The 1,153,433-nt window shown below is 37.7% G+C and overlaps 6 protein-coding genes, 1 long non-coding RNA gene and 3 pseudogenes across 14 annotated transcripts; 4 read left to right on the top strand and 6 right to left on the bottom strand.

The window, feature by feature from the left end:
* Positions 1–42,983: 42,983 nt before the first annotated feature.
* Positions 42,984–180,820, bottom strand: LOC122746214. The gene is made up of 3 exons (XR_006355517.1): positions 180,752–180,820; positions 176,186–176,287; positions 42,984–43,065 (listed from the first exon to the last, which is right to left on the bottom strand). It is a non-coding gene; the product is annotated as an uncharacterized LOC122746214 (long non-coding RNA).
* A 56,291-nt stretch (positions 180,821–237,111) lies between these two features.
* TMTC4 (transmembrane O-mannosyltransferase targeting cadherins 4) lies at positions 237,112–324,430 on the top strand. 2 transcript variants are annotated; one of them, XM_043998095.1, is made up of 18 exons: positions 237,112–237,265; positions 248,070–248,285; positions 257,138–257,253; positions 258,572–258,788; positions 267,338–267,425; positions 280,743–280,843; positions 289,390–289,482; positions 289,687–289,851; positions 290,689–290,891; positions 292,980–293,151; positions 293,230–293,361; positions 306,190–306,269; positions 306,534–306,641; positions 306,741–306,882; positions 314,309–314,423; positions 316,369–316,481; positions 321,188–321,257; positions 322,985–324,430. In XM_043998095.1, exons 1-18 carry the CDS (start codon positions 237,158–237,160, stop codon positions 323,131–323,133), a joined length of 2,388 nt encoding a protein of 795 aa, XP_043854030.1. In that variant the 5' UTR covers positions 237,112–237,157; the 3' UTR covers positions 323,134–324,430. The 2 variants fall into 2 exon arrangements, with proteins under 2 accessions (XP_043854030.1, XP_043854031.1); XM_043998096.1 differs by lacking the exon at positions 306,534–306,641.
* Positions 324,431–349,733: 25,303 nt separating this feature from the next.
* Positions 349,734–412,841, top strand: GGACT (gamma-glutamylamine cyclotransferase). 5 transcript variants are annotated; one of them, XM_043998841.1, is made up of 3 exons: positions 349,734–349,783; positions 405,940–405,994; positions 411,928–412,841. In XM_043998841.1, the coding sequence occupies exon 3, from the start codon at positions 411,942–411,944 to the stop codon at positions 412,410–412,412; it is 471 nt and encodes a 156-aa protein (XP_043854776.1). In that variant the 5' UTR covers positions 349,734–349,783; positions 405,940–405,994; positions 411,928–411,941; the 3' UTR covers positions 412,413–412,841. The 5 variants fall into 5 exon arrangements, with proteins under 5 accessions (XP_043854776.1, XP_043854774.1, XP_043854777.1 ...); XM_043998842.1 differs by lacking the exon at positions 349,734–349,783 and adding an exon at positions 393,462–393,513; XM_043998840.1 differs by lacking the exon at positions 349,734–349,783 and adding an exon at positions 405,342–405,405.
* Positions 412,842–414,531: 1,690 nt separating this feature from the next.
* On the bottom strand, positions 414,532–910,695 carry PCCA (propionyl-CoA carboxylase subunit alpha). Its single transcript, XM_043998838.1, is given in 26 exon segments — positions 414,532–414,620; positions 417,993–418,070; positions 430,029–430,169; positions 509,055–509,108; positions 543,705–543,803; positions 591,980–592,082; positions 624,357–624,373; positions 624,375–624,413; positions 624,415–624,461; positions 633,039–633,149; positions 677,085–677,160; positions 679,229–679,297; positions 683,612–683,686; positions 685,129–685,272; positions 705,276–705,426; positions 716,508–716,602; positions 728,249–728,351; positions 732,747–732,825; positions 744,642–744,678; positions 756,432–756,563; positions 832,920–832,973; positions 834,702–834,815; positions 885,223–885,291; positions 885,416–885,463; positions 888,202–888,279; positions 910,540–910,695. Coding segments are annotated over 26 exon segments (2,187 nt in total). The 5' UTR covers positions 910,645–910,695; the 3' UTR covers positions 414,532–414,551.
* Positions 471,099–471,472, bottom strand: LOC122751698 (60S ribosomal protein L37a-like). The gene has a single exon (XM_043998845.1). It carries the CDS (start codon positions 471,436–471,438, stop codon positions 471,172–471,174), a length of 267 nt encoding a protein of 88 aa, XP_043854780.1. The 5' UTR covers positions 471,439–471,472; the 3' UTR covers positions 471,099–471,171.
* On the top strand, positions 842,875–843,330 carry LOC122751697 (annotated as a pseudogene).
* A 28,305-nt stretch (positions 910,696–939,000) lies between the features above and the next one.
* LOC122750310 lies at positions 939,001–939,530 on the bottom strand (annotated as a pseudogene).
* A 111,912-nt stretch (positions 939,531–1,051,442) lies between these two features.
* On the bottom strand, positions 1,051,443–1,056,449 carry ZIC2 (Zic family member 2). The gene is made up of 3 exons (XM_043992289.1): positions 1,055,245–1,056,449; positions 1,053,235–1,053,398; positions 1,051,443–1,052,928 (listed from the first exon to the last, which is right to left on the bottom strand). The coding sequence occupies exons 1-3, from the start codon at positions 1,056,311–1,056,313 to the stop codon at positions 1,052,560–1,052,562; spliced, it is 1,602 nt and encodes a 533-aa protein (XP_043848224.1). The 5' UTR covers positions 1,056,314–1,056,449; the 3' UTR covers positions 1,051,443–1,052,559.
* A 3,937-nt stretch (positions 1,056,450–1,060,386) lies between these two features.
* On the top strand, positions 1,060,387–1,078,318 carry ZIC5 (Zic family member 5). Of its 3 annotated transcripts, XR_006355554.1 has the most exons (3): positions 1,060,387–1,061,026; positions 1,065,174–1,066,549; positions 1,074,922–1,075,045. XR_006355554.1 is itself a non-coding variant. In XM_043992288.1 (2 exons), exons 1-2 carry the CDS (start codon positions 1,067,793–1,067,795, stop codon positions 1,075,362–1,075,364), a joined length of 2,106 nt encoding a protein of 701 aa, XP_043848223.1. In that variant the 5' UTR covers positions 1,066,569–1,067,792; the 3' UTR covers positions 1,075,365–1,078,318. The 3 variants fall into 3 exon arrangements, 1 of the variants encoding a protein (XP_043848223.1); XM_043992288.1 differs by lacking the exons at positions 1,060,387–1,061,026; positions 1,065,174–1,066,549 and adding an exon at positions 1,066,569–1,069,455 and having other exon boundaries at positions 1,074,922–1,078,318; XR_006355555.1 differs by lacking the exons at positions 1,060,387–1,061,026; positions 1,065,174–1,066,549 and adding an exon at positions 1,069,462–1,069,864 and having other exon boundaries at positions 1,074,922–1,075,056.
* Positions 1,078,319–1,126,502: 48,184 nt separating this feature from the next.
* Positions 1,126,503–1,127,059, bottom strand: LOC122747277 (annotated as a pseudogene).
* Positions 1,127,060–1,153,433: the final 26,374 nt, after the last annotated feature.

The following is a 1,153,433-nucleotide window of genomic DNA, read 5'->3' as shown; positions in this document are numbered from 1 at the left end:
CACTAAACCACACTATTCTTATCTCAATTTTCCCTGTCCTAGATAACATTTCTGAGGCAGATAAATTTATCTTTCAGAATCAACCCACAGAGCTACAAATTCAGTTTCCAGAGAGTTTCTTTTTTTCTTATCATGTTGAAGCACCCAAATAACCATGGTGCTGTGTGACATGCTATATCAAATAAATTAGGAAAAACAGGTTGGCTTACATTCTGAAAAGAATAACAATCGTATGGGAATGCACAGGATCCCGGGATTACAGAATCATTGTTTTAGAACTGGCATCCCTCCCAAAGACCATCTCATACAACCCTTTCATTTTAAAGACAATTAAGTTGAGGTACCAAGATGTGAATTTACTTGGCCCGGGCCAACCAGGAATTAAGTAGCAAAGCCAGATACTGAATCCTACTCCTTTTTCTCCAAATCCATTGCCCTTTTCCCATCTTTAAGGGTACGCAGAGGCAATTAATTGTACTTACTCAGTTTATTATCCTATTGTAATTCCACTCTAAATATGTAGTCTAGAATTTAAAGATCATTTAATCCAACCTTCTCATTTTGTAGACAAGGAAACTGAAGTGATTTACAAAAGGTCACAAACTTGTTATTATTAAGGCCAAAACCTAGAATCCTAAATTTCTGTTTTCCCAGATCACTGTTCCACAAAGAGAACATAATCTTGTTACCATAGGAGCTCAGGTAAAGCCACTCATCTCTCAGGAGTTTCATCTCTTGTAAAAAGGTAAATTGGCCTAAACTAGACAATTTCTGAAGTCTCTCTTCCAATTTAAAAAACTTCATGATTCCATTGTAATAACTAACATTTATACAATCCATTAAGGTTCACAAAATGTTTTACTTGTATTATTTCATTTGATCCAATAACCCTGTGAAATAGGTGCAATTGTTTTTCCCATGTTACAAATGAGGAAACCGAGGCTCTGAGAGATTGACTATCCCAAGGTCACACAACAATAAGTACCTGAGGCAGGATTTGAACTCTGGTCTTCCTGACTCCAAGGTCCGGAGCCTATTCACTCTGTCATAAAACCGTTTTACTCATAAAAGTATTTATGGTACACATGAAGTATGATGTAAAATATAAATTCTATGGGAATAAGGATTGTTTTATTCTTTTATCTGTATCCTTAGCTCTTAAAACATTTCCTGGAATGCAGTAAATACTCAATAAATACTTGTTGATTGAGTGAGTGAGTGATTCATGGTTTGAGAGGCAGAATGGCATAACAGAAGGAGACTTAGAGTCAGGAGTCCTGGTTTGAGCTTCAGCTCTACTGACTCTTAGCATGATGACTGTGAGTAACCTCTTGAACACCAACTTGCTCATCTCTTAGAAAGGGCAAGCCATTTTTTCTTTCTGAGCCTCAATGTCTTCATCTCTAAAATGGAAATAATAGTACTTACACTACTACCTCATTTGGATTGTTGTGAAGAAAACACTTTGTAAAATATCATTTTCTATACAAATGTGGCTTCTTATTACATAATGTTATCATCATTGTACTATGGAAGAGTCAGATGATCCAAAATCAACTGCATATTTTATACTCATTGGTACAGAAACAGGAATTGTTTGATAGCACCATCATCATATTCTCTCTCTCTGTCTCTCTGTCTCTGTCTCTCTGTCACACACACACACACAAAATCAGCTTAGGTTTCTGGTTAATTCTGAACTTCTCTGCAACAGCAGGAAAAAAAACCTGATATATAAAATTCCAACAGAATTTTTAAAAGTCGCAATTTCCTACCCCAAACTCAATTTTCTCATAAAGCTCCAAAAGTATATTTTAGCACTATAATATCAAAATTATGTTTTCCATGTGGGAAATGACATTTTTATTACTTATCCAGATTCCAAATTATAGTTAGGGAGCACAGAATCATTGATAGGTAATGAAAAGGTTATTAATTCTAAAAGAAAACAGCATCAAGCAGAATTTTCCTCCTCTTTTACCAAACTCTCATGATTTTTACTAAAACTGTGTTGTCAACAAAGAAAACTGATGTCCAACTATTAGGTAGACTTTTAGCAGAAACAAATAGCTTTTTAAAAAAAATCAGGGGGCAGCTAGGTGGCGCAGTGGATAAAGTGCCAGCCCTGGATTCAGGAGGACCTGAGTTCAAATCCAGCCTCAGACACTTGACACTTACTAGCTGTGTGACCCTGGGCAAGTCACTTAACCCTCATTGCCCCCACCCCAAAAATTAAAATTTAAAAACAAAATTTTTAAAAATCAGAATTCAAAAGAGCTATCAATATCCTGCATTATATTGTCTGTCCTCCATGTCCAAAGGACACAGTAGAGTTAACACAGCTATCATTAAGATAAAGTTAGTATTTATAAAACAAATAAAAAATTTAACTTCATCTGAAATTTTCTTTATGGACTGAGATTTGAGAAAATGTAACAGTATATTTTAGCCAGAAAACCAGAATGCTATCAGAGCTTCATCTTTGGGGGGAGGGGGGACTAGCCTCAAAATTCATCCTATGTGAATTTCTCTGGGCCTACTCATTAAGTGTTCAGGGTAGTAGTATCAGCACATAGGAAGGAATGACTTTGTCCAAGATAAGAAGTTCAGTATAGCTGGTCAGAGGCAAAATTACAAAGTATAAGAAGTTTGTCTTCAGTGCTTCTATTCCCCTAGTGCCCTTTTCCACCTTTTGGTGCTATTTTGATCAGTGAGGCAGGACAATTGAGCTATAAAACCAGGAAGACATTAATGTTGACAGTGACTCAAGTGAGGACACCAGCCTCTCTCCCATACCAAAATAGCAGGCAGTGTACAAAAGCAGGGAGACGGCAAGCCTCTGGACTGGCGTTCCAGAACTAACCTGTATACTGTGGCTCCAAAGTTGATTCTCTTGTCAAATAAGGGGAAAGAAATAGAACTGAGGGAGAAAAAGGGGACCAGGTGATTTTAACAGGTATGTTCCTTTCTTCCAGGGTTGAGGAACAAGCAGGCTGTCCTAAACATTCCAGGGTTAAACCTAGAGGAACAAAACAAAAGATCTGTAGATGTCTGGTCTCACTTTAGAAATTATAATTTTTAAAAATCCAGTGTATCTGAAATAAACACCAATGCTCACTTATATGAATAATACAATGGTGGTTAATTCAGGTCAACTGAATACTAGAAAACATACAATGAACAAAGACTAGCAAAATAAGTACTTTGGGTGTTAGAAATGCCATATTTCCCAGTCAGACAATATTATTTGACAAGGCTTGTTGACATTCTGAACAAGTTGTCAATAGCTCTGCTTGCTAGATTATCAGTCAAATATGACACATTCAAGAGCAAATGATCCAGAAAGAATATTCTGCTATTGATATTGTGAATTCTTAACCAATTTTCTGAGAAAGCAAAAAAGAGGTGTTGAAAATGACTCAGATGGCCAACCTTTGTAATCATAAAATCAGAGAGGTTCCTAGTACTATAATACCTGAAGCAGTCCTGCCTCCATGCCTTATTTCCCTCATTGCCTGGAATACATTCCCTTATGTTCTCTACCTTGTTAAATCTCTTCTCTATCTTCTTTGCTTACCCATCCTTCAAGACTCTGACCAATTCACACCTTCTCCATGAATCCTTCATTAATGATTCCAGTCCCAATAATCTGTCCCCTCTCTGAATCCCTTTTTTGTTTGTTTGTTTGTTTGTTTGTTTGTTTTTTAGTGAGGCAATTGGGGTTAAGTGACTTGCCCAGGGTCACACAGCTAGTAAGTGTTAAGCGTCTGAGGCCGGATTTGAACTCAGGTACTCCTGACTCCAGGGCCGGTGCCCTATCCACTGCGCCATCTAGCTGCCCCTCTGAATCCCTTTTGATGAAATTCATCAGCGATTCATCTATGGAACCTTAGCTCAGAGACTCCGCATTTTGTCATCTGACCTGAGGCACCTCCCTTAACTTCTCAATAACCTTTAAAGGAAAGGGATATTTTCCCATGCTCTTATTATTTCCAAAAACTGCTTGACATAATTTAGAGCTTATATGCTTTGAAACAAAGTTGCTTTGAGACCAAATGACTTGGTAGTCTTGATTGCTTTCAAAAGGAAATTGGATGCCCCTAAGGGAGAGAGAAAATGTACCAGATGGTAATGTTCTCAGAGAGAATTCTGGGTGAGTGGGGACAAATGTGAGCAATAAAGAATATTAATTATTGAGATGTTTCAGAGACTGCATTCACATATGTTTAAGCACACATCTTCAAGTAATAACCATTGATCTGTTGCGGCCATGAAACAAAAAACAGACTGAGAAGAGTGAAAGAGCATAGTATTTACCCAAGAATGTTTGTTCAGAACTTGCAGTTCAGGTTAAGGAGGGAACCTGAGAGAGAACTAAATCAAGTGACAAGAAAAGTACCTGATGAGTTTGAGAATAAGTAACAAGACAATGCTAGAACAAGTTTAAGTCTGTAACAGACATTGAAAAGAAAAGGTCTGTTAAATTGTGGAAAGAATGACTACAACATCAATCAATCTAGGTTGTAAACCCAGATCTTTCACTAATAGAACATTAACTTTGTAAAAAAAAAAAAAAAAAAAAAAAATATATATATATATATATATATATACACTTTGTTTAACTCTGGATAAGTAATATCCCCTCTCTAGTACTTAATTATCTCATTTGTAAAATGAGGAAGATAAGATCCTTCTAACTCCAAAAGGGGAGTAAAAATTAGGCATACAACCACAAGTTAAGCACAATAAATGCTTAGCTAAAAATGGGGCCAATGAAGAAGGAGGAAGAAAGTGAAGAGTAGCCTGGGTGGGTGCTGTGCAGGGGTTGCCATAATAAACATGTTTTAATCAATCAATGTTCTATTTTGCAGTCATGAAGAGATTGCTACAGTAAGCATTTATTAATCTGTTGATAAGGACAGAGCACAGATCATAATTACTTTGTAGTATACAATCAGAAGTTAATATGATGCGTTTTTGCTGCTGTTTGTATTGAGTATACAATCATCAGATGGTATGGTGATTACATTAATTCTTGGGTTAGGGGCTACAAGAGGGAAATGCATTGCCTTTCATTTCTGTAGTGTAGCAACCCCCTGGAAGAAGTTTAATTAATGCATTGGAGAAGTCTAGTGGGGCAAATTAAGTGTGTATAAATCAACCATTCCTAATCAAAAGCAAGACAGTGTCATATTTCCTAGAGTTTCTTTGTGTTACTTATTACTACACACTGGTTTCAACATCATCATTATTAACAAGTATTTATTGAACACCCCAGAGTGCATGCTGGGAGGCTACTGCCTTCTTCACTGGGTGTTATTCATTGAGAAGAGAGACAGGGGGAGCTTGAGCATCATACTCTGATGTCCAAAAAAAGTCTAATTAGTCTAGCCTGGAGGTAATTCTTGTTTATGGTTGCCCCTCTTAATAATCTGATCAGCTGGAACCAGTTTCCAAGATAGACAATCACAGACAACAAGACCCCTAGCCAGAGATCCTCATTCTTCAGGGAACACAGAAAGAAGACATTCCTCTTTGGAGCCAATCCCAATTGGGCAGATCCAAAGAGAAATACATAAATTCACAACAAAGGCAAGACATACCTGTCTTCATCTGTGAAAAACCTAGCTGGTTAAGCTAAAACAGGCAGCCAGAATTTGATAACCAGCATCAGAGGGGTCTCTAAAACTGGTTTTTTAGAGTCTAATTGCCACCACAAAGGTGGCAGCTGATAAGAAGATACCTCTGCTGTTTTCCAAGCAATTATGGCCATGTGCCTGAAGTTTCTTGCTTACTCTGCTCTGTGATTGACAATAAGCTCTAGGTGCATGTGACTGTGTAGTGGATGTGGATTTCCCAGGGTACACATGGTCCTGTGTGTTTACTGTCATGGATCTACTACTTCTCAGTCATGTAGAACTCAATTGTGTTTAAAAAAAAAAAAAGCAGAGGTAGTAATCATGATCCCAGACAAAGTTAAATCTAATATAGATTTAATCAAAAGAGAAAAATAGGGAAACTACACTATAAGTCACCAATAGTATTCAGTATTGTTTTAGACCATTTAAAATAATCAGAAAATATTAAAAAAAACTGAGAGTGTACCTCCCAAAACAGACACAGGAACTGTATAAACATAAACCACTTTTTATACAAATAAAGTCATATTTAAATAACTAGAGTAATATTTTTTGTTCATGGGTAAGTAATGCCAATATAATAATACAATTTTGGGGGCAGGTAGGTGGAGCACCAGTCCTGGATTCCAGAGGACCTGAGTTCAAATTTGACCTCAGACACTTGACACTTACTAGCTGTGTGACCCTGAGCAAGTCACTTAGCCCTCATTGCCCCCCAAAATAAAATTAAAATAAAAATGACCATTTTACTTAATTAATCTATTTATTCAATACCACCCCAATTAAATTACTAAAAATTATCTTACTGAGCTAAAAAAATAGTAAGAAAGTTCATTTGGAAGAACAAAAGGTAAGGGATTTCAAAGAAACCAGTGGGGAAAAGATACAAAGGATGGAGATTCAGCAGTATCAGACCTTAAAGTATATTATAAAGTGAGAGCATTGTTGAATTAAAAATATAGATAATTTTGATTATTTTAAATTAAAATTGTCTTGTATAAATAAAACCAATGTAGCCAAGAATAGAAATAATGCAGAAAACTGGGCGAGGGGGGGGGACTTTCATAGACAATCTCTCAAATAGGATATGATATAGGAAATGATGAGCTGAATGATTTAGAAAAACATGGAAAGACTTGGACCTATGAATGAAGATGAAATATACCACCTCCAGAGAAAGAGATGACAAGTAGAAAAATGCACAGTATAGTCTTATATGAGTGTATATTTATAAATAGCTATGTATATGTATATGTGCATAAATAGAGGTAGAGATATAGAGAGATGGAGAGATGGACATGGACATGGAGATGGACATAAAGATAGAGATAGATCAAGACAGAGATCGACATCAAGACGATAGAGATAGAGATCCAGATAGAGATAGATCTGTATTTAATTGTAGCCTTCTTTGGTGGAGGAGGGAAAAAATAAAGCAAAAAGTGAACCACAGAGAACAAAAGAAAACCTACAAGGAAGCAAAGAAAAGCAGGGTAGCTTTGAAAACTTGTGTAGTAGGTTTTCTTAAAGTAGAAATTTATTTTTTTTTATATTGAATACTCTCATATTCTGCTGTGCACATGGAAATGTTCTTTTTTCTCATTTTTGCATTTAAGTTAAGAATGAATAAAAATTTACAAAAAAAAATAAAGAACTCAATCACTATGTACTGGGTTTTCCTTTTGTATCAGTAGCCACAATTTACGCATCTACTCTCAATATCCATTTCTCATCCCATATTGGTAAAAATCAGTAAAGTTAACAAAAAAAAAAAGAAAATGACAAATTTTGGAGAGATGTTGGAGAAACAGGCACAGTACTGCACTAGACTGGCAGCAGAGCTATAAATTGGTACAGACATTCTAGAAAACAATTTATAGTTATACCCCCAAAGTTATTAAACTTTACATATTCTTTGATCCAGCAATATCACTCCTTGGTCTCTACCCTAAAAAGATCAATGGAAGATGAAAATTATCTATATGTACAGAAAATATTTATAAGAGCTATTTTATGGTTTTCCAAACAAATTATTACATATGAACATAAAATGGAATATGTTTGTGCCATAAGAAATAGCAAAGGGGATGATTTCAGGAAAACCTGACTTATATGAAGAAGACGTATAAACCAAAGTGGAACCAAGAGAACAATTCATACCATAACAGCAACATTTTATACAATGGAGAATTTTGTTGGGTTTTTTTTGTTGTTGTTTTGTGTGTGTGTGTGTGTGTGTGTGTGAGGCAATTGGGGTTAAGTGACTTGCCCAGGGTCACACAGCTAGTAAGTGCTAAGTGTCTGAGGTCGGATTTGAACTCAGGTACTCCTGAATCCAGGGCCGGTACTCTATTCACTGTGCCATCTAGCTGCCCCTACAATGGAGAATTTTGAAAGACTTAAGATCTTTGACCGATGCAATGACAAATTATGATTCCAGAAAAATTGGTGATGAATAGTGCTATTCATTTCCTGTCACAATGGTAATGGACTAAATATGCAGAATGAGGCACATGGTTCTAGACATGGCCAATATGGGAATATGTTTTATCTGACCATGAATATTTGTTGCAAGAGTTTTGTTTTTCTTTTTTTTCCAGTTGGGGAGGAAGAAATGGAGGGAAAGAAAAATGCTTCCTGGTTTTTTTAATTGTTTAATTAACAAAATGAATATTGAGGACCAACAAATTTAATGAGTATAGTTTAGTTGATGCATAGTATAAGTGAATGTTATAGATTTTCAATGTATTTCAAAGTGAGAGAAAAAAAAACAAATCACAGCCAGGATTACTACTGGGAGGAAAATTGAGAAGAAATCAATAAGTACTGTCCCATATGCCTACATTTCATTCCTATAAAATCTTTAAGACAATTGTCTACCCACATTTAGAAGCTTTACTTGATGAAAACATAAGAAGGAAACACACAGCCTTCACAAACAATATTCTACAACAGACTACATCTTCACAGTCATAGTCATTTAAAAGATACAGAGGATAGAAGAACCAGGGGAAGGTTTGCTTAGAGAACAACCTGGAGGCTAAACAAGTCTGGAGATTACTCCTGGTTAAGTTCTATAACAGACTCTAGCCACCACCACCATCATCATCAATGCTGCCACCGCCACCACCATCATTGACATTTTATAACAGCTTAAAGTTTACAAAGTATTTTACACATATGATTTCATTTGGTTCTCACAACAACTCCAGAAGGTAATCGCTGTAGCTATTATTAACTCATTTAATTGGTAAGGATACAAAAGCTCTGAGAACATAAGAGATTTTGCCAGTAAATGTCTGAGGCATGCTTCAAACCTAGATCTTTCTAATCCAAGTCAAGCATTCTATTCCCTAGCACCCCAAATTGTCCCAAGTTCCTTTAGGCCAGATAAGATCTAGAATAACATTGATTACCCTAGGGATTTGACTAATTTTACTTGGACCCAGAAGCCAAATAAAATGGGTGGAACAGAGAGGTATATTGCAGTTCAATATTGGGGTGGGGATTCTAGCAATTAGAATTGTTCAAAAAGTCTTCTGAGAAGAATAGTCAGATGTCTGCTACTAGAGATTTTCAAGCACAGATGGGACAACCACTTTCTGTGATACTGGAAGGGATTCCTATTAAATATTTGGACTAAATTACCTCTGAGATCCCTTCCAATTCTAAGATTGCAACCTGGAAAGGACTCCTTAAGCTTTGTCCAGTTCTGATGTTATCCTTGCCCTATTCAGGTATAGAATTGTTGTTGTTGTTGTTGTTATATCTCAAACTAGATAGCTGGCTGGATGGATAGGTGGGTGGATGGATGAATGGATGTATGGAGAGAAAACACATGAAAGAGAGAGAAGAACAAGAACAAGGAGGAGGAGGAAGAGTAGGTTTTAGGCATTTATATGTTCCAGGCACTGTACTAATTGTTGGGGATACAAATACAAGCACTTGAGATAGTGCCTATCTTCAAGGACTTTACATGCTAATAGGGAAGACATCATATATAGGAGAACCGAAAAGTGGGGATTTAAGAAGTGGAAATGGAAAGAAAGACTACCTGAGAGATGACAAGAAACAGACAAGGAGGAGCCCTGAGAGTAATTCTAGGTGTAAGTGGAAGCATAGCTATTGTCCTTTCTAAAATTAATCTAGTGTTTTCTTGTCTTTTCAAAGAATTGTAACCATCCCCTCATTTGATGCTAAAAACAATCCTGCGATAAGGATGACAAATAAAGAAACTGAATTCCAGAGAAGAGAAATCACATCCTAAGGATCACAAGATTATTAGTGGCAGTTGCTAGAACCCAGATATCCTGACTCCAAGCTCTCTTTCATGGGACCATCTGCCTCTAGCTATAGCTGTGTCCCTAATCCTGTGACGATTTAGAATTTGCACTGCATATTTCCATTAGGCAGGAACCAATCGCTATATTTCATATAATTATGACTTTGCATAGTGAAAATTTTAATATATACAGCCACTTCGCAGGCTTCATTGCTCGCACTAATTGGGACTTGGTTGTATAGCTTGGGCATGGCTGGCACAGACCTTTTACCAGCATCTTTCATTACAAGGTTGACTTCCAGAGCCCTCTTGTTCCTGGGAAATGAGGTCCACACTGAGTTATCCTCTAGGTCTTCTCCCCAGGGATCCCAGCATAAATGATTCTTCCTCAGTGACTTAATGAGGCCATCAGGTTGAGGCAGGAAGCTACTGAGTCACTTCCAGCCAAAGGAAATGGCTTTATTTATGGTAGTATGCACAAACCAACTTGGTAGTGTTAAATTAAATTACTTCCTTCTGGCACTGGATAAGTCCCAGGATAATTGAACCTGGTACCCTTTAAAACATCCCATTAAGTATTTGTAAGCTGTTAATTGCCTCTCCTAAGTTTTCCCTCCTCCACTCTGATCATGATGAGTTTTCTTAACCTTCTCTTATAGGGGTTGCATTGTATGGGATCTCAAAGGCCCTCAGGTTCAGTTCTATTAAACTAATCTTGCCCTGTCTTTAAAGCAACCTGAGTAAATTTCAATTGAATTCAACAAATAGTTCAAAAGGTTGATTGTCCAAAGATACAGGTAGTAAATGGCAAAGCTGAGATCTGAACACAGGTCCCCTGCTTCGCAACCAGCCTTGCTTTCTACCACATCATGCTGAACTATCAAGCAAATGAGTGGAGATCAGGTAATAAAATTTTGCAAATTTCTGCCCCATCCCTAACACCTGGAACATTTATTTGAAATGACCATCATTAAAGTTTTTTAATCCAATTAAAAGCTAGATCATTAATTTGGAGTGGGAAGGGACCCAAAAGGCCATCTAATCCAACCCACTCATTTTACCAATAAGGAAACTAAGACTCAAGGTTTGTTTAGTGACTTCCTCAACTTTCCATAGGTTAGTATAGAAAGGTAAGATCTTAATTCAGACCCTCTAACCATACAGCCAGTACACAAGCTGTCATTATTCCTTGACCATATTTAAGGAGTGTTAATTTAATATTAGTGATCAAGTCAACATGGAATTCAGAAACCCTGTGTATTAAGTCAGAATGTGTTTGAGAGAGGATTGGATTAAAGGGGAACAGAGAACAGGAATGATGGAAGTGAGTGTAACTGTAAGTCAATTCCAATGAACGAGGGCATATTTGAAATTTAGGAACCTGAGCTATTCGCACATGAATCTGGGAACTTGGGAGCCCTAGATGTTTATATCTATACCTCTTGACTGATGGAATTTGGAGAGGGTGAGTGCCAGGGCTAAATGTGGAAGCTATATATTCAACCAGAGAAAAATTTTGTGGGCTCTGGATCCTGTACTGGGTGACCTCTCATCTGGTCATATCACTTATTCAACAATGGGAGAACCCATTATATATCTGAATGTTACATTTCCAAACTCCAGAAGGTTTTACAAAGGAAAAGAGAGGACCCAGAGGTGAGGTGGGAAGAGGAATTAGACACAGCATTTAAAGTATGAAAGAGTAATATTAGTATAAGTGGGCCCAAAACACATGGTAATGAGGGCTTGTGTTCAGGTACCAACCATGAAAATAGCAGGGATATATGTAAGAGAAAACATTGAACTCCCTGGCCCCGACCTTGAATCATGGTTCTGTGTGATGTGGGCAAAGTCATTTAATCTGTTTAGCCTTCCATTGCCCCTTCTGTAAAATGAAAGGGTTAGACTAGATGACCTCTACTATCCCTTCCATCTCTAGAGCTCTGATTCTTTGTCCTATAGATGGATTTAACTAAGTGGTTATGAGAGGTGATTAAGAGGAGAGTCACAGATAATGATACAGACCAAGTAAATGGTGGCCATTTATTTAGTTCATGGTCTAACACCACAGCAACTAGGTGTGATGACCTGATTGTTGATCAGGAAGATAGGTGTTATTCAGCCAAGGCACATGCCACAAGCTCAATACACCATTGTAAAAAAAAAATGATGCAAATGGGAACTAGTATTATTTTTTTGCCCCACAGTTGCACTGGGTCTTCAGATCACTCATTTCTGAGATACAGGTTACAAGTTACATTTACCAACTGAGAAACATACCACAGGAAAGGCCAAAGGACCACAATCTTGCCAGGAATCCTAAGGATGTATTGTGGGTGGACCTTTTAGGTAATGAGCAACAAGACTCAGCTAGAAAGGATGAAACCTCAAAAGACATCTGGTCTACCCCACTCCTATTTTGTACATAAAGAAACTGAGGCCTGGGCAGATTATGTGATTGACCCAAGGTCACATTGGTAGTAAGTATCTGAGCTGGGGTGTGAACTTAGTTCTTGATGTAAGCAGCAGTTCATAACCTTTTTTTCTATCATAGACCCCACAGGCATCTTGGTGAAGTCTTATGGCCTGTCTTCACAATAATGTTTTAAAATGTATAAAATAAAATACAAAGAATTGCAAAAGAAACCTACTATGTTGAAATACAGTTTAAAAAATAAGTATAAGGCTTAATTAGGTTAATAACACCTCCCTCGTCTTCACCTCATAAAATCACTAACCTCCTTCAAAGCACAGCTCAGTTCTGACTTCCTATATGAGGCCTTCTTGATACCTTATCCCTAGCTATTAGTACTTCTCGCTACCACTAAAATACTTTGTGTTTACCTTGTTTATATGTCATGTCTACTCATTGTCTATTGATTGTCCCTGTCAGTAGAATGTGAATCCTTTGAAGGCAGGGACAAGTCCATTTTTGGTTTTGGATCCCCAGTACCAAGCAGAGATTGGCCCATAGTGGGTGCTTAATAAATGCATATTGTTTAATCTATAACTAATTGATAGATGTCCCAACCAATTGTTATTCTATCAGAGCCATATGGAAAGAAATTCCTTTGTTCAAATTGCTATATTTAAAATACATGGGGGAGGGGGGGTGGAAAGAAGGTCAGATAATACCAAGATTTTCTAATTATTTTCATGTTCCTAGGGACTAGATGTATGACTACATAAGTATGAAGAATTCCCAGATAAAGAAAGTTCTTCAAGCAATGAAGATCAGATGTTTTCTGAAAGAGGGTCTTAGAGAATTATCTGGAATACAAAGAGGTTAAGTGATTTTCTCAAGGCCACACAGCCAGTATGAGTGAGGAGGCAGGACACAAACCCAGGTCCTTCTGGGTTCAAGGCTGGCTCTCAACCCCCTCTCATCATGTTCTCATTGACTTCAAAATGGAGATTCTCACAGAATAGAGTGTGAGGAGCAGGGTTGTGACACAAGATAAGAAGTGAGACTTCCTTTAAAAATCCATTTTATTATGAGATTCTCCCACCAAGGATCAAAGGAGGACAACAGGAATACTCTGAGTGTTGAAGTGGATGGGGACAGGACTAGAGAAAAGAGTATGGAGGGAAACAATTACTTGTGTGACTGGGTAAGTCTCTGAACATCTCTTGGTCCGTTTCCCCATCTGTAAATTGAGGTGTTTGCACTAGAGTCTCTTCCAGTTCTAAATATACAATCTCATGATTTGGTCAGTCATCAACAAACATTTATTAAGCTCTTGCTATGTTCCAGGAACTGTGCAAAAAGAAGCTCCTTCTGTCAGGAAATATACATTCTAATGGAAGAGACAATATGTATATAATAAGGTGCATAGAAGATATATGTACATAGGATATGTGCAGGTCATCTGAAAAGGGAAAGGCATTGGGCAGCTGAAGGAAAAGGAAAGGCCTCTTGCAAATTTGGTGTCTCTCCAAGTTGGCTGGATCGTGTATTTTCTCTGGTTTGCAAGATGTTCACATTCCTACATTAAAAAACACATTTCTCAGGGGTTTTGTGGAAGAGTCATTCCCCACCTGCAATCCTTTCACCTGCACTCAGAGAACTGCCCCCCACAGCAAACCAGAGAAGTAGAACTAACGGACTAAGGGGAGAGAACTCAGGCTCATTAACTCTCCTCGTTGTCAAATGAAGTTAAGCTCCACGCAGCCCATTGGAAAGTGGGTGGGTAAGCAGCTGACAGCAGCCAAGGTAACATTCATCCTCAAAAGCAGAGAACTGCCAAGCAAGGAAGATCAAGAGTCTCAGGTGACAAGGCACGATGCTTATTGATTGTGAAGCCAGCACAGCAAACAAAGACCAGAGAGGGATGTGATCAGTTAAACTTTACAACCACAGGGAGTCTAACTGGAGCATTCTGAAGGCTGCATAATTTTATAATTAAAGTTCAGGGGTGGCCAAAATAAATAGAATTGCATTAATCAAGTCTTAAAAACACCAGTGTGCAAATCAGGCTCTCTCTCATTTCAGAGAAACTTCAACAACAACTTCCAAAGGGCATCATCTCGTATAAATGACATGCCATATTATGGCTGTGTAATTAGCTCAGGTATGAAAAGACAGATGTGGTTCCAACAGAAATCCCGATGTTACCTGTGACAAGCTGGGAGACTGTGACAGCTGCCTCAGCATCATGGTAATTACATTATCTAGATGACAGTTACCAACTCTAGGACACCTCAGAAAGTCACTTTTATTCTCTGACTCAGTTTCCCCATTTTTATAAAATGGTAACATTTCTCTTCATAAAAGCCTCACAAAATTTTCCATGGTAATAATTGAAGTGCTTTGAAGATTCAAGCTACAAGTTCCATATGACAGAACTGAAGTGGGTTTGACATCATCCATTTATTCATTCATTTTGGCCATCAAAGAAAGTGGAGTTATTTTAAATGATGCATTATTTGTTCCATGTAAAATCTTATATGAGGGAAGGAGAGAGAAAGGGGAGAGGGAAAGAAGAGAGGGAGAGGAGTAGAGATAGAGGAAGAGAAAGGGAAGGCAGGGGGAAAGAGAGAGACGAAGAAAGGAAGAGAGAGGGAAAGAAGGAGGAGAGTGGGAGAGGGAGAGAGATAGATGGAGAAAGGGAGAGGAAATAGAGAGAACCAGAGGGGGAGAGGGAAAGGAGAAAGAGAGAAAGAGAATGTGTGTGTGTGTGTGTGTGTGTGTGTGTGTGTGTAGAGAGAGAGAGAGAGAGAAGGAAAGAGAAATAGAAGGCTTTTTCTCTCTCCATATATTTGCTTATCTGAGGGAAATCACTGGTCCATAACTTTATGAATCATTCAAAAGTATTGTAAGACTGAATAATGTCATCTTGTAGGTGAGTTCCCTAAAATATCAATCCATAAAGTGTAAGCATCCAAATCCATAGAGAGCATAGAGGTAGCAATAACTATCAGAGGCCACCCACATCCTCAAAAATATAGTCATAGTGTTGGATAGGGGAGTGCAGTGGATCACATTATTTCTATTAAAATCCTTACTCATATCCACTAAACAGTTGGTATGGGTTGGGTTTTTCATTTGTTTGTTTGTTTGGTTTTAAAATGGTTTGACCTACATTAATTTCAGGCATGGGGTCTTTAGCTGGTGCCAAGTCTTATTGGGCATAGAAGTTTGTGATAATTACACAGACTATGAGATTATGCTTGCCTGAAGTAGGATTCAGGGAAAAGGAGAAAATTTATTTTAACGTACAGACAATTTACAGCCTTGAGGTTGATAAGATCTGGAGACATTTCAGCATGGAAACTACTAAAAAGCTCACTATTTCATATTTTATCTATTCTCAGTTCTAGGATTTAAACAACATGACAGGCCCCTCAAAAGCACCTTCCCATTCCTCTGTCCAAACATTGTGCCCAAGACAGTTCCATGAATCCTTACACACTTAAACCATATTCTATGATAGTTGAAGATGAACATAAACTTCCCCAAGGGCCATCAGGGAATTCCTGAAGTGTAGAATAACAGCTTATTGATTCCCTCCTCTTTCTCACTACCCTCACATCTCACTATAAATTGGTCTGCATCAGAGGGGGCCAGGATATCCACACTGTACCACTTTGGCCTGTTGTTCTACAACCTCAGCTCTCACCAGGAATGAGTTTTCTGATAATTATTGCTTTCCTCTTCTTTGGGCAGTGTGACTCTATATTTGGTCACAGTTATCCTCATAAGTGAGAGATTTCTTAAATCCTTTTTTGTTACTCTATCCAGCCATTAGGCATCAACCTCACTCATCACACTAGGAAATTCTTCCGAAAGGAATTTATGTACACTCCAGACTAGACCAGTTCCTATATATCTATATATTGCCATTGGTTAAATGGCTTCAAGATTTATAAGCATTGAAATCCTGTATAGATTTTTTTCCTCCCCTCTAAATTGCACTATTATCTGTACAGTAGCTTTATTCAGGGATTGGTTAGGAAGTTTAGAAAGGTAGGTTAGACTTGTAGAAGATAAGCTATGCCCCCCGATTATTATGGAAACATTTCATGCTTTTTATGTTTTTGTACATAAGATAACTTTCCCTGCTCCCCACCCCAACCCCCGACAAGTTTTTTTTCATGCTGAACCTTTTAATAAAACATGATGCTGTACCTTTTGGCAAATTGGTGCAATATAAGGCAATAGCCCCAAGGATGGGATCATTTTAAAGTGAGGCAGATCTAAATTATAATTATTCATAGGTTTCTTTGACACATACTATGGAGCTCCTATTAATGATGAAGAAAAATCAAAAGGACAGAGGAAAACAAAATGGTTGACTGTTTTGCACAGGAAACAATTTTAGATTAGTTGTATCTACAGGATCCTGTACAAGAAGGAAAATCAAATGCCACATACCTGGATGTTTGGTGAAAACAATACTAGGTATCCAGATCTTTTGGGGGGGCGGGGATATGGGATAGAAGATAGAATGTTCAAATTACCAAAAAAATTGTGCTTATTTCACATAGCAGCAAGTTTATTCTGCAAGCTAGACTTCAGCAATATGTGAACCAAGAATTACCAGAAGAGAAGGCTAGTTTTTAAAGAAGCAGAGGAACTAGAGGCCAAATTGCCCACATTTTCTGGATTATGGAAAAAACAAGGGAATTCCAGAAAAGTATCTACTTCTGCTTAATTAACTACACTAAAACCTTTGACAGTGTAGATCACAACAAAATGTCACAAGTTCTCAAAGAGATGGGAATACCGTGTCATCTTACTTATCTCCTGAGGAACCTGTATGTGAGCCAAGAGGTAACAATTGGAACCAAACATGGAACAACTGATTGATGTAAGATTGGGAAAGGAGTGTGACAGGACCGTATATTGTCACCTTATTTATTTAATTTACATGCAGAATATACCATGTGAAATGCAAGGCTGGACAAATCAAAAGCCAAAATTAAAGTTGTTGGGATAAATATCAACAATCTCAGATATGCAGACAAAACCATACTGATGGCAGAAAGTGAAAAATAATTAAGAAGCCTCTTGATCAGGATGAAAGAGGACAGTATAAAAGCTGGTTTGAAGTTTAACATCCCCTCTCCCCCCCCCACGCCAAAGAAAATAAGATCATGGCAACTGGCCCCATCATTTCTTGGCAAATGGAGAAGGAATGGAAGCCATATCAAATTTTATATTCTCAGATATAGACTCAATGCCAACAGGGACTGCAGTCAAGAAATTAAAAGACACTTGCTCCTTGAAAGAAAAATTAAGACAAATCTAGGTGGCATACTACAAAGCAGAGATATCGCCTTGCTGACAAAGGTTTGTATAGTTGAAGCAATGTTTCTTTTTCCAATAGTAATGTATGACTGTGAGAGTTGGACTATAAGGAAAACTGAATACTATAGAATTAACTCGAATTGTGGTTCTGGAGAAGACTTTTGAGAGTCCCTTTGATAACAAGGAAATTAAATCAGTCAATACTTTAAAGAATTAATTCAGACTATTCACTAAAAGAACAAATGCTGAAACTTAAATACTTTGACCACATAATCACAAGACAGGACTAGTTTGAAAAGACACTGATGTTGGGGAAGATTGAAAGCAAAAGAAGAAAAAGACAGCAGAGAATGAGATGGATAGATAGTGTCATGGAAGCAATTAATATGAACTTGGACAGACTTTGGAAGACAAAGAAGGATAGAAGGGCCTGGCATGCTATGGTACATGGGATCATGAAGAGTTGAACATGACTGAACAACAGAAAAACAACAAAATAGATAGAATGTTGAACTTGGAATCAGGAACACCTGAATTTGAATACTGTCTCAGGCACTTACTTGTTATATGATCCTGGCAAAGTCACTTAACTTCTCAATGCCTCAATTTCTCTATCTATAAATGAGGAAATTAGACTTGATGACCTCTAAAGTCTCTTCCAGGTCTAAATCTGTGACATATATACTATGATCCAAAATTGACTAAATTTGTCAATTTTTTTCTAAACATGAAGGATTTTTTTAGATATATCTGGGAGTGATTTGTTGTTCTTATATGTTTTGGGGAGTTTTTTGCAGGGCAATGAGGGTTAAGTGACTTGCCCAGGGTCACACAGCTAATAAATATCAAGTGTCTGAGGCTGGATTTGAACTCAGGTCCTCCTGAATCCAGAGCCAGCGCTTTATTCACTGCACCACCTAGCTGTCCTTATATGTTTTGTAACATACTAATATTTACAATAATTCTGAAAGCAGTGTGGGATGCTAGATTTGGAATCAAAGGACCTCAGTTTAAATTTTGACTCTGCTACTTACTACTTCTATAACCTTGGGCAAGTCACAATCTCTCTGAATCTCAGTCTTCATCTGTAAAATTAAGGGCATAAATTAGATTGCCTCTAAAGTCTCTTCAGCTCAAAATCTATGATCCTTTAATAATTCCACTGATCCTTTCTGATTATGTTTACCATACTTTTGGTCAAGTTTATAATTTAGAAGTTTCACAGAAATTTTTTGAAAAACACTTTCCCAATATAAACTCTTAATCAATCAATAAACATTTATTAAGTACTTACTATGTGGCAGACACTGTGCTAAGTGCTATTTTCAAACAATACAGTGCATTTATGGTGAGATTTTTTTTTAATTTGAAAGTTTAAAAAAGACATTGCTGATGAATAAGTGCATTGCTTGGCAACTTGATTGAGATATATTATAATTATTTGTATATTTGTCTTATCTCTCCTACTAGATTATGAGTATCTTGAGGACAGGAGCCATGTTTTATATATCTTTGTATCCCCAATGGGATAACACTGTGCCTTATACATAGTATGTAATTAAAATGTGTTAAATTGAGTTGAACCAAACATACTGCTCTACATAGCCTGACAGGAGCTCAGCCAAATGAGATGAGCCTGAACTGGGTGAAAACAAATGATCTCAGAAGGTCATATCAGGCATTCAGCTATAGCTGAGCTTACAGCACAAATCAGCATCAAATTATTCCCTATTTGTGTTCAAAATGCCAGGACCTCCAGGCTGCTTATCAACTGGAACTGAATACATGAGAAGTGCACATGGAAGCACACATGTTCTCTTGGCTGCCTTCCATATTTGGGAGTTGCACCAGAAGAGCACAAAGTCATAGGAATAGATTAAGCAACAAGCTTAAAGACCTACTATGTTCTAGGCAATTACTGAGTGATAAGGAATATAAAGGAAAAAAATCTAAACAGTCACTACCCTCAAAGAACTTACATTCTAATAGGAGAGACAATATACACATATGTAGATATATAGAAGACTTATACAAGCCAAATACAAGTTAACCTTGAAAAGCACTGGAACTAGTGGGATCAAAAAAGACCTGTAATAGGCAGCACTTGAGCTGAGCCTTGAAGGAAAACACTGATTCCAGGAGGCACAGGTAAGGACAAAGGCCATTCCAGTCATGGAGAAATGGTCACTGCAAAGGTGCAGAATGGAATTGCTTTGTGTAAGGGGCAGTTAGTAGGCCATTATGGCTGAACCAAAAAGGAGTAATATGTAGACTAGAAAGCTAACTAGGGTTGAGACTGTGAGAACATTAAATGCCAAACTGAAGAATTACTACTACAGGTAGTAGAAGGCTCTATGCAGTACAGAGTAAATATCAAAAGTCCTGTGTTTTAGGAAAATAACTTAGTTGTGTGGAAGATGGATTGTAGTGGGAAGAGGCCTGAGCCAGGGAATAGAAAGCTATCACAATAGTTCAGGTAAGAGGTGATCAGTACCTGAACTAGAATGGTGGTTCTATTAGTAAAGAGAAAACTTATTCAAATGATTAGACATCTGTTATAGAGATAGAAATAACAAAATTTGTCAACTGATTATATGTGTAGAGTAAATGAAAGTGATGATTTGAAGATGACACCAAGACTGTGAAACTGGATATCTATGATGGTACCTTCAAAGGAAATAGGAAATTTCAGAAGTGGGGTGAACAGGTTTGTGTGGAGGGAGAAATTTAATGAATTCCATAGATAGATATAAAATATGAAATGAGCTGATCATTGAAATCATGTGCACTAATGAGGTCATCAAATGACAAAACAGAGATAAAAAGGACCCAAGATAGAGCCTTGAGAACCACCCACAGAATGAAGGCACATGTGTGTGTGTGTGTGTGTGTGTGTGTGTGTGTGTATTACATCTATGATGAATGAACAAAGGAAGCTGAGGAAAAGTAACACAGGCAGAAGAACCTGGAAAGATTCATGACACAAGATCACATAAAAGAAAAAATATGCAGGAGGAGAAGGTGGCCAACAGAGAGATCAAGAATAATGAGAATTGAGAAAAAGCTATTAGATCTAGCAATTAAGAGATAAGTAGTGATTTTGGAGAGAACAATTTTGGCTGAGCTCAAACACAGTATTGCAGATGATTGAGAAGATAGTGAGAGAACTAGAAGTGGAAGTACTGAAAGTAGATGGTTTTCTCAAGGATTTTGATGAAGAAAGAGAGACTAGACATAAGAAGATAGCTGTGTGATGTTTTCCTTTATTGTTGAAGAGGACCAAAATGACTTCGCTATGTTAGGGTCAAAGGGAGAAGAGGAAGTTCTCAGTAAATGGCCTTGTTCTTCTCCAAAAAGTATAAGGCAAGGTCCTCACCTGAGAGCTTGGAGAGAGGAGGTGCTGTGAGAGACTTTAAAAAAAAGAAAGAATGTCTAGAATAACCACTGTAGACAGTGGAATAGAGGAGGGAGGTATACAATACAATCCAAGAAACATTTGATGTGACTACAACATGCCTGACTGTGCAAAACATTGGAGATACAGTTAATAAAAAAGACAGTTCCTGCACTCAGTGAACTTACAATCTGTAAGGGGAGACATACAAAAAGAGGCAGGAAATGAGGGAATGAAGGAGGCAGGAAGGGGAACAGGACACCAATGTGTACCTACCACAGGGACATCTTGTTCCATAGAATTGAAACCAGGCAGGTTAGCAGGTGCAAAATAAGAATTGTATTGCTACAATGAGGGTACAGTTAAAACTGCATAATGTATGCTTGTGAATTCAGTAAACATGGTTGCACCACTTCTTTTTTATTTTCCTTTTGGCGAGGCAATTGGGGTTAAGTGACTTGCCCAGGGTCACACGGCTAGTAAGTATCAAGTGTCTGAGGCCAGATTTGAACTTAGGTCCTCCTGACTCCAGGGTCAGTGCTCTATCCACTACGCCATCTAGCTGCCTCCATGCCACATAGCTACCCCGGTTTTATCACTTCTAGTTCTATTCAACAGCACATGGTAGAAGAGGAGGGAATGAATGGTTCAAGTAATCCAGGATTAACCTTTGGCAAAGGACACAGGGAAACAGGACAAGAGGACAAGATATTTGAGGGTAGAAGAGAGTTGACCTAGTTTACTAAGGGGTCAATAGGGGGAAAGAAATAGAGTGTAGCCAGAGTAAGTAATGGCCTGTAAAAGAACTGAGGGGGGCAGCTGGGTGGCACAGTGGATAGAGCAGGAGGACCTGAGTTCAAATTGGGCCTCAGACACTTGACACTTACTAGCTGTGTGACCCTGGGCAAGTCACTTAACCCCAATTGCCTCACACAAACAAAAAAAGAACTGAGGGCGGGGCAGCTAGGTGGTACAGTGGATAGAGCACCGGCCCTGAAGTCAGGAGGACCTGAGTTAAAATCTGGCCTCAGACACTTAACACTTACTAGCTGTGTGACCCTGGGCAAGTCACTTAATCCCAACTGCCTCACCAAAAAAAAAAAAAAGAACTGAGGGGAAGAGTTTTGGAGAATCATTATAAGAAGTTAGACTAGGTTTAGGAGGAATGAAGGATATGGAGAGATGGAATGTTAGGAGGTTATGGTCATACAAATTAAGTTCAGAATTTTGATCATGAAAGTAGACCACTTGTGAGTTATGTCAGGATTAAGGGTATTACCATCCTTGTGTGTAGTTGAGATAGAATAGAGGAAGAAATAAGCCCCAGAAATTGAGGAGACTGAGGGAATATTAACATGTAAGTCCCTAGTATTAGGGCAGAACTGGTGTGGAGATAAATACTGTGAGCCAGGCCCTAAACTCATTAAGAAAGGAAAAGGAATGTGCTGGTGATCAGTCGAGTCAAACCATTGACTTGCCAGGGCAAAAATCAGAATTAACAAGAATAATAATGAAAGAAATATGAAGTACAATAGAAATAATTAAAACCTGAATTATGTGAACAAGTAATCAGCAATAAAAAAACAGGAAATGTGGGGCAGCTAGATGGCACAGTGGATAGAGCACCAGACCTAGAGTCAGGGGACCTGAGTTCAAATCTGACCTCAGACACTTGACACTTACTAGCTGTGTGAACCTGGGCAAGTCACTTAACCCCCACTGCCCCCCCCAAAAAGAAATAGGAAATGATCATCAGAAAAGAAATTGACATCAACTGTAATCATTTTATACAGAAATTTAACCACTGTAAATCAATTGCCACCACAAGAAAACCAAAAGAACTTAGAAAGCACCTTGGGCAGAAACTGAGTGACTTGCTAAAAGAAGAATAATGTCAATGAAAGGTAACACTAGTTTAGAACATAAACTCATTTATAAAATCTTAAGAAAAAGGATAATGGAGGAATGTGAATGTTATTGTCTCACAAAGTAGAGAGAAGTGGGGGATAAAATTATTTTGAAGAAAACTTGGCAAGAGATACAACTAAACAAGGACATCACAAGGATAAAAATGGAAAGGGGACAATAGTAAGAGTGTAATTACCATATATAAACCCTATCATAACAGTTCCAGATGTGCAGAATTGGCAATTCATTCATACATGAGTAAACAAACAAATATTTAAAAGAGGGAGAGACAGCAAAAACAGGAAAGGCATCCATATTAGATCTAGTATATTTCAGAGAAGGGGCCTGGAGTCAGGAAGACATCTTTGTGAGTTCAAATCTGACCTCAAACATTTACTAGCTGTCTGACCCTGGGCAAGTCACTTGTTTACCTCAGTTCCTCGTCTGTAAAATGAGCTGGAGAGAGAAATGGCAAACCACTCCAGTATTTTCCCAAGAGAATTCCAAATGGGGGCATGAAGAATTGGATACAACTGAAACAACTGAACAACAAATATTCAGAGAACATCCATTCTGAAGGTACCAGTTGAGAGGGCTTTGAGGTACTGATATGCAAGACAACTGAAGGTGGAAAAGATACCAAATACATGGTGGGAAAGCTTATTAAAAGCACAAAAGGCAATGTAGAAAAATTAGTAACTGTTGACCTAGATGCCTCCTCTGTCACCTGTACAAAATGTTTATTCAATTTTCTTGAATGGAGGACATTCTAACTCATCATATTAATAGAGAACAAGTAGTTTTTATAAGCAATGTTCAGTAATGAACCATATCTTTACCATTTCACAATCAACTAAAAGATAGAAAATATATGAAAAAGGCAACTGGTTGATTAGAGCAAAATACCTCCTTAAAGGTATTTTTCAAAAAAAAATGGACTTTTCCAAAAAATGTCTCTCATATATCAAAATAATTTAAGATTCCTCAAATGACATAACAACTTAAATAACCTTCTTCAATTGACCTTATTATAAATATAAAGTGAGGGATAAAACAGAGAGATGGTTGGTTGCCAAAAGTATTCACCAGCATGATGGAGGTGATCTAGCACATAGCCCAAGTTGAAGAGGGATTCCCTGAGGACAGTGAGGTTCTGCAAATGCTTCACTTTGGGGATGTCATTGTACTGATTTCTTCAATTCCCAGAACATTGTAGAACATGGAACCTCATGATGCAGAACTAAAACAAAATTGGTCTGACCACACAGGAAAGACCAAGTAGATGAAGACTGCCCAGATTATGACATGCATTTGGGTGGAAAAGATATAGAATCTATCAGTGTATATGTGTGTGTGTATGTATACACATGTATATATATATATATATATATACATATATATATATATGGGAGAGAAAATACAGCTGAACAATGAATTACTCTTGGATTTGAAAAGAGGAGAGAAAGGATGGATCACCGTTGGGAAGTTGCATAGTTTTTTTAATGACCCAAGTTTTCCCATGGAAATAAAGGACTATCTTTCTAATACCAACATTTTAAAAGTATTGCAATTTGTGTGTGTCAGTGAAACATGAAACAATACTGTATCTGAAGAAACAAAGATGAATGTTGCACAAAAAGAAATGAAGAGTTACATTATGGGTGTGAACAAGCTGCAACATATAATCAAGAAGGAAATTGGAAAAAGATGATGAATAAAAGATGTCATCAAGGAAAAGTGTATTGGAAGAAAAGATAAGCTGGTCATATGTTCAGGGTGAGAGATGACAGGTGAACAGCCTCATTGGTACCCTCACAATGGCAAAAAAAAAAATTTTTTTTAAGCTTCTAATGTTTGTTTGACCCACTGTGGTAAAACTAGAGAGAGTAGCCAAGAATGTACATGTGTACATCACCTCCAAGGAGAATGGAAACTCCTTGAAGGCAAGAACTATTTCATTCCTTTTTTATATCCCCAGCACCATGATTTAGTAAGCATTTAATAATGATTATTGAATTGAATAAAATTGCTGGTGATGGTCAACCTTTTGAAAGACATCGTCTAGTCACAAAGCTGGAAAATGAGACAGTAGCAGGAAAAGTTGGGTTCAAATCTCACCTCAGATATTGTGAACATGGCAAAATCACTTAACCACTGACAACCTCAGTTATCTCATCTTTAAAATGGAGGTTATATGTCCCATTTAAGCTAAGTATCACTTAATTCACAAATGTATGAGGATCCAATTAAATGATCTATGTGAATTGCACTGTAACCCTTAATGCTTGATACATGTGTCAAGTATTATAATCCTTCAGGTCAGGGATTGTTTCATTTTTGCCTTTGTTTTCCCAGCACATAACACAGTGTCTGATACACTATAGATATTTAATAAACAAATGCTTGATCATTGAATATAGGTTAATTATTACACTGTCCAACAGAAGCCCCAGGGCACTTTCTTGAGCAAAAGCTATACATCTTCTATTTTTCTTATCCCTACAATTCTATTACATTTCCCTCTGCTTGTGTTATCAAATATGAAAATATTGATCAAAGTATAAGGAAGACATAGACTTTGGAGAACAGGCAAGTCTCAAGGTTCACTAGTGGTGATGGATTTGCACTGAACTATCCACTTATTTTTTTTTATGGTCAACAGAATACATTCCCCAGAGAGTTGGTCTGGTTGAGGATTATAGTCTGTGGCCATGGAACAAAGCTCAGCTGGGTGGCCATGGGCAGTGGTAGGAGGGGGTAAGAAAGGGGGAGATGGAACAACTCTGGCCTCAGAAAAATGTTCTAATTAATTGAACTAAGCAACCACAGAAGAGATTTTCTGATTTTGACAGAGTTGTTGTGGGGGGTTTTGTCTACTGTATAAAGTAAACAAACAGAGATGTAGGAAAGTTCTTCTGATATAGTGCAGTATAGGTCTATAAAAATTCAATTTAGAGATTTATGAGAACCATGATTAAAAAATACAAGTCAAGCATGTCCAAAAGAAGAAAATTTGATATGAACATTTCCCTGCAGAAATCTAGCCCTTTTCTCTGAATGTAGGTCTCCATTCTTCTACTTAATATTTGATATAATTGTTAATATTCAATGATGAGTGAAGTTATTTTCATACCCACATATTAACAAGTTGCAAATTCATAAATATTTACTAGGTTGTTGCATGTGATATATAATGTTTCTCTCCCCATAAATTATAACATTTCTGAATTTGCAAAAAGAAAAAAAAGCTGTTAAAAGACAAATGACCAAAAAAAAAAAAAAGGCAAAAGAAATGGCTGTCATCATTTGGAATGCTTAATCCTTTTCTCCAAAGTCCCCTCACTCTAGTCCTTTCATTTTAGAGAATGATGGAGAGCCCATCAGCTCACAAGACTACATTGGAAATGGCAGCAGCTTCAAATCAAGCATCTGTATTCAGTGATAGATTAAGACTCCTGAGAGCACCAAGACTCTGGCCTACCTCCCATTCCTCTAGCCTATCCTACTCTGGTTCCCACCCTAAGGGCCTTTAGTTATAAAACATAAAATGATCCAAGTCAGAATGTGAGAGAGCCAGGCTAATTGCTTCGATTTTCACTATTCTTGGAGAAATCGAATATTGAGATTTGAACTGAAATAATTTACTCTAGGGGACAGATTCCAAATTGACTTTTCAAAAAATCCTACCCTTCAAGTCTCCCAATACCTCAAGAAAGGACTGAAGCCTTTCAAAAACCCAATCTGACCCTGCTTTTAGTTTTGTTCACCCCCTTTATGCTCTGAATAAAATGAAATTTAATCCTCTGAGTCTCTATGCAACAATAACTAGACCAACTGGGAATGAACTTGTAACAATGACCTGAACTCATCTGTTTCTGTTGAATAATGCTCTTAATTGAGCTTCAGCAAAAAATGAATTCTCCTTATTTCTTAGAAGGCTACTAAAATAAGGAAGGGAGAGAGGGAGAAAAGAAGGGAAGGAGGAAGGAAGGGAAAATGAGAGGAAAGAAGGGAGGGAGGGAAGAAGATCCTATTAAGTGTCAAACCATATTCTAATAACTAGAGGTAGAAATACAAAGGTGGAGCCACTCCCGCCCCTCAAGTATCTTACATTCTGATGGTAGATTTTTGTCACTAGATGGTGAATGGAGTCACAGAAGAGTAAAGACATGTACCTTTTCCCAATAATAATGATAATAATGATTTGATTATAGCTCTAGAACAGGAGTGGTGGAAGAGTCAGAATGGGACAGACTGTAGGGCAAGAAGTCAAAAGTCAAAAGAAACATGGCTAGACACAGCCTGAAATAATACAGTGAATCCTGGAAGAGGAAATATCTAAACTAACTACTCAGGCTAAGCTTGGGGAGCCCCTAAGGCAGATGAGAGCCGTATAGCCTTTACCTCCTATACAAACTGGCTTATTTGATACTGTGTTCTTTTTGTTACAAAATAAGGCACATTCTGCCCTATTCTCTGCATAACTCAGGCCCTCAGCCATTATTCAACCATAGAGAACCATTGCCTAATTTAAGTGCTTAAAAGGAAACTCTAAGCTTGTCGTTTCTAATTCTTTAATCTACAACTAAAATATAGGCCACTGCTACCCTTTCTCCTTCCCACTCTACTATATCGCATTCTCCATTTTTTTGTCATAAAGTTAATGGTCCTCATCATATTACGGCTGTGATTCTATATTATTGAAGATTTTGTACAACTCAAGCTCTATCAGGTACTGCCAAGTTGGCAAGACCTGAATGTGTGTTATTCGAAGAGATTTATTATCAGATTTTCATTGGACACAATTTTTTTTTTACCAAATAAACTCTCAAAGACCATCTACTAAGTTATAAAGAAGCTATCTTCATGAATATTCACCAAGTTCATATCTGGGTTCTGATGCTTACTTCCTTGTGCGATGATGAGCAAGTCATTGATTTTCTATGGACTTCAGTTTCCCTGAAGTGTCAAATGAAGAGCTAGAAGACCTCTGAGTATCCTGTCTGCTCTAAATCTCTGCTGTTTGACATGACTAATGAAATCATACAACTTTGATGTGTTGCAAAAATACGTGTTTAGCATGGCCTGATGAGTTCCAGAATACCATATCCCCATCCTCTTAAAGGATTCTTAGACAGCATGGTAAGTGAAATTCCTTCTCTCTAATCACAGGAGATTAGGTTCTGGATCTGAACCGTAGATCTGTGCAGTAAGATGTACAGGCATCTCCATTTAAATCTTTCAACGCTAAGCTACATCATGAAGGAAGACACTCTAGAAGTGATAGGGGCCATGGAATCTCCATTTTATTCTCTCACTTCTAAGGATTCTCCCTCGGTTGTAGTCTACTGGGCCCAAAAAAGATTCTTTGAGATAGTGTTAGGCTCAAAGAACCACATTTACTTCCTATAGTTCTAAAGAATGCAGTCTCCTTCTCTCCACCTGGAAGCTTAGGACTCCAATGAATGCATCTCCAAGCAATCCTTTACTTATTTCCCTTTCCTTTCTCCTAGGTACAGGAAACATCTTAGTAATACACTAAGACATAGTGCAAATGGCCCGTGAGCATTCCATACTATAAAGTGAACATTATTTGTAGGTACAGTAATCAGCTACTTTTGTGGTATGGTTCTCAGGTATGATAATACCACTATTTAGGGTTCACTCTTTCCTAACTACATTGTTATTGTTCAGTTGTTTCCAGTTGTATCTGACTCTTCATGACCCCATTTGGGATTTTCTTGGCAAAGATACTGGAGCAGTTTGCCGTTCCCTTTTCCAGCTCATTTTACAGATGAGGAAACTGAGGTGAACAGGGTTAAGTGACTTGCTCAGGGTCACACAGCTAGTAAGTGTCTGAAGTCAGACTTGAACTCAGGAAGATGAGTCTTCCTGACTGCAGACATGACACTCTATCCACTGCACCACCTAGCTGCCAAACCCAGCCACATGAGTTAGGCTGGTTTTTACCTTAAAGGTACCAAGACTGCCCTAGGAATTCAATGGACCACAGGGCTGAGGCTCAAGCATCACCTTTCTTGATGCAGCTTCCTGGTAATGACTAGCCATGTTGATGAGGCTTGCTGGTCACCTAAAGAAATAAAAATGTTGGGGCAGCTAAGTGGCGTAGTGGATAGAGCACTGGCCCTGGAGTCAGGAGGATCAGAGTTCAAATCCTGCCTCAGACACTTAACACTTACTAGCTGTGTGACCCTGGGCAAGTCACTTAACCCCAATTGCCTCACACACACACACAAAAGAAAAAAAGAAATAAAAATGCCCACGCATGTGGAGTCATGGCTTTTTAGACTTGGCAGATGTCCCAAGATGGGACTACTAACAATAACCTTCCTTGCTAACCAGATACATTTCCAAATGGAGGTGAGGGGGACCGTGTCCACCCAAGGTAAGTGCTGTAGCATCCTTGTTGAATATCCTTTCTATGCTATAGCTAAGTAAAAGTTCTTTTATTAACTGTTGAATGACCCTATCAGTGTCTCATTTTGTCCTAACACCAGACCTAAACTAACAGCTTATCCCGCCTAAGTTTGAGCTACTCATTCATTCAGGGCACTAGGAAGGCACTTACTTCTCATACCCAAGAAAATCATCCCCTAATGGAGACTATGGTGTCTATTATCAGATTTTCATCTTTGTGATTTAAGACTTTAATCTCTGCTGACCTGGAGTCAGTAAGATCTGAGTTCAAATCCAGCCTTAAATACCTCCTAACTATATGACCTTGGGCAAGTCACTCAACTAGAACTGCTTCTTTAAAATGTAGATAATAGTACCTACTTCCCATCTTTGTTATGAAAATAAAGTGAATTAAATTTTGTAAAGCATTTTGCAAATCTTAAAGCATTATATAAATGATAGCTATTATTATTCAGGCCTATATATAATTTAGAACTTTAGAATTTAAGAGAGGTTTTAATGGGTGAGGGGAGGTGGGGGGAGAGAAAAGCATGAGGGTGTTAAGGACACAAAGAAAAAAAGGATGACACCAAATTCAGAAAGCTGAAGACGAATTTCATTTACTTCAAAATTTTGGCAAGGAATTTGCTTTGCAAATCCTGTCTTCATATTTTATTCTTTTTAAAATAAGCTTCTCCCAGAAAAAGAGGAACCCTATAAATGCTTTTAACTTATTGTTCATGATAAATAAACACAATCTATTTTCCAAAATAATGCTGTTCTTTTGCAGTAGAATAGATCTCTAAACCCATTCCCTAAAAAGTCGTTGCTGACACCAGTGAGTAGGAGTCATAGTGGGGCTTTGTTTTAAAATTGTAGCAAACTCCAATTCCAACACAGTTATCAAATTCCTATTTTGATGGAAACAGAGCCCTTTTTCAAACCCATTATTCCATTTTTATATGCAGCCAGCATTTTACATGTTGACCATATAGCCCTAGAATCCATGTTTTGTATTTCTTTGCAATTAAATCTTTTTTTTTCAACTGATACAGTTCAACAACAGCTAAAGGGAGGGGGAAAAAATCCACTTACTCGTAGGTGATAAAAATTCACAGTAAAGCCACAGATGTAGCAGAGTGAGAATTACCGTACCAGCAGGAACTGAAGATAAAAGAGGATTACACATGATGAAATGTAGTAATTGACTAGAAGTCACAGAAAAATACCAGATGGATGTCATGGCTCCATATAACTCTAATGTGCCCACTGACTTTATTGAGCATCACTTGAGCTTCACTTTTAGTATTTTCTTGAGTGTAATTGAAGTTTATTGATATGCTATTATGGCCCAGTTTATATGTGACCATAAAAAATATAGTTTGATACACTTGTGTATCTATAGAAATCCTATATTATACCGCTTAAAATCAAAGTGTCTCTATAATGATTGCAATAATATTTATTCCTTCTCCTCCATTAGACCTTTGCATAGGATATGGACAGTAACAGCTCCAGAGAGTGTTGAAATTGCAGGGGTATTTCAGGGAGGGATTTGTGCATAAAAGATCAGACATGCAATTGTGGAAGCAACCAAGGGAGACTTAGGAAGGAGGGACTTTTACGCTGAAGGTAAAGGAAAACAAATCTATATGCTGAAATGGCTTTCTAAAGACAGTTCAGTTTCCTATTAGTTATCAAAAATTTATTTTCTATTTAGCTTTCAGCATGGGGGTAGGAGAGACATAACTGTCTATCCATGTCAGAATATTCACTCTAAAGAAATAGTCTCAGATCTTTATATTTCCTCTATGAAGCCATGATAAGAAAAATTCTACCTAGCACAAGCAAAAGCTATTTCCTTCCATGACAAACATTTTAAATTAAGCTGGAAATAATGGGTGTGAAAACAATTGCTTCTCAACCCAGCAAAGCAGAAATTCTTCCATGGAATTTCAGGTAGAGATTGAATCTTACCCCTGACAAGATATTATAAACAGATAAGAAACTGTTGCAAGGCTTGAGTCAAAAGGCCATCCAATGTGATTACATTTACACAAACTGAAAATCAAAACCCGTTACTAAAGAAAACAATTTCATTCTGAACTTCGATGAGCTGAGTTAGATAAAGTAAACCCTAGAAACTAGGCATGAGTGACCTTGCCCATATTGCCCTGGCAAGAAGGATGGGTTTTGAGGATGGGGTAGGGAGGATGGAGGCAGGGAGGGAAGTCAGGAGTAGTTAGAGAGTTGAAGAAATGACCTTTCCATAGTTTCCTTTCATCTCTTAAAACCAATTCCCCTTCTTATATCTGTTACATGTCTATGGAGTGGTCTATCTATCTGTTCACTCTAGGATGTTGTGCTAAGGCAGAAGGGTATCCTAGATGTTAACTCCATCTAACTTTTGAATATCACTCATAGATCAAAAGACTAATAATAGATCAAAAGACTAATAGCCAGAAGAAATCATAAGCTCATAAAATCATGGGGTCCTAGAACTGCAGATGGAAGGAACCTTATAAGCCACCCAATTTAAATCCCTCATACTATAAATGAGAAAAATGAAATCCTCTCTGGGTTAAGTGATTTGCCCCAAGTCACCCAGGTAGTAGATCTGGAATTCAAAACCAGATCTTCTAATTTCAAATCAAATGCTCTCCCAATTAGTCTATATTGTCTGGCTTATTTGACATTATCTATGCTTTTTCTGTTCCAAAATAAGGCACATTTTACACCATAGCCTCTGAATGATCCAGGCCCTCAACCATTATTCAACCATAGACCACTACTACCTAAATATTTCAAATCCAACTCTTCTCCACACAGAGTAGCTCATTCTACATAGAGAAAATTCTGAAGTTATACATGTAGTGGGTATGCCCACAGGAGGCAAATAAATGCTATCTAGTGTTGCTTTTACATGGTATAAATTATCTTTGCCTTAGATCTGTGCCCTACTTTTGTTTTGCTACTAACTCAAATTCACAGCTAATTCAACCATCCAATCTGTGACACTGGTTTTAGTCTTGTCTTTGATGACTATTCACAGACAACTACTCAATTCCCTTGGAGGAGACCTGTGATTGCCCAGGCCTCTTTCTAGGGAACCACTAACCACTTGTTACAACACCATCCTCAAGAGTAGATGAACTGGCACATGGAGACAGACCCGTGGCAAATCAATCTGAAGTCAGAAAAAGAAACAAAGAGAAGGAGATACAAAGAGAAAGCAGGATTGCCAGGTTATTCAGCCACAACCGGGAAGAACAATCTAGACCTTTTCCTGTATTAGCCAAGACAAAGATGAGCCACCCAGACCTATCTCAAAAATCTGAAGAAGAAAAAAAGGATTCAAACACTTGAAGAACCATGTGTTTGCTGTAGATTCCAAAGGCATTGGTGACTTATCAGAGAAGGGGGAGCTGCTTGTCCAGCTAGCAAACAGAAACTCTTTCTTCACAAGGGGACCCATCCAGGGTAATAATATAGCAGTGGATACCTGTATTGGTCCCTGGGAAAGTCAAATGCTCATAGAAGAAAGGGAAGTTGAATTGACTTTTAATGGGTGAGGTATAAACACTTTGTATTTTTATTATATTAAAGTTGGTCCTTTATTCAAAGTCTTGTTAGTCTAAGTGCTTGCTTGGGGGCTCAGGGTCTTTTTACTTTTTAGAAGAGACCTAAAAATTAGGCAAGTTCTGGTGTTCCCAGGAGCAAACCTTGAAGGGGACACAGCCAAGGTTGTTAGGTGTCTGAGATTGAGTCCAGTCCTTTACTCTTTAATTAATTAACATATGTGTTACATTAATATCAGTCAGGAGAACTGGTTGTCTAGGACCAAACTTATCAAGTTGCATCAATATTGTCATTGTACATTAAGAAGAGAATATTATCGGGGGCAGCTAGATGATGCAGTGGATAAAGCACTGGCTCTGGATTCAGAAGGACTTGAGTTCAAATCCAGCCTCAGACACTTGACACTTACTAGCTGTGCAACCCTGGGCAAGTCACTTAACCCTCATTGCCACACCAAAAAAAAAAAAAACCCAACACACCAGAATATTATCCACTTATTCAAACCTATGTACTGGAGTTCATCTAAAAATGCCTCTGATGTAGATATGTTCCTGTTTGTATAAGAAATACATCATTACATATAATGATTATTATAATGATATGTGTATATTTATACATGTAAACACACATAAACATATTTAAAGTGCTTCATAAACCTTGAAGTGTTAGGCAGTCTCCCAAAAGTCAATGCAGGTTTATGTTATAAGCTGCACTAAGATTTTTGGGACATTCTGTATCAGTGCTAGCTATCATTTTACTAAGTGTCCAGGAAAATCGGAGTAAACTTCCAATAAATAAAGCAACATAAAAGATCCCAGTCAAACCCAGCTTACTTAAAAATAACTTCATGAACAATAAGAAACTTCACCAAATTAAACAAAAGATCAATGAGGAAAGGAGATGAAAGAAAACAATCTAAAGGAAGGTAATTTTCCTACATATATGGGGTGGGGGGGTGTATAACACAAAATAAAAAAGACCACCTATTGTTCCTATAACACTATCAACCCTGCTATGAGTCCTAGCTTTTAGGAAAAAGAACAAAGAAAAATAAATTAAAGGCCTGGATGTTTAAAAACAAGAAAGAAGGAAAGGGAAAAATAGGTACCTTAGGGGCACACAGGGAGAAAGAGGAAGGCACTTACAATTCTGTGTAACTGGCCTGCCACAAGTAAAGATTATACAAACAGAAAATTGGGGGAGTAGGGAATCTCATGAGCCTCAGTCTTAGCTGATCCAAGCAAGAAAGTTTTAAGGGTAGGGAGTGGGAAGAAAATGCAACAGAAATAATTCAATAAACAGGGATCTGGACCAAAACAGGAATGGTGATGATTTAAGTTTTAAAAGAGGGTAGAAATGAGGAAGAAATTACCACTAGAAAACAAATTTCAACTCTGGAGGACTAAATTATAAACTGGAAATGGGAAGGAAGGGAAAGCAAAGAAAGCATAAGAACCAGTAAAATAGAGAAGAAATGGGAGAGAATTGGATCACATTATTTTATATAAATAATTCATAATTAATGTATTCTCTTTCCTTTTAAAGAGTGGAATGACAGACAAAGAGAGAAATCATTATGACACACTATAATGCAGAAGGAAAAGAATAATTACAATTGTGAATGTAAATAGAATGAACTCACCCATAAAAAGGAGAAGAGCCACAAAATGGATCAGAATATAAAGCCTGACAATTTTCTGGGTACAAGAAAGACATCTAAAATATTAATATGTGTACCAAGTTAAGTGGAATAGAATATATTATGCCTCAGTTGAGTTTTTCTAATTTCCAATTACATATAAAGATATTTTTGAGTTACAAATTTTTTCTCCCACCCTCTCTTCCTTTCCCCCCTCCCAAAGCCAGCAAGCTTTCTGATATAGGTTATACATTACAATCATGCTAAACATATTTCCACACTAGTCATGTTGTAAGAGAAGAATCAGAACAAAAAGGAAAAAAGAATAAACAACAACAAAAAGCAACAACAAAAGTGAAAATAGTATGCTACAATCTGCATTCAGACTCCATAGTTCTTTTTCTGAATGTGGAGAGCATTTTCCACCATGAGCCTTTTGGCATTGTCTTGGATCATTGTATTGCTGAGAAGAGTTAAGTCTATCACAGCTGATCATCACACAATGTTGTTGATACCATGTACAATGTTCTCTTGGTTCTCCTCATCTCACTCAGCATCAATTCATGTAAGTCTTTCCAGGTTTTTCTAAAATCATCTGCTTATCATTTCTTACAGCACAATAGTATTCCATTACATTTATATACAACAATTTGTTTTGTCATTTCCCAATTGATGGTCATCCCCTCAATTTCCAATTCTTTGCTACCACAAAAAGAGCAGCTATAAATATTTTGTATATGTGGGTCCTTTTCCTTTTTTATGATCTCTTTGGGACATAAACTTAGTAGTGGTATTGCTTGGTCAAAGGGTATCCACAGTTTTATAGCCTTTTGGGCATGGTTCCAAATTGCTCTCCAGTTCACAACTCCACCAACAATTCATTAGTGTTTCAATTTTCCCACATCTTCTCCAACATTCATCATTTTCCTTTTTTGTCATATTAGCCAATTGGATATGTATGAGGTGGTACCTCGGAGTAGTTTTAATTTGCATTTCTCTAATCAGTAGTGATTGAGAACATTTTTTCATATGGCTATAGATAGCTTTGATTTCTTCATCTGAAAACTGTCTGTTCATATCCTTTGACCATTTCTCAATTGGGGAACTCAGTTGAATTTTTAAAAGTAGAGAAAGAGAGCAATCATAGCTACAGATTAAGCAGAAGTTAAAGTAGGTGTGATTAAAAGAAATAATCAGGAAGTTATGCTATATTTTAAATTTCTACAATGAAATAATATATTAAATATATGTGTACCAAATGTTACATCATTTAAGTACACAAAGTAAAAGTCAAGCAAACTTTAGGGAGAACATGTAGAAAAATACTAGTTTTTCAGAATTTCCACATGCCTCTTTCAGAGTTAAACAAATCTAATAGAAAAATAAATAAAAACATTAAGAATCTGAATAAAATATGAGGGGAAGTGGATATTATTGTATTTAGTGATAACTAAATGTGAATTTTAAGAGCATATTATATATGAGTATACAAAGTATATGTGTGTCTATATATACATATATATACACACACACTTGTATATTGTTCTTTGTCCTTTGTTTTCAAAGAGGACCCAACATTGGTGATGTCTTGACTTGTGCATGAATTGAATTTAAGTGAGGCAGAGCTGCACAAAGTCATCAACCTCATTCTCTCTTCCTAAGTCATCAAAGGCCATTGGCAGGATAAAAGTCAAGATGACTGTTGATGGCCCAAAATGCAGTGAATGACTTTGGCATCTTCAATGCCTGACCAAGCTTTAAGTACTTCATAGTGTTTGCTTCTACTGCCATCATGCCATTGGAACAAATTCTTCTCATCCACCCATTCTGTCAGGGAAAGTTTTCACATGCGTGAGATAGGCATCTGCTTAACTCACCAAAAGTTTTGAGGCCTATCAGTTACCCTCAACCTGGGTTAGCTTATCTTCCAGATGGTTTAGCAGGGCATGGCCACTGGTCATGCTACAGCTTCTTAGACTCACAGGTAAGAATTGGGTGAATCAGGTGGATACCAAAGGTAGAAAGAAGCCTTGAAAAGGGGTTTTCAAGCCCTCACACCAGAGGTGCTAGTCCTCCTGAATACCTCATATACCTCATTTGTGTGTGTGTGCATGTGTATAGTATATGTGTATGTATTTCAATTCTGCATAGCACTAGAACAAAAATTGCTCATCTGCTGGGTCATTTTTTTTAAATACTCATAAATAGATGGAGAAATTGGAGAAGAGTAAACATATACCTTATAGAACATAACACAATTCAAAAGGTAATCAAAAATGTAAATTTGAATTACAGACATCTTAAAGAATTAAATCAGAGAAAATAACAATTGGGCAATATACCCCCAAAAATTAGGAATACAGTTAAATCAAGTCAAAAGAAATTTTATATTTTTCACTAATGTTAAGAAAAGATAAAAAGATGAGATCAATGAATATAGCATTCAATTTTAAAACTAGATCAACAAATAACCATTAAATAGAGAAATAAAAATTCTTAAAATCAAAGAAAAATAAAAAATAATTTCTATGTAGAATTAATGAAATATTTTTAAAAGAACAATACGACATATAACTCTCTTGCTAATTTCATTTTTAAAAGAGAGTAAGGAAATCCAAATCATGAAAATCAAAGAGAAAAAGAGAAGAATAACAACAAGGAAATTGTCAGAAATGATTATGCCCAATTATCTGTCCCAAAAACTGAAAACGTAAATCAAATGAACAAATATTTACAAAACTATAAAATGTGAACAGGAAAGAAACAGTCTAAACAACTCAAACTCAGAAACAGAAATTGAACAAAGGGAGTAGAGTCCAAAAGGACTCATAAGTAAAGAAATTCAAAGAAAAATTAACCCTCATATTATATAGATTGTTTGCAAAGATGGGACTGAAACTACCTTACTAAATTTCTTCTATGAGACAAATATGGTCCTGATAAACAAATCAGAGAAAAATAAACAAAAGAAAGAACAATATAGACCAGTATCATTCATGAATACTAATGCAACCACATTAACATAAAGACTACAACAAGGATTTTTGTTGTTTTGATCATATTACATTTATAACAGGAATAGAAAAAGGATTAACCTTGGTAAAATTATAAACATAAAGTTCACATTAAGAATGAAAACAAAAAGCACATTGCATCAACAGATGCAGAAAAGCTTTGATAAAATATAATATTCATTTATGTTTTTAAAAAATAGAAAAACATAGGCATGAGCATATTCAGCAAAGAGGACAAAGATAGAGTATAAAGTCCTGCATATGCCAAAATATTAATAGCATTTTTTGTGGTAGCAAAAAATAATAATAATAAAACTGTGGGAAAAATAGGTGCCCATCAACTGGGAAAAGGATGAACATAAAATGGTATATGAATGTAATAAAATATTTATAACACCATCAGAGACAATGAATATGAAGAATTCAGAGAAACTTGGAAATATTTGAATAGAATGATAAAGAATGAAGTGGACAGTGAGAGACAGAGATTGAGACAGAGAGAGTGACTCATGACCATGAAAACAAAAAAAAAGACTGTGGATGAGGAGGTCATTTGGAAATTAAAAAGCATCAGAATGCCTCAGACACTTGACACTTACTAGCTGTGTGGCCCTGGGCAAGTCACTTAACCCCCATTGCCCCGCAAAAAAAAAAAAAGCATCAGAATGCTGAAGAAGGCAGAGAGCAATACTGACTAAAGAACAATAATGTGATAAATACCTCACTTCTCTCACGGGGCGGGGGGGGGGGGGGGGGGATCTAAAGATTAAGGGCATTTGGTGTTGGTCATGGCCAATGAGTCTTTTGTTTTTTGTTTAAATATCCCTCATTACTATTTGGTCTTCAAAGTCCTCCATAACTTAGCTTCACCCCTACCTTTCCAGTCTTCTTACACTCCTGACCCCCCACATTCTGTGTTCCAGTGACACTAGCCTCATTGTGGTTCCTTGAACAAGACACTCCATCTCTTTGCTCTGGGCATTTTCACTGGCTATTCCCCATGCCTACAATACTCTCTCTTCATCTTTTTCCCCTGGATTCCTTTCTTCAAGGCCCACCAAAATCCCACCTTCTACAAAAGTCTTTCCTCTTCATTCTAGTGACTTCCCTCAGTTGATTACTTCCTGTTTATTTTATACATAGCATAAGCTGCTCAAGGGCAGGGACTGCCTTTGACTTTTGCTCAGGTACTTAGTGCAGTACCTAACATATAATAGACACTTAATAAATGCTTGACTGACTGGTTTGGGGGAGGGGTAAAGTCATGGGGAAATTAACAATGATTTTTTTAAATGAAAAAAGCATTTATAAATAGAATTGGGGAGGCAGCTAGGTGACACAGGGGATAAAGCACTGGCCCTAGATTCAGGAGGACCTGAGTTCAAATCCGGCCTCAGACACTTGATACTTACTAGCTGTGTGACCCTGGGCAAGTCACTTAACCCTCATTGCCCCGCAAAAAAAAAAAATAGAATTGAATAATTGCCAGACTTTTTCTGCTTCTCAACTATAAAGCAACACAAAGCCATTACCTCGTGCTAATTTTATCCACTATAAATTTATGTCATAAAACCACCTAGACCCTTCCAGTCACATTCTTTCTTACCCTACTTTTATTGTCTTCCTATGTCATTCTACACACCAAAAGCTCCAAAACTACTTCCTCTCTCCCTAAGTCCTCAACCACAGTCTTATCCCTCAGAAATACAGCAGGTTAACCTAAAGTAGGACTCTCTCTCTCTCTCTCTCTCTCTCTCTCTCTCTCTCTCTCTCTCTCTCTCTCTCTCTTTCTCAATTTCTGATATACTTCAATAAATCTTAAAAGCCTAAACTGTTGCTGAAGCCCCTAATATATAAGTAATTCCTAGCTAGTTTCATACACACACACGCTAGGGGGAGGGGGGCAGGTAAGAACACATACATCAGATTTTAATCATCTGAGGCTATCATCTAAACTCTTACTCAGACTAGTGGACTAAGTCCCCAGAACAGGGATATTACTCCATCTCTCAAGATTCTTCTGATGCTAATGGCTGGGGTCCCCACTGGTATGTTCCCCTGACCCCATATCAATTGCCTATTCCTCAGTATTGTTGATACTAACAATTAGTGCTTCAATATTATTTTGCCAGTGCCAATTACTGTCTCCCCATGATCACTGTGCCATTTGATATAGTCTAAATACCATCAATACCGACTGAAGTTACATTGTTAACATAAATAAACTTTTAGAGGTTTTTTTGAGAAACAAGGTACAAACTGAAGTCCAAATCAATCTCCCAAAACTGGAACACACTCTCCCCTCTGACACATCAGTTCCTCTGGGAAAGTGGGCTCAAAGTTTAAATAGCTGCTACAAACATCACTCCCACAAATGCATTTCTGGGTATGGTCCATGCATAAGTCACTCCCTTTCTAATTGGACATGGTGTCTCCATGGTCATTTTGATTCACTGCTGTGGTGGGTCAAGTAGGTCACTTGTCAGGCATGGCCCTCACTAGGAGCCAATGCAGTTCCTGAACCTCTGGTTGTTCTGGACCAGAGTTTAGCAAAGTGTTTGGCACATAGTAAGGGCTTAATAAATGTTTACTGATTAAGGGATTATTGATTGATTGATTTTGGACCTCTAGCTTTTCTGACATTTCAAAGCACTCAAGTTTGTAACTCAATCCATTCTATCTCCTACACTTGTTCACCTAAAATCAGGAAAGAATGAAATACAACCAAGACAGAAGAAACAAGTGTCATCTTGTGATAGGACTAATATTCACCAGAGTTTGCCCCATACTCTCCCTCTCCTCAATATGAGTTAGGCTCACATCTCCCTTGATACAGCTTCCTGGTCACCTAAGGGCATTAAAAAAAAATCCTACCAATGTAGAGTCTGACCTCCCAGACCTGGTGGGTGCCAAGATCCACACGAATCCTCATACCTTTCCTTGCTGACCACATGCATTTCCATAAAGAGGTAAGAAAGGCCTGAAGCTAAGTACTGCTGTTTCCTTACTGACATCTTTTCCTATGACATAGCCAAATAAAGTGCTTTTGTTAAGTGGACCTATTGGTGTTTCATCATAGCAAACCTGAACTAACAGTGTGAGGCATCAGGCCCCCATGTGTTCAAGACCATGTAACTTGACCAGGTGGATGCTTAAGAGCTCAAGCCCTCCTCCCTACACACACACACACACACACACATGCATACACATGCTCATTTTCAGCTCTGCAACCAATGGAAAGGCTCTTCATCACTATGCATTAAGCAGAAAGGAAGCAATCACAGAATACTTGTACATACTCAGAACCAGGGGCAGGACCTCTCCATAGCACATCATCACAAAGCCTACCACTTGGGTTGGCAACCAGGCAAAACACACTCCACAAACTCTGAATATTTCCCCCTACCATTGACCAGTCCTCCCTCTCCCCCATTGTTTGTGTTTCTACTTAACTGATAAAAGTGAGGTCATCACACAGAAGATCCTCAACTCCCCTCCACTGCTCAAAACTTCATTACACCATCAGTCATCCTCTCCTCCTTCAGACTCAGAGCAAGAAGCATTTTGACTTCTTGCTAAGACTCAGTGAAAATCTGTGCCCTTGATCTTAGCTCCTCATGTCTCCTCTAGACTACTTCAACAATCATCTCTTTCTTAACCATTTTCAGTCTATCCCTATGTTCTTACAAACATATTCAGATCTCTGCGATCTTAAAAACAAACAAACAAAAAACCCTTCACACAACCCTTCCAACTAACATCCCATATATTTTTTTCCTTTTCACTGACTGGCAAGCTTCTTTTTAAAAATCTGTCCATATCTAAGAGCTCACATTTTATATAGTCCTCCTATGTGTCAAGAACTACACTAAGTGCTTTTCAAATATCTCATTAGATCCTCACAACAACCAAACTCCATTTTATAGTTGAGGAAACTGAGGAAGACAGGGGTTGAGTGATGTACCCAGCATCCTACAGCTCGTAAGTATCTGAGACAAGGTTTGAACTCAGGTCTTCCTGACTCCAGGCCCAGAGTACTGAACCACTGAACCACCTGGCTGCCTACAACATACAGAATGCTGTTACTTTCTCACCACCTACTCTCTTTTCAATCACTTGCCGTGTCCTCAAGCTTCTTTCAAGTCTCAGCTTGAGTCATTTGCTATGCCAAGCCTTTTTGGATGTCCTGGTTGCTAGTTCTCTTCTCCTTAAAGTATTGGTGTGGGGTTTTGGATGGGGGTGGGGGAGGCAAAAAAGGAAACATATGAGGCAGCAACCACAGAGGAAGACTATAATTCAGGTCAAGTAGAGGATAAGATGATACCACAGCTTCTCCTTACCAGAGCCAGATGTTCAATCTACTAACCCTGCTCGGTGATGGACCGGCTGGAGCCAGAAGAAGTCAAAGGCCTCTGTCAGCCATCACCCCAGGGAGAGTCAAAAATACAAGTCCACCTTACTATGGGCAAGTCACTTAACCTCTCTTTGCTCAGTTTTCTCATCTATAAAAGGAGAAGGTTGGATTCAGAATCCTTTCAGGTTTGAATCTTTGATCTTGTGATTCTGTGAATCTGTAGGTCCTCCTATCTGCCCTTCCTGTGCGGTGAGCCCCCAAATCAGTTTCTCCAAAGTTCCCACCTCTTCATCAAAAAAAAGGTTAGTAATGCCCTGGAAATCCTGGGCACATTGTAGAACTAAGAGAATTCAAAGTGTACATTTCCCAGAAATCTTAAGTCCAGACCATCATATGTCTGAGAGATTTGTAGAGTCTAGGAGATTGGCAAGCTTGAAGTCATTCATTGGATATTGTTTTATTATGTATTATTTTCCAGCAATTATGTACTGTTTATATGCTTATCCTATCCAATTAGTTACCAAGTCCTGTTCATTCTACCACCATAATATCTCTCGCATCTGTCCCTCCTTTCCATTCATGCTGTCGCCACCAAAGTTCAAGGCCTTGTTACCACTCACCACCTGTCTCACTGATTTCAACAGCATCCTAATAGGACTTCCAACCCCCATCGCTCCCCATTCTCTAATCCATCATTCAAACTGCTGCAAGACTAATCTTCCTTATTCATAGATTTGATAATGTCTCTAATCTGCTCAAAATCTTACAATAGGCCTTAATTGCCTACTGAATTAAGGTCACATACCTTAATGTGCCTTTCAGAGCCATCTACACACTCTCCACTCCAGACAGGCTTTTCTATATGCCATAATTTTCTATACACTCTTTGCATTCCTGACCCTATGCCTTTATTCATGCTGCTCAGTAGGTTTGGAACGTACACCTTTTCCCCCATTTTACCTGTTAAATATTCAGTCTTCATCCTTTTATCTTTCTCAAATAGATCTTTGATTTTATCATTCGCAGGTTCCTTAAGATGATGCAGATAACAACTCATCCGTGCTTGTCCATGAGGTATTACTCTTGCTCCTGTTCTCCCATAAGTTCAACCAAAAAAAAAAAATAAGAGGTCAACCAAAGATGTTCAATCAATCAATAAACATATTAGGGGTCTACTATGTGTCTACCACTATGCTAAGCACTGGAGTTCTTCCTCATTTTCTGCTGACACTATGAGGTTACCAATGGAGTACTCTGGCTGTCCACATCTCTCATCCCTGACCCTTAACCTATGACCAGCCCATCTTCTCTTGCTATACATTTTCCGAATGATATCTTTTATTTCTGTTCATCTTATATGTGATAGTCTATTCACAATACCATCATCTTCTTCATTGCTTTCTGTGTGAAATTCACCTTCTATTCTTCAGAGATTGTTATATTTCCTGTCTTCTAGACATACAGCAAAACTGATAGAGTGTTGGTATTTAAAAGATGGACCTTTGATTTTGAGAGCAGTTTGAGGTCACAAAAGGACTTTTACAATTTCCTGAAGGCAATACAACCTGCCCTCCTTTTCTTGTTCAATTCTGGGCCCAACTCCCTTTTGATTTGTACTGTCTGTTCCAGATACACATACTGATGAAGCAGCACAATACTCTGTCATACTACATGTCATAACCTAGGCAATACTCATTCTTCATCCTCTTGGCTTTCCCTATATGAAAGGTGAGACCAATTTCTTTTCAGTGGTTCTAGATCTCTTCCAAAAGGTTTATAATATTCTGGGAATTGATGCAAATACTATAATGACATTTTTAATTGTGTTTATTTTATTCTGAAGTTAAGAAATAAAAAAAGCATTTCTATAACATAGCCAAAGAGGAACACCTGTAGAGCATCACTATCCTCGGGGAATCTTTCTTCTACATTGGCTCTCCATCACACTGGCAAACATCTTTGGCAGGTCTGCATCTCCCTGTTTTGTGCATTGCCTCATATTTATGAACAAAGGGACAGGTAAGATTATTTCAAAGAATCTTCCCTGACTTGCTTTCAGTTCCTACATCTTTTACAAGAAGTCCTTTCCTATCCCTTTAAATTCTAGTGGCTTCCCTATGTAGAGTAGGGACTGCCTTTTCATTGTAACCCCAGCACTTAACATAGTTCCTTGGACATTGCAGGTACTTAATAGTTACTGACTGAATGACTGACTGACTGACTTAAAATTTTTTGATGTATGGAGGGAAAACAATTTTTGTGGAAGAGAGGCTTTGAGGTGGTATTTTATCCTTCTCAATCAATTTCTAAAAAATAAGTAAAAATAAGCATAATGAGATCTTATATTCTTCACGTCTTTCAGTCAACTGCAGATAGCAAAGATATAGTCCATTGTAAAATATGGTTTGTGAAAATTTGCTTGTTTCACACTAATTCCCTTATTAAAGATTACTTTATTTTCTGTGTATATGAGTCTCTAAATAGTTTGTATGGTCAATGTTCTCTCGGTTGCCTTTTTCAGCATCAACAAGGTCCAAGAATTTTTTTCCCATGCCTTTGATATCTTCTCCTCTTTCAGATACCTTGTAAACGTGATCCCTCAATGCCTTCAAAACTATGTTGCTAGCAGCACAGATATTCGATCCATTCAACTCATTTTTATATCTTTGTTTTATGCAGTTTCCTTGTAAATCTTTATTTGAACGGTTTAGTTCTCCATTGCTTCTCTATGTTTTATGATACAATGCTGCCCATAATAATCCATCATCATTCTTTGTAAGATTCATCTTCTCCATTAGGCAAGTAACTCATGTCTGCTTATTAAGGTATTTTCTGAGTTCTTGTGGTTCTCTTTGTGTGAAAAAATATTAAAAAGTAATTAAACATGCATATAAGATTATTATAATTGATGTTAATATTACATCTATTGTCCATTACTCATTTTTTACTTAGGGCAGCTAGGTGACACAGTTGATAGAGTGCCAGGCCTGGTTACTTAACATTGTTTCCCTCAGTTTTCTTATCTGTAAGGTGAGCCACGGAAGGAAATGGTAAACCACTCCAGTATCTTTGCCAAGAGAACCCCAAATGAGGTCTTGAAGAGCTGGACATGACTGAACAACATCAACATTTTTACTTATCATTTATTTCTTTAAACAGTTCAATATTTAGTTAAATGGCATGATATCTATTTCTCTTATTCCTTCTTTAAGCCATTTACTTAATTTTGATCTGTTCTCTGACAAGTCTGTGGTCTGAATGTACCCAGACTTATTAGAAAGCATGATTCATGTGTTAAGGGCTAAAATTCTAGCTAGTCTGTCTAAAATATCCAATGAGAGGTCACCAATAAATTATAAGCTTTAGCAAGAGTTAGACTTTTAAGCGTTTATTAAAGAGAATAAGAATTTGGTAAAGAGAGAGAGAAAGGCCTAGATTCCTATCTATTAAAGGGAGAGCATATTTCTAGCTCTGCTCTCCACCAGAGTCCAAAGGAAAGCCCGAGACAGAACACTAGTCTCTTCCTTCTTCCTCCCACTACCCAACGTCACTTCTTGATGCCAAAGAAAAGACTCCTGGTCTTGCCCTCAAAGACCTTCACTTCATGGGCGGAACTCTTCTACAATAAGTCTCCAGCAGGTGGCGTCATTCCAATTGTTACACATGGAAAAGGAATGAGATAGGTCAAACACTTGTAGTCTACACAGCAATAGTAAGTCTTTTGCGTCAATTAAAATATAATCTATTTATTTTATGATGTTATTTGTTGACCATGATGTCCAGACCCTACCAATTATTTTATCAAAGAAAGTATTTGTTCAAGAAAAGATGAGACTCCTTCATAGTCTACATGACCTCCTCTCTCCCATTTCCTTTCCCTGAATCATGCTTTCTGATATTTCTTGCCATCGACACCTATTCCCACCCAAACACTGATGTATAAATATCAAAGTTTATACCACTTTAATTTGGAGGGTGTTAAGGACATTTTCTACCTCCTCATTCTCTGTGACCAATGTTGGTTCATAAGCAGCAAATATCTGCTTAATGGTCTTGGTACACTTACTTATACTCATTAATATAATATGACATAATCAAATACCTCCATGAAATATTATTGCTTGTTACCTTTGGGGGCATGAGAAAAACAACTCAACTCACTCCTCTCTAAGGTGTATTGTGAGCCTTCCTTCCATTAAGAGGTAAAACTTCCTTCTTTGGGTTATATTTAAAATCTGAATGTCAAAATTGATACAATTGAACTGGATTTTCAGATTTATGCAGTATAAAAACTATGATTCTTAGCACCATTGCCTCATTTTCTTCTACTTTGCAACTATCACTACATAAATCAAAGAAAGTTGTATAGGACTCAAGGTCATTTTGTAAATTTCTTTGTTTCGTACATTGCCAGGGCCAAAGAATCACCAACTGAGCAACCTTCTAATGATATGCCTCTTCATAGAATGGTCCTTGGGAAACAGATATGGTCTACTGTCAGAGCCACACTCAGAATCTTTCTAGCATGGTATAATCTACAGGACCATAGAGTCTGAGGATATAGCCTTCAAGAACTTAAGGTCATCTCCATACATCAATGAGATATCAGAGTAGGTTTTTGTGTAATCCATTAAATCTTTTAAAATACAATTTGGATTCTCTCAATCTTCCATAGAGTTTCTTTTCATTCCCCATTCCCCGCTCCCAGACCAGTATATAATTCACACCATTGCGACCTGTTCATACTTCAGGTAACACTTTGCTTATACCTCTTTTATATTTTATATACTATATATATATATATATATATTATGTACTTTTATATATATTACCTCAGTTATTTCTGTGTCATATTAGGATGCCTGTGAAAAACTGGTAGAACATGGACAAGAATCATAAAGGATGGACAGTTATGAATGGATGGTAGGTAATCTGAATTACTAGAAGAACCATTTCAATAATCAATAATCCATTTGAGTGTTTAAGTATGTTCATAAACTCCAGGAGTACAATGATGGTATAATAATTCAACTTTTTATCCTCTCCAGCATCTTGATTAATAAATGTTTCAGATTAATAAAGTGACATGTATATAGCCATTATTATTAATAATAAAAATCATTTTTCTTTCTGAGCTTTTCAGAGAATGATAATTTACTTTCCAAAGCTGTATGGAAAATTGTCTAGTCACTATTTTCATCTGAGGGTGAATAAAAAGCTGAATCTTCCCACTCTTGCTCTGCATAAACATGCAAAGAGCTTTCCTGCAAAGGTTTATACTACTACTATGACTGCTAATAATAATAATGATAATAACTAGCATTATATACTACTTTAAAGTTCACAAAAAACTTCACAAAAATTACTTCATTTTATCCTCACAATAACCATGGAGGGTAGATGCTATTATTAGTTCATTTTATAAATTAAGAAAATGAGGCAGGTAGAGATTAAGTGATTTGCCATGGGTTACATAGCTAGTAGCTGAGACCAGATTTGAATTCAGGTCTTCCTGACTCCAGGTCCAGCACTTTTCCCACTGCACCATCTAGCTGTGTCTTCTATAACCTCCAAGTAGAAGGCTGGAAAAATCAACTGTCTCTTTGTACCTTACAAGTAGTAACAATGATTACATAAACACATATGAGCTTGAATGTGTTTTCTTAAATATATGAGCTTTTTAAAATATATTTATAACTATTAACTCTTTATGGCCTCTCTCCCAATTTTACAGGTCAACAAACTGAAGTTCTGGTGACTTACCCATGATCCCATATCTAGGAAGTTTCAATGATGGTCTTCTTGATATCCATTATGCCCAACTGTGTCCTGCTATGGTATTTTTAAATCAAAGATTCTAAACATTTGTGCTTCTATGTATCTATTTTTTTTGTGGGGGGAGAAATAGTTTAAGTTTCACAAACTTTGTTGTGCACACAATGCATGACCACAAAATATTCAAACAATTCTTTCATGGCAAGATGAAATGGGGCAGAGAGTGTACTATACATTACTAGGCACTTAATAATTATTGGATGAATAAATAGAGTAGACAAAAAGAAAACTACAATGGCTCACTGAAGCAGAGCTTCAAATAATGCAATACAATAATGGAAAGTGGAAAAGCCCTGAAGGTAGACAGCAACTCAAGAACATGTCCTGGTTATCTCCTTTGCTTCAGCCCAGAATTTCTAGCACAGAACTTCTCAACACAGTTGACATTCATTAAATGCCTTCCATGGGTGATAGTCTAACTGAGGTGGTCCTTTTGGAGCAAAAGGAAAGAAAGACACAAAGCTAAGAGTGGGAAAAATAAACAGTCGCAGACCCTACAAGCTGTGACTCCTGTATTATTGTAGCCTCAGTCAGAAAGACTACTGCCTATATATCACTCTTTACAACCCCCTCATAATACACAGATAGCAAGCACTATCAGGAGCATCATGTTTGACGATGGAGGGAAGGACAATGATATCTGCATGTGCTGATTCAAACTTTACAAACATGGTGCGGTTAAGAAAGTGAAATCAACAACAAAAAACAAAGCCATATGGTTCTTATTCTCATGGACCAGAATACCTTTCTCCATCTGGCATGTCTGTCTCCTCTGCTTTCTCTTGCTCATCATTCCCTTTATGAATTCCTCTTTCCCCTTCAAATATGTCACACTGAATATGAAGTCTAACCTTGAAAGCGGAGATTATGTATAACAATGCTTCTTAATTCACTATTTCAAGAATATCCAATGATAATGGTGTGTGGCTCCCTCCACCTATGCCTCTCCTTATAACCCTTCTGTTTTCAAGAGTTGCTGTGACTAAAAAATGCATCATCACAGAGCACAGTGCTTGGCACATAATAAATTCCTTTTCATTCATCTATTGATTCCTTCATCTTTCATCCTACAGTGGTGATGAGCCTCAGCTTGGAATCTCTGTGAAAAGTGATTTAAAAAAAAACAACCTTTCAAGGTGATATAGCAATGGCAACTGCCATTATTTTGGTATAAATGGGATAATAGATTTAGAGCTAGTTAAAAGAGATCTTAGAGGTCAGAAATCTAAACCATTCTCCTCTTCTCATTTTACAAATGAGATATCTAAAGATCAAAGAGGTTGAGTGACTTCTCCAGAGTCACACAGGTAGTAAGGCTAGATTTGAACTTGTCTTCCTGACCTCAAGTATAACCTTTTATCCACTGTAACACACTTCTATTATAGTCCACCCAAAGGCATGTATTCCAGCACTCAACTGTATTATCATCTTTTAGATATTGATCCTGAATTAACAAAATTATTAACTGAATAAATAATAGCAGATTACAAACCACTGTGAAAAGTTAATAAAAACTGAAATTAATGCTGCTGGACCATAAGATCATGGGAATTGGATTTGGAAAGGACATTAAAGTCTAACTTCTTCATGTTATAATTGAGGAAACTGAAGATTAAGATGAAGAGATTTTCCTAATGTCATACTGGTAGTATCTGAGACAAGATTTGAAGTAAAGTTCTCTGACTCTAAATCCAGTTTGAGGTGTCAGAACAATTTCCTATTTCAGTAAAGAGGACAAAACAGCTCTAGCTCATAATGCAACAAAAGATACAGAAACATCCTTGATGAAGAAGGAAGGTATACCACCATCACTGGCAGCTGTGGTTGCCATTTGCCAGGAAACACACTAGCTGATGTTCCCTCTGTGAAAGCTTGTCACTTTCATTTTTCTGGAAGTAGAGTTGATATGCTGATCAGTTACAGGTCAACAACCCATCTGCCCTCACACACTTCCCTTCCAACTTTTCCTTGTTGAGAGTGCTTGAAATTTCTTCTTGTGGTCACTGGAATATTTGAACAATAGGATCAATAATGAAAAGGCATCAAAATTACTTTGATGTAAAGAGGTGGCTAGTTGGTGTAGTGGACCTAGAGCCAGAAAGATGAGTTCAAAACCAGTCTCAGACATTATATATATATATATATATATATATATATATATATGATCTTGGGCAAGTCATTTAACCTCTGTTTGCCTCTGTTTCCTCAACTGTAAAGTGGGGATGATAATAGCACATACTTCCCAGGGTTGTTGTGGTCAAATGAGATAATATGTGCAATGTGCTTAGCACAGTGACTGGCACATTCTAGGAACTATATAAATGCTAGCTATTATTTTGTTTTAATTATTGTATAATGATATAGTTAAGTAGGGAATCAAAAGACAATGAAATCAGAATGTGAGCTATAATGATTTTTAAAGTCTGTCATTGTTAAGCTTCCTTCTTGTACCTCCTAGAGATTCATGAGTTTTATAAGAACAATTAATTAATATGAATATATGTGGAAACAACTGCCAAGAGAGGATTTCAGGAGGGCCTATGTCAGGGGCTCTTAACCAAAAGTCCATAGACTCCTAAGGGGTTCATGGATGGATTTCAGGCAGTCTGTGACCTTGGATGGGGAAAAAATACAGATTTATATTTTTCACTTAATTTTTCATCTTTGAAATTCTATATATTTTTAATGCATTTTAAAAATTTATGCTGGGGGCAGCTAGGTGGTGCAGTGGATAGAGCACCAGCCCTGGAGTCAGGAGGACCTGAGTTCAAATCCGGCCTCAGACACTTAACATTTGCTAGCTGTGTGACCCTAGGCAAGTCACTTCACCCCAATTGCCTCACCAAAAAAAAAAATGCTAGCTGAAAATACATAGGAGGGGGCAGCTAGGTGGTGCAATGGATAGAGCATCAGCCCTGGAGTCAGGAGGACCTGAGTTCAAATTCAGCCTCAGAAACTTGACACTTACTAGCTGTGTGGCCTTGGGCAAGTCACTTAACCCTCATTGCCCCACCAAAAAAAGTACATAGGAAAAGAAATAGTAGCTTTAGCTGGGTAGTAGGACTTACTAGTGGAAGATCAGATCAAAGACAGAATCTATGGAGCAACCAAGGCAAACAAGATTAGAAGAAAAGCAGAAAGCTGGGAAACAATTTTTACAGATAGTATTTCTGATAAAGGTCTCATATCTAAAATATATAAAGAACTGAACCAAATATACAAGAATACAAGTTGGGGCAGCTAGGTGGTACAGTAGATAAAGTACTGGCCCTGGATTCAGGAAGACCTGAGTTCAAATCCAGCCTCAGACACTTGACACTTACTAGCTGTATGACCCTGGGAAAGTGACTTAACCCTCATTGCCCTGCAAAAAAAAAAGAACACAAGTCATTCCCCAATTAAGAAATGGTCAAAGGATACAAACAGGAAATTTTCAGATGATGAAATTAAAGCTATCTACAGCCATATGAAAAATTTTCTCACTCACTACTGATTAGAGAAATGCAAATTAAAATTGCTCTGAGGACCTATCCAAGTGGCTAATATGACAAAAAAGGAAAATGATAATTGTTGGAGATGTGGGAAAATTGGAACACTAATGCACTGTTGCTAGAATTGTGAACTGATCCAACCATTCTGTAGAGCAATTTGGAATCACGCCCAAAACTGTGCATAGCCTTTGACCCAGCAATACCACTACTATGTCTGTATCCCAAAGAGATCATAAAAAAAGGGAAAAGGACTCATGTGTGCAAAAATATTTATAGTTGCTCTTTTTGTGGTAGCAAAGAATTGGAAATTGAGGAGATGACCATCAATTGGGGAATGGCTAAACAAGTTGTGGTATATGAATGTAATAGAATACTATTGTGCTGTAGGAAATGATAAGCAGATAGATGTCAGAAAAAAGTGGAAAGACATATGAATTGATGCTCAGCAAAATGAACAGAACCAAGAGAACATTGTATACAGTATCAATAACATTGTGTGATTGATCAACTGAGTGAGATAGATTTAACTCTGCTCAGCAATACAATGATCCAAGACAATGCCAAAAGACTGATGGTGGAAAAATGCTCTCCACATTCAGAAAAAGAACTATGGAGTCTGAATGCAGATTGAAGCATACTATTTTCACTTTTGTTGTTGCCTTTTTTGGTATTGTTCTTTTTTATTCTTTCTTGGGGGTTTTTTCCACTAATGTGGGAATATATTTGACATGATGATAATGTATAACCTAGATCAAATTTCTTGCTGGCCTTGGGAAGGGGGAGGGAAGAAAGGGTGGGAGAAAAATTTGGAACTCAAAAAAAAAACTATATGTAATTGGAAAAAAATTAAATTTTAATTTTAAAAAAAGAATCTATGGAGCAAAAAAAGTATACAGTGGTCACTGTGAAGAGAAAAATTAACACAGGTTGCTTGCTCAAAATGTAGGTCAAAAACTGTATATTCATCTGGTTAATAAACATGTATTGAGTACCTTTTGTATTGTAGAGGTCTGTGGATACCCAGTAATGACGTAAGTACAACACAGTACAAGTTAAAGAGCAAGCAGGTCTGAGACAATTCGATGATGAGGTCTTCTAATGACCTGTCACAGTCCTCAATTGCCAGGTTCCTTCCAAACCTCACAAGAATGTTTCCTTATCTCTTGCCAGACCTTGACATATTGAAGATAGTGTACACATCTCTAAAATATTTTCAGGACAATCTGAAGCCTATAAAAGGAATTTTGAGTGTTAGATTGGGAATTGCCTTCCAAAAGTAAGCACACTGCATCCAGAGACAAAAATCAAAATCAGAGAATGCTAAAGGTAGGAGGGACCTCCAAATTTGTTCAGTCTAGCCCCATCATAGACCAAAACTAATTATTGGCTGCCTATTACATTCTCATAAAATATGCCCTCAAATTAAACCCACAAACCCATATATCCAAGGATTAAATGAAAGGATGCAAATCACCTTTAACCCTTCTTTGATATAAAGCATAAAGATCAGAGTTCAACCTGTTTAAAGTGGTTTCAATTTTGTTGTTCATTATGCAAATTGGAGCACTTATTGTTATTTTCAATATCTGCGGAGTCATTTTGAATTTTCAGTGGGGCTTAAATTGTACATGTTTCCAAGTAAGAATGGTAAAACAAGAATGATTCATCTGCAGGACAAAGCTAGGCTTCTAATAAATATATGAAAAAGATAGCAAGAGAAAGAGTTTATTATGGATCAAATAGTATAGAGGGTAGACTTTCCTTTGTGGAGGTGGGGGTGGGGGGGTCCACAGGGAGAGCCAGAAGGAATAAGTTATGGCTATGGCAACTTCCCTCTAGTAGCAGAGATGTAAGAATGCCTTTTCATTGAAATTTCTTGGGACAAAAAAACATTCTTTTTTCTAGTCTCTCATTCAGTGTTGGTAGCATTATTCCTTGTGGGAGGAACAATATTGTAACCCTAAGCAATTGTAACCCTAGGCTAATTCTTCCTTAAAAGGTCCTGAGACCACATCCCCAAGTCTTAGTTGGCTCAAGAGACCAAACGTTCTGGTTGTTGAAGCCACTTTCTGATCACCTGAGCTCTGTGGGCTCTCTGATGCTTGGCTGGGAGATTAAGATAGGTAACTCAAGCAAGAGAGTTTCCCTCAGCTGAATCAATTAGAGATATCCTCAGCATCTATCCTTGGGCATCCTTCTCTCACTATGGCTAAGTAAAGCTCTTTTTGTTAACTGTCACAGCACATCTGAGATTTTCATTTTGTTCCAGTATCTACTCTATACCATCAGGTGACTGAACTGAGGCAAGGTGAATCCAAAACACTCCTCCTCCCCAGGAAATCCATGAGGGCTTTTTCTCCCTCCACACTTTTTAATTTATCAGACCGTAAGTGGTAAAATGGGAGTATTTGAGTCATAACATCTTATTAAACTCTCACCTGGAGATATATAAATTTCAAACCTCAAACCTTCCATGAAAACAGGGACCACATCACATCTAACCTTGCATCTTCTCCAGAAAAGGATACAATTCATTGTACTTAGTAGGTTCTTAACAAATGTTTATCGAACTAAATTATGTCCCTGCCTCACATCATCATTTTTTCAAGCTAAAGATACTTACTTCTACTGATTCAGGGTGTATTGTGTGTGTGTGTGTGCGTGTGTGTTTTGAGTCCCTTTAACATCCTATGTAATACTGAATTCCCTCAACTATAAATGTACTCAAATCTATTTATGTCCTTAACTAAAATGTAATTCTCAGAACTCAATACTTTTTTGTTTGTTTTTTTGTTTTTAAGTGAGGCAATTGGGGTTAAGTGACTGGCCCAGGGTCACACAGCTAGTAAATGTGTGTTAAGTGTCTGAGGCCAGATTTGAACTCAGGTACTCCTGACTCCAGGGCCGGTGCTCTATCCACTAATACTTTTAATAAGGTAGCCTAAGATTCACTTCTTTGACTGCTTTGCCACATTGCTGGACCCTATTGAATTTGCAGCCCACAAAAATAGAAACTGCTTTGTAGCCATGTCACCATTATCTTATACCGTAAAAAAACAAAAATTGTTAACCCAAATGCAGGATTTTACATTTATTTCCATTAAATTCCAACTTATTAAACATGAACCTTCATCTCAATTTGTCATTTCAGTTCTATCATCCAGAATATTAGGTAAGCCTTGAAGCTCATAAAAATCCTTTAAATAATCCATTTAAAAATTTCCCCAAGAATTGTTATTTAATTCATGAGTCTGCAGTTTGAAATATCCTTCTGAAAATCAATATGCCTTATATTCTAACAAGAGAAAGAACATGTACATGTAACCAGCAGGTGCCCTTGAATGGCAAAATTTGGAAGTTTAAGGGAGGAAAGTAGAAACAAAAGGGAGAGTAGTGCACCTTCCATTCTCTGGTCCCCACCTTTAGAATTGAGCAGTATAGTAGGGGGGGCAGCTAGATGGCGCAGTGGATAGAGCACCAGCCCTGGATTCAGGAGTACCTGAGTTCAAATCTGGCCTCAGACATTTAAACACTTACTAGCTGTGTGACCCTGGGCAAGTCGCTTAACCCCAATTGCCTCACTAAAAAAAAAAAAAAGAATAATTGGGCAGTATATCCTTTCTTCCCAGACCATGCCTTATTCCTTTCTCCTCCCACTGAATGAATCTACTCCTCAGTCAGCTAGGTTGTACAATAGATACAGTGCTAGATAGAGTGGAATCAGGAAGACCTGAGTTCCAATTTAACCTCAAACATGTATTAGCTGTGTGACCCTGATCAAGTCACTTAATTTCAGTTTGACTCAGTTTCCTCAACTATAAAGTAGGGATAATAATAGCGCCTATGTCACAGAGTTGTAAAGATCAAATCAGACATATGTAAAGTTCTTAGCACAGTGCCTGCCACATAGTAGGCACTTAATAAATGTTTGTTTCCCTTTCCACTGGGCATGCTTGTGAGAGGTTAGGAAGGAAACTAAGTGGTTAACACATAGCCAACCCCCTCACCAGATGACCATAAGCTACCTAGCTCATTTTTTATTGTTTTTCTTTTTCAAACCTGATGATCATACATAACCCCTGAGTAAAATTTATCAAAAGTTTGAATAGTCAATATTACAAGTTTTCTATCATAGCTCAAAGCCCCCAAGATAGGATTTTAAATACCCCTTATATTTTAGACAGAGGAGTTAGGCCTCTGTCTTTCTCTCTCAGCATCAAATCCCAGCCATCTATCAGCTGCATCCACTACAGTCCCATTTATACAATTAAAAATAAACATAGATCACATAACAGTTATGTTTGGTCATCATTTGATATTTAAACAACAAAAAAGAATTAGAAATAGATTTTAAAAATAGAGAAGTCACATAGAGAATACCTGTCATCTGCAGGCATAGGAGGAAGGTAGACAGTTAACCTCTGCTGTCCTTCCCTTGATCTCCAATATAGCCACTCCTCTCTTCTCAGAGACTTGAAGAGACAAGCAGAAAACTAAGAAAAATCAAGCTGCACCATTACCTCAGTCAAGTCCCCATTCATAATACCCAGTAAAATGTCCTAGCTCTATTTTTTCTTCTGAATTCCTTGAAATTCACTTCTCCAAAGTCTATTATACACATAGGCAATGTCCCACAGTCTTCTCTTTATTTCTACAATAGAAGCTAGAAGCAGCCCCTGCCGGGAATCAGAGTGACTGAGGATACTAGTCTCTGTCTTCTCTCGGGTGATGTGGTTGTGTATCTGGTTCACCACTAGGGGAGCTTGACCTCTTCTCACAGGATTGGGCTTCCCATTTTCATATCTATTCATTGCCTTACTACTCCCACCCTGGTAATATATTCTAAGGACAATTTTATTGTTGAAGCTAGCCTAGGGTTCCCCCCAAGGAGAAAGTTTAAAAGGTACTCAAGGAACAGAAAATTATTTGGATGAATTGGATAAAACAGGTAATTTATTTCTACTCAAAGAAATCCATGATAAGAGAATCATAGTATGTATCACAAAATGACCGGAACAGAATTCAGTTGCTTACTTATCTCTACTAGCTAAGTCAGTTTTTATCAAAACTGCTCATTAATTATGTCACATTTTGCCTCCATTGGCATTGTCCAATCAGTCAGTCATGCTTGATCTCCTGGTGCCATCTTACTCTTATTATTGCATTAGTAACTGTTTCCTGGTAATGCTCAAAATGCCCAATAAAACTTCTTGCCCATGATGTTAACCATTGTCATTGTCATTGCTACCAGGCTCTAAGTCTTTCAATTTCTGATAAGGTCCAATGTCAAAGAAAAGAAGAGAGGCATATATGTCAAAGTAAGACATACAATCACAGTTGTATAAGGGGAAAGGCAGCCATCATCCCCCTTGCTCCCCCACAACACACTAATTTATCAAACTCTCCATATGTAACTGAGAACGGTCCTCACATTTCAAAACCAGAAAGAGAATGGTAGAAGAGTTCAATTCAGTAACCAACAATTCAATTCTCAGCAGATGAATTATACATAGCCAGAAGCCAGCCCCCAAAATTCTCTCCTGGTTAACTAGAATAGGGCTACTCTATATATTCAGGGGGAAGGGGGAAGTGGAAAGTGGAATCTGTTGCATATTTAAGATTCTAAGATGTAATGGTTAATTTCTCCTGACATTTTTATTTTACCAATCAGTTCCCATAAAGAGTAACAGAATATTGGAATAAGTTCCCTTCATCAATTCCTCCATTTTTTAAAATTATGATTTTATTTACTTTTTATTTTTTAAGTATATTTTATTGGGGCAGCTAGGTGACACAGTGGATAGAACACCGGCCCTGGATTCAGGAGGACCTGAGTTCAAATCCAGCCTCAGACACTTGACACTAGCTGTGTGACCCTGGGCAAGTCACTTAACCCCAATTGCCTCACCAAAAAAAAGGGAGTGGGGTTCTTGGCTAATTTCAGAGGCCACACAGTAGGGAAGGCATTGGAGATACATATTTCTTTCCACAGAACAAAAGTAAAGGTGGACAGTGTTAACAACGAGAGACCTAAGGGCCAGAGATATGCTCAAAGATGGCATTCGGGTCACTTCACAATTTGGGTCCAACCTCCTTTTTACAACCTTATTTCCTACTCACTTGTCTCCAGCTAGATTGGACTACTCACTGTTTTCTAGAAGAGCTTCTGTACTCACCTACCCCTTAACTTTTGCTTATGCTGTTCCCTCCACCTAAAATGTTGTTCTCTGCCTATCAAGATCCTACCTATGCTTCAAGACCACACTTAAGGGCTTCATAAAGTCCATCTGTGCAACTCACCCTCCTCTAATCTCACCTCCACTCCCCTTCCATTGAAATCTCCATAGCACCTTGATTGTGTCACTTATAGCAATTATTCAGTTCTGCCTGACATTAAAATATTTTTATTTGCCTTACTCCCACTCTACCCACCAACTAACACCATAAACTATTAAGCTGTTTGGAATAAAAGACCCAGTTATATTAACCTTTGCATCTCCCCAAAAACCTAAGATGTAATCAATAAGTGGTTTTAAATAGGAGTATGGGAAAGATTGAATTGAAAAAAAATCCCTTCTTCAAAAAAAAATAATAATAAGTGTTGGTAGAGGGGGATAAAGTGCCAAAAGTGAATCTAAATTTTCCCAAGCCTGTTACTGAACTGATTATTTCTTCCTGGATCTTCTAACTTTGGTGGGGGCAGAGGAAGCCAGGCATGAAATTTACATTATGTTTATATCACATGAACAAACTTTAGGTAGTGTGTTGGGTGGGTTTGTGGGTGGCGGGGGTTCTTCCTTAATGATGGTCCTATGGTTCCTATTGTAATGTTATTTTGGTTTGATGATGTTGATTAGCACAGTATAACCTAGAGTTGGGGGTAGGGTTGCAGGGGAAAGAGTTTGCTGAACATACTCTGGAACAATCATTCTTTTTTATTTTATCCTGCATCTTGGATCAGATAGAAATCTCTGTTTTGATTGTTCACTGTGAATTCATGTCATAATAGCAATACTTAAAACTTCACGGCTCACAGTTGTGGCTTTTCTACTTATACAGCTTTTAAATGCTCACAGCTTCTGAAAGATACCAGGAAATAGGTGGAGAAATCACAGAGACAGTGATTTCAGAGCAACAAAATGGACTATTCAAAAGGAAATAATCAAGTTTAAGACAATGACACAGGGTAGAAAATCTTTAAATTATGAGAGTAATTGATGTCACCTGTGTAATCTTGGGTAAGTCACTGGTCCTTGTTTCCATAACTGTAAAATGAGGGGACTTAATTAGCTGTCCAATGAGAACTCTTTGTATCTATGATCCTATAAGGCAATGGGACTTTTTAATGAATTGTAATTATGAATTCATATAATATGGAATGTCTTTGAATGGTCTTTATGCTAAATTATGAGTATGATTTCAGGACTGCTTTTTTATTAAATCCTATTTCAATTTTTTTCTTTAATATGTTGTGGGTAACATGGAATGACTGGCATAAGATCATTACCCAGAGACCCCCAAGTCTTATTCTGAGATCAATGCAACTTCATACTATATCTCACAAGAGTACCCATGTTAAAAAAAATAGAATGATAAATTCTCCAACAATTTATTTGAAGTCCATAGGGTCCATCTGCGTAACTTGATACTTTTTTTCCCCCCTTAGGTACAGTTGTTGTTTTTTAATTTAAGCTGTAAAACTAACTTTACCATTGTGAGAATGAGCTCTTCCATCACTATGTATTCCTAGTGACTTCATTGTTCCTAATGACTCCTAAATTCTAAGACTTTCCTTATTAGAAGTCAATGACAGGGGGGCAGCTAGATGGTGCAGTGGATAGAGCACCGGCCCTGGAGTCAGGAGGACCTGAGTTCAAATCCGACCTCAGACACTTAACACTTACTAGCTGTGTGACCCTGGGCAAGTCACTTAACCCCAATTGCCTCACCAAAAAAAAAAAAAATAAGAAGTCAATGACACCACATGGTAAGAGCCCAACATAGAGATGAAAGGCTTCATGATCTACACCACTTTTAGTCCTTCCCTGCCTTTAAGACTCAACACAACCATGGACTTCACTGTGACTGCTCTTCCCCCTTCCCATGTAGTCATAGGAAAGGATCTCTCCTTTCTCAGAGGGTTCTTAGCATTTTTCCTGGCTTAATCTTTTACATTCATATTATACAGTGGTAATTTATTAATATGGCCTTCTTTCTTCCCTCCCCCATTAGATTATAAGCACCTTGAAAACAAAGCCTATGCCATATCTATCTTTGTACTTGCCCTGTCTAGCACAGTGTTGTGCACATAGGATAGGGATAAGCACTTAACCCATTATTGCATTGGTAGAGGGAATTACCTGAAGGAAAAGTGTCCCTCTACCAATATAGGTCAGTCTCTGGTCAGTCTCTTCTCTGAAACTTAGTATTTGAGAGCACTGAGACAATAAGTGACTTGTTCAGGGTCATATCGACAGTATATGTCTAAGGAGGGACTTGAACTCAGTCTTCCTGACTCTGAGACCAAAACTCTATCTGTTATTGCACACTGATTCTTGTCTTATACATAACTGATGCTTAATAAGTTATTTGCTGAATTAAATAATTATCAATAAACTTTCATTTTACTAGAAGTTTTTACTTATTAAAAGGAAATTGACATGCACTCTATCCATTATTCCACATTGCATCTTATCTTACCCATAAGCAATGCTTAATAAGTTCTTTGCTAAATCAAATAATTAATTATAATCTCTGATTCTTATGTGACAGTTTACATTTGTTAAAAGGATATTGATATATATTATCTTCCTCTATCTGTGGGCATCTGCATATTATTCATTTCATATCCATTTGCATAGAAATCACCAAGTTCCTGCTACAGTTCCTTGGTCCTTAATGTCCTATAGACCCTGTCAAACAAATGACTGGTTAGGCTATATCTAGAAATGCCCAGTCTGAACTGTAGCACTAATGTTAATGGAAGAGACTGGATCAATGTACTTCAGATTTGTAACACGATGCACAATAGTGAATACATCCTCCCCACAACATCAAACCCTACTGTCTCTTTTGTATCCGTCCCAAGTGGTTCCAGTTAATAGCCTTTTCGAAAAAGACGTGCATTGTGGCACCCACATTGATAAGTGTGAAAATTATCATTTTTGTTCTATCCAGCCTCCTTTATAAACTTTGAAATGCCCATAATGTAGACAGAGAGCGAAGTGGAAAAGGCGAATAAGCCAGTGATGATCCAACCTCTCAGGCAGAGTATTCAGACTTAGTCCACTGATTTCTTTTAAAGGTCCAGAGACCTTTAGAAATGAGTGCCAGTTCCTTTCCATGTGCAATTCTGGGTTTTGTTATGCTTCGGTGTCCTGTCCCAAACTATGTTAGGTCAGAACTGGGTCTTGTCAAGACCACGTATAAATCAAAGATGATGAGAGCATCCTCAGAAAATGAGACAGCTCCTATGGCCCTGGAAGGCTAGCTGGACAGTATCTGCTTGCTAAAACGCATGGGATCATAGATCCCAAATGCCTTGATTTGTAAGAACAATCTGACATCCAAAGCAAGTAGCTAACATTAAAAAAAAAACAGGATAAAACCATTCAATTAAAAGTATATGGATCAGTAGTATAATTATTATTATGAGTGCATTTGTATGGTTGTTTGCATTCATTATGTGTGTATAAATTAATATGCAAAATATAAGCAGCTGTCAAATTCTTAAGGGGTACTGCTATCCATCTATTTTCAGACATGTGAATTAAATACAGAATGGCTTTTAAAATTTTAAATGAAATTCACATTTAGGACTCTTTCGCAATCTCACTCTATTGGCATATTTTATCTTAGAAGAAGAGACTTTCATTAAGAGAGCTCACCTCTTTCTGAAGACCCTAGGGACAACAGAATGAAGGCAAAGCATTTTCACAGGCTTCTCTCCATTTGCATAGAGCTCTTCTAATCTGGGAATTCAGTTCCCCATTCAATCTAGCAAGGACCCCATAAATATTGGCCTGATTTTTAAAATGTCTCAGTTTTCCATAAGGAGAAATTGGAACATTGCAGAAACTATAGACCCTGACAAAAAACTGAGTCACAGACTCTAAAAATTGGTCATTAGAAGCGATTTAGTCTAACCCCTGACTTAAATATATATTCTGTCTACAACATCCCTAAGAAATGGTCCTTCAGGAGGAAGATGTCTAGTAGTGTGGCCCAAGGACCTATCCTTGGTCCTCTTCTATTAAACATTTTTATCAATGATTACATCCATAACATCAAAACAATCCTTAACATCCATAACAATCAAAGAGGTAGCTGAAACCTTTGGTACAATGACATCAGGGCACAGTAGGTGGGGAGGTGTTGGGAGGATGGAGTCAGCAATGTTCCTCCTAGTAGTGTCTCTCAAACTTGGTACACCAATATCCTGTAAAGTTTTCATCCAATCCAGCTAGCTTATGGATAGGACTCCTGGATTCTTCATCTTCTCCTCACCAAGGCAGATTAGTGATGTAGGGAAGTGTCATGTGTTTTATATATAAGGGAACAGGTTCACATTCAGGTGTGTCTGGTTCCATATCACCAATGCCATAAGGAAAAAGTTAGGAATTGACTGACAAGTCCCTCCAGCTTACAAATGTACTCCAGAGTACAATGTATTGTCTACTCCAAAAAAGATGAGAAAGGGGCTTGTTTAGAATAGAAGCAGTCTGATGCAAATGGGTCTTATGAATCTCAGAAAGGTCAAAAAAAAAAAAAAAGCCTGAGAGGCTTTATAGACTATCACTGTCACAATTACATATTGCAATACAAATCAGGATCCAAAAAGATCTGACAAACTGGAAGAGACTAAATCTACTGAGAAGAAATTTAGTAAGGATGAATATATAGACATTAAAAAGACATTAATGGAGGGGCAGCTAGGTGGTGCAGTAGATAAAGCACTAGCCCTGGATTCAGGAGGACCTGAGTTCAAATCCAGCCTCAGACACTTGACACTTACTAGCTGGGCAAGTCACTTAACCCTCATTGCCCCACAAAAAAAAAAAAAAACAACATTCATAGAGAATGGGGAAGACTTGGCTTAAAAACAAAAAGTTCTTTTCCCCAATGGGAAATAGAGGGTGAGACCAGGAGAAAATAGATTTCTGTTAATTTTTTTAAATGAGGAAGTGCTACATATGTGAAATGTTACATATAAGATGAGGTCACTGTGTTGAATGAAAAAATCTTCACATGGGTTTCACCCTGATTAGCAAGGCAAAACTCAAAACAAAAAGAAGTAAAAAGAGTTTATGGTTAGTACTTCAGGGTAGCAACACACTGACTTGCCTGATCACTGGAGATCAGCAATAGCTTCAAGATGGAGCCAGCTATTATAGGAAATTTTAAGACAATTAAGATATGACAATATCAGCAAAAGAGGTTCCTCCCCAAGGTAGAAAGAACATGACAATTCGCAGGTATGGGGTGACTTGACTACATGACAAATATCAGGGCTGGGAGCAATGGGTCACTAAATCAATATCTGTAAAGCTTTCTTTAATTGCTTTACTTTGTAATGACACCTCTCACAAACCAGGAGTAATCTGTAAATATATCTAATGTAAAAATAAAACATCAATAAGACTTAAAAAACAAGCAGTTCATAGGGAGACCCCATTTATTTTTCTTATTACAAGTTATAGTATAGAAATACAGTGGTCATTTCAAAGGAGGTGACCATTTCACTGCATGGGTCAGACTATATCTTAACATCACAAATAAATTAAGTAATAGGGACATTGACAAACTGTAATATGTCAAAAGCAATGTTAAAACCATGTTAAAGAAGAAAAATTAAAGGAACTGAGAATGCCTAGGATGGAGAAGAGAAGACTTAGAGGGAATATGCCTGTCTGAGAGGTAGTACCGCATAGCGGAGCAAGAGCCAACCTTGGAGTCAGTTAGACCTGGGTTTGAGTCTGGCCTCTGACATACACTGATTGTATAACTCTGGGAAAGTCATATTACTGCTCAGTAGTTCAGGCAACTCTCTAACACTATCAGTTGCAAAGGAAAAAAAAAACCAAAATACACCAAGTAAAGGGAGCTTCTTTACCAGGAGCTCATTATACCAATATAGGGCAGCTAGATGGCTCAGAGGATAAGTGCTGGGCCTGGAGTCAGGAAAACTCATTTTCCTCAGTTCAAATCTGGCTTCAGACACTTATTAGCTGTGTGACCCTGGGCAAGTCACTTTAACCTTATTTGCCTCAGTTTTCTCATCTGTAAAATGGGCTGGAGAAGGAAATGGCAAGCCACTCCAAAATAGGGTCACAATCAGACATGACTGAAAAAAATGACAGGACAACAACATTATACCAATGAAATAAAAAAGGAGAATCCCTTCCAAAAAATAAAACCCCTCCAAGGTCACACAATTTCTAGGTGTCACATATTTAGCAACACTGTAAAACTGAAGTGTCTCCGTGGCAGGATGATTGAAATGGTTAATGGATCTCAAAACCACATTATAGGGAGGAAAGCTAAAGGAACCAAGGATAGTTACCAGGAAAACAGAAGACTTACCAGTGATGTTTATCTTCATATTTATATTTGAAGAGCTGCTGTGTAAAAGAGACATGTTGCCCCAAAAGGCAAAACTAGAACTATTGGATCATTGCATCAAGGAGATAGATTTAAACTCAAAAGAAAGAAGAAAGTCCTGATAACCACAAATTAATGAGTTCCTCATCATTAAAAGTGATCAAACAGGGACGGGGGCAGCTAGGTGGCACATTGGATAGAGTACCGGCACTGGAGTCAGGAGTACCTGAGTTCAAATTCGGCCTCAGACACTTAACACTTACTAGCTGTGTGACCCTGGGCAAATCACTTAACCCCAATTGCCTCACTAAAAAAAAAAAAAAGTGATCAAACGAAGACAATATCAGTCATTTTTCAGTTGTGTCCAACTCTTCATGACCCCATTTGAGGTTTTTTTCTTGGCAAAGATACCATAATTATCTGCCATTTCCTTCTCAGGGTCATTTTCTAGATAAGGAAGCTGAGGCAAAAGGGGTTAAGTAACTCCCCCGAGGTCACACAGTTATTTGTCTGGGACTAGATTCCAACTCAGCAAGTCTTCCTGACTCCAAGCTCAGCACTCTATCCACTGTGACACCTAGCTTCAATGCCAGACTGAAGAAGGAGTCGGTGGCACAAAAATGCTTTAAAACCCCTGCTCTGTGTCAATGTGAGTTATTGTTAATATTTTTATCATTATTACTACTCCCATCATTCTTTAATTATGTAACAATTGGGGTGGCTAGGTGGCTCAGTGGATAAAGCACCAGCCCTGGATTCAGGAGTACCTGGGTTCAAATCTGGCCTCAGACACTTGACACTACTAACTGTGTGACCCTGGGCAAGTCACTTAACCCCCATTGCCCCACAAAAAATTTTTTTTAATTATGTAACAGTTGCAGAGCATCATATAGATGGAATTAACTGCATAATACTACTGGAATGCACAGCTGATTGTTGTACACTAGGAAACCATGCCCAACTGAGAACCTCTCGCTTTCCCTTTCCTCACTCAAGACTCTCTCATAGTAAATCAGAGATCAGAGAGACAAATAAAGATGTTAGGAAAAATGAAAGGAAGGAATTAAGCATTTATTAAGCACCTACTACATGTCAGGCACTGTGATAAGCACTTTACAACTATCTTGTTTGATCCTCACAACAACCCTGTGAAGTACATGCTATTATGATCTCCAACTGAGGCAAGCAGAAGGTAAGTGACTCGCTCAGACTCTCACAACCAGTGTCTGAGACTAAATTTGAACTCACTTCCTGACTCCAAGGCACTGCACTATCTACCTGCCTCCAGTGAGCTAAGGTTCACTGAAAAGAAAAGAATGGCAAGTTTAAAAATATCCTGAAAAAGGTACCAAATTTATCCCAAACTGGGTCATTATTGAGCCTGGCACATGAACTCACGTGGTTATGAAGTCTACACTTGGCTTCAAGTATATACCTAAGTACACTCAGTCTCCATATCTCTGAACTCCCTTGTTGCTGCTGAAGTCACCATCATCATTCCAATCACCTAAGTTAACAACTTCATTGACATCCTTGACTCTCTACCCTCCCTGTCCCCACCATATTCAATCAATCTTGTCAATTCTGCTGCCATATCTCTGGATTCCAACCTATCCTCTCGCTCACACAGTCACCATCTTACTTCAGGCCCTCACCACATCTCTTCTGAAGTAACACAACAAGCCCCACGTTTGGTTTCCCCTCTCCCATCTGTCCTCCACACAGCTGCCAAAGTGATATTCCTAATGAGCAGGTATGACCATGTTGCCCCACCACTCAATAAACTCTAGTGACTTCCTCAAATTAAATATAAACTCCTCCATTTTTCATTTTAAGCCCTGGGTCCAGCCTTATCATACATTGGTCCCATTCAATCTTTCTATCCTCCAATTAAAGAGGTATTGTTTTGTTCCTCACAAATACCACATGCCATCCGCTCTCTTATTTCTTTGCAGTACCTATCCCCATTCATTGAGTGTATTTCTTCCTCATCTCTATCTCTTACAATCCCTACTTTCCCTCAAAATTCAGCTGAAGTGCCACCTCCTATATAAGACCTTTCCTAATTCCCAGAGCTGTTAGTGTCTCCCTTCCACCCCAAAATTACCTACTATTTGTTTTGCATAGACTTATATGTATATTTGTTGTATCCTAAGATAGAATGTAATCTCCCCATGGCAGAGACTGTTCTATATTTTACTTCATATCCCTAGCACCTGCCACAAAGCCTGGCACATATTAGGTATTTAATAAGTGCTTGTTGATTGATTAAGCTATGTATACTTCTATCCTGATTTGAAAGACTTTCAGAAAAAAAAAGGGTATCCTAATTTCTCTTAGTATTCTATATCAGCACTTAATAATTCCTACAGTAGAAAAGTTGGAGGGAAGGGGTGTATATGCATGTGTGTGCAAGTGTTTTATCCTCTCCTCTTTAATCTAATTTCTATTTGTTCTTGGTGTTTTTTTTTCATTTCTTTTTTGCAGGGCAATGAGGGTTAAGTGACTTACCCAGGGTCACACAGCTAGTGAGTGTCAAGTGTCTGAAGCTGGATTTGAACTCAGGCCTTCCTCTCATTTGAGTCTTAGGACACAAAGACAACTGGTCCTTAATTTTCATATATTAAATTAGCCATTTCTGTTTTGGAATAAATAGTCTCAATTCCTTTTAATTTTTTCCCATACAGCAATTCTTACTTCCCAACCTTTTCAATCCCATCAGTTCTAGACCCTTTTCAAATATTCCTTTTGCCTTAAAACTCCAAAAGGCACACAATTCTAAGAAAAATCTAATTCTCTTTCCCTTCCCTGTTCATACTTTCCTTGGTGTTTTCCTCTCTAGGCTGGAGTCTGATGTCACTGTACTACATTTGGTCATCTTGTTCTTTTAACAGTTCTGTCCTTCACCTCATATCACCTCTTAATTTCTTCTACCTTCTTGCTATAATCTCTCTTCTTGGTTTGCCAAGCTTTGGGTCTTTGCTTCTATTAAAACACAAGATATCAGAATAAGAAGAGGAAGATAATTCCAGGATTACCTGCCAGGTAAAAGATGAAGGAATTCATTGCAATATGGTTTTTTCAGCAAATGCATTGAAACTTCTTTTTAATCATGGGGTCATTTCCACCTAAATTTCTTATTCTGTAACAAAATCCCTCGTATTGCATTTTACAGATGACCCTAAGTGCTAGAGGTCCCTTGCTGAAGGGCATGCATTTAGCATTTTCTTAGACTAGGGGTAGAAATTGAGATCTGTGTTTTCATAGGTACAGCAAATTCTCAAGTGAAAAAGACCCTTTATCATTGCAGGTCACTAACTTTCCAGGGCCAATGAGAGGTTAAGTGACTTGCCCAATGTTGCACAGGCATGTGTCAGAAGCAAGACTTGAACCTGTATTTGTGGCAAGCTCTCTGTCCACCATGCCACATTGCCACTAAAAGTGATGATTTCATGCATATCCATCTAAATGTTCTCAACCAAATTCTGTGACCTGGCATTGGGGGTGTTATCCATAGTCATGAACCAGAATGAAACAACATGAACATATGACTTTGACCTTGTTAGCAACACTCTACTTTGTGAACCGAATTCGGTGCCTATAGTATTAGCAAAACAGGGAAAGCTTTTCAGATGAAATGTGAGGACAAGGATAAGCAGGTGCAGCTGGGGCAGGAAGTTTCCTGGTGCTTCCATTTCCATGATGGCTGCAATCATCATACAGCATATTTAAGCTGCAGGAAACAATTCACCTCGCTAGTGTTGATCCTTTGGTCATGAGACTAGCCTCCCATAATTCTGCCCCTGTCATAGAATGAACAATGGCTTGGAAGAAAATTAAAGCCCCAGATACAACACTAATGTTGCAAGACTGCAATACAATGAATGGCACACTGGAAATATTCATATGTTCTTCCTCTTGCATGGATCCCCAAAATCCTCTGCTACTTGCTTTGTGAGTAAGTCACTTGGATAAATCATTTAATCAGCCAATCGACCAAATATGATTAAATACATCCCATGTAGCAGACCCTGTGCCAAGCACTAAGGATACAAATACAAAAACTGGTCTGATTACTATCCTTAAGAAGCTTACATTCTAATGAAATATACACTTAACCCTCATGAGCCTCTGTTTCTCACTTCTAAGATAACCTCTAAAGTTCCTTCCAGTTCTCAGTCTACGAATCCTATGATCCCCACATTTTGTAGCATGCCAAAATCCCTTATCCTGGGGGGAAAGGAATAAGCATTTCTAAAGTATATACTATGTGCTAGGCACTATGCTAAACACTTTACAGTAATCTCATTTGATCCTCACAATAATCCTGCAATGTGGGTGTTATCATTATATCCCCATTTTATAGTTGTTAAGTGACTTGCCCAGGGTCATACAACAAGGAAGTATCTGAGACCAGGTTTTAACTCAGATCTTCCTGACCCTAGACACAACAGTCTATCTACTCCATCACCTAGCTGGCCCACAGTGGAGTTTCATGCTTCTGTTCCCTTATTGTCAGAGCAGCTCAGGACTTTGGGCATGGGCATCCCCTGATGAGTCTATGTCATACACTCTATCTCATCATAATACCTCTTCGGGTATGTCAGTAAGGGTTAATGCAAGATACCATCTTACTGTGTCTTGGTCATTTTTAATTTAACTGATAGCTCTTTTTGTGTTATGTTTATTATTTCAGAGTAACAAACGTGTTAAATTTTGATAGCCTGGTATAATATATGTTGAGAGATTGCATAAAAGTATGACTACAAAATGCCAGTCACTCAGAAAAGGGGGAAAATCCTTTTCACATAGAGAAAACATATGAATGATTGACTGCAATTTTCATCTACTATTTCATATTGAGGCACATCCTAAATGCTATTAGCTGACTACCAAGAGCACCACCAGTGGGATTTCTGAGAGGTAAATGTTATATATAGTTTGGTAAGAAACTCAAGTGTAACATTTAAAATGTGTTTCAGGCTCTGTGCACAAATGCTAGAGAGTTTCTTCACCCTCTGCTCATAAAATTTGGAAGCTTAACATGTGTTACAAAAAATCTCTATACGCCATACCCCTTCCTCCTCAGGCCTCTCTTGAAAATGCTAGATCTTTGGAACAAAAGATAATCTGAGAAGTAATTAACTATTTATCAGGCAGCAACAGGGGTTGTTACGGAGCCCTGGCTCCATGGTCTGCATGCATATGAGCTCCCTGCAATCCCTGTGTGCATCAAACATAAAAGCAAGGCCAGAGGTCAGAAGCAAAGAGCTGCTGTCTATCACCAAGGACAGAATGTCACGAGGTATAATGCCGGATGAAGTGGAAAGGAATTAATGGAAACTTACACTGCTCCAACAGTTTATGCTGCTGAAGCAATGCCTATGTCGGCTGCCCAGGAATAAGCAAGATAGAGTCTCTGAAATAGGAAATAATTACTAGCACACTGAATAATGCCAGTGGATTTGTTGACCGTGCTGGATATCAAGTGTGAAATGTAAAAGTGTAAGGATATTTCTATAAGATTTCACAACATCCACTGAGATAACATGTGGGAAAGCATTTGGTAAACTATAAAAAAAATAAATACCATGCTGATGTAAGATATTATTATCATCATTAGTATTCCAGAGTCTATTTTTCCAGCTGCAAGTAACTGTCAGTCAACCAGGCATGAATAATTAAGGGCATAAGAGGAAGCATGGATAATTCAAAACTATGGATAAAACAAATATCTCTTACATTACATTGGCTTTACAATAATAAGAACAACAATAATATAGCTAACATTTACATAATGCTTACTATTTGCCAGACACTATGCTAACTGTTTTACATTTGATCATCACAACAACCATGGGAGTTAGGTACTATTCTTAACCCTCCTTCTACAAATTAGTAAACTGAAGTAAACAAGCAGTTAAGTGACTTGCCCAGGGCCACATAGCTAGTAAGAATCTAAGATCTGAACTCATGTCTTCCTCACTCCAGGCCAAGCTCCTATACCACCACTTAGCTGCAAGATGATATAGTTTATCATTGTATATCCATACATGCAAACAGACACACACAGACATTCCTCTAGTCTATGTCTTGATCTAGAGATATAACTTAGCCCAGGATATCAGCCTGACAGAGGAAGTAGGAGGCCCAGGATCACCAAAACAGAGATGATGATAATGGAGGAAGAGAAGGAAGAGAAATTTGGTAAATCAATAAACAATTACTAAACAACTACTATATACCAGACACTGTGCTCAGTGCTTAACACAGTACTAGGAGAAAGGAAAAGGAAGAAGAGAGAGAAGAGGAAGAGAAGGAAGAGGAAGCAGTGGAGGGAAAGGGTAGCAATGGTACCTGTCATATAGTGTTTTACAATTTAAAAAGAATTAATATTCTTATTTACTCAGTCATTCCTGGACTCTCTCCAGAATTCTCCTCTTTCTTGTTTGCCATGTTGTCACTCCTTCCCTGGGACCACCATTTTAGAAAGGACTCCAGTCATACTTTACCTCATTCATGCCTAGACTCTAGAATCCTCCCCACCTGCTGCATCACTCCTATGGGTACCCTTTCTTCCCCCTCCCACCCTTCACTATCTTTCCAGATCCCCTTTATGTGTGGTCTGTCCCCATTAGAATAGTCCTCTGCCCATCTACTGTTGGTAGAGTTGTGAACTGATCCAACCATTTTGGAGAGCAATTTAGAACTTTGCCCAAAGGGCTATAAAACTGTGCATACCCTTTGATCCAGCAATACCACTGCTAGGTTTATATCCCAAAGATATCCCAGATCTAGTAGATGGTAGAGCCAGGCCTCAAGTCGATTCTTTTTTTTTTTTTTCAGTGAAGCAATTGGGATTAAGTGACTTGCCCAGGGTTACACAGCTAGTAAGTGTTAAGTGTCTGAAGCTGGATTTGAACTCAGGTCCTCCTGAATCCAGAGCTGCTGCTCTATCCACTGCACCACCTAGCTGCCCCTCAAGTCGATTCTTAATCCAACCTTCTCTCAACTACTCCTCAACCGCCTCAAATCCCATTCACAATTAGAGAGTTGGAGTTGGGGGGCAGGGAGGGGTGATAACAACTAAACCTTAGGAAATTGAGTTTATAAAATATATACCCCAGAGTCTTCCCCTAAAGTCCTTTCCCAATGACTCATCATGACAAGGTAAGAACAGTCTTAGTTTTCAAAGACTATGCAGATAGAATACGAGCTTTGCCACGACCTACTAAGCTGAAAAGTAAGTCCTTGGAAAGGACCCTCTGATGAACTTTGATCCAAGAGTCAGCTGAGTTGAGTTCAGAGAAGTTCATCCCTAGGTTGGTCACTAGATGGTGATTGAGGGGATAGGAGTTGGAGAGTTACAGCTCAAGAAACCATCAACTTCAGGTGGGGAGGGGCTTCGATTTAGCACAGACAAAGAAAATATCACACTGACAAAATAGAGTTGGAGTACTTAAGTGTATGTTCCAGAGTGATATTAATGAGTACTTTAAATCACTGATTCACTTCTGGGATTTTCCATTATCAGTACTTGGGACAGGATTTTTTTATTGGTATTACCCAGTCTCCCAGTCATATTTTCTAGACCTGTGTACCACTTTTTACAATATAGTTAATTTAGAATACTTCCTTTGACAAGCAAAAGCTTCTCCAGTCAAACTCTAGCACATAATTATACTAGATGTATCTTTATCCTTTTTAATTTTTTCAAGTAATAATTGTTGAAGATTAATCTGACCTTCCCAGCACACCCCATTGAATAAGCAAGGTGAAAAAATCCCTCAGTATCTATAGAATCCAGAAAAACAAAATTCTACATTAGCCATATCCAAAAATATATGTCTTTCCCTCAATTTCAAGTTCACCACTTTTCTGTCAGGAGGTGAATGGTGTGTTTTATCTTCATGTTTTTGGATTTACAGTTTATTATTGCATTGATCAGAGTTCTAAAGTCTTTCAAAGCTGTTTTTTTTCTCTACAATGGTGTTATCATTGCCTAAATTGTTCTTTGTTCTGTTCACTTTGTTCTGCATGAATTTAGAAATCTTCCCAGTTTCCTCTGAAATTGTCCACTTCATAATTACTTATGGCATAATAATAACTCTTTTTATCTATCTTCTTCCCAAATGGAAAGCTGGTACTATCTTCTTTGTGACAATCCTACACATATTTGAAACATATTATTGTATCTTCTTGCCTTATCTTGTGATCCATCCAAAATCTTTCCTTGAAAGTCTTGTTTTTCAAATTCTTAATTGTGTTTTATTGTTTTATATTTCCCTTTCCATGTATAACTAAATCAACCTCCAAAATTATTTTAAATAGTTTAAATAATCTCACTGATTCAAACTAGACTGTATTAACTCCACAAATTTAGGGGTAATATTTATTTTGCCATGTGTTTAGCCAAGGACCCTGGAAGGGCAGCAGTTGTGACATGCAGAGGGTTAAATTTTTCCTCATGTTTCTCATCTGAAACTACAGTTCAGTGATTTAAAATGGCAACTCTGCCTGTGAGGGAGGGGTGAACTCTTCTTCACATACTAGACTTACAATTTTAGTCAATATAATACTTGAGGGAGAGTAGTTATCGTTAGCTAATTTTTATCTTGGGAAAAAAGAGCCCCTCTTTTTTCAGTATCCTGCAGTGCCCCAAAGATATAATTATCTTACTGTAGCCAATGAAGGTCTAGTATACTCCTCAGCCCATCTTCAAAACCCTGGAGTTAATTTGAAAGCAGATTTCTATAATAAAATAGTCTATGTATATAACTAGCATATTTCTGTAAGGATTGTGAACAGCTTACCTCAGAAAATATATTTATTACTTGGGAAACCACTATCACAATTCATACTATGGCTAGATTACAGTCAGTTATAAATTTTGATTTTTCAGTATCTGCCTGCTGATTTCCCTACTAACAATGCCATCTGACCGAGACTGCAAGAAAGTGAATTTCCAAGTAAACCATCATGCTTCATATTGATATTGATTGTTATCAATATTATTCATATCAAGTTTATAATACTGATTCTGAAAGAATTTTTAGTACCCTATCAAAATTAAGGTAAGCTGCCTCCCCTCACCACCTATTTCACTCTATCCCTAGCTAAGTTCTTCCCTCAACTAGAGTGTGAAAAAGCCTCCTCAATCAATTGGAAAATAATTAATAATTATTACCTGTCTACTCTGCCAAAAAGGCTGACCAGGAGATTTCATGCTCATATCCCATTTTCAAACCAAACCATATGAGAGTCAGCTATTTTCAGAGAATTCTGGGGAAGTTCTATGACATTTTAGTTTCTCACACTAAAAATAAGAGTAGGCTTTACAGCCATATTTTTCTAAATAAAAATATAATATCTGTATATAAAAAATAGTATATTAGATAACATATACCCTCTAGTATACAATTACAAAGGTAATTGTGTGTGTATACATATACTTATATCTAAATGTGTCCTGTTTAAAAAGCTCAATACACAAAAATCAAAACATTATACTCATTAACAAAGGATTATTCACTTTACTAAAATATTCCCAGAAACTATGGTTTCTCTAAAGATATATATATATATATACATACATATATATACATATATATGTATATATAGATATATATATATTTTTTTTTAGTGAGGCAATTGGGGGTTAAGTGACTTGCCCAGGGTCACACAACTCGTAAGTGTTAAATGTCTGAGGCCAGATTTGAACTCATGTCCTCCTGAATCCAGGGCCAGTGCTCTATCCACTGTGCCACCTAGCTGCCCCTATGGTTTCTCTAAATAGCAACTTTTCCTCTCCTCTTCCAACTTTCCACTATCCTTTAACAAAGAATATACTTTGCCACTACACTTGAACCAAGAGCAAATTCAATTTACATACGACTTTTCAGGTCGATTCAATATGTTGAGTAAAGTAAGATCCAGTTGACCAGTGTAAATTCCAGTATTTCAAGTCCAGAAACAGAGCTGGGTTGCTTCTTAGAGATGATCAAGTGAAATATATATATATGAGCATTAGATTGTGTTTACTATATCATATTATGGTAGATTTAGAGTTCAAAGTGAAGTAATCAGTCATCAGGTTGAACCTCTTCATTTTACACAGGAGGAAACTATAGCCCAGAGAAGTTAAATAACTTGCCCAGGGTCATACAGTAGTGGTGACAGAATTAGAACTCACTTCCTCTGACTCCAAATCCAGCATGCTTTTCTTTGCACAGTTAAAAAAAACAAACAAACAAACAAACAAAAAACCACAACGAATTAGTATAGCTGCCCCAGTGGAGATAGTAAGACAAAAACAAACACATAAAACTGTAGCAAATAATATAACAAGCCAGCATTATCATTGAATGTTAAACTATGCTGTCTCAAGTGTAAAAGCCTTTGAAATTCAGAAGATGAAGTTGTCAGGGAAGACTTCATGGAGAAGATATACTTGGCCTGAGGCTTCAAAGATGGTTGATACTTGGGTAATCAGAAGAGAAATAACCCAAGGAGACAACACAAAGAAGACAAGAAAGACTAAAATGAACAAGATATATTTATACAACAATTCATAAGCCCCAACCCTACTTTAATGTAAAGTCCTATCTAGATCACAAAAAAATCAACTTCTTAATTGCTTTCTTTCTTCCTTTCTTTTCTTTTCTTTTCTTTTTTAGCCAACCCTGGTGCTGGAATCACGGGACCTGGGTTCAAATTCTGCCTCTGAAACCAATTTACCCATGGGACCTGAATCACTTAACCTGCATCACTTAACCTGTAAAACTAATCTGTAAAATGGAAGGGTTTGATTAGATAGCCTCTAAGATTTTTACCAGCTCTGAATCTATGATTATATGATCACAGATTCATACACATTAGACTGTGAATTCCTTGAGAGTAGGTACTAGCCTTTTGTCTTTCTTTGTAATCCCAGTGCTTGGCACAGAAGAGACACTTGTGATTCTATTAGTTTGGGGAAATCCTGGCATAGATCAGGGCTTCTCAAACTTTTTCCACTCATGACCCCTTTTTGCATGAGAAATTTTTACTCAACCCTGGGTACATAGGTATATAAAAGAGTTACAAAAATCAAATATTTACTGACAAATTTTTCTCCACCCCCACATTCAGTTTTATATTATTCTCTAATAATTTCTTGTTTTTATGTTTTGCTTGCCTAACTAGATTATTGTATGTTTGTTGTTATAAATTCTTTGGAATCAGAGATTATGTTCTCTCCTTTTTTCTGTCTGAAATGGAACTCAAAACAGTATCACATACATAAGTGTACAAAAGATTACATGTAGATGAATTCTTGAAGGGCTGGGGCTTCCATGGGTGTGGCTCCTGCCCTATTCATCTTCTCCTAGAAACTATGGAAAGCAGTGGGATGAGGAAGCCATTCTCTGTCTGCTCATTAGCCCCAGGAAACACATCCCTAGAGGCTAATTAGTGACTATGAGTGCCCTCATTCATCCTCATGCTCTCCCTCCCCAGACTTTATTCCACAAGTTTGATCCTGACCCAAAGTAGAAAATGAATCCTCTAATTGGAATGAGAGTAGGGGAAAAAAAGGGAAAGACCAGAAAATTTTTCACTAAAAAATGATATGTACATTACATGTACATACATATGTATTTATCTAGTTGTACATCTTATTTTATTCTCTGTGGGAGAGAGTTAGAGGCTGCACCTACAATTTTATTGGTACAGGAGCAAACAGGTAAGGAAACTCCCACCAGTGTAGGTTGTTTGCAGTCTTGAGCCTTAGAGATTTTCCTTGATCACTGAGGGGTTACGTGATTTGTTTATATGTATGAAATTCAAAACTTGAGAGGATCTAAAATATTCCTCAGATGTTTCATTTTGTTGTTGTTCTGTAGTTTCAGTTGTGTCTGGCTCATCGTGACCCCATTTGGGGTTTTCTCGGCAAAAATACTGGAGTGCTTTGCCATTTCCTTCTCCAGCTCTTTTTACAGATGACGAAACTGTCAAAAGGGATGCCTTGATTTGCTTGAGCCACCCTATTACACCTGTAACCAGAACAAATCTATGAGGTCTGGCTTCATTGGTTAACACACCAATAATTCTTTGCATGGCTGAAAGTTGACCTAACTGGACATTCAGTAACCTTGAAGCCAATCAAAGACTTATCTGACTGTAGGATATGCAACTATGAATATGGACCTTATCTTCAGCTATTCTCTAATTTTGGAATAATCCTTTATCTTTTTGAAGAGATCTCCTTATCAAGACATCTCTTAATCAAGTCTTGAATTGAACTGCCTCCTGATCAAAGGCCACATCCTCCAACCCTGGAATCACACACACACACACACACACACACACACACACACACACACACACACACATCTCCCTTTGGAAGTGGGCCTTTCTAAGCCTACCTTTCCTCTAAATTCCTTACCTGCCTTTGTTTAAACTGTATACAAACCCTTGCAATCTATTGCATGGCGTCATATTCAGCATTGGCTGGATAATACCCATGCAGCATGTTAAATTTTTCTTTTCTTCCCTGCTTAATAAAAAACCTTTCTTTAATTTTACAGGCATTGTCTTTCTCTGGTTTCCTTCCCTTTTAGGAAGAAAGGCATTTGAATCTTGAGAATTGGCCTTAGCATTCTCAGTATAATGGAAAGAACTAGGAGTCAGAAGAATTGGATTCTTGTCTCCATTTTGCCACTAATTAGCTTTGTGACATCAAACAAATTAACCCATGGCTCTCTCTGCCTTACTTTCTTCATGAGAGTTTCAAACTAGGTCATCTCTAAGGTTCCTTCCAGAGCAAAAATTATACATCCCTTTAGGTCTATTGTTTTCCAGCTACTCTCAGGACTAAAATTGTAATTTACTGACAGCTGCCTGTCTGAACATGACTAACTATGGAAAAGCAAATGCCAGAGTTAGGCCTCCATGGACCTCACCTTTCCCCAAGCCCTTGAAGCTCTTCAGTCTTCTCTTTCCTTGATGAGGTGAGCAGGTATAGAAGCCAAAAGTTGGCCAAGAGGATCAATAGCCCCCACAATTCCCCATAAACATTTCTTCCTCAGAGCCTAACACTAGACGCAACTGTGAAATAGGGGAAGTTTGTTTCTGTTGCTCTCCCAAAGTCATTTTGATAAAGTTCTCTCATTCTCTACCATTTTCCACATCTATTCCAACTCCAGTATCAAGATTGTTTCCCCTTTTCAAGAAATCTTGCTCTTAACTAATTGCTAACCAATTTTCATATTAAGTGATGATTTAAAGTGTTACCCTCTCCTAATTGGGTGTTTATAAGATTTAGAAACCAGAAGCCTCTGAAACCAAAATAAATTAATCTCTGAAGGTAGAATTTCAAGAACAATGACTGGTTGATGGAAGAATTAAGAAGGAAGAGATTGCCTGGCCCTCCTTAATTTACTCTATGGAGACTATAACCTTAAACCAAAGCTTCTTAAACTGTGGGTTGTGACCCCATGTGGGGTCACATAACTAAATATGGGGGTCACAAAAAATTTGGCAACAGTAAAAGGTTATGTATACCTACTTTATATAGGTATGCAAGTGAAAAGGAGTCAAAAGTGGAAAAAGTTTAAGCCCTGACCCAAACCACCTAATCACTAACCAGAGTCACTTAGATTAGTGTTTTTTAAGCAGAATGCTCTATACCACTGAATACTCTAGCAATGAAGAGCCAAACCCCTATTGAGGGAATCCATAAATATCAATTCACTCAACCAGAGCTTCTGTTCCCTGATATTTATAAGTATTTGACTATGGCATGTAATTTGAAGCAAATTGTATGTGCCTCCCAATGGAAAAGGATAAGTTACATGGTCCTGGAAACCTCTTATGACAAAAATAAATATATTTTGAACAGGTATAAAGGAAAGCAAAATGAAATAGTGATTGAAATCATTCCATATACAGATGGAGGCAACTAGGTGATGCAGTAAATAGAGTGTGGGTCTGGAGTCAAGAAGACCTCAATTCAAATCCAACTGTTACGTGACCCTGGGCAAGTCACTTAACCTTGTTTGCCTCAGTTTCCTCTCCTGTAAAAGTATGTAGAGAGGGGCGGCTAGGTGGCGCAGTGGATAAAATCACCAGCCCTGGATTCAGGAGTACCTGAGTTCAAATCCGGCCTCAGACACTTGACACTTACTAGCTGTGTGACCCTAAGCAAGTCGCTTAACCCCCATAGCCCCACGGAAAAAAAAAAAAAAGGATGTAGAGAAGGAAATGGCAAACCACTCCATTATCTCTGCCAAGAAAATCCTTATGGGGACCAGAGAGTTGGACATGACTGAAAGAACTGAACAATAAGCAACATATATAGATCAGTTAAAAGAACTGGAGATATTTAATCCAGAGAAGATTTAGTGGGGAATCCCAATGATTGTCTTAACATATCTGAAAGGCTGTCTTGTGAAAGAATAAGACTGGTTTTGTGTGGTCCCTCAGGTCAGACAACAGGAACATGAGTGGAAATTAGAAGGACAAATTTCAGTTCAGTGAAAGGAAAAGTTCCTAATAACTACAGTTGTTTCAAAGTGGACTGATCTGCCTTGGGAGGTGATACATTCCAGACAACTGAAGGTCTTTTTTTTTTTTTTTTTGCAAGGCAATGAGGGTTAAGTGACTTGCCCAGGGTCACATAGCTAGTAAGCGTCAAGTGTCTGAGGCCAGATTTGAACTCAGGTCCTCCTACATCCAGGGCTGGTGTTTTATCCACTTCACCACCTATCTGCCCCTGACTGAAGGTCTTCTAAAAGAGATTGATTAACCACTTTCCTGGGATGTTGTAGAAAAGATTCCTGTTCAGACATCTAATCCTGTTGGATTAGACAAGATGACTGGTGAGGTCATTTCAAGCTCTGAGATTCTATTTTTCTTCCATTCTTAACTAGGAAGATAGTTCTATTTTTACAACCATAGTAATTTCCTATAAAGATCAATAGTTATTTTGCATGTATTTTTAGTCTAAAATCTGTTTATAAAAAGTCAACTATGACTAAATTAGCAGAACTAATATTTAATTTGCAATAAGCAGTACATTCAACAACTCTTGGTTCTCCAGACATATGGAGGGAAATGAAGGAATGAATAATTCAAAATGTCAGGTATCACTTATAGTTGTGTTTGGAATTCGATTTTTAAAAAATATAGATTGATATTTGCCTATCTAAAAGAGTGTGGTAGAAGAGCTATACTCTAGATGTTAGTGAGTCAGCCTCAGAGCCAGGAAGATATATATAGGTTCAAGTCTCACCTCGCACAAACTGACTTGTGGTCAAGTCACTTGAACACAACTATGATGTTCCCTACCTGAGTGTTCTCTTCTCTAGAACCAATATCCACATTTCCTTCAAACATTCTTTATATGATACAGAACCATGGTCCTTCACTATTCCTGTCTGTCCTCTATTTGCCTTCCATTTTATCAATATCTTTCCTAAAACAAGGTACCCAGAATGAACACAATACTCCCTATTAGGTTTAGCAAGGGCAAAAGACAGATGGATTCCTATTCCTGGAAGTTATGCCTCTCTTAATGTAGTCCTAAATTGCATTAGCTCTTTTGGGTGTGACAACATACTGCCAACTCATATTGAGCATGCAATTGACTAAAATGCCTAGTTCTTTTCCAGATAAATTGCTGCTTAACCATATCTCCTCTCTTATACCTTTGGAATTGATTTTTTGTGCCTAATTCTCTAACCTGTCAAGATCTTTTTGTATCCTGACTCTGCTATCCAGTGTGCTAGCTGTCTCTCCCAGCTTTATGTCATCTACAAATTGGATGAACTTGTCATCTATGCCTTAATCTAAGTCATTGATAAAAATGTTGAATAGCAAGGAGTTAAACATTGATCTCTAAGGAACTCCACTATAGACCTCCCTCAGTATTAACCCTGAAGCATTAACAATTACTCTTTGAGTCTGACCATTCCACGAATTCTGAATCTAATTGTAATATCATCTAATCCAGAGGTGTCCAGAGTATACAATGTTCCTAGTTGTGGCCCAAACCAGATAAAAATGTAATTGGTAAATATTTAAAAAATAAATAAAAATACAACAAAGCATAGATAATATTATATTTAAAAACTAAATCAATATGTGACCCACAGGATTCCTTATGTATAGTTTAGTGCTCCCCATTTCTAGTTGAGTTTGACACCACTGATCTGGTTCCCATCCCTCCATCTTCTCCATAAGATTAGAATAAGATATGTTTAAATGCTTTCCTTAAATCTAAGTAAATGCTATGTATAGTATTCCTTTCATCTATTAATTTTATACACCTATCAGAAAAAGAAATAAGGTTTATTTGGCAAGATGTGTTCTTGATAAAGTCATGTTGGCTCTTTATAATCATAACTAATAACTCTCCTTTGTCAATGTTCACCAACCATGCCTTTAATGATCCAACCCAATATTTTTCCAGTAATAAAAATCAAGATCTCTGCCTTATATTTTGTGTAATACTTTCTTCCTAGTTCAAATCTGACCTCAGATAGTTATTAACTGTGTGACCTTGAGCAAGTCACTTAACCCCCTCTGCCTCAGTTTCCTCATCTGTAAAATGAGATGGAAAAGGAAATAGCAAACCGCTCCAATATCTTTGCCAAGAAAACCCCAAAACAAACAACCACCACCAAAAAAAGGAATAGGATGAGATAAGAATGGAAAGGAAATTGAATAAGATTATGGATGCCCTTGAATGCCAGAATTAGGAATTTATCATTTTTCTGTTGTCAGGACATCTATAGCTGTTTAGTCACAAGCACATTAACTGTATACTGTCTTACATTCTGTTAAATTGAGTGCTTAATATTTTATGAGTTGTATGTTCAGCCTTAAGCCATAATTTTCCATTCTATATGCTTAAGTCAACAAATAAAGTATGTAAAAGGAATAAGAGGGCAGTGAGGTGGCACCATAGTGCACAGAGCACCATGCCACAAAATAGAGAAGAAACAATAACTAGTGGGGATGGACAGATCAAGGAAGGGTTTTTAAGGAGGGAAGAGACATGGGCATGTTTGTAGGCAGTAGGGAAACAGCCAGTAGAAATTGAAATTAAGCTCTTTTGGTTCCTGACCTCACCATGGAGGAAAGGCAGTGAGCTCCCAAACTCATGACACGATCACTCCAAAAAACATCCAAATAACACCATAGGAAAATGCCCAGAGCATCAAAACTCACAGAAGAATGTGCTGAAATCATCTTCTAACCAAGAACGGCTTGGAAGGTCAGAAGGAGGGAGCTGCTGTGCTGATACAGGAGTCGAGCCCAACCCCACAGTCAGCCTGACACAGATCCAGTCCCCGGAAGGCCTCACCAGAGAAGCAAACCCCCAGAGCCTCTGAATCAGCTGAAGTGCCAGTGTTGTCTGGAACTAAGCTCACAGTCTGGTGAGTGGGCTGAGCCCTGGGCAGGGGGGAGACTATAGGGGTCTATGCTGGTGCTAAGGCGGAACTTGGATATTATACCCCTACTGAGAACCAGGAGGTAGGCTTGAGTAGCAGTGGCCCAGGTCGGGGAGGGGCACAGGCTCGTCGGCGCTAACAAACACGACACACAAAGCTGGTTGATTAGTCAGTTGGTCTGGGGTCATCTAGGACCAGGAAACAGGCCGGCCGAGCGAAGAACCTGATTCTCCTTAAATCATACCACCTGAGATTTCTTAAGCTTGGGATGCTGCAGCCTGGAAACAGTGCCCCACTTTAAGGAGCTAAAAGTCAAGTAAAAGAAAGGCAAGATGAGCAGACAGAGAAAGGTTAGGACCATAGAAAGTTTATTCAGTAACAAGGAAGACCAAGGGGCACCCTCAGAGGAAGATGTCAACATCAGGGCCCCTATATCTAAAGCTTCCAAGAAAAATATGAATTGGTCTCAGGATGTAGAGGTGCTCAAAAAGGACTTTGAAGATAAAGTTAGAGAGGTAGAGGAAAAAATGGAAAGAGAAATGAGGGTGATGCAGGAAAGACATGAGAAAAAAAGTCAACAGCTTGAAAAGTCAAATTGGCCAAATGGAAAAGGAGGTACAAAAGCTCTCTGATGAAAATAATTGCCTTAGAATTAGGATTGGACAAATGGAAGCCAGTAACTTTATGAGAAACCAAGACACAATAAAGCAAACCCAAATGAATAAAGAAATAGAGGGCAATGTGAAATATCTTCTGGGAAAAACTGCTGACCTGGAAAATAGATCCAGGAGAGATAATTTGAAAATTATTGGTCTACCTGAAAACCATGATCAAGGAAAGAGCTTAGACACCATCTTTCAAGATATTCTCAGGGAAAATTGCCCTGAAATTCTAGAAGAAGCAGATAAAGTAGAAATTGAAAGAATCCAGAAAGAGATCCCAAAAGGAAAACTCCTAGGAATATTATAGCCAAATTCCAGAGCTCTCAGGTCAAAGAGATAATATTGCAAGCTGCCAAAAAGAAAGAATTCAAGTACTGTGGAAAACCAGGCAGGATGGCACAAGATCTAGCAGCTTCTACATTAAAGGACCGGAGGGCATGGAATATGATATTCCAAAGGGCAAAGGAAATGGGATTACAACCAAGAGTCACCTATCCAGCAAAACTCAGCATAATCTTTCAGCAGAAAAAATGGGACTTTAATGAAAAAGAAGACTTTCAGATATTTGTGATGAACAGACCTGAACTGAATGGCAAATTTGACTTTCAAATACAAGACCCTAGAGAACCATAAAAAATTGGAGCTGGGAGACGTACCTGGGGTTGTACAGCAGGCGAGGCCAGGTTTTGGCTGGGATACCCCTGGGTCCAGGGGTGATGCTTTGTCCACTGTGTCACTTAGCTAGGTAATGACATCTTTAGGGTTAAATTGAGGGGTGAAGGAAATTCACTGGGGAAGGGGGAAGGGCAGAGGTGACATCCTACATGAAAGTAACAGGAAAAGGCTTATGGAGTGGGGGAAGAGATGGGAGAGGATCAGGGCAGTAAATGAATTTTACACTCATCAGAAAAGGCTCAAAGACCTTAAACTCATCAGAGCTGCCTCAAGGAGGGACTAACAGACACACCCAACTGGGTGTGTAAAAGAGCCTAACACTCATCAGAATTGGCTCAAAGACCTGAATCTCATTAGAATTGGCACAAGGAGAGAATAGTGTACACAATCAATTGGGTCTCTAACCCTGCAGGAAAATAGATGGGGAAGGGGATAAAGAGAGAGGGACAAAAAAAAAATTATAAAAAAAAAGGGGGCAGCTAGATGGCACAGTGGTTAAGCACCGGCCCTGGATTCAGGAGTACCTGAGTTCAAATCCGGCCTCAGACACTTGACACTTACTAGCTGTGTGACCGTGGGCAAGTCACTTTACCCCCATTGCCTGCAAAAAAAAAAAAAAAGAGAGAGAGGGACAAAAGAAGGAAGGGCAGAGTGGGGGAGGGGAAAGACAGAAGCAAATCCCTTTTGAAGAGTGATAGGATGAAAGAAGATGGATAATAGAATAAATATCATGGGGAAGGGAATAGGATGGAAGGGAAACAGTTTACAATAGTAATCATGAAAAAGAGAAAAGGGGGGAAAATTGTACAAGAAGTATTTATAGCAACTCTTGGTGGAGGCTAAGAATTGAGAATCAAGGGAACATCCATCAATTGAGGAATGATGGAAAAGCTGTGCTATATGGTTGTAGTGGAATGGTCTTGTGCTACAGGAAATGACAAACAGGATGATCCCCAAAAAACCTGGAAAGACTAATGAACATCAATGTATAATGAACTGAGCAGAACTGGCAGGACATTGTGCATAGTGACAGCAGTATTGTTCAATGAGCAATTGTGAATGACTTAACTACTCTCAGCAGTGCAATGATCCAAGACAATCTCAAGGAACTAATGAGGAAGCTTACTATGCACCCCTATAGAAAGAACTGATAAAAAGAACACTTGTGGATTGTGCATATATAACCTGGTTGCAATCTTATAGAGGGGGGAGGAAAGGGAGGGAGGGAGGGAGGGAGGGAGAAAAATTTGGAACTCTAAATCTTATGAAAATGAATGTTGAAAAGTACCCTTACATGTAATTGGACAATAAAATAAATAAAGGGGAAAAAAAGAAATTGAAATTAAGTGAGAGGGAGTTAATAGAGGGGGCAATCTGCTAAAAATGAGATAGATGGGACCACTTATGCACACAGAGGGGTTTGCCATGGCAAAGACAAGAGCCACTTATTTTTTTTAATTTTCTTAATTTATGAACTAAAATAAGCATTTCCATAATGTAGTATAATTTTCAAAAAGATCATACACAAACGAGCAAATCTATTATGTACAATTTGCTATTCTTTTTAAATATATAATAGTTATTGTGTAAATTTTTCCTTCCCTCCCCCGACGCTAGAAATGGTTACCATTAGATACATACATGCATCTATCTGTATATCTATATCTACAGATATACATATGTATATTTACATATTTATATATACGTATCTATAAAATCATTCTATACATAATTCTATTCATCAGTTCTTTCTCTAGATACAGATAGTATCTTCTTTCCTGTGTCCTTTGTAGTTAATTTGGGTATTTATAATAGCCAAAATGACTTAAGTTACTCAAAGGTGTTCTTAAAACAACACTGCTGTTACTATATACAATGTCCTTTTGGTTCTGCTCATTTCACTCAATATTACATAATTTCATAAGAGCCACTTCTCATGACACAGAGATGAAGGAATAAATAGTAGTTTAAAGCATCTGAGCAATGTAAGATGAGGAAAAAGGAAGAAGATGGAGCTCTTGGCAAATGGCCTCAATTGTTTCAGTAAAATATGAGGAAAAATTCTCAGCTGAGAGGGTGGGGGAGGGAAAGCCATGGGAGGTTTGTGGAGGAATAAAGAGGTTCAGAAATGCCAGTTTCTAAGTCAGATAATAAGTTAATTTGTTGTTTTTGCTGTTGTTTAGTCTTTTAGTAGTGTTCATTTGTGGTTTTCTTGGCAAAGTCACTGGAGTGATTTATCATTTCCTTCTCCAAATCATTTGACAAATGGGGAAATTGAGGCTCAACTGAGGGTTAAGTGACTTACCCATGGTCACACAGCTAGTGTCTGATGCCCAATTTGAACTCAGATCATCCTGACTCCAGGCCTGACACCCTAGCCACTGTGCCGTCTAACTGCCCCTAGCAAGTTGATTAGGGAATTGTAAAAGGATTACTTTGCCATAGTGAGAGCCCAGTTGAGATCATGTAACATAAAATTGTAGTGTACCCAGTCATTACTCTCCATTTAAGCAAGATTATTCCCCAGGCAGCAAGACCTCTTTTCCCTTCCAATCTTAATCTTCAATTTTTGCTTCTCACATAAATTTACAACAGACTATTTTTTTCCTTGGTTATCTTCATATGTATCATATCCCAACCATGTGTTTTATCCTCTACTTGGTACAGTCCTCTGCACATAATAGGTACTCAATAAATCTTTGTCAAATTAAGTTGAATTCAAAATCATTCAAATTGAGACTTATAATCTGGAGTTGTGGTGATTCCATCTGGCATGAGCTGAAGTTTAATGCTGTACTCTCCCTGAAGACAAGACTTTGCAAAGCAAATTAACAGCATAAATAATATTCAGGAGGTGGGAGTGGGTATTTAACCTCTTTCATAGAACAAACTATTTTCAAGTGCTTTAGTAACATCATGTGCCTGCAAACTGTTCTAATTGCCAATAAGTCTTAAAACAGATTTAGAAGGACTTCTGCCGGGCAAGACTGTTAGCAGCTAGTTTCCATTAATGGATGTAGTTGAACGGAACCTTGTGCAAGTAATTTAGTTTCACTGGCCCTCAGTTTTCTGATCTATAAAATTAAAGAATTGATATAAACTACCTCTTAAGTTTCCTTCTAGTTCTAAAATGTATAGTGTCAAAGTAAATAGATACCATATGTCAAATAACCAGGTGGTGAAACAGAGTAGTTGCTATTAATAAATTTCAAAGCAAGACTTGTCACAAATAAGGAGAAATTAGGATGATCTCCAATAGACAAGAGTAGAAAATATCAAGGATAAAAATGTATGACTCCAGGAATCTAAAAATAATCACACCAAAAGAAGGAAAAGGAGGTTTTAAAAAGTTGTGTTGGGTATATAAGAGAAAGAATGAAAGATAGCATTTTGATAGCAGATAATGGAAGGCATAAGTATATAACAGATGTTTGACTGCTGTTTGTCTAATAAAAAGAATGTTCTTTGAGAAATACTGAACCAAAAGAGCTAACCAGGAGTTGAAACCCAAGACGAGTAGTAGGAACCCAGCTTCCCTCATTGAGTTGAAGTCATTAGACACAAACTATATTTTTGGGTACTGAGTGAATTTGAGAGTATGGTTGCTGAACAATTGTCAATGATTTTTGAATCATTAAAAGCAAGGGATATGCCACAGAAATAGAGATGAACATATGTCCCAATTTTTGCAAAGGTGAATCAAGTTTATTCTTTGAATTTACAGATCTGTGAGTTTGACTTTAGTCCCTGCCAGAAATCTTGACTGCATTATTAAAAGGATGAGTTGTGAGAGCTTAGAAAGGAAAACGGCAAACACTAAAAGCCTACATTTATTCATTAAAAATGAGACATGCCAGAATAAACCAATTTCATTTCTTCCCATAGTTACTAGACCCCTCTTTCAGAGGAATGCCATAAACAAAGTATACCTGTATTTCAACAAACCAAACTATTTGATGATTTCCTTGTGGAAAAGAGAAAGGATCATCATATCATAGTTAGGTGTATTCAGAACTGATTGATCAGACCAAAAGAGTAATGATTATTGATAATAATTAACATACATATGACACTTCAAGATTCAAAAAACATTTTATACGTTATTTAATTTGATCCTCACAGTAATCCTATTAGATGAGTTCCATTGTTATCCCCACTGTACAGAAGAAAAAAATCTTAGGTTGAGAAAAGTCAAGGGATTCATCTAGAGTCACAAACCTAAGTATTGGAGGAAGGATTCAAACTCAAATCTTGCTGACTTAAAGTACACAGTGCCTCAGATTAATGAATCAGTGTAAAACTAGAAGGAAGTCTCTAATGGAATGCCCCAAGGGCTTAGTTCTTGGTGGCATTCTGTTCAACATTTTCATCTATTAATAGGAGGAAAGCGGAGGTGTCATGTTTCTCAAATTTAGAAATGACATGAAGCTAGAGAACTGGCACATTAGATGACAGACCTAAATTCCACAACTGTTTCAATAAGCTAGACCATTGGGCCAAATCTAACAAGATAAAACTTAATAGGGATAAAAATAGCTAACTTTCATATGAGTAGGCACTGTGTTAAATGCTTTACAATTATTATTTCATTTGATCTTCACAACAACCCTGTGAGGTAGATGCTGTCATTATCCCTATTTTGTAGACAAGGAAACTGAGACAAACACAGGTTAATGTTTGAGGCTGGATCTGAATTCAGGTCTTCTTGACTCTAGGGCCCAACAATCTATCCCCTGCATCTCCAAGATTCAGAAAATTAACCGAAAACAATGTATGGGGGAGCCTTTTTCATACCAAAAAAAAAACCCTAAGAATTTGAAAGGGACTTTAGAGATTATCTAGCCCATACCTGAGTAGAAATTCCTTCTATAAATTCCATCTATAAAACCCATGAGAAGTATTCATCTAGTCCTGTGGTGTCAAACTCAAATAGAAACTGGCTTAGGAAAAAAACACAAATTAACATTTTCTATGTTTTATTGTATTTTATTTATTTCATTAAATCTTTCTTATTACAGCTCAATCTAGTTCAGGCTGAACTCAGGAGGGACTTAGATAGGTTGATACCTCTGATCTAACCCTCACTGGAAAACATACAGAAACTCAGTGTTTTTCCAAAACAGAAATACCTTGGAGATATTGTGAGTTTGGCACCAGACCACTGTAATAAAGTGAATATTGCAATAAAGTAGGTCACATGATTTTTTTGTGTGTCCCAGTGTATATAAAAGTTATATTTATACCACACTGTAGTCTATTAAGTGAGCAATAGTATTATGTCTTTAAAAAAAAGCAATGTGCATACCTTAATTTAAAATACTTTATTGCTTAAAAAATGTAACCATCATCTGAGTCTTCACAGAGTCATGATCTTTTTGCTGATGGAGGATCTTGCCTCAATGTTGATGGCTGCTAAATGATCAGGGTGGTGACTATTGAAAGGTGGTGCTGCTGTCTCAATTTCTTAAAAGAAGACAACAATGAAGTTTGCCACATCAACTAACTACTCCTTTTACTTGTACACATAGAGGCCATTGTAGGGTTATTAATTGGCCTAATTTCAATATTGTTGTGTCTCATAGAATAGGGAGTCCCAAGTAGAGGGAGAAAGATGGGGGAACTATGGGTCAGTGGAACAGTCAGAACACATACGACATTTGTCGTTTAAGTTCACCATCTTATATGGGTGAGTTCATGGAGCCCCAAAACAATTACAATAGTAACATCAAAAATCACTGATCACAGATCACCATAACAGATATAATAAAAATGAAAAAGTTTGAAATATTGCAAGAATTACCAACATGTGACACAGAGACATGGTGTGAGCACATACCATTGGAAAAATAGCACTAATTGATGCAGGGTTGCTAGAAACCTTCAATCTGTAAAAACAAACAAACAAAAAAAAACCCTACAATATCCACAAAGCACAATAAAATGAGATATATCTGCAGTTCATTTCTCCTCAGAATAACTCTAATACTGAGAAACATGTCCTTACATCAAACTGAAATCTGCTTCTATGAAATTCCCTCCTGTTGCTCCTAGCTCTGCCTTCTGAAACAAAGCAAAGCAAGTCTCTTAGAAACAACAGCCCTTCAAATGCTCGAAGACAGCTGTATCCCTCCTCTTCTCCACACTAAATATTCCTGATTCCTTCAATCCATTGCCAGCAGCATGATGATCACCCACTTCTGGACATATTCCAATTTGTCAATGCAATCTTATAAATAGCCTTAGCAGCTTACAATTTGGCAGAGAAACTATACCATCAGGTGATATCCCTAGAGTATAAAATGACATCAGCAGCTCTATAGGTAAGTAGAAAGTAGCAGCATAAGAAGAAAAGTGTTCCCATTGGAATTCAGCCCTAGGAGAGAATGTGTTCCTCCTTCTACATGTTCCCTCTTCCAATGATGACTTAGGAATCATGAGATAGGATGGATCATTTCTGCACATGGGGAGATCTTACTGGCTAATTTACCTTACTATTCAGTTTTAATTAAATGCCTTTTGCTTTGAATTAATGTGTCCTCTAGTTTGGCCTACTCAAAGAGAAATATTGGTGAGGGACATGGGTTTGAATAGATGTTGGACCCAAAGTACGCCTTGAGCCTGGACCTTGCTTTCAGGGACCTACGTTTGAGTATAATTGGGCAATGTATTATTATTATTATTATTCAGATACTATTCTTTGAAACTATTGTTTCAAGTATTGCCTGTACATATGTATCACAACTTTCTAGTAAGGTCTAAAAGTGTTTTAAAACCATAACATACACCTTGCAACACTACTTGCTGATAAATACTGTTAGCCTTTTGCTTTAGATGAGAAAACTAATACACAGTGAGACAATCTCAACTAGCTACAGCCAGTAGTCAAACCAGAGAGAAAGTTTAATACTCCTAGTCTATGCCATCACCCTTAACCAGGATTCTTTCCCTAGAATGAAGTCAGGTTCTAAACAAGAATTCCTTTAGATTTCAGTAATTGAAGGTGTCATTTTTAACTAGACATAATTTTATTGCTCCTTCACTAATGGAGGCCACTTGAGAATTTGATTTTTACTTCATTATGCTTGATTCTAAATTTTTATACTGTCAAAATATAATGGAGCTGGCAGTCCTTGCCCGAGAGCACCTCAGAACTAATTCAGCAGGAGGAATGTAACCCTATCTTATTGTGATTAGTTTGGGGGTCACACTGAAAGCAACATAAAGGAGGAAAATGGAACCATACTGCAGAGATTGTTCTTAATTTCTCACTTTATTCTTCTCCCCAAAGTAATTATTTTTCAAGGCAAAGAGAAATCTATTACCTGAGCTTATGGAAGATTTGGGGTCATAAAGAAAATACGAATCGTTCCCACTTTGATTAGAAAAGACAAATTGAGATCACTTTAGAAATAAGTTCCACCAAAGAAAAAAAAAGTTCTGCTCAACTAAAAGGATTTTAGGAGGGAAGGAAGGAAATAGCTTAAAAGGTCCCTGCTAAAGGATGACCAGTATCCAAACATTTTAACTTCTCTCACCATAACTAAGGCATTATCTTAGATTTTCTTCAACTCTTTTTTTTTACCTTAAAGTTATTCCCTTATACCTATCTCCGGATTAGGAGAAAATATTTAGGATCATTGAATTCTTAGAAATGGAAGTATATTTTGGGAGTCTTGGGAGTCTAGCTCCTAGCACCTTGGGGACCATTTTGTTATTATTTAATCATTTTAGTCTTCTGACTCTTCGTGACCCCATTTTGGGGTTTTCATGGCAAAGATAGTGGAGTGATTTGTGATTTCCTTTTCCAGTACATTTTACAGATAAGAAAACTGAAGCAAACAATGACTTGTCCAGAACAAAGCTAGTAAGTGTCTGAGGCCAAATTTAAACTCACAAAGATAAATCTTCCTGACTTCAGACCTGACATTCTATCCACTACACCACATATTACATGCCCTCTAATCTAACCCCTCCTACACATTTTATTTGTAACATAGGCTCATATATGCCAGCCAACCCCTTGCCAGAGGGTGTTTACAGATGAGGAAACTGAATCTCAGGTTAAGTGACTTGTCCAGGGTCATCCAGTGAATAAATATCTGATGGAGTATTTGAACCCTGGTCTTTCCACTTCCAGGTCCAGTGCTCTATCCACTATACCAAATTGTTTTTCCAGTACTTCGTCCAGCTCCATCAAGGTTAATGGGGTGCTCACCCCTTTCAACCTCTTAAGATCTACTAAATAGGTGAGACTCTACTTTTCTTAGCCTATAAATAATCCTACACACACACACACATTCCATTTTTCTTCAGTGATAACCATAAGGACACATGTTCCACAGTTAGAAAAGGAGCAATTTACCCAAACTTTTAAAATCTTACCCAGGATGGGAGCCCTTTCAGGAATGCCAGGACTATGACCAATCAAGCAAGAGTTTTTGCAAATGGAGATTTCCCTTTGTGGTTACATGAGACATAAGAGAGTTTTCTTATACTACTGTTTGGAGTGGAGGAAGGGGTATTTGTAGGGGCAAGTGTTTATAGAAATCCTTAAAAGAGTAGGGGGATGGGAGGGTGTTCTTCAATTTAATTCAAAACAAAAATCATTTATTAAGGGTCCATTGATCTACAAACTAAGGATTCAAAGACAAAAAAAATTAAACTGTCCCTGCCCTCAACAACCTACCATTATAATAGGTATAATAAGGAAGGTGGTAACAATCTATACACAGATAAGTAAATAGAGGATCTAAAAAGAGTGATTGGTTGGGGATAGTACCAACAAGTGGAGCATTGAGAAAAGGCTCTTAGAAGAGTTGGCCCTTGAGCTTTGCCTTGAAACTGGAGATTGTAAAGAGTTGGCGTTGAGGAAGGAAAGCGTTTCAGGCATAGAAAACAGCCTGTACACAAAGGGACAACATGGGAATATAGAGTTGGGAACTCACTATTAGGGGTAGTTTTGGCTGAAAAGCAAAAAGAGTTAATGTGAAATAAAGTTGGAAAGGGGGGCTGGGACCAGATTGTACAGGGTTTTAAAAGTCAAGAACAGGCTTCAATTGCCCGAAGGTAGGTGGTAAATACCTACATAGTAAATACCAGAATCATGATCAAATCCAGGTGCTCTTACAATACCATGGCTATCTCTCCAGGTACACATTATTGTAGGAAATTAATAAATTAACTCAGATATTAGTTGTTGTTGTTGTTGTTGTTGTTGTTGTTTGTTGTTTGTCCTTCATTCTTGAAGAGGACCATGACAGATGTCATGACTTGCAATGAATTTAATGGATTTAAGTGAGGAAGGACTATGCAAGGGTCATCAACCTCATTCTGTCTTCCAGATCTATCTGGATCCAGTGGAAAGAATTTATATCAGAATGACTGGAGATGGCCCCAGATGTTTAAGGCAATTGGGATTAAGTGACTTGCCCAGGGTCACACAGCTAGTAAGTATCTATAGTGAGATTTGAACTCAGGTCCTCATGACTCAAAGACAGTGCTTTATCTACTACACCACCCAGCTGCCCCCTTTTGTTTATATCAGGAATCATAATAAGGTATATTTCAAATACTAAGTAAAGTGGTCACTATACATTTAAATCATTCCATGGCCATCAACAAGAGCCTTCTTCATTAAGAAATTATTACCTGGCCAACTCCAATATTAAATGAGGCATTAGCCCAAGAGATATTTACTAAGATGTTAAGCTCTTATTAGCACTTTGTTTCAGGAATTCCTTTCTATGGGACTGCAGCAAGAAAGCAGTGACTTCTCAGGGCCCCCAGACAACTGTCTAAGCCTATAAATTATAAATAAGTTATCCATATGCCATCAGGAAAAAAGGGGCTTCCCCTGGGAGATCCCAATAGCAACAAAATGACAAAGTAATAGTCTCCTTCCCATGTCTCCCACCCAAAAAAAGAAAAAAAAGAAAAACTTTATGTAAGCTATCAAAAAAGCCTCATACAAGAGCTGTGAGTATACAAAAATTAGAGGTGAGAAAGCAATATGTATCCTTTTTTAAAGTGCTAAGTACAATGTGGAAATGTGTTTAATATTTGTGTACATATATGACTGATATCAGATTGCTTGCTGCTTCGGGGAGGGGGGAGGCGAGGGAAGAAGGGACAAAAATGTGGAACTTAAAATCTTATAAAAATGAATGCTAAAAACTTTTTACATGTAATTGGGGAAAATAAAATACTATGAAGATAAAAAAAATAATTTTTTAAAGTACTAAGTACTCAACAATTGCCCTAGGAGTGTATCACTCTTCAGGATTACCTTCATAGTAAGGCAACAGAGATAATTTCTAAGAAATTGATACAAATTTTGAGATCACTATAAATTCTCATAAAATGGTATTTTGGAAGCATTCAAAAATTCATGGCTCTAGAGTAAATTAAGGGAAATGCAAAATGAAGTAACAAGATGTAACATTTCATAAGTTACTATATTTTATTGTTTGACCTTTATTAATTAATCAATAAGGCAATGAAACAGGGCAGAGTAAGTATATTTTTTTTATTGTGCCAGGAATTCCAGTCCCTGCTATCCCATTAACTTCCGGGTGTAATTCATCTGAGCCTCAGTTTCCCCCTCATGAGTAAAATGAGTGAGGATCCAATTCTAAATGATCTCTGAGCTTTATTCTAGCATTCAATGTTCTAAGTATTTAATAAGTTCCTTTACATTCCACTTATTCCAATTGCCATCAAGGGTGAAGGATAGCAGACAGTTATTCTAAGTGGTTCTAGTGTGTCCTGTTAGTGTTCTCTTATTTTTTGTTCTGCCCAAAAGACCTCTTAGAAATTGCTATGTAGAAAGATAAACTATTTAAAAGCAATTGCAGCTAAACTAGTTCACGTGAAATATGCAAATATACCAGATGACCTCGGGTGTTTGCACCAGTCCAAATTTAAAATGTGTTCTTGAAGGGAGGCAGCAAAAAAAGGATCATAGGTCAAAGAATTTTAGAACTGAGATACTGAAATAAATCATTAGAGCTACTTGCTGAATTCTGCATGAAGAGACAAAAGTAGGCATCAAAGGAAGAAGCCAGACATTGGGGATAATGGACTAGAGAGAAACAGAAGAGATGAACGAGGAAAAAAGAAAGAATTCTCTATGATTATTTCCTGTGGGCCTCACCCCAAGGTAGGGGGAGGGGTGACAGCATGGCTTTCCCCTCAGACCTTGACTGTGTCTTTGTTTGTACCCCTCATACAACCATTTATAATTCTTTGTTGGGTTTTGTAGTTATTTATGTATAGCATATCCCCTATAAACTATAAACCTCATGAGGGCAGGCATCATGTCTCATTTTATCTTTTTGTCTTCCCCACTGACTATCTCAGTGTTTAATAAATGTTTGTTCATTTCTTGAATAGGGAAGGTTGACTGTTATGACTCTTCACATGACCTTCCAAGGTGAAAATTACTAGGTTTTTTTTGAATAGTGATTATACACTTTGGGGGGTATTCAGAGTTCATTTTTATTTCCAAGCTTTCCAGTTTGGCTACCATCAGCACCCAGCACCCTCCTGTGTAATATCAATGCAAAGTTAGAGAGGGAAATCTCTGAAAATAATTAAATGAAAAATTAAAAATAATGTAACAGTCTAAAGAATAATGGGAATTCACATCTGTATGGTACTTTGAGGCTTACAAAGGCAATTTTCAAATAATATGTATATTCACATAAGAATGTGGACCTATATTTACATGTAAAATATACAGGTTGCTATATATAGTATGTATTCCAAGACAGATGTGTGTATATATACATATATATGTATGTATTGTATATGAATATGTACTCCTACAATAGAGAAGTATGTAAGTAGATAATAGGAGGATGGAACACATGCCAGCAATGAATGGTACTAGAGAAGAGATATAAAGGAAATATTTCATTAGAAAAGGAGACAAGTCAGCCATATACTTAGAGTGATAAAGAATGAACAGCCTATGTGCTCATGGTCAAGAGGTCTAGAAGAAAATGTTGAGGAAACGATAAGTACAGAAAATCATGATTAAGAGTCACTTTGGGGGCAGCTAAGTGGCACAGTAGATAGAGCACTGGCCCTGGAGTCAGAAGTACCTGAGTTCAAATCCGGCCTCAGACACTTAACACTTACTAGCTGTGTGACCCTGAGCAAGTCACTTAACCCCAATTGCCTCACTAAAAAAAAAAAAAAGAGTCACTTTGGGGGGGGGGGAGGCAGCTAGGTGGCAGCCATGTGGCGAAGTGGATAAAACACCAGCCCTGGATTCAGGAGGACCTGAGTTCAAAACTGGCCTCAGACACTTGACACTTACTAGCTGTGTGACCTTGGAAAAGTCACTTTGTCCTGGGGGGGGAGAAATAAAGAAAAGTGGTTGGGGGGGGGCAGCTAGGTGGCACAGTGGATAAATCACCGGCCCTGGATTCAGGAGAACCTGAGTTCAAATCTGGCCTCAAACACTTGACACTTATTAGCTGTGTGTCCCTGGGCAAGACATTTAACCCTCATTGCCCTGGGGGGGGGGGGGAGAGTCACTTTGGGATAAGAAGGAGTTAATGATTGTAAATCTGGCCCATTTGAGGAAATGCCTACATCAGCAAGATCATAGATGCATCAGAGTAACAAAGTATAGGAAAGAGGGGTGAGGAAAGAGTGTACTCCAGGCATGAGGGACCAGACATGAGGGGAGTGTCATCCATTTGTAAAACAGACTAGTTTTATCTGGATTGTAGAATGTGTAAAAGGGACTAATGGTTCATAAAGCTAGAAAGGGTAAATTGGGATTAATTTATTGGGGGAAAAAATTTTGAGAGTCAAGACAGAAGGGTTTATATTTAATCTTAGAGGAGATAGTGATCCAAGTGAAGTTTACTGGAGTAGGAGGAATGACTTGATCAAACCAGAATTTTGGGAAAACTATCTTTGACAAATGGTAGATGGATTGTGCATGCAGAAAAACTTGAGACAGACCATTAGGAAGCTATTGAATTACTCCAGGAATAGAAGTGAGTCAAGGACCTGAACTAGGGGAGGAGATTATGTGATTGCAAGGAGAGATGCAAAGATGTTGTGAGGTAGGAACATGGCAAGATTTGACAGTTGAATGAGGAGTCCAAGAATGACACGTGATGTTGCAAACCTGGGTGACTAGAAGTATGGTGGTTCCCCTGAGGGATAATAACGATGGAAGTTGTAATGAGGGGGAAGGTCTGAAAAGAAAGAAAAGAATTTCTGTTTGGACATCCAGTTCAAAATGTCCAATAGGGAGTTGTTTGATGCAAGCCTAGAGATTGAGTAGAATGAGACAGAGACAGAGAGAGAAACAGACAGAGAGACAGAGAGACAGAGACAGAGACAGAGAAAGACAGAGACAGAGAGACAGACAGAGACAGAGACAGAGAGCAAGAGAGAGACAGAGAGGGCTCCTCCTTACCCAGTTAAAGCATTTTCTTTGGACTCCTTTGCTGGATCATCACCCATAGTCATGTTGGACTCACCCATAGAGAGTCATCTGAATAAAGATGATAATTTAATCCATGGGAGCTGACAGTTCACTGGGTGAAAGAATTTAGAAAGAAGAGAAAATAGTACAGGACAGAAACAAAAATTATTTATTAAGTGTCAGTCATACTAAACGACTAAATAGACTGAATTAATTAATTTGTTTATTCATTAAAAGACATGTTGGGGCAGCTAGGTGGCGCAGTGGATAGAGCCACCGGCCCGGAGTCAGGAGTACCTGAGTTCAAATCCAGCCTCAGACACTTAACACTTACTAGCTGTGTGACCCTGGGCAAGTCACTTAACCCCAATTGCCTCACTAAAAAAAAAAAAAGACATGTTAACATCATCTACTGCCTAAGTTTACTGTATACACTGTTCTAATGTTTGAGGACCACAAATACAAGAACCAAGATAGTCCCCACTCTGTTCCCCATCAAAAGAGCAGGAGCACAAGACAGAAGGTTCCTCCAGATGTGGTCTCTGCTATGGGAGACAAGAGAGTTGAAGAGGAATCTTTGAAGGGTAACGAAAGACAATCCTCTCCTCAAGGAACTTCCATTCTATTTAGGAGATAAAACAAGCTCATAGATGAGTAATGCAGAATATATACTCAAAAAATGCAGAATGCAGGGGTGTGGGGCATTCACGGCCAGGGGAATGAAGAAAGGGTTCTTGAAGGAGGGTGCCAAATGAGCTGAGACTTAACTGACGGCAATAGGGAAGTTAGAAGAAGTCAATGTAGTGGGCAAATATAAGTTCTGTCTCTCATGATGTTGAATTTGAGACAGCTATAGGGTATCCAGGGGGAGATGACAAGCAGTCAATTGAAATGTAGGGACTAGTTCTCAGGGAGACAGATAAGAGCTGATTATCTGGGTTTGGGAATCATCCATATAGAGATGATAGTTGAATCGATAAAAGCTGAGAAAGCCAAAAACCAGAGATTGTAAGAGGAGGACCGAGCATTCTAAGTATGGGAGACAATCAGGGCAAAGTCTCAGAGATGGAAAGGGGAGTGCTATGTTTGAGGAACTGCAAAGAGACCAGTATAGCTATAGTTATAGAATGCATAGGAAAAAATGTAGAGCATTGTACACTCATGTTAGAGGGCAGATGATGGGTGATGGTCCAGCAAAGGAGACCAAAGAGAAATATTTCAATCAGTAGGAAGAGACCATGAAAAAGAACAGTGTCATGAAAACTTGGGGGAGCAAAATTCATGAAGAAATGGGGCAGTCAACAATGTCAAATGCTAGTGACATCGAGAAGGCTGAGAAAACTCCAAAAAGGAAGCTTGCTAAAAACTTGTTTGACCGCCTGACCTATATGTTTGAACTTGGGATGTCTATGGGACATTCAATCAGAGATGTTCACTATACAGTTGGTAAGTACTGAAAACTCAGGAAAGAAACTAGAGCCACATATACATGACATAGTAGGCTCAATGCCTAGGTGACGAATGCTTGTTGGTTTGGAGTCATCTGAATAAATATAATAAATTAATAAGACCTAATTAACTTATTATCTAATGATCTCTAATAGCCATGTCCATGGAAGAGAGTCAAATTGCACTAAATAGCAATTTGCCCAAAATATAGAAGTATTTATCTAAGTATGTTTAGGATCAGGGAAATTTTCTAACTCAGTAAAAGCAGATAACTCTAATTATTACCTATATGATGAGAATAGAATCATTAGTAATAATCAGTCAACAAATACTCACTAAGCACCTACATTGGGTACCGACCAAAAAATACGAGCCACTATATATTCCTGCAAGGAAGATAGAAATGGAGAACTTGGGGCAGCTAGGTGGCACAGTGGATAAGAGCACCGGCCCTGGAGTCAGGAGGACCTGAGTTCAAATGCGGCCTCTAGACACTATACACTTTACTAGCTGTGTGACTCCTGGGCAAAGTCACTTTAACCCCAAGTGCCTCACCAAAAAGAAAAAAAAAAGGAAATGGATAACTTTCCTGGGCCATATTGGACTTCCCTAAAACAAGGGTTACACAGACTTCCCAGATCTTGTTAGGGGGAAGAGAAGGAGGAGAAGGAAGAAAGTGAGGGAGACAGGAAAGATAGAGAAGAGGAGAAACAGAGACAGAGAAACATAGAGGAGAGAGAGACATTTTAAAGAAAAGAGAGGTAAAGGACAAGAGGAAAGTCTAAAAGATACTCTCAACCACATCTATCATTTCTTTTCTAAGCTGGTTACAAGGTCCTAGTCATTAATTATGCCCTTGTTTTCCCCCCTGCTAGGATGTTGGCCTGCTCAGCTCTGCCCTCTTGAAAGTTGGGGAGCATCATCTTTCACTACATTCAAGGCCCACGGCCTTGAAAACTAAACTCACCGTACCACCACCACCGCCGAACATTTTTTTCCAAAGGTTGAGTCAACTTGAGTCAAGGAAGTTTCTGTCTTACGATGAGTAGAAGGTTTCCCTCTTCAATCTAATTACCAAACTTGAGGAAAAGCATTTCCCTGCCCATTCTAAACAACTAGGAGACTGCTGTCAGTAGTAATTACAATATCACTAAAGACAAGGTTGAGCAGACAGATTTCTAACATACTTCCCACTGTTGGGTGGTTAATGACACTAATCATTGTTCCTGCCACATCATGGCCTAAATATCAGAATGGTAGTAAAAAGAGAACTTAGAAGAGTGGGTCTTCTCATAAAGTACATGCTCCTAGAAATTGAGAGGTTGGGACTAGAGTAGTTAATTAAATTGTGTACAATAAAAGAATATTGAATTTGGGGCAAAGCAGGTTTCTATGGCTGAGTAAAAGAGGAGACAGGGATCATGTATCTGATGCATGAAATGGACCCCAAACTTCAATAATGTATTGTTTAACTGGTTAATCTTCTGAGAAAGTGTGAGACCTCAAAATTAACAGCACTGAATTGAGTTTATAAACTACATTGCACAACATCATATCCACTGTCTAAATCAATACTAATTTTTCTCATACAGTCAGCTGGACGGCCCTCCAAGCCTTTATTGGGCTTTGTGAAGGATGGGACTGACCTTGCAGAGTGCCAGTCTCCGTAAGTCTTAATATCCCCAAATGATCAAATGTGATCTTCAAATACTCCTTAGCCAAATATAGATGACATCCACACTTCCAAAAAAAAATCATTATTCTCACAACATTCAACTCATATTGTGTCAACTCTGTCAGCTCTTCACATGACAGCAAAAACAGACTGTCTGGAATTTAGAAATCGGCCTTGTTGATATTGCCGCCTGTGTATTTTTGAGGAGGGAAAAATTAGCTTTAAAAGACTTTGCTGAGAATAACAGCTGTACCGAGCTCAGTTCATCACAGACATGATCCCAAGCAGTGTTGTGCTGCATGAATTTCTTCCTTATTTGTAGCCCTAGGGCTCTTGGCACCAAAGGACAGCCAGTCATGAGGAAAATAAACCTTTTCCTCTCCTCAGTTTCAATTTAACTCAAAATATTCTTAGAGTTTGAAGATGGAGATTAACTTTGAATTCTGGGTGGTTTCCATAATATCCTGTTCCTTCAATTTAATATGTATATTGCGGGTGGCAGCTAGGTGGCGCAGTGGATAGAGCACTGGCCCTGGAGTCAGGAGTACGTGAGTTCAAATCTGGCCTCAGACACTTAATACTTACTAGCTGTGTGACCCTGGGCAAGTCACTTAAACCCCAATTGCCTCACGTAAACAAACAAACAAAAATTGTATAGTGCATCCTTATTTCTTGAAATGGGGGGAGCAAACAATCATTCTCTTGATTTTCTCACGCATGTAAAAGAAGTGCTGACTTGACATCTCTTCAAACTGTAAGTTGAGGTAAATAAAAGAATGACAAAAATCAAAATGCTTTCTATACTAACTCTAGAATGTATTTTAGTTGTTCATTGACTCTGACTACATACTGGCAAAATCCTTTACTTATCAAGAAAAAAATTGAAGCAAAATGTCTCCGTTTTGCGTGTATGTATATATGTGTGTATGTAGTGTATATATGTATTTATGTGTGTATGTGTTTATATGTATTTAAGTGTGTGTGTTTATATACACACATATGCATACATATGTATGCATTTGTATTGTGTGCACACGTATGTATATATGCATATATCAATGAGTATACCATCATCATCACAGCTAACATAACACTTACTATGTGCCAGGCAGTATATAAGTACTTCATACAATTATCTCATCTGATCCTCACAACAAGCCTGGAAGATAGCTGCTATTATAATCCCCATTTTATAGATTAGGAAACTGAGGCAAATAGAAGTTAAATGACTTGCCCGGGGTTAACCACCTAGTAAGTGTCTAAGGCCATGTTTGAACTCAGGTTTTGCCTGACTCCAAGTATAGCCCTCTATCCACTGCACCACAACATATGTAGCAAGGGTAATAAGGGCAAACTCTTTCTTTTCTGGCCTAAATCATCTCCCATGAAGTTGACCACACCATGCAGTGGAAAGATTGCTGGAGATGAAAGGAAGGAGACCTGGATTTAAATGTAGTTTCAGATACTTAATAGCTATATACCCTTGAGGCAGCTAGGTAAGATGTAGATAGAGCTCTGGATCTGGAATCAGGAAGAACCTGATGCCTTGAATACTTACTAGCTATGTGACCTGTGGGCAAGTCACTTAACTTCTTTTTAGCTTTAGTTTCTTGGACCATAAAATGAGTATCTACCTCAAAAAGTTGTTGTGAGGACCAGCACATAGTAGGCACTATAATAAAAGGCTTATTCCTATTTATTTACACTTAAAACTTCTCAGGATCTCAGTTCTCTCATCTACAAAATTAAATGTAGAAGTGAACTTTAAGGACCCTTTCAGCACTAAATCAGATGATCCTATGTCAATATGAATTATTCTTTGTTGATGTATCTTTGGCCTCATGCATAGCAAATAATGACTTTTGAGAGTCTAATAAGAAGGAACTGACTCATAGACCACTCAATTTATCCAGAGTCTTGATTTCCAGGGTCCACCCCTGACCTTAACCTGAAAAAGGACTTTAAGGGAAGAAGAAAAAAGGACACCAAGAGTCATCCCATATGGTAATTGGGAGGAGCCATCTGAGCTGTCATAGGTTGACAAGCATATTGGAATAATGGTTCAGAAACCTGGGTGCCTAGATCATCGAAATAACATAGGATTAAAAAATAATTAATGGTCCCCTAACTGATCTACCTGCCTCATAGCATATCAACGCTGACCAGTGCCTATACCTCATGAGCTTCCCCCAAATGGTCTAGACCTGGGATATCACAACAATTCCTGATTGGTACCAGTGACTGGGCAACATCTTTTAAATGATATTGGCAACTCAGAATTGCAGGAAACCAACACTTTGTACAGAAAACTTACTTTTTTAACTCTAGGTTGGTCCTAAATCATCTGTGGAGACCTCCCCCAGTCACAAGAACCAATCAAGGGATGAATAGTATGCATACCAGCTGGGTACCTGTCCCTGCAGCCATAACACATACTCAGAACCACAGTGAATGTTTCAGGACAAGGAATCAAGATTCATTCTGATTACCACCACCCCCCACTATAAACATGCCATTTTTCCTTGTTTCAGATACAAACTGTCTCCCTGTGTCTCATTCACTCCTAATACCAAAGATCAGGATCTCAAGATCCTGAAATGCATGAAACAAGTCACCTAGTGGTTAGAGCCAGTAATTATTATTCTTTCCAATGCATTTTTGTAGTCAGTAATCCAGAAACAGAGATGGGCACATTCCCCTTCATACCTGAAAAAGAAAGGAAGCAAAGCAGGACACTCTGAGATCTATTGTGTTCATAAGTTATAGCCTGGAAGGGACCTGTAGGGAATCTGTCATTAGATAGATGATGTGCTTGAATTCAAGGGGCTGATTGTTCTCTTTGCAAAATGCCTTAAGTGTATAGATGGAGCTTATAAATGTTAGGTGTATTGAATTGAATTTGATGCAACCCCTGGCCTTCTGGGGAAACGATGTCTAATGAGTCCAAGACGGGGCTATGGTTTACATGCTCCCTGAAATCCTTGAGGAACAAAGACCGTCACCGTTGTTCAGAGTTTTTCATCACCCTCAAAGACCAATGTTAAATGAATAGGGCATATGAATAGTGCATCTGGGATTGAAATGATCTGACTTACAAGAAGAGGAAGACCTTAAAGCCATCTTTAACTGTTCTTTGAAGATCAGCCAAGTAGTGCGTTTATGGCCAAAAGTATGGGGGATAGGAACTGGGAATAAGGACTGGACTTGGGATTTCATTAGTATAGGGGAACTCTCAGGTGAGGGAATTCCTTCTTCCGATGCATGTTGACACCTTCTTCTCTACAACTTAAAGTTTGAGAACCTTGTTTAGACTCCTACAGCACCGAGGCCAAAGTGATTTGCCAAGGATATCACAAGCAGCGTGTGTCAGAAGTAGAAGTGGCATACATGTATTACCCATATCTGATTGCTTACCCCCTCAGGGAGGGGGTAGGGGAGGGGAGGAAAGAGGGGATAAAAATTGGAACCCAAAACTAAAAATAAAAATGTTATTACTTTAATTAAAAAGAATAGAATTGTTAAAAAAGAAGTAAAGAAAGAGAATTGGAACCTCAGCTTTCCTGGCGTTAAAGCCAGAAAGGCAGCTCTCTAACCATTAGGGACACAGTCCGCCCTACCCGCTACCTCACCAAAAAAAATAGCCAACAAAATCTTCAGTATGACTTTGAAACAAAGCAAAAAAATTAACAAAATGAATGACATATCTGAACATGTAATAATGTGGGCAGATCTGGTCAGCCCCATTTCAAGGACAGTACAGGAAAAAGTCCAGAGAAAGGCAGTCACAGTGATAAAAGAGAAAGGAGTTACTTCAGTTGTGAAAACAAAACAAAACAAAAAAGATTAAGATTTTTCAGTTTAGAAACATGACGGCTGAAGAGGAAACAGGAGTCACAAGTCCCCAAAGCCACGTCTCTACATTTAAATTGAGTTGGCTTGGCCTTAATGGAGGTCAGAGAAAGGCTACAAAGCATTATCGTAGAACTGCCAGTGAGGCAAATATGTAACAGAGGAGCTGATTCATTGTTGTTTAGACTCTTAGCTAGCAAATGGTGGGTTTGGCACGGATGAGGTTGCCTGATTTACAATTTCTGAGACCAAGAGGCTGGTTTTGACAGCCGCTGTCACATTTTCCATAAGACAACGAGAAAGAGCAGCGATGTGCCCTCTAGATCAAGCTGTCTCCTCTCTTTCAGGCAGATGTAGGACTCATCAGGGGCTTGCTTTCCTCACAGAACAGTGGATGGTGATTAATTAGAGAATGTTTCACAAGCACTTCGAGCTCCTCGAAAAAGCTATTTTAATTATAGTACTAGCGAGAATGGAGTAGAAAAATAGAAGAGAACGCAATATTAATTTTGGTCAGGGGTGGGAAAGAATAGCCACGTTGTGGATCATTTGCTTTGCCTCAAGTAATACAATTGTATTTTTTTTACCTCTTATCTTGAATATTACTATGAATAAAAATTCGGTTACACTCTGTCTCCAGTTTAGTAAGTTAGCACAATAGCTGTTCTTTTCATTGACATATTATTCAGGTCAAGCACACTCATTTTTGAAAATTGCTTTTTAAAAGAAGAGAGTTCCCTCTTTTTACTACCTATTTAAATTTCACAGTGAAATTAGCAATAGAGGGAGCAAATCATTTTATCCTAATCTGGTGATGGATTAAGATGATAACTCGGTATTGCTAAATGTGACTCTTCTATGAGAGAGTGAGAATAATACAGTTTTTGTAAGAGGCAACAATATCCTGAGCTATGTAATCTGTGGACTTTTTTTGAGGGCAAATTCAGGGAAGTGTCATTGACATTGAGCTGTACTTTGAAATGTGAAAGTAAGAGAAAAATAAATTAGGCCTTTTCAAGTGGTTAGCTTTGAACAGCAACAATAGTGTTCACATAGTGCACATAGTGTGTGTGTGTGTGTGTGTGTGTGTGTGTGTGTGTGTGTGTTTACAACGTTTACTCCATGTAATCAAGAATTTCCCTTCTGACATGAAACAGCTGGGTTTATATTTCAGATGCCTCAATTACCTCTGACCCATTATCCCCACACAGGTATATCCTAGGAATATCAGTACTTAGGACTACTTCCTATCTAAGCACTCAAGATTACAAGACTCAAAACATAAAACAATCTAATTTACAAATTAATAAACACAGAAAGAGCCTGCATCTGAGCCATAGAATCATATATCCAGAGATCGAGTCATATGTAGCTTAAACAATTTCGTTTTCTAGATCTTGATCATCTAGAAGCATTAGCTCTATTTATGTCCTCGTCATCTTTTAGATCTCAAGATGGGATCCAACTCCTCATTCCTTTACATATGAAGAAACTGAAACCAAGAGGCATTTAAGTGACTTGCCCAGAAGTTTATAACCTTTTCCACTATCCCATGCTTCTTTCAGAGTAAAGTGCTGGACTCCCCACATTTGGACAACCATCTACCAGAGACCTATGCAGCCTCTGTGATCTATAATATAGCCTTGAAAGTCTCCAGAAAGAAGAGTTCCTCTAAACTGGCCCTTGCCTTTCATCTGTGCCCTGTTGTTTTTCCCTTGGGGCATTCACCAGGTTCTGCTGATGACTGCCTGTCTCTTTTCAGTTTCTACCCTCAGTAGATCAGCTCAATTTTCATTGACTTCCAAAGTTCTACTACTCTCCAGCAGATGGTACTCATAACCTTCCCCAGGGGACCAGCTTCCTTGTGGAACAAGCACTAGAGCTTGTTCTTACTCAAATATTAAGAGCTCAAAAATACCTTTCAGTCAAGCTTTTTTTTGCTATAGATACTTCTATTCTTTCAGAGATATAGATAGATGATATGACTGTGGACATAGATACAGATTTAGATAATACATATATCTTACCTACCTTTTTGTACCAAGAGGTCTCTCAGACAGAGTAACAATGGGGGTGTTTCTTCACACAGTATACCCCACTACCAACCCCAGACCTACCACTCACTAGCTTAAATGACTTTAGGCATTTGTCAAGGCTCTAATTTCCTTACCTCTAAAATATTCCAAATAGATCTGTGATCCTTGTCAATTCAGGTATTCCCATAATAATGAAGTTTGGAGAAAATGCAAGGCTGTTCATCCTTCATACATTAATCATGTCCCAACATGTATTCAGCAGAGGGTCCACCTACCTACCACATCGGAAAGCTTTCCTTGACCTCTGACTTTGTAAGGGTACCAATGGAACACCTCTGCCTGGTTCCCTATTATCCTTCATTCTTGCCATGTAAACAACCATCCTTCTCTTCTTTGATTTCCTTGATGACAACCTTTATTCCTATCCTTCAGTTTCCCATTGGCCATGTGTTAACAATCTGCACATACTCATCATGGGGCCTTTCCATTGTCTTTGTATGACAGTCATCTGTAGTTCTTCAGAACTATGCTGCCGTTACAATTATGATTATTATAATTTTGCAAATAAAATGGTTCTTTTTGGTTGTTAGATTTTGGAATTTTTAAAATTAGTTAACTGTTTAAAATATAAATATTATCAAGACTATTATTATCCCCTCCACTGAAGTGCTCTCACTATGCTTAATCTGGTGGAGAGGAGATCTTGGGCTCTCAAAGGCTGTGCCCATGAACTGCAAGTCCTATCAGGACCTTATATATAACTCGCTTGTACACTTGGTTTGCATGCTATTTTCACTATTAGATTATGATCTCCTTGAGAGCAGAGCCTGTTCTTTTGCCTTTCTTTGTATCCCAGATATTAGCACACAGGGCTTGCACATGAATGTTCAGTTATTTTCAGTCATGTCTGATTCTTTGAGACCCCATTTGAGCTTTTCTTGGCAAAAATATTGGGAATAGTTTGCCATTTCCTTTCTCTAGCTCATTTTACAAATGAGAAACTGGGGTAAAGAGGATTAAGTGACTTTCCTAGGATCACATCGCTTGCTAAAGTCTGAGGCTAAGATTTAAATTCAGGGAAGTATGAGTTATCCTGACTATAGGCCTGTATTCTATCCATCGTACTACCTAGCTATCTTGCACATTGTTGTTATTGACTGAGTGATTATTGTATGAGGGCCAGCCTGACTAAATACACAGGATTCTTAACTTATTTTAGGTTCATGAACACCTGATAAATCTGGTGAACCCCTTTCTCAGAATGTTTTTTAAATACATAAAAGAAAATACATAGGATTCCAAAGGAAACCCAATTATATTGAAATACAGTTATCAAAATATTTTAAAAACAAGTTCATATAGGGCAGCTAGGTGGTGCAGTGGATAGAGCACCAGCCCTGGAGTCAGGAGGACCTGAGTTCAAATGCGGCCTCAGACACTTAACACTTACTAGCTGTGTGACCCTGGGCAAGTCACTTAACCCTAATTGCCTCACTAAAAAAAAAAGAAAGAAAGAAAGGAAGAAAGAAAGGAAGAAAGAAAGAAAGAAAGAAAGAAAGAAAGAAAGAAAGAAAGAAAGAAAGAAAGAAAGAAAGAAAGAAAGAAAGAAAGAAAGAAAGAAAGAAAGAAAGAAAGAAAGAAAGAAAGGAAAAACAAGTTCATAGACCCAGAGGTAAGAATCCCTGACAGAGAAGTTCAACCCAAGTTTAGCCATATGGTAATGAATTGTTCGGTCACAGCAACTCTCAGAGACAATCTACTAAGTCACAGAAGAGCATTAATCTGCATTGTAGAAGGTGTATCCTCCATGTTGGAATGACAGATCCTTGAAATATTACAACACAATTACTATCACTATTACCAATAAAAAGAATTCATTTTGAGTAGGTCAATTCACCCAATGGAGTGGAATTAAGTAATTGATGAGTTAATGTGAGTTTAAAAAACAACTGAATAGGAGGCAGCTAGGTGGTGGCAGTGGATAAAGCACCAGCCTTGGATTCAGGAAGACCTGAGTTGCAAATCTGGGCCTCAGACACTTGACAGCTTACTAGCTGTGTGACCCTGGCAAGTCACTTAATCCCCATTGCCCTGCAAAAAAAATTTTTTTTAAACAACTAAATATTTTTCATAAATTTTGATCACAGAGGAGGCAGAGATTTAGAAGTAGAAGGAGGCAATTTTACAGATGAAGAAATTGAGACTCTAGAAAAGAAGTGGTTTGCCCAATGTCACGCAAATAAGCCACTCTGATAGTCCCTCTGACTCCAAGTCCAGAACTCTTTCCTCTGCACCATTATCATGAAATAGTCCCTGTCCTCTCAGAAGAGGTAGTAGCCTCTACCAAACATGCTCAAAGTGTGCCAGTTGGTTTTGCTTTGTTGCACTATGTTATAAGAGAGAGTTCTATTGAGGGGAGGGGAGTATAATTGAGAAATTATGGCTCATGGGTTCATATATTGGAATTGGAAGAGTGATGTTGAGAGAAAGCATCAATAAAACATTTTTATAAAGTATTTCCTGTCATTTACAGATGCTAGGTTCCAATCTTATGAAGCTCACAAGTGTTTGTTGAATTGAGCTGAAATTAAATCAAGTTTGATGGGTCCCTCCACAGCCAGAGCATTTTGCACATAACTTACTATGTAGGTGGACCTGACTGGCTTTATTTGCTGAAAAGCAACCAGGTATTTCACTAGCCCTGGACATGCTCAAGGTTCCTCAAACTGAAATTCACAGGTAGAGTCTCAGTGTGATTTTAATTTCAGTACAGTACTTGAGGCAGATAAGCCAATCATTCATTATAAGCTGTGTGTTAACTATATGCCTGACAAGAGGCTGAGGCTTGGGTATATCCCTGTAGCTGTCTACTGACATCGAGTCTGGACTGTGGGTGAAGAAAGTAGGAAATGAAGATGGGCTGGGACTAAAAATTACCCCTGACATTTAAATTGCATCAGCCTACCTTCAGACATTTAAAGCATATTCCATTTGAGGCCCAAAACATTACCCTCTTTGATGGGCAGATAGTATAGAAGAGATTCCTTCTGAAGATAGTGCAGTGAGAAGATCACTTACTTTGAGCTAAGAGAGACAAGGGTCAGGATACTGGCTCTGTATGACTTTGAACAAGTCACTCTGGGCCTCTCGGTTTCCCTCATCTGTAAAATGAGGAGTAGAAAAGACCCTAGAATTGATATATCCAGCTCCGAAATCCTGTATTTGAAGAGCAGAACAGAGATGGGAAGAGGTAGAATGTGGACATAGAACAGTGAAATGATAAACTTGGAAAAAGTAATATGAGGTGCCTTAGGGGCAGTAATGGTGTGCTATCTTATGAAGCTAATTTAGGAAGGGCAATTGTCAAAAGAATTCTGTAGCTGTCTTATTAAGCCAGTCAGTGAAGAAAAAAATTGAATTAGGACTTAAGTTTAAATCTGTCCTTTGTCTCTTCACTACCTGTTTGACCTTGGACAAATCATTTAAACACCCTAGGCTTCAGTTTCTTCATCTGTAAAATAAAGAGGTGAACTCCATGACCTCTGAGTTGCTTTCCTGGTTCTAAGCCAAAGATTTTTAACCTTTTATTGTGCAATGGACACCTCTGGCAGTCTATATGCCCATGGACTCCTCAGAATAATGGTTTTAAATAATTGAATGATATGCTAACTATCACTTAGAGGCTAGTGCAAATAAGGATGTAATTTTTTTTTACCATCCATGTTCACAGAGCCCCTGAAATCTATTCACAGATTCCAGATTAAGATCCTCTGCTCTAGGCCTATGAAACTTGAGAAGAAGCAGCGGGAGAAAGTAGGAACAGGGGAAGGAAACAGTAGTAGCAATAGGAGTGGCTAAAGCAAGAGAAAGTTCTCAGAGACTGGGAAAACACCAGTGCACTTTGACTTCCAGGTAGCCTATGGCAAGAGGACTCCTTAAATATTCAGGTTGTGACTGAGCATAGCTGGCTTATGTTTTTATTCACCAAGATAACTGATTATAATGCAGAAGCCAATACTACTTACTAGTAGTATTTGTTAGAAATTTATAGCACTTGAACAACAACCACCAAAAGAGATCAGTGGTATAGATTACTTCTTACCAATACAACAATAAACACTGTAGAGACATTACTTTTCCATTTGGAAGCAATAAAACTCACTTTAGTTAAGATGCTGCCCAGGAAAAAAAAATTATGTCAGTATGAAAAGGAAAAAATATATTATGACCGACTGCAGCAATAAATTGCAAAGCTTCACATTCCAAATAGCTAATTGAAGCAAGGTGGTTCGTTCACAGAACCAGCACCTGATTTCTGCATAATAGAGTAGTGCAGCTGGTAATAGTGGACAGTGTAATAGAAAATAGGCCTCTCTGGCGGACAAGAAGTGGTCCCTAATGAAATTGCATTTTGGCCCTAATAGCATCCTCCTGAGAAAGTTCCCCTTGGGTTTTCAATTTGGATCCTAGGCATATTTACAGAGATCAAAGTAATGCCTTCTTTATATTAATTACATGAATTTGTACCTCAACAACATTAAGTGAAAAGCGGGTGTTGCCCCCGTGCCTTGATTCAGCTGCACAGCAGACAGATCAAAGAACAGGATGCTGGTTGGAACGTGTATTCCTCCTATATCAACCCCCAAGCAACCCAAGACAGACGTGGAATGAGTGCAAGAGATCAGCGCCTAAAGTTGTTGTGACAGCTTAATTGTATTATAGTGCTCAGATAATTCCCATTTATTTGGCTTTTTCTCCAGAGCAATGCTGGCCCACAAGCATGGCTATTACCAGAGAATTGAGATTCACAACTTTGATGCTTCTTCTCTGCTCTCAGTAATATCTGACATGCTCAACAGTCCTGGTAATTGTTCCACACTGATCGGGCCTTTACCCTTGCCTTCGGCATGCTGAGGTTCCACATCGGCTCGCTAATTGCAATTAAAATCTGCCACGTGAATGGAAGAGAATAACATAAATTAATCAGTACATTAGCAGAATTGCATTTAAATGTTCAAATGTGCGTGCAACATAGTGGGACATTTTAAATTATAAAGCAAAGTGCTTCATTACAGACGCCGATATTTTAATGAGAAAATGCAATGTATTGGTTAGAGTAGAGGATAGAAGCTCCCTTAAAATTAGCATCTAGATGCATTTCTTTCAAAAAAAAAAAAACAAGTTGTGGTGTATGTCATTCCTGCATGTCATTTTAGAATAATTGCCTGGAAGCTCTGTAACAATTGAGCATCTCATTCTCTGAAGAATTAATAATTTCAGCGTACTAACTAGCACTTTTATGTAGATTGTCAGATAAATCACAGCAATAAATACAAGCTATAGAAGAACAGAACAGTGTGTGTATCCTTAATTTATTCTATCATCAATTCATGCTGTCGAATAACACTAAGGGATATGAAGAAATTAAAGCACCAAGCAAAAAGACGAAAAGGAGTGGGAAATCTGTGTTTCTAGGCACAGAGAGGCAGACTCAAGAGGGAAGGACCCCATCCAATTCACAAAGACTTCTAATGTGAAATCTTTCTAACCACATGTAAAACATAAAAGGGGGAATTAAATGTCTCTGAGTACATTACTAAGCTATTTTCAGAATATAGGGGGAAAGTCTAGTAGCCACCAAAAATATTCTGGAGTTAGAAAGTTTTATGAGTGTTTTGCCCATAAAATCACTAACACACATGTTCACACTATTTATATAGAGCACTTTAATCACTTTAAGTGAGCTGTGTTTGTAGCTCATTACTGTTTTTAATATCTATTGTACCCATCGTTTTGTGGCTATATACGATAGACAGTAAATGCAAAAAAAAAAAAGTTCTTTGGACTGATATACTGGAATGATATTGATTCAATTCTTGAGAGTTGGGATAGTTCTAAAAAAGTGTTTAAATTTTTCTCTTTTAGACTTTTAGTTATTGTATTCTAGTTATTGCTGCCTAGTAACAATTACTGATATGAGGGGTAGTTTGAGAAAACAGTCCTCTTTCCTGGGTGATTTTTCCTTTATAGTAAAGATAGAGGGAGCCTCAGAACCACATTCCTCAGACAACAAGCCCATTTAGGCCTAGTCATGGATCCAAACAAGTTCAGTTTAGTTCCCTGACTCCTTCCTGCCCCCACATGCTAGACCTTGCCATAGCTAAAGATCCATTTTCCCAGAACACAAGAAAAAAGACATGATTGCATTGTGGTAGTAATCTAAAGCTTTGACCCAATGGGAAAAAAGAGCCATATGAGAAAGAATTCAAGCCACTGTACATGTAGATTTGCTTGTTACAAAGTTCTCTCTATGCATCCAAGCTATGGTATGATAGTCTCTCTCCTTATGATAACTTTCCACTATTGGACTGCAAAATGAGATGGACCAGATCACCAGCACTGGTTAATACAGGCCCTAACTTAAGTACTTTCTGCATGAGCAGCAGCTGATGAGAGATCTGATTCCAACTAGGCTTCATGCAAGTATATTTCATTCTCCTAGATATTTGTAACCTCTCTCTAACACAACCTAATCAAGGCTATTTTTTCAGTAGCCTAAATTCCATCAGTAATTCCATGTCAATATTGCTTTTAGTATTCACTGCTCTACTAAGATCACAAGACCCTGTCTATTTCCACCTCGAATTTCCCAAATAACTAATACTATTAGAACAGAGCTAGGCAAATCAATTTCTAAAGCAAAACTTAGCATCATCACCCTGTCCCTGAGAGAGTCCTCCCTAAGAATTCATATAGAACATCTCTCTGGGGAGCTGTGGTGGTGCTATTAATATAGGCCCTACCTAATTCCAACCAACTCCTTTTGCTAAAGATGGCTTCATGGCTTAGAAATTTGACAATTGAAAGGGTTAAAGGTTACTATTCTATAAAACTAACATATGATAAAAATAAATAAAACTCAAACAATAACACAAAAAAGTTAAATAAAGATATAGCATAGCTTGTCATTATACTTGTAGCAGAATAAAACATGAAAGTCCAACAATCATTTTGGTTCCAACTATGCAGTGAAATTCATTATCAATTAGTAATTACTGAAAACTATATGAAGAATCCCTAGAATTTCTCTAAAATACTGACTTAGGACAAATCTCAAAGGTAACTGACAGTTGGAGCTGGTCTGGCAGATCCTGGGTAATCCCCAAGAGCCCAAACTACAGAAATCCACTGACATTAAGACTAAAAACTAATGAGTATTGAATTATCATCGAACTAATAATTTCTAAAATATAAGGGAGCAGTTTAATAAGAAAAGAGAGCATAGATTTAGGGAAGTATACATTCTAGCTCCCTCATAAAAGAATGTGATTAAATCGAGCAATTCCTCATAGGATTTAAGAGCCAACACTTATCTTTTTTGAATTATGATATATTTGTCTTGTTTGATCTGGCCAGCAAAATGTAGAAAAAAAGAGCACTAGACTTGGAATTAGGGACCTGGCATTGACTGTAGTTGTGTGACCACGGGAGAACCATTTAAGTTTCACAAGGGCAGGAACACCATGCAGTATCCTTGAGTACATAGGCTATTTGTGTTTTGTCTTTATTTCTCTAGTGTTTAATACAGTATCTGGTATAGACTAGGTGCTGAGTATTTGTTGATCAATGGATTAAAGTCTCTGAGCCTCAGTTTCTTCCATCTTCCAATTGAGTATAATAACCTTGCCACTGACATTCAGGACTAACTGCACTGGCCTACTTTATATCCTTAGATTCATTACCACAGAGGGAACCATGAAGAATGGAAATTTCATTTTGTATTTGATTCTCACCAACTGCAAGAACTAGAGCCTCAGGTGGAAATCATGGACACCTTATAAAGAAGGAACAACTCAATTTAAAAATTTGTGATAGAGGGAAGAAAGGAAATGTGCTAGAGTTGGGAGACTTCAAAAGATTCAGGGGAAACGTAAGTAGGATCTCATGGATTAAAATCCCTAAGAGGAAGCCAGTCTAAAAGAAATGAGAAACAAGGGAAAGAATTTCTAAAAACACAAAGGGAACCATAGAGGAAAGGGGAGAGTTGTCTGAGAGGACAAAAATGAATGCATGGAAACATTGCATGGAGCAGATTGAGATGATAACTGATGATAAAAATAAAGGCTGAGCCTTTGAACTTCTTGGTTTCCTTCTGTTTTCTCTCTATCAATAGGAATGATCTTTGGAAAGGACATAAACATGACTAGAAGGACGCTGAGAAGTTAGATACTGAATTAGTCTTAAAGCTAGGAAGAACCGGATTCAAGTTTCCCCTCTGACACAGACCAGCTGTATGACCTTGGGCAAGTCCCTTAACCTCCTGGTTCTCTAACACCTCTATAAGTCTACAAGTTGCTACAAGGAAGGTGCTGACCTTTATCAGTAGAGGAAGTTTCCTCACCTGCAGTGTTCCCTATGCCAATAAAATCACCATGCAATCAATCACTATCCCCTTCAGCATGTTGATACCCAAGGTAATTAAAGAGATAGTAATTAATTTCCCTTGATGAATACAAGCACCTTACCTAGATAAAGTACATTCTCAGGAACCAAAGAATGTAATTGATGAGAGCTGTCAGTCAAATTTGAAATATTGTGAAAAATGCTTAATACAGGATGAGAAAAGAATGAATGTCCTGAATTTCAAAAACAGAGACAAGAAAGGAATCTGAAAACTATAGCCAATTGAACTTAACTCTGATTCCAAACAAAATTCTATAACATATTATTTTTTTAAATGAATATTTAGATAAAAAGAAACAGAAACTAGTAAATTAGGAGAATACTATAAATTTAGCCTACCCAAATGTTAGAAAAACATTTAATAAAATCTCTCTTCCTTTTCTTGTGGGAAGGACAGAGATGTGAGCCAGATGATGGAAGTATTGGATAGATTTAGAGGGATTGTATGGTCAGACCCAAAGAGAAGTTAATAATAATGGCTCAGCATCAGATTGGAATGTCTATATTCTGTAAACTTGCTATCTAGCTATACTGTCCTTAAAAATCTAACGAGTGGTCTCCAATAAATTAGAAGCTTTAGCAAGAGTTTAGACTTTTAAGCATTTATTAAAGGGTATTAGGATCTAATATCAGAGAGAAAGGTATAAAATATAACTATTTCTAAGAGGATCCCATCATCTAAACCTGCTATGGTGAGATCAAGAACAAAAAAGGACCCAATGCTTCCTTCCGTCCTCCCAGAAGCCTCCTCTCTAAAGCTGGAAACATCTAAACGTCACGTCCTGACGCCAAGAACCAACCTTCAAGCCACAATGCTTGCCCTCAGACACCTTCTCCTCAGGCAGAGCTTTCCCTACAGTAATTCTCCAGCAGGTGGCGATCACTCTAGTTGTTACAGTACAATGCCCCATGTATTTATGTTTGGGCCCTATCTATTTAACATTTGAATTCATGCTATGAAATAAAGGCATAAATGACATGCTTATCAGATCTCAAGTGACATAAAGCTGGGTGGACCAGCTAACATAGAGAATTACAAAATCCGGATTTAATAGAGATTTTGAAAGTACATGACATGGGGGATGAATGGAAGAAGATAAAACTGAATAAGGATAAAGTCTTAGACGTGTTCAGTAATCGACAAGTAAGTATAGGGAAAGTAGGTTTTACAGAGCAGTTTACTTGATAAAAGATCTGTGGGTTTTTGTAAACTGAAATTAAAAACAACAACATAAATATTGTCTTAGCCTGCAGAGAGGCCTAGCTTCCAGGTTTGTGGAGATAGATAGTCCTGCAAAGGTCAAGAATCAAAGGAGGCTGGGAGGAGGGACTTGGTTTTGAATAACACGTGAGGAGATCTTATTCTAGATACTCTGCTTCAGCCTAGCTCACTGGTTCTCACTTGTATGCAAGTCACTTTCAGAATTGTCAGCCAGCAGCTACACTGTCTCCCAGCTACACCTGAGCAATTCTCCACTTGAAATTTTCTGAGCTTGGATTAGGGCAAAGAAGGAAGGTGAGATGGCTTTCTTCCCTCCTTGAACCTTAAGGTAGGGTGGGAAGTTGTATCCCTGTAGGACTGAATGAGTACTTGGGGCTTCCAATCTAACAGTACTAGGAATTTTTTTAATATTAATAAGAAAAGGACAACAAATTTCTTATAACAAATGTGCATAGTCCAAGCAAAACAAATTCCTTTAGTGGTTATGTACAAAAATACTGTGCCTCATTTGGTACCCTAAATTCAACACCTCTCTATAATGGGATAGCATGTTTCATCATCAGTCCTCTGGAATCATGAATGCTAGGAATTTAAAAGGACAGAAACACACAGAGAATAATTGTTACGAAGCTTAACATAGCTAGGCCCTGATTTACTCTAAATATGAATCCCCTAAAGTGGTGACATTATTTATATTCTCATTCCCTATTCTGGCTGGAATGAAACCAATGGCCATATTTTACAGAATTATGACTTCTAATAGTGCTAATCACTGGTACCTCACCCTCCCAAAATAATTTATTTTGCATATAACCTGGATTTGTTTGCTGACATTTTGTATGTCCCACCTTCCTGCTGACCAGCTTCCACCAATAGAATGTGTAGTCTCCAAAGGCCAAGGGGACAAAATTGTATTTGCTTTTGTATCCTAGCTCTTGGCATAATTCTAGCACAAAAATAGGCATTTAATTTTTTAAAATATATTATTTGGAGGCATCTAGGTGACTCAGTAGATTAAAGCACTGCACTGGGATTCAGGGAAGACCTGAGTTTCAAATTTGGCCTCAGACACTTGACACTGACTAGCTGTTGACCCTGGGCAGAGTCCACTTAACCTCATTGAGCTGCCCAAAAAATACATACATATATATATATAGTATATATATATATATATGTATATATATATAATATATAAAAATATAAAATACATAAAATTATTTATTTGTTTTTGTTTGTTTGATTGTCCATCCATTTATTTGTTCCTTCATTTATTTATTTGTTTTTCTGTTTATTTGATAAATAGATTAACCCAGGTCATGGATTAGCAAAACCAAGATTCAAGCTCATATCTTCTAACTCCAAATACAGCATTCTTTCTTCTATAGTGTACTATACTGCTTCTAACTCTTTCCTCTAGGGCCATGCCAAACAGGTCAAATCTCTTTTCCAAGTCATAGCCCTTCAAAGACTTGAAAACAGCTATCATAAAAAAAGATGTGGCAAGGTAGAAAGAGTGTTTGAAATCAGATGACCTGGGTTTGATTTTCAGCTCTGTCACTATCTGTATGACCTTCTCCGGGCCTCAGTTTCTTTGTCTGCAAAATGGGTTGGGAGTGGGGGTAGTTAAACTAGATGATCTCTAAGGACCCTTTAGGCTCTATATCTATCTGCCCCTTAATTCTTCTTTTCTCTATACTCAATTTTGTTTTGGTTTTGGTTTTTTTGGTTTTTCCTTGTTTTTTAGTGAGGCAATGTGGGACCAAGTGACGTGCCCAGGGTCACACAGCTAGTAAGTGTTAAGTGGTCGAGGCCGGATTTGAACCCAGGTACTCCTGACTCCAGGGCTGGTGCTCTATCCACTGCGGCCACCTAGCTGCCCCTCTATACTCAATTTTTAAGGGTTTTTAGTCTAAAGATATCTCTTTTTCCTGATCCATTATAAAATATTCCCAGCAAACAAAAGACCATTTTATTTACCACTGTTTTCTCAGACTCTTGAGAAATCTAGTATATTATATTTATATTGATACATAAATTTACATATATAATTTAGTATACATAAGTTATAGATGTGGTACACTGGCTTCTCTAGGAATAGCCAGTAGTCTAACCAAAGCCCACTGCAACAAAAGCAATGCTTGATGCGTGTATGTAATCTTGAAGTCTCCCCTCATTCAATGGTCTCCTCTTCAACTTTGTTTTATCAGACCCTCAAGGAGCTATAATGATTATGAGATCCATTTATCACCAAAGGGAAAAAATAATCTAGAGCAAAGGATAAAATAAGTAAGAGAAAAATTGAAAAAAGAGAGTTAATTCTAGTCAGGTATCTTCCCCCCTATCTTTCTACTTGAAGCATTCTACCTACATATAATAACAATAATGGGGCAGAGTGGGGGCTATAACCTTCATGTACAAAGCTCTATGTGACTTTTGCCATAGCAGAAGTTGGTTGGAGTGCAGCTATAGAATAAGGTATGTATGTTCTCTCTGTGCAGTCCCAAGTAGGCTCTTTAGGGATGCAGGCAGAGACACACACTACTGCTGGAAGTCTCAAGGCCCTTGTAGGACATTCTATTTGGCCTTGCTAGCCTTGAAGCTGTTCTTTAGACCTGGTCTAACAACAGAACTAAGGGGAAAGTACCATCTAAGTTCCATGTTGTTTCTATGATTATGGGTATAGTAAGAGATGTTCAGCTAACATTATCACACTGTGGAGAGAAGCTGAGAAGGGAGAATTGAGCTCCACATTTCAGCAACTGTGGACTAAGAGAGAAACAGAGAATCCATTGCACTGGTGGCAGCAGGAGGAGTGAGCAGACCAAGATGGGGAATGAGGTGAGTGATATCCAGGTGATGACACCCCCTCAGAGACACTCAAGAGAACAGTCTAAGGCAGAACTAGAAATTCAGAACATTTTTTAACCTCTATGATGGAAAAGAGACTTTCTATTTGGGTTGGGTTTTTTGTTGTTGTTGTTGATGATGTTTTATCCCTGTCTATAATAAAAATCAGGGCAGCTAGATGGCACAGTGGATAGAGTGCTGATCCTGGAGTCAAGAGGACCTGAGTTCAAATCTCACCTTAGACACTTGCTAGCTGTATGACCCTAGGCAAGTCACTTAACCAAATTGCCTTAAACATCTGGGGCCATCTCCAGTCATCTTGATAATATATCTTGCCAGTTGGATGGACCTAGATGACTCTGGAGGAGAGGAGTGAGGTTGGTAACTTTGCACCACCTAGCTGACCCCCTTTTAGATCAATGATTAAGTCACCCAGGGGCCTTTGCTGAGTGGCAAGCATGGAAAACAAAGGTTTGTCAGCTCTGCCTTCCTCGATCTAGAGTTGCCCAGTGCCTCCTTGGAGCTTATCAAGACTTCATGGTGGGCAGCTAGATGGCGCAGTGGATAGAGCACTGGCCCTGGAGTCAGGAGGACCTGAGTTCAAATCCGGCCTCGGACATTTGGCACTTACTGGCTGTGTGACCCTGGGCAAGTCACTTAACCCCAATTGCCTCACCAATAAATAAATAAATAAATGAATGAATGAATGAATAAATAAATGGATGAATGAATGAATAAACAAATGAATGAATGAATGAATAAACAAACAAACAATAGAGCTTAAATAAGTCATGATCAGCACAAAGCACATCCTTATCTGTGCAGAATGTTATGATTCCCTGGTGATGGGCCAGACCATCAAGGAAGTATATTCCCAGCCAAAGCATGTGTTTCATCTGGGAAACAGTTGCTATCTCTATGGGAAATATATATGCTATATCTATGATATGCTATATCTATGGTAGCTCATCCTAATGTAGCACAGGCCCAATGTAGTCCTTTGCCTTGATTTTTGAAGGATCTTTCCCATGATCCTTTATTTCCAATTCAGGGGAGCAAAAGAAGAGCAGACATCTTAGTGGCCAAGGAAGAGTGATCCAAAGATATTAAACATAAATTGAAAACCAGCACCAGGTTCATACCAGGAGTTGTCTGTAAAACACCAAGAGTCAAATGCTCAGGTAGGAAGACTAGCCATGGGGCAGAGATACACTAGATGAAGAGCTAGCCCACTTTTAGCAGCCAACAATACAATCTACAAACCCCCTTTCTGGATTAGGTCTCCTGTCAGACCACAGAAATATGCAAGTATCTCCACTTTAGTGGCAATAAAAGTGATACTTGGGTCAAATGATCTGCCTCTGTCTGTGCAGGCATTAAGTTTCAGTTCTGGGACTTAAACAAAAAATATTAGTGGCAAGACAATCAAAAGAAATGCCATTGAGTTCCTGTTTCAGTACCCATGAGAAATGGGGGGTTGGGGGGAGGAATGTATCTTCCTGAAAATTTTAGGATGGTTGATTATGGTGACACGTGCCTATGATTCCTGCTACCAGGAATCACTTGAGCTCAGGAGAGCCAAAGCTAATCAGATGTCCATACTAAGTCTAGCACAAATTTAGTTAGCCTCCAAGAGCAGTGGAGTCACCAGGTTGCCTAAGGAAGGGTGAGCTGGTCCAGACTGGGAACAAAGTAGGTCAAATTTTCTGTGAGATCACCAATGGGATTAGGCTATTAATGACCATTGAGCTTACATTGAGAGGAGAAGGGAGAAGAGGGGAAGGGAGGAGAGGAGAAGGGAGAGGAGGGGAGGGTAGAGAAAAAAGAAAAGAAAAAATTATAAGATGAATGAGAAATTGGAAATTGTAAGAATGAGGAACAAATAGGTTGTGGGAATAGCAAAGGTGAACTGCTATTATTTTAAGCTCCTCACAAAATTAAAACATCTTTGAAACATAAATAGAATACTGATTATTTTCTTTACCAACTCCTTTTCCCACTTTCCCTCTAGGATTAGTTGGTCAAAATGAGTAACACATCCCCTGCCCTGAAAGTTCTTCACACTGGAATTACATAAAGAAGAGGGGACTGGGAGGCAAGGCAAAGTTGGTGATTGCAGAGTTGACAGTATAGACCAAATAAATAGCAAACTCAAATAAATTCGGCCCCCAAATCCCAGATTTCATCAATGTGGATGATAAAGGACTGAACTTACCAGGGTTTAACAGCCAGCATGAAAAGAAATTAAGCACTCAATAAATACTTGGTTTATTGGGAGGATCTCTGCACATGAAATCCTAACATAAAATGAAATTTTAATGTATGTTAAACCCCAAAAATGAGGAAAGCAAGAGTTTTCATCAAAATTTCTTAAAAATACAACATCAAGGAAGATAGTCACAGCCCTTAATTCATTTATAGAAAACTCCCAGAATATTGCTTTGAAATGTACATTCACATATATAGGTAGATGTACATATATATATGTACATATACACACATCTCCATCAAATAATGTTTCTTACTGATTGTTTTTCTGGGAATTTATGATGGAGTTTAAGAACCTGTGAATCTTAAATGAAAGAGGGGGGATGTGACCCACTTCAGGAGTTTGTAAAGTGGAAAAATGCTATACAAAGAAAAGGAGAATGAGAAGTACAGCTGTTCACTTAGAATTAAAAAACAACAACAGATTTGAGACTCTTCATGAGGAAAAGCTCCCCCTTCTAGAAGCTCTGAGGAGAAAGAGGCTAATTGTCTTCCAAGGAATAGTATAGTGGAGTCACAGGTACTATGGGGAGAAAATCATCCAGTAAAGGTCAGAGAAAGAGTAGTAGTGGTTGGTGGCTACTGCTCGGGGATTCTAAGGCAACTATTTGTCAATCTGGTAGCAAAATAAAGAGGTCTGTTGTCATTTGGGATAAAAACATATTTCCTGCATCCAAAGCATACCAGAAGGGGCAGCTAGGTGGTGCAGTGGATAGAGCACCAGCTCTGGATTCAGGAGGACCTGAGTTCAAACCCGGCCTCAGAGACTTAACACTTACTAGCTGTGTGACCCTGAGCAAGTCACTTAACCCCAACTGCCCTGCAAAACAAAAACAAAAACAAAGCATACCAGAGAACTTGCTTAAGACTTATAAAAGCATATGACTACCACCCACTTTGGTAATTTTTGTAGACAAAAAATATATTGCAAGAAGGCACTCAAGAAATACTAATGAAGATTCTGAAGTCTGGTACAAGAAATTGAAGACCATGAGGCCATAGATGATGTTGTCATCAGTATTATTCATTGAAAGCAGGGGATACAGAAGAGAGAAATTGATTTGGGAAGTAAATAACCATCTAAGAAGGTAGTGTCTGAAAATAGTATTTGAATTTCTGGACCAGGGCTACAAATATAGAAATGACAAGCTCAAGGCTAGGGATGGAATATACCTATCAAGGTTGGTAAGAATAAACTTTCCAGGTGTCTTGCAAATGTAATTAAAAAGACTTTAAACCAAAAAGAATGGGGGAAGGAGATCATTTGTGTATGTCCACCATGCTAGATATTGGAGAGCAGGAATTCTTAACCTTTTTAGTAAGGCAATCTGGCAAAGCCTGTGGACACCTCAGACTGGTGTTTTTAAATACATAAAACAAAATACATAGGATTATAAAGGAAACCTATTATATTGAAATGCAGCTATTAAAACCAAATTTTAAAAAATAAGTTAGTGGGACTTCTGGGGGCAGAGCCAAGATGGCAGAAGAAAGGCAGTGACTTCCCAGAGCTCTCCCCCAAAACCTCTCTAAAATAAGTTAGTGAATCTTGAGCTGAAAAAGGCTCCATAATGATAAAAGAATAGGCACTTGAGGCACCCATAAATTCACAGAAGATAATATTCAAGAAAGGAACCAGCAGTAAAATTAGTTGCCTATATGCCAATATACAAAGTTAGTCAACAAACAAGAGCACTAGAGGTCCTAATGCAAGGAGGGAGAATTGGGCCTCGTAGGTATCACTGAGACTTGTTAGAATGAACTCCATGAAATGTAATATGATGCTGGAAGGGGTAAACTTCATTAAAAGAAGCAGGATAAGTAAAGAGGGGGTGAGGTTGGAATAGGTTAAAATTTTATATTAAGAGGTGTATATTAGTGACGAAATCCAGGAAACCATATCCAGGAAGTATGATCCACAGTATTTGGGTAAATATCAAATAGAGGCAAAAACAATATAAATAAATAAGGAGTTGGAGAAACAGATCACAAGCTTGGCAAAGTGCTATGACATAGTAATGATAGAAGGCTTAGATTAGCCAGACATCTGCTTGAGCACTTTTTCTACCAAAAGGCAGAACAGCTAATAATCTCTTGACTACCCTAATGATAACCATCCTTCAAAGGGTAGAAGAACCAACAAATAGGGGAAAAAGCTATACTACATCTAATTCTCACTAGCATAGAAGAATTGGGTGCTGTGGTGAAAAGTGATGAGAACTCTAAGAAATAGTGACCATTTTACCCTAAATGTGTGATAGGAAAGGAGAGGAAGACCAGACTAGTCTGATATGCATCCTGGAGTTGGAGAAAGCAAATTTCAAAAGAGTTATGAAGAAAAATAGTTCCATGAACTAAAATTCTACACAGGAAAACCAAGAGAGAAGGGACAGGAGGTGTCCAAAAAAATGAAGCCCTAAAGGCTAATCTTGTTTTGTACGTAATTGTTTGCCTGTTGTCTTAACTATTAGACCGTATGTTCCTTTAGAGAAGGGCTCTTTTGCCTTTCTTTGTATCCTCAGTACTTAGCACAGTGCCTGACTCAAAACAGGCACTTAATAAGTGCTTATTGATTGGCTGACTGAAAAATCATGATTTTGGGTTACATTAAGAAAGGCTTAGCTTTCAAAAATAAAGAGGTGAGGGAGGTTCTCAGTTACTCTGCCCAAAGTCTGAGTACATCTGAAGTATTATGTTCAGTCTTAGGCTTCACCATCTGGTAAGTACATTGAAAGGCTATAAATAATGTCAAGAGGAGGGCAACTAGAGTGGTAATGTGTCTTAAGTCCATAGTAATAGGAAGATTGGTCAAAGGATGTTTAGACTGGAGAACATAAGACTTAGCATGGATATTGGCAAGGCCTAGCAACTATCCTGTCCCATGCCTAGCAAATTCCTACCCCTGCTTTCCTCATCCCTGTGTTGCTGCCACTACTACTTCTCAGCAGCCACTGCAAGCAACTGTAATCACCCTGTCTATATCCTGTTTCTTATGATCTATAATCCTTCATATCACTCTCCCTTTTTTCTGAATTTAGATTTCAGTTTACAACCTAGCTTTGTTTTCTCTCCACCCCAAATCTTTGTACTTGGTGACTATTTCAGTATTCACAAGGATGTCTTTATAAACATTCTAGTCACCATAATCCTCTAAATTCCAATGACCTTAAAGTCTTAATTCTAGCTCAGACACCAAAGAGATGATCATACCTTATAGAACACACCATCATCTCAAACCTTTATATTTTCATATTGATTTATGCAATTCCCATCTCTGATCATGACTCTTGACTTTTCATTTTAGTCACTGGCTAACTCCGTCTAACATACTATTCATCATCATGCCATTTTTAAGGGGTTTCACTGATCTTCACTGCAGCAGGCGATTTTTTATTCTTTTCTAATCAGTGCCATATCTCAGTTCCCACATGACCTTTTCCCAAACATTTGCTAGTCTTCAAGTCTCCCAAAACCTTCACCTCCCACTTTCCAACATCAAAAGACCTCATCTCTTTACTGAGAAAAATTGACTCCATTTGATGTGAATTCCTTTTCCCACTTCTATTTATTCCCAGACCCCTTAATTTCATCCCAAATTAATTCTCCTTTTCCCCATTCTCTGACAATGTGGTGCTCCTTCTTTCCAACACCAACCACTCTACATGTCCCTTTGATTCTGTTTTCTCCTGAAGATTGCTATCTTATTCATCTCTTTTCCTAATCTTCAAACTCTCCCCTATCTACCAGTTCCTTGCCAATTTCCTTCAAAGACACCCAAATCTCCCCCATCATTAAAAAAAAACCTTTACTAAATCCTATCATCCTCTTAACCATTAACCTATGCCTCTCCTAATTTTCTCAGGCCAAATACTTGGAACAGCTAGGTGGTGAAAGTGGATGGAGCACTGGCTCTGAAATTGGAAGGACCTGAGTTCACATCTCACCTCAGACATTTACCAGCTGTGTGACCTTGAGCAGTCACTCAACTCCAGTTGCCTAAACATCTGGGGCCATCAAAACTCATCCTAATGTATCTTTCTAGACCCAGGATGGCTCAGGAGAAGAGAGTGAGGTTGGTGACCTTGCATAACCACCCCTCACTTAAAATCCAATTCAGTGCAATGTCATGGTCCTCTCTGAGACCAAAGGACAAGCAACAGCCACATTCCTAGAAAATGATGTTTAGAGTTGCTACTTCTGCATCCTTTTCTCTTATTCTTTAACACTTTGGGAACAGACTTTTGACTTTATACTTCAACCAAAGTTACCATTTTCTCTTAATTAACAAATCTGATTTGCTTTTTTGGGTACTCACATTCTTGACCTAGCAGTTGCAATAGATAATGTTGACCACCTTCTCCTCCTTAATACTTCTCCCCTTTCTGGACTTTTGTGACACTGTATTCTTTAATTCTCCTCCAACCTGTATAATCTCTCCTCACTCTGCTTTGCTGGTTCATAATCCAATGTTCTGTCTTGGTGTTCTACTCTTCTCTGTGTGTGTCTCTTTCTATGTCTGTGTCTGTCTCTAACTCTTTCTGTGTGTCACTGTGTGTCGTCCGCTTCTCCCTCTCTCTCCCTCTCTCCTCTTCTCTTCTTTCTCTTCCTCTTCTCTTCTCTTCTCCTCTCCCTGCCCTCTCCTCTCCTCTCCTCTTCTCTCTCTCTCTCTCTCTCTCTCTCTCTCTCTCTCTCTCTCTCTCTCTCCTCTCTCTCTCTCTCTCTCTTCATCAGCTCCCATAAAATATAGTATTGTTTCTTGGCAGAAGATTCCCAGATCTATATATCCAGCCACAGTCTCCACTAAATTTCAATCCCATAAAACCCAAATTATTTGATATTTCAAATTGTATGACCTGGAAACATCATAAATTCATCATGTCCAAAACTTAAATTATTATCTTCCCTTTTCCTCACCAAGTCTACTCATCTTCCATGCTTTCCTTTTGCTATCAAAGACACCATCATCTTCCAGTCTTCCAGGTTATTACCTAACATTTGCTCTCCTTCACTCAGACTCAGCCCCACCTCCACAGCCAACCCACTGCCAGATCTTGACATTCTACCTCTACAACATCTCTTGAATTCAATTCCTTCTATTTACTTACACAGCTAGCACTTTCCTTTGAGTCCATACCGGCCTCTCACCTAGATTATGGCAACACCTCCTAAATTGATTTCCTTGCCGAGATTCTTCCCCACTTCAGTCCATTTTATGTCAGATCTGACATGTCCCTCCCCTACTTAATAAACTCCAGTGTTTCCCTCTTGCATAAAGAATGAAGGGGAAACTCTCTGTTCAGCTTTTAAAGCCCTTCATAACCTGGTCCCATTCTATCTTTTCAGACTCATTGGATATACTTACTCCCTTTCCATATTCTGGTTCAGCCAAACTGACCTTGTCTCTGTCCATCACAAAACAACAGTCCACCCCCATATCTATGCCTTTTTATTGACTGTCCCTCATGCTTGGAGTACATACCTGCCTCACTTCCAATTCACACAAGGCACAGATCAAGCACCATCTTTGACATGAAGCTTTTCCAGATCCCTCTATCTGCTACACTATATCTAAACTACTCTTCCCAGTCTATCTATATTTAACTACTCTTATTATTCTCTTAATACTTATTCTATACATACCTATATATGTCATTATTATCTCTCCTGTTAGAATATAAACTGTTGGCAAGTAGATGTTGTTTCAATCATCATATCTATATTCCCCAGTGTCTTGCACAGTGTCTGGTTTCCCTGAATTCCTTCAAGATTCAATTCAGGGAGCAGCTAGGTGGCCCAGTGGGTAAAGCACTGCTCTGGATTCAGGAGTACCTGAGTTCAAATCCAGCTTCAGACACTTGACACTTACTAGCTGTGTGACCCTGAGAAGTCACTCAACCTCCTTGCCCCCCCACCCTACACACACACACACACACACACACAAAAGAGATAGAGAGAGAGAGAAAAAGAAAAAAAAAGATTCAATTCAAATCTGAACTACTACTACAGGAGGTCTTTCCAGACCTGCCAGACTTTTCTTATTTCTCATTCTCCTTGACCTTAGATTTGGATATTTTTCACAGTCCCCTCCACCTAGATAATCTCATTCATGAGCTTCTGTGACACTGCTCTCACATGGTTTCTTCCCCTACTTACATTACTACTCCTTCATTGTTCCTTTGCTGTATTGTCATCCATCTGCCTCACTCTAAGAAGTGCTCCTCAAAGCTGTGACCTAAACTGATTCTCATGCTGTGCTGATCTTATTCATCATTAAAATGTGCAATGAGTTCTAGACTTAGAGTCAGAAAAGATCTGGGTTCAAATCCAACCTGAAGGTTGCTAGCTACATGAGTAAGGCTGTGTCATTTTATACCTATGAGCTTCAATTTCCTCACCTTAAAATAGAGATAATAATTGTTACTGCTAGATGGGTTCTTTTTTTTTTAATGTATAAGGGTATTTTATTTTTTCCATTACATGTAAAGATAGTTCTCAACTTGTGTTTATACAAGCTTTACCATTTCAGATTTTCTCCCTCCCTTCCCTCCCCTCCCCCCTCCCCTAGACAGCAGGTAATATGATATAGGTTATATCTATATATCTCTATACTATACATATATATATATACACACACACATATAAGATACACATAATAACATTAATCCTATTTCTGCATTAATCCTGTTACAAGAGAAAAACATCAGAGCAGTGATGCAAAACTCAAAATAGAAAAAAAAAAAAAATAACAGCACCCAAAACAAAAGAAATAACATGGTTCAATCAGCATCCATACTCCACAGTCTTTCTTTCTTTTTTTTTTCTTGGATTTGAGATCCTCTTCTATCATGAGTTCCTGGAACTCTTCTGTACCATTGCATTGGTGAGAAGAATATAGTCCATCACAGTAGGTCAACACTCAATGTTGATGATCTGTGTACAAAGTTCTTCTGGTTCTGCTCATCTCACTCATCATCAGCTCATGTAAGACCCTCCAGGTTTCTCTGAACTCTTCCGCTCATCATTCTTACAGCACAATAGTATTCCTTTGTATTTCATAACCACAACTTGTCCAGCCATTCCCCAATTGATGGGCACCCCCCTCAACTTCCTTCCTTGCTACACAAAAAGAGCAGCTATAAATATTTTTGTACATGTGGGTCCCTTTCCCCCTTCCATGATTTCTTTGGGCAAAAGACCCAAAAGTGGTATTGCTGGGTCAAAGGGTATGCACAGCTTTATTGCCCCTTTGGCATAATTCCAAATGCTCTCCAGAATGGTTGGATCAGCTCACAGCTCCACCAACAATGCATAGTGTTCCAATTTTCCCACAGCCTCTCAACATTTATTATCTTCCTTTTTTGTCATTTTAGCCAATCTGTTAGTGGTCAGGTGTACCTCAGAGTTGTTTTATTTGCATCTCTCTAATCATCAGAGATTTAGAGCATTTTTTTCATATGGGAATAGATAGCTTTGGTTTCTTCATCAGAAACTGCCTGTTCATATCCTTTGACCATTTCTCAATTGGGGAATTAGATGGGTTCTTAAAACATTCCTCTTTCAAAGAATTACTCGCCATATAATCCAATCAAAATTTAAGTAAAAGTTTTATTATTTGGCACACAGAGGTATGACTGAGAGAGAAACCTAGACTTCCACTCCTGGAAGGTAACAGGTTTATGGCATGTTCTTAATCAGGCAGCCATAGAGGTATGGCTGGAGAAGAAGCCTAACTTCAACTACCCAAACGAAGGAGAAAATCACAATTTTATAGAGTCAAGAAAGGGGAAGTTGGGAGACCTAAAGACTGAAAGTTACAGCAGTTTGAAAATGATGATGTTAGCTATTAGGATATGGAATAAAAAAATTCCACATTTCTAACTTAGATCATTGTCACTCCCTGGTCCTATCACACAGCAAACACGGACTGGCTCCCAACTAAGTCCCTGTGGTAAATTCAAGGAGCCCAGGCTTTCTGGGCGGCTGCTTTATGATCTGTTTGAACCAACCCCTACCTGTTAATCAACTACTTTGCTTCTCCAAGGAGAGAGTAATTGCTAACTGATCCCAGCAAGCTGATCCACCACAATTTCTCCACGGTCATAAAGTCCCCCTGAGGCCAGAGCATCCTAACCAGACTCAGGCCTACCAGGCTGCTACATCATCATCAATCATACACACCTTACAAGAATGCTGTAAACCTCAAATGAGAAAACATACATAAAACACTTCACAGCAGGCAGCTAGGTGGCGCAGTGGATAAAGCACTGGCCCTGGATTCAGGAGGACCTGAGTTCAAATCTGGCCTCAGACGAGTTACATTTACTAACTGTGTGACTCTGGGCAAGTCACTTAACCCTCATTGTCCCACAAAAACAAACAAACAAACAAAAACAAACACTTTGCAGAATTTGATGCATATTATAAAATATCTACCATTATCATCACCACCAACATCATCATTAATGCTGTTATTGTTATTCAATAGAATACATTTACAAGAAAGGCAGAGAAGAGTAATAGATGAGACAAGGATACAAAAAGATCAGGAACAATAAAAGGAACCAGCAGGTGCCTACCAGTATTTTTTTCTCTCTCTCTTCTCCATCAAACCATTTCTAGGAAGTTCTTCAAACTGGACACCATATGTCTAGTCATTTTCTAAGTAGATTTCCCAGGTCCTCCCCTAAATAAAACAATTCAGTTGAGATGGAAACTCAACGGGAAGCAGCAAACACCTTGCAGCTACCCTCCTCTCTTTGTTTGTTTTTTTGACATTGTATTCCTCAGAGTGGGAGCTTCTGAGATGGTGTTGTCTTTATCCCAGCAAGGGGCAGACACACTGTGTGGTTTTCCCTCACCCAGTTTCACCAAGGCAAATTAATTCTGACCTATACTAACTCTACCCCTGCAACCTTGTAGAGGCTGAAAATCGATAGTTTCTCTTTGCATGATGTGGACAAAAATGAAGACTCTAGAAAGGATATTATTAAACTCGTTTTCTTTATGGGTCATGTAAGAATTTGAACATTCAGAAAAGAAAGGTTAGGAAACATTTAATAAGTCCCACCTCTTATGGGTTAGAAGGTAAAATTTAGCAAGTAAAAAGTTTTTAAATATATTTGGTCTCCAGAAACTTTTAAATGATTACATATAGTTGGGTGATTTCCTTATACTGAATCATGATATATTTCAGAATTGGAAGACATCAAGACAAACAAGTATAACCATGAAATAAAGTCTTTGCCCTCTATAGTAACTTGGGAGAAAATTATCAGAACTCTAATCTTTATTTAAACTGAAATGTGAAGATTAATCTAGAAGCCATCTGGTGCTGATGTAACATTCTAGAATTCTCACATTTCTTTTGTCTCAATACCTATGTGAGATTTATGTTCTATCTTATCTTACTTCTCAGTGCATTCTAACTAGTCCAGCTTCTCAAGTACCTATTCAGGAGACTTGATGTCTTATAAAATTAAAAGATTGGGGCAGCTAGGTGGCACAGTGGATAAAACACTGGCCCTGGATTCAGGAGGACCTGAGTTCAAATCCAGTCTCAGACACTTGACACTTACTAGCTGTGTGACCCTGGGCAAGTCAACCCTCATTGCCCCACAAAAAAAATTTTTTTAAAAAAGAAATAAAATTTTAAAATTAGGTCTCTTCAGGCAGAAATTCTAAGTGAAAATGGTTGCTCTGGTCCTCAATTTCCTGCTTTGCAAAATGAGGGGCTCAGACTACATTATTACCAAGCTTCCTTCCAGCTGTAAACACTATCAAATCCTCTCTTACAGTGATATCTACATTAAAAGCTTGCATTTTGTGTTTGCTTGCAGCATCAGCCTCTGAGGCATCCAAATAAAGCATCTTCCAAAAAAATTTATTTTCCCCCTTCCCTCACACAACCCACAGCTTTAAAAGAGGTGGTTGTAATTTTCACTTTTGCAATACCACTGTTATTTCACTAGCCTTTCTCTACCTCGCTATGTCAGGTAACTCAGCAGTAGCCTGCTGGCCCAGGGACCCGACTGCTGCTCTTTGGCCAACTGCCAGGGAAACTCAAGAGCAATTCATTCCTCTTTTTCTTTACATTCTGAAGGAGAGTGATGTGTCCTCTCCAAGATGAATCCCTACCCAGCTGGTCTAGGAAGTAAGATCTGGGATCGTTCCCAAACCCAAGTTTGTTTTGAATGTTTTTCTGTGGGCCAGCTTTTCCTTTATTCCAAATCCTTCACAAAAACACGGACAAAATGACTCATTCTGCCCACATTCTTTGACAACACAGGCTCACAGAGATCTTAGACCAAAGAGGGGCTCTGTGCAGTAGGACCAAAGTCGAATTCTTTTCTTGTAACACCTACATTAGTGGTAAGGTGTTTTTTTTTCTTTGATTAGAATAATTTCAAATTTCTGGCATCTGTTCTCCAAGAAAGCAGTCTTCTAAAAGAAGTTGGAACACCCTCCAACTTGCAAACAGGTTATGTTCCAAAAGTTCATTTTTATTTATGGCTGCTCAATTTGTAATAGCAAACAATTGGAAAGAACTTCTTTGTTCAACAACCGGAGAATGGCTGAACAAATTTTGGCATGTTGATGTAATGTATTGTTATGATGTTGTGAAAAAGGTAAAGATGAAGAAAAAGAAAAGTAAAGCAATGGCAACTGAACTTCAATAAACCTGGAATGAGGCACGGGACCAAAAACATCTTTTTGTTCATTTGTTGTTTATTTCCTTCTGCTTGGTGCAGTGCCTGACAAATGATAAGCACTTAGTAATTGTTTGTTTATTGATTGATTGACTGTCCAATGTTAAGTGTAAGTGTCCAGTATAAATAGAGTCAGCTAGATGTCTCAGTGGATAGAGTGCTGGACCTGGAGTTGGGAAGACCTGAGATCAAATCCTGCCTGAGGCACTGATTAGCTGTGTGACCCTGGGCAAGTCACTTCATCTCTGTTTGCCTAATCCATTGGAAAAGGAAATGGCACTCCAGTATCTTTGTCAAGAAAACCCCACACTGGGGTCATAAAGAATTGGATACAACTGAACAGCAACAACAAGCATTAAGAATTTTATTTAAGGGGCAGCTAGATGGCGCAGTGGATAAAGCACTGGCCCTGGATTCAGGAGTACCTGAGTTCAAATCCGACCTCAGACCCTTCACACTTACTACCTGTGTGACTCTAGGCAAGTCACTTAACCTCAATTGCCTCACATAAAAAAAAAAAAGAATTTTATTTAAGACTGTCTCCTGAGATGAAAAACTGTTGTTGTTTATTTTTTCATGTATACATTCCAGGCACAGTACTTGGTACCTAGTAAACATTTAATTAATAAATGTTTCTTCATTCATATATTACTTGTGCAGATGGAATAACATCTAGCCTGTCACATAAGCTGAGTTAGTATTTTCCTATTTTAGGGGAGCTGTCACCAAGGCTTGGTTGGTCCAGGGGACTGGATTTCCAATGCTTAATCTGGCTTGGGGACTCTTGGAGTTCACAAAGGCCAGCCCACTCAATGTCAGTGCCCCCTCAGACTTTTTGGATATCCTATTGATGTGTGCATTATCACATCCATCTGCCCCAAATGCACCTGCTGCTAGATTTGTGGGGGGAGGGGGGGAGGGACATTTACCTGAACTAGTTTTGTAACCTTGCTGAGTATCCTTTGCATGCTGTTGTTAAGTAAACTCCTTTTCTTGTTTAAGTTTTAGATGATTTAATGAATGTCATTTTTTTCTAATCACAAGCCTAAACCAAAGCTGAGTGAATCAGAACTGATCTTCAGCAACTTGACTTTTTTTTGTTGTTGGAATGAATACTTTTTTAAAAGCTCATATGCAAGCCAGTTATTAGGAAATATAAGCATTTTCCCATATGAACACTGTTGTAAATAGTAGTTAGAGTTACACAAAGAGCCATTTAACTCATAAAATAGCAATGATAGTAATCATTCATTCTATTCTCATTAGATTCACATTAGATACTAACACTATATCATTTATGGTTTACAGCACACACAAAAACCCTGGGAGGTTTGTAATGTAAATATCATTGCCTCTATTTTATATGTGGGGAAACTGAGTTAAAAAGAGAATGCATTACTTACCTTATCAATCACATAGCTAATAAGTGTCATAGTCCATAAAATGCAACTAACAAGCCATGCAATATGGCTACAACTATAATAGCCAGTGAGGCAGAGACAGATAACCAGTTCTGAGTTCAGAAAGGTTTTTGGTCATCTCTACACTACCATACCCATATGTGGTAGGATCTATTCTGCTAATTAGCCCATAGCTGCAGAAACTGAGACAGAAGAACAGAGATGAGATTATAATTCCACTTCAACTCTTGTTAACTCTAGCCGTAGGGACAGTGACTATTTCCCAGAAGCAGCAGTTGATGAAGAAGTGCAAGTTTAAGAAGTCTGCCTCTATCTTAAACTCTTGGTTTGGGGGAATGGCTCTTAACCAAGCCCAAGCTTGAAAGGAACTATAGAAGCATAGCTCTGTGGTAATTGTGTTAATATATTTCATTTTATTATTTGTGTATGTCAGTCATAGGTAAAAATGGTATACAGTCAAAATTGTGCATGCATGATAAACTTCCTTTTGCCATATTCATATGATTAAACTCTGGTAAAATACAGTAGGAAGGGAAGAGGGCAGTGTCTCCCCAGGGGGAGATCATGAACAACTAGAGACAAATCAGATCAATCTACACAGACCATAATCCTAGACTAAATAATCATTGACACCCTAAGGAAGGAGGGAATAGAGGTCTTTATCTCTGTGAGAACCATACTTTTTTTTTTTTTTAGGGCGGTGAGGGTTAAGTGACTTGCCCTGGGGCTGGATTTTAATTCAGGTCCTCCTGAATCCAGGACTGGTACTTTATCCACTGTGTCACCTAGCTGTCCCGAGGACTATACTTTAAGTAGCTTTTCCACTAATGGTGCCTTTAGTGTTGGGTAGAATACATAACTATACCTGAATTATGGTAATACTTTCACAGCACCTTGTCTTTATTGTTGAAAAGCATTGGGTTAGTTGCTAACAACTTCCCTTTGTGGGATAAATGGTGAGCAAACTTTCAGGATACAAGTAGAATGAGAAGACAGAGGATGTCTGGGAGTCATGAGAAGAAGATCAGAGACACTACAAGTAAGAGTAGTGTGATCTGATTGGTCTGAACCCAACACAGCATGTGCCAATATGGAATGAACAACAATAATAAGCATTAAGTATAGGTCCTATGTAGTCAGCAACTCTGCTTCATAAACATCTGAACTCCTCTGAGTTTATTTCTAAAGAGTTCTGAGAAAGGCCCTGAATGACCTAAAACAATACATTCACACGTGGAAAATAGTTAACAACCCAATGCTATAAGAACAACAAACAAACAAAAAAGAAGCAATAAAACTGAAAAAGAATTTTTTTTTTAATCTTCTGAATGTGATCCATAAAGGGAAAGCAAGAAAGATAAGGAAATAGATGGAGAATGTTAATAGAGATTTGAGGAAATTTCTAGATATTTTTAAGAACCTTTTAAGGTTAGTGAACTTGCTTTTTATGTCTAATTTCACTTTAAAATGAATGTATCATTAGAACTACTCACGGTTATCAGCCCTTATTAGGTCTGATTTTTGACCCACAAATGGAAGGAAGAAAGAGAAGTTTTCCTGAGATAACTGAGCATTGGAAGAGTGTGAATGCAGAAAAAATTTAATGAGGATTTTGTTTTCATGACAAAAAGAAATTTCTATCCATGAAATTAACTGAGCTGAGAGTGATGGAAGACAAAAGAAAAATAGGAATCTTTGTCTGTACACATCGCCCACAAGGGAAGCAAATTAATAGTGAAGAGACATTGGACCACACAGAGCACCTTTTTGAACAGCTAAGTTTCTGACTTGAACAAATAGAAATATTTGATAAGGAATAAAGGAATGCCCCAGTTTGGGGGTAGAAGGGGCAGGTAGCAAATGGGAATAGTCATGTGTGATTAGTAAGTATTGCAGAATTGTAATTTAGGTATTTTTAATTAAGACAAAGCCCAGATTATTAAATGGACCTCTCCCACAAATCCCTGCCCTGAAAGACAATGACAATCTAAATTCTTCACTAAAATTATACTCCTATAAATTATTAAATTTATTATTGTTGCTGTTGAATTATGTCTAACTCTTTGTGACCCCATTTGAGGTTTCCTTGGCAAAGGTACTGGAGTGGTTTGCCACTTCCTTCACCTCATTTTACAGAAGAGGAAACCGAGACAAACAGGATTAAATGACTTGCCCAGGGTCACATTAGTCTTCTGGACCCCAGGCCCGGCACTCTATCCACTGTGCCTTATTCATATGTTTGTTATACTGCTCCCAATTTTGCCTTCTGTGACCAAGCAGAATACCTCCAAGCCAATTCAGAACCTAGTAATTCCAAAATCAAGTTTTTTCTAAAACATTATTAATGTATCAACTTCAACTATTTTTCTGAACAAGTATGGGGATTTTTGTCTTTGGACAAGTGCCAGATCCCAGCTGTAATACATTTTATCAGATTTGGATCAAAATTTTTCTCATTTCTATATGTTCATTTGCCGACTGTGGTCCTATGAAAGTCCTATTCTATTCCTTGAATTACAGATTTAGTAGATTTTTGCCATGTTCTAATCCATCTTTCACCAAAAATGGTACAGCTTTCCTGACAAAAATGGAAAACATCTATATAAATGCTTTAGCTGGTTACTAATGAAAGTTGTACCCAGTGACAGTGATTCCCTTTCCCATGCCATGTGGACTGAAGCATTCTTGTAAGTCATGGATAAGAAGCGGGTCAGACAAGATTAACTTGGAATGGAAAAAAAGAAATCTGATATAAAAAGAAACAACACAATTACCAGCAAATCATAGATTCCTAGAGTTATAAGGGAGCTCAGAAATCATCAAATCCACTTCTCTACATTCAACCCAGACTGCACCTCAGCCATCCTAGACAGCTGACCATCGAAGCCTATTTTTTAATGTTCCACATCCCCTCCAACATTTGTGCTTTCCTCTTTAATCATTTTAGCCAATCTGATAGGTGTAAAATGATATCTCAAGGTTGTTTTAATTTGCATTTCTCCAATCAATAATTAGAGCATTTTTTCATATAACCATAAATTGTTTCGATTTGTTTATCTAAAACTGCCAGTTCATATCCTTTGAACATTTATTAATTGGGGAATGATTTGTATTCTTAGATATTTGACAAAGTTCTTTATGTATTTGAGATATGAGACCTTTATCTGAGAAACTGTCTATAAAATGTTCCCCCAATTTTCCTGCTTTCCTTATGATCTTGGCTATATTTGTTTTATTTGTACAAAACCTTTTTTATTTAATGTAATAAAATTATTATTTTATACATCATGTTGCTATTTATTAATAAATTTTTCATCTATCCATAAATCTGATAAGTAAGGTTCCAGGTTTTTTAATTTTCTCTATAATATCTCTCTTTACATATAGGTTCATGTATCTTGGTACTTTTGCCTCAATAAGTATAGCCTTATGAATTCTGGGAGTCCTTATTCCATCTGCAACTCACCACTAGTCAGATACTCCAAGGTAAGACTGACTAGCTACATCTTCCCCTCTAAGGGAGATGTAAAATGATATGGTAATAGAGAGAATGAAAATATACTATATTGATATTCTCCCTACAAACAAAACCAGGAAAGCAATGAAGCTGGAGATAGATTGAAAAGTGGTTCACTAATCCTCCTTTTAAAAAGTTCTTACAACAATTATGCTGAGAAAGAATAGATATCACTCCCTGGAAAACATTGCTATAATCAAGAGCAATGGTGGGCAGAGATGAAAATTCTCTTCACAAAGAGAAGACTTATCCCTGTAAATACTCTATATTTGCCAAGTGAAAGAGGTCAAAGTAATGGTGGATGATAATACAAATATAATAATAGTAATCTATCTATTCTAATGAATCTCTTTTCTTTTTATGTTTTTTAAAAAATATTTCCACACTTGGAATTTAGCGGCAACATCAATAAGACTGACTGGTGTATGGTAAGCAGTTGAGATCAAAATCATTCTGTTTTAAATACAGCCACCATGATAGTTGCTCAATAAGCAGCTGAGAAGAGGTCTGAGTTCCAATAGCTAAAAACGGAGTGGCCTAATAGGAATCTAGAGAATAAACTTCAGCTAAAATGAAGTCTTTGCCTAGGGCCTTATTATTTTTTGGAAGTAGATCAATGCTTTCATTTCAGAGGGAAACTGAAAGTCAACGGAAAACAACCCACTAATCATAGGAAGTGACTACCTAGATGCTTTGAGCTTCTCAGGGAAAAAAAAGAAAAGAAAAAGAAAAAGTGAGGCACAATAAAAGTACAATTATAATGCTAGTGGGGATAAGAATGGGGAACAGAGGTCTTCACCTGTTTTCTCAACCTAATTGTGTCTTTGAGAGTCACTGTTCATTTTCCATATTCCCTGTCAGAAGAAAGCTAGGGCCCAAAAGATTCTGCAGTTCTTGGCACATTTGCAGCTTCCTCAGATTTTCCTATGAAACTAGCTGATGAAAGCAGCTTCCCTTATTTCAAGGACGACCAGGATTTCTCTGAGTGTGATCTGTGTGCTTTCATGAAAAGCTTTACAGAATTGATGTGAATTTTTATTTCCCTCCTTCCCAAATCTCATTTCTTCTCATTAAATTCTTTGGCTATCAGACCTTATCCTCCTTATCTGGACTCAGTCAAAATAAGGAAGAATTTCCTACCAAAACAAAGCTATCCCAAAATGAGATAATCTGCCTCTGGAAAGTAGTGTTGTCATCTCTTTAGGCAGAGACAGGATGATCACTTGGAAATTTTATAGAAGGGGCTCATTCCTTAGAAAAACTGCTGGATTCATTCACCTCTGAAAGTTTCCTTTTTTCTGATTAAATTTTATTTTCAGATCCAAATTCTCTCCCTCCCACACCCTAAGTGAGAAAGGAAGAAAAACAAGAGTCCTGTTATAAACATATATAGACAAGCAAAACAAATCCCCACATTGGCCATGACCAAATATAGATATAGATGCTACAGATTATAGATGGATACACCTTGGGAACTCTGATCAACCTAACGATCAACACAATTCTAGAGAACTGAAGAGAAAAATGCTACCCCACCTCCTGATAGAGACATGATGGACTTAGAACATAGCCTGAGACATTATATAGCTATATCAATACATACCTAGATGGATTTAGGAGTACAGACAGATGTATGTAGCTAAATTGGCCATCTAGATTTCTATCTATATATCAACATATATAGCTATATCAATGTAATATTGATGTCTCAGTCTGTACTCTGAGTCTATCACCTCACTATCAGGAGATGAGTAACATGTATTATATCTATAGAAGTCTTTCAGAGTTGTTTGTCTTTACAGTATTGCTGTTATATTTATTGTTGGGTTTCTTTCTAATTTGGAAAACAAACATGGTTTTTCATTTTAGAATAAGTAATTTATCAAGAATTGGATGAATAAGGGGCAGCTAGGTGGCACAGTGAATAAAGTTCCCAGCTCTGGATTCAGGAGACCTGGGTTCAAATCTGACCTCAGATACTTGATACTTACTAGCTATGTGACCCTGGCAAGTCACTTAACCCTCATTGCCCTGCAAAAGAAGAAGAAGAAGAAGAAGAAGAAGAAGAAGAAGAAGAAGAAGAAGAAGAAGAAAGAATCTGCATGAATAGATCCTTAAAGTCAGAAAAACCTGGGTTCAAGTTCAATTTCTTTTTTTTTTTGCAGGGCAATGAGGGTTAAGTGACTTGCCCAGGGTCACACAGCTAGTAAGTGTCAAGTGTCTGAGGCCAGATTTGAACTCAGCTCCTCCTGAATCCAGGGCCGGTGCTCATCTTACTGTGCCACTTAGCTGCCCCCATCAAGTTCAATTTCAAATACATATTGGTTAGGTGACCCTTCACAAATCATTTTTATCTCCCATTGATCTAGGGAACTCTCTAAAACTCTAAGTTGTAGAGAAGATGATCATCTGCACTGGTATCATGGCCCCTCTGTTACATCTAGGATGAAATATAAATCCTCTATTTGACTTTCAAAGCCCTTCATAACCTGGCTCCTTCTAACCTTTGCAGTCTTTTTACACCTTACTCCTCTTCAGGTACTCTACTATCCAGTGACACTGGCATTTTCTCCAGCTGTCCCCTATGCCTGTAACTCTCTCCCATCTCATCTTCACCTCCTGGTTTCCTTCAAGCCTCAGATAAAGTCTCATCTCCACAAGAAGGCTTTCCTAGTCCTCCTTAATCTCAGTGCCTTCCCTCTGTTAATTATCTCTAATTTATCATGTATGTATTTTGTTTCACATAGTTTTTACATTTTTCCATCCTCCATTAGGACTGTGGGTTCCTTGACAGAAAGACTATTTTTTGCCTTTCTTTGTAGTCCTTCATAGTAGGTGCTTAATAAAGACAAGTTGACTGAAGAAATACATTCCTATCACTGTATGGGCACAATACTTATTACATTTCACCATAAAAGACCTCGTTTGTCTTTCCAAAAGAAAGGGAAGATATCATTGAGGCCTTAAGAAGAAAATTCCCTTTACTTGGAATATAATCTACTATGAATTTTAACACTAAAATCAGAAATATTAATTTCATTTGGACAGTTCCTTGGAATTCACTAGAGTTAGCTCCTCTTAAAATGCCAAACCACAAATTTTGCTTCTAATGGAAATTCACCATATGACATCCTCATTACTTGATATATTCTATATTCAGAAGAAAGGTGACAGCCTCCCTTTTACTTTGTGCATATTATAAGTATTTTGTGCTTTCCTGGTACAAAGGCTAAGCTGCAAATCTTTAAGAGGAAACAGTTCCTACTATTCCATTTCCACAAAAGGGAAATTTGAAGGAAGAACATTAAGAAAATTTCCTTTATAAGAGGGTAAAGGAAAAGAACATCCAGGAGAAGAACTTAGGAACTATTTGAACATCTTCCATAATTTATACCATGTCTACACAACAAAAATATGAAAAGCAAAAGCAATTACTCAAATTATTAAGGGAGGAAAATACTGTCACTATGACCAAGAACCCGCAGGAAAGAAATTGCCTAAATCACATGCAATAAATTAATTTTTAGTGCCCTTCACTCTGACCTGCTCTCTTTCAAATAGCAGCTGGGCTTTAGACTGAGAATCAGGAGAGGTGTGCACAGGAAGTGACATGACATTTTAACAGCAGCAGAGGTCAAGTCAGAGGCAGTCAGAGTCAGAGAGCAACATCAAGGCAGCATTGCCATAGCAGGCTTTTTTGTCAATGACTAGCTATTGAGTTCAAATATCCTGCTTCATAAGCAATGAGCTAGCTGCAACCAGAAGAGGTCAGAGGTCCCTGCCAATGACAGGATAGTTAAGACCAAAAAAGCAAACACAAAACAAAACAAACAAAACAAACAAAAACAACAAACAAACAAACAAAAAGCCCTGGACATGAGAGCTTCTATCTTTTCTGATTTCCAGCTAGATCCCATGTGCATTGTCCATTTTGTGAGTCCTGGGTTCAGAGCTCCTTCAGAGTGACTTTGTCTTCATCTGATGACTGGCTTTGTTGGATGTTGGAGTGAATTGAACACTGAGTTTTGAACTATGTTATACCATCTACCCTCCTTTGACTGCCAAAAGGTGTACTAAACTGTATATTTCCTAGAACTCCTGGATTAGAAGCCCCTTCCATGAAATCTGGGGACTTCTGGGGTATATAAAGTAATTTGGGAGGTTTTATTATGTATTGATCTCATGGAATTATGTACAGTTAATCACTTATTAATTCTATGGAATAGGAATTGGAACTGGACTTTGTTTTTTATTAGCATAGGAAACTCCCAGGTGAGGAAACTAGTACTAATATAGGTTGAAACCTTCTCTGCAATTTATAGTCTTAGAGATTAGAAAGCTTGGATAACTAAGAGGCTAAGTGATTTGCCCAAGATAACACAATTAGTATGTGTCAGAGGTAGGCTTGAAATCCAGGTCTTCTGGCTTTGAGGCCAGCTCTCTATCTTCTATACCACACTGACTCTTAGAGATTCTACGCCAAGAGTAAACAAAACGATATGTAGTTTAAAATGTGCCGTAGGACCTATTCTAGCCTCTAGCAATCCCCATCTCATTGCCACAAAGCCATCCCCATATGTGAAGTAATGGATAAAATGTAAGAGATTCTCAATCAGGTTCTGTAAAGTTATTCTTAAAACCTTTTGATAGGGAAGGTAGGTGACGCAGTGGATAAAGCATCAGCCATGGATTCAGGAGGATCTGAATTCAAATCTGGCCTCAGATACTTGACATCTACTAGCTGTGTGACCCTGGGCAAGTCACTTAATCCTCATTGCCCCACCCCACCCCCCAAAAATCTTTTAATAGCTACATTTCAATATAATAGGTTTCCCTTGTAATCCTATATATTTTTATGTGTTTAAAAAGCATTATTCTAAGAAGGAGTCCACAGACTTGAATAGACTACCAAAAGGATCCAAGATGTCAAAAAAGTGTCAAGAACCTTTCCCCTAACTGAATGTCAACCTGTTGACTATTCCTGTAGCACATTATAGAATCTGGAAACTGACTCAGAACAGTTAAGAATTAAATACAAATTCATACTGTGAACAAGTTTTATGGCACCTTTGTTCTTTGTTTTGGCATGAGGTCACCTATGAGCTAATGACCACTTTTGTGGAGGATTAAGAATTTGGGATCTCGGATAAATGTTTCAGAATCCAGCCAAGGGCAGGAGAACAAACTCCTAGCTCTATAAAAATAAGCTCAATTAATTTACAAGGTCAGCCATGGGGCGTCAAGATTCTTCCTTTTTTTTTTCCTCCCTCCTACACAAATATCATTAGTCAAATATCCCAAAATAGATCTCTGGGAGATAGCAGATCACACAATATTTTCCCCACAAATCATTGCTTTAGAACTCCTAGGAAGCAGAGGTCCCTGACAATGACAAGGATAGTTAAGGTAAACTGGTGAAATATCATTGAAATGTATCTGATAGATAGAGATAGATAGATAGAGAGATAGAGAGAGAGAGAGAGAGAGGGAGAGAGAGAGAGAGAGAGAGAGAGAGAGAGAGAGAGAGAGAGAGAGAGAGATAACCTATATCAGATTGCCTGCTGTCTGGGGGAGGGAGAAAAATTGGAAATTGGAAATCTTATGTAAACAAATGCTGAAAGCTATCTCTACATGTAACTGGAAAATAATAAAATACTTTTATTAAAAAAAAAAGAAAGAAATGTATCTGAGATAGGGACCTTTCCTAAGTGAAAACAGGAAAATGAAAAGCCATCACTATTGCTACCAACATCCCCAAAATCCTGTAACACAAACAGTGATACAAACTGTTGATGGAGGACCGCCTCAAGATGTAGACCTAAGAGTTTGTAATAGCCTCAGGTAAAGCAGTTAACTTGGAAGGTGGGGGGGGGGGGGGGAACTTTGCAGCAAGTTTATTATATAAAGGTCTCATTTCCAAGACACATAAGAACTGATTCATATTCATAAGAATAAGTACCATTCTCCAATTGATAAATGGTCAAAGGATATGAATAGGCAGATTTCTAAGGAAGAAATTCAAGCTATCAATAACATGCTCCAAATAACTATTAAAGAAATGTAAATTAAGGGTACTCTGAGGTTCCCTTCACACCCATCAGATTAGCAAAGTTAATGAAAAAGGAAAATGACAAATGTTGGAGAAGTTTCAAAAAAAACCAGGAATGTTAATGCAGCATTGGTGGAGCTATAAATTGGTCCAGTCATAAAAAGGGGGGAAAATGGGACCTATGCACCAACAGTTATTAAATTATACACTTTGACCTAGCAATGCCACTACCAGGCCTATATCCCAAAGAGAATAAAGAAAAAGAAAAAGGCTGTACATGTACAAAGATATTTATATCAGCTCTTTTGAAGTAGCAAAGAGGTAAGAAACAAAGAGAGTGTTCATCAAAGGTAGACCTTAGAGGATATCTGAACAAATTATGATATTTGAATGTAATGAAATTCTAAATAAATGGAGATGGTTTCAGAGAAACTGGGGAAGGTTTCTATGCACTGATGCCAAGGAATGTGAATAGAAAAAGATAAAGCATTTATATCATAATATCAATATTGAAAGAAGAACTCTAAAAGACTGAAGACTCTAATCAATGCAGTAATCAGTGTTATACATAGAGAGATGATGGACTAATATGCAGAATGAAATGTGCATTTTTTGACAAGGCCAATATGGGGAATTTGTTTTGCTTGACTATATTTGTTACAAAGGGTTTTCTTTTCTTTTCTTTTCTTTTCTTTTCTTTTCTTTTCCAAAAGGGGTAGAGAGAAAAAAAATTAGTGCTTAATAATTAGAAAAATAAAAAAGTAAGAATCCCTGATATAAAACCAAAACAAAACAAAAATCTTCATCTCCAATCATCTTAAGGATTGCTGATTGTTTTCATTCATTCATTCAAGTATATTCCTTTTTATTACACTTATTCTTCCCATCTCAGCCAGATTGGAAATGCAGGGGCTACTTACAGGCTCATTCCCACCACTGATTTGCACAAGAGCTTTAATTTGCTGTGCTTCTAACCTGAGCCTATTTCATAATTGTCTGCTTCAATGGCCAGTTGACTCTTCTGCCAAAGTCAAGTGCTACAGCAATAGCAAGTTTAAGGAGACAGGGTTTGCCCAAGGGGATTCAGCCACAATACTCCTAGACTAGGAATTGGCACTGCCCTACAAGGGAGGGGAAGATAAGAATGGAAGTTTATCTACTCAATGAAAAAAATATAGAATTTAGGTTTCTAGCATTTCTGCCTAGCAAAGTGGATGTATATAATTTCTAAGGTGAACATGGGATTCCACAGGGCCAGATCCTTTTTTTTTTTTTATACAGGATCATGTGATTTTTTTTTCTCTACATGACCAACTGCACCTACTCGTCAAAGGTCAAATTTGCCATGTCACTTTTCACCTCTCCTTTTTAAAATTTTTTATTTGTAATGCAGCCAAATAACTAAAAACAAATTCACAGGCATATGAGAATAGATTAGATAAAAACTCATATCAAATCATATAATCTCAGAGTTTGGAGATCATTGAGTTCAACCTGTACCTGAACAAGAATCCCCTTTTACAACATTCTTCATAGAAGAACATCCAAATTGTGCTTAGAAGGGCTTTAGATGAACTAGAATCTACTATTTCCAATACTGCAACTTGAAACAATTCCAATCGTTGGGAAGTTTTTGTTGTTTTTTTTTTCCTAATGCAGAAACTAATTCTCATGCAATTTATAGGTTCATAGGCTTGGAAGGGACTTGAGAAGTTATCTAATCCAAGCCCTTTGGCTACAAAATGAGTCACGTAGTTGGTAACCATTAGAACAAGAATTTAAATCCACATCCTCTAATTTTAATAAAAATCCACATCGAGTATTCTTTTCTCTGTGCCATTAGTTTCATTCATTAGACTGTGAGCTACTTGAGAGTACAGAGTGTTTTTGTTTTTGTTTTTTGCCTTTCTTTGTATTCCAAGAGCATAGCATTGAGCCTGCTACATAGTAGGTACATAATTAAGAAATACTACTACTAATAATAATAATAGCTAACACATATATAGTGCTTACTATGTACCAGACACTAACCTAAGTTCTTTACAACTATAATCTTATTCTGATCCTTCCAACAACTCTGGGAGGTAGGTTCTATTATTATCTCCATTTTACAGATGAGGAAACTGAGGCACACTTTCCCAGAGGTCACATAGCTAGTAAGTGTCTGAGGCTAGATTTGAACTCAGGAAGATAAGTCTTCCTGACTTCAGGCCCAGAACTCTATCTAGTGTGCCTCTAGCTGCCCATAGATCTCATATAAGCATCTTCAATGGTTTTACATTTGTATCATTAAAAAAGTAGAAAAATCCTTTTACTGTGTAATAAAATAAGTATTATACCTACAGAGTGAACATTGGTCTGAAATATCATGAATATAATTGATAAAAATGCTGAGTATTTATTTTTTATTTTTACAGTACCTATGCTTTTGGGGAGTCCATATGCCACTACATGGTTCTGAGCAATCTTTCCTCAAAGGATCTTCCCACCCTAGTGCCTATTGTCTTCTAAATCCCCTAAAGAAATTGATCTTTCACTAATTCAATTACAAAGTTTATACACTGCATGATCAAAAGTAATGAGTTTTTTATCACTTTTCTGGTGTATATGTTTAAGACTTTCATCTGGTTGTACAGTATATGCATTATTGTTTTCAATCAAGACGGTGAAAGGAGAGTTGAGTCTAGAAATAGACACGGGGACAAAAACTGGAGAATTTCTACAATATTGTCCATAATTACATGAATGCCATAATGCAGCTATTTTTTCTAATGTTATTTCCATAACATGGCAACTGTTCAGAGTAAAATTAAGAATTACTTGGGAAAAAAACATCATTGTGATTTCTTCTATTAACTTGGCATTGCAATATGACCTCTATAAACCATTATGTCAAGATGGAGGAATAGAAGGAAACGGAAAGGTCAGGATGAGATAAATTGTTTCTGTAGGGCTGAAGTCATCATGACTATATTTAGAGACACAAACCAATTAGAGTAGAAGAGAAAATCTCCTTAGGAAAACAAATATCACTGAGCAATAGGTAACGAATATACATATTTTAACTGACATTTTCAAAATCATATAAAAATATTATGTGTTGGCATTAGCAAACAATGTTTTAAATCTCACACTTAAGTCCATTTTTCTTTCACTTTTGCCTTTTTCCCATTTTATTTTTCTTCCCATTTTAAAAAATTTTAGGATAGTAGAAAGTCAAAGCTGAAAGGCGCCTTAGAAATCATCTAGTCCAAAAATAAAAATAAATCATCTAGTCCAACTGCCTGATTTTACCTATGAGAAAACTGAGGCCTAGACTGGTCAGATGACTTGCCCAAGATCACACAGGTTCAGGGCCAAGATGCAAACACAGGTATCCTTACTTCAAACTTTAAAGTACCATATACATACAATCTTTACTATCAGAGAAGATTGATGAAGAGACTGGTCAATTTGATAAGGTACCAACCTTCCCATCATTTCAGCAATCCCATTAACCACATTGCCTTGACAGATGTGAGTTGTTGTTTAGAACTTTCATTTCAGTGCCCTTGTAGGAAGACATGTCCATTAACACTTCACTGATATCTCCTGGGCCAAGGTACTTGACAACCTCACTGGGGGAGAAGAGGACATTTTGATTTGATTGGTTCAGGCCATTGTAGATCACAACCATCCCTTCTATATTGAGTATACTGGATCTATAAAAGGGAGTAGACAGGCAATGGGTTCTATAAAGAAACCAAAAAAAAAAAAAGTTGTACTGGATAGCTGCTGACTTTGGTTCCTGAGAAATGAAGCCTATACATCATCACATCAACATGGTCTTACAGGGGTCACTACACACACACACACACACACACACACACACACCCCTCAGCCCAAGAGATGACAACCCTAGAGAAGCAGCATCAAAGCCTCTCAGTCCAAGATGGCAGCAGCCAGGGGCAATGATAGAGTGGCATTTGATTCCGAACCCTCTAGTTCCTGGACACAGCCATGGAGAGGTAGTGGCCAAACCTCTCAGCCTGAGAGATGTAAGCCAGAGAGGAGAATCATATGGACAAGTGGTAGGAGTCCATGAACAGTTTTGAAAGATCCAGGACATAACCTTCTAAAAGGAAAAGAGAAGTTCTCAAACCAGGAGAGGAAAGGGACTGGAAGGAGGATAGAACAGAAAGAGAATCCAGATCCAAAGTTTTAGAGACAAGAGGATTAAGCAGTAGACCATGGCCCAGAGTTAGAGGAGCAATGATGATAGAATCACAATATAACAAACCTGACCTTCCTTTACCACCATAATTATTCTGAAGATGTAGGTACAATGGGCAGGAGGTTGCCTATCTAGCAACCTCAAATTCATTTTCCCTCATGAGGAATGTGAGGGAAAAATTCTAAGCCCTTAGGGTAATATCATAAGGCTTTTTGTTGTTGTATAGTTGTTTTTCAGTAGTGTCTGACTCTTCGTGACCCCATTTGGGATTTTCTTAGCAAACATACAGGAGTGCTTTGCCATTTCCTTTTCTAGCTCATTTTACAGATGACAAAACTGAAGCAAATAGGGTTAAATGCGTTGCCCAAAGTCATACAAGTAGTGTTTGAAGACAGTTGGTGTTTGAACTCAGCTCTTCCTGACTCCAGGCCCAGCACTCTACCCACTGTGCCACCTAGACGTCCTATTTTGTTTGTTTGTTTGTTTACTTGTTTGTTTATTTTTTTAAGAACAAACTCCTAGACTTTATTACTTAGCTAAAACCCTAAATCAATATATCCATGCTCCACTTGGAAGATAGAAATTTATACATTCATTAATTTAACAAACACTTATTAAGTACCCACTATGTGCTGACCCTAAGAGTGATGTGAAGTTTAGAGTAATCATAAGGTACTTGTCTTTTTTTTTAAGTTATACATGAGTAGTCATGGAAAACATCTCCACATTAGTTAGGTTGTGAGAGAAAACAGATAAAAACAAAACTTCATATTAAGGAACTGTCAAAAAAATTATGATTCAATCTGTTTTCAGATACCATCAGTTCTTTCTCTGTAGATGGATTGCAATTTTCATTAAGTCCTTCAGAGTTATACTGGATCATTGCATTGCTGAAAATAACCATGTCCTTCCTAGCAGATCATCTTACACTGTTGTTGTTATTTTGTATACAGTACATGTCACTCTGTTTCAGTTCATGTAGGTCTTTCCAGGTTTTTCTGATAGTATCCTATTCATCAAGACTTTTATATAGTACCTTAAACTTGACAAAGAATTTTCTTCATAATAGCCCGGCAAAGTAGGTACCATACGTTTTGCCATTATAATCAATCATCATAACTGTTTCCCTCCATCCTATTCCCTTCCCATGATATTTACTCTATTTTCTATCTTCTTTTACCCTATTCCTCCTCAAAAGTATTTTGCTTCTGACTGTCCCCTCCCCTGCTCTGCCCTCCCTTCTTTCACCCTTACCTCCCTATTCTCTTCCCCTCCTACTTTCCCGTAGGGTTAGATAGATTATTCCTCCCAATTGGGTGTGTATGTTATTCCCTCCTTGAGCCAACTCTGATGTGATTAAGGTCTTTGAGCTAATTCTGTGTTCTAAATTTTCTTCCTGCCTCCCTCCTCAACCTTCCCAATGAAATCAAGCAATTCAATATGTCATACATGTGCAGTTATGCAGAACATCTTCACCTTCCTCAAAGATGTTTTGCTTTTTACTTCTCCCTCCCCCAATCTGCCCTTCCTTCCATTACCTCCCCTGCCCCCCCCCCCCCCGCCCAGCCATCTCCTTCCCCTCCCACTTTCCTTCAGGGAAAATTATATTACTACACCCACTTGAGTATGTATGTTATTCCCTTTATGAGCCAATTTTGATGATAGTAAGGTTCACTCACTCCCCCACTCCTTCCCCTTCTTCCCCTCCCCTCCATAAACTTTTTCTTGTTTCTTTTATGTGAGCTACTTTTTCCCAGTCTACTCTCCCTTTCCCTTTCTTCCAGTGCATTCCTCTTACCCCTTAATTTTATTTTCAAGATGTCATCATGGGTTAGCTAGGTGGCATGATGGACAAATCACCAGCCCTGGACCCAGGAGGCCCTGAGCCCAAATCTGGCCCCAGACATAAGCCACCCCACCCTGCCTGGCCACAAAAAACAAGGATAAACAAAAAATAAATGCCTTACAGATATCATCCCTTCATATTCAGTTCAGACCTGTGTCCTCTGTCTAAGTGTATTCCTTTCAGCTGCCCTAATACTGAGAAAGTTCTTATGAGTTAGAAGTATTTTCTTCCCATGTAGGAATGTAAACAGTTTATTCTTTTAATATTCCTCATGATTTCTTTTTCCCTGTTTACCTTTTTATGCTTCTCCAGGGTCTTGTATTTCAAAGTCAAATTTTCTATTCAGTTCAGGTCTTTTCATCACAAATGCCTGAAAGTCCTCTTTTCCATTGAAGTCTCATTTTTTCCTATGAAAGATTATATGCATTTTTGCTGGGTAGGTGATTCTTGGCTGTAGTCCCAGTTCCCTTTGCCCTCCAGAATATCATATTCTATACCCTCTGGTCCTTTAATGTAGATGCTGCTAGATCTTGTTTTATCCTTACTGTAGCTCCATAGTATTTGAATTCCGTTTTTTCTAGCTGCTTGCAATATTTTCTCCTTGACCTGGGATCTCTGGAATTTGGCTATAATATTCCCAGAGGTTTTCCTTTTGTGATCTCTTTCAGGAGGTGATTGGTAGATTCTTTCAATTTCTATTTTACCTTCTGCTTCTAGAATATCAGGGCAGTTTCCCTGACAATTTCTTGGAAGATGATGTCTAAACTCTTATTTTGGCCATGGTTTTCAAGTAGTCAAATGATTTTCAAATTCTCTCTCCTGGATCTATTTTCCAGGTCAGCTGTTTTTCCTAGGAGATATTTCATATTGTCCTCTATTTTTTTATTCTTTTGGATTTGCTTTGCTGTGCCTTTGTTTCTCATAAAGTCACTAGCTTCCATTTGTTCAATCCTAATTCTTAGGCAATTATTTTCTTCTGAGACCTTTTATATCTCCTTTTCTATTTTGTTTTTCAAGCTATTGACTTTTTTCTCATGACTCTCCTACATCGCTCTCATTTCTCTTTCCTTTTTTTCCTCCACCTCTCTAAATTTTCCTTCTATCTCTCCTACTTTCTCTTCAAAGTCCCTTTTGAGAGTTTCCATGGCCTGAGACCAATTCATATTTTTTTTGGAAGCTTTGGACATAGGGACCCTGAGGTCATTATCCTCTTCTGAGGTTGTACCTCAATCTTCCTTGTCACTGAAGAAACTTTCTATAATTCTCAATTTTCTTTGGTTGCTCATCTTGCTGTCTTTTACTTGACTTTTAAATCCCTCTTACAGTGGGGCCCTACTTCCAAGCTACACTGTCCCATGCTTCAGAAGGTCCCAGGTGTTTTACTTTGAGGGATGGCAGGTTTTTCTCTAGCCTGGGCTGTTCTCTGGTCTTAAGATAACGTCAAGCCAACTTGCTAATTAAATCACCAGCCAAACTTTGTATGCTGTGGTGGTTCTCAGCTCCGATGAGACTACAGCCCTCCCCAACCTGGGCCTCCCACCACTCAAGATTTCTTCCTGGTTCCCCACAGGGGTGGGATAGCCAAATTCCTCTTCAGGTACCACAAACAGCCCTGTATTTTCCCCCCTGGCCAGCCATTCAGCCCTCTCACCAGACCATAAGCTTAGTTCCAGAAGATGCTGATGCTGCAGCTGATTTGGAAGCTATGGGTAAGTTTCTCTGCTGCAGTGTGTCTGGGGTCTGTGTCAGCATGATCGCAGGGTTGGACTCTGCTCACAGCACAGAACAGCCCCTTCTAAGCTATCTTTGGCTGGAAAATAATCTCAGCCTGTCTTTTTGTGGGTTTTGTGGCTCCATGGGTTGTTTTATTGCTGTTTTGGAGGTAATTGTGTCAGGAGCTCTGTGCATTTAATGTCTTTCTTCTACCATCTTGGCTGTGCCCCCAGAAGTCAAGGTCAGTTGTCCCATTTTATAAGGCTAGAGGACTATGTAGATTTCCTGGGGTGAAGGTGGCTCTGAACAGAATGCTAGTGAGTCATCTTTATAGCTTTCCCAAGATCTTTTTCCTCCTGAAGAAAGACAAAGTCCTTAGTGTAGTTGTGCAAGCCTGGAAGCCAGTACAGGTTCCTGAGCTACAGATGAGACTTACCAGAAAGGGGAACATAATTATATCAACTGTTTATGAACAACTGTGAATCTTTGTTTTAGTCTTATTTTTCTGTGGGGTAAAATAACAGCTGCTCTATAGTCTTAATATATTGTTATCTTGAGTTCCTGCAAGGAAACTAGATAGCCTTTCACATATTTTAGACCTAAAAACAAGCTATGCTTTACAACTCCCAGAGCAAACTCTGGGTGAGGTCAAAATGAACCAAGGAGGTATGATTTGGAAATAGGCCCCAAAGATTGAACCTAGTCCATATAAACCTAGAACTTGAAAATAGGGGGCTATGGATTACATCAGCCAGAGCAGAACCAATAAGCCTTCTGAAAGACAGAAGGTAGCATATGCCAAGTATGTCAAATCACTAGTACCACTTTGATCACTACCTTGCCTCCAACCTTGATGGACAGAGCCCAGGACCCTGAGCTTAAGAATCCCAAGAATAGCAGTGCCCCACACCCAAACCACCAATCTTGCTTCCAGCCTGACCCCCCCAACCATTTTACCAACACCAACACTGGCCAACTACCACTAACAAGTAGAGACCCAATAAAATTAGCACCACCCCTCAGACCTCCAAGCACTGCTTTCAACCCAATCCATACATCCATGCTCCAGAGAAGCAATTCTTGTGAAGTACCATGGCGACTGCTTCCACGGAATGCTTCAGCCCCCACTTCCTCAGTAGCCACAGCTACTGAAGACTCAGAAAAGAGACTTATTACCAACAAAGTCCTTGGCACTGTCAAATGATTCAACATCAGAAATGGATATGGTTTTACAAGTGGATATGACAGTAAAAAAGATGTATTGCCACCTGCTTTTCCACTGTACCATAAGTACCACTGGACCTTACCATATGATTTGCCAATGAAACCTCCTACATGTGTGGCCTCCACATTATTTTTTGTGAGGCAATTGGGGTTAAGTGACTTGCCCAGGGTCACACAGCTAGTAAGTGTTAAGTGTCTGAGGCCGGATTTGAACTCGGGTACTCCTGAATCCAGGGCCAGTGCTCTATCCACTGCACCACCTAGCTGCCCCGTGGCCTCCACATTCTAATGTGAACCCCCTGACATCAGAGACTGTCTTACTTTTCTGTTTGTATCCCTATAATTTAGGACAGTGATTTGCACATAGTAACTGCTTAATAATTTTTTTCATTCCTTCATCATCTTCTTCAGAAAATCATGTCCTTCACTTCCTTCAAAAACATTATTCAAAAACCACCCCCTACATGAAACCTTGCCAGATTAAGACCTCCAATCATTTCAATAATCACTTTAGCAGGTGTATCAAGCTGTAATTGACTATCTGTATGTGTGTCTTTCATTACATTTTGTGTGTGTGTCCCTTATATTTATAACCTTCTTGAGAAAAGGACCTCTTTCCTCAATTTCTTTTTAACTTCTCACATTTTCTTATATAGTATGCAACACAACACACAGTGGGCCCTCAATAAATAATGACATGCTGATTCATTACCACCATCATTTTTTTTAACTTAAAAAGAGGAAAATGGAGAAGTAAACAAGAATCAAAGAACTGTTATAAAAATCTATCTAAATCTTCACTTGCTTTCAGATTCTATCTGTATTTCCTCATTAATGCATAAAATGTACTAAATTATAATTTAATAAATTGGTTAATGAATCAAATTAATTCATAAAATTTTTGAGATACTACAGTTGCCAAGACATTGTGTTAGGCAAAGTTGAATAAGACATGGTCTCTTTACCTGGATCTATACAACCTAGAACATCCTTGTAGGAGAGATGGAATACTACATAAATATGATAAGAGATAGAATATAAAAGTACAATAAGAAACCTTCAAAGTATAAGATAGTTCAAAAAAGGAGAAATAACAGCTTCTATCAGTCTTTACAAATCACCTATTTTTTTCTAGTGACAGAAACAAAATAATGCTAAAATCCTTAAGCCATTAGTAACTATCTCACAGACAGAAAAAACCCTTGACTGATAGAAAAATCCCCTTCTCCTTTTGGAATACAAATAAAGAAAAATTTGCTACACTAATGAAAATCCCAATGCGATTCAGGGTAATAGGCCACACTTCTCTTCCTTCACTTTTTCTGATTGGATTAAATGGTATTTTGTTGTTGTTTGCTGTTCCTCCTTCATTCTCAAAGAGGACCAATGATATCAGGAGGGCTATGTCTTGACTTGCAAGTGAATTAGGTTTAAGTGAGCCAGAGCTAAATTGTATTTTAAGGCTGTAATTAAAACTCTGCTTTCCCGATCTTGTACTGGTCTTTCTGCATCTAATTGTGTTTCATACTACAGGAGACAAATTATCTTTTCTTTCTTCTCAAATGAGAATTTGAGCTTTTTTTTTTTTAATTTTGTACCCATTTGCCACCAAGTGCACATCAGAAGATGAATATACTGGCAGGAGGTCAATGATAGTCAAGGAAAAAAGAGGTCTACTCCCAAGCCATATGACAGACCCAGCTGAAGAAGCTTATCTGACTCAAGTTACCATGGTAAACCATGCTGATGAAAAATGCCTCAATTCTGAACTCATCACTAGAGGGTGATTAGGATGTAAATAATTGTGAGATATGTAGGTGATAATGCTTTGCTACTTCAAGAAATGCAATGAAAAGCACCCTTGTTGTACAGTGGCTGCCAATAGGTGTAGCCAGAGTGTTTATTTTACCCAAGCCCTGAAGCATTTTTTTAATAGAAGCTCCTGCTTTTTCATTGGTTCTTCCAATAAACTTTCATTGTGCTACATCAAAAATGAAACAATTAAGGCCATTTAAAATTTAAATGTATTTTTAGCAACTAGAGCGAAGTCTGTCATTTTTCTCACTGTAGGGTGTGTGTGTGGTATATCAGCTAGCATCTGTTCTCAGTAATTCCTCCAATCAAATTACCACCATTTGGAAACTGCAGAGAAATAGTGTTTTGTGAGCCATGATCTATCATTCTTAGCTATTCCAACTATACAGACCTAACCCAAATTAGGGATTCTATATCCCCATTCCCAGATTCATAAAGAACATTGGAAAAGAAAGAATATTGAGTACTGCTGTAACATAGATCTCTTGCTAAAGCTTTTCTCCTTGCAGAATGCCAAGAAGCAAGTTGCAGTACCCTACCTGGGGTTTCTAGCCTGCTTGGGGAAAAGAAAAAACACATTTGTGCTTTGATTTTGAAATTAAGGAAGCAGAGCCCTGGAGGCACCTGGAAAAACAAAGACCCCAAAGAGGATCGCTCTCCATATCAGATCTAGTATCAGCTGCTATCATTATCAGCAAAAGAAACTGAATAAAAATAAAACATTCATTTGGCACTTTCTTTGGTCTGAAGCATTGGGTGGGGGTGGGAAGGACAAGGAAGGAAGGGGAATAGAGCATACTAAAAAAATGAATAATATATTGTCCCTGACATCAAGAAACAGGTTACAGAGAGATAACAGCTGCAACTAATGCTAATAACAGATGCCTAGAACAATATTTGGGAGTATATTAGGATGATAGAAGTGCAAATGCTGTGCTTTATAACATGAAAGTCCTATTTTGATCATCCATTTCTACCCATTTTATTTTCTACCATTTAGCAGCAAATGCTTTTCTAATTGAGGGTGTGTGTTTTGTTTTGTTTTTTTAAAGGATAATTCAGCATTCATGTTAGGAAAGAAAACACAAACCACACACAAAACCCATATACCCTAGTGAGATTTGTTGAAGTATATTCTTTATAGCTAACCTGAGCTACAGGAATGCTGGAAACATTAGATATATAGTCTTTGGTTTGGTATCTTTCATTGGACTTCCACTAGCTATCAAGGCTCTAAGGCTCTCTCTAATGTCAGATCAATTTATGGAAGTGAAAATAACAAGGATAATTTTCTATTTTTTCTGATGTTTTATAAGAAAGGTCCATATCTAATATGTCAATGATATTTCACCAGTTTTCTTCACTTTTCAGAGTCCTAGGGTAAGCAATTAAGAGGAAAACAAAATGTAATTACTACGTTTCCAGATCTATGCTTTGGGATCTTTGAGCACTGTAGCTGGTTGATAGAGCAAAGGAGAGAGAAAATGAAGAGGAAGAGGAGAGTCTGACTCACCACATGGTTGACTATAAAATTATTGAAAAAATTCCAAGTATATATAGATATACACATATATATCCATATTTCATGCACACATCATATACATATACTTTTCTTTTTTTTCTTTTTTTAACTGTTTTTAATAATGCATTAAAGCTTTTTATTGATGTCAAAGATATATGTGTATATATATACACACACATATAAAGATATATACATATACACACATAAAGATATATATACACACCTACATACATAAATATTTACATCTATTTTTATCATTAAAAGTTACATGTAAAGATAGTTTTCAACATTTGTTTCCGTAAGATTTTTAGTCCCAAATTTTTTCTCCCTCCCTCCCTCCCTTCCCTCCCCCTTCCCCAAGACAGAAAGCAATCTGATATAGGTTATATATATATATATATATATATACAATCACATTAAACATTTCTGTGTCAGTTATGTTGGGAAAGAAGAATCAGAATGCAAGGGGAAACCTCAATAAAGAAAAAAAACAACCAAAAAATAGAAACAGTATAGTTCAATATATAGGCATATATGGTTCTGCATCCAGAATCCACAGTTCTTTTTTCTGGATGTGGAGAACATTTTCCATCATGAGTTCTTTGGAATTGTCTTGGATCATTGCACTGCTGAGAAGAGCCAAGTCTATCACAGTTGATCATCACACAATGTTGCTGTTTCTGTTATAATGTTCTCCTGGTTCTGCTCACTTCACTCAGCATCAGTTCACTTAAGTCTTTCCAGGTTTTTCTGAAATCTGCCTGCTCACTTTTAAAGGGAATACAATGTGAAGGGGAAAAAGAACAAAGGTGACTGAAAGCTTGTTTGTGGCTTAAACCTATGTCTTAAATTTTAACTCACCTTAGTCAGTCTACAGACTTGAAAGGACTGTATAGGTAAACAAGTGAACATCTACTAAGGGCTTTTTCTTTGGTATATCAAACATTGGTGTATCTTCCATCTATGAGATGGTCCCTGAATCTATTTTGGTTTTGGTTTTGTTTGGTTTTTTTTGGTTTGTTTTTGTTGTTTTTGTTTTTGCAGGGCAATGGGGGTTAATTGACTTGCCCAGGGTCACGCAGCTAGTAAGTGTCAAGTGTCTGAGGCCAGATTTGAACTCAGGTACTCCTGAATCCAGGACCGGTGCTTTATCCACTGCACCACCTAGCTGCCCCCAGTCCCTGAATCTATTAATGAGCCCCAGCATAACCTCTAACACAAGCACCTTTCATATATTCTTTGAACTAGATGACCATGGGTGTCCCTTTCAACTCTCAAATTCTGCAATTCTATGAATCTGGGACCTACATTTTATTTAATTTTGTGAGGCAATGAGAGTTAAGTGACTTGCCCAGGGTCACACAGCTAGTAAGTGTCAAGTGACTGAGGCCAGATTTGAACTCAGGTCCTCCTGAATCCAGGATCAGTGCTTTATCCACTGCACCACCTAGCTGCCCCCTGGAACCTACATTTTAAACATGGGAGAGTAGGAGATGGATGGTAGTATTGCTAGAAATGAAAGAGTCAGAAAAGGAAATGGGATCACAGAATTTCTGAGTTAGAAGGAACCTTAGCAACCCATAACCAAAAAAAGATATTCATTCCCACATAACCGGCAAGTAGTCATCAATCTTTGCTTTAATATCTTCCTCCAGTGAAAAAGAACGAAATACCTCATGAGCTTTGATCATTAACAAGTATTTCATTAAATTAAGGTCTACATTTCTGACTTTTCATTTTGCACCCATTGTTCCTATTTTGAACCTCTGATGCCAGATGGAACAACTCTAATTACTTTCCATGTGACAGCCCTTTAAATACTTGAATCGTATAACCTCCCTGAGTCTCTTCTTCTCTGACCTAAACATGTTCACTTCCTAATTCTCACATAGCATAAACTTAAGGTGGTTTTCCATTCCAGTTGTATACACCCATCTGTATGTTCTACAACTTATTTATGTCCTTTCTAAAATACAGTGTGCAGAACTGAACACAGTACCCCAGATGTGTACTAGCCAGAGAATATAACAGGATTATCACCTCTTTAATGTAATCCAATATTTCACTAGCTTTCTTTGGCTAAAATATTGCAGTGTTGACTTGTGCTGACTTTGTAGAACTTTTTCAGACAAACTGCCACCTAGTTATGCCTCCAATATCCACTACAATGTGTGGAATTGATTTTTTGAAATTATGTATAAAACTTCACATTTATACCTGTTTTTTCTTATTATGTTCAACTTAATGTAATTGAGTTTATTGAGATTTGTGTTGGATCCTGACTCTGTCATAGAGTGTGTTAGATATCCTTCCCTGCTTTTGCTTATCTGCAAATTTGTAACCATAGAATGAATAGGAGTGCCATTGGAAAGAAAAAAGAAGACCAAGAGTAAAACTTTGGGATAGTGGAAAATGAATGGGTTAGGAAGAGAAAAAGCTAACAGCAAAGGAAATAGATAAAAACTTAGAGAAGTAGGAAACTAACTAGGATAGTGGGATAATTTGGAAGCCAGGCAAAGAAGCAGTGGATAAGTTGCATAGCTAAGGGAGGCATGGATAAGAGTATAATGCAGAGGGGCAGGTAGGTGGTACAGGGGATAAAGCACTGGCCCTGGAGTCAGGAGGACCTGAGTTCAAATCCAGACTCAGACACTTGACACTTACTAGCTGTGTGACCTTAGGCAAGTCACTTAACCCTCATTGCCCTGCAAAAAAAAAAAAAAGTGTACTGCAGAGGTATCTCATGCTGATGATTAGTTGATTAGCAATAGTAGCAGCAAAGTAGTGTAGAGCAGGGCTTCTTAAACTTTTTCCACTTGCAACCCCTTTTCGCCAGAGAAATTTTACCTGACCCCAAGTATATAGGTATATAACAAGCTCCTTAACCTTTCACTGTTGCCAAATGTTTCATGACCCCCACATTCGGTTACTCAACCCCACATGAGGTCACAACACACAGGTTAAGAAGCTTTGAGGTAGGGGGCAGTTAAGTGGCACAGTGGATAAAGCACTGGCCCTGGATTCAGGAGGACCTGAGTTCAAATCTGGACTCAGACACTTGACACTTACTAGCTGTGTGACCCTGGACAAGTCACTTAACCCTCATTGCCCCACAAAAAAAAAAAAAGAAAAGAAAAGAATGAGGGCCCTTCTGTAGTAGGATTATGATGTCCTTAAAATAGCAACTAATTTTCTCTTCTAGATTCTCCTCTTATCTTGAGACTGACAGAGGGGTCACTGAATCTCATCCTCTCAGTCAAACTCTGCTCTAAGAGATACCATGGGATAGTGGAAATGATGTTGAACTTTGAGTCAGGAGAAACCTGCATCTCAGTCCTGCCTCTGACATTAGTTGTGTGACCATGGGCAAGTCACTTTTCAACCTTGACCCTGAGCTCTCATCTATAAAATTATGATTTCATCACTTAAAGTATCTACCTCTTCAGAGTTACAGAAAGAACCAAATGAAATAATTTATGTGTAACCCTTGAGTCTCTCTCTCTTTTTTTTTTTTTAGTGAGGCAATTGGGGTTAAGTGACTTGCCCAGGGTCACACAGCTAATGAGTATTAAGTGTCTGGGGCCGGATTTGAACTCAGGTACTCCTGACTCCAGGGCCGGTGCTCTATCCATTGCGCCATCTAACTGCCCCACACATGAGTCTCTTTAAAATTAATCTTCCTCCTCTCTTCCTACACACACCCTCATCCAGTGCCTTGAGTCAGCCTCTATTCAAAACCTTTTACCAGATCAATTAGAAGATGCATTAGTTCAAATTTATATATATTTCAGGGCAATGAGGGATAGGTGACTTGCCCAGGGTCACACAGCTAGGAAGTGTCAAGTGTCAAGGGTTAGATTTGAACTCAGGTCCTCCTGAACCCAGGGATGGTGCTTCATCCACTCTGCCACCTAGCTGCCCCTCAAATTAAAACACATTTAATTAAACAACACAGCCAAATGAATTACGAGTAAAATTTTCCCATTATACAGAGGTGTCTACATTCCCACCAATTATAATAACACCCTTGGGAGAGGAAATATACATAGGCAGCATATGCGGCTGAGGAACATATGTAAAGAGGGTGTACCAGCAGCCAGATGGCACATGGGTAGCCAAAGGTGGAAAAGGGATACTTGTACCCCAAGAGCAAGTTATTCAGGGCCATTCATAGATCCGGACAGCATCTCCATTGAACTACTTTTCTACCTCCAACATACTGTTTGCTGAACCTTCAAAGAGGCGGTGACATCAATGATTAATGTGATGCTAGCCACAAACTTTGCATAGCTGGACTCTATAGAGTCTTGTATTATGCCACTTCTCCTACTGAGATGCTCGCTACAGGTTCCTCTGATTTATGCTGTCATCTGGTGGACCTCTACTAAATTGCCATTTCTATGTGGCCTCTATCCTACAAAGACTGGCCTCAACTCTTTGGGCCTCTGGCTATTTCAGCTTTTTTTTTTTTCTTTTCCTGAGGCCAGGCCCCAGCCAAGTTCTCAGGTTTAGGTGTAATCTACCTTTTGAACTCCACTCCTTTTCCTCTGTTTCAGTTGCCATTCCCTGATCCCAGTCTGCAGTTTGAATTGTTGTTGTTGTTGTTGTTGAGTAGTTTCAGTCATGTCCAACTCTTCATGACCCCATTTGGGGTTTTCTTCGCAAAGATACTAGAGTGGCTTGCCATTTCCTTCTTCAGCTCATTTTACAAATGAGGAAATTGAAGTAGAGTTAAGTGACTTGCCCAGAGTCACACAGCTAGTAAGTGTCTAGGGCTAAATTTAAACTCATGAAGAAGAGTATTATGTACTCTAGGCCCATCACTCTATCTACTCTGCCACCTAGCTGCCACAACCTGACCTGCAATGAGAAAAATTCTTTTCAATTCCCTTGGACTTTACCTTGCTTCCTGCAGTCCAAGAAAATTAACCTAGGGCCTTCATTTAGCAAGACTGAATAGGTTGGCTAGATGGGGCTGATGTCCAACATTCTTGACAACAATAAAGTTGCTGCCCAGTCTATATGAATAAAGCATGTAGCAAATCTTAAAGTGTAATATGAAAATTAGCTATTATTATTATTAGTACTCACTTCCAGTAATTTATGCCTGAAGCTAGACCTATTGAACTCCCAACACTGCTCAGACCTTGAGCATCCTCCCAACTGCCACAATCTAATTCTCCAGGGAATGCCAAATTATTTCTTTTGTTCCATGTTGCTCATTGGAGAACATTTTGTAAATGAATCTCTCTCTCTCTCTCTCTCTCTCTCTCTCTCTCTCACACACACACACACACACACACACACACACACACACACCCCACCTTCTGACACAAACACCATAGGTTATATCCACATTTCCAGATCCTTAAAATTGAAACGACCAGGAAGCATCTTAGCCAAAACCAATGGTCAAGTAGAGTGACATGTGCCGAATTTGACTTTTGCTATTTTTTCTACTTACAAAAAGCAAACTGACAGTATTATCTATAGTGGGGACTTCAATACTTTCTGTGTGTCCTTTAATTTTTTGCTGAAGTCATCACTATGTTGCCCTTTTTTTCCTCCTATCCCTTTGTCTGTTGGCTTAATGACAGTAGAAAGGAAATAAATGTCTCTAATACAAGCATTCATATCTATTAATGAAAATTCTTAGGATCATATCATTTTAGAGCTTGACTTGGATCTAAAGTTGGGGGTTAGGGGATGTTCAAAGAGACCTAAATGAGATCATCTAGTAAAACCCCTTCATTTGTAAGATGAGAATACTCAGGCCCACAGAGAAGCATCTAGGGGTATAAATGTTTAACAACTAGTTCTTCCCCCACCCCCCCCCACCAAAAAATGTTCTCCAAAAAAAATTTGTACGCACAATACACTTTTCAGTTTAATCTGCATTATTAACATTTTCTCCATTACTTTTTAAAGTCCAGAAAATCAACAAAACAATAAACCTAGCCCTGATTTATAGTATTTGCCAATTGCCAAAGTATAAAGAGTCACATGAAAAATTCAACAATCTGGCTAGAGCTGGCTCCAGCACATCATAGGGAGTGTCTTGCCTGAGGTGACACAGCTATTTAGTGACAAAAACAGCCACCCATTTATAATGTCATGCTTATGAAAATAACTGCCCCCTTTAACATTATATCACCTAACAATTTGTTTTTTAATAATATTTTATTTTTTCCCAATTACATGCAAAGACAATTTTTAACATTCATTTTTTACAAATTTTAAGTTCCAAATTTTCCCCCTCACCTCCCACCTCCCTAGGATGGTAAACAATTTGATATCAATTATATATGTGCAATCATGTAAAACATATTTCTATATTAGTCATGTTGTGAAAGAAGAACAAGTTAGTTTTAAACAGCTAATGGATTATATGACCCTAAGCAAGCACTTCAACTTCTTTAAACAGATTTAGATCTAGGTCCCAGTTTCTTCATTTCTGAGATGAGGAAGTTAGACTCAATTATTTCCGAAGTCTCTTCTAGCTCTAAATTTATGATCCTATGTTTCTAAAACTAATTCTACACTTCAGCACCTAGAATATGATAATACAATGTCATGAAGTCAGAAAAGGAGAAAAAAAAATACTTTCTATTCTGCCTCTTTTCCATCCACACTTACGTTGAGCAGAAAACTGCATTCCTTTTTTTCCAACATTCTCAAAATCATGCACATTGAAAGCAACAGAGAATAATATAGGAGGGGTGAAGTCTATTGAGAGGTGTCCCCTAAAAATAATTCCTAAGATAAATATATTTAACTGGGCATAATTTCCCTCCCTTCAGTGAAAGAGATTGGAAGATTATTCCTAGGCTGTACTTTCAGAAGATGCTTTGCAATAGGTTCACCCTAAATTCCTCCTGAACCAAGAATAATTACCCTTTCAGTGGAAACCTTTAGCCAGAAATGTATCTACCTAACAGCAGTACGATTACAACAGTTTGATAATGAGAAGGTCATGTGGACTGGTACCCCAAAATTCCAATATATTATATCACTTTGGTCTGTTTTAACTCATCACTCTATCAGAGAAGAAAATTAAATTGTCCTGACATGATTTGTTCTTCACAGAGTCATTGCAGTTGCTGTACAATGCTGTTCTAGGTGACGGTGAATTGATTGTTGGATGATTTGTTCCCATATCTTCCCAGGTGTACCAGGTAAGGGGGCTGGTTGGTAATTATCAGAGTTGTCCTTTTTCCTTTTGAAATATGGGCACTTGACTTGTTCTTTTCCAGCTCATAGAGGATGTTCTTGTCTTCTGTGAGTTCTCAAGAATAAATGACTAGCACTACTTCGATAAAAACCATTAATTTTTTAAGATGGATTCCCTTATCCTATGAAGGGCAGATGCTGGTGAACTATATTGTCAGAACTATCATAAATGAGAATATATTTCACCAATCAATGTGAAATGTCCTGGAGAGGTTCGAAGAGATACAGAAATATGAGGTTTTGTTAGTATTTATTTGTGTTCAACTCAACAAGTATGTTTTGAACATCTACTGCGTCTGGATGGCACCATGCTGTTCCAACCCACCTCCTCCAATATAGGAAATAATAAAACAAATATCCTCCAGGATACTTTCCCTAGGGTTCTGAAAAGTGCCCTGCTCTGCAGAGTCATAGGAAGGAAAGAGTCCTCCCAAATTGATAGTGTGTTTGCACTTAGTTTAAAAAGGGAATCAAGGAAGCTAAGACACCATCTAGTCTAATCAAAATCTGAATAAGGATCCGTGACAGGTAGTTGTCCAATATCTGCTTTAAAAAAAACCTCCAATGAAGGGGGCAGCTAGGTGGCACAGGAGATAAAACACTGGCCTTGGATTCAGGAGGACCTGAGTTAAAATCCAGCCTCAGACACTTGACACTAGCTGTGTGACCCTGGGCAAGTCACTTAGCCCTCATTGCTCTGCAAAAAAAAATAAAAAAATAAAACCTCAAATGAGAGAGAACTCACTGATGTTCCGCTTTTTATTATTTATATCGGTTTTGGATTATTTTGGATAAATTGCTATAATTATCTGTTAAATTCTGACTTTGTGGAGGCAGAAATGATAACAATGTGAAAAGCAGGACACTACAAGACTGAAATTTCAATAACAGTAAAGGTCATCATACTTGGTCAGCCCCAAATCTCCAACGAAAGCCCTGTTTCCTGAAGCAACAAAAACCATGCAATACTGGGGAACAACCAGTAGCTGTCATTACTGCACCAAGGCTTTAGATTCTCCTTGGTGTGGTATATATCCAACGCCTTGTTATCTTGTGGGACTTGCTGTTCACACCAACACTAGTTGACACATTGACAGTTCTGTCTGTGGAGAGGTCTTTCCTAGATCTGTCCTCTCTGCAGGTTTTTGGATGATGGGACTCTGCAGATTCTCATCCTTCACTTCAGTGCATGTCATCCTGCTAAATGAAGTAGCCAAGCAACCTTTTGGTTTCTTTAATCCTCTAGTGCAGAGGAACACATGTACTCTTGCCCCTTGCCCATCTTTGGCAGTGGTTTCATGAACATCTGTTGCCTGATACCAGAAGCAACCTAGATGCCCTAGCAACTGTGGATAGCAGTGGGCAGCTCATCTCTTTGTCCCCCTGTTAAAAGTTTAGTCTCCTACATCAGCTTGAGATCTAGAGCAGAGAAAGTTCAAAGAAGAACTCTCAGCCAAGAGGCAAAGGCCAAAGTAGTTATGGATGGCACCACAAAGGAAAATGAAAAATGATGTTTGCCTGACCTTAACGCAAACCTAAGTCCATTCTCTTGGAAAGCTTCCAAGTCCGCAGCTTTCAGAGGAAGATAGGCTGAGCCAAAATGTGCTCTGTACTCAGCAGAAGCATATCAAAGTATTTTCCCCTGGAAAAAGAGAAAGACAGAGAGAGAGAGAGAGAGAGAGAGAGAGAGAGAGAGAGAGAGAGAGAGAGAGAGAGAGAGAGAGAGAGAGATTAGGGGTAAGGAGGGTAGAAAGAGAAAAGGAATGATGAAAGTAGACTAAGAGTAAGTGAGTGAGAAGAGAAAACAGGATAGCAGGACATGAAAAGGGAATCTCTGGAACCCTACTCTACATTAGGGAATTTCTTTAAATGTGTGTGGCAGCATACAGGATTATATGGAGCTGGAAGAGAATAAGAAAATATGATTAGTGTCATTTATTTTTGCCCAAGTTCCAACTGGATGATGGCCAGGAAACTCATAGAAAGCCATGGATTCCCAGACTCTGAATCAAAACACAGTAGGGATATTTCGATTTACAGTTGAAAAGGTAGAAGAAAGGAATATTTTTAAGAGGCTTTCTAAATCTCAGTTCAAAGCAGAAAGCCTGAGGCAGGGAGAGGGAATACATTGATCTGGAATTGAGCCAGGCTGATTGCCATCTCTGTAGCTGGTTTTGTTTTCATTTGTGCTAAAAGAGTGAATTTTCAAGCATTTGCTTAACCCTTTTTTGTGGAGAGACGGAAGGGGTTTGCTTTCACATTTGGGGTGATTTTGTTGCCTTGTTTGATGACTATGAAATGAAAACCGTATACTGCCCACAGCTGTACATCTGTCCAAGCCAAATGGGCATTATTTGTAAGAGATGTTGCTCCCCTCCACTTCCCCCTCCTCCAACCCTACCCACCCTACCCAATACTATTTTGTGAGCTCCCTAGTGGAAGGCAAACAATACAGCAATAAAGAGGTTTAGGCAAATAGCAAAGGACTAATTCATGAAGGTTTAACTCATCTGAAACTGGCTGGGACACAGAGGCTATTTACCTAATCTGCTCTGTCTGAAAATTCTAGGTCCCCAAATAGAATTTTGGAACCAGAAGCTGTCTCAGAGACAGTCTAGTCAGTAATGAATTGCTTTATTTGATCAGATCATTAATAATAATAAGGTTCTCTCACTCTCTGAATGTGTCAAATAAAATAAAACCGGGAAGCCTAAGATTTGTTTGGAGAACCCAGAGGTACTGAACCACTTCAGCCGCCCACTGCTTACCAAAACAGGATCAGAAGGTTTAAAGATGGACGGGACCTTAGAAGTCATGTACTCCAACAGGAGCTCCTCATTTTAGAGATTATAAAATAGGCCCAGAGATATCGAATGGCTTGCCAAAAGCCACATAGGTAATAAATGGCTGACAATGATTTGAAACTAAACCCTCTGCTGACAAATTCAGTAATTTTTGCATTGCATCAAACTGTCCTAGGCTGCTCTGGGTTCCATTAAATTCAAGCATTTCCAAGTACCTACTATGTGCCAGGCTGGGTGGGGGGAGGCAGTGAAGGAATTACAAAACCAAAACGCAAGCACTTTACATTCTACTATTACAGTCATGATGTCATGTGATCCTTGCCACAATCCTATAAAGCAGGTTTGAGTTAAAAGCCTGATAGGACTCCCCAATGTTTTAAACTCCTCAAAGAATTCAGCTTCCTTTGCAAATTCTCTAAGATCTGTCCCCACTCTCTAGAAGAGAATTGTTCCAAGAATAAACTCTCTAATCTGGAGTGGGGGAAAAGGGGAAGACTTTACTGCACTTTTCTGGGCCTCAGTTATCTCATCTGTTTTTGTTTAGCTAGGACCTTGGGGGCAGCTAGGTGGCAAAGGGAGTAAAATGCAGGGCTGGAGGCCCTTTACTAACTTGTGTAACCCTGGACAAGTCATTTAATTTCTGTTTGCCCCTGTTTCCTCATCTATAAAAGAAGGGTAATAACACCTCCCTCCCAGGGTTGTTGTGAGGATCCAATTAAATTATATTTGTTAGAGAGCTTAGCATAATGCCCAACGTGTATTATTATTACTATTATTATTTACTTCATTAGTGTAGAGTGCTCCCAGTCAATGAACATTTATTAAGTACCTACTATGTGCCAGGCACTCTGCTAAATGCTGGGGATACCAAAAAAAAAAAAAAAGATACAAGACACACCCTGCTTTCAAGGAGCTTACAATCTAATGAGGGAAGACAACACAAATAAGGAAGTAAAAAAGGGAATGGGGGAAGATAATGCACTTGGCTGGGGTAAGGGGCAGTGGGGGCGGTGGGGGGGGGGGGCGGGAATGAAGAAGTAAAAATCAGAGAAGTCCCAAAGTAGTGCAGCCAGGTGAGAAATTAGAAGTTGTCTGAGTGGAGCACTCTCCTCAAATGAAGCTTTGGAGTCCTTGGCCCCATCTTCCAATCAGAGAGGCAGGTGGTAATAATGAGGCAGAATAACAAGGTTGACAATCCTCGATGAGAAAGCTAACTTCATCACCTACTTAAAAGGGTGGGGAGAGGAATCCCCACCCCTTTGGAAAAGTGGAAAGTCCACAAAATATGTACATTATGCATATTTTCAGGGGGTTTTTCACTATTTTGATCAGTTACACCATTTCCCCCTCTTTTTTGTCTTTAAAAATACGATTTGTATGGGGGGAAGGGAGAGGGAGAATTTGGAACTCAAGATTTTTTAAAATGAAGGTTAAAAATTGATTTTACATGTAATTGGGAAAAATAAAATATTGTTTCCTATTTTTTTTTGAGGGTCAATGAAAGTTAAGTGACTTGCCCAGAGTCACACAGCTAGTAAGTGTCAAGTGTCTGAGGCTGGATTTGAACTCAGGTACTCCTGAATCCACTGCGCCACCTAGCTGCCCCTTGTTTCCTATTTTAAAAAATAAAAATACCATTTGTTATGTGGGGTGACTTTGTGGAGGAAACAGGGGAAAGTATAAGGGGGAAATTAAAGTAACATTTTTAAAAAAGCATCAGTAAATATTTATTTTAAATTCTCTTATATATCCAAAGGATAGGGAAAAGGTTGTTGCTACCATTTTATTTTTTATCTTTATTTATGATGATATATTACCACCCTCACCCCCAAAACAAATAGAGACCCAGGGAAAATGGGACTACATTCTCAGAGGAGGTAAGGAAACATTTCAAGATGCTATTCCAATGACTGCAGCTTTCAACAAAAGGCACTGTAGAACAAACCATAGCCCTGAAATAGGCACCTAGGTGAGAAAATGTGGGTTTGTTCCACTCCTCCAATTTGCTCAACTTTTTGTCCCTTTCTTCAATAAGCCAATTAAGTTAGAGGATCATATATCTAGAGCTGGAAGGGAGTCTAGAAGCCTTCTAGTCCACTCCCTCATTTTACAAATGAGGCAACTGAGGCAGTGATATTCTCCAGTGGATACAAGTAGTTAGCATTAGAAGTGGGCTTGGTAGCCAGGTTCTCTGACACCAGCACAAAAGTATTCCATTACATTGATACGCCACGATTTGTCAATCTGCATCTGTCCCCAATGGGAATTGCCTTAGTTTCCAATTCTTTGCCACAACAAAAAGACCTGCTATAAATATTTTGCATATCTTGGTCCCTTTCCTTTTTCTTTGATCTTTTTGGCATGTAGACCTAGTAGTAGTATTGCCAAGTCAAAGAGAGTACATAGTTTAGTAGCTTTGGGGACATAGCTACAAACAGCTTTACAGAAAGGCTGGACCAATTAATTTAGACTCTACCACAATACACTCATGTTCCTGTTTTCCTACAGCTCTTCCAACATTTATCATTTTCTTTTTTTATATCACTTTTGTCAATCTGACGGGTAAGAAGTGGACCCCAGCATTGCATAATTTGCATTTGTTTAATTAATAGTACTTTAGAGCATATTTTCATATGGCTGCAAATAGCCTCAATTTCTTCCCTTGAGAACTTTCTGTTCATATCTTTAGACCATTTATCGATTGGGCTATAGCTCTTACTCTTATAAATATAAATCAGCTTCTTAGCTATTGTGAAAATGAGACCATGTATCAAAGACAAAAAGAAAATCTATAAAGATTTTTTCAAGTTGCCTGTTTCCCTTCTAATTTCAGCTGTATTTGATGTTTTTTACTACAAACCTTTTTAATTTCAAATAATCAAAATTGTTCATTTCATGTTCTGTGATCCCACCAATCCTTTTTTTGATCATGAACTCTTTCTCTATCTAGAGATCCTTGCTCCTCTAATTTGTTTATAATGTCACCCACTTTTCATTTCAAAAGTCAAAATATCTAATGAATACCATATTTTATGCATTTATTGTTGTTTTTTATTCTTACACCATAATCATTCCCCTTCTTTGCCTTAAATTCCACCTCCACTGGACCCTTCCTTGTAAAGCACCCCCCCAAAAAAATGCAGACAAAGCTAACTAACATAGCAACTTGATCTGATAGGTATAGCCTGTCCTGTGTACAAAGTCCCCATATCTCTCATATGAGGAGGAGGGTTTGTTTCCTTGTTTCCAGGACTGAAATTATATACTAAGATTCTACTAGCTAGTATTTTCCACTAGATAGTATTTCATGTGCCTGTAGTTCACATATCCAAAGAACAATCTTATTTGGACATATTCCCATATTATTATCAATAATAGCCCCAAAACAATTTCAGAGTATTTAATTAATTTAATCACATCCATTCAACAAGGATTCATTGAGTACTTTCTATCTGTTCAGCATTGAGTTATATTTAGGAAGGGTAGGGAAGAGGATGTTGTAAGAAATTTAAAAGAAGAATTCTTTTAAAAGGATTCATACCTATAAGCAAGGCAGAGAGATAGAATGTACATGAAGCAAGGCAGAAAATACATGTCGAGAAAACTAAGTGTTCAGAGAAGGAGGTTAAAGAAAGGGAAGATTAGCTTGGCAAACAGTCAGTTGATAACTATTTATTAAGCACCTACTATGTGTTAGGCAGAGGTGGCTAGATAGCTCAGTGGATATAGTGCTGGGCCTGGAGTCAGGAAGACCTGAGTTCAAATCTGCCCTCAGATCTGTGTGACCCTGGGCCAGTCACTTTAACCTTGTTTGCCTCAGTTTTCTCAACTGTAAAATGAGCTGGAGAAGGATATGGCAAACCACTCCAGTATCTTTGCCAAGAAAACCCCCAAAATTGGTCATGAAGAGTTGGACACAATTGAATGACTCAACAACAACAATCTATGTGTCAGGCACTGTGCTAATGACTGGGGATACAGAGAAAGTCAAAAGATAGTTCTTGCTCTCACAATGTTCACAGTCTAATAGAGGAGACAACATGAAAACATATATAAAGAGGAGCACCAACTCCGGAGTAAGAGAAATTGGGTTCAAATCCCAGCTCTGATATTTAGGACCTGTGCGACCTTACCCAAGTCAATTAGTCTCCCTGGTCCTCAGATAAGGAACTGTAAAAGAAGAAGGTTGGACTAAGTGGTCTCTGAAGTCTCATATATATAGAAAACTATCCCATGGGAAGGAGTCATCAGGGAAAGCATCACAGAGGAGATGGAAAAATATAAAAACCGAAAGGTTTTGGATCAAGGGAAGAAATACCACGGATAAAAGCTCAAGTGAGAAAAAAGAAAAGCAAGAGAACAAGAAAGAGATTGAATTGATGCAGACAATCAATTATTCAGCTCATTCATTCATTCATTCTGGGGTTTGAGGGGTGAATGACTGCAGAAAATGCTAAAGCAAATGAAGGCAAATGCTAAATTAACACTGGTTACCAACTGCTGTAAATAGGATATGAAGTATAGGACAGAGAGAGAAGAAGAAGAAAAAAAAAAAGAACAACCCTGAAATTTCCTGAGAGTACATATAGATAAAGTCAACTTGGCACAGCAAGGGGCCTACACGGCTCCTTTCCTGTTTAATAATATGTGCTCTATCCACAGTCAGCCACATTGCAGTCATCTATCTTACTGCTAAAAAATTAATTTCGAATTGAATTTATTGATCCTAAATAAATGGACTATTGTATAGCTTTACTAGCACGAGCTGTAAGTTAAAAATATGCTAGCAGTCCTATATTACCATTAATTAACAGCAGTAGACTGGAAATGCTTAGCATAACACTGGGAATTACTAATGGAGCAGTGTATCTTTTTTCCCCTAGTAGGAGCAGTCAAGAATCATGCATAATGTAGGAGTGTAGATTGCAGCTGGTAACAGCAGGCTAGATCACAGGAGATGATTTAAACTTCTTTTTATGATCGTGAAGAACTATCCTTTCAATCAGACCCCAAAGTAAAGCCTATACTGCAGCCCTGAGGGGTGCAAAATCTTAATACAGAACAGTAAATAATTGTCCTGAGCAGTCCCCAAAGAAGTGGGGTTTTTTCCCTTTATATTCAATGTATATTTATAGAGTATAAGAGGAGGATCTACTTTAACTCTGGCCTTAGATATAAAATAAATTTCATTCAATGATAGGTGAAATGTATTTAATTCATTGACATGTGTAATTAAATGTGTCTGGGTCTAAAACTGTCAGACAAGCACAAGGAAGTGACCCCTAGATATTGATAAAATACCAGGACTTGAGTCGGGAAGACTCATCTTCCTGAGTTCAAATCTGACCTCGGATAGTTACTAGCTATGTGACCATCAGAAAGTCACTGGACCCTGTTTGCCTCAGTTTTCTCATCTGTAAAATGATCTGGAGAAGGAAATGACAAACCACTCCAGTATCTTTGCCAAGAAAAGTCCAAATGGGGTCAGACACAACTGAACAACAAATATCAAAACTCTGAAATTCAGAAAAGATAGCAATGATTAAAAGTGATATTTTAGTGGTAGTTTTCAATCTATATCTTAGGATACCAATCTGACCAGTTGTATGTATGTATATAATTTTTGGTCTTATGGGATGGGGGAGAAGAGAGGGAAAGGGGGTCATAGGGAGAAATGTTCGTGGATTCCTCAGTTACCTAAGTCATTTTAATGGTCTCTGTCCCTATTGTTTTTAGGGGTAGAGGAGCGGGGTGTGTGTCTTCTTCTCTGAGGTATGGACAGCTTAAATATTGAAAAATTGTGCTTTATAAGTAGGATAATAATAATAGCTCACATTTGCATATAATTTAAAGGTTTATAAAAAAAGTTTTCCTAGTAAGGATATTGTGAGCTATAATTTTCATTAATATGTTCTAATTTTATCCTTACAACAATCCTGGGAGGTAAGTATTATTATTTTCTTCATTTTACAGATGAGAAAACTGAGGCAGACAGATGAAATGACCTGTCTGTAGTAACATACCTAGTTAAGTTTCTGAAGCACCTCAGGTTTTCCTGGCTCTAGGTTCAGTGCCCTATTTACTTAGCTACCAATTTATTATGCTCAGAGAGATGAAATCGTAAAAACAGTTCATGTCAGAGCTAGGACTTGACTGCTCATTTTCTGAATCTAATCTTAGGGCTCTTTTTAATATACATACTACACTGTATCAAGTGGAATATTGCTAAACCTTTTCCCTAAAGATTCTTGTTCTACAGATGTATAGGAGTTCTCCAGAAAAGGAAAAGGAAAAAGGTATTTGATATATTCTATAAATCAAGGAGGGAGCAGGTAATTTATTCCTACACATAAGAAAGCATAAAGCCAAAAAAAAAATCTTCAAAGTACACATTAACAGAATAGGATAAAGCCATTTAACTTATAACTACCAGTAAAATCTGGTGGGCGGATAAAACTTAAACCTCATTAGAATATAAAATAATTTGCAAAAGTGCTAATAAGACATTTACATTTTATCTACATTTCGACATCCAAACAAACCATAGGCTGGAAACTCAAGAAGGCCTCATCCAGGTTTCTTCTTGTCAGCGGCTATCCTTCCCCAAGACTCCTAGAGCAGTTGACAGGGACACCCCACTTGACACAATATGACTCAGGCCCCTGAAGGGACGTCCAAACCTTTCTGGCTCACAAGATTATCAGAATATTCATTAACTTAAGACAGGGAAAGAATAAACACTAAAGGAGCAAAGGCATATAGGTGCCCTTATGCAAAATCACCTATCAATTAATGAATAAACATTAAGCGCCTACTATGTACCAGACAATTTGCGAAACACTGGGGATACAAAAAGAGTCAAAAGACAGTCCATGCTCTCAAGAAGCTCACAATCTAATGGAGACCTAGTTGAGTCTACACTCTTGTTTTTGTTTTTTTTTAATTTTTGCAGGGCAATGAGGGTTAAGTGACTTGCCCAGGGTCACACAGCTAGTTAAGTGTCAAGTGTCTGAGGCTGGATTTGAACTCAGGTACTCCTGAATCCAAGGCCAGTGCTTTATCCACTGCTCCACCTAGCTGCCTGAGTCTACACTCTTTATGGAAAATGATATTATCTGAGGTCCTCTGTGAGAGCCATAGATCGTTGGATTAAGCATGGCATTCCCTCCCCAGGCTTCAGCTCCTATAAGAGTCAACTAAATACCAGCATTTGCTAACCAATTACATCTGCCTTGGCTTTAGAAGTAACCAATTATGAAAAAGGTGACAGAGAGACTGATTTATAATAGGTAATAAATGCTTATTAACATAAGGTATTAACCCCAGGGTCACTGTCTAGTCTGAGGATTAAAGGAGAAGTTTAAACCCATGTGTCTATTTAGAATGCCCAAGTCCCAAACTGGAGTAACTTGCCTCTCTTCTACTCCTGAGGTGAACACTCTGTAACCTTGAAGAGCTGACGAACCTATAGCATCTGGTTCTCCAGAAGATTGGCCATGAGAAGGGAACCAATTCAGGACAAATGACAGACCTATAGGCCCTGCCTACACTGCCCTGAGAAATGGTTGGGTCTGCCTAGTTCTCCCTCTCAAGTCAGAATCCAGAATGTCCAATATTAGACCAGGTATCGTAAAATTCTAAATTCAGAGCTACAAGAGATTTCAAGAGATTCCCTTATCCAGTCCTAACTGTCAAGCTAAGGAATTATTGTCATTTTTCATATGAAATAACTGAGGCTTAAAGAGATGAGGAAGAAAAAAATCTTGTCTCATATAGCCCACCACATTCCAAATGTAAAAGCATCTACTTTGTGGGAAAAAGAGGAAATAAGTAGGAAAAAAAAACAGTGGAGACACACTGGCAGTTCAATTCCCACCCAGAGGTGCCACTCCTACCCCACTCAAGTCTATGCTCTGCTGCTCACTGGAGGGCCTCATTGTAGATAGGCTTCTTGCCCAGATCATGGATGCTTTCATGCTTCTTTTTCATTCAATAGATCAGCAGCAAAACCAGGAATACAACAAACAGGAAACACAGCATCACCAGCATTCAGAGCTACCAAGACTTCAATCTTCTCAAAGATGCTGCCTTGGGCAGCACAATAAAAGAGCTGGATTATATAATCTCTGAGGTCCCTTCCAGCTCTCAATTTATGAGCTGATGACCTTATGACTATAAACAATGTTGGGGGGGGCAGCTAGGTGGCGCAGTGGATAGAGCACTGGCCCTGGATTCAGGAGGACCTGAGTTCAAATCCGACCTCAGACACTTGACACTTACTAGCTGTGTGACCCTGGGCAAGTCACTTAACCCCAATTGCCCCACCAAAAAAAAAAAATGTTGGGAATGTAGAGAAGGAACACCAGGGGCCATGTCCTTAGTAGATTGATCTATAATAGAGATCAATAATTCAAGACAGATGTTCCAGTATGGAGTCATCAGCCTTTTATGTCAGATACTCAAAGTCCCTCTGGTACCATCAGTGGAATCATGAATGCTGAGCATTTCTGGAGTTAAGGTCTCATCTTCTAATAAGAAGGGATATAAATACCTTGGTGGTGGCTTATTCATCCAAAGCAAATGAACATCCTAAAAAACAGACCTAACAGCCCAAATCATAGAGTGAATAATTATTTTGACAGACCTGTGATCTCATCAGTGCAGCCATTAACTCCAATGATGTAGAATATAGCCTCTGCAAACCTTTTCATTCTGTGTCACCTCTTTAGAGTCTCCACTCAATGTGCAGAGGTCTTTTCCTAGTTCTTTTGATATCTTAAAGAAACAAACATAATCAGTGCTCTCAAAATCATTAATGCATCGAAGAGCAAAAGTGAGCTCTACTCACTGCAGTACTAATGAGATCCTTCCTACCCAGGCTGGTGAGTTGAGCTCATCAGGATCAATGAAGGGTGCCCTATTTAATAAACATCAATCATAGCATGTCAACATGAGAAGTCCTAGGATCTCTCTCTCTCTCTCTCTCTCTCTCTCTCTCTCTCTCTCTCTCTCTCTCTCTCTCTCTCTCTCTCTCACTTTATGGGGCTCTGAGGGTTAAGTGACTTGCCCAGGGCCACACAGCTAGTAAATGTCAAGTGTCTGAGGCTAAATTTGAACTCAGGTCCTCCTGAATCCAGGGCCAGTGCTTTATCTACTGCACCACCTAGCTGCCCCCCTTTCTCTATAAAGTAACCTTTCTATATATTATTGGGGAATATATGATTCATCAGTTATTTATGAGCCATTAATCCAGCAATGATTTATCTAGTATGAGTAATAGCAAGCAGCCTGACTGATGTCCATAGAAGATAAATGACCAATTCCTCCAGAGGCACACATCTAGGATCTTATTATCATAGAATCAGGGGTCATCTAGTCCAGATTACAGATTAGGAAACTGAGTCCCATAGAAGTGAAATGACTTGCTGGATGGCATGTAGCTAGTAAGTGACAAAGTCAGGTTTGAATTCAGGTTCTCTGGTTCCAAATATAACACACTGTTTCTATGTACCATGTTACCTCCCAGAAAGTATCTGAAATGGGGTTTGAACCCAGACCTTCCTAAATCCAAGCTTATCAGTATATCTATGTTACGAATGGATATTTCTTGGACTTTGTTGAGAGTTGGCTACTAGAAATACCTTCCTTTTCTTATCTTCTTATCCCCTGCTCCTACCACATCCTCTGATGTGTGGGCTAATACAGAAACTACTAAGTACTTTTCTGACTATCCGAGCTAATCCAGTGCTATTTATCAGTAATACAAAAAGTTCTTTTGTTTAAAATGTCTTTTGCTAACAGAGGCTGATGCTCCTGATGAATCCTATGTTTCTGTCACTTCTTAGAGTATCCATTTCAACAGGCAGTTCTAGCTCGTACTGAAAACTTTCTAACTAAAGAAAGTTTGGCAAAACCAAGTATGTGTAAATACACATGAAGTCTATTTCAGATAACTAGGGTCAAACCTTGTTACAACTAATGAAGTTCTAAAGAAAACTCCACATTAAATATGTATATATATATATATATATGTATATATGTGTGTGTGTGCATATATATATATATATATATATATATATATATATATATATATATATATACACTTCCAAGCCCCTATTTACAGCCATTTATTTCATGCCATAGTCAATGCAATAAAACTCCAGTATGAAAGGATGGTGTGATCCCTTAAAGCTGGAAGGCACCAATCTTGGAGATCATTAATCCAACCTCCTCATTTTACAAATAAGGAAACAGAGGCACAAGAAAATAAGGTGATTTGACCCAAGTCACAGATAGTAATTAGAACAACTTGGATTTGGACAGACCTTTGGAATATGTTGAGATGAGATTTGAACTATATTTATTCTTTTTATGTATGTATATATATATTTTTATATATTACATTTATTCTTAATAATTAATATCATTCTTAATATTGACATGTATGTTTAAATTATTGTGCTCAAACATCCCCTAGATATCACATCTCTCCTTCCACAAAATACTTAGAAAAAAGGACCAGGGAAATAGATATAACTTGCTTTGGGTTCAAATGCTTTGAATATAGATTTTGACCAAAGAAGAAAACATCTTATGCATCCTGTTATAGTTTATACACACCTACTAGGAGAGAAACTAATGAGTTCAGAAATGGCAGCAAAGGTAGAGCTAGACAGCAGTTCATCTGAAAACTATCTGGGAGTTCTAGTCAATTCTAACTTCCACATAAATCAATGGTATGATGTGGCAGTTAAACAACTAATACAATCTTAAGCTATATTAAGAGGATGCTGTTCAAAACAAAGAAGATGACAGTCCTATTGTACTTGGCCCAGATGTCATCTGGAGAATTGTGTTTAATTCTGAGCATCAGTTTAGAAAGGGCATTGGTTAACTTGAAAGTGTCCCAAATGTGGCCATAAAATCATGCCGGGTCTTAGATTTCTGAAGGAACTAAGAATGTTTAGTCTAGAGATGAAAAGCATTAAAGGAAACATGAAAATTGAATAATTATCATGGGATAAAGGACGGGTAGGTGGTGCTTTGGATAGAGTGCTGGACCTGGAGTCAGGAAGACTCATCTCCGTGAGTTCAAATCTGGCTTCAGACACTTACCAGCTGTGTGACCCTGGGTAAGTAAGACCTTGTTTGCCTCCATTTCCTCATCTGTAAAGTGAACTGGAGAAGGAAATGGCAAACCACGCCATCTTTGCCAAAAAAAAAAAAATGGGGTCACAAAGAGTCAGAAGAGTCAGAAGACTCTGACTAGGCTGAAATGATGAAACAAAAGATTAGATTTCACCCAGAGGGCAAAACCATGAGGAAGGAGTAGAAGTTTCAGAGAAGCAGATTTAGTCATGATATGACATAGACCTAGAAGGGACCTCAGAGGCCACATAGTCCAAATTCCTCAATTTATTTATGAGGAACCTGAAGCCCAAAGAGGTTGTGACTTGTGTAGGGCCACACAGGTCACAAGTATCAGATGAGAGAAGATTTGAATTCAAGTCCTCTAATTCTAGAGTCTGCATTCTTTTCACTCTATCAAGTTGCCTCCTAATTGGTATCCCCTTTTCGGTACTCATCAACCAAACTCGCACAATAATTCTTATGTTTTTGGGCAGCTAGGTGGTACAGTGGATAAAGCACCAGTCCTGGATTCAGGAGTACCTGAGTTCAAATCCAGCCTCAGACACTTGACATTTTACTAGCTGTGTGACCCTGGGCAAGTCACTTAACCCTCATTGTCCCACCAAAAAAAAAATATATATATATATATATATATATATATATATGTATGTATATATATCAGAATAATACTTATGTTTTTGTAGTACTTTTAGGAAGCTCTTTCACATTCATTAACTTACTGATAGAGTATAGATTAATTCTCTGATGCTTGTGCTAAGTTTGGCCTGACAATTGACTCCAAGAAAATGGTGGCGTTCCGCCAGTCAGTACTGCACCATCTATCCATGGAACCATTGGTTACAGCAAATGAAGAAATTTTGAATGCTGTGGATGAAGTTCACTTACCTTGGCAGTATACCTTCCAGGGATGTACACAAAGATGATGAGGTTGATGCACACATTGCCAGAGCTAGCTCAGTGTTTTGGAGGTTCCAAAGAAAAGTATGGAAGAGATGTTAGACTGCTTACCAGACTGAAGGTCTATAGAGCCATTGTACTGACCTCATTGTTGTATGCCTGTGAAACCTGGACAGTATACCAGAGCCATACCAGGAAACTGAAGAGCTTCCATTTGAATTGTCTTCGGAAGATTCTGAAGATCACCTAGCAAGGTAAAAAAACATATACTGAAGTCCTTTCTCAAGCTGAACTGAGAAGCATTCAAACTCTACTGTAGAGAATGCAACTCCAGTGGGCAGGCCATTTTATTCAAATGCCAAACATACATTTGACAAAAAGAATATTTTATAAAGAACTTACACAAGAAGTTGCTCACATGCTGCTCAGAAGAAGCAATACAAGGACACTCTCTTTTTTTTTTTTTTTTTTTGCAGGGCAATGGGGATTAAGTGACTTGCCCAGGGTCACACAGCTAGTAAGTGTCAAGTGTCTGAGGCTGGATTTGAACTCAGGTACTACCGAATCCAGGGCTGGTGCTTTATCCACTGCGCCACCTAGCTGCCCCACAAGGACACTCTCAAGGCCTCTCTGAAGAACTTTGGTATTGATTGTGAGACACAGAAGACACTGGAGCAGGATTGTTCAGCATGGTGAGCTCATATCAAAGAAGGTGCTATGTTCTATGAGCAAAGCAGAATTGCAATAGCTCAAAAAGAAATGTGAGGTGCACAAATTTAGACATCTCTACACTCCAAATGTCCATATGGATTATTTATGCCTGACATGTGGTACAGTCTTCTAAGCTTGTATTGGTCTAGTCAGACATAGTCGGACACACTGTACCTTGACCCCAACACAGTGATGTCATTTTGGTCCTCTTTAAGCATAAAAGGCAACAACCAACCAACCAATCAACCAGCACAGTCACAACAACCTAGTGAGGTCAGATATTTTTCTCAACTCCAGAGACTCCCTAATTAGCCTCTTAAATAAAATAAACTCTTTGTTTGACTGTAAAGTCCTTCACAGCCTATCTTTCCAGTTTCATCATATACTACTCCCCTTCCTGAATTTTATGGTCTGTTTCCCACATGTGGCACTCATTTCCCTTCTCCATCCCTTTGTACTGGGCAATCCCCATGCCTGTGTAAGGGGCTAAATTCTAGCTATAGTGTCTAAAATATCTAATGAGTGGTCACCATTAAATTAGAAGCTTTAGGAAGAGTTTAGACTTTTAAGCATTTATTAAGAAGAATAAGAATTTGGTGAAGAGACAGAGAAAGTCCTATATTCAGCTATCTCGGGGAGCCAGCGTCTCCTGCTCCATTCTCCACGAGAGTCCTGATAAAAGAGCAAGAACCACACCTCCTTCATCCCACAAGCCTCCTGTGAAACTGGGAACATCCCATCCATTCACACACACAGCTCCAAGCTAATTGGCTGGTAGCTTTGATAGACAGTACCCACGAGCAAACGTCACTTCCTGACACCAGGGAAAAGCCACATGGCTTACCCTCAGACACCTTCTCCTCATGGCGGAACTTTCCTACAGTAACTCTCCAGCAGGTGGCGTCACTCCAATCGTTAGACCTGAAAGGCATTCCCTCCTAACCTCTTCATAAGATTCTCTCTCTTTCTTCAATTTCCAGTTCAAGCACCACCTTCTACATGAAGCTTTTCCTGTTTCCCTCCCCATGCCTAAGATACTAATGTCTTTCCTCCCTAACTAACTTGCATTTGACTATCCGGGCAGCTAGTTGACATAGTAGATAGCATGCCTGACCTGGAGTCAGAAAGACTTCTGTTCCAATCCTGAGACATTTATGAGTTGTATGACTCTAGGCAAATCACTTTACCCCTCTGTGTCTCAATTTCCTTATCTGCAAAATGTCAATAATAATAGCACCTAACTCCCAGGGTTGTCGTATGGGTAAAATGGGATAATATTTATAAAGTAATTTGAAAAACTTAAAGTGTTATATAAATAACCATTATATTTGTTTTACATTTCTTTCCCATATGTTTATGCATATATATGTTGTCGCTAATAGAATGTAAGCTCCATAAGTGTAAAGATCATTTCATTTTTTGTGTCCGTATCACAATTACCTAGTGCGGTGTCTGGCACAGAGTAGGAGTTCAATAAAAGTTTGTTGTTTGATCAATTGATCTACAGTATATAGGTAAAGAAACTAAGGAAGGGCTAGAGAGATTATATGATTTTCCCACATTCAAATAGATGGCAATAAGCCAAAGCCAAAACTTCATTCCAATTTTCCTGGCTCTGTTTCTAGTATTTTTTCCTTCCCAGTACCTCACCTTTCACACTGATGTCCAGCTGTCATGGGCACCTTGGGTGTCAATGATAGATTTCACCGGGTCTTTCCCCTTTCAGTCAAGCTATCCTTCTGATTACCATCATTACTTCTGACATTATATGGTTATACGTTATTCCCCTTCCTCCATTCTGTGGTCCAGCCACCTCTGTTCCCCACACATGGTGCTCTATCTCTCATCTCCATGCCTTTCATTGGCCATCCCCCATGCCTGGAATGCATGAAATTTACTCTCTACTGAAATTTACTTTTTTTCTAGGACCTGGGGATTAGGTTCTCTGGACCTTCCTACAAAATAATCTGTGGTAGTATACTAAATGGAAGGGATTAGAGGTGTTATGGACCCAGAGCACCCCAGAAGTTCTCTGGGGTATATCAAAGAAACTTCTCCTTGAGAAACTAAACCAAAGGACAGACACAAAGAGATAAGTTGAACCTGATCAGGACTGAGCTAGCTTTGGGACCAGTCTCCCTCACCCCTGGGGAGATAAGATTAGGTGTGGTTGCTGCCTTTGTGGTGGGAGGAGGAGGAGAGAAATGGCTTGAGAGATCCACAGCCAACCCTCACCCAACTCCCCAGCCACCACCAGTGAGGGATGGTCCTCCCTCAATAGGGGAACTTTCCACACTCAGACGATCACCTCATCAGACCACCATCAGACCTCTATAAAACTATCTGCCTGTCTCCTGCTCGAGGAGATTGGTATCTCAGAACCACACTCTGTGCCATGCCTTCTCCCCATAAGAAGAAGTCCAAAGATTTCTCTCTTGGTTTCCCTTCCCCAGCCCCTAAATAAACTATTATCTTATTCTATTGGATTTGTGTGCAAGAGGGTATAATTCCTTTTTTCTTTTTTTTTATTTCTTTTTCTTTTTTTTGGTGAGGCAATTGGGGTTAAGTGACTTGCCCAGGGTCACACAGCTAGTAATCGTTAAGTGTCTGAGGATGGATTTGAACTCAGGTCCTCCTGAATCCAGGGCTGGTGAGCTATCCACTATGCCACCTAGCTGCCCTGAGGGTATAATTCTTTTTTTTTTTTTTTAGTGAGGCAATGGGGGTTAAGTGACCTGCCCAGGGTCACACAGCTAGTAAGTGTTAAGTGTCTGAAGCCGGATTTGAACCCAGGTACTCCTGACTCCAGGGCCGGTGCTCTATCCACTGCGCCACCTAGCTGCCCCTTTTCTTTTTTTGGGGGGGATATAATTCTTTAAAGACGAATTCCTTAGGACCCCAAACCCCTAACCCTAACCCCAAACCCCCTACCCATTTTCCCCACAACAGAGGAAATCATAGAATTATGGAATTTCAGAGTTAGAAGGAAGTTTAGAAGTCATCTAACCCATTCCCATAATTTCACTGATGGGGAAATTGAACCCCAAAAGAGTTAAGTTACTTTCCCAAGGCCACAGAGTCAGTGGCAAAATTGAGACTCTTCTTCAAGGTTCTCTCTATTATTCCTCATCTTTGATGTCTAACTGCAAGAAATCAATATAATGCAATTTCAGAATAGACAGAGGTTGAAATATTTTGGTCTCATATAATTGAGTGATTCATGAAGAAAATTTCAGATATATGTTCCTATATTGTGCCCTGCTATAGAAATACTATTCTTACTAATAGATTCAACCCTAAAAAGAGTACTACTTTTTCTCTTTGTAAGGACAACTGAAGAAAAGTTATACGTATGAAATGCAGTCATTTAATCAACCTCTCAGATAGAATAAATATTCCTATGACAAATATTCCCCTCTGAAAGTAGAGAATGTCTATTTTTAGACTGCTCTAAGATGGGGTTACTTGGTTGGCTGCATATACAAGCCATTTTTTAACATTTTAATTGTTTTTATATAGAGGCATCAATATAGAAACAGATTTTTTTTAATGTGAGCCATTAAGGTTGATGGTATGAAATCACCCAAATTTGAGTCTGAGTATCTTTTCATCATGGATTAATTTAAAACAAAATGAAATTACGAAAGTGAATTTTCTCCTACTTATACAGAATCCTTTCCTCCTTGATAGTAGGAATTATTTTATTTTTGTATTTCTATTGCCAATGCCTAACATAGTGCCTGGAGCGTAATAGACACTTAATAAATATTTGTTGATTGCTTGATTGTCTGTAGCAGAAATGATCTCTGAAATAGTCCATTCAGATCACGCAGTATTTCTTAGGCTGGCAGCCACGACCAGCTGCGATTCTTAAGGTTGCTGAAAGGAAATATCAGAGATTGATACCCACAGTCCACTGAGGTAAAGAAAAGCCGTGTCCTAGCAGTGATTCCCGAAATATAGATATTGTTACCCAAGTCATTTTGTGTCCTTTCCTACCTTTCATTGCAGTCCAGTGCTACTTGCCTTAAGGGTTTCCCTCCAGCCCTGCCTTCCTCTTCTCCAAAGTGATGCAGAAATGAATCACTTAGGCTTTTTTTAGGGAACAGAGAAGAGTATATAGTGAGACAGCCAGAGGAGCTCTTAGGAAGTTAATGGAATTTTAAAATTCAAGAACCATTGATACAGCAAGTTACTATATATCTTATACATGTCGCCATGAACACTTATCAATAAATATCCAAAATTAGACTTAACTATGCTGACATTTCTATACCTAATGGATAGTTTATTTAAGTGTTTTCACTGAGAAATGGCTAATATAAAAGGAATTTGAGAACGTGAAAAATAATTAGCCTCGGGAGCATAAGAATAAGCACAATGTTTTTGTTTTCCATAGTTTAACATATATTTTATGTGGGGCAGCTAGGTGGTGCAGTGGATAGAGCACCGGCCCTGGAGTCAGGAGTACTTGAGTTCAAATCCGGCCTCAGACACTTAACACTTACTAGCTGTGTGACCCTGGGCAAGTCACTTAACCCCAATTGCCTCACTAAAAAAAATAAATAAACAAAAACAAAAACATATATTTTATGTTATATCAACCACTGATAAAGAGTGCATCCACAAGTTAAATAATGCATATAGTTAAGAAAAAAATCTGCACATAGACACAACCTATTAAATTAGCATGGAGTTGATAGGAATTGACTTTGCAATAGATGCTGCATATGAATGCTTATCTATAGATATTATGTCATTAACCATTGTAGGAGGACCAAAAAGTCCAAGAGATACTCTCTTCTGTCATGACATTATATATAAAAATCTTGTAAAGAAGTGCCCTTTCTCCCACATTTTCCAAATATTCTACTTACTGATCACTTACACATTCTTGTGCCTTTCCCAAGGTCATAACAGTCTAAAAGAAACAGCATTGTACAGTGGAAATTCAATTCAACAAACTTGTTTTAACCTCCTACTGTGTTCAAGAAAGTACACTAGGCTCTGTGTTAAGAAGATGAAAAACAACACAGTGCATGCCCTCAGTGAATTTATAATCTAGTAAAGGAATAAGAAATGCATGCAAATCAATCAATAAGCATTTATTAAGCACCTATTATGTGGTAGGCAGAGTGCTAAGCACTAGGGATACAAAAGGAGGCAAAAGATAATCTCTGTCCTCAAGGGGCTTAAAATCTAATAGGGGAGGGGGCAGCTAGGTGGTGCAGTGGATAAAGCACTGGCCTTGGATTCAGGAGTACCTGAGTTCAAATCCAGCCTCAGACACTTGACACTTAACTAGCTGTGTGACCCTGGGCAAGTCACTTAACCCCCATTGCCCTGCAAAACTTAAAAACAAACAAACAAACAAACAAAAAAAATCTAATAGGGGAGACAACAGCAAATAAATATATACAAAGCAAGCTATATACAGGATAAATAGGAAATAATTAACAGAGGGAAGGCACTGTAATTAAGAGGGGTTGGGGAAGGCTTCCTGTAGAAGACAGGATTTTATTTAAGACTTAATGGAAGCCTGGGCAGCTAGGTGGCACAGTGGATAGAGCACCAGCCCTGGAGTCAGGAGGACCTGAGTTCAAATCCAGTCTCAGACATATGACACTAGGTACGTGACCCTGGGCAAGTCACTTAACCCCAATTGCCTCACCAAAAAAAAAAAGACAATGGAAGCCATTAAGAGCAGAGGAGGGAAGGTGTTGCAGATATGGGAGAAAGCCAGAGAAAATGCCTGAGTGTTTTGTTTATAGAACAGTCAAGCCAGTATCACTATATTGAAAAGTACGTCAGGGACTAAGGTCTGGAATGACTGAACAGGTAGGAGCGGGTAGGAGCATTTTGCATTTGATCTTAGAAGCAAAAGGAAGCCACTGAAGCTTATTGGGGGGGGGGGGGAGGTTGGCATTGACAAGATCAGATCTGTGCTTTAAGACAATCACAAGTTCAAATATAAGTAAATATGAAAGGCCAAATAAAGAAGTATGGAAGGTTCAAAGAAGAAAAAGTCACAGATGGGAACATCAGAGGAGGCTTCATAAAGATAGTGGAATTTGAGGTTTCTAAAGGAAAAGGTGAAAATGTGGATAGAGCCCATTCCAGGCTTAGCGAATAGAGGAAAGAAAGAAGAGAGCAAGTGTGCCAAGCACTATAATAAATTCTTTACAAATATTATTTCATAGTAGAGAACACAACAAGAACCAGAAACAGCTAGTGGTCCAGTTTTGCTTAGAATTAAGAGAAGAACGTAAAAGGGAATTCTCTAAAATAAGGCTAAAAAGTCGGTTTGGAGTCATGGTAGAAGGCCTTGAATAGCAGGATGAATAAATAAATTAATGAATGAAAAATATTTATTAAGTACTTACTATATGCAAAGCACTTTACTTAGTTCTGGGGATATAAACAGAAAACCAAAACAATCTCTGACATCAAGCTGCTCACATTATAATAGAGGAGACCATATATAGGAGGGTCTAAATGCAAATCAGATAGAAAGACCCAGGGGTCCTTAGGGTTCTGCAGCAAAGCCAATGATAATCATCTTCTTTAATATTATTTTCACTGATAAGGGCATACCCATTTCTGATGGTGATCATTTGACAATGCTTATGTTTTTGGTGGAAAGAACTTTATTTTCGAAGTCTTCAGTAGTTGTGGTTACCAAGGCGGTAAGGGTGGCAGCACCTGCAGAGAAAGTTGCTAAGTCATATCTCCAAAGAGTTGTTTCTCTGTATGACAATGGCTAAAAGAGCTGGGCTGAAAGCAGGACCAGTGTCGTTGGGGCTGGGGTGGGGGGCATTACTTCTCTTGAGGTTTTTAGGCAGTGGTGGCTACTGGTGGTGGTATGGATGGTAGACAAATTCTCCTCAGGGTTAGCTTCCTTCAATGATAGCTACAGGGCCAGGCAGGAATCAGGACCAATGGAGGGTATTGCTATTCATGGCACTCTTGAGTTTCAGGGTCCTGGGCCATTTCTACCAGGGTCTTAGGTGAGGTCATGGTTGAGGCAGTCATGGTAATTTGACCTACCTGGAACATGTTATATCCTGTCTCTCCATCAGAGACATCCACAGCTTACAATTTTGGCCAGGCTGGGTAGCCTGACCCAATAGTAGCAACTGGTTGACAGTGGTAGTAAGGATTTCAGGCCTCTCATACAAAGTCATTGCTCCGGGGGTAGCTAGGTGGCACAGTGGAAAGAGCACTGGCCTTGGATTCAGGAGGACCTGAGTTCAAATCCAGCCTCACACACTTGGCTCTTACTAGCTGTGTGACTTTGGGCAAGTCATTTAACCCCAATTGCCTCACAAAAAAAAAAAGGCATTGCTCCCCTAATTGATAAATGTAAGATCATGTTTGGGGGGGGGCAGCTAGGTGGCACAGTGGATAAAGCACTGGCCCTGGATTCAGGAGGAGCTGAGTTCAAATGTGACCACAGATACTTTCCAGTTGTGTGACCCTAGACAAGTCACTTAACCCTCACTGCCCTGCAGAAAGAAAGGAAGGAAGGAAAGAGAAAAAGAAAAGGTAAGATCATGTTTGGATCAGAGCCAGTGGTTTAGGGTATTCTGCTGTCCCCAGGGCAGTTTACATTTTATACTATACTGCCACAGAAAGGTTTCATCGTTGTTGCTGTTGTTTTAAGCAGAGGAGTTATCAAACCTGGGCATTTCAAAGTTTACATTGTCAGCATTATGAAAGACTACTCAAGGGGAGAAATCCAGGCTACCTATAGCCATATTTTTTTTTTAATGCTCCAAATCACTACTAATAAGAGAAGTGTGAATTAAAACAATTCTGAAATTCTACCTTATACCTATCACATCAGCAAAGATAGCCAAAAAAAAGGAAAAAAATAAATGCTGGAGGAGTTATAGAAAAACTAGGCATATTGATCCACTGCTAGGAGACCAGCGAATGGATACAGTGAACAGAAAGCAACTCAGCATTATGTAGAAAAATGTACTAAACAGTCCGTATCTGTTGACCCTGTTATAGGTCTATACCCAAAGGAGAACAAAGGAATAGCAAAATTCTATATGTACAAAAAATATTTATAGCGGTCCTTTTTGTAATGGCGGAAGACTGGAAACTGGAGGGATCCCTATCATTCGAGGAATGGCTTAATAAGTTGTATATGAATGTGATGGAATACTATTATGCTACAGGAAATGAGAAAACAGATGATTTCAGAGAAACATGGAAACACATACGGACTGATGCAGGGTAAAGTAATCAGAATCAGAATAGCAATTTATACTATAACATCAATTTTATAAAAATGAACTATTTTAAAAACTTCTCAATTGACAAAGAATAAAATGAGCCAAACCAAGAGAACATTTTATACAATAACAGCACTGTAAAAACGAACGGTGAAAATTATAAGAATTATGTGTAATGTAATGATCATCCATGATTCCAGAGGAGCAATAATAAAACATACTATCTACTCCCTGATAAAGAGGTGATGAATTTAGTGTGCAGAATGAGCCATACATATTTTGGCATACAACCAAGAAGATAATTTGTTTTGTTTGTTTATTCATATTTGTTTCAATGAATTTATTTTTCTTTGGTTTTTTCCAATGGAGGGAGGGGTGAGAAAGAAAATAGATTTCTAATAATTTTAAAAATCATTTTTAAAAGAGGTGGGGATGGTGACCACAAATGTAGGATGTTGAAAATGTTTTCAGATGAGGGCCCTACATTGTTAGTCTTTTTTTTCTTTCTTTTTTTTTTTTTTTGGTGAGGCAATTGGGGTTAAGTGACTTGTCCAGGGTCATACAGCCAGTAAGTGTTAAGTGTCTGAGGCCGGCTTTGAACTCAGGTCCTCCTGACTCCAGGGCCGGTGCTCTATCCACTGCACCATCTAGCTGCCCCTCATTGTTAGTCTTTCTTAACTGTTTTGCTTTATTACATGAGATGTCTCTTAGAGTGGAGGTAATCAATAAATGTTTGTAATATAAAAGCAAAGCATATCAAAAAAATTTTTCATTTAAATAAGCAGAATACTAGGCAGATAAGATGTAATGGTAGCCTGAGCTCTAGGGTGCTGGTAGAAGAAATGAAAAGGAGATAAATGTGAGAAATATTATAAAGGTGGGATTCATAGGACTTCATATGTTATTCAATGTCGAGGTTAAAAGAAAATGGAAAAACCGAAGATGAATTCAAAGTTCCATTAATAATCATAGCTAGCAGTTATATAGCACTTTGAAGTTTGCATAGAACTTTACATTTACTATCTCATTTGAGATATACTGTTTACTTGCTTAAAGGCGCTGGGATACTGTTCCTTACTATCCTAAATAAAAATAGCCTATATTCCAATGCCTTGAAAACATCAAATTGTTTGTAGAAAAGGAGTTCAATATCCCCAGAGGAGAGAAAAAATGAGCCAGATTCTGATTTTTTTTCCAGAGAAATTTGAGCTATAGGGTGAATGATCCATATGAAAGTAGTATTAATAATTTGAGGAGCTCCCAAGATTGAGTTCAGGTTTGTGTGAGCCCAGATCCTGGCCTACAGCTTATATTTATAAATATGACAATCCACAGCAATTTTCTCCTCAAACCAGAATCAGTGTCCAATACTGAAAACCTAACACATCACTAACACCACCATTTTTGTGTGTTGGAAATAAGCATACATAAGAAATTCACAAGGCTTTAAGAACTTTTGGTCCGCCCTTATCTACCCTATTTCTGGTAAGTATTAGAGGCAATTATTACCTCCTTGAAAATGAATCTAGGGAGGGGGCAGCTAGGTGGCACAGTGGATAGAGCACTGGCCCTGGAGTCAGAAGGACCTGAGTTCAAATCCGGCCTCAGACACTTAACACTTACTAGCTGTGTGACCCTGGGCAAGTCACTTAACCCCAATTGCCTCACTAAAAAAAAAAAAAATGAATCTAGGGACAGCTAGGTGGCCCGATAGATAAAGCACCAGCCCTAGATTCAGGAGGACCTGACTTCAAATCCAACCTCAGACACTTGACACTTACTAGCTGTGTGACCCTGGACAAGTCACTTAACCCTCATTGCCCCACAAAAAAAGAAAAAGAAAAAAAAGAAAAAAGAAAATGAATCTAATGGGGGCATCTAGGTGATACAGTGGATAAAGCACTGGTCCTAGATTCAGGAGGACCTGAGTTCAAATCTGGCCTCAAACATTTGACACTTACTAGCTATATGACCCTGGGCAAGTCATTTAACTCTCAATGCCCCACCAAAAAAAGAAAAGAAAATTAATCTAACCCCCTTCTTTTACACATGTGTTTTGTCCTACCTGAGATTCACTCCTGCCCATCAGAAATTACTGCCTGCCCTCCATGGCAAGATGCCCTTGGGTTAATGAGGGACCAAGTAAGAACCTGTCCCACAATGCCAAAAAGCAAAGGCAAGATACTTATCAGGACCAGAACTACTGCCCCTAAATAGCCAGAAATTTAAGGGAAGCAGACACGAACCATTACCTGAATAAGGGTCCAGATGTATCCCAGATCCCTTCAGTAAGAAGGAAGGAAGTAGAATGCTAGCTCAAAGGGCAATGATTTCTAAGGTGGGACTTAATAATCAGCTCAAATCAACCATTTAGATTTGGCAGAGTATGTGCAGTCCCACCTCTTCTAGCTATTGCCAGCATCACAGGAGAGCTAATGTCTAGAATCTATAGACTAGATAAGGAAGCTTCCCTCCAACAAACTGTTACCATGTAAAATCCTTTTCTCATTTAAGTATTGTTTTTTTTGTTTGGTTGGTTTTTTGCGGGGCAATGGGGGTTAAGTGACTTTCCCAGGGTCACACAGCTAGTAAGTGTTAAGTGTCTGAGGCTGGATTTGAACTCAGGTACTCCTGAATCCAGGGCCAGCGCTTTAACCACTGCGCCATCTAGCTGCCAAGTATTGTTTTTTAACCCATGAACACTTGATACTATAGGGACACTATAACCTTCCATTCAAATACTTCAAGGCTTTTCTCCAAGTATTCACTATCTTCATAGCCTACATGACCCATTTTTTCTTGAATGTAATCTCTGTCCATTCCTACTTTATGTCTTACCTTGTCTCTTTGATTTTAATACAAAATCCTTGAGCAAAGAACTGTTTCCTACTCTTTGTTTTGAACACTCCCTTACTGGATTTTGTTAATCATTATGCTTTGTTATTATTGTCCTATAATTGCACCAGGTTTACCTCTCCTGGGTTAGCTTAAAGAGTTAACCCATTTGTGCTGAACTAACAGTCTTTATATTTTCTTGATCTTTTCTTTCTCAATGAAAATGAGGTAGGTAGACTGTTTTTACTACTGAGCTCTAAAAAAGGGAAGCAGTGTTCACAGAGAGTCAGCATGGCTCCATCAAGAACAAATAGTTCTTGACTGTGATGTTTAAAATCTAAATTTTGGTCACCTTAAATCAGAAGCTTCAGCTCCAGTCTAGCCTAGAGTTTCTACATCTTATATTTTTAGTATGATAATTTTTGCTTGCTCTGGCCCAGATTTTTTACTTTCTCTGTCTCCTCTATAGGGGAATCATTTCTTTCTTTCTTTATTTGTTTGTTTGGCATGGAGGAAGTAGAGGGCGAGGGAATAAGAGTTGGGTCATTTGGAATTTCAGTCTGAACGGCCATATTTGGGCCATTCTTTATTTCATCACATGACAAAGACAAATCTTATTTCCTTTTTGAAAAGAGTTACTAGAAGACTAGGGGACTTAGAGCTTACTAGGATTTCAGCAAAGCACTTCATAAAGATTCTCTTTATGAACAAGACAGAAGACTGTAGACTAGATGGTCGAGCAGTTAGCTGATTTAATAGCTGGACCAAAAGAGTAGTCATTAATGGTTCAATGTCAACTTTGAAGGATAGCATGTCACAGGAATCTACACTTGGCTCTGTGGTGTGTAACATTCTTATCAGATATCAATGAAGGCATGTTTATTGCATTTTCCAGTAATATAAATCTGGGAAGGATGGCAGCATGACAGATCCAAAAAAACTTTTTCTGAATTAGAAATTAGAACAATTGGTCAATTCTAATAAAGTAAAAATTAACATATCAGTGTTAAATATAAAGCTTGAATTAAAATTTTAGTTTCATAAATATAAGGTTCTAGGGTCATAGGAACCTAGAGTTAGTGTTGGAAAGGACTTTGGAGGCTGTTGAATCTAACCCTTTTATTTTTCAGATGAAGAAACTGAGGCTGGAGAAACATTTTTCCAAGGTCACAGAGCTGGTAAGTATCTAAGGGAGGATTTGAACTCACATCTTCACTCTTAAGTCTAGACAAAACTACATACATACATGTGTGTATATGAAAGATATGAGTGCTTTAGGAGACTACAAACTCAACACAAACATGTAGGACTTGGCTTCAAGTCCTGCTTCTAATGCTTATAGTTGTAGCCATGGGACCGTGGACAAATTACTTAACCTCCCTTGCCTTAGTTTCCTCATTTGTTTTTTGGGTTGTTGTTGTTTTTTTTTTGGTGGAGCAATGAGAGTTAAGTGACTTGCCCAGGGTCACATAGCTAGTGAGTGTCAAGTGTCTGAGACAGGATTTGAACTCAGGTCCTCCTGAATCCAGGGCCATAGTTTCCTCATCTGTAAAAAGAAGGGATCAAACTAGATGGCCTATGAGGTTACTTCTAGCTGTCAATCTATAATCCTATGATCATTATGACGAGTGTGATATAGCAACCAAAAAAAAAGCTAATGTAATCTTGGGTTGCATTAAGAATGCATTGTATTGGGGGCAGCTTAGAGTGCTGGCCCTGGAGTCAGGAGTACCTGAGTTCAAATCCGGCCTCAGACACTTAACACTTACTAGCTGTGTGACCCTGGGCAAATCATTTAACCCCAATTGCCTCACTAAAAAAAAAAAAAAAAAAAAAAAAAAAAGAATGCATTGTATTGGGGGCAGCTAGATGGCGCAGTGGATAGAGTGCTGGCCCTGGAGTCAGGAGGTCCTGAGTTCAAATCCGACCTCAGACACTTAACACTTACCAGCTGTGTGACCCTGGGCAAGTCACTTAACCCCCATTGCCTTACAGGAAAAAAAAAAAAAAGAATGCATTGTATTGTGCTGCATTGGATTCTACTACAGTTGGAACATGTCTAATAAATTATGCTCAGTTCCGAGCACCACAACTTAATAAGGACATCGATGAGCTGCAGAGCATCCAACTGCCCAGAATAGTGACTAGAAGGGTAGGGAACCTTAAGATTTTGCTATATGAGGATTGAAATGAAAATGCTTAGTTTGGAGGATAACAGTCTTGGGGGGTGGGGAGGGGGAAGGAACATGAAGAATTGTCTTAAGTATTTGAGACCCTAGCGTGTGCAAAAGAGATTGGGCTTGGTCTCCTTGGCCCTGGCAGGCAAAAGTAAGAGCAGTTGTTAGAAGTTACACAGGCAGATTTAGCTTCCTCACAATTAGTGGAATGGGCCCACTCAGGAAGTAGGGTTCATCTACTAAAGGTCCCTTAGTGAAGGTTGAATGACCACTTTAGGGAGCTGTTGTAAAGGAGATTCATGAACAGGTAGGAACAGGTAGGAGTTAGTCTAATAAATGGCCTCTGACAGCTCTCCCAAATAACAGATTCCGTGATTCTATTGTCTTGACTATTTGGTCATGTATTTTCTATGACCATTGTGATCACAAGCACTGGAATGCAAGATTCCAGTGTAATAACCGGCTCACACTGGCTACCAATTATTAAATTATCAGTGTGAACATTTATATCACTGAAATTAGCAAACACCACAAGTCAGGGCTTGATTTATTGTTTTGTTGATTGTCTAGACTTAAGAAAGTGATCAAGAAAAAGTTAATAAAAGTGATTAAACTTAGAAATGTAAGTACACAGAGAGGTTTGGGGTTTTTTTCTTTTTGGAGAGTTGGTTGTTAAATATTTACCAACATACTCCTAAATATATTCCAAAACTATTGAAGAAAAATGTGTTCAGTAGTTTGGACTCCCCTTAATTATAAAGCCTGTCCAGTATTTCCCCAGAAAAACCTATAAACATCCATTGTAGGGTACGGTAACTATCAACTCAATATGAGGGGCAAATTTGGAAAGCAATGAAACTCAGATGAGTTAACAATGATGTCAGTAACTCAGGTTTTTAATGGTACATTTAGCTTGTGTTTAAATTAAAAGTGAACTCCTTGGAGCGTTCTGTAATTGTTAGTACATGAGTTCATTATTATCAGCATCATGCCATCTCAGCTAACGCTGACAAGTCAAAGTAAGTCTTTTGTTTGAAAGAATAGTGATTATAGTAATATATGAGTTTTATTGTATCTTCCCTAGTCAAGGTTTCTGGGACTAAGAACTGACTCACCACAATGTCCCAGTATCTTAGAATCTACTATCATGTAATCATAGGGAAGGGTAAAGCTAATTTCCAAAATGTATAATAGATTTGGCCCAGCTGTTAAATGTGGTTGTTTAAACTTCAATACCCACAGCTCACTAGTTCCTGGCATTATATGTAATCTCAGTACAATGAAATGCCATCAAATACCTGCAAAAGGAGATTTAGCAGGTATTTCCACAAGTAAAACTTAGTATAATTACAACTGAGATCACTGGGTTTGGGGGTTTGTTGGGGGGGGGTTGTCCTATAAATTTCCCTTTGACATTGAAGGGCTGAAGCAAAAAAAAATGATTAAACACCAATTAAGCAATAATGTCCCTAGAATTATGCATGATTATGACTCAGAAAGCACAAGCTGGTACAGAAAGATAATTTTTTTTTAAAGTATTGAAAATAAATACTGATCCAAGGTTAAAATACTTGGTTTTAATGTGGCAGACTAAATAATCTATGTACTTTACATAAATTGATTGGCACTGTTGCTACCAGATCAAAGATTAGTATTCATTTATTCAACAAAGATTTATTACTAGTTTCGTCTTTGTACACAAAAGAGAGTAAGTTGATAAAGAAGGACCAACTGTATGCTGTGCTAGTAAGTACAGTCAGAAATCATGAATACATAGGATCATAGAATGTTAGATTTAGAGTCAGAAAGGAATTTATATGTCACCTGCTGTGGACCCATTATTATTCAAGTGAGAAAACTGAGGCCCAGAGATGATGATTTACACAGACATTCAGTGGAAGATCTGGAATTCAAATCCAGATGCCCCAACTCCACATCCATCGTTCTTCCCACTATCCCATCCTGTAGTACTTACTAAGGCCTCAAATAACAGCTATTTATATGGCTTTTAGAAGGAAAAAAGGAAGGAAAGCAGCAACATGTCTACGATATGTCAGGCACTGTACTAAGCCCTTTATAAATATCTCAGTTGAGCCTCACAACTCTGGAAGGTAGGTACTATTATCATTATTCCCATTTTATAGTTGAGAAAACTGAAGCAGACAGACTTGTCCAGCATCACAAAGAGGTAATAAGTGTCTGAGAGGTCAGATTTAAACTCAGTTTTTCCTGACTCCAGACCCAGCTCTCTATCCACTGTGGCACTTAACTGTGTTTGGGATTCCTTTCTATTTATTTATTTATTTGTTTGTTCTATTTATTCCTGAGATTCACTTTCTATTTTATAGAACTATAGGATTTTAGAATTAGAAAGAACTTCAGGGGCAGCTAGATGGCGCAGTGGATAGAGCACCGGCCCTGGAGTCAGGAGTACCTGAGTTCAAATCCAGCCTCAGACACTTAACACTTACTAGCTGTGTGACCCTGGGCAAGTCACTTAACCCGAATTGCCTCACTAAAAACAAACAAACAAACAAAAAAAAAAAAAAAAACAGAAGGAACTTCAGAGATCCAGCCCCCTCGTTTTATAAATAAGGAAACCAAGACCAAAAAATGGCTAGTTGGTGTCATAGTCCTGATTAGAACTGTGGTCTTCTCACAGTCCAGAGTTCTTTCCACTGTCTCACACTTAACCACAAGGCTAGAAAAGGATTCAGATGTCTTATGAGTTGATGGCAATCTGGACTGGCTCTTTGGAGGGACTTGTAGTATATGCTAAAAGTGGGTAGTACTGAGCAGAGCACAAGTAGGAAGTTAAAATAATACATATCCTTACCATGGTTCATATACTTCTGGACCAGACCATATTTAAATCGTTGTAATAGAGCAGAAGTCTTCTCTCTTTTTTTTTTGGGGGGGGGGGTCAGGCCTGCCTTTTCTTGTGACAGACCATCTCTTTTTTAGACTTGCCCCCTCCCTCCTGCTTAGCACTCCCTCTAGCACCTACCCTGACTTCTTTTTGGAACCTCCATATATGGAATATTTTATGCTGAAAATTTCTATCTTTCCAGTCAATGTCCATCTGCTTCCTGTCTGTAAGGTCAAGGGTACTTCTCACAGAATTTTTGGCCCCCTTCCTCCACCTGTTGTGGCCCATAAATAGGGGTATACTGGAGTCAGCTCAAATCAGCTCTCAAGAGGCCAATTGTGTGAGCATTTATACCTTGGAAATCAGCAAAGCTATAAATCAACTATAAATTGATTTATTGTTTTGTCTATTGTGTAGATTAAAAAAAGTGTAAGAGAAAATGTTAATAATGGAGACATCCTAAAAGTGTATCTAGTGTCTTTTTTTTCCACAGTCATTTGTTTAACTATTTACCATACACTACTGAAGTGATATAGTCCATCTCACCTGAGGGCCTGATTCCCTGATGCTGGCTGAGTTGTGGATGTAACCTGTGCCCTCTGGAGATCAGGGTTCTATCTTTATCTCTTCCTGGAAAAAAATAGAATGGAATCCCCCCCCCCATTCTCTTGGGTGTATCAAGTTAAGCCTTAGGCTTTTTCTCATGTGTCAAATAAAGATCTATTTTCTTTGGTATTTGCAAGCTAATTGGTCTCATCTGTGGAAACCTGTATGTCTCCAAAAACATCTGGACTAGTACAACAGTCTTAGATATTTGTCTCTTACCTTCAACAATCTCCAAAAAGAGAAGACCAGTCTTTGGACAAGTGTAGCACAAAGCCAAACAACAATGGTGGTCCCAGCCTTGTCTTTACTCTCTCATGATCTGGTCAAACTCAACCAACGAGAAGCTCTTGGATCTACTCTGCTACACAGCCAATTTTTTCCCTCTTCCATTTCTTGATGTCACCATAGAAGGACAAATAACAGAGAATTGAAGAAATTGAAAAAAGTTCATCTGTAAATGAGATAATCTCCCTCAGTCAACTAAAACTTGGCTTTAATTCTTCACTGTTCACTATGGCTCTGAGTGGAGTTCAGAAGACAAAGGGTTTGGACATTAAAAATTAGAAGGTTGCTTGATTTGATAAATTGAAACACATCATATGTGAATGACATCAGCCTTTGTTATCTAATTATAGCCATTTAAGCATTAATTTGCTGTCTGAGAAGCAAGCCTTCAGGCAGATCAAGGCAAAGAGAGCATATCGTGGGAGAAATATAAAATTAGTGATATTGAGTTGATTGATCTATTCACATCACTTTTCATTACCATAGTCAAAATCTATTTATCTTCGCTCTCTCTATAAAAATAGATGAAAGCAAACTTTGAAAATACCACTTGGAAGGTGTTACAAAAATAGGTGAGATGCTATAGATGATCTGGAAATTTTTATACAAAACTTCTTCATCCTCCTCTTCTTTCTTATTTCCCATCTCTTTCCCATATGCTTACTAGTGTATGGGACAGCACAAGCAGACTGGGATGCCTGGCACATAGGTATTTAAGGTATATGTATGTATGCATGTATGTGTATATGTATATGTATAAATATGCATATATGCATATACAAATTATATATACACACGTGTGTGTGTGTGTCTGTGTGTTTCTGTGTGTGTCTGTGTGTCGGGGGGGGGGGGGCAACTTAGGTGGTGTAATGGATAGAGTGCTGATCCTGGAGTCAGGAAGACTCATCTTCATGAGTTCAAATCTGGCCTCAGACACTTACTAGCTATGTGACCCTGGGCAAATCACTTAACCTTGTTTGCCTCAGTTCCTCATCTATAAAAAATGAGCTGGAAAGGGAACTGGTAAACCACCCCAGTATCTCTGCCAAGAAAACCCCATATGGGGTCACAGAGTTGGACACAAATGAAAAATGATATAACAAAAAATTTATGTATGTATATATATATGTGTGTGTGTGTGTGTATAATATATGTGTATATGCAAATATGCATATATGTACATATACATATATATTTATAAATATTTGAACTTAGCCACTGGGAGAATGGTTTTTTTGCTTGGCTATACATATTTATTAAAAGAAATATACTTGCTTGCTTGCTTGCTTGCTTTTTATTGGATAGGGAGTGGGAGGGAAAGAAAAAAGGTTTTTGCTAATTTTTTTAAATAGAGAGGTGGGGAGAAATTACAGATATCAAATGCTTAATGAACTTTTATATGAAATCACTGCATTATTCATTTTACTTTAATGTGTTACTTAAGTTTTACTTAAAACTTACATTTTATTTTAATGTGTTACAAGAGAGCTCTCACTAAACAAGTAATCTGTAAATGTTTATAACATAAATAAAACACATAGATTGTTTTTAACATGTAAAAATGAAAACAATTAAGCAAGTAACCTATTTGTCATGTTAAAGCAAAACACACAGATTGGGGTTTTTTTGGTTTGTTTTGGTTTTTTGGTGAGGTATTTAGGGTTAAGTGACTTGTCCAGGGTGATACAGCTAGTAAGTGTCAAGTGTCTGAGGCCAAATTTGAACTCAGGTCCTCCTGACTCCAGAGCCAGTATTCTATCCATTGTGCCACCTAGCTGCCCCTCACAGATAGTTTTATATAAAAATGAAAGTGTAAAAATGGAGAAAAATGAATGAATTAAGGAAAGATTGAGACACATTAATTGCTTAAATATTTGAATAAATGAATGAAAAAGCATTTAAGTGTAAAGCAGGTATTTCCAAGCCTTTTTCATTCTGTAACATGTCTGTAAATATTTTAAATCGCTGAACCAGGATCTAATGGGATAAGTATTTGGAGTCTGATCAGAAACACCATTTCATAAGGTAGGGTGGGGTCTGTCTCCCAGGGGCATTTTTTTGGGATGACACCAGAGCCTCATGAAACTTGTCAAACCTCCCACCCCAATTACTACTTTGAGTGAAATAAATGAAGAACCTCTCATTCCATCAGAAAAAAATATCACTAAGAATTTTGATATTTTGAGCTGAACACTAAAAATTATATAGGTACAAAGGTGGTATGTTCCTCACTGTAACAAACTTACAGTAGAAAATTCAGAAGAAAATAACATATATGAAAAATGAATGATTTAGTAAAGAAGAATCAGATAATGGGGTTTGGATTTAAGATATAATTATGATCATCAGTTAATCATGGATGCACTGCATATAAGGCAGACTAAAATGGATATATTTGAGTGAAATGTATTTCTGTACCCAACAGTATATTTTTCCATCCTTCAACAAGTTCAAATGAGAGTACCATTCAAATGTTTCTCACTTCCCCTAACCTCTTCCTTCTTCTTTAGAGAGACTTATATTTTTATAACCTAATTATATGTAATAATCCTTCCCATCCTTCCTTTCCCTCCCCCCACCAGTATAATCCTCTTCCCTTCCCTAGGTATTTTTCTTTTAAGATCATCAAAACTTGTCAGAACTCCTCCCATGGCTTCTGTCTAATTAGACTCCTTCTGTGGCCCCTAATAATGATAGAGTTCTGATGGGATACAGGTATCCTCTTCCCAAATTAGCATATAAACAGTTTATCCTTGTTTAGCCCCTTATAATTGCTTCCTCATGTTAACCTCTTAATATTTCTTTTGATTCTTATGTTTGCATGTCAAAGTTTCTCTGCAGCTTCATTAAAGATATATTTTTTTCCCACTTAGTAGGATTGTACTCAGTTTTGCTGGGTAAGTTATTCATAGTTGTAAGCCTATATCTTTTTTCCTTCAAAGAGCTTTTTTCCAAGCTCTTCAGTTCTTTAAAGTCATTGCTGTTAAATCTTGTGTGATACTGACTATGACTCTGGTACATGAATTCATTCTGGCCTTAGAGAAAAAAAAGTACTTGCTAAAAGAAAAGATGCACAAAGTGTCTTGTTTCCCAATAGTCATTTAACAGATGACTATTATGAGGACTTTGAATTTTATAGCTGGGGAAACCTGATAGCTATAACTTTTTATGACTATGAGAATTGTTTATTGCCCATCTGTAGCAAGTCTGACAACAATTAAACTTTAGTTGCTCATCATAATTTAGAGGTGAGTCACTTAATTCAAGGAGACTGCTTTGAGGCAGGAAAAGACAGACTAAGCAAAGGAAGTAGGGCTGGGTAGGAAAAGAAATCTAAAAGAGCAGATTGAAACCAAGTAAAACAGAGCAGAGACTGATCCCTGCTGCTTAAAAGAAGCAGACTGGAGACAATCTGAATGTAGTTGGGCCTAAATGAGCAGAAGACTCCATCTGATACTTCCCCCATTACTTTGTGAAAGGAACAGCACCCAGATGAATGGATGACTCATAGACAAGCAGCTGAACTGATCACTAAGAGATTAGAGCCTTAATTGCCCCCATGAGGAGCTCAATAAAGGAAGACAGTTGTTGCACCTATAGCTGAGCTTACCTGGTTGGGGAAAAAACACACACACAAAAAAAACCATTGATGCTAGCAGCTGCTTGGAGGAGGAATCATGGATTTTATAGCTCAACTGATTGACAGGTATAACCTCCCTGAAATTCCCTATTTCTTCAAAGTGGCTCAGCCAGACTTTTTTCAAGGGCCAAAATAATGACTCCACAACTAGGAGTTTTGAACTAGGAAGAAAGAACCTTCCCCCTAATTTTAAAAAGGTGGGGGAGAGAATATGACTGACCATACTAAGCTTAAGTAGTTCCCAAATAAAAATATTAACCCAGTGCCATATTTAATGCTGGGCCTAAAAACATAGCTTTCCAAAAGGATTTCATTATCTTTTGTCAGCTGCAAAGTAAACAAATTTCTAACTCCTTGCCCCGAAAATAAGGGCTACTTGTCCAATATTTAAATGAAATTGCTAGTTCATGCAAATGTATTGAGTTGTCTCTGGTAACTTTTTTTGATAAGTAAATTTGTTTTTTTTTTTTCTCTTCTCTTTGACTCTTGACGCTCTCTTTAAACCACACTGTGCCAATTCACTAAAAATAAACTACTCAACATCTTGAGAGGTTAAAAGAATACAATAAAGTAAGTTTCAGCCCTTTCCATTTATTTTGTATCTTTCCATGAACATACTGTCCAAGTAGCTTTTCAATACAGGGGTAACATTCTGCTGTAAAAAAAAAATTAATAATTAGCTAATCTAGAAAATTATAGAACTGGCCTTATGAAAAATTATAGGTTTAGAAAAATTATAATTGGGCCGTAAATCCCGTTGCAGTCGCCATTCAAACATAAGAATATTTTGAACTGACTAGGGCTAAATTTGGGGGGACTAATCTGGTTGGAGGACTAATCTGGGTATCTGACTGCTATTAATTTATGTGTAATTTAAGATTCTAAATGTGGATTCTAATCTGTTTCCCCAGTTTTGGGGGAAGCTGACTAAAATCACTGATAAAACGAGTTTAGGTTTTTAAGTGTTTATTGGAAAATAGAAAGAAAAAGATTGAGAACAGAATTCCAACAGCCTGGCATTCCTATCTTTCCTCAAATTTCCTGTGAAGTCCTCTGCCGCCACCACCACCAAGTCAGGAACCCAAAAGCCCAAGCGCTCTCCGCGCAGGCTCCCTTTCCTCCTTCCTGTCTCCTCCCAGAAAATAGGAGGCTCCTCAAGTTGATTGGCTGGTCGCCTTGATAGACAGCACCCATGAGCAAACGTCATTTCCTGACGCCAAGGAAAAGCCACAATGTCTCTGAGGCATTTTCCTCATGGTGGAGCTTTCCCACAGCAAGTCTCCAGTAGGTGGCATCATTCCAATCATTACATTTAATATGGGCTGTTTATAAAGTTCTACCACACTGCTCCCAAAATGATAAGCAAAATATTAAGAAGCCTCTTAACTAAATAATCAAAGCAGAGTTTATTTATGAGATACTATTTAAAATTAAGAATACAGGGAAATAAAATGTACAACCTGACTGCATTCTGGGCCTGGAACTTTTTTAATACAATAAGGGCCATAGCTGCCTCTTGCCTTAGGGTATGTTCCACCTTTCTCTAACTTTCACTCTTTTTCTCCTTCACTCCAGCTTCCCTGCTTCACTTTCACTTCTAACTCCAAGCCCCTTTCGCTTTGTCTATCCCCCTGCTTCTAACTTTCCTCTCCTTACTGCCACTGCTGAACCCCTGTGTTTCTCACTGACCTCTCCTTCCGTTCTCCTAGTGCTCCAGTGTCCTTCTGTTCTCTTAATCTTCTGGCCTCTCCCAAGCTCCGTACATCTGCCTCTTGCTCTAGTCTTTTAGCCTTCTCCTGTGTCCTTCTCCACTCCCTTAAAATCTTGTCAGTCCTCCTCTCTGCTCTTGCAATCTTGTCAGTCCCCCTTTCTGTCTAACTCCCAGGTCTATATATATCTTTCTTCTCTCTTTGTTAGTTGCCTCTGGAATTGAATCTAAATGTCTCCTGAATGACCTAGCAAGGAAGATCAAAAGTTCATTAGAGGAAGACTCAGGAATCAAGATGAAAAGGCTTTTACCTATAAGAGTCACAATGAATCTAGGAGTAATGAATAATATTACATGAGCAAACTCAAATCACTCTTCTGATCAAGATACACCAAAGTTTTGAGACAAAGACCATTGGTAACCCATGGATGACTATGGAAGAAGAAGTGAGAGTGTGTTGATACATGGCCATGAAGAATATTGGGTCCATGGATCAGAAGAGAAGCCCTATGGCATTGTCTCTTGAGGTTCATTCCTCTGGTCAGAGTTTCTCTACCATAAACTGGCCAGTTCTGTACATTCCTCTATCTATAACCTCTAATCCAATCATCCAGAGCATAAATGGCAATATGGAGTTGAAGGTTAGGTCACCTCCACCACAATCCTTCTGTGAAGCCTAATGGTAATATAGAGGTTAGTCTGGATTCCCAAAGGCTATAGGTTTGGCAGACCCAACTAAGATAGAATGACTATTTGGTCCTTGCTTCTCACAAGCTATATCTTCTATCAAAGAATCAGTCTAGTTAAGATTGGAAAAACTCAGCCCCAGCAGGTAGGTCATTAGATGATGTGAATCCTTTTGACCATGGTGATCCAAGAAATAAAGAAAAATTTTAAATGGCTCTCAGACCTGTATTACTCCCTTTCCCTTTCACAGAGGAGGTAGTAAAAAAAAAAAAAAGGCTGCTAATAATAATACAATTTTAAGATTATAAAAATTAATTTAATAGTATTCTAATGTGACATGTTTATCCAATGATGTAAAAATTAATACATTATCAAGGGGAAAAAAACAGAAATGACAGAATTTCAATAGAGAGTTAATATAAGTACATGGGCAAGAATCATACAGATTGAAAAAACATGGGTAGGTTATGACTGATAGCCATTGTGTAATTTAAATTTCTAAATGTAGGTTCTAATCTGTCCCCCCAGTTTGGGAGGGAAACTGACTAAAATCACTGATAAACAAGTTTAAGTTTTTTAAGGGTTTATTGAAAGATAGTAAAAGAGAAAGATTGAGAACAGAATTCCTACAACCTGGCAATCCTATCTTTCCTCAACTCCTCTGTATAGTCCTTTCCTCAACTCCTCTGTGTAGTCCCCTACTACCACCACGATGTCAGGAACCAAAAGAGACAGAGCTCCCTGTGCAGGCTCTCCTTCCTCCTTCCTGTCCCCTCCCAGAAATGGGAGGTTCTTCAAGCTGGTTGGTTGACTGGGCCGGAAGTTCAAAATTTGTTAGCTTCTGAGAACCATGCTTTCTTAAGTACTCTCAAGTACCAGCCAGATGTGCTTAGAATCTATTTAACTAGTAATCCAGTCAAATCAGCCAGTAATCCACTCAGGTGGGCTCCTGAGTATCTGCCAAATCTCATCTATCATATTCCATTATCTTGACACCACGTAAGGAATGTCAACATCAATAAGATCAGGTATTGAAGTATTAAATGAGTATTGAAGCATTAAATGAACTGGACATGTGACATGTAGCTTTATATTTCATTGCATAGAATAATAGACCTTGTAGGGTTGTTGGAAATCATGGAATCCAAACCCCTCATTTTTTTTTTGTGGGGCAATGGGGGTTAAGTGACTTGCCCAGGGTCACACAGCTAGTAAGTGTCCAGTGTCTGAGGCTGGATTTGAACTCAGGTACTCCTGAATCCAGGGCCAGTGCTTTATCCACTGCACCACCTAGCCACCCCCCAAACCCCTCATTTTCTAGATGAGGAAACTGTCTCATTTGATTTTCAGTGTGAGGCAAGGTGGTATAATGGATAAAATACTGGACTTGGAGTCAGAAAGACTTGGGTCTGAATCTTCTTCCAACACTTACTAACTTGTGCTGCCATGAACAAGTTCCTTAACCTCTCTGTCTCAATTTCTTTATCTGTAAAATGGGGCGAAAAACATTTCCAATAGCTATGTCATAATGCTATTGCATGGCTTAAATGAGATAATATATGTTAAACATTTTAAAAGCTTTTAAAAGTTATTCAGTATGCCCAAAGGGCGATAAAGCTGTGCATACCCTTTGACCCAGCAATCCCACTTTTAGGTCTTTTGCCCAAAGAAATCATGGAAGGGGGAAAGGGACCCACATGTACAAAAATATTTATAGCTGCTCTTTACGTGGTAGCAAGGAATTGGAAGTTGAGGGGGTGCCCATCAATTGGGGAATGGCTGGACAAGTTGTGGTATATGAATACAATGGAATACTATTGTGCTGTAAGAAATGATGAGCAGGAAGAGTTCAGAGAAACCTGGAGGGTCTTACGTGAGCTGATGATGAGTGAGATGAGCAGAACCAGAAGAACATTGTACACAGTATCATCAACATTGAGTGTTGACCTACTGTGATGGACTATATTCTTCTCACCAATGCAATGGTACAGAAGAGTTCCAGGGAACTCATGATAGAAGAGGATCTCCAAATCCAAGAAAAAAAAAAGAAAGAAAGAACTGTGGAGTATAGATGCTGATTGAACCATATTATTTCTTTTGTTTTGGGTGCTGTTGGTTGTTTTTTTTTTCTTTCTATTTTGAGGTTTTGCATCACTGCTCTGATTCTTTCTCTTGTAACAGGATTAATGCAGAAATAGGATTAATGTTATTATGTGTATATATCTATATATATATATATGTATATGTATAGAGATATATAGATATAACCTATATCAGATTACCTGCTGTCTAGGGGAGGGGGGGAGGGAGGGGTGGGAGGGAGAAAAATCTGAAATTGTAAAGCATGTATAAACAAAAGTTGAGAACTATCTTTACATGTAATGGAAAAAATAAAATACCTCATACATTAAAAAAAAAAAAGTTATTCAGGGTGTCCCCAACATCTTAGTTAAGTTTTAAGCTTTAATAGCTTTTGAAACACTCCAAATATGTGGCAACAATTATGATGATGATGATAAGGTGACTTGTCTCCAGTTCATACAGCTAGTCAGTGCCAAAGCTGGGATAGGAACCTAGGTCCTTTGACTCCCCATCAAATGGCTTATTCAAAGTGACACTATTGCACTATAGAGTTGGAATCTTAAGATATACAAGACTTTAGAGGGTGAAATCTTTTGTTGTTCTTATAGCTTCCTTTCTTCATACATTGTTATAAAGAATAGGGGGGGGCAGCTAGGTGGCGCAGTGGATAGAGCACCGGCCCTGGAGTCAGGAGTACCTGAGTTCAAATCCGGCCTCAGACACTTAACACACACTTACTAGCTGTGTGACCCTGAGCAAGTCACTTAACCCCAATTGCCTCACTAAAAAAAAAAAAAAAAGAATAGGGGTAAAAGGGTTAGGGGGGAAAGACAGCAGGAAATAAGTGATATAAAAACAAAAGCTATCATTTTTTTTAAAAGAGACCTTAAAGGTCACCCATTCCAACCTGTTCCTGAAGAATAAAGCAACATTCCTGACAAGTGATGGTTCTCCTTAATAATCTCCAATGAAAAAGAATTCGCTACCTCTCAAGGAAGTTCATTCTATTTTATTCAACTAGAATTGTAAGTATATTCTTATTTCTGTGGAGCTGAAATCTTGCTCCCTATAACTTCCACATAGTCATCTTGCTTCTACCCTCTGGAACCAAACAGAACAAGCCTGATCACTCTTTCCCATGACAACTATTTAAATAGTCTGAAGACAGAGATTGTGGCCCAAATCTTCTCTTGTCCTAATTAAGTATCTTCAACTCCTTTGGCTAATCCTTTTAGGGCCTGGTTTTCTGTCTCCTTTCTACCCTAGTCAATTTCCTCTGAACATACTCCAATTTGTCAATGTCACTTCTAAAATGCCACCATCGAGAACTGAACATATGACTTAACATATGGTCTGACTAAAACATAGTAAAATAGGACTGTGACCTCTTTCATTTTGGATGCTATGGGGTTTTTTATTAAGAGAATAATAGCTAGTGTTAATATAGCATTTTAAGGTTTGTAAAATGCTTTATACATTTGATCTTCACAATAACCCTCTAATAGGTGCTATTCTTATCCCCATTTTCCAGATGAAGAATCTAAGGCTGAGAGAGGTTATGACTTTAAGTGCCTCAAGCAGTATGAACTCAGGGCTTCCTGATTCTAAGTCCAAAACTATGCCAACTAGGTGCCTAGGCTGGATTCATGTTTTTTTTATTTCCCTGCCATATCCCATTGTTGATTTGTTTTTAACTGGCAGTCCACTAAAACACCTAAGTCATGACCCCCTATACACATTTCCCCTGTATCACAATGTATGCATCTGATAATTGAACCTAAGTGAAGAAAGTCCCATTAATCCCTATTAAATTGAATCACATTAGCTTTGGCTGCCCAGTCCCAGCCTGTTGGGATCTCTCTGGATCCAAGTTCTCCAATCTAACATATTAGCTATCCTTCCCAGCTTTGTCATCTGAAAATTGGATAAGCATTTCATCTAAACCTTCATTCAGGTGTCTATGAATAGCCCTAACACAGCTGCCTCCCATTCAGGAAACCAAGGCGGGAAGGGAACACAACCCATATCGGCAGGCTGCTTGGGGAGGCTGGGCTAGCTTTGATCTCCAAGCCAAAGTCCACAGATGCTCCCAATGGAGTGCAGCAAAGTGCCATAAGCTTTTTGCTCTGGAACCTTTCTCTTGACCTGCCTTGTTTCCCATCTTCCTGATTTAATGCTTTGGCACTCAGTTCTAATTTCCATCTCTACTCTTATATTCCCTTGTCTCTCTGCTCTCTCCAGCATTTTGATAAGTTACACAGATATGCCCTTTCAGACTCTATTTGGCAGACCTGTGGCTGCCCTCTTCCCCTACAAATAAGCCCCAGCTTCTTTGTGGAGATAGCTTTACACAAATATAATAACTGACTAGCCCCAGGGCCCTGGTACTCTGGCCCCACATTGATAACCTATGTAGAGACACCTTGACTGCTACCCTGGAAGATTTTTCAGCCATTTCAACCATTAGTGGGGTGAGGTTGAGATAGATGGGATACCGAGACATAGAATCATTAGTATTTAAGTTAGCACAGACATTAGAGATCATCTGGTCCAGGCCCTTTGTTTTACAGATGAAGAAACTGAGATGCAGAGAGGTGGAATGCCTTGCCCAAAATAACACAAGTTGTAAATAACAGAGCTGAGATTCAAACCCAGGCCTGATGACTCTAAATCCTGTGCTTTCTCTGTTTTACTATGTTCTTCGGTAGTTTTTCAGCCATGTCCCATTCTGCATGACCCCATTTGGGGTTTTCTTGGCAGATAGAGCAGTGGGCTGCCATTTCTTTCTCCAGATCATTTTACAGAGAGGAAACTGAGGTAAACAGGGGTAAGTGACTTGCCCGGGGTTGAACAGTTAGTTAGTAATTGTCTGAGGCTCGATATGAACTCAGAAAGATGAGTCTTCCTGACTCCAGATCCAGCGCTATATCCACTGTGCCGCCTAGCTATTTTATTATACTGAGTAAAACATCGAACAAAAAAGAGCCCTGCAGCATTCCACAAGAGAATCTCCTCATCTTCCATCAACCACAAAGTTGATACCAAATTATTCGTTAAAACTCATGGGTTTCTGGGGCAGCTAGGTGGCGCAGTGGATAGAGCACCGGCCCTGGATTCAGGAGGACCTGAGTTCAAATCCGGCCTCAGACACTTAACACTAGCTGTGTGACCCTGGGCAAGTCACTTAACCCCAATTGCTTCACCAAAAAAAACAAAAAAAACAACAAAAAACTCATGGGTTTCCTAACCCACAAAACTTCATATGTTCTCTCTGAATTCTACTCTGTATATAACTTATATGTACCTGGTTATTTACCTATCTCACCCATTAGAATATGAGTTCCTTGAGGATCAGGACTTTTTTTGCCTTTCCTTACAAGCCCAAATCAACTAACATTTATTAAGTGCCTACTATGTGCCAGGCACTGTGCTAAGAGATCAGGGGACACAAAGAAAGTCCCTGCTCTCAAGGAGCTCAGAACAGCATACAAACAACTATGTACAAACAAGATAATACAGTGCCCAGCACATAGTAAGCACTTAATAAATGTTGAATGATTAGGATATGCAATTTGAAACTTTTTTTTTTTTTAAATCAACCTATCATCTCTCTGACTACCTTGCTTCAAACTCTTAGGATAGAAATAGGAATTGCTGCTTTTGACCTCATGAGGAAAGTAAAGGTCACTGATTTAGAGCTCTCCTACAGCAGTCAGAGTTTTCCTCTGCAGAAATAACATAGTTTTGGATGGAGGAAATAGAAAAAAGGAGAATGGAAAACTAAGGTCATATGAGGTAGAATACTTCAGATACAATCCTAGGAAATAAGGCACCATTTATTTACATTTCTACCCAATGTTAAAGCTGAATAATGCAGTAGATTAGATGAAACTTAGTTCAGCACAATATGGAAGTACAATAGAATAAATACAATAAGGGATGATAGAGATGTTCCTAGAATAATTATCTGCCATTAGGAAAAAATATTTTAAGCATAATTATGTGTGATTTCTTCATTATGCCATCTTTTTAACTAAACTTGCTCCAGCTTGCAGGCTCTTTTATAGACAGAAGTTCCAGGACTGTGCACCAACAATCCGGCTATGCAAGAAAAACCAGCTTTGGGGGGGAAAAAAATTAAAATTTGTTCTTCCAAGTTGTCAGAGAACACTTATCTATGTAGTTCTCTTTTTTCTATCAAGTAAATCAGATAAAATACTCTTACAATATGAACTCACTTTGAAAACAAATGTTGTAGAAAGATTGTTTATATATTAAGATTTATACAAATTGAAAACCAACCCAAGTTCAGGCAGAAAAGAAATGGTCATAGCATGGAATTAAATAACCTAGCTCTCCTGAAAATCGAGTACTAGTCTTAGAAGGAAAGAGTAATTCCTTCAATAAAGAAAAAGCAAAGACTAAAAAGTAAACTTTGGGCAATCAAAAAAAAAAAGGAATTACTTGTTCTGCCCAACATTTAATAGTAAAAATATCTCTAATGACTATAATCACAATAGTGCTTTATATAAACCTTTGGAAGGAAGTCCCCTGAGAAAAATTCCCAAGGGTGAGAAAAATTTGTCTCATTTTTAAGACTAAAAAGATTACGTCTTCTCTATGACTATGGGCAGCCCATTGTTCTCAGTGAATTCAGAAGGGAAGAATTAGATTAAAAGAATGCAATAAAACTTTGTTAACCCTAAATTCCCTTTTCTATTTTCAAAGTATTTCAAGAGGCTGCTGTCCTGAATCTGACCTAATAATAATTCTGGGAAAATGTATAAATCAAAAGAGCTCACTGCCTTCTAAAGCAATGGCATGACTATAGTCTTAAATAAGTATTGAAAGCTGAAATTCCTGCAGTAAATAACCAAGTATTAGCCTGTGCCATAATTTTTCATTAGTATGTATTCGATACCTTTACATTTATGTTGGTGGTTATGGTGTTTCAGAACTATGATTTCATTCATTTTGTAGGCAGCTTACATCAAAGAATGCCCTAACAATGCAGTTCAGTAACTGTTCAACAACTTAGAGATTTAGGGAGTTACCAGAGGTTAAGTGTCTTGCCCCAGATAACATAGCCATTAATAATAATCTACATTATTACCATTATCTCTATCACTTTTTAAAGTCTGGGCAATCAACAAAACCATAAATCAAGCCCTAATGGATAGGTTTACAGATTTCTGAGGTAAAAATGATCACACTGGAAATTTAACAGTCTTTTCTTCCAAGCCAGTTCTAGCTGGCTCTAGCACACCCTTAGATATATAATTTTAAAGCTTAACAGGTTTTGCAAAATCGTGTTTTCTCTAGAGTCCATTCAGCATTTATATATTTAAATTATAGGTGGCACAGTGGATAGAGTCCTGGGCCTGGAGTCAAGAAGACCTGAATTCAAATCCAGCCTCAGATACTTACTATATGACCTTGGGCAAGTCACTTAACCCTGTTTGCCTCAGTTTGCTCATCTGTAAAATGAGCTGGAGAAGGAAATGGCAAACCACTTCAGTATATCTGCCAAGTAAACCCCAAATAGGGTCATGAAAACACAACTGAAATAACTGAACAAAAAATACTATCTTGAAATCTGACTTCTACCCTCAGGGTACCCTTCTGAAATGTCAGTTTAATGTTTACATAAAATTAATTTCAGATACAAGTACAATTATAGACTTGAAGTCTATATGGGTGGTTGTGAGAGGTAGGGTGGGGCAGAGATTTGTATGCAAATAAGAAAATATTTAGAACTCTCTTTTTTTTTTTAATTTATCAAATTTTGCACTGTGACTACTGCTCAATCTTTTCAGGAAACAGCCCAGAAGTTAGAACTGCTCTCTGAGGCTGTAACATATCAGCCAAAACACTAAGTTTTGGAAAAGGATCAAAGGAAGTGACACCTTTGGTCCTTGGGCTAGCCACCCCTCCAAGGAGGGACAGGGGAAAGCCCCTTCTCTTATCATTTCTGAGTGTTTAAAAAGCTGTATTGCCTTCTGCATTCTCATGGTTTGAAAATCTGTTAGAGCCATAGAACCACAAAAATATTTAAATTGGCAAAAGCCTTAAAGGTTATCTAATCATTTAACAGATTAAAAAAAAAAAGAGAGACCCAGAGGGGATAAGTGACTTACTTAAGATGACAGAGTTATTTAGAAACCAGTCCTTTTCTACTACTTCACGCTATTCTCTAGATAGCCCAGATGATTTCGGACTTAAATATTAGAATTGAATATAATTGCATAAGTTTCAAAAGCATATTTATTTAATATCCCGTATTGCATGTAAGAAACTCTTAAACTGAACCTATACATTTATAGAACCATAGCGGAGAGGAATGTGATAGAAAGTCAATATGAGATGAATAAAAAGGGTTTCTGTGCCTCAGGGTAGACCCAATTGAGATTAGATAGCATTCATTTATAGTAGGCTCAATCTGTAGGAATGTATGGTTTTGTAAATTTTATGCCTCAGAAGAAATTTAAAGGCTTTCAATTTTAATTCATGTAGGGGAAGGGAAGGGAATAAGCCTTTATATAGTACCTACTATGAGCCTAGTACTGTGCTAAGTGCTTTTACAAATTATCTCCTTTGATCCTCACAATAACCCTGGGAGGTAAGTGCTATTATTGTCCCATTTTACAGTTGAGGAAACTAAAGCAAAGAGAGGTTAAGTGACTTGCCCAGGGTCAAACATCTAGAAAATATCTAGGTAGGTGGTACAGTGGATAGAGCACCGGCCCTGGAGTCAGGAGGACCTGAGTTCAAATCCGGCCTCAGACACAACACTTACTAGCTGTGTGACCCTGGGCAAGTTACTTAACCCCAATTGCCTCTCAAAAAATGAAAGAAAGAAAGAAAGGAAGGAAGGAAGGAAGGAAGGAAGGAAGGAAGGAAGGAAGGAAGGAAGGAAGGAAGGAAGGAAGGAAGGAAGGAAGGAAGGAAGGAAGGAAGGAAGGAAGGAAGGAAGGAAGGAAGGAAGGAAGAAAGAAAGAAAGAAAGAAAGAAAGAAAGAAAGAAAGAAAGAAAGAAAGAAAGAAAGAAAGAAAGAAAGAAAGAAAGAAAGAAAGAAAGAAAGAAAGAAAGAAAGAAAGAAAGAAAGAAAGAAAGAAAGAAAGAAAGAAAGAAAGAAAGAAAGAAAGAAAGAAAGAAAGAAAGAAAGAGAATCTGAGATTGGATTTGAATTCAGTTCTTCCTGACTCCAGGCCTAATGCTCTATTCATTGTCCCACCAGCTGCCTCTAGAAAGAGGAAGTTTGTAGAAAGTAAGGGCCAATATTGTGAGAAATTATATTTAATAACTAATATCTTGGGGAGATTAAGTTTTCCCCCTTCTTTGAAAGTCCTGACCCCACCTCCCACCCCACTTCTCAAGTTTTTTCTCCTTCTTGATGAGATTAAATAAACTCCCTTTCATCTTGGTCAGACCCATCTCAAGCTTGAAAGGACTCTAGGGGTGGAGAAGTGCATTGTGTTCTACTCAAGCTTAAGTGGGGACAGATGTATTTGTCTAGATAGATAGGCCTCTCTGTAGCCCACCCACTGAAAAGGGTATATATTCTTTGAATTCATAGCCTAAATCTATATGTGGTCTGGTATAGAGATACTCAGTCCTTCATTTTAATATAGACCACCTTTCCCTCCAAATTCCTTGCCTGCCTTTGTTTAAACTATATATAAATCCCTGCAGTCTGTTACCTGATATCCTATTAAGAATAGGCTTGGGGGGCAGCTGGGTGGTGCAGTGGATAAAGCACTGGCCTTGGATTCAGGAGGACCTGAGTTCAAATCCGGCCTCAGACACTTAACACACACTTACTAGCTGTGTGACCCTGGGCAAGTCACTTAACCCCCATTGCTTCTCCAAAAAACAAACAAACAAACAAAAAAGAATAGGCTGGATGGATATCTGTGCCTGGGACAAGTTTTGGGGATGACTTTGGCCCAGCCCAAGGTAGGATCCTCATGACTATTTCTCCATTGTGCTATTTCCTTTCTGAAAAGGAAAATTCCTACCTGGTTAATCCTGAGCCTTGCTTTTAACACCCTGTGAACATATGATTGGCTGTCAGATGTGACTCATGCCTGAAATCAAACAGAGCTAAGGGAGTTTTTCCCCATCATGATATATGACACAGGTATAACTATGTCCCTCTTTTTCCTTTTAAAGCAAATTTCTAAAATCAAGAAGTTTTGTATGTACAATATACTATATCTATTAAATAATAGATTGATACTGCAACATGTCTGAGTCACTATTATAAGATGCAAGTATGAACATTTTACAATTGTGATCTGTATTTGTGGTCAAATTATAATAAAAGGATGATAGCCTCCTAAGGGGGAAATGATTAGACAAAGTAATAAAGCCTATTGTCCAAGAAAAGATATCTAGGGACCAGATAACCACACGACACATCTGGGACTCAAATTGGGCTGGTTAAATAGACATTGAGATGGGTCACTAGGATACAAGGAGACTTGATATATTAGTTAATATTGGTGATAATTATTGTATTGCTTTGGCCTTTTGCTCACAACAGTCATTTGAGTTTTCTTGGTTACCTTGGTGACATGTAAATCTCCTTTCTCAAAACTAGTCCATTGTGAGTCCTTTAAGTATTTTGATCTGTAATTTGACATTAATGTAACTATGATTATGAATTTATATATTTTTTTAAACTTATTGCATTGTTTGAACTCAGCCCTGCATGGCTAGGATTGATGTGCTATCAATCATTGTTTCTAAGGGCTCCTACCAGGTCCTTCTGACTACTCCCACAGCTGGAAAACGGGAATGTGGACTTCTGGGGACCTCAAGGTTCAGCTAGTATGGACCCAGAAGCAGCCAACACCCAGGTGAGACAGCTGTCCCAAGAATACCATCCTAGTGTTTGTCCTCTTTCTTTTTGTTATATGCCCACCCACCAAGGCCCTGATTCAAGAGTCTGTTGGCATTTTCTCCCTCAACATTTTCCCCCCTCCCCTTCTCCCCCATTTTTTCTGCTGGCAAGCAATGTCTAGCAGTGATACCTGGGTTACACTTCCCAACCGGTCCCCTCAAGAAACTGACCCCTGGGCAACATCTTTTCCTGGCCCAACTGGTCTCTTGTGGCCTCTTGGTTTATACCTGCCTCTCCTTTATTGGCCAGAAGGGTAGGGGGTCTTTCTGACCCCCCCCCGACCTTTGGCCAAAAAGGGGAAATGATAAAATATTGGGAGATCCCCTATTTTCCAGACCTAAGACCCAGCAAGGAAGCTGTACCCTGAGCTTGGTAAAACAATACTCCTTTGCACCCACCCTCTGTCTGATCTCACCCTCTGGCAAAATCACATAATTAACCAAGTGTTCTCTGAGCTGGACAAGCTCTGGACAAACTCGGAAAGTTCTGCAATGAATCAAACTTGTCACATTCTTGTGTTACCCCTCATTGTCAGGGCTACAGCTCACTCTGCAGCCTACACTGCCTTGGGCCTCCCCACTAGGGGCAAGGCCCCAGCACATGTCCTTGCTTACAAGTCATTTTCTTCACTTTAAAAATTAAACTTCTCTTTAATTCCTGACTCTCCGGTCTCTAGCCTGCTGTGTTCGGCTCTGGCCATTCACAGGTTAGAGGCCAATTCTTGTCCATTAACAGTAGCATGTTAAATTTTCTTCCCTGCTTAATAAAACCTTTCTTTAATTTCACAGGCATTGTCTTTCTCTGGTTTCCTTCCCTTTTAGAAAGTTCTCAGTTCTTCTCCTTTGAGTAAGGAAAGATCTAAATTCCATTAAGAAAGCATTTGCCAGGGGCAGCTAGGTGGCGTAGTGGATAAAGCACCAGCCCTGGATTCAGGAAGACCTGAGTTCAAATCCAGCCTCAGACACTTGACACTTATTAGCTGTGTGACCCTGGGCAAGTCACTTAACCCTCATTGCCCTGCCCCCCCCAAAAAAAGTTTTTTCTTCGGTTTACAATATCAATACCAAAACCAACAGAAATTATATGATTATCTCAATAGATGCAGAAAAAGCCTTTGACAAAATATAGCACTCATTCCTATTAAAAACACTAGAGAGGTGGCACCTAGGTGGCACAGTGGATAAAACATTGGCCCTGGATTCAGGAGGACCCGAGTTCAAATCCAGCCTCAGACACTTGACACTTACTAGCTGTGTGACTGTGGGCAAGTTATTTAACCCTCATTGCCCCGGAAAAAAAAAAGCAAACACTACAGAACATAGGAATAAGTGGAATTTTCCTTAAAATGATAGGTAGTATCTATCTAAAACCATCAGAGCAGAAAATCAAAGGAATGCCCATCAGTTGGGGAATGGCTAAATAAGCTATGATACATGATTGTAATAGAATATTTTTGTGTTATAAGAAATGACAAACAAGATGATTTCAGAAAAGCCTGGAAAGACTTATAAATTGATGTATAGTAAAGTGAGCAGAACCAAGAGAACATTGTGCACAGTGACAACAATATTGTTCGATGAATAACTTAGAATGGCTTAACTACCTACTCTCAACAACACAGTGATCCAAGACAATCCCAAAGGACTAATGATGAAGCACACTATCCACCTCCAAAGAAAGAACTGATATCAACTGAACACAGACTGAAGCATTCTATTTTTCACTTTATTTCTTTCATTTGAGTTTTCTTATACAAAATGACTAATATGGTAATGTTTTAAATAATGTATAACCTATATATGATTGTTTACTGCTTCAGGAAGGGGTGAGGGAAGGAAGGGAAAGAGGGATAGAATTTGGAACTCAAAACATTAAATAAAAAAACTTATTAAAAAAAAACATCAGGGGAAGCTAGGTGGTATAGTGGATAAAGTACTGGCCCTGGATTCAGGAGGACCTGAGTTCAAATCCAGCCTCAGATACTTGACACTTACTAGCTGTGTGACCCTGGGCAAATCACATTGCCCCGCAAAAAAAAAACAAAAAAAAAAAACCATCATCAAGCATTATCTGTAATCAGGATAAGGTAGAAGCCTTCCCAATAAGATTAGGGGTGAAGCTTACCCATTATTACCTCTATTGTTCAATATTATACTAGAAATGTTAGCTATAGCAATAAGAGATGAAAAGGAAATTGAAAGCATTAGAATAGACAATGAGGAAACAAAACATCACTCTTTGCAGATGATCTGATGGTATATTTAGAGAATCCTAGAAAATCGACTAAAAAGACTACTTGAAATAATTAACAACTTTAGAAAAGTTGCAGAATACAAAATAAATCCACGTAAATCATCAGCATTTCTATATATTGCCAACAAAGTCCAGCAGTATAAAATAGAGAAATTCCATTTAAAATAATTCTAGACGATATAAAATACTTGGGAGTTTACCTGCCAAGACAAACCCAGAAACTATATGAATACAATTGCAAAACACAAATAAAGTCAGATCTAAACAACTGGAAAAATATTAATTGCTCGTGGGTAGACCAAGCCAATATAATAATGATAATTCTATATAAATTAATCTATTTAGTCAGCACCATACCAATCAAAGTATCAAAAAATTATTTTGTAGAGCTATAAAAAAAATAACAAAATTCATCAGGAAGAACAAAAGGTCAAAGATACCATAGGACTCAATGAAAATATGTGAAGGAAAGTGGTCTAGCCATATCAGTCTCAAACTATATTATAGAGCAGTAATTATCACAACAGTCTGATACTGGCTAATAAATAGAGTGGTAAATCAGTGGAACAGATTAAGTATACATTACATAATAGTAATCTAGTATATAATAAACCCAAAGATCCAAACTTTTGGAACAAGAACTCCTTATTTGACAAAAACTGCTGGGAAAACTGGAAAACAGTATGGCAGAAACTATGTATAGACCAATATCTCATACCATATATCAAGATAAGGTCAAAATGGATGCATAAACATAAAGGGCATTACCATAAGAAAATTAGGAGAACATGGAATAGTTTATTTGTCAGATATATGAATAAGGGGGGAAATTTAGGACCAAAGAAAATATAGAGAGCATTACAAAATGTAAAATAGATAATTTTGATTATATAAAATTAAAGGTTTTACATAAACAAAAGCAATATAACCAAAATTAAAAGGAAAGCACAAAACTGGAAGAGAAATCGAAACAGGTATCTCTGATAAAGATATTATTTCTTAAATATATAGATAAATGAGTCAAATTTATAAGAATATAAATCATTTCTCAATTGATAAATGGTCAAAGGATATGAACAACCAGTTTTCAGATAAAGAAATCAAAGTTACCTATAGTCATATGAAAAAATGCTCTAAATCACTATTGATTAAAAGAAATCCAAATTAAAACAACTGTGAGGTACCACTTCACACTTATCAGATTGACTAATAGAAATAGGAAAAGAGGAGATATGGGAAAATTGGGACACTGATGCACTATTGGTGAAACTGATCCAACCATTCTGGAGAACAATTTGGAACTATGCCCAAAGAGTTACAAAACTATGCATATACTTTGATCCAGAAATATCGCTGCTAGTTCTATAACCCAAAGAGATCCACCACCCCACCCCCCCGCAAAAAAAGGGAAGAGGATCAATTTGTACAAAAAATATTTATAGCAGCTCTTTTTGTGGTAGTTAAGAATTGGAAATTGTGAGGATGCCCATCAATTGGGTAATGTCTGAACAAGCTGTGGTATATGATTGTGATGGAATTTTATTGTGCTATAAGAAATGATAAGCAGGATGATTTCAGAAAAAACTGGAAAGACTTACATGAGCTGATACAAAGTGAAGTGGGCAAAACCAAAAGAATGGTGTACACAGTAACAATATTTTATGATGAAGAATTGTGAATGATTTAGCTAATCTCAGCAATACAATGATCCAAGACAATCCCAAAGGACTCATGATGAAGCATAATATCCACCTCGAGAGAAAGAACTGATACTGTCTGAATAAAGACTACTGCATGCCATTCCTTCTTCCTTCCTTCCTTCCTTTTTTTATTTGCATTTTCTTGTATAAAATGATTTAATATGGAAATGTTTTATATGATTGCACATGAATAAACTGTTGGATTACTTACTGTCTCAGGAAGGGAGAGGGGAGGGAGGAAAAGAAGGATAGAATTTGGGACTCAAAACTTAAAACTTAAAAATGTTTAAAATTGTTTTAACATGTAATTGGGGGGGGGGGGGAGCAGCTAGATGGCACAGTGGATAGAGCACCGGCCCTGGAGTCAGGAGTACCTGAGTTCAAATCCGGCCTCAGACACTTAACACTTACTAGCTGTGTGACCCTGTGCAAGTCACTTAACCCCAATTGCCTCACTTAAAAAAAACAACAACAACATGTAATTGGGGGAAAATAAAATATTATAAAATGAAAAAAAAAAAAAGTAAGGGTCACATGGCAAGCCAATGAGGAACTGTCCAAAATAAGGTGGCACTAGAGTATATGAAAAAAGAAATCAGCTATCCTCCTCTGAATCAATTAAACCCCTCTGAAATACATCTGCTGGTAAAACACTAGTTGATTTATGGAGTTATGACCAGCTCTTGCCAAATTCTAGAATATTAGATTAATTCTGAAAAAGGAAAACTCCAGACAAACATAAATAGACCTTGGATAGTGAAACATACTACAGCAAAAGATACTATAGGCTGAAAAAAAATTAATCCTATATAGAGTTTCAAATAGATGTATTATGCTTAGTCATTTACTACTCTTCATGACCTCTTTTGGAGTTTTCTTGGCAAAGATACTAAAGGGGTTTTACATTTCTTTCTCCAGCTCATTTTACGGATGAGTAATAGAAGCAAACAGGGTTAAGTGACTTGCCCAGGATCACACCACTAGTAAATGTCCAAGGCCAGACTTGAACTCAGGTCTTGCTGACTCCAGGCCCAGCCCTCTATCCTCTGTACCACATAGCCATCATATATGTGTGGGTGTGTGTATGTGTGTATGTATGTATCTGTATATATAGATACATATATACACACATATGTACATATATACATATTCATAAATAACTGATCAAAAATGGGAAACTAAGGTATAGGTTAGGGGCAAGGATGGAAATATATTCTTTTTTTTTTTTTTATGGTTTGACACTTAGGAAGAAATAACAATGTCCTCTTACTAAATGTCTCTTGCAGTTGATTTAAGGATATGCCTCGTTTAGATTCAGCAAAGCTGAATAAGGGACCAAAAAGAAAAACAAAAAACAGAGTCATTGAAATGTGAAAGATTTTTTCAGATGTAAAGGAAACATTCCACACATTGGAAAGAGTCTAAGCACAGTTCAACAGCATATGGAAAGAACAGCAAAGGCAATGAACTTACCCCATGTCACAGACTAACTCTGTATTATTGTCCCTAGCCACACATCTGCGTGAGACCCAAAAGAAATCTCAGAAATGTAACTAGGATGCCTGCCATAAGTAAGGGTGAGATCTCTCACTGAGGGAATGCTGATCTGAGCCAAGAGAACTTGTCAAACAGGAGAGGTTAAATTTTTCCCATCTCCTGCCTGGAAATGCTAAGGCCCTGAGAGTTTATTTCTGCCAATCCTAAACTAAAGGTCTGTATCTTTACTGAAAAAAGCACTATGATACTCTACGTGGTAGACAGTGGAGCTGGCCATCAAAGAGCAAGTTCTAGGAGTACAATAGATCAACTTTTTCAGTAGAGAGGCCAAACCCTGTGAAGAGCCCAATAGCCAAGCAATCTGCTTGGCTAAACCTGGGAAGAAGCTGAGAAAGCTGAGAAATCTGCTTGATCTAGCCCAGAAGTAGCCTGGTGAGGAGTCGGCTCAGCAGCCAAGCAATTTATTTGGCCCAAGCCAGCAGTGGATCAGATCAATTCATCCAACCAAAGGGCTATGATCTTAGATGAACCTGCCTGGCTGAGCATAAAAATAACATGCATCAATAACACTATATCCTTCAATAAACTTTGTGAAGACTTTCTTTAGAAAGACAGGATGTTGTGGTCCTGCTATTCTGGAGTGGTGACTTGCCTTGTCCATGTGTTCTCTACCTCTTTGCCTCAATACCATTGCACTTTAAGTCAGTGCTTACTCTCCTCTCTTCCTGACTCAGTGTGTATGTGTAAGAGAGTGCATTCTAGGTTTGGGAGGAAATGTTTATAACTACTTTTCTTCATTTGAGTAAATGTCTTTTCTAAAAGTTAATTGATCTATTGACTGATTATTAATAGAAAGCACACTGGTGAGAACCTATAAGCTACAACGTAATAAGTTATCACAGGGTTTCCCCTGGGATCCAGAGGTACCCCCTCTAGGGACCTAACCTGCTAGTGTGAGTATAACTGGGAAAATTAGCCTAAAGGAAGTGCTATATTACTATTAACAAAGTAAGAGGCTAGATCTGACACAATTTTTAATTTTGACATAAATGTTTCAACTTGTGAATTGGTATTCTAGACAATATTTTGAGTTTCAGATGTCTAAAGAAAATTCTTATATATTTACATTCTTGAGTTCTTAAAGTTAATCACATTTTATAGGATAGAAGATATTAATTAACTTCTTGGATTTATATTGCCCTTTTCCTGCAAAAAGTTCAAGGTTAGGAAATGAGAAAACTTAAGTAGAATGTTCACTGAAAATCAACCATATTGTGGCTACTTAATAAATATTATACAATGAATCACAGCAATCCTTTAAAATATGTTAAGTAGAATTTTTCAGCTCTAACTCTTATCTTAGACTTTTATTAACTATGCTCTCCACAAACATAAATATTTCTGATAAATCATTTTTATTTGACCCTAAATAATTTGGGGAAGCTAAAAGAATAAAAGCCAAACCATAGCTAAGAGGGCATGATAGACTAGGCTATAAGAGGATGGCCATATGAAGACATAGAAGAGTATCTTACAAGGCCATGCTGGAGCCAGCTTGAACCAGTTCAGGAGAGCTGATTGTTAAAGTTTCAGTGTGAGCAGTTGCATGTCAGATATCAGTGAATTCTACAAATTAGGCCCTGATTTCTTGTATTATTGATTCATGTATGATTGTCAAGACTTAAGAAAGTGATGGTAAAAAATATAAAAAATACAGATTAAACTTTAAAGTACAAGTGTAATTTTTGTTTGTTTGTTTTTTTGGCAGGGCAATGAAGGTTAAGTGACTTGCCCAGGGTCACACAGCTAGTTAAGTGTCAAGTGTCTGAGGTCGAATTTGAACTCAGGTCTTCCTGAATCCAGGGCCGGTGCTTTATCCACTGTGCCACCTAGCTGCCTACAAGTGCATTTTTTACCTTTCAGAGAGACAATTTTTGAACATATATAGCAACATACTGCTAAATCTTCTGTAGATTCTTTAGCCTGTATGTTTTAATATTTTACTATGGTGAAGAAACTTTTCTTGAAAGAAATCCCTAAAATGTCAATACTTTCCTAGAAGCACCTGTTCTGGCTTTCATACATAGTCAATCTATTTTTGTATTTTCAAGAAACACAACAGATATAGCAGGTTCAATTCTACACAAACTTGAAAACTGGGAATTGGCTAATCGTTTCTGTAGGTAGCAGCTGGATATTTTCTAAAAATAATAATTTAAATTATGTTGTACTCAGGCTTGGATAATTTGTAATTTACTGCTTTGTAGAAAGGCACAGAAATGTTAAAATATTGTTTTTTATACATATACTCTGCTAAGCGCCTCTCTATTCACATCATAGTTTTAAGAACTAGGGCTTAAAAACAAAAATAGGCCCACCACTTAGGTAAATACATTTTCTAGCCAGCTGCTAAATGTTTGAGCACTTCAGTTTGTAGGATTGCATCCTAGTCAATGTTTTCTTTTTTAGTTTTAGATTTTAAAATGAAGATGATTCATTAGGAAAAACCTGGGGTTTTCTTCATGATGTACAAAGTGTAATTTATCCAAAATGATGCTTAAGGAAATCTCATTTAGAATCTTTTCTGGAAAAAGAGTTTTGTTTTTAGCATTCCATCAAAAACTGTGGAAAGGTCAACATGAAAATGTGCTATGGTTGCAAAGTGGTTTTTTGGGGTGGTTTGGGGTTTGTTTGGGGTTTTTTTGGTGAGGCAATTGGGGTTAAGTGACTTGCCCAAGGTCACACAGCTAGTAAGTGTTAAGTGTCTGAGGCTGGCTTTGAACTCAGGTCCTCCTGACTGCAGGACCAGTGCTCTATCCACTGAGCCACCTAGGTGCCCCTGCAAAGTGTTTTAAAGAAAAAATCTGAAAGCAGAAAGCAGAGATGACCTTGCAATCAATCATTCAAGAAGTGTGCTATGTTCTGGGATACAAAGATAAAAGGGCAGCCATCCCTGCCCTTTAGGAAGTTACAGTCTAAGCAGGGGAGACAACATGTACATATATAAGTGTAAATAGAACATAACAAGCTGATTTGGGTTGATTCCATATATTCTATACAGGGAATATAACAAGATGATTCAGCAGATGAAAGAATCAGGAAGGACTTTATGTAGAAGCTGGTGCTTGAGCTAAGCCTTATAAGAAATTGCAGGTTCTCAGAGATGGGAGTGAGCTGGGAGAACATTCCAGGCATAGAGAACAACTGATACAAAACCCAGAGGCAGGAGAGTATTGTCAAGCTTGAGGACCAATAAAAGGACAGTTTGACTGGACTCTAATATGTATGGGGGGGGGGGGTAATATGTAGCAAGGCTGGAAAGGTAGGTCAGTCCAGGTTGAAAACAGCTTTAGATGCCAAACAAAGGCATTCATGGTTGATCCTTGAAGTGAAAGGAAACCACCAGAATTCATCATGAGTAAGATAATAACCTGGGCAGCTAGATGGCACAGTAGATGGAGCACTGGGTTTGGAACCAGGAACACTCCACTTCATGAGTTCAAATCCATACTCAGATTCTTACTAACTGTGTGACCCTGGGCAAATCACTTAACCCTGTTTGCCTCAGGTATAAAATGAGTTGGAGAAGGAAATAGCAAACCACTCAGGTATCTTTGCCAAGAAAACCCCAAAATGGGGTCACAGAGAATCAGACATAACTGAGAAACAACAGCAACAAGAGAGTAACATGGTCAGGACTGAACTCTATAAAAAATCATTGCAGGAAGAAGGATTGAAGTGAAGAAAGATATGAGGCAGAGGCTAATGCAATAGTACAAGCAAGAAACATTGAGGGCCTCAACTTGGAAAATGACTATGCAAATAGAGAAAAAGGAGATGGATATGAGAGGTATCATTGAAGTAGAAATAAAATTTGGTACCTGGTTGGATATATAAGGTAAAGAGTCAAGGACAGCACTAAGTTTGTGGACCCAGGTGACTAGAAGAATGGCGGCACCCTAGACAAAAATAGGGGTTTCTGAAAGAGAGGTGGGTTTAGGGGAAAAGAAAATCTACTCATCTCTGGACATACTGAGCTAGAGATGCCTATGGGACATCCAGTTTGAAATGTCAAATTAAGCAGCTGCCAATGTAGGACTGGTACTCAGAAGAGACACTAGGGCTAGATATATAGATCTGGGAGTCCTCAGCATAGAAATGGAAATTAAGTCCATACACAATAATGAGGGATGAGTGAAAGAGAGAGTACCTAGTTAAAAGAAGTGCCAGGATAGAGCCAAGACTGACATGCAAAAATAAGGGGTGAGAAATGGATGGTGATCTAACAAAAGAGACTAAGAAAAACTGGTCAGACAGTAAGAGAACCAAAAGAGAACAGTGTCATGAAAACCCAGAACTGGGTTTTGCATAATGTTAATGCATAAATGACTGAAGTCAAAAGCATGTATTAAGAGCTTATCATATACTGAGCTGTGGGCATATAAATACCTAACTGATGAAAGGAGCTTACATTAAAAAGGGAGAGACAACACATACAGGGAAGTGGTGGTCAGGGAGGGAGAATTTAGTTTAGTAAATTATAGGGAGGACGAGTGGTGGAGCCAAAGGCAAGTAAATTGGTATACCTTTTCCAGGAGTAATGACAGAGCTGATGAGATTATGGTTCCAGAACTGGAGGAAATGGTGGTAAGTGAAGAGAAGTCAAGGAAGTGAATTAAAGTGTGGCTTGATCTAGGATCTGGATCTAGGTCTGGCTTTGGGTCATAGGCAACTGAGACAACTACTAATCAGGCACTAGGACAGGAATTCTGTGTATGAAAGGGTTAAGTCTTCCAGAGCTGGCTTCTGAACTGAGAGGCCCACATAACTTAGGGAGGAAAGGTTTAAAATAGCTTTTGTGGAGAGTGGAGTAAATAAACAATTAGGAAGGAGTAAAAGCATTGACTTGCAATAGCAAGATTAGATAACATAAATGTGCCTGTGGACACAGCCAGCACAGCTGCACAACCTTCTCCAGCTCCATCCATTATAGATAGAAGGGGAGGAGGCAAGTAGATGGTATGAGTAATCCAAGGTTTGGGTTTGGTTAGGCAGGTGAGTGGCAATCAACCAAAGGAAAGCAGAAGACAACATGGATTAAAATGGTTAATTTAGGAGGAAAGGAAAACCAGAATAGGTATGATAGCCTAGAAAGTTGTTGTTTGTCCTTCATTATCAAAGAGCACCATGATGTCATGACTTACACAGAACTTAATCTGTCACAAAGCCTTATCTGTCAAAAATATCACCCATGTTGACCTGCCACGTGGCTATTACCTTAACTGAAATTCCTGCCTTTTGGGGATATAATATGTTTTCTCCCCAGCAACTGAAAACTCCTAGAGAAATCATAAACTGGGGCTATTACAAATTTATTTCATCTAATTTCATTTTGGTCTACCTTACTGTACGGAATTCCTTTTATTTATATCTTTCTGACATAACTCCTGTCCCAACTGATGTCATTTCTCCTTAAGCCCCCCTCTCCACATCTTCTTTCTAGGCAAATGATCCCCTTTTACTTAACTAAGATTAGTCCCCCTGATATGAATATTTTTTCAGCAGCTAGGTTGCTCGGTGGATAGAGCACCAGATCTAGAGCAGGAAGATATGAGTTCAAATCCAGCCACAGACACTTAATAGCTGTGTGACCCTAGGCAAGTCATTTAACCTCTGTTCTGCCTCATTTTCCACAACTATAAAATAGGGATAAATATCAGCACCTACCTCAAAGGGTTGTTGTGAGAATAAAATGAGGTTTTTGTAAAGCTCTAAGCACTTAGTAGGCACTAATACTCTCATCTTTATAAAATTTTTTGAGAAATAATCTTTGTGTTTCAAGGATAATCTCAATTTAAAAAAAAAACAGTTGTCAGGCTTTCACAAAAATTTCTCTATAATAGTATATATCTTTCCACTCATATATTTTACTGAAGGGTACTCTCAAATATTAGATTCTATGTTTTCATTGTCTATAGTTTGTTGATTGACTAAGTAGGGTTCAAAATGCAGCCTTAAAAAGCTTTCTTCTGTTTTCTTAATGATGCCCTTCTCTCTACTTCTCAATCTCATTATTATTGGTAATATATCATAGCCTATTTGCATCCATGATGGCCTACAATTTGATTCTTCTGATATTGTGATATTCCATAATTGGCAACCAGATCAATCATTAGGAGGAAGGCTATTAATGCTAAAAAGATGGGTTTATGTATATAGAAATTATGGATAGCAATGTTACTTATGATAACAAAAAGCTAGGACAGAATGTATGGGCAACAATTGTACAACAGCTGAATAAAACCATGATGCACCGATGTCAATTGGTCAGTAATAAGTAATTATTAAATGCCCATTAAGTGGCAGGCACTGTGCTAAGTGCTGTGAACACAAAGACAGGAAAAAGAAAATCCCTGCCCGAAGAGTTCACAATCTAATGGGGGAGACAACCTATGCAAACAACTATGTATAGGTAAAATAAATACAGGATAAATGGGAAATAATCAACAGAAGGAAGGTACTAAAATAAAGAGGGATTGGGAAAGGCTTCCTGTAGAAGATAATATTTTTAGATGGGACTTGAAGGAATCCAGGGAAGTCAGGAGGTAGAGATAAAGAAGAAAAACATTCCAGGAATGAGGAACGGCCAGAGAAAATTCGGAGGTCCAAGAGATGTTTTGTTCATGGAACATCAAGGAGGTCATTGTCACTGTATCAAAGAGTATGTGGAGGACAGTAATGAGAAATGTAAGGAGGGGTAAATTATGAAATATCTTGAAAACCAAACAGAATATTTTGTATTTGATCCTGGAAGTGATAGGGAGTTGTTGGAGTTTACTGAGTAGGAAATGGCACAGTCAGGCTTGCATTTTAGGAAAATCAGCTGAATGGAAGATAGAATGGAGTGGAGAGAGCCTTGAGGAAGGCAGACCCAGGCTTTTGCAATAGTCCAATAATGAGAAGATGAGGACCTGTATCAGGTTGGTGGCAGTACCGAAAAAGAAAAGAGAGATGTTGGAGAGATATTGCAAAGGTAAAAACAACAGGCATCATCAACAGATTCAGATTTGGGGTAAAAGTGGTGAGGAGTTGAAGATGACACCTAAGTTGTGTGGTAAAATAATGGAATTTGGCAAATGCCCAGGGTTCCGACATGATTGACTTAGTAGTGTTTGAATTGGGTGTCAATGAGGAACTACTAAGTACCCACTTAAAGGTGATTAGATTTTAGCCACACCTGGCCTGCCCTGTTAGCCACCTAGTTTAAATTTAACTAACCCTGAGGAGAGTGTGTTCTCAGAGGCTATGGACTGTGACATCAATAGGAGGCCGTTCTCCGCCAATCAACTTGAAGAACCTCTCATTTCTGGGAGGAGGACAAGAAGTAGGAAGCTGAGGCTGGCAGATGGGATCTTCCTCTTTTGGTTTGAGACATCGGCTTGGTGGCAGGACTTCACATGGGCTATTAGGAAGGCTAGGATTTCCATGCTATAAGGAATCTGTTCTCAATCTTTCTCTCTCTTTACTATCTTATATCTTTTATTAAACCCTTACAAGCCTAAACTCTTGGTGAATTTAGCAGTGATTTTAGCCAGTTTCCCCCCCCCAAAACTGGGGGGGGGACAGATTAGAACCCACATTTATATATATATATTTTTAGTGAGGCAATTGGGGTTAAGTGACTTGCCCAGGGTCACACAGCTAGTAAGTGTTAAGTGTCTGAGGCTGGATTTGAACTCAGGTACTCCTGACTCCAGGGCCGGTGCTCTATCTACTGAGCCACCTAGCTGCCCCCACATTTATATTTTTAAACAACACAGTTGCAATCCTGGAGGACTGGGAAGTTGGTGGTACCATCATTAGTAATAGGGATATTTAGAAGTTGTGGGTGGGGGAGTTTGGGGGAGAAGATAATGAGTTCAGTTTTAAACATGTTGAGTTTAAGATGTGTCTGTGGAACATCCAGTTTGAGGTGTCTAAAAGGCAGTTGGAGATGTGAGTCTGGAGATCAGCAGACCTGGGCTAGTTAAGTAGATTTGAGAATAATCACTAAAGATCTCATAATTAAATCCATGAGAGCTGATAAGATCACCAAGTAAAGTAGTATAAATAGGGCCCAGGATAGAGCTCTGTGGGACATGCACAGTTAGTGGGTATGACCTGAATGAAGATGAAGGAATCAGGAAGGACTTCATGTAGAATCTTAGAAGTGTCAGGTAGGAGGAGAACCAAGAGAAAGTGGTGTCCAGAAAACTTAGAAGAAAGAATCAAGAAGAGGGTGATTGATGGTGTCACAGAATGTAATAGAATATTATTGCTTTGGTAAAGAATTATGAGTATGAAAAATTCAGAAAAACATGAGAAGACATGAAGTGATGCCAAAGGTAGAAATCTGAACCAAGCAAGCACAATAAATACCAAAATGTAAATAAGGAAAACACTAAGCAATAACAAAACTCACATCAAATGCAATACACAATGTTATTACCATGCAAAGTTAAAACACAACTATTTTTGCTGTTAACAATTACAAAAGTGGAAAGGAGCATGTACTATCAGCCATCATCAGGCTATTAGGCAATATTACTTAACTGTTTTCAAGGAATGTACTTTCTAAGGGATAATGTGGGGTGGGGAAGTTGGAAACTTGTGTCAAAACAAAATATATCAGGGGCTGGGAAGGGAAGGAGGAAGAGAAGTTGGAACACAAAGTTTTTAAAAATTTATGTCAAAATTTGTTTTTTGGTTTTTTACATATATTTTGGAAAATAAAATTCTATTTAGAAAAACATTTTTTAAATGTATCAATAACATTATTCAACAGGTATTTTTTAAGTCCCTACTATGTGCTGTGTAATACAAAGAATGAAATCATACCTACTCTCAAGGAAGTTACAATAAACATAAACACACACATACACAATTAAGTTTTTGCAATCAGTGAGGAGTTTGAAATCATTGAAAGCCAAGTTCAGTTGCACAAATGTTACCTACTCTAATCTCCTGTTCAGTTATGGGCCTGATCTGCAGTATGTAATAAATATTTGTTGAATTGAATTTTGTTGAATTCTATTAAATAGTAGGAATATTTCTATTTAAGCTCCCCTTCTTTCCAGCTATAAGTGAAAACGAAGTTCCCTTCTTTCTCCACAGTCATATCCAAAGTAGGGTTTTCCCTCCTTCTCCCATTCCTTCTGACTCATTCACTAAAAAAGAAAAAGACTGACTGCTTCTTGCTTCCTGGTGCCACATACAGATCATAATACTACCATTATCACTCAACAAAATCTCCTTTATTGAAGCCCCGGCCGTTTCTGTATGCTGTCTGTTGTCTATCACCCTCCAGGATCTACCAGTCTTTCTCCATGATTCTCCAATATGCTTTATAGTCCTTTTCTTCATTCCTTTAACCTATCAGCAATCTTGAAGATATCAATATGCATGTTAATGTCTCATATAATATACACTCTCGTGTTTAAGTTCCTTGATTTCATGTCTTAGGATTTTTGTCTCTACTCATTTACTGGTATGGCTATCTTAGACGGCATGTGCCGCTCAGAATTGTTGTTGGTTTTTGTATTTCCAAGATGGCAAACACCCTCAGTATAACCACTACCCTTACCTCAGCCATCCTGAGGGAGCCATGCGCACCACACTCAGGGCTCGAGGGGACCCTGCCCCCTGCTGCTTGCCTGGGACCTCCTCATGGCCACGCCCAGGGCTGCTGCCAGGGTTAGCCCGGGATCTCCCTTTAGGGCAGAGGGAGCTGGGGCTTCCCCAGCCAGGGTCCCCTCAGGCTCACAGGGCTTCTCAGCTTGGCTGAAGCAGAGGGGGAGGGGCACCAGCCCCTCTCACACAGAGACGGGCCTAAGGTTTTTTAATCTCAGCCCAAAGGCAGGGTCCCCAAATCACAATAAATTCCCACACTATCCTTATATGTAACTGGAAAACAATAAAATACTTTTTTTTAAAGTATATCATAGGCACGTTTTTTTCCTGGAAAGCCATTTGTTAAATATTTACTAGATTAGAAATTAAAACATCTTAATATTATAAAAATAGTTTTGCTTTTTTGGACCCCCAGAAAGGATCCCCAGGGATCTATGGATCACATTTTGAGAATCATTGGTTTAGATAATCTTAGACATCCCTTTCAACTGTTACAGTCTGATTTCTACCACTGTTTCACTACAGCCTTATATGGTCTTCAAGTATATTAACATCACAAGGGTACAATATAAAAACCCATTTAGAAATTATTTCCAGATCTCTTCTTAGGCCTTCTCCATGCTTAAAGCAGGATAAATGTCTCAAAGAAGGCTTATCATTAGAGGATTCCAGTTTCTATCCTTTGGACAATATCCTCTCTCTCTCTCTCTCAAATAATATTTTATTTTTCCCCAATTGCATGCTAAAACAATTTTTAATATTTTTTGAAGTTTTGAGTTCCAAATGCTCTTTTCCTCCCTCCCCCCTGAAGACAGTAAGCAATCTGATAAAACCTATATGTGTAATTATGTAAAACATTTCCATATTAGTCATTTTGCACAAGAACACTTGAAAAGAAAGGAGGGAAGGAAGGAAGACGAGAAGGAAGGAGAAGGAAAGAAGGAAGGAAGGAAAAATCTATCTATATATTTTGAAACCAAATTCCATGAAATAGATAATCTTAGTTTCATGTACATCTCCCTCTCTTCTTTGTATATGGAACTGTTCATGTTTCCTGATGCTTTTCAAGTTCATAATCAATTTTTTAGAAAAATAAAAATCAGTCACTTACTGCCTATACTTGTCATACCCAATCCTTGGTCTAGTGTCTGATTTGAGAGAAATATATGAAAGTAAATAGTAAAGCCTGATCCAAACAATATATCATTGTCATTCACCACCATGACTGAAATTGCTCTCTCAAAGACCAAAAATTACCTCCCAATCACCAAGTGCTATGGCATTTTTTAAATCCTTATTGAAATATGTGCAGCATTTGACATTGTTGACCATCCCTTATTTCTTCAGATTCTTATCCTTTGACTCCCTGGGCCCTCCTATTCTGATTCTTTGTAATAACTCCTCTTTCTCTTTAACCCATTGTCTCCTATGCTTCAAATGTGAGCATACCCCCAAAGTTCCTTTCTCTCTTTATCTTCCTTCCCGTGGTAATTTATTCATTCTCATAACTTCAACAATTGCTTCCATTCAGATGACTCCCAAATCTTTATCTTCAGCTCTGACCTATCTCCCAAATTCCAATTTCCAGTGTCACATAATTTTTAAAAAACCAAACTAATTATCTCTTTAGCTCCAGATCTAAAACCAATTCTACCTAACTCCCCATTTCTATTAATGCCATGTGTCTAGTCATCCAGACTCCAAATTGGAGTTATCTTTTACTTTTCTCTCTCCTTCACTTCCCACTTTCTTTGTTTTTTAAGAATTCACATTTGTCATTTATTTTTATGTGATTATAATGACATAGCTGTAGTATTATTTGGGATTTTATATTTTTATCATATATTTATTTATTTAGAATTTTCCCCACCTTACATGTAAAAACAAACCGTTAACATCGATTTTTATAACTTTGTGTTCCAAATTCTCTTTCTCCCTCCCCATCCCCCCTTAAGAATTCAAGCAATTCAACATAAGCTATAATGTACAGTCATGTAAAACATATCAGACAAAATAAACTTTAGAAATAGGAACTAACAACAACAAAATATACTTCCATCTGCATTCAGATACCATCAGTTCTTTCTCTGTAGATGAAATGCATTTTTTTCATAAGTCCTTCAGAGTTGTCTTGGATCACTGCACTGCTGAAAATAACTAAGTCATTCACAGCAGATCATCCTATAATATTGCTGTTATTTTGTATACAGTACATTTTACTTTGCTTCAGCCCACGTAAGTCTTTCCAGGCTTGTCTGATAGCATCATGCTCATCTTTATATATATATATATATATATATATATATATATAATATATATATATATAGTAAACTGCTATATAGTACTTCAAAGGGAGATTTCCTTACAAAACACCCATGAGGTTGATTATTGCAACAATAATAATAGCCAACATCTGTATAGTACCTTATACTTGACAAAGAATTTTCTTCACAATAGCCCAGCAAAGTAAGTACCATCATCATCATCACCACCACCATCATCATCTTACCACTTCCCACTTTCAATCAGTAAAGGAGTTCTACATATTCTTCCTTTCCTTCCTTTGACCACCATCTTAGTTCATGTCTTTATCACCTTAAACCTATGCTATTAAAAGACTTGAAGTCATAGGACCTGAGTTTGAATCCTATTTACTACCTCTATTGGCTTTAATTTTCTAATTTTTAAAATGGGGAAAGTGGACTAGATGACCACTAAATTCTCTTACAGCTCTATATCTAACATTCTACTTTCCCAGGCTTATCTTCCATTAATTTCTCAAAACAAAACCCAGTGCTTCAGCTGATATATATTAATCACCATTTCTCAAACATACTTTATACTTCTGAGACTTTGCTAATGCCATGGGAAAGAAGTTAAAGGTATTTCCATGAAGAAAATGCCACACTTGGTGTTGGGAAGACCTGAATTCAAATTCTGCTCAGAACTTACTACCTATGTAACCCTAGACAAGCCACTTAACCTCTCTCAGCCTCAGTTTCCTTATCTGTAAAATGGGGGTAAAAATAGCACCTAGCTCCCAGGGTTATACCAACAATCAAGTGACACAACATGTGAAGAACTTTGCAAACCTTAAAGTACCATATGAAAGTGCTACTATTAAAGTATTCTATATTAATGTTAAATTACATGCTAATATAATTTAATACATGTTATTGGTATTATTGGTGTTATTCTCTGTCACCAAAATACCCTGTGTCCATCTTCACTATTAAAATCTGGCTCATCTTTCAAGAACCAGCTTAAAAGCTTCCTTTTCCAATATTTCCCTCCTAATCCTTCAGCCAGAAGTGATTCTTTCCTCTGCATTCTGACAGCATTTGTCCTGCTCATACTGTACTAGTCACACTCTCTTTTGTATTACAGATGTCAACAAACTGTGGAAAGAAGTCTGTATTTGTAGTTAAAGGAGCTGGATGTGAATCTCATCTCTGTTACTTACTACTGGATAGCCACTCTGAGCCTTTGTCTCCTTTGCTGGAGCACAAAGATATTGAGCTAAATGATCATTAAGATTTGAATCCAAAAATCCAATATTTCTCTACATGTCATATCTCCCCTAGTAGACTAGCCTTTTATAATAACTTCCCTTCTATAAGTGCATCCTAAATAACACACTGGGACATAGTACTCTAAAAATGCCTATTGAATGAATGATATGGGACAGGACAGTTGAAGAGGAAATATGCATTTATGAAGTACCTACATTGTGCCATACACGGTGTAAGTGCCTTTACAAATATTATCTCATTTGGTGTTCACAACAGTAATGTGGGCTAATTGCTACTATGATTCATTTTACGGTTGAAGAAACTGAAGCTGACTGAGGTTAAGTGATTTGCCCAGGGTCACACAGCTAGTATGTGTCTGAGGGAGGATCTGAATTTAGGTCTTCCTATCTCCCCGCCCAGAACCTTTATAAACCTTAAAGTGCTATATAAAAGTGTTATTATTATAGTACTATATAGCCACTATACTTCTAACTGCCTTCAGATCATGAGGAATACTGCCTGACCCAGTAGGTACCATACTAGGGAAACTACACAATTAGGAGGCAACATAAGGATATTAGTACAAGTTTATGGTACTTGGTGGAAATGTATAGCATAAATGAGAAGGAAGAGTCAGTCAGGAAGAGACAGGGAAATTCGTTAGGAAGCTATTGTAATACTCTGAGTTTATTTAAGGTGATAAATGCATTAAGTAGAGTGGTAAAGGAAGGAAGAAAAGGAAAAATAGATAGGACTTATTTACTGATATCAGCTTCTCAATCTCAATTCTCCCAGTGAGGATAATATAATAATACTTAACTGGCTACCCTACGAAAATACACTAGTAAGCCATTAAGGTTTATGGTTTGTTCTATGGTCCCAAACTTAATGGGCTTCTCTCAATGACTTAAGTTTTATTTTCCTTTTTTAATTTCAACACTGCATTATCATAACAATACCATTCTGATCCCTGAGAGAGGTTATAATAGGAAGAACCCTAGACACAGCATTGAATCCTGACTGGTATTTACTTAATGTGTGACCTTGGGCAAGTCCCTTATCATTCTGAGCTTCAGTTTTTTCTTCTGTAAAATGGTTGTAAGATTTGTATTGCCAACCTCTTGGGGTTCATATGAGAATCAAATTAGTAATATAATGATCTCTTTAAATGTTTGCTACCGATGTGTCAGGAAGAGCAAACAGTAAACTGACAGGAGGAACCAAATTTGCTGCCTATAGAACATGTGTCCTGAGTACTTTATGGCAGGGAAACATGGACTACATATACTAGACAAGAGAAGAAGCTTAACAGCTTCCAAATGTGCTGCCTTTGGTGCACCCTCGGCATATCTTGGTAAGATAGGATCACCAACACAGAAGTTCTCCAATGAGCGCAACTTCCAAGCATCTACATGCTACTGAAACAAAGATGGCTGTGCTGGCTTGGTCATATGTACTGCATGCAAGACGGGCGCATTCCTAAAGACCTACTCTATGGCGAGTTAGCCTCAGGCCAAAGACCTGCTGGACACCCCCAGTTTCACTACAGAGATGTATGCAAGCAAGACTTGAGGGCTCTGGGAATAGACATCGGCAGCAGGGGGGAGATGGCCATGGACCATGCCAGATGGAGTTCAGTACTCAGGAGCAGCTTGCGGGCAGCTGAGATGGGCCTTCAAGCTTAGGAGGAAGAAAAACAAATGAGACGCGGGAACCGACAGGCAACAGAGAGCACAGTTTTCTGATGTCCTCTTTGCGGCAGGAGCTGCAGCTCCCGTATTGGACTGCACAGCCACACTGTGGCTTAAGGTTTATGGTTTGTTCTATGGTCCCAAACTTAATGGGCTTCTCTCAATGACTTAAGTTTTATTTTCCTTTTTTAATTTCAACACTGCATTATCATAACAATACCATTCTGATCCCTGAGAGAGGTTATAATAGGAAGAACCCTAGACACAGCATTGAATCCTGACTGGTATTTACTTAATGTGTGACCTTGGGCAAGTCCCTTATCATTCTGAGCTTCAGTTTTTTCTCTTCAAGGTCCTGATCCATGGTCATCCTCGACTGGTGGAAGCCTACTACTACTGATGTGTCAGGAAGAGAGCTTTTCAACTTTGCCTATTCTATGAATAGGCATGAAATATTCTATATTTATTACAGAGGAGAAAGAGCATAGTAAAGATGTACCAAGAATAATGGATAGAATGAGAGGTTGGAGTAAGAAAACTATGAATTCAAATCCTGCCTGTGAGAATTGGAATGACATCCCCTGCTGGGAGGTGTTAAGGCTAAAATTCTAGCTAGTCTGTCTAAAATATCTAATGAGTGGTCACCAATAAATTATAAACTTTAGCAAGAGTTAGACTTTTAAGCATTTATTAAGGAGAATATGAATTTGGTAAAGAGAGAGAGAAAGGCCTACATTCATCTATCTATTAAAGGGAGAGCGCATTTCTAGCTCCACTCTCCGCCAGAGTCCTCAGGAAAAAGATCGAGTCAGAGCGTCAGGCTCCCCTTTCTTCCTCCCACGAGCAAACATCACTTCCTGACACCAAAGAAAAGACTCATGGTCTTGCCCTCAGAGACGTTCACCTCATGGCGGAGCTTTTCTACGGTAAGTCTGCAGCAGGTGGTGTCATTACAATCATTACAGAGGGACATGGTGAGCTCTGGCCTGAAAAGAAACCATGTGACTTTGGCGTCCAGAAGTGACCTTTCTGGGGTTTTGAAGGTCAGATCAGCATCAGGAAGTAATGTCTGCTGCCCGTTGGTCCTGTCAATCAGTGTTACCAGCCAATTAGCTTGGAGGTGTGTGTGTGTGGACGGCCGTGTTTCCTGTTTCACAGGAGGCTTCTGGCGGAAGCTGCAGGGGAAGCGAGGTCTTTTAGTTTCCAGATGAGGGCTTGGCAGCAGAGACAGGCAGGATAGGGAGAGCAGGCAAATCTCATACTTTATCCATGTGTTTCTCTTTACTAACCCCTAATATACTTTAATAAACACTTAAGGCCCAAAGATTGGTGCTATACGTTTTCTAATTTAAGGCGACCACTCATTAGATTTTGGACATCATAGCTAGAATTTTAGGCCCTTACATGCCTCAGAAACTTACTGGTTATGTGATACCAGGCAAGTCACTTAACCTCTCTTGGCCTCACTTCTTCATCTGTAAAATAAGGGCATTGCCCTAAATTGCCTCTAAAGTTCCTTCCAACTGTAGATCTTTGACTGAGATTGGGGTCCTGCCTTCAAGGCTCCAGCTCAGGTGTTACCTTCTTGATGAAATCTTTCCTGACCCCATAATTGAAATGTTATTTCCCCTCAAATTTTCTTAGAGGACTTTATCTGGATCTCTCTTTCCTCCTTGTTACTTTTTACCCTGTATTATGTACATCATATTCCTTTATTAGATTTTAAGTCCCTTTAGGGCAAGAACAGCGTTATTTTTAAACCTATCCCAGGTTCAAGGACCCTTTTGTTGTTCTTTGCTCCTTTTTATTAAGGTGTAGTGATTAGCATGCTTCTTCCTGATGAGGAGAGACTGGTTTTCATGGCTTCCTTCAAGACAGCTCAAATACCACCTTCTGCAGGAGGCCTTTCCTGGTTCCCAGCTAGTGCCTTCTGTCTGATGTTACTTTCCATCTACTCTGCATACATCTTATATGTACATAGTCATTTGGATATTATCTTCCCTCATTAAAATGTGAACTTCTTGAAAGGACAATGTTTTTGCTTTTCTTTATATTCCCACCATATAATGAGTAATATAAGCTTAAGAAATTCTTGTTGTCTCTGTCTAAAATCGTCATTTTACAGTTATATGTAACTCTCACTTACATGACCACCACCAAAATTCAAATCCTTATCATCAATAACTTGCACCACTGAAACAGATCTCAATTTGGACTAACAGTTTTCAATCCCTCTTGTCTTCAACCCATGCCATACACAGGCCTAGATTCCTATCTATTAAAGGGAGAGCACATTTCTAGCTCCACTCTCCACCAGAGTCCAAAGGAAAGAGAGTGAGAGTGAGCACCAGTCTCTTCCTTCCTCCTCCCACTAGCCTGCGTCACTTCCTGACGCCAAAGAAAAGACTCCTGGTCTTGCCCTCAAAGACCTTCGCTTCATGGGTGGAACTCTTCTACAGTAAGTCTCCAGCAGGTGGCGTCATTCCAATCATTACATTGTGAAAATAGAAATGTAACAGTGAGGGTTTGGGAAAAGGCTTAAGTGCTAGAATGGGGAGTAGTGGGAATTTATTTTCCTTCCATAGGGTTAGCCCTGAAACTTTGAGAGAATTGGAATGTGACTTCTGGGTGGTGACCTTCTCTGGGAACCTAGACCTGCTATAGTCAAAGTGAGTACTATAATCATATAAAAGGTTTTTAAAAAACCTTTTATTATTGATATAATCAATTATCTTAATAGTTTTCCTTATGTTAAACCATCCCTGCATTTCTGGTATAAATCCCACTTGGTCATAATTTGTAATATATTGGTGTAATCTTTTAGCTTGTATTTTATTTAAGATTTTTGCATCCATATTCATTAATGAAATTGGTCTATAATTATCTCTCCTGGCTTAGGTATCAGTATCATATTTGTTTCATAAAAGGAGTTTGTTTGATAGTATCCCTTCTTTGCCTATTATTCCAAATAATTTATTTAATATTGGAATTAGTTGATTCTTAATTGTTTGATAGAATTCATTTGCAAACCCATAGTGTAGGGAAGGAAAAAAGGGAGAAAAGAGATTTACATGATAACTTTGTTATATATTTAAAAGGAATAGCAAGTTGTACATAATAGATCTGCAGTTTCATGTACAATCATCTTTTAATTTTTTATCAAACTGTGTTATGTTAATGCTTGTTTTGTTCCATAGATTAAAAAATAAAATGATTTTTTAAAAATTTTAAGCAAAAGTGAATGAGTAAGCCAGCTCAGAAAGTGAGTAGGTGGCCACATGCCCATGTTGGAGGTGTGAAGTTCTACTGTCTTCCATCCACCAGTGACATACATTTCCAGGTTTATTTTACATTGCTCACCTTAAAACACTACATTAGCCTATTTGTCATTTCCTCTACTTGATATTCTCATATTCTGTTTCTGTGCTTTTGCAAAGGTTCTTCCCCATGCCTAGAATGCATTCTTTCCTCAGTTCTACCTTTCAGAATCTCTAGCTTCCATCAAAGGCTCAACTCATATGCTGTCTCCTATGGGGAGCCTTTCCTGATCTTTTGAACTCTCCTTCATCAAACTGTACATACATATGTATTTATATGTATCCCCTTGGGAGAATGTAACTCCTTAAAAACAATGACCAATTTCCTTTTGTCTTTGTATCCTTGGGGTCTAGTGCAGTACTTTCAACATAGTAGGACCTTAATAAGTGATTTTTGGATTAAACTGTGTCACCTGGAGGGAGGGAGACTTGCCACAAGTAGCTTCACTCTGGAGTCGTGAAGAACCTGAATTCAGCTTGGAATTGGCCTGACCCCAAAGAGAGGAAGTCGGGCTTCTCTTACACTCTTGGCTTGTTACGTCTCCAGTCTAGACTATGATTCCAGAGAAAAGGTCTAAAACAAAGCATTAGTGTGACCTAGGTCAAGGATCTCCTGAAAAGGGATTAAAAAGTTTTTTTCAGAAAAGGTATTCAAAATATAGAATGAACATCAGTTATAGGGCAACTGTTCCTTTACTCCATTATAAAAGAAATGTTTAAAATACAAAAGATCCTGCATCAACAAATACTTAAAATATAAGACAATTACCCAGCACACTGATTACAGGAGGTAAAGACAACACTAAGAAACAGCTGAACAGAGATTTCACATTCACCTGGGATCTATGTTATCTAAGACACTCACAAGTTCCAGGTCTTCTGATCAGCCAGGAATGGACTTTGGTCCCTTCTGGTTCAGGAATATCCTGTTTGAACTTTTCCCCCAAGAAGTGATGTAGTTGCAAGAAGTATCTCTTGCTGGGTAGAACTCAGAAACTCTTGAACTCATAAAGACAATATCTATTTCTCAGACTTGGAAGTGTGGTGACCTGTGCTTCTTATGTGCAATACAGTTCTTCTAGGGTAGAAATTGTCATTTTTCAGTGCCTTCCACATGTTACTTTTTAATAATTAAATGAAAAGCTCCTAGATTAAAGATCATGGAGAAATTAGAACATGAACAAAGATGGGAAGGAATAGGATTTTAACAGGTGACGATGTCAAGGAAATATTTTCCAGTCACTGGAAACCACGTAAGGCTAGAGAGGACAAAACAAGACGTGGAGTTAGATATGAAATATTAGTTTAATTGGGAAGTAATAGAGGTTTGAAAGTAATATGAAAGAAGACTGGAAGTGCATGTTGGAGAAACTATGGCAGGCCTTAATAATCAGGACACAAAGTATGTATTTTACCTCATCATAGATGATGGGGAATCACTGGGCTGCAGTCAAGAGTGTGCTGCTGGGGGCAGCTAGGTGGCAAAGTGGAAAGAGCACCAGCCCGGAGTCAGGAGTACCTGAGTTCAAATCTGGCCTCAGACACTTAACACTTACTAGCTGTGTGACCCTGGGCAAGTCACTTAACCCCAATTGCCTCACCAAAAAAAAAGAGTGTGCTGCTGAATGTTTAACAATTGGCTTTCAAAAAAAAATATGACAGGACATCTTTTAAGCTTTATCTACATTATCAACCTTTTCTCCATCACTTTCTTAAGCCAAGAAAATCAACAAAACAATGAGGTAAGCCCTGATCTGTAGTTTGTCAATATCTGAAAAGCCCAGACTGAAAATTTAACAACCAGCTCTGCTGGCTCCAGCAAACCACTGAGTGGAGTGATGCTGTCCTTTTTATGCATTAGGAAGATGACCAGCAGAAGATAGGAAAATCAGTTAGGAGTCCAGGAGAGAGATGATGGCTGCAGAAAGTGATTCAAAGAGATGTTGCTGAGATACAATCAGACGATGGCTGGCGGCTGATGGGGAATCATTGAGAACTTTAGAAGTTATGAACCTAGATTGGGGAGGATAGCGGTGCCATCAACGAAAGTGGGAGGGGTAGCTGGATTGGGAGGTGGAAGACCATGAGTTCAGTTTTGGACACGGGGAGGCTGGCTATTCAGAGGTGTCAAATGGACATCTAGAGTGAGGCAGAAGGGATGGTGCAAAGGATGGAGCAGAGAGGTAGACAGAAGAAGACGGAGAAGAGGAGGGAAAGGCTGGGGGGAAAGGAGCTTTTTAAAGCTTTGGGGGAAGAAAATAATGGGTGACCGAGAATGCTGGAGGAGTAGGGCGGACTTGATGAGTAAATCATCCAGAGGCACCCACGCTTACACAAACCCAGGGCCTGTTTCCCAGGGTTTAGGAACTCTCTTCTTTCGCATGCTTCTTCCTCTTCCCCGCCCCCTGCCCCTCCTTCATGACCAGCTCCCTAAGGAGGTTTGCTCGCTCTTCTTCCTCCTAGAGAGTCCGTACCCTCCCTCTCCCGTCTCCCAAAGGCCCGACTCCCTCTGGCATGACGTCACCGACGTGTTCGCCAATGAACTGGCGAGGGGCCGTCCGGCCGCCTAAAACAGACAAGCCGCGTCAGCCAATCGGAATAGGGAGGAGGCCGGACGGAGGAGGAGAGAGGGTGTGGATGTGTGTGAATGCGTGTGTCCGCGCGCCGGTGGAGGGGCTCGTGGCGGCAGCGCGCGGCAGGGGGCGGGGGGGAGGGAAGCAGCACGCGGGATGGCGAACGAGCGGCCCCTCCCCCCTACCCAGCTCCGGGGCTCTGAGAGCGGCCGGGAGTTTTCGCACCCGGGAGGGAGATGCCGCCCTTGCTCTGGCTTGTTGCAGGTAACGCTCGGGGCGGCCCCCGGAGCTAGTGGCGGCGGCGGCGGCTCCTCCGGGGGATGTGTAAAGGGGAGGTGTTGGGGTGAAAGAGGAGAAGGAAGGGAAGCCCCGTGCTCCTACCGCTCAGTCCCCCTCTCCCTACCCTGAGTCTAGGTGGGATGGAGGGGTCGAGGGCTGCGTCTGCTTGGACAGCTTAGGGGCCTCGGGAAGGGCTTGGGGAGGAGGACAGTCTCACCCATTTCCCGGGGCTCTGCGCTTGTGAATTGAATGAGTTGGGTTCCAGCCCTACTCATCCCCTTGCTGCCCGCGGGCTCCCCCGGGGTGAAGGGCTCGAGCTCTTGAGAACCTGGGCAGGGTTTAGCGAAGACTTTCAGTCGCGGAAGTGGTCAAAAGGCACCGGCCACAGGCCACTCGAGCCCGGGTGCTAAGCGGTGCATGGTGCATGGTTCCCTGGGACAAAGAACGCTCTGCGTGCCACGCTCTGTTTTGGGTCCTCCGAGCCTCTACCTCCCTGCTCAAGGCAGGAGCGTGTCTGGGGTTAAGGGGGGGGGGGACTCCCGCTTTCAACCCCGTTCCCCCTCCCCGTTTAAATCTCCCCGCCTCCCCACTTGGAGCCGGCCAGCCCCAGAGACTGGCTGAGTCCAACCAGAAGACTAGCGAACTTGTCATCCACTCGCCCCTTCCCACCTCGTTCCCATTGTATTGCTCTCCTCTCCCCCCGGAGAAGAATGGCCACCTGCTTGTCACCGGTTTTCCCCCTGTGCGGTTTCCTGGGCCATGCCCCAAAGCTACTGCATTATCTTGAGCAGTTCAAACCGAGAGCTGGCAGAATCTGTGATGGATAAAGCCCAGGTGCTTGGCCGACTGCCCCTGGGTTAAAAGGTGTCCTAACTGAAGCGGTGCACTGCGGCCAAATATGAAACCCCACCAGAAAACAAAACAAAACAAATAAATAAATAAATAAATACAAAGGAGCGTGCAGCCTAGGAGGGCAACTCTAGCGGACAAATCAGTGAGTTATAGGTGTGGATTTGGACTTTTTGAAAAGGAGAGCAGGTGCTGCCACCATCCCCTCACATCAAGCATGCTCTGCATGGCTCCTGTTTTGTTTCGGTGTAGTTGTTTTTTGTTTTGCTTTGCTTTTGTTTGTCTTTATGGTAAGAAGGCTGCTTAGAATTGTCCAACCTGCCATAAAAATTATTAAACTATGCCTGTTCCGTTTCCCACTGCCCTGGAATGGATAGATGAGGTGAATTATTCAATTTCTTAACAAACATTTCTACTAGTGGACTGATTAATTCTCCCTTTCCATTTGCCTCGTCCCTATCTTATTCCCACGGCGATGCCTGTCTTGTGGCTGATGGAGGTGTCGCTAAATAATGCCAGCCGACTTGCTATGAAAAAATGGCTACAAGCTAGCAAGCTGGAAACTTTCTGGGAGAGTTAAGTTATGGGCAGCTGCTTCATTGTGGATTGTTAATAACACAGTCCCTTGCTAAGTGTAGTGTTCTTTTTCTTAAATTTAAAACCATGAGTGTGTTTAAGAGAAAAAGATACTCGGAATACAGTTTTTTGTTCAGCACTGCTTGTTGAAGGGAGGGTAGATAGTATTTTCTCTAGCTCTGACAGAGATGATGATTGTGACAACTCAGACAAGAGGCCAGTTCATCAAGGTGCCAATAGCCATAAATGAGCCTCCCCTGGAAGTCACTGACCCATATTAGAAGATGTTAGTGATTTATATTATTCTGTTTCACTGAATAAATGTGATTGAAATGGCTATCAAAGACCAAAAGACCTTTCCACACCACAAACATGAAAATTGCCCTTTGGTTAGGACAGTGACCACCTTTTGCAGGCCCTGTCTGTGAATGCACTTCATTTCTGACGGTTCTTCCTCAGGTTGCTCCTTCTGCTGCTGCTATTTACCAGAAATCCACAGTGCTGTTGGATTTGTCCAGTGCCTATTCTAAACCTATTCTCTTTCTTCTCACCATCAGCATTACTCTCCATTTATAGCAAATGGCTTGCCTTCCTGTATCTCAAAGAAGATCAAAACTCCACTGCCCTGAGTTTCTCTTAGCTTCTCATCAACATCATTGAATCTTAACTTTGGTTACAGAAGAATTATCCTTATTACTCAGTAAAACAAATTCTATTTGTACCCTTAATCCCAGCAGATCCTTCAGGACCTTGCTATGAGTTCTGACCTCCCTTCAGACTAACGGGCCTAGATGGCTCCAGGCCATCTCCTCCCACCCTTAAATTCTCTGTGTCCCAAATTGAGCTAATTTTCTTTTCACTTAACCCTCCTTAAGCGTTTCCTCCTTATTTAATTGTTGCTATTTGTGGTACTAACACCATTCACTCAGTCTCTCATGTTCATAGTCTGGTTTACCCATTCTCTTACCTTGATATCTAATTAGTTGTCTGATCCCGACAATATTACCTCCATAATATCTCTTGTATCAGGCTCTCCTCTCTTATCATTTCTATCACTTTTGCAGATAAAATCTCTACGTGATGAATCCCCCATTAGAATGTGAACTCTGAAAGTAAGGAGCTGTCTCACTTTTCTCTATGCATCTCCAGCATTTAATGTAGTGCTTTTGCACATAGTAAACACATAATAAGTGTTGGGTTGTTGGTTTTTTGTTTTTTTTCATTTATCTTTTATTAGTACAAATCCTTATTTACTTCCCACCCAGGTCACCACAATAGCCTCCTTATCTTCCTGTTTCCATTCCCTTTCACTATTCAATCCATCCTCCATCCTACTGCCAGGATAAACTTCTGTTCTCATAATGTTAGTCCTGCTCAAAAATCCTTAGTGACTTCCTTTTGCCTGCTAAGTAACAATTCAAATTTGGCATTCAATGGTCTAGAGCAGTGGTGTCAAATTCAAATAGAGACAGATCCCTGCTGGAGCATACCAACTTAGAAAACCACAAATTAACTATCTCTATGTTGTGTTATGTTTTTCTTTATTTTGTTAAACCACCAATTATATTTTAATATGGTTCAGACTGCACTGGGGACTTTTACCCTTGAGTTTGACACCTGTGATCTAGAGTTACCCTTTCTTTCTAGCCTTATATCACATTACTCCCCTTCATATACAGACCCCTTTAGCCAGCTTGTACTCTTTTTCCATGGAATGAACTCTGCCACACTTCCACCTCCATGAGTTTGCTCATGCTATTATTCACTGTGCCTAGATTTTGTATTCTCTGCAGTCTTCTTCCCTGCAGAATTACTATCCAAACTTTAAAGACCAACTCAAATGCCAGGTTTCATCTGCCCATGAGAAATCCCCCATCTCCCTAGTCAAAAATAACTTTCCTATGCCGAACACAGAGAGTGCTTTGTTTTGTAACTCTTAGCGTATAATTCTGTTTATCATAGTCACCTGTGGTTTATTCCCCCAATAGACAGAAAGCTTCATGAGGGGATAGATATATGATCTAAACTTTGTCTCCCCTAACACAATACATTATGTAGTGGAGGTACACAATAATGTTTGCTAAACTAAATTGCTTACAGGTACGTATTATCTCTGACTCTGTTTTTGTACCTTATATCTTAGGAACTGTTAAAAAATCTACCATTGGAGCCGATTGTATTTTTTTTTTAATTCACATTCCATCTACAACCAGATTCTTATGGCTCTTTCTCCTGATCTTTGTCTATGGAATCAGAGAACCTGGGTTCAAATCCTACCTTACTGTCTTTATGATTTTGGGCATGTCACCCTCCCTGGTCCTCAATTTCCTCCTTTGTAAAATGAAGGAATTGGACTAGATGACCTCTGAGGTCCTTTTTCTTTCTGTGGTGATTCTTCTATTGCTATTCTTGTATACTTTATTCTAAGAGTTACTTTGTAACTGATCTCTATGCTTTCCTATTTTATCCATTTTCCAAACCATCTTATATGTAACTACTAAATAACTTTACCACACAGTTTTTATTCTAGCGCACTTTCCAGTAATTGCTTATAGGACACCTATTGTATAAAATGTAGCCCTCCATAGTCTAGACTTGAATCAGTCTTGCTTTGCAGGGAGGTTCTAAAACTGCTCTTTTTTTCTTCTCACTATCAGCATTACTTGAAGTCAGGAAGATTTGAGTTAACCTCTCTCAGCCTCAGCTTCCTTATTGGTAAAATGGGGATAATAATAACACTCAATTCTCACAAGGTTGTTGTAAGGATGCAATGAGATAACATGTTGTATTTTTATTTATTTTGTTAAACATTTCCCAATTACATTTTAATCTGGTTTAGGCTGCCCTGTGGAATTTTACCCTTGAGTTTGACACCTGTAATCTAGAACCACCTTTCTTTCTATCATATTACTCCCCTTCATGTACAGGGTACTGCAGCCACGCTGTATTTTTCTCCCTGGAGAACTCTGTCCTCTCCTACCTCCATGCCTTTGCAAGGCTCCCTACCATTCTGTTAACACTTGCCCCTGCCTGAACTATAGCTCCTTACTATCTCACACGAAGTGTATTTATTTCTACCTCCATTTCTTTGCATGTCATTTTCTCTGTATAGAATGCCTTTCTTCCTGTTCAATTTAAGTCATGTTCCCTTACCTTAAAAACCTAGCTCTAAACACTTCCTCAGATACTCTTTTATAATTGACTTCTGATGAGGCCCTTTTTCCTAATTTTCTTGGTACTTATATATTCATAGGCTTAGTGGTTTAGAACTAGGAGGGACCTTAGGAATCATCTAGCCCAACACTGTCATTTTATAGATATAAGGAAACAGAATTTGTAGTATATTAATATTTATGTATTGGTGTGTTGCTTTAGTTGTATATTTTTCTCCTCTGTTAGAGTGAGATCTATGAAAACAAAGATCATGTCCAGTCTTTTGTTGTATCTGACCCCCTCCGTCCCTATGCAACACTGAGTGCAGTACTCGGTACCTCATAAATTAATTCACTGAGTTGCTAACTCACTGATTACATGTTATCCCTTTTATCCCTACAACAACACTGTGAATTGGTACTATTATTATCCCTATTTTACCAATGAGTAAACTGAGGCTAAGAAAAATTAACTCAAATCTTCCTGATTCCAAGTCCAGAGTTATCTACTGGACTACCTGGCTTCTATATGTCATTTCACCTTATCCTCACAACTCTGTAAGGAAGCGATATTATTGTCCATATTCCATAAATAACTAAAATGAAGCTAAATAAGTGACTTTCTTAGGGTCATATATCTAGTAAGTTTCTGAAGCAAGATTAGAACCCACATCACCCTTATTCCAAGTAATGCACTCTATCTACTATAGCACATAGCTTCATCCTCTCTTGTCTTCTTAAACCACTTGTTGACCCTTTAGCTATTGATTGTGGGAATCATCAGAAAGGACCTGTATTTATATTTATGTTTTGTGCATCTTTTAAAATGCCATTTCTAATAATAGCACCATAGTGATTGCGTCTTTAATTTGATTTGTTCTTCTGCAATGTAGTTTTTAAAATTTATTATTATTATTTTAGTGAGGCAATTGGGGTTAAGTGACTTGCCCAGGGTCACACAGCTAGTAAGTGTTAAGTGTCTGAGGTCAAATTTGAATTCAAGTCCTCCTGACTCCAGGGCTGGTGCTCTATCCACTGGGCCACCTAGCTGCCCCTACAATGTAGTTTTATCATTTTGCTTTGTCTTCCTGGTTTGGTTTGCTGCTCATTCCTTCTTTGTCAGCTTATAAGACATCTTCATTCCTCAGGAAATTCAAACAAGAACTAGGTATTTCAGCTTTCCCTTTGCATGGAGTCTTGGCCCACACCTAGGCCTTTCCACGCTATACCTCAGAAATATATTTGGCTTCTTAACATATACATATGTATACATGTACATGTTATTGTTGTTGTTCAGTCATGTCTGATTCTTCATGAGCCTACAGACCATACTGTCCATGGGATTTTCTTGGAAAAAATACTGGAGTAGTTTGCCATTTCTTTCCCTGGTGGAATAAGGCAAACTTGCCCAGGGTCACATAGCTAGTAAGTGTCTCAGGCTGGATTTGAACTCAGGTCTTCCTGACTCCAGGCCCTGTGCTCTATCAACTGAGCCACCTGGCTGGGGCATGCATGCGCCCGCATGTACACACATGCACACATACATGTTTGTGTGTGTGTGTGTGTGTATATATATACTATATAAATATATACACATATAGAATATGTAGATAGATGTCTGTCTGTGTGTGTGTGTGTGTGTGTATTTAGGCAATACTTGTGATTTCATTGCTGTGCAAAGCTTCAATAAAGAAACTCTCCACAGATGCAAATCAGCAATTCATCTGTGACTTAATGTCTTAGGGCCCTAAGCAACTCCAAGCTATGTTACATATGTTATCTCATTTGATTCTCACAACAACTCGGAGGTAGGTGTTATTATTATCCACATTTTGTAGGGGAGGAAACTGAGGCTGGCAGAGGTTATGTAATTTCCTGCTTGTCAGAACTGCTTTGTGTTAGAGGCCAGCCTTGAGCCCAGCTCTTCCAGGCCACCTCTCTGTTCACTATTCTCACTACTACATCTGTGCATTCAATGTTTTTTTCATAAAAACTTTTTATTTGTCCCTTATATGTTCAGAGATTGCGGTGATTGTAACTCCTTTTGTATGATTGACTTTCAAATGCTTGTTACCATTGTGTTAGTAATCCTTTGATTCTGAGACCACATTCATTTATTTTGTGTTATTTGAGGAGGAACAACTAACTTCTTGACTATGTCCTGTGCCCTGAGGAATAAAGATGGATGTGTCCATGGTCTTCAGAAGTTAAGGACTGAAAAAATTATATATGAGAGAACATTTTGTTTGATTATAACATGATATTGACATTTATTTAACAGTACATTAAATAATGTAGCTAAAGTGACTATTTTCAGTCTGTCACCTAACTGGGAAGCAGGGTGTGATAGATTGAATGCCATTTATGAAATTAGGAGACCTGATTTTTGAGTCCTGGCTCTGTCACTTAATGCATATGTGATAAGTACCTTGCAAGCTAGAACTTTGACTCTGAGCCTCAGCTTTCTCATATGTAAAATAGAATTTATAGTACTTACAATAACAAGCTGGATCATTGTAACCAAAGTGCTTCAAGAAGAATGAAATGCTATATAATAATAATTATTATTATAGCAGCTAATATTTATATAGAACTTTAAAACTTGTAAAGTGTTTTATAAATGTTCTCATTTGATCTGTACAACAAACCTATGAGGTTGGTGCTTTTATTGACCCAGTTTTGCAGATAAGAAAACTGAGGCAAACAGAGGTTAAATGACTTGCCCAAGATCACACAGCTAGTAAATGACTAAATCAGAATTTGAACTCAGGTCTTCCTGACTCCAAGGCTAAATTCTATCTACTATGCCACGTAAATGTAAACAATTATTATCATGAGTTATGTAAGTGTTGACCTCAATTTTTCTGTTCATTTGTTTCAGTTGTTTCTAACTCTTCTTGAACCCATTTGGAGTTTTCTTGGCAAAGATACTGGAATGGTTTGCCATTTTCTTCTCCAGCTCATTTTACAAATGAGGAAACTGAGGCAAACGGGGTTAAGTGACTTTCCCAAGATCACATAGCTAGTAAGAGGCCAGATATGAACTCAGGAAGATGTCTTCCTGACTTGAGACCTGGTGTGCTCTGCACTTTGCCACCTACCTGCCCATGTTAACCTCAATACTTTACTTCTTATTTTCATATTAGAGTAATATTTTCATGGCCTTCATAGTGATTTTAATTTCATTTTAATTTTCTAGCATACAAAATAATGGTATGCTTTTGACTGACTATATGGTCTCTTAATAGTGTAAGGAAGCATTAACTTCAATTAATTGAAGCACAATGCAGTGAGCATGGAAAGTCTTAAATAGAATTCATAGCTGTAGTGTGGATACCTGAGAGATGATTTACCCATTCATTGCAAAGGGAAAAGATGAGGGAAATAGTAGCTAGGATATTGCCTGGCAGCTCTTAAGATCATGCACTACAACAGACTGAATGGTTTGGGGACTGACAATAAATGAGAAGCCAAGCCTTTCATCTCTAGGTTGTAAATCTAAACCTTTCTTAGGCTGCTAGAAATTGAAAGGTGTTACTATCAAATGAGGAGTCTCCTCTCTTGTTTGATCTCCATTAGTGAGCTCAGTAAAAATAAATGTCTAGAGTAAAACTATCTGTGTTGTTGAACTTTTGTTGACTCATTAATTCTGTAGTTTGAAGAATTAGCATAGGAAATGAGGATTTAACAGATCTAAACTATCTTCTCAAAATGAGCAGGGTGATGCTGATCCTCCTTCAGCTGCTCGGAGCTTATAGTAGAGAGACCTGAATGTGGGTCAAGTCCCTTTGTTGATCAATAGAGTTCAATCAGTACTGAAACTCTGATTTTGCCACACCATTCACAGCTTCTATGGAGGATCACATAGAAAAGGAAGAGAAGATGGTAAGCCATTCTTGCCCTTGATCTCATTGTGGATAAATCCAGAGAAAGAACCCAAAGAAGAAATAAGGTATAGGCTCCATTTTATTGAGTTAATATTGATTTAGATTAAGCTGTAAGGGAATATGAGGTTTTTGTGAGATTTTTAAGATGTAGTGTGGGAGATCATGGAATCATAAATTTGATTTCAAGATCATTTAGTCCAACCTCCATCCTATTGTAGGAATCTTTTCTCCAATATAGCACATTGGGGAAAGCACCAGAAAGATCTGGGATCTCTAAGTCTAGTTTCAGACATGTTACTAACTAGATATGTGTCCTTAGGAAGGTCACTTAAATTCTCTGGGATTCAGTTTCCTTATGTGTAAAAGAGTGGAACTAGGTGATCTCCAGTGTTCTGGCTCTAACAATCCATGAATTCTTGATAGCCTCTGCCAAAATGCCTGCAGTGATAGTGAATGAACTTGCCCCATAAGGTAGCCCTAGTCATTTCTCCCTTTTTCCCCTTAATTTGAAACAAAATCTCTTTATGGCATCTATTTGCTGGTCTTTGTTCTGTCCTTTAGAGCAAAACAGACATCCCCTCACTCTGTCACTACAATCCATTGGTTGCCATGTCTTCCCTTAGTTCTTTTCTGTAACAGATTAAACATCACCAATATTGCATCTGCTTGGGCTATGGAACTGTTTTTAGACCCCATCACTATATTAATAAGTTTTTTCCAGACATACTCATTTGTCAATCTGTCTTCTGTTGGCATTTTAAGCTCTTCTCATCTTGGCACTAACCAACCTTATATATTACTTCCCTTCATGCACTCTTTTAGTTTAGCCAAACTGACCTTTTTGTTCCTTATATATGATACTCAATCTCCTTTGTTCATGTCTTTTCCCAGGATGTTCTACATCTGCCCTGCCATTCTTGGAATACCCCCAGTGCCCTAGTTTCCTTCAAAGCTCAGATGAGGGGCTGGCTACATCATAAAGTTGTCATTTCCTGATACCCTTCCCTTTGCCTATGTGGCCAGTGCTTTCTGCCCCTATGATTACTCTGTTTTTATTGTGTATATACTTAAACAAATTCATACTGTCATATAATATTAGCTTCTTTAGGGCAAGTATTGTTTCATTTTTTTGTTAGTGTTAACCAAAAACTCACAATGATTTTTCTCTAATCTATTAGAGTAAGTCTAAAGACCTCACCATGGCATAGTAGGTCTTCTGTCACTTTATCCCACCTTTACTAAGGCAAGCTAATTTTCTCCCTACTCTCCAAAAAAAAAAAAAAAAACCACCTACCTTTTAAGCCCCAGTTTCATTGATGGCAATCATAGATCTGAGTCCCACACCATGCTTGCTCTTGTTCCACTACCTTTGCTCACTTGTTCTACATTGAATGCCCTTCCCTTTTCTCTTTATAAATCTAAATCTTATGCTCCTTTCAAGACCTAACTCCAGTTCCACCAATTCCACAAAAACTCCTTTGATTACTCCATTCATACTTTTTTTTTTTTGGTGAGGCAATTGGGGCTAAGTGACTTGCCCAGGGTCCCACAGCTAGTAAGTGTCAAGTGTCTGAGGCTGGATTTGAACTCAGGTACTCCTGAATCCAGGGCTGGTGCTTTATCCACTGTGCCACCTAGCCACCCCTTCAAATAAAATTCTAAGAAACAATTCTTGTTTTTCTACTGAGAACAGGTATCATATCTTATAGATTTTTTTTTTTTACAAACACCTTACCTCAATATCTTACAAATATGGACATTCAGTTGATTGATTTAGAAGGGAGGTATCTAGACTTTTTAAATTAGTTGTAGAACTTTGTGGTAATGAATTTATTTTTACTCTAATAGTTGATTAAAATTGTGAGTCCATTGAAGTTTTGGAGTTTGACCTTACATGATCTCTCTCTCTCTTTTTTTTTTATTTTTTGGGTGAGGCAATTGGGGTTAAGTGACTTACCCAGGGTCACACAGCTAGTAAGTGTCAAGTGTCTGAAGCTGGATTTGAACTCAGGTCCTTCTGAATCCAGGGCCAGTTCTTTTTTTTTTAAGTGAGGCAACTGGGGTTAAGTGACTTGCCTAGGGTCACACAGCTAGTAAATGTTAAGTGTCTGAGGCTGGATTTGAACTCAGGTACTCCTGAATCCAGGGCCGGTGCTCTATCCACTGCGCCACCTAGCTGCTCCCATGGTCTCTTGCCAATTTAATGTATTCACTATAAAAATGTTCATAAGTAATATAGAAATTTTGTGTATTTATTGAATTTATATGAATTTACTTAATAGTAGCATTTCTTATCTGTTAAAATACCTGTTATATGTCTTACAGATTTCTGATCAACATAATGCTGGAGTGTCATTCTCAGAACCAACATTTTTCAAAATGGCTGAAGTGGATATTAATTTGGATCATGTCATACCAACAACCATTCTTCCCACTTACTGGGCAAAACTTCTAGTAGCATTTGTTTCCTTTGTATGCTTTGCCCATAGTTATGATGGAGACTTTGTCTTTGATGACTCAGAAGCCATCGTCAACAATAAGGTTTGTGTCTCATTGTGACTGTTATACTGATGTTAACAACCAAACTAGGCCTCAGATGCAGTACCTGTTTTCAACTTGATGTATTTTCTTTTTTTTAATAAAATAAATTTTTCTCCAGTTACATGTAAAGACAAGTTTTAACATTCGTTTTTAAAAAGTTTTGAGTTCCAAATTTTTCCCTCTATTCCTCACCTCCACCCCCCTGAGAAGACAAGCAATTTGATATGGGTTATACATGTTCAGTCATGCAAAACATATTACTATATTAGTTAAACACAGTCTCAAAAGGGAAAAAAACGATGAAAAAAATACAGAAAGTGAAAAATAGTATGCTTCAATCTGCATTCAGATGCCATCAATTCCTTCTCTGGAGGTGTGTAGCATTTTTTCCTCACAGGTCCTTTGGGAATAGTTCAATTATTCACAGTTGGTCATCATACAGTATTATTACTGTGTACAATGTTTTCCTGGTTCTGCTCACTTTACTTTGCATCAGTTTATATAAGGCCAGGTTTTTCTGAACTTGGCCTGCTCATCATTTCATAATATTCCATCATAATCATATGCCATAACTTGTTCAGCCATTCCCCAATTGATGGGCATCTCTTCTATTCTTAGATCCCCAAAGGAGAGCTACTATAAATATTTTTTTTACAAAAAAGTCATTTCCCACTTTTAAAAAAATCTCTTTGGGATACAGACCTAGTAGTGGTATTGCTGGATCAAAGGGTATGTATGGTTTGATTGCCCTTTGGGTATAGTTCCAAATTGCTCCCCTGAATGGTTGGATCAGTTCATCACTCCACCAACAGTGCAGTAGGGTCCCAATTGTCCTGCATCCTCTCCAACATTTATTATTTTCCTTTGGCCAATTTGATAGGTATGAGGTGGCACCTCAGAGTTGTTTTAATTTGCATTTCTCTGATCAATAGTGACTTAGAGCATTTTTTCATATGACTAAAGATAGGTTTGATTTCTTCTGAAAACTGCCTGTTAATATCCTTTGACCATTTATCAGTTGGGGAATGACTTGTAGTCTTATAAATTTGACTATATATTTAAGAAATGAGGCCTTTCTCAGAGACATTTGCTGTAAAAATTGTTTTCCAGCTTGCTGCTTTCCTTCTAATTTTGGTTGCATTGGTTTTATTTGTGAAAAACCTTTTTAATTTAATATAATCAAAATGATCAATTTGACATATTTTCAAGTCATAGGAAATATTTTATCTCTAGTAATTGAATGTCATCCCTCCCATCAGTTTCAGATTTTCTTTTTGATTGTGCATAAAATCTAGTTTCAAATTTGATGTAACAACACAGAGCACGATGCCCTTTTCACTTCTGCTGGAGTCATAGTCTTATAGAATTAAAACTGGAAGAGACATTAGGTTGTATTAAGTTGATCTTTTTTTCCCCTGTGTAAAAAGGTCATGGAATCATAGATTTAGAGCTCCCTTTAAAGATCACCAAGTCATTATCCTTAGACCTTGCCAACCTACTACTTTTGTTACAGTCAGTGGAAAAATTTGGTCAAGAGAAGAGTTATGGGGAACATGGCGACTGCCCTCAAGTACTTGAATAGTTGACATATGGAAGAGAAGAATTAAGCTTTTTGTACTTGGCATCAGGAATAGAATTAAGACAAAACTTTTGGATGCTACAGAGAGATAGATTTAAAGTTGATTTAAGGTGGAGGAGGCTCCTAACAATTACAACTATCCAAGTGTAAGGAGCTGTCTTGGGAGCTCATGAGTTCCTTATGAACAGAAGGTGATGATTAGAGCCTGGATGGATAAGTTGGGTGGGGTTTTATAAAGAGACATATAGACAGTATAGGAGTAGGTAAGCCTAGATGAGCTCTGGAGTCTCTTCCAACTCTGAGAGTTTCTGTAATGTTACTTCTAGTCTCTGCAGCTGCCAGTCAAACATGGCAGCAACTCGAGTGCTTCAGTTTATGTGAAAAGTGATATAACAGTGAGAAAAGTTGGCAGTATAGCTATATGGCAACTACTGTCATTTATATCAGGACATTCCATGCTGACTATTGCAGGTGAAATTGTAGTGAGCCATTCCTATTTGCTGTATGACTTTCACACATTTTGTACCTTGAGAATCCAAATGGCTGGATGTATAAGGTCCTCATCAATTTTATTTACCAGTGTATACTAGGTATGAGATGGAATATGCTCTTCTTTTTCTTCATCTGCCAGTGAGATTCAGGAAAAGGGGGGAAATGGCATAAACAAACAAACAAATGAACAAATAAATAAATAAAGGCAGGTGGGAGGGAGGGAGGGAAGGGGGGGAGCAAGAGAGAGAGAGAGAGAGAGAGAGAGAGAGAGAGAGGAAGGAAGGAAGGAAGGAAGGAAGGCCAGCCAGATAGAAACAACTGAGTCCCTTTTGAACATCAATAAATATTGCTTATGGCCTACATTGCTTCTGTTAAATCTAGCTGTACTCAGGAGAGTTTTTGTCTCTGGAACTACAAAGTAAGGTTTAAAAAATACATTCACCTACCTTTATTGTGGAAACCTACATGGATTTGTGGCATTCCCTTGGAAAACTTGGTGAACTTTATTAAAAACTCAAGGTGAGAAATTCTTCCAAATGGGAAATAAATGTCACTTTGAAACTCCTAAAATGTTTCACAAGTTGATAAATCTCTTCATGAAAACAGTGGCTATTTGGGAAAACGAAGTAAATTGTGGGTGCTGCAGCATTTAATGGTTTAGAAAGAAATAAGGTGCCTTTTTTTCCTTCCTTTTTTTGGAGTGTGGGTAAAGATAACAGACTACACACTATTGTTGATGTTTGTTTTTGATACAATTCCTTCAATTAAAATTTTCCTCCAGTTCATCCAGCAGTTACTAACAGATGTTATTGCTTTAGCTTATTTTTAAAAATAAAAGAAGTGAGAAGGAAAAATTAAAATTGTGGCTGCAGGCAAGTACATCAAATTAAATCAGTTGCTTAAATAATTTCACTCTTATTCACATATAATGCTGTTTTTAAAACTAGAAGAGAGTTGATTTTTCAAATTAATTTAAAAAAAAATTCTGTTCTTTCTTTTGGTTGGATTTTGGTTATTAGGCCTACCACATAAAAATATTAAGTAAGTGCCAGGGCAGAAAATCATTGCCCAAGAGACAGAAAAAAAAGGGTAAAAGTATTCTTTGGCTTTATTAAAGTAGGTATATTCAGTTCTTTTCCTTGTGCGATGCAGCAGATGAAGTCATTTTATACATCTACTGAGCATTGTTTTGCCAGGGTTTTCTGGGGCACCATACTGTGCCCCTTTTGTTAACTTGCTGCCCCCCCCCCTTTTCTCTCTTCCTTGTTTAATGAAAGATACTCTGTTCATTGGCACAAAGCCTACCATAATGTGAAACAGGCTGTTACTGGATTTTATTGGTGTTAAGGACTCTGTTCCAGATGCTTCCTTAAAGTGTTGAGCTGGGTTTTTTGTTGTTCACTAGGATGCTTTTCTTAGAGACAGTTGAGTTAGCAGGAATCTCAGGCATAATACATCTTTTACATAAATCATTATGTAGAAAAATTGACCTTTCTTCAAGTATTGCATCCTGCTGTGTATAGACTTCAGGTAATCAAATATTTAGAGATTCTTAGATATTCATTTTCTTTTTAGATGGGAGAAGTAGAAGAAGAATCTTTTCTCAACTATATACCCCATATTAACAACTAAAATAAAGTAGGTTTTTGAGTTTTGTTTTCAGGTAATCCCAAATTAATGTATAGACTGTGTAGCCATTACAATTTCTGATCAACTTTGATATGAACAAGTTCATCATGCTTATAAGGGGTTGGAGCAGTTATACTTGGTGGCAGTGAAATTCAATCACCAAAGATAGTATTAAATAATCAGCTGTAGCTTTAAATACATTTCCTATTGAAGATTTCCTCCCTTTGACATAGCAAACAAGCAGAACCAGGAGAACATTGTACATGGTAACAGCAACATTGTGTGGTGATCAACTGTGATAGACTTAGCTCTTCTCAGCAGTGCAATGATTCAAGACAATTCCAAAGAACTCATGATGGAAAATGTTCTCCAAATCCAGAAAAAAGAACTGTGGATTCTGCATGAAGATTGAACCATATGTTTCTACTTTTTGTTTTTACTTTTTTGAGGATTTTCCCTTTTGTTCTGATTCTTCTTTCACAACATGATTAATGCAGAAATATTTTTAATGTGATTGCACGCATATAACTTATCAGATTGCTTTCTGTCTTGGGGAGAGGGGAGAGAAGGGAGGGAGAAAAATTTGGAACTAAAAATCTTATAAAAACAAACATTAATCTCTTTACATGTAACTGGAAAATAATAAAATACTTTTATGATTTAAAAAAAGTTCTTTTTGAGCCTTTCTTTGGCCCAAAACCAATTCATATTCTTCTTGGAAGCTTTGGATGTAGGAGCTTTGACTTTATCTTCTAAGGAGGGAATATTTTGATCTTCCTTGTCACCATAGAAACTTTCTATGGTCAGAATTGTTTGTGTGTTTGCTTATTTCCCCAGCCTAATTCTTGACTTTTAACTCTTTATAAAAGTGGGGCACTGCTTCCAGGGTGGAGAGCTCACTGTCCCAAGCTTCAGGAGGGTTGTGCAGCCATTTTCAGAGATACTTAGAGGAATTTGTAAGTTTTTAGTTCTTCCAAGGTGGTATGATTTAAGGGGAGGTATGTTCACTACTCTCCTGGCCTGTGCTCTAGTCTGCAAGCAACTACAGACCTGCTTTTCTGCCCTGGAACTATGAACAGTCCCATTCCACTGTGGCTGAAGGCTCTGGTGTGTTTGTCATCCTCTCCTGGCTGGGGCCACCACCTAAGACTGTGACCTGGATCAGAGTATGGGCAAAGCAATAGAGTCCTGCCTCAGTGCTAGCAAAGAGACTCCTCTAATCTCCTTCTGGCCAGTTGTTCAATCTCCTTACTGTCTGTGGGCTAAGAGTTCTAGAAGCATCTGCTGCTGCTGCTGCTGATTCAGAGGCTCCCAAGGCCTGCTCCTGGTTGGCTGGGGCTGGGGTTGCACTGTGGCCTGAGCTGGACTGCACTCCACTCTCACCCCAGTACAAGAGACCTTTACTGCCCACTTTCTAAGTTGTCTGGCTGGAAAACTATTTCACCATGTCCTTTTGTGGGTTCTGCTGCTCCAGGAATTGTCTTACGGCATTATTTGAAAGTATTTGGAGGGATCTTGAGGAGAGCTCAGAGAAGTCACTGCCTTTTCCTCTCCATCTTGGCTCGCCACCCCCCACCCCCATCATTTCTTTTGAAATGGGGGGAAAAAAAAGCTTGAGCATTTTGTTTTGCATTCAAAATTATACAGGAATTTTTTACTCTTATAAGGAAAGTAGGGGGTTCACTGGTTAGAGCACTGGCCGTGGAGTCCATTTAGAAGACCTGAATTTAAATCCTGCCTCAGACATTTACTATCAGTGTGACCCTGTAAAATGGGGATAATAACAGTGTAAGGGACTAAAATTCTAGCTAGTCTGTCTAAAATATCTAATGAGTGGTCACCAATCAATTATAAACTTTAGCAAGAGTTAGACTTTTAAGCATTTATTAAGGAGAATAAGAATTTGGTGAAGAGAAAGAGAAAGGCCTAGATTCATCTATCTATTAAAGGGAGAGCGCATTTCTAGCTCCACTCTCCACAAGAGTCCTGGTGAAAGAGAGTGAGAGTGCCAGTCTCGACCCCTCTTCCTCCCACAAGCAAATGTCAGGATGCCAAAGAAAAGCCGTATGTCTTGCCCTCAGGCACCTTCTCCTCATGGCGGAGCTTTCCTAAAGTAAGTCTCCAGCAGGTGGCATCATTCCAATCATTACAACAGGACCTACCTTACAGGGTTGTTGTGAAGATAAAACCAGATAACATGTTTAAAGTGCTTTACAAACCTTAAAATGACATCTAAATACTAGTTGCTGATTTTATTACTACGAGCTGATTCATAAGAATCATTTTAGAATTTGAACTTCAGATTATTTGAAAGAATTCTCATTCTATATACATTTGTAATACAAGTGCCTTATATGTTTAGAAAACTTTAAGCATTATATAATTTGGGGCTATTAATGAATGAAATGTGGGTTTTTAACTGTGCGGGGTTTTAATAATTTCTACGATTTCTGTGGATGAGCTCTTCCCACCTGTGCCGCCCCACACCCCAATTGCTTCTGTTGCAAATCAATAATGAAGAGACTTTAAAGAAAACAGGCAGACCTAAAGAGAAATAGATTATTCACACAGAGAATTGCAATTATTTTAATGAAATGTTTTTGGTAAGTGGACCTTAGTTTATTATGTATATGATTTAAATAAATTACTTTATTAATTGAGTAGAAAACAAGAGAACAAGAGCTACAACTCAGCCTTGGAACACCAAGGTATTTGCCTAGTTCTTTTGATGGGCCAGCTCACTAGAGAGCTGTTCTTTGTAGCAGAATTTCTAAATGAGAACACTGCTTTATCATGGAAAAAAAAAAAGACAGAAAGAAGCAAAAAAAATAAATAGTCTTAGTCAGGTAAAAATTGCCAGAAAGCAATATTACTTTCCTTCTCTCAAGAAAGCAAAGCTATATGATATAGGAATATGAAGTTGTAGTCATTTCTATGATTTTGGCATGTTTTTTGTCTTTTTCATCATGTATAATTGTCTATATATAACATTTCTATGTGTCTTTTTTATTTGTATCTTCTTGCAAACTAAAATGTTTATAATACCTTAATATTTTTCTATAACCTTTATAAGATAGATATGGCATATATTATTCCCATTTGACAGATTAAAAAACTGAGGCACAGAAAGGTTAAGTGATTTGACCAAACTACTTAATAGGAAATCTACACTCTGAAGTAGTAGAATATACTTCTCTTAACTCTACACTATATTCTTTCCATTACATTTTTCTGCTTCTTTTTCATTAGTATTCTGATTAATTTATACCATTTATACCAAGGTCATTATGGTTCTTAAAAATGTCATGATTTGCTGTCTAGGGGAGGGGCGAGGGAGGGGTGGGAGGGAGAAAAATCTGAAATTGCAAAGCATGTATAAACAAAAGTTGAGAACTATCTTTACATGTAATGGAAAAAATAAAATACCTCATACATTAAAAAAAAAAAAGTCGTGATTTGGGGCAGCTAGGTGGCACAGTGAATGGAGTCAGGAGGACCTGAGTTCAAATCCAGCCTCAGACACTTAACACTTACTAGCTGTGTGACCCTGGGCAAGTTACTTAGCCCCAATTGCCTTATCAAAAACAAACAAACAAACAAACAAAAAAAGTCATGATTTAATTTCTATGGAGAGGGTTGGTTTACTTAATTAAATGATAAATATTCATTGCTTAGATTAGGGAGGCAGCATGTTGTACTAGAACACTGGTTATAGAGATAGATAATCTGGGTTTGAATCCTGCATCTGCCAAGGTGTATGGCTTGAACAAGTCACTGAGTCTCCTTTGCTTTCAGTTTCATCGTCTATAAAATGTGAGGTTTGAAAATGATCCCTACTCTCAGATTCCATCCACCTCCAAACCCCATGATCCTATCCTATCCTATCTGTGTGTTTAATTCTAATTTTTTCCCAAAGTAAATTCTTAGTTGTTATATTTAGTGATGTGATCAATAACTTATAATTAAGTAATCTTCCCCATGGGGTTTTATTAATTTTTCATCAGTTGTTTGCCATTCTTTATCTTTGCCTCTCTTGTCTAGTGTGGTTTCCCTGCTCTGGGAATAGCAAAGAAGCAAATTGTTTTCATTGTACTTCATATAAAATATGTGGACGGAAAAGCTGGACACATTTTTTTACAAGCATTCAGAAGTGCTAAGTTTCTGTCCTAACACCACATCCTCCAGATGCTGTGTAATAAGAAGAATGCAGCATATCTTTACTTATTTCCATGGATGATGGGATTAAAAAAATATGATGGGTCAGATTCTGACTCCCTTTTCTGTATGTTTTCCTATATTCAGCATTCCCTTTGAAGTCTATAAGTATCCTATGCACAGAGGGAACAGGTCAGATATGAAGAGTCATTAGTGTTTAATTATCATAATATCTTATGGTTGCTGAGTGGAATATTACAAAATAAGTTAGGTTTCTTTTCTTTTTAATGTTTTATTGATGCTTTTTTGAAACATCATTGTCACCTCCCAATAACCTTCCTCCCCCATACAATCTTCTTCTTTTGTATGAAGAAAGCAGATAGGCAAAATTAATACCATCTCTGACAGTGTATGTAGTTTTTGCATTTGTAGCCTACTGCCTCTCTGTCAAGAGAAGGGAAGTTTATTTCACCACCAGCCATTTGGAATTAAGACGGATTAACATCAAATTTCTCTCAATTCTGAGATATTGTAGGGTTTTTTTTCCCTTTACTATGTGATCATTATGTTCTCTTGATTCTGTTTTATTCTCTATGTTTGTTCACATAAGACTTCCCAAAATTCTTTGGACTCTTAATATTTGTTATTTCCTAAAGTGCTATAATATTCCATTATGTTAATATAACAAAATGTATTCAGTCATGCCTCAATTGATGGGTACATCAATTATATATTTTTGCTACCATGAAAAAAAAGCCAGTATGAGCATTAACCACTTCCCTAGGATGGCTTATTTTCAAAAATGAACATTGGTTTTGGCTATTGATAACACCACTCTTAAGTCTATTAACAAAAATTTGCAGGTTTCTATTGAATGAGCTATTGCTTTTCATGTGGTAACTGCCCTGGGTATGCCAATTCTTATCTTCCTTTTGATAGACTGATCTGTAACATTCTTTGATATGTTTTGGGTTGTTTGTTTTTGTTTTTTTTTCAGGACCTCCGAGCAGAAACTCCACTTGGTGACCTTTGGCAACATGACTTCTGGGGCAGTAAACTCAGCAGCAACACTAGTCACAAGTCTTATCGGCCACTCACTGTCCTAACTTTCAGGTAAACCATGCTGAAACTCACAGTGCTGCTTGGTTGTTCCACATTTCCTTTCATGCTTTAAGATAACTTGTGTGGTATTTTTCACATAACAAGTATTTTTATATTGGGGGTTAAATGAATGAATGAATGAATGATGATTCCTGTCTATGATTCCAATAAACTAGTTGAAATATTTGTTTCTCTGTTGAGAGTTGACAACATGTTAATGGAGTTCTGGAGCAGCTGTTATTTGGAACACACAGCATTTACCTGAAGGTCATAAAAACATCAATAGTATATATATAGGCAGTCTTTGAATCAATTCCATTTATAGTTCCACATAATATGAAGTATAGATGTGCTAGCTATAAAAAAATTAATAAATAAAATATTCCCCCACCAAACAAACAAACCCTTGACAAAGCATTGTTGTTGTTCAGTTGTGTCTAATTCTTCTTGACTCCATGGACCATAGCATGCCAATACTGTCCGTGGGGTTAACAAAGATACTGGAGTGGTTTTCCATTTCCTTCTCCAGTAAATTAAGACAAACAGAAGTTAAATGACTTATCCATGGTCACATATGTCTTCCTGACTCCAGTCCCAGTTCTCTTTCTATTGAGCCATCTAGCTGTATCACTGGACAAAGTATGAGCAGCTATTATTTTCATTACAGTAAGATTATTCACTTCACACAGGTTTCTCTAAATTTTCATTGCATCTGTATGTTTATAAATCATTTACTACTTGCTAGAGAAACATAAAACTAAAGTTTTGAGTTATTGAAAATTAAAGATCAATTGGAAATTTAAATCTCAGAAAATTATGAGTAATTTAGAAGAATGTTTCAATTTGCAAAAAAAAAGGAAAACAAAACCAAATTTGCACACTTTTGGAGGACACAATTAGCTTATGTAAGCACCTATACACACAAACACACAGGGTACTAGTATTTCTTCCCTCTAGATGTTTATAAGTAGTATTTCATAAACTGGTATATTCCCTTAATTAAATCCTCAATTTAATTTACTCAATATCATAGTTAGATTTTAAACTGCTCTCTTAAAATACCTAGTTTTCTGTCTTTTCCATTTCCTTTACTGTTTTTGCCTTCCTTTATATGCCCTTTACCTTCCATTTCCCCTGTGCAACTAATTATGTTTATACTTTCTTTGTTCTTTGAATTGACAGATTTGTTCATTTTTTCAGTATTTTTTATCCCCAAATACACAAAGTATTTCTTCTTACTTGAATAGTTTGACTTGCAACCACTTTCTTTTGAATTGTCTCCCTTCTTCATACATATACTAACCTGAACATCTTTTTTTTTTTTCTTCAGGATTAACTACTATTTATCTGGAGGTTTCTACCCAGTGAGTTTTCATATTGTCAACATTCTCCTGCATTGTAGCATTTCTGTCCTAATGGTTGATGTCTTCTCAATATTATTTGGTGGTCTACAATATACCAGTAAAGGAAGGAGATTAAACCTGGCTCCCAAATCATCCCTTTTAGCTGCATTATTCTTTGCTGTACATCCAGTGCATACAGAGTGTGTAAGTACCTACTTGTTGCATCTGCTTTCATAAAGGAAATTCTAAGATCTTAAATGTTTGCATATTTCTATTCACTTAAGTACTTCCCAGGAACAAATAAATGAAAAGTAAGCTTAAGAAGAACTTCAAAATATTGTTGATACTATCTGATTAGCTTATTTAGTAATATTAATTGTAATGACATGAACTTCCATACTCAATAATGTGGCATTCTTATATGTAAACTGTGGAGACCAATTTTTAATTGGGGAGTGTTAGCTAAGCGGCTCGCCACAATATTGGGGCAAGGAAGGAGACCAGCAGCCTCCTTCAAAACAGAATAGGATTTATTTAACAAGAACGAACTTTAAAAAACACAAACAGGATCAGTAGGATCAAGGGAAAGGAAATAAAATGGGGAAAGGGAAATTATACAACCTGAAGAACACCACCGCCCAAGAATCAGCTGAGAACACACAGCAGCATCCTGTCACCTTCCAGCTTCAACCTAGAATGGCAGCAGACCCCAGGCTGACCACACACAGCCCCCAGCCAATTGGCTGGCCACTCTGACAGTCACATGACTGCCCTCACTAGGCTTCCAATCATTATAATTTTGCCAGGCCCATGTAGGCATTGGTGAGTGGTGATGATGTGAGGTGCCAGTGTCATGGCAACGGCTACAACCAGTAGGTGGAGCACTGTGCCGTTTGCGGAGCTCCAGAGGCCAGTGTGCGCACCACGGTTTGTTTGTTTTTTTAATTTTAGCCAAAAGATGGGGTCATAAAAACCTCAAATAACAATTAATTCTTTACAGTATGGTGCCTTATGGTTAGAAAGAGCTTTTAATAGAATTCCATTTGATACTCAAAACAACCCTTTATGATATTATTATATTATATCATAATAGTGTTAGAATTATTGCCCCCATTCTACAGATGAAGTAATTAAGGATCTGTAAGGTTAACTTGTTTGCCTAAGGTCACATAGTTATTAGGAGGTAGCTTGATGTCTCAGTGGATAGAGTTCTGGGCCTGGAGTCAGGAAAACCCAAGTACAAATCTGTCCTCAGACACTCACTAGCTGTGTGACCCTCAGCAATCACTTAACCTCTGTTTGCCTGAATCCAACGGAGAAGGAAATAGCAAACCACTCCAGTATCTTCCTCAAGAAAAACCCCATGGACAATACTGGTGTGTTATGATCTGAAGAGTTGGACATGACTCAATCAACTAAACAACAACAAGAAGTTGTTAACAACAGCAGTTATTAAATGTATTAAGTAGGACTTAAACCTAGGTCTTCTGCTTTCAAATCTCATACTCTTTTATTTTTTTCCTTCCTTCTTCCTTCCTTTCTTTCTTCCTACCTATCCAGGAATATGGATCTATAGACAAATTTTACATATATTTTTTGTGAAATATATGTATATTTCATTTTATATTTTTTATATGTGTTATTATGGATCGGCTAGGTGGCACAGTGGATAGAGTGCTGTGCCTGGAGTCAGGAAGACTACATTCCTAAATTCTAATATGGCCTCAGACATGTTCTAGCTGTGTGACCCTGTGCAAGTTACTTAACCTGGTTTGGCTCAGTTTCCTCATCTGTAAAAACTGAACTGGAGAAGCTAATGGCAAACCACTCCAGTATCTTCACCAAGAAAACCCTAAATGGGGTTACAAAGAGTTGGACATGACTGAACAACAATATGCTGTTATTCATATTACTCTGCTTACACCAACATGAATAAGAGATATAAAATGAATGCTTTCTCTTTTCTTCCTGCTTTCCTTAATAGGTTAATTATCAAAGTTAATTGGGCCTGGTTTTATCTGGCAGTATAATTTGCCATCACCTCATCAGAGTAACTGAGAGTATTTAGATTTTAACTACTGGTTAAAGATTACTTTGTGACTGAGTAAAGTATTTAAACCCTCCCCAGATGTCTTATGTTTAAAGCAAATTAAATGAACCTGATTCTCAGCTCCTTAGGCTGCTGTGAACCCAATGAGAAAAACTCACTGTAGATTGATGTAGGATAAAGAGAATGTTTTCCTAGCCTTTGCCTTTGCCCTTCTATGCTGCACTTGACCACAACATGTGAGGGCATGTTTTGGAGTAGGCTGTTTCCTGAGTAACTCCTTTTGGTCTATCCTGTGTCTACATTAGGCCACTGGGCATAAGATGTCACTGGTCTATAGTGCTGCTTTCTAGTGAGCTCTGCAATGCTGATTGAACTGAGCCATTACTAAATATATTTGGCACCAACTCTATTAGTCAGTGGTATTCAGGATAGGGTAGCTGGGGATGGGGATTAAGTTTCCATTTGCACATATATAACTTCATAAAAATACAGTAGACTCTATGTAAAACTTTGAAAATTCAAGTCAAACTTTTGCTTGGGCTTATGGGCCAAGGGGAATTATTGTCAGGTATGTTTTTGAGCTAGATGAACTCTGAATCCTCCTTGAAATTTAGTAATCATTGATTTCAGCATCTTAATTTTACAAATGAGGTATTACTTTTCTCTATCCCCAATTGTACTCAGCATGAAAAGTATAATATTTCTGCTTCTTTTAAAGTACTATTCTATATCCAGCTAAGTGACTTCCTGAGTACAATATGGTGAATTTAACACCTTTAGATGAATTTATAAATATTTAATAGAATGTCTTTTAGGGGTATAGTCTATGACAGAGAAAATGAGATTTGGTTAAAGAAGCATTCTATGTCTGATGGGGTCTGTTTATTATTTAAAAGCTACTTGTTTATGCTTTTTTTTTCCATTGGAAAATTCAGAAAATTTTAGCACCCCACAGGCTGAAAACTTCTTTGCAAGTTTAGAATTAGCATTCTCTTTATTTCTTCCTTCCTTCCTTCTTCCTTCTTTCCTTTCCTTTCCTTCCCTTCCTTTCCCCTTCTTTCTTTCCTTCATTCTTTCTTTTTCTCTATATACACACATGTGCTTGCATTTATATATGTATAGAAATACACGTCTCCTTTCCTTCCTTCCTTCCCTTCCTTCCTTTTTTTCTCTATATATTCATGTGTTTGCATGTAGAAATGTGTGTAGAAATACACCCATGATATGTCACCTTTTCTTCCTTCCTTCATTCCTCCTTCCTTCCCTTTTCTCTTTCCTTTCCTTCCCTACCTCCCCTACCTTTTCTTTCTTTCTTCCTTCTTTTTCTATATACATGTGTTTGCATTTTTATATATATGTATAGAAATACACACCATGTCTCATTATAGCTTGTCTCTGCTGCATAAGCTGCAAAATTGAAACAGAAAACTCTTGGACACAGGTTCACAAGAAAAATTATACAACTTTAGAGCTAAAAGGAAATTTAGGTAGGTAACCAGAATGGTTAGAGGATTACAGGACATGAGGTTTAGAGGAACTGGGAATTTTTAGCCTGCTGAAGAAAAAACTTGTGTAGAGGAAATAACTCTCCTTAAGTGTTTAAGGGATTAGATTTGTTTGCTTGACCCTAGAGGGCAGAACTAAGAGTAATGAGGGGAAGTTGTGATGGATTCAATCCCCTTGATCTAAGGAAAAGGTTTATAACCACTAGAGTTATCTCATTGCAGAATGAGTTGCCAGGTGGTATGTTCCCCAGTTCTCTGTGCTTGGGAAGTATCCCAGCAGAGACTCAGTGACTAACCAGATGTTACGATAAATGGAGAAAGAAATTCTTATTTATTTAGTCCTATTTGGACTCAAGACACTGCTTTTCTGACCTCTATGGTCCTTTCTAACTTTACAGTTCTGAAATCAATCCCTTCATCTCACCGATGTGAAAACCTAAGGCATCACATCTTGTTAGTGGCAATGCCTAGGCAAAAAAGCAGTCAGCTATCCTTTCTACTCCACCAAGCTTTCATCCCTAATGAACAAACGTAATGCTTTGATTCTAATCTAATTCACTTGTAATCACAAAAATGTAACCTTAAAACATGAGAAATTAAATGAAGCATTAAAGAAGTGGTAGAATTCTGATTTTAATAATGTGATATTTATATGTTGGCAAGTTTTATGGTTTGAACACTTTTCTTCATAATAACTCTGTGAAGTGAGTAATATAAATATTATTAGCTTTACTTTTTAGATGGATAACTGTGGGTCAGAGAGGTAAAGTTATGTGTCCAAACTTATATTGTTAGTTAAGTGTGAGAACTAGACCTTGAACCTAGGTCTTTTGACAGAAAGCTTTTTCCAGTAGATCATGCAGCTTTGTAGGTTTTTGAAAAAATTTTCAAATACTGACAGTTGTTAAGTGTGTCTCATCATACCATTTGGGGCCTACTGAATACTGGCAATATTCCCAAAGTATTCCATGGTTGTGGAGAACGTACTAAAGATGTTAGGTAAGCATTCTGGAGAATTAAGGAAAACTTTGGGGGTAATCTTAGCTACAAAGGGGAAATGGTTGTATAAAGAATGTGTATTCCCTTATCCATCTTTGTCACACTATAGGTCCTAAGAAAAATATTCAAACTTAAATGGGTAAGACTTATTTATGACTGTTTAGAACAAGCTTCTGTGAAAAGAAACTGTTTTGCTGTTGTAACTTAATAATGTTCAATCTCCAAAGCTACTTTAGTTTCCCATTTTTATCTGCCTGCCCCACTCTCAATTCAAATGAGATTTTTTTAAATGAGCAAAACTAGGGTCACCCAAGAAAGCAAATGGAAAGACAGCTTCTCAAAGATTTCCCAGGGCCAGTTTCTATTAGGCAGCATTGTTCTCTTCAGCCATGGGTTACACCATTTTCATGGATTAATAGCTTTAGGACACAATGTTGCCAGATTGAAAATTATTCTTTAGTTGCCGTGGTATGAGGAGAACAGTGATCTGGATGATAAATTTACTGCTGTTTACATTTAGTATGGTAGTATAAGAGCAGGTTGGCTCATCCTGGGCTTGCAGATTTTGAAATAAGTTGGCATATTAAGACTAAAAAATGTTTTCACATACAAGAGTTTTCCATGAATGACATGTCTCTAAATGAGAATCTAAAATTTATCAGGCTGTTTAGTTTTACTGATCTACTTTTCCCCACAAACTCTTACTAGTAAAATAAATGAAATCAATACTTTAAAAAATATTCACTTGGCGTACAAGTCTCATTTTTATGATTATCCTAATTATCCAGCCTCTGATGGTTCATCCTGGAATGGAAATAACTTTGTGGTCTCAAGGCTTTGCCAGCAAAGCACAACCTATAGCAGATTTGACCAGGTTGGAATAGCTTTAAGTAGAGAACTGGTGATGGACTGTATGTTCTCTGTCTCAGGATCAGCCTAGCTAAATGTGGAGAGGTCATGAATTTTTTCAGCCACAGCAGTTCATAAAGACCACTCACTAAAGTATTTAATGGCTTTGATTTCTATTAATAGGAGTGCTCCATCAAGTGAAATCATGGATCTTTCAAGTAGGTGCCAAAGTGCAAGGAATTACTGTGATGGAACTAGTAGGAAGGGGAAGGAGAGTCTTAAGTGGGTCGACCATTTGTGTCTCAGGCTATTTCTATAAGTCCCAAGAACAATTTGCTGGTGTTGCACTGAAGAAACAATAGGTGGGGCTGCTCACCTGAGACTCAGCTGTCCTGTCCCTCTAGCCTAGCTGGGGAGATTGACTAAGCTTTCTATCATTAATCAACAAGCATCTGTTAAAGTCCCTACTATGTGCTTGGTACTGGGCTAACTACAAACACAAAGAAAGAATGAAACATTCTATTCTCAATAGGGGTTCATTCTGTTTTCTAGGGCAGTGCTCAGTGCTACACTATACAAATCAAGTTGTCAGTAGTCAAGCATACCAGAAAGTAGCAGATCCTAGGGACGTTGTGCAAAGTTTCTGTGCTCTTCCAATAATACTGCAGTGCATTTCAAATCATAGTGAAATATGATCTTGCTTAAAAGATAAGGAATAGGGGCAGCTAGGTGGTACAGTGGATAGAGCACCGGCCCTGGAGTCAGGAGTACCTGAGTTCAAATTCGGCCTCAGACACTTAACACTTACTAGCTGTGTGACCCTTGGCAAGTCATTTAACCCCAATTGCCTTGCTTAAAAAAAAAAAAGATAAGGGATAGCATTTTGCAAATATTCTCTCCCAGAAAAGATAAGCTTTAGGGGCAGCTAGGTGGCGCAGTGGATAAAGCACCGACCCTGGATTCAAGAGGACCTGAGTTCAAATCCAGCCTCAGACACTTGACACTTACTAGCTGTGTGACCCTGGGCAAGTCACTTAACCCCCCAAAAAGGACAAGCTTTAGTGTCTAGATCTGCCCCCTAAATAAAAATTATGCATCTATATTTAGCTTTTACAGGGTTTAATCAGTTTGTACATGTATTCATTCATTCAAAGTAATTGTATTGGGGGGGAGCACTTCATACCTAATTTCACTCTACTAGCCCTTTCCTTCTCCTTCATTACATTCTAAATTTTATGTTTCTTATCCAATTAGATAATGGAGATTTAAACAATTTTAATAAACATTTTTATAAGAAAACTTGGATAAAAGAAAAAAATGAGCATGAAAAATAGCATATTTCAGTCTATGTTCAATCAATATCATTTCTTTCTTTGGAGGCAGATAGTATGCTTCATCATTAGTCCTTTGGAATTGTCTTGGATCATTGTATTGCTGAGAATAGTTGTCATTCACAGTTCTTCGTCAAACAGTATTGCTTTCACTGTACACAACGTTCTCCTGATTCTACTCACAAGTCTTTCTAGGCCTTTTTGAAATCATCCTGCTTGTCATTTTGTTTAGCACAATAATATTCCATCACCATCATATACCATAGCTTGTTTAGCCATTTCCCAATTGATGGGCGTTCCTTTGGATTTCCAATTCTTAGCTATGACAAAAAGAGCTACTATGAATATTTTTTTACAAATAGGTCTTTTTCTCTTTTTTTGTGATGTCTTTGGGATATAAATTTTACAGTGCTAGATATTGGAGATTGAGACATGTATGTTGCCCTTTAAGAATTTCCATCAAAAGTATGCATGTTAAATAGGCTTATAGGTAAATAGTCCTTTAAAGGACTGTTTTAAGCATTGATTTTCTAAGCATTTGGTTCTGGTGTGAATATGTAATAGTAGTGCACATAGTCTTCATTTCTGGTGCAACTTTACTGTTGCCTATTCCCTAAGCTCTCTCTGTTAACACTGTATCATTTATTATGTTTTGGTCTCTTGAAAAATTGAATTAATCTTAATTTTACTGCTCCCATTGATTAAAGAGTCAAAGCTTAATAATGTCAATAAAAACTTGTTATTCGAAATACTGGGAAAATAGAATATACCAATTAGTCAAGAATCCCATTGAACCAAAACTTGTACTTAGAAATAGACTATATCATGAATTGCTATGGGTCATTTGGAAAGAACTAATTAGATAATCTGTCTTGGAGAAACTGTGATGGAAATGCAAATATGTCCTGCCTTAACATTGGCTCCATGAAAACACAACTTGTGGTGATATTACAGAGGATTTTTCTGTTAATATAATGTCTAAGTAGGTGACAAGCAAATCACATTACAGTGGCACTTTTGCAGCATTCTGGAAGGTGTGGGGAAATGAAAGAATGAGGTGGGGGGGATGGGTGTATGAAGATAATATTATACAGCTATTTTGGGTGAAACAGTATTTTTTTCTAGATCATTTAGCTAAGGAAAGAGAGTAGCCTGGCCAAGAATGGAGTCCATTGGATGATAAGTTGCCTGGGGATGTGTTGGAATAGAAGAATGGGGTTTCATTTCTTTGCCTAGTATGTACCAAATACTTCTGAAGGTTTCTACTTTCAATCCCAATAGTGACTTTGATCTCAGGAGGAAAACCTACTCCAAGTTTTATTCTTCTACTTAAATAATTTAGAGGCAACATCAGATTTGCTTTTTTATCATTACCTCTCTAAGCTTGACTTCTTTAAGGAAAACTTTATAATCACCTCATAGTTCTTCAGGTCTGTTTCTCACTGTTTATTTTTATCATTCAACTTTATCTTTTTATATGTTTGCCAATTACCATGAACTTTCTTTTCTTTTCTTTTCTTTTTTTTTGGTGAGGCATTTGGGGTTAAGTGACTTGCCCAGAGTCACACAGCTAGTAAGTGTTAAGTGTCTGAGGCCGGATTTGAACTCAGGTCCTCCTGACTTCAGGGCCGGTGCTCTATCCACTGTGCCACCTAGCTGCCCCCATGAACTTTCTTATTCAAGATTTGTTAGAGGATATCAATAGTGCCAGTTTCCAGAGCATTCTATTGGTAAATGCTAAATAAATTAGCTTCCTCAATATTTAAACACTTCAAAGTATTTTCATTAAGTTCAAGGAAAGCCCATTTTCTTTTGAAAGTAAATAAATTAAATCTTATCACTGAAAGTTGAAACTCCAAATGATTGTAAGATACTACCATAAGATGAAACAATTTATTAGAACAGTCTTGCTATAGTCTTTGTTTCATGTTTCTAATTAATTATATTTATGGGTTTCCTAAAATTAGACTTTTGAAAATGTATATTTTTATGAAAAAATCTTTTTTCTCTCTTTTTAAGGTTGCTGGTATCGTTGGCAGAGCTGACCTCCTGGGTGCCCTCTTCTTTTTGTTGTCTTTCCTTGGCTACTGTCAAGCATTTAGAGAAAGTAAGCATTATAGTTTACTTTTTATGTCTTATTGATAAGTTTTTATTCAGCTAAATTCAAGTAAGATATACATACCCTAAGGCTTTTAAGAATCTAGAATATACTCAATTTTAGGAGCAATGTGGGAAAGACTGCTATAATAAAATAGCTCCAACCCAAAGCATGAATAACATCTACAAATACTTAACCAACTTTTGCTTGAAGACCTGCAGTGATGAGGAACTCACTGCCTAGTGAAGCAGGCTCATCTTTAAATAGTTCTAAGTGTTAGAAAATTTTCCTTATTTTAAACTGAAATTTTCCTCTCTCTGAATTTTACTATTGGTCCTGGTTCTATCCTCTGGACTCAAGCAAAATAAATCTAATTTCTCTTCCATGTGATAAACCTTCAAATATTTGGTTGTCAAGTCCTCCTAAAGTGTTCCCCTTTCCAGGCTAAATGTCCAGAGTTCCTTCTACAAATACCCTTATGACATGGTTTCAAGTTCTTTCATTATCCAGGTCACCCTCTTCTGGGTACATTTCATCTTGTCAAGCTTCCTTCTAAAATGTGGCACCCATAATTGGATATGGTACTAAAAATGTTGTCTGACAAGGGATATGCTACAGCAGAAGCTACTTTCCTTGCTGTGGCCAATGTATGTCTAATAATATAGCATGTGTTTGCATTATCTGACTGTCATATCACATTGATTATTCATGGTGAATTTTTTTCCATGTAAATTGCTTTCTAGTGACATCTTTCCAATCATTTATGTATGCAGTTGATTTTTTAAAACCAAATGTAGGGGGGCAGCTAGATGGTGCAGTGGTTAAAGCACCGGCCCTGGATTCAGGAGTACCTGAGTTCAAATCCGGCCTCAGACACTTGACACTTACTAGCTGTGTGACTGTGGGCAAGTCACTTAACCCCCATTGCCTTAAAAAAAAAAAAAACCACCAAATGTAGGGCTTTTTTTCCTTATTCAGTTTCATCGGTTTTGCTTTAGCCCACCATTCTTTTTTCTTTTCTTTTTTTTTTTTTTTTTTTGGTGAGGCAATTGTGGTTAAGTGACTTGCCCAGGGTCAGACAGCTAGTAAGTGTCAAGTGTCTGAGGTCAGATTTGAACTCAGGTCCTCCTGAATCCAGGGCTAGCGCTCTATCCATTGTGCCACCTAGCTGCCCCGTAGCCCACCATTCTTGCCAGTCTTTTTGGTTTCCAGCTCTATTATCCAGCCTATTAGCTGTCACCTCCAGATTCATGTCTTTAAATTGGATGTGCCATTTATGCCTTCCTCTAAGAAGTCATTGATAAAAATGTTGAATGGGCCCAAAAACAGAGCCCTGTGATACTCCACCAGAGACTGCACTCCATGGTAACATGGATCCATTGTTCATCAGTCTTTGGGTTTGTTTGAGTCAGCCAGTACTGAATTCACCTAACCTTTGCTGTCATGCAATATGCTTTTCTGCCCAGCTTCCTTTGCTTCTCTTTTGAAATTTAGTCTATTTTTTCCCATCACTTTCTCACTGAAAGTATTCACATAGAGGCAGGAGCATCACTTTTTTTAAAAGATAATCACTTTTAAGGGATGTTGTACAGATTCTTTCTTAGGTAGGCATTGAACTCTACATGGCCTATCAGTTCCCTTCTAATTCTGAGATTGTCACTTAACAACTCTATGAAGCGGGGCAGCTAGGTGGTGCAGTAGATAGAGCACCGGCCCTGGAGTCAGGAGTACCTGAGTTCAAATCTGACCTCAGACACTTGACACTTACTAGCTGTCTGACCCTGGGCAAGTCACTTAACCCCAATTGCCTCACTGAAAAAAAAAAAAAAAACCTCTATGAAGTTATATTGTGAATACATTCATAGAATGATGAATATTAAATATTTTTGGTATCATTTCTAAATAAGTTAACTTTTTAAATTGTATTTTCTAATAATATTGTGAAAAGAAAAGTTTTGTGAATGTTTTATTACTAAAAACTTCTGGAAAAAAGATGCAAAAATCATTATAGCATTTCTGTAATCATGGGATTGGATTTCTAAACCTGAATTATTCTTTAAATGTCATGTCAATGTATATAAAATAAGATTTTCTGGGGGCAGCTAGGTGGCGCAGTGGATAAAAGCACCAGCCCTGGATTCAGGAGTACCTGAGTTCAAATCTGGCCTCAGACACTTGACACTTACTAGCTATGTGACCTTGGGCAAGTCACTTAACCCTCATTGCCCAACAAAAAACCAAAAACCAAAACAAAAAACAAAATAAGATTGTCTTATTAAAACTTGTAAGAGAGGGCAGCTAGGTGGTACAGTGGATAAAACACGAGCCCTGGATTCAGGAGGACCTTAGTTCAAATCCAGCCACAGTCACATGACACTAGCTGTGTGACCCTGGGCAAGTCACTTAACCCTCATTGCCCTGCCAAAACAAAACAAAACAAAAAAACTTCTAAGAGTTTTCTGGATTAAAATGACTGGTTAAGAAAATGGAAATTTACATTGGAATTGTTTAAGTTTATTAAAAAATGGTAACATTTTTACATAAAATCTAATATAAATCAGGTCAAATCATATCTACCTTTCTAGTATGAATGCTAGAGTAGAGGGGGTATGATGAAACACTGATTTTATTCAGTTTTGTCAGTTCCATCCCTAACTTTTCTCATACCCCAGAATGAGCCAGGCATATCTGAAGTTTTAAAACTAGATTTTCACCAAATAATTTACCTCTCTGTAGGTAAAAAACAGGACATAGGGATGAGATTTATCTTGTTTTCATTCTTCCTTGTGCTCATGGGTCTCCTCCTAACTTTTATCTTGGTTCCCAAGGATGAAAGTAAGTTTGAACAACTAATAATCAAGAGACTTTAGTCACTATTTGTTAAATCAGAATAAACTGTGTTTTTATATTCTTCAGGGAGATTTGCAGATGTACCTAAATGGTGACACTCCTCTACTGTCTTCTCCCAAAAATTCACCCATGGTCTCCCCAAACTTACTCATTGTGATGGTAACACTTGAAACCTCTAATCTTTGCCCCTCACAAAGGTTCCATAACTCAAGCCACTGATTACAAGCACATTTTTGCGACCAATTTTACCCCTACTAGGATTATGAGACCACTTTAAAGGAGACCAGCTAATTACATGACTAAGCCAGTGGCACATTGTGATTATGAATCACTGATAATGATGGACAAACTCTTCATCACCCTTTTATGTTTAATGTCAAATATTAGTACTTTGTATTCTTGAGTTGTGACTTAAATTTATAACACAGTCACATGAGGTGAAAATTTTACCAGTAATCACTTTTTTTTTGAGAAAATCAATAATTCAGTCTGCTGTCTTTTCTCTGGAATAACTGTAGATCAATGAAATGTTTTATTAATTTTAAATTATATTCCCTATAAAATAATTATCAGATCATCTAATTCTATGTCAATATTTAAGGACTTTTTAATGAATAGAAAGTAATACAGAATACATATAGATTTAATAATTGGGTTAATCATCTAAGAGATACATTTTAAATCTGTCCCTTAGTTAAAATAATCTGAGAAATACTGTAGTTCTTTAATAAATTCTATTTTGGAAACTAAGCAAGTAGCAAGGTAAAGATCCTTTCATCTTTAGGTATGACTATCATTAAAATAATTTTTCTTTTAAGTCTATTTGCACTGCTGCTGTCTGCATCTTTTTCTTTTCAGAAAGATTTGTTAATCTGATTAGATATTATGCAGAACAGAAGGACGGTTCTGCATAATATAACTTGGGAGGGAAAGGAGCTTATAAACTACTAGATAGGGTTTGAGATTCTTACACTAAAACTCTCAAGGAGAAGCTGTTATTATTTTATAATTCTACTCCTATTCCTTGAAATTGAATAGCTTCTTTTCTCTGGTATACTTTCTGGGAAAAGAAAATTTTAAAGTAAAACCCAGTCTTTGGCATTGTTGCATAGTTAGTTTCAAGTCTCTTGCAGCTATTAACACCTCTCTCCTTGGAGAATATAAAACCTTAGGATGCTCCAGGGGTTCTGCATCTCCTGATGAGATTTATTCATCAGGACTTGTGGTTACTAGACTTTTAGGCTTATTTTCTGAAGGCACAATGGGTATGCTTTAACTTTGTTCATGTGCCAGGAAAGTTCTGAATTATAACCTCAGTGTCACAGTGGTTTTGCTTTAGAGTTGAAAAGGTGTTTAAAATGTGGGTACCTGAAGCTACTTGGGAGTGAAGGGTGGTTATTAATTTGATTTCCATTGCTATTTCCATTTCGGACTCATTATTTTCAGACCACATACTACTGATACTCGTAGCTTGAGTGGAGCTGCTCCATTCCTCTCAATGGAGCCTCTAGGTTTTAGACAACTTTTTCTCCACCAACTTTTCAGTAATCCTTTTTTAATTAATACATTTTCTTTTAGAGAATTAACTGTGGAGTTCTAAACATTGAGCCATTGAAATAATCTCTAATCTTCGTGGTAGCATTCAACCCCATGTCTTTAACAGCTCCCTAAATTTTAAACTTATGAATATCAAGTATATTCCGACAGAGTTCATTGTGGTTGTCCCTGTACTTCCAGTTTCTGTCATATTTCTGCTTGAACTTATGGGGCCATTTTGATCAAAGTCAAATGGCTTATCTTCACCTATTTCCATCACAGCAGAGTTGCATCTAAATTCCTTTTGCAGATTCATCTAAGCAGATTTTCCATTTAAAGTTCTTGGAGTTGATTCATATATTTTCAAAATAATTCCATGAGTAGATTTTCTTTTACTGGCTTCTTGTTTCATAGACTAAAGGGATATTTAAAAGCTACTTTATTGGCTGAGCAGTGGGCACCTTGCCTAGAATCCCTATGCTGGGTGATAACATATTCTCCCACAGCAACATGTTGGACACTAGCTATGGTTTACCACAAGGTGTTCAGAATGGAGCTCTCATCACAAGGCTGCTTAGTATTCATGATGAAAAGGAGACCAGTAAATATAAATACTAGATGTTGCTTAATGTTTATTGGGTACCCATGATAAATGACTTGCTGTTCATACTTATTAGATTATAGCATAAATTAAGGGAAAGAACCAATATTAGCTATAGACATGCTTGGAATATAAGGAGAATAGAATTTTATAGGAGAGGAATGAATTATTTGAAGATCATTTAAACTAATAACTTAACAAGTTTTTTAAAGCTGTTAGAGAGAATAAATTCCTTTCTGATAACCTCATTAATTCCTTTTTTTTTTAAAAAAAAGAGGATATGGTTATATTGTAAGCCTTTATATTACTTTAAACTGACTGGATTTATTATCAAGTAACTTTGTGTTAAGCCTCTGGAATCCTGGCATTTTCATCAAATGAAAACCTAGTGAAATAACATTTCTGGGGTCCTGCCCTTTTTGTGGGTGCTTAAATGGGATGTCTCCAGGCAAGATCCTTCACAACAGGATTTTATGAAAAGGAAATGTTTTACAAAAAAAGCTTACCTTTTATTGTAAAAGAAAATTTAAGATGAAGTTCAAAAAGTATATTCACTACAAATTTCAAATTCCCTCTCAAAGGAAAAAAAAGTATTATTGGCTTGTATGAAATATAATCTCAATATTTGCATCTGTCCTGAAATCTCATTTTTCACATAGAAACATTTGTACATTTCTATGTAATGGTTCATTTTTGGACTATCAAATTTGCCAAATCCATTATCCAATTTCTTTTTTAAGCAAATAGTCTAAAAGTTCTACCTACTGGGCATTTGAGACAGGATCTGCTTTTATTTAGAGGTAAGTATGAATATTCTCAGGTAATTTGAGAGACAAGTATTTATCTCAGGAGAAGAGGAATTCTTTATGACTAAGGAGTATTTTTTCTTGTAAACCTTTTGTTTTTCCCAGCCCACCTAAGTCATCTTGTAATTCAGTTGGTTTTTTTTTAATGATCTAAGATAACAAGTAGTCCCTTAGAAATACCTTAAAATCCATTCAGAAAGCAGCAACACTTATAAAAACTATTAATATAGAATAAGCTAAAGTGTGTCAACTTCTCACTCCCAATATATTACTTCTCCCTATTTCCCTTTCTTGTTTAATTATCTATTTCTTTTTATCTTGAAGCTCTTAAGAGCAAAGCATGTACATGTAGAACTAAGAAAATATTTTTAGATTTTTGTCCTTTATTGTCATGGATTATCTGGTACTGGTATTCACATGGACAGTGTCTTCTCTCTGCAAATTGCTTTGGGTTGCAGTATTGCCTGTATTTTCCCAAATGATCCTGCACCGAACAAGAACAGCAATATCCAATTCCCTTCACTGTAGGCTTAGAAGCACTACTTGGACCGTTCCAACTTTTTGAACAGGAATCTGATGCTCATTGTGTTTCTTTGGCATTTATACAGTCATGGCCATCTGTTAGGGTGGCATCATTCCCACTTACAATATGATGTGCCAGTTTCAACTCGGCATAGGTGCCAACCATATATTGGTTGAGAAGGATATCTTGTACAATGTGATACTTTTTCTGAAAGAACTTCCCAGTGGAAAGCAATGCCAAATCAGGGGCACATGCTTCAATGAATTGATCACATCTGTTGGCACTTGTGGGTGTTAAAATTGAAAAGTACCTTGATGCTGTTTTTTCCTGTGTTCCCCCTCTCCATCACCCTTTACTTCAGTCTACCTGAATACTGACATTTTCCCATGTTAAACCAGAGGTAGATATTTCAACCCATGATCATTTTCTAAGAATGGCTCCATTTATTAAGCATTGAATCATAATCTGGAAATTTGCCAGGAGTTCTTAATTAAATATACCTGAAGAGGAAAATATCCTTTTAAGGATCAGAGAGCAATTGGTCAATAATTTGCTTTCAAAAAGGAGGATATTGGCTTGGTTTTTTCCTTTTTCTACTGGGCCAATGGGACTTGACTTTTAATAAGCTGAGATAGGTACCATTATTATCTACCAGTGTACAGAATAGGAAATTAAAGCAGACAGGTTAAGTGACTTGCCCAGCATTACATAGCTAGTAAGTGTCTGAAGAAGACTCAGAGCAAAGATAAAGTCCTGAGATGTTTTTAATGATTTAAGTATAAACAAAAGTAAAATTCTATAGCTTGGGAATTCTTTTAAGAAAGATAATTGTGAAAGCACATGAAGTAGAAAGAAAACATGGTTCTCTCTAATTGGAATGATTTCTGTTGCATTCAACTAACATTATTACTACTTGATAGGTCAAATTCACATTAAGAAATGAAAGAGGGGGCAGCTAGGTGGCACAGTGGATAATGCACTGGCCCTGGATTCAGGGGGACCTGAGTTCAAATCTGACCTCAGACACTTGACACTTAATAACTGTGTGACCCTGGGCAGGTCACTTAACTAACCCTCATTGCCCCGGCAAAGAAAAAAATGAAAGAAATTTTTTTTTAAATGCACACTTGCACTTCCATTCAAAACATTTGCATTATGAGTAACTGTGTTAATAAATGAAGTGAAAAGAGGATTTTCATACTTTGCAGCATCATCCTTCCAGGAGTGAAAGTTCTGACCTAAGGTTCAATAAACTTAACTTCTGTTCCTGTGATTCATGGTGATATAATGGATAGGTTTATAGATTGCCAAACCTTTGTTATTTTTAACTTTCTTTTCTCAAACAAATTAGGTGAAACTAAAGGTTTTTTATTTATTAAACTATCTTAAATTATTGTGAAATAGTTGGTGTAAATAAAATATGCTATAGCACAATGCCTAGTAAATGCTTGCTGAATTAATGTTTCCATTGCTTTACTAGGATGGTCAGATGTGGATTTCTTTAAACATGGAAATATGATCATTAGAATTTGAATAACATAAACTTTCCAGTGAATCTCTTCCAAAAGCACAGGAGGATGAGAAGGGTGAAATGGAAATTTATCCTCTTGGCATTGACGTTTGAGGAATATTGGAAGAAGTAAAGGAACTCAACTAATTATTTCTGAATTAAGGCCTATTTTTTATTCATGAACTAGGAACTTATTCTTTTTTATTAAAGGCTATTGGATAATGGAAAATTGGAAAGTTTTGAAATTGTAGGCTACTCAGAAACAAAAAGCATTTTAATTTCGTTTTCTAAAGATATAGAAATATATCTTAAAGACAACTATTTTTAAAATTGAAAACAAAGAATACCAATGTTTATTCAATTGATGATAAATTAGTTCTACATTTTGGCCAGTTAAGAGAGAGAGGCTAGGGGAAAAAAATTATGTTGAAAAATATGTTTTACCACATATGGACAGTAAGTTTGATCCAGAGGTCCTAGATCATATTTGGAAAACTGTATATTGCTTTCAACGGTCCTAAGCCATTTGTTGCTGTAAAAGTCCCCCTTAATAATAATAGCCAATATTTCTATAGTGCTTTAATGTTTATAAAGCACTTTACAAATATTTCATTTGATCCTCACAACAGCCATAGCAGGTAGGTACCATTATTATCCCCCAGTTTATAGATTAGTAAATTAAGACAGACAAGTTAAGTGACTTGCCCAGAGTTACATAGATTAGTAAGTGTCTGAAGCCTAATTTGAAGTTCAGTCTTCTTGATCCAAGTGGACCTCTGTCCACTGCACCACCTACCTGCCTCTGGATGAATAATTCTGAGAGTCAATACTACTCTTGTCTTGGTAATGTATGAGTGAAGAATTGTATAGTACCATGATCTTGGAAGAATCAAAATTGCAAATGACTCAAAGAGCAGTAGAAGGATGTATAGTGGATGAAAGTTGGCTACATCAGTGATTACTTACCTGCTAAAATTAGCATAAAAGACAGAATGAAACACAAATATGATTGGAAAAGGAGTTAGTCCAGCTATTTAATGGACATTCTGAGAACTCCATTGACACTCAATATAATAGTGAACAAAACAAAACACAGAGACTTTTAAATGAAGCCACTGATAATTAAGGTACACCCTTGGCTTAGTGTGGAGGACCTTGTCAAATTCTTTATAGCATTTCTAAACTTCTTTGTGTCTTCTGGTTTTGTTTATAATGAAAATTCAGCAGGATGGTAGTTTAGTTTTTCTGTCAGTGTGCTAACTCCTTGGTCATTGGATAGAGATCATGTATGGAGTAGCAACATTTAAATTAATGTTTGTAGATGGTCTGCTGGGGTGGGAGTGGGGATAAGCTCCCACTCTCTATAAAATGCTCCAATAACGTGTGTCTCAAATAGCCTCTGACAACCGAAGTCCAATTCCTGGCTTTCTAGTGGCGGAACTGTTTCCACTAACAGGAGAAGGGGCGAAGGTGAGTCACTGGCGCCTTAAAACCAGTCTCTTTGGGCAGGTGGGGCTCGTTAGCCTTGGCAGGCAACCTGCCTAGGGGAAGGAAACCCTGATTTTAAACCTCTGCTGCCTTGCAGCTGTACCCATATATGGGAAAGGCTTCGGGAGTTAACCCCAAGGAAAAATCAGGAGTCGGAGTCCCTTAGGCAGTTGGATGTTGGACATCACATCCCTCTGGCAACTTCTGCAGCGGCACTGGTGCCAAACTGTATTGGCTCTGCCTCTCCTTTGGATCCACCAGTGTCGCAGAGAGGGAAAACCTGCTACATAGGCAACAGCTTGTTTTCCATATTGATCCGCCCAGGCCAGCGCCCTGGAGAGGACACTCCAGCTACTCCTCATGGGGTAGATACAACACAGGATGTGGCAGTTACCTGTTATAAGTCACTCAGGAGCTGTGGCTCCCGTATCGGACTGCACAGCCACACTGTGGCCTGTGGTTCTTCAAGGCGCTGATCCATGGTCATCTGCGACTGGTGGAGGCCTACCAAAAAAAAAAAAAAGATGGTCTAAAAACTTCATGATTCCTAGTATCCTGTGCCCCTTCTCTAACTCTACTGTTATCCATGTGGAAGTAAAGAGACCTCTACATAATGCAGAGACACAAGGCTGTGCTTTTGAGTCATTTTTGCAAAAAGAGGGGAAAAAAAATCTGACCACCAACCTTATGGTGTTGAGTCTTTCCATATTTATCTAGACTGGTCCTTGAACCAGTAGGTAAGTCTCTACTCAAAATCTTTCTAATTTGATAGAGCGATTGTGCTCTACTGAAATGGCCTTTGAGAACACTGTATCACCTAACTACAATGAATGAGGCATCAGAATTGTATTTTTCTCTGATTTGAATGCATGATATTTGTCTTCAAATTCTTGTTAGTGTACCCTCTTAAAAAGGAAATCATACCTTCTAGGTTGTCCCAGAAGGTAGAAATGGAACCAGTAAGTGGAAGTTTCCAAGAAACAAACTTCAACTTCAGGTTGAACTCTCTTTTAAAGATATCCAAAAATAGAATTGTGTTGTTTAGTTGTTTTCAGTTGTGTCTGACTCCCCCATTACCCCATTTGAAGTTTTCTTGGCAGAGATACTGGAGTGGTTTGCCATTTGCTTCTCCAGCTCATTTTACAAATGAGGAAACTGAGGAAAACAGGGTGAAATGACCTGCCCAGGGTCAAACAGCTAATAAGTGTCAAAGGCCAGATTTGAGCTCAGGAAGAGGAGTCTTCCTGACTCCAGGGCAGCATGCTGTCCACTGTATCACTTAGTTGCCCCAAGAATAGAATAGCTTGCTTTATGAAGTTGGGAGTTCCTTGACACTGGAAGTATGCAAATAGAAAATGGATGACTGTCATGGATGCCAAAGAAAAAATATATGCAATGGGTGTGAGGTTTTGTCATTTTCATTCAGTCTATTCTTCACCAATAACGAAGGTACACTTCGATATATTATATTACGACCATATCATTACTAAGGGATGACATGGTGACATAGGCCTTAAAGCCCGATAAGAACTGAGTTAAAATTCTTCCCGATAGATACTGGCTATGACTGGGCAATTCACTTAATCTTTCAGAGTAGGAGGTGATTCTTTAAGACTACAATAATTTGCAGAGCAGGTGACAACCTTTATTAGTAGATGACATTTCCTCACCTGGGAATTCCTTATACCAATGAACTCATGGGTTCTGTTCTTATTCTCTTTCCTATAATAAAGTATGACATTTTGAAAGAGTTGATCTCAAACTGCTAAAGGTTTTCTGGAGTTATGGAAAAGTTGGCTTTATGATAATTCCTGAAATAATTAATTTTAAGAGCCACATATACTTGTTTCATCTTCTAGTCTTGGAATTTATGGTAGATAGAAATCTCTCAGAGAGATGCATGTCAAAGAATATTAGCCTACACATGCCTATCAAGTCTGTCTGACTGCCCGTGAATAAGAACATGTTCACAGCAAGGTAACTGTGCCTTTGGGTCCAGGCACATAACTTCATCCTGCAGGCTTTAAGTGGGAACCAGCTAATTCCAAGAGCCATCCTGCTTATTTTTATGAAAAGGCCTGATTTTTGTGGGGTCCAGGGTACTCAATTGAGTACAAATTCATATCATACAACTAGGTAGAATATCTCAACTCAGTAAAGCACAGCATAATCTGGAGACTGAGAGTGCCTTCTCTGAGTATCCAGGATATATCAGCTATGTGAAAACAATAGACTAGCCTTGAAAGATGCCATCTCAGGGCATTCTCTCTTCTGTCTGCCTGTGGTACCCAGACTCCTTGATTACTTAGCTAGTCTTTAGTAGAGTATTATTTCTACTTGGGTCACCTTAGATTTAGCTTAGAGTTGTAGGAGAACTTAAGATGTGTCCTTTTTCTCCATATGATATTCTTAGTACATTTGGCAATAGCAGGGTATTGAAGGATTGTGTGACACATGGTACTGAATCTTACATTTCTCTGATAAGCAATGCTTCTGTACATAGTTGTATGTGCTGTTTACAGAGACTGGAACCATCTTCCTTTACCAAGGAAATATCTTCTTCTGTATCCATTGCCCTCCCCCCAATGGTGTCCTGTTGTAGGGGAGGTTACCCCTGTAACCTTCAGGCATCTAGTCACCCCTCTAGTGGTGAGAGACCCTGGTGCCAGCTCAACAGGGGTTTAGGATAGATTCTCATCATTCCCATCATGGTGGCAGGAACAACTTCCTACTGGAATTGTCTTAACACCAGATGGACCCCCAGAGATCACAGTAGGAGTTCCTTGATGTGATATGTCAGAATAACCTGTTGGGTGACTGATATCTTAGAAAGAGACAGGTTGCCAACTTTCGAGGCTCATGTAAAGGAGACTTTGTTGCCAGGGCTAATTTAGCCTGCTTCCTGAATGTGTTTCTGAGCATACACTAATACCAAAACCTGAGGAGTCAAAATCAGGAGGCTTAATTATAATTAATTCTGGGTATCAATCAACAATCATTTATTCAGTATGCACTACGTGTCCAGCACCATTTAAGCATTAACAATATGATGACAAAAGTGACAGTAATTGCCCTCAGGGAGCTTATATCCTATTGTGGGAGGCAACCTGTATATATACACATGTATACACACATGTATATACACACATGCACACATATATGCATATATGTATATATAAAATGCAAAATAAATATAAGGCACTTTAGTCAGGGAAGACAATAGCAATTAAAGGAACCAGGAAACCCTTTGTGTACAAAGTATCACTTAAGCTGAGTCTTGAAGGAAATAGAGTATTCTTTATAAAGTGAAAGGGAGGAGGAAAAGCATTATATATAGTACAATGGCACGATGATGGAAATGGAGCAAAGTGAGTGAGAAACAACAGAGACTGCCATTTTAATTAGATCATGGATTGTAGGAAAGTGAATAATGTGGGGTATGTGTGTGTGTGTGTGTGTGTGTGTGTGTGTAAAACACAATAAGTATATGTTCATGTTTCTTCCACTAATAAAAACACAGGGAAGAAACTTGTAGACCTGGAAGAAACCCTTCATTTTATAGAACAGGAAATTAAGCCCAATTAGATGAAGTGATCTGCCCCAAGACATACAGATAGCAAGTAAGAGAACCAAGATTAAAATGTGGCATTACCTGATTCCAAATTTGGTATTCTTTCTACTTCACTGACTTCCCCAAAACTGACAGAAACTTCTTAAACAGTAATTACCCAAGGTAAATGTCTAAGGTTTCTTTTTGTTTTGGGGTTTCTGGGTTTTTGTTGTTGTTGTTGCTTTTGGTGGGGGGGTGGCAATGAGGGTTGTGACTTGCCCAGGATCACACAGCTAGTAAGTGTCAAGTGTCTGAGGCCAGATTTGAACTCAGGTCCTCCTGAATCCAGTGATTTATCCACTGCACCACCTAGCTGCCCCTTAAGGTTTCTTTTAAAATTCCTCATGGTGATATATCTTTGAACCACACTGAATAACTTTTAAAATTTATCTTAATTGACAGGTAACAAGGAAGGAACTCAGTTTTCTACATTCTGGGTGCTGCTGAGTATTCTTTTGAGTGCCGTAGCTATGCTATGCAAAGAACAAGGGATTACAGTACTGGTAAGGGCTCTGAAATAGAAAGCAAACTCTGATTAGCCCTATACATCTTCAATTGTTTCAACTCTCACTTTGCTGCTACATTGTGACATGGTTGCCCATATACATCATTGTTATGGCCCATCCTGGCATTTTAGTGAAGTTTTTCAGGAACATGTGTGGAACACACCCGTCAATCAAATTCATTGTGGGTTATCAATTCAGAGAGTATATTTCCTCATGTCCCAGTTACTGAGAGACAATGTAATTTATACTTTCATATGGTGTGTTCTTTTCTCATTCCTTATTGAACAGCACTCTGAAAAGTTTTTCTTTCTCTCATCTATATCTGGATTAGAATGCCTACTCAAAGTCGTGATTCTTTCTAGAATAACCAGTTGTGGTCTTCCAATGACAATGATTACTTCAGATAAAGGAATTGGCTGTAAGCTGTGATTTGTAAAGAATGATCAGCAAGAACAGTTTAGATTTTAAAATAACAGCAATCCATTACAAATGCCTCAAGGGAAAAAAAAAGAACTGCCGTGAAAATATGATTGTTGCCCAATGGACTCAAAACTTCTGGGACTGATCAATGGCTCTTTAAGATAATTCTTCCCCTTATTTATTGTAGAAGTAATACATCCAAGGCATTTTCATTCCTAGATTTGGTAGATGCAATGAAACTTCATGTGTTTAAGCTGGTAGTGATGAGAATTGACAAGGTTGGCAAGGTTGGCCCTGTCACTGAATTTTGCCCTTATGACCTTGGGCATAAAGAAACCTCAGTAGGTTTCTTTATGTGCAAAGCTGCCACTAGAATTCCTCTGTGCCCAAGATGTCACATGTCTTTTTTTTTTTTTTTTTTTTGGTGAGGCAATTGGGGTTAAGTGACTTGCCCAGGGTCACACAGCTAGTAAGTGTCAAGTGTCTGAGGCCGGATTTGAACTCAGGTATTCCTGAATCCAGGGCCAGTGCTTTACCACTGCGCCATCTAGCTGCCCCTGTCACATGTCTTAAAGAATTTTTGTCACATTTAAATAATTTTGTCTAGCTCTCAGCTTAGTACCTAGAAAAGAATCTACTTACGATGCTTAAAATGGGATTTTGTCCAATATTGCTGAATTATAACAATATTGCTTAAAAGGATATTTTGTTTTCAGAAGGTTTAGACATGTTATAAGTTCACTGACCTTAATTTAGAAAATGTAAATTTCTTTGTAGACCATAATCAAGATACATGTTTTACATTATCAGAACATTTTGGGGAGCAGATACATGGCTCAGTGGATAAAGTGCCAGCCAATTGGCTGTTTTAGTTTTGTTTTCAGGTTTACCTTCTCTTTAAACATTCAATAAACAGGCAGTTAAGTGACAGTCAATAGAACATTGGGCATGCAGTTAGGAAGACCTGAATTAAAATCCATTCTCAGACTAGCTGTGTGACCCTGGGCAAGTCACTTAACCTTTGCCTCAGTTTCCTCACCTGTAAAATGAGCATAATAATAGCATCTACGTCCCAAGGTTGAGTGAGGCTCAAATGAGATAACTGTAAAGAGCTTAGCCCAGTGCCTGGCACATAGTAAGCACTATATAAATGTTAGCTATTATTTGCTATTAACAAATAATTTTTGAGTGATTACTGTGTGTAAGATGTTGTAGTAGGTATCGTGATTGATACTGAGGTTTTTAAGAAATCTTTCAGCCTGAACCAAGTTATAAAAGAAACCAGTTCCCAAGTGTTATTAAGGAAAGAAGCCAGTTTCTAAGTGTTGTTAAGGACATTTTTAAAAAATCAAACAAGTATTCTAAATAGGTTAAACTATATAATGTAGTCCCAGCTAGAGGTAGGATTGGGGAGAGTACTCCTGGAGAGTAAAGTGAGGAAAAGTCTCCCCTAGTTGTTTAAAAACAAAACCAAATAATGGGGTTAAAGGCACCAGGGGAAGAAGCATCTCTCTTCTCCCTCTCATCCCGTTCCTGGCAGTTTCTGCTACATGATGCTGAAGAAAGGACTAAGGATTTAGAAAACGAGTAGAGCTAGAGGAATGAGAAAGAGGTAGGACCTGGCTAGCTCAAATAGAAGGCTCTTAACCAAATCATGGCACTGACATAGAAGTTAAAGCCAAGAAAAGTTTGAGAGCAAGTTAAGATTAAGTGAGTGGAATTAGCATATTCTCATCAGAATCTTTGTATTAAATCGTTAAATGCAAAAAAGTAATCATGAGTGTAGATATGCACATTTAATAATAATAGCTAACAGCTATATAACACTTTTTTTTTACATATAAGGTATTTTATTTTTTCTGTTACATGTAAAGATAGTTCTCAACTTTTGTTTATACAAGCTTTACAATTTCAGATTTTTCTCCCTCCCTCCCCCCTCCCCTAGACAGCAGGTAATCTGATATAGGTTATATCTATATATCTCTATATCTAAGCTATATAACACTTTAAGATTTGCAAGGTGCTTTACATATATTATCTCCTTTGAGTCTCACAAAAACTCTGTGAAGTGAATTCTGTTACTATCCCCATTTTACAGATGAAGAAACTAAGGGTAAAATAGGAGAAGGGATTTATTTGCCCAGGGTCACTCAGCTAGTTAAGTGTTTGAGACAGGATTTGAACTCAAGTATTCCTGACTCCAAGTCAGCATTCTATCCATCGTATTTAAAATTTGCCTGTTTAGCCATTTTAATAATGAGATTTAAAAAAATAAAAGTTGGATATGCATTTTTACATCTGGGTGGACTTGAGCAGAGAATTAGCATCTTAAAATTCTAGGAAATCTCTTGTGACAGACTGTATGACCAGGCTTCCTGAACCACTACCTAGAGATAGCAGAATTGAAGGTTCAAGGGTAAAAATAGAAAAGCAAAAATGAAGTTTAAGGGAATTAGGAAAGGGGGAAAACACAACAAAAACTTTGGGATGAATTGCACAGATTGTAACTAAATTCTATGGGGAATTTTATAGTTCAGAGCATGCATTATTTTATTTATTTATTTATTTATTTTATTTGTTTGTTTATTTTTTTGGGGGCAATAGGGGTTAAGTAACTTGCCCAGGTCACACAGCTAGTAAGTGTTAAGTATCTGAGGTCAGATTTGAACTCAGGTCCTCCTGAATCAAGGGCCAGTACTTTATCCACTGCGCCACCTACCCCAAGAGCTTGCATTATTTATGTGCTCTCACTTTCTCTGGCTTAAAGTCCCATAATGGAGAGACTGAAATAATTCAGAGATAATGTTCCCCCCATACTACTTTTAATCTCCATTGATAATGATATATATGTTGTAGCCTCTTTACCTAGGTATTTTACTTCTGCACTACCAAGGTGAGGCTTAAAAATAAGGGGCTAGGAGCAGCTAGTGTGTGTGTGTGTGTGTGTGTGTGTGTGTGTGTGTGTGTGTGTATGAGTGAAAGTGAAATGAGACGGGCAAGTTTTCAGATAAGAGATATGGGTTTCTTGAAATGTAAAACTGTGGAGACTCCTTACATCAATCTTTGGATGTGACCAGGCTTCTGGTTAGCATAACCTACGTCCTTAGTTAAGGACCTCTACCTCTAACCAGTCAGTAGAGGTGGTCCAGCTTCCCAGCTACATGAAGCTAGGTTCAAATAACACAGTAAGGTTTTCTCCCAATTCTCACAACTGAATCAGGTTTTCTCATAAGACAGAAGTTGGTCTAGACCCATAATTGAATAGAAAGAAAACTGAGCTAGCTTCAGAATTGAGTCACAAAATTGAGTCAGTGTAGTTCACTTAGTTCCCATAATTAACCACTTGCTGTCTTAATCCCCTCTATTCCCACATGAATCATTTATCTGTAAGCCAAATCTATAAGGTTTTTTCATATATTCATAAACAGAATTACATAAGTCATGTTACAGATCAAAGTACTTAGGAGGCTCACATTGGACTAATTTTTGAGAAGGGAGATTTACATGTTACCAAAATAGCTAAGAAAACAAACTGAAACAAAAGGATAAAGCAATATAATGATGATCATTAATTTTAACTAACATTAAGTCTCCTTGTATCCTAGTAGCCCACTCCCAATGTCCATTTAATCATCACATTTTGAGTTCCAAATGCCTCATATAGTAGTCTAGTCCCTGGATATCTTCTCTTGGACATTCTGGAATAGGCTTCATTCTCAGGGCAGCTCTAAAGGGGATTCTGCTTCTCTGGTTCCAAATTACTTTATGAAAGTTCCTATATAATTCTGCTAAAATCTACCAGCAATAAGATTTAATACAATTTACTACAATCTCTTAAATTTGGTTTTCCAATAACTAGTTCATGTGATGAAAACCAGCTCAAACTTTATGATTCTGATCCTATTAACAACAGAGTTATAAGAAGTACATCAAGTTAGGACCCCATAATTTACCTAAAACTTCAGGGAATTTCAATTTTTATATACCATTTGCTATTTTTATCTTTACCTAAACGCTATGTCTGATATTAGGATCTTTAAAAAAAAAATTGAACTCTTCTGTCTTTTAAAATTGGCAGCAAGGTGGCACAGTAGATAAAACACTGAGCTTGGAGTCAGGAATACCTAAGTTTAAATCTGGCCTCAGACACTTACTAGTTGTATGACCCTGAGAAGGCCACTTACCCCTGCTTGCCTCGGTTTCCTCATATGTAAAATGAAATGGAGAAGGAAATGGCAAATTATTCCAGTATCTTTATTAAGAAAACCCCAAATGGAGTCACAAAATGTTAAACACAACTGAAATGACTAAACAAAAGGTCTTTTAAAGTATCAGTCAGATACTTTAAAAATGGGGAAATAATTTCATTTTCTTTACAATATCAATATCATTTTCTATATAAGCCCTTAATCTAATTTTGAGAACTTATTACTAAAACATACTATTCCATTTAATGAGAAATATTTTATATTACATCTTTGTCTTATTACATTATCTAATTTCCCCTTTTGGAGGATACCATCCCTATATTATAATTTGACCACAAATTAAAATTGTAAGACTTTTCATACTTGCATCCCATTATAGTAACTCAGATGTTCCAGTATCAAGCCATTAATTAATAGATTTAGTATTGTACTTAATAAAATATCTACTGTTCACCAGCCTTATTATACAAATTTGCTATGAAAGGAAAAAGAGGAACATAGGTGTAATAGTATCAAGACTTGTCCCCTCAAGTGCACAGACTGATCTGATGTATACCATAATAGTGAAACACCCTCTTAGCTCTGATTCCAATCATGATTCATATCTGACAGCAATAATGTAGTCACAGGGTATCAAAAGCAAGGCTCAAGATTAACCAGGTGGGGAAATTTCCTTTTCATAAAGCAAAAAAGACAATGGGAAAACTGAGTCAAGAGGATTCTACTTTAGGCCCTGCCACAGTCATCCCCTCAATTTTTTCCCAGGGGCAGAAATCCACCTGTAGCTCTCAGACTGCAGCACATGCCATTTTCTACTATTGGCTTCTTGACAATTCAGACAGCCATCCCTGTAATCAAAACTCAAAACAATAGTAAATTATAAGTGATAGTCCAAAATTTTCAAATGAAAACTATTATGGTAAATATAATTTTTTATTCTAAGAAAAAATATATCCCATTAAATATTTAACACTTTTCAAATGTTTTTATCACAATCTTTTAAAAGCTCAATTCATAATCTAACACCATCCAGATTTTTTAAAAAGTTGTTTTTCTAATACAGTAATTCTGAAATGTTTTTTCCAAATTTCACAATATAGGAAAAATTTAGAAATATAAAAATAACATATAGGATATCATGCATTTAAAACACAAAATGAAACTTATTACCAGTCAGATAACATCAATTCAGTTGAATGCAGTTCCAAACTATTTTACATAGAAGATCATTAATTGTATCACTGTTGGTATTTTATGCTATTCATATCTAAAATCTGGTATGCAATTACATTAAATTAAAGAAATAATATTAGTCAACATGTGTATAGTGCTTACTATATGCCACTCATTGTGTTAAGTACTTCACAATCATTATATTATTTGAACCTGACAACAACCCTGGGAAGTGGGCACCATTATTATTTTTCTTTTTGCAGATCAGGAAACTGAAGCAAACAGAGATAATATGATTTGCTTAAGATTACATAGCAAGGGGGCGGCTAGGTGGCGCAGTGGATAGAGCACCGGCCCTGGATTCAGGAGTACCTGAGTTCAGATCCGGCCTCAGACACTTGACTTACTAGCTGTGTGACCCTGGGCAAGTCACTTAACCCCCATTGTCCAGCAAAAAAAAAAAAAAAGATTACATAGCAAATAAATTTCTGAGACCAGAATGTAGCTCAAGTTTCCCTGCATTTTATCCAACTTTTTTCCCCATTTATTTGAGAACTTGATCAGAGATGAAAGGATCACAGAGAGCTAGGAAAGTTACAGGGAGTCTTTGAGCTGGGACATTTACAGAGGGTCTCTGAACTGGGATGAAGTCCAAGGTGAATCTCTGATCTGGGATGGGGGTGAAAGGAGATCCTGAACTGGGGTAGGGGGCTCAGGGAGTCCCTGATATGGGAGAGGGGATCAGAAAGAGGATCTCTGATTTAAACAATCTTTTTCTCTTTTTGTAGTCAAGGAAAGGTTAAGTACCAGGTAAATTTAGACTGCAAACCATATGCCTTTTTTTTTCCTTCATTTTGGAATTGCTTTAAAACTAGCTGCCTTCCTTCTTTACACTAAAATGATAGCTCTATCAATCATCAGGAGAAAAGTGATCTAAGTTATTTGCCTCTGAAATTTTTACAGAATTTAATTCTTTTTTTTTCTTTAAAACAAATTCTACAGAGTAGTACCCCAAAACTCACTAAGGCATCTCAGCATATGTTACTAAGTAAAAATGATCCATTTTCAAACTCCTTAATGATTAATCTCCAATCTCCTTAATTTCTTTTTTTTTTTAATTAAATTAAAAATTTTTTTAAAGTGAGGCAATTGGGGTTAAGTGACTTGCCCAGGGTCACACAGCTAGTAAGTGTTAAGTGTCTGAGGCCAGATTTGAACTCAGGTACTCCTGATTCCAGGGCTGGTGCTCTATCCACTGTGCCACCTAGCTGCCCCCAATCTCCTTAATTTCTAAACCTCCAAAATCTACTAAGTTGTTTTTAGCAGTTCTACAAATCAGGAAGAAATTTTCCTTTCTGTGATTATCAGACTTTATCTCTGTAATTCCAACATGGCCAGATCTGAAATGACAAAGAAAAAGTATCTTGAAGGTTTTCTCCTCTTTTCTTATAACATAATCTCCCAATGAAAGCCTAAAATGGGGGGTTAGTCCTGCTTACTAGGGCAACTTCTTCAAGTATTAAATTTCATTAATCTTTCCCAGCATACTAAACCCTTTGACTGTAACCCTTTAGCAATTGGCTGGTTGCATTTTCCCGTTTAGAATCTTATAAGGTAACATAACCTACAAACAACACTAAACATAACACAAGGCAGATGTCTTCCTGCATTTTACCAAGACATAAAAACACGGACAAAACAATGAGAAACCCAAAGTTCATCTGATCAGAATAAGATTTTTCAGTGGCTAGCCTTAACATTTTTTTTTCAATTTGAAATAATGAAAAGAGCTGAATTGCAGGGCCAAAACAAATTACCGCTTGAATCCCTTGCAGATTTATGTCAGATGTCACATAACTCAATAGCATGAGTCACTCCTGTAACTCTCAGTAGTATCCCCTGGTCCCATGCTACCAAAAGTTTATTCAAGGGGGAACCCAGCAGGCTTTTACTATCACTGGAACCCATAATCCTTCCCAGGGGAAAATATAATCCTTAATTTATATTTAACCTTAACTTAATCCTAAACTAAACTCTAAATTCCCCTCTCCTGGAGGACCCTTCTAAGAAACAAGGATCAAGAGCAGGTGTTAGACCTCCAGAGACAGTCTTCCATGAAAAGTCCCCCAATGAAAGATTAATCAGAGTACTCCAGGAGTTTTTCTGGAAGGCTGTTGGTGGGGGGCTGAAGTCTTGACTTGATCTAGCTCAGCTCACCAAAAACTGAGTTAGGTGAAAGAATGAGGAAACAAAGGTTCAAGCTCCTGAGCATATCGATCTATTAAGCAATGCGTGTCAATTGACAAATCAGGATCAGTCACCTTCCTCAGCTTTGGCACTGAACCTTGAATACGAAGGAGACAGATTTTTATATATTAAAAACAATTTGTCAAAGTTAAAAATTTGCCAGTTAATTAAAAGGAAGAAATTAACCAGGATACAACATTAGGCGGTTTGATTTCTAATTGCAAGAAAGATATGGGACTTTCCAAGCTGGGAGGGGGAGAGTGAACAAGTACAATTCCCTGAACTCAGAAAAAGAGGTGTCCTATGTGACCAAGGACAAATCACTACTTCTTTCTGAACTTAAATTTATTTTTTAGAGATAAGTGGGACCTTTTCAGTCCTCCAGTCAAGTTCTGCTTGCCTGGGTTCTTATTTTACAACAATAATAAGGTTTCAAAGTGGTGTAAAATAGAGATAGGATTCCATTATTAATTAATATTTTTGATGTTTTTATAGGGTTTCAATGCTGTGTTTGATGCCCTGGTAATAGGCAAATTAAATATTCTAGAAATTGTTCAAAAGATACTACATAAAGACAAGTCTTTAGAGGTGAGTATGTACATTCTCTTTAAGATATCCAAAATATCAAGTACCACAGCAGATTAAAACACCATTTTCATTATATTTAATGTGATTATTGCATTTTAAAATAATCTAGCTGCTAAAACACATCATTGGGGTTAAGGCAGAATTGCTGCTTGGCTACCACTGCAATCAATATCAATATCTTTGCTTTTTTTTTTTTTCTTTTAGAATATTGGATGGCTTAAGAATGGGAGCCTTCTCTTCAGAATGACTCTCCTGTTTTCTGGAGGGGCAACAATGCTTTATATGCGCTGGAGAATTATGGGCACTGGGCCACCAGCCTTTACTGAAGTTGACAACCCAGCATCCTTTGCAGATAGCATATTTGTCAGAGTGAGTCTGGAGACTTGCCATTTGGATTTCTTTGTTTAAAAAAGATTCCTATTTTTTCATTGGTGATAAGTTCTTTAGACCTACCTTTGATAGCATAGTTAGTGCTTATTTTTTAAAACTAATGATTATCCTAATGTCAGAACTGGTTCTTGGCATCAGGAATTAGGGCAAGAGACAGCTATTTTTCCTTTCTCCTTTGTGATTGAAGGAAAAAAGTTATTCTTTCTTTTAAAAATTAAAATTTTCTTCCTGTCATATGGGTTTTCATTACTCTTAATCTCCCCCACCCCACCCTCATTGAAGGACATTGTAAATTGGTATTAGATGGCAGGAGACATTAGTTTAGCATGAAGACCCTTTAAAAATTATTTGGACTTGCTTTATTTTTCTAAATACCAAGAGGAGGAAAGAGGGAGGTGGTCAAATGAAAGATTTTATCTGTGCTATACACAAGGAGGATTTTGGAAACTATGCTAGAATCCCATTACACTGCTGCTTTCAGGAAACTAGAAGAACACCCCCACTATTGACTATTTGTGTTACAGACTGTATATGTCACTGTGTACATGGAGATATGATTTGACCTCAGGTTAAAACAAATTGGCTTTTTATTCTGCTGCTTTTAAATGGGGTTTGCTGCATTTTATTGAAATCTGAATATAATTTTTTCAGACTACAAAATACTGTCCCATGCCTCAAACAAAACCTTGTAGATTTTACTTAACCCAACTTTTTTTCATTTTTAATAAGAGACATCTTAAAAACCTCAAAGTGAAGGTAGGATTTATTTTTTAAGTTCAGTATCAAATAAATGTTTGTTTTCCTTTTGACTGACAGGCTATAAACTATAATTACTACTATTCATTGAATGCTTGGTTGCTGCTGTGTCCCTGGTGGCTGTGTTTTGATTGGTCAATGGGCTGCATACCCCTTATTAAGTCAGTCAGTGACTGGAGAATAATTGCACTAGCAGCACTTTGGTTCTGCCTAATTGGCCTAATATGCCAAGCTCTATGCTCTGAAGACATCCATAAGAGAAGGTAAGAGGCAGTGCTGAATTTTAAACTCTACACTAGGTTGAGTCAACAGTATTTTGCTAAATTCAGGACTGATCATTTTAATGATTCAGTGGAAACAATATCCAGAAATACATCTTTCAAATACATATTCATGGCAATTACTACAGTTTCATCCCAGTTTGGGCCCATCATCAGCATTGACTAGTGGGGTGCATACTTGGAGGAGGAGGAGGTATGGATGGCTGCTTTATTTTTTAAAATCCCCATGAAGTGGCATTTTGAGATCCTTAACACCATAGGTGGTAAAGAGTAATTTGTGGTCAGAACAGAGAGTGTAATTGATGTATGTTGTGGCCATCATTTCACAATTCTCCTTTAAAAAAAAAAAAAAACACTGAAAGCTGTAGTGATTCTTTCTGTCATCATGGTTTGATAAAAAATAAACTGCTGTCCCAAAGAGATTATTCTTTACTGCTAAAAAGGTTATTGAGAAAATAATTGGAAAAAAACAATTGTTTTGTGAAAAAGAAAAGTAGGTTTAAATCTTCCTGTAAGCAAAAGTCTTTTTATTGTCATTAAATTATTAGTTTTTCAAAATAAATTAAGTTCCGAGTTTGCTAGTGCATTTAAATTGGTTGTAGTTTTAAAGAAAAATAAACTCTTGTCCTCATGCAATCATTTCTACAAGTAAAGTGGGATTGGTTTTTGTAAATATTATAAGAACAGGATCCATAAAAGGCCTCAGATTTGATCTAACTTATTAATCACTCTGTTTCCATTTACTGTTTTCATCCATCTCTTTCTCAGAAACAGTAGCCTATTTCCACAACTATGTTTCTGACCAACATTCTCTTTGCTTAAAAATGTTGAAGGTGACATAGCCCCCTGTCAAAGAAAGACATAAAGCAAAACACATTTTCTGGGGGCAGCTAGATTGCACAGTGGATAGAGCACCGGCCCTGGAGTCAGGAGTACCTGAGTTCAAATCCGGCCTCAGACACTTAACACTTACTAGCTGTGTGACCCTGGGCAAGTCACTTAACCCCAATTGCCTCACTAAAAATTAAAAAATAAAATAAAATCAAACACATTTTCATTTATCATATCCCTTAAAATAAAGCTATGATTATATGAAGTATTTTTAGTAAAGTTTCTAAAAAATTACTTCTATTTAAATCCATAACACATAAATAGGTCATATTTTTATTGAGCTCATTCTATGCTTAAATGATATAAGGTATCTGAAGGGTGCACTAGCTAATAAGCCTACAGAAATGGTCACATTTTTACTTAATTTAGTAAAATTAGAGAATTTGCAAGCTTCGGTGTCATATGTTTGAAAGTAATCTTCCCAGACAATTAGTAAGAAACATTCCACCATCAAAAGGTGTTTTGGGTGTGTTAGAGTACTATGGAAGGAACAATGAGTGTGGAATCAGAAGCGAGGTTCAAAATATACCTCTTACATTTAGTACAACATTGGGGAAATCGATTAACCTCTTTAGCCCTCAATTTCCTTACCTATTGTGGGGGAAGGGTTTGAGTGTCATGATTTTATGCTAATGGGTAAAGCTATGGGTAAATGGGTAAAGAAATGTCCATTTCTTATATACAAATTTGCCATCTTGTATGCTGAATAAAACAATTTGATCTGAATTCTTGGTGTACATATTGTTCCAGATTGCATGGTTCTAACATCATTATTAATAATAACTAACAATATCATATATTCCCCTGTTCATCTGGACAATATGTAATATTATAAGCTAATAATAAACATTTATTCTACTAGCTTTTTGACAGGGAGAAAAAATGGAGAACAGATATGATCAGGTTTTTTAAAATTATATCATAGAAGGTTTCAAGTTCAGAACAAAATAAAAGTATACCAAAAGGTTAAAAAGCCATCTCAATATTATCTCTTATTCTTTCCTTTCATTGCCAGATTAAACTCTCTCTGATGATACTTGTCTTCATACAGGTTTTCTGATTATGGTATGACATAGCCTTCAAAAGTGGTTGATTTAATACTTACAGTTTATAACCAAAAAATGAATATTTTTCTTCTGAAACTTAAGTATATCTATTTAACTATTCTTTAATTTCTAGAATACTCACTCTAGGACTGGGATTTCTCATTATCCCATTTCTTCCTGCAAGTAACCTGTTCTTCAGAGTGGGATTTGTTGTTGCTGAAAGAGTCATCTACCTCCCCAGTATTGGATACTGTGTACTTCTGACATATGGATTTGGAATACTAAGCAAACATACTAAGAAAAAGGTATTATCCCTGAAGCTTAATACAGTGGACAGTGGTGGATTTATTAGTGAAATTTAACATGTTTCTCTTTTCTTTAAGAAACTCATTGCTGCTACTGTACTAGGGATTTTACTCATAAATATGGTACGCTGTATTACCCGCTGTAACCAGTGGAGAAATGAAGACCTGCTTTTCAAGAGTGCCCTGTCTGTGTGTCCTCTCAATGCAAAAGTAAGTTAGTTGACACTATAAAAAAAAATACTTAAGGGAAATCATTTGAGCTTAACCATCTAACTGAAAAAAATTTGTTTAGTTCTTTGGAAGTATTTCATATTTTCCATAACTTTTGTAGTTATCTTGTAAAATTCCACATCACCAAAATGCTCATTGAGAATTATTTAAATCAGATATTTTTAGCTATGTATCAAAAAATTATCTTGAACAAGTACTCATTTGACATCAAATTGACCAAATTGTCATTGAAATGATTGTTGGGGTGGTGACACTTTGGTGAAATGAAAGGGAGCTCAGTTTATAGTCATAGCACTAAATTCCATTAGAATAAAGTCACAGACTTTTGCAATTAGTAGGAACTTTTGAGATCATCCAGATACTATCAAGACCTAGACCAAAAAGAAGAATTTTAGGTAAGGAGACTTTAAAAATCACCTGGTCTAAGTTCAGAGGGATACTAGGATTTGGGGGTAGAAAGTGACCTTAGAAATCATCCACTTCAACATCCTTATTTTTCTAGGGAAGGAATCTGAGCTCTAGAAAGATGAAATGCTACATAGAGCTACATCTGTCCAAAGGTATATAGCTAGTAAGTGGCAGAGCTATGACTTCAACCCCCAACAGTTACTTAAATCGAACTCCCTCATTTTATGGATGAGGAAGCTGAGACCTTGTAGCAGAGCCATTTCTCAAATAGAGGTCTTCTTACTCCAGTTCAGGGCATCATTATTTTAAACTGTATTTCCTGACTTTGGACAATAATTGGTGGAGGACCAGAATTCAATTATAAGAGCCCACCTAACCTGCAAAATGTTCATGTTTTTCATCAGTTAGCATACTTTACCCCTCATCCCCATGAATTGTATGATCTCTAATTCTTTGTAATAAATTCCCTTTAAATTTCTAAGCTACAGTATGCTTTAATCAGGGAAGAGAAGAAACAGTAGGACAAAGGAAACCCTGTGCTCTTCTCCAGATGTGGACACTGGGTTTGTACCCTAAGTTATTTATGTACTTTTCTCATCTCCCTTACCAGACTTGACTTACAGGCTTTTTTTATTTCATCCTTTCATTACCCCTATAGTGGCTAAGACAGTGCCACACACATAATAAACATGCAGTACCTGTTTACTGAAGGTTGAAATAGAAATAAAAAGCATTTTAAACACATCAGAAACAAAAGAAAAACTAAATATCTTTATGAGATCAACAAATCCACAAATACCTACTCCATATAAGACCTCTGGCAAAGTGCTGTTTAGAGAAGGAAAATTTTGAAATGTGAATAGTGTATACCAAAGAAATACTCATCCCACTCTGAAGAACAGACTGGGACTTTTCATGATGGAGCAGTTTTTAGTCTTCTGTTCTACCATTCTGCCTCCAAGTAATTAAATAATTGAAATTTCTTCATTTCAATTAATTAATCAAGATGAAATCTGAAAACAAGAAACAGGAAAAACCTGGTATAACAAGAAAAAAGCCATGTTCTTTACAACATTTGTGGATATTGGGTTTGTTCAACCCTGTATCAATATAAGCTACAGTGGAGGAATAGAGCTGAATAGATGGAAGAACTGGGAAGTAGGGCATTTGAAGGAATATCAATATGTATCTTGAAGTCCCCTAAGATGAGGACAGAAGTTAGGAAGTTAGGGTAGAATGACTGTTAGGTACTGAACTCTGAAAAAGAAGGAAGAATGTCCCAGGGTTTTATATATTATAGCCACCAGAATTTGAAAAAATCCCTCTTGGCAGCCAGCTGGTACCATATTTATATCCTACTGGTGTACCCTTCTGGAAGGTCATTATCAATAAGTGTCTCAAACAAACTGACACATCGGTTAGAGGCTCAATAGAACTTAAAATGTCATTATATAAATTATAAAGTATAATGGACAAACTCATCTTTCAATTTCAGATGGCCCTAGAATGTGGATAGGACTATTGGTGGCACTGCTATCAGAATATTATTGTTCAACATGACTTTGGTAGAAATGAAATACCCCCAAAACCAGTAGCTTCTTTAGACTGAAAATAGGGTGTTGTATCTTAAAAGGAAAAAATTTTAAATTATACAAGTTATAGATAGATACATGAACAATTTGTGGCAGAAAACAGATACTTATCAAGTACCTACTGTTTGCAAAAACACTTAAGATACACAGATAAAAATGAAATTTCCCCCTCCTCAAGGAGTTTGCTTTCTACTGAGGGGAGATAACATGTACACACATTAGCAAATACAAAGTTATACTATGTAATTTTAAAGGGATGGGGAGGTATCAAGAAAATATTTTTGTAGTAGGTGGTTCCAGAAAAAAACTAGAAGTTCTAAAAGAGGTGAGAAGGGAATTGAAGACAGGAACTGTCTCACTTTTGTCTTTGTATGCCAGCATCTAGCACAATAACCAACACATGGTTGGTGCTTAAATACATGACTAAAAGCATTATAGTCACAGCTCAGAGAACAACTAATAGGCCAGTTTAAAGAGAATACAAGAATGGGATCAACAGGTGAGAACTATATTAAATACAGTGTTGATGGTTATGTTTTGTATTTTATCCTAGAGGCAATAGGAAGTTACTAAAGGATTTTTAAATTGATCTGTATTTTAGTGATATCTATTTAGCATCTATTAGAGTTAGGGAGACCATTAGGAGGTCATCACAATATAATCCAGATAAGAAGTGATGATAAACTGGCATTTATATAGTTCTTTAAAGTTTCAAAACATTTTACAGACATTATCTCTTTAGAGCTTTACAACATTTACAATAACATTGTGGTTATTATTATCCTCATTTTATAGATGAGGAAACAAAGGATCAAATGACTTGGCCACAGTCACACAACTAGGAAGTGTCAGTTGTGGAATTTGAACCTGCATCTACCTGACTCCAAATCCAGTATGTATTCTATCTAGGATCCTGTGTGATAGAAAGAAGGTGAATAGAGGCTATGTGAGTGAAGGAGAGAAAAGGGATATATGAAAGAAATATAGTAGAAATAGAATGGACAAGACTTGAAATTTAAAAGAAGTAGTATTTTTAGCTTGATGTGAATATACACATTATATATTCACTTAGTAAAGTGACCAAACAACGAGTCTTTTGAGTATAATAGCAGTTCATTTAACAAGCCTTGGGAAATTGGGTGTTCTGGTTAACTGAGTTTTCCAGCCAACTGTATGTTGACCTAATGAAGCTGTATGTGTTAAGGATACCAGAGCAAAGGATGATAGGATTTCACATAGGCACATTTGTACAGGTTCAAATCTAAATTACATGTTTTTTAGAAAACTTTACCAAACAAATCTCCAGTCTAGTAATCAATCCAATATAATGTCAATACACTTGAAAAGGGACCATAAAAATACAAAATTAAAGCTATCTCTCTGACTTTATCAAAGCAAAAGAAGAATAAAATTTTTCCCTAAATTCACATGGGGAGAGAGGGAAGAAGCAGAAAACCACAGGAGTCTTTAAGGAATGACAATTTTTTAAAAAAAGAAAAAGTTGTATTTGAAATGTAGGAAGCTAAGGAGGGTTCTGGAAAAATTAGACACTTGGAAAATATTAATAAAAAGTACTCAAGTTTGAAGTAGTCTTGCAAATATAAATCTCAAGTTGTCGCTAGTCTTTAGCTAACAAAATATTCACAGAGTAAAAGCTGAAACAATTTCCTCCCTTCAGAGTTCTAGGTTAAAAGCAGAGTATAAAGTCTTATAAGTTTTTGGAAACTGAACAGTGAATACGTCAAGTAAAACTATAGATAATTACTACCATGTTCTCCCCAAGATAAGAGAAATGCTAACCATATGTTATAGAGCTGGACTTTATATTCATTCTACTACCCCTTGATTGAATTGATTACAAAGTGACTTTCTAAAACTCCTTTTCCTCTGAAGGCTTGAGACAAGCAAATGTCTCACAAGAGTTTTTGAGTCTTCAGAGCATAGACTGCTTACTTCTGCTCATCTCACTGTGGTACAGGCTGCTAAAAAATTCTGACTTATTACTGGTTATTACAAATGAATAATGACAGGAAGAGGGGCAGCTAGGTGGCGCAGTGGATAGAGCATCGGCCCTGGACTCAGGAGTACCTGAGTTCAAATCCGACCTCAGACACTTAACACTTACTAGCTGTGTGACCCTGGGCAAGTCACTTAACCCCAGTTGCCTCACTAAAACAAAAAAACAAAACAAAACAAAAAATAATGACAGGAAGGAATTATATGCATAAAACAAAAAGAAATGGGGCTAAGCTACCACACGAAATGATAATGGTCATTTCCATTTCTATAACACTTTGATTGTTCTTATTGTTTGTCCTTTGCTCTCAGAGGACCAATGACATCAGGAAAGTGATGTCTTGACTTGTAAGAAAATTGGATTTAAGTGAGACGGGGCTGCATAAAACATCACAAGGCTCACTCTCCTCCGGAGTCATCATAGTCCAGTGACAAAACAGAGGTCAAGATGACTGGTGACTGCTTCACAAGGATTATAGATTTAGAGCTGTAAGGGATCTTAGGAATCATCTAGTCTGTAGCCCTTATTTTAAAGAGGAGGAAACTAAGGTAAACACCCCTTTGAGGCAGGTATTATGGGAATTATCCTTGTTTTACTCATAAGGAAACTGACCACAAAGCTAGTAAGTATAAAATACAAGTGAGAATTTCTTGACAATATAGGTTATGAAACACTGAAGTGGACTATTAAGAGACATTGAATCGGGGCAGCTAGGTGGCACAGTGGATAGAGCACCAGCCCTGGATTCAGGAGGACCTGAGTTCAAATCCGGCCTCAGACATTTGACACTCATTCTCTGTGTGACCCTGGGCAAGTCACTTAACCCCAACTGCCTCACCAAAAAAACCCAAAACAAACAAAAAAAGAGATGTTGAATCTCAGATCTTTAAAAATAGGGATTTTCATCTCCCTGGGGTGTTATAATTGTCTTGTCCAATTAACTTAAAGTTCTATACATCTTTTTAGATTCTATCATATTCACAAGAAAATAGTGACTTAAAGGTAGAATATGAAATTATGTGAGTAGGTCTAATAAATATTTGGCCTTTTTATGAACCTAAAGAAAAGCATAAAAAGTTTACTTGGGCAACCAGATACTCAGTAGCTAGAGCACCAAACCTCAGTTCAGGAAAATGTGAGTTCAAATAATGCCTCAGATATCTACTTAGCTGTATAATCCTGGGCAAGTCACTTAACCTCTGTCTGCCTCAGTTTCTGCATAATAATAACACCTATCTCTCAGGGGTATTATGCAGAGAAAGTGAAATAATATTTGTAAAGCACTTTTCAAACATGAAGGTACTATGTAAATGCTAGATATGTCTCATTTCAGTGTTGAAAAACCTTTTTCATTATGCATTTTGAAGAGTTGACCAAAGAACAGTGAATTTCTTCAAGCTTCTCTTTAATTTTATTTGCTGGCCTACTCTTGTGTATTTAATCTCACTAAAACTGAATTGCCTATGATTTAATTTCATAAATGTTAATAGTTTTACTCTTCTATTTTAAAGGTATTTATCACTTAACTTCCCTTCTATTTATTCCTCTCTAAGGAACTCAGGGTTTTTTTGGTACGATCCATGTAATTTATCCTCATTATAAAGATGGTATTATCTTTATTTTCCATATTGGAAAACTGAGGCATCAAAAGGTTTATTGACTTTGTCTATGTAGATTCCATAATGATTGAGCTGTAAAGGCTCAAATCCAACCTGTGCTGTTTTCACCAGGTCATGCTGTCTCCTTTTTAAATAAAAGGATCTCAAGATATTTGTATATTTGAGATTAAAAGAAAATCCAAGGAAATTCTTGCATTGTATAGTATTAAAAATAGTGTGTGAATAATTTTTAAAATAATGGGAAGCCCAATGTGTATGTATATTAATGTTTCTTTAAGCAAATTGTATAATAGTGCTCCTTTTTACTTAGTGATTTTATTCCGTAGTTGATAGAACATCAATCCAGGAGTCAATAAAACCTGAGCTCAAATCTGGCCTCAGATGCTTACTGGCTTTGTGACCCTGGTCAAGTCATTGTTTGCCTCAGATTCCTCATCTGTAAAATAAGCTGGAGAAAGAAATGGCAAACCACTCCAGTATCTTTGCCAAGAAAACTCTAAATGGGGTCACAAAGAGTTGGACATGAACAAAATGAATGAACAACAACACTGAACTACAACAAGCTGATTATTGCAGACAAACTAGATGCTTAATAAATACTGAATTTTTTGCTTCATTTAACTTTACTCTAAAATATTCTATTAACTTACTCATTTTGTTTTTGATAATTAATAATTCTGCAGTACATTGAAGAATCTCTTTGAGAATTATCTTTCCAATTTTTCAAAAGAAGCTAGGTTGGAATTCAGGAAAAGCATCATATATATGAAAATCCACCATCATTATATAAGCTGAACTTGGCAATAGCACTTGTTTCTGCACAGATATACAAAATTAAGAATTTTTTTTCTCTCCTCAATGTGCATTTTGTACCCCACTGGTGCCTAATGCATAGGTAGGCAGGCAGGCAGCAATCATTTATCAAGTACTATGTGCTCTCAGACATTGTGCTAAGTACTGGAGACCCCAGGAAAAAGTCACCAATGGGAGAAGGGGGATGGCATGGCAGATGGATCTTCTGGGGTGAGAAAACTAAAGGTCTAAGAGAGGTTCCAAAGGAAGGTTGCAGCTGATACATGATGTTGAAGTCCTGTAAGTCAGAAGTATTCCTTGAAAGGGAATGAAAGTTGACCATCCTTGGCCCCTCCCCAAAATGGAGGTCCTAGGAGGACCTCAATAGTTAAAGGAGACTGGGGTGGTGGAGGAATTTTCCAGAGAGAAGGCACATTAAATTCTTGTGGAATTGAATTTTAATTTAGTCATTCTTTGTCCATTATTAAGTTCCTTCTGTCTATGAGGTACTATGTGAGTGCTGAATATTTAAATTAAGTGAAAATGTCATTTTAGTGTAGAAGGCAGGAAGGTATGATGGAAAGAGTATACTGGATTTCATGTCAAAAGACCTGCGTTGAAATCCAGGCTCTGCTACTTACTACCTTTATGACCTTAGACAAATCATTCCCCCGCAAATCTTCCATCCTAATTTCCTCAGCTGTAAAAGGAGGGGATTAGACTCTACATTCCCTTCTAGTTCTACTTTCTAAAAGTTATTAAGAATTAAACATTTATTATATATCCATTTTCAACTCCACTACAGTTTTATATTGGTTCTTTTTTCCCCACTTTTCCACTTTCAGTTTTATTGATGTTCCATTTTTACATTACAGATTGATTACTCCTGATTTATGAGCAGTCTCTTGTATCAAAGACCAACAGTTAAGCAAAACTAATATGATGACCTTGTCTCAAGCAACTTTACATCCAGAGAACCATCCCCACCTCTCTATTTTTAAAAATTAACAAATGTATTTTCTCTACTCTATTAGACCTGAAAAGGGATCTCAGAAGTCAATTTCAGCTGTCTCATTTTACAAATAAGGAAATTGCTGCTCAGCAAATTTCAAAGATTTGCCTAAAGTTAATCAGTTAATATTGTTTCAGCAACCATTATGAACTCTTGTTTAAACCCTGACCCTGAGTGATTTCTAAATTTCTTTTAATTTAAGATTCAGTTTTTGTAATAAATGTAAAAACTGATAACCTTTTTATTGTACATTTTTATTTTAATAATGCATTTCATCATTTATATGTTTTTACTCTACATGTGTCTTATATTTCACTGAACTGTGAAGCATTTCAGTTTCCTGGGCTTCTCACACTGATTGCAACTCAGGAATTATAGGAAAAATTGAAAATTAAACAGATGTTTTTTCATTTCTTTTAAATTTCATAGAAAAGAAAAATTACTCATTTTCTAAACACCCTTTTAATAAACTACCTGATAATAGGGTTGTGTGATTTGTGTGCAATATGTCAACCCAGATCTGTTCTAGCTGCTCAAATAATGCATGTTAAAATGGCATGCATGCTAAAGCTGACCTCTGGGTAACTGTTTTCCAGCTCTTAATTATGGGAAGTGTTTGAGAGTACAAATTATGTTCAGGGTTCTGTGAGACTTTCAACTAATTATAGAGGGCCATAGTTTTTTTATTTAAGAATTGTGGTTTTTCTTCCTTGGAGTTATGGTCTTTGGTGCTCTGTGCTTGCTACAGAAAGCTGTCTGTACTGCAGAGGGCAGTTGAACTCTTTGTCTGAGCTTTTTATTTAGAAAACAGAATTTCACATAACAAAGGAAAGCAGCAGGAGCTGGAGAATGGAAGAGGCTAGAGTCTTGGTGAAATCTGAGTTGAAGCTGTATTTGTATTCTTGCTGTTACAGCAATAGCAGTAGAGGTTGGTTTCAACTGCCTTCAGAAACAACACCCAGGGCTGTGGGGAAAGGCAAAATTATGACCATTTAAAGCAGACTTTTAAAAAATGTATGTTCTAGTGTTAGCTTTAACTGATTCCCTTCCAAGCTGTAATTTTAACACAGTAATACCCATGAATGGACAGTAATTTATACCAAAAAGTTTAAATTATACCTTATGGAGCACAGTAGTGCATACTCCTATCACCTGTGATTTGCCCTTCTTTAAATGCCTGTTGTTGGAGTAAGTAACAATACATGTATATGCTTTAAAATATGACAGAAGATTAAAGAAGGAAAATGTAGCTCTTTGTTAGCTGTGTGTTCAAAGACTGTCACACTTACTTAATACCCTCCCAGAAAATTCAAATGTTTTGTGCTTTTTTCTTTTTTTTCTTATTTGCACCTTTGATTTCATCAGTCTAGGGAGCTTGCTCCTAACAAGGAACTCCATTTACCAGTGTAGATCAGCACCTTCTCTATAATTCAGTCTTAGAGAGTTGCCTGGGCTGCTCATCATTATATTGCCAGCATGTATCAGAAAGGATTTGAACGCAGGTTTTCCTGACTTTATAGCCAGCCACCTCTCTGCTATACTGTGCAATTAATGTAATTACAGGCTAAGATAAATAAAGCAGGATGTAGGCCTCGTTTTAAGATAGTTATGAGATAGTGTGCCCTGAGTGAATTCCAATTTAGTGTGGGATTGTTTTATTCCCCCAGAACATTTCTGCATCTCACCAAAAGAAAAAATATATATATTTTGGCTATATTAGGATGATTGTGTGAGCCCATTCCAATAAATGTACTGACCCCTTTCTTTACAGGTAACATACCTAATTATTTGTTCATTAAAGAGCTTCCTTAATATCTACATTCTGTGTCAATAATAGCAATAGAGGGGGCAGCTAGGTGGCACAGTTTGTAAAGCACTGGCCTTGGATTCAGGAGGACCTGAGTTCAAATCCAGCCTCAGACACTTGACACTTACTAGCTGTGTGACCCTGGGCAAGTCACTTAACCCTCATTGCCCTGCCCCCAAATAATAATAATAATAATAATAATAATAGCAATAGAGTATAGGATTTTAAAGGGCAGGGATCATATCTAATTTGCTTCACACCTTAGTCCTTGTACTCAGTACAAGCATACTTACCTAATGTTGCCAAGTCTCATAATATTTTGCAACAATGTCATTAAGACAGTATAACCAAACCCCACTATCAACACTGTTTAGGTAATTGCTCATTTTAAACATTAATTCCTATGGAACTGACTGTTGTTCCCATAATGTTTCCTTAATGGCATGTTTTTGGGGAACCAAGTAAGTGTTGGACAGTATATGCTTTAAATTCTTTGTATGTGTGGTTATGAGGAGGATGGTAGAAGCTTGGTTTCTTCTGGACCAGTTATTTACTGTTTGATAATATGGGCTTTCAGGTATCTTCAAATGAAGGACCCTTGATAAGGTTTCTTGTCTCCCCTATCTGCTTTGTTTTGGTCTTTTTTTTTTTTTTCAATTTCCTCTACTCTGGTTTAGTAGAAGAATAGAACTAGGAATCAATGTGGTATAATAAGAAAGAAATTAGAAATCAGGAAGCCTGAACACAAATCCTGGTTCTGCCACTAAAACCATAAAGTTTTGTTTTGTTTTGAAGTTACCATAGCTTTTCTTTTATTTTTGTTAACATTTGTCTTTTATTTATTTTAGTAACATTTTGTTTTATTTTTTCTGATTACATGTAGAGAGTTTTCAATGTTCATTTTATAAAAATTTGGGTTCTATGTATTTGCTGCCCACTTGCACCAATGGAAAACAAATTTAGCATCTTGACCCATCCCATTTTGGAGCCATTCTAATTGTTATGAAGTATCTTCCTTATGTGAAACTAAAATCTTCCCCTCTACAACCCAATCCTTGTTTATAGTTTTGTACTATGGGTACAAACAAAACAAATATCTAATTCCCCTTGCATATGACAATCCTTCAGATACTTGAAGAAAGTTAATCATATTTCACTTCAAGTTTTTTTCTTTTTAATTCAACATAAAATTCCTATTTCCATCAATGGATCCTCATATGGAAGATCCTGTCCCTTCACTATCCTGGATACTTTCTTTTGGGTAGATTTGTGCTGCTAAATGTCTTTTTTTTAAATAGCATTTTGTTTTTTCCCAATTATATGTAAAGACAATTTTTGGCATTCATTTTTACAAGATTTTGAATTCCAAATTTTTCTCCCTCCCCTCTTCCTAAAATGGTAAGCAATTTGATATAGGTTATATATGTAAAAATATGTAAAACATTTCCATGTCACAGTTGTAAAAAAGAAAAAAGAAACAGATCAAAAGGGGGCGGGAGAGGGGAAGCCACACAAAAAAGTAAGTGAAAAAAAGTATGCTTCCATCTGCAATCAGAGTCTATCAGTTCTTTATCTGGATGTGGATAGCATTTCCATCATGAGTCCTTTGTAACGGTCTTCCTTCATTATTTGGCTGAGAAGAGCTAAGTCATTCATAGTTGATTATCATACAATGTTGTTGATATGGTATACAATGTTATCTTGGTTCTGTTCATTTCACTTTGCATCAGTTCATACAATTCTTTCCAGGTTTTTCTGAAATCTGCCTGCTCATTATTTCTTACAGCACAATAGTATTCCATTACATTCATATACCACAACTTGTTTAGCCATTCCACAAGTGATGGGCATTCCCTCAATTTGCAATATGTTGCCGCAATTAAAAGAGCTGCTTATAAATATTTTTTTGTGCTGGTCAATGTCCTTTCTCAAATGGGGTAGTTGGACCTGAGTACAGTATTCCAGATTTGGTTTTCCCTTATCAGACATATATATGACAGCACTATTACCTCCCTTGTTCTAGATATTGATGTAGCCTAAGATCAGATTAGCCTTTACACCTGCCACATCAGTGTTGATTCAAACTGTAATCCACTAATGCAGTCCTCCCATTGTTTTTCACACATCACATATAGTCATTCTTGCCCATCCTGTGCTTTTACATTTCATTTTTTTGAGCCTAGGTGTTATATTTGACATTTATTCTTTCTCAATCTTATTAGATTTGATCCATTATATTAACCTGTAGAGAATTTTTTTATTTGGAATTCTGTCATACAATTAGCTTCCAACTTTGACTTTTTCACCTTATATACATGTTATCTATGCCTTCCCAAAATCATTAACTAAAAGATTAAACAGAAGAGATCTCTTATGGGTTGACATTGATCCATTAATCACTACTCATTGTGGCCAGTTGTACAGCCAATTCCAAATTTACCAAACTATGCTATCATCCAAACTATATCTTTTCTAGAAAAATAATATGGTATATTTATTAGTTGTATTATTTTGGGCAAATCTGCTCATTTCCTTGGGTCTCAATTTCCTCATGAAAGTTGGAGATTGGGGAATAGCTAAGTGGCACAGTGGATAAAGCACCAGCCCTGGATTCAGGAAGACCTGAGTTCAAATCCAGACTCAGACACTTGACACTAGCTGTGTGACCCTGGGCAAGTCACTTAACCTTCATTGCCCCATAGAAAAGAAAGAAAAAGAGAGAGAAAGAGAAAGGAGAGGGAGGAAGGAAAGACAGAAGGAAGGAAGGACGGAAGGAAGGAAGAAAGAAAGAAAGAAGGTTGGTTGGAGATTGGACCAGATGACTTCCAAAGTCATGTTCAGCTCTATGGCCTATATTAAAAGATGGATATGGTTTTGGAGAAGTTGTCTTCCCAGTGGTGAAAGTATACATTTTCATTATCAATGAGTATTTGCCATCCAAGCATAATGATAACACATTTTTAATTTTACAGAAAAAGACCATATATATGTGATTTTTAAAGTCTTCAATCAGATCAAAAGGAGAGCAATGTCTTGGTGTTAACTTTCTTTCCACTGTCCATTCCAGTTTCACAAAAAGGGTTTGTTTTTTTTTTAATAATATAGTCTTTTCTCCAATTAACATTCCCAAGAAACAAAATACCAATGATCAGACTGCAACACTAACTTTTAACAATTTCTTGTAAAAAAAAAAAATCATGAATTTTTTTGGTTACTTTTCCTTCTGGAAATATCAATGCCTTTTAAATAATATCAATATCTTTCTTAAGCTGTTGCTTCTCTCTCTCTCTCTCTCTCTCTGTGTTTCCTTCCTTTCTTCCTTCCTTCCAGATTTTTCAGAAAGGGAGGAAAAAAAAGTCATGACAAGGGTAATTTAAGAACAAAAAAAGCAAAATCCAAGGATTCTCTCCATCCCTCAAGGACTTGACTAAATCCTAGCAACTCAGTTTTTAAAGTACTTCATGCCTTCAGTTGAAAGAAACCATAAATGCTAGTGCTATGGATAAGATAAATCTAGCTGTTAATTGGTGTAGTTATGATTTGTGGTTTGTTTGTTTCAGGTTCACTACAACGTTGGCAAAAATCTGGCTGATAAAGGTGACCAGAGTGCTGCCATCAGATATTACAGGGAAGCTGTAAGGTAATGAAAATGCTACTTCAATTATATACGTTAAATAAATAAATAAATACACGCACGCACGCGCATGCACACACACATACACATATACACATATACATATTTATGAGTCTATCAAATAACAAACATGTAAACTATTTTATCTTCTCAGATTTAAAACATTTAATTTTGAATGGCCAAATTACAAAGTATTATTGCCATTTCCTGATTACATAGTAAAAATACTAGAAATAAATTGTTTTCTGTTTTCCCCCCCTCACAACTCAGATTGAATCCTAAATACGTTCATGCCATGAATAATCTTGGAAATATATTGAAAGAGAGGAATGAACTACAGGAAGCGGAGGAGCTATTGTCTCTTGCTGTACAAATACAGTGAGCATTGCTTACACCAAATTATGGCATTGACAAAAAAAAATCATTCTCTACATTCTGAGGTTTGAGCTTTTTTTCTTTTTTAAAATAATTTTCTAGACCAGACTTTGCTGCAGCATGGATGAATTTAGGCATAGTACAGAACAGCCTGCGGAGGTTCGGAGAAGCTGAGCAAAGCTACTGGACAGCAATTAAATATAGAAGAAAATATCCAGACTGTTACTACAACTTGGGACGTTTGGTAAGCTTGTGCTGTACATTTGGCAGAAGCATTTTCATATCTGGGGGGAGGGGGGAGGTGTGTCTGTGTCTAAGGTGTGGGAGTTTGGTTTTTTTCTTGAAATCCTTTAATTGAAAAAAAGAAATCCTTAAATTAAGAGCATTTCCAATGTGAGTTCATCAAAACTAATTGATAGAGAAGACAAATATTTTAGGCTGAGCTGGAGAATAAGATAAACCAGGGAAAATAGTGGTACCTATATCCTGTGAAGCCTTTTCTTCAGAGTGGCTTCTTGAAAACCATCTATTTGGTTTTTTACAACTTGAATGAATAAAAGCTTAATAAAAAACTCAAAACGCAAAATCTTTGCTCAGTCTTTCCTTCAGCTTGAAGAGGCTAACTATATTAATAAATAATTTGATTCTAAGAATATTCTCAGACTTACCATTATTTGTCTTTTTGAAAATAGAAATAACAGTACTTGACTCAGAGATAGCAAGTAGTGATAAGTTCTTTTCTACAAAGTGCTTTAAACTATATGATTAAGAACCAGGAGACAATTGGTTTACTTATTGGTTTATTTTTCAAGTTTTAGGAGAATATTCATATAAGGCTTAATACATTTTACTTTGCCTTGAAAAGGCAAAAAAAAAAAGATTCATAATCTCTCTCTGTATGTGTGTCTACACACACACACACACACACACAAGCACATACGCACACACATATATGCACACCAAAATACCCATAAAAAACATACCCTACCTTTAAAAATTAATGTTAGGGGCAGCTAGGTGGCACAGTGGATAAAGCACTGGCCCTGGATTCAGAAGGACCTGAGTTCAAATCCGGCCTCAGACACTTGACACTTACTAGCTGTGTGACCTTGGGCAAGTCACTTAACCCTCATTGCCCTGCAAAAAAACAAACAAAAAAATTTAATGTTTAATGTTTCTTTCTTAGCATTTTATATTTAAATTCCCTATGAATCAAAACACCTTATATTTAATTCCTAACTCTCTGTTACAGAAAATAATTAAAAAGAAAATTTATTATTTTGCAAAAACTTGAATATTATGGTATTTTTAAAAATTGTACACTCAATATATCATAGAATATTAGACACAGTCTCTCATTTATCAACAGTATAATCCTATGCCCTAAGGAGGATTATTTTTAAACTGATTCTAAGCAAATGCTTATCTTACCTTAAACATCTATAGGGGAAAAACTTCTCAATCTCATTCTTACAAAAGTTCTTATCTAACCTAAATCCTCCAGCATTTCAAATTAAACCCATTTTTTCCTTCTATCTTTAAGGGAAATGGAGAACAGCTAAACACTATTCTGAACAGAGGATAGCTGAAAAACCCTTCTTGTACTTGAAGACTGTTAGTGCATATTTGAGCCTTGTCTTGGCTTTTGGTTTTTGGCGAGGGCACTATGCTTTTCAGTTGTAATTTGGACAGTGTTGCCAGGGTAGAGTGGAGAGAACATTTGGCAACAGTGAGGGGCTAAAGGGTCTAAACCCTGGAACAGAATTATGTATGTCATGAATCCTTATCTACCTTCCTACTTAAATAATAAAAATAATTGTATTTGTTCAAATGAAAGTCATTTTTAATGAGGGTGATGAAAAATAATTGACATAACATTAAACTGACAGAGATATTGACATTAACTTATTTCAAAATATGTTATAGCAAGGTCTAAGTCATTTAATCCTTTTTTTTGCTTTTAAGCTTATATCTGTAAAATGGGCTAATGTTTGTCTTATATGTTTTTCATTACTCATGAAATTAGAAATATTTTAAATCTATTATAATGAAATTTAACATGAAACAAAGTGCTTCATAATAGTGATTACTGGAATACTAAGGGTCTCATATAACTCTTTATAATTTGTTTTTATCTCCCTGTTTATTTGTAAGGTATTTTGCATCTTGAAGTCTAGTAGTTTTATGAAAGCTAAAAGTTAATGTCATCACTTCTGGCATAATTTAATGCTATGCTTCCTTTTTTTAAATCAGTTTACCCCCTAAAGCATATACTTGGCTTACATTTCAGTATGGTATTATGTTATATATAAGTGTCCATACAAGTCATTCTAGCTTTGAGGGAAGCTAACTCTTCCTCTTCTTTTAGGATAATGCTCATAAAAGTGAAGACTGCCCATAGCTTTTCATCTTGGACTTTAAGGTCCTTTCACTTTGCAGTTGTTTTTTTATAACTATACTGTCTCCAGTTACTGTTGTCACTTCACTTCCTCAAAGTTGGGAAGATAGATAATTTATGCTATATAAATTTTAATTAAGAGCACTTCTTAGAGAATCTAATATAGAATATAAATTTTATCTAGCTATTTTATGACTACTATGTATAAAGTGCCTGCCTGTCTTAGAAAAGCATCTATTATATTTAACATATTGTTTATTAATTATGCAACTGTAAAATGATCTGTTTCCTCCTTCTAACTGTTCTTATTATTTAAAAATTTTATTCTGCATTGTTTAGTTGTGTTTTTTGTCTTCTTGACAAATTTTTTTAAAATATCAAAGCTAAACTTAAGATCTCATCAAAGCTTAATTTTTATCATTTAAAAACTTTTAAGTCTTTGTGAAATAGAGAAGCCTGATAACTTGAAAGTTCATTTCTTTAACTATTCTTTTGCCAGAAGAAACACCTTGAGAGAAACTTGTTGCTTTCTCTTGCTTAATAACTTTTATTTGTTCAGAGCAAATATCTTTAATGGATTAGTTGATGGATAAATTCATTTTTTAAAAAATAGTATCATCTATCCCCTATACAAAACCTTCCCTATTTACTACATTTAAAAGTCATATTTGGGGCAACTAGGTGGCACAGTGGATAGAGCACCAGCCCTGGATTCAGGAGGACCTGAGTTCAAATCTGGCTTCAGATACTTAACACTTACTAGCTGTGTGACCCTAGGCAAGTCACTTAACCCCAATTGTCCAGCAAAAAAAAAAAGTCATGTTTGACATATTTTCCCCAAAAGTATTCTTAGATTTTTCTTCTATACACTCTGTATTCCACAAAAGCTTCTAGCTTGATGCTTCATCATGTTATAGAAGTAACAGAGTTCTCAAAGGCTATTCCAGCACAGCAGGAATTCTGTCATGTCCTTTAAAAGACTTCCAAGTAAAAGCCTGGATGTAGACTGTTGGTTATTGTATCTTAGTAGCAAACTAGCTAAGTGTAGAGAGGGTCATCCCAAACAAGGTTGTCCAAAAGATGGTGAATTTTTTTACCATGATAACATACTTAATTTCCTAGATAATCTTATGTGGAAGACATAATGACTTGGAACTTCTTATTCCTTTGTGGAATAAATTAAATAAATGTTCAAGACTTTTTATAAGTTCTAATATCCAGATCAACACAAGTAGGGAATGTCATTCTCCACAACACTGGCCTTCAAGCTTTTTTGAAGATGATACCCTATTAGTAAACAATAATTGTATATACCCCCAATATATATGTTTATTTACAACTTCTACATATGTACTACTGAACTTGTGTTTTATACATATATATATAATAGAACATAAAACTAGACATTTTTAAAATGAGATAGATGAAATAAAAACATTTAAAAATTTTATTTTAATGGCATAAAAACCATTTATGCTTACTAAATAATAGTCCATATTATGTTATATTATATCATATTATGTTGTGTTATATGATATTAATTAGTAGTATATAGCTTATATTGTTATATTATGCTTATTCTGTTATAAATAATTTTATTGATAATAATATTTAGTAAGGTCAATCAATGATAAACTTCCTATATTTGAATCCATGTGCCTTTTGTTTTTGTTTTTTTTGTTTTTTGCAGGCAATGGGGGTTAAGTGACTTGCCCAGGGTCACACCGCTAGTAAGTGTCAAGTGTCTGAGGCCGGATTTGAACTCAGGTACTCCTGAATCCAGGGCCGGTGCTTTTAACCACTGCGCCATCTAGCTGCCCCGTTGTACCTGTTTTTAATGAAAACAATGTGATTAAATATTTTTTAAACTCTAGGTTTAACACTTTGTGATAAAGCATTTCAATGTTCTGATTCTAAATTCAAATTATTTTTTCATTGATTTTACTGTTTATCATAACTGGAATCTAAAGATACTTTACATAGATGATATGCAGTTCAAATGACAGAAGTATACAATTAACCTTGCTTATTTAAAACATGATTCTAAGTTTTCAATTCTAGTCACCAATTATACAAAGGTTTTTGTTGAAAATCAGTTAAAGAATTTCCATGTTCATCGTGTCAGTTACTTGTTCTTTCAAACTGATTAGGTGTTGTATTTCTATATTTTTAAAATGGGTTAAAAAAAACACTGAAGGGGGCAGCAAGGTAGCACAGTGGATAGAGCACCGGCCCTGGAGTCAGGAGTACCTGAGTTCAAATCCAGCCTCAGACACTTAACACTTACTAGCTGTGTGACCCTGGGCAAGTCACTTAACCCCAATTGCCTCACTAAAATTAAAAAAAAAAAAAGTAAATAATACAGTGCATAAATCCACTTAACCAGGCACACATAAACTGTAATACATCCCAGTATTCTTGAAACAAACAAATGATTGTTGAACACCAGTCAATCCCTCCATTTGTAGAACTTCTTTTCTTCCCTCAGGATGCCTTGCATACTGTGTGGAACATGTGACCATCTGATACACAGATAGAATGAAGGTGCCAATCAATGTCAATCTCTATATTTTGTATTAACAAAGCTTAATTTTTCTCTTTTTAATAAAAAATGTATATTCTAATATTTTCTCGAAGTATCCTATGATTTGGTTCATGCCCCCATTCTAGAAAGCTGTGATCTAGAAAAAGCCAAGCAGTAAAAAAGGAAGTTCATAGTTTCATAGATTTAGAACTAGAAGGAACCCTAGAAATTAATCCAGGTGAAGAAACTGAGGCCTTAAAGGGTTATTTGGCATGCCCGGGTTCACATAGCTAGTAAGCTCTGAAGTAGGAACAAACATTGATATCAAATCCACCACTCTATCCACTCCCCATGTTGCTGAATTAATGCTTAAGATTTGAGATTATATAGTATAGTGCTTCAAAACCAGAATTTCACCTGACTCAGCCTCATTGCTCTCAGCTTTACTTTAATAAACACTAAAACATGTACTAAGCATTTTGAAATTCTAAAATAAGTTTGTTCCTCGCCATGTTAATAAATGGTATCATAGTGGCTTTTGTCCTATTGATTTGTCCTACTGACTCAGTCCAGTTGACTGAGCACACAAGATTTTGCTTACCATTTGCTCATGAAAAGATGTGGTGGAAGGATTAATTATGATGCCCATGTGACACAGAAAGGAAAGTAAATGCTGATTTAATTGAGATACCTATGTTTACATTACTTCCTTTCCTTTTGAACTTTTCACCTAATTTCTGTCAAGTAAGGGAGGAAATGCTGTTGCTTTAGTTTCTAAGTAAAGCCATGCAAAAAAATCTGACAGCATAAGTAAATGGTAGTTCGTAAATGTCTCCATAATTCATGAAATTTTTCTTTTCCTTTGCATAATATGTCATTTATTTGCTATGAAGGTCACAGGGCAAGTCAAAATGTTGCTGTTGTCCCATGAAAGGAAGACAGACTGGACAGTTTGTAGTAGAATATGTACCATCCTTAAATCCTGATAAATTACCATCACTGGCACCTTCACCAGAGTTAAAGAAGCAAAATTGCATTGAGATAAAGCCCTTATTAGAACTTAGTTAAAGAGGGCATGGGGTGAGAATCAAAGAAACCCATCTTTTTTTTTTCTAGGTGTTTTGCTTACCAGTTATGCTAATTAAAAAACAACCATTTTGAATTCTAATGACTGATTTAAAAGTAAAATAAAATACAAAACCTCTCACCCACCCCCCAAAAAAGGAATTTTTAATTTAAATATGTTTTAGGCACCCAGATTATAAATTGGAAGGAGCGTGAATATAGAAGATAAAGAGGTGTGGTTCAAACCATACCTTATAAGATTTTTCCATAGGGAATAGAAAGTATGTCTAATATAAAACCCTGGTGTTGTTTTTTTCACTTTAGTATAGTCAAAAGGGAACAACAAAACATAAGATTCATCAACTAGTAACTAGACAAAATAACTTTTAACAAAAGCACAAAGTTGATTTACTTTCTAAATATTATTATATACTTTGAAAAGGAAGAAACTAGTAATGAATCAGTTCAACAAATATTCATTCAACGTGCATTTATAAAATGCCTACTACATGCAAAGCCTTTCCTCTGCAGGTGCTAGTGGATAGAGAGCCAGCCTCAGAATGAGGAAGACTTCATTCTGTCTCATCTCTGACAAACTGACAAAATCAGTTTCTTCACCTGGACTAATTTCTAGAGTTTCTTCTAGGGTTCTGACAATGAGCAAATAACTTAACCACTAAGTAGCCCACCCAAAGTTAAATTCTCAAATTCTATTAACAATTGTCTATTTTCATTGTTAGTTCCCCACACCATTGAATTCAACACCTACTCTGTCTACACACATACACACAAATGCACACACTAGGTACTAGGGGATACAAAGAAAAACCCTTAAAATGCTTACCCTACCCTCAAGGAACTTATATTTCACTGGGAATACAACATGGAAACAGAAATAGAAGTTAATTATGAAGACGAAGAGAGCACTGACAACTAGGGAGATTAGGGGAGGATTTGCATAGGAGCTAAAATCCCTGATGAATCTTAGAGGAAGCTAAGGATTCCAAGAGGCAGTGGTGATGAAAGAGAACACTTTAGGTATATAGCATTGTCTATATAAAGGAATAAAGGCAGGAAAGGAAATGACCACTTCTGGAAGCAACAAGTAGAACAGTTTAGTAGAAACACAGTGTGCTAAAAGGAGTAATAGACAGTGAACCTGGAAAGGGAGACTGGAGGCAAATTGTGAAGTACTTTAAATACCATAGTCAAACCTATGTATTACAATATCAGTTCAGAAGTTACTTGATAGATGAATTACATCTATCAAAGAAAGAGACTGGAAATGGGGAAATCAACTAGGAGGCTATTGCCATAGTCCTGGAGAAAGATAATGAGGGCTTGAACAAAGGTGGTTTGTCATGATAAGAGAAAAGAAGATGGATGAGAGAGATATGTTAGAGGTAGAAATCTCACACTTTGCAATATATATATATGGGAGGTGAGGAAGAGAGAAAAGGTAGGACTCAATCAGGCTTTCAACTGATTCTCTTTCTATAATGTGAATATATATTTTTAAACATAGCATCATTAAATAGGATTTTTTTTTCATCTTAAATGCTACTTGGAAAATTCAGTCTAATAAATTTTTTTTAGTCTAATAAATTTTTATCTAGTCACATAATCTTAAAAAGGGGGAATAAAAACAAGAAAAATTCATTTAAATTGTTGCATTATTTTTAGTATGCAGACTTAAATCGTCCCCTAGATGCATTGAATGCATGGAGAAATGCTACTTTTCTGAAACCAGAGCACACTTTGGCTTGGAACAACATGATCATTCTGCTTGATAACACAGGTATAGTAATTTTTAACAATATGTTTGAACTTTGGGGAAGGGAAGTTCAAAATAATAATACATAGTTAGGATGTCACATAACAGAGAGCGCAGTTTTCCGATGTCCTCGTTGCCACAGGAGCTGCGGCTCCCATATCGGACTGCACAGCCACACTGTGGCCTGTGGCTCTTCAAGGTGCTGATCCATGGTTGTCCACGACTGGCCTACTACTACTACTACTACTACTACTACTACTACTACTACTACTACTACTACTACTACTACTACTACTACTACTACTACTATAGATTGCTCTTTTTTTTAAAGTTTTCAGATTAATCAAATAAATGTTTGCTAAATGCACTTTTCTTTTTTATCTGATTCCTCAAACCATGTAAAATAGAAATTTTGAGAAAACTAAAATGCTATTGTAGTATTGTAAAATTTAAGGCTAATGCATTCATTTATTTGACAATTTCAGTCATCCATCCAGACATGGCAAAGAAACCATCAGAAAGGAAAAGTCCTATGAGCAACCAAAAAATAAAAATATATGTCCCCCTGCCTCCAAAAAAAATGTTACAAAAATTGACATACCCAGCTTGTGCACTTTACTCATGAGAGTCCCTTGGTCCCTTACTCAGTCTGTTCTTTCTATTTTAGACACAGTTGTAACAGGCTTAATCTGATCTCCTAGTCCATAGGAAATTTGAAGGGTTGGGAAGTTCTGTCAAAGTCAGGAACAATAATAATAATTGTAAAGATTAATAGCTGGAAGCCTGATAAAAGTCCATAACTGAAATATAGCTTTTGGGGTCATTGACATATTTGGGGTTGCCCAATTTCCCAGCATGTTTTATGTATTCCATAAAACCCCATTATTACAAGATTTCTGCATATGGCCCTAACCTGATAGCAAGGGGGAGAGGGGGGGAAGTAAATTATAAATTCAAAAAACATAGTAGGCTAAGATGATTAACTGTTGATGTGATTGTATATTCACAGTGAGCCTGATTAATCAAGAAAAGGTTAGATGATGGTCAGTATGCTCTCAATAAGAAGAAAAGGAAATAAATAGAATAGAAATAAATAAATAGAAAATTTTCCATCCTTTTTTTGTTTCTTTGGTAATTTAAAGGTGCCAGTTCAGTCATTTGGCTTATTCACCCATGATGCCCAAGTGGTTTCCCCACTGATGCCAGATCAATAAAGCATTACTATGAAAAACCATGAGCAGCTGAGAAAACTGAAAAGATGATCTAATCACATAGTTTTCATCAGTCAGTTATTGCTAAAGTAATTATTAAGTTAATTTGGCAGTTCTTTAACAAGCTAACAAAGAGGTCTGTTGAGTTACATATGTTGGTTGATCTACGTGTCTTAGGTAAATAGAAATGGAATATATCTAGATGTATATTCAAAGCCATCAGAGTAGTATTATTGAGAAAGACTTATTTGTGATTTTGATATCTACTCTAAGTCCTTGATTATAACTAGCTTCTGTAAGGAAACATTCATATTACTGCTGAAGACTATAAAATATGCTTTAATCAAAAGTTGTTTGTGGTCTTCCGCATTAATTATTCTGTGTGTTGCTTTTTAGTGTTCTTTTGGTGCAGTATAGCCTAGAGAGGAGAGCAGGCCACAGAGCCAGAACTATTTCTCAGTACTCTAGGAAATTCTTTTAAGTTTTTAGAAGATGCCCACCTGCATTAGTAGAGGAAGTTCCACTACTACAATTCCTCACAAGGGAATTACCCATAACAGTGAAATAAAAGGTCCAGGCCCTATTCTTATCTTTTGATCCATATTCTGAAGTTTCTTAACCAAATAAATTCTTTTGTTTTCCTTGGGCAGTTTTGATTTATTTGTAAACATTGTAATACACATTATTTTTTAATTGTACATAGACCAAAATGCCAATAAAAGATTTTAAGGTGTTACTCATTTTGTTCTTTTTGCTAGGTAACTTAGCCCAAGCTGAAGCAGTTGGAAGGGAGGCGTTAGAATTAATACCCAATGATCATTCTATTATGTTCTCATTGGCAAACGTACTGGGGAAATCTCAAAAATACAAGGTTTGTAAACTATAGTTCAGTAGGTTTTTCTAATTAACAACAGCATAAAGCTATAAATATTAGTTCTGCATAGTGAAATCCAAAGGTAAGCCAAAATTAAAATAAAGAAATTAGTCCTAGGAATGGAGTCTGTCTACAGGTAACTGGACAATGGTGCACTCGATAGAGCATACTCAATTTTTTTTCCTTGAAGAAATTGTCCCATGGAGAAATCTGTAGGCTGAAAAATAAGTCTATGTATTTTCATGTCAGAATTCACTACCTCTGCTTGAAAGAGAATAGACACAACAAAGAAGGTTCTGTAGTTTAAGAGCCATTAAAAGAAAAAAGCAGCTCAATAGATACGGGTCCTCATTTTCAAAAAAGGCCAGGTTGCAGAGGAATCTGTGTGTCCTAAAGGATTCTCTCCAAATGTATCTTACTGATAGTAGGATATATACTCATAGTGTAGCAACAGCTGGGCCATTCTGGCATGAGAGTGCTTGGGTTTGTTTGCTTCCAAATCAGCCAGGGCTTTGGGTTTTGTTTATGGGTGACATCTTTTACACAGAGATCATAACACAACACAGGATGCATAAATGACCTACTTACGATTGCTTCTTACTCTCCTCATAAGAGGTACATGATAGAGTAACTGTGACCATTTAGACTCCTCACTTTAGAAACACACACACACACACACACACACACACACGCAACACACAACCCTTTTGCACCAATCCTGGCATTAAATATGAATCCAAAGCACACTGCAAACTGAGGTTGTGTCATGGTCACAAGATCATAGATCCAGAGGTGCAAGGGTCCTCAGAAAAAGCCCAACCCTCTACTATCATAGATAAGGAAACTGAGGCCCAGAGAAATTAAATCACCTGCCTGACATCATACAGATACCAAGCTTTGGAGGCAGAATTTGAACCCAGGTACAATGACTCTAGAAAAGGATTCTTAACCATTTTTGTGTCTTGGACCCCTGTGACCATCTGGTGAAACCTGTGGACCTCTTCTCAGAATAATGATTAGAAACACACAAAATAAAATATGTAGGATTACAAAGAAACCAGTTGTATTAAGTTACAGTATCAACATATTAACTTTGATGTATCTTATTTAAGAACCCCTGCTCTAGAGCCAGTTCCCTGAATCCTGCCACCAGTTAAGCTTCCATTCTCAGAGTAGTACACCAACCTTACGTTTTCCATGGAAAAAGTCATCTTCTGTTTCAATGACTGAGTATTCATCTTGTTTTCCCCCATGATAATTAATGTAGTGGACAAAAAGTCATCAGTTCATAGTATTTTTTATTTGATTCTTTTTGCCTCTGCAGCATAGTCATAAGTCAATTTTTTTAAACATGATTCCTTTTGTTTTTCAGGCACTGTGCACTCAGCACAGTGCTTGGAACATAGCAGATGCTTGATAAATGTTTACTGACTAACTGGTTCTGCCCTGTTCTAGAGTTAGGAAATATTCCAGTCAATCTCAATTTTCTACCATGATTGTAAATTTAGCCCTATTTTTCATACTTGTGACTGATAGAGTCACTGCTTTTTTAATTCTTCTGGATTATGCTCAGAAGATAGACTTTTTGTCAAAACATACTTGTAGAAAAGAAAAAAAAAAAGGTGAATACTTTCTGGCTTTTGTTTGGGTTCATCCATCTAGCTACTTGTGTTAAGATGTGTTGGTTTTATCCCAGAAGCCCAAATACAGTAAATTTTTTCACTATATTGCTTATATAATCATCCTATTGACTTTTTAAATCATCTCACCACCTATAAATGGGAGCTTCTTGCTTTGTGATATAAGCGGTATTTCTTTTAATTTCTACCTTACTTTTTTTTTCTTTAGATGAAATTTAAAATACCTTTTAAGCCAAGAGCCAGAAGCCAGTTCTCACATTTCCCCAAACATTTTGCATCATAAATATGTGGGGCAGCTAGGTGGCGCAGTGGATAAAGCACCAGCCCTGGATTCAGGAGGACCTGAGTTCAAATTTGACCTCAGACAATTAACACTTACTAGCTGTGTGACCCTGGGCAAATCACTTCACCCTCATTGCCCAACAAAAACCAAAAACAAAACAAAAATAAATATACAGGGCATTGAGAAAAGATAATACAGAAGAGAAGAAATAAGAATCTGTTGCAAGGAATTTTACTTGGAGAATCCATTGGGGCAGTTCATATGATAATATTTGTGTGACCCTAGAACCATGGCACATAAGTCCTGTGGCATTTATTAAATAGTTACTAGTTAAGAATTTGGAATTTTGTGAACATATATTCTATGTACATATGTTCTTATATTATTACATATTACACATCTACATATTTTATACGTAATATACATGTGTTATTATAATACAAAATTGGTGTGCAATTTCCTCAGCTAGGTGGCACAGTGGGTAGAGTGCCAGGCCTGGTGACTCATTTTTCTGAATTCAAAACTGACCTCAGACACTTATTAATGTGACCCTGGTCAAGTCACTTAACTGTATGCTTTAGTTTCCTCATCTATAAAATGAGCTAGAGAAGGAATTGGCAAACCATTCCAGTATCTTTGCCAGGGAAACCCCAAATGGAGTCATGAAGAATCAGATACAACTGAAATGATTAAACAACAAAAACAATAATAAATTTACTGACAAATACAAATGAGATAATGCTATTTGATCATGTACTTTCCTTGTATTGTTTTACTCTATTATGAAATAGGCTTTTATTTTTGTGTCATAGTATGGCATGAGAATGAGAATTCTGGAAAGAATCCTTTCACCACAAACTATAACGCTAAATGACTATAAATATCAAAAAGCATGTGACTAAACCAATTCAGCCACTATCCTCAGAACTCTTACAACATCCATTGTAGGTATCACTAATTATTTTTTGTTATTATAATAACTGATACACATATAGCACTTTAGGTTTATATACAAAATCTGAGGTGCACTTTACAACAGTGCTATTAAGTAAATATTACTGATATTATTCTTTTCATTTTTTTAGATGTGGAAACCAAGGTTGAGTTGTTAGTGACTTGTCTTTAGTTTTTATAAAGGGAAGATAATGAGGCTACAACCTACTAATTTGGCAGTTGTATAAAGTTGATTAAGATTTTATTGGTTTACTCATTCTTCACTTTAAAACAAAGTTTTGTACTTGTATCACATGCTCTGGAGGTAATCTCCCAGCGCTATTCACACTTAAAAGTTGGGTCCCCAGAAGGTGATGGCTAATTCTTCCTTTGAGGTTCTATGAGGCCAATTTTTACAATTCAAAATAGCTCCAAAGCCCTTACTATTGTACTTCCTGTTCTTATCAGTTGATAACAATTAGTTAGCCATACTTAATTAGCTTTAGAAAGGGTTTTTACTAAGACTAAGGTTGGTTGGTACAAAGCATCCCCGCCCCCCCCCCAAAAAAAGTCAGTGACACACCCAACAGTATATAGTAATGTTCTAAAATGGGGTTCATATCCTGGGGTCAGCAAAATCTTTTTAAGACAGTATTTTGGAAACCGTATTTAAAGATATTTGGTTTTGTTTGTAATTCAATGTATTTTATTTTATGCCTTTAAAAACATCCTGAAAATAATAATAATATTTAACATACAGCACCTACTATGTTCCTGGCACTCTGCTAAGCACTTTATAAATATTATCTCATTTGATCCTCACAACAATCATGAGGAAACTGAGGCAAACGGGTCAAATGACTTTCCCATCATCACACAGACAGCAAGTTTCTGTAGCTAGACTTGAAATCAGGTCTGCCTGATTCCAAGCCCAGTGCTCTATCCACAACACCACCTAGCTCCAGGGTTTCCCCCAGACTGTCAAAGGAGTCTATGACTCACAAAAAAAGTTAAGAACCCTTGTTCTAAAGTATGGAAAGTTACATAGGAATTACAGCAGTGTCCATGAAAACATAGCCAATTTAATTTGTTCCCATCAAGAAATACTGAATTAGATGGTGTTAAGGCCTTTTACCCAGTCTCAATCTCTTTCCTGACCTCCAGTCTCATATTTCCAACTTCGTATAGGATATCTTGAACTGGTTATTCCATAGACACTTCAAACTCAACATGTCCAAAACTGAATTCATCTTTCCCTCTTCCTTACTTCCCTATTACTTTTGAGGTTACTGTCATTCTTTTTTTTTTTTTTTTAGTGAGGCAGTTGGGGTAAAGTGACTTGCCCAGGGTCACACAGCTAGTAAGTGTTAAGTGTCCAAGGCCGGATTTGAACTCAGGTACTCCTGACTCCAGGGCCAGTGCTCTATCCACTGCGCCACCTAGCTGCCCCAGTTACTATCATTCTTCTGCTTAATGCTTCAGCCAACACTATCACCACCACATTAATTTTTTCATGGTATTGTTTTATCATTGGCATATTGGGGGGGGGGGCAGGTTTTGGTTGTTGTTTGGCCCTTTTTTTTTTTTGTAGAAGAGTGATGTTGGTCTGGATATAAGTGTGATAGGGTAAAGAATAAGTTTGCAAACCATAGACCATGGTGGCTAATGTGTTTTGGGTTTTTTTAGTGCTGTTAATTTTTTTTTTCAGTACCAAATTCTTTCTCTCTCCTCCTACCTCCTCCCCTACCCATTGAGAAAGCAAGAAATACAATACCTATTATCATTAATATGCTTTTAAATGACCCATATAAGTATCTTGCATTTTGACATCTCAATTATTTACTTAGGAATCTGAAGCTTTATTCCTCAAGGCAATTAAGGCCAATCCAAATGCTGCAAGTTACCATGGCAATTTGGGTAAGGTACTTTTTTCAGTATGACTCTTTCTATAGTGTAGTTCCTAATGAAGTAAGTTCATTTCTACTAAAGCAGTGTTCAAAGGCTGATTGTTTTAAACTTACTTGTCTGTGCTGCCCTCTAAAAACAGAAAGTCAAAAATTCATGCTTAAGTATTTCCTTCATTAGGTTTCCTTCATTTCATTTTTGCAACCCAATGTTTCAGATTTTTAAACCTGGCCATGGTTGCCAGGAGTGAGAAATTCATCACCAAGTAAGTAATAAAGGTTTTCACAATGATTCCTCTCCACACTTAGGCTGGTCCTCAGACAAGCAAGTCTATCAAGGAATACATCTTTAATGCCTTTCCAGCATAATAGAAGCTACTAGAGTTGGTGTGACTGGCTTTGCTTTTGAAAACCTAGATAACCACATGCTGCAATGAGGCATTAGAGTAGGACTTTTGTGGAAGCTTTAGAATATAACCTGTGTTGATTCAGAGACTTATGTTTGTTGGATAACAATGATCAGATCTAGTTCTCTGTCTTTGCTACCTTGGACCCCATCATGGAATAATCACGAACTACTCTAGTAGATTAGGTCATATTAGCTATATATTACAGTACCAAAGTGATCAGGTGACTTTGGCACTGAATGGTTCTCCAACATTTAAATAGCTACAGTTCAGCATGTTTGGAACTTATGCCAGTTTACACAAAACTGTAAAATATGCACAGTTCATCTTGGATGTCCCAGTTATTCTCCACCTTCTCTCTTCTTTAGTCCCTACTACTCAAGCATCTAGTGAGTTTTTTATAGACCACCATTCCAATTCTCTCTCCATACTCTGAATAGTCTTACCCTCCCTGGCTACTCATCAAAACTTAATGTTTTGTTCTTTCTGTTAATGGGTAACAAGCTAAGGTCTCATCATTCCCAGGTACTCTGTATATTTTAAGTGGGAGCTTCTAGAGACTGCTTTCAAATAGGGATGTGGCATTAAAAGAAACCTTCTGCCACACATTTAAGGCTCAGGGTAGGGAAGGTGTTTTGGTGCTACTGGAACATTGTGTTATTCTTCAAATCATTCCAAGATTTAATTCATATGTAGAGCTAGTTACACTAAATGTGAAATTATATAAATGAACCAACAACAAAGTTTTAGAACCAAATCCCAAGATGTAGATTATTTTCTCTACTTTTTCATTTCCCAGTTATTTTTGAAGTCCCTGTCCTTCAATTGACAGAATATACAGCCAGATATTATGGTGCCAAGAGATAGCTAGAGAAACCTTGACTGAAAAATAAATCCATAATACTTTATTGCAACGATAAAAATAACCACATGCCCAAACCAAAAAGAGATCAGAATTTTAGCACAATCTAGGAAATTCAGCACTAGCCTTAAGAAAAGTTTGTTATATTTTGCCCTGGCTTTAACATAATCCCTTGATGTTGTTAATATAATCCCTCTTATTCTTTTTGCAGTAGCCAAGTATTAGTGTTCCATTTAGTGTTGGGGACCAATTCAAAGACATGGGGGTATCTAGAAAGGAGAGTATCATTACTGAAGGTGATTAAGGTAAAAGTAAATTTTGTGCTACAGAGAATTTTCTTAGGTCTAGTGATTTTTGAAAGTATCATTGCTGTGATGTATTTTAATGGTGTTTTTTTTTTCAACAAATGATTGAAAGTTTTGCAAATTATGCAGAAAGACTTCCAATAAAAACTGCTCCTTGCTGTTTCAGCTGTGCTTTACCACCGTTGGGGAAACTTTGACTTAGCCAAGAAATACTATGAAGTCTCTCTGAAGCTTGACCCTCTGGCACCAGGAACCAAGGAAAATTACAATCTACTAAAAAGAAAACTAGAACAATTGCAAACAAATAGTGTTTGATCATTCTTCTCTCTCTTTCTTTTGTCTATGCATGATACAGATTATTGATGTTCTGTGGTTATTTTTAACCATGTAAAAAAGTTTTAGTCATGGTGTTAAAATTTGGTTTTTTATATGAAAATAAAAACATTAACATACAAAAAATATTGCAGCACCAGCAATATGTTTGATGATGTTTTTCATTGGAAATGTATTTTTTCAACCAACTTAAAGATTCTAAAAATTCAATTCTAGGATAAAGTCATTTTCTAATTTGAAAAGAAAAATAAATATCTTGAGCTATTTCTAATTTCCACCAAACCAAAATTTGCAGTGGGGATGTGAAAAATAGTTGAGCATAAATAAGTACTAAGAAACAGCATTCATCATGATGGAGAATTGGCAAAACTGGCTTGAGAAATTTACACAAATATCATAAACATTCCTTTATCTGTATATTGATGTTTTTATTTAATGACGGAAGTGAATGAAGTTTTTATATTTGATCTGTTCTCTGTATAGTATGCTATGAACATTGAAGGAAATACTTTTTTGAATATGTGTGTGTGTGTGTGTGTGTGTGTATGTGTTTTAAAGAGGTAAAGAATAATTGAGCCTGAGAATTAGAAAGTTTAGCCTCTTCCTCTGTTCTACATATTTATTTTCTTTGGGAAGAAATTGACTCATGCAATATTTGCAGATATCACTATTTGTGTAGTTGTATAACTAGGACATTATGGACTATCCTTAATTGTTTACATCCACATAAAAACTCAAGTTAGCTTCCTGGGGAAATGTACAGGATTTCTTAGGTAAAGATCAAGCTATCTCTTCTTTTTCATTAATGTCTTACCTAGGGTTGAGGGCTACATTCATAAGTATGAATAGTACTTTGTTTCATTTTGTAATTTATAATCTAAGTCTTTCCTTCTGACTAATATGTTGCTTTATAAGCTATAGACATTGATAGTTCAAAAAGCTATAGGTAGTAATTTTCCTCCAAAAATAAGCCATATTATTGGAGTTTTCCAGTAATTAGGAAGAATGGAAATCATTTAATCAAATACACTGGTTGCAGATTGAATTTTTATTAGTCTGTGCTTCTTTTTTAATTACCATATTATATGCTTACTGGTTCACACAATCTCTGTAATTATTCAGTAAAGTTGTTACATAAAGTGATGTGAAGTTTCTTAATATTAAATTCAAAACATATTTATTAAGTACCCATGGGGTTCAGAGCATTGTGCTAGGTATTTTGGCTACAAATACAAAAATGAAACAATCTTTGCCCTCAAGGAACTTAAAATTTCCTGGGGGAAGTAGAGGATACAACATGTAAATGTCATGGGGCGCAGAGCACCCCAGAATTTCTCTGGGGCACACCGAGGAATCTTCTCCTTGAGAAACTAAACCAGAGGACAGATAAGGCCTAGAGGAACCAAATCGGACTGAGCTAGCTTGGGATTCCTACCCTTCATTCCGGTCTCCCTTATCCTGGGGAGATAAGTTTGGGTGTGGCTTCGGCCTTTGTGTTCTGAGGAGGGAACCATAGCCACCCCTCACCCAATTCCTTTAGTCACTACCAGTGGGGGATGGTCCTCCACTGCTCACCCAATTCCCCCAGCTACCAGCAGTGGGGGATGGTCCTCTCTCACTAAAGGAACTTTTCACGGGCAGATGGTCCACCCCCATCAGTCATCTATAAAAGTACCTTCCGGTCTCCTGTTCGAGGAGATTTGGTGCCTCTGAGCCATGTGCTTTATGCCAAATCTCCCCATGAAAAGTCTAAGGATTTCTTTCATGGTTTCCCTCCCCCCACCCTTCCCTTCCCTTGCTCCTAAATAAACTATCACCTTATTCTAACTACGTTTTGTGTGCAAGAGGGTGTAATTCTTTAAAGAGAAATTCCCAAGAACCCCAACCCCAACCCGTACCCATTTTCCCACTATATCATAAACAAGTAAATTTAAATTATATACAAAACAAGCTCAAGAGGAAAGTGTGTTAAAAACTGAGGGGAATTGAAAGCCTTGAGTAGGACATGGCACCTGACCTGTGGTTTGAAGAAATTCCAGTCATGAAGAATTACTTATGAAAGGAATGGGAGTGTGAAATGCAATATTGTATACTGGGAATAGCTAATAGGCCAATTCAACTGTAATGTACCATGCCTGAAGGAGAGTATGGAGTTAATACTGGAAATAGCTATAGAATTTTGTCATCTAAGTTGATGTAAATGGAGACCTGTGCCTGGGCTATGCAAATCAACCTTGAGGCCAAAACTTGCCTGAACAAAGAAGGAAATCTGTAACCCTCCATACAATAGTGATTAAATAGAATCCTTCTAAAATGGGCTGCAGCTTTGATTTTCCTACTGACACTAAGAATTAAGTTAGAATTTCAATACTGAGGACAACTACTTTCAAATCTGATTCCTTCCCGTAAAACTTTTAGTACTATGTCTCCTCCTGGGATTTTTGTCATCCTTTAGCTCTTTCTATAGAGATACCTGCCCAGAAAACAGCTGCTCTTAATTCTATCAATATATTTTATTAAGGTTTATGCCTTTGCAAACTTGTGGCACTTTAATGTAGCCTAAAATTGGGGGTTTTTTCTAAGTGCTTCAGTAGAAAAATGAGCAGTAGGAAAAAAAAATAGAAATTTTTAGAAAAATTTCACCAAAGTGAAATACCATCTTTAAACCAGTCTAATGGAAGCTTGATTTTTAAAATGAGAAAGTCATGTGAATACGATTCATTCCACAAAGTATATGTTAATATCTCTCTTCTCCTACATTTCCACCTATCCCTATTATTCTTAATGTTACAGTCAAAAGGTATCTCATCTGATTTGTTGGTGTAAAATTTCTATTGGTAAACTATGACCAAGCACCCCAGGTTCTGAGTCCCATGAAAATCATTTTGATTCATATCATCCAGACTGGGACTTCTTTCTGGAAGACCACAAGAGATATCTGGTCCCTGAGTCTCCACAGACTAAGGTAAAAAGATTATGATTTTGTACAACACTCAGGGTGCCAGCACATACAGGACAATCTTTATTCTACCCTCAGAGAAAATACAAAAAAGCACAAAGGATTCACAGTAGCTCCCAAATACTTCATTTCTCTTCACTCCCTAGTGAATTCTCCACCGGACTTTCTACTCCAGTGTCAAACTCATTGCCTAAAAAACTCAGAGATTAAACCAGATTAAAAATTTAACCAGATTAAAATATAATTAGGAATTGTTTAACAAAATAAAAATACAACATAGGGGATGTTAATATGAGGTTTTCTAAGTTAATACACCTCAAACACCACCTTCCCCTTCTGTTTATATTTGAGTTGACATCACTACTCCAGACTCAGCACCACCATGGATTGCACTTGCCTGGGAAGGAAAAACAGTATAGTAATTCCTTTTATTAGTGAGGCCCTACAAAGCAGCTATACTTTTGGTTGGATTTCTCCAGAAGCAAAGTTTGAGATTGCTAGACAGATAAAACCCTTCCAATTGTACCTACTGTCATCCTCTGAGGTCTAAGTCTATGATCTATGAAAAGTAATAGTAAAGGACAAAAAGCACACCTCTCTTATTCACCTATATTGTGGCTTAGACTCTCCTGCTGTTTCTCCAGCTTTAGGTCCTATATGTACCCAAATCTTCTAAAAGATGCCCAGGAATTCCCCTCCTCCCTTTCCAGAAGGCTGGTTCCCAGGAAATTTTTCTCTATCCAAGAAGTTAGCACTATCAAGAAATCCCCCCTTTCTCTCCAGAAGGCTAAATTTTGGAATTATGCTTCCCTAAATATCACTTCTCTCTAGAAATTTCCATTTCATGAATTCTGCTTCATTTGTTCTCCCTCAAGCCACAAGATTTGGAGCATCTGTGTTTCTGATTTTACCTCTGCAAATCAGGGTTCAGGAATCTACAGAGCCCCAACTGGAACCACCTCTATGACTAAGAATAGGATTGTTGGTCAGCCCTTAGGAGAACCAAAGCCTATTCTCATATCCCTGATCTCTCCTACAATAAAGGGAATGACTCAGCAACTCTCCCCTTTTTATAGGCCCACAAAAAAGAGAAAGCTCAATCCTTCTAAACAGTCTAAGCTAATGGATCCACAAAGAATAATGTGTTAAATAGGTGTGTCATGGGGTGCAGAGCACCACAGAAGTTCTCTGGGGGCACATCAAGGAAGCTTCTCCTTGAGAAACTAAACCAGAGGACAGATAACGCCTAGAGAGAGAAGCTGAACCAAATCGGACTGAGCTAGCTTTGGATTCCTACCCTTCATTCTGGTCTCCTTACCCTGGGGAGATAAATTTGGGTGTGGCTGCGGCTTTTGTGTTCTGAAGAGGGATCTATAGCCACCCCTCACCCAATTCCTCTAATCACTACCAGTGGGAGATGGTCCTCCCTCACTAAAGGAACTTTTCAGATGGTCCACCCCCATCAGGCCTCTATAAAAGTACCTTCCAGTCTCCTGTTCGAGGAGATCTGGTACCTCTGAGCCATGTGCCTTATGCCAGTCTCCCCATGAAAAGTCCAAGGATTTCTTTCATGGTTTCCCTCCCCCCACCCTTCCCTTACCTTGCTCCTAAATAAACTATCACCTTATTCTAACTACTTTTGTGTGCAAGAGGGTGTAATTCTTTAAAGAGGAATTCCTAAGAACCCCAACTCCCACCAACCCATACCCCATTTCCCCCCATATCAGGTGTGTCCACGTCCTACTTACTGAAGATGTCTTCAACTCAATAAACTAACTCTTACTGCCTCTGGGATAAAATATAAACTTCTGCTTTATATTTTTAGGCACTATTATCCCCATTTTACAGATGAGGAAATTTAGGGTTTGAGAGGTCGAGTTACACATGGTCACACAGCTAATAAGTACAGAAGCCAAATCCACGTTTCTCCATGTGCAGCACCCTTTTCACAAAATCATGCTGCCTCTCATGAGATGAAGGAATCAAGCAAGGACAATAAAGAAAAAAGAAGCAGGTAGGACGATAGCAGATGCTAAGGCTTTTAACTCCTGTAGCTTTCATTCCCAAGAACTTCTGAAGCTTACTGTGCTTTCTGAACCTCCTGCTTTCAACCTATAGAAACAAGTTTTGATCTGAAAAGAAAAATTGATTCAGTTTCTAGGTTTATTCTGCAAAACTAAAAGATCCAAAGGCAACTTCAGATTTCTATTTCCTTTTTTTTCTCTAAGCTTGATTATTTTTAACCAAGTACTTTGCTTATTGTTCTACTGTTTTTCAGAACTGCCTCAAGCTTTCTCTATTTCTAATTAAAATACATTTTTTCCTTCTAAGTTTATTTTGCTAAGCTAAAGCTATATGACAACTTTAATTTGTGTTTTTATTGGACATTTTTAAAGGTTTATTGACAAGACAGGTGAATTTTAGTGTCATTAATTCCTGCTTACTAGATCAGAAATGTCACTTTCTAGTTTTCTTAGATACTGTGATGAATAATATAGTTTTTACTGAACTAGTCTAAGAAAATTCAATCATTGAGAGGCAAGAAAATTGTAATAGAAAGATACTGGGCTGGAACACAAAAATGGTTACCAAGATCCAAACTACCCACCCCCCTCAAAAAAAAAAGCCTTTAATAGAATATTTCATAAGAAGCAATAAACTTCTTTGACAAAATATTGCCTAACTGTCCCAGTGGACAGAGAGCTGGGCCTAGAGTCAGGAAGACCTGAGTTCAAATATGCCCTCAGATGCTCACTAGCTTTGTAACCCTAGTCAAGTGACTTGACCTTTCTTCAGCTCATTTTCCACAACCGTAAAATGGGGATAATAACAATATCTACTTCACAAGTTGTTGTGAGGATCAAATGACATATTTAAAGTGCTTGGCATAGTGCCTAGAACATAGTAGATGCTATATAAATGCTTGTTCCCTTTCCTTACCCCTTTCCCTAGCCCATCCCTTAATTGTGTATATAACATTGGACAAGTTATAACATTTCCAAATTGGTTTTCTTATTTGTGTAAGGTGTGTGTGTGTGTTTATCATTTGAGTTATACATATGTCTACATGGGTTTTTTCTAAAGGCAGTTTTCCCAAGAGACTTTGAAAACTATCTTGGGAATCTCCCCAACCCCTCTCCAAGGGAGACTTTGATTCCTAGTTGTATAATGGGTGACAGGTGGTAGTTTTTAGGCATTCCTCAATAAAGGATTACACTCTTGCACACAATCCAATTAGAATTAAAGTATTCTTTATTTGGTGCTAGGGAAGGTGACTAAGAGGGAAGTTAGGGATAGCTTCTCAGGGAGGAAGATGTCATGGGGCGCAGAGCACCCCAGAATTTCTCTGGGGCACACCGAGGAATCTTCTCCTTGAGAAACTAAACCAGAGGACAGATAACGCCTAGAGGAACCAAATCGGACTGAGCTAGCTTGAGATTCCTACCCTTCATTCTGGTCTCCCTTACCCTGGGGAGATATATTTGGGTGTGGCTTCGGCCTTTGTGTTCTGAAGAGGGATCTGTAGCCACCCCTCACCCAATTCCTTTAGTCACTACCAGTGGGGGATGGTCCTCCACTGCTCACCCAATTCCCCCAGCTACCAGCAGTGGGGGATGGTCCTCTCTCACTAAAGGAACTTTTCACGGGCAGATGGTCCACCCCCATCAGTCATCTATAAAAGTACCTTCCGGTCTCCTGTTAGAGGAGATTTGGTACCTCTGAGCCATGTGCTTTGTGCCAAATCTCCCCAAGAAAAGTCCAAGGATTTCTTTCATGGTCTCCCTCCCCCCACCCTTCCCTTCCCTTGCTCCTAAATAAACTATCACCTTATTCTAACTACGTTTTGTGTGCAAGAGGGTGTAATTCTTTAAAGAGGAATCCCCAAGAACCCCAACTCCTACCCCAACCCGTACCCCATTTCCCACCATATCAGAAGGGTAAAGCTTTTTATAGAGGAGAGATTGGGGGGGGGGTGGCGGGGAAGAGGCCAGCTTGACAGTTTTGGGTCAGGGATATTAAAATAGTTGGTATTACATTTCCTAAGTTCTGGGGTCATAGGTTACAGGATGGGGGGTGGGGTGGGGGGAATGCTTGTTCACATTCCTGAGAGCTGGGGTCTATAGAACTTTTGATATGACAAAATGACCTCTGGAATTATCTGTCTCCTGGCTCAGTCTGGTAGTAGGGCACCTGATCAACATTTGGCTTCTGCTATAAACTTTTATCTCCCCTTACTTCCTTGGTATGTCTATCCTGATATCTAGTTGATCAATCTAGACTTGAGATTAATCATTTTTCACAGGAAGAGCTTCCCAGGCTCTGCTGCATCTTTGATTTTCGTTTCTAATAGGAAAAAACCCTTCTAATGGATTTTAGGCCCAAGTCAATTGGAAGGGACCTAAGGGTAGGGCCACAATGCTGGCCACTCTGCTCTCAAGGAGAACTAGATTAGAATTATATTTATCAATTCCTCTAAACAATGCTAATGTAGGGGAAATGACTTCACATTTAGATTTAAGCTGCCTTCCTGGTCACTATTTCTTTAAAGAGAAGGAAAGAATTTAGCAGCTTCTACATTAAAGGATTGGAGGGCTTGGAATATGGTATTCCAGAAAGCAAAGGAACTGGGATTACAATCAAGAGTCACCTACCCAGCAAAACTGATTATAATCCTTCAGGGGGAAGAATGGGAATTTAATGAAAAGGAGGACTTTCAGGTATTCTTGATGAAAAGACCAGAGTTGAATAGAAAATTTGACTTTCAGATACAAGACTCAAGAGAAACATAAAAGGCAAATAGGAAAAGGAAATCATAAGATATTTTTAAAAGGTTAAACTGTTTACATTCCTACATGGGAAAATGATACTTGTAACTCTTAAAAACTCTCTTATTATTAGGGCAGTTAGAAGGAGTATATATAGCAGAATGTTAGGGGGACTTGTGACCTGGAAGGGGGGGGGTCTAGCTCACCCAAAGAATTGGAGGCTCATCACAAATCTTGTAAAATAAAAAGAGATTTATTAGGAGAGAGCAATACATGATGGGGAAACAGATCACTATGGAAAACTGCCCCACTGGAGTAAGAGAGACCTGGTCTTTTGTATGTTTACAAACAAAGGGAAGGAAAGGGCAAGGTAACTGAGAAGTGATCTTTAAATCATGAGGTATGAGTAGTATATGCAGCATCCATCCATATCCTGCATTTCATCTTGCAGATCTTGGTATTGCTTATCAGCTAACTGGGTCATGCTCTGCCACACCTTATTCCTGAGGTGGGAGACAGAGCTGCTTTTCCCTTGGGAAAGTTTTAAGGATTCCTTGGGGGCGGGGATCTTTAGGTTTCTTGGGGTTCCACTGCATTCCCACAACAAGGGGACACAGGTGTGAATTGAATGTGATGGGATGATATCTAAAAACAAAACAAAAAAAAAAATGAGAGAGGAATGCACTGGGAGAAAGAGAAAGGAAAGGAGAGGTGGGATGGGGTAAATCTCAAATAAAAGAAGCAAGAAAAAACTTATGAAATGGAAAGAAAGATGGGGGAGGTAAGGGGAAGTGAGTGAACCTTACTCTTATCAGAATTGACTCAGAGGGAATAACATACACAATCAATTATGTAAAAAATAATCTATCTTAACCTGCAGGAAAGTAGGAGGGGAAGGGGATAAGAGGGGGTGGAGTGGGTGATAGAAGGAAGAACAGATTGGAGGAGGGGGTAGTCCAAAGCAAAACACTTTTGAGGATTGACTGGGTGAAAGGAGAGAGAACAGAATAAAGGGAGGGGCTGGGAGAGGAGATAGGATGGAGGTTAATAAATTAGCAATAGTAACTGTGAAAAAATTTTTGAAGCAAGTTTCTTTGATAAAGGCATCATTTTTCAAACATATACAGAACTTAGTCAAAATTACTAGAGCCATTCCCTAATTGATAAATGATCAAAAGATATGAACAGTCAATTTTAAGATGAAGTAATCAGAGCTATCTATAGCCATATTGACATGGGGCTTAGGATAAATCAGAAAAAGTTTCTCCTGTGAGAAGCAAAACCAAAGATGACCAGATAACAGAACAGACATATGTCGGAATCAAGGGATTATTAAAGTTTAGATTGACCAACTATATATCAGGATAGACATACCTAATAAGTAAAGGGAGATAAAATTCTATAGCTGGAAAGTCAATTAGGTGTGGCTACTACCTGACTGGAGATAGGAGACCCACATAACCCCAAAGGTCAGGGCCATGATTTCAAAAGAATCCCCCCTTGACTCTCAGGAATATGACAAGCATCCAAGTTTTCCCCACCCCACCCCAAAAGGGAATGTCCCAGTTTTCAAGTGGATACCCCATCTATACTCGAGGAGGAGGATGTTTCTAAGCCCTCTTCTCTGAGGGGTGAAGTCTTTAACTTCCCACTTTCTCTAACACCAAATAAAAGACCACTTTAATTCTAATTGGATTGTGTTCGAGAGTTTAATTCTTTAATGAGGAATACCTAAGAACCACCACCTTCCTCCTGTGACACATATGAAGAATCATTCTAATTCACTATTTTTTTGTTGTTGTTAAAACAAACTTTGGCCAGTTTATTAAAGAATACTTTTGTACAGTTTACTTTTCACTGGTCTGTTCTGGCATGCTTCTAATGATATCAGAATCACCTGGATCAATGATAGCCAATGTACAAACTCTGTAGTACTTCCCACATGTTGTACCCAATTCAATGTTGTTGCCACTGTAGTGATGTATGCCAGTTTTGGCCAACATAGTGTAATATTCAATCTCTGAATTCCTCAAGGCTGGGCAGTTGTTGGCCAAGAATGATGTAGGAGGTAAAAAAAAGGGTTAACAGAAAAACCTAAGACCCAAGCTTTAATTCAGATATTAGCTCCAAAAGGGAGTCAGACCCCAGTTAAAGGATAACTTACAAGTCAGGATGCTAAGTTCTCTTACCCACAGAAATCAGTACCCATAATGGGAACAGAGGGAGCTAGGCTGAGGAGACCTGAAAACTATAACAATGATAAAATGACAGCCTTTGGAAATTCAGACTAGAAATAAAAGAAAAATGATTATATTTTGAAACTAGCTATGGGAAACAGAAAGAGACATTGTCAGAAAAGGCCAAATTTGTCCCCAGATTCACCTTATGATGTGTAAACCCCAAAAAACACCTCCACACAGAAAAGTACCGCCTCAGGGGTTGGCTTAGGACCCCAGGAACTCCAAATTAGGATAAGACCTCCCCTGTACCTCCCCAAGGTGGAGATTATAATGAGACTGATAATCAACTTATCCATACTATAAATATAACTGTCTTTCCTTTCCTAATTTGAGAGATACCTTTCCACTTTTCTGATTCTCTCCCTGTGATCACTCACAGCATTGCAATAAAACTTGGTAAACTGAGTCACTGAGTCTTGTCATTCTTTTGGGACAACTCACGATCAATTTGACCCCAAATTTCTGCCTACATGAAGATGACCAATTTGGCTTTGCCTTGTCTGATCATTTTCAGGGTCTGTTTGTAGCCTAGCATGAGTTGATGGACTCCAGCGACTTTTTCATCTTCTTTGTGGCCACCATCTTCCTGCCTGTGGTGTGGGGGGACCCTCAGCCTGGAGCATGGAAAGACAGAGGGGGACATTAGCATCTGGAACAACCCAACCTGCGACCCTGCTCGACTCCCAGAGCCACGACATCCCGAGCCCACAGAGGCCCTCTAATTCACTATTGATTGGAGAAGTGCAAATTAAAACAACTCTTAGGTACTACCTCACACCTATTAGATTGGCTAATAGGACAGAAAAGTAAAATGACAAATGTTGGAGGGGAGGTGGGAAAATTGAGACACTAATGAACTGTTGGTGGAGTTGTGAACTGATTCAACCATTATATGTGAAGCAATTTGGAACTATGCCCAAAAGGTATAAGACCATCCGTACTCTTTGATCTAGCAATACCACTACTAGATCTGTATCCCAAAAGAGATAAAAAAGATAAGAAGGAAAAGGACCTATATGTACAAAAAATTTTATAGCAACTCTTTTCTGGTGGCAAAGAATTGGAAATTGAGGGGATGCCTCAACTAGGGAATGGCTGAACAAATTGTGGTATGTGATTAGGATGGAATACTATTGTGCTGTAAGAAATGATGAAAAACCTGTGAAGACTGACATGAGCTGATGTAAAGTGAGGTGTACTGTGTACAAAGTAACAACTATATTGTAAGATGATCAGCTGTGAATGACAACTATTCTTAGCAATACAATGATCTAAGACAAGTCTCAAGTACCTATGATGAAAAATGCCATCCATCCCCAGAGAAAGAACTGATGGTGTCTGAATACAGATGGAAGCATAATTTTTTAAACTTTATTTTTCTTGAGTTTTTTTCTTTTCTTTCACAACATGACAAATAAGGAAATGCTTTGCATGCACATGTGTAACCTATATTGAATTGCTTGCCTTCTCAAAGGGGTAGGGGAGGGAGGAAGGGAGAAAATTTGGAATTCAAAGTTTTAAAAAATGGACGTTAAAAATTGTTTTTACATGTAATTGGGGAAAATAAAGTACTAAATAATTTTTTTTAATTAAGAAGAAGGAATGTTCCAAGCTTGTATCCAAAGATTTGATTCCTTTTCCACTAAATGTTTAATACACAAAAGAACATTACAAATAGAGAATAATAAGCTCCTTTATGCAGAAGTTTATAAAGATTAGAATATATCAGACCATAGAGATTTAATGAGCTCTCCCACTAAGAGTAAGGTAAATCAACTCAACCAAGACAGAGTCCCAATCTCACCCAAGGGGAAATTCCTCAAAGTCTCTAGGGTAGCAAGCTGGAAATTAGTGACATGTATAGGCACCTGCTCTTCCACATGCCTGCTGTTTCCTAAAGTCTCTTTCTCAAAGGGGCATTCCCTGAAGAGAGCCAGGAGTATGTGTCCTCTATGTAAGCCAGAAGCTCTCTTCTCTTCCAAACTCTTGCCAATTCTGTCCCTCAGGCAGGCATGTACTATTCAGTAATCATTCTCTTCCGCAAACAAATGTACAAGGCTTGAACCCCCCCATCATATTCATAAAATGAAAGAATCAAGTGAAAGTTTTTATAGTGCTCTATAGCTCCATAGTTCATACTTAATGAAATCCTCAACATATTTTAAGTCTGTTGATAAACACTCACAACTTTATTGAATACTTAAATGATTAATCTCATAATACTAGTATGTAAAAAATACTAATTAAATAATTTCAAATTACTTTGTTTCTGATATTTTTGTATTTAAATGCATTTGTATATTTAACTGATATTTACATCTAAAAACAAAGTATTTAAAGTTTTTGAATGCCTATCCTTCCTAGATGTCATTAGTCTCTACACAGATAGATATCTAGGTTTAATAACTTCATTGGGGCATCTCCAAAAAAGCATTGTACAGTCACAGTAAGATGAGTCATTACAAAGCAATGGCTTTGAAAACCACACGTAATTTTAGGAATAGATATTAAATATCTCTTGCATGTAAGAAGTTAAAGATTTAAAAATACAAAGCATCAGGGCAGCTAGGTGTCACAGTGGATAGAGCACCGGCCCTGCAGTCAGGAGGACCTGAGTTCAAATCTGGCCTCAGACACTTGACACTTACTAGCTGTGTGACCCTGGGCAAGTCACTTAACCCCAATTGCCTCACCAAAAATAACAAAACAAAACAAAATAATACAAAACGTCAACATGAGCCCAGTTAGGTAGATCATTTTTAGAATATGAATTCTAGAAATACCAGAAGTAAACTTAACATAAGTAAACTTGGTTTCAGTAAACTGATCTACTAAACTTCTTTAAAGGGGGTCTGATGAATGTGGAAAGTCTGTGGAACATGTGTAAACATTCTGTAACTGCTTCCAGTTAGTTAACCATGGGGATAAGAAGAGACTCATTGATTGGTTTCAGAGGCATTCAAAAAGGCCTGTCAGTATCAGCCCAAGTCATTTTGCTTCATTCTATCTTGGGGAGTTTGGTGACTTTCATTCACAACATCCAGTGAGAGACCAAGTGTCACAAAGGGAAAGGCCTTCTGAGGACATATGAAGTCAAGAAACAAGTCCTCAGTCTTTGGTCTTTTACTTTGTCCTTTTCTGGTTTTGGGCAGAGGAGTGCTGGAGCCAGCTCATACCATTTGTTAAACTTTTAGGGTATGCATTTACACCTTGGAAATCAACAAATACTACAAATGAAAGCATAATTTATTAATTTGTTGATTGTCTACACTTAAGCAAGTGATGGAGAAAGTTAATAATGCAGATTATTTGTTTAAAAGGGTGATGTGGGGGCAGCTAGGTGGCACAGTGGATAGAGCACCGGCCCTGGAGTCAGGAGTACCTGAGTTCAAATCCGACCTCAGACACTTAACCTCAATTGCCTCACTAAAAAACAAAAAAAAACCCACCTAAATTATAGGGGGCAGCTAGGCGGCACAGTGGATAAATCGCCAGCCTTACAGACATTTAACACTTACTAGCTGTGGGACCCTGGGCAAGTCACTTAACCCCAATTGCCTCACTAAAAAAAAATAAATAAAAAATAAAAGGGTGATGTGTATAGACTTTGTAGAGCCCACTGTTAAAAATTTATTAGCACACTCCTAGTTCTAGGTGAAGGGAGTGGAGTTTCCAAGCTTGGGATTTTCAATCTTCAGGAGAGGGAATTGTAATCTAAGTTGAGTTTTATAACCAGTGCTGCATTGAATATCCCAGAGAGCAAGGAGTGATTTTGGGGAGTAACCTTCAGGACCCTAAGCCAATGGAAGGACATACCTGGCAATCATGCTTTATGTAGATATGAACTTGGTGAGACCAATATTATATAGGAAGTAAACCCAGTCATGAACCCAATCCTTCCTCCAGGGAGTGCTGTACTCTGGGGAAAATTTTAGATGAGAGGGAATAAACACACATACACACATGAACAACACATTTTACTCTATAGGGGGTAGAATAAACATGGCAGAATAAGAGGAAGCACTAGAGTCTAACTCCCCACCCCCACCCCAATGCCTCCTTGAGAAATATTTAGAGCATAAACCAGATTGAATTCTAATCAGAAAAGATAAGAAGTCATTTTTCCAGCCCAGGAAGGTTTATGGAAACAGATTGAGATATAGCTCTATGTGGTTCTGATCTGATGAGCAGAGTGCAGTGTCACAGACCAAAAGGAGGCCAAGAGTTCAGTCTCTCTGAATCTGCAGAGACCCACAGATGTTTGTTTCCCATAATTTGTTCCATGCTTATTACAAGACTAGGACTAACATTCCTAATACCTTCTCTTTGCCTTTGATCTATGACCCAGCAATATCTAGTGGGCAATAAAGCTGCTAGATAGCACCCTTCCTGCAACTCGTGTATGAGAAAATAATTATTAATAATGTATTACTAAAAAAAAAAAAAGAAAGAAGGGAAACATCGAGATAATGTATTACTTAGGGGACCCAGGGATCAGTTTCTCAATCCCCGCCCCCCCCCCCCCAAAGTCCAGTTCTCCAAGGAAAACAATCAACTCTTATTTGGGACAAGCTCAAGGGAACAAAAGAAATGGAGATAGATACTTTTGTCTAGCTCAGTGAAGAACTGATGGGATCAAACCACACCTAGATAATGGGCTTTGCCTTAAGCAACTTGAGGAGGGGAGGGTCTTTTAAATACTTTTCCCTGATGTCAACTGTAGAGTTTATTTTAACATGGACCACCTCCATATCATGTCAACCAATGGAATTGAATGATGCTAACCAATTAACTTTGATCAATGCATAATGATCTGCCTCTAAAGAAGATAAAAACCCTGGCAAGAGACCAGGAGGCTCTCATTGCTTGGCTCTCTGCTTTCTAGGTCTTCTGAATCTTTAAGTGTTTTTCTTCTGCTCTCGCTAATGGGCATGCTAAAACTCTCTCCTTGCTTTCTCTACCATGTGGCATGAGACCATGAGAAGTTAGGGAGACAAATGGTCAATTATTTACTGGTATATAATATTAATAAATTAAAATATGCTTACCCCAAACTGATATCTATAGCAATAATAATTATTTTAAAAAACAAGTGCTTTCTTGGGAATCCCTTGGAATCTCTTGTACTCTGTTTTACTCCCCTTTTAGTCCCTGGGTGGTAGAATGCTCCCAAAGGCTGCCACCATGTAGTCCTGGCAAGACCCCTCCCCAATATTTGCAGAACTTTCTGTCTTCCCAAGCTTAAGACTCAAACACAAAAGACAGCAATTCAAAAACACATAGAAGCAAAGCTTCAAAGAAAAATGTGGCCTGGACAAATATCCAACAAGAATTCCTAACAAAGTTAATGCAAGAGTTAAAGAAGGACCTAAATTGTTTTTTAAAACTAAATTATAGGGGCAGCTAGGTGGTGCAGTGGATAGAGCACCGGCCCTGGAGTCAGGAGTACCTGAGTTCATATCCGACCTCAGACACTTAACCTCAATTACCTCACTAAAAAACAAAAACAAAAACCCACCTAAATTATAGGGGGTAGCTAGGTGGCACAGTGGATAAAGCGCCAGCCTTACATTCAGGAAGATCTGAGTTCAAATCTGGCCTCAGACACTTGACACTTACTAGCTGTGTGACCCTGGGCAAGTCACTTAACCCTCATTGCCCCACAAAAACAAAACTAAACTAAATGATAGCAGCAGAGGAAACAATGGGAAAAGTGGCAAATGCTAGGGAAGAAAGATATAAAAGGAGAACTAGCTGATTGGAAAAAGAACTTAAAAACCTTACTAAAGAAAATAATTGCTTGAACATTAATATAACCTGATCATTTCTGTGGATACCCAGTTCACCTAAAATGGAGGCAATCTTAGGAGTATTTGGAGAGTATCTAGATTGCCTAACATGGAGGTCTTTTTACCCCTACATTATGGGCAGGTGTAACCTCATTTAATTGATTCCCTTCCTCTTTAACTCTAGTGAGACTGAGCAAGTTGCTCCTCTTTTCAGCCTCTCCTTCCTGCTGTATCCAGAGGGTATCATAGTTGCTCCACAGCATGGGCAATATCAATTGAACTCATGAGAGGGGAGGACTTCCTCTCCCTTTACCACAGTTTCAAGAAATGAGTTGAGAAGTGGATGTTTGTTTCTGTTCTATTTTGTTTGTCCTCCTTTGTTTCAGGTGCCAGAGGTGACTCCCCACTGGACTCATAAGTTCAAACCATGGCATTGACCATGGAGCCAAGATTTCAAGTGAGATGGTGCATGTGAGAGAGTAGTCGAGGAAAACACTTAGGTTGGAACCAGTGGGGACTGGGAGGATGGCAGTATGTTTGAAAGTAATAGGGAAGCTAGAAAGAGGGGAGGACTTAGGAGGAAAGACAATGAGATAATGAAAGATAATTTGGGACATGTTGAGTTTGAGATGACTACAAGACACCTGGTGCAAGATATCCAAAAGATAGGTGGTGATGCAGGAAGACACTAGGCATTGTAAGCACCAAATAATATGAAGAAGAAAAAAAGACTTATTTCTTGAAAGATAGGAAACAGCTAGCTACCAAGGAGTGATTTCAGAATTAATCATAACCCAGTAAAAGTAATTTCAGAGTTCACTGAATTATTGAATTATTAGCAATTATCATAATGATTTTTTAAAGACTAAGTTTCCCTATTTCACCCATCCTTAAAGTACAGGGGCAACTCATGGGACTCATGGGCCAACTCTCAGCAGTACAGGACTTTTGATCTATTCAGTTTCTGACCTGGGCTGAGTTGTCCCTCAAGTAGCTTGGTAGTCCCCACGCTCTCAGTCCCATGTTCATATGTTATTTAGCAGTCACCCACTCCAAACACCATACTAATTTCTATAAGGAATAGAGTTTTCTACAGTAGAATTCTAGCACCTACTGGTTAAACAAAAAGTCAAAATCAGGACCAAATTAGAAAAAAGGATAAAACTGAAGATACTGTGTATGTAATTGAATGGTTGATTGAATGAAAATATATTTATTAAGCATTTAATATGTGCCAGGCACTATTTATAACATTGGGGATACAAATGCAAAGGTGAGACAGTCACTAGTCTCAAAGAATTTAAATTCTAAAAGGAGGCCAGATATAGGAGAATGATAACCAGGGAATGATCTTTCATTCTGTTAAGTCACAGAGATGGTAGTGTAACAATAGGGCAGTCAACTGTCAAAACCTTACTAGATGCAATTGTAGTATAGATTTTATTACTGTTCCAAAGGCAAGAAATGGAAAAAAAGAGTGGTCAATGTATAGTAAAAGGAAGGAAGGTAAGAAGACAGCTAGGGTGAAGCATGGCTATATTGGCACTAAGCTAGAGTGGGTTTTCATCAATTAAGACAACATAGTCCCAGGATGAATATTAAAAAGCTGAATGGCTCAGCTTTTCCAGAACGTGGTCTTTGGAATTTCATTTTGAATGGCATAACTGCAGGGGAATAGACAGCCAGGGATGGCCAGGCTGATCTATGTTCTGGTTTGGGGCTAGATAGATATACTATGCTCTTACCAATAAGGACATATTTGGAAAAACTAGAAATGAATACTACTAAAGCCAAGAGCATCATGGTGAGCCAGGACAGGAGATGATGTAGAAATTTCAAGAATAAACTCTGAGCCATTCCCCAATTGATAAAAGATTAAGAGATGAAGAGTCAGTTTTCAGATGAAGTAATCAAAGCTATCTATAGCCATATGAAAAAATGCTCTATTTCACTATTTTTTTTTTTGCAGGGCAATGAGGGTTAAGTGACTTGCCCAGGGTCACACGGCTAGTAAGTATCAAGTGTTTGAGCCCAGATTTAAACTCAGGTCCTCCTGAATCCAGGGCTGGTGCTTTATCCACTGAGCCATCTAGCTGTCCCTCTAATTCACTATTGAATGGAGAAATGCAAATTAAAACAACTCAGGTACTACTTCACACCTATTAGATTGGCTAATGGGACAGAAAAGGAAAATGACAAGTGTTGGTGGGGATGTTTGAAAATTGAGACACTAATGCACTTTTGGTGGAGTTGTGAACTGATTCAACCATTATGTAGAGCAATTTGGAACTATGCCCAAAGGGCTATAAAATCATGCATACCCTTTGACCCAACAATACCACTACTAGGTTTGTATCCCAAAAGAAATTAAAAAGGAAAAAGGAAAAGGACCTATATTTTAAAAAGAAAATTATAGCAACTCTTTTCTGGTGGCGAAAAATTAGAAACTGAGGAGAGGCCTACCATTTGGGGAATGGCCAGACAAGTTGTTGTATATGATTGTGATGGAATACTATTGTGCTATAAGAAATTATTAGAATGCTCTCAGAAAAACCTGGAAAAGACTTACTTGAACTGATGCAAATTGAAATGATTAGAACCAGGAGATCATTGTACACAGTAGCAGCAATATTGTAAAATGATCAACTGTGAATGACTTAGCTATTCTTGGCAATACAACCAAGACAACTCTGAAGGACTTATGATGAAAAATGCTATCCATCCCCTGAGAAAGAAATGATGGTGTCTGAATACAGACTGAAGCATATTTTTTTTTTACTTTATTTTTCTTGGATTTTTTTGGTCTGTTTTCTTTTACAACATGACTAATGTGAAAATATGTTTTGCATGACTACATATATATAACCTATATCAAATGGCTTGCCTTCTCAATGAGCAGTGTGTGGATGGAAGGAAAGAATTTGGAATTCAAAATTTTAAAGACAAATGTTAAAAATTGTTTTTACATGTAATCAGGAGATATTAGATAGATAGATAGATAGATAGATAGATAGATAGATAGATAGATAGATAGATAGATAGATAGATAGATAGATAGATAGACAAATTTAAAATCTGGGAGGGAGAGACAGTGATTCTCTGTCCCCACTCCCTTTTTAGCTTTCCAAGGAGAAACTGAATGTACTTGGCTTATTATTTATTCACTTTTACTGCCTACTTATTCAAAAATGAAGCTGGGGCTTTGGGAATGTTGCTCTTTTACTGAGTGTTCACTTTCACTTCTAAGTTTTTAAAATGTGATAAAACATGTTAGCCAAGAAAATACCAAGCTACTTACTGTATTTTATTGATGTCCAAATATAAAGAGCAAGAGTAGGAATTTCTCCCTTTAGAGGCAGACAAGTTTTGTGTGAGGAAGGTAGGCTTAGGGTTAAAGTTGTAGAGAAGCAGAACAAAAATTGGTGCTGTTTATCAGCCAGATCAGTTAGTTGTAACTAAATCCAAAGGTCCTTCTTGTCTCATATTAGCCTTCCCTCAAAGCCCAGACTAGAAAAAGCTACACACAGGGGAACCCTGAGTCTCCTTCGTGCAGTCAGCTTGAAAAATACCTAGCCTCTGGAGAAGTGGGTGAATGGGGACACTCCACAGTCTGAATCTTATCTGCATGGCTTCAACAGAACATGTATGCTTGGAATACATATATATATGTATATCTACTGATATGTTGATATGCTAGTTCAGTTTTAAGCTAAGACTTTTGGATTACCCTTCTGGCTCTGTCTGCCCTGTCAAGAAAATTTCTAAGTCTGAAGAAGAACAGAAACAGCATAGACTCCAATCCATAGAAAATAGGTTTATTGAGGGAAGGTCTATCTCACAATAAAGCTGGTCTCAGGTAGGGGTAGGACCTGAGAGACCCCGAATATAGGAATCCCGGTGCCTCCTCCCATTGAACCCTCATAGCATATTGCAAATGTTACAGAAAGAATATATTGAAATATGGTTATCAATAAACAAATCATATACATGAGCACTTAGTAACAGTGACAGAATCAGCAAATGTGACTGGCATTCAGCCAGCTCACTGATCCAGCCCAGACTATTTCACATATTGTGTCACAGAATGCTATGGTCCTGAGTCTCAATGCTGACTGATTCCTTCAGCTTAGAAGACATTATTTCTAGTGCTGTGATTAACCACAATGCACCTTTAAAAAAGGGACATTACAACCAAGCTGGTATGACTCTTGGTTGAACATGTAACTGTAAGGAATTAATTGTGATTTGGGGTTTCCATGACCACATCTTTGCTTCATTATGGTCTGATTGAAAAGATGTAATCTTGAAAACCTAAGGGAAGATGGGTGTGTACTTGAAGAGATTATAGAAAATAACATTTATTAAATCAAAGTATCAAACTAAGTATCTAAGCCTCCCCTAGCAGTTCTCCTACACCCACACGGGCCTGGCCAAATTATAATGGGGACAGCCCAGGGGATATGTTGAACCAGTTGAAGACTCAGCATGGCTAAAAACCTCCCCTTCCTGTGGGAGAGGCAGGAAGGGAGAAGGGAGAACTCCGAGAGGGAGAGGGAGAGGGAGAGGGAGAGGGAGAGGGGGAAGAGAGGAGGTGGGTGGTGGTTGACCTTTAGACCCAACTGGGAGAGACTGCACAGTGACTCTCATTATACAGACTCGAGGTGGTGGTGAGTTTGTGTTGTGAAAGCAAGGCCAGCTCTATGGGCTAGCTGAGCTGGAAGCAAGTTTGGGGTTTGAGTCAGTCTTTTCTAGAGCCAGGGAGATTATTCGAAGTACCTGGGGCCCTTTTACCCTATAGATTTAGATTCTAATCATCTGGGAAGCAGGTCATATTTTTCTCTTCTGCTATTCCCTTTCTTGTTGTCCCTGGCTTTATTAACTTCACTTGTGTTGTAAATTTTGTTCCCATTAATAAAACCTGGTTTGTTTGTGGAAAAGAGGCTGTAAATCTCTCTTCTTATTAGTCTGGGAGAAATAACTAAAAAAGGCAGTTTGGAAGGGAGAAAACTTTGGACTTGGAGGTTTCTCATTATTTTCTGAACCCCAGTATTACATTGAGCCACCCAATTAACTCTTCCCATACTAAATTTTGCCTTTACGTTACCACAATGGAGAGAGACAATGGTCGAGACAAGTTTACAAGTACTGTATTAGCTTAAACCACTAAGGAATATTCAGAACACATAAAGAACAACTGGTATAATATCCATACTGACTAACTTAAGAGACTAAAGAATACTTAATCACCATTTGTCTCATATAATACTGATTATTACAACAGTTAAATCACTGATATTTAAGAGGTGAGGAAAATCTCACTCACAGCCCTCTACCTCCACTACACAGATCAGATGGCTTCTGCTGTCCATTAGAAGCAGGAAAGCTATGCAAGGAGTAGAGACAAGGCATAATAGAAAGAGAACAGTATGCCAAACAAAGTAAAATATTAGCAACTGAGACCAGATGACACATACCTCTCAGTTACTGGGAAATGAACTGAAGGGCATAAAATCAGAAATACACAAGGAAAAGAGTGGAGGGAAGATGGTACAGAGGACAAAGAACTTCTCTTAGCTTCTGGCCTGCCCTGATTCATAAGTGATGAGCTAGTCATATCCAAATAGTTGGCTATTCCTGCCAACAACAGGACACCAAATAGCAAAGTATCAGACAACAGGAATGTCAATTAGTACCAAATCCTAAATCTTGTGCATAATCCAAATAGAAAAAGTATTTCCTTCACATCATGAGGTTCTATAGATGTTCCTCTTTTCAGGATCCACAGGGGAAAAGTGAAATGGATCAAGAATGCACATTTTTCAGATTATGGTAGGCATTCTATTCAATTAATTCATCAGTAAGCATTTATTTAACTCCATTGGGTTAGTCTACCAGTACATATATCTTAGACAGTCACAATAGACAAATAGTGATCTGGACCCTGAATTGATAGAAAGGGAGTATGCTCAATTGAATTTGGTAAATGGCATAAGGCTCTCAAGTTGCTGTCACCTACCTCTTTAAAAAAAAAAAAACACTGGTATTCTCCCAGTGATGTTGCTATATGTGGTTGGAATCTTTTTTTTTTTTTTTGAAGAATCAAAAATTTTAGTGATCCTGAGTGGTAGAAAGATGGATGATGGATGCCCAACTTTTATTTGCACACAAGAAGCATACAGCATGAAGGTTATATAGGTTGTCCCAAAAATTTTTGGTGCAATTTTGAGCTTTAATAACTGAGTTGAAGGGTTCAAGGTCAACAACACAGAAGGAAAGAGTGGACAGAAGACAAGCTATTAAAACTTAAAACTACACTAAGATTTTTGGGACATGCTGTATATAACTGGAATAGGAGGTAAACCAGTTATGTAGCAAGAGCTTTTGTTAGTGGTGGTGTTGTTCAGTTGTATCCAACTCTCTGACCTCATTTGGTTTGTTTTTTTTTAACAAAGATATTGGAGTAGTTTGTCATTTCCTTTTCCAGCTCATTTTACAGGTGAGGAAACTGAGGCAAACAGCTAGTAAGTGTCTGAGGCCAGATTTTAATTCAGGAAGATGAGTCTTTCTGAGTCTAGGCCTGGCACTCTATTCACTGTGCCACCTAGCTGACTTACAGCAAGAGCTATATAAGATATATATAAGATAGACAACACAAGCCATTGTACCAATGTTCTAGAAATATTAAAAGATACAGAGGAAGTCCTAAAGCAAGTTGGATAGATCTTCTGTAAAATATTTGTGGGCAAGAATCGTATGAGACAGACAAGTCTTGATTTGCCCTGGTGGAGGGAATACTCACACTAATAGAAGAGATCCTGTGAAGATGGTTAAATCAAATAATTCAGGGAAAAGGAGACTACTGCATAATCTAAGTTCATTAGCTAATTAATTGTTCACAACTCTGCTGCTACTCTTTTGGCATAAGAATGAAATAATAAAAACAAACCATTCATTTTCCCCTTTGACGTGATTTTTTTAAATTTAATTTTTCAATGAATGAAAATCTATTTTCTCCCCCACTCCCCTCAAGAGAAAGAAAAATAAAACAGTAATAAGAAATATTCATAGTCAGTCAAAACAACTTCTCTCATTTGCCATGTCAAAAAAAAAAAAAACATGTTTCAGTCTGCAGCCAGAATCTATGACCTCTTCTGGGGGTAGAGTTCTTCATCATTTGTTCTCTAGAATCTTCGTTGATCATTGTGTTGATCAGAGTTCTTAAGTTCTTAAGCCTTTCTCTTTTTACTATATACACTTCTTTTGGTTCTAGTCACTTGCCTCTGCATTAGTTTAATGCATATCTTCCCAGGTTTCTCTGAAACTCATCCATTCATTATTTCTTATTGTACAGTAACATGCCCATGTGCTAGGGAACACAGCAAGCTCCCAGTTGGGCATGTGTTAAGGACTAAAATTCTAGCTAAACTGTCTAAAGTATCTAATGAGTGGTTGCCAATAAATTATAAGCTTTAGCAAGAGTTAGACTTTTAAGCATTTATTAAGGAGAATAAGAATTTGGTAAAGAGAGAAGAAAAGGCCTAGATTCCTATCTATTAAAGGGAGAGTGCATTTCTAGTTCCCTTCTCCACCAGCGTCCTCAGGAAGAGAGCAAGACCAAACACCTGGCTCCCCCTTCCTCCTCCCACCAGCAAACGTCACTTCCTGACACTAAAGAAAAGACGCATGGTCCTGCCCTCAAAGACCTTCCTTCATGGCGGAGCTTTTCTACAGTAAGTCTCCAGCAGGTGGCGTCATTCCAATCATTACATATGCCTATACCATCCCCAGGTTATATTCATATGCCATAATTTGTATAGCATTGCCCAATAGATAGGCACTACTTTAATTTCCAATATGGGTTATTTCCCTCTTTATCTCTTTGGGGCTATAGACTTACTAGTGGTTGGAAGAATCTGCTGGGTGGTAAATACTGTCAGAAGAGCATAGACTGGAGGGAAAAGGAGAAATGGCCACCCTCAGTTCTCCTCCTTAAATGTAGAGTCTGGAAGGAGCTCTCCATGGTTCATATGTTCATCCTGCACCCTTTCTGACAAGAGGAAGGGTAGGTCCCCGGGGGCAGAAGGTATCAAGGAGCTATGAGTTTTAGAGTTGATGTAATCTTGCTGGATGATGGTTTCTGGAGACCATGATGAAGTTGAAGAGTGCAGTCTGATGAGAAATGATGAGATGGATACACTGGGTGCCTTCCTGAAATGGAGCTCTCCTGTGTTCAAGATTTACTCTCTCCAATCAGAGAAACATAGGAGCCTCAGGGGCACAATATACACTATCATTATTGGGAAAGTTTGAATAAAAAAGGGATATAGCAAAAAAAAAAATAACAACCCACCTTTATTAGACAAAGTAAATGAGAAGAGAATTACCCAGAAAAAAAGGGGGGTTAAAAGGGATTATCAAAAGTTCACCAAATATTTGTTTTTTGTTTTGGGATATTGCTGATTATGGTTAATGCATGTGTGGGTGGTTGGGTGCAAAGGCCAATGTGCAAACAAGTGCTTCCCTCACCATGTACATGTGAAGATCATTTTATGTTTTCAGCTATTGCTACAGCCTGTTGCTGATAACAACAGCTCTACCTCCTCACTTCCTGGGTTCTGTGACAATAGTAACTTTTATTGCTACACACCAAGTTTATCTTTCTGATTTCATTTCTTGGAATATTAATTTTTTAAAAGTAGTCCATTGTATTCATTCAAGTCCCAAAATTAAAATGAGAGAAATGTTAAGCATAGGGTATACATATTAATAGGATTAAATTCTTAAAAATGTTAAGTTTCTTAGATTTGTATTCAGTTTTACCTTTTGAGGGGATCCAGCTTAATCCAGGGAGTTTACAGATCAAATATTCAAGTTTTGCAAGAGTAACCTTATCACTAGAATACTTTTGTAATTTTTCTCTCCCTTCCCTTCCCCCCTTACCTAACACAGGAAAGAGAGTGAGCATCATAATTGTGCTCAATAGTTATTGTGGGATTTCTTGGTTGGGGCAAGGAGTGGGGAATGGGGTAGGTAGAGCACTCCACGAAACCATGATGCAAAGTATCTACTGGAGGGAGACTTCAAATGGCTTACACAGACCTCTAAAATTCAAGTCCTAAGGGCAGAAGATCACCTCACTGCCCACCCCAGGGAGGCTGAAGTAGTTAGGCCATTTTCTGGGGTGGCCTGTTGGGGAGCAGATTGCAGTTCCTATTTAACCTCCCCTTTTTAGTCCTCTCCCGTGCCCCCTCCTAGCGATTTCGTTGGCCACCTAACTTTAACAGAGTACTCTAAAGATGTTTATTGGGAGTAGTAACACAGCCTTCATGCGAGCTGTGTGCAGAGGGGGGGCCGACCTGCTCTGCTGGACAAGTTCAATCAATGACGAACGTCGAGCGTTCACTTCCCTCACCATCTACTCGCTGCATTTCACCAGTTTCCTCACAATACCGCTATTTATTATGTAATGGGTCTCGAGCCCCTTTTCTACCCTTATCCATTCGTTGTCTCTACTCCCCATTTTCACTTTTACTGTTCTCAAACTTTTCTTTTCTTTTATTTCGGGGATGTTTCATAAAATAGTTCCTTCCCTTCGAGCTCGGGGGTAGTGAGGTCCCCTGGCGCAGTTTAGCGAGTGACTAGCAGCCGGTGGGTCCTTAGATGCTCTTTCCACCTTTCATCCTACCTGCTTTACTTTTCCTTTAGTACTCCTATTGATAATAATGACAATACAGTCTTCTTAACTGGTCGGGCTCTGTGGGAGGCGGGGGCGGGGAGGCGGGGGGGGGGGGGATGCCGGGAGGTGTGCGTGCGTGCGGCCGCTTCCGCCTCCTGAGACTTCGAGGCCTCGGGGCGGAGTCACGCTGCAGACCGCGGGCGAGCGCCGAGCTGCGTCCGCTTACGGCGGGGGTCGTCGCTTGTGAATGGCTGATAGAAAGGCCCGTCTAGCACTCATGGTCCTTGGGGATTGGGGGTGGTGGTGGTGTCGGTGTCTATAGGGAATAGGCGTGCGTACGTACGTGCGTGCGTGCACCAGGCCGCGGAACGGAAGTGGGGGTAGAGTCTGAGCCCGGGCACACGGGTCTAGTCTCCCTTTCTTAGGTCTGATCCTGTGACTTGTGCCCTACCCCCCGGCCCGCACCCCCCCCCCCCGTTCCGAAAGTTCAGCCTCACACGTGGTGGGGGAAGGGCACGCTTTTCCCCTCCTCCTGTCCTCCCCCCTCTCATCCCTGCCTCTTCTCGAATTGTTTAGTTTTTTTTTTTTTTTGCGGGACAATGGGGGTAAGTGACTTGCCCAGGGTCACACAGCTAGTATGTGTCAAGTGTCCAATGGTCGGATTTGAACTCAGGTCCTCCTGAATCCAGGGCCGGTGCTTTATCCACTGTGCCACCTAGCTGCCCCTGGTTTAGTTCTTTATAGGGACACCAGGCCTCAGCTGACTTTGCTTTTTACTCTTTAGGGCAGGGGTTCTTAATCTGGCAGTGGGTTAGATTTCGGTTGGGGCGGGAGCGAGGTAAAGCCAATCAATTTGAAGGGAAAGAAAATCTCATCTTTCTTTACGCTTATCAGTAACCAAAATGTAGCATTTCTTCAAAGATTTAAAAAACATTCATCAAAGGCTGTCTATAGGCGTCACCAAACTGCCAAGGAGGCACGTGACACCAAAAAAGGAGGCAACTGCCCCAGAATGTTCTCATCTTCCATGAGAGAAAGAAAAAGCTGTTAATGATTTTCGGGGTGATTGGAATTGGAAAGTTTGCCCACTCAGGAGAGAAAAAATGGATCAAACTTGATCAAAGAACATTGGTTTTATTTCTTTTTCTACAGGTAACAAAGGAAGAGTAGCTAAAAACACTGAGCCTGGATGGTATGGAAAGGTATGAATTCCCATCCTGGGAAATAATCTTCTCGTTGAGTTGTTTCTTTGGTACCAGGTTGTACCATATTAAGCATTTAATGAACAAAGCACAGGCACAGGGAATATAGACCTAGGGATGTCAAAGGTGAGGAGATGAAAAAAAAAAGCCTAAAATTGACTTTGTTATATAATGTTTTATAATTTGCGAAGGCCTTTGCTTACTATGTCTATTGAGCTTCATATTAAACTTGTGAAGTAGATACTAAAGATTTTATTATCCTCCTTTTATAGCTGAAGGAAAAGGTTTAGATAGGCAGCTTAATTTAGAGTGGGACAGCTAGATAAATTTCACAGGTAGGAGTTGAAGTCAGGCCTCCCAAGACTAGCACTCTTTACATCCCATTAGGGTATTCCATTTTTAAGATGGAGTATGAGAGGTCCTTTAGACACTTTCTAGTCTTACTTTCCCCTAAGCACCTATAACTCTTCCTTGGCAATTTATTTATTTCACAGTTAGTCACTGTATGGTCCTGGTGTGCACAATATAGCAGGAAAGAAGGAAGGTCACTAAGTCATTAGATTATCACTAAATCAATTTGTAGATTGATTTGTCACTAAGTAGGCTGTTAGAATGTTAGAGCTGGAGATAAAACATTAACCAGCTAATTTTTTTTTTTTTGCTCGAGGGGCAATGAGGGTTAAGTGACTTGACCAGGGTCACACAGCTAGTAAGTGTTCAAGTGATCTGAGGCTGGATTTGAACTCAGGTTCTCACTGAATCCAGAGCCGTGCTTTATCCACTGCTCCACCTAGCTGCCCCCTAACCAGCTAATTTTATGCTTGAGGCATGCTATAAAGTTGTTACTATTCAAACCTGTAATAATGGAATGTTGTGTTTGGGATAGTAGATATATTTTATATATATTTTCTGTCTACCCTTCCAAGTTTTCATCCCTAAGGCAAGCACTTTAACTTGTTTAGCTCTTATTTGGATCTGAGTAAATTGAGTCTTTAAGATAGTCTGATTTCTTCTTTTTTATAATTGAGGAAAACTGAGGCACAGATAGTTTAAGTAGGTTAAATATGTATGTGATCACTAAATTTTGGCATATGTATCTTTCTCCTTGGGAGGAAGGCTTAAAACTGTTATTTAAATGGAATGAATAAATTGATTAAAGATATGTGAAAATGCATAATGTAATTAGGCCAGAATTTCCTAACTAGAATCAACTTTGAATATCCTGAGATCTATGAAGTGCTTTAAAGTGCGGGTTAGCACAAAATGAAAAAGATAAAGTTGCTGAAGGATTAATGACATAATATTTCATTAATGGAAGTTTTTCTTTCTGGCCTCCCTCCCCCCTTTCCGCCCTTCTTCTCCTCTCTCCCACTTTCAGATCCTCTTCATTCAGCAAAAAGAGAACCTTCCCCCCAACTTTCCTGAGATGCTATTCATTGTGATTTTCTTTTTTGTCTCTCCAATCTCAAAAATTCTTTTCATTATACTCCATTCTTCTTTCTTTGTACCAGTTTCTAATGAAGAGGTGGGCTTTCTCTTATCAAAACTAATCCCTATGTTTATCAGCTTGCCTCCTTCAGTTATCCTTTTTTCTCTCATCTTTGCTCTCTGTTTACTTCCTTGCTATCTACCCAGGTCTCTCCATATTTAATTATTCTTTTTTATTTTTAACTTGACAAGAATCAGCAAATATTAACATTTCTTTATACGAAGGACAGAAAAGGGGAATTATATATGACATTGTGATAATATATAAAGCTTGGGTTTTAAAAAAAATTACACATAAATTTAACTTGATAAGACCAATACTGCCCTGCTTGTCTGTGTCCCTTTCTAAATTTCCTTTGCCTATCTTCTGTTTTTAAATATGTTTTATTAACACTTTTTTCTTTTCCTTTTTGATATCCCTATTACCTACTCCCCTCACTCTCACAAATAAATTATAAAAGCTTTCCCTTGTAATATTATTTCTGATTTGTTTTTCGATCTGTGAATTTTTAAAGTTAAAATTATTTCATTTCCATTTAAGTTTGATTCTTCAAATGTTCTTTATTGATGATTAATTTGATTGCATTGTGGTCAATAAAGGATATATTTACTATTTCTGCATTTTTTTATTAGGTCTTATAAGGCTGTCACACATAGTGGAGAAATAAGCATGCTCCTTTCTGTTTCCATTCAGTCACACCAGAAATCTAGTATATTTAACTATTCTAAAAATTCTATTCAATTTCTTTTCCTGTTTCATCTTTCAGTTTGACTTGTCTAGGTCTGAAAGGGAGCACATTATACTTCCCAGTCATTATAATTTTGCTATTTCTTCTTGTAGTTTGATGAGGTTTTTCTTTTTTAAATACTTAGATACAATACTGTTTGCATATGTTAATTGTATTTTATTATATATTATGTCTTTAGACATAATATTTTCTTAGCTAAAGTTTTAAACAATAGCTGTTTTTACTCCTGATTTGTCTGCAGATCATAATTGCTAATTCCATCAAATTCCATACTATCTTGATTTTTTTATGAATACTCCTGAAACATAAATTTTGCTTCAGCTTGTAAGTTGTGAATTATCCTTTTGCTTCTTATAAACAACATTTGTTCTTTCATTCTGTTACTGCTGCCCTTCTTTTTAGGGGTGAATTCATCCATTCATGTTCACTGGTCTATAATTGTCGTTTATTTCTGTGTCAATATGCGCTTATACTTTTTCTTCCCCTTTCCCCCACAACCCCACAAATTCATTAGTAGGCATCTAGGTAGCTTAATAGATGGAGCATTGGGGTTGAATCAGAAAGTTGGAATTTAACTCCTACTTCAATCACCTTAATTGTATGACCCTGAGCAATTTACTTATTCTCTCTTAGTCCTCAATTTCCTTAACTATAAAATGGAGATAATAATAGCCATCTATTTTGCAAGTAGTTATGAGGTTCAGATGAAATTATATATATTACATATGTATATGGTTATCTGTATAAATTTGTGTATGTATGTATAGCATTTTGCAAACCTTAACATTTTATATGAATCTTAGTTGTTATCTGTAATTCAAGTGGTCTCTTCCTGCTCTTCTTTTCCTCCTCTCTTGACCAATCTTTGGTGTTCTCTCCTCTTTTTTTTTTCTTTGTGGGCAATGAGGGTTAAGTGACTAGCCCAAGGTCACACAGCTACTAAGTGTCAAGTGCCTGAGGCCCGATTTGAAACTCCTGAATCCCAGGGCTGGTGCTTCAATATATCTTTCTCTCTCTTTCTCTGTAAAACCATGCTGCTGCTTATTTTTTATCAGTTCTTTCTCTAGAACTGGACAGAAATCTTCTTTTCATTGGTCCTTTGCAGTTTTTATTTGAATATTTACAATACTCAGAGTAGTTTAGTCATTGACAGTTATTCTAAGTACATGTAAAGATAGTTTTCAATATTCATTTTTGTAAGATTTTTCAGTTCCAAATTTTTCTCCCCTTCCTTCTTTCTCACCCTCCTCCCCAAGACAACAAGCAGTCTGACATTGGTTATATATGTGCAATCATGTTAAAAATATTTTCATACTAATCATGTTGTGAAAGACAAATCAGAACAAAAAGGAAAAACCACAGGAAAGAAAAAACAACAACAACAAATAAAGTGAAAATAGTATGCCTTCATCTGCATTCAGACTCCATAGTTCTTTTTCTGGATGTAGAGAGCATTTTCCAGCATGAGTCTTTTAGAATTGCCTTGGATCACCATATTGCTGAAAAGAGCTAAGTCTTTAGTTGATCATTGCACAGTATTGCTGTTACTGTGTACAATTAACATTTGTTTCTTAAACAAATTTTGAGTTCCAAGTTTTCCACCTCCTGCCCACCCCATGAAAAAAATAAAGAAAGTGAAAATAGTATGCTTCAATCTGCATTCAGACTCCATCAATTTTTCTCTGGATATGGATAGCTTTTTCCATCATGAGTCCTTTGGAATTGTTTTGGATCATTGTATTGCTGAGAAGAGCTAAATCATTCATAGTTGATTGTCGCACAGTGTTGCTATTACTATCTACAATGTTCTCCTGTATTCTGCTCATTTTACTTTGCATGAGTTCATGTAAGTCTTTCTAGGTTTTTCTGAAACCAGTATACCATTACATTCACATACTGTAACCTAATAGAACTCATTCAGCTATTCCCCAGTTGACAGGCATCCTCTCAATTAACACTACTTTGCCACCACAAAAAGAGCTGCTATAAATATTTTTGTACATGTAGGTCCTTTTCCCTTTTTACTGATCTCTTCGGGATACAGACCTAGTAGTGGTATTGTGGATGAGAGTGTTCACAGTTTGATTGCCTTTTGGGGATAGTTCCAGATTGCTTTCCAGCCTTTTACCTTTACTCTGTAATGTATCTCTGCTGCAAATGTGTTTCTTTCTTTCTTTTTTTTAAAGTGAGGCAATTGGGGTTAAGTGACTTGCCCAGGGTCACACAGCTAGTAAGTGTCAAGTGTCTGAGACCAGATTTGAACTCAGGTCCTCCTGACTCCAGGGCCGGTGCTCTATACCCTGGGCCACCTAGCTGCCCCAAATGTATTTCTTGTAAAACAATATATTGTAGGATTCTGGTTTTTAATTCACTCTGCTATCTGCTTCTGTTTTATGGGTGAGTTCATCCCATTCACATTCAATTATGATTACTGTCTTATTTCCCTCCATCCTATTTTTCCTGTTTATACTTTCACCCTGTTCTTCCTCACCAGTGTTTTGTTTCTGACCACTACCTTCCTCAATCTTCCTTCCCTTCTGTCAGCCTCCCCCCTCCCTTTTTTATTGTCCCCACTGCCTCCTATCTCCCTATAGGTTAAGATTGATTTCTATATCCAAGTGATTGTGTTTGAGACTACAGCAACTTATCACTAGGATAATATACTAAGACCAAGTGGGAATTTACACCAAGAGTGTAGGGCTGGTTCAATATTAGTAAGACTGTCAGCATAATTGACCATGTCCATACCAAAACCAACAGAAATCATATGCTTATTTCAATAGATGTGGAGAAAGCTTTTGAAAAAATATAGCACTCATTCCTATTAAAAACACTAGATGGGGAAGGGAATAGGATGGAAGGAAAACAGTTAACAATAGTAATCATGAAAAAGAGAAAAGGGGTAAAAATTGTACAAAAAATATTTATAGCAACTCTTGGTGGAGGCTAAGAATTGAAAATCAAGGGCATGTCCATCAATTGAGGAATGATGGAAAAAGCTGTGTTATATGATTGTAGGGGAATAATCTTGTGTCATTTCCTATAGGAAATGACAAACAGGATGATCCCCGAAAAACCTTGAAAGACTAATGAACATTGATGTATAGTGAAATGAGCAGAGCTGAGAGGACATTGTGCGTAGTGACAGCAGTATTGTTCAATGAGCAATTGTGAATGACTTAACTACTCTCAGCAGTGCAGTGATCCAAGACAATCCCAAGGAACTAATGAGGAAGCTTACTATGCACTACTATAGAAAGAACTGATAAAAAGAACACTTGTGGATTGTACATATATAACCTGATTGCGATCTTGTGGAGGGGGGAGGAAAGGGAGGGAGAAAGGGAGAAAAATTTGGAACTCTAAATCTTATGAAAATGAATGTTGAAAACTACCCTTACATGTAAATGGAAAATAAAATAAATGTTTGTTGCTAAAAAAAAAAAAACCTGGAAAGATTTAAGTGGACTGATGCTGAGTGAAGTGAGCAAATCCAGGACAACATTGTACACAGTAACAGCAACATTGTGTGATGAGCAACTGTTATAGATTTGGCTTTTCTCAGCAATGCAATGATCCAAGACAATTCCAAAGAACTCACGATGGAAGTGTTCAACATCTAGAAAAAAAAAACTGTGGAGTCTGAATGCAGATTGAACCATGCTGTTTCTTCTTTCTTATTGTTTTTTTTCTTTTTTGAGGTATTTCTCTTGTGTTCTGATTCTTCTGTCACAACATGACTAATGCAGAAATATGTTTAATGTGATTGTACATATATATAAAACCTATATTAGATTGCTTTCTGTCTTGGGGAGGGGGGAGGGAAGGGAGGGAAGGAGAAAAATTTGGAACAAAAAATCTTATGAAAACAAATGTTGAAAACTACCTTTACATGTAACTGGAAAATAATAAAATACTTTTATGATTAAAAAATAAACAAACAAAACACTAGAGGGGCAGCTAGATGGCACAGTGGATAGAGCACCGGCCTTGGAGTCAGGAGTACCTGAGTTCAAATCCAGCCTCAGACACTTAACACTTACTAGCTGTGTGACCCTGGGCAAGTCACTTAACCCCAATTACCTCACTAAAAAAACAAAACAAAACAAAAAACACTAGAGAGGGGGCAGCTAGGTGGTGAAGTGGATAGAGCACTGGCCCTGGATTTAGGAGGACCTGAGTGGCCTCAGACACTTGATACTTACTAGCTGTGTGACCCTGGGAAAGTCACTTAACCCTCATTGCCCTGCAAAAAAACAAAAACAAAAAACAAACCAAAAAAAAACCACTAGAGAGCATAGGAATAAATGGATCTTTCCTTAAAATGATAAGTAGTATCTGTCTAAAACCTTCAGCCAGCATTATCTACAATGGGAATAAGCCAGAAGCCTTCCCAATAAGATCAGGAGTGAAACAAGGATGCTTATTATTACCAGTATTATTGAATATTATATTAGAAATGCTAACAATAGCAATAAGAGAAAAAGAAATTGATGGAATCAGAATGGGCAATAAGGTAATAAAACTTTTTACAGACAATATGATGATATATTTGGAAAATCCTAGAGATTTGACTAAAAAGTTAGTTGAAACAATTTTAGTAAAGTAGCAGAATCTAAAATAAACTCACGTAAATCATCAGCATTTGTAATATCACCAGCAAAACCCTGCAGGAAGAGATAGTAAAATATTTAAAATAACCAGACAGCATAAAATACTGGGAGTAGACCTGCCAAGACAAACCCAGGAACTATATGAACATAATTATAAACCGCTTTATATACAAATAAAGTCAGATTTAAATATTTGGAGAAATACTAATGGTTCATCGGTGGGCAGAGTTGATATAAGAATGAAAATTTTGCCTAAACCAATCCACTTATTCAGAGCCATCCCAAATGACAAAAAAATTATTTCATTGAACTAAAAAGAAATAATTCATTTGGAAAAACAAAAGGTTAAAAATATCAAAGTAATTAATAGGAAAAATGTAAAGGAAGAAACTCTAGTAGTACCAGATCTTAAACTGTACTAAAAGGTGGTATTTATCAAAATTATCTGGTGCTGGCTTAGAAATAGGAAGGTGGATTGATGGAACAATGTATACATACAATACACAGTAAGAAATGATTATAGTAACTCTGTGGTTGACTAATATAAAGCTTTAAGTTTTGGAATAAGAATTCACTATTTGGTAAAAATTGTTGGGAAAACTAGAAGGCAGTCTAACAGAAACTGTTAGTGTACTGTATAAACATTTAATCTTTTTTTTTTATAGTATTTTATTATTTTCCAGTTACATGTAAGGATAGTTTTTAAACATTTGTTTTCATAGGATTTTTAGTTCCAAATTTTTCTCCCCCCCCTCCCCCCTCCCCAAGATGGAAAGCAATCTAATATAGGTTATATATGTACAATCATATTATGAAAGAAGAATCAGAGCATAAGGGAAAAACCTCAAAAAAGAAGGGGAAAAAAACAGCCCCAAAGTAAAAACAGTATTGTTCAATCTGCATTCAGAATCCATAATTCTTTTTTCTGGATGTGGAGAACATTTTCTGTCATGAGTTTTTTAAAATTGTTTTGGATCATTGCACTGCTGAGAAGAGACAAGTCTATCACAGCTGATCAACCCACAAAAACATTTAATCTTTTAAGTCAAGTCAACAAGTAAAATATTTATTAAGTAACTGCTGTTTACCAGGAACGATACTAAACACTGAGGGTACAAAGTATGGTAAAAATAGTCTCTGCTTTCAAGGAGCTCATAGTCTAATGGAGACAACATGCATTCAACATATATAGGACAATTTAGAGATCATCTTACTGGAAAGGCTTTAATACTAATTGGGATAGGGAAAGGCTTTCAGAAGTTAGGGAAGTAGCCTCTTTCAAGTATTCAACTATATTTACCTTTTTGGCTTCTCTCAATGCCCCTGTTTTTATTTCAGAGTCTCTTCTTAGCTCTTCATTTGATCAAGAATGCTTTAAACTAGCTGTGTCACCCTGGGCAAGTCACTTAACCCTCATTGCCCTGCAAAAAAAAAAAAAAAAGAATGCTTTAAAGTCCTCTATTCTATTCTATCAAAGATCTGTTTTTCTCCCTTAGGCTTATGCTCAGTCTTTCAGGGCAATTTTTCTTTTAGTTGTAAAGATTTAGGAATAACATTTCAAGATTTTCAATGCATTATGGCAGTTGCTACTATATTTTTTGTGCTTTTGACTGTAGTTTCTTGATACTTAGACTCTTTTTCCCTGGCTACTTGCAGTATTCTTTGATAAGGAAGTGTTGTATTTTGGCTCTTGTGTTTTCATTTTGAGGTTTTTTAAATGAGATGACTAGTAGATTTGATTCTTATTTTACCCTCTGGTTCTAATAGGTATAAACATTTTCTTTTATGATTTCTTGTGATAGGGTTTTCAGATTTTTTTGTTCGGTTATGATTTTCTGGGAGTTTGATTATTCTTAAATTATTTCTCCTTGACCTGTTTTCCAGGCCACTTGCTTTTTTTTTTTTTTTTTTTTGGTGAGGCAATTGGGATTAAGTGACTTGCCCAGGGTCACACAGCTAGTTAAGTGTCAAGTGTCTGAGGCTGGATTTGAACTCAGGTCCTCCTGAATCCAAGGCCCGTGCTCTATCCACTGCGCCACCTAGCTGCCCCAAGGCCACTTCCTTTTGATAGTAGATAGTTTATATTTCTTTCATTTTTTCAATCTTTTGTCATGGAATTAAGTTCTGATTGCTCCATTCTGTTTATTAGTGTGTACATTACTTGGATAAATTTTCTTCTGTGAGATTTAAAATTGGATATAAGATCATTAAACTCCCCTTTTAGCCTTTTGCTTATATATCTCCCAGACCAGTAAGAAAAAGAAGTCTCTGAGCTTTAATCAGAGAGGGATTAGCTTTTATTGTTTAGACAAGAAGCAGGTGATACTGATTAGGGAAATAGGAAAGTAGAAATACAAATGAATAATCTTAGATCTAAGCTTAGTCTATATTCTTTTATAAAACTCACGGAATCCCCAAACTGCCTGCCAGGCCGAGAACCAGAGCCGATCACCAGAATGCGCCGTCACTGCTAAACTCAGAAGCCAGAGTGTGCAAGACCGAGCAAGAACTTCCGTTTTACTACTCAGTTTTAAGTTGGCGTCCCAGAAGTACAGCGTGCTTGGCCACACTCTCCGGGCAGCAGCAGGCTCCAGCTGTTCATCACGGTCTCCTCCCCAAAAGGGCGGTCCTTCAGAAGCCGATTCAGTAGCATGCTGCTTTTTTACCACATCCCCCCCTTTGTTTCATTCAAAAAACGAATGAGTTTGCTCAGTGAAACACTTCCTTCTTGCTATTTATTCTTTTACTAGTTTTTCAATTAAAAACTCTAATTTAGTTTTTACTCTCTTCATTTCTTCTAGATATTCTTATTTTCATTGTGGCCAGGCTATATTTTTTTTCTCTGAGGCTTTATTTGCTATGGAACTTCTTTTGGCTTTACCTTTTGGGCTTCTCTTAACCCATAGTATTTTATTTTGCATTCAGTATTTTCTTCTGTTTTATTGTTTTATTCATTTTCTGCTTCTGTTTCTTGGTTGTGACTTAGTGCCAGGGGCATGTTCTGTCCCCTTATGTACTCTTGGATGCTGCATTAGGTAGACACTGTTCCTGACCCTTTTCTGCTCTCAGTGCTTTTGTTGATTCCATTCTGATTCTTGGTGGGCACATCCCCGGCTTTATTCCTTGGCTTCTTTCTAATGTTTTGGTGATCCATTTCAGATGTTGGCCTTTGCTCATATCTGTTTCTCACTTGTACAATCTCCTATTGGGAATTGTTTCTGTCCTCTTCTGTAGCCCTGACAGGCCCCAGTGAGATGTTGGACATTGTGCTTGTTTCATACTTCCTGTAAGCCCTTCCCCTGCCCTTCTAACTCCCAGATTTTCCCTTAAACACCGAGTTAACTATGTTGCTACACATCTTCTAGCTTTCTTCCACTGGACATCCTTTTATGCATTTCTGGATTATTTTGAGGATATTACCTTCATTTCTCTTTGGTTTTTCATTATAATTTCTCTCTTCTAGGTCTTTTTCAAATGATTGCTGAAGAGCCAAGCTCTTCTGCAACATTTCTCTGAGCCATTTTAACTGGAGGCTTTTCCCTCTCATATTTAAAACACCTTTACTTGACCCTGCCATTCCCTCAAGTTATCCTCCTGTGTTTCTTCTCCCTTTCAGACTCAAAGTGGTATTTCCACTTGCTGCTCTCATTTTCTCATCTTGCTCACTTTAGACCCTATCACTATAGTTTTTTAACCAACTGTTCAATTGAAATTGTTCTCGCCAATGTTGCTAAACTTGAAGTGACCTCTTCTCAGTTGTGTCCTTTTTGATCTCCTTGTAGTTTTTGACACCAGAGACCACTACCTCCTCACAGATACTGCCTCCTTCCTTGGCTTCTGTGACACTTATCTCTACCAGTTCTTCTTCCTGTTTCTACCTGTTTAGCCATTCCTTTTTAGTTTCCTTTGCTGGCTCCTCCTGACCTCCTCTTTCTGCCTATTAAGTGTGAGTGTTGCTCAAGTTTTTCTCCTAGGCCTCTCATTTCCTCTCAGCCTATACTGCTGACATCAGAATTTTGTCTAACATGCCATAGAAACCTCTTCATTTTTGAAGCTCACTCCATCTTAGACTGTTTCTCTGGGAAATAACTTTTACTTCTGATGCTTCTCTCTCTCATTGGTCAGTTCTTCTAGAACCTCCAAGTTAGGGAGGAAGCCCAGGATAAAGATACTTTCTTTTCTCTCCTGATTGCACTATTGACTCATCTCCACAGGACTCCCTCTACCATGCCTGCAGGGTACCTTTCCCCTTTTTCCTCTCTCCTCACCCCAGCCTTTCAGCTCCCTTTTATGTTTTATGTGGGTTCTTTAATGTTTTTTATGTTTTTTTTCCCGTTAGAATGTAAACTCCTTGAGGGCAGGGACTATCTTTAAGCTTGGATTTATATTCCTAGCACTAAACATAGTGCCTGGAACATTGTGAACATGTAACATATGCTTGTTGACTGGCTTACTGGACCCTTTTCTCTTTTTTAAATTTACACTCTCTTTTAATGATATTAATGATTTCCATGGATTTAGTTACATCTTTGTGAAGATGACTCTTTAATAATCTCTCTTCTGAATTCCAGTTCTATATTACTAATTACTTGCTGGACATCTTTACCTGGATATTTGATAGTCAACTTAAACTTAACATATATTTTCTTCAAAACATCCTTCCTCTTGGTGACTCCATTTCTGTTAATGGTACCTTTGTCTATTAATTCACTCAAGTACTGCTACCACCCTGATGTAGGCCCTCATCACCTCACATTTGGACTATTGCAGTAGCTTGCTGTGGGTCTGCCTCCTTCAAGTCTCTCCCTATTCTAATCCTCTTCCATTTATCTGACAAAATGACTTTCCTAAAGCACAGGGCCAATCCATGTCATTTCCCAAGTCAATAAACTACATTTGGCTTCCTATAGCTTCTAGGATCAAATATGCAAAATCCTTTTTTTGACATTCAAATTCTTCATAATCCAGGCCCCCCCACCCCCCAGTCTTTTTATACCTTACTCCCTTTACTCTGATCCTGTGACACTTGGCTTCCTTTCAATTACATGCATAAGCATATCTTTTGGTGTTGGGAATTTTCTCTGTCTCTCCCCCCATATCTGGAATTCTCTCCTTTTCCATTTCCACCTTCTGGCTTCCTTTGAGTGCCAACTAAAATCCCACCTTCTACAGGAAGCCTTTCCTAACCTTTAATATGAGTTTCCTCTTTTAATTAATTCCTAATTATTATTCCTAGTTATTCCTTAATTATTTCCTATTTAACTTTTATATATCTTGTTATAAAAATTTGCTTCTTGTCACCCCCCCTGAGACTGTGAGCTCCTTGGGGACAGGGATTATCTTTGCCTCTTTTTGTAACTCCAGTGCTTAGCGTAGTAGGTTCTAAATATATGCTTATTGAACTGACTGACTGGATAAGACTTGTTGAATGATTTGATATGTAAGAGGGAAGAATCAAGATTGACCAGTGAAAATAAGTGACTGAAAGAATGATGGTGCTTTTTACAGAAATAATGAATTTGGCGTTGGGGTAGGTTTTGGAGACAGTGTTATCGTTTGTCCTTCGTTCTGGAAAAGAAGCATGACAAGACATCATGACTTGCACTGAATAGGATTTAAGTGAGGGAGGGCTGTGCAAGGTCACCAACCTCACTCCTCCAGAGCCATCTGGGTCCAGTAGCATGATATATATCAGGACAACTGGAGATGGCCCCAGATGTTTAGGCATTTGGGGTTGAGTGACTTGCCCAGGGTCACATAGCTAGTAAGTATCTGAGGTGAGATTTGAACTCAGGGCTTCTTGACTCCAGCGCTCTGTCCACTGTACCACCTAGCTGCCCCATGATTTCCTTATTGAACCTACTGAGGTTGCAATATCCAGGTAGTAATATGTAATAATCAGTTGGTAATTCAGGAATGGAGCCTAGGAGGGAAATTATGACTGTATATGTAGATTTGGGTGTTTTCTGCATAATAATTGAACCCTTTGGAAATAGTGAGATAATTGAGATTAGTGGCATTAAACTCAAATGGATCCCTAAAGTGCTTATTGACTTAGAAAACCACAAATTAACTTTATCTGTGTTTTATTGTATTCTTATTTTGTAAACATTTTGGGATTACATTTTAGTCTGGTTTGGGCCACACTTGCTTGTTGTCTACTGGCATAGTCTTCCTTAGAAGATGGGAGACAGTAAAAGCAAAGAAGTTTTGATTAGAGGTTAAGACTAGAAACTGAGTTGGTATTCATCCACATGGAGATGGTAATTAAAATCATGAGAATGTATGGTTTCTCAGAGAGAAAGTGGGAGCAGAACTGCATTTTTAATATGGTGAAAGTGTGTATTCCTTGAAGTAAAAATTGTAGTTATTTGTATCTCAGAAATAAATTTGCTTCGAATCAGTTGGGAGTGATTTTATGAAATAAATGAGATTTGAGGTGGGAGGGATTTCAGTAAATAGATCTCTAGATTTTACTTTTTATCTATTTCAACTTCTGTTTGTTTCTAATCTTTTATCCAAATTACAAGAGCTCTAATTGTAATTTAAATTGTAATCCAGTTTTCTATAATTTAAAGTATTAAATGCCCCTTCCTGCTGTTGTCATTTCCACTTAATTAGGGGGATAAATTAATGAAAGCTTTAACAATGCTCTCTAATGTTTCATGGTGGTTTTACTTACTGAAAATTAAGTAGCATTCTTTAGTGCTGTTCTTTTTTTTTTTCCCAGTGAGGCAATTGGGGTTAAGTGACTTGCCCAGGGTCACACAGCTAGTAAGTGTTAAGTGTCTGAGGCTGGATTTGATTCAGGTACTCCTGACTCCAGGGCCAGTGCTCTATCCACTGCACCACCTAGCTGCCCCATAGTGCTATTCTTTAAAAAAAAAAAAAAAAGATTCTCACCTGTGTGTTTTGCATTATTCTCTGGATTCTGTTTTAGTCCTTAGTTTTTTGTAAAGTTAGATTATAGGGTTTTAAACCCGAGAGACTCTCCATCCCTCCCTCCCTCCCTTCTTTCTTTTGTAAAGAATTAATTGTTATTTGAGGTTTTTATGCCTCAGCCCGAACTGGCCTGCCCAAACCGCATGGTGCCCCACCCACTGGTTGTAGCCATTGCCAGGGCTCTGGCACCTCACCACTCTGACATCTGCATGGGCCTGGCAAAATTACAATGATTGGAAGCCTAGTGAGGGCAGTCACGTGACTGTGGTTTGCGGATCCCCAGGCCAGTGCTCGCCGAGGCATAAAAACCTCAAATAACAATTAGTTCTTTACACTTTCCTACCTATATATATGATATAGGTATATCTACATAGATATCTATATCTATTTCTATCATTTGCTAAAAATAGGGAAATCCTGAAGGGCTGATAAATGGTTTGGGGGGTGGGGGGAGAAGATTAATTCAGTTTTAGGATTATTGAGTTTGAGGTTATGTCAGAACATCCAAATAAAGATGTCCAGTGAGCAATAAAGAGACATATGACAGGAAGTTGCTTTATAAGTAAGAATGACATATTCATATAGCATCTTAAAGATTGCAAAATGCTTTACTACATATATCATTTGAGAAACATGACACCCTTGTGAGGTAGGTCCTATATTTTTGTTATTATCTCTTTTACATATGTGGAAGATAAAGGTCAGAGATATTAAGAGACTTTCTGGTGGCCTAGTAAGAGGTGGGATTTGAACCCAGGTCTTTTTTACTCCGTCTTAACTCTTCCCCTAAATGACAGTTATTACCTCCCTAAAATACCATTTACTTTCAAAATAAAACTTATATTGTAATAACTAACAAATTGAAGCAAGGTTCAACCCTCTTAGTAATATTTTTACTTCACAGTAATATTACATGCAGAAATCTCTTCCCTTGAAGATTTTATTTTGAATTGTGAATGGGAGAACTTTTTATCATAGTAGGCAAAATTTTCATATATTAGTCCACTAAGTTGCTGCCAGGTTATGTAAATTGGCCTACTACAGTTTATATAAACCACATGTATAAAGTTTCTAAGAGGTTCTGTTTTCTGCTTTACTGATCAGTCAGGATTCTCTAATTTCCTCAGAAGTTTCTGTCACTTTACAACTATGGTGATCACCAAACATCACCCAAAATGACATATCACATGCTTTCTGAATTAGGATATCCTGTGATTAAGATGAGTTGTAAAAGATGAAGGATTATAAAATCTGTAGTTTATATTTCACTCTCTGCTATCGATTATAGCTAGAAGAGTTGAGAGCATTAAATTTATACATCAAGGTGTCATGGGGTGCAGAGCACCCCAGAAGTTCTCTGGGGCACACCAAGGAATCTTCTTCTTGAGAAACTAAACCAGAGGACAGATAACGCCTAGAGAGATAAGCTGAACCGAATCGGACTGAGCTAGTTTTGGAATCCTATCCTTCATTCTGGTCTCCCTTACCTTGGGGAGATAACTTTGGGTGTGGCTGTGGCCTTTGTGTCCTGAAGAGGGATCTGTAGCCACCCCTCACCTAATTCCTCTAGTCACTACCAGTGAGGGATGGTCCTCCACTCCTCACCCAATTCCTCCAGCTACCACCAGTGGGGGATGGTTCTCCCTCACTAAAGGAACTTCTCACAGGCAGATGGTCCACCCCCATCAGTCCTCTATAAAAGTACTTTCCAGTCTCCTGTTCGAGGAGATTTGGTACCTCTGAGCCATGTGCTTTATGCCAATCTCCCCATGAAAAGTCCAAGGATTTCTTTCATGGTTTCCCTCCCCCCACCATTCCCTTCCCTTGCTCCTAAACAAACTACCACCTTATTCTAACTACTTTTGTGTGCAAGAGGGTGTAATTCTTTTTTTTTTTTTTTTTTAGTGAGGCAATTGGGGTTAAGTGACTTGCCCAGGGTCACACATCTAGTAAGTGTTAAGTGTCTGAGGCCGGATTTGAACTCAGGTCCTCCTGACTCCAGGGCCGGTGCTCTATCCACTTCGCCACCGACCTTCCCCGAGGGTGTAATTCTTTAAAGAAGAATTCCCAAGGACCCCAACCGCTAACCAACCCGTACCCCATTTTCCCACCATATCAAAGGGATTTCACTATTTCCATTTTAGTATCACCAAATGAACTTTTTTCAAACTCAGTTTTGCACATAAATATTTTGCTTCAATAATAGGTAGGGGTTTAAAAAAAAAAACCTGTTGAGAACATAGTTGCAAAGTGATTACTTTTCCATCCTTCTTGTAGACAAGATAAAAGTAATACTTCAGAAGTATTTCATCCCATTTTATTACAACCCATTTGTAATAGAACGTTGTCTCATGTACACTAGTAGTAAATATATGCACACTTATATATGTATACACATGATATATAATGTGTATATACACAATAAATATTTTTATTTAAATAAAGTACACACATTTTATTTAAAGGAATGTGCACCTCATTAAGGAACCTAGTTTTTACTAATCCCTTTGTCTGCCTTTTGTTTTGCCCAAACAAATTAGTTCTGGGTCCTTCCTTGCAAAGCATCTCCAGGTTTCTGTATTTTTTCAATAAAAAGCTAGTTCACATCAGTAGATGAGCTAGAGGAGGAGGAGCAGGGAGCTTTTCAAGTGTTTTAGACTGTGGATTTTTCAGACTAGTGAAAGACAAATATTGCTTGTGGTGGTTGGTAGGTAGAGATAGAAATGTAGCAGGAAGGTTCTTTTCTAGCACTGGAGAAAATAGTTTGCCTTCTTCTGACTAATAGGAAAAGGAGGAAAGGAAGGGAGTAGGGGTGAACTAGAGATTGTGACAGCATCAGTTGCCTACCTCTCTGCTGTCCTTAAGTACAGTCATGCTGCTTCTTAATCACCTTCCCTGCTATAGCGTCATTCATCCTTGCCTTCACATAAATTGTCCCCATGCTACAAAAGTAATTCTTGCTTCCTCATTTCAAACCTAACATTCTCTAATTGCCTTTTACTGTGGATTAGTTTAATCAACTTGCTTTTCTAATCTTGATAGGTGACTGATTGAGAGTACCCCACTCTTAACCCTCCCCAAAGTGTTTAATTGGTCCAATTGCAGGCAATTTGGAAAGATGGGGATTTGTGGAAACTAAAATCTCTTGGTTAAGTAACTACATATAGATTTCAGAACTGGCTTAAAGAATTTTATTAAGCCCTAGTATCCTCCCTGCTTTCTTCTCTATCTTGAATGTAACAGTCTAGGCTAAGTGGTATGATTTAAGAGAGAGGCCCATGTAAGTTTCAGAGGACTGTAAGAGTTTCATGAAGATATTATGTGAACTTCCTGCTCCTCTAAGTTCCCTCTCCCCCATTCCTCCTTCCAGCAGGCCCTATCAGTGCTTGATTTAGCAGCGCCAAGGTATGGTTGTTCTTCATAGTCTGTTGTTTATATTATTTTGGTTATTCTCTAACAAGATGAAATAATAATATCTCCTATTTTTATAGTGTTTTAAGATTTGCAGCAACTCCATGAGGAAGATGCTATCATTATGATATCCCATTTGGTAGCTGAAGAAACTGAGCCTGAGAAAGGTTAAATGACATGCTCAGGAATACAGAATATGTGTCTGAATAGTAATTAGTGGCATTGGCAATGAGTCAGTCATGCTTTTAAAAATTCATGGGGGCGGCTAGGTGGCGCAGTGGATAAAGCACCGGCCCTGGATTCAGGAGTACCTGAGTTCAAATCCGGCCTCAGACACTTGCCACTTACTAGCTGTGTGACCCTGGGCAAATCACTTAACCCCCATTGCCCCTCAAAACAAAACAAAACAAAACAAAACAAAAAGTACCTGCCAGTCTCCTGCTCGGGGAGATTGGTACCTCAGAACCACGTGCTTTGTACCTATCTTCCCATGAGAAGTCCAAGGATTTCTTTCATGGTTTCCTTCCCCGCCCCCCCCCTTCCCTTCCCTTGCCTTTAAATAAACTACCATCTTATTCTAACTGCTTTTGTGTGCAAGAGGGTGTAATTCTTTTTTTTTTTAACTTTTTTTTTTTTTTTTTTGGTGAGGCAATTGGGGTTAAGTGACTTGCCCAGGGTCACAACAGCTAGTAAGTGTTAAGTGTCTGAGGCCGGATTTGAACTCAGGTACTCCTGACTCCAGGGCCGGTGCTCTATCCACTGCGCCACCTAGCTGCCCCAAGGGTGTAATTCTTTAAAGAGGAATTCCTAAGAATCCCAACCCCTACCCTAAACCCCTTACCCCATTCCCCCCATTACACTACCAAAAATAATAGCACAGACTAAATCCCATTCCAGGGACTTTAAATAGATTGTTGTAATTCTTTAGCTGTGAGGGAAAAATTCATCCTCTTCTCAATAATTCTCAGGAACTCAGCAACGAGGTGGCAAAGGCTTTATTTTCTTCTCATGAGAAGGAGGCACCCTAGTGTGCAGCTAGTGGGTGCCCAGAAAGGGGGCTCGAAGGCCCTGTTTTATGCCCTAGTCCCTAACGCGAATGGACCTTCCCCTTTTTCATCACTGATCGGGGTTACAATCTACGTGCAAAAACTAGCTAATCAGAACGCAGTATTCCCACCCCTCTTCCTTGTATGGGCATAACTCAGGAGTGGACCTTATACTTCCTTATATGGACAGAACTCTGGAGAGGACCTAATTGAGACCAGGGCTCCTTGAACCATGTGACCTTGCTAACCTGAGGGGGAGACCTTTGAGCATCTGAGACCTTTGTCCTACAAACAAACAGGTCAGGGGGAGTATGACTGACTGTTATATCCACATTGAGAGGAGACAACTACCCATTTCTCACATTAGCTGTAGTGGAATTTTGTCCTATTGATTTTTGCTTAAGATAAGAGGACTTTCGATAAGTGGGTTGAAACCTGGAATTAACTTGTTTTAATGGAAATTTATCTATTTCTAGGTATTTTGTGGTGTTCATTCTTTTGATATAGAGAGTGGAGTGTTAGGTAGAGTTGTAGATTTCAGTTCAGTTGAATTTCTCAGTTTCAGCGTCAGATAATTAACTACTTTATGAGGTACTGTTAATATGAATATATGGGTCACCTAGATTTGATGGAGGTACCTTATTAATCCAGGGTTTCATAAAACTCCTTTTGGATAATAAGATACTCTTCCATGTTAGAACAGGTGTGATCTTTGGGTGACCACTTCCCCTAGTGTAATAATTCACACAAAAATTATACTTGGAGCCATGATTGTGAAGGCTGTTGTGCTAGAGGGAGGATCCTAAGGCCAATTTACCCCTGCCTTACCACCCTACTTCAGGAGTTTCTCCCTAGCTTGACTTTGGCTTTTCCTTTTCCAACTCTGACAACCTCCACTCTCCTTGAGGTGTTCCCAAGTGCCAAAATTCCTAGTTAAAATTGCAGCTCCTTCATGGATCCAGTGGAGGATTAAAAGGGTTGTCCACTTTGATCTAGTTTGCTAAGGATTAATTTAAAGAGCATGATTTGGGATGCAAAATTGGATGAGATTAGGAGTGGTAAATGTCCAGAAAAGAGAATTTCTTTAACCTAGGGTCTTGACATTTCTTTAGAGACACAGGACTAGTCCTAGATGTGGCCACACTAAGACATAAAACAGTCTAATTTCAATATAACTGTTGGGGGGACTTGCAACCAGGATTGGGGGGCTAGCTCACTCAAAGAATTGGAGGCTCACCACAAATCTTGTAAAATAAAAAGAGATTTATTGGGGCAGCTAGGTGGTGCAGTGGATAAAGCACTGGCCCTGGATTCAGGAAGACCTGAGTTCAAAATCCGGCTTCAGACACCTGATACTTACTAGCTGTGTGACCCTGGGCAAGTCACTTAACCCCTCATTGCCCTGCAAAACAAAAAAATATTTATTAGGAGAGTGGAATATATGACTGGGAGACAGAATCACTATGAACACTGAGTAAGAAAAGAGCTAGTCTTTTTGCATGTTTACAAACAAAAGCTGTCAAAACAGCTGGGAGGGAAATGCAAAGCAACTAGGAGGGGCAAAAAACAAGATGGAAGGAGTGCCTAGAGTATGCATAGCACTGGCCCATATCAGAACAAGATCTTTGTTCCTTGCAGACCAAGGTCTTTGTGCTTGGCCGAACTGCATTCTTTGTTTTGTTTTGTTTTTTTGCGGGGCAATTGGGGTTAAGTGACTTGCCCAGGGTCACACAGCTAGTAAGTGTTAAGTGTCTGAGGCCGGATTTGAACTCAGGTCCTCCTGAATCCAGGGCCGGTGCTCTATCCACTGCGCCACCTAGCTGCACCCGCACTGCATTCTTAAGGTGGGAGGCAGAGCTGCTTTTCCCTTGGGAAAGTTTAAGGATTCCTTGGGGGTTGAGGTCTTTGGGTTTCTTGGGGTCCCATGTCCTACAACATAACCACATACTTTGTAACTCTAGAATTTCTTAAGTACCATTTTCACCTTAGTTTTTGGCAAACTTAAAAAAACAACTGATAGACCTTGTTTAGGAACACCTGAATGTTCAATGCTTGCAAATCACTGAAAGAATAGGTTGTTACCACCCTTTTTTGCTATTAGAAATAAAGCAGTTGTGAATATTTATGTATTATAGATTTCTTTTCTTTTAATAACATCTGTGAGAAATGGGTAGTTGTCTCCTCTCAATGTGGATATAACAGTCAGTCATACTCCCCCTGACCTGTTTGTTTGTAGGACAAAGGTCTCAGATGCCCTCCTCCCCCTCAGGTTAGCAAGGTCACATGGTTCAAGGAGCCCTGGTCTCAATAAGGTCCGCTCCAGAGTTGTGTCCATATAAGGAAGTATAAGGTCCAATCCTGAGTTATGCCCATACAAGGAAGAGGGGTGGGAATACTACGTTCTGATTAGCTAGTTTTTTGCGCGTAGATTGTAACCCCACCAGTGATGAAAAAGGTGACGGTCCATTCCCGTTAGGGACTAGGGTATAAAACAGGAACTTTAAAATGCAAACTACAGATTCAAAAGAAACTTAGAAAAATATATTCAAACGTTGGACAGGTTATATGGTAATGCCATGCTAATATTCTAATAAGGAGAGCAGAAACTATGGTTTCATCAGAACCTTAATTTTTTCAAAGGGTACTACTGAGGGAGTTAAATAAGAAAAAGGTGCTAGAGACAAATTGATACTCTTTTGAGAGCTTTAAGAGGGAAAAGAAAAGAGAATAAAAGGAATACACTGGCTCAGAAAGAAGGAAGAAAAAGAATGACACATGCTATTTCTCATAATTGAGGTGTATGGGAGGAAAAGTATGTAAACATAAGTGAAAGGTTAGGGGAAATTGAATCAGATGACCATCACTTTTATCTGTTCTAGACATAGGAAGGTTAACACACTTAGACACACACTCAAACACAATGAATGTGGTGTAGAACTACATTAAACTCAGCAGAGAAGAAGGTAAAGATTGGTGGGGGGAGGGGTCAGGTTAAGAGGGAGGATAATAAACAAACTTATTGGTCCTGAAGAGGGGATTAAAAAAAGTAAAGATAAAATTTGGAACTCAAAACTATAAATAAAAATGTTTATTTTTTTAAAGTAAAGAACTCAAAATTAAGAATGTGCTCATCAGGGCAGCTAGGTGGCGCAGTGGATAGAGCACTAGCCCTGGATTCAGGAGGACCTGAGTTCAAATTCGGCTTCAGACACTTGACACTTACTAGCTGTGTGACCCTGGGCAAGTCACTTAACCCTCATTGCCTTGCAAAAAAAAAAAAATGTGCTCATCAGTCAGGCAATGGTTGGACAAGTATGAATGAAATAGAATATTGTGCCTTAGGAAATGACAAAAAAAGACAATTTCAGAGAACTTGGGAAGTATGAATTAATGCAGAGCAAAGTGTGTGAAACTATGAAAACACTATACAAGTACAGCAACATAAAGAAAAACAATGTTGAAAAACTTAAGAATTCTGATCAAAGCAGTAACCAGCAGTAACATCACTAGAGAACCTATGATGAAACATGTTACTCCATGAATAAGATGATGAATTCATGGTATATAACAAGATAGTGTAATCAAATTTTGTTTTTGTACCTGCCCTCCCACAGGAAAAAAACAAAACAAAACAACAAATCGGTGAACTCCAGGAAAACATAGCACCAGTTTATTTAACCCAAGAACAAGCAGGCATGAATCATATAGAGACTCCTTACAAAGAAAGAACTCAAAGGCTCCTTTTTTAGTGAAGGTATATAAACTTTCACTGCTCACTGGTTACAAAGCTTAGTTTAGGTCTCTATTGGTACAAGGTGTTATCAGTTTTATTAGTATGATACAAGTCAACTTAAAAACAAACACTAGAGGGTCAGCTAGGTGACCCAGTGGATAGAGCACTGACCCTGGATTCAGGAGGACCTGAGTTCAATTCCAGCTTCAGACACTTGACATGTACTAGCTGTGTGACCCTGGGCAAGTCACTTCACCCCCATTGCCCCGCCAAAACAATGACAACAACAACAAAAACCCCACTATAACAAGAATGTATGAAATGCCAATCAGTTCAACAATTTTAGCTATAAAAAGAATGTATGAAATACAAATCAGTTTAACAATTTCAGCTATAGCAAGAATGTATGAAGTTTGACTTAAAGCAAACACTATGATAAGATTATATGATTCAAAAGGGCTTTGTCAAGGACAAGGATGCCCAGATGTTTTTACGAGGATGAATAGAGTCATAAAATCTACTTATTATCCTGGGGAAAGAAGTCAGTAGGTTACTAATCTGCTAGCTATCTGGGTTCAGTTTGGAGTTCAATTGGAGGGCATTTTGATCTCAAATCCAAGGTTTCATAAAGTTCTTTTTTTTTAACCAACTTATTGTTATAAAATTCTTTTAGATAATAGGGTAGCTCCATCAAATCCAGGTGGTTTATATATTCATCATAACAATAGAAATTTCAAAATATGACCATTGTATGGATTTGTTCAGCTCCACTATCCTTATTTGTTATAAGGGCTTTTTTCCCTTTGTTTTTATCTGGGGGAGAGTGTGGGCTGATAGCTATGAGGGAGAGAAAGGGAGTGGTTAGAAGTTGTGATGCCTCCCCAAAAAAGGGCCATTAAGATATTTTAAAAATACACAAAATTAAAGGAAGAGCAGATAAGTAGGACAGTTTTTGAAAGTAACATGTTCATTATATACTTTTTTTAAAAAGTATCCACTATGAATTGGAGATTCACAGTTTCATATACAATCCATTTTGTGTTATGCTGTATATATGGAAATGCTCATGGGAATTTTGTTTTTGTTTTTGTTTAAGTTCAGATTAAAAATAAAAATCTTAAAATCATGACAGTTGAGGACAAATGACCTAGATAATTTTCATTATCAGGCTGGTCTGAAGTTACTTTGGTGAAATTCTTTTTTAAAACAAATGAACCCCGGGGTAGCTAGGTGGTGTAGTGGATAGAACACCGGCCCTGGAGTCAGGAGTACCTGAGTTCAAATTCAGCCTCAGATGCTTGACACTTACTCTCTGTGTGACCCTGGGCAAGTCACTTAACCCCAATTGCCTCACCAAAAAAACCAAGCGAATGAATCTTTTAAAAATATTTTATTTTTCCCCAATTATATGTACATGTAATTATATGTAAACACAATTTTTAAGAGTTCCAAATTCTGTCTTTCCTTTCCCCCCTCTCTGAGATGTTAAGCAATCTGCTGTAGGTTATATATTTGCAGTCATATAAAACACATTTCCAAACTAGTCATTTTGTGTAAGAAAACTCCAAAAAGAAAAAGAGTGAAAAATAGTATGCTTTGGTCTGTGTTCAGAGACTATCAGTTCTTTTTCTGGAGGCAGATAGCATTATTTTTCATTATGATTCCTTTGGGATTGTTTTAGATCATTGGATTGCTGTGAATAGCTTAGTCATTCACAGTAGTTCATTGTACAGTATTGCTATTACTGTGTCCAATGTGCTCCTAGTGCTGCCCATTTTATTCTGCATCAGTTCATGTAAGTCTTTTCAGGTTTTTCTGAAATCATCCTGCTCATCATTTCTGATAGCAGAATAATTTTCCATTACAATCCTATACCACAGCTTGTTCAGACATTCTCCAATTAATGGGCATCCCTTTGATTTCCAATTCTTAGACTCCACAAAAAGAGCTACTATAACTATTTTTGTACATTATGAGTCCTTTTCCTTTTCTTCTTTGATCTCTATGGGATACAGATCTAGTAGTATTGCTGGATCAAAGGGTATGCAGAATTTTATACTTTGGGTATAGGTCCAAATTTTTCTTCAGAATGGTTGGATCAGTTCATAACTCCACCAACAGTGCATTAGTGTCTCATTTTCCCACATCCCCTCCATTTATCATTTTCACAAAAGAACCTTCTAATCAAGTTATGTACATAAGATTAGTTTAGAAATTGTGTATTAGTAAGGAACTTCATAGGAACGAAATAAATTTAGATTAGGAAGGGACTTTGTAAATATTCTAATTTAACTGTTTACAGATCAGTAACTTGAGGCCTCTAGAGAAGTGACCTGGCCTTTGATCACACAGGTTTACAAATAGCATAGTCAGGATTTGAACCTAAGTCCTATGACTCCACATCTTCTTTCATGATACCTTAGAACTTAATTTCTCTTTATCATCTTTAGGTGTTGTAAAACTGTTTTAAGTTAAGTTTCTTTAATAAAGTTACATTTTTAATTTTAAAAGTCTTATGAAGTTGAAAGTATTAATCATTCTTACAGTTAATTAAGCACATCTATGCTTAAATCTGGCAGACCAAACCATACTGCTGAGGCACTTACTGCCACCTGGTGGCAGTGTGCCCTCAAATATATGTTCAATTTTTTAGAGAACTCAACTATAAAGAACCTAGAGAGTTCTTATATCAAAGCTTTTAATATTTTCTTTGAAAAGGGAGAACATTACTCCTGAAAAGTATGTTTGCTTGCCTTATTACAAAGTCTTATTTCCTAAGCTGTTTTTCCCCCTAAATAAAATGTCTGATCCTTCAAAGTGACATTTCTCCAAATGCTGTCAAAACTCTTTCCCCTGCTGCCTTGAGTAGGTAGGAATTTCATTCAGCCCTTTTCCTGGACTGTTCAGTTTTCTCATCAGTAAAATAATAATTAGACTAGATAATTTTTAAAAGATCTCTTCCAGATCTAAAATCCTGTGCTCCCTCCCTTTGTATTGGCAGAGAGCTATAACAGCCTGGAGTACTTAGGCCATACTGTTCTTTTCCTCGGTGTTCATAGTGACTATGTTTCAGCAAATATCTAAATCATTCAAGATAGATGGTTCTTTTATTGAGATAGACTAGATAGACATCATCTCATAGTAGTCTATTCAATTGTTTGCTTATGGAGAAGCCTTTTAGAGAATTTCCCTAATTTAAAGTAATAGTGTCTGACCAGACTTTGAGCTCCTCTAGGGGAGTTAGCTGTGGAATAGAAGTAGCTCTTACTTGGGGGTAATTCTATAAGGAGTCAGACATCAGAAGCAGAATCTTCAAGAAAGAATATGCAAATGCAATTCCTTAGCAGTTATCAGCAAAGCATTTGCTGGCCGTTTTCAAAATTACAGAAGTTGAAACTGGGTAAATGGGATTGAGAGGAAAAGGCACCACTTAAGAGAATATTATATTCCTAGCAATACAGTGATCCAAGACAATCCCAAAGGATTAATGATGAAACGTACTATCCACCTCCAAAGAAAGAACTGATATTGATTGAAACCAGACTGAAGCATGCTATTTTTCACTTTCTTTCATTTTTTTGTTTTATTCAAGTTTTCTTGTACAAAATGACTAATATTTTACATAAAAAGGAAAAAAAGACAGTTGATCAGCATAAAAAATAATATAAGGGTCTTATATTTCTTTTCTATATGTTGCTTCATGAAGTAAATGGTGGGAATTTATATTCTTGATTATGGATAAAAAGAGTGAAAGATTTGAATATGAGGAGAGAATATCAGAGGTGATTTTGGTATCATTTCTAAGGGATAAACCTAGACTTCTGATCATGTTAGTAATTAATAAGGCTTTTAGCCTTCCATTACCACTAAAACAGGATGTTAGGTTAATAATTACTCATATAGAATGCCATTTATGTTGTGAGGAACAAGCCAAGGGAATTTTCTCTAATCCCAAATTGGAGCACATAATTTCTCTAAATAAGAAAAGTAGGTGATTTGATGTGTAAATTAAGGGCAGGGGACTGGAAGCAAGAGAGGATGTGAGAGTGGTGTAGTGTGTTTACCATTTGCTAATTAGTCTATTTTTCAATAAATCAACAACAAACAAGCATTTATTAAGTTTCTCCTATTTGCCAGGTGTAGTGCTAGGCTTTGGGTTTACAAAAAACAAAGTGAAACTCTCTCCACTCTTTAGGAGTTTATATTACCGATTAGACCAGAAAGGAGGGGTGTGTGTGCCAGGAGGGGGAGGCACGGAGTAGGGAGATGGAAATAGGAAAGAGGGGAGGAACCCAATGTTAATTTTTTTGTTTATATGGTAGTCTTTTAAACTAGAGGTGTCAGACAGATCCTTGCAGGCTCCATATTTACTTGGAAAACCACTAATTAACATTATTGTGTTTTGTATTTGTTAAAATCTCCCAATTACATTTTAATCTATTTCAGGAGTTTTGCCTTCTCCTGTTAAGTTTGACACCCCTATTTTAAATCATATCACTGTGACATAATACATACTCATATATCTAATAAGAATTTTCTTTTTGAGTTAACCAGCTAAAAAAATCATTAGAGCTATTCCACACCTGGAAATAGGTATATTATTAAAAGGAACCTGCCTACACTTTGGGGTTCTCTTGCCTTTTAGTAATTCCACATTCAGCATTAACAATGGTAGCAGGCATCAGAGGCAGCCTCAGTGGTTACCATGTGAAAAAGATTAAGAACAGCACTTCTAAAATGAACGCTGATGTCTTGATTGCAAAATATAATTCGAAGTTTTAAGATACTAGAGCTATTTTCCCCATGTTATCGCATAATGACTTCCCAAGTTTTAAGTTTAGAAGTTTAGAGTAATGAAAGTTGCTTGATTGTTTGTTTTCTGTGAAAAGTGGTATGCTTTCAACTTTTAATGAATTGCTTTTGGAGGTCAGCAGTTTTACCTTTATTCACTATTTATGTATAATTATTTTTGTTCTGAGTCCTTTTCTCACTTAAATTCAGACTTGTATAAATATTATTTTTAAGGAAACAAGTAGTTGAGAGATTCTTTTAGTATTTTAAATTTTAATTATGTCTTTAATATATTTGATTTAAAGAAAGTTATTTTATATGTTGGGAGTTTTAAGGAAAACACAATTGACCTGCAATTACAAGTCCTGGGATGTATAACTTCTGAAGTATGGTTTATATAAAATGATTATTTTAAGTTGTTTGTTATTTTAGTCCTTTCATTGCATCATTAAGAGCTAAACTAAAAAAACTGTCAATAGTAATTACTTGGTTAAAATCATATTTATAGATGATTTCACTTGAGCTTCTACAGCTCTCCCCCTTTCCTAAAGTCCTAGCTGCTTTTATATTGTGGCACACACGGTATGGGGTGTTTATAAAAATGTACTGTGTTATGCTGGTGACACCAGGTGTTGAAAGTAAAAAATGTAGTTTATTTCACATTTGAAAACATGCATTCTTCTTGTTTGATATTTATGCCAAAGGAGAATTTCAGTCATAAACTGATAAAAACTTGAAGCTCTTATACAATTAATGTTTGTTTTGAAATCACTCAAAATCACATTGAAGGATAGAGAAATGTAGAGGGTTAATTCTTTATAAGAGTTTCCTCTTTCAATAGATATTTAAAATTTTTTTTGAATGGGATTAAATTGTAGTTTTGACTTTCTTTGAATATTATAGACCAGGGGCTTGGAATCTTGTTGTATCATCCATAGATCCACAGTGCCTTTGGATACATTTCATGGGATGAGTGAATTAGGATGAGAAAAAAATATTACATTTTTCTTTTTACTAACCTCTAACTGAATTTTAGCATTTCCCTCAGTTATTTAAAGGCATTCTGAAAAGAGGTCCATAGTCTTCATTAGACTGACAAGAGGGTCTATAAGATAAAAAAAAAGGTTAAGTACAGCATTTCTAGATGCTTATAAAATGTACATTTAAAAAAGGAAGAATCCAGAAAAACCTAGCACTCTTAGAAACTTGTCATTCTGGTAAATTGAATTTTCCACATAGTTGAAGGTTATGCTAAAAATTGTTTTTATTAGAAATCTTTTATAAAATGAATTATTTTACTTCCCTAATTTATTATACTAAATGTAACTGGATTTTGGATTAAGGGTCTTCTCTTTTTCGTAAGGATCATTTTTTCCTACAGATCAATTCTATTTGTACATTATTGGAGATAGAGCAATTAAGGGATCAGGGTAAGTGTGTGCTGACCCCAGGATATCTCTTGGAGAATACTTTTATTTATTTTTTTTACTAAATCCCTATTTAAAGCTTGTTTTTTTTTTTTGGTATTTGCCCTTTTCTGATAAAGTGAAAGGCAATTTTTAAAAGTTTATTGATTTCTGTGTTATATGAAATAAAGCAAACATGTGGCTTACAACTCCTAAGTGGCCTGAACTCTGATTAAAATGTAATTGAGAAATAGTTAACAAATAAATAAAAATACAATAAAATATAGATAACATTACATTTAAAAATTGTCAGTATGTGTCCCTCAGGGATCCTTATGTACAATTTTGTGGGCCCTGTTTCTGTTTGAATTTGACCCAACTGCAATAAAAGATCCGGAAATAAATGGGACATTTCTGCCCTCAAGAATCTGGCTTTCATAATAAAGGAGACAAGATTCATCTGGTGTAGTAAATAGAGTGCTGGATTTGGAGTTAAAGACTATTGCTAGTATTTACTAAGGACTCTCAGTAAGATCAGTCAGTTAATAAACATTTATTCAAAATATTTCTGTGCTAGCCTCTATGCTGAGAACAGGGGATACAAAGAAAGGCAAAAGACAGTTCTCTCCCTCAAAGGGTTTACAGTCTAACGGAAGAAGAAAACATAAAAAAGGAAACTGAAAGGAGGGAGGGGAAGGGGAAATAAACCCAGCGTAGTGATGTCCAGAAGAGTGCAGCCATGTGAGAAATGAAGTGATGGCTGACCTGGGAGCCGCTTAAATGGAAAGGAGCTATCCACTCTCCAATCAGGAGGGGCTCCAGAATATATTGAGGAGTTGTGAGTTCCAGGGCTGAAGTAATCTTGCAGGGTGAAGAGATTACTGGGGTATGATAGATAAATTCAGAGTAGTGCAGCCAGGTGAGCTGTTCTGGGTGCTCATAAAATTGGGGATTCTGTATGGAACTCTCCACCCTCCAATCAGAGAGGAGTATACTCAGTTTGGGGAAGCAAAGAAGGTTTAATGAAAGGAAGGTATATGAACAGAGTTCAAAACATGGTTAGAATTTAGACAAATTGGAAGGGGAATGGCACAGACACTTCAGCAGGCTTGGTAGTAGGTAAATTGTGAAATTTATATAGGCAGTGTTGAGTTGTTGGACCATTTTGATAGAATATTGAATATACATAGAGAAATAGTGGGAGATTAGACTAGAAAGGTAGGTTAGAGCCAGATTATATAGAATCTTAAGTGTAGACTTCATTGAGAATACAATAAGGAACCACTGATATTTTTGAATAGAGAAGCAGTATGATCAGAACTATGTGATTTAGGAAAACTAAATTGACAGTATTGTATAAGGTAGATTGGAAAGAGAAAACTTGAGTCAAGAGACTTTGTGTTGGGTTTACTACTCTTGTGACCTTGAACAAGTCACTTAGCCTTTTGTCAGTTTCCTCTTCATCTGTAAAATGAAAGGGTTGAACTAGATAATTTTTAAGGCTACTTCCAGTTTTAAATCTATGATCCTCGGATTAAAATTAGGCCAGTTAGGAAAAAAATTGCAATAGGTATAGGAAAGAGGTAATGGCCAGTAGTAAGGATGAAAAGGAGGAAAACAAAAACATTTGGAAATTATCACCAGTTAGGAACAACGGGACTTGGTACATGGATGTGAGAGAAGAGGGGATTATGCCTAAGGTTTAGGAGACTGGAAAGATAGTGGTAATTATATCAGGAAGAGTGTTGGGATGAGCAGATAGGTTTGAATTCTGTGTTGAGTGTGGGGTGCCAGGGAGATATCTACATGAAGATATCCAAAGGTCAGGTGAGAAGAAGAGAGAGGTCAGTTTGGAATGTAGTTTGGGGAGTTAGATATCTACAGGGGGTTCATAGTTGAAGCCCTGAGAGTAAGATTGCCAAAGGAGAGTTGTCTACAGAGAGAATAACAAAAGACTAACGGAATTGGAATTTATTATAGCTTTCATTTTGTTTCCATGATTTTTGAAAAGTACATTTAGTTTATCCCCAAATCTTATATAATAAGATTACTTAGTTTAAATTCCATCATATACATTTTACACATGATATACCATTAAAGTGTTACACTTTGGGTTGTTTTTTCCATTAGTGGAAGACAACTACTTCTTTACCTAATTTTCTTTTGGCTATTGTTAGTGATAATATTCTTCATTTGTGGAAAAGGTTTTTCTCTATGCAAAGCTATTATTGAAGCCAGGACTTTATCCTCATAACACCACTGTCTAACCCATCTGACTTTAGCTGTCTCAAGTACATTATTTTGGGAACAACACAGATGATACTGAAATCATAGCAGAAAGAATTTTATTAATTTTGTGATGTTGTGAAGTCATCATAAGCCTAGTGTCTTGGAGACAGATTCAGTCCTGAGAATGATTAATATTTTTCTGTTTTCTGTTTCCAAGTTATAGTCATTTCTAGCATTATTCTTTTGTCCATCAGTTGTATAATTCTATGTGCATTTAATACACAGTGCATTATTCATTTCATATTCATTTCATTATTCATCACATACTGTTGAGTATTTTTATCTGAGGTTCTTTGCTAAAAGGATTTTCTTCCTTTAAAACATAGTTTATAGAAATTACTTTTAAATTATTTAAAAGATACTAATTGGCAATATTTGTGTAGTTGCACAATGGCATTCCTATTCCCCCCTGGCCCCCACCTCCGTCCATGTTTTAGACTTTGGACTCCTAGTCCTGACATGTATGAATTATGAAAAAGTAAAGAAGCTATGGAAAGGAGGCCATACCTTTCAGAGGAGACAGACTAAATGGTCAAGTTTAGGAAAAAGTAGTGGATTTGTAGTTAGAGGACTGTTTGTATGACCTTGGGCAAGACACTTAGCCTCCTGAGGTCTGTGTTTCTATATTTGTAAAATGATATAGCTGGATTGGATGATTCTAAAGTCTCTATGTAAATAAATTCTAAAATTAGAGATAAATTGAGTATTACAATATGTAGATTTTGTGAAAGGCCTTGGCTGAACATCTTATTAATGAAGAATGAGTTGGATTAAGCAATACCATCATTAAATTTGTAAATAATGGCAAAATCTTTGTGTCAGAAAATGATAGCAAACCCTCAAACAAATGAAAAATGGAAGAAATATAGATTATATATAAAGTAAATGAGCTCAGATTTGAAGTGGGCTTCAAATAAAATAAGGATGAGCACGATTTAAAATAGAAAAAAGAGACAATTCAAATTGTAGTAGTGGTGCCTGAAATACAGGTAATTTTACTCAGCAAATAAGATAAGAATTTACAATGTGAAAAGGCTAGAAAATAAGAGGTCAGTGTTATTTGGGACTGTTTATTTAGAGCTGCAGTATATCATGGGATATTGACTGATGCATATGATTTTTATGAGATTAAGCAACAACTGCTGTAAATATGACAGGGTTTGGTGCCTCAAGAACACACAAAAAACTTAGATAGGGTTCCAGGAAAAACAAATAGAAATTGTTTTAAGAAATGGAAATATTGACTTATGAAGAAAAGTAAAAAGAATCTTATTGATCCAACAGAGTCAGGTGACAAACATTTACAAATAATGACAGTGCTAAACACCTAAAATAGGTACTTGGGTAAAATCAGTGAAAAGCAGTTCCTAAATTATATGGGATGTCCATTGTATCCCCCAACCTGTTCCTTTCTTTCATCATTAAATGCCTACTATGCTGGCCTCAGACACTTGACACTTACTAGCTGTGTGACCCTGGGCAAGTCACTTAACCCTCATTGCCCCGCCTGCCCCCCCCCCAAAAGACTGGATGTCCATCCTCCTGGAGCTTACAACTTAATAATAGAATAAGACAGATAACTGTACTACACAATATTATATGATCAGTGCTTTAGAAAAAGTATAAAATAGTTATATGTGAGGGCTGAATGATGAAGTTTGTTATCAACTGGGTGGGTGGGGGGGCGGGAGCGTCAAAAATGTCAGTTCTTTTCCCATTCATAGATCTTAAAAGTCAGTGCCAGGGGCAAAAAGTTTAAAACGGGTATTAATTTTTGTGTGAGTGGGGAATGGGTAGGAATTTAACACGTAAAAAGGGTCTGGAGGATATTCTTGGCATATGGAACAGCACAAACAGCTCAGTTTATTTTGGGAGGTTAGGAATTGTACGCAGAGAGTAGGTTAGTATTATTGGAACATGAGATAAGGTTGGAAAGACAAGAGCAGGGCCTTGAATGCTAGGCAAAGCAGTTTAAATTTTACTTTAGGTGAAGTAGGAAACCACTGAATAAAAAGACCAGATGTAGGAATAAGAAAGTTAATTAAAATTAATTTTGGCATATTTTGAAGGATAGGAAAGAAGGGACAGGACTATTTAATAAACTGTTGGATAATCCAGGAAGCTTTTACAAGTGTGGTAACAGTGAGAGCAGAGAGCAAAGGACATTTGAGAGAGATACTATGCAGGAAGAACTGATATGACTTGAAAACTTATTGTATTTAAGTGGTAAGGGAGAAGGAGAGCCAAATTTTCTTTTTCCTTTCACTTCTCTTAGGCTTCAGGCTGCTTAGGATATCTTCTTCCCAAACAGGATTGTTGAATTTAGAGTTAGACTAGATCTTAGTGGTCATCTGGTCCAAATCCAATTTATTTTTCAGATGAGGAAATTGATGCTCAGAGAGTATTAAGTAACTTGCCCAAGGTTATATGGATAGTAAAATAGCAGAGCCAAACTTTGAAACCAAGCCCTCTGACTCCAAATCCCATCCTTGCTTTCTTATTTTATTCTAGCTCCCTGAAAGGGCATGTGGAGTTTGGTTTGTAGTTAGTCAATTAATAAACATTTGATTCCTACTATGTGTCTGATACTGTGCCAGGCTCTAGGAATACAAAGAAAAGCAAAAGAGAGTCTGTGAAGGAGCTTACAATCTAAAGGGGGCTACAGTATATAAAAAGAAGCTATACAATCCACTGTTGGTGGAGTTGTGAAAAGATCCAACCATTCTGGAGGGCAATTTGAAACTATGCCCAAAGGGCTAGAGAACTGTGCATACCCTTTGATCCAGCAATACCACTGCTAGGTTTATATCTCATGGAAATCATCCAAAAGAGAAAAAGACCTATTTGTACAAAAATATTTATAGCAGCTCTTTTTGTGGTGGCTAAGAATTGGAAATCAAAGGAATGCCCATCAATTGGGGAATGGCTAAACAAGCTGTGGCATATGATGGTGTTGGAATATTACTTTGTTATCAGAAATGAAAAGCAGTATAATTTCAGAAAGGCCTGGAAAGACTTGTATGAACTGATGTATAGGGAACTGAGTAGAACCAAGAGAACATTGTGCACAGAGACAGCAAAATTGTTTGAACTATGAATGGCTTAACTATTCTCAAAAATCCAAGACAATCTCAAAAAACATTGATGAAACATACTATCCACCTCCAAAGAAAGAACTGATATTTATGGAATACAGACTGAAGCATGTTATTTTTCACTTTCTTTCATTTTTTTCTTTTTTTCAAGTTTTCTTGTACAAAATGACTACTATGGTAATTTTTTTGTTTGTTTGTTTGTTTGTTTGGTTTTTTTGCAGGACAATGGGGGGTTCAGTGACTTGCCCAGGGTCTAAGTGTCAAGTGTCCAAGGCCAGATTTGAACTCAGGTACTCCTGAATCCAGGGCCCGTGCTTTATCCACTGCGCCACCTAGCTGCCCCCTATGGTAATGTTTTACATAATTGTACATGTATAACCCATATCTGATTACTTATTGCCTCAGTGAGGGAGGAGGGGAGGGAGGAAAGGAGGGATAAAAATTGGAACTCAAAACTATAAATAAAAATGTTTATTATGCTAAAAAAAAAAGCTATAAAGGGGATAAAAGAGAAAAAGGGTACCTGCAGCCCCTCACAACCAAGATGGGGAATTATGAAATCACTTCCCTGTGTCTCCTCCTAAAGTGAAGGATCTGGAAAGAGGTCTCTAATGTCTACTCTCTGCAATCAGTGTGAAAGAGGGTCTACCAAGTATTAAGGAGGTATGAGGTTCAGAGTTGATGTGGTCTTAGAAAAAGATGAGTTTCTGGAGACAGTGATGAAGTGGCAGGGTGAGAGTTTAGATGAAGGAAGGGAAGGCTAGGCTTCATTTCCTTTTTCCCACATTAAAATTCCTTCCCCCAGCCCTAGGGCTGGTCTCCTCTGACTCTTTGCCAAGTCTTTCCTTCCCCCTTCCTCATTATTCAGGTCTAGCTGCACAAGATGAAATTATTCATTCATCTAGCATTCACTGGCTGTCCATCATGTGCAGGATGCTTTGAGGTATGCAGAGATGAATAAAAGGTGCTTTCAAGGAGCTTACAATCTGTATGACATGAAACATGTATGCACAGATGACCACAGTGGATGGCAGGATATAAAAGGTGCCAAATAGTTATTACTAAAACTAACTAAATAACTAAAAATTCTTTTGTTGTTACTGAAAAGTCTGAGCATGTCATCCTCCTGCTCAAAAAGCTCTAGTATCTCCCCATTACGTCTAGGATCAAACATAGACTTACTTGCTGGACAACACGGCTTCAACCTACTTTTTAAAAAATTAAGCATTTTTATTTAAAGTTTTGAGTTCCAGATTCTGTTTCTCCCTCTTCCCTCCCCCTGCCCCACCTTTTTGTGGTAAGCAATCGGATATAGTCAACCTACTTTACTAGGCTTATTTCACTTTACTCCCCTTCTCACACTGTGGTTCATCCAAACTGGTCTTCTTGCTGTTACTAATGATATCTGTTCATGTATTTCTTTGCATAGGCTATCCCCCATCAGAATGTGCTTCCTCCTCACCTTCGCTTCTTAGAATTGTCCAAGCTTAGTTCAGATGCTTTCTCCTTGTTCTCTTGGGGCAGCTAGGTGTTGCACCGGCCCTGGATTCAGGAGGACCTGAGTTCAAATCTGGCCTCAGACACTTGACACTTACTAGCTGTGTGACCCCCAGGCAAGTCACTTAACCCTCATTTCCCCGAAAAAACAAACAAACAAACAAAACAAAACAAATGCTTTCTCCTATGTCAGGCCTTTCTAGATCTTCCTGGCACTTAGTGCCTCTTCTGTATAATTATCTTGTATTTATTTTGCATGTGCTTTAAGCGTACACATTGTCTTCCAGATGGAACAAGAGCTTGTTAAGGGTGGGAACTGACTGATTTTTTCTTTACACTTTCCTTGGCACAGAGTTGCCCTTTAATAAATGTTTGGTTGATTCCCTTTCCCTCCTAATGGTCCCTTAACTTTAGAATTCCTACTTTTGCTTCAGCTTCTGTGGTATAAAATCTGGAACAATTAAGAGTTTGCATTTCGTGAGCTGATGATGAGTGAGATGAGCAGAACTAGAAGAACATTGTATGCAGTATCATCAACATTGAGTGTTGATCTACTGTGATGGACTATATTCTTCTTACCAATGCAATGGTACAGAAGAGTTCCAGGGAACTCATGATAGAAGAGGATCTCCAAATCCAAGAAAAAAAAAAAAGAACTGTGGAGTATAGATGCTGAATGAACCATACTATTTCTTTTGTTTTTGGTGCTGTTGTTTTTTTTTTTCTATTTTGAGGTTTTTCATCATTGCTCTGATTTTTTCTCTTATAACAGGACTAATGCAGAAATAGGATTAATGTTATTATGTGTATATATATGTGTGTATAGATATATATCTATATCTATATGTATATAGATATATAGATATAACCTATATCAGATTACCTGCTGTCTAGGGGAGGGGGGAGGGAGGGGAGGGAGGGAGAAAAATCTGAAATTGTAAAGCTTGTATAAACAAAAGTTGAGAACTATCTTTACATGTAACGGAAAAAATAAAATACCTTATATGTTAAAAAAAAAAAAGAGAGTTTGCATTTCTCCCAGAAGGTGGGTCTGTAGATGACTTTGCCTTGGTGTTTACTCTCTCAAGAGCCCATTATCCCCTACTAGCAACTTTCCCTACTGGGTTTGAGCGCAAAGAAAAGAAGGGGGGAACAGCAGTAATAAGAGGAAGTCTTTTGACTCCCTTGTTTATTTACTGTTAGTATTGGTGGTAAAAACCCTTAAAAAACCTTCAATAGTTAGTCTTCTTGCTAGAGAGAATTCTTTTTTTTTTTTTTTACATTGGTTCAAGGAGAGGAAAAGTAGTTTGGAGGCAACAGATGTTAGAGTAGATAGAGATAGAAATAGTGAACAAGGCTGGAAGAAGAACAGAAAGGAGGTCAATGGAGGCGGCACTCAACACTGAGCCACAACATGGGGCATTATTATCCTGTAGGGGGATATATTTTTTGCTTCCTTTACAACCATTCCTCCCAGTGACCCCCTTTTCTTTAATCCTCATGTCCTTATAAAAACCCTTATAAAATATGGCAGAGTCATCTGCTGTAGGCTATTGGTGACCTGGAGTTGGGGATGGGGTATGATAGATAGAAGACATTCTCCTTCTTCATGCCTAATGGGGAGACTGAGTTGGAGGGGTGGCCAGGGGGAGAAGTGGTGACTCTACTCCAGTTGTAGAGATGAGGTATATTCCGACATCCCAGTGTAGGACTCTAAATGCATTTTTTCCTAGAACCTTTTAATGTGATGATATATTACAAGAAACTGTAGTTGTTAGTGTTGGAGCACTTCCCACAACCCTTCTGTGACTTAATGTCTAAGTTCTAGATAGTTGTCTGTTTAGAGGTTAATTAAGTGACTTGTCTAGGTTTACACAGCTAGTAAGTGTTGGAGGCAAGATCTGAAGCCAAGTCTTCCTGATTCTAGAAGTCTAGTCATTGTGTCACACTGCCTCCACTACCCTAGTACTGTTAGAATATTAATACAATTTTTCAGGTAAATTATATATTAAATAGACTTTTTATGTGCTAGGATTTGAACCCATTCTCCAATTCAGGGATTGAATAATACCTTGTAGGTTGTAGAATGTGTGTAATATATAAAGCTATAAAAAAGGAAAAATCTAAGCAGCCTATAGGAGGGAGAATATTCCTTTCTATTAGGACTCCCATGTAACTAGTAAGAAAGTTGCTTTAAATTGAGAGCTAAGCCCATAAAAAACGATATTTTATGATAAATCTAAGAGATGTTCTTCAACATCTCGTTTTTTCTGCCTGGCCAATAGCAGACAAATGCTTTATTGATTAGTAAATTTGTTCTGCTTTAGTCTTTAGAGTTTATTTTAAAGATTACTATATTTAAAAAATACATTTCTTTCACTACTTTGTAAGTCTTAAAGGAGAGTTTGCCCCCAAAGAAATAAAATTCTCAATTTGACCACAAAGGGAAACTTAGGGTAAATGAGAGAATTTATTGTCCTAACAGTGGAACATATTAGAATTTAATTTAATCACCAAAGAAAGCCTCTTAATTAATCAGTAAAAAAAACTGGAATAGACAAAACAATAATCTAGTTGTGAAAAGGGGGACAGAGTAAATAAACTTATTGGGAATTTTACATTCAAAATGGAGAGGCTTAGAAGAAAGCTAGTTAGATCGCATCAGTAGATCAGTAGTTCTTGGCCTCTTCTCTAAGCCTGGGATTCTCCCTTGGTGTCACTAGCTAGTCTTTTTCAGTGATTTGAATACCTGAGTTTTAAAACTAATTTTAAATACCTGAGATTTTAAACCTGGGATTTTGTCCTTAACAATGTGCCCCATCTGGCTTTCTGTTGTCTTTAGTGGTGGAGGGTAAATTCTCTATAATAAATACTAATATACTTCACCTAATGGCTTCATTACTGTACAGCTGCCTAATAAACTAGTAGCATTGTTCAATATTAAAATGACACCTAATTTTGCCCTCTGTAATTGGATGGTGAAGGTTTTTGTCTAAAAGTAGGTAGTTTCTGTAAACATTATAGGTGGATTTCTTCAAAAAATCCTATACAGGCAGGCAAAGAAGCAGAGAAGCAGCAGCATCCACTAGTGGTCTAACTCTCAATCCCCTTAAGTTTAGGGTTGCCATGTGGACTTGGATGTTTTTACAATAGGATCAAAGAAATAATAGCTCTAGCTTTATTAGTAATGTATTATGACAGCTGGCTACTGAGTAATGATGACATCTACTGAGTCACAGAATCATTAGAAGGATTCATCACTTTGAAATTCATGTAGGAAAAGTCGTGGAGACACTAAAAACTTAGCTCCTTCTTATTCCTTCATCCACCCTCCCTTTCTGGTAATCTTTCACACTTCTTTACCTCTCCCTGTGCTGGTAGAAAGCAAGGAAAATAAGGTTTTAGAGATGCGCATATTTTGATTATCGCTACAGAATATCCTCATTTGGAATACTTTGAGAACTCAGCTCAAAGGTGCTATGTTCCTCCCACAAATATTTTTATGCACCCTAAAACTTTTTCTAGAATCCCATTTGGGATAAATATTTTCAGACTTTTTCAGTCTGAAAAAGTATAAAATCTTCATACTTCATTTTGCCAGTCTTTCATCCATTGAATGATCTTCCCAATCAGTTTTATCAATTAAGCACCAGTGAAGGGAAATAAAAGGAACTCCTACCCACCTAAGGATCAAGAATGGATTTTGGAGTTGTAATCAGGTACTTTTTGGTATCATTTATTAAACACTGTTTAAAGACTAAGGTAAGTTCTGTGTTACTCATTTGTGTCCTGAAACTTGGCATCACAGCATACTAGGTGGGACTTATATTTCCCCCTTTTCATTCCTTATCTTGTCCATAAATATGGACAATAAATATGCTCTGACTCTGAGGACAACATAAAGTGTGGGTGCTCCATTTCCTATATGTTTTTAAAAATTGAATGACTAAAATATTTCATTTTAGTAGCTCAGTGTTTGAAGAGGTAGTTTTATTTCTTGGGGGCAGTTAGGTGGTGCAGTGGATAAAGCACCAGCCCTGGATTCAGAAGGACCTGAGTTCAGGTCCAACCTAAGACACTTGACACTTACTAGCTGTGTGGCCCTGGGCAAGTCACTTAACCCTTATTGCCTCACCAAAAAAAAAAAATTTGAATGACTAAAAGATTTCATTTTATTAGCCCAGTGTTTGAAGAAGTAGTTTTATTTCTGAGGTAATTTGAATGGGCTCCCATGATTAAAAATCCTAGTTGCAATGTTGAGATTTATACCTCTCTGTGAGCTTAAATTAGGTTAGCAAAACAAACTTTGTGTTTTCACCGATCACCATCAGTATTTCTATTTACCTAGAAAAAAGGTTTAGAGCCATATCGTATGACAGGTAATTAAGCAATTAAAAATTGTGAGGAATTTGCCTATTAGAGGCTGCATTTCTAGAGTGGTTGTTGCAGGCAGGCAGGTCCCAGAGTATGACTTTTGACTTGGATTCATACATCTTTCCAAGAACCTTTAAATTTTTAGGATATTGGGTCTCTGGAGTGTAGGGGCTAGAAGAGTAATGGCCGTGCTCCCTAAAATATTAAAAGAATACAGAGATGAAGAAATTTCACTTATGCTTCTGTTCTTTAAGGTCAACATAGATTAAGGCTTGGTTAGTAGATTTTAGGTTTCTTGGCATACCTTGTAAGTGGTAGTTGGGCACTAAAATAATATCACACCTCTTAGGGTGTAAAATTTAGACATCATCTTGAGAGGTTTTTTGTTGTTTTTAAGGTTATGGTCCTCTCTCAAGAGTCACTTTTTAGCCTTTCTCTTCACCTCAGACTACCAGTATGATGTACTAGATAAGAGGAATTAAACAATATATTTGGTGTGAGCACCATCTTAAGACTTTGAGAAAGACGCAGAACCTGACTAGGAATTTTGCCATCTGGGACAAATTCAGTATGTATGTGGAAGGGAAGGAGCAGAAATATAAACCTGGGAAGAGACCTCATATCTTGGGTCTTGTGTCCCATGGTGAAGCTATCAGGGATAGGACACAATTTGGGAACCAGGCTTGGGAAAGTTCCTCAGGGGAGGGTGGAGAAAATCCTCAAAATCCCATCTTGTCCTTTTTGCTCCATTATTGCTGGTGATCCTAAGCATCCTCTATGAAAAGCATGGCATGAGTCCCTAGGGCAGGCAAGACACCAAGGACATAAGCCTTAGGATCCCAGAATAGCTTTAGAGCTGGGAGAGACTTAACAGTCCTGCTTTTCTACATCCCTCATTTTATAGATTAAGTATCTAAGACCAAGGGATGTTAAGTGAATTGGCAACAGCCACGTAGGTAATATACTGAATAGGTGGGCTTTGTCCTCAGATTCTCTTAACTCCAGAGCCAGTTGGCGCTGTCACACTGGGAGATGGGGCAGACGGTCCTCCCTGGGCCTCAAACTGACTACTGCCTGGCTTGTATCTACAGCCTTCTCAGTTCTTTGCCAGAACTTGACCTCTGCTGGTCTACATAGACTTCAAGAATCCAGTGTTACCACAGTGCCATTAAGCAGCTTCGGAATATGTTATAGTGGAGATTTACACATGTAAAAACTAATAATTTTGAGAAAACATAAGCTGGAATTGAAATGGCATAGGTGAATCACTTATGAGGAAAAAAAGTATTAAATGACATAATCAAAACAGTTGGGCTCTTAAACTAAGAAAACAATGTTTGGACATAGTTTTTATTTTTAACATTAAAGATTCATAGTTACTTAGGCCAACCATGGGCCCTATTAAGTTTTTAAAATATGAACAAAGCCTTTGGTCTAATTTTTAAAATGCCCTTAAAAACCACTTGAATTAAATGTAACATACATCAATGTTCTAATAACCACAGAGCAATAAACATGCTTTTTAACGGGATTTTGCTATACCAGAAGAAAACTGCATGTTCTTGTATTTTTTTTAAAAACCAAAGTATATACCAAAATGGCATTTAGTAGCATTAAATAGTCTGACATGCCCTTCAAATCTAGGAAACCACCTATAGTATTATAAAAGAGAAAAAGATATAAGTTCAGATTGGAAAGCAGTTTTTCAGTTTGAGCGGTATACCTGGCTTTTGTCAGTTGGTCACAACAGTAAAGTAGCTTTTAAAAGTAAGGGTTAAGTTGTTGTTTTGGGGGGTGGGGGGTAGGGGTGGGGACTGCTGTGTAATAGTACCAAATTCAATTAGTTCAATATGTTTAGCTTTCCACAGTGGAGACCAGAGTTTCTCAAACTGAACATATTTTTGTGAACATTTCGGACTCTTTAATTGATTCTGGCCCAAAGTTAATAGAATGTTGTTGGTGAACAATGACCAGCTGTGTGTTTAGGATTCATAAGGATGTCGGTAAATTGAGTCCATTTTGTGTAAAGTATTTAAAAGCATGTTTAAATAGCATACACTTAATTTCCTTCCCTACCCCATTCTCCTTGGTAATTCATTGTTTTAACTCATCCCTTGGCTATTTTATGAATTTATTTTGTATTATTATAGACCTCAAATTAAGGAATTTGAGCACTAAAGACAGTAATTAAAGAGAATTCAAGAATACTTGGCTAAAATCTGAATTTCTTTGCTCTTTTTTTTTTGTCTGAAAAGGGCTTGATTCTTTTAACATGGAACTGGGCAGGGCAGGGATCTTTTTTTTTTTTTTTTCTGTTAGTGTGTAGCTTTTGGGGAGAGCTAGCATAGGAAGATCTTTGTTCAAATATCACCTTTAACCCAAGGGGAGGTCGTTTAACTTCTATCTGTGAAATAGAGGAGAGGAGTTGGATTGGAAGGTCTCTTGGGTCTTTTTTTAGCTCTAAATCTATGATCCTCCAATCATAATTGGTAGTTGGTAAGAATGGCCTGTGCTCTTTTCAATCCTACACCTTATATGTTTATGTATTGACCAACCTTATTCACTGTTATTCTCTGTTCAGAAAATAGAAACTGATTTTCATTATCATAATAGTCAATTGTGTAAATGGTTTCATCTGTTACTATTATGAAATAGTTTACAGTTCCAGTATGTGACCATCCACAAAGGGAAAGGACTAAGTGGGTGAAGAATGTCTGTTGCCCATATTATAACTTAAAATTGAATGGACAACCTGTAGAGTTTGAGCATCATTGACTATATCTGAGACAGACAGTAAAAATGGATAACAAATTGGGGCAAGAGTTGAAACTCAGGTACTCCTGACTCCAGGGCCAGTGCTCTATCCACTGCGCCACCTAGCTGTCCCTGTATGTATCTTTTAACTACTTTTAAAATCTTATTGGTACAAAACTCCTGCATCTGCCCATAAAATACTTTTTACTGTTTATTTGCCAAGAAGGTAATTTTTTTTTTCAGATGCAAGTTCTCCCTACAAAATACCTCTGAGAGTGAAATTGTGGAAAAATTGAGATTCAGAATTACAGTGCTTTTTCTAATATCATTCTTTGTTGTAAGTAGAAATAATAATAGAATTTGCTTCAGGAAATTGCAACGCTACTTTAATTTTCCAAAATTTTTCCTGGAAACATCAACCCTTCATACCAATATTCTACCAGTGTTATAATCTGGCTTTGATACATGGAACACAATGGTCTTCAAAGTATTTCTTTTCTTTTCTTTCTTTCTTTTATTTTATTTATTATTTTGTGGGGCAATGAGGGTTAAGTGACTTGCCCAGGGTCACACAGCTAGTAAGTGTCAAGTGTCTGAGGTTGGATTTGAACTCAGGTCCTCCTGAATCCAGGGCCAGTGTTTTATCCACTGCACTATCTAGCTACCCCATGCAAAGTATTTTAAATGACTGTTATTCTCAGGGCAGCACAGAGATAGATGGTGGGTGTGAGCAACCTTAGGTCAGAAATGGTGGAAAGTCCAAGTGTTTTGTTGGTACCCTTGAGATACTGGGGAGAAAGCTCCACCACATTAACTAGACCCCCAAAGTGAAACTTTTGTGAGGACATAGACAGAGTTACACAGGATGTACAGATATTATTGGGTTGTGATCAACATTAATGGAGGTGTTATCAAAATCAATGAGATCACAGATCTATTTGGCTATTTCTGTATTTGAGTAACAGCTTACGTTTATAAAACTCTTTAATATTCACAAAGCTTTTTACACGCGTTGATAGAATTCTCATGAGAATTTATCAGGACCAGGGTTTCTTTGCTAGTTTCCTTTACAGCCAGGTCTATTTTTTCCCCTGACATTAGATTATTTACTATCATCTGGTTATCTTATAGATTGGATAGTTTAGATTTTTCAAAGGTGTTCTTTTATGTATTTTGTGTTCTTAGTTTTTATTATTAATTGCATAATGCGTTCTGATTATTTTTTTAATTCTGGTTTTTGCAGTGATTTCACCTTGCTCATTTGCTATTTTATTGATTTTATTTTCTGTTCTTTTAATCAGATTAGCTGTGGGTTTATCAATTTTATTCATTTTTTCAAAGAACCAGTTTTTAGTAATAATGATTATTTCTAGGGGTTTTTTGTTTCCCATTTATCTATTTCCTCTCTAATTTTTAATATATCCTCTTTTGGGGGCAGCTTGGTGGTACAGTGAGTGGATAAAACACTGGCCCTGGAGTCTGGAGAACCTGAGTACAAATCCAGCCTCAGACACTTCACACTTACTAGCTGTTTGACCCTGGGTAAGTCATTTAACCCAGATTGCCTTGCTGAAAAGGATGGATAGATAGATAGATAGATAGATAGATAGATAGATAGATAGATAGATAGATAGATAGATAGATAGATAGATACTCTCGTGCTTATTTTAAAGTTTGTTATTTGTTGGTTTTCTAATTTTTTAAGGTCCATGTTCATGTCATTAATCTTTTTTTTTCTATTTTATTAATGTATCATTATAAGGATATGGTTTTCCCTGGAGACTGCTTTAGCTGCATCCCAGAAATTTTGATATTTGTCTCATATTTATTTTTTTTTAAATAGATATTATTTTATGTTTTATATTTTTTATAGTTATGATTTGTTCTTTGATCCAGTATTTATTTAAGATTTCATTGCTAAGTCTATGTTTGGGTTTGTGTCTTTTGTTTCTGGTCCCTGAACCAATTTCTATTCTTATTGCATAGTGGTCTGTAAAGGATACCTTGGCTATTTCTGCCTTTTTAGATTTGTTTTCAATATCTCTGTGCCCTAGTACATGGTCCATTTTTTAAAAAATTTCATGTGATATAGAGAAATATCGATGTTCTTTTGCTGTCCCATTTTAGAAGCTGCAATGAATCTTTAACTCTAGTTTCTCCAGAAATGTGTTCAGTTCTATGTTTTCCCTTTTGCTTATTTTTCTCTTAGATTTATCCAGAATTGATAAAGGGATATTGAAGTCTCCTGTCATTATTGTGTTATTGCCTCTGTCTTCTTGAAGCTCAAATGTTTCCTTTATGATTTTGGATGCTAAAGCATTTGGAGCATATAAATTAATTTTTTTCAACATTTTTTTTTTGGTGGAGCAATGAGGGTTAAGTGACTTGCCCAGGGTCACACAGCTAGTAAGTCTCAAATGTCTGAGGTTGGGTTTGAACTTTGAACTCAGGTCCTCCTAAATCCAGGGCCAGTGCTTTATCCCCTGTACCACATAGCTGCCCCTAAATTTATTACTGATATTGATTTATTGTCTATAGTTCCTTTCAGCATAATATGGTTTCCTTGTTTATCTCTTTTTTTCTTCATTGTTTTTGCTCTGTCAGATAGTATGATTGCTATTTTCCCATTCCCTCACTTTTATTTTGTGTATCTTTGTTTTTTAAGTATGTTTCTTGTAAGAAACAAAATGCAGGGTTTTATTTTCATGTTCAAACTGTCACTTTTTTTTTTCATTTTATTGGATTGCTTAATCCATTCACACTTAACGTTATGAGTTATGTTTATATTTTTCTCCATCTAAAAAAATTGGGGTTTTAAAATTATTACTTTTACCCACTCTTTTGGTGTAAATAGAGTATTGTGTTCCTTTAGTTACTTTAATCTTTTTTTAGGGTAGCCCTGTTCCCACTGACTCTTTTCTCATCCTAATTTCTCATTTGTTATCCCTTTCCCTTTAGGACTTTGTTCAGTAGTTTTTCTCTCTTGCTTTTATCTGGTTTCCCCCCAATTGTTCCTTCTCAGTAGTCATGTAGATTGCCCTTTTTCTTTCCTTCAGGTAGTCCTGTTCATTAGTTTTTAAAATTTCATTTGTGCTTCCCTCTCCAAAAAGAATTTCACTCTCTTCATTATCCATCTTCTTTTTATATTTATTTTAAACTCTCATCTCTGATTCATAACTCCTATAATTATTTACTCTCTCTTTTTTCTCTGTATTTGTCATACCATTAAGGCTTTCAGGGTATTCACTCTAGGGTCTCTCATTTGGGCATTTTCTGCCACTACCTTGTAGGGCGTACCCTATAAATTCTTTTTTTCTGTTGTGTCTCATTTTCACAACAATATGAGTTATTACAGGGGTTAGAGAGAACCCTGCCTATGGTAGGACCTTCTATATTTTCCTGGAACTCTCCTCCCAGTGTCCATAGTCTCCTACTCCCTTAGGTGCCAGTTGTTTGTAGGGGTTCCAACTCCTCTGTCCCAGGACAAGTAGGTTTTTCACACACCAAATCTCCCAGGCTTCATCCTCATTTCCTCATTAAGGTCCTTATTTCCCTTCACCCAAAGTAGTATTTATCAACGGAACCCCCTCTCACCTACAAAGTAAAGCCACTTTTCTTTCTCCCCCCTCTTTTTAGTCTTTCCTCCTCCCTCCTTTGTAGTCTCTTTCTTGAGACCACAGAGGTCACCTTCCCCTCATTGCTAGCCCTTGATTTCATGTACCCTCCCATGTTATAATATAGTCCCACAGAAGCATTTACCTACAGGCAGAGTGTTCAGTTCTGGTTTTCTTTCTAAAAAATTAAAAAAACTCTTCTTTATTATTGAAAGTCTGTCTTATGTCCTATATGACTAAGCTTAGATTTGTAGGCTGGGTTGCTCTGGGCTGTATGCTGACCTTTATTGCTCTTTAAAACATTTTATTCTATTGCCTCCTCCTTTTTCTAGTGGATGTGGAACAGTCTCACATAATTCTAATGTCCTTTCCTTTGTATTTGAAGGTCTTTCCCATGATCACTTGCAGAACTTGTTTCTGAATTGAATTGTTAAATTTAAGCACAGTGTGTCTTGGAGTGTGCAGCCTTAGTTGTTTTTGGTTTTGTTTTTGTTTTTTTTTCCTGGAGGTGATGTGTGAACTCTTTCAGTTGGAATTTCATTTTCTACATTCAGAAGTTCTGGACAGTTCTCATCTGTTTTTTCCTTCATTATGGTGTATAGGGTTTTTTTGTTTTTTTGTTTGTTTTTTTGCAGGGCAATGGGGGTTAAGTGACTTGCCCAGGGTCACATAGCTAGTAAGTGTCAAGTGACTGAGGCCGGATTTGAACTCAGGTACTCCTGAATCCAGGGCCGGTGCTTTATCCACTTCACCACCCAGCTGCCCCTGGTGTATAGGTTTTTGTCTTGTCACGTTCTTCTGGGAAACCTGTGATCCTTAGGTTATCTCTCTATGCATTTTGACTTCAAGGTCAGTATGTTTTGCTTACATAATGTATCTTCTGTCATGGGATCAGAATAACTACTTACAAGAGTTTACTATGTTGTTTTTTTCTTCTTCCTTCTGCCTGAGTATACCTTTAGTATTAATGGTAGGATTCTAACGGCAGTACTTTCATGGCTTATTACAACACCAAAACCTTGGATATTTGTAGTAATTATCTTCTTAAGTATTCTCATACATTAGTTTATTAACTATCTCATAATATCCCTTTGAAGAAAATAGAGGCATCATTAATTAAATAGAAGAAATGAAGGTCAAGTGACTTGGGGGTCAAGTCTTGTAGACTGTCTTCTCAGACTTATAATTTCAGAGATAAGAGAATTTGTATTGAAACCACATTGTTAGCAAAGTCTTCAAAATTTTTTCTGCAAAATTATATTATATTTTGTGTTTTTTTTTATTAATAGTATTTTTTTTCCAATTTGTGTTTGGGTTTATCAAATAGTAGATTACTATAGTAATTTATTACTCTGTCCTGTGTACCTAATCTATTCCACTGATCCACAACTCTATTTCTTAGCCAGTATCCAATAGTTCTAATGATTGCCACTTTATAATATAATTTTAGATCTGGTACATTTTTTCATTAATTCTCTTGATATTCCTGACCTTTTGTTCTTTGAGATGAATTTTGTTATTTTTTTCAAGCTCTATAAAATTTTTTTGGTAGTTTTATTGGTTTGGTACTGAATAAGTAAATTAATTTAGGTATACTCGTCATTTTTATCTATTAGCTCAGTCTGTCCATGAAGAACTGATATTTTTATAGTTGCTTAGATGTCTTTATTTGCATGAAAAGCGTTTTGTAATTGTGTTCATATAGTTCCTGGGTATGTCTTGGAAGTTAGATTCCCAAGTATTTTATATTGTCTACAATTATTTTAAATGGAATTTCTCTTTCTATATCTTGCTGCTCTGCAACTCTCCTAATGTTATTGTTTCAAGTAGTTTTTAGTTGATTCTCTAAGTATATCATCACATCTGCTGAGTAATAGTTTTGTTTCCTCATTGCTTATTCTAATTCCTTTGATTTTTTTCCTTTTCTTATTGCTAAAGCTAATATTTCTAGTACAATATTGAATAATAGTGGTGTTAATTGCCATCCTTGTTTCACCCCTGCTCTTATAGGGAAAGCGTCTAGCTTATCCCTGTTGCAGATGATACTTGCTGATGGTTTTAGATAGATACTACTAATGATTTTAAGGAAAGCTCCATCTATTCCTGTGCTCTCTAATGTTTTTAGTAGGAATGGGTGCTGTATTTTGTTAAAAAAAAAAAGACATACTTGTTCTGCATCTATTGAGATAATCATATGATTTGTTTGTTATTGATATGGTCAATTATGCTGATAGTTTTCCTAATATTCCTCATTCCTAGTATAAATCTTACTTGGTTATAGTATGTTATCCTGGTGAAAAGTCACTGTATTTCCCTTCCTAATATTTTATTTTAAAATTTTTTATCGATATTCATTAGGGAAATTGGTCAATAATTGTCTTTCACTGTTTTGGCTCCTCTTAGTTTTAGGTATCAACACCATATTTGTGTCATAAAATAAATTTGGTATGGCTCTGCCTATTTTCCCAAATAGTTTATACAGCAATGGAATTAATTGTTCTTTAAATGTTGTACAATTCACTTGTAAATCCATGTGGCCTTGGGATTTGTAAAATTATATTTTAAAAAATTATTGACTGAGAAACTCTAGTATCAAATCACTTCAGATTTATGGGACCCAAGAAAAAAGAAATCATGTTCTGGATTAATAAGAATTTTCAAAATAAAAAAAGAATACCTTTTGTTAAAAGAATAGCAACTACAATGCCCTGAAAAAATATGAAAACCCTTATTAGGAATCTGGTTTGTAAAAAAAAACAACTTGAAATCACCTCTTAAATAAACAAATAAAAATTCCAGAAGAAATTGAAATCTGCAGTCTCAGTCAGTGCCGGTCAGATTAGTCTGCCTCTTCTCTACAAGGTAAGATGTAACCAGATGGGTCTGTATTCACCTTCCCTAAAAGCAGCCATTTTGGGGACAAAAAGGGAGTCAGAAGATATTAGAGATGTCATGGAGGCAGACTCAATGAGACCTGTCAGTAAACTGGATATGAGGAGGAGCAGTGCAGTGAGGGAGAAGGAAGAGTCAAAAGATAACTTTTTTTTTTTTTAGTGAGGCAATTGGGGTTAAGTGACTTGCCCAGGGTCACATAGCTAGTAAGTGTCAAGTGTCTGAGGCCGGATTTGAACTCAGGTACTCCTGACTCCAGGGCTGGTGCTCTATCCACTGCACCACCTAGCTGCCCCCAAAGATAACTATTACAAACCAGGGTGACTGAATGGATGATAATAAAGTCCTTTATAGAAACAGAGAAATTAGAGGGGAGAGGCAGCATGATGAAATCTAGGTAGAAATCTAGCCTCAAAGCCTGGAAGATATGAGTTCGAGTCCTGCTATTGACTCGTACTGGCGGTGTGATGCTGGCAAGTCACTTAACCTCTTGGTGCTTCAAGCACCAAGTCTCTAAGACTATAAATTGAAGTTTATTAAGTGCCTACCATATTCATTCAGTAAACATTTATTAAGTACCTTCCATATTCATTCAATAAACATTTATTAAGTGCCTACCATATTCATTCAGTAAACATTTATTAAGTACCTACTATGTTCCAGGCAGCATGCTCAGTGCTGGGCATACAAAGTTCCTGATGTGGGGGACCTCACAGTCTAATGGAAGAGACAACATGCAACTATGTACAAATAAGATATATACAGGGTAAATTGGAAGTAATTTCAGAGGGAAGGCACAAAGATTACGGATTTGAAAAGACTTCTTGTAGAAGGTGGGATTTAAAGGAAGCCAGTATAGGTGAAAGACAGAAATGAGGAGGAAAAGCATGCCTTGTGTGGGAGAAAAGCTAGCTCTGAATAGGGAGATGGAGTATTATGTTCAAGGAACAGCTGTGAGGCAGTATCTATAGATCACAGAGTATGTGTAGGGGGCATTTCCTCACCTAGATTCAGAAGAACAAAGATGCAACCACTGTTGCTGATGCTTTTAGGTGGGGCTGATAGTGAGCTCAATCTTGTTACACTTGTACTAAGTTTCAGATGCTGGCTTGGAAACATTCAACAGGATGTTGGAGTTGTTAGAGATTTGGAGTCCATGTAAGAGATTTGGAGAGAATGTATAGGGTTGTGTCTGCATAGGGCTGACTGAATCCATGGTAATGGATTAGATCACCAAGAGAGAAAGAAGAGGCCCAAAAGACCCTTTGGGGGCATTTGCATTGAGAGGACAGGAGGAAGAAGAACCAGTGGAGGAATGGATTATGTTTCTGGAGAAGCAGAAAAGAGAAGTGCTTTTTATAAGCCAAAGGAGGAAAGAGTATTTCTACTGCATAAAAACAGCAAAGAGAATAAAGAGTGAGGGGGAAAAATCTTTAATCAGATTTAGCAATTGATAGGTCCTCCCAGTGCTAAATCAATTTTCAGGAATGGAGTTTAAGTTGGAACAAGAGAATGTGAAAATTTGGCTTTTCTTTTTTTGTGGCTTTGGCAGGATAAGCCCCCCCAGGTATCTATAAAAGTAGGTTTGAATTTCATAAAGTCACATCTTATTGAGTACCTGCTATGTGCAATCAAGACACTATTTCATGATTGAACTTAAAAGCAGGACTTGAGAAATGGAAACAGTCTGGAATCTGGAAGTGGAGGTCCTAAATCTTGGCTTTCCTCTTTATACCTGGTTGTGTGACCTTTGGCAGGTAAGCTTCTAAAGTTCTCTTTACTGTATTCTTTCTATCAGTAATTGATTAGGACAACTGTTTTTCCATAGTCTTAATAGTATTGAATTTGGTTTTTACTGTGTTTGATGCATATGAGGTGGTACTCTCAAAACTGTTTTCATTTACATCTCTTTGATTATTAGTGCAGTTGAGCATTTTTTCAAGTGTTTTGGCTGTTTTATAATTCTTTAGATGGTTTCCCCCTCAAGCTTATGTAAGCCTTTAGGTATCAGTGATTGATTGTGGAATATGTTGAGCCATAATCTAAGTAAATATGTAAATTATCTGAATGAAACAAAAGTCACAGAAGGGGGGAACACTTTTATTTTACAGTACTTGAATTGTAGGACCTGAATATGGTGTGTCCTAGAGGATAGGGAAGAATTGAAAGGTTGAGATGCAGAGATGGTTTGCCATCAATGTCCACATAACCAAGTTTTGGAGCACTGTGGAGTGAGAGGTTGAGATGTGTGTGTGTGTGTGTGTGTGTCTGTCTGTCTGTCTATAGCTCAGAGCCCATTATAGGAGAGTGTTAGAAGACTGGAGGCAGGCAGGGGACTGTTTGGCTCATGGTTGGGTCTGCTGCCAGTAGGGCAACGTGGAAAAATGGTCAGGGAACATCATGAATATAACTCTCTATGTAAGGAGTCTGGACTTGAAATCAGGAAAGATACAGGTTTAAAAACCTTGGATGTTTATGCTTTGTGGACCTATGGGTAAGTTCCTCAGCCTTTTAAGCCCAAATTCCCACCGCTTAGATGAGGATACTTGCAGTTCCTATCTCAGAGCTAATGTGAAGATCAAATGACGTGCGTGTAAAGCACTTTGCAAACCTTAAAGATATATCAACATTTAATCTGTCTGTATACATTTCATCTATCTTTCTATTGTTCTGTCGATTTATCTCTACTCAACAGAGTTTATTAGGTGCCACCTCCATTATATTAATCATGCTACATACAAGTCTGAAGAAGAGTACTATGTGTGTGCATGTATGTGCATGTGTGTATAGATGTAGATCTGGATACATTTCTTTGTTTTTCTTTTTTTTAAGTAATAAACACTTTTATATATAGTATTGGGTTCCAGTTTTTATCCTTCCCTCTCCTCTCCCCTCCCTGAGGCAGTGAGCAATCAGATATAGGTTATACACGTATGATTATGTAAAACATTACCATATTAGTCATTTTGTATATAAAAGCTTGAAGATATATTTATATATACATATAAATATATAATATATTAGTTGTTACTTGAAATTGAAATAACTCCCATTGATATAGTGTTTTGAGGTTTAAAGTCTTTTTCTTTTTTGGGGGGAAGTGGGACATTGTGGGTTAAGTGACTTGCCGAGGGTCACATAGCTAATAAGTGTCAAGTGTCTGGGGCCAGATTTGAACTCAGGTCCTCCTGACTCCAGGGCTGGTGCTTTATCCACTGTGCCACCTAGTTTCCCCCACTAAAGTCTTTTTCTCAAAACAACCCTAGTAGATCTTATATTGTTCTCATTTTCCAGATGGGGGAAAATAATTTATTAAAAGTCACACAACTAGTGTCATAGCTGGAATTTGAACTCAGGTCTTTCTCTCTTCAAGTCTAATGTCCTTTCTATAATATCACAGAGCTGCCTATTTGACATGTATTTTGAAAAAGTTGAAAAATATTGGCCAGGCATACAGGTGTGTATGCCTGTAATTCCTGCTAGTAGTGGGAGTTTGATCAGCCTTTGAGTGGTTGCTTCACTCCCATCCTGGGTAAGATAGGAAGACCTAGTCTTGAAGAAAAAAAAAAAGAGAGAAAAATCCCAGGGGAGCAAATAGGCAAATGTTGGAGTATTTATTGATGGAATAATACAGATGTAAGTGCTAAGGGCATTTTCCCATTTTATTCCTGTTTTCACCAAGCCTCATATTTTAGCCTTTGAGGCTATAGGGAGAATTGGACAAGAACCTAGTAATTCCTCATAGAAATGTTTATAATGAACTTAAAGAGACCTCTATGCTTGGTCTTCTAGCTGAATTTTCCCCCATTTGAGATGAGAGATGTCATTCCCTATACTAAGAAGGGGAGAGAGAGAGTGAAGTGCAGAGCTTCTAGTAGCTCGAAGTTATCATGTGTACCTTTTCTGTAGTTTCAGAGCAGAAAGGGTTTTTCAGAGTGGTGTTAAGAATACTTCCTTTTCTTTGGCAAGTACTTTGTATTTTTCATAAGAGAGTTCCGGATGGTATAAAATGAGAAGCTACCCTAGAGGTCATTTAGTCCAACCCCTGGCAAAATTGAAAGCCTGCAAAATTTCCTTTGCATTTCTAACATAGCTATCTAGCACCTGCTTTCATACCTCCAGAGATAGAAAGCTCACTTAGGAGTTGTTGAGCAAGTCTCCTGTCTGATATTTATGCTGCTGATTTTTCAAAAACTTCAGTGTAGTGCTATACATTTGTCTCTCATCTTGCTAGATTTGGTCCATCATTCAAACCCTTTTAGCACTTTAGATACTCCTTCTCTCATCCATTTTATTAGCTATCCCAAGCTTCTTGTCTTACCTAGATTTGATAAACATGCTGCCTCTGCCTTCATCCAAATCTTTGATAAAAATGTTAAGTAGAACAGGGCAGAGGACATTTCTGCCACACTACCAAAGACCTCCCAGTCCAAGTCATTAAGCATTTACTATGTGTAAGGCACTTTGTTAGGAGCTGGTGATAACAAGACAAAATGAATAACTAACTCTGGGCTTTTCCCTGAGGAATTTGCATTACATTGCCTTCAGGTTGATGTTAATCTATGAATCTCCATTCCATAGGTAAACCCATACATTCAGTTCTAAATCTTCTCTGTGGTAGAACTAGTAGTTGACAACTGAGGTAGGAGGTAAACATAGGCTCTTTACCCTACCTTGATTCTGATGAAGTTAAAGAGTGGGGTATTTTTTCCTCCCATGATTATAAAGTGTTCCAATCATTGCTTTCTATGCCTACCAAGGAGGAAAGGTTTTTGTTTCCCTCTGTTGCTTATCCTCCATTGTAAGGCTATAAGATAGTAAAAGGTAGCATTTGCTCTTTTTGTGAGAGGCCAAATTCTCCCACCTTCCCCTTAGCTTTAGCAAGGCCTGGCAGCATTTTGGGTACTACTGTCCTAGAGGATATTCAGCATGACATTGGTTACTATCATGTTCTTGTTTGTTTTCACAAACCAGTCCTTAGTCATTTCTGAGTGAACAACTGCTGAGAGGAGACCATAACCTCTTGATTTCAAAGGAGTCATCACTTCACTGGTGCCTCTGTGGTTAATGTAAGAAAGGTGTTTTGCCATAAACTTTTCCGAGGTATTCAGTGAGGTTGGAAAGGGGTCGGCCTAAGCAGGAAGCCCTTGTCTGTGCTATAAAGAAAATAGCAAGTAACAAAATAAAAGCATCAAAGAACCAACAGGATGCAGTCCCACGAGTCCTTTCTGGCATGTTGGGCTTCTTGAAAGTTAGCATTGAGTGAAGGATGACCTTAAACTTGCTTCACTCTAACAGACTGAGCTCAAGTTTAAAGTTCAAGGCATTTTGTTTTTTCACCTGTTTCCTACAGTTTTAAGAAACTTCTGAAGAATTAATGTGTAACTATATCTGGTCACTGAGCCAACACGAAGAATTTTTCTCAAGGGAAAATAATGTTACTGTATAAAAGGAAAGAAATGGATACTTTACTGAGATGCAAGGAAGTTTTTTACAAAATAAAACACTAGCCAGGGTTACCCTGAATAAGTAGTTAATACAAAAGTTGGAACAGGATTTCACCTCTGCACCGGCTTTGGGCTGTGTGTTCCCAAATGGGGGCTGTTGGTTTTCGTGTGAAGGAGGCAATATATTGTCTTAAGATAGCAAGGGAATGAAGCATCCAGTTGTGAGATGTGAGAGTTTAGCCTAAACTGCAATTATAGGCTGATGAATTTCAGGCTCAGTTGAGCTGTGATTCTGACTGGTTTCACAAGATTTAGGCTAGGCTGAACTGTGATTCTAGCTAGTTTGTAAGTGTTAGACAAGTTTTGAATCATTAAGCTAATTTCAGCAAGGAAAAGGGATCAGAGGGGGATTTGCATCTCAACTAACTTGTGAATTGTTCTGTTTTCCTCAGTATTGAATATGAGTTTATATGAAATATGACATTGTGTCATTGTCTTCTGTGGCATAACTTACAAACAGGGCCATGATTTTACTGCTTTTCGAATATAGTTGTTTTATCTTTGATTTTTTTTTTAGCATAGACATATATGAGTGACTTGTAGTAAGCTGTGTCAGTGACTCAACACTCAGATTAAAAAGCTACTTTTAAGGAGTTGACATACAGATTTTACCAGTGTTTCCTCTAGGCATTAATTTTTAATGGATGTGATATGAATATTTCATGGCAGCACCTTTTTAAAGGTTGGATTTTGTCAGAAGCTGGTGTCCATTTAAAAACCTTTTGCAAATTAGTTTAGTGAGGATGGGAAATCTTATCTATTTCCTCATCTCACTTTCCAGGACTTTGTTTTTGTTTTTTTGGTTTTTTTACCATGTAGTACTTCTACAAATGGGCTTCTTTTGTAAGCTAACATCGAGTTAAAATTTAAAATTAAACTCTGCTTTTAATTCTTGCCTTTAACACTCCAGCCACCAGGTGGCTGAGAAATAACACTAAATAGGCAAAATAAAAACAATTATCTGAAAGACTTGTAATCACTTGCATTTTAGCCTCAGTAGGGAAATATGAAACTATACATGGACTTTGTTTCAAGAGAGAAAAATGCTGAATAAGTTACTGAGTATTTCAAATAGTGCTAGGCACAGGCAGGTACTTGCATTTGTTGGGTTTTGTTTTTTATTAAATATTTACAGTGTTAAACTGACTACATTTTGCTGATATATCACTTTTTGAAGTTGTATATCTGATCCTGTACTGTTTCCAATTTGACCTCTACTTTTGTTGAAATACTGTGTTGCGGCCACTGTCAGAACCTAGAACCCAATTGTGGGCTCTCTCCAGTAGATTTTATATTAACTCTGCAATGTTTTATTGGGATGATGTGGCATGTCACATGATATTAGAAGGAAGGCATAGCCTGTGTGTTACCTTTATAGTTTAGTCATGTGTTCAGAGTGACAGAAATCTGACACTCTAAAGGTAAGAGTCTCCTTAGGATCTTAGGTATTTTCCTCCTAATTTGTCTTTTCTGGGCCTCCGTTAATTATTTGAACCTGTATTAATATTTATCCTATGCAATGTGCTCAAATTTGGGAAATTCTGAATGAGAGTAATGGCAGTGGAACCAGGTGAAAAGATTTTCGAGTTTATTTTCATGGAATACTTAATTGTATTACCGTGTCTGTATTTTAATGGAAGAAAGGAATTATATCTTTCTATTGGAAACATTTAATAATTTGTTGAAGTTGAAGGAAAGTCTCTTATTTCATGGAAATAAAGCTTATTTTATTCCTGGCTTGTTGCTTTGGTTTGGCTCTGCAGCTCTTTAGGTGCATTCTAGTTTCCCTTTTTATTTTTTAACTTATTAACTTTGACAAGTAACCTCTTGGTTGTGAACAATTTTATTCACAATTCATTTTTCTGATTCAAAGTGAACATGAGTGCCCTAATCCCCTAATGGGAATTAATTGCATGTTTCAGTGCTTAACTCTAATCCTTTCTCAATCCCCACAGGGACATGGTTCTTCCTGAAGGATCTGTGTTTGTTATTCCAAACACAATCAGAAAGGTAATGATTTTTCTTCTTAAAGGAACCAGAGATGCAGAATATTAATGTTCTCTTCTTTGTATTGGAACAAGAAGTAGTATCCCCAAACTTATTTTGTATTTTGAAAGACGAGTGGCATTTAATTAGGCAGATCAGATGAAGAAAAATATAGCTTGGTTATTTGTCAGGCATAAAATGATTTCTTAGGAAAGGGGTTTAAAGTTTATTGCCAAATCTGTTATTTGGAAAGGTTATTTCCTTCCAATGAAGAAAATGACTAAGCTGTTTTTTCAAAGGGTCAAATAACAGTTCTGTAGTTCACCTGTAAAGTCTGAAGAGTTTTGCTTTGCTCTCAGTCATATTTGGCTACATACAATGAAGACCATTGCCAAAGGATGTTCTCTGTTTACCCAGGCAAATGAAATGATTATCCAAGATCATATGGCTGAAGCTGAAACTAGAATCCAGATTTTAAAATACTGATGTCTCTCTTTCTTTGTGATACTGCCTTATATGTAATGTTTGGAAATACTGGTCTGCCGAAGCAAATTCAAAACCTCTCGTCCAGTGGGTACAACTGGTGATGACATCTGAATACCTTATGACAGTGTTCCTCCTGTATTCATGTTGACAAGGTTGAGATCTGAGCTGGAAGAGCAGGATGTACTGGCATTGTCACTGGGTCACTCTACTGTTTACATTTACTCTACAGCCACAGGATGATAGAGAGACTTTGTTGTTCAAATGTTTTTTGATGTCAAGAAAGCCAAATAACTCACATATAAACATTTCAAGCCACCTTTTTGCAGCTCATTCACCTGACTATAAGACCTGTCCTTTCACTTTATCTGAACCACAGCCCAGTACTGGAACAAAAAGCAACATTGTCTTTTTGTGGGGAGGAAAGAATAATACCTTTCAAAATGTAGCATGGAGCTTCTGTTTGGTCAGAGCAACTCAATATGCCAAATGAGGCTCTCAATTATCTAGGCAATGCTAGGCACATGGTTATATGAATGGCTTCACATTATGGCTGAGATGGGGAAATTGCCATTCTACTTCATAAATGAATTCCACACAGTGTGCTGTGGCAATCCCTACTCTTACTTCTTGGGTTAGAAGTGATGCAAGTCCCCTTTCCAGCAGAGGTCCCAAGAGGTATGAGCTCAAGAACATCAAATATAAAATAATAATAATAATAGGATAATGATTTCTTCAAGGCTTAACTCCATCAAACCAGATGAGAATGAGTTGTCTATAACAACAATATTAATAATAATAATATCATTACTTTATGTTGATATAGCATGCAGATACATTTTAGAGGCCTTTCATATATTTAATGTGACCATCAAGATTGCCTAGTAGGAGAGGCTGGATAGGTTCTGTGTCCACTTTGCAAAAAAAGAAATTAGAAGTTGGGATTTTGGCCCAAAGTCACAGAGCTGCCTAGCACCAGAGCTAGGTAGAGTGTACTTGTGCACACTCAGTGTGCTTGATAAAAACAACCTCAATACTGAATTAAGGATTGCCCCCCCCAAAACATAGTATGATGTTCATTAAATCACTTAATAAATATTTAGATGATCACATATGTGCGACAAATTGTCTTAGGTGCTGTGGTAGGTAGAAGTCCTCCTGAAATTTATAATTCATTTGGGGAGATCTAAGGTACAAAGAAACAAGCCCTCTAATACAAGGCAACATGTGATGTGTCATAGTAGTGGTGCAGTAATCTAGGGGTGTAGTGGGGTTTTTTAGAAGCTTGGGGTTGGAATTGGCATAGAGCTGGATGTTTGGCTTTTGTTGGGGTCCAGTTGGTATATATCTTTATCATTCATGACATAGTCTGTGTCATAAACTGTGCTTGTCCAATGGTCACAAAGTCAAATTCAGGTAGCTAATTATTCAGAAAGCCTATTCTTTTCTTGAAGCCACCAGTGTCTTGTATATTATACAATACCTCTTTACTATAAAATACCTCTTTAAAGGCTTAGTTTTAAAATACCATTAAAATACATAATCTGAGGCTTTCCTTTGATACGTACTGGTTGTATGACTCTGGGCAAGTCCCTTCTCAGTATCTCAGGCAGCTTCTGACTTGCATTATTGGATTTTTTTTTTCACTTGGAATTCCTTATACCAATAAAATCATAGGTCTATTTCCCTGCACCCCTTGCAAAATAATAATCTGAATAAAAAAGAAATTTCACATGGCAGAAAGTTACATAAGCCTTTGGCTGACACCTTATTGAAAATGTCTGGAATATGGTCATGTTAGCTAGTCCAATCACCAACAACTCTCAAACACAAGAGTAGCCCTTCAAGTAAAAGGGACGTTTTGTTTCTCTTCCATCTGAATGTTATAACTGTAAGTAAAGTTCTGTCCCTCCTGAATATGGAAACAAATTAGTGGCTTAGCAATGGTAGCTTATAAGGTTAGTGATAGAAGCCCATCACATTTGAGTAATGATCACTGTAAAGACCTGAAGTCAGGAAATTGTAGTTTAACATACAAACCTGAAGTTTTTCTTCCTCTAGTCATTTAAATAATCTCAGGCAGCCCTACACAGGCTAGTGAAAAATCTGTCAGTTGTTTCCATCAGCTGCCAGTTGCTGCGATATGAGTCAAGGTCGAAGTCCAGTGTTTTATACAGTCACCTAGCTGCCTCCTGTAGACAAATTGGAGAGTTGTGGATTGTCTCATTTAGGTGAGTCCAGAATCAGTTCACCAGTTGGCCCCAAAGAGTGGTGATTAATGGATTGATGTGAGGAATTTCTCTCATGGAAACATATAGGGTTTTATCTTCAATCCTTTGTTATTCAACATATTTTCATTAAATGAAGGCAAAGATGTCATGTTTATCAAATTTGAAGATGACACAAATTTGGGAGGCGGGGAAATGACAGAACTGGGAGCCAAAAAAACTCAATAGGTTGGAAAACAGGCTAGATATAGATATAGATGAAGAATAATTGGGTAAAAATGTTAAATCCTTCCTTTGAGTCCAAAAATAAGTTAGTTTTACAGGTACAGAAGGAAGGAGGCATAGCTAGACATTTCAGGCATTGAAAAGCTCAGTCTAAGTCAATAATGAGGAATGTTAGAAAGAAAGCTCTGCTCAAACTCAAGGTTTTTTTCACTCATATCCTGTCACTGATCTATTTAGTTCCCACCCCAGCATCAGTTTCTCTCAGGACATGTAGGTAGGCACAAGACTTTTCATATAGTACTCAGCGAGTATTGCTGAATGAAAGAAAGTCAGAGATTTAATGCTATAAGGTAAGAACCTGACTGTTCAGGCTGTCCCTGGCAGTCATCCTGTGCATGCGACTGCCCTCACCTATCTGAATTTCATCAGGTATTGTTGAATGAAGGGGCAAGGGTAGTGAGAAGGAAAGAAAGCTTACATCTTAGTCAGCATCAAATAAGAGCAGATACAAAATTCATATTACTAGAACATGAACATGGTCTATACTTTGAATTCTATTTTTGCTTCAAGAAGTACTTCATCTAGGAGGTTTTGGTTCCAAACAGCCTGTGGTATGAGCTATAAATGAATAGCAGTAGTACAGTCCAGAGTTATTTTTAGGGAGACATGAAGAACCATTATTACTATCAGTGGTAACATAGAGCATTTTCAAATCTTAAGGAAACACATGCAGAACTGTTGGTTAAATTTGTTATTATAACCATCTGCAGTGCTTAGAATTTAATTGTTGTCTAGAAGATGGAAAAGTTTCTTAGCTTTGGAAAAAAAATTTTTTAAATTACTTTCTCCAGGACATATAGCCCTCAAGTTAAAAAACCCAGCAGTTTCCCATAGAAACTTAGGTTTCTAGGCCAGGCCACAAATGACCTTAAATACAGACACACATACATATTGGCACTGTATATGACCTACTCATACACTTTTGGGGGGGGGTTGCAGGTAATGGGGGTTAAGTGACTTGCCCAGGGTCACACAGCTAGTAAGTTTCAAGTGTCTGAGGTCGGATTTGAACTCAGGTCCTCCTGAATCCAGGGCTGGTGCTTTAACCACTGCGCCATCTAGCTGCCCCCCCCCATGACCTACTCTTGATACCATTGTTTCTCTAGAACAGTGCATTTTGATTTCTAACTGGATATAGGAATATATTTATCCCAGTTTTAGGCTTGTGACAAATCCAACCAGCACGACCAAGTCAGAAGGTACCCTTAGCTCAGGACTCAGAACAGGAGATTGCTCTGAATCTCAGCCACCACCCCTGAGTCCAATAGTTGAAGGAAGAACCATGGCTATGGTTGCTTCCAGAAGGGTGGGGCTACCTGGACTGGAGGGGGACAGGATCACAGCATACTTATAGAGAAATGCCTCATGTTGGAGAAGGTGGTACACACTACACTGGATCAAGCTTAGGAAAATTCACACTTAGGCAGAGCTTTGAAAGTACCCCTAACTATTGTATTTCAGATAGTAGTAATATATTGTGAAACAACTGAAACGAACAAATAGGAACTAGTGCTAGTGCTCAGCATAATGGTTGGACAAATCAGAAACCAGACAGCACTCTGCTGCTTCCTAAGGAGAGAGACCAAGTTAGGCATAGTTTCTTGGTCTGCTAGGATTTAATAACTCAATTTTTGAGGGAAAAATACTCATGAAGCATGAGTTTTTCCCTATGAGACATACTATCTCCAAACTCCATGCCTTTGCACAGCTCCTCCTTCTAACTTCTTTTTCTTGGAGTCATTAGCTTCCTTCAAAGCAAAGTTCAGGTGCCACTCTCAGAATTACTTTGTAAATTTTTCATACATATTGCCTCACTCCAGCCCGATGTAAACTCCTTAAGAAGGGACTTTGAGGGGGCAGCTAGGTGGCGCAGTGGATAAAGCACCAGCCCTGGAGTCAGGAGGACCTGAGTTCAAATCTGACCTCAGACACTAGCTATGTGACCCTGGGCAAATCACTTAACCCCAGTTGCCTCACCAAAAAAAGAAAAAGAAAAAAAAGAAAGAAGGGACTTTGAATCCCCATCATAGTCTTTTGTACACAGAACACACTTAATATCTGTTGAATTCTTTAGGGAAAAAATGGCTTAAGAATCAAGACCTGAGGATCATCAGAAATAGAAGGAATGAATTGCTTTTGTAGATTTTTTTTTATCTTTTTTCTTTTTGGGGGGCTTTAGTAGTATTTATAGAAGCTGTTAGGCCAATTCCTTTTTCCTAGTTAGCTATAGAAATAACTATTAAGAGACACTGATGAAATGATTGAAAGCACACAAGATCTTGGTCTTAAACTGTGGGTTGTGACCCCATAACTGAATGTGGGGGTTGTGAAAAATTTGGCAACAGTAAAAGGTTATATATACCTATTTTATATACCTATGTACCCAAGGTTGTGTAATAACTTCTTGGGTGAAAAGGGGTCACAAGTAGAAAAAGAAGACCCTCAGTTTAAGAAGCTTTGGTCTAGAAATAGACCAAATTATGGCTTGAAATATATTGATGAAATGTATAAATGCTGGGTTAGGTTTCTGCTTACATCGAATATTTCTGCAGAAAATTGAGCCTACCAAAATAAAAAATTAGAGAACTAGAAGAAGGTCCAAGAGTGTGTCTTTCCTTACTAATTGTATTCAAAAAGGTAATGCAATCAGAGGATAATCTTTTTGATGTGCCCTAGGACTATAAACTGTGCTACTTTATTCTATAGCCTATTTTTTGCTTTATCACTGACATGGTTATAAAACTTATCCTTTTATCCAAGCAAAATATTTTCTCCCCTTTACTATTTTTTGGTTCCTTTTAGACAACAGAAGGATGATTAATTGCCCTGTCCCTTCACTGTTGTCTTTCAACATATTTTAAAGACATCTTTATCTTCAAACTTTAATCCTCCTACTTCCCCCCTTCCCCCCCATCCTTTAGCATTCGTGTAGTACTGATATACTTGGTTTCTGATTTTCAGCTTCTTTAACCAGGATGGCACGTATGTTTGTATATGGGACTCTTAAAAAAGGCCAACCCAACCACAGCTTCATGACCAGCAGTACCAATGGGATAGCAGAATTCCAAGGCCGGGGTCGCACAGCAGACTTATATCCTTTGGTGATTGGAAGCAAACATAACATTCCCTATTTGCTGAATGTCCCAGGAAAAGGACACCACGTTACTGGAGAGATCTATTCTGTTGATGACCAGATGCTGCAATTCCTTGATGAATTTGAAGGCTGCCCAGACACGTATCAACGCACTCCAGTGAGGATTGAAATATTAGAGTGGGAAGGTAAAAGCAGTGCACCTGAGGAGAGGCCAGCTGTTAACAGCATTATGGAATGCTTTGTGTACAGCACAACTACCTACCCGCCAGAGTGGATAAATCTCCCTTACTATGACAATTATGATTCCTTTGGGAAACACGGCCTTCGTTATAATCCACGGGAAAATAGATGAAAAATGGTAAGGAACACTCATGAGTAAGAAGATGAATAAAACACATGTTGATTATAAGATGACCTCATCTTCATTTGCCACTATTATCAGGCTTTTTTGGAAATGCATAGTAGTATGTTTAGCGAAGATCAAAACTGACTTGTAAAGTCAACATTATGGAAATCTACACTGGATATGAGGTTTTGTTGCAGTTTATCTCAGAGATGATTTTAACACATTGTACTGATCATTTAGGGTTTGTTTGATTTGTACTCTTGCTGTCTGCTCCAACGGTATTACCTTAAAGGTGTTCAAAAAGAAAGGTAAAGTTGTAAAATTTAAATGAACCCAGTGGCATAGAGGCTAACGTTTTATACGCTCAACATTCATTCTGTGCTATAATATAATTTTGTTGCCTTGCTTTTAATATTAAAATAACTTTGGAATGAATCGTTGAAATGTGTTATTTTGGCCCACTAGACCATATCGATACTGCTGAATCGATTCTGGCCTATTGTACCTAGATGTTTTTATAAAAGCTGCTTTGGGGATGACTGATCCACTGTAACAAATCCTCAAGAGGAATAGGCTGTACTGTGTCAGTAAGTAATTTGGTATATTAGTAGGTTCATTCTTCATCCATTTGCAGAAGCAGCAGAAGAAAAATGCCTATAATAAAAAATGACCATTCATAACTAAACCATTTAGGGAGCTTAAACATGGTATTAGTGATGTTTATGTCCTGGATCTTTAAAAAAAAAAAAAGATTTATCTTGCAAAGGCTTTGTTCCCTCTCCTTTGTAGTCTAGCAAAATAGCAAAACACCCACTTGCTTGTAGATAAAACCAAGCACCCTGGATTTAGTATCAAACTGTGGCTTAGACCAATGCCCAGTTCTACAGAACGAAGAAAATACCACTTACTCTTAAAGGGGAACAGTGCCTGGGGGTGGGGATAGCACAGAAAAACCAACGCATTGGCAATTTTTTCTTCAGACCTGACAGAAAACTTAAGCTTTTAAGTACAAACAACACTTAAAATAATTTTAGCAAGGCATGAAGTACCTACCAATTACTATCCACCTCCATTTGATATTTCAAGTTCGTGTAGATTCAAATGAATATACACTTCTTTGCCTCTGCTTCCAAGCAAAGCGCTAGATGTGTACAAAGTATTTAAGAACCAAAGAAGAATGCAGCTACCGCTGTTGTTGGGCATTGATCCTTCTTAACCTCTCTAGTTGCAAGTTTTACTTACTCTTAAACTTATAGTTGAGGGTGAACACTAGCTGCATTCCTGGAGTGGTGAAATGATCTTTATTTTTAGCTTTTTTCTTAATTGAAAATGTGCTTCACAAACATAGCAATCAGCTGAAGAGCTAGCAAGATCACAACAAAGTACTATTGTAACAGGTCACAGTGTTAGAACTATTAAGAAACTACTGTTCTTTTTACCAGCCTGGAAGAAGGGATTATTATATTGGCAGAGCATTCCTGAGGAGCACAGTACTACAGATACGGTGGAGCAACATGTAAGAGGTTAAGATCTCCCTCAGGTGAAGCTCCAAAGCTTTAGGCTTAAATCTAATACTACATACCACTAAACACTATAACATAAAAGTAGTATTGCAGACAGTTAGGCTACAGTCTTCAGAAAGTCAAGACTGAGCAAAAATGAGGCTGTTGGGGCCTATGATTTGGGGGAAAAGTCAAGAGCCTGGCGAATCAGGGTCTAAGATGACTAATGCTAATTTGAAATGATCAGAGACTGGTTGAAATTTGCACATATTATTAGAAGGGATCACAAAAAGAGTCTGGTATTTAAAGTCTACTGGCACAGATTATCATCTTGTGTACATTGTCTTCATTCAAAAAAAGGGCAAACTAATATTTAGACAAATGTTCCGTTTTATTGATTTAATTTTGACACTAGGAAATCTCACAGCAGAAGTACAAATCATATGTACAAGTATTTATATCAATACAAATTTCCATTGGTGATTTTTTGGCAGAATGTGAGTTTTGACTATATATGGAATAAATATGACCATGTAAAATCTGCTGCACAGGAGTGTTCCCGTAAAATGCCGGAATAAATTTGGTGCGAAAGAATAGTAATAAAAATAGCTAATTAAAATGGGTGATGATTAAGGATAATATTTTATTCCAGTTCTACAAGAAGATCTCCTTCTCCAACTGTGTCTCCAGCTTTGCAATGCACTGATTTCACCTTAAATTAAAAAAAGAGAGAGTAATCATTAAACAGTATTTATGAGGACGAAGGGAAAAGCAATATCCAAAACTGCATTTGGAAAAGACAAGGAGGTCTCTGCAGGATCTGAGGCACAGGTACAATCTGCTTGGCTTCCTGAAACCCTCAGATAGAGTGCTCAATGAGGCTGGGATTACCTTGAGGAGAGTGTGTACATGACTCATTCTCTCCTCTGCCCCAAGTCCCTGTAGAGTGTCCTTTTGTCCTTATTTGCCTGAAAAGGCCTCTCTCAGTTCAAGGAGAAATCCCTTTGGGGAAATAATATTACAAGCTATAACACCTTTGCTGGAAATGGAGCCATTAAAATGTCTAGTGATTTTTCCTCCCCTTTCTCTTTCCCCCAAAAAACTTAAACATAAGTACTTTTAAAAAAAAATTTAGATTCCAAATGAGAACTGCGAACTAGGCACTTTTTGAAAACATGAATCTCAATAAACCTTAACTTCACATACCTCAAAACCCAAAGGAAAATTTTCTGAGATGCTCTAGCATATTTCATATTCTAGTGTAATTCAAAATGAGCGATCTAATTTTAATTGCTGAAAGGATTAATGAAAAGTAGAAAGCAAAGAACTTGTAGCCCTGAGACTTAATGTTGTAATTATGTACTGGCCTTTCAAAGAAATTAAACAATCAGAAGTATTAGATATTGTCCATTATGGGCTTCTGATGATTTTATGGACTTATTTCCCATGGTGATTGTTACTATAGTAGGGGTTGGAGGTGTTTTTTGTTTGTTTTTGTTTTTTTACTTCCACTGATTTTCTATTCTCATAAAAAAGTTCTGCCTTCCCAAAATGCCACATGTTTCTGGAAGTTCTGATATTTTTAGGGTAGGAAGGTAGAGGGAAGGATTCATTTCACTTAGAGGCTCCAGCAATGACAACCAAGTGAGAAACGAGTCAGAACTAGTTGGCCATTTGGGCAACTGGTAAAAATACAAAATGCTAGAGGTGCCTAGTATGCTGTGCTCTCTCCTACATCCACTGGAACACAAATGGGAAAAGATCAGGAAGAACTGTTTCTCCTAAACTGAGTTTTTCCAAATGGTAAAGAGTAATGTGATATGAATGCTTCAAACTATCTCGAACCTATGTCACTTGTACTGAAGTGACTGCTTTTTCAGGACTGATGCCTCCAATGTTTCTATATGGTGTCTTTTTAATGATGCTGCAATTACTATGGTAGAGGAGGCACTTCTATTGTGAGCTTTTTTATTAGGATACTTGGAATTGCCTGGAAAAAAAATGACCCTGTGATACAAGAACAAGTAATACAAATCCAATCTAGGCAACCTTCACTTTGACTTGACCTGCTTCTTTGTGCTCTGACCATCAGAGTTCTGTCTGTCATACTGTGTTTCAGGAGGCTTGGAGAAAAAGAAAGCTTATGGTATAAATCAAATAGAGCCATTCAAAAGGGATGCAAACTCTGCTGTGCAAGAGAATGTGAATAGGTCAGTGTGAGTCCTTCACTACCACTGGGAAAACAATGGGTGATGGGTCAGAGCATCATCTCTGGATATGTGAGCTGCGACATAATTGAAATACGAAACCACAAATTTAGGCTCAACTTTAAAAAACAAACCCAATTATGCTTAGTTTTAGGGCCTCTGCCAACTATAGATGGCACCATAAAACATGCTGAGGCCACTGGCTACATATACATCTTTCCACGGACAAGAGGGTGGTTATATCATAAACATTAACAAATATACAAATTGTTATGATTATGAGATATTGACAGATTTTTCCCTACACACTTTTCAGAAACTTAAGACTTAAAAAGAACACAAGTCTTTTCTATGATTCCCACTAGGTTTAAGTGGTATCTGCCTAGGGAGGGGAACATGGCTCCCTGTCTCTGGGTCCTTACCAAACCTACTAGCCCAGAAGCCCCAAACAAAAATTTTCTTCTACCCTACCATAAGCTGTGTATTACCAATGCTTTTAGAGTGCCTCCTTGGCCAGATTTCTGACATTCAATTTAGTTTGCTTTCTGTGTACATATACATGTACACCCAAAGACATTTGACTTTTCTAAATTTTTTTCACGGTAATTGAATTTGTTACTTTTTTTTTTTAACAGGGTATTGCAAGAAAGCCACAACCCTGTTAATACCAAGACCTCAAAATGCTAGTTACTTTGGCCCCTCATTCAGTCTTAGGAGCTTGAAGGGCCCTGAGAGGTCATCTAATTCAGAAGTCTTGTTTTATACATAAGACTGAACCACAAGATGTTAAATGACTTGTTCAGGGTCACACATGGCTGGGCTAGAATTATCATACTGCTTAGATCTACATTTTGAATATTTCTAAACCAACACAAATGTACTACACTTTGAAAGTATCATTTGGTTATAAATTATGTCACTTGAATCTTAGGAAGAATAATTTGTTGGTCAAATGATTTTGATAGATGTGATTGAAAACTTAAGATTCTAGAATTTTGTTACTGTGGTCACCCCCGCCCCAGCAGACCGTGTCCCTCTACAATTTAGCAGATGGTCCTTGAGAATCACTATGGCCAACAACTTCACCTTCCTAGGGCCATAATATAGTTATCAGCCTCTCCTGAACTTGGCTAGGCTGGCTTCAGACAACAGGCCTATACAATTTATCCCCAGGACATACTCAAATGCTTTATATCTTGGTAGGATCTGCCGGGGTTTGTGGTCCACGAGCAGAGTTTAGGAACATAGGTTTCCTTGCCTTGGAAATGCCAAGTACCTTTGCTAAATTGCTAAGTACTAATGTGTACTCAGGGACTTCAGCACTTTCACTACTTGATCTAAAATTGAATTGTTCTCTTTATGAAGAAATTATTGTGAGGAACCAATTTACATTAATTTTTGCAATCTGTAAAACCATTCCCTGCTGTGTTACCCAAGTCTCAGATAACTAACTGCCTCCAAGACAGATGTAAACATTAAAAATTAAAAACCCCTCAATCTGAAAGACATTAAAATTAAGAACCATTGTTCTTTTGCTACCTGAATGTTCATAGCTTCTTTGGGGGGGGGGGAGAAGGTAGGGCAGGAATTGGCAGGAATTGGTTTAACTTTTGGCACAATTTAATGATCAAGCATCATCTTATAGTAGAAAAAATACTAGGTTCAGTGAGAAGGCCTGGTCTGGTACTAAACCAGTGACTTAGTTGTGCAACTTTACACTAGTTACTCTCCCTCAGTTTTTTCGTAAATAAAGGAACTAGATAGATTTAATTTATAAGACTTCTTTCTAGCTCTATGATTCTAATTTGCAAACTCAGTTTTCTGTGGCACCCTTGAGACCACAAGTTTTCATAAGATCAATGACTGGGTGATCTTACCTTGCCAGTTTTCCCTGCCCCCATACTGTTTTGCATTTTCATAGCTTCAATCACACAAATCTCATGACCTTCGGACACCTAGGAAAATAAACAAAAATTTAAAAGTCTTAATGTTTAAAAAGATTTCAATTCTGTTCTATTTTTCTTAGGGGCAGCTTGTGGTGCAGTGGAACAAGTTCTGGGCCTAGAGTAAGCAAGATCTGAGTTCAAATTCAACCTCAGATACTAGCCACATGACTTAACCTTAAGCCAAGTCCCTTAACCTCTTTCCCTCAGTTTCCTCAACTGTACAATGGATAATAGCACCTACTTCCCAGCATTTTTGTGAGGATCAAAAGAGATAGTAATTGTAAAGTCCATAACATAGTTGCCCCGCACATAGGAAGTGCAATGTCAGTGTTATTAATTATTCTTAGCAGTAAAGTTATCAACAAGTGTTTTTCCAAAAGATAGGGCCTTTTACCCATGGCACAGCAGGGGCCTTCAGTGGGGAACAGACACGAAAGAAGAAAAAGCCCATTTGTCTTAAAAATTAAAAGTTGATTCAGACACATCCTCTCACTGGTGAGTGGTCTTAGAACCTCCACTGTAGTTGAAGGGTTTGTTTCGTACCATGCAAATTCCTCATTCGAGAACCACAAATTTGGGGGCCGTAGGGAAAAAGTTGGGGCTTTTGTTACAAGCCCTTGAAGACTGGTACCCCAGTTCTGCCCAGATAGCAGCGAACCATACCTCTTCAGAGGAAGCAGCATCTCTATGGGCACACGGATCCTAGGCACTGGGTGACAGCTCCTTCTTTATCCAGCCAGGGTGCTCTCTCAGAGCACAATGTGCAAGTTTAATTTCTGCACTTCTTTGCATTCTGATGTGAAGCATGCTCAGGCTGAGTCAGGTGCAACCCACTGGTGTTGAACAGTTTCCATCTAGGAATCAACTGTGACTAAAAGCCTTTTGCTTCTCTGCCCCTTCCTGACAAAACACTGACTGGTTGGGTTGGATTTTTTCTTACCTTTGTAAAGGCCTTCTCTTCATAACTGAAGGAAACTAAACTGGGGAAGGGGTGTGGGGGTGGAACTCTAGGGTTGCGTATGTCAAGCTCTTCTTATTCACCCCTCTTTGGGGTGGTTTGGTTTTGTCCAATGTTTGCACAAGTGCCTAGAGAATATTCTTTCTTGAAATCCCCAGATGATCTACATGGACTCAAAGTCCCCCACCACCCCCACCCCACCCCCCCTCCCGTGGTACAAGCTGTCTTACTGGCAGCCATAAGTGCCTGGGAACCCTATGTATTCCTTTCCTCTGTTGTTCAGGTGGTGAGTTGTTTTTTTCTGGCACAAAAATATAGGAAGAGCTGGGATGCCAAAGCTTCAGTGCTGGCACTGAGGAGAGACACTGTGCTGGAGAGCTGGTCTTTGAAACATTCTGTGAGCTGCCCTTTTTGATTCATTTTCACCTGGCATCTGAATTCCATGGTGAGTGTCTCACCAACTTGTGAGGGTTTTCTTCATCATCCAGAGGGACAGAAGTGAAGGCAGCTCAGAGGAAATACAGTGATGCCAATTAGGAGTAACAAAATGGTGGGTTCTTTGACGATTTACTGTGCGAGTCAGGACAGGCAATGGGAAGAATGGGAAGAATGGGAAGCAGTACCTGACATTCATCTCCAAATGACCCCAGAAAGGCCAGAACCATGACCTACCTACTGGATTATATAAACTAAAGACAAAGGACATTGAAAAAGAAAAATCTTCAGTTTAAATCATACAGAAGTTAGAATAGTAGTAAAAGGGAAAATAGGAGACACAATATTGATAGTTATGGCCCAAATGAGTCGCTTAACTTTGACTATGGACTCTGGAGAAGAGAGGAATGTATTTAGTGCTTCACACACATAGGATCCTAGATTCACAGCTGGAAAGGGCCTGAAAGACCAGCGAGTCTAACCTCCCTCAACTTAGAGAAGAGGAAACAAGGCCAGGGAGATGGAGAGGCCTGTGATGACAAAGGGACTGTCAGAGAACTTGGGCTCTTTAACTTCAGAGTCTATCTTCTCCCCCTGCAGCATGTCTGAGCATTTCAGCTGATGCAGAGTTTATGTACACTCGGTTCTAAATGTTCATATTGAGCAACAATTACTAGGCCAAATCGCTCTTTCTGCTGTCTCTACAACCTTTTTTTTTTTTTTTTGGCGCGAGGTAATGAGTGACTTGCCCAGGGTCACACAGCTAGTAAGTGTCAAGTGTCTGAGGCCAAATTTTAACTCAGGTCCTCCTGAATTCAGGGCTATTGCTTTATCCACTTTGCCACCTAGCTGCCCTCTACAACCTTCTTTACTACATTAGTCACTTTCTCTCCTGCCTCTTCTAGCTTCCTTATACCAGGTCTAACTCCCTTTCTTGGGCTGCTCTTCCTATTTTATTCTCTCTTCCCTCTAGTGGCTTTGTCTTTCTTCCCATTGCTTTGAATCTGCCAGATGCCAGAGAGTTTTGTTCTTCAAGTAGATTTAAAAAAATTTTTTTTTATTAAACCACTTGCTAAAACCGTGAACATGAGGGGCAAAAATCAACCCCCTACCAGGCCTCCATAATATTTCACCTGGCTTAAGAAGAAAAGGCACAAAGAATACCATTATAATGATGCTCACATAAGAAATCCAAAATAACATTACAACTACCACACTTCATTCTACTATATGGGTTTGCACATGTAGACAGCAGTAATAACAGGCAGTTGCTTAAGATGCCACAGCAATAGGGGACAGAGAATCAGGGAGCTGATGAGGTTGAGTCTCTTAAAACTATTCACTTATGTATTTTCAATGGGACAAATTTCAAGAAACATGAAGTTTAGATAATGCTTATGGCTTATTAATTTTTGAAATAGCACTGATCACTAACAATCAATCAGTGGTAGTAAGAAATTTCCCAAGTCAAAACATTGTCTCTTGGGTCTTATGACCATGGGCAATATAGGTTTTAAATTATTTTAAAGAGAGTGACCCTGCGCATGGTGAATCATGGTTCTTCTGCCCAACCACTTTCCTTTGTCCAATTAGACAAGGAATCTGAGAATTAACATTTTATTGCTCTTTAGTTCACTGGGCTTCTTCCCTATTTCTTTGACTTTATAATTGTCTTCATCTTTTACGGTGGGTAGATTATTTGGCCTATAAATGAAAATCTTAGTCATTTATATCTCTAATATGATTTTAGACTGTTTCAATCATTCAAACATTAAAAAACTGTCCCAACAGCCATAAGAAACAGTAAAACAGTTTTAAAATCATCAAAATCATTAAATTGTATGTGTTTCTACATAGAGTACAGTGATAACCATGATCTGATTTGATCTAATTTCAAATCACTTCATCCATCAAAAATCTGCATTAGGGAACCAAATGAATGTTGCATTAACTTAATGCCACGGAACACAATCTAAATATACTCTCTGCTAAAGCTAACATAAAAATGACTGCAATGATAATTGGGTTTTTCTTGGATTGGCTCTATACCACTTTACTGTGGTGTGCTGTACCACCAGTTACCACAGTTCTGAGACAAAACTGAAATGACTTAAGCTTGCTGTCAGAACTTTCCAGCTCAAAAACTTGGTGGCTCTGCCGGTCTTGTTTAGCTAATATTTGTACTAAAAATCAAAACAAAAAAATCCCAGATCTCCCCCAGGTCCTTGATGGCTTATTTTACATGACTGATGAAGAACTCTGGGTAAGGGGCCTGGGGAACTTGCCCAGGAGTGGTCCTGAGATTTTCCTAGTGTCCTTAGCAAGGGCAGAGCACTAATTGTGCTCTCAGAGTTGGCTCTTTAAAATGCAGAGGTATAATAAGAGAGCTCCCTTCACATCTGCGGGTGCTGTGCTGGGCCTGAAGGATCTTTGTGGGTAGGTGCGCTTCTCTAACACTTTTGTGAAGCATCTGCTAAAGACTTACTGATTGTGACAGGACGTCTTCAGTGTTAGGCTTACAGAATAGTCACGAGCCCCCACAAGTCTTTTTGATGAACCCAGTCAGCCTGATGTATTTCTCTACTCCCTGTCTAATTGGTGTAAAGTTTGCAGACTTGAATCCTGTATCTTTCATCCAGCTTATTGCATCCTCTCCTTTGACACAGGGTCAAGGTTCACATTCGCATCCGATTATCAAAGTGGCACTCATTTAGCAGCAGCCTGCCTTGCACCAAAATGAGTTAGCTTGAAGGAAAACTCGGCCCATTTACTCAGCAGATTTTAGCATTTTAAGGAGGCCTGAATGTCACACAGTATTGCTCCATTCTGAAGAGTTTCAGACATCTCCAGCTGATGATTAATTGTGAGTGATGGGAAATAAAATCCAGTAAAGCCAGCTGCTTGCCATGGTCGGCAAAATTACTATAATGGATATAGGCTGCCAATTTTCCAGTTTTACTGGCAAGTCTTCCAAGTGTAATTAAGGGAAGTTATAAATGATATGGAAATCTATCAAGTCCCATTTATTTTCAGAGGACTCTTTCCCCAGAGACTTTTATCTTCAAGCTTATAGTTTGCTTTGTTGTGCTAATGATTTAAACTACTTCTTATTCCTGATGAAAGCCCCCAATATCTTTCATATAATGTTATAGTCACTTCTTTTGCAAAAGATTTAGAGAAACGGAAATGTACTCGGGCTGTTTGTGAACTTAGCTTATTCCTACATTCGTTCGCTCTGAAAATTCACAAGGCAGGGCCAGTGTGGTGGCAGTGCATGTCCTTGCTGACTACAAGCATCCTCATGAACTCAAAGATAATGTCAGCGTGAAGAGAAAGAAGGAGAAGGGGGAAAAAAAGATCTCAAGCAAGCAGGAAAGGAAGCTCCTCCAAAGTAAAGACCTTAAAGTCTGCTTTCAAGAGCAGATATTCATTCATCAGAAGGTGGTGTAGCTCACTAATGTTATTTGATTTGGAATAAAAGCATGAAAATGATGGCAAAGGCCGAAAATTGGAGATGTAAAGGATGACTGCACAGTATTCCATTTCTCAATTTCATCCTTCAGAGCCACAAAATGGGGGTGATACAGTTACTGGATGAGATTTACAGTAACAGCTGTGGTCTTCCCACACAAGGGAGGCCCTTCTAATGGGCGAAGGTCTGTTTTGAACAGACGGGGAGTAACAAAACAAGGTTTCCTATTAAGAGTGTGCAGTAATATTTCTGATAAAGAAAAGGACTACGGAATTCATATTTCCTTTAAGGAAGACACGACCCCTTTTTGTTGTCTAAAACTAGTGTCATTTTAGAAGGTGATCTCTTAAATGTGGGAGAGGGGACAGAAATGACATCGAAATGTATAGTTTTTAAAGACTGAGCCTCTAGCAACTGTAAAGAATGCATAGGAAACGGTGCCAGTGGCATATGGCTTTCCACTGTGCTAAACATTCATACAAAAGACAGGTTCATCAGTCATTGGAGTATCTGGATAAAAAATTAGCTCCTGATGGATGGTATTTTGAGCTTACCTGCTGCTAGTACATTACCAGAGAAACACAGGTTTTGAAACCCACATGACATTAGAAACTGCAGACCATGAAATACAACACGTGCAGGCACACATAATGTACGCCAGATTATACAAAATAATAAATAAGCTATTTAAACCCTCTGCCTAAAATTGGGCCCGCTGCAAGGAACCCTGGGTCACTTCTACGCAGGCCAATTAATGCACAGCATCTGCTGTATAGAAGCAGGGCATGAAGCACTTCCGAATGATTTCAGCAATTAAAAGAAAACTGTTTCCTGCCTGTTCAGACAGCAACTGTTTCAATGCAAGAGTGAGCACCAAATCACTGTGTGCAGCTGAAAAATTAAGCCCCCTTTTTGGGGAAGAGGGGTGAGTGGGATGGAGGGTTTTTTTTTTTTAAATGGAAAAGGGAGCCTTCTTTTGTTGTCCTACGTTCTGTGTTTTTCTGCCAAATTAGACAGAAGGCTCTGAGGGCTTACAGGGCTCTCTACAGTATCACCTTCTGGTGCACTGTGGCTCCCTAAAAAGATGGATCAATATCAACCCTGCTGGTTCTTCTACAAAAGTGAAAATCCTTCAATTACATTTTTTAAGACTGTTCTATTTAGAACACAGGTGCTTGAATGCAATGCATTTTAAGGCCCTCAGATCTGAAGAAAGGCACAGTTAACAGCCACAAGGAAAAAGGCATCTCGGATTTGGTTAAAAGGAACTGCTAGGATCTGATTTTAATAACTTCTTCTTTCTGAGCCTGGAAGATAGGCTGGAAAATATCCCTTGATAGTTCCCAAAGAAGAGATGTATATTCACATCCCAACATATTTAGGTGTTTGGGGTGGAGGGAAGACCACAGCGAATATTTGCAATGATGAAATCATCGCCAAATTACAAAGGAAGAAAAGGCAGGCTTAAAAAATGATGCTTAGATTTATTATTGTCTTGGCTTTCCCAAGTATTTTAATGGGCTTCACCCATGGATTGACTCATTCAGAAGGGCATTCCAAAGGTCTGACACTTGCTCTTTCTTATCATTTCTATATAACCTCTATAATCCACACAAACACAATTTCTCGCACACAGTAGGCATTCAGTTAACATACATGAAACTGAATGGTCTCTCTAAGCCTAGGGCTCTTGCCTGCTCATTACTTTCAGTGCACTTGACTTACTGAAAGGTTACAATGACCACTTGATCAGGGTGCAGGGTGCCTCATAAGGGCAAAAAAGAGTTAAAAATCTAGTGCTCAACTACGTCCCCCCCCCCCCCAAACTTCCTGAAAATTTAAAAGCACTTTACTCCTTGTTGCCTTCTTTCCAAGCTGGGCCATCTGGAGCCAAAGTGTGTAAACCTGAAGAGAGCTAACTAAAAACTGGAGCTGCTTGAGATGTATTTTCTGTTGTCACTCCGCTTTTAGAAATCATTTCCGTGGCTACACCTTTGTGGAGGTCTTTGCCGTGGAAAAGGCCTTTTCAGTACAATGATACTTCTTTGAGCACAAGGACAACAAAGCCCATTTTGTTTTAGTCAGGCTGAAAGTGTCCATCTTCCAAATGGTCTGAGTTTGAAACAAGCAGAACCTACCTTAAGTCGATCTTACCTTTAAAAGCAAACAATAACAAAATGCTTCTCTCACCAAACAGATTTCCTCCTGGTAAACACAACTAGAATGCTGAGGGACTGCTCTGAGATAACATTTCAACAGTCACAGAATGTACACGTTTTTTAGAAGTCCAAAGACTTACAGAAAGCGGCGTTGCAAACAGAAAACAAAGAAATGAACACTTGTTTATGCACCTGTGAATGTGTAGGTGTATTTGAGGTTAGGCAATTTCAATGAAGAGCATGAATAACTCCCACTGTAAAAAATTAAGTTGTGTAATCACTTTATGAATGGGAGTCAAAGGCATAAGAGATTGAAAAACCTTTCAAGTCAGGCTGGGCCCCACCTTTCCTTCCACGCCTCAAACAGAGGGATAGACAGGTTCTGTAACTCCACTGGCCAGAAGTATCGAATCTAAGTCTGGGATAGTCCAAGTAACTAATAATCAAAAGAGCTTTCAAATCTGGCTCAGTACTGTCTCTCTGAAAAGCTGAAGAACCAAATGCCTCTCTTGTTCATCACTCTTTCAAACTGAGCTATGAACCAAACACTTCTGAGAGAAAAGGGAAGTATAAATTCTGTATTCTGAAATGAAGCAGCGCCCATATTTCCCAAATCAATACAGGTTTCAACCATCTTAGAAATACCAAGACCTTGGAAGGAGCAGAGATTAGTAGATTAAGAGGCAACAGTCAAAGGGGGTTACTGGCCAAAAAGTCACCACCAGGGGCAGTTTGGTTTTCACTTGTGTGATCCACAATACAGCAGACAGCCTAAGAAAACTGTCAGCAAAGCTCTAGCCTCCACTAACCAATGCTGCCTGCCTTTAAATGCCAGCTCCCTTGCGATGGCCTTCTTCCACATCTTAACCCAACAGCCACACTTTCTGCGAGGTGTTGCCAAGTCAGAATATGCACTGGGCAGGAGGAAAACAAACTCTGTAACCAAAGTAGATGCCATGAAAAGCAACAGGTACCTTTTGCCAGCCTGTTATTTTACCTGAGTTTATAAAGTAATAAAGAACTTTGCTTCTATTTTCCTTACAGGAAAAAGGGATCCCATGATTGTAAATTGACTACAGCCCTTTGCAGGCCTCTTTTTAAAGATGAGATGAATATTTTTGATGCAAATCTGAGATGATTACTGAATCTAAACACAACCAGGAAAGGGCCTGAATTAAATACAATGCTAAAATTCCCCCTTGGGGTTTTTGGGTTTTTTTCCCCTGACACTAAGAGAAGCAGAGGGCTAACAAAACAAAAATGTTCATGCTCACTTTCTTTTACACTTCAAAGGCAAAACAAAAATTGTGCAATAAGTTCATCAGTCCTGAGTCACATGGTAATGTGGGGAAGGAAAAACATTCTTCCAGGATTTTAACTGAAGAAAAAAAAATTTTTTTTCAATTAAAAGATATAACAGAGAAATCATACCCATCAGAAAAATGCAAGTTATGGGAAAAATGGTGGCTTTAATTAGTATCAATGTTTTTTGGTTCAGTATAGTGTTAAATGTAGAGAAACATTAAAATCAGTCATTGAAAAGAATTGCTTCTGTTTTATAAAAGGCAAATACTGCTTTCTCATGCCAATCTGTGTAATGATGGACTACTTTCAAGTTTTCTTCAGAATGAAATTTCTAATTCTCTTCTTTGAAAAATTATCTGCTCCTTCACCCCCACCCCAATCTACTAACTAGCATTTGATTTACCAATACCTGTTTCTATATGGTGAATAGTTACTCACAAAAGACAAAGTTAGTTTGTCAGCTACATGGAAAAGTGAAGGCCCTTAAAAAAGGACACAACATTAAAATTAAATGTTAAATGGAAAGACATATATTTTAGGGAACTTTAAGGAAGCAACTCTGCATGAAGCCCAGAACAAAATAATCCTAATTATAGTAAAATTTCTCTTTTATGTGTAGGGCAGGGGAACCTGCATTTCAAATAACTCATCTCACAGGATTTTAAATACATGCCACAGAGTTCCAAAAATACTGGGTCACTTTGAAATAATTATAGAGATTCAAAACAAAATTCAGGTGTTTCCCCCCCCCCCCCCCCCCCCCGCCATTGTTCTACTTTCTACTTTTAATCATTATTTCAGGATTTAATAAGTCAAGTGAAACTTTTTACTTGGATCTCTCTGATACACTGCTCCTGTGCCTCCCTTTTATAAATGTCTTCACTCTTTCAACACACATTTCATGAAAACATTGTTTATTTGTGCTTACTTGGTTTAAAAAATAAGACTGACTTAGGCGTAACTAAGAATAGAGCAGCTAAATGGATTTCAGGTTTTTGAAACATTTTTTCAAAAGAAAGGCTGTGAAGACTTGAAGGATCCTTGGTTTGCCTTGGGTACCTCCTGAGCTGTCGGCTTTACTGGGTCTCAGGGATAACAGGCCTTGGTACCTTGATAGCCCCTGTAATCTACAGAGAAGAGCCCACGTTTCCTTGCAAGTGGATGGTAGCGAAAATTGGGCAAAACTCAGGTGGGGAGCACTGCTTTCCTAGAGAGGCAGTAAAGTAAATCTGAGGCCATTGGTTAAATGAGGAGGAATTTCTTGCATTTTAGTTCAGTTTGGAAGAATAAGATTCTAAATTGGTGACCTAAAGGATTAAAAACCTCACCTAACTTCTGTAGCAGTGCAAGGCTACTTTTCACTCAAGAGAGAACACAGGTTTATCCAAACACAATGGTACAAAGTGTGAAAAGCACACAGCCAGCTTTGGAAATAAGGGAGCCAAAACAAACATCTTCACCTGGATGGCTTAAGAACCCCTGCCCAAAGCATCTGAGAAATGCGGTGACTGTTCCAGGCAGCACAACCGTGGCACTAGTTTTTCTCCCCTCTTGTAAAGTTATTTCTGATATAACGGTAGTGTAGGCTGGTTCTCAGGCCTGTTCACATGGCTTATACATCTTTGGAGCAACTCTGAGGAATGGCTGCTACTTGATCATTTCAGTAAAATAAAATGTTTAACAGTTCTCGGACCATACCAGTCTTGAAAACCTATGTTCAGGTGGGTTTCTCCTTAAAAAAATACAGACAACTATTTAACTACTTGAATAAAGTCAAATACGAATGTTATCTTGCTCCTCCCCCCCACCTTTGTTTTCATAGAGTACATCATTCATGGGTAAATATAAAATACATCATTGCTTTCAATTTTTGATTGATGTAGAAATTAGAATCTGAGAAAACGGTGGTTTGAAAAAAAAGTCTGCTTTTAGGAGTGTATTCCAGCCCTGTTTGCTACCCTCAAAGCAGCTGCTTCTCCTGACTAGACCTGACGTGAAATTTGAATCATTTCACATCTCAACACTTATTTAGCCCAGAGAGCTAATGCTGCCTCATTTCTTGCAAGTTTTGACACTGGTCCTGGAAAAGGAAGGATTTAAGTTAAATCCTCTTTAAAGAACCTGTCTATTTTGTAATCAAAGCTACACAATTAGTACTGACAAGTTCAGGTTGGAGGAACACACGTAATTATGTTGTTCAGATGTCTTGCCGTTCTATACCTTCAGCAAAAAGCTGAACGAGAATTTTTTTTTAAATCTCCTTATATTTTACTTTACCCAGAAGTTTGTGGGTTTCCTCCAATTATGTTGGGGGAGGGGGGGGGGGAGAGAAGATTTCTGAATTCTATAGCCAAGGATCTAGCTTCTCATGATCCTATACCTACAGGACCAAGAATACTGATTCCTCTACTTAAAAAAAAATCACCAGCCTCTACTTATCTTTTCTATCACATGTTCCAGATATAAACCACAAAATCTGAATACACGATCTCTGTCAGCAAGAGCAAAACAAAGCTGAGAAGTAATTCATCATTACTTGGCCACTTTACATTTTTTACCCTTTATGGAAATGTTGGGAATGATGCATTCTATTCATTAAATAATTTTTTCTACCTAACAGTTTCTGCTTCTATTCTAACCTCCATTGGCTGCAAATTCTTTTTTTATATACACCATTTCTAAAAATGTACACAAGGCCCTGCTGGTGTTGGTATTTATTTCATTTACATCAATAACGAAACAAGGAAGAAAATTCAATTCAATCTTTGAAAGAAATCATATAAACTTTAGGCTTAACTAAAATATAAAACAGAATCAATCAAGCCTATCCGTTATAGTGTGGTGGTGGTTGTTGGGTTTGTTTTTTTTCCTTTTCCCCCTTAAAACCAAAGAGAAAGCTTTTATAAAATGTTTGATTACATCCAAAGATTATTTCCTTTTTTTAATTAATTGACAGAAAGATATCTAGAAAAGGGTGCTGAAACACACCACAATTGCTATTAACCTGACCATTCAATACACTACTAATTGGAGGTGGAGGCACAATCTCATCCTTAGGGATTAAATGCTTAACAATTAAGCAATAACAAACTATTATTTGTGATTCAGTATTACAAAGTTTAACAGCAAAGGTGAACTCAACACGGAACTTATCCTTAAGACCTGGAAGATGCACTTTTTTTTGGTCCTACTTTCCTTCTTCCCAATTAGCTCTTTATTCCTTATGTCAAGAGAAGGCTTCCCCTTAAGAGAATTCTTTCTCAGCGGTACTGCTTGTAGAAGACCAGAAGATCCTCCCTGGTAGGCTGTTCAAACCCCAGAGTGCACTCATGATATTAAATGGAAATATTGTAAAGTAAAATACAACTAAAAGCCAAATTTTCTCTTAACCACAACAGAATGAATTTGGCCTAATTTCTATTCCATTTACAAATGGTTTCTCAGGCACTCAAAAATGTGTCTTCTGAGAGTATAACTGATGTAAAGAAATAGTCAGTGCATATGGTCTGAACTATAATCTACTTTACTGACTAATGAAAGCACTGGAAAGACTGATTTGTGCTTTCAGGGATGCTGTGAAGGCAATTTGAGGAGAGGAGCTTACAATACAGCCCGTATTTAAAAGTCATATCACTTACCATGTCTCCTGGCTTCACAGAGACTGCAACCACCACTCCAGGCATTGGCGATCTCAAAATACTGCTCGTGTCCTCTGCTATTTTCTCCAACATAAATTTGTTCAACTTTGCAGCAAGCTCGGTTAAGATATGTACCTTATACTTAAAGAAAAAAAAAAGCAACAAAATAATTTAAGTTGTAGGATTTCTTCATGAATTTTTATGAGCACAAATTCATTTTTTTTTAGCTTTTAGAAGTCTGAATTATACAGTAATAAAACATCTCAACTAGACATTGTTCTCAGGTACAATTTAATTACAAATACAAAATATGAAATGCTGTATTCGAGATACATTGTTAAAAAAATATCTAAAAATAGTTTTGGGGGGAGATGCCTACTCCAAAGTTAGACACAAAGAAGCAATTAGTAAAATGCCACTGCATAATGAAGAAAAATAAGCTTAACCATACAGATTTAACAGGTCATCATTTCCCCTTCTACCTCCCCACTTCAACACTTATTCCTGCTGAATAGAGACAATCCAGGGAGTTTACTGTGGGCCTGGCGAGCCATGAGGGCCCTGCACCAGTAGATGGCAGCAGACTTCTGTCTCAAACTTTCTGCTTCGCGCCTCCAGGAAGACAAGAGTCCATTGCTATTCATCAATCATTTAAACAAAAGACTTCAATAAGCATTCCAGGCTGAAGAGCATTTAAAATTCAAATTGATATTTTGATGAAACAAATATCAACACGTTCCACTAAAAATATTCTATTCACTATGGAAACCACTGGCTTTTTTTCTGAAGCAATGGGGTCTTCTCTCTGGGCAGGGGGTGGTTTCCTAGTGAAGGAGACTAACTTCTGCCTCCCAGAACAAGATGGGTACTTCAGACACCCTGGAGGCTGGGCAGGCTGGCCCCAGGAAAGGGGGGCTCCCAGGGAAGGAAGGTGTTTCTCTCTCCACCATACCTATGGGAACTACCCTTGCTTCAAATCAAATGAGAACCCAAATCAAATAATGGGAAGGAGTGTTATTTTGGGAAGCTGAACCCAGCACCTGGAGATTTTAGCACTCTGACCAAAATGTATTTGTCTTGGGGATGGCTGATCCCGCCTAGCACCATTTTGTACGCAAAAAGCTGCACTAACTCAAAGCCTCTTGTGGGCATCAATCAGGATGTTAATTAATGTAGAGAGCTTACCTTCCACCGCCCCCAGCCCCCTCCCCAATAAGCTTAGTTATTTACCTCTCAGCACAGAGAAGGACATTAATGTATACTGTTTATTATGGGGGGTGGGGCGGGGAACAGGCTCACGGGGAGCTCGGATAAGGTAAGTTTGAAGTAGATTTGTGACAATGTGACAGGTTGAATAATAACATCTTTTGCATGTTTCTTTACTCTTGAGTGTGTGTTTTGCAATCAAGACATACAAGTGTCTGCCAGTTGCTGAAGGATATGATCCTTAAGTGAAATTACAGTGCAAAGAAAAGCTTTTTGCTCCTATTAAAATTCATCTGAGTCATAAGTGGTAAAGAAAAAAAGCCAGGAGAGTGCCTTCTGCTGTCAGTCTAATAAACATTCTGGGCAGAGGGACTATTTATCAAAGATAAATTGTACTTAAAAGTCCTTCATTAAATCTGGGGGGGGGGGAGGGGAGAAAATACAATTATACCAATTTTCACAGTTTCAGTATCTGTGGTTAGTGTCTGCTTTGTACCAACAGTTTGAAAATTAAAACAAAACAAAAGAACCCACACCAAAACACAACCAAATCTGTGTCTCGACAACAAAAGTAAGCCAGCATTGGGTTAAAATGTTGTACCCGTGACATTTTAAAAGGTTACACACTTAGCTAATTTAGTTTTGAGGGCTGAGTGTATCGATAACTTTGTGTATAATTTTTTCCCCCTCAAATAGTCTACTTTAAAACTTCAAACTGCCAATTCAGGAAAAGTAACTTTTTACACAAAAAACAGGGTCATTTGCTTTACTATTTTCTATGGCTATGGGGACACTTAAAAGTTGAAGTGCTAGCTGGATCACAAAGTATATCATTAACAGGAATAAAGTGCTCTGGTTTTCTACTGAGGCCCTCGTTCCCCCCCTAGAAATGATAATATCCTGACCAACAACTCCATATCCCTCTACTATTTTTATAATTTTCCTATCTTTTAGATTCCTCTCTCTGTAGGATTCCAGCTTTGCTTGGAATGAGATGTGAAAGAGTCAGAGAACTTAAATGCCTTCAGATGCAGGTCTTTGTTATTGATGAGATGTTTGAGATGTTCCTTTTCCTTTTGTATTTGTTTATTGTTCTTAAATCTGTTTGGGGGATAGGCAAGTTATTGTAATCAAATGAAAAATAATAACAGTAAACTCCTAAGGAAAGGCCTTGTTTTTCATAGTTGGCTTAGAAATGACCTTTTTGAATATAAAAAGATGAGGCAAAGAGAAGGTTCTCTTAAGATTACCTTTGATGTTGGACTACTGTTGTCCTGACCCCACCAGAATAGTCATACAAACTTCCCTTCTTAAAACAATATCCTGGCTCCCCAAAAAAACATTAGACAGGGGTGTGATTGCTAGGCTTGGAAGCTAAATGGAATGCTGCATATGAGCCCATCAGGGCAAACTTCCTGGTGAGACATGCACAGGCTTTCTGGTGCCTCAAAAAAGGAGTAACAATGTATGTAATGCTTTCATCACAAATCCTGCTTGTTTGTTCCTTAGAATGTTGAAGGTTGGTAAAGTTCAGTTCAGAAGGCAATATGATCCCAGCTTTGTAATGAGCAATTCCATGCAATGACTGGCTTCTGAGATACTCCTTAGAAGAGTACATTTTGTCAAGTGAACAACCCTCTCTCTCCTCCCAATTCCTCTCCCCCTCCCCCGAAAAAGGAGCAAAAAACCCCAAAGTTGATGTTTTCAGATATGGGCCAGGCTTTTGGTCAATGGATGGCAGGGGAGAGAAGTGCAACACTAGAAGAAGCCATAAGGTTTTCATTGCCTAAAACATGAGAAACATCTGCTTGTGTCATGAGGAGCTCATTGGTAGAATTTAGCAGTCATGGAATCTGTAGCTGATCAGCTCTGATTTCATCAGTAGATGTCACTTTACTCTGCAGGGCTTCAGGGGATAAATCTTCCACCAAAGTAAAGTTAAGAAAAAGTACCTGAATACGAGTTCACTTTGTGTTCTGGAAAGAAAACAGGTGTTTCTTGTCCACAGGACGGTTGGGCTCCTCATTCATAATGCAAGAAGAATGGAAGGGAATGGGATGGTACCTGGTAGCCTAATGATGGTAACAGGACACTGTCCTAGGTCTCGCGACAAATTAATTTTATGGTGCTTGCAATGCAAAACCATATCTAACAAGAAAATTTCTCTAATAAGAATAAAAAAGGGTCTAATCGTACCTACCAGCTGTATTAGAGACCAAAGAGAAAAGTACCAAGGCAAGACAAAGAAAAGAAACACGAGAATTGTTTTTAAAATTGGCCACCACTCCCTTTTAACAGGAAGCCATTGTTAGCTCAGTGTAACCCAAGGTAAAAGGGAAAGATGAAGTGAAGACCTGGTATCCAACTGTAATTCAGGGGTGGTCACCCACATCTTAATCACGTCACTTCTCTAGAAAAATACAAAACAGACAAAACCAGGAGCTCCGTAAACAGCTCAGGATATCCCCCCCCCCCCCCCCCCCCCCCCCCCGTGAAAAGCAGGATAGACTACAGCTTAAGAATGGTCACAAAATAGCATCCTGCTAGTGATTGCATTAACTTAATACATGATTCTCCTTATGTATTTTAAATCCACATCCTCATTTGTAAGCCCTCCAGATTTACCAGGGATTTTACCAGAACAATCTGATATACTGATATGAATGTATGATTTATGAATTGTTTGGGTTGTGGAGTAGACTGGATTTACAATTTACATTATTTTCAGCCACGATTTTAAAGGGTCTACTGTCATCCTTCTGGATGTATTGTGGGAGTAACTGGTTTTTGTATCCCCCAACCCCAATAATATTCACTGTCAATTTCCAAATGGATATTTTATGAGCAGCAGTCACTTTTCCCCATCTTTAACACTGCACCTCTACTTAACGTGGCCTTAGAAATGCCAACTGTTGGCCAACTTAAAGCCAAAGGGAAAGGGTGCTTATCAAAGTATGCATCTGATTCAATATAAACAGTACTAAACTAGTAGTGAAAATTATTTTTCATCAATTTTCTTACCATTCTGAAGTACAGAGCAAATGTGAATGAGAACAGGGAATATGCACTCCTATTGAATTAGGTGAGATGCAGTATTTCTTAACAGACAAGGATTTCTTCTAACAAGATTTTAAAACTCAATCACAGTCATCCTGAAAGTTTGATTATAGAACTAATTTATTTCATAGTGTGGCAGTGAGGGCTAACTCAAAAATGTTCACATAAATGTCTACACTGCTGATAACAAACGGGAGAAAAATTGTTTTGTGTGTGTATCTATCTCTGTCTCTCTCTGTAGATGGTGAGAAAGGACTTGGCCACAAAATGATGCATCTTTACCCACAGAGTAAAGAAAATCACCAAACAGAAGCAGTAAAAACTTAATTAAAATTGTAATTCAACTACATTCTTCCATTTGCAATTCATTGTGTGATACATAATTAACACTCTAGAAAAACATAACAAGGGTTAAAAGCCATGCAAAATAACATTCTCCAAACACTTTAGCTTAAAGGCTTAATAGTTAAAAAACAAAACAAAACAAAACATACAGAGTTAAAGCCTGTGGATGTCCTTCTCTTGGAGTTACAACCCAGACGAACAAGGTGAAATGAACAGATAGCGGTTAGAAAGCTGTGTGAACCTCAGAGCTTTGTACATCTGCAGTCACTGGAGCAGCCTGTTAGCATAATGCTTTGACAACTCCATCAGCGCAGTCTCAAGGTAGCTGTCAATCAGGATGCATCATTTAATCCAACAGCACTCTGAGGACTTTCTCCTACAACCCACATGACAGCATATCTACAGCTCTATTTATATCAGCGCCCAGTTGTGTTTACAATGCTGTTGTAATTAGAAAAGATGCAACAGGCAGCAATGTGATTCAGATTTCCATTTTGCCGTATTGCCGTGTAAAGTGTGATCTTGCTTCACAGAGTCATGCTAAATGACAAAAGGCTATTTTCTTCCTTCTCCCTGCTCAGACAGCACTTCATTTGCAGCTATCTATAATTAGATTAATGGTGTAGTGCAGTACAAAGCAGGCCCACTTCACATCAGATAGCATATGAATTAGGACAAACACTTATTTCAATTCCAGGCAGAGAAAGCAATGACTGGGGTATTTAGCATACCCTTTATGGTGGAATGAGATGTTAATTGTGTACCATTACCTCTAAACTGCTTGCTTGTTGTATAAATCACTGTGCTAATTGATGCAGAGATAGAAATGTAGCCACAGGCAAGAAAGCAACGGAATGAGAGCCTAAGATGGAGGATAAAGGATTATCAAGTAAAACCATATGGAGATGAGGTTCCTTTGAAACCTTTGCTTTCTGCCCATAAGCCATATTTCTTCAAGTCTGTAAAAACTCTTGTAATAGTGTAAAGAAAAAAATAATTTTTACATCACAATTTAAGCAGTCATCATGAAAATGGTCATGTCTGCCAGAAATCAAAATGTAAAAAGTTTATGGAACTGTGACATATGCTTATAAAAACAAGGAGACTATAATTTTCAAATGGTCAGAAATTTTCATCTCACGTTTGGCTCCTGAGTTAATAAGTAACCCTTGCAAACTATCTGAAGCAGATGGTTCAGTGACCCATCCATCCACATGGCAGAAAGAAATCCTTTCCCAAGTCTTAAAGTTTGTTCTGTTAACAATAAAGTTCATTCTACTTCACATTTTCCATAGAGGCCAATTAGCTAGTAGCAGTTATTTGTGACGGGAGTAAGTGACGTTCCAATGGGGACAAAGCTATTTTCATCTGTCACTGAAGGAATGAGTCCAACTCCACCATTAAAACATTCCAAATATTCTAGCTGGGGACTTCAGATTCACAGGGAGAGATTCTAATGGAGATGCTATTTATCCTGTTATATTCTTTTATTATTCCAAAAGATCAGCAATCTAAGCTTGGATCATTTCTTACAAAACCCCTCTTCTCTCCCTTTTGATGAGCTCATCAGCGCTCAGATGATTAATTCTTGTTTACTGGCTTTATTATTTTAAAAAAAAAAAAAAGGTTAAAGTAATGTGGAGCTTTCTCTGTGTGGCCCAATCATGGACTTTTCTTTAAGCAGCCCATGTTGAAGTTATTTATTATGAGAAGCAAACTTTCACTTTCTACTCTCCCCACGAATGCCCATATACCTATAAGTGTGTGGGTTTGTATGTATATGATCATCACTTGCACACACTCCTTTTCTTTTTTCTTTCTTCTTCTCCCCCCCCCCCTTTTTTTTACAGGGCAACGAGGGTTAAGTGACTTGTCCAGGGTCACACAGCTAGTAAATGTCAAGTGTCTGAGGCCATATTTGAACTCAGGTCCTCCTGAATCCAGGGCCGGTGTTTTATCCACTGAGCCACCTAGCTGCCACCCCCCTCCACACTCACACCCACCCCCCCACCCCTGGCCGGTTTTCTTACAAGAAAAGGCAACACTAAGGTGGCAAATTACTTTGCAGAATTTAGCACATTTAAATACCAGATGATTATTAGAGCAGCTAGGTATGCTTTAAGATGGAACAAATCTAGTTGGTTAATGAACATCTTCAACTTCTACTGAATATGAACCTCGGGGGCAGCGAGGTGGCACAGTGGGTAACGCACTGGCCCTGGATTCAGGAGGGACCTGAGTTCAAATCTGGCCTCAGACACTTGACTCTTACTAGCTGTGTGACCCTGGGCAAGTCACTTAACCCTCATTGCCCCCGTGCAAAAAGAATATGAACCTCAAATGATAGATCCATCTCATTTTAAGACCATTACAAGTTTAAGAATTGCTATGCTTAGTTATCTGTGTGAAATCCACGAGCTCAAGTTAGAGGCAAATACAATAAGATTTCACACACACACACACACACACACACACACACACACACCCAACTAAAATACCCTGATCAAGGTATCATCATAATCTAAAGATCAGAAATTGAATTCAAGGTCTCGGTTTTCCCCTTTCACTACAGTCTATACCTTTCACATTAAAGATCAATTCATGAACAGCAAGACTACCCTTATTGGCACCAAAGTTCAACAGTTTAGGTTTTGGTCACAACAGTAAGAATCCTCTGGGTAATCTTTTAAAAAAATCAATGAAGCTTACCACTCTAAAGAAACATTAGCTATATTGAGAAAACCAAAGGGACCTATGAAATGGAAACAAATGGCAGCAGAATAAACAGTGTTGACTACTTTGAAATAACACCTCCCAAGTGTGCAGCTAGTTGACATAAATGGAAATGCATTGAGGAAAAGAGCTGTGAAGCTGTGTAACAGCCCTGCTCCTAATCATTAATCACTTTTTGAGGCCATTTAAACTGGCGCATTACAGCCTGCAGCAAAACGCCAACACTCCCATCACTTGCATGTCAGCAATGCTGGTGTTAACAGGAGAAAATATATGGTTTCTACTGTTGTGCCCTAGTTCCCCAGCATTTGCTCCCTTTAATTGAAAAAGGCAGTTAAACACAAGGTAAATCATTCAGTTAGCTGAGCTGTTTAATAACATATAATTGATAATGTCAATATGTTACAATGACATAATGCATCACTTTCAACACTCGTCTACTTACATTCATGAGTCAATCTACACGCTTGGCCTGATTTTCACCGGTATGTTTGTTCCCTAACTGAAATCTTGTGATGGATCAATGTACCAATAGCTTGTTGGGTAAGGGCCTCAAAAGTAGTAGAAGGTCCATTGTCCAACTCCTGACAAGATGGTATTTATAGGGAGAGTTTGTAAAAAAAAAAAAAAAGAAAGAAAAGAAAAAGAAGGGTGAATGCTGTCCCCCCCCCAACCCACCACAAACAAAAAGAAACTCCAAAACACAACCTTTTTGTGCATGAAGCCTGTGTCTGCATCTTACTATCCACAAATTCCTGCTGGGAAGGGGATACGTTTTCTTGGAGAAGAAGGAAAATCTTAAAAGCTGGAATTAACATCTCTGAACTACTGAACAAGCCTTCTCTGGAGGGGTCTCTATACACTGAGCCAGGTTATGGGAACTAATATTAAGATGGCACAAGAGTCACTAAATCAAACAGTTTTCTCTAATGAGCAAAAAAGGACAAGCATGTTGCTACAATTCAATTTACATAAGGTAATTCACAGTTCCAAAAAATCTGAGTTTATTATTATTCATCTAAACTACAAATTGGGTGAGAGATATGTTCTTTAAGTTTAAAAATAAAGAGAAAAATTCAGTATTCCTTAGGAGAGGATAACTCTTTAAATATGCCCAACTATGCTGTTTTTATTTTCCTTATCCTTTGTAAAGCAAATATCATAAAAAAGGCCGGAACCTTGAAAATAAAAATGCCACACAGGAAGCTGGCTTTCCCTCTCCTAGCTTAGTGTTTAGCACATTGCCTGGCACATAGTAGGCATTTAATAAGTGTTTATTGACTGATAGCTTTATAATTACTAGATATAGCTATAGTTAATGGTAATGATGGGTCATATTTGTGATTTGGAAGGAGAAAGTTAGATTTCATTGTAACACTGTAGAGCTCATGGCTGTGGTGAAGCCTTGCACAGGTGTACAGATAATAAAGGTGGGAGTTGATCTATGCTCAGCTCACAGGTGACCACAAGCTGTCTAACAAGCAGGTACATATGCCACAAAGGTAATTTGCTGGAATAAGTGGTGCTTTCACTTCCACAAAAGCAAGTCCATTTATAATTAACAGTACAGAGCTCACAAAAGAGAATATGTGCATTTCAGTTTGACCATAATTCTATATGACACATGATGATTATAATGAACATTTTTTCTTTTAAAAAAGGGAAATTAAAAAAATATAAATCTTTGAAAGCTCTGTATTCCATTATATCATGATACCAGGATCTTTTAATAGAACAAGCTATTTTTTTATCCTTCAACCTGAATTATGTTATGTAATTACAAGTTTATAAGCTCTTTAGTAAACCAGTGAGAAGGTATCTTTTTAAAGCACTATATAATTTGGGGTACAATAAGGCATTCTCTTGAAAATCTATAATTAGGAAGGCATCAACTTAAAGAAAAGTACAGGAAATGTTATAAAACACAATTATGTAAATAGCCACATAGGTAGGAAATGTACCATTTTGCAACATCATCTACCCCTCTTCCCTTCACTCCCTCATTTCTGTTTGGATAGGCATATTGGCTCATTTCACAGTAAAGCACATTAATATGTTCATATTTTACATTATGTCTACTTTGTCATAACAAATATAAAAAGCAGCAGTATATGTTATGAATAATCTACGATGATCCTCTAATATTGTTCTACCAGATATGCAAAGCTAGTCAACTCCTAAAACTGCTAGATATTTTCCTTTTAAATGGACTGCCTTGCATCTATTCTTACTAAATCTCAATTTTATTTTATTCTACTTCTCTAAGAATGTTTTCACAGTTGTACACAATATGACTACTTATTCACATTCTAAATAGGCAAGGAGTGAATAAAGTCTAGCCTTCAAATACCAGAAATCGAAATGCTGTCGTATGTGTTAAATGCTGATTAGCCAACTTTACTCAGGTCTTAAAATATGCTAAAGTTCCCTACTTGATCTCATAATGCAATGAAACATTTCAAAATCTTGGTACTGAACTATTGCCTAATATTGAGCAGAAACTCACACAGAGACAAATGATCGTCAGTAACACCAAAAGGAAGGTAAGCAAATACCCTTCAATGACACTCTCCTTTCTTTTCTTTTCTTTTCTTTTTTTTTTTTTGTGGGGCAATGGGGGTTAAGTGACTTGCCCAGGGTCACACAGCTAGTAAGTGTCAAGTGTCTGAGGCCGGATTTGAACTCAGGTACTCCTGACTCCAGGGCCGGTGCTTTATCCACTGTGCCACCTAGCCGCCCCTCTCCTTTCTTTTCTAAATACCACATTTCTCTAGGTTCCTAGCACTAATCTTCCCACTAGGCAATTTTTGTGTTTTGAACCCAAATGTAGCTTATGTTCAAAGTTTGACCTGGGTTATACAGTTGCTTTATAGGGTTCTGGAAGTTTCCTGAACCACCTGGCCCTTCTATGGGAAAACAGGCAGAAAACTAAGCATTCTACATATCATAGAAAGTTGGAGGTAGAAGGCAGCTCAAGTGCTCATCTAATTAGCTCAAGAGAAAAAGATATAGCTACCACAAATTACTGGAAGTCATAAAAAGGACCCATCCAGGTCCAGCTAAGCATTCTTGGATTTGGAGATTGGGAACTTCAGGTTCTTCAATCAATCTTCAATCCAATTCAACAGGTCCAAAACAGAACTCATCTTTTCTTCCAAACCATTCCTTTTTCCTGTCTTTTCAGTCCTCTGTGGAGGGCACCACCATTCTTCCAGTCACTCAGGTTCACATGCTTATCTTCTATACTTTCATTACCCTTACTCCCTCTAATCAAACCATTTTCAAAATCTTGTCAATTCCACCTCCATAACATTTTTTATCCAGTCCTTGCCTCTACTTGCATAACCACAACTCTGGCTTGGGCCTTTATCACCTCTAGCCGGCTGCTAAAACAACTTCCTCATGCTTTTCTCTGCAAAGGCTCTCTCCTCTCCCCTATCTAAACATTTTTTTTCATCTAAGAGATGAAAAGTTTGATATTCTTAAAATACAAATATGAGTATATCATTTGCCTACTCAAGCAGTTAAAGTTTTCCTTTTGCTTCTAGGATCAAATACAAATTCCTCTGTTTGCTTCTTAAAGCCCTATCCATTCTGGCTCTGGATGACCTTTCTAGATGAATGGCACAGGACTCTCCATCATGGTCTGACCAATCTGGCCTACTTGATAGTCACCAATCCCAACATTCCATTTTCTTTGCACAGGTTAACTAGCCCCCATGCCTAGATTGCATTCTATCTTTTTACATCCTACCTGGCTTCCTTCATAGCTCACCTCCCAAAGGAAGCCTATCTTTATCCCAAAAGTTGCTTGTACCTTCCTCCTAGAAAATACTTTGTATATATTTTGTATTTTCTGTGTTTACACTGTTTTCCCTCAAAAGAATGAAACTCCCTGTGGAGAGGGGCCTGACATTAGACACTAATAAATGCTACTTTTAGATAAGTGAATTGTCACTATTCACAGGCCCTTCTTGTCTTTCTGGCATTCCAGAAGCCTTCTGGGAACACAGTGACTTAGAGACAATGTTAATTTAACCAACATTTACTGAATGCTTCTAGAAAGTATTAGGGATAAAAAAAGAAGTGGAAATCATTCATATCCTCAAAGATTTTCTAGTCTGGCTCTGTAGACAAGATATACATGGATAGTGTGTGATAAACTATAACCATGAGTTAGTTCTAAGGGTAAATGGGATTAGTTATAGGGTAAATTTCTTGTCTCTACCCTTCAAATACAAGTATCTCCCAGTTTTCTGGAATAACTACCATCCCTGAAAGAGGTCTGTCTGTTCTTCACACAGCTAGTAAGTGTTAAGTGTCTGAGGCCGGATTTGAACTCAGGTCCTCCTGACTCCAGGGCCGTGCTCTATCCACTGCGCCACCTAGCTGCCCCTGTCTATTTTTTTTTAATTCTTTTATTTATTTATTTTTTTTTGCGGGGCGATGGGGATTGTCACTTGCCCAGGGTCACACAGCTAGTAAGTGTCAGGTGTCTGAGACCGGATTTGAACTCAGGTCCTCCTGAATCCAGAGCTGGTGCATTATCCACTGTGCCACCTAGCTGCCTCAGAGGTCTGTCTATTCTTAAAGATTTCCAAAGAGAGAAGATTCTCTGACTTCCCTTGGGAACCTGAACTAGTATCAATTTGCCCTTTAGGCAGGAAACAAAATCCTTAGAGCTACATTTTTGGTCTTAAAAAAAAAAGTTCTCCAGTAAAATAGAATACCTATTCACCATTACCCACACAATATGCCTTCACTCTCCAGTGAATATCTTGCTTTCCCAGCTATATATGCCTAGCTTACTTTAGTACTTGGCATGTAAACACTTAATGATTTTTTCATTTATTCATTCATTTGGAAGACTGATTACATTTTCTATTATGTGTATTTTTTAAAAAGCAGAAGAATCAACTATTCTACAATTCATGTGCTTTTCCTTTCATAAAACCTGTTTTCTAACTTTATAATTGTAAGCCCTCTGGCCTCCTCTAAAAACTCACAAGTTATGATTCTCTAAACTTACATCATATTTGAACAATCATATCTGACCAATGCTGACTAAAGGGATTCTTATGCAGTTCCTCTATGCTATTTAAACTTATGCTTGTACATATTTGTCTACTTTATTATACTGACAATTAAAACTGATGACATTATATTTACTTTATACATATAACCCATTATGATCCCTAAAGGTTTTGCTGCTAATTAAATAAAGCTGGTACCTTCCTTCTAAAGTTGACGATTTCCTTTTGAAATGAGTTATGTTTAATTTATCTCTGTTAAACTTCATCTCTGTTACATCAATTTACACCAGTCCAAATGTTTTGGTCCTCTGATCCTTCTCAGATTAATTATATATTTAACTGAATGCCATTAGTTTTGGTTCCTTATCTGTGATTTAATTGCTATATGGAATTCCCGGTATGGAAACTCCTTTCATCAATATGGATCAGCAACTTGTCTACAACTTAGAATATTACCTGCGCCACTAAGAGGCTAAATGACTTTACTATATTTGGTTATGTGTCAAAGACAGAACTTAAATTCAAGTCTTCCTGATGCTAAGATTAGCCCTTTATACATTATATCATATTTCCTCTTTTTAATTTTTTTTCATATTTCCTCTTTTTTTCTTTTTTTTTTCATATTTCCTCTTAATAAGCTTTCATTTCATTTAATAAGTATAACCTCTTCATTCTTTTTTTTTTTTTTTGGTGAGGCAATTGGGGTTAAGTGACTTGCCTAGGGTCACACAGCTAGTAAGTGTCAAGTGTCTGAGGCCGGATATGAACTTAGGTCCTCCTGACTCCAGAGCCCGTGCTCTATCCACTGCACCACCTAGCTGCCTCTATAACCTCTTTTACTTAAATAGATATAGACTCTATTCTATTGTAAAGTCATTAATGAAGAAACTAGTATCATAGTACTTCAGTGCATCTCCTGACATGGCTACTATAAACAGTGGTGTAGATGACAATCCATCCACATCTCCTGTGTGAATCGTGAACATCTGTGTCCTCCTGTAAATCCTCCATGGGCTCCACCCAACATGACGAGGACCTGCCTCTAGATCTCTTGACACTACATGGATACCAATAGAGTATAAAGGCTTTCCCCCCCACTATTATTTTATGAGTAGCTTACCTTCTTCTCCATTATTTATATCTTTCTGATATCCTTTATGCTACTTCTCCTGCACAATTTTGCATTAATAACATGCTGTAGCTTACTCACAGCCACCATGTGACTCCTCATTGCCTTTGAGAAACCTACAAATTTATTTATTCAAATTATTCCACTACTTAAAGTTCCATAACATCATCAGAAGAATACTGATGTTTAAAAAAAAAAAGGTGGGTTGACTTCCAGGCAAGATGACTGGCTGAATGAGAGATTACACTTGCTCCCTCACATACACCAATGTCAGAATAATCCTGGTTTTTAACAGATAAATAACGGTTAAGAAATACAGTGAGACTTTTGGGTCTTTTTCCCAAAGAAATCATGGAAAGGGGAAAGGGACCCACATGTACAAAAATATTTATAGCTGCTCTTTACATGGCGGCAAGGAATTGGAAGTTGAGGGGGTGCCCATCAATTGGGGAATGGCTGGACAAGTTGTGGTATATGAATACAATGGAATACTATTGTGCTGTAAGAAACGATGAGCAGGAGGAGTTCAGAGAAACCTGGAGGGTCTTGCGTGGGTTGATGATGAGTGAGATGAGCAGAACCAGAAGAACATTGTACACAGTATCATCAACATTGAGTGTTGATCTACTGTGATGGACTATATTCTTCTCACCAATGCAATGGTACAGAAGAGTTCCAGGGAACTCATGATAGAAGAGGATCTCCAAATCCGAGGGGGAAAAAAAAAAAAAGAAATACAGTGAGAGAGGGGCAGCTAGGTGGTGCAGTGGATAAAACACTGGCCCTGGATTTAGGAGGACCTGAGTTCAAATCCAGCCTCAGACACTTGACACTTACTAGCTGTGTGACCCTGGGCAAGTCACTTAACCCCAACTGCCTCACAAAAACAAAAACACAGTGAGAAACTACAGTAAGTAAAATCATCTATCCAAGAATTTCACAGAAGCCTGAGGATAGACAGGATAGATGGCCTACCATCAAGGCCAGCACTAACATAGGAGAACCTCCCAGCACAAGACATGACCCAGGAAATATGAAGCTTCTAAGGTCCTATGTCCAGAGGCAGCAAGCAAGCAAGCAAGGCTTCTCTGAGAAAGCTGTAATGGACGTGGGTGATAGAATAGTGGCAGCAGGCAATTACCAGTATAGTGTCACAGCACCCAGGCCCCATTAGCCAAGGCTCAGGGGGACTAAGGTCCCTAACGTTCTCTGTTAAGATGCCAGAGAAGGCCTTAATGATTCAGTGCTCTCAACTTCAAAGATCCAGGGGCTCTAACCCTGGGACACAGAAGTCAACAAAGGAATCCTGGGAACCCGGAGTGAAAGTAAATCAGGTTGACCACCCACCCCAAAACTCAGCAGGTCTGAGGATGGCTCTGGAATAAAATCCCATTTCAGAAATTAAAGCTGGAGAGGCAAGTAAGTAAAATAAAACACTAATATAAAAATATTACTCAAAATCTAGAGACTCTTCCCAAAGTAGAGAGTAACTATAACAAGTACAAACAGAAATTCAGAGGAAAAAAATTCATTTTCCACAAGGACTACATGAATATCTAGAATAATGAAGCAAGAGAAATAAAAATGAAATCAAAGCTCTTGAGGAATGGAAGTGTCATGGGGTGCAGAGCACCCCAGAAATTCTCTGGGGCACATCAAGGAACCTTCTCCTTGAGAGGCTAAACCAGAGGACAGATAAGCGGAACCAAATCAGACTGAGCTAGCTTCCAATTCCCACCCTTCATTCTGGTCTCCCTTACCCTGGGGAGATAAATTTGGGTGTGGCTGCGGCCTTTGTGTCCTGAAGAAAGATCCATAGCCACTCCTCACCCAATTCCCCCAGCTACCACCAGTGGGGGATGGTCCTCCCTCACTAAAGGAACTTTCCACAGTCAAATGGTGACCCCTCCCCCATCAGTCTTCTATAAAAGTACCTACCAGTCTCCTGCTGGAGGAGATTGGTACCTCTGAGCCATGTGCTTTGTGCCTATCTCCCCATGAGAAGTCCAAGGATTTCTTTCATGGTTTCCCTTCCCTCCCCCCTCCCCTTCCCTTGCTCCTAAATTAACTACCACCTTATTCTAACTACTTTTGTGTGCAAGAGGGTGTAATTCTTTAAAGAGGAATTCCTAAGAACCCCAACTCCTAACCCAAACCCGTACCTCATTTCCCCCATTACAGAAGGAGAATAAGTAGCTTAGAAGATAAAGAAGTAAACCCTACCCAAGAAATGAAACCCCTGAAAACCAGAATACACCAAAAAGAAGTCAATAATTCCTTGGAAAAGTAAGAAATATTAAGTAAAATCAAGACACTGGAAAAAAAGGGAAGAAAATGAAAGATATCTAATATAAAAAACAATCTAGAAAGCAAGTGAAGGAGAAATAATTTAAGAGTCACTGGAAGCCCTGAAAACTAGGATAAAAAAATGAAAAGCCTGCACTAAATTTCAAGAAATCATAAAAGAAAACTAGAATCAGAGGGCTAAGACAGAAAAAAAAATCACCAATCACCTCCTGAAAAGAATCTCAAAAGAAAAATCCCAAGAATGTCATGACCCAAGACACAAGAATCCAGAGACCCCTAGAAAAGCAAATTTATTTGAGTACTTGAAAGAAGCTGTGTAATGATGTAAATGTTAACATTTTAATTGTGAGAACTAAGTATCCCATTAGAATCTCAAACTCTTCAAAGAATATTGACAATAAAAGAAAAACAGAGATGCTGGTATTGGATTGGTTGTATTCTGAGGATTTTAAGAGAGGGAAGTGAAAGGAATACACTAATAAAAAAAGAAAGAAGAGTGTAGAATTAATAATTCTCATAATTTTCATGCAGGATAACAAATGTTCATTCCATAGACATGGAAAAAAGAATGGGGAGAGTGGGCATCACATGAACTTCATGCTTGACTGATATGGACAAAAGATGGATGAATACATATACACACTCACTTGCTCACACATGCATGCACACAGAATTTGGTGTGGAAATACATCTAACTCAGCTAGGTGGCAGCAGCTAGGTGCCACAGTGGATAAAGTACTGGCCCTGGATTCAGGAGGACCTGAGTTCAAATTCAACCTCAGACACTTGACACTAGCTGTGTGACCCTGGACAAGTCATTTAACCTTCATTGCCCTGACCAAAAAACAAAAACACCCCATTGAATTCAACTGGGAAACAAGCAGGTTAGGGAGCTGGAGTTAAGAGGGAGACCAACTGGGAAGTGAATAGTCACTAGTAAATCAAATTTCTTGATCCCAAAGGAAGGACTAGAAAGAGAGGAGGAAAAAGCAAAGAACTAGAATATAAGGGGGGTGCCTTAGATTGACTTTTAGACAAAAAGGAAATGACTGAGCAAATCACGGTATATAAAAAAATATTAGTGCACCATAAAAAAAAAATGAAAGATGATTCCAAGAAATTCTGGTTAGCATGAACAGAATGAAATAAGCAGAACCATGAAAACAATTTATACAAGAAGGTTGATACTATAAATAAAAATAGCTTTCAAAGACTTAAGAACTCTGATGATGTAAAACTATGTCTCCAGGGGATCCATGATGAAGCATACTACACCCTCTATGACAGAGAGGTGATGGGGATGGGCACAAAAGTACACATATTTTTGGATATGATCATGATGTGGATTCATTTTGCTTACCTATGCTTATTTACTACATTTTTTTTCTTTCTCTCAATTTTTAATTAAATGGCAGTAGCAATAGTAATGCTAAAATAAGAGAGTCATTGAAACGTTTTAAATGTATAGAGAAATAAAGGATATATTTTCAAAGAAACCTGGGGGGGAATTAACATACACAACAATTATAGTAATAATAATAGCTAGTATTTGTAATAGCCACCACCACCACTACCATCTGAATTATCATCTCCATTCAGACCTGATGGAGACAACCCAAGAGTCTCAGGAACAGCCATGCTTCCAGCACAGCACCTTCAGAAACCACCCTTGGAAGCAACCCCTATGAAAATGCTACCTTGTGTCTGCTCATGTAGGTGCTACAGCCACATCTTTTTGTCATGGGGAAAATGGGGTAAAGGGTAAGGGTACAGGTAGGGGTATGGGGTCCTTAGGAGTTCCTCTTTAAAGAATTACACCCTCTTACCCACAAAAGCAGTTAGAATAAGATAGTCGTTTATTTAGAGGAAGGGGAAGGGAAGGGAAGGGAAACTATGAAAGAAATCCTTAGACTTCTCATGGGGAGAAAGGCATGGCACAGAGAAAGTGGCTCTAAGATACCAATATCCTCGAGCAGGAGACTGGCAGGTACTTTTATAGAGGACTGATGGGGGTGACCATCTAACTGTGGAAAGTTCCTTTAGTGGGGGTAGCTAGATGGTGCAGCGGCTAAAGCACTGACCCTGGATTCAGGAGGATCTGAGTTCAAATCTGGCCTCAGACACTTGACACTGACTAGCTGTGTGACCTTGGGCAAGTCACTTAACCCTCATTGCCCTGCCTTAAAAAAAAAAAGAAGAAGAAAGTTCCTTTAGTGAGTGGTGAACTTATAAATATGGAGTATAGTCTAAGTTGGAATTTTTGTGTGTCTGGCATACTAGAACCCAGCCTCAATGGAACTAAGTGTGTTACTTATACATATGAATTTTTAAAAAATAAAGAACTACAAGAAGACTTTATTTTAGGTAATAATAATGAAAGCAAGGGAATTAGAAAAAAAGTATACCGCACTCTAGTGAAATTGACTGCATTCTTAGTAATTGATTTTGAAGTAAAATAAGTGGTTACAATAAATGATCATGTTCAATAGGCACAGTCAGGCAAGTGACACTATTTTCCAAATGAACACAAGAAACTGGACAGCAGAGTATTAAAAGCATATTCCTGACACAACTGATTTTAAGCAAGTTTGTTGTATGGATATAAACTGGAAATCGGAATACTTTAAATTACCCTGAAGTATATTAGTATCTCAATTTCCCAGGCTTACAAATTAATATTTCTTCACATTCTTTTTTGTTTTTTCCTCACACACTTTACAAGAAGAAATACTATAGGTAGGTAAGAACCAAGAAAAAAAAGTAAAGTACACCTATGGCACTAGTAATTATGACAGGGATTGCTACATGTGCTGACTACAAAACAAATATTTATGAGTAAAGAAAGACCTATGGAGGGGGGGAAGGAAATATAAGTGCTGTTCCCTGGCCTCACAGAGATAACAAATTATTTTATTTTATTTTTGTTGGGGGAGGAGGTAGGAGGTAGAAAGAAGCAAAGGATAAAAGATATATACATGAAGAGGTAACTAACAATAGCTACTCTTTCTGCCTATAGTATTTAACTTCTCAAATCCATCAAGTGCACTACCGCCACATTAATCTCCCTAAAGCACAATTTTGATTATGTCATCATATAGGGGAATACCTGGCTTGGAAAAGGTATGAATGGGAAAAGGGCATAGTAACTATCTTCAAGTACCTTAAGACTGTCATGTGGAAGAGGGAATCAATTTATTCAGCATTGCCCCAGAGAGCTGAATGAATAGTGCTTACAAGTCCAAGGTAGGGGAGCGTTCTGGGAAGATGGCAGAGTAGGTAGACATTTCTAGGCTCTCCAAATTTCCTCCACAGACAGAACATCACCACAAAATGAACATAGAGTAGCAAAAATAAAGAGGTAAAGCAGTTGTCCTCCTAACACAATTTACCAAGACATTTACCAGGATATGGTCAAAATGGATACATGGCCTAGATATAAAAAGATATATTACAAGATAATTTGAAGAACATAGAACATATTATTTATCAGACTTATGGATAGGTGTAAAATTTATGAATAAACAAGGGATAGAGATCAGAGTGAGGTGTAAAATAGATCATTTTGATTATAAAAAAGGTTTTGTGCCAATAAAACAAATGTAGCCAACATCAGAAGGAAAGCAGAAAATTGGGGGAAAATTTTTATAGACAGTTTCTCAAATAAAGGTCTCATGTCTCAACTATATAGAGAAATCTGTAAAATCTGTAAGAATACAAGCTATTCCCCAATTGATAAATGGTCAAAGGATATGAACAGGCAGCTTTCTGATGAAGAAATCAAAACAATTTATAGTCATATGAAAAAATGCTCTAAACCATTATTGATTAGAGAAATGCAAACTAAAACAACCTTGAGATATTTTATACCTGTCAGATTGACTAAAATAATTGAAGCAACAAATGTGGAGGCAATGTGGAAAAATTGGGACACTAATTCATTGTTGGTGCAATTGTGAACTAATTCAACCATTTTGGAGAAAAATTTATGCCCAAACTACCTATAACCTTTGACCCAGCAATACCACTACAAGGTCTGTTTCCAAAGATGATTAGGAAAAAAGGAAAAGAACCTACAGGGTGGGCCAAAAGTCACAGTTTTAATAACTTTAAAAATTTTTTTCTTTATTTTTCATCATTTGTGAGATTTGATTTTTCACACATAATCAAATTCATTTCCTATACATACTGTATATGATGCTATGAGATTATAAATTAAAACAAAAATAAAGGAGTTATTAAATACTGAAACCCCTTTATGACTTTTGGCCTACCTTGTTTATGTTCTAAAACATTTATAGCTGCTCTCTTCATGGTGGCAAGGAGCCAAAAATAGTGTGGATGCCCATCAGCTGGGCAATGGCTTTGTTATATGATTGTGATGGAATACTACTGTGCTATATGAAATGATGAGCTTGATGGTCTTAGAAAAACACTGATAAACTTGCAAGAAATAACGAAGGGTACAATGAGCAGAACCAAGAGAATGTTGTATACAGTTAATAGCAATATTGTTTTAAGAACAACTTTGAGCAAGTAAGTCATTTTGACTTATTATAAATATCCAAATTAACTACAAAGGACATATGAAGGAAGATGCTATCCACATCCAAAGAAAGAACTGATAGAAGTATGTATAGAATGATTTTACATATACACATCTTTATGTCTAATGGAAGTAATTTCTTGGGGGTGAAAAGAAAAGGAAAAAAGAAATTTACATGATAAATTTATTATATATGTAAAAGGAATAGCAAGTTATACATAATAGATTTAGAGTTTCATGTGCAGTGATCTTTTTTTCTACTATGTTATAGAAATGCTTGTTTTATTTCATTAATTAAAATGAATAAAACTAAATGAAAAAAATAAGTTAAAGGTAGGCAGGTTTTGGCTCATTTTAAGAAAGAACTTTATTTAAAATGGACCTCTCCAGTTATGGTATAAGTTCCATTATTAAGTCAGTTTATCAACAGAAATTATTTAGCTGCAGTCAGATGACCAATCCATTATCAGAAATGCTGCTGGTAAAAGGTTGAACTAGATAATCTCTAAAGTCCTTTTCAATTCTAAAATTCTGTGACTCAGTGCTATGATACTACAGTTTAAATAACAAATAGAATACTTCCAGTTGACAAGATGGGGTGGTTAGGATTAGAAGACTTTATGCAGGAGATGGAAAGTCATTCATTCATAGCAGGGAGAAGAACATTAGTAATAATGCACATTTACATAAAACTTCAAGGTTTACAATGCCCTTTTTTCACAACTATGCCATGGAGTAAATATTGAGAAAGTATTATCACCCTTACAATGAACAATCAGACTCTGAGAGGTCCAGTGATTGGTCCAAGATCTTTAGGAGACAGAAAATAGACCTGTTTGGCCTAAGCAGAGGTCAGCAGAACCTAAGCTTCTTTAGAGCAGTTATTATTACATTTATTTTTAAATTCCTAGTACAGAGCACAGCGTCTGGCATATCAAATATAATAAATATGTTCATTGAATCAAATTAAGGCTAGAACAATAGGTATACCAGTGAATCAATAAGCACTTATTAAGGTTTTACAATGTGTCAGGCATTGTGCTAAGTAAGTACTCTGAAGACATAGAAAAGCAAAAACAGAATTTCTGAGAACTCACATTTGAATGGGAGAGACAACATACAAGCAATTGTATATACAAGACCACTGCAATGTAAATGTGTGATAAGTGAAATCCCAAATAACTAAGGAAACAAAAGTTCAAGCTTCTGAGCACATTGATTTATTAAGGAATGCAAGCCAATTGCATAACAGATCGGGACCAGGTTTCCTGAGCTTGGCAAAGGAGCCTGAAAACAGGGGGAGACAGATTGTTATACATTGAAAAATTAATAGGATATAAAGTAGGACACATGATTAGGTAATTTGATTTCTAATTGGAGGAAAGATTAGGGATTTTCCAAATTGGGAGGGGGAGAGTGAACAGGTATAATTTCCTGAAATCAGAAAAAAAGGTATCCCACTCTCCCCCATGTGTCTGTATTCAATCAAAAGAACATGGAAACAATAACTGATTGATCAGTATGGGGCCAATTTTCAGATAAGACATATGCGTTATTTGATATATATAATTGTGAGAAAACGCCTTTTATCAATATTTGGATCTGACTGGGTTTCTGGTCAGCATAACCTAATTTCTTGGTTAAGGGTCTCTAAGCAATAGGTAGAGGTGATCTAGCTTTCTAGCCACCAAAGAATAGGTTCAAACAATGCAATAAAGTTTTCTCACAATTCCTATAATTAAATAAAGTTTTATCACAAGACAGAAACTAGAGCTTGATCCAGAATTGAGTCACGGGGCAGCTAGATGGCGCAGTGGTTAAAGCACCAGCCCTGAATTCAGGAGTACCTGAGTTCAAATCCAGCCTCAGACACTTGACACTAGCTGTGTGACCCTGGGCAAGTCACTTAACCCCCATTGCCTGCAAAAACAAAAATCAAACAAACAAAAACCCAGAACTGAGTCACAAGATAGAGTCTGTGTGGTTTATGTATGCATACATATGCCTAGAAAAATGACTAAAAAAGACTAAATATTACATAACAACCATGTTGGAATCACTATCTTCTTTGAGCTTCTGTCTTCTCATCTGTGAAACAAGGATAACAACATCTCCCTTGACCACACTGTGACAACTGTCAGGAGCATCAAATGAGAAAATGTAGGTAGAACTGCTTTACAATCCTACAAAATATCATACAAAGGCAAAGTATTATGGTAAACACAGGGCAGAGAGGGAAATGGAATGAATAATAAAATTCTAGGATACCAGGCACTAAAGCATTTTGCCTACTCATTCTGAGAAAAAACAGTGGCATGGAATCATAAAATTATACTAATGCTTGCCATCCTTCATTCCACTATTCTTCAGCTATGAATTAAACACTAACTTCAATTATGAAAAACAAATGGAGAACAGAAAAGGAAAATAAATGAAGAGACCTTAACAGACAATGTCACAATATTAACATAGCCCGTGGGCATGCTCAGGAAGAACTGAAGCCTAGGTTTTGCAATACTATGCAACATTCTCAGCTCCCAGGATCAAAGCAACAGTGAGAATTCCCAGGCTACTTGAGGAGTTGGAGATTTGGTGTAGGAGTACTTGTAGGAATAATAGCTTGCCTCTAAAATCAAAGCAACCTGTAGTTCACTGGGTCAGTGACCTACAAGTGTGCCTATGGGGATGTTCCAGAGATAACTTGTCCTCTTATGGGTCTCCTTTGAACTGGAACTAGATGAACAAGGCCTAGACTTTCTTTCTTTCTTTTTTTTTCTTTTTGTGGCGCAATGAGGGTTAAGTGGCTTGCCCAGGGTCATACAGCTAGTACATGTCAAGTGTCTGAGATCCCATTTGAACTCAGGTCCTCCTGAATCCAGGGTGGGTGCTTTATCTATTGTGGCACCTAGCTGCCCCAGAAGACTAGACTTTCATTATCTCTGCTGTGGGTACTTTATTTATTTTTTTAATTAATAAAGTATTTTATTTTTTTCCATTACATGTAAAGATAGTTCTCAACTTTTGTTTATACAAGCTTTACAATTTCAGATTTTTCTCCCTCCCTCCCCTCCCTCCCCCCTCCCCTAGACAGCAGGTAATCTGATATATATATATATATATATATATATATATATATATATATATATATATATATATATACACATAATAACATTAAACATATTTCTGCATTAGTCATGTTATAAGAGAAAAAATCAGAGCAATGATGAAAAACCTCAAAGTAGAAAAAAAAACCCAACAGCATCAAAAACAAAAGAAATAGTATGGTTCATTCAGCATCTATACTCCGCAGTTCTTTTTTTTTTTTCTTGGATTTGGAGATCCTCTTCTATCACAAGTTCCCTGGAACTCTTTTGTGCCATAGCATTGGTGAGAAGAATATAGTCCATCACAGTAGATGTTGATGATACTGTGTACAATGTTCTTCTGGTTCTGCTCATCTCACTCATCATCAGCTCACGTAAGACCCACCCTCCAGGTTTCTCTGAACTCTTCCTGCTCATCATTTCTTACAGCACAATAGTATTCCATTGTATTCATATACCACAACTTGTCCAGCCATTCCCCAATTGATGGGCACCCCCTCAACTTCCAATTCCTTGCCACCACGGAAAAAGCAGCTATAAATATTTTTGTACATGTGGGTCCCTTTCCCCTTTCCATGATTTCTTTGGGAAAAAGACCCAAAAGTGGTATTGCTAGGTCAAAGGGTATGCACAGCTTTATCGCCCTTTGGGCATAATTCCAAATTGCTCTCCAGAATGGTTGGATCAGTTCACAGCTCCACCAACAATGGATTAGTGTTCCAATTTTCCCTGCTGTGGGTACTTTAAACTGTTTATGTACTTAGTGGGGCCCTAAGACTTTAGAAATGCTAGAGGTCAAGGTGAATATGAATAGGAATTGAGGATAGGGTCTTAAATTCTAACTGGAACATGTATTGGACTTTCAGGAATAGTCAACATCCCTCTATTCTTTTCTTTTGTCTATCATTTGGGAAAATGGCTATCTACTCAGGTAGCTGCTAAGCAACACTGAACTGTCAATCTTTGTAGAATGTAAGAAGAGCTAGTAAGGAAGGGCCTTGGAAATCAAGTCATACTCTTTCATTTTGCAGGAGGAAACTGAAGCTCAGAGGTTACATGATTTGCCCAGGGTAGCATCATTAGAAAGTGAGCCACCTAATCTCAAAGTAAATGGACCTTTTCCAAATAATTTTTCTTCTGTCATCGAGAGAAGACTTCAGATATGAGACCTCCAATTGACCTCTGCCCAAGTACTTTATGGAATTACTGATCACTGTTCTAGGTATCTCATCCCCACACACTGTTCTAGGTATCACTTCCTGATTTCAATATGACCTACATGACACCGTTATTTTCCTTGTTGTTTTTTTTTTTCATATCCCTTTTTAGGAAGGGAAATAAAGAGAGACCAAGTATATTTACATTTGGAGATATAATGATAAGAGAGCTACAAATGTAAATGAGCATGTACAAATGGAGAGCTTTCAATCCTGGCCCCCCTGCTGAGCCAACGTTAAAATACAGCACCTTCTGTCAAGCATTTCACATTAAATGAAGGAGCTTTCTCGAGGGCTAAAAAAAAGTTATTAAGAGTGTGAGCTTTGGCCATTATTTCACAATTGAGTTAACCTCTATCCCAAGGGCAACATTCTGCAGCTGTTTTCAGTGAGTCAGGACTTTTTTAAAAAAATTACATTTTAAGTTTTTTCAGTGTGATTAAAAGGGGGAAGGATATGGCTTGTATGTCCTATTTGCAGTTGTGAACTGCTGTACGATTTCTTAAGGCATAATGGAAATAGCAAATCATTATGTGATTTTACTTCATCCAATTATAGATGCAAAATGAATTATTTTCACCCATGAAGGTAAAATTCTAATAAGAGCTGCATCGCTTCCAATCTCCAAAAGAGCACCTTTCAAAGAAGCACATATTCTTTTCTCATACTATTATCACTGTGCATTGTTCCAAAATATTTGCAAAATGATTTACACTTAAAGATCTAAGTTAGAAAAGTTAGCATTTTTCACCCTTGTTTGGTGAAACAGTGGTCTATAGCAATGGTCTATAAACATGTTCAGTGGGTGTGCACGTATACAGAAGATGATACTATACTTAATTTATTAGGCTATGATATAGCTTATTAAACATGACTTGCGCATCTCAGAAGAAGAGAAACACTATAAACGTACATAGACCTGCCAAGAAAAGTAGGCAGAAGGTCTTCTTAGAGTTCTTAATTGTCAAGTCATAGTCATGTAGTATCACAGTTGGAATGGTTCCCTAGATCAAGCTGCTTTTACCTTAAGTATTTCCCTTGTTTTCATACCTTATTCTATATGGTCCCCAGCCCCCTCAGTATTTTCTTATCTGGTGTTTTCAAGAGGAAAATGAATCATTACAAAAACTAACGGTTTTCATTTAGTAAGTACATATGCTTCAATTTCAATGCTTTAGAAATGCCAACACTTGGGGGCAGCTAGATGGCACAGTGGTAAAGCACCAGCCCTGGATTCAGGAGTACCTGAGTTCAAATCCGGCCTCAGACACTTGACACTTACTAGCTGTGTGACCCTGGGCAAGTCACTTAACCCTCATTGCCCTGCAAAAAAAAAAAGAAAAAAAAAAGAAAAAAAGAAATGCCAACACTTGATTTTTCTAATGAGAATGGTTAACTATGTTCATTCATTACTTGATTGTTCTAAAAGACAAATTTAGAGCAATTTATTCTTATCACAGAACTCACTTCAGAACTATGAAGGTGAGCAGATCTATTTATATTTTATAGTTGGCAAAAAATGTGATATATAAACTGAATATGCCAGTTTACCTAGGAATAAGATTCCTGACTACCTGTACCACTTTTAATTCAATGGATAACACTTTCCTGTAAAAAGTGTTAGTTATAAAAAAAAAACATTGTTATATGTTTTTATATCATCATGTAATCTGTATCATCACATAGTATCATAAGCACATTCTTGCCATTATCGCCTTAACAACTATTACTATTTCTGTTACTGGTTACAAATAACATCAGGAAATGAATTTTCATAAACTCATTTAAAAGTTAAAAAAAATCCTTATGATATACTTTGATATATTATGATACCAATGTTTTCTACTTAAAATATGATTGACTATCACTAAACAATAATCAAAGATTGTACTTGTTGGTAAACAAGTTCATTCAATATTGAAAAATTCTTTTATTGTATATGAATTCAAAACAATTCTACTATAGCATTTATTAGAAATAAGGTATACTTGTCTGATTTACAGAAGCAAGGCATGCTTGTGATTCAAGGTATGCTAATTTTCCTGGCTGGTACGTTTTATAATAAAGGGTTATCTGGTAAATTAGAAATAAGCAGCAATGGGGCAGCTAGGTGGCTCAGTGGATAAAGCACCAGCCCTGGATTCAGGAGGACCTGAGTTCAAATCTGGCCTCAGACACTTGACACTTCCTAGCTGTGTGACTCTGGGCAAGTCACTTAACCCCCATTGCCCTGCAAAAAAAGAAAGAAAGAAAGAAAGGAAGGAAGGAAGGAAGGAAGGAAGGAAGGAAGGAAGGAAGGAAGGAAGGAAGGAAGAAGCAATGATGAGGAAAGCAAGGATGCTCTGTTCCTACTATCATTTGAAATAGTTCTAGAAATGATGCCCAACAGCAATAAGACAAGAGAACGAAACCAGAAACATAAAGATAGGCAAAGAAAAGTTAAAACCATCTCTATTTGCTGATGACATGTTTGTTTATTTAGAAAATCATAGGGAATAAGCAAAGAAACTAAACGAGACAAATTAATAGTTTCAATAAAATGGTAAAATAAGTACAAAATAAAAACAACCCAAAAAACCAAAATAAAATAAAATAAACGGCATTTCTGTATAGCAACAACAAAACACAGGAAATAATATTATGGGAAGTCTCATTCAAAATGACTACAATATCACAAATTGTCTGAGTCAATCTACCAAACCAGTCAATAACTATATAGATACAATTACAAAATACTGCTTGAAGAAATTTTTTTAAACCATATAATTAAAGGGATATTTATAGTCTGTGTTTAGGCCATGGAAATATAAATGACAATACTAGTAAAACTGGGAGATATAGCTGATGTAAAAACAATTTTTAAAAAAATTTCATTTTTTTAAAAGACCCAAACCCCATCCTACTTCCCAAAAAAGCAAGTCTAGGGTAAGGAGGCTTGCAGTTTTAAATGGTCCCATTAATTAAGTACACCTAGTTGACTCTAACTAGGTCAGGGGTTCTTAACCTTATGTCCATAGACTTACAAAGGTTCCATGGGGTTAGATTTCAGGGGGGTCTGTGAATTTTGAATGGAAAAACATATATATATTTTCCCCCACTAACCTCTATAACTTAAACTTATCATTTCTTTCAATGATATTCTAAAACACAAAAAATTATTCTAAGAAGAGGTTCATAGGCTTCAGCAGACTGCCAAAGAAGTTCACAAAGCTCCCAAAAAAAGAACCCCTGAATTTGGTGATCATTGTCTCTTATTTGCATTGATAAACGACAGGGTTATTATATTTAATGACGTCAAGTGAAATGACTCCTACTACATGCTTAGGACAACTAATTCTGTAATAATTTTGTTTTGTCTTTGTGGATTAACCTCCATAATATAAACTCAGTTATGGAACTTTTGAACTAAAAGAGACATTGGAGAAATTATTAAGTAGAATATCAATTTTATAGGAACTGAACCTAGCAACGGTGTTTCTTGGTATTTAAAATAAATTCTATTTTGATCACTTTTATAATTTCTGTAATACTTAAAAATGTGAAATTTAAAATCATGAAGATTAGTTTAGAAATGATATCTAAAATAGGCTCTAGATAAAATATAAGTATTCTCCATGAATTATAGCATCAATAATTTCATGTGTTGCATTCACATATCAATATGAACAAATGTCTATATTTCTTCTAATATCTACTTAAGCTAAAGTTCAAGCAAATAAATTTTAAAAACTAATGTTTTGGGGCAGCTAGGTGGCACAGTGGATAGAGCACTGGCCCTGGAGTCAGGAGTACCTGAGTTCAAATCCGGCCTCAGACACTTAACACTTACTAGCTGTGTGACCCTGGGCAAGTCACTTAACCCCAATTGCCTCACTTAAAAAAAAAAACCTAATGTTTTTAAAAACAATAACATCTAAAATTATGTGTACATTACTTATAGAAACTTAAGATTTGTATCTGATTGCTTACTGCCTTAGGGAGGGGAGTGGGGAGGAACAGAAGGAGACATAAAAATTAGAACCCAAAACTATAAATAAAAATGTTTATTACTTAAAAAAAAAGAAACTTAAGATTTGATGATCATTTGATAAGAACAAACTAAAGTCACAGATGACAAATTACAAGCCATGAGGTTTATAATTGATAATGTTTCTTCCCTTAGCATCAAATATAACTGCAGTTGAATGTTTAGCTGCTGGGAAACAGGGTGGTATGATGGAAAAGAAAGCATTGGAGTGAGAGCAAGAAGACCAGCATTCTGTTTGTAAATGGACATTACATACAATTTAGCATTCATAAAGACTGAGACGTCCTACAATAACAGGGTTCACACTGCAGATGGGGCTAGGTCTTGTTGATTTCTGAGGGCCTTTCAACTCCAGTATTCTGCCATTCAATATCTACCAATTTTGCAGGAAACAGAAGCTCACGCTTTTAATTTAACATAAACAAGATCTCTAAGGTCCTTTCCAGCTCTGCCTGGTACAAGTGCCCTCCTGCTCAACTCTATCTCAGCATTGTAAAGGTGAGGGGGTGAAGGAAAGTGACTGGGTAGTGAATGAGGTTTAAAAAAAAACCCCTCACATTTGTACCTCTCACCCCTCTCTTCTCCATAAAATAAAACTTACTCCTGAGAGCACTTGTATGTTTTGGTAGTTGAGGTTACTAGAAATATGACCTTTGGATAAGTCAAAGAGATGTACTATTAAAGAAATGTACTTTTTCCTCTCTTAATGATGTTGAAAGACTGATTTCTTTTGTTATGTTTTTCCTCAGTTTCTCAATGATTGCAGGGGTATAAATCTCTAATTTCTACCAACTACTAAATAAACACATGCTGATTAATTAATAATTGGCTACATTAGATTACATGTGCCTAGTTGAAATTTTTGATAAAGATCCACTGATTTATAGAATTACTCAAGAACTCTTATGAACAAGTGAATCCATAGCTCCCTGTGGCCCTATACCCCCCCAAAATAGGAGAGATTGCCATGGGCCCTTTGCCGCAGGTGTACATGAATGGACCCATTACTCATGGAGATATTTGGTTGGGGAAAAGTAACCTAGGGCGAAGGTGTTAAAATGTAGCTGATGCTGATTTTATATATATATATATATATATATATATATATATATATATATATATATATATATATATATATATATATGTGTGTATCTCATCATCATCATAAGCAGCAGGACTTCCCTTCATCACAGCAAGGAGAGAAATATTGCTATTCTCTCTTCCTCTTCCCTCCTTTCCACACATCCCTAAGGCGATTGACTTTTTTGTGACATTTTCACCCTTTTCAATACTGTCCTTTGGGTTCATTTAAATCAGTTTTCACCTGTATAAACATGTGGAAGTAGGAAGTGGGAGAGGACAGCAATGGGAGAAGATACACATGGCATGATATGCCTTGGGCCTGCAAATGCCTTCCCTTCTCTCTTTCTCCCTCCACCCCTTCCCCTGCTGATTTACAGACAGTAGGGATGGCCCTGTCAATCTATTAAATAATGAGTCCTAAAAGATCACCATTCTTAGTATAAGATGTACCACTGAAAAATAATTACCTTTCCATTTCTAAGAGAGCTAGCTATTTCATACCAGCAATATCCGGATGATATTGATGGTGTTTAGTCAGATATAAAACTCCCCATATACTAAATATATCTACAGGAAGAAAAAAAAATTCAAACATCTTCCAATGCTCTCTTTGTAGCCTAAACCAGGCTTTCATATCAAAGGAACACAGATATTGAACACACTGTTTAGAAGTTGGAATGGTAGTACAGAAGTGATCACAATACATCAAAAACATAGGGTGCATTTTTAAGGGTTTTCCTATTTCTTCCTAAATTTAGACTTTTCTATTTTTAGAAGATATCACTGTGAGTTGCTTACAGTCTTGGGGCACTTTCCTTAAAGTGAAGCAAGGTGTCAGGGTTTCACTGTAACTTCACTCAGTTCCGAAGATACACAGTGCGTTGGCTAATAATTTCAAGCTTCAAGTTTAGTTCCATAAACAAAACATGAACCACCTGAGACCACAGAGGACAGGATATGAGCTACTTATAGAGCTCCTGAATCGGTGAACAAGAATAGCAGGAAAGCAGCTTATTTTCTCGCAGCGAGGGCCTTTGAAGCAAACTATTTATTAAACATTAGAATACAACACTCGAAACAAAAATCTTTGAAGGCGGGTTATCCTACTCTGCACAGTGGCCTGTTGTGAACCAATTGCTTCCTTTTCCTTTTAGGTTATTTTTTTTTTTATCCATTTGTGAAACTGAAACCCAGATTGTTCTCTTCTAGGAGGCAGGTTTCTATGAAACACTACAAACCTTTTGGAACAAGCTATCAGTCCCTAAAAATACTTACATAGAAATCATCACCACCCCAACACTATGATAGCATAAGCTTTTATGTTATAGCAAAAACAAAAAAACAAAAAAACCAACCAAACCAAAAAAACCCCCACTACCTTACATGACAAAAATTAGCGACTCATACAGAAAAGTTTTAGCTATAATAAATAAGGATAAGACAAAACCTGAAACTGGCAACAAGTAAAAAATGAACAGATCTCATCCTTCAATTTTAAATTTAAAAAGTAAACTTCTGCCGACTGTTTCCTCTTTGCTTTTCTTTTGTGAATTAGCATGCCTTATTTAGTTGCTCAATGTTATTTTTCTATTTCTAAATTACTCATGTACAACCTAGAACTGTGGTAACAAATAGAAACATTAATAAAGGGAGTAAATAGAATTATTCTTTCTGACAAATCATTAAGTTTAAGATTGTCTATGTCCTTTGCCTGGGATAGGATCACTTGAAATAAAACTACCAATCGGTGAACAATATAAAAATGTCACCACTTGTTTTTTGGCAAACTCCTTAATTAGCTTTATATTTGTTTTTGAGGAAAGAAAGACTGTCAAAAAAAAGAAAGACTTGCTCCCTAGAAAGGTCCATTTTTTGTTCCGAATAAAAAAACTTGGATAGTATTTCCTTAAATTAGAAAGAAAGTTATATATATTTTAAAATTTGTTAAGCAAGTTATATTTTTAAATAATATATTAAAAATTAGAGGTAAAAGACTGCTTTTACTTGTAATTTTCTTTTTTCCTTTTCTTTTTAAAGTAAATACTGGAAATGACCATTATGAGCAAACTTTGTTTTCTGTTAAGCCTAGAAATGTTCAAAATAATATTCCAAAATGGAGTCAGCTTACCCAGACACTTTTTGGTTTTTATTACTTAAAACATCTAGAACTATACCATACATGTAAATTGGGTTGCAGGCCTTGCTCTTTTGCTACAGAGAATACACAATATATTTTTTGTACCCATGGCCATCCTAGAAATATCTTGCCAGGTTGCTTTTAAAATATAGCTATATCCTCCTGTATGCTCTGACATACCTCTTCCCTGCCCCATATCTAATAATTTAGAAGAGACAAAGAAATGTCTTCATAATGCAAGGCTGCTAAATTCCAGCTGTAATCTCAATCCTGGGAAATAGATAATGAAACATGCTTCCCTCTTTTCAGGAGAGTTGTTCGAGGCTGAAGAACCGAATGTTGCATATATTAGTCTTGGTCATTTAGAGGTCTGGTTTGCTTCACTACTTTTCTTTGTTAAGAGGTTAAGTTTTGAGTTGCATGCATGTAGATTGGGAAATGACTGTGGTATAAAAAAATCAATGGGGGCAGCTGGGTGGCGCAGTGGATGGAGCACTAGCCCTGGATTTAGGACTACCTGAGTTCAAATCTGGCCTCAGACACTTAACACTGACTAGCTGTGTGACCCTGGGCAAGTCACTTAACCCCAATTGCCTCACTTAAAAAAAAAAAATCAATGGTTATCAACAGAGTGTGGGGAAGAGGGCTGTATTTTTCAATCACATTCAGACAAAAGGTCTGATTTTAAATCCCAGTTCTTCCTCTTAAGACCTGTGGGATGGGGGCAAATAGCAAGCAGTGCACTACGTCTGGGGCTAGAAGATCTGGATTCCAATCCTGCCTCAAACATGATCTGTGTGACCTGAGCAAGTCACTCAGTCTCCCTGGGCCTGTTTCTAGGTCTGGCAAATGAGAGCGTTGCATTTCAACAAAAATATACAGTAGCCATTGCTGTAATGGCAAAGAACTGGAAACCAACTGGGTTCCCATCCACTGGGGAATAGGAATGCAAATGGCATATTAATGTTACATAAGAAATGCCAAATGGGATGATTCCATAGACATCCGTAGACACATGTATGAACTGATGAAGAACGAAGGGACCAAAATCAAGAGATCAATTTATACAATAATATGGCTATTATAAAATTACATTTGTAAGATCTAAAAACTCTGATTAATGCCATGAACATAAATTCTTAGGGCTAAATGCTAAAGCATATGCCCTACCTCTTGCCAGAGAGGTGATTGACTCGAAATGCATGAGAAATACATTTTCAGACACAGATAATGTGGATATTTATCTAATTGAGGGCTTGGCACATAATAGACACTTAATAAAGCTTACTAATTGATTGGTTGATTATACATATTTGTTAGAAGGGTGTTGTTTTTCTTTTTTTTAATTCCCAATGGGGGAGGGTAGGAGGAAGATATGGATAAAGATATGGAAAGAAGGAAGGAAGGAAAGAGAGGGGTAAAGCAGAAATAAACAAGGAATTAAGGCAAGGGATAGAATAAACAAAAGAGAAGAATCATTGAGAAAGAAATACAATGAGGACATCTTTGAAAACTATAAATTGATTTTATTATATATTTAAGGAGAAAATAAAGATCTACAAAACAGAGACCCACAGTTTTCTGTATAATCCTTTTATTTTGTTCTATAATGTATATGGAAACAGCCATTTTATTTTGAGTTTCTTAAGTTTAGAATCTAAATAAAGAAATTTTTTTTAAAAATCTCACTCTAAATACACTAAATGAGAGGGCCTCTATAAAGCCTCTGATGTCCCTTCCATCTCTGGATTTAAGATTGTACAATGCTACCTCTCTGGCCTCTGTGTCCTCATCTGTAAAAATGAAGTGGTTAGACCTTTTAGGTCTTTAGCAGCTCCAAGTCTATATTCTTACAATCTTGGGTACTTTAAAAAGCTGTTTTCCTTTAAAAGTTGTCTCCAGGGGGCAGCTAGATGGCTCAGTGGTTAAAGCACCGGCCCTGGATTCAGGAGTACCTGAGTTCAAATCCGGCCTCAGACACTTAACACTTACTAGCTGTGTGACCCTGGGCAAGTCACTTAACCCCCATTGCCCTGCAAAACAAAACAAAACAAAAAAATGTGGTTGCCACAATATAAAAAAAAAAGTTGTCTCCAGGGGACAGCTAGGTGGCACAGTGGATAGAGTACTGGCCCTGAAGTCAGCAGTACTTGAGTTCAAATCTAGCCTCAGACACTTAACACTTACTAGCTCTGTGACCCTGGGCAAGTCACTTAACCCCAATTGCCTCACTAAAAAAAAAAGTTGTCTCCAAAAATTTTATCATAGGCTGATTTGCTTTGGTTTAGTCTCATATATATCAGATGTTTATTAAGCTACAACTTATGTTAATTTGAGGCATTTAAATTCAATTCTGGTACTTCCATTTTGGGTAGGGCCTGAGACTGGCCAACCTTCATTCCCCTCCTAGCTGGGCTTTCCAGACTTCAACATCTACTTCATCCTACCATACTTTCAGCTCCTGGAACATAGTAGGTCCTTAATATAGGTTTAAGGAATTGAACTGAATTGAGAAGTAATGGAGTGTCATTAAAGGTTATTGAGCAAAATGGTAATATAATCAGTTAAACGTTAGGAGGATTAATCTACATAGATTTTTTTTTTGGGGGGGGAGGGAAAACCTAGATAGGATAGATTAAGCAAGAAAGCTATTACTATAACGAAGGGAAGAGGTACTAAGTATCTTCACTAAAGTGGTATTAGTGGAAATGTAGAGATGATGAATACCCAAGATATTTGTTGTTGTTCAGTCATTTCAGTAGTGTGTGACTCTCTGTGACCCCATTTAAGGTTTTCTTGGCAAAGATAGCAGAGTGGTTTGCTATTCCTTCTCCAGCTCATTTTACAGATGAGAAAACTGAGGCAAACAGGATTAAGTGACTTTCCCAGAGTCACACAACTAATAAGTGTCTGAGGCCAGATCGGAATTCAGGAAGATGGAGTCTTTTTTACTCTCGGCCTAGCACTCTTTCTACTGTGCCACCTAGCTTCCCCAACAACAACAATCTGGAGTCTAGGAGAGAGGTGTGATCTGGAGACAGGTTCCTTAAAGAATGATAGTGGCAGTTAGGGCAATGGATAGATCACCAAAGAAGAAAAAGTGAAGAAGTAGTCAGAGTTGGAGGCCAAGGGTTGTGTAGTGTTACAGAGACAAGGAAGACTAGAATTTCAAGGATAACACAAACCTCAGGGAAGGAGTTAGAAGGGATTTCATAAGTCATCTAGTATAACTTTCCATCCAACATAAAAATCCCTACTACAGCATCTCTGACAGTCATTCATCCAATTTCTTCTTGAACACCCTTAGTTAAAAGAAGCTCACTGCTTATTGGAGTAGCTAATTCCTAAGGTATCAAATATAGTGGAGGTCAAGAAATACATAAAACCTGACATGCAGAAGAATTTGAAAAGGAAAAAATACAGTTTGTCAATAGAAAAATTACATTGTTAGATTCTAAACTGTCAGCCAAACATAAAACTGTAGGTTTTTTTCATGTTAAGATTAAAAAAAAAAAGGATATGGTTTATCATTGAAAAGTCTGTATTAGAAAGTAGAAAAGGGGCAGAGAGAAAAATGAACATTAATATCTGTATTTTATACTTTCTATAAAAAAGTTAGTTCATATTCCATTAAATGAGTGATACATCTAGCGTATTACAACATTTTGCAGGGAGGATTTGTGCTAGCTATCATCCTAAAAGCTAATAAATGGAATAATTTTTTTAAAATTCATAGAAAGTCTGATTTCTCATTCAGCTAGTCAACTTGCTTTTAAATGCCAATATATCAATTGAAGTCAACAAAACATAAAATAACATCAGTGTAATATTAAAAACTCCTACTGTGATAAATAGAAATATGACAGTTCAGCCAGAACCAAATAGATGAGCTCTTACTTTCAATTCATTATAAGCTTCCAACTATGCATGAGATGTTTGATGGAGAACCCCACCCCCACCCCCCACACACATACACACAATTGTTTAGCTATTCATTCAGGGTGCTTTTCTCAGATTGGTCCTCTCCCTCTCAATAAAAAATTGAATCCAGCAAGCATATTCAGCATGAACTACAATCCAATATATGGAGTCGGCATCATCTAAGTCAAATTAAATAAGGCATGATTTGCAAAAATGGGTTTCATTTTGCAAATTTTTCAGAAAAACACTGTAATAACTGAAATAAAATATGAGCTTGTCTGATATAATGTAGTGTCCTGGGCTTATAGCCTCAGTTCAAATCTCATCTCAGATGCTTTTTCTCTCCCTCCTCCTCTTCTCCTTTTGTCCACGTGGAAAGTCATGCCCTTACATGTGGGTGCTCTGTCCAAAGGAATATAAATTTTTATCACTTATACTCTGTAAAGTACCTTGTGGATTAGGGACTAGACATTTTTCTTCCCTATATATTAATTCTATTATCCCTCCTACTCCCTGAAAAACTGGGATAACTAACTCTTTTGTCTCATGTGGTTTTCATTTATGATTTCTTGAAATACAGCTCTGGAAAACCAGGCTTAGTTAAAGCTCATTGTGATTTAAATAGAGTTACTTGACTATGCCTTTAAATCATGCTCACTCGGGCAGCTAGGTGGAGCAGTGGATAAAGTACTGGCTCTGGATTCAGGGGGACCTGAGTTCAAATCCAGACTCAGATACTTGACACTTACTAGCTGTGTGATCCTGGGCAAGTCACTTAACCCTGATTCACACACACACACACACACACACACACACACACACGCATACACACAAAAGAAAGAAAGTAAATCATACTCACTCTCACTCATTGGCCAATAATAGGTCCCAGCCCAAGCCTCATTTGCTCATTGTCTGGGTTATGATGGATCAAAGTGAATGTAGCAACTGGCCAGAAATTCTGAGGGTATTCCCCCCAACTGATTCTTTTATGAAGGCAAACTAGGCCATCTTTTGCCTCCATTCTTACTTAGTCTTCAATTACTGAATGGGTGTTGTCACAGACAAACTGAGACCTGGGAAAGACTTTAGCTTAAAAAGGCCAAGGTCCTCACAGCACCTGGGGCCATCTCCAGTCATCTTGGCCTATGTCTTGCCACTAAACTCCACTGACTCTGGAGGAGAGAGCGAGGGTGTTGACTTTGCACAGCTCTGCCTCACTTAAATCCAATTCACTTGCAAGTCAAGACATCATCCTCCTGATGTCATTGGTCCTTTCTGAGAACAAAGGATGAACATCTCAGATACTGAATAGTGATATGACCACAGGCTAGTCACTTAAAATCTCTGGGCCTCAATTTCCTCATCAATAAAATGTACATAATAATTCATTACTTCACAGAGTTGTTACAAAGATGAAATTATATATAATTTATGTATATGTGTGAAATGTTTTGCAAACCTCAAAGTGCTATCAACATGTCAGTTATTGATTCCTCTATACTTTTATTTATTGCATATCCTATATACTTATTGTCCTGCATACTTCATCCTTCTTTGGCTTCCATGATCCTCTCTCTTAGTCCTTCTATCTGACCATTCATTCCTTATTGGACTTATTTACTGTATGGATTCTTCTATACTGGAATGTACTTCCACCTCAATTATGCCTGGTTAGAATTCCTATTTTCCTTCAAAGCACAGCCCAGGTAGTATCACAAGGCTTCCTTTATTCCATCCATAACAGAAAGAACTCTCTCCTCCTTGAAATTTCTTTTTATTACCTCATTGTAAACATGTTGAATTCCATTCTCCTCCCTACTCCCCTAGAAAATGTAAGCTCCTTTAGATAAGGGTGTTTTCATTTTTAGTCTTGTGCCCCCATCATTTAGCTCAATGTCTTAATGTTTGTTGAATTTAATTAAATTTAGATCTGGTAATTAAATTCTAACTTTTTAGTAATTTTACAGGTGCCACAGGATTCTATCGAAAGAAAGCTGTCCAGCTTTGTTGTTTGAGTTAGTTTGAAGGCATGTTTGCTGACTAGAACAGGAAACACCTCTACTCTTACTTAAACAGTACCCCTCAAAAAACTGAGATACCATCCTTAATAATATTCTTAAAGTATGCAAAAAAGTCTATATATTTTTATAGGTTCTAATTGTTACAACAATTATATTTACCACTCATAACTGAATCTACTACACATCTAAAAGATGAAAATAAACACACTATTTCAAAAGCCATTTTCCTATTTAGTGAAACCTCCACATTTAGATAAAACATCATTTAGATCTTTATAATCTAGATACAATCTAATTTAAATTAATTTAGATACAGTTATTTAGATCTTAATTTAGACTTTAGATCTAAATTAGAATGGGTCTGATCTCATGTTAACATGTCCATAAGGACAAGTAAAAGTTGTTAGGATGGTGTTTCATAATGGCGAATAAAACACTCTTTTGGCAGTAAAGTATATCCATTTAAATTAGCTCTCATAGAGATGAACATGATGAAGGTAAAGTAATGGTTATATCAACATTCCTTGAATGTGTTAGCAAGGTATTTAGAAGGCATTTTACTATCTGAAAAATTAGTGTAGCAAAATGCCCCACTGTATTTTCAGGAGTCCTAACTCTAAGATAACCAGATTCTTCATGAACATCACTAGTACTTAGCTAGACATTGAAATTATTTTCAAATATATACCTAATATACTGTGTCATCAAAATGCCAGGAAGACGGCTAGCAATTTATCCTTCTTGATAAGCATAAAGCAAGCAGCAGATTTAAATTTCCATCCACTATTAATTTATGAAGGCTATCTACTTAGAACATGTAAAATTCCAGAGGCTGTGACAAGTCTTACCTTTAAAAGGACAGAAAATGAGAAAGAATTGTATGTATTTATCAAGATCAAGAGGCAGCAGTGTGTTGTAATAGAATAAGAGTCTGCTGTGGAGTTAAGTAGCAAGAGATCTATGTCTTGCCTCTAACATACACTTGCTGTGTGACTATGGATAAGTCATTTAACCTCATAGTGCTTCAGGAAATTTTCTTTAAATATTAAGGTACAGATAAGTTGTAATCCTCATTTCTGTATCAATGGAGATTCTACACAGGGACTTCTCTATACTAATGAAATCACAGATTCATGACTACACATTTAAAAATGGATGTTAAAAATTGTTTTTACAGGGGCAGCTAGGTGGCGCAGTGGATAAAGCACTGGCCCTGGATTCAGGAGTACCTGAGTTCAAATCCGGCCTCAGACACTTGACACTTACTAGCTGTGTGACCCTGGGCAAGTCACTTAACCCCCACTGCCTTGCAAAAAAACCCCCCAAACAAAAAAAAAAACAAAACAAAAAAAAATGTTTTTACATGTAATTGGGGAAAAATAGAGTTCTAAATAAACAAACAAAAATAAATAAATATTAAAAAATTGAAACAAATAAAACAACGAAATTACAGATCTAAAAAAACAGAAGAGATTAACAGAGGAAGAACCCAGGCATTTAAGTTTATACAATGACACTGAAAGACTAGGAAATGCTAAAACAGTACCTCTTCAAAATTCCAGATGAAGCACCTAATCTTTAAATCCAGAATGGTCTATTTGTCATAACGTTTCTGGGTTTTTTTTCCCCTTAGACCTTTACTACCAATGGAACTCAATTTTGAAAGTTGAGTTTAGTTACCCTATGAATTCAATTTAGTCATAATGATAAATCACATTTACATAATGCTTTAAAGTTAAGAATATGATTTCTTCACAACAACCTGTGTTTAAGCTATGTGATTAAATAGAGTATCATTACCTTCATTTCAGAGATGAGGAAAATTGACTGTCTTAGCCTCCAAGAGGTTATCAAGTCTGGTGTCTGAGGCAAGATTTGAAACCAGTTCCCTTGATTCTAAGTCCAGTGTTCTTTTTACTCTCTAATGGTGTCTCCCAAACCTGCACTGAGTTGCCTCCCCTTCTCCCCATGTGTTCATCTTTTTCCCAAATCTTTGTCCTGTGGACTCTGTACTGTGGGGGGAAATATTTTATTATTTATTAATATTATTTGAACCTTGCTTTATGTGTCTAAATACTGTTTAACCCAGAATGTGACGTGTGGGTCATGCTGATCCCAGAGATCCTCTAAGGGAGCTGGAGATTGCTGCAAGAAATGCTTAGATCCCACCCAGGTCTTATCATGGGTCCACCCAAAAAGCTTGTGGGGTTTGGGGTATGTCTGCCCAACAGCTTATGTTTTGTTTAAATTCAAATTTTATTTGATATTTATACTTATCTATTGATGTACATCTCAAGCAACATCTGGAAGCTGCCCTTTTGGGAAACTTCCTACATGTGGGCCCCTCACAGCTTGTACCCAAGTTTGAATTCTATATAATGTAAAACTTTCGGAGACTTGAGAGGATAACCACACCTTTTTCCAGCTCTCCTTTCTGCTGAACCAACTTAAAATTATTTCTAAAAACGTTTTTTTAAGTTTTGGCATTTGTTCTCAGCTGACAGCAACCAATCCTGGGATTCCTCTATGTCTAGGATCTCTACTAAGGTACCTAGATGTTCTACCCAGACATCTAACAGTTTTTCTCTGTGAAACACCTCTCATTTATAACTTTGATATGGGGCTTAGGATAACCAGATAACAGGCCAGACATATGGAGCAATCAAGGGACTATTAAAGTTTAGACTGGCCAACTAGATAATCAGGACAGACACACCTGAGAAAGGGAGATAAAATTCTATAGCAGGAAAGTCAATTAGGTGTAGGTACTACCTAACTGGAGCCAGGAGACAGAAATAACTCCAGAGGTTAGGAACATCATTCCTAAAAAATAATCCCCCTTGACTCTCAGCAATGACAAGCATCCAAGGTTTCCCCATCCCACCCCCAAAAGGAACTTTCCATTTTTAGGGAGTCACCCCATCTATCCTCTATAAAAGCTTTTGCCTTCCTTCTGTTCTGGGAGTAGAATTTTTGAGCCCTCCTCCCCAGGGGTAAAGTCTCTGACTTCCCACTTGGTCACTTTCTCTATTACCAAATAAAAGACCATTTTAATTTGTGTAATTCTTTACAGAGGAATACCTAAGGATCCCCCACCCCATTTCCCCTGTGAAAACTTTAATTATAAAGTTCTGTGAAGGCTGCTCCATTTATTGTTAATGTATTCCTAAAACCAATCTGACTGTGAGATTCTTTGAACTGACATCCTTTTTTTTTTTTATTCCATAAATTAACCCATTTATTGTTGGACTATGGGCTACAGATATTTGATGGGGAGATTTTACTGGTCTTTCAATTCCTTCAGTCTTCTGATGGCGGATTTGACTGTAACTGCAGAGGTCCATGCACCACCAGCTCCTGTTTTCATACAGGATCCACAATGCCAGATACTCACAGCCCATCTCTTCATTTTGGTCTTGCCACAGAAGGAGCAGGTATACTTGGCATGCTGGCTAATTTCAATTTTCTTCACCATTTTTCTGAGGGATGCACCATAACGTGTTCCATATTTACCAACAATTCCAACCTTCTTGGTGCGTTTAGCCATGTTGCCAATCGCGGGCCCAGAACTTGAAGAGCTTGAATTGACATCCTTAAGCATATAAGCTATGATCACCTTTGGTTTCTCTGTTGATTATACCAGTAAGACTACCAAAGATTAGTAATTTATGATGTAGAGATCTTCTCTGCCCCTTTCTTCCTTGAAGATGCAGCTCAAGTATACTTTCTGTGCCAGAGGTTCTTAACTATTTTTTGTTTCACAGATCCTAACATTTCCTCTTTGGCAATCCAGTGGAGCCTATGGACCCCTTCTCAGAATAAATTTTTATACACATAAAATAAAATACAGAGGACTGCAAAGGAAATGAATTATATTGAAGTAGTTATCACAAGAGTAAAAAAAAAAAGTTCACAGATCCTACAAACCCTGTTGTGTGAAACCTTTCACAATTCCCTCAACTGTTAGTGCCTTCCCTTCCTAACTACTATGTATTTATTTGTATTTAATCTCTTCTATTCATTTTGTAAGTGCACTTAATACAGTAATTAAAGCTATTAAAACTGCACTAAGAACCAGTATATAGATATTTATCTATCTATTTATTTATTTATTCATTCATTCATTTATTTGTTTGTTTGTTTGTTTTAGTGAGGCAACTGGGGTTAAGTGACTTGCCCAGGATCACACAGCTAGTAAGTGTTAAGTGTCTGAGGCCGGATTTGAACTCAGGTCCTCCTGACTCCAGGGCCAGTGCTCTATCCACTGCGCCACCTAGCTGCCCCTAGAGTAGGAATTTTTAAATGTTTTATTTGTATTCCCAATGCTGTCACATTGCTTGGCACATATTGGGGGTGCCATATAAATGTTTGTTTATTGACTGTCCTATTAAAACTGAACTACAATCACCCAGTTATTTTATATAATCAGCTAACAGTACTCAGAAGGGATGGACTTTCATTCACAGGATCAGAGGATAATGGGATCATAAGAGCATAGAGATGAAGGGACCTTAGAAGCCCTCAAATCCAATCTCTCATTTTACAGATAAGAAAACTGAAGCACAGAGAAGTTAAGTGACTTGCCCAGGGTCACACAGCTAGTCTTAAGCAACATACAAGCTCTGCCCCCTCCGACTCCAAGTTTAGACCTCTCCCAATAAACTGCCTACTTGGAAAAAAACTGGCTCAGAGAGGTCAAGGTTACACAGGTGGGAAACATTAGAGGCAGAATTTGAACCCTGTACCTTTGAATCCCAAGCCAGTTCACTCTCCAGTATACTATGCTTCCTTCTCTCGCCATTCCCAACCTCCTATTCACTATACTCTTAAGTCTTCAAGAAATGACTTTGAAATATACTTGCTTATGTATTTTTCCTTTATAATATTTCTGCTGTTAGGCATCACATAGCTGAAAGAGACTGGATTTGAAGTCCAAGAACATGAGTTTGATTCAGGACTCGGAAGGCGTGACATTCTTTGTGCTTTGGGTTTCCCTCATCTATTAAAAAATGAGGCTGGACTCCTGAGATTCGACCTGCGCCCCCTAAATTGATGATACTAAGATCTAAAGATGGTTACACCTTTTAGAAACATGCTGAAGTAGGCATTTTATAGAACAGGTTTGACATTTAAATGTTTCAAAAACTGAAAGGAATTGTGAGAAAAAAATGATTCATAATGGGTTTTGGGGGGGCCAAGAACCGCCCCCGCCACCACACACACACACACACACACACACACACACACACTCAGGAACTCTGGCTGGTTTCTTAGAGCCAGCCCAGAGACAATAGAAATGGAAATCAAACTCTCAGTAGAGGATTCATCTTTCATTGGACCTTGAGCTCAGCACAGTACAGCTCATTTTGATATGGACCACCCTCAGGTCCCATAAACTAACAGAACTGAACTGAATGATGCAAGCGAATTAGCTTTGAGCACTGTGTAAGAGCTGCCTCTCTTCTGGTCTGCAAGAAGCTTATGCTCTCTTGCCCTGGAAACAGGGGTGGGAGGCACTCACATTCTCTCTCCAGCCCCCTAGCTGAGATTTTCTCTATCTAGGTAATGGAGGGCTTCTGAACTCTCCTTTGGAGTCATGTGCTCACACTCTCTCTCTATGGCTCTGGGGATTTTTTGGCTTGCCTTAAATGCAGCCAACTCTTCACTAACATTTAATATAATACATAAAGGATAGAGCACCAGCACTGGATTCAGGAGGACCTGAGTTCAAATCCAGCCTCAGACACTTAACACTTACTAGCTGTGTGACCCTGGGCAAGTCACTTAACCCCAATTGCCTAAAAAAAATATATATGATTTAATAAATGCTCACTGCCAAAAACTAGTGCAATAGCCTTTAATTTCTAAGTAGCAATATATTAGAAACCACAGCTAAATTCCCCAATAACTTAGAACAGAGACAGGCTTTCCCCCAATATTTCAAAAGACACAGAATTGTGAATGGTACAGTGCTTTTGCTGACCCTTTTAGTACAACACACCTGTTTTCTGTTCCCCTCCCCCAGGTTTTAGTGATTATTCAGATGTCTGAAGTAGTTCTGAAGTAGATAATATAGATATTACTATGAAGAAAACCAGAAAGATTTCCTCCTCTCCTAAGAATAGCATAATTATGTAATATTTTAAGAATTGTATTATATTGAGTTTAATACCTATTTCGAATTTCCTCAAACTATTGTGGAAACCCCTCTCCTTTCTTCTCTTTCCTTTCTTCTTTGTGCTAAATTGATTTCTTGTGTTTATATCCCAGTTATTTACAGACATACCCATCTTTCCAAAGCCAATAAACTCTCTTATAACAAAAGAAATATAGTTAAGAAAAATCAGTGGACAAAGTTATCGTTGTCTGAAGGTGTCTGCAAATTTTACACCCACAATTTGTACTTTTTTTTTTTAAGTGAGGCAATTGGGGTTAAGTGACTTGCCCAGGGTCACACAGCTAGTAAGTGTCAAGTGTCTGAGGCCAGATTCGAACTCAGGTACTCCTGACTCCAGGGCCGGTGCTCTATCCACTGTGCCACCTAGCTGCCCCCACAATTTGTACTTTCAATGTAAGAAAATCAGGTGCCTGATATTGATAGGGCAGAAAGAGCACTATCACATGGCTTGAATTTGAAAACAGGAATCGTGTTTGTGAAAACAAAACAAAACATGAGAAAAAAAATTTTTATGCTAACAGTGTTTTTTCTTTCTCTTGATCTAATGGCCTTCTTAAACAATGTGAATTATCATAAAAGAAGAAGAGCCCAGCAAAATTCAAGGAACTGCTTAACACTGAAATATTTTATCATTTTGTCAAGAGAGGAAAAAATGTAAATAGAGAATGTTTGAGAAGTAAAATGTATTTGCTTTCTTGCTTCTTTAGATTTCAGATTACTATAATAAACTCAGTTAAGACTGTAAGCTGCCTCTTTATTAATTACAATATTCCTGGAACTGGCACTTCCCCCCTTCTCTCCCTCTACTCAAGAATGTTTAAAACTATGTCAGAGAGATGACCACTCTAGTTGTATCCTCTTTGGTTGAAATAAATGTCACTTGCTGAGTTTGTAATCCAAAGAAGCTATTTTCCTCCCTTACACATTTATTTTATGGATTCTGGAATTTAGAAGTAACAACCACAATGAAATTTAGCTAATAGATTCCTACTGTTCACATTTCAAAATTATAAGATTATGTGCATAAGAAATTTTTGTACCATCACATAACTGGTGTATCCAACTTTACATAATGGATAGATTCCTGAAAATATGTGTATAAATAAAATTCAATTTTAAATATGCAGAGAGAGCTCACTATTCTTCTAAGGGACTAACATTGTGAATTATTTTGTGAAAAATATAATTTCTTGCATGAAACTAAATTTCTAAATATGGGGTTTGTTTAAAGCAAGGTAAACCTGTAACTTGTTTCCCTAACAGGAAACTGTCATCCTTCCACTTTTGACCTTGCTAAGATGACCTTGCTCTTCTCTCCCTCTTCTCAAACATCTATTGGCAGACTCAGGAAAAACCTTGCTTTAGCTGTGGTGCTCAGAAGACTCTATCCACTGCACCACCTAACTGCCTCTGAAAAAGAAATTCTTAAGAAACAATAATGTAGTGGATAAAGCACCGGCCCTGGGATCAGGAGTACCTGAGGTCGAATCTGGCCTCAGACACTTGACACTTACTAGCTGTGTGACCCTAGGCAAGTCACTTAACCCCAATTGCCTCACCAAAAAAAAAAGAAACAATAATGTTAAAATACAGACATATATCATATCACATTTAGCCTTCAATGATAGATAATAAACTGACTCTAGTAAGAGGATATAAAAATATGTTGCATAAGAACTTTGGTCTCTCAAATTGACAAAGAAGACTGTCTTCTGAGGCTTGCTGTAGATTATGTAGTGAATTGAAGGATACCAAGATTTCAAATAACAGAATATCTTTGAATAGATATTTCAAATATTTGAATAGAGAAAAAAAAGGAAAAATGACATATGAAATAAAAGGAGACCACATCCCGTGATTTTAGAAACAGGAGATATGTCTCTACTAAACATCCTGTGCCTTCCATATCATCATTAACTATGATACTTTAATATTTTGATATATCAAAGTATTTAATCACAATACTAGATTTATGATGTCATAGGTGTGGGTATTTCCTCAAACAGTAGAAATTACAAGCTATCCATATGTTCTTTCTTTCTTTTCTTTTTCTTTTTTCTTTTTTTCGATGAGGCAATTGGGGTTGACTTGCCCAGGGTCATACAGCTAATAAATGTCAAGTGTCTGAAGTTGGATTTGAACTCAGGTCCTCCTTAATCCAGGGCTGGTGCTTTATCCACTGTGCCACCTAGCTGCCCCTTATATTTTCTTATCCTGTAAGACTCTTTTTCATATCTTCCCTTGATACCATCACGGAGTATTTATGGTATACTCAATATGCAAAAGAGTCTTTAAAAAACAACAAGAGGGGCAGCTAGGAGGCACAGTGCCCTGGATTCAGGAGGACCTGAGTTCAAATCTGGCCTCAGACACTTGATACTTACTAGCTGTGTGACTCTGGGCAAGTCACTTAACCCTCACTGCCCTGCAAAAAACAATGACAACAACAAGAAACCTTTGATACAGAGTGGCTATCAATAGAGTATGCAGGCCTTTTATTATTCATCTCTTATTCTCATCACATGACTAGATGAAGCACTTATTAAGCACTGACTCTGCATAGACCAAGTAATGTGCACCTGTAGGAGCACACCGCTGTAGGCACTGGGCTGGAACCACTGCTATGCACAAAAACTATAAATAGATACAAACCCTAAAATTTTAAAGGAAATCATAAAAAAATTAAAGGAGAATAAAATTGACCTTACTTACATTTCTGTGCCTTTGCACAGGCTGCCCCACATGAAATGTTCTCCCCCTTCCCTCACCTCCAGCTCTTAGAATTTTTAACTTCCTGCAAGGCAAAGCTCAGGTGTCACCTCCTACAGAAGACCTTTCACGAAACATCCAATAGTTAGTGTCCTTCCTTCATTCCTCAAAAATTATTTTTACCTATCTATGTAAAAAGTCATGTTCTCCCAGTAGAGAATATTCTTTTGTTTCTGTCATGGCATTAAGCACGGTTCTTTTACTTAAGAGGCACTTTATAAATATTTGTTAATTACTTGCTTTATGATTTAAATATGAGATCCTTGCCAATGACTGAGTTGACATATTTTTAAAAAACACTTCTAAATTTTATATATTTTGTTTCTAAGTCATTTTCATTTCCCAATGAAAATAGTTTTCCCCACCCATATTATTAATTTTTTTTTTGGTGGGGCAATAAGGGTTAAGTGACTTGCCCAGGGTCACACAGCTAGTAAGTGTCAAGTGTCTGAAGCTGGATCTGTACTCATGTCCTCCTGAATCCAGGGCCAGTGCTTTATTCACTGCACTACCTAGCTGCCCCCACCCATCTTATTTTTAAAATTTTGCCTCAATACCAAATAAATGAGCTTTTCCACATGCATAGAGCATGAAAAAGAAATAACTGAATATCATCGTATAAAATAAAACTGGCCACACCTTAATATATAGGAAACAACTGTTGACTAGCATGGAAGTCATTTAAAATTGCCATAATCAGACCTACTGAAATGAGCTACTGACAAGGGGTAAATGAATAAAAGAATAGATATTACATAAACTACTCATCACCACTTCTCAACTGCACAATGAAGAGTTTAAAATAGTCTAAGAACTATTTAGCCAGCAAACACTTTGGCAAATGCTTTGCCAAGAAGGGAGCTATGACAGCTAGGGCACTACCAGTTTTGAATATAAATTCATTTATATAATCTTATAGAGGTATATGGAATTTTGTGAGCAGCACTGCCTGACATGAGAGCAAAAATTACTTAAGGTAAAAACAAATTTGCAGAAAGTTTGATAAAAGACCCAATTAAGCCAGGTTATCCCAAGAATATTTAAAAATGAAACTGCCACTAGAAAAAATAAACAGATTAAAAAATCAGCAAAGATCTGTCAACATTTCTATGACAAACTATTTTCTCCATAAATGATAATAAAATCAAAATAATTAGACTCTTCCTTTAAGAGGAAGTAGAAATGAGATTTTGAAATCTGGTCTTCAAGTTTTAGTGTTCTTTTATTTTACATTATTGTGTTCATCATACAAATTGTTCTATGAGTTCTTATTTCTCTCTCTGTCAGCTTATACATGACTTCCTAATTTCTTACCCAAACAAAATGTCCTTGGGTTTATCAAACCCTAGGCTATAGTATTAAATGACTTTTGGGTTATCTATATCTAATTTGTTACAATAACTGATTCTTCTATTATTTTAAAAAGCACTGAATAGTTTTGATGATTACCACTTTCCAACACATAATATTTAATACTAACTTAAGATTCAGTAATGGTAGGTTTTCTTTATTACTACTTTTGTATTTCCTTTGACATTCTTGATACTTTATTCCTCTTCATGAATTTTGAGGTAAATTGTCTAATTCTATAGGTAATTTGATTGGGATGGCACAAAATCTATCAATTAATTTACATAGCATCATTTTTATTTTTCCTGTTAGGAAGTCTTTGTTCAATGAAACAAAATGTAGTAATTAAAGAAATCTGTAGGGCAAATATGTTTCAGTATAGAACATTATATTTAGCATAATAAAAATTTAAATTTTAAATAAGTGGAATTTTTAAAATCCTCACTATCATCTTAGCTTTTAATCCACTAAGTAATCCTTCCTATAAAATTTAGGCTATTCATTTTAATGTGATCTCATAACTACTCATTCTTTAATTATAGCTTCAATAACTATAACTAGGTACAAATAAGGTTAAGAAACACATTTAAAAGAAGAATCATTAAGATATAGTAAAATTGATGTCTTTCCCTTCCAATATGACTACTCATAATTAGTAGTCAATTATGAATTGCAGTCATTGGTGAATGTAAAAAAATGCATTTAATACTAAGAAATTCCTTTTCTGTGGTCTGTGAATTTAAAACAGCTTTAAAAAAAAATTCTTAAAAGCCAGGGATTTGTGCTGGGTCCAGGCATTATTAAAAGAAGTAAGGATTGACTGTTAGTGAAGGTAGGTTAATTTTTCTGGCCAGTATTTTTCTGAGGAAAGCGTTATTTAATGGACTAGAAATAAACAACAATACAGGAGTAAAGCAAGGATGCCCCCTTTCCCTGCTGTTATCCAAAATGCTATCAATAGCAATAAGATGTGAGAAAAAGCAGAAAGTCAGGAAAAGAAGAAATAAAATTATCTCTATTTGCTCATGAAACGATGGTTTACTTGAAAAATTCTAGAGAATCAGCAAAGAAATTAATTGAGACAAAAGCTTAAATGAAATGGTAGGTTATAAAAATAAACCCACAATCAATAGCATTCCATATAGCAAACAACATTCAAAATTACTTCAAAATGCATAAAATGTTTGGGAGCCAATCTATCAAAGCACACTCAATATTCATAAAGATAAAATTACAAAATGCTCTTTAAAGAAATAGAGAACAATTTCTATCACTAGAAGAATATTCAATGGTTACAGCTAGGCCATGAAAATATAATAAAAATGATAATACTACTGAAGTTCATTTACATATCTGGTGTAATACCAATCAAATTGCCAAAAGATACTTTAAAGAGTCAGATATAATAATAACCTATTAGAAGGAACAAAAGAGGAAGACTATCAAGGGAAATAATGGGGAGAAAAGGTAGGAATGAAAAGAGAATAACACTTCCAGATCTCAAACTGGAAAAAAAAAAAAGCGCAGTAATTGTAAAAATCATAAAAAACAAACAAAAAACCAAAACATGTGGTAATAAAAACTGAGAACAGAGACATGGCACCAAATAGAGATCCCAGAGGTGCCATCTGGCAGCTGTCACCCGCTGGTAAGTGCTATGTCACAGATTAAGGGCAAAGAGATTCAGTTATGTATAGAGATCAGCACTAACATCAAGTCAAGAAGTAGAGTGGAAGAATGATAAAACACATAAAAACGAACCCAACAATAGTCATGATGGTGACAGAAAAGCTCAAGAAACAAACATAGAAGAAAAGAATGACTTGAAAGTATCTATAAGCAAAACCTCGAAGAATCCAGCTTGTACACAAGGGCAACAAGAATTCTTAGAAGAGCTAAAGCAAGCATTGAAGAAGCAGCTAAATAATTATTTTAAAACCAAATGAGGGCAGAAAAAAAAATGAGGCAATAGTGAGGGAAGAAAGATAAGAAAAGAGACTTAAGCTCTTAGAAAAGATATACAAGGGCAGCTAGGTGGTGCAGTGGATAAAGCACTGGCCCTAGCTTCAGGAAGACCTGAGTTCAAATCCAGCCTCAGACATTTGACACGTACTCACTGTGTGACCCTGGGCAAGTCACTTAACCCCAATTGCCTCACCAAAAAAAAAAGATATACAAAACCTTACCAAAGAAATCACTCTTTAAAAAATTAGAATTGGTCAAATGGGTGCTAAAGAATCCATGAAACATAAATAAATAATAAATCAAAGTAAAAAGACTGACAAAAACTGATGAAAATGTGAAACATCTCATAGGAAAAACAACTGACCTGGAAAACAGAATAAGAAGAGGTAATTTAAGAATCATTAAACTACCTGAAAGCTATAACAACAACAAAAACAAGAGCCTAGACATCATATTTCGAGAAATTGGAAAAGGAAGTTGACCAGATATCTTAAAACCAGAAGGCAGAATAGACATCCACTCTACTGGTAACCTCCTGAAAGAAACTCCAAAATGGATTTCAGAGAAACCTTTAAAGACTTAAGTGGACTGATGCTGAGTGAAGGGAGCAGAACCAGGGAACATTATACACAGCAACAGCAACACTGTGTGATGATCAGCTTTGATAGACATGGCTCTTCTCAGCAATACAATGATCCAAGATAATTCCAAAGGACTCATGATGGAAAATGCTTTCTACATCCAGAAAAAGAACTGTGGAATCTGAATGCAGATTGAACCATACTATTTTTACTTTTTTTTTTCTTTTCTCAAGTTCTTCCCTTTTGTTCTTCTTTCACAACATGACTAATGTGGAAATTTGTTTAATGTGATTGTACATATGTAACCTATATTATTCTTTACCATCTTGGGGAGGAGAAAAGGAAGGAGAGAAATTTGGAACTCAAAATCTTATAAAAATGAATGTTGAAAACTATCTTTACATGTAACTGGGGGAAAAAAGAAACTCCAAATGAAAAGTTCCAGGAACATTATAGCCAAAATGTAGAGCTCACAGGTTAAGAAAAAAAAATATTGCAAGCAACCAGAAAGAAAGAATACAAGTATCAACAAGCCACATTCAAGATCACACAAGATTTAGCAGCCATATACAAAAGGTGAAGAGAACTTGGAAAGATATTCTAGAAATCAAATGATCTAAATTTACAACCAACAATAACCTAGTAAATCTGAATCTAATACTACAGGGGAAAAATAAAACTTTAACAAAATAGAAGACTTTTAAGAATTCCTGATGAAAAGACCAGAACTAAGTAGAAAATATGACATACAAACATGGAAGTCAAGAAAAACATAAAAAGGTAAACATGAATGAGAAATAATAAGGTTAAACTCTTTATATTCTTATAGAGGGAGACATACATGTAGTTGCACAGAACTTCATCATTACCAGGGATCAAAGGAGTGGGGGGGGGGAGTGACTCCATTGTGTTTCAAAGAAGAATAGAATGGGTGGGGAGGAGAAATGAACTGGGGAGGAGTGAAGAATGGAGAAGTAGATGACATTTGGAACTCACTCTCTGACCTGGTTAAAGGAGAGAAGAGTATATGGACACATAGTAAAATGTATTTCTGTATCCAACTAACAGAAAAATATGAAGGAAAGAAGTTAAGGGAAAAGGGGAAATACACAAGGGAGTTTAGAATAATGAAGGCATTCATTAGTTAGAAGCAAAGCAGGCTCTCCATGAAGGCAGGATAAAAGAGAAGGATGAGTATAAGAGAAAAGAATAGAAGAAAACAAACAGTAGTCACAACTATGAATGTGAATGAGATAAATTTACCCATAAAAGGGGACAGCAGAATGGATGAGAAACCAGAATTCAATAATATGTTGTTTATAATATGTGTACATATGTACACTTGAAAAAGAAAATTATACATAGTTAATTAAACTAAAGGGCTGGAACAGAATCTATAACACTTCAGGTGAAGTAAAAAAAAGTCGGGAAGCAATAATAATCTTAGATAAATTAAAAAATAATTGGAAGCAAAATAATTTTATTCTAAAGAATAGGTGGGTCAAAGAACATATTAGAGAAAAAATGAATAATAACTCCATTAAAGACAAGGACAATGAGACAACATATCAAAATTTAAAGGACATACCCAAAGCAGTAATCAGGGAAAAATTTAAACCTCTAAACTATTTCATTAAAAAAAAAACAGATAATGAATTAGATACACAATTCAAAACATTTAAAACCCAGACATTAAAAAACCTCAATTATACATCAAAATAGAAAATCAAAGGAGAGATAATCAAGTTGAAAGTAAAACAAAACCACTGAATTAATAAATCAAGTAGGAGATGTTTTTTTGAGGGGAACACCCCTCCTCAGTAAAATAGATGAGCCACTAGATAATTTGACTAATCTTACTCAAATTAAATGATCTGTATAAAAAAATGAAAAATGTGAATTCACAACCAATAAAGAAGAAATAAAAGCAATTATTAGTGATGTAGGGGTGGATTTAATTGATAAAATTGATTGTGAGGTGTCCTAAAGAATTACAAGACTCAGTGACTCAGTTACTAAGTTTATGCCTCAGAGCATACCTGTGTAGTATTGAACAACAGCAGTTATTTGGGTGAAGAAATAAGTTCTGTTGGTTGGGGGTGAATGGAATAGCAGGTCTACAACTGGTTTATCTCAAAGTCAGGGATTTAACCATGTATTTTTTGTTGTTGTTGTTTTGTTTTGTTTTTTGGTGAGGCAATTGGGGTTAAGTGACTTGTCCAGGGTCATACAGCTAGTAAGTGTTAAGTGTTTGAGGCTGGATTTGAACTCAGGTACTCCTGACTCCAGGGCTGGTGCTCTATCCACTGCGCCACCTAGCTGCCCCAGGGATTTAACCATGTAAACTCTGAATGAATATTTTTGAGGAGTTCTTAGATTAAGCAATAAACTGCCAATAGTAATAACAAATAATCCACATTATCAGGAGTCAAAAGAACCAGTTAGGAATGCCACTCCATTAGGCATCATAGAGTACAAAGACAAAAACAATAGACAAAGTCTAAGAAAGGTTTAGGCTAACTCAGGGTCTAATAGAATCAACACATCAATAATCAGGTGACTAACAAAATAAAGGAAGAAAGGTAGGGGACTGCTAAACTCAGAAGCTTCTGGCAATGTGCTTCATAAAATTCACTTGTCCAAAGCAAATGTATCCATCCTAAGCTAATTCCTCTCCATTCTGCTGGATAAACTGTAGCAGTTGGCGGTAAGAAAACTTTTAAATTATTCTCTTATTTATGTGCATATTACAGACCTAGATCCGAGTCACCAAAAGTTAAAAAGAACCAAATTGACTGAAAACTAGGACTACTGAATTGATTTGAGTGCCAGAAAGATCAGGAGCAAAACTGAAAAAAAGCACTTGATGAATAGCACTTCAGGTGGCCACAAGAAAAGTTTGAGGTTCTATTGCTGAATCATTTTCAGTCCTATATGACTATTTGTGGCTCCATTTGGGGTTTTCTTGGCAAAGATAATGGAACGGTTTGCCATTAACTGAGGCAAACAGGATTAAGTGACTTGCCCAGGGTCATACAGCTAATAAATGTCTGAGGCCAGATGTAAACTCAATAAGATTAGTATTCCTGACTCCAGGCCCAGCGCTCTATCCTCTGAGCCACCTAGCTGCCCCCTTCCCCAACCCTACCCCCACCCTCAAGAGGTTCTATGACTCCTAGGTAATTTCTTTGCCCTTTCTCCCTTTCCAGAGGACCTTTTCAACCTATTTCAGGAACCTAGTGCTTTCACTTTATTTAATCCTTCTTCCTAACACAACACTTTAATGAAAAAGAACTGATATCAGCATTTAATACCTTTGTTTGAACTAAAGTCAATGTATTATTTTTGCTGATTCTGGGGGTATTCACATTTCTAATGGTAAAAGGAAAGGAATTTCAGATGGAGGAGTAAATAGGTACAGCATTTGTTAAGCACTTAATATGTAGCAAGCATTATTCTAAGGCATGTACTTTCCACAGGTTAAGTTAAGTCCCTATCAGGGCTTAACTCTGGTAGGCTTCAGGTTAGGAAAACCTGATTTTACATGGGGCCTCTGAATTTACCGGCTAGGGAAACCTGGGCATATCACTTAACCTATGTATGCTTCAGGCAACTCACTAACACCTTCCTAAGTGATAGATGGTTGAAATCTGTTAAGAATTAGACCAGTGGTTCTGAAAGTATGGTCGGGAACCCCTGGGGGGTATTGAGATGGTTCCAGGGGATTATGGTGTCAAATAATTTCCATAATATTACTAAATCCCTAACTGCCTTTTTCACTCACATTTTCTCAAAAGTGTATAGTGGTAGGGGGCAGCTAGGTGGTATAGTACATAAAGCACCAGCCCTGGATTCAGGAGGACCTGAGTTCACATCTGACCTCAGACACTTGACACTTACTAGCTGTGTGACCCCGGGCATGTCACTTAACCCTCATTGCCCCACCAAAAAAAAAATTTAAAAATTTTAAATTAAAAAAAATTGTTTTTAAAAAGTGTATAGTGGAGTTTTCCAGACTTGTAAACTAAAGATTTAGCAGCAAAAATGAAGACTGAGCAAGTATCTCATCTATGGAATTATACTTTTGCTTACAAATAAATGAATCTACATACCTGACTAGACTTGCCATTTTGCCTGGATTTCACTGGCATCAGCACCAACTGCTCAATGAGGAAGATATTTTATCTGAATGCTTGGAAAGAAACACAAATGGTGCTAAAATATTCCAAGTGTTGAATAACTGTTTTGAAAGGCATGGTTTATCCTGAAACAAATGTGCTAGCATTTGCACTGATAATGCAAAAGCAATACTGGTAAAACTGTGATACCTTACCCAGATCAATGCAATGGCACCAACCTTTACTAGTAGTTACTATATTATTTACTGCGATGCCACTACAGTTAATTTTAAAAGGTCAATATGGTTTCTACTTTTTTTGTTTTTGTTTTTTCTTTTTAGAGGTTTTTCCCTTTTGTTCTGAGTCATCTTTCACAATATGACTAAAGCAGAATTTTTTTGGGGGGGTGGGGGTGGGGCTGGCAATGAGACTTAAGTGACTTGCCTAGGGTCACACAGCTAGTAAGTGTCAAGTGTCTGAGGCCAGATCTGAACTCAGCTCTTCCTGAATCCAGGGCTGGTGCTCCACCCACTGCGCCACCTAGCTGTCCCCAGAAATATGTTTAATGTGATTGTACATATACAACCTTTATCAGATTGCTTGCTGTCTTGGGAAGGGAGAAGAAAGGAAGGGAGGAGAAAAATTTGGAACTAGAACTCTTATAAAAATAAATATTGAGGGGCAGCTAGGTGGTATGGTGGATAGAGCACTGGCCCTGGAGTCAGGAGGACTTGAATTCAAATCCAGCTTCAGACACTTAACACTTACTAGCTGTGTGATCCTAGGCAAGTCACTTAACCCCAATTGCCTCACACACACAAAAAAATTCATTTAAAAATAAATATTGAAATTATCCCTACATGTAAGACTAGAAAATAAAATACTTTTATGATTAAAAAAAGAAAAAAAGGGGCAGCTAGGTGGTGTAGTGGATAAAGAACCAGCCCTGGATTCAGGAGGACCTGAATTCAAAACTGGCCTCAGACACTTGACACTTACTAGTTGTATGACCCTGGGCAACTGACTTAACCTTCATTGCCCCGCAAGAAAAAAAATTTTTTTAATTTAAACATTTAAAAAAAGAAAAAAGGTTTTAGTTTCACTTAAGAATATCTTTGATGACCATTTTGGAGAGCAATCTGAAACTATGCCCCAAAGACTAATAAAACTGTGCATATAGGTCTATATTCAAAGAGATGATAAAAAGGAGAAAAGGACCCACAGGTATAAAAATCTTCACAACAGCTCTTTTTGTAGTGGCAAAGAATTGGAAATTGAGGGGGATGACATCACTGGGAAATGGGTCAACAAGCTGTGGTATATGAATGTAAGGGAATACTATAGTGCTATATGAAATGATGAGTAGGCAAATTTCAAAAAACCTGGAAAGACTTAAGTGGACTGATTCTGAGTGAAGTGAGCAGAACCAGGAGAAAATTGTACACAGCAACAGCAACACTGTGTGAAGATCAACTGTGATAGACTTACCTCTTCTCAGCAATACAGTGATCTAAGACAATGCTAAAAGACCCATGATGGAAAATGCTCTCCACATCCAGAAAAAGAATTATGGAGTCTGAATGCAGATTTGAAGCAGACTATTTTCACTTTTGTTATTGTTTCTTTGTTCTTGTGGCTTTTTCTTTTGTTCTTATCTTCTCTCACAACATGACTAATGTGGGAAATATGTTTAACATGATTGGTAATGTACAACTTGTATCGATTGCTTGCTGTCTTGGGGAGGGGGGAGGAAAGGAGGGAGGGAGAAAATTTTAGAACTCAAATCTTACAAAATGAATGTTGAAAACTATCTTACTTGTAATTGAAAAAATAAAATAAAATACTATTAAAAACGAATACCCTTGATGAAGAAATAAAAATGATTAATTTTATAAATCGATGCTGGGTACACATCTTTTCAATATTCTGTGTGACAAAATGGGAAGTATACATAAAGGATTTTTACGGCATACTTAAATATGATGGTTGTCTCAAGGAAAGGCATTTGTGTGATTGAGTTGAAAGTGGATCTAACCATTTTTTTATGGAACAATTTAAACTTTAACCGGTAATATTAATAATAACAAAAATATAGCATTTATATAGCACTTACTCTATGCCAGGCACTATGCTAAGCACTTTAAAAATATTATATAATTTGATCCTCATTATCCCCGTCTTATAGTGAGGAAACTGAGACAAACAGAGGTTAAGTAACTTGCCCAGGGTTACATAGTAGTAAGTGTCTAAGGATGGAATCTGAACTACAGGCCCTGTATGTCCATTGTGCTACTCGGCGCTGCCATTCTCTGCCCATGATATTTTCTCTTTTCTTCCAATTACATGTAAAGATAGTTTTCAACATTCATTTCCTAAGATTTTGAGTTTCCAAATTTTTCTCCCTTCTCTGTTCCCTCCCCCTTCCCCAAGACAGTAAGCAATCTGATACAGGTTATAATGTAAAAATTATGTCAAATATATTTCCATATGTGAAATTGGATTGACGCCCCGTGCTGGAGAGATGCTGTAGGAAAGCTCCAACATGAGGAGAAGGCATCTGAGGACAAGCAGTCGGCTCCAAAGGTCAGTTCCTGGTATCAGGAAGTGACATTTGCTCGTGGGTATTGTCGATCAAGCTACCAGCCAATTAGCCTTGGAGTTGTGTATGGGTGGAATGGGATATTTCCGGTTTTCACAGGAGGCTTGTGGGACAAAGAAGGGGCGAGGAGCTCACGTGCACTCACTGGTGCACGCTCTCTCGCGCGCTCTCTCTCTCTCTCTCACCAGGACCTCATGAGGGAGTGGAGCTAGAAATGCTGGCTCCCTGAGATAGATAGGCTCTTTCTCTCTCCTCACCAAATTCTTATGCTCCTTAATAAATGCTTAAAAGTCTAAACTCTTGCTAAAGCTTCTAGTTATTGGCGACCACTCATGGATTTTTAGACAGTCTAGCTAGAATCTTAGCCACCTTACAAACAGAAACTATTCACGTATTAGTTATGTTGTGAAGAGAATGAGAACAAAAATGGAAAAACCACAAGAAAGAAAAAACAAAATAAAGCGAAAATAGTATGCCTCGATCTGCATTCATACTCCATAGTTTCATTTTCTGGCTGTGGAGTGCATTTTCCCTCATGAGTCTTTTGGAATGTCTTGGATCATTGTATTGCTGAGAAGAGCTAACGTCTATCATAGTTGATCATCACACAATGTTGCTGTTACTGTGTACAATGTTCTCCTGGTTCTGCTCACTTCACCCAGCATCAGTTCATGTAAGTCTTTCCAGGTTCTCTGAAATCCACCTGCTCATCATTTCTTACACCACATAGTATTCCCGTATTTGTTCGAAACTTGGTTCAACCATTCCCTAATTGATGGGCATCCCCTCAATTTCCAATGCTTTGACACCACAAAAAGAGCTGCCTATAAATTCAGCAGCCATTCTTAAAAGAATAGCTGACAAACTATGGTTATTCAGATGACTATTTGACAGACATTTTATAAAAAATGAATGAGGGGCAGCTAGATGGCACAGTGGATAGAACGCAGGCCCTGGAGTCAGAGGACCTGAGTTCAAATCTGGCCTCAGACACTTAACCCTGGCTAGCTGTGTGACCCTAGGCAAGTCACTTAACCCCAACTGCCTCACATAAAAAAAAAATGAATGAAACCTGTCCTTCAGGAAAATAACTAACAGTTTTTGTTTCCAATTATAAAATTTGAGATTTCAAGTTGAATTTTCAAAAACATTAAAAATTTGGAAAACCTGTATCCATCACTGTGAGCTTGATAGCTTCCCAATACTTACTTTTCTGATAAAACTAGTGGTGATATTAGCAAAGGTTTTGATATTACAATATAAAAAATTTATTAATGTGATGTTGCATAATGAAGTGTGTCAAGATTTGGAAGATTTGTTTATTTTCATGCAGTAAACCAACACTTTCTAAATGGTGAAGTATCAAAGAAGAATATTCACAATTATATAAAAAAAGCTCTAAAGTACCTCTCTCCCTTTTCCAAATAATATCTGTGTGAGGCTGAATTTTCTTCATATACTTCAACCAAAATAACAGCACACAATATTAAATATAGAACAGATAGGAGAATACAGTTGTCTTCTATCAAGGCTGATAGTAATGAAATTTGCAAATATATATAAAACAATGTTATTCTTCCCACTAACCTTTGGAGAAAAGTTATTTTTCATTAAATGATATTTATGTTAATATAAAATATTTGAACATGTATTGTTATTTAAAATAAATTAACATTTTAACATTTTTATTGGCTTATTTGCTACTATCAAGTCACATAAATATTGAAAGACATAATTTATATAAAGTTATATTTCTGAGGTTCTCTAGAGGGTCCTTAGTGCTTTGTCATAAATTCTACTTGTACTCTCATAGTTCAGAATTCTTAAATTATAGCTCTCTAAATTAAATGCAAAAATATGAATGAAGGGAATTAAAAGATTTTAAGAACTTATCTAAATTAAAAATGACAAATGCTTGCTTAAAATGATTAGGGAATATGATGTTCCAGTTAATTTAATATTCTTCTTAGTGAGGATTATAATGATATCATGTAGCATAATGAAAAGAACAGAGAGAAACTAAAGAGAGAACTGAAATGAATTTTAGTCCAATTCTCTCACTTATGAGCTGTTAGAATCTTTGGAAGATCATTTCTCTCAACCTCAATTATCCTATCTGTAAAATGCCCTACAGAGTAGGGTGCAAAAATGTGTGTACAAATGCTTTTAAAATGTACAAAGCACTATGCATAAATATAAGATGTTATACTGGAGTCATATATTTAGTCCCTAAAATAAGTACATACAAAGAAAATCCCATTAAGTCAAACTACCTTCCCTCTGCAGCAGGTCTCAAAGAATAACCTCTGGAATATGAGAATAATGTACATAAGGTAAGTCAAATAGTATGAACAGTAACTTCAAGATAAGTATAGACTCTAAGGGCTGGGTTGGTCAATTTCATGAAGCAAAAACATATAGTTGAATGCCAGTGAAGTTTTTTTGTTTTTGTTTTTGTTTTGCAGGGCAATGAGGGTTAAGTGACTTGCTCAGGGTCATACAGCTAGTGTCAACTGTCTGAGGCCGGATTTGAACTCAGGTTCTCCTGAATCGAGGGCCAGTGCTTTATCCACTGCATCACCTAGCTGCCCCCCAATAACAGCGAAGTTAAATGCAAAGATGATATTACTATACTAATATAAATATTGATCAATTTTCACATCAGGCTTAATAAAACACAGAACACTAAAACCATAATAAACTCAATTCAATACTTCCTTAATCACTGTGAAAGGATATTGCTATTTTATGGTGTATTTCCAGGGAATGTGACCAACAAGATGAAGAACTAGAGATTTTTTCTAATTCTCATGACCCCTTAAGCCTCTACAAAATAATAATTATATGCAAGCTGTAAAGCAATTGCAGATGTCTCCACAGTCTAAGATAACAAGAATTCTAATGCGATAACAACAACTTGATGAACTATCAGCAGAGAAGGCTATTTTCTTTTTTTTTTTTTTTTTAGTGAGGCAATTGGGGTTAAGTGACTTGCCCAGGGTCATATAGGTAGTAAGTGTTAAGTGTCTGAGGCCAGATTTGAACTCAGGTCCTCCTGACTCCAGGGCTGGTGCTCTATCCACTGCACCACCTAGCTGCCCCAAAGGCTATTTTCTAAACTCACTTGGCACCCTTCTCCCCAAGAGCCTAAATTCTGGCATGGCCGTACAACCAGATTCAAAGCCTGTACTCTGGGATTCATTCAGCTGTTACCTTGCTGCTTCCAACCAACCCCTCCTCTGATCTCATGCTACCATTCCGAGGCAACAAGAACAGAACTCAACTATTCCCCACCTCTACCCATCTAAATGGCAGAGCAGCTAGTGTGGCACCCTGCTGTGCTATAGCAATATTTAGCCAGAGAACTAAAGAGAGGGAACTGAGGCAGTGTGCCAGCATATGTGTCTGTATGTATACAGGTTACATAGGTCTGAAGGAAAGGGACTGAGGTAAATTCCATTGCCCCCAAAATTACTTGGGATAGAGACTGAGGCTAGTGAAAACTGAATTGTACAGCATGAAGTAGGCTGACAGCTTTGACACCTAGCACCTGGGGGAACCACCATGAAAGAGGAAAGAGTCGGACAGTGAGCAATAAGGGAATATAGGGAAAAAAAGACTTAAATTAGCTAAGATCTCTAGAGGCAGAAAATACAGTTAAAAACCTTGATCATGACCAGATGAACCAACAGTAAAAATATTAATAGCAAAAGGGAATATTGTCTCCTGATAATCTAAATATCCAGTTTGAATAATTATGAATAAATAATGAAAGACAAAGAGAAATTAATCAAAAGTTGATGAGGCAGAGAACCTTGTGGACTCCCAAGAGAACTAGGAACTATGGAAGGATATGCCAGCAGGTTTAAGAGATGAAAAAGAACTGTGAAAGCAAAATTTATGGCCTGTACAGCATAAGTAATTGGTAGAAAAGAAAAATTTGGTTGGCCTGTTCCTCAGCCCAGAACCTTGTAATAGAATTCAAAGCTCAGTTTGTGCTGGAATTGGGGCCTAAAAGGAATATGATTGGGGTTAACCAGAACCCAAGTGAGAGAAGTACCTTTAGCAAAGAGAGGTAATTCGAGTGCAGCCAAAGGAAAGGGATTGCTGCTCAGGTACTTCTGTGAAATCTTTACAATATCTAAGATGCTGACACTCCCTCCAAAGGGAATGGAAAAAGAAAAGAGCAGGATAGGAGGGACAAGTCTTAATAACCACCCAAATGAAAAGACAGATGGAAGTCAAAGTGTGTGGAAAGAATAGTAAAGGGAGTTGGGTTCCTCCTAGCAGCAGTGCCAAAGAAGGAAAGAAAAGGGAAGGAGGTCCAAAGGAAATCCCCATAGAGCAGTGTTCTCTGAGGAAGAGGTTCCAAAGGGAAAAGGCTGGAAGGATTATTGTATCAATGACAGCAGGAGGCAAGTAAATAAAATTAAGGACATAACAGGTAGAAATCATTAGAATGAATACATACATACCTCATGACATCATTCTGGCAGTTGGTTTTTTGAGAGTAAACCCTTATATCCTACTATTTGTCATCTGTTTCTTTCTCATAAAAATAAGAATGGAAAAAAAAATCTAAGAACAAATTTCAGAAGCTGTATCCCCTCCCACCTGTCAAAATCAGTTATCTGACCTTTCTAATGGTTTATGTTCCCAAATCTGCTTTATTACAATGCAATGTATCATAGGATTTTTCAGGAAAATATATAATTTAATGATCATACTCATAAATATATAAGTATGAATGTAAATTTTGGTAGCAGACTGTGATCAGATGACAAGATGCAGCGCAAGCTTCATCTCTTGCTAATTAAACGAATCAATTAAGAGACTATTGTTGCAACTGTGTAACTGCTGTTCTATAGTGGCAATAACAATCCCATGGGGAGGTCTTTTACTACATTAAAATGCTATCCTCCACAACTCCATCTGATATTATTAGAAACAGTTATTTGCGTCTTGCTGTCATATTAGTAGCAAAGGCAAATTATGGAAATATGCAGACCAGAATGGTCCCAGTATGAGATCAGGTTGGTTTCCAGCTCCAAGGGAACAATTGCGAAATTCCAAAGTTCCCTAAAGTTCTTTAATGGAACTGATAAATCTATCAGCACAGCATCCATTTAGAAGCTAGGTAAGGGTCACATATTTACATACTTTCCTGCTAAGCTGATACAATTCAACTAGATAAATTATCATATTAAGTTTACCCTCCTGAGTTAAACTGATGGAGTTCAAAATTGTTTTCGATGGTTGTCATTAATCGCTGTTACATCTTAAATGCTCGCTTTGAAATCTAATTGTCTTAGAGTATCAAGGGTCATATTAATAGCATTCTTAATGGTAAATCTTTGTAAAACATGTTTATTCTGCTGATGGTATTACTCAAGCTTTCAGAGCTAATAAGAAATAAAGCAAATTTATTATCACTAAAAACTTAATTTAAAATGTACATTTTGTGATTAAAATTAGCTTATAAAACTTCAGTGTGATTTGGTTTCATTAAAATCCCTGGTTAAGCTTCAAAGCAATATAAATTAATTCTTCCTAAATAGTATTTGGGTAAATGCCAAACATACATCCATCAGAAAGCTGTTTAAAAGCACCATATATATTTCTTTTGGAGCGACATGTATTGTTTCAAAGAAAAGAGTGACTAACATGAGAAATGCTTTCCCCTCAATCACAAGACATGATTTTTAAAGTTAAATTATATCTAAACATTTATTTTATATAATTAAAATACAATATTAATCTTTGTAATCTAAAAGCATTAATAATATGCTAGTTCCCATTGTGAGATGTAATAGGCCAAGTAAAGATTTATCTGGCCAAGTAACTGTCTAAAAGTCTTTAATTTCCCTGTGGGAGATTACTATATGATACAATAAACCACCACTGTAAAAAGAAAAGATCAGCAACTTAAAAGTTATACAACAAATATTTTGGAAGACTTCTAGAAATTTGGTTCACAGTCAAAAGTACTCAGACTCCGGGGGCAGCTAGGTAGTGCAGTAGATAGAGCACCAGCCCTGGATTCAGGAGGACCTGAGTTCAATCCGACCTTAGAAACTTGATACTTACTAGCTGTGTGACCCTGGGCAAATCACTTAACCTCAGTTGCCTCACCAAAAAAAAAAAAAAAAAGTACTCAGACTCCAAGGAATTTTTTTGTGCTCTCCTACAAAACCGGGAGGTATAGTAGTATCTCATCAGCTCCCACGAACTTTAATTATCTAGATCAATTAATCTTTTAAACATTCATTATGTACCTAATATGTACCAGGCACTGTGCTGTTATATCGATGCTGATGATTCTCAATTTACCTATTGTGACAATCTCTGCTGACCTCCAATCTCACATCTCCCAACTGTCATCCTGACATTTCAAACTGAATGTCCAATAGACATCTTTTTTTTTTTTAATTGAGGCAAATGGGATTAAGTGACTTGCCCAGGGTCACACAGCTAGTAAGTGTTAAGTGTCGAGGCCGATTTGAACTCAGGTATCGTCCTGAATCCAGGGCCTGGTGCTCTATCCACTGCAAAACCTAGCTGCCCCCAGTAGACATCTTAACTCAATATATCCCAAACCAGATCTCATTAGCTTTTTCCTCTAAATGCTATCCCTCTCCCCTCACACCTCCCCTAGTATGTTATTCTATAGAGGGTAACACCATCCTCCCAATCTCAAGGGCTTCGCCAGTTCTTAATCTCAGACCTTCCTCTGGGATTATTTCCAATTTATCTGTATATTATCTTTGTACATAGTGCTTGCATATTGTTCATCCATTAGACGGTGATTCTTCTGGAATGTAGGGACTATTCTTTTGCTTTATTATTATTTGTTTTTATCCTTGCATTTAAGCACAGTGCCTGACATATGGAAGGGGCTTAATATTTATAGTTGATTATGAGTTCTTAATTTTTCTGTCTTTGTCTCTCTCTCTCTCTGCCTCTTTCTGTCTCCAGGTTTAGTGACACAACTCGTCTCAGTTCTCCTTCTCCCAGTCTGCTCCTCCTTATTCTCCTTTGCTAGATCTTTATCTAGGTCTTGCCTGCTAACAGCGGCTATCCCATAGCACTCTGTCATATATATTATTTCACTTGGTGATCTCATAGGCTCCCATGGATTCAATTATCATCTTTATGGAGATGATTCTCAAATCTACTTTTGTTGTTGTTCAGTCACTTCCAATGTTTTGTGACCCCTTTTGTGACCCTGTTTCAGGAGTTTGTTATCAAAGATGCAGGAATGGTTTACCATTTCCTTCTTCAGCTCATTTTAGAGATGAGGAAATGGTGGCAAACAGGGTTAAGTGACTGTCTAGGGCCACTCAGCTAGTAAGTATCTGAGGCTGGAGTGATCTTAAGTCTTCCTGATTCTATCCACCTGTGTCACCTAGCTACTCTCAAATCTGCTCTCTCCTGACCTTTAGTCTCACATCTCCAATTATCTACCTGGGTACCTCAACCTGATAAGTCCACAGGCTGATATCTTAATTGAGCATGCCCCAAACTGAAATCCCAATTTTTCTCCTCTTTCTTCCCTATTAATATTTTTGTTTTGGTTTTGTTTTGTTTTGCGGGGCAATGGGGGTTAAGTGACTTGCCCAAGGTCACACAGCTAGTAAGTGTCAAGTGTCTGAGGCTGGATTTGAACTCAGGTCCTCCTGAATCCAGGGCCGGTGCTTTATCCACTGCGCCACCTAGCCGCCCCCTCTTCCCTATTAATATTAAGAATGTCATCCTGGGGGCAGCTAGGCGGCATAGTGGATAAAGCACTGGCCTTGGATTCAGGAGGACCTGAGTTCAAATCCAGCCTCAGACACTTGACACTTACTAGCTGTGTGACCCTGGGCAAGTCACTTAACCCTCATTGCCCTGCAAAAACAAAAAACAAAAACAAAAACAACAAGAATATCATCCTCCCAATCACCCAGGCTTATAACCTAGACGCCACCCTTGACTCCTCACTTTCTTTCATTCCCTCTGTCTCATAGATTGACAAGGCCGGTCATTTTTACCTTCTATATTTCTTGTATATGGCTCCTCTCTTCATTGGTTCAGGCCCTCATCACTTCAAACTTGGATAATTACAATAGCCTGCTGCTTATTTTCCTTGTCACAAGTTTATCCTCAATTCCAGTATATCCTCTACTCAACTGTCAAAGTGATATTCCTAAAGCAGGTCCGATGATGTCACACATCCCCTACCTTCTCCCACCTTCCCACCCTTTCCCCACCCAATTCAATAAATTCCACTGGCTCCCTATCACCTACCTCCAGGATAAAATATAAAATTCTGTTTGGCATTCAAATTTTTTCATAACCTGCACTGCCCCCCCAAAAACTTTCCACTCTTCTTTTACTTGAATACTTCCCTTCTTTCAAGTTCTTCCAGGAAGATATTTCACATTGCCCTCTATTTTTTTATTCATTTGGCTTTGCTTTATTGTGTCTTGGTTTCTCATAAAGTCATTAGCTTTCATTTGTTCAATCCTAATTCTCAGGCAATTATTTTCTTCAGAGAGCTTTTCCATTTGGCTTTTCAAGCTGTTGACCTTTTTCCCATGACTTTCCTATATCACTTTCATTTCTCTTTCCATTTTTTTCCTCTACCTCTCTTACTTTATCTTCAAAGTCTTTTTTTTTTTGTGAGGCAATTGGGGTTAAGTGACTTGTCCAGGGTCACACAGCTAATAAGTGTTAAGTGTCTGAGGCCAGATTTGAACTCAGGTCCTCCTGACTCGAGGGCCGGTGCTCTATCTATCCACTGTGGCACCTAGCTGCCCCTCAAAGTCCTTTTGGAAAGCTTCTGTGGCCTGAGACCAATTCATATTTTTCTTGGAAGCTTTGGATATAGGAGCCCTGACGTTGCTATCCTCTTCTGAGGGTGCACCTAGATCTTCCTTGTCGCAAAAGTAACTTTCTATGGTCCTCATCTTTCTCTGTTCATGTTGCCCACCTATTTCTTGACTTTTAACTCCTTCTTAAAGTGTGGCACCGCTTCCAGGCTGCACTGTCCCAAGCCTCAGGGAGTCCAAGGTGGTATGATTTAAGGAGTGGGGCAGGTTCTTCACTTGCCTGGCCTGTGCTCTGGTCTGTAAATAACAGAGGCCTACTTGCCCTTCAACCAGAAAACAAAATTTTTGTTTCACTGGGCTGATAGCTCCCATGAGCCTGCACCCCTCTTCCACCTGGACCACCGCCACTCAAGGCTGCTTCCTGATTCCCTCCAAGTTCTTTATGATCCAGTGACAATGGCCTCCTTTCTGTTCCTTGAACCAGACATTCCTAGCTCACAACTCCATGCATTTTCACTGATGATCTCACATGCTTGAAATGCTCTCCCTCCTTACCTCTGCTATTGTCAAAGTCCTAGTTAAAAGTCTACCTGGGGGGGGGGGGGCGGCAGCTAGGTGGTGCAGTGGATAGAGCACCGGCCCTGGAGTCAGGAGGACCTGAGTTCAAATCCAGCCTCAGACACTTAACATTTACCAGCTGTGTGACCCTGGGCAAGTCACTTAACCCCAATTGCCTCACTAAAAAAAAAAAAAAAAAAGAAGTCTGCCCTAATCCATTGTGATGCTAGTTAGTGCCTCCCACCAATTATTTCATAAATATATATATACATATATATATATATGTATGCATGTATGTATACACATATCCATATCCATAAACACACATATACATCTTATCTGCATATTGAAAACAAGGACTGTTTTTGTTCCTTTCTTTGTAGCACCAGCATTTAGCACAATGCCTGACACATAAGACACATACACACTTGCTGACTGTGACTGATTTTATACAGCCAGGGCTGCCTCATTCTCCAGGCTTCGCCATAACTAAGTGCTTCCTTAGTACTCTACTTTGACTATCTCTAACAGCTCCTTCTCAATGACATTTAAACTTCCTATAGTCCACAGGCATCACCCTAAAGATGCGCCTTAGGGGCAGCTAGGTGGCGCAGTGGATAAAGCACCAGCCCTGGAGTCAGGAGGTCCTGAGTTCAAATCTGGCCTCAGACACTTGACACTTACTAGCTGTGTGACCCTGGGCAAGTCACTTAACCCTTGTTGCCCTGCAAAAAAAAAAAAAAAAGATGAGCCTTATCCTCCTTCCAAGTCAGCTCTCACCTCTCATATCTACCCACTTCCCCATAGCCTGTGTCTGTCCTGCCCTAGCCACTCCTTGACTATAGGTCATATAGAATTAACAAACTTCTTTCATCTTCTATCCTTTCACTTTTCACTCTCTCCATTCCCCTTTTTTTTTTTGGGGTGGGGCAATGAGGGTTAAGTGACTTGCCCAGGGTCACACAGCTAGTAAGTGTCAAGTGTCTGAGACCAGATTTGAACTTGGGTCCTCCTGATTCCAGGGCCGGTGCTTTATCCACTGTGTCACCTAGCTGCCCCCCTCCATTTCCTTTTATTAACTGAAACCAGGCTTTCTAATAACATCTTCTTAACTCTCTAATGCTGGACAATCCACCCCCCTCCCCGCCTCCTCTTACCATCCTATGGTACTAGCATACTCCTTACTCTTCTCTGCTATGAAGTACACTTTGGCTCTCTCACCATCACTTGACAACCTTTAGGCTTATGAGGATAAACAGTTTACTTAATAATTTTTCCCATATTTATTTATTTTATTTTTAATTTATGGAATAAAACAAGCATTTCCATTAATAGTATAATAAAAAAGATTACACATGAAACTGAAAATCTATTATGGTACAAATCTAAAGCTAATCCTTTTAAATATATAATAAAGTCATCATATAAATTAACTTTTTTTCTGTTTTTTTTTTTCCCTTCTGTTCTCAGTCCCCCCCCCCCCGCTACCATTGGACACAAATAGGGGTGTGTGTGTATAGAATTATTCTATTCATATTTATCAGTTCTTCCTCTCGGATGCATATAGAGTCTTCATGAGTCCTTTATTGTTAATTTGAATATTTATAACAGCCAAAATAACTTATTCATTCAAAGTCATTCTTTTTGTTTGTTTGGGATTTTTTTTTCGGGGGGGGGGGTAAATGAGAGTCAAGTGACTTGCCCAGGGTCACTCAGCTAGTAAGTGTCAAGTGTTTGAGGCCAGATTTAAACTCAGGTCCTCCTGAATCCAGGGCCGGTGCTTTATCTACTGTGCCACCTAGCTGCCCCCATGCTGAAACCCCTATTTTTACATTTGGGGGGGGTGTGCAGGACAATGAGGGTTAAGTGACTTCCCCAGGGTCACACAGCTAGTAAGTGTCAAGTTGTCTGAGACCGGATTTGAACTCAGGTCTTCCCGAATCCAGGGCCAGTGTTTTATCCACTGCGCCACCTAGCTGCCCCTCTCCTCATTGTTTCAAGCAAGTCTTTCCATGTTTTCCTAAGATCACTGACCTCATCATTTCTTATAGTATAGAAGTATTCCATCACAACCATATACCACAACTTGTTCAGTCATTCCCCAATTGATGGACATCCCCTCAATTTCCAGTTCTTTGCCACCACAGAGAGAGGGGCTTTAAACATTTTAGAACATATAGGTTCTTTTCCTTTTTCCCTAATCACCTTTGGAAATAGACCTAGTAGTCTTTGTCACTGTCATCTATTGACTTCCAGGACACTCCTTCATGCACCCTTTTAATGTGATATATAGTCTTCCCCCTCACCTTTCCCCTGACTTCATCTTGTAGACTTTTTCATCCATACTGAGGATCCTTCTAATATCCTCTCCTCACAGGAATTGAATTAAATTAAATTAAGGAATTAAACTGTTCAGCTACTATGATCCATATCTCCACTGCTTCATTTATTTACAAAGGAGCTGATATGTTAGAGTTCAACATCATTTATAGTTGCTCTACCTTCAAGACACTGCGACTCTGAAATTCCCATCCCTGATCATCTTTTCCTTTTCTTCAGTTTCTTCCTCTATGGCTTCTGTCATATTTATTTTCTTTTTATATTTCTCCCCAGTTTTGTTCTCAACTCACTTTCCTTCTCATGTTACTCTAGAACCTTCAGTCACTGACATTAGACCCTAAGCCTCTACCCCCCACACGCCTCCCACCCTCCTTCTCAAATTCTTGACCTCCTACACCCTGCTCATCTCCAATCTGAATCTTACTATTTCATTCCTTCAGTCCAACTCCCAAGCTGTCCCACCCTGATAGGGAAAACAGCAAAGCTTGATGAATGGATTCATTTAAAATTTATGCTACTTAAAAAGAGTTACCCAACCAATCAGCACTCGACCCGCCAATCTCATTATTTGATTTATTCGCCAGGAAATGAATGACAGCAAGAAAATACATACAGGTACAAAAATATTTATAACGTGTATTATGTTCACAACTGTGGTATATGGAATACTGTAATGCAAATATTTTAAAATGAAAAGTTCAGGGGTAGCTAGGTTAGCACAGTGGATAGAACACTGGCCCTGGAATCAGGAGGACCTGAGTTCAAATCCCACCTCAGACACTTGACACTTACTAGCTGTGTGACCCTGGGCAAGTCACTTAACCCCAATTGCCTCACCAAAAAACCAACTGAACAAAAGAAAATGAAGAGTTCAGAAAAACAGCAGAAGACTTTTATATTAAATCATAAAAAGTCCAGAAAAGCAAGCCAAAAGGACAATAAATACAATGACTACAATAAAGAGTAATAAAACTCATGGTGAATGCGATAGACAGCAATGGTACAAAACTATTAAAATAAAGTACCCACCATTCCTTTCTGTTAACAAAAAGCAAACTACCAAAAAAAAAATAAATAGAAAAGTGGCATGCAATATTAGTTTGAATTAGAGACAGATTTAGGAGAAGTGAGAGTTGCTTTGCACCAGGCGCCCATCTCCAGGACATACTGCTCCAGGGTTCCGTGATCCTCCTACTTCCCCTCCCAGGTTGCCTTTGGATTAGAAAGGACTTTGTGGGGCAGCTAGGTGGCGCAGAGGATAGAGCACCGGCCCTGGAGTCAGGAGTACCTGAGTTCAAATCCGACCTCAGACACTTAACACTTACTAGCTGTGTGACCCTGGGCAAGTCACTTAACCCCAATTGCCTCACTAAAAAAAAAAAAAAAAAAAAAGGATTTTGCCCTGGTGTATGTACTTTGTGGAATACTTAAGGATCATGCAGTTTCAGCTGGTCACTGAACCCCTGGTCACTGAACCCCTCAGAGTAAATTCTTGGTGGTGAGGGACTTTTTTGTATACTTTTCCCTGATTTTCCAAGCATTGACCACTATTAGTTCAGCTGACTGATAAATGTTTGTTGATGATGATAACAATTGATATGTTTCTTATCAAGCAAACAATCTTAGCCCTTCCCATTCAAAAATGCCTTTCTCGGGGCAGCTAGGTGGCGCTCTGGCCCTGGATTCAGGAGTACCTGAGTTCAAATCCGGCCTCAGATACTTGACACTTACCTAGCTGTGTGACCCTGGGCAAGTCACTTAACCCCATAGCACCCCCCCCAAAAAATGCCTTTCTCCTCCTATCTCTCCTCCTCCTATGCAGTCCAGTCCTCATCCTTCCCAAACCCTATTCTTCTCTGTCCTTCATTTCCCTTTGTCCTCTGGACCGCTCCTCTATTGCTAGTGAACACTCCTCCATCCTAGAATTGACCCTCTTACTGCTCTTCCATCTTCTGAAGTGCACTGCAAGCTGGCTTTCTCCTGGGAGACATCACATCTCTTGGAGAACTCTCTTTGACTGCTCCTTCTTTTTTTTTTTTGTGGGGCAATGGGGGTTAAGTGACTTGCCCAGGGTCACACAGCTAGTAAGTGTCAAGTGTCTGAGGCCGGATTTGAACTCAGGTACTCCCGAATCCAGGGCCTGTGCTTTATCCACTGTGCCACCTAGCTGCCCCTGACTGCTCCTTCTTACACAACATTCACAAATGAAAAGCTTTATTACCAGTTAAATTAAACTCAACAGAAAAAAAAAAAAAAAGCTGAAGGATAAGTTAGGAACTGCTCTAACCTTGAACTTAATGCAGACAGATGGATGCTATAAATTATCATGAGTTATTTAAAATGATAATTTCCTTTTAAAAATGTCCTCTCCATTGTTTTTTCCCTTCTCCCTTATGATGGCTATAGCATCTTATTCACAAGGAAACTCAAAATAAGGGAACACCCCCATCCCATGGAAGCCTAAGAAGCCATTTTTTTCTATTAGTAGCATGACATGACCTTAATGGTTATGTTAAAAAAGACAATGGAACTACCTAAGGAAGAAGATAATCAGGAAAACCTATTAGTGTATGATATCTCAAGAGACATAATCACAATAAGCATTCAAAAGGGTCAAATGTAGATTAGAGGTAGATACTTTTATTTTGACAAATCATGAATCTGTGATGCATTTTTTTATTACTACTATTATATCAGACCAATAAAGGGCCATCCCTAAACTCCATGGGAAATGCAAATAGTTTTGCTGCTTTTGGTTTTTGGTGATTATCATTATGAGAAATAATACCTACTAACATTTATATATGACTTTAAGGTTTGCAAAGCACTTCACAGATAAATTCATTTGATGAATAATTCTTAATAGTTCTATAAAATAATTATTATAGGCATTACCCCCATTTTACATATCCAGAAGCTTATGTCATTTGCTGATGGTTCTACAATGATATAATGTCAGAGGCAGAATTCAAATCCAGGTCTTTATTAACTCCAGATTTAGTATTATAATACTGTAGGAAAAAACTTTGCATGTCAGTAATAAATTAGGAAAGAGAACTAGTTTGAGTTTTCTAGGGAAGGAGGGTGATATCTTTTTTGTTTTGTTTTTGTGGGGCAATGGGGGTTAAGTGACTTGCCCAGGGTCACACAGCTAGTAAGTGTCAAGTGTCTGAGGCCAGATTTGAACTCAGGTCCTCCTGAATCCAGGGCCGGTGCTTTATCCACTGAGCCACCTAGCCGCCCCAGGAGGGTGATATCTTTACACTCTTAACTACTGCTTTCTCCCAGCTTTGGAATGTTGGGGTACTGTTTTTGATTGTTTTAGTGAATATTTTGACAATTTTTACTAGGGTTTTCTAGTGTATTGGGGGCATGTGCTACTTGACTGCAGAATGACCAAATATAACAAAACAACAACTTTTAAGAACTCAGATGACTGTCTGCTACTCCATAAATTCCCATGGAGGTTAACAAAGGTGGGAAACACTGAGAGAGAGCTCCTGGTATTCTATAGCTATAATGGAAGTTAGTAACGGCAATATCACCATGGAAGGTAAGACTGGCCGGGGCCAGCATATCAGTTTTTAAGCCTCTGAGTATGACAAATATATTAAATTTACCTTGTCTAGCTTGACTTACTCCTCCCCAACACAAATCCTAAAAGGCAGAACTTGTACTCTCCTAAGCCCTCTTTTTAGATCCTGTGAATCTCTGGTTCTAAGATCTTGCTTTTATCTCATACTAACCTTCGGCACCAGGCTCTTTCCACTCTGTCTGATGGGCCAGTTTTCCAACAGCTTTACTAGGGCCCCTGCCTATACTTCAAGGCACATCCAGTATAAATTCCATTTAGTTTTTCTCTTCATTTTTATGACTATAAAAACATACTATTAAATGCAGGATTTTCATCATAGTAAATTACTTTTCCACAAACATGAATTATTTTTTTTATTAAAAGTGTTTGATGTATCCTAGAATAACAATTCCTTGTTACTATGTACCACCAAAAGGAACATATTTAAATTTCTTTGTTCATGTGACAGAAAGAAAATCCACTACTGAACTGTATGGGATATAACCCCAAGAGGTCAAAGACATTAGGAAAAATCCCAATATATGCCGAAACATTATAGCAGTCCTTTTTCTAACTGCCAGAAAAGTGGAAACAAAGTGGGTATCTATCAACTGGGCAACAGATTAAAAACCTGTGGTATATGATTAAAATAATATATCATTGTACTATAATAACAACAAACACAAATAATTCAGGAAACCTGGAAGAACTAATGCTGAGAAAAATAAGCTTAATCTGAAGAACAATATACTCAATACAATAATAAAACAATACTGAAAGATAAAAGAACTTTGATTAATACAGTGATCAAGTGAGGTAGTGTTCTATATGTGAGGGGGTAAAGTGTATATTATGAGGCATGGCAAATCTGTTGGTTTCTTTTGCTAACTATATTTCTATGTTATATGAAAAATTCTATGGGTGGAGGTAGTGGGATGGGGATTGTTTGGGAAATCACATGTAAAACAATAAAACATGTGCATACATATGTATATGTGTATGTGTATGTATAAATGAGAGTAACCAAAGGCAAGGTTGTTTCTCCCACCCTAAGATTCATAATAAAGACAAAAATCTGCCCAAGGAGGATAGAGAATAATGACCTAAATTTACTTAGCTTTGGTTCTTGTTTAATTAATTTGCACACCAATCCAAAGAGGATCGTAGAAGGTTAAGAAGCATTTATAACCCTACATAATGAGTTAGATAACTGGCCGGGACAACCAAGTGCAGTTTTGGATCCAGATCCAAGTCAAAAGACAGTTATAGATTGGACCACTAACAGTGCCATTAACGTGCCCTTAGCAGGAGGCGGTTTCTTACTAAGCAGATGGGAGGTTTAAACCACCAATGTGGGGCAGCTAGGTGGCGAAGTGGAAAGAAGCAACTGGCCCTGGATTCAAGGAGGACCCTGAGTTCAAATCAGCCGGCCTCAGACAGTGTGTACTTAACACTTACTAGCTGTGTGACCTGGGCAGTCCACTTAACCCCAATTGCTCGCCACAACCACAAAATAAATAAATAAACATACAACGTGTGGCCTCTAAGATAATGGGATCAAAGATTTACAGCTGGAAGGAACTTTGGAGGTTTTCTAGCCCAACAAGCCTCCTTCTTTATTTTACACTTGAGAAAAGTGAGGCTAATACGTAGACCAGAAGCAGCTCTGAGACCATGGACCCAGTGGAGATTCCTAACAACGACCAGCAAAATAATGCACAGCCAAAGATGGCATAATCTGGAGAGACCATAAGAACAGAAGAGACCATGTACCCAGAGGGCGTTAGCACACTTTTATAGCTTCAGAGCTGTGAGCTGCGGTGGCCATACAAGTACTCTATTCACACAGGTTGTGCTTGTGCCCACCAAATGCTAGGTGGTGCAAAGGATAGAGAGCTGGACCTAGAGTCAGGAAGAAGGTGCGTTCAAATTTAACTCTGTCTTCCTCAGTTTTCTCAATTGTAAAATGGGGATAATAATAACACCTACCCTTAATGGGGTTGTTGTGAGGACCAAATGAGATCATATTTGTAATGAGCACATAGTAGGTGCTAAATAAATGCATATTCCTTTCCTTCAGAACTTGGGATGTGCCTCTATGCATGTTTCCTGGGCAGTGTGCCCTCCAGGCAGGGTCCCTAGTCACATGTTTTCTTATTTGTCCATACTTCCCAATTACTATGGTAACAGAGGAAATTGCATCCACTAGGTGTAGACGGGTGCAGTGGAAAGAAAGAGCTCTCTTTTATAGACAGAAGCTCTTGGTTCAAGTCAACAGATTTGCCACTTTCTATTTGAGCCTTTAGGCAAGTGACAACCTCCCTGGCCTCAGGTTTCTTCATATGTAAAATGAAAGGGTTAGATCAGAAGACCTCTAAGGTCCCTTCCAACTCTAAAAACTATGAGCTAGTATGTCCACAGGAGGAATCTTCTCTTTTACTTTTATTTGCTATGGTGTTTGATTAAATGTCTTTTGTTTAAACTGTGTCCCCTGGCTAGTAAAGGTAAATGCCCAAGTGAGAGAGGGCAGCTAGGTGGAGCAGTAGCTATAGCACTGGCCCTGAAGTTAGGAAGACCTGAGTTTAAATCTCACCTCAGGCACTTAGTAGCCATGTGACCCTGGGTAAGTCACTTGGCCCCAATGGCCTTAAACACCCAGGACATCTCCAGTAGTCCTGATCTATTTCTTGCCACTGTACCCAGGTATGCTCTGGAGGAGAGAGTGAGGTCAATGACCTTGCACAGCACTCTCACTTAAATCCAATTCAGTGCAGGTCATGACATCATCTCTATGTCATGGTTCTTCTGATACAAAGGACAAACAACAACAAACAAAACAAAACAAAAAGTGAGATGGAGGGAAGAGAAGAAAGCTCTACAGCAGGTTTTCTTGAAACTGATCTAACTCTGGGGGGTGGGTCAGCCTGATTCAGGGCGGTGATTAGTTTAGGTTGTGTGTCAAAACAAAATGAGATGCTGGTGATTTATTCAACAGTTAACAAACGGAACAGAAGTGGAACTTAAACCTGGATTTTCCTGGTTTCCAGTCCAACTCTCACAATATCATAATGAGTCAGAAAAGATATCAGGATTGGCATTCAGGTAGAGGGTAAGCAATCTTTTAGCCCTGAGTGTCACTAATGGAGTTAAGCCAAAATCTACGGTGACACTAGAACAGAAGTTGGCCAACTACAAGCCATGGGCTAAATCTGGGCTGCCACATGTTTTTCAATGGTCTAGGAATGGTTTTTACATTTTTAAAACAAAGCTTTATTGGAACACAGGCATATTCGTCTACGTCTTGTCTATGTCTGCTTTCATGGTACAATAGCAGAGTTGAGTAGTTTTAAACAGAAACTATATGTGGCTCTCTCAAACATTTGTATTTTTGCCTAGTGTACTACATATCACAGGGATGCCGTTAAACCTCAACAGTGCCTCAAGTACCATTCCTTTTGTCATACTGGGACATCTTTTCTTTTCTTTTTTTTTTTTAAATACCAGGAGTATACTCATTGTATCAAAATTAAAAGAGAGGAAAAAAAGTTTATGATGAAATTTTGAGCTCAGGTCTGAGCCTGAAATGTTTCTGAATGAGAAGAACCGCCCTCAACCACTATTCCTGAACACCCAACAGCTCTGGAAATTTAGCTTTTACTATAGACTTGTTGTTTCTTAATGAATTTGACCTAAAATTATAAGGCAAAAGAGCATTTATATGTAAAACTTAACTCAATTCAACAACTAACACTGTTTAAATCACAAGTAATGTCAAGTTTATTTTATATAGTTCCCCATGCTGTCAAAAGTTAAAACAAGGGGGGCAGCTAGGTGGTGCAGTGGATAGAGCACCGGCCCTGGATTCAGGAGGACCTGAGTTCAAATCTGGCCTCAGACACTTGTGTGACCCTGGGTAAGTCACTTAACCCCAACTGCCTCAACCCCCCCCCAAAAAAAGTTAAAACGAGAAACAAGATCTCCATTCCTTCACCTATGTACAGTGGACATAACTTCTATGCTCAAACTACAGTTCTAGAAGCTTTTTTTTGATGCAAGTACAAAAGAAATTTAAGTATAGAAGTACCAAATTCCAAAATCCTTTTAATTATGCAATTAAGGAGCTTTTAACTAACCTTCAATTTTGAAGTGATTAATTTATAATTTTGTGACATGCTAAAAGATAACTATTGGGGTTATTAGGTGGTACAGTGGATAAAGCACTGGTCCTGGAGTCAGGAGGACCTGAGTTCAAAATTGGCCTAAAATACTTGACACTTATTAACTGTATGGCCCTGGACAAGTCACTCAGTCTCAATTGCCTACAAAGCAAAAAACAAAAAACAAACAAAAAAACCTCACACACAACTATCAAAAGAAGAAGCTAATAGAATTCTACAAATGCCCAAGGTGTGAATATGCTCAAATGAAATAACATACTCCTGGACTGCTATCAATATTTGGTAGTATCTATCTGTGTGAAAAGACATTTTCAAAGATGAACTACTGGGGGCAGCTAGGTGGCACAGTGGATAAAGCACCGGCCCTGGAATCAGGAGGACCCAAGTTCAAATCTGGTCTCAGACACTTGACATTTACTAGCTGTGTGACCCTGGGCAAGTCACTTAACCCTCACTGCCCCACCAAAAAAAAAAGAATGAACCACCTAAAATCTCTTTACAGATAAGCATTAACAGATGAAAATCTGAAATAAGGTTGGGATGATAGGGAACACTAACATCAAACCCTAAGCAAAATGTTATCTTCCAAAAACGAATTCCATTCTACTAATTAGTAGACCTGTTCACCAAATAATGGCAATCCATTTTCATTGTCATATTTTGAATGTCATCAATAAAAACCCTGTGATTTGTTTTCTCTTTTTTTATAAGTACCTATATAATACCTTGATTTGCTGGTGGCACATAGAGCCTAAAATATCTACAATGTGGCCCTTTACAAAAAAAGTTTGCTGACCCTCCCCTAGAGGCCTATGGGTCACATAGCTAAGATGGAAAAAGCCTTAGTAGGGAAAGCAGACTAAAGAACACAAAGGTGAAAGAAAAGCAGAGAGGCCTGTATAATGCCCCCACTGCCTCAGGTGCCTGTCTATAAAACCAGTATCACAGGCTTCCACTTTAAGAGAAAGAGAAAGAAAAGAGAAAAGCTTAAGAGACTCACTCAATATCATGTCGCTAATTAGACAGCTAAACAGACTCAAGAGATCTATGTTAAATGAAGAGGAGCAGCATGTGTGGCTGCTAAGATTCTGCCATACTTTCTGCAGCCACCATGGCAGAAGGCAATCGATCTGATGCACTGGACCAGGAAGCATCAGTCTGCATTCAGGCTTGGCTCTGCCACTTACTGGCCACATCCCCTCAAGCAGCTATAGAATCTCTCGGAAGCTGAAGTTCCCTCTTGTTACAGTGTTAGTACAGTAATCAGTGTCCCAACTACCTCACAGCTTTGCTGTGAGGCCTCAATAAGATAATAAAAGCAAAAGTGCTTTGTTGGTAGAAAGAAGTCACAAGAAGTACAATTCATATCCTTATCTTTCCCTAAGAACAGAGCTGTATAGGAGACAGCATCATGCCATGCACTCCCCCAGAGGAGCAGGAATGCTTTCTGGTATCACTAGTGGACATGCATCATAATGATCACAAATACCTAAGTTTTTATCCTTAATCAGGTGACCAAGATTGCCTAGGAAAGTGTCTAGTCCTGTTAGTGATAGATAAGATGAATGCTTAACGGCGGACTAATTAAAGATGAATGCAGTTCAAAGTCCAAATAATTCCTAATCTGTCTTCTTTCATTGGTTATTTCCTACAAAAATTAAGGTGTGTGCTAAATGATTCCTTTAAAATTCAGTAAAGGGAGACACACAGAAATTAAAAAAAAAAAACTAGTCAAACTAGTTAACTCAATATTTCCTGTTTGTAATATTAACATTATATACATTCATTTATCTCCCTCCCTCCCTCACACCCCTCTCTCTTTTTCTCTCCCCTCTCATCTCCCTCCCTTCCACCACCCTTCACAAGTTTACATGAGAGGGAGAGAAAAAGACAATAAATATGAGAAATTAATTTACATACCGAGTAAGACAATTTTGCAATCTATTTTGATTCACTGAAGAAAGTTAAAATAATCTTAGCAATGAAATTCCTTTCATGAATGCATACTTTATGCAGTCATATAATTTCAAAGATAAGAGGAAAACCTGGCAAAGCTGGGTTTATTTGTATTTATACTGCTACCGACCCTATTTTTATGTTATATATTTTAAAATACATATAAAAGTAATACTTTCATACTTACCACTGTACCAAGAAACTGAATGCTCATGTGTCCACCTGCTTCTCGAGAAAGACACTGAAAAAGAGAGAAATACTTATGAATCAGTAGCCTCTCCCAGTATACAATCTGGTCAAAAAAATGAAAAATAAACATTTTTTCTTAAAGTCCAGGATTGAGGAAAAAATTCACTTAATGCAAATACAATTTATTCATGTGAAACATCATTGAAAATTTTAAAGAAGTTAATTGTTCACTTATTCTGCTTGGATTTTAAGATAGGAACAGTATTATTAAAATATTCTAATTTGGGGGCAGCTAGGTGGCGCAGTGGATAGAGCACCGGCCCTGGAGTCAGGAGTACCTGAGTTCAAATCCGGCCTCAGACACTTAACACACACTCACTAGCTGTGTGACCCTGGGCAAGTCACTTAACCCCAATTGCCTCACTAAAAAAATTAAAAAATTAAAAAAATATTCTAATTTGGGCTTTTAGCTAGCTCTTTTGGACACCTAGCTAAGTAACCCTCAGGTCCTGAATTAGTACCACTTCAGTACCAACCAACTCTTGAAAACTAATCTTTGCTTAAGTTCAGCGTATCTAGAAATGGCATTGGGAGAGATAGTTCCAAGTGATATAACTTGTTTAATGTTAATATTCCAAATATGACCCTGGAAAAAAGATGAGTAGTATTTCCTAAATCTAGGAGGTGCAGTGCATGGAACACTGGAATTGGAGTCTGAAAGATATCAGTTTGATCACAGCTTCAGACACCTACTAGCTTTGGTCCTGAGCAAGTTATCAAACCACTCAGGCCTCAGTTGCTTCATTTGTAAAATAGACATAATAATAATAATAATAATAACTCCTACTTCATAAGGTTATTGAAAGAATCAGATGAGATATTGTATTCGAACCACTTTGCAACTTTAATGCATTCTATAAATGCTAGCTATTATCATTATTTCCCATGGATTTAATGATGAAATACTATTGAGTAAGAAGAAATGACAAGCAGGATTATTTCAGAAAAACTTGAAAAGACTTACATGAACTGACGCAAAGTAGAGTGAATAGAATCAGAACACTGTACATAGTAACATCAATATTGTATGATGAACAACTGTGAATGACTTAGCTATTCTTAGCAATACAATGATCCAAGACAATCCCAAAGGATTCACAATAAAACATGCTATCTGCCTCCAGAGAAAGAACTGATATTATCTTTTTTTTTCTTTTTTCTTTTTTTTTTTTTTAGTGAGGCAATTGGGGTTAAGTGACTTGCCCAGGGTCACACAGCTAGTAAGTGTTAAGTGTCTGAGGCCGGATTTGAACTCAGGTACTCCTGACTCCAGGGCCGGTGCTCTATCCACTGCGCCATCTAGCTGCCCCTGAACTGATATTATCTTAATACATTCAGAAGCATATCACTTTTCACTTTCCTTCTTCCATTATTGTTTTTTGTTCAAGTCTTCTCATACAAAATGACTAATATGGAAATGTTTTCCATGATTGCACATGTATAACCTATTATCAGATTGCTTACCACCCCAGGGAAGGTAGTGGGGAGGGAGGGAGCGATAGAATTTGGAAGTCAAATCCTTATTTTTTTTTCAATTTTAATAGTATTTTATTTTTTCCAGTTACATGCAAAGATAGTTTTCAACATTTGTTTTTATAAGATTCTGAGCTCCAAATTTTTCTCTCTCCCTCTTTTCTCCCCAAGACATAAAGCAATCTGATATAGGTTAAATATGTTACAATCACATTAAACATATTTCTGCATTAGTCATGTTGTGAAAGAAGAATCAGAACTAAAGGGAAAAACCTCAAAAAAGTAAAAACCAAAAAGAGTAGAAATAGTATGTTTTTTTTTTCTGGGTGTGGAGAGCATTTTCCATCATGAGCCCTTTGGAATTGTCTTGGATCACTGTATTGCTGAGAAGAGCTAAGTCTATTACAGTTGATCATCACATAATGTTGCTGTTACTGTGTACAATGTTCTCCTGGTTCTGCTCATTTCATTCAGCATTAGTCTATTTAAGTCGTGCCAATGTTTTCCTGAAATCTGCCTATTCATCATTTCTTATTTTTTTTTAGGTTAAGGGATTTTTTTAAATTATAAAATTATTTTATTATTTTCTAGTTACATGTAGAGATAGTTTTCAACATTTATTTTTATAAGATTTCTAATTCCAAATTTTTCTCCCTCCTTTCCCTCTCTCCCTCCCCAAGACAGCAAGCAATCTGATATAGCTTATATATGTACAATCATATTAAACATATTTCTGCATTAGTCAAGTTGTGAAAGAAGAATCAGAACAAAAGTGAAAAACAAAAAAAGTAGAAATAGTATGGTTCAATCTGCATCTAGATTTCACAGTTCTTTTTTCTGGATTTCCTGTCATGAGTCCTTTGGAACTATCTTGGACCATGCTCATCATTTCTTATAGCACGATAATATTCCATTAAATTAATATACTACAACTTGTTCAGCCATTCCCCAACTGATGGACATCCCCTCAATTTCTAATTCTTTGCAACCACAAAGAGAGCTGCTATAAATATTTTTGTACATGTGGGTTCTTTTCCCTTTTTTATGATTTCTTTGGGATACAGACCTAGTAATGGTATGATTGGGTCAAAGGGTATGCACAGCTCCATACTCCTTTGAGCATATTTCAAAATTGCTCTCCAGAATGGCTGGATCAGTTCACAACTCCACCAACAATGTATTAGTGTTCCAATTTTTCCACTGCTTGTCCAATATTTATTATGTTCCTTTTTTGTCATATTAGTCAAATTGATAGGTGTGAGGTAGTACCTAAGAGCTGTGTTAATTTGTATTTCTCTAATCAATAGTGATTTAGAACATTTTTTTCATATGGCAATAGATAGCTTTGATTTCTTCATCTGAAAACTGTCTGTTCATATCCTTTGACCATTTTTCAATTGGGGAATGAGAAATCAAAACTTTAAAAACAAAAACAAATGTTAAAAATTGTTTTAACGTGTAATTGGGGGAAAATATATTTTTTAAAAAGAAGGCTATCTAGGGGGCGGGCTAGGTGGCGCAGTGGGTAAAGCACCAGCTGTGGAGTCAGGAGGACCTGAGTTCAAATCTGGCTCAGACACTTGACACTTACTAGCTGTGTGACCCTGGGCAAGTCACTTAACCTTCATTGCCGCCCCCCCCCCAAAACCCAAAAACAAACTAACAAAAAAAGGCTATTGTAATAGTCATGGCAAGAGCTGATGAGAACCTGAACCAAGGTGATGGCTATTTAAGCACAGAGAAGAGAATGTATAGAAGGTATAAACAAGATTTGGGAATGAATTAGATATGTAGTGTGAAAGTGAAGAGTCAAGGATAACCCTGAGGTTACGGTCTTGATTGACAAGGAGCATGGTAGATAGTAACAGTGAAGTGTGGATTTGGGGATGGTTTGGAAAGAAAGATAAGTTCTGTTTTCAACATGTTGAATTTGAGATGCTTACAGGAAACATCCAGCTTTCAGAACCCTTCATCTAAACCTCTCTTTCTAGTTGAGGGTACCACTCTCCTCTTGGTCATTCAGGTTCAAACCTTGAGAGTTATCCTTTATTCCTCCCTCCCCCTCCCTCACATACGAACAGTTAATTTGTTTTTATTGTTTCTGCTTACAGATAATTTTTGGCATCCAACCATCCCCTTCTCTCTGCTTACATACCTCTTCCACCATCCCCCTATTGAGCCTCTTATCACTTCTTGTCTAGACTATCTCACAAGCCTATCAATTAATCTCCCTGCATCTAGTCTCTCCCCTTACCCAACATTCACATAGCTGCCAAAATGATATTCCTAAAGCATAAGTCTGACTGCATCACTCACAAAATAAATAAGCTCTAGTGGTTTCCTACAACCTCTAGGATCAAATACAAACTCCCCTAATTTGGCATTTAAATCCTTCACAAACATTCCAATTTGCATCTCCAAATTTATTATACGTTATTTCCCTACATATACTTTATGGCCTATCCAAACTGGTCTTTCTTTTGCTCAGAGATAACACTTTATCTCTTTTGTTTGTTTGTTTGGTTTTTTCTTTTTTGTGGGGCAGTGGGGGTTAAGTGACTTGCCCAGGGTCACACAGCTAGTATGTGTCAAGTGTCTGAGGCCGGATTTGAACTCAGGTACTCCTGAATCCAGGACCGGTGCTTTATCCACTGCGCCACCTAGCTGCCCCCAACACTTTATCTCTTAACTCCACTTGTTTTACAGACTCTCTGCTATGCATTCCCTCTTCACCTCTACCTTTTAGAATTCCTTTGAGATTCCTTTTAGTTCAGTTCAAATACCAATATAATATTTACAAGAAACTTTTCTGATACTCCAACTTGTTAGTGCCCCCCATTACCTTGCATTTAGCTGAATACATATTTATATAATTACAAGTTATGTCTCCCTATATAAAGAAAAATCCTCAGGCTCAGGGACTTTCAAGTCTAGGAGGGATTCCCTAGGCATGATAATATCTTCTGTAGACTCCTCCTTGTAGATTGAGGTTGTGCTGACTACATCAAACCCCCGTATATTACAGAGCCTCTTAAATGAGATCTGTCATCTTTGTAAAGAGTTTAAATTAAGAATCCACATAAGAAAAACAAGTAAATGAAGAATATCTATTGTCCAGATTATGTTTTTCAGTTGGATGGACAACCTATAGAATTCATTCATCTATGTGTATGTGTGTACACACACACACACACACATATGCATGCACATTTTGGGGGAAGGCAGATACTACATATGGACACTGGATTGAGACAAGAACCAATATGAAGAGAATGGATTGATTGCCTTTGAGAAACTCCAAAGTTCTTAAAATAACGTCGAGGTTTTTTCTAATATGAAGGTACATTTGAAAAAAATATAAACATTTCTCTGGTTTTGTTGTATGCCTGGGAGTCACAAAACACCAGGATCATCAAAATATTGAAACTGAAAACTGGGAATTATACAAAAGCCAATGGAGATAGATAGTCATGCTTGGCACAAGCATTTTCCAACACATTACAAACAAGGAATTATGATCAAAAACAATATAAAGAGAATCATTAGAGAAGTGTATGTTTGGAAAAAAAAAAGAAGTGTATGTTTGAAAAATAAGATGGTCCGTTCTGATGGTAAGGGCAAGGGATAACAGAGACAGCTTGTCTGCTCACTAGTATTCTTATGATGTCAAGAGAATTTAATGGAGGGCTGGCTCTAGGACCTTTCATGGAAACTCTGCAGCAAACTTATAGAAAGACATAATAAGAATCAAACAGTATAGATTGGCATATATGGAATTCAATCTTCATGATTAGAGGGTATAAGTATTTGAGATCATAGATCCACTAAAGTATTAGAATAGTAGCAGATCACATTTATGTAACATTTAAAGTTTATAAAATGTTTTAATCACAACAACTTCATAGATCAAGAAACTGAGGTTAAGGGAAGTACTCAAGGTGACATGGGTATTAAGCATCAGAGGCAGCATTTTAAATCCAGGGCTGCTTACTCTAGAACTAGCTTTCTTTCTACAATTTGAAACAAAGCTGTGAACAAAAGGTGTGAACAACAATGTCAAAGGGACCATATCAATAAGGATATTACTGGGTATTCCATTATGGATTTCTACTCTTACTTAAGCTATTTAAGTGACTGTCATCCCTTTTCTATTCTACCCTTAGTCTAGGCAAAGCACTGATATAATGAAAAGAGCTATGGTGAAAGCGCTGGGCTTGGGATTTAGGAGACTGAGGTTCTTCTTGGGCATACCAGCAGTCACTTGTCCTCATCTCATTTTCCGATATTTGATTCTTTGGCAAAAAGGAAATTAATACCAGTCTCATTCATTGAAGATAAAATGTACTACATCAGGCATTAAAAGCCATAAACATTAAAAAGTTTAAATATATGAACATTATAAGAACAATTATGATTTCCTCCTTTAGTCATGACTTTGGGTAAGTCACTTAATTTTCCTGGTCTTCGGCTTTCTCATCTGCAAAATGGGGTGGGGGAGGATTGGACTAGATGACTCCTAAGGCCCCTCCCGGCTCTAGACCTCTGATCTACAATGTCCATTTTGAGCACAACAGGATGCCTATGGCACACAGAATATATGCATATATATATATATATATATATATATGAACACGTGATTTTACAGCATATTAATTGCACGTATGAGAGGGTAGTGAGACATAGTGAATAGAAAGCTAGACTTAGCTGGAAAGATATGGATTCAAGTCCTACCTTAGACAGACAGACAGACAGACACACACACACACACACACTCCTATTTCCCAGTGGGAAAGTTGCTTAACCTTTTCGTGACCCAGGTAACTCTCATAAGACTTTAAATGACAAAAGAGTTGGAGATGAGAGATGACATTTCCTCACTAGAGAATTCTCTAGATCAAATCAATGAAATCACAGCTCCAGATGCCCCCAGACCCATGCAAATATGTTGAAACTGTCAAGATAATGGAATGTGATAGATGAGATTTGGCAGATACTCAGGAGCCCACCTGAGTGGATTACTGGCTGATTTAATTGGATTAGTAGTTGACTAGATTCTAAGCACATCTGGCTGGTACTTGAGAGTACTTAAGAAAGCATGGTTCTCAGAATCTAAAAAAACCTTTGAACTTCCGGCCCAATCAACCAACCAGCTTGAAGAACCTTCCCATTCTGGGAGGGGACAGGTAGGAGGAAAGGGGAGCCTGCGTAAGAGCACGATCTTTTTGGTTCCTGACTTGGTGGTGACAGCTGAGAACGATGGAGAGGAGCTGAGGAAAGATAGGATTTCGAGGTTGTAGGAATTCTGTTCTCAATCTTTCTCTTTCTATATTTCAATAAACCCTTAAAAATCTAAACTCATTTTATCACTGATTTTAGTCAGTTTCCCCCAAAACTGGGAAAACAGATTAGAACCCACATTTAGAATTTTAAATTACACAAAATCAACAGATTTTTGAAAGGTATGTTGCATTAATGATTATATAAAGTGTACAATATTATTAGCCACTAATAAGCTGTGATTAGCCCTTCTTTTTTATTACATTCTGATTGTTATTACACTTTGCATATGTTCATCCTTATTGGACTCAATTTAACACTAACAGGTTATAAACTGTCACCAAAACCCATTCACTCAAATGAACAAACAAAAAAGGATGTGCCAAAATCTGACATATTTCAACAAGAATGATTAATAGAATGGAAAATATGGGAAATAAAATTTCCTACAAAACCTGACATTTATTTTTATGAAGGAAACAGGAATATACACTTTTCCCACACTGTCTAGGATAAACACAATCAGGTTTTGGAAAGTGCAAAGAACAAAGTACTCAAAGCCCACAATAAGTCTAGTGTGTGCCAAGATAAGCAAGTCCGGACCATTTGATAAGCTGTTAGCAAATGGCAAAAAGAAAAAATTAAGGACTTTTATCATGAATTATACTCCACCAACATTAGTGGACTTTCTCCTCAGAACATTTCATTTCCAATTTTAAAATTTCCCTTTCACATATATACATATGTATGCATGTATATGAAATACATCTTCTCATAGCTGTTACAAAACCTCACATCTCTCTTGCTGAGTGAAAGAAACTCAGAAGAAGAGAAAGAATCTTTAGTTAAGGCAATATTTTTAGAAGTCAAATGTGTTTAATGGAAAGATTTTATTGAGGTTAAGTAAGAAACTTACCATAAAATTAGCCAGGTCCCTTGCTAAGGAAATACATGTCAAAAGGTTGTAAAGACAGTACACTTAAATGTATTAAGGACTTCTTCAGAGTCTATTCAAATCAAGGACAAATCTACCTTTAGAAGTAATCTCACCTAACCAGTATCAAGGAGAAATACTACTATTTTTCTGCTTCTCAATGTCTTCCTATTTGATGTGTTTTAAAGGCTACTGGTACCACAGTTTTCTTATCAGTCACCAGTGCAGCTGCCTGCACTATCTACAGTAGTGACCACAATCAGTATTTATGCTATTCAGAATTTGCCCCCATGAAGCCACAAAATTTATTCCTCTAGTGAATACAGTGGAAGAGAGAAAGGAAGGAGACATTTTCCCCTTCAGCATATTAAAAAGGCAATGCTAAATCATAAAACATGTTTTAAAATCCAAAAAGAAAACTGAAAAGCCTTCTGGAACCAGATTACAAAAGCAGCAAGCACATTATCATAATTAATGTTTCAAATTACAGCTGTAAATAAAACTCTGCTGTTAAATGTGATTAGATTTTTTTTTTTGAAGCATAGTAAAAGGAGTTATTTCTGTTCTACTGGTGGGCTCACTTCTGAGATTTGTAACCGTAATTGATGTTTTCAAGAAAAGTGAAAAGGAGATGGTTAACAATTATTCTTTCATTTCCTACCTCTTTAGAAAAAAAATACAAGTCTCTACTTATTCTAAGTTATATATTTACATACACTATACATCTTAATAGATGGTTTCATATTGCATGTGATAACTGGAGAGTAATCACATGAACATAGTAAGAAATAATGGCTAATTACTCGCAAAGAAGTGTTTTTTAAAAAATGTTTATTTTCAGACCTAAGGCATTAGATGACTACCACAAAGACCATTCCTCTTTCCGTTGGCCAATTACAAGCAAAACTTCAGCCACATTCTGTAACGAAGTAATTCATCATGTACATGAAAATACATTTTGCATCATTAGTTTTTACATTTACACACATTTATAAGGATTTAAAACAGGAAGCTTTCCCCCAGATGTTGTAGATGACTCCTGAGCTAAAAATCAGAGAGAAGTATATGATTTAGTTTTAACTGTCACTGCCAAATTTTCTCTCCCCCGCCCTTTGCTCAAACTAAATTGTTTATATCATTTTGTGTGTAAAAATTGACACTCTCTAGTTAACAAAAAAGGAAAGAAACATACTAAAAGAACAATAAACTCCTACCCTAGTATTTTGTGTATATTCTTTCTCTCTGGGCACATAAAGACAGCTACACAATATTAACAAAGAAGTATGTTCCTCGCCATGTCTGGATGCCTCCCCAAGTTTCTTTGTGTAGAGCTTTCTAATAGAAAGTGTAATACACTGTCCCACCAAATATATTGAGTTGTCATAATCTGTCCAATACTGCAATTATTTCAGGAATCTATTTAATCCTGTATTTTGCGCTAAACGACAAGAGGTTCATGTGACACTATTTCAAATTCTTCTGCTTTAACATAGAAAATTAGTTCCACTTAGTTGGGTATCAATGACCTATTCAATATAGGATGCAGTAGTGCTACCAGCAGCTCTCTACTGTTATTGGCAATAAATTTGTTATCTTTGGTTGAAAATGTATTTAAGCAAGAATAAACACATGAAAGGAAAAAAAAAAAACAAACACCAGAAAACCTCTCCAAGGTACAATATATTAAAAGCAGCATCATACAAATGCAGAAATTGTTAGACCTTAGCAGGATCTCAAGATATTTTCAAAAGTGTTTAGATACTCTTCAGGCCTGCAGACAACCTGCTGTGAGCAGGTGGAGAGAAGAAATCACACCACACAAAGAAACAGGCCAATGGCAGTTATTCTGCTCTGCTTGCAAGTGTTCAAACAACGTGACTATGCAAAATGAGAATTCAGTAAGTAAATCGCTAACAAAAAACAATATATTAAACTCAGAAGATTACATCGTACAAATGGAAAACTGAGTTGTGCAAAGGTAAAATTGGAAGTCCTCTTTCAAAGGAAAGACACAACTAGAACTCAGTTCAGTATTAGTTAAAAGCAAAACCGAACATATTGGTCTACTTATTTAATATTGCCTAAACTGTAGGAGTCTAGTTTGGTAAAACATATAATGTTGTCAAAAACAGAGCTTCTGAAATTTTATCTATTGAATGCAACACATTTTAAAATTCTTGTAGACTTTTAAATGGTTAATAAAGGTAGCAAATAGCTTTATTCTTTACGTCATGTCAAAATTCACAGGTATCTTAACCATGCAGTTTGACTGCCATTTTTGTATATAGATTTTTCCTATTATTAAGTTGCTTGAATAAAAACTGAGATGAAGTTAAAAATGTGTTAGAAAATCTGAACTAGTCCAAATCTAAGTCACCACTGAAGATATTGGATAATCCTAAAATGAAATATTTGAAAAGTAATTAATATTAGGGATACCATGGTATGGAGGAAAAAGCAGTGGACCTAGGATTAGTTGATCTGGGTTCAGGTCTTGGTGAAACACTTCCTAGTGATGTGATTCTGAGTAATTCATTTGACCTCGTGTTAGCCTTAGTTTCATTTGTAAAATATGGATAATGATGGCAGAGTACTTCAGGAATCTCTTCCTGGAGTCAGGAAGACATAGATTCAAATCCTGCTTCTATTACTAGCTGACCCTGGGCAAATCACTTAACCTCTCTCATCTTCAGTTTCCTCGTCAGTAAAATGTAACAGAGTGGACCAAATGGCTTCTACAAGGTCCCTGATTCTAATATCAATGACAGAGTCATGTGATAAAGTTGATAGGTATGCTAAAACACTGGGAGAGAGGCAGAAGAAAAGAAGTATTAAGACAGAGACGTTTGGTTAGATGTTCTGTAGGTTCCTGTACCAAGCACCAGATGACATTGTCAGCTTTGTATAGCCCGGCTGTTCTTCAGAGCAAGCTCATGAGGGTAGGGGATTTATTTGATAAAACATATTTCCCAGAGTTTAAGTCTCTATTTCGTTTTTGTACCAGTCTCATGTGATGATTTTGCTTCTTTTATGTTCTCTAAGAAACCAGAGTATACCTGGAATATTATGTCTGATTCTGTTGGCGAAAGACTAGAAAGGATATAATGAAACTGAAAAAGGTCATCCAGAAAGAACCATGAGAATGGGATGGTAACATAACTCCACAATAAGAATGTTACTCAGCCCCATAAAATAAAGGCTTGAAAGGGTTAGGGTTAAAGTCTATAATTCATGAATGGTAAACATAAGAAAAATAGTGATTTGTTCATCAAATACCAAAAATATTAGACTTACAATTCTTTTTTTTTTTTTAATTTTTAGTGAGGCAATTGGGGTTAAGTGACTTGCCCAGGGTCACATAGCTAGTAAGTGTTAAGTGTCTGAGGCCGGATTTGAACTCAGGTTCTCCTGAATCCAGGGCCAGTGCTCTATCTACTGTGCCATCTAGCTGCCCCCCTTACAATTCTAAGTAGAAAACAAGGCTATAATAAAATGCTACTTCACATAGGAAATGATATACCATGTAATTCATTATTCTCTGACATTAGATAAAGGGGGTATAGGCTGTCATGATCCATTCATGGATGACACATTTGTCTGTAATTGCAACTGTGATTAAGATAACAAAGTTCTGGGGCAGCTAAGTGGCGCAGTGGATAAAGTAACGGCCCTGGATTCAGGAGGACCTGAGTTCAAATCCGGCCTCAGACACTTGACACATACTAGCTGTGTGACCCTGGGCAAGTCACTTAACCTCACTGCCCTGCAAAAAAAGAAAAAGAAAAAAAAAGAAAAGACATGAATACGATAACTCTGAGGTTTCATCTCCCAGCAAACTGGTAAATATGACAAAAGAAAAAAAAAAAGATAACAAAGTTCTTCAACAACACGTCCCTGACTGTCCCTGTCAGAGACAGAATACTGGAATGGCTGTATTAGAAGTTGTAATTGGTACCTCAGAGTTGTTTTAATTTGCATCTCTCTAATCAATAGTGATTTAGAGCATTTTTTCATATGACTATAGATAGGTTTGATTTCTTCATCAGAAAACTGCCTGTTCATATCCTTTGACCGACCATTTTTCAATTGGGGAGTGACTTCGATTCTTATAAATTTGATTTAGTTCTCAACATATTTTAGAAATGAGGCTTTTATCAGAAGTACTGGCTATAAAAATTGTTTCCCAGTTTTCTGTCTCCCTTCTAGTTTTGGATGCATTGCTTCTGTTTGTACAAAACTTTTTTTATTTAACATAATCAAAATCATCCATTTTGTATTTCATAATATTCTCTATCTCATGTTCGGTTATAAACTAGTCTCCTTTCCAAAGATCTGAGTTACCAGCTGACACCTATCAGATTGGCTAATATGACAAAAAAGGAAAATAATAAATGTTGGAGAAGCTGTGGGAAAATTGGAACACTAATGCATTGTTGGTGGAGCTGTGAACTGATCCAACCATTCTGGAGAGCAGTTTGGAACTATGCCCAAAGGGCTAAGGGTAAGCTTTGCATACCCTTTCACCTAGCAATACCACTATTAGGTCTTTTGCCCAAAGAGATCACAAAAAAGGGAAAAGGACCCACATGTACAAAATATTTATAGCTGCTCTTTTTGTGGTGGCAAGGAATTGGAAATTGAGGGGTTGCCCATCAACTGGGGAATGGCTGAACAAGTTGTGGTATATGAATGTAATGGAATACTATTGTGCCGTAACATTGAGCAGAAGGATTTCAGAGAAACCTGGAAGGACTTGCATGAACTGATACTGAGTGAGATGAGCAAAACTAGGAGAACATTGTACACAGTATCAACAATATTGTATGTTGATCAACTGTGATAGACTTGATTCTTCTCAGCAATACAATGGTCGAAGATAGTTCCAAAGGACTCATGATGGAAAATGCTCTCCAAATCCAGAAAAAACAAACAAACAAACAAACTATTGAATCTGGATGCAGATCAAACCATACTATTTCTATTGTTTTTGTTGTTGTTGTTTTTCTTTTTTGAGGTTTTTCCTTTTTGCTCTGATTCTTCTCTCAAAACATGTTTAATGCAGAAATGTTTATTATGATTGTACATATATAACCTATATCAGATTATTTGCTGTCTTGGGGACGGGGGATTGAGGGGAGGGAGAAAAATTTGAAACTAGAAATATTATAAAAACAAATGTTGAAAACTATCTCTAAATGTAACTGGAAAATAATAAAATATTTATATGGAAAAAAAGTTGTAATTAATATTCTGAACAACATGTTTGCAAAAATAGGCTTACACTTATTTGTCGCTTAATTATTTATTTATCAATCAAATGAACGGTTCCTGATATATAAATTATTGCCATAAAGCTTGAAAATATATTGTGGGCTATTTAAAAGTAGACCAGAGGGTAACAACTGTAGCAAATGTTTTGTTTAGTAGTTTCAATTGTGTCAGACTCTTCATGACCCCATATGGGGTTTTCTTGGCAAAGATACAGTGTGGTTTGCCATTTCCTTCTGTAACGATTGGAATGACGCCACCTGCTGGAGACTTACTGTAGAAGAGTTCCGCCCATGAAGCGAAGGTCTTTGAGGGCAAGACCAGGAGTCTTTTCTTGGGCATCAGGAAGTGACGTTGGCTTGTGGGAGGAAGAAGGAAGAGACTGGCGCTCGGTCTCGCTCTTTTTTTTTTTTTTTTTCCTGGGGATGCTGGTGGAGAAGGCAGCTAGAAATGCACTCTCCCTTTAATAGATAGAGGAATCTAGGCCTTTCTTCTCTCTTTACCAAATTCTTATTCTCCTTAATGAATGCTTAAAAGTCTAACTCTTGCTAAAGCTTATAATTTATTGGCGACCACTCATTAGATATTTTAGACAGTTTAGCTAGAATTTTAGCCCTTAACACTTCTCTAACTCATTTTACAGATGAGGAAACTGAGGCAAACATGGTTAAGTGACTTGCCCATGGTCACACAGTCAATAAGTGTCTGAGGCCAAGATTTGAACTCAGGAAGTTAAGCCTTCCTGACTGTAGGAGGCCCGGTGCTTTATCCACTGTGCCTACTCATAAATGTGTAGCTACACAGAGAAAAAGAGATGAAAAAAAGAGTGAAAAGTGCTACTTACTTAGCAGTTTCTGCCAAAAGCCAAATACAGTATTGTTTTAAATAAATTTATTTATTTTTACAAGCACAAAATGCCATACTGAGGAAAAATAAAAAGGTAAGTTAGGAAGTGGGCAACAGACACAGTAATGAGAGTCTGAGATTCTATGTTCTTTTCTTTTTCCTGTTAACTTACATATTTCATTACTTTAATGTGATCTCACTGAAGTAGATATTCCTTCCATTAATACATGTAATTCAATTTTCTCATATGATTTTTTTATTTTGAATTATCTTGATTTTAAAATATTACCTCCATTTTCAACTATACCTCTTCTTCCTCCTTTACTCAAAGAGCCTTATAAATCTTATATCAAAGGATTAAAAAAACAAAACAAAAAGTGGTTTAACAAAACTAACTACAAATTAACTGAGACTGACAGCATATGCAATGCTTTATATCCATTATTCTCCCAACTCTGCAAAGAAAGGAGGGAGGTAAATTTTCTCAACACTTCTTTAGGAAATAATTACAGGTATGATTTTCTAGTCCAGGGCTTCTTCAACTTTTTCCAATTGTGACCCCTTTTTGCCCAAGAAATTTTTACATGAACCCAGGTATATAGGTATATAAAATAGGTATAATCTTTTACTGTTGCCAAATTTTCTGTGACCCCTACACTGAGTTACATGAGGTCATGGCCCCCAATTTAAGAAGCTTTGATATACAGTACAATTTTGTTTTAGTTTTGATTTGTTAGGCACCCATATATTCTAAGAAACATACTGAGCCTTGGGAATAAAAATGAAAACACTAGTTGGTCTGTGCCTTCCTAGGACAACTCAGATAGTTTTCCATTTTGTAAAATGTAATGTCTTTTAGGATTTAATAGATTGTTTTTGGTTTTTTGTTAGTGATTTGCTTACTGAATTTTCATTTTGCATCTCGTTCTGTGGATGTCAAACTCAGCAGAGCTGCAGACGGAAGGTGGAGAGTATTCCTCTGCTCATGGTTTCTTGGGTCTTCCCAAACCAAAAGACACTTCTCCAGTCACCACCCTTTAGTAAAATGTAAGTTGCTTGAGGTCACAGACTGCCTTTGTTTTTGTTTATAATCCCAGGGCTTAGTACAGTTATTGTTATATATGGTTAGGTGCCTAATAACTGCTTTTGATTAATTTATTCATCCACACAGAAATAAAATGGAAAAAAAAGAAAAATAATCCCTGCCTTCAACGAGCTTACATTCTACAGGGGAGATACAACATGTAAATAAGTAAGTATTCTACATAGTGATCTGAGGACCAAGAAAGCCTTTTCATAGGAGATAGCACATGAAACAAATCCTATTAGTAGCTAGGGTTACCAAGAGACAAAAGAGAGGAGGAAATACTTTTCAGATATGAGTAAGAGTCTACAAAGACACAGAGCCACGAGATGGAAATCAGAATTTATATTAAGAGAATGGAACAAAGGAAGAGAGACTAGAGGTAATATTTTGGGTTAAAAAAAAAAAAAACGTTTACAAAGGGAGATTTGCTTTGAAGCTATAGCAAGAACAGAAGCATAAATATCTCCCCACAACATCCCAGGGTCACACTTGCCTCTATACTTCCTTGGTCCCTGAGAAGAAGGAGCTCAGATTCAATATAGTTCTTTTGTTGTTGTTGCCCCCACCCCAGGGACAATGAGGGTTGTGACTTGCCCAGAGTCACACAGCTAGTAAGTGTCAAGTGTCTGAGGCCACATTTGAATTCAGGTCCTCCTGAATCCAGGGCTGGTGCTTTATCCACTGCGCCACCTAGCTGCCCTTCAATATAGTTTTTTGTTTTGTTTTGTTAGTGAGGCAATTGGGGTTAAGTGACTTGCCCAGGCTCACACAGCTAGTAAGTGTTAAGTGTCCGAGGATGGATTTGACCTCAGGTACTCCTGACTCCAGGGCTGATGTTCTATCCACTGCGCCACCTAGCCGCCCCTCTATATAGTTTTAATAGCAGTGATCCCACCAAGTTCATGCTTAAATGCTGCATCATTGCTGGATGTCTCAACTATTATTGAGCCATGTCCTTACAGGTACTCCTTGTGGCCTCAAAACCGGACCAGGTGTCTACAAAACCCAGCATGGATTCTCTTTCCAAACCCATTTAGGGGCTTGCTCTCCTGACCTCTGCAAATGCACAAGGCCAAAGTTATCTCCTCATCTTTTTTTGTTTTGTTTTTTTGGGTTTTTTTTGCAGGGCAATGGGGGTTAAGTGACTTGCCCAGGGTCACACGGCTAGTAAGTGTCAAGTGTCTAAGGCCGGATTTGAACTCAGGTACTCCTGAATCTAGGGCCGGTGCTTTATCCACTGCGCCACCTAGCCACCCCCATCTCCTTATCTTTTAATGTTTCTCTACTCTTATATTTGTATTTCAAAGTTTCTCTACAGCTCTGGTCTTTTAATCAGAAATACTTGGAAGTTCTTGATTTCCACTTTTTCTCGTATACTATTATATTCAGCTTTGCTGCGTAATTTGTTCTTGGCTGCCAGCCCATATCCTTTGCCTTCTGGAATATCATTATAAGTTCTCTGCTCCTTTTAAGTGGTGATTGTTAAATCATGTGTGATCTTGAGTGTGGCTCCATAGTACTTGAATTCTTTCTGGTTACTTGCAATATTTTTTCTTTGACATGGAAATTCTAGGTTTTAGCTATGATACTCCTAGGTATTTTTATTTTATGGTTTGTTTCATAAGGAGACTGGTAGATTCTTTCTATTTCTACATTGTACTCTAGTTCTAAGAGATCTGGGCGATCTTTTTTTGGTCATAGTATCTGGCTAGTCCAATGATTTTTTTCCCCTCCTTGATCCGTTTTCCTGGTCAACTATTTTTGCCATGAGAAACCTTATATTTTCTTCTATTTTTTCAGCCTTTTGACTTTGTTTTAATATTTCTTGTTGTCTCATGAAATAATTGGGCTCTATTGGTCCATTCTAATTTTCAAAAGTTTGTTACCTGGGCAAGGTTTTGTCCCATTTGTGCCTAGATATGAATTACCTTTCCAATTCTTTGCTTCCATACCTCTCATTTCTTTTCCAGTTTTTTCCTCAAGGACTCATCTTTTATTTATAAAAATCAAAACAAAACAAAACATTTTAACACTCCCCCCCCATAACTCTTATTTCAAGACATTTCTCCAGTTTATTAATTTCTTTGACCTTCTGGCCATAGGTGACTGGAATTTGGCTAGAGTCTACTTAACACTCAATGTGCATTTCCACACTCCTCTTTGTGTCACTTGTTTTTTTTTTTGTGAGGCAATTGGGGTTAAGTGACTTGCCCAGGGTCACACAGTTACTAAGTGTTAAGCGTCTGAGGCCAGATCTGAACTCAGGTACTCCTGACTCCAGGGCCGGTGCTCTATCAACTGCGCCACCTAGCTGTCCCTGTGTCATTCTTGATATTGATTCTTCAGATACTGTGGGATTACAAAATTTGCTAGCATACATCATCATATGGAGAAGTAAAAGATACTAAAATGATGCATTATTGTGCCAGGCCTCTGAGTGGCATTATTAAAAGCTATGCATAATTTGAAATACAGCTTACATTTTTTTACTATTCAATTCTGGATCCAACTAATTTTTCATCTGCTGTGCATGTTACAGGCATTTGTACTGACATATTTAGTGGCTAGTGATCCAACATCATTTCAATGTCTTAATAACAGGTATCTTTCATCCATTACTTTTTACTATGTAGACTGTTAGGCTGATCTCTTATAATTATGGATTTCTCTGAAGAGGCTGTGTGATGTCAACTCAACGAACATATATTAAACATTTATCATGTGCTAGACATTGTGTTAAGTGATAGGAATATAAATTCAAACAGAAAGAAATGCTGATGATTTAAATGGGTTTCTTTCATATCCTACAACTTAACTAAAGTTGTTATTTCAAATTAACATTTTAGTTGGTTTTCTAGGATTCTCTAAGTATGCCATCATATTGTTTCCCAAGAGTGACATTTTGTTTCCTCACTTCCTCTTCTATTTCCTTCAATTTCTTTTTTTTTTCTCTTATTGTTATAGTTAGCATTTCTAGGACAATATTGAATAATAGTGGTAATAATGGGCATCCTTGCTTCACTCCTGATCTTTTTGAGAAGGATATTAGCTTATCCCCAATACAGATGTTTCCTGATGGTTTTCAAAAGATACTACTCATGATTTTAAGCTCTGTTTATTCCTATGCTTTCTGGCAATTTTTAATAGGAATGAGTCTTATATTTTGTCAAAAGCCTTTTCTGCATCTACTAAAATAAGCATTTGACTTTTGTCCTTTTTGTTAACGATATGGACAATTTTGCTGATAGTTTCCTTAATATTGATCCACTCCTGAATTCCTTGTATAACCCCCACCTGGCCATATTACTGTAATGTCCTTGCTAGAATTTTATTAAAATTTTTGCATCAATATTCATTATGTATACTTGTGAGAATCAGAGCGCCATCTCCCTGCTGAGAAAGACAATGTGAGAACTAGGGCAACTCCACCTTGAGGATTCTGGAAGATACATCTATTCATAGAACTGCCTGTAAGTCATGTCAATCAATGCTACCAGCCAATTAGCTTGGAGCTGTGTGTAGGGACTGCGCCTGGGCAGGCCCACAGGGAGCTTCTGCTCAAGAGAACAGGGGATTTGCCCTTTTCGTTGGAGGTGGCGGTAGGAAAGCAGGTGCAGGAAGCTAGGCTCTTTCTTTCTCTTTACTAACCCGTAATATATTTTAATACATACTTAATGCCCAAAGACTGGTACTGTACACTTCTAATTTAAGGCAACCGCACATTAGATTTTTAGACATCACAATTAGATTATAAACTTCACAGAGTGGTCTATAATTTTCTTTCTCTGTTTTTGCTCTTCCTAGTTTAAGTATCAGCACCATATTTGTGTTATTAAAGGATTTTTGTAGGACTCCTTTATTTTTCCAAATAGTTTATATAGTACTGGAATATGTCCTTCTTTTCTTTCTTTCTTTCTTCCTTCCTTCCTTCCTTCCTTCCTTCCTTCCTTCCTTCCTTCCTTCCTTTCTTTCTTTCTTTCCTCCTGCGGGGCAATGAGGGTTAAGTGACTTGCCCAAGGTCACACAGCTGGTAAGTGTCAAGTGTCTGAGGCTTGATTTAAACTCAGGTCCTTCTGAATCCAAGGCTGGCACTTTATCCACAGTACCACCTAGCTGTCCAGAATATGTCATTCTTAAAATGTTTGGTAGAGTTCACTTGTAAATCCATCTGTTCCTAAGAATTTTTTTTAGGGAGCTCATTAATGGCTTGCTCAATTTCTTTTTCTGTGATAGGCTTAAGTCTTCTATTTCCTTTTCTGTTAATACGGGCAATTTATATTTGTATAAATATTCATCCATTTCACTCAGACTATTAAAATTATAGGCATATAACTGGGCAAAATGTCTTTAATTCCCATTTCGCCCTTTTCATTTTCAATACTAGTAATTTGATTTTTTATGCTTTTTAAAAAATCAAATGAACAAACAAGCTATGGTATAAGATTATGATAGAATATTATTGTGCTTTACGAAATGACAAAACAGGGGGCTGCTAGGTGGCGCAGTGGATAAAGCACCGGCCCTGGATTCAGGAGTACCTGAGTTCAAATCCGGCCTCAGACATTTGACACTTACTAGCTGTGTGACCCTGGGCAAGTCACTTAACCCCCATTGCCCTGCAAAAAAAAAAAAAGAAGAAGAAATGACAAAACAGGACAGTTTCAGAAAGCCCTGAAAAGACTTATACTTATATGAACTGATGTATAATGAAGTGAGCAGAACCAGGAGAACATTGTACACAGTGCCTGCAATATTGTTCAATGAAGAATTGTGAATGATTCTCAGCAATACAATAATCCAAGACAATCCCAAAGGACTAATGATAAAGCATACTATCCACTTCCAAAAAAATAGCTGATATTGATTGAACACAGATTGAAGCATGCTATTTTTTACTTTCTTTCACTTTTTTCTTTTATTCAAGTTTCCTTATACAAAATGACTAATATGATAATGTTTTACATAATTGCACATGTATAACCTTTATCTGATTATCTGCCATCTCAGGGAGGGTGCAGAGTAAGGAGAGAAGGAGGGATAGAATTTGGAACTCAAAACTTAAAAATAAAAACATTTATTATTCAAAAGAACAAAACTAGGGGAAAGGAAAAAAGTCAAAAAGAATAAAAAGGAGGCAAGAATAAAAAAATCAAATTAACCACAGGTTTATTTATTTTATTGGTTTACCACCTTAAATCAGCTTCTACCTTTATTTATTAGTACAATATATTTCTAACTTCCAATTTTATTACTCTCCTTTGATTTTCAGGATTTTGAATTTGGTGTTTAGTTGAGGATTTTTAATTAGTTCTTTTTCTAGTTTTTTGTTTGTTTTGAGATTCACGCCCAATTCATTGGTCTATTCTTTCTCCATTTTACTGATGCAAGCATTTCTGTATGTTGTCTGATTGTTATAATTTTCTTTAATGAAACTGTTTATTGTTTCTATGGTTTGTTTGACTCATTCATTCTCTTAATTAGATTATATAGTTTCCAATTAATTTTTGATCTATGTTTCCATGGTCCTTTATTAAATGTAATTTTGGTTGCATTGTGATCTGAAAAGCATACATTTAATATTTCTGCATTTTGTCATGAGGTTTTTATGCCCTGATATATGGTCAGTTTTTGTGAAGATGCCATGTACAGATGAGAAAAAGGTATACTCCTTTCTATTCACATTCAATTTTCTCCAGAGGTCTATCCTATCTAACTTTGCTAAAATTCTATTTACCTGCTTATTTTCTTCCTTGTTTGTTTTTTGGTTGGATGTATCTAGTTCTGAGAGGGGAAATTTAGGTCCCACACTAGTATAGTTTAGCTATTTCCTCTTGTAATTGAATTAATTTTTCCTTTAAGAATTTGGATGCTATGGCATTCAGTACATAAATGTTTAGGATTGCTATTACTTCCTTGTCTATGGGACCTTTTATCAAAATATAGTTTCCTTGCTTATCTGTTTTAATTAGGTGTACTTTTGCTTTGTCTCAAATCATGATTGCTACCCTAACTTTTTTTTTTAACCTTAGATGAAGCATAATAGATTCTGCTCCAGCCCCTAATTTTTATTCTGTCTATATCTTTGTTTCAAGTGTGTTTCTTGTAAACAACATAGTGTTGGATTCTGTTTTTTAATCCAGCCTGGTATTTGCTCCATTTTATGGGTGAGTTTATCCCATTCACTTTCATAGTTATGATTACTAACTTTATTTCCCTCTACCCATTTCCCCCATTTATCCTTTCCTCTCTCTTTTTACCCTGTCCTTCCTCAAAAGTCTGTTTTGCTTCTAACCACTACCTGCTTTAATCTGCCCTTCCTTCTATCACCCACCCCCAATCCCCTTCTCTTATTTCCTTCCCTTCCATGTAAGACAGATTTCTATACCTGAGTGTTTATGTTGTTCTCCTTTTGAGCCAATTCCAATGAGAATGAGGTCTGTGTTGCTTCCTAACTGCTCCCATGCATGTTCTCCTCCACTGTAAAAACTCTTTATTTTCATACCTCTTTGATATAAGATAATTTCCAACATTCTACTTATCCCTTCCCCTTTTTCCAGGGTATCCCACTTTCTTATGCCTTAATTTTGTGGTTTTTTGAAAAATCATTCCAACACAGTTAAATCATAGCCATGCCCTTTGTCTATGTATACTCCTTCTAACTACCCTAATAATGATAAAGTTCTTAGAAATTAAAAAGCATCATCTTCCTATGTAGGAATGTAATCAGTTTAATGTTATTGAATCCCTCTTTCCTGTTCATCTTTGTTTTTGGTGGGGCAATGAAGATTAAGCGACTTGCCCAGGGTCACACAGGTAGTAAGTGTCAAGTGTCTGAGGACAGATTTGAACTCACGTCCTCCTGAATCCAGGGCCGGTGCTTTATCCATTGAGCCACCTAGCTGCCCCTCATTTATCTTTTTATGCTTCTTTTGCTTCTTCTCTCTCTCTCTCTCTCTCTCTCTCTCTCTCTCTTTCCCCCCCTCCCTCCTTCTCTTTCTTTCTTTCTTGGCAATGAGGGTTAAGTGACTTGCCTAGGGTCACATAGCTAGTAAGTGTCGTGTCTGAGGCCAGATTTGAACTCAGGTCTTCCTGAATCCATGGTCGGTACTTTATCCACTACACCACCTAGCTGCCCCATTTCTTGTCTTTAAAAGTCAAATTTTATATTCAACTCTGGTCTTTTCATTGGGAATGCTTTAAAGTTTTTATTTCATTAAATATCCATTTGTCCCTGATGGATTATACTCAGTTTTGCTGGATACCTTATTCTTGGTTGTAATCTTAGCTCCTTTGCCCTCCAGAATATCACATTCCAAACCCTCTAATCCTTTCATGTAGAAGTGGGTAAATCTTGTGTTATCCTGATTCTGACCTAATGATATTTGAATTGTTTTCCTGGCTGCTTGCAATATTTTCTCCTTGACCTGGAAGCTCTGGAATTTGGATATATTTCTGGAAGTTTTCATTTTGGGATCTCTTTCAGGAGGTGATAAGTGGATTCTTTCAATTTCTATTTTATGCTCTAGTTCCAGGATATCAGGGCAGTTTTCTTCAATAATTTCTTGAAATATGATGTCTAGACTCTTTTTAAAAGTCATGCCTTTCCAGTAGTCTAATAATTCTTAAATTATCTCTCCTCAATCTATTTTCCAAGACAATTGCTTTTCCAATGAAGTAGTTCACCTTTTATTCTATTTTTTTCATTCTTTTGATTTTGTTTTATTGTTTCTTGATGGCTCATGGACTCATTAGCTTCCACTTCCCTCATTCTAATGTTGAAGGAATTATTTTCTTCATTGAACTTTTGTACGTCCTTCTCCATTTGGTAAATTCTACTTTTTAAGAGTTCTCTTGGGGGGCAGCTAGGTGGCGCAGTGGATAGAGCACTAGCCCTGGAGTGAGGAGGACCTGAGTTCAAATCTGGCCTCAGACACTTAACATGTACTAGCTGTGTGACCTTGGGCAAGTTACTTAACCCTCACTGCCCAACCAAAAAAAAAAAAAAAGAGTTCTCTTCAAGTAGATTTTTGTAAATCTTTTACCATTTGGCCAATTCTATTTTTTAAGGTCTAATATTCTTCAGTATTTTGGGGGGGTGCCTGATTTACCATGCTGTTGACTCTCATAAATTTATTGCATCACTCTCATTTCTTTTCCCAATTTTCCTCTATGTCTCTTATCTGATTTTTAAATCTCTTTTGAGCACTTCCAGAAGTTCTGTTTGGGCCTGTGAGCAATTCACATTTTTCCTTGAAGCTTTTCCTGTTGGTGTTTTGACTTTATTTTCTGAGTTTATGTCTTGATCTTCCCTGTCACCACAGTAACTTCCTATGGTTAGGTTCTTTTGTTGTTGTTTGCTATTTTTTCCAATCTATTTTTTTTACTTTTAACTTTATGCTAAAATTGGGTTCTGGTCCTTAGGTGGAGGGAGCATTATCCAAAAGTTCAGATTTTTTTGTGCTGCTATTTTTAGAGCTTGTTCTGGGGGAGATCAGTACATTTTCACTTCTTGCAAAACAGTAGGATCTAAGGAGAGGTATGGTCATTACTCTCCTGGTCTGTGCTCTGGTCTATGAGCTACTACAAGAATTCTTCTTTGTATTACAACTGTGACCAGTATCCCTGCTCTACTGCGTCCACCAGTACTATGTGCTAGTGCTCCTCCTCACCCTAGGACTGCAACCCAGAAATGAATATGGGTAATAAAACAGAGTCCTGCACCCAGTGCCAGTAAAGGGTCCCCTATAATCTCATTCTGACCATTGGTCTGACACCTTTATTGTCTGTGGACTGAGAGCTCTGGAAGCTTCCACTTACTTCTATGGCCATATCATGCTGCATAATACCACCTGTCTGTTTTAACACACACATACACATTTTTAAAACAACGAATTTATCTATCTCAACCAAGGTGGAAATGCAGGAACTACTCATAGGGTTTTATTGTTTTCTTTTGTTATTTAGTTGGGTGGTGATTTATTCAAAACAGTGCTTTATGACTAACCTGGATTAATCTGGACGGCACATGCTTATAATCCCTACTACAGGAAATCTGAGGCTATTGGATTTCTTGAATTCAGGACTTCTGAGCAGCAATGGACTAAGTTGGATTTTTTTTTTCCACTAAAATTCATCATTAATATGGTAAGCCCCTAGGAAAGAAGGGCTACTCGGTTGCATAAATAAGGAAGAACTGGCCCAGGTTAGACATGGAGCAGTTAAAGCCTCTCCTACTGATCAGATTAGTGTCAACAGCTGTGAACATACAGGTAACCTTTGTTGAAGTTCTAAAAGAAGGCATTTTCATGAGTTTCTCACAAACTTGTCAGATATTTTTCTGGCATCAATACCTATGTCAGTACCTTTGTGGGGTTAGTAGCCGACCTTTGGAGACAGGCTGGGTAGGGAGTAAAAGTGAAGGTACCATGTAGGTGATCAATGCAGAACAGAAAGTAATAGGGGGTTACAATGAGAAAGAAGTGTAGTTGAGTAGGAGCAAGGAAATGAGAGAGATAAGAGGAAAGAATATCCTTCCGATCTTCAGTCAAGGATCTCTAGATTTTAGTGAAGTCTAAGAGATGTTCATGCTAGGAGATGATAGGAAAGAGGTCACTAGAACTGAGGTCTTAAGAAACTTTGAAATCAGATTGTTTAAAACATCACCCATATGTATACCTACCTGAGAATTATGGCAGCAAATGGTGAAGAGACAACTAAGAGCCAGGGCATGGGCCACTGAGGAAAATGGGAGCATTTCCTTTAGATCAGGAGATCTCAGAATAATGCTCAAAATAAAATTCATAGTATTACAAAGGAAACTAACTATATTGAAAGACAGTGATCAAAATATTTTCTTTAAGAAAAAGTTCACAGAATGTTGATGGGGATGTGGAAAAATTGACAAACTAATACACTGTTGGTAGAACTGTGAATTGATCCAATCATTTTGGAGAGTAATCTGGAATTATGCTCAAAGAGTTATAAAACTGTGTATGCCCTTTGACTTGGCAATATCACTATTGGGTCTGCTTCCCTAGGTGATTAGGGAAAAAGGAAAAGAACTCATATTCTAAAATATTTATATTAGCTTTCTTTGCAGTGGCAAAAAACTGGAAATTGAGGGGATGCCTCTTCAATTGGCAAATGGCTAAACAAGCTGTGGTATATGATTGCAATTGAAATACGTTTTTGGGGTTATTTTTGTAGGGCAATGAAGGTTAAGTGACCTGTCCAGGGTCACACAGCTAGTAAATGTGTCAAATGTTCATGGTCAAATCTGAACTCAGGTCCTCCTGAATCCAGAGCTGGTGCTTTAACTACTGTGCTACCTAGTTGCCCCAAACAATACTGTTCTCTAAGAAATGATATGTAGGTTAAATTTAGAAAAACATGGGAAGACTTGCATGGAATAATAAAGAGTGAAATGAGCAGAACCAAGAGAATGTTGTATACAGTAACAGCAATATTGTTCTACGAACAACTTTGAATAACTAAATCATTTTAAATGTTATAAATAGCCAAATCAACTACAAAGGACTAGTGGAGGAAGATGCTATCCACATCCAGAGAAAGAAGTGATAAATAAAAATATGTATAGTATTTTTTACATATGTATCCATATTTTTGTCTAATGGTAGCCTTCTCTGGCGTGGGTTGGGGATGGAAGAGAAAAAAAAGCTCACAGGAAAGAACAAGGGAAAACTCAGAAGGAAGCACAGAAAAGCAGGATAGCTTTGAAAACTATGTGTAGTGTTTATTACATAGTTTTTCAAAAAAAAAGTAAACAGTGTGAATGGAAATTCATGGTTTTATATTTAATCTTTTTGTTGTATTTAAATTCAAAATGAATTTAAAAAAAAGAAAAAAGGTCATACAATTCACTAAGTCTATAAACATTTGTTAAACACTTCCTACGTGTCAGATGCTATGCTAACACTATCCCCTAAGTTAAGAACAGTTGTATTAGAGAGACAGATTTTAAATTTAGGATGGTAATAGTATATGAGAAGAACTAAGGAAGCAGAAGGTTGGGTAGTATTAGAGACTGTATAAACAAAATAGGAAGACAAATATTGAATAAGCAGATTGAGCTAATGCAGAAACTATTAAAATTTTCTAGTACCCAAATTTCAATTAGAACATTTAGGAGACAATATTTAAAAAGATTATACTGAGCTTCAGGCATCTGGATTTCATGTTAAGTTAATTCTTCTATATAGGGGCAACTAGATGGCACAGTGGATAGAGCACTGGCCCTGGAGTCAAGAGGACCTGAGTTCAAATCTCATGTCAGACACTTACTAGCTGTGTGACCATGGTCAAGTCGCTTAACCCCAACTGCCTTAAAAACATCTGGGGCCATCTCCAGTTGTCCTGATCTGTATTATGCCACTGGACTCAGATGGCTCTAGAGGAGAGAGTGAGATTGGTGACCTTGCCCAGTTCTCATGCACTTAAATCCAAATCAGTGCAAGTCATGACATTATCCCAATGTTATGGTCCTCTTCCAGAATGAAGGACAAGCAACAACAGAAGGTCTTCCACATATTCTTTAGGTGTTTAACAAAGAAAATAAGATTATAAGGACTTAGAGGAAATGCTGTATTGGGGATAGGTCATACTGGAATAAGTGGCAGGATTTAGTAACAGAAAGTATATGTGCAATAAAAAACTACGGTTTTTCTTGGTTGGGAAGTGATTATCAATTAATCAATTTAAAAAATACATTTATTAAGTGCTTGGCTATGTACCAGGCAAATAGTACATGCTGGAATATAACTACAGATAATTAAACAATCCATCCTCACTAAGAGCTTAGATTCTAATAGGGGCGGCAATTCCTCATCCTTCTTAATCTCCCTGCAATTTATGACATTGTCAATATCACCCTCTCCTTGTAAACACTATTCTTTAGATTTCTGTGACCACTCTCTCCTGCTTCTCTTACCTGTAGATTGCTCCTTCTAATTTTTTTTCTCCTGGAACTAACTATGGATGTCTCCCAAAGCTTGTCTCATGCCCTCTTTCCTTTTCCCTCTATACCCTAGCTTCTTAAACTGTGGGCCACATAACTGAATGTGGGGCTTGTAAAAAATTTGGCAACATTAAAAAGTTATGTATAGCTTTTTAATATCCCGTATAACTGGGCTCATGTAAAAATTTCTCAGGTGAAAAGGGGTTACAAATGGAAAAAGTTTGAGAAGCCCTGCACTATACTATCTGCAGGATGAGAGATTATGAGAGGAGCAACATCCGATTTGACTCTAAAGAGAAATTGGGGCCTAGATAAGTAGGTCTTTAAAAGCTAAACAGAAGAATTTGTATTTTATCCTAAAGGCAATAAATAGGAATACACAAGACTTTACTGATTAGTAAAATCATGTGGTCATATCTGGACTTAAGAAAAATTACTTTTGGAATGTGACCTGAACCTTAAAAGAAGGCAGAGAAGCTAAGAAGCTAAGAGGGAAATATTTCCTAGTTTGGGAGATAGCCAGTATAAAGAAAAAGAATGTTCAGATAGAAGGAAATAAGCTATGGCCACGGGATAATAGAGCTTGGGAAATGGATCTTTTTTCATTCCCAAATTTCCCATGATAGTAAACCCTCCTGTCTTCCAAAATTCCCCATTTCTGCTTGTGAGAAAATAATTATTAACAATGAATTTCTTGGGGGGACCCAGAGATCAGTTTCAATCCTTTCTCCCCCACTCCAGAAAGTCCAGTTCTGGAGGAAGTTCAAATCTTGTCTGGGACAAGCCCCAGGGAACAAAAGAAATGGAGATTGATTCTTTTGTCTAGTTCAGTGAACTGATGGGATTAAACCACACCTAGATACTTCTGCAAGGGTCCCTTCTCCCTTATGTCATCTTAGAGTTCTTTTTAATTTGGACCACCCTCAAATCATGTCAACCAATGGAATGGAATGATGCTAACCAATTAGCTTTGTCTATGTATAATGATCCACCTCGATCAAAAGAGGATAAAACCCTTGATCAAGGGAGGCTTCCTCTCTGCTCCCTGTGGAATGCTGTCTCTAGGTGTGGGCTCTTCCTCTTAGGGCAGGATAGGTTTTGTAGGTCTTCTGAACTCCTCTTGAGACCACCTGCAGACTCTCTAAAAGACAACATGGGTCTGGGGCTTTTTTCCTGCTTGTGCTAACTTGCCACATGGTCAATTCTTATCTATCTTTTTTTACTGATATATAATATTAATTAATAATAAATGCTTACTGCCAAAATGAGTGCTGTAGCAATTAATATATAAATAGCAATTTATAAAATACAGTAGCAGCAATAATTTAAAAAAAAATTTTTTTTATTTTTTGGTGAGGCAATTGGGGTTAAGTGACTTGCCCAGGGTCACACAGCTAGTAAGTGTTAAGTGTCTGAGGCTGGATTTGAACTCAGGTCCTCCTGAATCCAGGGCCAGTGCTCTATCCACTGTGCCACCTAGCTGCCCCAATAATTTTTTTAAAAACACATGTTGAAGACACCACTATCTTTCAGTTTCTGAGTCTCTGCATTATCCTTGACTCTTTACTCTTTCCACATATCCAATCAGTTTTCAAATGCTGTCAATTCTACCTTGACAACATGTCTCACATCTTACTTTTCACACACACAGCTACCAACTTAGTCTAGGTCCTTATTACCCTATTTCTAGATTGTCGCAACTGCCTCTTAACTGGTCTACTTTAATAAATGCTTGTTGCCTAACTGAATGAATGTATCTAATACATGCAAACCTTAAAAATGCTAAGTAAATGTGAGCTATGCTTATTTTAATGTGGCTTAATGAATGTAATTTCTAAGCTTCCATCCTAAACCCCATATTCAGGTGGTAAGGGAAACATCTGAGGTATATATTCATGGTAGGCACAAACTAGGGACTTAATAAATGTTTCTTGATTGACTGACTGGATGATAATAAATGTATTCCACACAGGTTTTAACTTTTTTTTACAAGAAGACATTCTTTCTGGAAGTAGGAACTTACATGGTTCTTTAATTATATTCAATTCTTTTATATAAAGTAGTTATTATAATGATCACATGGAAATTATTTTATGGAATTTGTGTCAGAATTTAATGCTAACACTGATTTAAAGTATTCAGTAGTTGGGGCAGCTAGGTGGCGCAGTAGATAGAGTACCCGGCCCTGGATTCAGGAGGACCTGAGTTCAAATCCGGCCTCAGACACTTAACTAATTAATTACTAGCTGTGTGACCCCGGGCAAGTCACTTAGCCCCAATTGCCTCACCAAAAAAAAAAAAAAAAAAGAAAGAAAAGATAATTAAAGTATTCAGTATATGTTTTATCTGGGAAATTACACTATCACCATTTTCAGACTATTTGAGGTAGACCATTTTTGATTCCAGGCAGCTAGGAGGTACAGAGCTTCAGGGTAAGTCAGCAAGACTCATCTTCCTGAGTTCAAATCTGGCCTCAGACATTTACTCATTGTCTGACCCTGGGCATTAACCCGACTGGCCTCAGTTCCTTATCTGTAAAATGAGCTGGAGAAGGATATGGCAAACCACTCCAGTGTCTTTGCCAAGAAAATTCCAAATGGGGTCATGAAGAGTTGCACACAATTGAAATAACTAGACAGCATATCATCATCACCAACAACAACAACATTTGGCTCACTGGAAGAGATTTTCTTCCATCTGGAAAGTACTCAACTTGAGGCAAATGAACTGTCTTGAAGAGGTCACTTATCTCAAATACCTGAGTGACTTTCTTTGGAAAAGAGCTATTTTGCTCACTACACAATCAGACAAAGTTAGACTTATTCATGAAGTAGGATAAAATACACTCAAAAAGTCCTCTAAATATGAATCTTGTGCCAGTTTGGCTATAGTATGTTCTTTAGCAGAATCTCTAGAGCTTAAAAAAAAAAAGCTATAAGGAGGTATGCACAGTCTTTCATGAAAAAAGGAATCATGCTGGGGAAATCTGAACATCAGAAATCTCTGCAGGACTTCTCCCTGTGAGAAGAGGGGCTAGGACGGTCATGTTAAAAAACAATGGAATGTGGGGATGAGCAGGGACAAAGCAGAGCTCATTAGAGCAAGGTTCCAGTATAAACAGTACTTGTGATCTTTAAAGATAGAAGTAAATAGGTTGAACAAAGACATGCTATAGATTAACTTTATAAGACAAGTACTAAGGTGGTGGGGGATTGTTTTTTAAAGACATTACAACATATATGACTTCCCTCCTGGCTCTCCTTCTGACACTCTAAACTTTCCCACAGTACCTCACCTGCAGTCTCACCCTGGAGCTTCCTCAGTCTGAAACTACCATCTTCTCCTGCAGTCTTTTCCCCCAGGAATGTCCTTCCTCCATGCTGGCCCCACTCTTGCACTGGCGAGCCCCTCCCAGGGCTTTCATTTGGTGAAGAGTCCTAGGCTGGCCAACTTTCATTCCCTTCCGGCCTGATTCCAACTTTACAGATTTCAAAACCATGCCCTTTTCTGGATACTTTTTCCCAATCCACCTCTAGCCCTTTTCAATACCCTTGTGTAATGTCTTCCCTGTTAAAATTTAAGGTCCTTGAGGGCAGACACTCTCTTTTTGTTTGTACTTGTATCCTGGTGTTTAGCATAATGCCTGTGACACAGTACATCCTTAATAAATGTTGCCTTGCCTCTCACTGTATTTGAAGGATTGCCTGGTGGAAGAATTTAGCTCTGCTTCATCCCTGAGGGAAGAAATAGTACTAATAAGTTAAAATTCTACCGAGTGAGTCTATTATAATTTTGGCCAATGCTGATTGTTAGGATGTGGAATGGGCTCATGGAAATATTCAAGCAGATAATGGATTGTAACTGGTTTAGATGTTATAGAACAAGGCTTCTTAACCTTTTTTCCACTGGAGACTCTTTCACGCAGGAGAAATTTTCGTGTGACCTCAGGTATACAGGTATATAAAATAGGTATACATAACCTCTTACTGTTGCCAAATTTTTTGCTATCTCCACATTCAGTTATGTGACCCCATATGGGATCGCAACCCACAGTTTTAAGAAGCTTTGTTATAACTAATCCATTGTTGGTGGAGCTGTGAACTGATCCAACCATTCTGGAGAGCAATTTGGAATTATGCCCAAAGGGCAATAAAGCTGTGCATACCCTTTGACCCAGCAATTCCACTTTTGGGTCTTTTTCCCAAAGAGATCATGGAAGGGGGAAAGGGACCCACATGTACAAAAATATTTATAGCTGCTCTTTCCGTGGTGGCAAAGAATTGGAAGTTGAGGGGGTGCCCATCAATTGGGGAATGGCTGGACAAGTTGTGGTATATGAATACAATGGAATACTATTGAGCTATAAGAAACGATGAGCAGGAGTTCAGAGAAACCTGGAGGGTTTTGTGTGGGCTGATGATGAGTGAGATGAGCAGAACTAGAAGAACATTGTACACAGTAACATCAACATTGAGTGTTGATCTACTGTGATGGACTATATTCTTCTCACCAATTCAATGGCACAGAAGAGTTCCAGGGAACTTGTGATGGAAGAGGATCTCCAAATCCAGGGAAAAAAAAAAAAAGAACTGCGGAGTATAGATGCTAAATGAACCATACTATTTCTTTTGTTTTTGATGCTGTTGTTTTTTTTCTATTTTGAGGTTTTCCATCATTGCTCTGATTTTTTTTTCTCTTATAAAATGACTAATGCAGAAATAGGATTAATGTTATTATGTGTATATATATATATAACCTATATCAGATTACCTGCTGTCTAGGGGAGGGGGGAGGGAGGGAGAAAAATCTGAAATTGTAAAGCTTGTATAAACAAAGGTTGAGAACTATCTTTACATGTAACGGAAAAAAAATAAAATACTTTATTAATTAAAAAAAAAGAAGCTTTGTTATAGAGAATTTGTATTAAGGTACAAATTATATTAGCAGACTTCTGAAATTCTGAATAATTCTATTTGCATGTAGTTTAGCAAAACAGTATATTTTGAACACTAAATAGATCCTACATATTTCAAATTATGCAGTGATTTTTCTTTCATGTAGCTCAAAATGCTTCTTTCAATTTATATATTATGTGATAATGCAGAATGGTGAAAGGTGATGTAAAGAGAGCACTGTACAGAGAAAGAATGGGAGCACTGGCATCAGAAATACTTGGGTTTGAATCCCACAGCATGCACTTACTAAGTGTGTAACCATGAACAAATAATTTAATGTCTCTCTTTAATGTTTCCTTGTCTGTTAATGTGGAGATAATAATATATCTAATATCAACTTCATATGGTTCTTATGAAAATAAAATTAGATAATGTATGTTAAATGTTTTTGCAAATCTTCGATTATAAAATGGTAAGAAAACTCTGAAAAATGAAAAGAGTTTGGGGATTGGGGAGAAGATGACAGAAGTAATCACAAAAACAAAGTAGACTAAGGGGAGCTCAATTATTGAAAGACCAAGATTTCTTAGAATTACAGGCAGAAACTATTTAGTCTAGATTCCCTTCTGTATGGGTCTAAATGAAAGAATGGCCAAGTTGATAACTGGTTCATATTTCTTTCTTTTTTTTTCTTTTTTGTGGGGCAATGCAGATTAAGTGACTTGTCCAGGGTCACACAGCTAGTAAGTGTCAAATGTCTGAGACCGCATTTGAACTCGGGTCCTCCTGAATCCATGGCCGGTGCTCTATCCACTGCGCCACCTAGCTGCCCCTTGGTTCTTATTTCTATATGCACTTTTTGTACATCTAAGTCCCATGTTGGGTAAGGCAAAGCCTTATATACCTTCATATACCTAGAATTTTAATGTAATCAAAACTATCATTGCTTCCCAAAGCACAGAGAAGAGTTTTATGGAGACTTTCAACTTTTCCCTCAATCAAACCACAATGGAAAGTCAACTTAAATAGCAGTTTCACAGGGAAATAAATACATGATAGAGGATAATAAGAATGTCAATGTGATCATAAGACTGAAACTATAATAATCTCAGATTCTGTGTTAAACTGACAAAAAACAGGGTGGACTGTACAAAACGTAGGAGATCAAGCTATTCTATGTGGGTTCAAATGCTGTTTCTAAGTGTTTCTTATTGCCATGATCCTGCACAAATCATCTAAAACCTCTGGGTTTCAGAATCATGATCTCTCTCTTGGAAGCCATCTAGTCCAATTCATACAGAAACCAGAATGGCCTTTACCACATACCGGATCAGCCTTAGATTGAAGACCCCCAGTGAAGTAAGACCTACCACTTCCAGTTTCCTCTTCTATAAAGAGAGAGGGCTGGACTGTATGATCTAAGACCTCTAAATCCTATAATCCTTTGAACTCTCTGATACCTAGTCACAGGGGAGAGATAACAACTGAGTGGTAAGGAGTCTCTGTAATGCTACTTGCCACTCTGGGATTATGAAGATTAGCACTTTATGGAAATACACTCTTGAAAGTTGCAATATCCTCTTTCAAAAAGAAAAGTGTCCTCTTAAGTGCTTTTGGTTAAAGAGAGAAAATATCCCCCAAACATAAGTGCTACTGATTTTATTATATACCAAATGAAACTATGTTTGGAAGAATATAGAGTTGGCAACCTTGTACTCAAGTGTAAACAGAGTTTTTTACCTATAAAGAATTAAGTGTTAATTATCCTTGGGATATTTCGGCAAATGGGGGGAACTTCTGTTGGAAAATTCTTTATTATATTGTTCAAGAAATTTATTAAAATTATTATTCTGTTTAAATCTAACTAGAGATTTTTTGAACCCTGAATGTCACCCTCTCCAGGAATGCCGGAGATGACTACAAGGGAATTTGGGTTCCCTTGTATGCTGGATCCACCCAAAATCTTGTTTTGCGTCCTAACACCAAGGACTTGTTTTGTTGGATTCACTCAAGCTTGTATTTTGGGTTCCCTTGTGTTTTGACTTCTGGATAAATTTTATTGAATAAACATTCAATCATATTTAATCATATCTAACTCAATCTACCTTGCTTTCAAATTGTCCTCTTGGCAAAACTACTTAACAGTGTAGTTGTGATTCATGTGTGTGCGCGTGCGCAGGCACGCATAACCTTCTCTAAATTCTATATAATATAAATCGTCCAGAGCTTGGTAGACAGGAAGCTATGCCTCCTTTCTGGCCTGCTCTCCCCTACAAAGCAACCTAATACATTTCTAAAACTATTTCAGATTTTGGGGTTTATGCTAGTGAATAATCCTACCTTTGAGATTTTAAGGCAAACGGTTCTCGGAGAATTTAAAGAAACTTCTATGGACTATAGAGAGGTTACCTCAATGGCTGGTATCTTTGTTAAAATAAATAATTCATAATTTTACCTGGTCAGAAATGTCAGGTCAGTAAGGTAACTAAAACGGTAACTTCCTAATGACTTTTAGAAGTAACCTCAAATAGTACAGCCTAAAACACACAAAATGTATTACTAACAAGAAAACACAACTGTCTGCAACAAATTTTTGCCCTCCTCACCTCCCCCCCAAAAAAAGGAAAAAAATTGACACTAGACTGTGAGTTAACCAAAGTACATTTCTCAAAAATGTATTCCAAAGAAATTTAATTCAAAACTCTGCAGCATCAAAAGGATAAGAGTGACATAGCAGCTTTCCTCTATCACACCTTTACATTTTAACCATGAAGGTATTGATAGGAATTTGAAAGTGATTCGAGGTTCTTAAAGTAAATTATCAGTCTATTTACCTGTACAGTTCTCTGCGTGCCATCAATGTTGACAGACAATAAAGGTGAAGCCAGGTTCCATTCACTGGTCACGTTTAGTTTCGACCCATCAACTTCCACCTGTTGTGACACCAAATAAGACTGTTACCATGAAGACAGAGAGAAAACTGATCTCAAGTTCATTGCTGCATACAAAGCAGTAGCCATTTTAAACAGATGGCGCCCAAACAACCTGTCATGTTTACTGCTCCTGCCATAAAAGACAGGGTCCAACAACACAGTCTTCCCAGCCATCTCTGGGGAGAGGTGAAGGACCTGTGAACAGCTGCCTCTGGGTACTGAGGTTTCAAGTGATTTTCAGGAAGTAACAAACAGCCATCCAACTTTTAAACCTATCTGGACATGCTACATTTACTGCAATTAGACAAGTAATGCATATAAATTCCAGTGACATTTTGCAACCCACGCAACAGGGCTTGCATATAATATCCTCTCCAAGGACCAAGGAAGAACTTTTTCTATGTTAATTTTAATGAAAGGCTCTGCATTGTTATCTTAATTAAACAGAGGCTGTAATTAAGCAACATTCTTTAGTGTTGCATCTCAAAGTCTAGTCAAACTTTGCAAAGTTCTGTCATATTTTTTCTCAATCTCAAATGACTAATTTCAGAACTGCATGTCACCTCCAAGAAGATGATTAGGAAAGAACAAAACAAACATCGTCTGTTTCTCAAAACTATTAGATATAATTTTTGGTAGAAAATAATTAAAATTCCAAATAAACAACATTAAGGTTGTTGAAAGGAAGCACAATTAATAAAGGCTAGTTTAAAAGCAAAATCAACCAAAATAACACTTTGAATTCATGTAATTTTTCCTTTTCAAGGAAAGAAATTTCACTGGTATTTTCTCATTAATTCTTTTAACAGAGTAGGCAGCAAAGTACTTAAATTACTATCTCCATTTCACAGATACAGGCAACCCCAAGAATAACTCTTTTCATTACTTTATGTTATAAAAAAAAGTGTCAGAGCCAGGATTATTGACTATTTGCTGTCCTGGATTTCACTTTTAAGTAAATCACAATGATTATCTTAAACTATCTTACTCAATGCTAAAATACAATGACATCATAGGACCTTAATATAGTGAGCTAGTAGGGATCTCACAGGTCATCTAATTCAACTCCTTTCATTTCACAGATAAGAAAACCGTACTCCAGGGTCCCACAAATAGTCAAGTGGCAAGGACATATTTTTAACTCAAGTCCTCTAGTTCAAAATAACACCAATTATTTCAATATACCCACCCACAAAAATAATCATATTCCAAGAGCAATTCAGTCAATAACTTTGCTAATTTGATATTATGAATTTTGGTACTTGTTCAATCCATATACGTCTTTTGGCACTATTCAATTTTTTTGCACATAACTTTAACATACATGGGAAAAGAGTAAAAGGGCCAAAGGATGAAGTTATCTAGACCACTGAAAATTGTTAACATAATTATGTCATAATTACCTAAGAACAAGTCAAGTTTTTAAAATTAAAACACTTTTAGGGGCAGCTAGGTGGCGCAGTGGATAGAGTACTGTCCCTGGAGTCAGGAGTACCTGAGTTCAAATCTGACACTTAACACATTACTAGTTGTGTGACCCTGGGCAAGTCACTTAACTCCAATTGCCTCACTTAAAAAAAAATTAAAACACTTTAAAAAATATCTTATAAAACCCATTTCCCCCCCAAAAAACAAATTCTTTGTCATTCTGAATCAATGGTGTTTTTTAAATGTCCCTCAGTTCACTGAGAGCTTTGTTGTAATTATCAAACAAAGAAGAAACATAGTTATCACTTTATTTTGATTTTAACCTATCAGTCAAAAAAACTTATTAAAGTACCTACTAGGTTAAGAGGTAGAGAGACACAAAGTTTAGATAAGACAGTCCTTAAACTAATGAAATTTACAGTCTATCAAAAGGGATATGACACTAAGAAAAAATGAAAATTAAATTAGAGAAATGCAAACAAAGTGTGAAGGGAAAAGGAAGGGGAAATGGGAGGGGAGGGAAAAGGAGAGGGAGAGGGCAGGGCAGAGCAGATCCATGGTGCAGATATTTTTGATTCACTGGAATACCTGTTATCTGATAGTACACTGACCACTGTGTTTAATCTTAAAAGTTTCCCTCTTGGGGAAAAATATTTCCAACCTTTACTGTTTTTACATTATAAAACATTCAAATTATTGTTTAAAATGTAATTCAATAGAGGGCCGCTAGATGGCACAGTGGATAAAGCACAGGTTCCTGAATTCAGGAGGACCTGAGTTCAAATTCGGCCTCAGACACTTGACACTGGCTATGTAACCCTGGGCAAGTCACTTACCCTTCACTGCCCCACCAAAAAAAAAATTTTTTTTAATGTAATGCAATAAAATAAAAATATGTTGGAGATAGGAAAAGAGAATTCTCTCCTTGAAGTTTTTAAATGGTTACTTAGAATTTAAAATGGTTAAATGGTGTGTTAATCTTATTTGTTTCAATTATACTATCATCTTGGTAAGATCTAAGTCACTAAAGCAATATACTTTGTATAAAATCAGCACTTGATACTTTGATAAAAAAAAAACAGTTAAAACTAGTAAAACATTTATCCTAAAAGGGAAAGTATGAGTAACTCATGAATTTGAAATAAAGTTAATTTTCAGAGGAAATTCTCCTATCTTTAAATTATGGTCAATATGCCTGACTCCTGGAGTTCACAGATATTACAGTTTCTTTTAGCCTATGGAGTTCCAATGTACATGACACAAATATTTTATCAACACATCCTAGGGCTGATAAGAATTAGAGTTAACAGCTAATGTATATGAAGTAGAATCTAAGAATTACTCCAATTTGCATTCCTTTAATTATTAGTGATTTGAAACATTATTTCAATTACAACCTTATTATTCACCTGAAACAACTTTCTTCAAGTTCTATGGCCTTTTCTCATTTCCCATTGTTCTGGTTTTTTAATCTCTTTTCAGCATTTGACACTTTTAATCATACTATCCTCTTAGATATGCCCCCACTACCCATGCTATGTTTTTATTACGGAACTCTCAAACCTCCTACATTTCTAATTGCTCCTTCTCAAGTCTCCTTTATTGAAGATTACCTTCAGTGACAATTGTCTCCAAAGGCTCTGTCCTGGGCCTTTCTCTTTTTTCTTCAGTCTCTAGACCAAAGCTTCTTTTTGTTTTTTGTTTTGTTTTGTTTTGTTTTGTTTTAGTGAGGCAATTGGGGTTAAGTGACTTGCCCAGGGTCACACAGCTAGTAAGTGTTAAGTGTCTGAGGCCGGATTTGAACTCAGGTACTCCTGACTCCAGGGCCGGTGCTCTATTCACTGTGCCATCTAGCTGCCCCTACACCAAAACTTCTTAAACTGTGGGTCACGACCCCATAGGGGGTTGCATAACTCAATGTGGGAGTTGTGAAGAATTTGGCAACAGTAAAAGGTTATGTATACCTTTTTTATAAACCTATATACTTGTGGTTGCATAAAAATTTCTCAGGTGAAAAGGGGTTGCTACTGGAAAAAGTTTAAGAAGCCCTGTTGTAGACTAATTTTATCCATTTCCATGGCTTCAAGTACGATCTCTAGACTATTTTCAGATCTTTATATCCAACCTTAATCTCTCTCCTAAATTCTCATCTGCCATCACCAATTGCCTAGTGAATATTTTCAATTGTATGCCTCATAAGCATCTCAAACTCAATGTCGAAATTAGATTTTATGTATCGTCTCAACTACCCCCAACTTGCCTCTCTAATTTTCTAATTTCTGTCAAAGATACCATTACCTTTCTGTCACCCAGTTTTATAACCTGGGAATCTTCTTATTCTTTTCATTCTCTCTGACCTCACATATCTAAATACTTCCCAAGTCTTATCAATTCTACCTCCAGAAAATTTATGTCCTCTCCACCATGTTACATACAACCACACAACCATACATACATACATACATATATCTCCATACAACCAGCACTCTAGTTCAGCAAAAGTCACCTGAATGCTTTCCTTACCTCAAGTCTGTTGTTTCTTTAATCTCTGCATAACTGCCAAATTCCTAAAGTACAATTATCAAGTACTTCACCATCACAATCTGGTTCAGCTTACTTTTCTAGGGGTACTGAGCATGATTCCTTTTCATAGGCTCTTAAGTTTCAACCAAACGTAACTAACTTGCCGTTCCTCAAACATGCCATTCCATCTCCCATCTCTCTGCCCTGGCACACACAATTCCTTAGTTCTTAAAATGCTCTCCGTGCCAACCTTCAGCTCTTAGAATACCTGGCTACTTTCAAGATTAAAGTCAAGTACCACTTGCTATTGAAGGTCCTTTCTGATCCTCCCAGCTGTTAGTGCCCTCACTGCCTTAAGTTTGTGTTTATTTTGAATATAGTTTTTATTTTTATGTACATTTGTTGTTGTCATCCTTGTTTTCAAACAAAATATTGTTGTTTTTTTCCCCCCAGCAGAGAGGGTGGGGAATGTTTTTGATTATCTTTGAAGCCCAGCACCTAGGACAGTTCCTTGTACAGAGTAAGAATTAATCTACTTGTTGAATGAATCTAGTCTGGGATGATGTAGTTTTTTTCTTAGTCATATTTAGCTGCTTTACCCTAGTGTCTTTTTTTTTCCCTCCTGAATTTGTTTCCACATAAATAAATGCAAGGGGCAGCTAGGTGATGCAGTGGATAAAGCACTGGCCCTGGATTCAGGAGGACCTTAGTTCAAATCCAGCCTCAGACACTTGACACTTACTAGCTGTGTGACCCTGGGCAAGTCACTTAACCCTCATCACCTCCCCCCCAGTAAACAAACAAACAAATAAATAATTTGGGGGAAGCTAGATGGTGCAGTGGATAAAGCACCAGCCCTGGATTCAGGAGGATCCGAGTTCAAGTCTGGCCACAGACACTTGACACTTACTAGCTGTGTGACCCTGGGCAAGTCACAACAAATAAATAAATAAATGCAAAAAAACCCTCTAGTCTTGGAGGCTGAAATGGGAGGCAGACAGAAGCATGAAAGGAAATGAAATGGATACCAAAGGAGCATAAAATCACAGAAGAGAGGAGAAAATGATTAGGAATTAGATGCAAATGTCTAATCTGAGGGAGTCAAACTGGCTCAGATCAAGTCAGGGGAGTCAATGCATTAAATTGGGGTTCAAGAATTGGTAAAACTTTAGAAATTAGCAAAATGTGAAAGCCTTGCAGTCACGCATAAGGTCCCCTAAAGTCAGTTCCATGGAGAGGCTGTTAGCTTGTTGGTACAGAGCTGTTTGCATGTTGTCTCCCCCATTAGATTGTGAGCTCACTGAAACCAGGGACTGTCTTTTGCTTTTCTTTGTATTCCCAGAGCTAATTATTATCACAGTGTCTGGCACAGTATAGACACTGATTTTTATTTACTGACTTGAAAACAACACTACAAGGCAAAAGAACTCAGATTAATGGCTATAGCCAATCCTAGTGCTAGAAAACAGGTGATAAAAAAAAAAATGAGAGAAATATGTTTTAAGTGAGGCAATTGGGGTTAAGTGACTTGCCCAGGGTCACACAGCTAGTACGTGTTAAGTGTCTGAGGCTGGATTTGAACTCAGGTATTCCTGACTCCAGGGCCGGTGCTCTATCCACTGCACCACCTAGCTGCCCCTCTCATTTTCTTAAAGAGCTAGGGGATCCAAAGTTGTGGAAGTAGAATTACATTGTCAGATATTACTTTCTGCTTAATTGTTTTTCCTTGCCACAAGGGAAAGGGGTGTGTGTGTGTGTGTGTGTGTGTGTGTGTGTAGGGGTGTGTTACACTGGGAAATGATAATGATATAGAAAACAAAAGCTATTATAGTAAAACATTAAAAAAAATTTCCAGGAAGTTCAAGAGCTTCTGGGCAGCATGTGAATTTAAGCACCCCCACAAAAAAATTTCTGGAAAAACAATAACTATCAAGAACCTGGATGACCTTGCACACGTTATTTCAACTTTCTGGTCCTTAGTCACCTAATCTGTAGGGTGGGAAGAATGAATCAGATGCCCTTTAAGTTTTTTCCTAGCTCGGAATGTATGATCCCATGGAGTCCGATTTTTCTTTATGAAGTATGGAGGCAGGCTAGTGTGCTGTTGAAACATGATCACCTCCTTCCCCACGCATACACACATTTCTATTGAATCCCTGGTGCCAAATTATGGAATTGATTATGCTTTTGCAGCTCCCTTTGGGTGATCTAATCTAACCTTCTGATTTGTCTGACGTGGAGGTTAAAAAAGTCCTAGGAAAAGAGAAAAGAGAGTTATTGAATCCGGTCAGGCAGTAAAGGTAGCTAGGTAAAGCAGGGGATAGAGCTTTGAATTTACAGTCAAGAAAAGTAAGTTAAAATTTAGCAATGTGACCCTGAGCTCTCTCAACCTCAGCTTCCTCTTATGTAAAATTGAATAATATAGTACCTACCTACAAAGGGTTGTTGTGTGGCTAAAATGATATTTGTAAAGCACTACAGAAAAGCTACATCGTGGTTGTGGTAGGAAGTAGAGCTAGGATTAGAATCCAAATGCTTTGATTTCTAAGACAGGGCTCTTTCCACAGTACTGCAAGTTCCCTTGCATCAATAAGAAATACTCTCTTTTGGGGCAGCTAGGTGGCGCAGTGGATAGAGCACCGGCCCTGGAGTCAGGAGGACCTGAGTTCAAATCCGGCCTCAGACACTTAACAGGTACTAGCTGTGTGACCCTGGGCAAGTCACTTAACCCCAATTGCCTCACTTAAAAAAAAAAAAGAAATACTCTCTTTTTCCTCATAGTCTTTATATGGAGCTTTCTATTTCAGGAAGTTTCTTTCCCCCTCATTTTTTTCTGCAAACCAGGATTCTTTCCATTCTAAAGTTCTTCTACAGAATTCAGCCATTCCTGTATTATTAGATTGTGCAGTGTAGCTGAACCTCTTAGCTTTTCCTGATTAAGTCTGAAGATTGCTATGATTTTGGGTCTCGATCATTAAAGGAGGTTTATTTTGATTACAGTCAAGTGTCTGAGGCCGGATTTGAACTCAGGTACTCCTGAATCCAGGGCGCCTATTTTGTTTTTAGATAGTTATACTTAGTAGCAAATTTTCCCATGAATGAGTAGGAAGGAAGGAAGGGAGGGAGGGAGGGAGGGAGGATGGATAGATTTTTTTTGAAACCATCTACTTTGTACAAAACACTGGGCTCAGTGTAGAGGGTACCAACAGAAAAGGCCACGTTTCTAATCAAGGAGCTCCCATCCTAACGGAGGAGAAAACATGAATGGAAGGCTTCAGCTCAAAGTCAGATGGAAGTAGTCCTCAGGGAGCAGCAGCAGAGCACATGGTGATATCTGTTCTTTAATGTCATTTCTAGTAATAAAATTCTATCAATTTCTGATGATGAACCATTCGACAGTGACAAGCATTTTGGTAACAAGAACTTTCTTTTCTGCATCCTCTGTAGCCGATGCCAGGCTTTATCTCCAAACGGGTTGGAAGCATTGCTATTCCTAAGGCTTTTTTTGGGGGGGAGGGGGCAGCGCAATGAGGGTTAAGTGACTTGCCCAGGGTCACACAGTTAGTAAGTGTCAAGTAGCTGAGGATGGATTTGAACTCAGGTCCTTCTGAATCCAGGGTTGGTGCTTTATCTACTGTGCTGTTCCCTTCCCTCCAAGGCTCTTTGATTCAGGGTCTTGAGTTATCTCCATCAGGGTCTGAGGGGAGATAGCAGTCAAGGGTGTGGTGTGTTTGACCTCCTCTTATCTTCTCCCTAAGAGGAGCTCACTGCTTGAGCAAAGCTGACTTGTATGTTGGTGAGTAAAGCTGGCCCCCTTTCGATAATAGTTACTTCCTCAGAAAACGGCTACAAGGAGCATGCTCAAAGCAGGATTGATGGTCTAGAGGGTGCTGCCCTGCCCAGAGCTTTTGGGCCTATCTGCCTGTTGGTGGCAGGTGGTTAGCCAAAATTTATCTCTGTAACTTCCAACTATTTCTCTGAATTCTGCCCTTCATATAATTGATACACCTTTCTTGCTGCTCAAAACTTTTCTTCACCAAATTAAACATCCTTATCTCCTTTAAAAGACAGTTTCTTTTTAAAACTGTACTTGAGGGGTGGCTAGGTGGCACAATGGATAAAGCATTGGCCCTGGATTCAGAAGTACCTGAGTTCAAATCTGGCCTCAGACACTTGACACTTACTAGCTGTGTGACCCTGGGCAAGTCACTTAACCCCCATTGCTCTGTAAAAAAAAAAAAAAAAAAAAAAACCCCAACAACCTGCACTTGTGATTTCACTGGTACAAGTGTCTTCTTATGCCGATATAGATTGACACTGGCTGCTTGAGATAGTGAGTGTAAATGGCCATTATAAATGGGTCTATAATTAAACAGAAAAGATAAAACCACAGGTTTAAAAAAAATCAACCACAACCATAATACATTTTATACCATGACAAATAAATCAAGTGACTACTGAGTTGACCAAATTTCCCTTTTGGGAGAGTCATTGCAGCTGGATAATGGAAAATCTATGTTCTGCTTGAGTTGAGCATTTATGACACCCAGATACAGTGTAAATGGAACTAATTAAACTACATTTGCTGTTTTAGTTTGACAGAATGCGATCTCATCATCTTGTGATAATGCATAGCTTTCTTTCTCTGTACTCTTCTACTTCTGTCTTCCCCTTCCCTGTCATATCACCTTTGCTGTCTCTACATACCTCTCCAGAATTTCAGAAATTCAGCATTTAAGCAGAGCAGTTAGGGTTAATTAACAATTACTATCAGTCATCCTACAGAATAGGCTAATGTCACAGAATTCTGGGTAATCTTAGTGGATACTGTTTCTTTAGAGAGACCTAGAGGATATGCTCAAAGTTGATCCAAATGATGCCAACTAATAGTGAATTCTCAATGACCCAAGAACTATGACCGCAAAATTGCTTTACTCTCTTAAAACATCATCATAAATGAAGGATATATGAGTTTTTGCTGACCATATTATGCTTAAATAATCCCTCAATAAACACATTAGTAATGTTCAGACTTCAGAAATTTACAAGGCCAAGCTGAGCAGAAGTCTGACCATCATTTCTCATTTAAATAGTAATTATCACATGCACAATCTTGCCTTTAAATGGAATTGTAGGTATTTCTCAGCTATGATATTTACTTCTAAATTTACTCAAATTCTAAACATCTAGATTTACGCTGTCATTTTCTCATTAAATAATCCATCCATACTCCAAAAGGATATCAGGTCATAATAACTTCAATAAACAAAAATCAAATCAAGTCAATTGTCAAATCATTTGTGTAAATGGAGAACAATTATATAGATAATGAAAAGAGTGAATCGATTAAAAAAAACAACCCAGACTTTCCTAGCTTTACTAGGAAGCTAATGGAGAATACAAAAGGAAAAACATGGCTCTATGATCATGACTGGGAGAAAAGACAAACTGTAATAGTTCTGGATAATGTGAAGCAAAAGAATGAATACTAACACCAAAGCAAAAGTCACTAGGATTATAGAAAAGGGAAAGTGTATACTCAAAGGATAATTTATCATGTGTAAATAGTGAAATTTGGATTTCAAAGATTTTGTTGGGAACCCCTAAAATGTAATCAGTGTTGTAACTGTATTTCTGTGTGTGTGTGTGTGTGTGTGTGTGTGTGTGTGTGTGTGTGTGTTTTTTCTTTTTTGGCAGGGTAATGAGGGTTAAGTGACTTGCCTAGGGTCACACTGCTAGTAAGTGTCAAGTGTCTGAGGCCACATTTGAACTCAGGTACTCCTGAATCCAGGGCAGGTGCTTTTTCCACTTCGCCACCTAGCTGCCCCCTGTAACTGTATTTCTAAGGAATTAATATCACTTTTAAGTAACTAACTCACAAAACATAAAAGAAGAACATAGGGAGCAATGTGATCATGTATTATTAAACTAACATACAGAGAAATGCATTATGGTATCTAAAATTCTATGGCAGATTTAAGACCATATTTCTGATTTTTTCCTTCTTTTATTATTTTCTTTTATTTAAGTTTAGTATTTTATTTTTTTCCAATGACATGTAACAACACTTTTCGTTTGGTTGGGTTTTTTTTGCGGGGCAATGGGGGTTAAGTGACTTGTCCAGGGTCACATAGCTAGTAAGTGTCAAGTGTCTGAGGCTAGATTTGAACTCAGGTCCTCCTGAATCCAGGGCCAGTGCTTTATCCACTGTGCCACCTAGCTGCCCCAAGAACACTTTTCAACATTCATTTTAAAAATTCAGTTTCAAATTCACTACCTCCCTCTCCACCTCCCTCATTGAAAAGGTAAGCACATTTGATATAGGTTATACATGTATAGTCATGCGAAATATATTTCCATATTAGTCATGCTATAAAAGAAAACAAAGACCAAAATAAAAATCCAAGAAAAATAAAGAAAAAAAATTTTTTAAGTATGCTTCGATCTACATTCACACTTCACCAGTTCTTTCTCTGGTCCTAGAGAGTAGAACATGTTTCTAATCTTTCAAGCTAGAGCTTTATCCATCAGGCCAAATAACATCTCTATAGGCCATCATTTGCAAAAGTAGGGGAGGAGGGGAGGAAATAAAGTTAATAGGGAAATGACAAAAAAGAACTGTACTCCCATTTTACAATGAAAAACAAAGTAATAACTCTGTATTACTTATTACAATTTCCAAGAGAAAAGACCTACTTATTGTTATTACTTAATCACTTACTAGTTATGTACTACTTAAAATATTAAAGTAATAAGAGCAAGGGTGTACTGGGCGATAATTAATTTCCATCTGCCCTAAATAGTAAACAACTTTTTGATAGCATAATTGGAGACTATTTTAGTTGTAGCTAATTCATAATAAAATAGTGACAGCAGAGTTCAATTACATAATAGTTCAAAAACAAAATTTCTTTCCTATTCAGAAAATATCTCCTCCCAAGACCTAATAGGAACTATAATTTTATATTCCACAAAATCATTTAACTGAATTTTTGGTACAAAAAAATGCTGATGAGAACACTCTTCCATGAGTTGTTTGGAACATTCTATTTTCCTACCTACGCAATCATAAGGGAAAAAGTAGAGAGCACACCCTGAAATAATTTGGCATGAGATAGACATTACCTACATCCTTTAATATTAAAAAAAAAGAACGCATTTCCTCAAAGATATCTCATGATATAGTCAGAATATTTTAAATAACCATTTCATAATTCACTTGCTAAATATGCTCTTTATTTTAATCTCTTAAAGATAGGCAACCCATTAGGCAAATAGAACATATATCTCTTTTATTCAAATTAAGTAAAATAAGTCTTACTAATACAAGCATTGCACTCCTTTTGTACATGAAGTTAGGCTGCTGAAAGAGGCAGATAAAGAACATGAGCATGGAAAACTGACAAAAATCTACTTGTGAAGAAAAATATTTTCTCAAAGAAAATATGAAGAGAGACTAAAGACCTGCCACTCAAGTAAAAGTATATCCTTGCTCTTAAATGTCAGTTATTTATTGATCAAAAAAATCAAATTCAATGAATAATCTAGAATAATTGGTATTTTGTAGTCACTGTTGTTTTAATAATCCTATTTGATTGTTTTCTTCATACACTACAGATAGGTGAGAATCTTCATTTAATTTCATCTCTAAGCAAATCTAATCAATTTCTTTAGGAAAAAAATGATAAACTTTGGCATATTTTGTTTCTATTATCTATAAAAGTATTTAATATATTCCAAAATTTTGTGTATGTGAGACTTTTACCCACTCAAATTCCCTTTAATAGGCAAATGAAATGCATTAACTCTGATAAGAGAAGAAATTCCCCCATAGTTTTTTTTTTTTCTTAAAAGCATGGAAACTGCTGCTTTTTTATTTTTGTAGAACAAAGCAGAATTCAGGGCAAAAAAAAAAGTGGAATGAGACATAATAATACTAGGTGAAGCTCTGAGTTGAAAGAATGAATTAAATAGCCTTATGTTTTATCTGTAATTAAATAAATCATAAAGGATGTGAATACTATAAGAACAATTGCATATGCTGATCTGCAATCAACTAAGCTAACTGGCCTCTATTTAATTATCGCCTCATTAATTGATTGGTAACAACTGTAATTTCTTTCTTTTAAAAAACACATTATTTTGTCCACAGTTTAATTATAATACTAGTTTATTTTATATTGAAGTGATAAGGTCATTCTCTGGCAAGAACACTGTAAATTATATCAGTTTAGTAATGATGGTTGTATGAATCTAAGTAGATGAATTTAACAGAAGGAAACAAATATACAATTCCCCCAAAAGTCACTGATTAAATTAATTTAACAGTTGATATTTTAATTTCTTAAAATATTTCAATAATTCCTATGGTCAACAAAATACAGATGAAATAGTATAGTTATTTCATAAAAGGAATTGTTTTGGAGGAAAGAACATTGGGAAGCCCTGCCATTAAATGTATCATTTTTCAGCCTAATACTACATCTACTTTTCATAATAAATCATGAAAAGTGCTTAGTTTAAATAGAAATTAAATATGTCATTTTCAACTTGATGCCACCCCCTGCAACTCTTACAGTACCATTCTGGTTTTCTTTTAGTTTGATACAAAGGACTTTTACTTTTCTTATGCCTCATTCATATCTACTTCTTTATTGGTAAGTGTATTTTCTTCAGCCCTAGCTTACTTTTCCACATCTCTAATGATAGTGTGTGTGTGTGTGTGTGTGAATGTTCTCTTCCCCACCATGGGTTCTTCCTGATAAATAATCAGTAGCTATAATGGTGTATCCAGTGTTCATATTGTACTCAATCAGTACTTAGACCTATTACTTAGATCAAAGAAATGAATCACAATCTAGACACCAGTATGGGTCAATTTCTTCAGGATTTCTCTAGAAAAGATATAGATTTATCATGTAGGTAAACATTAAGTCAATTATAAGAACAATCCATGAAAAATAGCTAGAAAAAACTCATTTCTATAAAACCTTTGGCATAAAGAGAGTAAATGACAAATTAAGCTTAATAGAACAACTAGAAACTTTCACGCCTCTTAAACAGGAAATAGGAAAACTCTGTATTCCAGTTTCCATTGTTGTTATTAGAGGCCCAGGAAATTACTTAAACTACAATATAGTCCTTCCAAATAAAATAACAGATTAATGAAGTACTGATTAGACTCGTAAGAACATCGATAGCAAATATTACACAACTTAATATTTGAAGTCATTGGAGTAAATTTTTACAACTTCTATCTGGATTCTAAAACTACTATACTAGAAAACTGTTACAGTAGCAAGAAGGGTCTCTAGGAGGGTTTACTCATGGTGACCACATGTTTGGCCAAGTAGATGCAACTTGACACTCAAGGCAAACTGGTGAGTGAGCATCTAAAATCTGATAGCCATCAGTAAATTTGTAGAATGTGTTGACAATTCTGTTCCTAAATTTAGGATTTACTGAATATACTTCTACCTTCCTCATTAAAAGCTCTTAGCATATCAAAAGGGTGTTCCAAGAAAAACAAAACAAAGCAACTAAAATAATTGAAAAGAATAAACAAAAACATAATTTATCATTTTCCAGGCTGACATTTGTTGTACTAACAATACCCAATATGCACACTAGCCATTAGTTAAACAAAACGTTAAGTTAAGGAATAAATAGTCATCAGAGGAATAACCTACTTGTTTGCTCATTGTTATTAGGCATTTTCTAACTGATAAGAGTTTAGTTGAATCATGTATTTCAGTTTGTGTTTTAAGGTGAAATTAATGATGATGTGAGTGGATATGGATAGAAAAAAATACTCTCAACCAACCACTTTAAGATACAAAATAAACATACGATGTTTGTCAGCGTCTACAGCTATACCTTCCACAATTGGCTGCACACCTAAGAAAATAAAATGCAAATATCAATCTCCAAGTTTAACTCTTTTGCTTAAAATAAGAAAAAAAGCTAAGCTGGCCTGCTTGTTCCCCTTATTTTGTTTTTTTAAAGGTCTTCCTAAGTCCGTAATTCTGCTACATTGTTTAGAGGAGGAATTCATGACATCATTAAATAATTTGTTCTGCTTTTGTATGTGCTTACACCATTTCAGTTAAATCTGCAACTCCTTGGGCATCTTGATGTCAAACCCCACCATATATCACACTGTTGTATTATAAGTAGCAATACATTAGTCATTAATAAATCTTGCTATTTATTCCTCCCATCACAAAATCTATATGTTGATATGAAACCATGTTTTATGCTTGAATATGTTTCTATATGTAAGTATAGATTAAAATTGACTTCCTACAGGGCAGCTAGGTGGCACAGTGGATAGAGCATTGGCCCTGGAGTCAGGAGTACCCGAGTTCAAATCCGGCCTCAGACATTTAACACTTACTAGCTGTGTGACCCTGGGCAAGTCACTTAACCCCAACTGCCTTACTAAAAAAAAAAAAAAATTTAATTGACTTCCTACTAGGAATTCATATATATCAATCAAACATAAACATATTTATTTATGGTCAATATATAACTGTAGTGAGGTAAACAAATAACTTTTTGCTATTGTAAATGGAGACTAAAAAAGAATTTTACTAATTTTTCTTGGTTATGTATATAACAAATATTTGTAAAGCTTCTACCTGTTTGCAACGCACCAACCTAAGTACCCACATACTTACCTATGCATTTATTCTCAACTATAATTCATGATCAGGCAAATACTGTATAGGTCTAAAAGTATAAGCTTATGTAGTATACATTTAAATAAATTTTGGGGGATCAGGACTTATATTTCCACAAGGATCAGACTAATGTACAGTGGTTGTTGTTTTAAATATCATGTGTTGTGGTCTGTAATGGTGGAAGGAGAACCAAATCAATGACCCATCAAGGATCCTTCAAAATAGTAAAGCAATATGAGATTTCCATAGAGTGTTCCATGTCTGTGATTTCATAATATGGGGGTTACATGTTACCCCCTACTCAAGAAACTCCAGTGAGGGGGGCAGCTAGGTGGCGCAGTGGATAGAGCACTGGCCCTGGAGTCAGGAGGACCTGAGTTCAAATCTGGCCTCAAACACTTAACACTTACTAGCTGTGTGACCCTGGGCAAGTCACTTAACCCCAATTGTGTCACTAAAAAAAAACCCAAACAAACAAACAAAAAACTCCAGCGAGCATCACTCCTAGGATCAAGTACAAAATTCTGTTTGGCATTTGTAGTCCTTCTACCCAATCTACCAACTCCTCTAACCTCCAGTGGAACTTTCTAGTCTTCTTACCCCTTAGAGTTACATACTTTTCAATCCCGTGACCCTGGTCTCTGCTTTTTCTTTTTTTGGTGAGGCAATTGGGGTTAAGTAACTTGCCCAGTGTCACACAGCTAGTAAGTGTCAAGGGTCTGAGGCCAGATTTGAACTCAGGTACTCCTGAATCCAGGGCCGGTGCTCTATCCACTGCTCCACCTAGCTGCCCCTGGTCTCTGCTTTTTCAGGAACAAGATACTCTATCTCTTGGCTCTAAGCACTTTCCCTGGCTGTTGGACCTGTAATGCTCTCCTACCTTCCCTTCATCTATGGTCCTGAATAAAACCCCATCCAATTCCCAAATAAAATTCCACCTCCTACAGGAAGCCTTTCCCAACCTCTCTTGATTTAAGTACCTTCCCTCTTTTTATTATTGCCTGTCTTCCTGGTATATAGTTTGTTTCTACATATTTGTTTGCTTGTTATTGCCCCTCATTAGAGAGTGCTTTCCTGGAGGGCAAGCAATGTCTTTTCTAACTTTTGGTATCCCCAGCACTTACCACAGTGCCTGACACATAGTAGGCACTTAAAAAAGTTGACTGATTGACTTTTTTTTTTTTAATTTTTTTTGGGGGGTGAGGCAATTGGGGTTAAGTGACTTGCCCAGGGTCACACAGCCAGTAAGTGTTAAGTGTCTGAGTACGGATTTGAACTCAGGTCCTCCTGACTCCAGGACTGGTGCTCCATCCACTGTGCCACCCAGCTGCCCCATGATTGAATTTTATGATACATTTTGCCAGTTGATTTGTCACCATGGATCAATAACTATTGACTAAAATAGCCCTAATTTAAGCTTTCCAAGATAGCCTAACAGCAAAGCAAATAAATCTGGTTTTAAGTTACAAAAAAACCAAAAAAACAAACAAGTTCAAATGTTTAAGTGTTGATAATACGTATGGTTTTTTAAATTCAAGTAAGATTTCTTTAACAAATCAGAGGGGGCAGCTAGGTGGCACAGTGGATAAAGCATTGGCATTGGATTCAGGAGGACCTGAGTTCAAATCCAGCTTTAGACACTTGACACTTAACTAGCTGTGTGACCCTGGGCAAGTCACTTAACCCTCACTGCCCTGCAAAAAACCAAACCAAACCAAACCAAACCAAAAAAAACCAAATCAGATTTCCAACAATGTCAAAGATCACTATAGAGATAACTTCACTAAGCCCTTTTATAGCAAATAGACACACAGCATATGTGTCTATGTGTGAATGTATATGTCTATGTGTGAATGTATATGTATATGTGTGTATGTATATATATATAGAATGTATATATATAGAATATATATGTGTATGTATATATATATATATATATATATATATATAGAATGAGAGAGCAAGAACACCAAATACATCACAAGCTAATCCCCTACATCTTCAAAACCACATATATTTAACCAAAGTCACTTTGAAAAACAAAAGAAATTTCAAATAAATACTGTTTTAAATTCTAACCAATATCTAGGTTTCAAATTCACATCTACAAAAACAAAATTATCTATTCAAGCTGTTTGATAAATCCTTTTAGTTCTGGATGACTGCTAACAAAAACAAGACTATTCTATTAGTCTTAAAATGGACTTCCAAATTGAAAAGAAAATAAAACTGGCATATTTCCAAGGCTAAGGACATGGATGATGTATTAGCATCAGAGTAGCAGCTGAATTAAACAAAGTACCTAAAGTTCACAAATTCAAACTTAACTAAACAACATTTAAGAGGGAGAACATTTTTAAATATGAGAAAGTAAAAAGCAAAGTAATTTATTTTTTGGCTTATATGTTTTAAGAGACTTAAGAAAAAATTTAAGTACCAGTGAAATATTTCTTTGCTTCCTTGGAAGACTATAAAAAACCCATGGAATTTCAAATTATCTTTAAAGACTTTGAAAAGATTAGAGGAAATAAACCTAAGCTGATTTTTGGAGAAAGCTAAAGATGGAAATGAAAAATAATAGTTTAAAATAAAGATTGAAGCAAATGTAAAATTAAAATACATTTATGAAAGGCCTACCATTTATCTTTTAATTTTAATTCTATTCAATAAATATTTATTAAAGACTTAATATATGTGAAACTGACCTTGATGCTGAAGAAAAAAGGATGAAAAAAACCCCAACACATCCCTACTTTCAAAGAGCCTAAAATTTATTGGGATCCTGTGATATCATCATAAGAATTATTTAAGTGAGAATATGCCAATGGCAAAGGAGAAACCCAAAGTACTGCAAGGAAAATTGGGGAGGGAAAAAATCATTTTCAAAATGGCAGATCAGAAAAATCTTCATGGCAAAAGTGGTGCCTGTGTTGGGCCCTGAAAAAAGAGAAGCCTTTTAATTTTCAACAATAGAATTAGAGAAGGAATACATTTTAGATTTGAGGGAAGGCCTGCATGAATGTATCAAAGCAGGAGAGGGCAGAATAAGATAAGGAAATGGACAGTATTTCAATTTGATGGGAATATAAAGTTCATGAAGGGGAGAAGGGTATGGAATAAGGCTGAAAAGGGAGCATTGAAAAAGATCTTAACTGCCAAACTAAGGAGTATACAATTAAATGAGTAGCCACTCAAGGTTTTTGAGCAGGGAGACCATCACAGGTCTGGGGAAGATTATTTTGGCAACCAAGTGAAAGGAAAGACAGGAAGGAGTGGGACCAGTCAGGAAGCTTTTAAATAGTTCACGTGAGAGAACCTAAACCAGGATGGAGGTGGGATGAATGGAGGAAAGGGTAAAGTAATGGTGGATTCAACAAGATTTAGCAACTGATGGGGCAGCTAGGTGGCACAGTGGATCAGCACCGGCCCTAGAGTCAGGAGGACCTGAGTTCAAATCCAGCCTCAGACACTTAACACTTACTAGCTGTGTGACCCTGGGCAAGTCACTTAACCCCAACTGCCTCACTTAAAAAAAAAAAAATAGCAACTGAAAGGCCACAAGAAAGATAGTGTGCAGGAGGTCAGGTCTCACACCAGACTGGTTGGGTACTTCAAGTTTGAATAGGAATGAAATGAGATGCCCATAGTATATTCAATTGCCAACAGAAGGTGGTTGACTAAACCATAGAAGGGGAGAGATATTCAGATCAGGGAGAGGCTGTTCATTGAGGATCTATCTGATTCAGCTGAGTGCATCCTTTCTGTGCCACTGATGGTTATGCTGCTGGTTTGAGGTCTTAAGCCTGAGGCAAGAGCTTCAGGTCTTCTTGCCTATTTTGCCACTCAGGAAACCAAGAAGCTGTGTCAACAGCCCAAGTTTTATTCCTAAAGTAACAAGGACAATTTCAGTGTCCTTTAAGGAAATTTGCCTGGGGCAAGTTCCTTTAAAACCTAACTTGTTTAGGGCAAGGATTTAGGATGTAGCATCCACCATTAGTATTAACAATGGATATATAAAAGCTTGGAGGAAAGGCAAGGGTTTCTTTGTTTTTTTGTTTGTTTGTTGTTGCTTTTTTGGGAGGCGGTTGGGGGTGGCACAAGAAATTATTAGTTTTGTTTGGTACATATTAAGCTTGAGTTATTGATGGTGTAGGTCAGTAACCTCAAATTCAAATAGAAATAGGGACCACTAAACCACATATAAGGATCCTTGTGGGCTGTATTTTAACTTAGAAAAACACATATTAACATTACCTATATTCTCTTGTATTTTTACTTTGTAAGATGTTTCCTAAATACATTTTTAAAAAGCTTTGATATTTCCTTTTTTAAGATCATAGTTATCTAAAGCATCCCTCTTCCTCTCCCTCACAACCAACTCATAGAAAAAAAATTATTTCTTAGAGAATAAAAAAAAGTCACAACAACTGATCAATACATTGAAAAACTCCAAAAATGTTTAACATCTATGGCTCTCCCACTTCCACCAAGGGATAGATTGAGAGTGTCTTCTCATCTCTCTTCATTCGAGTGCTACTTGATCTTTTTTGGGGTGTAGTGGTTCTTTCCATTTCCATTGTTGCGATCACTGTGTATGCTGTTTTCTTGTCTCTGTTTACTTCACTCAGCATGAGTTCATAGAGATCATACTTCCCTGTATTCATCACAGGACTACTGCTACAAGGCTGTGGCCCCCGCAGGCTTTTGTCCCTAAGATACCATAGCTACTTGGCTTTCTATCACAGGCAGGGCAAATTTCTGCAGACTGAAGCATCTCCACAGCACTAGAAAGAGGGAAGCAGGACTAGGGTGTGAGAGTGGGTTTTGTTGTAAGCTTTGGTTGTATTCTCGGCTCTGCTGGTGTAAGCCTTGCTCCCAGTAGTGTGGGAGATAGGGAAGGGGTACTGAATGAGCTCGGGGTTGGTAAACATCAGTATATAAGTTTGGGTTGTTTTATTTTAACCTTCTGGTTCAAAATGTCTGTTTTGGAAAGGTTTTAGCAGGTGTGAAGATCTGAGAAAAACGTATCATTCTCCATTTTGCAGCTCATATGACCAGGAACCTCCAGGAACATTTTTCCCCCAAGTTACAATTTTTTATTTTTTTGGTGAGGCAATTGGGGTTAAGTGACTTGCCCAGAGTCACACAGTTAGTAAGTGTCAAGTGTCTGAGGCTGGATTTGAACTCAGGTCCTCCTGAATCCAGGGCCAGTGCTTTATCCACTGTGCCACCTAGCTGCCCCCTTCCCCAATTACATTTTTGTTTGTTTGTTTGTTTGTTTTTGCTTGTTTTGCGGGGCAATGAGGGTTAAGTGACTTGCCCAGGGTCACATAGTTAGTAAGTGTCAAGTGTCTGAGGCTGGATTTGAACTCAGGTACTCCTGAATCCAAGGTCGGTGCTTTATCCACTGCGCCACCTAGCTGCCCCCCCCCATTACATTTTAATCTACTTTTGGCATAGTGGGACTTGGGAATATTGCAGGCCTCACTGGCCAAACGTTTGACTCCTTCAGAGAGAATACCTAGGAGGTTTCAAAAAATGCAGAACTGAAGAAGGAGAACGGATCACAAAATCAAAAAATACACAGATTTGGGAATCATCTGTAAAAAGGTTAAAAGAAATAGAAGATAAGAAAGAGGAAGAAATAAAGAAGACCAAGAAAGACTGGTCAGACAGGTAGTAATAAAACCAGTAAATACTAATAGATCACATGAGAAAAGCAAGGAAAGAATACTGATGATAAAAGGGAAATAAAAAATGACAACTATTACAGAAAGGTTAATGAGAATAAAAACTAAGAAAAAGTCAGTGGGCGCTGAAGTCACTGATAGACCCAAAAGTTACTGAGATATTTACATTTAATCATTTTAAAACAATAATTTATAATAAAAGAAAAGAAAAAATGCATATGAGAATTTGACACTTGAAAAGAAAGACTCAAAGTACTATAAAAAACTGAGGGAGAAATAATTTTCAGGCCAGATAGAGAGAGTAATGAGAGTACAGTGAGCTACCTCCCAAAAGTCCTCCACTAAGTTCTAGAAAATGTACCACACCAAATTTTTGTTTGTTTGTTTGTTTTTGGGTGAGGCAACTGGGGTTAAGTGACTTACCCAGGGTCACACAGCTAGTAAGTGTTAAGTGTCTGAGGCCGGATTTGAACTCAGGTACTCCTGACTCCAGGGCCGGTGCTCTATCCACTGTGCCACCTAGCTGCCCCACACCAAATTTTGATTGGAAAATCCAAGAAACTCACTGAAAGTCATAACAAAAAAAGAACCTAAACATCATATTTCAGGGAATCATGAGAGGAAAGGTCCTAGATCTTTTAGAACTAGAGGGCAAAGCGTTACTAGAAAGAGGCTACCTGAAATACAACTCTTGAAAATCCAAAATGAAAACCACCAGGAACATCATAGCCAATATCCAGAGCTTCTAGGTCTAAGAAAAAAAACCAATAACAAAAAACTGCAAGCCGCCAGAAAGAATTCAAATAACAAGGCATCACAGTCAGGATCATGATATTCCAGAAAGCAAAGGATATAAACTTACTGCCAAGAATAAGTTACCCAGCAAAGGTAAGTATAATGTTACAGGGGGAAAATGGATCTTTAATGAACTAGAGGACATTGAAACATTCCTTATGAAAAAAAAAAACAGAATTGTGTAAAACATTTGAAGGAAAAAAACACTGGTTAAGAAAAATAAAACGGTAGCAAAAACTGAAAAAGGATAAAGGATTAAATCAGAATAAACCACATACATTCTAATATTGTGAGATGATATGTATATCCCCTCTGAACCCTATCATCATTAGAGGTCGAAAAGGAAGTCTAAGTAGACAGAAGACCTGTTATGTTCTGTTATGTCCTGATAATCTTAAAAGGAGAATGGAAAGGGAAGGAAAGAGGAATACACTAGAACAGGGGGAGGGAAAATAAGATTCAGAAAAATTATCTCAAATAATTGGGATATACAAATAGAAGTCTATGCAAACAAAGAAGGAGTGGGCAAAGCAGCTGACATCTGAAACTTACTCATCTGAACTGGTCAAAAGAAGGAAGAAAACATCCACATACATATACACACTTGGATATAGAAATTCATTTAACTCAACAGAGAAATAAGAGGAGAAGGGCCAATTAGAGGAAGGGTTGATTTAAGAGAGGGATAAGTCCTAAGCAAAACAGACTCTAAGGATGTTAAAAAAAAAAAAACACTATAGTTTTTATTTGTCTTTTTTTTTTTTCTTTTTGGTCGGGGCAACGAGGGTTAAGTGACTTACCCAGGGTCACACAGCTAGTAAGTGTCAAGTGTCTGAGGCCAGATTTGAACTCAGGTCCTCCTGAATCCAGGGCCAACTAGATGACCTATTTATAGGTTTTTAAGAGGTGACAGATTAATTGGAAATTGAGGGGCTGCCTATAAACTGGAGAATGGCTGAAGAAGTTACGATATAAATGTGATACAACACTACTCTGCTATAAGAAATGATGAAAGGCATGGTTTCAGAGAAACATGGGCACTAGTATGAACTGATGCTGAATGAAGTGAACAGAACTTGGAGAACTCTAATCAAGATAATGACCAACCAAGATTACAGAAGACTACTAAAGAAACATGAGACCTGCCTTGTGACTGAGGTGACAAAGTGAGATATATGTATATATGTGTATATATGTGTATGTCTTTAACTCTATTTACAGCTACACCTATGTCTATAGATACACACACATATATTTGTGCATTTTTTTCTTTAGTCATGGACAATGTGGAAATTTGCTTTGCTTGACCATACATAACAGAGCTTTCATTCTTTCATTCTTATTTGGGCAGGGGATTAGGGTGGGAAAAAGAAAAGGTGGATTTTTGTTGATTAAAAAATAATGGGGAAAAAAGACATTATTTATGCCCACAGACTAAGCAATTTTAATAGTGATAGAACAGTTCCATTGCTTGGAGTTGAGGAATGACTAACAAATGGAGGAAGCAAGTACAGGTTGCTCTTTCTGTAATTTTAACAGTGAAGAGAAAGAGATGCTAGCTGAGGTACTGAAGTTGCAACTTGATTAAGGGAAAATCTGGGACCTCTAGTTGTAAATTAAAGGGAAGAATTAGAGAGGAAGAGATTAAAGATGAGAATAATTAATAAAGCTATGTCTTGGGGGAGACAGGTATGATCAAATACACAAGTAGAGATGTTAGTCTTGATCATCTCTTGAGCCAGATGAAGGAAGACAAGATGAGTGAAGGCAGCTTTTGATGTATGAAGGATGAGGGAAACTCAATATTATTATCAGTAAGGTAAGAGTGAAGTCAGCTACTCAAAGGGGTATGGATATGGGTACATTAGAAGAAGGTTTAGAACAAATGCTGTGTAGAGTAATAGGGAATCAGAGGTGAAAAAAGGGACTACAGTGCTGGAATGAAGACTCAGCTAGGTCTAGACAGCACGATTTTGTAGCGGACACAGTCTTCCAACTTTCATTCATAAACACAAGAAAGCTCTGTGACTGTCTGAAGAAGACAGATGGTGAGGGTAACATAGGGTATAAAGAGCAGAAAGAACAAGGGCAAACGAACTGAGGTAGAAAAATAGTGTACTGCTGAAGGCAGTCATTACAGATAAGACAAAGAAAGGGAAATTAAGCCAAAAGAGCATTGAAAACTCACAATAATGTTATAGCCAAAATCCAGAATTCGGAGGGGGGGGGGCGGGGGATGAAGCTTTACAGGACTTTGAAGCATTCCTGATGAAAATAATAGAACTGAGCTTCTAAGAAACTCTGAAATGCCAACACAGGAATCTAAAGAAACCTAGACAAGTAAATACATTTGAACAATTGCAGAGGAGTAAGCAATGATGAAATACTTATTTTCTAATAGGGAATGAAGAGACAAGTGTCCCTTCAGAATCTTAATATCTTAAAGGGTTACAAAGGGAGTTAAATAAGACAAATAGAGGATTCAGAGATGGGTTTGTTCTTTTATTATTATTATTATTATTATTATTATCTTGAGAGGAAGGAAAAAGGAAACAAAAAGGAAGAGACAGGGCAACTAGATGGTGCAGTGGATAACGCACCGGCCCTGGATTCAGGAGTACCTGAGTTCAAATCCAGCCTCCGACACTTAACACTTACTAGCTGTGTGACCCTGGGCAAGTCACTTAACCCCAATTGCCTCACCAAAATTAAAAAAAAAAAAAAAGGAAGAGACTAGGAAAGAAATTAAAGAAGTGGATACACCTTACTATTTTTCTACTACTAGTGCTGGAATGCATGAAAAGAAGACTATATATAGACTTAGAAAAGGGGTGGGAAAGAAAAACAGATATCACATGAACCTCACAATCTTATATAAGCTGGACAAAGTAGAGTTTAACGTACACACAAAGTTTGGTATAAAAATATATTACACTTAACAGGGAAATAAGCAGGGAGAAATTTATAAAGGAGAGGGCAGAATCAGAGAGTATGTAATAGTATACAGGGATGACACATTTCATCTTCAGTGGGTGGACTGTAAGAGCTTGGGAGTGGGGAGAAAGAAAGGATAAGAACTGATAGTCAAAGTTAGGCTGAGATGAAGAAAGCAGTAGTGAGCAGAAGTAGCAGACTGCCTCTATGACAGATCATTAGTGCAAATCACAATTCCTCTCTTCACTTTTTCTTTTTTTTTGTAAAAATATATAGGATGGGGGCGGCAGCTAGGTGGTACAGTGGATAGAGCACCGGCCCTGGATTCAGGAGGACCTGAGTTCAAATCCGACCTCAGAAACTTGACACATACTAGCTGTGTGACCCTGGGCAAGTCACTTAACCCCAATTGCCTCACCAAAAAAACCAGATATATAGATATATAGATATAGATATAGATATATAGGATGGGGTGCAAAGATAGGGGTCACAAAGAGTCAGACACAACTGAATAACAAACATCTGAAAAAGTAAGACTTTACTGATGGACTCAGTGTCAGGAAAACTTGAGTTTGAAACTTGCCTAGAAATGTATTGGTTCTGTAGCTCTGTATTGTCACTTAATCTTTATGAGTCTCATTTCATTCATCTGAAAAATGGAAATAACAATGCCATCTACAATACAGCGCTGTTTGCCAGATGAAATAAGGATGTTAAACACTTTTTAATCCTTGAAACAAAACATAAATGTAAGCGAGGATGATGATGATATTTGACAATCTCTATATATGAGGTTGAAGCCAGAACAAAAGGTTCCTAGTTCCTCTTCGTCTAGGTCACAAAAGTAATGCAAGATGCAGTTTTTAAAAAAAATTCTTATTATCATTGTTGTTCTCTAAAATCATTCAACCATTCAGTCTTTCACTTTGTGATAAGGCTGCCAACAACAGTGCCAATTAGTGTCAATTGTGATGTTAGTTTTTATAACATCGGCACCTGTCCACAAGGAATTAGAGTTGGTCTATCTTACTTTTTATGCTTTTGTAGAGTGATCTGATGGTTACAAGTTTCAGTCAACATGAATTGAATTCAGAGAAACAATGGAAAAATGTTGAATTCTTTAATTGATTCATTAAGTGTTATTAAAGTAAAATTCTAAGAAAAAATTTTTGTCATTAAAATCATTAAGCTTCATACTAAGGAATATAAACCAAATATGAGGTATGACCGTTTTTTGGGGAAAAAAATCAACCATTCAGTGTTGATTGTAGAAAGAATCTAATCCTTATCAACCTATTAAATTTAGTTGTAAGCTCCATTTTCATATTTCTGAATGATAAAAAATTATTCTGATTTTAAATGTATTTACTTAAAATATGGAAAATATTTTATTAACCTTTAAACAAGTCTAGATACCTGGAATAATTTGGGGTATACTTTTCCCCCCTTAATAGTATTTTCCTATATATATTATATACAATATAGTATTTTTCATATATATATATATATACATATAATACTTTGGTATTTTTCCAGTTACACGTAAGGATAGTTTTCAACATTCATTTTTATAGGACTTTGCATTTCAAGTTTTTCTCCCTCCCTCCCCAAGACAGCAAGCAATTTGATATATATATGCATGTATATACATATATGCCCACAAACAATCACTGTAAACATATTTTCACATTAGTCAAATTGGTTATGTTTTTTTTTACAATAATTAAAATGTGTATTATGACTTTTTATAGTTTGTTTTTAAAAAACATGTTAACTAGAAAGCATTGAGTCTCACTGACAAGTAAAATGAAAAAATACCCTAAATAATCTTTAATTTAGCCATTAATTAAAATAGCTGAACATCAATTCAGTTTTTATAAAAGTGACAAGGTATTGGCTATCCCTACAGATTAGTAACTGAAAAACAGTTATACAGTATGTAGCTGATGAAAGTTACATAATGTGATTGAAGTAACATAATGACAGAAAGACAATATATACAGTGCGACTGAAAAGATAATTCCTTATCAATAGCTAAAGGACTGGAAATGTATGTAGCACACTCTGCTTAGTACCATTTTTAAAAATTGCTACTTTTCATCAACAATCCAATCCTGCTAGCTCTAGCAAGTAGAATGGTAATTTTACCTGCCAAATTATCTACAAAAAAAGGACAAGTGACTTCATTAGTAGAACAATGCTTTCAATATGATTTTTCCCTTTTTCTACTCAGTGCCAACTAGTAGAACAATTCAAATCAAGAAATTTAAGCAAAATTGCCTTCTCTCTTTGAAATTTTGCATGCTTGAATAAGCAAATGACACATACAGAATGCTAACCAGTACATTACTCCTCGTATACTAGTTTATTCATTGTATTATACTGAATTATAGTCTGGTACTCTTCACTCAAACCCAGAATGAAACAGTATTCACCCTCAGAAAATTGTGTTTTTTTTAAAGGATCAAAATAAAATAAAATAAAACGTTATTCCTCCAATCCTCCCCCCCCCCCCACACATATATAACAAGTTAGATCTTAAAGAGATGATTTGGGTCAAGCCTTTAAACATCCTCGAATATATTTATATACCTAAACCAGTCACACAACAAAATGAAATACCATCCTTCGGTTTTCAATATTTTTGCTTAAGAAAACCACATTCACCACTAGCAACCACATCAGTTACAGTCTGTTCATATCTTTTCCTTTGAGAAAAACCTTGATTCTTTTCAATTTAATTTCAAATCTCAGCACAAAAGCAAAATGCTAATGATTACTTCAATGGACAATTTCTTTTCTTTTTTTTTTCTTTTGAGGCAATGAGGGTTAAGTGACTTGCCCAGAGTCACACAGCTAGTAAGTGTCAAATGTCTGAGGCCCTGAATCCAAGGCCAATGCTTTTACACAACCTGGCTGCCCCAACAATTTTTTAAGGGTTTAAGAAGTTACATCAGATTTTAATCTAATTTCTAAACGTTTATGATCAGATTTGGGCATTTAAACAAAATAAGGTAACAATTGGTATGCCTGCCTGTGGCTGCTTAGTTAGAATGATTAAAATGGCACACTGGCACCTGGCAAAGATGACAAAAAATCAAAACACTTTGGAGAAGTGGTAGGAAAAACAAATGTCATCCATGGTAGGTGTGATACCCAACTAAATCAGGGCACAGGACTGGACTTTGTTACTGATTATTCTAGAAATTCAGCAATTCAGTAAAGGCAATAGACAGTAGGTTATAGTCTGCAAGTATCAGAATGAGACATGCTGGCATTTAAAATAACCTATAGCTTTATTACCAATTAACAAGCAAGTTACTTTTAATCTTCTGGAATTACATGAAACCTTGAAAAGTCCTTACAGCCCTATACCAGGTTTGATTGCCAATGTTCAATTAAAGAATTGTTAGAGGAAGGGAAATTTTATGCAGGTAAATAAAAGCACATCTTAGGAATATGTGCCTTGCATTGGCTAAAATCTGCCTAACTTCTGCCCAATTTGTGTTGTGAGCTAGAAAGAATTGTGGATTTTGAGTCAGAGGATCTAGGTTTGAGTACTGGCTCTGCCACTACTTTTGTGATCTTGGCCAAGTCACCTCAGCTAAGTGTCAGTTTCCTCACCTGTAAAAAAGACAACGTGATCTTCCTTCTGCCCTTTGGGACAAAGTAAAACAAGCCCAATCATTCTGTACTTGAAGACAACAATCATATCCTCCCTTCAGTTTTCTCTTCGCTAGGCTAAATATTTTCAGTTCCTTTTACCATTCCTCATACAGCAAGGTCCCTATCCTATCCATTCTCCTTTGGATGCATTCCATCCTGTAAACATACATTATATTCCCTCACTTTCTTAGCCAAACTCATGGGAATCTCTGCCTAAACTCTCTGCTTCTAATTCTATTCACACTTACTATTTAATCTTTTGGAGCTTGGCTTCTGACCTCATCCATCAATCAAACATTTATTAAGCCCATATCATGTGCTTAGCACTGTGCTAAGCCTTAGGCTACAAAAGGAGGCAAAAGACAGTCCCTGCCCTCAATCTAATGGGGAAGATAACATGGCAACAAATATATACAAACCAAGTTGTATTCTGGATGAAAAGGAAATAATAGAGGGATAGCACTAGAATTAAGATGGATTAGGAAAAGTTTCCTGTAAAAGGAAGGATTTTAGATGGAATTTAAAGGAATTCTCCATAAGCAAAATTGAAGAGGGAGAGGCATGGGAGAAAGCCAGGGAAAACGCCTGGAGCCAAGAACAGGAAGGAACCCAGTGTCACTGGATTTAATAATACATGGTGGGAAATAGGTATAAGAAGACCAGAAAGATAAAAGGGAGGCAGATTATATCGGGCTTTCAATGTGAAAGCAATAATTTTCTATTTGATCTTAGAACCATTAGAGTTTGTGAAGTGGGGGGTTGACATCATCAGACATAAGCATCAGTAAAATCACTTTGTTAGATGAATGGAGGATAGACTGGAATGGAGAGAGATTTGAAGGTAGACGGACTAGCAAGATATTGCAATAATCCAAACATAAGATGGTAAGGCCTGTACTTGAGTGATGGGTGGCAGTGTCAGAGGAGAGAAAGGTGCATATTTGAAAGATGTTACAAAGATGAAATTGATAGGCTTTGGCAACAGATTAGATATAGGGGTGAGGGGCAGATAGATGGTGCAGTGGATAGAGCACTGGTCCTGGAGTCAGGAGGACCTGAGCTCAAATCCAGCCTCAGACACTTAATACTTACTGGCTGTATGATCCTGGGCAAGTCACTTAACCCCAACTGCCTCACCAAAAAAAAAAAAAAAAGATATGGAGGTGAGACTCCTAGGTTGTGAGCCTGAAGGACTAGGAAGATGGTGTCGCCCTCTTTAGTACAGGGGAAGTGGCAGAGTTTCGGGGAAAAAAAGAGTTCTGTTTTGAACATGTTGAGTGTAAGGTGTCTATTGGACATCCAGTCCGAGATGTCTGAAAGGCAATTGGAGATCTGAGATTGGAGTTCAGCAGGGAGGATGGGGCGGGTTGTATGGATCATTAGCATAGAGATGGGAATCAAATTTATGGGAGCTGATGAGATCACCAAGTAAGATAATACAGGGGGTGAAAAGAGGAGGGTTTAGAAGAGAACCCTGAGGGCCACCTATGATTTAAAGAGAATATTCTGGATGAAGATCTAGCAAAGGAGACTAAGAAGGCACAGTCAGTGAGACAAGTAGGACAACCATTGGTGCCCTGAAAAGGATAAGTAAGGAAGAGAGGGTAAACAATAGCATCAAAAGTTGCAGGGTAAATGAGAATGAGAACTGACATCGGGATGGGGGTGGGGGTGGGGGAGAAGGAGACACAGCTAGGTGGTGAAGTGGATAAAGCACCAGCCCTAGATTCAGGAGGACCTGAGTTCAAATCTGGCCGCAGATACTTGACACTTACTAGCTGTGTGACCCTGGGCAAGTCACTTAACCCTCATTGCCCTCCCTCACCCCCCCCCCCAAAAAAAAAGAGAGAGAGAAAGGATCATTGGATTTGGCAACCAAGAGATCACTGATAACACCGGAGAGAATAGTTTTAGTAAGGCCGGAAGCTGGACTGTGAGATGATTAAATTGATTCTGCACCTGTTTTTATTGATCCTATTTATAATGACTTGATTTTGTCCTGTAACTGCCTAAGTCATGGTTCTTTGCCTCTGAACTTAGTTCAGAAATTCAGCTGGCCTATAATGAGCTGAGTTTAAAAACCCAGTTTTCCTGCTAATCGCTGTTCTATTCTTGCCTCAAGGAAATCAAGGCACTTAATAAATGATTGCTGACTTGACTTGAAAGAAAAGACTGGGGTGGGGGGTGTGTGGCAACTGTGCTATTTGTGTCTCCTGCCTATCCCAACCTCTTGAGAATGGACTTTTTAGTGGTGAAGGGGTACTGACGTCTCCCCTGTACTTTAGGGCAGTGAGAACCCTCTGGAGTTTTGGGCATTGAGGTGGCTCTTGTTCCACCCTTCCCAGACTGAGGAAGGGCAGGGATTCTCAAAATGAGACGGCCTTGTAATGAGGGAAGAGCAATAGCTGAGAGGTCAGACCACCTGACAGAGTCAGCCACTCCAAAGGAAAAGAAGAGAGCTCTGGAGAAGAAACTTAGTTTGCAGAAATAATACAGTCCATTCCTTGTACAGAACTAGAGAGTAATCAGAATAAGGGAAAGTATACCCAGAGACAGGAAACAAACAAAAGCAAAGTATCTTGGGAAGGCAGATAGAATAGGAAGCCTAGCTCACTAGGAAGCCTAGTGTTATAGGGTAACAGTTATAAAATTGAATGCTATTCTTCCATGCTCCAAGCTTCTAAAAATCTTAATCAGTGAATTCTCCCAACTGGGCTATGATATCTCAGTCTAAACCTCTAGTAAGGGAAGCTAAATCATTCTGGACCCTTCCTCTTTGTCACCATTTTAGTTAAGGGCCCATTAACAGAACATTTGAGATGGAGACATCCTTTTTAGAGAAGAAAAGAAATATAGGGCTGGGGAGAGAAGAGAGTCCATTCTTGCAGTGGGAAGTCACAAGAAGAGAACAAGACAAAGGGCAAAGAGCTTCAGCAGACAAAATAAAGGAAGGTGGCGGGAAAAGAGTAAAAACACAGAAAAAAACAATTTCAGAAGAAAATGATGACGGCCAATAAGTTGTGAGAGTTGAAGAAGACTAATGTAGGTAGATAATTTTTCTTAGGTGTGGCCTTATCTCTGGCAGTGACATCCTGCTACTTACTGTTACTTCTCAGAGATGAGGTCGTTCAGGTTGTCCTCAGCCTTAGAAAGCTCTCTATCCACTCCAGTACTAGAGGAGGCCTGTCAAACAAAGCCATGTAAGAAGGGCTCCCAGAGAGCAGCGCCACTCCCCTGAGGTTACTGGGGAGGATATCACAGGCAGCAATCCTATTGTTGATGGGAATATACTTAAAGTACTGCTTGTTCTCATTTTTATGCTTTACTCATTTAATATCCATCTTCTTTTGTCCATCTGTCCATGCAAAATAGGAGACTCGTAAGTTGTTGCCCATGCCGCAGTCATGTTCTTGTCACCAAAGTCTTGGTAGGTGAACCCAGGTATAGTTAGGGAACAAATACTGCCGACTCTCCTGACTGAGTGAGTGAAATAAAACCAAGCATGAAGGAGAGAAGTTGAGAGAAAGGAGCTATATGGTAATAGTGAGTTGGGGAGGGGGGGGCCCCGGAAGGTAAAGGTAGGTAGGTGGTGCTCATAGTAGCAGAGACTAGATGGTTATAGTCTTAACAGATCGCCATGCAGCCTTGGAGTGCATTGAATAAAATTGTTTAGGGTAGGAAAGAAAACTTAGATAAGTTTTAATTTCTACTGGTAGAGGAAGTACCTAAACCAATTAGATCTGAAATATCAAAGAAATATGTATGATGTTATAATAAAACATAAATAATACATGGTATAAGTCCTAAACCATAACAAGTTTTCCTATTTAAATAACATTCTGAATAACCAGGTCATTTTTATGTTTAAGGATAATGGCTCTCATAAACAGTCAGTGATATTTTCCCAAATCACATGCATCTTTCAAACCTGAACTCAAACTTTATTTCTTACACAAATTATCTGAAGACCATTCTAACCTGCATTTATTCATCTAGGAAAATGGCCAATATTCTGAAATGAGCTTTATCTCTCATTTCCGTTTTGTTCTCTAATCAACATGCATTTATTAAGCACTTACTATTAGTAATGTAAGTGTTAGATACTGTGCTAGGGATAGGGATATAAAGAGATACATGGAATAATCCCTGCCCTCAAAAAGATTACATTCAATAGGAAGATTCAATATATATACATGTGTGTGTGTATATATATATATACACATATAAATACACATGTATATGTATACACACATGTGTATATATATGTGTGTGTGTATGTGTATGTATATATACATACACACACACAAATTAAATGCAAGTTAATTAAAGCGTTTTGCAGAGAAGGAAACTGAGACAGACAAGTGATTTACCCAGGGGCCCATTGCTACTTAGAGTCTGAGACCAAATTGGAACTCAGCAGCTGTGATAAAACAGAAAGAATATTCTGGGACTCAAGCAACCTGAGTTCAAATCCCAGCTCTTCTACTTACTACATGGGTGACCCTGAACAAGTTATTTAACTTCCTGAGGATTTAGTTTCTTCATCTGTAGTCTGAAGAAAATGGAATATAGGATCTCTAAGGAGGTCCTTTCCAACTCTAAATGCCATTACCCAGATTTCTCCTTTTAATGTCTTTTTTCCCCTCCTAAATGAGACTAACAGCTTGCCAACTCATTAGCTAATTCAAGCTTTATTTTTATGGTTTGTGGTTCAGAATATTATCAGCATACTTACAAATTCTGTTACCATTTTGCCCCGTACATCAAGGACATTCGTATTTTGTAATTGTTTCACAGCATAGTAGCTAAACTACTGGACCTAGATTCAGGAAAACCTTGGTTTTAATCAAAATCTTCACACCACTACCACAGAAAAAATAAGTATCTCCTATGAAGCTCAATTCCTCATCTGTATAATGAGGTTACCAATATCTACAAAAGAGGATATTAATATTTGTACCTACCCAGTAGTTGTAAAGCTCAAATGACATTCATCAACAAGCCTATATTAGGCACCTACTATGTGCCAGGTAATCTAAGACTGAGGATACAAAAACAAAATCCCTGCCTTCAAAGAGCTTGTATTCTACTGTGGGAAATAACATGTACACTAAAAATACAGCAAAATTAATATGTACAAAACAAATACATGGTAAACAAAGTTCTTTGCAAACATTAAAGAACCATATGAATGTCAATTATTATTATTTAATAAGTATTCCTAAAGTTTCTGAAAGAGGTAAAATCCATACCTACATTATCCTGAAGTAAACAAACATGCAGACGTGCTATCATTCCACCAGTTCAAAGAACTCATTCTATTTTATGTATCTGACTTCTTCCAAAATTCAGCCGTGATACAGAATGAACATTCTTCAACAAATCTCTATTTTCTTAATAATAACAGTTGTATAAACATAAGGTCTACTCAGTTAAAGGGAAACCAACATCACAAAGTAGTAAAACAGAGAACCCTAAACTCCTTTTTCTTTGAAGAAACCTGTTTGAAGTGAGGTATTTCTAGTTATGGGTGAATGAGATGAGAATTCAACTGCAACAAATGGACACCCAGATCCTATGAAAGACTAATTAGATCCATCTGAGAAGTTCCATCTAAAACTGCCTCACGCATTTCAAAGCACCAGAATGTCTTTTTAGAAGACAACATCGAAACATTAAGTTACATTTGACACACATCAAGCCATTCCAATAGCATTATTTTTTATACAAGATATAAATTATAACAAAGTAGTGTTAAGAATTTGTATTACATTCCAAATAACACTACAATTCAGAAGGGAGAACATTTTAGTTATTAGAATTCCCTCCGAAACTACATTTTAATTTGGCCCCTTTACAAAATCTTAAAACAGTGTCATTACCCAGTATCCAAATTGCTTGATATATTTCAAGAATCGAATTATTTTGAAAATAGAAGGCAGGAAACCTGGTTGAAAGGTATCCAAGGTTTCTGCAACATAAGTTTAGGATTTTGATATTTGGTTAAGAAACTTCAGTAGTTGAGTTCAAATCTGGCCTCAGACACTTAACACTTACTAGCTGTGTGACCCTGGGAAAGTCACTTAACCCCAATTGCCTCACTAAAAAAAAAAAAAAAGACACTTCAGTAGTTTACAAAATACAGTAGGAAGAGTACATAACTTTGGAAAATTGTTGGTTGTGCAAAAATAATTTACTTAATACATATCATTCTGGCTATGATGTGGTAGGAAAATCATATGCAGAATTCAAAATGTTATCTCCACAGAATAAAAGTCTTTATGTTTTAAAATACCTGGCCATTTAAATTTTTTATAGCTGGATACCATAGGCAAATAAATTGCAAAATCTTTTCTTCCACTAAAATACTAAAACTAAAATTTCTTAGATATGATAATAGGAGATAGATCCTCTAAATACAAAAAAAAAGGTCATTAAATAAATTCAACAACTTTTTTCCCAATCTATATTCAGGACAAGAAACATGTTTCATTAAAAACCACTATGGGGGCAGCTGGGTAGCTCAGTGGATAAAAGCACTGGTCTTGGATTCAGGAGGACCTGAGTTCAAATCCAGCCTCAGACACTAGACACTTACTAGCTGTGTGACCCTGGGCAAGTCACTTAACCCTCATTGGCCAACCCCCCAAAAAGAAAAAAAAAAAAAACCTTAAGGGCAGCTAGGCGGCACAGTGGATAAAGTACCGGCTCTGGATTCAGGAGGACCTGAGTTCAAATCCGGCCTCAGACACTTGACACTTACTAGCTGTGTGACCCTGGGCAAGTCACTTAACCCTCATTGCCCCGCACCAAAAAACAAAACAAAACACCCACTATGTAGAGTTACTGAAATTAAAGGATTTGAAAGGTGATTTAGTGGGAAGAACAGGATACCTGGGTCCTAATCTCCATTTTAGGGGCTTGAACCAGTATGGCAAAAGGAATCTAACATCTTGGAAAAATATCCACTCTACCTCTATGTGAACTCCTTAAGTGGAAAGGAATGTATTACCTCCATACTAAGTACAAATCTGCCATCTCGATATCCCTTGTTCAGAGAACAAGAAGAAGTTAAAAATCTCTTTGAAATGGTTACTTCTTGAATGTATAAAAAGAGCTATCATAGTCTCTTCTCCAAGCTACACCTCTTCAGTTCTTCAACAAATTTCTCATATGGCTTAGTGTCTGATCACTTTTTCATGCTGGTCATAATACAGAAAGGCCTGTCATTGTTATACCTTTTAACAGTCTACCCTAAAATCTATGAGTACTGTATTTTGTCAAAGGTTCATTCTACAGAGAGATATATAATCATTTGATTTTATTATTTTTGTAAAGATGAGAAAGAATTGGACTTTTATAGGCAACTCCTGTTAGGAAATTCCTACTAGTAATTCAGATGAGTCTCTGGTCTGAAAGGTAGAGTTTTAGTGAATTGCCTTTGAAGTTAAGAGCTATGAGGACGAGCAACAGATGCATTGGGGGGTGCAGGAATAAAATATAAAATATGAAAATATGAATATTAAATATTAAAACTTCAAATTGCATTAAAATTTTTAAACAATCAGTGGAATAGGACTGAGCATGCTCAGAAGCTGGGGCAAATTTAGACTGTAAGAAAGAAGCCGTTCATGCTACACAGATGCCCTACCCACAGAGGTGAACAGACATTTAGGATGTTTCCATCAAGTTAGTCCTGATACCTTAGCCCCTAAATAAGCAGAAGAGGAAATTATCCTTTCCCCAAACCTTGGGAATTGACTTGGGCAACATATTCAGCACATTCCCTTGTCATTTCTATTCCCTGTACATACCTCCCCAACCAAGCCAGGACAGTATGGATCTGGGTCTGCAGAGGTGGTCAGGACAGGACAGGCTTGTTAGACTTTGTTCTAATTTTTTTTTTTTTGGTGAGGCAGTTGGGGTTAAGTGACTTGCCCAGGGTCACACAGCTAGTGTCAAGTGTCTGAACTCGGATTTGAACTCAGGTCCTCCTGAATCCAGGGCCAGTGCTCTATCCACTGCGCCACCTAGCTGCCCCAGACCTTATTTTAATTTGATACAGCATATAGCAACTTGTGCTCCTTCAAAGAAAGCACAGCACGTCCTTTGGACAGCAAGGGCAAGCATGAGATTGTTCTATAGTACCGCAGTGCTAAATACTAGTAAAATCTCTGGGTGTAAACATAATAGCAAAAGAATAGACTGGATTACTATTGTGCTGTAATACTCCTGGATGGCTAGGTGGCAAAGTAGATAGAGCATTAGACCTGGAGTAGGGAAGACCTGAGTTTAAAATCTAACCCCAGGTATTGAGTGGCTGTGTGATCCTGGGCAAGTCACTTAACCTCTCTCAACCTCAATTTCTTCATCTGTAAAATGAAGCTAATAGCGCCTACATCACAGGGTTGCTGTGATGAGAAAACTTTTGTTAAGCCTGGCTCAAAGCTAGTGCTATATAAATGTTAACTATTATTACTTATTTATTATTACTGTAGGAAACAATGAATATGACAAAGAAACAGATGGAAAGACTTATGTCAATTGATGCCAACAGGAATAAACAGAATGAGGAAAAATAAACAGAATTACTTAAACAATTTCAACGGAAAGACCAGCATCCACAAAAACTTAGAAATCATGCTGAAAAACCATAATTGCCAAATGGCTCCAAAGAAGAAATATGAGGAGACAGACACTGCCTCCCGCTCCTTTGCACAGAGAAGAAACTATAGGTGAGAACAGCGTATAGAATATCATAGGCTTTCAAGATGTTTAATTTTAGTCATTTTTTTTACTCTTTTAAAAATTCATTATTATAGGGGATGGCTTTCTGTGAGGAAAAGAAGTGATACAGCAGGAAATGTAGGTGATATAAAAACAAAAGATATCTATTAAGTATACTGAAATAACTGGTGGTACAAATTCAGGAAGTAGAAGCTGCATGGAGCAAAGTTTAGACTAAAGTACCCTTCTAAAAATTATTTGGGGCTAATGAAATGATCTCTCAGAGGAACGGTCCTTTGCAAACAGGCTGACAACTGTTCCTCAATGTTCTTTGCTTTTCAGCTATATGAATGTGAGTAGGTGCTGCGAGGAACAGAAAAGGGGATTTCAAAGATAGATACTTCAGTTCCATTTGACAAGAATATATTAAGTACTCATTATATGCTAGGCAACATGGGTGCAGAGACAAAAGCAAAATAGGCTGTCCTCAAGAAACTTATAGTCTCCTGTGAGAAAACAGAACATCCGCATATTTATTGTTCCTCTGTCCTTCCTTAGGGCCATGGTATCAGGGTGATGTCAAGACTTGCAATGAATTGGATTTAAGTGAGGGAGGGCTGTGGAAGGTCACCAGCCTCACTTTCTCCTCCAGAGCCATCTGGGTCCAGTGGCAAGATATGCCATCAGGACGACTGGAGATGGCCCTGGATGTTTAAGGCAATTGGGGTTAAGTGACTTTGCAAAGGTTACTCACACAGCTAGTTATTAGTAAGTGTCTCAGGTCAAATTGGAACTCAGGTCTTCCCAACTTCGGGGCCAGTGCTCTATTCACTGTGCCATCTATATATCAGGATGACTGGAAATGGCCACAGATGTTTTAAGGCAACTGGGGTTAAGTGACTTGCCCAGGATCACACAGCTACTAAGTGACTGAGGTGAGATTTGGACTCTGGTCCTCTTGACTCCAGGGTCAGCACTCTATCCTCTGTACCACCTAGCTGCATAGATATAGAATACAATCAAAGTTAGTATAGGGTAACTGAGGGAGAAGCGGGAAGAAGGGACTCCAAAAGAGAATGCAATTCCAGGAATAAAGGACATTTTTTTCTAAATTAAAAGTTTTTTTATAGGGTTTGAAAGGAAAACTGGAATATAATCAGATGAAGAACTAAATAATACTTGCTTCACCTCCCAAGCAACTACTGTCTTTAAAAATGCTGCTTTGAGGGGCGGCTAGGTGGTGCAGTGGATAAAGCACCGGCCCTGGATTCAGGAGTACCTGAGTTCAAATCCAGCCTCAGACACTTGACACTTACTAGCTGTGTGACCCTGGGCAAGTCACTTAACCCCCATTGCCCCACAAAAGAAAAAAAAACCAAAAACCAAAACAAAAACAAAAATGCTGCTTTGCGGGGCAGCTAGGTGGCACAGTGGATAGAGCACCGGCCCTGGAGTCAGGAGTACCTGAGTTCAAATCCGGCCTCAAACACTTAACACTTACTAGCTGTGTGACCCTGGGCAAGTCACTTAACCCCAATTGCCTCACTAAAAAAAATTAAAAAAAAAATTTTTAAATGCTATTTTGTGGGTACTAGCAATTAATCATTATAGAAAATTTTTTTATTTCAGCTGACAGTCATTACAACCAGACACATTAGCTAACCAGAACAATACCTTCAAATTGTTGAATCACAAAGTATTAAATCAAGATTTTAAAAATAATGAAGTATCTTAAATCATATTACTGTCACTAATTTAAACATCAATTATGAAAAGCAAACGTATTTTTGTATTGTTAATAAAACAAAATTCCTGAAAATATTATTTCATCTTTAGATAATTTTTTATTTTAAAAAATATATTTTGTTTTTCAAAATGAATGTCACATAATATAGAAATGTGTGCATATATATGTACACATGCATGTAAGTATATATATATATATATATATGTAATATATGTTAGATTGAGGGCCACTTATTTTATTGATAGTTATATGATCAAAAAAATTAGAGATTACTATGCTAGGCATATTAATACTAGTACATATCATATTTTGTATGGGTAAATAATTTTTGGTATATTATCATAGGCTTTTGGCTAAAAAATTAATATTTTTGCATCAATACTTACTAGTGATATTGGTCTGCTATATTTTTCTCTCTCCCTAGTTTGGGTTAAGACCATATATATCATATAGACAAGTTTAGAAAAGTGCCTCTAATTTTGGGAAAAGATAATGTAATAGATCATTTGTTCTTTCAATATTTGCTAGAATTCAGTTATTTATTTGGACAAGAAGATTTTTTCTGTTGGCTTCATTTATGGGTTAGCTTTATTTCTCTTTCTGAGCCTGGGTTGTTTAGATTCTTGGCAAGGCACTCTGAAGGAAGGATAAAAGGCAACATATATCATTCAAGTCAAATCACTATTACACCACACCTTGACCACCAACTCCCCTTATACCATGATAGGGACAATCAATAACAAGCAAACAAATATACACAAAGCAAGCTCTATACAGAATAAATGGGAAATAATTAATGGGGGAAGGCATTAGAATGAAGAGGGGTTGGGGAAGGTTTCCAGCAATTTGGACTTAAAGGAAGCCAGGAAGGTCAGTAGACTGAGATAGTTCCAGCCTGGAATAGCCATGCTCTGCACATCACCAGACCTGAATCCAGCTCAGCGCCTACAGTCATCACTGAGGGCACAAACCATTGCGAGAAGGGGCCCACTGTCCTCACCATCAGCAGCAACAACTGCAGATCCAGTGGCATCAAAAGCTAGGTAGGTACAAGAGACCTGGAGTGGTAGTATCTTGCAGACCAGTGGTCCTTCTTCCAATCTAACCACTTCCATCAACCACCACACACAGTGCAGACAAGGCAACTTAGCTTAAGCACCAAAGTACCCCAGAAGCAGAAACGGCAGGTCTGGCACATGCCAGACAAATCAAATCACAACCACAAAGGCCTTGATAATAGCGGTGTTTCCAGGACAGAACTCTCCCAACAAGAAGGGAAGCAAGTCCAATAAACATCTGGCCTGACAACTGTCCCAGTAGGTTTAAAAAGCATAGTTACTGATGACTCAGAAAAGGAAATTCTTGCCACCAATGACCTTAGAAGGGCCCAATGGTTCAACTTCAGAAAATGGAAATTTTATCAGTGAAAATAACATTAAATAAATGGCATTCATATTTACTTTTCAGCTACTTCCTAAGCACCATGGGATGTTTCTATTTGACTTAAAGTTAAAACTTTACATGTGTTCTCACTCTATCAGCTTTTTGTTTTGTTTACCAACTCAATAGTACTTTTTGTTTTCAAGTCTGCTCATTTTCAAAATTTCTCTTTTTATGCTTGTTTTGATATTATTTGATTATTTTTCAGTTTTTAATTGCTTATCTAATTCATTATTCTTCTCTTGCTTTCCTCTTGTTAGTACAAATATTAAGATATAAATTTGCCTCCAAGGACTATTTTAGCTGCATTTCCTGTGTTAGCATATTATCTCTTTCTTTTATTATCCTCTTTAAGATTACAAACTTATTTTTCTTTGACCCAATGTATAAGATAATATTAATTAGGATTTATAGTTAAAATGAAAAGGTGGAGTAAAATTATGTTCACATTTTCCTTGGTAACTGTAATTTTACTTGTATTATCATTTTAAGGGCTGTGTTCAATATTTATACCCTTATTTATGAGTTGTTTTTTCCCTAGCATGTGAACAATTTTTCATAAAGGTACAACATGATACTGAACAATAAGTTTATACTTTGTTTCTTATCCAGCAATCAGAAAAATTCTATCACATATTTTTCCCAACATTTTTTCAGGTCCTTAAATTCTATTTTATTTTTCTTCTAGACTTATCTAAATGTGAAAGAAATACACTGAAGTCAGGTACAATTACTTCTTTTACAATTCAGATATCTTTTCCTTTAAGTAAACTGATGCAGTCATTCAATGCATGTATATGTATATTTAATATTGACGGTTTCTCATTATCTAAGATGTTAAGCACAATATAGTCTGCCAGTGTGTCTCTCTTGACCAGTATTCAATTCAACAAGCACAGACTATTTGCAAAACTGAAAATGGAAAGATAAAACAAAATATCCTTGCCATCAAAGACTTTATTTTTTTGCTGTTGTCTTGTCTGAAAACTTGGTTGCCTCTTGTACTTTTTGTGATCCAAATGAAGCTAATTTTATTCCACAACTTTATTTTAATGGCAGATGAATATTTATTTTGAATGCGTTATTGATATTTAAAATTCTGTCTTTCCATCCATCAAATCCAGTTATAGCATTCTTTTAATTAAAAAAAAGTGTTCATTAAGATTTCTATACATATCAAATCCCTAAGACTATGGAATTTTTTTTTTTTACCAACCATGTTGTAAAATAAAATTGGGAAACTAGTTGTTAACCCCCAAATTTAAAAGAAAAGTTGAGTGTCAAAAAATGAAGCATCATCATTCTAATAAAGAACATCTTAATTATTTTCCCATGAATATTCGCTTTACTTTTCCCCTTTAAAAAAATTCTAGGCTCAAAGATAAAACATCAACTTTGAATAGAATTTGAAACATTGTTATAATCCTGGAAACCAGGCAGGAAGTGCTATAATAACTGAAAAGTTTGCCAAATAAAAGAAATTACAAAGTATGCTTTTAAAAATCATTGTGTACCAACATCAACAACTATTATAAAATGATCACAATTGTTCACTGATGAATACATTATAAGAATATTATCGATAAATATGCATAAGACATATAGTATTTGACATAAAAAACAGATCTTTCTTTCATACCGAATTACTTTTCAATACCTGAGGAACAAAAACATCATAGCAGATAAAGAAAAAGAAATTTGAAATTTAAAAAACCACTATTACATAAAGACAATAATATTATTAAACTTTAAGAGAAAAAAGCAAACATGGAATCGGGCAGTTTTAAAATATAACTAAAATGAAAGTAACTTATTTGCAGGAAGTTAAACCTATAAAAGCTGTAAAAACATTTAAAACTACAAATACTTTAAAAAGTTTTGGGCACTTGGTTAAATCAGCTTAAAAACCACAGTACAACATGTTACTAGGCAGGTGGATACACTTGGAAGGTAGGACAGTTGGCCTCCCATTGCAATAATTTGCTCCATTATACCATTACATATTTCTCACATGGAGTTCATTACACCTGTGCTCCACAGTTTGCACTGAAGATCTATTCACTTTTGGGCATCTTTCAAAGTGCTGATATTTCTCAAAGTGCCTACATGACTGGGAGTTTGGGTTGTCTAAATGGTTTTATCTTTTCCATAATAAAGGTAAAACCTTTTAGCACAACTTTAATATTCTCTAAATTTAAATTCCATAAGTTTGGCAGCATGGCATTCCCTAGGGATATGAAAGACCATTTTTCCCCATTTAAAAAAAACAACAAAGAGCTCTTTAAGTAACTAACATTAGCCAATTGCTCCTTGAGTATCTTGAAAAAATAAGAGACTATAAATAAATGTTACTCTCTGATCCACTAAAACAACTAAGATGTTAATGTTTTTCACAAAAGGTTTCATTTTCCTTTGAAAACTACTACCAGAAATACATCTGACATTTATGTAGACATCATTTTATGTTTTAGAAAATACTGTTTACCCTAAGATAACTGGGATATTAAAGCTGCTGGAATAAAAGAATTCCTTGGTTTTAAAAAGCAAACAAGTAATTTAGTACATGGTGTCTATAAGAAATTTAATGAAAGAGATGACTCAATAAATTTGTACATTTCATTTATCCAAGAAACCGTGAAGTTATTTATTCAACTAACAAGTGTGCAAAAAACCAAAACCTTTTAAAAATACCTATGAGAAAGGAGGCATATCTATGCCATGTTCAAAAGTCTTTTAAATATATTTTAATTGATATATTTTCTTTCTAAATTGTTTAGATTTCTCACTATATCTTCTTTCAGCTCCTTCAGAGACACATTACTACAATAAAGAGAGAAAACTCAGCAAAACCTATCAATAAATAAAAAAAAAAATCTGGTGTTACGCAATGTTTCATAGCAGGAAATCCCTCCCCTTAATTTCTGCAGAGCCAGGGAAAGGTGTCTCCTCAACTCTTTTCCTTGGGATCATACATACTCTTTATAACTTCCCAATATTATTTTTCAATTGTTTTGTGGTTATTGGTTTTTCCATTTACATTGATGTAACCTGATTGTGCATATTTCATCTTGCATCTGTTCATATGTGCATTTCCATGCTTATCTGTTCTTATCATAAACATTTTTTTTGTTTTTTTGTTGGTTTGTTTTGTGGGGCGATGGCAATTAAGTGACTTGCCCAGGGTCACACAGCTAGTAAGTGTCAAGTGTCTGAGGCTGGATTTGAACTCAGGTACTCCTGAATCCAGGGCCAGTGCTTTATCCACTGTGCCACCTAGCTGCCCCCCTATCATAAACATTTTTGTCAGTCAAAAAACACTTATTAATTGCCTTCTATGTGCCAGGTACTGTCCTAAGTATTGAGGATACAAAGACAGTTACAGGAAGAAAAAGTACAGAGAACTTTTGCAAAAACATGCAAGCAAACTCTTTGTGGGTTAAGGCACACAGATAAGTATGGAATAAGTTAGAGAGCAGTGAAATTTGTAAAAAGGATCTAGAAAATATGATTTAGAAAAATTTTAAAAGGAGAGAATACTTACAGAGAGGGTGAAGAAGGAATCTGGGTAGTCTGAGTATTTGCATGTAATATGGTTAGACCTGCCTTTTAGGAAGATTAATTTGACAGCTTAGTGGAGAAAGATGTGAGGTGAGAACAATCAGCGGTTATTGCAATAATCTAGGAATGAGGTAATGAGTGCCTGTATCAGGACCGTGGCAATGTCAGAGGAAAGAAGGGGGCATACAGGAAAGATGTTATGATGGTATAATCAGCAGGCCATGGCAACAAACTGGGTATGGGAGGACATAGGGGGAAAAGGGAGAGAGGGGGAGAGGGAGAAGGGGAGGGGGGAGGGGGAGGGAGAAGGAGAGGGAGAGGGAGAGAGAGAGGGAGAGAAGACTGAAGTATGTCACCTAGGTTGTGAGCCTAAGAGACTGGGAAGATGGTGTTGCCCACTACAGTTATGAGGAAGTTAGGAAGTATAGGGGGAAGATTTGGGGGGGGGGGAAATAATGATAATTTTCATTTTCATTAATGGTTAAGCACAAATTTGAAGGACAGGTCACCTTGGGTTGCACCTTGAGTTACTTTGCTGTTTGGAAAACAACCATTAAGTCGTCATGAATCCTGTCTTTGAAATCAATATGATTAGCATATATGGAGATAATGTCTTTTAATGTTATTTTTTTTTTGCTTCTCTTCTTCCAGATTGTTCTTTACTTCTGTGTCTTTGCAACTCCACTCAGTTATTCTCTCTTGTTTCTTGGGGAGATTTGTCGCTGCGGATTTTAATTTTCCTATTCTGCCAATTATTTCTGCTGTACAAACAACTCTGCTTTCACAATTCTTATTTCTTTTTTAAATTATTCAGGAACACCCTACTGTAGATGCATGCTCTCTTGGGAATCTATAAAATCATCGTCTTCATCAAGTGTTGATTCATTTTATTTTGTTTTGAAATATTTATTCATATATTTTTGGACTCTTTCACCTCATCTGGAATCCATATTCCTTTCTGTTATTATTGTTATCACCATCTTCCCTGCTTATGGTCAAGGTCTCTGAAAAAAAATTTTTTTTAAAAACAACAAAGATCTTTGGTAATTTCAGCCTATTTTTTTCTTATAATCCCCTACTGCTTTCTGACTCCATCTCCTTTGAATGTGGTTTTCCCCATATTCAAAGTCATCACTCCTGGAATGCACTACCTTCTTGTTTTTGCCTTTCAGATTTCTAGTCTTTCTTCAAAGTTCAACTCAGTTGCAAGCCATTTATGAAGATTTACCCAATGGCTTCTTTCACTTCCTGTGAAAAGTGTTCTCTCCTTTTAAAATTTTCCTAAAGCATGTTTTCTAGGCCCCCAGAATGCTTCAATAGTTTCTTTTATGCCCCAGGAAATAATGTAGTAAAATCTGTGTTTTTAAAAGATTATTTGTGTGGATTATGGATTAGAAAAGTGACTAAGGGACAGGAGAGCAATAAAGAGGCTATAAATCAAATAAGAGGTAATGAGAGCCTGAAATGCTCAGATGTTCACTTTCACAGCCTCATAGATATATGTCTGAAAGAGACCATAAAGAGGCACTAGAGTTCAACATCATCATTTTACAGATGAAAAAACTGAAGCTCAGAGAGGTAAAAATATTTGCCCAGGGTCACATCAGTAGTAGTAAGTAACAGAGATAGGTTATGAATGATAACAATATCTGATTTATAGAAGGAATAGTCACAATTGCTGTCAAAGTTGAGGAAGCAAAAAAATTTTTTTAATTTTGTTTAGAGTCACATATGATCTATAATTTGTAAGTCTATTTCATTAATACACAATTATATAAACCAACTTAACCTTAAAACAAGAACAATGATATAGCATCACTAATTATTTGAAATGGCTCTCCTTTGCTGCGAACTTAAGAAAATGTTTATATAGAAGCATAAGACAAAAGTGGGGGCAGCCAGGTGGTACAATGGATAGAGTGACAGGCTTGGAGTCAGAGAGAATCCTTTTCCTGAATTCAAATTTGGCCAAGGACACTTAACAGTTGGGTGACCCTGGGCAAGTCACTTGCCCTATTTGCTTCAGTTCCTCATCTGTAAAAATGAGCTGAAGAAATGGCAAATCACTCCAGTAGCTTTGCCACAAAAACCTCAAATGGGGTCACAAAGAGTCAGACATGACTGAACAACAACATCATCAGACAAGAGTAAGACCCCCCCCTAGACGGAAACTATTACGAGTGAGGGGTTTTACATTCCTTCTCTAATGTCATTACCAAGAGTTGAGTGACCTGAGTGTATCTCCAGACTTCATTTTAATATAACTCATTCCAAACATGTCAATCAATTAGATTTGATTGTTGCTAACTAATTTGATTTGATTGCTATGGGATGGACTTCCTCCATTTGGAGAAGCATATGAACTGTGACCCCAAGAAAGGCAGTCTATTAATAAAATGATTAAATTACCCAGAAAAAAAAAATTAAAGTAAGACTTTAGTGACAGACTCAGTGTCAGAAAGATTTGAGTTTGAACTTGCCTAGAAATTTACTGGTTATGTGGCTCTGTAGTGAATCACTTAATCTTTATGACTCTCATTTTATTCATCTGCAAAATGGAAATAACAATGCCATCTATAATAGTGTTGTTTGTGAGAATCAGATGAAATAAAGACATAAAGCACTTTGTAATCCTTGAAACAATACATAAATCTAAGCTATGAGGATGACGAAGATATTGATTATGGTGGTTGTGCTGGAATTCAATATTTTTGAACCCATCTCTGTCACCATCACAAGTCATTTGACCTCTCTGGGCCTCGCTTCCCTCATTTCTAAAATAAGGTAATTGTACAACTCTCCATCTATAATCTTAAGAAATTAAATTCAAAAATTTCTAGTTTACTTTCCCACCTCAGAGATGCCTACATAGTAAAAATAAATATTCTTTAATAGTCTATGAGTATAATTTCCTACTTATACTAAGCAAGAGTTTAAATAAGTTTACCAAGCTGATTCTAAAAAAGAATTTTTTAATTGGACCTGTTATTTCTTTGAGGCAGGGAAACTCACGAGGAATTTCATTTCCTCTACCAGTGTAGATCTGAACCCTTCTCTACATTGAGAGTGACTTGCCTAGGGATGTCACAGAAGAGGGCCTTGAATCTAGGTCTTCAGGTAACAAGTTTCCAATCTACATCACACTGGCTCTCAAAAAAACAGCCAGGTAAAAGTTACCCTTGGATTATGAGCTTGTACATAAATGATTATAATTACATGGTTTTTAGATTCTTTGATAGTAGCTCTTCTATTACTGTGAAGTATTGTCACTAAGGAATTATCCCCTTTAATAAGCCATGTGAGCTATAATTTGACTATCCTGAGAAAGGATAGCTTTCCCTATTTATTGATGACGTGCTGCTGCCACAGAAATCCTGTTCAGTAGGAGATGAAATGTCAGTTGAGACATTTGGTACATTTGTTTTAAGAGCCAGAGGTGTAAAACTATAACCTGTGGGATTATGATTGAAAACCTCTAATTCAGAATTTCCTCTAAGCAAGAGAATACTGTAGAGCCCGGGTCCCTTGCTTCTCAGTGGACAGCCAATGTCCATGCCCTCATGCTGCCCTGCTGCTGGGGCCCATGTTCCCACCTTCTGGGGCTGGAGGATTGAGAGGGAAGGGCAGAGCTGAAGACAAAGAGTAAGAAGACAAAGCTAGGAGTGGAAGGCTGTTAAACTCTGGCCACAGTGTTTACACAGGGGATATAGGGGGACAGGGATTTTCTGCCTCTCTCTCCCCACAAATAATACTTCTTACCTGGAAGGCACCTAAATATCTCTAGGCACCCAATCAGAGCAGCTGTAAACTATTTTAGAAAACCAGCCCTTCACATAGAAATAATACCTATATTAATTTTTGTATTTACTATCTCAAGTCTCATTAGGCGTCACCTATGGTGACATTTTATTATTTTTATTTTTGCTTACATTTATATTTTCTCGTATGAGGAATAACTGTTCAAAGAACTGAAGGAAATCCCAATCAAAGAGCCACCAAGAGGGGAAAACAGCCAAACATAACATAGTCTAATATAATATTCATTATGGCAATAGCATAACAGCTTTTCTAGTATGGGAAGCTAGGTGGATATGGTGCCAGATCTGGGTCAGGAAGACCTGAATTGAAATCCAGCCAGGGCAGCTAGGTGGTTGCAGTGCATAAAGCACCGGACCTGGATTCAGTAGGACCTGAGCTCAAATCTGGCCTCAGACACTTGATATTTACTAGCTATGTGACCCTGGGCAAGTCACTTAACCCTCACTGCCCAGCAAAAGAAAAGAAGAGAAAAGAAAAGAAGAGAAATCTAGCCAAAGACACTTACTAGATGTGTGACCCAGTCCTTTATCTCTGTTTGCCTCAGTTCTCTCATCTGTAAAATGAGCTGGAGAGAATGAAATGGCAAACACTTGCTTTTATCTTGGTCAAGAAAACTCCAAATGGGGTCACAAAGAGGTAGGCCAACTGAAGCAACTGAACAACAACAACAATTTCCTAGTAGAATGCTAAAGATTAATGTTCTCAAAATACTTTTTTAGTCTCTACAAATGCCAGGTTTTAAAAATAGCATGAATGCTACTTTATTCATACATTGGCAACTCACTGTAAATGTTCACTACACCCTAGAATTAAAAAGGTTCATTCTGGATTCTATCCAAGGAGGACTTAGCTACTTAATTGCCAAAAGGCTGTCATAGTATAGCAGTCTAATCTTATAAGAAAGTTTCTAAATGACTGACTTTTTATCTAGGTGCTATGGTTTATTCATTTACCTAAATATTCTAATCCTCACAAAGAAAAGAAGATATTTTATTTCTCATTTAAGGAAAGAATAAGCTTGAGGAACTGATTTTCCAAAATATCAAACATGTGCTTAACTATATCAGCTCACAGAAAGGCAAAATAGAAATGAAGACTTTTTAGAACTATAATTTTCACATAATCATTCATTATTCTGTAATTACTAAAAAAATGAATAAAACTTACACAAAATGTGGAGCCACTGTTTGATGCTCTGACAGAATGAATTTCATCTCCTATTTTTATTGATAGGTCCCAGTTTGCCATTTTTGGTTTACAGATGGGAACTCTAAATAAGAAAGGAAATAAAAGCAATTAATATTTTCAGATTATTCTCTCTTTCATTAAATTTGTCTCTCCTGGGGGCAGCTAGGTGGCACAGGAGATAAAGCACTGGCCTTCAATTCAGGAGGACCTGAGTTCAAATCCAGCCTCAGACACTTGACACTAGCTGTGTGACCCTGGGCAAGTCACTTAACCCTCATTGCCCTGCCAAAAAAAAAAAAAATTGTCTCTCCTGCTTCAGTCTTTCCAAAAATTGAAATTAAGTTAATGATAGTCAAAAAGTACATATAAAATAACTATGAAAAAATCCTACATATACAAGCAGTCCCAAAATCATAAGTCTATTTATAAAAATATGTTGGCAACCTGCAACACATTTTCACACACACACACACACACACACACACACACACACACACACACACACACACACACACACACAATGTTAAAAGTGTTTAGGTTCCTAGACCAGTCAACAACAAAAAATTATAACATAATATATGAAAAGTATAGTATGAAATTCACATCTATATAACGCTTTAAATTTGCAAGATACCTCCTGTACACACAACGGGTGTTTTTTAAATTATTTGGTGTGAAACTGTTTTCTAAAATTATTACTACTTATATATTAATTGGCCATTGCACCCATATTGGCAGGAAGCATTTATTATTAATCAATATCATATAAACCAGTAAAGAATTTTACCATGTAGTAGTTAGCAACAAGCAGGAGAAAAGCCTCAGATCCATTTTGTCTCTGAGAGACAAGCACAGCGTCTCAAGGGGAGCTTAGAAGCCCTACCATGCCCACACTGTCTTATGAGAGCGCACACAAGGTCCAAGAAGCCCAGACAGAGAGCCATTATGGTGACCCTCCAGTGGTCAAGGCTTTTATCCCCCCCCTTTTTTAAATTTTTTAGTGAGGCAATTGGGGGTTAAGTGACTTGCCCAGGTCACACAGCTAGTAAGTGTTCAGTGTCTGAGGCTGGATTTGAACTCAGGTACTCCTGACTCCAGGGCTGGTGCTCTATCCATTGCACCACCTAGCTGCCCCTTTTATCCCCTTTTGATAGAGATGGGCCATGATACATTGATCAGAGCTAATTAGTTTAGCATCATTCAACTCCATGGTTTGCCATGACTGAGGATGGTCTACATTAAAATGAGCTCTACCATGACATCAGGGAAAAGTGTCCAAAAGACTCTCCCAAGGGCACAGACTAGATGTGGTATAATCCCATCACTCAATTTAAATATGACAAATCAATCTCCATCTCTATTGTACCCTTAGGGTGGTCCCAAACAAGAGAGATCACTGGGTCATCCAAGATTATTGATTATTATTTTGTGATAAGATATTGATTATTAATAATTATTTCTCACAAAGTAAGTAGTGTATTCCTACCCCAATGGTACCAATGAGGAAACTGAGGTTCCAAACAATGATTAAATAGCTAGAAAATGAAACAGGATTTGAACTCAGGTGTCCTGAATCAAAATCTTGTGCTTTCATTCAAGCGAAACATTTCAAACTGGATGTTGCACAGGCATCTCAATCTTAACACACAGAAAACAGAAAACATTCTTTCTCCACCCCCCCCACCTATAGTGGCTATAACACGGAATTTATGCTAAATTATAATCATGATAGTTAATAATAATAGCTAGTATTTTAAAGGACATTTAGGGTTCCCAGTTACTTTACGTATATTATTTCATTTTTGATTCTCTCAGTTTGTGAAGGAGTGTACTAAGTTATCCCTGTTTTACAGGGAAGGAAACTGAGTCCTGAGAGAGAAAGTGAATTTAGGATAAACAATAAAAGATATCAGAATATACAACCTATGTAAATGTATGGTTTTATAAAATAAATGAAAAATGTTTGTACAATAGAGAAATTAATTAAATTCAATTAAACAAACATTATTTAGAAATCAATTTTGTTCAAGGATTAGGGAATCAGGAGGACTGGTTTCTAGTGTTGGTTCTGCAATCTTGAAAAAATTTCTAGAACCTTCTTAATTAGTAAATATACGGAGTTAGACTAGATGAGCAATAAATTTTCTTTAATAAATTTTCCATATTTGCCTTTTTAAAATGTTTGTGATTCTATGAAGTAGATAATAACATTTTTTAAAAAAAGCTTTAGTGGGCTATATATAGATGAATTATGGTAAGATGAAAGAGGGAGCTAAACTATAAACAAAGATTAATACTGACTTTAAAATTTTTTTAATGTTTTAAATTTTAAAATATACTACTAACAATTTTTCTTAGTGAAGAATATAATGGGAATAACTAGGTTACATTTAAATTCAGGGTATTAATAGTTAAATAAATCCATCCTAATCTGAACTAGTCTCAAAGTTGATTTTTATGAAATTCATTGCTATCTACACTCTTTTGTCCCAGAAGAAGGAAAAGAAGTCTTGCACTCCACTTCATACATCACAATAGCACTGACACAAAGAAAACTATACTCCCTTTCCTTCAATAAGTTTTCAGCAAGGACTGCCATCTGATCAAAATTTAAATCCATGCAACTTATTGTTATTAAACTGCAAAGCTGACATCAATTAAACTAGTGTCTTTCCTATTCCAAAAAAGAAAGAAAAGAAAGGGAAAGAGAGAGAGAGAGAAAAGAAAGAAAGAAAGAAAGAAAGAAAAATAAGAGAAACACAAGCAACTAACATAACAGGCATCACAAAAGCAAATCAAATAATAGTGCTTTAAGAGCCTGTCCACTTTGGATTGCCATCAGTCAATTGCTATAAAAGAGTTCAATAAAACTACAATTTTCTATTGTTTGTGGTGAAAAACCTGCCATCTGACTGTCACTGACAATGTAGTGAACTTTAGTAAATATCACTAGATTCTTTAGTATCATAAATTTCTTTACATAAAATATAAATTATTATACATTTAAAGAAATGCTGCTCTGCCTATTAAGTGCCATATTTTACAGTATATTGGGATAAATACCAAGAGACTTAACTCAAAGCAGGGTTTCCAATTACCAAGGATTATGAACATTTCAAAACCATATTATCTGACATTCAGTAAAGCTGGCTTTCAATTGTGCCATTATCTATCTAGCAATAAAATAACGTGAAATATTGACTTAAAACAATGATAATGACAAAAGAATCATTAAGAAATCCTTCATCATAACTTTCACAGCAGGTGGCCTATAAAATGATCAAGAATAATATGCTGGATTCTGTAGTCACTGAGGTCAGTTTCTGCATACAAATTTTTTCAGGAAGAAAAAGACCTTCAGAAAGTGGGCCATTCATCTGAACCAAGTTCAGAGAATTTCCAGCACTGTGAAAAGATATGTTATGCAAGCACATAGATGTATTCAGTGGGGGTAGACTGAACTAGCTACATGGAGACTACAAAGGAGCCCTCCCATGGCTCATGAATAAGTCGAGGAAATGATCAGAAAAAAAGAGAGAGATGTTTAGACAGATGGCCCACTTAAAATGCCTGGGACAGGGCATAAGCAATTTTAATGAAACTTTAGATCTAACATATGAATTGTTTTCTTATTTCTCCCCCCTCCCCACCCAATCTCAAAGAAGACAAACACAAATTCAGCAACTGATTGATGAGTCCATTTCAGCATGTTAGTGTGGAAAAGCCACACAATTTAAGTATTATTGATACAATAAGTACATATAAAGAAAAATCCTTCATAGAACCTTCAGCTATCAGAATAAATATAAAAGAATGGAATGGATAGATTAAAGGAATTCAAAACTGAAGTCTACTGCCAAATAAAACAAAAATCTAAGCCTTATTATCTGAGTACTTTCAACACTCCAACATAAAAGTTTATCACTGTAGAAGAAAGATAAAAGCAGTGGTTTCTGAGGATCTCTTTATTGCTAAAACACACACACACACACACACACACACACACACACACACACACACGCAGCCTAAAATTCTGGTTGTATGCAGTTAAAAAGCTGTAGATATTTATGTATTCATATTTCTGCATGTGTGTGTAAGTATACATGTACATACATGTAAACATAGAAATATAATAGTATATTTCCAAACATTATTTTAGTCCTCCACAAAATAATAGATCAGTAAAATATTCAGTCACAGAAAATACCCAAGCTCAGTATAAGTAATATTACACAGATTCTCAGACAAAAGCTCTAAACTCAACCTCAAAAATCCCCTGCCAGTATCTATGATACTTTTATCTACACTCAAAAAAAAAAAAAAAGGTGCAAAAGCTTTGGGTATTAAACTTTGGGTAGTCAGTTTTTTTAAGTCTCAGGGATGGAGAATCCAGAGCTCCCAGCAAAGATGCTCCATGCGCAACCCCACATTTATCTTATAATTTTCACTGTCTAAAGTGTTAGAAGGGAACAGAACAGTGGCAGCTTTCTCACTATGCTGATATAGCTCTAAGACCTACCACATGGTAGCCTTGAGGCTGATAATACCCCTCCTCTCACACACCGTCCTCTTATTTTCAAAGGCTAGCTAATAATATGATAGACACGTGAAGTCCATATACCAACATTAGCTATCAGTAACTATAGAGAATAGCAAATTCCCAAAAGCAAATAAAAGAAAGCATAAAGAATAATATGCTAAGCATAGCATCTTACCCATCCCGAATATGTAACAAACATTTTTAAATTAGTGAGAGATGACAGAAAATCCTCAAAGAGCTTTCAGTGTGATAAGCATTATTGTTTCTGAACTTAGGATCATAGGGGTTTAGGTCTGACTTCTATTACAGAGGAAGAAACTTGTGATACTTATCGATGAAAAAGTTTTAAGCACTAGGCGCTTGAGAATGTATAGCAATGAGCAATAAATAATTAGGCAAAATGAAAATATTGGTGTACAATGTATGTTTAAATGGCAATTCCTAAATGGAGATGCTAGTTCTGTGAGGACATTCAAGTGTCTCAGCTAAGGCACCTTCTACAAGAAGCCTCTGCCAATCCTCGATCTCCATGCATTTTTCTCTGAGAATGCCTCCTCCCAATATAGCTTGTTTGTGTGTATGTTTGTAGTCTTGTTTGCGTGTATGTATGTAGTCTTGTTTGCATGGTTGTCTCACTCTATTGGGCTATAAAATGAGAGAAGACATTACTTTGTTTGCCTTTCCTTGTATCTCTAGTGCTTAGCCAGGCTAATAAATGCTTGTTGACTGAGCATGTAGTACAGGTAATATTCAAAAGTTAGAGGAAAAAATACCAAGCCTTTTTGGTAAGTGACTGAATTCAAACTAATTCACCTAGCCTACTCAGACTATACTCTCTTTACCATCACAGCTCATCCATATCACCCCCATCTAAGCCCCTCCCTCTTCATCTCTTGCTCTGGGGACACTAGTGAAATGAGCAGCACCACTGTTTTGGTAAAGGGCATGCCAAATGACTATACTTTGCATCACCTTACCATCCCTGTGACTTCCCATGGACACTAATCGAGTGTATTTGCTGTCTTCCCTAATAGAATTTGAATACCCTTACAGGCAGGGGCTCTATCTTTTTCTGTATTTATTTCCCCAGAACTTAAGACAACATCTGGCAAAGAATAAGGATTTAGTTAAGTCCTTCTTGACTGATTAAAGGAGGTAAAATTAATGTCTGAAGTAGCAATATTGAAAATATTTTAAAATTATTAACTGATACTAGACCATTTTACTTTTGCAAAATATAATCATTTTGAATTACATTTAAATTAAACAATTGAGACAAATACACAGAGTAGGCCAAGCTATATGACATCTCTTAAGTATCAAATATTACTGGTATTAGTAAAGACATCAGGTATAAAATATAATTAAAATATAATGAACACAGTCTAATCAAACCAATCACCTTAGTTTCTGTGCATTTTTAGATTCAATAAGAATTTTTTAACTAAATCAAAATAATTTCATTTTAATTTCAAAATTAGTGACAACTCATTACAGAATTATAGGCTCTAAAGCACAAGTTACTTTAAGAGATTATTTCATTCAACCCTATCTTTTATATGGGATACAGGCTAAGAGAGGTTTACATGATTTGACTAAGGACATGCAGGTGGTATGCAATAGAACCTATTTCTAAATTAAAGATCAAGTAATGCCAGAGTAAGAAGGACATGGCTAAAAGAAAGCTAAACAAAAACCAGAATCATTCAGCTTGCTCCTGGATATGACCAACTCATTAGTTAACGCCATCCTGTCTGTTAAATTTCCCCATATCAAAGACAATGTAGAGTCTAATTTTATTCAAACTTTACCCTTGAGGACCTAATAAGCTACAGTTAAGTTAGAAAACTCTGTTACTCTAAATAAATCCTTCTGGTTCACAAAGTTTTAAGGTGCAAAGGTCAATATTAGAATTGCTGTAAACTGATAATTGTTTTAAGGATAGTATTAAATTAATAAAATGTATTTATTAAATCTATAGCATGAAGGTGAGTGTTTTGTGATATTTATGATATGTAAAGTCATGTTTTAGAATAATTGAAAATTCTAATAACATTATATGTTTTTTGTTACATGTATTAAAATGATATGGTTAGGGGGCAGCTAGGTGGTGCAGTGGATAAAGCACCGGCCTGGATTCAGGAGTACCTGAGTTCAAATCCGGCCTCAGACACTCGGACACATACTAGCTGTGTGGACCCTGGGCAAGTCACTTAACCCCCATTGCCCTGCAAAAAAAAAAAAAAAAAGGGAAAAAAAATAAAAGAAAAGAAAATGATAATGGGGTTTAGGGACAATGTGCCCCACGTGGGGCAAAACTTGCCACAAGGACCACCTGAATCAGAAATAAACTGTAATGGAAAATGTTTATGAAAAACAAAACAATATAGACGACAATGTCCGATTTGTGATTTTCTGAGTAAATATGCAGCCCTCTGCGGTTTCTCTTTGAGAGAAATATAGACTACAGGCCAAAATCCATGAAACTTTTTTCTATAAAAGCCACACAAATAGGCTATTGAGCTAAAATCTATTAAAATCATTCTTATTATGATTGTCTACTATGAGAGGAAGAATGGTATTGTGGATCAAGTGCTAGGCTTGTGGTCAAGAAGACAGGGTCAAAGAACACCTTGGACTCTAGAATTGGGATTGAAGACAAGGAACATAACCTGTCTGATATTCGTGCAACTCTTTAAGCCAGGTGGACCCTGCAGAGACCTCTGGACCAACACTCAAGATCTAAGTTCAAATCCAGCCTGAAATGGTAGCTGTGGGACTCAGCTAGTCACTTAACCTCTGACTCCTCCACCTGTAAAACGGGAATCAAAGTAACTCCAACTTTTCAGGGTTGTTGTAAGAATTAAATGAGAAAACATCTGAAGAGCACTTTACAAGCCTTCAAAGTACGACATAAATGCTAGCCATTATTATTTGGCTTTAAATTATAGAGAATATGAGTTTTCATTGTCTATTAGCAGAAATAATAACGACACTAACCCCTATTTCTATCCTCCACAACAACCTTCTAAGGTAGAAAATATAAGTATTCTTATATTTAATTTGTAAATGATGAAACAGTCTCATGGAGGTTAAGGCAGTCAGTCAAAAGGCATTTATTTTTTTATTTTTTAAGTGAGGCAATTGGGGTTAAGTGACTTGCCCAGGGTCACACAGCTAGTAAGCGTTAAGTGTCTGAGGCCGGATTTGAACTCAGGTACTCCTGACTCCAGGGCCGGTGCTCTATCCACTGCACCACCTAGCTGCCCCAAAAAGCATTTATTAAGCTTACTCCTTAGCTGGCCAATATACAAAGTGCTTGGATACAAAGACAACTATGCACATATAAGCAAAATACTGAGCAAATGGGAGATAGCCTGGGAGGAAAGACATTCATTAGCAGTGATGCAACCAGTAAAGGTGTCCCGCAGAAGGCTGTATTTAGGCCAAGTCTTGAAGGAAGGCAGGAAAACCATTAGAGATAAGGAGGGAGGAAAATGTCAGGGCATGGCATGAGGACAGTCAGTTTAATGGGCACAAAGTCAGGAGGTAAAAGGTCATGTGGGAGGAACAGAAAGAAAGGCCAATTGTTTGCATGAGGGGAATAACTGTCAGAAGAGTAGAAAGAAAGAAAAGACGGGGGCAGATTAAGTAAGAGCTGGCTGGGCGGCTAGGTGGCTCAGTGTATAGAGCACCGGCCCTGGAGTCAGGAGCTATCCTGAGTTCAAATCTGGCCTCAGACACTTTTAAGGCTTACTAGCTGTGGTGACCCTGAGCCAAGTCACTTAACTCCAACTGCCCACTAAAAAAAAAAAGAAGAAGAAGAAGAGCCAGCAGCTGGGTGGCAGAGTAGATGAACCAGGCATCAGAAAAAACTTTGTTCCATCCAATCCCACCTCAGATATTTACTGGCCGTGTGACCTTGGAGAAGTCACACTAACTTCTTTAGGCTTCAGTTTCTTCATTTATAAGTGGCATAATAAATAGTATCTAACTCACAGCATTATATGAGGATAAAACAAGATAACATGCTTTGCCAAGCTTAAAACACTATGTAAATGCTTTCTGATGATGATGATAAAGTCAAATAGAATTTGATATTTGACCTTGGAGGTAAGATGAAGCTACTGGAATTTAGTGAGTTGGAGGTGACATGGTCATATTTGCATTTTAGGAAAGTCTCTTTGATAGCTGAATGGAGGATGGATTAATTGCTATGGGGAAAGACTTAAGGCAGAGAAATCCACTAGAAATCTATTACAGGGGCAGCTAGGTGGCACAGTGGATACAGCACCAGCCCTGGAGTCAGGAGTACCTGAGTTCAAATCCGGCCTCAGACACTTAACACTTACTAGCTGTGTGACCCTGGGCAAGTCACTTAACCCCAATTGCCTCACTAAAAAAAAAAAAAAGAAATCTATTACAATAGAGGAAGTTCAAGTGATGAAAAACTACAAGGTATGGTTGTGTAAGTAAAGGGAAGAGGCACACATGAAAGATATTATGAAGATATATATGAACAAAATGACATAATACTGAATATGTGAAGTGAGTGTAATAGGAGTGGCAGACGACAGCTTGTAAGCCTGGGTTGCTAGGAAGGTGTGGTACCCTAGACAGGTAACAGAGAAGGTCTGGAAGATGTAAAGTGTTTTGGGGAAAAATTGTGAACTCTATTTTTGAGCATAATGAGTTTGAGATGTCAATGGCTATTCCTCCTTTTCTGTTCTTATTATACTGAGTGAGGATTGTTCCTAGTTGTTAGTATAACACTATGGTAAGTCGCATTTGATTCCAGAATTCATTATACAGTGAGCACATAAATTAAAAGATGAATCTGAGATTACATACAGCCTCAAACTATCTATCCCTTGCATTGGTGGAAGTAATGGAATAAAATAAAAGGCCCATATATGTTGTGTTTAAGTACTGGGGAGGAAGTGATGATGAATTTATGGTCAGATCCTTTCTTATAAGATCACATGATCAAACAATTTCAGAATTAAAAGAGGTTTTAGAGAGACTGTCTAGTCCAACCCTCCATTTAATAGATGAGGGATACAGGGCCTAGAGAGAAGAGGTTTGTTTTGGATATAGTAGAATTAAATAAAAACAAACAAAAAAACACCAATAACAGAAATTCAAGCCCAGAGATTTCAATTCCAAATTCATTGATCTTTCCAATCTTTTAGGCTATTGCTGTCCTCACCTAAAATTTATTATAGGAGTTGTACTGGCTGAGATTACTCCCAAGAAAAGGGATACCTGGAAGTGGGCAACACGTAGGAAACACCAGGGCAAACTGGAAGTTGGGCCCTGGAAGAAATGACATGGGTGGGGACTATTTCATCTTTCTGCAGCCCCAAGATATCACACAATGCCTGACACTTTATAAAGTGCTTAGCAAATGCTTTTCTTTTCTTCTTAAGTGATTTGTACTAGATGAGGCCCCTCTCAGCTCTAGCTCTAGGATCCTGTCATCCTCAGAACCTATGACTGAATGAACAGTCCTCTTTTGCTTGAAGAAAAAGCCCTTTAACACCTACAGTTTGGATAGAGCCTAGTTACTCTTTCTAAGGAAGGAGTAGTTTCTCTAAACAGAGAGCTTGTGGATGTTCAAAGAAAAGAGAGACCAATACAGGTTGAAATAGTTGAAAACCAGGGAGCAAATGTGCTTCAAAGGATGGGTAGAATTTTTGTTAGTCAAGGAGGAATTGGGAAAGGGCATTTAAAAAATATAGGAACAAGATGTAGAAAATGAACAGAGATGGGAATAATCATGGTCAATGTCAAAAGGTAACAGACCAAAGAAGCTTGATACGTCATGTCACCTCCATTCACATCACTTCCAGACTAATTCAGGCCTTCACTGTCTCTTACCTGAACTACCTCCTCGTTTCTGATCTCTCTTCTCTATAACCTGTCCTCCACAGAGCTGTCGAAATAATCTTCCTGAAGTGTAAGTATGACCATATCACCACTCGAAGAATCTTAAGTGAGTCTATTGAGTGGAACTTTCTTTCTCTTCACCTCTCTCAGAAGTTTTGGTTTCCTATAATTTTTAATTTATGTGCCACCTAATAAGAGAAACCTTTCCTGACTCTCTGACTTATTAGCGTGTTGTTTTTCTTCCCCAAATAACCAGTATTTGTTTTCTGCTTACATGTTGTATCCTTCAGTAGCATGCATGTTTCTCCAGACCTTTTCACTTGTCTCTGTTATCTCCAGTGCTAACAATGCCTTATATCGCACAGTGGATGAATTTGTATTAGACTGGATAAGTAGGTGAAGTCCTTGTAAACAAGGGAGTTTAAACTTGAAGAAGACTGAAGTGAGAAACAACTGTAGTTATTGAAGAGAGTAGTTACATAAGGATAGTGACAATTAACAAACATTTGTCTTGCAGGTGTGAAAATTGAAGAGCTTAATGAAATGGAGAAGGAAAATACTAAAATCAGGTTGATAAGATGCAAAGCTCGTTGTGGTAATCTAGAAGAATGATGATGAGAGCACAGCCTATTACCTAGCAACAGCAGTTAGACTGAAAAATCAGAGATTTTCCAGGGAAGGATTACTAATATCTTACTCATTCATGACTACAGAATGATACAAGAATCAATATACATATTGGTGAATGTCATTATTGAAAATTTACCTTTGGGATTAATAATAAAAACTTTACGTTTTGTAAGAGAATTTCTTATAAAAGAATTACTTAATTTATCAATGTGGTGCTAAATAAAGAAGAGTAGGGAAGATACTAATGGCCAGAATTATCTGTTACAAAGTCCATTCACATTACTACAGTCCTCACAGTGGCATGAGCAGAAAATACGACAGGACTCACAAGATAGTCAAGTCTACTTTGAGATGAATGAAAAGACTGAGAGACAGAGTTTCTGAGGAATTAATAATCAACTGATTAATTAGGCTAGCTGATATCAATAAATTGATGGTTAGTACTTTCTCTCATGAAAGACCAAACCATGTAGATCCCGAATGTTTAAATACCTCTGGAAAAGAGGTACTCCCAACAGGTAAAATCAATCCTGATTGGTGAACAATTAATAAGGGTGATAGGCATATTAATGAGGAGGTGGGCTAAAAAGTCTTCAGCTCCTCTTCCTAAGAATGTGACTTGATCATGGATATTCAAGCTAACTCCAGCAATCTGGACAAAGAAAATCCATCTCTACCAGACCACTCTGGTAGATTTTCTCCTTCTTAAGTTGGGTTCCCCTTCTATTTCAAGGAGTGGGCAAGCATTCACCTTAATCAGTCTATATTTACACTCTAAACAGAAGTAAAGTAGGTCTTCTTTTGGGTCCCACCCAAAATCCCAGAGCAAGTACCCAGAGCATTTAGGCAATCTCATCAATTAGCAATGTCCTTCCAGAGACTGATCTAAGGGACTGGTCCCTGAATGAGGAAATAGAAAGGAAAAACCTTAATCCTAAATAATTCATTATTAATATAATACAAAAATAACCACTCTTCTCAACTTCAAAACTATTTAAATGGTTATTAAACAGCTGGTGATTAACCCTACTTGATTGGTTTTTTGGCAATAGTGATCAAGCAATTAACAAACATTTATTAAGTGACTACTGTGTGCCAGTATTGTGCTGATACTGACAATACAAAGGCAAAAAGTCAAGTCTGTCTTAAAGAAGTCTTATTCCAGAACTGCTTTAGATGGAAATTAATTGTCCCAAAAGGAAACTTCGGAGAAATAAATACTACACAGGGTCAATATGATCTCAAGATATTAAAGGGAAACAAATTTAATAAAGGTAAGATAGGTTTCTTTTGGGCTTAGTTTTCATGTTTGCAATGGGTCATTAAGTCTATCTGTATCAATATATGCTAACATTATCAGTGGGCTATTATTAGAAAGGACATTCCTTATGGAAGGAATGGAATTGATAAAAATTTAAACAAATTCATGATATAAGCTTCTATAGAGGTTAACCCCCTCACACACACACACACCAAAAAAACTTTTTTTAAATTGTGGGGAAAAATTTTTTTAAGTTACCTTGACTAAAATATTACAGTGATTGTCTCATAAATCCTATATGTAAATATTTCCTGAATTCATAAAATCAAAATAAAGCAGGAGAACACATGTTTATAACACTCCTTTTGGAATTTATCTTTTTCCTTTAATAAATTATAAACTCTATGAGGGCATGGAGTGCTTTCCATTCATTTCTATTACATCTCACAGTTTCCAATACAATGTTTTCATATAAGCTATTATATGAAAAATTCAGGTAGATCATAATGCTGAGGTTTGAAAGAAAAAAAAAAAACCCTAGCAAAACTATAGTAAAAAATTTCCCCTCTGTAAAGAAATATTTTCCTATTAAGATTATAAAGTATACCATCATAAAATACACAAAAAGAGTTTTAGTTATCTAAAAAGAAGATGGCCACTGGTGGCATATGAGCTATACAGATAAATTGTTGACAATACCATGATGAGCAAAACCAGAAGCTCTAATGAAAAACAATTGATAAACAAGATAATGGATCAGATCGTATGATACCCATAACAGTGCGGATTGGTAGTAGTAAAATGGGGGAAAGACAGTTTAAGGTAAACATGAACATCCTGTTGGAGGGTCTTTTCCACAGCTAAAAAAGAATTAAGTGTATGCACCCATACCTTAAAAAAGATACTTAAAGAAGCCACAGAATCTTATTAGGATATTGTCTTTTACAATGATACTAATTAGAAAAGTGATAAAATGAAAGTATTAATAAAATATATGTTTAAGAAAAAATAAAATGACACTCATTTGAAACAATGTTGTGCCATTAAAGCCTCTTTTGTTCCAATGTTTGAAAATTGTCTTTATATTTACTTTCTCTTTGTTTCTAAAGTAATAGCTTTGAAGGAACAAAAACATGAAGGAAAAATACCTAATTCTAATAATCTGTATTTCATCTCTATAAAATATATTTTATTATTAATAAATGAGTTATTTTGAATAAAGACTAATAAAAGTAAGTTTTCTAATAAATCTAAATTGAAAGCCAAGAAGTATAGAGAGGAATCTATCCGAACTCTCATATCACTGATAATAGTTTATGTGAATTGTTATAGTTAATGAATTTGATGAACAGAAATATAATTAAGACACAGGTTGTACAATTATGTTGCAAACACTGGAGATGCCTTCAGAGGAAATACTTTGCCATTATCTACAAACAACTGCTTCATATATACCTATTCATTTGGTACTTTACTAATAATTTGATATTTGAATGGATCTTTTGACATTTTTTTAAAAATATAACAATACCCTTTACTAAATCTTGACTCTAAAAACAGGAACTTTATTACCCTATAAAACATATCCACAGTTCAAAGTATTTAAAGGGGTTAAACAAAATGCAAACATTTAATGCAACATTAAGCATGTGAAATAAAAACTTGATTGCCTAAAGAAAGCATGCTATGCTGTTACCCTGGTGACAGGTTAAAAAAAGGGATTGTGAGCTGAATAGCTGTATGATATGAAATTAAAATGTTTCACATTGAACAATCCAAAATGAATTGGGAAAGGTTAGAGTAGAGGAGAGAGAAATCAATTCTCCAATGGCAATGGTGAATGGGAAAGAAGTATGAATAGGATTTGCCAGTGGGGTGCAACAGCTGCCAAATATCCTGCAGCCAAAGAATTACAATAATACTGATGAAGTGTGCAAGAGCTTTTGGAATCATTGCAGGGAACAGAGAAATACTCCTACAATAATGAGGCTATTCTGTTTCCCATACAGCTTCTGTAGCAATATCAAAGAGAAGAAAAATATTTTAAAATGTGGTACTCAGCAACAAACATGTAAATATACCATCTTATCCATTTAACTAATGTTTTGTCCTTAACTAAACATGGATTTCAAAAATCATAAAAACCACTGTGATATAGAAGTGAAAATATAAGAGCGTACATATCAAAACATAAACAAGGCTTAAAAGATGAGTGAATTAATGTTTTCTCCATTCTTGCTGTTTGGGGGATATTTATTTGTTAAAATCATGGTAGCTATTTCAGAAGACAGAGTATGGACATATGTATTTGTAAATAGATATCCAAAGTGCTTTGTATTATTTGCTATATAATCATTTTTTATTCACCAGTTTCCCTGATATAAACACTAACAGCACATTAAAGAATATACACATAACATAGGGTGTTCATTTTCATATATGATAGAATTATGAGTTTCAACTTTATTTTTACATTTTTAATTTCGTAATTCAGAAAATAGCTTGTCACGACCTTGAACAAAACATTTCAGTAACATTTATAATCATGAAAACATTTTAACATCTTTCTTTTTTTCCTCTACTTTCAGTGATTAAAAATTTATTACAGAACTTTGAACTTATATTACCAGAGGGGAAATTAATGATAGATACGTGAATAGCAAACTTAGCAAGTGGGAAAATAAAGCTTTATGAAGGAAGCAAATAAAATAGAAGGTATATAAATTGAACTTGCAAGCATAAGTTCATGAGAAATTACTTATCTTCCCCTTTTGACTTATATAACGTTGAAGGGTTATGTATTAGTTCTCTGCTTAGTATGGGATTTGACTTGTTTTCCTGGATAGTTACAGCAAGCAACATTTGCTAAGTGGGTCCTCTGAACCCTCACCACCACAATACTTCCCAATAAATAATAATGATGATGATGTTGATGATAATAGCTGGCATTTATATGCCAGTTTAAAGATTTTTAAAGCACTTTTTATAAACTACCCTCATTTAATCTTCACAGCAACTCTATGCGGTTGATACAAGAGGTATTATTATACTCATCTGATAGATAAACATCAGCAAAGCTAAGCAGCTTAAATATGGTCAACACAGCTAGTAAATGTCAAATGTGAGATGTGAACTCCAGTATTCCTCACTCCAAATTTAGACTTTTGTTATTGTTGTTTTTAAAGGCAATGCTATTATTATTCTATTGTTTAGAGATTTAAGTCTGTTTAATATTAAGTCCTGTGAGACTACCAAAAAGAAGTGGGAGGAAAAAGTAGGGACCAAAAGTAGAAGAAACCGGATCAATCATGTCCACCACTATAAAATCTCACAAATCTAACCTTCTGTGATCTTCCTTCACAAGTTTCTATATTTTTTTAAAAAGATGCCCAAAGGAGAAAGATTATTAATAACAGGAACATTTTAAAACACGTGTGTATGTATGTATGTATATATATATGTCCTTTAAACTGTTTTTTTAAAAAAAAAGGTTTTGTTTCAGCTTGGGCTTAAGTACTAAGCCAGAAAGGGGGATAATGCAAAGTAAAGGATAGAAAATTATACTTGGGATCAGGAAAATTTGGGTGCAAATCTTACTTCTCATACTTTTTAACTGTGTGACCATGAGCTAAGTCACTTAAAGATCTTGAGTTTCAATTTCCTCATCTGTAGAATGGGGATAATAATAATATCTGCAATACCATGACCTTCATAGGATTGTTTCTTATGGACACAAATGAGAAAATTTCTGTAAGGTACTATAAGAATAAGTTTTTATTATTAAATGAGAGTATTGGGAATTTGAAATAATAGTATCAAGTTATCCAACATCAAACACCATAAAAAAATTAAAAGATAATCAAATCAGTTAACTTTCATAGCTATGTCTAGTAGAGAATTTTTTCTATTAAAAACAATTTTAACTTTATTTAAATTTTAACAAAACAAGAGATAAAGGCAACCACAAAAGATAAAACAGATTGTTTAGATTATATGAAATTAAAAAGCTTTTGCACAAATTAAATGTAACAGATTAAAAACAGAATCTGCTGACTGGGAAAAATCTTCATATCAAGTACATATCTTTGATACAGATCTGATATTTAGATATAAAAGAAAGATGAATATATAAGCACAAATGTCATTTCACAATGCATACTAGTAGTCAAAGACTATAAACAAACTTCTTGAAGTAACTGCAAACTACTAACAACATGATAAAAACTGTTCAAATTGCCTGCCTATTAATAAAAGAAATATAAACCAAAACAATTCCAATATTGTCCCAATGACATTGTCATTGTCAGGGAACAACTTGGCAATCATAACCAAAGATGGGAACAGTTAAAATGAGGTGCTATGGAAATATAGGCACAGAAATAAATTTTGGCAAAATTCTGAGTTGATCCAAAGATCCTAGAAAGCAATTTGTAATTAATTAGTGGAGAAAGTGAGTAAAACATCCATATCTTTTCATCTAGAAAGTCCAATGTTAGACATATACACCAAGGATGTAAAAAAGAAAAAATGGGAAGAATGTCCAATACACACCAAAATATTTCTGGTGGCAATTCTGTACCAAATAAATGGCTATAAAACAAGCACCTATGGAGGAATGGCTAAAACAAAAAAACTTATGAGACAACATGGTGCTGATACCTAAACCAGGAAGAGCCAAAGGAAGAAAGAAATAAAGAGAACAATTTCAGCTATAAATATGGCTGCAAAAACCTGACAAAGTAATTTGACAAAATACAGCACTCATTTCTATTAAAAACACTAGACAGCATAGGAATAAACGGAGCTTTCCCTTAAAAAATAAGCAATATCTATCTAATAACCATCAGCAAACATTATATTATGGGTACAAGCAGAAAAATTCCCATTAAGATCAGGGTGAAACAAGGATGTCCACTGGTCATCACTATTACTCAATATTGTAGTAGAAATGTTAGCTGTAGCAATAAGAAAAGAAAAAAGAAGTTGAAGGAATTAGAACAGGCAAAGAGGAAATAAAACTATCACTCTTTGCAAATGATATGATTATATACTTAGAGAATCCCAGAGAATCAATGAAAAAACAACTTCAAACAAACAAACAAAAAAACCTGTGGTACATAAAAACAATGGAATATTACTGAACCACACGAAACAACAAATATGAAGAATACAGAAAAGAATGAAGAAATTTACATGAAATGATGCAAAGTCAAATAAATGAATGTGCAACAGTGGAAAGAATGCTGGATATTGAGTGGAAGATCTGGGTCACATATGAACTTAACCAAGGACTGTGACCAATGTGCTTTGGGAAAGTTACTTATCCTCTAAGCCTCTTTCAGCAACTATAAAAAAGGGGGTTGAACTAAAAATCTCTTTAGTTTTTTGTTTTTGTTTTTTGTGAGGCAATTGGGGTTAAGTGACTTGCCCAGGGTCACACGGGTAGTCAGTGTTAAGTGTCTGAGGCTGGATTTGAACTCAGGTACTCCTGACTCCAGGGCAGGTGATCTATCCACTGTGCCACCTAGCTGCCCCTCTTTAGTTTCTTAAATGCCCGAAATCTTTTATCCCTTGATCCTATGATATAAACAACAGTTATAACAATGTAAATAGAAAAAAAATTTGAGGAAACTGAATGTTGTTGAATTGTAATGATACGACTTAGCCTTTAAAAAAAATGAGAAAAATGAATCTTCCTCCATTTAGTGGAGAAGTGAGGGTCTATGGAAGCAGAATACTGCATATGCATACACACATACATGCATACATACAGGCATTGCTGTCAGGTACTGTAGGATGAGCTAGGTTTTTGTTTTTGTTTTTGTTTTTTTTTGCCTTTTCCCTTTTGCTTCCTTTATAGCTCTCAGACACAGAAGGGAGAAAGGGAAGGAGGGGGACCTTAAGCTCTCGCTGGCTCTGCATAAAAACATCATGGCTTTGAGTTCCAAATAATCGGAGATGGGGTTAAGGTGGAGGGGGGGCGGGGAAGCTCGGGCCAGAGGCTTTGGAGAGGTCACTGGCCTCTTGCTGCAGAGATGGGGGTGGAAGGCGGGGACCACTAGGAGTTGGGACTGGGCAATTACCTCATTCCACCACCAGAGGGCTATTTCCCTGACTCTTCCCTGCCCCTTCCAGGATGAGTTAGTTTTTTGCAACTATTTCTTTCCTCTTTGTTTTATTTGCTGTCATAAGGGATGTCTTTGGAATAAGAAGGGAAGAAGGATAGACTCACAAATGAAAATAATGCGAAAACAAAACATCTAATATTCTTAAAGAGAAGAAAAAAAGGGAAAAAATATTGTCCACCTTTGGAGTCAAAGACTCTTCAGAAGAAACACACAGAGATATATAGTCTTACCCTCTAATTTTAAGGATGAGAAAATAGAGGCCCAGAGATAAAATGAAAACATAAGAATATTTTAGGAGTTAATGTTAAATTTAAAGGTCTCCAACAAGACATATAGATAAGTTACACATACTCACACCACCGCCATCACCACAGTAAAATTAATTATAGAGATTTTTTAAAATTACTGTTGAAAACATCTTAATACCAGCATGAAGAATCAATGGGGGCAAATATAAAGTGATTAAATTTCAATTATTATCCCCAAAACAATAAACAAAATTAAGAAAGAATAGATGGCTGTGTTTTAGAGAGAAATTAACGCTAAGCTATGCATGTATTTAAAACAATTCTAAAGGTTTTATTATATGAATTTCTAAAGGAAAGGGTTACATTTAAGTTACTTATTCAAGACATAACTTTGAAATACCTACTATATAGAAAACACAAGACATGATATCTGCCCCTGAGGGTGAAGAAGGGAAGGAAGAGGTATTTATCAAGTTCCTAAAATGTTGCAGGTTCTGTGCTAAGTGCTTTACAAATATTATCATTTTCCAAGGTGTTTCAGAAAACAAAGTATATACACATTTAAAGTTAAATAGCAATGTAAGGTAGTACATCATTAAGTACCAAACATATGTTATATACTATCATCATAGCATCACAAAGATAATAGATTATATAATGTTAAAAATTAAAGAAATCTCAAAGACATATAATAATAATTAATTGTTGTAAGTAAAAAATAAATTTCTTAAAAGTAAACAGAAGAAAAATGCCATAGTATTCTGGTGGATTATAAGAAGTCCTTTTCAGGAGAAGCTATAAAAGTTCAGATTTGTTGACATTTATCATCACTCTCAAAAATATTTTTTAAATAACTGGAAATGCAGTGATTTCTCTTATCAAAAAATGCCGTAACTCCCTCCACACATACAATACAGAAGATGTAAGTAATGCTTTGATTAGGCATAATTTACATATTTGTTTCATATATATTGTAACTATAAGTTATTACTATTTTAGATTATGATAAGGTATTATGATTCTTTTCAAAAGAGTTCAGAGAACACTATTTGGCATTAGCTGCCATATTTGAGGATAACAGTTAAGTAGAATACTACTCTCTCTTCTTGATTTTATGCTTATATTTATTAATTTGTATTTGTACTAAAAAAAATTAGTCCCAATTAGAAAAAGTTCATATTCTAGAAATTCTTTTTATATATCCCACGTATGTTTATACATATAAAACATATATACACATAATATATTAATATATACATACATATAATATCTACTATATATTAATAGATACAAATAAAATACAATGTGCATACAAAATCATATCGTGGCATGATTTCATAGGTATTACAATATTAATATAAGAAAAACCTCCCAAGATACATATGTAAGTACTATCTCCTCAAACTATCAGAAATACTCTATTTTATGGATGGGGGATATAAATATGTGGATTAAAAAACAAACAACTAACATTTATTTTCCTAAAACCCCTATTTTAGGAAATTTAGGTAAGTACTGCTTACAATATTTAAAATGCCCTATGAAGATAAAAATAATATTTAAATCTAAGGATCTAAGAATAATGAAACTAAGGCTCAACATATTTTAATTACAAAAACTTTCTACCAATTTTTTAATAATAACAGTTAATAATGATAAATAACTATAACAATTTATATTTATGTAGCATTTCATAGTCTGGAAAATGTTTAAAATATATTTTCTCATGAACTTCATGATAATAGTGTGAGGTCAGTACTACAGGTATTAATATCTCAGTGCTTAAAATGAGTAAAGTAAAACCTGGAGAGGTTAAATGACTTCTCCACAGAAGCATGATTTAGGATCTTAGACTTAGAGGTCAAAGAGCTTTCACATAACATCTAGTCCAAACCCTTCATTTTAAAGATGAGGACTGAGGCACATGGAAGTTGAACAACTTGGCCCAAGGTCACCTGGGAGTAAGGGGCAGAACTAGCATTTGAACCTAGATACTCTGGATCCATCACTGTTCACACTATACCACATTACCTCTTTGCCCCCTAACTCTAAGTATAGCACTCTGTCAAACTAAGCACAGTTTCATTTTCAATAAGGAAATTCTATCTGTAATTACTTAGAAAGAACATAAGTCAATGTGTATAATTGTAATTATTTTATATGCAGCTAAACATTAATTATACATTTCGGTTACCACAGGGGGAAAAAATTCCTTCTAGCTGTATTTCTTTTTTTTTCAAAAGTGTATTTCCATTCTTTTACTAAGCAGGTAGTATGGACATTTCATATCTCTGGTTTTTTCCAAGTCATAAATGATTTAAGAGTAAAACCCATACAGAAATTAGGAAAATATGCTTAGCAGCCAAGACAAGCAACACATGGGAAGTGCTGCAGGCAATTGGGCATAGAATTATAAACATTACATTAGTACACCCGGGAGATAGCAAGATGTAGCCACACCTGGAGAGTCACTCTCATAATCCATTCCCAAGCCAATAATGAAAACAAGACTGAAGCCAAAATGTGAAAATTCAACTGTACTACATTGGCTTTGGTCTCAGAGGTCTCTACATCAAACAAGCATAAAATAAGCTGGATTCACTTTAGCCAAATATGTTTCCACTTGAAACAAGATCATACTTTGTTAAGAAAGCCTCAGGATTTTTACTAGATGCTGTAAATCTGCTATGCAGCTGTGGGTGGCACAAATTTCACAATAAACTAGCCTACTGAATAAATAGGGAAAGTTCAATGTAAAATAAGCTAACCCAGAACAATAAAACAATCATCGATCACCCACAGCCACTTCCTGGAGGAAATCTGTACCCATATTTTCTCTATCATAACTAAATTATTATATTGCTAACTGGCCCACAAATTTCATGCTGTCCCCCCTACCTCTATTCCTTCAATCATGCATGTAACAGATCCATACCATTCCCTTCTTCACCTACTGAAATTCCGCTTTTACTTCCAGCCTGTTTCTGCTTGGCCCCTCTCCAAAAAACTAACAAAGAATGGATTCTAAGGACCCATACTTAGGATTGACTTTCCCTAACTCACTTTAGGCAGAACCAGTTAAAAAGAAACAAATTTAGATGTCCTTCCTCCTTCGTGTCCCCTTCTTACTATTCTACTCCAATCTATATGCACTCGGCTTATCCATGCTCTGCTCTTCATTGACTCATTTTTCATGACATGTTCCACCACAAATGTACGTTGGCCTACCAAATCATAACACATAATAGATACTTAAAAAAAAAACACCATTTGTTGGTCTAAATTAATTAGGTTTTTAAATTGCTAATTTCCAAAGGATAATAAGGAATGTAGTACAGCATAGAAAGAGCATTAGATTTGTGGTCAGAGGACTTAATCCCAGTTCTGACAGTTACCACCTCTGTTACCAAAGGAGAATCATGTTCTCTGCCTGGGCTTTAAAAGTTTCTGCATGCATAAAATGAGAGGTGAGGAAAATTGAACTGGATGACCTCAATGGTCCTTGACAGCTCTAAATCTATGATCCTATTAAAAATAAAGAAGGGTTATATTATTATAAATGGAGAAAGTTTATTTAATGATTTAGCTAAGTAACAGGATCACCAAGTTAGAGGGCAATCATGTAGAAAAAGGAGTACTTGCATAAGAATCACTAAAATGTTTCTAGTAAATCCAAGCTTTGTTTGAAGGTCTCTGATGAGAAAGAACACAAGACCTCCCAAGGCATCCCATTCTATTTTTGAACAGCTATCACTGTTAGAAAATTTATTAGCCTTTGAATCAAATCTAAATCTACATTTCTGCAACTTCTATTCATTACTCTTAGTTCTGTCCTCACAAAACAGGTCTATTCCTTCTTCCACATGTTGGGTCTCCAAAAACTTGAAGATGGTTATCACAGTATTCTGCACCCCCCCCTTCCCCAGCCAAGTCTTCTTTCATCCAAAATACTCCCCCCAAGTTCTTGCCAATGATTTCTTCTATGATCTTTAGAACTTTCACCACCCTGGGTACTATATTTTAAAGAGTATCTAGTTTGTTAATGTATTTCATAAATTGGTTTGCCTGTTTAAAATGAACACAATACTCCAGATAGCTCTGACCTATCAACCATGACACCAGTATCTATTAAGTAAAGGTACTTTGTCACCTACCCATACACTGTCAAAATACCCAACCTCTACACCTCCTTTTCTACCTCTTCCTTGAGAAACAATATTCAATATTCATAAGTACTGTTATTATCACTTCCTAGAAAGGCATGTACAATCTACTACCCAATGGTTCCACTCACAATAATTTTGAATAATGAAATCAAAACATCCTTCCCTATGTGTAATTCTCACTAATGAGTTGTATCTGCCTAATACAGCATAAGCTCCAAAAGAGAAAGGACAATCTCAGTTTTATATTTATATCCTCAATACCTAAGGATATAATGCCTGACATAAAGTAAGGGACTTGAATGCTTCTTAACTGACTGAATGATTATCTCTCACCTTCTTCCTACCGGATGCTCTATGTTTCTTAACACACATTAAGAAAGCAATGGATTTTTTGGTAGGCACATCACACTGCTAACCCATAGGGAATTTGAAATCTATAAAAACTCTTAGATCCTTAACACAGAAATTATAGTTTAACCACATATAAGTGAGAACCTATCCTGAAGTATTTTCAGAAAGTGATTTTCTGAAACCAAGTATAGAACTTTGCATACATACCGCTAAAAGATGTTCAATTTAGCCCACCCTTCTAAATGTTCAGATCTTTTTGAATCAAGACTTTAGCTAACATGTCAGCTATAACTGTATATGATCTGAAAATTTCTAATACTTATTTAAAATATCATTTATATTTCTCCTAGAAGTAATATTTCTGTTCTCTAAACTCATTCCAGAACTTTCCTGTTAGAAAAGTGGAGAGAAAAACAACTAAGGCCCATCATAGAGAAATGGATTAAAGATGATGTCCAAATAATTGTTGTCTAGAATAGATCAGTTAATCAGCATTTATTAAAAGCTTGCTATATCCCAGTAATATGCTAATCATTGTCTCTACCATTCACCTATAGTGAATAGTGATAGGACCCATTCTTCAACACGGTGAAAAGGTTAGGAAATCAACCTTTGTTTACTCTATAAGTAAAAGTAGTGATCCAGAAGGCAATGTGATAATGAACTGGTAATTCAACTGTTCTAAAATGTTGACTGGAAATGGTATTTTAAAATACCTTTTCCTATTCAAGATTACTATAAATATTACTTGAAATCATCATGGGGCAGAGAGTCAGGATAGGTGGTGTGGGGGGACTATTTTTTCTCTCTTAAAGTTAAAAATGCTTGGATATTAGCTTAATGGCAAATTATATATGTTGTTTCTGGAAGACAAGTCTAAAATGGAGTACAGTATTATTATATCATTTTTTTCTTTGATAGTACCTTTATCTACAGCACTGAAAAGAATCATCAACAGAAAAGGACCAAAAACTAATCTTTGGACTATTTCACTAGAAAACCCCCTCCAAGTTAATAAAGACCAGGGGTTCTTGACATGGGACATATAAATATCTTTTTACATTTTATAAAAGATTTTTATAACTGTATTTGAATAGGATTGGTTTTCTTTGTAATGTCATATATTTTATGCATTTAAAAACATTATTCTGAGAAGGGGTCCAAAGGATGCCTGCCAGAAGGAAAAATGACCTCGAGAAGAGGAAGTATGAAGTCACCCATTTCCCATATACATACACTCCCTCAAGTAAAATACTGACATTTGCTCCAGTCCAAAATCGATGATATACTAGGAAAACTAATATGCAACTCAGCAGAACTGCACCAAAAAAAAAAAAAAAAAGTCCACTGGAAGTGTAGGGACAAAAGGAAAGTCTCTCTACCAAACTCTCCACTTGCCTAAAAATAAATAAATAAATAAATAAAAGCCACCATCAGCCTCTCCTATCACAATAAGGGATGTCAAGAGTCTGTAGGGTTCTATGTCTGGGAACGGGAAGAGACCTTGGAAGCTTCACCAGAGCTGTAACAATCAGTTATAGGCGGTATAGTGTATGAAGCTTAGACCAGGAGAGCCAAGATCAAGGAGGGTCTATGAAAGTTCTAACACTGTTCTGAAAAAATGGAGGAGGACATGAAAATTCACTGTTAACCTCAAAGATGCAGGGGAAACTGATGGAGGTCAAGGCAAGAACCTGGAGAACATAGAACAAAACTAAAAAGGGACAGTCACTCCAACAAAAAAACTAATAGTAGGGGCAGAAATTGGGCATGAGTTTAGAAAACTCTCATGACAAGTAAATTAAAGGAAATACCAGAAGGTATCAACAATTGTTGCAAATCTAATTTCAAGAAACCTTGTAAGCAGTGAAGCAAAGAAACAAAATAGATTTTCCAAAAGGACTATACATGAAAGGAGGGGAGGGGAAGTGTGCTTCTATATTTCCTCTAAACTTGTTATAACTGAAATTGTTAAAACTGCTTTGCATTACATCCATTCTTGTCATAGTATTTGCTTTTGGGGTTGATTTGTATCATGCTAATGAAACTGACAACAACCTGGAGCCAGTGAACAAAAACAAACAAACAAAGTTTTTAAAAACCCTATACCCTCAGAAAGAGGAAGTCCCTGAGCTTCCTTCTTAGGAAGGGGTCTCTACATGATTCATGCTGTTTCTTCTTGGGACAAATAAACCGATACTGTGTTTTTCCTGTCTGTCTCTGATCTGATTTTTCCTTTAGGAGACATGTTCTCTGATCTGTTTTTTTTTAGTAGGGAGGACAGGTATGGAAACAAATTGCAGGAGATATTATAAAATTAATTTCTCTGATCTGTTTATTATTTTTTGTAGGAGAGAGGCAAATAAAAACTATATATTAATTTTCAACACATTATATAAACAGTAAGGTGAAAATGAATACATGACTTAGACATAAAGGGCAACATAAGCAAATTAGGGGAGCATGGAAATTTTACCTGTTAGATATATGGATAAGGGAAGAGTTTATAAGCAAATAAGAGACAGAGACACTCAAGGGAAGTATAATGGTTAATTTTGATTACATTAAATTTAAAAGGTTTTGCATAAGCAAACCAAAAGCAATCAAAACTAAAAAGAAAGCAGGAAATGGGGGTTGGGGAGAGTGTTGATATCAAGTTTCTCTGATGAAAGTCTCATTTCTCTTTTTTGTTGTTGGTTTTTTGGTTTTTTTGTGAGGCAATTGGGGTTAAGTGACTTGCCCAGAGTCACACAGCTAGTATTAAGTGTCTGAGGTCGGTTTTGAACTCATGTCCTCCTGACTCCAGGGCCGGTGCTCCATCCACTGTGCCACCTAGCTGTCCCTCATTTCTCAAATATAGGAAAATATATCAAATTTATAAAACCTCTAATCTATAGTCAAAGGATATGAACAGGCAGTTTTCAGGTAAAGAAATCAAAACTATTAAGTCAAACAAAAAAAATGCTCTAAATCATTATTGATTAGAGAAAAGCAAATTAAAACAATTCTGAAATACCTCCACACACCTATCAGATTAGCTAACATGACAGAAAAGGAAAATGACAAATACTACAGAGGATGTGGTAAAATAGGGGCACTAATGCAACTGTTAGTGGAGTTTTGAACTGGTCCAAACATTCTGGAGAAAAAATTGGAACTATGCCCAAAAGGGCTGTAAAATTCTGTATACCCTTTGACCCAGAAAGAACACTATTAGATCTGTATCACAAAGAGATCAAAGGAAAAGGAAAAAGATTCATATGTACAAAAATATTTATAGCAGTTCTTTTTGTGGTGGAAAAAAACTGGAAATTGAGCGAATCCTATCAAGGGCCTGGCTGAATGAGGTGTGGGAAATGATTATGATGTAATACTAATATTGTAGTGTAACAAATGACAAGGAGAATGGTTTCTGAAAAACCTTGACAGTCTTCTATGAACTGATACAAAGTTAAGTGAGCAAAACCAGGAGAACATTATTTAATTTTGTGTGTGTGTGTGTGTGTGTGTGTGTGTGTGTGAGGCAATTGGGGTTAAGTGACTTGCCCAGGGTCACACAGCTAGTAATTGTTAAGTGTCTGAGGCCGGATTTGAACTCAGGTCCTTCTGAATCCAGGGCCGGTGCTCTATCCACTGTGCCACCTAGCTGCCCCTACCAGGAGAACATTATACCAACAATATTTTAACAGTGATCAACTGTGAAAGACTTATCTACTCTGATCAATACAATGATCTATGAAAACTCCAAAAGATTCATAACAAAAACTCCTATCCACCTGTAAAGAAAGATCTTTTTTTAAAGTGAGGCAATTGGGGTTAAGTGACTTGCCCAGGGTCACACAGCTAGTAAGTGTTAAGTGTCTAAGGCCAGATTTGAACCCAGGTACTCCTGACTCCAGGGCCGGTGCTCTATCCACTGCGCCACCTAGCTACCCCCCGATGAACTCTGGATGAAAATTGGAGCACAATTTTTTCACTTTATTTTTCTTGCATTTTTTGGCAACATGGTTAATGTGGAAATCTGTTTTGCATGATTTCAAATGAATAATTGATGTGATACTGTTTGCCATCTCAATGGGTTGTGAGGGATAGGCTAGAGGAAGGAAGAGGATTTGGAACTCTAAATCTTTAAAAATTAAAGTTAAAAATAAATATATTTTTTAAAAGAAAGGCCTATGTAGTTCCATTCACTATACTTCTATGTTGGTGTTAGCAGAGAAGGAGGAAAAGCAGGCAGAAGGTGATCAGAATCAGTTTTCAGAATACCTTCAAACATTAATTAGCTATTGGTACTCTTAAGTGTAAGCTCCTGGCCAGTAACCAACAGCTGGACATATAGGAGGAAGTAAATTGTATTTATCTTGACATTCCTCTATAAACAAAATCAAAAGGCAAAAGTAAGTTGTGGTTCAATCAAAGTGATTCACAGGGTCTCTGGAGAAAGAAATAGACAAATTAGTGGAGCTGCTTTTATTTTAGGCAAAAGGAAAAACATAATTTCATTTAATAGTTCCATCTCTTATAGTAATGTACATGCAAAGTATTTGCAAAAAAGATCACCACAAAAATAACTCTGGCTCAAGGAATCAACATCTATTGTTGAGAGTGAGAAGCTAAAGAAATTCTATTCTGAACCTGATAAAAAAAAAAACCTTCCAATTAAACAAAAATATTCTTTGACACTTGGTTCCTTCGATACAAAGATGGATATAGGAGAAAAGAGTGAAAAATATGCTGGAAAATACTGTTCAGAAGCAAGAATGGAGAAAGACCGAAAGCTCTAACCTGGACTCAATCTTTCCAGCCTTATCACATGTGCCTCCCCACCACCACCGTCTATAGCTCCTTGGTATTCTCCACACTCCTCTCTAGGCATTTTTAGTGCTGGGCTTCCAGTCCTGAAATCCTTATGCTCTTGCTCTCTCTGCTCTCTCTCCCCTACCCCTCCCTCCCCTCCCTCCCTCCCTCCCTCCCTCCCTCCTTTCTTTCTCTTTCTTTCTCTCTCTCTCCTCTCTCTCTCTCTCTCTCTCTCTCTCTCTCTCTCTCTCTCTCTCTCTCTCTCTTTCCCTCTTCCTTTCTTCTCTCTCTCTCTCTTTCCTTCCTTCCTTCCTTTCACCTCCTGAAGTCATTAGTTTCCCTTCAAGACTCTAGCACTTGCTATATGAGGCAATTCCTAGTTCCTCCAGCTTCTACTCCCTTCTCCTTACCTCAAGGTTACTGAGTATTTTTTTTGTATGTGTGCATACCATCACCCTTGATAGAACGTCAGTGGTTTAGAGACAGGGACTGTTTCTCTCCTGTCCTGCCCTCCCCAGTCCCTAACACACAGCAGGTACCTCATACAGGATTGCTGGGAAGGGTGCTCAACCTTCAGGGACTGGACTCTACTGATTTCTGTGCCCTGCTAGGTTCATACAACTGCTTCTGCACTGACCCTGCCCAGACCAAAACAACACATGAAGCAGGTTTGGGAAGCAGCTCAAGAGGCAATAGGCTGCTATTCAATTTCCAGATCTGAGTTTCCTGAGGATACAGGTGACAATGTGAAGAGAATTACATATAGGTTATTCAATAGCAATACCCAGAATCTCAGAAGAAAAAAAGAATTACTTCTCTCAACCAATTATATAGACACACACACACACACACACACACACACACACACATACACACACACACACACACACACACACACACACACACACACACACACACACACCACACACACACACACACTGTTTTCCCTGTTCCTCTTCAAGCTTTTGTTAACAGACTTCACAATTGTTGGCCAGGACCTTTCTGCTCTCTGGTATGCAGGCTCTAAGTATCTGGCAAGGCTGCCAAGAAAACAGGGTCTATGAATTTGTCATGAGTTGGGTTTTTTCCCTAAGTAACATGATCCAGAACTAGTGTATGTCAATGGTGTATCTGAGATACCTTTAACTGATGCACCAGAATGGTCAAAGCAGGAATCTGGTCACCTTTCATCCATGTAGAAGATTGTTTAAGTTCTTGACAATGACCCAAGTTCAATGAGCATGTAGATTCAATCCTATATCACTGATCATAGCCCCATCTCTTAGCCCTTGTATTTTTGCAAGACTAGTGGGGTTGACACATAAGACAGATTGTACTGAAGGCAACTAGCAGACAGGACATACCAGATGCTTTATTTGCAGCCCTTTTTCACTTTTTTGGAAAACCTCAGTGCAAGACAGTCTTTTTCTTAGCATGTGTTGGAATACTGCCACATTTATGAAGTAAAATAAAACTAGATAGTGATATATATTAAAGGGTTAGGAGTTTCTAAAATTCAGGTATTCCTACTTTTCACTTTATTTCATATTTCCTCTTCGGAAAAAAATGGTCAACATTTAATAGCTAATTTTTCCTCCAGAGAGATGTCTTTTATTTTATTTTATTTCTCTTTTAATTTTATAGGATTTTTGCAATCTTTTGTAATTTAACATGTATATTTTGGGGAAATAGCTGACATTCTCTAGTACTTTACAAGAATTTTTAATTTATCTTTAAACATGGTTATATCTATTGTGAGAAGTAGCTTGTCTTGACATAATTGACTCCATTTTTTATTAAACCACCATTTTATAATGAAATGTTAATGTTTGTTTTTTTTCATAGCCTATTTATCTATATTAAGATAAACATACAAGTAGCATAGGTTGGTTAACAATAAGTTTGTTTATAAACAACCTGATAAACATATCAGATCCCCAGAAAGGACAGACCAAGAGGTCTGTCATCATCGGGTAGTAATCAAATAACCTGGTAAACAAATTAGGTCACAGGCCATCAGTCAGAACATCCAGCTAAACCATAGCTAGAACTATTATGAAACCCACTACAGACCTATAGCACTAGTAAACGTAAGTAATAGGAAATCAGTTTTCTGTAAGCAAATCTGTTTTGCGTTGTGTTATAACATCCTGTTGGTACAGTTTTCAAAATATTACAATTGTCCATAGTGCATTATACCAAATAATAAAAAATAGATATTGGGTATATAATACCATATTTGTAATTAAAAAAGAACTATCAAAAGACTAACCACTTTTTAAGTCCTGTTATCAAGCTCAAGTATCTTGCCTCAACTAGTCTAAGGAACTGATTAATTGGGTGTTTACATTTATCTTAAATATAAAACTAATCAAAATTTTATTAAAATTCAAAATTATATATTTGCTGAATAAAAAAGATTGCCATTTGCTTTGTTCATTACAGACTACAAAGAAGATTCATGCTAATATATCAATAATTTTTTTAAAGAAAAAGTCAGGGGGCATCACCCATGATAAACAACAAATAACAATTCATACAATTTAATTTGTTATGTCTTAACTGACACGAAGTGACTTATTAATGATATGCAAGGACAAAATTAAACTAAAAAGTGGAAAAACAAAATAATTTTGAAAAGTTGGCATGTACAATTGAAGCAACTTCAATCTGACTTATTTATTTAATTTTTTATCATAAAAGTGTTCTATTATTTTCTATTTACACATAGAGATAGTTTTCAACATTTGTTCCTATAAGATTTCTAGTTTCAAATTCTTCTCCTTCGGGGCAGCTAGGTGGTGCCGTGGATAAAGCACTGGCCTTGGATTCAGGAGGACCTGAGTTCAAATCTAGCCTCAGACCACTTGACACTTAACTAGCTGTGTGACCCTGGGCAAGTCACTTAACCTCATTGCCCTGCAAAAAAACAAAATTCTCCTTCTCTCCTCTCCCTCCCCCCCATATGACTTATTTAAACAAGGGTTAATGCAGAATAATGAAAAATTGGTGGTGCTAGACAATAGTTTTTAATTATAACAATTTCCTAAGGAAGGCTAACTGAAATTTTTTCAAAAGGTATGATATGGGGGGCAGCTAGGTCGTAGTAGATTAAAGCACCAGCCCTGGATTCAGGAGGACCTGAGTTCAGGTCTAGCCTCAGACACTTGACACTAGCTGTGTGACCCTGGGCAAGTCACTTAAACCTCATTCCTCCGCAAAAACAAACAAACAAACAAAAAAAGGCATAACATGACAAAGATTATAAAACAACCTTAGTGAACAAAATGTTTAATCTCCTTACCAAACAGAGAAATATGATAACTAAGGACTACATTAGTTTACAGTATATAACTCATTTGTAATATCTCAAGCAGATGAAAGCTTATGTACAGTAACACAAAAGAAGAAGGAATTAAAGAAATAACAACCTTGAATTAAGCAAAATCATTAAGATACTATTTGTGGATAAAAACTAGAAGACAACAAACAATGGAAAAGATCTGCAAAGATTTTTATTTCTTTTTTAAAAAGCTCAAAGATGGTAGAATCATTGCATTCAAGTCTAATACCACAGGTTAGAATGTGTTACAGGAGAAAGAAAAAGCTACACTGAAGAAAACAAAGATAGGAAGAGTTCCTAGGCCTCATTCAGAAGGAGCTCTGTGCTGCAAACAACATAAATTTGAGGATACTGAACATCTGAATTCTAAAGGTGGCTAAAAGAGATCAAGATATTCAAAGTATGGAAAATAATCTCAGTGGTGAAAAATCCCACCATTTATCATCTGGTAGTCAACCTTCTTTTAAGGATTCTCTTTTGATGGAGGTAAGCTGATTATGAAATACCAGATCAATACGTTATCTAAATGTTAGAAATACCCCTACCTGGAGGCTGTTACTTTGAATGTAATCTATTTTTGGGGGCAGCTAGGTGGCGCGGCAGATAAAGCACTGGCCGTGGAATTCAGGAGGACTTGAGCTCAAATCCAACCTCAGACACTTGACACTTACTAGCTGTGTGACCCTGGACAAGTTACTTAACCCTCATTGTCTCACCACAAAAAAAAAATGTAATCTACCTTTTATTTCATCTAAATTAGACAAAGCAAGTACAGGACAGGGACTACCTGTGGTATAAGGGACACCACCATAACAATCCTACACAATTCTATTCAGCTTATAGGAATTAACCAGAGCTGATATTCTCTACTGCACATCTTTTTGAGAATTCAAGAGTTAACATTGTGCTAGGAAAAGGCTTTAGAATAGGAATTTTCATAGCCACAATGGCAGAAATGATCATCATTGTTTTCAGTGTATATGAGTTTCTGAAAGTAACCTACCTTGAATTTTCCTTAAAAATGCTGTGCTCTTAACTGGAAAGACACATACAAAGAAGAGTGCTATAGCCATTAACTGTTGTTTTTCTGTCTTAGTTAATTTATGACCTGGAAGTAAAAATAAAGGAAGAATAATGTAAATGTTTATGTAAATATGTAATTGTCATAAAAATATTAATCAAATAAGCATTTGCTATGCTAACATTCTAGGTAATTTAATGAGTTTCGATAAGACATGTTTCCTGTCCATAAAATTTTGTAATTAGTGAAAATACAACATTATGAAATAACTACTAAATAAGATCACATTAAAATATCATGATTATTATAATAAAGTGAAAAATTTAGAAAGTCCCCAGTTATATTCCTGAGAGAAATTGTTTCATATTTTTCTCTTCTTTTAAAGTATGCAAACCTTCTCATATCCAAAACTCTCCAAAGACATCCTCCTTACTTTCTACTAGACCTAGGAAGTGGAGACTAATATCACAAAAACACACTAATTCAAGCCTTCCTTATAGTAAAACTTTTACTGATTAGCCTTCCTTCCCACTTGTTTCAAAAATGCTCCTCCTTTCCATGGGTTAACCACTCTCTAATCATGCTTTCTGTGCTATACTCTCCTAGCTACTCTAATTCCTTAACAACCAGGGCCCAAGTATCTATCTATACCTACTTCTCTTGCATTTTTAATGATGATGCTGATAATGACAGCACACTGAGTTTTATGAAGCACTTTATAAGTATTGTCTCATTGGATACTCCCAACCACCCTGAGAGGTAAGTGCTATTATTATTATTGCCATTTAATAGATGAAGAAAGTGAGGCAGATAGAGATTAAGTGACTTCCTTAGTGAGGCTGAATTTGAACTCATGTTTCCTGACTTCAGGTCCAGTGCTCTATCTATTCCTCCCTTTTACTCTCTAACATCCCTATTAAAAAATTCTTCCTTTTATCTTCCTGGGAAACCATCCTATTTCACATGTCCCCTTCCGCCATTCAAAGGCTAAAAAAACCTCTACAATTATGGCACTATTTCATTACCACCCATTCCTTTCTCAATTCTTTGCAATCTGGCTTCAGTCTCCATCAAACTAATTAAACTTTTTCAAAGAATACTAATGACCATCAAATTGTCAAATATAATGATCTATTCCCAGGTATTCCCTTGTTGATTAATGTGTCATCTCCTATTTCTTGATGCTCTCTTTTCCTGTGGCTTAATGACACTTCTTTCTCCTATTCCTGTGTTAATTCCTAAATATAGGCATTCCCTAAAGGTCTCTCCCAGGCTTTCAACTTTTCCTCTCTATGCTATTTACTTGGTGATCACATAACTCCAGGAGTTGAATTATCATACGTACACAGTTGGCTTGACAGATATAAATGTATTCATATACGTATATAGATCAAAACATATTTTTGGAATCTCAAATTACAATTGAATTGGTATCTCAAACTCAAACATGTCTAAAACAGAATTCATCATCTTTACCCTTTGCTAAGATGCTCCTATTTCAAACTGTATTATTACTGTCAAGTTCACTTTCTCAGACTGGTGGATCAGTAGAAGAGTCTTCTTGCTTGGAACCTCTGTCACCAACCTATTTCCATTAGACTTTTTTTTTTTTTTTGGTGGGTTATGGTTCAGAATTGTTGTGTAAACATCAAAACTTCATTCTTTGGATGATCTTAAAGCTAAAATTACAAATGAAATACTTCAGTCACTGAAGGAAAATATTTACTAAGCTAAAAATCAACCAGAACAACATACATCTAGCAAAGAAAGTTAGATTGAGTTATAATCAGAAAAATATTCAACATTTAAAAATTTTCAATTGTCATTTCCTATGAGACTGTAGCATTTCTTCTTCTGAAGTTCTTAAAGCTTAAAACTGGACTAAGCCTTTTGGGACACACTGTATATGTCTCCTCTCCAAAAAGATTCACCACACAAATATAGATATCGATCAACTCTTGCCTCAAACAATTACCAAAGGGGGAAAAATATGTATACATATAATATGTGTGTATGTGTGCGCATGTGTATGTATCTGTGTTTTTTTATATTGAGGGATTCTTGGTCTTTATTTTTTTAATATTATGATAGCTTTCCCCAGTATCTATTCTCTTTTCCATCCTAGGAAGCCGTCCCATATAATAGAATTGTTTAAATAGAAAAAAAAGGAGAGAGGGGGAAAAAAATCATAAAATAAGTCATAAACACTCTGAAAAAATATGTACAATGTACAATACTTGTGAACCTCTCCACCTCTGCAAAAGACAGGAGAGTCTTTCATATGTTTGTTCTACTCAAGAAGCAGGTTGCAAGAATAAGAAAACAAATAAAAAATGTATTGCCCAGTAGTGTTATCTGTTAAACTGTCTACATAATAGGTAGTCGGTTCTCCAAACCAACACTTATTTACTGCTGTCTATGCATGGCACTATATATTGTGGTTTATAGATCTCTAGGTTACAAAATTAAGTCTCAATTAAATCTTTTTGTAAAATATCAAAGTTTTTATCTTTTCGGTGAGGGAAGAATATAGTTAGGTATATGAGGAATATAATCTCTATAGTATAAATTACTTAGTCAGTTTAGAAATCAATGATTAATAAATTTAGGAGGGTTAATATTTTCATTTTGATTCAATTTAATTTTACAATGTTACAGTGCTCAAAGGTTTGAAGAAGTTAGTTCACTTCCCAAATTAATCTCTAATTTCCTGGAATACGTGGTGGAGATACTTTTAAGAAGGTAGATCTTCTAAATGTTCCTCACCTTTTCTCCAACCATACCTATGGTCCTGGAAAAATAGGAGCAGCCACGATTTTGCCACACAATTTCTGAAATGTTACAAATCCTAGTTTAGCATGTTGATTCCAAATTTAGATTCTGCCCAAAATAATAACATATAACATGTCACTGTTGTTGCTTTGAAACAGATAAATATAACCAACTTATTCATTGGCTAATATTTTATAGAAATAAGTGTGCATTGTTGTTATATTTTAGAAGTTTCATATGAAATTGTCATAAAAGTATGAAAATGCACTGTGTAAAAAGTGGCATTTTCAGCAAGAGGCTAAGAGCTTATTTAATGTTATTTTTTATGGTTCTTAAATGCCTATAAATCAAAACAACAACAACAAAACATAGAGAAATATGAATGTCATACTTTGGTTTTTTTGTTTGTTTAATGAAAAATTCTTTTGAATTCAATGTTTATAAAATAATTAAAATCCAGGGATTTTTTTGTTTTTTAATGAAGAACAAAGTAGAAGTATAAGTCAGCTACATAATAAAGATAAAGGCAGACACTAATTCCTATCCAAAAAAGCTATCATTGAAATTCATTTATCAGATATTCTGTATTGTTTGATTTAGCAAGGGCATCCACCTTTTTCTCTTTTCATAGTAATGTTTACATAGTGATGAATCATAGGAGTTTCATATGTAATAAAAATATATTTTCAACAAGTCAGAAGTACATCTTTTTTCTACCTCAGCCAAAAGTCACTTAAATGTTTTCTAGAAATAGTCTATCCAAACAGAACGGTACAATTATGTATATCAATTCAAAGAACTATAGTAAAATATAGAACTGACCCTGTATTTAAACATTTAAAATTTCATAGCTTTTTGAAGAATTTGTGTTGCTTACTGCTGGAAAAAGTTCAAAATTAAATTAAGTAGGCTGCTCATTATAGTACCATCATGCAGGACATATTCAAAATATAAATACTAAAATGATGAAGAGTCTGCAAATCTTGTTATAAAAAAAACAGTTGAAGAACTAGAAGTGAATTGCTTAGAAACAAAAAACCAAGAGAGATCATTAAAGTTATCTTCAAATACTTAACATTCTGTCATGTAGAAGAAGAGCAACAGACTTTTTTTTTTTACTGCTTCAGAAGGTAAAACCCCCGGCCCAGTTTTAAAATCAAAACAAGTTAGGTACAATGAAGGAGAATTCAGCTGGAAAGAAAAAAGAATTGTCTAATAATTAGAGATGTCTAACAATAGGATGTGTTGCTTCAGAACATTGGTAGTTGGCCATCATTTAAACTATTCCAAGAAGACAGAATTACTTTTTCTTAGAATACTGGAGAAAAGGACTTTTGTGCTATTTAAGGATGAACGAAATGTTCTTCAGATCCTTTCAAAATTCAAATTCAAAGCAATTTGTAAGCTTACAACTCTAGTAATATTATTAGCTCTTGCGGATTATGCTCATGTTTCCACATCAATAAATTTTGTTGAATATTCATTCAATAATGGTTTTGACAAAGATTTTAAAGAAGGCATCCACAGAGCCAAAACTAGCTGAAATTAAGTAAAATTACCTTTTTTTTTTTTTTTGGTGAGGCAATAGGGGTTAAGTGACTTGCCATGGGTCACACAGCTAGTAAGTATCAAGTGTCTGAGGTTGGATTTGAACTCAGGTCCTCCTGAATCCACGGCCAGTGCTTTACCCACTGCACACCTAGCTGCCCCTAGTTACTTTAAAAAAAATATTCACTGTATCATATATTGTACCAGTGCAGTTGTCAAACTCATCATCTTCTATTTTATTACATTTTATCTTATTTTATTTATTTATTTTTTGTGGGGCAATGAGGGGTTAAGTGACTTGCCCAGGGTCACACAGTAATTGTCAAGTGTCTAAGGTCGAATTTGAACTCAGGTCCTCCAAAATACAGCTGGGTGCTGTATCCACTGTGCCACTTAGCTGCCCCAGCATCTTCCATTTTAAACCAACTTAAATCACCGATTTCATTGCCTTATCTAAAGTCTACCCTGATTAATTAGAAAAAGGTTAGCTTCTTTTTATTCTTTCTATTCTTGACATGGAATTCCTATTACTTCATTACTTCATCTCTTGACTAATCATATACTGAAATACTTCTAAAACATATATCTGTCCAGAATAACATCTACCATACAGGTTTAGCATCTCTTTTCTGTTAATGTACTTTTCTGTATATGTTAGTATGCTGATCCTGCATTCTCCAAGATTATGCCTCCAGATCTAAATACTCATTGGCCTAGTCCCAATATCACCAACTGTATAGTGGACTTTATAAAAATGGATGTCCCTTAAGTATCCCAAACTCAATATTTAAAAAAAAAAGAACTTCTTATATCTTTACTCCCAAATCTACTTATATCCCAAATTTTCTAGTTATTGATGAAGAAACTAGCATCCTCCCAAGTGATCACGTTAACAACTTTAGTGTCAACACTTCCTTAAACTCCACCCCATATATCTAATTAGCTCCCAAATCTTGCCTTTATATCCACAACATTTCTCAAATGTCAGTGCTTTGGGGCAGCTAGGTGGCAACAGTGGATAGAGCCACCGCCCTGGAGTCTGTGCAGTACCTGAGTTCAAATCCAGCCTCAGGACATTTAACATTACTAGCTGTGTGACCCTGGCAAGTCACTTAACCCCAATTGCCTCACTAAAAAATAAATAAATAAATGTCAGTGCTTTGCTCCATTCACATGGTCACCTCCCTAGTCTCTATCACTAGATAATCAACAAGGGCTTCTAACTAGTCTCTCTACCTCAAATCTCTCTTTTCTAATCCATCATCCACTCCAAAGTGATTTCTCAAACTATAGAACCTGATGCTGTTAACTCAGTTCCTCACTGCTCACTAAATGCCAGTGACTAATTATTACCTCCGGCATTAAATAAAACTCCTTTGTTTAGGATTCAAAGCTATTCATAATAAACTTAACTTTTCCACTCTTCTCACACATTATTTTCTTCCACATACTCTCTAGTTTAATATATTGGCCTACTTGCTGCTACTTGCACATGGTGCTCTATCACCCATTCCATGCTTGTTCCATGGCTATCATTTGGAACTATCAGAATGACGCCCCTGCTGGAGACTTACTGTAGGAAAGTCTCCTCCATAAGGAGAAGGCACCTGAGGGCGAGCCATGTGGCTTTTCTTTGGTGGCAGGAAAGTGACGTTTGCTTGTGGGAGGAAGACAGGGAGAGGCTGGCGCTCTCGCCTCTCTTTTGTCAGGACTCTGGTGGAGAGTGGAGCTAGAAATGCATTCTCCCTTTAATAGACAGATGAATCTAGGCCTTTCTCTCTCTGTACCAAATTCTTATTCTCCTTAATAACCTCTAACTATTAGTGCCTTCCAATCCAAAAACTGCCTCCCATCTATTCTATCCTTTTCGAAAGTACCTATTTCTCTATAAATGTTGTAAGGAATGAAGAACAAGGAAGCTGACGTCACTGGAACACAGTGAGGGAAATAAAACATAAGAAAGGAAAGGCGAGGTTATGAAAGGGCTTTAAAAGCTAAACAGAAGATTTTGTATGTGATCCTGGAAGCAATCGGGAGCCACTTGCTGTTGTTTGTCTTTGTTCTCAAAGAGGACCATAACTTCAAGAAGGTGATGTCATAACTTGCAAATGAATTGAATTTAAGTGAGGCAGGGCCATGCAGTCACCAGTCTCACTCTTTCCTTCATAGCCTTCCAGGTCCTCTGGCAAGCTATAGATCAGGATGACTGGCCCTGGATGCAGTGGGAGGCCTTGGTCTTTCTTTCATTAAGCCACTTAATGGCAATGAGATTGTGAAAGCTACAAGCTCTGCTATTGTGCATACAATACAATTCCTGATTTAGAAGGCATCTTGCTATCTGGAGGTAAATAATATTTCTTTTCTTATAGGTCCTCAGCAAGAATAACAACAACAATAACAAAAGAATAGGGTAAATATATCACAAATAAAGAGGAAAAAAATAACATCTGCTAGCATTTAATTTATAGATTTGAAAGACAAAATAGCTTATAAATAATGCTGGGAAAAGAAATTGATGGCTGTCTATTTAGTGGGTCACATGATTAGAAAATTCTAGGAAGAACTCTATAAGTAGAAGCTTCTGAAAGAGACAGAGACAGACAGACAGACAGACAAGCAAATTTTCTTAAGGGAGAGAAAATTTCTCCTTGTGGCTTCTTGAGGGTAGCAATACTTAGTTTACCTCTAGAACTTTGCATTAACAAAACGTGAGAGCCCAGAGTCATGATTCCACACTAGCAGTTGAGGGAGGCAAATGGCAATCAGGAAAGGTTTGATTTAAAATGTGGCTTATAAGCCAGTTCTAAAGTAAATTAGGGTTTCCAAAAGACAGAAGTAAGAAGAGAGTACATTCAAGGTGTGGGAGAAACCAGTGAGTACAAAGGCCTAAGACAGGATACAGAGGGCTGTGTAAGAGGAACATCAAGAAGACTAGTTTGGGGGGCGGCTAGGTGGCACAGTGGATAAAGCACTGGCCTTGGATTCAGGGAGTGCCTGAGTTCAAATCTGGCCTCAGACACTTGACACTTACTAGCTGTGTGACCCTGGGCAAGTCACTTAAACCCCACTGCCCCCACCAAAACAAACAAACAAAACAACAACAACAACAAAAGATTAGTTTGTGTATGAATGAGGCCAATGAATAATGAGAATGCTGGAAAGGAGGCTGGAACTAGACTGTGAAAACAAGAAGGAAGGTCCCTGAGCTCAAGGAGCTTACATCTTGGTGTAACTATTGGAATGACGCCCCTTGCTGGAGACTTACTGTAGAAAAGCTCCCCCATGAAGTGAAGGTCTTTGAGGGCAAGACCAAGAGTCTTTCCTTTGGCGCCAGGAAGTGACATTTGGTGGTGGGAGGAAGAAGGGGGAGCCTGGCGCTCTGACTCTGGCAGAGAGCAGAGGCTAGAAATGCTCTTCCCTTTAATAGATAGATGAATGAGGTAGGCCTTTCTTCTCTCTTTACCAACATTCTTATCTCCTTAATAAAATGCTTAAAAGTCTAACTCTTGCTAAAGCTTATAATTTATTGGCGACCACTCATTAGATATTTTAGACAGACTAGCTAGAATTTTAGCCCTTAATATTGGGGAGGGATATACAACAAGCAGAGATATAAGTACATTCAACAAACTATGCTGTATTCAGAAGTACAATGAAGACACTTTACTTTCCTAGTGTTTTATTGTTATTTTTGACAGTATCTATGATTTCAAATGATACATGAAACTTTGAATAAAAAGCCATCTCTACCATCCTTTCTCCACATCCACACCCAGCCTGCTAAGTCCAGCATCTGCTTTGAAACTTAAGAGTCAGAGAGAAATTCTCTGTGATGTGCTAGAGGTAAAATTTGAACCCAGGTCTTCATCTAGTAAACCGAGCTGCCTTCTTTTTCTTTTGTTTTCTAACATTCCTAATATGAATATGTAAGTAAATTGACTCCTGATTTGACTATACAATATGCTAAATGTTAATTTTTCCATAGGATAATTTTAGAAATATGCTAAATGTCACTATGCAGAATGTTTCAAAATGGTAAATGTTACTTTTTTTCCCCCTGGGGCAATGGGGGTTAAGTGGACTTGCCTAGTCACACAGCTAGTTAGTGTCATGTGTTTGAACCCAGATTTGCACTCAGGTCCTCCTAAATCCAGGGCTGGTGCTTTATCCCACAGCACCACCTAGCTGCCCTCTATAAATGTTACTTTAAATGAATATTATAAACGAACAAATGGTTTGACTGAAATTATATAAATGGAGGAAAAATGGAGGGAAAAGTCATAACTTGCATCAAAATTATTTGGAAACAAAGAGTATCTGAAAAATATTTCCATGAACACAAACCTTTGAAACCATCAGGATATACATCAGAAAGGAATTTTGTGTTAATGTCTCCTTCAACAAAGCGTTTATGGTTGATCACTTCTCGAAGTAAAGCGATGTTATGCGTAACACCTAAAAAGAAAATAGTATTAGAACAAATAGAAAAATATTACTCATAGGATACAATTTTACAATTTCTGAATGATTAAATAATGTTATTGGCTAGAATGTATTCTGGGGAGTTAAGTTCCTTCTCTCTTGGAATTCAAACATAAATGCGAGTTCTTTAAAATGATCAAGGTTAGGGGCAGCTAGGTGGTTCAGTGGATAGAGCACCGGCCCTGGAGTCAGAGTACCCTGAGTTTCGAAATCTGCCTCAGACACTTAACACTTACTAGCTTGTGTGACCCTGGGCAAGTCACTAACCCCAATTGCCTCACTAAAAAACAAAAAAATGATCAAGGTTATCCTTTAGAAAATGTGATAATTCCCTTGCTATCTATTCCAATATTTAGACACTATATCAAACAAGATATGATCTCATATTTCATTGAAAACTGACAGATAAGAAAGTCCCCCAACCACATCAAAACATTTATAGAAGCACTCTTTGTGAAGCAAAGAATTGGAAACAAAGTAGATAGCCATTGAATGTGAACAGGTAAACAAATTCAGGTAAGTGAATGAATATTAATGCTGTGAAAAAAAAATCACAAATATGATGAATACTGATAAGTGTAGAAAGGCTTGTATGGAAATAATATACACAGTGACAATAATGTAAATATAAAGAAACAGTAATTTTAAAAATACAAAAGTGAATGTTGCAAAATTGCAAGGAACAAGCATATGGCTCTAAAGAAGTGATATGAGAAAACACTCATACCCCAGCCTTTGCCAAGATGCACATGTTTTCATATTTTTTTCAATATATGAGTCAGTTTCACTATTTTAAAATTTTTTTTCTTTAAAATATTTTTGTTTCCGCGGTGAGGGTTTTCTGGAATTGGAGGGGGAATTTTGGTAATGTAAAAAACACAAAATATCAATAAAAATTATTTTCAAAAGAAAAAGAAAAATTGAAGACATCATAGGAACTCCTCATCAATTCTACATTTTCAAACTCACTTCAAATATTATCCTCCCTTCTCTTCTCATTAGCTTCTGGTCATAAAGGACGAGGTGTTCCTTCTCTTTGCCAACTCCAATCCCTGAAGAGACTTGCTTACTCAGTCTGTAATCCGCATCTCTCTATAAATTTTAACTGCTATTTATACACCAGTTCCTTGGCCTCTAGCCTACAAATGTACCTAAATCTCAGTCATTCCATTACCAAGAAATGATTCTACCATCTGACTCAAGTCAGTACAAACTAAAGCTTCTTAAACTGTAAGAAATTAATTGTGATTTGGGGTTTCCATGACCCCATCTTTGCTTCATCATGGCCAGACTGAAAAGATGTAACCTTGAAAAAACCCCACCTAGGAGATCCTCCACACCCATGTGGGCCTGGCCAAATTATAATGGGGACCGCCCAGGGCGTTATATTGACTAATTGAAGACTCGCAGGGCTAAGAACCTCCCTTCCCATAGGAGAGGCAGGAAAGAAGGGAGAGAGAAGAGGGGAGAGAGAGAGAGAGGGGAAAGACAGAGAGAGAGAGAAGCTGGTGTGTAGTGGACCTTCAGACCAAACCAGGAGAGACTTGTACAGCTGATTTCCTTAGAACTACAGATTCCAGGTGGTGGTGAGTTTGTGTTGTTGAAGCAAGGTTGGCTCTTTAGGCTAGCAGATCTGGAAGCAAGTTTAGGGTTTGAGTCAGTTTTTGTTCAAGCTAAGCTATTCTGGATAGCTGAGGAAGCAGAGTTTATTTGAGGCACCTGGGGGCCTTTTTTACCCTAGAGATTTAGATCTTAATCATCTGGGAAGTGGAGCGTATCTTTCCCTTCCCTATTCCCTTTCTCATTGTCCCTGGCTCTATTAACTTCACTTGTGTTGTAGATTTGTTCCTATTAATAAAACCAGATTTGTTTGTGGAAAAGAGGCTGTTAATTTCCTTTCTTATCATTCTTAGTGAAATAACTAAAAAAAAGGCAGTTTGGAGGAGAGGAAACTCTAGACCTAGAGGTCTCTCATTATTATCTGAAACCCAATATTACAGCAAACTGTCCAATTAACTCTCCCCATACTAAATTTGGCCCCTACAAAACTGTGGGTAGCAATCCCATATGGAGTCACATAACTGAATGTGGGGGTCATGAAAAATTTGGCAACAATAAATTAAACCTATTTTATATACACCTATATACCCTGGGTCACACAAAAATTTCTCAGACAAAAAGAGTCACAAGTAGAAAAAATTTAAGAAGCCCTGTTATAAATTTCTACCTTTTACACAGACACTTTTAGAAAGGTGGCTTGAGAGCAGGGAACTAATCACACTAGATCCCTATACTTTCTTTTTTTTTTTTTGGTGAGGCAATGAGGGTTAAGTGACTTGCCCAGCGTCACACAGCTAGTAAGTGTCAAGTATCTGAGACTGGATTTGAACTCTGGTCCTCCTGAATCCAGGGCCAGTGCTTTATCCACTGCACCACCTAGCTGCCCCTCTAGATCCCTATACTTTCAAAACCCTCCTCATTTCTAAAACACTTGCAATATTGTTTAACTTATATGACTCTAGTGACATAATTTTACTCTCTTTACTAATGATCTACTGCTAAATTAATTGCCTTTTCTCAATCATTGTCCTTTATGACCTTTCTGTAGCTAGACACTGCTGCTAATTTTTTTCTCCTTACTATATCTTATCTGGCCATTTGTGATATCTATTGGTCCAAGTCTTTGACTGTTTCTTCAATATTCATACAGGTTATGCTCATTAACTGTGGATCAGTCAATAAACACTTAATAAGGAACTGTCCTAAGCACTAGGGGGCTAAAGACAGCACTTGTTCTCAAGGAGCTCACAGTATAACATACAAACAATTACAAATAGAAAAGCTACACAAAGTATAAACTGAAGATAATCATCAGAGGGGAAGGCACTAGAATGAAGAGGCACTGAAAAGGCTTCCTTTCCTAAAAGATTAGATTTTAGCTGAAACTTGGAGGAAGTCAGGGAAGTGAGTCATAGAGGATGAGGAAGGAGAGAGTTCCAGGCATGAAGCAAACCCATGAAAATGCTAAGAATCAAGAAATGGAGAGTTTTGTGTGAAGTACAGCAAGAAGGCAAGTGTCATTGAATTAGAAAGTATGTGGGAAAGTATAAGTTGTAAAAAGACAAGAAGGGTAGGGGGAAGGCAGGTTATGAAAATCTTTTGAATGCCAAACAAAAGGATTTATATTTATTCCTTAGAGGTCATATAAGCTACAGGGAGGCAACATCTGTGTTTAAGGAAGATCACTTTGGAGTATGGAAAGGAGTAGGAAGTGACTTGTGACAGGAAGAACAACCAACAAGCTACTGAATGTCCATTGGCCTACACCAGCGTGCAATAGGGCAATTAAGAGGGCAAGGTCAGAGGAAATAAGGAACCATATGCAAGAGATGTTAGAAAGGGCAAAATCAAGAAATCTTGGCAACGGATTATATATGCTGGTGGGAAAGGGGGTGACAGTAAGGAGTTAAGGATGATACTTTGAGGTATAAGCCTGTGTGACTGGGAAGATTGTTGTTGCTTTTTCCTTAGTTCTCAAAGAGGACCATGTGTGATGTCATGACTTGCAGTGAATTGGATTTAAGTGAGGGAGAGCTGTGCAAAGTCACCAACTTCGCTCTCTCCTCTGGACCATCTGGGTCCAGTGGTAACATACATATGAGGAAGACTGGAGATGGCCCCAGATGGGGTTACAGTGAGTAAGTGTCTGAGGAGAAATCTGAAATCAGGTCCTCCTGATTCCAGGGCCTGTGCTCTATCCACTGAACCACCTAGCTGCCCCTGACCTAGCTAACTGGGAAGATAATGGTACCTAATAGTAATAGAAAAATTAGAAAGTAAGAATTGGGGATGGGGGATAGGATTGAGGAGGAGATAATGAGTTCAGTTTTGGACATGTTTAAGTGAAAATGTATTATTTAAATGGCTCTTTCAAAAATTAAAATTCAAAGGTCTGTGCTATAGAAAGTCTTACATTGTGAATTATAACAATAAGTTATACTTTGACTAAGGACTAATCGCACATTCAGAGGTATGAACCTACTGGATTTAACAAAAATTTATTTTGTAACTATTCTTTGCATCCTTCTTAGCTTTAGGGTACTTCATTTCTCTGGCTGTTTGGCAGTGGATAGTTCTTCAGCAGATCCCACTTTCTCTGAGTCGGAATCACTTTCAGAGTCCTCTCAACTATTACTTCAGCATCAGCATCATTTCCAGAAATATCACCTTCTCCCTCAGGATGCTCTGATTAGACCTAATCTCTGTACTTGACCCTCTTCTCTTTGCTCTCTATTCTTCACTCACTTGGCAATCTCTTATCAGCTACTATGGATTTAATTTCTATCTCTATGCAAAACAGATTGGCAAATCTAGTTACCCAACACTAATTTCCCATGAAGCTTGAACCTAGCATTAACCACCTATTGAATATTCAGATGTCCTGTAGGCATCTCTACTTGAGGACATCCAAAAGAGAGTTGATTAAATCCACCCATTTTCAAATTTTCCTCTTACTATAAAGATGCTTTGATTCTTCCACTCACCCAGGACTACTGCAACACTTCAGCAGGTTTTCAATCTCAATCTCAGTCTCAATTCTCAATCTCTCTCTCTCTTACCCAAACTGCCAAATCTTACAATTTCTCTTCAACAATGTCTCTACTTTACATCCCTTCTCTCCACTAAAAAAAGCCACCACTCTAGTTCAGGCCGTCATGATTGGTCACCTAGTCAAGAAGGCAATATCCTTCTCCTTGATCTCACTTCCTCACGTCTATCCCAAAATCTTATCCACCCTCCAAATGGAAAGCATTAAGGTACAAACAATTATATAAATGCTAGCAATTAGCTATTAATTTCATAAAGTGTACAAAAATTCAACATAAACACACATATCCCGACCTTAATAAGTCCAGGAGCACCCCATTTATTAGCTCTAGAATGAATATTAAGTCCTTTGTGCCTTCCTACCTTTCTAATCTTAATACATTCTACTTCCCTACATATACTCTATGATCAACCCATAGTGACTATAATTTCTACCTAATGATTTCTTTCTTTTTCTTTTTTTGCAGGGTAATGAGGGTTAAGTGACTTGCCCAGGGCACACAGCTAGGAAGTGTCAAGTGTCGGGGGTCTGGATTTGAACCCTGGTCCTCCTGAATCAGGGACTGGTGCTATATCCACTGCGCCACCTAGCTGCCCCCTACCTAATGATTTCAGTTCTGTATTCTGGAACCGAACAAGATAAGTCTTGTTCCTTCTACATGACAATTCCATCACCCATTATTCAACTCAAGGAAAACAAATTCCCACACTAGCCACATCCAGAAAAATGTATCTTCTCTTTATGTATCTCATCTCTCTATTCATGCAGTGGGTCAAAGTTTGCCTCACCACTCTTCTGGAACCATAGTTGATCATTTTTATTGATCAGGTTATCAGAATTGTTTTTTTAAAAACATATTTGATGTTATAGGATGAATTGTTCTCCTGGTTCCGCTCATTTCACTCCTGAATAAATTCAAAAGTCTTCCCAGTTCTCTCTGAAATTGCTCTTCATTTGTTACAACAAAATAGTATTTCCTAACATTCATATACTATAATTTATTCAGTCATATCCATAACAAGAACCTAGTTTGTTTCTAATTGAGACTAAAAAAAAGCTATAGTAAATTTTTTGTACTTATAGGACTCTTTCTACTTTATTTATTTAATCTCTGGGAGTATAAACCAAGTAGACATACCATAGGGTCAAAATGTCATGCAGAGTTTAATAACTTTGGGAACATAATTCTAAATCATGTTTCAAAATGTGAAGACCAATTCTTGGCTACACCAACAGTGCATCAAAATGTGCATGTTTTCATCCACTGCCACCCCAACCCTCCCCCCCACACCACCATGTGTCACTTTGTTTCTTTTTTTCAGCTTTGCCAACCTGGTGGATATAAGGTGGAACCTCAGAACTGATTTTATTTATATATCTCTAATTACTGGTGATTCTGTCTATTCACACCCTTAGAATATTTCATCAGTTTATCAATTAGTAAACTGCTCTACTTCCTTTTTTTTAGGAGGCTTGATTTAAAGTTTTGTTTTGGTTTTTTTTTGGTGAGGCCAATCAGGGTTAAGTGATTTGCCCAGGGTCACACAGCCAGCAAGTGTCTAGCGTCTGAGGCCAGATCTGAACTCAGGTCCTCCTGAATCCAGGGCCGGTGCTCCATCCACCGTGCCACCCAGCTTCCCCGATTTAATGTTCTTTTTGAGGGAACCAAGGGAGAGCTCAGGCAACTTGCTGGCTTCTCTCCGCCATCTTGGCTCTACTCCTTTTTTTGACTTTTCCATAAAAGATATGGCCTAGATGAGAGTGGTGATTCTTTCATTTTTCAAGGCCCCCACACTGGAATTTTGCAATGAACTGTTGGTTCCACCTTTAAAGTCCTCTGTAGTATATGCTACAGAGCATGCTAAAGAGTTTTTTAGCAACTTTATATTGAAAAGTATGATAAAAAAGAGCCTGGACGTCATGCTTCAATAAATTACATATTTTTAAACTGCCCATATATCCTAGAACCAGAGGATAAAATAGACACTGAAAGAATCCACAAATCACCTCCTGAAAGAGATCCCAAAATGAAAACTCCAAGGAACATTATAGCTAAATTCCAGACCTCCCAAGTCAAGGAGAAAATATTTCAGGCAGCCAAAAAGAAACAATTCAAATATCATGCATCTACATTCAGGATTACACAAGATTTAACAATTTCTACATTAAGGAACTGGAGGGTTTGTGATGAAATTCCAGAAGGTAAAAGAGCTGGGATTACAACCAAAAATCACACACCTAGTAAAATAAGCATAATCCTTCCTGGGAAAAATGGTCATTCAATGAAACAAAGGACTTTCAACCTTTTCTGATAAAAAGACCAGAGCTGAACAAAAACTGTGATTTTCTTTCTTTTTTTTTTTTTTTTTGGTGAGGCAATTGGGGTTAAGTGGCTTGCCCAGGGTCACACAGCTAGTAAGTGTCAAGTGTCTGAGGCCAGATTTGAATTCGGGTCCTCCTAAATCCAGGGCCAGTGCTTTATCCACTGCGCCACCTAGCTGCCCCCAAAAACTGTGATTTTGAAATACAAGACTCAAGAGAAATATAAAAAAGGAAAAAGGAAAGAGAAAAATAAGAGATTCATGAATGCTGAAATGTCCATATCTCTTCACAGAAAGATGATCTTTGTAACTCTTAAGAACTATATCTTAAAGATAATTCTTGTAACTCTTAGGAACTATAACTTAAAGATGATACTTGTAACTTTGGTTTTTTTTTGGTTTTTTTTGCTGGGCAATGAGGGTTAAACGACTTGCCCAGGGCCACACAGCTAGTAAGTGTCAAGTGTCCTAGGCCGGATTTGAACTCAGGTACTCCTGAATCCAGGGCCGGTGCTTATATCCACTGAGCCACCTAGCTGCCCCCCTTACTTGTAACTTTTAAGAACTGTATCTTAGTTTAAAAAAAAAAAAAAAGTATACATAGAGGGTATGAGTATAAGGTGACTTTGATGGGATGATATCCAAAAAACTAAGGAGTCAGAAAGAGGATAACAGTAGAAGCAGAAGGGAGAGGTAAAATAGGGCAAATTATCTCACAAAGCAGAGTAAAAGACCTATTCCAGTAGAAGGGAAGATGGAAAAGGGGAGGGAAGCTTGGGAATCATTTGAATCTCACACTCATCAGAATAGGCTCAAAGAGGGAATAACATACAAACTCAGTTGGGTACAAAAATCTGTTTTACCCTACCCCTACACTGAAGTAGGAGGAGAGGAAGTTAAGAAAAGGGGGAAGGGCGGGGACTGACAGGAGGACTGACAGACTGGGGAAGGGTGTAGGCAGAAGCAAGGAAGAAATGGGTGAAAAGAGAGAGAGAAAGATAAACAGGAAGAAAAATAGGATGGAGGGAAATAAGCAGGTAATAATAATAACTCCAAATGTGAATAGAATGGATTCCCCCATGAAAGGAAAGTGGATAGCAGAGTAGATTAAAAACCCAAATCCTACAATATATTGTTTAAAAGAAAAATACTTTATACATACACACACACACACACACACACACACACACACAAATAGAACAAAGGTAAGGGGCTGTAGCAGATTCTATTATACTTCAGCTGAATTTTTTTTTAAAAAAGCAAGGATAGCTAATCATGGTTTCAGACAAAGCAAAAGTAAAAAAATAGATCTAAAAAAAAAGAGACAAGGAAAGAAACTACATCGTGCTAAAAGGTACACTAGACAATGAAGTAATATCAAGAGTAAATATATATGTACCAAGAGGTATAATATTGAAATTTTTAACAGAGAAAAGCAAGTTACAAGATAGACAGTAAAACTATACTAATGGGGGGCCTCAACTTTCCAACCTGTAATTTAGAAAAATCTAGCCAAAAACATAAAACAGGAAACAAGTTATAATTGATTGGGAATAGAAAACAATATACCTTTTTCTAAGCAATACATGGCAAACAAAAATGACCACATCTCAGGGCAAAGAGACATCACAATCAAATGTAGAAAGGCAAAAATAGTGAAGGGCTGTAGAAGCATAGACTAAAAATTAACTGGAAACCAAATAATCTAATCCTATAGAATTGAGTGGGTCAAAGAAAAAAAAATCATAGAAATAATCAATAACTTCATTATAGAGAATGACAACAATAAGACAACATACCAAAATTTATAGGATACAGCCAACTCAGTATTAAGGGGAAAATGTGCATTTCTAAACTCTTATCAATAAAACAGAGAAAGAGTAGATCAATGAACTGGCTATGCAACTAAAAAAAAAATTAGAAAAAGAACAAATTAAAATCTCCAACTAAATACCAAATTGGAAATCCTGAAAACCAAAAGTACAAATAATAAAATTTAAAAAAAAAAAAAAACAAAACTATTGAGCTAATAAATAAAACTAGGAGCTGGATTAAAAAAAAAAACTAGTAAGATAAAGGGCGAATTTACCACCAAATAAAACGAAATGAAAGCAATTATTAGGAATTATTCTGTCCAATTAAATGCCAATAAATCTGACAACTGAAGGAAAAATCAACGAATACTTACAAAAATATAAACTGCACAGAGTGGCAGAATAGGAAACAGAATACTCAATCTTAGAAAAAGAAATTGAGGGGGCAGCTAGGTGGCGCAGTGGATAGAGCACCAGCCCTGGAGTCAGGAGTACCTGAGTTCAGATCTGGCCTCAGACACTTAACACTTACTAACTGTGTGACCCTGGGCAAGTCACATAACCCCAACTGCCTCACTTTAAAAAAAAATAAAGTTTAAAAAAAAAAAAAAGAAAAAGAATTGAACAAGGACACCAAGAACCTCCCTAAGAAAAAATCCCCAGAATGAGATGACTTCACAAGTGAATTCTACCAAAGATTTAAAGAAAAATTATTGGGGCAGCTAGATGGTGCAGTGGATAAAGCACCAGCCCTGCATTCAGGAGTACCTGAGTTCAAATCCGACCTCAGACACTTAACACTTACTAGCTGTGTGACCCTGGGCAAGTCACTTAACCCCAATTGCCTAAAAAAAAAAAAAAAAGAAAAAAAATTATTTCTGGTATCATGTAAACTATTTTGTAACCTAGGCAAAAAAGGATTCCTAAGAAATTCCTTTTGTGACACAAACGTGATACTGCTATCTAAACCAGGAAAAATGACAATAGAGAAAAAAACTGTAGACCAATTTCCCTAATGAATATTGATGAAAAAAACTTAAATAAAATGCTAGCAAGGAGATTACATCAATATACCACAAGGATCATCTGTTATTATTACCAGGTGAAATTTATACCAAAAATTCAGGGATGGTTCAATATTAGGAAAACTATTAGCAGAACTAACCATATCAATAACAAAATATATATATATAAATCACATGATTATCTCAACAGAAACAGAAAAGGTCTTTGAAAAAATATAGTACCCATTATTATTAAAAACACTAGAGAGGGGGCGGCTAGATAGCACAGTGGATAAAGCACCAGTCCTGGATTCCGGAGTACCTGAGTTCAAATCCGGCCTCAGACACTTGACACTTACTAGCTGTGTGACCCTGGGCAAGTCACTTAACCCCCATTGCCCCGCAAAAAAAACAAACAAACAAACAAACAAACAAAAACACTAGAGAGCGGAGGGATAAACAGAGCTTTCTTTAAATAATATTTATTTAAAACCATCAACAAGGGGGGGGCCGCTAGGTGGCGCAGTAGATAAAGTACCAGCCCTGTAGTCAGGAGGACCTGAGTTCAAATCCGGTCTCAGACACTTGACACTTACTAGCTGTGTGACCCTGGGCAAGTCACTTAACCCTCATTGCCCCGACCAAAAAAAAGCACAAAATCATCAACAACCATTTTCTGTAATGGTAATTAGCTAGAAGCCTTCCCAATAAGATGAGGGGGTGAAGCAAAAGGTGCCTATTATTAACACCATTACTCAATATTGTACTAGAAATGCCTAGCTATACAAATTCAAGAAACAGTAATTAAAGGGATCAGAATAGGAAATGAAGAGGGGCAGCTAGGTGCAGTGGTTAGAGCACCGGCCCTGGAGTCAGGAGTACCTGAGTTCAAATCTGGCCTCAGACACTTAACACTTACTAGCTGTGTGACCCTGGGCAGTCACTTAACTCCAGTTGCCTCACTAAAAAAAAAACAAAACACCAAAAAACCAAAAAAACCGAATAGGCAATGAGGAAACAAAACTATGGCTTTGTTCTTTTTCTCTCTCTCCCTCCCTCCCTCTCTCCCTTCCTTTCTGATGGGGCAATGAGGGTTAAGTGACTTGCTCAGGGTCACATAGCTAGTGTTAAGTGTCTGAGGCCAGATCTGAAATCAGGTCCTCTTGAATCCAGGGCCAGTGCAAAAATCCACTGTGCCACCTAGCTGCCCCTAAAGCTATCACTCTTTGAAAATGATATGATGCTACACTTAGAAAATCCTAGAGAATCAACTGAAAAGCTAGTTGAAATACCTGTCAACTTTAGCAAAGTTACATGATATAAAATAAATGAACATAAGTCATCAGCATTTCCATGTATCACTAACAAAGTCCAGGAGCAACAGAAAGAGTAATTCCTTTTAAAATAACCTATAGACAATATAAAATACTTGGGAGTCTACTCAGCTAAGATATATACAGGAAGTATATGAATGAACACAATTACAAAAGGCCTTTCCCAAATAAAGCCTATCTAAATAATTAGACAAATATCAAATGCTCATGGATAGGTGGAGCCCACATAATAAAAATGACAATTCTACCTAAATTAATTTATTAATTCAGTACCATACCAAACTACCAAAAACTAATTTATAATTAGAAAAATTAAAACAAAATTCATCTGCAAGAACAAAAGGTTGAAAATATCAAGGAAATTAGTGGGGAAAAAATGTGTTGGAAGGAGGTTTAGTTGTACCAGGTCTCAAACTATATTATAAAGCAGCAACCATATAAATTATCTGGTACTAGCTATAGGAATAGACTGGTGGATCAGTGGAATAGATTAGGTATACAGGACATAGTAATAAATGACCACAGTGATCTAATGTTTGATACCTAAATCCCTACTGAATAGAGAAATGCAAATTAAAGCTACTCTGAGGTACCACCTCCCAGCTATCAGATTGGCTAATATGACAGAAAAGGAAAATAATAAATATTGGAGGGGACATGGAAAAACTGGACATTAATGCACTATTGGTGAAGTTGTGAACCAATTCAACTCTTCTAAAGAACAATTTGGAACTATACCCAAAGAACAATCAAACTGTACCTACTCTTTGATCCAGCAATACCACTACTAGATCTGTATCCCAAAGAGATCATAAAAAAGAGAAAAGGATCTAATTGTTTAAAAATATTTATTGCAACTATTTTTGTGGTGGCAAAGATGGTGGAAATTAAGGGGATGAACATCAATTAGGGAATGGCTGAATAAGTTGTAGTATGTGAATGGAATGGAATACTATTGTGCTTTCAGAAATGACAAGCATGTGCATTTCAGAAAAACCTGAAAAGACTTAGATGAACTGATACAAAGTGAAGTAAGCAGAACCAGGAGAACACTGTACATAGTAATGGCAATAAAGCATGATGATCAACTATAAATGACTTATCTATCCTCAGAAAAACAATGATCTAAGACAATCCCCAAAAATTAATTTCGAAAAATGCTATTCATATACACAAAAAGAACTGATGGAGTCTCAATATAGATCAAAGCACAGTATTTTCACTTTATTTTTTTCATGATATTTTTTCCATTTTGGTCTGTTTCTTCTTTCAGAACATGACATATAGAAATATGTTTTATATGATTGCATATATATAATCTATATCAAATTACTGTTTCAGGGAGAGGAAAACAGGGAGGGGGAAATTTGGAACTTAAATTTTTAAAATGAATGTTAAAATTTGTCTTTATATATAATAAGAAAAAAATATTATTTAAATGTTTTAAAAATACCCTTTTCCTGGGAACACAAGGAAATGAATTCTACCCTGAGCCAGTTCCAAAACTCTAACCCAAATAAAAACAGATTAATGCAATGAACCCTAGAAATATCAGATATGTAACACTGACCATTATAGAAATCTATATAAACACTATTGTTGTGGAATTGTCCAGTGTTGATAATTTACTGTAATTTCATTCAGTAAACTGAGAAAGGTGGACAATACTATTACCATGGTTACATGGTTACATGGAATATATCTACCTTGGTAGATATATTCCGGAAGTTAACTACCTCAAATGAGGGAAAGGACTGAGAATGGTTGCAATTGTTCTACCTAAGTAAACTCTTTTCTTAGATTCACGCATATGCCCACATTTCTACTTCTGTCCTATCAAACTGATATACAAGGAGGAGGGAGATATGTCCTAAAACAGCTATGTCCCAATCTACAGAGGGTTATTTTAGCTTGGTCTCCAAATGCCACACCATTTCATTGCCTTCATAAGAGTAAATCTTCTCATACTCTTGATAGAAATCTATTAAATTTGTTTGTTTTCTGCCACAGAAGAACTAAAATCAAAGAGCAATTTATTAATGATAATAAATTTCATTTACTCTGTCATATTTTGAGATGCTTGTACAATTCACAACAGACTTTTAAAGCCCAGAAGTTGAGATTAAAAAAAAAAAAACTCTTGAAACCTTACAATGAAAAAAATGAGTCATTAATTGGAATATATCTTTGGGGCTGTAACTAGCTACAATAATGACAATGTCAGTTAAGTTAGATAATGTCATTTTAAAAATATTTAATGAAAATAGGTGATAAAATACTTCGAACTACAATCTACTTGACATTTAAACATTTAAAAAATATTAAGAATCTTAATTGCAAAATAATTATTTAATGTCATGTGAAATTTAACTTTAAAAAGTTGGATAAAGGAAATGATAAAACACTAACAAATTAACATATATTTTAAACAAAAGTCAACCAATTCTATATATTACATGAAACTTTTTTAACAAAAAAAAAATCTGAACTATCTTCTAATTTAGTTACAAATATGTAATTCTATGGCCCTAGAAAATGAGGAAATCTGACAGTTTTAATTTGGAAAACTGCCCATTGACCCAAAACACAGCAACTGGCTCTTTTCCTCATCTCTCATCCACTATTTATTATAAGCCTCCTAATAAATAAACATATTACACATATTAAAAGCAGCAAGGTGGTAGGATGGATAGAGCATTGGATCCAAACTCAGGAAGACCCAAGTTTAAATCTGGCCTGAGACACTTACCATCTGTGTAACTGGGCATTTCACTAAACTCCTGTCTGCCTTGGTTTCCTCATCTCTAAAATGGGGATTAACATGATAGCATATCCTTTTCAGAGTTGTTTTGAACATCAAGTAACATTTGCAAAGTACTCTAAAAACCTAAAGGCACTATGTAAATATTTTTATTATTACTTTTTCAATTCTTTTCATCACATCATCTGAAATATTATCTAACCTTTTTTTTTTTTTTAAGTGAGGCAATTGGGGTCACTTGCCCAGGTCACACAGCTAGTAAGTGTCAAGTATCTGAGGCCGGATTTGAATTGAATTTTTCTTTATCATTGAAGCTAGTCTTGCTATTTCTTTCTTTCTTTCTTTCTTTCTTTGCAGGGCTATGGGGATTAAGTGACTTGCCCAGGGTCACATAGCTAGTAAGTGTCAAGTGTCTGAGGACAGATTTGAACTCAGGTCCTCCTGACTCCAGGGCCGGTGCTCTATCCACTGCGCCATCTAGCTGCCCCCCTAACCTTCTTAATAAATTTCAGATAATATATGTCTTCTACAGCACTTTTGACAGTCCAACTTTAATATTCCAGAAGTATTCCAAATTAATTTGATTAGAGAGACGACTAAGGCCACAATCAGAACACAACAAAAACTACATAATCTAAGTAATCATTATTTTTCAAGCCAGTATTTTTAGAAATCTGAATTTGTAATGGAGTATCTTGGTAGAGAAGTTATCTTTTTAAAAAGTAAGTGAATAAAAGGTTCATATTTGTTTGAATTACCCTCTTAGTTGCACAGCACAGTACATCTACAAGGGCAGTAAATTTTCTGAGCTTCTATTCCAGTCATATTTCATTTATTTTGTCTGGATCTGAAAAAGGTACATTAAGCCTCTGTTGCAGTTCAACTGTTTATTTCTTCCTCTAACTCATTTAGCTTTTCCTTTAAGTAGTTAGCTGTCATTACATTTAATGCATATATATTAAATACTGCTATTAATTTGTTGTCTATACCACCTTTATCATAATATAGTTTCTATATGCCTCTTTTAATAAAGCCTATTTTTGCTGTTGCTTTGGCAAAGATCATGTCTGTTACACTTGCTTTTCTGAGTTTAGCTTAGCCATGGTAGATTTTCCCCATTAATTTAACTCTTAGGTTTAACAACTAAGAGATTAATCAATAGTCCTGAAACGAGTAATTTTATGAGGAAGGAAGACTGCAGGGTTGAGAAGAGTGGATAGGTTATGGAAAAAGTGAATGCAGTAAGTATAGATAGCAGTAAAAAGAAGGAACAACATAAGGTGTTGACAACTTCAAGTAAAGGGTTCTTAAGGCTGAAGTGGATAAAGGCTTTTAAGTCCCTATTACAGAATCAAAGAATTTTAAGTTAAAAAGAATGTTAGCTCATTTAGTTCAGCCTCTTCATATTAGAAATGAGGGATTCGAAATATAAAGCTAGGTTTTGCCACATAATGGCCATAGGCATCAAAACGGTTAAGAATTTGTCTATTCAAATTATATAATTTATATTTTTAGATTCCATATTCAAAATAATGAAATATCAGGGCAAGTCATTCAATATAACTGAAGACAAAAAAAACCCTACATTTTGGATAACAAAGAGTCATCTCAGGGGCAAAATAAATATGAGCTTTTTCAAATTTACCACTTGAAAAATAATTTTTAAAATATAATAAAGCAGGAAAATAATTTTTTTCGTTTTTTCTAAGTGATGTTTCAAGAGTTCAACTGATGCCAAATGAGTATTCCCTTTGGTGTTCTCTGACACTGATAAAATATAAAAATTACTCAATAAAACTAAATCCTGTCATGTTTTGTTTTATTTTGTTTTTTCCTAAACTATTATGAGATCCATTGTGAAACTTAATGGCTGATGATAGAAGACTAGGATCATGGTATATCAACTAAGATCATTCCCAAAGACCTAAAATAGAAAGTAACTACATATTAATTCATTCCTGACCAATAAGCAACAGACTAAACGTGAAACTACTAAATTCTAAAAACCCAGATGGAATTTGGTAAATCAAGATATTCATTTAAAAATTTTTAGAGTCTTGAAATTTGTATTTCTATATGGCTTTTCATGACAAATGAGAGGAAAGAAATTATCTGCAAAGAAATCAAACTAGTTAAGATAATGAAATGGATGATAGAAATACTTTAAAAAATTAATTTCATAACTTCAATAAACTTCTTAATCATGCTTATCAAAAATTTGCCACCTTAAACTTTCACAAACTTAGAAGTTTTATATTTTCAACTTAAAATGACCCCTGTCAAAGTTCATGAGGTCCCCATCTGTGTGTGAATAATTGCCAGACTGAAGAAATGAGGAGTCCAAGACTGGCTTGCTCCTGACTACCTGCTGCTTCCAAAACACTGACCAGACATGAGTTCCACACACTCTCAGGATCAAACAGAGGCCACCAGGCACTGCTTATTTCATGTGAACTTAGAAACTAAACTAAATTATATCTTTGCTGTTACATTTCTTTTTCTCAGATAAAATTGGCAATCATTCAGGGAAAAATAATCATATTTGGATATTCAAATAACTACAAGAGAAAAGACACTGAACTAGGATTAAATTTATTTCCTTCATTATTCAATTGTTCACCTCTTTACTACTCAAAGAGTTGACACTTGGACAATATATAACTAAGTCTTGATTGCAGCTTTGTTGTGATTCTTTCTAAATTACTATTTATAACCTTTTTTTTCTATTGGTTAAAAATTTTAAACATTTGTTAAATCTGAAGTTTTATGGAACAAACTTTAAATTCATCTTTATAACAGCATTTCTGAAAAAAAAAACTCAACAGATAGTAATATAACTTATACATACTTAAGAATTCAATTTTCACATGTGTTTTACAGTTTTAATGTGATACTTTTACATATAGTATAAAGTATACTATACCTTATAACTTTCCTAGTAAATATTTCAAAGGAAGTACAATATTTTATCATTTTAGGAACAGCAAGTGTGTTTCTAGATGGTGATCACAGTGGTGTGGGGAATGATAAATATAGTTTTTCAAATTACTTTTTTAAAGTTATTCAGTATGCCCTACTCCATTGTGCAAAAAACACTATTGTGTAAAAATGAGATGTTTTTACTCATATTTAAATTTTAAATCATATAAAACTTCATTAAAAGGAACAGCATATAGTAAATATATAACAAAATGTATGGATTACTACAAGGAAAATAAAACAGTTTAATGTCATGTTCAAAGAAGGATATTTTCATTCTAAATACTTATTGACACTAAACATATTCAGTGTTGATTAGCCCTTTACAGTATTAACATCTGTCAGCTTGACATATGCAAACAAAAATCTGCATTTACATGTGTATACACCTAATTGGAGTCCTACAAGTCAGTTCATAGATAAACAATTTAATGCTTAACTTCTTGTGAGTTTAATTATGTTAAATGTAATGGAAAGTACTTTATTTGCATAATTAATGGTTAAAAGTATACCACTGCAAGACTGAACAAAGGTCTATTGCTGTACCATAGGAAGACTGCATATTATATATCTTAAAAGGTCACAATTCGATTTCAATTTGAATTTTCTGTTTAAAATTATGATTCTTAATATCATATTAGCACTGACAGAGTTCATCTATCTCAAATTCTGTGTATCAGTAGAATTATAAAAAACTGACTGCATCAACCACATCTGAGCTGTTTTCTTAATGAAAGGTTTCATAAACCTAATTTAGGAAAGTAAACAGAAGAAAAGGTGATAAACGGGGAATGTGATTTATAAAGTATAATTTTTCTTATTAACTGCATTTTGATTTATTATATTATACTATTTCAAGTTAATTCTGTAATTCCATTAGTTTGTAAATATGAGTAATTCAGCTTTCATTGATTACCATCACCTGAAAAAATAACTACATATTAAAGACATAAATACATTTTACTATTATTTGAAGGCAGTTTTGTTCCCCTGAGGATATGTGACCTTGAGTCCTCCATCACCAAGAAAAAGTTGTTTTCTTCCCCTTTTAGTTTCTGAAAAGCTAGGAAAGAAAAATAAGATTCTTCTCTTTCTTTTTCTTTTTTATTGGTGCAGGGCAATGAGGGTTAAGTGACTTGCCCAGGGTCACACAGCTAGTAAGTGTCAAGTGTCTGGGGCCGAATTTGAACTCAGGTCCTTCTGAATCCAGGGCCGGTGCTTTATCCACTGCACCACCTAGTTGCCCTGATTCTTCCTTATTTCTAAAGGAAGGGAAGGGAAGGGAAGGGAGAGGAGAGGAGAGGAGGAGAGGTGTAAGATGGTAAGTGAATTGTTTTAATCTGCACTTCTCCAATCAATAGTGATTTGGAGCATATTTTCATATAATTTTCATATATTTGATTTCTTTGTCTGGAAACTGCCTGTTCATATCCTTTGACCACTGATCAATTTGGGAATGACTTAAATATATAAAGAACTTATTCAAATTTATAAGAATATATTTAAGAAATAAGGTTTTTAATCAGAGAAACTTGCTGTAAAATTTTTCCCTAGTTTTTTGCATGTCTCCTAATCTTGTTTGCACTAGTTTTGTCTGTGCAAAACTTTGAATTTTATGTAATCAAAATTATCCATGTAACATTTCATTGCTCTTTATATCTTGTTTGGTCCAAAATGCTTCCCTTATTCATAGATCTGACAGGTAAATTATTTCATGCTCTCATAATTTGGTTATGGTATTATTACCTTTTATGTTTGAATTGTATACCCATTGTAACTTTATCTTGGTATACAGCATGAGATACTGCTCTATACCTAGTTTCTACCATGCTATTTTTGATCTTTACCAATAATATTTGTCAAATAATGCACGTTTGTCCCAAAAGCTTGGATTTTGGGGTTTATCAAACACTAGATTACCTAGTAATTTACTACTCTGTATTCTGTTAATAATCTACTCCACTGATTCACAACTCTATTAATTAGCCAATTCAGATTTTTTTGATGATTATTACTTTATAATACAGTTTGAGATCATGTAGGGCTAGGTTACCTTCTTTCACACCTTTTTTTTTCACTGATTCCCTTGTTATTTTTGACCTTTTATTCTTCAGATGAATTTTTTGTTTTTTTAGATCTATAAAGTAAAATTTTGGTAGTTTGATCAATGTAACACTGCGTAGATCAATTTAAGTAGAATTTTTTAATCATATTGGCTCAGGCTACCTATGAGCAAATGATATTTTTCTAATTGTTTAGATCTGACTTTGTGGGAAAAGTGTTTTGTAATTGTGTTCATATACTTCCTGGGTTTATTTGGCAGGCAGATTTCCAAGTATTTTACATTGTCTACAATTATTTTAAATGGAATTTCTGTATTTTATTCCTGCTGGACTTTGTTTGTAATATATAGAAATGATGATTTATATGAGTTTATTTTGTATACTGCAACTTTGCTAAATTTGTTAATTATTTCAATTAGATTTTTAGTTGAATCCCTAGAACACTCTAAGTATACCATCAAATCATCTACCAAGAGTGACAGTTTTGTTTCCTCATTGACTATTCTAATTCCTTCAGTTTCTTTTTCTTTTCTTATTGCTATAACTAGCATTTCTAGAATAAGATTGAAGAGTTATGGTGATAATGGGCATTCTTGTTTCATCCATGATAGTATTGGGAAGGGGTTTTGTTTTTGTTTTTTGTTTTTGTTTTTTTGCAGGGCAATGAGGGTTAAGTAACTTGCCCAGGGTTAAACAGCTAGTGTCAAGTTTCTGAGCCTGGATTTGAACTCAGGTCTTCCTGAATCCAGGGCCTAGTGCTTTATCCACTGTGCCACCTAGCTGCCTCTGGGAAGGCTTTGTTTAAGACTTTTACACGCCATATACTGCTGAGAAAATAGTATATTCCTTTCTATTTCCATTCAATTTTCTCCAGAGATCTATTACATCTAACTTTTCTAAAATTCTATTTACCTCCCATTATTTCTTTCTTGTTTATTTTTTTATTAGATTTATTTAGTTATAAGAGTGAAAAGTTGAGGTCTCCCATAAATATAGTTTGACTGTTTATTTCCTCTTACTGCTGCTAATTTAACTTCTTTAAAAATTTAGATACTGTACCACTTGGTGCATATATGTTTAGTATTGATATTACTTTGGGGGATTTTCAAAATTGTCCAATCTGCAAGAAAAACCACTGAGGCAGAGTTCTGAGCCAATGGCACCTTTAAAGGATCAATGGTCCCCTCTAATGTAGCGGACCCCAGATCTAAGTTGCCCCCTTCCTCCAGGGTCTTAGTTTTATAGTGTTTGATAACCTAACAATACAGGTGGAGCAAGCCAAAAATATAGAGTCTGATTGGTATATAGACCTTGCCTTTGACCCTTTAAGAGAATCTACACAAAATATAGAATCCCATTAGTTGATAAATGGGTTTGCTTGCAGACCTTAACATACTTATCTTGACCCTCCAGGGGATCCTACCAAAATCAATAAGCAGGCTCAGTGGGTTGTACTGATAAACAGATGTCAAAATATCTACATGGGTCAACAGGCTGCTGGAAAGGCAGGCCACAGTTCAGCAAATAGGGTCCAAATGCTCATAGCCTTCTCCTCATGTTGGGCAATAAGGAAATAATAAAAGACAGAGGGGCAATGAAATGGCTGGGGAACCTTCCATATAATTGAGTCGACTCTGTCACGCTGGTCTTGGTCCCCTGCTTATACAATATATAATTTGGGACATTTCATAAAAAATTTGAGAATTTTTATAAGAGTCTGGGGTCTTTTATAAAAATCTTCTTTGATTATTCCTGATTAGTTTATTAACTGAATATAAATTGATAAGTATGTTAACCGATTAACTATATATATAGTAATAACAGGTATAATAAGACTAAATGTACACTGACGGCAGGCATAGTATATTGACAATTACTAACAATTACTATCCCTATAAAATCACTAGCTGATTAATACTGATTGGGGTAAAATAGGGATCAGATCATCTATTTCAACTTCATTGTTTATTGTACCTTTTAGCAAGATGTAATTTCCTTCCTTACCTCTTTTAATGAGATCTATTTTTGCTTTTACTTTGTCTGAGATCATCGCTATCTCTGCTTTTTTTTTACTTCAGATGAAGCAGAACAGATTCTACTCCGGCCCTTTACCTTTACTCTGTGTATGCCTTGATGTTTCAGAGGTGTTTCTTATAAACAACATATTCTAGGATCCTGGTTTTTAATCTCTTTTGATATCAACTTCCATTTTATGGGTGAGTTTATCCCATTCACATTCATAATTATTATTTCTGTGTATTTGCCTCCATCCTACTTTTCCCTTATTTATCCTTCTCTCTATTACCTTTCACCCTGTCTCTCCCCCTGTTTGATAACTTCCTAAAGCAACTGGCCCTCCCTTCTGTCAAATCCCCACACCTTATCTTTTATCCATGTCCCTTTGGGTGCTTTAAGGTACAGGGTGCTACTGTTGCTGGCTTACCTGGATGCCCTCCCATCCCAGTGAGACAGATCTATCCATGGAAACTCTCAAAAGGGACTTTGAAGAGAAAGTAGGAGAGATAGAAGGAAGATTTAGAGAAAGGGAGGAAAGAATGGAAAGAGAAATGAGAGTGATGCAGCAGAGTCATGAGAAAAAAGTCAACAGCTTGAAAACCAAATGGAAAAAGAGATAAAAAATCTCTCTAAAGAAAATAACTAGGGGCAGTTAGGTGGCGCAGTGGATAGAGCACCGGCCCTGGATTCAGGAGTACCTGAGTTCATATACAGCCTCAGACACTTAACACTTACCAGTTGTGTGACCCTGGGCAAGTCACTTAACCCCAATTGCCCTGCAAAAGAAAAAAAAAAGAAAGAAAAGAAAAGAATTGTTTAAGAATTAGGACTGAACAAATGGAAGCTAGTGAGTTTATGAGAAACTAAGACACCATAAAGCAAATCCAGTTGAATAAAAAAATAGAGGGGCAATATGAATTATCTCCTTGGAAAAAAAGTTGACCTGGAAAATAGATCCAGGAGAGATAATTTGAAAATCACTAGGCTACCTGAAAACCATGACCAAAATAAGAGCCTAGACATCATCTTCCAAGAAACTATAAGGGAAAATTGCCCTGATATTCTAGAAGCAGAAGGTAAAATAGAAATTGAAAGAATCCACTGATCACCTCCAGAAAGAGATCCCAAAAGGAAAACATCCAGGAATTAAATTATAGCCAAATTCCAGAGATCCCCAGGTCAAGGAGAAAAATATTGCAAGCAGCTAGAAAAAAAGGAATTAAAATATGTGGAGCTTACAGTCAGGATAACACAAGATCTAGCAGCTTCTACATTAAAGGACCAGAAGGCATGGAATATGATATTCTGGAGGACAAAGGAACTGGGACCACAACCTAAAATAACCTACTCAGCAAAACTGTGTATAATGTTTCAGGGGAAAAATGGGACTTCAATGAAATAGAGAACGTTCAGGAATTTGTGATGAAAAGACCTGAACTGAATAGAAAATTTGACTTTCAAATACAAGACCCTAGAGAAGCATAAAAAGAGATAAACAGGAAAAAGAAATCATGAGGGACACTAAAAGGTTAAATTGTTTACATTCTTATGTGAGAAGATAATACTTCCAACTCATAAGAACTTTCTCAGTATTAGGGCAGCTGAAAGGAATATATTTAGAGGGTACAGGTGTGAATTGAATATGAAAGGATGATATCTGTAAAGCATATATCCTTATTTTTTGTGGGGCAGGCAGGATGGGGTGGCTTAAGACTGGGGTTGGATTTAGACCCGAGCCTCCTGGGTCCAGGGCTGGTGTTTTGTCCAATGTGTTACCTAGCAGACCCATGATGACATCTCTAAAATAAAGTTAAGAGGTAAGAGAAATGCACTGGAAGAAAGGGAGAGGTGGAAGGGTATAAAAAAGCTCACATAAAAGAAACAAGAAAAAGCTTATGGAGTGGAGGGGAGAATGGGGAAGAAGTGGGGGAGTGAGTGAGCCTTACTTTCATCAGAATTGGCTCAAAAAGGGAATAGCATAAACACTCAAGTGGGTATAGTAATATATTTTACCCTGAGGGAAAGTGGGAGGAGAAGGGGAAAAGGGGGGGAGAGGTGAATGAAGGAAGGGAGGGCAGATTGGGGCAGGGGCAATAAAAAGAAAAACACTTTTGAGTAGGGATAGGGTGAAAGAAGTTAGAAAATGGAGTAAATATCAAGGGGAGGGAATAGGATGGAGGGTAATATAATTAGCAATAGTAACTGTGAAAGAAATGATGAGCAGGATGCCATCAGGTCATATGAAAAATGCAAACCATCAACAGAGGAAGAACTAATGGTATTTCAATACAGATTGAAAGTATAATTGTATTTGTTAGTTCCTCTTTGTAAAGTTATTCTATTTTCTTTCAGAACTTGACTAATGTGAAGATGCTTGGCATAACTGCAGATGTATGACTTATACTGAATTGCTTGGTTCCAGAGGGAGGGTTGAGGAGGGAGGGAACAAGAAAATTTAGAACACACAGTTTTAAAAAACAATCAATGTAGGGGCGGCTAGGTGGCGCAGTGGATAGAGCACCGGCCCTGGATTCAGGAGTACCTGAGTTCAAATCCAGCCTCAGACACTTGAAACTTACTAGCTGTGTGACCTTGGGCAAGTCACTTAACCCCCATTGCCCCACCAAAAAAAAAAAAAAATCAATGTGAAGAAATGATGAGCAGGCAGATTGCAGAGAAATCTGGAAGGACCCACATGAACTGATGCTCAGTGACATGAGCAGAACCAGGAGAACACTGTACATAGTATCAACAATACTGTGTGTTGATCAACTGTGACAGACTTGACTCTTCTCAGCAATACAACGGTCCAAGATAGTTCCAAAGGACTCAGGATGGAAAATGTTCTCCAAATTAAAAAAAAAAAAAAGAACTGTGGAATCTAGATGCAGATTGAACCATACTATTTCTACTTTTTTTGTTTTCCTTTTTTGAGGTTTTTCCCCTTTTTCTCTGATTCTTCTTTCACAGCATGGCTAATGCTGAGAAATGTTTAGTGTGATTGTACAGATCACATTACTTGCTGTCTTGGGGAGGGAGAAAAATTTGAAACTAGAAATCTTATAAAAAACAAATGTTGAAAACTATTTCTACATGTAACTAGAAAATAAAAAAAGAAATTTTTTTAAAAGCGAATGACAATGAGACAACATGCCAAAATTATGGGATAGTGCCAAAGCAGTACTATGGGGAAAATTTACATCTCTAGATAAATCATCAGTAAAAGGTAAAAAGAGGAGATCAATAAACTGGGCATGCAACTAAAAAAAAGAACTGGAAAAAGAATAAATTAAAAATCTCCAATTAAACATCAAACTAGAAATCTGGAAAATCAAAGGAAAGATTAATAAAACTGAAGAAAAAAACTTTAATAAAACTAAGAGATAATTTTATGGAAAAAATGATAAAATAGATAATCTGTTACTTAATTTTATTTTCAAAAAAATTAAGAAAACCAAATATAACTATCAAAAGCAAAAACGGTGATTTCACCACCAATAATTTGCCCAATTATATGCCAATAAACCAAAATCTAAGTGAAATTGATGGCTATTTGCAAAAAAAAAAAAATACAAATTGCCCAGATTAATAGAAAAAAAATAGAATATTTCAATAACACTAGCTTAGAAAAAGAAATTGAACAAGCTATCAATGAACTCCATAAGAAAAGTCCCCCGGGGGCAGCTAGGCGGCACAGTGGATAGAGAGCCAGCCCTGGATTCAGGAGGACCTGAGTTCAAATCCAGCCTCAGACCCTTGACACTTACTGGCTGTGTGACCCTGGGCAAGTCACTGAGCCCCAATTGCCTCACTTAAAAAAAAAAAAAAAGGGAAAAGTCCCCCAGAACCACATGAATTTACAAGTGAATTCTAACAAACGTTTAAAGAACAATTAATTGTAATAAATACATAAACCATCTGGTAAATTAGGCAAAGAAGGAATCCTACAAATTACCTTTTATATCACAAATATTGTGCTGATACCTAAACCAGGAAGAACAAAAACAGAAAAAGAAAACTATAGACCAATTTCCCTAATGAATATTGATGCAAAAATTTTTATATAAAATATTAGCAAGGAGATTACAGTGATAAAGCCCAATAATCATATACTATGACCAGGGGGATTTATAGGAGAAATGCAGGGCTGGTTCAATATTAGGAAGGTTATCAGCATAATTTGCCACATCAATATCAAAACTAACAGAAATGATATGAATACCCACTCCTTTTAAAAATATTTGAGACAATAGGAATAAATGTAGCTTTTCCATAAAATGATAAATAATTATTATCTAAAACCATCAGCAAACATTTTTTATAATAGGAATAATCTAAAAGCCTTCCTAATAATAACATCACAGGTGAAACAAGGATACCTGTTACCTCCTCTATTATTCAATATTGTTCTAGAAATTCCAGATATATACATTAGAGAAGAAAAATAAATTGTAGAAATTAGAATATACAAGTTTTAGCATGATTGTGATATAATACTATTGTTCTATAAGAAACGATGAGAAGGATGCTTTCAGAAAAAACAGTGATGACTTCCATGAACTGCTGCAAAGTGAAATGAGCAGGACCAGGAGAACATTGTACACAGTAATAGCAATAATGTATGATGATGAAATGGAATGACTTAGCTCTTCCCATCAATACAATCATCCAAAACAATTCTGAAGGTCTTATGATTAAAAAAAAATGCTACCCATCTTCAGAGAAGGAACTGATGGTGTATAAATGCAGATTGAAGCATGTTTAAAAAATCCTTATTCTTATTTTTCTTGTTTTTTTCCTTTTTTTGCAACATGGTTAACATGAAAATATGTGTTGCATGGCTGTTCATGTATAATCTACATCAAATTGCTTGCCTTCTCAAGAAGCAGTGATGGGAGGGAGGGAGAAAATTTGGAATTCAATTTTTAAAATGAATTTAAAATTTTTTGTTTACATGTAATTGAGAAAAAATAAAAATAAATTTAAAAATTTAAATAACGACATGAGGATTACTTACAGGAAATGAGAATATTTTGTCTGGAAAAGACCTAAGAAGGCAAAGACTTAAGAAAGATGGGATAACAATTTTCAGATAGTAGGAGGATTTTCATTTCACCTTCTCCATTTCTACATAGTTCCAGCTTCAGATCCCATATAAGGAAAACTTACTAACAATTAGAGCTATTCAAAAATACAATGTGCTGCTGGATATGGTGATTTATTAATATACAAGAAGAATAACACTTTGTGCTAAACAGAGCACAAAGACTAAAACCCCCATAATCCTAGAAGTGTAATTCCCCAATACTTGTGGAGCTAAGATACCTTATCATGATTTGATTGTACAATGTTTCTTTCTTCATGCCTACCATTCATCCAGTATTACACAGGTGACATAAATAACTATAGCCAAGAATCCTGTTCTAAAACTTCACCCTGCTATTTTAACAACCTGCTACTTCCTTTTTCACCTATCATTCTTTCCTAGCTTTGATCTATCCATCACACCAATAGGTTAATCTTCTATAGGATCTCAAAATTACAACAATGGAAAGGACATCACAGAAGCCAAGATTCCCTTTACAAACTACAGAAGGATACTCTGTAAAAAAGATCTGATAAACGGCCAGATACCCTCTATCAATATAATGGTCATTCAACCTTTGTTTGAAAGGCTTAAATGGTAGGGAACCCATGACTTCTTTTTTTTTTTTTTCTTTCCCAAAAGGCAGAAATTAAGGTCTTTATTTCAAAATCTGATTATAGTCGACCCTTTTATCGAGTGCCAATGGTCACTTGCCACACCCGCACCAAGCTGTCTGTGTATCTAGCAAATAGAGTCTGACAATCAGCAGACCAGGCTAAGGAAGTACACTGGGGAGGCTCAGCCTTGCTGTTGGTGCTGATCACTTCTTGCTTAAACTCATCCACAACGAGATCCCATGACTTCTTAAAAATGAGAGCTCTCCTTATGTCAAACCTAAATGTGTATCCCTATAGCTTCTTCACATTGCTCCTATTTCAGCCTTTTTAAGCTAAAATGAATACATCTAATCATCTATTAAGCAAAAACCCATCAACTACTCAAAGCTCACTACTATACAACCCTGAAATCTCATCTGTTCCAAGTGAAACATTTCTAGTTCTTTGAGTTTATCTTCATATGGCATGCAGTTGAGAATCTTTAACATGTCCTACTCTGAAAACTTTCTCAGCAATTTCCTTCTTAAAATCTGGCAACCAAATCTGAGCATAGCACTCTAAATATGGTTTATTCATGTCTTTCCTCCAGAAAGCTATGCTTGGAAACTAAAAGGAGGCATCACAGAAGAGTAAACTCGGAATCAGAACAATCAGCCTTCAAATTGTGCCTCTGATATTTTCTAGTTATGGTCATAGGCAAATGAATTACTCTCTCTGAATCTCAGTCTCCTCATCTGTAAAATAAGGAAGTTAGATTAGAAAGCACATGAGGTCCCTTCTATCTCTAAATCTATACTATAATCCTATGATACCTTTCTTTGATGCCCTTTCACACTGTTGACTGATATAACTCATAAACCATTAGGTTTATAACATAATATGACCATTAGGTTTACAACCATTAGGCTGTAAGATCCTTGAGGGCAGGGACTGTTTTTTGCCTCATTTTGTATCCCTAGCATTTAGCAGAGTACCTGGAAAAAATAGGCACTTTATAATTTTTTTTTTATCTTTTGGAGACAAATCCTTGTGTGGCCATGTTATCTCTACCTTATGCTTAGGAAAGTATTTTTTAATTCAAATATAGGATGTTAAATTTATCTCTATTATATTCATCATTTTGTCTTATGATATTCAGCCTGATGTTCTGCTGTCAAAATATTTTTGAGCCCTGTCATTCAATGTTAGTTATACCAAACAAATTTGTGTCACTCAAACTATATTATAAAGATGCAATCATCAAAACCATTTAGTATTCGTTTTTTAAAAAACATACTAAATGGCAACCCATCTACAGAGAAAGAAGTGATAGTATCTGAAAATAGATGGAAACACATTTTTTTTCTTTTCTTTTCTTTCTTTTTTTTTTTTTTGGTGAGGCAATTAGGGTTGGGTGGCTCGCCCGGGGTCAGGTGGCTGGTGGGTGTTGGGTGTCTGAGGCCGGATTTGCGCTCAGGTGCTCCTGGTTCCAGGGCCGGTGCTCTGTCCACTACGCCACCTAGATACCCCTGGAAACACATTAAAAAAAAAAATTTTTTTCTTTGACAATTCCTCAGTCTGAAGTTTTAGGAGTTTTTTTGACTGTTTTCTCTCACAACCTAGCTAATGTGGGAAAATGTTGTCCATGACTACTCATGTATAATTTATTTTGAAATGCTTGAGTTCTAGTGGATGGGGGGTGGGAATGGAGGAGGAAGAGAAGTTGGAACACAATTTTGTTTTTTAAAAATTGATGTTAAAATTTGTTTTTACATATATTTTGGAAAATAAAATTCTATTCAATAAAAAATTTATTAAAAAAAACCAAAAAAACATACTAGACAAGGGAGAATCAGAAATAATGGATCTCAATAACTTGGAACTGATAAACTACAAAACATAATACAAAATGCAAACATGACTAGAATATCAGCAACCATAAAAATACTAGAAGGAAACCAACCATATGCCATTTATAGCCATGGGTAGATAAACTATTTCTTTAACAAGGGATAGAAGAAATTTAAAAAGCTAAAACAGATTATTTTAATTACAAGAAATTGAAAAGTTCTTGCACAAACAAAACTGAGATATTTAAGATTAAAGTGAAGATGGTTATCTGGGGAAAAATTTCGTATCAAATATTTCTTATAAAGTTTCCATATCAACCAATTAAGCAAAATCTAATGGGATGCCTTAGATTACTTACTTCTTAGACATTTGGGAAATGGCTAAGTAAAGTATGACTATAATGAAATATTATTGCGCCTCAAAAAATGATAAGAGAATGCTGGGTTGTATGAATTTATGCAAAGTAAACTGAGCAGAAACAGGAGAACAATATATACAAAGACAACAATATTGTAAGAATAGCAACTCTGAAAGATGTAGGAACTCTGACAAAAGTAATGACTACAGTCATTTTCAGAGAACCTACAGTGAATCAAGTTACTCTCCTCCTAACAAAGAGAAGATGGATCGATGGTACACACACACACACACACACACACACACACACGCACACCTGTGTATGTATACATATATATCTATGTACACATATGTGCATATATGTATATTCACAGAAACATACACATATATTCCTCCCCCATGGCCAAGCAAAATAACCATGCAGTGGCTACTATACACACAGACGTATACATATCTATGTATACATACATGTATGTATATACATATATATACACATACATATATTCTCTTCACATACATGTAGCCCCCCCTCTCTCACTCACACACACACACACACACAGAAGAGCTTTGAGAATCCACTTTAAGTGACTCCTTTTCAGAGATGAGGCTTGGTCTACATACTGAGAATATTACGCATACCAAATTTTTTCATGTCTTGATTGTCTCTGCTGATTTTTTCTATTTCTTTTTTTAAGTTTTTTGCTATAAGGACTGATTTTCTGTGAAAGGGCAAAGGGATAGATATAAGGGGAAATCTAACCAATGTAAAAACAAAAGATACTAATAGAAATCTATACAGAAAAGAAGTGAGCTATTCCAAAGTGGTGAATTGCAAACCACTGAAATTGCGGACCATAAGAGTCCAAAATAGATAAAAAGTCAAGTGAAGCCAGGACAGGACAAATGTTGAGATATCACAAAGAGGAGGAAGAACAAAGTTATTAAGAGGAAGGAAATGGGGGCAGTAGAATGAGAATAGATTGCAGCCATAGAGGCAAACTTATTTCAGGTTCTTAGAGGTAATACAGATCTGGATGATGGTGAAACACAATGGTTGGCTGGTTGGTTGGTTATTGTTCTTTGTTCTCAAAGAGGACCAAAATGACATCACTATGTTGAAATCAAGGTACGATGTGCCCAACTGTGGCTGATCAGACCAATATAAGCTAAGAAGGCTCTACCACAGCTCAGGCACAAATAATTCACATGAATATTTGGAATAGAGATTTCTCTAAATTTGTGCATCTCGTGTTTCTTTTGAAATGGTATGGGTGATGTCTTTTAATTTGCACATAAATTGGACTTAAGGCAGAGTTGCAAAGTCATTGCCTCACTCTCTCTTCCAGAGTCATCCAAGTCTATTGGTAAGACAAAGTCAAGATTACTGGTGATGGATACAGTGGATGACTTTAGCATCTTTGATGTCTAACTAAGCTCTAAGCACTCCACAGAACCTGTTCAGCCACCTTCATGACCACTGGAGCAAATTGTTCTCATCTACTCATTCCAGTGGGGGAAGTCTTCACATGTTTGGTGTAAACACCCTACCCACAACTCACCAAAGGTGAGACTCCTTGATTTGTCTCAACCTGGTTTAAGCTTGTCTACCAAAACAGTTTTTCAGGAAGTGGCTGCTGCCCATGCAACAAACTTCTTGGAGGCACAAGTAGAGAGCTGAATGAAACAGGTGGACATAAAGGTGGAAAGGAGCCCTGAAAAGGGCTGAGTAGCCCTCACACTTAGAGGCATTAGTCTTCCCTGAACACACCCTACATTCCTGGAATATAACATGAAGCCATAGACATAACAAGATGATACATAGTAGAGATAGAGGGTACTTGAGTTGAGCATACCTGGTGAGATAAACACTACAACATACCCCTGAAACATGACCAGTTTACAAAAAACAAGCAATATAATAATGAATGGTTGAGATGATTGAAAAAATGGTTGCAGCAGGACACTGAAACAACTGTTGTTTAGAAAACTGAAATGTAAGGCTAAAAAAACATGTTAAGAGTATATCGAGGGGCAGCTAGGTGGCACAGTAGATAGCGCACCGGTCTTGGAGTCAGGAGGACCTGAGTCACTTACTAGCTGTGTGACCCTGGGCAAGTCACTTAACCCCAACTGCCTCACAAAACAAAACAAAACAAAAAAACAGAAAAAAAACCCAAACCACTAAATATGAAAGAAATATAAATTAAATCAACTCTGAAGTTCCATCTCATACCAATCAGCCTGGCAAAGATAACAAAAGAGAAAGTGACAAATGTCAGAAGGGCTGTGGGAAAACAGGTACATTGATGTATTGATGGTAAAGCTATGAGCTAATCCAGTTATTTTGGAAAGCAATTTAAAACTATGCTCAGAAAGTCAAAAACTGTACATATCATTGACCTAGACCTACCAGGCCTAGGCCCTCAAAGAAGAAAAGGATCTTTATATACAAAATATTTATAGTTTCTATACCAAACTCTGTATCTTTTTATGGGAGCCAAAAATTGGAAATTAACTGAGCAATGGTTAAACAATTTGTGGTATATGAATATAAAAGTATTGTGCCATAAGAAATTATGAAATGGACAATCTCATAGTAAATTGGGAAGACCTCTCTGAACTGATGCAGAGCAAAATAAACAAAAATTGAACAATTTATAAAATAACATCATAGAGAAAACTCTGAAACACATTAGAACTCAGATCATTTCAGAAGTAATGTGTGTATATGGATATATGTATATGTATGGGTATATGTGTATGTGAATATATATATAAATATAAATAATTTTGTGTATAATGTGTGCATATGTTCATGTATGCATACATACAAGTATATATATAGAATTTTCCTTTGATCAAGAGTTACTCAATAAAAACCCAGACAGAGATTTGTTAAAGGTTGCAAATGAAGCAACTTTTCCTTGTAGAGAAATGTCTTAAGGAGGAAAGACATCATTTTTAACCACATCCTTAGATGATCACCTAAGAGAAAGATACTGTCTAGTACACCCTGAGATGACTGTCTTAAGTCAATGAAATGAAAGGGTGAAAAAAGCTATTCCATGCTTTTAAGAAAGAATGATTCAGATAGATAAGGTCAAATGTCCCTAGAATGTAAAGGAAAGGATTTTTTTTTTTCTGTAGAGAAAATTTGATATTTCAAGGACAAGAATTTTCTAACTAAGATCGATAAATCCAGCCTTACACTGAAAAATGTTTACTGAGAATTTTTTTCTCCCAATGCAATGAAATTTAAGATAGATCCTGAATTTTAGTCCTTTTATTTATGACTGGCGTTCTCTACCAAAATATAACAGTATGTCGTTAAACCCAAATATATATATTTTTTAATTTAATAAACAAAAATGATAAACACATTCTATTAAACGATTTAGTTTCAAAGTACAGAACAAAGAAATCATAGATTTAGAGAGAAGAGACCTCCTTGGGTTTGACAAATATTCTGGTAGAAAAGTACATAACAGTTTCATATTTAAGCGAAATGTTATGGTTTATTATGTCAGATCACAATGAAAAATCCAGTGAAAAATCTCTTGCCAGAGAGTGAAATGATATGATAAGTATCATAATTCATTATAGTAAGCAATTTCTAAAGTATAAAAGCTACAACCAACATGCACCATAAAACAAAAATTAACCAAAAGACAATAAAATGAAACTCAAAATAAGCCAGAAATATCCACTGTGAACTACAAGTGTAGAGGAGAAATTAATTTCTTTGCTGACACTTCCTATACCCATTATATCAATGTATAAAAGAGTTACCACAATGAAGAGGTCAAAAGAACCTAGGTACCACCTTAGTCAGCAAACATGATATGCCTGTCAAGGAGAAAGAAATGGCAGCTGAGGGCAAGAGAAACTGATGATACAAACTAATTTACAACACACTATAAAGGAAGATAACTGAATATTAGAAATAATATTGTCACACACAAAAAATGAAAAGCAACAGAGGCTAAACAAATCTGAAGAAAGCTTGGCATGAGAATCAACTAAGCTTTATGATACCAAGACCAGTTATATGAAACTGGAAGAAAACAACATTAAAGAGACACTTGAGAATTATAGGCCTCCCAAATTAAGAAAAATCCAAAAACCTGAGTATCGTGATATAAGAAATAATAAAACTACCCAGGACTTCTGAAAACAAAAAGCAAAGTACCAATTGAAAGAATGCATAGGTAACCTCCAGAAAAAAATGGAAAAAACAAACAAAACAAAAAAACAATGGGCAAACTCAAAGACAATTTAACAATTCAATTGAATTTTACAATTAACAAAAATGAACAACAAATTTTAAAAGTGACTAAGAAAAATTTTCAAATACAAAGGATAGGAAAACAAGACTATTCTGTATCCAATGGAAATTTCAGCAGGGATTTGAATAATATATTCTGAACAGAAAGGAAACAAAATAAAACCCCAAAATGACTTACCCTGCAAACCTGAACCTAATTATCAATGAAAAAAAATGCAAATTGAATTAGTTATTTGAAGCATTTCTATCCCCCCCCCCAAAAGCATAACTAGATTACTTGATTTGAAAACACCTCAAATAGAAACACAAGAAATAAACAAAACTACAAAGGAAAGCAAAAGTAATAAAATAGAGTACTGTGTCTCTGAAGATTAATACAAAGAAAAAAAAAGACACTTATAGAAAGCGGGCCATATCTCCAGCTCAAGAACACAAATTCAACCGAAAGATAAATGACCAGGACTGTTTCTGTAAAACAGAGCTGAGTGAGGAGTGCAGTACATAGCTCGGAAAAAACAGGGGGGCAGTGATATCCTGCCGGAGATTCTAAGAGTGAAAGACTAGAAACAAACAAGGGCCACAATGCCATCACAATGACTAATAATCAAACTCCACCCAGGAAGCTCCCTCAGCTCCTACAGTCTGCTAATACTGAATGATACTTGACCCTGTGAGCCCTTCTACCATTGCTGAGTTCCTCCAATAACCTCCATATTGAGGAACAGTTAAGGACAGACAATCTTCATTCCTCTGTAGGCTCTATTTCTGACTCTCTGGACTTAGCCATCATACTTGGGGTTACCCCTCCCTATCTTACCCTGGTTGTTATCCTACATTAAGCTCCCTGAGGTCAGAGACTATTTCTTTTTGCTGATCTTTTTTATTCCCAAGAATAATACAGAACATGACAAGTGGTAAGCTCTTAATATATGGTTACTAATTCACTGAAATTCATCTAGAGGAACAAAAAGCCAAGAATCTCAAGGTAAATAATAAACAAAAAGAATGGGGAAGGGATGAGTAGAAGTACCAGTTCTGCAGTTATGCCATTAAAAAGTAATCATCCAAATAATCTGGTATCGGTTAAAAAATAGGAAGTTCAATAACTGGAATTAAATTAAGTACACAGAAGCAAACAAAACTGGTAGCCTAGAGTTAAATCAACTAAAAAAAAAAAATCCCAGCTCCTGAGATAAGGAATCACAGCTGACAAAAATTGCAAGGAAAACAGAACAGTAGTTTGCCAGAAATTGAGTTTAGACCAATTTATCAAACAATCTACAAACTCCAAATAGATATATGACCTGAATATAAAAGATCTTTTCATAATTATGAAAATTAGAGGAAAAAGGAAGATATTACCTTTTGGATCAATGGAAAGGAGTTCATCACATAAGGGATAAGATCACAGGAGATAAAGGGAACAATTCTGATTACATAAACATTTTTGAAAATTTGCATAAATCAAAAATGTGATTTTAAAAAATTAAATGCTATTGCTATAGACAAGTTTTGGGTAAGCATATATCAATTTATTAATACTAATATTAGTGAACGATTGACCACGAGTCTCCTTAACTTTTCTCATGGTCTCAGGCTGTGTGGTAGAGAAAGCAGGGAGAGAGCTTCAACATGGCAGTAGAAAAACCCCAGAATACCCATGCTGTCTCCCAGAGAGATAGCACATAGTCTCAAGGAGACCCAAAAGAGTTCAGAAGACCTACAAGACCTATACTCTCCTAAAAGAGAAAGCCAAGAGAACTTCTGGCCTCTTCCAAGGGTTTTTATCCTCTTTTAAGAGAAGTGGATCATTCATTATACATTGATCAAAGCTAATTGGTTAGCAGCTTTCAATTGCATTGGTTGACATGACTTAAAGGTGGTCTACATTAAAATGAACTCTATAGATGAATTCTGGGAAAAGTATGCAAAAGACCCTCAATTCACTTAAGACAAAGTCCATTATCTAGTTGTGGTTTGATCCCATCAATCCTTCACTAAGCTAAACAAGAGACTCTATCTCCATTCTTTTGTTCCCCTGGGTTGGTCCTAGGTCAAAGAGAACTGGACTTTCAGGATAGGGAGGAAGGGAAGTGGGGGAGGGGGAAGAAAGGATGGAGAAACTGATCCCCAAGAAATCCCTTATTAACAATTATTTTCGTACAATAAGCACCAAAAAGGACATATTTAAAAATTAGAGAAAAGAATAAAATGGAAATTAAAGAATATAGGAATAATAAATAGAGCTAAAAGCTGGTTCTTTAAGAATTTGTATATAATTGGTAGACCTTTAGCCAAACTGATTAAACATGGAGAAAATAAAATCAACAAAACTGCAAACAATGTAAAATTACAAACCAGAAGAAATTAGTACCTGCATTGTGCAGTTACATGTTAGCAAAATACAAGAAATACAAATTAGATTACCTTTAAAAATATAAAATAACTATACTAATAGAAGACCAAATAGAAATCTAAAATTATGGAGTCTAAATAAAATATTTTAAAATCACTTGACCTCTGAGTGATACAGATCACAGAACCAGATGAAAATGTAATTGGAAATATTTAACAAAGTTAATTAAAATACAATAAAACATGAATGTGAATTTGTGGTTTCATGTCAATATGCAACTTGGATTTTTTTATATTTGAGTTTGATACAACTTTTCTAGGTAATGTTCTAAACTATAAATTATAAAGAAGATTCCAGATTGTATTGATGTATTCTCCTCATCCAGAAGTTTCCTATACCAATAATGAAATCAGTTCTAGTTCTATACACATATATGTACACATATACACAAATACACATACAAAGATATGTGTAAATACATTCATATATAGACAAAAACATACACATGAAAACGCTGATACATATATGTATAGGCCACATGTCTATTCATGTATATATGTATACATGTACATAAATATGCAGACATAGGAAGTATGTTTTTATATGTGTTTTATATGTGTGTTTTTATATGCCAGTTGTAAAATAACTACCAAAGGAAAAAATTCCTGGTCTTGATGAATTTTCATAAGAATTTCATCAAACTTTTTTTTTTTTAGTGAGGCAATTGGGGTTAAGTGACTTGCCCAGGGTCATACAGCTAGTAAGTGTTAAGTGTCTGAGGCCGGATTTGAACTCAGGTACTCCTGACTCCAGGGCCGGTGCTCTATTCACTGCGCCACCTAGCTGCCCCTCATCAAACTTTTAAAGAGCAATTAATACCAGCATTATACAATTTATTCTCAAAAATTGAGAATGTCCTAGACAAGGCAAGATAAAGAAATAACTAGAAATGAATATCATTATTGATTCAGAAATTTTAAATAAAATCCTATCAAAGAAACTATAGTAATTCATTCAAGAAATTATTCATTGCAAACTTGTTTTATGCACAGATTACAAGAATGGTGTGACATTAGGGGAAAAAATTAACATAATCAAGCACATAAAAACAACAAAAACCACCATTATCTCAAGAGATGCAGAGAAAACCTTTGACAAAGTCAGTACTCAAGTATGCTTTAAACACACACACACACACACACACACCCCAAAATACAGGCAGAAAAGAAACTTTTTTAATGCCATAAAAATTATCCATCTAAAACCAAAAGTAAAGCAAGCATCATTGCAATAAACATTGGGCTAAAGCAAGGATGCTTAATATTTTATATATCTCCTGAGATGCTCACTATTGTGAACAATAAAACAAGAAAAAGAATTAAAGATGTCAAGTTAGCAAAGAAGAGATACAACTTTCCATATTTCCTGATAAAGTAAGAATGTTGGTATTGGGAGAGCTGTCTATCCAAGGTTCTTGCGTCTATATGTCCATTGGTAGCAGCTGGTGAGCAGTTGTTTCTGGTAATTATGAGAAAGGTTGGCCCCTTCTCTACAATTATTTCTCCTCAAAATGATGGCTGAAAGGGCTAGGCTAGAAGTAGGTCTAATAGCTCAGGGAATAATGCTCAAAGGCACTCATTCGGGGTCCTGAGTTGCAATATCATCTGATAAATCTGAAAAGAACTCTGGCAGAAATGAGCCTGACAACATCTTACACTACAATCCGTAATAAACTCAAAATGAATACTTGACCTGAATACTAAAGATCATACCTGTGAGATGAAGCCCAGGCTAATGAAAGGGATTTCATGTTTGATCACCGACCAACCTGCCTACAGATCAGGAAGTTCTTATGTTCCCAACAATTGGCTTGGCCAGCTACGCTGAGGGTTAGGAATGCAAGGTTAGCAAATTATCAATGAACCTAATCCAAGTGCGTAAGAGTAGCAAACTTTACTAATCACAGGGTCCTTGTGGTTGATAATGAAATTGCAGTCCACACCACCTACCAGCTGACTGCTCCTAAGATTCCCCTTCCCACTCGGTAACTGTAAATCTACCTCATAACAACAGATAGAAGGGAGAAGAGTGAGGAGATCTGGGCTTAACTAGGATATAAGGCCTGTTGTATGCCCAATCCACACATCACCATGTGTCCATAGGTCTAAAGGGCAAGGAAAGCATACATATTTGCATGCCTATGAATAATAAACTGCCTGACCTATGATTCTTTGAGCACATATGTTCTTTCTTGATATCTCCTCACCAACAATTCCCTTATAGTACCATAAAAAAATTAGAAGAGAAGCAGATCACGTAGTATTCAAAGCTATGAGTGAGTAGAAGATGTATTATTAACCAAGCAGGGAATAGAGGCAATTTCAAAAGAATAAATACATAATTTTGATAAGAATCTAACAAGCTTCTGCACAAACCAAATTAATGCATCAGGATAAGAAGAGGTGTTCTAATGGGGGGAAAAATCTGACTATCAATTTTCTTAGATTGGTTTGCTATCTAAGATATAGATGTATAGATATATATGTATATATTTATATACACACAAATGTATGCATGTGCATTCATATATGGTCAATCTTCAATATTTGTGTATTCCACTTTCACAACTTCAAGTATTTCCATAATTACATTAGTAATCTCAACTTCACATTTGTGTTGGCAACCACGAACATCTGCAGCTATGAGCATTAGAGAAAAAAATGAGAGGCAAGCAATCATACAAGTTTGTGGAGCAACTGGTATCCTACTGGGTATTTCACTGGTCTTGTTCACTATTGTAAAAATCTCCCCATGAATTCCAAACGTTGGAAGTAATGTCAAGACCTCCCCCAGTTCAGTGTCTTCCAACAGCAGTGACTAAAGCTCCAGCAATCTCTCCCTTGGTTTTCAGAGGACAGTCAAGGTAGAGACATTTACAGCAGTATAGTTATTTTCTAAAATCATCTTTTAATTGAGATGTAAATACAAAAGGTCATATAATTCTAGGGAGTTACTAACAAGAAAAACTGTTTTCATGTTACCAGTGTTATTATGTGTACTGCATTTTATGGATTATTTCATGGTTACTGTTAGGAAAAGTACATATTATCAGAATTAATGTTTTGTTATAAAGAATTGTATGCAGGAAAATGTATTTTCAGCATTCCCTAGTGAAAGAGTATGGTTTTGGTGGTCACAGGAACCTAACACCCTATTTACCATACGTTCTTATTTCCACAACATTCACATTTTTTACTTTCATGCCATTTTCTGCAAAAGTTAACCCTGAAAGAGTTCAGGAGTGAGTGAGTGAGTGAGTGAGTGAGTGAGTGAATGGATAGAAATATACATAATCACCCACACCCACAAACACAACACTCTCTTATGACCAAAAGCTACTTTGCAAAATGTAAGTGATCAAAGGATATTAACAGTATTCAAAAGAATTACAAAATTATTAACAAGAATATGAAAGAATATTCCAAATCAATAATAATAAGAGAAATGCATATCAAAACAACCCTGCAGTTTCATTTCACAAGCAAAAATTGGCAAAGATGACATGGGATGAGAAAATAATGTTGGAGAAGTTGTGGGAAGACAGGTACACTAGTGCATTTGAAGCTGTGGATCAGTACAACCATTTTTAAAAAGCAATTAGTAATTATTTTTTAAAAAATAGACTAAAATGTCCATACCCTTTAACCCAAAGATTCCATCACAAGGTTATTCCCCAAGGAAGGCACTGATAAGAATAAAGTCCTAATGTACAACAAAATATATACACAACAGAATCTTTTGGTAGCAAAAACATATAAAACCAGTAAATGTCCTGCAACTGAGAAATGGCTAAATAAATTGCAGTACATGAATGTAATGGAATTTTGTTGTGCTGGAATGCATGATAAATATGATTAATACAGGGAAGCATGGAAAATTTTGCATAAATTTACATAAAATAAACTTTGAAGAGGCAACAAGATTTTAAGAAAATTCAAATTTCTTAACCATGGAAGTTGAACAACTGTGGTGATCAAAAGATCAGCAATACAACCATTTGAGGTAGAATAAGGCTAAGTTGAGAAACTGTTATCTGAGAGGACATGAACATATATGTGGAAATCCACTTAAAAAAGGGCAGATGTTGTGAAAAGGAAGAAAAGTGTGAGATAAGTTCTGAACTTCCTGAGAAAGACTCCTCTTCCAGCATGGAACCAATAAAAAATGCCATAGGACAATTCCTGGAGCAGCAAAATCCACAGAAGAACATGCTGAGATCATTTTCCAAGCAAGGATGGCTTGGAAGGTCAGAAGGAGGGAGCTGCTTTGCTGAGACAGGAGTCGAGCCCACAGTCATGCTGACACAGATCCAGTCCCAGGAATGCCTCACCAGAGAAGGAGAGCCCCCAGAGCCTCTGAATCAGCTGCAGCACCAGTGTCATCTGGAACTAAGCTCACAGTCTGGTGAGAGGGCTGAGCCCTGGGCAGGGGAGAGACTATAGGGGTCTCTGCTGGTGCTGAGGTGGAACTTGGGTTTTTCACCCCTGCTGGGAACCAGGAGATAGGCTTGAGTAGCAGTGGCCCAGGTCAGGGAGGGGAACAGGGTCGTTAGAGCTTACGACCACAACACACAAAATTGGTTGATTAGCAAGTTGATCTGGGGTCATCTATGGACCAGGGAACAGGCCAGGCGAATGAAGAAGCTGCTCCTCCTTAAATCATACCACCTAGGACTGTGCAGCCTGGAAACAGTGCCCCACTTTAAGGAGCTAAAAGTCAAGTAAAAGAAAGGTAAGATGAGCAGACAGAAAGGTGAGGACCATAGAAAGTTTCTTTAGTGACAAGAAAGACCAAGGGGTACCCTCAGAGGAAGATGTCAACATCAGGGCCCCTATATCTAAAGCTTCCAAGAAAAAAACGAATTGGTCTTTGTGAATGTCAGGAGATGAGAAGCATGAAAGATGGAATTTAAATTGAAGGAAAGTTTTTGAATTGGAAATTACAAAGGGCATAGTAAAAGAACACAAAAAGATGAAATGGGACATGGGAGGGGTAGGGTTAAAGTGGATGGGAGTGAGAAAATACAAAACAGAGACTAAGAGGGAAAGTGTTTACTCTTGGGCATTCAAGTAATGAGTTTAACTGGAAATGGGAGAGATGAAGAGGTGGGAGTATGCTAAACTTAAAAGCAAAAAGGCAGCACCTCTACTAATGATGGCAAATAATTAGAAAAATTTCTCTCTTGATCCTACCTCCTTAGTTGTCACATGGATCCCTCTACTTGGTAGTATCACAGATCTGAAGCTGAAAGGGACCTCTAACTCCAGAAAGTATTATAGGACCAGAGATTTACGGCCATAAAGGAATTCATGGACCATTTGGCCAACCTCTTTATTTTATGAATAAGGAAAACAATACAAAGAAGTTGTGACTTACCCAAGGTCAAGATTTGAACTCCAGTCCCCAGATTCAGAGCTCTTTTGACTGCTCTACACTAAGCAGGATCTTCCATCCTTAAGCACCTAGCCCAGGATAGGCACCCAACAGATGTTTACTGACTACTGATGGATGACAGTAGTGCCTTTATTGAGCATGTGTTTCTCTAAGTGATGCCTAATGAGTCAGAGGCCCAGCAAATGAAGAACATCTCTTAGGGTATCTTTTAAGAAATTCCAAAAAGGAGGCATTTTACTGGTGAGTACCATTTGTAAGGGCCTAAAATTCTAGCAGTGATGTCTAAAATCTAATGAGTGGTTGCCTTAAATTAGAAGCTTTAGCAAGAGTTTAGACTTGTAAGTATTTATTAAAGTGCATTAGAAGTTAGTGAATAGAGAGAGAGAGGTAAAAGGCAAACTTCATCTAACTATCTAAGAGAGCCCTGCATCTCACCCACTAAAGTCCAAGTCAGGACCCAAAAGACCTCGCCTCAGCAGCTTCTCCCAGAACCTCTTGTGAAACAGGAAACAGGGCTATCCACACACACACAGCTCCAAGCTAATTGGCTGGTAACTTTGATTGACTTCCGGACACTAAAGTTACATGGTTTCCAAGTCACATGCTTTCTCCTCACAGTGGCGCTTCCCTGCAATATCATTTTGGGGGTGGGGGGGGGGGTTGAAGCAATTGGGGTTAAGTGACTTGCCTAGGATCACACAGCTAGTAATTGTTAAGTGTCTAGGGCCGGATTTGAACTCAGGTCCTCCTGAATCCAAGGCTGGTGCTCTATCCATTGTTCTACCTTCCCTGCAATATCTTTCTCAATGGGTTGGTAGCACTCTAAATCTCACACGTTAAAGGCAACATTTTGTTCTATAAAATGATTTTTTAAATGTAGCATAACAATTAAGTCCTGAAGAATTCTAAGACAATAAATATTATATTCTATCATGTTTTGCTTAAATGTGTAACAATTATTTTAAAGAACTCACGAACATCAAATTTGCAAATTATGCCAATTAGAAGGGGTGACAACAAACTTAGAATTACCAACTCAAATCAACAAACAAAAACCTACTAGAAAGTATTTAAATCTTATAGTTGTAGAAAGTAAAGTAACAATTTAAATAAAATGAAGAAATAGATGTTTAAGACAAGTGAAAAAATAGATTATCTTGGAAGAAAAAAAATTGCATAAACTCAAAATAGAAAATGATCAAATAAGTGGATTTATAATATGTCCAAGCTGTCCTGAATTCTCTTCTCTATCTTTACTATGCTTTGGTGATTTCAACCCTTCACATGGTTTTCATGAGATAATTCATAATTCTACATGTATAGTAACAATTTCTTACCAAAAATCTAGTACAACATTGATAAGCATGCTAGACATCTCAACTTGGTTCTTCAGTCAAATAAAATTCAGCGTGTTAAGTGTCACTTCTAACACATATTGGCTGTGTATTCAGATACAGGAAATTTTGTAAGAAGTACAAATTAAGCAGAACCAAGGATACATATCAGTTACAACAGAGGAAATAAAAGATCCTTAAAAAGAATTTGTACACCATGTAACTGAAAAATCAGTGAAGGTCCCAGAACACAGATACTGAAATATACCTTCAGCCTTATAGCACAGAGGTAGATAACAAGAGGGAGAGAGGAAGGAGTCTACATTCAAAAAATGTGAACAAGGTTTTGGATGTTTTTTGATGTATTATTTTTCTTTGTCATAAGGAAAGGTCATCATTTTGAGAGGGAGGAAAATTGAAAAGACTTACTTGAAAAAGAATGCATTTTTAAAAAATATGAGTATAAATCCAGGATAATTCCAAAGGACTCATGATGGAAAATGCTCTCCACATCCAGAAAAAAGAACTATGGAATGTGGATGCAGATTCAACCACAGTGTTTCTACTTTTTTTGAGGTTTTTCCCTTTTGTTCTGATTCTTCTTTCACAACATGACTAATGCAGAAATATGTTTCATATGATTGTATATATATATATATCCTATATCAGATTGCTTGCCATCTTAGGGAGGAAGAGAAGGAAGGGAAAGAGGGAGAAAAATTTGCAACTAGCACTCTCATAAAAACAAATGTTGAAAACTACCTCTACATGTAACTAGAAAATAATAAAATACTTTTGTGATTAAAAAAAAAAATACAAGTATAAGATAGATGGTGAACCTAAAGGGAATATCTTGGAAATCTGAAGACCTTTTTATGGCATTGGCCATGTCTAATATGAACTCAAATTCCTGGCTTTCCTTTACATGACACTAATTTTCATGAGTATTGCTTTTATGCTTAAATGTGCTAATCAGAATTGGGATGGGGGAAAGGGAGGAAGGGGCGGGGGGGGGGGGGAGAAATGGCACATGTATGGGAGAATAAATATGTTGAAAAGAAAGGTGGAAAATTACTGAATGGTATGGACATTCTCCTTAGATAATGGAAAAGAAGTGAAGAAAAGACAGACTTTTCTTTAATTCAGACTGTATTTCCCCAAACTAGTCTGAATTTGGGAAGCTTTATTATGATTAAGTTTTAAAATATTTTTTAAATGCTCATGTTCACTACCAATTTTTTTAAAAATTTAACTTTTAAAACAAAAACCAGGAAAAAATACATTGTAGTGGGCAAGAAAACGAATTAGTCAACTAAAATAGGTTGTAATTCTTTTAAAAGGCCTAATTCCTTATACTTCACTGAATCTATAAGAAAATACATTCAAATATATAACCTTTTTGGTGATCTATAGCACAAAATATAAACTGTATGTTTAGATATTTTAAAATCAGGGTTCATATACAAACATATATACACAAAATCTAGTAATGCTAAAGAAAAAAATGAAATAGATCTATATTTAATTAATTTTAGGCTTTATTAATATAAAATGTTTCTATTTCAATTTGCTACTAATAAAGAAGGCTTTTATTTAATTTGCTAATAGCTCCATCTTTAAAACATTTCTGAAGTGGATGCCAACATATCATATAATACCATAAGAGAAACACACATTTTGGTAGTTACCTCGAATGACGTAATTATCCAGAGCTGCTTCCATTCTTTCTAGTGCTTCAGTTCTATTAGAACCATAAGAGATTAACTAAATACAAAAATAAATGTTGAATTTGGACCAGCTATTTAAGAAAAATATGACAACTTATTCTAATAAAATTTTTCATAAATACATAATGCAAAAGTTTTCAAAAACTGCCTTTAGGGATGTATACATGTGTGTAAAATAGCATGGTTCATTAGTTTTAAAATAAGTAATTATGCAAGCTGCAATCTAATCAATATTAAGATCAAACTATTTCTATCAGATTTGTTGCCTTTTCTCCACATACCATTATACTAAAGGTCTGATTCAGAACAATGACATTTATCTGATATGGTAGGAGAAACATCAATTTCATGTAAGCTAGGTTAGTTTTCTCCTTAGAGAAAATGAAGCTGTCCCTGAGATTTAGTTGGTCCAAGAGACTAAGGTTCAAACGAATGCTATAGCTTCCTGATCATTTTAGTATAAATATCCAGTCAAAAGAAGTAGTTGCTGAATAGGCAACCCACTTGGAAAATATGGAGTCAGAGAGTTGTGCCCAATTTAATCAGTGCTACAACTTTGCTAAATATTCTTTTCATACTACTAAGTAAACTTTTAAAAAAAAATTAAATGTTAGCTAATCTAGCATTAATATGTTCCAATCGTGAGGCTGAACCAACAAACTATCCTGAAAAAGGCCTGAAACAAAAAAAATCTAAATTTGTAATCTATGCATAATTTTTTTGTTTTTCACAAATGTATGTATTCTTAGATTATCATGTTAGGCCTATCAGTCTTAGTAAATGAACTCTGAAAATAGTTTTACTTAAGCTATTCATTTAAATTAACTATTTTACAGACCTTTCTGTTTATACTCTACTGTGAGTATTCAAATGAAATGGATAATGGTAAGAGAGATGGATATCTGTTTTTAAAAGCTTTGCTATCTTTACTATAAATTGGTTCCCCAAAGTACTGAAATCTTAAGTTTTTGTTTTGTTGATCATTTTTTTCTCTCTTATATACACCAACTATTCTGCCTATAAAATTTTTACTTCTATGGGTTATAATCATTCTGCAGTTTTATGCCTATACATTTTCTCAGAGAAATATACAGAAAGTTAGATTTACTTAAAGATATGTACATTTATATACCTTTACAAATGAAACATTTTAATATTTAAATTTTTAAAAAGATTTTCACATATATAGATGAAATATACCTAGAACTCATTAGATGAAAAACTTAACTTTTGTCATTAGAACTGGAACTAATATACGCAATATACAGGGATCAAGTAGGTTCCTTTCAGAGTGTTTAATAAACATGATTGTTTCCATGAAAAAGTAATGTTAAACTCCTTAAACATTATGCCAAATTCTGGCAAGATATTTCATCCTTGAGGAACCCTCTGGGATAAAGTCTGTCTCATCATAACAAACAAAGAATTTCTAAGAATACTGACCATTTCCTTGGCTAAGATCAGAGAGTACTACTTTCAGTGGATTCAAACTTTCCTTTAAGAAAAAAAAAGTGTTCTAAATACTTCATAGATAGACCCTCCAGCTACTAGGAATGGTACAGACTTGAAAAGCAGGAAGGAAACACATCTACTCTCTTATATAAGTAAGGTACAAACTTTTGATTAGTCAATTCCTTAAGTAATCAGCTATGTTTAAAATTAGTTACAAACTACAAATGGCCAAAAAAAATCTGCATCTAATATATAGTGCTAACTATGGGGAAAAAATAGCAGTTATGTCCTTCCTTGATCCCTGGTCACTCATGATTTACGAGCCTTTCCTTTTAATTAGATATTAACATTTATTATATTATCATTTACATATTATTTAGTAGCATTTATGCAAAAAAACTTACACTATTATTGTCCAAAGATATTTTACTAAAACTAATGGAATAAAATAAAAACTAAAAAGACACTTTAAAATTTCTTTAAAGGGATAAAAATCTGCTCTGTTTTCTCCATCACCATTTGCACTTCATGTTTCAAATAATTATACAGCCCATGATTCACATGAAAGCTAAATTTTTAAAATTTACAATTAAATACATGCATTGTCTTTTGAGTAAAAAATTCCAAGGAGACAGTTAAGGAAAACAACTAACTTTTGATATCATTGGATCATAATAAATGCTAATATCACTTCCTGGTTGAACCCCACTGTCAACTCGAACCTAGGAGAAAGAGAAAGAAAAAAAAAAGCAATGAAAATCATTCCACATTCTGTAGATCTTTTTAAACAGGCCAAATTGTAGGCAAGTTAAAAAAGTAAACATCCCTTTTATGCAGAATACTTTAAATTTTCTCCCTATTTTAAGGGAAAACGCCCATTTATTATTTACTCTGAATTAACATTTCTCCTTTAAGGAAAAGACAAATGCAATCTAAAGCTACTTATTAGCCAAATCACTTTTGATCTTTGAAAATACAGTAGAAGAAATTGCTTTGTTTTCACTCAAAGAAAGAACATAGGGACCAGCACAATACATGCACATAACAAAATGCTTTTATAAAGTACACAGAATTCTAGAATGCATTTATAATTATTTGTTGGTGTCTTCTACCTGCACCCTGGCATGAGCTGCCCCTTCTAAAGCACATTCCCCACTGTACCCTTCTGAGAGCTCCAATGGAGACACGACTAAGGCACATTCAGCAGGAACTTTAGAGTGCTGCTTATCAGCTTATCAGCTTATTATAGGAATACAAGTCCTGTGGCTTTCATGTCTGTAACACTTTCTTTTTCTGCTTCACCCTCTCAACTGTAAAATACTTTTTTTTTTTCTGTTGCTGTTGTTCCCCTGAGGCTTTAATGTTTACACAGCTTTATCCGTGGCTTTGCTTTGTAAGGACATAGCCCCAATTAAAGCTCTGATTCTGCAATTTTCATGAGAGAGAGAAAAAAAAACCAGCAGAAGTTCAAAAAATTCTTTTGAAGAACTTGATTGCTGTTAACCAGCCAACAAGTTAGTTAGTCTATCTCTGATTCTTGTTTTCATCTCTCTGTTTGATTTCATCAATGTGGCACTAAGGTTAGCCACATAAAACTTTTAAAATGAGCAGTTGCTGGGGAATAAATATTTATTAAATTGTTGCTGGTGAGTTTGGGAATGTGAAGTATTTTAAAGCTAATCAAAATATTCAACACTGAAAGACATTCCAGGGATTTTGAGGACAGAGGAATTCGATGGAAGTTACTAGAACAGCAGGACTTTGATACACCACATTATAAAGGGGGTGGGTAAAGAAGACTAGAAGCTCACATAGATCTTCACCTGTGGGAAGAAACCTTTCTAATAAACAGCAGCTCGTCTGTCTGCAGCAAGGCAGAAAAAGGTCAACACAGCGGCTGTTAGGCCTTTAATATTTTAATTTAGTCAATTATCAAGGGATCACATGTAGAACCTCTTGTCTAGGGTACTCACATGAGGGTAGGATGATGGCTTTATTATACAAATGACACCAAATTATAAACTAACAGGTTTAATTCCTTTTTTAAAACTATGTATCACTATAAATGTCTAAAAGATAATATAAAAACATATACATTATATTCTAATGCCTATTCTTGCAAAAATAGAGAAAAATATTATGTATGCCAATGCCCACATTTACCTAAAATGCAAACTAAAATGCATTTTAATTACAATATAACATAGTATGAAAATACAATTTCATTATGCTTGAAGAAGGTAAAATCAGAGTTCAACTAAATGCATATTAATATAATAAATATTGAGCAATGGGAATAATTTTGAAAATAATGAATACCACATTATTCCAATGCTTAAATTTCTTCAACATGCAACATCTCAACTTGGTAATATAACCCCGAAGCTATTACTAAGTCTTAAATTTTCTTGGTCATATGACAAAATGGGCAAAGAAATAATCTTGTGTGATCTTTAAAACGACAGTGTTCTCAAAGGTGAAGATAAAATTAGAGGTATCAAAGTAAATCAAAAATTATCTCTTTGACTTTAACTTCAAATTATATTATTAATGTTCAAGATAAATTCATTCTCAAAATTTCATTTTCTATACTTTAATAAAAATAAAATGGATCACAAAGATTATGAATGACAAAGGATTATAAAATATAGCTTAATTTTAGATGAGATTACTCAATGACAATAAGAAGTCCCATAATGACCTGCCCAAAGAATCTCTAAAGTATAAATTAATATAGGCAGATGTCATGTTATTTCAGTGATAGATATAGTAAACCCAACAGGTTGAAGAGTAATAAAAATAATTACTACTCACATTTAAACATATGCAGTGGTTATGGGGGGGGGAGAAACAGCATTTTGTTTTCTTTTTGACAGTTCTCTGGTGGTAAAAGTAACCCATTTTGCAGAATAGAAAACTATCTCAAAGCATGAAATGGCTTGCCTAAGACTGATCAGTAAGTAAGGAGTAAAAAGGGATTGAAACTTGGATCTTCTAATACCAAGTCCTATGATCTCTCTACTATACCATAATATCTTTTTTGTAAAGTTAAAACAAATCCACACGACAGTGAAATAACCAAAGCTACATAAATTAGGCATCAAATATTACAAAATGAAAACTCCAATATATTTAGAGCAATTTCAGAGCAAAACAAAAGCTCACATTGAAAATATGACTTTTCAAAACAATTCTGGGACCAGAAACCTAAAATCAAATCTGCAACTTTGATCCAGAAATAAAGACTGTGTTTGAAAAAGAACATGAAACAAAATTTATGAAAGCCCAATTAATTCCAGAAAGTATATGTGCTAATGTCCCCCAAAAGAACCAAAATGATCAAGTCAAAAAAAGAGCTGATATATTTTTAATAAGGTAGAGAAAAAAAAAAACCAAGAAAAAGAGAAGAAAAAGAAGAAAACACCCCAGCAACTCCATATGAGATCCTCAAACCATTGCTCCAAAACCTCTGGCATAATTAAAAATTTCTTTCTTCAGTACCAGAGATAGACTACGTGAAGCTATCAGGCATCTCCCACCCTTCATTTTCAATTCACCTCTCCCCCTAAGCACAACTCCCAGCCCGCCATGTCTACCTGACAAGTGACAGCCCAATCTGATTAAATGCTTGCAAGGGAGGGGACTTGTGGGCTTCCATGACAGGCCAAAAGTGATCACCATGGAGATACATAATTACAGCTGTCAACGCATCTACTGTCCTGCTGGCATCAATTTGATTGCTCCCAGCAATAATGATAGACAAAGCTTAGTGTGCACTCTCCTGCACCCAATCACTTTATCTATTCCTTGGTCCATTTAGCTGACATGCAACATTCACACAAGCAAATAACAGCAGTAAGCAGAACATTTAAGGCATTTTAATTGTTTTTTCTTTCTATGGATGGCTCACAAGCGCAAATGTTATTACATAAAACTCCTGCTGCAGCATTAATTGAAGAAAGATTTGGTGGGACAAAGACTGTAGGGGGTATAGTTTGTCCATTATCACTTGTACTTTCAACAGGTCTCACGTTTGAAAATTGCAAATTGCAAAAACTTGCAAGGGCAAAATGTTTGACATCCTGTTAGCTCTTACAACATGGTGAAAACTTCTAACTAGTAGAGTAATCATTGTAAATTCTTATTTAATACTTTTTTTGTTTGATTAAAAAAATGTTTAGATATGTCCTTATGACACTTATTTTCTTAACTACTATTTAATGTCATATAATGCCAGTTAAATCTTTACCATTTTTTTCTGCCTTTGGGCTTTGAACACAGCATGAAGCTCCCAAGCCTCAAAAGGGTCAAGTCCCTTTTGAAAGCACATAGGCAAAAACAATTTAAAAAGTGAAATATATCATATATCCAATAACATCTTCAAATTTAGCATTCTTCCTGTAATATTTCACAATGTTCCATTCAAGTAATCAGAATGAGTAATCATATTCACAGATGGTACAGCCTTGGCATTCCACAAGTTGACAGTGTCATATATATGCACTTATTATTTTGACTACACTGATTATAAATTCTTGTTCTTTTTGTGCAGCAAAATATATTTAAGAAACAGTTATTCAGCACAGACAATAGTATATATAGTGAGTGTGTATATATAGTATGTGTGTACACACACACAACTAAACAATCACCTTTCTTTAACTGCAGCAAATGACATTTATTCTCTCAATGCTATAAAGCTTAAAAAAAAATGAGCACACTCTATTTCCCTAACACAGTTACACAGTTGATTTGGAATTTGATCATTTCTTAATTACTACAAGTATATATGGTTTAAAGAAATATGTGATAAAAATAAATTATAACACAAAGATGACCATAACTAGTTTCTCATATTTATTGCCTCTAGATGGTAAAACATTTTTTAAAAGTAAAATATCTTTACTCAGAATGCCTCTTCACTTTGCTAGCACAGGGCAAAGTTTAACTTGTTTCCATAATCCAAACCCTCGGCCTTTAAATCTCTTCAATATGGTTTTAAGTGCTCATTCAATATTAAAACTTGAATGACTTACACCAGGAAGATATAATGGCTCTTCATACTGAGACAATTTGCCAATGGAAGGTAAACCAAAAGACTTGTAGGGATCCTAAAAATTCAAACAGAGGAAAGCAGTACATTAGTTGAAGTAGAGGAAGTAAGGTTTTAGCATTATAAATTAGAACCTCTTCCAGTAACATTTTTAAACTATGGTATTTTCTGAATGATTCATTCCAGAGCTCTGTTGTCTTATATATGACATATGAATGAATATGACATATTATATATGACTTAAAGGTTCATGAAAAACTAAAGAGAATTATGATGGATAGGGATCCATATTAGTCTGATCTTACTTTGCTGAAATGGGTAAATTTTGAGTATCCTAAAACTTACATGAGACACATTCTAAAAAACTAAAACCTAAATATTCACCAATACAGATACAAGTTCAGGGTAAGCACAGTAATTGCATCAAATATATTTGTTTTTATGAAAAAATCAACAAGTTAACTCATACATGGAAACATTTCAACAATTCACACAAGACCAAAAAAGTAAGACTGTATATTATAATATATACTCACTTATACAGTTTTATAATTAGCAAAATAAATGTCAAATATGTTCAGTATCACAACAAGAAAGAAAGGAACAATGATAGCAACTAAAATATGTCAAATATTAAAAGGGACAGTAAACAAACGAAGGAATAAAGATGCCCAAAAGTACTGAATATACCATTTGTTATTTTAAAAACAACATACATTATCAGTGCTTTACATTTCAAAGGAAAGGCTTTGATTTCTACAAGGAGAAAACAGAACAACGTTGTTATATTCCTATATTTAATAATGAATGGATAAGTATTTTAAACATAGAATTCCTAATCTTTGTTTCAGATAAGTAGAACCTCCTTCCAAAGAATGTAAGAAAAGAATGCAGTTGGCAAACTAAGAATTTTTTGTTGAACATTAAATTAATAATTCATACATGTTTTGGTAATTTGTTTTTTTAAAAACCCTACAAAGTAAAAAGTTATCAAGGTATGAAAGTAGATTAAGAAAGCAGTTTTTTAGTTTAACATTTTTAATTAATTGCTACTTATTAAAAAGAACATAATTGACAAGCATAGCATTAAATTTTAGGGGAAATTTTTAAGTGAATATTTAAAATATATTTAACACCCACAAAAAATAATAAAATAATAAAATAAAATAAAATATATTTCACATATACCTGGGAAAGTATTTTAAATCACATCTATAAGGATATCCATAATGTTGTAAAACTAAAATATTTTATTTAATTCCAGCTAAATAAGATGTAATAGGTACTTTATTATCTATGAAAGCAACAGACGACTCACGTCCATTAAATTTAAAAATACTTTTAATTAACATATACAAAACATTTCAATAAATATCCTTGGCCAATCCTGGCACATACAATCAAATACATGACTCAAGTTCTAAAATTTGAGTTGATTTTGGTGTTTATTTGTAACTGGTATAGAACTAATATCCTTTTACCCAACACAACTCATTTTACCTCAGCATAAACTCGACATTCAATTGCCCAGCCGTTGATGGGAATATCAGCTTGTTTGTGTCTAAGAGGGTAACCCTTAGCAACACGGATCATTTCTTGGACTAGGTCCAGGCCAGTAATGCATTCAGTGACGGGATGTTCAACCTACAAGGTCAAGAACTGTCAGTCAATAGGTTCCTTTAAAAAAAAAAAGTAAACAAATAAATGAGGAAATTTGCAAACCCAAGTGAAAATAAGGTTAATTACACTTAATAGTTCATTCTCCTTGACCAAAAAACATATAATAAAATACCTTCTCAATAGAGGAAAAGGGAAAGAATCAGCAAAAGATAGTATGTTACAGAGTATGTAAAGCAAAAATCCAATTCTCAGAGGTATTTGTGAATAATATAAGGTACTTTTCTTTATACATATTAATGGTTGATAAATACAATTTTCAAATTTTAGTTTTAAAACAAACTTTTAAACTTTTCTAAGGCATATGTTTCAACGGAAACATTCAACTTAGTGATCAACCTATTCTGCTACACTTAACACGGCATCTACAGGGGAAGCTTATAATTTTCCAAAGAACTAGTCCATCCTAAACCTTACCCATGCATTGGCTTTCACTAACCTGTCCTGACAAGCAACCAGATTAGCGTAATCTTATATCAGCGCAGTGTAGCAGAAATGAACAGATGGATCTTTCTGATTTTTTTCCCTCCAGACTTATCTGGGTAATGCTTAGCATGCACAATAACTGAGCAAAAGCAGTAAAATCCACTCTGCTCTCTCAGCAAAATGCTCCTAACTGCTTAAGATAATGCTGTCACTGGATACCCTGCCATTCCACACTAAAAAACAAAAGGGTATGTTCACACTATGTAGGCATAGCAGCAGAGACATATCAATACAAATAAGAATACATTTAGAATATTAAACAATTAAAGCTGTTTATGTAATTCATGATAATCTATGAAAAAGAAAAAATATAACAAAGCTTCAATTAAAACTTGGCTAGAACTGATGAATTTACTCTAGATTTTAAAAGAGTTAGATATCTTTTCAAAAACAATTTTGCAGTGAATTATTTAAAAAGGATATTCCAGGGGGCAGCCAGGTAGTGCAGTGGATAAAGCACCAGCCCTGGATTCAGGAGGACCTAAGTTCAAATCTGGCCTCAGAAACTTGACACTCACTAGCTGTGTGACCCTGGGCAAGTCATTTAACCCTCACTGCCCCCCCACACACACAAAGGGTATTCCTCTTTCACTAACTTTTGATACAAGGAAAGGTCTATGAACAAACTAGCTTGCTACTATACTAGTGAAAAGACAAGAATCCATGATTAAAATAATCTTTTCTTTTTTTTTTTTGGCGGGGTAATGGGGATTAAGTGACTTGCCCAGGGTCACACAGCTAGTAAGTGTCAAGTGTCTGAGGCTGGATTTGAACTCAAGCACTCCTGAATCCAGGGCCGGTGCTTTATCCACTGCGCCACCTAGCCACCCCGATTAAAATAATCTTAATGTTTATGTTGGATAGGCAATACGACATTGTTTTTAAAAAGCTTTACAAAAAAAAAAAAAGACCACATTCATGATTATCTTTGTGAGTCTGTATACAGTTTCCAACAATTCTTTTAAGATATTTTGACACCAAAATGTCACAAATCATCTAAATAGACAAATGTCTATTCTTTGAAAGATAAACATGGCATTGAATAATTTTATTATGTAGCTTAAGAATACACTTGGGGGGGGGCAGCTAGATGGTGCAGTGGTAAAGCGCTGACCCTGGATTCAGGAGTACCTGGGTTCAAATCTGACCTCAGACACTTGACACTTACTAGCTGTGTGACCCTGAGCAAGTCACTTAACCCTCATTGCCCTGCAAAACAAACAAACAAAAACAAAAACAAAAACAAAAACAAGAATACACTTGTAAGACTAAATATTTTTACAATAAAACATCAGGATCTACATTTTAAGTATAAATGGTAACTAACAGTAATTCATTGAAACATACTTGAAAATGGCAATATTACTTGAAATAGTAATTTAATATAAACTGCTATATTCACTCTAGAGTTAGAAAAAGAGACTTCTCTAGTAAAACTTAATTTACTATTTAAAAATTATTTGGCAATAATACACACCTCTTATTCAGATTTTGAATATAAATTCATCTTTCCCAAAATCACCACATAATTTCATTGGCAAATCAACAGTTTAGATTTCATTTATGGGGCCAAAATTTAGTTGCCTAATATCAAGTCTGACCCTATAGCAAATCAATAATATAACAGAAGAGTAAGTGGTACATAAGAACCTATTTAAACTAAATATCAACAGGTATTTATTTTATAATCCAAAGACTTAATTGTGTAGGGTAGTATAATTCTCCATTATGGAATCTTAGGTCAGGGTCAACCTTGAATCATCCCTTTCACTCATTCACATATCTAATACATTTCCAAAGCTACTTCGCCCACATTTGCTCTGTAAGGTTCACTTTTCTCCATTCACACAGACATAATCCTAATTCAGGACCCATCTCTTCTAATGTGGATTACTGAAATAGCTTTCTAGCTGGCCTCCTATGCCTTACAGCTCTCCTCACTCCAATCCATCTTCAGTTGGCAGTCAAGGTGATTTTCCTAAAGTATAGGTTTGACTTTGTCAAACCCATACTCACTGAGCTATCTCCAAGATGTAATATAAACTCTACTGTTTGGCATCTAAAGATCTTAATTCCGTTCAATTCATTTCACTCTGAATCATTTCAAGTGAGTCTTTGAAGGTTCCTTTGAAACCATCCTCTGTATAATTTCTAATGGCACAAGAGAATTACATAAAATGTATATATCATAACTTAAGTCATTCCTCCTCAGATTTTTAATCTCTATGACCCCAAAAAGAGGGGGTTTCTTTACATATTTTTGGTACATATATTTGTACATCTTCAGTTAGTTATTGTTTTCTTGGGTTTTTAACTGCTTAGGACCAATCCCTCTCTTAATCTACTCTCCCCATTCCCTGAGGCTTCTCCCCTTTTCCCCTTTCCTTTCAATTTCCCTGTTTAGAGAAATGTAGTTCTATACCCAATACTGTGTTTGTGTTATTATTACACTAGTATCTCTAAGAACATGCTTTAGAGGAGACATATGGACCATCTCTCCATATTTAAACAGATAATCTTTGTTTATTTAGTTCATTATCATTGTCTATTCATGTTTACCTTTTTATATTTCCCTTAACACTTATAGTTGAACTTTGAAGTTCCTACAGAGCTCTGATCTTTTCATCAAGAATGCTTGGAAACCTACTATTTCTTTAAAAGTTATATTTTTCTTCTGCAGGATTATATTCAGTATTCTTATTCCATTCTTTATTAGCAACTCTTCTTGGCTTCAACTCCACAAAACAACACCCTTCCACCCTGGGATAAACTAAATCTTATCACTCCAAAGATGGACTCAGGTTTTGTTATTGTTTTCCTTCTAAATTCATTTTCCTCTATGGAGTACAGAAAACTAAACTCCTCCCATAGTCTTCCTTTATAGAAAGAGCTCACAACCTTCCTGGCAACTCCAAACTACATCAACAGCTCTGTTTAAATTCAAGTCCATAGAATAAATGACACTGTGCTGGGTTACTACCTGCCAACACTAGATTTTTCAGCTTTCTTTTGGGTATTGAGTTTTCCCCATTAGACTCTAAGTGTTTTGAGGGCAGGAACTATCTCTCTTTCTTCTTTTAATCCCCAGTGCTTAAGACAGAGCCTAGCATATAATAAGCACTTAATGAATATTTAACTGAACTGATCTGTAGAATTATAATCCTAACCTAATTGAATTAAATGAGAGTGAGTGACTTTGCTGTTTAGCCTACTTCAAGTTAATTAGATTGTAACCACACCTGGCTGGCCCTTAAGGAGGTATCCTTCTCAGAAGCTAAGGATTTTGAACTAACTTCATATCACCTTCAAGTCCAGTGAACCAGTGGATTTGGATGATGCCTACCAATTAACCTGAAGCAGTGTGTAAGGACCACCTCTGCTCCAGACCTATAAAAAGCTTCCACATTCAGTTTGAGGAAGTTTTGTGATTGAAGCAGGCTCGTGGCAGAGGACTTGAGGAAGAACCCGACCAGGATGGAACTCTAGGCTAGGCCAGATAGGCCTTTTCTTAACTCCATGTGTTCTTTTTTTCTAATACCTAGTATGCTTTTAATAAATGCTTAATGCCCAAAGACTGGTGCTAAAGCTTCTAATTTAGGACGACCACACAATTAGATTTTAAACACCACAGTTTCTAAGTTATAGGCAGTAAGCCTTTATATTTTTCATTGTAGAATATAATATTCCAACCTCTCTTATCCTTTTGACTAGTGGCTGTTAAGTCCTATGTGATACTGTTTTTAACTATTCAGTACTTGAATTCTTTATTTCTGGTTTCCTTGTAATATTTTTTTTCCTTTGTCTTAGAAGCTCTGGATTTGGGCCATAATGTTCTAGAGCGTTTTTATTTGATGGTTTCTTTCAGGAAATGGAGTTAATTCTATGTCTACCTTACCCACTGGTTCTCAGGATATCTAGGCAGTTTTTTTTTTATAATTTCTGCAAATATGATAACTGGACTTTTTCTGTTTGGATCATGGCTTTTGGTTAGGAAAATTATTATTAAAATTTTTCTATTTGATTTGTTTTCCAGGTCAGTTGTTTTTACTATGAGACATTTTATATTGTCTTCTATTATTCTATAAGTCTTTGACTTTCTTTTAATATTCCTTGTGGCCTCATGAAATTATGGGTTTCTATATGGTCAATTCTATTTTCAAGGAGATGATTGCTTGAGCAATATTTTGTTAATTCCCCTTCCAATTCCTTCTTCCATCGTTCTCATTTTTTCCCATTTTTTTTCTCAAGCATTCTCATTTCATTTACAAAGAGATTTTTTAAAACTTTTTTTTCTTTTACTATTTTTTTTATTGCTTCATATCTTCCAGAAATTTTAGCTGAATTTGCACCAGAGGTGTTTTTCTTTGAGAATTTGCTTATTGATGTTTTGGAGTCTCTTCTTCTGAATTTGTGTCCTTAATGTCCTTGTGACCAACTCCAGAAGGATTCATTTTTGGTTTTCTTCCAAACAGCAAACTATTTCTTTCCAGTCTACTTTTCAACTTTCAACTTGATATTAGGGCAAGGCTCAGTGTAGTGCTGGGATGAAGATCTAGAATGTCTATAGCTGCTTCTTTGGAACTCAGGGATAGCTCAGGCTGGGAAACTGCAAGTTTTCAGTGATCTCAAAGTGGTAGAATTCAGGGCAAAGCATGACTGCTGCTCCCCTGGTCAGAGATCTGCAAGTTCCTGACCTAGGTTTGGTTTTTAAAAATAGCAGACCGCTATGAGACTCTACCAGTATCCACCATATGGGAAGCTTAGCTGGTTCAGATTAACAGAAATGCAAGCTCACATTTGGTTTAAGATTTCTACCCTAGTTTTAACTCTGCAGATTGTGTTAGAAGATCTGATTGACTCCTGGAGTCGCTTTGCATTTGAGGTTGCACCTCTCAACCTAAGGCCTATTCCTTACCTGGGAACACCATCCTTAGGGCAAGGTTGCCATCTCAGCCCACCCTGGATCAGTGACCCCAAACTAGATAATGAGTGTTAAATCTTCCAACTGAAAATGATCATAGATGGTGCCCAGGGTTGGCCGGGTACACAGTCTCTCCCTGGCCACCATAGTGCTCCAAGCAAGTGCACTCCTGGCCAGACCTCCATCCCCTGCATCCACACACTTTTCTGTCTCACTATACAGACCCCTTCAATGTTCCAATGAGAATTTGGTGTGAGGTCACTTCTTAGATATGTGTGGAGGAGTTTGTTTCCTTCCTTCCTTCCTTCCGGTAGGAAGCTGGACTGCGCCACCTCCCGAAAGTCCTCCACACTAGATTCACCTCTTCACACTATGCTTTTAAAAAGCAAATTTCATTAGTAACTTTTTGTCTATAGAAAACTGTACGGTGAAGACAACAGAAAGTTCTAATAATATAAACACAAGAAAAAATATCATCAGTTAAACTGTTTGAGAGGTGACACAAAATTAGTTTCCTGGTTTTGTCACCTAGTCATTAACCATTTATTAATCACTTACTATGCGTGAGGAACTGTGATAAGCACTGAGAATGGAAAGAAAGGCAAAATGCAGTCCCTATCAGTAGCTCACAAGATAATAAAAGAGACAATAAGGAAGAAATTACGTACAATCAATTTCTATACAGGATAAATAGGAAATAATCAATAGAATTAAGAGGACTTGAGAACAGCTACCTGTAAAAGATGGAATTTTGAGCTGGGCCATTAGGGAAGCCAGGGAACTGAAATGAGATGAGAGAGCATTCCATATACGAGGAATAGCCAATGAAAATACCAAGAGCCAGGAGATGGAACATAATGTTCATGGAACAGCAAAAAGGCAAGTAACACTGGGTGAAAAAGTCTGGAGCTCAGGCATAAGACTTAAGAATAAGGTAAAGCTAGGAAGGTTAAGGCTATGAAGGGTTGGAAATGCTAAAAAGAAGATATATTTGATCCAAGGGGTCAAAGACAGCCGCTTCAATTTATTAAAAAGAAGGATAACATGGTCAGATTTGCCCTTCTGGAAAGTCACTTTGATAGCTGAATGGAAGATGAAATGCAATGGGGAGAGACATGTAGCAGGCAGACCAACAAACAGGCTACTGCAGCAGTCCATATACAAAGAGATGAGAGCCTGTACCAGGGTGGTGGCAGTATCAGAAGAGAGAGAAGAAAATATATAAGAAATGTTACAAGAAAATATCCATTGGTTTTGGCAATGGATTAGATATTGGGGGTGAAAAAGAGTGAGAAGTCAAGGAATGATAGCTAGTTTTTGAGTCTGGGGGACAGGGAAAATTATAAAACAAGAATGTGGTGCAGAAAAAATGATGTTACTTTCTTTCTCAAAGGGTAAAAGACCAGACTGGATGTGATAAAATGGAAACCTCTCACCTCAATTCAATGGTAAAAAACGAGGCATGATGGAATGGCAATTCTCCATTTCCCACACAAGGCTGGAAATGAGGCAGGAGATTTGAGATTACACTAGTAAGGTCCTCTCTTCTCTCATGAAGTTGAAGGTCAACAACTTGTGGAAACCAGGCAGAACATGGCAGTGCAATAATAAGGCATCCTTGTCTGTTCTTCCCTCTGAAGGCTTGACAAACTATCAATATCTAACTTTGGTTCTTAGCAAGCTATAGCAAAAACTAGATGCTATTTACATTTGTTAGTGGAATAAACATAAACGTTCAGAAGTTGGAAAAACTGACATTTCAATAGAGAAAGCTTGGAAAAGAAACAACAAAGAAAATTATAACTCTCCCAGATCAAACTGAAACACTAATTAGGGACAATATGGAACTAGGAAGATAGAGAATTTGGTTGTGTCTTAAGTATTATAATTTAAGGTTAGTAAAAGAATTGGAAAAAGCAACTATTAGAGAAACTCCAGAATCATTTAATGTCCATCTGGAAGAAATCATTGAAATATCTACCATTACATCATGGTCAGTGATTATTTTCTTCCTTCAATTCAAAGAGTCTTTCCATTGAACTAGTACCATTGTTTTCAACAAAAGCAACAAATGATTTATGTTCTGCTAACTAATAAATGTTTGTTATTGACATCTTAAGTTATAAGAAAGAAAACAACAAAGAAATGTAATTATAAATAAGAAGAGAATGATAAAGAACTAAGGAATTTGTTGTCCCTTCCTAAAAATCTTACTGCAATACTTTCTTAAGTGATAATTAAGAAAAAGTAAAAGGGACAGCTAGGTGGTGTAGTAGATAGAGCACCAGCCTTGGATTCAGGAGGACCTGAGTTCAAATCTGGCCTCAGACACTTGACATTAGCTGTGTGACCATGAGCAAGTCACTTAACCCCAACTGTCTTACCAAAAAAAAAAAAAAAAAAAGAAAAAGAAAAGGTAAAAAAACAGCAGTCAGAAGGGACCAAAAACATATAAGAAGTTAATATAGAAGGAAATAAAGTATCAATAGCAACCAGAGATTCTTCCACAATAGCCACAAAAACACAATTGATTGATACTTGACAAATATAAAAAAGATGCTGCTTACTGATTTCAAAAAGACGTTGGGGGGCAGCTAGGTGGTGCATTGGATAGAGCACCGGCCCTGGAGTCAGGAGTACCTGAGTTCAAATCCGGCCTCAGACACTTAACATTACTAGCTGTATGACCCTGAGCAAGTCACTTAACCCCAATTGCCTCACTAAAAAAAAAAAAAAAAGATGTTGGACTTAGTTAAAAAATAAAATTGCTGTATAAAATACTCTCCCCAAAAAAGGTATCTCATGTACTTATGTTGACTTTATAACATGCGGTGAGGGCAACTAGATGGTACAGTAGATAAGAGTACTGCACCTAAAGTCAGGGAGATTCATCTTCCAGAGTTCAAATCTGGCCACTTACTAGCTGTGTGACACTGGACAAGTCACTTAATCCTAGTTGGCTCAATTCTTCATCCATAAAAAGAGCTGGAGAAGGAAATAGTAAACCACTCCAGTATCTTTGCCAAGAAAACCCCAAAGAGGGTCACAAAGAATCAGACACAACTAAAACAACAACATTCAGATGTAACCATAGATACAACTTTGTTCAATAATCTCAGTTGCCACATTGTTCACTTCAATTTCAATATGGCAAAAAGTGAATCTACCCTTTTCTGCTAAAAAAAAAAAAATGCCTTACTCCCAACTTCTATAGAAGGATTAATGATTCTTTCAGTTACCCAGGTCCTCAATTTCTGAGTAAACTTGGACTCTTCCTTCTCCTTGAAATCCATATCTAATCTCCCAGACTATTATATTATCATTATTTCCAACTTGGTCTGATTTCAGTCTTTGGAAAGTGCTCCCTCGTTCTGTCCCAGAAGCAGAGCCCAACTTTAACATAATGTTAAATATCAAAAACTAGCCTGGGAAAAATGAAAAAAGAACAACAACAACAAAAAAAGAAACCAACCACAGAAAGTTACTATGATGACATGGAAGAAAAGACACAAACCCAGAAGACAATAAAGTCAGAATAGTTTTAGCCATGCAAAGATTCAAAGAAAAATGTAAATTGGCTAAAGGCCCTAAAATAATACCTAGAAAAGTTTGAAAAGGATTTTAAAAATCAAATGAGAGAGGTAGAGGAAAAATTGGGAGAAGAAATTATAGTGATATAATAAAATTATGAAAAGAAAACAACAGCTTGGTAAAGGAGACACAAAAGAATATTGAGAAAAAATAATATCTTGTGAGAAAATAATTATGAATAATGGATTTTGGGGGGGACCCAGTTTTAGTTCCTGTGTCATATTGGGCTTTCTGCCCCGCCCCCCCCCACTGGAAAATTTAGTTCAGGAAATTTAGCTAATCTCTTTCAGAGCCAGTGAAGTAAGGGGATTAAAACCACACCTATCTGAATTTACCCTTGCCCCTCAGAGTCCATCTCCCATTAATGAGTCCATCAATGGAATTGAATGACACTGACCAATTAGCTTTGATCAGTATGTAAGGAGCCACTTCTATCAGAAGGAAGAACAATGGACCTCAGAAGGCTTGCTCTCTCTGTTTCCTGGGTCTCTCTTGAACTCATCAAGTGCCCCCTCCTCTCCCTCTTGGCTCAATATGCTGGGTATGTAATTGTTTAGGCCTGTAAGCCTGTGACTAGTGAAGAAGTTAGGGAAATGCTACCTGGTCAATTGTTTACTAATATTTAATATACATAAAGAATAAATGCTTATTACCTAAACTGGTGTAACAGCCATTAATTTAAATATAAGTCGCAATATTTTAGAAAAACCCAGTCTGGCTCTCAATGATTTAGCTAAACCCAGGCCAGTTCCCCAATATTTTAAATAACTCAATCTTAAAAAAAAAAGAACTAACCAAATAGTAAAAGAAGCATGTGAATGTGGTGTCAAATTCACCCATAAAACAGAAGTGAATAGCAGAGTATATTAAAAACCAAATTCCAACAATATATTGTTTAAAAGAAACACAACCGAGCAGCTAGGTGGCACACTGGCACCAGCCCTGAAGTCAGGAGTACCTGAGTTCAAATCCGGCCTCGGACACCTGACACTTACTAGCTGTGTGACCCTGGGCAAGTCACTTAACCCTCATTGCCCCACCCCCCCAAATATAAATATATAATGATGTGAGAAAATAATTATTAATAATCAATTTCTTGGGGGATCCAGGGATCAGTCCATTCTCCCAACCACTCCAGAAAGCCCAGTGTTCTTAAGAGTTTGTCATGAAATCTCATCTGAGACAAACCCAAGAGAACTAAAGAAATGAAGACAGATCCTTTGTCTAGATTGATGAAGAAATGATGGGATTAAACAGCACCTAGAAAGAAAATTATTTTGCCCTGAGTGGGTAGAGCTTCCTTTCCCTACCAAAATTTGAGTGACCTGATGTCATGCCTGGAGTTCATTTTTTTTTTAGGTTTTTTTTTTTTTTTTTTAGTGAGGCAATTGGGGTTAAGTGACTTGCCCAGGGTCACACAGCTAGTAAGTGTTAAGTGTCTGAGGCCGGATTTGAACCCAGGTACTCCTGACTCCAGGGCCGGTGCTCTATCCACTGTGCCACCTAGCTGCCCCTTGGAGTTCATTTTAATACAGACCACCTCCAATCATGCCAACCTATAGATGGGAGGGATGTGAACTAATTAGCTTTGATTAATGTATAATGACCCGCTTCTATAAAAAAAAAAAGGGGGTGGGAACCCTTGGAAAATGCCATGTAGAGCTTTTGGGGGGCTTTTCTCATGCTTGCACTAAGTGGCATGCTGAAGTTCTCTTTCTGCTTCCACTAGCATGTGGCCTGAGACCATGAGAAGCTAGGGAGATACATGATCAATCCCTTACTAGTATAGATAAATTAACATAGGCTTATCAAAAACTTGTGTCTATAGTAATTATTTTCTATGTCACAATGGTCAACTGTGAATGACTTAGATATTCTCAGCAATACAATGACCCAAGACAATTCCAAAGAACTCATAATGAAAAATCTCCAAAGAAAGAACTTGTGATGATTAAAATAATGAGACATGGTATCTGAGTAATTTAATCATTTTCTTAATAAGGCTGACAGGTTACTAATAAAACAAGGTCTATGGCCATCTCAGACCAAAGACCCCTAATGTTGGTGGGGTCTCAGTTTATGTACCCTTCTAACTGTAGGAAGTCCATCACATAGCAAACAAATCCAATTGGTTAACGACAATCAAATCTAATTGTTTGACAGGAATGGATGTGGGTTATACTAAAATGAAGTCCAAGGATGATATCAGAGAAAGAAATGTAAGACCCCCTACTCAAGCTGGTCAAGACAAAATCCTTACATTTGGTGTAGCTTAATCTCATCAGTAAAGTCCTCCAGCTTATCTAGAGAAAAGAACCTGTGTCCATTTAAGGTTCCTTTTGTTAGCTTTGGTTTGGGTTGGGTTTGATCTAGATGAAATTTGATGAAATCTCTCAAGGAGGCCTTGTCTTTGGGTGGAGGGAAGAGAGGATTAAATGGGGGGGGACCTCTGGTTCCCCCGAGATATTTATTATTAATAATTATTTCTCACAAATTGATGGAATCTGAATGCAGATTAAAGCATACTTTTAAGTTTTTCTTTTGTTTTCTTGGGGTTTTTTCTTTTGCAACATGGCTAATATGGAAATATGTTTTGCATAACTGCATATGTATAACCTGTATCAAATTGCTTGCCTTCTCAAGGAGGATAAATGGGTGGGACAAAGAGAAAGAATGTGGAACTCAAATTTTTTTTAAAAGAATGTTTCAAGTTGTTTTTACATATAATTGGAAAAAATAAAACATGCATAAAAATTCAAAAGAAAGAAAGAAAGAAAAAGTATTTGCTCTGGTAAAGTCAAAGGGAAGGGCAAGTAAAGGCAGAGTGGGAAAGGAAAAGGATGGGAAGGGAAAAGCACACTGTGCTGACTGGATCCACTACAAATTTATGTTACCTAATCTCACTTGCTCCCTCACAGCAGGAATGTAATCCTCTTACACCTCACTAATCAACTCACTTATCCAACTAAACACAGCACCTCTTGCAAACCTTTTTATTTCTCCTCAGACCTTTCATAGTTCCTTCTCCCCTCATCCTCTTGTCTGAGAATGATACTTCATGTCTCACTGAAAAAAAAAAATTAGGTGATTCCCTGAGCTCTCTTCTCAACCTCTACTCAACTAATATAAATCAGACACAGTCCTACATTATCTCTCTTTTTTAAAATCATAAAAGTATTTTATTATTTTCCAGTTACATGTAAAGATAGTTGTTGTTGTTTTGTGGGGTTTTTTGGTGAGGCAATTTGGGTTAAGTGACTTGCCCAGGGTCACACAGCTAGTAAGTGTTAAGTATCTGAGGCCACATTTGAACTCAGGTACTGCTGACTCCAGGGCCGGTGCTTTATCCACTGCACCACCTAGCCACCCCTAAAGATAGTTTTTAACATTTGTTTTCATAAGATTTTTAGTTGTAAATTTTTCTTCCTCCCTCCCTTCCCTGCCCCCTTCCCCAAGAAAGCAAGCAATCTGATATAGGCTATATATGTACAATCACATTAAATACATTTCTGCATTAGTCATGTTGTGAAAGAAGAATCAGAATACAAGGGAAAACCTCAAAAAAGAAAAAAGAACCAAAAAGTAGAAACAGTATGGTTCAATCTTCATTCAGAATCCGCAGTTCTTTTTTCTGGATGTGGAGAACATTTTCCATCGAGAGTTCCTTGGAATTGTCTTGGGTCATCGCACTGCTGAGAAGAGCCAAGTCTATCACTGTTGATCATCACACAATGTTGCTGTTACCGTGTACAATGTTCTCCTGGTTCTGTTCACTTCACTCAGCATCAGTCCACTTAAGTCTTTCCAGGTTTTTCTGAAATCTGCCTGCTCATCATTTCTTACAACACAGTAGTATTCCATTACATTCATATACCACAACTTGTTCAGCCATTCCCCAACTGATGGTCATTCCCTCAATTTCCAATTCTTTGCCACCACAAAGAGAGCTGCTATAAATATTTTTGTACATGTGGGTCCTTTTCCCTTTTCTATGATCTTTTTGGGACACAGACCTAGTCCCACTATCTCTTCTTACACCACCATCTCACAAGAAGAGTTCTCCTTCTCCTTGCTAACGCATATACTTCTATATGCACAAATAGACCCATTCCTTCCTAATTCCCCCAGGAGATTATCTTCTCTGTCACCCCAACTCTCAATAATCTTTAGCCTTGTCTTCTAGACTGGATGCTTCCTTCATACCTACAAAAATGCATATATACCTTCCCACATCTTCAAAAAAAATCTCACTTGATCCCTCAAGCCCTACTAGATATTATGCTGTATCCGTCCTCCTTTTCTGGGAGAAATTTCTTAAGAAAGTCCGACTGGATTCAGAGCTCATTTTTCAATTGAAACTATTCTCTCAGAAAGCACCAAATATCCTTTAGAGGCCAAATCTAAAGGTCTTTTCTGAAACCCCACCCTCTTTGACATGTATGTTGACTTTAGCGCTGTTGACCACCCTTACTTCCTGGAGGGTCACTCCTTCCTAGGTATTCATGACCCTGCTCTCTCCCATTTCTATTTTTCATGTCTGATCACTCTCAGTCTCCTTTACAAGATCTTCATCTAGGCCATATCCATGAATTGTAAATTTAACCCAAGACTTTATCATGGGCCCTCTTTTTTCTTCTGCTAAACCATCTCAGTAAATGATCTCAGCTCCTATGGATTCAGTTCTTATCTCTATGGAAAAGATTCTAATATCTATTTTATCAACCCTAACATCTCTCCAATTCCCCATCCTTAACTGGGTATGCCACAGACATTTTTTTTTTTTTAATTTAATACTAGTGTCACTTTCCAGTGCTTCCCATTCCCCAAACACATGGTCTTTTAAAATTTTTTTAATGGGGTAATGGGGGTTAAGTGACTTGCCCAGGGTCACACAGCTAGTAAGTGCCTAAGTCTCTGAGGCCGGATTTGAACTCTGGTACTCCTGAATCCAGGGCCAGCGCTTTATCCACTGCACCACCTAGCTGCCCTCACAGACATCTTTTGTTATTAAATATGACTTCTCTCCATCCCAACTTTCTCTACCATTCCTCACTGGAAAGCCAAACCAAACTAAAATAACACAAAAAATGGGTATTTAAACACATATCGGGGCAGCTAGGTGGGACAGTGGAGAAAGCATTGGCCCTGGATTCAGGAGGACCTGAGTTCAAATCCAGCCTCAGATACTTGACACTTACTAGCTGTGTGACCCTGGGCAAGTCACTTAACCCCAATTGCCTCACCAAAAAAAAAAACCCAAACAAAACAAACAAACACATATCAAATCAAGCAAAACAAAATCCTGCACTGGTCAAGCCCTTTTAAAATATTTCTCAATTTGTACTCTGAGTCTACCATATCTCTAACAAGAGGTAGGAAACATGTTTCAACATGAGTTTTCTGGAGTCCTGCTTGGTCATGGATCAAGAATTACTAACTTTTTAAAAGCTGTTTATCTTTAAAATACTGGGTTTTCTGTATATATTTTTCTCTTAGTTGAATCTTGTAAAAAAAAAAATGGGTGGGGCAGTTGCATTTATTCACATACAAAGTGATTTTTGTTCATCTTTTCATTAATATGATGAAGTGTGTTTATATTTTTCCTAATATCAAACCAGCCTTGCATTCCTGGTAAAAATTCAACCTGGTGAATTATAATCTTTGTGGTTTATTGCTATAGCCTGCTTGCTAATATTTTATTTAAAATTTTTTCATTGATATTCATTAACATTATTGACCTAAGATTTCATTCTCTGTCTTGACTTTCTGGTCTAAGTATGTTAGAAAGCATGTTAAGGATGTTAGAAAACCTCTCTGTAGCAAAAGCATGCCTACAGCATGACAGACACTAAACACTTATCTGGAGTCAGTAAAAATGGTGGCACTCTTCTCTTTGGCTATGTTACAGGCTTGTGTGAGAGCCACAAGTTCAGCAGCTTGCCCACTAAAATGGGAAAGCAGAGAAGCTGCCCAAATAGTATCATAATCAGAAACTACAGCAGCCCCAGTGTGACAGGTGCCTTCTTTCATAAAAGAGGATCCATCTGTATAAAGGACAATATCAGGCTCCTTTAAAGGTGTGTCCAAAAGATCATCATGGGGTTTCTCAGCTATATCAACTAAAGAGGTACAATCATGCAATGGCTCCCCCAATAGTGGTAAGTTAGGGAGCAGTGTTGCTGGGTTAAGGACTGTACAGAGTTTTAGAGTGATATTCTCATTACCTAACAGGGCTACTTCATACTTAGCCAGTCTTTGATCTGAAAAGGCTTGTGTTCTATAGCATAGTAAGAGGGCCTCCACCTCGTGAGGACATTGTATTGTCAGAGGATTACCTAGGACCAAATTCCTTGGTAGGATCCTTTTTTTCCCTACCTTTCTCAAAGAGATTTTCTCACATTGGAATTGTTCTTTAAACAACATTTTCCTGATAGGTACCATGGATAGAGAATTATTAGAAGTATAAAACACATATAAACCAAAGGGCAAAGCATATAAAATGTTAAGAGGAAGTTTAAAAAGTTACTGGGGGAAATAGATAGTAAAACTATAATTGTGAGAGTGACATTTTATTTACCTCTTTCAAAAATAAGCAAGAATAAGTTAAGGACCTAAATAGAATTTTAGACAAGTTATATATGATAGATTTCTGGAAATTACTGAATGCAAACAGGAAGAAGAATATATGTTTCTCATCTGTGCATGGCACCATTCCAATAACTACTCAAATATTAGTGCTTTTTTTTTTAAAGGCAATGGGGGTTAAGTGACTTGCCCAGGGTCACACAGCTAGTAAGTGTCAAGTGTCTGAGGCCGGATTTGAACTCAGGTACTCCTGAATCCAAGGCCGGTGCTTTAACCACTGTGCCATCTAGCTGCCCCCAAATATTTTTTGAAAAAACTTAAAAACAAATATAGGTAAACAAAAATAAATACATTGTTTAAAGAACACACTGTAATAAAATTGCATCCCATAAAGGACCAAGTAAGAAACTGAAAAGTTTATAAGAGACTAAATAACAATCAGTAAACAATTAGGGGCTATTATTTACTACTACAAAGAAAGCTGCCATGAGCTCCCCAAGAATAAATCAGAAAAATAAAAGAAAGATACATTAAAGATAATGAGAATAAGACAATATATCAAAATTTCTGGCATATAACCTAAGAAGTCCTTAAGGGAAATTTTCCAGCTCTAAACACTTTCGTTTAATAACAGAGGGAAAGAAAAACAGATCCGTGAAATGGACATGTTACCTTAAAAATTAAAACTAGAACAAAGAAATTAAAACCCTCCAATCAAGCTCAAAAATGAAATCTTGAAAATGAAAGGAGAAATTAACAAATTTGAAAGCAAAAACAATAATTTTATCAATAAGTAAAATGAAGAATGTTTTTCTTTCTTTAAAAAACCCAATAAAGTAAACAAACCATATATTAATTTGATAATTCAAAAATGGAAGATATATTCATAGTCAAGAAAGAAAAATATAAGAACCTAATTTTGCCTATTATATGCTAATAAAATAAGTTAAATTAAATGACTGCTTACAAAAATATAAATTACTTAACATAAAAGAACCAAAAAAAGAACACTTAAAGGACCTAAAAGAAAAGAAATAAACAAAAGATAAATGATTTCCTAAAGAAAAAAACTGAGAATAAGATAGGTTTACAAGTGAATTCTATCAACCATAAAAGAAAAAGTCTAATACTAAAAATTTTAAAAAGAAAAAAATTGGAAAAAAGGATCCTACTAAATTCTTTCTGTGGTACAAATGTGGTCCTGATACCTAAGACAAAGAATCAAAACAGAAATAAAACTATAGACTAATAAATCTAATGGACAGCAATTTAATTTTTTTTAATTATTAGGAAGACAACTATAACAATGAATTATATAATATATGCTATGAATAGGACAGATTTATTCAAGGTATGAAGAAATGTTAGGAACACTATGAACATGATTGATTATATTGATAACAAAGACAACAAAATTATATAATCCTATCTAGAAATATATAAAACTCTTTTGATAAGACATGATAACTATTCTTATTAAAAATACTGGAAAGGGTAGGAATAAAGTTTTACTTAAAATGCTTAGTATCTATCTAAAACCAAGATCCAGCATAATTTGTAAGGGGGATAAATTAGAAGCATTTTCACTAAGGTCAGGGGTAAAGGAAAAATGTCCATTATCATCATTATTATTCCACATAGTGAGAGAAATGCCAGCTATATCATTATGACAAGAAAAAGAAATTGAGGTAACAAGCATACAGAAAGAGAAAATAAAATTCTAACTTTATTCAGATGATTTGATGGTTTATTTAGAGAACTCCAGAGAGTTGATAAACTAACGGAAATTATTAACAATTTCAGCAGAGCTGTAGGATATGAAATAAACTGCACACAAATCATCAAAATCTCTGAATTGTTAGCCAACTTTTGTCTACATTCTAGATTTATTAATGATGAGAATTTCAATATTAGACTTCTGGCAAAGATGGCAATGTGAAAACTTCATGTGCAGAACACATGAAGAGCAATGAAAAATAACATCAAATATAGCAAAAGAAAAACAAATAGGAAAAATAAACTAAGGGGAATACCAGTGAGGGCAGGAGCAGGAGAAACAGGGATAAAGAGGAAGTAAAGAAAAGAAGACAGAGGAAAACATAAGTTTGAAGCCCTGATTATATACCAGTTTTGGGTGGGAATAAGGCACAGAAGAAAAAGGATTCCTCCTTCAACATTTTAAGTAACAACTCTTCCCACCCATCTAGCACTACAACATGTAGCAAGAACTGACCAGTTCAAGACCAAGACCAGCTCACAGAGGACAGTCAGATCCTGAGGAAGGAAATTGTTTGGGATCCCCGTCCTAGCCCAGAATTCTCATCATGACCTGCAGTAGAAGGCAAAATATGGAAACCACTATAGTTCCAACTCAGGCACCCCAAGTAGGACTGCAAAACAGAGCAAGGCATAGAGACTAGGATCCCGTGCTCAGCTACTGTTTCCAATACCAAGATGTCTCCTTTGGTATCACTGGACAGGACTTCTGGAATGAATACAACCAAGAAGCTATAAGTCAGATTTGTTGGCTACCCTAAACCAGACCAAGAACTTGGACTGTATGGATGGTTACAGAACTTTCCTCAAATCTTGAGTGCCAGTATGTTGGAAATGAGCCTCTCCATGCTTTGGCTTAGTCCTCAGAAATACTGCTCCTATTGGAGGTTCACTGGCACTACCTTTGAGAAACTAAAGTCACCACTGTACCATAAGGAGACAACAGGATAATATTTTGCTATATATTGAGTACAATGAACATAATTTTTACAAGTCTCAAAGTAATCGATATAAACAACCATCATCATACTGTTATATATAATACTATTAATATTCTACTATCATATATACATAAAATATTCATAGCCTTTTAAATTTCTTTTGTCACCTCTTGTGAGATCAATATGACAGTTCCCAGTTTTTTTTGCTATCATGTCAGGAGCCCTGTCTTATACCTTCTAACCTGTTGTGGAATAAAGAAAAATCAAGCCTTTTAAGTCAAGGTTCTAAATGAGGAGGTCTAAGGAAAGTTTTGGTTTTTTGTTTTGTTTTGTTTTTTGGTAAGGAATGGTTTTAAAGCAAAGACTCTACGACAATAATTTCAATTTTCAAGGAGGGACTTTTTCTGTTACTTTTGGATATGGGGTGAACTCCAAGTACCACATCCTTGTATTACATGATACATAAGGAAATTAATTATATTTAAAATTCATTATATAAAAAGTAAAACAGGCACATTCTGAAATGTTTTTAAAGATTTACATAATTTTGGTGAATATATTGGCCACCAAAAAGCAAAACACAAATAAAAATCCAATATTTTTAAAATAACTAGTAGAATATCAGGAAATCCTGAATATTCTCCTAAAATTCATCCCTGAAATTCCCGAGGACTAACAAAATTTCTGAATTAAATTCTGCTGTGTGTATTTGTTTGCTCATGGACGCATGCACATCTGTGAACATACATATATGCAGAACAATTTTGAAAACTGATTTTTAAAAAAGAGTAGAACTTACAAATCTAAATGTATGTTTTCCAACAAAATAGTTGTCTTAGAAAGCCACAATTATAGTGGACATGAAATGGAGCATTTGTGGCTCCGTCTTCAGAGATAGGCTACTGAAGACTACTGAAGAAAAGCAGTTTCATTACTTCATAATTGAATTTGCCGCTCCCCCCCCAAAAAAACAAGAGTGTTACCTCCTCACCTCTTTTTTTTGGTGAGGCAATTGGGGTTAAAGGACTTGCCCAAGGTCACATAGCTAGTAAGTGTTAAGTGTCTGAGGCCGGATTTGAACTCAGGTCCTCCTGACTTCAGGGCTGGTGCTCTATCCACTGCGCCACCTAGCTGCCCACCTCCTCACCTTTTTACCAGACTTGGTTCTGAATGACTGTCAGGTACTTCTGAAAGTCAAATTTAACCTGAGACTACTGCTACTAACTTGAAATTACTGCTAGTAATCTACTAGCAGTAATGAAGAAGTGGAAAAAAAAAGTTCAACAGGTTCTGAAGACAATTCCAAAAGAGGAATTCCAAAGAATATTCTGAGAAATAACAACACTTGGCATTAGTTGCATAGTTTAAAGATCTAAATCATCTAGATATTTAAATTCTGGTTTGGTGAGTCACTCAAATCTTGTGTGTGTGTATATGTACACACACATACATCCACACAGCTAAGAACTAAGAGGTTTCAAAGGTTAAGAAGTAAAACTATCAAAGTACAGTGAGTAGGTACTTACTGTGAAACCACAGACACAGGCAATTCACCCCCCGCAAAGTCCTTGGTCAAGAATACTCTTGCAACTCCACTTACAGGATTGTTTTTTCTTTTAAAATAAATGTGGAGATGGATATTGGATAAACAGAACCACTGCTTTTCTTACCTGAAGTCTAGTATTCATTTCCAAGAAGTAAAAATTCTTCTGTGAGTCTACAAGAAATTCCACTGTTCCAGCAGAAGAATATTTAACTGCTTTGGCAAGAGCAACTGCTTGTTCTCCCATAGCTCTTCTAGTCTCAGGGTCCAAAAAGGTGCTACAAATACACAAATAATACCTTTATCCAGTGATAAAATGTTTACTCAGTCAACTGATGTTTTATATACAAATAAATATATTCAAAAGAAAGTTACATCAACTTGTAAAAACATACCTAATAATTTTTCAAGACATAAAAAAATTTTTAAATTTTTTCTTTCTTCTGAAATAATAATGACTTAATTTCCCACTAGTTTGGCATAATTACAAAGTTTTACAAGTAAAATTGTTTAATATATATATATAGTCCAAATGATATTACATAAAGATAAAAGTATTCATTTGGAGGTAAAAGAAAGTACAACTATATCATTCAACTCCCATAAATTCTTAAAGGTTTTTAAGAAACACTTGAGTCACTAAAGCAACTTAGTAGTCAAAAGATCTGAAGAAACTTTAGTAAAGGTGGCCCTAATGTAAAGAAAGGGTGATGATTTGAAAGAAGAAATCATCACCAAGTAGAAAATGGAAGAAAGGAATAATTTTTATAGTAGAAGTAGACATGTTTAAAAACAGAAAAAAAAAAAAGCAGTAAAATTGAAAAAAAAAATGGTTCTGCTCTTATATTGTAACAAAATGTTTATAAAATTCAAAATCTTCTGTAATGGTATTTTATATTAATGACCTATAAAATAAATATGTTGTATTTAATTTTTATGTGCATTTCTTTTCCATAAAAAGGAAGTCTGAAAATTAAGATTAATGAAGGCCATGAAGTAAATTGGGCATTTAATGAGGTTTTACTTAATATAGCTAATAACAAAAGTATGCAAAAAGAAAATTAAGCAAAATGCACAGAGATCAGAAAGATATACATTTTATGAATAAAAGTTAATCTGAAAACACTTTTCAGATTTTCATAATAAAAATATTTTTTAAAAATGTTTCAAATCAATTAACCTTTGACTTAAGTAGCTTGAAGACAATATAGCAGATGTAGAAAGTTGAACACAAGTTTATATTCTGGAAATTACTTTTTTAAATAAATAATTAACATTGCCTAATATTCGCTAGCGTTCCCTATCCTACCACTAATCATCTCAAAATCAAGACTACAGAAAATTCTAATTATTATGGAGTTCTTACAAATCCAGGTTTTATTATTGTTATATATTATAAAAATTAATGTACAATTCATCAATTTCTTTTTTCAAGTATGCCATAAAACTGAAAAACTTGGAATTAGATATATAAATAAACAATGTACAGATCTGAAACCATGGAAAATCTTTTTGGTTTCTTACTTCAGTGTTTCAAGATTTATTATTTCTTCTTCATAGGTAAACTATTAAAACATATGATACCTATCTTTCAATGCCATTACACTTTGAAAAAACTGGTAACATTTTCACTATCTTTTCATAAGTTTCTTCACACTCAAGGGATATGACTAACAACTAGAAAACTAACACAACCTTACAAAACTTATCAAATCACTGAACAATCATTTTATCAAACTGCTGATGTAAATGTGATACTACCCTTCATAATAATGCTCCCAAATACAGATTTATAATCTGGAAGGGACCTGAAAGATCATCTAAGATAAACTTTTATTTGATAGATGAAGAAGATTGTGATTAGGAGATTTGCCCAAATTAAAATTATTAGGAGTCATAATTCAAACTCATTACCTCTGACTCTTAAATTTCAATAAACTAATACATGATAAACCAATTTCATTACAAGATCTCAAACCCTACTTAAGTAACCTCTCAGTAGATTCCAAAGCAGCATTCCTCACTCTTAGACTATAGCTTTTTTTCTTTCTGTATTTTTCTGCATATTTGACCTTAATAATATTATTTCACTGCACACTTAGCTTTTCAGATAAGCAACTAGATAAAATTTATATAGAGATATATCTGCACATTATTAAACAATATGTAGTTAGAAATTAAGGAAATTGTTTTTGCTTCTTAAGTCAATCTTTCAAGATTGACCTATTTAATATCCATAGATAAACCCTAAACTAAGGCACATTGCAACACCTTCCATACCTTAGTAGAAAATAATTCATGAGCTGTGTAGTAACAACAACAAAAAAACACATTGCCTGGTAATCAACCTTCTCCAAATTTACTTGGGATAGTAAAACCATAATAAGATAGACACAGCATGCTGCCTTATCTATTTGCAAAGCCTTTCTAGCTTGATAGGATCTATAAAATATGTCTGCCATGGTTATATCCTTCAGGAATGAGGGTCCCCTGTGATATTCAAATGGTATAATGTAGTAAAACGTGATCTGAAATTTAGCTTCTCATATTATTGAAATGCAAAATACTCACAAAGAAGGGACAGAAATCATTTCAATACACAATAAAACCTCAGAAGAAGAAGATAATAACAAAATCAAAGCTCCAACATTCAAAGCTTCCAAGAAAAATATGAATTGGTCTCAGGCCACAGAAGCACTCAAAAGGGACTTTGAAGAGAAAGTAGGAGAGATAGAAGGAAGATTTAGAGAGATGGAGGAAAGAATGGAAAGACAAATGAGAGCAATGCAGGAAAGTCATGAGAAAAAAGTCAACAGTTCGAAAAGCCAAAAGGGAAAAGAAATAGAAAAGCTCTCTCAAGAAAATAAGTGCCTAAGAATTAGGATTGAACAAATGGAAGCTAGTGAATTTACGAGAAACCAAGACACAGTAAAGCAAATCCAACTGAATAAAAAAATAGAGGGTGATATGAAACACCTCCCTGGAAAAACAGCTGATCTGGAAAACAGATCCAGGAGAGATCATTTGAAAATCATTGGACTACCTGAAAACTATGAACAAGATAAGAGCTTAGAAACCATCCTCCAAGAGACTGTCAAGGAAAATTCTCTGATATTCTAGAAGCAGAAGGCAAAATAGAATTGGAAAGAATTCACCAATCAGCTCCTTAAAGAGATCCCAAAAGGGGGGCAGCTAGGTGGCGCAGTGGATAGAGCACCGGCCCTGGGAGTCAGGAGTACCTGAGTTCAAATCTGGCCTCGGACACTTAACACTTACTGGCTGTGTGACCTTGGGCAAGTCACTTAACCCCAATTGCCTCACTTAAAAAAAAAAAAAAAGAGATCCCAAAAGGAAAACCTCCAGGAATATTATAGCCAAATTCCAGAGCTCCCAGGGGAAGAAGAAAATACTGAAAGCAGCTAGAAAAAAGTAATTCAAATAAGGTTAAAACAAGATATAGCAGCATCTACATTAAAGGACCAGGGGGCATGAAATATGATATTCCAGAGGGCAAAGGAACTGGGACTACAGCCAAAAATCGTATGCCCAGCAAAACTGAGTGTAATCTTTTAGAGGAAAAAATGGGACTTCAATGAAAAAGAGGACTTTCAGGCATTTGTAATGAAAAGACCTGAACTGAATAGAAAATTTGACTTTCAAATACAAGACCCTGGAGAAGCATAAAAAGGTAAACAGGAAAAAGACTTCATGAGGGATATTAAAAGATCAAACTGTTTACATTCCTACATGGGAAGATAATACTTCAAACTCAGAACTTTCTCAGTAAGGAATTCACAGAAGACACAGTTCTGAACTGAATATGAAGGAATTATATCTGTAAAGCATTTATGTTTTGTTCTTTGTGAGGCAAACAGGGTGGGGTGTCTTATGTCTGGGACCAGATTTGGGCTTGGGGCCTCCTGGGTCCAGGGCTGGTTCTTTGCCCACTGTGCCACCTAACTAACCCATGATGACATCTTTAAAATAGGGCTGAGGTGTAGGAGGAATAGAGTGGGGGAGGGGTAAGGGGAGAGATGGTCTGGGGAGAGGTAGTTTGCATGAAGGAAAGAAGAGAAAAGCTTATAGAGGGGAGGGGAAGAGGGGGAAGTAGTGGGGGAGTGAATGAACCTTAACATCATCAGAATTGGCTAAAAGAGGGATTAACATACATACTCAAGTAGGTATAGTAATATATTTTTACCCTGAGGGAGGGGAGGGGAATAGGGGTTGGGGGGGAGAAGGGAAGGGGGGAAGGGAAGATTGGGGGAGGGAGCAGTAAAAAGTAAAACTCTTTTGAGGAAGGTAAAGATGTTCTGCATTACTGCACAAGTATGACATATTGAATTGCTTGATTTCATAGGGAGGGTTGAGGAGAGAGGGAGGAAGAAAAATTTAGAACACAGAATTAGCTCAAAGACCTTCATCTCATCAGAGTGGGCCCAAGGAGTGAATAACATTCACACCCAGTTGGGAGGAGTAATCTATTTAACCCTACAGGAAAGTAGGAGGGGAAGAGGATAAGGAAGGAAGGGTGAAAAAAAAAAAAGGGAGTGCAGAGTAAGGGAGGGGACAGTCAGAAGTAAAACACTTTTGAGGAGGAATAGGTTAAAAGAAGATAGAAAATAGAGTAAATATCATGGGAAGAGAATAGGATGGAGGGAAGTAGTTATGATGATTGATTATAATGGCAAAACGTATAGTACCTACTTTGCTAGGTTATTATGAAGAAAATTCTTTGTCAAGTTTAAGGTACTATTTACAGGTTATGACGAACAGGATACTATCAGAAAAACCTGGAAAGACCTACATGAACTGAAGCAGAGTAAAATGTACTGTATACAAAATAACAGCGATAGTGTTAGATGATCTGCTGGGAAGCATATGGTTATCCTCAGCAAGGCAATGATCCAATATAATTCTGAAGGATTTATGAAAATTGCAGTCCATCTACAGAGAAAGAACTGATGGTATCTGAAAACAGATGGAAACACATTAAAAAAAATTTTTTTGACAATTCCTTAATCTGAAGTTTTGGGTTTTTTAACTATTTTCTCTCACACCCTAGCTAATATGGGAATGTTTTCCATGACTACATATGTGTAACTTATTTTGAATTGCTTGAATTCTTGGGGGGGGGGTGAGAAGGGAAAGAGGAAGAGAAGTTAGAACACAAAGTTTTAAAAAAACTGATGTCAAAATTTGTTTTTTGGGTTTTTTTACATATATTTTGGAAAATAAAATTCTATTCAGGAAAAAAAAAAGTCTAGAGGGGATGGCCAAATAATGAAGGGTTTTAAAAGCCAAACAGAAAAGGTTGTATTTTATCTTAACAGGGAGCTATAGTAGCTTCTAGAATAAAAGAATGACAGTGAAAAGGTGTGCTATAGTCAAAAGGAATATCAATTTAGCAACTGAATAGAAAATAGATTAAAGAAAGGAGAGCAATCAGAGGTCAGCCATCATAGTCAATAATCCAGGTCAAGAGAAATTAGCACATAAACTACTCCAGCACGGATGTGAGTGGAGATAGGGGGATGGCTGAAGAGAGATAAGCTGCCTAGAAGACAACTAATTGGAGGTGGAGACTGAGGGAGAGGGGACAGTCAAGTGTGATTCATAGGCCATGAACCTATATGACTTGAATGATGTCTGCAAAAGAAATAGGGCAGTCAGTTCGAAAGACTTAAAAACTCTGACTAATGTAATGATGAATCAAGATTCCAAAGAATCAGTGATGAATCACTCTACCCATCTCCTGAAAGTGAAATGATGAATTTAGAATGGCAAATGCAATGTACATGTTGGGATGTCACATGTGGTGATACTGACTCTTAAATTTCAATTTTGCAATGTAAAAATTTGTTTTGCTAGAATATGCCTTTTTGTTTAAAGGTTTTCATTTCCTTTTTGTTAATGGAAGAGGGAGGATGGGGGCAGGGCAAAACCAAAATGCTCATTAATTAAAATTATTTTTTTAACAGAAAAACTAGAAAGGGGATTGAGTGTTGGGGAAAAGACAATTGTTTTAGACAATATGAGTTTCAAATGCTTATAGGACATTGTGATATGTAAAATTTAATGTGGTTGCCTTATTTCTGTCCCAAGAGTAGGGAAAATTAGCTGGGGGTATTAGTTACTTAGAAATTAGAAGTTATTACACCAGTTTGGGGCATTAAGAATTTATTGAAGTATATTAAATATTACTAAAGAGAACGCACAGGTCTCTGAAAGATAGGCTAGGATCTAGGGGAGAGAGGAAAAGGCAAAAGGTGCCTTCACCTATGAGTCTTAGGCCAAAAAGAAGAAGTTCCTGTGCCTGTGAGAGCAGGCTACCTACCAGTCTGGAAGACAGGAAGTCCCTAACACATCACTCCTAGTTAATTGGTTGATAGCATTCAAATACATTGATTGACATGACTTGTAGGTGGTCTAAGTTAGTTAACTTCCTTTAGTTAGTTATGAAGGTCGGTCTACATTTCCTTTGAAATTCTCCTGACTCTGGGCTGGCCCTGCAAAACCAGCCAGAGTTCTGGTGTGTGGGGTGGGGGTGGGGGGGAGAAGAGAAGGGCAGGTCTGAATCCCCCAAACCCCATTATTTTCTCACAACATCTAGATGCAAATGTTCAATAGACAGTGATGTAAGAATAGAGCTCATGAAATCATGATGATTAGATATATAGATCTGATTGTGATCTGAAGAGAAAAGAGAGCTGAACCCCATGGGAATTCATCAGACCATCAAGACAGTGTGGTGAGAGAAAAAGATCCAGGATACCGCCCTCAAGCAAAAGGGTCAAAGCATGGTTGATAATCCAACAAAAGTTCCTGAAAAAACTAGAAATAAAGAGTGATCAAAACTATCTAATTCCGCAGAGAGGTCAAGTGGATGAAAATTGGAGAAAGAATAACCATTTCATAGAACTTTTTATAAAGGGCAAAATGCATGTAGTAAATATGAACAAAGCCTTGTACTAGGAATCAGGAGACCCAGGTTCTAGTTCCAGCCCTGCACATACACAACATATGACTTTTGTGGGGATAGGGGGGGAATGAAGGTTAAGTGACTTGCCCAGGGTCACACAGCTAGTAAGTGTCAAGTGTCTGAGGCCAGATTTGAACTCTGGTCCCCGTGAATCCAGGAGTTACTGCAATTCTGCTTTGCTCATACAGCACAGAGCCTTCTTTGATGAGGGCATACCATGTTGGGCAGTCCTTTTCTAGTGTCTCCCATTTCTCAGAATTGATCCCAAAGTTCTTCTGAAACATTGAGAGTGTCCCTGCATTGCTTCTTATGACCTCCATGTGAGTGTCTGCCTTGTGTAAGTTCTCTATATGATAGTCTTTTGGGTGTCTTTATGTTTGGGATTTGAACAACATGGCTAGCCCACTGTAGTTGCGCTCTCTGTAGAAGAGTTTGAATGTCTGGCAGTTCAGCTCAAGAAAGAACTACGGTATCTGGTAACTTATGTTGCCAGGTAATCTTCTGTCTGCCTAAGACAATTCAAATGTAAGCTACAGTTTCATGTCATGGCACAGGTATTGTGTCCAGGTATCATCAGCATACAAACAATGAGGTCGGCACGATGGCTCTGTAGACCTTCAGTATGGCAGGCATCCTAATACCTCTTCTCTGCCATACTTTCCTTCAGAGCTTCCCTAACACTGAGCTACCTCTGGCAACACATGTCACCCTCATCATCTATGAGCACATCCCTGGAAAGGATACCACAGCATTCAAAATTTCTTCATTTGCTGTAACTGGTGTTTCCACATATGGATGATGCAGTGCTGGCTGGTGGAAAACCCGTTTTCTTCATGGTAATCGTCAGGTCAAAATTAGCACAAGTGACAGAGAATCCTCAGAGGTTGCATTGAGTGCATAATCATCTACAAACAAGAAGTCACACACCAAATTTCCTTCCATATTACTCTTGGCTTGTAACCTTTTCAAATTAAGTAATTTTTCATCAGTGCAGTAGCTGACCTTGATGCCTTTTTCATTCTTGTTGAAGACATCTGAGAGCATCATTGAAAACATTCATGCATAGGAATAAGCATAGTCCTGCTTCCCTCCATTATTTTTTTTTCTGTTTTTTTCTTTTCTTTTTGGTGGGGCAATGAGGGTTAAGTGACTTGCCCAGGGTCACACAGCTAGTAAGTGTCAAGTGGCTGAGGCTGGATTTGAACTCAGGTCCTCCTGAATCCAGGGCTGTTGCTTTATCCACTGTGCCACCTAGCTGCTCCTTCCCTCCGTTATTAACTGGGAAGTACAAAAGTATGATCAATTATTCAGAACCCATGCAATCACACTATTGTGGAACTGGCATACAATACTAATGAACTTCTCCAGGCAACAGATTTTGCTATGATCTTCCACAAGCCTTCATGACTGACAGTATCAAAGGCTTCAGTCAGATCAACAAATGTTATGTATAGACTTCTTTTCTTCCTCGCATTTCTCCTAGAGCTGTCAGGCAGCAAACACCATATCAACCATTCCTAAGACCTTTCTGAAACCATATTGACTCACATGTAGATGACTATCTTCTAGGTGAAAAATCAGCCTATTAAGGAGGACCCTGGCATGAATCTTGCCTACAATGACTGAGAGACCTCCTCCCAAACCCCACCCCATGACTATCACGGAACAATTTTTTCCTTTTCCTTCATAGAGATAGTCAATGGAGGCATCCTTGAACTCTTGAGGGATAACCTCTTTTTTGCCATATAAGCCAGAAGATTTAAGTCAGCTTTTGTATGAGCATTTCTCTAAGCTTCACTTGCACTTTACTTTTGGTGAAATTAAATGTTGACTTCTTAAAAATGAAGAAACTATCCTGCTGGTAAACCCTATGGATTTCTCATTTCTCATTTTGCAGCTTCTGAATGTCCCCATCATTTTCATCAAACCAATCTTGATATTTGCAAGTGTTCTGGCCCAGATGAGTAATTGTGGTGCTATACATCAAATCTCTGAAAGCTGCCCACTCTTTTTTTGCTCCACTGCTACCAAGTGTGTGTTGGATCCATCCAAGTTAGGAACAAACTGTTCACCCACAGAGAAGCACTCTAATCCACTGACATTAACCCTTCTGGTAGTCATCTTGCCCTGGGGCTGCCATTTTTGTCAAATGTAAATGTTTAGTATGGAGAGGATAAGTCTATGATCAGTCCAGCATTCCATACCACACTTCGCCTTTGTCATTCTCAAATCCTGTCTGTCTCTTTTCCTTACAATGACATAGTCTATTAAATGCCAATGTTTGCTGTGGGGGTGCATCCACAAAGTTTTATTGCATTTAGGTAAACCAAAGACAGTGTTAGTGATAAGGTCATGAGATGTCTTAAGTAGTAAGTGAAAATTGCTATTGCTGTTTTCAACTACACTTCTCCTATGCCTGATAGTCTGTGCTTATTCTAGCATTTAAGTCACCAGAATTATAAACTTGTCCTTTTTTGGCACATTGATGAGGGTCTTCAATTTTGGCTTTGACCACATCAGGGTTCATTATGGTGGGAGCATACATACTGACAATGGTAGTATGGTGCTTTCCTGAAAAAGGCAATCACATTGTCATGAGTCTGTCATTCATTACTTTTGGGAGGCACACAAATCTGTTGATGAGATCAGTTTTGATTGTGAAACCTACACCAGCTTCATGGCACTCCCCATCACTGTGGCCACTCCAGAAAAAGGTATCCAGTTCCAACTTTGGTAAGCTAGCCTTCATTTTCTAGCCTTGTTTCACTCAGGACTGCTATTTGGATGCAATAACAGCTGAGATCTCTTGCAAAAAGGGCTGTTCATCTATCAGGTCTACTAGATTTCATGCTGTTCATAAGTGTGTGCATGTTCCATGTACCAGTGGTGAGCGGGATCATCTTCACAAAAGTTTTTATATTTTTTTGGTGTGTTTCAACTGCAGGGTAGGATCCTACCTACTGCAAGCAGGCCACAGTTAGGTTAGGTTTTTTAGGGCACCTTTTCTAACCACTTCCTCATGCCAGGAGAGGACCTATGCAGTCCTTATAAAAGGCTGCTCAGAGGCAGCTAGGTGGCACAGTGGATAAAACACTGAACCTGGATACAGGAAGAATCCGGCCTCAGACACGTGAAACTTACTAGCTGTGTGATCCTGGGCAAGTCACTTAACCCCAATTGCCTCACCAAAAAAAATTTAAATTAAAAAAATAATAAAAGGCTGCTCAAACATCCAGAGGGGAGCTGCTGAATCCCACTGCTACATCAGTCCAGGGAAAGGGTGGTCCCTGTGTGCAGGGTTGTGACTATAGCTCTCAATGTATATACATCTGCTGCTATATCACTTTCCTATTGTCATAGGATTCTGAAGCTGGTAAAAATGGTGAACTGGTATGTATAGGTGGTATCTTTTGACTCATACATAAATTAGATAGATTTATGAGGCAGAGTTGGGCAAAGTTGTCAGCCTCATTCTCTCTCTTCCAGAGTCATAGGAATGCAGAGGCAAGACAAAAGTCAAGATGATCAGAGATGGCTTGGGATGGAGGATCTTGGTATCTTCGATATCTGACCAAACTCTAAGCACTCCATAGCACCTGCTTCGGCCACCTTCACAGCCACTGGAACAAGTTCCTCTCCTGTACCCATTCCGCTGAAAGAAGTCGTCACATGTTTGTGGTAGACACCTCTTTAAATTATTGACAGGTCTGAGGTCTGTGTTACCCTAAAACTGGTTTAGCCCGTCTGCCAAAACAGTTTACTGGGGAGTGCCGACTGTTTGTTGGATCCACCGTTGAGAGCAGGGTGACCAATTAGACAGCAAACATGAAAAGCAGCCCTGAAAAGGGCTCGGCAGCCCTCACAACAGAGGTACTAGTCTTGCCAGAATACCTGTACACCCCACCATATTGTATTATTTTCTGTTACACGTGGTTAGTAGATGATCTAAGTCACAAAGCCACATAGGAAATTCAACACAAAATTTATGATCTAATACATCAACATAAATTGTAAAAACACTAGAAATTACCAGGGAAGGATTTCTTACAATTTAATAGACTCATGGTTTTTGGCACCAAGATCAATCTCACAATATTCTACCCCAATGAACATCAAGAATATGCATACTTATTCAAGAATACATTGATTTGCTGCATACATACACATACTAACGCCCAGTCTTCGTCAAAGTAGTTACAAAAGCTATCAACATGAGAAAATTAATGGGTATTTTAAAAAATTATTTATTATACCAACTAATTCATTCTTTATTTTTCTTAAAGTATAGAAAAGAAAATTTATCCTATGAAAATGATAGGCAAAATTTTTTAAATCCCCAAAGATTATCACCAATGGCCATCAACAATGGAAATTTACCTTGGTGCCTCCTCCACTACCTTTTGATTTCTTCTTTGGATTGAACATTCTCTTTCATTAAGCCACAACGCATTTCCAAGTTTATCAGCCAAAACCTATGAGAATCAGATAATTTTAAATAATTATAAATTTTAGATGCAAATTATATACTAATAGTAGCAGCTAACATTTATAATATATGAATTTAAGATCTATAAAACACTTTATGTGCACTACTTCATGGGATCCTCAAGATAACTGGTTAACATATTGACATATATGGAAGCTAAGGTCAAGAACTGTTGACTAAGCTGTTCTTAAATATGAAGCCAGCAAGAGACAAGAAAGAAACCTGAAACCAGGTCTTTCTGAATCCAGAACTCTCTCCATTAAACCATGTCCTCTTCCTCTAAACCACCTCAAAAAAAATTACCATAGAAGAGAAACTGTTTGACATTAACAACTCATAAAATAAAGATATATAGAACAATCCTTATTCCTATGTCCTTCCCAGAATTACTATGGCAATACATTCTCACCACTAATGAGAGAAGAACTACCGTATTTGGACTCTAACATACAAGTACATGTTTTACCATATGAGGAAATAAAAATGGCACTAAGATGATGAAATAGCTGGATTAGCAAGAAATAGATAGGAAATATCTGTGGAGACTCCAAAATTTTCTAAGGAACTGATTTTCAAAACTCCTCAAAGAGGGGAGGATACTAAAAGAATGGGAGGAAGAAAATCACAGTTTATTATCCACAAATTGTAGTTAACAAGGAACCACTGACCTTTATGCCTATTTTTTCCAACACTGTTCATACAATAAGGAAATCCTTAATGAAAGACTGATAAGGGAATAGGTAGGCTTTTACAAATGATTTATAAAGCATAACAAATATTCAGACTTATTGAATTCCATAACCAACAAAGAAAATAAAAGATAACACTGAGTTTATTTTTTGTTACATAAGAAGTAGGAAGGTATGTTGTGTTAAGAGTGCTGTAAATAGAAACAAAACATATGGTTTCAAATCTCAGACCTGAAAAATGATAGGTGTGAAACTATGGGCAAGTCATGTACTGTTTCTGAGAATATTTCCTTAACTGTCAAATAGAGATTATACATGCACTATTTTACCTGCTTGACATATAATATTTTACAAAATCCTAATATGTTATTATAAATATAGATTATTATTAATTTTAAAATTGACTCAGGAAAGCAAGTCTCTCTTATAACATGCTATCTTTCACCCTAATTATTAACATCATAAAAGATCCTTTGATAGAAAAAAAAAAAAGGAAGACAACTTGCTTCCTTTTAAAACCCTTCTGGGGGCAGCTAGGTGGCGCAGTGGATAGAGCACTGGCCCTGCAGTCAGGAGGACCTGAGTTCAAATCTGGCCTCAGACACTTGACACTTATTAGTAGTATGACCTTGGGCAAGTCATTTAACTCTCATTGCCCAACCAAAACAAACAAACAAACCAAAACCTTCTATATCATCCTCATTCTCTGACACATGGTTATCCTCTTTGCCAAGAAAAACCTCTTTATATATACTTTTAATCCCATCCTTTCCACATGCCCCAGAAGCTTGCCCCTTTGATTATCATCCCTTTCATCGGCAACTTTTCCTGACTATACTGGATCTACTGGCTCCTTCTGAAAGGCCAAAATATGTCCAGTATTCCCCTATCCTTAAAACATTTTTTTTACTTAAACCCAGCCAACCCACTCAAACTAATGTCAATGTATTGATTAATCATTTACTAAGCACTTATGTGCCAGAGACTGGGGTTGTAGAAACAAAAGTTAAGACAACACTTTCCCTGCAGGAATTTACATTCAGGGGATACCTAATGGTGGTATAAAATTAACAGGGGAATGGCTAAAAAAAATTATGACATATGAATGTAATAGAATACTTCTGTGCATAAGAAATGATGAAAGGGCTGGTCTTAAAAAAAGCATGAAAAGATTTATATGAACTGATACAGAGTAAAGTAAGCAGAACCAGAACAGTTTACACAAGGAAAACAACATCACAAAGAAAAACAACTCTGAAAAACTGAGAGCTTTGATCAATACAATAACTAACCATGATTTGAAAGGACCAATGATTTTACCCACCACCTCACAGAGAGATAATGAATTCAGGGTATTAAACACATAGTTTTTTTTTGTTGTTGTTGTTGTTTTAATATTGACAATGTGGGAATTTGATTTGCTTGGCTATGAACACATTCGTTAAAAAGGTTTTTCTTTTTTTTTTTTAATTCAATGAGATGGAGTTAAAGAATAGATTTTTAATAGTTTTTAAAAATATTATTTTAAAGAAATGGGGGAATAAAAAAGGGCTCCTTGAAGAAGGTATCTATGAACTGAGACTTGGAAGGATTATAAATATAACCAAGAGGGAAAGACAGACTGAAACCTAGATTATGAAAGGCTTGCAGTGTCAAACAGAGGGAAGTCACTGATGCTTCTTAAGCAAAGGAGTAACATAACTGGAACTATCTTTTAGTTCTAACACTGGTAGGTATGTGGAAGATGGAGTACAGAGCAAAAAACAGATATAAGGTTATCAATTCTGGAATTCTTGCAATAGCCGAGGCAAGAAGTAATAAGGATCTCGAAATTATTTGTCATGGTCTAAGTGTAGAGAAAAATATGAAGACAAAAGTCATGTGAGGGTAGAGCCCTCTTCAGAAATAGTAGAGTCTGGGAAAGGGTTGATTTAGGGAAAAGCATTTCACAGACAAATTTCTAAAAAAAAAAAAAAATCTATAAAAATGGCTCCACTTTTTCACCTACTAAAAGCTTGTCAATCCCTCGCAATCTAGTTCTAAAAGCATGACTAAAACACCTCTCTAAAGTTATGAGTGGTTTCCTAATTACTCAATCTGTTGGCCTATTCTCAGTATCCATTCTTCTCAACAACTCTGCAACTTCTGTCATTCCAGCTGCTTCTGCTTTACAGCTTCTGTATACATACATACATACATACATACATACATACACACACACACACACAAACTCACTCACTCACACAAAAGAGTATTACACTTTAGAAAGTGAGCTCCTAGATGATGGGAACCATCTTGCTTGTGTTTGTATCCCTAGCACTTGGTATGTGTCAAGGCTAACACTACCCTTTTGGTCACAGAGCCTTACAAGGTCATCTTTAGCTCCTCATTCTTAGCCCGATATCCAATTAGCTGTCAAGTCCTCTCAATTCTACCTCTAATCATCCATATCCTCTCCTTTGATGTTGCCACCACTATGGTGAAGGCCCTTAGTACGTCATGCCTGTACTATCACAATAACCTTCTGGTTGGTCTTTCTACCTCAAGTCTCTCCTCACTCCAATCAATCCACTGAGCTACCGAAGTGATTTTCCTAAAGCACAAATCTGTCCATATCACCCATAACCTCCCTCTGACACCACTCGATAAAAGTATTCTTAACTTATTCCTACTCACCACCACCACCACATACTCTGTGTAACCCCAGCACTTTAACACAGTGCCTAACACATATGAACTGCTTAATAAATGTTCTTTGAGTTGACTTGATTTTATGGATTTAGCTATCTGTCCCTCAAGAAATTCTTAAAAGCCTATTACCCTGCCCTCTTTCCTGATTCTCTTTCTACTCTGCCTAGAAAACAAACATATAAAAATAAAGAAGCACTAACAAATACCAATTCTTTTTTATTGTTTAGAATTTTATTTTCCAAATTACATGTAAAAACAAATTTTTACATCAATTTTTTAAAGCTTTGTGTTCCAAATTCTCTTCCTCCCTCCCTTCCCACCTGCTATCCCCAAGAACTCAAGCAATTCAATATAAGTTATACATAAGTAGTCATGGAAAACATTCCCACATTAGCTAGGTTGTGAGAGAAAACAGATTAAAAACAAAACTTCAGATTAAGGAATTGTTAAAAAAAAATGTATTTCAATCTGTTTTCTGATACCATCAGTTCTTTCTCTGGAAAATCAGTCATGATTTCCTCATCTGGAAAATGGAATAATAGCACCTAGAGGGTACTTGTGAGGATCAAATGAGATAACATATATAAATCACTTCGCAAATCTTATGGTACAATATAATGCTAGCTGATAGTTGTCGTCCACTGTGATCATCATCATCATCATCATCATCATCATCATCATCATCATCATCTTCTTCTTCTTCCACTGCGCCATCTAGCTGCCCCCTTTTTTTTCCTTTTTTTTTAAGAGTCATAGTGGCTTTATTGGGGACAGACAGACTACCCAGGCCTAGGAGGGCCCTTCTTCTTGCCAAAGGTGGGCACCACATTGACAAATCATCTGTTGTATTGCATCCTCCTCCTCCTCCTCCTCCTCCTCCTCCTCCTCCTCCTCCTTCTTCTTCTTCAACTACTACTACTGCTGCTGCTGCTGCTGCTGCTGCTGCTACTGCTACTGCTTCTACTACTATAAATAATAACTCTAGAAGAATACAATCCAAGAGATTATTTAAGAAGTGATGCAAAAGCAAGTCAAAACTTCAAGAATGTTTAAGCATGTCTGACAAATTAACACAAATTAAGGTTTTGTACCAAGATGCATCACTACTGATTATAGCGATAGATATGCAGGATCACAAAGAGAAACAGCTGTTTTGGCAACTATCACAGGGATCAATCAACTACATATTACCTTTTCTTTTCTTTTTTTTTTTTTAATTTTTTTTTTAAGTGAGGCAATTGGGGTTAAGTGACTTGCCCAGGGTCACACAGCTAGTAAGAGTTAAGTGTCTGAGGCCGGATTTGAACTCAGGTACTCCTGACTCCAGGGCCGGTGCTCTATCCACTGCGCCACCTAGCTGCCCCTACATATTACCTTTTCCAATTGAAATACATGGAATAGAAGAGGCTAGCATTCATCACAAAGGCAATGAAATAATAAAGCTTGTGGGAAAAAAGATATAGCCCGAGCTTTACTCGTTCGGTGTCAACCCCTAAGCATGAAAGCATCTGAATTATTTGCTCCATCCTATATCTCAGCATGTAATACTACAAATCAAAATTATTCTTACTAAAAACTACTAAGCAGCTGTCAAAATGCCTCAAGCTCTCAATACTAAAATCAAGGGAAACATAAGGAATCTATATCTTCACATAGGAAAAAGAAATGAAAAATCTGTTAAAGAAACTGACACACTCATTAGAGACTTCTTGTCAGATAAGAACTATGAACAATTAAATCTCAGAGATCAGGTTTGTAACAAAAACACAAAACAATTAACCAGCAGAACCTACTAAACTGAAACCCTGAATATATGAAATGACATTATTATGCAAAGTGGATCTACTTTGAAATTCCGGGGTGACAAAGAAAATCAAGTACATTGCTTTCTATAACCATTATTTGAGTTAACAAGAGCTTAAGGACTCTGACACCTCAGAATATAAGTTCCAAAATAAGAAAACCACCCAGAGGTTCTGAAATCCTCCTGTCAGACAGGAGCAAAACTCAGATTTGAAACCAGTAATTAGATTGTAATTAGTAATGGATACATAAGAAAAGTCTTTCATATATTCCATTGTACTTAAAAAATCTTTTTGGAGATTCAAAAAAAAAAAGAAAAATTATGGGTCCAAAGCTGATCACTGGATTTATGTGTTGGTTTTGTTAATGTTGCATTTCCTACCTGATATTCTAGACCAACAAATAACACTGTAGGTGAAAGATTTAAACCAAGGATCTTGATTACTAAAGACATCTCTAAAATAAAGGCAAATTCTTCCTTAATCAGTCTGAAAAGTTTTAGGAAAAAATTTTGTATATTTAGAAAACAAAATGGAAGGCTAAAAAAACATGCAGAACATATACACAAAAGATTATTATTATTATTATTATTATAAGAGCACTTCCTATCTTCCCAAGAAATTTTAGATGGAGATGCTAAAGAAAAAAATTAATTGTCTTAGTACCTTAACATTTTTTATGATCTAAAATAATCCAATTATTTACAAGTCTAATAATTGCATGCTTTAAATAATTCTAAAATGCAGCTCATTCAACTCATATGAATAAGCTGAAACTAGATGTAATTTTTTAAAAAAATCATGTGAAAACTATCTAGGTTCAAGTGACAAATAGGTATTTAATCTAGCCTAAACACCTATGACATTTAATAAGACACATAAAAAATGAAGAACAGCAATAATAATTCTTTTGATAGAACCAGGCAAAGTTGGCAAGAGACAAAACCAAAAAGCACAAAAGGAACTTGTGGGAATAAAGATAGTCAACTGAGGCCCAAAGAAATAAATACAATCATAAAAACAGAAAACATTTCAATCCTTTATATGGTATGTAACTGGATAAACAGAGAATGATGAAATGCAGAAGGATGAAACACAACCTTTAACTAAACTTTTACTCCAATTTGGAGTACAAAGAGTATTGTAGTAGTAATGAATGAATAACAGTCAATTTATTTGGTTAATTTAAGAGAATACTAAGTAGGAATTGATCTGTTGGTTAAAGAGAACAAGAGTCCCTGATTCAATTATATTTTAAAACTCAAAATTGCTTAATTACAGAATTTCCTAAATCAGTACCAAAGCTCACTAATTAGAATAGCCTCTCTCTTTTTATTGATCTAATCAAATCTTAACCCATCTTTAAGACCCTGAAAAAATTCAAAATCCTGATTAAGCTTTCCCTAACTACTAGCCAGAAATGATCATTGCCTCTTCCAAGGCACTTACTGACTATGCCATTTACTTTCCATTTTGCATTTACTGTTGGATATTATAAACGCCCTTTATATTTCTATATGATTATTATTTCTTTATGATTACAAGAATATAGAAGGCAGAAGCACAAATAAATTAGCAAAGTACCTTAAAAATGAGCATTGGACAAAATAACTTTTCCTTATAACATGGTTTTGCATATTGTTACTTCAAGTACTAGAACACTGAAAAGCTATAAGATGATTGATGAAATAATATTCATTATAAGGGGAGAGGATAAGAGAGTGATTCTTAGAAGAGGTACAGATAGGGAGGAATTGGTTAGAAGTCAATTAGATGGGGGCAGCTAGGTGGCACAGTGGCCCCAGATTCAGGAGGACCTGAGTTCAAATCGGACCTCAGACACTTAACACTAGCTGTGTGACCCTGGGCAAGTCAGCTAATCCTCATTGCCATGCAAAAAAAAAAAAGAAAAAGAAAAAGAAAAAAATGTCAATTAGATGCTTAATGACGGATAAGGATAAATAAAGAGGGAGAGAAAGATAAACAGTGATGAAAAATAGGATGGAGGGAAATGCACAATTAATAATTATAACTTTGAATGTGAGTGGGATGAACTTACCCATAAAACAGAAATAGATAGCAGAATGGATTAAATCTAACAATATATTGTTTACAAGAAACATTTTAAAAAGAGTAAAAATAAAGGATTGAAGTATGCTTTTTTTTATACTTCAGCTGATGCAAAACAAGCAAGAGAAGCAATCATGATCTCAGACAAAGCTAAAACAGGTTTCATTAAAAAAGATAAACTGGGAAACTACATTATGATAAAAGGTATCATAGAAAATGAAGCTAAATAAATACTAATCCTATATCCACTAAATGCTATACATATAACATCCAAATTTTTAAAGGAAAAGATAAATGAATTACAGATGGAAATAGATAGCAAAACTATAATAGTGGGGCACTTCAATCTTCCCCTCTCAGAACTAGATAAATATGACCAAAAAACAACTTAAAAAGAAGTTAAGGAGATGAATAGAATCTTAGACAAAAAAAATTCAATGGAGGCTAAATAATCAAACCTTAAAGAATGAGTGGATTAAATACAAAAACAAAAATACCTGGGAGTATATCTGCCCAGATAATCACAGAACTACACAAACATAATTAAAAATACTTTTTTTTTGGTGAGGCAATTGGAGTTAAGTGACTTACCCAGGGTCACACAGCTAGTAAGTGTCAAGTGTCTGAGGCCAGATTTGAACTCAGGTCCTCCTGAATGCAGGGCTGGTGCTTTATCGACTGGGCCTAGCTGCCGCTAAAAATACTTTTTATACAAATAAAGTTAGATTTAAATAATTGGAGAAAAATATATTGTTCATGGGTGGGCAGTACCAATATAATAAAAATGACCACTTTCCCTAATCTATTTATTCAATGTCATTCCAATTAAATTACGAAAAACTATTTTATTGAGCCAATAAAAATAATATAATTCATTTGGAAGAACAAAAGGTTAAGAATAGCAAATGAGAGGGCAGCTGGATGGCACAGTGGTAAAGCACTGGCCCTGGATTCAGGAGTACCTGGGTTCAAATCCGGCCTCAGACACTTGACACTTGCTGGCTGTGTGACCCTGGGCAGGTCACTTGACCCTCATTGCCCTGCAAAAAAAAAAAAAAGAAGAATAGCAAATGAATTAATTTTGTTTTGTTTTTTGTTTCTGTGGGGCAGTGAGGGTTAAGTAACTTGTCCAATGTCACACAGCTAGTTAGTGTCAACTGTCTGAGGCCAGATGTGAACTCAGGTCCTCCTGAATCCAGGGCCGATGCCTTATCTATGGCACCACCTAGCTGCCCCCAAATGAATTAATTTTTAAAATGTAACATACATACCTCAGAGGGCAGCAATCTGACTTTGCCCTAGATCAGAGCACTCAGGAAGTACTAAAAGCTTACAGGTCCCCAGCAGACCCTGAGATCATGAAATAACACAATTCAATACTTTAAAAAAGCAGCAACAGCACCAGCCAAGGCCTTCAAAGTCAGGAAGCTGGCTAGAAGGATTAGAAAACAAAAAGCAAATAGCACCATAAAGCACCATTATGCTGGCAGGAAAAATCAGACAAACCCAGAAGAAGAGAATGATTCTAAAACATCCTCAAAGGAAAATACAGCTCGGGCACAAACTCAATTAGAATTCCTAGAGGTAATAAAGAGTTTTAAATGAAAAGTTTATAAAAATGCTTTCTATACATGAAATGAGAGCACTTCAGGTAAAAAATGGAAAACATATCAAGAGCTATGCAAGAAAGAATTGGGAAGGGCATTAACAGGCTGGTACAAGATGTACAAAACCTTGCTGGGTATCTTCCTCTCTCTACTCCCCAACCCTTTTCAACTTCCTTTTGTGTATTCTCTTCCCCATTAGACTGTAAGCTTCTAAGATTTTTGAGAGCAAAAATTGTGTTTTTTAAATTATTACTTGGGGGGCACCTAGGTGGCACAGTGGATAAAGCACCAGCCCTGGATTCAGGAGGACCTGAGTTCAAAGCCACTTACTAGCTGTGTGACCCTGGGAAAGTCACTTAACCCTCATTGCCCCGCAAAAGAAAACAAAACAAAAACAAAAACAAAAACAAAAACAAATTATTACTTGTATCCTCAGACCTTGTCATAGTACCTGTAATGGCACTTACTAAATATTTACTGATTGACATACACATGCAAACAACTGTACAGAAATACATTTCACTCAAAAAAGAAATATTAAGGAAAGGGGTAGAGGGAGAATTAGAAGGAGGGAAGATGGCAAATTGAGAAAGGATGAATCCTAAGCAAAACAAAATCTAAGGATGCACAACAATATAGATGGCTCTTTTTGAGGCAGCAAAGAATGGGAATCAACGGACTCCACAAACTGGGAAAGAGATGAACAAGTTATAGTATGTAAATGTGATGTAATAGTACTGTGCTGTAAGAAACAATGAAGGAGATGCTTTCAGAGAAACCTGGAAAGACTTCTATGAACTGATAAAGAGTGAAGTGAAACTGAAAATAGGCCAGGATATCCGAATTATAGAGCTTATACGGAGGAGTAATGTGTAAGAAGGCCAGAAAAGAAGGGGCGCACAGCTATGAAAAGCTTTAAATTCCCCTTCCCCCAAAGGCATTATATTTGATACAGGAGGCAACAGGAAGTCACTTAAGCTCACTGAAGCTCACTGAAGCAGGAGGGTGATGAGATCAGGCTTATACTTTACAAAAATCACAGTGGCATCTGAATGGAGGATAGACTAGAACAAAGAAAGACATGAAGCAGACAGTTAGAAAGCTATTGTAATAATCCAGGAGATAGATGATGAAGGCCTGTACTACAGTTGTGGCTATGTAAGTAAAAAGGAGAATTATATTAGAGAGAGTATGCAAGTAGAAATGACAAGATTTGATAACGGACAGATATGTGGGATAAATGAGAGTTAAAACTCAAGGATGAAACAAGGATGGTACCCTGGACAGTAATGGAGAAGTTTAATGGGGTAGTTCTAGGAAGAAGATGAATGTATTGTTGACATGTTGAAATTGAGAAGCCTAAAGACATTGAGATGAATGAGGCAATTGGAGAAATATGGCTATAATTCAGCAGAGAAACTAGGGATGGATATACAGATCTGGGAATCACCTGCATGCATAAAGATACTTGAACCCCTGAGATCTGATGTGATCACCAAGTGAGATTATAGAGTAAAGAGATAAGGGTACCCAGGAAAGAACCTTGTGGAGACACTAACAATTAGAAGATAACATATGGATAAAGAGCAGGAAAAGGGAATTGAGAACAGTTGGATAGATAAGAGGAAAACCAAGAAAGACCAGAAGTATCATAAAACCTAGAGAGGATAGAATATCCAGGAGAAAGCGATCAGTACTTCAGAGGTCAAAGAAAGATACAGTTTGAGAAAAGGTCATGAGTTTTAGCAATTAAGAGATCAATGGAAATTGCAGAGGGTGGTTTCAGAGTAGGAAGTATTTCATTTTTATTTTTGCATTGTCCATCCATAGCACATAATAGGTACTTAATACTTACTGATGTAGAAGTTAAGATGACCCTGAAAACTCAAATATCCTGAGATCATTGATCTCATAGATTTAGAAGTTCTCTCAATAATGCAGATCACAACTCATCCATGGCTGCCAATTCTGTGGCTTTTGTCCATGTGTTCACGTAAGTTCACTACAGGAAACTTATCCAAAGTGTCTGAGGCCCTCCTCACTTTCTCTTGAAATCTCAAGGGTACCATTGGTATCCTAGTGCTATATACCTGATACTGTCTCACTCTTGTCATGGGACCAGCCTATCTTCATTTCCTATCACACCTTCCCTGATGAGAATCTTTTACTCTAGTTCCTCTTCCAATACATGCTGCAGGGTACTCACACCTACCATGTCCCTCTCCATTGCTCTACCAAACCCCCACATAAGCCCTGTAGATGCCACAAAATCTATTGATGTTACAAATTTTTACAGATATTCCAAAATAGAAATAAACCAGTCCGTCCTCCAGATACCACCACATAAACCATTACCACATGAATATATAGTAAGTACTTTCAGCTAAACAAAGTGTTTCCTTTCCACATAATACTTTTGTGAGGTAAGTAGTACAAGTATTAACTCTATTTTACATATAAAAAAACTGAGATTCAGGGAGTCTCAGGGTCATAAAATGGAACACAAACTAAAACCCAAGTCTCTCCTTAATCCAATTATAGTAGTCATTTCCAGTATAATTTGAAATCTTCTTCTGGACTATTTCCAAGTAAGAATCATAACCCAAAAGTTTCATGAAAATAAGTAGTGTAGCCTCCAGGGGTTTAGGCCTCAGGTTAGCTAGATTATTAAACTTGATTGAAAATACACCAGTCAATCCATAATTGATGGTCTTAGTCAGGGGAAAATCATTATTTTAAGATTTATTAGAAAAGCATTTTCAAATGTACTAACCTGAATTTCTATATGCCGGGGATTATCAATAAATTTTTCTATTAGTAACCTATCATCACCAAAACTTGAAGCAGCTTCTTGAGATGAAAATCTAAAACCATCCCTTTAAAAAAGAAGAAAAAACAGGTGTTAAACTAACGAGAGACAAAACTCAGTACAAACATATACTTATTATAAAGAAGCCTTTTGATTAAAATATTTTCTATATTTTCTAGACCAAAACTGAATTCAAAAGAAATTAATCTTTTAAAAGTACTTATTCTCTGATTTTGAGGCTAGTTTAAGAATTTATACATTTCTTATAGAGGACCAAAATTCATTTCTGATACAAAAGTAAATACTACAAAGGCAAAATATATAATATTCATGCTTTCCTTTTTAAAATCTAGTAAGTGTACATTTTTTTAAAAAAGCTACTCAATGGAAGAATCTAAGAAAAAAAAGCAGAAGTCTTTATTTTGTAAACACTGAAAATGCTATTAAAATATTTGATTATAACAAAGAAGAAGCTATTAAAATATCACACATTAAAATGTATATACTCAACTGAAAAACTCAAAAATTTATTTTCAGATGACTGATATAAAAGCCAATAATATGTATTAGCTAAAAAAAATATAAATAACTACAATATGGTTAAGTGCATAGAAGAGATTTAATGAGAGAAATATTATTTCTTTCTTAAAGACAGGGAATCTTCTGGGGGATACATCTCTGGAGCTGGGCCTTGAAGGATGAAAAAATTTCCACTAGCAGAAATAGGGAAGGTTACGGTAAGGACTATATTTAAGACAAAGGAAATTATTTGACCTAAGATACGGGCAGAAAATCCTAAGTTGAATCAAGAGAAGAGCCAAAATTCACTAAAATCTAAAATACTTAATGGAAGTCTATTGTTGTGGCTGAAAAAGAAAATCAGCTTGAGCCATATTGTAAAAGGTATTGAGTATCAATCAGATTAAGAAGTTTTAAAGCTCTCGTGTACCTACAGTAATCTAATTAGGTCTATATCCTCTTTTTTTTTTTTTTTGAGGGGGCATGACTGGTAAGGTGGTTTAAACCTGTGATTCTCACTATGTTCTCATTCCTGGTGGAGAAATTCTCTACCAATGCAAATCAACAATTTGCCTGTATTGCTGCTTAGTCATATTCACCATATGCTTCCTCAGTGCCCCCTGGGTGATATTCATTTTCAACTCTTACAAGAAAAAATGTTTTATACCCATACAATACAACTTGAATATTGATATAAAAATGATGGATTTTTTTTTAAGTGAGGCAATTGGGGTTAACTGACTTGCCCACGTCACACAGCTAGTAAGTGTTAAGTGTCTGAGGCTGGATTTGAACTCAGGTACTCCTGATTCCAAGGCCTATGCTCTATCCACTGTGCCATCTTGATGGATCTTTTTAAAGGAGAATTTGAGGTCATTAAAAGATCTGCCTAATTACACAAAGGCTATTTAGCCAGCTCTTCTTCTCCTATTCAATTCTGTATCAACTCAGTGAATGTTTGCAGTGTCTGTGCAAGATGTGTTTGTATATGTATACATATATAGGCATGTATGCACATGCACACATGTAAACCTCTATAGGTTATACATCAAACTTATAATAGTCTGAACAAAAAACATTTTTCATACACCTTTTTTTCTTAGATGAAGTGTTAGTTCAAACTCCTTTGAATGATTGTGAATCTCATTTAGAAAGCGCTGCAATATTTTGGGACTTGATATAATCAGTACAATGTCATATAAAAAAGGAACATATACAGAAATCCTCTCAAACTTGGACTCTGTGCTAGATGTTTTCCATAATAGTGGCAAATCTTTCTCAACCACATGTATCCCTATTGTATGTCTCAACTGATGTTATTGATCAGAGAGGCATTGAACCAGGTTGTCTCCATCATGTTTCTTATACAAGGAATCCTGTGTAATTCCGACATTTACATAAGACATAAATTGTTGAAGAGCCTTTAAAGTGTTTTGCTCTATGAAATCAAATGCTTTCATATATTCAAAAAACAGTAAGTACGATGAGATCTTGAATTCCTTTTTTCTTTTCTTTTCTTTTCTGTTTTGTTTTGGTTTTTTGTGGGGCAATGAGGGTTAGGTGATTTGCCCAGGGTCACACAGCTAGTAAGTGTCAAGTGTCTCAGGCCGGATTTGAACTCCGGTCCTCCTGAATCTAGGGCCAGTGCTCTATCCACTGCGCCACCTAGCTGCCCTGATTTTATATTCTTTATATAGGATCTTATATGGAATAACATTTGTGAAAGCTCCCTTCCCTTCTATATCTAATAATAATAATAATCAAAGAATCAAAACATTTCAGAATTTAGAGAGCTGCCATTTAGTCCAATTAATACCCCAAAAAAAGAATGATCACTACAACACACTAAACAAATGGTCATCCAGCCCCTGCTTGCAGATCTTTAATGAAGAGGAACCTAGTATCTCCCAAAGCAGCCAATTCCATTTTTAGATAGCATCGACAGGAGGGTTTCATTAACACCTAGGCTAAATATCCTTCTGTACCAAATGGTCCAAATGATGCCATGTGGGGCCCAAAAGAAAACAACTGAATTCATTTTCGATAGCACGGCCTTTCAAGTATTTTAAGACAACTATAAAACTCACTCTGGGGGCAGCTAGATGGCGCAGTGGTTAAAGCACCAGCCTTGAATTCAGGAGTACCTGAGTTCAAATCCGGCCTCAGACACTTGACACTTACTAGCTGTGTGACCCTGGGCAAGTCACTTAACCCCAGTTGCCTGCAAAAAAAAAAAAAAGAAAGAAAAAGAAAAAGAAAAAAAAAACTCACTCTGAGTGTTTCCCAGGTTAAATATCCTTATTTCCTTCAATAATTTTTAATATAGTATAGACCTGAGGTCCTTTCCCATTTTGGGTGCCCTTCTCTAGTTTCTCTCTAGCTTATGAAATCCTTTCTAAAATATGGCAACCAGAAATGAATACAAACCTTAAAATGAGGCCTGAGTACAGTCTGACTAGCACCTTATAATTTGTGAAGCTATGTCTTTCAGTGCAGCCCAAGAACACATTAGCTTTCTTAGCTACCATATTATATTATCATTCACATACTTTCGATATGTTCCCAGGTATTTTTTTCTGACAAATGCTGCCCTACCATGGACATTTTGTCTTTTACTTGTAAATTGGACTTTTAAAATACAAGTACTCTCTCCAAAGTAACCAATGATCTTTTGATTACCAAATATGGTGATCTTTTCTTCGTTCTTATAGATCTTGACAGTTTTGTTACTTTTGGTGTTTCTTTTAAATTTCTTTCAATTATTTCACATTTATAAAGCAGGAAAGGAAGAAAAGAGGAATGGAGGGAGGAAGGGGGAGAAGAAGGAAGGAGAGAAGAGGAAGGGAGGGAAGGAAGAAGGAAAAGATACAGAACCCTTGTATCATATTAGCATCCTTAACAAAAACATATTCCCACATTGGTCACAGCCAAAAATGCATTCTTATTCTTCATGTGAATACTTCTATTATGAGGCAGGCAGAATTCTTTTTTTATCAGGCCTCTACAATCATTGAAGATCATTTAGTTGACCATAGTTCTTATGTCTATAAAAATTGTTTCTTATAATATTATTTTTATAAATCGTTCTGGCTCTTCTCTCTTCACTCTGCATCAGTTTGTACAAGTTTTATCATGTCTCTCTGAAATCATCTTTTCCCTCATTTCTTTTTTTGTTTGTTTGTTTGTTTTTTTAGTGAGGCAGTTGGGGTTAAATGACTTGCCCAGGGTCACACAGCTAGTTAAGTGTCTGAGGCCAGATTTGAACTCTGGTACTCCTGACTCCAGGGCCAGTGCTCTCTCTATCCATTGCGCCATCTAGCTGCCCCTCCCTCATTTCTTACAGCACAATACTAATCCATCCATATACCACAATTTGCTCAGTCATTCCCCCATTAATTGGCATTTCCTTAGTTGCTATTTTTTGCCACCCCAAAAAAGAGTTGCTAAAATTATTTTTATCCATAGATCTTCTCTTTCATTGATTTCTCTGGGGAATAGGCAGAGCACTGATATAGCTTGGTCAAAGTACAGATCTAATATGAGACTGGTAGTCAGGGGACCTAGGGTTGATTCCCAGCTTTATCAATAAAACTAAGGATGTGGTCCTGGTAAAATAATTTGATCTCTACTGACCTTAGCTTCTATTTTTGCAAAACAAAGCCATTAAACTAGATAATCCCTAAAAGCATAGGACCAAGGTGCATAACGTCAGAAAGATACTTTTAAGTAGAAAACCAAACCCTTTTATGATATTCAGAAAGATAAAATTCTATGACAAATATCACAGATTTTCACAATTGTTATAAAAACAAAAGAAAAGGGAAATTTTCTGTAGCCAATTTTATCATTTTATTTCTTTTGATAACTACTTTTAGTATGTCAGTTTCATAACATTCTAGTAACTACAATTTTCATCAAGACTATATTTTAGACAGGATCTCACCTGGTCTCTTCATCATCCCAAGCGATTCGCATACCTTTCCCACCACCACCTGCTGAGGCCTTGATCATAACGGGATAGCCTAACAGCAGGGAACAATTAGGCAGAAGTTCAGGCTTTGATCATTTGGTTGTATGAACATGAAAACTGACCACATGTCTAATAATTCAATAGACAATAACTCATTTATTTAAAAGCTGTTTTTACCCAAAAAAATTATCATTGCATTCTAACAAATGAAAAAATTAAGAGTTTAAATAAATTTATACCAGCCAAGCTATTTTCTAACAATCAAAAAACTTTTCTCCTCTGTTATAAATGCTTATAAGAAAAATTATATCAGAAATAATTAGTTTGACAGAAGAATCCAGAAGTTGATTACCTAATATTACCAGGAATAAGTATATGACTGGGTGAAGACACAAAAAGCAGTTTATAACATCAAAGGAAAAGAACTGGAAAAAAAAGGTAGAAATGCAAATTTCTTTCCTATTCATAGCAAAAAGTCCATTGCCAAAAGAAAATCAAATGATACAATGTATTCCATAGTAAATCCCTAGTTTCAAGATTTCTATATTACAGGATTTGTAAGTGGATAGGAAGGCCTTGAATGCCACCCTCAGAAATTAAAGTTTTATCTGAAAAGCCTGATCAAAGAGACAAAAAAAATATCTGGGAAAATTTAAGCTGGAATCTGTTGTGGATAGATTATGTAGGGAAACTACTGAAGAGGACGCTTTCAATATCACACTGTGAAAATGGAAAGGAATGAATAAAGTTAAGTCAATATGTAGGAAAAAAACAGCTGGAATTGATGTCTGCTTGGGTTAAAAAGGCAAAGGAGAGCTTAATAAGGATAGAAGCTAGTTGGAAAAAAGCTGATGGAGCCAATCTTAAAGGGGGGATGGGGATAGTGAAATGCATGTGATGCTATGTGACTTTGGAAATTGAAGCTGTCAATGCATTTATGACTCTCTGGTAATTATTTATCAACCACTTCTGATCTTGCAATACCTGACGATTGACAACAATTTTCTATCTCTTTTAACATATCAAATAAAGTTTTATTAAGCAGTACATTTCTTTTCCTCAAGAAGTTTGAAAACTATCCTCTAGCCTGTTTAAATTATGAAGTATACATTTTAGGTGAGGGGAATATAGAAAAGTGAAGATGCCCTGTAGATAAGTGAAGATACGGAACTAGAAGAAATGGTGAGAAACAAAGACTAAATATATGGAACAGGAGTCATCTTCAGACAAATGAATTGGAATGAAAACCTTGAGACATGCCTTTGGTTATGGGAGAAAGAAAAAGAAGACCCGGTAAAGAAAGGAAAGTTATACAGAACCTTTTCAATAATGTTTTCTATTGCTACTTATAAAAAGGGAATCAAAGGAGGAAAAAAAAGACAATTTAACAAAAATTGAGCTCCTACCACATACAAGGCATGGGGCTAGAAACAAAGAATACAAAGACAAAAAAGAATAAAATCCTGCCCTCAGGAAGTCTGTCATTTAGAAGGGGAAAAATAAAGAAAAAGTGGATGGAACTTACTGTTTCTTATAGTCAGGACACATCAGCAGAAGAGTATATAAAAATGGAAGAAATGGAAGAAAGTCCACAAGAAATGAATCTCACTCTTATATAAAACAAATGAGAGCTATACACACACACACACACACACACACACACACACACACACACACACACACACACATCAGGTACACATAACCATGGAACAACTAAGAACTTTTGTTTCCTTATACTAATTCACTTGACCGCCTAAGTTATTCCATTATCCTCTCTATACCAATCAATCTCAGATCTATTTATTCAACACAAACCTCTCTGCTACCTCCAGTCTCCCATTTATTCAACACAAACCTCTCTGCTACCTCCAGTCTCCCATCTCTAACTACTGAATTAGATGGATGTCTTATAGACATTAAAATCAACACATCCAGGGGCAGCTAGGTGGCGCAGTAGATAAAGCACTAGCCCTGAATTTAGGAGGATCTGAGTTCAAATCCAGCCTCAAACATTTGACACTTTCTAGCTGTGTGACCCTGGGCCACTTAACCCTCACTGCCCTGCCAAAAAAAAAAAAAAAAGTTCTGTTTAGCATACAGAGCATTTCATAACCTGCCCTCCACCTTTCCAATCTCCTCACACCCCAGAAGCCTGACAAGTACATGGCAATCCAGTAATAATGTTCTATCACCTGACTCCAAGTACTTTCTCTAGCTGTCCCTTAGGCATGGAATGCTTTCCCTCCTCATCTCCACCTCCTGACTTCCTTCAAGTCCCAGCTAAAATGTTACCTATTATGAAAGGACATTCCTGACCTTGCTTAATTCTACCACCTGCTCTCTCTCGAATATTTCTAATTTATCATATGTATGTATACACACACATACACACATGTTATTTACCAGCTAGATCATCGATAGATACATAGATAGCTTCTTTGTACACAGTAGTTTGCATGTCATCTCTCCAGTTAAAGTGTTAAGTCCTAGAGCCCTAGTTTGGGGCAGGAGGGTTGCTTTTTGGGGTTTGGGGGTTTTTTTGTACACCCAATACTTTTTGCCCAGTGCCTGGTATATAATAGGTACTTAATAAATGTTTATTGACTGATAGGATAGTGGATGTTGGAGAAGTTTTTCTGATTGTTCTTTAGTTTGTTTAAAATAAAGAAGATCTAAGTCTATTCTTAGGCAGCAGAAAAAAATATAAGTAAATAGACTGCAGATCAGAAAGAAAGGTGATGTTCAAGCTTCCTGAAACAAGAGGAAAGATATACAGGATTTAAGAGAGGTGTGTGTGTGTGTGTGTGTGTGTGTGTGTGTGTGTGTGTGTGTGTGTGTGTGTGTTGGGTGAGTGTTTCTTAGCTTGGCAAGAAGGAGAGGTACTATATCTTTAAGGATTTTGGGAAAGGGTGAAGGAAGCCATGGAGAGGTCTAGAGGATGAAGATGAAAAGATAATAATATTCATAATGGCCTCTATTTCAATCTTAATACTAATAATTGTGATTTCTGTAACAGTTTAAAGTTTGCAAAACAATTTACATGCTATTTCATTACAGCCTAACCACAATTTGGGGGGGGGGGGAGTTAATACTACAGATATTATTTTTACTGGTTTACGGATGAGGAAAATGAGTCTCAAAGAGGTTAAATGTCTTGCTCACTGTTGCACAGCTAAATGTCGGAGGCAGTATTTGAACCCAGTTCTCTCTTGAATTTAAGAGCTTTTTCTACACAGGAAGCAAGGTCGTCTGATGAGAAGATGGAAACTGGAAGAAAAGTTGGAGACTGAGGGGGAAAAATGTCTTGTAATAACCATTCTTCAAAGTAAGAGAGGGGGTTTTAATGAAAAGAAACCTGTATAACAATGACAACACATCTAAGGTTCCTTAGCATGAATTTTAATGGACTCAGCATTTCAAAACTATCAGCATTCAGTAACTTGAGAGCAGAAACAGAAGAACATATGTGACAGGAATGGCTCAGAGCCGAAGATAAGTAAGGCAGGAACACTTAAGAAAGGGGACAAGAACGAACCATACTATTTCTTTTGTTTTTAGTGCTGTTATTTTTCTATTTTGAGGTTTTTTGTCATTGCTCTGATTTTTCTCTTATAACATGACTAATGCAGAAATATGTTTAATGTTATTATGTATGTATATATAACCTATATATACATACATAATAACATTAATATACATAACCTAAATTAATTATTTAATTAATTTAATTAAATTAATTAATTAATTAATATACATAATATACATATAATGTTATTATGTATGTATATATAACCTATATCAAATTACCTGCTGTCTAGGGGAGGGGGGAGGGAGGGGAGGGAGGGAGAAAAATCTGAAATTGGAAAGCTTGTATAAACAAAAGTTGAGAACTATCTTTACATGTAACAGGAAAAAAATAAAATACTTTATTGTTAAAAAAAAAGAAAGGGGACAAGAAATTCAAGGGAAAAAAGTATCTTTTTTTTAAAGTATCTTGCAACTAAAAATCGGTTAGGATTGATGGACTGTGAGAAGAGGGAAGGCTAAAGAGAGTGAAAGTCATGATTTGGGGATGGGAAGGGTGAAAAAGGACAGGTTCAAGAGGAATGAAGCAAAGGGAGAGGTGTAGGAACAGTAAACTGTAATGAGAGTCCTTTCACATATGCAAACTTTATTTCTCCTAACTAGTGCTATACTCTCCTAAGGAATATGAATTAGGTCTATTTTATATTCATTTCACATTACCTAGTATTATTACCTGTACACAGTAAGTACTCAGATAATAAATTCAGAATTTACTATATGTAGAGCAAATATAAAAATATTTATAATTTAAATTATAATTTATAAATTTATGCATTATTCTAAAATGTTTCTTTTGATCATTTGATGACCATAGTACCTCTAGCATGCTTGTAAAGTAGTATAAGCAAATAAAGAAAATTATTCAATTGTTACCAAACTAACAAACAACTTAGCCCACAGTAAGCTCGTTCAGTAGTTTCTGAGGAGTTAGGTAATTCTTCTGAGATAATCTATCTATATACACACATTCACACATATACACTCGATTGCTCCTAACATAAATACTTGGAAGATCTATATTTTTCAGGAAGGAATACTTATTAAGTTAAAAGGCAAGGATCTGAATTATGGAATTACTGCTTAATTATAATGCTAGATTCAAGAGTTATCAATTTTGAGTAAACCAAGTCTATAAAAAGTATAATGCAATACTTTCTGTACTTTTGTATAAATAGCAAAAGCTAAATAGACTTTTGTTTGCTTAAATTAGTTTGTTTCCCTATATTTGAGCATGTGAAAATTCTTGACTGTGAAGATTCTTGACTATGCTTCAGAAATCAAAAATTAAATTAAACTTCAATGTACATATTGGAACTAGAATGTTTTCCCAGACAGGAAGTTCCCCCCCCCCCAAAAAAAAGACTGATGTTTTCATATTACTGACTAAAAGTTGGACCTTTTAAAACACAGCCATAGGAAAAGGAAAAAAGTTATGTAAGAATGGATAATGACAAAACAAGGAGAAAGAAGATGAAAGCAGAAACAAAGACAAGAACACAAGAAGTGATGAAAACAAAAAAGACTAAAAATAATTTTTTAAAGGGTATAGGGAGAGGTAGGAAAGAGTAGGACTGAGAAAATTATACTTAACAAGGAAAAAATTTAGAGGTAAAGACCACACAGAATAGCAAAGGAGAAATACAATACCAAGTTAAGAATGAGGGAAAAAAAGGATAAATAACACAGAGAGCAAGGCCCAACCTCCCTGGGAGCACCATCCTGACCTCAAATGACCACATTAATTGAATAAAAGGTACATAGTGAAACAAAGCACTTCATTTTTCAAGAAAAATTTCAAGAAACACTTTCAAAAGTTTTTTTTTAATTACCATGACTTTTCCTGAGGCAATTTTAGTGAAAACCTACATATTAAAGCAAGCCTTGTACTAAATAACCAAAAAAATTTATAAATATTATCAAAAAAGAAAGTAGAAAAACTGATCCAAGATTGAACCAAGGACAAATTGTTAGGGATTTAAAAAAAATTTCTACATTATACTTAAGCTCAGGTTCACGTACAAAATTTTTCAACAGCATGGGGCAAAAAACCCCTGAAAAACACAATTTTTGAAGTCACCCTTTAAAATTATCCTTTCACATCTGAAAGATGTTTTTCTATCTAATATGGTGTTCAAACAGAAGAGAGTACAACTAAGGATAAATGATCAGTAAAGAAACAGCAAAGGGCACTGGCACACTGGCACCATCATAACAACACAACAGTCTATTCAATGACTAATTAGACAAATAAGATCTATCATATACCACCTCAAGGCTATTTGTGCCAATGCATTAAATCAAGTGCATTAGCCAAAAACAAACAAAAAACCTGGTAGATGTATAGCCAGCCTATAAAGATTCAGGATTGTCTTTTAAAGACATGCCCTATATACACCAAGGCAGTCAAGTATAGAAAGAAAATCCCATATATAACAAGTTATTTATAGCAAGATTTTTTTGTGATAGCAAGGAATTATAAACAAAGTAGATGCCCCTTAATTGAGGAATAGGTTAAAAAAAAGTGACATAATGGAATATTACTGTGCCCTAAGAAATTAAGTAAGGATAACTAGAAAAATAATATACATAATGTCTACTACATGAAGGCAAAGAACAACAATACAAACTGAACTGTGTGTGGCAAAAAATTGTAAGGGAGTGCCCTTCAATGGTGGAATAGCTGAATAAATAATGGTTTATGAATGGAATGAAATACTGTACTGTAAGAAAAGATGAAAGATAATTTCCGACAAACATGGGAAAACTTATATGAACAGAATAGTGAGCAGAACCAGGAAACCAATTTAAACTATAACAACACTGTTAAAAAAAAGTCAACAGTTTTTAAGGACTTAAGATCTCTGATAAATTCCATGACCAGCTAAGATTCCAGAGGATTAATGATGAAGAAGCCTTCTCTTTTTCTGACAGACAGGTTAAAGACTGAATATTCAGAAGGAGACATATTTTTAAATAATTGCCACTACACCCCCCCCCCCAACATCTTCATTTCTCCTGTGATATATTAAGTCACTGGCCCAGGCCAGTAAATAGAAAAGGGAAGGAATTATTTATGTCTTCATTCTGATTTACTGAGATTCAGAAACTGAGATTTTGTTTTGTTTTTGTTTTTGTTTTTGGCAGGGCAATGAGGGTTAAGTGACTTGCCCAGGGTCACACAGCTAGTAAGTGTTAAGTGTCTGAGGCCGAATTTGAACTCAGGTACTCCTGACTCCAGGGCCAGTGCTCTACCCACTGCGCCACCTAGCTGCCCTCCAGAAACTGAGATTTACTGAGATTCAGAAAGCCAAGTTTTATCTCCTTTTGCTAAAAGGACTCTGACTTACAGATTAGAACAGGAGTTTCTGGCAATGTTATTTGAAATCCACATTTCTAAAATCAACCAGTGATTCTGCATTGCCTTTTCATCTCTGTAGAGAAAAAGTTTCTAAAGATGAATTCAGATGGAGGAAAATGAGAAATATGCCCCCAAAAGCAATTATATATCACCCAAACCTACTTTAGGAGAAAGGACATCCTCAGGAAATGTACATCCTCAGGTGTGCTCTTCTCTGAGATATAATTCATACACTAAAACATCCAGAAGCAACTTTAACTTCTCTGTCCATTAACTCTAGATTGTGGCTCCAGGAAGCTATTAATGCAAAAGGTGTAAGTGGACAGTGGCTGCACCTACAGCAAAAGTACTAAGACCATGAACAACACTGCCCTGAAGCTGAGGCACCCTGTTACCTAAAGAACAAAGGGGGCAGCTAGGTGGCGCAGTGGATAGAGCACCGGCCCTGGAGTCAGGAGTACCTGAGTTCAAATCCGGCCTCAAACACTTTACACACTTACTAGCTGTGTGACCCTGGGCAAGTCACTTAACCCCCATTGCCTCACTAAAAAAAGAACAAATGGTCAGCTTTGAGGGGAAAGATCCTCATCCTGGAGGAAAGATGAGAGCAGATGAGCTGAAACTGCCAGCTGTTCTAATTCCAGTGAACTGGTGAGCCAGAGAAGAAGATGAGATCTCTGAACCAGATGGCAAACTTTTCTTTCTTTAAAGTCTGTGATGCTAAAACTGGATGTGACTATTATACTAGTCTTATTCCTGCCCTGAATTACAAGGGGATATAGTGCAATTGGGCATAACCAAGGATTAGGGGAGGGTAAGTGAAAAGATGTTTGAAGTTGGCTAGAAGCCATTTATGAAGCACTTGATCTATTTCCTTTCATTTTACATTATGTACAATAAACCATGGCTTCTTAAACTTTTTCCACTTGTGACACTGGGTATATAGGTATATAAAATAGATGTATAAATCAAACATTTGCTGCCAAATTTTTCACGACCCCCACATTAAGTTACGCAAGTCCTTATGGGGTCATGACCCACAATTTAAGAAGCTTTGCAATAAACTACATAATTGCTATATGCAAAGTATTTGAAATTCTGAATGTAGGGGCCTATGGGTTGAGAAAGGGAAGCCCAAATAGATGAAAAGAGGACTCACAAACTATACAGTTTGTGTATACATACACAATGTGTATACATTTCTAAAAAATACTACATTTCCTTCCCTAGATTAATTTGGGACCTGGCTAGCAAGAGCTAAACCAAACTGCTTAGAACTACTCTGAAAGCTATAGGCTTGGCAATGGAGAGACAACTCTAATACCTAAAGAGTAAAGGCCTGGTGGCCCATGGGAATACTGTGGCCTTTTAGGAAGAATATCCCACACATGTACAATAGCAAAATTAAAGAAACCACTAGGTCAATGGCCCATGAAACACACCACCTGGTGGCCAACTCAGTTACTACATTCTAATTCCCCTGGATAATTAATTCAGTGGTATGCTATGATCCTTTAGAGTCTAAAGGTAGCCCTAAAGCCAAAAAAGCACAGAATTGGACAGCTTATAGTGCATGAATAACAAAAGTGTCACGGGAAAACACACACTCTTTATTCAACAATTCCTAGATGTTCAGAGAATGAGACTGTCTTCAGTTAGGCTTTGGGCATATTTTGTTTGTGAGACAGAAAGCAGTAAGTCTATGTGGACCTGATTTGAAAGTGGCAGGACCAATATGGGTTAGAGTAGATTTCCATAAAAGGTGACAAATTCAAGTTTGATCTCTCCCTCCTCTTCCAAAAAAGGCTCATGTTGTGCCTCCCTTTTCCAGGTGGCCACTGGTTGCACTGATATGGCTTCCTGTCCATGGAAACACATAAAAGCTCCCACCTTATATAGGACCAGTGCCCTCTAGACTGGATGTATAACTAGCCCTGTTGACCAGATACATGCTGAGATAAGGGAAGAGTTGTGTCTACCTAACCTAAGTACCACAGTATCTCTGTGTCATATCCTTCCTGTTAGAACTAAGTAAACCTCTTTTTGTTAACTATTCAAAGACCTACAAATACTTCATTTTGTCCCAACATTAAATCTGAAGTAATAGGGAATTGACATCAGAAACATCCCTAACAAAGGTTGTATTTATATTTAAAATTTTGGCTATACTTAAAGTTTCAGCTGTACTTAAAACACTCAACAGCTATGATAACCCCAGCTCACTGATTTTAGTTTCCTCCAAGAAGAGGACTGCTTGACAATGAATGAAGAAGAAAAAAGTTAGCTCTTATTCCTTTACTCTTGCCCAGCTGCCTCTCATGGTCATAGTCTGCCATGTTTCTTCCTACCTCTTCCCCAAGCTAGAAGAGGAAAAGGACAGAGGAAAATAGCATGGATGCTATAATACTTACTAGTAACAATAACTCATTTAACCTTAACTCTAGTGCATAAGTAATACAAAGTATTATTATCTTCATTTTACAAGTTCACATTTGAACCTTATAACAGCTTTGTAAGGCAGGTAGACAATGAGACTATTACTATCTCTCTTTCACAGATAAGAAAACTAAGGTCCCAAAACATTCATTAACCTGCCAATGTTGCAGGCCTACTAAGTGACTCAGTCTAGACTGGAAGCTATATCAGTGGACTTCTATATCTAGTGTTCTTTTCAATGGATCCTGCTGCCTCTCTGGCTTTACCTAATCCAGTGACAAGCAACCCAAGAACTTTTACATTTTAACTGTCTACTAGCCCCTTACATTAAACTTAAGGGCGGGGGAACCCTCATGGTGAAAGGAAGTTATATAGGAGGTAAGAAAAACCGCAAGAAGAATTGGTACCTAATTTAGAATTACAGGATGTCGGATTTAGATGTGGAGGGAACTTTAGAAGTCATTTGATCCCATTTCCTCATTTTACAAATGAGGAAGCAAAGGACCAAAGGTTAAATGACTTGCCCAAAGTCACACCAATAGTAAATAGCAGAAAAAAGAACCAGATCCAATATTCTTCCCTCTGCACTGCTTCCCTCATTGAAGTGGAGTGTTCCAAAAGTACCCAAATTAACTGTCTGGAACTCAAAAAATGTTCTCTCATAGAAGCAAGATTACAATTTTTGTTGTTGTTGTTTTATATTTCTGAGCAAGATCACAAAGACCTGTTTAACCCATAATGCAGTGAAATAAAATAAGATCAAATAGTTCTCTGAAATGCTAAGGACTAAACAAAAGATGTATTTGAATAAGAAAATTATTTTTTATTTACTTGGAATGCTGGATTTTAGAAAAAATAAACAACAAAGTAGTGACTGGTAGATTTTGAAAGGGACTTCAAGGGTACTCTCATGGACTGATAAGAGACACTATTTTATCATGCTAATTTCACTTCAAAACTTGCAACTTTTCTATTGCCTAATATAAACAGAGTATCACCATTAGCACTACTCTTACAATTGAGAGACATGATATTTTTTTGGTCCACAAATGAAAAAGAAAGCAAAGGAGAGGTATTTCCTGAAGGTAGCAGTTCTCAAAGTATGATCCAATGACTACTGGGGTTTTAAGATTTCTTTTGTAGGAGAGTTGCTAGATAAAAACTATTTTCATAATACTAAAAAGTTCTAATTTTGAATATAACAAATGTTACAAAATGTTGTCCACATAAAGTTCTTTGACAGATATTCAGTAATTTTTAAGAGTATAAAGAGGTCCTAAAGCCAGAAAGTTTGAGAACTTAAGGTAACTTGGGAAGTACTAGAAAAAAACAGAAGGAAAAAAGAAAGGGTAGGGATGAACATACAAATGTTATCTAATGTGGAGCAAATTAAACACTCTCCTCAAAAAAGTGTACATTTTCTCCAAGGAAGAAAAAAAGAGGGTGAATATTAGGTCAGATAGTTCCCCAAATTGGCCTCAAAGTGGCACTATCATCCCAAAACAGTTTGGTTACTGACCAGAGTACATTCTGAATGGATGAAAATAATAGAGGTAAGGCAGTGGAACTGTCTAAATACTAAAAATTAACAAATCAGATCTTTATTACTCTTGGAGTACCCATTATTTCAGAATTTTAAATATTCGAAAATTCTTAACTCTATTCCATTAGGACAGTTTCTGAATACTAATAACTGGCTCAGCTCCCCTTACATTCCCATTCCCATCCCAGGCAAGGGTCTAACAATAACTTAAAGTGTCTAGAAAGACCCAACCTCAAGTTCAAGGCCCAAGATCTAGGGAGGTCATTGTGTGGTAGCCTATATCTGCTAGTCTCTTGACTGCAAACTACACACACACACACACACACACAGACTTGTGAGGAACAACCAATGCCAAATGATGCAATTATAGTACTGCATACAGAATTATTTTTAAAAAATGTTAAGAATATACTCTTGGGCATTCAAGAAATATTTCTCTGAAATTGAATTATACCCTAAAATATTAACTAACCCCCTTTTATTCCAATTACCCTATGATTAAGCAAAGTGATAGACATTTCAATCCATATTTTGTAATGTATTCAATAAAAGAACTTCAAAGTAATAAAATTAAAAATCAGTCAATATTCAAACTCTTAGTTTTCACCATGATCATTTTGGTCTCCTCCATCTATGGCTATAGAGATTAATATTATATCCAATATAAAAATATTTTTAAATTTTTTTTTAATTCTGCTTTTAATTACCTAATGATTATATCTTAGATCCAGGGGAAAAATTAGAGTAAAATTTTCTTTTCAAGCTCAGTATATTGATAAAATGTGGTTAATTATTAGATAGTCTCTCAGCCCTAAAAGTAATAAAAGAACTTAAAAGTATTCAAACACTATTTGTTCTATAGGGATTACTTATAATATATTTAATTTAGTCAACCATGTCTGCTGAGAGGCATGCAAATCCCACCATAGCTAATTTAAGGACTTACCAATTTCCCTTGCAATTCTGACAGCTTCATCTGCATCCTGTAAAAGCAGGAAATGAGACTCAATGTTAATCCCATCAGCCATTGCACAATGTCCTTAGGGCAGTCATATATTGCACTACTGTCTCCTCAGATTCATTTAATGTTCAATTTTACAACCTTCTGACCCTTTTCATTCAGAGGAATGTAAAATTAATACCATAAGTGGAATGTAAATTTTACCTCATCATTATTATATTGAGAAACTCAAAGCAGTTTGAAATCAGCTGAAAGGAAGCACTACCAGAATTACTAAATGTCTGAGTGCAATTGCAGGAATTTAATGACAGAATTTAGAAGTTTACAATCAATAATGATTCATAAATCGGATCATTAAAGCTTGTCTACAGTCAGCTTGTTTCTGTCTTCCCTGGTATTTCTGGGTCATGTTTTCCTCGATGTTGTCAGCAGGGGGAGGTGATCCTCTATTGTTTAACAGATTATATAAAATTAAAAATAAAGTTTCTAATATCTATAGATATTACATGTTGTCTGAAATGCAATTAATATTTTCTTTAATTTCCCCCAAATCCCCTTTTCCTCTATAGCTTTATTATTTTTATATGCAGTTAGCCTTTGATATTCATTTCCTATTACAGCATATGAATACCTGGCTTCATACCATACTGAAAAGGAAAAAAAATTAATCAAAAGGAAAAGGGAGGGGGGCTTCACAAAACACAATTTATTTCTAATTATTTTTCACTAGAAGGGCTGCTACTGCTTAATTTGAGGGGCTAAAAAGCACTGGCCCTCTAAAACTTTGAAAGCACATAATAAATATGCACATAAAGGGATTCTCAAGTAATAAATACTATCGAATAAGGTCAATATTAATATGACGTCTTTTCAGTAAAGCAAGGCAGGAAACACTAATGACAACACTAGCATAGATTAAATCTGACAACTCTCTAAATCTGTTAAAATTTAACAATGACATATTCAAATATACAAATATTAGACAATGTCTAAAAACCACCAGCCAGCAATTTGGGGAGTTGACAAGAACATTATATGGAACTCAATTTTTTTTCTTAGAAATGGAACCTAATCTTTTTAAACCATTTCTTTAAAAAAACAACTACATCAAAATTGTATTTTATTTTACTTTTAAGAACACACACACACACAAAATGGTCATATCTAGTTCATTCATGTCTAAGAATAAAACAAAATCCTCTTTAAAGTCTTCAGTACCTAATAACAGCCACTAAAGAATAAGGAGGCTGGCAGGGGAAGTTGTCAGAAAATTTAATTTCCTTTCATTAGCTAGTCTGCTCCACAAATAGGTGCTTGTTAAGTTCAAAGCAGTCCTGAAAGCAACATCAGTTTTAAGTCTTTTTACTCTGAGCAGTCAGGTCTGCTAATGAGATTTTCCAAATAACAATTGTTTTCAAGTCAGAGATAAATCTACACACACACACACACACACACACACACACACACACACACACACACACACACCCCACACACACAATGCATACACACACACTCCCAACCACCCACCCATCACCTCCTCCCCCCCCCCTCCAAAATCAAGGTTTACTGTTTTATTACACCTAACTTGTTTTCCCTTAACCAGGCACTCTCCAAAATTTAGCTTGAAGGGATAAAAATGCATGAAAAGGGTCATTTAAGTATGTTAGTGGTTTCCACACATTGAGTTTGAAGGTTCTTTGTTCCTGCCAGTGACAGTTATGCGAGAATACTTCCCCTTAATAGCCTCTCTGTCAGGAAGTGTTAAACCTGCCAAATGCAGACAATTAGAGCCTCTAGAACAAAATGCAGGAAGAGTGATGACTGATGAAGAGCCAGGATTGTAAGCCAAGAACGAAACTTTTACATTTCTTTTCTCTTGCAAATTAATGGTATATTTGCAAAACAGAATTCAAGAAAGAAAAAAGAAAATTAGATATATAGATATATATTTTAAATTTGTTATCTTAACAACTGACACCCAGCAAGTTCATTTACAGACAAACTATATTGGGCAGTTTATAATTACCTTTTTAAAGAAATACAAAATTTATAAATATCTTTCTATAAACCATAACTTTTTAAATAACTTAGTTGACACAAGTAACAACACCTAGAATATGACAATTTCTCTTAATACATTTCTTTAAAACATCGAAATGAGTGTTTTTCTAAAATAACACTAAAGAATAATAAAATTACTATGAACTTTAAAATTCATTTTTAGATAAACTTTTTATGTCATTGGTTTAATCATGATGCCCCTAAATGTGCTAGGTTATTTTGACTGACTTTCTGGGAAAGTAAAATTTAATAGTTTTCAAATATCAACTTCCATTTTCAGAACATTTTTGATTACTGCTGTTACTAAGGTTAAAGAGAAGCATTCTCTTCCAATTGAAATGGCATAACTGCCTGTTGTTATACTATGCTCTAAATTTACAAAATTATTTGTGGAAATGATTTCAAAAATATTTTGAAATCTATATATCTTTAAAAAAATATCATTAGTGTTTTGTGAAACAATTAAATGAATACTTATTATAAATAAAACAAGATAAAGCATTTGACCATCTCAAGTGATTCTTGGGAACAATGGAAACCAATAGGGGAACAAGTTCTGTGAATTCAGAATTGGTAGAATGCTGGACACCCAAATTGTGGTCATTAATAGTTCAATGAAAAATTGGAAGGAGGTCGTCACTGAAATTCTTTAGGAATGCATACTTAGCTTTGTGCTGTTTAACATTCTTATCAATTATGTAACTAAAGACATAGCAAGAATGTGCATTAAATTTAAAGAAAATACAAAGTTAGCTGGGATGGCTAACATCCTAGAAGTTAGGATCCAAGAAGTTCCTATCAGGTTAGAATACTGGATCAAAGTTAAAAAATATAATAAAATCTTACATGACTAATGATAAAACCTTTATGTTTGTTTTGGAGGACATACAATAAATCTACATAATCAGTATTTCTGCTTAAAATCAAGAAAATCTACCAAAGACCAAATAGAAAGAGAAATTCCATTCAAAATGACTATAAAATTTATAAAATATTTGGAAGTCTTCCTATCAAAACACAAACAAAAACTATATGAATACAACTACAAAACACTTTAGAGAAATATAGACCTAAAAATGTGCAAATATTAATTGTTCATAGCTAAGAACATTCAATAAAATAAGAATTACACTATTAACTAAATTAATTTCCTTATTCGGTGCCATGCTGTGGAAGCATATTAAAACATCTCCTTTTTAGTAAAACTGAATATATCAAGAAATAAAACTTCTTGGCTCTAAAAAGTAGCATTTCCAGATTTCCTTGTTTGAAGTTGGGTTTGTTCATTTTGTACAAGCCAGAAGGAAGGAAGGAAGGAAAGGAGGGAGGGAGAATGCTTCAGTCTGTATTTAGACAATTATCTGTTCTTCCTCTGAAGAAGGATAGCATTTTTCATCACGAGTCCTTTGGAATTGTCTTGGATCATTATATTGCTAAAAACAGCTAAGTAATTCACACTTCTTCATTGGGCAATATTACTGTTTACTGTGTACAATGTTCTCCTGGTTCTGTTCACTTCACTATAAGAAAGGACAATCAGAATGATTTCACTATACCTCAGTTCATGTAAGTCTTTGCAGGTTTTTCTGAAATCATTCTTCTTGTCATTTCTTAAAGCACAATAATATTCCATCATAATCATTTATCACAGCTTGTTCAACCATTCCCCAATTGATGGGCATTCATTCAATTTCCAATTCTTAGCCACCACAAAAAAAGGTCCTATAAACATTTTTGTACAAATAGGTCCTTTTCCCTTCAAAAAGGTCTTTCTTTATAAAGCTGTGCACACCCTTTGACCCAGTAATACCATTATTAGGTCTGTATCCCAAAGAGATCATAAAAAAGGTAAAAGGACCCAAATGTACAAAAATATTTATAGCAGCTCTCTTTGTGATGGCAAAGAATTGGAAATTGAGGGGATGCCCATCAATAAGGAAATGGCTAAAGAAGTTGTAGTATATGAATGTAATGGAATATTGTTATACTATAAGAAATTATGAGCAGATGGATTTCAGAAAAACCTGGAAAGATTTACATGAATTGATGCTGAGTGAAATAAGCAGAACCAAGAGAACATTGTACATAGTAATGGCAACACTGTGTGATGATCAACTGTGATAGGTTTAGTTCTTCTCAGCAATATAATGGTCCAAGATAATTCCAAAGGACTCCTGATGGAAAATGCTCTCCACATCTAGAAAAAAGAACTGTGGAATCTAGATGCAGATTGAACCATAACGTTTCTATTTTTTTCTTTTTTGAGGTTTTTCCCTTTTGTTCTAATTCTTCTTTCACAACATGACCAATGTAGAAATATGCTTCATGTGATTGTACATATATAACCTATATCGGATTGCTTGCTGTCTTGGAGAAGGGGGGAGAGAAAAGAGGGAAGGAGAAAAAATACTGAACCAAATATCTTGGTTTTTTGTTTGTTTGGGTTTGTTTGTTTCTATACATAACTAGAAAATAATAAAACACTTTTATGATAAAAAACAAAAAACAAAACAGAAAGGTCTTTCTTGAAAATGAAAATGTTGGAGAGGTGGGGCAGCTAGATGATGCAGTGGTTAAAGCACCGGCCCTGGATTCAGGAGTTACTGAGTTCAAATTCGGCCTCAGACACTTGACACTTCCTAGCTGTGTGACCCTGGGCAAGTCACTTAACCCCCATTGCCTGAAAAAAAAAAAAAAGCAGTTTCCCAGGCAGCTAGGTGGTGCAGTGGATAAAGCACTGGCCTTGGATTCAGGAGGACCTGAGTTCAAATCCGACCTCAGACACTTGACACTTAACTAACTGTGTGACCCTGGGCAAGTCACTTAACCCTCATTGCCCTACCAAAAAAAAAAAAACAAACAAAGAAAATGTTGGAGAGATGGAAAAATTGGAGCACTAATGCACTGTTGGTGGACCTGTGAACTGATGCAATCATTCTGGAGAACAATTTGGAACTATGCCCAAAGGGCTGTGCATACAGTTGACCCAGCAATACCACCACTAGGTCTATATCCCAAAGAGATCATAAAAAAGGGAAAAGAACCCACATTTACAAAAATATTTATAGCTGCTCCTTTTGGGGTAGCAGGGAATTGGAGGTTAAGGGGATGCCCATCAATTGGGGAATGTTAAGGGCTAAAATTCTAGCTAGTCTGTCTAAAATATCTAATGAGTGGTCGCCAATAAATTATAAGCTTTAGCAAGAGTTAGACTTTTAAGCATTTATTAAGGAGAATAAGAATTTGGTAAAGAGAGAGAAAAAGGCCTAAATTCCTATCTATTAAAGGGAGAGCACATTTCTAGCTCCCTTCTCCACCAGCGTCCTCAGGAAAGAGCGCGAGAGTGAGCGCCAGTCTCTTCCTTCCTCCTCCCACTAGCCCGCGTCACTTCCTGACTCCTGGTCTTGCCCTCAAAGACCTTTGCTTCATGGGCAGAAAGTTCTTTAGTATCATCAGTACAGCTATAAACAAACAGAAAGAGGTAGCAATCATTGTTTTTTACTAATTTTGGAGGATTCTCTGATATAGACATAAGCCTTGGGAATTGTTAATATTAAGGCAATAAAAAATTTGATAACACTGACTCATCAAATGCCTCAATTCTTCTCTTCTTCCTATAGACCTTACAAATGATCTATCACCTGGCAGTTTCTGAAGACCTACTTTCCAATTACAGGCAAGACAAGTGGTTGCTTCCTCCTCTGAGCATCAAGCTCACTCCTCCTGAGAAAGGTCAAATTTCCCTTCTGTAAATTTCATTTCTTATTTTAATCTCCTCCCACCCAAAACTGCGCTTCCAGTTTGTCTGTGTTGTTTTTTGTTTTTTGTTTTTTTAATTCAATGTCCTTGACAACCTGTAGTATGGAGAGCTACTCAGTAGGCACTGACATGGGGTTTAGGATGACCAGATAACAAGACAGATATATCAAAGAATCAAGGGACTATTAAAGTTTAGATTGGCCAACTAGCTATCAGAACAGACACGCCTAAGAAAGGGAGATAAAATTATATAGGAGGAAAGGCACTTAGGTGTGGCTACTACCTGACTGGAGGTAGGAGACAGAGATAACTCCAGAGGTCAGGACCATCATTCGAAAAAATAATAAATCTGCCTGACTCTCAGGAATATGACAAGCATCCAAGCTTTCCCAACCTCACCCTAAAAAGGAACTTTTCATTTTCAAGTTGTCACCCCATCTGGCCTCTATAAAAGCTTTTGCCTTCCTTCTGTTCTGGGAGGAGAATGTTTGAGCCCTCCTCCCCAAGAGTAAAGTCTTTGACCTACCCCTTTGTCACTTTTTCTAGTGCCAAATAAAATACCATTTTAATTCTAATTGGACTGTATGCGAGAATGTAATTATTTTTACAGAGAAATACCCAAGGACCTTCACCCATTTCCCAGTGACAGCAACATCAACTTCTCTTCTAGGAGGAAGCCTGTAATGAATTTTGAAAATAGATAGCAATCATGTGTCTGTGACAACACAAAACTTACACATTTAATGTAAATCATGGCAAAATTCATGCTGTTCTCCATACTGAATGAGATCATCAGACTTCTTTTTCAGAGTGCTTGTGGGTATTTTTTCATCTCAACAACTTGACAGCGATATCAAAACTCCTTTTCATTCTCTGAACAACTTTAAATTTTATTCCCTTTTCTCACTGTGCTCTTGTTTCTTTTTTTTTGTCTTGTTTCTTTTGTTAATTTGTTTTATTTACAAGTGTTTTATTTAACTTTTCTTAATTACCTGACCTTTACCCACAACCAAAAACTTCCCTTTTTCCTTCTCCAAGTATCTAAGTCTCTTTAAATATTTTATCCTCAATACTTGTTTTGTGAAAATATATGTATCATAATGAATTTTAAATCAATCATCTCTCTGTTAAGAAGTGGGAAACATACTTCATTATTCCTTTTTATCATACAGATTGGCTCCTCCTTAAGACAGAGCTTTTTCACCTCCATTCAAAATCTTAACTATTAGGTCTATCTCATATTCTCCAAAATTTACCCTTTCAATCTATTTCTCTTTGCAAAATCCTATAATAAATTACAATTTCATTCTCTTATTCAAGTCATTTTATTCCCCTGCTCCTTTCTCCTTGTATAAGTAAAGAGATAAAAATCTGGACCTAGAGATTGTTTTCTTTCAACATTTCCTAACTTCAAATTTCTCCAATAAAAATTCAAACTGTTTGTTCCTTACAAGTCCAAAACCCTTCAAATCACATTTACAAATCTCCAACTCCTTATTCAGTTGAATTAGCTCCTCTTTGTTCACCTACTTTCAGACACAAAACCCAAAAAAGTCAATCAATCAATATCAGTCTATCAATAGACATTTATTAACTACCTACTTACTATGTGAAAGGCACATAGAAAGGCACTAAGTGCTGGGGAGACAAAAAAGAGTACAAAGCCAGTCCTTGCCCTCAAGGAGTTCACAATCTAATGGGAAGAGACAACATATAAACAAAAGTATACAAAATAAGCTATATACAAACTAACAAAAACTTTCATTACAGAGCTTTCTCCTCATGGCGGAGCCTCCCCACAGTATCTCTCCAATAGGGGATGCCAAACCAACTCTCACAGAGTTAAAAAAACATCTTTTTGTTAACAGATCAATGACCTACAGATGCCTCATTTCATCCCAACATCAAACCTGAACAGAATGCCAAATTGAATCAGGCCCACTCCAACAGCTTAGAGAGATACAGTATCTAGATGTAAAATATCTCATTATGAACAAATTAGAGAACCAAGGAAGACATTATCCTACTTTCACAACTACAGATGGGGTGGAAGTGTTGACAGAACATGAGACAGAAAACAATCACAGGAAATGAAATTAGCAATTTTGATTATGGAGAATAAAAAGGATCTGCATAAACAGATCAATGAAGATTAGGAGGAAAAGTTAATTATGAAAAAAATTGCAATAATTTTCTGATAAAAGTCTAATATCACAGATATATAAGGTACTGATTCAAATATCTAAGAACAAAAGACATTTCCCAAAATTTAAATGGTCAAAAAATATGATGGAGCAGGTCTTAAGAAATCTAAGCCATAGCCATATTTTTGAATTCTCCAAATCACTGTTTCAATAAATGCATATTAAAAAAACTCTGAGGGGCAGCTAGATGGCACAGTGGATAGAGCACCGGCCCTGGAGTCAGGAGTACCTGAGTTCAAATCCGGCCTCAGACACTTAACACTTACTAGCTGTGTGACCCTGGGCAAGTCACTTAACCCCAATTGCCTCACTAAAAAAAAAAAAAAAACCCAACAACTCTGAGGTTCCAATTTACACAAGTCTCACTGCCTAAGATTACAAAAAAGGAAAATGATAAGTGTTGCAAGGGATGTGGGACAAAACACAAACTACTGCATTATCAGTAGAGCTGTAAACTTTGCCTAGCCAATTCCGGAAAAGTAAATGGAAAAAGACCCAAAAAGTCACTATGCTGTTATATACTCTTTGTCTCAGTGATCATAATGTTAGATACATACTCCAAAGAAATCAAAGAAAGAAGAAATGACAAAAGATATTTATAGCAGCAGTTTTTGTTGTTGCAAAGGAAAGGAAGCAAAGGAAATGCCCTCTTTAATTTACAAAATGAGGAACCTGGAATCTAGCAAATGCCATAAGATATAAGTCCCATTACAGTAGTGAGAAGAGCCAGGCTTTATCACAAAACTATTCCTTGTCATGGGGATTTTTACTTTTAGCACACCAATGATTAAATCATCTACTTAAATATGCCACTGCAATTTAGGAACTGTGCTATGAGATGATCATTACAAAGTAGGTGAGGAGGGGCAGCTAGGTGGCGCAGTAGATAAAACACTGGCCCTGGATTCAGGAGTACCTGAGTTCAAATCCAGCCTCAGACACTTGACACTTGCTAGTAAGTGACTGGGGTTGGGGGAGCAAAGGAAATATCCATCAACTGAGGAGTGGTTGAAAAACTTACAGTTTATGAATATTATTGTACTCTAAAAAATAACGAAAGCGATAGTTTCAAAGAAACCTAGGTTTTTTGTTTATTTTTTTTTTTTGGTTGGGCAAGGAGGGTTAAGTGACTTGCCCAACGTCACACAGCTAGCAAGTGTCAAGTGTCTGAGGCTGGATTTGAACTCAGGTCCTCCTGACTCCAGGGCTGGTGCTCTATCCACTGCACCACCTAGCTGCCCCTCAAAGAAACCTAGGAAAACACGAATTGAGAGAGTAAACAGAACCAGAATAATGAACACGATATGAATTAGAAGAATAGAATGGCATATACATTTTAAGATACACAAATGTGTGGATTTATTTTACTTATTAGCTAATATTTGTTACAAAAAAGGCCCTTTGGAAAGATGGAGAAAGGGTGAAAAGGAGAGGCAGTGATAGTGAAGTCAAAAAAGAGACAAGAAAAGAACATCAACGAAACACTTAATAACTTCACAGATATATAGGACAACCTTTTTGGCAGCATTTTTTGGTAGGGAAAACAAAACAAAGTGGGGAATGCTCATTATTTGGGGAATGGCTAAATACATCATGATATAAACATATAATAGAATTGTTGTCTTTTGTTCTTAAAGAGGACCATAACAGAGGAGTGATGTCATCACTTGCAGTGACTGGATTTAAGTGAGGAATGGCTGTACAAAGTCACCAACCTCATTCTCTCCTCCAGAGCTGAGATGGCTGGCTCCAGATGATTAAGGTAACTGAGGTTAAGTGACTTGCCCAGGGTCACATAGCTAGTAAGTAAGTGTCCGAGATAAGATTTGAACTCAGGTAGGTCCTCCCAACTTCAGGTCCAGTACTCTATCCACTGTGCCACCTAGCTTCCCCCATTATTTGATTATAAGCAATGATGAACATGATATATTCAAAGAAACCAGAAAAGACCTATACAAAATGATGCAGAGTGAAATGCACAGAACCAGGACAACAATTTACATGATGAATATAATAATGTAAAGTAAAATAAAATCAAAAGACTTCAGCACTCTGGTTAATACAGTGACTTCAGAGAATTGATAATTAATCACAATTCTGATCACATGGGTGATAAGATTAGACATGCAAAATGAGACATTTTCAGAACGGCCAATACATTTATTTGTTTTGCTTAACTATATTTATTTTTTTATGAGGACCTTTGTTCATGTAGGGAGAGAAAAGATATAGCAAGAGAGCATCAATACTCTTTTAGTAAATTATCTGCATATTTTTAAAATACACAAAAGAGAACACAAAGAAATTCTGAAATGGACTCACACAAACAAGGGCAAATGCTTAGCATAATGCCTACAACATAGGAGGTACTTAAAAATGTTTACTGATTGGTATACTCTAATATAACATGTATGTTATATGTGAGATTTAAAATTGGATATAAGAGTATTAAACTCCCCTTTTAACTTTTCCCTTATATATCTCCCAGACCACTAAGAAAAAGAAGCCTCTGAGCTTTAATCAGTGAGGGATTAGCTTTTATTGTTTGGGAGTTAATAAGATAACAAACAGGTGATACCGTTTAGGGAATAGGAAAGTAGAAATACAAATGAATAGTCTTAAATCTAAGCTTAGTCTATATTCTTTTATAAAACTCACCAAATCCCAAAACTGCCTGCCAGGCTGAGAACTAGAGCCGACCACCAAAACGTGCCGTCACCGCTAGTGTGAACAAGACAGAGAGCAGAGCTTCCATTTCTACTCTCAGTTTTAAGTTGGTGTCCCAGAAGTACTGTGTGCTTGACCATGCTCTCTGGGCAGCAGCAGGCACACCGCTGTTTGTCACAGTCTCCTCCCCAAAACGGGCGGTCCTTCAAAAACCACTTCAGTAGCATGCACTCAACTCTCAAATGATTCAACTAAAACTTACGTTTTTTGCCACATGTTACATATACATTTAATTTTCACATACCATGAACACATGTTGTTTCTATTCATTATACACAACATGTTCTAATTTGCTGATGCTTTTTAAGTTCATCACAAAAAACAACATTTAAATTATAAAGCCTCAAACACTTAGTAGCTCTGTCACTTCAACTGTTTGCCTCAGTTTCCTCAACTGCAAAATGAGCTGGAGAGGAAATGGCAAACCACTCCAATATCCTTGCCAAGAAAACCCAAATGGGGTGACAAAGAATCAGAAACACCTAAAAAACAACAAAGTTAAATTAACTAATAACCATGAACACCTGTCTTTATGTCCCTGCTCCTCAGTGTTTGCCTTATTTCTGACTTCTCCTGAGGCAATAACCTTGGCCAGGTCAATCTCTGATACCTTGCCTGTTCCTAAGTGGGCTGATATGCTCTGTCAGGTACTAACTATTCCCCAGAAAGGCAGGTTAATCTAACATATATTGAAATACAGCACATAAAAACACACGCAATAAATTTCATAAATGTTTAAAACATTGAACTGCCTTGAACAAAATTTAAGTGCACATTTTTACTTTAAAAAACATTTTTTACTGTACTATAAAAGCCAACACTTCTTGATTAAGTGCTAATCTCAGTTGGTAACTTATTTTTACAGTTAATGCTACTGAAAATATTAGGCCTACTTCAAAAGGTTTGAAATTTTCTTTTTACATAAGTGTATGAGGAAACAATGATTGCACTTTAACAAAACATTTGATTTTGTTTATATAATATAGAGCTAGACTGGAAAATCAACAGTAAAGTCATTTCTCACCTTGACCACCCCATCAAAGCCAGGAATAGTGTTGACCTTTGCATTCTTAGCTAATAATTTGCTTTCAATCTTGTCTCCCATGGCTTGAATAGCATGTGTGTCAGGTCCAATGAAAGTCACACCTTCTGCTGCCTGTGGAGACAATGAAAGTTTAACTTTACAACAAAAGTATTATTAAGTGTTACCTATGGGTTCACGTTTATAAGGAAATGAGGATGTATACTCAGCCCTAATTTATTAAGTAACCTATTTATATAGCAAAATGTGCCTTTAAAGCAGCTATTTTAAGCCAGTATGTTAAAAATGTATACGACCTTGTTAACTACATCCACATTCAGATTTAAATCTCTTCTAATTAGCTTTTGTATAAAATAAAGTCAGATGGAGAAATAATAATAATAATAGCATTTATATGGTACTTTAAGGTTTGTAAAGTGCTTGCCATATACTATGTCATTTGATCTTCACAATAAACCTTTTAGGTAGGGGTTACTGTTATCCTCATTTGAAACTAAGGCACAGGGAGATTAAGTGACTTTCCCAGGGTCTCATAACTATTAAGAATCTGTGGCAGGGGCAGCTAGGTGGCGCAGTGGATAGAGCACCGGCCTTGGAGTCAGGAGTACCTGAGTTCAAATCCAGCCTCAGACACCTAACACTTACTAGCTGTGTGACCCTGGGAAAGTCACTTAACCCCAATTGCCTCACTTTAAAAAAAAAAAAAAAGAATCTGTGGCAGGATCTGAACCCATGGCTGCCATCTAGCTTCCCTGGCTTCTTCCAAATACCAGCTAACACTCCACTATCTACAGGAAGTCTTTCCCAGTCCTAGAGCCTGCTTAATATTCATTGAGCATAGAGCTTGTGTGCATTTATTTCTTTACTTGTTGCGCCCTCCCATCCCCCCATGGCTCTTATAAGGCTTATGAGCCTGAAAGGAAAGGTACTGACTTTTGCCATTCTTTGTATCTCCAGTGCTTATTAGCACAACATCTACCAAGTATTAATAAATGCTTATTGACTGCCTACTGCTTTAGTTAGCTAAACTTATTCCAACTTGAAACTTAAATTATCCTTTAAATAACAAACCTGTCCATGCTATTTTGTGGTATTAATCATTCCTTTATGCATTATATCTCCCCCACCACATTCACACACAAGTTCTTTAAGGACAAGGATCCTGAAGTGTCCCTCTTTGTAAACTCAGTGCCTAGCAAACTAACTTACACAACAAATAATATGCACTCTATAAATGTTTTTTATCAATTATAATGAGACATTAACAACTCAAAATTCCAAATATTATGTAAATATAATCTTTATTCAATATGCATATGGATTTGTTATTTATTCAAATTAAAGACTTATTGAATATCACAATAAGTTAATTCTCTTGTATTCTTGCTATTCTCTTTGAGTGCCTTAGAAAGTTAACACAATGAAAATATATTGAATTTGACAGAATGAAAATATAATGAATTTAACAGAATGAAAATATACTGAATAAGCAAAAAGAAGTGCCATGCTTTTCCAAGACAATATGAACCTTTTCCAACTTAAAACTGACCATAGAATGTTTTCAAAAGAGAGAGAACGATAAACCGGGGTGGGGGGGTGGGGTGGAGTGGATAGGATGGAGGGAAATAGAGTTAAGTAATCATAATTCTGAATATGAATGGGATGAACTAGGAAATAAAAAAGACGCAGATAGAAGAGTGTATTAAAAACCAGAATCTGACAAAATGTTGTTTACAAGAAACACACTTGAGGGGCAGCTAGGTGGCATAGTAGATAGAGCACTGCCCCTGGATTCAGGAGTACCTGAGTTCAAATCTGGCCTCAGATACTTAACACTTACTAGCTGTGTGACCCTGGGCAAGTCACTTAACCCCAACTGCCTCACTAAAATGAAAAAAAAAAAAAACAAAAAACAAGAAACACACTTGAAACAAAGAGAAACAGAAAGTAAAAATAAGGGGTGGAGGTAGAATCTATTATGCTTTATCGATGTAGATACTAGTGGGGGACATCAATTTTCCCCTCTCAGAAGGGAGGGAGGGAAGGAAGGAAGGAAGTTGTTATGGGCCAAATCAAAAGAACCTTCTCCTTGAGAAACTAAACCAGAGGACAGACACACCTAACCAGTCTCCCTCACCCCTTGGGGAGATGGGATTGGATGTGGCTGCTGCCTTTCTGGCATGAGGAGCAGAGAGATGGCTTGAGAGATCCAGAGCTGCCCCTCACCCAACTTCCCCCAGCCACCACCAGTGGGGTATGGTCCTCCCCGAATAGGGGAACTTTCCAAAGTCAGAGGATCACCTCATCTGACCACCATTGGACCTCTATAAAAGTTATCTGCCTGCCTCTGACTCCAGGAGATAGGCATCTCAGAGCCATGCCTCTGTGCTATGCCTTCACCCCATGAGAAGAAGTCCAAGGATTTCTCTCTTATTTTCCTTTCCCTAGCACCCTAAATAAACTATTATTTTATTCTAATTGGATTTGTGTGCAAGAGGATGTAATTCTTTAAAGAGGAATTCCTAAAAACCCATATCACAAACTCCCACCCCAATTTCCCCATAACAAAGTTAAGAAAATGAATAAAATTTTTTAAATGTTAAATATGTTAGACCTCTGGAGAAATCTGAATGGGAACAGAAAGGAATATGCCTTTTTCTAAGAGGTAACTGACATGGCACTGACCATGTATTACAGAATAAAAACCTTATAACCAAATGAAGGAAAGCAGAGATATTAAATACAATAAAAATTAGATTCAATAAAGAGCCATGGAAATGTAAATTTAAAATTAATTTGAAACTAATAAAACTCCTTAAAGAATGCATGCATCAAAGAACAAATGAAAGAACCAATCAAGAATTTCATTAAGGAGGATGATAACAAGGAGACAATATTTGAAAATTTATGAGAAACACCCAAAGTATTACTTAGGGAAATTTTATATCTCTAAATACATTTATTGTTTTGCAAATTAGGTATGAAATATTTTGCCTGTCAAATCAACGGATAAGAGAAGAATTTGTGAACAAAAGAGAGTATTACATAAAGTAAAATGAATAATTTTGGTTACATTAAAATAGAAATATTTTTCAGAAACCAAGCCAATGAAACCAAGATTAGGAGAAAGGCATCAACTGGAGAAAAATTTTTACAGCAAGTTTGTCTTATACAGGCCTAATTTCTCTCATATACACACACACACACACACACACATATATAGATGTACATACACACATACATTATACATACATATGTGTGTGTACATATATGAGAGAGATAGAGAAAGTGAGTAAAATCTTTAAGAATACAAATCATTCCCCAATTGATAAACAGTCAAGGGATATGAACAGGCATATTTCAGAAGAAGAAATAAAAGCTATCTACAATCATATAAAAAAATGCTCTAAATCACTATCAATTAGAACAATTCAAATTAAAACAACTCTGAGGTACAACCTCACACCTATAAGACTTGCTAATATCAGAGAAAAGGAAAATGACAAATGTTGGCGGGGATATTGAAAAATTGGGGTACTAATGAACTGTTTGTGTAGTTATTAAGTGATCTAACCATTCTAGAGAAAAATTTGGAACTATGCCCAAAAAACTATTAAAGTATTAATACCCTTTGACTCAGAGATACCACTACTAGGTCTGTATCCCAAAGAGACTAAAACAACAACAACAACAACAACAACAACAATGGGAAAAGGACCTCTATGTATAAAAATATTTATAGCACCTTTTTGTGGTGGCAAAGAACTGGAAAATTAGGAGATGCCCAACAACTAGGGAATGGCCAAACAAATTATGGTATATGATTATGCTATAAGAAATGAAGAATGGGATGATTTCAGAAAAACCTAGAAAGACTTATATGAACTGATGCAGAGTGAAGTGAACAAGGATAACATTATACACAGTAACAGCAATATTATATGATGAACTGTGAATGACTTAGCTATTCTCAATAATAAAATGATCCAAGATGATTCCAAAGGACTTATGATGAAAAATGCTATCCACTTCCAGAGAAAGAACTGATGGAGTCTGAATGCAGATCAAAGAATACTTTATTTTCCTAAGTGGTTTTTTTTTGGGGGTCTGTGTTCTCTTTTTAAACATGGCTAATAAGGAAATATGTTTTGCATGACTATTCACGTATCCTCTAAATCAAACTCTTTATCTTCTCAAAAAAAATTTCTTATACTAAACATTTTTATTTAAAGTTCTGAGTTCTAAAATTCATTCCTCTTTTCCTCCATCCCCTCCCCACTCTGAGGCAGTAAGCAATCAGATATGTTATACATGTGCAATTATGTAAAACATTACCATGTTAGTCATTTTGTACAAGAAAACTTGAATAGAAGAAGAAAGTAAAAGAAATAAAGTGGAAAATAGCATGCTTCAATCTGTTGTTCAATCAATCAGTTCTTCCTTTGGGGGTGGATAGTATGCTTCATCTTTATTCCTTTGGAATTGTCTTGGATCATGTATTGCTGAGAATAGTTAAATCACTGAATCTAGGGGGGGTTTTTGATTGTTTATTTGTTTGTTTGGGGTTTTTTTGGTAAGGCAATTGGGGTTAAGTGACTTGCCCAGGGTCACACAGCTAGTAAGTGTTAAGTGTCTGAGGCCAAATTTCAACTCAGGTCCTCCTGACTCCAGGGACAGTGCTCTATCTACTATGCCACCTAGCTACCCCTGAATCTAGTTTTTTAAATGACTTGACATTTGATACCCAAGCAAGTTAGATTACAAGAATATGAATATTGGTTTTTACTAATATGATCAATTATATTTATAATTTTTAAAATAATCAACCATCCTTCATTCACAGAATAAATACAGCCTTGTCATATGATGTTTATGCTATGTTATTATAGTCTCCTTAATATTTTATTTAACTTTTCTGTATCAATAGTAATTAGGAATGTTGGTTTATAGATTGCTTTCTGGTTTTTTTTTTTAAATCTTTTTTTTTCTTTTTTTTTTGGTGAGGCAATGAGGATTAAGTGACTTACCCAGGGTCATATAGCTAGTAAGTGTCAAGTGTCTGAGGCCATATTTGAACTCAGGTCCTCCTAATCCAGGGCCAGTGCCTTATCCACTGTGCCACCTAGTTGCCCCTGCTTTCCATGTTTTAATTCTATCGAATTTAAATATCTAGATCATACTTATGTCATAAAAAGAATTTGATGGTTTGTGTGGATTTGGAAATAATTGTTCTTTAAATGCTTTGTAGAATTTGCTCTAGTCCTGGTGGTTTTGTTTTTTATTTTTGTTTTGTAAATTATATTATGTTTTATTTGATTTGCTTTTCTAAGATAGAATTATCTAAACACTCTATTTCCTATTTTCTTAATATAGGTAGTTTTGTAAGTGTTCATCTATTTTATTTAGAACATCAATTTCGTTGTTATATAATTGAATGAAAATAGGTGCTGGTAGCTTTTTTTTTTTTGGCAGGGCAATGGGGGTTAAATGACTTGCCCAGGGTCACACAGCCAGTAAGTGTCAAGTGTCTGAGGCCGGATTTGAACTCAGGAACTCCTGAATCCAGGGCTGGTGCTTTATCCACTGCGCCACCTAGCCACCCCCGGTGCTAGTAGCTTTTATTTCTTTTTCAGTCATTGTAAAAGTAACCTTTTAATTTTTGATACTGCAAATTTGGCTTTTTCTTTCTTTTTAAAAATGACCAAAAATGATTTATTTTATTTTTTCAAAAACAAAATTGGACAGGCAGTTTTTAAAGAAAAATATTTAAAGTATCAATAGCCATAGGAAGAAGATGTTGCAAATAAGAAATAACTAGGGACAGCTAGGTGGCACAGTGGATAAAGCACCGGCCCTGGATTCAGGAGTACCTGAGTTAAAATCCTGCCTCAGACACTTGACACTTACTAGCTGTGTGACCTTGGGCAAATCACTTAGCCCCCATTACCCTGCCCCCCCCAAAATAATTAGAGAAATGCAAAATAAAACTCATTTTATCTTCATAAAGATCCTATAAGGGAAACACTATAGATATCATCATTTTATAGATATGGAAACTGAAGACTTAAGAACTTAGTTGTACTTTTAAATCAGGATTTCTTAATCTTGGGTCCATGAAATTTTTTTTTCAAATTTTGATAACTATTTCAATATGACTGAATTTCTATGTAATCTTTTTTGTTTTATTTTTTAAGTATTTTATTATTTTCCAGTTACATATAAAAATAGTTTTCAACATTTGTTTTGATAGGATTTACAGTTCCAAATTTTTCTCCTATCCTCCCTTCCCTCCCTCCTCCCCAAGACAGAAAAGAAAGCAATCCAATATAGGTTATATATGTACAATCACATTAAACTTATTTCTGCATTAGTCATATTGTGAAAGAAGAGTCAGAGCACAAGGGAAAAGCCTCAACAAAAAAGGGGGGGGGGAGCCCAAAAGTAGAAACAGCATGGCTCAATCTGCCTTTATAAACCACAGTCCTTTTTTCTGGATGTTGAGAACATTTTCTATTATGAAGTTCTTTGAAATTGTTTTGGATCACTGCATTGCTAAAAAGAGCCAAGTCTATCACCATTGTTCATCACACAATGTTACTGTTACTGTATACAATGTTCTCCTGGTTCTGTTCCTCTCAGTCAGCATCAGTTTATGTAAGTCTTTCCAGGTTTCTCTGAACTCCTCCTGCTCATCATTTTTTTTTTTTAGTGAGGCAATTGGGGTTAAGTGACTTGCCCAGGGTCACACAGCTAGTAAGTGTTAAGTGTCTGAGGCTGGATTTGAACTCAGGTACTCCTGACTCCAGGGCCGGTGCTCTATCCACTGCGCCACCTAGCTGCCCTTTCATCATTACTTTTCACGTTGATTTTTTCTAAACTTTGTGTTATAAATTTTCTTCTTCCCTCCCTCCTCATCTCTCCCTATGAAATCCAGCAATTCAATATAAGTCATACATGTGCAATTATGCAAAACATCTTCTCATTAGTCAGGCTGTGAAGAAAAATAGACAAAATACCTTTAGAAAGAGGAGATAAGAAATAAAATTATACTTCAATCTGTATTCAGATACCATCAGTTCTATCTCTGTTGATGGTTTGCATTTTTCATACGTCCTTTTGATAGCATCCTGCTCATCATTTCTTTCAGTTACTATTGTTAACTGTATTACCCTCCATCTTATTACCTCCCCCATTTTTAATTTTATTTGATGCATTTGCAAACATTACCCTGAGAATGTCTAAAGGCCAATGACACACATATAATGTTAGGAAACCTGGTGCCATTAGCACCAGGACATGATATTTTCCTGGTGAACTTTATTCAAACTGAAATCACTATAACAGCAAATATTCTATAGACCTTCTAAGAGATTCATGGAGGATATGGTGAGGCAAAGTGTGTTATAGTTGAAAGTGGCCACTTTGGTCTCAAGGTTTAGATTCTCTTGTCATGCTGATGAAATTCTCTACAATGTTTTCCCTAGTTTATTTGAAAAGACTCTTTCCCATTTCAAGAAACTTTTCAGCAGCATTCTTTTTCTCTTTCTTAATCCTTTTCACTTTCCCTGTGGCTCTTTTTGTTGCTCATTAGACAGGTCAGTTTGTGGAGATGGCAGGATTTCTAGATGACTACTTGAGTGAGGTAGATTCACATGTGCTGGTACACATGTGCTGAAGTTTCTCTGTAGTTCTATAGTCAGTCAAACTGGACCCAAGAACTCCATGCTGTTTTGACATCCCTTCTTCTAGGCCAAAGTTATGCGGAAAATTTAGCAAGGACTTTTCCACCAATTTTCTATCTGTTATTCATGGGTATCAATGAATGATAGGGATCTAGGGATGATGAAAATGGTCTTGAATTTCCTATTAAATGATTCTGATTCTGGTTTTTTGTTTTTGGGGGGGTTTTTGCCTCTGGGAATTTAGTAAGAAATTAATATACTGTGGGCATTGGATCCAGGAGGTAATCTGAAATTCACCATGTTCCTGATTCATTGGTTGACTGCAATTCTTCCGCTTGAATTACTCTTCCTAGCTATATCATTGTCGCACACTGTCTTCTTGTCCTTTTCCAAGGCACCTTTGACTTGGGAATCAGAAATGACTAATCCAATCCTTGGTTGTGACTCAGTTCACTCTTCCCCTCACTTAATTTGACCAGGGGGGAATCTAGACTGCCAAATGAGTTTGGGATGACTGATAAAGTGAAATGCTCTCCATTTTTCCTCATCTTCAAATAGACCAGATGTCTCACTGAGGTATGTCTTCTGCACACCTTTATCCATGGTGGTTTATTTTCTGCACAACGTGAAGTGATGAAAGCTATGTTTTTATAGTTTTCCTATTCTAATTTTGGAATCTCTTGATCCTTTGTTTGCCTCTGAGAGTATAAAGATGACTCCCTACATCAAGCCCAAGGTCTGATTTCTAATTAATTAATTACTTAACTAATGTTAATTGTTTTTACATGTAATTGGGAAAATGTTTTTTAAAATATTCATTAAAAAATCCTTTGCCCAATTAAAATAAAACCAAGGATCCACAGCCCTTTATCCTCCATTTTCGTTGTTTTATCTTATACCCTACTTGTATGAAATAAGATCCTTGCCCTTTCTTCTCTGCTTAATTCTTCCCTCTCCCCTCCTTTTTCTTTGTCATTTAAGATCTCAAAATAGAACAAAACAGTCAGACTCAGTCCTCTATAATTTTTAAATAGTTCAGGGGCAGCTAGGTGGCACAGTGGGTAAAGCACCGGCCCTGGAGTCAGTAGTACCTGAGTTCAAATCCGGCCTCAGACACTTAACACTTAACTAGCTGTGTGACCCTGGGCAAGTCACTTAACACCAACTGTCTCACTAAAAAAAACAACAACAACAAAAAATAAATAAATAGTTCCATGACCCTTGAATGTGTTAGGATGCAGGGAAGTCACTTGTTTCTTTTCTTATTACAATGTAAATCTTTCTTCATCTTATAGTCACTTCCAATTGCTTTAATGTATGTTCTTTTTGTGTATGTAAAATTTTCATTCATTTTAAACTTAAATGCAAAACAAGAAAAAAAAGAACCTTCAATTCCATATACATAGCAGAAAATAAGAGGATTCAATATAAAACAATAAACTTTAATTTCAATAAAAATATATAATAAATATTAGACATTGTTTTCAAAGCTACCCAGCTTTGCTTCCTTCTATGTTTTCTTTTGTTATCAGATGTGCATTTTTAACTTTTTTCTGTAGCTTCCAATCAAGGTTCCTCTTAAGTCATGCAAATACATTTCAAAGACTCTTATTTAGCTTTGGTCTTATTATGAAGCAGGCAGCTAGATGGCACAGTGGATAAAGTGCTGGGCTTGGAGTCAGAACTCTTCCTGAGTTCAAATCTGGCACATTAATCCTATTTCTGCATTAGTCATGTTATAAGAGAAAAAAAATCAGAGCAATGATGGAAAACCTCAAAATAGAAAAAAAAACAACAGCATCAAAGACAAAAGAAATAGTATGGTTCATTTAGCATCTATACTCCGCAGTTTTTTTTTTTCCCCTGGATTTGGAGATCCTCTTCCATCACGAGCTCCCTGGAACTCTTCTGTGCCATTGCATTGGTGAGAAGAATATAGTTCATCACAGTAGATCAACACTCAATGTTGATGTTACTGTGTACAATGTTCTTCTGGTTCTGCTCATCTCACTCATCATCAGCCCACGCAAGACCCTCCAGGTTTCTCTGAACTCCTCCTGCTCATCATTTCTTATAGCACAATAGTATTCCATTGTATTCATATACCACAACTTGTCCAGCCATTCCCCAATTGATGGGCACCCCCTCAACTTCCAATTCTTTGCCACCACGTAAAGAGCAGCTATAAATATTTTTGTACATGTGGGTCCCTTTCCCCCTTCCATGATCTCTTTGGGAAAAAGACCCAAAAGTGGTATTGCTGGGTCAAAGGGTATGCACAGCTTTATCGCCCTTTGGGCATAATTCCAAATTGCTCTCCAGAATGGTTGGATCAGTTCACAGCTCCACCAACAATGGATTAGTGTTCCAATTTTCCCACAGCTTCTCCAACATTTATTATTTTCCTTTTTTGTAATTTTAGCCAATCTGATAGGTGTCAGGTGGTACCTCAGAGTTGTTTTTATTTGTATCTCTCTAATCATTAGAGATTTAGAGCATTTTTTCATATGGGAATAGATCATCAGAAAACTGCCTGTTCATATCCTTTGACCATTTCTCAATTGGGGAATGACTTGGGTTCTTATAAATTTGGTCATGTATTTCCAACAATTTCATTACTTTTTTTTTTTAATAACTCATGTTTTAATTGGCATTTGTCAAGTACAAAATCTGCTAGAAACCACTATAAACAGTCCTCTGGAAAAAGAAGATTGACAACATGCCAGGAGAGTGAACAAAGAGGATTTCACAGCTCACCAAGGCCTCATGGCATCTTCTGTTAGAATGATAGCCCAGGGAGGCGGAGCCAAGATGGTGGAGGAGAGGCTGTGACTCCCACAAGCTCCAAATAAATCCTCCATTCATGCCCAAATAATGCCGTAAAAATCAAAACCCAGAACAGCCTAATGCACATAAGAACAGAGTGAGACTGTTTCTCCCCAAAAGAGGGCTGGGTCAGGCTGAACAGCTCAGCGCGCAGGCTAGACCCAGCCAGGGACACTGCTTCCAGTGCATGTCAGAGTCTTTAGCACCAGCAGCTTCTGAGGCTCCGATTACGGACTGGTGAGGGGGTTCGGCGGTCAGCCTGGGTGAAGTGGAGGCAGTATCTACTGGAGTTGGGGCAAAGTGCCTTGGGTCTGAACCAGTGGGCTGAATCGAGTGGTGGTGGCCCAGTGGGGGAGGGTTAAAAGCATGCCAAGCTTCCGACCATAGAGAATCAGAGGTCAGTCAGATTTCTGTTTCCGGGTCAAATAGAAAGTGGTTGTGATTGCTCACAAGCCAGGCAGGCTAAGAAGAAGCCCAATCACCCCCTGGGCCATGCTGTAGCACGAACAGTATGTCCTGGAAGCAGCACTACACTTTAAGAAGGAGTAAAAAGCCAAGAAATAGTAAGTCAGGATGAGTAGGCAGAGAAAGCAGAAGACCATCAAAAACTTCTTTGGGGGAAAGGTAGACCACAAAAAGATAATAACAGGGCAAAGCTCCAACATCCAAAGCTTTCAAGAAAAATATGAACTGGTCTCAGGCCATGGAAGCTCTCAAAAGGGACTTTGAAGAGAAAGTAGGAGAGATAGAACGAAGATATAGAGAAAAGGAGGAAAGAATGGAAAGGGAAATGAGAGCGATGCAGGAGTCATGAGAAAAAAGTCAACAATTTGAAAAGCCAAATGGAAAAGGAGATTAAAAAACTGTCTGATGTCTTTTGCCCAAAGAAATCATGGAAGGGGGAAAGGGACCCACATGTATAAAAATATTTATAGCTGCTCTTTACGTGGTAGCAAGGAATTGGAAGTTGAGGGGGTGCCCATCAATTGGGGAATGGCTGGACAAGTTGTGGTATATGAATACAATGGAATACTATTGTGCTGTAAGAAATGATGAGCAGGAAGAGTTCAGAGAAACCTGGAGGGTCTTACGTGAGCTGATGATGAGTGAGATGAGCAGAACCAGAAGAACATTGTACACAGTATCATCAACATTGAGTGTTGACCTACTGTGATGGACTATATTCTTCTCACCAATGCAATGGTACAGAAGAGTTCCAGGGAACTCATGATAGAAGAGGATCTCCAAATCCAAGGAAAAAAAAGAAAGAAAGAACTGTGGAGTATAGATGCTGATTGAACCATATTATTTCTTTTGTTTTGGGTGCTGTTGTTTTTTTTTCTATTTTGAGGTTTTGCATCACTGCTCTGATTCTTTCTCTTGTAACAGGATTAATGCAGAAATAGGATTAATGTTATTATGTGTATATATATATGTGTGTGTGTATATATATATATATATATATATGTATATGTATAGAGATATATAGATATAACCTATATCAGATTACCTGCTGTCTAGGGGAGGGGGGAGAGAGGGGAGGGAGGGAGAAAAATATGAAATTGTAAAGCATGTATAAACAAAAGTTGAGAACTATCTTTACATGTAACGGAAAAAATAAAATACCTCATACATTAAAAAAAAACAAAAAACCTGTCTGATGAAAATAAGAGAATTAGGATTGAACAAATGGAAGCTAGTGACCTTATGAGAAACCAAGACACAGTAAAGCAAATCCAATTGAATGAAAAAATAGAGGGCAATGTGAAATATCTCCTTGGAAAAACAGCTGACCTAGAAAATAAATCTATGAGGGATAATTTGAAAATCATTGGACTACCTGAAAACCATGACCAAAACAAGAGCTTAGACACCATCCTCCAAGAGATTGTGAGGGAAAATTGCCCGGGTATTCTAGAAGCAGAAGCTAAAATAGAAATTGAAAGAATCCACCGATCACTTCCTGAAAGAGATCCCAAAAGGAAAACCTCCAGGAATATTATAGCCAAATTCCAGAACACCCAGGTCAAGGAGAAAATATTGCAAGCAGCTAGAAAAAAGGAATTTAAATACTGTGGAGCTCCAATAAGAATAAAGCAAGATCTAGCAGCTTCTACATTAAAGGATCAGAGGGCATGGAATATGATATTCCAGAGGGCAAAGGAACTGGGACTACAGCCAAAAATCACATACCCAGCAAAACTAAGCATCATCTTTCAGAGGCAAAAATGTCAAGGAGAAAGAAGACTTTCAGGCATTTGTTATGAAAAGACCTGAGCTGAATAGAAAATTTGAATTTCAAATACAAGACCCTGGAGAAGCATAAAAAGATAAACAGGAAAAAGACTTCATAAGGGATATTAAAAGATCAAACTATTTATATTCCTATATGAGAAGATAATACTTCAAACTCATAAGAACTATCTCAGTAAGGATTTAACAGAGGACACAGGTCTGAACTGAATACGAAGGGATGTTATGTTTTGTTCTTTGTGGGGTGTCTTATGTCTGGGGCCGGATTTGGGCTTGGGGCCTCCTGGGTCCAGGGCTGGTTCATTGTCCACTGTGCCACCTAACTAAGCCATAATGACATTCTTGAAATAGGGTTGAGGTGTAGGAGAAATAGACTGGGGGAGGGGGAAGGGGAGAGATGGTCTGGGGAGAGGTTGTTCACATGAAGGAAACAAGAAAAAAGCTTATGGAGGGGAGGGGAAGAGGGGGAAGGAATTGGGGAGTGAGTGAACCTTAATATCATCAGAATTGACTCAAAGAAGGACTAACATACATACTCAAGTGGGTATAGTATAGTAATATATTTTTGCCCTGAGGGAGGGGAGGGAGATAAGGGCGGGGGAGAGGGGAAAGAGGGAAGGGCAGATTCGGGGAGAGAGTAGTAAAAAGCAAAATACTTTCGAGGAAGGTAAAGATGTTCTGCATAACAGCACAAGTATGACATATTGAATTGCTTGATTTCATAGGGAGGGTTGAGGAGAGAGGGAGGAAGAAAATTTGGAACATAGAATTAGCTCAAAGACCTTAAACTCATCAGAGTTGGCTCATAGAGGGAATAACATTCACACCCAGTTGGGAGGATTAATCTATTTAACCCTACAGGAAAGTATGAGGGGAAGAGGATAAGGAAGGAAGGGTGAAAAAAAAAAGGGAATGCAGAGTAGGGGAGGAGACAGTCAGAAGTAAGATAGTTTAAAAGAAGATAGAAAATAGAGTAAATATCATGGGAAGGGATTAGGATGGAGGGAAATAGTTATGATGATTGAATATAATGGCAAAACATATGGTACCTACTTTGCTGGGCTAATATGAAGAAAATTCTTCATCAAGTTTAAGGTACTTTATTTAGGTTATGATGAACAGGATACTATCAGAAAAACCTGGAAAGACCTACATGAACTGAAGCAGAGTGAAATGTACTATATACAAAATAACAGCAATAGTTTAAGATGATCTGCTGGGAAACGTGGTTATTTTCAGCAAGGCAATGGTCCAATATAACCCTGAAGGACTTATGAAAATGGCAACCCATCTACAGAGAAAGAAGTGATAGTATCTGAAAATAGATGGAAACACATTTTTTTTCTTTTCTATGAGGCAATTGGGGTTGGGCAGCTTGCCCGGGGTCACAGAGCTGGTAGGTGTTGGGTATCTGGGGCTGGATTTGGGCTCGGGTGCTCCTGGTTCCAGGACCGGTGTTCTGGCCACTGCACCACCTAGCTGCCCCTGGAAACACATTTTTAAAAAAAATTTTGTTTTCTCTTTCACAATTCCTCAGTCTAAGTTTCGGGAGTTTTTTGACTGTTTTCTCTCACAACCTAGCTAATGTGGGAATGTTTTCCATGACTACTCATGTATAACTTATTTTGAAATGCTTGAGTTCTAGTGGGTGGGGGGTGGGAATGGAGGAGGAAGAGAAGTTGGAACACAATTTTTTTAAAAAATTGATGTTAAAATTTGTTTTTGGGGCAGCTAGGTGGCGCAGTAGATAGAGTACCGGCCCTGGATTCAGGAGTACCTGAGTTCAAATCTGGCCTCAGACACTTAAGACTTACTAGCTGTGTGACCCTGGGCAAGTCACTTAACCCCAATTGCCTCACTAAAAACAAAAACAAAAAAAAATTTGTTTTTACATATATTTTGGAAAATAAAATTCTATTCAATAGAAAAAAAAAAGAATGATAGCCCAGAAGGTTCTCATCACTTCAATCTTGTACTTTCTTCTCTTCCAATTCTAGCCATGCTAAAAGTCAGAAAGGGACTATACTGTTTGCCAGACTTTACTTGGTATATTTTCCACCAATAAAAATTAAAACCTCTGTAACCACAAAGGTGCCACCAGATATCTTGTAATTGGTCCTTTAAGGAACCTCATACCTGAGGGCATCAGCTTATATTGTTTAAGCAAGAGTGCCACTGGCACACCTCTGTGCTCCAAGTTTACAAACCAAATAATGCCCAAAGGCAACTTTCTGCTAAGGAGCCCCAGCTCTTTTCAACAGGACCTCAGCCCCTCTTCTCTGCTCTCTAATCAGTACAAAATCGGCACTATGCGAGAGCAAAAATATACCAACCAGTATCTTTGATTATTCTTAAACTATCTTTCAATGAACTGTTTTCTAAGTCAGTTATTTCAGATAGGAAAAACAGCTTCAATCTCTTTTTTCAGGCTCTCCACTCTAGTATTTCTTCTTGTCACATGGAGTCACTTTCTATTTGATCTATTCTAACCTTTAAAGAAACTGTTGAATAGGTAATATTTATCAACTCCTGCAACAAGCATTGTTCTACTTCCAATTATTTCCTCTGGAACTCTCATTTTACTTATAATAATCTTTTTAATTTCTTGTTTCATCTCTTCCAGGAATTCTAACAGATTTTATAACCAAGGTATAACTTTATCTGAGGGATCTACACATAGTGGTTTCAGAGGTATTTTCCTCATCTGGGTTTGTGTCATGGTTATCTGTAGGTATATAAGTTTTCTTTTTAATCAGTTATAGCTTTTCTTTCGAAAATGCATTTATGAACAGTTCTCTTTCAAAGAATATTGACAATATGACAAATGAGATAAAAGAGTAGATATTTTCTCCAATCTGTATGACCTCTCAAAATTCTCTGAAATAGGAATTAAACAGAATAAATAAAGCAATTTCTGCTGTCTCCTTCGTGTAGGACACCAAGAACACAAAGGAAAAAACCAGATAACTAACAACAGATAAAATCAATAATTCCTACACTTCACACACTCATTGAACACTCTTTACAACTCTTTTTAATTTCTTATTTTACCTCTTTCAGGAATTCTAAAAGATTTTGTAACCAAGCTGTAATTTATCTGAGGATCAACATATAGTGGTTTCAGAGCTATTTTTCTCATCACAGTTAATGTCATGGTTATCCCTAAGTTTATAAGTTTTCCTTTTCAATCACTTCTAGCTTTTCTTTCAAAAATGATCCTGAAGTAGAGCTCCACAAGCTGACCCACAGGATTGCAAGAAAAGTAACCCTGAGCCAGTGCCACAAAAGTCCAGAAGTATACTCAGGCTGGGACATCAATGCAACAGTTCATAGTGATGCAACAGAGCTAAGCCAAGAAATGGGGAAAATAGGACACTGGGGCAGGGGATATGTAGATGAATTTGGCTATAATATTCCTGGGACTTTTCATTTTGGGATCTCTTTCAGAAGGTAATCGGTAGATTCTTTCAATTTCTATTTTACCTTCTGCTTCTAGAATATCAGGAAAATTTTCCCTGACAATTTCTTAGAAGATGATGTCTAAGTTCTTTTTTTTGATCATGGCTTTCAGGTAGTCCAATAATTTTCAAATTATCTCTCCTGGATCTATTTTCCAGGTCAGCTGTTTTTCCAAGGATATAGTTCACATTGCCCTCTATTTTTTCATTCTTTTGAATTTATTGTGTCTTGATTTCTCATAAAGTCATTAGCTTCCATTTGCTCAATCCTAATTCTTAAGCAATTATTTTCCTTTTTTTGTTTTGTTTTGTTTTGGCAGGGCAACGAGGGTTAAGTGACTTGCACAGGGTCACACAGCTAGTAAGTGTCAAGTATTTGAGCACAGATTTGAACTCAGGTCCTCCTGAATCCAGGGCACTGCACCACCTAACTGCCCCGCAATTATTTTCTTCGGAGAACTTTTATATCTCCTTTTCCATTTGGCCTTTAAAGCTATTGCCTTTTTTTCATGTCCCTCCTACATCACTCTCATTTCTCTTTTCATTTTCCCCTCTACCTCTCTTATTTTATTTTCAAAGTCCTTTTTGAGCTCTTCTATGGCCTGAGACCAATTCATATTTTTCTTGGAAGCTTTAGATGTAGGAGCTTTGACTTTGTTATTTTCTCCTGAGGGTGTATTTTGATCATCCTTGTCACCAAAGAAACTTTCTATGGTGCACATTTTTTTTCTGTTTGTTGATATTCCTAGCCTTGACTTTTAAGTCCTTCTTAAAGTGGGGCACTGCTTCCAAGATGCACTGTCCAGGGAATCCAAGGTGGTACAATTTGAGGACAGGCACATTCTATACTTCCCTAGCCTGTGCATTACCTCAGGCCTGCTTGATCTTTAACCAAGGAACAGAAATCTGGTTTACTGTGGTTGCAAGCTTGGAAATGCTGGTGCCCCTCCTCCGTCTGGACCACAGCCACTCAAGACTGTTTCCTGACTGACAGCAGGGGGAACACAACAGAGTTCCACCTCAGCGCCAGCAGGGACCCCTTCTATCTCCCTCCCCCCCCATCCAACTGCTCAACCCCCTCACCCATCAGTGAGCTGAGTTCCACAAGTAGCTGCCTCTGCCTCTCGTGTGGCCTGTTTGGGACTGGGCTCCACTCTCACCCTGGTACAACAGACTTTTCCTGCAGACCTTCTAATCCATCTTTGGCTGGAAAATTTTTTAACTCCATCCTGCTCCAGGAATTGTCTATGGCACTACGTAGAGCTCTTTGGAGTGAATCAATTGTTTTCTGATGGAACTAAATTAAAGAATCAAAGAGCATAAAAATGGGGAGGAAAGGAAGAAGACAGAAGGAACAATATGATGTATCTAATTAAGTCAAAGACTATTAATGAAAGCAAAATAATGCTTGTAGTCTATCAGGTAAAAGAAATAAAAGAGAATAGATAAGAAGGAAAAGAGAGGTATTGTAAAAGGGGAAAAGAAATGCAGAAATCTTGTTTCAGGGGTGGAAGAGGAATCTACTTAATAATGTTCTGAAATGAGAAGCAAGAATTATATTCTCCAAAGGAAAATCAAGAATTAACAATGGATATAATCTGCAGGGATTTTTGTACTTAAAGAGACCATTCAACCTGTGACAACATGAAGGGCATGAGAACCCCTGGGGGCCACTCACACCCACAGTAAGAAGACATGAATCCAGGGAAGAGATAACATAGAAAGTGACTAGGAAAAAGGACCCAAAATAAGTACCTTAGACATTTTAATTGCATGAAGAGTAGAGAGTCTAATAAAGAGACTGAATAAGCATAAATGCCATGAATCAAATAAGAGCTAAAAAGGGAAATTAACTAATTAAGAGAATAAAGAAAAGAAATCATTTTTAGAAAAAAGATGTAGAAAATGGAATTTTGAAAATTAACAAGCAAAACAATTTGAAAGGGAGAGGAAGGAAGGGGTTCTATTTGACTACTTATATGAGAAGAGGAAGAAAGGGGGAAGAAATAAATAATTAGATATAGATAACAATTAATAATGAAAACTCCAAAAGTAGGAAAAGCAGTACCAAGTTTGTGGGGAAGAGGGGAGGGAGGGAAAAAAATTGAGTGGGAATAGGGCTGGCTTGAAATCAAATAACTAAAATAACTGAAGAAACACAGGGCTGTGTTTATAGCAGAAGAGCAAAAATCTTTTGGGGGGAAAAAAAGATGAGAGAGAAATGGAGGAAAATAGAAACTCCTCTTAACTTTAATGTGAATGAATTAAACAACCCAATAAAATGAAAGAGACAGATGAAAACTCACAACGTTCCTTACAAAAAACACATTTTTGAGAAATGGCACAATAAATAAAAATGAAGACCGAGACAAAAATTTACTGTATATCAGTCAAATCAAAGAAATAAGAAATTACAATTACACTATCAGGCAAAGCAAAAAGAAACATTCAAAACATAGAAAGGGATAAACAAGTTAACTCATTATGCTAAAAGTAAAAATATATACACAACTGTCAAATATTAGGAAACACCCACAAGCAAGCTGTACCCTGAGCTTGGCATAGCAACAATCCTTTGTGCTTACCCTCTGGATGAACACTGCTGCAACTAAATGCACCAACAGGCCCAGACATAAAAAGTCCTGCTATGAACAGACTTTATGTTACTAGACAACCTTGCCTCACTGTTCCTGTTGTGCCTCGCTACTGTTTGTGGTGCCAGTACTAACTACACTGTTTTCCTCTTTGTATAGCCACAGGTATGTAAATCAAGGTTCAGCCACACTAAAGTGCACCCCCACACACTACAGGCAGGGCACTGACACATGGGTCTACCCTCCTTCCTTGCAAGCCATTTTGCTCATTTTGAAATTAAACTTCTGTTTGATTCCTGACTCTCCTGTGTCTAACCTGTTATGTTCAGATCCAGCCATCCACAGGTTAGAGGCTAGTTAAAAAAAAAAAAAAAGCCATTATAGGCCTCAGGATTATACAACCAAACATTTAATCAGCTGAGGGATCACCTCAAAAAAGACAAATAGTCAATGACGGAGGCTTAATAATAAAATCCTAAATGATAAATATACCAAAGAACAAATCATAGAAACATTTATGTTCTAGCTTTTAAAAAAATTTTTTTATTTTATTTTTTTTTAGCATTTAAAAAAATTTTGACTCCTAAATTCTCTCCCTCCTCCCATATCTCCCACACCTATTGCAAACCCAAGTAAAATGTCAATTATCTATGTGAAATGATACAAAACATATTTCCACATTACACATACTGACACCCCCCCCCCCAAAAAAAAGCAAGAAAATTTTACTTCCATTTGCACTCAAGAGTTCATCAGCTCAGGGCATCTGGGTGGCTCAGTGGATAAAGCACCAGCCCTGGATTCAGGAGGACCTGAGTTCAAATCTGACCTCAGACACTTGACACTTACTAGTTGTGTGACCCTGGGCAAGTCACTTAACCCCAATTGCCTCACCAAAAAAAAAAAAAAAAAAAGGTCATCAGCTCTCTCTCTGGAGGTGGATAGTACTTTTTCATTGTGAATCCTTTGGAACTGTCTTGGATAATTGTATTTACTGATCAGGGTAGCCAAGTCTTTAACAACTGATATCATTAGAATATTGCTGTTATTGTGTACAATGATTTCCTGGTTCTGCCTTTTTTGGGGGGGGGGCATCAATTCATATAGGTAGTCATATTTTTCTGAAGCCACCCCCTTGTCATTTCTTATGCCACAAGAGTACCTCTACACAAACATGTTACAACCTATTCATACACACACACACAAAAAATCCTGTAAATATCTTTATATGTATAAGTCCTTTCCCTTTTCTTTGATCTCTTTGGGATACAGACCTAGTAATGGTATTTGCTGGGTCAAAGGGTAAGCACAGTTTTACAGCCCTTTAGGCATAGTTCCAAATTGTTCACTGGGATGGGTGAGCTGCTTCACTACTCTATCAACAATTTATTAGTGTACCTGGTTTTCCTTCATCTCCTCTTTTAATTTGCATTTCTCTAATCAGTAGTGATTTAGAACAATGTTTCTTAAACTATGGATCTCAACCCATATGGGATCAAGTAACTGAATATGGGGGTTGCAAAAAATTTGGCAGTAAATGTTTGATTTGTATGCCTATTTCATATACCTATATACCCAGGGTCATATAAAAATTTCTCAGGTAAAAAGGGATCATGAGTGGAAACAACATTTTTTCATGACTATAAACATCTTTGATTTCTTCTGGAAAAAAAAAATGACTGTTCATATCCTTTGACCATTTATCATTTGGGAAATGGCTCTCATTTTTTATAAATTTGTCTTAGTTCCCCATATATTTTAAAAATGAGGTCTTTCTCTGAGAAATTTGCCCCTAAAATTTTTTTAAATTTCTTCATTTATGGTATTCTTTAGCAAAATGTGACTTCCCTGATTATCTCTTTTAATTAGGTTTATTTTTGCCTTTGTTTTGACTGAGATCATAATTGCTACCCCAGCCTTTTTTACTTCTGCTAAAGCATAATAGATTCTGCTCCAAACTTTTAACTCAGTTTGTCTCTGTTTCAAGTGTAATCTCTTGTAAACAACTATTGTTGCATTCTGGTTTCTAATCCATTTGGCTAATCACTTCCATTTCATGGGAGAGTTCATCCCATTCACATTCACAGTTATGATTACTGTTTATTTACTTCCATACTATTTTCTTCTGTTTATCCTTTTCTCTCTCTCTCTCTCTCTCTCTCTCTCTCTCTCTCTCTCTCGTAAAATTCAAGCATTGTCTGTTACTCCTCTTTCCCCTCCATTATAAAAGTTATTCCTTGCGTGTTTCTTTTATGTGAGAAAATTTTCTGCATTTTACCTTTCCCTTCCCCCTTCTCCCAGGGGGAAGTCATGTCCTCTGTCTGTGGAGACTGCCTCTAACTATCCTATTAATGATAAAGTTATTAGGAGTTACCTGTAACATCTTCTCATATATGAATGTAAACAGCTAAATTTATAATTACTCTTTCAAATTAAGCTTTTTATGCTTCTCTTGACTCTTCCATTTGAATGTCAGATTTTCTATTCAGCTCTAGTCTTTTCTTCAGGAATGCTTAAAAGTCTTCTATTTCATTAAATATCCAGGGGCATTTTTCCTTTGCTATGAGTGAAATTCCCACAAAGGTAGACTGAGACATTTTCTCTGAGCAATATAATAGTTTATTAGCAAGGAAGAAACCTGGTAACAAAGTAGCCAAAGACTTAGAACTGGAGGCACAGATCTCTTTTATTTTTAGTGAGGCAATTGGGGTTAAGTGACTTGCCCAGGGTCACACAGCTAGTAAGTGTTAAGTGTCTGAGGCGGGATTTGAACTCAGGAACTCCTGACTCCAGGACCAGTGCTCTATCCACTGTGCCACCTAGCTGCCCAGCACAGATCTCTTTTATAAGCATAAAACAAAAACCAGAAGAGAATGGGTGTGAAAATATTTAAATTGGTTATAAGATTGGCAACACAACAGGGGTGGGGAATTATGATTGGTTACATTAAGGAATGGCAGTTTACACACAGGTGGGAACAAGATAACTTCTTTCTGTCTAAAAGGAATGCTTTATTGATTTATGAGACCAAGCCACAGGACCAAACTCACTGGCTCCTCAGAATGAAATAAGACTAACTCTAACTGGGCAAGGATAAGCAGAGATGGCTTGTATGGGAAGCTTGTATGCTCTCAAGGATAGCAAACAAATGTCATGGAGTTTCTCAGGAGCTGAATTTATGAGGGATAACAAATTTCCTTGGCAGGTGATGCTGGGATAACAATTCCCTCATATTAGAGAACTGAACCTTTAAATTTAGTTCAGTGTCTTTTAATTCAAAGTGATCAATAGGAAGACCAAGCTTTGATAACCTTAAGAGAAGACTGAAGATTTGAATTCGTGAGCTTCTTGATCAGACAAAAAAAAAAAAAGACCAAGATTGTTATTATAGAATAAGATTACAGAACAGAATTAATTACAGAATGTAAATAAATATAAAATATATGATCAATGTTTGATTTTCACACCCTGAAGGATATAATGATTGGAATGATGCCACCTACTGGAGATTTACTATGGGAAAGCTCCACCATAAGAAAAAAGCCTCAGAGGGCAAGGCCATGTGGCTTTTCCTTGGCGTCAGGAAGTGACATTTGCTCATGGGTGCTGTCTATCAAGGCTACCAGCTAATCAACTTGAGAAGCCTCCTATTTTGTGAGAGGGGACAGGAAAGAGGAAAGAGGGCCTGCGCGGAGAGCTCGGTCTCTTTTGGGTTCCTGACTTGATGGTGGTGGTGGCAGCAGAGGACTTCACAGGAAATTTGAGGAAAGATAGGAATGCCAGGCTGTTGGAATTCTGTTCTCAATCTTTCTCTTTCTATTTTTCAATAAACCCTTAAAAACCTAAACTCGTTTTATCAGTGATTTTAGTCAGTTTCCCCCAAAACTGGGGGAACAGATTAGAATCCACATTTAGAAAAATTACACAAGGATTATACTCAGATTTACTGTGAAGGTTGTTCTTGCCTGTAATCCTATCTCTTCTGCTTTCCAGAGTATCATATTCCAAACCCTTCTTCACCCCTTTAATATAAAATCTGCTAAATCTTGTGTTATCCTGACTATAGCTCTATGATATTTAAGTTGTTTTTCTGGCTACTTGCAATATTTTCTACTAGACCTGGGAGCTCTGGAATTTGGCTATTCTATTCTGGAGAGTTTTCATTTTGGGATCTCTTTCAGGAGGCAACTGGTACATTCCTTCAATTTCTATTTTCCCCTCTGGACCAAAGACATCAGGGAAGTTTTCCTTGATAATTTCTTGAAATATGATGTCTAGGTTCTTTCTTTGATCATGGCTTTTGGGTAGTCCAATAATTCTCAAATTATCTCTCCTCAATCTATTTTCCAGGTTAGGTGTTTTTCCAGTGAAATACTTCATATTTTCTTCTATTTTTTCCATTCTTTTGACTTTGTTTTATTGGTATGGGTTTGTTTTTGTTTTGTTTGTTTTGTTTTTTTAGTGTCTCATGGAGTCATTAGCTTCCATTTATCCAATTCTAATTTTTAACAAATAATTTTCTTCAGTGAGCTTTTGCATCTCTTTTTCCATTTGGCCAATTCTATTTTTTTAAGTTCTTTTCTTCAGTGAATTTTTGTGCCTCTTTTCATTTGGCCTATTCTGCTTTTTTTGAAAGAGGCAAGAGAGGCCTCCCAACAACTTTTATTTCTCTCCTACGGGTCCTCAGGCCCGCTCCTTAGTTACCTGCAGGTTTTCAGTTGTCTTCCTTTGCCAACCTGGGCTGAGAAAAGGTCATTTAACTGTAGTTTCTCTCTTTCTTTAATAATCCTTATTTGGCTTGGTACTCTTTTCTTTTATCTTTACTTGAGTTCCTAAGAAGAAATTGAGCTCTTTGGCTCCCTTTCACTCAGCTATTTTGACCAAAAGCACAAATAAATTCTTTCCTTAGACAAAAATCTTCCTTATGAATTAGAATGTCCATTTTTGTACACATAAATAACCTGGATTCTAATGATGAATAATAAACTTAAAATACTACTTCAATCCAATTTTAAATTTTGTAAAGCTCAAAATCATTATCTAAATTACCCTCTTATTACACTCTTCTGTCTAAATGTTCAAGGAACTTCTCTAATCATTTCTTCTCCAACTTCTCTGACTACTCCTTTTCTGTCTCCTTTGTTGGATCTTATTCCTGCATGCATCTCTAAATCATTGGTTTCCTAACCTATTTACCCCCACCTTCAAGGGGCTCTCTCCTATAGACATCTTAAACTCAACATGTCCAAAATAGAACTCATTATTTTTGTCCCTCACTCACCCCCAAACCTTCTAACCTTCTACTATTCCCTACTGTTGTCAAGGAACACCACCATCACTACCATCTGTCGAACAGCCTAGACTGGCATCATCTTCATCTTCTTCTTCTCTCTCTGTATATATGTATATGTATATATACATGTGCCTCTCCAATTTCTTGCCAAGGCCTGTCAAATCTACCTTCCTAACATCTCTGGTATATATTCCCTTCTCTCCCCTAATACTGCTACCACCTATGTTCTAGACTACTGCAACAGCTTGCTTATTGGTCTGTCTTCTTTAATTACCTCATTGTAGTTCATGTTCCACTCAAACTGTCAAACTGTCAAAACAAAAAAATTAAGGATTTTTTTCCTTTCTTTGTATCCCTAGAGTTAAATCTTATAAAAATTTTTGACAATCTTTTCTGTGGTTTGGGCATCCTCAGCATCAAAAAAAATCCTTAATTTTTTTTTTTTATTCGCTCATTTTTAGTGCTGAGGTCTCTGGAGCTTATTTCTACATCACCCTTACTCTGGAAGATCAGACCAAGTTAAGGTCAATTGCTTTGCTCCTAGGTTCTTTCCTGAACCCACATTCTCTCTTTCCTTCAGGTTCAGATGGTTAGGCCTTCTCCTGAGGAGAGAAGAATAAGGAAGGAGAGCTTTTAATTTTTATTTACCTTACTATGTCAAGATGCTTTTCTATTACAAATAGCTAAACCCACCACTTCCCCCCGCCCCCCTCCAAGGGACAAGATGAGGAGTAATCAGGTTATTGTTTAGAGGTGAGAAAGAGCTGAGCTGTAATGTTTCCTCAATGGTCCTTCCTCAATTCTAATCAGCCACAGTGCATAGAACATAGTAAACCCTTTAAAAAGTGACTGTTGTCTAACTGACCAAATAACTGATAGTTTACAACAATCCTGACAGGTTTTTAAATAAATTATGATGATGTCTTTCTTTTACATCATCATAATTTCCCCCCAGCAACCTCCTTTGCCCCTCCAGAGAGCCACACAACAAATGGTATTTTTAAAAGACATCATAAAAATCAACATAAATGATTAATACAAAGAAGTCTGAAAATATGTAAAACAGACAGGCCTAGCAAAAACAAGGGGCAGAGATGTCTTCTCATATCTCTTCTCTTGAGCCATGCTTATTTATAATTTACAACATTCAATTCTGTTTGAGGTTTTTTAAGGGTTTCTTTGCATTTACATTGTTATAGTCATAGCATATATCATTTTCATTTATCTGCTTACTTTATTCTGCAACAATTCATGCAAATTTTTCCATGGTTATCTTCATTCATAACATTTGTCATTTCTTATAGAACAGTAATATCGCATTACATTAATATACCACTTTTTTTTTTTAGCTTTTCCCCAATCAATGGGCATCTGCTCGGCTTCCAATTCCTTACTATGGAAAAAAGTGCTGTTATCAATTTTTGGTGTATGGGGGAACTTTTGTTTTATCAATGCTTTCTTGCAAGTATAAGCCTACTAATGGAATCTCTAGTTCAAAAGTTGTGACATTTTAGTCCCTTTATTGTTCAATTCCAAATCACTTTCAAAAAATGGTTATACTTATTCATAGCTCCACAAATTAGACACTAGTGTGTCTATCTTCCCATAATCCCTTCAACACTGACAATTCCTATCTCTGACTGGATTTTTCATCTCTTTCTTGTACTGTAGCTGTGAAATAGGAAAAAGAAAATTTTAATACTACTAAATTTTATTCAGAGGTGAAAAGCTTCAAGCACAAGGTCCAAAATTTACTATACCACCTGAAATGAAATGAAAAATGCCTTTACATATGTGCCAGTAGATAACAAAAGTATATATTCTTGAAGTCACTTAACCCAACAGGATATAATATTTTTTTAAGTTTAAAAAAAACCAACCTAGTCATCTCCTAAAGACTAAAATTTCCACCTCTAACTCATCACTAAAAAACTTAAGTGATAAAAATGATGACTGAGGGATAGTGAACACCAGGAATATAGTGACTGCTATAGACCAATCACTATTTTCTCCATTTCCCTCATCACTTCTCACTTGTTTATTAAAATGAGGGAGAATTAGCTATAAGTTGGTCAACCCAATCACAAGAGACATAATAACCCTAATTCTCAACAGATACCAAATTATTTCTATTTTTTAACATTAAATTTCCTAATATAGAGAGAATAAGTACTATTATGCTTTAAATCTCTTCCTTTAAAGAGGTCATTAAACAAGATATCAGAAGAAACAAACTTCCCAATCTCTACAATAACTATTAACTTCCCAGTCTCCCCAATTTCTTTTTTTTTTCTTCTCTAAATTAGATAAGGCCTTTAGACACTTTTTACTCACATGGGGACATTTAGGAAATTGTTCTGATGATCCATCAACAGACATTAATTGTTTACTATAATTTCTGGTATTATGCCAAGTATTAGAAATACAAAGAAAAAGCTAAAACAATTCCTCTCCTCAAAGAGCTTTCTTTATAAGCTGATGGGAAAGAAAATGCATTAACAGCTGAGAGGACCTACAGAGGCCAGTGGCTGATATCAGTTTTGAAGGAAGGCAGGAATTCTAGGAGATGGAGGGATAGGATTAAAAATATGGAGGACAACCAGTTTAAAGGCACTGGACTGGGAGACGCAGCATCTTCTTTGAGGATATACCTTGATCATAGAGCACACAGAAAAGAATAATGTATAAGTAGACTAAAAAGTTGGGAAGGGGGCAGCTAGGTGGCGCAGTGGATAGAGCACCGGCCCTGGAGTCAGGAGTACCTGAGTTCAAATCCGGCCTCAGACACTTAACACTTACTAGCTGTGTGACCCTGGGCAAGTCACTTAACCCCAATTGCCTCACCAAAAAAAAAAAAAAAAAAAGTTGGGAAGGGGCGAGGTTCAAGAATTTAAATGACAAACTAAGGAGTTTACATTCAATCCTAGAGATTAACATAGAACCACTGAAGTGTATATATGGAGAAAGGGGGAGGCTGTTGCTTGGGAAGAAAAGATGGTAACATGGTCAGAGTTATAAGAATGGGTAAAGACATAAGTCCAAGAGATTAATTAGAAGGATTCTGTAATAATTCAAGTGAAAATTAACAAGGATGTGAACTAAAGTGGTAGCTATGTGAGCAAAGGGAAGAATACCTATTACAAGAGATTTTATATAGAGGAAAACAACATATGGTAAATAACTGGATATATTAATTGAATGAGAACGAAGAGTCAAGAATGACAGCAACGCTATAAACATGGATGGCTGGGAAAATCATGATGGCCTCAAATGTAATAAGAAAGTCTAAATAGGGGTGGATTTAGGGAAAAGGACATTGAGTTGTTTTAGATATGTCGAGTTTTAGATGGATATAGGGTTTCCAGTTTAAAATAGTAATGTAAGATTGAATCTCCAGGGTGAGAGATTATGGCTAGATAATTGCTTATCTGAATAATAAGAGAGTTGTACTAGATGGCCTCTGAGATCTCTTCTAGTTCTGAATATATGATCCCATGATCTTATACATAGATATGGGTGTTCACCATCATTATAAAAAATTGTCATGATAGACAATACCATCCCTGAACTAAAATATGTCAAAATATGGCTGCCTGTGCAAAAACAACAACAACCCACAAATTTCATTCGATTAAATTAGAGTCAAAAGAGCAACTAACTTCTTTGCCTTATACGTCAACTCATTTCTATAAAATCTCTATGGTAATGATCTATGCATATATCAAGGATATCCTTGCCAAAAAAACAAACAAAACAAAAACATAAAAAAGCAATCAGCAAGCTTGCACAGATGAATTTCTACATCTGGTCACATATTTATACTTTTTACTGAGTTATATGACTCTAAAGAATATAAACCTTATTTATTCATTTTAAGATAGCATTTTATGTGGAGGAACAAAATGTAGCCTTGAATGTTCTCCTCAAATCAGTCAAATCTCAAAGGCAAACACCAGGGAGAACTGACATTAATATAGAGATAATACAACTGATTAATGATTACTTCCTGCATAAAAACCTCATAGTAGAAATATTAATTATACTCTTTGTTTATCAATATACAATCAAAATTATAAACAATGAAAGTACTTTGAAAAAGGGTTCAAGCTGAAGTGAAGACCAAAAAATTTAATCCAAAGAATGAGTAGATCAAAGAACAAATCATAGATAATTCCATCAAAGAAATTGATAACAATGAAAAACAAATTGGGGGGATCTAACCAAGGCAGCCCTTGGAAGCAAATTTATCTCTCTGAACACTTTCATCAGCAAAAGAACTGGCTATATGATTAAAATAACTAGCAAAGAAATTAGACTGGGAGTCAGGAAAGCTATGCTTTAGACTCCACTGCCAATTAACCGTTACCTTGGATAAGTCATTTGAACTCTATATACCTCAATTTCATCATGTGTAAAGTGAAAGGGCACTAAAAGATATCAATTTCCTTATGACCTCAAGAATTTTATAATTCTAACAACAATAATACAATTCTAATAACAAAAATATAAATTACCTTACAGGACCAAATATTCAACCTTCTACCAAACTTTCACTAATAATTGGAGATTCCATTCTGCTACAGTTACTGTTGTTATCCTCTCTTATTTTTGAATTTTTACTATATGTTGTTATCCATCTTTTTTTTTTGATCCAGTAATAAGAATTAAAATAACCACCACATTACAGTCTATATATGGAGTAAGTTGTTTTTTTTTTTTTACTTCCTATTAAAAGTCTTAAATTTAAAGGTTATGTTCATGGCATAACACCATAGGAATGAAGTCAGTCATTCTGTAAGAGTTATTTTGATTTAAGAAGAATAAATAAACCCCGTAGGATATTTCCCTGGGTATAAAGAAAAAAATGTATAAATCTGTTTTATTCTCCCACTCTAGACCCTATTAATCTATAATGAATTAAGCTGAGAGTGTTTTCAAATTTAGAAGGGCTTAATATTATTTGTTCGTGCTGTCACAAAGCATGTAGCTCTTCGCAAAAAAATTTAATTTGGCACTATAAAGAAAAATTAAATGACAGTATTCATTAGTCATTTGTAGATTATTGAAAATAACTTCTTTGGCTAGTTGTAAAACAGAAGGCCCCCAAAAAATGGATTTGGGGGACCAAGAAAATTATCCAACCTCTAAACAGTGCTGGTCCCAGCACCATCCCTAAGTGAAGTAGACATAACATAATGCTTTCTTTTCCCTCTCAATACTTACAGGCCAATCAGCTCAAATTAAAACAAAGAGGAGCAGCAGTTAAGATGAAAAGAAGTCACAAAAGAGCAACCTATCATCTTCAGTCTAGGGGACACTGAGGAAGTTGGAAGGGGCTTTGCACTAGTGTTAGAGGAGGTAACAATATCAGATCCTCCTCCCATTCCTGCTGTTTTCCTGTCTTTATGTATCACTGTCTAGCTACACTATCCCCCAAAACACAGAACTAGGGTTCTAAGAAAAGTGGAGAAAAATGTAATATCCCAAGGACAACCTTCTTCAAAACTTCAAATTCACAAAGAAAATTATTAATAATTTTATTCTATTTAATTAGAGCTCTGGAAAAAAAATTTAACAACATAGGGAAACACAGTTATAATTCCCTTCATAATTCATATCCTATAAATGAATAATGACAATTAAGTTGTTCTGTTATATTTTTTCCTATTCTTTAACTACATGAAAAAAAATTTAAAGAGGACAAAAGAACATCTGCAATATTTACAGAATCCATACTCAATGTATAACTTGCTATGTAAACAAATTAAAATTCCTAAGATCATACGATGGAGAGCTGGAAGAGATGTTAGGGATCATTTAGTTCAGTCCCTGCATTGTAACATAAGAAACTAATCTGACTTCCTCAAGGTCATACAGCTAATACGTAGTAGAAGCAGAACTGGAACCAGGTCCTCAAATTCCAAAGCCAAGGTTCTTGCCTCGGTATCAAACTGCTGCTTGGTGATACAATTTAGAGGGAAAAGTCTATCTAATCATAAAAAAAGTCTATCTATCAAAGTCTATCTAATCCAATTATTATACAGAAGAGGAAACTGGAAGGTTTCAAATGATTTGTCCAAGAGGATACAGAGTAAGGTACAGAATGAGGATTTGAAGTTAGGCCCTAACGCCAAATCTACCACTCTTTTGATAAATACAATTTACTAAAACCTGAGTGATCCTCACCAGGTCTCAATTCCCAGGACAATAAATTGCCTTGGACTGACCAGACTTTGTCAATTCCAAACTCTGACTGTTTTGTGGACCTCTCAAACTATCCCTTCCCAGAAGTTCCCAAGCTTTCTTCCTTGACTTTAGCTTATTATACAAAAGAATCTATCTAATGCAAAAGAACCTATCAGTGAGAAATCTACTCTCTTCCTAGTGGCAGTCTCTTTGCTCTCTGTTCTGTTATTCCAAAAAAATCCTGTCCCCAGTTATTATCTTCAGGTATTCTTAGCATCAGCCATGAAATGCCTTGAGCTGCAACTCCACTGCCCTGATTAAACACCTTAATTTTATAACACTGATAGTTTTATTAATTTTCAAGTTGATACTTTCCACTATACTATTTTTCCTCTCCTGGACAAGAGCTGGTGTCACTGCGTACTTCTTGGAAAGCAGGATACTACTGAAGATTATTTATATCTCTCTCAAAGATGTCCATGGTCTTCAAGTGCTGCTGCAGTCAGAGGTACCTGGAGATTAGTCCTGGATTATTAGAACCAAAACAGGATTGTGTTTCATCTCAGACAAGAGTCTGGGAGCCAATGTAAGATCCCCACCTCCACCTATAATTAATTAGAGGGAAATAGAATGATAGAAGAAACAATTGTGATAATACAAGTCCTTATCATCCCTCTCCTGAACCTCTCCAAGAGTTTGTTAAATTGTCTTGCCTTTGGTCTTTAGTACGGCCAATCTATTCTGCACATTTCTGCTAGTTTAGTCTTCCTAAAACACCATTTCAAGCATGTCACTCTCTTAATAAAAAATTGTTAATAGTTCCCCTATTAGTATAAAATCCAAATTTCTAAACTTGGCATTAAAAGACCTTGAAAATCTAGCCCTAAACTACCCTCTATCTTGGTCAAACTGGTTTATACACTCTGTACTTTCTCACCTCTGCTTTTACTCACTTACGCTGTCCATGTGCCTAGACAGCTCACTTCTTTAGTTATTAAATGTGGCTGTGGAAAGATGTAGGTGTGTATATGGAAGGACGTGGATGTGAAGAGATATAGGTGTGGATGTGAAAGGATGCAGATAAAGGTGGCTGTGAATGGATATGAGTTAAAGTGGAAGTGGAGGCAGAAGTAAAGGTGAAAGAAGGCAGATGGAGTAACGGTGTACATCTCTTTCAAATCTGGTCCCAAAGGATTTTTCCTTCCTTTGGACACTTAAAGAAATAATTCTATTTATAATTCTTTAATAATTAATTTGATATTGCTTATATTATTTCTTCTGCTCTCTTCTTAAATCGCTATTTAAATAATTTACTGTTATTTCACTTTTCAAGTATTTATGTACTCCATTGATTTGTATTACCAGTGTAAGGTGTTAACAAGATTATCTTAAATTTCTTTGCATCTCCCAGAGTGTGTAGTATAATTATATCTACATAGAGTAGGTGCTGAATAAATAGTTATCCAAAGTAACACTGCTACATATTGTCAAATCCAGGACTAGGCCCTAGGTCTCTAAATTCCCAGTCCAGTTTTCCCTCTATAATCCCACCACACTGCCTCAAGGAATAATTAACAAAGTTAAAATTCTCCCCTACCTCTTCCTATTCAAAGGATATTATACCATCACTTCCATCACTAAGATCAAAGAATGTCCCTGTTTGCCAGCCAATTTTAAATACATTTAAATTTAATTCCACAGAATAATACAAGGGGGAAAAAAAGATAAGCACAAGAACTAAAAAAGAAACCAAATATATTATTTTATTAGGCCTAGTGCATGAACTTCTTAAAGTAAAACTTTATGCCTGTCCCAAACGAAAAAAGTTTTATGGCATTCTTGTATACAAGAGAGACAAATGATATATGCATGACACTAGAGTTAGAAGGATTTATAGCTGGGGGCTTTGAGTATCCAAAGATTTCTATTAAATTTGTCAGTCACAATTTGGAGAGAGAACTGTGTCCTAAGTTCTGCCTTATTCAACACCTTTATCATTTTACTTAGCTGACAACATCATTGTAAGGCGAGCAGTGTTATAAGAAAGCAGAGATAAACTGGACGACACAAGATTCAAAAAGAAATTGACAAGCTAAAAGAAGAGTCTAAAATTTTTAAAGTGCACTTAAATGTTAATAAATGTAAAGTTTGTCCATAGGTTTAAAAAAGTGTCATGAATATGATGGGAAGACCCTGACTTAATAGTATTAAAGGATATTAGATTTAAGGGTTTGGAATAACTATCATTATACATGAAATTTTAGTTAAATAGGATTCTGGATCCTCTGTAACAGAAAATCAGATATCCCCTTGGCTTTTGTGGTGTGGCACAGCTGAATTAAGACCAAATGGTATTTACCTGTGATAAAGAAGTAGGATAAGTCACAGAAAACCTAGAAATATTAACTAATGGTTGATGAATGAACAATGGCATTCTGTATAATGTCACATCACACTATCAGTGCAACTAAAAGCTCAAAATTAACATTATAAAAATGTATGTTTTGGTTTTAGATTTGATCATCATCTTTAGGATAAATTAAAAAAACGTTAAATACATGTTCTAAAGCACAGCTGGAGAAATAGTACTACATAATTTAAATGACACAAAAACTATTTTCACAAACATGACACATCCAAGACAGAAAATGTCAACTCCAAATGCAAATAAAAATAAACATCAGTACTTTTAAGAAGGGAGAAAAAGATCATGTGCTGACCCAAATTCCAACTACAAAGATAAATGATTCCTTTCTATACAAACACATATGGAAGACCTCAAAATAGGGCCCCCAAAAATGGGAAAATAAGGACTATTACTTTAACTACTGAATTAAAAACATAAACTTAAAGTTTTGTAGCTATCCCCTACATTAGATAAAAAATCATTATAATTTCAAAAACAAATATGTAACCCTATGATACAAAATGAAAATCTACTTTGCTTTGTCAACAACAAAATCAAGTGTTTTACCCATTAAAAAACCTCATACTTTTAAGATAATCTGCTTTCAACATTTTAAATTTATTTTTTTTAATGTTCCAAAGCCTAAAATGTCAGTTAACTTGAATTTCCTGTTATTACTAAACAAGTTTATAGAAAATGTGAATATAGAGAAATGAAACAAGCAAGAATTTTCCCTGGATGTCTTCCATATTGCTAGTCTTTCATACAAACCAAAGAAACAAGCTTAAGATTTTACATGATAAAAGAAATCTGTGGAACTAATCCCAGAAACCTCTTTCTGTTTTCTTGCATAACACCTCCAGGGCACAGAAAATACAAAATGCTTCATTTGCATCCTTAAACATTAGAAACTGAGAATGAGCCTTTTCAGCTGCAAATGTTATTGCATCTACATTTCCAGAGGAGAAAGAAGGTTAAACAGCCTACTCAGGTTTATGTTAACTCATCTCTTTTTAGTACTCAAATCAGCACAAAGAGTAGAGAATGTGGAAGCTTAACTGCCCAACCTCTTTCTTCCTTACATTCAATTAGACTCTGGAAATGGATATCACTGCTGATTACATGAAGATAAAGAGAAGAAATCAGGTATGCACAAAAGAAATGGCAAACACTAACAAGTGTAATCTGGATCTTCCAGTCTTCCAAGGAGCATTTTTAGATCTTAATATACTAATAAAAAGTCTTATCAAAGATTGTTATTGCAAAACTAAAATTTTGTTTCATAGAGCTAAACAATTATGTTTTATCCTAAAATATGAAAAAGATTCAAAGAACTAATTTTGTTTTTTCTATGACTTTCTAACACATTAATAGGTAATAAACAGTCAGAAAATTTCAAAGAGTAAAACAGTAAATCAGTAGCAGATGACCATAAAGTAAAAGACTATTTGCAGTTTTCAGTTCCACCCCATAAAAAATGATTTTAATTAGTTATAAAAAGAAAAAAAAAAAGACCTCTTCAAGGGTGGAAGGAGAGTTGTGGTGGGGGATGAGGAGAGTATTAGGACAACTCCTGGGATTTGCAAATATTGCCTTTGTTGGTATCTCACCCTTGAATTTGTAGAAAACTAAATAAAAAGAGTAAGGAACCTCAGAATAATCCATTGAATAATAGCAATGAGCAACTTGGCCACCAAAGACACTCAACTCTATTATCTAGGCTCTAGCAGTGATGGGATAACTTAATTTGTGGATTCCTAGAGAACTAAAATATGACCGATTTCTTAAAGAACTGTAGTCTTAGAATGCTTGTGTTCTGAACTTTTGGGAGGTTTTTTGATGGGTTTGGTTGGGGGGGGAGTTGTTTTTTGTTTGTTTGTTTTAAATAGGTAATATTTACACAGGGGGGCTGCCATTTACTGCATTCTTTTTTAAAGGACTAAACCACATGTCTCTATGTGTAGGCATAAGAGAGTACCCAACTTGGAGTCACAAAATCACATACTTTCAGAGTTACAGAGGACCTTAGAAGCTATGCAGTTCAAATCATATCCCCCAAAAGAACTGTACTAACACATACCCAACAAGTGTGTCCTATCCTACATCTCCTGGCCGGCAGCTATAAAGCGTGGCACAGTGGACAAAGAATGGGTCCTAGAGTCAGAAAGACTTTAGTCCAAATTCAGCCTCAGACACTTATTTGCTGGATGACCCTGGACAAGTCATTTAACTTCTACCCCAGTTTCTTCAACTGTAAAATGGAGATAATAGCACCTACTTCTCAGGATTGTTGTATCAAACTGACATGGGCTTGGCATAAATCAGAAGTTTCTACTTGAGAAGCAAAACCAAAGATGACCAGATAACAGGACAGCCGTATCAAGGAATCATGGGACCATTAAAGTTTAAATTGACCAACTAGATATCAGGACAGACACACTTAAGAAGTATGGGGAGATAAAATTCTATAGCAGGAAAGTCAATTAGGAGTGGCTACTACCTGACCAGAGCTAAGACTATCATTTCAAAAAAATCCCCCTCTGCTCTCAAGAATATGACAAGCATCCAAGCTTCCCTACCCCACCCTGTGAGGGAAAAAACCATCCTCTTCTCAATAATTCTCAGGAACTCAAAAGAGATGTGGCAAAGGTTCTTTATTTCCTTCTCATGAGAGACACCCTAGTGTGCAGCTGATGGGTGCCCAGAAAGGGGGCTCACAAGCCCTGTTTTATACCCTAGTCTCTAATGCGAATGGACCCTCCCCTTTTTCATCACTGGTCCAATTACTTAAGGGTTACAATCTACACGCAAAAACTAGCTTATTGGAACACAGTATTCCCACCCCTCTTCCTTGTATGGGCATAACTCAGGAGTGGACCTTACTTCCTTATATGGACACAACTCTGGAGAGAACCTTATTGAGACCAGGGCTCCTTGAACCATGTGATTTTGTTAGCCTGAGGGGGAGGAGGGCATCTGAGACCTTTGTCCTACAAACAGGTCAGGAGGAGTATGACTGACTGTTGTATCCTCATTGAGAAGAGACATCTATTTTCTCACACACCCCAGAAGGAAACTTTCTAGCTTTAAAGTGGACACCCCAAATTTCCTCTATGAAAGCTTTTGCCTTCCCTCTGTTTGAGGAGGAGAAAGCTTCTAAGCCCTCCTCTGGGAGAGGTGAAGTCTTTGACTTTCCATTCAGTCATTTCTCTAGCACCAAATAAAAGACTATTTTAAATTCTAATTGGACTGTGTTCCAGAGAAATTTTTTATTGAGGAATACCTAAGGACCACCACCTCTCACTGGTGACAAAATGAACTAATATTTTTGATGTCCAAGGGGAAAACTTCCTAACAATTAAAGCTGGGGAAAGTTGTATGAGACACTTCAAGAGATCGTGGATTCCCCAACTTGGAAGTCTTCAAGCTAGGGCTATGTAACTACCAATTAAGTATGTTAGAACGGGAATCCCTTTAATGGACAGGTTAGACTGTATGCCAAGGTCTCTTCCAACTCTTGAGTTCTGTCAAATATTTATTAGATACTTTCTATGTTACAGGATAAGGGAATGTACATTTTACTGGGGAAAGCATTATTTAAACATATATGCAGAGTAAATACAAAGAAATGGGGGGAACACTAAAAACTAGTGAAATCAGGAGGTATCAAATGAGCTGTGCTTTGAAGAAATCTAAGAATTCTTTCTTATTTATTAGGAAGAATAGAAGGTACCCAAACAGGATAGATGGGGAAAGTCCTGAAAGGAAGCCAGGAAAAAAAGATTCCCATGAGGCTAGCCAAAATTGAAGTGGTCAAATAATTACTCAATAAAAGAATGGAAATATGTAATAGAGAAGAAGAAACCCAAAATACCACTATGATCACCAAAATCTTCCAGTACAAGTTTTCAACACAGCTCAGTTTCAATGTGTTTTGACTATAAAAAGGCTACCAAAATCTAAATATAATAAGGGAAGCAATTTTTTTGTTGTTTTGGTTTTGGTTTTTTTGGTGAGGCAATTAGGGTTAAGTGACTTATCCAGGGTCACACAGCTAATAAGTGTCAAGTGTCTTAGGTCATATTTGAACTCAGGTCCTCCTGAATCCAGGGCCAATGCTCTATCCACTGTGCCACCTAGCTGCCCCAAGGGAAGCAATTTCTATAAATTCTACTACCCAGTTAAAATAAGTAAGGCTTCCACATTCTCTAAGGAACATTTGTGATTCACCTGAAGGCAAACATACTTTTGAATGTGACAAGAAATTCTCTGAGCCCCACAGGAATAAGTGTTCGACCTATATTCAAATCCTACCTTAAATACTATGTGACCATGGGCAAGTCATAAAATCTCTGAACTTCAGTTTCCTCATCTGTGAAATGGAGATGTGCATATTACTGCATGTATCTCGCGTGAGTATTATGAAGACGGATGAAAATTATTTAAGATATTTAGATTACTGAAACTTTATAACTGGCTCAGCATCTGACAGCTTATATCTGTCTATCTGAAAGCTATTCGCTTTCTGTAAGCTTTTAGTTGCCCAAGCCAGTCTGTGAACTCCTGGCTGGCTGGAGCTTCCAATCTGTAAGGGCCTGCCCTCTCTCCAACTGCTTCTCCCAGACCAACAAGAAACGAGATTAAAAAGCCTCCTTTTAATAAAAGCCAAAAACAGGGTTTATTGATATGAAATAAACTTAGAGATAAGGATAAAGAAAACTAGGACGTATGACCTGTCTGTGTTTAACTTTCTCATCTGCCTCCATGAAATCTCCTCCCTCGTCTCTCACACCCTCTGCTCTCTTCCTTCTACAGACCCCCCAACTGCTTTACATCTCTTCCTTAAAAAAACCCTTCTCTCCCAGGAAACCTGGGGCCAACCCCCCCCCCAAGCTAATTCATTAGTCCCTCTCAGGGCCGGGCCCAAGGCCAGCTGGGCGCAGGAACCTGGGGCGTGACACCCCGAGGCTTATGGTGGGGGAGAGGGCAGGGAGCCAGGCGGAGCGCACCGAGGCTTTCTAATTTTAGCCAAAAATGGGGGTCCCCAAATAAATTCTTATAATTACTATACTTATATATTATTATATTACTTATTATGACATATTATATTTGGGGGGTAAATTGTATCCCACATAAGCAACTGTTAATTTAATCACATGCTTTGTCAGATGTGTGATATAAATGACAGAAATAATCCTGCATAAAAATCCTCAAGAAAAGACAGAGATGTTTACATAGTGTTGTTGCTTTTCAGTCATGTCCAACTCTGTGACCCTATGAACCATACCGTCTACTTGGTTTTCTTGGCAAAGATATTGGAGAGGTTTGCCATTTCCTTCTCCAGTAGATTAAGGAAAACAGAAGTTAAGTGACCTGGCTCAGGGTCACCTTGGAAGTGTCTGAGGCTGGATTTTAACTCAAGTCTTTTTTATTCCAGGCCTAGTTGCTTTATGCACTGAGTCACTTGCCTGCCTTCTATACATAGTGTGCCTATATACTAAGGAATCTATAAAAATAATACTTTTATTTATTATATTCCTGATTTTTCTAAAAAGCCCTCACTGGCTGTGATAGATTCATTATCTAACTGTGTTTCCTTTCTCCCCACTGCAGTTTAAGCTAAATTTTTTCTTAAAGGTAGTAAACAATATAGCTAGAATTCATCGAGCACTTTAAGGTTTATGACACATTTTACAAATATTATTTTATTTGATCTTCACAACAACCTTGGAGGGAGGTAATACTATACTTATCTTACATAAGGGAAAACTGAGGTTAGGACTTGGCACAGTCCCGCAGAGCCAGTATATGTCTGAGGTTGAAGTTGAACTCATCTTTCCAGCATTCCAGCCATTGTGCAACTTAGCAAACCTGAAAGGTGACAAACCTGTCAAAGGATTTGATCAGACTAAGGGACTAAGGCTCAAACTCTGTCTTTCCCTTAACAAAATTTCGATGTGGCTTCATGATCACATGTAGTCAGGAGCCCTTCAGATTTGGCCTTGGTCCAAAAACTCTTTACATCACCATATATAGTCCTAATGACCAGATACAGTTCAATATGGAGGCAAGGGAGAGGCGTGGTCTCCCTAAGCTAAGTGCTATAATATCCTTGTTAAATATCCTGCCTATGCTCTAAGTAAACTTTCCATTAACTGCTGAATGACCCTGTGAGGGTCTGATTTAGTTCCAACAAAGAACCTCAACAGGAAACTAAGACTGAGTCAAGCCCACTCACTATTCCGTATTAGACCCTCCATGATAAGTTATGTATATAAATGAAATAAGGAGTAAATATGAGGTCATGTAAACACATACTCCATTTTCAGCCTCTCAAACATCTATGACATCCAAAGACCCTAAGACATAAATCTATTGTGGGAGAGAATGCAAAGACAGGACACAGAAAAAGATCATTCCTCCACCTAATTGTAGAGGCCAAAGGTCCAGAGATGAAGCAGAGGGATTCAATTCAATTCAATTTAACAAACAATTTGTAAGCAAATACTACTAAGTGCTAGGTATTCTAGAACCCGGCTCCCTCCTTTTTTTTGGGGGGGGGCAGAAAAACTATGGATGTGGAACCCTACAGATAACAACAGGATTTTTTAATGTGTTAGATATAGGGTTGAACTGACCTACTGGAGCCATTGAATGTAACCTGCACAAAAGTTCTCTGTCTGGCTCTACTCCATGGAAACAAGGAACAGCCTACTTTTAGCCAAGTGTGGGGTAGAGGCTTGCAATCTTTAATGATGAAGTTGCCTGTCTGCTGAGTCCAAAAGAGCAGAAGACTCAAGGAATAAACAAAAGTAACTCTCGAGGCTCTTGGATTCTTGTTCCTTTTATGGCTGCAAGTGAGCAGGACTTCCCAAGAGCTGAGTAAGGGAGGTGTGATGGTCATCTTCCCTTACCCAGTGTCACTGTGGTTAGAACACAGAGCAGCTATAGCCAGTGTTCTGTTTGAGTAAGTCGAACTTCTTTGGGGATTTCTTCTCAAATAAATGACCAAATAGCAATATGAGGATGAAGTATCCATAGAGACCATGGGAGACTGAAAAGTTCTGATGATCTGCATTTATAGCTACAGCAGTAGCAGTGGTATGCACCAGGATAACAGTAGCTGCAGGCTTCAGCTCCCATGCATATATTTTTCCTTGCCTCATTCTCTGTAGGAATGTAACAGTAGACAAATGAGGAAAGATAATACCTAAGAAAGTTGTCAGTTTCAGAGAACACGGCTCCTTGTAGTAGCAGGAAATGCTGACTGATTCAAGAAAGACATAGAACCTGGTAGCCCCAAATTAGCAGCAGCCTACTCAGCAGAGCTATATCCAAGAGGCCGACATGAGGACTCTACAAATAGAGAAAGGACCTCCAACATCAGGAGTTGTAAGTTAACAACATCACACATGTTTCCTACCACCATACCCTAAAACAAAGCCTACTCTTCCAGTGGATCTGTGTGTCTTTGTGGGAAAATATATGTGAAGTTTATGGAGGGAACTCTCTTACTATACCATCTCAGTAAATGTCTTCGCTAAACGTTAGCTACATCTACTGGCTCAGTGTTAACAGAAATCACACCAATGGGAGCTCAGGAGGTAAAGTATTAGAAGTATAAGGCAACAGGCACATAGTATATGCCAGGCACTATGCTAAAGGCAAAGTATACAAAAGACAGTCACAAATCTCAAGTGTCTCAGAGTCTAATGGGGGGGGGGGGACGGTATGCAAGTAACTATATACAAACAAACCATGTACAACATAATTTATAAACAATCCACAGAGAGAATTAGAAGGTGGGACCTTAGCTGGGACTTGGGGAAAAATCCAGCATGAGAACAGTCTATAAAAATGCCCAAAGTCAAGGATTGTTTGAGGAACTGAAGGAGGCAAGTGTTACTGGATCACAAAGTGTCTGTGTTTGTGGTAGGGTTTGGGGGGGCAGGGCAGTAGTGACAGATAAAGGGTTAGACTGAAAAGGGACAGGGATCACAGAGAACGTGGAGGATGGGGTTAAGGTGTGTAAGAAGAGGAGTGGGACAGGTTATGAAATGCCAAATAGGATTTTATATTTGATTCTGGAGGTGAGAGGGAGCCATTGGAATGGGAGGGAGGGCCTTGAGGGAGAAGGGGAGAGACATGATCAGACTGTGGGGGGATATTTGTGACAGGCCGGCCAACTAGAGGGTTACAGAAGTTGTACAGTGATGAGATAATGAGGGCTTGTACCAGGTCAGTGATAGCAACAAAGAAGTAAAAAGACAGTGACAATGGAGGGACAAGCAAGAGATGTTACAAAGGCAAAAACTAAGAGGCCTCGGCAACAGATTGGCTACATGGCAGTGAGAAATAATGAGGAGCCGAGGATGACTTACAAATATTATATTATCTGATCTTCGCAATACACCTTGAGGGTAGGGACTATAACTATCCCCATTATACAGAAAAGGACACTAAAACAGACAGAGGTTAAGGGACCTGCTCTGTGTCATGCAGCTAGTATCTAAGGCCAAATTTGAATTCAGGTCTTCCTGACTCCAGACCTAGCACTCTATCCACTGCACAGCCTGGCTATCTCCAGGAATAAAACTGTATATCCACTAATCTAGATACCACAGAGAGTAGCTAAAATGAACAACAAAAGCAAGACACTAGTATCTATATAAAAATTACCAAAGATTAGACAACAACCTAGAGATCCCAATTAAAAGAGTCAAACTTGTCCTCTGAAGTGTCATCGAGACTTTGGAGATGACCCTCAAAATATCAATATAATTCTGGATGGTTTTATTCAACATTTAAATGGATCCACAGCATCACAATACCCTAAATGATGCATATTTCAGCCCACGCTGTGTAGTGGAAATTCTTTCTTTCAGTATGGGCTGGACGAGATATTCACTGTAAGTATCTTCCAACTCAAAATTGCTATTATGCTATAATTTATGTGTCAGGGCAAGAACCGTATCATAATTGTCTTTATAATATTACCTAGCACATTGCTCAACAGAATTTTTGGTCCGAACCTATGATTTCATTAGTGTATAAAACTCCAAACGTGATAACATTCTATCCACTAAGAATACACATTACTCAATACATAGTATGCACTTAAAGCTTCATGAAATTCAATCCACCAGCCATGGAGAGAAAATATTTTTTACAGAGTACATATGTACTCTTCATGTCATCAACAACATTCTTCAAAAGTACTTGGTGCCTGGGGCAGCTAGGTGGCACAGTGGATAAAGCACTGGCTGTGATGTTTAAAATTTAACATGTGGTTGCCTTATTCCTGTCCCAAGTGTAGGGAAAACTAGCTAGAGTTTACTTATAAATTAGAAGCTTTAGCCCCAGTTTGGGGCATTAAGCATTTATTAGTAAAAAGAGAACACCTGGGTCAGAAAGCCAAGAAACAGCCTATCTACCCTAGAGGAGAAAGAAGAGTTCAGCCTGGCCTGCTTCTCCCAAGTCCTCCGACCGGAGGCTATTCCAGCACCAAACTGAGAGTCCAAGCTTCCTCTGCCTCCCAAGAAGAGGTGGGCCTTCCACACTACTGTAACAATTGGAATGACGCCACCGGCTGGAGACTTACTGTAGAAAAGCTCCGCCATGAAGTCAAGGTCTTTGAGGGCAAGACCAGGAGTCTTTTCTTTGGTGTCAGGAAATGACGTTTGCTTGTGGGAGGAAGAAAGGGGGAGCCTGGTGCTCTGATTGGGGCTTTTTTCCTGAGGACTCCAGTGGAGAAGGGAGCTAGGAATGCTCTCTCCCTTTAATAGATAGATGAATGTAGGCCTTTCTCTCTCTCTTTACCAAATTCTTAGGCTTTTACTCTTGCTAAAGCTTATAATTTATTGGCGACCACTCATTAGATATTTTAGACAGACTAGCTAGAATTTTAACCCTTAACAGATGGCACATGGGTACTATCCACCAAGGCTACCAGCCAATCAACTTGAGGAGCCTCCCATTTTCTGGGAGGGGACAGGAAGGAGGAAGGAGGGCCTGCATGGAGAGGTCTGTCTCTTTTTGGTTCTTGACTTTATGGTGGTGGTGGTGGCGGCGGCGGCAGAGGACTTCACAGGAAAATTGAGGAAAGATAGGATTGCCATGCTGTTGGAATTCTGTTCTCAATTTTTCTCTATCTTTCAATAAACCCTTAAAAACCTAAACTCATTTTATCAGTGATTTTAGTCAGTTTCCCCCAAAACTGGGGGAATAAATTAGAACCCACGTTTAGAATCTTAAATTATACTGCTTCAAGCTCATTGGCTAGCATCACCCAAATACATTGGTTCACTGGACTTTAGAGTGGTCCCTGTTGAGGTCAGAATCCAGTCTCTGAGAGCACACCCTCTTCAGAGTCAGGCAGGTGTGGTTTCAATCAAGTCAACTTCAAGTGAGTCGATCAGCAGAGTCAGTCAATCCAATCAATTCAATCAAGCTGAGGCCTTTGGGAGTTCCAAAACCCATTATTTTCTTACATGTCCAAGGATTCAGGAGGACCTGAGTTCAAATCTGACCTCAGACACTTGACCCTTAGTAGCTATGTGACCCTGGGCAAGTCACTTAACCCTCACTGCCCCACAAAAACAAAAACAAAAAACAAGTATTTGGTGTCTTTCCACCTGATATTTCTGATATTTCTACCCAAAAAATGGACTATAATTAAAAGATACACTCTTTCTATGTGTGTGTAAACATATGTGTATATATGTATATTCAATGAATAAGAAATTGTATGGGGAAGGGAGAAAATACAAAGGCTAGGGGGTTGACTGGTATGCTGGCATCAAAAACATTTCATATTTACAGAGGTGGTTAAGGACAGGAAAAAGATAGTAATTTATTTTATGTATCCATAACTAATATAGACAAATAATATAAAATAAGGGCTCAGTAGCACAGTGGGCAGAGTAGAGGATATGGAGTCAGGTAGACCAAAGTTCAGATCCTGCCTCAGCCACTCACTAGGGTTGTGTGTTACCTTGAGCAAGTCACAAATTCTAAATGCTTTACTTTCCTCATCACTAAGTGTAACCCTAGGCAAGTAACATCATCCCGTTTCCCTCAGTTTCCTCATCTTTAAATAAATTGGTGAAGGAAATGGCAAATCATACCAGTATCTCTGCCAAGAAAAAAACACAACAGTGTCATGAAGAGTTGCACATCCTGAACAGCAACAACAACAAAATGTAGATAGTAATAGCACCTATGAATTAATGTGAAAAATCGGACAAGTTAGCATATGTAAAGTGCTTTTCAACCTTTAAAGCATTAAATCTAGCACTTATGCTAGCTATTATTATTGATGAATAACAGAAAAAATGTTCCTTAATTGAAAAATCTATAGGCAACCAATACAACCAAAATACTATGAAAGGAAGGTCTACAACAAAATAAAACAAAACTACTCATTCCCAACTTTGGAAGAAAACAATGTGTTTTTAAACAATTTGACTGTCTTCTGCAGACATTCTGTAATTTCACCGGTCATAGCAAAGATTATAAATATGTTAACCCCACCTTGTGGTTGGCTTTATGAAAATTAGCTTACTAAAAATAGTTTGCCCATACTTTAATTGTCAAAAAGCCTTTTGGAATTTTATTGATCTCTTTTCAAATTTTATTTCCTAATGTTCACTTCAACAGGGCAAAAACATAATTCCCTATCTTCCCTATAAACTTTTCCCTTTGCCACATTTACTTCACGAAACATACCATGAGGAAAGCTTGATCATACAAACGCAAATTCGTCATGAACCAGTAACTAAGTATTTACAGGCTTCTGTTAACTTTTTCCCAAATCTTGTTATCTTTCAAACTCAAATGCAGTCATTTTTTCCAATCCTAAAAGCCTACATACTAAATTGCATCCCAAAGTTGTATGATGTAGAATACAAGTCAAAAATCACAAAAAATTTAAAAAACAAATACAAACCAATTAAAAGTCTTGGGGTGATATACTTAGTATAATTTTATGTGTATATTCAATTCCAAATTTGTTTATATGTTTAATCCCGATTCTGATTCCCATGATTTTCCTGACTCAAAATAGTGGGGTTTAAAGGATCACCCACTACTTATAGCTGGAAGGGATTTTAAAAGTCCACTAAGTTCAACTCCCTTATTTTCAAGTAGTACAAACCTCTAAATGTTACATATGAGGAAATTATATACCAAAGAGGTTATGTTACTCCCCAAAAGGGACACAGAAAGAAAATTCAATTCTAGAACCTTTGATTCCAAATCCTGCATCATGCTAGATTTACTTAATTTCAAATTCTTCATTGTTGAGCTTGATTAAAACACAGGTCTCCTAATTCATGGTCTATTTTTCTTGTTCCTACTAATACAGTAATTATATAACTCAAAAAGTAGGAATATTCTTTTTTTTTTTTTTTTGGTGAGGCAATTGAGATTAAGTGACTTGCCCAGGGTCACACAGCTTGTAAGTGTTAAGTGTCTGAGGCTGGATTTGAACTCAGGTCCTCCTGAATCCAGGGCCAGTGTGCTTTATCCACTGCACCACCTAGCTGCCCCCAGGAATATTCTATGATACAAGTCTGAATCTATGTAATCATAGATGCTTAAGTATTTCCATAATGATCTCATTATAGAATATAATTTAATTATAAAATTCAAAGCTAAATATGATTAATGAATTAAAATATTACATATGAAAGATACCATGAATTTCGATATTAAATTGGTATCTTGATTATTCATCATTTCATATTTTCTCTAATGTTGCTCCCTCTAGGGATAAGTATGGAACAATCTCTATTAAATTTCTCTTTCCAATTTCTAACAACTAGAACCACATACACACACACACACACACACACACACACACACACACCTATTTTTTGGTGAAAGATTTTGTAAAATGTGGACAATTAGGTAAAAAATCATAAGTGGTTTACTAACCATATGCAAAAACGTACTGACAAATGAATCATTACCAAGGCTAACCCCTGTACTTGTTCAAGAGATCCCATTCCAACCATCTCCTCCAGCAGGCTGCTCATTCCCACTCTCACTTATTTTGAATCTCTCCCTCTCTACCAGCTCATTTTCCACAGCCACGTCTCCCCTATCCTCAAAAAAAGTGTCACTTGATCCTTCCATCCCAACCAATTGGTCCTGTTCTGTCTCTCTTCTGCCCTTTGTACCTAAAATCCTTGAAAAGGTCATCTACATTAAGAGCTTCCAATATCTCTCCTTTCACTCTCTTGTTAAACCCTTACAATCTGACTTCATCCACCACAACTGCTCTCTCAGGAAGTTACATAGTTGCCAAATCCAGTGCTTATTCTCAATCCTCATTCCTCTGCAGCCTTTGACACTGTTGATCACTCTCCAATTTGATACTCTCTTCTCTCTAGATTTTAGGGATACAAACAACTCTTTCCTGGTTTTCCTCCTGCTGATATGACAGGTCCCTTCTCTGTCTCCTTTGTTAGGCCCTCCGTCAGATCTTGCCCTCTAACCCTGGGTGTCTCTCAGATACAGGTGTCTCTGGGCTGGGCCCTCTTCCCTTCTACCTCTATACTTGGTGATTTCTATACTCTACACTTGGTGATTTCATCAGCTCCCATGGATTTAATTCCTAGCTGTCCCATGAACAAGACACTATTTCTAGGCTCCTGGCATTTTCTCTGGCTCTCCCTGATGCCTGGGAATTTTTTCCCTTCTCCAATCTGGCTACTGACCTCCCTGGCTTCCTTTAAATTCTAATTATAATTACACAGATAATTTTATATATATATATATATATCCTATATTGGATTGCCTGCTGTCTAGGGGAGGGGAGGAGGAAGGGAGAAAAATTTGAAATTGGAAATCTTATATAAACAAATGCTGAAAACTATCTCTACATGTAACTGGAAAATAATAAAATACTTTTATTTTAAAATAAATAAATAAATAAAATTGCACAGAAAATCTTTCCTAACCTCTCTTAATATCCTTATCCTTAATATCCTAGTCTCTCTTAGTATCCTTCTTTCAATTATTTCCTATTTATCCTGTATATAGCTTGCTTAGTATTTATCTGTTTGCATCTTGCTTCTCCCATTAGATTGTGAGCCCCCTGAGGGCAAGAAATGTCTTTTGCCTTTTTTTTTATCCCCAGGAGTTAGTACAGTGCCTGGCACATAGTAGGTGCTTAATAAATGTTTGATTGACTAACCTTGGCAAAGGTCTCTAGTGCTATCTTCAAAGGAATTGTCCTTAACCAACATGTTCAACACTATTATGAATCATCGGAATAAAGACTGTGCATAAGACAAAAGCTTGTAAGATTTTTGATTGACCCAAACCAGGGAAAGATAACATACCAATGGATTTTTAAAATATTTTTAGAGACTAGAATGAAGAGAAGGCTAAACATCTTAAAAGGAGAAATATTTATTTGATTTGGGGAAAAAAAATCAGTCGTACAAGGATGTTGTTGAGTCATGGCCAATTCTTTGTGACCCCATTTGGGGTTTTCTTGGCAAAGATATTGGAGTGGTTTGCCATTTCCTCCTCCAGTTCATTTTACAGATGACTAACCAAGGCGAACAGGGTTAAGTGACTTGTCCCAAATTTGAGCTCAGGTCTTCCTGACTCCAGGCCCAGCACTCTTTCCACTGTGCTACCTCACTGCCCATTGTACAAGGGCTAGAAAGAGGTAGAATTGGCAAGCTAATTGTCAAATAACAAAGATCTAGGTATTTGAATTGACTAAAAGCTCTGTCTAAGTTATTACTATGACCCATATATGATTGTTTAAAAAGCTGAAAAGATCTCAAGTTACACTAACTGAAATGTAGTATCCTGATCAAGGGAAGGGATAATGACAAAGCACTCAATCAAACATATTAGGCACCTACTGTGCCTCTTCAACACTTAGTGTTGAAGATACAAAGACAAAAGTGGAATGATGCCTGCCCCCAAAGAGCTTACATTCTCTCAGAGGAGACAGCATGTATTAAAAAGTATATTATAGGGGCAACTAGGTGGCACAGTGGATAGAGCACCGGCCCTGGAGTCAGCAGTACCTGAGTTCAAATCCGGCCTCGGACACTTAACACTTACTAGTTGTGTGACCCTAGGCAAGTCACTTAACCCCAACTGCCTCACTTAAAAAAAAAAAAGAACCTTTAAAAAGTATATTACATATTTAGGGCAGCTCTCTTTGTAGTGGCTAAGAATTGGAAAACAAAGGAATGCCCATCAACTGCAGAATGGCTAAACGAGCTGTGGTATATGATGAGGATGGAATATTATTATGCTATCAGAAATGACCAAGAGAATGAGGCCAGATTTGAACTTAGGTTTTTCTGACTGTGGGCCTGATACTCTATCCACTGTACCACCCAGCTAGATTATAGAGGGTTTTAAATGCCAAAAAGAAATGTTTCTATTTGCCAATTGAGGCAAATATGGAACCACTGGAAATTTCTTGAGTCCACCCTCTGTTTTAGGAAAATCAGTGGGACTGTAACTTTTGACAATGTTGACTAACTTTTGCTCTCTCCCGTCTATAGTCTCAGGATCCTTTTCTATTTTAGTTCTCCTCCTGGTTGATGGCTCTTCTTGAATCACCTTTCCCGGTTCATAAGGCATGTACACCAAGGTTCTGTCCTGGGCCTTACAGATTCCTCAGCAGCTACCCAGATGATTCCCGAATCAATAGACTCCACCCCTATGCAGCCCTGTTCCTCCTGAGCTCCAGTTGCACAATGCAAACTACATAATAGACATCTCACACAGGGATTTCCTTAAGCCACCTCAAATGCAGCATGTCTAAAACTGAACACATTATTACTTCCGAAACAAATCCACGCCACTTTTGAGCTTCTCCATTTTCTTAAGGGCAGCCTCAGGCTTCCAGCAATCCATACTGACATGCTCAACATTATCTTGATTCCTCCTCATGCTTCCTCACCACAGCCCATTCAATAGGTTGCTAAATTTTATCGTTTCTACCTTCAAAACATCTCTCCTATGTTCCCCTATATGTCTTTTCTCTTGCTTAGGCCTGACTTTTTACCTGAATTTTTGTAACAGCTTCATAATTGGACTCCTTTTTCCAATATATCTTCCACACAGCTGTCAAAGTGATTTTCTTCAAGTGCACGTCTGATCATAGTACTCTTCTATCAATTGATTCCTTGGTTTCACTTTTCAAGCCTTCACAGCCTTGCCCCATCCTACCTTTCCAATCTTATTCCATCTTACTGAGTTATATGGTCCAGGTGGACTGGTCTTCCTGCTGTTCCTCACAAAGGACACTCCACCTTCCGTATAGAACCTTTGCATGGGCTTCAACTCATGCTCAGATATATTTTCAAGTCTTAGGATTCTTTATTTATTTAAAAATTGTGTTCAAACTACACTATCTAGATGATGACTTTGATGAACATTCCAGGTGAGAGTGTCACCAAAATTTAGCTTTAGTTAATTTAGATATACCTGCTTATATACATTTCTCCCCTTATAGAATATAAATTCCTCTTGAACTGGGATTATTTAATTATCTTTGTAGCGCCAGTGCCTACCACAACGCTTGGAAAATATTAATAAATCAGTGTTGAAGATTCTAATGAGGCAAGGCATTTCACAAAGTACCATACTATATAGATATTATTTTCCCATTACATACCTTACAAAAATATGCTGATTAAAAAAAAAATTTTAAAGATGAAAACTTTGGGGGAAAATACATGTATATTCCAGGTAAAAATATCTCAACTGTAATTTTCAATTTAATAATCATCAATTAAGTAGCTACCACATATACAACGCACTGTGCTAGGCACTTTTCAAATAGAAATCTAGCACTTGGGTGCATAATGAACCATAAAATTTGGGGTAAAAATATTTTATACCACAATTACTGCTTTAAGTTCAAGATACTAAGAATAGGCAGAAACATTAATTTTAAAACACTGGAAACCTATACATACTGTTAATACTTTTGAAATTAGAAATACACCAAACCAAGAGAAATAAAGATGAAAAACACTCAATAAACTATTCTTAGGAAAACCAGTAACTTTGCCACAGGAGGTGTTGTTTGAACCTCCCATCCTTTTAAATTTGTGGCTACTTAAGGAGATTCTTCGTCAGCAATCAAGACCAGCACTGAAATACAACTAGAGCAGTCTACTTCAAAATTCTTGAAAACCCATTTAGGTTTGTCAGTAGGGGGTAAATTAAAACCTTACGTATTAAGAAGCCAATAATTTGAAAAATGTACAGGGGCAATGAACCCTCAAGTTATTGAGCACTGAAATGACTATAAAATTGTTTTGTATAGTTTAGCTAGAGTATCTAAATTTTTTAAAAAACACCGTTTCTCCAAAGATTGTCAAAATCTACTAACCCTAACATTGTTGTTATAATTAACATAAGCACCTTTTAATTTATTTCCAAATACTCAAAGTACATTTTATGTGCCATCAACAGTTAAGTATATAGGACAGTCATTGATCCAAACTGACCAGTGTTTTCTTTTTCTGGCAACAAATTGCACTGCCACAAAAGAAACTTGTATTCAGAAATACATTTGAATCTCTCCCAATTCTTTTTAAAAAGGGTAACTCTATCCTATTTATGGCCCTGAAATTAAATCACCATATTAAAAAACATAAGAAAGAATTATAGAAAAATCTGATAAAGAGACTGAGATGATAAAGGACTAACATGTCTAAAAATACAAAGTGCTTAAAAAAGTGAATAATTAATGGTCTTCTCTACTATTAAACTAGTGTCCAATTAGGTAGAAATCTCATTTCCTTGATACGTAAATTTTGAAAGATATATACATTGAACCTGTCTAGAGAGTGAAATTTACCTACATACCCATTTTCAACATGAATAAAATAATAGCTAGTGACTATTATTATATAGCTATAATTTATATAGTGCAATTTACAAGGCACTTAATATGTAATCTCATTTGAGTAAAATAAAGTCAGTATGTTTGTTAAAACATAGGTTTTTATCTCTACAAGTGCTGAAAATATGGGATAGAATATGCCAACTTGAAGTACATCTAATAAATTTGATCTTATTGATATGTAAAACAGTTTGGGAATAATAAGCAGAGAAAAGGTGTTTTCAGTTATTTTCAAGAGAAGCATATATCTTAATCCAATTTTAAAATAAGTATACCTATTTTAAAATGTCTTATTTTTTTTGCCTTTTGGTTTCATAACAGTCATTTTCAGATTTACTCCCTAATCATCACTGTAATTAACAATGCTCCCTCCCCACCCCCCCAAAAAAGCCACCACTAAAGCAAAACCCTTCTAATAAAAAAAGTCAAACCAATCTATGTAGGGTGATGGAGTCTGACACTGTAGGTAACACTGCTTACACACAAACATTCATGTCTCTGTCTCTTCCCTTTCCTACCTTCTTCCTTCTCCCTCTCTCTCCCACCTGTCTCTGTCTCTCTCTGTCTCTCTCAATGGGAAAAAGGTGTGTAAGATATATTTAAAACCACCTTCACAAAACAAAAATGGGTATGTAGAACTGAAAAAAAAAATCAAACCAAATTACTCTTCATTGAAAAAAGTTAACTAAAATATTTAACAAAGTAAAGAAAGACTTAGAAAAGCCTCCCTTTTAAATTTTGACCTTACTACACAATAAGTAACACTAAAACTAGTTTCTACCAAATTCTCATATTTAAGTGAAAAATTCTACTAAAGTAGAATTGAATGGGACAATAGGTAGAGCACTGGCTTGGAGTTGAGAAGATCTGAGTTCAAATCCAACTCAGACATTTACTAGCTCTGTGACACCCCTCTTTGCCCCAGTTCCTCATCTGTAAAATAGGAATACAATGGAGAAGGAAATGACAAACCATTCCAGTATCTTTGCCATGAGAACTGCATGGACCTGTCAGGAAGAGTCTGACACAACTGAAAAACAGCAATTGATAATATTTTTCTGGAGTAAAAAGCTGGTACTGTGGAAAGCTTTGTAATTCTACAATTATGGAAGAATCAACAATTAATTTAGATGTTAACACCTCCCATCAGTCCATTGTTCTAGCATCATTTAGTCAGTCAATTATTTCACTTTGAAAAATTTGATAATTCATGTCTTACCGAATTTCTACTGACTTACAAAAACAAACCATCAATTAAAGACAGATGTCACCTTCAATTTGAACTCTCACAAATTTTCACTAGTCAATGCAGCAGTTTCCTAGCAGTAGTTGCTAAAGAAATAATACTATTAGATTGATTGACAGTTTAAAAACTTAAAGATACTTCAAAAGTTACTGATATCCTCCAAAAATTTGCAACTGATTTTAGAAACTACTACCTCCACATGAGGATATCTTAGATTAATTTTTTTTTTAATTATTTTAAGAGTAGAAATTTCTAAAAGCTAGCAATAACAGAAGAGCTTTGTGTGCTCATTTAAAAACTAAAAGATGTTGGGTTATTTTGTATGCTTTTACAAAGCTGAAACCTGGGTGACTAATGATTTCACAATAATACCTGAGTGGCTCTACAGGATCTCATCTTTATAACCCCGGAAGCACCTACCAGAATAATTTGGCACATAGTAGGCAAAACCGGTTGAACTTTAAGTTTTCAGAAAAATGTTATGCCACCAAATTCTCTTCCATTCTCCCATTGGGATGTTTAAAAGTCCCTAACTTTTGTTATACTTTTAGTGAAGATACTCTTCTTAGACTTCAACAAACATACCTAAAGCATGTATTTTTAAATTTAGGAAATTTAAATGCTTACTCATGGTTACCAGACTCAAATTACTTGAATGGTGACATTTTCTTTAAGCTTACTATTGTTTGTGCACTTTAATTTCTGCCTAAAAATTTAGAATAGGTGCTAAAGTTCAATCTTTACCTCAATGATCATAAGAGAATAGGAATTTTTATTTAAAATCCCAAGAATATATACATACACATACAACCTAAACAAAAACACATTTCTTTATAAGTTCATACTTATTTTTTGCTTAGGCAATCCATAAACTTTAAAACACATAATTAGCTAGTAAGCTATTAATCTTCTAAATATGGCAGTATTTAAAAACAAAGTTTATACCATCTGTTCATGCAAACATTTGCAGTAACTTTTAGGGTCAAAAATTTTTTTATTATGAAATTCTAGGTTTTTCTACTAGAAGGAAACTTTTGTGCCTTTCTAAACACCACAATTTCAAAAAGAAAACCAGTGACCTATATTTCAGTCGCCAACCCCAGTACCACTACCTCCCAGTACACATTTCCGCAAGTCTTCAAAAGCCAGTAAAGGCTGATATCAATCAGGCAGTGGGGAAGAAATGAGTCCCAGAACAAATATTCACAGGGATTCCAATCACAATAATCTGATCCCAGGGAGCTGTAAAGCCTATCAAGCTCTTTGTTTCTTTAGGACTCATTGCATAACAATCAGACTTTGCTTAATAGTAAGAAGTGCATAAAGGAACCTGGTTGATGTTATAAGATCTAATACAATATATTTTCAATTAAGAGAATACCTACCCCAAAAAAGGGAATCTAGAGAGGATGGAATGCAAAAGTAGCTGGAGGAAAAAAAGGGGGAGGGAGGGAGAGAGGTTTTATAGGATAGCCTACCTGTGGCAACTTTTGTAGGCCTTATCTTTGCATTTTTCATACTGCTTCATGCATTGCTAATCAGTGATCCACTGGAAACTTCAGAACCTACTGAAAAGCCTGGCAGGGTATTTGGCTTTCAATTCTTCTACTCTGTTTATTCCCAATACAAGTATATTCATCAGGCTTAGAAACAACTCTTGAACAAGGGCAGCCACTCAAGCAATGAAATGTAAATTACTGACATGTGCTAAAACCTGGACTTGCCACTGCTAATGAGCACATTAAAGGAAAAATGCTCACTAGATGACTACAACCTTTTCATTTAACCCTGTGTGTACTGAAAGCCACAATTCAACATCAATTAATGAACCTAGCTATAAAACAATAGAAGAACTTACTACTACTACCACCACCACCACCACCACCACCACCACCACCACCATCATTACCACATGGATTGAAACCAAAAAAAATAAAAACAAACCCCACAAAACATTTAATGCATCCATCTTCCAAGACAACCATATAGAATTATACTATATTTAGTTGAGGTTTATAATACTACTCCAAAATTTATTATTTTATATGTAAGTTTTTAATAGCAAATAATTTCAAATCATTGAAAACAATTCAATTGTATATGAGCAAATATTTTCCGAGGTGGAATAGTCACGCACTAAAGTAAAAATCTGAGTGAACTCACTCATGAAATAGTGTGGTTACGGGTATATACACATTGTATTTCTCTCTGAATCACATTAATGATTCAGTGAAGTTCAGAAAAGTTAGCTATTATACTGAGAGAAAATGTGAATCATAAAAATCAATTACTTTAGGTATCAAAAATGTATTATAAAATGAATGAGAACAGGCTTTTTATAAGAACACATAATAAAATATCTGCCTATATATTAGGCTTTAAATGCCTGATTGAGGCACTGAATATCATCAAAACCAAGTAATTCATTCAGTTCAACCTAATCTTTAATTCAAAGAGAGAAATTACATTGGAAAAAATTTTTTAAAGATTCTTTTTGTTTCTAACATAAGAAGTTGCTCTAGTCACTTCTGAATGTAGATAGAATTTTTCATGTCAATCTCTTTAGTTAAAAGTAGTATCACTGCAAACAAATATTTTTTCCAAAACTTTAAAAATTGACAAAATAAATACAGTAAAATACAGCTGATTTTATAATGGTTAGCAACTAGGGCATTTCAGTTAATTAACATATGGCTCATAAATATTAGCAAAGAATGAAAATACCCTTAAAAAACACTGTCGATTAATGGGATTATGGAATTATTATACATTTAGAACTGAAAGGAACTTCAGAAGTAGGTCATTAGGTTATCTCATTTTACAGATGAGAAAATTGACCTGCCAAAGGTAAGGTCAGAATTTGAATCCTGATCATCTGGCTATACTCCAGCAGTTTTCCTACCACGTTTATGCACATCATTCACTGAATACAACCATGAAGAAATTCGAATGTCTTAAGATTTCTAGTTGTTTATCCCAGATAAATATATATTTACTGTACCAACTTATTTGGAAGCCTGGGGGAATGAATTATCCTGGAAAGGTAACTATTGTAGTTAGAAAACCTGGATTAAGTTTCAGTTTCAATATTTACTAACCATGATAAATTAGCCTCATAATCTATAAAACAAGGAGGTAACATTTCAAATAAAGTGACAGACATAAATGACTTGGGGGGAGAGAGGGGGAGAACTCCCAAGTCTTATCTTAAAAGAGCTACTGGGAAAACTAGGAGGCATCTTGGTGACTCGGGAAAGAGTGAGGGCCTGGAGTTATGAAGACCTGAGTTCAAATCTGACATCATACAGTAGGTACGTGAACCTGGGTAAGTTATTTAACCTCTGTTTGCCTTAATTCACTGGAGAAGGAAATGGCAAACCACCCCAACATCTTAGCCAAGAAAACTCCATGGATAGTATGGTCCACTGGATCACAAAAAGTCCACAGCTGGGTAGCACAGTGGATAGAGTGCCTGGCCTGGAGTCAGGAAGAATGCCATGGTAAGACCTGTGCTTTTCAGAAGATCATCCTGACAGCTGAGTGGAGGATAAAATGCAGTCAGTAGAGACTTGCAACAGGCAGGCCCATCAGGAGGCCACTGCAATAGCCAAAGCAAGAGATGATGAGGTCTGCACAGAGTGGTGATAGGAGAGCAAAAGGTATATGTAACACACGTTACAAAAGTAAAATCAAAATCACCTCTTGGAAATCTAAAAGAGGATGTGCTGTAGTCATCTCAAATTCAACATGACCTTCCCCCCAAAACCTTTCCTTCTGCTGAAGCTGACTTTGACTGTTAAGGTAAGCATTTCTTCATGCAGGCCCACAACCTCAAGACTCAACTCTCACTCATGCCACATATATAATCTGTTGCCAAACTTTGTCATTTCTACTTTGAGATGTATCTGTCATATACACTGCCTACTACCTACTCCCACAATCCTAGTAGAGGTCCTTATGAACTCTTGCCTAACTACTGCAAAAGTTGTCTGATTCACATTTCAACTCAGGTCTTCCTGACTCCAGACCTGGTGCTAGATCCACTACTCCACCTCCTAGTGAGCTCTTTAATGCATCCTATATATGAAACTCGATATATCCAAAACTAAACTTTGCTCCCAACCTCTCCCCTCTTCCTAACCTCCCTATTATAGTCCAGGGCAGAAACATTCTCTCAGTGCCCCTGGATCACAACATGGGTGGCATCTTCAACTCCTTGTTCTTTCACATGTGTGTGCACATGTGTGTGTGCATACACACACACACACACACACACACACACACATATATCCAATCTACTGTCAAAGCCTATATAGATTTTTTTTCTTTGTGACACATTCTCCTCAGGCACTGACAATGGGTTCTTATCACTTCGTACATGGACTATTGCAATAGTCTGCTGGAGATTATCTGCCTTAAGTTTCTCCCCATTCTCCACTCAACTGTCAAAGTGATCTTCTTAAAGCCCAAGTCTGTCTGCCTCTGTCACTGTCAACTCTTAGTAGCTACCTATTTCTTCCAGAATCAAATACAAAATGCTATTTCAGACTCAAAGACATCCTGGCTTTCACTTACCTTTCCAGTCTTCTTAGATCTTATAAATCACCCGTCACCTACTCAAAGATCCATTAACACCAGCTTCCTTGCTGTTCCCTACACAAGATATCCCATCTCTTCACTCAGGACATTTTCACTGGCTATTCTCATTATCTGGAATATTCTCCCTCCTTACCTGTGCCTCCTGGATTTCCTGGCTGCCTTCACCTTCCAGCTTTCCTGATTCCCCCTTAATGTTAGCAGCTTCCCCCTGTTGATTATCTCCAATTTATCCTGTATATATCTTGCTTGCACATATTTGTCTCCCCCATCAGATTGCAAGGTCCTTGAAAGCAAGTACTGTCCTGGAACATAGTAGGTAGTTAATAAATTCTTGCTGATTTACTGACTGAATCAAATGGAAAGCTCTCTGTCTTGCATTATAGCTCTTCACAGGCTGGCTCCTGCCTACCTTTCTAGTCTTCTCATCCTTTATTCTCTACTACATTGACTCTATATTTTTTTTTTTAGCAACAAACATTTATTTTATTTTTTCCAGTTACATGTAAGGGTAGTTTTTACACTGACTCTACAATCCACTATACTTGCTGTTCTTCCCACAAGACACTTTTTCTTCCACCTCAGGGCCTTTGCACTGGCCGTTACCAAGAGCTAGAATGTTATCCCTCCTCATCTTTGCCTATTGGTATTTCTGGCTCCCTTCAAGATTTGGTTCCAAGCACACCTTCTACAGGAGGCTTTTCCCATTCCCTTTCCCTCTCCCATCCATTTAAGCATTCCCCTCTAAAATTACCTTTTGTCTACTCTGTATGCATCGTGTATGTACTTATTTAACATGCTGTCTCCATTATAAATGTAATGTTCTTCTTGAATACAGTCTCTTTTTCTGCTTTTGTGTGTCTTGGTGGGGCTTAATAAATGCTTCCTGAACAACCTTTGGGTTGTTCAAACACTATGCCAATGGAGTCAAATGCTTCTGAGTCTTAAGTGACTATTAATCAACTAGTCAATTTCTCAATTTACTCATTTCCCATCACCTTCTTGACTTAGTCTTATACTCTATCTCAGCATGTACAGAAATAGTCATACTTTTGATCCTACCATCACCCTCAAGATGAATTCTGAAATTCTTTCCCAAGATCATAATCTTTTTATCATTTAGTTTTGCCTGTGGCTTACAATACCTAACCCTGTTCTCATATCATGTTCGTCCATATCATGATCACCAATCTCTCTACCCCTCAGTTCTTTCCCAGGTCATCACCCTTGCACCATCTACCCCCTCCTCTCTTTCCCATCTAGTCCAGCTCTACCTTCTACATTCAAAGACCCTCATCTTATCCTATGATCAATCATACCTTGTCAAGTACTAAACTTGTTCCTATTCACATCTAGAATACAGCTAGAGAAAGTCTAACTGAATCCACTACAAAATTGTGTTAGATATAATATCAAATGGGCCAACCCTATGGCAAGGTGATCCCTGTAGATTTTTCTCATTAATTCACCATCTCACAAACTGCAGCAAGTTTTCCAAACCTTTTCATCCCTCCTCAAACCTTCTATAGCTCCCTCTCTCCCCAACTGAGAACTTTTTCTCACCTTTTCCTAAAATAACTGAAGCCATTCATTGAAAATTCCCTCTTTTTCAATACTTACAACACCTATTTTACTAGGTTCTTATGAGGATCAAGGGAAAAAGTATTTGTAAAGTACTTAGTATAGTGCCTAAGTACAATGCAGGTGCTTAACAAATGCCAACTCTATAACAACACTATCAACTATGATAGACTTAACTCTTCTCGTCAATACAATGATCCAAGACAATTCCAAAGAATTCATGTTGTAAAATGCTCTCCACATCCAGAGAAAGAACTGTGGAGTCTGAATGAAGATTGAGGCATACTGTTTTCACCTGTATTTTTGTTTTTTCTTTCTTGTGAGTTCGCCTTTTATTCTGTTGTTTCTTTCACAACATGACTAATGTAGAAATGTGCTTATAAATAAATAAATGCCCATTCCAGGCAATTTTCAGACAAAGCAATCAAAACTACTATTGTCATATGAAAAAATGCTTTAAATCACTACTGATCAGAAAATGCAAGTTAAAACAATTCTGAGGTACCATCTTACACCTATCACATTGGTTAATATGACAGAAAAGAAAAATGATAAATGCTGGAGGGACTATGGAAAAATTGGAACATTAATACATTATTGGTGGAGTTGTAAATTGATCCACCTGAGAACAATTTGGAAGTGTGCCCCAAAAGGCATTAAAAAAATTGTGCATACCTTTTGACCCGACTATACCAAGCACTGTGTCTGTATCCTATAGAGATTTTTTTTTTAAAGGGCTGGGGGCGGGGGGGGGGGGGGGGGGGGGGGGTAGGCAGCTAGGTGGTGCAGTGGTTAGAGCACCGGCCCTGGAGTCAGGAGTACCTGAGTTCAAATCCGGCCTCAGACACTTAACACCTACTAGCTGTGTGACCCTGGGCAAGTCACTTAACCCCAACTGCCTCACTTAAAAAAAAAAAAGGGCTGGGGGGGGGCACGGCAGGAAGAATAACCTATACAAAATATATAAATATACATCATATACATATGCATCTACATACATATAGACACACGTGTGTGTGTAAGTACATGCACGTGTATGTGTACATATATGTATATGTAAAGCAGCTCTTTTTGTATGGGCAAAGAATTAGAAATTGAGGGGATGTCTATTAACTAGGGAACAACTGAACAGGTTTTGATAGATATGACTGTAATGGAATACTATTGTGCTATAAGAAATGACAAGCAGGATGATTTCTAAAAAACCTGGAAAGACTTACATGAACTTATGCAAAGTGAAGTGAGCAGAACCAGGAGAACACTGTACACAGGAACAGCAACATTGTAATAATGATCAACTGAATGAATTAGCTACTCTCAGCAATACAATGATCTAAGACGTTCCAAAAGACTCATGATGAAAAATGCTATCCACCTTCAGAGAAAGAACTGATGGAATCTGAATGAAGATCAAAGTAGACTATTTGTCACTTTCTTCTTCATTTTACTCATGGTGGGGTTTGGTTTGGTGGGTGTGTGTTTTCTTGCAAAATATGACTAACATAGAATTGTTTTGCATGAGTGCACATGTATATCCTATATCAAATTGCTCACTATCTCAGGGAGGTGAGAGAGGAAGGAGAGAATATGGAACTCAAAACTTAAAAAAAAATAATTAACAAATGTTAAAAATTGTTTTTACAAGCAACTGGAGAAAAAAAAAATGTTTTTTAAACTGCCTATTCCCCCCACCTCCACATCACTCAGATCCTTCCCCCACTATGTCATACCTTTCCTTGGCCAATGAGGGTTAAGTAACTTGCCCAGGGTCACACAGCTAGTAAGTGTCAAATGTCTGAGGCCATATTTGAACTCAGGTCCCCCTGAATCCAGGGCCGGTGCTTTATCCACTGCACCACCTAGCTGCCTCCTGTGCTGTCTACTTCCTTCTCACTCCCTTCTAAATTCTTTGCTGTGTGGCTTCCAACCATAATTCAAATGAAACTGTTCTCTCTGAACTTACCAATGATCTCTTAATTGCTAAATCTAGTGGTCTTTTCTCAATGCTCATTCTCAATGTCATCTTCTCTCTCTGCAGCCTTTGATTCTGTTGATTAAATCTCTTCTCTTCAATACTCTATCCTCTCTGGGTTTTTATGCTGCTGCTTTCTCTGGGTTTTCTTTATGTCTGTTCCTTTTCAGTCTTCTTTGTTGGATCATTATCCAGTTCATTCCCCCTAACCAAGGGTTTCCTTCAAGACTCCACACTAAGGGCTCCTCTCTTCATGCTGTATATTATCTCACTTGGTGATTTCATCATCTCTCAAAGATTCAATTATCATCTCTACACAGATGAATAGCAGATCTATTCATCCAGTCATAATGACTTTTCTGACTTCAAGGATCCCCATCTCCAAATTTCATTCATATATATATGTGTGTATAAATACACATACATACACATACTTATACAGGTATACACACACATATGAAACTGAACTTATTATGTTTCCTCCAAAATCATCCCCTCTTTCAAATGTCCCTATTCCTGTCAAGGACATCATTATCAGTCAGGCAACTAACACTTATTAAATGCCCACCATGAGCCCGGAACTGTGCTAAGAGCTGGGATACAAAGAGAGACAAAAGATTGTTCCTGATCTCCAGGCGCTCACAGTCTATCACCCAGGATGTTCCATCACTGACTCTTCACTTAAACACAGGGGTTAAGGAATGTGGCCCTTTATGCCCTATTTCCCTCCCATGCTACCATTATATCCAATCAATTGCCAAATCCTATCAATTCTGCAGTTCTACCTTTGCAAAAGTTTGCATGGATGACTCCTTTTCTTTTTTCTTTTCTTTTCTTTTTTTTGTGAGGTAATTGGGGTTAAGTGACTTGCCCAGGGTCACACAGGTAGTAAGTGTCAATTGTCTGAGGCCGGATTTGAACTCAGGTCCTGCTGACTTCAGGGCCGGTGCTCTATCCACTGTGCCACCTAGCTGCCCCTATGGATGACTCCTTTTCACCTCTGACCCAGTGACCTGGTGCTAGTCCTCATTACCACATATTTGAACGATGGCAAAAGGTTTTTGACAGGTTATCCCTGATTCAGTTCTCTCTCTATTCTGATCTATATTCCACTCAACTGCCAAAGAGAGCTTCCTTAAAGCCCAGATCTGGGATCTGACCATGTCACCTTCTTCCCCATTTAATAACCTCCTGTGGTTCCCTCTTACCTGGAGGATCAAACATAAACATTTCAGTTTGGCTTTTCAAGCCCTTTGCAGCTTGGCCCCTTCATACCTTCATTCCATCCACAGACTCAAGGGTCCAGTGACATTGGCTTCCTTGCTGTTCCTCAAACAAGATACTCTGAATCCCCACTTTCTGCCTTTTCCTTGGCTGCCCTCATGCCTAGATCTTTCTTCTTCCTAGTCTCTATTTCCTGGATTCTCTGGCTTCCTTCAAATCTTCACTCTCATCTCAGCTTCCTCAGGAAGCTCTTCCTGATTCTCCTCAATGCCAGTGCCTTCCCTCTGATATTACCTGTAATTTAGTCTGTATGCTATCTTGCATGTCTTTAGTTGTTTACATGTTTTCTTCTGCATTAGAATGTAAGCTCCTAAGACTTAGCGTGAACACAGTAAGTGTTTAATAAATGCTGTTGACTTTTTAAAACCAGTACCAAATAGACTTGATGATTACTGTTCTATAATATAATAAAATTCTGGGGCAGCTAGATGGCACAGTGGATAGAGCACTGGCCCTGGAGTCAGGAGGACCTGAGTTCAAATTTGGCCTCAGACACTTAACACTTACTAGCTGTGTGACCCTGGGCAAGTCACTTAACCCCAATTGCCTCACTTAAAAAATATATATATATATAATAAAATTCTTTATATATTAAAAAAATTCTTTTTTTGGGGGGGAGGTTGTTTTTTTTGGTGAGGCAATTGGGGTTAAATGACTTGCCCAGGGTCACACAGCTAGTAAGTGTCAAGTGTCTGAGGCTGGATTTGAACTCAGGTCCTCCTGAATCCAGGGCCAGTGCTCTATCCATTGCATCACCTAGCTATCCCCCTGCATAGTTTTCTAATCAATCTTCTACCCTTCCATTACATTTGGAAAGTGTGCACTGCATCTCTAAGGAAGACAGACAATCATTTCTTTCAAATGCTTTCTGAGTCCTTGGAAGCATGTGATTTATTTGGAAATACCTGGATTTTGTTGTTATATATTTCTTTAGTCATATATTGACTGCCTCTTTTAGAATGTTAGCTCCTTAAGGGGTATGGTCTATCTTTCTTTCTGCTTGTATTACAGTACCAGATGTACAGTAAGCACTGAATAAATGTTTTCTCTCTCTAGAAAGGTAGGAAGGTAGACGGGGACTTATATCATTTTGCAGCCTCAGCTACATTTAATTATACAGAGGCCCTGCCTATTTGAGAACAAGTTACTGATAAAGTCAGTATGACCTGAAAAATTCATCCCTACAGTAGATAAAAGTCATGGCAGAGGGGGCAGCTAGGTGGCGCAGTGGATAGAACACCGGCCCTAGAGTCAGGAGTACCTGAGTTCAAATCCGGCCTCAGACACTTAACACTTACTAGCTGTGTGACCCTGGGCAAGTCACTTAACCCCAATTGCCTCACTTTAAAAAAAAAAAAAGTCATGGCAGAAGAACCTCAGAAGAAAGGGGAAGGGATTTTTAAAAAACACATACTGATATATTAACTCTTTCTTGATTTCTCATGTCTAAATCAAATCTAAATAGAGAATGAAATGAAAACCAAAGAAGAGAGAACATGGAAAGGAAGTGTCCAAAAATTAAAGGGAAAGAAAGAAAAGGGCAACATATGAAAATAATGGGACTCAAAAAGCAAACTGTCGTCAACCTTTAAGTGAATGGGCAACATGATATAACCATGGAGTTAGAACTAGATAGCCTATGTTGAACTCCCGTTTATCCTATTTAGTACCTATGCAACCTTGAAGGTAAGTCATTAAACATCTTTGGGACTAAGACTGTCTTTAAGCTCCCTTCCAATCTGATAATATACTTCCAACATTTCTAGCAGTAACAGAGATCATAAGCTGAATGATGGACAAACTACTACTGCAATCAAAGCACAATTTTAGCACAGGATAGACTGGGGGGTTAGAAAGAAGGGGAATGACTAACCGTGAAAATCAGTAACTAAATTTCAACAAATATTTTGTATTTATATTAAATGCTACATGTTATATAGAGTAGATAAAACATCACAAATAAAAATTCAGAACCAAAATTGAAATTCTAAACCAAGTTTTCTTTTAAAATCAAACATGATCTTAAAAAATATATATACATATATAAATTAGGGCAGCTAGGTGGCGCAGTGGATAGAGCACCAGCCCTGGAGTCAGGAGTACCCAAATTCAAATCCAGCCTCAGACACTTAACACTTACTAGCTGTGTGACCCTGAGCAAGTCACTTAACCCCAATTGCCTCACTAAAAAAAAAAATATATATATATATATAATTTCTTACAATTATTTTAATGTTCACTTTAATAATAGAGAATGTTAAAAGAGAAAGAAGGCTAAACCAAGGGTGAGTAAAGGGTTTTTTACTCACACACTTTTACAGTTCAGTTATCTTCTTTAAGAGAAATAGGTAGGACGTTAAGAAATAAGGTTTATTGTGACAAGAAGGTTGCTAAACTACAATCCATTTAAGGTTCCTTAAAAAATATGTAAGGTTTTTAAATGGTCAAAGATAAAAATCTGTGCATTTTTTTAGCATCTTGGGAGAGGGGTAAAAGAGAATTGAGGTTGTATGTCATAACTGAAAAGCAGTAATGACACCCCCCCAAAAAAAAACCTTAATATTAGGGACACATTTCAAAGACAATGGCTGAACTGCCCTGCTGCTGTCTCTGAAAAGAAACTTTGATACTCTATCCAAGCTTAGTATGCTTTCCATGAGAATTAAATCAAACAATGAAGTCTAAATACTGTAAGATGATCACTACTACATTCATCACAAGGCATAAAAACACGTGTCCTTCTAGGCTTTTGAGTACTTCATTTTTCAAACCTAAACAAATAGTATTTGTGTAAGGAATGTTTCCTCTACCACTACCACCTTTTTTTAGAAAGTAAGTTTTGAAGCTTTATACTATTACACAATAGGTAAAATATCAAACTTTAACATGTTTGATTCATAAAAGTTAGACATTCTGCTAATACATGCTGCTCTAATGAAATCTGAGGTGAAACATTAGCAACTAAATACAGTGATAACAAAGGCTCTGCTTATTTACACAGTATACTTTACATAAAGCTTGACATTTTAATTAGGAACAGAATATCAAAAGGCAGGACTTATGATTCAAAACATTGAATTTTAAAATAAAAACATGGTTTAAGGAAAATGGCACTGTTTTTAGCCTGCAAAATTTTTCTGCTTTCCTAAAGACCTGTATTCAACTAATAGCTAGAGCATGAAGGAATAACTAAGAAAAGCATCACACTAAGTGAAAAAAGAAATATGGACACAAAAGAATATTTTATTCTCCACTTAAAATATTAGCTTATCACACTGAGCATCAATGTGGTGTTTCAGAACTTTGCAACTGACCATGTCTAACGATCTCATTTTATAAACAAATGGTCCATTATTCCAGTGAGGTGACTCACTTGCCCAAAGTTTTACAGGTAAAAAGCAGCAGAGCCATGATTCAAATCCATGTCTTCTAACTCCTACTATACTTTCTAATTTTCATCACAATGGTTCATGTTCTTTTCCTTCCTGGGGCAATTGGGGTTGACTTGCCCAGGGTCACACAGCTAGTAAGTGTCAAGTGTTTGAGGCTGGTTTTGAACTCAGGTCCTCCTGACCCCAGGGCTGGTGCTCTATCCACTGTGCCACATAGCTGCCCCAACAATGCATATTCTTTTTTTTTTTTAATGGGAAATTTTTTTTAAACTAATGTAAGATTTTAATTTTTAAAAATTACCATCTTTTTTTTAATGTATGAGGTATTTTATTTTTTCCATTACATGCAAAGATAGTTCTCAACTTTTGTTTATACATGCTTTACAATTTCAGATTTTTCTCCCTCCCTCCCCCCTCCCCCAGACAGCAGGCAATCCGATATAGGTTATATCTATATATCTCTATACATATACATACATATATATATATATATATACACACACACACATATATATACACATAATAACATTAATCCTATTTCTGCATTAATCCTGTTACAAGAGAAAGAATCAGAGCAGTGATGCAAAACCTCAAAATAGAAAAAAAAAACAGCACCCAAAACAAAAGAAATAATATGGTTCAATCAGCATCTATACTCCACAGTTCTTTCTTTCTTTTTTTTCCTTGGATTTGTACTCTTCTATCATGAGTTCCCTGGAACTCTTCTGTACCATTGCATTGGTGAGAAGAATATAGTCCATCACAGTAGGTCAACACTCAATGTTGATGATACTGTGTACAATGTTCTTCTGGTTCTGCTCATCTCACTCATCATCAGCTCACGTAAGACCCTCCAGGTTTCTCTGAACTCTTCCTGCTCATCATTTCTTACAGCACAATAGTATTCCATTGTATTCATATACCACAACTTGTCCAGCCATTCCCCAATTGATGGGCACCCTCTCAACTTCCAATTCCTTGCCACCACGTAAAGAGCAGCTATAAATATTTTTGTACATGTGGGTCCCTTTCCCCCTTCCATGATCTCCTTGGGAAAAAGACCTAAAAGTGGGATTGCTGGGTCAAAGGGTATGCACAGCTTTATCGCCCTTTGGGCATAATTCCAAATTGCTCTCCAGAATGGTTGGATCAGCTCACAGCTCCACCAACAACAATGCATATTCTTAAAGTGGTAATTATGAAAACAATCTGGTGCTGGCTAAGAAATAAGAGTAGTGGACAAGTGGAACAGACTAGGTACAAATTAAACTATAGTAAATGATTATAGTAATCCAGTATACGATAAACCCAAAGATTCAAGTTTTTCAAACAAAAAAAAATCATTATCTGGCAAAAACTGTTGGGAAAACTAGAAAAAAGTATGGCAGAAACTAGGTATGGACTAACATCTCACACCATATACTAATTTGAGGTCATAATGGGTACATGATTTACACATAAAGGGTGATACCATTCTGGAGAACAATTTGGAACTATGCCAAAAAGCTATCAAACTGTGTATATCCACTGATCCAGCAATACCACTGCTAGGTTTATATCCCAAAGACATCCAAAACAAGAGAAAAGTACCTATTTATTTGTACGAAAATATTTATAACAGCTCTTTATATGTTGGCTAAAGATTAGAAATCAAAAGAATGCCCATGAACTCAGGAATTGCTGAACAAGTTGTGGTATATGATTGTAATGGAATATTACTGTGCTATAAGAAATTACAAGCAGGATGATTTCAGAAAAAACCTGGAAAGAATTGTATGAACTGAGCAGAACCAGGAGAACATTGTGCACAGTAAGAGCAATACTGTTTGATGAAGAATAGTGAATGACTTAACTATTCTCAGCAATACAATGATCCAAGACAAAATGACTAATGATGAAGCATACTTCCAAAGAAAGAATTAATATTGATTGAGCAGAGTGTGCTATTTTTTTGTCTTCTTATACAAAATGACAATTATGGAAATGTTTTACATAATTTCACATGTATAATCTATATCTGATTGCTTACAGCTGGAGGAAGGGGGAAAGGCAGGGAGAGAAAGAATTTGGAACTCAAAACTTTAAATAAAAGTGTTTACTGAAATGCAAAAAAGGAAAAAAAAAACAGTTTCCAAACTGTTATTCAGTCCCAGACATAAGCACTTAAAAGATTTAACTGAAGCCTGAAGACACTTAGTTTGATTTTTGTTTAAGGTTGTTAGCCTGATGTTGGGATTCTACCTTATGTTAGAAAAAAATTTTGAAAAACTATGGAAAATCAATAAAATAAAAAGTATATGCAGCAAAACACTAAAAAATAAAAAAACAATATCCAAGATCCTCGCAGGAGCTTTGATTATCATATTTCCAAGCTGGTCTACCCTGCTCCTTCTTTAAGCATCTTGATCCATCCCACAACTTCCACACCTATCTCCCCTGACCCCCACAAGGGCTCACCATATTGGAGTCACATAGTGCCCTACTGAAACTCAGAATTCTCAAATTCAAGTGATTCACCAACCTTAGCTATCCTGGTAGCAAAGGTGAAAATAGACAGTATTTGGTAGTACTTAATAGCACTTAGTAACATACTTAGCAACAAAATAGACATGGGGAATGAGAGATAGTGAAGAGCTGAGAATGGCACTTATATTGAAAGCCAGAACTGAGTAAATAAGGAATTTAGGAGGAGGGTAGGAAGGGTTTAAGAGGAAAGAAAATTAGTTTGGTTTTAGGCATGTGAGTTTAAGATGATCACTGGACATCTAGTTTGAAAAGGGAATTGGAGATGTGTGAGTGGAGGTGAGCAGAGAAGTTAGGGAAGGATAAGTAGATTTAAGAAGCATCAGCACAGAGATGATAATTAAATACATGGGAGCTAATGAGATCACCAAGTGAAATAGTATAGAGTGAGAGGATAGGACCTGGATAAAGGTAACAAAGAAGAATGATGAATGGTCTGATAAGTAAGGGGAGAACCAGGAGAGTGTGATGTCCCAAAAACCTACCAAGAAGAGAGAAAGTACTCAACAAGGTCAAAATGGCATCAGAGAAGTCAAGTAAAATGAGGACTGAGTAAAGACCCTCAGAACTTGGCAATTAGGAGATTACTGGCAACTTTGGAGAAGAGATTTGTTGAAGAAGTTACACAATTTTGTGGACACTGAGGGATGGCTTCTCGAGGTATATGAAACAAAGGGGAAGACATCAGCCATCACTGAGAAAGAAAAACATTTATGATGATATTATCCCAGGTCCCCTACCCCCAAAAAGGCAAGAGACAATATAAATAATTTCCAACATATTCATCTCCCTTCACTAAAGTGAGCCAGGTGGAGCCGTGAATAGAACATTGAGTCTGGAGGCAGGAAGACCTGAGGTCAAATCCTGCCTCCAAAACTTACTAGCTGTGTAATGCTGGGGAAGTCACTTCAGAAGATACTGTCAAAGGGTACAACCATGACTGACCCTCTGGCATAGACACAGTGCTGACAAACACTTCTATGCTTCATCACTGAATACCCTGAACATATCCAGGGTGTACTCCAGCACACAAGACTTCCCCTGGATAGGCAAAGCCCAATCAAGACCAGAACCTGGCAAGTGCACTGTTCTTCTACAAGGGGGTCTTGACTGATAAATAAATGCTTCTATTTTATCTCACTCCATCTCACTGGCAGAGAACTGGCAAAGTAGCAGTACTATAATGAAATAAGCATTAAACACCTGTGCAAAAAGCCCATGCAGGCCCATTGTGTTGAAATCCAGAGTCATCTGAAGGTTGTCTGATCTGGGCCCCTCTCCAAAATGGAGACTCTGGGAGGAAAACACCAAAGGGAGAAGGAAGCCAGCTAACACAGCAGATGTTCCAAAATGAGGAGGTCTCAGACTCAAAGGAAGGTTTCAAGATGAGACTACAGCAAAGTATGGTACTGTAGTCCATAAAGGCAGAAGCAGGGCTGGGAAAGGGAAGAAGGTTGGCCGTTTGGACCACTGTCCACAATGGAGGAACTCACCAATGGGAGAAAGGGACAGGGATGGCAGATGTATAACAAAAAATGTTTTGCTTCATAAAGGGTTGTGAGAGAAACGGACAAAATTACCCTCACCATATAGCCCCAGAGACTGACATCAGCAAGTTTCCTGAGGTTGGCAGCTTCCACCAAGATTCCTTACCTTATTGTCACTTAACTTATTGTCACTTACAAAAACTTCTGTAATTGCATCATGAACTTCTTGACATGTTTGTGTAACACACAGGCCCACTACACTTTAAAAACAGCCCTGCTTAAGGGGAGCAGATAGGTGGCGAAGTGGATAAAGCACTGGCCCTGGAGTCAGGAGGACCTGAGTTGAAATCCAGCCTCAGACACTTATCACTTACTAGCTGTGTGACCCTGAGCAAGTCACTTAACCCCAATTGCCCCACTAAAAAAAAACAAAACACCTAAAAACAGCCCTGCTTCAAGGTATGCTGACTCCATCTTGTTTTGTATCAGACATTTTACTGTAAATGACCCTTAGTGAACTGTAAGACCAGGTACAGCAGCCTTCAATGTCCTTCAATGTCTCCTCTTCACTTCTGATATCAGTACAAAAAGACTTAGCTGCTGGTGGTAGCTGATACTAAGTCCTGGGAAAGTTCTCTTCCCTGTCTGACCCACAGGGGGACACTATAGGATGTACACATTCTTTGTCACACAGGGGACACTGTGGAAGCTGGAGAAGGGACATCATGTAATAGAAACAGTTGATTTTGTTTTTAAAAACAAAAATTTAAAAATACAAAGAAAAAAATGTAGAGATAATTCTAATAGGTAAAAATAGGAATGAATAGACATATCATACCTCATTGAATGGGATAGAAATTGCCTCATAAAAATGCATAAAACAAGAAAATACAATGTCAAACTCAAGGAAGTAATCTAATTTGGCCAAAAGGTTAAGATATGTGAAAGGAATTAAAAGATGGAAGAAAACTGGAAAGGAAGGATGAAATGGGACTGTGGATATGTTATACTAGAAGCAACAGGGAAATACTGAGATTTTTTGAGCAAAGTTGTTCTTAAGTATGCCTTAGGAAAATTATTTTGACAATTCTATGGAAGATGAGTTCAAGGGGGAAAGACTAGAAAAAGAAAAACCAATTAATAAACTCTTACTGTATTTTAGGTTGAGAGGTGATAAGAGTCTGAACTAGGCTGGTTCACTTGTAAGTGGAAAGAAAAGGAAAGAGCTGAGAAAAGTCATGGGAACTGACACGGGAGATTTGGAGGTAAAGATGTTAAAGGAGAAGGAAAAGTTGAAGATGAGTCTAAAGTCAGAACCCTGGGTGACCAGAAAAATGTTAGCACCTTGCTAAGTTTGAAAGAGGAGACATATTAGGGTAGAATAAGAATTCTTTTTTTTGTCACATAGAATATGAGTTACAAACAAAAACTTTTTAAAATGTAGTAGCACAGAGGTACATACATTAAATGAATAAAATTAATACAACTTACTATTCAATCAACATAAAAAAGCTTGAAGCAAATGAATTATTAGCAATACTATCCTAAAATTATATCATTTAAAATGATATGACCACTTGTGACACATTTACTAGCATATGGGGTTTCAAACTTTATTATCATTATATAGTCTCTATTTTTCCTGGTTTTTTCCATCAAAGCACTTACAAAGATTACCAGCATTTAAATGATCTTATATTTTCTATCTCACAAAGATAAGGCAACACAATGACTTGGCCTTAATTGCTTAGCAAAGGCCCCCCCTTGTTTCATATTCTATGGATGTCAGATGTCTCAAAAAGGCCATGCTTCAAAACAACCAACCAATGTAAACTAGGATACTTATTTTTGAAGCTCTGATAATAAAAGGAATTATATTACTATTATTGTTGTTGTGTGTCCTTCATTCTCAAAGAGGACCATAACATTAGGGTGATGCCATGACTTACACTGAATTGGATTCAAGTAAGGCAGGACTGTGTCTCACTCTCTCCTCTAGAGCCATCTGGGTCCAGTGTCAAGATATATATCAGGATGACTGGAGATGGCCCCAGATGTTTAAGGCAAATGGGGTTAAATGACTTGCCCACGGTCACATAGCTAGTAAGTGTCTGAGGTGATATTTGAACTCAGGTCCTCCCAATTTTAGGGCCAGTGTAGCTGCCTCTAAAGTATAACAAACTGAAATAAATTCTCCCACAGTCACAAGACCAAAAAATGTGATAGATTCACCATGTCTGACTCATGATATAGATCTAGATAGATAGATCTAGATAGATATACAATACACATACATATATATACCCAACACCCAAAAAAACACTTTAAATTTAATGACAATATAGGCATTAAAATTAAATAAAATCTACACAAAATGTATTTCATTCTAGTCCTTTTTTAAAAAAAATCTATTTCTGTATCACTCCAGGGGAAATGAAGCAAATAAAAATCAACAACTTAATTGTTCAAGCTCAATGAAGCACTTATTATGTGCCTACTATGTGTCATGCACCATACTAAGTGCTGGAGATGCAATTACAAAGAATGAAACAATTCCTCCTGTCAATGGGTTAGGAGTTATTTTAACAGGGTTAGCAGCATTGACATACATGAGCATACACAGAATAAATGTAAAGCAATTAAATACAAGGCAGTCTGGGAGGGGAAAGCAATTAAGCAGATCATAGAAAGCTACACATAGTGTAGTAAATACTAGAAATGAGTCATGAATGAATGAATGGGAAAAGCACCCATAAAGCACTATGTGCAAATCACTATGCTAAGTGCTAGGGATTCAAACAAAAAAGTCACAGCCCCAGCTCTCATGAAGTCCACATTCCATCTTTTATAATGTCATTTCCCTCAGGGAATGTTTCTAGTGTTTCAGGGTGACTAACTTGAATGCTTTGTGGATGGTACTTTATGGTAGACAATAAGGAGGGCTTGCTCCCCCAGATAATTGCTATGACTGTTGAGCTAAACTTAAGCATGGTGGTCTGGGTGCTAATGAATTTCTAGGGCTCTTGTGCAAATCAGCCTTTGGTGACAGCTAGTTGACAGCTGTTACTGATGCTGGTAAGGAAGGTGGGCCCACAACGATGTCTTTATAAATGATGACTGCAGAGGTTAGACTGAAGGCACATCTTGTGGTTTGGTTGGCACTATTATTCCCAAGGCTCTTAGGTTCAGGGTTTTGAGCTGTCTCCTTCAGCATAAGGGTAGATGGTCCAAGGTGGCAGTGATGTTTTGAGTTGTTGGTACATACTGTCTCTCCCTCATGAGGAAAAAGAATAGGGCTCTATGAGACAGAGGTAAAAAAAGAAATATATTCCAAGCTTGGAAATGAGAAATGAAGCGGCATGCATGAAGAACAGTGAGAAAACCAGTCTGGTTGAACACCAGAATGCAAGAGAAGAAGAAAAACACAATGAAGCTATAAAAATATGTTGTGATCCAGCTTTGAAAGCTAAATACATTCTCTGTTTTATCATAGAGAAAACAAGGAGTCATTGGAGTTGATTGAGCCGGAGAGAGATTTAAGTCACATGTGATCTAGAGGCTATAAGGGTTTGAACTAACGTGATGTGTAATGATTGGAATGACACCACCTGCTGGAGACTTACTGTAGGAAAGCTCCGACATGAGGAGAAGGCGCCTGAGGGCAAGATGTGGCTTTTGTTTGGCGAAGTGACATTTGCTTGTGGGAGGAAGAGGGGGCAAGACTGGCGCTCTCTATGGGAAAGCAGTTACAAAATCAATTAGTGAGAAACAAAAGAACTGTCTTGCTTCAGTGAGGGCCCAACTGAAGTTAGATAGCATGAACTTAATCATGGTTATATTACTTATTCCAGCTCCACTGAGCAGTTGCTGAGTAGCAATGAAAGAGTCATCTGGTGGAATAATTAGTATAATCAAATGTAAGATAATCCAAAGCTAGGTTTGCAAGGGATAAGCAGACATATGATGATACAGGGGCATGGGATTTTTGAGTAAAGGACAATATAAAGTTGAATTAGATATCAGGTTGAGATTGGACAAGAGTTGGGAGATGATGAACTTGAGAAAGAAAAGAGAGAGCTTTGTGAAGAAGTGGGGAGCAAGGAATAAAAAAATCCCACCTAAAAGGCCAGTGTGTCAGAGTATAGTCAGTAGTGAATGGAATAGGCAGGGATAATACTATACAGAGCCTTACTCACTCCAATCTATTCCTGTGTAGTGTCTGGGAATAGAGAGCAATAAGTCTTCAAAGTTCATTTGTGAAATGTAAATGGATTGACCAACCACTGGCAAGCCTAGAAGTACTACTGTTATACCCTCTCTTGTTCCTTTATTGCTAAGAATAAAAGGAACTCAGAGGGGATTAAAGAAAAACCCCATACGATCACAACAAAACTACAGAAAATTGTTGTTTTTGACAGGAATTGTCTGTAGCTATTTCTGCATAAATCATTTAGGCAATTACAAAGAACACATTTTCATCCATATCACATGCAGTAGGACAACATGGGATCCAGTCCCTGCTTGTGTTAAATCATGCTAAGCTGAACTTTGGCCTCATTATTACTCTTACATAAATGACACACAATCCCTAAAATTTATGCTTAGGTTATTTTTACAATGGGGAAGAACAGTTAAAGTAAATCTTCAAACAGTACTTTAGGAAAAAAATTTCTTCGGAATAACTTTATAATAAACAATCTTATGTCTTCTTCTTTTTTTTTTTTTTTTGGTGAGGCAATTGGGGTTAAGTGACTTGCCCAGGGTCACACAGCTAGTAAGTGTCAAGTGTCTGAGGCCGGATTTGAACTCAGGTACTCCTGAATCCAGGGCCGGTGCTTTACCACTGCGCCATCTAGCTGCCCCCATGGCTGCCCCAATCTTATGTCTTCTAACAATGTGTAGCAATTCTTCAAGAATCAGTCAAAGGTGTCATATATTATACTGTCATTTAAAATGTAAAAAGGTAAAGTAAGAGATTCTCAAAAAATTTCCAAAATAAAAATGCAGAAAAGCAATGCATCATTTTATCTGCAAGGCCTTACTAAAAATTTGTAATAAAAACATCAGATAGAAGTACAAAATTTTATTTTTTGAAACAAAAGGCATTATATGCTGAACTTTATTTTTTGTTATCACACAATGATAAATAGAAACAGAAACCAATGGGGAAAAACAAAACATGTTCTCTATTTTAAAAACCAGTTGATTAAATTTCAAGCTTAGGAGAAAACAAGTAATGAAAACTAAATATGAACAAAGAAATATGGAAACATCCTACAATCATTTCCTAACGTTGTCCAAGACTGTCCACAGGATGATCAAATAGGGTTACCCCATACCTTTATATTTTATCACAATCATATTAACTGAAAATATAATCAGCTTGGGATGACTATTATAATATAATGATTAGAAGCCAATAATATAATACAATATATGGAATAACAATAAGACTAAACTTAATTTTATTATGTTATTTTTAGGGCTAGCCAGCTACAGATACCCTAGTTCAGGAATTCTTAACAATTTCTGTGTCATGGACCCATTTTGGAAGACTGGTAAAGCCCCCTTCTCAGAATATTTTAAATGCCTAAAATGAAATATATAGGATTAAAAAGGAAACTAATTATACCGAAATTGGCCATTTAAGTTTAATAGTAAAAGACTGGTTAATGATTACAATGCATCATAAAAGCTTCAAAAGAAAAGAATGTTGTTGTGGAGTATTCATGGCAATTTTAAGTTAGTAGTTTTTTAAATCAGTAATTTCTAAATGGAACCAACCACAAAAAACCTGTCACAGAATTTTGAGGCCCTTAAGACAGTTTAATGTGGGGAAAAATGTTTTTAAAACTATGACATGGTATGCAAACCCTCTGAAATCTATCCATAAACCACATGGTGGTCCATGGAACTCAAATTAGGAACTCCTGCCCTAAATGATGCTTCAATATTTCTTTTTTTAAAAAAATATATGAGGACATTCATATTTGTTTTTTGGTTTTTTTGTTTTTGGGGGGCAATTGGGGTTAAGTGACTTGCCCAGGGTCACACAGCTAGTAAGTGTCAAGTGTCTGAGGCCGGATTTGAACTCAGGTACTCCTGAATCCAGAGCTGGTGCTTTATCCATTTCGCCACCTAGCCGCCCCTAAGGACATTCATATTAAGAATTTTGCAACTCAAGGGGAATAAGTACTTCCAACTATTACAGAAATGGGAAAATAATCATTAAGTTCTAAATATAATGAGTGTTGCTATTAGTTGCATAAATTTTCTTAATCTCACAAGTACGTCATCTTACTTCTTTCTAGTTGTAATATGGCCTTAAAGCAGGCAAATCTTAGTCTGATAAATGGAGTAAAATTCCTGTGTTGGCTCATCTTAATGCATCAATCAAGAAGTCTCTCATTCTCTGGGACTCAGTAATTCATCTACCAAATAGAGTATGGTATTTGCTTATGGTCTTTTTTTTAAAATGATAACTGATATTTAGATAAAATATCAAACAAGAAAATAGAACTAAAATGGAGGAGAGGCAGGAATACTCAATACTGAAAAAGAATCAAGAAGGGTACAAGTAAATGAGCACTTATCCATCTATACTAGATTCAGCTATTAAACCTGAGCTGAGAAATTATATTTCAATTTGATTTACTTTCCCCAAATATTCGACACTAACCAGCATTGAGGAAACAGGTTAAGTCATAACTTCTCCGTTCTTCAGTTTTCTCAGAGAAAGAGGGAAAATGTGTGGACTATATGATACTCAAGATTCCTTCTAATACCATTATGGATTTAGGAATGAAATTAGATATATATGTTTTAAGCAAAAATTTACATTTGAGCTGAATTTCTAAAATCTAATAACCTTGTTTAAATCATTAAATTATATTTACTTTAACTATAAAATGGGGGTTAAAAAATTGTTGAACTGTCTACTATAATCTAAGTCAACTTCAGAAAGAAAGCCCAGTACTGTTTAACTCTGTGGTCTAATTTTACCTAACTTCAGTTTCACTCAAAAAATACATCTCCTCTAATGCACTTACTAAAAAACTCGGGGCAGCTAGATGGCGCAGTGGATAGAGCACCAGCCCTGGAGTCAGGAGTACCTGAGTTCAAATTCGGCCTCAGACACTTAACACTTACTAGCAGTGTGACCCTGGGCAAGTCACTTAACCCCAATTGCCTCACTAAAAAAACAAACAAATAAACAAAAAACCCTCCATAATTTTCAGTTCTTGCTCCTTCCACTATCTAAATATGTCAAATAACACCAAGAGATAATTACCAGATGAATTGTAGTTGTTGTTTGGTTATTTCTGTTGTGAACAACTCTTTGTGACCCCATTTGGGGTTTTCTTGGAAAAGATAGTGGAATAGTTTTCCATTTCCTTCTTCAGCTGATTTTACAGATGAGGAACTGAGGCAAACAGCATTACGCAACTTGCCCAGGGTCACACAAAAAGTAAGTGTCTGAGGCCAGATTTAAATTCAGGAAGATAAGTCTTCCTGACTCCAGGCCCAGCACACTATCCACTGTACCACCTAGCTGCCGCCATTCAACTAAAGGTTATAACTTTCCAACTGTTAGAATTATTGTCAAAATACAAATTAAAAACTACTAAAATTTTCAATCTTGCAAAATATTTTCAAAAAACCATCAGACACTTAAAATTTGGGGAGGGGTTAATAAATTTCTCATATAAACAATTACTAAAAACATTCATCCTACCACCACAATGAAAAATATTAACTGATAATCTACCAAGAACCAACAATTAAACTTACCAGTAACTTAGCAAATTCTTTGTTCTCTGAAAGAAACCCATACCCTGGATGTACCTTAAAAATAAAAATAGAAAAAAAAATTAATTTAATAGATCCTTCACTATATTTATCATCTTTTTTTGTTTGTTTGTTTTGGGGTATTTTGTTTGTTTGTTTGTTTGTTTTGGCAGGGCAGTGAGGGTCAAGTGACTTGCCCAGGTATTTAACATCTTTTTGCCTTCCAAATGCCATAATTTTTCACTCTGCTACATTTCATGACGCATTCATCACACACCCATTATTCTATTGCTCAATGTTGCACCTTCTACTAAAAAAATTATGTTTAAAGAACTAAGACATGACTCACAATCATGAGTTATTCAGTGCAGATCCTAATGACTATCTATCTATATATCTGTATGTATGTACATATATATACATACATATACATAGGTTTATTTATTTATTTATACACACACACACACACACACACACACACACACACATATATATATATATATATCAGAAAGACCATAAAGCACTGTAGTTTTAAACGGAGTACATTTATTAAGTTTATTAATATCATTAAAAATAAACCATCTCATATGATACTTATTGTTTACTAAGTGTATTCAAAAGTCCTAAAAAATATAACAAAAATTATATTCCCATTTTATAGGTAAGGTTAGTCAAGTTAAATGATTTGTCCAGGTCTTTATAGCTAATCGTATCAAAACAGAAACGTATGCCCAGGCCTTTTGACTTCAAGTGCAGTGCGATTTTTCACTATTTCATGCTACCTCTCTGCATGTCAGTATTTCATTAAAAAATGGAATAGACAGCAATGTAACATAAGCAGAGAATTCCACCACACTAATTTTATTTCATGTAAATAATTAACTAAAAATATCATGATGAGCTATAGTTAAAACATTAAAATATTTTATACTCATTAACTATGTGAATAAACTGTAAATATCTGCAATGTGTTCATAAAGTCAGGTTTTTTATTTAGACAAACATCACAAAAAAACATTTATTTCAATAGGAATGTGAATGTTAATTGAAGCACTCCAGGCTAATTGCTAGTGTTCACTGCCTCCACTCAATTTTAAAGATGATTCTGCACATTTTGAAACATTACATAGTTATCTATGTGATAGTAAAATTATATATGTTCATATACATAAACACTGTAAATTCCTATTAGCATAGCCTCTTTTATTGCCTTTTTCATGTATTTCATTTAAATTGAATGGAAAAGGTAAAGAATGAAGAAAAATAAATGTGCAGCCTGCATTTATCCATCTAAACTAATGTGCATTCTGTTGATGTCATATAACTAAATTATTGAATGCATGACTTACATTTCTGTTGTGTAATTATGTATGTACAGTTTTTAAAGGATTAAAGCTGAATTCAAACAAAAGTATTTTTGGGAAGCTGTTTATAATTTAACATTTTTTAAAACTGTTATGAAAGAGTTAATGCTCAAAACTAATTGGTATTTTTGGGGGGGAGTGGAAAGGGGGAATTTGGAAATGAACTGAAGCTGCTCCCTGGTGTGAAAGCTGAATCCAGCAGCCACCTGCAGGATCAGCGACCAGCACTGCCAGATGCTACAAAGCCTTTGATTTCCAGTAGTGATTTCGGCCACATTTAACTCATGTGACACGAACTAAGTGCAACAACATAGTCAATCATTCTTTTTTTTTTTTTTAATTTTTTAAAAAATATAAACTCTTAGATTTTCTGTTTACTATAAATGAAACAGCTGCAGCAGAGAGATTCATTCAGACTCACAGCTTGGGCCCTGGTTTTCTTAATGGCTTCCACGATGGCATCCATGTTGAGGTAGCTTTTGCTGGTGGGAGCTGGGCCAACGCAGACCGCCTCATCCGCCATTTTCACATGAACCTTGAAGAGACAAAACTCTGCATTGACAGATGCTCCTAGTAAAAAGTAATTACTGTCACCCTAAAAATATACATATAAAATTGCAAAACTGTATTTCAAAGTGGTGTACATCACCACTTGAACAATGTGTAATAGGTAATAAACAATACAAAAAAGTACAAAAGCTCAAGAACCATATTAAACATCATTTTTATTTCAAGTTTAAATCACTGTCAAAATGACCTAACCCTAGTTCTGTACCAAACACTGTATTAAATAAAATGATAGCAAACAATGAACTTTCTATACTTATCATCTACGTATAAATTTCATGCCTAAAACTACTTTGGTACATGTAACGAGGGTATCCAAGTATCTTAATACTTAATAACACACATTCATGACCAGTTCTAAGAAGGCTCCCCAGGAAGTTGGGGATAATTAGAGTGAATTGAATGAAGGGATGCAATGAGTGTCCCTGCACAGCATCAGGTCAGTACTATGCACAAATTAAAGTCTATGACTAAAGAGTTCACTATCACTACAAGGACCAGAAAATCTTGAAAATTATTTAAGTAAGTTCACATTTGATACTTATCCATTATTTCTTTTTCCTAACTGAATTTTTCATTTGTGGATTAAGCTATAACTATAGAGTTATACTAATTTTAAGGAAATGTAAAATCACATAAGATTTAATATCTAAAATAAAAAAGCCCATTTACATTAAAACAAGGTTATATGTCAGGCAATTATTTGTCTGCTTCTCAAAAGACTATATGACATTGGAAAGAGAATAGAGAAACAAGTGTGGTATGTCTAAGTGGCCTCTTCCAGTCTTAACTTAATAAGTGTTTCCTACTCATTTTAAACTTCTTCAAAAAGCCATCAGACTGCCAACACGATCCTAGTCATAAAAGTCTGCCAACAAAAAAACACCTTATGGAATTGACACTTTAATCTACATGGCTTTTGCCCCAAGGTATATTTTTCAACCGTGTAACAAAACACAGTGCAACACATAAGCTTAAAAATTAAAACCTATGAAAAACTTAGAGTACAGTAATTTAAAAAGCTGTTTCCCCAGTTGAATGTAAAATATTCTACTAGTATATATAGTATCATAGTTTTCTATTAATAAACTAAGAGATTTTTAAACCACATAATAGCTAACATCTAAATAGCATTTTTAAGGTTTACAAAGTGATTTACATATATTATCTCATTTGTTCTTTTCAACGATCTTCTAAGTAGGTGCTATTATCAATCATGTTTTACAGATAAGGAAACAGAGTAAGACAGTGCTAAGTAACTAGCCCAGAGTCACAGCTATTAAGCTTCCAAGGCAATATTTGAACTCAGGTCTTCATGACTCTAAGTCCAGCTTCTATTAACTGCATCACTTATTTTAAACAAAAGCAATGTATTTGTATTGCAGTCAGGCTTGTTTTCTCATTATCCCAAAAGCATGCTATGTTCAATTTTATTCTGACTGCAAGCCTGTTTTTAGACATTCTGTCTTCCTTCCCTTTAAATCACTGTCCCTCCTATACTCACAGAAGAATATCCTTCTTCCTTCCTAACACAAAACCAACCTAGCTTCCAAGTTTCTAGTCATTCTCCTTGTGTCCTCCCCACACAGCACAGAACACAATTCTTTGCCCAACTTTAGTATATTTCAGTTTCAGTCAATATCACCCAGTTTGAGTCTACATCATTCAATGTGAAACTTCATTAACTGTTCGAGACAATATATGATAAACAGTTTTTTAAAATATGCACAACAAATGAAGAAGGTAGATTGTGACTGTTTCTTGGACATGCAACCTAGGAAAGAGGGAACAAATGAAAAAGCATTTATTAAAGGCTTATTATATTACAAGCACTAAGTCCTATGCTAAGATAGTTCCTGCGCTCAAAAGAGCTTATGTTTCTGTTTTGTTTTGGTTTGTTTTTTTGTGGAGCAATGAGGGTTAATTGATTTGCCCAGGGTCACACAGCTAGTAAGTGTCAAGTGTCTGAGGCTGAATTTGAACTCAGATCCTCCTGGATCCAGAGCCTGTGCTTTATCTACTGTGCCACCTGGCTACCCCCAAAAGAGCTTTATTTCAATGATGGAGACTGTGCATAGCAAAGTGGTACCCAGGGAGGGGTATTTTTGTTCAAAAAGTTATAGATGAAGAGAGAAAAGGTAGTTAATATCCCATCCTGATGAATGCCTATGTCAATACGATCAAGATTCAAATATCCAGAAAGGGGCGGGGGGAGAGAAGAGCTTTCCAGAAATGATATTTTAGGAGAATGTCTAGGAAGGCAACCAGAATGGTTAAGAGCACTGAGCTCATCACAGTTAAAGGAACTCAGGTTAATGGTTAAACGAACTGAGCATACTTAGCCTGGAGAGGAGATGACTTGGGGAGAATATAATTCTTCAAGTATCTGAACAGTATATCACATGGAGAACCAATCAGATTTAGAGAAACCTATCTTCTCAGTATCCAGAATGGCATAACGCACATTGTAAATATGAATGCTAAATGTTGAACATGCTTGAATGAAATGTTCGATATATTTATACTGATAGACTATAAGTTCCCTGATGGGAAAAACGTTTTGTTTTTATCTATATCTATTTAGTTTTTATCTATATCTAAAGTTGTGAACTAAAAAAAAAATGTTGCCTTTCAGATAAAATGTTGGGAAGAGGAACAGACTGTTCTAGAGATAAGAGAGATAATAATGGTCTCTCAAAAAAATCTGAGAGGACCAGTTTGAAGACAGAGCAATGACTGAGGTAATGATAGCTGAAGGGCACTGTGATTCATCAACCTGCCTACATATGAAAACGTTTAGAATCATAAAGATTATAATTGACAAAACTATAAACAAAATAGCTACTTGGATACTATAGGAACATTAATTATATAAAGATTCCCGGGTTCATATCTGAAAGAAAAATAGGTTTCTTGAGTTTTAGTACACAAAGGATGAGCTGGAAAGTTCTGATTTAAGGCTAGAGAAGATACAGGAGTTTAGAAAAGGTATTCTAGAAGCCAGAGGTGCTTTTGGGGAGGGGGGGAAATCTACTGAAAGAGACAGAAAAACTAGGGGAATAAGCTGAGGACAAGAAGTGCCAATTGCAAAATTACAAAGAACAAGCATCACTTCAAATAAGAGAAGACACATTCCTCCTTTCCTTTATGGAGATAGAAGGTGACTAGCATGGAATCCCTTCAGATATTCTCTAGTATTTTCAATGTACTTTATTTTTTTTTCTTCTTCCTATTTTTCTTGTAAAACATATTCTCTTATATAGGCTGGCTGTCTAGGAAGATTAAGGGGGATAGCTATAAAGAAAGAGAAAACTGAATGTGTGGGTACCTCACTGGTTGTCACACCTGTTCCCAAGCCTTTGTAGGAGTATCCAAGAACACACTCAGGGAAGTCATCCTAGAAGTGTTTGATCCCTTCACTGATGTTTTCCTTGACAAAAGAAAACATTCCCCTCTATTCTACTTCCCTGCTCCCAAAAAGAGTATTTTTGTTTCTCACCAACTCTGTGGTCTCTCTCAAGGTAATAAATACTCAGGAAATTGGATTGACTACCATTTGTGAAAATATGTGTGTGTGTTCACACGTATGTGTGTGTGTGTGTATGTGTGTGTGTGTGTGTAATCATGTCATCCCAAAACTTGTAAATAGAACGATGGCAAAGTACCTAGCAGAACACTCAAAGGCACTGTCACAGGACATGAGGTTAACTCACCATACAGTACTCACAATGAGCATAACCAAACAATCACAATGAAGATGACTGCACCATATGTGCCAACATCTGTTACAAAGGATTAAGTAGATGAATTCTATGAAGATCTTGGCAAAATTCTCCAAATTACGTCAACATATATTTTGATACTGATTGACTTCATATCCAAAATGATAGCTACAGGGAGAACAGCAAAAAATGTTGTAAAATATGATTCCAAATCAAGAATCCAAGAAACAGGAGAAAGATGTAACATAGATGACTGAGAAGACTCATGCCTTTATGTCAGTAATACTTCTGTCAAGAAGGCATTCACAAAGCAGCTGGATGTGATAAACACAGAAAAAATAACCAAATGAAACTGGCCAATCCTTAGACAAAAAAATGACTGCCAACTTGAGAATCATTTCAGAATGAACTATTTGTATGCAGTGAGTTAATGAACTACACAGAGCAAAGGTCAATATCAAGAATAATTTAGAAGAAAGGATAAAAAGAAGGGAAGATTGGGACAACCCATGATTACAACTGTTACAACCTGACAATTATCTGAGGCCAGATTTGAACTCAGGTACTCCTGAATCCAAGGCCAGTGCTTTATCCACTGCACCACCTAGCTGCCCCAACCTGACAAATTTAAACAAGCTCTGGGAAATATTACTAAATAGTTCAGACCTGAGTACATACCCCAAGGAGGGACAATCAGGGGCCTATGAGCATAATAAAATATTATAGTACCATAGGAAACAATATTAGAAATTCAGGGGGAGAATCATGGCAAACATGTAAGAAATTATAGAAATGAACAAAATTAAGGCAAAATAAGAAAGGAAAGGATGGGGGGATTCAATATGCAAAATATATCCGATAAGAATCTACTATCCAAGGTATGTAGATAACTAACAAAAACAGATTAAGACCAAAATGAATTCCCTAATAGATAAGTGATCAAAGATCATGAAGTCAGTCAGTAAGTATTTATTAAGCACCTACTATGTACCAGGCATTGTGCTAAGCGCTGGGGAAACAAAAGGAGGCAAAAAAACCCAGTCCATGCTCTGAAAGAGCACACAATCTAAGAGGGGAGAGAACAAACAAACATGTGCAAACAAGCTATATACAAGAAAAATAAAAAATCTTTGAGAGGGAAGTTCCTAGAATTAAGGGGGTTGAAAAAGGCTTCTATAAAAAATGGGATTTTAGTTGGGATTTAAAGGAATCTAAGGAATAGAGTAGGCAGTGATCAGGACAGAGAGCAGTGCAAGCAATTCCTGGGGGTAAGCCCCCCAAAATGCCCAGAGTCAAAAACATGGAGTGTCCTATTCTTGGAACATCAAGGAAGCCAATGTCACCAGATTGAGGAGAACATGGTGGGAAGAAAGGTGGGAAAAGAATGGGGGGAAAAAAAGGGGGCTAGGTTGTGAAGAGCTCTGAATGATCATCAAAGGACTTTGTATTTGATCCTAGACCCAACAGGGAGCCATTGGTGTTTACTACATAGTAAAGAGTGACATGGGGGGCAGCTAGGTGGCGCAGTGGATAGAGCACCAGCCCTGGAGTCAGGAGTACCTGAGTTCAAATCTGACCTCAGACACTTAACACTTACTAGCTGTGTGACCCTGGGCAAGTCACTTAACCCCAATTGCCTCACATTAAATGGTTAGACCTACACTTTATAAAAAATTACTTTGGCACTTGAATAAAGGATAGATTGGAGAGGGGAGAGACCTGACACAAGCAGACCCATGAGCAGATTATTGCAATAGAACAAGCATGAGGTGATAGGAGCCTACACTAAAGTGATGGCAATATCAGAAGAGAGGAGGTATATTTGAGAGATGTTGCAAAGGTGAAATCAATAGACTTGGGCAACAGATCAGCTTGGGGGGGGGGTGTTAAAAGATAACAAGGAGTTATGGATAGCATCTTAATTGTGTACCTGAGGGACTGGAAACATGGTGTTGCTTTCCATAGTCACAGGGAAGTTAGAGATAGGGTAGGCATGGTTTAAGGGAGGAAATAAAGAATTCCATGTGGGATATATTGAGTTTAAGATATTTATTAGACATCCTGCTAGAGATGTCTGAAAGACAGTTGGAGATGATACTGAAGATCAGCAGAGAGCTTGGGGCAGGACAGATATATTTGAGAATCATCAGCATAGAGCTGGTAATTAAATCTGTGGAAGCTGATGAGATCACCAAGTAAGTAGTATAGGAGGAGAAGAGAAGAGGACCCAGGACAGAAACATGATTTTGATGATGATCCCAAAAAGGAGACTGAGAAAGGAGATAGGCAGGAGGAGAAACAATAGAAAGTGGTGCCCCAAAACCTAGAGAAGAAAGTATCAAGAAGAGAATGTGATGAGCAGTTGTCCAAAGCAGCAGAGATGTCGAGGAAAACGAGGATTGAGAACAGAACAAATACAATCAATCAATAAGCATTTATTAAGGCTCTACTATTTATACCAGGCACTACACTTATGTGACAGGGATACAAAAAGAGGAATACAGTCCCTGCCCACAAAGAGCTTGCAATCTAATGAGAGAGACAACATACCAACAAATTTATACAAAGCATGTAAATTTATACAAAGCATATGTAAGGGTAAATAGGACCAAAAAAAATAAGAGAAGGAAGGCACTGGAATTAAAAGGGGTAAGGGTGGGATGTTAGTTGGGACTTAGAGGAAGCCAGAGAGGTCGGTAGTCAAAGTGGAAGGGGGAGAGCATTCCGGGGATGGGGGATAAATAGCCAGAGAGAATACCTGGAGCTGGGAGTATAACTAAGAGGAGGCCGGTGTCACTGGATCCAAGAATACCTGTCATGAAGAAAGGTATAAGTAGACTAGAAAAGTAGAAGGGGGCTTGGTTATAAAGGGCTTTGAATGCCACATGGAGGAATGTTTTGTATTTCCTCCTGGAGGAAATAAGAAGCCACTGGAGTTTATGGAGTGAGTGACATGATTAGACCTGCATTTAGGAAAATCACTTTAGTGGCTGAATTGAAGACAGACTGAAGTGGGAAAAGACTTGAGATTGGCAGATGAATCTATAGGCTACTACAAAAATACTGGCAGGAGGGGATGAGGGCCTGCACTTGAGTGGTGGTAGTGTCAGAAAAGAATAGATATTGCGAAGATGAAATCAGCAGGCACTGGCAACAGATGATATGTGGGGTGACACATAGTGAGGAATCCGGACTGGTTCACCTTCAGTCTTCTCCAACTTTCTCAGTCTCCTTGCTCTCAGTCAGTCTCCCTTCACTTTCACTGCTCCGCTCCTCTCTCTGCCTCTGTAGTGTCCTCTTCCTCTAATTGCAAGACCCCATGCTTCACTTAAGTGACCCTTCCTTCTAACTCAAAAGCCCCCCCTTCTTCTAGCATCCTTCCTTTCTTCCCATACCGTTCCTCTGGCATCTCTCTCTCCCCAGGCTATATAACCCTTATCTCCTCAAACCTCAGGCCCGCTATTCCTACACAAGCCAAACTAATTCTTTGGCGCCACCAGGACCAGGCCCAAGGCGGGCCATGGCCCTAAGCCTTCATGCTTCGCAGGCCCGGAACCAGGGCTGGGCAGAGGAAGCTCTGGCTTCTCTGGGGCCCTTCATGCTCATCCCTGCTGAGCATGAAGTGTCTGAGTGTCTGGGGCGGTTTGGGAGAGCCCTAGCACTGGGGGAGGGGCGTGGCCTGTTCAGGGTGTCCAAAGCTAATCTCAAGGCCTACATTTTGTTTCCTTTTTTTTTTGAGAATCAGATTTCAATCAGACTTCTGTTTCTGGGTTAAAGAGAAAGCGGGACAGGACAGGCGGGCTGAGGATGAGCTTAATCATACTCCCCTGGGGCCCACTGTAGCTTGGGTCAGTACATACTGAAAGCAGTGCTACACTTTAAGAAGGAGTTAAAAGCCAAGAAATGGGTGGTCAAGATGAGCAGGCAGAGAAAACAGCAGACCATTGAAAGTTTCTTTGGTGGAAAGGTAGATCAAAATATACCCTCAGAAGAAAATAATTAAAAAGTCAAAGCTCTTACATCCAAAGCTTCCAAGAAAAATATGAATTGGTTTCAGGCCATGGAAGCGCTCAAAAAGGACTCTGAAGAGAAAGTAAGAAAGGTAGAGGAAAAAATGGAAAGAGAAATGAGAGTGATGCAGGAGGGCCATGAAAAAAAAAAGTCAACAGCTTAAAAAGCCAAATTAGCCAAATGGAAAAGGAGGTATATAAACTCTCTGAAGAAAATCATTCCTTGGGAAGCCTGGCCCCCAGCCACCGGCCTCTCCTCTGGAGCTTGTAGCCGCCTTGGGCCGGCACCCCCACCATGTTGAGCGGGCTCCTGAGCACACTGGACAGTGACTCCTACATGCAGCTGGGCCAGTACTGTGACCAGCACTTCCAGGGTGACAAAAAGGAGCAAGAGAAGCTATTGAGGAAAAGCTGCACCTGTATGTTGGGAACCTGTCCTTTTACACTACTGAGGAGCAGATCTATGAGCTCTTTGGCAAAAATGGTGACATCAAGAAAACCATCACGGGCAGCCTTGATAAAGTGAAGAAAACCGCATGTGGATTCTACTATTCCAGAGCAGATGCTGAAAATGCCATGCACATTAATGGGACCCGCCTGGATGATCACATTAATCTGTACAGACTGGGACGCAGGCTTCAAAGAGGGCCGACAGTATGGATGAGGATGACCTGGGGGCCATGAGATGAGTTTAAAAGACTATGATGCTGGCAGAGGAGGCTATGGGAAAATGAGTAAAATCAACAAGTAATGAAGCCCCCATGCACAAACACACGAAGTCGGCTGGTTGACGGATCCCTCAAAGAGCAATACTGAAGTCCTGACAACAGCTGATGTAGAACAGGCTGGCTTTGGTTTCTCTACCTCCCCACAGGAACTGAGCCCCCAGATGCCACTTGGCTTTTCCACTCTGAGAATCATTAAATGTCTGAAACTAAGCAAGTGACTAGGCCTAGTGTTGGAACCTTGACGTCTGGCCAGCTCGTCCTAAGGAACAGTGGGTAACCAAACAGCTCTGTCCTTAGATAGCAGCCCATTGTCTGGCCATGTTACTTACTGGTCCCGAATTGAAGTGGTCACTTAGGGAGGACACCATCATGAAATTTGTATGAAATGAGTTCATGATCTGTGCTCTAGGAGTAATAGCAGCCTATAAGGAAGGAGTTTTATTTCCAGGCTTTTTTCCCAAGGTGACTCTTCTAACTCACATAGACACCCATGTCACTGGAGAATTCTTTAAACAGCTCTACCTCAGCATGAACAGTCCCAGGGAGGGGGCTCTGCTCTATGCTCTGAATGGATGTTCTAGAAAGAATGTATATTTCCAATGTTAAGCACATCCTTGCACTTTCATTGGGAAGCTAGCCCAGAGGATGCCATCCTCAGAGCAGAAGGAAACAGGATCTCCTATGCGAGAGACTATGGGGAGGAAAGAGCAGATGAATTCCACAGGGGTTCATTTTAACTTTGAAATTGGGACGAGTCAGGCTAGACCTATTGTCTTTATTGTTTTATTTTTATCAGAGTAAGAAGGGTTAAGAGGAGAGTCAAGGAAACCAAATCTTTCCAGTAGGAGAGATCAGGTAAGTCTCACTTAGAACAGAGGCCACAGCCAAATGAGAATAAAAGGCTATCAACATTGGCCTTGCTGGCAAAAGAACTGAGTTCTTGTTGAATCATATACCTGAGGTAGGACAGAGCCAGAGTGTATTTACTGCAATCATGAGGGCAGATTGGAGCTGACAGCAGAAACCCATCATAACTCATTTAAAGAATTGTCATTAAAGGGAAGAAATCAAGAAAGGCTCCAGTGGCCCAGTAACTTGCCATCTTTTCAGTGGTCTAGGATAATTGGGAAGAAAAGCCCTTACAGGTGAACTTCTTTTTGCATGTCAAACTACAACCAAGTGAGTAGTTGTAGAGTTTACACGAGTTATCTTGTTTCAAGCAACCCTAACTTATACATTGTGACTTGTATCCAACCATATCCGTGTCTTAACTAGGAACACTGCTTTGGGTCTGCAGATGCCATGACAGCCTAGCAAGGAACAATCACTGTGCAAGCTAGAGACGAGAGTGCTTCTCTCACACCCAGCAAGAGCTTGGCCTTTTTTCCTCTGGTTTTCTTTACAGGATAGTTTTAGTTGTTTATTTTATTTCATTCTGTGATAAGCAGAAAGGTTGAATTTCATTTAGTCCTTAAGAAGAATTTTAGAAGGGACTGTGCTTTCTCAAGAGTTACCTGGCCAGATCCCCTTCCAATAAAGTTGTAACCATCCCTCAAAAAAAAAAAAAAAAGAAAGAAAGAAAAAGAAAATCATTCCTTAAGAAGTAGGATAGAGCAAATAGAAGCTAAATGACTTTATCAGAAATCAAGACACCATAAAACAAATACAAATGAATAAAAAAATAGATATTTCATATGAAATATCTCCTTGGACAAACAGCTGACCCAGAAAATAGATCCAGGAGAGATAATTTGAAAATCACTGGACTACCTGAAAACCATGACCAAAATAAGAACTTAGACATCATCTTCCAAGAAATTGTTAGGGAAAATTGTCCTGATATTCTAGAAACAAAAAATAAAACAGAAATTGAAAGAATCCAACAATCACCTCCTGAAAGACATCCCAAAAGGAAAACTTCAAGGTATATTATAGCCAAACTCCAGAGATCCCAGGTCAAGAAGAAAATATTGCAAGCAGCTAGAAAAAAGGAATTCAGAACCAAGATGGAGGAGGGGAGGCTGTGACTCCCACAAGCTCCAGATAAACCCATCCACTCACTCTCAAATAATGTGGTTAAAAAAAAAAACACAACAAAACAAGCAAACAAACAAACAAAAAAACAGAACAGCCTAATGCACATAAGAACAGAGTGAGACTATTTTTCAGCAAAAGAGGACAGTTGCGATACTGATCAGGCTGAACAGCTCAGTACGCAGTCTGGACCCACCCCCCCAAAAAAAAAAAAAAAAAAAAAAAAAAAAAAAAAAAGAATTGCCTAAGAATTAGGAATGAACAAATGGAAGCTAGTGAATTTATGAGAAACCAAGACACAGTAAAGCAAATCCAACTGAATAAAAAAATAGAGGGTGATATGAAATATCTCCTTGGAAAAATACCTGACCTGGAAAACGTAAAACAGAAAAAAAGAATTCAAATACTATGGAGCTACAGTCAGGATAACACAAGATCTATCACCTTCTACATTAAAAGACCAGAGGGCATGGAATATTATATTCCAGACGGCAAAGGAACTGGGATTACAACCAAAAAGCACCTACCCAGTATAATCTTTCAGGGGGAAAAAACGGGACTTCAATGAAAAAGAGGACTTTCAGGCATTTGTGATGAAAAGATCTGAACTGCATAGAAAATTTAACTTTCAAATACAAGACCCTAGAGAAGCATAAAAAGGTAAACAGGAAAAAGAAATCATGAGGCATGTTAAAAAGTTAAACTTTTTACATACCTACATGGGAAGATAATACTTCTAACTCATAAGAACTTTCTCAATATTAGGGCAGCTGAAAGAAATATACTTAGAGGGCACAGGTATGAAATTAATATGAAGGGATAATATCTGTAAAGCATTTATTTATGGCTTATCCTTGGTTGCTGTGGGGCAGGCAGTGTGGCGTGGCTTATGTCTGGGGCCAGATTTGGGCTGGGGGTTTCCTGGGTCCAAGGTTGGTGCTTTGTCCACTATGTCACCTAGCTGACCCATGATGACATCTTTAAAATAAAGTTAAGGGGGAAGAGGAATGCACTGGAAGAAAGGGAAAGGAAGAGGTAGAAGGTGGTAAAGTAGCTCACATAAAAGAAACAAGAAAAAGCTTATAGAGTAGAGGGGAAGGTGGGGAAGGGGCAGGGGAGTGAGTGAGCCTTACTCTCATCAGAATTGGCTCAAAGAGGGAATAACATATACACTCAAGTGGGTATAGTAATATATTTTTGCCCTGACGGGAAGGGGATAATGGGGGGGGGGGAGCAGGGAGAGGTGAAGGAAGGGAAGGTAGATTGGGGGAGGGGGCCATAAAAAGCAAAACACTATCAAAGAGGGATAGGGTGAAAGATAGAAAATAGAATAAATATCAAGGGGAGGGAATAGGATGGAGGGTAATACAGTTACCAATAGTAACTGCGAAAGAAATGATGAGCAAGATACTATCATAAGGACATATGAAAAATGCACACCATCAGAGAAAGAACTAATGGTATCTGAATACAGACTGAAGCATAATTTTATTTGTTAGTTCCTCTTTGTAAAGTTATTTTGTCTATTTTCTTTCACAACCTGACTAATGTGAAGATATTTTGCACGACTGCACATATACGACTTATAGTGAATTGCTTGATTTCTTATGGAGGGTTGAGGAGAGAGGGAGGAAGAAAATTTAGACCACAAAGTTTTTTTAAAATCAATGTGAAAAAATCTGGGAGTTTTTTACATGTAATTTGGGGAATATTCTAAATAATAATAATAAAAAAAGAAACAGGCAAATCTATTCCATTTTCCATCTGTTTTTGCCTCTACTTCCAGGTTCAGCTATAGATGTTCTTACAATGACAACTAGGCAGCTAGGTGGCACAGTGGCCCTAGATTCAGGAGGACCTGAGTTCAAATCTGGCCTCAGACATTTAACACTTACTAGCTGTGTGACCCTGGGCAAGTCACTTAACCCCAATTGCCTCACACCCCCCCCCAAAAAAAAGTAACAGCAAGCTTTCTGTTGTATCATTTTATATTCCACTAATCTTCTCTGTTTATCCCATTCACACATATTACCTTCCAGCCTAGTCTACTTCCTGTTCTAAAAATTCATTAAACATCCCCTTCCTCTATGCCTTTGCATAAGTTGTCTCACACAACTGGCATGTACTTTCTTCTTAATGCTGCCTCCTCAAATCACTTTTTTGAAAGATAAGCTCATGTGCTATGAGAAGCCCTGACTGATCCCTTTAGTTATTGGTGTTTGCTTCTTACTGAATTATTAGTGCTCTCCTCCAATTCCCCCTAGAAATTACTTTGTATTTATGCAGTATATACTTTGTATATATTTATCTGTGTGTACATCCTCGTTTCTCCTTGTAAAATGTAAGCTCCTTGAAAGGAGGAAATGTTTTGCTTTTGCTTCTCAATCAACAAGCGTTTATAAAGCATTTATGATATGTCAGCCACAGTGAGAAAACAAGCCCTCAGGATACCACAGAAAGGGAAAAACAGCCCAAGGCATATAACACTTGGCAATGTTAAAAAGCAAGGCTGAATGAATGATTCCTCAAGTAATTATGTACATGTTTTATGTTCATATTTTGTATTCCCTCCACACTCAAGTAGAATCTCAGCTTCTTGACCTTAAAGACTGCTTTTCATCTTGTATCTGTATCCTCAACCATCAACATTGTGCCTGTGAGTAGTAGGCACTTAAAAAATATTTGTTGGATTGGATTAGAAGACAGTTTAATTTTTCATGATACTTCATAATTGCATCAGGAACCAAAACATTACAAAGCCCGATAATATTCACAACTATTCAAAACAGTTCAGTCTAACAATCCATTTAAGAAAAAAAACAAGCAGATAAAGAATGCCTATTGTATAGAAGGTGGCATGCAGCCAGACTGAGCATTCTAACAGAACATATAACCTAAATAGACACTGCAGATGGATACTGAGCCAAGCACAGAATTAAGAAAGAAACCAGTATGGACTACACACGGGAAAGTGTACTGCTTCTAAAGACCCCAAGTTTCCTTCTGAAAGGAAAACAATGTTCTAACTTCAAAATTCTTCTACTAAAAAGGCAGAGCTAAGACAGAAATGTAGCAAGAAGAAATACAGCTAAGTTCCCCAGCAAAACTCCTCCAAGCATCTAGGGAAAATGCACCCATTCAAATCCTGATGGGGAAATTCAAGGTAAAAAAGAGGTCTGTGGACACTGGGTCTACACCAGAGCATGAGCATGGAAGAGCATCATAGAAATTTACATAATAATTTTGCAAACTTGAAAGTAATAGCAAGTTATACATAACAGATTTGCAGTTTCATGTGTAATCAACTTTTTAATTGTACTATGTTATGAAAATGTTTTACTCCATAAATTAAAAATAAAATTTAATAAAAATTTTTGAATATTTGCTAAACAATAACACTATATAGATAACTTCCAAAATAAAAGACTACTACTTGAGACATGCTTATGTCAACTAGAACAAAAGTACATCAGTACTTTCTAATGCTCAATCCACTGTATCATTTAGCTGCCCCTATGTCAATACTTTCCAGCCACCATCTATCTACTGCAAGATTACCAGACAAAAGTTTCTATGAATGCCTAAAAGGTTATAGAAATGAGAAGCTAATTAGGTTTTCTAAAGGTTTTGAAACATACTAATTGAAAAATTTAAGGAACTGTTTTTCAAAGGCCCATTTGAGCAGTCAAAACCCTCCTATGAAAGACATGTTTATATGTTGCATACATAGGGCTTTAAAGATATAGCTGCGGCAATTGGGGTTAGGTGACAACCTGCACAAAGGCACAGAAACTGGAGATCAAATGCTGATTCTGGAAAACAGTAGGTATGCCACTCTGACTGGAACACAATGTGTGTGAATAGGAGTAATGAGAGCCAGAATGGGAAATCCTTTAAAATATAAGATGAGAAATGTATATATTAGAATACACATAACAGGAAGTCACAAAAGTTTCTTAAATAATGGAATTTCTACAACAGAAGAGAAGCAGAGTGGTACCTGTGCTTTTGGAAGTTCTTTGGAGGATATGTTAGGGAGAGTAGAGATAGAAAACCAGGAATCCAAATGGGAGGCTGTTTCAATAGTAACAGTGAGAGAAGATGATATGAGGGGAGTGGCCAAATACAAGGGATTCTGGGCAGACAGAAGAAATTGGAGGGGGTGGAAAAAAAGGTTACAGGAGAGTCGACTATAACACAAAGGTTTAAGGACTTAACTGGATGTGGTAAAAAAATGAAAGTTTTTAACTAAAATATAACCGCCAGTTTTTGAAGGACCGCCCTTTCGGGAAGGAGACCGTGATGAACAGCCGTGCACCTGCTGCTGCTCGGGAGAGCGTGGCCAAGCACGCCACTTCCGGGGAGTCAGCTTAAAAATGAGGAGAGAACAGAAGTGGGCTCTCGCTCTCAGCGCGCGCATGCGCGCGCGCGCACACACACACACACACACGCGCTGGCTCAGGTTTGACGAAGCACGTGCTTGACGCTGGTCCTCAGCCTGAGAGGAAGCTTTGGGATTCGGTGAGTTTTATAAAAGAATATAGACTAAGCTTAGATCTAAAACTATTCATTTGTATTTCTACTTTCCTATTTCCCTAATCAGTATCACCTGTTTGTTGGCTGATTAATTCCCAAACAATAAAAGCTAAGTAATCCATCTCTAATTTGAAACTCAGAGGTTTCTTTCTCTTACTGGTCTGGGAGATATATAAGGGAAAGGCTAAAGGGGAGTTTAATGCTCTTATATCCAATTTTAAATCTCACATGGAAAAATGATGGTGCCCTGAAAAGTAATAGGGATATTTAGAGGAGGGATAGGTTTAAGAGAAAAGATGAGTTGTTTTATACTTGTTGACTTCAAGGTCTGGAGTTCTCACCTAACTTAGGAGAAAGTCTAGGGCTAGATTTATAGATCATGAAATCATCAATGAAAGCTGATATCTCTTCTATACCAATGTTACCAAGAAAGAAGACTGGGTAGACAGAAGGGAAGAAGGTAAAGGAAAGAGCTTTGATGGTCAACCACTGTTATGATGAAGCAGGACATGAATGATGATCTACCAAAAAAGGCTTAGAGGGAGCAGACAAGTAAAAGAATTAGGAAAAAAGTAGTGTCACAAAAAAGCAATAGAACAAAGAATATTCAGAAGGAGAAGAGGTAATTAACAACATAATAGGCTGCCAAAAGGTTGAGGACTGAGAAAAAGTCACTGGATTTACCCATCATGATATCTTTCCTACCAAGGTATTTTTCCAAGACAATCTTGGAAAAAGTAATTTTAGCTTAGTCCAAGTAAGAACTGAGGTTTCAAGAGGTTAACATTACAAGAAATAAAGTGTAGGCAATAACTATAGATAGCTTCTTCTAAGAGCTTTAATATAAAAGTGAGGAAAAAGAGAAATGTTAGTTTAACTAAGAAGGTCACAGTAAAAATATCAAGGATAGATACAAGACACCACAAAGAAAGAATCAACTGGACTTTGGCAAATGATTGAGTATGGAAGGAAAAGAGAAGAGGTTAATTTGAGACTAGGTGACTTGGAGGCAGTTCAATCAAACTATGTTCCTCACCTCTTCAAAACTCAACTCAAGCCTCCTAGCTGTCAGAAAGTTTTCCCAAGAATAAGCTCACCTGGTTCTAGCCCCTCAAAAGTACTATAGTAAAATCCTTCCTTCAGCATATTTGTATATATTTTGAATCCCAAAAAGCCAAAAGTGCCTGAAATGCATAAGATACTCAATAAAGGGGCAGCTAGGTGGCGCAGTGGATAAAGCACCAGCCCTGGATTCAGGAGGACCTGAGTTCAAATCCAGCCTCAGACACTTGACACTAACTAGCTGTGTGACCTTGGGCAAGTCACTTAACTCTCATTGCCCAGCCCAAAACCAAAAAAACAAACAAAAAAAGATACGCAATAAATATTTTCCAGACGAATGCTGAATACAGATGACACTGTGCAAGCTGAACTGCCCAATCATATATTACAAATCAACAAAGAAAAGAAAATTTGGCATTAACGTAGCCCAGATTTCAAAAGATCAAGAGCTTTCAGGTAGGGATTTAAAGAAGGCATGATATCTTTGGCTCATATTCCCATGGTCTCTCAACATTCCTTACCTGCTCCCCCTGCCAAAAAAAAAAAAAAAAGCCTTTTGAGGTGATAAGGAAATAGTGCACTATAAACCTCTCAGTCATCTTGCCTCAGGTATCCTGATTTGAATGTTAAAAATACAACTGTCATTGGTCAATGAAAATTTGTGGAAACCTCTTTTAAGAATCTGCTTAAATTCCTCCTTTATTAAGGTTTTCCAGATCCATAAGTAAAAAAAAATAATAATAACTTTATTCAAGAATATTGTTATAACTCTTTTGATATACTTACATACTATTTCATTTTTACAAAAATATTATAAATATAACAATACTTAATAACCAAATGAAATCAATAAAACTATAACCTAGAAACATCTTTACATTTTCATAAAAGGCAATTTTTAAAAAATAAAATAGTAAATTATTATCCATGACCTTCTCCAACTTCCATTTTGTCAGGATACTTTAATTCTGTTTTTAAAATTTAGTGTTACTCTGAAAGAAAGTTTCTTTCAATACTATGCATCGTTTTGTTCAAATATATATTGATCATGTAATTTTAAAAACAATACTAATACTTTACATTAGTAAATCTTGTTATTTTACTATTCCCCAAATAATGAACACAAAGGCTTGTTTCCAGCTTTTCAATATTTTTATACAAATATATTTTTATACAATGTTTTTATAGAAATAAACTTTCCATCCCCCATTTTAGTAACATCCTTAGGATATGTTCCTAATAACAAACATATCTGCTGTTCCCAAAATATAACCTTCCATCTCCTGTATGCTCATGTATGGAATGCTCTCTCCCTACTACCCCATTTGAAAATATGGTTCAATGCCACTTCTACAGAAGGCCTTTGCTGATCTCCCCAACTGTTAGAGGTACCAAGCCCAATAAATTACTTTTTATTTATTCTGTATATTTTTTGTATACACTCTTCTATGTAAGTATTCAAACCCTTCTCCAATTAGAATATAATCTCCTTCAGTAGAGGGAATTTGGGGGGTTTTATATATATACATATGTGTTTACATATATATATATATGTTTAATAACATTAAACATATTTCTGCATTAGTCATGTTATAAGAGAAGAATCAGAGCAAAAGGGGAAAACCTCAAAATAAAAACAACAGCACCAAAAACAAAAGAAATAGTATGGTTCAATCAGCATCCATATTCCACAGTTTTTTTGTTTGTTTGTTTTTTTGGAGATCCTTTTCCATCATAAGTCCTTTGGAACTTTCACGGACCATTAGATTGGCAAGAAGAATCTAGTCTATCACAGTTGATCAATACATAATGTTGTTGATACTGTGTATAATGTTCTTCTGGTTTTGCTCATCTCACTCATCATCAGTTCAAGCAAGTCCTTCCAGGTTTCTCTGAACTCCTCCTGCTCATCGTTTCTTATAGCACAATAGAATTCCATTACATTCATATACCACAACTTAGTAGAGGTTTTTGACTTATGCCTCTTATCCAATTGGAGTATATGACATTAGATCACTTTCCTGACAGAGTGTCAATCAATGTTACTAGTTAATTTGTTAAATAACAAAATGTTTACTACAGTTTTTATTTTACACATACTTCTTAAATACTCATCCTTTATAAATATTATGTGGGATTCTAGGTCGATTCTATTCCATTTGCTTATTTCTCTATTTTCCCCCATGATACAAGATAATTTTTATGATATTCACCTAAGTCTGGGAGTATAAGACCATCTTAATCAACTTGTCCAGATGGTTTTCCATAGACAGACAGACAGGCAGGCAGGCAGAGAGACAGACAGAGAAAGGGGAAAGATAATATGTACAGGTATACCTCAGAGATGTTGCTAGTTCAGTTCCAAGCCACTGCAATAATGTGAATATCTCAATTAAAATGAGTCACATGCATTTTTTTTGTTTCCCCAGTGCATATAAAAGTTATGCTTACACTATACTATGGTCTATTAAGTACACAATAGTATCATGTCTAAAAAATGCACATAACTTAATTTTAAAAGACTTTATTGAATAAAATTATTATCATCTGAGCCTTCAACGAGTCATTCTTTTTGGTGGTGGAAGGCCCCAATGTTGATGCTGCTGACTGATCAGGGTAGTGGTCACTGAGGCAATTTCTTAAAATACGACAACAAAAATGAAGTGTGCCACCTAGATTGACTCTTCCTTTCACTTGAACACTTAGAGGCCATTGTAGGGTTATTAATTGGCCCTAATTTCAATACTGTTGTGTCTCAGGGAATAGAGAGGCTAGAGGAGAGAAAGAGAGATGGGGAACATAAGTTCAGGGTCTTATATGGATGCGGCTCCTCGTGCCACAAAACAATTAACGCAGTAATATCAAAGATCGATCACAGATCCATTACAGATATAATAATGATGAAAAACTGAAATATTGAAAGAATTGCCAAATTATGACACAGAGACATGATGTGAGAACATGCTGTTGGGAAAATGACATCAATAGACTTGCTCAACATAGGGTTGCCACACAACTTCTATTTGTAAAAAATGCATATCTGTGAAGCACACCAAAGCACTGTGTGTCTGGATTTTGTTGTTGAGTCATTTTTTCAGTTTTGTCTGACTCTTCATGACCACATATTTAGGGTTTTCTTGGCAAAGATACTGGAATGGTTTGCCATTTCCTTCTGTACTTCATTTTACACATAAGGAAACTGAGGCAAACAGGCTTATTACTAAGTAATATTACTGAGAAGACTATCAACGAAGTACTATGTTCATTTATCCAGAAATTGCCTCTTTGTTTCTACCAACTCAACTCACCCTTTCTCTTTTATCCCAAAATCTTTTTCTCCCTTTTCCTTTTTCTATTATTCTCTCTATCCAAGCCATCAAAACCTAAACCATTTTGCCTTAACATTTCTTTCTTCCTTTACCTCTAATACAGGCAAAGTTAAATCCTATCCTAACCACTATCCACAATATGCTTCTCTCTCATAAGCAATTGATAACAATATAGCTAAGAAAGCTTACACAATAGAGATATCATAAAATAAATAGGTAGGCACGTACTCTGCCAAAACAAGGTATAGCTCTTTCCAGAATAATACAAATTGATGAAATATTTTGAACACTGATGAATCTGAAAGAATTCTTTTTGCCAAAATAACATAAAAAGAAAAGCATGAGGTTTTTAAAGTTTAGATATAAAAATGTTCTTCTATTTAAAAAAGGAAGGTTACCTTTTCAACATTTTCATAAATTAGCTATGCATAGTTTAAAAAATTATACTCCCATATTATCATGTAGATGATTACAGTTGAGTTTCAGCACAGTAGCCTTGGGATATATGTTAATTAGAGTGGCTCACTGAGGGGAAAAGAGGCGTTTAGAGTATTTAATTATGAAGTTTCTTTTACTGAAAGGTCTAATATACACTTTGGGAATGTAATATATAATTAGCTTAACCAGAAGATGTAGAATTTCTTATTTGAAGACCCCAATTTAAGGGCATGGGAATGGCAACAATTTCCATATCCCACTTTAGAGTTTAAGTACCCCCTGGGAAGTCTTCCTGCCCCAGTACTGGTGCGTCCTGCTGTGGTACAAAGCTTAGGCCTTATTTCAGTACCTGAGCTCTAGAATGCTCCATGTGTGAGACTCATGTCCATACCCTATTACCGGTGTCTGTCACCCTATGCCACCCTGGGCTAGAAAAATGACTCCTTTTGATTTTTTTTCCCTTGGATTTCCATTGGGATTCAATTTGGTGCATTTTCTCAATCTTAGTGGAGAAGATATAGTGGGAGAGCTGGGATATATTTGGCCTGATACTCCACCATCTTTACACTTTGTTGTGAATTCATTTTAAACCATGTCACTTTGTTGGAATGTATTGCTTCAATTAATTTTTTTTTGGTCTGTATTTTCTTTCACAACATGATTAAAATGAGAATATGTTTTGCATGACTGCACACGTATAAACTATATAAAATTGCTTGGCTTTTGGGGGAGAGGGAAGAGAAGAGAATTTGGAATTTTTAAAAAATGAATGTTAAATATTTCAAAATGTAAATGAGAAAAATAAAATATAAAAAAACAAAAAAACCCAAACAAAAACAAAACCAAAAAAGATTACAAAGGAAAGTAATTATGTCAAAATAAAAAAATGTAATTTTCCTACCTCCCAAAATAAATAAACATCTGGTTTTTTTGTTTGTTTGTTTTTTTGCAGGGCCATGGGGGTTAAGTGACTTGCCCAGGGTCACACAGCTAGTAAATGTCAAGTGTCTGAGGCTGGATTTGAACTCAGGTACTCCTGAATCCAGGACTGGTGCTTTATCCACTGCGCCACCCAGCTGCCCCCGACATCTGTTTTTAAAAAAAGAAATCTCTAATACTGACAATTCAGAAAATTATACTGATTTTTAAAATGACAAAGTTCCTCATGACAAAAGTAGTATTCAATGAGTGTGGATTTTTCCCTTCCTCCTTTCTTCTAGGTTCCCCTTTTTGAAGATAAGAACTTTTTGTATCTACTTCACTCTGTAGAGGTTAGTTCCAAAAAATAATAATTTTCTTTGTTTTACTTTTGTAAAACAGAGTTGGAGAAGTATCAAAGGCCTTTATTTATACATTCTTGAGCAAATGGGCCAACTCCCTAATGGAAATGGCTGCTTCAATTAATTTTTGATGAATTTTTCATGTTCTCTAAAAAAACCATTATATCATATACAAAAAGCAATCATTATTTCCTCTTTGACTATATTCATTCTCTTTTTGCTTTAGCTAATATGATATAAAATAAGAGTGGTGATAATGGACATCACTGCTTTGCTGAAAAGGCCTTGAATCTTTCACAATCAACAAATATTTTTTGTTACTACTACTAGATGTTAGAGACTGTGCTAAAGTGACAAAAAAAAAAAACAAAAACGAGGAAAGTCCCTGTTCTCTAGGAGCTCACATTTCAATGACAGAAACAACACACCATAACTATAATACAGAAGGAGACTTCTGAATGCAGAAAACATCAAAATGGAGGCCTAAACATTTTCTATGATCAATATCCCAAACCTCTCCTAAACAATATTTACAAGCCAAAGATACAGCAACTTCTGAAATCTCTGTGATCTAGGACACCCAGGATCCAAAACAAAGTTTAAAAATACACAGTGATGCAGGAACTGATGCTTACTGATCCTGAGCTCGCTCGGCACCCCTTCCCCACCTCCCTCCTTAGCAGCAGCAGGGATGCACCAGCAGACCCAAGACATGCCACAGGCTTACCACAAAACCCACTCCCCTATCCCCTGTTGCTCCTCCCTTTTTCCAATGCCATGGGGACTGTGGAGGTTTGTCCCAGCCTCAACAGCGAGTGTGTCCACAGTCCTGCAAGGGCAAGAGCCTGCCAGAGCTACCACCTCATAGCACCAGCACTGCAAAGCTCTGAAGTTCCAGGCCAGGTGACCCCATGGCACCAGCACAGTAAAGCTCTGAACTGTTGGTGGCAGGCCAAAAACCGAAAGAACGGAGGGTACAGGACAGAACGACTTTGTGTGAGGGGCACTGTGCAGCACTACACCAACCACGGAAAAGAGAACAGCAACCAGCTGTGGTCAGTTCTAACCACCCAAAAGTCACATAGGGCAGAGATTCAGGCTGGTGAACTGTCATGGGTGTAAGGGCTGAGATGCTTTGAAATTTGGTGCCCAAGAAATTGCCATCAGAGAAATCAAATAGGAGAAAATAAGGCGGGGACGTGGAGCAGGGGTAGGGTGTAGGGAACAGGAGGGGGTGATGTGTAGAAATTGCCAAAGATCTCAGGAAAAGGAAAATTCAAAGATCTTGAACATTAACAGATCAATTAAAAGGAAGACCAATGACTAGAGAAGGAAATATAGCTTCCAGGACTAATAAATGAATTCCAGCATCTATAAATAAATGTAGCAAAACAGAATAAAATTATCCAACACTTGATGAAATAAAGGAACCTTTGGAATATAGCGAACATGGAACCACAATACACCGTTTCTAGACAGTTTAAAAGAGAATGAAAATCATGATAGTGGAATGTATGGCCTGATAATCAAAAATAATGAGCAGAACATATAAACTGGAATCAGAGATGGCAAAGGTGACCAAAGAAACAAAATAGATAACAATAGATTGAGAATCCAAATGCACAGAAGTGAAGGACAATCTTGAAGAAGAAAAAAAAAACCCACAATAACAATAAAAGAAAATATGGAAAATAAAATTAGAACAATGAAACATGTCAAAATTTCTGAGAAACAGCCAAAGAAATCCTCGGGGGGAAATAATCTCTTGACAAACAGACATGAACAAAAGAGGGGGGAAAAAAAAGGATTAATGAAATGATCCTTTTTTTTTTTTTAAACTTAGAAAGTCAACAAGATATATATAGGATAAATCTGAAATCATCTCAGAGGGAAGATACTAGCATTAAGGTCTGGGAAAGGCTTCTTTGAAGAAGGTATGCCTTTAGCTGAGACTTGAAGAAAGCCAGGAGGCAAAGCTGAAAAGGGAGAGAGTTCCAGGCATGGGAGACAGCCAGGGAAAATGCTTAGTCAGGAGGAGTGTCAGATGTGTGAAACGGCAAGGAAGACACTGTCATGGATTGCAGATGTGATGGAGAAAGGGTAATATGATCTGACTTGCACTTTTTTTGGGAAGATCAATGTGGAAGATTCACTGGAATGAGGAAGGGCTTTTTGCAATACTGCAGAGGTGAGGTAATAAGGACCTGCACCAGGGTGGGTGTAGTATCAGAGAAGGGAAAAAAAAAAGATGGATGTGAGAGATATTTTGAGAGTCATTACATAGGTACTCTCTTCCTCTGGCACTGTTTCCTGGGTATCTCTAGATCTATAACTTTTTTTAATGGTGTGCTATATCAGTGTTGCAACCCTTCCCAAGGCCATTACCCTAACTCCCAACTTAAATTTGCAGATCAAGCACTAAAGGGAATATATTACTCTCCTCAAGTTTCTACAGGAAATTAAGAGAGCCTGGGGTTTCTAGTACAGTCACTCACGTGTCCCCACCAGTGTTCTTCCCATTTCAACTAGCTCAAGGGGGCAGCTAGGTGGTGCTTTATCCACTGAACCACCTAGCTGCCCCACCATCAGCTTTTTTTTTTTTTGGTGAGGCAATTGGGGTTAAGTGACTTGCCCAGGGTCACACAGCTAGTAAGTGTCACATGTCTGAGGCTGGATTTGAACTCAGGTCCTCCTGAATCTAGGGCCAGTGCTCTATCCACTGTGCCACCTAGCTGCCCTGACCACCATCAGCTTTTAATAAAGGGATTTGCTGTAATCAGTGGCAAGAACATTTGGTCTACATCATTCCCTGAAACCAGGGGGATAAACTATCTGCCTGCACACACAAGGAAGATCCCTAGGGAAAATGTACTCACACACTACTTTGTGATCTAAGTAACATTAAGTGATATTGCTCTTTATTTTCCATCATCCTCCTCTCTAAGATTTTGAAAAAAAGGTTTATGTCCAAAACCAATGCTGCCACTGACAGAAATCAGGTTGTTTTTGGTTTTCCCAAGCTAAGGGGATTTCTAATCTTTCTCGTTATTCTGACTGAGGTAATTATTTTAAATTGATGATAGAATCAGTGTCTTCCCTTTTTCTGCATTTCCAATTTTTCAGCACTGACATCTTAAATAAGTTCATCAGAATTGTTCTAATTACCCCCCAAAAAAACCTCTCTCGTTTTTTATCTTTCTTTTAATTTGGTACTGTTTTTGTTTTTTAAAGAGAACTTGCCTGAGGCCTATCAGTGGTAATTATTCAGCTGACTATCCACTGTTACTTGAATACTGATATTCCACATGCATGGAACAAACTATGAACAAATGGGCAAAATATAAGTGCAGCATGTGGAGTGACTAAACAGATGTTGCTGGAGTCTCTAGAAAGACTAGGAAAACTTAGCTCCATAACAGTAAAGGAAAGAAGATAGAGAAATGGACTCAAAACTAATTTTGCCTCCAGAGAAAGGCAGCCTAAAGTTGAGAAATAAATGAAAATTAATTTCAGCTAAGACCAGTCAAAGGACAACTAACCAGGATCAAAAAGGATCCACTTCACAATGCTATGTGAATGATGTACTTTTTTTTTATTAAGTATTTTTTTTCCCGTTACATGTAAAGATAGTTCTCAACTTTTGTTTATACAAGCTTTCCAATTTCAGATTTTTCTCCCTCCCTCCCTACAGCAGGCAATCTGATATAGGACACACACACATACACACAATAACATTAAACCTATTTCTGCATTAGTCATGTTATAAGAGAAAAATCAGAGCAATGATGAAAAACCTCAAAATAGAAAAACAACAGCACCAAAAACAAAAGAAATAGTATTGTTCAATCAGCATCTCTACTCCACAGTTCTTTTTTTTTTTTTCCTGGATTTGGAGATCCTCTTCTATCATGAGTTCCCTGGAACTCTTCTGTACCATTGCATTGGTGAGAAGAATATAGTCCATCACAGTAGATCAACACACAATGTTGATGATACTGTGTACAATGTTCTTCTGGTTCTGCTCATCTCACTCATGAATGATGTACTTTTAAAAAAAATTTTGTTTGTTTTTGTTTTTGTTTTTGCGGGGCCATGGGGATTAAGTGACTTGCCCAGGGTCACACAGCTAGTAAGTATAAAGTGTCTGATGCCGGATTTGAACTCAGGTGCTCCTGAATCCAGGGCCGTTGCTTTATCCACTGCACCACCTAGCTGCCCCCAAAATATTTTATTTTTAATCAGCAAAAAACACACCTTCTCACTCTCCCAATCCTACTGTCCACAACTAAGAACAAACCTCCTATTACAAACATATAGTCAAGCAAAACATTTTCACAATGTGTCTTCGAAAAGAAATCTGTTGCATTCTGCACTGAGTCCTTCACTTCTCTATTAGGAGGCAGGCATCATGTTTCATCATTAGCCCTCTAGAATTATGGTTGATCATTACATTGATCAGTAGTTCTAATTCAAAGTTGTTTGCCTTTACCATTCTGTCATCATCATATTAACTGTTCTGGTTCTGCTTACTTCACTTTCCATCATCTCATACATGTCTTCCCAGGTTTCTCTAAAATCATCTCCTTCATCACTTCTTAAATCAGAATCGTATTTCATCACATTTATATATCATAATTTGTCCAGCCATACCCCAATTTATGGGCAGTCCTCAGCTTCTCATTATTTGTCATCTCAAAAAGAACTATAAATTTATATAACCATAGACTTTAATTTGATCAGCACCGAGCCCTCCCCATCATCTAACTTTTTCTAATTTTCCCCTTCTGCCCTTTCCCTCTTACTTTCCTGTTGAGTAAAATGTCCATGACATTGGTTTGTTACCCTGGAAAAGAAAACAGTTCCTTTCTCCAGTGACTTCTTGGATCCAGTCTCCAGAAATAAGAATGAACTGAGATGGTAATAAAGTTCTAACTATGAATGAATGAAGATTTAAAGAAAGGTAACTTTATCTACATTGCTATAACAATTTAAATGATAATAATACTGTTTTCATCATATCCTTCAGTGAAGGCTTATCTTTAGATAGGAAAAGTCAGCAATTTCTGTAATTTTTTAAATTTTGCTTTCTATAACTTCTCTATTATTTTTCTTATAATAAACATGATTCAGAAATACAGTTTCAACGATGGAGCATACTATCTACCTCCAAAGAAAGAACTAATATTGATTGAACACATACTGAAGCATGCTTTCTTTCATTTTTTCTTTTATTCAAGTTTTCGTATACAAAATTACTAATATGGTAATGTTTTACATAATTGCACATGTATAACCCACATATGATTGCTTGCTGTCTCAGGGAGAGGAGAGGGAAAGAAGGATAAAATTTAGAACTCAAAGCTATCAATAAAATGTTTATTAATTTTTTTTAAAAAAAGGAATGCAATTTCTTTTCTTGTGCTGTTAATAAACAGATAGGACTTATTTTTTAAATTTTCATTATACATTTCCACTGAGAATGAACAAATAATCATTTTACATATAATAGTGAATTTTAATAATGCAATTCAAATAACATAACTACTCCACCAGATTCTTTATTCTCACTAATGGGGGGGGGGGAGCAGCGGCGATTGGTATCTGCATAGAGATGAGAACTATATGAAAGAATTTCCCAAACCACTAATAATAAGAGAAATACAAATTAAACCAATTCTGAATTTTTCCTCTCATATTATTCAGATCGGCAAAAGACAAAAATGGCAAATGTTGGTTATGCTATGGAAGACAGATAAACTAATGAACTGTATGTGAAATTGTAAATTTGCCCAACCATTCATGAAAACAATTTGAATTATACTTTAAAAGTTACTAAACTGTACATAACATCTGACTCAGCAATACCACTACTGTGCATATTTCACAAGGTCAAATACAGAAAGAACTGTATTTACAAAAATATTTCTAGCAACACTTTTTGTGACTGCAAGTAAAGCAGATGCTCATCAATCAGGGAATGGTTGTCCAAATTTCAGATTATGATTTGTACCATAAGAAATTATAAATATTAAGAATCCAGAAACTAAATAGTGTAGTAAGAAAAACCGAAAGAACAATTTACACAATGACCACAAGAATATAAAAGAAAATGACACTGAAAATCTGAACCCATTAATGCATGACCATTTATGTCTCTCTAAAGAACTGATGATGAAACATATCAACCTCCTCTTGGCAGAAAGGAGGTAGACAACAGGTGTGAAATGAATCATATTATATTGCAAGGAATATTCAATGCATTGGTTTGTTGATTTGGGGGGTTTGTTACAAAGTAGTGTTCTAGTGGGGCAGGGGTAATTAGAAAGTAACAATGGTGTAAAGAAAAGCATTTAACGTGTGTGTGTGTGTGTGTGTGTGTGTGTGTGTGTGTGTGTGTGAGAGAGAGAGAGAGAGAGAGAGAGAGAGAGAGAGAGAGAGAGAGAGAGAGAGAGAGAGAGGTCTGACTTTTCAATGACTAGTGATGGTATTCATGCATTACTATTAACATATTCCAGTGTCAATACCTTTCTACCATATGAATATCAACACTATTCCAATGCATGAACAGTATTAATATGTAAGTGGTGTGTATATGAAAGGAGAGAGAGAAGTGAGGGAAGGAAGGAGGGGGACAAGCAGGGAGAAAGGGGTGGTGGTGGCAGGGAGACAGACAGTCAGATGGGCAGATAGACAGAAAGAGACAGTGATAGAGACAAAGATCAGTAGTTAATAAGACTAATAGATATTTTCCCCTAAATCTGTAATAAATGTTCCTGAAATTTGGAAATTAGTCTAACCTTTACTTTCATTAGTGGTAACAACATGAAAATATTACTGATTGAGACTGAGTTTCCCCCACAAACAGTCCAACTTAATAGAACTGAGTGGTATTGTCATTATGAAAACTGAAATGACTGATATATTCATAAACAGCTATATTAATTAATATAAATTACATTAATGATATATTCATAAAGAAGAGCTATTATTTTGATAAAACTATGAGACTCCCAAAGTTATTAGCTATTTTGAAAGAATAAGAAAAATTATGGTTAGGCCCTTTCTCCATCATTATACAAGTTCTTTGGGTTTTTTAAAAAATTTTTTAATCCCTATGGATTTTTTTCTCATTTATCCAAAAATTTTAAAAGTCTAAACATACTGACAAAATTTTCTATTACTAAGGGGCATGTATTGCTTGTGTCTATGATTCTAAAGTTCTTATCTTAAACCCAAACCAATTTTAAATTCCCTCAGATCTTTAAAAAATGTATTCACAAGTTATTTCCTAATTTTAAAAAGGGAACTATTCAAATTAAATAAAAATATCTTAACAAGGTGCACAAACATATATGCACATAGTACTGTATACATGAGGTTCCTAACTCAAATCTTTTTTTTTTCCTGTTAGCATTTAATTTTTTTTTCTTACTAAATAAAGTCATAGTCCCTGCTGATGGGGAATGATTGGTTTACCTATAACAGCAGGGGGCTTAAACTATCAGTACTTTAAGAAGCTTTGACAGTTTTTGACAGTTTAACCTGCTGAGCTCACAGCACCCATGGGAGGGTCTTAGTTGCAATTTTACTTCTGATGTTGCTGACCACTAATACTGACTCCATAGATAATGGATTTCAATAACAACCTCCTACAGATTAACACTTTGAGTATATCCATGATATTGCTTTAATTAAGTTAATACATGAAGGTCACAGTTTGGGAGAAAGTTTTATTAAATTTGGCAGTGCTTGCAATAATAAAAAATGTGTGTGCTCATCTGTATAGTAACTCATAAGTTACAGATATAATCCAGTCTGCTCATGGATTTATGCAGCATTTCAATTTATTTTTTTAAATGAAGTCAATTTATTAGTTCCATTTCCTCAAAATATGCACATTTCTAGAATTTCTAACTGATATTTTCATGACAAATATGAAATAGATGACTCTAAACATGCTGGGTACAGAACAAGTTTACGTAGCATATAAACAGACCACCCACTAAAGCTAAAAGAATTTTCTTTTTTGCAGAGTTTGAAACGTTTTGATGATAGAAGAGATTACTACTTTGATTTGTCTATACTTTCCAAGTGTTAAATATTAATATCTCACTGAAATATTTGAAATAGTTTTTCATCATGAAAAGGTTAGAATTTATAAGTTATTTTTAATTCAAACATTTTAGCAGAATAAATAGACCTAAATCAATTTTTTGAGACAAACATCTGAACAAGACTATACAATTAAAATATAAAACCCTTGGGGTTGAAAGGTTGACTTTTAAATGTTACTACATATGAAACTGTAAAATACACTTATCTTTCAAGTACAAACCCTATTTTCTCTAAAACTTTTGTAATATATTTCAATATGTGTCTATAGGGCAATTTAACAGTGCTTCATTTAAACAAAGAAATTTAGCTGACTGGCTGAATCTGATAATAATAATTGTATTTTTAAAATACCCAACTTGACAGATACTATAGTAGATAATAATGAACCAGCATGGGAGCCATTTAATATACTTCTTGATTAACTCATTGCCTGTCCAGTTCTCATACAGACATGTTAACATGTCATAATCGTCATAATTCCCATCATCCCCACAGCTAACACACAAGTTCCTTGATTAGTGCACAACTCCCAGACGAGCCATTGCTAATGCTAAATAATTCCCTTCAGCCTCCTGCTACTATACCACAGGATCTCCAATTAAATATAATGTCCCTGATGAGACATATTAATGTAGACAAATTCCTACCAAGGATCCTAACCTACTCAGGTTTACCCAAATATGGGGGGAGATGGAATTCAAGCTAGAGATGATAAAAATAATAATTATTATTATAGGCAAGGTGTTTTTGAAATAATTTTGTACAAAAGAAAGAATTAAAAAGAAAAAAAGTAAAGAAATAGGAAAAAATGAAATTAAGTCCCAATACTAAAAATTCTAATGGTTTAAAGAGATTTGGGGACCTAAGTACTGCATTGTCCTACATATATACACACACACACACACACACACACACACACACACACACCTCTGAAATAAATCAACAAGCACCTATTATTATGTACCAGGCATTACTGTCCTGGCCTTAGACAGGTAAAAAGGCAAAAGTGAAACAAACAATTCAGGTTACTAAAGGCATTTTTTTTTAGCATTTTATGAGCATTATTGAGTTCTGAAGCAAAAATACTATTTGAAAAACCTGTGCCTAATTACTGAAAGGCTCCAAATACCAAAATCAGATTAATAAAACCAATTATTGCCTCCACATAAGTACTACTGTAATTAGTACTACAAACTCCTTAATACCAGACTTTAAGGAACTAATTCTAAAACTTCATTGCTACACTGAATACTGACACCTATATGAATGAATTAAAATTTTCCTATCCTAATGACCATAATAACCACCATCATCTTAAAGTATTCTGTATTTTCTTAAAAACTGAATTAAGAAAAAGTAATTTACATACATCCTTCCAGCTATACACAAATAGAATACCCTATTTTGAAAATAGGAATTTTATATAATTTTTCAGTGATCAACTAAGTTAAAAAATTATTAGTCAGATTTTTGTTTTTAATTTATGAGGAAGTAACAGTTTTAGTTGTAAACCATGTGGTTACTAGATTTTGTGAAATTAGTAAGATTTTAATTCTATAATAATCCAGAACCTAAGAAATAAGTATTGTGACATTTTTACTTTTAAATTACTTTAACCTCCACATGCAGACAGATAACATTTAAGATATTATAACCACCCCATAAAATTTTGATAAGTTCTTCCCTAAGGTCCTTGTACCTTTGCCTATACTAATGAGCTCCATCTTCATTTACCTGATCATTAGCTTCTAGTTTGTTCAGCTGGAAACCAACATACACTAATTACTTCGACATCACAAAGTCATCTCTGTCCTCACTGCATCCCCAGACAGCAGGGAGAAATTATCAAGGGTAGGCATGATAATATCTTGATAAGTGATGATTCACTTTACCTCACTGTCAATCATCTAGGAGTGCTCATGCAAGATACCACTCAATCTCATTATTGAATCCTAGGGCTAAGAGTACAATACACACCAGGAATCATATTCCAAACAGCAGGCTGGCAGGGCAAGATATGAGTGTCAACAGATACTTTCATGAATTTCAGTTTTGTTTTAATATGAGAAATATAAAATATTTCTAATTTTACCATGTATTTGTTGTATAAACATAAAGTGAAAACATGTTTAAAAGAGAACAAGTTTTGCAAGAAAATATTTTCTCACAATTAAAGATATAGCACTCTTTTAAACAAGTGAAGTCATCCTGAAAAAAAAAATGTTGAGTTTTGAAATAAATGTAGCAACACTATTTTTTCTTTAATTATTTTTAAAACTGTGTTTTAGTCCATCTTAATAATTTAACATTCTCTCATTTAGGAGTATGTGTACTTTCAAGTTTACGTTGAGAAATCAATAATTTTTTTCAACTTTCAAATAATTTTCCACCCAAAAGGGGTCAATGTTATATTGGCACAGAACATTTGTATACAAGGTTTTTTCTTTTTCTTTTCTTTTCTTTTTTTTTTTTTGCGGGGCAATGGGGGTTAAGTGACTTGCCCAGGGTCACACAGCTACTAAGTGTCAAGTGTCTTAGGCTGGATTTGAACTCAAGTCTTCCTGAATCCAGGGCTGGTGCTTTATCCACCGTACCACCTAGCTGCCCCCTACAAGGTTTTTTCAAGAAAAACACCAACTTTACTCAGGCTTATGCTTTCAATTCATAGAAAGCTAAAGATTTAAGTGACCTAACAACTAACACTGAGTAAGAATTCCTTTTACAGCAACCCCATCAAGTTGTCATCTAGACTCTACATTAAGACTTCCCCTTACGAGATAACCTGTTTTATTTTGGCCACTTCTGTAATTTTGTCTATAAAAAGTCTAGATAATGGGCTCTAGAAGCTTTTCCTCACACAGGCCAAGTTTTAGCACAGTATCTGGCACATATTGTTCAGTCATTTCAGTAGTATCCAACACTTTGTGACCCCCTTTGCAAGACACCATATATTAAGTGGTATCTTACCCCCCCCAATGGGGTTTTCTTGGCAAAGATACTAGAGAGGTTTTCCATTTCTTTGTCCATCTCATTTCAGAGATGAGGAAACTGAGGAAAACAGGATTAACTGACTTGCATAGGATCACACAGCTAGCATATGCCTGGTATATAATAGGTGTTAAATATTTATTAATTTTTAAAATATTTTCAAGTTTTACATAGAAAAAGTCTGCTCCATATGAAAAGTTTATACAAAACCATCATTAATAAAATAGATCAATAAAGGGAATTTTGTTATGGCTTACAACAAAAAAAGTAAATGAAAACAATACAGCAGCTCATATTAGAAATTTAATCTCACTGATTGAAATTCACCTTCTTTATCCATAAAGGCTTCCTCCTTGGTTTTCTTTTTAGTTTCAGACTTACTTCTTTGAAACAAGAAAACAGAATCTATATTTGGGCAACCCACTGGCTAAGAAATAAAAAAGCCTGAGAATTCATTTTCCACGAAGAGTCTGAAGCAACTTGGCTTCTGTTACCAGCACAATGTAGTCCAATGGACTACACCAGCTGGTGTCAGAAAAACTTAGGCTCACACCTCAAGTCATAGATTCACCAGCTATCTGAATCTAAGTCACTTAACTTCTCTCAGATTCAGTTTCTTCATCTATAAAAGTAGCATTTACTTCACAATTATTGTGAGAATCAAGTAAAAATGTATATTAAGCACCCTGAAAACTTTAAGATACTATTCTTATATTCTTACGGATCACATTGAAACCACATTGCATCTATGTAGTCAGAGAACCCAAATTCTAGTTTTGCCATAACTACCAAAAGCAAGTTAAATTTCCTGAAGATCAATTTCCTGATCCACAAAATAGGAACCCTACTATTTATGAAACGGTCTCTGTCAAAGTATTGCATGGAAAAAACTTTGTAAACCATAAAGCATAACTTAAAAGTGAAACGCCAACATCATCATCATCAGGACTTTTATCATATAGTAATTCAGAGCTCCATTGGTATAAACAACTCTTGCAAGCTTTCTCAACTCATGTATAAGTACCATCTATAGCTGAGAATTATGGATCCTCTTTTTCTATTCCTAGTCAATTTTTTCCAGAGATCTATCCATTCTAAAAGCCTATTCATATCCTTAACTTTTTCTTGTTTATATTTTCGTAAAATTTTTCTAGGTACAAAAAGGGTAGATTGAAGACCCCAACTGTTATACTTTTGCTTCTTATTTTTTCACTATAAATCGATTAACTTTTCCTTTCAATTCAGTGCATATACCTTAATTATTGATACTAATGTACTGTCTGTCACCTTTAAGTATAATATAAATTTCCCTTTTAATCTCTTGTAATTAAGTCTATTTTTACTGTGCCCCTGTCTGAGATCATGAATGTTGCCCTTACTTTCCTGAGTTTGCCTGAAACATAATAGATTTTCTAGTCCCTTCTTTTAAAATCTTTGTAAATCTTTGTTTCAAGTATGTTTCTTTTGAAGACTTTCTTGTGGACTTTTTGATTTCTGATCCATTCTTCTACTTGTCTTCTGTTTAATGGGTGAGATCTCATTCACATTTATGTTTGTGATTTTTAATTGCTTATTTTCAGGGAACCCAATCATTTTGCCCTTATTCTTATCTTTGCTCCCTACCTTCTTCTGCCAAAATAGTTTTCTCAATTTCCCAAGAGTTCTTGTGGTACAGGGAGTTCCCTTATCCCAACATATGTGTTTGGCTTTACTGAATATGAAACTACTGTATTCAATTGCTAGTTCTTGCTTACCTCATCTGTTTTGCTGATAAAATTTTCTTCTTTTTAAACAGTATCAGATAATTCTAATTACTACTTCATACTACAATTTGAAATTTGGTAATCCTAGAACATTCACTTCTACTTTATTTTCATCATTTACCTTGAGATTCTTGAACTTTTGCTCCTCTAGGTTAATTTTACCAAACTTTTTTTTTTTTAAAGTGAGGCAGTTGGGGTTAAGTGACTTGCCCAGGGTCACACAGCTAGTAAGTGTTAAGTGTCTGAGGCCGGATTTGAACTCAGGTACTCCTGAATCCAGGGCCGGTGCTCTATCCACTTCGCCACCTAGCTGCCCCTACCAAGTTTTATAAAATAATCCTTTGATAGTATGATTGATGGTGAAGTGAACTGTTAAGTAAATTTAGATATCATGTTTATATTGGCAAGACTTAACCCTAAGCCTTCGATTTCTTCAAAGTCTTCATTTATTTCTATAAAGGGTATTTTATAGTTGTGCTCATCTAAGTCCCAAATGCCTCATGAAATTCATTCCTAGATTATTTATGCATTTTGAGTAAATTTTAAAAAAATATTTAATATATGAAAAGGTAGATTTTTTTTTTGAGGTTTAATAAACCCTTAATAAGGCTTTCCTGAATTTATTGTATATTTCAAATAAATCTTTTTTTTTCCAAGGATTCTGTAAGTAAACCATCTACACCCATAAAGAAAGAGAATCCCTCCCCCTCCACCTTTGTCTATGGTTACTCCCTCAAATGATTCTGTCTTATAGTCTTACCCAAACTATCTAATAACGGTATTCACAGGGATATCTTTGCTTCACTCCAATCTTAATAGAAAGGCTTTTTAAGTGGGTCTCCATTACAATGCTATTTATCATATTAAGGACTATTCTTCTGGATTTTTTAAATACACGATCCTAGAGATAAACGTAGAAGGGTCGCAGAAACCATCTACTCCATCTATTCATTTTATAAAGGGGGAAACTGAGGCCCAAGTAAGCTATGGCTTCCCTAAAAACCACATAGGAAATAAGTACCAGAAGCATGATTTGAATTCAGGTTCTCTTATTCCAGAGCCAGTGCTTTTTCCATTTAACCAAGACCAAGCTCTTTTCAATGAATGCTACAGTTTGTCTAAAACTATGTTGTTTCTGTTGCTACATAGCCTATTTTCGAAGACAGCTTATATAGCATCAGGACTATTTGTTCTTTAAATAATGGTACATTGTGCTTACAAATCCATTTGCTGCAAGAATTCACTTTTGGCTCTCAAATTCTCTAAGACTGTGTTGTTTAGATTTTCTATTTACTAGACAAAGTTAAAGCTAAAAGAGATTTAAGTGAAAAATAAACAGAAATTATATTATGATAAAAGGTACCAGAAAAAAAGAAGCAAAATCAATACTAAACTTATATGCACCAAATGCTATAGGATCTAAAATTTTAAAAGAAAAATTAAATGAATAACAGGTGGAAATAGTAATACTACAATAGTAGCAGAGTTTAACCTTCCCCTCTCAGAATTAAATAAATATAACCAAAAATATAAGAAAGAAAGAAATAAGGAAGGTGGATAGAATCTTAAATAAGCTAAATATGATAGATATCTATAAAGAATTAAATAGGGGCAGCTAGATGGCGCAGTGGATAGAGCACTGGCCCTGGATTCAGGAGTATCTGAGTTCAAATCCGGCCTCAGACACTTAACACTTACTAGCTGTGTGACCCTGGGCAAGTCACTTAACCCCAATTGCCTCACTAAAAAAAAAAAAAAGAAGAAGAATTAAATGGTGGGCAGCTAGGTGGCGCAGTGGATAAAGCACCAGCCCTGGATTCAGGAGGACCTCAGTTCAAATCCGGCCTAAGACACCTGACACTTACAAGCTGTGTGGCCCTGGGCAAGTCACTTAACCCTCATTGCCCCACAAAAAAAAAAAAATACACCTTTTTCTCAGCAGTACATCATGCCTTAAAAAACTGACTATCTATTAGGGAACAAAAACTTTATATTCAATAAATCCTTTTCAGATTATAATGCAATAGAAATTATACTTAATAAGGGACCATGGAAACAGATTAAAAATTAATTGGAAACTAAACAAAGTAATCTTAAAGAATGAGTGGGTTAAAGAACAAATCATATAAACAGTAATTTCATTAAAGAGAATGACAATAAGACAACATGATAAAACCTATGGAATGCAGTAAAAGCAGCAATCAGAGAAAAATTTATATCACTAAATGCTTAATAAAATAAAGAACAGACCAATAAATTGGGTATGCAATTAGAAAAACTAGAAAAAGAACAAATTTAAAATCTCCAATGCCAAATAGGAAATCTTAAAAATGAATGATGAGATTAATAAAATCGAGTAAGAAAAACCAATGAATTAATAAATAAAACTAGAAGTTGATTCTATGAAAAAACCAATAGATAAATTGTTGATTAATTTTATTTTTAAAGAAAGGGAAGAAAACCAAATCACTAGTATTAAAAATGAAAAGGGTGAATATACCACTAATGAATATGAAATCAAAGCAATTATAAGGAGTTATTTTGCCCAATTATATGCCAATAAATTTAACAATTTAAGTGAAATGAAAGAATATTTACAAAAATATAAACTGCCTAGGTTAACAGAGGAAGAACTTGAATATCCAAATAAGTCTATTTAGAAAAAAAAGAAACTGAACAGACCATAAATGAGCTTTCTAAGAAAAAAGCATCAGGAACTAATGGATTTATAAGTGAATTCTACCAAACATTTAAAGATCAACTAATTCCAATATTAAATAAATGATGTGGAATAACAGGAAAAGAAACAAATATGGTAATGATACTTAAACAAGGGGTAAAAAGAGAGAAAGAAAATCAGAGACTAGGACAAGAACTAAGGATTGACCTACAGTTCAGTCACTGTATCTCAAAGCAAGATAATGGATTCAGCCCATGGGAGGGCAATCAGCATAGGAACTGTAGAACATGGGTATGTATACCCACAGTTCTGTCTCTCTGACCATGGAGCTGAATTCAGCCTGTAGATTTGGGTTACAGCAGCTGAGAGAAACTTCTCAACCTAAAAGAAGAGAACAACAAGGACAGGGACTTCAAACTGTGGGGACCAGGAAGGAGCCTATAGATTCATTGCCTAGAGTGGTGCTACAAAGACCCAAACAGAAGTCCAGTGACTGCAAAGCTTAGGCCAAAAGAGCAGCAATCAAACTGTGCCCTAGAAATGAGCTCAAGACTTTTTTAAAGTCTGTGATTGCCTGACCTAAGTGTCCCCTAAAATCCTTAAAAAACTACTTAATACCCACAGAATCCAACTGTTGGACACAGATAATATTAATCAGGATAATATAGATCAGGGTCTTATTTAAGATGCCAACATTCCCTCCAAAAGTGAACCAAGTCTAGCATTAACACAAAATCCTAATTCAGGAATTAGGCTAGAAGACTGAGTAAACCAAGTAAGCTAAACTAGACTTCTAGACATTGTTTACAAACAAAAAGAATATGTTAACTGTCCCTCACTTGACTAGCCCATCTTTTTCCTAGTGAAATATTTCTTTGATGCTACTTTATAATACTGGCCTGCTCATACCTATCATATGCTTCACCACATCCCTTTGGATAATTCTCAATTTCAATTCTTTAGACACTTGTTCACAGCTATACAATATCAGCAAAAGAATAATGGTATTCTATATCTGATTGCTTACCACCTCAAGGAGGGAAGGGGAGAGAGGAAAGGAGGAATAGAAATTGGAACTCAAAACTTTCAACAAAAATGTTTATTAAAATTTTTTAAATCCAATTAGGGTAGTAAAAAAGAAGTAATATGTACTACAAACAGTAAAAAATTTCTTAGGTTGCTCATTCAACTTTGAGATATCTCCCTTTGTTTAAAAGGTTTTTTTCTTTATAGGGAACTTGAATCTACCTCTTTGTAATTCTCACCTATTGCTACTAGCACTGTTCTCTGATATTAAATACAAATCTTATCCCTCTACAAAATAGTAATAATATGGGCCTTTGTTTCAGAGAGAAATATGGAATCATTAAAAGAAATGCTCAGAGGGCAGCTAGGTGGCGCAGTGGATAAAGCACCAGCCCTGGATTCAGGAGGACCTGAATTCAAATTTGGTCTCAGACACTTGACACTAGCTATATGACCCTGGGCAAGTCACTTAACCCTCACTGCCTCCCATAGTCTGTCGGTCTATCCATCGTTACTATAAAAATATATACTGATAGATTATTCATCTGTTTTTATTCTCCTTCCAGTTTCATTCTTAAATGCCCTAAGGATGACTTTACTCATTTGAACTGCTTGCCAAGTATTTTTTAAGCTTGTCATTCCCACCACCATGACTCTACTTCCTCAAATGTATAACTTATCTGTTTACATCTTATAACACCATCCCTTAGTAAAATGGAGCTCCTTATGGACAAGTAGTTTTTCACTTTGGCTTTAACAATATTATTATCATCATCATCTCAATCATCTGTTGTTCAGTCGTTTTCAGTTATGTCCAACTCTTTGTGACCCCATCTGGGGTTTTCTTGGCAAAGATAGTTGGAGTGGTATGCCATTTCCTTCTCCAGCTCATTTTACAGATGAGGAACTGAGGCACTTATTAGCTCTGTGACCCTGGGGAAGTCACTTACCCTGTTTGCCTCAGTTCCTAGCATTTTATCCACTGTACCATATCAAACTGCCCCATTGTCATACCTAGGATTAATATGTTATCTCATCTGATCCTTAAAATAAATACTAATTATCCTCATTTTCTATATAAACTGAGGATGTAAGAGGTTAAATGACTTGCCCAGAGTCACACAACTAGTAAATGACTGAGGCAGAATTTGAATTCAGATTTGCCTGCTTTCAAGTCCAATGGCACCACTCAGCTAGTTACTGCTGTGAGAATATAGTTTTGGCAAGCCAGAGGGGATGACTCGAACCCTCAATTTTCTGGTCTTCACTGCAAAACAAGTTGGGTAAGAAATTTATTTTCTTCTATTTTTTCATTGATTTTATGTGCCTGTCCCTTCAAATTTCAAAATACCTGCTAATTGCTAAGTACTTGCTTCCCTTTAAAAATTTGAAATGGGTTTCTTTAACCTTCTAAGTAACCCTCTTCTAACTTTAGCCTGGTTAATCAGACAAGTGTGTATGTGGGGGGGGGGGGAATCATGTTAACACTTGGTCAGTTTGAACCTATATTAAAATATGTTCTGATTTTTCACAAAGGTAATTGTATACTTAGCTTTTAAAAAGTTATTTGGAATTATTGCATATTATATATTATATTCTGAGTCAAAGCAAATTCACTTTTTTTGCTGTCATCATTATTCTCAATTGTTAAATCCATGAGACTTGGATTATGGGAATTTACCATTTGAGACATTAATTGCCTTTATTCTGAGTTATCTGATCAGAACAGCCAAGATGCCAGCTATCCATGAGAGGAATACAAAGAAGAGCAGGCAATGAACTGTCACAGAAGGGGAGACATGCACAAAGTCCAGGTACTGCACTGCCTTGAGAAAGACCAAGAGAACAGCTATTGGCAAGAGTTGAGGTTGGATTCTCTTGGTTTAATTTTCCCCCACATAGCACTAGACAACCAGGCTATGCTCTCTCATTCTACACCTGACTTCCATTCCCTCTCCTATATGCCTGATGCCATGGATATCTCAATCCTATGCATCTGATTAAGCCTGACTCAGTTTCCCCTCAACATACAGCATTTGGTGTCTGCAGAGCCACAAAGTTTGGCAATGCTCATTTCTCTTCCTTCTTTGTTCTTTTATGGTAACCCCATAATTATCTCAGATGCCATGATGGATACAATGTTGAATTTGGCCTTGGCATTGGTTATCAGTTGTATTAATATCACAATTATCTTCTCAATTTATTCTCCACAGGAGGGTTTACAGTTTTTTGGTTTTGTTTTGTTTTGGTTTTTTAGTGAGGCAGTTGGGGTTAAGTGACTTGCCCAGGGTCACACAGCTAGTAAGTATTAAGTGTCTGAGGCCGAATTTGAACTCAGGTCCTCCTGACTCCAGGGCCGGTGCTCTATCCACTGCGCCATCTAGCTGCCCCCTACAGTTTAAAAAAAAAAAAAGGAGAGAATTCAATTTTTGTTTTTATTATATCTCTAAAAGATTCTGAATTTCTTTAGGCATGTTTTTGAGAACACTCATTGTTTGATTTGGTTATTGGCAAAATTTTTTAAAGTTGTGTTAAGATCAATTTGGTAGGAAACTTTCTAGCTGATTATCAGTATCTGAAACACCTGAGAGACTTTATAACCACACCTGAAACTCTCCAGCTGAGACTTTCTAGCTAATCATCAGCATCCACACCTGAAAGATTCTCACTCTACAACTATACCCAGAGGACATCCCAAGAATCATCTGAGAAAAGACTTCCAAAGACTTAAATGGACATTTACCTGTTTTCCTTTTCCCACTGCATACACTATTAGTAATGTCTACCTCCTAAAGAGGACTGGCCCCTTTAGTTTTTGTTTGTAATGTCCACCTACTAAAGGGCCCCTTTAGTTTTTGTCAATGGTCAAATGCTCAATTTCTTTTCTCTCTTTTCATTCCCTTTACATTGTTAGCTATAAGTATCTGTAAAGTTATTGCTCCATTTAAGGAAACCCTGTTTTGTTTTGTTTTGTTTTTAGTGAGGCAATTGGGGTTAAGTGACTTGCCCAGGGTCACACAGCTAGTATGTGTCAAGTGTCTGAGGCTGGATTTGAACTCAGGTCCTTCTGAATCCAGGGCCAGTGCTCTATCCACTGCGCCACCTAGCTGCCCCCAAAACCCTGTTTCTTAATGAAGCACAGAGGGAAGTGTGAGAATATTATTACCAGGGGCCCCCTGCTGAGAGCACTTTCATAAAGTTACAAAAATATTACTTACTGTTATGTTATGTTACTGTTATGCAACTAAATTAAATTATTCCAATTATGCTTCAAATAGCTAAATAAAACTGCTCAGGGGTTCTTAACCTTTTTTTAAGTGATAGATCCCCTTTGACAGACTGGTGAAGCCTATAGATGCCTTCTCAAAATGGGAATGTATATAAAAATGTATTAAATGTATATAATAAAATGTATATGAATAAAGAAGGAAAGAAATTGGTAATATTGAAAGCTGTCAAATATTTTTAAAAACAAATCTGTGATATAATACAGACTCAGAACCCTTGATCTAGCTGAACTATTACTAAATATGTCATACCGGGAGCTTGAGTGGGATTAAGAAAGAGTTCTGGTAGAAAGAGCCAGAAAGAGGATCAGGGTCCCAGAACACTAACTCTGAGATAAAATATCCATCAGTCAATGGAAGACAAATGCAGGACAACCTATAAAGTTTTGCACATCAGCAAAGGGTAGAGAAAAGTGACATGGGGCAGTTAAGGCAGGAAAGAGATCAGAATTTAGAAAGTCAAGATCAAACTATAACATCAGGAATCAAAATTAAAAAGTTAACCTAATTCTAGGGCAGGAAATATTTGCCAAATATTTCCTTAATGTGGGAAAAAGTTACTCATTACTCACTAAAAAAAAAAGAATGAAATGTACATTAATGAGTTTATTTCAACTAACTGAAGAAAAATTCAAAGCAGCCAAAATAGACATTACAAACAAAAAAAACCTGATTTAAAATTTAATTGTGGTTGCCAATTTCTACATAACATACCTAAACCTTAAGGTTATTCTGCTTCCTAGTAGTGAGGATCATTAAATCAATCATTTTTCTAAATATTGTGACTGATGCTGATGAGCTTAAAAAAAAAAGCTAAGTTTTTAATTAAGAAATTTTGTTGAGTTGTTTCAGTCATGTCCCATTCTTCATGACCCCATTTGGGGTTTTCTTGGCAAAGATATTAGAGTGGTTTCCCATTTCCTTCTCTAGCTCATTTTTAAGATGAGAAAACTGAGGCAAAAAGGGTTAAGTGACTTGTACAAGGTCACACAGGCTAGTGTCTGAGGCTAGATTTAAACTTAAGGAGATGAGTTTTTCAGACTCCAGGCTCAGCACTCTATATACTAGCTGCCCAATATTTTTATTTCCTATTTTGTTGTTGTTCAGTTGTTTTTCAGTCACAAATTACTATAGCCCCCAAAATGAGCCATCAACATTATTATTTGTTTTCTAAAGAAGCTATTCTCTTTAAAAAACATCAACCTGAAAGACATGTCTTACAAGATCATAAGGCGGTATGGTAGAAACAGTCCTAGACTAGATGTTAAGAGATAGTGGTCCTATTTCTGTCTCTTCCATGAACTAGTTATATAGCCCAGGCCTGTTTTCTCATCTTTAATATCACAGAGATGAACAAAATCCTGAAGTTCTATTACACTAAAAGCAATTCTACAAAATATGAGAGGTGTTATATGAAGCTTTTCATCAACAACAAAAAGAAGTGAATGGCTGACTATTAAGAATCATATGTTGAGGAAGAGCCAAGATAGTGAAGAAAAGGCAGGAAGTTGCCTGAGTTATCCCCAATTTCCCTCAAGACAACTTTAAATCATGCCCCAAAATGAATTCTAAAGTGACAGAACACACAAAAGGATGGGGTGAAACAATTTTTCAGCCCAAAATAACTCAGAAGGACTGAAGGAAAGGGAAAAAGGGTAAAACGGGTAAAAAGGGAGTACAGCCCAATGAGGGTGGTTTTCAGACAAGTCAGCAGGAGGTCTCTAGCCTCACATGGATCAGCGACCAAGGCCCTACAGTCCCAGCACATCCAGCTAGACTAGGGCAGGTGACCCCAGCACAGCAGGCAAACTGCCAGCCCCAGAGTCTTCCATGCAGAAAGACAGTGACTAGCCTCCTGGCCCCCTGTAAAAGAAGCTTGGGAAAGTAAGCACTGTACCCCAGGAGAAGAACTGAACTTTAAAAGCCACAATATAGGCTGGAAAATGAGCACCACAACAATAATAATAATAATAATAATAATAATAAATTTTTTAAAGCCCTGACCATAGAAAACTACTATGAGAGCAGGGTATATGAAACACAAATTCAGAAGAGAACTACAATATCAAAATGCCTACATATGAAGCCTCAAAGAAAAATACAAATTGATCTCAAGCCATGGAAGAGCTCAAAAATGATTTTTAAAATCAAGTAAAGGGGACAGCTACGTGGCATAGTAGATAAAGCACTGGCCCTGGATTCAGGAGGTCCTGAGTTCAAATCCGGCCTCAGACACTTGACACTTACTAAATGTGTGACCTTGGGCAAGTCACTTAACCCCCATTGCCCCACAAAAAAAAAAAAAATCAAGTAAAAGTAAAAGAGGAAAAATTGGAAATAAAAATGAGAGTGATGCAAGAAAATTATGGGGAAAAAAAGAGTTGACAGTTTGGTAAAAGAAACACAAAATAATACTGAAAAAATAAAACCTTAAAAACTAAATAGGCCAAATGATAAAAGAGGCAAAATAATCCAAATAAGAATGCCTTGAAAAGCAGAATTGGCCAAATGGGAAAAGATATGCAAAAATTCACTGAAGAGAAGTCCTAAAAAAAGCAGAAATGACCAAATGGAAAAGGAGGCACAAAAGCTCACTGAAGAAAATAACTCCTTAAAAAGTAGAATTGGGCAAATGGAAGCTAATGACTTTAAGAAACATCAAGAAACAAGAAAACAAAATTGAAAGAATAAAAAAATGGGGGGCAGCTAGGTGGCACAGTGGAAAGAGCACCAGTCCTGGATTCAGGAGGACCTGAGTTCAAATCCAACCTCAGACACTTGACACTAGCTGTGTGACCCTGGGCAAGTCACTTAACCCTCATTGCCCCGCAAAAAATTTTTTTAAAAGAATGAAATTTTGCTGGGGCAGCTAGGTGGCGCAGTGGATAGAGCACCGGCCCTGGAGTCAGGAGTACCTGAGTTCAAATCCGGCCTCAGACTCTTAACACTTAACTAGCTGTGTGGCCTTGGGCAAGTCACTTAACCCCAATTGCCTCACTAAAATTAAAAAAAAAAAAAAAAAGAAAGAAATTTTAAAATGGAAGAAAATGTGAAATATCACATTGGAAAAAACAACTGACCTGGAAAATAGATGCAGGAAAGATAATGTTTAAAATATTAGACTGGGGCAGCTAGGTGGCACAGTTGATAAAGCACCAGCCCTGGATTCAGGAGGAACTGAGTTCAAATCCAGCCTCAGACACTTGACACTAGCTGTGTGACCCTGGGAAAGTCACTTAACCCTTACTACCCCACAAAAACCAAACCAAACCAAAACAAAAAACCCAAGATAACCTATTAAATATATATATATATCACTACCCAAAAGCCACAATCAAATAAATAGTCAAACATCTTTCAAGAAATTATCAAGGAAAACTCTTTTATTCATAAATTGTTCACCTATCCATAAGTCTCATAAAGAATATTTTCCATGTTCTTCAAATTTTCTTGTAAAATCTCTCTTTATATCTAAGTCATGTATCCACTTTGACCTTAACTTGGTAAATGGTATGAGATATTGGTCTATGCCTAGTTTCTGCCATATTGCTTTCTATTTTTCCCAACAATTTTACCAAATAATGAATTCTTATCCCAAAATCTTAAGTCTTTATATTATCAAATACAAGGTTACTATGTTTAGCTGTTGTTGTAAATTGTATGTCCACTATGTTCTATTGATCTACCCTTCTATTTCTTAGTCAGTACCAGATAGTTTTGATAATTATTGCCTTTTAAGATCTGGTACTACTAAGCCTCCTTCCTTTACATTTTTTCCATTATTTCCTTTGATATTCTTGATTTTTTGTTCTTCCAAATGAAATTTATTATCTTTTCTAATTCAGCAAAATATTTTTTGGTAATTTAATTGGGATTGTGATATATAGAAATGTTAGTGTTTTATGTGGATTTATTTTATATCCTGCCACTTTGCTAAAATCATTAATTATTTCAACTAATTATTTAGTTGGGTATTTGGGATTTTCCAAGTATATCATTTTATCATCTGCAAAAAGATAGTTTTATTACCTCATTCCCTATTCTGATTCCTTCTATTTCTTTTTCTTCTCTTAATGCAATTGCTAGGATTTCCAATATAATATTGAGTAATATTGGCATCTTGTTTGACTCCTGATCTTACTGGGAAAGGTTCTAGCTCCATTACAAATAATGGTTGCTCATGGTTTTAGGTAGATGCTGCTTGTCATTTTAACGAAAAATCCTTTTATACCTATGCTTTCAAGTATTCTTAATAGGATCATATTCTTCCTGGTTTAAGTATCAGTATCATATTTGTTCCATAATAGGAATTTGGTAGAATCCCTTCTTTGTCTATTATTCCAAATAATTTTTTTTTTTTAGTGAGGCAATTGGGGTTAAGTGACTTGCCCAGGGTCACACAGCTAGTAAGTGTTAAGTGTCTGAGGCCGGATTTGAACTCAGGTTCTCCTGACTCCAGGGCCGGTGCTCTATCCATTGCGCCACCTAGCTGCCCCCAAATAATTTTTTAATATTAGAATTAGTTGATCTTTAAATACTTGATAGAACTCACTTGTAAATCCATCTGGTCCTGGTGCTTTTTTAGCAGGAAGCTCATTTATGACCTGTTCAATTTCTTTTTTTAAAAAATAGGTCTATTTCAATATTCTATTTATTCTTCTGCTAATCTAAGCAATTGATATCTTTGTAAATATTCTTCCATTTCACTTAAATTGTTAAATTTATTGGCATATAATTGGGCAAAATAACTCCTTATAATTGTTTAATTCCATCTCCATTAGCTTATATTCACCCCTTTCATTTTTAATACTAGTGATTTGGTCTTATCTATTTTTTTCATCATATTAACCAATGATTTATCTATTTTATTGGGTTTTTTTATAGAACCAACTCCTAGTTTTATTCATTCAAATTTTTTTCACTCGGTTTTATTAATCTCAACTTTAATATTTAGGATTTCCAATTTAGTGTTTAATTAGGGATTTTTAGTTTGTTCTTTTTCTAGGCTTTTTTAAAAATTGTATACCCAATTGATTGGTCTGCTCTTTCTCTATTTTACTGATATAAGCATTTAGAGGTATAAATTTTCCTCTGATCACTGCTTTTGCTATATCCCATAAGTTTTGATATGTTGTCTCACTATTCATACTCTCTATAGTGAAATTACTGATTTCTGTAATTAGTCCTTTAATCCACTCATTAAGATGAGGTTATTTAATCTCCAATTAGTTTTTGAGCAGAACCAGGAGAACATTGTACACACTATCAACAACATTATGTGTTGATCAACTGTGATAGAACTAACTCTTCTTTGGTCCTTTATCAAATGTAATTTTTATTATATTTTGATCTAAAAAGGTAACTTTTAGTATTTCTGCTTTTAACTAAAATTTTTAAACACTAATATATGGTCAATCTTTGTAAAAAAAATCCATGAACCTCTGAGAAAAAGGTATATCTATCTCCATTCTATTCTATTCTATCTCCATTCAATTATCTCCAAACATCTATCACATCTAGCTTATCTAAAATTCAATTCACTTCCTTGAATTGTTTCTTATTTATTTTTTGGTTAGATTTATCTAGTTCTGTGTGGGGAGGATTAAAGCCCTCCACTATAATAGTACTACTAACTTTCTCTGACAGAGGAGGCAAAAAGGGGTTAACAGATAAACTGAGGCTTGAGTCCTTATCAATAGTACCTAAAAAGATTAACAGAGAAACTAAGGTTTGTGTTCTTACAGTAACCAAGAGGGTTTGTCCCTGTCAGCCTTCACCATCAACAGAGACAGTAACTAGAGACCATTAACCATTAATAGCCATTAATATTCTTAGATGACAGGACACCTAGAAACCAGACCTTAAGTAAAGAGATATCATAAACAGAGATCCTCTGGCTTTGACAAGTTTAAGCATGTCTTTAGGAACATACGCAAAAAGGCCCAAATATGTCCTTAGGTTCACCTAATGATGTATAAACTCCAAAAACACACCTCCAAGGAAGATACCCACCTTGAAGGCTGTCTTAGGACCTCAGGAAGTCCAAATTAAGATAAGACTTCCCATGAACCTCCCACAAGGAGGAGATTAAGATAATTAGAAGATAACCTACTTTTTTTTTTTTTTTTGGCGGGGCAATGGGGGTTAAGTGACTTGCCCAGGGTCACACAGCTAGTAAGTGTCAAGTGTCTGAGGTCGGATTTGAACTCAGGTACTCCTGAATCCAGGGCTAGTGCTTATCCACTGCACCACCTAGCCGCCCCCAGATAACCTACTACTTTTTCCAACTATAAATATAATTATTCTTCTTCCCCCTATCTGAGACACCTCCCTGTGGTCACTCACAGTATTGCAATAAAACTTGGGAAACTGAGTCACTGAATCTTGTAATTCTTTGAGATGTCTCATGATCAATTAAATCAATCCCCACATTATCTCCACCTGTAATTCATTTAACTTTTCTTTTAAAAATTTAGATGCTATAGTATTTAATGCATATAGGTTTAATATTGATACTGCTTCATTGTCTATGATACCTTTTATCAAACAGTCTCTTTTTAATTAAATTTACTTCAGCCATAATTTTGTCTGAGATCATAACACTCTTGCCTTTTCTGCATCAGCTAAAGCATAATAAATTCTACTCCAACTCTTCATTTCAACTCTGTATGTACCTCTCATTCTTAAATGTGTTTCTTATAAACAACTGTATTACAGGCTTCTGATTTTTAATCCACTCAGCTATCCATTTGTTTTATGGATTGAGTTCATCCCATTCACATTCAAATTTTTAATTACTATTTGTGAACTTCCCTCTATCTTATGTTTGTCCTCAGCTTTTCTTTTTACCATGTCCCTATTCTTATCTTCTCCCCTTGCCCACCTATTTCTTATTCTAACAGAAAGTGTAAGAAAGAAAAAGAGGGAAAGCAGTTCTGATTAGGGTACTTTTTTATCAAGTGAAGAAGTAACTATCAGTTTCTTATTTTTTTTTTGTTTGTTTTGGTTTTGTTTTGGTTTTTTTTAGTGAGGCAATTGGGGTTAAATGACTTGCCCAGGGCCACACAGCTAGTGTTAAGTGTCTGAGGCCGGATTTGAACTCAGGTACTCCTGACTCCAGGACTGGTGCTTTATCCACTGTGCCACCTAGCCGCCCCTATCGGTTTCAATAATGGAAGAAAAAGTAAGGAAATGAAATATACTGGAAGAATAGTATATAAAAGTTGGATATGCTTCATGGCATGACTAAATTTTTGTGTACAAAACACTAAAAATTATACAGTCATGGATTACTTTTTTAAAGAGTTTTGGGGATTCTGCCAAATTGCTGCAAGACTTGAATCAGTAAGAAGTGCACATCAGAGGAACTTTGAACACAAATGCTCCAATCCCCTCCATTTCCAGGGAAAAATAACAGTGGCAGAAAAGGCAAGGTTTTGCTCTCAATAAGCACTAGTTATGTAGCTTCTGCTATTATCCAGTAAATGTCAGCCTTTAGGAAAATAGTCTTGAACTCCCAAATTTAAAATGTTACAAAGCAGTTCTCAGATGGTGTGGTCCTGGGCAATAAACAGACAAATACATCAGTAAAAAAGAACAGATATACCAGGTAGCCAAACAAATGTGTATTAAAGATTGGTGTTGATAAACTTACAGAAAATAAAAACTAGGTAAAAGAGCTATTCAATAAATGTGCTTATCTGAAATTACATATACCTCAGTGAATTCCAAACTCTAGCAAAGATGGAAGAAAACAGAATAAAGCATTTAAGCAGTACTGTGGAGACAAGTAGAAGGAAAAGAGAGATATGCTAAATGAATATAAAACATTTCTATACAAGAATATAACTAAACAAAAAAGAAAATAGATTTGGAAAAAATTATTGAAGTTGAATAATTATTTTAACCCATGAGGAATACTATATAATTATATTTGGGGAATATACTTTTATAAAACAATGAAGCCAAAACTAGTATTCTAGGACCCAGAGTGGGCCCCACAAAATGTGCCCTAAGAAAAAAAAAGCACAAAAGTTGCCCTCAAAATCAACTTTTTAAAAGACAAATTCAGTTTAGAGGAAAGTAGTAAACAGATCTCAAGACATAAGACCTTCAAACCCCAGGACACAAGACTCCACAATGGGAGAGGCCCTAAGATACCAGGATCCTTGTGCAAATGTCCAAAAATACTCCAAGGCCTTTGGAGGAAGACTACCACCTGAAGAACAGGGAGAGGCTGGGCCAGTAAGCTACCTAATGATCCAATTGTTCCACCAGGAATAACACAGTTTGACTATTCTTGGGGGGGTTGGGCGGCGGAGGGTGAAAGGAAGAAAGGAGATAATCAGGTTTAAGTGACTTGGGCAGGGACACACAACTAGCAAATGTCTGAGGTTGAATTTGAACTTGGATCCTTCTGACTCCCAGGTGCCATTCACTGCACCACCTAACTGCCCCTACTATATACTCTTTTTTTTTGGGGGGGGGGGGTGAGGCAATTGGGGTTAAGTGACTTGCCCAGGGTCACATAGCTAGTAAGTGCCAAGTGTCTGAGGCTGGATTTGAATTCAGGTCTTCCTAAATCCAGGCTGGTGCTTTATCCACTGAGCCACCTAGCTGCCCCACTATATACTCTTAATTAATGTTGTTGTTTCTCCCTGATTACTATCTCAGAACTCAGCAAAATATGGTAAGGTAAGATAAAGCTACATGCATCCTACCCCAGGATACAGTTCTGTAAAACAACAGTGCTAATATATGACTAATCTTTAGGTAAAAGTTTTTATAAACTTTGCCTAAATCCAAGCCCAAATCTGACTTCTTACATTTTTTTTAAATAGCTAAGTATCTTCTAAAGCCAACATATGTTATGAGGGTTGGCCTTTCCTCAACATTACAATCTATTAAAATAAATTTACACAAGTTTTTAAAAGTAAAAAAAATTAATGGCAAAGATCTCCCCACCCACCTACCAAAAAGAAGGAATCTTCTACTACTACTTTTTCTGAGCCACTAAAGATAGCACAGTAATAACAATAACAATAACAATAATATAACTAATATTTATATAGTGCTTACTATGTGGCAGGCACTATGTTAAGCACTTTACAATTATTATTTCATTTGATCCTCAAAACCACCCTTGGGGGTAGGGGCTATTATTAACCCCATTTTACAGATGAACAAACTGAGACAGAGATTAAGTGCCTTGCTGAGGGTCACACAGCTAATAAGCATTTGAAGCCAAACTTGAACTCAGATCTTCTGATTCCAGGTCTAGAGCTGCTGCATCAAGGAAAAATAAGCAAAGAAGAATAAAGCAAAACTGTTATTCTGTTCAATTCAAAAATTCTTTTTCAAGGAAAAAATATACTTACAGAACTGGCATCAACATCACTATGTATAGCAACTGTCTTGATGCCCATCTTCTTGCAGGTCTTAATAACCTATTTTGAAATACAGTTAACTATTAACACTAGTATCTTCACAAAAAGGAGATTAAGAATGGTAAAATTCATAAGAAATAAGTCCTTGGGGAGAAAGAAAATAACATCTTAAAAATCTACTCACCCTACAAGCAATTTCTCCTCTATTAGCAATAAGAAGTTTGTCAAAAATCTAAAGATGGGAGAAGAAAAATCAAAATATTAGAAAATGGAACAATTTTAAAGTACATCTATACAAACCACACACACAAACTAAAAATCCATTGTCTAGTAAAATACAGTTAAAAAGTATAATTTCATAATAAATGTTGGAGAAGCTGTGGAAAAATTGGAATACTAATGCATTGTTGGTGGAGCTGTGAACTAATCCAACCATTTTGGGGAGCAGTTTGGAACTATACCCAAAGGGCTATAAAGTTTTGCATACCCTTTGACCCAGCAATACCACTATTAGGACTTTTCCCCAAAGAGATCATAAAAAAGGGAAAAGGACCCACACGTACAAAAATATTTATAGCTGCTCTTTTTGTGGTGGCAAGGAATTGGAAATTGAGGGGTTGCCCATAAATTGGGGAATGGCTGAACAAGTTGTGGTATATGAATGTCATGGAATACTATTGTGCTGTAAGAAATGATGAACAGGCAGATTTCAGAGAAACCTGGAAGGACTTGATGAGTGAGATGAGCAGAACTAAGAGAACACTGTACACAGTATCAACAACATTATGTGTTGATCAACTGTGATAGAACTGACTCTTCTCAGCAGTACAATGGTTCAAGATAGTTCCAAAGGACTCATGATGGAAAATACTCTCCAAATCCAGAAAAAAAGAAACCAGTGTGTAATATGGATGCAGATTGAACCACAGTATTTCTTTTGTTTTTGGTGCTGTTCTTTTTCTTTTTTGAGGTTTTCCCTTTTTGCTCTGATTCTTCTTTCAAAGCATGACTAGTGCAGAAATATGTTTAATGTGATTGTACATATATAACCTATATCAGATCACTTGCTGTCTTGGGGAGGGGGGAGGGAGGGGAGAGAGGGAAAAAAATTTGATACAAGAAATCTTATAAAAACAAATGTTGAAAACTATCTCTACATGTAACTGGAAAATAAAAATATTTATATGGGAAAAAAGTATCATTTCAAACAATTAGTATATTACTGAGAGGCAGAATAGCACAATGAATAGAAAGCTGACCTCAAAGCCAAAAGACCCGGATTCAAGCCCAGTCTCTAAGACCTACTGGCTATGTGCCTTTGAGTCACTTAACCTCTCAATTCTCTTTAAGACAACTAAGATAAACTGCAGAAAACTGTCAACCTGAATTAGAAAAGGGAGCCTACTCATCAAAGAGTTACCTATACAAGAACACACAGGTCCAGTCCCAACCCCTATTACACTAATAATATTAAAGTGACAAAATATTATGAAAACACTGATTACTAAAATTAATCACAAATGACTACTTTCAAATAAAAAAATGAGGCTGTTCAAAAAAATTTAACTCATCAAATAAAAGACATCAGGGATAAGTTATAAGGGTTTGACAATTTAAAATTTTTAATTTTATTGTATGACAATAAATTAACTAAAAGAAAAATTAAAATAAGATTAGGAAAAATATGAATAGTAAATACTACAGATAATCTCACATGCGAAATCTATAAGTAACTGTTAAAAAATTACCACAATAAATAAGTGGTGAAATAAGAACAGTTTTCAAAAGAGAGAGAGAATATGAGAATGATTTTTAAAATGAGATTTTCAAATAGGGGAGGCAGGGAATTTCGTGGATTGTTGCATACAACAAAGTACATTTTACTGAAATATGATAGTTTGTTTTGAGGAGGTTTTTTTAAACTTTAATAAAAGAAAAGCTGGCTAGGTAGGAGAAAGGACAGTTATACATTCAAAAATAAATGTGCTCTCAGAAAAACCTAGGTAATACAAAGTGAAGTGAGCAAAACCAGAACATTGTACACAGTAACAGCAATATTGTATGATAATCAACTAATTGTGAATGACTTAGCTATTTTCAGCAAGACAATGATGAAAGATACTATCCACTTCCAGAGAAAGAACTGATGGAGTCTGAATGCATATCAAAGCATGGGATTTTTACTTTATTTTTCTTCATTTTCTTTTCTTTTCTTTCTTTTTTTTAATTTTTTTGCAACATGGCTAACCTGGAAATATGAGAATCTCTTTTGCAGGACTACATGTTTATGATAAAAGTTTCATATCAGGGATTTTTATTTTTTGGTTTGGTTTTTTTGTTTATTTGTTTGCAGGGCAACAGGGGTTAAGTGACTTGCCCAGGGTCACACAGCTAGTAAGTGTCAAGTGTCTGAGGTCAAATTTGAACTCACGTCTTCCTGAATCCAGGGCCAGTGTTTTATTCACTGTGCCACCTAGCTGCCCCCGGGATTTTAATTTTTTAATTGGGGGGGGGGTGCAGTGAGAGGCATAAATTATACAGTCTAAGTATACATTTATAAGTTCTTTACTTCATAAAGAGATTTCCATGACCAAAACCCTAGTCTATATTTTATTGTTGTTGCCTTCTTATATATTTTGTAATTTTTCCTATTAAATTGTGTTGTTCCTTCTGTCCTATTTCTTATACAATATCATACCATGAAGTCATTGTCTAAATTTTTTTTTAAATTCAAAAGAAAAAATCCAAAATGTATACAATATTTTTCATTATCAGTATAAAGATGAAAATGCAAAATGAATGTCATTATGGTAAATATGAAAATAGAGAATTAGCAAAATAAACCCAGAAATAAATAAATTTATTTTACTAGTGTCATACAGACTTTTCAATTAAAACACATAACCTAGTGAAGAGAAAGGAAACCATAAAAAATCAGCAATATAATATATCTTAAAGATTTTTCCTTACCTTTTCATTAGGATCATATTGTACCGATGACAGACTACGGGAAATCCTCAAACATGGCCTTGATTGGTGTAAAACAGGCTGTAAATGAGAAAATAGGGAAATGAGAAAATGTAAATGCTTGAATGGGTAAGTTAAAAAAATAAAACTGATTTTCATAAGAATATCCCCCAAAATTATTATAAGTACAAAACTTTATCATTAATGAGTTCCCATTGTATATTTTAAAAGTTATAAGGATAACTATGCATGATATATATAAACTGTTTCTGCAGACAAATAAAGCTGAGATATACACAAAAATCAGCAATCTGTTAAGATGGCATATATAATAAGTGAGGTTTGAAGAACTGCTATTCAGCCACCCACAAAGTTGCAGAGCAATGGTGCCTTCAGAATCATAGAACATAGCACTATATAGAATACAAACAGACCCTGACTGCAAGGTTTTGTTTTTGTTTTTTTTAACAAAGACAAAAAAGCAAAAATGCAATTTAACTTGTATTCCACTTCTTTTTGGCATAAATAAAAATCCCAATGGTCATGTAAACCAGTGAACCATACTCATAACTTTAGAGTAATCTTTTGACTTTTTCTTCTCCTTCCTCCAACATAAACAGTCACCAAATCCTGTTACTTCAGAATGCCTTTTCAATTTCCCTCAAATTCATCTCCTTCCTTATTTCTTCCATTGCTATCACCCTAGTTCAAAGTCTCCTTAAGTCTCATCTGGATTCTCTTTACCCCTGTAATAAATATAACCCACAATTCAAAGCTATTTTGTTTTTCCTTTATGTACAAGTTTGATTACCACGCCACTGTTTGAATTTTTCTAAGAGAAGCCAAAGGATCACCAAAAGATGTAGCCAATGATTAGAAACAAATGGATTCTTGTAATAAACAGAAACCAGGAAGCTGTGAAGAATCTAATAAGCTTACACTGTATCACAAATTTATATGAATTTCAGACCATTCCATAATAAAATGTATTAATGAAACAAACATATTCTCTGACACTGTAAGAAACATAAAATGATATTATTAAAAATACATGTATGTTCCCATATTTAATTCTTTGGCAAGTTTTGTAAAGTGGTTAATGATAAAATATGTAATATTTATGTGAATAATGACATGAAAGTGAAAGTACTATAACAGCCAGTCTATATAGACAATCCTCAACAACGTAAGTACTAAAATCAGGACTTCCAATTACTAATCATTCATTTGCCAAATCACAAGGAGAAAAATCATAAAAATTGAGATTTATTTTTTTAAATGGGTCACTAAAAAATAGGATGTAGAAAAGCGATGCATTTGATAAAGACCTGTATTAAAAAGAAAAAAGAAGGGGCAGCTTGGTAGCACAATGGATAAAGCACTGGCCCCGAATTCAGTAAGACCTGAGTTCAAGTCTGGTCTCAGACACTTGACACTTACTAGCTGTGTGACCCTGGGCAAGTCACTTAACCCTCATTGCCAAGAAAAGAAGAGAAAAGAAAAGACAAGACCTTCCCAAAGTGCAAAAATCTCCAATGAACTGAGTTTCCACACAACTAACTGCGGTGTGGGTTGTCAAGTACACTATTATACATCTGTCACAAAGTACACAATAGTAAGAGGACTGTTGGTAGTTGTGATGATCCAATTGATGGAGAGCAATTTGGAACTATGCCCAAAGTGTGCATATCCTTTGATCCAGCAATACCACTACTAGGTCTATATCCCAAAGACATCAAAGGAAAAGGAGAAAGGACCTACACGTACAAAAATATTTATAAGCACCTTTTGGGGGGATGACTCAGAATGGGAAATCAAAGAGATGCCCAACAACGGAGGAATGACTAAACAAGCTGTGGTATATGACAGTAATGGAATATTATTGTGCTATAAGAAATGACAATAAATAAATAAGTGAAAAATTTTAAAATGACAAGCAGGATGATTTCAGAAAAACCTGGAAAGACTTACATGAACTGATGTATAGTGAAGTAAACAGAACCAGGAGAACATTATACACAGTAACAGCAATTTTGTATGATGATGAACTGTGAATAACTTAGCTATTCTCAACAATACAATGATCCAAGACAATCCCACAAGACTAATGATGAAGCATACTATCTGCCTCCAGAAAAAGAAATATTGTTTGAAGTCACACTGAAGCATCTTATTTTTCACTTTTTTCTTTCACTTGAGTCTTCTTGTACAAAAATGACTAATATGGTAATGTTTTACATGATTGCACATGTATAACCTATATCTGATTAATTAACATCTCAGGAAGGGGTAAAGGAAGACCAGGAGAATTCTGGAACTCAAAAAAATTTTAAATGTTTTTTTTAATTGTTTTAACATGAAAAGGGGGGAATAAAATTTATTTTTTAAAATATTTTTTAAAATAGTATTTGCCAACATATCTAGATACACATATGATCTTTATAAAAAAACATTAAAATAAATGGAAGGCTTAAATAATTTTAAAAAGGAAGCGTTGTATACTCTATTGCCAAAAAGTAATGTTACTTTAATTTTACTGCATGCAAATGAGTAATTGTGAATTTTTAACATGAAATTAAATATTCTATTGCCCCTCCCCCCAAAAAAAGAAAATCTGAGACATTTCTAAATGAGAAGGATCAGTATTCTGAATTTAGCACAGTGCAACCGCTTAACTTCTTTCTGCCTTAGTTTCCTCAACTGTAAAAAAGGGATAAGAGCACCTACCTCACATTTATGGTTAAGAATCAAATGTAAGGAGCAGCTAGGTAGCACAGTGGATAGAGTACCAGCCTTGGATTCAGGAGTACCTGAGTTCAAATCCGGCCTCAGACACTTGACACTTACTAGCTGTGTGACCTTGGTCAAGTCACTTAACCCCAATTGCCTCACCAAAAAAAAAAGGGAATCAAATGTCAAGTGCTTAGCACAATACCTGGTACAACAATAAAGCTTGTAAATCCTTCCTTCTTGGTAAAAATAGCACTGGCCTGGGAATCAAAAGACTTGAATTATATTCTAAGCTCAGCTTTTCCACTGTATGACCCTATAAAAATAACAACCTCTCAGGACAACAATTTCTACCTTTAAAATAAGAGGGGCTAAACTAATATCAGACTGCTAAGGTCCCTTCCATACATAAAATTCATGACTTTATGAACTGCTTAGCCTATAACTTAGAAATTAGAATCCTAGAGGTAGAGCAAGGATGGCACAGTAAAGGCAGAAATTCACCTGAACTCTACCAAATCCCCTCCAAACAACCTTAAGTTAACATCTCAAATCGAAATGTGGAGCAGCAGAACTAACAAAAGGTCTAAGTGAAACATTTTTCCTGTCCAAGACAACCTAGGAGATCAACAGGAAAAATCTATTTCACCAAGGTATCCAGGTCGGCCTGGAGCAGAGTGCACCACAGGTCTTGCTCCAGCAAACTACCAGTGGGCCTTGGAAGCAGCTGTATCAGCACCAGAAAGATCTGGGAACTCTCAAGGGGGGTTGGATAACTGGTCAGGAGGAGATTACAGAGGACTCTGATGGCACAGGGTGCAGGACCTGGATGTACTGCCCATACACAGTTGGGGTTACAGTCCCAAAACAAAGGAGCAGAGACCCTGATCACAGTAACAGGAAGAAGAGTGCAGGGATCCTGATAATAGACACAGGGTAGAAGAGAGTGCTTATGGCCACTCACAGACCAGAGCACAGGTCAGAACAGTGTCCACACCTCTCCTTAGGTCATAACACGTTGGAAGAACTGAAAACTTACAGACCTCCCCAACCCCAACTAGCTCTAAAAATAGCAACACAAAAAACCTGAAGCATGGGACAGTGCCCCATTCACCCTAGCCCAACATTAACATAAAGTTATAAGTCAAGAAATAGGCTGAGAAAAATGAGCAAATAACTAAAAGAACCTGACCAGAGAAAGTTATTATCAAAGCAGGGAAGGTCAAGACACAAACTCAGAAGAATACAAGTCAAAACAGATGCCTCAAAGAAAAATGTGAATTGGACACAAGCCCAACAAGAACTGCTGGAAAAGCTCAAAAAGGAGCTTTAAAAATCGGAGAGGTAGGGGCAGCTAGGTGGCACAGTGGATAGAGCAACAGCCCTGGATTCAGGAGGACCTGAGTTCAAATCCGGCCTCAGACACTTAACACTTACTAGCTGTGTGACCCTGGGCAAGTCACTTAACCCCAACTGCCTCACCAAAAAAAAAAAAATCAGAGAGGTAGAGGAAAAATTGGGAGGAAATTATAATGAAGAAAGAAAATAAGAAAATAAGAAAAGATGTTCAACAGCTTGGTAAAAGAGACACAAAAATATACTGAAGAAAATAACACCTTAAAAGAAAGAATTGGCCAAATGGTAAAAGAGGCACAAAAATCCACTGAAGAGAAGAAGGCTGTAAAAAGCAGAATTGGCCAAACAGGAAATGAGGTACAAAATCTCATTGAAGAAATAATTCCTTAAAAATTAGAATTGGGCAAGTGGAAGCTAATGAAACATGAGCCACCGAGAAACAATAAAAGTAAATCAAAAGAATGAAAAAAGAAAATGTCAACTATGTCATCAGAAAAACAACTGACCTGGAAAATGGATGGAGGAGAGATAATTTAACAATTGCTGGACTACTTGAAAGCCAAGATGAAAAAAAGAGTGTAAACATCACATTTCAAGAAATTATCAAGGAAAGCTGCTCTGATATCCTAGAACCAGAGGGTGAAAAAGAAATGGAAAGAATCTACCTACCACCTCTTGAAAGAGATTCCAATATGAAAACTCCCAAGAATATTCCTTTAAAATGATAAATAACATCTATCTAAAACTATCAGCAAGCATAATTTATAATAGGGATAAGAGAGAAGCCTACCCAATAAGATCAGAGATGATGCAAGGATGCCCATTATCACCACTATTATTCAATACTATACTAGAAATGCTAGCTATGGCAATAAGAGAAGGAAAGGAAATTGAAGTAATTAGAATAAGCAATGAGGAAACAAAACTATTACTTTTTTTTTTTTTTGGCGGGGACATGAGGGTTAAGTGACCTACCCAGGGTCACACAGCTAGTAAGTGTTAAGTGCCTGAGGCTGGATTTGAACTCAGGTCCTCCTGAATCCAGGACTGGTGCTTTATCCACTGAGCCACCTAGCTGCCCCAAAACTATTACTCTTTGCAGACCATATGACATTATACTTCGAGAATTCTAGAAAATCAACTAAAAAACTAGTTAAAATAATTGACAACTTCAATAAAGTTGCAGGATATAAAATAACCCAAATAAATCCTCAGTATTTCTAAATATTATCAACAAAGTCTAGCAGAAAGAGATAAAAAGAAAAATTGCATTTAAAATAACTGTAGACAACATAAAATACTTGGAAGTCTACCTGCCAAGACAAATCCAGAAACTATATGAACAAAGTTACAAAACACTTTTCATATGAATAAAGTCTGATCTAAACAGCTGGAGAAATATTAGTTGCTCATGGGTAGGCTAGGCTAATATAATAAAAATGACAATTCTAGCTAAGCCAATTTACTTATCTGATGACATATCAAACTACAAAAAAATTATTTTATAGAGCTAGAAAAAATAACAAAATTTATCTGGAAGAACAAAAAGTCAAGAATATCAAGGGAATCAGTGGAGCTGGAGGGGGGGGGGGTGGTGGTGGTTAGAGTGTTAAAGGAAGGTAAGCTAGCTCACCAGATATCAAACTGCATTACAAAGCAGTAATCATCAAAACAGTGGGGCACTAAGAAATAGAGTGATGGATCAGTGGAATAGATTAGGTACACAAGACAGTAGTAAATGACCATAGTAACCTAGTGTTTTATAAACCCAAAGACCCCAGCTTCTAGGACAAGAACTCATTATTTCACAAAAATTGCTAGGAAAACTAGAAATCAGTTTGGCAGAAAAACAAGGTAAAGACCAACATCTCATACCATATATCAAGATAAGATCAAAATAGGTACATGATTTAAAGATAAAGGGTGACAAAATAAGCAAATTAGGGAGCATGGAATATTCTACCTGTCAGATCTGTGAATAAGGAAAGAACTTATAACCAAACAAGAGATAGGGAGCATTAAAAGATATAAAATGGATTATTATGAATATATTAAATTTTAAAGGTTTTGTATAAATAAAATCAATTCAGACAAATTAGAAAGAAAGCAGGAAACTGGTGTGGGGGAGGGATTTTAAAGCAAATTTCTCTGATAAAGGCCTTATATCTCAAATATATAGAGAACTGAGTCAGATTTATGTGAATATATTTCCTAATTGATAAATAACCAAAGAATATGAAGAGGCAGTTTTCAGAAGAAATCAAAGCTAACTATACGTTTATGAAAAAATGCTCTACTTCACTAAAGTGATGCAAATTAAAACAACTCCAAGATACAACTCATCTCCAAGGTACAACTTCTCACCTATCAGACTGGCTAATATGACAGAAAAGGAAAATGACAAATGTTGGAAGGAATGAGACCCTAATGCATTGTTGGTAAAGTTGTGAACTAATCCAATTATTCTGGAGGCTGTGAGTGTAAAAGCTTTGACTTTGTTATCTTCTGAGTGTATATTTTGATCTTCCTTGTCACCATCATAACTTTCTGCGGTCAGAATTTTTTCCTGTTGTTTGCTCATTTTCCCAGCCTATTTCTTGACTTTTAACTCTTTGTTAAAGTAGGGCTCTGCTTCGAGGGTGAAGGGCACACTGTTCCAAGCTTCAGGGGTTTTGTACAGTTGTTTTCAGAGATACTTCTAGGGATCTGTAAGTTTTCAGTTCTTTCAGGATCTAAGGAGAGGTATGCTTACTACTCTCCTGGTCTGTGCTCTGGTCTATGAGAGACCACAAGTTCTCTTTTCTGCCCTAGAACAGTGATGAGGGTCTCTGCTCCACTGTGGCCACAAGCTCTAGTATGCTAGTACTTGTTCCTCACCCTTACACTCCCCACCTAAGACCACAACCCAGATACAAATATGGGCAAAGCAACAAAGTCCTGCCTCAGTGCTATCAAAGAGATCTCCTTCTGGACAGTTGTTCAACCCCCCTACCATCTGTGGGCTGAAAGTTCCAGAAGCAGTCACTGCCACTGCTGATTCAGTGGTTCCCAAGGAGCAGACGCTCCTGGTTTTCTGGGGTCAGGTCTGTGCTGAACGACATGCAGCAATGCAACAGACCTTTCCTGCTGACCTAAGTAAGTTGTCTTTGGCTGAAAAATTATTGCACTCTATCCTTTTGTGTGTTCTGCTGCTCCGGGAATTGTTTTATGACATTATTTAAAGGTATCTGGAGGGATTTGGGGGAAAGTTCAAGCAAGTTACTGCCTTTCCTCTGCCATCTTGGCTTCACACACCACCACCACCACCACCACCACCCCGCCCCCATCCAACTATTTTGGAAAGCAATTTGGAACTATGCCCAAAGGACTGTGTATACCTTTGACCCAGAGATACCACTAGTAGGTCTGTATCCCAAAGAGATTACCAAAAAGGAAAAAGTACCTATTTGTACAAAAATATAGGAGCTCTGAGGCAGCTAGGTGGTACAGTGGATAGAGCACCGGCCCTGGAGTCAGGAGGACCTGAGTTCAAATCCAGCCTCAGACACTTAACACTTACTACCTATATGACCCTGGGCAAGTCACTTAACCCCAATTGCCTCACCCCCCCCCCAAAAAAATAGCAGCTCTTTCTGTGATGGCAAAAGAATTGGAAATTGAGAGGATTACCATCAACTGGGGAATGACTGAAAAAATTGTGGTATATGACTGTGATGGGATACTACTGTGCTATAAGAAATGATGAGCAGGATTTCAAAAAAAACAAACTGGAAAGACTTATATGAACTGATGCTAAGTGAAGTGAGCAGAACCAGGAGAACATTATCATAGTATTAGAAATACTGTACAATGATGATCAACTGTGAATAATTTAGCTATTCTCAGCAATACAATGATCCAAGACAATCCCAAAAGACTTAAGAAAAATGCTATCTACCTCCCAAGAAAAAATTGATGGGAGTCTGAATGCAGAGTGAAGCATACTTTTTTTTTCTTTTTCCCTTTTGTCTGTGTTTTCTTTTGCAACATGGCTAATGTGGAAATGTTTTGCATGACTGCACATGTATAATCTATATCAAACTACTGGCCTTCTCAAAGCGGGAGAAAGGAAAGGACAGAAGGAATTTGGAACTCAATTTTTTAAAACTAATGTAAAAAATTATTTTTATATATAAATGAGAAAAAAATAATTTTTTTTTTAATTAATTAAAATCCTACAACAACCAGAAACATAAGAGTCAAGTAGCCAGAATGGAAAAGAGTTGAATGCCTCCATGTCTAATATGTATCAATCTAGTGCTAGTTTCTATCAATTAAATAAAATGTTTGTTAAGTTCCTGCAGAGTTCAGAGGACCATGTGTACGTTATGAAGTTTACCCAAAAAAGAGTCCCAATTGTCATGACACTTCCAGTCTAGGGTAGTATATAACATATATGTAAACTATCATACAAAATAATACATAATTATATAAGAAGGATAGATGAAGGACTAGATGGGGGGGAAGTCATTACCAATGAGGGCAGGGCAAACAGAAGGCTTCCTAGAAAATATGACATTTAAGCTGGGCTTTAAAGGATGAAAAGTCTGTAATCCTTGCTACTGGGTAAGATAAAGCTGGTGGATGAATGAACTACAGTAAAGGTAAGCCAATTAACTGTTCAAATTAAGACTAGAACCAACATGAGAAGCCCTAGGGAGTCAAGGGGCCACCAGACTTCCCAAGGATAAGCAAACCAGCTTAGGTTGGAAACAGAGCGAGTTCAAAATTTCAATGCAGATTAGTAGTGGCATCCAGCCTATGAATGGTCATTGCCCTTCCAACCTAGGCAAGATAAAAAAGTCTAGTCTCAAAAAGAAAAATTAAGCTAAATAAAGGATAGGAAGGGATTCAATAACAAGAAGAGAGGCCTACAAATGCTGGGGAAAGCATAAGCAAAACAATATAGAGGAAAAAAATTTGAGGACACATGGGAAAGCATTCTACTGCATGAAGAGAAATAGTGTAGGATAAAACTGGAGATATAGGGTGGAAAAGCAAAGACAGTTTTAAATGCCAGATAAAAAGGGCAGCTAGGTGGCGCAGCAGATAGAGCACTGGCCCTGGAGTCAGGAGGACCTGAGTTCAAATCCAGCCTCAGACATTTGACACTTACTAGCTGGGTGACCCTGGGCAAGTCACTTAACCCCAACTGCCTCACCAAAAAAACAAAAATGCCAGATAAAAGAGTATGAACTACACTATACCTTGTCAGCAATTGAGAACCAGTGCAGGATTCTAAACGAGGCATCAAATCAACAAGCATTTATTAAGAGGTTACTATGTACAAGGTACTTTGTTAAGTGCTGAGGTTACAAATAGAAGCAAAAAGAAATTGTCCCTGACCTCAAGGGGCTTGTATTCATATTTCCTTTGAAAATAAGGACCTAATGCTGAACCATTTGTGCCAAGGACTTTAGTGGCAAGAATTGTCTTTTCTGATTCTTCATTAAATGAGGCTGTTAATGTCTTCAGGAACAATCACCATGCTGTATCTCCAGAGGTTGCTTCCCATGATAATGGAAGTGGACACTGACCTGTAAGTACAGCTACTCCAAAGGCTCTTGGGTTCAAGGTCCTGGGATGTCTCCATTAAGATCTAAGGGAGGGCACCTGACACCTATCAGAATGGCTAATATGACAAAAAAAGAAAATCATGAATGTTGGAGAAGCTGTGGGAAAATTGGAACACTAATGCATTGTTGGTGGAGCTGTGAACTGATCCAGTCATCTGGAGAGCAATCTGGAATTATGCCCAAAGGGCTATAAAGCTGTGCATACCCTTTGACCCAGCAATACCACTTTTGGGTCTTTTTCCCAAAGAGATCATAAAAAAGGGAAAAGGACCCACATGTACAAAAATATTTATAGCTGCTCTTTTTGTGGTGGCAAAGAATTGGAAATTGAGGGGTTGCCCTTCAATTGGGAAATGGCTGAACAAGTTGTGGTATGTGAATGTAATGGAATTCTATTGTGCTGTAAGAAACAATGAGCAGGAGTTCAGAGAAACCTAGAAGCACTTGCATGAACTGATGTTGAGTGAGATGAGCAAAACCAGAAGAACACTGTACACAGTATCATCAACATTGTGTATTGATCTACTGTGATGGACTAGATTCTTCTCACCAATGCAATGGTGCAGAAGAGTTTCATGGGACCCATGATGGAAGAGGATCTCCAAATCCAGAAAAAAAAAAAAAATACTGTGGAGTAGAGATGCTGATTGAACCATACTATTTCTTTTGCTTTTGGTGCTGTTGTTTTTCTATTTTGAGGTTTTTCCTTATTGCTCTGATTCTTCTCTTACAACATGACTAATGCAGAAATGTGTTTAATGTTATTCTCTGTGTGTGTGTGTGTGTGTGTGTGTGTGTGTGTGTGTGTATGTAAAACCTATATCAGATTACCTGCTGTCTAGGGGAGGGGGAAGAGAAGGGAGAAAAATCTGAATTGGAAAGCTTGTATAAACAAATGTTGAGAACTATTTTTACATTTAACTAGAAAAAATAAAATACTTTTATCAGAAAATAAAAAGATCTAAGGGAGGGGCACCTAGATGGCGCAGTAGATAAAGCACTGGCCCTGAATTCAGGAGGACCTGATTTCAAATCCAGCCTCAGACACTTGACATTTACTAGCTGTGTGACCCTGGGCAAGTCACCTAACCCTCATTGCCCTACCAAAAAAAAAAAGATAAAAAAGATCTAAGGGAAGGGGGGATGTCTGGGGTGGAGCCAAGATGGCGGAGGAAAGGCAGTGAGCTCTCAAACTCATGACACGATCGCTCCAAAAAACATCCAAATAATGCCATAGGACAATGCCTGGAGCAGCAAAACCCACAGAAGAATGTATTGAAATCATCTTCTAACCAAGAACGGCTTGAAAGGTTAGAAGGAGGGAGTTGTTGTGCTGAGACAGGAATGGAGCCCAACCCCACAGTCACCCTGACACAGATCCAGTCCCAGGAACACCTCACCAGAGAAGGAGAACCCCCCAGAGCCTCTGAATCAGCTGCAGTGCCAGTGTCGTCTGGTGAGAGGGCTGAGCCCTTGGCAGGGGGGGAAACTACAAGGGTCTATGCTGGTGCTGAGGCAGAACTTGGGTTTTTCACTGCTGCTGGGAACCAGGAGATAAGCTTGAGTAGCAGTGGCCCAGGTGGGTGTGGTAAAAAGTTTCCTATCAGTCTGTTAATGAATGTGGTAAAAAGTACACCAGTTTTTGAAGGACCACCCTTTCGGGGAGAAGACGGACGGACGGCCGTGCATGGGCTACGCACGTCAGTCTGGCTGCTAAGCACTCCACTTCCGGGGTGCAAGCTTAAAAGGCAAGGAGAGAACGGAAGTGGGATCTCTTTCCTGCTCTCTGGTCCGAGGACTGGCGCGACACACAGAGAGACACTGACTAGAACTGGATGCGGCCCACTGTTAGCAGCATGTGCCTGACGCGGCTCTCCTCCCCAAAGGTGGCCTTGGGTTTTTGGTGAGTTTTATACGGAATATAGACTAAGCTTTGTGGTAAAATATGAAAGTTTTTAACAGTCGGTTAGGATAACTGAAAGACGCCAGTTTTTCAAGGACCACCCTTTTGGGGAGGAGATGAACAGTCCGCCTGCTGCGCATGTCAGACTGCCTGCCGGGTACAGTCCGCCTGCTGCACATGTCAGACTGCCTGCCGGGTTTTTTGACTTCCGGGGTGGAGAGAACGGGAGTAGCCTTCTTTTTGCCGGCTTGGCGGGACTCCTGGCGGCGCGGCACAGACGGTCTGACTCACTCCAAAGGTGGCCTAAATCGGTTTGGTGAGTTTTTATAAGAAATATAGACTAAGCCTAGATTTAAGACGATTTGTACTGTATTTCTATTTTCCTATCCTTCTAATCAACAACACCTTATATACAATAAAGGCTCTATCTAGAAAACCAGAAGCTTCTTCCATTTACTAGTCTGGGAGATAAATTAAGGGAAGGGTTAAGTAGGGGAGATTTATGATCTAATATCCAATTTTAAATCTCACAGCTTAGACTTAAGACTATTTGTTTTGAATTTCTACTTTCCTATCCCTCTAATCAACATCACCTTGTAACTACCAAACAATAAGAGCTCTAACTAGAGACCAGAAGCTTCTTCCATTTACTAGTCTGGGAGATAAATTAAGGGAAAGGTTAAAGAGGGGTGATTAATGCTCTAGTATCCAATTTTAAATCTCACATGGGGAGGGGTACAGGCTCATTGGAGCTGACAACCACAACACGCAAAGCTGGTTGATTAGCAAGTTGGTCTGGGGTCATCTACAGACCAGGGAACAGGCCAGGTGAGTGAAGAACCTGATCTTCCTTAAATAATCATACCACCTGGGACCTCCTGAAGTTTGTTGATAGTGAGTGCAGCCTGGAAACAGCGCCCCACTTTAAGGAGATAAAAGTCAAGTTAAATGAAGGCAAGATGAGCAGACAGAAAAAGGTGAGGACCATAGAAAGGTTCTTCAGTGACAAGGAAGATCAAGGTGCACCCTCAGAGAAAGATGCCAACGTCAGGACCCCTATATCTAAAGGTTCCAAGAAAAGTATTAATTGGTCTCAGGCCATAGAGGCACTCAAAAAGGACTTTGAAGATAAAGTTAGAGAGGCAGAGGAAAAAATGGAAAGAGAAATGACGGTGATGCAGGAAAGACACGAGAAAAAAGTCAATAGCCTGAAAAGTCAAATTGACCAAATGGAAAAGGAGGTACAAAAGCTCTCTGATGAAAATAATTACCTAAGAATTAGGACTGAACAAATGGAAGCTAGTGACTTTATGAGAAACCAAGATACAATAAAGCAAATCCAAATGAATAAAAAAATAGAGGGCAAAGTGTAATATCTTGTGGGAAAAACTGCTGACCTGGAAAATAGGTCCAGGTGAGATAATTTGAAAATTATTGGTCTACCTGAAAATCATGATCAAGGAAAGAGCTTAGACATCATCTTCCAAGATATTCTCAGGGAAAATTGCCCTGAAATTCTAGAAGAAGAAGCTAAAATAGAAATTGAAAGACTCCACCGAACACCTCCAGAAAGAGATCCCAAAAGAAAAACTCCTAGGAATATTATAGCCAAATTCCAGAGCTCTCAGGTCTAGGAGAAAATATTGCAAGGTGCCAAAAAGAAAGAATTCAAGTACTATGGAGCCCCAGTCAGGATAGCACAAGATCCAGCAGCTTCTACATTAAAAGACTAGAGGGCATGGAATATGATATTCCAGAGGGCAAAGGAATTGGAATTACAACCAAGAATCACCTACCCAGCAAAACTGATTGTAATCTTTCAGAGGAAAAAATGGGACTTTAATGAAAATGAGGACTTTCAGGTACATTTCAGGACATTTCAGGACTTTTCAAGACCTGAAATGAACGGCAAATTTGATTTTCAAATACAGGACCCTAGAGAACCATAAAAAACTGAAGTTGGGGGACATACCTGGGGGCGTGCAGTGGGTGACTGTCTTGTGTCTGAGGCCGGGTTTTGGCTGGGATCCCCCTGGGTCCAGGGTGGATGCTTTGTTCACTGTGTCACATAGCTGCCCCATGATGACATCTTTAGGGCTAAATTGAGGGATGAGGGGAATGCACGGTGGGGGGGGGGGGCGGGGGGCGGGGAAGGGCAGAGGTAGCATGAGGTGAAATCCTACATGAAAGAAACAAGGAAAGGGCTTATGGAGTGGGGGAAGAGATGGGGGAGAAACAGGGCAGTAAATTAATTTTACACTCATCAGAAAAGGCTCAAAGACCTTAAACTCATCAGAGTTGCCTCAAGGAGGGATTAATACAGACAGACACACACACACACACACAATTGGGTGGAGTAATCTATTTAATCTGGGCAGTACATGAGCCTAACACTCATCAGAATTGGCTCAAAAACCTCAATCTCATCAGAATTGGCTCAAGGAGGGAATAACATACATACTCAATTGGGATAGAGTAATCTCTCTAACCCTGCAGGAAAATAGGAAGGGAAGGGGGTAAAGAGAGAGGGGCAAAAGAAGGAAGGGCAGATTGGGGGAGGGAACAGACAGAAGCAAATGTCTTTTGAAGAGGGATAGGATGAAAGAAGATAGATAATAGAATAAATATAATGGGGAATGGAATAAGATGGAAGGGGAACAGTTAACAATAGTAATCATGAAAAAGAGAAAAGTGGGGGAAATTGTACAAAAAATATTTATAGCAACTCTTTGTGGTGGCTAAGAATTGAGAATCAAGAGAATGTCGGGGCGGCTAGGTGGCACAGTGGATAAAGCACCGGCCCTGGATTCAGGAGTACCTGAGTTCAAATTCAGCCTCAGACACTTGACACTTACTAGCTGTGTGACCCTGGGCAAGTCACTTAACCCCCATTGCCCTGCGCAAAAAAAAAAAAAAAACCCACAAAAAAAACCATGAGAATCAAGAGAATGTCTATCAATTGAGGAATGACTGAAGAAGCTGTGGTATATGATTGTAGTGGAATGGTATTGTGCTATAGGAAATGACAAACAGGATGATCCCAGAAAAACCTGGAAAGACTCATGAACCGATGTATAGTGAAGTGAGCAGAACTGGGAGGACATTGTGCTTAGTGACAGCAGTATTTTTCAATGAGCAATTGTGAATGACTTAACTACTCTCAGCAATATGATGATCTAAGACAATCCCAAGGAACTGACAATGAAGCATACTATCCACACCCATAGATAGAACTGATACAAAGAGCACTTGTGGATTATACATATAACCTGGTTGCTGTCTTATGGAGGGGGGAAGAAAGGGAGGGAGGAAGAAAAATTTGGAACTCTAAATCTTATGAAAATGAATGTTGAAAACTACCCTTACATGTAACTGGAAAAAATAAATAAATGTTTATTCAAAAAAAAACCCTAAAAAACAAGATCTAAGGGAAGATGATGGTCAAGGTGCTTTGTGGTTTTTAAATTACTGTGGCTAAACTGTTTTTTTTTTAATTATTTGCTACTATTTATATTAATGGCTATTGCACCCATTTTGGCAGTAATCATTTACTATTCCTTAACATTAAATATTAGTAAAGCATTTGATGTAGAAGGCAAAAAAGAGGTTAACAGAAAAACCTAAGACCCAAGCTTTAATTCAGATATTAGTTCCAAAAGGGAGTTAGACCCCAGTTAATGGATAACTTACAAGTCAGGATGCTAGATTCTCTTACCCACAGAAATCAGTGCCCATAACAGGAACAGAGGGAGCTAGGCCATGAAGACCTTAAATAAAAGGATAGGCTATAGAAATTCTAATGAAAAATGAAGATGATTTGAAACTAGCCATGGGAATCAGAAAGAGACGTGTGCAGAAAAGGCCAAATTTATCCCCAGATTCACCTTATGATGTGTAAACCCCCAAAACACACTTCCACTGAAAAAGGTACCCACCTCTGGGGTTGGCTTAAGACTCCAGGAACTCCAAATTAGGATAATCCCTCCCCTGTACCTCCCCAAGGTGGAGAATATTATAAGGAGAAAGACAGGCCCTCCCCTGTACCTCTCCAAGGTGGAGAATATTATAAGGAGAAAGACAGGCCCTCCCCTGTACCTCCCTAAGGTGGAGATTGTTATAATGAGACTGATAATCAATTTATCCATACTATAAACATAACTGTCTTTCCTTTCACTATTCGAGAGATACCTTTCCACTATTCTGGTTCTCTCCCTGTGGTCATTTACAGTATTGCAATAAAACTTGGGAAACTTAGTCACTGAGTCTCGTAATTCTTTTGGGAAGACCCATGATCAATTTGACCCCAAATTCCACCCATATCACATTGACCCTGTGCCACTTAACACAAGCAGGAGGAAAGCCCCAGCGCCATGTTGTCTCTTAGAGAGCCAGCCCTCGGTCTCAAGAAGAATTCAGAAACCCTATGTTACCTACCTGTCTTGAGAGGGAGAGGGCACACCAAGCCAAGAGCTCAAGCTGATGTGGCCTGGAATTTGGGGTCAAATTGATCGTGAGTCGCCCCAAAAGAATTACAAGACTCAGTGACTCAGTTTCTTAAGTTTTATTGTAATACTGTGGGTGACCACAGGGAGAGAACCAGAATATTGGAAAGGTATCTCTCAAATAAGGAAAGGAAAGACAGTTATATTTATAGTACGGATAAATTTATTATCAGTCTCATAATAATCTCCACCTTGGGGAGGTGCAGGGGAGGGCCTGTCCTACTTATTATAATATTCTCCACCTAGGGGTGTTACAAGGGAGGGCTTATCCTAATTTGGAGTTCCTGGGGTCCTAAGCCAACCCCCGAGGCGGGTATCTTTTTCAGTGAAGGTGCGTTTTGGGGGTTTACACGTCATAAGGTGAATCTGGGGACAAATTTGGCCTTTTCTGAGCATGCCTCTTTCTGATTCCCACGGCTAGTTTCAAAATATAATCATTTTTCATTAGAATTTCTATAGGTTGTCTTTTTCCTTTATTGTTATTTTGACCTGACCTGTTCTGTTATGATGTTGATCACTATGGGTACCAGAACCTAACAGAAGTTATCCATTAACTGGGATCTGTCTCCCTTTTAGAGCTAATACCTGAATTAGATCTTGGGTCTTAGGTTTTTCTATTAACCCTTCTTTGACCTCCTATATCAAAGCCAAGATGGCAACAACCCTAGTGTGGTTGAGGCTTTTATCTTCCTTTGATAGAGGCAAGTCATTATACACAGATCAAGGTTAACTGGTTAGCATTAGTCAGTTCCATTGGTTGACAAGACTTGAGGATGATCCAAATTAAAATAAGCTCTACCCAATGACATAATGGCCTAATGGGAGAGAACACCGATGGGGCAAAGGCAAATCCAGATAGGTGTGGTTTAATCTCATCAATTCACTTAGCTAAACAAAAGAATCAATCTCTACCTCTATTGTACCCTTAGGCTGGTCCAGAACCAGCTAACATTCCTCAAGAACTGAACTTTTAAAAGGGGGGAGGGAAAGGGACTGAAATTGATCTGGGTTACCCTAAGAAACTCATTATTTATAATTTTCTCACAGCTTTTTGGTGGTTTGACTGCCTGAGATATGTTTCTTGCTGTCTTACCTTCAGAGTACCTTGCTAAGATTTCAGAGGTAGAACTAATAGAGTTCCTGACTAGATAAGAGGTAAGCAAGAGGAAATGTTAACTGGTCCTGATCTCCAGGAAAAATAGGTGAGTTCCAACTTCCTGAGAGTTTTAAGTTCACACAATATAGCAAAAACCTTAAAAACTTGAGAGCAGCTAGATGGCGCAGTAGATAAAGCACCAGCCTTGGATTCAGAAGGATCTGAGTTCAAATCCAGCCTCAGACACTTGACACTTACTAGCTATGTGACCCTGGGCAAGTCTCTTAACCCTCACTGCCCTGCCAAAAAGAAAGAAAGAAAAAAAATCTCACACTAAAGAAGCAGGAAAGGGTTGGGGGGGGAGGGGTTGGAGAGGGGGGGAGGGGTTGGAGGGGGGGGGAAGGAATGGAGAAGTGAATGAGCCTTACAATCAACAGAATTAACTCAAAGACCTTAATCTCATCAGAGTTGGCTCAAGGAGGGAACAATTTACACACTCAATTGAGTGGAGTAATCTATCCAACCCTTCAGGAAAGTAGGAGGGGAAGGGGATAAGGAGGGAGGGGTGAAAGAAGGGGGGGCAGAGCAGGGGAGGGGATAGTCAGAAGAAAAACACTTTTGAGGAGGGATAGGGTAAAAGAAGATTGAAACAGAGTAAATATTATGGGAAGGGAATAAGATGGAGGGAAACAGTTAACAATAGTAATTGTGAAAAAAATTTTGAAGCAGAGGCAAGAGTAATGTAATGATGATGATTGATGATGATGGATTGATTGGATAAAGATGAGAACTGATTGATGATGAGGATTGAAAGAAGGAGGACTGATTGACAATGATGAGCAGTGAGTGAGGATAATGATGGGGATTGATGGATGATGCTTGACTCATGATTGATGATGATGATGGTAAAATGTATGGTACTTGTTTTGCTGGATTGATGATGATGGCAAAATGTATGGTACTTGGTTTGCTGGGCTATTGTAAAGAAAACTCTTTGTCAGGTTTAAGGTACTACATAAGTCATCTATTGCTATTGTTGCAATAATCAACCTTACAGGTTCATCGTAAGGAAAACTCTTTAAAGTACTATATGCATGTAGTTTACTATTTTAAAAAATGATGAACAGGATACTATCAGAAAGACTGGAGGAACCTACATGAGCTGATGCAAAGTGAAATCTACCATATATAAAATAACATTAATATTGTGAAATGTTCTGCTGTGAATGACTTGATTATTTTCAGCAATGCAATGATCCAAGACAATTCCAAAGGTCTTATGAAAAAATGTCATCCATCCACAGAGAAAGAACTGATGGTATCTGAATACACATTGGAACATAATTATTTGTTAGTTACTTTATCAGAAACAAAAAAAAAATGATGAGCAGGATGTTATCAGAAAAACCTGGAAAAATCTACATGAACTGATGCAGAGTGAAATGTACTATATACAAAATGACAGCAATAGTGTAAGATGATCTGCTGTGAATGACTTGGTTATTTTCAGCAATGCAAAGATCCAAGATAACTCTGAAAGACTTATGAAAATTGCAATCCATCTACAGAGAAAGAACTGATGGCATCTGAAAAAGATTGAAGCATAATTTTTTTATAAAAAAAAAAGAAAGTTACCAGTTACTTAAAATAAGTTATCTGATTGTGATAAACAATGTACTGTCCTAAAGGAATTTAGAGAATTATGTCTGAACCTCAGAAGAAAGACCAAAAAGTCATCTGTACAGAAATGGCAACTGAAGGTGTAGCCATGAATGAGATTGCCAAGGTAAAGAGAGAGTACAGAACGATAAGATAACTAAAAATACATACACGTTAAGGAACACGGAAGAGGATGAAGTGCTGAAAAGAGAAACTGATGAAGAGGTTAAAGAGAGCCAAAAGAGATAGAGTAAAAGTATACAAAGTGACTTTCTGGCACATAACCCATTGCTTCTGCAATAACAGAATTTACAGAATTACAGAAACATGAATGAGAAACATATATATATATGTGTGTGTGTGTGTGTATATATATATATACACATACATTACTAAGCATAATATTATAAAACTCATTAGAAAGTTTCTTAGCTGTTTTCCAATTAATCTTTCTTCACAAGTAACAAGAGGATGTATGACACAAAAAGACCCAGGGCCCTTTAAATTTATAAGAGTTCCAAGTAGTCCAACAATGTTTTCAAACATTTACTTACTTCAAACAATACAGCAACTATGCCAAAAAAAAAGGGGGGGGGGTGCAGTACATCTGTTCTTAAGAATCTTTTTAAATTGCCACCTTAAATTAAAGTACTGAGAGCTAATGGTCAGGATCAGTAAGTTTAAGAAAGGAAACAGTACAGTACCTGTTTTTTCTTTCTCCACTTCCCTATCCTGGTCCCTTGTATTAAATGCAGAATCATGTCAGACTAGGAGACTTTTCTGACTTTCTCCCAGGGTCTAGCCAGCTGTTATCTCACAGCTAATTTGTCATTTCACTGAGCACTGTCATTTCAGTTTAACTACTAGAGTCTTGTAATTAATTAGAACACAAGTTTTCAATTTAGTTCTTACAATATTAATCCAAATTTTCCAATCTTCCAATATTTGGCAGGCTTTATTTTAATTTTGGCATTAAGTAAAAAACACTGATCTCTTCACAATTTGTCCAATCTTTTTTAAAATGAGGGTTTTTAAAATAGGGTTCTGTCCTAGGCCTTCCCTCTATACTACTTCACTTAGTGATCACATCAGCTCCCAGGGATTTAATTACCATCTCTCTGCTGACAATTCTCAAATCTACCTATCCTGTCCTAACCTCTCTGCTGACCTCCAATCTCACATCTCCAAGGGCCTCTCATGGATCTCAAACTAGATATCCAATAGACATCTTAAACTCAGTAAGTACAAAACTGAATTCGTTACTTTTCCCTTAATCACCTTTCCCTTGAATATGCCCCTCTTCTCTCCTCAGACACTGCCACTACTCTGGTACAGGCACTTATCACCTCAAGCCTAGACTATTTCAATGGCCTGCTGATGGGTCTGCCTATCTCAAGTCTCTCCCCACTCCAATCCATCTTCCATTCAGTCACCAAAGTGATTTTCTCAAAGCACAGGTTCAACTATGTCACCTCCTTACTGATAATTCCATTAGTTCCAAATTGCCTCCAGGAACAAATACAAAATGTTCTTCTGTTTGGCAGACATTCAAAACCCTTCATAATCTAGCTCCCTCCTACCTTTCCAGTCATTTTGCACCTTATTCCCTGCCATGTGTGTATCACTGGCCTTGCTGTTGCATGAATAAGACACTCCATCTCTCACTCTAGGCATTTTGTCTGGCTATTACCCATACCTGGAATGCTCTTTTTCCTCACTTTCACCTAATGCCTTCCCTGACTTAAATTCCAACCAAAACCTCACCTTCTATAGGAGGCCTTTCTCCAGTCCTCTCCATTCTACAACCTTCCTTCTCCTTATGTGCACAGCTTGTTTGCCCAGGTGTGTGTGTTGTCTCCCATCACATTAGACTCAGCTCCTAGAAGGCAAGCAATCTTAGTGTATTTCCACTGTGAGCCCAGTACCTGGCTCACAGTAGGTGCCTAATAAATGTCAGCTGATTGCCTGATATTACCAAAAACATGTTAATTTTGGAGGTTAGTACATATTTCACCAATTCAGAATGTATCTCAGAAAGGACCTTCTTGAGGGTCACCTGTCCCTAATCAAGAAGAACATTTCCAGCAATTAACTGCCAGAGGCAGCCCTTTCTGGTTTTGGACAGATCTTAAATTCTTCAATTTGCAGTTCTGTCCTCTGAGACAAACAGGTGTAATTATTCTTCCACCTTAAAATATTTCATCCTTGAAATATCTGAAGAAAACTATCATCATGCCCCTCCTTCCAACTCCCCCCCTTTCCTACGTTAAAACAGCCCTAGTTCCTTGACATATTTCTTTATGACACGATTCTCAAGACTCCTCACCATACCAAATGCTCTCCTCTAGATACTCCAGATTACCAGCATTCCTCTAAAATTAGCACTCCGAACCATACATAAAACTCCAGATGTAAGCTGACCAGTGGTGCACAGAGTAAGACCATTAAACTCCCTTTTCCTGGACCCTTTATTTCTGTCAACAGAGTGTAAGTTTACGTTCACTTAGCCTAAGGTGGAATACCACCTTATACAAATACAAAATTTCATTTCTATTAATTAAAAAAAAAACTATCAAAATTCAACACTTAAGACTTTAAGGAAGCCGGTAATAATAACAAAATCCTACCACTGAGCTTAAGCCTAGACTGTCTAGCACACTAACTACAGTCTTCAAAAATAACACTGAGCATATAGATCACGGGGAAGGGGCGGGGAGGAGGAAGAAACACACAAAATCTCTGAAGAACACACTTAACATACAGCCTGGCGAAGCAGAAATGAGACTGTGACTTCAAAGTAATCCAGGTTGGCTTTGTCAACGACCCCTGAATCACCACAGTACACGTTTTCCAAAGGATAAACCAACTCCCTCCTAACTTTCTGCCTTCATCAACTATTTCTTCCACCTTCCCTGTGTGGCATTAAAAAGCGAACTGCTCTGAGAGAAGGGAAAGGAGACTACTCAAGCAGCAAGGCCTCCCTGACGAATGCGGGGAACACAGCTAAATTCACTAACAGCGCGATGCCACAACAGTCAAGATGCGAAAGCAGCCTGGCCAAGGTAAAGAGCACGCATACACTTGCCCTCCTCCCGGCCCTGGGAGCAGAAGTCCCTGCAGGAGTGGCCGCAAAGAGGTGACACCGAGCGGTGTAGTTAGACCTCCTCTACACAGGCGCGCGCACACATGCACAAACACACGTCTTTTGTGCAAACAGCAGAGGGGTGAGCCCGGCCGGGCTCCCCCCTCGTCCCCGCGGAAAAAACAAGGCAGGGGGAGGGGAGATCCCGGGCAGTCTAGACGCGAGGGGGTCTAGCAGGGTCTCGAGGGGGGGGACCAAGTTAGTCGGAGCGTGCGGGGAGGGGAGAGGAGGGAATCCTAGGAGAGGTGGAAGGATCAGACCCATGCCCGGGATGCTACCGGGCCTGCAAGCGGGACTGCAAAGCCCAAAGGCCGAAAGAAGGCCCCGCCGCTGCTCACCTTTGGGGTCCACAGCGCTGCGCTCCGCAGGAGCAGCTGCTGGGGCTGCCGGCTCCGCCGCCCCGCAGCCCCTAACGCCGCGGCTCCAACGCACAGTCCCGCCATGGCCGCTACTTTGGAAAGGCGCCCCGAGCTGACCTCTCACCTCGGGCGAAGGGGGCGGAGATGGGGGAGCGCCTGGGCGTTGGCCAATCACAAGCAGAGATCGGCAGCCCCCTCCCCCCTCCTCCTGTCCCCTCCTCCTTCTCCTCCTCCTTCCCTCTGGGGGAGGAGGAAAAGGAGGGGTGGGGAGGAGAGGGGTGGGTGCTCGCGCCGGTCTCCCGGGGAGCTGGGACGGAGAGGGGAGTAGCCTGACCCCCTGCAAACGTGTGGGGTTCCGGGAGCGGAGCTTGGCAGCACTAGACAGCCACATCAGGAGCCCCGCATGGCCCATGAAGTGTGCGGATGGGGAGGGGTGCCCACGAGAGCCGGCCGGGGACAGAGTTCGATGATGCCCTTGCAAGTAGTTTAAACAGCACTTTGTAGAGTAGCCAGAGTCGTGCCAGCTGACTCTTCCGCTTTTCCCAGAACCCGGGGTAAATTCGCTCAATTCACCCACCTGACTGGCACTGCACTGCCCAGACATCCAAGTGAATTTTTACCACCAACAAAGTTTTCTTTTTTGTCGAAGTTTCATCGACTCTAGAGTCAGGGAATTTGCCGGAGATCCAGGATATACAGTTCAGTTCACCCTTCTGACTGGCACCAAACCACCCAGACATGCAATTGAATTCTTACCACCACCAAACCAAAGGTCTCTCTTTTTTTAGAAGTTGCATTGACCTTCTAGAGTCACAGAAATTTGCCAGACTTAAACACTCGAAATGATCTAGAGCTGGGTTCTTAAACTTTTGAATGTATCATGAACTCCATTTGACGGTCTGGTGAAGACAGATGGCTGACTAATTCTCAGGAGAATGTTTTTTTAATGCATAAAATCTTTAGGATTACAAAGGAATCAATTATAATACATAGCTATAAAAAAAAAATTGAAGGTCAGAGATACCTTCCCCCCCCCCCAGGTTAAAAAGGTCTGGCATATTTGGTGATAAGTGCATCCTCAATAACTAAGGAACACTTTGGATTCATAGGTTTTTCAAAAATGGAAAGTGTCCAGCCAAACCACAAGATCCAGCCAAATCTCCAGTTTACACATGTAGAAATAAGGTGCTGAGAAGTCAAACTCAAGGTTACAAGGAGCCTGTACTAGAATTCATATCTCCTGCTTTTCCCACATGCTGCACCATAATGCCTTCTCTGGAAGTCATATATATTGTATATCATATATTAAATGAAGATATTAATCTTTAAGGTGCTTCTAGCCCTAAATCCTAAGGCTAATTGCTTGGCACTTGTAAAGTACTGAGAGATGGCATCCAGAAATATTACATCAAACTAGCCTGCTGCTAGCAAGGTATTGGTATAAGCACTGCAGTATCCCCCTTACCAAGCTCTTACAACATTGGGTTGTTCTTTTTTTTTAAGTATTAAATTTTGTAAATTTAATAACTGCAAAATGAGAAAGCAGCTTGCCACTTAATTAACTCTGTTTAACATATGCTAGTTGTATCTCCAGGGCTAATAATAATTAATAAATACTAGCACTTTAATATAGCACTTCAAGATTTGCAAAGCACTTTATAATTTTAATCTTATTTTATCCTCTCTAAACAAGGCTGGGAGATAGGTACTGTTATCCCCATTTTATAGATGAAGAAACTGAGGCAAACAGAGGTTAAACCGATGAGGAAACTGAGGCCACATAGCAAGTGAATGTCTGAGACTGGATTTGAACCTAAATCTTCTACATGCTATTATGATCCTCATTTATAGATAAGGTAATTGGGGCAGACAGAGGTTAAGTGACTTGACCAGTGTTACCTAACCAGTGTCTCTGAAGCTGGAATTAAGCCCAAATCAGGAATGACTCCAGCTCCAACATTGTAGCCACTGAGTCACCTACCTGCCTCCCACTTATGGCTATACTATACACTTTTTTTTAAAAAATGGGGATGGATCCTGTGATCATAGGATCATAGATTTAAAGCAATAATGAACCCCAGAAGTGATCTAGTCCAACCCTTACAGATGAATAAACTTGGGACGTGGGAGTAGCTAGATGGCACAGTAGTTAAAGCACTGGCCCTGGATTCAGGAGTACCTGAGTTCAAATCCGGCCTCAGACACTTGACACTTACTAGCTGTGTGGCCCTGGGCAAGTCACTTAACCCCCATTGCCCCACAAAAAAAACCAAAAACCCATAAACTTGGGCACAGAGAAAGCAACTTGCCAAGGGTCATGTAGTATGTACAGCCAATATTTGAATCCAGGTCCTGTAACCTCCAAACCCAGAACTCTTTACACTGTACCATCCTAATAAGGCATTTAATCCAAGTCCTTCATTTGACAGATTAGAAAGTGGAGGCCAAGAGCAGTGATACCTAGCCCCCCAAAACTCCTGCACTCCAGTTCTACCATCCCTCCACCACAACCAGAAAAGCTATAGGTGCAGTATAGATTATAAACTCCTCTATTAGATTGTAAACTCCTTGAAGGCAGGGACTGAATTTTACTTCTTTTTGTAACTCCAGTGCTTAGCACAGCACCTGCCATATGGAAACTATTTAATGTTTACTAAATTTAACTGCAGACCAAGAGGGCAGCTCCTCAAGAGACTACTAAGCAGAAAAGCCTCAGGTAGAGATGTTACCTGAGTATAAGCTTCCTAGATTGTATAGCAGTAGTGAGGGGCATTAGAGATATCACTTAAGGCCACTGTTGGCTATATTTAGTCTTACTTGATTGAATAGGCAATTATATTTAATTTACCAGTAAAGTATTTCTCCATACTGAACTCATTTAGAAAGAAACATATTACTACATTTTTATACTTGTCAATCTTGTTTATGTGATTTCTCACTTTGAAAAGTAATGCATATAACCCAATTGACTTTAATTATTGTAAATTTATTGTTTTATCATCAAAAAGTGGCTTCTTGGCTGTTTTGACATAGAATGCTTCATTACTTATGTTCAAGCATGACCTCATTTCACTAGTTGTTACTCTTGTAAGGGACTAAAATTCTAGCTAGTCTGTCTAAAATATCTAATGAGTGGTTGCCAATAAATTATAAGCTTTAGCAAGAGTATTTAAGTGTTTAAGTATTTATTAAAGAGCATTAGGATCGGAGAGAAAGGTAAAAATCGAACTATTTCTATCCAACCCACCATGGTGAGGTCAGGAACCAATGGAAGAAGAATGCCCCTCCCCCCCTTCGTTTCCTACTTCCAACCAGAAATGGGAGGCTCCTCAAGTTGATTGGCTGGTAGCTTTGATAGACAGTACCCACTAGCAAACATCACTTCCTGATACCAAGGAACTCACCACATGGCTTGCCCTCAGACGCCTTCTCCTCATGGCGGAGCTTTCCTACAGTAGCTCTCCAGCAGGTGGTATCATTCCAATGCTTACACCCTTAATTCTTTTCCTTGCACTCACTCTGAATCTTTTTTTTTCTTGCTTCAAATATATTTCTTCCTCATTTCTCAAAGGATGCAGAAAGGAAGAAAACAAAAACAACATTTGATGTATGACCTATTCTGGGGGGGGGGGGGCAGCGGAATGGGAACAGAAAAAAGAAAAAAAAGAAAGGAATCAAAACTGGGTAAAGAACAAAAGTGATTTTAAAAAAAAAGTAATAAAATACAAAAAAGCAGAAGGAAGAGTTTCTAGATTAGGAAATCAGCCTCCACCTGAAAGTATATAAATAAGAAATCAAATTCCTGTGACAATTCCTTTGATTTTAAGGATTGATGTGAGTGTCTATGGGGCTCAGTACCTGAGAAGCAGAAAGTAGCAAATACAAAACCTCCTATAAGAGTACTCTCTGTGATCTTTCCTTTTCAGAATTACACCTTTGCTCTAAAAACCAGAATTAGATAAAACAATGTAAATATGTTCTCCCTGCTGCATGTTGCTGCCTGCCATATTAATCACAAAATATTGTTTTCATCAAGCTATTATCCTGGTCAAAAACTTGGCACTCCTCCCTATTACCTATATAGAGGTAATGGATAGAACTTGTGTGCTGTGAGTTTGGGGACATCTCCCCAGAAATAATAACCTTAGAGGTCAATGAAAGGGTTGTTTTCCAATAAGGGCAGATCTTCAGTCTGTATTCTATTCTGAATCCACCTCGAAGGGAGGTGCCACCTAGACATTCGAATTAAATTAACTAGAATCCCCTAGCCCCATCAACAAGGTCTGATGAGATTATTGACTGGAAACTCCAAACAAACTCTTGGGCAACACTTGTTAACACAGAGGTTAACAAGTTACAAATACAAAGTTAAAACATTCTCCATACATTCTGTCCCTCTTACTCAACTTCACAAATAGGGAAAGTGGCTAAGCAGCTTTACCTAATATATTTCTTTTGACACCTGCCCTGAACAGTTTTATGGCAAGTACCCATGAGCTGGTGCCAATTAATTTTTTAGTTTTTTAGCCTTGCTTCTTGGTTTATTGACCTACAGTGAAACAGACCACAATGAAAGGAATTACTCTTGGAGGATCTAAGGACCTCTGAATTGAGAAATTCCCCAACATCTTCAGGATAAAAGTCCAAACTTTGGAGCATAACCACAACCTACTCCTTTTTTTTTTTTTTTTAGTGAGGCAATTGGGGTTAAGTGACTTGCCCAGGGTCACACAGCTAGTAAGTGTTAAGTGTCTGAGGCCGGATTTGAACTCAGGTACTCCTGACTCCAGGGCCGGTGCTCTATCCACTGCGCCACCCAGCTGCCCACACAACCTACTCTTCCAACCACTACATCAACATTGTAATAGAACCCGTCAACATTGAAGTTATATCTAAAGGAAATAATTCTAAAAGGAGGTGAAGGAGTAGGCCTATTTGAACAAAAATGTGTATAGCAATGATATATATAATATCAAAAACTCCAATGCCCAGCAAAAAGGGAATGTCTAGACAGATATAATGCATTTGTGCAATAGAGTATCTGTTGCCATTAAGAATGAAAATTATTAGAAATATGCAAGGGGGCATCTAGGTGGCGCAGTGGATAGAACTCCAGCCCTGGATTCAGGAGGACCTGAGTTCAAATTTGGCCTCAGACACTTGACACTTACTAGCTGTGCCACCCTGGGCAAGTCACTTAACCCTCATTGCCCCACCAAAAAAAAAGGGGGCGGGGAGCAGCTAGGTGGTACAGTGGATAAAGCACGGGCCCTGAATTCAAGAGGACCTCAGTTCAAATCTGGCCTCAGATACTTGATACTAGCTGTGTGACCCTGGGCAAGTCATTTAACTCTTATTGCCCTGCAACCCCCTCCCCCCCCCAAAAAACAACAACAAAAAGAAATATGCAGAAATATAGAAAGGGCTATATTAAATAATGTAATTTTTAAAGTAGAACTTTGACATAAACTCACTAATTACTAGGCACAAGAAGTATGCTTTTGCAATCTTTCTGTTGGTGCCAGCATCTTAATGTGTTTATTTTTCAATGTAAATTTGATTAGATGTACAATAAAAATAAACTGAACATAACAGCAAGAATTCAGAAAAGGAGAAATAGGTGTGGTCTGGAGTGGTTAAAGAAAGCTTCCTAGAAAAGCTCTGTATCTCACTTTTCTAAGACCTTTCTCATTAAATAAAAGTGAATTGTCATAAGAATCTAACTTACTGAAGGTGGAGAAAGACTTTTTTTGGACATGGTCTATGTGGGAATTTGTTTTGTTTAACTATGTGCATTTGTTTAAAAGGTTTTGTTTTTCTTTTCTTTTCCTTTTTTCCAATGGAAGGGAGAGAAAATCAATGCTTGTTAATTGATGAGCTAAAAAACTTAATTTAACTTTTTACAATAATCTAATAACACCAACAACCCAGAACCAGCACTACGGATGCTGACATCTGGGTCAGTGGGTTATTTCTACTCTCAGTGGGTCTGCTTCTAAGACACCAGCACCCATGCTCCTCTTATCCCTTCCACATCTCAACTTTCTCCATCATGGTAGTTTTGATATATAGCCAGTTGGCATAAGAAATTAAATGGGAATTTTGGGGATGTTTTGCAGTAGCAGCAGCAGACAACAAGCAAAGACCAGCAAATGACACAAAGCCTATTACCAAATACTTAACCCAAAGTTTACAATAAGATACTGTAAACACCCCATAAAAGAAAAAGAAAAAAATTAGAATTCTTATCTGATAGGAAAGGAGGGCCAAAAAATTTTACATGGATTTTCCAGATTGTGGGGGATGCTGTGCCCCTAATCCCCACAATGTGGGAGGGATAAACATGGTCAGTGTCTTCCTGACTACCACCAAAAGCTTCCCCTCCAAGTCCTCAAGTTTAAGTAAGCATTCCCTCTCGTAGCACGCTTTCCCATCTGGTCAGGGGTAAACTGTGCCCCATCCAACAATCCCATGAGCAAATACCTTTGTATTAGTGGAGGATGAACCCCACCTGAAGTTATCACTCAAGGAAGCTCCACTGCTGCCACATGACCATGGTAAATTCAGCTTATCCCTCCTCTAGTTACTATCGTCTTCTGCCTTCCCTTTCCATGACATCTTTTTTTTTTTTTTGGTGGGACAATGAGGGTTAAGTGACTTGCCCAGGGTCACACAGCTAGTAAGTGTCAAGTGTCTGAGGTCGGATTTGAACTCAGGTCCTCCTGAATCCAGGGTCGGTGCTTTATCCACTGTGCCACCTAGATGCCCTCCATGGCATCTTTTACATCCTTCCTCTCTTGTGCTACAGTGAAACTGAACTTGATGTGAATTTACATTTTGATCCTGCCAATTATGAATCTGTGTAACCTTACGCAAATAATTTCCTTTCTCTATAAAGTGAAAGAGTTGAGCTATATCAGAAGTGTCAAACTAACAACCCCCAGGTTCCCGAGTGGGGGTCAAAATGTACATGGGAAGTGTTTAACAAAAGAAATAAAATTTTCTAAGCCAATATGTGGCTGCGCTTCTATTTGAGCTTGACACACGGGACTAGATGACTTCAAGGATTCCACTCCGGCTCCAAATCTACAATCCCAGATTTCTTTCTCTCCTTCAATAATCTGGAGCTACCGAAACCTAGCTTTCTCCCTTTTTTCCAGTGATGTGGTAGGTAGAATGCTGGGCCTGGAGTGAGGGAAACCTGAATTCAAATACAGCCTCAGATGCTTACTACCATCTTACTTATTAGCACTTACTAGTGTGATTCTGGGTAAGTCACTCCATCTGCTTCAGTTTCCTCATCTGTAAAATGGGGATAATAATGGCACCTACCCTCTAGGATGGTTGGGAGGGTCAAATGAGAGAATATTTAAGTGCTTACACATAGAACCAATTAGGGGAGCTAGGATGCTCCCTACTACTTTCGGAGGAGCATTCTGCCACCAATACTCAGCAACTAAATACCCTACTTTGAAATTCAGTCCATACTGTCCAGACCCCGGTTGCCACCATCAGTGGCATGTGGAGAAATGTTGAATGCTGTGGATAAGTTCACTTACCTTGGCAGTATACTTTCCAGGGATGATCACATAGATGATGAAGTTGGTATACATATTGCAAGAGCTAGCTTAGCATTCAGAAGGCTCTGAAAGTGTGGGAGAAAAGAGGTTTGGGGCTACATTCAAAACTAAAGGTCCACAGAGCTGTTGTACTGACTTCATGGATAGTCTAGCAATGCCATGCCAAAAAATTGAACCACTTCGATTTTAATTATGTTAGGAAGAGTCTGAAGATTACCTGTCAAGATAAGGTACCAAACACTGGGTTCTCTTTTGTACTGAACTACCAAGCATTCAAACTCTACTGCAGAGAGCACAACTCAGATGCCACATAGTTCAAATGCCAAATGCGAGTTCAAGTTGACCTAAAAGACTATATTACAGAGAAACCACACAAGGCCAAAGCTCACACAAAAGGTCAGAAGAAGCCATACAAGGTCTCTCTGAAGAACTTTAGCATTCATTGCGAGACATAGGAGACACTGGCATAGTACCAACCAGCATGACATGCCTACATCAAAGAAGGTGCTGTGCTCCATGAACAAAGCAGAATTGCAGTAGCACAAAGGAAACATGAAATGCACGAATCTAGAGACATCTCTATCCCAATTGTTCAACTGAAGTTTTTGTGCCCAACTTGTGATAGTGACTTCTATGCTCATACTGGACTGATCAGCCAGGCAAACACACTGTACCTTGTGTTTTCATTGGTTCTCCTCAAGTAGGACGGATGAACAACACTACATGGTTAATGTATCTATCAAAGGGAAATGGAGTTGGGTACAAGTACTCAGCATATTTCCAGTCATAACATATGTAAAAAGTAATATAAAGGATATCATGGAAGGAAAGTTTGATGAGGAAAGGACATGGACCAGTCATTCAGTACAATGGATAGCAGAGAGAGAGCTTGATTGCTCCAACAGTAAGATGTAAAAAGACCTAAGAAGGGGGCAGCTAGGTGGCACAGTAGATAGAGCGATGGCCCTGGATTCAGGAGGACCTGAGTTAAAATCCAGCCTCAGACACTTAACAGTTACTAGCTGTGTGACCCTAGGCAAGTCACTTAACCCCAATTGCCTCACACAAAAAAACCCAACAATAAAAAACCTAAGAAGGGGTCTTAACCTGCAGTCCCTAAACTTGGGTTTTATTTAAATAGTTTCATAATTGTATCTCAACATAATTGGTTTCCTTTGTAATCCTATATATTTTATATTATGTATCTGAGAACTGAGTTGGAGTCCATAGACTTTCCCAGAATAACATCTGGGCTATATGACACACAAAATGGTTAAGAACCTCTCACCTGTGAGAAGACCTTTAGCATATCTTAGTGGCTCCTCTGTGGAGGATCTGTAGAACTATAGACCAAAAATCAGGCAAGATAAGAAGGCATTTTTGAGGGGCAGCTAGATGGCGCAGTGGATAGAGCACCGGCCTGAGGAGGAATTCAGGAGGACCTGAGTTCAAATCCAGCCTCAGACACTTAACACTTACTAGCTGTGTGACCCTGGGCAAGTCACTTAACCCTTATTGCCTCACTAAAAAACAAAAACAAAAAAAAAGAAGGCATTTTTGGATCATGATCCCACTGATGGAGGTCACAGATCAGTTGAAAGATTTGATCTGGTTCAGAACATTCCCAAAATTGATATGTCATTAGAGTTATTTATTTATTTGTTTGTTTGTTTGTTTTGTTGTTTGGTTGGTTGGGGCTTTTTTTGGGTTTTTTGAAGGGCAATAAGGGTTAAGTGACTTGCCCAGGGTCACACAGCTAGTAAGTGTCAAGTGTCTGAGGCCAGATTTGAATTCAGGTCCTCCTGAATCCAGGGACCATGCTCTATCCACTGTGCCACCTATCTGCCCCTCATTAGAGTAATTTAAAGGAGCCAAGGACTAGAGGTTAGTCTCCAGGCTCTTGACAGTTACCATAATCAGTACTGTCTTATTGTTTCTCCTCAAGATCTACATCGTCACATTCACCTCAATAATTACCAGCCTCCCCCTCTGCGTCCCTTCTAAAGTGGCTAAATATACAACTTCTCTGAACCTCCCTATTTCTCAGAATAGTAGAATAAAAGCTAGTGGCTCTTAGCTTTTGGGGGGGCGGGGAGAGAGAGGAGGTTCCTGCTTTTAAAAAAGAATCATATTACACATTATGTATACATAATATAAATCATACCAATGTACAGAGTATTAAAGATGGCACAAAGTTGGAACAAGATAAGAGGAGCTAGGTAATCTACATAGCAGAAAGCATAATAAGTGCACATGTCAATGAATCACATCTTGAAATCTCTATGTGTTCAAAGAGTGTTATTAGAATGTCATGGCCAGTTTAGATATAATCAATCTCTCTGATTTAGTATAGCTTCTAGGGTATTATTTTTGGCCTTTTTTTTGGCAAAGCCCAGCTTAGTGCACTTACAAAATAAGGCAATAACATCTGGACTTTTCCTGCCCTATTCCATTTCCTTTCCTCTATTAAAAAAAACAAAAACAAAAACAAAAATTCAAACATGGACATTTGGGTATGGGCCAATTATAGCATGGGGAGCAGCAACGGACGAGAAGAACAAACTTCAGTAAGAAATAGTGGGGACGGCTAGGTGGCGCGGTGGATAAAGCACCGGCCCTGGATTCAGGAGGACCTGAGTTAAAATCCGACCTCAGACACTTGACACTTACTAGCTGTATGACCCTGGGAAAGTCACTTAATCCCCATTGCCCCGCAAAAAAAAAAGAAAAGAAAAGAAAAAGAAAAAAAGAAAAAAAATAGCAAGACTAGCTTCAATGATAAAGAAAAATTCAATTCAAATCTGGCCTCAGATACTTGACACTTACTGGCTATGTGACCTTGGGCAAGTCACTTAACCCTCATTGTCCTGCAAAAAAAAAAAGAAAAAGAAAAATTCAGGGTATGAGATGAAGAATGCTGTGGTTCAATGTCATAATTTCAAATTATATCTCAAAGTTATATCTAAGATGGCCCCTAGAAGGAATTATTGTTGAGGACAGAGGTGTTGTATTGGTTGTACACTATTTATAGCACTCCTAGTCCCTTCAAGGTTCATTGTGGCTGCTTTGGGATAATCAACCAGTCAACAAGTCAATTCATGAATTCAACAAGCATTTATAAGCATTTACTATGTGACAGAAGCTATTCTTGCACTGCGAATACAAAAACAAAAAATAAAACAATCCCTTCCTGGTAGGACCAATATCTAAACCCTTCTCCCATGTAGGTAAGGCTAGTTTTTCCTTAAAAGCAATTAAGACATTCCTAGAGACTCGATAGCCTGACGAGACTGAGGACTCATACTGTTCATATTACTTCCTTATAGGACAAAGCATATATGAAGACCTGGCCATTTGGGGTGCTTTCAGAAATTGGCTTGTGGATCATAATGTGTAGCAAAGATGAGGGAACTTCACTCAGATGAATTAACTCAAGGTGTCCTCAATGCCTACCCCTGCTGAACATCCCTCTGCTATACTAAGTAAATCTATTTTTGTTAACCATTAAATGATTGAGATGAGTGTCTCATGTTGTTCCAATATTCCCTGACCTACCAGGGAATTGGTCTGAGTCAGAATCAGCTAAGGACACTACCTTAAAGGGGTTTCAATTCTACTGGGGAGAAACAACATATATAGAGATAAATAAATATGAAAGACTGTAGGGGCAAGATACACACACACACACACACACACACACACACACACACACACACACACACAAAGAGGCATCAGCAAAGTCCATATGTAAGAGGTGGCATGTGAGTTGAACCTTCAGTGAAGCAAGGAATTCCAAGAGGTAGAGGTAGAAAGAGTAATCCAGACATGGGGGCAGTCCATTCAAAAGCATGGAGATGAGAAATGGAACATCATATATGAAGAACAGCAAGTAGGTCTATTTGGCAGAAACATGTAATATATAAAGGGGAATGATGTGAAATCAGTCTAGAAAAATAGTTTGGGGATAAATTGTGAATGGTTTTAAATATCAAAGAGAGGCCTTTTTCTTTTATTCTTGAGATACAGCTTCTGTTCAATTCATCCTCTAGATATTAGAGGATTGCTAGACCATGCCAGAGATAGATAAATCCAGTAGGAAAAAAGTATTTAATGTATATATGAAACAATGTAAATATCAAGGAAGGGAAACCATTGATAAAATATCTTATGCACCCACATGCAAAGAGATGTGATCTGCCAAACCACTAAGGAGCAATAGATGAAAGTTGATAAGAGGCAAATTGAGCTATTATTCTGAATTGGAAAGAATATATATATATATATATATATGTATTTATATTTATATATGTGTGTGTATGTATATTTTTAAATGAACTGTTCTAAGGTGAAATAGTTTTGTTTACACATGGCAATTGAAACATTTGAACGTAGAAGGCAAAAGTAGTTGTTAAAAAGTAAATTTTGGAAGATGTAAATAATTGAGAGTATGAAGAATCATGGCATCTCTTTTATACAGGGGGAAAATGTAAAATTTCTGAAAATTAGATTGTTTGCTAAGAAAAAAATTCTCTCCCACGGAGATTTTCTACATTTCATTTTATTGACATAGTTAAGGGTTTATAAGGTTGGTTAGTTTCCCATTTCAAACAATGATAATTTTTTTTCCAAATTATTATTCCAACTTCAGGTAAGAATATGTCATTTCCCACCCACCCCCACCCCCCCGCCATTGTAACCTTAAATCATGCTCTTTGCATGCATATACCTGTCCAAATGCAATCTCTCCAGCACATAACATTCCCTTGGCATGGATAACTAATTGTGCTAATCTCCATTTTCCTACTATTCTGGCAAGTCCCCAAATTAAGGATTCTATGAATTATTGCATTTTATGGATTTAATTCAGATTAAAATATTCAAATTACAAAATTTTAAGTTCAAAAATAGTTTATCCATAATGCCTGGTGTATTTCCTCAGCCAAGACTTCTATTATAGACACAAATATTTCTCATGGACATAGGAATCAGGAAATGCCAGGTAGAAGAAGAATTATACCACCATCCTTTTTATCTGTAGTGTCAGTGATTTCAATGCAAATCTAAAGTACACACTGAATAAGCATTTCTTTTATCCACCAGAAAGATCAATTGATGAATATATAGGTATGCAAATAAAAATAAAATAAAGGTAGCCTATATAAAAGCTGAGCCATAGTAATCTTCAGTGACTAAATTTTTCTGACCTTGTACCTAACTTTAAAATCCTTAACAATACATAAAATGGGTAGCCAAATTACATTTTAGGAAATAATGTTGCTGCTAATGATAATCAAGTCTTCTGCCATGTTTTGCAGGGAAATGGAGATAATTATAAAAAAGGCATTAATTTGTTATTGATACTTGCTTAAACATTTGATTCTATAAAGATTTCTCACGCCTGAGGTGCACTGGTCCAATGATCAGAGCAGAGCCAGGCACATCCAAATTTATAAATTAGTTTGGATACCAGCTTTGGCTCCTTACTCTTGCCTTGTTGTGGACCTCCCTCAATCCCCAACTGTGTTGTGAGAATACTGTAGAATGTTTTGATCAGATACCTTTTTTTTTTCCTTTTAAACTCCAAACAAAAAATGAATCATAGCCCCTGGATTTAATTTTGGAAACTTTTGTCGCATCTTTATAGCATTGTGATTGTATCCTATGCCTGCTTTTGAAAAGAAAAATAAATAAAATAAATTGAGAAGTATGCAGTTTTATACTTTAGCTGTGAAAATACAAAAAAAAAAAAAAAGAGGCAAATTGAGGCTTGAGGTCACGAAAAAAAAAAAACTCCTAACAATTACATCTACCCAAACATGACAACTAGGTAGATAGAATGCTGAGTCTGGAGTCAGGAAGACCTGAGTTCAAATGAGACCTAGCCAAGTTACTTAACCCTGTTTGCTTCAGTTTTCCTTAGCTGCAAAATGAGCTGGAGAAGGAAATAGCAAACTGCTCCAGTATCTTTGCCAAGAAAATCCCAAAAGGGGTCATGAAGAGTTGGACACAGCTGAAAACAACTAAACATGGAACAGACTATCTCAAGAGGTGGAACCTTCTCTCTCGTGGAAGATCTTCACACAGAGGCTGGATAACCACTTATAAGGTACATTATATAGTCCAAATTCCTTCCAGATATGGCTTGGATGAGATGCCATTGAAGTCTTTCAAGTCTCAAACTCTATGATTCTGTGATCATCTAATTTCCTTTAATACATCATATTCTTCAGGGCAGCTAGGTGGTGCAGTGGATAAAGCACCAGCCCTGGATTCAGGAGGACCTGAGTTCAAATCTGGCCTCAGACACTTGACATTTACTAGCTGTGTAACCCTGTCACTTAATCCTCATTGCCCCATCCCCCAAAAAACCCAACATCATATTCTTCAACAGAGGGAAAACACAAAATTACTTCAACACTCATAAGCCAACTGGCAAATGTTATGGTATAGTGTTGTCTGTATCTTGGAGTAGCTTCCTCAGGCCTCTTCCCTTAGCTGTAGAATCTCTACATGTAACTAGAAAATAACACTTTTATGATTAAAAAAGAGCTGCTATAAATATTTTTTTACATGTGGGTTCTTTTCCATTTTTTATGATCTCTTTGGGTCAAAGGGTACACACAGTTTAATTTTATTTTTAAAAATTTTTTTCTTCGGGGCAATGAGGGTTAAGTGACTTTTAAGTGTCAAGTGTCTGAGGCTGGAATTGAACTCAGGTCCTCCTGAATCCAGGGCTGGTGCTTTATCCCCTGTGTCACCTAGCTGCCCCTGTATGCACAGTTTTATAGCCCTTTGGGCATAGTTCCAAATTGCTCTCCAGAATGGTTGGATCAGTTCACAGCTCCACCAATAATGCATTAGTGTTCCAATTTTTCCACATCTTCTCCAACATTTATTATTTTCCTTTTTTGTTATGTTAGTCAATCTGATAGGTGTGAGATGGTACCTCATAGTTATTTTAATTTGCATTTCTCTAATCAATAGTGATTTAGAGAATGTTTTCATATGGCAATAGGTAGCTTTGATTTCTTCATCTGAAAACTGCCTGTTCATATTCTTTGAGCATTTCTCAATTTGGGAATGACTTGCATTCTTATAACTTTGACCTAGTTCTCTTTATATTTGATAAATGAGGCCTTTATCAGAAACACTGGCTGTAAAAATTGTTTCCCAGCTTTCTGCTTTCCTTCTAATCTTGGCAGCATGCTTCTGTTTGTAAAAAAAAAAAACTAAAAACAAAAAAACAAAACTAAAAACAAACCACCTTAATTTAATGTAATCAAAATTATCCATTTTGCATTTCATAATATTCTCTATCTCTTGTTTGGTCATAAATTCTCCAGGAAAGGTCATTACTCCATCAATTCCAAGCATTATGAAAAATGAAGTCTCTGGGTCAATCATACCAATTACATATTGAACAAATGTTGGTTATGTCTATGTCCTGAGTTGTTTGGTTGGTTGTTGTGCTTTGTTGCTTGAAGAGGACCAAAATGGGATAAGTTCATTTACTTTGGCAGTATAATTTCCAGGGATGTACACATTGATAATGAAGTTGAAGTAGGCATTGCCAGAGCTAGCTCAGCATTTGGGAAACTCTGAAAGTATGGGAGAGAAGAAGTATTGGGCTGCCTCCCAAACTCACAGTCTACAGCTATTGTACTGACCTCATTGTTTTTAAACCTGGACAGTATACTAGCACCATTCAGAGAAACTAAATCCCTTCCATTTGAATTGTCTTAGGAAGATTCTAAAGATCACCTGGAAGGATAAGGTACTGGACACTGAGGTCCTTTCTTGAACTAAATGTCTTGAGTAGTATCAGTATGAATTGTCAAGATACTATTAGGAGACACCCTGTTTTCTAGAGCTAAGGCCCAGCAAGGAAGCTATGCCCTGAGCTTGACATAACAATAATCCTTTGTGCTAACCCTCTAGATGAACATTGCTGCAACTAAATCACAGAACTGAAGGTCCTGTGATAAAATAATGGGATTTGGCAGATGCCCAGGGGTCCCACCTGATTGATTTAGTATTGTTTGAATTCAGTGAGAATGAGAAACTGACTACTTAAGGGTGATTGGATGGTGACCACACCTACCCGGCCCATTGTTCTCAGAGTCGGTGTATTACTGACATCAGCAAGAGACCACTCTCAACCAATCAGCCTTAAGGATCTCCCCTTTGGGGGAGGGAGAGAGGAATTAGGAAGTGGACGCTCATGGAAGCAGGCTCTTTTTGGTGAGGAATAGGCACATGGTGGCAGACAGAGAACAGGAGGGCCCCTTTTAGTCCTTCAGACACTAGCTTGGTGGTGAGAGATTTCATGTGGGCTGCTAGGAAAGGAAATTGGTTTCTTTCTCTCTGGTTATACTGAATTAGATCTAAGATAGGATTTCCATGCTATAAAGAATCTGTTCTCAATCTCTCTTCACTAACTTATAATATATTTTAATAAATCCTTAAAAGCTTAAACTTTTTCTGAATTCATCAGTGATTTTAGCCAGCCTCCCTGCCAAAGCTGAGGTGGGGGGCAGATTAGGACTCACATTTATATTTTAAACAACACAGTCCCTGAGTTTGGGCAAGCACCAATAGATCAAGAAATGAAGCCCTGTTATGAACAGACTTTTTGGCACTATACAACTTTGCCTCACTGTTGCTGTTGTGTCTCACCACTGTTGCTATACTACACTGACTCTTAGTCTAGTCACAAGTATATAAATCAGGGTTCAGCCACACTGAAACAGGAACCGCCCCCCCAACTTGGGGTGGGGACCAGGTACATGTGTCTACCCTCCTTGCTTGCAAGCCTTTTCTCTCACTCTGAAATTAAGTCTCTGTTGTGTTCCTGACTCTCCTTTCTCTGAATAGAGGTTCAGCTCCAGCCATCCACAGGTTAAAGGCTGGTTCCCTCCAGTTGACATAACAAAAGAAATATGTTTTCCTAAAAGCATCACCATGAGGTTTACAGACAGCAAATGCTTTGTTTGTTTTTTTTTTTAATTATTGGGGTTAAACTGTAATTTTTTTTTTTGGTGAGGCAATTGGGGTTAAGTAACTTGCCCAACAAAGGTTGGATGCTAACTGCCACGTGGTCAATTCTTTACTAGTATATATGATATTAATTAATAATAAATTATTACTGACCAAATGGGTATAATAGCCATTAACATATAAGTAGCAATAATTTTTAAAATTACAGTTTAGGGGGCAGCTAGGTGGCGCAGTGGATAGAGCACCGGCCCTGGAGTCAGGAGTACCTGAGTTCGAATCCGGCCTCAGACACTTAATACTTACTAGCTGTGTGACTCTGGGCAAGTCACTTAACCTCAATTGCCTCACTAAAAAAACAAAACAAAACAAAAAAATGACTGGCTCATTTTGAAATCATAATATTTATTGATTAGATCATAATTAGTGTGCTTGCTACTCAGTCACGGTCAGCTCTTCTTCATACAGAGTGCTGTTTCATTGCTATTTGCCTTTAATTCCTTTGGAGGTGGGGAGGGAAGTAGGGGAAGAGGAAAACAGAATGAGCTTTTTTTTTTTTTTTCAGAATGAGCTTTTAAATGTCTAAGAACTGACTCTTTGAAAATTTTTTTAAAAATGTACAGCAGGGGGGGCAGCTAGATGGAGCAGTGGATAGAGCACTGGCCCTGGATTCAGGAGTCCCTGAGTTCAAATCCGGCCTCAGACACTTAACACTTACTAGCTGTGTGACCCTGGGCAAGTCACTTAACCCCAATTGCCCCACCAAAAAAACAAAAAACAAACAAAAAAATGTACAGCAGGACATCTTTAAGTTTAATCTGTGCTATTAGAATTTTCTCCATTACTTTCTTAAATCTAGACAATTAACAAAACACTAAGTCAAGCCTTGATTGGTATCCTTTGCAGATTTCAGTGCTCAAACTACAGATTTAAGTCTGTTCTAGCAGGTTCAGCTCATGCTACTGTTAAGGGTTAAAATTCTAGCTAGTCTGTCTAAAATATCTAATGAGTGGTCGCCAATAAATTATAAACTTTAGCAAGAGTTAGACTTTTAAGCATTTATTAAGGAGAATAAGAATTTGGTAAAGAGAGAGAAAAAGGCCTAGATTCCTATCTATTAAAGGGAGAGCACATTTCTAGCTCCGCTCTCCACCAGAGTCCAGAGGAAAGAGAGCAAGAGTGAGCGCCAGTCTCTTCCTTCCTCCTCCCACTAGCCCGCGTCACTTCCTGACTCCTGGTCTTGCCCTCAAAGACCTTCCCTTCATGGGCAGAACTCTTCTACAGTAAGTATCCAGCAGGTGGCGTTATTCCAATCGTTACAGTCCCCCCTGTTGTTCCTCAAGAAACAAAATATTTCCTTGACGGAACAGTAAAAAGAATATAATAACTATTGCTAACTAATAATATGTGAACAACAATATAGAAAAGGAAGAGAGGAAAGTTTTGTCCAGAGGGGCGATTTTTTTTTTGTCCTCATGAACCGACGCTTTGACATTAGTCTTGCAAAGGGAGGGCCTCTGCAGAGAATACATGTTACAGATGGTGTATATTATAACAGAAAGAGAAAAAAAACAACAAAAACAACAAATCAAAACTGTTCATTTAAAGTCTCTGAAAGTCTTTTCTCAGATGTCCTCTAGGTGTAGTCGTGGAATGGAAGTCTTTTCAGGGGTTGATGTGTGGATGCTGGTAATCAGCCAGGAAAATTTCCTACAAAATTGAGCTTAACACAACTTTAAAATAGCTTTGTCAATAATCAAATCAAACAATGAAAGTTCTCAAAAACATGTCTAAGGGAATTCAGAATCTTAGTTGTTACACATGAAACATATAATAAAACAAAAATTAAAACATAGAAATCCTATGTAACCTCTGAACTGATACAATTACTCTGAGTGAATTCAGAACACTTTTGATTCCGATATCTAAAATCCCCAATACTCATATCAATACCTTGCTGCTTACTTCTACATTTCTGTACAATATATATCCTTCCATGCCAAAAGAAGCATTGTCTTGAACTATGTTGATGATTGTCATTCTTATTCAGCTTAAGTTTTTCTTCTTTAACCCCTCTATATTGTCTGTCGGGCTTTTCACCATACAAATGCTTTATAAGATTACTAATGAAAGACAAAAGCAGGTTAGCAAAATTATGAACAAAACGAGCATATCTGGAATTTAAAGAGTTTTCTAAGATTGTCTCAAAAGCACAGCCAGGATGGGGAAGGGCTGAGCCTGAAGCTGCAAATGCAGGTAGAAAAAGTTGAGCATGCGCATCAGATCTCTGGACTTCCCAGGCAGGGGAAGCAATGGGCTTGGCCATAGGAGGAGTAGAGGGTGGGGTCTGGAGAGGAGGGGAGGGACCAGAGCAATTTGAATCAGACTTGATTTTGAACTCAGGCCTGGATTCCTCTTCCCCCACTTTGCCTCCAGGTGCTAGGGGATTAAAAGCTTCTAGAGGGTGGGTCATTGCCTCCAGGCATGCAAAATTAAAGCAACAATTACTGTTAGAACTGGGAAAAGCTGCGGGAATCTCTTCAGGCTTCTCTGAAAAAGCATGGTTGGGAGAGGGAGAGATATTTCCTTGTGTGAGTAAGTTGCTGGCTCTTTTAACAAAAAGAAAAAGAAAAATAGAAAATCCACAAAAACAAAGCATTAACATGATCTTATCTCCCATTTGTCTGGTTAAACAGACTAAAATCAAAAATAGGCTAATTAGGGAGTTTAAAAGGTCCATTCGAAAAAATTTAAAGGAAAACACAGCCAGTACGCCAGTACTTAGCAGTTAAAGGGAGAGGGAGGGGAAATTTCTTACCCAACCAGAAGATCAGAAGACTGAGGTTTAGCTTTCCTCTTCGTGGTCAGCCATCTGTTAAGGGTTAAAATTCTAGCTAAACTGTCTAAAATATCTAATGAGTGGTCGCCAATAAATTATAAACTTTAGCAAGAGTTAGACTTTTAAGCATTTATTAAGGAGAATAAGAATTTGGTAAAGAGAGAGAAAAAGGCCTAGATTTCTATCTATTAAAGGGAGAGCACATTTCTAGCTCCGCTCTCCACCAGAGTCCAGAGGAAAGAGAGCAAGACTGAGCGCCAGTCTCTTCCTTCCTCCTCCCACTAGCCCGCGTCACTTCCTGACTCCTGGTCTTGCCCTCAAAGACCTTCCCTTCATGGGCAGAACTCTTCTACAGTAAGTATCCAGCAGGTGGCGTTATTCCAATCGTTACACTACCATACTCCTTAATTATAGATATCAGATTTGGTAGTGTTGCCAGGGAGCTCAACCTCCTTTATGAGGTGTTCTGAAAAATTGTAGTGAGCTGGTGTTAGTCTTCTAAGGGAAGAGATAATCCCCATGAGGAACTAGGGAATACCTTACCATCTTCCCTCAGCTCCAATGTATTTTTCTTCTTAAATCATGTGGCATAGGGGCAGCTAGGTGGTGCAGTGGGTAAAGCACCAGCCCTGGATTCAGGAATACCTGAGTTCGAATCCAGCCTCAGACACTTAACACTTACTAGTTGTGTGACCCTGGGCAAGTCACTTAACCCCAATTGCCTCACTAAAAAAAAAAAATCATGTGGCATAGTGGAGAGGAGACTCTTAGCAGAAAAAGGATAAACTAGGGGTTCAGAACAAGGCCTATATTTTGTCAAAGCACTGATTTGCTTTAGATAGACAGCACATTTGTTAAGTGTTTACTTTATGGCAAAGCCTTTGCTAAGTACTGGCAATACAAGTAGAAGCATGCAAGACAGTTCCTAACTTTAAGGAAATAATATTCTACTGAAGATAAAATATATAAAGGGAAGCCAGAAAGCAGGAATAAGCAGGTATCCTTTTGGGGCAAGGTGTCTGGGTAGTGGACCTTTTAAAAAATGGTAGCCTTGGGGCAGCTAGGTGGTGCAGTGGATAGAGCACTGGCCCTGGAGTCAGGAGGACCTGAGTTCAAATCCAGCCTCAGACACTTAACACTTACTAGCTGTGTGACCCTAGGCAAGTCACTTAACCCCCATTGCCTCACCAAAAAAAAGAAAAAAAAGAAAAATGGTAGCCTGGGCTAGGAAGCCACTAGTAAAGAGAACCAGTTTCAGGACAGAGATTTCTCCAGAGAAGATAGATTTGCTTGACCATACTTTTTTTGTAACTGGAGCTGACAAGATAATAGGAGGTAAAGCCCAACAAGTAAACTGTGCCCTGAGCTTGACATAACAGCAGTCCTTTGCCCTCACCCTCTAAATGATCTCACCCTCTGGCAAAATCACACAGTTATTGCATTGCTTTGATCAGAATCAGGTGTTCTCTGGGCTCAGACAGGCACCAGACAAGCTCAGACAAGTAGCCATGTTCCATTCATGAAATTCTGCTATGAAACTAACTTGTCTCATTGTTGCTCTTCACCCTCATTGTCAGGGCTACTGATTACTTGGTAGCCATTGGTTTGAGTATTGAGATCTTCCCCATAGAGGCCAGTTCCCTCCAGTTGACATTAATTGGTGTCAGAAGTGGGACTGGACATGAAACCAGGTCATTGGACTCTCTGGTAGCAGTGGGAACAGACTGAGCACCATCAGAGATTTATTTCTCAGGACTCCAACCCTACCTAATCTGGTGACTCCTCTGCCCTTATCCTTGTTCCAATCCACTGACCTCCTGGCTTGGTAGAGCTTGCCATTGTTTGTGAGGAAAATTCTTGGGTCCCTCTAGTGACCTGATTCATCTTGGGTCTCTCTGGTAAGGATATCCTTTCTTCATGCTCTGTTCCCCTAAACAACTGCTCCTGCTTCCTCTGTTTGGCTCAGCCTCAGCTCTTACCAGCTTCCGGCCTCATCTCACCCCCTACCCCCCACCCCCCAGCCCATGCTGGCTAAGAGAGTCTTCCGTTAGCTCTGTGCCTCTGTTAAACTGGTCAACACTTGCCCCGCTATGTATTGTAACTGCACACTTTGTTAAAATTGTTTGTGTCTGTTTGTATCTGTCTTGTCATTTTGTCAGTGTGTCTTTGTAAAATGTAAAATGTTCCTGTCATGTAAAATGTCTGTAGATTCTGTTACCTTTAAAGATTTAAAATGCAGGGGGCAACTAGGTGGCACAGTGAATAAATCACTGGCCCTGGATTCAGGAGGACCTGGGTTAAAATCTGGTCTCAGACACTTGACACTTACTAGCTGTGTGACCCTGGCCAAGTCATTTAACCCTCATTGCCCCCCCCCCCCGCCCCCCCCCAAAAGATTTAAAATGCAACCAGCCAGAAAAAAATTCTAAGGGCTCTGGCCAAAGAGTTTAGAACCTAGCTTCTTAAACTGTGGGTTGTGACCCCATATGGGGGTCTCATAACCGAATGTGAGGGTCATGAAAAACTTGGCAACAGTAAAAGGTTATGTGTATCTTTTTATATACCTATATACCCAGGGTCACGTAAAAATTTCTTGGGTAAAAAGGGGTTGCGAGTGAAAAAATTTAAGAAGCCCTGGTTTAGAACACTGGGAAAGATTAATGAAATTTCATATTTGAAGCAATTGTCCCAGTAAGAAGGACTAACTCCCACTTTAAGCTTTCAGAGGGAGATTAGATTATAAGAAAAGAGAAAAAACCTGCAAGATTTTTTTTTTCTGTCATTTTTGCTTTGGCTAAATTGGAATTACAGAAATACAGTCAGATAATCAAAATTTATAGAACTGCTAAACATTTTAGCAGATTCTGGAGATTAATCATTTTAAGTTTGCAGGGAAGATGGGGCAGCTAGGTGGCACAGTGGATAAAGCACTTGGATTCAGGAGGACCTTAGTTCAAATCCAGCCTCAGACACTTGACACTTAACTAGCTGTGTGACCCTGGGCAAGTCATTTAACCCTCATTGCCCTGGAAAAAAAAAAAAAGATTGCAGGGAAGAAATCCAGGGATTTGAGTAATTCCAGGGACTCACTCCCTTCTGAAATATCTTAGTAAGTTTTAGAGTACCACTCTAGAATTTGTTTTAAGGAAAAATAAGGATTAAATTTTATAAAAGTTAAAAGTATTTCCCCTGAAGATGGAGAGCTTTATTATTCTAGGGCAATGAAGGGAGGCAGCTAGTCTGGAAGTAATCCCAGAGTGAAGAAAAAAAAATAGGTAAATGGTTTGCACTTTATAGCAACCTCTTGTTAACCTTTCCTGAAATGATTGTTTAAACCAGAGATCCCCTGTGACTCTTTCAGAACAGAGACCCTCTCTCTCTCTCTCTCTGATCCCATTAACCCCTCTCATCTCAGATCAGATTCCCAAATACAGGTGTTGAAAAACTGCTGGAAAAATATAGGAAAACTTTAATTATGTTCTGGTTGTAGAAATTAATTAACTGTGTAATCTCAAGCAAGATATATTATCTCTATCTTCATGATCTGTCAAGAGAAAAATAATAATGGGACCCACCTCCCAGGGCTGTTGTGAGGATCAAAATAATATGATTGTCAAGTGCTTAACACTGTGACTGGCATATGCTGAGCACTGTATTATTCTTCTTGTAACGTAATGAATGTAATTGTTCCAAACCTGATAACTCTAAAGTGGTTTTAAAAAGCCAAAGGTAATAAGATCAATGATTTTATATGGGATAATTTGGAAATGCAATTGATGTCATCTGAAGTTTTGTTTCACATTTAAAAGACATGATATTGTTTGTGTTACTATTGTATTTCTAAATTCTCTTATATTGTGAAATTTGAGAGATCAATATAATATATATGCTGTTAGACAAAACAGCTTTTTAATCTGGATCTTATTACACATGAATTGGGTTTTTTAAAGGATGTGATAAAAATGGATATTTGAAAACTGTCAAATATTTAATGAAGTATATTGTTATAAAGCATATAATAATTATATATAATGGCAAATTTTCACTTGAAATTCTTGGCTATTATGAAAGTGTATGTGGTGGTTTAAAGATATAATTTCAATATATTAATGATAAATCAACTATCAGGTATCTGGTGTATTTCTGAAGACCCAGATCATGGGTAGTTTGAATTTATAAGTAAAAGATAAATGAAGTGTCAACTGTTAGAGAAACATCAGGAAAGATATTTAATATGTGCTTAGTGAAATTTTGCTATTTAAGGTAAAAATTCCTGGGACTGTAGTTTTCCGTTGTTTTGTGCTTTGATTACAGGGATGGTTATTGGAATTGTCAAGAAGCCGGTAGTAGAATGTGCCATGTGCTGCAGTCTAGACACTGCTAAAAGTGGATATCTGTGCCTGGGAAGAGTTTTGAGGATGACTTTGGTATGGCCCAAGGTAGGATTTTCTTGACCCTATTTCTCCATGGTGTTATTTCCTTGATGAAAAGGAAATTTCCCCACCCGGTTATTCCTGAGCCTTGTTTTTAAGACCCTGTGACTACATGATTGGCTGTCATACATGACTCATGCCTGGAATCAGACCTAAGGGAGTTTTTCCTTTAGTTAGTTATATTATATGACATTGTTATAACTATGTCCCTCTTTGTAGCAAATTTCTATAATCAAGAAGTTTTGTTAGTACAATTAGTACAATACTAAATCTATCAGATAATAGATTGATACTGGAACATCTCTGAGCCGTTATAATTGGATGCAAGTTTGAACATCTTACAATTTTTTTTTAAGTGAGGCAATTGGGGTTAAGTGACTTGCCCAGGGTTACACAGTTAGTAAGTGTTAAGTGTCTGGGGTCAAATTTGAATTCAGGTCCTCCTGACTCCAGGGCCGGTGCTCTATACACTGAGCCACCTAGCTGCCCTGAATATCTTACAATTTTAATCTGTATTCATAGTCAAATTATAATATAGGGATGGGGGCAGATAGGTGGTGCAGTGGATAAAGCACCAGCCCTGGATTCAGGAGGACCTGAGTTCAAATCTGACCTCAGACACTTGATACTTACTGGCTGTGTGACCCTGGGCAAGTAACTTAACCCTCATTGCCCCACCAAAAAAACCCCCGAACAAACAAACAAACAAATAAATAAATAAAAATAATGAGGGGATATCACTTTATATACTATTTATATAAAATGAAGTGCTGACCTTATGGAAGAGCAAAAAGAGCACACTGGATTTAGAATGAGAAGACTAGGGTTAGAATCCCAGTCCTACTACCTTCCACTTATGTGACATTAAGCCAATCACATTGGTGCAGCTAGGTGGCTCAGTGGATAGAGCACTGGCCCTGAAGTTGAGAGGACCTGAGTTTAAATCTCACATCAGACACTTACTAGCTATGTGACCCTGGGCAAATCACTTAATCCCAATTGCCTTAAAAACATCCCATGTCATGCCATCTCTAGTCATCTTGATGTATATCTTGCCACTGGACCTAGATGGCTCTGGAGGAGTGAGGTTGGTGACTTTGCAAAGGCCTCCCTCACTTAAATTCAGTTCACTGAAAGTCATGATGCCACCCTGATGTCCTTATTCTCTTCTAGAACAACAACAACAATAACAGGCCAATCACCTATCCTCTCTAATCTTCACTTTCCTTCTCTGTAAAATGAGGAAACTGGATTAGGTGTTTGATCTGGTAGGCTTTTCCTAAACACACACACACACACACACACACAAGCTAACAAATAAACAAAATTCAAAGGAATAAGAAAATCTGGTTGATTTAAGTAGCCTTGAGGTATCTTAATCCTAGTACACTTCAAGTTTAATCTTTCACCTAAGCAACTCACAAATAATAGACTATTTAAAAGTAAAACTTCAATTTCAAGAGGAACTAGTTGATTCATTGGCATTGTTATTTGTTATTCAGATGTTTCTCTGTTGTATATGACCGCATTTGGGGGTTTTCTCGGAGTGGCTTGCAGTTTCCTTCTCCAGCTCATTTTACATATGTGGAAACTGAGGCAAACAGGGTTAAGTGACTTGCCCAGGATCACACAGCTAATAAGTGTCTGAGGTCAGATTTGATCTCACAAAGATGAATCTTCTTTACTTCAGACCTGGCACTGTATACACTTTACCATCTAAGTGCCCACTAATTGGCATTAACCTTGCTAATTTACTGTGGCCACTTGTGTAGTCAGTAAATAATGCAGCAGCTGCTTAGGAAACCTCAGCTTTATAGAGAGTTGGCCTTAGAATCAAGAAGACCAAGATTCAAATCCTGTCTCTCACAGGTATTGTATGACCTTGGACTAGTCACTTAACCTCTCATTGCCCCAGGCAACTCTCTAAAACTCTTAAATTGTTAGGCTGGTACCAGCTAAATAAATGCTATCTATTATTATGGTGGGGTTCTTTTTTTATTTGTTTATTCTTCTATACCGCTCCCTGACTTTAGGCTTTAAGTTAGGGTCAGCCTCTGTGAACTTCTGGAGGCAATGACTCCAGAATTACTCAGTGGAGGACTGACCCTGCTGCTGCTTTTCCTGGAACATTGAATGCTGTGTAATTCAAGAATCTCAGAGACAACTCAGCTTGGGGAAGTCTGTAAGTTTAGAGTGTGTAGTTGCAGCAGCAGCAGCAGCAGCAGCTAGCACTTTTCATATATTGATTCATTTGATCCTCACAGTAACCCTGGGAGGAAGTTACTGTTATTCCCATTTTACAAATCAGGGAACAGAATGAGAGGTAAGTGATTGTCCAAGGTCACAATGGTTGGTAAATGTGTGTATCTGAAGTCAGATTTGAATTCAGGTCTTTCTGATTGCAGGCTCAGCATTCTATGTGCTATGCAACCTAGCTACCCTCTCTTGTTGCCAGATTTTGAAGCATTACAGTAGTAATAAATGACTGTATTATTGTATCTCCAAAGGAGAATTAGTGGAATTTTTAATGTCTCAACCCCCAGATTCTTGTTTTTTTTTCCCCATGCACACATGTACACACAAACACACACACACACACACACACACACACACACACATATATACACACTTTTTTTTTAAAGGAAGGTTAAGTGCCTGACACCACACCACACTCTCTAATCCTAATAAGAAGGAAACCACCAATCCTTCAAAGACTAATAATGTAGCAATTGCACTTTGCTAAGCCATTTAACTCAACAAATCTCATTTTGGTTCCCCAACCAAGGATTTTTCATTATTTACAGCCTCCCTCCAAATAGAGCTGAACCAAGATAAGTAATTTTGCCCAGAGCCTTGAGAAAAGAAAGTGCTCCCTCCCTAAAAAAAAAAAAAGTAAAGAAAGAGAAAAGAAATATTGAGTGGTATAATCTGAGTTGTCATTTCCTATACTGTAATACTCTTTATACATTTTTTCATGAATTAAAGTCAAAGATAATCCAAAACCATCATTTTCAACTCTTTTCTTAGTATAAATCTTTTTTAAAAGCACTTTTAAAATAGTACAAATTGAGAAGTTCATTCCCCCTTCCCCCTTCTTCTGAGGCAGGTGCTAGTAATCCATGAAATGGCCAAAGGGCAAGCAGCAGGAAAGCAAATAAGACTCAGCGAAAGACCTAAAGAATACACAAACTGGATTAAGAGCCCTAGGGCAAGTGAGGGTTGACAGTTCTATATTGTGAAAACTTTTGAAGTTTTAAAAGGTTTGAAATCTGATGCTTTGTATAAGTAATTGTACTTAGGGAAGCCATGATGCTAAAGTAAGTTTTCTACACTTACTAGCTGTGTGATCCCTAGGCAAGTCACTTAACCCTGTTTGCCTCAGTTTCCTCATTTGTAAAATGAACTGAAGAAAGAAATGGCAAATCACTCCAGTATCTTTGCTAAAGAAAACCCCAAATGGGGTCATTGAGAGTCAGGCGTGACAGAATAAAACCAAAGAAGAAAAGCAAAGTTCTTTTAAAAAACAATAATTGTAAGGGGACAGCTAGGTGGCACAGTGGTTAAAGCACCGGCCCTGGATTCAGGAGTACCTGAGTTCAAATCCAGCCTCAGACACTTGATACTTACTAGCTGTGTGACCCTGGGCAAGTCACTTAACCCCCATTGTCCTGCAAAAACCAAAAAAACAATAATTGTTCTATTATTGTTATTATTTATGGGAGTGACTTTTGAAAACCATCCTTTTACTGTGGTACACTATTTCCTCTAATCCCTCCTGGTCTGAAACTAATAAGAAAGAAAGGGGAGCAGCTAGGTGGCGCAGTGGATAGAGCACCGGCCCTGGAGTCAGGAGTACCTGAGTTCAAATCCGGCCTTGGACACTTAACATTTACTAGCTGTGTGACCCTGGGCAAGTCACTTAATCCCAATTGCCTCACTAAAAAAAAAAAAGAAAGAAAGAAAGGAATATAGCAGGCAAAATATCTGTAAGTTTTAATGACATGGATAGGTCTTGAAATAATAAAGTTTTTCCAGCTATGCTTTCGAATCAGTTTTATTTTTTTTTCATGTTGCATATTCAAGCTATCACCAAAGAGAGCAGACTGTCCAGGTCATTTGCAGGTTTTTATTAGTTTATGTTGGCAGACTACAAAAGACAAACTAACACAGATTCATTCATTTGTTTATTCATTCAACAATTATTAACAGAAAGCCTGATATATTCATGGTGCTATTGGGAACTAAAGGTAAATGAGAAGAAATCTTTTAAAAGGTCCAGATATTACCTGGAATACAGTATACTCCTCATTCTATTTTCCTTAGTCAATTTAGGCACCACCTACACCAAAATAAATATATCCCCCACTCCCCCCCCCCCCCCCCCCCCGACCCGGGGCTACTCTTCTAGCAAAATAGTCACTTTTCCTCTTGGGAGAAGAGAGATGGGACCAGAAAATGAGGTTAGCTAGTCAATTTTACATACTTTGCCAACACCTACTCCAACTCTTTCTTTCTTTTTTGATAAAAAGTATTTTTATTTTGACATCTGAATAAGTAGACTTCTCAGGACACTGCCTTTGGCACATTTTTCAACTTATTCATCAGCTTGTTGCACTGTGCCTTTCTCAGAAACATAGATACCATTCAAAAATTTTCTGATATCCTTAGTTAAATATCATTTCCTTCAAGAATTAACTCATCTTTTTGGGCTTGAGAAACAGCACAAGTCACACCTGGTCTCATGCGCACTCTTCGGATATATTTTTCACCCAAGAAATTTCTGATTTCGACAAGTGAGCCATTCTCTTGAATAACAACATTGATGGGGAAGTGAGCATACACAGACCTCATCTTGTAACCAAAACCCAGAGTAACACCTTTGATCATGTTTTGTACATGACTACAGATAATTCGAACAGTTGCAAGTTCTTCTCGATTTCCCCACCATTTGTCCACCTGGAGCATTTTTTTCTTCTTTCCAAGGAGACCGAGCTCAACCTTGATATGGTTTAAATCCCTATGGAGGATTCCTCTGGGCCCCTTCACAATAACTGTACAACCCTTAAGAGAGATGTCAACATATTCTGGGATGTCGATAGCCTGCTTGCTTAGAATGGTCTTCATTCTGGTGGTGAAAGGGCCAAAAAAAAAAAAAAAGGTCCAATTGTTTCTTTAAGGGAGACCATAACTCCCATATCAGTTTCCAGCTTAAACAAAAATTTATATATTAGTGAATCTATATATTAGTGAACATCAACATTTCTGGGAACTAAGACCAGAAGGTTTGGTTGGATACCTATGTGAAACAAAACTGAGTAGGACATACTTCCCCTCCATGAAGAAGGAAGATGAAATAAGGTTAAAATATTTTTTGAGAAACAATGAACAACTTAAACAAAGTTGCAGGATATAAAATAAATCCACATAAATCATCAGCATTTCTATACATGACCAACAAAGTCCACCAGCAAGAGATAGAAAGAGAAATTCCATTTAAAGTAACGGTAGGCAATAAGAAATACTTGGAAGTTTACTTGCCAAGACAAACTCAGGAACTATATGAACACAATTACAAAACACTTTTCACACAAATAAAATCAGATCTAAATAATTGGAAAACTATCAATTGCTCATGGATAGGCCGAGCTAATATGATAAAAACTACAATTCTGCCTAAATTAATTTACTTATTAAGTGCCATAACCAATCAGACTACCTAAAAATTATTTTATAGAGCTAGAAAAAATAATAACAAAATTCATCTGGAAGAACAAAAGGTCAAGAATATCAAGGGAACTAACAAAAAAAAAATGCACAGGAAGGTGGGCTAGCTGTACCAAATCTGAAGCTTTACTATAAAGTGGCAGTCATCAAAACTATTTGGTACTGGCTAAGAAATAGAGTGGTCGATCAATGGAATATGTTAGGCACAGGAGACACAGCAGTAAATGACTTTGGTAATGTACTGTTTGATAAACCCAAAGACTCAAGCTTGTGGGATAGGAACTCGGTATTTGACAAAAACTGCTGGGAAAACTGGAAGATAGTATAGCAGAAACTAGGCATAGACCAATGTCTTACACCTTTTACTAAAATAAGGTCAACATGATTTAGACATAAAAGGTGATACCATAGGTAAATTAGGAGAGGAAGGAATAGTTTACCTCTCAGATTTATGGAAAGGAGAAGAATTTATGACCAAACAAGAGATAGAGAATATTATGAAATGAGAAATGGATGATTTTGATTACATTAAATTAAAAAGGTTTTATACAAACAGAAGCAATGCAGAAAGCTGGGACACAATTTCTTTTTTTTGGATGAGGCAATTGGGGTTAAGTGACTTGCCTAGGGTCACACAGCAAGTAAGTATCAAGTGTCTGAGGTCGGATTTGAACTCAGGTCCTCCTGAATCCAGGGTCAGTGCTCTATCCACTGCACCACCTAGCTGCCCGGGACACAAAATAGCCAATATTTCTGATAAAGACCTCTCTAAAATATATAGGGAACTAAATCAAATCCCCTAATTGAGAAATGGTCAAAGGATATGAACAGGAAGTTTTCTGATGAAGAAATCAAAGCTATCTATTGCTATATGAAAAAATGCTCTAAATCACTATTTATTAGAGAAATGCAAATTAAAACAACTCTGAGGTACCACCTGACACCCATAAGATTGGCTAATATGACAAAAAAGGAAAATAATAAATGTTGGAGAAGCTGTAGAAAAATTGGAACGCCAATGCATTGTTGGTGGAGCTGTGAACTGATCCAACCATTCTAGAGAGCAATTTGGAACTATGCCCAAAAGTCTTTTTCACAAAGAGATCATAAAAAAGGGAAAAGGACCCATATGTACAAAAATATTTGTAGCTGCTCTTTTTGTGGTGGCAAGGAATTGGAAATTGAGGGGATACCCATCAATTGGGGAAGGGCCAAACAAGTTGTGGTATATGAATGTAATGGAATACTATAGTGCTGTAAGAAATGATGAACAGGTGGATTTCAGAGAAACTTGGAAGGACTTGCATGAACTGATGCTGAGTGAAATGAGTAGAACCAAGAGAACATTGTACACCGTATTAACAACATTGTGTGTTGATCAGCTATGATAGACTTGATTGTTCTCAACAATTCAATGGTCCAAGATAGTGCCAAAGGACTCATGATGGAAAATGCTCTCCAAATCCAGAAAAAAGGAACTGTGGAATCTAGATACAGATTGAACCATACTATATCTACTTTTTTTGTTTTTCTTTTTTGAGGTTTTTCCCTTTTGCTCTGATTCTTCTTTCACAACATGACTAATGCAGAAATATATTTAACATGATTGTGTATGTATGTATATATAACCTATATTGGATTGCTATAGTCATGATAGACTAGATTCTTCTCACCAATACAAAGGTACAAGAAAGTTCCAAAGGACTCATGATGGAAAAGGCTCTCCAAATCCAGAAAAGAAATAAAAAAGAACTGTGGAATATGGATGCTGATTGGACCATACTATTTTTTTGTTTGATTTTGGTGGTGTTGTTTTTCTTTTTTGATGTTTTTCCTTTTTGCTCTGATTCTTCTCTTATAACATGACTAATGCAGAAATATGTTTGATGTTATTATATACATACATATATACACATATATATACATATACACATATACATACATATATATGTGTGTATGTATGTGTGTGTATATATATATATATATATATATATATATATATATATATATATATATAAACTTATATCAGATTACCTGCTGTCCAGGGGAGGGGGGAAGGAGGGGAGGGAGGGAGAAAAATTTGAAATTAGAAATCTTATAAAAACAAATGTTGAAAACTATCTCTACATGTAACTGGAAAATAAAATACTTTTATGATTAAAAATGGTTTTTGAGTTAAATTTTCCCTAGAAAGTATCAGGGTACATAAACTGTTTTCTGACATAATCGAACTTTGGAAGGAACAATAACTGACATTTGTATAGTGCTTTAATGTTTATGGGGCACTTTATATTCATTATCTCATTAGAGCCTAACAGAAAATCTATTAGGTACATAATATAGGTATTTTTATCCCCATGTTACAGATGAGGAAACTGAAGCTAAGAGAGGTAAGCAGCTTGCCCATGGTCACAAAACTAATAAAATTGTATTCTGGAGATTTTTTTTCAATCCATCTACAACAAAACATATCAATCAAGGTTTTATTACATATTTTCCTCATAGAGACTTATAATTCCATTAAGAAGCTATAGTGGAAACAAATTCATTTACCCTTTTTGACCAAGTATTGGGAAAAACCCCACCGATTAGCCTTTTTTTGGGGGGTGGGCAGGGCAATGGAGGGTAAGTGATTTGCCCAGGGTCACACAGCTAGTAAGTGTCAAGTGTCTGAGGCCGGATTTGAACTCAGGTACTCCTGAATCCAGGGCCGGTGCTTTATCCACTGTGCCACCTTGCTGCCCCCCCTGATTAGCCTTTACTAAAATATGATTTAAAATACTAGTGCTGGGGGCTGCTAGGTGGCGCAGTGGATAAAGCACCGGCCCTGGATTCAGGAGTACCTGAGTTCAAATCCGGCCTCAGACACTTGACACTTACTAGCTGTGTGACCCTGGGCAAATCACTTAACCCCCATTGTCCAGCAAAATATATATATATATATATATATATATATATATATATATATATATATATTAGTGCCACTATACCCTGAAATAATTACATCTTTGTAAAAATTCTCCTCGGAAGAGAAAATCAATGTGTCCTCTTGAATGGGAATTAAAGCATACCATAAAGTAAACAAAACTAAACTAAATTAAGTGAATTATTTTAAAAGCTTTCAGTAACTTCATTCTATTCTGTGCAATGTTCTCATTCATTTCTACTTGCATCTTAGCTTTTCTGAATTCACCACTACCCCTCTCCTTAACTTTCTTTCTTTGTGCATCTTCTGCAACTTTCCAGAAGACTAGCTAAAATAGTGGCTGAATGCACTATCTATGAGTACTTTCAGCCAATTAAAGAAGCAAGTACAAAAACCTCTCCTCCCACACACACTTGTCAAACTCTTACAAATATTCCCAGAGACTTGACAAACTATAGCAGCTTTAATTCTAGTCTTTCACACTCTCTCTATCATTTCCAGTTCCTGTCAGATTGTGCCTGCTAGGGACCATAATATTATTGGAACTCCTGTTGGGTTGGCCAAAGCCTTACATATCAACAACTACCCCTAATTTGTGTTTCTCTGCCCTAGAGATGGTCTACCCTAGCTATCAAAATTACTCTATTGTTGCCTCCCCCTCATTGGAAAACTATGGGAAAGATAAACTCCTGGAGTACAGCATGACTGGAACCTTATGGTGAAAAGGATTGTGTGCAAAGAGTTCAAGTTCATGATGGGCAGTACCATGTGTGCAATTTCACATTTCATAATCTGCTGGACATGTGTTGGGAGAGAAGCAAGAACATTATATCTGAAGAAAGAAATTTTATGGGGGTGTGCTCATATAACTACACAGTTGTGGTTCATAGGTAGTCAAGGACATTTATATACAGAAATGTCTAACACGGAAAGGAATGTGCTTGGGCAGATGCTGGAATTAACATCATTTCATTCTTTATTCTCCACCGCACCCCACTCCCTCGTGGTCAGACTCTAGCCCACAGGCAATTGTAGGCAACTATGCTGGTCGCAGGCTTGACATGCAGGAGATTCAGTTTGCTTTGGAATAAAATCAGGAGTTCAGGTTAAGCTCAGAACCACCCCAGTCCTCAAGAGTCATTCCAGCCAGAGATAATGAGTCTAATAGGGTACTGTGTCAGTCATTGAGGAGACATAAATCAAAATGACATATAGCTTTTCTTGGTCTTTTTTTTGTGGGCCATGTGCTCATTCAGCACTGAAAGATTCCTCTCTCTCTCTCTCTCTCTCTCTCTTTCTCTCTCTCTCTCTCTCTGGGCAATAAAGGTTAAGTGACTTGGCCAGGGTCACACAGCTAGTAAGTGTCAAGTGTCTGAGGCTGAATTTGTACTTGGGTCCCCCGAATCCAGGGCCGGTGCTTTATCTACTGCGCCATCTAGCTGCCCCTGAAAGATTCATCTCTTTGAGATGATGCAGCAAACCCTAGATGGTTTCTTGGTCTCTATCTCCACTTCCCCCACTCCCGTAATAATTTTAGAAGATTGAGAAGAATGGCCAGGATCCAGGCAAGCCAACTTCTCGATTGACTTTGATGGAAGTAATTTCACCCTTTAGACTAGAGGTGTCAAACATGTGGTCCATAGGAAGCATTCAGCCCACAAGACTCCCAAGCGTAGCCTGAACCAGATTAAAATATAGTTCCTATTTTATTTTAAAGTGTTAATGTGTTAATTTAAAAAAAAAGAAATATATAAACATGTATGGTTTCCTAAATCACTATGTGCCCCACAGGGATCATTTTATATGGTTTAGAGCTTTCTATTTGAGTTTGATACTACTGCTCCATAACTATCTTTCTCCATCATCTGAATATGTTAGCATTTTTTGAGCTTCTCTCTGGAAAGATGCGAGAGGGGCCCTAGGAAAAATGGCAAACTATTTGTATTTGGCAGCCAATACATATACCATCCTAAGTCAATTTCTAACTGGACCTCAATGTGAGACTGGATCAACCTTTTCTGCTTTGTGTTTCTTTTCCATTCATAGGTGACGAAAGAGTGATCCTGAAGAGGGCAGCTAGGTGGGGCAGTGTATAAAGCTCCAACCCTGGATTCAGGAGGACCAGAGTTCAAATTTTACCTCAGACACTTGACACTTACTAGCTATGTGACCCTGGGCAAGTCACTTAACCCTTATTGCCCCGAAAAAAAAAAAAGTGATCCTGAGATATGCTTCTGGGTCCCTCAAGTCAGTGCCAGATATATAATTGGAGATACCTTCTACAGCTACTGTAGTGTTACATGGAGAAGACGACCACCAATAGAAGGAGGGGCCCAGTTCCTAGCCTGGTTTGCCAGAAGATAAGGAACTTAAAGGAAAGGAAACAATGCAAAATGGGGTGAATATGAAATGCTTATTTATTCAGCAGTCTTGCAAAATGCTTCACATTTTTTTGGGGGGGGGTGAGGCAATTGGGGTTAAGTGACTTGCCCAGGGTCACACAGCTAGTAAATGTTAAGTGTCTGAGGCCGGATTTGAACTCAGGTCCTCCTGAATCCAGGGCCAGTGCTTTATCCACTGCACCACATGGCTGCCCCTAAATGCTTCACATTTTGACATTTTAGATATCAGTACATTGGTAAAGTAAAGCAGTATGTAACATGGGCTGACCCCCATCTGTAGGATGGGGGTGTCATTATATGACTTGAAGGGAGGCAGAATAAACATCCTTAGTATTTTCTCTCCCTACCCTTTTCCAAGATAGACTTTAATTCCTTCCAGTATAGAAAAAAGGAGGTTGGGGCCAGAAACTTGGCCACTCTGCTCTCCTTAATGAGAGAGGATACCAAGGTAGAATTATATCTATCTGCTCCCTTAAATATTATTGTTAGTCTAGGAGATGTGATTTTAGGTTCAAGCTAAACTTCTGATCAGTAATAATTTGGGGGGGAGGAGATAGTATCCCAAGCTTTATGTCCAAGGCTTGAATCATTTCCCACAAAATACCAGTTCCATAATGAACTCACATAGTAAATAGCAAAGAAATCAATTTATTCAAGTCAAAAAGCAAAACTGAAGTCAGAAAAAGTATACATAGGAATATATACCAGACAATACAGAGCGAAGTAGTAATACCATTGGGAGCAAGATAACTCAACTCAGTCAAGAGACAAAGTCCTAGATCTCACCCAATGGGAATTCCCCCCAAAGTCACAATGGAGACTGCAGATCCTCTCATGTCAGCTTCTTCTCAGAGTCTTTTCCTTAAGCATCCTGAAATGTGGCTGATATCATCCATTTTCTCTCTCAAAGCTGGGAGCCAGAAATTCTCAAAGTGACTGCAGAACCCAGAAATCGTGAAGAGACTCCTTCAAGTGAAGAGATTATGTTCTCCTCTCTTCCTCTCTCCCTCTCTCGTTCTTGGCTACTCCACCATGCCCTTTACATAGGCACAGGGCTCTCCACCAGTGAGGAGGGAGTCCCATACTACCTAATGGGTTTGTTGGAGTTAACTTACAATAGTGATGTTACTATATCAAGTTTAAGTTTTTGTCAATGCACTCTTGTGAAGCCCTTTGTGTTTTTGCATTTCTTTTGTGCTGAAGAAATAAATGGTTGTTTAATACCTGATTTACATTGTTAATTTAGTTTGTTTCTATTCCCCACCTTCTGGAGAGAGTAGACATGAGCCAAATGTAAGCTCTAAGTGATTCCCCCCCCTCCCCACCCCCGCAGAGCTTCAGAATGGGGGTTTAAAGAGCCAGAGAAAAGGAAAAAAAGTATAATCTGACCATTATGTAAAGGCCACGCTTCCTTGTAACTGAGGCACATAGGCCTCAGAACTCAGGGGAACTCTTGGTAGGAGAGGGAGAAGGCAAACACTTCAGGCCTACTGGAACCAGCAACAAGTGTGCATGTTATTATATGTATTTATATATGTTTCCTAGCTACAGTTGGGAAAAGTTTCTTCCATATTCCCTCCCTTGTCTGAAAAAGTTAATAACATTTTTATTGGTATAAGATATATCATCAAAGATTAAGTGGGGCTGTCTCATAATTGATAGTATGTTCTAGATTTTTAAAAAATTTAAATCCATCATTCTATCTTAATTATGATAAGGAGATAGAAGAATTTTACACGGCTGATTTTCCAGAGCATTTGTGAAAAATGCTATTTTTCCCCACATTGAAGAATAGGACAGGGTTTTTCTAGATGAATTGGCAAACATTGGAATAGCATTCTTGTTTTTATCGAAAAACAAATGTTACATTATTGTAGTACAAACACCCTATCATCAAGAGCTTGTTGTTAATGTTACCCTAATTTAATAAGACATTCCAATTTAACAGCTCCAAGAAATTATCACCAATAAATTTGAGCTCCAATGCATATCTTTGGGTTGTTTCTTTTTTATTATGAACTTAACAATGATCAACAAATAGATATGCAAAAAAGAGCACCAAAGCATAGCTTTGTAATAAATGAAAACTGTTTTGTCAATACTTTGGATAATATAACTACTGAAATATCTATTCTACTTTTATTTATTTATTTTTTGCGGGGCAATGGAGGTTAAGTGACTTGCCCAGGATCACACAGCTAGTAAGTGTCAAGTGTCTGAGGGGAGATTTGAACTCAGGTACTCCTGAATCCAGGGCCAGTGCTTTATCCACTGTGCCACCTAGCTGCCCTCTATTCTACTTTTAACAGGCCCTGTATTGGGTTATAATAATATTATATTCTCTTCTTCTTCTTCTTTTTTTTTTTTGAGGGGTGTGTAATTTAAGATTCTAAATGTGGATTCTAATCTGTTCCCCCCATTTTGGGGGAAACTGACTAAAATCACTGATAAAACGAGTATAGGTTTTTAAGGGTTTATTGAAAAATAGAAAGAAAAAGATTGAGAACAGAATTCCAACAGCCCGGCATTCCTATTTTTCCTCAAATTTCCTGTGAAGTCCTCTGCCGCCACCACCACCATCAAGTCAGGAACCCAAAAAGAGCGAGAGCTCTCCGCGTAGGCCCTCTTTCCTCCTTCCTGTCTCCTCCCAGAAAATAGGAGGCTCCTCAAGTTGATTGGCTGGTAGCCTTGATAGACAGCACCCATGAGCAAACGTCATTTCCTGATGCCAAGGAAAAGCCACATGGCCTTGCCCTCTGAGGCATTTTCCTCATGGCGGAGCTTTCCCACAGCAAGTCTCCAGTAGGTAGCATCATTCCAATCATTACAGTGGCAATAGGGGTTAAGTGACTTGCCCAGGGTAACACAGCTAGTAAGTGTCAAGTGTCTGAGGCTGGATTTGAACTCAGGTACTCCCGAATCCAGGGCCGGTGCTTTATTCACTGTGCCACCTAGCTGCCCCTCTCTTCTTTATTATCATTTAATTCATGAAGGTAGCATACCATACATCAATTCCATAGGTTAGTTGATTTTTTTTTTTGCAGGGCAATAGGGGTTAAGTGACTTGCCCAGGGTCACACAGCTAGTAAGTGTCAAGTGTCTGAGGGGAGATTTGAACTCAGGTCCTTCTGAATCTAGGACTGGTGCTTTATCCACTGCGCCACCTAACTGCCCTACCTTGCATTTATTTTGTATGTACTTGAATATTACATGTTGTCTACCCTGAGAAAATGTAAGTACTTTGAAGTCAGGAACTGTTTCCCTTCTGTCTTTGCTTCTTGAACAGTATCTAGCATATACCATAACTTAATAAATGTTTCTTGATTGATGGAAAAAAAGTATGACCTTGAAGCCAACCTGGTCATTAGTCTCTTCTAAACAATCTAGACTGGTTGGGTGACAATAGGCAGAGAGGAAACAGAAGATGGAAGTGGTAAACGCTATTATAATGGAAGATTATGGTGATGGAATATCTTTATCTTTGAGTTTGTATTCCAAACATTTCCACAGTAAAAAAAAAAACAAAAAAAAACACACAAAAAACTGAACTTAGTCAATACCTTCAGCTTTCTGCCTCAATAAATCACTAACCAAAGATGCTAACTGAGTAGTTCAAACTAAATAGTTTGAATTTCACCTTTCCTGTACCCTCCTTTGCTTCTACCTACGTCAAAAAGCAGTTCTAAGGAATACTGGAACCCCACAAAAGAGTATAATTCATTTCCGAGAACACAACTCCTGTCTTCATATATCCATATCACCAATTTGTGCTATTTTTTGACCAGTTCAAATGCAATCATACTTATCCCACACATATATACTGACATACAAACCTGCCACAAAGAAGAGCAAAGATTAATTCAAATTCTTTCCTGAAAAACCACATCTATTTTGTTGTGAAACAGGGCAAATGAAAGACCAAACAACAGTTTCACATTTGTCTAATCCTCTATTTGAAAGAGAAACAAATTTCTTCATGCCATAACTTGTATCATCCCATCACATGATATCTGGAATCATAGGATCATAGATCTAAAACTGAAAAGGATTATCAAAGGTCACATTGTACAACCCCCTCATAATGCATATGAGGAAACTGGAGCTAAGCGAAGTTGTGATTTGTCCAAGGTTATCCAGGTAAGAAGTATTCCCTCTCAGCAAAGCCCATGTTCAACGTCTCCTCCTGAACCTTTCACCTATTCAAGCCTTTCAGGGCCAAGCTCCAAGCTCTACGTGACCATGCTTAGTGATATAAATGGTATTTTTTTTTCAACTGCTTGATGGGAATGCACACAATTTTAAAATACAAAGTACAAGTTCTTTATCTTGCTAGTTTCAGCTCACTGTTTTGTTCTGTTGTGATCTTTGTGGCTCCAGATTCTATCATCAAATGATTTTGTGATATCTTCTAGCTTCCTTTTATCCACAAATTTAATAGGCATATCATTTACTCTTTCATATGAATCATTGCTAAAAACGTTGATGGGACTAGCATCAAGGACCAAGCCTTGAGGTATTCCACTAGGTTCTAAGCTGACATCAACTTTCATATCCTTGGCAAGGGACAGCAAATTCACCTAATTATGCTATTCTGTAGCCTACATCTTTTTATCTTCTCTATAGAGATATCACAAGAGACTTGTGATAAATACTTTGCTGAAATCCAAATATGCTATATCCAGAGTGTTTCATTATTCATCTAACAAGCCTGTCAGAAAAATGGGTTTAGTCTATACTGGATGAACTAACATTTTGAAATGCTAGGTCTAGAAATGTTTGCAGAAATTCAATCCAACCCAATCCAATAAACACATATCAAGCACCTACTATGTGCCAGGCACTGTGTAAGTACTGGAAATACAATTAATAAAAAGTCCCTGTCTTCAAGATGCTTACAACCTAATGGGAGGAGAAACCCACAAAAAGAGGTAGAAAGGGTCAGTCAGATAATGGGACATCAGGGGATACTGATTGAGGGAGCGTCTTGTTCTATGGCATTGAAACCAGGAAGACCAGCAATGCAAAGTGGAGTGAACTGAAAATCCGGTTTCTCCCCTCTATACAGGGGAGCAAGAGGGCAGCTAGGTGGTGCAGTGGATAAAGCACTGGCCCTGGATTCGGAAGGACCTGAGTTCAAATCCAGCCTCAGAAACTTGATACTTACTAGCTGTGTAACCCTGAGCAAGTCACTTAACCCTCATTGCCCTGCAAAAAAAAAAAAAAAGTAGATACAGGGGAGCAGTAGAAGGAGTTTGGTATTCCAGCTTCCAAACCTCCAGTCAGTGAGTCAGCAGCATCATGATGAGATTAGAAGTGATGAGCTTAACCTGTGAGGCACATTTTTTCCCTTGGAGTTGAAACCAGGTAAAGCAGTCTCTTGGCCTGAACCAAGTTACTCACTACCTGAGTCTGCTATGGTATCTCCAATCCAAATGAGGCTTTGTCTTTAAGAGAAAGGATTGAGCTCATTCCAACATGTCCTTGAAGAACATGACAAAACTTTAAGATTTCTAGAAAAGATACGTGATTGGAAGAAATGAACAGTTTGCAAAATAAGAATGGCAAATTATTAACAGTCATAGAAAATTGTTTCAAATTGATAATAAGAAAAATTAAACGACTTGAAGGTACTACCTCTTACCCTTCAAAGTGGGGAAGAGATGGACTGTCATCATCTTTGCTAATCTAATAAATATAAGATGGTGTCTCAGACTTGTTAAAATTTATTTTTTAAAAATAAAATATTGGGGGCAGCTAGGTGCTTCAGTGGATAAAGCACCAGCCCTGGATTTAGGAACATCTGAGTTTAAATCCATCCTCAGACATTTGACACTTACTAGCTGTGTGACATTGGGAAAGTCACTTAACCCTCATTGCCCAGCAAAAGAAGAAGAAGAAAGAAAGAAAGAAAGAAAGAAAGAAAGAAAGAAAGAAAGAAAGAAAGAAAGAAAGAAGGAAAGAAGGAAAGAAAGAAGAAAAGAAAAAAAAGAAAAAAAAAGAAAATAGACTTCAAGAAAAAGAAAGCTCAGGAGAGCAACTTCAGGGATTAAAGTAAGGAATCCAAGAGGAGAAAATGGATATTGGGACACTGAAGTCTTGGAGACTTGTGTCACTGGCATTGCACTGAGAATTTGTATTCATTCTTCCCACAGATTCTGTTTATATAAGTGTAAAATTTCCCTCTAGGGCTGCTTCCCCACCTGGAACTTGAGCTTGATGGTTGAGTCCCAGAAGATGGTAAATACCTTAAGTTCAACCGGCACCCTATTGGTACATATTCCAAAAACTCTAGCTCACAATTGGCTCAAAGAAAAGGAATTTCCTAAGATGGCATAGTAAGTATAGTAGCAAAACATTCCCATATAAACTTGGGGTACACCCTCTCACAAACATACACTTATATAAACACTTCATTTTACCCTAAAGCTTAAGAAAGCTTTGCTGTATTGGAGGCTACCACAAAGGCAAATCCCAATTTGAGAGACATTCTCCTCTCCCAGTAAAAGAAATGTATACCATTAAGGGAAGTATACCGGTAGAGCTTTCATTTGATTGACCATATTCCTGAACTTTGTAAAAGGGGCCAAAATTAAGAAGCTTTGAAGACAGTTCCAAAGGACTCATGATGGAAAGTGCAGAGAAAAAGTTATGGAGTCTGAATGCAGATGGAAATATAATATTTTCACTTAGTTTTTTTGTTTTGTCTTTCTCATGGTTTTTCCATTTTGTTCTGATTCTTCTTTTACAACACAGCTAATGTGGAAATCTGTTTAACATGATTGTACATGTATAACATATATCAAGATTGTTTGCTGCCTTGGAGGGCGGGGAAGAAAAGAAGGGATGCAGAAAAATTTGGAATTCAAAATCTTATTTAAAAAATGCTGATGATTATCTTTATGTGTAATTAGAAAAATAAAATACTATTTACCAAAAAAAAATTAAAAACAGCTTTGGAGAGGGTGGAGGATGGGAGAGAGTATCCGAAGAGTGGTAAAGCATTACATATATTTTGGGAGGTGAACTCACTACAGTTGTTTTTGCTTAACTGTTTTTCTTTGTTACAAGGGAGATTTCAATTCTATTTGGGTTGGGCACGTGTTGTTGTATTTGTTGTTTGGGTGGGGGGGCATAATTAGAAATGAGAGTTTAGGGGCAGCTAGGTGGCGCAGTGGATAGAGCACCGGCCCTGGAGTCAGAGTACCTGAGTTCAAATCCTGCCTCAGACACTTAACACTTACTAGCTGTGTGACTCTGGGCAAGTCACTTAACCCCAATTGCCTCACAAAAAAAAAGAAATGAGAGTTTAAAAGGCATCAGTAAAAACTTATTTTTTTAAAGATAAGAGGTTCTTCAAGGACCCAAGCCATGGATGATGTATATAAGTGTAACAAACTCCAAAAAGCTGTTGGCAAGGCCATGGCCCCACAAAGGGGTGAGAAGCCCAAAGCAAAGATCAAGAAATGAGGTTGAGGGCAGCTAGGTGGTACAGTGGATAAAGCACTGGCCCTGGATTCGGGAGGACCTGTGTTCAAATCCGACCTCAGACACTTAACACTTACAAGCTGTGTGACCCTGGGCAAGTCACTTACCCCTCATTGCTCCACACACACACAAAAAAACCCAACAACAACAACAAAAAGAAATGAGGTTGGTACATCCAAAGAAAATATAAAAAGACAAAGATTTTACCACTTTCATTTAGGCACATTGCTTCATTTATCAGCACATGACTACACAGGTCCAGTAGATGTACCACATGGGCAATAAACAAGTAAATACTATTTGAGTGACTTAAATGGGGAGAAGGAAGCCACATTTCATATTTACTGAGCTTGGAACATGTATACTTGTAGGTTTTCCTGAATAAAACTGGGTGTCAGCCTCAGGATGCTCTAACTGCTCTTAGGAGAACCTATTGTTAAATTTTGGGTATGAACATTTTATACTCCAGAAATCTACAAACCTACAAATCGAGGTTTCATTTACTATATTGTTGATTATAATTTAGACTAGACTTAAGAAAGTGATGGAGAAAATGTTATAATGCACATTAAACCCAAAAGTTTATTATGGGTATATTTTTCCTCCCAAAAGTCAGTTGTTAAATATTTTCCAGCACGTACATTAGTATGTATTGATGATTCTCCCCACCCCACCCCCAGGCTAAAAGGAATATAGTGTCTCATTACTGAGTAGATCTTGAAGACAAGAAGGCTTAAATTCACCTTGGCAGAGCTGGACACAGTGTTTGCTCATTCCCCTGGTACTATAAAATAGACACTCATAATTGTCGAAACAGGAATCCTAGTCTATATCAGGAGCTTCCCTTTCCTACTTTCTTTTTTTAAAATTCAGGGTTTTATATATATATATATATATATGTATATATGTATATATGTGTGTGTGTATATGTATATACACATATATAGATATATGCATATATACTCAAAATTCAGGGTTCTATACATAAATTCAAGGTTATATATAACATACAAAAATATACATATATTTTTTCCCACATTTATTTATTTATTTATTTTTAATTTACCTTTCCTATGTTCTCAGAAGATAAGTTCTTCTCAGCTGGTTAGTAAGATCATAGCTGAGGGGCAGCTAGGTGGCGCAGTGGATAGCGCACCAGATCTGGAGTCAGGAATAACTGAGTTCAAATTCGGCCTCAGACATTTAACACTTACTAGCTGTGTGACCCTGGGCAAGTCACTTAACCCCAACTGCCTCACTTAAAAAAAAAAAAAAGTAAGATCATAGCTGAAGGAACTTCAGACATCATCTAGTTCAAGCCTATGGTTTCACAGATGTGCAAATTGATGCCCAGGAAAGGAACTTGCCTGAGATCATACAGGCAGTAAATAGCAGAGATGAGATCTGAAATCTAGGTCCTCTGTTCTAAAGTCACAGCTCTTTCTACTACACCCATGGTGCAATTGCTGACACTCACTAATAGGTCCAAAGTCTTGTGCTAGAATCCATCTTGCTTTTGGGCGTGGGGAATATTCCTTGTACTTTTTTTAGAAGTTGTGATCAAATGGCCATACTACATGAGCAACCTACTATGAAGGCTGTACATACAAGATGTGACTATAAAATAAGACTAATTTTTATGATGGACTTTAACTATTCTGTAGTCACACCTTATGTATGTGGATAGAGTTTATTGTTGCAAACAAATAAAGCTTTCAAAAATATTAATATCACATATAATGATAAATAGCAGCATGGTTTTGAACAACATGCTAAATAGTTATAGATAGCATGAATTTCTTTTGTTTGTTTGTTTGTTTGTTTTTTTGGTGAGGCAATTGGGGTTAAGTGACTTGCCCAGGGTCACACAGCTAGTAAGTGTCAAGGGTCTGAGGCCTGATTTGAATTCAAGTCCTCCTGAATCCAGGGCTGGTGCTCTATCCACTATACCACCTAGCTGCCCCTAATGGCATGAATTTCTACACTCAACAGGGTAACAAGTTGAAAGCATCTTGAGGGCAGGACTGTCTTAAAAAAAAATAACCTTTTTATTCCCAGGAATCAGCAGAGTACCCTGCACATAGTAGCCATTTAGTGAATGTTGAATTGAATTTATTTAGGTCTACTCTTTCTCCCACTGGTGAGTTTTTCGTGAGGGAGGGGTTCAGACTGGCCAGTCTTCACTTTCCTCCCTGTTCTGCTCCTTATTTCTAGACACCAAAACCATGTTCCCACCCTTTCCCAGTACATTTGTTTTCACCCACCTTTTAGCTCCATTTGCATGTTGTCTCCCCCCATTAGAATATAAGCTCCTGGGGGCAGCTAGGTGGCACAGTGGATAAAGCACCAGCCTTGGATTCAGGAGGACCTGAGTTCAAATCCAGGCTCAGACACTTGACACTTAATAGCTGTGTGACCCTGGGCAAGTCACTTAACCCTCATTGCTCCACCCCCCCCCCCAAAAAAAAAGAATTTAAGCTCCTTCAGCCTCAGATACTTGACACTTATTAGCTATATGACCCTGGGCAAGTCACTTAACCCCAATAGCCTCACAAAATAAATAAATAAATAAGAATGTAAGCTCCTTGAAGGCAGGGACTGTGTGTGTGTGTGTGTGTGTGTGTGTGTGTGTGTGTGTGTGTATCTACTATAAGAAATTATGGACTTTTGCCAATGCCCAAAGGCCACAGATTGATTTGGGCTCATTAGATTGACTAAAAGTGATTGATTTTGCTGATTAACCCACTAAAAGTTAATTCAGTTGAAACCACACCTGCCTGGCCCTCAAGAGGGTATTGTTCTTAGAAGCTGAGGACTTTGAACTCAACAAGAGACCACCCTCAAGTCCAGGGAACCATTTTTTAAAAGGTCCACTACCCAGACACCTTGTCCCAAAAGGATACCTGCTTATTCCTGATTTCTGGCTTCCCTTTATATATTTTATCTTCAGTAGAATATTATTTCCTTAAAGTTAGGAACTGTCTTGCATGCTTCTCCTTGTATCGCCAGTACTTAGCAAAGGCTTTGCCATAAAGTAAACACTTAACAAATGTGCTGTCTATCTAAAGCAAATCAGTGCTTTGACAAAATATAGGCCTTGTTCTGAACCCCTAGTTTATCCTTTTTCTGCTAAGAGTCTCCCCTCCACTATGCCACATGATTTTTTTTTTTAGTGAGGCAATTGGGGTTAAGTGACTTGCCCAGGGTCACACAGCTAGTAAGTGTCAAGTGTCTAAGGTCAGATTTGAATTCAGGTCCTCCTGAATCCAGGACCAGCATTTTATCCACTGTGCCACCTGGCTGCTCCTAGGTGTTCTCTGTTTTTCACTAATAAATGCTTAATGCCAAACTTGGTGCTAAAGCTTCCAGTTTATAAGTAAACCCTAGCTAATTTTCCCTACACTTGGGACAGGAATAAGGCAACTACACATTAGATTTTACTCATCACAGTACACATATGTGTATATGTATATACACATATACATACATATACATATATATATATACATATACATATATATATATATATATATGTTTAATCCCCAGTACTAAATACAGTGCCTGGCACATAGTAATCACTTAATAAATGGTTGTTTCCTTTCCTTAATACATAGTTCCTATTAATGACTGCAGGAATCTGGGCAAGTCATTTAATTTCATTGTTTCTCAGTTTCCCCACCTGAAAATAAATACCATTACTTACTCCCCTGGATTGTTGTGAGGGGATGGCCTTTGTAATTTTTTAAAAAGTGCTATTAGTTTCATCATTACTTTTGGGCAGCCTAAATTACCATTTAAAGGATTTTTTATCTCTTCTTCCTTTGTTAATTTTCCAATATTTATAACAAATACTGGTATTATTTGTTGACCTCGGACACATGCAGCTAAGCTAGGTACAAAGGTCCTAGAGCCAAGGGTGATGGCTAAAAATACACTGAGGAATATCAAGAAATAAAGTCAGAAGGTCTGAGGTAATTAACAGAAGTATGGTGCTTGGCTAACCAGAGGTAAACAAAGTTCAAAGTGATACCTGAAATCAAAGACAGAAGCAAAGAGCTTCTAGGTCATTAACAGGAATATGTGAAGGGAAGATGCCAAATGGCATTGAAAAGCAGGAGTTTATGCCTCAGCTTTTCCAAAAGTCGCTCAATGGAAAAGTTTGGTTCTAAATCCATCTCCTATCTTCCCTGCTTATATGTAATAGGACCAACAAATCTTTAACTGATGCAATGCTTTATCTTTCTGTTCTCTGTAGTTCTTGACACACAACTTTCTTATTAAGTATACGAGGATATGATTTTGCTCCTTAGAATTTTGTAGCTACAAGTGCTATTGTCTGTCCTTACTTTGAGGAACACAGCATTTAAAATTGTTTCCTACAGACTATATCCATTCATATACACATTTGTAAATAGCTACACTGTTACTCCTTCAACATTACAACTTTCCCTATTGCTGTTTCAATATATTGAGGGTTGGCATAAGAAATTAAATGGGAATTTGGGGGGAATTTTCTGTAAGTCATAGATGATACCCAAAGGCCAGCAGATGACGCAAAGTTTAGAAAATCAGAAATGCATAAAATATATGTATATTATTGTAAAATATCAACATATTTTATCTTTTAATACCGTAATAATTTGGACTTTTTCCCTGGTACAAAGGGAGGGCCACAATTTTATGAAGATTTTCCGGATTTGGGGAACAGGGGAGGAAAGCTGTGCCCTGAACCCCTGAGTTGTGGAAAGAGTAACTGTACAGTCAGTGGAGGCTTGAGCCACTGGCAGAGACCAGATATCCCCAAATCCCACTAAGAGTATCAGAGAACCTTGGAAGAGAAGTAAAATGTAACACTAGTGACTCTTAGGTAGTGGGGGTCAGGGGAGTCACTGGTTTGTTTATTTGTTGTGGAGTTTTTTTGTATTTCAATATTTAGAATTTTATTTTCCCAAATTACATGTAAAATACAAATTTTGACATCAATTTTTTAAAACTTTGTGTTCCAAATTCTCTTCCTCCCTCCCCCCCCCACTGCCCCACCCAAGAACTCAAGCAATTCAATATAAGCTATACATGAGAAGTCATGCAAGACAGGAGTCACTGTTACACAAGGAATATTATACTCCCATACTCTCATCTTCCCCCCTACAAAAGTTACTGTGCTCAAAGATCTCCAAGACTAGATCTGGAACCAAAGGTATTAAATAATATTTTATTCTGCCATTAGCCATCCTGAAAAAGAAGGGAGCATTTCTGACAAGCACCAGAGTTTCAATACAAAAAGGGAAAGCTGGTAAGGCATCTATGGAGCAAATGGGGGATCCTAACATGTGGTCCTGCCACAGCATCACTCCAATCTGGACATAGATTGGGAGACCCATTGTATCCCACTCTTGTTCCCAATTGTACATGAGGAACATCTTTTCATAAATCTTCTTGGGATGTATAAATCTTTCAATGTATTTTATTTTTGATTTTTGTGGGGCAATGAGGGTTAAGTAACTTGCCCAGGGTCACACAGCCAGTGTCAAGTGTCTGAGGTCAAATTTGAACTCAGGTCTTCCGGAATTCAGGGCCAGTGTTTTATCCATTGTGCCACCTAGCTGCCCCTTGGGATGTATAAGTCTTATGTGAAGGTTTTCTTTTCCTCCTCTCTACTGTAGACAGTTAGGCTTCTATACAAACACTCATTTGCTGCCAAATGAAAGAATTGAATTGGGTTGGAGAAACTGATCATGTCCTCACTTTCAAATTCCTCAAACTCAAGAAACCTCATTATAGTTGTTGCAGTTAAGTGGCTATAATTTACTTTGCCTGGATCTGATACTTCATGGTTGTGGGACCAAAGTATCCTTAACAGTTGGCATTCCCATACTCCCAGCATGATGTTCTGTATGCTCCTTCTATATGCACCAAAGTCTTTGTTCCTATTCCACCATCCTGTCCTATCCTTCCTAATACACTGGGAAGGTCCATCCAGACGTAATCCATCCAGATGATCACTGTTCCTTGCCCCTGACCCCAGATGTTCTGAGTGCCAAAAATAGCAGGAACTCTGGATTGCAGTATTGTCAGGTATGGATTTGCAATGTTGGAGCAATTAAAGGATAAATGTCACATATTTACACACATGTAAGTATGTAAGTATACATATATACAGATACACAGATATACACACATGTGTATATATATAGCCCTATATATCTATCTCCTATATATAATAGGAATATATGTGTATATCACCCTAACCTATTTTAACCTGGTTGACTCTACTCACTACTCCCCTAGGCTATATACACACATACATATTTATAGTTATAATTTATATTATGTATGTATATAAATGTCTCCATATTTAAGTTGTAATTTGCATGTCATCTCCATTTAAATGTGAACCCTTTGAGGGCAGGACCTTATTTTTGCCTGCCTTTGTATCCCCAATGCTTTATTAGGTGCTTAATAAATGCTTGTTGACTGACAGACTGAATCCCAGGCATCTGAGAGTCTTGGGGCAGAGATGAGGGAATGTAATGGAAAAGGCTGTTAGGTGCTACAGCAGAGAGGCTTTTGATTCGGATTCAAGAAGCACAATAATAACACGTTCACTTTAGCAACTTAAGATATAATTTCATAGGGGCAGCTAGGTGGCGCAGTGGATAGAGCACCGGCCCTGAAGTCAGGAGTACCTGAGTTCAAATCCGGCCTCAGACACCTAACACTTACTAGCTGTGTGACCCTGGGCAAGTCACTTAACCCCAATTGCCTCACTAAAAAAACAAAAAAAATAATTTCATATATATAATGTGAAGCAATTATATTTAGAGCATGTAAACCATTGACAGACAGCACTAATAAGCCAACAACAATTAAAGCAACAGAAAATAAAGACAGCATCACCGAACTGGGAAAGCAACAGTCCCTGATCACAAAGCTGGGGAATCCCAGGTGCAGTTTATCAGGGTCCCATTCGGGAAGGTCCCAGGCACAGCATCTTGTCCATGGGTAAGATTCCCAAGAAACAGAAAATAAAGACAGCATCACCGAACTGGGAAAGCAACAGTCCCTGATCACAAAGCTGGGGAATCCCAGGTACAGCTTATCAGGGTCCCATTCGGGAAGGTCCCAGGCACAGCATCTTACCCATGGGTAAGATTCCCAAGAAACAGAAAATAAGTCATCACCAAGTCAGGAGAGCACCAACATCTGGATTTCTAACTGAGGAATCCCGGTTCACAGCTTCTAGAGTTCTGACTGGGATGGGTCCCGGGCAGAGCGTCTTCTCCACAGGTGAGATTCCAAAAATCTACCTCCTTGAAGTGGAAGTTATAGGTCTCAGAACAAAGAAGGCAAATAGCCAAATCCTACACAAGCTCAGCAGACCTGGGATCAAACCAGAAAGCCTGATCAGGGCCTTATCTCCTTGTCCTTATTTGTGCATAACTTTCAGAAACTCAAAGGAGAGGCATGAGTTTCTAGTATCTTGTCAACACTTGATGAGATCCGGGTCTGGCCAGCACCCATATCTCATTGTGGTTGACTGTCCTCTCCTCCACCTTTCAATTCTTATGAACTGAGTGAGTTTGTACAGACTCTCTTAATATTCATGGGCCTTTTAGAAAATGTTAGGTGGAAATTATGGAGGAACCATTCACAACTTCTTATTTATTCAGGGAAGTAAATGTCTAGGATAAAAAGAAGGAAAAAAGGAAATGAGCACAACCCACTGAACCAATGCTAACTTCATGTCAAAGCTAAAAGAGGTCAGTGAAACTCTTTCAATACCCATTAGCCTCTGGGGATCATAGAGCTGGGGCTCCAAGGGACCTTATAGGTGACCTGGTACAACCCCCTCATTTTATTAGAGGAGAAAACAAGAGACACAAGTGGCACCTTCCCCCCCGCCAAGATTACATTTTTGCTAGTAAGAAAAAGAGTTGGTATTTCAATCTGGGTCCTCTGATTTCAAAACTAGTGTTCTTTCCACTAAGTCTCCAGGAGCTATATCTTTTTTTTTTTTTTGTGAGGCAATTGGGGTTGAGTGACTTGCCCAGAGTTACACAGTCAGTGTCAATGTTCTGAGGCCGGACTTGAACTCAAGGTACTCCCGACTCCAGGGCCAGTGCTCTATCTACTGTGCCACCTAACTGCCCCCTCCAGCATCTATATCTTAAGACTCACCCTCCTTAGCCAGGGACCACCCTCCTACTTCACTGAGAAAATTAAGGCTCCTTCAACTTTCCCTCCTCAAAACTTTTAAATATCATCATCCATTCTCATCTTTCTCAAAGTGAGTGATAGCTCAACTCTTTGCTAAAGCTAGTCCCTCTGCCTATGCCCTTAATCCCATATTCTCTCATCTCCTCTGGCAATAATACCTTCTCCTTCATGAATCTTCAGTCTCTCCTCCCCTGGATTCTTTCTCTTTTCCCCACAAACATATTTAGTTCTCAAGCAGTCTTAAGAAAATAACAAGTGAACTTTCCTTTAACCCTTTTTTATCCTATACAACTAACATCCCATCTCTTTCCCCTTTTACGGCCAAATTTCTTTTTAAAAATTGTCGGGGCAGCTAGGTGGCGCAGTGGATAGAGCACCGGCCCTGGAGTCAGAGTACCTGAGTTCAAATCCGGCCTCAGACACTTAACACTTACTAGCTGTGTGACCCTGGGCAAGTCACTTAACCCCAATTGCTTCACTAAAAAAAAAATAAATAAATAAAATTGTCTGCATTGAAATCATATTCCCTAAATCATAAAACTAAACATATCCCTTGACCCAACAATACTATTATTCATTTACCCTCAAAAGATCAAAGACAGTGGGAATGGTACAAAAATATTTATATGAAGCGATTTTTATTGTGGCAAAGAACTAGAAACAAAATGTTTGGGGAATGGGTGAATAAATTGTGGTACATAAATCTAATGGAATATTATTGAGCATAAAAATAACACATAGGAAAAATTAAGAGAAACTTGGGTGAAAGTTCAGACCTTAAAACCTTAAAACCCAGTTCAGAGGGGCAGCTAGGTGACACAGGGGTTAAAGCACTGGCCTTGGATTCAGGAGGACCTGAGTTCAAATCCAGCCTCAGACCCTTGACACTTACTAGCTGTGTGACCCTGGGCAAGTCACTTAACCTTCATTGCCCCACCAAAAAGAAAAAACAACCAAAAAAACCCAGTTCAGACACAACCTCCCCTGAGCCTCTCCTCCAAAATCAGTAATGAACATTTCTCTGTCAAACTTCCTATATAATTTTTCTTATACTTCTTCTAAAACACATATTCTTTTGGATTACAAATGGAACCTTCATCTTAAAGAGCTCTCTCATGGAATGGATATAAAAGGGGGAATAGAATTTTGGACCCAGACAGTTACCTGTCATCTTTAGGAAGAGTCCATGTGAGTAAGAGGGAGAGTACTAAAGAGAACTTCTTCACTGAGATTTGAAAAACATGAAGGATAATTGACATGAAGAAGGAATTTGTGGTAGACTACAGTAAGGAAAGGACAAATCTGTGGAGGATTTGGACAGTGAATTAAAATGCGAGAGAATCCGGAGAGACTTTTTGAGAGAATTGAATTAATTTAACTCTTTTCTGGATCCAGCCTAACTCAGCCCAGTTGAAGATTGGAGTTCAGATGTCATCAGATACTCATGGACCACAAAATGAAATAAAACAGCTTTACAAATAACAAAGCATAAGAAAGATACAATTAAAGATAAAGACAAAAAGCATACAATTACTAAGAATAAAAAGACAGTAGTTCAGAAAAAAAACAACCACCACCACCAAACCAAAGGGCTACTGTCTTCCTCTGGCATTCATCATTGCAACCAGTCATGTGAGTCAAGAAGGCCTTAAGACCTTTGCTAACTTCCAATGCCAATTCCCCATGGACTGGACCTTTTATCTTTATCTAGAAAGGAAGTCAAACCAATAATGATCTTGAGAATGATCTCCATGATTCCTTTCAAGGGAAACCAGTCCTACTTACATAAAATACTCCAACCACAACTCTTTATTCTGTGCAGAAGACATTTTGTAGAGAATTCCTGAGAGACTTTAACTGTCATGCTGAGAGAATGGATTCATTGGACTGTGAGTTCCAGTGTTTCAAAGAAGTCAAAATTCATGACCACTAATAGTGAGAGAATTCAAGTTGATAACTGCTTTCACAAAGCACAGTGATGTCCCTAAGATGTGACCTTTTTTTTTACAACCTATTCATTGTTGAAATATTTATCTGTGCCTTTTTACTATTTGTTACTGTTAAACAATTAGATGGCCAGTAATATTGGTGTTTGTTTAAGCCTAGACCAGGGTTTAAGACAAGAGAGGAAAAGAAAAGGGAATAATCATTTATTAAATACTTACTATGCCAGACACTGTGCTAAGTGCTTTGCAGATATTTCCTCATTTGATCCTCAAAACAACTCTGATTTTATATTTGAGGAAACTGAGACAGAGAGAGGAGAGAAAATTCAAGTAAAGAGAAATTGTCCTGGTTTCACTGGGGACTCAAATCTAGTTATATTATTAAAAGTGGTTTTGTATTTTTAGTAGAGGTAACTAGGGCAGCTAGGTGGGTGCAGTGAATAAAGGACTGACCCTGGAGTCAGAAAGACCTGAGTTCAAGTTTGTGGTCTCATATACTTACTAGCTGTGGGACCCTGGGCAAGTCGCTTAATGCTGTTTGTCTCGGTTTCTTCATTTGTAAAATGAGCTGGAGAAGGAAACAGCAAACCATTCCAATATCTTTACCATTTATGCATAATTAATAAGTTAAACAGTCAAAAAACAAGCTAAAGTGGGGCAGCTAGGTGGCGCAGTAGATAGAACACCGGCCCTGGAGTCAGGAGTACCTGAGTTCAAATCCGGTCTCAGACACTTAACACTTACTAGCTCTGTGACCCTGGGCAAGTCACTTAACCCCAATTGCCTCACTAAAAACAAACAAACAAACAAACAACAACAACAAAAAAAAACAAGCTAAAGTGTAGGGTTTAGTGTGTTAGTTCCAAGAACTCTTGTGAGAAATATTGCTCTTACTTTGCATTATGTTTGGTCATATCCAACAACCATTTTAATGCATTCTAGTCCTGGTGTGTGCCATTCCCCCAAACTCCACTCCAAATTTACATGACATTTACTCTGCTTTACATCACATTACACTTCCTAATGCTACTTGACATAGTCCATGCCTCATTCTGTATTCCCCCATCTCCAAACTTTTGTCCCTGTTACCCTCCCATGCCTGTTCATTCACTTCTGTATCAATCCTTCCTCCCCGAATTGAAACATTTTGAGCCCTCTCTTTTCCCTCAAGGCTCAACTTAGGTTCCAACTCTTCCATTAAGTAGTTCCTTATTCAGTTAGCAAGTGATTTGCCTCCTTAAATTTCTCAGAACTTTCTCTGGACCTTTCTTTTGCCTTTGCCACATTTTAACTTAAATCAGTTATTTTGGTACATGTTATGTTCCATTAATAAATATTAGACTGTAAGTTCCAGGAATCCTTCTTTATCTTTGTTTCACCAGCATCTAAGACAATTTTTTGGGGGGCCGGGCATTGAGGGTTAAGTGACTTGCCCAGGGTCACACAGCTAGTAAGTGTCACGTATCTGAGGTCAGATTTGAACTCAGGTCCTCCTGAATCCAGGGCTGGTGCTCTATCCACTGCTCCACCTAGCTGCCCCCATCTAAGATAATTCTTTGCATATAATAGACACTTAAAAATTAAATTTCATTTTCAGTTCAACCTATGTCCAGGTAGTAAGCATTCTCCAGACATCCACCTCCCAGAAAATAAAAGCAAGTTATCCTGAATTCCACCATAACAATCTTTTTACCCAAGGAATTGAAATGCAGTTGAAATGAAAGCCCATAAGATGGGACAGAACTCTTCAGTGTATTCTGACCAAAGGTTTGAAGGCTGTGTGTGACCTCTATGTCCAAAAACACACCCATAAGAATAGAGAAAAAAACAAATACAAACTTATACCTAGATACAAATTAGTTATCAGTATTCTGATGGGAGGATATTTACTAGGTAGAAGCTGAGATAATCCTCTTTGAGGAAGCGTATATCTTTTTATTGTCTTTCTTGAAGCAGTTTTTGTGTGTGAATAGGTGGGTGGATTTCTATACTCAGGTATTCTTTTTTTGGTGGGGCAATGGGGGTTAAGTGACTTGCCCAGGGTCACACAGCTAGTAAGTGTCAAGTGTCTGAGGCCAGATTTGAACTGAGGAACTCCTGAATCCAGGGCCAGTGCTTTATCCACTGCGCCACCTAGCTGCCCCTACTCAGGTATTTTTCTTAGTATCTCCTTGCTAAGGAGGACAAAGGACATTAAGTAATAAGGTGAAAGTGAGGGTATTTTTTTTTCAAATAAATCAATAAATATTTATTAAGGGTCTACTATGCACTAAGAGCTGGATTTTTGACAATACTCTTCTGACTGAAGGCTTAGCACCTGCACTAGAAGTTCCCTTCTCCATTCCCCCCACCCACCCCTTTCCAAGTATTCTTGGACCATCATCTAGACTTTTTCACTGTCAGGATCTAGTTTATACCACATGAAGGCCCACCAGTCCAAAACTAAGAAGAAAGGAAAGTTCCTGGGCTGGAAAACTTCTAGAAAATAGATTCCAGGGTGCAGCTAGGTGGCGCAGTGGATAAAGCACCGGCCCTGGATTCAGAAGCACCTGAATGCAAATCCGACCTCAGACACTTGACACTAACTGTGTGACCCTGGGCAAGTCACTTAACCCTCATTGGCCCTCCCCCCCCCCCCCAGAAAAAAGAAGAGAAAAGAAAAGAAAATAGGCTCCAGGAATGACATTGCTATGATTATTGTCAAAAAGGATGTAACTAAATTAAAACAACTCTGAGGTACCACCTGACACCTATCAGATTGGCTAAAATGACAAAAAAAGAAGATAATAAATGTTGGAGAAGCTGTGGGAAAATTGGAACACTAATTCATTGTTGGTGGAGCTGTGAACTGATCCAACCATTCTGGAGAACAATTTGGAATTATGCCCAAAGGGCGATAAAGCTGTGCATACCCTTTGACCCAGCAATTCCACTTTTAGGTCTTTTTCCCAAAGAAATCATGGAAAGGGGAAAGGGACCCACATATACAAAAATATTTATAGCTGCTCTTTACATGGTAGCAAGGAATTGGAAGTTGAGGGGGTGCCCATCAATTGGGGAATGGCTGGACAAATTGTGGTATATGAATACAATGGAATACTATTGTGCTATAAGAAATGATGAGCAGGAGGAGTTCAGAGAAACCTGGAGGGTCTTACGTGAGCTGATGATGAGTGAGATGAGCAGAACCAGAAAAACATTGTACACAGTATCATCAACATTGAGTGTTGACCTACTGTGATGGACTATATTCTTCTCACCAATGCAATGGTACAGAAGAGTTCCAGGGAACTCATAATAGAAGAGGATCTCCAAATCCAAGAAAAAAAAAAAGAACTGTGGAGTATAGATGCTGATTGAACCATACTATTTCTTTTGTTTTGGGTGCTATTGCTTTTTTTTTTTTTCTATTTTGAGGTTTTGCATTACTGCCCTGATTTTTTTCTCTTATAATAGGATTAATGTTATTATGGATATATATATGTATATGTATATAGATATATAGATATAATCTATATCAGATTACCTGCTGTCTAGGGGAGGGGGGAGGGAGGGGAGGGAGGGAGAAAAATCTGAAATTGTAAAGCTTGTATAAACAAAAATTGAGAACTAAAAAAAAAAAAAAAGGATGTAACTAGGGGCAGCTAGATGGCGCAGTGGATAAGCACTGGGCCTGGATTCAGGAGTACCTGAGTTCAAATCCGGCCTCAGACACTTACTAGCCGTGTGACCCTGGGCAAGTCACTTAACCCCAATTGCCTCACCAAAAAAAATTAAATGAATTAAAAAAAAAAAAAAAGGATGTAACTAATGAAGGCTTTCTTCTTCAGCTTGTTCAGTCCTTGAAACATTCTAGTGATGTGATTGCAAAGCACAAAAGCCTAGCTGAGTTTTGGAGGCAAAGGGGTGCTAAGCATAATATAGAGGCCAGGAACTGGGGTCAAGGTATTCCCTTCCTAGCCCTACAGCAGAGTCACTAAGAAGGGGTCCTCCTCAGAGTATTTGTACTTAAACTCATCCACCGCATAGGTAATTTGTCCAAATGCATAAAAGGTTCCTTAGCTTCCAGGCTCTTTGGCCAGAACCTGTTTGCACTGAGACAGGCCTCTTTAGGCCTGGACACTGGAGCTTTCTTCTTTCCTCTTTCATTGGACCGTTTGCTTTTCTTCTTGATTTTCCTTCTCTTTTCTTTTCTTTTTTTTTGGTGAGGCAATTGGGGTTATGTGACTTGCCTAGGGTCACACAGCTACTTAAGTGTTAAGTGTCTGAGGCCGTATTTGAACTCAGGTCCTCTGACTCCAGGGCTGGTGCTCTATCCACTGTGCCACCTAGCTGCCCCGATTTTCCTTCTCTTTTCATGAGGTTTCCTTCTTAGGATGATTCTTAGCAAACATTTTGGCCTTAAATTATGCCATCTAGGGGCAGCTAGGTGGCGCAGTGGATAAAGCACTGGCCCTGGATTCAAGAGTACCTGAGTTCAAATCTGGCCTCAGACACTTGACACTTACTAGCTGTGTGACCCTGGGCAAGTCACTTAACCCCCATTGCCCCACGCAAAAAAAAAAAAAAATTATGCCATCTTCTCACAGTGTCACCTTTAGCCATACAGCCTGGAAATGGGGCTAGTGAATTCAGGTCGAGAGCTACAGGTTCATATTGTTGGAGGCTAGATGGAATAAAGCCAGGAGCAGAAGAGTACAAGTCTTCAGGTATTAGTAATCCCAGAACTCTACTCACCTTTGTACTTTGTGTACTTTGCACCTGGTTTTTGTGGTCAAACAATGAAGCAATGGATAGAAGCACAAATGTAATAGCAAAGTTCACCCATTGGATCTCATCTGTTGTTGTTCATCATTGTTCACCATAGGGTGGGATAGTGTTGCTTTCGAACACACAGAACCCATTCTGACTCTCAAATACTGGAATCTGGCCATCAGGAGATTTTTCAGAGGAATTCAGGTATGTTGTTAGGCTGACCAAAGTGGAGGTGGGAAGGTATGGACACTTGATGGATCTGGTACCCACAATACTATGCAGCAATGAGGCCTTGAAGGCTCACCAGTTTGGGGGATATAAGTATAGGGTCCCTGATACTATCCTGAAGCAATTTTAAAGAACCATAGCCTCTCTACAATGAGAAGTGGAGTTAAGGCATTGACTAGGGGGAAAATGACACCTAGGGGATTCAGATAGGGAGGAGCTGAGAAATGATTACTATACTTATGTAGAGGTGATAGTCAAACAGGGAGTGACTTATTCTCCTTTTCAGCTAGATACCACCTATCCCAACCTACTCCTTAGACAATAAATAAGCACAATACAGGTACATGACCTAAGTATTTATACAGAGTAGGCCAAAAGTCACAAAGGGATCTGATGTTTTAATATTATTTTGAAAATTGTTTTGGAAAATTATTGAAAATTATTTTTTCTTTATTTTTCACCATTTATGAGATTTGATTTTTCACATGTAATATAAATTCATTTCCTATATAGTACTGTGGTATTGTAAGTTAAAAACAAAAAATAAAGGAGTAATTAAATATTCATGACTTTTGGCCCACCCTGTAGTAATATCAGAAAAAAAATTAGATGTGTTAAGGGCTAAAATTCTAACTAAACTGTCTAAAATATCTAATGAGTGGTCGCCAATAAATTATAAGCTTTAGCAAGAGTTAGGCTTTTAAGCATTTATTAAGGAGAATAAGAATTTGGTAAAGAGAGAGAGAAAGGCCTAGATTTCTATCTATTAAAGGGAGAGCGCATTTCTAGCTCCGCTCTCCACCAGCATCCTCAGGAAAGAGAGCGAGACTGAGTGCCAGTCTCTTCCTTCCTCCTCCCACTAGCCCTCGTCACTTCCTGACGCCAAAGAAAAGACTCCTGGTCTTGCCCTCAAAGACCTTCGCTTCATGGGCGGAACTCTTCTACAGTAAGTCTCCAGCAGGTGGCGTCATTCCAGTCGTTACAGATGAGAATGAGAGGAGATACCTTTCACAACTATGGCTAAGAAGAGAGTTTAAGGAACAAAGTAGATCATAAAGGAAAAAATAGATTATTTCAATTACACAAAATTTAAAACTTTGCATCAATAAAATTAATGAAAATAAGATAAAATCAGAACCAATGGAGATGGGGAAAACTATATTAAATAATACCAATAAAAATCTGATATCCAAGATACATAGAGAATTTACCCAAATTTTTGAGGCCAAGAGCCATTCCCTGATCAATTAGCTATCAAAAGATAGGATTGGAAAATATGTTGGCACTGATTTGTGACCCTATTGACCATACACAGTTCTGGGTTGCAGTTCTAGGGCAGAGAGAAGCACTAGTATATGAGCCCATAGGGGACCAGGGACCCTTCTTAGATAAAGAACAGAACCTAGAACTGGAGAGCAGTGACCACATCTCTCCAAAAATCATACCACCTTGGAAGCACCAAATTTGACCTTGAAGACCCCCAGAATTAGCTTTGAAAACAGGAGTACAAAAAAAAAAAAGCCATACCTGATGTTTGGCATAGTGGCTCCCCACTGCCAGGTGAGCAGAGTCCAACTTTAATATAAAGTTCAAAGTCAAGAAACAGGCTGGAAAATTAGCAAACAACAACAACAAAAAGAATTTGGCCCAAAAAGCTACTTCAGTGACAGGGGAGACCAAGATATAAACTCAGAAGAAGACAATAGTATGAAAACAGCTAGAATGCCTTGAAGAAGAATGCTAATTGTACCATAGCCCAACATGAATACCTGGAAGTATTAAAAAAAAGAGAGAGAGATAAAAGGATAGAGGAAAAATTGGGAAAAGAGAGTGATGCAAGAAAACTATGAAAAGAGAATTCATAACTAGGTTGAAAAAATACTGAATAACAGCCTAAGAAACAAATTGGCCAAATGGAAAAAAAGGGTACAAAAACTTACTGAAGAAAATTCTTCCTTAAAAATTAGAATTGGAAGATGGCAGAGAGGAAGCAGCAAGCTGCCTGAGCTCTCCTTCTGTTCCCTCAAAAAGAACATTAAATCAAGCCTCTGGACGGATTCTGAAACTACACAACCTGCAAAGAGACAGAGAGACACAGTCTTCCAACCAGAGATAATTTAGAAGACTTCAGGAAAAGGTCGGTCTGACTCGGGCAAAAGGGAGGCCCAGCGCAGGGCAGTAGCCCAGCGCTGAGGGGGTGGGGGCAAGTCAGCAGGAGCTGTGGGCCACAGCCGAACAACTGAGGCCCCTGGAACCTGGCTCAAAAATCTGGTGGCCAAGAAGGACAGTGGAAAAACCTACCTGCACCGGCCGGGAGGGCGGGCTGTAGGGCCACGAACGGGACAGGCGGGATCGGGCGCCTGGCCAAGCGCACCCAGACAGGAAGTGCAGGGGGTCGAACTGCACACACTATAAAGGCCTCAGAGTAAAAAGCCGGTCACACAGCACTTATACACCTGCACAAGAAGTCCAAAACAGGGACCCTGGTGCCCCCAGAGCAGACCTCAACTTAAAAAATAAATAAATAAGCTGCAATAATGAGTAAGAAGCAAAAAGGAGCCCTCTCCATTGAGAGCTTCTGTATCAATAGGGAAGAAGCCAATACAAACTCAGATGAGGACAATAGCCTCAAATTGCCTACATGTGAAGCCTCACGAGGGAAGGTGAATTGGTCTCAAGAACAAAAAGCCTTCCTGGAAGAGCTCAAAAAGGATTTTAAAAATCAATTGAGAGAGGTAGAAGAAAAAATGGGGAGAGAAATGAAAGCAAAACAAGAAAACTATGAAAAAAGAATCAGCAGCTTGGAAAAGGAAGCACATCATTTCACTGAAGAAAACAATGCCTTAAAAATTCATTTGGCCAAATGGAAAAAAAGGTGCATAATCTCATTGAAGAAAACAATGCTTTAAAAAATTCATCTGGCCAAATGGAAAAAAAGGTGCAAAACCTCATTGAAGAAAACACTGCCTTAAAAAATTCACTTGGCCAAATGGAAAAAAAGGTGCATAATCTCACTGAAGAAAACAATGCCTTAAAAACAGTTGGAAGATAAGGAATCCATGAGACACCAGGAATCAGTCAAGCAGAATCAAAAGAATGAAAAAATAGAAGAAAATGTGAAATACCTCATTGGAAAGACAATTGATCTGGAAAACAGTTCCAGGAGAGACAATTTGAGAATCATTGGACTGCCTGAAAGCCATGACCAGAAAAAGAATCCAGACACCATATTCCAGGAAATTATTAAGGAGAACTGCCCTGATATCATAGAATCAGAGGATAAAATCATCATTGAAAGAATCCACCGATCACCTCCTGAAAGAGACCCCAAAAGGAAAACTCCAAGGAATATTGTAGCCAAATTCCAGAATTATCAGGTGAAGGAGAAAATACTCCAAGCAGCCAGAAAGAAGCAATTTAAATATCATGGAGCCACAGTCAGGATTGCTCAGGACCTGGCAGCTTCAACATTAAAGGACCGCAAGGCTTGGAATATGATATTCTGGAAGGCAAAGGAACTTGGATTGCAAGCAAGAATCTATTACCCAGCAAAAATGTGCATTTTCTTTCAGGGGAAAAGATGGACATTTAATGACATTGGGGACTTTCAATCTTTCCTGGTGAAAAGACCAGAACTGAATAGAAAATTCGATCTTAACATACAAGACTCAAGAGAAGTTTAAAAAGGTAAACAGAGGGAAAACAAAAGGTTACCCAATTAGGTTAAACTGTTTATATCTCTACATGGGAAGATAATACTCATAACTCTTAAGAACTGTAAATGTATTTGGGCAGAGAGAAGGAGTTTACACAGAGGGTATAAATATAAGTTGTCTTTGATGTGATGATACAAAAAAAAATTAAGGGGTTAAAAAGGGAGTCTATGGGGAGGAGAGGAAAGGGGAGGTGGAATGGGATGAATTATATCATATGAAGAGGTGAAAAAAAACCTATTACAATAGAGGGAAAGAAAGGAGGGGTGAACATTGTTTCAACCCTACTCTCATTAGATTTGATTCAAAGAGTGCTCACTTTGGCAGCACATATACTAAAAAAAAAATTGGAAAGATTTGATTCAAAGAGGGAATAACATATACGTTCATTGGGATAAAGAAACTTAGCTCATTCTTTAAGGAAGCAAAAGGGGAATGGAAACGGGGGTACTGATAGAAGAGAGGACAAAAGCAAGGGAGAAAAGGGTAAAGAAAAGAGAGGGGGTGATAAAAAGGAAGGGCAGATTGGGGGAGGCAGGGGTAAGAAGTAAAACATCGGTGAGGAGGAATAGGGCGAAAGAAGGGGAGAAAAGTACAAAGGGGGTAAATAGAATGGAGGGGAATAGGCAGTCAGTAATAATAACTGTGAATGTGAATGGGATGAACTCTGCTATAAAACGGAAGCAAATTGCAGAGTGGATTAAAAACCAGAATCCTACAATATGCTGTTTACAAGAAACACATTTGAAGCAGAGAGATACACACAGAGTAAAGGTAAAAGGCTGGAGCAGCTAAAGTAAAAAAAGCAGGGGTAGCAATCCTTATCTCAGACAAAGAGCAGGCAAACATAGATCTCATTAAAAGAGATAAGGAAGGAAATTACATCTTGCTTAAAGGTACTATAGATAATGAAGTAATATCAATATTAAATATGTATGCACCAAGTGGTATAGCATCCAAGTTCTTAGAGGAGAAGTTAAATGTGTTACAAGAGGAATTAGACAGTAATATTATACTAGTGGGGGACCTGAATCTCCCCCTCTCAGAATTAGATAAATCTAGCTGAAAAATAAATGAGAAAGAAGTGAAAGAGGTGAATAGATCACTAGAAAAGTTAGACATGATAGATGTCTAGAGAAAACTGAATGGGGATAGAAAGGAATATACCTTTTTCTCAGCAGTACATGGCACATTTTCAAAAATTGACCATGTATTAGGGCACAAAAACATCATAGTCAAATGTAGAAAGGCAGAAATAGTAAATGCATCCTTCTCAGATCATGATGCAATAAAAATTACATGTAAGAAAGAGCCAGGGAAAAGTAGAATGAAAATCAATTGGAAACTAAATTTTATTCTAAAGAATGAATGGGCCAAACAACAAATCATAGAAACAATCAATAACTATATCCAAGAGAATGACAATAATGAGACAACATCCCAAAATCTATGGGATGCAGCCAAAGCAGTGCTTAGGGGAAAATTTATAGCTCTAAATGCTTACATGAATACAAAAGAGAAAGAGGAGATTAATGAATTGGGCATACAACTTAAAAAGCTAGAAAAAGAACAGATTAGAAATCCCCAATTAGACACTAAATTAGAGATCCTGAAAATTAAAGGAGAAATTAATAAGATTGGAAGCAAAAAACTATAGAATTAATCAATAAAACTAAGAGCTGGTTTTATGAAAAAACCAATAAAATAGATAAAATATTGGTTAATTTGATTTAAAAAAAGAAAGAAGAAAACCAAATTACCAGTATCAAAAATGAAAAGGGTGATGTTACCACCAATGAAGTGGAAGTTATATCAATAATTAGGAATTATTTTGCCCAACTGTATGCCAATAAATTTGACAATCTAAATGAAATGGATGAATATTTACAAAAATACAAACTGCCCAGGTTAACTGAAGAGGAAATAAAATCCTTAAATAAACCCATATTAGAAAAAGAAATTGAACAAGCCATTAATGAGCTCCCTAAGAAAAAATCCCCAGGGCCAGATGGGTTTACAGGTGAATTTTACCAAACATTTAAAGAACAATTATTTCCAATATTATACAAATTATTTGGAAAAATAGGTGAAGAAGGAGTTCTACCAAATTCGTTTTATGACACAAATATGGTGGTGATACCAAAACCAGGCAAAGCAAAAACCAAGAAAGAAAATTATAGACCAATTTCCCTAATGAATATTGATGCTAAAATCTTAAATAAGATATTAGCAAGGAGATTACAGCAAGTCATCACCAGGATAATACACTATGAACAGGTGGGATTTATACCAGGAATGCAGGGCTGGTTCAACATTAGGAAAACTATTAACATAATCAACCACATCAATAAGAAAACCAACCAAAATCATATGATTATCTCAATAGATGCAGAGAAAGCTTTTGACAAAATACAACACCCATTCCTAATAAAAACACTAGAGAGTTTAGGAATAGGGGGAGCTTTTATCCTTAAAATAATAAACCGTATCTACCTAAAGCCATCAGCAAGTATTATATGCAATGGAGATAAATTAGAGGCCTTCCCAATAAGATCAGGGGTGAAACAGGGATGTCCATTATCACCCCTATTATTTAATATTGTACTAGAAATGTTAGCTTTAGCAATCAGAGAAGAAAAAGGAATTAAAGGAATTAGAATAGGCAAGGAGGAAACAAAACTATCACTCTTTGCAAATAATATGATGGTATACTTAAAGAATCCTAGAGAATCAACTCAAAAATTACTTGAAACAATTAACAACTTTAGCAAAGTAGCAGGATATAAAATAAATCCACATAAATCATCAGCATTTCTATACATGACCAAAAAAGTCCAGCAGCAAGAGATAGAAAGAGAAATTCCACTTAAAGTAACAGTAGATAATATAAAATACTTGGGAGTCTACTTGCCAAGTCAAACCCAGGAACTCTATGAACACAACTACCAAACATTTTTCACACTAATCAAATCAGATCTAAATAATTGGAAAGATATCAATTGCTCATGGATAGGCAGAGCTAATATAGTAAAAATGACAATACTGCCTAAATTAATTTACTTATTCAGTGCCATACCAGTCAGACTACCTAAAAATGATTTTATAGAGCTAGAAAAAATAATAACAAAATTCATCTGGAAAAACAAAAAATCAAGAATATCCAGGGAAATAATGAAAAAAAATTCACAGGAAGGTGGGTTAGCAGTACCAAACCTGGAGCTCTATTATAAAGTGGCAGTCATCAAAACTATCTGGTACTGGCTAAGGAATAGAGTGGAGGATCAATGGAATAGGCTAGGCACAGGAAACACAGTAGTAAATGACACTAGTAATGTAGTGTTTGATAAACCCAAAGACTCCAGCTTCTGGGATAGCAACTCAGTATTTGACAAAAACTGCTGGGAAAACTGGAAGATAGTATGGCAGAAATTAGGCATAGACCAACATCTGACACCTCATACTAAAATAAGGTCAAAATGGATACACGATTTAGACGTAAGAGGTGATACCATAGGTAAATTAGGAGAGAAAGGAATAGTCTACCTATCAGAGCTTTGGAAAGGAAAACAGTTTATGACCAAACAAGAGATAGAGTATATTATAAAATACAAAATGGATGATTTTGATTACATTAAATTAAAAAAATTTTGTACAAACAGAAGCAAAGCATCCAAAATTAGAAGGGAGGCAGAAAGCTGGGAAACAATTTTTGTGGCCAGTACTTCTGATAAAGACCTCATCTCGAAAATATATAGGGAACTAAATCGAATTTATAAGAATCCAAGTCATTCCCCAATTGAGAAATGGTCAAAGGATATGAACGGGCAGTTTTCTGATGAAGAAACCAAAGCTATCTATTCCCATATGAAAAAATGCTCTAAATCTCTGATGATTAGAGAGAGAGATGCAAATTAAAACAACTCTGAGGTACCACCTGACACCTATCAGATTGGCTAAAATGACAAAAAAGGAAAATAATAAATGTTGGAGAAGGTGTGGGAAAATTGGAACACTAATGTATTGTTGGTGGAGCTGTGAACTGATCCAACCATTCTGGAGAGCAATTTGGAATTATGCCCAAAGGGCTATAACGCTGTGCATACCCTTTAACCCAGCAATACCACTTTTGGGTCTTTTCCCCAAAGAGATCATGGAAGGGGGAAAGGGACCCACATGTACAAAAATATTTATAGCTGCTCTGTATGTGGTGGCAAGGAATTGGAAGTTGAGGGGATGCCCATCAATTGGGGAATGACTGGACAAGTTGTGGTATATGAATACAATGGAATACAATTGTGCTGTAAGAAACGATGAGCAGGAGGAGTTCAGAGAAACCTGGAGGGTCTTGCGTGGGCTGATGATGAGTGAGATGAGCAGAACCAGCAGAACATTGTACACAGTATCATCAACATTGTGTGTTGATCTACTGTGATGGACTATATTCTTCTCACCAATGCAATGGTACAGAAGAGTTCCAGGGAACTCATGATGGAAGAGGATCTCCAAATCCAAGAAAAAAAAAAAAAAGAACTGTGGAGTATAGATGCTGAATGAACCATACTATTTCTTTTGTTTTTGGTGCTGTTGTTTTTTCTATTTTGAGGTTTTTCATCATTGCTCTGATTTTTCTCTTATAACATGACTAATGCAGAAATAGGATTAATGTTATTATGTGTGTATATATATATATATGTGTGTGTGTGTGTATATATATATATATATAATCTATATCAGATTACCTGCTGTCTAGGGGAGGGGGGAGGGAGGGGAGGGAGGGAGAAAAATCTGAAATTGGAAAGCCTGTATAAACAAAAGTTGAGAACTATCTTTACAAGTAATGGAGAAAAAATAAAATACTTTATTAATTAAAAAAAATAGAATTGGGTGAATCTGGGTGGCGCAGTGGATGGAGTACCAGTCCTTGATTCAGCAGAGCCTGGGTTTGGGTCTGGCCTCAGACACTTGACACTTACTAGCTGTGTGACCCTGGGCATGTCATTTAACCCTCATTGCCCACACACACACTCAGACACACACACACAGACACAATAATTTTTAATTAAAAAAAAATAAAAATTGGGCAAGTGGAAGCTAATGACTCTATGAGACATCTAGTCTAGGGACAATTCAGATTGTCCTCTACTGGATATCCTTCTGTCTTATTAATGTTTTTTTTTAATTTGCGGTGCTTAGAAGAAAGAATAAGAAATGTGATAGAGGGAAAACCCCAGTAAGTTAAAATAAAGGACACAATCTTGTATCTGTATCCTCGGTCCTTAGCATAGTGCCTTACACTTAATAAATGCTTATTTGTGCAGTCTTTAAGCACATCCTGGTGTGAGGAAGGGCTGGAAAAGGTGCCCTAAAATTGTCTATTTCACCTAATCTATCCCTGGCCTATTTACTGTGGCAGGTGGGGATTCTACTCTGCAGTTGGAACACCAAAAAAATGCACAAAAACTTGTGAAGATGATTCCACTCACCATTGGTACATGGAATATGCACAAATTTATGGACAAACATGAAATCCAATAGACCTGATAGACAAACAGCTCTTGTTGTGAGAGAACTTAACAAGCATTACATCCAAATAGCAGCCCTGAGTGAAACAAACCTGGCAAATGAAGGCCAGCTTACTAAAGTCAGAGCTGGATACATTTTTTCCTAGAGTGGTCACGGTAATGGGGAGTTCCATCAAGCTGAAGTAGGCTTCACAATCAAAACTAATCTTGTCAATAAGCTTGTATGCCTCCCAAAAGGAGTGAATGATAGGCTCATGAAAATGTGATTGCCCCTTTCAGCAAAGTGCCATGCCACTATCATCAGTGCATATGTTTCTACCTTGACAAACCCTGATGAGGTCAAAGAAAAATTTTATGAAGACCTGGAAACCCTCATCATTAATGTGCCCAAAGAGGACAAGTTTATAATTCTGGGTGACTTAAATGCAATAGTAGGCACAGACTATTGGACATAGCAGGGAGTCCATGGGATGAATAGAGTTGGAAATATCAACAGCAATAGTCACTTACTACTGAAGACTTGTGCATCTCATGATCTTCACAACACCAACAATGTTTTCTATTTACCTAAATGCAACAAAACTTTGTGTATGCACACTGGCAACACACATTGGCATTTAATGGACTGTGTCATTGTAAGGAGAAGAGACAGGATGTGAAAGTGACAAAAACCATGTGTGGTGCAGAATGCTGTACCATATGTATATATATGTGTGTGTGTGTGTGTGTGTGTGTGTGTGTGTGTGTGTGTGTGTGTATGATAATAACTTACCCTCTCCAAGCTAAATATTCTCATTCAACAAAAGTGGAGGCCACAAGGCAAGATGACTACTAGAAGATAATGTCAACAGATTAGAGTTCTTCTCTGAGCAAGAATGTTACTCACTTGGATGGAAAACTGAGCCAACACATGTTGGCAACAATGGAGCAGAAAAGGATCAGGCAGCTTTCAGAGATTTGGTGTGCAGCACTGCATTTACTCATTTGGGTTAGAGTACTTGCAAGCATCAAGATTGGTTTGACAAGAATGTTGGGGAAATTCAGAAGTTGCTAAACAAAAAAACGAAACTCCACAGGATTTTTAATCCTGTGCAAAATAGTTAATCCAACTCTAAGAATGCAGCATTTAACTTTTTCAAAAGTAAAGTGCAAATAAAATTTTAGAGAGATGAAGGATTCTTAGTTCAGTAAGAAGGCGGTAACAATCCAAAGTTCTTTTGTGATGCCCTGAAGTCCATTTATGGGCCAAAGACCTGTGTTGCATCTCTCTCAACTACTCAGAGCTGATAGAGCCACATTACTTAGTGATAAGGACATGATCCTGGAGAAGTGCACTGAGCACTCTCCATAGTGTTCTCAACAGACCATCATCAATCAATGCTGAAGCCATTGACCATACACCTCAGGTTCAAGTCAATCCCTCTCTAGGTAAAGTTCCTACTGAAGAAGAGGTTTTGAATGCCATTAGACTCCTCTTGTGTGGCAAAGTGTCTTGTGCCGATTCTAGTCCACCTAAAATGTACAAGGTAGGGGATCCACTGCTCATACAAAAGTTAACTAAAATGTCAAGGATGCCTCTATTGTCCATATCCATAAAGGTAAAGGGAATAGATTGTCCTATGACAATCACTTGGGGGGGGGGGAGTGTCTCTCTCTCTCTTAGTCATTGCTGGCAAGATTCTTGTCAGAGTCCTCCTTAATAGGTTGATCCTTCAACTGGAAGATGGTAATCTACACAAGAGTCAGTGTGATTTCAGAAAGGTCTGAGGAATGGTCAATATGGTGTTTGCTGCCCAATAATTTCAGGAAAATTGCCAGGAGCAGAACAAAAATCTGTATACAACATTTGTCAATCTGACCAAGGCCCTTGATACTGTCAGTTATGAGGGCTTATGGAAAATTATTCAAAATTTGGTTTCCTAGAAAAGTTCATAAGTATTGTATATCCATTTCATGATGGCAAGCTTGACTGAGTCCTAGATAATGGACAATGCTCTCAAGCTTTCCTAGCCACCAATGAAGTAAAGGAAGGCTGTGTGCTTGCTCTCATGCTTTTTATTTAGCATGATATTTTTTTCTTTTCTTTTTTTATAATAAACATTTTTATTTAAAGTTTTGAATTCCAAATTATATTCCTCCCTCTCTCCTGCCCTCCAATTCCCTCAGGCAGTAAGCAATAAGATATAGGTTAAACATGTACAATTATGTAAAACATTTCCCTATTAATCATTTTGTATAAGAAGACTAGAATAAAAGAAAAATGAAAGAAAGTGAAAAATAACATGCTTCAGTCTGTATTTCATCACTATCAGTTCTTTCTCTGAAGGTGGATAACATGCTTCATCATTAGTTCTTTGAAATTGTCTTAGATCATTGTATTGCTGAGAATAGCTATGTCATTCACAGTTCTTCATTAAACAATATTGCTGTTGCTATGTACAATGTTCTGGTTCTGTTCACTTCACTATACATCAATTTGTGTAAGTCAAGGTTTTTCTGAAATCATCTTGCTTGTCATTTCTTATAGCACAATAATATTCCATTATAATTGTATGCCGCAGCTTGTTTAGCCATTTCCTATTTGATGGGCATTCCTTTGATTTCCAATTCTTAGCCACCACAAAAAGAGCTGCTATTAATATTTTTGCACAAATAATTTCTTTTTTCTTTTTTTGGATGTCTTTGGGTTATAAACCTAGCAGTGGCATTGCTAGATCAAAGGGTATGCCCAGTTTTATAGCCCTTTGGGCATAGTTCCAAATTGTTCTCTAGAACTGTTGGATCAGTTCACAATTCTATCAACAGTGGATTAGTGTCTCAGTTTTCTCACATTCCCTCCAACAACCAACATTTCCCTTTTTTGTCATATTGGCCACTCTGATAGATGTGAGGTAGTACCTCAGGGTTAGCATGATGTTTTCAATGATATTGTTAGATGCCTTCAACGAAGATGAAAGCAACATCAAGGTCAGCCACCACACTAATGGTAAATTATTTAACTTGGAAAGGCTATAAGCCAAGACTAAAGTGGAGGGAGAGTAGGTTCATGGGGCAGCTAGGTGGTACAGTGGATAAAGCACTGGCCCTGGATTCTGGAGGACCTGAGTTCAAATCCGACCTCAGACACTTAACACTTACTAGCTGTGTGACCCTGGGCAAGTCACTTAACCCCAATTGCCCCACAAAAAAAAAGAGAGTAGGTTCATGATGTTTTGTTTTCAGATGATTGTACACTCAATGCAATCTCTGAAGCTGAGATGCAACAAAGTATGGAACAATTCTTTGTTGTTTGTGCTAATTTTGGCCTAATAATTAACATAAAGAAAACACAGTTTCTCTACCAGCCAGCACCAAACCATTACAGCAAATAGAGAAATTTTGAGTACTGTGGATAAGTGTACTGTGGATACCTTGGCAATATACTTTCCAGGGATGTGTACATAGATGATGGAGTTGACATATGCCTTGCCAGATCTATGTGTTTGGTAGGCTCCCAAGGAAAGTGTGAGAAAGAAAAGGTATTGGTCTGTCTACCAAACTGAGGGTCTATAGAACCTTTGTGTTGACCTCATTGTTGTATGCCTGTGAAACCTGGATAGTATTCCAGTGCCTTACCAGGAAACTGAATTTCTTCCATTTGCATTGTCTTAGGAAGATTCTGAAGATGACCTGGCAAGATAAAGTACTGAACAGTGAGGTCCTTTCTCAAGCTTAAACTGCCAACCATTCAAATGTTACTGCAAAGAATACAACTCTGATGGGCTGGTCACATTGTTCAAATGCCAAACATACATTTGCCTAAAAGACTATTTTATGGAGAACTCACACAAGGAAGGGGCTCACATGGTGACCAGAAGAAGTGATACTTTATTTATTTATATATATATTTTTTGCGGAGCAGTGAGGGTTATGTGACTTGTCCAGGGTCACACAGCTAGTAAGTGTCAAGTATCTGAGGCCAGATTTGAAGTCAGGTCCTCCTGAATCCAGGGCTGGTGCTTTATCCACTGTGCCACCGAGCTGCCCCCAGAAGAAATGATACAAGGACACTTTCAAGGTCTTCCTGAAGAACCTTGAATTGATAGACATAAGAGTGAGATGTTGGCAAAGGACTGCCCAGCAGGCATGCCTTCATCAAAGAAGGCACTGTGTTTTATGAGCAAAGCAGAATTTCAGTAGCTCAAAAGAAATGTGAGATGTGCAAATTTAGAGACATCTCCACCCATATGTTCATATGGACTATTTAAGTTTGACCTGTGGTAGAGCCTTCCAAGCTCATATTGGACTGATCTGCCACGATCAGACACACTCTACCTTGATCCCAACATAGTGATGTAATTTTAGTCCTTTTCGAGAATGAAGGACAACAACCAACGAAACAGATTTGTCCTCTCCATTTTACAGATGAGAAAAATGAGGTTCCAGGGGTTTAAGAGCTTTACCCAGCTTCACACAACTACTTAAATGTCTTAAGAGGGATTTGAATTCAAGTCTTCCTGATATCAGGTCCAGCTTTCTTTTGACTATGCCATGATATCTCAAATTATGACAGGCAGTCAAAACTTTTGTAGGAGACATCATTTAATGAGTTACACTTTAAAAAAAAAAAAAAAGGAAGTCTCCCAGGGAGACTTCCAGGGAGAGCTAGATGGTACAGTGGATAAAGCACTGGCCCTGGATTCAGGAGCACCTGAGTTCAAATCTGGCCTGAGACACTTGACACTTACTAGCTGTGTGACCCTGGGCAAGTCAGTTAACCCTCACTGCCCCCCCACACACACACACACAAAAGTTTAAAACAGAGAGAGAGAGAGAGAGAGAGAGACTTGCATTTGTAGTTACAGTAAAGGTTTTTCCACAGTGGCTTAAATTCAACCTGACAGTCTTTTTACTCTTTCTTAATTTGGCCTACGCAATTCATTGTACCCCTTAACATTCCAATACTTAGTACTTAGGATATAAAATACAGGAGGCAAATGAGACTTGTTTGTTTGGCCCCTCAGTACAAATATGGCACACCCAGGCTTAATCTCTGGTCTATCGTGTCATGATAGTAATAATTCTTCATAGATAATAATAATAAAATTACTTTTGGCCTTACATCAGCAATTCAATCAAGCCCAAGAAAGGGATGCCAATAGTAACCCAAACTCATAAGATAACCTAATCTGATTTTCCCCAATCACAGGTCCTTTGCAGCCATTTATAAAAGTCATAGGCTTTCATAGTCTCTTTACCCATTAAGTTTGCTTTTCTGTGTCATAGAATTGTCATTTACAATTTAGACTTATTAAGGTGCCTTCAGAGTTTTTAGTTGCTGGGTGGATGTTCATTAAGCCTAGGTGTGCCATATTTCTACTGAGGGGCCAGACAAGTCTCATTGGCCTCCTGTATTTTATATCCTACGTGCTAAATATTGGAGTGTTACAATTCTGATGCTGATTTTTTTTAACCCAGGCATGCCTAGAAAAAAAAATGCAAGCTGATAGCTCCAACCTGTAAAAGTAGCAAAGCGGGAGCATTTTTCTGTCCCCCTCCCAGGCATCTATTTGGTTCAAAGGGTTGGGAGAAAACAAACCAAACCAAACAAACCAAACAAAAAAAGTTACACCACCCTGAAGGGATGGGGAGTGAGTTGCTTGGAAAAGGAAAATCTCTCTCAGAGAAGAATGAGCTGCCAAAGAAGCTCTATCTACTTGAAGGGTAGGCTAGCAGGGTTCTTGGGTGTGCTCAGAAAGGTCCTCTGCCTCAGATGATTGATAGCTGTCTGCTTTGCTCAACATTGCCACCTGGTGGCATACAATTTCTTTGATTTTTAACCTGTATTAACTGTTTTCCTCAAGGACAATTACCAGCTAGCCAGCCTATCCCTGTACCCCAGACCTCTTTTTATTTGCTATATTTATTGAGAGCTGCTCCTCTCATTTTACCTAAAGTTTTCCAAGGTAGCATGATATAGTGGTGATATCGCTGGATTTGGAAACAGGCCCAGTATCCAAACCCTGGCTCTGCCTTCACCTGTATGATCTTGAACATGTCATTTCTCTTCTCTGGGCCTCAGTTTCCATATCTGTAAAATGAAGAGAATGGACCAGATTCATATTTCTTCATGCTCTAAATCTATGACAGTATGAAAGCATCCCATGTCCACAGAATGAGTGGAGATATTTTAAGCATACACCGGGCAATTTTTTTTTAAACAAGCATTTATTAAGCAATTTGGGGAGGGGGGCAGGGCAATGAAGGTTAAGTGACTTGCCCAGGGTCACACAGCTAGTAAGTGTCAAGTGTCTGAGGCCAGATTTGAACTCAGGTCCTCCTGAATCCAGGGCCAGTGCTTTATCATCTGCGCCACCATGCCAGGCAATTTCTAAACGTAGAGGACAATTCTTATCCATTTTCAGGGAAATTCCTGATATGGCTGGTGCCAAACATATTTTTTCCTTCTTTTGACTCACCTAGTAGGTTTGTTCATTGCTTTGTAGAAATATATGGTTTTTCTGCTGTGGTCCAGGCTATTTTTGTGTCATTCATTTCTACTCTATTTGCTACCCAAATAGCAGTATCACCTACTGAGATGATGGAATCAGTGATAGTCCCAACCCTTAGCAGTCCATCAGTTCATTCACCCAGAGCTTAACACATGGAAAACACTTAAATGCTTTTTTTATTCATCCTTTCTTCTGTGGAATCTACCAGGATTCCCATAATCAGTGGTGGAGACTAGTGAATTCCCTTCCACATCCCTCACCATTTTAGTCTGAATGATCAGTTACTCAAAATCATCTCTTGCTGTCAATTTTCTAGAGTTAACACTTTCTGGTTAACTCAGGTACTGGGGCAATTGCCTTGTCTCAGTCCTTTCTATTGACCATTCACCATGAGAGAATGTTTGATAGGGTAAACTCTGGAAGTAACTTACTATAAGTCTACCCTCAGTTAATAGGCCCTTTGTCAAGTACCCAAGTACCTAGGCAAGAGGTCAAGCATCTCTTCCTCCAGAGTAAGTCCTGATTATTTCTAGCAAATGGCATTCAATTCATTCATTCAATTCAATTCATTCATTCAATTAACCCATAATTTATTAAATATATCCTAAGAGCCAAGCCTACATAGAAGAATCACAGCTGTTGTATAGAACCCATCCTTGTTGTCTTTTTGGGTTGGGATAGCACGAGTTTATGTTTGTAGCACACCTGTAAGCATTATGTCAAGTTTTACCAAGCATGAGTTTGCAGATTAGTCCCTGCCACCTCCAAGACCTGCTCAGTAACAAGATGTTATTCTATTTAGCATAGAAATAAACACAAAGCACACCCTTTTACATTTCCTTGTAATATCCAGCAATACCCAGAAGGACACATTGCACAGGAGGCTGGTTCTGATGAGGGTGAGGCATTACTGCTTTTTCCTCTCCTCCTACTGATGCATATTTGTTTGACTTCCCCAGGATATATATTGTTTTTGTTTTTGTTTTTTTGGTGAGGCAATTGGCATTAAGTGACTTGCCCAGGGTCACACAGCTAGTAAGTGTCAAGGGTCTGAGGTCGAATTTGAACTCAGGTACTCCTGAATCCAGGGCTGATGCTTTATCCACTGCGCCACCTAGTTAGGGTATATATTGTTAATATGAATATATGGATCACCTGGATTTGATGGAGGTACCTTATAATCCAAAAGGAGTTTTATGAAACCCTGGATTAATAGGATTAATAGGATCAAAATGTCCTTCAACCGTACTCCAAACCTGAACCCAGATAGCTAGCAGATAAAAGACCCTACCTAGTGACTTCTTTTCCCTCAGGATGGTAAGTCCCTATCTTATGGTAACATCTTAGCTTCCTCATCCTTGCCAAACCCTTTTTTGGAATCCTGTAGTCTTATCATGATGCTTCTGTATTTCCTCCATACTTGTAATAACTGAAATTGTTAAACTACTTTTTGCTTCTGGGTTGATGTCTGTATCATACTATTGAAACTGACAACGCCCTATAATCAGTGGACTAAAACAATACATACCCTCAGAAATGGGGAGTCCCCTGAGCTTCTCTCTTAGGAGGGAAATCTCCATATGATCATGTGTTTTGTTAACTTTCTTCTTGGGACAATAAAATATTAAATCGATATTATTTTCTTCTGTCTGTCTCTGAACTGTTTTCATAGGAGGACAGGTATGTTTTTTCTGTCTGTCTGATTTGTAGGAGAAATTAAACATTATTTCTCTGATCTGGTTCATTGTAGGAGACAGGCAGTTTTAACGTGTTCTCTTTCTAGTTAGTAGGAGATATATTATAATTTCTCTGATCTGTTTATTAATTTGTAGGAGAGATTAAACATTATTTCTCGGATCTGTTTGTAGGAGACAGGCAGATAACAAAAGCTATATTTTAAAATTTGACAATAGTCTCCAGACATGTGTAGCTGCATGGCAAGGCAAAGCAGAAGTATCTATGAACAGAAGTAGGAGTAGTTTGATTATCAAACTGCTTAGTGGCTTTCCTTTTATTTCTTTCAGAGACTATACCTCGATTCTGCTAATCTTGATCTTTGCTTCAGGGTGTCTTGGTTGGTAGAGGGCAGTCTTGTCTATGGTTGCTTCCTTAGGGTTTTATTTTTTTTTTTTTTACATATTCATCACATACAGCAGATTTGTCAAATAGCAGCATTGCTGCTACAACACTCGGGAGTTGTTAAAGGCTAAAATTCTAGCTAGTCTGTCTAAAATATCTAATGAGTAGTCGCCAATAAATTATAAGCTTTAGCAAGAGTTAGACTTTTAAGCATTTATTAAGGAGAATAAGAATTTGGTAAAGAGAGAAGAAAAGGCCTAGATTCCTATCTATTAAAGGGAGAGCATATTTCTAGCTTCCCTCTCCACCAGCATCCTCAGGAAAAAGCATGAGACAGAGCGCCAGTCTCTTCCTTCTTCCTCCCACTAGCCAACGTCACTTCCTGACACCAAAGAAAAGACTCCCGGTCTTGCCCTAAAAGACCTTCACTTCATGGGTGGAACTCTTCTACAGTAAGTCTCCAGCAGGTGGTGTCATTCCAATCGTTACAGAGTGTAATGGAATCAGATTAAAATATAAATGGAAAAGATTAACAAAATAAACAAAAATACAATAGAACATAGAAAATGTTAATATATGGTTTTCTAAGTCAATATGCAGCTTGTTGGAATCTTTATGTACTGTTTAGTGGCCCCATTTCTCTCTGAGTTTGACACAGCTGATATAGAACACAGATCAATCAATCAACATTTATTAAGTGCCTACTATGTGAGAGGCACTTTGCCAAATACAGGGGACACAAGAAAAGGCAAAAGATAGTCCCAGCCCACAAAGAACTTAAAGTCTAATGGGGGAGGCAACCTGGAAACAATTATATTTACAACAAGTAATAAATAGGACAGATAGGAAATAATTAACAGAGGAAAGGTACTAGAATTTAAAGGTTTGGGGAAAGGCTTCCTCTAAAAAATGGATTTTAGTTGTGATTTAAAGGAATCCAAGAAAGCCCATAGGCAGAAGTGAAGAGGGAGAGATGGGGGACAACCAAATAAAAAATTATAAAATAGAGTGTCTTATTCAGGAGGCCAATATCACTGGACTGAAGTTTATAGGATAGAGATTAAAATATGAGGAGACAGGAAAGATAGTAGGAAGGGGTTAAATTATGAAAGGCTTTGAATGCCAAACATAACATTTTGCATATAGATCCTGGAGGTAATAAGGAGTCATTGGAATTTATTGAGTAGGGGAGTGATATGGTCAGACCTTCACTTTAGCAAAATCACTTTAGCAGCTAAATGAAGGATGTATTGGAGTGGGGAGAGACTAGAGGCAGTCACACCAAGCAGCAGACTCCTGCAACAGTACAAGCATGAAGTGATGAGGGCCTATACTAGAATTGTGACAGTATCAGAGAAGAAAAGAGGTGTATTCAAGAGATGTTACAAAGTTAAAATCTCTAAATCTTGGCAACAGATTGGATGTGGGGTGGGGTGAGAGATAGTGAGGAGTCAGAGATTGAGAGCCTGGCAGACTGGGAGAATACCCTCTACAGTAATAGGAAGATAGAAGGTGTTTAGAGAGAAAGATAATAAATTCACTTTTGGATATGATGTTTAAGATGGCTGCTAGACATTCCATTCAAAATATCTGAAAGGCAGTTAGAGATATGAGGCTGAAGGAGACCAGAGAAGTTGGGGTGGGATAGGTAAATTTGAGAATTATCACCATACAAATGTAATTAAATCCATTGGGGCAGATGAGATCACCAAGTGAAGTAATATAGAGGAAGAAGATAAGAGAGCCCAGCAGAGAACCTTGAGGGACTCCCATGGTAAGAGGGTATAACCTGGATGAGCAAAGGAGACTGCGAGGGCACATTCTGATAGGTAGGAGAAGAACCAGTAGAAAATGGTATCCCAAAAGCTCAGAGAGAAGAGAGTATAAAGGAGAAAAGGGTGATCAATAGTGTCAAAGGCTGTAGAGAGAACAAGGAGAATGAGGATTGAGGAAAGGCCATTGGATTTGGCAACTAAGAGATCACTGGTAGCTTTGGAGAGAGCAGTTTTAGTGGAACAATAAAGCAGAAGCCACATTGTAAGGTGACAAGAAGAGTGTGATAGGCTTTTTTGAGTAGTTTAGCAACAAAGGCAGAAGAGATATAGGATGGGGGAACAGCTAGGTGGTGCAGTGGATCAATCACTAGCCCTGGATTCAGGAGGACCTGAGTTCAAATCTAGCCTCAGACACTTGCCACTGGCTGTGTGACCCTGGGCAAGTCACTTAACTCTCATTGCCCCACCCCTCTCCCCCAAAAAAGAAGAAGAAGAAGAAGAAGAGATATAGGATGACAGTAAATGGGGATTGAAGGATCAAGTGAGGATTTTTATTTGAGAATGGGGAGACATAAGCATGTTTATAGGCAGCTGGAAATTATCCATTACACAGAGAGAGATTGAAAATAAGTAATAGAGTAGAGATGACAGAAAGTGCAATTTGTTGAAGGAGATGGATAGAATGGAATTGGTTGAACAGGAAGAAGGGCTAGCCTTGCTGAAGAGTAAAGTCACTTCATCATGTGAAACAGAGTGAAGGAGAAGAGAGTAGTCAAATGCATTTGAGAGAAAGGAGATGAGGAAGAGGGGAGAAATGAGAGCTCATGGCAAATGGCCTCAGTTTTTCTATAAAATGAAGCAAGTATTTCACCTGAGAAAGTTAGGGGAAGGGGAGCCACAGGATGTTTGAGGAAGGATGAAAAGGTTTGGAAGAGGGGCAGCTAGATGGCGCAGTGGATAGAGCATGGACCCTGGAGTCAGGAGTACCTGAGTTCAAATCCGGCCTCAGACACTTAATACTTAACTAGCTGTGCGACCCTGGGCAAGTCACTTAACCCCATTGCCTCACTAAAAAAAAAAAAAAAAGGTTTGGAAGAACTGATGTGGAGAGTGGGATAGTGAGTTGATAAAAGGAGTACAGCAGAACTGCCTAGCAGTAGTGAGGGCCCAGTTGAGATTTTGTAACAGAAATTTGTAGTGGATTTATGCTTATATGCACCTCTTACACATGCTTCATACAGTGAGGACTTTTACAAAGTTCAGAAATATGGCTTATAGTCAAAGTATTTACAGGATAGTTGCTTCACAGTGTACATATATTTCTTTTACTGTTGTACTGGAGGGAGGTATTTCAAAAAAGGAGGCTTTCATGTGCAGTTAAATCAAAGGACTTGAGTTCATCCTGACAGTCATTTTGCCAGGTCTTAATTTGACTACCTGAAAAACCTCTAAAATCTCACCTCTAACCCCAACACTCTACTGAAACTTCTCTCTTATAGGTCATCAGTGAACTATCAATTATCAAATCTAACTAACTTTTCTCAATTCCTTTTAAAACTTTCTACAGCACTTGACAGAACTCTGGAGATTGCAGGGGACCTTTTGCTGGCACTGGGTTCAGGAACCTCTTGTATTGCCCATAAGCTGTTATAGGTTGCAATCTCAGGGTCAAAAAGAGCTATAGAATTCATGGGTTTAGGGGAGCAGGGACTTTAGCCATGGTTACAAGGCAGGGGGGAGTACTAGTCACTGGGGCTGCAGGACAGCAGTAGACCTGGTCAAAGTCCCAGGGCCAAGAGGACTGATAGCACTGGTGGCTACAGGGAAATAAGGCTCTTCCTGAGGAAAGACCAGAGTACAGAGAACAATGACTACACCTCTCCTTAGATCATACTACTTTGGAAACATTAAAAACCTAGAGTCTCCCAAAAGCTAGCTCTGAAAACAGCAGCATGAAAGATATGAAGCTTGGAACAGTGTCCCCTCAACACCAGGAGCAAAGTCCAACATTAACATGAAGTTAAAAGTAAAAAACAAAAAAAGTCAAGAAAGAGAATGGGGAAATGAACAAACAACCAAAAAGGGATCTGACCATAACAAGTTACTATGGTGGCTGGGAGACACAAACTCAGAAAAAGACAACAGTGTCAAAGCAACCACAAACAAAGCCTCAAAGAAAAAAATATGAATTGGATACAAGTCCAACAAGAAATCCTGGAAGAAGTCAAAGAAGATTTTTAAAAATCAAATAAGAGAGGCAGAGGAAAAATTGGAAAAAGAAATGAGAGTGATACAAGAAAATTATGAAAAGATAGTCAATAGTTTGGGTGTGTGGCATTTAAAATTATATGGGGTTGCCCTATTTCTGTCCCAAGTTTTAGGGAAACATAGCTGGGGTTGCTAATATATAGCTACTTAGAAATTAGAGGATACTGCAGCAGTTTGGGGCATTAAGCATTTATTAAAGCATATTAAAGATTAGTAAAGAGATAGCACATTGCTCAGAAAGATCAGAAGGCCTACCTAGGAAAGAGGGGAGAGAGAATAATCTGTGTCCTGCCTCCTTGAGCATTAAAAGCCAAGAGAAGTCTGCATGTAAGCTCACTGAGGTCAGGAGGAGAGTCCGCCTTTCCACACTGCTCAAAGCTAATTTGTTAGCATCATTCAAATCTATTGTTTTACTGGATTTGAGAGTGGTTCAGCACTGTATGTGCTGATGTCAGAGTACAGAGCCCTCTGAGAGGAAAAAGCCTTCAGGTAGGTGTGGTTTTGAATGAGGTAACTTCTATTGTCTGTATTCACAGTCCAAAGTCCAACTACATTTCCTTTGAAATTCTCCTGACTCTGGGCTGGCCTTACAAAAGATCTGGCCAGGCTCTATGGGTCTCATAGAACCCCATTATTTTGTCAGAGGTGAAAGAGGCACAAAAAACACTGAAGAAAATAATACCTTAAAAAACAGAATTTGCCAAATGGTAAAAGAGGCACAAAAGTTCAGTGAAGAAAATAATTCTTTAAAAATTAGAATTGGGCAAGTAGAAGCTAATGACTCCATGAAACACAAAGAAACAATAAAATATATCAAAAGAATGATAAGAGAAGAAAATGGGAACTATCTCACTGGAAAAACAACTGTCCTGGAAAATAGATCCAGGAGAGATAATTTTTAAATTATTATACCACCTGAAAGCCATGATCAAAAAAGAGCCTAGACATATTTTTTAAAGAAATTACCTGGGGCGGCTAGGTGGCACAGTGGATAAAGCACTGGCCCTGGATTCAGGAGGACCTGAGTTCAAATCTGGCCTCAGACACATGACACTTATTAGCTGTGTGACCCTGGGCAAGTCACTTAACCCCCATTGCCCTGCAAAAAAAAAAAAAAGGAAATTACCTAGGAAAACTTCCCTGATATCCTACAATCGGAGGGTAAAATAGAAAGGGAAAGAAACCACCTCCTGAAAGAGATTCTAAAATGAAGACCCCTAGGAATATTGTAGTCAAATTCCAGAGTTCCCAGATTAAGGAGAAAATATTGCAAACAAACAGAAAGAATATCAGGGAGCCACAGTCAGGATCACACAAGATTAAAGGATTGGAGAACCTTCAATACTACATTTTAGAAGGCAAATGAGCTAGGATTACAACCAAGAATGATTTATCCATCAAAACTGAGTATAATCCTTTGGGGAAGAGGGGGAGGAATGGATATTTAATGAAATAGAGGATTTTCAAGCATTTCTGATGAAAATATGAGAGCTGAATAGAAAATCTGACTTTCAAATTTAAGACTTAAGAGAAGCATAAAAAAGTAAATATGAAAAATAAATCATAAAGGAATCAGTAAGGTTAAAATTTTAACATTCCTACACAGAAGATGATCATTGCAGCTCCCAAGAACTGCATCATTATTAGGGTGGTTAGGAGGGGTATACATAGAGATCATCGGTGTGAGTTGACTCTGTTAGGGAAAAAGGGTGAGTGTGAATGGAATAAACTTATAAAATGGAAGAAAACAGCAGAATGGATTAAAAACCATAACCCAACACTATGTTGTTCACAAGAAACACACTTGAAACAGAGAGATACACAGAGAGTAAAAATAAGGGGTTGGAACAGAATCTATTATGCTTCAGCTGAGGTAAAACAATAAAAAAGAAAGCAAGAAAGAAAAGGAAGCAGGAGTAGCGATTGTGATTTGAGACAAAGCTAAAATAGACCTAATTAAAAGAGATAAGGAAGGAAACTGCATTTTGCTAAAAGGCACCATAGACAAGGAAGTAATATCAATACTAAACACATCCAAATTTAGCATCCAAATTCTTCTTCTTTTTTTGGGGGGGGGGCAATGAGGGTTAAGTGACTTGCCCAGGGTCACACAGCTAGTAAGTGTCAAGTGTCTGAGGCCAGCTTTGAACTCAGGTTCTCTTGAATCCAGGGCTGGTGCTTTATTCACTGTGACACCTAGCTGCCCCCCACCATCCAAATTCTTAAGGAAAAAGTTAAATGAGGTACAAGAGAAGATAGACAGTAAAACTGTAATAGTGGGGCACTTTCCCCTCTTACAACTAGGTAGATCTCACCAAAAAGTAAACAAGAAAGAAGTTAAGGAGGTGAAATATAAAGAAATAGCTTTTATTTTCCCCATTTATTTAGAATTTTATTTTTCCCAAATTACATGTAAAAACAAACTTAAACATCGATTTTTAAAATTTTGTGTCCAAAATTCTCTTCCTCCCTCCCCAAAACCCCTGTTAAGAACTCAAGCAATTTAATATAAATTATACATGTGTAGTCAGGGAAAACATTTCTACATTAGTCAGGTTCTGAAAGAAAACAGACAAAAAGCTTTAGAAAAAGGAACTTTAAAAAATATGCTTCAATCTGTATTCAGACACCATCAGTTCTTTCTCTGGAGATGAGCTGTATTTTTCATAAGTCCTTCAGAGTTGTCTTGGATCATTGTGTTGTTGAAAATAAGTCATTCATAGCAGATCATCTAACAATATTGCTGTTATTTTTGTATTCAGTACATTTCACTTTGTATCAGCTCATGTAAGACTTTCCAGGTTTTTCTGATAGCATCCTGCTCATCATTTCTTAATAGCTCAATAGGGTTCTATCATAATCTTGTCCCACAATTTGTTCAGCCATTCCCCAATTGATGGGCATCTCCTCAATTTCAAATTCAACTTTTTTAAAATCTCTTTTTGGATACCAACTTAATACTGGTATTACTAGGTCAAAGAGTTTGCATGGTTTTATAGCCCCTTGGCCATAGTTCCAAATTGTTCTACAGAATGTTTGAATCAGTTTACAACTTTACCGAGAAAAATTAATGTCTCATTTTCCCCATATTCCCTACAACATTTGTCATTTTCCTCTGCTTTCCTATTAATGAATCTTATTGGTGTAAGGTAGTACCCCACAATTGTTTTGACTTGCATCTCTCCAATCAATAGTCAGTTAGAGCATTTTTTTTTCATATGACTATAGGTAGCTTTGATTTTAAAAATACCTGTTTTGAACAGGCAGTTTTCAGATAAAGAAATCAAAGCTATCTATAATCATATAAAAATGTTCTAGATCATTATTGATCAAAGAAATGCAAATTAAAACAACTCTGAGGTATTATCTCACACCTATCAAAGTACCAAATAGAACAAAAAAGGAAAATATTGGATGTTGGAGGGAATGCAGGAAAACTGGGATGCTAATCCACTGTTGATGGAGTTGTGAAAAGATCCAACCATTCTGGAGAACAATTTGGAACTATGCCCAAAGGACTATAGAACTGTGCATACCCTTTGATCCAGCAATATCACTGCTAGATTTATAGTCCAAAGACATCTCTAAAAAGAGAAAAAGACCTATTTGTATAAAAATATTTATAGCAGCTCTTTTTGTGGTAGCTAAGAATTGGAAATCAAAGGAATGCCCGTCAATTGGGGAATGGCTAAACAAGCTATGGTATATGATGGTGATGGAATACTATTGTGTTGTAAGAGATGACAAGTAGTATGATTTCAGAAAATCCTGGAAAGACTTACATGAACTGATGTGAAGTGAGCAGAACTAAGAGAACATTGTGCACAGAGACAGCAATATTGCTTGATGAAGAACTGTGAATAACTTGACTATTCTCAACAAAACAATGATCCAAGACAATCCCAAAAGATTAATGATGAAGCATACTATCCACCTCCAGAGAAAAAACTGATATGGATTAAACACGGACTGAAGCATGCTATTTTTCACTTTCATTTTTTTCTTTTATTCAAGTATTCTTGTACAAAATGACTAATATGGCAATGTTTTACACAATTGTACATGTATAACCCATATCTGATTGCTTACCACCTTGGGGAGCGGGGAGCAGAAGGAGGTAAAGAGGGATAAAATTTGGAACTCAAAACTATACATTAAAATGTTTATTATTTTTTTAAAAAGAAATATACATTTTTCTCAACTATATATGGTAACTTCACAAAACTTTACCATATATCAGGGCATAAAAACTTCACAACCAAATGTAGAAAAGTAGAAATATTAAATGTATCCTTTTCAGCTCATAATGCAATAAAAATTACATTCAATAAAGGGCCATGGAAACACAGATTAAAAATTAATTGGAGGGGCAGCTAGGTGGTGTACTGGATAAAACACTGGCCTTAGATTCAGGAGTACCTGAGTTCAAATCCAGCCTCAGACACTTGACACTTAACTAGCTGTGTGACCCTGGGCAAGTCACTTAACCCTCATTGCCCTGCAAAAATTAAAAAAAATTTAATTGGGGGGGGCAGCTAGGTGGCACAGTGGATAAAGCACCAGCCCTGGAGTCAGAAGGACCTCAGTTCAAATCTGGACTCAGATACTTGACACTTACTAGCTGTGTGACCCTGGGCAAGTCACTTAACCCTCATTGCCCTGCCCCCCCCCAATTAATTAAAACCTAAATAATCTAATCCTAAAGAATGAGTGGTCAAAAGACAAATCATAGAAATAATAAATAATTTCATCAAAGAGGATGACAACAATGAGACAACATACCAACATTTATGGGATGCAGCCAAAACAATACTTAGGAAAAAAATTATATCCCTAAGGGCTTACAATTAAACACTAAATTAGAAATCCTGAAAATCAAAGGAGAAATTAATAAAATTGAAAGTAAGAAAAACATTGAACTAATAAACATGAACTAATAAAATTAGAAGCTAGTTTGAGGGAAAAAACAATAAAACAAACCATTGATTATTTTGATTTCTTTTTGTTTTTTTGGGGGGGTTGGTGGGGCAATAGGGGTTAAGTGATTTGCCCAGGGTCACACAGCTAGTGTCAAGTGTCTGAGGCCAGATGTGAACTCAAGTCCTCCTGAATCCAGGGCTGGTGCTTTATCCAGTGTGTCACCTAGCTGCCCTGATTAATTTGATTTTCAAAAAGAAAATCAAGAAGGGAGAAAAAGTACAATGGGGGTAAATAGAATGGAGGGGAATAGGCAGTCAGTAATAATAACTGTGAATGTCAATGGGATGAACTCTGCTATAAAACGGAAGCAAATTGCAGAGTGGATTAAAAACCAGAATCCTACAATATGCTGTTTACAAGAAACACATTTGAAGCAGAGAGATACACACAGAGTAAAGGTAAAAGGCTGGAGCAGAATATATGATGCTTCAGCTAAAGTAAAAAAAAAAAAACAGGGGTAGCAATCCTTATCTCAGACAAAGAGCAGGCAAAAATAGATCTTATTAAAGGAGATAAGGAAGGAAACTACATCTTGCTAAAAGGTACTATAGATAATGAAGTAACATCAATATTAAATATGTATGCACCAAGTGGTAGCTGAATCTCCCCCTCTCAGAATTAGATAAATCAGCTGAAAAATAAATAAGAAAGAAGTGAAAGAGGTAAATAGATCTTTAGAAAAGTTAGACATGATAGATGTCTGGAGAAAACTGAATGGGGATAGAAAGGAATATACCTTTTTCTCAGCAGTACATGGCACATTTTCAAAAATTGACCATGTATTAGGGCACAAAAACATCATAGTCAAATGTAGAAAGGCAGAAATAGTAAATGCATCCTTCTCAGATCATGATGCAATAAAAATTACATGTAAGAAAGAGCCAGGGAAAAGTAGAATGAAAATCAATTGGAAACTAAATAACTTCATTCTAAAGAATGAATGGGCCAAACAACAAATCATAGAAACAATCAATAACTATATCCAAGAGAATGACAATAATGAGACAACATCCCAAAATCTATGGGATGCAGCCAAAGCAGTGCTTAGGGGAAAATTTATAGCTCTAAATGCTTACATGAATACAAAAGAGAAAGAGGAGATTAATGAATTGGGCATACAACTTAAAAAGCTAGAAAAAGAACAGATTAGAAATCCCCAATTAGACACTAAATTAGAGATCCTGAAAATTAAAGGAGAAATTAATAAGATTGGAAGCAAAAAACTATAGAATTAATCAATAAAACTAAGAGCTGGTTTTATGAAAAAACCAATAAAATAGATAAAATATTGGTTAATTTGATTTAAAAAAAGAAAGAAGAAAACCAAATTACCAGTATCAAAAATGAAAAGGGTGGGTGAGGGTAGGTGGTGCAGTAGATAGAGCACGGGCCCTGGAGTCAGGAGTACCTGAGTTCAAATCCAGCCTCAGACACTTAACACTTACTAGCTGTGTGACCCTGGGCAAGTCACTAATTGCCTCACTAAAAAAAACCACACACACACACACACAAAATGAAAAGGGTGATGTTACCACCAATGAAGTGAAAATTAAATCAATAATTAGGAATTATTTTGCCCAACTGTATGTCAATATATTTGACAATCTAAATGAAATGGATGAATATTTACAAAAATACAAACTGCCCAGGTTAACCGAAGAGGAAAATAAAATCCTTAAATAAACCCATATTAGAAAAAGAAATTGAACAAGCCATTAATGAGCTCCCTAAGAAAAAATTCCCAGGTACAGATGGGTTTACAGGTGAATTTTACCAAACATTTAAAGAACAATTAATTCCAATATTATACAAATTATTTGGAAAAATAGGTGAAGAAGGAGTTCTACCAAATTCATTTTATGACACAAATATGGTGGTGATACCAAAACCAGGTAAAGCAAAAACAGAGAAAGAAAATTATAGACCAATTTCCCTAATGAATATTGATGCTAAAATCTTAAATAAGATATTAGCAAGGAGATTACAGCAAGTCATCACCGGGATAATACACTATGACCAGGTGGGATTTATACCAGGAATGCAGGGCTGGTTCAACATTAGGAAAACTATTAATATAATCAACCACATTATTAAGAAACCTAACCAAAATCATATGATTATCTCAATAGATGCAGAGAAAGCTTTTGACAAAATACAGCACCCGTTCCTAAAAAACACACTAGAGAGTTTAGGAATAGGTGGAGCTTTCCTTAAAATAATAAACAGTATCTACCTAAAACCATCAGCAAGTATTATATGCAATGGAGATAAATTAGAGGCCTTCCCAATAAGATCAGGGGTGAAACAGGGATGTCCATTATCACCCCTATTATTTAATATTGTACTAGAAATGTTAGCTTTAGCAATCAGAGAAGAAAAAGGAATTAAAGGAATTAGAATAGGCAAGGAGGAAACAAAACTATCACTCTTTGCAAATAATATGATGGTATACTTAAAGAATCCTAGAGAATCAACTCAAAAATTACTTGAAACAATTAACGACTTTAGCAAAGTAGCAGGATATAAAATAAATCCACATAAATCATCAGCATTTCTATACATGACCAACAAAGTCCAGCAACAAGAGATAGAAAGAGAAATTCCACTTAAAGTAACAGTAGATAATATAAAATACTTGGGAGTCTACTTGCCAAGTCAAACCCAGGAACTCTATGAACACAACTACCAAACATTTTTCACACTAATCAAATCAGATCTAAATAATTGGAAAGATATCAATTGCTCATGGATAGGCAGAGCTAATATAGTAAAAATGACAATACTGCCTAAATTAATTTACTTATTCAGTGCCATACCAGTCAGACTACCTAAAAATGATTTTATAGAGCTAGAAAAAATAATAACAAAATTCATCTGGAAAAACAAAAAATCAAGAATATCCAGGGAAATAATGAAAAAGAATTCACAGGAAGGTGGGTTAGCAGTACCAAACCTGGAGCTCTATTATAAAGTGGCAGTCATCAAAACTATCTGGTACTGGCTAAGGAATAGAGTGGAGGATCAATGGAATAGGCTAGGCACAGGAAACACAGTAGTAAATGACACTAGTAATGTAGTGTTTGATAAACCCAAAGACTCCAGCTTCTGGGATAGCAACTCAGTATTTGACAAAAACTGCTGGGAAAACTGGAAGATAGTATGGCAGAAATTAGGCATAGACCAACATCTGACACCTCATACTAAAATAAGGTCAAAATGGATTTAGATGTAAGAGGTGATACCATAGGTAAATTAGGAGAGAAAGGAATAGTCTACCTATCAGAGCTTTGGAAAGGAAAACAGTTTATGACCAAACAAGAGATAGAGTATATTATAAAATACAAAATGGATGATTTTGATTACATTAAATTAAAAAAATTTTGTACAAACAGAAGCAATGCATCCAAAATTAGAAGGGAGGCAGAAAGCTGGGAAACAATTTTTGTGGCCAGTACTTCTGATAAAGACCTCATCTCGAAAATATATAGGGAACTAAATCGAATTTATAAGAATCCAAGTCATTCCCCAATTGAGAAATGGTCAAAGGATATGAACGGGCAGTTTTCTGATGAAGAAACCAAAGCTATCTATTCCCATATGAAAAAATGCTCTAAATCTCTGATGATTAGAGAGAGAGATGCAAATTAAAACAACTCTGAGGTACCACCTGACACCTATCAGATTGGCTAAAATGACAAAAAAGGAAAATAATAAATGTTGGAGAAGGTGTGGGAAAATTGGAACACTAATGTATTGTTGGTGGAGCTGTGAACTGATCCAACCATTCTGGAGAGCAATTTGGAATTATGCCCAAAGGGCTATAACGCTATGCATACCCTTTGACTCAGCAATACCACTTTTGGGTCTTTTTCCCAAAGAAATTATGGAAGGGGGAAAGAGACCCACATGTACAAAAATATTTATAGCTGCTCTTTACATGGTGGCAAGGAATTGGAAATTGAGGGGATGCCCATCAATTGGGGAATGGCTGAACAAGTTGTGGTATATGAATGTAATGGAATACTATTGTGCTGTAGGAAATGATGAGCAGGTAGATTTCAGAGAAACCTGGAAGGACTTACATGAACTGATGCTGAGTGAAATGAGCAAAACCAGGAGAACATTGTACACAGTATCAACAACATTGTGTGTTGATCAACTGTGATACACTTGACTCTTCTCAGCAGTACAATGGTCCAAGATAGTTCCAAAGGACTCATGATGGAAAATACTCTCCAAATCCAGGAGAAAAAAAAAGAACTATGGAATCTAGATGCAGATTGAACCATACTATCTCTTTTTTTTCTTTTTTGAGGTTTTTCCTTTTTGCTCCAATTCTTTTAGAACAGCATGACTAATGCAGAAATATGTTTGGTGTGATTGTACATATATAGCCTATATCAGATTGCTTGCTGTCTTGCGGAGGGGGGAAGGAGGGAGGGAGAGAGGAAAAATTGAAACTAGAAATCTCATAAAAGCAAATGTTGCAAGCTATCTCTACATGTAACTGGAAAATAATAAAATACTTTTATGGAAAAAAATGAAAAGGGTGAATTAACCACCAAAGGAAGAAGAAATTATAGCAATTATTAGGAACTATATTGCCCAATTATGTGCCAGTAAATCTAATAATCTAAATGAAAGGGATGACTCTGTACAAAAATATAAATTTCCCATACTAACAGAAGAGGAAAAATAATTAAATAACCCCATCTTAGAAAAATAAATTGAACAAGTCATCAATGAGCTCCCCAAGAAAAAAATCCCCAGAACCAGATGGATTCACACATAAATTCTACCAAACATTTAAAGAACAATTAATTCCAATACTATATAACTATTTGGGAAAATAGTCAAAGAAGGAGTCTTACTAAATTCATTTTATGACATAAATATGGTGATGATCCCTAAATCAGGAAGGGCAGAAACAGATTAAAAAAGCTGTAGACCAATTTCCCTAATGAATATTGACGCAAAAATTTTAAATAACATTCTAGCAAGGAGATTACAGCAATTTATCACAAAGATCATATGCTATGACTAGGTGTCTATACCAAGAATGCAAGGCTAATTCAATATTTGGAAAACTATCAGCATAATTTACCATATCAATAACAAAACCAACAAAAATCTTATGATTATCACAGCAGATGCAGAAAAAATTTTTGACAAAATACACTTATTGCTATTTAAAAAATGCTAGAAACCATAGGAATAAATGGAGCTTTCCTTAAAATGATAAGTAGTATGTATCTAAAACCATAAGCAAGCATTCTCTGTAATGGCAATAAGGCAGAAAATCCTTCCCAATAAGATCAGGAATGAAGCAAGGATGATATCACTGCTATTATTCAATTGGTCTAGAAATGCTAGTTACAGCAAGAAATTGAAGGAATTAGAATAGGCAATGACAGGACAGCTAGGTGGTGCAGTAGATAAAGCCCCACTGCTGGATTCAGGAGGACCTGAGTTCAAATCCAGCCTTAGACACTTGACACCAGCTGTGTGACCCTGGGCAAGTCACTTAACCCTCATTGCCCCACCAAAAAAAAAAAGAATAGGCAATGAGGAAACAAAATCATTACTCTTTGCAGACAGTATGATGGATATGATGGTATACTTAGAGAATCCTAGAGAATCAACTAAAAAAATAGCTGAAATAATTAACAAATTCAGCATAGTTGTAGGATATAGAATAAATCCACGTGAATTCATTAGCATTTCTATATATTACCAAAGAAGAAATATCTAGGTGGGGGAGGAAAGGCAGTAAGCTTTCGGAACTCCTGACAGAATCACTCCAAAAAAACCCCTCCAAATAAAGCATTTCTATATATTGCCAACAAAGTCCAGCAGGAAGAATTAAAGAGAGAAATTCTATTTAAAATAACTGTAGTCAATACAAAGTATTTGGGTGTCTACTTGCCAAGACAAACCCAGGAACTATATGAACAGAATTACAAAACACTTTTCACACAAATAAAGTCAGATCTAAACAATTGGAGAAATATTAGTTGCTCCTACGTAGGCCAAGACAATATAGTACAAATGACAATTCTAGATAAATTAATTAACTCATTCAGTGGGAATGGAAAAATCAGGAGTTGAGGACCTGGGGTTGGGGTTTGAAAAAGAAAATTGGTAAAAGGACAAGAAGGCAAGGTATTTGATAGAAGAAAACAGCATACAATTAAGCCAGCTAATTTTTACACCAAGATCCAAAGATTGAAAGAGAAGAGTAAGACCAGAGGAAAGGTGATGGGCCTCAGAAAATGGAAAGGAATGGCATGATTAGAAATTATGGTGAATCTAAATGATAATTTATGTAGGGTGAGGCATAGGAGGAAATGGAAGGATAGGAGGCTATGGTCAGATAAGAAATTTCAGGATCCTGGAGTTGTGAACATTTGTGGGTGATAACAAGATCAATGGTCTGGACATCTCTCTGAGCGGCTGAATTAGAGTGAAAGTGTAAGTCATGAGAATTGAGGCTAATGAACTGGGAAGCCAGTATGTTTGAGGCATAGTGTATATTGAAGTTCCCAAGTATTAATACATTAAGTATTAATTGAGACAGAGAGGAAGGCTATGAATTAGGTATGAAATTCCTTGAAGAAGGAGACAGAATAACCTAAGTACTAATAGGTAAATTCTAGTAGGATCAAAATAACCCAATTATTTCTTTCCATTTTTTGTACTAAGAAGAATAATCGGGGCAGCTAGGTAGCGCAGTGGATAAAGCACTGGCCCTGGATTCAGGAGGACCTGAGTTTAAATTCGGCCTCAGACACTTGACACTTACTAGCTGTGTGACCCTGGGCAAGTCACTTAACCCCCATTGCCCTGCAAAAAAAAAAAAAAGAATAATCTTTAGACGGCAAAAGATAGAACAACCAAAAAAAGTTAACAAGGAAGTGAAATTAAAGATAAAGTGAGTAGGCAAACAATGTGAGGATGTAAAAAGAGTACTGGATTTGGAATAACAGAACGTGGATCCAAAGCTTGGCTCTGTCACTTACAACCTGATTGATACTTGGGGAATTATTAATTTCTCTGTGCCTTAGTTTCCCCATCTCTGAAATGAAGGAGTGGAACTGCTCTAAGTCTGATCCTATGCTCCCAAGGATATGATGAAAGTGTACTCAGCTGACCTAAATGAATTCCCATCAATCGGGTCAGATCTATAGAGCTTGGAAACATGGTTTCTCGAGGAAGATTGCTTTTCTTTTTTCTTTTTTTTTTCTTAAGTGAGGCAATTGGGGTTAAGTGAGTTGTCCAAGGTCACACAGCTAGTAAGTGTTAAGTGTCTGAGGCCGGATTTGAACTCAGGTCCTCCTGAATCCAGGGCCGGTGCTCTATCCACTGTGCCACCTAGCTGCCCGGAAGATTGCTTTTCAACACAAGTAAAAGCTTCTTATTAATTTTAGCTGTACAAAAATGGAATATGCTGCCTTAGAAGGAAATGAGTTCCCTGTCACTTGAAGACTTCAAAGAATAGCTGGATGACTATTTGATGGAGACATTCTAGATGAAATTCAAGATATAGGCAAAGTTTGGACTAGCTGGTGGTAAAATATTTCAGAAAATTTAAAACGTGGGTACTGGAACTCAGGAGAGAGGTTCACACTAGAAGAAATATATGGTATGGGAGTCATGTGCAGAGGTGATAATAAACTCTGGTCTTATCCATGTGGGAGCTCCCCTCAAGAATGCACATCAAAACCCATCCACACCTTTTCATCCTGTGTGGCTCTCATCCATGTCCTCCAGTAAATTCCTCAACAGGGGTTCCTTCCAACCTGCTGGGAATCTTCCTCTCGACCTCTTGACTTTATGTGGGGACCAATGAAACACACATCTGTAATCTCTCATAACTCGGCCACTTCTTTTCCAGTCTTATAACTCTTTGATGCTATTTTTTTATACTACTCTGTGTTCCTAATTTATCATTCATCATATACTGCAGCCTACTTATGCCCACTGTTTCTCAATGACCCTTTAAGTGACCTGCAATTTTGATTCTTCAGAGATCACAGTTTTCCATGATTATCAACAGGAGGATTTCCAGAGGAATGTTATTGTTAAAAAGATAGGATGTTTCAGGGAGAAGTTGGGGGGGGGGGAGTCACTGAAAGCATTTATTATCAGAATTAGAATAAGGATCAGCTGAATTTAACTGTAAAGTTCAAATAAATGCTCTTCAACTAAACTTATTCAACAGACAATCCTATCCAAAGAAGATCTTTGGAAACAAATCAAGATTATCTATAATTTCCCACCAAGTTCTTTAGGATCATCTCTTGATATCATTAAATTTCAACATTAGATTATCCTTATAACAAGATTTACCATTGGTTAGAAGATACTTCAAGTGATAAACAATGAAAAATAATTCAAAGTTATATGCATATAAAGGCTGACACTGAGAGAGGGGAGTAGAAGTGTGGTCTTTTATGTAAGACCAAGGAAAGCGGTATTAATTATAAGACACATATTTTACGCCTTTGTGTAAATGTGTGTAGTGTTCCTACAAGAATGCATTTATGTGAGCCCTCTCGCCCTTAAGCAAGAGGGAAAGTTGGCCTCATAATAACTTAATATCTGTTAAGTGAAAACAGCATATGCACACACACCAAAACAGGGAAAGACAAGGTCTTTGACTCAAGGGTTCACTGCTGAAGTTAGGTAAACACTTTCATCACATCTAAGCAACTATTGAGAAGAAACTAAGTAGCTTTCTGCTCTTATCTACTGATTATTATCCCTTTAATAAAAATAACTATATTTCATCCTTAAGAATTTTTCATTTTGTGATGTTTCAAAGCCTTAAGAAAATGGAGAGTATGAAAGCAGCGTTATAGTTCTCAAGTTAGTAAAGCCCCATTATTTGTGCATTGGTGCCTTCACTCCAGGTCTTTCCGGATGTTGCAGAGCCACATGATATCCCCAAGTCATGGATTTTGCTGTTTGATCTCTGATTCAGCTTGAAGATATTTGAAGGCTCCAGAAGTCAAGCAGTTCTCTGACTGTACTGAGTACACATACATATGAAGCAGCTCAAATGTACAAGTACCCCCATCAACACCCACTTCAAAGGTCATTAATAACTTACAGGTGTGAGGGGCAAGCTGCCCTCTGAACTCCCTTGCTCCTTCATGAACTCAGGTTACTCTCTCTGGGCCACTTTTGTAATGATGCATTCTTGGTTAAAAGAGAAGACAAAACTTCTTACCCTTATTTCTCCTTCTCCCTTCTCCCTGCCCTTACTCTTATGTATCTGAGATGACATTCCAAACCCTCCTAGGAGACACACAAGCAGACATCAGTCATGCTCTCTTTTGAGAATGTGGTGTGTGTGTGTGTGTGTGTGTGTGTGTGTGTGTGTGTGTGTGTGTTTAGAGGGTGGAGGAGGCGAAGAGAAAGTAATCTATTTATCTCTCCTTGGAAAGATCTCTAAAAGGGAAACAGAAAGATGGAACAGGTGGGTAGTAAAAAGCTGCCTGTTTTGGAAGATAGGAAAATTCTGATGGATTATAACATATGTTTATTTGCAAGCATGGCTGAAACTATGTACTGAAGATTCAACACTGGACCTGGGGCTTCTGTATTTATCCTGATAGTTAATTGGATTAGGAAAGAGAAGCATTTATCCAAGATTTGTGTATTGATATCTCTGAGTAAGGACAAATACTTCTGATGAATGTTAGATCAAATATTCAAACAAGATCAGTTATCATTTTATCATTTTCTCTTTTTTTGTGGTTTTGTTTTGTTTTGTTTTGTTTTTTTAGTGAGGCAATAGGGGTTAAGTGACTTGCCCAGGGTCACACAGCTAGTAAGTGTTAAGTGTCTGAGGCCGAATTTGAACTCAGGTCCTCCTGAATCCAGGGCCGGTGCTCTATCCACTGCACCACCTAGCTGCCCCCATTTTATCATTTTCAAGAAGGATTTTCCCTAAGTAATTAATATTCATTATTAATAAATCATGTTTCTATGCTGCTTTAAGGTTTCCAAATAGTTTTCTGACAAGAATGCCATGAGGTGGACGGTGAAAATGTCATCTCTATTTTGTTGCTGTTGTTCAGTCATTTCAGTCATGTCTGATTCTTCATAACCCCATTTGGGGTTTTCTTGGTAAAAATATTGGAGAGGTTTGCCACTTCCTTCTCCAGCTCATTTTACAGATGAGAAAACTGAGACAAACAGGGTTAATAGACTTGCCCAGGGTCACACAGCTAGTAAGTGTCTGAGGTCAGATTTGAACTCAGGAAGATGAGTCTTCTTGACTTCAGGCCTGGCACTTTATCCACTGAGTCACCTAGCTGCCTATGTTTATTTTACACTCGTAGAAATAAAGATTTGCTCATGATCACATACTTAGGAGGAGTCAGAGCCAAGATTCTAATACAGGTATCCTGACTGGAAAGTCAGTAAATATTTTGTGAGCAACCTACTATGCTTAAGCAACTTACTATTCTTGAGGTGCTGTGCTGATATGGTCAGAGATACAGAGAAGGATTCCCTTCACAAAGACTGATTCCTCCCTCCATCAAAGTTATATAAGGCAAACAACAAACATTTACAAGCACTTACTATGTGCTGGGCATTAGTGAAATAAGGAAAGGCCAAAATGGTCTCTACCTTCAAGGTGTTCATATTCTTTAAAAAAAAAAAATTTGCGGGGGATAGGGCAATGAGGGTTAAGTGACTTGCCCAGGGTCAAACAGCTAGTAAGTGTCTAGTGACTGAGGCTGGATTTGAACTCACGTCCTCCTGAATCCAGGGCCAATGCTTTAGTCACTTGTGCCACCTAGCTGTCCCCAAGGTGTTCATATTCTAATGGTGGAAACAATGTGCAAACAGCTAAGTATATACAGAATCTATAATGGTAATTTAAAAGAAGGTACTAGCATCTGGAGGAACTGGGAAAGGCTTCCTGCAGATTATGGGTTTTGAGTTGACTCTTAGAGAAAATCCAAGAAACTCAACCATGAGGGATCAGAGCACTCCAGCATAGGGGACAGCCATATTCATCTAAATCAGGAATTTGATATGAACAAACACCAAGCAAGCTCATATCATAACTGGCTGATCTTGAGGTGACCACTTCACTTTTCCAACCCTCAGTCTCTTAATATATAAGATTGAGATAGAAATAAGCTTTATAAACCTTGGAGCATTATAGAAACATGAACAATTGGTGTTATTGTTATTCTTCTTTTTATTACTACTCCTTGGGCAGCAAGGTGGTGCAGTGGATAGAACATTGGCCCTGTAGAAAAGAGGACCTGAATTCAAATCTCACCTTAGACACTTACTAGCTGTGTGACCCTGGGCAAGTCACTTTACCCCAATTGTCTTAAACGTCTGGGGCCATCTCCAGTTATCCTGATAATATATCTTGCCATTGGACCCAGATGGCTTTGGAGGAGAGAGTGTGGTTGGTGACCTTGCACGGACCTCCCTCACTTAAATCCAAATCAAGTTCAAGTTCAAGTCATGACATCACTTCTTTGAGAATGAAGGGGAACAACAATGAGAACAAGTATCGCTTCTTAGAAAAATACTTTGGGAACCTTTTATGATTGTGAGCATTTAAAGATTTGCTTATACTTGTCTTCTGAAAGACAACAACTCATGAAACCCAAGGGCTGTACTTGGGCTATGGAACCAGGCTTGGGTTATAAATCAGCCTAAAGATGACTCAGAAAAAAGAAAGCTACCCAACTGAAGGATCATCATCATATCAACTTTTTCTATTTCCTAGGGTTTTTCCCACAATGTCTAGGTAAACTACATATTTCTTATTTTTTTAAACTTTGTCTTCCAACTTCTCTTCCTCCCTCCCCTCCCACACTCACACACACCAAGAACTCAAACTATTCCACATAAATTATACATGAGTAAACTACATATTTCTATACTACATAGTTCTTCCTTTAATATTCCTCTAGTAAAGGGAAAAGAACCCACATATACAAAATATTTATAGCTATTCTTTTTGTGGTGGCAAGGAATTGGATATTGAGGGGATGCCCATCAATTGGGGAATGGCTGAACAAGTTGTGGTGAATGAATGTAATGGAATTCTATTGTGCTGTAAGAAACGATGAGAAGGAGGAGTTCAGAGAAACTTGGAAAGACTTACATGAACTGATGATGAGTAAGATGAGCAGAACCAGAAGAACATTGTACACAGTATCATCAACATTATGTGTCAATCAACTGTGATAGACTAGATTCTTCTCACCAATACAATGGTACAAGAAAGTTCCAAAGGACTCATGATGGAAAAGGATCTCCAAAAAAACAAACAAAAAAAACCTGTGGAATATGGATGCTGATTGAACCATACTATTTCTTTTGTTTTTGGTGCTGTTGTTTTTCTTTTTTGAGGTTTTTCCTTTTTGCTCTGATTTTTCTCTTATAACATGACTAATGCAGAAATATGTTTGATGTTATATATATATATATATATATATATATGTATAATATATATATATATATATATCAGATTACCTGCTGTCTAGGGGAGGGGGAAGGAGGGAAGGGAGGGAGAAAAATTTGAAATTGGAAATCTTATAAAAACAAATGTTGAAACCTATCTCTACATGTAACTGGAAAATAATAAAATACTTTTATTCAAAAAACAAAAACAAAAAAAATATTTCTCTAGTAAGAGGTAACCTCTTTAAGGACTGGCACCATCTCACTTTTGTATTGTCTCCCCAGAATCTGGAATGTAGTAGCAGGTGTTTTGGTACACAGTAGGTACTTAATGAATATTTGCTGATTGATTAATCACTGACATTTACTGTAAGCATCTTACACATATCCCATTCTATCTTCACAACAATTCTGTGGGATAAACGTTGTTTAATCGTTTGGTCATGCCCAATTCTCTGTGACCCCATGGACCATAGCATACTAGACCCTTCTATCCTCCACTATCTCTCAAAGTCTGTTCAAGTTCATGTTCATTGTTTCCATGACACTATCTGTCCATTTCATCTTCTGCCATCCAATTTTCCTTTCACTTTCAATCTTTCCCAACATCAGGGTCTTTTCCAATGAATCTGCTCTTCTCATTATGTGGCTAAAGTATTTAAGCATCATCTTCAGTATTCTCCTTCCACTAAATAGTCTGAATTAATTTCTTTTTCGTTTGTTTTTGGTTTTGGTGAGGCAATTGGGGTTAAGTGACTTGCCCAGGGTCACACAGCTAGTAAGTGTTAAGTGTCTGAGACTAGATTTGAACTCAGGTCCTCCTGACTCCAGGGCTGGTGCTCTATCCACTGCACCACCTAGCTGCCCCCTGAATTAATTTCTTTAAGCATTGACTGATTGGATCTCCTTAGTGTCCAAGGGACTCTCAGGACAGCTAGGTGGCGAAGTGGATAGAGCACCGGCCCTGGAGTCAGGAGGACCTAAGTTCAAATCAGGCCTCATTCACTTAACAGACACTAACTAGCTGTGTGACCCTGGGCAAGTCACTTAACCCCAATTGCCTCACTAAAAACAAAAACAAAAACAAAAACCAAGGGACTCTCAAAAAATCTTCTCTACCACCACAATTCAAAAACATCAGTTCCTTATCTCTCATAGTCATCCATTGCTACTGGAAAAACCATGGCCTTGACTATCCAGACCTTTGTCAGTAAGGTGATGTCACCACTTTTTAGCATATTGTCCAGATTTGCCATAGATTTCCTTCCAAGGAGCAAGCATATAAACATTGTAGATATTATTTTCTCCACTTTTAAAAAATGTTGAAATAAGCTCAAAAAAAATGTGTCCAAGGTAGTATTCTGAACCCAAGTCTCTCTTGACTACACATCCAGTGATCTGTCTACTATACCAGGTCTCCAAACTTGTTCATCATGCATCCCTATTAGTAAAATGCTTGAGCATGCACCCCAGTATGTACATATTTATTTATTTATAAATCATATACCATGTTACTGAATTAATATATTATGTATATTATATATTCATGAATAAAAATTTTAAGGATGAAAATAACAATATTTTAAATTATTTTATTTATGCTACAAACTTTTTATCTCATTAAAGTATTATTATTGATAATGTTGCTATTATAATCATCACAATGTGATTTTTAACCCCTATTAATAAATCATAATGTAACTGAATATGCTTCATTATTTTTTGAAATCTTGGTCTAACACTGAGATTTAGTCTTTCAAAGCTCTAGTTTGAAAATTTAATTTATTTCATACTTAGTTCTAATGGCAACAATAGCTGGAAAAGACACCCCACAAAGATATGTCTACCCATATGGAAGAATTGAGGCAGCTAGGTAGCATGGTGAATAGAACTCAGGGCCTGGGATTAGGAAGACCTGAGTTCAATTTCAACCTCAGACACTTACTGGCTATATGACTCTGGGCAAGTCACTTAATCCTATTTACCTCAGTTTCCTCATCTATAAAATGATTAGGAGAAGGAAATGGCATACCACTCCAGTATCTCCGTCAAGAAAGTCTCAAAATGAGTTCAGAGAAACCTGGAGGGTCTTACATGGGCTGATGATGAGTGAGATGAGCAGAACCAGAAGAACATTGTACACAGTATCATCAACATTGTGTGTTGATCTACTGTGATGGACTATATTCTTCTCACCAATGCAATGACACAGAAGAGTTCCAGGGAACTCACGATAGAAGAAGATCTCCAAATCCAGGAAAAAAAAAAAAGAACTATGGAGTATAAATACTGAATGAACCATACTATTTCTTTTGCTTTTGGTGCTGTTGTTTTTCTATTTTGAGGTTTTTCATCATTGCTCTGATTTTCTCTTATAACATGACTAATGTAGAAATATGTTTAATGTTATTATGTATGTATATATAAAACCTATATCAGATTACCCGCTCTCTAGGGGAGGGAGGAGGGAGGGAGAGAAATCTGAAATTGGAAAGCTTGTATAAACAGAAGTTGAGAACTATCTTTACATGTAGCAGGAAAAAAATAAAATACTTTATTTAAAAAAAAAAGTCTCAAAATAGGGCAGCTAGGTGGTGCTGCAGTGGATAAAGCGAAGGCCCTGGATTCAGGAGGACCTGACTTCAAATCCAGCCTCAGACACTTGACACTTACTAGCTGTGTGACCCTGGACAAGTCACTTAATCCCAATTGCCTCACCAAAAACAAAAAAACAAACAAAAATTAAGAAAGTCTCAAACAGAGTCACAAAGAGTTGAAAACAACTGAACAACATCAACAGTAAAAGAAGTATATTGTTGACTAAGCTCACTAAACCCGATACTCAATTTTCAATCGCACTTACTAATTATGTAAAGATTTTTATATTAAATGAGGAAATTTCTACCTAGAGGTAACTAGGTGTTATAGTAGATAAGAGGTCTGGACCTTGAGTCAGGAATACTTCAGTAAAATTCCAGCCTCAGATACTTACTAGCTATGTGACCTTGGGCAAGTTATTTTTGGACTGCCCCAATTTCCTAGCCTTTACAATGGATATTGTAATATCTATCTCACAGAGTTGTTGTGAGGATCACATGAGATAATGTTTGTAAAGTGCTTAGCATAGTCCCTGTCATATAGTAGGCTCTTAATAAATGGGTGGGTTTTTTTAATCTTCATTAATGGTCTTACAAATAAATCAAAAGTCTGTGTTTAGGGGGCAGCTGGGTGGCACAATGGACAAAGCACTGGCCCTGGATTCAGGAGGATCTGAGTTCAAATCCAGCCTCAGACACTTGACACTTACTGGCTGTGTGACTCTGGGCAAATCACTTAACCCTCATTGCCTCACTAAAAAAAAAAAAAAAAGCCTGTGTTTATATTTTGTTATTTAGTCATTTCCAGTCATGTCTGACCCTTTGCAAAGAAAATCCCAAAGAGGGGGTCACAGAGATACTGGAGTGGTTTGCCATTTCTTTTTTCAGTTCATTTTACAAGTGAGGAACTGAGGCCAACAGGGTTAAGTGACTTGGCTAGCAAGTGTCTAAGGCTGGATTTGAACTCAAGAACATATCTTCCTGATTTCAAGCCTAGTGTTATATGAAGAAGGAGGAGGAGGAGGAAAAAGACAGGGGAAGGGGGAGAGAGAGGGAGACGGAGACACAGAGACACAGAGATTAAACAAATGGATTTAAGATTCTTTTCATTTGGAAGATTTTTAAACATGTGAGAAATGTTTTCTCAATTTTTTAAATCATAAATATGAAAAATTTTTTGCAGATGAAAATCTTTGTTAACAAAAGTTTAGTTTATGTCTTGCTAATTGTGCCATTATCAGTTAACACCTCCAGTATAATATACATTTAGGATGGGGTTCATCATTAATGATAGCAAGATATAAATCCCTATTTCAAATAATCTTGTTAATTTCAAATTTGGAGGGCAGACCTTGTCAGATCTACTTAGACCATCATTGCTTGTATCTCATGAGGTGACTGACTAACAAGGAGTTCATACTGAATAGAAGTGTAAATAAACTCTGCCATTTCCTTGTTTCCTCAAGCTTTATTGATTAGTATCTTCCATTCCAGGTTTTCTTGCAATCATCCTTTTAAGCTACTTGTCAATTTTTTGAGGATTAGTTTAGTTAAAACTAAATAACATGGGGGCAGCTAGGTGGTACAGTGGATAAAGCACTGGCCTTGGATTCAGGAGGACCTTAGTTCAAATCCAGCCTTAGACACTTGACATTAGCTGTGTGATCCTGGTCAAGTCACTTAACCCTCATTGCCCCGCAAAAAAAACCACACAAAAACCCCCAAATAACATAATTTGTAAATCCACACCAGGCCACATAAAATATAATACATTAAAATATGATGAAAGCAAAAAAAAATATGATGAAAAGCAAAAAAAGAGAGTATTATAGTTAACCTCTCCCAGTTGTAGCAGCACTTTTTTTTTTGCAGGGCAATGAGGGTTAAGTGACTTGCCCAGGGTCACACAGATAGTTGTGTCAAGTGTCTGAGGCTGGATTTGAACTAAGGTCCTCCTGAATCCAAGGCCAGTGCTTCATCTGCTGTGCCACCAAGCTGCCCCCAACCCCTCCAAGTTGTAGAACTTCCTTATGTCTGCGTTAAGATTTTAGAAACTGGTTCTTTTTATCTCACCCAGGCTAGAAGTGTAGCAGACACTCATGGGCCCAACCATGAATTGGGATGCTGAGACTGGGCCCAGAACTGTAGAACTCAAGTGATCAACCAGTCTCAACATCTCCAGCAGCAGAAGGCCTTCATGTTGGACTGGTGTTAATAGGTATATGAAATTTTAGTGTAACATGGTTGATTGTAGTCCTCTCTCCTAAGAGCTAGGGTGACTCTATCACCCTTTAGGGCTTCAAGGTTCATTGAAAGGTTTGTGAGAGTATCTTGGACATCAGTTTGAGTCCCCATCATGTTCTCTTCCACATGGATGTAGATATCTTAGCAAACTGAAGTGGTTTACATATGCACCATTACATTTCAAATTTTAATAGAAATAAAAGTCCTAATATTTTCTTCTCAGGTTTCAATGGTCTATTGTGTACTGCCCACTTTGAATATCAGTGCTCTAGAGTAATGCCTAAAAATATACAGAGATACACATAAACAATTATGCAGGACATCATTTTTTAAAAAAATTTACTATGTTAGACTCTCTGTGGTTAGGGAAGTTAAAACAGATGATGGCCTAAAATTTCAGAAGTGGCTTTAAAATCTATTTTAAAGCTTGATAGAATGAATCAAATGTCGCTAATCTTTTCATTTGTAACCTGTTTCCATAATTTCTACCCAAATAGAAGAAAATGAATAGCTTTTTATTTATCATGTTTAATCTGAAAAAAACACCTAGTAACTCTTAAGAATAGCAATACTATATATATATATTTTTGTTTTTGTTTTCCTGTTGTGGTCCTCTTTGGCAGTCTGAGAAGCCTTCTCAGAATAATTTTTTTTTTTTGTAGCGAGGCAATTGGGGTTAAGTGACTTGCCCAGGGTCACACAGCTAGTGTTAAGTGTCTGAGGCCGGATTTGAACTCAGGTACTCCTGACTCCAGGGCTGGTGCTCTATCCACTATGCTACCTAACTGCCCCCACAATATATTTTTTTATAGTAATACAATATTAAAGGCAGTGAGGAAGATAACGAAAAATAAGACAAAGTCCTTGCCCTTAAAAAAACCCACAAGGCAACAGAAGCTGATAAAGTTGTTGATACCATCACAAAGATAAAATAGAAGACTAGGCTGATGACAAGGGACAAGTTGACTTACACCAGTCTTCACATCAAGACTAGAAGTGAGCAAAGGAACTCAGATGAAAGTGACAAATTATGGGCCCAAATCAAAAGGGTTAAAGGCCAAGTATTATGATTGAATTAAAGCATTCTTGATGGAAGGAAGTAGCCACTTGGATTTTCGCTAGACTGAAAGTTGGAAGGAGCAAAAGACAGAGTCATTAAAAGGTAAAAGGGAAGTCTTTTCAGATGTAGAGGAAGCACTCTACCTATAGCACTCTACACCAAAGGAAGAGTCTGGGCCTTCAATACCTCAATTGCATATTTAAAGACTCATGGAGACAATGAACTTGTCCCTGGGGTGCAGAATGCCTCCTAACTTTTGTCCTCAGCTATTCATCAGCATAAGAAGTAAGCAGGAATTTGGGAAGTATAACTGGCTGAAAACCCTAAGTAACGATGGGCTTCCTCACCGAAGATGCTAACTTTGAAGCAGGAAGAATTGTTAAACTCAAGAAAGCTAGATCTCACCTATTTCCTTCCTTGAGGTGACCTAGATGTGTCTCCTTCCCTTCTCTGGTCATGCTGGGAGGCTATGGACTTGTTTACTTGTACTGGTATGTTTTTTTTCTTATAGACCCTTTTCTTATTTCTTACAGGCTGCTGGCTGACTTTTTGTCCAATTCTGGGGTGAAATAAGACCCTTATTTTACTTTCACTATATGGTGTGGTATAAATTTTAGGTTCTTGCTAGAGTTGGTGCGGGATTATTGCACAGCCAGCCTCTATTTAGTTAGCCAGCTATATTGCCTCAAAGACCCAGGATTCAGTTAATGAAGCATCTGGCATCTCTGTTTAGAGGGGCTATCTGTTACTGGATTGGGTCCTCAGTGGGTCAGGAAGCTGTTGGGTAGGTTACCTGGTCAATTTGGTCCTTCAGTGAGTGCAACAGCTTCTGAGCTGGGCCAGACAGGTCCCTTGGCACGCTGGGCAAGTTTCCCTGCACTGAGCTACCAATTTTAGGCAGGGTTATGGCTGCCCAGACTGAAATCACTCAACCACTCAGCTCTTTGGAAGGGTGTAATAATGTTTCTTCTAGATGGCTTTGTCTTTAAAGGGCAGCTAAACTCTTTATCAGGTCCAGCCTCTGCCTGGACTGGGTATTGTTGTGTTGTTTTCAGGTGGACTGTTACAGTATTCTTTTCAGCAAGGGCAACAATCCTTAGCCTAGCATTAGTAAAATTAGCTCCCTCAAGAACAAAATCAAAAGACCAAAAAAAGAGAAAATGACTACATAAGAAATATTAGAATAAAATGAAAAGTGTTATGGAGAAATAGTTGGGGGTTTGGATAGGGGTTCTTAGGAATTCCTCTTTAAAGAATTACACCCTCTTGCACACAAATCCAATTAGAATAAAATAATAGTTTATTTAGGGTGCTAGGGAAAGGAAACCAAGAGAGAAATCCTTGGACTTCTCATGGGGAGAAGGCATGGCACAGAGATGTGGCTCTGAGATACCTATCTCCTCAAGCAGGAGACAGGCAGATACTTTAATAGAGGTCTGATGGTTGTCCAATGAGGTGATCCTTTGACTGTGGAAAGTTTCCCTATTTGGGGAGGACAATGCCCCCACTAGTGGTGGCTGGGGGAAGTTGGGTGAGGGGCGGGTCTGGATCTCTCAAGCCATTTCTCTGCTCCTCATGCCACAAAGGCAGCAGCCACACCCATTCTTATTTCCCGGAGGGGTGGGGGAGACTGGTTAGGTGTGTCTGTCCTTTGGTTTAGTTTCTCAAGGAGGAGGTTCTTTGATTTATCCCTGAGAACTTCTGGGGTATGCTAGGCCCATAACAAAAAGTATGGGGAAGGGACAGCTAGGTAGTACAGTGGATAGAGCACCAGTCCTGGATTTAGGAGGACCTGAGTTCAAATTCGGCCTCAGACACTTAATACTTACTAGCTGTGTGACCCTGGGCAAGTCACTTAACCCCAATTGCCTCACCAAAAAAAAAAGTATGGAGAAAACAGAAGAAAATATAAGAAGACATCTGATATGAAAAAAAAACTACTGATCTTGAAAACAGGTTAAGGAGAGAATTCGAGAATCATTGGACTCCCTGAAAACCATGATTTTTTACACACACACACACACACACACACACACACCCTGTATTTCTTTTCTTTCTTTCTTTTTTTTTTTTTGGTGAGGCAATTGGGGTTAAGTGACTTGCCCAGGGTCACACAACTAGTAAGTGTTAAGTGTCTGAGGCTGGATTTGAACTCAGGTACTCCTGAATCCAGGGCTGGTGCTTTATCCACTGCACCATCTAGCTGCCCCTATACACTGTATTTTAATAAATTGTAAATGAAAAATTCACATATCTACTAGAACCAGACAACAAAGAAAAAATAAAAAGAATCTACTTAGCATTCCCAGAAAGAAAACTCCAAAGGAAAATTCCATTCAAGTAATGTCAAAGTCCCAAATTGAAAATATGAGAGAGAGAAAAAAATTAACAAGCAGCCATAAAGAAGCAGTTCAGGGGGAATGGCTGAACAAATTGTGGTATGTGATTATGATGGAACGCTATTGTGTTATAGGTAATGAGGAGGATCTCAGAAAAACCTGAAAAGATGTACACGAGCTGATGAAAAGTGAAATGTATTGTGTACAAAGTAACAGCAATATTGTAAGATAATCATCTGTGAATGACTTGAATATTCTCAGCAATACAATGATTCAAGACAACTCTGAAGGACTTATGATGAAAAATGCTATCCATCTCCAGAGAAAGAACTGATGGTGTCTGAATACAGATTGAAGCATATTTTTTTTACTTTATTTTTCTTGAAGGTTTTTTTTTTTGGTGTCTGTTTTCTTTTACAACCTGGAATATGGTAATGTTTTGCATGACTGCACATGTATACCTTATATTGAATTCCTTGCCTTCTTAAAGGGGAGAGAGGGGGAGGAAGGAAGAGAATTTGGAACACAAAATTTTTTAAATTAGTGTTAAAATTGTTTTTACATGTAATTTGTGGGGGAAATAAAAAATTCTAAATTTTAAATAACAGTTCAGGTGCTAAGAAACCACAGTCAAGAGACAAAAAGAGAAATTTCATTTAAGATAACTGTAGACAATATAAAATATTTGGGAGTCTACTTGCCAAGACAAACTCAGGAATTATATGAACACAATTACAAAACACTTTTCACACAAATAAATTCAGATCTAAACAATTGGAAAAATATCAGTTGCTCATGGGTAGGCCAAGCTAATATAATAAAAATGACAATTCTAAATTAATTTACTTATTTAGTGCCATACCAATCAAACTACCAAAAACTTATTTTATCGATATAGAAAAAGCAATAACAAAAATCATCTGGAAGAGTACACAGTCAAAAATATTAAGTGAATTAATGAAAAAATGCAAAGGAAAGTAGCCTAGCAGTACCAGATCTAAAACTTTATTATAAAGCAGCAATCATCAAAACTATTTGGTACTGGCTAATAAATAGAGGGGTAGGTCAGTGGAATAGGTTAGGTAAGGAAGATACAGTAGTGAATGACTATAGTAATCTACTGTTTAATACATACAAAGACTATAGCTTCTGGGATAACAACTCACCAATTGAGAAAAACTGCTGGGAAAATTGGAAAATAGTATGGCAGAAACTAGGTATAGATCAACATGTTACAGCATATACCGAGACATGGTCAAAATGGGTACTTGATTTAAACATAAAGGGTGATGCCATAAGTGAATTAGGAGAGCAAAGAATAGTTTACCTGTCAGAGTCATGAAGAAGGGAAGAATTTATGACTAAAGAAGAGATAGAGAAAATTATGAAATGCAAAATGGATAATTTTGATTACATTAAAATAAGTTTTTGCCCAAACAAAATGAATGCAACCAAGATTAAAAGGAAAGCAGAAAGCTGGAAAACAATTTTTATACTTTTTATAGTGTTTCTGATAAAGGTCTCATTTCTCAAATATATAGACATCTGAGTCAAATTCATAAGAATACAAGTCAGTCCCCAACTGATAATGGTTGATATGAACAAAAAGGATATGAACAAGCAATTTTCAGATGAAGAAATTAAAGCTAGGCATAGTTATATGAAAAAATACTCTCTGAGGTACCACCTCACACCTATCAGAATGGCTAATATGACAGAAAAGAAAAATGATAAACATTGGAGGTGTGGGAAAATTGGAACACTATTGTATTGTTGGTGGAGTTGTAAACTAATCCAACCATTCTGGAAAGCAATTTGGAACCATACCCCAAAGGCTAAAAAAACTGTATATCCTTTGACCCAGCAATACCCCTACTAGGTCTGTATTCCAAAGAGATCATAAAAAAGGGAAAAGGACCCATATGTACAAAATTATTTAGCAGCTCTCTTTGTGGTGGCAAAGAATTGGAAATCAAGGGAATGCCCATCAATTGGGGAATGGCTGAACAAGTTGTGGTATATGAATGTAACATAATACTATTGTGCTTTAAGAAATGATAAGCAGCCTGACTTCAGAAAAACCTGGAAAGGGTTAGATGAACTGACGCTGAGTGAAGTGGGCAAAATCAGAAGAACATTGTATACAATAACAGCAATATTGTGCAATGATCAACTATGATGGATTTAGCTCTTCTCAGCAATTCAGTGATCCAAAACAATTCCAAAAGACTCATGATAGAAAATGTTCTCCACATGCAGAAAAAAAAACCTGTAGGGGCAGCTAAATGGCACAGTGGATAAAGCATTGGCCCTGGATTCAGGAGGACCTGAGTTCAAATCCGACCTCAGACATGATACTTACTAGTTGTGTGACCCTGGGCAAGTCACTTAACCCCAATTGCCTCACCAAAAAACCCCCAAAAACCAAAAACAGAACTGTGGAGTCTGAATGCAGATCAAAGCATACTATTTTCACTATTTTTTGTTTTTTCTTTCTTGTGATTTTTTCCCTTTCATTCTGCTACTTCTTTCACAACATGACTAATGTGGAAATATGTTTAACTTGATTTTACTATACAACCTATATCGGATTTCTTGGTGTCTTAGCGAGAGGGGAGGGAAGGGAGGAAGGGAGAAAACTTTGAAACTCAAAATCTCACAAAAATGAATGTTGAAAACTATATTTACATGTAATTGGAAAAAATGAAATACTATTAAGATGAAAAAATAAAATGATAGATATAAGTAGATGGATGGATGGATGGATAGATTTATTTATTTTTGTGGGGCAATGAGGGTTAAGTGATTTGCCCAGGGCCACACAGCTAGTAAGTATCAAGTGTCTGAGGCCGGATCTGAACTCGGGTCCTCCTGACTCCAGAGTTGGTGCCCTATCCACTGCGCCACCTAGCTGCCCCTGTGGCTTCTTTTAAAAATCTATCTTTCTAGGGACAGCTAGGTGGCGCAGTGGATAGGGCACCAACTCTGGAGTCAGGAGGACCCGAGTTCAGATCCGGCCTCAGACACTTGACACTTACTAGCCGTGTGACCTTGGGCAAGTCACTTAACCCCAATTGCCTCACAAAAAAAAAGAAAAAGAAAAAGAAAAACCACAGTTAGGATCACATGAAACTTGGAAGATTCTACTAAAAGTCAGAGGTCTTTGAACATGATATTCCAAAAGGTAAAGGAGATAGACTTCCAAACAAGAATAGATTACTCTGAAAATAGCTGAGTATGATTCTAATGGGGGAAATTATTTTTAATAGAATAGAGGACTTTCAAGAATTTCTGATGAAAATACCAGAGTTGAATAAGGACTTTGAAATGGAAACACTAGGGACAGCTAGGTGGTGCAGTAGATAGAGCACTGGCCCTGGAGTCAGGAGGACCTGAGTTCAAATCTGACCTCAGACACTTAACACTTACTAGCTGTATGACTCTGGGCAAGTCACTTAACCCCAACTGCCTCACTAAAAAAAAAGAAAGAAAGAAATGCAAATACTAGAGTCAAATAGTTATCTTGCTTTGTAAGAAAGGTAAATTTATCTGAGCAATTGAAAGGAACTGTGTGATGATGTAGTACTAACATTCTAATGAGGGAGAAAAAATAATTGTCCCTTCAGAACCTTAATTTCGTCTGAGAGAAAAATAAGAAAAAGGGGGAGGAGGTTAAATAAGAAAAAAATAGAATATGGTTTGGTTCTGTTCTGAGATTTTGAAAAGGGAAAAGATGAAAAAATAAAAGGAATATAGCAGTGTAGAAAGAAGGAAGAAGAGGTAGAATTTTCCATTTCTCATAATTGGGGTGAATGAGAAAAATATACAAACATGATGAAGGGCTGGGAGAAACATGTATTTGAAGAACCTTGTTCTTATCTGAAATGTTCAAAGGAGAATCCAACATACAGTTTGATGTAGACATACATGAAACTTGACTTATAAACCAGAAAGGACTAGGGTTGGGATTATGTTGAAGGAGGATAATATCAGGGAGGGAAAAACTACAAGCAAAACAAATTTCCTAATCCTGAAAGGGGATTAAGGGGAGTGGAGGTGTGTGTGTGTGTGTGTGAGAACTACAATCTAATGGGGCAATGGAGTATCTGAACAAATTGTGGTACACAAATGTAATAAAATACTATTTATGTAGGAGGCAAAAAGGGGCTAACAGAAAAACCTAAGGTCCATGCTCTAATTCAGATATGAGCCCTAAAAGGAATTCAGACCTCAGTTAATGGATAACTTACAAGTCAGGATGCTAGGTTCTCTTACCCACATAAATCAGTGCCCATAAGGGGAACAGAGGGAGGGAGGCCATGAAGACCCGAAACTATAACAATGAAAAAGTGACAGACTATAGAAATTTAGACTTGAAATAAAAGAAAAATAAAGATGTTTTAAAACTAGTCATGGGAATCAGAAAGAGTAATGTGCAGAAAAGGTCAAATTTGTCCCTGGATTCACCTTATGATGTGTAAACCCCAAAAACACACCTCCACGGAAAAAGGTACCCATCTGGGGGTTGGTTTAGGACCCCAGGAAACTCCAAATTAGGATAGGCCCTCCCCTATACCTCCCAAAGGTGGAGATTATTATAATGAGACTTATAATCCATTTATCCATACTATAAATATAAATATTTATAGCTGCTCTTTTTGTGGTGGCAAGGAATTGGAAATTGAGGGGATGTCCATTAATTGGGGAATGGCTGAACAAGTTGTGGTATATGAATGTAATGGAATTCTACTGTGCTGTAAGAAATGATGAGCAGTTTGATCTTTTAATATCCCTCATGAAGTCTTTTCCTGTTTACCTTTTTATGCTTCTCCAGGATCTTGTATTTGAAAGTCAAATTTTCTATTCAGTTCAGGTCTTTTCATCACAAATGCCTGAAAGACCTCTTTCTCATTGAAATCCCATTTTTGCCTCTGAAAAATTATACTCAGTTTTGCTGGGTACGTGATTTTTGGCTGAAGTCCCAGTTCCTTTGCCCTCTGGAATATCATATTCCATGCCCTTCGGTCCTTTAATGTAGAAGCTGCTAGATCTTGCTTTATCCTTATTGGAGCTCCACAGTATTTGAATTCCTTTTTTCTAGCTGCTTGCAGTATTTTCTCCTTGACCTGGGAGTTCTGGAATTTGGCTATAATATTCCTGGAGGTTTTCCTTTTGGGATCTCTTTCAGGAGGTGATCGGTGGATTCTTTCTATTTCTAATTTAGCTTCTACTTCTAGAATATCAGGGCAATTTTCCCTGACAATCTCTTGGAGGATGGTGTCTAAGCTTTTGTTTTGGTCATGGTTTTCAGGTAGTCCAGTGATTTTCAAATTATCTCCCCTAGATTTATTTTCTAGGTCAGCTAAGGAGATATTTCACATTGCCCTCTATTTTTTCATTCAACTGGATTTGCTTTACTGTGTCTTGGTTGCTCATAAGATCACTAGTTTCCATTTGTTCAATCCTAATTCTTAGGCAGTTATTTTCATCAGACAGTTTTTTAATCTCCTTTTTCATTTGGCTTTTCAAACTGTTGACTTTTTTCTCATGACTCTCCTGCATCGCTCTCATTTCCCTTTCTATTCTTTCCTCCTTTTCTCTACATCTTCTCTCTATTTCTCCTACTTTCTCTTCAAAGTCCCTTTTGAGAGCTTCCATGGCTTGAGACCAGTTCATATTTTTCTTGGAAGCTTTGGATGTTGGAGCTTTGACCCTGTTATTATCTTCTTCTTCTGAGGTTGTATTGTGGTCTACCTTATCCCCAAAGAAGTTTTTGATGGTCTTTTGCTTTCTCTGCCTACTCACCCTGGCTTACTATTTCTTTTTTTTTTTTTTTTTTTTTAGTGAGGCAGTTGGGGTTGAGTGACTTGCCCAGGGTCACACAGCTAGTAAGTGTTAAGTGTCTGAGGCCAGATTTGAACTCAGGTACTCCTGACTTCAGGGCTGGTGCTCTATCCATTGCGCCACCTAGCTGCCCCCCTGGCTTACTATTTCTTGGCTTTTAACTCCTTAAAGTGTGGCGCTGCTTCCAGGACACACTGTTCAAGCTACAGCGTGGCCCGGGGGATGGTTGGGCTTCTTCTCAGCCTGCCTGGCCTCTCCACTGCGGGGTGGGAGTGAGGTGGGGGGGCTGCTTCTCAGCTCCACTCCTGTTTTCGGCTTCAGAGGGTCCCAGGTGTTTTGGGTTGAGGTGGGGCAGGCTTTAATCTCACCTGGCCTGTTCTCAGCTCTGGAGATAACCTCAGGCCTACTTGACTAAGCAACCAACCAGCAAAGCTTTCTGTGGTGTGGTTCTCAGCTTCCAATGAGACTGCTCCCCTCCCCCACCTGGGTCTCCCGCTGCTCAGGATTTCTTCATGGTTGCGTGCTGGCCTGGGACAGTTGAATCCTTCCATATATTTTGGAAAATAAAATTCTATTCAGAATAAAAAAAAAATAGGGGAACTTTCCACAGTCAGAGGATCACCTCATCAGACCACCATCGGACCTCTATAAAAGTATCTGCCTGTCTCCTGCTTGAGGAGATTGGTATCTCAGAGCCACGCTCTGTGTCATGCCTTTCTCCCCATGAGTAGAAGTCCAAAGATTTCTCTCTTGGTTTCCCTTCCCCAGCCCCTTAAATAAACTGCTATCTTATTCTAAAAAAAAAAAAATGATGAGCAGGAGAAGTTCAGAGGAACTTAGAAGGATTTGCATGAACTGATGATGAGTGAGATGAGCAGAACCAGAAGAACATTATACATAGTATCAACAACATTATGTGTTGATCAACTGTGATAGACTAGATTCTTCTCACCAGTACAACGGTACAAGAAAGTTCCAAAGGACTCATGATGGAAAAGGATCTCCAAAAACAAACAAACAAAAAAACCTGTGGAATATGGATGCTGATTGAACCATACTATTTCTTTTGGTTTTGGTGCTGTTGTTTTTCTTTTTTGATGTTTTTCCTTTTTGCTCTGATTCTTTGATTCTTCCCTTATAACATGACTAATGCAGAAATATTCTTAATGTTATTATATACATACATACATACATACATACATACATACATATATATGTATATATGTATATATATATGTGTGTGTGTGTGTGTGTGTGTGTGTATATAACCTATATCAGATTACCTGCTGTCTAGGGGAGAGGGGGAGGGAAGGAAGGGAGAGAGAAAAATTTGAAATTTGAAATCTTATATAAACAAATGTTGAAAACTATCTCTACATGTAAATGGAAAATAATAAAATACTTTTAATTTTTAAAAAAAGAATATCAGCCACTTGAGAATATGTGGACTATCTTGTTTTCTTGGTTTTGTATCACCAGCATTGAGTACAACTTCAGTGGCTGTCTCATCTCCCTACTTGGGTGACCACATGACTTTAAACACACTGCACCACTGTTTTGTTTGTTTGTTTGTTTATCGGGGCAATGAGGGTTAAGTGACTTACCCAGGGTCACACAGTTAGTAAGTATCATGTGTCTGAAGTCAGATTTGAACTCGGGTCCTCCTGAATCCAGGGCCCGTGTTTTATCCACTGTACCATGTAGCTGCCCCAACCCTCGATGTTTTAAGCTTTGCAAAATGATTTCACAGATTGGATTATAGATTTAGAGCTTAAAAGGACTTTAAAGGGCATCAAGCCCTGGATTTAGGAGTACCTGAGTTCAAATCCAGCCTCAGACACTTGACATTTACTAGCTGTGTGACCCTGGGCAAGTCACTTAATCCCCATTGCCCTGCAAAAAAAAGAAAAGAAAAGAAAAGAGAGCAGCTGGTCAGATTGATATTAGGAAGATAATAACTGGTGATTGATATTGGAGGAAAAATACCAGTTGAGGACTTAAGAGAGACAGGACTAGAAAACTACTCCCAACCCCCAAGTGCTAGAGGTAACCCTGAGGGGAAAAGTAGCTGGGCTCTAGGAACCTCTCCTGGACACAGGAGAGGTTGGGAGGGAGACCAGACTTAAGTGCTATAACTGTAATAGTATAAATCAGAAAGGGGGGGAGGGCAAACTCTGAGTATCTGTAATAATCAATTCGAATCCCAGACAACAGATAAAGGAACTTGCCTCTGGCAAAGGCAAGCAGCTATGAGGGAAGAACTATTGAGATGAGGGGCAGCTAGGTGGTGCAGTGAATAGAGCACTGGCCCTGGATTCAGGAGCACCTGAGTTCAAATCCAGCCTCAAACACTTGACACTTACTAGCTGTGTGACCCTGGGCAAGTTACTTAACCCCCATTGCCCCACAAAAACAAACAAAAAAAGAACTATCAAGATATTACTATATCAAGTGTTTTTGCTTGTTTTTCTACATTTTAAGTGAAAGTTCAATTTGGGGAGATATGGAGAAAGCTGAGTGAGTCTTCATATCCAGAAATATGTGTGTGTGTGTGTACACACACACGACATATGTACATATGCATATACACATGCATGCATACATGTGCACATACACATATGTATGTAATGGACATATACACACATGACATTTTCAAAATAATACTGTATTTTAATTCAGAAGATGAGTTTCAGTCCTCGTTCTGCCCTTTACTAGCTCTGTGATTTTAGAAGTCATTTAATTTCTCTAGACCTCAGTTTCTTCACCTATAAAAAGGGAGCTAACAACAATTTCACTGCTGAACTCAAAGGATTCTTCTGAGGAGATAATGTATATAAATTACTTTGTAAACTATAATATGTCATACAAAAATAATCTAATATTTTAAAGATGTTCTCAATATTATTTAGCTCAGCTAATGAATATGTTCATATATTATTTTCTTTTAGTTCTAAAGTCTCCACTCTAAAAAAGCAATGACCACATAACTATTAACAAAATGTATTATTAAATCTAAGTAAACTAAGTTAGTTTTCTGCATTGTTTACTACACTTAATACACATTTTAATCTTAAATTTCCTATAAGCCAAAAGCACTCATATTTTTTATCTAAAAGTCAAAGGTACTATTTCTACATGTGCCACCCATCTCAAATATTTTGACACCGAAATGTTAAATTTCAATTGAAGAGTTTTGTTCTCTTAACAGTAGAAAAATGAGTCACCTTGGCTTTCTACTTCTTGGAGTCTTATTTAATTTCTTTGTGTTTTATTCTAGCAAAATCCAATTATTATTAAATATTTTGTTGTTAATATAAATTGAAGGTAGTTGATTTTTAAAAAAAGAACAACAGTATGACATTCTTTAAAAATCAGTGGGGGAAAACAAAATTTATTTTTTATTTTTTATTTTTTTAGTGAGGCAATTGGGGTCAAGTGACTTGCCCAGAACAACAACAACAAAATTAAATAAAAATTAAAAATCAGTGGGAAAGTTGATTGCAGCTAAGTGGAAATTTTGTGAGAATAGCTAAGATTTTATATCTTTAGCACATCTTAGTTTCCTGGATCATCAATTTAGCATCTGAACCATGGCAGATAGAGAGTTTAATTAAATGCCTCTTGCTATGAGACCAGACATCCCTTTAGATTATGCAACTTTTATGTATGAAATCAGGAAGACCTAGTTTCATGTTCTGCCTCATATTTACTAGCCATGAGATTATGGGCAATCTTTCTGAGCTTATTCCCTTACCTGCAAATTGGAGATAATATCTGTTTTTCTTAGATCACTGTCTTGTAAGTATCAAATGGGGATAACTTATGTAAAGCACTTTGTAAAATTTTAGGAGCTAAATAAATGTCAGTTATTGTTATAGCTGAAATGGCTCTTAGTTTTTACATTCAACTAGGTTCTTTCCTTATTCTTGCTGATTGGGGGTAAATTAATTGTCATAAAGATGCTATACCCTATCAACTGTAGTTCTCTTGAAATTTTTTTGCTCTGACTCTGAAATATAATGTGGTCGTGTTCCAGTCTGTTTCCTATGATACAGATAAAGAAATTGAAGTAGATGGAAGTCAAGTGACTTGTCCGGGGTCACACAGCTATTGTCTGAGGTTGGATTTGAATTCAGGATTGAATCCAGACCCAGTGCTCTAACGACTTCATTACCTAGATATCCTTCCTAAATTGTGGTATCAGAACCTGAACCCAATATTCTGGATATAGACTGATTAGGGTATAGTATAGGAATACTATAATCTCATTGTTCCTGGAAGCTAATTAAGCCCCTAATAGTAGCTTTTTTGAGTGTCACATCACTCTATTTGCTCATATTGATCATTCAGTTCACTAAAAACCCAAGATCTTTTTCAGACAAATTAGAATCTAGCCATGCCTCCCCAATCCTGTATACGTGAAGTTGATATTTAACCCACATATAAGACTTAAATTTATCCCTATGGGGGGCAGCTAGGTGGTACAGTAGATAAAGCACTGGCCTTGGATTCAGGAGGACCTGAGTTCAAATATAGCCTCAGACACTTGCCACTGGCTGTGTGACCCTGGGCAAGTCACTTAACCCTCATTGCCCCATTAAAAAAAAATTTATCCCTATGGAATTTCATTTTATTAGAATCAATCCACTCTTCTAGTCCATCAAGATCTTTTGGGATCCTGACTGGTATCCAACTTTGTATCATCTGCAAATTTTATAAACATGCCATCTATGCCTTTATCCAAGCCACAGATAAAAGTGTTAAATATCACAGCACCAAGTATAAATCCCTGGGTGCTCCACTTGTGTTAAATATCACAGCACCAAGTATAAATCCCTGGGTGCTCTAATAATAAATTCTCCTTGACACACTGATGGAGAATGACTCTGAGTCCAGCCATCCAACCAGTTGGGAATCCATTTAATTGGCTTAATTTTATTATCAGCTCATTTACAATTATATATCTTCTCTAAAAGAATGGTATAAGTTGCTTTATCATATGCTTTACTGAAATCCAGGTAAATATATACCTAAAAATTAGGTAGGCTATATCTACTGTGTTTTCCTATACCAGTTTATTTACCCTGTCAAAAAAAAGGGGGAGGGGGGGATAAGGTTTACTCTTCTTGATGAGGTCATGCTGTCCTTTTGTAACCACAACTTCCCTTTCAAGATATTCATTAATCATTTCATCAATGATCTCTTCTGCAATTTTCCTGAGAATCAAAGTCAAGCTCACTGGTCTATAATTTACAGACTCTGTTTTCTTACCATTCTTTTTTTAAAAATCAGGATATTTGACTTTTTCCTTGTATCTTGTAGTAGATTGTTTCCAATAGTGCTGATGGTGCTTCAAGGAATCACCACCTCAGCTGGGCCAGGTGATTTGCATTTATCAAGGTCAGCTAAAGGCTTTCTCACTAACACCTTACTTCTAAACATAAATTCCATGTTAGCCATTTTTTGTTCTGCCGTTTAGAGTACAAAAGTCATTCTCCTTTGCAAAAACAAACAAAAAAAGAGAAACAAAATAAGAAGTGAGCAGTTTCCCCTTGTTAAGGGCTAAAATTCTAGCTAGTCTGTCTAAAATATCTAATGAGTGGTCGCCAATAAATTATAAGCTTTAGCAAGAGTTAGGCTTTTAAGCATTTATTAAGGAAAACAAGAATTTGGTAAAGAGAGAGAGAAAGGCCTAGATTCCTATCTATTAAAGGGAGAGCACATTTCTAGCTCCGCTCTCCACCAGAGTCCAGAGGAAAGAGCTCGAGACTGAGCGCCAGTCTCTTCCTTCCTCCTCCCACTAGCCCACGTCACTTCCTGACGCCAAAGAAAAGACTCCTGGTCTTGCCCTCAAAGACCTTCGCTTCATGGGCAGAACTCTTCTACAGTAAGTCTCCAGCAGGTGGCATCATTCCAATGGTTACACCCTCTTGCTGTTGTCTGTCATTGTCCCAACTACCCAACTCCCATTACTTCTTGATTATCCTAATTTAACAAAAATAACAACAACAAAAAAAAACCCAAACCACAACTCCTTTGGATGTCCTTAACTTCTTTTACCTGCTCAGTTCATGAGCCTTAACATTTCTTCAATTACTTTAGATGTCTTTTTAAAAAATACTTTATTTTATTGTTTTATTCTAAATAGCAAATGCCATACCAAGTAGAATAGAAAAAGAATTTATTCGTGAAACAATGAATCTCTATTAGATTATAGGTGACTTTTTTTGTTGTTTTGGTGGGGCAATAAGGGTTAGGTGACTTGCCTAGGATCACACTGCTAGTGTCAAGTGTCTGAGGCAGGATTTGAACTCACATCCTCCTGAATCCAGGGCCAGTGCTTTATCCACTGCACCACCTAGCTGACTTTTTAAATGGTCTATAATAAATTCAACTTTTATTTTCAAAGCTAAACTGCTTGTCTATGATTTCTTCTAATCTTTGGTTTTCATTAGTTTCTCCCTCCCCCCACCTTTTAAAACAAGAAAGTAAGCATTCTTTTCTACTTTTCTTTAGCAACATTATTTCCCTGTTCTACTCCCAAATGAAAAAGAAAAAAGAAAAACAAACCCTTTATAACCAATATTTAGAGGGGGCAGCTAGGTGGCACAGTGGATAGAGCACCGGCCCTGGTGTCAGGAGTACCTGAGTTCAAATCTGACCTCAGACACTTAACACTTACTAGCTGTGTGACCCTGGGCAAGTCACTTAACCCCAATTTCGTCACTAAAAAAAAACCAAAAAACAATATTTAGAGTCAAGCAAAACAAATCTACACATTAGCCATGTCTGAAAATATATGTTTCATTCTATACCTTGAAGAGGTGGGTAACATGCTTCATAATCAGTCCTCTGGAGTAGTGGTCACTCATTAAGTTGGTCAGACTTCTTAATTCATTCAAAGTTGTTTTTTAAATAATATTTCATTTTTTCCCAAATAAATCCAAAAACCATTTTTAACATTCATTTTTTTTTTGTTTTTCTGGGGGGGGGGTGTTGTGTGTGGGACAATGAGGGTTAAGTGACTTGCCCAGGGTCACACAGCTAATAAGTATCAAGTGTCTGAGGCTGGATTTGAACTCAGGTCCTCCTGACTCCAGGGCCAGTGCTCTATCCACTGTACCACCTAGCTGCCCCTTTTAGCATTCATTTTTTTAAAATTTGAGTTTGAGGGCAGCTAGGTGGTACAGTGGATAGAGCACTGGCCCTGGAGTCAGGAGGACCTGAGTTCAAATCCAGCCTCAGACACTTGATACTTATTAGCTGTGTGACCCTGGGCAAGTCACTTAACCCCCATTGCCCCCCCTAAAAAAAAAGTAGCAGAAAATTTTGAGTTCCAAATTCTTTCCCTCCTTCCTGAGGTGGTAAACAATTTGATGTGTTATATATGTGCAATCTGTGATGTTTAAGATCTAACTGTTATGACTAAAAATCTAGTGTGTGGTTGCCTTAAATTAGAAGTTTATAGCACCAGTCTTTGGGTATTAAGTATTTACTAAAGTATATGAGAAATTAGCAAAAGAGAGAGGAAGAACACGTGGAATTCAGCAAGAAAAAGCCTGGCTCCCCCTCGCCCTGCAGCTGCAGCTGCAGCTGCGCCACCGAGACCTCCAACCAAAAGAGCCACCCCCCATTCTCCTCCAGTGGAAGCTCCCTGCGGGCCACCCAAGCTCAGTCCACACACACAGCTCCAAGCTAATTGGCTGGTAGCATTGATTGACATGACTTACAGATGGTTCTATGAATAGTTGTAACTTCCTGATGCTAGTCACATGCTTTCTCCTCAGGGTGGCGCTGCCCTGGTTCTCACAATGTCTTTCTCAGCAGGGGGGTGGCACCCTGACTCTCACAAATCATACAAAGCATATTTCTGTATTAGTCATGTTGTGAAAGACACTGCCATTACCCCAAAGACCATACACACAAAAAAATCCATGAAAAATAGTATGCTTCAATCTGCATTCAAACTTCATCAGTTCTTTCCCTGGAGGTTGAGAGCATTTTTCATTATAAGTCCTCTCGAATTGTCTTGGATCTTTGTATTTCTGAGAATAGCTAAGTCATTCACAGTTAGTTGATCATCACACAATGTTGCTGTTACTGTGTACAATGTTTTCCTGGTTCTGCTCACTTCACTCAGCATCAGTCCAGTTAAATCTTTCCAGGTTTGTCTTTCTTTACTTCTTTCTTTCTTCCTTCCTTCCTTCCTTCCTTCCTTCCTTCCTTCCTTTCTTTCTTTCTGCTGGGCAATGATGGTTAAATGACTTGTCCAGGGTCACACAGCTATTAAGTGTCAAGTGTCTGAGGTTGCATTTGAACTCAGGTCCTCCTGAATCCAGGGCCAATGCTTCACCCACTGCGCCACCTAGCTGCCCCCTTTACACATTTTTCTGAAATTATCCTGCTTGTCACTTCTTGTAGCTCAATAGTATTCCATTACATTCATATACCACGACTTATTCAGTCATTCCCCAACTGATGGACATCCCCTCAATTTCCAGCTCTTTGCTACCAAAAAAGAGCTGCTACAAATATTTTTGTACAAATGGGTCCTCATCTCCCCTCCCCCTTTTTATTTCTTTGGGATACAAACCTAGCAGGGGTACCACTGGATCAAAAGGTATGTACTGTTTTATAGCTTCAATTTTTTTTAATGTAGTGGGTGAATTGGGTGGCCATTAATATTGTAGTGCCTCACACAAGGTGGACACCTCTGGACTTACTTGCTCACTCTACCTGCTTTCACCCTGGCAAGTCTAGAATTTCATAAAAGGACCACCATGTAGTTACACTCAAATTCTTTCAGCATCCTAGGAGTTACCTCATTGAACAGGAAAACATAGCCCCTACCCACAACTCTAGTTCTCAAGATCCCATTGACATATTTCCTTTTAAACAATCCAGCCACTTATAATGTTGACACTTTAAGATAATAAACATAGCCATTTACTTAAGAATAAGGCAAAATAAAGAAGATCTCATGTAGTCCTACAATACAGTAAATACAGAGATGATAAATATATCACAATTCACACAAAAACTGGAGCATGCTCTTTCACCAAGTAACTGTGGAGGAGAGTGGGAATACATTTATAGAAATGGGTCAAGGAGGCACAAGAGGGTACCTCACACTTCTGGAACTGTAAACTTAAGTGTCCTCTTTCTGTTTCAGGAACTGTGCAAAAAAAACTTTCTTAATGACCTTAAGTTCTGTCCTGCACAGATCCTTCCAATGCTAAGCTGATTTGATCCACCCCATATCTGATTTACCCCTCATTGGCTATATCTCAGCCAAACTGGCTGATCTGTTTGGTGACTTCTCAGATTCTTTCCCTCTGAGCTGTTCCTCTGCTCAGCTGGATTCAACAGCAACTTACATTTTCAAGCTTTAACTGATGCTGTTCTGAAATGCGTGCTTTCCCCTTTCTCTTTCTGCTTGTTTTTCTGAATTCATACTCTGATTCCTCTTTGCGAGGTTCTTCCACCAAAATAAGCAAGCAAGTAGACAAAAAACCGAATCCAACAGCAACAACAACAGAATCCCAAAGTATTCCACTGTAATTTACATTTAATAATCCAACCTCATTTTCTATCTATAATTAGATCAGTAAGCTTTGCACTCTAAATCAGATCTTGGTGTCCATATCTTTCAGTATACTACAGTTGTCACATTTGAAAAGCAACTGTCTCAAAATTCTGAGTCTGAGTAAATTTGACAATTTACTTCAGCAACAAGAGACTATATGAAGGGCAGTACACTTAACAATGATGGTGAGTACAGCTAGGTGGTCAAATGGATAGGGTACCAACCATGGAGTTCAGGAGGACCTGAGTTCAAATCCAGACTCAGACACTTCACAATTACTAGCTACATGACCCTGGGCAAGACACAACCCCAGTTGCCTTGAAAAAAAAAAAAGGAAAAGAAAAAAGAAACAAATTATGCTATGCCTGTATAAATTGTTCTTTTGGTTTTGCTTATTTCCCTCACTATCATTTCATACAAATCCTTCCAGGTTTCTCTGAAACTCTCTCTCATCCTTTTTCTTACAATGCAATAATATTCCATTCTGTTAATTTACTACAATTTCTTCAGCTATTCCCCAATTATCACCTTTGTGTTCAGTTCTTTGCTATGACAAAAAGAATCACCATTACTGAACACTATATTTACAGGACTCTGCTATGCTTTTCTATTCAACTTCAGAGGTCACTAGATGGTACAGAGGGTAGAGCACTACATTTGGAGACAAGACCTGGGCTCAGATCTAATTTTAGACATTTACTTGTGACTCCAGGAAAATTATTTCACCTCTCTAAACCTCAGTTTCCCATCTGAAAGGGGGAAGGGGATAATGTTGTTCATCCTTCTTTCTAAGAGGACCAGTGACATCTTGGGGTGACATCTTGATTTTAGAATGAATTGGATTTGAGTAATTCACAGAGAGTCATCCGTTAGAGTCAAGATTTTTTAAAAAATCAAATTTTAAAAAGTTTAGCAATGCTAACCAACACATTAAAAAATCTGGCAATATCTACAATGTTCCACATCCATAGTTTACCACTTCTGCAAAGAAGTTAGGGAGGCACCTTCTGATATCTCTCTCTCTCTCTCTCTTTTTTTTTTTTGTGAGGCAATTAGGGTTAAGTGACTTGCCCAGGGTCCCACAGCTATTAACTGTCAAGTGTCTGAGGTCAGATTTGAACTCAGGTCCTCCTGAATCCAGGGCCAGTGCTCTATCCACTGCACCACCTAGTCGCCCTTTTCATAGCTCTTTGCATCCAAGCTTGGTAATTATATTTTTTCTTTCTTTTTACAAGCATTTTACAAGCATCTTTCTCTCCTGCTTCCACCCCCCCCCAGTAGAACAATAAAATGGAAAGAAAACAAAACACTTTTTTTTTTTGGTGAGGCAATTGGGGTTAAGTGACTTGCCCAAGGTCACACAGGTAGTAAGTTTTAAGTATCTGAGGCCGGATTTGAACTCAGGTACTCCTGACTCCAGGGCCGGTGCTCTATCCACTGCGCCATCTAATTGCCCAACAAAACACTCTTAATAACCCAGAAAACCCATAAATTCCAACATTTGTTACATCCAAATATGCATGTTATTCTGGATTTAAAATCCTTCATATTTCTGGAAGGAAGTAGGTAGTAGTATGATTTATCATGGTCTTCTCAGTTTCTTCTGAAATTGTTCATTTTGTCATTTCTTTTGGCACAATAATATTCCATTCCGTTCATATACTACAATGTATTTAGCCATTCCCCAATAAGTGGGCACCCATTTAATTTCTAACTCTTGGCAACTATAAAGAGAACTGCTACAAATATTTATGGATAGGTCCTTTTCTTCTTTCTTTGATCTTTTTTTTTTTTTTTTTTTTGGTGAGGCAATTGGGGTTAAGTGATTTGCCCAGGGTCACACAGGTAGTAAATGTCAAGTGTCTGAGGCCGGATTTGAACTCAGGTCCTCCTGAATCCAGGGCCGGTGCTTTATCTACTGTACCATCTAGCTGCCCCTTTTCTTTGATCTTTTTTGGGGAGAGATCTACTTTGAGCTACTTTGCCTAAGTATTGGTATAGTTGAGTCAAAGGATTTACTAACAATTTAGTAACTTTGAGTGTATAGCTCCAAATTGTTTTCCAGAATGGCTGCACAAATTCAAACCTCAGAAGTGCATGTCCCTATTTTCCTGAAGTCTCTCCAACAATTGTCATTTTCCTCTAATGGATATGAAGTAGAATATGAAAATAATTTTAATTTGCATTTCTCTAATTATTAGAGATTTAGATAATTTTTTCATATGGTTGTTTGTAGTTTTTATTTTTTCATTTGAAAATTGACTGTTCCTATCCTTTGACCATTTATCTTTTGGGGAATGGTAAGAACTATTATTTTAAACCTAAAAACTAAATGCATACTCCACTTAAAAGAAAGTTTGTTTTAATGTTTGCTTGGAAAAAGTGTCGGCAATTGGTTGATGTATTACACATTTAACAAATTAATGAGCTATACTGTTCTATTTCTAACATAATTTGCTTTTCTTTGGGGGGGGGCAATGAGGGTTAAGTGACTTGCCCTGGGTCACACAGCTAGTAAGTGTCAAGTGTCAGAGGCCAGATTGGAACTCCAGTGCCAGTGCTTTCTTTATCTGCTGCACCACCTAGCTGCTCCTTGATTTGCTTTTTTAACAGTGCCTGGTACATAGTAGGTTCTGAATGAATGCCAGTTGGTTGGTGTCTGTATTAGGGAAATGTTCATGAACTTCGAAATTCCATTATCTAATCATAATCTGTTATTATTCCATCTTTTCCTATACATTACAATCCCTAATCCTGTTTTTGTCTTCTCTCTGACCTCCAATTCTACTACCCTGAAGGGTTTTTCCCCCCAACCCATCACCCCTTCCCTTGCTATACTCATTGTCTTTCTCTATCTCAAATCCAATTCAACTCTATTCTATCTCCTATTCTAATATCCCTTGTCTTATTGTCCTTTCCACCAATCATGTCCAACAAACCTGAAACTACCTACATTTCTCTTCATACCCTGGTGAACAGAGTTGAAAGAAAAAAAACCATGGTGATGTTGTCCACTACAATTTATGTCACCTAATCTTTTTTTTTAATTAATAAAGTATTTTATTTTTTCCGTTACATGTAAAGATAGTTCTCAACTTTTGTTTGTACAAGCTTTCCAATTTCAGATTTTTCTCCCTCCCTCCCCTCCCTCCCCCCTCCCCTAGACAGCAGGTAATCTGATATAGGTTATATATATATACACATATATATATAATAACATTAATCCTATTTCCGCATTAGTCATGTTATAAGAGAAAAAATCAGAGCAATGATGAAAAACCTCAAAATAGAAAAAAAACAACAGCATCAAAAACAAAAGAAATAGTACGGTTCATTCAGCATCTATACTCCGTATACTCTGCAGTTCTTTTTTTTTTTTTCTTGGATTTGGAGATCCTCTTCTATCACGAGTTCCCTGGAACTCTTCTGTACCATTGCATTGGTGAGAAGAATATAGTCCATCACAGTAGATCAACACTCAATGTTGATGATACTGTGTACAATGTTCTTCTGGTTCTGCTCATCTCACTCATCATCAGCTCACGCAAGTATGTCACCTAATCTTAACTGAGCCCTTTCTATAGTAAGGAAATTATTCTACTCTTCACTAATCTATTCACTGAGGAGCAGCTGGGTGGCACAGTGGATAGAGCACTGGCCTTGAGGTTGGGAGGACCTGAGTTCAAATTTACCTCAGACACTAGCTGTGTGACCCTGGGCAAGTCACTTAAACCCAATTGCTTTAAATATCCAGGGCCATCTCCAGTCATCCTGATATGTATCTTGCCAGTGGACCCAGATGGCTCTGGAGGAGAGAGTGAATTTGGTGACCTTGCACAGCCCTCCCTCACTTATATCCTACTCAGTGAAAGTCATGACATCACCCTGATGTCATGGTCCTCTTCAGGAATGAAGAAGAAACAACAGCAATCCATACACTACCCCAACCTCCAGATCAGCTGTTCCAAACCTTTTTATTCCTTCTTAAGCCTCCTTCTGCATCCCTTCCACCTACTTGCTCTGCTCAGGACCCCATCTCATACACTGCCAAAAAACATTTTTTTAATAAAAAACTCTCAACCATTCCTGCAGATCTCCCTCTATTTGTTCATCTTTCATCACATCACTTTATTAATGGAACTCTCATACTCTTTTTTTTTCCTTTTTGTCAGGGTAATGAGGGTTAAGTGGCTTGCCCAAGGTCACTCGGCTAGTAAGTATCAAGTGTTTGAAGACAGATTTGAACTCAGGTCCTCCTGAATCCAGGGCTGCTGCTTTATCCACTGTGCCACCTAGCTGCTCCGACTCTTACTCTTTATATCAAATCTTGGTTTCTCTGTATTCCTTCAAGTCTCAGCTGAGATCACACCTTTTGCAGGAGACCTTCCCCAGGGTCCACAGAACTGGGCATTTTCTGGCCTCTTCTATTCTGAAATTATTTCACATCTACTTTCTATGTACCTTGTATGTGCCTAATTATTTGCATATTATCTCCCGGGTTAGAATGTGAGTTCTTTGAAGGCAGGGACTATTTTTTTACCTTCATTTAACCCCCCAGATCTTTAGACAGTGCCTGCCACAAAGAACTTAATAAAAAATGATTGATGACTAGCTAATTTATTGCTAATATAGCAAAAATGATTTTTATTGAGCCCAGCAAAGCGCTCATAAGACCATAGTGAAATTACAGCGCAGGCAAGTTGACAAGGACAAAATGTTGGCAATGAATCCCCAAATTTGAGATCTTTGACTAAGTAGAATGAATTTATGACAAAATCCATTATTTCCTCAAGTTCTGAATTCTGTACATATATGTTCATCTATATTTTGAAAACTTTTGATTAAAGAACTAAAAACTTGAACCTACTTTTAATATTCTCCTTCTATCCAGGCAATGTTTCTAAAAAGCTAAAAATAAAACTCTCTCTCTTTCACACACACACACACACACACACACACACACACACACACACACACACACACACACACACACTTTTTTTGGCTGCCAAGCAACTTGAAAAAAATCATCCAAACAGTCCATTTTTAGAGAGAAAACAACAAAGTAAGAGTCTGTGTGTGTGTGTGTGTGTGTGTATGTGTGTGTGTCTGTCTGTCTGTCTCTGTCTCTCTCTCTCTCTCACACACATATACCTTTTTTTGGCTGTCAAGCAACTTGAAAAAATTCATCCAAAAAGTCCATTTGGGGGGCGGGGAGAGACTACAAAGTAAGAGCCTAGAACCAAAATACTACCTTATTTCCCAGTGCTGTTATATTTTCATATTAAAGTAACACCTTGAACTTACTTTCACCATATTCCAAAAAAGTTTTGTAAAATAAAAACACAATAACAACAAATTTACATGTCGTGGGTAAGAAAATAAAAATAGTCTTTTAAGACTTGTGTCTGGATTTCAGAACAAAATAAAAAAACTTAAGACTCTTAAGGCCCTTTTCTTCTCTTTCTTTTTTTGGTGGGGCAATGAGGGTTAAGTGACTTGCCCAGGGTCACACAGCTAGTAAGTGTCACAGGTCTGAAATCAGATTTGAACTCAGGTCCATCCTGAATCGAGGGACGGTGCCTTATCCACTGCGCCACCTAGCTGCCACCTTAAAGCCCTTTTCAACTGAGAGACAGACCATTATTTCAAGGTCTTTGAAGTGGGGAGAAGTCATAAGGAAAGCAGAAAATGCTGTGTGAGCACAGGTGGTAAGAAGCAGGGGTAAAAAGAGATGAGAGAAAAGGAAATTTATAAACAGGAAATATCATTTTAATTCCAGATTCACACTGCTGGCCATTTGAACTTCATGGATTCCTGCAAAATCTCAGAGCTGGTATTTTAGAGTAGGATAAGAACAGGTTGAAACCAAACAATGCAAAGCAATGGAATGTACTCCCTGAGGTATTTTTTTCCTCCAATAGACTTACTTTCCTACTAGAAGCAGTCACAGTAACATTAGAATTGTATCATGTTGGGGGTGGCTAGGTGGCGCAGTGGATAAAGCACCGGCCCTGGATTCAGGAGTACCTCAGTTCAAATCCGGCCTCAGACACTTGACACTTACCAGCTGTGTGACCCTGGGCAAGTCACTTAACCCCATTGCCCCCAAAAAAGAAAAAAGAATTGTATCATGTTTATCATTTCAAAATGAGAAATTACTCTGTTGCTACTTGACAAAGAGCAAATTGAAACTCCATCTTCCATCAAACCTAACTAAATCAACACTTCAGGTGCATGAAGTATTTCATCCTCTCCTTTCTGCATTTGTATTCAAAGACATCTTCCTCTGTTTAGATACTTAAATAACTTCCCAGTATCAGGAAATATTAGCTGTTTGCTTCAAGGGAAAAAAAAACATATAGTAAGGTGAGTTAACTACCCAGAACAGCATAAATAATTCCCCTTTACACCTGTAGGTACAAAGCTCCAGTTACCTCCACTGTTCCCTGCCTTCCACCATCTTCCACTGTATAACTAATCTCCAAGGCAGTAATGATGAACAAGAAGTTTTTGCAAGTTGAGCTGGAGTCCTCACTGTAAATAAAGACATAGAGGAAGGGACCTTAAAGTTTAGCTAGTGACTAGATTCTACTACAATCCCTTCATTTTACAGATAAGAAAACTGAAACCCAGAGAGGATCTGCCTAGCTTAAAAGGTCACACAGGTAGAGGGAGAGTTGGGATTTGAACCTAGAGTGTCTTTCTCTAAATCCAGCACTTTCTTGAGAACCACCAGCTTTATCACCACCTGGAGTCTGTAACATTATCCCCTGGGAGTTAAGACTTGAACTGAGCGAACAGTGTCAAGTCACCTACTAAAGTCCTAAGGGAAGTGTTTGGGAAACAGAAAGTTTATTGCCCCAGCTACGTTACAGGACAAGCATCCTGTGCTCAAGGTCACTGAGTGAAGCACTAGTTCATCTAGGGAGCAGGAAACTAGTTAAGGAGAAAAACCATGCCCTTTCTCTTCCGTGTGCTCAAGGGTTAAGAGTGTATTTAGGGCGTGGGAGGAAAGAGAACCCCTCTCAGCAAAATTAAAATATGGGCTAAGGAGGTGAAACTAGAGGGGCAGATTAGGAGAAGGAGGACTGTTGTATCTGAGAGGTTAAGCAGTAGCTGGAAATGGAAGTAGAGGCAAAAGGTGGGAAGGAGTACTGGTTGAAGGAGAAGGGAAGATGGGGAAGAAAGGGACATAGCGCAGGTGGCGCCCTCTATTCTTGGCAACTCCCTTTTGAAGCCTAGGGAAGGTGTAGTTCTAGACTCGTCTAGCTGAAGCCGTTCCCTTTCCTTCCTCACCCCTAGTTTTCTCCAAGAGGAGCATTTCTTTCGCCCAAGGGAAATCGACAACCCCTGAGAGGGTACTGGAGAGTTGAGAAAGAGTGTATCCTTCACCTGGCCTCTTTTACCAAATCTGGTGGGCACAAGTTCACCGCTTCTTTCTTACAGAGAAACACAGAACACGCGTTCAGAGGATGTCTGGATGTGCGTGGCCCTGTGAACGCGTGAGCGCGTTGCCGGTGCGTGGTGCTGACGTTTGAAGAGTACAGCTGGGGCTGCGGTGAGGCGTGGCGGGGTTCTGTGGCGGTGATTGAGGCCAAGTCCAGGGCTCTTTGGAGTGTCGGTGGCTGCTGCTCTCGGAATCTTTCACTTGTCCCAAACTCTAGGTCCGAAGACTTGCAGCCTTGTTTCAAGCCAGTCGTCCCTCCCTTTCCCTGAAAGCTGAGGAGTTTGTGACTCTGGGCTCCCTGTGGGGCAGAAACCGGAGTGTCAGTCTGGAGAGCAAGGATGTAGGGTCCAGGTCTATCCAAGCTCTTCTGGAAGCTGTCTTGTTGCTGCAGGGACAGAGGTCTTGTGAGGAAGTAAGATGTGAAGAGGAAGGGGACTTAAAAGCCAGAGGCCGAAAGGAGCCTCGGAGGCAGAAGACAAACACCTGCTCTAAACCCACTCTGACCCCAAGGCAGGCGGTCACGCCGCCACCGTCCCTTTGAGCCTGATCTCTAGTCCTGAAGCGCAGCGGGATGCTCCCACCCGTGTGGTCCCCAAGGGGGGTAAAGCCTGGCCCGGTGCGCTGCGGGAGCTGCAGCCCGCTGCCCCAACGTGTCACCGGGCCAGAGGACGTCTGAGGGCTCCCTCGAAACCCTAGGTAAAGGAACATCAGACGTTGCGCTAAAAGAAGGGAAAGGGGGACAAGATTTGTTTAGAAATAACTAGAAAGGAAGAATTCTTTCTTTCTTCCTCGTTTTCAGAGTTGAAACCCTACAAGAAACCCGACGTCTGCAGCCAAGGAGTTGTCGGGCTCGGGTAGGGAAGCAGAGGAAAAAACTCTCTCTCTCTCTCTCTCTCTCTCTCTCTCTCTCTCTCTCTCTCTCTCTCTCTCTCTCTCTCTCTCTCTCTCTCTCAACTTTCCTCCCAATCGCTGCCAAACCTTAGTATTCCGCGCATGCAGTTTTCAACAACTTGCTTGACACAATAACAAAGACATTTAAATGCCAGGACGCAGATTTCACTTTTTAACCTGCTGAGAGGAGCTACTTTCAAAGCTTCCCCACCGCGAGTAAACTGACAAAAAATATGGGGTGCACTTATAAATTAAACACCTTATCCTCCAGCAAAATTGCGTTAATCAGGTTTCTAAGGCAATAGCCATCTCTGTCTTTTCCCATTCACCCAAATAATGCCCCAAGAAGGAACCCCTGAGCACAAGAGAAAGAGGGAGGTGTGCGGGGGGAGACGAGGAGAATCATACCCATTGCTAGTAAAATCATCTTAAATCAATAGAGCACCACTTGAACTTGAGTTTCCATTGTTTCACTGAATCATCAATGTTTTTAATTAAACAGAGCTACCCTTCCTGTTAAAACATTACATAAAAGGGTTAGGTTTCTACTTTTGTTGAGGCAGCTGCCGTTTGTTGGCCGTTGTGTTTGAGCAACAGACTGTTCAATAGAAGCGAGAAATAGCTCAACGCGCTCTTAATAGACCTATTTCAACAATGCACCTTGAAAAGGAATACATTGTGTTATTGTGTTAGTTTGCTACAAACCTATTAAAAGAAAAATAGCATCCATCAGGTCGAACAAAACGCATTTGTATTGTACATACTTATCTTCTTCAAATACACTTCTTGGCACAATGTCCAAAATCCAACTAGATCATCAAGAGCTGGGCAGAGCATGTACCAGATAGGTAATGATCTCCGAGCTAAAAATAATAATAAATGAAGGGGGAAGCAGACGGGAATAGTTACTTTTTGTTTGTTTGTCAGTGAGGGGCTCAGGCAGTCGATTCCTGAACAAAATATTCTGTGGAAACAGGAGACTCCTAGGAAACATTAGGACTTTTTTTTAAAAGCTTATTTGGGAAGAGTTATTCGTGTCCCGAATTTGGGGCTAATCTGGTAGATTTTTTCGATAGTAGTTTGTTATAGCGAAGTGCTCACCGCAAAAGAAAAGATTTTCCAAAACATAATTAAACATCACATGCAGCTCTATTCTTTGGGGAAGTGTCTTAAACAAACAAATCGAAAGCAAGAGTCCGAGCCAAGGCGTTAGGGACCGACGCTGCCTGAGAGCTAGAATTGAAGAGCTTATTAAATTGAATTGCTTAAAAACTATTTCGTGAACTTATTTTATTCAATTTCGCCCGCATTCGGAAGGATAGGCATCAAGCTCGTTGCAAAGCAACAAGCGACTTTTCCGCTGTTCGGAGGCCAGTTACCATATTGCAGGGAAGAGTTGCCACTTGGACCACAAACCTGGGAGAAAACATGGTTGCAAATTATAAGGCTAATTGAACTCTGAGTTCCATTTGGGCAGAAAAGATACCCAAAGCATCATCTGTCAGAGTGCAATATCTTTCTTTATATGCCAAGCAAAAGATCCAGGGCTGGGTTTCTACCTCGTGGGCTCCCACTTTGGAGTGTTTGCTTTGGAAATGAAAGATTATTAGATCCCCACGCAAAATGATTGAATATCGACATATGCACACAAATGACCGGGGGAAAAGAAGTTATACAAATTATAACAAAGCATGGTAGCAGATGTCTGTGTTCGGGAATAAGCAAATCACTTAAAAATTGATGTCACATTATCTTCGACGATTTTTTACTTGTGGGTTATCACACAAACGTTATCACATTTCCAGAAACTACAAATATTATGGAAGCTAAGGAGAGTAGTGATAATAATTTGACTTCACCAATAAAATGCAGCATTACCATCTTAAAGTGTACCTTTCAGACATTTCAAGCAGAGGAAAGTTGATTTAAGCCTTCTGGTTCATTGTATCATCTCTTGTGACTTCTGTGTGCTGGGGAATTTTGGGGTAGCATCAGACTTAAAATTTTAAAGCACTTTTTAATTGACAATTATCTCTTCCACATTTCCAAATTATTCACTGTCTTTTTTTTTTAAAGATCCAAAACGGCAACATAAAACCAAAATTGCAAATAGTAAACTGTACAAGTTCATTCAAGAAAACAAATCACAATGACATTTTTTCAGTGTAAAAAAGAATGTACCGAGGATTAGTGGAAGGACACAACAAATCTGTAGAGCCAATAGATAAAATTATGTTACTGTTACTTTTATTAAAAAGTCTTTGACTTTCGTCCAAAACTTTAAAAAGTTCAAGTTTCCATGTTGGAAGTTAGCTAACTTTAATGAGGAGGAAATGTTAGATCTTTCATGTGATGAAATTGTTCAAATAAACAAGGAGTCTCTAACGGAATCATTGGAAAATCCAATAGAAAAAGAAACCTATTTTTGTGGCAGACTGTAATCTGATTCCTTGTTTTGCACTTGAGTTTGAAAATTCTTGGTTCTCAGCTTCTGTAAGAAATACATGAAAACTTGCTGAAAGCCGAACACTTCCACTAATTTCAAAGGATTTTTTCTAAAAGTTTTTTTAAAAGCTAAAAAAGTGTAAAGTACGATTGGGTTCTCCTTAAAGAAAAGACAATAAAGAACTACATAGATCATAGGTGATGCAACACGATTTCCCCACCCCCATCTCCCATCTCCGTAGTCACCCCTGGGTTGTTCATCCATTACTTCCAGGATCTAGAACCAACAGTTTTAATCAACCAAATTACAAAAATCTTTCTGACCCTTGGCCCTCAGAAACATATAATTTAAAATGTTCTTAAAAGGCATTTCTCCTCCCCCCCCCAAAAAAAAGCATACAGTCCCACACGGGTTTCTTGATCTACTTTCACAGGAAAATGATTATCTTTTTGGTTTTCCTTTTGATTTCTCTTTTAGTCCAGAAGTATGTGAAGTAACAAAGGTTAATAAGTTTGAAAACATCTCTACTACTCGAAATGATTTAAATGCCACTCTCTAGTGTTGTGTCTGAAGAATTGGTGACTGAGACGGGAGCACGCAGCGCCAGACGTGAGGACAGAGTCCACCTCCGGGCAAGAGACATCAGGGGGAAAAGAGCAAGCTTCAAAAGTTTATTAAAAACAGCCCAACAGTTTCTCCTCCGTTAAAAAAAAATGCTGTCGTTTGAAAGGCTAAGAGTAAATTGCCTCCAAGAGAAGAGATGTAGATATAGTCTACGGTCCCTTTAATATAGAAGTAGATTGAAACACTTCGAGGAAAGCAAGCTTTCCTAGTGCATTAAGCAGTTAGTCATCCTGGGATGCTTTTAAAAACCCTTCACGTTGCAGGTTTTAAGTGTTTCAGAAGTGGAACCAGCTATTCTAACTTGTAACTTTTCACCTTCATCAGGAGGTAGAAAGAAAACACATATAACACACCCAGAGGAAGCAACCGCAAGATTGGGAAAGGGTGTCTTGTTTCTGAATAATGAGATATGTCGCGAATCATTTTACCTTCCATTTGGCAAATTCCTCCAAGTTTCCCCCCTCCTCCTTTGAGTTACGTTCTGGAGGACTTAATAAAGTAACTAAATAGACAGAAACGCAATTAGGGTGGGATACAGAGAAATGGGAACTTAGAAGCAGAGGACATTTATATAACTACCGCTATTTCCTCAGTCCCTTCGTTGGCTTCCTTCGTTGCTATAACCTCAGAGTAACATCTAAAAGTAAATCACAGGAATCCAAAACGTGAAGACAGAGGGATTCGTAGCTTACGTGTTTCAATATCGTAATGGAAAGTTTCGGGTTCCAACATTTCATTTCAGAGAATTGTTCAGTTAGTAGCCGAATGATGGGGGGAGCTGGGGTTCATGCGGAGAAGAAATGGTGCATTTGTTTTTCTTGTAGGTCTGTGTTTAGTTTTAATTTTCCTGTATTTTAAAATAAATACATTGACTGAAGCATGTTTGATCTCTGCTAGAAGGAAGTAGACATTGTAAAGGAATGTGCAGTGGTTTGGGTATGAAAATGGAGTTGTGACTCACAGCTGCAGGCAGAAAAAAAAAGGCGTTGTAGTGTCAGCCAGAGGTGTTCAGTCTAATAATTCACGCTGTAAACTGTATCCCCTAAAATTACTTACATAATAAATCATCCTGCGAATAAAAAAAAAGTTTAGGCTGAAAAGTGTGAGTGAAGCGGGGGTCTTTAAGGGACTTATCTGCTTGGATCTGTTTGCAGTGAAGTGAATTATGGGCTTATTTTGCCCAACCTTTTATGTATTCGAATAATATTGGAAATTATTCTAACACAACTGATTCCTCCCCCTCCCCCCTGCGGTTTCAACACATTTCTGCATAGACTGTAGAAGAACCTGGCTCACGTATACTTCCCCCGCCCTCCCACTACCCCACCTTACACTGGATCCGGCTCAAATCGATTTACCGGATTTGCAGTTCATTTATACAGTTTCAAGAAGAACTTCAACGTTAAGATTACTTGATTTGTTCAAAATTAATTGGTTATTAGCTAAACAGTATTATGCATAAAGAAGAGTAAAAAGCACAAGTCTTCATGAAAATTCCTTTCCCTCCTTGTTTCATATTTCGGTGTTTCTCTGAAGACATAGAGGAATATACTAAATTCATCTTAAATGGTTAATTACCTAGCGCGTGAATTAATTGTGATCTTGAAACAGTCATTGACTAGGGTCTGCAAACCAAGCCCCCAAAAGCCTCCTAAGTGTTAAGACACTACAGTGCCTTTGAACGAAAATAATTCCTTTATATTTCAGTTTGGAGTTGATCGGACATCAGTCCAGGGCACAGAGAGAAAAGATGCAATCGTCTGGAGGATATTTAAAGCCCAAGGACAAGAAGAAGCCGATTAAACAATACATGTGAGGAAATGGTGAAGTTGAATTGCGGCTGCCACATTGAAACTATTTATTTTATGGGATCTTCTGCATGGCCAGAATGAGTGTGTGCAGCTAAGGTGGCATGCTGGGAGCTGTGGTAGTGAAATATACTGAGGCGATGGTGGGCTCTCCGAAGTTACACAGACCCTAGGAGGGGAAAGGGGGGGGGGGGAATCAAGTTGACACGGACCTCTTTCGCCAGGGTATTTCAAATGAATATATAAGGCAGAGGAGGAGAATGCTTGGTAATGGAGAGGTGGGCTTGAGAAGAAAAGGAGGAGAGAAAGATGGACCCCACGGTACTTAGAAGTAAATGTTTACTGGGAAAAGGAAGTCAGCAATTAAAATCCGAACCCCACTTTCATTAGTATTCATGACATAGTATCTAGCTTTTATGTTTATCTTTCTCCACGGATCAATATCTGAGCAGCATGGGCCTGGAATGAGCAGAAATCTGGCCACGGCATGCAGCTGACCTTTCGCTCTCTCCCTACAGGTCAGATCATCTTCATAAGTATCACCACCTAATGCAGAGCTAGCAATCGCTCTCATTAAAACTGTTATTGAAACTGCTAACCAGGACGGAGGGGGTGAAGGAGAAGAGGAAAGAAATAAAGGGAAATGTGAGATGCTAGGAGCAATGTTGACATTCTACCCAACTTGCTTCAAAATACTCAAAAACTTTTAGCAAATAAAAGACATTTAAAGCCAGCAACTCTGAATCTTAGATGAACAAGTAAATAATTGTTTTTTTAAAGAGTGTTGGGGGGGAACAAAACAAACCCCTGTTTACTATAGAGAGTTTTAGAGAATCAAAGGAGGATCTCACATTTTGGGGAGCTTCTCAGAGCCCAGGCAGCAAAGGAGACAAGTATAGAGACAAGCACCCATCATAGGCAAAAAAAGGAGTAAGGATTGGTTTGGGGGGAGGAGGAAAGGATAGAAAGGGCAGCACCCCCTCCCATAAGCAAAAGAGAAAATTGACCATCTGGGCTGGGGCAGAGTGAAGCCTCTAGGCCTCTGAGATATACCTGCAGCCAAAATTACAGTCTAAGTTATATAGAATAGATTCATATGCAAGAGAATTCCCTAATAATCTCCTCATGCTAGACTTTGGGGGAGTCAGTGCTGCCAAACTAATATATCTGGCTAAAATGAGGGAGGGAATAGAAATGTCAGGCTCTAAAGAATGATAGAAAGAGGGCAAAGGTTTATTCTCACAGTTAACTGTGGAAGACATGTACTTAGTAATGTAATATGTAGAGGCTTGAAGGAGGAGAAAGAGTTAAAGTGCCTTGTTGAAACTTCTTTCACCCTCAGTTGCACTGCTTCAAGAAACATGGATACCAGTTCTAGTTTTACCCTTTCCTATCTATGGGTAAGTTGATTAGCCTCTCCAAGCCTCTTGGGATAATAATGATCATACAAACAGAGCTGGAGAGGACCTCAGAGGCTATCTAGTCCTGCACTTCATTGATGAGGAAACTGAGGCACAGAGAAGTTAAGTGATTTGCCCAAGGCCACATTAGCATTTAAATATTAGAATGGGAATTTGAACTCAGGTCCTCTGAATCTAGAGCCAAGCTCTTTCCACTATACCATCCTGCCTCAGTTTCCTAATTTGTAAAATGAGGATAATATATGCTCAGTGTCTTCTAAGGAAAGCACTTTGTAAACCTTAAAATGTTATAAAATTGTAAGGTAGAGATGCCAATCATGGAGTATTGGTAATACTAAGTTGTTATTGTTATTAAATAAGGTTAAGGAAGTGAGCAGAGTAGAACAGTTCAATTTCCAAACCTGTGGAGCCTAAACCCTGATCAAAAGGAGTTAGTAAAAGGAGGAAGGAGTGTTCTGATTGTTGTTATTGTTATGAAGAAGGAATCCCACATAGTTTTAAAAGTTCTGGGTCTCTGCTAAAAAAGCAAGGTGGGCCTCTATTCCAAGGAATACCTTCTCCTCCCTTTACAAAGTTGGATAAGTTATGAGCCAAGGTCTAAGGGAGAATTAAGCTGGGGGGGGGGGGTGTCAGGACTGTTTGTTGTCAATATCCACTGCTTTGAGAAAACCCCTGCCCTATACCAAGGGTCCTGGGAGGGACTGAAATAGACCTGTAGTTCTGGGGTTCCCATTTCCAAACTAGCTCTAGGCACTAAAGTGAAAGTGACATAGGGAACCTCAGCTGCTGCCACTGCAGATGCTGGCCCAGACATATGCCCTTACAGGCACTTTTGCACTCTTACACATCACCACAGGCCCTTTCGCAAGCATCCAGCTTGCTTATATCCAGCCCACTGTTTCTCTGGCCACTCAGGACTTTTTTTAGAGAAGTCTCTAAATCATCATCTAAAACCCTGAGGAACTTGGGCACCCCTGGTGGGGTAGCGATGGAGATGCTGATAGATTCACTAATTTCCCTTTTCTGCTCAGGGCCCTAGCTTCTGGGATCTAAGACTGAGTCTTCCTCACCCTCTCATCTGCAGATGGGAATGAGGAGATAAAATGGAGGGCATGCAGAAGAATAGAAAGGGTTTGGGCACAAGCCGTCAGATTGGGAAGTAGTCAGGCAGAGGAAATGAAGGAAACTGACTTCTCCTATCTTCATATTTCAGAGGAAAAGGGCTTCAGGCCCCCCCAAGAGAGAAAGAGAGAGAGAAAAAAGAGAAACTTCAAAGGGTAGTGTTGTATTTAGTTTGATTTATAGAAGAAAGTGTTGAGTTCCAGAGCTGGACAATACCAATGTGGAGTTGAACACTGCAGCAACTCCTTCCGTTGTCATCTTCATCCATATTGCTGTGGGCGAACCCAACCCAGGTCTTGCCTGGAGGTGCTGGGGAACCCGGGTGGGGTGGGGGGGAGAAAGGTCAGCTGGGGACTCGGGAAGAGTAAAGATAAACAGGGTTCCTAGAATCATGAACATCAGGAAGAGTTATATCGGACTCTGGCTGCCCTATTTATTTTTTTATGGAACTTCTCGTAAAACTCCGTTTAAATGGCCAAGTGTTTTCTTTCTTTCTCTTTCCCTCCAACCCACCCCCCAGTAATTGCAGCACTACGAAAAGACGGAGTAAGGGCAGCATATTTTATGCACAGCCATAGTCTGACTACACACCAGCGCAGCGGTCGAGATGGGGGTGGGGCGCAAGGGAGGGGACCGCTCAGTATTTGAAGGTTTGGGGTTTCTTTTTCCATATTGAACAATGTGCTTGCTTTGTCTTTTGTCGGTGGAAAGAATGACATTTTACAGGACAGTGTTATGATAGGATCCAGTTAAAAAGAGAAACCCGTTCACTTACTTGGTCTGCAGAGATTCTTTATCAAGTGGGAAAATGGGCTCCAACTTAGGCTAGAGTCAAAGCGTTATCAAAAACTATAAGCAATTAACTAACAAGTATTTTTTGTGTGTCCATCCCGCACCCGGGCACAAGATTTCCAATGCAATTTGTGCAGTTACGATGTCAGCTAAGGTAGCAATATATGAAAAGGTTCCAATATTTGATGTGTGGGGTAGTTATATCAGGACTTTCTCTCCCTACTTTTATGTGAAATTTTCTCTCCTGACTCCAATTCCACTACTGTAACTGTATATTTGCATGTGCCTATGTGTCTGCACGCTCCCGTGGGTCTCCGGTGTGGAGGAGTTATGAGTATGTGCATTCAAAAGACATTATTGCGGAAGCTCTCCGCATTTTCCGCAACCTTCTGGCAGCCCTGAGTTCTCTTGGCTTGTCAGAAAGAGAATGGGGCTCTTTCTCCCAACTCCTCCAGTACGTGAGAAAGGCAGCGAGCTCAGGATAGCCAGGGGGCATTTCTGGTCTTGCCCAGAATCTGCCCCTGGTTTGTTGCAGGCAATAAAAACATGGGAAGTCTGAAAACAGCAGCCTGAAAGGTAGACAAAAGGGGGTAGGGGGTGGGGAGGCGATTGACAGAAAATAATAGAAAGGAGAGGGAGTAGGGGTTTTTGAGCTTGCAAGCAGAGAATCAGCCAATTCCTCTGACCTGCTTCCTTTCGCTTCCACCTCCTCCCCTCCTTCCCTCCCTCCCTCCCTCCCTCCCTCCCTCTACCTTTCCCCTTATCCTCATTCAGCACTCACAAAATACAAACATGTATTATATGCCCGTAAGGGTATATAACGTGAGTCCAGTGGTGTGGAGGAAATTGTTAACCGAGAAGGTATCCGAAATAGATTTCGGATCTCATTTTTCTTATTTTCCTTATTAACCGTAATAGTACTGATGATGATAATAAAGCACATCCCAAGCAGCGCTCCATCTGTTTTCTGCTAAAGACTGGAGGAGATAGGTTTGTGGGGTTTTTATTTTGGTGAGGAGGGCGAGGAATGCAGAGGGGATGCTTTACGTTAGACTGTAGGCTAGTGCAGTCAAATTGAAGTTCAAGTTCATTGCCAGCCAGCCTGGGAATGGGGGGGGTGGGGCGGGAAAAGCCACGCTCTCGTCCACTGTTGTCTCCCCTTTCCCCCAGGCCATGAATGAAAAGGCAGCTTTGTTAGCCAGCCTGGGAGGACCTGTTTCACTTTGCTGAATCTGGGGCTCTAAAATAATGGCAAGGAAGAATTCAGTTCCTCAGGAACAAGGTTGGGTTCTCCCCCAAAACACCCTCCCCCGACAATTTTGTTCATTCCTATTTGGAGCCATCTCCTGTGTGTAGGATTATCTTAAAGGACTCGAATTAAAAATATCCGTTTTAAGAGAAATACGAGTCTCCCCGCCCCCAAGAATCTTAACCATAAGAGGGAGAGTAGAAAGGACTAAGGAGAGCCTGTCGAAAACCAAACGCTAAGTTCTCAGTGTTGTTTTGTTTAAGAACGGAAAGCAAAGCTGGAAGCCTTTGTGCTTGAGAAGCGTCGGCCAAGAGGTAACAGTGGTCCGTACAAAGAGGCCCAAGACTCCTCTCCCAAAGAACTTTCCCTGTTCCTGCTGCCCTCAACACTGTTGGCCCACCTAATTTGGGGACAGACGTTTAGATGAACTAACTGCATGGGTTGGTTGAGTTCTTCCCTATTCTCCACTCCATTCTCTTTCTCCCACATCCTTCCTCCACCCATAGAATCCCTCCCCTCCCCCCTCCCCATACATAGTTTATTTCCCTCTTCCACACTGGGGCCCAATTCTCCGGAGTACAGAAGGGGACTCAACAACAATCCTTCCTTTTAAGTTTAGACCTTGAAAACAGTAGGGAAAAAAACTGATTATTGTATTCTTCTCTCTACTTAAAACACACACACGCACACGCCACGGCTAACAGCTCACTGGAAGAAAATGTCAGTCCCTTAAAGTGAGTAAAGTTGTCTGGTCGAAGTTCCTTTCTTCCACTAAAAATGACCTAAGGCTTCAAAATCGCTGACATTTAAAAACATTATCTGAAAGTAGTCTTAAAAAAAACACCCAAATCTGTAATAAATAACGATTAACTTCATCTTTCTCCCCACCACTATCATTATAAGGAGGGGTAGGACCAAGGAGAGAAAGGACGATGGCAAAAACCTGAGACTTTTCCTCCCCACAGTTGTAATTTCTGGCGAAGTCTCCTAAGACTTAGTAACATACGCCAATTATTTTTAATAATTTTACTTAATATTATTATGGGTTATAAATTGTATTTTAATAGTGGCCTAATTGCTTCAGGAATTGGTGTTTCACGGCTACAAGAGAGCTGAGAGTGAAGAGATCCTATCGTTTTGGATGTATACACATGCACACACTACGTGCACACACACTCTGAAACGGACTCAAACTTTTCCCCTGGAAATGAAGCGCCCCTTAGACTTTTTACTCCCCCTCCCACTCCATCCTCTCTCCTTCCCCCTTCACAATTGGGTAATGTTTGTCCATGGTTGTCGACTAAACAGGTAGCAGCTACGACGTTCTAAGCGAACAAGAGTGGCAGTTGTCGGAGTTAAGTTACCTACGTTTGCCTATTTTTCCAGCCATCCAGAGTAAAATAAGGGGGGGGGGGTGTAGACTGGAGTCCTGGACGAAGCAAGCATCATCACCACAAATAGCTCTGGTCTTTGGCTGAGACTTAAAGAAGTCAATGGCTTTGCACAAGTTTTGGAGGAGAGCAGCTTAGCTCCCGCAGGGAGGTAGGGGTTCTGTGCAAATCAGGCTTTGCTTGTTACTGCCCCTATGGTTGGCACAAGCCATTCCCTTCAGTCTGTCTCTGTTACCTAGAGAAGACTGGGAATAGGGCTGGCCGAGTCTTAAATCTCCCCAAATTGTGCGAGAAGATAGAGATGTCTTGATTATTCCCGGACTCTTAGTGTTTTCATCATCCCACTTCTTTCCCCTTCTCTATTTTTAATTGCCTTCTGCCTTCTTGCTGCGTCTTATGGTTCGACAGGTCTTTTGAACTATTTCTACAAGCTCCCATCCTCACCATAAAAGTCCAACCAGTTATTGATGTTACAAAGAGGTTTCCCCATTCCAATTATTGTCTGTAATTTTGTTTTTATTTTAGTTGGCTTGATAGTCTTCTCTGTATGGGGGAGTTTTCTGGTTGTTTTTTTTTGGGGGGGGATTGTGCCCTTACCCAAAAGCAACAGTTGATTTAATTTTCTCAATTAAATTGAAAAGTCTTGTATTATTTCTTCTTTTGGGTAATTATGCTCATCAAAACTATGAAAATTATTGCAAATTATTTATGTAGTCAGCTCTTTGCTTAAGACATCAAAAAAAAAAAAAAAAGAATGCCTAGTGGTAAACCCAGACTATTAAATAATAATCATTTGACCAAGTTCAAAATCAAAGTGCTACCACTTGGCTGTAAGTTTACAAATAAGTTACCTAATTTCACTTTTCAGGGGGAGGAAGAGAAAAGGGAAAAAATAAAGAGGGTTTGTTATAGTATAAATTCATTCTAAATAGCTGAGGGAAAATGCTCACTTATAATCCACTAAGGTTCTGAAGGTTTTTTACTTTAGGTCTCCCAGAAGTTTCCAAAATATTAGTTCACTCTCGGCCACTAACAGTATGTATAGAAGACAATTTAGAAAGTATCTCCCTAAGGAAATGTTGAATAAATCTACAAATATCTTCCTACATACAAACTGTCATCTTAACACATTGAGAAATACAACTTTCATGCCCTAGATGCTTCTTTCCTGTTTCAAGAAAACCCTTGATAAAAGAAGAGTATGTTCATGCAGTTTCAACACATTTTTATTATATTTCTGTATGCATTACTCTTAAAACATATCACAAGAAATGATGAAACCACTTAAACCTTCAAATAAAAATTCTGAAACAGTTTATGCCCACAATTGTACATATTTATAGTTAAGAAACATTCTTTATAAATATTGTTTCCTCTGTAGCAAGTTAATACCATAATTTAATTACAAATGGATAAATATGGTAATGGATATTTACAGAAGGAAGGGTGTTATTACGGAAAAAGCTAACGGCACAACGTTTATTTTTCCCCACGATCTTCCGTACAGGAACTAACAAATTGAACTTGCAAAAGCACTAAAACATCACATGTAAACCCAGCTAACAGAAAAAATACATTCACAAGCGTTGGTGGTGGTGGTGGTGGTGTGTGTTTGTGTGAGTGTGTGTGTGTGTGTGTGTGTGTGTGTGTGTGTGCTGTATAGAATTGTGTTGGAAAAACAGAATGGAGACTTTGGCACGGTTTTTTCTTCCAGTCTATAGTTGCATGAAGATTACAATCAAGTTGCCTCATAAAAAGGAACACAATATTCAATACCACAATACAAAATAAACCATTTTCTTCCACATTACTTAAAAATAAACCGGGGAACTAAAAAATAAAAAAAGAAAAGTCCATCACTTTGGGCAAGGAAGGGGGGAGGGGAGGAAACTCAACCGTCGTTTTACAAATGGACAAACTTCTATACACCAAGAATCCATTAAAACTTCGTTACCACCTCAGAGAAGGAAGGAGGAGTCCACTATGTACACAGTTTGTCAGGAAACGAGTAACTAGACCGGGAAGAGGGAGTGGAGGAAGAGCAAGAAGGGGGAAGCAAGAGAGTTTGGTTTGGGGTTTTGTTGTTGTTGTTGGGTTGGGTGTCCTTGCTGTTTTTTTTTTTTTAGTTTCAGAGACTTTGGAAGGGAAGTTTTTGCTCTTCGAGATTAGATCCTTTGTTTTTAACTTTTTTGATCCTTTTGCTGGTATGAATACAAATGATCGAAACATCCACTATCACTAACTGTTCTCTTGCCCTTCTCTGCGGAAGGGTGAAGGATGAGGACTCGGGAAAACTGGGATTGGGGATGGGGGAGAAGGAGATTGGCCCCTCCTTTAGACGTACCATTCGTTGAAGTTGGAGGAGAGGCCACTGTGACCCCCGCCGGTCCCACCGCCCCCGCCGGTGCTGCTGCTGCCACCGCCCCCTCCACCGCCGCCACCGGCACCCCCGCTGCCTCCCCCGCCGCTGCCGCCGCCGCCGCCGCCACCTCCAGCCCCGCTGCTCCTGTGCACTGCGGTCACCGCAGCAGCAGCAGCCGCCGCCGCCGCTGCCGCCGCCGCCGCAGCAGCAGCAGCCGGAGACAGATTGGTGGTACTCTGAGGCTCGGCGCTAGGGGACACTAGCCCCGGTGGGGTGGAGGACTCGTAGCCCGAGCTGGCGGCTGGGGAGGATTCGGAGCCCTGTGGGGAGGACTCATGGACCTGAAAAACAAAAGGAGGTGGGGAGAACGAGAGGGGGCTAGGTGTGAGTGCAGCTGCTGTGAGGCCGAACCAGGGGAGCGGGGTCCCTCAGACGACCCGGCTCTTAAGTGCTCCTCGGCTCACAGAGGACTGGAGGCCTAGGCCGAAGCTGCAACCCCGCCCTCCCTCCCCCTTCCAATTAGTGCAGGAATTTCTCCACCGACACTATCCCATTCCCAGACTCTAACCCATAGGCTAGATTCCAAAATAAAAAGGAGAGAAAAAGAGACCCTCGTCTCTCCAGGATGCCCCAGCTTGCCCAAGTACCTTCATGTGCTTCCTCAGGGAGCTGGGATGAGTGTAAGATTTGTCACACATCTTACAAAGATAGGGCTTATCCGAAGTATGGACGTGCATGTGCTTCTTCCGATCGCTGCTGTTGGCAAAGCGTCTGTCACAGCCTTCAAATTCACACTGGAACGGCTTCTCTCCTGGAAAGCATAAACAAGCAGGGCTTGATGATAGTAAACAAATAACTTGGACTTGTAATCCACCCCACAGCGGATGCCTATTTTGGGGAGGGCGGAGGAGCGAAGGGTTGTTCCTCTGGTCTTGGGTCGGGACTATGATCCACTTTAAGATTTTGCATTTTCTTTTTTCAAGGAAGGAGGAACAGGACAATTATATCTGGTTTTCTAAAAAATAAAAATAAAAAAGTTCATTCCAGTTTGATATCCATGGGGGGGGGGGGCTTAATGAATATTATTTGGCGGCACTCAAGCTGTGGAGGGGTTTTGTTTTTGTTTTTTGTTTCTTTTTTTAAACCGTGATGGATTGAGCTGTAGCTTCTAATAAGTTTGCCTCAACATCGATAAGCTGTTATTATGACAAAATATTTGTAGCATTTAAAAAAATTACACAGGCTGTTGGGCTTAGTCTTTTTTCTATCTGAGGCCAGTAGACTATTAAATTTAGGGCTGTTGTGTGTGTTTTGGGAAGGGGGCACAGATGGGTGACTACCCCATCATTTTTTAGCCAACATTCTGCAAAAAAAAAAAAAAAGAATGACTATGATTTCTACCATTACCTCATTCCTTTTCTTTTCTTTTTTCTCTCTTTTTAAAGTAAACCTTAAGGGAAAGGTACTATCTAGATGGTCTAGGGAGGTGCAGATCCGATAGAAAGTAAACGCCTTCCAATCTCTCCCCCAACCCCCATTTAATTTTCATACGGTTTTTACGCCCTATTGCCAGAATTCCAAATGCTTGGAGTAATTTAGAGGTGTGATAACTCAAACATCCCCCTAGTTGGAAAGGGAACCATTTAACATTAAATTCCATTAGCACCTAAATTGTTTTTTAAAGACATCCGTTCAGACACAGTGACTTTAATGCGAGCATTTCATGCAAATAAATTTCTCAAATTTTAAACCTTGTTAAAAGCTTGTCTAGCACCTAGTATCCTTCCTAACACAGAAGAGAACAATAGGCCTACCGTTCGTCCGGTTTTCTAGTAAATATTGATGGTGGAAGTTGCTAAAATATTTGGCTTTCTATTATGAAATAGTCTGACACAATTTTGGCTGGGACCTGGTAATAGATGAATAATATATGAAGCTCGGAGACGTGTTTATTTTGCGACTCTCTCTTCTCACGCGATTCCCCCACCAGGAGCTGCGCTGCCCTGCTCGTAGCTCACCAGGTTTTTAGCTCAAGTTTTGGGAATCGCATATCCTCCGTTGCCCATTACATACTTTAACAAACTGTTGCAAAAACCACTGTAAAGCCCTTCAAATAACCTCGAGTATGACTTTAAAAACACTTTTAAAATGAAAAATGTTTTATTGCCCAAGCTCACACCAGTTAAATTTAATAGGAAGCAGTCTCAGAAAGGGACTCTTTGACCCTTAAACAAGGCACATGAAAACACATACATAAGAGACAAAACACAAACTGGCAAGATAATCTCCAAGTTCCACTCATGGTCACCAAATTAAGAGACGTTATTTTTTGTGCTATCAATTCACACCAATATTTTTACAGGGTTTTGGAAAATTAAGTACTCTCACTGTAAAAAGACTGGATGTGTTTTTGTCATTTAAAAATGCATTTTCCTAAAGGGATGCTACAGATAACATTTTAAAAAACAGAGCAACTCCCTCTTCTCTTTCTAAACACACACACACACACACACACACATACAGTCTACAGGGTCCGAGAATCACGGCCCCTTCTCGATTGAAATGAGATGCTTTTTCTTTTCCCCTTCAACCTTGGGGGGGGGCACATTTCTCTGCCCATTCTCTACTACCCTCGAGACAGCGGGCTCGGTAATTACCTGTGTGGGTCCTTTTGTGTATCTTCAGATTTTCCGAGCGGGCGAAAACTTTCCCGCAGCCTGGAAAGGGGCAAGGAAACGGCTTCTCTCCGGTGTGTACACGGATGTGGTTGACCAGTTTGTATTTGGCCTTGAAGGGCTTGCCCTCCCGAGGACACTCCTCCCAGAAACAGATGTGGTTACTCTGCTCAGGGCCCCCGACGTGCTCCACTGAGACGTGGGTGACTAGCTCGTGCATGGTGCTGAAAGTTTTGTTGCAACTCTTCTTGGGATTGCTCAGTTGTTCCGGGTCGATCCACTTGCAGATGAGCTCCTGTTTGATGCACTGCTGCCTCATGTAGCGGAAAAAGGCACCTGGGTGGTGGTGGTGGTGGTGGTGGTGGGCGGCGGCCGCTGCCATGTTCATGCCCATGTTCATATTCATGGGGCCGTATTGGTTGTGGAGCTGGGCCGCCGAGTAGGGGTCAGTCCGGGGGCTGGACACTTGGCGGTACTGGTCCGAGCGACCGAACACCTCTCCGGGCAGCCCCAGCCGCATCTGCCCGTTCAGCACATTCTGAGAGCCGTGGGGACCGTGCTGCTCATGGATTCCTGGGAACAGAAGGTGGCTTTGGGCATCCGTGTGCGGATGGTGCAGGCTTCCCGCCCCTGGCCCGAATAGCCCGTGCTGCCCACCGGCGGGAGCCGAGTCCCCAAAACCCCGGCTGCGGAACAGAAAGTCCCGGGTGGAGTTAAAGGGTGCTCCCGAATAAGAGCCTACATGGGCGGCGTGGGGCCCCAGGGCTGCGGCGGCTGCGGCGGCTGCGGCCGAACCCGGATACCCCCCGGGCCCTTGCGAGGTAAAAGCCGAGCTCTGGCCAGGGGACAGATCGTGGGCCCCGGGATTGAGCTTGAAGGCGCCCATGTGCGCGGCGGCCGAGTCCACGAAGCCGTTCTGCGCCGCCGCCAGGCTCAGTTCGCGGTCTTGCATTTCGGCGGCTGCCGCGGCCGCGGCCGCCGAATGGTGGTGGTGCCGGGCGAAACTGCCCACCCCGATGGCCGGGAACTGCGGCCCCGCGTCCAGCAGCATGGTCAGCCCGCTCCTCTCCGGCTGCCGCTCCCGCTCGGCTTCGGGCTGCTACCCCCGGAGGAGGCGCTGGTGTCTGCCCCGGCTGCTCGCGCAACTCCCGGGCGGCTCCCCCTCCTTGCTCGGCTCCTGCCTGCTCCCGACGGTGGCGGCTCAGCGAATCGCAGCAGCCGCAGTAGCGGCAGCGACAGCGGCAGCGGCAGCTTCAGCCTCCGCAGCCGCCGGCTCCTTGGAGCCCAGCTACTCCGCTAGCCTCCGCCGCCGCGCCGTTGCCGCCGCCGCTCCCGCAGCCCGGAGCTGCAGCTTCGAGCTGCTTGGCTTGTGGAGCAAAGCCGGAGAGAGGAGGAGGAGGAAGAGGAGGAGGAGGAGGAGGAGAAGAAGAGTCCAAAGCCAGGCGGAGAACCAAAGTGTATTAAAGGAGCTGTGGCGGGGGCGGGCGGGCAGGGGAGGGAAAGGGAGGGAGGGAAGGAGGGAGGGGGGAGACGAGATGAGAGGGGGGTTGCAGGGGGGCGAGCGCTGTGCCTTTTCCTGCACACACAGCCCCCCCCACACCCCCTAACACACGCACACGCGCGCGCGCACACACACACACACACACACACACCCCGCCGCTGAGATCTGTGTCACTATCACAGAAATCACCACTCCCCCCCCCAAATTAAACATTAAAATTAAATCAAATAAAAAAAAAACACAACACAACACCAAACTGCACAACAGAGTCAGAGAAACAGACTGCGAGAAGATGCGCAACCCGCCGCACTGCCCCCTCTGCTAGTTCCCCCTTCTCCACCTGATCTTGGTGGGGAACAGGGGGGTGGAAGGAGGGGTCGCCCCGGAGGAGTTCGGGGCAATCCACTCCCCTTCCTGCTCCTCAAGCTGCCGGCTTTGGGATTTTCTTTTCCCCCTTCCCCGCTCCTCTCCTCTCGGCTATGGGTATTGTTATGATTCAGGGTTTGGGGTTTGTTTTTTATCCCTCCTCTTCTTCTTTCGTGCTTGGCATTGGATGTATCTCACGTAGTAAACTTGCAGCAGCAACGAATTCCCACAGATGAAGGAATCAGACGCTCCTGTCTTTCTTTAAGTTGTGTTGGAGGAGGAGGAGGAGGTTGTGGCGACGGTGATGGAGATGGCAGTGGGAGGGGAAAGGGGGGAAGGGGGAGGGGGAAGAGGGAGGAGGGAGAGGGAGGAGGATTAAAAACAATAACAACAATTTAAAAAGTGATCTCTTTCTCTTTTCCGTGTTTCTGTCTCTCTCTGTGCCCAGGCAGGGAGCTGGAGATCAGCAGTAGCAACAGCAACAGCAGCAGCCCATGAGGATGGAGTATTCTCTCTGGAGCTAGCAAGTGCGGGGAATCCAAAGCTGAAATCTCTTTTCCCCTTTCTCCTGGCGTTGGGGTTTATTTGTCGCTGCCACCACCACCTCTCCCTCTTTTTCCTCCCCCCGGTTTATATCGGGGGAAGCTGCTATGGTCTCCGGTTTTTATTTTTTATTTTTTGCTTTCTCTTTTTTTTTTTCTCTCTCTCTCTCTCTCCCCTCCCCCCACCCCCTTTCTTCTCCTCCTCCTCCCCTTCCCTGGTCTCCCTCCCTCCCCTCTCTGTCTGGACTGGCAGCTCCTCTTCCACCGCCCCCTTTAACAACCGCACGGTCACTCTAGCCGCGCCAGCTCATTGGTCACAGCGGCCCAGTCAATCCACACTTTCCCCTTCCCCTTCCCCAGCCCCTCCCCCTCCCCCTCCCCTCAGTCAGCACTACCTCCCAGTCGGCTAATCGCCGGTATCTGGGCCCCAAGTCCTTCCCGCCTCCCCATAGCTTCTCTTCTAGCTTCCATCCCTCTTTCTCTCCACCCTGTCCCCTCCCCCGCCCCCCAACCCCTTCTCCTAGCTGGGTCCAAGAGGCTGAAACAGCAGAAGCAGCTGTAGCCGCTGGGGCTACCGCCGCTACATCCAGGAACCTTGCGCCCCCAGCGCCAGCGCCAGCGCCCACCGCTGCCACTGGAAGAGGCTCTGGAGAGAGCTGGGGCGGCGGCGGCGGTGGGCGCCAATGGCACAAGGCGAAGGGCGCCACTGCACTTGGCTCAGGGCGAGTGGGGCTAAGGGTCACAGGTTTGTCAGCGTAGTGTTAGAATGGGTCGGGGGCTAGGAAGCTAAGGAAAGGCGGCCCTCGGATCCTGGGCTTGTGGGAAAAGGTCACTGGCTTCTGGAAACTACAGCAGCAGCTACGGCCACCACCGCTGCAAATGCCACAAAGACAGACACAAAAAGAGAGTGTTAGTCCCTGCTGCCATTGCTGTTTTTTTTTAAAAAGCAAAAGCGGTTGTGGCAAAAGGAACCCTAAGAAGTTGCGGGTGAGCAGGGATAGAATTCTAATAAACGCACTAGAGGCTGCAAGTCAGTGCTACGAGCCTCCTGGCTCGGGCTTGAGGGATAGAGAAAAGGGAGAATGGGGAAATGCAATACAAGAAGAAATGCTTCCTTTTCAGTTTTTTTTTTCTGTGTCCCTTCCCCTCCTTTAATTGTGCATTAAAAAAAAATGTTCCTGGGGTGGAAGGAAGAGAGAAGGAACGAAGGAAGGATAGAAAGAAACAGAAACACCTCTTTCCCCAGCACACGCAAAAATACCACCCCCAACCTCACTGTGGGCCCCCAAACAACAAACAAGTCAGCCTTCCCTTCTGCTATTCTCTTCAGCCGAAGCCTTCTTACTGTAAATGTTTACACTGCCCTGACCCCTACTTGGGGCTTGTTTTGAAGTTGCTTAAATACAGTATAACTATTTGGGGTCAATGTCCAAATCAGCAGGGTTTGGGGTGGTGGTTGTTGTTACCTTTGTGTGTATTTTAAATCTAGTGCTCCCCCAGAATTCGGATGTGAGTCAGCATCATGCCCCCGCCAAAGAGACCAAGCCAGATATACACTGTATTATGTTTTATTTTCAAGGTTTAAACAAATTGTTATCATCATCTGCGTGGAGTCAAACATTTTCACTGCCGAAAGACGAGCGTTCCCTTTTCTTTTAACTGTGTTAGTCCACGGCACAAGCCCCCATATTCGCAGACCAGAAGAAGGACCTGGCAGTTCTTGGAATAACTTGAAACGTCTGAGAGCTTTTGGTAATTTCCTGTTCAACAATAAAATGATAGAACTAAACAGATAAAGAAGGACGACGAATCCGGGGTCTGCTGAGGTGTGAATTAAAGACACTGTACCAGTCATCGACTTTCTTCGCCTGATTCCCGGAAATCAGGCGTTTTGTTTACAGGTTTTTGTGAGTTTGAGTTAAGGTAAAAAGGAAATCAAACACGTCTGCCTCTAAACCAGTTAGAGCTCGGGAATATCGGTTTGTTTTACTCTGTCCTTTTCAAAAGCCGTTTTTATTTGTTTGTTTCCCTAGGTTCCAAGAAGATCCCTGACAATCAGCTGTCCTCCCTAGCCACCTTCTAGGCTTGCCCCAACTCGCTTCTTCTGGCTTGCCCCAGCTCTATAACCTGCAACCCAGCTGCCACTCACGGTCCTTGTTCTTCGGGGCAGTGACACCTCCTCCAAAAGCTGAGTTGTTTCCGCCGGGTTCTTGAAAGTCTGAGCCCTTATCCCTGACTTCAGGAAGGTTTCCCCTTTCACTTATCTGCCTAAGCGTTTAAGAAAGTGGGAAACCATGACTGGCCCCCTACCCTTTACAGGAAACAAAAAATGAAGGAGAGAGAGAGAGGGAGAGAGAGAGAAGAGTAGATTCTATCCCTGTTAGTTCACCTTGGTCCAAAATATTCCAGATACACAACCATACATACTATTATTTACACATTCATATTGGTCTTTAGGATGAAGGGAGAATACCTGAAAATGCCTTGGTACCAAACAGTTCCCGAAAGAAAATATTTTCTTCTATTTTGATTGAAATAATTATTTATATACTGGATATCCAAATCCATTATGACCCTTACTTCTCTCCTCTCCTCTCCTCTCCTCTCCTCTCCTCTCCTCTCCTCTCCTCTCCTCTCCTCTCCTCTCCTCTCCTCTCCTCTCCTCTCCTCTCCTCTCCTCTTCTCTGCTCTGCTCTGCTCTCCTCTCTCCTTTCCCTTCCCGCTTTCTTTTTTTTTTACATCTATCTCTTTATTTTATTTTCTCTCTTGACTTCTCTGTTTCTCTCGTCCTTTCTCCTATTCTCTAATTTTTCTTTGATTTTTTCTTTTTCTCATTACCATTCTCATACTAAGATCACCCTGCTGAATTCTGGCTCTGTGGTTTCAGGAGACTGCATTAGGGTAGTTTGTAGGGAATTCGTTAATTCCAGTCGGAGACCCCGCAGGCTGGACTCTCTTTGCTATTCTTTCAGGGCTCCAGTTCTACTCTCTCTGCAGGAAACAGAGGAGCTGATCCAAGTTCAAAGTCACGTCGCCGTCCCCTCTAAGAAGTGCTTTATTTCTCTACAAACTGCAAAACCTCTTTCCCTCCTGTCACTGGGTGAAAAAGGAAGGGAAGGGAAGAGAGAGAGAGAAAGAGCAAGATCGAGCAAAAGGGAGTTGAGAGAAAGAAACTGCAAATGCTTTGAGAACTATTGCTACAAATATAGACTTTAACTTGTTCTCTGAAGAAAGAAAGCGGCCAAACTGCGTTGTAAACTGTTGTACTGAAATAAGTTTTTCAACAGGTTTCTGGAAGTGCCCGTTTTGCAGCACAACAAACAACTGCCTCAACTGGGCAAACATTTCCCTCTTTGTAAGTTTTCCAAAATTGTTCTTTTGAAATCGAACTGGAGCTTGCTACTGGCTCTTTGAGCATGGGGATGGACGGTAGGGTTGGAGAGGGCTGGAGAGTTTGCATTAGGCTGAATTGTATTTTTTGTTTTCCTCTTTTGAGTACTTTCATTTATTTGGGGGGGGGGGGTATGTTGTGTATAGGGGGTGGAGCAGGTAGGAGAACAATTATAACCAATGCTCAAGAAATATAAAGTATACCCCCAAAGACCTAATGTTCTTTAAACGGTAAATCTGTTTCTCATTGTGTGTTTCTGGGTGAAAAGTTTGACTTCCCTGTATAGAACAGATATATGTATATTCATATCAGGAAGGAAAGGAAAACAGAAAGGAAACCTGACCTGTTTAAATTGGAGATAAGATGCGTCTGTCACCATACCCTTCAAACTTTTTTTTTCTTTTCCCCTTAAGTCAAAGGAATGGGGGTGGGGGTGGGGGAAGTAAGGACATGGGAATACAGGAGAGATGATGCTGTCTATTTAACCTGAAAAGAACAGACCGATTTAACAGAATCACTTGCACCGTTGTCTGTATCACAGACACTCATAAATTCAACAAGATCATCAACAGGATATTAAGTTGCAGGTTACCTTTGATTCTGCCGATCTTAGCCACTTCTAGGCCGTTCGACCTCTGACCCGTGAAAGACCACATGTGTGGCGGTGTAGCCTCCCTCTGTAAAACACGCTTCGGAACAAAAGTTCTTTGTCAGTTTAACAGAAGTGTAATGTAAAAGAAAAGGGAAATAATGAAAATCTCAGCCAAAGTAGTAACTTTTAAATGCCTTTTTAAAATAAAAAAAGAACGCGGGTAACGTGGGCGGCTGCCCGCTACAATGTTTGAGAAATTTGCTAAACCCTTTTTACCTTTTCTCCTTCCTACCGCTAACATTTATTGTTCTGTAGCTGTGCTTATTTAAAAAAAAAGTTGTTATATAAAAACGTGCTCGCCAGCGATTTGGGGATGCAGCAATCACTGTTGGTTTGTCTAGAAGAGGAAGAATGGGAAAAATGTAAGCAGACCACTAGTCACTGTCTGTTGGGACTGTGGAATTGGGATTGTGCTCTTCCATAAGGAAGGAGGACTTTATTGTCTCACTGCGTCCCCTATTTCCTTAGGGGAGTATTTTTACTCCAGCAAACAATAAAAACAAAGCCCGAGGCATTAGCTTACATGAGAATGTTTCATTATTCCGATATTTTCCTTTGGGGTCCTAGGTGAAATACAAACAGGGAGGTTGAATACTAGTGACAGCGGAGCAGCTTTCCAATAAACTGCAGCATTATAGCAATAGACTTTGTAATACAAGTTATGCTGTCATTCATAAATAACAATGCCATATGTTAACCATATTGCTTACACAAGTAAACCCGTCAATGTGTCACTATTTGATTTATCTCAACAGCTTCTTCAAATATTGAAGTATAGATCTGGGGAGGGGGGTGGGAGCAGGAGGTAACAATACAGCAAATTTGAGGGTTCCCCCCCCCAATTACACAACTGCTGTCCAAATGGATAAGAACTAGGGGGAAGAAAAAACAGGAGCGCATCTTGTGTAAGCCTTACAAACACTATGTAATTTTAATAGCTACTTATTAGGAAATACTTTGTTTTCAGTTTTTATATTCTTTTTTTAAAATCATGTTTATCTCTCCTCAAGGTGTTTCTAAGAAATTATACATCTTAATGGTTAAAAGATTTATCAGTGTCCTGTTCTCTTCAAACTCCCAATAACTACTAGTGAAAATAGTCGATAATCAACTCGAGGTAGAAAAATAATTGGATAGTTGTATTCAACTCCCGCCATCCTTTAAATAAGGAAAAAATGAAGATAAAGGAAATGTGTCTTACTGTTAACTACTTATATTGGAGCATCATTGTGGAAGAGATACAATCCAAGACTGTCAGAACGTTAGCAAAAATAATAAGCAAAAAATCAACATTCTCCCCAACATGGTCACCATCAGGAAATGTGTCTTTTCTTTTTCCACACCGACCCTCACAAACTTTGATTAAGAAGGTTGTCTTATACTCAATTTACTTGGTTAAGGTTAGCCTTAAACAATCACTCCTACATCTGTATATAAGGATTTTGAGTAAGGTACGAAAAAGGTATTTCCTCTATTTAGACACTTGCAAGACACACTTCTTAAATTAAAAAACAAAACCAAAATTGAACTGTTTAGAGCAAACCAAACAGAATATTCACACCTTGATCAACCTGCAGAACCCATCCTAGTAGCTCAAGGATAGAGTATGTGTGTTGGGGCTCCTGTGTGTGTGTGTGTGGGGGGGGCAGAATAGCTTTATTCCAGCAGACAAAGAGGCAAACCTTTGCTGCCTAAAATGAGAACAGGATACGCAGGATGTGTCAGGAAGCCCAGTGTAGTCGCCAAGGAGCCGTGGAGCATGTCTCTCAGCCATAGGTGACTATACTTCATTTTAAAATCGGCTTGCAATTTTTAAGAGAATTGGGGCAAGCCCTTGAACCTAGGGTTTCTTGTACTTTAGTAAAATAGCTAAACTAAACTGCGCCTTTCTTAATTCTCTGCTCCACCTTGCTTTGTGTTTGGAAAGTAATGAGGATCTCAAGAACTTCCTATGAAAGTATTCGGTCTAGGTTGTCCCACAGACAAGAATTGTGTGCCTATTGGAGTAAGCAAAATGATATTCGAAGATTTCACTTTCACATCCAGACGGAAGGATAACAAATAATACGCTCTGGAACTGGAACTCAGTTCTACTGGGTTTCTGATCCTGTACACTCCAGAACACAACTATTCCAACTTGTAAGGAAACAAACCTGGCAGAAATCCTTCAGGACTGAGCATAAAGAAATTTAGGGCACAATAAAAGGTGGATATTCCATCTATAAGTCTTTCTCCACTCCCTTTCTTTTCTCCCCCACTACTAATGTCTCCTCACCATCCTTCTTTCCTTCTTCCCTCCCTCCCTCCCTTCCACCCCCCGGGGTCAAAACCATAGACAAAGGCTCAAAAGCGAGGAAATGTCCAATTCACTCCTCTTATAGTTTATTAATTACCCACCCCCATCGAAAAGAAACTTGTATCTGTTCAATAATTAAGCCAGGGCAATCAAGCGTGCGCTGGAGGCTGTGTGAATGCAGTCTTACAAGGCGTGAGGTAATGGAGCAGAGGACCTCTTCCAAGGACCCAGAGAGCCAAGGTGGGCTGTGCTAGCGCGAGCCCATGATTTCCCCTTCGGAACCTGTAGCGATCTGCAGCAACTTGGAGGTTCGGTTGCCAGACCACCCTGTACTGCTTTGCGCTTTCTTTTTCGTTCTCCCCTCCCCTCTCCCCCCTCCTCTTTCTTTTGTCTGGTGCGGTTCAGGGTGAGGATAGCTTTGTGAATCAGATAACCTTCAAAATGAATCTTTTCTGCCTCCCCAATATTTTATTTCTTTCCCCGAAACTCAGATACCTAAAAAGCATTTTGGGGGGCAATTATTACAGTACTCACACCCAGTGAAATGCATTCCTCCCATTATCATTTTTAAGGAGCACTAAGGATAGCATCTATACTCTATGCCTATAGTCATATTTTGAAATGCAATAATTAGATCAAGGTTTATTTGAATAGTTTTTAACTCTTAGAAATTACTTTGTGCTTACTTAATAATGCATGATGCAATTGACCTTTTCGTGGGCTCCTTGGATTTTAGAGAATTTTTATTTGATTTTGGATGGGGTTGAAAAAGACAATACTCTTGGGGTCAGGATGGTCATAACAATAGTATGAAGAAAGCAAAACAAAATGAAAATACATTTTTTAACTGACTATTGCGGGAAGTTGATTATCAATCCTTTTTAGCTAAAATCTAGTCCTATCTTAGATTTATTTGGCTGGAGTTATTGGTGTTGATTCAGAGTTTTTGGTGTGTGTGTGTGTGTGTTTGCATATCCTGTGAGGGACAGGATTCAGAAATTAGCATCCAAATGTACTTGCCAGAGTCAATAATCTTTTCATTATGTGTAGTAAATCACCAAATATGGAATATTCATAAACCAACATATAAATACTTTGCTTAGCAATAAGAAAAAAAGTTCATATTACTTTCTCTGAGATATTTTCCCTTTTTTCTTTTTCAGGGTTTCAATAAAGAAATTGATCAGTGAGGTATGTTTGAATTAAGACATATTAAATCGATGACAGATACATATCACGCTGTGTTTAACAAGAGTTGTACAAGGAGGCGTGTACAAGATTCCACACAGCACTACAGCACTATTACTCCCATTTACAACTTTTCCTTCATGCATTTGCCCACTAACCATTAAATTTCAGTAATTCAATAAAACAGAGCAGTTATAATTTTGAGGAAAAGCGATTTTGAAGGGGAGAGGGAAGCCCTCATTTTATAGCACAATAAAAATACCCAATAGCTCATTTTAAAGGGCAGCTTGTGTTTCTTTTGGTTCTTTACCTATAACCTGAATTCAAAACTATGCCAGTCCAAGCATTAAAGTTCATTGCTGAATAAATTCAAATGAGAGAAATTCGTCCATGGAGCTTCAGGATGAACCAAACAAATAATGAGGCCAGTTTAGATGGTATCACTTTGAATTTAAAATTATTCCTATAAGTCATGACTAAGTATAGATAAAGAAACGGAAGAATAGCCTTGGCTTTCTTTGACAAAAGACTGAAACTTAGACCTATATTTAGGCAATAAAAGCAAGTACCTCTGCCTTCCCACCTACCTCCCAGTGATATTTCCTAAGATAATTTTCGTTTGACTTCACCTCAGGCTTTTCTTATTTTTTTCCTATTCAATTTTTTTCAAAGAGTTTTTTAAAAAAGAGATTGAAATTTGGTTGTATTATCTTCTTTGCTTAGATATCAGATTTGGAAAAGACATTTCATTTCTAAGGTCATAGTGGGGTGAGGGGTGAGTTTTCAAATTGCTGTGATTCATGCCAATTTTAATGTCATCACCTCTTTTGCTCTTTCTATAATACTGTATCACAATTGCTTTCTCCAGAGAGATTTCCTTGCTGCTCTCAATAAGCCAACCCATTCTGACTTTGCTGACAAACAATTAAACTGGTGAGGCCTTGTCCATATTTCTAAACAGGAAATTGACATTTACTTAGTTTCACCCTCTGTCACCAATTGTTGGGGGGGATTGGCTACACTGTTTTAAAACACCCCCCCAAAAAAGATGAGCTTCATTTCTGAGCCTCTTTGTACATAGAAGGTAAATGTTGGGGAGGGAAGAGAAGACTTCATGTCCAGAATTTGAAAATCAAACACCTCAAAAAAAAAAGTAACCTTACCCAATCTTACTTTGCCAAACAGAAAAACAAAACCTGGTGTACACCTGTTCTCCAACAATCCTGAAGTGAGAGAAAACAATGGAAAAATTCCCTTTGAAAGCAGTTGAGGTACATTGCAGAAATCCGTGGGCTTTATGGTTCTCAAGCAAGGCATCTATCAGAGATGTTTGTAAGAAGAAGAAGAAAAGGTAAAATATGACATATTAGATGCTAAATTGTTCGAATATTTTTCATGATGTTAGAACACAATTTATTTTCATGACATCATTTCTAAATTTGAAGAACCATGCAAAATATGTTGGGTGGCTTTGACCAGAAGGAGAAATTCTGCTAAAAATGATTCTAGCTATATTTATTAGCTCGGAGAGATGCCATGCAACCGGTTAGTTCCGAGACTTAATCTTCAAAAGGTAAGAGTTACACTTTTGTTTAGGATTTGTTTTTGCACATCAATTTGAAGTGGCAGATTTGGAACTGCAAAGCAGCAGAGATTACACTTCTATCTTCTTGAAACGTCTTGAAAGGGAGTCCATGAGCTAAAAAGTTGAGGTAAAAATTTTACTTGTCACGAATGATTTTACGTGTCAAATCACCCACAGGTTATCCAAAAATCAACCAGTAGGTGTTGTGACCTCCAAAAATACCCACTTCTACTGCCATTTAACTGTAATCTTGGTCTTTCCACCTGGGCAATTCTGTTTTTTCCCTCAAATAAAAAGTTTCAAGAGGCACTAATTCAGGTGAGTTTAAATGAATAAATGTATCCACCTGACAAGGACCGTTCTTGAGGGTTGAAAAGAGCACAGAGGAAAAAAAGGAGGGCGGAAGGGCGAAGGGGTTGAGGAGAGCGAGCTTTGCTTTGAGTGGTAGTGGGATAGTGGTTGCGTCAGAAGTTGTGAAATCTTCCTAGTCAAGGCTGGGAACACCCCTCATCAATTCCCAGCAGAAGGGCCGGCTAGCCAATTTTCAGCCTGGTAAAGAGAGGGTGTGCTAGATCCCTGAGCTGGGCGTTTGCAAGGTGCATCAATATCACTGGCCTTCAGTGGCTGAGGCGCTCAGCTCCGCACTCACGCGTCGCAAACTTTCTGCAAGTACAACTTTTCGACGGAAAGGAAGGGGGGACTGGGGGGCACGTAGGGAGGAGGGGGCGGGAGGCAAGTGGGGCTAGAAGCGAAACCAAAGATTGAGGCTAGCATGAGGGCGGATGCCCGCTGAGCCGCGGGCCTGAAAGGGAGCCAATCGGACAGCCCCGACCGCTGCCAATCAGACGACTCCCTCCAATCCCACCCGTGCCATTTCCAAAATCTCGGTCCCACTGTGCAGCTCAAATGTGGTGTTCGTTCTGCCAATCGCTGGAGGACAGAGTGGGGAAAGGAATAAGAGGAGTTAGGAGACAAGGACAAAAGAAGTTAAAGAGCGCTTAATATATACATGTTTTTGAAGGCAGGCAGAGGGAAAAAAATAACAACAGTGAGGGTATATGGGCCTGATTGTGTAGTACTGATGGAGCCCCCTTTGAGCAAGAGGAATCCGCCGGCGCTGAGATTAGCAGATTTGGCAGCGGCTCAGCCCCATCCTCATCAGAGTATGACAGGCTTCCCCGGACTGGGGAGTCAACCCGCTCATTCCCACCACCACGCTGCAGCAGCCGCAGCCGCCGCTGCAGCTGCAGCTCATCTCCACCCCCGGGATCTGGGGAGTGACCCTGGAGTGGCCCTCACTCCGTTCGGACCCGAGCACATGGCTCAGGCGAACACGCTCAAACTCAGCCCTCCCTCCCAGCCGCTTCCAGCGCACCCCGAAGCCCAGGCGGTTGCAGCTGCTACTGCCGCGTTCGCCTTGAAGTCCGGCGCGGGCAACTACCCCAGTGGTGGGGGCAGTGCAGCGCAGTCTGCACCTCCTCCCCCAGCCCCTCCCCTTTCCTCCTCCTCTTCCCCCTCTCCTCCTCCCCCTCCCCCTCCCCCTCCTCCTCCTCCACCTCCTTCTGCCCTCGCGGGCTACACCGCCACCAACAGTGGTGGTGGCGGCGGCGGCTGCGGCGGTAGTGGCAGCATTAGCGGCAGCAGCAAGACCAACAGCAGGGACTTCATCCTCAGGAGAGACCTTTCCACCACGGCCCCCGCTGCTGCCATGCACGGGGCGCTTGGAGGGGAGCAGCATTCCCGGGCAGGCTCCCCCCAGCACCCACCCCCGCCTCCCCACTCTAGCAGCATGTTCATCTCCTCGACTGGAGCCTATGCGGCCCCGGATGGGTCTGGAGGCGGCGGCGGCGGGGGTCCCGCGCTGTTCCCTGGGCTGCATGAGCCGTCTGGGGGTCCAGGGAGCCACCCCCACCCGCTGAACGGCCAGATGCGCCTGGGTCTGGCCGCGGCGGCTGCGGCGGCCGCGGAACTCTATGGTCGTGCTGAGCCGCCCTTTGGACCCCGTTCCGGAGACTCGCACTACGGGGCAGCGGCTGCAGCTGCCGCCGCCGCCGCCGCGGCAGCTTCCCTGCACAGCTACGGCTCCTTGAACTTAAACCTGAACCTGGCAGCGGCGGCGGCGGCGGCGGCGGCCGGGCACGGGCATCACCATCACCACCACCACCCTCCACCTCCCGCACCTCCACCACCTCCGCCTCCTCCGCCTCCCCCTGCTCACCACCCCCACCATCACCACCCCCACCACCCCGGGGCGGCGGCGGCAGCGGCCGCGGCCGCTGGGGCCTTCCTCCGGTACATGCGGCAGCCAATCAAGCAGGAGCTGATCTGCAAGTGGATCGACCAGGAAGAGTTGCAGCTGCAGCAACAGCAACAGCAGCAGCAGCAGCACCCGCCGCCCCCTGCCTCGAAACCTTGCTCCAAAACTTTCAGCACCATGCACGAGCTGGTGAACCATGTCACGGTGGAGCACGTGGGGGGGCCCGAGCAGAGCAGCCACGTCTGCTACTGGGAGGACTGTCCCAGGGAAGGCAAACCCTTCAAGGCCAAGTACAAGCTCATTAATCATATCCGCGTGCACACCGGAGAGAAGCCGTTCCCCTGCCCCTTTCCGGGCTGCGGGAAAGTCTTCGCCCGCTCAGAGAACCTCAAGATTCACAAGCGCACTCATACAGGTGGGTATCTCTCCCTAGGCTGTTGCTGCAATAGCAGCCGCCGCCGCCGCCGCCGTCGCCACTGCAGTCTCCCGCCTCCCTCCTCCGCCACCGCCGCCGCTTCTGCTGCTGCTGCTTCTCCGTCTTCTGTCCTGATTTCCCCCCCTCCTTCTGCTGTTTTTCTTCGCATACGTATAACCCGGACATGTGACTTCTTTTTTTTCTCTTTTTTTCCCCTTTTTTTTTTCCATGAATAAGTAATTCGGTAGCATACTCAGGACTCACAGCGCTGTGTTTTCAACACGGCGAAAAGTCTCCAGCCCCACTGCCCGGGACAGGCAAACAGCTCCACCAACACCAAACCATCACAACACCACAAGCAGCAGCAGCCCAGGAAGGAGGAGGAGAAGTGGAAGGAGCTACGAGGACGGTCTGCAGTCCCCCCACCCCCACCCCATACCCCCTTCTCTTTTTCTCCTGGAATTGGCGGGAGGCGGGGGGTGGGGGTGGCGCGAAAAGGAGGGGAGGTTAGCTAGGATGACTCCAGTTTTCACCCGCTTCCCCCAACCCCCTAAGCCCAGAGTGTATCACCATTTAGGAGTTTTGTTGTTGTTGGGGGAGGGGGGTGTTTTCGTCTGAAATTCCAGACCTGCGGTGAAGGGGAGGGTCCAGGAGCCTCCCCCCCCCTCCCCAATAATAATTATGGGAGAGGCGAGAGAACTTCTTTAAAGTGTCAAGTCCCTCTCTCACCCAGGGGACAGGATGGAGAAATTGGTTTTTGGCCTCTTTTAGAATGTTTCTAGACTCTGGAGGAAGTAGTAGAGAAGGACTAGACTCCAAAGCATATTTCACGTCTATCTTGGTCACCCGAATAGAACTTTGGGCAGGAAATGGAGTGGGGAGGGGGGAAATCAGGAGGAGGAGTGCTTCATCAGGGAACCCCGCGAGAAACTCCCTTCTTTGGGGGTTTATTTAAAGGGCTGTTGCTAAATTGTGATGGTTGTATCGGAGGTCTCCCACCCACCCCCCTTCTTAGAGGGCAGATGCGTGAGGGTAGAAGCTCTGATAAGATTGAACTGAGCTGGGATTTATAGTGACAGACAAATATTAGCCCTCGGAGGATACTTAAGGAACTGGAGTTTACATAATTACTTTCCTGATTTATCGGGTGTTTCTGTGGAGAGGAAGGCAGATTACGTACGACTGTAGTCCAAATGTAAGGGCAAATGGTCCGTGGTTGAAGGGATTATAGATTTTATCTGCAGAATTTGTTTTAGGAGCCCCGGATTGTTTCTGGAAAGAAGTGAAGTAATCCAACCCCCTTTGGGCTCCGACTCTTAGAGCCAGCGGTCATTTCTCCCCTTAACTGACACATTTAAAGCCCCATTCTCCTTAGAGTTGTGGATAGGGTTGGTCACTTACTTGAAGAAGGATAGGGGATTCTTGAAGAAGTCTGCTTTCCTAATTTTTTTCTAATCTAGATGCATCTGCTTTAATAATTTTGGAAAACAAAACTCCCAACAGGACATCTTTGTTCCTGCTTCATAATTAACTCAGTCCTGAGTAGCAGAGAGGGCCTACGACTGAGAGAAGTCCTTCCCCTGCAACGACTTCGACCTTTCTATCCATTCCCCTTTCCCACTCCCTTTTTAAAAAAAAGAAAGAAAGAAAAAAGATCGAATACTGTTTGAAGCTTGGAAGCTCTCTGCCTTTTGAGCCCTATGGAATGGGAGGTTAACCCCTTCCTTGGAAAGACCCCAGGGACAGCAAAAGGCTGGGTTTTCCAACCAAAGGTCTAGCTCAGTTTCCACTCTTTGAAAAGCACGGAGACTTCTGATTTACAGCTCCTGAAATCCAACTCTTTCTGAGCAATGCTGCCAAACTTACTATTCCTTGCCACTTCTCTGAACTAGAGGTCTTGGATGTCTGTCTTTCTTTCTTGCTGTTTGGCCTAGCTTTGGGAACTCCTACTTCCTCTTTCAGTTTGATTCCTAGCTAGCTGCAGGAGTACAACGTGGGTCTTGGAGCACTTAAAGATTTAATTGTCTTGCTGGGGTGTTCTGGTGCAGAGCTTACAGGCCTGGAAAGGCCCAAACCCATCTGCTAGCTAACTCCAGCAGTCAGAAAAACCTAAAGAGCCTACAAAACTTCTCTGAGCGGTTGTAGGACCATAATGACCTCTTTTTGAAAGATAGAAAACCCAGGTAAGGCAGGTCCATCCAGGGTTCATCACAGACCAAAGTAAGACTTTGCAGATGCAGACACAGATGCCAAGAACCTCCAAGGAGCAGGCCCCCAAAGAGACTTCTGTCCTGACAAAGGTTCTGGATTTCTTTTTCATTTTCTTGCATAAATAATTTATTTTTATTTCTTTCCACTCTCTCCTCCCCCCAGGAATATTTGAGGGAGAACATCTTAAGCATACACAACCCTTTTTATGCTTCTCTCATCTTGGACATTAGGGTACATTATTCCTAAGACCTGGGAATAAGAGGAAGGCAACAAATAGTCTGCTGTAGAATTGCTATGTCCTTCCTCTCAAGCCAGAGAAGGCCTTGGAACTTTGGGAAGCATCCCAGAGTTCCCACCAAGATTCCACCCTATTGCCTGGAGTGTGGGGGGAGTGGGAGGGAAAGCTGGAGGTTGGGGGAAGAAACTTATTTACAGTTTAAAAGAAACAAACCTTTGCATGTAAATACTTCTAATTGCCTAGCCCTGTGGTTGTATTTCCCCGGGGTAACTGAACCTTAGCACACAATGTGAGAGGGGAAACCAGCCATTTCAAATTCAAACTCACTTACTCTGGCCTTTTATTTATCATCTTTGGGACATTTAGCTGTGGCTTTGTGTGTTCTTTGCCTACTGCCCCTTTCCCTGGGGAGCTACCTCTGTTCATCCGGTGTTTTGCTGCATTTCACTCCCCAGTTCCACTTTTACCCCTCCCCCACCCCTCAACTTCTTCCATTTTTAGGGTTGATTTGGACTCATTGGGAGAAGCTCTCTCTTCACACTTAGCATTTTTCTGCGTTCTTCTAAAACAAGTAATTTACAGTTTCCCTCAAAAAAAAAAAAAGAAAGAAAAAGACCAATTTCAGAACCTGACTAGCTACGGAAGTTGTTTATAAAATGCTTCTGTTAATGCTTCTGATGGGTTCGATGTCTGCATCAGGGCACTCAAGAAAGCTTCTGCAGAGTTCCCAGTCGGACTTGGGAGCCCACAGGAGAGGGGTGTTGCCTCAGAATCAGTGGCTCTTGGAACATAGTTTAAACAAGTTAAATTATGAGCCCAGTCATCCATCTAGAGTATAAAATCTACACAAGCATCTTTCGAGGTGTCTCTCTGGCCCCAGTAAACAATCTGAAAGAAATAGTTTTCTGTCTCAGGTTTTTTTTGTTAACTGTTCTTTTCATTTTTCTTCACTCTTACTCATAATCATTCCCATCCCACTTTCTCACTATTCAACCTATTCTTTTCTCCCCATCTTTCTTCCAGTACCAATTCCTCTTTCCCCAAGCATTACTGGAACCAGTTTTCCTTCCCTGCTCATCTCAATTATAGTTTGTGGGAAACTATGTAAGCTTAGCATTTGTGAAACTTGATATGGGTATATCAAAATCCTGGCAGAGACTTTGAAAACAGACTGACAACTTTTTTTTTTAAGTATAATCTCTGAATGTAATTCTGGTTATGGATGTTGGTTTGTTGGGGTTTTTTTCCTGTATGTATTTCTGTATGCATAGGCACAATATACCTAAAATATCTACTTACATTTTCTTAATATTTCATTTAGAGTAATTTATTTTCTGAATATCTGAACACATTTATATTTCAATGAGCATTCAAGAATTTGAACATTTTTCTACCTTAAAAATAACAACTCAAAAACCCCATAAAAAAAAATAGAAAACCTCTGAACTTGATTAAGACAAAATCCTCAGATATTTCAACATTGAAAAAGGTCGATTTTTGGGGTGGAGATTTCTTAAGAATGAAGTGTTTCAGAAAAAAGTCCATTCACAGCATTGTCTTTCTGTCATGGAGGGTAGTTGAACTCCCATCTCAGGGACCCTGGCCCCCTGGATCTCCTACTCCCAGCCCCCTTTAAATGTCTGAAACTTGTTGAAGAAAGGGTATTGGGAAATAGGTGTTCAAAACTTTGGAATACAATTTCTGATTTTTTAAAAGATCAGTTTTCCAGCTATTTTAAACAGTTTTCTAGGAAGTATGGAGGAAAAGAAAAATGAAGTTGTTATAGATTCTACCATCTTTTAATGCAAAAGTGTGACTAGATTTCTCATTTTCTTGTATTAAGGCGTGGTTTGCACTTACAAGAATAGATTTTTCTGGAGTGGAATCTTATGTCCAGTTTATACATGAAGAAGCCACAGAATTGTGTTCCTGGAGTAGTGAGAAGAGCCAGAAGGAAATTCGTAGCCCAAACCTTGCAAACGTTCTCTATGTCTTTTAACTTTGAAGCAATGTAGAAAGCTATTAAATTAGGTCTGCTTATATGCTTTTCAGTGAGTGGCACAGCGCCTCAAGGTAAATGGATGAGGTTGTACACTGCTACTGCTTTCTTTATATTGGTGTTTGTTGCCATTCCACTGTGTCATGCTCTGTATCACACTGCAAGTTGTGAAGAAAGCTGGTAGATGGCAGAGACCAGCAGAGCAATGATGGCCCAGTTAGGCTTGTAAAAACTCAGTGCTGAGATTGTGTGTTTTACAGGTGCTACATATACATTTTTTTCTAAAGAAGAGGAATTGTTTTCTTTCCTTCTTCCCTCCCCCACTCAACATCCTCTTGGATTTTCTCCCACCAGTGAAATTAAGGGGAGAGGAGTAGGGGAAGGGCACAATTTGAAACAAACAAAAAATTGACCATTTTCCTTATATATAATTCTCTAGCTCCATTTGAATCTGAATATGATATATGTGTTTCTTTTCCTACTGTGGCTTCGAAAGTGTGGTGTCACAATTCATTGGTTTTCTTAGGGGAGGGAATCTTCAGCTTTCTGCAAATGTTTTTGTTTTCTTGTGTGTCTGGAGTCCAATTTTTATGTGTGGAAAGGGTGCAAGAATGTGAGCAATGTATATTTCATGAATGTGCTTCTTGGTTCACACATATATGTATATATACACACACAAACACATTAAAGTGTATACATAAGATGTGTAAATATTTATGTAATTCATATTTACATGAGGCTTTACAAGATCTGATTGCTATGGTGCTTCTGTTGCTACAATTTGACTGCATTATTGTGGGCCCTACAATATTATTTCTATTCTTGTGCTCTAGGGAGAACTCATGCCAATAAACTCCATGCCCTCATCCTAATTTGCAACCTGCAAAAAAGGATCAGACCAATTTCTTGGGTTGGTTGTGAGTTGTAAAGGAAAATGAATATTTATTCTTCAGGATTTCACAATCAAGCTGAAGACTTCTGGAAAGCAATTACTAACCTTGTCTATTCTCTATTTCAGGGGAGAAGCCCTTTAAATGTGAATTCGATGGATGTGATAGAAAGTTTGCCAATAGCAGTGACCGAAAGAAACATTCCCACGTCCATACCAGTGATAAGCCCTACTATTGTAAGATTCGAGGCTGTGACAAATCCTATACACACCCTAGCTCTTTGAGGAAGCATATGAAGATTCACTGCAAGTCTCCTCCACCTTCTCCAGGTGGTCTTGGTTACCCATCAATGGGGACCCCGATAGGAGCCCCCTTGTCTCCTGTCCTGGACTCAGCCAGGAGCCGTTCTGCCACTCTTTCCCCTCAGGTCACCAATCTCAATGAGTGGTATGTTTGTCAGGCCAGTGGAGCCCCAAACCACCTCCATACACCTTCCAGCAATGGCACCACTTCAGAATCAGAAGATGAAGAAATTTATGGGAACTCTGATGCTGCAAGAACTATTCACTAGAAATAATAATACTAGTCAAAATAATAATAAAAGTTTTCAATATGGAAATCTTGGGACTATTTCCTGAACTGAGACAATGTAGAGCCTGAAGCAAACCGATGGCTCAGACATGCCACCTGGTTTAACTAGTCCTATTTATTCTGTATGAAACCCTATGGTGTTTGTATACTTAATTTAATTAAGATACTTGGAACTTTTTTTTCTTTAAAAAAAATTTACCAAGCTGGACTAACTCAGTGAACTAAGTTGTATGTTGCAGGGGGATAGGGGGTGGGGGCTAATAGGCCCAGGGAAATGAATGGACAGACAGATCAGTTTGTGGAGATACACACTGCCAGTGTCAATGCACTAGTCATTGTAAGGGAGGAAAAAGAGTATTGAGGAAGGACTGAGACTACAAGTTAAGAAGGCCCTCTGCATTTCCTGGAGTGCCTCTCAAAAACCTTTGACAACCATTCTGTGGGCTGCTTTTTAGCCTAGTTAGGCCCTGATTCTGCAATGGCCTCTTGATTGTAAACTACCAACTGCTGCATTGCCAACAGAGTCTGGACTGCATATGAGTCCATAAAAATTTGTAAAACCCTTCTTTCAGTTCTGAGATTTTGTAATTTTTTTACTTTCTACACCTAATGTCATTGGCCTCTCCATAACATGGTATTTTTATATGGGATTATTTCCTTGTTCCCCAAATTGTATGATTTTTTTTTAGAAAAAAATGCAGCAATCTTAATCTATCTCCATATTTTATACTACTGTGATCATTCAAGCAAATCTGGAGAGAAAGCTGCTGCTATTTGACAACTGTGATACTGTGATATTTTATAAAATTTAAGAAATTCAAGTGCTTTCTTTTCATTTTGCTAAGTCTTTTTTTTAAAACCTAGAAAATCAGATGCTGCCTCTTTAATGTGTCCAAACCACTTGTGTAATAAATAGAATGTCGTTATGTCATCAGTTCTTGGAGATGCCAAGGTAACAGTCAAGTCTAAGAAGCTGTGATGCTGGTGTTATGCTTCATTTTTTCCCCCTGAAAGTTGTTTTTAAACGGACCAACCCCTCTTTTATACTGTTGTGTATCAATCCTTTAAAATGCTTTATTTTTCCAATGCCTCAAGCCCTGTTTGTATTTTTTCCACCTGAACACTGAGCACACAAAACTCCATGCCATTTGAAAATGACAGTGTGTAGTGTGTGATTTACGTTTAAGGGGGGGGGGTTGTTATAAATATTAAAAATTTTAAAAGGTTTATAGTTACAGCCAAACAGTGATGAATGTGTGGCCTTTGCCATAGCTGTCAAGCTAGGAAATAAAAGGTCAAGGACCTGGGACAATAACTCTTAGTCAATTTATTTTCGGTTGGTACAACACATCTCATGTGCAAAATGTTAGTCCATCATAAACATCATACAGATACACTAAAGAGCACTAATTTATCCTCAGAGACCCTGAAGACACCCCCTCCCCAGGGTTTAGAAAATTTGTTTTGTGTGCTGTGAGTGGTTGATGTAGTCTTGTCGTTGTTAATAACTTGTATGTGAACACTATTATTTTGTACAGTTGAATTAATTTATTTTCAGACACCATCCCCCCACTTCCCATCCCTCAACCCAATCCCTACCCTCATCCTTGGAAGAGTACAAAGCACACCAAAGAATTATATTATAAATTTTGGTGAAAGATTGTCATTTATGATTCTGTGGTTTGTATAAAAAAGAAAAGAAAGTTAAAATATATTTTTAAGCTTACTTGAATGAATAGCATAATGTGAAAAACAAGACTCTTCCTGCATGTCTCCTTTGCATTGTGTTGGTTATGAAGTAATATATATAGTTTATAGATATATTATATTACTAGTACAGTGCATGGTGCTGTTACTTTGGAAGCCTTTAAACATTGTCTTCAGAGTGTTATGGTGACTATAAAAGATATAATCCCTGTTTTTAGAAAAAAAAGACAAAACTTGAATACAAAATAATTTAACACTGGTAAAGTTTATTTGATTTGCATATTCTCACATCCCTTCCAAATAAACAGAAAATAAGAGTAAGGTATGGATTTTGGGAGGTTAATTTATGTTTCATAAAACTTAATGAGATAAAAATATTTCTAATGTTTTATTTATAATTTTTAAACTATAGTTTGCACTATACTTTATTATTCTCCAGAATTATTTATTATTAAATGAAGGACTGTGTTACTATTTTATGTGCTTTTCCACACATAGGATTACTAATTTTCCCACAGATTTATCAGTCCATGAGACAGTCCCAAATATAGAATCTGTACCTCCAATAGAAATCAAGCAAGAGTAATTTTAAGGTTAAAAAAAAACCTAAATAAAAGAGTATTATGTATTGCCTATGTTTTACATAGCTGCATATCTGTGTCTAGCAATACTTCTGTTATTAATGCAGTTCACTGGGAAGGTCTCTGGCCTACAATATCATAGGCTCACAATCAGAAAATATTTATAATTTGGTTTTACTTAATTTGCTATTTATCTTAGGATATATAGATGTTGCAGAAACCCTGAATGCTACCTGAAGGTTAAATATGTTGAATTTATGGTGTGTATGTATATGTATTATGTATTATTCTTGCTTTAAAAAACTTGAATAATATCCTTAGTAATTGAGTGGGAAGGTGAAAACTAAATGGATAGCATTTCTTTAAAGTTTAATCTTTTTTTTTAAGTAAGAGAAATAAAGGAAGAGGTGAAAAAGAGAGAGCTTTCCCCGAAAGGGACAGACTATCCAGAGCAAAACCTGGAGTGGTCGAGTTCAAGATTCTGAATACAAGCTAACATGAAAGCAACAAAATAGCTAGTTTCAGCTTTCTCTTACAACTGATTACTTGGGGAGGGTTGTGTGTGGATATCAGTGTAGATCCAAAGATGACCATTTTGATTTGTAAATTCTGAGGCTAAATTAGATTCTGCTGTAATGGTGAAATATTAAACTGGATTAAATCATATTTAATAATTGCAAAGTTGAAAATTCGGTTGGTCACAAAATTTCAAGTTGAAAATAGCATAACATTTTAAAACAACAGGAAGAGATGTCAACAGTTTCTTCAAAAAGGTTATAGTGTTTTTAAAAGTCAGTTTTGCTAAATGTAGTAAAGGTGAAACAGATTGTAAAGAGTTGTTGCTAGCAAAATGACAATAACCAGCATAGGAAGGAGAAAAACACTCATAAATGAGGACTCCAATCAATGGGAAAACTTATAGGTCTCTAATGAAGTTTCTTTTGAAAAGGAGGGCTACACAAAGCCACCAAGACATGAATCATTCATGGCAAATATAAAAGATATCTGACAATGAGCAGAACCTTGTATAGAGTGTATAAAACAAGTTTCCCCTTCTTATTTTCTGCTTTAAAACGCACAATCTCCCACTCCCAGTGTTCTCTGTCCAGTCTATAGAGTTAAAATTGACCACTACACGTCCTGCGCCACTTCAAAGTAATTTAGTCCAGAACGGAAGGCTTGGCGCTCGGACAATCTTCATGGTGTGTTAAGATTTCTATGGCAATTGGCAACCAAGACGTTCCCATCTGAATATGTCTCAAAGAAAGCCACTTATTGACACTGCGTTGGCCATCATCAAAGACTTCATCTTTCCTAGGCAAACGTGCCCCTCACAAACACTGTTTAAATCATCTACCTTTGTACTCCATCCGGGCTAAGAGACATCTCGAAACATGATTATTTATAGTTTTTTGTTTTTTAGTTTAAGGTAGTTAAAGCCAGTATTTCTAAACTTTAACATACTTTCAAAAAGCTGGAGTGTGGGAATTGTATACTCTTAAGGAGAAAGGAAGGCTCCAAACACACTAACTATGGTCTTATTGGCAGCAGGAAATGTTGACTCACATACAAGTACTGACCACACACTTCAGCAATATTCAGGCACATCTATTGGTAGTCATTATAGTTACGCTGCAGACACATCTTTCGTATCCCATGTATAGAGAAGCTAGTGGAGGGGAATACTTTTTATTTCCTTAAAAAAAAAAAAGACTGAGTTGTCTACCAGAAGATGTTTCTGTCCCAGTTTGTGTTTTTTTTTAATGTACTTTACCTATGGGAAAGGATTTTTTAAAATGTTTTTCTTAACTAGAGGTTGAATAACCAGGCTAGAGCAAGGACTGTAGACTGGGAAAAAAAAAAGATAGAGACTTATAAATAGAGATATGATGGCCCACACCCTTACACGGTTCCCCTATCCAAATAAATACATAGATCTATATCTTATGACCCTCAAAACACTTCATCGAAATTATCCCACCCCCACTCCCAACGATCTATAAGAAAAGTCACCTCTTCACCCACCAGGGATCTAACACACACGTACCCCACTTACATAAACACACATACCCACATGCACACACATAGACACACAAAAACACTCCCATCCACACATTCACACACTACGCCAGTGCCTAATCAGGCAGGGAGAAGTTCAAAGGCACGTTCTTTGAAATTCAAACTACTGCTTTTATGGTACATCAACGTGGAGCGTTAGGATTGCTATGGCAATGAGCACAGCAGAAGCAAGACGCATTCAAAACAGTCCACCTCGATTCGAGACACTCTATTAAGATACAGTTGCATTGACCTTTACTTTCATGCCGTGTTAGTTCAGTCAATTTTCACCTCATCAGAACCTCTCATTTTTTTTTTTGGATTCCATCCCGTTCTTTTTTAATATTCTCAAAATCGGCGCCAACTTTAATGGGGAGGGGTGTAAAAAAGGGGGCATCACATAGATGAGAGAGATAGAATGAATAAGAGAAAGGGAGAGAAAACGTACTGATGTGTGTACGTGTGTATGCGTGCGTGCGTGTGTGCGGGGGAGGGGAGCGATGTTAGAAAGAGAGGGGGAAAGAGAACCAGACCCCCAATTCCTCTTCCTTCTCTCCCCACCTAAGCACTTTTATTTGCAGAGCGATTGTTCTTTGTTTATTTAATACAAGTACTGTGTGAATGGTGAAAAATAAACACGATGAAAAATAACCAAACAGATGATTCCTCCAAGTGAAAAAGCCCGGACTTAATAAAAGTGCGAAGCAGTCTCTGCTGAATGAGAAGCCCTTTGAAGTGGAACTTATTATCGCAGGAATACTTTAGGGTTGCCTTAACGACGCCGCTGAATTGAAGGCGCTCCCCTTTGTCAGCGATTTGTTCTCCTTTGCTGGGATGCCCGTAGAAATTACTTACATGGGCTGCCTTAACATGCAGCCTGCAAATCAGTAACTTTGCAGCTCAGACTTGCAGACGCCACTCTGCTAAGGACAAAAAGAAGTCAGGAGGAAAACACACGAACCTTTCACTCAGATTCCCTTGTGATAGGGCAGTGTTGTGGGGGTGTTGTGGGGGGAAGGATAAGAAGTTGTCTTACAACTCCCCCCCTTATCCAACCCCCCATTCCCCAGCTCTCTCCTATAGACGTTATAGGCATTAAAATGCCTCATCTTTCTGACTCCTCCAGCCCCTCAATCTTTCCCGTCATAATTAAGGGAGAAGACTCCGGGAGCTACTCCCCATGTAACTCCCAGCTCAGGGCTCTATTTGGGCGAGTTGGCCAGTTGAAAGATTTTCCCAGCAGCCTGGGCCATATTTAATAAGGGTCGTTTATCACTGAGGCTCTCTGAAGGGTCGCCTCCAGCCCTGTGCCCATTAGAAAGGCGGAGGTGACATTTAAACTCCGTTTTCAAGGATCGCGGGGGTATTTCAATGAAAAGGCAACTCGTTTGTCTTATGAGCCTGGACACAACCTCCTTCTCTCTCCTTTTGACCACATGGCATAACTCAAAAACAATAGTTCAAAAGTGAAATGGCATCGTGGTGTTCACTCCGAGACAGGCCCCCATCTAGCACCAGAGAAAAGGAGTAGTCCACAACACAATGTGCTTTTTGTGTCCGCCTCTGTCACAAGGATTTTGTTGTTTGCTTTGGGGGCTGCGCCTGTTATACTTTCCTGAAAGTGCTTGTGTTAAACAAGAGTTATAAGTCATCCAAAACAACAAACATTTTGATTTTCTTTGCCTAAAGGGCTTTCCCTGGCCATGGGCACCGTGAAAAATAATGTACTTGCTGAGAAAGGAACACCAGTAGTAGCATTACAAGCGGGGTGCATTAAATATTGAATGACACGAGGAAAAAGGAGCTTGTCGAGGGGCACTCAGCCTTAAAGTCTTTCTTCAACTTTGTCTTCAGTGCCTGTTGGACTATTTAAGATGGTGTTAATTAAGGCTGCTTCTGATTCCGCTAGACTCCAGCTTTGTCTCTTGGCCGTGTTCTTGTCAATAGCCCTCTGTACCCAAAGCTTTCCCCACACTTTGGTTTAGTGAAGGGCATGTGTCACTTCTTATTTGGAAGCTGAAGAGAAGACCCTATCTTATATTAAGGGCAGCGGGAATGTAGTAATCAGTCGGCATTAGAGGAATATGAAGGGGCTCGGGATGAGGGGAGGGGAGGGGAAAGGAGGGGCGGGCATGCGGGAACAGAATGAGAACAGCTGCAGATGGGTTGATATGGAGGAGAGAATCCCGGTGCGCACCGCTGTTGGCACATTTTGGAGAGCGTTGTTTAGCAAACAAGGGACACGCGGGATTCACTGGTTTTGAACACCCTCATCTCTCCGCCCTCCCCTGCGCTTCGAAAATTTAAACCCTATCATAGAAAAACAATAACAACAACAAAACCATTAACCACCATGGTAGGGCGGTGTTTTATGGAGTCAATGCACTGATTAGAAGACTCATTTCCTTAGAGGAGGGGCTCTGAGAGGCATCTTCTCTGGATTAAAATAAATAAAACATAAGGATTTATAAAATGGCCCACCATTGGCCAATGAAAGCTACTGGCAACTTCCTCTACTACATTTGCATTCCCCTTCCTCCAGCAAAATACTCGTAAACAAAACAATAAAGCCCCAAACTTGAAACAACAGCATATTTTTTAAATAGGTGATGAAACAGAGACTCTATCATGCAGAAAATATTTATATCAATTTTTTTTTGCCTAAGAAACCATGACCCTGGTAAGAGTGTTGGTCTTCCTTTTTAAAAAAAAGGACTGCTAATTGTTAACATGAAAAATAAATTATTCCTCAACCTGTTTCATGGTGGAATCCAATGTGCAGAATTTATGGAAGGAAATGGACAAGAAATGTGTAGGATAGTAAGACAGATTGGTATGAGTGGATCAAGTGCCCAAATAGATAAGGTTATGGCTCCACTGAAATATGCTAGCCTAGTGGGAAGGGATCATGCATTTATATGTAGACTCCTATGTGCCAGGCACTGAGCTAAGAGCTTTACAAATATTAGCTCATTTGATCCTCAGAACAATCCTCTGAGGTAGGTCCTATTAGTATTCCCATTTTACAGTTGAGAAAACTAAGTCAAGCAGAAGTTAAGTGACTTGCCCAAGGTTACATTGCTACTAAGTATCTAAGGTCAGATCTGAACTCAGATCTTCCTAAATCCAGGCCCAGATCTATTGTGCCACCTCGCTGCCTACTGCTGCTGGATATATCTCAAATGAATACAATACATTAAAAACCCATGAAGTCAATCTCATCATGAATTGGAACCAACAAGAATTATGTGATTGAGTGATGAGATTGAAAGCCTCCATTTAGAAACATAACTTATACACAGTGTCTTAGAATGACCTCATAAGCTTACTAGTGATGAGAGACCCTGAAGAACAAATGGTCCAAGTCTCATGACTTTACAGATGAAGAAACTAAGGATCAGGGCCTTGCCCAATGTAATTCATGGAATTAGTAGCAGTCTAAACTCTGAGGGATACCTTACTCCCCTTCTGAGGCTCTTTCTTTTTTCTTTTTTTTTTTTTTGCAGGGCAATGGGGGTTAAGTGACTTGCCCAGGGTCACACAGCTAGTAAGTGTCAAGTGTCTGAGGCTGGATTTGAACTCAGGTCCTCCTGAATCCAGGGCTGGTGCTTTATCCACTTCGACACCTAGCTGCCCCCTTCTGAGGCTCTTTCTAACTTTAGACACAGCTGCTTCATACTCCAACTGTAGCCATATGATCTTCCTTGAGTTCCTGGGGACCTATGTCAAATGGGACCTTATTTTCCTTTCAGATAGCTTCAGCTTGACACTATATCCTCTTTATCTACTGAAGAGCCTGGCATAGGAAGGCAACTAAGGCCTGTCTGCAGATGGCTTGTAGAGGTGTCTCTGAAGCAGAGGAAGGGGGGGGTACCTTCTTAGTCATTTCTAGAACTTGGGGTTTTATATATTGAAACTGGCTCTCAGTGCCAGCCCTTTGGTTCTCTGCCAGGTCTAGATCGTACCAAACACAACATCTTCACTCAGGTCCTCTTTGCCCCCTCCACTCATTCCTGCCCTTTGAGCTAGGCCAAGTATTCCAAAGTTCTATTTTTTTTCTCTAGTGGGTCAGGATAACAAGATAAATAGTTGGATCTCTAAATGACTTTAGGCCAAAACTTTCCTTATGATTACTGTCCAGTGACTAGCACAGCCTCTAAGAACTCAGAACCTTCAATCTTCCAGGCCCAAGACTTCCCTTCAGCCCCCTCCTTCTAACTAAATGGGAACCTAGAGCTGGTCTGCTTAAGTAACCATTTACTATGGGTATGACTTTCAGCAAGTCATTTACCCGCTCTAGACCTTAGTTTCCTTAGCAGTAAAATGTTGGGTTGGCCTAGAGGACTTCTATGATCAAATCCAACTGTGCACAAATTATGATATAACCTTCTATACAGTTCCATCTAACCCAGAGTAGGGAGTATGTGTGTGTGTGTGTGTGTGTGTGTGTGTGTGTGTGTGTGTGTGTGTATGGGGGGGGTTAGGTAAGGTTCAAGGAAAGCTTTATATAATTTGAGGATAGTAGTTCGACACATGAGGGTGGGATTATAAAACCATTTGATATTGGATTTAGAGCTAGAAGGGAACTGAGGGAATATCTGTGCAGATAGATGACAAAATGATTAGAGTGCCATGAATCAGAAAGATCTAAGTGAAAATCTGGACTCAGATACTTACTAGCTCTGTGACCCTGGGTAAGTCACCTAACCCTGTTTGCTTCAGTTTCCTCATCTGTAGAATGAGCTGGAGAAGGAAACCTCTCCAGTATCTCTACAGAAAAACCCCAAATGGGATCATGGACAGTCAACAGAGATTAGGAACTTCTATGGTAGAACATGAAGTAGCAGAACCAGGATTGGTAGGGCTCCAGGTCCAGTGCTCATTTCATTGCATTAACACTTCTGAAAAAGCATGGGAGGAAATTCAACATCCTTGTCAAGACTTTTCCCAACTTTACCCTGTAGATTCAGTAGACAGCAGAAGGAAGCCAATTTGGCAAACTGATGGACTGGACAAGAAATGCATCTTTTTTCTCAGTGGAACCACTGCCTCATTTTATCCTTTTCAGTATTTCAGTGTCCTCCTTCTTTGCCTTGCCAATCCTTTTCTTCTCTCCCTGTTTTCCTTCCTCTTTTCTCTCTTCTTTGCAAGGAGTGAATAGGCAGCTAGACTAGTGTAGGAGCTGCAAGAAAAGGTGGCTTTTCATCAAGGAACACACACACACACCACACCACACCAGACCACATAAGCCCCCAAAGCCCTAGGCGAAGAACTGGGCACACACTCAGGCTCCAGGCACCTTGCCAAAACCGTCCGAGCACCCTACCTGGCACACTGGCTTAAGTTTCTACAAGAAATGGGGGGGGTGGAGGGGGTATAATAGGGAGGGGGTGAGTTGAGGGGTGGGGGGGAAGGGTGGACTGAAGCCGACTTGTAGTGGTAGAGACAAGTTCTTTGCACTACTTCCCCCCTCTAACTAGATCTAGGATCCCTTTGGCTGTCGCCCTCGGGAGAGCCGGCTGCGGGGCTGAAGGCTGCTGTGAGTAGCTGGCTCGCAGGGTCGGAGCTAGGACTAGGGGGACAGAACGGGGCCCAGAGGCTTTACAGAAGTGGGAGGGAAGGGTGGGAGGGCGTCAGGGGGAAGGGGGAAGACCCGCCTGCTGAGAAAGGGGAAAGGAGGGTGTCCCTGGAGGCCTGGACCGCTCGGGGAGGACTGGGGCGGTGGGGACGCCATGAGAAGTCAGCCCTGGCGCAGCTGTGACTTCACCTATTAGCTTCGACGTCTTTCCGAGGAGATTGGTGGAGTTAAACATCCCACAATGGGCGCTCTGGGGCGCCTCCGGCCTGACCTCCACCCGGGTTTAATAGTTTCATAGGAACTTCATTAAATCAATTACTTAGTGAGCACATCATCATTTATTTGTAATTAGCACTGAGGAGCGGTTTTTTTTTCTTCCAGCAGCCCGCAGCCCGGGTCCCAGCGGGGTTGGCGGTGTGTACTAGTAACACTTTTGTTTGCTCTGAGTGTTGACTCGGGGTATTATTCGGCCGCTACAATCAAAGTGTAATCTTTACATCTCAATCTAGTATTCAGGGGGCAAGAGGAAAACAAACAAGGAGAAGGCGACCCTTGTTTCCATACCATGGTCCCCGACATATACTTCCCTCCCCTTGCCCCCCAGCATCCCTGGGTTCTGGATTCCTTCTCTAGTCTTTAGGCTGGTGGGGGCCACAGGGATGCTTCGCTTCTTTTCCTCCCTCTGCTCTCTGGGTTGCTGCTTCAACCGCAGCTGCCCAGCGCCTCTTAGGGAAGAGAGAGTGCAGAAGGGCTGTGGGTATTGTGACGGGAGGTAGAGGAAGGGGGGAAGGGATCCGGGAGAGCCTCCGAGGGGCAAAAGGAGTGAGAGGAAGGGGAGGAGAAGTGAGAAAAGGGGGAGGGAAGGAGGAGGAGAGCCAGGATAGAAATAGGAGGAAAGGGAAATAAGAAAGGGAGAGGATGGAGGGTAGGGAAAAAGAGAAGGAAGAATGAAGAGGGAATAAAAGGGGGAAGAAAGATCTGGAGACTAGGGGAAGAATGTCATTAAAGCCTCGCACAAAAGAAAAACGATTGGGTTGGAAGGGAGGGGGCGGAGAGCATAGTGCTTGTGTGTTGTGTTAGTGAGGGACGGGAAGAATGTGTGAGTGAGGGCATAGGGGTGGGGGTGGGGAAGAAGCCTGTGCATACACCAGGAAGGGAGAGAATGTATGAGCTTGTATAAGTGAGGTGGAGGTCCGGGGAAGCTTAGGGTAACCATTAAAACTTCCAGGAAGCCGTCTGGAGAGCTTGGGGTGGAGTTAGGGGGAGAAGGAGGGAGGAGGAGGGAGAAAGGGGAAAGGGAGGAGTAAGGGATAGGGAAGGAGAGACCTAGAATGAAAAGCCTAGGTATACTGAAGGTTTTCGAAGTGAGCAAGGTGAAGAGCTGGTTGAGAGATGGTGAGGCTCAAGATATTCCTTCCACAAAGGGAAAATTAGAGGGTTAGAGGGGGGCCAAAGGTAAGAGGAGGAGGAAAACATGACCATAACCCGCTCATAAAGAGGGAAACCAGTAATGGCTCCTTCAGGAATTGGGATTCCTTCCATGTGTAAAACAATCTCTCCCCACATGTTAAAACTAGAAACCATCATAGCAGTTTTTAGGGAGATGTTGTCCCCCGTTTTAAAAATGGGCTGACCTCCTTCTAGAACTTCTCTCTATCCAACCCAGATTTCTTCTCTAAAAGTTGATAAAGTCACTCAGCTCAGGAAGACAGAACTTCCTAAATGAGCAGGAAATGGCTCCAGGAGGAGAGGGAAAGGAACTCTGATGATGTTGCCCTGCTGATAAAAGATCTGGATGTCATCTGTCTGTGTTCCAGTAAGGATTACAGTTTAATAGTTAGGAAAAAGGGTAGCCACCTTATTGTCTGGTCCACTCCCTGCAACTCCCCCCCCCCCAACCCCCCAAAGGCTGTGTTTTTCTCAACAAAAGGAGGTAGGTTGTACTGAGAGCTGTAAAGGCCTGTCTCTTATGAGATTTTTAGTGAAACCTGGTATGGAATAGCTAGGGATTGGGTACTGGTGCAAAAGCTGATTGATTGGATTATGGATATATGTTAGAAGCCTCAAAGGTGTGTTTGTGAGTGTGTTAAGGCATTTGTGCTAAGTAGGGATTTTGGGAGGGGAATATAAATGTGTTTTGTGTGCCTGTGATGTGTGTGTGTGTGTGTGTGTGTGTGTGTGTGTGTGTAAAATGGATTTGGTTTGAGAAAAAAGGATTAAAGAATGTGGTAAGGTCATGTCAGAAGGCATATATGTATCCTTAGAAGAGGGAGTCTAGAGCTGCAACTTGCATATATGGGTGTGTGAGTCTGGGGGTGTAGAGTCAGTACTGGGATTCTTCCTTTTCTACTTCCTTGTTGACCAGAACTGCTTTGTAGCTTCCTTATTATGTCTGTGCTATGGGGCTGGGCATGAAGTTCCTTTATTGCAACTTGTTCAATCTGTGACAAAAGAAAGACACTTCAAACAGAGCGTCTCCCCTGGACCAGACTCCTGATGGACCAGAATCCACTGGAAGTTATGTGAGTTCCAGAGGATGCACCATTCTGTCTACTTCCTTTCTCCATCTTCTTCTTCCCTTTTTTTATTCCAACCATTTTTTAGTCTTCCTTCTCTTTTCTACTATGTCTCCTATCAACATTTTTCCCCCAAAAAAGTTTACTTATAGGTTCCGCTTCCTCTTATAGTTGTTGTTTTTTAAGGCTCTCAGTACAATACCTGGCACATAGTAGATGTGATATAAATTCTCATTGCCTTTCTCTTTTCCTATTACATATCCCTCCTTCAAGTCATTTAACAATTCTAAATTTCATCTTCTTCATCTGTAAAATGGGGTTAATAGTACTGATAGTACCTATATCAGAGGGTTGTTGTGAAGATCAAATGAGATAGTATATGTCAAACATGGTATGAAATGTGAGGTTTCATATAGTTGTCAGTTGTTACTAATAAAATAAACAAAAAAAGAAAAGGGCCTTAAAATTGCAGCTTTCCTTCCCCTGCTTATCTTTCTTGTACTCATAATACTAGCTGGCCAGTATCTAGGTATTGGGAGATCAAAGTGTTTTTTGTTGTTGTTGTTTGTTTGTTCAGTTATTTTTCAGTCATGTCCCACTCTTTGGGACCCCATTTGGGGTTTTCTTAGTGAAAGATACTAGAGTGATTTGCCATTTCCTTCTCCAGCTCATTCTAAAGAGGAGGAAACTAAGACAAACAGGGTTAAGTGACTTGCCCAGGGTCACACAGCTAGTAACTGTCTGAAGCCAGATTTGAACTCAGAGAAATTAGTATTTCTAACTCCAGGCCCAGCACTCTATCCAGTTCAACACCTACCTGCCCCAGGTTAAAGTTATCTACATTCAAAGGAATCTCCAGTCTCTTAGTCTAGATGGATCATGCTTCTTTTTTAGACACAATCTGCAAATCAGTTCAAGAAGTACCACCTAATGGTTACCAAATAAAATCATGAGGTCTAATCAGACCTTAACACTAAATATTTGCCCCAAATGCATTTTTTAACACGTTAAGGTTTACAAATGATTCCTTTACAAGAACATTGAGAGTGAGTCCAGGTATTATTCCTATGCTACAGATGAAGAAACAGGATCAGAGCGGCTAAGTAGTTTGCTCAGAGCTACTCACAACTAGTAGATCATAAAATCATAGAAACAGGTCTGGAAGTACTTCAACCTCCTTCTAGTCTAACCCATACATGAAAGAAGAAATCTTCATTAAAAGAATTAAAAAGAAAAAAGGAATCCACATACCAAAACAAGTGGTTGTCTAGTCTCTGCTGGAAAACTTCTAAGGAGGTTTTCTCTCTCTATTTTTGCTTGGGGCAACGGGGGTTAAGTGACTTTCCCAGGGCCACACAGCTGGCAAGTGTCAAGTGTCTAAAGCCAGATTTGAACTCAGATCCTTCTGAATCCAGGGCCGATACTTTATCCACTGCACCACCTAGCTGCCCTGACCCTATCGTCTCTTGAATAGCTGGAATTGTCAGAAATTTTTTCCTGACATCCAGTCTAAATTTACCTCAAAATTCTTTTGAAATCTTTTGATTTCTATCCATAGAAGAATAACTATTGGTTAGTCATATGTTTGTGTTTATTTCCTCTATGCCTTTTTTTTTTTTGCAGGGCAATGAGGGTTAAGTGACTTGCCCAGGGCCACACAGCTAGTATGAGTCAAGTGTCTGAGACTGGATTTGAACTCCCGAATCCAGAGCCAGTGCTTTATCCACTGTGCCACTTAGCTGCCACCTAGCTTGTCCCCCCCCCCCCCCATACCTTTGCTATCAGATCCTTATTGGAGATGTTTGGTACAAGTTTTTTTTCGTGTATGTGTGTTTTTCTTTTCCCCAGTTGCATTGATTTTATTTGTGCAAAACCTTCCCCCGCCCCTTCTGTTACAAGAGAAAGATGTCAGAACCTAAATTCAAACCCAATTCTTCTGACTTTAGGATTAGTTACCTTTCTTGGCCCTGGACAACAGACAAGATTGTCTCTGTAATTCAAGGTAGATACATTTGCTAGTTTGCAATGTGTATGTTTGCAACCTGCTGAACAGAAGTACATTCTATAAACACATACTCATCTTGGAGTCAGAAAGCCCAAATATTCAAGACTTTAGGCAAATAATTTAACCTTGATATGCCTTAGTTTTATCTTTAAAAAGATGTCTTTACTTGTATCACCTATCTCTAAAGGTTTTGTATAGGAAACATCATAAATTTTTAAGAACTACATTCTGCTTTTTTTTTTCTGCTACTAGCATATACATATGAATATTACATATGTTTTTGACATATGCTTTGGGTTTATAATTACACCCTAAATTCAGCCATACAAATTATCAGATGCTCACAGATTTAAGGGTAGACAGAAATTAGGGCAGCAGTGGAAAGGGCACTTGAGTTATAGATTCGAATTCAGATTCTGATCCTTTAACAAGTGACTGTGGGTCTCAGTTTCCTCATCTGTAAGATGGAAACAAGAATACTAGAATAGTTTACCTCACTGGGTGGTTGTGAGAAGAATGCTTTAAAATTTTAATATGCTGCATTGGATGAACACTATTGTTATGATTACTTCTCCTTCTGCCCCTTCCTCCAAGGTCTTCATTATTACGTTGTTATCACCTGAACACTTGTTTGCCAGATTCTTAGTGGTGCAGAGATTGTGCATTCTCACTTATCATAACTACCTCAGTATAATTTCTGACCCAATAACTAAATATCAGCAAGTCTTCCTTTTGAAAGGAATGGGTTCTGACAGTCTTTTTAGGAGAAACTTTCCTGAGGTCAGAACCGCTTTTGACCCTCTCCAACCTGTTCACTTGCTTCCTCGGTTCCTTTCTTCCCCTCCTCCCTCTTTCATTTCTCCCCTCCCGATCCTCCTGTATCCACGTGCTTGCCCAGGCTCCGCCCAGCTCTAGCCCTCAACAACCAGACCCGGACTTTCTGGACCTCCCTTGGCTTGTGGTCCTGGCCAAAGGGCCCTTGATCCTAAACGTCCAAATCAAATTGTCCTCGAAGGTCTGAATAGGCCGTTTCCTGTGACCCTCAGAGTCAGTTGTGTCATTTCCCCACTCAGGAAACAAGAATAATGTTTGGAAGTGTGGCACGTTCTAGAATAGAAAGGTAGGCTCCCAGGCCCTGGACTCTGTGGGGAGGGAGAAAGGAAAACAAAATGTGGGGGTTGACTAGCAGAGCTCAGGAATTCTCTGCGCATGACTTGGATTGGTGATGTGTCATGGAAATGATGAGTGGGTTAAGGAGACAGTTTAGGACTCCAGGGAATGTTCCACGTGGATTTTGGGCTGCATCAGGAAAACCCGTGAATCCAACGCTATATTGCCAAATCTATCCCGTAAAAGGGGGTGAGGGGCGCAATCGAGGTTTGGCTACAACTGCACAGGCTCTCTGTTTTCAAACAGCAGGGATAGGGGCTCCTCGAGTTACAGTCTTGTGTGTCCATGCGTGAGTCAGACAGAGCATACATGAAAACACACCATGGCAATTTTTAGGAAAGGAGGGATTGAAGTTGGGAAGTCAGTTCCTCTAAAAACACTATCTTTTTTGACACTATTTATAGAAACGTGTTTTGTTTTGTTTTTTCTGGATCCATCTTGGTCCTGGTCAGAAGAAAGCCGCACTATAACCTCTCCCTATCTCAAGTCTACACTTTTTTCTAGATGGCTGCCCTTTGGATCTCTCCCCATCTCTCCATCCCAAATCTTAACCCCGCCCCGTGACTCAGAGAGCTGGGGGCCAGTTAAAGGCAGTGTAGTTCCTCTATGGGATTTCAGTCTCGGTGACTGTTCAAGAGAAATGCTACCCCAATCAGGCTACTGACTACTACAGGCTACTAGGAGGCTAGAAAAAAACCCGAAATCCAAACCTTAAACACTCTTCCCCCTGGGCCTTCCCGCTATCTCCTCCCTCTTTCCCAGCCCCGAGAAACTGAGCTCCAGACTTTTTCCCCGTGAAGCTCCTTGGAGTCTGCTTTTGAGATCTGAGTTGTTTTGCGGGGAGGCTCTTCTCCGGTCGCTGGCGTCTAGTGTAAGCCAGAGCGCCAACCCGGGTTTGCAAACACAAAACCTCACCCCTCCGCCCCCGACCCTTGAAGGAAACTTTTACTTTCTGGGGAGAGCGGTCCGAGCTTAGAACTTGTACTACTTCCACAACTTTGGGAGGGACCTAGCTGAATTTTCAGTATTGATTTCTTCAAGAACAGTACAGAGGCCCGGACCCCAAGGAAAGGTGGGCATACCTTTCTATCCCCTAGGGGTGAAAATGACTTTTTTCATGAGTGGAAGGTGGTGGAAACGCCCGGCGACTTCCCAGGGATGTCTATGAACATGTGTATGAATATATGTATATGTAGACACACACACATGTTATATATATAGATATATACATATATATCTATATATATATGCACAATTTGTACTTTTGTGATGACGGAACTTAAAGGATTTATTATTAGCAACAAAATAATAAAAGCTTGGACCCCAGCCAGGGGTCCACATCAGGGTATCACATTTCTCTTGAGAAACCAGCAACATCATGGAGACTGGGCAGCTGGACATTATGGGAAGATTGAAAAACCTCTTTCCCTTCAGACCCAGCCAAATCCTACCTTTGTCCCATGGTTGGTCCTGCTCTGTGGGTGTGCCCAGCCCTACCAATGCCTACTCTTTCTGCGGAACTATTAACACATTAATATTATCAATAGCAGGCAGCGCATGTGCCATCGGGGATTTATTAAAACATCTGAAGCAAGTCGTTTCAAAGTACTGATTTGTTTTATAGTCAGTATTACATTTTATGACAGGCACATTTGCCAGGAAAGGGAGTACAGGGCGTACGCACACACTCTACTACAGTTTATCCGAACTCTCCCTCCCCCCCCCCACCCCATTGCTTTGCAAATTTATGAATTCCAAATTCGTTGGCAGAACACTGAACTGACCCTTTGCTGATTTGCCCATTTCGGGAAATAGAGTATTTGGTGCTCCCTTAAATTGCTAGAAGCAACCATAACAACCCAGCTGGTTTTCGAATCGTTCTTCCTCGAAGGCATGGCACTAATGTGTTAGAAAAGTAGAGTAGAATGCGGGACGTTTTCCTGCCTCTCTTAATCTACTTGAAGACACTCGGTATTGTTCTGCTATTCAAATAGACATCCTGCCCGAATTAACATAGGAGCTGGTTCCCTGAAAGCCTTGGGGATTGTAATCGAAAACCCCAAGAAGATAGTGGTGCTGATGGAGGGAATGAATCGCTCATGTGGAGGTGGCGTTTGTTTCCTGGCAACATTGCCATCTATTTCACCCCCTCTACTCAAAACAAAACCAACCTCCCCCCTTCCGTGCCACTCCCTCAAACAACAACGCCCTCCCCAAAGAAATGGAAGGAATTTAGATTTCTTGGGGGGCGGAGGTGGGAGTTGGGAGCATGGAAGAAAGGAACCACAACGCCCCCCCCCCATTCACCACCATCCACCACCACCTAATCTAGGCTGTAATTTTTGTGCTCTCTCCCAGGCTCTCTGCGCTCTGGGAAGGAAGATAGCGCTTTAAAGTCCCTGCTGAATGTTCCCAGAGAGCGGGTTTGTAATATTTTACGGCAGCTGTTTAACATTTCCCTACCTAGTTATTAAACACGAAAGGGAGTAAATTAAAACGGCAAAGTAAAATGAAATAAAAGGCGACTTTTCTTTCTGTAAAGAGACAACACCCAATTAAGGAATATTTGAATCCCACAAAAATGCAGACTCTCCGGGGTGACATAAAACTTCTCCTTTTAAATCAGGAACAAACCCCGGAAAATTAGGGGCAGACCCAAGAGAGTAGTTGTTTGAAACAAAAAACTCCAGACTCTTAAGACTTTTGGTCCCCCCCCCTCACTCTTTTGTCTCCCCCCTCCCCCTCCATAGTCCTGAGGGAGCATTAAACTCAACCAAGTTCTTTCAGTAAAAGTTTTTTGGGCTGTAATCAGCCAAGCCCACCAGCCGGTCCCTTCACCCACAATACCTCATAGCTCTAGCCTTGGAAATTTGTTTTTCTTCTCTCCACCCCCAGCGGCACCTCTTTCTCTTACCCTACACCATCTTTGCTTTCTTTTCGTTTCTTTCTACTCCCCTCCCCTTTCGGTCCCAGTAAATTCCTGACTTTCCTAGGTTATTATATTCCTTCCCCAATCCCAGCTTTCCCCCAGCTCCCTTTTTCACCCTCCTAGTGCACTGTAGCGTCATTGCTTGGACCCGTGTGAAATGAAGCATCTTTTCGGACTCCCTTGCTTTGTTCTTCGTCTTGTCATATCTCAGAAGTTTTCCTTCGCAAAATAAAGGGCCTTCTTGGACTAGCCTTTAACTGAATAGTTTGGACATCTAGACAATGATGTAACTAGACAGGTGTAAGGGGGTACACTCTAGTCAGAAGAACAAAGCTAGCTTCAGCCTGGGCATTTGTCATATTTTCTTATACAACATTTCTGGAGAAAACTGCCTTCTTAAGCTCCCCAAATGCAGCATTCTTGTCTTTGTTATTTGTCTCTCCCATGCTTGATACAATGCTCTTCAAATAGTAGGTGTTCAATGAATGAAATAGTTACAAGTAGGGTTGTTTTTATTTCCTTATTCTCTGTACCGGTATCATTCTCCTCTCCTTTGGTTCCATTAATTGGGAGAAGAACAGGGGGGGAGGATAAGGAAAAGGAAGTGGGAGGGGATTGGGGGGAGGATTTGCATTTCTTGAAACTTCCATGGGGCAAAGAGATTCCTAATTAATGCCTCTACACCTGACTGCCTTTCCTGACTTTGATGCCCTGAGAATCTTGCACATTTTCCCCCAACATTGGAGTATCTAGGATAGGAACCAAAGGTTTTAAGTTTAGTGCTCATTATACCATATGGAGGAAAATGTAGTTTGCTTTCTTTTTTAAAAAAATGAGAATAGGCCATTTTGATGGTGTTTAACATGTGTAGGTCAGTCTTGTTTTTTGACTATGACCTTAAAACTTCAAAAGAATTCAACAGGCATACATATTTCTGAACTCTAGTGTGTGTTGGGGGGGGGAGCAAGGGAGAGAGGGAAAGAGAGAGGAGGAGAAAGAAGAAGAAGGGGAGAGAAAGAGAGACAGAGAGAAACAGAGGGAGAGAAAGAGGGGAGAAAAGACTCATAGAAAAGATCCAGTTGTAAGCATTTGATTTTATATTTTATAGACCATTCTTAGGCACACAGGACCATCACAATTCCTTCTATCTTGTTTAATAACTAGATTCACATTCTCTAATATCCCTGAAGACATTAATGGATAAAAATAGGGAAGACTACTAGAAGCAAGATAATCTCTGAGCCAAACTACCTTTGTTGTAAAAATATATGAACACTTGTAAATGGGTTTATCTGTTCCCTTTGGGAGCCAAGCTCCTCTCCTGACACATGCACAGACAGACTCTTCCTTCCCTTTCATCACTAGTATTGCTATTCTAATGGCCTTGAAGAACTTTCCTTTCTTAACCATTCCTGTCATCCTGCACCAATAATGTAAATCAGGGAATACTTAAGTGGGCGTCTATACTGTACTAGGCATTAGGGATACAAAGATGAAATTACACCTTCCTGACCTCAAGAAATTTATAGTCTCATGAAAAGGAAGGGAAGAATAAAACAACTACACTAAGAATTAGTTGTAAATGGGTGGTATAGAAAAAGTACTGAATCTTAAAAAGAAAGAAGATAAGATTTCCTTTAGCTAGGGGCTGAGAAGTAAGGGAGAGTTCGTGAAAGAGAGGCACCAAAGTTAGGTCTTGAAGAAAGGACAGAATTTCAATTGGCTAAGTAAGAGAGGGGAGAGGTGGGAGTGTACAGAGGCCTGTCATCAGGGAAGAGTAAGGGCAGTGGAAAGAGAAAAGGACAGGGGACTGTGATTATAATACAATGTCTTCTAAACACGAAATATGTGAAATGGAGTAAGTAGTTTGACATTAGGGTGCAAAGGTAGGGGTTTAAGCTAGGTTGTAGAGGGCCTTGAATGACAGGATTGTTTATTCTTTATTTGGTAGGCACTGATGTTTTTTTCCCTCAATTAACCAGAAATTATTTTCTCTCCCACACCTAAAAAAACAACAACACCCTGACAGTTTTTCATTTAAAGGGATGATATTGCATCACTGATCAGCTGCAAGGGTACCTAGATGTCATCTACTTATTTTACATATGAGAACATGGAAGACTAGAGAATTTGAAAATAACTTGCCCAAGAGTTGGAATTTGAGTCCTGGTACTCTGACTTCAGAATACTTTTTCTAATGCAAATGCCATTGCATAACCATATATAAGAATGCATAACACCACTTCTGCAAGGTTTGAGGTGAGATAATTTGGGGGTTTTATGAAATCTTATGAAAGATCATTAGTAAGAAGACCAAGAAATTCTGTTTTCCTTTCAAGGTTGTAGTGGGATACCCAGATTCTTCCTGTTTTCTGCAGGTGATATCAGGCAAGGAGAGAAATATTAAATTTTTTAATGAATAATTATCCTTGTTGCAATTTACAGCAATACAAAATCCTGCTTTAACAGACTGGCCTCTGATGGCCATTTGAGTAATCTGACATTACCTTCTCCTTTATTCTGTAGGCCTGAGAAAAACATTATGGGTCCCCAGAATTCATATACTGCACCTAATTAGGTAAGGGAAGAGGCATATGGTGTTTTATATGAGAAAAGAGGTACATTTTCTATGAATAGCATAGATATGTGAACAGACAGGCTGACAGATGATTTCAATTTATCAGATCACACAATATGGGCATCCACAGTGTGTGAAAACCCCCAAAGCTTTGTAAACTTATGAACGTCCTGCCTGTTTTCTACATTCTCTTTCCTTGCTGTTCCTTTCCAAAATTGTGGAAAGAAGGTGGGAAGGACCTTGCTCAAATGCTGTGGGATCCCTATGCTGGAATTCCTCTTGGAGTTCCCTTTCTGTAGATTTCTAATGCTGTGCTATTTTTGCTATTTTGATCAAGCCCTCTTTCATATACATTCCATTGTCTTTCCTGGAAATTGTACTTGCCTATTTCTCCTATGAAAGCCTGTTGTATTCCTTCAGGATGCACTAAGATTGCTTATCAGACTCTCTTGCACAAATTCTATTCAAGACTTTATATATTTAAAGGCAAGGTGTCTTTTTGTTTGTTTGCTGTTTCCATGACCATAAGGAGAGTGGAAACATCTAAAGGCAGACGAACTTTCATTTTCTTTAAGAGGAGAAGCCAAAGCCAATTGTATTTTGTTTTTTGTTGTTGTTGTTTTTGCTGGGAAATGAGGGTTAAGTGACTTGCCCAGGGTCACACAGCTAGTAAGTGTCAAGTGTCTGAGGCCGGATTTGAACTCAGGTACTCCTGAATCGAGGGCCAGTGCTATATCCACTGAGCCACCTAGCTGCCCCCGCCAATTGTATTTTGGACAGAAAGGGTACTTCTTATTTACTTACTTGCTTTATGTGCCTATTTTCAGACGGATTTATTTTGCCAACTATTGCTTGGCCTATTCCTTCATAGGATACATGAGTTACCAAAGTAGCAGTGTTTTAAGTGCTTCCAAATAGAGCCACCATTGATGCTCTTTGGGAAGCCACATATCAGGCTTGAAATAAAAATTTCCTATTGTGAATTTTAACTTTTTAAAAATAATAGCTTTTCTATAATATTGTGCTTCTGAAGTCTGGACAAGTTATTCCTTACATTCTACAGCCTGATTTTCGTTGGGGGTGAGAAACAATCAAGAAAACCAGGAAATTAAAAAAAATTTCCTTAACAGAAAAATGTTTTAAGCTAATGTTATCTATAAGAGCATGGTAAATAAAGAAGTACTTTTTGGGGGGGGCAGGGCAATGAGGGTTAAGTGACTTGCCCAGGGTCACACAGCTGGTAAGTGTCAAGTGTCTGAGGTTGGATTTGAATTCAAGTCCTCCAGGATCCAGGGCTGGTGCTCTATCCACTGCACCACCTAGATGCACCCAAAGAAGTACTTTTAAAAATTTATGTGGTCTTATTGGTACTTATTCTACCATTGCAGATCAGAATTCCCTTATATCTGCTCATACTGGACCATGTCTTCCCATAAATAATCCAAAAAACATCTACCCAATGGACTTGAATCTTTGTTGTTGTTGTTGAAAATATTTCAGGGATAACAGAACAGATTTCAGGTTGTCCATTTGCTATTCCTTGATCTCACTATATGACTTGCCCCACTTCCTTTTCTTTCTTCCTTCCTTCCTTCCTTCTTTCCTTCTTTCTTTCTTCCTTTTCCTTTCTTTTGACCATTTCTACTTTTGGAGGCAATCAGGGTTAAGTGACTTGCCCAGGGTCACAGGCTTGAGGCCTGTTTTGAACTCAGGTCCTTCTGACTCCAGGGCCTCTGCTCTATCTACTGCACTACTTAGATGCCCAACCCACTTTCTTTTCTTGTTATTTATGTTCCTGATGATGCCTTTCCCGCTATTTCTTTCTTTCTTCTTCTTTTTTTTTTTTGGTAAGGCAATGGCCCAGGGTCACACAGCTAGTGTCAAGTGTCTGAGGCTGGATTTGAACTCAGATCCTCCTGAATTCAGGGCCAGTGCTCTATCCACTGCACCACCTAGCTACCCTCCTGCTATTTCTAATGTCATTATCAATATACTTCAGCCTGCTAGCATTCACCATATAGAATTCCATTGTCATTTGGGTAGCTGTCTTCTGAGAGCATGGTTTTCCATGATTTGTAGCTTGCTATAGTAGATAGAAAAGACCTCAGGATTAGGAAGACCTGGGTTCAAATCCTAACTCCCACATATATTTTGTTTTTTGTTTGTTTTTTGCAGGGCAATGAGGGTTAAGTGACTTGCCCAGGGTCACACAGCTAGTTAAATGTCAAGTGTCTGAGGCCGGATTTGAACTCAGGTCCTCCTGAATCCAAGGCCAACGCTTTATCCACTGCGCCACCTAGCTGCCCAACTCCCACATATATTGACTGCAACCCTAGGCAAGGCATTTAACCGTCCTAGTGCTTTAGACCAGGGCTTCTTAAACTTTTTCCACTCACAACCCCTTTTCACCCAAGAAATTTTTATGCAATCCTGGATATATAGGTATATAAAATAGGTATACATACTTTTACTGCTACCAACTTTTTCTCAACCCCCACATTCAGTTACGAGACCCCCATATGGGGTCACAACCCACAGTTTAAGAAGCTAGGCTCTAAACAACTCATTGAAATTATGTTACACAGTGGGGCAGCTAGATGGCACAGTGGATAGAGCACTGGCCCTGGAGTCAGGAGTACCTAAGTTCAAATCTGGCCTCAGACACTTGACACTTACTAGCTGTGTGACCCTGGACAAGTCACTTAACCCCTCATTGCCTTGCAAAAAAAAGAGGTTATGTTACACAGAAGGTGCCAAAACTCTCTCTTGATCCTATTAGCTATCAGTCCTGTATCTCTTCTGACCTAAACAGTCCATTTTCCATAGGTACCTTCACTTTCTGTTGACCCACTCTCTCCTTAGCCCCTTACAATCTGCTTTCCAACCTTATCCTTCCACCAAAATTGCTCTCTCCAGAGTTCCCAATGATCTATCAGTTGCTAAATCCTTTTTTCAATCCTCATTCTCTGAAGACCTCTCTGCAGCCTTTGACACAGTTGATCACTCTCTTTTCCTTGATGCTCTCTTCTCTCCCGGTTTTCAAGACACCACTCTCTCTTGGTTCTCCTCCTACCTTTCTGACTGGTCCTTCTCTGACTTCTTTGCTGGATCCTCCTCCAATTCATATCCTCTAATCACTGGTGTCCCTAAGGGTTGTGTCCTGGGCCCTCTTCTCATTTCCCTCTATTCTACTTCACTTGGTGATCTCATCAGCTCCAGTGAATTCAATTACCATCTCTAGTTCCATGATTCTCAAGTCTACCTTTCCTACCCCACTTTTTCTGCTGAGCTCCAATCCCACATCTCTAACTGCCTTTCAGACATCTTGAACTGGAGTCTCCTGGATTCCTCCCTATCTCTCACCTCTCATAGCCAATCTGTTGCCAAAGCCTGTAGACTTCACTTTTGTAACATCTCTAATCCCTTCTCTACTCCGACACTTCTACCACTTAAATAAAGGTCCTTATCATCTCATACCAAGATTATTGCAGTAGCCTGTTGGTGGGTCTGCCAGCCACAAGTCTCTCCTCACTCCATGCATCCTCCAATCAGTGATTTTCCTTTTTCATTTTAACACCAGCCTCCTATTTTTGTTTTTGTTTATGTTTTTTTGTAGGGCAATGAGGGTTAAGTGGCTTGCCCAGGGTCACACAACTAGTTAGTGTCAAGTGTCTGAGGCTGGATTTGAACTCAGGTCCCCCTGAATCCAGGGCTGGTGCTTTTTCCACTGTGCCACCTAGTTGCAACCGGTGATTTTCCTAAAGTGCAGTTCTGATTATATCCTACTGCAGACCCCCACTCCCAACTCCAGTGGCTTCCTATTACCTCCAGGGTCAAATAAAAATGCTCTGTGGCATTCAAAGTCCTTCATAACTTGTCCCCTCTCCTACTTTTCAAATCTCCTTATACCTTAACTCTCCAGCACATACTCTTCTATCCAGTAACATTGGCCTCCTGGATGTTCCAAAAAAATTGCACTTTGGACTTTTTCTCTGGGTTATCCTTCATGCCTGGAATGCTCTCCCTCCTCCATTGTGACCAGTGACCTCCCTGACATCCAAAAATCTTAAACGAAAATCTCACCCTTTATAGAAAGACTCCCCTAGCCCTTCTTAATTCCAGTGCCTTCCCTCTCTTAATTATTATATTATATTCATGCTGTATATATTTGTTTGCATGTTGTTTTCTCCCATTAGATTGTAAGCTCCTTGATGGCAGTTTTTTTTTTGTATCCCCAGGTTTAACTTGGTGCCTGGCACATAATAGGTACTAAATAAATGTTTCCTGATTGATTGAACTTACATTGGTGAGAGGGAGTACTCTCATTTTTTAGGGAATTCCTTCTATCCGATGAAATCACAGGTCTAGGCTGTATCTACTCTTATGGTTTCACCAGGAGAATACTGGCACTAAAAATATGGGCTTTTGTGACAATGAATGGCTTAGGATCATTAAAAGTGCTGTGATATTTCCCAAATATGATGCAATCTAATTTATTTTTCTATATAATTCAGGCCCCAGCTCAGTACCTGTTCACATATGCTGACTGACAGACAAACCAAACCACCATTACCACAAAACCCATCCTACAATGAGAGAAATAAATGCATGAAGGGAACAAGGACTCAAAAGCGGGTTTCAGTAGGAGAGCAGCTATAAATAGCTACCCACACAGAATCACACACATGCAATTGGGGAAAATAGTTATGGGCACAAGGACACAGAAGACCATGGGGTCCTCCCATATTGATGAGTTTATAATGACTCATCCATCTCAATGGGTTGCCTAACAGATTCCATTTTGCAATCCATAGTATAAACAATCTGTATTTTTTGGTGTATTTTTTCCCAGTATAGATTAGATTGATTTTTTACATGTTTACATTTTTCATTAAGGAAACATTGTAGGGGCAGCTAGGTGGCACAGTGGATAAAGCACTGGCTCTGGAGTCAGGAGGGCCTGAGTTCAAATCCGGCCTCAGACACTTGATACTAGCTGTGTGACCCTGGGCTAGTCACTTAACCCTCATTGACCCAACAAAACAACAACAACAACAAAACAAAACAAGGAGGCATTGTACTTTCTGGCAAAAGTCATCTGCCAATAGGAGTATTGGGAGACCACTATCTATGAGAAATCCTTCTATTTGGAATTGGCACAGGACATGCTCCATGACATTGGTGAATACTTTAGTTGTGTCTATACCTCTCTGGGGTTTTTTTTTTTGCCTTTTTTAGGGGGGCAGGGCAATGAGAGTTAAGTGACTTGCCCAGGGTCACACAGCTAGTAAGTGTCAAGTGTCTGAGTCTGGATTTGAACTCAAGTCCTCCTGAATCCAAGGCCAGTGTTTTATCCACTGTACCACCTAGCTGCCCCCTCCCTGTCTTTTTTTTTTTTTTAGTGAGGCAATTGGGGTTAAGTGACTTGCCCAGGGTCACACAGCTAGTAAGTGTTAAGTGTCTGAGGCCGGATTTGAACTCAGGTACTCCTGACTCCAGGGCCAGTGCTCTATCCACTGCTCCATCTACCTGCCCCCCCCCTCTGTTTTTTAATAAGGCAATATTAGTTGAAAAACATAAGGGTAAGATAAGGAACATTTTCTCCATATTGTTTAGGACAATATCTGTAAATGTCTAAACTAAATATAGTCTTGTGTGAAGTACAAAATCCTGGTATATAGAATGTAGAACACACACTTATTCTTAAGCTTTCTTGTCCTTTTTCTTAAATTATTTAGAAACTAGTCTGCCTGTTTTGACCCCAATTTTGACCTTAATCATTAAGGCTGTCTTTGGGGCTAATGAATTGTCCTGAGGCCACTATAACTTTAAACTGCTGTTTAGAAAAATTAACAGATTTTTGGCACGTCTACACATAGAAAAACTAAGAATTAGACTGATGACTAATGGCTGTGTTTAATAGGGATAGATTGGAGAAACTGAAACATTCATGAATTTTATGCCTGGTTTACACAGCTTAAAGTGAAGTTGAGAGCTGGCAACTGCCCAGTGAATTCAGGTAGTGTACATAGCTAGCTGGATTATGAGAAGAATGGCTATAGAACATGATGCAAATAGACCGAAATGGATCTCAGAGTCTCTAGGCTAAGGGGACCACTTCAGAATAGGAGTGGGGTGGGGTGGGGTTCCTTAATTAGCAAATATGTGTCATCTATGCAAGCTATTAAATTTGTGCTTGTAGATATAGCAATATATGGATATCTGGTTGTAAAGGCATGCATATCTAATGGGAATATTGATTTTTTAAAAATGGAAACTATATAAGACATAGAGGATCTAGATCTGTAAATTTAATACAAAAGCAACACTTTGGGGGCACCTTTCTCCTTTGCTTCATATAGCATCCAAGAGACTTAGAGATGAAGGGAGACAAGGGATGGGAAGCTTCTAAACATGACTTGAAAGCAAATTTTTCTCCTTGGAGATTTTTAATAGAGCACACTGAAGAACTGTCAGGGAGATAACAGAAGTCAAAGACTTTTGATATTTAGTTTGAAACAAAGCACAGAGACATAAGAATCAAACATAACTGAGAGAGGAGTATCAAAAAGGAAATTGGGCCACACCTATTGGCTCCCACTTTCACATGTTCTGCTCTTTAGAATTAAATTTAATATTACTGCTTTGCTGATACAGTGGCAGGCAAGGGTAGGTGACCATTCCTAACTTCCTTGAGGCTCTACCGGTCCTTTGTGCCACCCTTTGGTGCCTCACTGGAAAAAATTGAGCTCTGAAGTCATCAGCCTAGCCTAAATAAAGCCTTTGAAGCTGAAATCAGTCTTCTAAAGGCATTCTTCCCCAATCGTAAACTGTACATGCTTATGCAAAAAAAATGTGGTTTATGACATTAGATTAGTCAGTCAGGTATACTGCAGCAGCTAAATCTACCATGCTTGATAAATGTGAATAATAACAAATTAACCTTTTCTGATTTGTTGGAAAATTTGAAGTACAGCTTCATCTTAGGATTCTGGGTTACCTGACTTAGAAATATTAAAAACCCTGTCCTCCTGGGCAATATAATAGAATTTAGAAATGGGAAGGACATTAGAGAATGGCACAATCAGAAATAAATCCTTCTTGAGGACAGAGATTCTCATTTTTTTGGTGTGTCTTTGTAACCCCAATGCCAAGCATGGTGCTTTGTACAAAATAGGTATAAAGACATAAATATGCATAGAATGGGGGCCAGGTGAGCCAGTATAACCTAGCACATATTCCTGGCTCATGCTCTGTACAAAGCTGCATGTTAGATACTGTATGATGAATGTTTGATGGATGGTAAGATCCAATCCTCTTATTTTACTGATGGGGAAACTGAGAGCCAAAGAAGGGAAATGACCCATCCAAGGTCACACAGCTAGTGGCCGTATCCAGATTCAAATCAAGGTCCTTGGACTTTAAACATAGTGTTCTTTCAACTCTGTTCCATAGCCTCTACCTACTCACAAACCCTCTGGTTCCAGGTGATCAATGTAAAGTACCTGCTTTTTATGCAAGGAATTATAGTGGTGAGGATGTCTATAAGCACTTTAGATAACTTAATCTTTTTTGGTGGGGGAGGTAGGTTATATTATTATTATTATCTCCAGAGGTGAAATGACCTTTTTCTGGGTAATACAAGTGTCCTGGGGCATGATTTGACCCCAAGTCTCCCTGATTTCTAGTTAATTCAATTCACTGTACTGTGATGCCTTTCTAAACATAACTGGAATTTTTGGGCAAAGCTACCATAGAAGAGGGCAGCTATTTGGCAGTGGATAGAGTGCTGGTCTTGGACACATCTTCAGGTGAGTTCAAAAATCTGAGTTCAAATCTGGCTATAGACATTTACTAACTGCATGACCCTGAGCAAGTCACTTAACCTTGTTTGCTTCAGTTTCCTCATCTGAAAAATCTACTGGAGAAGGAAATGACAAACCACTCCAGTGTCTCTGCCAACAAAACCCCAAACGGGATCACAAAGAGTCAGACACAACTGAAATGATTTCATCATCACCACAACTACCCTAGAAGAGAGCAGCTAGGTGCTGCGGTGCATAGAGTGCTAGGCCTGGAGTCAGGAAGACCTGAGTTCAAATCTGACCTCAGATACAAGCTGTGTGACCCTGGGCAGGTCACTTAACCCTATTTACCTGTTTCCTCACCTATAAAATGAGTTGGAGAAAGAAATGGCAAAGCACTGCAATATCTTTGCCAAGAAAACCCCAAAAGGGGTCACAAAGAATTGGACAAAATTGAAAAACAATACTACCACCTTTGAAGAACTGTTTCAAGCCTAAGGTACTCTCCATTATGACTCTGGATCTCCCAGACCCCACCCCACTTTTGACCCCCATCTTCAGGGTTGTCTCCAAGACTAACAAATTGCTTAAGGGTCCTAAAGTTTAGAAATGCTGTGGGCAAAATTCGGAGACCTCAGCAAACTTCTATATACAAAGGACAGGGACTGGTTTTTGTGCCTCCATCTGGATGTTATACTGTAAGGGATTTATACTAGAAAGGGAACCTTAGACACTTATCATGTCCAACCACCTTATTTTTCTTTTCTTTTGTGGGACAATGAGGGTTAAGTGACTTGCCCAGGGTCACACAGCTAGTAAGTGTCAAGTGTCTGAGGTCAGATTTGAACTCAGGTTCTCCTGAATCCAGGTCTGGTGCTTTATGCACTGTGCCACCTAGCTGCTCTCCCCCCCAACACTTATTTTTCTGAAGAGGAAACTGAAGTGTGAAATTGAAGTGATTTTCCCAAGGACTCTGTAAGAAAGTGGAGGAAGCCAGGACTTGGAACTAGGTCTTCTGACTCCAAACTCTGATCTGTATCAAAGATCTTTGTCAATGAACAATGAAAAATATCCATTAACATTATTTTTCTGTTTTGGCCACAGAATAACCTCATGGGGCTTTTTTTCTAGTTACATGATGGGGAGGATTATGAAGGCATTCATAGAACTGGAGAATTTTAGAACTGGAAGGAATCTAAGAAATCATGGATAGAAACCTATCCTTTTGAGGACAAAGGAGATGAGACTGAAAAAATCTCATGACTTGTTTCATATTTTAGGGCAGATACTTCTAGTCAATGTGTGTGTGTGTGTGTGTGTGTGTGTGTGTGTGAGGCAATTGGGGTTAAGTGACTTGCCCAGGGTCACACAGCTAGTAAGGGTTAAGTGTCTGAGGTTGGATTTGAACTCAGGTCCTCCTGACTCCAGGGCCATTGACTTCTAGTCAATTTTACTAGCTGGATTGTACAGTCAATTGCTCTTTAAAATCTTTAAAATCACGGTTCAACAAAACCTTGATTACTTGGGATATTCAAGGAAAGGTGCATTTAGGTTAGCCAATTAATCAGAAAACCTGTTGTTGTTTTAGTCCGTTAAAAAATAATGCAGGGGGGGGCAGCTAGGTGGCGCAGTGGATAGAGCACCGGCCCTGAACTCAGGAGTACCTGAGTTCAAATCCGACCTCAGACACTTAACACTTACTAGCTGTGTGACCCTGGGCAAGTCACTTAACCCCAATTGCCCCGCAAAAAAAAAAAAAAAAATAAAAACAAAAAATAATGCAGGGGGGCAGCTAGGTGGTGCAGTGGCTAGAACAGCAGCCCTGGATTCAGGAGGACCTGAGTTCAAATTCGGTCTCAGACCCTTGACACTTACTAGCTGTGACCCTGGGCAAGTCACTTTTTGCCCTGCAAAAGAAAACAAAAATAATGCAGTACTTTCAGTAACTATAGTCTTTTTCAAAGAACACCTCAGGGGCAGCTAGATGGCACAGTGGTAAAGCACCGGCCCTGGATTCAGAAGTACCTGAGTTCAAATCCGGCCTCAGACACTTGATGCTTACTAGCTGTGTGACCCTGGGCAAGTCACTTAACCCTCATTGCCCTGCAAAAAACCAAAAACAAAACAAAAAACAAAGAACACCTCATTTAAAAAGTACTAGTATTCTTCTAGCGATGTTATATGGCTACCTGATTTGTGGAATACTATTTTATTATTGGAGCGGTAGGGGACAATCAAAGAGAGATTCTGGGATTACACAGAGCCGATTCCAATCCTGCAATCCCCCCAAAAGGGATCAGTTTTTCTCTCCCTGGCTTTATCCAATCCCAAAATAACTCTGGGAAAATCTCTAAAATGAGGTTTAGATGTGGCTTTTGTTTAGGATCTCCTCAGGTTGTGGTTATCAGAGTCCCTTCTAGAAAAGATACTCTCTAGAAATATTTTTTATCACCTATAAGAAAGTTTTTTATTTCTTCCTTGATTTCTCTTATTTTTTTTTGTTGTTTTTGTTTTTTTTAGTGAGGCAGTTGGGGTTAAGTGACTTGCCCAGGGTCACACAGCTAGTAAGTGTTAAGTGTCTGAGGCCGGATTTGAACTCAGGTATTCCTGACTCCAGGGCCGGTGCTCTATCCACTGTGCCACCTAGCTGCCCGATTTCTCTTATTTTTAAAATTTCTTTCTTATTCAGGAACAGCTAGGTGACCTGAAGTCAGGAAGTTTGTTGTTGTTGTTGTTGTTGTTGTTGAGTCTATTCAGTTGTGTACAACTCTTCATGACCAGATTTGGGCTTTTCTTTGCAAAGATACAATACCCGGGTGGCACAATTCCTTCATATATCACTTCAGTCCCTCAGGAGAGGAGGGGAATAAAGTTCACTGGTTAACTAAATTCCTACATAGCAAAGTCCTACCAAGTTCCAAATCCAAAACCCTTTGGGCTTGAGTCCCAGTACCCGGGCATCTCAGGGCTTCCATGCTCGGCTGCCAACAACATCTGGCCTGTAATCTGGTCTCCAAGGTTGCCATGGCACCAGCTCCTGAGTCCACAGACTCCACTACCTGCACCTAAAACCGAATAGGACAAACAACACTCCTAAACCCCCCCCCCCGCCCCGCCCACTTCCCAGGGCCACAGGACATAAAATGGAGTAGGGGAGTGACAGGGACAGCCCTTCTCCCCACTCAGCTTATGGTACCTGTGCTGTGGGTGAACAGGATGTTCATCCCCTGGATGATGCTGGAAAGAGAGAGACTATCCCAGCCTGGTAGTTTTAAAGACACAGCCTGTTCTGGTTTTATGCAGCCAGTGAAAAGAGGCTGCTCCCATCGATGTGGGAGGGAGCTCAAGATGACTTCACCCAGAAGCAGATCTCTGCCATCTTTTTACATGAGTGCTACCATCTGATGTGTTCTGGGGACCACAGGTCAGGCACAATGCCTTGACCCCAACCTAGTGATGTCATTTTGGTCTTCTCTGAGAATGAAGGACAACAACTGATTTGGGGATATACAACAAAACCCCACTGTACTCAATTCTCTGGCTTTTAATGCTCTTCACAACCTGATCCCTTGACATACTCTACAATCCAGTGATACTGGCTTCTTGGCTGTTCCTTGAACATGAGACTCCATCTCCTGGCCCTACGTGTTCTCACTGGCTATCCCTCATTTCTGAGACGTTCTTCTTCCTTATCACTTTCATCTTCAGCCTTTCCTGGCTATCTTTTTTTGGGGGGGGCAGGGCAATGAGAGTTAAGTGACTTGCCCAGGGTCACACAGCTAGTAAGTATCAAGTGTCTGAGGCCCGATTTGAACTCAGGTCCTTCTGAATCCAGGGCCAGTGCTCTATACACTGTGCCACCTAGCTGTCCCCTGTGGCTATCTTTTTAAAAAAATATATTTAAATATATATTTATTTATTTTTGGTTAGGCAATTGGGGTTAAGTGACTTGCCCAGGGTCACACAGCTAGTAAGTGTTAAGTGTCTGAGGCCAGATTTGAACTCAGGTCCTCCTGAATCCAGGGTCAGTGCTCTATCCACTTAGCCACCTAGCTGCCCTAGTGGCTATATATATATATATATACACACACACATTAGCAAACCAAGGTCTAGAGTTGCAAAGTGAGCTGTCCAAGGTCACATAGGTAGTAAATGAAAGAGCCCAGGTGGTCTGATCAAAACTGGGGTGCTCTTTCTGTTCTTTCGTGCTTTGGATACCAGGAAGCATCCTTTCTTACGAGCTGAATGTGACACCATGCTTTTTGTGGGAAATTTTCTTTGGGAAGTTAGTTGGATTGCTAAAGAAATTCTGTGTTCAGTAATTATGAAAAAGGTTCCATATTATTTCATTTTAAAAACACCCAGGGGCGGCTAGGTGGCGCAGTGGATAGAGCACCGGCCCTGGATTCGGGACTACCTGAGTTCAAATGCGGCCTCAGACACTTAACACTTACTAGCTGTGTGACCCTGGGCAAGTCACTTAACCCCCATTGCCTCACTAAAAACAAACAAATAAACAAAAAACACCCAGAAGAGAGTAAAATCGTCAATGTTAATAATTTTATTTTTTAAATTTTATTTTTAAACATTTAAAAAAATTTGTTAATAATTTAAAAACATAATCTCCCTCCCCCACAAAAGTACCCTGCTTATTAGCTGATCAATGCCAGAAATACTTCTTTTGAGCATTCACACTGATGAAAGGGTCTCAAAGAACCAGAAAAACCACTTCTTTTTCACAAGTCCCCTGAACTGTATATTAGTGGTGGTTATTATTTTATCACCCTCACACAGATGGGGAGGCTGAGAGTTTATGGTCCTAGAATGGGTCTGGCAGGCCTAAGACAAGAATAATCTTATATATAAAATATTGACTTTGTTCAGTCTCTGAGAAATAAAATGTCTTTTGAGTATAAAATATAACGAAATTTCCTTCTATTTGAGATACTAGTCAAGTCATTTGGGGGAAATGGGACTAGTAGCCCTTTTAGTAATTAATCCCCATGCATATGAAGAAACTCAAAAAAGGCTAATCAAGAAAATATTTAATTAATATTGGTTAGCTCACAGATACGTAAATGAGAGTTAGAGCCAAGGGGACTATCTTTCAGATTTTGCAAATCTGAAATCAGGCTTCTCCAGCTTGCCATCAATGCATAAAACATCCACAATGGAAGGTCACCTTTCTCAAATAGATTGTGTGAGAAAATAGAATAGACTGAAAAAAATCCTAGCATATCTTATAACCTAGTGTCTTTTAGAGTGATAGGCATTGTATATGCTTTACTTGTGAGCTGTCAGACAGTAAGATGCCCTTTTTATTTTCTCTCTGGCAATTTTTGGTAATGCTGATTTCATATCCCTAAAATGTATTGTCTTCTTCCATGTATGATTTTTTTTTTTTTTTAGTGAGGCAATTGGGGTTAAGTGACTTGCCCAGGGTCACACAGCTAGTAAGTGTTAAGTGTCTGAGGCCGGATTTGAACTCAGGTACTCCTGACTCCAGGGACAGTGCTCTATCCACTGCGCCATCTAGCTGCCCCCATGTATGATTTTTGAGGTGCTTTGTTGGCCATAACAAACAGCTTCAATGATCTGATTTCCCAATATTCTTTTCACTAATAACACATCCCTGCATTGGGCCCATATCCAAAAGATAAGAATCTGTTTTCCTTTGTAGTATATCTCTCTCTCCTTTTTTTTTTTTTTTTTGGTCTGAGAATTGTATTTTTCTTTCTGTTGTTGGGCTCTTATTCTTGTATACTTGTAAGATTTTTCTGGATCTCACACCCTAATCATTGGCTTCATTCCCAAGAAAACCTCCTCCTTCTCTTTGCCAACTCTCTGCTCCTGTTTTTTTCCTTTACAAGACTTCCTAGAATTTGTTCTTGTTTCTATTCATGATTCTGATTTTTCAACTTATTTCTGCTATACTCTTCCTTTCTATGACCTCCATATTCATACTTCATTGTTTTCTAGTTCATTAAATCTAAAATGAATGCATCTTTTGTTTCTTCATTTCAGCAACCGTGGTAGTGCTAGAGAAGTGGATCTGGGCCAATATTAGAACTTGTTCATTTCTTTAGGGATTTATAAACAGTTCAAACTTTTTCCTCCTATTGAATAATTAGAAGGCAGCGTGTAGTATGAGAACAGTATTGGAAAAGAATGCTACTGCAGTTAGGAGACTTGGGTGTGAGTGTGGCTCTGTCATTTACTAGTGAAGGGACAATGGTGGAGTGGGGAAGGGAAAGAAAGACTGAAGAAAGAGAGGACTAATTAAAGAATGTAATGGTGTAATAAAAGAAGGAACTGCTTATGGGAAGTGGTAAAGTGCCTCCCCAAAACTGCCTACTATATTCACGGTACAGTGTGGAGTACTGAGAAGACAGACAGAAATGAATCGGTCCTTGCCCTCAGTGAGCTGAAATTCTAGTGGAGGTATATTACATATACACAAATAAGTATACAGGGAAGTTGAAGAGGGAAGAAGAACTAGCCATTGTGGGGAGGGAGTCAAGGTGGAACCAGGAAAAGCACAATGGGGGAGAGAACACCAGAGCTGTGAATAGAAAGAAGCTTCCATTTTCTGAGGGTGGAAAGGCAATCTGGGTATTTGGTTTGTGAGAATGCAAGTAAGTAAAGGGTGTACTATTGAGCTGAAAGAACAGCTGGTGGTTCAGTGTGACTGGAATATGGAGTTCATAAAGAAGAGTAATAAAATTGGAAAGATTGTTGTGATTCATGTTCTAGAGAACCTTAAATTCCAAGCTAAAGAGTTCATATTTTATTCCAGAGACAATTTGGATTCACCATTTTTATTTTTTTTTGAGATAGGGAGCAGTGTGGTCAAACCTGAGCCTTAGGAAGATTGTTTTGGTAGCTTCTTGGAGAACAGATGAGAGAGGAGAGTGACTTGTCCTAGCAAAATATGTTGGGGATCTAGACTAGAGTTGTGGCCATGTTAATAGAGAGAAGGGGACAGGTGTGAGAGAGGAGGTGGAATCAAGCCTTGGCTATTGACTGTATATGGTGGAGGAGGGGAATGAGAGACAGAGGGGGAAGAGCCAAGGATGATCCTGAAGCTATGAAACTGGGTGACTGGGAAAATAGCAGTGAGATCAATAGAGGGAGGGAAATTTGGAGGAGGGACAGATTTAGGAAAGGAGAACATGAGTTTTGTTTTGGACATAGTGTATTTGAGAGGCAGATGTCCTGCAAGCATTTGGTGTGTGACTTAAATGTGGAAGAGAAATTAGGACTGGATATATGGTCTCACCTGGATTATTGCAACAGCCCTAAATTGATTTTCCTGTTTGAATCCACTACTCTCTCCAATACATCTTCACAATACTGCCAAAGTAATATTTCTCTAAATTTTGTTAAATTTTTAATTGATAGTTTTTGGTTTTGAATTACCTACATTTTCCACTATATCCTATCCCCCTTTTCTTTGGAGCCAGCTTTGTTCTTTGTAATTTAGCAACATGCTCTGCGTTTACCATGTTCATTATTTCTTTTTTTTATCATTTCTTTTTCTTTTTCTTTCCTTTTTTTGGGGGGGTGAGGCAATTGGGGTTAAGTGACTTGCCCAGGGTCACACAGCTAGTAAGTGTCAAATGTCTGAATCCGGATTTGAACTCAGGTCCTCCTGAATCCAGGGCTGGTGCTCAGTGCTCACAGTGGATACACTGTGCCACCTAGCTGCCCCCATCATTTCTTTTTTAAATTGCTTTTTGTTTTTTAAATTTTTAAAAAAACTTTTGTTATTTCTTAGGTTATACAGTACAATCATGTTAAACTATTTCCACATTAGTCATGTTTCAAAGGAAATGATGTTTTTTAATTTTTAAAAATACATTTCTGTTGATATGTTTCATTTTTACATCCCCTTAAATCCCTCTCCTGTACCTCTCCCCCTTCCCACACCCAGAGACACGTCATAAGCTAAAGATTTTTTTTAAGAAAAAAGAGGAAAGATCAACAAAACCAATCAATATATCAGAAAAACTGATAATATAGGCAGTATTCTCTATCTGTAATGTTCAGAAGTGTCTTCTCATATTTCTTCTTTGGAGCTATATGTCTTCTTTGTAGCATAGCAACATTCATTTTCCATTTTCTATTTTCTTGAGGTTATAGTTCTTTCTATTGTTGCAGTATTTCTGTACATTGTTTTCCTGGCTCTGCTTACCTCACTTTGTATCAGTTCATGTAAACCTTTTTGTGCTTCTTCACATTCATCATATTAATTATTTCTTAGAGCACAGTAATATTCCATTAAATTCATATATTACAATTTGTTTAGCCATTCCCAAATAAGTGTGTATCTCTATTTTATTCCTAATTTTTGCTTCTACAAAAAGTGTTGCTATTAATATTTTGGTGATTATTGAGCCTTTATTTTGTCAACAATCTTTTTGGGTATATGCCTAACAGCAGAATCTCTAAATCAAAGGGTATGGACATTTTAATCATTTAATTTACATAATTGCAAATTGCTTTCCAGAATGGTTATACCAATTAATACCTTCAACAATAACACAAATCTATGTCTGTGTTTCAACAACTCCTCCAACATTTTTTTTGGGGGGGATAGGGCAATGAGGATTAAGTGACTTGCCCAGGGTCATACAGCTAGTGTCAAGTGTTTAAGGCTGGATTTGAACTCAGGTCCTCCTGAATCCAGGGTTAGTGCTTTATGCACTGTGCCACCTAGCTACCTCCTCCAACACTGGCTTTTTGACAATGTTGACTTGCCAACAGCTCCTGTTAAGATTGATAATCAAATGACTTTTGTTATCTTTGCTCCCTGTCTTTTGGATGTAAGGTGAAGCTTTAGCATTGTTTTGATTTACTTTGCTTTTACTTCTTATGATTCTGAAATTCTTTCATATGTTGTTAATAGTTTGAAATTCTTTTGAAGATTGTTTGTTTATATTCTTTGACCACTTATATATCAGGGACAAAGTGATAGAGCTGACCATATAACCCCTTTGCTCAGTAAATTGTAGTTAACTCCCTATTGTTAAGGGCTAAAATTCTAGCTAGTCTGTCTGTCTAAAATATCTAATGAGTGGTCGCCAATCAATTATAAGCTTTAGCAAGAGTTAGACTTTTAAGCATTTATTAAGGAGAATAAGAATTTGGTAAAGAGAGAGAAAAAGGCCTAGATTCCTATCTATTAAAGGGAGAGCACATTTCTAGCTCCCTTCTCCGCCAGAGTCCAGAGGAAAGAGGCCCGAGACTCCGCGCCAGTCTCTTCCTTCCTCCTCCCACTAGCCCGCGTCACTTCCTGACTCCTGGTCTTGCCCTCAAAGACCTTCCCTTCATGGGCAGAACTCTTCTACAGTAAGTATCCAGCAGGTGGCGTTATTCCAATCGTTACAGTCCCCCCTGTTGTTCCTCAAGAAACAAAATGTTTCCTTGACGGAACAGTAAAAACAATATAACTATTGCTAACTAATAATATGTGAACAACAATATAGAAAAGGAAGAGAGGAAAGTTTTGTCCAGAGGGGCGATTTTTTGTCCTCATGAACCGACGCTTTGACATTGGTCTTGCAAAGGGAGGGCCTCTGCAGAGAATACATGTTACAGATGGTGTATATTATAACAGAAAGAGAAAAAAAACAACAAATCAAAACTGTTCATTTAAAGTCTCTGAAAGTCTTTTCTCAGATGTCCTCTAGGTGTAGTCGTAGAATGGAAGTCTCTTCAGGGGTTGATGTGTGGATGCTGGTAATCAGCCAGGAAAATTTCCTACAAAATTGAGCTTAACACAACTTTAAAATAGCTTTATCAATAATCAAATCAAACAATGAAAGTTCTCAAAAACATGTCTAAGGGAATACAGAATCTTAGTTGTTACACATGAAACATATAATAAAACAAAAATTGAAACATTCTTTAAAATTATAATATTACTATAGTCCCCCCCTTATGGAGGGTAATGAGAAGACAATTGCTGCAATATTAATTATTAAAAATAATTTTTATCTGTTTCATCACTTTTTGCATCATCTGCCTAATTATCCTCATGCCATTATGAGAAATTAAAAAATCTAATATAATTGGTAACAGGTGTCAAGGCCAAATTCAACACTGTATTTATCATGACACCTGAGATAATTATGGGGGTTACCATAAAAGAACAGAGAAATGATGGGATATGAGCATTCCCACACTTGAGCAATATGTACTGCCCATACAGTATCTCAGGCTTAAAATAGGTGGATGGAATATATGTCCATGCCACCGAACATATTGGAAGAAACTGAGTCAGACTTAATCAGATGCATGGGATTGAGATGTCCATGGCATCAGGCATATAGGAGGGAGCATAGAAGCCAGGTGTAGAAGTGAGATGGGTGGGATGAATACTTCCAGCCATCTGTACAATATTGTGGGGAAAAATAAAATAAAATATTAAACCAAGAGAATCCAACCTCAACATTAGTCAAAAGCCGTTCCCTCGGCCATACCTTGACTTCATGCATGTCTCCCCTCATGTGACAGTTCAGTGTCTACTCTTGCGTATTCCTCTTGTGATTGGATGGCATCTTGGCCAACTGGCATCTGATAACTCAGAATAAAGGCAATTAGTGTCTTAAATGATAAGTTCCCATAATCCAAGTCTCATATGGATTTAAAAATTGAGGATAATAAATGATTGCAAAAATGTGAATACATCTTGACTCAGAATATAATATATAATTATGCAACAATTTCAAATAATACCCTTTTTTTTTTACTTAGTATACAATTACTTTTGTGAAAAATCAGAACATACTTAAATACAAGTTAAAGCACAACAGAATCTCAAAGAACTTTTTTTTTTTGAAAAAAGAAAACTTTTACAAATGTTCCCCTCTTTTTTTTTTTTTTTTGGGAATATGCTTATCAAAAATAATACTTCTAGAATCAATTTACACTTGCCATGGCAACCAATTTGCCAGGGAAATGCTTTAAAGAGTTTGATCAAATAATCAGTTGAGGAAAAAAAAACAAAAACAAACAACTCAGAATATGGGAGCACAATACTCCTAGAATTAACATTGTATAATAAAATCAAAACCATCTTGCAATGTTTCAAAATTAGATAGACAAATGAATAGAAGAAAATACACATGGAACAATAAAAGACAGTGAAATTCAAACTAAGGAAATCTAAATGAATATGAACTTAATATCAATAAGAGTATTATAAAATATAAACTTGATCACATGACTATAAAAAGCTTTTACAAATATTCTCCTTGTTTTAGAAACTAAGTATAAGACACAATCTCAAAAGCATGAAAATCTCTATGAAAATAAACCCATACCATTAATTTCAAAATGTATATATAATAGCACAGAAATCCTATGTAACCTCTGAACTGATACTATTACTCTGAGTGAATTCAGAACACTTTTGATTCCGATATCTAAAATCCCCAATACTCATATCAATACCTTGCTGCTTACTTCCACATTTCTGTAAAATATATACCCTTCCATGGCAAAAGAAGCGGAGTCTTGAACTATGTTGATTGTCATTCTTATTCAGCTTAAGTTTTTCTTCTTTAACCCCTCTATATTGTCTGTCAGGCTTTTCACCATACAAATGCTTTATAAGATTACTAATTAAAGACAAAAGCAGGTTAGCAAAATTATGAACAAAACGAGCATATCTGGAATTTAAAGGGTTTTCTAAGGTTGTCTCAAAAGCACAGCCAGGCCGGGGAAGGGCTGAGCCTGAAGCTGCAAATGCAGGTAGAAAAAGTTGAGCATGCGCATCAGATCTCTGGACTTCCCAGGCAGGGGAAGCTATGGGCTTGGCCATAGGAGGAGTAGAGGGTGGGGTCTGGAGAGGAGGGGAGGGACCAGAGCAATTTGAATCAGACTGGATTTTGAACTCAGGCCTGGATTCCTCTTCCCCCACTTTGCCTCCAGGTGCTAGGGGATTAAAAGCTTCTAGAGGGTGGGTCATTGCCTCCAGGCATGCAAAATTAGAGCAACAATTAGTGTTAGAACTGGGAAAAGCTGCAGGAATCTCTTCAGGTTTCTCTGAAAAAGCATGGTTGGGAGAGGGAGAGATATTTCCTTGTGTGAGTAAGTTGCTGGCTCTTTTAACAAAAATAAAAAGAAAAATAGAAAATCCACAAAAACAAAGCATTAACATGATCTTATCTCCCATTTGTCTGGTTAAACAGACTAAAATCAAAAATAGGGTAATTAGGGAGTTTAAAAGGTCCATTCGAAAAAATTTAAAGGGAAAACACAGCCAGTGCGCCAGTACTTAGCAGTTTAAAGGGTAGGGGAAATTTCTTACCCAACCAGAAGATCAGAAGTGAGGTTCAGCTTTCCTCTTCGTGGTCAGCCATCTGTTAAGGGCTAAAATTCTAGCTAAACTGTCTAAAATATCTAATGAGTGGTCGCCAATCAATTATAAGCTTTAGCAAGAGTTAGACTTTTAAGCATTTATTAAGGAGAATAAGAATTTGGTAAAGAGAGAGAAAAAGGCCTAGATTCCTATCTATTAAAGGGAGAGCACATTTCTAGCTCCCTTCTCCGCCAGAGTCCAGAGGAAAGAGGCCCGAGACTCCGCGCCAGTCTCTTCCTTCCTCCTCCCACTAGCCCGCGTCACTTCCTGACTCCTGGTCTTGCCCTCAAAGACCTTCCCTTCATGGGCAGAACTCTTCTACAGTAAGTATCCAGCAGGTGGCGTCATTCCAATCGTTACACTATTACCTTTAGAATCAAATACAAACTTCCTTGTTTACCAATTAACGTCCTTCACAACTTAGCTTCAACCTACCTTTTCACACTTGTTTTACATTATTCCTTTTCACATATTCTAGGCACATATTTTATGCAAAGTGGCTTTTTTGCTATTTCTCTTATGCAACATTCCAATCCCCAACTCTTTGCTTTTCTGTCTTCATACTTGACATATAGTGTCCCTTCATCTTACCTCTTAGAATCCAAATTTTCTTCAAAACTCAACCCAAATGACACCTCTCTTGACCTTCCAAGGGCTAGTTCTTCCTCCCCACTAAATTAAATTCTATTTATTTTGTATATACTTATATAGGTTAACGTTGTATCCTTTTGTAAAATGTAAACTTCTTGAAGGAAGGGAATGTTTCATTTTGTCTTTGTGTCTCCAGTGACTAGGTATCACAGTGTTTGGCATGGAGTAGGTCCTTAATAAATGTTTGTTGATTGAAAGATTTTGGAGTCATTTGTGCAGAAAATAGGTTTGAACAATGAGCTAAGGAGATCTCAGTGAAGAGAATAGCGACAGAAGAGAAGAGTCTTGGGAAATACCCAAGATAAGTAAACAGGAGACTCCAGCAAAGGAGCCTGAGAAGGAGTCGACTAGCGGGACAACCACGAGAGCATTGTCATAGAAGTCAAAGGAGGAAAGGATGTCGATGAGGTTGCAATTACAATGTATCAAAATCTATCATTTAAGGAGAGCTCAAGGAAGGTGAAACCAAAAAAGGCCATCAGATTGAGCAGTTAAGAGATCATTGGTAACCTCAGAGGAAGCATCTGCAGTCAAATTGTGGGGCTGAAAGCCGGATTGTAAAAGTTTGAGAAGATAGTAGGTGGTGAGGAAGTAGGGGCATTAAGTGCAGAGGATTTTAGGTGAAGAACTGTCATCAAGGGGAGTGGGAACCAGCCATGGAAGAATACAGGGGACTCTGTGGCAGGGAGGACCCATTTGAGATGACATATATTTGAGATTAACATATATATATGTTAATATATGGGTAGTGAGCTCCCTTGGGATTGTGGGGTTACTTCCTCCAAGTGTTCAGCAGCTCAGAAATTCAAGAAGAGAGGGTGGACAGGGCAAGAGACATGTATGGGGGTGTAGTCGGGGCTGTTAGGAGAGAAAAGTGACGTCAGAGCAGCAGTGATGGACCGGGAGAATGGGGATAAAAGAACTGAGTGAGGATAAAGAATAGGTTTAGGAAGACCGAGAAAGGAAGAAATGGAAGACAAGGACATTATGACAAGAGAAGAGAATTTCTGAGTCCAAAATCATAACAGGTGGCAGTTATGGATGATAATGAGGTTTGAAGGGAGATCATGGGAATTTAGTAGATGCTTAATGGGACATCAACATATGTATCAAAGAAATTGTGCTAGAGAGAAAGACTGGGAGCCACAAAGGAGAGTAGAAAAACCTGCAGGTAACAGCAATAGATCCTTCAAAAGAGGAGAGGTTGCTGAGGGATGGTGGCAGAGGAAAGGTCTGCAAGTGGTAGGAGGGAGCAAGGAGTATTGCAGCAGCTCTTGGTCCTCTGTGTTAGGGAACAGGAGAAAAGGAGCAAGCAGCACTGGAAGGGGTGGCCAAGGCTGTTCTGGCAATAGCCAGTTTTTCATAAGTACAAAAAGATGGAGAGTATGAAAAGAAGATTGAGGATGAAAGGAGATTTGTTAACAACTGAGGGAAGCTTTCAGAGGGCCCATTGCAAAGGGCATAGTTCAGAGGAAAGGTGGGATTGCATTGGATAGAGATAGGAGAGTGGGAGAAGATAGCAGTAGAATGGGGGCATTTTACTTCTATATAAATGCCTCTGAGTCATTGGGATTCGGTAAGAGGTGAACATTTGCTTTTCTTTTGCCCTGCTTTTCAGGGTGCTTTGGTGATGACAGGTGGTGATGGTGGTGGTACCCCTTTCTAAATAGTGGCAGGAAGTTAGGACTGGAGGTATGGACTATGTATTCAATCATTAGTACATATTGAATACTATATTTCCTGACTTGGCTATACAGACTTTGATACTTAATTCAAAGGCTCCATCATCTTACTAGCATAGGCAAAGTCTTTTACTGGTGTAGATCACAACTTTTCCAACCCTCATTTCATCATCATCTCACCAAGAGAGGAAAACAAGAGTTCTTCATCTTTTTGTGTGTGTGTGTGAGGCAATGGGGGTTAAGTGACTTGCCCAGGGTCACACAGCTAGTAAGTGTAAAGTGTCTGAGGCCGGATTTGAACTCAGATACTCCTGACTCCAGGGCCAGTGTTGTAACCACTGTGCCACCTAGCTGCCCTCTTCATCTTTTTTATGTCCTGGACAACAGTGGCAATCTGGTGAAGCCAGTATTTTTTCTTTTGCTTACAAATTCATAATTGAAGAAAGTGCTAAATTTCAGTTAGAGTTAGTGAAAACAAAAATGTAATTTTCCCCCCCATTGACATTCATGGATGACCCAAAATCTGTGGACTCCAGGTTAAGAATCACTGGTCAAAAGCAAATGAAAAGATCAAGGTCATTGTCAATGTCATTTTACTTCTCCTCCAAAGGTAATTTAGTTGTTTCTACCTGTAAAGCACTTGAGTGTTTCCTAACTTACTACCATTTGTATGTCAGCAGGTAAACAGACTTACAAGTGTTCTAGTAGCTGCAGAGATAAGAGCACATGGTCTTCCCATGGTTGGAGTGAAGGAAACCCAGAAGAAAACTAGAAGGGCATGGAATTATTTTCTGAGACAGGAGAAGAAAGTTTCTTCCCAGTATTCCCAGGGGGTTTGCCTTGAAGTCCAGCCTCTCCATTATCATAGCCAGAGGGAGGGAGGAGAGTATGGTTAAGCCCCCCTGTAGGAGTGCATACTGTGCATGGTGAGAGCCAGCGCCTAAACAAATACCCCGCCTGAGTTGGGAAACTTCTCCACCCTCCACACAGCCCATATGTCCAACAGTGTTTGAAATAACACTGGGCTGCGAGCAGAGGAGTCTATATTGGCACATCTACATTCATACAGCAGGTGGTCCACTTGTGCCTATATAATTCAAGTCAAAACAGTCTCCTCCAAGTTAGGGAGGTGGAGAAGGAGAGTTCTGGTGGCGAGTCCAACATCCAGGAGCATTCTTTTTCCTAGAATTTCTGCCAGTGGCCACTGACAACTTTGTGTGCAACACCTGTGGGAGATTGCGAAATTTAGGCAGCTATCAGATCTCAAATTAAACACCTAAGTGCTGCCAATATGCTGGAACGGCAGACGAGCGATACTGATTTGTGTTTAGGAGAGGCAAGAATTTGATTTTACACCATGTTCTTATATTGAAACCCTCCCCAAAGGCTTTTCCTGAGGGTACAAATTAGATGGTAGGATGTTTGGAGATTACAGGCCAGAGAAACTGTCATTTAAACCCTAAACAATGATCCTGTTACACACTTGGCTATTTGTACAGTTAGCTTCAGGATTTTAGAGTACTTCTTATAAGCTTGTTTTTGAGGAGCGTCTTACACTATTTTCTTAAAGTGCACTGGGATCTCTGGATTCTATTTAGAATTGCTTCCTTCTTCTGAACAGTAACTACAGCATTGTTGAGGGGGAGGGAAGAGGGGGAAGAGAAGCCAAAGCAGTTTGATTCAGGATTTAACTCAACAACAAAATAATTCAACAAACATTTATTAAGCCCATAAAGGCAGCTCACTCATTTAAAATGCTATCTGGAGACTATACTGAAAGCTACTCCACTCTCTCAAATAACCTCTTTTACAACTCTTCACAGGCCTTTTAAAATAAAGCTGGGTGGAAGGGGCAAGCCCTCATCGTTCAATACAAGAAATGAGTCAAAGAGATAGATTTATATATGTAAAAATAAAATTTATGCGACAAGGGCAAAACGAGCCAGTAGTTTAATTTGATTTAGGTCTTAATCTCCAGGGCCAGACCTTTGCAGGGGTGCAGTTAGTTACAGGCTATATGGAAGGGATTCTTAACCCTTTTAAAAAAATATGGACCGTTTGTTAGTCTAGAGGAGCCTATGGACCCTTTCTCAGAATAATGTTTTTAAATAAAGGAAATTGAAGGAAATGCTACATTTTAGTTAGAGGTTAGTGAAAATAAAAAATGTAATTTTCCCCCCTAAATTCACAGACCCACTGAAGTCTATCCTTGAGGGTATAGGGAACTGGAATTAAAGACACTTGTTTTTAAAGACTCATTTGCTTGGGCACCTAGAGGTTAAGTAACTTGCATGAAGCCCTAGCTGGTGTATATGTATCAAAGGTAGGTTTTGAACCCAAGTCTTCTTGACTCCTAGGTTAATTCTCTTTCCCCCAGGGTATTTTGACTTTCTTAGAGAAAGATTATAGTCATTTTCCTTTGTACATCGTTTTGTGGTTCACAGAATGTTTTTGTATGCATTAGTTCATTTAATCCTTACAACCCTCTGAGGTAGGCAAAAGTATGCATTAATATCAGGTAGTACTAGGTAGTACAGTGGCTAGTCAAGAAGTCTTGAGTTTAAGTCTGTGCCCAGACACTTACTAGCTGTGTGACTCTGCAAGTCACTGACCTTGTTTGCCTCAGTTTCCTCATCTGTAAAATGCAGATAACACTCAATCTCCTAGGAATGATTCGAGGATCAAATGAAATAATATTTGTAAAGCACTTTGCAAACCTTAAAGTGCTATATAAATGCTAATTATTGGGGCAGCTAGGTGGCGCAGTGGATAAAGCACTGGCCTTGGATTCAGGAGGACCTGAGTTCAAATCCAGCCTCAGACACTTGACACTAGCTGTGTGACCCTGGGCAAGTCACTTAACCCTCATTGCCCCACAAAACAAAACAAAAAAAACCAAATAAATGCTAATTATTATTACCTATTACCATTCCATAAATGAAGAAATTGAATCTTGGTAATACTAATCACCTTACCTGAAGTGACACAGAGAATAAGTAGTGTTTGATCTTAGGCTGTATCATTCGACCTCTGAACGACATTAATAGAGAAGTGACCACGACCCTGCCCTGGTCAGATTATTTTTGGAGAACCGTGTTCAATTCTGTGCTTGGTGTTGGGAAGACAGTGACAAGCCAGGGACTGGAGAAGATGTCCTATAAAGATTGGTTGGGGGCAGCTAAGTGGTGCAGTGGATAGTACACCGGCCCTGGATTCAGGAGGACCTGAGTTCAAATCCGACCTCAGACACTTAATACTTACTAGCTGTGTGACCCTGGGAAAGTCACTTAACTCTCATTGCCCCATCCAAAAAAAAAAAAAAAAAGATTGGTTAAAGGACCTGGATTGTTTAGCCTGGAAAAGAGAAGACTGAGGTGGGATATAATAGCTCTCTTCAAGTATTTGGAAAGCTGTCATATGGAAAAGGACTGGATTTGTTCTGCTATGTCAGAACTAGGAACAACTGGTGAAAGTTTCAGGGAGGGAGCTTTAGCTTAGTTGTAAAGGAAAACTTTTTTTTCTTTTTTAGATATTTTTAAAATTAAAAGTGACATAATACAACAATTAAATGATAGGTCATAATAGTCAGTGTCCATAACAGTTTTTCAGCATGAATCTGTATGTAGATATATATGATACACACTATAAGCAAAGTGACTTATTTCTTATTTTGACTCAGTAAAGTTTTCTGTATAAAACTATTCTACTTTCTTTACATGATTCTGCTTAAAAGGTAATATCAGTCAGTCAATGAGCCTTTATTAAGTGCCTACTATGTGCCAAATACTGTGCTAAGCATTGAGGATACTAAGGCAAAAAGCTCCCTGTTCTCTTCTAACTTCTTCTTCTTCTTTTTTTTTTTGTGGGGCAATGGAGGTTAAGTGACTTGCCCAGGGTCACACAGCTAGTAAATGTCAAGTGTCTGAGGCCAGATTTGAACTCAGATACTCCTGAATCCAGGGCCAGTGCTTTATCCACTGCGTCACCTAGCTGCCCCAAAAAGCTCCCTGTTCTCAAGGAGCTTACAGTCTAATGGATATAAGTATCCTTCTTTAGTTTCTTATTCATTTTCAGTTATTTTAGTTGTGTTTTTTTAAAATTTCAAATGAACAAAACCCAATGTTTTCCCCTCCCACAATCCCCCCCCCTAGAAAAAAACCAAAACCCTTGTAACAAATGTGCTTGCTCAAGCAAAACCAACTCCTAAATTGGCCATGTCCAAATAATCTATGTCTCATTTGGCACCCCGAGTGAAGGAAAGTTTTATAACAAATAAAGCTGTCCCAAAGTGGAATGTGCTACCTCTGAGGGTAATTAGCTCCTCCTTCTCACTGGAAGTGGATGGTGAGAGACTATGTCACCGCTTCTCAAGGGGGTTGTAGAGGCAATTTCTGTTAAGGACAGGTTAGACCATGTGACTAAAGAGAACTTCCAACTCTGATAGTCTGTAGCATCTTCTCCCCACTCTAATCTATCTTCCACTCAGCTGTCAAGATGATTTTAAAAAAACTTAGGGGGGCAGCTAGTTGGCACAGTGGTTAAAGCACCGGCCCTGGATTCAGGAGGACCTGAGTTCAAATCCAGCCTCAGACACTTGACACTTACTAGCTGTGTGACCCTGGGCAAGTCACTTAACCCCCATTGCCTGCAAAAAAAAAAGAAAAAAAAAAGAAAAAAAAACCCTTAGATCTGCCTATTTCACACACACTCAATAAACCCCTATGATTGCTTATTACTGCCAGGATTTTTTTTTTTAATATGGCAAATGAAAATAGTTTCAACACAATGCATAGGAAAATAGGACATGCTATTTGCAGACTCTGGGGCAAAAAAAAAAAAAAAATGTGGCAAAGTGGATAGAGAATCAGGCCTGGAATCAGGAAGATTCATCTTTCTGAATTTAGATCTGGCCTCAGATACTTAACCTTGTTTACCCCAGTTTCCTTGTCTGTAAAATGAGCTGGAGAAAGAAATGGCAAACCACTCTGGTATCTTTGCCAAGAAAACTCCAAATGGGGTTGTTTTGTTTTTTAATTTTTGCAGGGCAATGATGGTTAAGTGACTTTCCCAGGGTCACACAGCTAGTTAAGTGTCAAGTGTCTGAGGCTGGATTTGAACTAGGGTATTCCTGAATCCAAGGCCAGTGCTTTATCCACTGTACCACCTAGCTGCCCCCCTCCCCCAAGGGGGTTGTGAAGAGTTGGACCAAAATGACTGAATAACAAAAAAAAAATTTGCACACCATTTTATTTGGGGCATTTTAGTGTATGCAAAAAATAGATTTTTTAAAAACAAGGTAAAAATAATTCTAAAGAGTAGGAAAAGACTTTCAGAAGAGTTTTTGAATACACATGGCACTTTCCTGTAGGACAGCTAGGTGGCGCAGTGGATAGTGCATCAGGTGCATCAGGAAGACCTGAGTTCAAATCTATCCTCAGAAACCAGCCGTGGGACTCTAGGCAAGTCACTTAACCCTGTTTGCCTCAGTTTCCTCATCTGTGAAATGAGCTGGAGAAGGAACTGGCAAACTACTCCAATATATTCCTAAGAAAACCCCAAATGGGGTGACAAAGAATCAGATATGACTGAAACAACTGAACAAAATCAAACCAATAAAAGCATTTCCCCATACATCAGAAATAAAAGGGAAATACTTTTTTTTTGTTGTTGTTGTTTGTTGTTTTTTTTTTTTTTGCTGAGGCAATTGGGGTTAAGTGACTTGCCCAGGGTCACACAGCTAGTAAATGTTAAGTGTCTGAGGCCGGATTTGAACTCAGGTACTCCAGTACTCCTGAATCCAGGGCCAGTGCTTTATCGACTGCGCCATCTAGCTGCCCCCGGAAATACTTTTTATTGAATGTAAAATTAGATCCAAATGCTTTCTATATTCCTCATGACTAAATACCACCCAGTACATGCTGCATTCCCTTTATACTAAATCCTGCACTTAAAACTCTCCAGAACTTTGACCCTTGCTATCTTTGCAGTGTTCTTTCACATTACTCCCCTAGGATCCTCCTTGCACACAGAACTTTATTGCCCACCTCCATGCCTTTGGACTGGCTGTTCCCCATGTTTGGACTGCTCTTTTTCATTTCTGCCTCTCAGTTTTCTTGTCTTCCTTCAATCTCAGCTTAAATCTCACCTTGTGAAAGATGCCTTCTTCTGTACTGCCTACTGCTGCTGATTCCTTCCTCTTTTCCTCTCCTTTCCACCTCCATCTTGGCCTTCTTAGTACCTGATTGTTTATTTGTTTGTCTTCCACATCAGAATACATATAAATGTGTATCCCTTTCCCTTCTCTACCAACTTAATACCTTTGTTTCTCAGTGATTCATTAACCTCCCAGGACCTCAGTTTATCTGTGAAATGAGGTACTTGGCCTACATTACTGTCCATCTATGGGCTACCCACAAACTTCTGAGTGCAGTGGATACCAGATTAAACTGTAAATGGGAAATATTTAACTAAATAAATTAGAAAAACAATAAAACATAAATGATTAGCCTCAGAGGTCTCCTTCAGCTCTGAATCCATGACTCTGGGGTTTTCCCAAATATAAGGCTGAGGGGGAATTCTTTTTCTCTCCTTCCCTTTCAAGGCCCTCCTATTCCTATCTTCCATATTCATATCTTCCATGCTTAAACTAGGTAGTAAGGCACATTTGTATACTCACTATTCTTTGCATTAACTCTTTTTGGACATTATTTAGTAAATATCCTAAAATATAGCATAGAATTTAGAGCTGGGAAGGCCCTTCATGTCTGTCTAGTCTCACTCCCTTAGGGGCAGCTAGTTGGCACAGAAGATAAAGCCCTGGATGGGGGGGGGCGGCTGGGTGGCGCAGTGAATAAAGCACTAGCCCTGGATTCAGGAGCACCTGAGTTCAAATCTGGCCTTAGACACTTGACACTTACTAGCTGTGTGACCCTGGGCAAGTCTCTTAACCCCCATTGCCCTGCAAAAAAAAAAAAAAAGATAAAGCACTGGTCCTGGAGTCAGGAGGATCTGAGTTCAAATTTTGCCTCAGATACTTACAAGCTGAGTGAGTAACCCTGGGCAAGTCACTTAACCCCAATTGCCTTAAACATCTGGGGCCATCTCCAGCTGTCCTGACAGATATCTTGCCACTGGACCCAGATGGCCCTAGAGGAGTGAGGTTGGTGACCTTGTAAGCCCTTCCTCACTTAAATTCAATTAGATGCAAGTGATGACATCACCCTGATATCATGGTCCTCTTTCAGAACAAAGGACAAGTCTTACTACCTCTTTTTAAAATTTTCATGGTTTTATTGTATAATGAGGCATTGGAACATCTGAACAAATCAAGATCTGGGCTGCACACGCAGCTGCTGCTTTCTCCTTCGTTTCTTTGGGTTACTAGAGCAACTTGTCAGTACATTAAAAAAAAAAGACAACCTTTTGCATTACTTAGTCTTTCTAAGGCATGCCCTGGTACAACACAAACTTTTCCTGTCAGATGCGGCTAGTCTAACGTCCAAACATCATGCACAACACACTCAAACAATGATGCCACTGCCACCACACCACGGTGGCCTTGTGGGCTTGTGTATGATATTTGGAGTGTTCTGAGGGGCTGGGGGGAGAGGAAGTGTGAATAATATCAGGAAGAGGAGAGAGAAGGAAACAGTGTGGGTGCCTTGGGAAGACGAAGTTGTGCAGCGCTAGCCTGAACATGTCATTGGTGCACACCCAAGCATCATTGATGTTCTTTAATAGAAATATCTGGTGGAATCCCATGATGGGGTCTTCATCAGCCTTTAGCTGCCCCACCACCATGTTGAATATACAGCTGTCAGGGGTGGGCTGGTGGTCCTGAGCTGTGATACTGTGCTGGATTTTCTGAAATGGAAGGCTAGACAATTTCTCCACAATGGCTGCTTTGCCTTGGAATTGCTGCCCTTCCCAGTAAGGCAAGAGGAATCAATATATATTGCTCCTAATTGGGTTCTGTCATTATCAAATAACTGGTAGTAATGTTGCATAAAGTTGGATCCAATCTGCTCCCAAATCGGCTTGTCTCCCATTCTGGATCCTCACCTAGCAGCAGAAACTGTGTGACCTTGGGTCAAGCCTCCCTCTCTGGGCCTCAGTTTCCTCACCCTAAAGGCTGGCACGATGGCAGCGGCGGCGGGAACTGAGCGCGGTCCGGACCGACTGTCTCCCCCCTCCCCCACCTTCCCTCTCCCCGTCTTACTACCTTTTTATGCATGAAGATGACTTCCAAAGCATATGCTATAGCTGGAGAGTAACGTGGGGCTTATGGTGTTTGGGGAACCCGGGCTTCATTTGTGGGGGGACTCTCATCTGGGCCAAGTCCCTGAAAATAACTGTCATCCTTTTTTCCTCTTACCCTGGAACTTATCGCCAGGGCTGTCTTCAGCATTCAAGTTTATGGGTTCCTGTTTTAGGCGAGACATTGTTATAGGGATATCTTTCCTGCACTAGTTAGTACGTGTGTTTGGTAATTAACTGAAACCCATTACTTATGGACCTAGACAGGTCTCCACTATGTTCAACTCTTGGATTATTTGACCGCTGAATGTATTTGTCTCACCTGTTCACTCCCAAGGCTATGGGAGTGAACAACACATTCAGGTTTAAGGGAGCATTGAGATCCTTGTGTGGGAGACTTGCCACTAGTGCCACAACAACTTTCATTCAGGTTATCAGGCAATAGAGGAATTTGTCATTTAAAAAAAATTTTAATTGAACTTTTTTAGACACCATGAAAAACACGGTGTTTTTGCTAGAAAAATAACAACATAAAAAGAACAAATATATCTACCATGATGTGGTGTTTGTCACTCCTTGCATCAAAATAAATGTCAATATCTCATGCATGACCAAAAGGACTGGATATGCAAATCAAGTTGAATCTCATGCAATATTTCTCCTGAGGCAATTTTTATCCTATGGCATATGTAAACTAGTCTTTTTCCTGTATAGTCACAACCTATGTATACTGGTTTGTGGGGTTTTTTTGGGCGGATGTGGGAAACCCTTCCACTGATGCAAATATACAACTCTTAGTCATCTTACAGAGTTACCTGGGGCAGTGAGAGTGAAGCGATTTTTTCCCTGTAGTTTGTGTCAGAGGCTGGCCTTTGTCCCCAAGTCCTAGACCAAAAGCTAAGTCCTATTGACTATACAGGGCTGCCTGTCCATGATTGTATTGCTCCATATTTTTCTTATGTGCTGTAGATAATTATTTCCCAGAATCAATCTGGATACTATATATGATACAATTGTGATAAAGTACTAAAATCCAAGAAATCTCCTCCTGTAGGGATTTCGGGGGTGGGGAGGAGACCTCTGATTCCATTTGTATAGGAAATTCCTTGATGAGAGAACTCCCTCTACCAATGCAAGAGTTTCTCTACAACCTATAGTCTGAGAGAGTTGCCCAGAGCAGTGAGAGGTTAGGTGACCTGCCTACGGTCACACAGCCAAATAGGAGAGACAGGATTTGAACACAGGTTTTCCTGGGTTGTTAAATAATTTTACCAGGCTGCCTCTCCCTCATGAATAAAGAAAAAAAAGCCACAAATTAAAACCCCAGGATTTCATTTTAGCCAAGTGTACTTTCTTAGCTTAAAATGAATATCTAGAAAACATATATATTTTCCCAATGCAAGGCCTACTTTAATGAGGTTTTAAATTTTTCCCACATCAAGCAAAACAAATTTTTACACGTTATATTTATTTTCTAAAAATAAAGAAAGGCATGATAGAATTTTCATATTTTTCATTCTTGAGGGCTCATAATGCAGTTTTTGAAAATCTAGAATTTTGTCTGTGGGAAGGGCAAAAAAGGGATTAAGATGCCATTGGTATTTGTTAGGTATTTGACCAAATACTTTCCCCCCATTATGAAGATTCCTAAAAGTAAGGAGAGGGATGTTAACGCTTTCTTATAGGATTAACCATACAAACTCATACAAAGTATTCCTGAATTTGGTCTAGTTCTCTCTTTCAGTTGGAAGGGAGGGACAGACCTCAGTAGAAATATTCCTAAAGCAACATACTATATTCCATAAAGTGGTGCTTGTGGAGAGACTCTACAGGGAGGTGGGGGTAGAGGGGAGAGAAAGGGTTCTAACTGAAATTGGAAATATTTTAAGAATAACTAATTTGTTGGCTTAGAGTTAATGGGAGAAGGTATTACTGAAAAGACTTCTTTATGGGATTGTGGTTTCGCTTCGGGTGGTTGAGTGAAGTCTGTAAACCCCAGGAGCTCGGTGATTCTGACAGGCTTGGCAGACTTTCCCATTGCTCATGGAACATGAGGTCAATACATGTATTCATGTGTCCTTTATTATATTTCGTACAGCCCAGTCACTAATAGTGTACAAATAAGTGCACGTTTAAAAACATACTTTGTATTTCCAGCTCATTGCAAATTGGGGGCAGTTTTCCTTTAGAGAAGATTGCTTTTTTGCAATTGTAAACTAGTTGGAAAGCCTTTGGTCAAGTATCCATCTAGGTCTCTGGAGGTTCATATGATGACCTTAATATAGAGGATCTTGATGGTGTTGCAGAAACTCTTTCTGTGATGTTGGACTGGAGAGTTAGGCCATCATATATGTATACTTACTAATAAAAATACAGACAATATACTTTATTTTCTGATAGAAATAAAATACATTTTAACAGGAAATATGTAGTACAAATTCAAATAATGTGACTATGTCACAGGATTGAATTATTTGCACCAATATTTTAATTTTTAAGTGAATAGTTAAAACTGCAGAACCTTCTAAATGAAAAGTAATAGAAACGCAGTAACATTATTATCTGGAATAGTGTTAGCCTACAACTTTGGCCTGGTGTCATGGGAATTTGCCTCCCGTGCTTTACTTGAACATGTTTGAAGCATTATTTGGGTTGTAGTAAATGAGTATAGTAAACAAATGAAGCACTGTTTGTGTTGCAGTAAAAGATTTGAAGTTATCCTTATTTATTTATTTGTAAAAAGAATTGTATTTTAACTTCCATTGGCAAATACAAGTGCTTAAGTAGATAAACAAAAGCAAAAGATAAAAATGAATGAGGCCAAAAAAGATCATAAACGATAGTACATATTATGATGTTTAGAAAGTTCAAGAAATAATTTCTGGGCAATTAGTCATTTTATTAATAAAGCTAGCATGTTTACTAGTAAAAAAAGGAGGGGGGTTCAGCGGTCCTCTTGAATGCCAAAGACCCCTCATGGTGCTGGGCTTATATGCTCTTGGAAGAGAGGGTGTCCCTCAGGATGGCAGTCTACTCTGACCGGTTAACAATTAATGAGAAAATGAATACTATAATGGCAGGTGGGTTATATTACAATGAGGGTCTTGCTGAAATCCCATTTAGTCTTTAAAGACCACATCAAATTCTATCTCTTTCATGAATTCCCTGATCCTACCTCCTCACCACCTCATCCCTTCCCTCCTCAGACCACACAAAACACTTAGTTTGTGTTTCTTCTGTGCACTGATCATGGGTAATTTTGTATTATGTTTATGTCTGCATTATAGTACCCTGTTAGATTGTGAGCTCCGTGAAGGCAAAGACCCATATGGATTCTTTAATCCTTACATCTTCCCAAGTGTCTAACGCGGTGCTCTGATTATTATTGGCACTTAGGATAGAGTCAGGAAGTGAGCTTGTGATTTAATTGAAATTGGGAACTCTTAGATGAAGAAACTCTCTATGCCAATGCAAGTTGGCACCTTCTGTGAAAATTAAAGTCTTAGAGAGTTGCTTAGGGCACTGAGAGTTTCGGTGACTTGCCCAGAGCCACACAGCCGATGGATGAGTGCCAGAGGTGAGATTTGAAGCTAGATCTTTCCAAATCCAAGGCCAGCTCTCTATTTTACTACTCTGCCTTACTGGTACTTAATAAGTAATCATCTTATTTGATATTTATATGATGCTTTATGGTTTGCAAAGTGCTTTACACATATTATTTCCTTTGATCCTCTCAACAACCCAGGGAGGTAAAAGTTCCATCTGTCATCATCTTCATTTTACCCAGGAGGAAACTGAGGTTCAGAGGGATAAAAGTAATGTGTCCAGGGTCACCCAGCAGAGTGCCTGAGGCAGGTTTCACAATCCACTCTTCTGGGCTACAAATTTATTTCTATTTCTACTACACCATGCTCCTGCCTCTCTTAGCTGAAGTTGAAGTTAAAGGTACTTGATACGTGAAGGATCACTGCAGAGTTGGCATCTGCAGCACAATGCTGTCGGGTCAATTGGCTTATTATTGGCTGCATTGTTTGGATCATGGCCATTAGAAAAAAGAAAAAAAAAGAGGGATGAAGTTCAGATACGTTCAGCAGGAGGCTGTCCTAAACATGTGGAAGAAAAAACACGTCCACTCTTTGAGGGGGATAATGTGAGAGTAGGCAGCATAGGTTGTAGAGAAAGAATAGGAGGACTCCATGAACTAGATCAGATGACTGACAAAACTGCCTATGCAAAGTCCCACTGGTGTCAGCATGCTAGTCAGAGCTTTTCAGGAACAGAATGCCATTAGAGCTCTCTATGTCCCTTTTACAGCTAAATAGCGAGGCCAATAATGCTCAGCTTTGGTTAATTAAGAGCATAACAATGAAAAAAATGAAATTAGTAGAGGGAGAAGCATTACTGTACTTTGAGGAGTATGAGGCAGGTAAGGTGAAGCTGAGGGCACTCACCACACAGGTGAAAGGATAAAAAGAGCAAAGACAGAGAGGTGGCTCAGTGGATAGCTCACCAGCCCTGGAGTCAGGAGGATCTGAGTTCAAATCTAGCCTCAGACACTTCCTTACTATGTGACTTTGGTAATGTCACTTAACCCTCTTTGCCTCAGTTTTCTCATCTGTAAAATGAGTTATGGAGAAGGAAATGGCAACCCACTTCAGTATCCTTGCTAAGAAAACTCCAAATGAGGTCATGAAGAGTTGGACTGATTAAACAGTAACAACAAGGTTATGAGAACCACTCTGTTGCCTTGTAAGAATTAAAATAAAATATATTTGTAAAGGACTTGGCAAAAAGATTTGTATAGTGGTAAGGTACTATACAAATGCTAGCTATTATTATTATTTTGCTTCTACATGCCCATTTTACAAGTGTACCTTTAGAATACTTTAACATACTAATGTTACCAAACAGAAGAGACTCAAGAGAAATTTATGTGGGAGCTTACTTCTAAGTAGCTAAACAGATTTCAAATGAACGCTCTCATTTCACCATCTTTACTTTTTTGTATTTGTATCCACAGAATTTAGCATAGTGCTTGGGTCTACACTGATCACTTAATAAATGCTTTTTTTTCACTCATTCATTCTTCTGTTTGTTTGTTTGGTTGGTTTTTGCGGGGCTATGGGGGTTAAGTGACTTGCCCAGGGCCACACAGCTAGTAAGTATCAAGTGTCTGAGGCCGGATTTGAACTCAGGAACTCCTGAATCCAAGGCTGGTGCTTTATCCACTGCACCACCTAGCTGCCCCTAGCAGGTAGTTTTCTTTGTTTGGTTGGGTTTTTTTGTCTTTCATTCTTTATGTGGGCTTTATTTATTTATACTTGATTTCAGTCATCAACATGACATGATTAGAATGCATGTATGGCAGCAAGTGAGCTGTTTAATAGCACAAGTTTAAATTTGGATTCCCAAGAAATATACTTTATTCTTTCCATTTGGTATTTTATTTTTCCCCAACTACAAGTAAAAACAATTTTTAACATTCATTTTAAAAATTCCCTCACTCTCTCTTCCCCTCATTGAGAAGGTAAGCAATTTGATATAGATTATACATTTGTAGTCATGCAAAATATGTTTCCATAATATTCATGTTGTAAAAGAAAACATAGACCCCCAAACCCCAAGAAAAATAAAGTAACAAAGTATGTTTCAGACTCCATCAGTTCTATCTCTGGGGATGGATAGCATTTTTTCATCATAAGTCCTTCAGAGTTGTCTTGGATCATTGCATTGCTGAGAATAGCTAAGTCATTCACAGCTGATCATCTTACAACATTGTTGTTACTGTATATGATATTCTCCTGGTTCTACTCATTTCATTTTGCATCAGTTCAGGTTTAAGAAATATACTTTAAAGAATCTTCCTAATAATTTTCAGAATCAGAAACATACTCAACAGGCATCTTTAAGGGTTCCCTTTTCCATGAGTTCCTAGAATTGACTAGGGCTACATGGTTAATAGTTATTCCTAGGGTTGTTTTGCTTGGATGATGACTGATTGAAATGAACATTCCATCAACTGGAATTTGATTACCTTTAGTTTCACACACCCAAGCATGTTCTTGTCAAAATAATATAAACAAGAGGGTTTACAGTGAAGAGCAGTGTGAAATAGTGGAATTTCAATGGCTTTGGAGTTTAAACAGGACTGGGATCATATCCTGCCTATGAGTCTTACTTGCTGTGTGCTATATAACCTTCAGCAAGTCACATCTCTTTCCTAGTTGGGTCTCAGTTTGCTCATCTGTAAAATGGGGAGTTTGGACGAGATGCCCTCTGAAGTCTCTTTTAGTTCCAGATCTATGGTCCTATGATAATTGATGACACTCCTATTCAGATGAAAATCTGAAAGGAGTCACGATTCATTAGAAAAAGGATAGTACATCAGTCTTACCTTAGAATTGTATGATTTCTATCTTAAGTCCTATATCCTGGGAAAGTACTCTTTTTGGGATGAAAATAGCCAAAAGGAAAATTATGCCAGTGTTACAGTCTAGTGAATTAATATGCCTGTAAACAGTTTCATAATAGATTATTTACCAACTGGAACAGAGCACCTTGGCACAGAATGCTTTGGAGAGGGCTTTTCTATGATGGCTAATTCCCCAGTTAAAAAATTATTGTTTAATGAGAATGTCCTCTTAAACCCTTCCCTCTACTGGTAGAATAAAGGAACTGTCAAGTATCTGAAATTATATCGCGCTCTAATGGTGGCAGAAAAAACATTTGAGACAACATTGAAGAAGTGGATGAGGAGGAGGTGAAATTACAGCAGAAAACAAAAAGGGTTGAAAAATAAAGTAAATAGCATGTATCAGGAGAAAGAAGAGGAGATGGAGAAGGCAAAGACAGAGAAAAGAAGAAAATGGAAGTCGCCTGCCACCCACTACTTAGGTACTACGGTTTTCTACTACCCATGTATATTGGAAGAATTTTAGTCATACCTCCAATGTTATTTTCCCCTCTCAAATAGGCTTATGCTTTGTGTAAATGGAATTTATGGACAATGCAGCTAGTAGATTATGATGATAATTAGAATGATGATAAATAATTTACATTTTATACTGTTTTATGCTTTACATGGGCCCCTAAGTGGTATGTTGGATAGAGCACTAGACTTGGAATCAGGAAAACTCATCTTCATGAGTTCAAATTCAGCTTCAGATACCTCCTAGCTGTGTGACCATGGGCAAATCTCTTAACCCTGTTTGCCTCAGTTTACTCATCTGTAAAATGAGCTAGAGAAGGAAATGACAGACCACTCCTGTGTCTTTGCCAAGAAAACTTCAAAAAGGGGTCATGAAGAGTTGAACATGACTGAAACAACTCAACAACCAAAAATGGTTTACACATCGCTGCAGTTGGTGCTGTTGTAAGTTTCATGATATCCTATCCTTCCCTAGGAAGAAGCCAATTCGCAGGCTCTGTTCACCAGAGCACATGAAGTAGATAGATCTTTAACATAGCCCTGTAACACAGAAATACATTGAGGAAAAACAAAGTGATACAGCAACAGTTTGTGATAGTATAAGCTTCATCCCACATCCATTGTCCTCACTTGTTTTTTGGTTTTCGGGGCAATGAAGGTTAAGTGACTTACCTAGGGTCCCACAGCTAGTAAGCGTTAAGTGTCTGAGGTCATATTTGAACTCAGGTCCTCCTGAATCCAGGGCTGGTGCTTTATCTACTACACCACCTAGCTGCCACCTTATTGTCCTCACTCATTAACCAACAAGAAGAAAGTGTATTTCTTTACTAGCTTCATTATTTTGACTATTTCCTATTATGATTTACATTATTGAAATCATTTTGTCTGTTCTTTTGGTTTTCCTTCCTCATTCTGCATAAATTCATTGAAATACTCCTGTGTTCCTCCAGTTTCCTATATTTGCTTTTCCTTGTCAAATAAAAGTACATTACATTTATATACTTAAATGTGTTTAGCTCTTCCTAGTGATAGCATTTTGTTTCTAATTTGCTATCTGTATGAATACTATTATGAATATTCATAGATTAGTCATGCATATTTAATATAAATTATATTTTGAATGCCATATTATATGTTAATATATTATAATATATTATTAATTATACATATATAAAACCTTTTATTCTGCCCCTTACCTCTGTTATATGTACCCAGTAGTGGGAGCATTAGGTCAAAGGATGACTTAGTAACTTTTATAGTAGTAGTAGTAGTAGTAGTAGTAGGCTTCCACCAGTCGCAGATGATCATGGATCGGCGCCTTGAAGAGCCACAGGCCACAGTGTGGCTGTGCAGGAGTGTCCTTTCCAGGACGCTGGCCTGGGTGGATCAATATGGAAAACAAGCTGTTGCCCATGCAGCAGGTTTTCCCTCTTCTCGACATTTGTGGATCCAAAGGAGAGGCAGAGCCAATACAGTTTGGCACCAGTGCCGCTGCAGGAGTTGCCAAGAGGGGTGTGATGTCCAACATCCAACTGCCTAAGGGACTCCGACTCCTGATTTTTCCTCAGGGTTAACTCCCGAAGCCTTTCCCATATATGGGTACAGCTGCAAGGCAGCAGAGGTTTAAAATGAGGGTTTTCCTTCTCCTAGGTGAGTTGCCTGCCAAGGCTGACTGCCCCACCTGCCCAAAGCAACTGGTTTTAAGGTGCCAGTGACTCACCTTTGACCCTTCTCCTGTTAGTGGAAACAGTTCCGCCACGAGAAGGCCAGGAGTTGGGCTTCGGTTGTCAGAGGCTATTTGAGACGCATGCCATTGGAGCATTTTATAGAGAGTATCCCCACTTATCCCCACTCCCACCCAGGCATGACAACCTATAATTCCGAATTACTTTTCCAAGGTGTTGGAACAACTCATGGTTCCATCTACAAGTTAATGTGCCTTTCCCCACATTATTCCTATTCCAGTGACTGTTTCCTTTTTTTTTTAATCATATTCATCAATTTTAAGAGTTTGAGGTAAAACCTCAAAGCCCCTATATATACCTGCCACTTGCTAGCAGCATGACCCCAAGACAGTCTACTCTTCTGGACCTAATATACCACATCTGTGAAATAGGGGTACTTCTATCACCTTTACTCCCCAGGTTATTTTTGCCATATTCCTACAAAGTACATTGGCCAAGTGTGCCAGTGCATTCTGAGCAAACATTGCCATTGGCTCTTTGCTTCCCCTCAAAGCAAGGGCTAATGGGAGTGCTCCTCAAGGCTGAGAGGGAATGCTCAAGCTACTTCCTATGCAGGCTTATGATTGTGCTAAAGCACTTTGCAAATGCTAAAGCACTACAGAAACGAGAGCTATTTTTAATTGTCTGTTGCCTGGAAGTTTAGCGGCTTCAAGCTATTTTCTAAAATCATATCTCACAGAACAAGGTAGATAAGAAGAGCTCACATATAATGACTCAGAGCACTAGATTTGGAGTCAAAGGACTTGAGTTCCAATTTGGGAGCTTCCAATTACTGCCTGTGTGACCTTGGTCAATAGTTAGCTTCTCAGGACCTCTGAGTCCCCATGTATGAAATAATGGCATCGGGTCAAATTCCACCAAAACTCCCTTCCATGTCTAATCTCTGATCCTATAATTTCTGAGTCTTTCAATCATTTTTCAAGGTCAGGGTTAGGTCTTTTTTCAGAAGAAAAAACAAAGACATCAAAAAGTTTTAGTGCCCATTCAAAAGCCACAAGGAAAAAAACACAATAAATACAAGACACACCTGGAGGTTAAAGCCCAGTTCTATTGATTTTGAATTTTAAATATTTAAAATAATGACCCCAAAGTGTTCATTTCCCATCGTTCTCCATCAAATAAGACATCACTTTTAACAAATAATCAGGGGGCAGCTAGGTGTCGCAGTGGATAGAGCACTGGCCTTGGATTCAGAAGGACCTGAGTTCAAATTTGGCCTCAGGCACTTGACACTTACTAGCTATGTGACCCTGGGCAAATCACTTAACCCCCATTGCCCCCAAAAAAAACAAACAAACAAACCCCCCTCCCCCAAATAATCAAAAGAGAAAGAGAAAGTGCTTCAGTAAAACTAATAGATTCATCAGTCCAATGTGACAGCATTTACTGTATTCTATTGTCCCCATCCCCAAACTCTGCAAACTCTGGAAGGGAAGTATACTTTCTCATCTCTTCAGGGACAAGCCTGGTCATTGTAATTGTACAGAATTCAGCTTCTTTATTTTTCTTTCTTTTTTGTTTTTTCCCCATTTACATTGTAGTTACTGTGCATATAATTTTTTTTCTGGTTCTATTTATTCTACTCTGTATCAGTTTACACAAGTTTTCCCATACTTCTCTGAATTCCTTGTTGTTTTTTGTTTGGTTGTTTGGTTTTGGGTTTTTTCGGGGCAATGAGGGTTAAGCGACTTTCCCAGGATTACACAGCTCATAAGTGTCAAGTGTCTGAGGTCACATTTGAACTCAGGACCTCCTGAATCCAGGGCTGGTGATTTATCCACTGTGCCACCTAGCTGCCCCTTTTGTATTTCTTATGGTACATTAATCTTCCATTGTATCAAATGCCATAGTTTGTTCAGAAATGACCTAATCAATAGGATTTAAACATTTTTTTCCACCTCAGGGGTCTGTTTAGCAAGGAGAGCCCTGGGTTTAATGTAGATGAAGATTGCTAAAGGTTGCTATATGCCAAATACTGTGCTAATCTCTGGGGATTCAAATCAAAGTAAGCAAAACAGAGTCTACCCTGAAGGAATTAATGTTTTACTGGGGAAAGATAAGATACATGGACAGGAAGGTGGTAGGCTGGTCCGGATGACATGATTTTGATATGGCTGGAAAATGGTGAGGGTGGAAGGCTTGGATCTGGGCAAGATAAGGTGAAAGCTCACTTTTGAGAACCCAGGGTGGTGCTGGGGTAGAATCACAATTTTACATGGAGAGGAAGGGGATGATGGAGGGAGAGAGCAAGGGGAAGAGAGAGAGAATGAATGAGTATAAGGATGCTGGAATGTTTGGGGACTTTGTTTGGGGGGGCAGGGCAATGAGGGTTAAGTGACTTGCCCAGGGTCACACAGCTAGTAAGTGTCAAGTGTCTCAAGCCAGATTTGAACTCAGGTCCTCCTGAATCAAGGGCTGGGGCTTTATCCACTGCGCCACCTAGCTGCCCCTGAAACATTTTTTGTTGTTTTGGGTTTTTTCTAGTGAGGCAATTGGGGTTAAGTGACTTGCCCAGGGTCACACAGCTAGTAAGTGTTAAGTGTCTGAGGCCGGATTTGAACTCAGGTACTCCTGACTCCAGGGCCGGTGCTCTATCCACTGCGCCATCTAGCTGCCCTGAAATATTTTTTAAATGCACCTTTTAGGTGTAGGTTTCTCAATGTGTAGCTCAGGAAGACTGAAAATCTTCCTAAAGTATTGTAGAATAATACCACTTTTTGCATGAAACCACCAAGCAAAGGTATGTGGTTTGCACTATGTTAATTTAAATTTAATCATATTGCCCTTTGTAAACATTTTTTCTAGCTTCCCATGTGTCGTTTTGCCGCCCCCCCCCATTCCTATTTAGATTTTCAATTCCTCATAGGAAAGGATTCCCTCTTCCATTACCTATAATGAAAACTCAGTGGATGTTGCTAGCTGATTGTTTTCCTAATTCAGTCTCCAATTAATGAATAGCTACTTAGAGGAAGTACTATCAGCTTGGGACAGATAGTTATGTGTGGTTTACATACAGACATACCCTTGGAGATATTCCTCCTAGATCACCACGGTAAAGAAAATATTTCAGTAAAGTCAGTCACACGAACTTTTTGGTTTCCTACCGAATATAAAAGTTATGTTTCAACTAGAACTGTAGCTTCCTAAATGTGCAATAGTGATTATGTCTAAAAAACAATAAATATACCTTAATTAAGAAACTTTATTGCTGAAATAGGCTAATCATCATCTAAACCTTTATCGAGTCACAATCTTTTTTGCTGGTGGAGGGTCTTGCCTTGATATTGATGGCTGCTGAGTGATCGGGGCGGTGAAGGTTGGGGTGACTGTGGTAATTTCTTAAAGTAAGACAATTATGAAATTTGCCACATGGATTGATTCTTTCTTTCACCCGAACACTTAAGAGACCGTTGTAGGGTTATTAATTGGTCTAATTTCAATATTGTTGTATCTCAGGGAATACAGAAGGAGAGGGAGAGAGATGAAGTTAACAGCCGGCGGAACAGTCCGAACACACACAACATTTATCGATTAAGTTGGGTGTCTTATATGGGCTCAGTTCCTGGCACCCCAAAACAATTACAACAGTAGCATTAAAGGTCACAGATCACAGATCCCCATAACAGATATAATAATAATGAAGAAGTTTGAAATATTGTGAGAATTCCCGAAATGTGACACAGAGACATGATGGGAGCTCATGCTGTTGGAAAAATGACACCGATAGACTTGTTTGAAGCGGGGTTCTCATAAACCTTAATTTGTAAAAAAGCACAATATCAGCCAAGCAAAGGCAATAAAACGAAATATGCATGGATGTTTTTTCTTAGTTGGAGGAGAGTTTTGGAATGTGATTTGTTGGTATATTTTTAGCAATGGGATTCCTGGATTCAACATAGACTGGTAAAAATGACCGCGTACCAGACACTGTGTTAATCTCTGGGGATACAAATATAAGTAAGCAAGACAGAGCCTACCCTGAGGGACAGAAAGCCACAGAGGAAAAAAGAAAAGAAATTGTTTTTGAGGAGGAGAGGTGATTGGAATTACAGAAGTGGTGTAGGGAAGGAAAGTGCAGTTTATGGGTTGGCAAAAGAAAAGTCAGAACTTAGTTTCTTTTCCATTTTCTCTATATTCTACGCCCCCCCCCCCAATCTCCTGATATGAATTTCTCATGCCCATCTTCAGGTCAAAAGCTCCCAGAGGTTTGACAAGCAGAGTCTCTGGCTGAGAAAGGAAGGTTATGTAGGGAGAGTTGGAAAATTGACTCTCATTTAGTTTGGCGTTTGTTTCAGGCTGGGAAGATATGTGGGAAGTAAAGTGTGAGGTGGAGCGTACATGAATAGGGCCTATCTCTCATTCCTCTGCTTTTCTTTCCAGGGAGTGTGTGGGAGTAGTGAATGTAAGTAAAGACTGGTTGGGGGATAGGGTTGCAGAGATGAGAAAAAGGGGACAGGAAATCGTATGTGCCAAAAAAGCATAGAGGGGAAAATGTAATGTTAAAAGGACAACTTTAAAAGATAGCTCAATCACAGATTTGCATAAGTTATTTAGATTTATTCAAATCATTATGCAATTGAAACCAAAAGGAATAGGATATTGGTGGTACCCCCAGACTCTCATTCTTGGCAGCCGCAGAGCTGTTGCTTGGTGGGGGGGAAGAAGAGGGAGAAGGAGAAAAAAGGCTTGGGCTTCCTATGGGGCAACCACACAAAATACAACTTGCCCCTCTTTCCTCCAAAGATTTTACAGGTAAAAATAAATACCAGCATCAGGGCAGCTAGGTGGCGCAGTGGATAGAGCACTGGCCCTGGAGTCAGGAGTACCTGAGTTCAAATCTAGCCTCAGACACTTAACACTTACTAGCTGTGTGACCCTGGTCAAGTCACTTAACCCCAATTGCCTCACTAAAAAAAATTCATTAAAATTAATTAAATAAATAAATACCAGTATCAACCTTAAAGAGGAAAGAAGACACAAAAGGGCAATCTGTGGGGTGCATTGAAGCTCGGATGGGGGCAGTCCCATGTCATTTGGTTGGTGATGGAATCAGAGGCTCATTATGTATTTATGAGCCCCAGGTTTTGGTTTTTTGTTATTTTAAAATTTCAGTGTCAGAAGACTGAGCTACCTCCTTTTTCTTTGTCTTGCTCCAAGCAAGGGTCCAGGACCTTATTTGCCATACTCAAGGCATGGATTTAGGGTTATCCTTAGAAAAAAGATTTCGATGTTTTGAATGTAGAGCTTATATTGAATTGCTTGAGTTCTTGGGGGGGGTGGGGAGGGAGGGAGGAAGAGAATTTGGAACACAAAATTTTTAAAAAATGATGTGAAAATTTGTATTTTGCATGCAACTTGGGGCCAGATTCCTATAATCCTGGATGTTTGGGAGGCTGAGGCTGGTGGATCATTTGAGTTCAGGAGTTCTGAGCTGAAGGAGGGAGGACTAAAGCCAAATTGGTGTGTGCACTAACTGCAGTGCCAAAATGGTGAAAATGATGAACCCCTGGGAAGGGTACCAGGGTACCAGGCTACCTACATAGTCAAATTGGCCCAAGTCTGAAATATGAAGCAGTTTAAAACTTCTATGCTGATTAGTGTTGGGTTTTGGTTCACAAATGTCCACTGTATTTCTAGCCTGAGATAGGGAGACAGTCTTTAAAAACAAAAAGAAAAACATTGAGATGTGTTGCCTAGTTTAGACTATGCTAGACATTGACTACTTTTTGCTTAATTTTATATTTTAAAATATGACCATGAAACAGCATGGCTCAAAACTGAGATTGCTATTTCTTTCTCTCCTTTTTTGAAAGTCAAAACTATTTGTATTATCAGGCAACAAAATGGTTTACAGAGGGACAGGAGGCAATCTATTCTAATGGTTTGGAGGCAATAAAAAAACAACCCAGATTGATGTGCTGTTGTCTGAAGTAGGATTTTGGAAAGAGCAAACCTGTGAACTGAAAGCTGTGAAAAATGAAAAGACGAAAAGCTGGTCCTCTTTGGTTTCCAACTCTGAGTGAGTACTTTCTTGGAAAAATCATCCCTCTTTGCTCTCAGTTTCTGACTTTGAAGAATGAAGCTAATAATCTAGAATCACCTAGAAGAAATGCTGTAAATGCAGTAAAGCTGATGTGAGTTGTTTTTTACTAACCTGTTTCTCTGATCTGGAATTGGAGGTTGATGGGTGGGAGAGGTGGGGAGAGGAAGAGGGCTGGAGATAGGGCTCATAAATCCATTCAATGGGGCCCTGTATAGGTTTATATTGGGTTAAGGGAATTTGAACTCTTCTCATATGCTTTATCTACCTCCTTCAAATATTATGGATAGTCCTGGAAAGAAAGATTCCTACCATCCTCTGTAAACTGTCAACATTACTCTTTAAAAAAAAACAATAGAAAATTACATTTCTTTTTCTTTTGTTTCCCGCTGGTGTCGGCCACGTTGCTGAAACATGACCACACACCAGTGGCTGGTAGCAGCGATATGGGAGATGTTGTTAGTGTCAGATTGTAAACCTCCTTCCACCCTGCTTTATGAGTCAGTATTGGAGCTTTGCTGGTAATATTTGTGCAGAATATGCAATGTTTGCAAAATAAAGCTCTCCATATTTTTAAGCAGTAGGAGTGGAGCCAGCTCACAATCCATGATAACAGGTTTCCCTCGCTGCCATTCCCACAAATAGTATCTTATTTCAGCAAAATGGTGGCAGCCAGCAGGAGGCCCAACAATGGAGATTTTAATCAGAAAATTTAATTTTATATACAATTCACAGTTTGTGCATGGTGAGAAATGTTTCTCACTGCATGAACTTCAGGACTCTGCTCTGAGCAAAAGGAGTTTCAATTTATATAACGCCTTTCTCAGCAAACAATGCCCCAGAGCACCTCGCAGTAATATGGAGCGCGCATTTCATCAGATGATACCGTGTAACTATAGACAAAAGTCTGTCTTAAAACCACCCAAGATATTTATTGGTAGCAATTAAAACAAGAGGCTGCATTTCAAACAAATTAGTTTTTAATGTAGACATTAAATTGGCCAGGATTTTAATGTTTCTGTTCTCTTCTTCTTCTCCTGCCTTGCTCCCCCCCCTCTGAAAAGAGAGAGAGAGCTGCACAGTGGTTTACTCACATAGGTTTGCTATCATACTTAGACCTTGTAAAGCAAGTTTCTGCCTGGAGTGATTCTCCCCCTACCCCACTACCTCCATGGGTCATAAATTCTCAGAATAGAAGCATATAATGTATATGTTGACAGAGCCTTTTACACTAATGTCACTGTATTCAGTGCCCTATAGACATGTAGCTGAATCACAGGTTTGACTCAGGAAGAGTGGCATGGTGTGATTTTTACAGTAGTGTCACTTTAACAGTAGATAAAAGTCAATTCTACATCTACTAATGTCAGGAAGAGTGGAGATTCATGCTACTTTCCTATAAATGACAGCTAAAATCCAGCTGTTTATTAATTTGCCTCACTTTAACATGAGTAGGAGCAGAGGAGCACAGGTCTGTTTCCTCTTGAAGTGTGGGTAGATACTCCTGTTAATATGGGCAGGCACTCCTGTTAGCACTGGTCTGAACCTCATTTATCTATTCCTAGCAGGAAAGGCTTGGGTTCTAGAGAAGTAGCAATCGGAGCAAGCAGCAGCCACAGTAGGGTTCTCTAGGGAACAATTGTCCTAGTTAAAGAGGTGACAGGAACTCATAATTTAGAAGCACACATCCTGATGTCCAGTTCGATAGAGGGTAATGAGGGTAACTCCAAGAGCAGGAAGTCCCCTGTTAAATCAGCACTGACAGGAGAACAGCTCAAGATCACAGACTGATGGGCAAAGCCTGCCTTGTTTTGTCATCAGTCGATGCCAGGATGAGACAGAGAAGCCTTTGTTGTCTGGCCTTCATAACAGAATGTGCCTCACCTCCTTCTTCCCCAGCCATTCTCACAGGTTGTGAGTTTGACCTAAAGTAGATTAAGTGACTTCTTCCCTTGTCAGACCTGCTGCTGGGGACCCCTGACTGCTGATTCCCATGGAGCCAAGACCTCTGACTTGGGTGATCCTGAGAAGCTAGGCAAGGGCTTGTTTTATTTTGGAAAATTAACATTTATTTTCCAGACAAAAATCTGCCTCTTCTCCTTCCCACCTCCTCAGCTCCACCTCGCCCATGACAAAGCAAGAAAAATATTTTTCTCTTATTACAAACATGTATAATCAAACAAAACAAATTCCTACATATCTGCGATCAAAACAAATATGTCTCGATTGGTATGCTGAGTTTATTATATTTCTATCAGGAAGTGGGCAGTTTATTTCATCATGAGTCCTCTATAATTATTGTTGGTCCTTCCTTGTGTTGATCAAAGTTCCCAAGACTTCCAAATACAGTTATCTTTATAACTATTGCTATTGTGGAAATTATTCTCCTGGTTCTTCTCCCTTCATTCTGTATCAGTTTGTACTCATGTCCTCGGGATTCTCTGAAACTTTTGCCTTTATCATTTCTTATAGCACAGTAGTATCCTATCACCTTCATATATCAGATTGTTCAACCATTGACCAGTCAATGCCCCTCCATCCCAATTTCCAATTCTTTGCCATTGCTAAAAAAAAAGAGCTGCTAAAAATATGGATCCTTTCCCTTTTCTTTTGATCTCCATGGAATTTTGACATCCAGAAAACACCAAAAAGGTGTTCTATGAAAATTGGCTCCCTCAACTTGCTTGTTTGACCTCCTTCTTTCCAATACCACTAGCTCCTTGGATACAGTATGAAGGCGAGTAGAATGCTTGATATGTATAGGGCACTGGGCCGGGTGCTTGACATAGGAATCTACAATGAATTGTTGTCTTCAAAGGTCTAATAGGAGGAAGAATTATAAGTAGGCATTGATGGATTGTACCATGGGAGTAGTATAGAGTCTAATTTCCTCTAGGTATGTGGATACTAGGAGTGGTGGGGTGAAATGAGGTTGCAGATTTGAACATCAGAAAGATGAGACAGATGCCACAGTACGTGCCTGGTTTCAGTGTCCTCAGCAGTTGCTCAGATTACACAAAGAATAAAATAACTCTTAGGGGAGATCAAGAAGGGGGCGGCAGATTATCCCCATTCCTTTGGATCATCTTAGGGGAATAGATTCCTCTGGCCACTGCAAGGTCAGTCAGTCAATCAGCAAGCATTTATTAAGTGCCTACTATGTGCCTGGCACTGTACTAACTGCTGTGGGGATACAAAGAAAGGAAATAAACAGACCATGCTCTTGTGAGCTCACAAAACAGCATGTAAAGAACTATGTACAAATGAAGTATACAGGAAAAATGGGAGATAATCAACAGAAAAAAGGCACTAACATGGAAGGGGATTTGGAAAGGCTTTCTGTGGTAAGTGGGGTTTTAGCTGGGACTTAAAGGGAGCCAAGGAAGATAGGAGGCAGAAATGAAGAGGGAGAAAACTCCTGGAATGGGGTCAAGCAGCAAAAATGCATAGAATCAGGAGATGATAAATTTGTACAAGGAATGGCAAGGAGCCCAGTGCTGCTGGTTCATAGAGTACACGTGGGTGATTAAAATGTTAAAAAAAAAAAACCCAAACTGGAGAAGTGGGGGGGTGTCAGGTTGTGAAGGATTTTGGATGCCAAACAGAGTACTTATATTTGATCTTGGAGGTTATAGGGAGCTACTGGAATTTATTGAATAGAGGAGTGACATTATCAGACTTGCATTTTAGGAAGATCAATTTAACAGCTAGGTGGAAGATAGACTGGAGTGGGGAAGAGATTTACAGCAAGGGAGCTAACCAAAAGGCTACTGTAATATTCCAGGCATGGGGTAATAAGGCCCTGTGCCAAGGTGATGGCAGTGTCAGAGGAGAGAAGGATTTTTATAGGTGAGATATTACAATGATAAAATCAATAAGTCTTGGCAACAAATTGGATGTGGGTGATATTTTTAAAAATTAGATACGCATAACATGTTTCCCAAAGGCACAGGAATTTTCATAAGTGAACATATATATATGCACATGTGTATATAGATCTATATCTTTATATATCTAAATCTTTCTCTTTATATGAATGGTACAGTGGATAGAGTGCTAGGCCTGGAGTCAGGAAGACTAATCTTCCTGAGTTCAAATCTGATCTCAGACACTAGCTGTGTGACCCTGGGCAAGTCACTTAACCCTGTTTGCTCATCTGTAAGATGAACTGGAGAAAGAATGGCAAACTACTCTAGTATCTTTGCCAAGAAAACCTTCCAAATGGGGTCTTGAAGAGTCAGACATTACTGAAACAAATGGACAACAACATATATGTATGTGTGAGTGAGTGTGTGTATGTGTGTGTACTCTGCCAAATGCCCTTTCCAACAGCTGGATCTGAACCTCTCAGATTTGAACCTCTCTGAAACTCACTATTTAATAAGCCTATAAGAAATGTTTAGTTAAACAGCATAAAAAGTACCCACGTGCCCATATGATGTCAGTATGTGTATAGGTGTCTGAACGGTTGTGGTTGAAAATATTTTTAAACTCCAGGTAAGGTTGACAAATTGTAGCCTCCTCTTCCATTTGAAAACTTCTCTTCTGTGTGTTTACTGTCAACAGAAATCTTTGAGCTTTTCTTCTTACATATGTAACTTGACTAATCACAAAATGAATACTTATGTGCCATGGAAACTTTACCTGGCATTCAAAAGGTGTGTATTTACAAAAAGTTATATTTTTAAAATGTCCTTCATTGCGACTCAGTGTGTGTTATGGCCTACACAGCTTTCTACCTTGCCTACCCCTGTTACTGACTTGGTTGAAAAACTAGCACAGGAGAAGCTAACTTGTGTGATATCACTCAAGAATTCCTGAAGAGAATGTCGAATTCTTGGCTAAGAAAGTGAAACAATTGATTCCAGGGCTAAAGCGGAAGCAGCTAAGAACAGGATAGGAAGAAGAGTTTATACCTTGTGGAGTAAGATTTAGTTATTTAGCTAGGGTTCTTTTTTCACTATTCTGTGATTTTTTTTTTTTTGGTGAGACAGTTGGGGTTAAGTGACTTGCCCAGGGTCACACAGCTAGTAAGTGTTAAGTGTCTGAGGTCATATTTGAACTCAGGACCTCCTGAATCCAGGGCCACTGCACCACCCACCTGCACCTTCTGTGACTCATTTTTTAAGTGAAAGAGCTTGCTTCATTTTAGTTCATGAGTCCAGAGACAGTGCAGTATTGTGGAATAAATATTGGGCTTCAAGTCAAAGGAACTGCGTTTAAAGTCCTGGCCCCATTATTTATTTATTTAGTTAGTTTTTTTGTGTGTGAGGCAATTGGGGTTAAGTGACTTGCCCAGGGTCACACAGCTAGTAAGTGTTAAGTGTCTGAGGCCGGATTTGAACTCAGGTACTCCTGAATCCAGGGCCGGTGCTCTATCCACTGCACCATCTAGCTGCCCCTCTGGTTCTATTATTTATTTGGGTATAAACCCATGGATAAACATGGATAAATAATTCTACTTTGCTGATTTTCAGTTTTCTCATCTGTTGAAATGAGATAAGATATAATTCTTGTGTCAGAGACTCCCTCTTGAGACAAAGGGTTTGGGTATACACACACACATATTTGGAGGAGGAAACCCATATTAATCTGGCTTATTTGCCCACACCCAAGTGAAGTCTGGAAGTTTCAGTATCTGGGTTATTTGTTCTCATCGAAATAGCCATTAGCTCTTCATATAAGCTCACTGGTTCATAAGGCATCAAAATGAGGACAGGTTTTATTGATGCAATAAAGAACACAGAAAAGACTTGCAAGCCTGAACAGAGTTAAGAGATCTCTGTCACCTTTTCAGTGGCCATCCTCAAAGGCACTCATTCATTCCAATGAGTCACAGTACCTACCTGGGTGGGGCCTCCAACAGTGCAAGAGAAATCAGGGCTCATTCTTCGACGGTGGGGCTCTGTGCTTTGTTGCTCTTTCGTCCACTCTTCCTACAGTCACTAAAATCTACTGCAGTTCTTCCTTTAATAGCCCCTCTTAAGGCGACTATGGGATCCTGCTTCATTGTTCTTTTATCATCTTCTCTTCTGGAGTTCCATAAATTCTCTGCTATCATATGCCATGTTTCTTTCTTGTTGCTGTTCGATTCTTCTACCAAAGACATCCTACTATCCCACTGACTCTATCCTCCGTTGCTGGCATTTTGGGTCCAACTGGCCAGAGTTGCTGTCCTAAGGCAACCACAACCAGTTGGACCCAATATTGTCTCGTATTCCTTGCTTCTGTTGCACTCCTTACTGCTTTGCTCCTCCACCCCCAGAATTATGGTGCCGGCCCTTGAGTGTCATAGTTTTTTTCATATTCAGGGTCAGCATGATCCTGGATTATTGAGAACTTTGTTGTTTTAACTAACACCCAGGCGCCTCAACCTGGCTTGTCACACAAAGAAAAAACTACTTGAAAAGGATCAGAGGGGGCAGTTAGGTGGCACAGTGGATAAAGCACTGGCCCTGGATTCAGGAGGACCTGAGTTCAAATCTGGCCTCAGACACTTGACACTTACCAGCTGTGTGACCCTGGGCAAGTCACTTAACCCTCATTGCCCTGAAAACCCCCCAAAAATAAACAAACAAAAAAAGAAAAGAAAAGGATCAGAGACACTTGTGTTTCATAGTAGGTAAAAGCAACTCTTTGGTCAAAATAGTTGTAATATCTACCTCAAAGGTATATTGTAACATTGTAAACAATGATGTGCTATATAAATGTGAGCTGAGACAGTGCAATATAGTAAATATGTATTTATTTAACAAACATTGTTTCAACTGAAGGCAGAGTACTTTGAGAGGTGATAGAGGTGATATAAAGTTAAAATAAATTATAATCCCTGCCCTTATGAAGTTTAGAAATTATTAGAGAAAGGAAAACTCTAATCCATGACATTAATCAAGCAACAAGCATTTGCTAAGCATTTACTATGTGACGAGGCACTGTTCTAAGTATTGGGGATATAAAGATAAAACAAAGCCATTTTCTGCCCTCAGCGAGCTTACATTGGGGATATAATATGTATAAATTAGATAATATATAAAAATTAGAACACAGAAGATAAATACAGGGTAGATAGAAGGTAACCTTAAAGGGAAAGGCACTGGCCATGGTAGTAGGGGGGTGGATTGACTGGAAAAGGCCACTATATGAGGTGGCCCTTGAACTCTTGTTGTCTGTCCTTTGTTCTTGAAGAGGACCAGTGACATTTAAGGCTTAAAGGAAGCCAGAGATTCTAAGAGTGGAGGTTAAGAGGGAGATCCCATAAGCATACATTAGTAAGTTGACAAAGGTGTTTATAATGGCTAGGAAGACTTACCTATAGCGGCAGTACACAAAACAGGTATAATCCCACCAATTTGGGCAAATGGAAACTCCCCAATATATTCTTATTTACATCAGTGGGGCACTGAGAACCCTCTTTAGAAAAGAGAACAATAGTGCCCTCAACACTACCAATGAATATGTTAAAGGTCTGAGGCTAAGTGTCAGCATTCCCTAGTATCAACTTGGAAACTACTGTCACTACAGGATTTTTTTCTCTCCTACTCTAGCTTTCAAGGGCTACCTCAAATACCATTTCCTGACAGAAGCTGTCTCTGAACCTCGAAGCTTAAAAGACACAATTTGCCTCCTTCTCTAGGACAGTACTTTGTACCTCTCTTCTTGCATTTCCACATTTTACTTTCTATTATAATTATTTGTATACATGTGGATTTTTAGTTTAGTTCAGTTTTGTCTAGACATGTAGCTTTATCCATGTCTGAAAGATACGGACTAGGAGGTTTACAGAGGTCAAATGGTTTGTATCTGACCACATAGGCAATAAGCATCTGAGTTGGGACTTTTTCCCAAGTTGCCTGACTCCAGATAAAAAAAACCAACCAAACAAACCCTTTTAGCAATATATCAAAACTCCCTGAGAAGCCACGCCTGATTCTTTGCTTATACACCATGGTTGCTCACTACGTTTTTGGTGAATGAATGAAGAGGGTGCTGGTCCTCTTTATTTAGGTTTTACTATGCATAGACTCATAATGCTGGAATGAAGCCTGTCTTCATCAGCATTAACATATTATTAGTTTTATGGTAAATTCACATTAGAAGACTGTGATAATCAATGGCCTAAAAAAGAAAATGTTTATGGTGGCGGGGTGTTCCATTTTAACTAAAATTCTTGCCCCCCCCATTTAAAAAATTACTTATTTTTAGATTTCCCTCTTTTTCCATCAACTTTTATGTAGACCCACCCAGGACTCCTAACCTATGGTACTGTGCATGGTTATTCTAAAGGACAGTGAGAAAGTGGAAAAAGAATGGAGATTTATATCCCCACATTTTCATGCCTATCACCAGATTGTAATCTCCTTGTCCAATTTTTTAAATATATTTTTCTTCCTTCCTTCCTTCCTTCCTTCCTTCCTTCCTTCCTTCCTTTCTTTCTGTCTTTTTTTTTTTTGCAGGGCAATAAGGGTTAAGTGACTTGCCCAGGGTCACACAGCTAGTAAGTGTCAAGTGTCTGAGGCTGGATTTGAACTCAGGTCCTCCTGAATCCAGGGCCAGTACTTTATCTACTGCACCACCTAGCTGCCCCTATACATTTTCTAATCTTCCGAAACACCCAGCTTTGACCATAGTAAGTTCTCCAAAGTATTTGTTGCATGAATGAACGTGTCCTACATGACCAACTGGATTATTGGTCATCTTTCCCAAACGACCCTATGTCTTCATAATAGTTCCATATTTTTAAGAGCTAAGATGAACTTTCATATATGTGATCATCTAGATTCAGGCCTTTTTATTATTCTAGTCCAATGGCTAATCTATCAGAAAGAAGCCATATAACCTAAGGAAAAAGTAAAATATCATAAATCCAGAGCTTAAGAGGACCCTGCAAGACACCTAGTCCAATGCCTAAATTTTACAAATGAGGAAAATGAGGCTCAAAAGGTTAAATGACTGATTTCGAAATTGGGGTGATGCCCTTCAATTGGGGAATGGTTGAACAAACTGTGGGATGAGATTATTATGGAACACTATTGTGCTGTAAGAAATGATGAGCAGGATGCTATCAGAATGGTTTATGAAAAATGCAATCCATCTATAGAGAAAGAACTGATGGTATCTGAATACAGATTGAAGTATAAGTTTTTTGTTACTTCTAATGTGTAAATGCTTTGCACGACTGCACATATATAACTTTTTTTTTTTTTTGGTAAGGCAATTGGGGCTAAGTGACTTGCCCAGGGTCACACAGCTGTTAAGTGTCAAGTGTCTGAGGTCACATTTGAACTCAGGTCCTCCTGAATCCAGGGCTGGTGCTTTATCCACTGCGCCACCTAGCTGCCCCTACATGTATAATTTATATTGAATTGCTTGAGTTCTTAAGGAGGGGTGGGGAGGGAGGGAGGAAGAGAATTTGGAACACAAAGTTTTAATAATCAATGTAAAAATTTGTTTTTACATGTAACTTGGGGAAAATTCTAAATAAATAAAAAAATTAATGCTTAAAAAAAAGGTTAAATGACTTGTCCAAGGTCACAGGGATAGTAACCGACAGACCCAGGATTCAGACTCAAATGATGTGATTCCAAGTTTAGTGCTCTTTCCATTAAGTCGCACTTCTTTAGTTTGCTTCATTATGAGGTTCTGCCTTGAGCAGTTAGTCTAGGATCTTGGTCCTAAAAGACATCAAGGAAGTGGCCTATGATTTATAAGTTGTGAGTAGAAATTCATTCGAGAGACAAATTTGGCTGGAGTACATTTATTGGAAAAACAAGGGATACCACAAGTGCCCTAATTCTTCTGAAAGTAGTCTTTGTTAAGGATTTGTGATCATTTCTCTCCATCTTACATTAAAATGTTACTAAATTGAGTCTGAGTGAATTTAAAAATGAAATCATTTGTCACTTTTAATTGTTATGATGCATTAAAAATTGATTTATATAATCATTAAACAAAAACCTGCTATAGTGACATGGAACCATTAGGCTGTGTCAGCTTCTATTTTCGAGTCGCTGGCTACTTCTAGGTCTGGTATGCTTGTGTGGGATTATTGCTTATTCAGTTCTGGCCAGGGATTAGAGGTTATGTGTGTGGCTAGTCAACAGGGGAATTCATTTAAGAAATGAGCCTGTTAAGATAAAGCCTGGGTTTTGGTCTGAATACTAAGCTGTAGGAAAGTTAAGGGAACAAAAAACCAAAACCAACCAAACAAACAAAACCCCCAATAAGCAGCATTGAGACCAAGGCCAGAATCAATAAATCAATGGAGGGGGCAGCTAGGTGGCAGTGGATAAAGCACCAGCCCTGGATTCAGGAGGTCCTGAGTTCAAATCCAGCCTCAGACACTTGACACTCACTAGCTGTGTGACCTTGGGCAAGTTACTTAACCCTCATTGCCCCTCCCCACCCAAATCAATGGATTAAGTCAAGAGACCATGCTTGGAGTTCAGAAGCATCAGGTTGAAAACCAGAGAATCAGGAAATAACACTCCAAAGATGAAGCTTTGGCACAGGATCTCTTTGAGTGGGAGTTCTGGGTTTGGGAGATTCGGAACTGTGATTACATGTATAGGAAACTTAGAGCGAGACAGCCCCTTCCACCAGTTCGACTTTAGAATTATACAATTCATCATCTTGTTTAAGGTTTAGTAAACTAAGATAATATTTGGGGTTTTTGTTTTGTTTTTGTTTTGTTTTGCAGGGCAATGAAGGTTAAGTCACTTGCCCAGGGTCACCCAGCTAGTATGTGTCAAGTGTTTGAGTCTGGATTTGAACTCAGATCCTCCTGAATCCAGGGCTGGTAGCATAGTGATTGGCACATATTAGGCACTTAATAAAGGTTTGTTCCCCTCCCCCTCTTCCCTAGTTCAATGTGGCTTCTTTCTTTCTTTCTTTCTTTCTTTCTTTCTTTCTTTCTTTCTTTCTTTCTTTCTTTCTTTCTTTCTTTCTTTCTTTCTTTCTTTCCTTCTTTCTTTCTTTCCTTCTTTCTTTCTTTCTTTCTTTCTTTCTTTCTTTCTTTCTTTCTTTCTTTCTTTCTTTCTTTCTTTCTTTCTTTCTTTCTTTCTTTCTTCCTTCCTTCCTTCCTTCCTTTCTTTCTTTTTTCTTTCTTTCTCTCTCTCTCTCTTCCTTCCTTCCTTCCTTTCCTTCCTTTCTTCCCCCTTCCTTCCTTCTTTCCTTCTTTCTCTTTCTTTTTTCCTTCCTTCTTTTCTTCTCTCTCTCTCTCTCTCTCTCTCTCTTTTTGGTGAATGATATGCTACAAACACATCCATTTAATTGAAGGTGATATTGCTGGGGGTTTAAACATGGTTTCAGAAAATATTTATGTATAGAAAATTTTTTAATTAAAAACAATTTTTTTTTAGTTTTTAGTGAGGCAATTGGGGTTAAGTGACTTGCCCAGGGTCACACAGCTAGTAAGTGTTAAGCGTCTGAGGCCAGATTTGAACTCATGTCCTCCT

This window comes from Dromiciops gliroides, chromosome 3 (genome assembly GCF_019393635.1).
Source record: "Dromiciops gliroides isolate mDroGli1 chromosome 3, mDroGli1.pri, whole genome shotgun sequence".
NCBI lineage: Eukaryota > Metazoa > Chordata > Mammalia > Microbiotheria > Microbiotheriidae > Dromiciops > Dromiciops gliroides.
The sequence above is the reverse complement of the archived record's forward strand: the minus strand, read 5'-3'. Positions and strand labels throughout refer to the sequence as shown.

What these genes read in the sequence shown, in the direction of transcription:
- TMTC4 (XM_043998095.1), top strand. Translation starts at nt 237,158, where the DNA reads ATGGCGAACGAGCGGCCCCTCCCCCCTACCCAGCTCCGGGGCTCTGAG. An exon ending in TGTGTCCTCTCAATGCAAAA is followed by an intron (nt 293,362 to 306,189) that starts GTAAGTTAGTTG and finishes TGTTTGTTTCAG; the next exon opens with GTTCACTACAACGTTGGCAA. An exon ending in GGAAATCTCAAAAATACAAG is followed by an intron (nt 316,482 to 321,187) that starts GTTTGTAAACTA and finishes TTATTTACTTAG; the next exon opens with GAATCTGAAGCTTTATTCCT.
- LOC122751698 (XM_043998845.1), bottom strand. Translation starts at nt 471,438, where the DNA reads ATGGCTAAACGCACCAAGAAGGTTGGAATTGTTGGTAAATATGGAACA.
- ZIC2 (XM_043992289.1), bottom strand. Translation starts at nt 1,056,313, where the DNA reads ATGCTGCTGGACGCGGGGCCGCAGTTCCCGGCCATCGGGGTGGGCAGT. An exon ending in ACACAAAAGGACCCACACAG is followed by an intron (nt 1,053,399 to 1,055,244) that starts GTAATTACCGAG and finishes TATGCTTTCCAG; the next exon opens with GAGAGAAGCCGTTCCAGTGT. An exon ending in CCCTGAGGAAGCACATGAAG is followed by an intron (nt 1,052,929 to 1,053,234) that starts GTACTTGGGCAA and finishes TTTGTTTTTCAG; the next exon opens with GTCCATGAGTCCTCCCCACA.
- ZIC5 (XM_043992288.1), top strand. Translation starts at nt 1,067,793, where the DNA reads ATGTTTTTGAAGGCAGGCAGAGGGAAAAAAATAACAACAGTGAGGGTA. An exon ending in TCACAAGCGCACTCATACAG is followed by an intron (nt 1,069,456 to 1,074,921) that starts GTGGGTATCTCT and finishes TCTCTATTTCAG; the next exon opens with GGGAGAAGCCCTTTAAATGT.